At 42.3% G+C, this 1115561-nt stretch overlaps 7 protein-coding genes and 4 long non-coding RNA genes across 17 annotated transcripts; 3 read left to right on the top strand and 8 right to left on the bottom strand.

Moving 5' to 3' along the window:
- Positions 1-51736: 51736 nt before the first annotated feature.
- On the bottom strand, positions 51737-64490 carry LOC122464489. Its single transcript, XR_006288574.1, has 4 exons — positions 62993-64490; positions 62377-62378; positions 61926-61931; positions 51737-51787 (listed from the first exon to the last, which is right to left on the bottom strand). It is a non-coding gene; the product is annotated as an uncharacterized LOC122464489 (long non-coding RNA).
- Positions 64491-67250: 2760 nt separating this feature from the next.
- On the top strand, positions 67251-77638 carry ZBTB14 (zinc finger and BTB domain containing 14). 3 transcript variants are annotated; one of them, XM_037892803.2, is made up of 3 exons: positions 67251-67560; positions 73390-73472; positions 74026-77638. In XM_037892803.2, the coding sequence occupies exons 2-3, from the start codon at positions 73470-73472 to the stop codon at positions 75367-75369; spliced, it is 1347 nt and encodes a 448-aa protein (XP_037748731.1). In that variant the 5' UTR covers positions 67251-67560; positions 73390-73469; the 3' UTR covers positions 75370-77638. The 3 variants fall into 3 exon arrangements, with proteins under 3 accessions (XP_037748731.1, XP_037748733.1, XP_043395721.1); XM_037892805.2 differs by lacking the exon at positions 67251-67560 and adding an exon at positions 67857-68218; XM_043539786.1 differs by lacking the exon at positions 67251-67560 and adding an exon at positions 67901-68194.
- A 10525-nt stretch (positions 77639-88163) lies between these two features.
- On the top strand, positions 88164-121921 carry AKAIN1 (A-kinase anchor inhibitor 1). The gene is made up of 2 exons (XM_043539785.1): positions 88164-88418; positions 118257-121921. Exons 1-2 carry the CDS (start codon positions 88403-88405, stop codon positions 118445-118447), a joined length of 207 nt encoding a protein of 68 aa, XP_043395720.1. The 5' UTR covers positions 88164-88402; the 3' UTR covers positions 118448-121921.
- Positions 121922-176399: 54478 nt separating this feature from the next.
- Positions 176400-178188, bottom strand: LOC122464266. The gene is made up of 2 exons (XR_006288212.1): positions 178060-178188; positions 176400-176844 (listed from the first exon to the last, which is right to left on the bottom strand). It is a non-coding gene; the product is annotated as an uncharacterized LOC122464266 (long non-coding RNA).
- Positions 178189-191322: 13134 nt separating this feature from the next.
- LOC122464487 lies at positions 191323-191833 on the bottom strand. Its single transcript, XR_006288573.1, has 2 exons — positions 191802-191833; positions 191323-191521 (listed from the first exon to the last, which is right to left on the bottom strand). It is a non-coding gene; the product is annotated as an uncharacterized LOC122464487 (long non-coding RNA).
- A 4368-nt stretch (positions 191834-196201) lies between these two features.
- On the bottom strand, positions 196202-211672 carry LOC119565463 (replication factor C subunit 5-like). The gene is made up of 3 exons (XM_043538821.1): positions 211647-211672; positions 197937-198442; positions 196202-196233 (listed from the first exon to the last, which is right to left on the bottom strand). The coding sequence occupies exons 1-3, from the start codon at positions 211670-211672 to the stop codon at positions 196202-196204; spliced, it is 564 nt and encodes a 187-aa protein (XP_043394756.1).
- Positions 211673-354814: 143142 nt separating this feature from the next.
- Positions 354815-960800, top strand: DLGAP1 (DLG associated protein 1). Of its 2 annotated transcripts, XM_043538800.1 has the most exons (13): positions 354815-355073; positions 464063-464211; positions 575709-575818; positions 755249-756274; positions 772627-772841; positions 820767-820944; positions 823529-823769; positions 917987-918360; positions 931450-931541; positions 942353-942774; positions 950807-950898; positions 953785-953937; positions 957021-960794. In XM_043538800.1, exons 4-13 carry the CDS (start codon positions 755321-755323, stop codon positions 957228-957230), a joined length of 2931 nt encoding a protein of 976 aa, XP_043394735.1. In that variant the 5' UTR covers positions 354815-355073; positions 464063-464211; positions 575709-575818; positions 755249-755320; the 3' UTR covers positions 957231-960794. The 2 variants fall into 2 exon arrangements, with proteins under 2 accessions (XP_043394735.1, XP_007063949.1); XM_007063887.4 differs by lacking the exon at positions 464063-464211 and having other exon boundaries at positions 957021-960800.
- Positions 560605-562348, bottom strand: LOC122464187. Its single transcript, XR_006288121.1, has 3 exons — positions 562226-562348; positions 560768-560885; positions 560605-560667 (listed from the first exon to the last, which is right to left on the bottom strand). It is a non-coding gene; the product is annotated as an uncharacterized LOC122464187 (long non-coding RNA).
- Positions 960801-991669: 30869 nt separating the features above from the next.
- On the bottom strand, positions 991670-1004197 carry TGIF1 (TGFB induced factor homeobox 1). Its single transcript, XM_007063886.4, has 3 exons — positions 1002213-1004197; positions 994296-994522; positions 991670-992710 (listed from the first exon to the last, which is right to left on the bottom strand). The coding sequence occupies exons 1-3, from the start codon at positions 1002226-1002228 to the stop codon at positions 992147-992149; spliced, it is 807 nt and encodes a 268-aa protein (XP_007063948.1). The 5' UTR covers positions 1002229-1004197; the 3' UTR covers positions 991670-992146.
- Positions 1004198-1058275: 54078 nt separating this feature from the next.
- On the bottom strand, positions 1058276-1069765 carry LOC102937279 (myosin regulatory light chain 12B). Of its 3 annotated transcripts, none has more exons than XM_037892802.2 (4): positions 1069564-1069765; positions 1064468-1064666; positions 1064132-1064293; positions 1058276-1059605 (listed from the first exon to the last, which is right to left on the bottom strand). In XM_037892802.2, the coding sequence occupies exons 2-4, from the start codon at positions 1064649-1064651 to the stop codon at positions 1059433-1059435; spliced, it is 519 nt and encodes a 172-aa protein (XP_037748730.1). In that variant the 5' UTR covers positions 1064652-1064666; positions 1069564-1069765; the 3' UTR covers positions 1058276-1059432. The 3 variants fall into 3 exon arrangements, with proteins under 3 accessions (XP_037748730.1, XP_043394734.1, XP_007063946.2); XM_043538799.1 differs by lacking the exon at positions 1069564-1069765 and adding an exon at positions 1068809-1068925; XM_007063884.3 differs by lacking the exon at positions 1069564-1069765 and adding an exon at positions 1064786-1064818.
- Positions 1069766-1082575: 12810 nt separating this feature from the next.
- On the bottom strand, positions 1082576-1093763 carry MYL12B (myosin light chain 12B). 2 transcript variants are annotated; one of them, XM_037892800.2, is made up of 4 exons: positions 1093366-1093763; positions 1085242-1085440; positions 1084835-1084996; positions 1082576-1083094 (listed from the first exon to the last, which is right to left on the bottom strand). In XM_037892800.2, the coding sequence occupies exons 2-4, from the start codon at positions 1085423-1085425 to the stop codon at positions 1082922-1082924; spliced, it is 519 nt and encodes a 172-aa protein (XP_037748728.1). In that variant the 5' UTR covers positions 1085426-1085440; positions 1093366-1093763; the 3' UTR covers positions 1082576-1082921. The 2 variants fall into 2 exon arrangements, with proteins under 2 accessions (XP_037748728.1, XP_037748729.1); XM_037892801.2 differs by lacking the exon at positions 1093366-1093763 and adding an exon at positions 1085800-1085837.
- Positions 1093764-1115561: the final 21798 nt, after the last annotated feature.

Here is a 1115561-nt window from a genome sequence, read left to right as displayed (position 1 = left end):
TCATAATCATTACAAACAAATACTGTCCTTAAGAATCAGTATTGATCTTTCTTAAGCTTTTTGAGGCTATTACTACATAAATAATAAGTAATGTTGACCAAGTTCAAGCATCACAGGAATTTTCTGATGTGTCTCCATATTCAGAAATTAGATCAGAACCTGACCTGATGTCTTCACCCATATTCTTCAAACAGACAAGATTTGTTCAGATGGGGGAAAGGTGAGGGGGTGACAGATGTTCACCTTGTCAGCTCCCATTCAGATATTGTTCCTTGTTAGCACATTTTGCAGGTAAATTCGACAATGAGGCTGTGCTTCGGTCTTGCAACCAACCTATAATTCAGGAAAATCTGATACCAATTTCCTTTGTTATCTCATAAAAGATTGTGCGACACAATCTGAATTTCAGTATTTCATTTAATGTTATTTATTGGCTTTTCCATGGTGTTGTGAACCATAGAATCTTCCCAATTCACAAGCATCAGTGGTGAGATATTAGTATCCCCATTTTATAGATGAGGATTGAATGCACAGAGAGGCTATATGACTTGCTCAAGAAATCTGTGACAGAACTCAACCCTGATCTTCTGAATCCCGTGCCTTAATCTTTCTTCAACTTGAGTGCTACTTTAAGTTATGTAAATATTTTGTTTATACACCCATTGTTATAACATCTGGGCACATGGCATATGTTATATATAAAATATTGAAGCTGCCAACAGCAGACAACACTTCAGATTACCCTGGTCTATCATAAAGAACCATAACAACAATGTACAGTTGAGCAAATGCTTGATCAAAGTTACCTTGCATCATGCTTTGATAATAACCCAAGCTTTGACAGACGGCAGTGACCCTATACTAAAATGCCTATACCTTCATTCTTCAAAGGTCTGTTAATATCAGCAAGAGCTCTTGAGCTGATTTCAGCCATTGCAGTGAAACATAAGGAAAAGAGGCAGCATGTAAGGCAGGCAAGTCCCAAACCATATAAGGGTGATTGGACTGGAAGAGTGGTCTCAACCTTTTTCATGTTATGGACACCCCTTCCCTCCCCACTTCACAGTTTTGAATCCATGCCGTCCCTGCAGCAACTCTAGTGCCTGGTTGTATGAAGTAAAACTGTAATATATCAGGCCGATATTAAGGAGCTATAATGAAAACAAGCTACTTGGTTACATCTCTCTGGGAAGAGGTTTTTTGTTTATTAATATTGAATCTCTTCGTGTTGTCTGCAGCCCTTACTGCTCTGATCTCTCTCAAGATCCCTTTGCAGTTTAGTTCTGCCCTTCTGAATGTTTTATAGGTCTCCAGTTTTGGTAGTGTCCACAAATTTGACCACAGCCGAATATATACCAAAGAAACTCCCAAAGAAGAGGGACAAAAAAGCAGTTGTTCAGGGAGATGCTTGTTTCTTCGAGTTTAGCTGATCAAAAAAACCCTGTGGGAACTCTGGGAGTGTTTGATTGAACTACAGCAAGGAGCACAGCTGCTTGAATAAGACAAATGGTTCCACTTTGTGACAGAAAAAACTACATAGAACACCTTGAAGTGCTCTGTGGACCACCAGGCTTAACTGCAAATATTTACTAAATATGAGTGCCAAGATGATGGTTCATTTTATCATATGATTTCTATGTGAAAAAGAAAATGAAGGATTGTATTAATTCAATAACTCCCAAAGAGGTGCAAATGCTGCTTGAGTTAAGAATGCACAGAGGAAGCACCTTTATCACTAAAGTTTGTACCACTTCAGAAACAAGAGATTCTTTTCAAGTGCTTGTTCACGTCTATTCCAGTCAGGTGTGCTGGTGCCATGTGCATGGTCATCAGAAATTTGTTCCCTTAGCAGCGCCCGTCGGGTTGGCTAGGGAGCCCCTTGGAATGGCGCCCTCATGGCGCTCAATATATGAGCCTGCCAACCTGACCCCCCTTTAGTTCCTTCTTACCGTCCATGGCAGGGTTGGAACGGCATTTCGCTTCCTTTCAAGTGTTCCCTTAGGCTAGTACCTAGTCCTAGTTTTTGTTTTAATAATTAGTGTATTATTGTTTATAGTTGGTATAGAAATTGGTGAGTGGGATCGTTCCTATCCTCTTACCCCGCCTTGGGCTTTGGGGCATGCCTCAAGCCCAAGGGTTTGTCTTGAATCATAGAATCATAAAATATCAGGGTTGGAAGGGGCCTCAGGAGGTCATCTAGTCCAGCCCCCTGCTCAAAGCAGGACCAATCCCCAACTAAATCATCCCAACCAGGGCTTTGTAAAGCCTGACCTTAAAAACTTCTAAGGAAAGAGATTCCACCACCTCCCTAGGTAACGCATTCCAGTGTTTCACCACCCTTTAGTGAAAAAGTTTTTCCTAATATCCAACCTAAACCTCCCCCACTGCAACTTGAGACCATTATTCCTTGTTCTGTCATATGCTACCACTGAGAACAGACTAGATCCATCCTCTTTGGAACTCCCTTTCAGGTAGTTGAAAGCAGCTATCAAATCCCCCCTCATTCTTCTGCAGACTAAACAATCCCAGTTCCCTCAACCTCTTCTCATAAGTCATGTGTTCCAGTCCCCTGATCATTTTTGTTGCCTTCTGCTGGACTCTTTCCAATTTTTCCACATCCTTCTTGTAGTGTGGGGCCCAAAACTGGACACAGTACTCCAGATGAGGCCTCACCAATGTTGAATAGAGGGGAATGATCACATCCCTCGATCTGCTGGCAATGCCCCTACATATACATCCCAAAATGCCATTGGCCTTCTTGGCAACGAGGGCACACTGTTGACGCATATCCAGCTTCTCGTCCACTGTAACCCGTATGTCCTTTTCTGCAGAACTGCTGCCGAGCCATTTGGTCCCTAGTCTGTAGCAGTGCATGGGATTCTTCCGTCCTAGGTGCATGACTCTGCACTTGTCCTTGTTGAACCTCATCGGATTTCTTTTGGCCCAATCCTCTAATTTGTCTAGGGCCCTCTGTATCCTATCCCTACCCTCCAGCGTATCTACCTCTCCTCCCAGTTTAGTGTCATCTGCAAACTTGCTGAGGGTGCAATCCACACCATCCTCCAGATCATTTATGAAGATATTGAACAAAACCAGCCCAAGGACTGACCCTTGGGGCACGCCACTTGATACCGGCTGCCAACTAGACATGGAGCCATTGATCACTACCCGTTGAGCCCGACGATCTAGCCAACTTTCTATCCACCTTATAGTCCATTCATCCATCCCATACTACTTTAACTTGCTGGCAAGAATACTGTGGGAGACCGTGTCCAAAGCTTTGCTGAAATCAAGGAACAACACATCCACCGCTTTCCCCTCATCCACGGAGCCAGTTATCTTGTCATAGAAGGCAATTAGATTAGTCAGGCATGACTTGCCCTTGGTGAATCCATGCTGACTGTTCCTGATCACTTTCCTCTCCTCTAAGTGCTTCAGAATTGATTCCTTGAGGACCTGCTCCATGATTTTTCCAGGAACTGAGGTGAGGCTGACTGGCCTGTAGTTCCCAGGATCATCCTCCTCTTTTTTAAAGATGGGCACTACATTAGCCTTTTTCCAGTCATCCGGGACTTCCCCCGATCGCCATGAGTTTTCAAAGGTAATGGCCAATGGCTCTGCAATCACATCCGCCAACTCCTTTCGCACTGTCGGATGCAGCGCATCCAGCCCCATGGACTTGTGCTCGTCCAGCTTTTCTAAATAGTCCCGAACCACTTCTTTCTCCACAGAGGGCTGGTCACCTCCTCCCCATGCTGTGCTGCCCAGTGCAGTAGTCTGGGAGCTGACCTTGTTCGTGAAGACAGAGGCAAAAAAAGCATTGAATACATTAGCTTTTTCCACATCCTCTGTCACTAGGTTGCCTCCCTCATTCAGTAAGGGGCCCACACTTTCCTTGACTTTCTCCTTGTTGCTAACATACCTGAAGAAACCCTTCTTGTTACTCTTAACATCTCTTGCTAGCTGCAACTCCAGGTGTGATTTGGCCTTCCTAATTTCACTCCTGCATGCCCGAGCAATATTTTTATACTCTTCCCTGGTCATTTGTCCAATCTTCCACTTCTTGTAAGCTTCTTTTTTGTGTTTAAGATCAGCAAGGATTTCACTGTTAAGCCAAGCTGGTCGCCTGCCATATTTACTATTCTTTCTACACATCGGGATGGTTTGTCCCTGTAACCTCAGTAAGGATTCTTTAAAATACAGCCAGCTCTCCTGGACTCCTTTCCCCCTCATGTTATTCTCCCAGGGGATCCTGCCCATCAGTTCCCTGAGGGAGTCAAAGTCTGCTTTTCTGAAGTCCAGGGTCCTTATTCTGCCGCTCTCCTTTCTTCCCTGTGTCAGGATCCTGACCTCGACCATCTAATGGTCACTGCCTCCCAGGTTCCCATCCACTTTAGCTTCCCCTGCTAATTCTTCCAGGTTTGTGAGCAGCAGGTCAAGAAGAGCTCTGCCCCTAGTTGGTTCCTCCAGCACTTGCACCAGGAAATTGTCCCCTACACTTTCCAGAAACTTCCTGGATTGTCTGTGCACCACTATATTGCTCTCCCAGCAGATATCAGAATGATGGAAGTCTCCCATGAGAACCAGGGCCTGCGATCTAGTAACTTCCGTGAGTTGCCGGAAGAAAGCCTCGTCCGCCTCATCCCCCTGGTCCGGTGGTCTATAGCAGACTCCCACCACGACATCACCCTTGTTGCTCACACTTCTAAACTTAATTCAGAGACACTCAGGTTTTTCTGCAGTTTCATACTTGAGCTCTGAGCAGTCATACTGCTCCCTTACATACAGTGCAACTCCCCCACCTTTTCTGTCCTGCCTTGCAGTGCATGGTGAAAGCCTATGCCTAATAGAGATCCCCACGACTCATGCCTGAGGTGCATCAGTCTGAGCACTGCAAGATTTGTAAGGCTTTCAAGCCTAGAACTAGAAAGGAACATGACTTCCATTTGAAACAAGTTACTGATAGAAGCCGCACTCTGTCCAGGAGCACCTGCCTGCCAAGGCTCAGGCCTGGTGTGGAGGGCCATGGAATCGGTCTGTGAATTGGTGCCAAGGAAGGACGCTGGCCCAAGAGACCCTTGGCACAAAAGATCCCAGGCATCGCACTAAGGAGCAATGCCCCAGTGCCCCACAAGTACCATAAGAAGGTAGACAGAGGGTGCTTTCCTCAGAGAATTGTGATACCATCAGGGGAGGCTTTGCTGCTCCAGAGGAAAGACTTGGCTCCCAAGCAGCAAGAGCTCGTGCCATCAACTCTGGCACCCCAGATGGCACTGTTGAGCCTGACACTTAGTGACTCTCTGGCAGGACAGTGCCTGGTGGAGATGTTAGAGCCCCCTCCACCCCGGACACTTTTGAGGCTGCTAAGGAGCTCATTGAAATAACTGCGCCTCAGCCCCCGGCTGTTAGAGAGAATCCTCCAGCACCGCCTAGGCGGGTACTGTCTAGAGGCAAGCCTGCAATTATGAGGCTCTCCTCATCACTGGACCAGCACCATTCAAGGTCCCCATCGCCGCAACACTGCCCTGCATCGGCCTTGGTACAAGATCGCATGGCACCAGGAGCACGACTATCTTAGTCTCCAGCACTGAGCTGTCAGCACCGATCTAGAACACCCTCACAGAGCCTGCACCGACACATAGCACCGGAGCACAACAGCTGTTCCCTGGTACCAGACAAATGGCACCGGTCTCGGGACACCTGGCACTGATCCTCAACACGATCGTTACGGCACCAATCCCTGATCTCCACTTCACAGCACCAACTGCCAGTGCAGGGGTCATAGCACCGCCATGGTCATTGCTCTCGGGATCTTTGGACTCGGAGGCCATCTCATATTACTCAAGGCGCAATAGACATAGATCTGGTAAGTGCCAAAGAGACGTATAAGTGCCCACAGTCACACGATAGCCAGTGCCACCCGCAGTATGATACCGTGGCCACCCATCGCACAATAGCCCTTCTGGACCCCCTGGGCTTACCATCAGTTCCAGGGTACCCCTTCGAGGGCTTCTAGGTCAGTGGCCTCTGGACGTCACCCTTCCCGGTCACCAATGGATAGACCTGCCCCTTGGGTTATAGATGCGACCCTCTCCAGAACACCCCCTCATACTACAGAGGAGTTAGCAGAACCAGTTTCAGAACCACCCATAGCCCAGGGCACATCCGACCGGGTCGGGCCAATGGAAAAGTCCAGTGCAACCCAGGAACAACCTGGGCAGCTAGAGGGCCATGAGGACCCTGTACCCCCACTTGCTTCCTCATCATCCTCGCCTGATGAGGTGGTGGCTGGAGTGTCAGCTTCAGGTCCTCCACCCATTGACCACAGGGCACACCAGGACCTGCTCTGACACATTGCCCATATCATGGCCTACAGGCGGAGGAAGTAACCAAGTCGGAGGATCCAATGGTGGACATTCTTGTCTTCCAGTGTGGCATTACCTATAATAAAAACTATTCAAAATAATAAGACCCTGTGGCAGACTCCAGCCTCCATTCTGCCTGCCAGGGGAGTGGAAAGGAAGTACTTTGTCCCCTCCAAGGGATATGAGTTTTTATTCTCCCACCCACACCCTTGCTCCCTGGTGGTCTTGGCAGTGAATGAAAAGGCACGCCGGGGGCAACAGTTGTTGGCACCCAAGGCTAAGGAGGCCAAACATTTGGACCCCTTTGGCAGGAAAGTATATGCTGCAGGGGGCCTACAGCTGAGGATAGCCAACCAGCAGGCTATCCTCAGCAAGTATAACTTTAACTCTTGGAACTCTATGTCCAACCAAAGCGTTACTTTCCGCGTAATCAAGAGCGGAGTTCTCAGCTCTGGTCAAGGAGGGGAAGGCAGTGGCCAGGACATCCCTACAGGCCTCCCATGACTCATCAGACTTGGCAGCACATACCATCTCCTCTGGGGTGATCATTAGGAGAACCGCATGGCTCCAGGTTTCGAGTCTTCCCCGTAAGTTCAACAGACCCTGCAGGACCTTCCCTTCAAGGGCACAGGGCTGTTTTCGGACCAGACAGAATCGAAGCTCCATAACCTCAAAGATTTGAGGGCAATGATGAAATCTCTGGGGATGCACTCGCCCGCTACCCAGAGAAAGCTCTTCAAGCCTCAACCCCAGCAGCAGCAGAGGCAATATCAGCCTTGCCCAAGGCAGGACACACATCGCCGTAGGGGCAGGAACAATAGACATTGACCTTCTAACCCGCCTGGGCCCAACCAAGCCATCCTCAGGACCCAAACAAGGGTTTTGAAGGGACGCCCAAGGACAGCGTACCCACCACTATCCCAGATCCTTCCCCCAGCTTTCTGAACCGTGTATCCCACTTATACCATGTGTGGTCCCATATAACATCAGACTGCTGGGTTCTTCGCATGGTAGAAGTGGGATATTCTCTCCAATTCTGCCTCTTCCCTCCCTCACACCCCCCTTCCCTGTCCCTCTTCAGGGACCCTTTTCACGAGCAATTCCTTATCCAGGAGGTGCAATCGCTCCCCGCCATAGGGGCAGTGGAGGAGGTTCCTTAGGAGCTATGGGGCAAGAGATTCTACTCCCAATACTTCCTTGTCCCCATCTTAGACCTGCAAAGACTCTATCAGTTCATGGTAAAGTTGAAGTTCCGCATGGTCTCTCTGAGCATGATTATCCTTTCCTAGATCTGGGGAACTGGTACGCCGCCCTTGACATGAAAGCCATTTGGCCAGCCCACAGACATTTCCTGAGGTTTGTTGTCGACCACAAACACTATAAGTTCACAGTGCTCCCATTCGGTTTATTGAAGGCCCCCCGGGTGTTCACCAAGGGCATGTAAGTGGTTGTGGCCTTTCTCTGCAAGAGGCAGGTACAGGTGTATCCATGTCTCAATGACTGCCTGCTGTGGGGGCGGTCCAGGGAGCAGGCAAAGTCCCAGGCCCGGTTAGTCAGAGAAATCTTCCAGAGAGTAGGACGACTCTTCAACATGGACAAGTCGACGCTGTCACCGACCCAACAAATAGAATTCGCTGGGGCGGTGCTGGACTTGGTGCAGGCAAGAGCCATACTACCAGAGACCAGATTTCAAGCACTGACAGGCATCATTAAGACTCTCAGGCAATACCCCACCACAACCACAAGGATATGCCTCAGTCTCCTTGGACACATGGTGGCATGCATCTGTGTGGTCAGGCATGCCAGGCTGAGGCATAGACCACTCCAGGCATGGCTTGCCTCAGCTTATCACCCAGCTCGAGACAGTTTGGACTTGGTAGTAATAGTGCCGAGGCGAGTCTTAGATGCCTTATGCTGGTGGCTGGACCCTCGCCTGGTCCATGAAGGAATCCCATTCAGCACCCCTCAACCGTCCTTGACCTTCGTCACAGAAGTGTCAGACCTGTGTTGGGGGGCCGTCCTAGGAGACATACAGACACAGGCCCAGTGATCACAGTTCAAGATCGCCACTCATATGAATATAAAGGAGCTCAGAGCGGTGAGAGTAGCCTGCCAGATCTTCCAGAGCAGAATACAAGGTCAATGCGTGGTGGTGCTGGCTGACAACACCACCGCCATGTTTTACATAAACAAGCAGGCGGAGCCCGCTCCTCCCCTCTCTGTCGGGAAGCTCTCTAACTGGGATTTTTGTATAGCCCACTCCATTCACCTGGAGGCATCCTATCTCTCCCGAGTACGGAACGAGCTTTCAGACTACCTCATCAGGTCGTTTCGCAACCACAACTGGTCCATCCGTCCAGATGTCATGCATTCCATCTTCCAAAGGTGGGGGTTTCCCTGGATAGACCTATTTGCCACCATGAGCAACAGGAGGTGTCCAACATTTTGCTCTTTCCAAAAACACAGTCGAGGCTCTATCTCGGACATGTTCATGCTACCCTGGGGAGACCATCTAATGTATGTCTTCCTGCAGATACCATTCATCCACAAGGTGATGACTCATCTAATTGCCTTCTATGATGAGATAACTGGCTCTGTGGATGGGGGGAAAGCGGTGGACATGTTATTCCTTGACTTTACAAAGCTTTTGACACAGTCTCTCACAGTATTCTTGGCAGCAAGTTAAGGAAGTATGAGCTGGATGAATGGACTATAAGGTGGATAGAAAGCTGGCTAGATCGCCGGGCTCAACGGGTAGTGATCAATGGCTCCATGTCTAGTTGGCAGCCGGTATCAAGCGGAGTGCCCCAAGGGTCAGTCCTGGGGCCAGTTTTGTTCAATATCTTCATTAATGATCTGAAGGATGGCGTGGACTGCACCTTCAGCAAGTTTGCAGATGACACTAAACTGGGAGGACTGGTAGATACGCTGGAGAGTAGGGATAGGATACAGAGGGCCCTAGACAAATTGGAGGATTGGGCCAAAAGAAATCTGATGAGGTTCAACAAGGACAAGTGCAGATTCCTGCACTTAGGACAGAAGAATCCCATGCACCGCTACAGACTAGGGACCGAATGGCTAGGCAGCAGTTCTGCAGAAAAGGACCTAGGGGTTACAGTGGACGAGAAGCTGGATGTGAGTCAATGGTGTGCCCTTGTTGCCAAGAAGGCTAAGGGCATTTTGGGCTGTATATGTAGGGGCATTGCCAGCAGATCGAGGGACATGATCGTGCCCTCTATTCAACATTGGTGAGGCCTCATCTGGAGTACTGTGTCCAGTTTTGGGCCCCACACTACAAGAAGGATGTGGAAAAATTGGAAAGCATCCAGCGGAGGACAACAAAAGTGATTAGGGGACTGGAACACATGACTTATGAGGAGAGGCTGAGGGAACTGGGATTGTTTAGTCTGCGGAAGAGAAGAATGAGGGGGGATTTGATAGTTGCTTTTAACTACCTGAAAGGATGGATCTAGATGGTTCTCAGTGGTAGCAGATGACAGAACAAGGAGCAATGGTCTCAAGTTGCAATGGGGGAGGTTTAGGTTGGATGTTAGGAAAAACTTTTTAACTAGGAGGATGTTGAAGCACTGGAATGTGTTACCTAGGGAGGTGGTGGAATCTCCTTCCTTTGTGGTTTTTAAGGTTAGGCTTGACAAAGCCCTGGCTGGGATGATTTAGTTGGGGATTGGTCCTGCTTTGAGCAGGGGGTTGGACTAGATGACCTCCTGAGGTCCCTTCCAACCCTGATATTCTATGATGATTCTAAGGTGCTGCTCAAGATCCACAGAGTCAAGGAGGCGGTAATTCTGCTAGCCCCTGCATGGCCACACCAACATTGGTACACTACGCTTCTGGAGCTGTCCGTGGACACCCCGATCGCACTGTTGCTCTACCCTGATCTGATCACACAGGACCACAGTCAACTCCTTCACCCGGACCTCCAGTTCCTCCATCTCATGGCTTGGAAGCTTCATGGTTAAACCCAATGGAGCTCCAATGCACGGAATCGGTGAGAGGTGTGCTGCTTGGTAGCAGAAACCTCCTACCGGGGCAATTTACCTAGCTAAGTGGAAATGGTTCTCATGCTGGTGTGAGCAGAGTCATGTACCTCCACTTCAGGCATTTATACCATCCATCCTGGAGTATTTACTACATCTGAAGCAGCAAGGTTTGGCTGGATTATCCATCAAAGTACACCTCGCATCCATCTTGACGTTTCATCCAGGAGAGTTGGGGCACTCGGTATGCACCAACCCTGTGGTGGGCTGTTTCTGGAAAGGTATGGAAAGGCTGTATCCACAGTCCTGGCCGCCAGTATCTGCTTGGGATCTCAGTCTGGTCCTCTTTAGGCTGATGGGGGCCCCATTTGAACCACTGGCTACACGCTCCCTTCTGTATCTCTCATGGAAGGTGATATTTCTGGTTGCCATCACATCAGCCAGGAGGATGTCAGATTTAAAAGTGTTAACCTCTGACCCCACTCCCCCCCACACACGCAGTCTTCCATAAGGACAACATACAACTCAAGTCGCACCCAGCCTTCCTGCCCAACGTGGTATCCTAATTCCACATTGGCCAAGACATTTTTCTACCAGTCTTCTATTCCAAGCCACATGCTAATGCACAGGAACAGAGGCTTCACTCACTAGATGTCCAGAGAGCACTAGCATTCTACATTGAGTGCATGAAGCCTTTCAGGAAGTCAAAAGAAGTGTAGTGGTGGCAGACCTGATGAGGGGGCTTCCAGTCTCCTCACAACGCATTTCTTCCTGGATCACGGACTGCATCCATGCTTGTTATGATCTCGGCAAGGTCCCAGCCCTGGCTATTACGGCCCACTCGACATGAGCTCAAGCCTTTTCCGCCACTCTCCTGGCCCAGGTGCCATCCAGGAGATCTGCAGAGCAGCAACCTGGGTTTTGGTGCACACGTTTACCACCCACTATGCCATCACCCAGCATGATAGAGCGGACGCAGCTTTCAGCAGGGTAGTTCTCCAATCAGCGATTCCTTAACTCTGACCCCACCCCCAGGGAAGAGCTTGGGAATCACCTGATTGGAATCGACATGAACAAGCACTCGAAGAAGAAAAGACAGTCACCTTCTTGTAACTGTTGTTCTTCGAGATGTGTTGTTCACATCCATTCCAATACCCACCCTCCTTCCCTTCTGTCAGAGTAGCCAGCAAGAAGGAACTGAAGGGGGAGTTGCGTCAACGGGGTTATATATTGAACGCCATGAGGGCGCCACTCCAGGGGGCTCCCTAGCCGACCCAACGTGAGCTGATAAGGCAAAAAGTTTCTGATGACCATGCACACAGCACACGCGCACCTGATTGAAATAGACGTAAACAACACATCTCAAAGAACAACAGTTACAAGAAGGTGAATAACAGTCTTTTGTGGCTGGCTTGCTCGAGGTTCCTTCCAATAACCCAGGGGAAAACATGATTAGACTTCCACATCTAGGAATACGTAGCTTTATCGGACAGCTAGTAAGACCATTACCACCTATGCATCTTGTAGTTCCATCTCAAAGTAGAGATTTAAGGGGAGGTAAGCAATAGGTGTGACACTGCTTAGTCTTGCCGAGCAGCCACAAAATACTGTATTCGTTATCTTGAAGACTAAATAGTACCTTTTATTGGAAGTAATAGTAGCCACTTAGTAATTTTGTTAAATATTCTTTGTGCTTCTTCATATCTGATTAGTTTCCCTTTCCTTGCTCCTATTCTAGTGCACAGTCATGTTTCTCAGACTGTTAGCTCCAGGATTTAAAAATACTAGTTTGAAAGAAGACTGATCTGCTTATATGTAAACCACAGTATCCCCTCTCCTTTCATCTCATGGTCCAGAGTTCAGAACTCACCATTATAGTCTGATGGCCTCATTCTAGTCTGTAACATAATCACCATTCCACATAATTAGGATTAATGGCTATACTGGAGAGAGAGCCTTAAAGGAAAGTAATGAAGATGCCAGCAATAATATTAGTCTCATTGCTATTTTACTTTTATCTTTAGAAGGCTCTATCAGGTCTGTTTTCTCCAGTACAATAGCTTAGCTAACAGCTACTTTATGTTCAGAGATGTCCTGCCTCTCAAGATGTACCAGGATTTTTTTTATTTTCTTTTAAGAAATCACTCTGCTATTTAGCAGGAAATGTTCCAGTGATACATGAGCTCCTCCATTCACTCACACAAACATACCCCAACAGTGGTGCCAGCCTCAGTACTATTCTGCTTTGCAAAATTCTGTCTGGATACTAGAACATTTGACTGGTTCTAAGGTTGCTTAAGAATCACAAATTATTCTGTACTTTTCAACACGGATGGATTAAAGTTCACCTTGTATTCTAAGCCAGTCTTTATTATTATTAAGCACTGACAGAGTGTTTTTTCCTGGATAAGGCCCAGTCTTATTTCTCAGGGTGATGATAGTCCCAAAGATAAAGCTTAGATAAAATGCATATCCAGGGGATGGATATACAGAGTATCCAAATTCTTCCTGTAGAATGGGGTCAAGGGAAGTGACTTGACACGGAAGGGAAGAAAAAATGTGAAGGTACAAAATCAAAATATTCATGAGTCTTCAAAACCTCTTCCAGTAGGAGTCGTCAGGCCAAACACTGTGCTCATCCCTGGCACAAGGAGTGGAAATAGCACAAGTAGTGCATCTCTCAGCTAAGTGCCCTTCTCACAGGGACTTCTAAGGCAGTAGGGGCGTAGGCATTTATTCCATTGATCTAGACCGCAACCTGCACATAATTCACACAAGTGTACATCTTGTTACACAGCAGGAGGGGGTGGTGTTAATCTACCCACTAGTACCTCACACTTCCTGGTTCCCTAGCTACTGATGAAACCCTAGCTACTGATACATGTGCACCATGGTCATAGCTCTAATGCCAAAGCCTGTCGGTGATACTAACTTGCAGCGCAGTACTGAGATTGACTGTGGTGCAGCCTCTGGCAAAGCAGTGCTTCCTTTATGTCATCCTTGGAATAGACATTAGACAAACACTTGTCATAATAACATCTGCTACATATGAAAAACGTAAATGGTTAATGCTAAGCACATACCTCCGGCGTTACTGTTACAAGGTAGTTGTAGTGTGCTGATGTACAGTGTTTTTAGTATTCTCCTGTATAAGTGTATACCTGACATAGGAGGACTCTGGGGGGTAAGGACAGAAGCACTCTCCTTCCATTTAATAAATTAATCTGGACTTTGCATGTGCCTCTGCGCTAGGAACATACATTCATGGAAAGGTTGTTTGAATCCCTTTGTGGGAAAATAAGAGGATAGGAGTAACTTTCATTTGAAACCATTGTCAAGTTGCCAGTAAAATTTTCAGAATTTATGCCTGTCCTAAAGTTTTGGTAACTTGTAGTTCCAGTCAGACTTCTGAGCAAACCTAGGAGCTTATTTTTGGAGGATTACCCTTACAAAATTGCTGCAATTTGTATGAAGTCATGTTGCTTCATATTTTGCTAATAACCAACTACATACATATCTGCAAAGACATGTCTGAATATCCATGATTTCATGATGCTTCCTCACAATGGACAAATAAATTGCCCTTTCTTCATGCCAGAATCATCCTTGGCAATTTCTTAACCATACATGAAGACAATATGCAATGACTACTATGTAATAAGCTACCTACTAGTGTAATGGAATAAATTAATTACATCATCAATGAATTGACACCTACTTGTTCTGAAGTCCTACAGCTTATGTCATATGCATTAGAGATAGATCCCTTCAGAAACAAAAGCTAGTTAGTGCCCAAATGATGGTAGCAAACCCCATGGAAGTTGGCTCCTTGCTCAAATTGCATAGAATTACATACTTTTGACCAGGAAGACAAGTCAGTCATTGAGGGCTGACACTGTCCTCTCTGGTATGGAATGGGCTTTTCATCATTGTGGATAGCTGACATCTAACACGGCAGAGTAAGAGAAACCAGCTAGTGCCTCAGCAGGACAAAGTTCATGGCTCCATTGAGTTGGAAAAGATCTCACTCTCTTGAAACATCAGGCAATGTTATCAGCCTGTTATGCTCAACTTGATTAATGACAATGTGTCTCACGGGATACACAATTTGGGGGGGAAATTATCTCAGCAGTCTTTACAATAGCAGCCATCATCCGTATCTCTGGGCATCCAAAGCAGAAATCATGCTCCAGAACCAGTCCTCAGATGACCTCAGCCCCAGTACCTTTGAGAAGCTAAGGTTGGAAGTCTACCAGATGCTGGATGACAGACAGCAGAAGATGCTGCAGAGTCTACAGAGCTACTTTGAGAGTAGAAGTGAGAGCCTACACCTGGTAGAGAAATACAGAGAAGACTTTATTTGAAGCGTAACATCTCTTCAGGTGGGCTGGAGAGCTATTTGCTAGTCTGAAGAGGCAACTGATATCCAGAAAGGCTGGCACAAGTTAGACCATCTGCAGCCTGGGTACATGAAAGCCATTGAAGGGAAGGCTCATGAGCAGGCTCATGTGGGTCAGGATAGAGAGGAAGAGGGCACTGAAACCCAAGGAGGGTGGAATGGGAGTTTTCAAAAATGTGGAAGGAAACCTTAACAGAGCTGCCACTGGGGAGCTTACCCCAGCTCCAAATCCACAAAGATGTCCACTACCAGCCATATAAGGGACCTGGAGAACAGACGGAGTCTGGTCAAGTAAATGTTTCATACGGCCTAGGGCTAGCTGAGCTACCAAAGAAAACCCTTCCCCATGAAGGAGGAGTATCTGGACCTGGCACGGTACAATACGGTCATAGAGTTTCTAATGCAGGAATGTTGGTGTGAATTGAGTTTGCTATGTCTCTAGAGGAATAGGTATCATGGGCTGAAGGTCCACTTATGTGGGGATTACTGCAGGGAATTGCTGCAAATATTCACTGAGAGGCTCCAGCAGGAGAATCGTGGGAAACTTCACACCAGTGCTTCTTTCCAAGTCTACCTGAAGCTTCACAATCCAGAGGATGTGGCCAGTGCCTTCCAGAAGATGCATGAAGACTTTTGCAAGAACAAAAGTCCTTAGCATCACCTGGAGGAGCTGAGACCTCAGTATTACTCCACCTTCAGAGACATTTACTACAAGAGGGATGCCTGCCAGAAGAGGGCCTTTGATTTCTGCAACCAATGTCCGCAACGTACCCTGCAGGACTGTATGACAAGACTCAGGGTAGGAAAACCTGGACGATTTTTTTTTCTGCTGCAGAGAATGCATCAAGTACTGCAGCCAGAGCGTCATCAAATTCACCATGCAGAAGAAGCTGCTGGAGGAGATGGACATCAATGACTGTGTGAAATACATTGACAACAATGAAGAGTTTGTCAAGGCCTGGATCCAAACATGTCTGATAGATTGCTACAGAGAGACCTGGATCTTTGGGGAAGCTGGAGAGAGGGATTATAGCCATAATAATGAAGAGCACAAAGATACCGTCACAGTTTTGAGTTCTGGGACACATTGTCCAAGAATCTGGTCATGTCCAAGTCCAGAACCTCTTCAGAAATATGGCTGCAATCAGGCAGTTCTCAGCCGCCATCCAGACCTTCCTCCCCAAGGCGTAAGAAGGAGCTGAGCGTGGAGATGATCTCCACACAGCTCCAGTTCAAGTCCCAGGATGAGCTCTTCGAACGAGCGTTGGGTTGTAGGAAGCAGTATCCATTCTTCATAGACCCCTGTGAAGCCAGAGGCAGGAACCACAAGGAACAAGGGGCTGTCATCTTCAGAAAGGTTATTGTCCTCCTTTCTGCAGATGACAGCCCCTTGTTCCTTGTCAAAGCTATCTGCAGCAACAGTATCATCCTCCTTCAAGGGAAGAGTTCTTGGCCCCTCAACGTTGTGTAAAGTGGTTGTTCAACTACATAGCCAGCCAGTAAGACTTCCTGGGTTCTATCACAGAGTGGTGAGAGTACATCTTCATTATCCAAAACAGACTTTCTCATTCCTATCACTTATCATGTTTTGCAATAGGAAATATTATAAGCTGCTTCTGCCAGAGTTGACTGGCACCAGAACAGTGTAAGTAAACACAGAGGGACTTTCTCTTCCACTATCTCCTGCAATGACAGAACATTAAGGTGCTGATCATTTTCTGTCATGTTGAAACCATATTATCATAAATAGCACAGTACCGCTTCAGTGCACTACATTTATTTATCCATCTGCCGCAGTTAATGCATTGGATACCACACCCATTGATATCATTTAGTTCATATCACACAAACACGCTCAGCATTCTACACAGCTAATATCTGCAGTTAAAAACAAACTTGGTCAAACAATACTTCAAAATAGTATTTGGACAAATTGTCCTAAGCTCAAGGCCCTGGTGGATGAAAATTCACAGTGAAACACTAATGGAATAGAGCACCTATGAAAACAATAAGCAATTGGATTTGCTTTATAAAAATACACCCATTGCAATATTGGATACCTTATTATTATTTATGGCACTTATACTCATTTCACTGCCCTACGCTCTCAGGGCTTGCAGATAAATATATAGAGATATGGATCATATCGCTATTTTGTGCATTCACAATTACCAACTACTCACAGCAGCCACATGTCATTGATTACGATGTGCAGTCTGTAAGCTCTTTGGACCAGAGGTGATCTTTTTTTGTTCTGTGTTTGGAGAGAACCGAGCACAGTGGTGCCCTGATTCATGTCCCTGGCCCATAGGTGCTACTACAACACAATTGACTATCTTAGGAACTTACAGAGCTGCTATTACCAGAGTATCTGAGTGCCTCACAATCTTTAATGTATTTATCCTCACAAAACTTCTGTGAAGTAAGGAAATGCTATTATCCCCATTTTAGGGAAGGGGACATAGAGAGACAGAGAGAGACTTAAGTGACTTGCCTAAGGTCACTCAAAAAATCTGTGGCAGAACAAGAAATTGAACTGGAAACAGGTCTGCAAAGTCTGAATTTAGCACCCTAACCACTGGACAGCCCTTCCTCTCTATAATAAGTAATAGTTAATGCACAAATTGCCATGCTATCCCATTTGGCAATTTGCATACTACTCCTGTTTTTATAACCTGGCTTATCACAAACAATTCTTAAAGCATCCACTGACTCCAAAGTGACTTAACACTGGGCTTTGGGTTCTAAGGTAAGAGAAATCATTAGCTGAAAATTAAAATAAAATAGAATTCAGATTGAAGAATACTGCACGTGTCTGGTATGGGCAGGCGCGTAGGATCACGTTTGCCAGAAAGAAAAATCCTATGCATCATAACATTCCGTGTAGCTTGCTTATTCACCATTACCACCTCATTCACAAGGTTCTGTCATGCTCAGCCTGGCATACACACCGTACTGTCTACAAATAAATGCAGAGTGCTCAGGAGAATTTAGACAGATTATAACTAAACATGATCACCGTGCTATTGGAAAAAAATACCATCTTGTGTTTCCTAAGATAAAGGGTGCATCTGCTGCACATAGTTCTGATGCACAACTAGTTAACTTAATTTCCACAAGCAGCTCTGTAAGGATGAAATTCACTTCTCAGCAGAAGGCCAGCACAAGACTAGCTCTGCACGTCTTAAATCATACACAAGCCCTCAAAATAGCTGTCAAGGTTTCTTCCCCACTCTGAACTCTAGGGTACAGATGTGGGGACCTGCATGAAAGACCCCCTAAGCTTATTCTTACCAGTTTAGGTTAAAAACTTCCTCAAGGTACAAACTTTGCCTTGTCCTTGAACCCTATGCTGCCACCACCAAGCGTGTTAAACAAAGAACAGGGAAAGAGCCCACTTGGAGACATCTTCCCTCAAAATATCCCCCCAAGCCCTACACCCCCTTTCCTGGGGAAGGCTTCATAAAATCCTCACCAATTTGTACAGGTGAACACAGACCCAAACCCTTGGATCTTAAGAACAATGAAAAAACAATCAGGTTCTTAGAAGAAGAATATTAATTAAAGAAAAGGTAAACGAATCACCTCTGTAAAATCAGGATGGTAAATACCTTACGGGGTCATCAGATTCAAAACATAGAGAATTCCTCTTGGCAAAACCTTAAGTTACAGAAAGACACAAAAACAGGAATATACATTCCATTCAGCACAGCCTATTTTACCAGCCATTAAACAAAAGGAAATCTAACACATTTCTAGCTAGATTACTTACTAACTGGATCCACTACTGCTGTAGCAGACATTGGCATGGGGTCCAGGTCCATCACCTCTGACTGGATCCTGGTAGAAGTTTCCGGAACAGAGCTAGGTGTGACAGCTTGCTTAGCCTGGCTGCAGGTGACCATTTCCACCCTCTTGGCTAGCTTCACATGATTGGCCAAGTCTTCCCCCAACAGCATGGGGATTGGATAATCATCATAGACTGCAAAAGTCCACGTTCCTGACCAGCCCTTGTACTGGACAGGCAACTTGGCTGTAGGCAAATTTAAAGAGTTGGACTTGAAGGGTTGAATCATCACTTGGCTCTCTGGGTCGATTAAATTGGGGTCCACTAAGGAAGCATGGATAGCTGACACTTGTGCTCCGGTGTCCCTCCACATGGTGATCTTCTTCCCGCCCACACTCACAGTTTCCCTCTGCTCAGAGAGTATCTGGGAGGTATCTGGGCCTGAGGACCTCTGGTGTGATTCCGGAGCAGTGAGCTGTAATCTGTTGGGGTTCTTGGGGCAGTTGGCCTTTACATGCCCCAGCTCATTACATTTAAAACATCGTCCAGCTGACGGGTCACTGGGGCGAGGTGGGTTGCTGGAGAATGGTGTGGCGGGACAATAAGGTGTCTGGAGTGTTCCTTGTTGTGTAGTTGGGGCCTTGGGCTGCCTCTGGTAGTAGGGTGTGGTCTGAGGTTGTCCCTTCTGATATCTGCTCCGACTGTGACCAGGGTTGTTTCTCGCTCCTCCCTCCACCCGTTTTGTTCTGGTTTGCCCCGCCTCTCTGGCGGTCTGGGACTGCTCGTATTGATCAGCATAAGAAGCAAGACTTTCTGCTGTGTCCGTTTTCTTATTCCTTAAACACTGCTTTATTTCCTCCTTGGACATATTCAGGAATTGCTCCTGAGCCATCAAATCACACATTCCTTCAAAGCTAGTTACACCCCTTCCTTTGACCCATTTATCTAACAGATCCTTTATCTGGTTTAGATAAGCCACATTAATTAATCCAGGTCCTCTCTTAAGGGTTCTAAATTTTACTCTGTAAATTTCAGGTGTAACTTGAAATTGCTTTAAAACCAAATCCTTGAATTTATTATAGTCAGACGCCTCATCAATAGGCATCTTATTGAATATGTCCAGAGCTCTTCCAGTCAATTTTGCAACCAATGTGGTCATCTTGTGAGCTTCAGGAATTTTATGGAGTGTGCACAGTCTCTCAAAGGTGAGAAAATATTCAGCAATATCACTGGATTCATCATACTGTGGACATAGTCACTCCCATTTTTGGATTGTTGGGTAAGGATTGTTAGGTTTATCCGGTATATTCTGCTGAGCCTTTGCTTTCTCCATCTCCAGTGCGTGCTTCCACTCTTTTTTTCCTTTGCCTCCGTTTCTTTTTCCTTTGCCTCCATAGCTATCCTGTGGGCAGCCTCTTGGGCTTTTTCTGCCTCTTTCGCTGCCTCCACTCTGGTTAACTTCAGTTTGTGTTGTGCCTTGGTTTCTGTCATCTCTGTTTTTAACTAACTTTACACCCGAGAGTTAGAAAGAAAACCACAAAACAAACAAACAAACAAAAAACCTACCTTGTAAAATTTTGCTGTGCTGTAATCTGATACCTGTGTTCTCTGATAGCTATTCTCAGCCTACAGAAAAATCCTTTAAAAAAGCTAACATCTCTGTCTCCAGGCAAATAGACAGAAAAACCCTCTCGCTGCTCTTAGCTAAAAAAAAACAAAAACAAAAAAAAACAAAAAAAACTTTTCAGGTCTGTGAAAACTTGTGAATTTCCCTGCAGGAGGTTAACTACCCTGCCTTTAGGTAGAGAAAACTCCAGCTGAAAAAAGAAAGATCCCTTTTGTTATGCCTGCTGCTCTGTCCCCCAGGCAGACACACAGAATTTACAAAACCTTTTAAAATCCTGCTGTGCTTCTGGTTCAAAATGATCCCCAAAAAATCTCAAAATGATCCCACCTCTGCCAACCTCTGTCAAGATTCCTTCCCCACTCTGAACTCTAGGGTACAGATGTGGAGACCTGCATGAAAGACCCCTTAAGCTTATTCTTACCAGTTTAGGTTAAAAACTTCCTCAAGGTACAAACTTTGCCTTGTCCTTGAACCCTATGTTGCCACCACCAAGCGTGTTAAACAAAGAACAGTGAAAGAGCCCACTTGGAGATATCTTCCCAAAAAAAATCCCCCCAAGTCCTACACCCCCTTTCCTGGGGAAGGCTTCATAAAAATCCTCACCAATTTGTACAGGTGAACACAGACCCAAACCCTTGGATCTTAAGAACAATGAAAAAACAATCAGGTTCTTAAAAGAAGAATTTTAATTAAAGAAAAGGTAAACGAATCACCTCTGTAAAATCAGGATGGTAAATACCTTACGGGGTCATCAGATTCAAAACACAGAGAATCCCTCTTGGCAAAACCTTAAGTTACAGAAAGACACAAAAACAGAAATATACATTCCATTCAGCACAGCCTATTTTACCAGCCATTAAACAAAAGGAAATCTAACCCATTTCTAGCTAGATTACTTACGAACTTTTTTACAGGAGTTCTGAGCTGCATTCCTGATCTGTTCCGGGAAAAAGCATTACACAGACTGACAGACCCTTTGTCCCCCCCCCCAGCTTTGAAAGTATCTTGTCTCCTCATTGGTCATTTTGGTCAGGTGCCAGCAAGGTTATCTTAGCTTCTTAACCCTTTACAGGTGAAAGGCTTTTGCCTCTGGCCAGGAGGGATTTTATAGCACTGTATACAGACAGGTGGTTACCCTTCCCTTTATATTTATGACAATAGCTATTAAGTGTTTCTTGGGGCTACTGGTGGCCTGCTGCAGGCCTGCTGCACGGAGGTGAACTTCAACCCCTTGGCCTGATTCAATCCCAGTGCTAGAGTCGGCATAAGGACTAAAAGGAGGTTGCTTGCATTTCCTTTCTGCTGTTGCTGTGGCCAAGGCATAAGCTAGGGCTGTCATGGGGCTGCTCTATCTTAATTTTCTTGGTGCCATAAATTTATGGTGTTAGGGGAATTGTAAACTATGACCACACTCTGTCTTGTCCCACTGCCTCCTCTGCACCCCCAGTCTTGCTTTAGAGTATCCCCTGCTCTGGGGTTTTTGTGCTGGCTGCCCCAATGTAGGTGCCAACTTTTCATGGCGGTGGTGGGTGCTCATGCCCCACCCCTGGCCCTGCCCCCATTCCAACCCCTTCCCCCAAAGTTCCTGCCCCAACAGCTGTTTCACAGCAGCAAGCACTGGAAGGGAGAGGGGGAAAGCAGGCACGCTGCGCACTTGCGGCAGAGGTGAGCTGGGGCAGGGAGCTGCCGGTGGGTGCAGAGCCCCCACCAATTTTTTCCCGTGTGTGCTCCAGCCCTGGAGCACTCACAGAGTTGGCGCCTATGTGCCCCAAGTCTAAGTGGCTGAAGTACACAACCCCTTTCTCACCTATTAGTCACCCTATCCTTGCGGAGCACACAGCATAGGCTCCTTGCATAGAGCTCCCATCAGAGTCGTAATGGGAAGCCTTATTAATTAGCATGAATAGTTATAATGATGTTATGCACACTGCACATACACCCAGAACCTTCTAGCCCTGGAAATTTTTCCCACTGATATATGTCTTGGTTACTGGGCGGACTGCACACTGGGTTGTGCCATCCAGCTATAGCACGGGAAATGAGCTGTAACCTAAAGAAGCGTCTTTTATCACAGGTATGGCTGCAGGTGTACATGGGAACATGATAAAACCAGCAATATTTATAACTAATACATTGATAAGGGCTGTCATGCAATGTAAAACTAATGACTGAGGCCAGCTACCCCAGCTATTACGTGCTGAAATGTTACAGCTACTAGAACTGCCAATAGTACTGCTTGATCGTTGCTCAAAGTTCAAAATGCCTGTAATAGAAGACTTGTCTAGGTAAACTCTCCTAATAGTCTCATGATTAGTCATGTTTAGAGTCCTATTCTGGGGCTTTCCAAGGCAGCCCTCTACTTCCATGTCTTTCTTTCAAAGTGTGCTATTAGTGTAGCCATAGATACGAATTGCATGCATATTTATAGCCTCCATCACTAGTGACTTTCTGTACTACCATTGAATTGCTCCTTGGCACTTGGCACTCTACAGCTATTAATAATGCAATGCATTCAGCATTATTGAAAACACTGCATTGGTGGGTAGATGGCAGTTTTGCTGGCTAACTGAGCTCCTCATTTAATGACTGTCACTGTTACAGGGTGAGCTGTGCTTTAGGCCCCTTCTTGTCCCTTTTGAGGGCACTCTTCAGGTAGCAGGCCTGGTTTTCTTCATCTCTCAAGGGTGGAACCAAGCAGTTCAAGGGTCTCTAGGCTGTTTTCCAACCATGTTAATACAACAGACACAACTGGTTTTGGCACTTGTAAGCCCTTTCACTCCAAGGAACTGTGACAAGCTGATTAAAGTGACTGAAAGACAGCATCTTCAAAACAAAGTATTATTTATTTGTTTACCCAAAGATCCATAGCAATTCGAGACAAGGGTTAAAACTATAAAGGTCTCTATGCCTGGGTCATACCTACACTATATTCATGCCTTGCCAGCGTTGGCTAAATCCTACTGAGCCCAGCCCTCCATACACTTGGGCTGGGAGTGAAAGAGAATGCCCTGCTGCATCCTCTCGCTCTCTTTTTCAGAGACTTCTCCCTAGATGCTGCTGAATAGATGCACCCTTTGTCCTTAGATCAGGATCATTAGATGATCACAAAGGTACCCTTACAGCCTTGGAATCTATGAAATTTTATATTGTATCCCCTAGGTTTGTGGAGACAAAACCATGCTATCCTGGATGGAGCCGGACAGGGACATTCCCCAATTAATTGTATCCCCATTGTTTCCTCAAGGACCCTGGGTATTCTCTCTAGCTATACTTTATTTTATTATTCATAGTTTCATTTCCTGTTTGTGCCCCCATCCCCAACCCAACATCCCCCTCTGATTCAATTCCTTGCAGTCAAGCAGGATAATAACAAGCAGATAAACTGAAGTGCATTTGCTGTTCATACAAAATACAGATAACACCTTCATTCTCCACAATGTACAACTAACAATATAAAACAAATAGTGGCAATAAATAAAAAATGGCAATAAATGACAATCATTGAATGCTAAACTAGCTACACTTTGCCGATACCTACAAGTCACTAAGTGTATGAGTCTATGAATTAAACCTTAATGTGGTGTAAATTTCATTTTGAGGGACACTAAGAAGTAGGCAAGACTATCTCTACATTTCCTGTCTTTCATTTTGTCAAAGCAAACAAATCTAACAAGCACCATTAGTGGTTAGTAGTTTGACATAAAGTCTTGCATCACAGCAGCTACACCAATCCACAAATGTTGCAGTCACATGGCCTGCCAATCAAGATTCAATAAGTAATTAATTTATTTCACCCACAAATAAATAGGGATGTGAGCCCCCCTTTGATGGGAATAACAATGTACAGCCACACTTGCTTCTACATTTTTATAATAACTGTAATCACAGCATATTTCTTATGACTAAAACATATTTAAGTGCATTCAATTCCAGCAGCAGCTGTTGCCTTTGCAGCAAAAATCATGGCTCTGAAAAAACAGATTTCAGTCAGTGAGACTGATTTGAGAGTTAAATGGTGTATAGATCATAGCAGAGAAGCCCACCATGTGGACACAACTGCTCTACAAGCCATGGACCTGATATATCATTGCCTTGTGCTGTATGTAGTCACTTAAACCCGTGCCAAATAAGTGGAAAAACTCAACCATTTTGATCTGGTATCAGTTCACATCCTCTTTACACAGCTGTAAATAACTACACAAGGGACAAGACACTGGAGAATTGAAGAAAACGTGGTGAGTTTTAGCTACCTGGGATAGCACTGCTGAGAAACGCACGTGTGATGGAATGCATTTACCCTCACTAACTTACAGGTGTATAGCGGAGGTAGAACTGGAGGAAAATACAGCCCCTGCCTCAATTAGAGGGGTAAGATTAAAAAGACTTCTCATAGAAAAGGTATGATTTAGTTTGGAGAAAGATGGTTCCACTGACGAGCTGGAGCTGAAGGGCCCAAATCAGTACCACCAAAAGGAACTTAAAGTTTTGGACCACAAAAAGCCATAAGATACAGTTAAGGGAGGGGTCCTCACTTAGGGATCAAAGTAAATGCAGTAAAGATCTGATTGTTACGGTTTGTTTGGGCTGGAAAGAGCCAAGGATTTTATTTTGACTTTTGAATAAAACTTTTTGGGAAGCAGTAAAATTGGTTAGTAAACAACATAATAGGAACATAACTTGAAAATCCTGACAGACAAGACAAAACAGAAGTCTACTTTGGAAGCATTTTGGCCCCAAAATGCCCAGTTTAACCTCTTAAATATATTTCTAGTAAGTCACTTTAATTATTACAGATGTTCTTTTGGATCGTCATGATCTCAGGCGTCTGATAACAGTGATGTGATGATACACACTTTTGTAACAACAGTTCCACTAGTTACAACTTGGAAAAGCCTGCTTTGCTCTTACAACCTGTGGTCGCCAAAGTCCTCTTAAAATTGCTCAATTTATGGCATTCTTGGCGAATGATCTTGTGTCACCCATATAGATTATGGGACCAATATTTTTAATGACCTGCTGATTTTCTTCTACCCAGACCTGGAAGAAAGCCCAAAGCAAATGATTAGAATTACAATATTATAGCTGCCTCATAAATCGAGTATAGACACCAAACATAAACAAAGCAAGTGCCACCATAAAACAGCAGATGTTTTGGGATGAGAGGTTGTTTCCCGCATGTGACGGTAATTCATATGGCAAAGATGCACGTGTTTTGAACTGCAGTGCCTTTTTTTCCCCCCACAGGAGAAACAAAGAAAACACACTGTCCAGCAAATCCTGGGATCAGGTTCAGGAAAATCAGGAACATTTATTGTAATAGATGTTGTACATCATGAGTGCTATGTCAATATCCTGTGGAAATAACTATGCTGGAAACATGTCAGCAAATGTGCAGGAGAGGAGAGAAACTAATACAGAATTAACTGAAACACCTGGTGCTGTTCCAGAATTCCTGGCACACTCGAGCAGAGTGTTGCTAACACTCACTGCAACCCAAACCTACAAGTGAAGCAGGGACTGCCTGACCCAAGCTGGAAAGGATGATGGGCCAAACGTATTTATTGAGGCATTGGAGGTTCTATGATAAACAGCATCATTATTATGTATTTGTATTACTGTAGTGCTTAGGGGCCCTGGTCCATGGCCCATTGTGCTAAGTGCTGCTAAACACAGAACAAAAAGATGGTTCCTGCCCCAAAGAATTTATAATCTAAGTATGAAATGAGACAACAGGTGGACACAGACAGCAAGACCAGGGCGTACAAGAAAACAATGAGACAATATTAAATAGCATGATAGACAGTGGTACCAGCACACTAGCAGCCTAACTGCTGTCAAGTTTTTTATAGGCATCCCAGAAAAGGGGAGTTTTCGGGAGGGTTTGAAGGATGATAATGAGGTAGCTTTGCAGACATTTACAAGGAGCTCCTTCTAAATGTGATGGGCTGCCTGGATAAAAGCACGAAGGTGTTTGAAAATTTAACAAATGGGCACTGGAGGCTGGCATAACGGTCCACTCAGAAGCAGTGGGTGACATCTCGATAGTGAATGAGGGATGATGGGGATATGCTGTGAAGGGCCTTGAAAATGTAGACAAGAAGCTTATGTTTGATGTGATAGAGAAGGGGAGCTAGTGGGGGGGAAGCAAAGTACGGATCACATGGTCACAGCGACAGGCTAGAAAGATAATGTTTGCAGCAGCACTCAGCAAGACTGCATTTGTCAAGGCCAGAGAGAAGGATGTTGCAGTAATTGAGACATGACCTGATGAGCGCCTGGATGAGAGTTTTAGCTTTGTGGCTGGATAAGAGAGGCCATATCTTAGAGATGATATGCAGAAAATATCTGCAAGATTTAGACATAGTCTGGATGTAAGCACCTAGAGACAAAACTGAGTCAAAGATGACACTCAGGTTATGGGCCTGCATAACTCTCAGGATGGTGTTCTCTACAATGATCAAGAAAGGAGGTAGTAGGGAGGACTTTAGGAGGAGAGAGAGATTAAGAGCTCTCTTTTAGCTATGTTGATCTTGAGCCAACAGCTAGATGTCCACAAAGAGATGTCAGGGAAAGAGGCTGAGATTTTTGGTTCCAACAAAAGACAGATCTGGAGTAGAGGGTAGATCTGTAAGTTGCCAACACAGAAATGGTAGTTGAATATGTGTTTGTGGATGAGATTACTCAGAGATAAGGAAGAGAAGGGAACGAGGAAAAGAGCCCTGTGGAACTCCTGCAGAAAGGGCACATGAGGAAGATCCTTCAAAGGACACTTTGAAGAAGTGATTAGAGAGGTCGGAGGAAAACCAAAAGAGGTTGAGAAGAAATATACCCACTCTGTGAAATTGAAGCAAAGCCTCAAAATGCAGTATTAGAAGGGATGGCAGGCTAACAAAGTCTGCTTAACAAAATGATTTTTAATTAAAACAAATTAATTACAAATAATAATAAATCCTTGAACAAATTCACAGAGGTGGGGCTCTGAATCCTCACCTGTGCTACTGGCTTGAAACACTGTTAAAATGAAGAAACAGCTACCAGATCATCCACAGATGAGAATGTCCAAGAAAATGGGAGTAAACTCTACATTATGGTAGCTTCAGAAATAAAGAACTTCCCAAGGGATTTGATGGAACAGATACAGCTGCTGTCATCATTGGATACATACAGTAGGAACCACACCAAGCAAAAAGGGAGAACAAAAAATGCCAAGACTCAGTCGGGGTGACTGAGAAATTGTAAAAGAAATAAACAGTGTACTTGATTCTCATTTGTGCTTGGGTCCCTTAGCACTACTCTAGAAGTGTAATAGGGCCTTAAAGTGGGCATGAATTACACTTATGAGCACTTTAAGGCCCCCCTACTCCACCAACATAAACGAGAACAGGCCTGATGTTTCTATATGCTTACCGTAGCCGACCATTGCTAATTACAATGTATAATTGGGATACCATGTGTGTTTTTGTGGTTCTCGAGTTCTGTAATTTATCATAAAACCGTGGTTAAATAATTCAGCATCTGCAATGAGTGTCCAAGAAAAAGCAGAAAGCCTACAAGGAGTGGAAGATGGGAGGGATTAGCAAGGAAAGTTACCTTATTGAGGTCAGAACATGTAGGGATAAAGTGTGAGAGGCCAAAAGCCATGTAGAGTTGGACCTTGTAAAGGAAATTAAAACCAATAGTAAAAGGTTCTATAGCCATATAAATAAGAAGAAAACAAAGAAAGAAGAAGTGGGACCGCTAAACACTGAGGGTGGAGTGGGGGTTAAGAATAATCTAGGCATGGCCCAATATCTAAACCAGGGGTCAGCAACCTTTCAGAAGTGGTGTGCCGAGTCTTCATTTATTCACTTTAATTTAAGGTTTCACGTGCCAGTAATACATTTTAATGTTTTTTAGAAGGTGTCTCTCTGTAAGTCTATATATTATATAACTAAACTATTGTCGTATGTAAAGTAAACAAGGTTTTCAAAATGTTTAAGAAGCTTCATTTAAAATTAAATTAAAATGCTGATCTTACGCCGCCGGCCCGCTCAGACCACTGCCAGCCTGGGGTTCCGTTCACCTAGGTCGGCAGCGGGCTGAGTGGGTCCTGTGGCCGAGACCCTGGCTGGAAAGGGGCCAGCAGCCAGAACCCCAGACTGGCAGCAGGCTGAGTGGGGCCAGCAGCCAGGACCCCAGACCGTCAGTGGGCTGAGCGGCTCAGCCTGCTGCCGCTCAGTCCGCTGCTGGTCTGGGGTTCCGTCCGCCAGCTCCTGCCAGCCAGGGTCCTGGCTGCCAGCTCTGCTCAGCCCGCTGCCGGTCTGGGGTCCCGGCCCTGTCCACACAGAGTGGGTACCTACCTTCTCCCTGGTTCTAGCCCATTCTTTTCCTCTCTCTCTGCACTGAACTGAGGGTGGGAGTGCACTGAGCACAGGGCTGGGAGTGAAGGAGCAGGCTGGGGGTTGGGGTGGTCTGGCCAGGAGCTAGAATGAGGGAGGGGGCTCAGGGTTGGGGCAAGAGGTTTGGTTGTGGAGTGCTTACCTGGGCAGCTCCCATTTGATGCGAGGGGTTCAGGCGGGAATGTCGGAGGGTGCAGGAGCTCCTGTTTGGTGCTCAGGGTGGGGGTGGGAATGTGGGGGGTGCAAGAGTCAGGACATGGGGTGTGGGGGGCTGGGTATGTGTGGGGGTTACTGAATCAGGGCTGGGGTCGTGGGGCATGTAGGTGTTGGGGTAGGAGGCTGGGGGGTGTGGGGCTGCAGGGATTAGGGCAGGGGGCTGGGGTGCATGGGGGGTGCAGGGATCAGGGCAGAGGGCTGGGTGTGTGTGAGGGGGGTGCAGGGCTCAGGGCAGGGGGCTGGGGTGTGGTGGGGGGATGTAAGGGTCAGGGTAGAGGGCTGGGGGTGTGGGCTGGGGTTGCAGGGGTGCTCCCAGCCCAGAGCGGCTCATGGCAGGGGGCTGGAGGGGATATGCCCTGATTCCACCCCCCTTCTCCAAGGCCTCTTCCCCACCTCTTCTCCGCCTCCTCCCCGGAGCAGAGAGTGCGCTGCGGCTCGGCTTCTCCCGCTCCCTCGCAAGGGCCATCAGCTGATCGGCGGCAGGGAGGGAGAGGAGGAGGGGCAGGAACCCAGCATGCTGGGGGAAGAGGCGGGGGAGGGGGGAAAAGAGCGGGCTCGGGCAGGCAAGATTTTTAATGGCACACTGCTGCCTGCCGGGGTCCCGGCCTGGGTTCAGCAGTGGGCTGAGCGGGGCCCGTGGCTGGGACCTGGCAGGCAGCAGCGTGCCATTAAAAATCGGCTCGCATGCTGTCTTTGGCACGCATGCCATAGGTTGCCGACCCCTGATCTAAACAAATACTTTGCCTCAGTCTTTAATGAGACTAATGAGGAGCTTAGGGATAATGGTAGGATGACAAATGGGAAGGAGGATATGGAGGTAAATATTACCACATCCGAGGTAGAAGCCAAACTTGAATAGCTTAATGGGACTAAATCGGGGGGCCCAGATAATCTTCATCCAAGAATATTAAAGGAACTGGCACATGAAATTGCAAGCCCATTAGCAAAAATTTTTAATGAATCTGTAAACTCAGGGGTTGTATCGTATGACTGGAGAATTGCTAACATATTTCCTATTTTTAAGAAAGGAAAAAAAAGTGATCCGGGTAACTACAGGCCTGTTAGTTTGACATCTGTCGTATGCAAGGTCTTGGAAAAAATTTTGAAGGAGAAATTAGTTAAGGACATTGAGGTCAATGGTAATTGGGACAAAATACAACATGGTTTTACAAAAGGTAGATCGTGTCAAACCAACCTGATCTCCTTCTTTGAGAATGTAACAGATTTTTTAGACAAAGGAAACGCAATGGATCTAATTTACCTCGATTTCAGTAAGGCATTTGATAGGGTTCCACATGGGGAATTATTAGCTAAACTGGAAAAGATGGGGATCAATATGAAAATTGAAAGGTGGATAAGGAACTGGTTAAAGGGGAGACTACAACGGGTCACACTGAAAGGTGAACTGTCAGGTTGGAAGGAGGTTACTAGTGGAGTTCATCAGGGATCAGTTTTGGGACCAATCTTCTTTAATCTTTTTATTACTGACCTTGGCACAAAAAGCGGGAATGTGCTAATAAAGTTTGCGGATGACACAAAGCTGGGAGGTATTGCCAATACAGAGAAGGACCGGGATATCATACAGGAAGATCTGGATGACCTTGTAAACTGGAGTAATAGTAATAGGATGAAATTTAATAGTGAAAAGTGCAAGGTCATGCATTTAGGGATTAATAACAAGAATTTTTGTTATAAACTGGCTGACTTAGAACAACGCTTCCTCAGTTCTCGTCCCCTAGTGCCCATCCTCTACTTGCGCTACATTTGATGACATCTTCATCATATGGACCCACGGGAAGGAGGCCCTTGAAGAATTCCACCTGGATTTCAACAACTTCCACCCCACCATCAACCTCAGCCTGGACCAGTCCACACAAGAGATCCACTTCCTGAACACTACAGTGCAAATAAGTGATGGTCACATAAACACCACTCTACACTGGAAACCTACTGACCACTATACTTACCTACATGCCTCCAGCTTCCATCCAGGACGCATCACGCGATCCATTGTCTTCAGCCAAGCCCTAAAATACAACCGAATTTGCTCCAATCCCTCAGACAGAGACAAACACCTACAAGATCTTTATCAAGCATTCTTAAAACTACAGTACCCACCTGGGGAAGTGAGGAAACAGATTGACAGAGCAAGACGGGTATCCAGAAATCACCTACTACAGGACAGGCCCAACAAGGAAAATAACAGAACACCATTGGCCATCACGTACAGCCCCCAGCTAAAACCTCTTCAGCACATTATCAATGATCTACAGCCTACCCTGGAAAATGATCCCTCACTCTCACAGGCCTTGGGAGGCAGGCCAGTCCTCGCTTCCCGACAGCCCCCCAACCTGAAGCAAATACTCACCAGCAACTACACACCACACCACAGAAACACTAACCCAGGAACCAATCCCTCTAGCAAACCTCGTTGCCTACTCTGTTCCCATATCTACTCTAGCGACACCATCAGAGGACCCAACCACATGAGCCACGCCATCAGAGGCTTGTTCACCTGCACATCTACTAATGTTATATATGCCATCATGTGCCAGCAATGCCCCTCTGTCATGTACATTGGCCAAACCAGACAGTCCCTACGTAAATGAATAAATGGACACAAATCAGACATCAGGAATGTTAACATACAAAAGCCAGTAGGAGAACACTTCAATCTTCCTGGACATTCTATAACAGATTTAAAAGTATCTGTACTTGAACAAAAAAACTTCAGAAACAGACTTCAAAGAGAAACAGGGGAACTAAGATTCATTTGCAAATTTAACACCCTTAATTTGGGCCTGAATAGGGACTGGGAGTGGCTGGCTCATTACAAAAGCAGCTTTGCCTCTTCTGGAATTGACGCCTCCTCATCTATTATTGGGAGTGGACTACATCCACCCTGATCGAATTGGCCCTGACAACACTGGTTCTCCACTTGTGAGGTAACTCCCGTCTCTTCATGTGTCAGTATAGTAACGCCTGCATCTGTATTTTCACTCCATGCATCTGAAGAAGTGGTTTTTTACCCATGAAAGCTTATGCCCAAATAAATCTGTTAGTCTTTAAGGTGCCACAGGACTCCTTGTTGTTTTAGACAAGGACCTCGGAGTATTGGTTGATCGCAGGATTACTATGAACCGCCAATATGATACTGCTGTGAAAAAAGCTAATGTGGTCTTGGGATGCATCAGGCGAGGTATTTCCAGAAGAGATAAGGAGGTGTTAGTACCGTTACTAACAAGATACTGGTGAGACCTCATCTGGAATATTGTGTACGGTTCTGGTCTCCCATGTTTAAGAAAGATGAATTCAAACTGGAACAGGTACAGAGAAGGGCTACTAGAATGATCCGAGGAATGGAAAACCTGTCTTATGAAAGGAGACTCAAAGAGCTTGGCTTGTTTTGGCCTAACCAAAAGAAGGCTGAGAGGAGAGATGATTGCTCTCTCTAAATATATCAGAGGGATAAATATCACAGAGGAAGAAGAATTATTTAAGCTCAGTACCAATGTGGACACAAGGAAAAATGGATATAAACTGGCCATCAGGAAGTTATTCTTGAAATTAGACAAAGGTTTCTAACCATCAGAGGAGTGAAATTCTGGAACAGCCTTCCAAGGGAAGCAGTGGGGGCAAAAGACACATCTGGCTTCAAGACTAAGCTTGATAAGTTTATGGAAGGAATGATATGATGGGATAGCCTAATTCTGGCAATTAATTGATTATCAACTATTAGCGGTAGATATGCCCAATGACCTGTGATGGGATGTTAGATGGGGTGGGATCTGAGTTACTACAGAGAATTCTTTCCTGGGCGTCTGCCTGGTGAGTCTTGCCCACATGCTCAGGGTTTAGCTGATCGCCATATTTGGGGTCGGGAAGGAATTTTCCTGCAGGATAGATTGGCAGAGGCCCTGGGGGTTATTCGCCTTCCTCTGCAGTGTGGGGCACAAGTCACTTATTGGAGGATTCTCTGCACCTTGAAGTCTTTAAACCACAATTTGGGCTCAGACATAGGTTAGGGGTTTGTTACAGGAGTGGGTGGGTGAGATTCTGTGGCCTGCGCTGTGCAGGAGGTTGGACTGGATGATCATGGTGGTCCCTTCTGACCTTATAGTTTATGATTCTATGAACTCATTAAGCCTCATTTGTATTATTATTTTCATGGACTACTGTAAGCAACACGTGGCACGTTCAGGGCAAATAAAGGTAACGTGCATGACCAAGATTTATGGTTTTGTTTTTTTCCCTTTAAAGAATTCATATGTGTAGCTACTTTGGGGCCGTTGCAGGATAAGTAATGTTATCAAAGAATATTGGAAGAATAAGCCCTGTTTGATATATTTACACATGTTGGTGCTGAGCTGACTACATAGACCCATGCAGGTCTTGTAATTGTGATGGCAAACTATGAATACTGTGAACAGCATGCACCATACTAGTCAAAAGGTAATAGAAATAGCAGCTATGTTTTACATTGGGTGACTAGTGGTACACTATCAAACTCAGTAAACATTACTACTGATATGTTTCTGACTTCTGCTCCACAGTGCGTGAAATATTAGTGCTCTCTTAAATATGTCGGTACAGAATAAAAATCAAAGTAAACACAGAGCAGTGTTATTGCCTGGACAGACTGTGATCTACATTCTATGGTATGTGTTACTCTGATAGGTCAAGATTTTCATAAATGGATACTTACAACCAGTGACCTAAGTAAGGGCTGCCCCTGTTGGTCTCCTAGAGAATCACACACATAACTGTGAGTGTGTGAAATATATCTACTTAGTTATAACTTGCATATTTGCTTTTTGGTTTTAAGGAATTGTTATAAAAATTAGGCTTTGGAAATAGTCAGAACTTACCTATTTGTGGATGAATGTATGTGGTATAACCCCCACCACCACTGGAGAGGTAACATTTCAGAACACCTGTTTGAAATATGATCTGGTGTTCTGTTTATAAAGCTGCTCTTTTACGTTCTAAGTTTCATGACTATGCCATGAAGAATTTTAATGTACAACTATCTATTTGAAAAATTGGAATAAATTGTACACCAGTAACCAATGCAAAGGGAATACCATTCATGATATTGCTACAGTGGGTGAGTCTGTGCATATTGTAAACTATTTTTTCTAAAACTCCTTTAAAACTTTAAAATTATAATTATCTGTATCTCTGACATTAACAAAGCAAATAATAAATTGATGGGGCCAGATTCTCAGCTCATGGAAGCCAGTGTAGCTCCCTTGGGATCTAGCCAATGTTATTTTTAGATGCTTTCAGGTAGCCCACATTAATGTATAATAGCTGCACATATTTGAAATAGAAATTATATCGTAAGTATGACTCTCAGATGATCACTGTACCAAATTTCCTTAATGTTAGGATATTTAATGTTGTGTTCCTAGTGTATCCAACCACATGTAATAGCCTTTAATACCATGCACTACAGTAGAACCTCAGAGTTACGGGCACTTTGGGAATGGAGGTTGTCCGTAAACTCTAAAATGTTCGTAACTCAGAACAAAACACAGTTTGGGCTCCAGATCCAGCAGCTGACACTCCAGGCCAGGTTTCAGCAGCAGCTGAGCTCCCTACTCAGTGCCCACATGAGTTTGCAAGCTTATCCCCCGCCTGGGGTGGGTGGGTGGATGTGAGTGAAAACAGTGTGTCCCTCTCCCAGAAGAGGGAGGGTAAAAAACAGCAAGAGGGGAGGGGTGAAAGTGGTGCAGACTCCAGCGTTGCTCCTCCTCTGCTGGCTCTGGCTCCCTTGGGCTGACAGCCCCTGTGTCTTGCTCTAAGTGGCTGCCCTGCACGTGGGGGTGGGGACAGGCAAATGAGATTGCCTACCTTTAAGATGCAATACAGACACAGTACAAAGTGGAGTACTTGTGGCATCTTAGAGACCAACAAATTTATTTGGGCATAAGCTTTTGTGGGCTACACGGCTACCACTCTGAAACCAGGCACAGTACAGTATTTGCTTTTTTTCTCTCACTCTCTGTGTCTCTGCTGCTGCCTGATTGGTTACTTCCAGTTTCACATGGTGTCCGATTGACGAGTCAGTCCATAACTCTGGTGCTCATATCTTTGAGGTTCTACTGTACTAAAAACAAGCAAGCATTGTCTATCTTGATACAAGCATGTGCTCCACATAAGATAAAAATGGCCTTGGTTGACGAAATATATGATAGATTTGCAAGGAAATACTTTTGATAGTGAAATGGTAGCAACATAAATTAACTAGACACCAGTTTCTTTATAAGCTGAGACGTTTACAGCTGATGAGATTAATAATGCTGCTACCTCATTCTTAATTCTCACAATTTTTTGTCCATTAGAGACTTACTGGAAACAGGCTATTTATTGTTTAGACACTCCATCATGTGACCTAAATTGCTGTTTTCAGAATATGTTAGCACTATTCCCTTGGGCATCAATGGGCAGAAAATTAAATAGCTAGCAGAAACATCAACAACAAGCTGTTGAATATATTTGAGACGAAAAATCTTAGCGCTGTGGGCTGTTTTAATATGTTTATATTTTATCAGTTATGGCAGTCTGCAGTTACATGTGCATTGCATAGAACTTCTAAACTTTGGTTGCTTCTATCACCAAAGAGGTTCCTTCCTAATATAGATAGCAAATTTCACTTATATTTCAGTCAGGCTGATGACCAAAAATGTAACCAGAGCCATCCCTTAGGTATGGCAAATTGGGGTGACCGCTCTGGGCCCCGCCCTGTGGGGGCCACCGTGTTTCAGTGTGCATGTGTCATGTGGGGAGCTAGGCCAGCCGAGGCTGGGTGGGTTTAGAGGTGCCTGGGGGGGCCCAGCTGGCCCAGAAGGGCTAACGGGGGGCCTGGTGCTGGCAGAGGGTTCAGCAGGAAGCACATGTTGTATTTCTTGCTCGCCTGCCACCACATCAGCCACCAGTATCCTAGTGCCACTGGAACACGCCAGCGCCAGGCTGACCCCATCCATTGCCCTTCCACCCCAGAACCCTCCCTATTCCGGGACCTCTCAGCACAGGGGGCCCCCTTGCCCCTAGCACAGGTGCCACCCTGTGACTCTCCAGCTTCCCTTGCCCCCCAGCACTGGTATCCCCTCCCCACACCAGATTTCACCTGTTAAGGGGGGCCCATACAGGCTGATTTGTCCCAGGCCATGCACCCCCTGAGGGATGGCCCTGAATGTACCCCTTCCTGATTATGGCACAAGGCTGAGCAAGGGTCATGAAGTTCTCAAAAGTACAGTAGTAGGTGACCATAGTAATCTGTGCATTTGTAGAAAGAGATGGTGGTCTACAACATATTTATGGATATTGCAGTGTTTGTACGGTAAGGATGAAAGGCCTCCATAAAGGGAATGAAATATGAGCAATGGCACCTTCTCTTTTACAGACTGGTTATTTCTTTATTTTTTGTTTTTTGATGCAATTTCACATTCTGTAGCTGCCAATATTTGAATGATGCTTGCTTTGTCTTTTGGCACAATATACCTAATGAAGGAACTTTCTACAAGTTAAAAAGAGTAACTGAAGGTGTTCTCCATATCTGTACTTGCTCTGGACACCTGAGACATTCATAGGATGATTTAATACACATCAGCAGTATGTTCTGTACGCAAAACATTTTTTACTCGGATACGTGGTGAGTGGTGATCATACTGCAATGGCAGTGCTGCATGCATATGATTTCTTTACACACTTGGAGTGTCTACTCCGGGTTCCAGCCCAGGGCCCTGTGGAATGCAGCTGTCTAGAGTGCCTCCTGGAACAGCTGTGCGACAACTACAACTCCCTGGGCTACTTCCCCATAGCCTCCTCCCAACACCTTCTTTATCCTCACCATAGGACCTTCCTCCTGGTGTCTGATAATGCTTGTACACCTCAGTCCTCCAACAGTCCGCGTTCTCACTCTCAGCTCCTAGTGCCTCTTGCTCCCAGCTCCTCACACGCACACCACAAACTGAAGTGAGCTCCTTTTTAAAACCCAGGTGACCTGATTAGCCTGCCTTAATTGTCTCCAGAAGGTTCCTGATTGTTCTGGAACCTTCCCTGTTACCTTACCCAGGGAAAAGGGACCTACTTAGCCTGTGGCTAATATATCTGCCTTCTATTACTCTCCTATAGCCATCTGGCCTGACCCTGTCACAGTAGAGACTGTCCAGCTTGACCAATGTACATGGCAGAGGGGCATTGCTGGCACATGATGGCATATATCACATTCGTAGATGTGCAGGTGAACGAGCCTCTGATAGTGTGGCTGATGTGATTAGGCCCTATGATGGTGTCCCCTGAACAGATATGTGGACACAGTTGGCAACGGGCTTTGTGGCAAGGATAGGTTCCTGTGTTAGTGATTCTGTTGTGTGGTGTGTGGTTGCTGGTGAGTATTTGCTTCAGGTTGGGGGGCTGTCTGTAAGCAAGGACTGGACTGTCTCCCAAGGTCTGTGAGAGTGATGGGTCATCTTTCAGGATAGGTTGTAGAGGTTTTAGTTGGGGGCTGAAGGGCTAGTTTTAGTTGATGGCTAGTGGCGTTCTGTTATTTTCTTTGTTGGGCCTGTCCTGTAGTAGGTAACTTCTGGGTACTCTTCTGGCTCTGTCAATCTGTTTCTTCATTTCAGCAGGTGGGTATTGTAGTTGTAAGAACTTTGATAGAGATCTTGTAGGTGTTTGTCTGAGGGGTCGCAGCAAATACGGTTCTATCGTAGAGCGTGGCTGTAGACAATGGATAGTGTGGTACACCACACAACAGAACGACTAACCCAGGAACCTATCCTTGCAACAAAGCCCGTTGCCAACTGTGTCCCCATATCTGTTCAGGGGACACCATTATAGGGCCTAATCACATCAGCCACACTATCAGAGGCTCGTTCACCTGCACATCTACCAATGTGATGTATGCCATCATGTGCCAGCAATGCCCCTCTGCCATGTACATTGGCCAAACTGGACAGTTTCTATGTAAAAGAATAAATGGATACAAATCAGATGTCAAGAATTATAACATTCAAAAACCAGTCGGAGAACACTTCAATCTTTTTGGTCACTCGATTACAGACCTAAAAGTGGCAATTCTTCAACGAAAAAACTTCAAAAACAGACTCCAACGAGAGACTGCTGAATTGGAATTAATTTGCAAACTGGATACAATTAACTTAGGCTTGAATAGAGACTGGGAGTGGATGGGTCATTACACAAAGTAAAACTATTTCCCCATGTTTATTCCCCCCATTCCCCCTCCCCCCACTGTTCCTCAGACGTTCTTGTCAACTGCTGGAAATGGCCCACCTTGATTATCACTACAAAAGGTTCCCTGCCCCTCGCCCCCCGCTCTCCAGCTGGTAATAGCTCACCTTACCTGATCACTCTCGTTACAGTGTGTATGGTAACACCCATTGTTTCATGTTCTCTGTGTATATAAATCTCCCCACTGTATTTTCCACTGAATGCATCCGATGAAGTGAGCTGTAGCTCATGAAAGCTTATGCTCAAATAAATTTGTTAGTCTCTAAGATGCCACAAGTACTCCTTTTCAGTATGTGCAGAACAGTACTGAGGTTGGACCTCTAGGAGCAGCTGAGACTAGGGAAGGTTTGAACTGAATGCTGTTATCTAAGGTTGAGATTTTTAAAGAAGGCTAAGGGAGTTTGGGCACTTAATTCCCTTAAAATCTTTTGAAAATCCCAGCCTAATTGTTTATTTCTTTGTTAATGAAGCCAACCCCCTGGAATGAGGTGGCTTTTTACTCTATGCAGTGTGTGAACTTTGTTTTAGAGCAGGTTGGAAAAGGCACCTCCCCACAGACTCTTCAATGTAAGTATTATTATGTCCTTTAACAGACTGGGAAACTGGGGCAAAGAGATATTGAAGTAGTGTGTTCAAGATCACATGGCAAGGGAGATGCACAGCCTGGTTCAAAACGCAGATACCTCAAAGGAATGTCTTAACAATTTGACTATGCTTTCAAATACCACGCTGGTACCTACCAGATGATGATGTTGTTGTACATGCTTATGGTCTGAGTACATTTAGGGGATTGACCAGAGCTAAAAAATAAGGAAGTGGCGATCTCAGAATCAGAAACATACATACAGAGAATATGACTATTGAACGCTCAGTCTGCTTAGCTTGGTCTTTACCTACAGTTACTCTTTCTGTGGAACTCAGTTTCAGTCTTATACTATTTTCTGTGGGTGTTCTTGAGCAGATGACAATCATTTCAACCAACAGTATATCTGGTTGTGTTTCCATACGGGTTTTGATGTGTCAACATAATCAAATATTTGGACCTCGAGGCCCCAAATGAGATCAAGATCCCACAGTGCTAGGCACTGTACACACATATAGCCAGAGTCAGTCTCTTAGCTTAGTCAGTCCCAGCGCTTAGACCCTAAACTGGCAAAACAGACAAAGGGTAGAAGGAGCAATAGAGGCAGAGAGAGGTGAAGTGTCCCCAGTCACACAGCAACTCAATGGCAGAGCTGGCAACAGCTCACTGGTCTCCTGAATCTTAGTCCATTGCCCAATCCTCTGGAGCACAAAGGGATCTATCTTCATATTACTGTCTGGTGGCCTTGCATTTCATTATTTTAAATTTGTGTAAGGTAGGCGCTGGTTTTGTGCCTTATATAAGTCTAAAGAAATACAATATGGATAAGCTCTCTGAGCTGATACTTCTAAAAATCTTCTAAAAATAACTCATATTTCATTATTTGGACATCAGACTAATGACATGATTTTTCAGTCTTCAGAAAAACCTGATATTTCCTGATTATTGTAAAAAAGAAAAGTGAGTATATAATGCACTTATATTTAAGGAAGAACCATACAGCTACCAACCAATTAACCTGATGTCTCTTCTGGGCAAAGTATTTGAGCACAGTAAAGGAGTAAAGCACATATGAATATCTGGAACGGACCTTAGGTCTCATAATCAGCTAATGTAGATTTCTTTGGTCATGCCAAGTAAATCTAATAGCCTTCTTTAGCATAGTCATGGAGATCTGGACTCTACAACCTATATTCACATTGAGTAGTACTAAATAATGGGAGTAGCCTCATTGAAGTCAATAGGATTATTCACATGATTCAGTACTGTTCTTGCAGAATCTGGCCCTGAGTTAGTAGGGACGAAGAAGGCAGTATGTTTGATTTCAGCAAGTTGTCTAATGCTTCATAATTTTTAATGCATAATCAGATCAGACTGTGATATGTAATTGTTCTTCACCTTACAAGAAATAGGGCTCAGGTAGTTAATTAGCACTAATTGTTTTTGATTTATCACTTGACAGAGAGAACAAGGATAGTGGTTCATGCATTAAGGTGCACAGTCAACCCCATCTTCTGCAGGGCCTGATCTAATTCCTACTGAAGTCAATGGAAGTTTTTTCCATTGACTTCAATGGGGGCTGGATCAGGCCCCATGTGCAGAAGGCTGCTGTGGAATGTTGGAGGGCTGAATGGGAGGGGGTAATGAAAATGGACAAATCCACTTAAATTTTGTTTACATGTAATTCTAATCTCTCTCTCTCTCTCTCTCTCTCTGACTCTGTTGCAATGTTGTAATGTCTGAAATGTAGAAGATGCAGGAGAATGTTTAAACCCAAAACAAAAAAAAATTATTTATAATGTCATTTTCCCCCAAAATGACCTAAATTTGTGGTCTAAATAAACTTGTAGGCACTTAAAAATTATTTGTTTATATGTCTATAGTCTTAGAGAGGAGTATCTTTAAAAAATAATTTAAAAAGTTAAATATAATTCTCTTCATTCCATGAATTCATCTCTAAATATATACAGTTAGTTGTCCAATAATTGTTAATGTAGTTGATATGTCAGTTTCCCCTATAGCGCAAGTTAGAAATTAAGGGCCCAGGGCTGCTTCTCTTGTAATCAATAGCAAAATTCCCACTGACTTCAAGGGGCGCAGGATCTGGTCCTAAATGCAAATATCACCTAGTTATCCCTGCATTGAGTCCAATAACTTGTGTTTGACTAACCTACATCTTCCAGAAAGGCATCCAGGTCATGATTTGAAGAATTTAAGAGATACAGAATATACCACTTCCCTTCATAGTTTGCTCCGATGTTTAATCACTCTCATTGTTAAACATTAATGCTTTATTTTTAATTTGAATTTGTCTGGCTTCAGCTTTTAGCCATTGGATCTTGATATGCCTTTCTCTGCTAGACTACAGAGTCTTTTAGTACCCCATATTTTCTACCTGTGAAGGTGTTTAAACACCTCTCAATCTTCTTTGTGATAAGCTAAACAGATTGAGCTCTTTAAGTCTCTTATGGTAAGTTCCCAACCTTTTAAACATTTTTGTGGCTCTTTTCTGAACCCTGTCCAATTTTTCAACATCCTTTTTTAAAACATGGGAACCAGAACTGTATGCGATATACTAGTATCAGCCTCACCAATACCATATGTAGGGTTAAAATCACCTCCCTACTCCTTCTCACTATTCCCCTGTTTATACATCCAATAATAGTATTAGCCCCTTTTGCCACGGCATCACACTTGGAACTCATATTGAGCTGTTTGTCCACTATGACCCCAATATCCATTTTCAGTCTCACTACTCTCCAGGATACAGTTCCCCATTCTGTAGATTTGGCCTACATTCATTATTCCTAAATGTAGAACTTTGCATTTGGTTGTATTAAAATGCAGTTTGTTTGAATGGACCCAGCTTATCCTGCAATCCAAATTGCTCTGTATGACTGCCCTGTCCTCACCATTATCTATTTCTCTACCAATACGTTTTATCAGCAGTGATTTTATATTCCCTTCTAGATCATTGATGAAAATGTTGAATAGTGTCAGGCCTAGTACTGATCCCTGCAGAACCTCACTAGAAACCCCCATTCAATGATGATTCCCAACTGACCACAACCTTCTGAGATCTATCAGTTAGCCAGTTCTTAATTCATTTAGTGGGTGCTTTACTGATATTGTACAGAATTATTTTTAATCAGAATGTTTCATGATACTAAATCAAAAATCGAAGCCTATTACATTTATGCAGTTATTTTTATCAGTGGTAACCTCATCAAAGAATGAAATCAGACTTGTTTGACAACATCTATTTTCCATTAAGACATGTTGACTGGCTTTAATTATATTCCTATCTTTTAATTCTTTATCAGATGAATTCCATATAAGCTTTTCCATTAATTTTCCTGGGATTGATGTTTGGTTAACTGGCCTACAGTTACTCAGATCACCCCACTTGCCCATTATGAATATTGACACAACATTAACATGCTTTCAGTCTTCTGTAATTTCCCTAGTATTCCAAGATTTATTAAATATTAACATTAGTGGGCCACAGATCTCCTGATCCAACTCTTTTAGGACTTTTGGGTTCAAATTATTTATGTCTGCTGATTTTAAAATGTTTATCCCTAGTAGATGTTGCTCAACATACTCGTTGGTTACTAATGGACTGGAAAGTACTTCATCATCCTCATATGATATGAGTACATCATCCTGCTTCTTTCCAAATACAGAACAGAAATATTTATTTAATACGTCTGCCTTTTCTGTAGCATTATTATAATTTTTACCATCTCCATCTAGTAACAGACCCATACTTTTGGTAGGATATTTTTTCTTCATTTAAAAAAAAAGCCTTCTTATTTTCCTTAGTCCTACCAGTCATGGATTTTTTTCCTGATGTTTTTAGCTTTCCTCATCAATTTTCTACACTTCATAACTTCCAATGTATATCAATAGCTATTTCCCATTTTTTCCATTTGTGATATATTATTGGGTTTTTTAAATTCTAATTGCTGCCTCCAGGTCACCACTGAATTAGGGTGGGCTTTTAGATTAAAAGTTGTCCTCTTTCTCGATTGTGGAATCATGACTTTTTGGCCATCTAACAAACTCTTCTTAAAGAACTCCCAATTTTTATTCAATTTTTTTCGGTCTAAATTTTTCCTCATAATCAATTTTCCTCAGCTTTGGGAAATTAAATCTTTTGAATCACTAATTATGTATATTACCAGTTGGGACTGTCCTCTGGTTGCCAACACTGAATGTAAACAGGTCGCAATCACTGGTCCTTAGGCAACCAGCAAGTTCCAGTTCAGTAATTAATTTGTTTCTATCCATCATAATTCAGGTACAAAGTAATTACCCCGTCTTGTGTGCAATAGCTTTTTGTGTTGCAAAATTCTCTATATATTTTTAGAATGTCTGATAATGTTTTGCTACTGGCTGCATGAGTCCTCCAGCATATATCTCCTAAACTGAAGTCCCCCAGAATAACAGAAGTTTTCTTTCCATACATTACAGACAGATGCTTAAGGAGTGACTCATCCTGTTCTCTGATTTAATTCAGTGGTCTGTAACAGACACCCACTTTATTAGTTAGCACATTGAACTATATCTATTTAAAATTCTGTGGTTCTGAGTTATCAGTAACTCTAAAACAGGAAACAGTGTCTTTAAAGTAGCGTGCCATCATCCCACCTCTTAACCCATTCTATCCTCAGTACTGGGTTTAAAATGGCTGCAATGCTGCCTTGGTGCCGGTCCCACACTCAGTAGGGGCCCCATCCCACTTGGCCTCTTCCCCCTGAGGCCCTGCCCACCACTTGCTCCTCTCTTCCCCCTCCCTTCCATTGCTCACTCCTCTCTGTCCCTCCCACCTGACCACCACTCGCACGTCTCTGTCCCCTCCCCCACGCCTGCATGCTGGCCACTGGCTCCTCTTCCCCCCTCCCCCCACCGCTACTCCCCCATAAGCAGTGGGCGGAGCCCCAAGGGGAGAGGCTGAGCAGGGGTGGGGCTTCAGGCAGAGCATGGGTGGCGCCTCGGGGCAGAGCATGGGCAAAGTGGAGCCACAGTCCAGACGCTGGGGCTCAAAAAAAGTTAATTTGGCCTTGTCTATCCTTCCTAAACAGGTGGTAACCAGTGATTTTAACATTGCTGATGGGCTATGGAACTTTTTGCCTATAGTTAGAATCTAGCCCAGTTCATTAAGGGCTGAAAGATTTTTCATCTGTGACATTATCTGATTAAACTATGACTATGTAGATCATTGTTGCTATCACTGTTATACAATTGCAACAAATCTTGTACAAAAAGTGCCATGTAAGATGTCTATGGAAAAGTTATGAATTGCTGAATATAATTATGCTATTTCTATGCATGTATCATTTTTGTATTTGAAGTTATGAGTATTGGCTCTACACCTGAATTTCAAATGTTTGCTCCTGAGGTAACACCCACAATGTATTTAGCCTGCACATCTTGAAGGGACTATTCAAATTAAATGGCTCATCAAGGAACACTTAACTCACAATGGACCATGGGAGATGCCTATCTACAGGTAATGGACTTTCCTGCTATGACTAAGGGCTAGTCTACACTGGCAACACTAAAGCACTGCCACGGCATCACTTTAATGTGTCTTGTGTGGTCGCGGCGGAGTGCTGGGAGAGAGCTCTCCCAGCACTCTAAAAAACCCACCACCACGAGGGGCATAGCTACCAGCTCCAGGGGCGCAGCTCCCAGCGCTGGTATACTATCTACACTGGGGCTTTAATGCGCTGAAACTTGCTGCACTCGGGGGTGTTTTTTCACACCCCGAGTGAGAAAGTTGCAATGCTGTAAATTGCCAGTGTAGACAAGCCCTAAGTGAAATTATGCATGGACATGTGACTTGCTCATGTGACTCCAAACTCCATCTTATACCTGTAATTTTGCAAAGTGAGAACAATGGCATTCCCTTCACTTGAGATGAGCTGTAAAAGGTGCTGGAAACATCTCCATTTTGCCTCTTTCCTGCTGAAACCTCTGGACTATGGACTTATACTAATGGGAGCATTCTAACCAATGGACTGAGGGCCTTCCAATGATTTGGAAGTAACCAGAGACTTAACAAGCCAGCAGTTTATTCGATCACTTCTAGAAGCCTGAACCAAGAACTTTACAATTACTGTATGTACTTGAGTCCTTTGACCAATTTTAACTCTCACCTTTCTTTCTTTTTATAAATAAACCTTTAGATTTTAGATACTAAAGGACTGGCAACAGCATGATTATTGGGTAATATCTGAGTTATATATTGACCTGGGTGTGTGGCTGGTCCTTTGGGATCAGAAGAACCTTTTGTTTGATTAAATTGGTTTTAAATAACCACTCATCATTAAGTTCCGTGCTTTTGGTGAAGATACAAGGACTGGAATGCCTAAGGAAACTGCTGTTCTGACTTCTTGTTAGCCAGTGTGGTGAAACAGAAGTTTACTTTTGTTGCTGGTTTGGTATATTTTATGGGAGAATAACCACCAGTTTTGGGGTATGTCTGCCCTATTTCTCAGCAGTTTGTCCTGAATTTGTTGTTCTCAGTTGTGACCCACTGAGGCATAGTTACACCATCTAATGGATGTTTGGTGCCTGCTATATGAGAGGAGTTTGGTGGATCTCAATTCCAGCTCTGACATCACAAAATTACCACCACACTTTGCATGGACTGTCAGACTCAGCAGTGAGACTTAAAAATAGCATTGTCGTGAATTATTCCTATTACCCCTGAAGGAAGTTCCCCATCAGATCGGGACTGTGTCCCGCTGGCATGGCAGGGTGTATGGGAAGCATGCCTTTCATGAGCACTAAATCATGCTTTTTTTCCCCAAGCTGAAGTTCATAGTTATTTGTAAATAGGCAAACTCGCTCATTAAACATTCATAAATGTCACACATAGAGCTGCACAATACTTGGCAGCTATGTGAAGTGCTCCATCTGTCTTTAACATATGCTTTTCCAAACACTCTCCTCAACTACTTGGAGAAGCCTCCTTAAATATATTGACATTAGGAAAAAAATCTCCAGAGGAATTCCTGTAATCTCTGCAAATTCATGCCTCTCTCTGAACTGCTGTTGACTTTATATTGATGAGGAAGTGAAGTGGGGGAAGGGAGGAGAGTGATTTCCTACTTTATTCTACTTTTTATTTGTTTGTTTGGAATCATTGTCATGCACAGTGGCTGAAACTAATGCTTTCTAAATATGGAAATTTAGATGTATATACAAAGTTGCTATTGTTAGACACTTGTTTTCAGTATTTTCTTTAATGAGTGGTTCCCTGGTTATTAAACCATATACCAAGGGTGGTGAACCTGAGCCTGAAAAGGAGCCAGAATTTACCAATGTACATTGCCAAAGAGCCACAGTAACACATCAGGTTTCAGAGTAGCAGCCGTGTTAGTCTCTATTCGCAAAAAGAAAAGGAGTACTTGTGGCACCTTAGAGACTAACAAATTTATTTGAGCATAAGCTTTCGTGAGCTAAAGCTCACTTCATCGGATGCATTCAGTGGAAAATATAGTGGAGAGATTTATATACATAGAGAACATGAAACAATGGGTGTACCACACACACTGTAATGAGAGTGATCATTTAAGGTGAGCTTTTACCAGCAGGAGAGCGGGGTGGGGGGGAACCTTTTGTAGTGATAATCAAGGTGGGCCATTTCCAGCAGTTGACAAGAACGTCTGAGGAACAGTGTGTGTGGGGGGGATAAACATGGGGAAATAGTTTTACTTTGTGTAATGACCCATCCACTCCCAGTCTCTATTCAAGCCTAAGCCCTGGTCTACACGAGGAGTTGAGGTCGAATTTAGCAACGTTAAATCAATTTAACCCTGCACCCGTCCACACGATGAAGCCCTTTTTTTCAACTTAAAGGGTTCTTAAAATCAATTTCCTTACTCCACCCCCGACAAGGGGATTAGCGCTTAAATTGGCCTTGCCAGGTGGAATTTGGGGTACTGTGGACACAATTAGACGGTATTGGCCTCCGGGAGCTATCCCAGAGTGCTCTATTGTGACTGCTCTGGACAGCACTCTCAACTCAGATGCATTGGCCAGGTAGACAGGAAAAGGCCCACAAACTTTTGAATCTCATTTCCTGTTTGGCTAGCATGGCAAGCTGCAGGTGAGTGCAGAGCTCATCAGCAGAGGTGACATGATGGGGTCCCAGAATCGCAAAAGAGCTCCGGCATGGACCGAACGGGAGGTACGGGATCTGATCGCTGTATGGGGAGAGGAATCCGTGCTACCAGAACTCAGTTACAGTTTTCAAAATGCCAAAGCATTTGTCAAAAACTCCCAGGGCATGAAGGACAGAGGCCATAACAGGGACCCGAAGCAGTGCCGCGTGAAACTTAAGGAGCTGAGGCAAGCCTACCAAAAAAACAGAGAGGCAAATGGCTGCTTCAGGTCAGAGCCCCAAAACATGCTGCTTCTATGATGAGCTGCATGTCATTTTAGGGGGTTCAGCCACCACTACCCCAGCCGTGTTGTTTGACTCCTTCAATGGAGATGGACGCAACACAGAAGCAGGTTTTGGGGATGAGGAAGATGATGATGGTGAAGCTGTAGATAGCTCACAGCAAGCAAGCAGAGAAACCGGTTTTCCCGACAGCCAGGAACTGTTTCTCACCTTGGACCTGGAGCCAGTACCCACCCAAGGCTGCCTCCCAGACCCACCAGGTGGAAAAGGGACCTCTGGTGAGTGTACCTTTTAAAATACTATACATGGTTTAAAAGCAAACATGTTTAATGATTAATTTGCCCTGGCATTTGCGGCTCTCCTGGATGTACTACCAAAGCCTTTGCAAAAGGTTTCTGGGGAGGACAGCCTTATTCTGTCCACCATGGTAGGACACTTTACCACACCAGGCCAGTAGCACGTACTCGGGAATCATTGTAGAATAAAGCATTGCAGTGTATGTTTGCTGTCATTCAAACAACATCCGTTCTTTATCTCTCTGTGTTAAACTCAGGAGAGTGATAGCATTCATGGTCACCTGGTTGAAATAGGGTGCTTTTCTTAAGGGGACATTCAGAGGTGCCCGTTCCTGTTTGCCTGTGGCTGAACAGAAATGTTCCCTGCTGTTAGCCATGGGGAGGGGGGAGGGGCTAGCCACGTGGTGGGGGGAGGCAAAATGCGACCTTGGAACGAAAGCACATGTGCTGTGTATGTAATGTTAACAGCAAGGTTTACCGTGAAAGAGTGTACCCATTGTTCTATAAAATGTGTCTTTTTAAATACCACTGTCCCTTTTTTTTTCTCCAACAGCTGCATATGTTTCAAGGATCTCAGAATCTTCTCCTTCCCAGAGGCTAGTGAAGATTAGAAGGCGAAAAAAATGCACTCGTGATGAAATGTTCTCTGAGCTCATGCTGTCCTCCCACACTGACAGACCACAGACGAATGCTTGGAGGCAGACAATGTCAGAGCGCAGGAAAGCACAAAATGACCAGGAAGAGAGGAGGCGGGCTGAAGAAAGTAAGTGGTGGGCTGAAGATAGGGCTGAAGCTGAAAGGTGGTGGCGGCGTGATGAGAGGAGGCAGGATTCAATGCTGAGGCTGCTGGAGGATCAAACTAATGTGCTCCAGTGTATGGTTGAGCTGCAGGAAAGGCAGCAGAAGCACAGACCACCGCTACAGCCCCTGTGTAACCAACCGCCCTCCTCCCCAAGTTCCATAGCCTCCTCACCCAGACGCCCAAGAATGTGGTGGGGAGGCCTCCAGCCACCCAGCAACTCCACCCCAGAGGATTGCCCAAGCAACAAAAGGCTGGCATTCAATAAGTTTTAAAGCTTTAAACTTTTAAAGTGCTGTGTGTCCTTGTCCTTACCTCCTCCAGCACCCCTCCCAGGCTACTTGGCAGTTATCCCCCTATTTGTGTGATGAATTAATAAAGAATGCATGAATGTGAAGCAACAATGACTTTATTGCCTCTGCAAGTGGTGATCGAAGGGAGGAGGGGAGAGTGCTTAGCTTACAGGGAAGTAGAGTGAACCAAGGAGTGGGGGGGGTTCATCAAGGAGAAACAAACAGAACTTTCACACCATAGCCTGGCCAGTCATGAAACTGGTCTTCAAAGCTTCTCTGATGCGCACCGCGCCCTCCTGTGCTCTTCTAACCACCCTGGTGTCTGGCTGCGCATAACCAGTGGCCAGGCAATTTGCCTCAACCTCCCACCCTGCCATAAACGTCTCCCCCTTACTCTCACAGATATTGTGGAGTGCACAGCAAGCAGTAATAACAATGGGAATACTGGTTTTGCTGAGGTCTAAGCGAGTCAGTAAACTGCGCCAGTGCACTTTTAAATGTCCAAATGCACATTCTACCACCATTCTGCACTTGCTCAGCATGTAGTTGAACTGCTCCTGACTACTGTCCAGGCTGCCTGTGTATGGCTTCATGAGCCATGGCATTAAGGGGTAGGCTGGGTCCCCAAGGATAACTATAGGCATTTCAACATCCCCAATGGTTATTTTCTGGTCTGGGAATCAAGTCCCTTCCTACAGCTTTTGAAACAGACAAGAGTTCCTGAAGATGTGAGTGTCATGTACCTTTCCTGGCCATCCCACGTTGATGTTGGTGAAACATCCCTTGTGATCCCTTGTGATTTTTCTGCGGAAAAGGACCTGGGGTGACAGTGGACGACAAGCTGGATATGAGTCAGCAGTGTGCCCTTGTTGCCAAAAAGGCCAATGGCATTTTGGGATGTATAAATAGGGGCATAGCGAGCAGATCAAGGGACGTGATCATTCTCCTCTATTCGACATTGGTGAGGCCTCATCTGGAGTACTGTGTCCAGTTTTGGGCCCCACACTACAAGAAGGATGTGGATAAATTGGAGAGAGTCCAGCGAAGGGCAACAAAAATGATTAGGGGTCTAGAACACATGACTTATGAGGAGAGGCTGAGGGAGCTGGGATTGTTTAGTCTACAGAAGAGAAGAATGAGGGGGGATTTGATAGCTGCTTTCAACTACCTGAAAGGGGGTTCCAAAGAGGATGGCTCTAGACTGTTCTCAATGGTAGCAGATGACAGAACGAGGAGTAATGGTCTCAAGTTGCAGTGGGGGAGGTTTAGATTGGATATTAGGAAAAACTTTTTCACTAAGAGGGTGGTGAAACACTGGAATGCGTTACCTAGGGAGGTGGTAGAATCTCCTTCCTTAGAGGTTTTTAAGGTCAGGCTTGACAAAGCCCTGGCTGGGATGATTTAACTGGGACTTGGTCCTGCTTCGAGCAGGGGGTTGGACTAGATGACCTTCTGAGGTCCCTTCCAACCCTGATATTCTATGATTCTATGATCCACCAGTGCTTGTAGCACTATTGAAAAGTACCCTTGCAGTTTATGTACTCACTGGCTTGGTGCTCTGGTGCCAAGATAGGGATATGGGTTCCGTCTATGGCCCCACCACAGTTAGGGAATCCCATTGCAGCAAAGCCATCCACTATGACCTGCACATTTCCCAGGGTCACTACCCTTGATATCAGCAGATCTTTGATTGTGTTGGCTACTTGCATCACAGCAGCCCCCACAGTAGATTTGCCCACTCCAAATTGATTCCCGACTGACCGGTAGCTGTCTGGTGTTGCAAGTTTTCACAGAGCTATTGCCACTCGCTTCTCAACTGTGAGGGCTGCTCTCATCTTGCTATTCATGCGCTTCAGGGCAGGGGAAAGCAAGTCACAAAGTTCCATGAAAGTGCCCTTAGGCATGCGAAAGTTTCACAGCCACTGGGAATCGTCTGAGACCTGCAACACTATGCAGTCCCACCAGTCTGTGCTTGTTTCCCGAGCCCAGAATCGGCGTTCCACGGCATGAACCTGCCCCATTAGCACCATGATGCCTGCATTGCCAGGGCCCATGCTTTGAGAGAAGTCTGTGTCCATGTCCTCATCACTCTCGTCACCGCGCTGACATCGCGTACTCACCCGGTTTTGCTTTGCCAGGTTCTGGTGCTGCATATACTGCTGGATAATGCATGTGGTGTTTAATGTGCTCCTAATTGCCAAAGTGATCTGAGCAGGCTCCATGCTTGCCGTGGTATGGCGTCTGCACAGAAAAAAGGCGCAGAATGATTGTCTGCTGTTGCCCTGACGGAGGGAGGGGCGACTGACGACATGGCTTACAGGGTTGGCTTACAGGGAATTAAAATCAACAAAGGGGGTGGCTTTACATCAAGGAGAAACAAAAACAACTGTCACACAGAATGGCCCCGTCAAGGATTGAACTCAAAACCCTGGGTTTAGCAGGCCAATGCTCAACCCACTAAGCTATCCCTCCCTCTCGTATTTCAGGCAGGACTTCATGGAGGGAGGGAGGGAGAGGGGAGCAAATGAATACAAAACAAATCTGGTCTATTTCTTGTTTTGATCCACTCCATCTATCTTTTACATCTTTGGCTGGCAGCAGACAGTGCAGAAGGACTGCAAGCCATCCTCATCTCCTGCCTGCCCAGCAGAAGATGGTACAATAGGACTGCCTGCAGGATTAAAGAGAGTGACCTGGTCGAGTCACTCCTAATGTAGTCCCTGCACCCATGTCTGCCCAGGCGCTCCTGACTGACGTGGCCAGGAGCACCTCGGACATGACGATGACGGCTACCAGTCCTATTGTACCATCTGCTGCCACAAGGCAATGGGTTGCTGCTGCTGTGTAGCAATGCAGTACCACATCTGCCAGCACCCAGGAGACATACAGTGACAGTGAGCTGAGCAGGCTCCATGCTTGCCGTGGTATGGCGTCTGCACAGGTAACTCAGGAAAAAAGGCGTGAAAAGATTGTCTGCCGTTGCTTTCACAGATGGAGGGAAGGAAGGAGGGTCTGATGACATGTACCCAGAACCACCCGCGACAATGTTTTTTGCCCCATCAGGCATTGGGATCTCAACCCAGAATTCCAATGGGCAGCAGAGATTGAAGGAACTGTGGAATAGCCACCCACAGTGCAACACTCCGGAAGTCGACGCTAGCCTCAGTACTGTGGAAGCACTCCGCCGAGTTAATGCACTTAATGCACTTAGAGCATTTTGAGTGGGGGCACACACAATCAACTATTTAAAAACTATTTCTAAAAAACCGACTTCTATAAATTTGACCTAATTTCATAGTATAGACATACCCTAAGTTAATTGTATCCAGTTTGCAAATTAATTCCAATTCAGCAGTCTCTCGTTGGAGTCTGTTTTTGAAGTTTTTTTTTTTAAATATTGCCACTTTTAGATCTGTAATCGAGTGACCAGAGAGATTGAAGTGTTCTCCGACTGGTTTTTGAATGTTATAATTCTTGACGTCTGAAGTGTGTCCATTTATTCTTTTACGTAGAGACTGTCCAGTTTGACCAATGTACATGGCAGAGGGGCATTGCTGGCACATGATGGCATATATCACATTGGTAGATGTGCAGGTGAACGAGCCTCTGATATTGTGGCTGATGTGATTAGGCCCTATGATGATGTCCCCTGAATAGATACGTGGACACAGTTGGCAACGGGCTTTGTTGCAAGGATAGGTTCCTGTGTTAGTGGTTTTGTTGTGTGGTGTGTGGTTGCTGGTGAGTATTTGCTTCAGGTTGGGGGACTGGCCTGTCTCCCAAGATCTCTGAGAGTGATGGGTCATCCTTCAGGATAGATTGTAGATCCTTGATGATGCATTGGAAAGGTTTTAGTTGGGGGCTGAAGGTGATGGCTAGTGGCGTTCTGTTATTTTCTTTGTTGGGCCTGTCCTGTAGTAGGTAACTTCTGGGTACTCTTCTGGCTCTGTCAATCTGTTTCTTCACTACCAATGTGCCATCATGTGCCAGCAATGCCCCTCTGCCATGTACATTGGTCAAACTGGACAGTCTCTATGTAAAAGAATAAATGGACACAAATCAGATGTCAAGAATTATAACATTCAAAAACCAGTTGGAGAACACTTCAATCTCTCTGGTCACTCGATTACAGACCTAAAAGTGGCAATACTTCAACAAAATCTTCAAAAACAGACTCCAACGAGAGACTGCTGAATTGGAATTAATTTGCAAACTGGATACAATTAACTTAGGCTTGAATAGAGACTGGGAGTGGATGGGTCATTACAGAAAGTAAAACTATTTCCCCATGTTTATTCCCCCCATTCCCCCTCCCCCCCCCCCCCGTTCCTCAGATGTTCTTGTCAACTGCTGGAAATGGCCCACCTTGATTATCACTACAAAAGATTCCCTGCCCCCCGCCCCCCGCTCTCCTGCTGGTAATAGCTCACCTTACTTGATCACTCTTGTTACAGTGTGTATGGTAACACCCACTGTTTCATGTTCTCTATGTATATAAATCTCCCCACTGTATTTTCCACTGAATGCATCCGATGAAGTGAGCTGTAGCTCATGAAAGCTTATGCTCAAATAAATTTGTTAGTCTCTAAGGTGCCACAAGTACTCCTTTTCTTTTAGTAACACATCAGAAGCCCCCCATCAGCTTCCCCACCCCCCGCTCTCAGCGCCTCCCACCCACCGGCAGCGCTGCCAATCCGTGTCTCCCCCTCCCTCCCTGCACCTCTCAATCAGCTGTTTTGTGAAGTGGAGGAGGCTCTGGGGGGGATGGAGGAGGAGCGAGGGCACGGCAGGCTCAGGGGAGTGGGTAGGAAGGGATGGAGTGGGGCAAGGCCTGTGGCAGAGCCAGTGGTTGAGCAGTGAGCACCCCACAGGACATTGGAAAGTTGGTGCCTGTAGCTCCAGCCCCAGAGTCGGTGCCTATACAAGGAGCCTCATATTAACTTCTGAAGAGACGCATGTAGCTCTGGAGCCACAAGTTAGCCACCCCTGCTATATACCTTCAGAGAGAGGAAATCATGCTTTGCATCAGTTGTTGCAGGAAACAACTGTAGCACTCAAAAGTATGCTAGGTGCTCCATAGAACAAATAAAAAGACACAGAGCCTTATTCTGTGCGGACTTTTATAGCACACCTTAACCCGGTGTGATTCTTGATTCCTCACTAATTTTTGCGGTTCAAGAGTCTGCTACTGGATCTTGATTCCTAGCTAAGGGCCCTTGTCCGTTAGTGTAAACCATGTGGATTCAAGTGTTTAGATTCAGTGGTCTTGGGTTCAGTACCTGCAGGTGACTCCACCAGGGGTATTGACATCTTTACACCTTGGTTAGCCATTTATACCTGTGGGTATGAAACTATCCAATAAGAATTAAAGTACTTTGTATTTGCCTGCACAGGTGTAAATGAGAGTATAAGGCAATGAAGACTCTGGCCCACTCTTCCTGCCATAAAGACCTTACAGTTTAATTTCAGACATGGACTACTGTGCAGTTTACAAAGAATTGGGAAAAGAGGATGAGGGCTGTAGCAATATAGTAACATGATTTCTCGGTCATGGAATGTGCTCACTTTGGAGGCAATATCTTCTGCATGAATGTCACAGACTAGAAGCTGCTTTCACTTGTTTTTTAAACAAAATAATTAGCTTGTGGTAAATGGCACTTGTTTACATTTTGGCATGTTCAATTAGATTCAGGCCATGGGAAAACCATTGTGCAATGTCGAAAGTGCACACATTTTGTAACTAAAAATAAGGATTTCACACATAGACATTGCAAGATTCCTCACTATGGTTTGCTAGCCACAAATCTACCTTGAAGCAGAACTAAACTGGCTCACGCTCCTTACTCCTACCCTTAACACATACAATATCCAAGAAATCTGCCCTAAACCTAATCAAACTACTCGACTAAGAAGGCATCAAGTAAATGTTTGACCAAGGAGTAATTAAACTCTTCCATTAACTATGTACTGAAAAATCTGTCTTGAAACTGAATTGCAAATGGACTAAAACCTGACAACTCGTCTCATAGGATATATGGTATGTGTGCTGTGTAAATCAAAAATATATCTGACCTTGTGCATAAGGATATATCTGACCCTGTGTTCATAGTGATAAACCAGCCATAAAAAAGGGCCAGCCTCTTTATACAGTGCATTCACTTCATGATTTGCACAACCTGCAAATACAAAAGGGAACTCAGCATAGAAGAAATAATTCTTAATACTTTATATTTTCAGAGTGTTAAAAAATATTAACTGATTTATCAAATGCAAAAGTACCCCTCCAATAAAGCAATCGGAACCGCTCAAGAGTCAAGAAATACCAAAGTTAAGGTTGAATGTGTAATCTGTAATGTGTATGTTGTAATATCCTCTTTAGTTAGGACAAAGAGTCCCAGCATGTGGAGCATCAAACCTCACTTTTACCCTGGGAACTGCTGCTCCTACTCATTGCCATCCCTTCCTCCCTTCCCATCGGTGATGCTATTCAGTGCTGCTCCCTACAGTCTCTATGACAACTGGCATGGAGTGAAGGAAGAGCATGAGGGAATGTGCAACTGGAATGGGCAAGGAGGCAATGGGGAGCCCAGAACTGGGGTGCAGGGAAACAGCACCGAAACAGTGAAGAGAGAGCAGAGGGATGCCAACACTGGAGGTGGGGAGACACAGAAGAGAGAAGATCACTGGGGAAAGAGGTATTTAGGATTGAAAGGGAAGCAAGGACTGGATGTAGACAAAGAGAACTGAGAGTGAAAGAGCAAGAAAGAAGGAGACAAACAATGGGTGTGCAAGAGAAAAGAAGAGTAAAAATGGAAAGCAAAACCAAAATCAACGAGTTTAAGAAAAACCCCAGGAGGACAGGGCAAAGAACAGACAGAGAAAAAAGACACAAGAATATGCAAACAACAGCTAGATATGGCAACTTTGCTAGGAAATGTTCCAAAGGGGTGAGCTGGTAATCAAAAATGAACCACTGGGAATGGAACCAATGGGAACCATTAAGAATACAAAATACAATATAATGTATACTGTCCCACAATCTTAGATACATGTACAACCTTGTGTATCTGTGGCACAACGAGTACATCAACCTTTGCTAAGAAAATTACTTACTTAAGCAATGTTAGTGCAGTATAGTAATTTAGGACCAAAGGATTCTGGCTACACTGTAGACACAGTAGGGTACACAGACCTTTAATAATACACAGCCTAAGGATCCTCCAATCCCGTTGAATTTTGGGAATCCACAGGGGCATTTTCACTCTGCTCCGCTCTTAAGCCTCCCCCTTCTTCCTGGTAGAACAGCTCAACCAAGGGCTGTGCCCATATTGCAGCCCAGCCCTCCCAGTGTGTCTTCATGCTATCCTCTTCTCTGAGGATTCTAGAAACTACAGAGGGGAGCTAATGCTGCAAGAAACATCATTAACTCCCACGCAGATTTCAACTGGGAAATCTGCCAGGTTGCTAGGGGAGCATGCTGCACAAAGCATCTGCTCCCTGACTCCATCCCCCTCTGCCCTAGTAAATTCACTTTCCTCCCATGGAGGTCCAAATGCAGTTTGCCAAGGGAGAGCATGCTGAACAAGTTCTGCTACCCCCGCCCCCTTAATTAACTTTGGGCCCCTTGTGTTTATTTTCTTATTCTTTTGCTTATTCAGCACAGTAGAGAGAAGCATCTGATCCAAGAAAACTGCTGTAAATGCAAAAACCTACAGTATGTTTCTGCCACACTAAAGGTACTCATTTAAATGCACACTGGTCAGACTATGAAAAGATTAAGATTTGCATAATAAAATTAACTTACAGTGACATTGTTATATTACATTTTTATTAGGTTGACTATTAAATATTTACTTTAACATATAGTGGGCTAAATTCTGTCCTCAGATATGCAGCTGCAACTTCTATTAATTTTTAATAGGATATGCAAGTACAATTTACATTAATTTCTATGGGCGTTGTGTGCGCATATAGAATGTGTCACTATATGCTCCTATTACTGTTACACTCTTCTGCTCTATTACATATAAGGAAACACACACATACACAGAGGTACAGAGAAAACAACCAAATTGTTAACATTTTGTATACGATATGTAAAATAGTCTCTTATACTTAGGTTTAAAATAGTTAACAATTGCTTTAAAATTGTTAAGTGCTTTTATTATATTATTTATTATAGCAAGGTAGACTTCTCTGACCTTATGAACAAATTCAGATTATTAGGTCCTGTAGGTGTAGATATGTTTTTAACTGGATTAACTGTTTATGTCCATTTGGGTAGGAGATTTATGAGTACAGATTGGGTGATGTCTCTGAGGCTTTGTGGATTCATGTCTTATTTCAGTTTGTAGTATGCAGTCTGAATTTCCAAGTACATTTTTTCAGAGGTAACAGTACTATTATCCATTGCAGAGTGCCATTGGTATAGACTGCCTGAACACTTCTCTTCCTGTTGGTTGGTACCTACTGTTTCCTTGACAGTTGGAATCACTTCTAAAAGTTCTGAGGGGCCTGATTCTTCTCTCACACTGGTGTAAATTATGAGTGAGTCCATTGAAATCAATGGAATTATGTCAGCGTAAATCAGGAGTGAATGAAAATCAGACCCTGAAAGTCCACTAGAAGGGAGTTGATCACTTGGATGGAGAGTCTCTACAGATTTATGTTTCCTGTCATATAGACCTTATGCCCTTGTACATACAGGTCAGATACTTCCATGGTGATTGACACCAGCTGGGTCAGAAATTTCATTGCCATGACACTGATTTACACCAGTTGAGGATTTTGTCTGGTATCTTAATATAGTCCTGGTCACCAGAAATAAATATTACTATGTACAGTTGAAAAGCCACCTTAAGCCGAAAAACTAAGCCAGCCATTGATTAAACTTGGGATAGAATGTCTTCTCCAATCCCTTCACCAATATCTTTTGAAGGATGAAGATCCTTACATGGTGATATTGATAAGCTGTCATCATTTCCAAGGTCTAATGACTTCCATTATTCAATATTATAAATATAAGTAAGATCAATGCCCAGTGTTGCATCCTTAGTGGGGTGAGTGCAGATACTGCTGACAAAGAACCTTAAATGACCATCAAGGTGTTGTGGTCAGTAACTAAGGTACATTTTCAGCTATACAGTTATGAAATTTTCATACACCAAAAATTATGGACGGTGACTTTTTCTGTGTACATGATCCTTCTAGTTCGAGTCAAGGCCAATTAGTCTCTGCTTGTTATCTTCCTCATAAGCAATACCACAGTGCCTTTTCCATATGCATTGCAAGCTACATAAGATTGTGTGTCTTAATGCACAAATACATTTCTATTGAATAGGTGCTGTTTTCACTTAGAAATCATAGAATATCAGGGTTGGAAGGGACCTCAGGAGGTCATCTAGTCCAACCCTCTGCTAAAACCAGGACCAATCCCCAATTTTTGCCCCAGATCCCTAATGGCCCCCTCAAGGATTGAACTCACAACCCTGGGTTTAGCAGGCCAATGCTCAAACCCCCCATAATATTAAAAGTAGTATTATTTGATCATCCCCAAAATTTGTCACTCTTCAGCAAATCATGTAATGGTGAAACTAATCGATTTTAAATGTATCCTTTCCCCATGGCAACAACATTTTTTACTTCTGTCCTTTTTTCTTCATTTTAGTTTATTTATTTAGTTCATTTAGTTCATTGGATCACTGTAGGAATATTTTATACATTTGGGTTCCTGCAAAAACATTTGGTTTTGCTGTGCCACACTACATTTGCCCTATTTGTTGGCCATCTCTATTGCTTAATCATATTTCACAAGTTAACTGGAAAGTAAAATCCTTGAGTCCTAAGCTCACAATTTGCAAATCATTAAAGACTGAATACAGTCAGAACTTTTTCTTCCAGTTTCAACAGGGAAATAAGAAAAGGAGTACTTGTGGCACCTTAGCGACTAACCAATTTATTTCAGCATAAGCTTTCATGAGCTACAGCTCACTTCATCGGATGCATACTGTGGAAAATACAGAAGATGTTCTTATACATACAAACCATGAAAAAATGGGTTTTTACCACTACAAAAGGTTTTCTCTCCCCCCACCCCACTCTCCTGCTGGTAATAGCTTATCTAAAGTGATCACTCTCCTTACAATGTGTATGATAATCAAGTTGGGCCATTTCCAGCACAAATCCAGGTTTCCCCCCCCCCACACACACACACAAACCCACTCTCCTGCTGTTAATAGCTTATCTAAAGTGACCACTCTCCTTACAATGTGTATGATAATCAAGGTGGGCCATTTCCAGCACAAATCCAGGGTTTAACAAGAACGTCTGAGGAGTAGTGGGGTAGGAAAAAACAAGGGGAAATAGGTTACCTTGCATAATGACTTAGCCACTCCCAGTCTCTATTCAAGCCTAAGTTAATTGTATCCAATTTGCAAATGAATTCCAATTCAACAGTCTCTCGCTGGAGTCTGGTTTTGAAGTTTTTCTGTTGTAATATCGCAACTTTCATGTCTGTAATCGCGTGACCAGAGAGATTGAAGTGTTCTCCGACTGGTTTATGAATGTTATAATTCTTGACATCTGATTTGTGTCCATTTATTCTTTTACGTAGAGACTGTCCAGTTTGACCAATGTACATGGCAGAGGGGCGTTGCTGGCACATGATGGCATATATCACATTGGTGGATGTGCGGGTGAACGAGCCTCTGATAGTGTGGCTGATGTTATTAGGCCCTGTGATGGTGTCCCCTGAATAGATATGTGGGCACAGTTGGCAACAAGCTTTGTTGCAAGGATAGGTTCCTGGGTTAGTGGTTCTGTTGTGTGGTATGTGGTTGCTGGTGAGTATTCTCTTCAGGTTGGGGGGGTGTCTGTAGGCAAGGACTGGCCTGTCTCCCAAGATTTGTGAGAGTGTTGGGTCATCCTTCAGGATAGGTTGTAGATCCTTAATAATGCGTTGGAGGGGTTTTAGTTGGGGACTGAAGGTGATGGCTAGTGGCGTTCTGTTATTTTCTTTGTTAGGCCTGTCCTGTAATAGGTGACTTCTGGGAACTCCTCTGGCTCTATCAATCTGTTTCTTCACTTCCACAGGTGGGTATTGTAGTTGTAAGAATGCTTGATAGAGATCTTGTAGGTGTTTGTCTCTGTCTGAGGGGTTGGAGCAAATGCGGTTGTATCGCAGAGCTTGGCTGTAGACAATGGATCGTGTGGTGTGGTCAGGGTGAAAGCTGGAGGCATGTAGGTAGGAATAGCGGTCAGTAGGTTTCCGGTATAGGGTGGTGTTTATGTGAGCATCGTTTATTAGCACTGTAGTGTCCAGGAAGTGGATCTCTTGTGTGGACTGGACCAGGCTGAGGTTGATGGTGGGATGGAAATTGTTGAAATCATGGTGGAATTCCTCAAGGGCTTCTTTTCCATGGGTCCAGATGATGAAGATGTCATCAATATAGCGCAAGTAGAGTAGGGGCGTTAGGGGACAAGAGCTGAGGAAGCGTTGTTCTAAGTCAGCCATAAAAATGTTGGTATACTGTGGGGCAATGCAGGTACCCATAGCAGTGCTGCTGATCTGAAGGTATACATTGTCCCCAAATGTAAAATAGTTATGGGTAAGGACAAAGTCACAAAGTTCAGCCACCAGGTTAGCCGTGACATTATCGGGGATAGTGTTCTTGACAGCTTGTAGTCCATCTTTGTGTGGAATGTTGATGTAGAGGGCTTCTACATCCATAGTGGCCAGGATGGTGTTATCAGGAAGATCACCGATGGATTGTAGTTTCCTCAGGAAGTCAGTGGTGTCTCGAAGGTAGCTGGGAGTGCTGGTAGCGTAGGGCCTGAGGAGGGAGTCTACATAGCCAGACAATCCTGCAGTCAGGGTGCCAATGCCTGAGATGATGGGGCGCCCAGGTTTCCAGGTTTATGGATCTTGGGTAGTAGATAGAATATCTCAGGTCGAGGTTCCAGGGGTGTGTCTGTACGGATTTGATTTTGTGCTTTTTCAGGGAGTTTCTTGAGCAAATGCTGTAGTTTCTTTTGGTAACTCTCAGTGGGATCAGAGGGTAATGGCTTGTAGAAAGTGGTGTTGGAGAGCTGCCGAGCAGCCTCTTGTTCATATTTCGAACTATTCATGATGACAACAGCACCTCCTTTGTCAGCCTTTTTGATTATGATGTCAGAGTTGTTTCTGAGGCTGTGGATTGCATTGTGTAAGCTATTACCAACAGGAGAGTGGGTTTGTGTGTGTGGAAAAAAGGGGGGGGGGAGAAATCCTGGATTTGTGCTGGAAATGGCCCACCTTGATTATCATACACATTGTAAGGAGAGTGATCACTTTAGATAAGCTATTACCAGCAGGAGAGTGGGGTGGGGGGAGAGAAAACCTTTTGTAGTGGTAAACACCCATTTTTTCATGGTTTGTATGTATAAGAACATCTTCTGTATTTTCCACAGTATGCATCCGATGAAGTGAGCTGTAGCTCACGAAAGCTTATGCTCAAATAAATTGGTTAGTCTCTAAGGTGCCACAAGTACTCCTTTTCTTTTTGCGAATACAGACTAACATGGCTGTTACTCTGAAACAGGGAAATAAGTAAGTCTCCCACCAACAATTTAAGCTAAGATGTTTATTAATTCCCATGTAATTTGTTTCATTATGTGGTGCTGCTAAATTTAAGTAACCAAAAACCTTCGGTCCTGTTACGTTTAGGCACGTACTTGTTTTTATTCAGCCACATCATTAACAATCACACAGTGCTCTAGCATCACCAGGTAGAAATCAGCAAGTCTGTCTCTGTTTGCTCTGTCATGGGGTTGGGAGTGCATTCCAGACCAGTAAGAGCTTGTGTCACCTATCAAGCATTCTTACAACTACAATACCCACCTGCGGAAGTGAAGAAACAGATTGATAGAGCCAGAAGAGTTCCCAGAAGTCACCTACTACAGGACAGGCCTAACAAAGAAAATAACAGAACGCCACTAGCCGTCACCTTCAGCCCCCAACTAAAACCCCTCCAACGCATTATCAAGGATCTACAACCTATCCTGAAGGATGACCCAACACTCTCACAAATCTTGGGAGACAGGCCAGTCCTTGCCTACAGACAGCCCCTGAACCTGAAGTGAATACTCACCAGCAACCACATACCACACAACAGAACCACTAACCCAGGAACCTATCCTTGCAACAAAGCTCGTTGCCAACTGTGCCCACATATCTATTCAGGGGACACCATCACAGGGCCTAATAACATCAGCCACACTATCAAAGGCTCGTTCACCTGCACATCCACCAATGTGATATATGCCATCATGTGCCAGCAACGCCCCTCTGCCATGTACATTGGTCAAACTGGACAGTCTCTACGTAAAAGAATAAATGGAAACAAATCAAATGTCAAGAATTATAACATTCACAAACCAGTCGGAGAACACTTCAATCTCTCTGGTCACTCGATTTCTGATCTCAAAGTGACTATCCTTCAACAAAAAGACTTCGAAAACAGACTCCAACGAGAGACTGCTGAATTGGAATTAATTTGCAAATTGGATACAATTAACTTAGGCTTGAATAGATACTGGGAATGGCTGATTCATTATAAAAAGTAACCTATTTCCCCTTGTTTATTATTTCCCCCCCACACACACACACACACTGTTCCTCAGACGTTCTTGTTAAACCCTGGATTTGTGCTGGAAATGGCCCACCTTGATTATCACACACCTTGTAAGGAGAGTGATCACTTTAGATAAGCTATTACCAACAGGAGAGTGAGTTTGGGGGGGGTGGGGGGGTGAGAAAACCTGAATTTGTGCTGAAAATGGCCCACCTTGATTATCATACACATTGTAAGGAGAGTGATCACTTTAGATAAGCTATTACCAGCAGGAGAGTAGGGTGGGGGGAGAGAAAACCTTTTGTAGTGATAAACACACATTTTTTCACGGTTTGTGTGTATAAGAACATCTTCTGTATTTTCCACAGTATGCATCCGATGAAGTGAGCTCTAGCTCACGAAAGCTTATGCTCAAATAAATTGGTTAGTCTCTAAGGTGCCACAAGTACTCCTTTTCTTTTTGTCACCTACTCTGTAACCCTGAGTAGCTCACATTGCAGAGAGCTACAGTAGCAAAGCATTGTGAGGCACCCAAGGTTGCTACTGTAGCTCTCTGCCTAGGATGCTAACAGTCAGCAACAAACATGCAGGTCACATCCTGAGAGTCTGTGTGCTATGCAGTCATCCTTGGTTCAGCAACTCTGATTCTAGCAACCTGTCTATTGATGGATGCCAAAGACAGCTTCTGTCTTTGCTTATATCTTCTAAAGTTCAATGACTTTGTTCCAAGAGGCAGGATGACCTCATGCTTTTTTTCCCCTTTCTATGAATTTCCCATCCCTCCTGTATGTAAATAGGGCTTCTGTTGTTTCACCATATTTAATTTACCTGGGAGACAGGTAAATAGCTGCCTTCTCTCCTGTCTGAGAGGGAACTTGTTTCTCCCTGTTTGGTGACAGACTTGAAAACACATCATTATTAAGTATCTATATTTCCTTATATAATATTAATACATAAATTTCACGATATTAATCATTAGTGTGACATTAGTTTTCAGAAAAGACCTCACTCTATACACTTTTATAATACAGCAATATTATACAGAATCAGTTGATTCTATTGCTTATCACTTGAGATTCAACACCCCGTCTTTATAGACCAGTAAACCTTTGAAATGTAGTCTTTGGAAAGTAAAACCCAGATCAAGATCTCTCTCCTGCTGGGTGTAGATGCCAGGCTGTCTCACCCCCCACTTGTTAGCTTAGCTTACCTAATATGTAAAAATGGACCTTGATTGTCTTTGCCTCATGAGCTGGTCAGAGAAGCAAACACATTCCTTTGTCTAGGGCAGACCTAATTTCACCTCAGTTCACTAACTTCCCGACATGCCTGGTTTAAATACAGTTTAATCATTTTTCAGCAGAAATCCATAACTTTTAATACACACCACGCAAATATATCCCGCAAGGATATTAACGAACAATGAATTATTAGTTTTCAAATGATACCTCACAACAAATATTTTGTACAGATTATTATGACAGTGTGTAGGGTATGAGTATGAGGTGCTCAGGGTCACACCCACATCATTGCCAACTTTTGTATCACATTGTACAGTCAGAATTTTGTGTATAAGAAAACATTAAGCTTAAGGTTTTATATTAACAATGAACCATACTTTATTTTTCATTCCTCATTCACACAAATGGTACATCTACACAGCAAAAAGTGCAACAAAAACCACAGGAACTAGTCCTAGAGCCTGTGTCAACTAACATGGGCTTGAGCTGTAGGGTAAAACTAACAGTGCAGACATTTGGGCTTGAGGTGGAGGCTGGCTCAGAGATCTGGTGAGGAAGGGTCTCCAAGTACCAGCTCTGTCTGGAATGTTTACCCTACTATTTTTAGCCACATAGTGTGAACCTGAGTCAGCTGACACAGGCTCTGTGGGGTTGTTTTTTCTTCTTCTTTTTGCTGTGTAGATGTACCCACAGTTTCTGCAAACTATTCTGGGTAGTATGCATGTATTTCCTGTATTAAGTAGTACTACAAGAGTCACCGCTAGAGGCGCATTCAAACACACATTCAACAGCCCTATAACACAAAGGTGAAGAAAAAACAAATTGCAACACCTGCTGTGTCACTGAGAAGTTCTTTAAAGGACTCTCATTATTTGTATTGCAGTAGTAGTATCCAGGAGCCTACAATGGACAGGTCCCCATTATTCAATCCACTTTACAAACCCATCAAAGCTTGCTCCTGCAGTAAAGCATTTAAAATATAAATATAAAACAAAATAACAGGTGGATATAGCAGCTGGAAGGAGCACTAAGAAACAGTGAGACAATATGGGTCAGCAAAATAAGCAGTGGTTTCAGTATACCAACTGCTTATCTGTTGTCAAGGTTATTTTAGGTATGATAGTATAAGCAGAGTCAGGATGAGCTCCACCCTGACATCTTGTGGTAAGGTGTGGCAAGTTGTGGAAAAGAATTTCAGGGGCTGATCTCATTTGCATAGGCACACCCACCCCGCCTAGACTGAGGCCATAGCTGCCCAAATGGTCACTTTGGCTGCTGTGGGATCCTCAGTGTCTCTGTTATTGGGGCAGGAAGAATAAATTGTTATTACCCTGATTATGGGAATCAAAGACAGTGGAACTGTACTTGGCCTTTTGTTATGATGGAGGGACTCGCCATCAACTAACTAGCACTCGCTAGGCAAGGGACAGGGGTTCCAAAACTCTGTGAATTTGAGAAAGGCTGGGGATAGGTATTAATACTTGGTGCTATGGGCCCCCTAGTGAGGGTATTAAATGCTAATTGCACTTCCTTCTCTCTCCACTGTGGAATATCAGAGCTAATTTTGATTCCATTAGGAGTCTAATTACAGGCTGCTGAGCTGAATTCACTTTGGGCTAATGGCGCACCAGCACTGAGGCTCCCCTACTACAAGCTGAAATCACAAAAGAGCCAAACTTACAAAGAACTGAAATCACTGAATGTTGTGTTAAGTAGTGGGGGAGCCTGCAGATATATGGTGGCGCAGTTTGTGGGACAGCAAGCAGAGCAGCTTGTGGAGCAGAGCAGTTCGTTGGATGCCTAGAGCAGCTCATGGGGCAGCTGGCAGAGTGGAGCCCCATGGAGAGGTGGGGTCATCAGCTTTGGATCATGTAAGGTGCCCCTTAATGCGCCAGTCTCCACCCCAGTCTCCACCCAGGTTGGGAGGTAAAACTCTGCAGATAAACTTTCAAACTCTGGGGCTGCTCCTGACCAGGGACAGAGACTTTTGGGTCATTGGACTTTTGGGACTTTGGGTGATTTGGGGTTGCTGGACTCAAGAACCAAAGGGAAAGGACATGCCCCAATTTGCTTGGGGGGGGGGGGGGGGTTGCTCATGGGTTGTGTTATGAATCCTGTTAGTGTGTTTCCCCAACATAATACCACATTGTTTCTCTGTTATTAAAAGGCTTTTTGCTACACCCAGACTATGTGCTTGCAAGAGGGGAAGTATTGCCTCTTGGAGGTGCCCAGCAGGGGTGGTATATATTTGTCCCAGGTCACTGGGTGGGGGCTCAAGCCGGTTTTGCATTGTGTTATTGGAATGGAACCCCTAGATACTGAACCTGGCCCTTGTTGCTGCCAACTCTGACAGGCAGAAGGGTTACAATAGCAAAGAAGTTTTAAGGGGGAATTTGAAGGAAGAAAATGAGATGTCTTTGTAGATGTTTATGAGATGCTCCCTTCATGCATGAGAAAACTCAGAATTTGTGTTTTCCAGAAAATCAGCTCATAACAGTATTATTTTAGTGTAATCAAAGTACTACTTCTTGGCTATAACCTACCCATATTACTGTCAAATCTTAAGGTTGGCAACCTTCAATATCCAGTGGCATAATAAGGAGTTATTTCTATTGTATCTGCAACTGACAGACAAGTGATACAGATCTAGCCTTTAACAGTTAAAATATGTGGCTCCAGTAGAAAGAAAATGAACAGAAATATATATATCATTACATAAAAATATCATGGAGAAGTGAGACACCAGGATAAGGGCCAGCAATTATGAAGGTTGTGAATTAAGTCACTTTATTTCTCCCACAGTTTTGAGCTGATTTTTCTAGTAAGTTTTTATTGCAATATTCTCTGGCATTCTTTGTCAAAAGCGGTTCCTGAGTCAGTAGATATGTAGCCATCAGGAGTCTACATTAATCTTTTCCAAATCAACTTCTGCATTTTGTGCTATTCTAAAAGCTTTAGACATTATTTTGTAACATTTTAAATTTATAGTTACCTGCAAATTATTTCACTGAACACCTTGCCATCTGGCTGGCAGTTTAAGAAATCATTTTTCATTTGGAAATAGAAGAGAACACAAGACTGATCAAGAAATAATGTTTTCCCCTACTGTTTAGTGGATATATTATTCTTGCACAAATTGAAACCCTAGCAGAGGTGCTGGCACTAGGCATGCTGGCTTGAAGTGGTTTCCATCATATACAGGGGTTAAAGTTTGGCTCAGTGGCTCTCAGCACCCCCCTCTATACAAATTGTTCCAGCGCCCCACATGTGTGAAGCAACTGGCAGTGATGTTCTCAGGGGTGATGTGACTCCTTAGCCAGGCCCCTTGCTCTGCTGCGGCTGGGAGATGGGTGATAGGGCAGCTGTTGTAGTGAGACAAATATATCCACATGGCCACTGCTCATGCGCCTCTTCTATGCCAGGCAGGTGGCAGGCGGGCGCTGGTCCGGCTTTACCCTTGTCGCCGCCGCCGCCGCACGGCAAAGGGGCGCTTTGCTGGTGATCAGCCTCCGCTGCGAGTTCTGTTACGGCTCCGCAGGTGTCCTTCACCCCCCCGCCCCGGGGCGCTCCCCCGCTGCCGTCAGGCCCGGCCGGAGGAATCTGGGCCCGCCGCTCCCCCGCACACCGCTGTCACAGGCGCTGGGGGCCCCGCGACAACTGCCCCCGCCGGCGGTCGCGCACGACGCTCAACCTCCTCCGCCAGCCGGGCCCGCGGCGAGTGGCATCGCCTCAGCCCCGCGCTGCGGAGAGGGTCGCGGGGCGTCTCCGCGGCAACCGTCGCCCCGCATCCCCAGCGGCTAGAGCAGGGCGCCGGGGGTCCCTCCCCGGCTGGCCTGGACCAGGGCGCCCCGCCCGGGTCGCTGCCGCGCTGGGGGCCGGCTGCGCGAGGCGGGCGGGCGCTAAGCTCGCGCACGCAAGGGCGGCTGGGCGGGTTCCCGAGAAAACGGCTCCTTTTTTTGGCGCCCGCATAGGGATGACGTCACCGCCTCGCGGCCGCGCGACCCTCCCTGCGCGCGAGCGCCCCCCCTCGCCTCCTGCAGCGCGGCCCGCGGGGGAAGGGGGACCCGCCCGCGAGAATGAGCGAGTCCCCCTGCCCCCACTCGGCAGGCGCGCCCCGCCCGCACCGCGCATGCACGTACCCCCGGCGCGCGCGCGCACTGGGTGCTCGTGCAGGAGACGGCGGCGACGGCCACAGAGACGCGCGCAGACCCCCCCCACCCCAACCCCCCGATCCCACCAGCAGCAGCGTCCCCGCGAATTGCGGCACTGAGCGCGGCGGCGGCAGCAGCAGGTAAGCGCGGCTCCCCCCCCCCCCACGCACACACACGGCGGGGCCGCTGCGCGCGCTCTCGCCGCTGAGGCTGCTGCCCGTCAGCCCGGCCGGCTCGCGCCGGGGATACGGAGCCACCACAGACGCGCCCGCCGCAGCAGCCGCCGCGCGCCGCTGCCTCCCCCTCTGTCCTTCCTGACGCGCGCGAGGAGACGCCGCCGCCGCGCGCCAGCCCCGAGCCCCCACTGCAACAAAGGGGAGCGGGGCCGCCGCCTGCGCGCCCCGGCCCGGCCCCGCGAGGCAGCCGCCGCCGCTCTGCGGGCGGGCGCTGCGCGGGCACCGTGCGGAGGGATCCCGCCTCCGCCTGTCCCCGGCGCCGCCCCGAGAGGCGACGCGGACGGGCCCGGGCTGGCGCTGCGAGGCTCGCTCTGGAGAAGGAGCCGGGCTCCGGCCCCGAACAGCCCGCAGCGAGGAGCAGAGCCCGGCAGCGCCCGCCTGGCGCCGCGCACCGCCATGGCCCGCGCGCTTGGACTCGTGCCGCGGCCCCGGGGACGCTCGCACAGCTGGCTCCGGGTGCACGCACTGGGCCAGGGACACCCAGGCCCATGGGCGCACGCCTGGCTCGGCCCCTTACTCGCGTGTTCGCCGCAATTAGGTGCGCGCCGCTGCCTAAACCCAGGTGATTTGAGGAGCAAAAAACACCACGTGGCTTCCTGCAGCTTTGTTGTTGTTTTACGTTAGGCTCGGTGGCCGTCGGGACGCCTTAGCGCTGGGTGCTGTGTGTGCACCACAGAACAAAAATACGGGGAACTGTTTAAAAAGGGGGAAACAAAACATAATTGTACTTGCCTCTTTAAAAAAAAGTGACCCTTCTTTCAGTGGAATTTTACACAGTTGCCTTACGCTGCACACGCTAGCTCTATAGTAGGCAGCACAGTGCATGCTATAAGATTACAAGGATTGAAAGAAGCTAGCAATTTTTGTATTTTCAGTTTGTATACACCAGTGCATTTATACAGATTAAATTTTCCAAGGCCAAAATTTTCCAATTGATCTCCAGTATAATACAGGCTAGAGAACTTCCCCCAAAATAATTCTTAGAGTGTGAATTTCTGTTGCTTCAACTTCCAGCCACTGGCTCAGGTGATACCTTTCTCTGCTAGATTGAAAAGCCCCCTCAGTGTCTGTTCCTGGGTAGGTACTGGGTAGGAGATTTGATAATGTGTTATGTATACACTATTTCAGTTTCCCCATAACAATCTGTTGGGTTGAAAAGATGCTTATCAATGGGACAACAGAAAAACTCTTAAATTTTAAATCAATGTTTTGTTTATACAAAAAAGCAAAAGGACATGCTATTGACCATTAACAGCCACTCTTTACTATTTGTAAAAAAGTCCCTAGTCCCAGAGTTTTTAAAGTTGTTTTTCTTTTCTTTTATACATTGAAACTGTTCTGTACATCTCTCATACCTGATTATTTTAGAATGTCATTAATTGGGGGGGAATTCTGATCCATAAAAGGACTTAGGCACCTGAGGCCAACATTGAGGTGCCACTGAGAGCCTTAGAAATGCCACTTAGCTGCCACCTAACTCTCTGTACGTGCCTAAACTCCCTAGGCATCTAAATATATATTGTTCAAGGGTGCCTAAGTTTCTGCCAGTGAGCATGCCTCAGTCTAGGCTCTCCGGAGACCATCTCATGCCTAAACCTGCAGGTCCCAATCCAGTAGGAGTAGATGTTGTCAAAGCATGCTTAACTCCACACAAAACAGCTAGAGGAGGTGGAGGTGGTGCCACTGTCCCCATTATAATTTTAGTCCAGAGGTTTGGCACCTAACTCTCCTCATGAATCCTCAGGCAAACAGTATGGTGTTTGTTTGTTTTTTCATATGTTTAAATGTAAATGTATACATTTAGAAACAAGGAATGTAGGTTATACTTTCAGGATGGGGGACTTTATCCTGGGAAGCAGTGACTCTGAAAAAGATTTGGGGATCATGGTGGATAATGAGATGAACATGAGCTCCCAGTGTGATGCTGTGGCCAAAAGGAGGGCTATTGCGATCCTTGGATGTATAAACAGGAACCCTGAGTAGGCAGAGATAGGTTATTTTACCTCTGTATTTGATACTGGTGAGACTGCTGCTGGTGTCCACGATTCAAGAAGGTTGTTGATAAATTGGAAAGGGTTCACAGAAGAGCCACGAGAATTGGTGGGATAACTCACATGAGTGGAGTACTGTCATGGATGGTTATAAACTGTTCAGGAAGGACAGGCAGGGCAGAAAAGGTGGGGGAGTAGCACTGTATGTAAGGGAGCAGTATGACTGCTCAGAGCTCCGGTATGAAACTGCAGAAAAACCTGAGTGTCTATGGATTAAGTTTAAAAGTGTGAGCAACAAGAGTGATGTAGTGGTGGGAGTCTGCTATAGACCACCGGACCAGGGGGATGAGGTGGATGAGGCTTTCTTCCGGCAACTCGCAGAAGCTACCAGATCGCACGCCCTGGTTCTCATGGGTGACTTTAATTTTCCTGATATCTGCTGGGAGAGCAATACAGCGGTGCATAGACAATCCAGGAAGTTTTTGGAAAATGTAGGGGACGATTTCCTGCTGCAAGTGCTAGAGGAGCCAACTGGGGGGGAGCTTTTCTTGACCTGCTGCTCACAAACTGGGAAGAATTAGTGGGGGAAGCAAAAGTGGATGGGAATCTGGGAGGCAGTGACCATGAGTTGGTTGAGTTCAGGATCCTGACACAGGGAAGAAAGGTAAGCAGCAGGATACGGACCCTGGACTTCAGGAAAGCAGACTTTGACTCCCTCAGGGAACGGATGGGTAGGATCCCCTGGGGGACTAACATGAAGGGGAAAGGAGTCCAGAAGAGCTGGCTTTATTTCAAGGAATCCCTGTTGAGGTTACAGGGACAAACCATCCCGATGTGTCAAAAGAATAGTAAATATGGCAGGCGACCAGCTTGGCTTAACGGTGAAATCCTAGCGGATCTTAAACATAAAAAAGAAGCTTACAAGAAGTGGCAGGTTGGACATATGACCAGGGAAGAGCATAAAAATATTGCTCGGGCATGTAGGAATGAAATCAGGAGGGCCAAATCGCACCTGGAGCTGCAGCTAGCAAGAGATGTCAAGAGTAACAAGAAGGGTTTCTTCAGGTATGTTGGCAACAAGAAGAAAGCCAACGAAAGTGTGGGCCCCTTACTGAATGAGGGAGGCAACCTAGTGACAGAGGATGTGGAAAAAGCTAATGTACTCAATGCTTTTTTTGCCTCTGTCTTCACTAACAAGGTCAGCTCCCAGACTGCTGCGCTGGGCTTCACAGCATGGGGAGTAGATGGCCAGCCCTCTGTGGAGAAAGAGGTGGTTAGGGACTATTTAGAAAAGCTGGACGTGCACAAGTCCATGGGGCCGGACGCGTTGCGTCCGAGAGTGCTAAAGGAATTGGCGGCTGTGATTGCAGAGCCATTGGCCATTATCTTTGAAAACTCGTGGCGAACGGGGGAAGTCCCGGATGACTGGAAAAAGGCTAATGTAGTGCCAATCTTTAAAAAAGGGAAGGAGGAGGATCCTGGGAACTACATGCCAGTCAGCCTCACCTCAGTCCCCGGAAAAATCATGGAGCAGGTCCTCAAGGAATCAGTCCTGAAGCACTCACATGAGAGGAAAGTGATCAGGAACAGTCAGCATGATTCACCAAGGGAAGGTCATGCCTGACTAATCTAATCGCCTTCTATGATGAGATTACTGGTTCTGTGGATGAAGGGAAAGCAGTGGATGTATTGTTTCTTGATTTTAGCAAAGCTTTTGACACGGTCTCCCACAGTATTCTTGTCAGCAAGTTAAAGAAGTATGGGCTGGATGAATGCACTATAAGGTGGGTAGAAAGTTGGCTAGATTGTCGGGCTCAACAGGTGGTGATCAATGGCTCCATGTCTAGTTGGCAGCTGGTGTCAAGTGGAGTGCCCCAGGGGTCGGTCCTGGGGCCGGTTTTGTTCAATATCTTCATAAATGATCTGGAGAATGGTGTGGATTGCACTCTCAGCAAATTTGCGGATGATACTAAACTAGGAGGAGTGGTAGATACGCTGGAGGGGAGGGATAGGATACAGAGGGACCTAGACAAATTGGAGGATTGGGCCAAAAGAAATCTGATGAGGTTCAATAAGGATAAGTGCAGGGTCCTGCACTTAGGACGGAAGAACCCAATGCACTGCTACAGACTAGGGACCGAATGGCTAGGCAGCAGTTCTGCGGAAAAGGACCTAGGGGTGACAGTGGATGAAGCTGGATATGAGTCAGCAGTGTGCCCTTGTTGCCAAGAAGGCCAATGGCATTTTGGGATGTATAAGTAGGGGCATAGCGAGCAAATCGAGGGACATGATCGTCTCCCTCTATTCGACATTGGTGAGGCCTCATCTGGAGTATCGTGTCCAGTTTTAGGCCCCACACTACAAGAAGGATGTGGATAAATTGGAGAGAGTCCAGTGAAGGGCAACAAAAATGATTAGGGGTCTGGAACACATGACTTATGAGGAGAGGCTGAGGGAACTGGGATTGTTTAGTCTGCAGAAGAGAAGAATGAGGGGGGGTTGATAGCTGCTTTCAACTACCTGAGAGGTGGTTCCAGAGAGGATGGTTCTAGACTATCCTCAGTGGTAGAAGAGGACAGGAGAAGGAGTAATGGTCTCAAGTTGCAGTGGGGGAGGTTTAGGTTGGATATTAGGAAAAAAATTTTCACTAGGAGGGTGGTGAAACACTGGAATGCGTTACCTAGGGAGGTGGTAGAATCTCCTTCCTTAGAAGTTTTTAAGGTCAGGCTTGACAAAGCCCTGGCTGGTATAATTTAATTGGGGAATGGTCCTGCTTTGAGCAGGGGGGTGGACTAGATGACCTCCTGAGGTCCCTTCCAACCCTGATATTCTATTATTCTAATTATTAAAGGATTAGAAAACGTGCTTTCTAGTGATAGGAGCTTAATCTATTCAATTTAACAAAGAGAAGGTTAAGGGGTGACTTGATTACGATCTGTAAACCAGAGGTGCTGGGGTGGGTGCCGGCACTCCCTGGCTTGAAGTGGTTTCCATCATATACAGGGTTTAAAGTTTTGTTCAGTGGCTTTCAGCACCCCCACTATAAAAATTGTTCCAATGCTATTGTATGTAAGAACCTACATTGTGGACAAATATATAATAAATCTATTCAATCTAGCAGAAAAGGGTACAACACAATCCAATGGCTGGAAGTTGAAGCTAGACAAATTAAGACTGGAAATGACGTGTAAATTTTTGACAGTGAGGGTAATTAACCATAAGAACAATGTAGCAAGGGTTGTGGTGGATTCTCCATCACTGGTAATTTTTAAATCAAGATTAGATGTTTTCCTAAAAGGTACACTCTAGGAATTATTTTGGGGACGTTTTATGGCCTGTGTTATACTTGAGGTCAGACTAGATGATCACAATGATTCCTTCTGGCTTTGGAATCTTTGAATTGTATGGGGAGCCTAGGCCCCTAATTTGGGACTGTGGATTCCATTGTGCCTTTAGCACACAATTCTGCAGCTGTGGTGTACTTGTATAGCTATTTCCTAATCACCTATACAATTCATAGATCAAATACTGTTTGCTATAAAATCAGTCAAAACTTCATTTCATTTGCATTTTACTTTAACAAAACATGTTGTATAGTTTTTAACTGCTTGAAAATGTGAGAATAGACTCTTAATTTCCTGAATAACTTTTAGTATTGCTGAAAATGTTATTTAATTTGAGAAACAGATTAAGACAGTGTATAATTCTCTGTTCTTACCTTCCCCAATGTTCTTTCTTTCAGTTTCAAAGTGCGCATAATAAGGATTAGTCTTCTGTCAAAAGTTTAGTGATCGATTATTAAGAAAATTTCCTGCATTGTTCATGGTACGGCTTAACCTTTTATATTTTGTATTTAGTTTTGGTTACAATGGTAAATGGTTATTTTATGTACATTTCTAGAGCTTACATGTTTTAAATGTGTAAATACTTATTGACATTTCTTTTTGTTATAAGAAATACTAGTGTTGCAGCAGTTTCAGGAATTTACTTCACAAAGTTTCTGAGTAAGTCAAATTGAAATGCAAATTTTAATATGCTAGTTAGAATTACAAAAGCAGATTTAATGTAAATATGTGAGTAAATTTATATTTCCTTCAAAATAAAATTGGTCATTGAAAAAAATAGCATTTTTTTTCTTCAAAGTATGTACATGGTACTAGGTGAAAAACCTTTGCATATGTAATAGTTTTAAATGAGACTTAACATTAATCTTTTTTACAGTCTGGAGGACATGTTCTGATCAAATTAAGCTAAAGTTTTCATTTGATAATTCTTATTTTTGATTTTGTAGATGACACTTAGAATCATGTCTTATGAGTTAGTGTTTTAGAGTAACTTGTAAAAAGTCAAGACTTTCTCTCTCTCTCTCTCTCCCCAGGAGTTTTTCATCAGTATGTCTGAAAGCATTAAATATAATGATGATGATCACAAAACTGTGTTTCTGAAAACATTAAATGAACAACGTCTGGAAGGAGAATTCTGTGACATAGCTATTGTGGTAGAAGATGTGAAATTCAGAGCACACCGGTGTGTGCTTGCTGCATGCAGTACCTACTTCAAAAAGCTTTTCAAGAAATTGGAGGTTGATAGCTCATCAGTAATAGAGATAGATTTCCTTCGTTCTGATATATTTGAAGAGGTTCTAAATTATATGTATACTGCAAAGATTTCAGTTAAGAAGGAAGATGTAAATTTGATGATGTCATCAGGTCAGATTCTTGGTATTAGGTTTTTGGATAAACTCTGTTCTCAGAAACGTGATGTATCTAGTCCCGAAGAAAATGCCCAATCCAAGAGTAAGTATTGTCTGAAAATAAATCGATCTATTGGAGAATCTAATGATAACCAAGATGATGAGGTTGAGGAAATTGGAGATCATGATGATAGCCCATCAGATGTGACAGTAGAAGGAACTCCTCCAAGTCAGGAAGATGGGAAATCCCCTACTAATACACTAAGAGTTCAAGAAGCAATTCTGAAAGAGTTGGGGAGTGAAGAGGTTCGAAAAGTAAACTGCTATGGTCAAGAAGTGGAGCCCATGGAAACAACTGAATCAAAAGACTTAGGATCTCAAACCCCTCAAGCTCTAACATTTAATGATGGCATAAGTGAAGTGAAAGATGAACAGACACCAGGATGGACAACAGCAGCTGCTGACATGAAGTTTGAATATTTGCTTTATGGTCACAGGGAACAGATTGCATGTCAAGCGTGTGGTAAGACATTTACTGATGAAGCACGATTGAGAAAACATGAAAAGCTTCATACTGCTGATAGACCATTTGTTTGTGAAATGTGCACTAAAGGGTTTACCACACAGGCTCACTTGAAAGAGCACCTGAAAATCCATACAGGTTACAAGCCTTATAGCTGTGAGGTTTGCGGAAAGTCTTTTATTCGAGCTCCAGATCTGAAAAAGCATGAAAGAGTCCATAGTAATGAAAGGCCATTTGCATGCCATATGTGTGATAAAGCTTTCAAGCACAAGTCCCATCTAAAAGATCATGAAAGACGACACCGAGGGGAAAAACCTTTTGTCTGCAGCTCTTGCACTAAAGCATTTGCTAAAGCATCTGATCTAAAAAGGCATGAGAACAATATGCACAGTGAAAGGAAACAAATTACTACAGCCAATGCCATCCAGAGTGAAACAGAACAATTACAGGCAGCAGCCATGGCAGCTGAAGCAGAGCAGCAACTTGAAACTATAGCTTGTAGTTAAAAACAAAAGCAGAAAACTTTATCCAAAAAGTAACTTAAGAAATTAAATTGAACAAAAATTAAATGTTGAAACATGTTTAGACTGATCATTATCTTTTCAGATAAAATATTTTTAGAGGGATTGAACACTGCATAGGAGCATATAGCAGTGCTTGGTTAGGTATTTTAAAATACTTCAAAGATATGTATTCTTAGAGTATAAAAATAATTTTGTTATTAGCACTAACATGTTTTAATTTCAGAAGATGACTGAACCCTTTATAAACAAAATGAGGAAATCTCTATTTGATGTTTTAGTACAACCTCTGCATACTTGTCCTTTGTACACATTAGTACCAATGAGGTAAATTATGTCTAACAAAACTGAAATTTGTAGAAAAAGTTATAAGTGTGGGAACAAATTTTTTTTTTTTTTTTTTTAGATTTTTGGGTGTAGTTTCGTAAGGACCATATAGTACACCTAGAACCCACAAAAATTCATCTGCTGGAATCCTGACATTTTTATTTCCTCCTTTTTCCTCATTCACTGTACTTATTAGCTATTAGTGCAGCAGGTTGGCTATTTTGGGTAGTTGGTCAAACGGAGTTATCCTGCTTCTTTGTCCACTCCCTTAAATTCCTCTCTTTAATCTGGCTGGTGAGTTGGTGCATACAATACTTGCTCTTCTAAAGGTTAGACTTTTCACATTCATAATAGCCTAGATGTGTCCCCTGGATCAACAAATGGAGAGGACACAGCACTCATCTACCCTTTCTGTGTTGAAAGGAGTAGGGCTCAGTTGCCTCCATGTACCCTTCAGAGGCCTTTTCGTGCACTGTACGGGGGATGGAATGGAGGTGGGAAGGGGGACAAGTGGGCAGAATGTGTAGAGAGATATATTGTTCCAAATCTGGCCCCATGAAAATTAATCAAAGATAATACAATCTGAGACTGTACTGTCTTTGTCATGTAGCTTCCCCCTCACTCTCCCCAGGACAGCTGAGGCAAAGGGATGCATAGGTGCAGACTCTGTGGGTGCTCTGGGGCTGGAGCACCCACAGGAAAAAAATGGTGGGTGCTGAGCACACACCAGCAGCCCCCTGCCAGCGGGCCCCACCGATCAGCGCCTCCGCTTCCCTCCCAGCGCCTGCTGCAGATCAGCTGTTTCACAGCATCAGGAGCCGTTGGTTTTCATTCAGGCAAGGTTTTATTTTGCTTTGTTTGTTTTAGTTTGGGGTGGGAGGGGTGGGAAGTGGTTGTTAATTGTTCCTTAATTTACCACAGTCTCAACAAAACTTTTAAAATACTACAGACTGAGCTGTCTCCTGTATATGGAAATAGGGAGTTACAACTTCACAGTATTAATTGTTAAAATGATCCTAAGGAACATGAATACTTCTTTATTTTAAGTGTAAATAATATAATTATTATCAATGTTATATTTCAACTATAAATGGGCAAAAATGCACTCTTTTGCACATCAGGTTGGAATAAATTGGTCACTTAAGAGACCCATGACACATAAAAGTTGTCAGACAAGTATTTATAAACTATAGTGTGGTAAATCACCTCTTGCATTTCTAAATAGAAATTGAAAATAACATTTTTGTAACTGATCATTTTTGTTACAACTTCATTGTGTATCTTTCATGTAATCAACAGTTTTAGCAATTATATTAAAATAACAACAGTTTGAACATTGTTCTGTAAATAAAACATGAATTGAATATTTTAGAATATGTAAATTTTGGACTTTGTCCGATATATTTTTTTAAATGTTTCTTTGTTTTACATTTAGCGCTTTTAGTTTGTAAACCAACTATCCATTTTATATTTTTGCAACGTCAAATAATAAGTACTCATTTCATTTTATAGCTTCCCACAAAGGAAGGAACTAAATTAGTAGTGTAAAAGTATTTTGGGGTTTGTTGTATATAAGCACAGATAAAGGTGGTAGATTCAGAATGTGAGCTGCACCTTTCTTCCCTGGTGGCTTGCAAAGTTTTAATCTTGTTTGTTTCTTAAAACACAGTTCACCACATATTAAATGCCATAAAATAATTAACTAATGCATACACCATTAAGGAATGAGGAACAGATTTGTTTCAGTTTTCAATAATTTAATAGCTATAGTGAGATAAAAATGTTTTAAACTTTATTTTCAGTCTTTTTTTAAAATAGCTGCAGTATTTCCTCCCGTATATTCTTTGTTTCGGTATAATTTCAAAATATGATAAGGTATTGCAGTGGAAAAAATAACAATAAAACATACTATAATAATTACAGTTTACATAGGACAAAACCTTTTTGTTCCCAATGATTTGCACAGCTGCATAAGTACATAATTTGGGGTTCAATCCTGCAGTTCCTCAGTCACAGCAGTACATCCGTTGAAAGCAATGGGACTACTGCTAGGGCTGCAGAATTGGGTACTAGGTTTTCTGCTAAATTTTAGTTACCTACACTCCACAATTTCTAGAATCACTATTTATTCCAGAGAGTAGTAGTGATGAGGTTCTTCAGGGAAGCTAGTATTTAGAAACAGATTTTGTCTTAAGAGCTTTGCTGGATTGGGATCTCAGTGCAAAAATTCACTACACTTTTCTTTATACAAGTAATTTACCTATGCTTGATTTCCTTTAGGATGTTGGGAGATAAAAGTGTAATCTCTTACCACAACAAAAAACCTGTGCATGTTCTTCAAACTTGATAACTTGGCAAAATCAAAGCAAAGATATTACCTCATCCACCTTGTCTCTGTAATATCCTGGGCACCAACACGGCTACAACAACAGTATGTACTAAAACACTGAGGCATTTATCTTCCCTGAGGACTATTTTCTCTGCCAAATGTCAGCTTTCTGTCCCCAACAGTTTCTGTTCTATACCTGTTCAAATACATAGAAGGGTGGTTCTTTTTCTTGGGAATTGTATACGTTCTCCTCTCCTTTCTAAAAAACATCTGAACAACTTCTGCTCACTTTCCAAAATATTTCAATCTCAGACAGTGACTAGGCTTGGAAAATTTCTGCCCAAAACTGAAAATTCTAGAAGGAGTCTTAGAATGGAAATGTATAGGTGATGTTAGCTATAAGATGTAGTTAATACTCCAAATAAATTAAAAGTTTGTATACTTACTCATTTCCAAAGACAGCTGGCACTGTGTCAGATTCACAGAGTGAATCCTGGTTCCACTGAAGTAAAAGACTTTTGCCATTGACTTCAGTGGGACCAGGATTTCAGTCAATATATGCAACAAGTTGTACAAAAAAACGGTATAATGTACAAAAAATAGGACTGTTGAGCGATTGACAAAATGTATTGTGATTAATCATGCGATTACAAAAATTAATCGTGATTAATCGTACAATTAGTTGTGCTGTTAATAATAGAATACTATTTATTTAAATATTGTGGGTGTTTTTACATTTTCAGATATACTGATTACAATTACAACACAGAATACAAAATGTACAGTGCTCACTTTATATTTATTTTTTATTACAAATATTTGCACTGTAAAAAACAAAAGAAATTGTATTTTTCAATTCACCCATTATAAGTACTATAGTGCAATCTCTTTATCGTGAAAGTTGAAGTTACAAATGTCGAATTATGTACAAAAAAACCTGCATTCAAAAATAAAACAATGTAAAACTTTAAAGCCTACATGTCCACTCAGTCCTACTTCTTGGTCAGCCAATCGCTCAGACAAACAAGTTTGTTTACCTTTGCAGGAGATAATGCTGCCCCCTTCCTGTTTACAGTGTCACCTGAAAGTGAGACCTGGCATTCACATGGCACTGTCGTAACTGGCATTGCAAAATATTTACATGCCAGATGCACTGAAGATTCATGTCCCTTAATGCTTCAACCACCATTCCAGAGGACTTGCGTCCATGCTGATGATGGGTTCTGCTCGATAATGATTCAAAACAGTGCGTACCGACACATGTTCATTTTCATCATCTGAGTCAGATGCCACCAACAAAAAATTGATTTTCTTTTTTAATGGTTCGGGTTCTGTAGTTTCCACATTGGAGTGTTGCTCTTTTAAGACATCTGAAAGCATGCTCCACACCTCATCCCTCTCAGATTTTGGAAGGCACTTCAGATTCTTAAACCTTGGTTTGAGTGCTGTGTCTATCCTTAGAAATCTCACATTGTTACCTTCTTTGTGTTTTGCCAGATTTGCAGTGAGAGTGTTCTTAAAATGAACAACACGTGCTGGGTCATCATCAGACCGTGCTACCTCTGGACAGGACAAGTTGTATTGAAAAACTGGTTAGCTGGTTGTGGGTAACCTTAGGGGATGCTTAATGCTGAGGAGCTATGGTTTACCACAATCAATTGACATGTTTTTACTACCTGTAAACCAATGGTTTTCAAACTGCGAGTCAAGACCCAGTACTGGGTCACGGAATGTAAGGCACTGGGTTGCGGCGGCGCTGGTCAGCACCGCCGGCCGGGCTGTTAAAAGTCCCATCGGCGGTACTGCCCAACTAAGACAGGCTAGTCCCTACCTGTTCTGACACCGCGCTGCACCCCGGAAGCAGCCAGCCACAAGTCCGACTCCTAGGTGGGGGAGCAATGGTTCTCCGCCCACTGCCCCCACCTTGAGCACTGGCTTCCCGGCCAATGGGAGTGGGGGAGGGGGCGGTGCCTGCGGGTGAGAGCTGTGAGGAGCTGCTTGTGTGCCTCTGCCTAGGAGCCAGACCTGCTGCTGGCTGCTTCCAGGGCGCAGGACGGTCCACAGTGCCAGGACAGGCAGGAAGCCTGCCTTAGCACCCCTGCTGCGCTGCTGACTGGGAGCTACCCAAGGTAATCCTGTGCCTCAATCCCCTGCCCCAGCCCTGAGCCCCCCCAAACCTGGAGCCTCTTACTGCACTCTGAACCCCTCATCCCTGGCCCTACCCCAGAGCCTGCACCCCCAGCCGAGAACCCTATCCCCCTCCCATACCCCAAGCCCTGCCCCAGTCCAGAGCCTCCTCCCACATCCTGAACCCCTCATTCCTGGCCCCACCCTGCAGCCCTCACCCTTGCATCCCAACCCTCTGCCCCAGCCCTGAGCCCCTCCCAAACCCCTCCACCCCAGCTCTGTTGGGTTGTGGGCATGAAGAATTTTCTTCAACTGGGTTGCCAGAAAAAAAGTTTGAAAATCACTGCTGTAAACTATATCCTAAATCTAAATGCTAAATTTAATCTAATCTGTATCTTAAATCTACATCCAGTCTATATTTGTATATTTTGACTGCATCATAGAAATATATGACTGTTTCCCATTAACAACTTCTGGTCTGGGCAGTACAGGACCTTTGGGTCCCAAAAGATGTTCCTTATGTTTCCCCAATTTCCAGTTTCTCTTATGAAACAGCTAATCTCTGGCCCTGGGACCCAGAGGAATATTTTACTTGTGCTTCAGGGAGCAGAGGCTGGGGAAACTGGATCCAATTAATAGGTGCAAATATAATGCAGCAGACATGGTGGGTAAGTGCTGCTGTAGCACTTAAAGTGCACCAGGTGGAATTGGATCACAGATCTGGGAAATAAAATTTCTAAGCAGTGATCTGGGTCACTGAGTCATGCACAACTTTAGTATCACATAGGGGAAAGGAGTACTTGTGGCACCTTGGAGACTAACCAATTTATTTGAGCATAAGCTTTTGTGAGCTACAGCTCACTTCATCGGATGCATACTGTGGAAAATACAGAAGACGTTTTTATACACACAAACCATGAAAAAATGGGTGATTATCACTACAAAAGGTTTTCTCTCCCCCCACCCCACTCACCTGCTGGTAATAGCTTATGTAAAGTGATCGCTCTCCTTACAATGTGTATGATAATCAAGGTGGGTCATTTCCAGCACAAATCCAGGGTTTAACCAGAACGTCGGGGGGGGGGAGGGATAGGAAAAACAAGGGGAAATAGGTTACCTTGCATAATGACTTAGCCACTCCCAGTCTCTATTCAAGCCTAAGTTAATTGTATCCAATTTGCAAATGAATTCCAATTCAGCAGTCTCTCGCTGGAGTCTGGATTTGAAGTTTTTCTATTGTAATATCGCAACTTTCATGTCTGTAATCGCGTGACCAGAGAGATTGAAGTGTTCTCCGACTGGTTTATGAATGTTATAATTCTTGACATCTGATTTGTGTCCATTTATTCTTTTACGTAGAGACTGTCCAATTTGACCAATGTACATGGCAGAGGGGCATTGCAGGCACATGATGGCATATATCACATTGGTAGATGTGCAGGTGAACGAGCCTCTGATAGTGTGGCTGATGTTATTAGGCCCTGTGATGATGTCCCCTAAATAGATATGTGGGCACAGTTGGCAACGAGCTTTGTTGCAAGGATAGGTTCCTGGGTTAGTGGTTGGCCTTCTCTGATTGGCTGCTTTCCCCACTTGCCTACCTCCTGGGGAAGAGAGGTCAATCAGGGTTTCTGCAGAACTCTCCCCTCACCCTCCCTTCTTACAGGAGGGAGTGGGGGGGAAGAAGATAAAGAGCCCAACGCTCAGTATGACTCCACTCCTTCCCTGTCTCATTGCAACACCCAGCCCGAGAAGGGGGACAGGGGACTCTGCTGCAGCCCGCAGGCCTGGGGGAGAGGGTTGAATTATCCCAGGAGGAGCAGAGGTGAGGCTAGGGAGAGGGGCAGAACTGACAAGGGGGAAGAATTGGGGGTTGGGGAGTATAATTAATTTCTGGGCAGGGGGAAGGGCAGATGTGGGGGTGATTATAGACACCCTCTCTCTCACACACACACACTCACAGACTAGTGGGTCTCAAAATCTAGGTGTTCTGTTTCATTTGTTTTCTGTTATGAACCTTGTCTTTTGGTTAAGTAGCCTAAAAGGACTGAGGACACCCTTGAAGAGAGTTTTCCAGGAGCTGTCTCACAAATTCCATTTTGATCCTTTCCCATCTGTCGTGGAATAGTATTGTCCACTGTGTTGCATTTCTTCTTCCTATTGCATTCTTCTTTCTGTAAATGGCCTGGATTCTGTAGTCTTCTTCCAAGGGGAATCCAGCTGAAGCCAAAGGGGTGTCTTGTTTACTGTTTTTATAGTCAAAAAGAAAAGTTACAACTCAGTACGTACCTCATTATATTTATATGACCATTCTTTATAGGGTGGGGGAATTTTGTGTTTAGATGGGTACAAATGGCTATCATTGTCAGGATGTGTGTCTTGGATCCAAAGACAATCAAGAGACCTCATTAATGCCAATGGATGTGTCAAGTCCTCCTTTATAGGCTCAACAGAAGGAACAATTAAGACCCTTTATGTAGTAAAAATAACTATAGACATGTGGCTCATTGCCAGGGCAGAGCTAAATCAGAAGAGGTTCCCCTGTTTGCAAACCAGGGGCTAAAATATTGGTTACAGGTTGTATGTTAGAAGGAGCAAGCCAGAACAGAAAGTTGTGAGTGTGACCCTGAAAGGAAGCAAAGAGACCCAACTTCTTAGACAAAGAACGCACTGCAGTGACACATTTGGGGATTTCTGAGCAAGGAAACTGTCTGCTGTTATTCATTTTCCATGGTGTTCATGGAAACAGGACTTTGTGTACTTTTTTTTTTTTTTTTTTTTTTTGCAAATAAGATTACATCAAGAATGTACCTAGTTCTCTGAAAACAGCTCAAGGTGCAGTAGCAGTCAAAAAAGCTAACATTGTTAGGAACCATAAGGACAGGAATAGATAATAAGACAGAAAATATCATATTGCCAGTATATAAAACCATGCTACAGCACACCTTAAATACTGCATGTAGTTCTGGTCTCCCCATCTCAAAAAAGATATACTAGAGTTGGAAAAAGTACAGAGAAGGGCAACAAAAATGGTTAGGGGTGTGGAACAACTTCCATATGGGAGAGATTAAAAAGACTGGGACTGTTCAGCTCAGAAAAGAGACTGCTAAAGAGGGATAAGATAGAGATCTATAAAATCATGACTGGTGTGGAGAAAATGACTAAGAAAGTGTTATTTACCCTTTCACATAATACAAGAACTAGGGATCACCCAATGAAATTAATAGGCAGTAAGTTTAAAATAAGTTTAAAACAAATATAAGGAAGTACTTATTCCCACAATGCTCAGTCAACCCGTGGAACTGGTTGCCTGCGGATGTTGTGAAGACAAAAAGTAAAACTGGGTTAAAAAAAGAATTAGATAAGTTCATGGAAAATACGTCAATCAAAGGTTCTTAGCCAAGATGGTCAGGGACACAACCCTACACTCTGGGTGACCCTAAACTTCTGACTGTCAGAAGTTGAGTCTGACAGGGGATGGATCACTCAATAAGCTGCCCTGTTCTATTCATTCCCGCTGAAGCATCTGATACCAGCCACTGTTGGAAGATAGGATACTGGACTAGATGGACTCTTGGTCTCACCAGTATGGTCATTCTTCTGTTATTTTCTTTTCAAGTTGTCTCTGGATTTCATTTTCTCCTTTGTTCTTTTCCCCCACCTCTGTATATTTCAGTGCTTATTGTTAATTACTGAGGCATTAATCTAGGCCAGTACTAAATGGCTACTTACACCAATTGCTACTTACTACTTTTCACATTCATATAAATCACTTTAACAACAAGTTGTTAATTGATCCGATCTTTCAAACCGACACTGAGTTCCAATGACATCTTCATGACAGCCTCCTTTTAGTTTCACATGCTATGAACTATGTGTTGATTGGTTAGGGCTTTCATCTGACCGTCATTCACGAAATTCCAAAAAGAGGTTAAAGTTTATAAAACAATAATACCCAGCCCTATAAAGTATCTAAAATAGTTCAACCAATTTACTGATTAGATTAGCAATCTGATTATGCTTTGGGCTTTTGGTGGGTTGGGGTAAAAAGGGGCATTCGCTTACACAAGACAATGTCTATCAGTCTGCTTCATTCTCAGTGTTGGGATGGAAGCTTTTATAAAATAATTTAAAATATCTGGGCTACCTTTCTGATACCATAAAATGTTTTCACGTGCTGTTTGACTGATTCCATAAACCTCTTACATATGGTTTGCTGTGGTTGGTATCACACAAGCAACTCAGGAGGGCACTTAATAATACAGAAGGAGAAAGGAATGGAAACTCTTTAAAAAAAGCAGAAATATGTTTGAACATCTTTGCTAGATCATGCTAACTGAAATTTAGAGCTAGTAGCAATTCAGGTGCAAGAATACGAGAGTTTCTGGAGGGACTGATAGGAAAGAGTTTCATCGTTCCCAAAAGCTGGGAATCAAAATTCCAATTGGAAAAAATAACATTTAAAGAGCTATCAAGCATGACTTCATTTTATCTTGAGGTTCTTAATCTAAAATAGTTTTCTTTATCAAAAATGTATTAATAATAAACTTGTGTCTCTTTGTGCTGGGGGGATCATATTTTTATTGTTAAGCTTATGAATTTGTATGACCAAATAATGGCATTTATCAGGGTTAAAATGAAGGGATTAGAAGTAAAACCATAGCATTACAATGTACAGACAAGAAGCTTAAATAACAGGAGATCTAATGAAATATTTATGTGATTTAAAGGGACACTATCAACTTGATTTTTTTTTTTTACTGACTCATTTTACAAAAATACAGTTCCTGATGGAGCACCCTTTAAATAAGTCAAAACTTTTAAAACAATCCTTTAAAATATTTGATAAGGGATTTTCAGCTCTTTTATTGATGTTTATACGGGTCTCTTCAGCCAGGGAGAACCTGACTGATATACAAGGGAAACAATGAAACTGACTAAACAAAAATTCACTAATTTATTGGTCAGTTTTAGTAATCTTAGGTGTTTTAACAGTAGCAGGTACAAAACTTTCACACAGATATATGATTTCTTCCCCTATCTCCGCCCCCTCCCCATTGATAGTACCCTTTAAATGAGCAAATACAAATTTCTTGCTTCATAACAGTGTATCTGGCATAATATGTGGTCCTAAAATGTTAAGGTCCTTTTTCAGTAACCTGACCATGCATGGTATTTTTTTTCACTGACTTGCAGTTGAATGAGAGATCAATCATTATTACTGTATTTTCTCTGGATAAGCGTGTGCTGTATTAATTATAATTCTTGCCTACTGTGTCTATCAGCAGCTGAAAAGCTGCCTACATGGAAGGAAAATCTTCTCTCCATTAATACTTCAGTTCTTGAGTGTAACCATTCAGTACAGAACTAGGCCATTTGCAATTATTTCAGTAAGTACTTATTGATTCCACTTCTCTGATGATGTGTCCTGAATTGTATTCCATCTTATTTTTTAAAAAAATATTCAAGGCTGTGACACAATCTTGTACTTAAAATTTTTTCCATTAGATAGGAAAAAACCCATAAGATGCCTTTTATATTTATCATAGTCTAGAAAGCATTGATTTGTGTTGGCATTAAATATGAACCAGAAATGCTAAGGTTCTGAAATAAAATGTCCACTCTGCCTTACTCATTGGATAATTTGAGGTTAAATATAGAATTCCAATAATCAAATAAATGATTAAACAACTTCATATAGAAACAGTGGATAGCAATCACCTGTCCTTCAACAAAAAAAAAAAAAAAAAAAAAAAAAAAAAACCTTCAGTTTCTTAACAAATCCAACACATCTACCCAGAGTTACAATGGGGAACTATGGAAGTTCATGTCACAAGATAATACACAATTTTTTGAAAATCTTTTTTGGAAACAGGCTTCATTAAGCAAAAAAAATGTCTTCCCTCCCTCCCCCTCACCTCTCCAACCACCTCTTGCTCTCCTTCCAGGAACCCATTATCGTATGACACACCAGTAACCCCATCAATTGTCTAGTTAATAGCAATGGAAATGAATAAGTTTTATTTTAGAATAAGCAGATTTTGAATTCATTTCTTTCTGCTGAGGTCAAATCTCCATTAAATACTTGAAACTCAAAGAAAGAGTCCACATAAGTGTACATCATAAACTAAAGCAGCTTCTCAAATTTTGCTGTGCTATCCTAAAACTGTGCCTTAACCTTGACCTAGACCACTGAACTTCTTAGGAATGATAGCATGCCTAATCAATCCCTCACCTTCCTACTGAGACTACCAATACAGGTGCTAACTTGTGCTAATATCATGCTTTCTATGTATGACAAAGCCACTTTAGGCCCAGGTCCACAAAGAAATTTAGGCATTATGACACTGAGCATCTAGCGTCTCCTGACTAATGGATTTCTTTGGGTCCAGACACCTAGAATGAGGCAGCAGTGCACATGCCCAGAGGCACCTATGTTTCTGCCTACAGAACTTCTATTGCTGAATGCTTAGGTGCTGAGTGAGTTTAGGTGCCTATATGGTTAGGCACCAGCCAAGTGGGAGTTTTGTGGATCAGCGTGCCTAAACCTGATACTTAGGCACTTAAGTACTTTTGTGGATCCAGGCCTTATCTACTAGGAATTGGACTAAGACTAACTTTTTTCACATAGGCCTCCATAACAATTTTCAGAACTGGGGTGAATTTGAACTGATGGAAGGTTGGTTATGCTGAAGGTGAAGAGGTTGTGGTCAAAGAGAGGGAGCTCAGCTATGGAGAGATCAAATGGGACAGGGTTTAGAGAAGACTGTCAGGTGAGTGGCTTTTTGGGAGCAGTAATCCAGAGCTGAAGCGCAGGCAAAGATGTGAGATCAAGGAGTCACATGGCTAATGGGACGAACAGGATAGCCATAGGGAAATTGAAGTTGCTGAGGATGAGGGCAGCCAGGAGGCAAAATATGAGAAGATGGTGGATGAAAAGGAGCCTGGAGGGCAGTAATGATAGCTCCATAACCAGGATAAATGTAGTTCCCTGAAAAAGAGCAGTAAGAAATAGTGGGAGATATCACTAAAAGATCAGTAAAAGAGTGTGGTGATTCCACATTTGAGTTAATTTACTATTAGGTGTGAATGACCTCTTTTTTAAAAAATGTATGTTAAGAACTAGAAGTTGATTTGATTTCCATAACTCACAGGCAGAGTCCTGAATTTCACTTTTGGGGAAGAAGGGGGGTGGGTTAGAGAGAAAGATGGCTGAGTAGAAAAGGAGGAAGTTGAAGGTGGGGTTGTAGGAGCCTGTGTCAATTATGAAGATTAAATGCAAAAATGTATTGCACAATGCAGAAATGCACTTTTGCCACCTGCTTTCTACATTGCTTAATTTGTATTGCTTGAACAGCCTGCATGTGAACATGCCAAGCAGGGCCAGGTGTCCCTGTACAAGCGGCTCCCCTCCATTTGTGTTCGATCTCTGTCTGCCCAGGGTTGTTCTAAATTCCACTGTGGAGATGAAGAAATTGCTCTGCCAGAAACGTGGGTGCTAAATTGTATCCCTCATAACAACCACAGAGACTGGGAGGTCCAAAAGTTAGTGAACTGTTTTCTCCTCCACCACCGTGTCTCCTTCTACCCTTTATTTGGCCTCTGGGGCATGAGCAACCTCTTCTTTATTTCTCCCATCCTCTTTCCACCGTTCACATTTCTTCTTTCCTTATTCGCGTGGCCTAAACGCCTCAGCGCCTGGGTAGACGGCGGCCAGCCCACGAGATCAACTTGTGAAGTCTTTCAAATCTTAACCCTAGGGAACTAAACGCACGAAGCCTGAGCCCATTAGCCAGGGCTGCAGACGACGGTCGAAAGGCAAACCCCTAAATGTCAGGCAGCTTCCAGTGGGGCCGCTGACAGGAGTTAATGAGGAGCAATTAGCTTGCCCCCGCTGGGAAGCGCTGCCAGTCCCTCGCCCGCCTTCCCCTTCCTCCCGCTGCTGCGCCAGGCTGAGGGGGTGCTTGCGCTGGCTCCTTGCGCAGGACTGGCGTGTGCAGCAGGCGAAGGACCGAGGAGTGCGCCGAGTCCCGGTCCCCCTCCTCCCCTTGCCGCCGGAGCGGTGCATTGTGGAGGGAGCCCGCGTCCCGCCGCCGCTGCCGGGGAAGCCTCCTGCCATCGGGAAGCGCCGAGGCTGGGAGCTGTCCAAGGTGCCGGGGGCCCTGCGACACCCCCGCCGGCTCCGGCCCTCTCGCCTCCTCCCGCCCTGCCCGCGGCGCCCGGCCGGACACGAGCATGGTGTTTGCTCCAGGTAACGCGCTGCCCTTCGGCTGGCGAGTGAGCGGGTGCAGGCGGGCCGGGCCCCGCTCTCCTGGGGAGGGGGCTGAGCATCCCCTCGCTACTCACCTGGGAGCGCCACACGCTCGCCGGCGGCTTCCCGCGCCCGGCCCCTGCAGACCCTGGGGTGGGGGTGGGGGTCCCAGAGCGCGCCTGGCTTCGCGGAGGCTGCGGTCCCCTTGGGCAAGCGCCGGGCGGAGCCCCAGACCCTCCGCCCCTTGGAGCCGCTTTCGGGGCCACCTGGCACCCCCCGCGCAGGGCTAAGTTTGGCGGGGGCACGGGATGCTTTGCCGGCGGTGGCGCTGGGGCTCAGGCTCTGCTGCTGCGTGCGCCTGGCTTCAGCTGCTTGGGGGGCAGCGCGACAGACCAGCCTCCAGCCCGGGGGGCTGAGGGAGGGAGGCTGGAAAGGCTCGTGGGAGGGGGAAGAGAAGAAAATGCACAGTCTTGCTAGCAGGGGTGGTGGTCTTTACACCGAGGAGGAGGAGGAGAAGGGGAGGCTGCCTAGGGCTAAACTTGGGTAAGTTAGAAACAAAAGGTCACCTAGGTGGCTGCTGTCAGGAGAAAGCTCCTTGCGGGCAGGCAAGGGAGCAGCTGTACCAGAGAGCGGGCACAGCATGGTGCCCAAGTGAGGGGGGAGTCTACCTCTCCTTTTCAAAAGGGAAGTGCCAGAGGCTTTCCCTCGGGGCTAGGCGTCTAAGTCACTCAGGTCCTTTTGAAAATGTTACTTGCCGACTAAAGAGATCTAGAGTATCCGAATGGGAGAGTTCCCTCCGGCCCCTCCTGCGATCCTCACTCAACCAGACTCCACGGGGCGTCTTGTAGGATCTGGCCCTAGAGGCTTAAGATGCAGAATCATTGCCGAAAAGATCATCACCGGAGTTGCATTGGACTCCGTGTATTTTGGTGGGGTGGGGAGAGACTGAAGAAAATCAGGGTGGTGTGGGTCAACCTAACTTGTATAAAATGGCATTTGTCAGGGGGAGCTTATTGTTTTTCACTTCTTCCCTAAAACTTAGGGTACTAGTATAACTGGTCCTGACCAGTGTAGCAGAAGTGAGATAAGAGGGATGTAATCTGAGAGGGTTTAATTTTTAAAGTTTTCATGTTCCTAGTCTCAAGTTTCTTTTGCTTTGAGAGTCTATATCCTGTCAATTAAAGGGATATGAGTCTGAAATGCTGGAAGGCTATATATAATAGCCTCAAAAAGCCTGTTTGGGTTGAACCGGTTAGCCTGACAACAGAAAGACACAGCATTTTGAGAAATTATCTGTTTTCAAAATATTAGTCGTGTATTTCAAGTTGCCCAGTTGCTTGCTAATTAGATACACCCCCCCCCCCCAATGTTTTGGATTGAAAAGAAAACCAAGGAAACAAGTTGTTTGTCTTAACTGAACCAGACTCTTTATTGTAGCATCCCTTCACACTCTTTTATCTGACAGTCCAGATGTCTCTCGCCATTAAACATGGCATTGTAAAAAAGCACCATGGGACTGGAGTACTGCAGCAAGAGATAAAATAATGAAAACAATCCCCCCCCCCAAAGGATGGCAATAAACTGACAACAAATCTTCCACTGATATCTTGTGCTACACAGAACTTTCTTTTCACATGCCTAATCCATAAATAGGAAATTGTTTTATGCAAAAATTCTGTTTCAAACAGTCATGTTCCCTTACGACAATTGGTGCCATATCATAGATAAGGTAACGAACAGGGATATCTAGGAGGTTAGAAATCAGTCATGGGAGTTTGACATTATCCTAAAATGAGAAAGGAAAAAGCTTGAGTGGACTGCATTTTTAATCAGTTTTTTTATTACAGATCAGTCTGAGTATTATTTCTACTTTAGATACAAGAAGTTTACAATTTTATAAGAAGATTGGGGAAATATTTTGTAAACCTTTACCTTTCTTATAGTAGCTGTGCTACAAAACACTTTCCACGTTTGCTTTGGAATAGGAGTTTCATTCTGCCTTAATTTTTCTGCTCTTATCTTATTATGTATGAGCTGGTACTCTGTTTCATTTATGTGCCTTTCACAGCACATAAAGATTGTTTGTATAACTGGAAATGGTTATACAGTTATTTCCTTAAATTTAATGTCTACAATAATAAACATCTAGTAGCCATTGGTTCCAGAAAATAATAAGATTTAGGATAATGCATCTTATTTAGCTGTAGCCAGCTATAGCTTCATTTTGTTTATATTCAAAAAAATCTATCAACTCCTGAAATAATAATGAATAAGTTACTCCACAGCACAAACTTATACTAGATTATAAATTGTGAAATAGAAGTAAATCTTCTGAATTAAATAGAACTTTTCAAAGGCTAACCCAACTGACTCTTGACAAATAGATATTTTCCTTTAAATTCCTGCTACCTATATCTATTACCTTAAATTCTCACACCCACTGCTACCAATATACAGGTACCTATAAATCATTGGACCTGATGGATCAAAGCCTGTAAATGATGGGCATCTTTCAGTGTTCAAAAGAAAATGGGCCTAATTCTTCACTGACTTCCACCATGTGTCTCATTTACACCTGTGCAAAATGGGCATAAGATCCTACCACTTTGATGTGATCGTGGTTTACACCCACTTTTAATTCACAGAAGATAGGTATAAATGACTATACAAGGTGCCAGGGAGTGGAGAAGCTAATCCAAAGGGCAGAGATTTTTTTGTTTGTTTGTTTTACTCTGGTTCACTGCATTGGTTGATTTGCTAATCACTTAGACACTATGGGCCAGGCTCTTTGTCAATGTACAGGGACTGTAAAGCCATTTCATACAGATACCTGGAGATCCTACGATGTAGGGGACATCCTCTGGTGGTGTAGCTCCTCTATGCTATTCTCCTCACAGTGGAAGGTGTATGGTCCATGAAAAGTTGGCATGGACAAAGGACCCTTGTGTTCTGGCTAACCCCAGTTGTTACTGCTTTAACTCATGCCAATGAGTGAATTGGCCTTTTGTTGGCCCAAATTAGAAGGCTGTAAAAGAGGTGTGAAATCCTTCCTCACCCCAAGTTATGGCTGCAGTACAGTTCAGCCAGGACCAAACCGTGGGGTCTACATCTTGAAGTTTTGTCTGCTTACTGAATTCAGCAAAAGTACTTCAGGCAGCCTACAGAGTGGACTAGTTTCCCCCCCACACCCCCGTTTGTGTAATTGGGTGGATGGGAGACTGCAATGGACCTGGGTCAGGTCAAAAGAAAATGAACTCTGCACTGCCCAAACTGCAGTCTGTCTTAAAAATGAATTCCAGATATTAAAAAAAAAAAAAAAAAAAAAAAATTTGCAAAACTATATGCTATATAAAGCCAATTATTATAAATAATTCCACTACCTACCACTTTGTTTTCATAGTGTAATGAATACCAAATTATTAAAGCATTCAATAGTTGGCACAAATTAGGAAAAGATGATTCTATAAAGTGACAATACAGTGTTGTTACCTAGCTGTTACAAACTAATTCCTCTTGTCCATCATCAACCTAAGATATTCATATATAAACATTAATTTTATATAGGCCTATTTCAAACTAAAGGTAACATTTCATTATGTTTCTTACAAATGTTTCTAACACATTCTATAACAATTTAAAAAGTACATTATAGTACCACTAAGAATTACTTTCCAATATCGTATTTTCAGTAACTTATCATAATTTATTTTTCAAGTTGTAGCCGTTCATGCTTATTCTCAACCCAAATGTGAATTTTTCCCCCCATGTAGAAATATTGAATCAAAACCAGTCATTTTGATTTGTCTAGCCATGAGCAAAAAGAATGTGGCTTTCATACTTTAAGGCAATTGTCTAACATTATTTTGCACTCAGATCTATTTTGTTTTAATCCTTCAAACTGTGTATGTGTATATTCCTGCATAAGGAATGCTTTTGTTTTCAGAAGTGAGTCTGAAAATGTTAAATATATAAAAATGTGTTTATTTTGCTAATGATCTAATGTTGGGATAATTGTAAGTTTGCATAAAACCTATTGCATCTTTATTAGTTGCCAAGAATGGTACTTTCCTAGAGTTTAAAGCAAGAAGGAACCATTAGATCATCTAGTCTAACCTCCTGTAATCCCAGGTCATTAAATTTCACCCAGTTACCCTTGTATTGAGCCCAATAATTTATCTGAGTAAACCAGAAATTGTGTTTGGCTAAAGCATATATTCCAGAAAGGCATCCAATCTTGATCTGAAGACCTCAAGAGATAGGGAATCCACCACTCCTCTTGGTAGCTTGTTCCAGTGGTTAATCATCCTCACTGTTAAAAAGAATTGTGCCTAATTTCTAATTTGAATTTATTTGTCCTCAGCTTCCAGCCATTGGTTCTTGTTACACCTTTCTCTGCTAGATTATAGCCCTTTAATACCTAGTATTTTCTACCCGTAAAGGTGCTTACAGTCATGAAAGAGGGAAGAAAAGGTTGGGGTTAATTAAACCTGGCAGTATTTCTATATGAGGATCATTGAGCAAGCACATTTCTATAACGTCTAACTAGCTTGGACTTTTACTTCATGGTATTCACTGCTCAACACCATTTTGCTGCAACAATAACTCTGTCACTAGCACAGCTGTTCGTAAAATGTTTAAAGCTATTAGTATTGCTAACTTGCATGCCGACACTGCAGATTATGAATGCATCCTGTACCAAAGGAATTTTAGAAGTCACATTAAAATGGAATGGTGTACCTAGCCTCTGTTTTTCAGAGGGTGGAGATGGATGGCAGCAGAGAGATCACTTGATCATTACCTGTTAGGTTCACTTCCTCTGGGGCACCTGGCATTGGTCACTGTCGTCAGACAGGATACTGGGCTGGATGGACCTTTGGTTCCACCCAGTATGGCCATTCTTATGTTCTTATGTTCTAAAATGCAATGGAAGAGATAGCAGCTGCATACTTAAACAGATGTTTTTACTCGTCTGAATAGTCATAATCCTGTCTAATTTAAAAGCTGGGGGTCTGGTGTGTAGTCTGATGTGACCACATGAGACTACATGGTGTTTTTTGCTTGTTACTTATGATTGCAGTGGCTGCGCTCAATCCTAAACTCTGTCTCCAGTGCACTGCCCAAGCCCTTAGGGGAGTAAGAAACAAAGAGAGAATTACATACCTGTAAGTTTGCTTCTCTGAAGATGCCCTATTGTAAGATTCTCAGTCCTAGGTCTTAGTTCCTTATCATGACACAGCTAGAACTGCCCTACCTCCAAAGGAAGTTTGACCCCTGAAAGTAGCAGTGGCAGGGTAGAGCATGAACTAGGTGCCTAGTGGTTATCATACAAAATCCCTTATGGCTGGAAATGTTGCCCTCCAGTATTCTAGTCAGTTCTTACGAAGGTAAAAAGAGAAGCCAATTCGTGAAGATCAATGTAAGATTTAAAAGCATGCCTACTGTAGGATTATTGCTCCTTAGCTCAGGATTGACAGAACTCATTGTATAGCAACATTTCTAGTCGTCATAAGATAAGGTTTTGCAAACCCTACCAGCTTGGCACAGTATGATATAAAGGTTGTATTGCAATTAGTTTGGTGTGGCTGAGTGGTTAAGCTATGGGAGAATTATGCAGGCAATCCCAAACAAGTACCTGAAATATACAACAAAATCAAGAAGATTAAGGGGTGGTCAGAATTAGCTCAAGTATTAATTTGAGATCTGAATTTAATTTGTCAAGAAAAAAATCTTAAACGTGTTAATATAGTGAGAGTTGAAATACAATTTATTTTCTTAAATTATCCTGATCATATATTAAGACAAATTCAGATAAATAGTTGAAGGCACCTTTCACTTCCAGGTAAATGGGCTGAATCCAAAGTAGGTCATTAGCGACCACCAGAAATAATGGCAATTAGGTTTCTGTGCAGTGGTCATGTTAAATGAGATGGTCTTAGTGTTGGTTTTGGTGGGGGTTTTTGTTCCAGACATATCCACTACTGGCCTTGAGAATAATCTGCATCTACTAAGCAGAGAAGTAAAGCAGTGAATGGGAAAAAGAGAATGAGTTACTCTTACCTCTACAGTTTTTCCCTCCAGGTCAGAATGGGAATTGTTCTTCTAGAGAAAATTGCTCTGCTAATGTCTGCTGTACTTGCTCTATGGATAAATGATACCTCATTTTCCAGTGGTTTCAGTCTAGCAACATTAATGAGAAATAAATTCACCTAAATGTACTATCAACTATAGTGAAAGCTGGATTTATTCATATACTCTTGTTAACCTGGGCTCCCTTGTATTAAGGGTACAAATAAGGAGTTAAATAAAAATTATTTTCAAATTAAAAATTAATCTATATATTGACTGGCTGAAATAAGTTGCCTCAAAGTGGCCAGTCTATGATCAGGATACACACTCTGTGATAAATTACGTGGGGGATAGCTCCCTTTTATGGACACCCAGCCAGCCAGTTAGCTATAAAATCCCTGTTAGTAGCTGTTCTCTACTTGCTTTACCTGTAAACGGTTAAAAAAAAAAAAGCCCATAGGTAAAAAGGTGGGAGTGGGCACCTGACCAAAAGAGCCAATAGGAGGGCTAGAACTTTTTAAAATTGGTAAAAAAAACTTCCCCTTTGTCTGCTGTTGTTGTTCTCCGGAGAGAGGAGACGCAGAGCAGGAACAGGGCTGAGTTATGCTGTAGGAAGCTTTAAGCCAGGTATGAAAAACCATCAGATCATACCTAGAGACTACTTATTTGAAACCCCCAAATATGTAAGTAGATCAGGGAATGTCTAGAAAGATGCGATTAGGTTTATCTTTTTTTTTTCTTATTCACTTGTGGACTCCTCTATGCTAACCCCCAAATGCTTTTGTTCTGCTTGTAACCTTTAAGCTGAACCTCAAGAGAGCTATCTTGATGCTTCATTTTTGTAATTGTTTTTTTAAGACCTAGCAAAAAGCCTGAGTTCCAGATGTATTTTTTTCTTCTTGTTTTTAATAAAATTTACCTTTTTTAAGAATGGGATTGGATTTTTGTGTCCTAAGAGGTTTGTGCACATGTTGTTTTATTAGCTGGTGGCAACAGCTAATTTCCTTTGTTTTCTTTCTCAACTCTTCCCCGGGTCGGGGGTGAAAGGGCTTGAGGGTACTCCACAGGAAGGAATTCCCAAGTGTGGCTTCCTGGGTTCCAGAAAGGGGGTTTTTGCACTTGGGTGGTGGCGCATCTACCCCTTCAAGGTCAGAGAAAAGCTGTAACCTTGGGAGTTTAATACAAGCCTGGAGTGGCCAGTATTAATTTTTAGAATCTTTGCGGGCCCCACCTTCTGCACTTGAAGTGCCAGAGTGAGGAATCAGCCTTGACACATACTCTCTAGTAGTCTGTACACTTATACAGAATAGCATGCATTACATTTTAAAAGATTGTCATTGAAGCAGTATCTGTGTCAGTGCTGGCAGAAATGAATAGTTTGACCTTAACAGTACACTGCTTCAGGTTTCTTCAGTCTATGAAGTCCGGGCAGGTGAGCTCTGTATTGCTCTCATCCAACCTCATTAATCTCTGAAGTAGCATTATCAGAAGATTCTTTCTACCTCTGTCTACAAGAGATCTTGGAATCTTCTGCCCGAAGGAATAAGATGAGCCCATATTTCTTTCCTAGAGATGCACAAATGTGTGAGGCAGAATGTGTGATGCACTGTATGCTACTTACAATGGTGCTCTTTGTGAGATGCATCTTTAACATAGTACTACAACAAACTCTAGCTTGCTTTTCTAATTAGAGCAGCTGCTGAAAACATGAAATGGTCACTATTGATTATTGCATCAATTCATAACTTGTCAAGTGTGAAGGCGATGCACATCTGTCAGCCCATAAAAAAGCCTTCCTGGTTATGATTTCCTCCCCCAACCCCTTGCAGACTGAGGTTTCCTGCCTTTGTCTGGAGAGTGACAAGTAGGACCTAAAGGAGTTCACGGAAAGGAAGCAGGTCAGCTGCACCCAATTTCTGACAGCACTTGAAAAGAGGATAGCCTCCTAAGAGGGGAGCTGCTGTTGTTCAGAGAAATACTCTTCACTGATTGAAGGAGTACTCCACATGTACATAATCTTGTTTGCTTTATTGTCAGTTGTCAAGGTTCCTCCCCCACTCTGAACTCTAGGGTACAGATGTGGGGACCTGCATGAAAAACCTCCTAAGCTTATCTTTACCAGCTTAGGTCAAAACTTCCCCAAGGTACAAAATATTCCACCCTTTGTCCTTGGATTGGCCGCTACCACCACCAAACAAATACTGGTTACTGGGGAAGAGCTGTTTGGACACGTCTTTCCTCCCAAAATACTTCCCAAAACCTTGCACCCCACTTTCTGGACAAGGTTTGGTAAAAAGCCTCACCAATTTGCCTAGGTGACTACAGACCCAGACCCTTGGATCCTAAGAACAATGAACAATCCTCCCAACACTTGCACCCCCCCTTTCCTGGGAAATGTTGGATAAAAAGCCTCACCAATTTGCATAGGTGACCACAGACCCAAACCCTTGGATCTGAGAACAATGAAAAAGCATTCAGTTTTCTTACAAGAAGACTTTTAATAAAAATAGAAGTAATTAGAAATAAGAAATCCCCCCTGTAAAATCAGGATGGTAGATACCTTACAGGGTAATTAGATTCAAAACATAGAGAACCCCTCTAGGCAAAACCTGAAGTTACAAAAAAGATACACAGACAGAAATAGTTATTCTATTCAGCACAATTCTTTTCTCAGCCATTTAAAGAAATCATAATCTAACACGTACCTAGCTAGATTACTTATTAAAAGTTCTAAGACTCCATTCCTGGTCTATCCCCGGCAAAGACAGAATATAGACAGACACACAGACCCTTTGTTTCTCTCCCTCCTCCCAGCTTTTGAAAGTATCTTGTCTCCTCATTGGTCATTTTGGTCAGGTGCCAGCGAGGTTACCTTTAGCTTCTTAACCCTTTACAGGTGAGAGGAGCTTTCCCCTGGCCAGGAGGGATTTCAAAGGGGTTTACCCTTCCCTTTATTTTTATGACATCAGTTGTGACCTTGCTTGTAAATAATCAGTCTGAATTCCCGAGAGACCTCATGAAGAGGCTTAATTTTCTGCTGGCTTTCTAAAATAAGCAGGCCTCTTTCCCAAAAGTGTACAGTGGTTTGTTATTTTTTTCCTTGTGTTCCTAAAAGGGTCATCTCCTTTTACTGGTTAGAGTGAGAGAAGGGAAGAACTCTCCTGTAGTCAGGATTCAACTGTGCAATTTTCAATATTAGACTATGTATATATCATCTGAAAGTGACCCAGCTTGAAAGACCCCTAAAGGGAATAATGGATAACAAATCAGATATGAATTTACCTTGTTATACAATAAGGGAAAATGACCTCAGGTAAATCCACACTAGGAAAAATGTGTTTTTAGCATGTGTTAGTTAACAAGTGGTAACTAACACAAAGTAAAATGAGACAATTTGTAGTTTTAATGTGTGTTAGTGGGTCAGAGTAAATGTTAGTAAGGAGCCTAAGGGTACAGCTTGCAGTGTGGGCAGCTGAGAAAAAAAATGTCTTCACTTTTAGACTGAGCACATCTGATACACAAATTGACAGACACACATGCCATTTTCAGAGTAGAACTGCCCTTTAACAATTAGGGATATTAAGCAGTTATATCTATATAAAATTCAAAGAGCATTTCCATTCACATTTAGAAAAAGCTCATGTTTGTGTTCACTAAGCAAGCAAGATGACCATTGGGGTTCTAGGCCAGTCAAGAATGTTTTCACATTAATTCACCCATCTCTCTGTATTCAAATGAGAAACAATGCTGTTTGCAGCTATCAGGTTGGTAATTTGGATGCCAGGTATCTTTAACTGCATATATAGTTTGTAAGAGATTGGGGAGTGGGAACTAGGAGATCTTAGTTCTATTCCTGTTCTGTCACTGGCTTTGGTTAAGTCACTTAACCTCACTGATTCTTTTTCCATGTAAAGAAAGATAGGATAATTCCTACCCCACACAGATGTTGTTATAAATCTTAATTAGTGTTTGTAAAATTCTTTGAGATCTTCAGATGCAAATCACTGTAAAAGCACAAAGCATTACATCAAATGGCAAAATCTGATATTATCCACTATGCTCTCTTTGTTGGACACCTTCCATTCATCTATCATTTAAATTTACAATGGTGCATATAAGACCTGATCCAATCACAGTGAAGTCAGCAGTCTCTTTATTTCAGTAGGAATTGGATTGGGCCCACAATGGTTTTCCACTCTAGAGAAGCTGTATACTCTGCTAAGGTCTTCCCTTCAGCAGATTCCTGAACTTGCTGCAGAGATCGTGCTCTTTAAGAGAGAGGTTCACCTACAGTTAATTTATCCATTAAAAGAAATAACTGTAAAAAGGGAAATTAAAGTCTCCCTTCAGCTTTGGAAAAACTGGGCTCAGATGTTCTGTAAGAATCAGCTTTTTCATTTGCTGAACGCTGGCCACGAGAAACCTTTGTTTAGACTAGCCTTCAAATTTAGTTCCATAAAGCTCTCTCTTGGAGCTGAGTCTGCTTACCAGATTTGTGTATCAGTCATATTCTGAAGTCGCAACAAAATATTTTATCCTGATGTATTATCTCCAATAAACTGTATAGCACAAATATGAATAGTAGTCTGTGTACTGCAAAATTTCTAATGGCTAAAATTGTTTAAAGTAAAGAACTAAAACTGCATCCAGCCCCTGCAGGTGAAGAATAAATATAGCTCCTTGCAGAACATATTTATTATAGATGATTAATTTGATTAGTCCATAATGACAGAGTTCTGAATCTTTATTTTTGGTAACTTGTATAGTTGGCCTATTTAGAACTTGAATGTTCTTCTAGAATGTATTAAATTGAGAAACTTAATATGCTTCTAGTTAATCTTATTGAAATAGTTGTGGGAACAAGTTTAAGAACAGCAACAAAAATATACCGGTTTAAAAAAATTGTTTGAACTTATGAATCCCTAATGCAAGTTTGATGCTTCATTTATAGTGAGAATATTTCAAACAGAACAAGAAAATTCACAGAAGTCTTTTTAAAAATATAATGTTGATACAACTAACATATCCACTGAAATTCCTGGGGATTTTTTCCTCTGCTTCTTGTAAAGTAGCAAAAAACCACCAGACAGAAGTCATGAAAACTCTACTTTATGAGATTCTTGCTTGAATGCTATATCTAGATACTTCTTAAAGATGTGAATGATGAATTAAGCATTAAATCAGAGCTTATGGGACAGGTTATACTCATCTCCCTGTTCTTTCAGAATTGGATCACACTGAGTCACAATCTATCTGCCCCTGACTGTGGCTGGCAAAGTGATCTGTCCTAGCTCAGCGCTGGCTCCAGGGACAGGAGGTTGTGCTAGGAGCTATGCTGGGTTCATAGATTATTATACAGCCAGAAAGGAGCACTGGTCTAGTCTGATCTCCTGTATAATACAGGACTTCTATAAATTAAATTTGTTTGAACTAGAGCATATCTTTTAGAAAAAGATGACTGAGCCCTATCTGTTCTAGTAAGAGCAAATGCTAAAATATCCCCTAAAACTAAGTTAGGAAAATATGGAACTACTCCTGAGGGCATTCTGTGCCAAAAAATAAAAATTCTGCACCCAAAACATTAAAATTCTGCACACAATATTTTAAAATTCTGCAAATTTTATTTGTCAAATAAATGTGGAGACTCCAGCATGGTATTGGGGAGCACAGGCCACTGGCTGCACTGAGGTGGGAGATCACTGTGCAGCTTCCCGCCCCCCCAGGACACAGACTCAGTGGTGAGGCTGCACCAAACCCTGACATAGTGCAAGGACGGCGCCTGCCCCAGAAACACCTCAGGGCCCTGCCCCCCCATGCCAGGTGCAAGATGCAAGTGTGGAGGGGCTTAGTGTGAGGGGATCCAGATGTGGGTTGAGAAGGTTCTGTGTGGGACAATCTGAGTCCAGGCGGCTCAGTGTGGGATCCGGGTGCGGAGGGGATCTGGATGCACAGGGGCTTTTGAGATTTCTGGGTGCAATGGTAATGGGACTCTGCAGGGGATCCCAGTGAAGGTGGTTGGGGCTCAGCAGGAGGGGTCTAGGTGGGAGGGGGATAGAGTTTGGCGGGGGGGGTCTGGATGGCTTGTTGGAGTGGTCCAGGTGCAGGGGGAGTGGGGCTCATTGCGGGGAGGTTCTGGGTGCAGGGGGTGTGTGGCCTGGTGGGAGGGTCTGAAGGGTTCGGGATGCACAGGGGTTGGGCGGATGTGGGAGCAGCTCCCTGTACAGGGATCCCTCCCCCTGCAGCTGAGGAGCAATGGGTGCAGGAAGCAGGAGCAGGGAGAGGAGTTCGCAGAGCTTCCTGTAGCCAGGGGAGAAATCTGGGGATGGGTCTGACCCAGCCCTGGATGCCATGCAGGGGAAAAGGAAATCCTGTCCTCCCCAGCCCAGCCCGGACTAGCAGCTGAGCCCAGCACAGGGTAGGAGCCACCAGCCAGGTCTTCCCCAGCTCCACCTCCTGCCCCCACAGTGATTTACCTCTCTGCCAGCTACCCTGGGCAAAATGTACTGCTGGGGAGGGTCGCATGTCCGCTCTTGTGGCTTCCCTTTGCTTCCCCAACAGAAAATAATTTTTCTGCTGGGAAGCAAAGAAATCTGCGGAGGACATTGTGACAGGTTTCCCGCCCCCCCTTCCAGGGTGCCACCTGATGTACTGGGGTACCACTCAGCCTGACTGTTCCAGCAGCCTGGGCTCCCTCACCCTGTCTTGCCAAGCCACGCCCTCAAGCCTCCTCTAGCACACATACAGGTAGGGACATACCCAGCTGCAGAAAGACAGACACAGACACTGAAATCAGTATTGCAAGGGAAGGGTTTCACCTAAGGAATTGCCCAGGACTCAAGGGCACTCCCCCTCTGGAGAGTAAACCCAAAATTTTATTGTCTTTCACTGCACTGACAACTGTACAGCATAAGCTAATTGAAATTTGCCCTCTCCTTCACTGTGGACAGAGATATGCACAGCTTTTTGACCCCCAGTTATGAATTATGTAAACTGGGTTAAAAACAAAAACAAGTTTATTAAGTACAAGAGGTAGATTTAAATGATTATAAGGGATAGCCAACAGATCAAAGCAGATTATCTTAGTAAATAAACAAAAACCAAAAACTGAGCTTAACACACTAGATAGGTGGGATATAAATTAGCAAATTCTCACCCTAAGTGATAAACTGGCTGGCTGACTCTTAAGGCACAAGTTGCCTTGGCTTTCCCAGGTTTTCATATACAGGCTAATGATCCTTCTAGCATGGGACCATCACTTCCCACAGTTCAGTCCTTGCCCCTCAGGTGTTTCCAGGTCTGTTGTTGCAGGGAGAGTGAGGTTCCCCCTAGCGATGTATTGTCCCCCTTTTATATCTTCTTCCCACTTGCTGGAAAGCTCTTTTGCTGTGATCTGGGTCAAACAGTTCCCCTTGTGTAGTGCTATCTCTGACAGGTTTCTATTGTTCAGAGTTCCTGAGGTAATCCTTGTGCTTGTGTGCATTTCCTCAATAAGCCATTAACATTGTTTGGCCTTTGTACAGTTGCACCTAAAAGGCTGCTTGTGGGTGTTTTCAACCTCACATGTTTCAGTAACACATACATAGCCAAACTTAATAACTTCACATACAATCCAATGAGATATTAATGTCTAGCAGATCAAGACTTTTAGAATGTGGAGACTCCAGCATGGTATTGGGGAGCACAGGCCACAAGTCATACTCTGTACAAAGCATATTCTAATTACATGACAGTGGTGAATATTGGGGTGTCAGAGTGTCACGGACATAAATTCTGCACATGCGCAGTGGAGCAGAATTCCCCCAGGAGTATATGGAACCAATGAATGAATCTTATTCATTCACAGCTTAGAGACTGAAATACACATAAGAATCTGATTGTGCAACTGTTTTTAGGCATTTTTGATTCCCTTCTCTTTCTGCTGTAGAATCAGCTGGGTAGTGCCCTCAGACTTTCCATGCTAGTCAGTCATGTCTCCATATAACTCCAGAATAAAGAATAAGAGGCAATATTAGACACACCTAACTCTAATACAATGAAAGAGAAATTTCAGTCTCTTAAACATATACTTTTGTTAAGGTTACAACTTAATCCTATTATGTACACCCAGGGTTTCTTGTCACACATCTAGATTCAGATGTGTCCAAAGCAGGCCCCTACTCCAGCAAACAATTCAACTGGAACTATTCATTCATAAAGTTAAGCATTTGCATAAGTGTTTGCAGGGTTGGGGTCCTGGTAACTGCCTCATTCAGTCTTAATATACAAGCAACGTGACCAATTAACTCCCTGATTTTGGACATCAAGCAGCCTCACCCTTTAAATCTCTCCTTGAAATCCTCCTTATTTTGGTTGGGCTTCCAGTGCTGAATCTCTTCAACCAGTTTATAAAAGTAATTACAAAATAAGCTTTTCATCATCTTATATTAAATTGTATGTTAAAAACAAATCATGCTACACACATTACATATGCAAAATATGTAACCATAGAAGAATCATTAGATGGAAGATTTCACTCTCCCAACTCCTACTGCCAACCTAAGCATAAGGAACTGACCTCAGCTTCCCACTTTGTGGCACACTATAGTGCCACATACCACCCACCCTAATTATTATTTGTATTATTATAGTGCTCAGAAACCCTGTCCCTGGGTGCCATCGCTGCTGCACCCCGTCTCCAAGCATGCGCTGCCACTCCCAGTCAAGGAGGTTTATTCTTTTATAACAAAGGTTAAACAAATAGAACACAATCTTAAGTCAATACCTGGTCCCCAGGCTTCAGGACCACCCCTCCCAGGGATCTCTGCCAATCCAGCTCCTGGCAGCTTCCTACCCTCACCCAATGGTTTTGGCTTGGAGCAGCAGCCACAGGCTTGCTTCCCTGATCTCCTGGCTCCACCTTGTTCCAGAGACTTACCACAGGTATAGGCCCAGGTATAGCCCGGACCGCTCTAATTAGCTGGATTAGGCACACCTGCTCCAGTCCAGGGGCACTGGGCTCAGTCTAGCCACAGAGACCAACTACCCTGTGATAACCCCATTCATGGACCAAGCCCCATTGTGCTAGGCCAGTGGTTCTCAACTGTGGTCCACCCCTTGTTCAGGGAAAGCCCCGGGCGTGCTGGGCCGGTTTGTTTACCTGCCACGTCCGCAGGTTCAGCTGATCGTGGCTCCTACAGGCTGTGTTTCGCCGCTCCAGGCCAATGGGGGCTGCAGAAAGGGCGGCCAGCACATCCCTCGGCCCGCGCCACTTCCCGCAGCCCCCTTTGGCCTGGAGCGGCGAACCGTGGCCAGTGGGAGCCACAATCGGCCGAACCTGTGGATGCAGCTCCACAGTGAACTCCATATAGATGCAGGGATCTACCTGCACACAGCTTAAATTACCATCATGACTGTTAACAATTACTTTATATTACAGACAACATCCTGTAACATCTTCCACAGAGACAAAACACATCTACTCCACTTATACCTTACTTCAGCAGTATTCTCTCCTCTCTGCCTCTATTAAAAGTGTGCCTAAAAAGAGGTGGTTGTAGTTCTTAGCTAATCATAGTCTCCTTTTCTCACACTTCCATCCCAATTTGAAATTTCATTTGGGTTTTTTAGTTGTTGACTTATAAATCTAATTTTAGTAACTTTTAATATATGATTGAGATTGATTTTCTAGATAGCAATATTTTTGTCGGTTTGCTGTACCCTGACAGAGTAAAAAAAAAATCATAATTGTGCTATCATATTGCAAATAAATAGCACAATACACTATATAACACCCATGAAAATGCAGATGCATAAAGAGGTTTATGTAAATCATTAGTCTTCCAATCCAAAACCGTACAGTTATAAAATTAAATGGTAAATTTTTAAGGATGGAGAATATATGCAAGTACTTCTGATAAGCAGTTTCAAAATGCAGATCTGGTTCAAGATTTACTCAGATTTAGAAGTATTTACATAAATTAAGATTGTAGCCAAGTGAGATAAATTAATCCCCATTGCTTCAGTTAAAAGTGCTAAACTACTACCAAGAAATTTGCCAAAAAGAATGTGATTTTTAGTTTTAAATATGGGTAACTTGAAAGCTGTTTACACAAAGAGAACCCTGAATAAAGAACAGTTTCTAGTGTAAATGTCTGCTAAATGAAACTACACTCATTGCTACTATGAAGCAGAACCTAAACTTTTACCTCCGATTTCCTTTCTTCTTTGAATGCTTGGGATTTATGCAACCTGCTATATGTGCTCAGCCATTCTCCTCACATGCATACATGTTCATGCATAATATGTGCTATTAAAGATGAAACTCCTGGCTCCACTTACTACAGCTGCTTTTAGGGATCCTCAATGCTAGTGAGCAGTCACAACTTTGTCAGTGAAAAGGAAAAAGTGCCATTCATTTCATGAGTCTTCAGTGAAGCTGTGACGTTGCACTCAATATACTTTGTGAATCTGAATATGATGTAACTGGAATATGCTTTATGCGAAAGGTCTCTTTTAAGGTATCATTACAAAGGTTATAACCTACTGAAGATGTTCATCCTATTTGTATGAATGTATCATTCTTGTACCTGAAACTAGAAATATGAAATATAATTCTGAGGTCCTATTGTAATTATGCAAAGTGTGGGCCATTAATGGTGGTTTAGAATCTTGATGGCTCCCATTGACAAGGACAATTGACTGTAAATGGCTCTGTTTACCTGCAAGCCTGCCTGTGTACTTGTAGGCCAGCCCCTGGGTAATGGAAAATGAAAGATGGATTCCATGTCACCTGATACTGGAATACATCTTAAACCTGGTGCTTTTCCATTTAGAAGGAGGGGTGAGAACCCAGAGAGACAAAGGATTCCTGCCTTGTGTCAAATCTATAAAAGGGGGTAGAACAGGACAAGGAGGGTCCCGTTCATGAGAAAGCCCCTGCTTTTTACTTAAGATGCCAGCTGGAATTAACAAGAACTGTACCAGGGGAAAGGATTGGGCCCAGACTAGGAAAGAGTCTAGTCTGTGAAAGAAGCTTATTGGAACATCCTACTTGTTATATTTAATAAAATCACTTTTGTTTATTAGTAAAACCAGAGTAAGTGATTAATACCTGGGGATGCAAACAGCTGCTCATATCTCTCTATCAGTGTTATAGAGAGCAGACAATTTACCAGTTTATCCTGTATAAGCTTTATACAGAGTAAAACAGACTTATTTGGGGTTTGGATCCCATTGGGAGCTGGATGTCTGGGTGCTGGAGATAGGTGACCTGCTGAGCAGTTTTTGGTTAAAGTCTGCAGCTTTGGGGGTGTGGCCCAGAACTGGGTCTGTGTTGCAGCAGGCTAGCATGTCTGGCTCAACAAGGCAGGGTTCTGGAATCCCAAGCTGGCAGGGAAAATGGGCTCAGAGGTAATCTCAGTACATCAGGTGACAGTCCCAGGGGGGTCTCTGGGACTGAACCCGTCACAGCAGCCCTTTGCTGTAGGAAGATATGATGGGGTGCATAAACACCACATTGCTTGGCAGTGAGGAGTGATGTCTACTCAATTTTCAATTTTCTAAGATCCCTCATGATCACTCCTCATTACCATCTTGCCACTGCTCTCCTTCAATTCACCAGAAACGCTGCTTCTGTTTCCTGCTAAATACCTGTTTCAGCTGCCGCTTCTTAAACCAATTTTATACCTTTGAAACTTCATTGACCTTCATGGAGCTATTTCTAATTTATCCCTGTGTAATAGCAGGCTCGTGTCTTTAGCGTGTTAACTTCTCAATAATATCTCACAACTTTGTGCATGGATATGTGGAGAGAAGCGAGTGATTCAGAGACTTACTGTAGCGTGACTGTCTGTTGCAAACTCACTTCCTGGGGCATACACACATTATTAAAGCTGGTCTGTAGCAAGCTGAAGGCAGCAAGTCTGAATGAAGGCCTGCATTATAGGGGGTGAGAGAGGGATTTGATTTCAAGGTCATGCAAGAAGACTCATGATGTTTGTGAGGGGGTGGAGCAGGTGCAGGGGTGTGTGTGCGTGTGTGTGTGTGAAGGTGACTGTATGCACACTGGGTTGACACCTTTCTGCAAATCTTAATCTGTTCTTGTAGTCCTAGTTTATAACTCAGTTTCCCTGAAAGCATTTTCTATACTCCCGTACTTTGAAGCCAGGAAACACCACAGCGCATGTGAGATCTTCCTCACAAGAGATTCTTGATTTTAAGTAACAATAATTCCATTGATTTATGAAAAAAAAGCCTTGGCATCTATTTATAATACTATATTTTCCCAAAATTATTAATCGTTTTTCTTTCATGGAGAGCAGCTTTGATCCCAGCCAAGAGTACTTAAAAAGCTGAGCTGCTGATGTACCATGCCAGTTTTCGGTGAAACTGGAACTCGAAGTTTGAGATTGGTGACTCTTTGGGTACGTTTGCACTGCAGCTGGAAACATGCTTTGCAGCTTGTGTAGCAAGACAGGCTAGGTCTGCTTGAGTTAGTGTGCTAAAAATAGCAGTGCAGCAGGGAGAGAACAGCTGGCAGCTTGGCCAGCTGTCTGACTACAAACCCATCCAGACCCCCTGTGTCTGTACTCGGGTGGCTAGCCTGAGCCACATGACTCAAAAAGAGCTAGCATATGTCTGTCTACTTAAGATAGGAAGCACAGTCCCAGCAGCAGTGTAGATGTACCATTAGAGTTTGAGGTTTCCTAAACCTTTCAAATTATTTTGGGGGGTGGGGTACAAAACTACTGAATGTGCAAGCCATTTTCCATGTGTTGTGTCAGCCAGAGTAGCAGTTAAATGCAGTATCAGGAATTGAACAACTAGCTAAAAGCGGTGCTGTTTATTAGTGATAATATAACCATTCCCTGCTCTGCAATCACTAAGTTGTTTTTTTTACTTAATAGTCAGATAACTTAGAAATTTCTATTATATAGATAGAGGTACTATAGTGATGGGTGCCAGTATAAAAACCTAGATTAAAATGTATGGATACCAAATCATCCCTTCCTACTCTTTGATACCCAGAACAGGATCTTAATCATTAAACAAGGCTAGTTTCTGGACACAATGCTGTTACCTTACTACAGACCCTCTGCTGAAACATGCATTATAGTTAGAGTTTTTTGGAAGTGGATCTACTGCAAAACAAAACTCCTCAGCACCAGCCACAGCCTTTTCCTGTCCTCAAAGCACCCTGCCTGGTACCATGGACCAACCCCTTCAGAGCGCCACTCTGGGAATGGAGGTCCCCCCGCACACACACACACACGTACGTGGCAGGGGACAGAATTTTCCCTTTGTAAAATAATTAGGACAAACATTCTTGCAAATACTCACACAGCAATATTGTGTGGGGTTTTAGTAAATTGCTTACTGTTACACATTTCCAAATGTCATAGGCTGATCCATTATGTAATGTCAACAAAATAAATCAGTGATTTGCTGGACACTTTCAAAACACTAAACAACAAATTAATCATGTTGCATTATGCATGCTGCAGTCCAGAGTTCTGCAAAAATTCTATCACCACAGGCAAAAAAAAAAAAAGTGACATTTTCATGGATTTGGGAAACATACCACACTTAATTGTTTGCCCATTTTTCATGGTGGTGGGGAGAACAAACTTCACAGGAAGAAAATTCACTCACATGTGGCTATTCACAGTGTGAAAAATGTCTGTGAAACTCTGTGGATAACACCCCTGCTGCATCATCTTCAGAAATAAATTCATGTTTAGATTTATATACTATAACCTAAATGCAGAAAATCAGAAAGAACTTGTGAAATAAACATGGAAGTACCCCTAGAAAAAGGGCGGGGGAAAGGAACAACATTCAACAGCATCATGCGTGGTACAGTATGTTTTTAGTAAGAATAAAAACTGATTTGGTGGATGAAGCGAAGTTTTTGGACACACATCAAGCTTCTAGAAATTTATATCAGACTGCATAAACCCTACTTTAATACATTTTGCTTTGTTTTCAATCTTATATTCATCCATCCTTCTTGATAAAATATCACCTTTAGGACACTAGCTGAAGTTGGCTGATCTCTGACTGCCTTACAAGAGGACAAATTGGCTCTGTGATACATTAGTTCTTGGATAATAGAGAAATATTGTGTAGTTTATTGTTAAATGACATTGAACTAAATCCAGAAAACACTTACTGTTTCAAATGCTTGGGAATGGAAGAAACTGAATAGAAGGGAGCGGATAGTGCCAAGAATTCAAGTGGTTCTATTGTGTCAATGTTTTCATCTAAAATCTGGCTTTTTAGGAGTTTGATTTAGCTTCTTTAACATGGGACCAAATTTTGTCAGCTCAGATACTAAGTGTAAATTCTTTCAAAATTTTAAACCACATTCCTATTTTATATTTTGGGCAAAATCTATCTTAAGGTATGGTAATTTAAAAATAAAATTACATTAAGTTAATCATTACATTTCAAAATGACCTTGCTAAAACTAAATAACATCTCTCCTTACAAAGCAGTGGAGCTCACAAATTCCGTTTCTCATAAGGCTAGGAGTTTGGGTGGTGTCGTGCTTCTGATTTGGACATATAACACCAAGACTTTGCATTGCTTTCCATCAGGTGAGAACAACATTTTGCTATTAACCCTGTCATAAGAATCTTAAATTTTATCTTGAAAGATTTGTAAAGTAAAGACTGGGAATTTCTCACAGCTCAGAACAGATGGGCTTCACTCAGAGCTTAATCTTCAGTGGACTCTGATTTACCCCAGTTATTATGTAAAGAGCTCCTCTCATGTGGCTTCAGAACAGAGAGCCAATTACATATCCTGATACCTAGGCACAACAGGGCCAATTAAGAATGAAATGAGCTCACTCATTATGCAGAGGTTGCATTATGAGTAAGGCTACATTTTAGTCACAGGTATTTTTAGTGAAGGTCATGGACAGGTCACAGACAGTAAACAAAAATTCATAGCCCTTGACCTGTCCATGTCTTGTACTATATAACCCTGACTAAATCTTGGGGAGGAGGGTTGCCAGGGGAGTGTGTGCTGCAGGTGCTGGCGGGGGGGCTAGGACCCCCGCTGGTGCTGGGCAGGGGGGAGCGGGCGGTGCCACACGGCCTGGGACCCGCGCTGGTGCGTGTGGGGTGGGTGTTGGTGGGGCTGGCAGGCTCCCTACCCAGCTCCGTGCCTCCCCGGAAGTGGTGACATTCCTAGGTGGGGATATGGCCATGCAGCTCTGTGCGCTGCTTCCTCCCTGAGCGCTGGCTCCACAGCTCCCATTGGCCAGGAGCTGTGACCAGTGGGGATGTGTGGGGGCAGTGCCTGCAGGCAGAGGCAGTGCGCAAGGCGCCCTGGCTGCACCTCCCCCTAAGAGCCGAGGGATGTTGCTGCTTTTGGGGAAGCCCCCTGAGATAAGTGCTGCCCAGAGCCCTCACCGCCTCCCGCACCCCAAGCCCCAGCGCCCCACCCAAACTCCTGCTGCTGCTGCTGCTGCTGGGGGGGTGGGGCGGTGGCCACTGCAGAATTCACGGAGGTCACAGAATCTGTGACTTCTGTGGCAAACTCACAGCCTTATGAGCACGCTCAAACAGATTTTCAAAGGCATTTATGTGCCTAAAGATGCAGATAGGTGGCTAGTGGGATTTTCAAAATCACTTAGGTCCCCAGTCCTCAAAAGGTATTTAGGAACCTAACTCCCATTGAAATCAAGTATCTGGGCCCAAGCATCTATCTCTTGCTGTTGAAAACCCCATTAGGTGCCTGTCTACATTCCTACATGTCTAAAAATATCTGGCCCTGTGTCCTTAACTCTGAAATTTCTTTTCTTGGATCAAGACAAATCCTTAACATGATACAATGTTTTTCCTGTTGAATGATTATTCCTGACTGTAGCCCACCTACATTTACTTCACTGCAAACTTTTGGCCAGCTTCTCTGCTCATGTAAATCCTTGTAGTTCCATTGACTTCAGTGGAGCTGCACCAAGTTTACACCAGTTGAGGATCCTGACCCTCTGTTGCTACATCACTCCAATTGTTCTCTTGATTGTAACACTGATGAAACAAGAATCAATAAGACAACTTTTCTTAAAGTAAGTAATATGCACCTCTAGTTGTTGTTTTTTCAGTAATCTGGGTAGTTCAAGTGGTATTCCACTCAGATGTGTTCACACCCAGTGCACTGAGAGCCAGAGACCTTTTCACCACAGCAGTACCCATCGGGGCAGTGTGCACACCCTGCTCCTCTCCATGGACCTTCCCAAGGCCATATAAGGGCAGGGCCCTCAGTCAACAGCTGCCACGCTCCGGGCACCCAGCTCTGCAGGCAGCTGTGAAGAAGTAAGAGTGGCATGGTATGGTATTCCCACCCTTACTTCTGTGCTGCTGCTGGTGGGGTGCTGCCTTCAGAGCCGGGTGCCCGGCCAACAGCCGCCGCTCTCCGGCCACCCAGCTCCCAAGTCAGTGCAGAAGTAAGGGTGGCAATACTGTGATCTAAGTTCCTGTACGCTGCACAGCTGGGGGAAGTGTGGCCCGAACACAGCCATGGCCGGACCTGCCGTGGCCGGGGTGCTCCTCCCCCATCCCCAACTCAGCCATGGACCTGCTGTGGCCAGGGTGCCCCGCCCCCGGTCCGAACCTGCCACGGCCTATCCCGTGGCCCCGGCCCCAGAGCTGCCACAGCAGGGAGAGGCGCCTCTTCCCTCCAGCCCAGGTGCTGTTGCAGGGGGAGAGAGCTGGAGGGAAGTCCTCTCTCCCCACTGTAGCCCCAGAGCACCCTCCTGCACCCCAAACCCCTCATTCCCGGGCACACCTCAGAGCCCACACCCCAGCTGGAGCCCTCACCCTTGCACCCCCAACCCTCTGCCCCAGCCCTGAGCCCTTCATTCCCAATCCCATCCCAGAACCCGCATCCCCAGCTGGAGCCTTCACCCCCCGCCCCCGCACCCAACCCTCTGCCCCAGCCCTGAGCCCACACTCCAAACCCCTCAGCCTCACCACTGCCACATAAATTTTGTTATGTGCACCAATATGGAGGTAATATGTCACAGAATCATAGAATCACAGAATATCAGGGTTGGAAGAGACCTCAGGAGGTCATCTAGTCCAACCCCCTGCTCAAAGCAGGACCATTCCCCCAATTAAATCATCCCAGCCAGGACTTTGTCAAGCCTGACCTTAAAAACTTCTAAGGAAGGAGATTCCACCACCTCTCTAGGTAACGCATTCCAGTGTTTCACCACCCTCCTAGTGAAAAAGTTTTTCCTAATATCCAACCTAAACCTTCCCCACTGCAACTTGAGACCATTACTTCTTGTTCTGTCATCTGCTACCACTGAGAACAGTCTAGATCCATCTTCTTTGGAACCCCCTTTCAGGTAGTTGAAAGCAGCTATCAAATCCCCCATCAGTCTTCTCTTCTGCAGACTAAACAATCCCAGTTCCCTCAGCCTCTCCTCATAAGTCATGTGTTCCAGACCCCTAATCATTTTTGTTGCCCTTCGCTGGACTCTCTCCAATTTATCCACATCCTTCTTGTAGTGTGGGGCCCAAAACTGGACACAGTACTCCAGATGAGGCCTCACCAATGTCAAATAGAGGGGGACGATCACGTCCCTTGATCTGCTCGCTATGCCCCTACTTATACAGCCCAAAATGCCATTGGCCTTCTTGGCAACAAGGGCACACTGCTGACTCATATCCAGCTTCTCGTCCACTGTCACCCCTAGGTCCTTTTCTGCAGAACTGCTGCCTAGCCATTCGGTCCCTAGTCTGTAGCTGTGCATTGGGTTCTTCCGTCCTAAGTGCAGGACTCTGCACTTATCCTTATTGAACCTCATCAGATTTCTTTTGGCCCAATCCTCCAATTTGTCTAGGTCCCTCTGTATCCTATCCCTGCCCTCCAGCGTATCTACCACTCCTCCTAGTTTAGTATCATCCGCAAATTTGCTGAGAGTGCAATCCACACCATCCTCCAGATCATTTATGAAGATATTAAACAAAACCGGCCCCAGGACCAACCCCTGGGGCACTCCACTTGACACCGGCTGCCAACTAGACATGGAGCCATTGATCACTACCCGTTGAGCCCGACAATCTAGCCAACTTTCTACCCACCTTATAGTGCATTCATGCAGCCCATACTTCTTTAACTTGCTGACAAGAATACTGTGGGAGACCGTGTCAAAAGCTTTGCTAAAGTCAAGAAACAATACATCCACTGCTTTCCCTTCATCCACAGAACCAGTAATCTCATCATAGAAGGCGATTAGATTAGTCAGGCATGACCTTCCCTTGGTGAATCCATGCTGACTGTTCCTGATCGCTTTCCTCTCATGTAAGTGCTTCAGGATTGATTCCTTGAGGACCTGCTCCATGATTTTTCCGGGGACTGAGGTGAGGCTGACTGGCCTGTAGTTCCCAGGATCCTCCTTCTTCCCTTTTTTAAAGATTGGCACTACATTAGCCTTTTTCCAGTCATCCGGGACTTCCCCCGTTCGCCACGAGTTTTCAAAGATAATGGCCAATGGCTCTGCAATCACAGCCGCCAATTCCTTTAGCACTCTCAGATGCAACGCGTCTGGCCCCATGGACTTGTGCACGTCCAGCTTTTCTAAATAGTCCCTAACCACCTCTTTCTCCACAGAGGGCTGGCCATCTACTCCCCATGCTGTGATGCCCAGTGCAGCAGTCTGGGAGCTGACCTTGGATGTGACACATCACCTCCATATTGGTGCACAAAACAAAATTCATTCTGCCCATATGTGGGGAAAATTGGAGGGAACACTGACCATGACTGTCCCCCTAAAATAACCTTGTGACCCCCTCCTGGAACTCCCTTTTGACACAGGACCCCCAGTTTGAGAAACGCTTGTCTCCCCCCATGAAATCTGTATAGTATAGCATAAAACCACACAAAAGACCAGATTTCACAGTGGGGGACCAGATTTCACAGGTCCATGACACATTTTTCATGGCTGTCAATTTGGTAGGGACCTAACTATGAGGCGTGCCTCAGAACCAGGGCCATCATCAGATCATTTGGCCAGCCATCCTCTACCTCTGCAGTAATTCTGGACAGACCCCTAGACTCTGATTCTCCCCTGAGAAGGGAAAGGGGTCGTTCACCTTCTCCTGGGGTTCCCAATAAGAGGACCCATAAAATAGATCAGAGTCAGCAGACCTTGAAGAGAGGTTCATCATCCTCTTCATCTATAACAGCCACTAAGCGACATCAAGACCCAGGAACCCAGGGTAGAGCTGGGCCATCAACTTGTGTCTCCCCGGTAGTGAAGTGGGAGGATCCTGGTACTATACTGTTGACTCCAGAACCATCCGAGAGACAGCTGTTGAATTCGGTACCTAGGAACACTGTGGCAGTGCCATCCCTTTCAGTACCTTTTGTCCTGCAATCCTTTATGGCAGGAGTAGATCTGCTATGTCTCTCTGTGCCTGCATCTCTGTTTACACAAGAGGTCAGCCCTACACTGGTACCCACAGTGATTCTATGTCCAGCACATCCTTTGATTTCAGGGCCTAGTTTACAAATGCTTATGGCCCCAATACTGATGAAGAAACAGGCACTGTCCATGGTCTTTGTGCCTGTGGGGCTGGTACAATTGCACCTTCTGTCTTCAGTGCCTGCTACACTTCTGACCTTGATATGCATTTGCTTACTTGTTTGGTACCTCGTTGCTTTTTGGAGTGGGGGCTGGCTCCATCAGGCTCATCAGTACCAGCAGTATGCTCCTTTCTGGTCCTGGACCCATTCATATAGCCATCTCAGGACACCCTTCCAGTAACAACTCAGGTTCCACCACAGTTACTGATGGTACCTCCCCTTCATTGGTCAATATACAAATTGGGATATCCAGTGGTCCCACTGGGATGGGCTCCACCAATGCCCTGAGAATTCATCAAATTTTGAGTCAGAGTCCAGCTCTTGTTCATCTCAATCTCAATGAAAGGGGTCAGGCAAAGCATCCAAGCATCAGGTAGGGGACAAAAATTGGTACTGAGAGCACAGCCACTCTTATAGCAAGAGCAGACCATCCTGGCCCAATATGTACTGGCCTACTGTGCCATAGCCCTTCCCACAAGGGCCTTCAGGGGACTGATAGGGTGGATCTCTCTCCCTCAGGTCAGGACCTCAGCGCTTGTCCAAGGATAGATTCCCCCTTCTGTCCAGTTGTGAGGCAGACCAGCCTCCAGAGCCCCCTTTAATGCAGATACAGGAGGATACCCGTCCTCCTGAACGGCTTCTTGTGGGAGAGTCCTTGCCAGATGATAAATCTTTGCCTCAAGAGGAAACATTGACCCCCGCAATTCTGGCTTTGCCCTCTCTGAATGACTCAGTGGTACTGATTTCCTCTTCTCCAGTCCCAAAGGATTTTCAATTCTACCAAGACTTACTTAAGAGAATGGCTACAGCCCTGGGCATTGAACCTAAACTGGTATAGGAAAATACCCACAAGTTATTGGATATCCTCCAAGCATCTACACTGGGGTAGTAGGATAGTTTCCTGATTAATGATGCCCTTCTGCAGCTGGAGAAAACCTTGTGACTCACATCGGCATCTCTAACTCTGTCAGCAACGTCCCTTCTTAGGGGTTCTAGTGTTTTTACTCCCAAACTCCCTAGTTGTCACAGTTGTTAATGAGAGATTGCCGCAGGGGACATTGCAATTGACCCCTCTCTCCAAATAAAGAGTCTAAGAGACTAGATGCATTAGGAGGAGAGATTTATACTACTGCCTCACTCCAGATGAGGATAGTAAACCAGCAAGCCCTCCTTAATTAGGAGGTGATGTCAAAGTTCCCAGACAAATTGCTGGACAATACAAAGGAAGAGTTCAGGGCCTTCTTAATGATGGCAAAGACTTCACTCTTGTCTCCTCTAGACATTGCAGATGCTTCCTCCAGGTTTGTGGCCTCTGCAATTATAACGAGAAAGGTTATGTAAATTCTGGATAGTGCTGGACATTCAGCAGTCTGTTGAGGACTTATGTTTTGACTGTCGATATTTGTTTTCAGACAACACGAATGAGGTATTGCACTCTTTTAAGACTCACACATTCTGGGGGTGGGAGGCGGTGTATGTCCTATAACTGGCCACCAAGAAATGCCAATATAAGCCTCCTCAATAATACTCTCAATAATATCAGAGGCAACCCTTTTATCTCCCAAGGCAATAGGACTCTCCTAGGAAGAGACAGAAGCCTCAGAAGAGGAGAGCATCCAGTTCCAGTCTAACCAATCATATTGCCCTCAACCTGCTGTAGGGAAACAACTTTTTTCACGAATTCTTCAAGACCAGCAATGCAACCACTAGTTAACTACCCATCCCTTCCCCCCCTTCCCCCCCCCACCCCGATTTGGGACAGATTTTCCTCACTTTCTCACTTGGAAGACAATAATCTTAGACACGTGGATCCTAAGTACAGTGGGACTGGGATATTTGATCCAGTTCTTATTTGTCCCCCTTTCCCCGTCCCCTTTCAGGGACCAATCTCACAAGTCTGTGCTCCTTCAAGAAGTTCAGATTCCACTCATTCTAAGGGCTATAGAGAAAGTTCCCTTGCAGTTTCAAGGACAGGGCTTCTATTTCCATTATTTCCTTATCCCCAAGTTCAAGGGAGGACTGAGACCTATTTTGGACCTTCAGGTTCTCAACAAATTCATCAAGCAACTGAGATACCACATGATTACCCCAGCTTTTATACTCCCCTCCCTAGATATCAACAATTGGTTTGCTACTTTTGATATTTAAAATACATATTTTCCCAGTGGTGATATTGCCCAATCACTGGAGATTCCTCAGCTTTCTGGTGAGGGGTGGGGGGAACCGCCATTGCCAGGCCATGGTAATTCCATTTGGCCCGTCTTCGGTTTCTTGTGTATTCACAAAATGTTCGATGGTAGTGGCGGTCTTCTTAAGGAAGAACGATATCCACATCTTCCCTTAACTGGGTGATTGGCTGGTACAAGGTTCTTCACAGGATCAGGTTTGGGGCCACTTCAGGTTAATCTCTGCTTTTTCAGTCATCTGAGACTCCTTCTGAACAAGGAAAAAGTCACTATTAATTCCAACTCAGAGGCTTAAGTTCATTGGGGCCCTACTCAATTCTGTGAATTTGACTACTTTTCTTCCTCACAGGTTTTAAATGACTCACGAATTGTGCAAGTCCCTCAGATCTCTTCTGTCCACCACAGTTCGGACTTGCCTGAGATTGCTGGGACACATAGCCTCATGGTTGAAATCTGTCTATCACCCAGACACAACCTGAACAGGTTGGTGTCATAGGCTGGGATGCAGGTGGTCAGACCAGTGGTGGTCAGGCCTAATTGTCGCTGCAGGAGTCAGGAGCCAGGAATCAGAGGTGTGGGTCAGAGCCAAAGGTCAAACCAAGGGTCAGAGCTGGTGTCAGGAATCAAGCCAAGGGTCAGAGCCAAAGTCAGTAGCCAGAGGTGGGGCAGAGAAGTAGGGATCTGGAATAAGACAGGAACCAGGAATAGGACAGGAAGGCAGAAATCAGGAACAAGGTAGGGCTCAGGAGTGAAATGAGAGAGTCCAATCACCTTGTCTTTTTGTGTCCTATCCAAATTGTATGAAAGGGCAAGTAGTCTCAATGCAGACGATTTCAAGATAGATCACCTCCTGGATCACGACAGCATATTGGATAGCTGACACTCCTCTTCCAAGACTCTCAGCCCATTCCACAGGGACTCCACCTTCATCAGTCGCTTTCCTGAGGGATGTTCCTATATTGGACATTTGTAGGACTACCATTTGGTCCTCACTATATACATTCATGCATCACTATGCCATCATAACTGCATCCAGACCAGATGAAAATTTTGGCAAATTAATATTATAGTCATTGTTTAACTAGATCCAAGCATATACTGGAGGTGAGTCACGTAAGTGGAATGAACATCTGCAAACATTTGAAGAAAAAATAATTCCTTGCCTGTTCTGTAACTGTTGTTCTTTTAGATGTGGATGCAGATGTGTATTCCATGACCCACCCTCCACCCCTTGTTCCCTGGAGTCTTTGTCTATCTCTCTGGTCCAAAGGAACTGAGGTGGGGGGATTAGGGTAACACCACCCTTACATAGCCTCGGAAGGGGCCACGAGGAGACCCAGGGTGTATATGCTGTCCCGACAGTGACAGATACTCCTGCAGGGGAAAAAAAGTCTCCAACGCTTGGTGCACTAGGCACAAACACACCAAAGTGGAATACACATCTGTGCCCTCACGAGCAGCACTTACAGAGCAGGTAAGTAACTTTTTAATGCAAATATATTCGCAGGTATAGTTTGTTAAAGATTAATCAATTTACACCTTAAAATAATTCAATTTCTGAAGACAATGGAAATGTTGACACTGATGTCAGTGGGAATTGGGTTTGGTGGGAGTTTTTTTATTAAAGATAAATAAACTGTTAGAAGCACAGTCTTTCTTTATATAGCAGTAAAGGAGAAGGTGTCAGATATGCTAAGTCTAAATCCTCATCCAAGCGCATAGCCCAGGTAAATTGTTGCCCAAGAGGGTTGGTGGAAGGCTCCTCTGCTCTCCAACCTACCAAGTGAACATGTGGCCATTCCACATCTCAGTAGCACTTCTATCTGATGCACACCCCCTCCTCCATTCAGGTGGTGAATCTATGCAGGAACAAGCCATCCCTCTTCATTCTTGCTGAAGGCTGTGTTGACTCTGATAATGTTGTAGATAGATCCACCTTTCTAGATCACCTCCTGTTATAGCAGGTGTCTTAAATTCCTTTTTTTCAAACTTTTTTTTTTTGTAGGTGAGAAATCTGGAAATGAACAAGAAGAAGTTGCGTTACAGAATGCCAGCAAACAGATTGTGCAAACTGCCATCCTGCAGGCAGTTCAGCAAGTCTCTCAGGAGAGCCAACAACAGGAGAAGAAAGTAAACAGCAGTGTGAGTCTGCAGTTAGAAAGAGGGGAATTAACCAAGAAGCACGAAAAGAAGTAAAAGAGTGAACTATTTGTTTCGATCCTCCAGTTGGCAGTGTCTCCAGCTTTCCTCTTAGTATCACCTGTGTTGCCAGTGCAATGTTACTACTGTAAAGCAAACCAAAGTATAATCAGCACCTAGACATAGAGTAAAGCTGCAATAGTCCTCAACTGAGAAATATTAAGTGCATTAGGTGACTAACTTCATATTTATGCAGTGCCTCTTAAACATAACAAACAAAAATACTGTAGCTATAAAAGAGTTTCAAGCACAATCTCTTCTTAAGGGATGGTTTTATATGCAAAAGCTTATTGTTAGTGCACTTCTGTATGAATCTTATGTGCATCATCTGTGTCTGTTCAATTGGCAGATATCTCCACTGAGTTACAGATTTTACTAGGGGTTGTCTATATCAACTAAACAATATACTGTAGAGTGTAGGAGATGCATTTTCAGGATCCTTGAAACACGAGTTTGTGTTTTATTTTGATAGAATGTGGGCTGTGCAAAATAGCAGCTGTAAAATGGATTTGGAAAGTTTCATGCACAAATCTCTTTTCAATCTTTTTACAAAGTACATTATCTATGACTATATAGTTCACTCCTTATGCTGCAGACGATGCAAATATCCAGCACATTTCTAATCTTTTGCACAAAAATCATTTGTGAGCCTCAGAGATTCCTTTAATTTTGCCAATAATAAAAGAAAAGAACCAGGGTATTATACAGCTGCCTAATTCTTCCTCCAGTTTTGCAAATTCATGTATGCTTAGATTTATAATAACTAATAGAATTAAAATAGCTAAAATATGTAAAGCTTTTGAATTTATGAAAATTCAGGAAGTTGAAAATACACTGAGAATAAATTTTGTGATTGAAGACATTTGTTTCCCAATTGCTGGGTCTAAAATGACTGCAAGTATTTGCAATTTTAATATAGATTCACATTATATACATGTACACTAAAGTAAAATGCCCTTAAAAATGCCCTTAAATGCTAATACCAAATTGAGATAGAAGTGCACGAAGTCTACATGAAAGCCAAATTAATTCAACATGACTTTTTCACTTTGTGTTCAGCTGTTGAATTGTAGGTTGCATTCCGATACCAGTGGAGTGAAGATGCATTTTACACCAGGCAAGAAATGATCTTGCCTTTGCCTCAAATGAATTTCTATAATACTGGCCACAGTGAGCACAAGCTGTAGCACATCTATAAATATTTCACTTGGGGAAAGCAGATGCAGCGTCAGGAGTCTGTGAAGAGGGAGAAAAACTTTCCTAAATGCATTTGCTACTCAGTGAGACATTTCTCAGAGTATTCTTTCGGTTTATAGATTAACTGGCTATTACTTGGTGCACCCTATTGCTAGTACTAAACTACTGCCAGTGCTAAACTTCAAGGTTCTTTCTCATGGGCTGAGGTTTAACTCCGTGATAACCACCCATCCTCTAATGTTCTGCTTTGTTCTATTGACTTCTATTGATCAATGCTGATTTAAACGAGATAATGATCTGGCCCAGTCCAAATCCAAATAATTCAGTTTTTCTTAACCCTTAAATGATGGAAAGCTGAACTGAACTGCAATGAAACATCCTCAGCTTACTCACATAGGTTTTAGTTTTTATTTAGTGAATTTCACTAATCAAAGACAGACAAAAACTAAGAGGAGGAAGAAGCTGTTGTGTTGTTGTTTTTTATGGTCATATGACAGATGGCTGATGGGAGGTATCAACCTTGAGCTGAGAGATGGCTCCTGTCTAAACAACCAGCATATCACTAGTTTCTCTGGAAAAGTAGATCAAGAGCAAGGTCCAATTCTGAGTTTGGCGGGCAGAAAAGGGCAATTTAGAATATGATGTTAGTTTGGAGTGACTCCATAGCTGGAGGCTGAGGATGCTTTTCAGCCACTGAAATTCTCACTTGGAGTGCAAAGGAAAGGAGATGCCCATCATCCCTTTAAGGATATTTTTTTCTGTTCATAGAAAACATCCCAGGTTTTCCTTTTCCTTCCCAAAGTTGCTTCTAAATTGTCTTTTTAACCCAAACAATCTTGGCTTATATACATAAAAACCTTCAGTGCAGTTTCAAAACCCCTTGAAATTCTGGTTCTCAAAACTAAAGTGCAGTGTGTGTGTCATGTTCCTCCTTAGCTTAGTGGCAATATGGCCTCTCAGAATTCTAGATCACTTTTCATTATGTTCAGTGCCTTAGCTATTCTTAACACTCTTTTCCACAGGTAAATCATGTCCACCAATTCCATTGTTATGACAGAAGTCTGAGTTCTGGGGAAAAGGGAAAAGAATTCATTCTTTGATCTAGCTGCTTAATTTTCAGATTGAAACTATTCAGGCCTAGGTCACATTAGATTAAAACTACAGATGGGGCATGGAGGAAGCATTGAAAACAATAGTTATCTAAATAGTATAGTTTCTCTCAGAAGTACAGTGTGGGTCTCATATCCATAGTATGTATCTGTAATACATATTGTACACTTAGTCTCTTCTGTTGACAATGGGAGTTCCCATACATGGGTTGCACTCAGAATATGTAGTTATGATTTGCCCTGTGTGTAAGCGAGCAGCAGTGTAGCTCACAGAAGAAAATTTTACCCTATCTTAATGCATATTCAGTATGGTAAAGAAGCATAATCTGCTTCTTGGTATTTGGTAGGAAGATTATGTTTTTGGACAAAAATAACTGACTAGAAATTATTTCAGATAAAATGGAGGCCTGTTTACCAATACTCAAAAATGGCGGGTGGTGCACATCGCTAATGGGTGGGTGTATATCAGCAGCAGCAGAAGAAAAGCTATCTTCACTAGACGCTCTCTCATAGTGCACAGATAGCAGATCATGGGGGAAGTTGAATGCAGTGTTCAACCCAAACACTCATCTTTTAACAGAGTTTGAGACAATCAAAATATTTAAAGTAAGATATAGAATAATTTCTCACACCACTTGAAGAAGAAATAAAAGGAGATATGAATAGATAGAAGTACTCATGCTCAGCCAAAAACAAAAATGCTAAGTAAGACTGGGTTCTTCCGTTACTATCCCCAGCCATGCTTATTGATATCCTTCTTGTTAGGTTAACTTCTATAACTTATTTCCAGGTAACTGAGCTGCACTATATTTGTGATCAAACATTTCCTCTAAAGATTTTGGGAAAAATAGAAACAAAGCGTTGTGTCTAATTGCCTGTGCAATGTATGTCCATACTTTTCATCTATAATTTGGAAACACACTTGTTTTAATTTTAGTGCATATGCATTTTATTTATGACTTAAATTAACATTGTTGCTAGAGTTCAAACATCTTGTATATCTGTTGGTAATATCACAAAAAGTGCATGAAACATTTTAATTATAGTTACTGTTTACCATTGTGTCTAACTGATTCTCCACTATCATTACAGCACCTGAGAATGGAAATTGTCAATAAGAATAAACATACAAAGCAGTTAAGAGAGCCTCTTACTGAAGGAACTTAATTGAAATATACAGATTGTCCTTTTTATATGTGACATGAAATACAAATGCTATTAAGTCGCTAGGTTTATATTAACAGAAGAAGGAAAAAAAATCTTGGATTCACTAGATAATCTCTCATAGTGTACAAATAGGAGATGATGGGGGAAGATGAATGCAGCATTCAACCCAAACACAATAAGAATAAAGCTCGTCTGTGCGGGAGAGAGAACCTTCTCTGGGGCTGGTCCAAGCCTATGGAATGAAATCACCCAAAAAATGACCATCACAAACTTCACTGCTTTTGACTTCCAGTGCAATGTGCATTTCTTTCACCTGGTCTTATCAAAGTACATAGCAACAGATATATCTATTGAAAAACAACAACAGAACCCTACCAAAACAAGGCACTTTACTGCACGTGCTTCTTTAGCTGAGTGTGGGGGGAGGAGGAGGGAACAAACAACAACTGTTAGTCACCGTGACTGGGGTCCCAGGAAGCCACCCTGAAGTCACTCAATTAAGGTGAACTGCAAAGAATGGGGCAATCCCCAGAGCTGGTGAATAGTCCAATACTTAGATTTACCAAACCAGCACAAAACAGCTTCTATAATACCTCACTGGTTACCCAGAATTCAGCAACACAATTCCCTTAAGGCAACCCAGCCTCAGGCCTCCACTGGACACCGAAGTCAAATATGAGGAAGATTAATGAAAATCTTATTCATCATATAAGAAAGTTCTATCAATCCCAGAGGATTGGACACATTACCTCCCAGGTTAATGAATATTCCAGATTTTACCCATATACATGTTTACAGCCAATTTTTATTAACTAAAAACTAAGATTTATTAAAAAAGAAAAGAGATAGAGTATTGGTTAAGAGATCAATATACATACAGACATGAGTACAGTTCTGAGAGCAGATTCATAGCAGAGATGGTGAGCTTTGTATTTGAAAAGAGTTCTCTCAGAATTAGTCCATAGATTATATTCCAATGTCCATATTCAGGGTGATCCAGACAGGACTCTGGCGATCTCAGCCTTATGGCTTACGCTTCCCCTGCGTGAAGCGTCAAGCAGATCTGAGATAACAGGATCAGGACCCAAGGGGTTTTTATACAGTTCCAGGACTTCTCTCAACAGCTCGGAGTCCTTAGACGAACAATAGGCAATCATGGAGACTTTGAGGTAGACCTATTTCCTAAGCATCACCGGTACTTAGCTACACAGATTAAAGTTTGTGACCAATGGATAAATTGCCTTATGTTAAAGAGACAGATAGACAATGACATTATTTCACCCAAGATTCATCTAAATGTTAATATTCCCTTTTGATCTCTGAATCAATAGCTATAGTGACAGACAGGAACTGTCTGTTTACATGGCTAACATCTAACAAGATACAAGTAAACCCATACAATTAGTATCACTAATTCTCTAACAATACAGGTTTGCACTTCAGAGTTCTAGCCTATCTAAGATGGACTGGCCCTAATTACCATTCATATACTCTTCTAACGTGTCTCTCAAGGTTAACTCTGGGTCATTTATCCTGCAGGTTGCTTAACCCTTTCTGGCCATGCATCATACTTTGTTTAAGTTTCGTTGCAATTATATAACAGTGGAAGAAACAATGATTTGCATGGTCATATTTTAATCAGATAATGTCACAGTCACATTGGTTAATGTGTAAGCAAAAGCCTAATGGGAAGAAATTGTCTCAAGTAAAATTATACTCCATTTTGCTAGCTTTGAATTAGTAAGAAGAAATTGTTCTGAGTTTATTCTTTACTGATTGTGTTAATAAGCGTTCTTAAAAGGATAGATGTTTTATGGCTGTAATTGCCTTATTTACTGTTCGGTGTGAGTAAAAAATGTATGGTAATTCGCTGAAAAAGGATAGCTGGGCCAGTTGGTCAAGAAGGGAGTGGAGGAGTCGAGAGGTGCCATTTTTCACCCGGATGGCAGATTGATGACCCTAAAGCAAAGGCACATAGCCCAAGGACAAGATAAAGAGTGGAGCCAGAGGGACGAAATAAGAAACAGCTGCGGATAACTCCCAGTAACAATCCAAATAATGCTGATTGGAGCAATCTTGAACAGCTCCGATGTAACACAGCAAGGTCCAGAGACTTGTATGGGAACTTATTACTATAAAAAAAAGGGTGTAGTGTCACAGGACTTTGGGTTCATTCTGGAAGACAATGCGATACTACAGTGATGAGTGTGGTATAAAAACCTATATAGAATAGCTCTGCTAAAGGAATATCTTTAAGGAGACTGACCTAGTTGATTTGGAACCATTGGGGATAAAAAAGCTATTCGAAAGGATATGGGACAGACCACATTCCATTGGTTACCCACTCGGGACCCATGAGAGGAAACCCCTTAGCCTTTGCACAGCCTCATGATCTCAATGGGGCCCTACAAGAGTGCAGGGGTCCATCAACATGTGCACAACAGCTTGCAAGATCCTGTACTTAGTGGGTTAAGAAGTGAGCCTATGGTAATATATTCTTCCTCACAGTAGTATGGGATTATCAAAAGCAGAGGTTTTACTCCTGTTGTACTAATTAATCAGGTAGAGGTTCTATTTTGCTTACTTAAAAAAATGTAAGGACATTATTCTCCTAGATCCTGCTTATTTTAGAATATTTCTCCCAGTGATTTATTTATTGGGGTTTGTGTATGGACCTGCTAGTCTTAAGACTTAAGAAATACTAATTCACTTATTTTTGCTTATTTTACTGACTAGCACTTCAGTGGAATTATAGGCTGTGCTATGATGTTGTGGGGATTTTTGTCCCCCATTCATCAAGTGTTTATTCAAGTCTAGCAACAGCAATAAATAATATTACAGAGGAAAGGAAGCATTTTTCAACTGTCTTTAGCAGGTGATCTCTCAAAATACACTACACACTTCAGGACCTTCCAACTGTTTATTTTGTAACTATATGATGGGAACGTGTCCTGTTTACATACCGAAAGAGAGACATTTAAATTTTGTGTGAACATTAACCTAAAAAAGCCTCTGTCACACAGTGATGGGTGCTCAAAGGGGAGATAGATGTAATCCCACCTGTGACTAATCAGTGCTGTGGTGCTAGGGAGCCAGGGATAGCTTGAAGAGCAGTTGGTGCTCATGCAGGCCAGAAAGAGCTCAGCTGGAAAGCTGTAAGAAGCAGACAGGCTTCTCTAGTATGTCTAGGGAAAAGAAACTGTTAGGTGATTCCAAGGCATTTGGTTTGGGGAATAAGAGCCATAGAGTTAGAAGAGAGGTACTTGGAATAGCAACCAGAGCCTGGATGATGGTGCATTAAGGATGATCCACTGAATTACAGTGTGGTCCCAGAACGAGGGGAAGTATTTTGTGAGTCTAGGCTCACTGGAGTGAGACCACAACCTGGATGTTGGTTATGGTTATGGGGAAGCCTACCTGAATGGCAACACAGCTCCAGGAAGAAGCCCTGGAATCAAGGGGAAAATGTCTGTGAGCTCAGGACTTCGAGGGGATGTAGTGAAAAGACTTCCTAGAGAGGCCAGGGGCTAGACAGGGACTGGCAGAGTGACCTGGATTGGAGGGCACTGGGGACAGCTGGAATCTGAAGCCTTGGAATAAGAGTGAGTTGGAGCCCAAAAAGGAAGGGCTTGGGGCTGAAGGGGCAGAAGGTATTCTTTAAGAGCTTAATAAACTAACCCCCCAAGAGTGGGAAATGGCATAGTACTCTGGTTTACGAATGAATTATTGGAAGAAGCAGGAGGGAATTGAGTGCAAGGGGATCTACCATGACAGATGTACTTTGTGGCTACAGCGTCATGGTACGCGTGCCTGAGAAACAGCCTATTTTTCCAACTGTCATAACAGCAGTTGAGATCACCTGATGTAATTGAACTAATACTGACTAGACTTAAAAAATGGGGGGCTGGTGGCAGGATTTTGTTAGTTGCAGGACTTTAGCTCTGAAATGCCACTCCCACACCCATTCACAAAAGTCTGATACTCAGTCCCCTAGGTTTTTGCCTGAAAGGTGATTATATGGATTGGGTTCCGCTAAGTGGTGGATGAGAGGCTTCTAGCATTGAAGCTGAGTGAGCGAATGTAGTTTATCTGGTAGTATTGTTCAATAGCCCCAGACTACCTGATGGGAGGTTTTTTTATTATTTTATTTTAAAAATCAGGAGTTTTTTAAAGTCCAGTTTGGATATGTTCAGCTCAGATCTATGGGCCTACCTAAACAAAGTGATTTAGGGAGAAATCAGGAATGGTAGACTGTAAATTGTCTGTCATTTACAGATCTGTAGGTATTACAATATTGAAACATAAAAAGATAGCTTCTGCTGTCTCACATTTTCTCTGAAATAGACATGGGAATTTATTTTTCTTATTGCATGGCCCTGTCACTTCCCACTTTTGCCAAAAACCCTTCATTAAAAATATATTTAGGGTAAAGCAGGTATGTCATAACCAATATAAATTCTCAGTGAGGAATCATTCACTTCTCACGTGAAGAGAAATTTGCTTGTAACTGAGGCTTGGAAGTACAGAAAGGGCTCTTGTGAAGAGGCAGACGAAGAAATAAGGTAGGATTGCAAAAAACCCTGACATAATCTAGCAATAGGCCACAGAAAGCCAAATGGCATCAAGCAGCATAATAGGAACACTGAAAAGTCCTGATTAATTAAACACTCTACCATCAACAGGAAATCAAAAAGCCATGGGTTGACTCTTAGAATCCTTATTCAGGCCAAACTTTCATCAAAGTCTCCAAGAGTTTTGAGAGAATAAGGACTGTACGCTCTGATTCAATACTTTAAACGGAGCTTCACATTTTAGGACCAAGTCAAGCTTTTATTCATAGAGAAGATCTTTGAAAACAATTGTCCAATTAATATTAATGTATTTTTCTAGAAAATGTGCATGGTTTTTTTTTGAGGCACAAGGATCATGAAAATACAATAAACTAGGGCATTCTAAAATTGTTATTCATTCATTAATAGTCCCAGGTCCAAATTGTGCTCTTGCTTCCATAAGGTTCAGGGAAGGAAAAAGAATAATCGGTGCAACCTCATTCAAACGAACAGAAGTCTGAGTGGAGAGGGTCTTCCACATCCTACCTTCTTTTCCAGCTAGTGGATGCACTCTCCATTACCACTCTAAAGTGAGACACTACATGTGAATGATATCGGGGCATGGATGAAGCTAGCTAGCTGAGACTCAATCCAGAGAAGACTGAGGTGATGTAAATTGGTTTGGAGAAAAAGCTGAAAGAAATGGCAGAGAACATCACAATCTATCATTGATAAGGTTTGCTCTACATATGTGGGGGAGGTGGAAAATCTTGGAGGCTAGTCGGATTGTAAGAGCAGGCAACAGCTATGGCAACATCCATTTTTTTCTATTTGTACACAGCCAGAAGATTGCATTAGTTTCTTTTGGATGTAGATTTTGCTACTGTTATGCATGTCTTTGTCACCTCTGGAGTATACTGCTGCTCAATGGGACTACATCTCAAGGGGCTATCTGAAATTGAAGCAGTTGCAGAATTAAGAGGTTTGTTTGTTATACAATACCTCTTGCTGGGAGCACATGACACCAGTGCTTTTGGATATGTGCTAACTGCCCATTAAGCAGCTGGTAGACATTAAAGGATTGGTTTTGGCCTTTAGAGCCCTAAATGGCCTGGGGACTACTGTCTGAAAGACCACAACTTTCCAGACCATAGTGCCCCAGATGAGATCAGTGAGGGTGCCTGCATTAGCAAGTATGAATGAGCATACAAACCAGATTCCTGTTTGATTGCACATAGCTGCCTGCCGGTGAACTGTGCCGTACAATAACCCACTCTCATCACTATCTGATGAGGTGAAAGGACTATATTGCTGAAAGTGCCCTTCACAGTGTAATTATCTAGTAAAGAAGGTTGGGTAGGCTATATAATATAATGAATCAATTGTTTCATTCCTTTATAGCTCTAAGAAGAGTGATATTACTATCTAAAGCCAATCCAGCACAGAAAAGGACCTAAACACTCTGTCTGTCCGTGCCTTGGTTGTGGATCTTGGTACATAAAGTTCTGCTGAGCCAGCTTTCCCACAGAACCCTTAGAATCAGTTCCTCACTTATCGTGGTTACTTTCCAGATTATCCTCCGTGCAAATTTCCCCTGTCTGCTATTCCCCCAGCATCAATATGAACATTAACAGAGAGTTGTAATTATTGTACACCAGGCTCTTAACACAGCCTTTCCTGCACACCCATTGTGAGAGTCATGTATAAAACTATGACAGGGGAAAGAGTATCTCAGGGTATGTCTACACTACGAAATTAGGTCGAATTTATAGAAGTCGGGTTTTTAGAAATTGGTTTTATATATTCGAGTGTGTGTGTCCCCACAGAAAATGCTCTAAGTGCATTAACTCGGCGGAGTGCTTCCACAGTACCGAGGCTAGAGTCGACTTCCAGAGTGTTGCACTGTGGGTAGCTATCTCACAGTTCCCGCAGTCTCCGCTGCCCATTGGAATTCTGGGTTGAGATCCCAATGCCTGATGGGGCTAAAACACTGTCGCGGGTACATATTGTCAGGCCCCCGTTCCCTCCCTTCCTCCGTGAAAGCAAGGGCAGACAATCGTTTCGCGCCTTTTTTCCTGAGTTACTTGTGCAGATGCCATACCACGGCAAGCATGGAGCCCGCTCAGCTCACTGTCACCGTATGTCTCCTGGGTGCTGGCAGGCGCGGTACTGCATTGCTACACAGCAGCAGCAACCCATTGCCTTGTGGCAGCAGACGGTGCAATAGGACTGGTAGTCGTCATCGTCATGTCCGAGATGCTCCTGGTCGCCTCTGTGAGGTCGATCAGGAGCGCCTGGGCAGACATGGGCGCAGGGACTAAATTTGGAGTGACTTGATCAAGTCATTCTCTTTAGTCCTGCAGTCAGTTCTATTGAACCATCTTATGGTGAGCAGGCAGGTGATACGGATTGCTAGCAGTCGTATTGTACCATCTTCTGCCAGGCAGGCAAGAGATGAGGATGGCTAGCAGTCCTATTGTACCATCTTCTGCCGAGCAGCCATGAGATGTGGATGGCATGCAGTCCTTCTGCACCGTCTGCTGCCAGCCAAAGATGTAAAAGATAGATGAAGTGTATCAAAACAAGAAATAGACCAGATTTGTTTTGTACTCATTTGCAACACCCCGCCAACCCCCCCGTCTAGGGGACTCATTCCTCTAGGTCACACTGCAGTCACTCACAGAGAAGGTGCAGCGAGGTAAATCTAGCCATGTATCAATCAGAGGCCAGACTAACTTCCTTGTCCCAATAAGAACAATAACATAGGTGCACCATTTCTTATTGGAACCCTTCGTAAAGTCCTGCCTGAAATACTTCTTGATGTAAAGCCACCCCCTTTGTTGATTTTAACTCCCTGTAAGCCAACCCTGTAAGCCGTGTCGTCAGTCGCCCCTCCCTGCATCAGAGCAACGGCAAACAATCATGCATCTGAGTTGAGAGTGCTGTCCAGAGCAGTCACAATGGAGCACTTTGGGATAGCTCCCGGAGGCCAATACCGTCGAATTGTGTCCACAGTACCCCAAATTCGACCCAGCAAGGCCGATTTAATCGCTAATCCACTTGTCAGGGGTGGAGTAAGGAAATCGATTTTAAGAGCCCTTTAAGTCGAAATAAAGGGCTTCATCGTGTGGACCGGTGCAGGTTTACATCGATTTAACGCTGCTAAATTCGACCTAAAGTCCTAGTATAGACCAGGGCTCAGTAGTAATTCCAGTGACTCTCAGGGAGTGGAGGTTCCTTCATATGCTATGAGGGTAATCCTGGCCTCACTGAAGTCACACCAGTGACTTTTGGGGAGCCAGGATTTCACTTAATGACTGTATCCATTATCTGGCCAGCAACTCTAGCTCTATTGATCTGTTAAGGATTGGGTTAATATCAGGGCCAACTCCAGGCACCAGCGTTCCAAGCAGGTGCCTGGGGCGGCAATCTTAAAGGGGCGGCAGTCCGTGCATTGTTAGGGCGGCATGGGTTTTTTCACCACGGTGGCAATTTGGCGTCAGCTTGTATCTTCGCAGTCCCATGGCAGCAATTCGGCGGCAGCCCCCTTCTTTGGCTGCCCGCGGCGGCAATTCAGTGGCAGCTTCCTTCTTCAAGCAGCAATTTGGCGCGCTGCTTGGGGCGGTGAAAAGAATATCAGGGTTGAAAGGGACCTCAGGAGGTCATCTAATCCAACCCCCTGCTCAAAGCAGGACCAATCCCCAATTTGGGCCCCAGATCCCTAAATGGCCCCCTCAAGGATTGAGCTCACAACCCTGGGTGTAACAGGCCAATGCTCAAACCACTGAGCTATCTCTCTCCCTGAAAAACTGTAGAGCCGGCCCCGGTTAATATCCACTTTACCCTTTAACAAGTTAGCAAGCATTTGTGTTCATAGGAAAGCTTGCTTTACACATCCACCTGATGGAAGATTTGAATACTATTAGTATGTTTACTTTGTGTGGTGAAGAGTACAGTGTGCACCCAGGAAATGTGTCTACAGGCTCAGAATTTGGATCCTCGAGAAAGATGACAGGGAGTGCATATGAAGACTTAGGCTTGATTGCATATCGCTCCTGGATCTGTCTGACCTGGAAAAATGCTGTAGGTAGATGTGCATCAATACACAATTTTTAAGAGATCATGATGTCTCTGCCTGTCCAGGTCACTTGCAGCTTTCAGTGTGTAGCTAGTGATGCTGTCAGTACGTATCAGTCTTCAGTCTCCCAAAGGTCTGTCTCATTTCATTAGGACATAGGTAGGATATGTAGATTATTACATTGTGTTCCTCACCACAGAGGCCAGACAACAGACAAAAAATGGGTTCTGTGTAATTGCTCAGTTCTTTAATATTTTAAGATCACGTTATTTCACCCAATCGCCCCAATCTATAGAACAGAAATCCATAGCTCAAATTTTCAGATAATTTGTGATAAGAAATGTGTCATTACTCAGGAATATATCAAACATTCTGCACAGGGGCAAGGACACCATTAATTTTCAATATGTCTTACTAGAAGGATAATGTACAAGTCTTGAATGATGATTTAGTATACGTCTCTATGTATCTACATCAAGCTACAAATTCAATTTTGTTTTGTGAGCACCATTTTGATTATAAGATTGTACAATCCCTTCCCTGTTATCTTTTTGTCTCCAGCTTGGACTGAAAGTCCAAGAAGTTCTGACAAAGGGCAAACAATGCCAAACAATTAAGGATCATTAATACTAAATGACTTTGCCCTGGTAATACAATGCTAAAGAGTGTCCCAAATCTGCAAGAAACCACTTTTTCTGGTCTGGACTTCAGTTGGGTTGTAACAGATCACTTGACAGGGGACAGTGATCACCTGCGGGGTGGGTGGGGGGACTGTGAGGCTGACCAGATAAATCACATGGCAGAGGGGATTGGCCATAATAAAGGACCAGGTCTTCTCTTAGCTGGCACATCAACCAGAACAGGAGTCAAGACTGACCAAGAGAAGGAAGAATGGGGTCCAAGAATTCAGAATTCAGGAGAGAGAATTTGGGACCCCTGAAAGCACTCCTGGAAACGCAAAGAACTCTTAAGAGTGGTGAGGACTTGGATGGAGGGAATTCAGTACAGATGTATATTATTTAGTCTAGATTTATGTATCTCGTGTGATTGTCTATGACTAAGGCTAAGATTTTGTCATGGTTATTTTTAGTAAAAGTCATGGACAGGGCATGGGCAATAAACAAAAATTCACAGAAGCCGCAACCTGTCTGATTTTTGCTGCTGCGACTCCATCATTTCCCCCACCACTATGGTGGCTGGGAGCTGTGGGGTTCCTCCTCTGCCCACGGCAGCTGGAAGCTGCAGGGTGACTATATTTCCCATGTGAGGCTGTCGTGTGCCACTGGAACCCTGAGGAGGGCCCCCTCAGAAGTCTGTCATCTGTGGCTGGAACCTTGAAGGGGGGCCCCCCTGAAGATGCTGTCCTCTGTCGCTGCTGTCACCTGTCACTGGAACCCTGCCGGGCCCCACTGGCTGCAAGTTCCAGTCCCGCAGCCCCTGGAGCTGAAGCAGAAAATGTCACAGAGGTCTCTGGAAGTCATGGATTCCATGACCTCCATGACATAAATGTAGACTTACCTATGTGAAAAGTGTGTTTGGTTTAGAAGTCGCTCTGCAAAGTCTGTGCATTACTTGTGTCATCTGGTCCTGAAGGGTTAAAAACTAGAGTACCTGTGAGGGTGGAGCCCTTGGGTAGGTGTGTTTGAGGGACTGGCTTTTCTTGGGGGATTATTGCTGGTCCTGTGCCCTATGGCAGCTGGGCTGCAGCAATTCATTTCCTAGAAATGGCATCAGACAGAGAGAGCATGCCTAAAAGGCCAGAGTCAGCCATTGCAGATGGAACCTACCCAGACTCAGAGAAGCTTAAAAGCACCTGGATTCACAGCATAGGTCCAAACACAGCTACCTGGTGAGTATCCATAAGGGGAGCTGTGAAAAATGAAAAGGGGGGGAGGGATAGCTCCCTTTTATAGACACCCAGCCAGTTAAAATCCCTGTTAGTAGCTGTTCTCTACTTGCTTTACCTGTAAAGGGTTAAAAAAGAGTCCACAGTAAAGGAAGGGAGTGGGCACCTGACCAAAAGAGCCAATGGGAAGGCTAGAACTTTTTAAAATTGGGGGGAAAAAACTTTCCCTTTGTGTCTGTTGTTGTTCTCCAGGGAAGAGGGGAACAGGGCAGCAGTTATGCTGTGAGAAGCTGAAGGCCAGCTTTGAAAATCATTAGAATCATACCTAGAAATTGCTTATTTGGCAACCCAGATATGTAAGTAGATCAGAAATGTCTAGAAAGACGCAATTAGGTTTATTTCTTTTTTTGGACTCCTCTGTGCTAACCCCAAATGCTTTTGTTTTGCTTGTAACCTTTAAGCTGGACCTCAAGAAGGTTATTCTTGATGTTTAATTTTTTGTAAGTGGGATTTTTAAATCGAGTAAAAGTCTAAGATCCAGATGTATTTTTTTCTTCTTTGTTTTTTAATAAAATTTACCCTTTAAGAACAGGATTTGGAGTGTCTTAAGAAGTTTGTGCACATGGTTTTTTTAATTATCTGGTGGCAACAGCTGATTTCTTTGTTTTTTCCCCGGATCGGGGAGGGGTGAAAGGGCTTGAGGGTACCCCACAGGAAGGAATTCCCAAGTGCGCCTTCTTGTGTTCCAAGGTGTTTTGCATTTGGGTGGTGGCAGCATCTACCCAGCCAAGGTCAGAGGAAAAACTGTAACCTTGGGAGTTTAATACTGGCCACTCCAGGCTTGTGTTAATTTTTAGAGTCCTTGCAGGCCCCTACCTTCTGCACTCAAAATGCCAGAGTGGGGAATCAGCCTTGACAGGAGCTCAGTGAGGACTGTGAACACCTTGCTTGCAGAAAGTAGATGGTTTGTGGATCAGACTAAGTTGCTCATTCAGTGTTGCCTGGTCATTTTTATTAAACCCCGAGGTATGTAAGGTCAGTCAATTTTTTTTTGTGAACACGTTGCAATAGGTGAAATCTGCTCTCTCTGAAGGGTAGTTGTCCATATATGACATAACTGGCTATGATGGGATATACCACACACGGGATCTGAGAGGGTTAAAAGGCAATATTGGGCCCAGGAAGCCCTGCCCCTCCAGAATTGCCAAGCATGCTCCGACTGGAGGAGTGGGTTAAAAGCTTTTGACATGGTCTCCCACAGTATTCTTGCCAGCAAGTTAAAGAAGTATGGGCTGGATGAATGGACTGCAAGGTGGCTAGATCGTTGGGCTCAACGGGTAGTGATCAATGGCTCCATGTCTAGTTGGCAGCCAGTATCAAGCGGAGTGCCCCAAGGGTCGGTCCTGGGGCCGGTTTTGTTCAATATCTTCATTAATGATCTGGAGAATGGCGTGGACTGCACCCTCAGCAAGTTTGCAGATGACACTAAACTGGGAGGAGTGGTAGATATGCTGGAGGGTAGGGATAGGATACAGAGGGACCTAGACAAAGGATTGGGCCAAAAGAAATCTGATGAGGTTCAACAAGGACAAGTGCAGAGTCCTGCTCTTAGGATGGAAGAATCCCGTGCACCGCTACAGACTAGGGACCGAATGGCTAGGCAGCAGTTCTGCAGAAAAGGACCTAGGGGTTACAGTGGCGAGAAGCTGGATATGAGTCAACAGTGTGCCCTTGTTGCCAAGAAGGCCAATGGCATTTTGGGCTGTATAAGTAGGGGCATTGCCAGCAGATCTAGGGACGTGATCGTCCCCCTCTATTCGACATTGGTGAGGCCTCATCTGGAGTACTGTGTCCAGTTTTGGGCCCCACACTACAAGAAGGATGTGGAAAAAATTGGAAAACATCCAGCAGAGGGCAACAAAAATGATTAGGGGACTGGAACACATGACTTATGAGAAGAGGCTGAGGGAACTGGGATTGTTTAGTCTGCAGAAGAGAAGACTGATGGGGGATTTGATAGCTGCTTTCAAGTACCTGAAAGGGGGTTCCAAAGAGGATGGATCTAGACTGTTCTCAGTGGTAGCAGATGACAGAACAAGAAGTAATGGTCTCAAGTTGCAGTGGGGGAGGTTTAGATTGGATATTATGAAAAACTTTTTCACTAGGAGGGTGGTGAAGCCCTGGAATGCGTTACCTAGGGAAGTGGTGGAATCTCCTTCCTTAGAAGTTTTTAAGGTCAGGCTTGACAAAGCCCTGGCTGGGATGATTTAGTTGGGGATTGGTCCTACTTTGAGCAGGGGGTTGGATTAGATGACCTCCTGATGTCCCTTCCTACCCTGATATTCTAAGAAAAGGAGTTCAGAAGACCAGGCAAAGGGTGGTGGACTAGCTGCAGGAGAGAAACAGTGTTCTCCAGGAAGCCAGTCAGAAGGCTGAGCCTGAGAGGAGACCACCAGCTATGGCAACATCCATTTTTTCTGTTTGTACACAGCCAGAAGATTGCATTAGTTTCTTTTGGATGCAGACTTTGCAACTGTTATGCATGTCTTTGTCACCTTTGGATTATACTGCTGCAGTGTTTTCACCCTTTGAGAGCCAGCTGGTCCTGCAGGACCCTTCTCCTTTTGACTCTTTTGTTATGTGATTGATGGTTTGGACTATAGGGGCCATGCCCCAAACTGAAGGGACATATAGGTAGGAAGTAGCATCAGGCAGCAAACTTCGACCCTAACCCTAGCCAAGGCTCAGATGTGGTTGGAGAGCTGAAGATTCCTAGCTTAGGGAGAAGAACAGGCACCTGTACTGGCCTGACAGAGAGGCAAGGGACCAGAAGTCATATATGTTATCCACTATGTCTGCTAGACCACCCAGCCCTCTGAGCACCCTATCACACTGACTCACAAATCCCATGATGCTTTGTGATTCAGACTAGATATCATTTGCCATTGTGGACATACATGGTAGAATGTCAAGACTGTTTCCACAATCTGTAACGGTTCATGGTATAAAGGTCTTATAGAATGTTCTCCTTGGAGGTAGGTGTTATACCTACCTGTTTTGCTGATGGGGCTTCTGCTGGTAGGGCTATTAAAAAATAAAGGCAGCTTTTCTTGTTTTGTGGTTAGAGGAAAACCATTATGCTATGAAGAAATGAAGAAATGAAAAATACCAAATTTTGACTGAAATTGCTAGGGAATTGTGGGAGGCAGAATGTATTTGATCTGAGTTTGGTACATTAGTAGGTCTAGTAATTGTTTTAGAAAAGCAAACATTTATTTGAGAACTGTAAACCTGAGTCTGTTTTGTTAACGCATACCAAAAAACCTTGATTCACAAGAAGTGCCCTTCGGAACTAAATGTCCTGCCTACAATCTTGCTATCTGTCATCCACAATGACAGTAAAATCTCATCCAAGCAGCTTTTGATTTCACATTCATCTTCATGAATACCTTCCAGAAACAATACAATGCTACGTAGCTGTCACTTTCTATCAAGGGGACTAAAGAGTTATAATAAATTATCTCTTTTTGGAGGCAAGTTGTACCTGTCCTTTTGCAAAAGGACAATCTGCTCAGCCATCCATGATGCAGTAGCCTGTATCAATCAAGACATACCAAAAAAGCCACAGGCACTGGCTGATGTTTAGATATCTGACACATTTAGGTTTTAAGTGTATTAGAAGTATCTGATGTCGCTGTCAGAAAGGCAACTGGCTGAGTACTGTCTCCAGTCCACTTCCCTTATGAAACCCACACTACGTCCATTTTTATTCCAGAAGATTTAATTAAATTGATTAATATTTTGAATAAGATGTAACAGTTTTTTCCACATGAAGAAAATCTTAGCCTAATATAGGACCTAGACAAAGTTAACGAATGAAATCCTAGCCCCACTGAAGTCACTGGCAAAATTTCCATTAACTTAAGTGGGGCCTGGATTTCACCCAATAAAACTTTTATCACTGACTTCAATGAAAGCAAAAATAACCCCTTAACCTAATAAAGCTGCTGCCTGCACACAATGCAAATCCTACTCTATATCTTGGCAGCAGAGGTATGCAGCAACGCAGAATGAGCTCAGCTAAATCTATGGGGGGCACATATGGACCTTGCTAAATTTATGTGGCATGACTAAAGTCAAAAGTTGTGAAAAAGGCTATCATCATTCTGGGTGTATTAATAGGAGTGTCATATGTAAGACACGGGAGCTAGTTGTCCTGCTCTACTCAGCACTGGTGAGGCCTCCACTGGAGTAATGTGTCCAGTTCTGGACATTTTAAGAAAGATGTGGACAAGCTGCATCGAGTTCAGAGGAGACCAAACAAATGATAACCTGACCTAAAAAAACCAGGCATTTTTAGTCTTGAGACAAGAAGACTGAGGGCAGACCTGATAACAGTCTTCACATATGTGAATGGCTGCTATAAAGAGGACTGTGATCATTTCCATGTCCACTGGAGACAAGTAGTAATGGACTTAATCTGCAGCAAGGGACAGTTAGATTAGATATTAGGCAAAACTTTCTAACTATAAAGGGTAGTTAAGCTCTGGGATAGGTTTCCAAGGGTCCTCTCCCTGCCCCCCTGTGGAGACACCTGGGGCACAATGCTGGAGGAGCAGGCAGCTGGTGGGTTCTCCACCTTCCAGAGAGTTGTGGTGCTCGGGCTTCAGCCCTGGGGTGGCAGGGTGGCAGGCTCCGGCCATGGGGCTTCAGGCTTTGGGCTCTGTCCATGGGCCCTGGCCATGGGGCTTCGGACTCTGGCTCCGTCCTCTGGCCACAGGCTCCATCCTCTGGCCATCAGGCTTCATGCTATGGCCCAGGGACTTCAAGCTCCTTCCTGGGTCCCTGTCCCCTGGGCTTCGGGCTCCAGCTCTGGCTCCCCACTGCCTTCCCCATCCTTCAGTGCCCCTGGCCCCTGCTGCCTATCCAGTCACCTCCCCACCCAGGGCTTAATTTGTCACCGGGCTTGCTGGGGCTGAGTAAGTCTGTGGTGAAAAGTGATACTTGTATGTTTGTTAATATCACTTTTCACAGCAGACTTAGTACCTAGCTGGGAAGCTGTGAAAAATATTAACAAACATACAAATATCGCTTTTCACAGCAGCAGACTTACTAGCTAGCAATAAATAAATTTAAATGATTCTGATGTGCATATGTGCATATTTACTTGTTTTTCCTAAAGTTAATTAAGTATTTTACGAAAAATTTTCAGAGTGGCCACCAGCAAGAGTTGGTGGCTGTACTCTGAAGTCACCAAAAAATTTGTCATGAGACCCCCGATCTAGACCATATATTCCTAGTTTTCTTATGAGAATATCACGTGGGACTGTGCCAAAAGCCTGACTGAAATCAAGATATATTGTGTCTACTGCTTCCCCCATCCACCTGGCCAATATCCCTGTCAAAGAAGGAAATTAGGTTGGTTTGGCATGATTTGTTCTTGACAAATCCATGCTGGCTATTCCTTATAACCCTATTATCCTCTGGGTGCTTTCAAATTGATTGTTTAATAATTTGTTCCACTAAGTTAGCTTGACTGGTCTATTGTTCCAGGTCCTCTTTGTTCCTCTTTTTAAAGATAGGTGCTATGTTTGCTCTTCTCCAGCCCTGTGGAACCTCACCGATCCTCCATGATTCCTTGAAGATAATTGCCAACATAAATGGTTACATACATGAAACAGACAATCAATATCCCAAACAAACCTTCTGGAATTAAGTTAAACCTTTACTGAATTAAATTAAACATTATTGAATTAGGGATAAGTTCTTTGGAGTTCATTATATTACCAATGCAAATGTTTATGTACTATTGTGAGACTGTATGGAATTTCTTTAGTAGAAAGACTAGATTAATGCAATCTCTGGAAGGTACGAGAAAGTTCAAAGGTCTTTTTGGAACAATATGGGTAAAGTGGATTTACTTAGGAAATACCTTGAAGTGAGGGAAATGCAAATTCTCTCCCTCTGAATCCCATCTGTTGAAGATATGCCCTGGGGAGAGAGACCCTTTGTATATTGACTGCCTGCTTTTGGAAACTCCCTTTCAAAGACCCCTGAACCAAGGGCGCTGTAACAATTTTTATAGTGGGGGCGCTGAGAGCCTTGCACCAAACTGTAAACCCTGTATATGATGGAAACCACTTCAAGCCAGGGGTTGCAGCAGCATCCCTAGTTCCAGCACCTATGCTCTGAACTGTATAAAAAGAAACTGAACATGTTATGAGTGTGCTTGTTCTGAGTTGAATGTCTGATGAACTTGTAACCACAATGAGGCCCCCAGGGTGGGGTATTAAAAGACTGCCCTTGCCAGAGCCCGTGTGACAGTTGGGATGAATTCTGGTAAACTTATTAGCATGCATGTAGGTTCTTTTATTGTTTTTAGTATGTTTTTTCTGTAATGTTTTTTTACCTTAAGAATAAAGTAGGTTTGCAGCAACGACACTGTTATCCATGTCTGAAGAGAAAGCAAGCAGGTGCCCTAGGAGAAACCTATCTGATCTGGGAATGACACAATGAAGGCAGGGAACTGTCCAGCCTGGGAATATCCAGGTCAGAAGGGAGAGACACACATCTCCACCCAAGAGAGGTAACAGTTAGGGAGTTGAAAGACAAGAGTGGGTGCCCTTGCTGAACTACTGAGGGGAAATACAGGTGCCGTCGCCCTGAACTGAAACAATACACACAGCCAAAATTGAAACTAAAACTAGTCTCTCTGAGTCACACAGTGTCTCCACTTAGGAGCTCAGCACCCCTGGCTCATTATTGGCCCAGAAAACTGCTTGCCCAAATTATCCTATGCAGAAGCCTCCTTATTGGTCCCAGCAGAAGGTTCTAGTTCATTCTGTCCCCACTCCTGACTCCAAGCATGCTGGGAAATGGTGTTAGAGGGGTCTGGTAGCCATTACAGTTGTAGTCTTTTGTACAGTCTCAGTCTGGCACTCCACAAGCTAGCAAGGTCCGAGTGATGGTTTACACTTTTAGTTAGTATTTGTTAGCACAGATGTATCAGCTGGGGTCTTCCTGTGGTAATTGTTCAGTGTTACAAACTTGCATGAGAATTTCAAATCCCAAGACTTTTGGGGCTCCAGGATTAGTCATTAGTTTTCTGTATTAAGATATGTTACTTGGTAGAGATGTAGAAAATCAATATTGTCAGGTTATGGTTATCCCTTTAGGTGTAAAATGGTTAGTAAGGAGAGTAAATTCCAGTTTTAATTAATTACTGGGATGAAAATAATCAACAGCTAAAGCCAGTTTGAGACCTGCAACTACCAATTTTTTATTTGGATGACGTCAACACCATGCCTCTTATAATTTTACTCACTGGTAGTGTGGTCTCCGATATAAAATCTATTGCTCTATAAGGGTGGGAGTAAGTCATGCTTCCCATTGGCTAGTGCTTATTCTCTGTTCTGTCTCTTTTCATGTGATAATTTATCTCAATTTCACCTTCATCCGCTTGATGAAGTTAGCTGAGCTCTTTTCAGTATCAAATTACGCAGAGCACATAGACTGATGATTTGGAGCCCTAAGCTCTCCTTCCCTATGTAAACCTCTTTAATAAAGATTTATTTCATTTGCCCATTGAAGCTAGTGAATTACTTTCCATTTGGAAATTTTGCTAAGGTTATTTATTCCCTGGCAAAAAAGGGAAGCAAAATCAATCTAAGCCACTGAAAAAAAATTCTGATTTTGTCTGTAGCACGTAACCTTTAAAGAAATTTGATTGCAGTCAGGTTTCAGATTACCTGACTCAATATTATTATTTATTATTATAGTTTTAACACTGCTGCAGTTTGGTTTATTTTAGAGCTTGATGGTTCCTCTGATTCTGCCCTTTGGAAAGCTGAAAATGATTCTCTGAGTTTAAACATCTTGCTAGGATCTTTATGGATCCCAGCAAGATTTTAAATTGAGAATTTAGGCTTTGATGTTGTGAATCATCTTCATATGGTCGTACTAATGGAAAACTTGATTTTAGTGTTGTTAGCAATATTGCACTGCAGTTGGTTATGGGCTGCAGTACTGTTCAAGCATCCACAGAAAATGACCATTGGCAACCAATATCCTGATAATAGACATCTGCCATAGGTTTCCACCCTCAGACCACTGTTGTTCATTTATATGAATAACATTGTCTGGGAGGTAGGTTGTGGCAAAGTAATGTTCTCCATGGAGAAAGACCCCTCTGCGAAGCCTCATTGACTTTGTCCTTTAGGGTCTCTCTCTCACCTCTCCCCGCACTCACCTCCCTCCCTATCATGGACTTTGTTCCAAGAATCCAACCCCTGTTTTTTCAGTTTTGAGGAGATCTGTTCACATCTTTTTAAATTCAAAAGTAATAATGAGTGTGGGAATCTCGTTCCCACTCCTAGCACTTACCTCACAAAGCCACCCCACGAGAGCCAGCTTTTGCTCATGACAGGAATAGTGTTGCATGCCATTATTGATGTGAATTAGCAGAGCTATGTGGGCAAGGCTTTCTCAACATTATCCTGCATTATGTCCGCCTCCATCCAGTGCTATTAGTTTGTACCGTAAGTGCCTACAAAATTATTCCGATTTAGTTTTAGAAAAAAAAGTCTCATCTTTGCAAGGCTTGGACCTGATTCTCCATTTCCTTGATTTTATAGAGTTTTCTGGACATTCTGATTTGGGTGTGTTTTATGCACACATTGCACAGATGTAAATGACTACACTGAGTGCAATGCAGTGGAGAATCAGACCCCGTGTCTGTATCTATGTATGTTGAACTTAGTGTGGAACTTCATTTTTGCCAAGATGCATATAATCTCCAGTCTGTCTCTAACAAAACCCAGTCTGGATTTAACAAAACCCACTCAGATAGATAATTAAAATAAAATACTATCTATCTATCTCTAGTGGGGTGGTTACTCGCTCCTGCCCTGGGAGAGAGCTAGGGCTGAGGGCAAGAAAAGTTAGGCTGATTGGGGAAATGGCCGCAGCTGGGCCATGCCCCACTCAGGCTGCAGCTGGGCCTATAAAGGGGCTGCTAGGCTGAAACTTAGACTCTCTCTTTGTGTTCAGAGAGGGAAGGGCCTGGCTGCAGAGACTTGAGGGAATACCTAGATTGGGGTAGGGCTGAGGGGGGAAGACCAGGGGAGCTCTGGCCTGGAAACCCCCAGGCTGCAAGGCCTAGATTAGAGCCTATTAGGTACTGGAGTTGCAAGGGGGTAGCCAGAGGCAGTAGGTCCAAACCCCTTCGCCTGTGATGAGTGGCTGATCCACTGCAGTCTGCCCCGGGGAGCGGAGCTAAGCAATGACTGGCAGTAGCCAAGACTGAGGCGAGGTGGGGGTAGTGGGTGGGGGTTCCCTGGGGAGGGGAGACCCTCAGGAATTGTTTAGATTTACTGCCAGGGGGCAGTACCCCAGTGGGAGGAGTAACCGGGTCCTGGGAGGGACTAGGGCCGGCGGTAAGACGGATCATCAGACGGCAGAGGGCGCTCCAGAGGCTGAGGAGCTAATTCCCAAGGACAACCAGCAGGAGGTGCTGCCGGGTGAGTTCGGCTCTATTACAAGGGGTGGAGAATGCGGGCATGTGTGGTCTCCCCCTGAGACAAGGAGCCAGGGCAAGGACAGCGGGACAGTTGCCTAAAGATGGTGGAGTGACACAGGGTGATGGGTCCTGGGTACGTGGGGGTCTACTATGCAGAGGCCCCAGGGGCCATCCCTGGGTGGGGCCCAAAGGCAGCGCCCTGACAGAAGGGAGCCAAAGAGCTGCAGGGGTTCTGGGAAACACAACAGGGACTGTGAGAGGCGCTATTGGCCCTCCAAGGACAGATGGCCCAGCTAGCGAAGGAGCAGCGGGCCCTAATGCGATTACTTCGGAGGGAGTTCAGGAGGAACCGCCGTGAGCCGGAGGAGACGCTCGGGGCCAGGAGGCCCACGGTGGAACGCTGGAAGTGTTATACCTGCTGGAGGCAGGGACATTTAAAGCAGGACTGTCCCTACTGGGCCGGGTGCCTCACCGAGGGGAGAGACAGGGGCAAGCCCTGAGGACAGTTTGCTGGGTGGGGAAGCCCGGGCAGCTGCCCACTTGTTGGGCCTGTGGGCAGAAGGGCCACAAGAGGTGGACGTGTCCAGGTCTGATGTGGAGGGTCCAGGATAGCCCCGGTAAGGGGACAGGACACCATGTGGATCACGAGATGCCCCGGGCAGCAAGGAGGCAGGGAGCCTGCTTTCTCTGCCAGGAGAGAAGCCACCTAAAGAAGGACTGCCCCCTTGGTGGCGGTCAAATGCAGAAGGAGATGCCTGCAAGCCTGGGTGGGCCAAAAGTGGCGGTGACACCTGGGGCGGAGGGAACCCCATGAGGAGCCGGGACCCAGACCGTCACCGGGCCGGTCGTCCACCAGGAGACCCAGATGGACTGGGCCCAGCAGGAGGCCGGGACCCAGGTGGGGGCGGAGAAGGTGGCTGTGGGAACCCAGACCCGAAGGGTAGAGGGCCTGGGGGGCCCAGACCTGCAGGTCGAGCTAGAGGCTGCAGAGCAGGCCCGCAGACAGGCCAAGGCCCAGACCTGGGAGATGGCCCATGGCTGGGAGGCCTCAGAGGCAAGATGGGCGGCCCTGGAGGGGCGGCTCTGGGGGCCCGAAGACAAGAGTTCCCCCTTCCCCCAAGCAGTGGGATCTTGGGGAGGGGTAGTGGGGTGGTTACCTTCCTGCCCTGTGGGGCTTAAAAGCCTGCCCTGGGAGAGAGCCAGGGCTGAGGGCAAGAAAAGTTAGGCTGATTGGGGAAATGGCCACAGCTGGGCCATGCCCCAGTCAGGCTGCAGCTGGGCCTACAAAGGGGCTGCTAGGCTGAAACTTAGACTCTGTGTGTGTGTGTGTGTGTGTGTGTGTGTTGAGAGGGAAGGGCCTGGCTGTAGGGACCTGAGGGAATACCTAGATTGGGGCAGGGCTGAGGGGGAAAGGCCAGGGGAGCTCCGGTCTGGAAACCCCCAGGCTGCAAGGCCTAGATTAGGGCCTATTAGGTACTGGGGTTGCAAAGGGGCAGCCCACGGGTAGCCAGAGGCAGCAGGTCCAAACCCCTTTGCCTGTGATGAGTGGCTGATCCACTGCAGTCTGCCCCAGGGAGCGGGGCTAAGCGATGACTGGCAGTAGCCAAGACCTAGGCGAGGTGGGGGTAGCAGCTGGGGGTTCCCCAGGGAGGGGAGATCCTCAGGGATTGTTGCGGTTTACTGCTAGGGGGGCAGCACCCCAGTGGGAGGGACTAGGGCCGGCGGTAAGGTGGATCACCAGACGGCAGAGAGCGCTCCAGAGGCTGATGAGGTAATTCCCAAGGACAACCAGCAGGAGGCGCCGCTGGGTGAGTCAGGCTCTATTACGCTATCTATTGATCCCTGATAGGCCCACTCACTGATTGAGCTTGTACAGGCAGCAGAAGGCAGCAGTAGTGGGATCTCAAGAGGCTGGTGGGGGATTTGGTTGCTGCTCAGGATTTGTCTATAACCAGTTTATTGCATCAAATGGTGAGTTTTGGCAGGAAGAGATAATTACACCCTGATTCTGCAGCTGCCTTTGTGCAGACGTCCACATAGTTCAGTGGGGCACCACGTAGCTGCAGAGGTCTGCAGTTGCAGGACTGGGCCTTTATTTGGGCAGGACAGACTGTCCCTGTATGTTTTAACCATCCCTGAGAAATCAATGAGCTGTTTAGGGACCACAGGGGAGTTCACTGGGGGATAGAGAGACAGCGGGAGGGAGGGAGTACCTCAAACTTCCCTAGCTCACAGGCGAGACAATGAGGGAAGAAGCCGGGAGGCCCAACTGATAGACAGCATGGAGAAGATCCTGCAAACCTCCCATCTCCTAATAGAGAATTTGCTAGACCTCCCTGAATATGCCAGAGGGGGAAACAAGCCTGCTACTCCTTCCTGAACAGGCTAGGGAATTGCAGACCATTTAACCTACCCACACTGACAGAAGAACATATGGAGATGGGGACTTTTTGAAGAAGAGGTGATCGCCTGGGGAGGGGACTCCATTGGTTCTGGCTGCTTAGTTGAATGCCTAAGAGTCAGCAGCCTTGAATTGTTCATATCAAAAGAATCTAAAATTCCATATGCGATTCCCCCTCCCACACTGGTCAGCCCTCAAAGTCTCAACTTCTTTTCAGAATCATTTCAGGGATTTAAAATGTTGACAACTATATGAATATTCCTCTTTTCTTGGAATATTTCTTGATTTCCTCTATGATTTACAGTTGTCATATGTGTCATATATTATCTATAGGTTCTGTCCATAAGCCTGCACATGATTTCAATGTATAGTGAGGAGAAGATCTCACTTAACATTAGATTTATTTTGACACTATTAAAGTGATAAATGAGATTAGGGTCATAGATGACTAATATAACTCTTTTCACTAAGATACACACTAGTTTCAGACAAAGATTAGAGCATATGGGTCAAACTAAAAATATTTTATAGTTTTATGTAAAAAAAGTGAACAAAATAAAATACTTCCTCAATATGGAAAAATGCTAGTACATAGCATCCTAATCCCACTTCTTCTCTTAATTAATCATGATTTAATGTAAATTGAAGCTGCCAGCAGGAATAGTCCAGCAGCTACTCTGGTCAACCTTGCTTTAGGGTCCATAATCAATAAGAGTTTGCATGTTTTAGGCATACAAAATCAAAGCAGAAGTGTCCTAATACATGCATTTAACATTTGCAATATCAATACATGTTGTCAGACATCAGTGTGGTGCTCCACTCTATCCAATGTTAATAACAGTCAGCTGCATGCGTATGTTCCCTCAGTGTGCTGCCCTGGCACTGCAAATTGCTGATACAGCAGACCCCGAGAGAACCCCCAATGACTGCAGATTCCAATAAGGTATGAAGGCACCCAGCCAGGTTTATTGTCAAACAAAGCACATTAATAGTTTCCCGCAGACTCTACCGGATATACTACCAATATGTGCCCCCGACAATGGACGCAGCTCAGTCAGTGGCGGGACTCTACGCTGCCCCGTAGGCTGGACAAAGACTCCCACTCAGGGATGCATACTTATATACAGGTATAAACAAGTTACACATCACTTCTGACACAACCCCCCTGCGTGTTGGGGTGGTGCCTCTCTCCTGGTATACGTTAGTTCAAACAAACAAGTCTATCCATGATATTCTTTTGACCCTGTCTTTTAGGATGGGTCAGCCTGTTCCTCATTATCTCTGTGGAACGTATTCATACCGGAATGTTCTGGTGCCAACCTGGCACTTGTTTATCCTATTAGTACTTGATACCCTTTAGATATGTATAAACATCCAGTTAGCCTTCTTCTTGCCAACTTTTGTGAGCAGGGCCTGCATCTGGCTCACAGCTTAACTTTGCTTTATGTTAGCAAAGTCTTGACCATTACTTTATTTCAGGCCTCATACCGGGCCTCTGATACTAAGGGTTTGTTTCAGGGCCTCATCTTACTACAGTACATATTTGAATAATAGGGGGGAGGAAGGGGATTGAGGGAGCTCCATTTTCGTTTGATACAGTTACCAATTTTTAAGGTGAAAAATATTTAACACATTTGGAATATATGTGTATATGTTCAACAGTTTATAATAACTTTTATCAAATACTACACTTTGGAATCACTATAAATGATTACTAATGATCTGTCTCATTCAAACTACAGCACACTGCCCAAATATGAGAGAGAGAGACACTGCTTGTCATAGCTGTTTTCATCTGCAAATGACAGGTTTCAGAGTAACAGCCGTGTTAGTCTGTATTCGCAAAAAGAAAAGGAGTACTTGTGGCACCTTAGAGACTAACCAATTTATTTGAGCATGAGCTTTCGTGAGCTACAGCTCACTTCATCGGATGCATACTGTGGAAATTGCAGAATATCATTATTATATACACAGACACCATGAAACAATACCTCCTCCCACCCCACTCTCCTGCTGGTAATAGCTTATCTAAAGTGATCATCAAGATGGGCCATTTCCAGCACAAATCCAGGTTTTCTCACCCTCCGCCCCTCCACAGACAAACTCACTCTCTTGCTGGTAATAGCCCATCCAAAGTGACCACTGTCTTCACAATGTGTATGATAATCAAGGTGGGCCATTTCCTGCAGAAATCCAGGTCCCCTCACCCCCCTCCAAAAACCACACACACAAACTCTCTCCTCTGCTGGTAATAGCCTATCCAAAGTGACCACTCTCCTTACAACATGCATGAAAATCAAGGTGGGCCATTTCCAGCACAAATCCAGGTTTTCTCACCCCCCCCCCCCCACACACACACACAAACTCACTCTCCTGCTGGCAATAGCTCATCCAAACTGACCACTCTCCCCACAATGTGCATAAACAATCAAGGTGGGCCACTTCCAGCATAAATCCAAGTTTAACCAGAAGGTCGGGGGGGGGGGTAGGAAAAAACAAGGGGAAATAGGCTACCTTGCATAATGACTTAGCCACTCCCAGTCTCTATTTAAGCCTAAATTAATAGTATCCAATTTGCAAATGAATTCCAATTCAGCAGTTTCTCGCTGGACTCTGGATTTGAAGTTTTTTTTGTTGTAAGATAGCGACCTTCATGTCTCTGATTGCGTGACCAGAGAGATTGAAGTGTTCTCCGACTGGCTTATGAATGTTAAATTCTTGACATCTGATTTGTGTCCATTTATTCTTTTACGTAGAGACTGTCCAGTTTGACCAATGTACATGGCAGAGGGGCATTGCTGGCACATGATGGCATATATCACATTGGTGGATGTGCAGGTGAACGAGCCTGTGATAGTGTGGCTGATGTTATTAGGCCCTGTGATGGTGTCCCCTGAATAGATATGTGGGCACAGTTGGCAACGGGCTTTGTTGCAAGGATAGGTTCCTGGGTTAGTGGTTCTGTTGTATGGTATGTGGTTGTTGGTGAGTATTCGCTTCAGGTTGGGGGGCTGTCTGTAGGCAAGGACTGGCCTGTCTCCCAAGATTTGTGAGAGAGTTGGGTCATCCTTCAGGATAGGTTGTAGATCCTTAATAATGCGTTGGAGGGGTTTTAGTTGGGGGCTGAAGGTGACGGCTAGTGGCGTTCTGTTATTTTCTTTGTTAGGCCTGTCCTGTAGTAGGTGACTTCTGGGAACTCTTCTGGCTCTATCAATCTGTTTCTTCACTTCCGCAGGTGGGTATTGTAGTTGTAAGAATGCTTGATAGAGATCTTGTAGGTGTTTGTCTCTGTCTGAGGGGTTGGAGCAAATGCGGTTGTATCGCAGAGCTTGGCTGTAGACGATGGATCGTGTGGTGTGGTCAGGGTGAAAGCTGGAGGCATGTAGGTAGGAATAGCGGTCAGTAGGTTTCCGGTATAGGGTGGTGTCTATGTGACCATTGTTTATTAGCACTGTAGTGTCCAGGAAGTGGATCTCTTGTGTGGACTGGACCAGGCTGAGGTTGATGGTGGGATGGAAATTGTTGAAATCATGGTGGAATTCTTCAAGGGCTTCTTTTCCATGGGTCCAGATGATGAAGATGTCATCAATATAGCGCAAGTAGAGTAGGGGCGTTAGGGGACGAGAGCTGAGGAAGCGTTGTTCTAAATCAGCCATAAAAATGTTGGCATACTGTGGGGCCATGCGGGTACCCATAGCAGTGCCGCTGATCTGAAGGTATACATTGTCCCCAAATGTAAAATAGTTATGGGTAAGGACAAAGTCACAAAGTTCAGCCACCAGGTTAGCCGTGACATTATCGGGGATAGTGTTCTTGACGGCTTGTAGTCCATCTTTGTGTGGAATGTTGGTGTAGAGGGCGTCTACATCCATAGTGGCCAGGATGGTGTTATCAGGAAGATCACCGATGGATTGTAGTTTCCTCAGGAAGTCAGTGGTGTCTCGAAGGTAGCTGGGAGTGCTGGGAGCGTAGGGCCTGAGGAGGGAGTCTACATAGCCAGACAATCCTGCTGTCAGGGTGCCAATGCCTGAGATGATGGGGCGCCCAGGATTTCCAGGTTTATGGAAACCTGGTTAGTCTCTAAGGTGCCACAAGTACACCTTTTCTTTTTGCGAATACAGACTCACACGGCTGTTACTCTGAAACCTGTCATTATGCAAGGCACTGCATTTAGCCGTATGGAGTGGAAATCTATCAACTGCATGAAAAAACTTGTACAGATACAGACAGACATCATCTTCCTTTCCAAATGCAAACAGATGGACATCGTACCAAAAGGACTGAAGGTAAAAAATCCATTACAATCTACATACCACACAAACTATGCTGACAGCTTGTGCCACACGCTCTCAAAGAAACTGCGGAATCACCTGATCAACATCCTCTACAGCAAACAGGGAAAGATTAAGAATGAGCTCTCAAAACTGGATACTCTCATAAAAAACCAACCTTCCACACAAACTTCCTCGTGGCTGGATTTTACTAAAACTAGACAAGCCATTTACAACGCACACTTTGCTTCTCTACAAAAGAAAAAGGACACTAAACTTTCTAAACTACTACATGCTACAAGGGGCCACAGCAATGGTTCCCTCAACCCACCCAGCAATATTGTTAACCTATCCAACTATACTCTCAGCCCAGCAGAAGCAGCTGTCCTATCTCGGGGCCTCTCCTTCTGCCCCTCCACCCCCACGAACATGATACAGTTCTGTGGTGACCTAGAATCCTTTTTTCGACGTCTCCGACTCAAGGAATATTTCCAAAATACCTCTGAACAACATACTAATCCACAGAGGCCTCCCGACCAACATTACAAAAAGAAGGATTCTAGGTGGACTCCTCCTGAAGGTCGAAACAGCAGACTGGACTTCTACATAGAGTACTTCCGCCGACGTGCACAGGCTGAAATTGTGGAAAAGCAGCATCACTTGCCCCATAACCTCAGCCATGCGGAACACAATGCCATCCACAGCCTCAGAAACAACTCTGACATCATAATCAAAAAGGCTGACAAAGAAGGTGCTGTTGTCATCATGAATAGGTCGAAATATGAACAAGAGGCTGCTCGGCAGCTCTCCAACACCACTTTCTACAAGCCATTACCCTATGATCCCACTGAGAGTTACCAAAAGCAACTACAGCATTTGCTCAAGAAACTCCCTGAAAAAGCACAAGATCAAATCCGCACAGACACACCCCTGGAACCCCGACCTGGGATATTCTATCTACTACCCAAGATCCATAAACCTGGAAATCCTGGGCGCCCCATCATCTCAGGCATTGGCACCCTGACAGCAGGATTGTCTGGCTATGTAGACTCCCTCCTCAGGCCCTACGCTCCCAGCACTCCCAGCTACCTTCGAGACACCACTGACTTCCTGAGGAAACTACAATCCATCGGTGATCTTCCTGATAACACCATCCTGGCCACTATGGATGTAGACGCCCTCTACACCAACATTCCACACAAAGATGGACTACAAGCCGTCAAGAACACTATCCCCGATAATGTCACGGCTAACCTGGTGGCTGAACTTTGTGACTTTGTCCTTACCCATAACTATTTTACATTTGGGGACAATGTATACCTTCAGATCAGCGGCACTGCTATGGGTACCCGCATGGCCCCACAGTATGCCAACATTTTTATGGCTGATTTAGAACAACGCTTCCTCAGCTCTCGTCCCCTAACGCCCCTACTCTACTTGCGCTATATTGATGACATCTTCATCATCTGGACCCATGGAAAAGAAGCCCTTGAAGAATTCCACCATGATTTCAACAATTTCCATCCCACCATCAACCTCAGCCTGGTCCAGTCCACACAAGAGATCCACTTCCTGGACACTACAGTGCTAATAAACAATGGTCACATAGACACCACCCTATACCGGAAACCTACTGACCGCTATTCCTACCTACATGCCTCCAGCTTTCACCCTGACCACACCACACGATCCATCGTCTACAGCCAAGCTCTGCGATACAACCGCATTTGCTCCAACCCCTCAGACAGAGACAAACACCTACAAGATCTCTATCAAGCATTCTTACAACTACAATACCCACCTGCGGAAGTGAAGAAACAGATTGATAGAGCCAGAAGAGTTCCCAGAAGTCACCTACTACAGGACAGGCCTAACAAAGAAAATAACAGAACGCCACTAGCCGTCACCTTCAGCCCCCAACTAAAACCCCTCCAACGCATTATTAAGGATCTACAACCTATCCTGAAGGATGACCCAACTCTCTCACAAATCTTGGGAGACAGGCCAGTCCTTGCCTACAGACAGCCCCCCAACCTGAAGCGAATACTCACCAACAACCACATACCATACAACAGAACCACTAACCCAGGAACCTATCCTTGCAACAAAGCCCGTTGCCAACTGTGCCCACATATCTATTCAGGGGACACCATCACAGGGCCTAATAACATCAGCCACACTATCACAGGCTCGTTCACCTGCACATCCACCAATGTGATATATGCCATCATGTGCCAGCAATGCCCCTCTGCCATGTACATTGGTCAAACTGGACAGTCTCTACGTAAAAGAATAAATGGACACAAATCAGATGTCAAGAATTTAACATTCATAAGCCAGTCGGAGAACACTTCAATCTCTCTGGTCACGCAATCAGAGACATGAAGGTCGCTATCTTACAACAAAAAAAACTTCAAATCCAGAGTCCAGCGAGAAACTGCTGAATTGGAATTCATTTGCAAATTGGATACTATTAATTTAGGCTTAAATAGAGACTGGGAGTGGCTAAGTCATTATGCAAGGTAGCCTATTTCCCCTTGTTTTTTCCTACCCCCCCCCCCGACCTTCTGGTTAAACTTGGATTTATGCTGGAAGTGGCCCACCTTGATTGTTTATGCACATTGTGGGGAGAGTGGTCAGTTTGGATGAGCTATTGCCAGCAGGAGAGTGAGTTTGTGTGTGTGTGGGGGGGGGGGGTGAGAAAACCTGGATTTGTGCTGGAAATGGCCCACCTTGATTTTCATGCATGTTGTAAGGAGAGTGGTCACTTTGGATAGGCTATTACCAGCAGAGGAGAGAGTTTGTGTGTGTGGTTTTTGGAGGGGGGTGAGGGGGTGAGAGAACCTGGATTTCTGCAGGAAATGGCCCACCTTGATTATTATACACATTGTGAAGACAGTGGTCACTTTGGATGGGCTATTACCAGCAAGAGAGTGAGTTTGTCTGTGGAGGGGCGGAGGGTGAGAAAACCTGGATTTGTGCTGGAAATGGCCCATCTTGATGATCACTTTAGATAAGCTATTACCAGCAGGAGAGTGGGGTGGGAGGAGGTATTGTTTCATGGTGTCTGTGTATATAATAATGATATTCTGCAATTTCCACAGTATGCATCCGATGAAGTGAGCTGTAGCTCACGAAAGCTCATGCTCAAATAAATTGGTTAGTCTCTAAGGTGCCACAAGTACTCCTTTTCTTCATCTGCAAATGTTAACTCTGATTTTGTTAGGTCATTGCAACACACCACACCTTCTGGGCATGCACAGAATATGGAATATGGTAGTTTGGCACTGTTAGAGCTACATCTCATAGATTTATAACATGCATCACTCTCACAAGACCACTTGATTAACTTCAAAGTATCTGCAGGCGCAAGCATATCACTGGCTGGCACAGGTTTTTGGAAACAGACTTGGCACTGTCGCACTTCTGTCCATGCTCAAGAGGATCAAAGGGTGGTGCAACGGGATCCAAATCACTTTTCCACATGTATGCCTGAAGACATGCTCACTGTACATTTTCTATAAATGCTTCAATTGTTAGTGGTAAGGAGTTGAGCTTTGATGTTGACATGGTACCTTTGCCAATTTTCACTGCCAATGATTTCTGCCGTGCTGCTGACACAGTAGCACAATATGATTATCTGTAGCATACAGTCATGAATTTGGTTGACAATTTAATGGCATCAGGCACTGCTTCCTTGATCTCACCAAGCAGAGAGGGAGTATCCAACCCACAAAATCTTCAATGCAATGTTTTTGCAGAGGTTAAAATAGGAAGTTACTGTATCACAGCCTGAGACTACATGGACACCTAATAGTCCTGGTACAAAGTTCTGGTGTTTTTCTGCAGTTGCACAAATGTCTATTACAGCTCTCTTGCACTATGAATTCTCTAATCACTAAAGATGTTAGGCCCTATTCAAGGTAATGGTGCAATGGTAAGACAAGTATGTCAGTGTCAAATGATGATACTGCTATTCACACCTGTTTCTCTTTTACAACCATCATTTGTTGAACAAGGATATTGTCAGCTTCCTTATTCAAGGTGGCCATATTTTCTGTTGATCCTCACACCCTCTGGTTGATTTCAAGGGGTTTTGTCTCTGCCTGTGATGATTAGCTTGTGTTTTAGTGTGTCGTTGGTGAAACTTCTTGTCTCGAATAAGTTCTGGACAAATGATGTCAGTCAACAGTTTCTGGTTTTAGTAACCATCAAGACTGTTCTGTCGAGGTAGCTGGATAGTTGTACTCATCGGATGCTTGCTTCTGTAGCTCTTCTGGCTCTTGTGATACTTTGTGCTGAAGTCTTTGTACTTGTCACAGACAAGGAATACATTACCTGGTGCTAGCTTGTGTTCAATGTAGACTCTGAAATTGACCACAAAGCCCTTGATGATACCACTTGCTAGTGTACTACCCGAAGAACCGCAGAACCGTCAATGACTGCAGGTGATGTCTTCTGACATATGTCTAGTTTGACCCCTCTGCAACTGTATCTTTAGGGAAGACTTAGCCTTGGCAATCCTCATGTCACCAGAATCAGTTTACATTGCAGGAGTCAACTCGTGACAACATTCTTGATATCAGCCTCTCATTAACGTCCTTGGAGGTTTATCAATAACTCTTGACTAGATAAGGTTAGTGTCAAAGAACTATGCTGGACCAACTTATATATGCTTTTTTGTCACTGCCAGTGTCTCCAATATCTGTGGTACTGTGCCATAGAACCCTGGGGGCCAGCTGTGTCCAAATTCTTACTTTTGATTAATTCCAATTGTATGGGTGTCATCTACATTGATAGTGGTGCCAGTCTACCACTGATAATGTTTACTCTTCTCTATGGGTGTTTAGTGGGGTCTAAAGACCTATGCACTGCTCTAGCTTCTTTTTAATGGCTTTTCTGGCCATTGCATCTGCAGCAATCCTTCAATTCAGACATGACACAAGAGATCCACAAAGAATAAATGTGTGGTGTGCGTTTGGTTTATAATCTATTAATGCCTATAATTGTCCAATATTTGAAAATTAATTTTCATAAGTTAGTATGTAAGAATTTAAGTGACCATGCTCTGAGACTACAAGAAGCATGTCTTCGGTATGGCTCAGGGGTGGAAGGGATAAGATGAACTAGCAAGGTATATTTGTATCAGCAGTATAACGTATATATCTCCTAACTAATTTGTGTTCCATAACAAAATATTAGTGTGAAATTTTCACTGAAAAGTAGCTGGAATTCAGTGTAAGTGGCTTCACTGTCTCCAGACTTTCATGAATCAGGAGGCTGTGGTAATTGTTCATATTTCAAAATGCTCAACAGTGACAAGGTGCCATCAGGCAGTTTCCTTGAATGTAGGGACTTAAAATTCAGAAACCACAAAACAAATTGTATGGATACTGCCAAAAACGTGCATTTGACTACTGGACAAGAAGAGCTCTCTAAGGAAATGTGGCTTAGGAAGGGTATTGCTCGTTGGGATGGGCAGGGCAGATGCTAGGGGCCCCTCACACTCCTGGATCCATACACCCTGTCCTATTTTTCACTTCAGATTACTGCAGGATAGCTCCAGAGAAAGTTAGGACCCAGCAGAGGACTCCTTTGAGCCTGATTTACTTAAGATGTCTGTAATGCGTTTCTAAGAGAGAGGCACATAAGGAGGGGCAGGTTCTAAAAAGGGAGCTGCCAGAGGGAAGGGTTTCCATTTTCCCAGAGGTGGTGCTAGTCCATAGGGCGCCTTAAACAGGATTATTTTTGCCTCCTTCCCCCCGCCCCCAACACACACAACACATAAGAAAAAGTAAATGTGGGGCCCTCTTGAGCTGCTCAGGACCCCTATGCAATTGTTTAGTCTGCTTATGCCTAGTGCTGGCTCTGCATTTTCCCCAGGAAGCTCATGGAGTCTGTTTGGACAGCCCTCCATGGTATGTTGCCTGTTTGTGGATATTCTGCTTTTGTTTGAGTAGCTAACTCAAAAACATGGCACAAAGTTTAAATCTGACTTCCTTTTTTCTGGTGACCGTAAAAATAATGAATGTGGCCTCTGAGAAAGCGTGTTTCTCTTGCTCTTGCAAAAGAGGCACTGGTGGGGGCAGGGTTGGGCTCCAGACATATAATCTTGGCCAGCTTTGTAAGAAGATCTGACTGCATATGCAAGGGGCCAAATTGTAGCTATTAACTGCAGCCCTCTGTTGGGGATTGCTAATGCTACAGGCTGCAGAAGGGCAAGGATAGTGGAGACTTGGTCCTGAGCTGCTTGCTGAAGAAGAAAGGAGATCTTGTCCAAGGCATCAAAAATTAGGGAGTGGTGAAGTAAGAGGATCAGAAATATGCAGAACAAGGAGAGACAATAGTGCTAATCTTTTTAAAAAGACAAGGTACTTTAACTTGAATTAAATGTTGCTCTGGTATATTTACAATTTAATCAGATCTGACAGTGCAGATTTTTTTGATAGCCATAATCATAATACTTTTAAAAATGCAATTTACAAACTAATATAGAAAAAATGCTCTACTAATATTACTTGTCTATGTTAGAGTACTGTATTTGTCAAAGTGATGTTGCAGAATCTGGAGCTTGGGAAGGGAGGTCACCCATGAAAGGGAACCTCCTAACTACTCTGCACTCTGAAAAAGTTTAAGACCTATAATGTACTCCCCATATGTGGGATTTGAACTTACCTTCACCTATAGCTGTCACGCATGTTTTTGCAGCACAACTTTGGATTTTGAGATCCTTAAAAAGTTAACTCAGTAAAACAGGTGTTGTAAAAAAGCCACTTTGGGTAGCTTCATCTTGCATGATGGTCCATAACACAGCGGGTGATGCTGGGTTTAATACATTTTGGCAGCACTACAAGACAGTCTTCATACGAGCAAAAACTGTTCCAAAAAACTAATCAGTGTGTTAGACATGAACAAGCTGCTTCTCAAAATCCAGAACGCAGAGCTTCTTAGTCTTTATTTTTTTCCTCCATTGAATGCACATTTACTTTGGACTCAGTAAGGAAAATGCCACTCAATCTATTTTCAAGTTCCTCCGTTGCACACCTACTAAGTCAGCGTAGTGATACTGTAGGTCTTGTTCCAAACTCATGCCTTAAACAAATTGCTTTTTAAGCCATAACTGTCAGATAAGCAAGGCTTGGATAGTGAACTGTCCACTCTGTGATATAGCAGATAGGCAGACTATCCAGGTAAAATCAATTTCTTTTTTACATCCTGTAGTGAGGCAGATTGGCCTCCCTCCAGTACAGAGGGGGTTAATTCCTGGGAGGGGGGCAGGGTGTGGTTGGTTGCACCCACCAGTGGGAAGTGCAGGGTTGGGGCAGGAAGTATAAGAATGCCGCTCGGCAGTTCATTTGCAGCCAGACCAGGGAAGGAGGCAAACATTCCGCCCAGGAAGCTGAGCCCTCAGCAGAGCCCGCAACTGGCCGTGGGGGAAAAAAGGCAACCCAGGGCCCCGGGAAATGGAAGATTCCAGGGAGAGACTGGAGGAAGGGCCACCTGACCATGAGACTGAGAGCCGAGTCCCAGAGGCAATGGAACAGTGCCAGAAGGAGCCAATAGGAAGTAGCCCAGGGAAACAAGACTTTGGTCCAGTCGTGCTGCTGGGACGTGAGGCACTGACTGCACATTTCTCTGCTGACCAAGAGGCAGGATCACCCGCCACTGTTAGGGCTCTGGGCTGGAGCAGGATGGGCCTGGGTCCTCCTATCCCTTTAATCTCAACCCCAGATGTGGGGCTGACAGTGTGCTAACCCTTGGGCCAGAAGGCCAGCAATATAGACCGTTTAACTGCTCTGCGCACACCAGAGGGCCAGAGCCCTAGTCTATTGCTGTTGCCCTCCACCTCCCAGCTGGGGCTACAGACTGTTAAAGTGCTTCACCCACACCCAGAGGGCCAGAGCCGTAGACTCTGCTGTGCACCCCAGCCAGGAAGCCAAGGCTACCAGCTGATTGGTGCTGTGTTGAATTCTCCTTTTGGAAACTGGAACGAATACCTGGGTGACGGTTGTAGCCACAAGGTGGACCACCTAAACAGCTGAGGAACATTGACTCCCTGACACCACCTCCCTGACCTTGAGAGGGAGGATGGTTACGCATCCAAAAAGCAGTGGATTTGATACCTTTTTATTTAGTAGTTTCAATCTAGTAATAGGTATAACAGAAGTTTAACAATTCTGTACTTACAGACATCAACAGAGCAGGCTCTTAGCACTAATTCAGACTTGCCGACAACACTTAGGCAGAGTCAGGGTGGCCAAGCAGTGATCAGCATCGTGGGGCAATACTGGCATTGGAAGGTAACCCTGACAACACAGGTTGTTGGTGCAGCAGTCAGGAAGGGTCAGGGCTCAGGGTGATGTGGTCATATGTAGTGACATAACGCAAGGCACAACACTGGAGTCAAATGAGGTACACGAAGTACTGAACATCTCTCCCAATTAGAATAACAAATTCCAACCTGGGGGCACGATAGTGCTGGTAACAATAAGTACTACAGACACCCAACCCACGTTGGGTTTTTAGGAGCATTTTGCCTGGGAAGCTGCTTAGAAAACTAGACACAACATGGAGCGTTCTTTTCTACTCTGTGGTATCCACTATTTCATTTGACCTTATCAAAACCGTTTTCCTGTGTATTGAATACCTTGCAATCTAAAAGGTCATGTTGACTAGTTTTTGAGGCAGCCTCCTGCCCCTGCTCTTGGCTGACAAGTGCTTTCATACAATAGCTGCTGCAGCAAAATCTTGAAGATTAGGGATTGAGAATGCATAGTGTGTACAACACAGAAAAAAATAGCTGCCAATAATCCAGTCATTAAAAAGTTCATTTAATACCTTTTTTACAATTAATTGTAAAAAAATTAAAAACACATGAGGTACTAGATGTCTCAGTCTGGTACAGATTTTTTTGTCAATAATTCATATTTTATCTAGGGTGAAAATCCTGACAGGAGGGAGTTTATAGTGAGAAGAATGTATACTGTCTCTTTATTAGCAGACAGTGGGTTGGTTTCAAGGTCAACAGTAGTTTTACTTCCTTTCTACTTCCAAAGGGCTTACCAATTCAAATTTCGCACCAAGTTAGCATTGACAGAATATTTGAGTAATGCTCCCACAGCAGACACTTAGATGTGAACAGATCCAGACTCTGGAGGATTATAATATCTTAATCCAGCTCCAATTTTCTCAGCCCCTAGTTCTGTAATTGGCAAAATCCAAAACCCTGATCCCCACACTTCAGAACTTTTGGGGTGGGGAAATGTAAAATCAGGTCTGGATTTTGCAGCTTTGGCCCTTTTCTAATCTATCAGAGCCTGGTCTATGAAAAGCAAGCTGTTGGTCTTAGCTTAGTGTAGATGTCCATACTGCAAATGGCACTAATTAACTCCCTTCTTTGCAGTTTCAGCTGACATTTGCTAATGCAAATTCTATCTGTCCGCCTCTTCCCAAAATTGAAGCAAACCACAGGTTTTTACTCACTTCTCAGACAGATATATAATCACTGGCAAGAAATTATTTGACTTGAACAGAGTGAATACATGATGCAAGACTTGCCAACAAGTGAGAAGAAAAGACCAGACCCGTGTCTCCTCCTTGCTATCACTGCTGTAGTTTGATACCGCTCTACCTTTGCCAATGAGTGGTATTAGCCCTTAGAGTGGTAGCTTGCTGTCTATGATGAAAATAACTAGGTTTTCTTACTCGGGTGTCTGTAACCACCTCTCATTCAGATATAAATGGGGAATGCCAGGTTGGAAGAGAGATGATGGATTGTTTTAAAGGAGGCACAGCAAGCGGGAGCAATTCCAAACAACAAAAGAGGTGGCTTTATTTAAAATATAAACAAACAAGATTTGTGCCTAATCTCTCTCCTTGTGTTGTATGCCTGTCTTCTATCCTAGGCCTGAGACTACAAACTGCTGGGCCTGTCTCTCTCTCTTGTGTGTATATTCACTTAAAGTATTAGATGCTCTGTAAACAATAACAGCCAATGGGATCAGATTTTCAGAAATGTTCAATGCCCAGTGGCATCGATTCTCACCAGAATTTAGTATAGTGGTTTCTTCTTATCACTGTAAAAAGAATTAAAAATAAATAAATCTCTGCACCGTTTGATGTACAGAGAACATGCTCACATGTTCTCTCAAAAATGCACCTGTTCAGGTGTGTTTCATATAAAATTTCAGCAGAATGAGAATTATGCTCCATTACCTTAAAAAAAAATTGGCCCATTGAAGAAAGAATGGGTTCTGTGCTCTCTGAATTCTACATTTGATGACACTGATGAGAATTACCACGCTCTGTTACTGAGACTCTGACACGCTGCCTGTTCCTCTGCAGAGAAAAATGGCTTAATTAAACTTCATTTTAACAGTCTAGAATGAACATCATGTTGACAGGTGGATCAATATTGCCAGTCACAATTTGGTAACAAGAAATGGGTTGATCATAGATAAGCAGAAATCTGAGGATTTAAAGCAACTGGGAGAGAATAAAAAAGTGTATTAAAGTCTCACATAGAGACCTAGGGACAAAGTCGGTAGAGAATACTGAATCAAATATTTATTAAGACAATTCAGCATCAACACAGTCTTTCTATTCCTTAGTATTGCATATATTTATCTTGGGATATTTCAAATCAACATTTTTCCTTTGGTCATACATTGATCACAGACTTTTAGTGCAGAATGAGATGTCTTTATTTTTAACATGTTTTATAGATGAAATACTTTTAAATCTGTTAATAATTGAATGTTTCCCAAATGGAACATGAAAATGTCTGGGATAGATTTAACACAAAAAGCCGTTGCAGCAAGGGACTGATGTTGGCTTTGGCCTAACATTTTTTAACTACGATAGTTTCTCTCTCCACTGAATGTGATTGATGACTCATTTTGGAGATCAAGATCAAAATGTTCGGTCTCTTCTTCAAAGGAAATCTGAGTAGTCAGCTTGCTAGAAAGGTGGAGTGGGGGGAACCCATTAATGTTAAGAGCCAAAGGGACTCTTCTGTAATCAATGTAGATGTGCCTGGGTGCCCCTGCCAATATCAAGAAAGAAAATTATAGCCCCTTTGGAATCAACCAAACCACTAAGAGTCCGGTCTACACAGGGACCAGAAGAGAAGCTGGCATTTCTAGCAGACATAAACAGTCCATCCAGAAGTGACCAAAGAAACATCTGATCTGAGGAACCCACACTGTTCAACTAGGGTGTGTATTGAGGAGTCAACACCAGAGTTGATGCAAGTCAGTCAGTATCAGAGAAGCGACAGTGGAACTAGAGTCCATGGCAGGACCAGAGCAGAGTGAGCTGTGCTAAACCACAGTGCAGTGTCATGCAGCGTCTAGACCCCGTGCTGGCCTGACAGACAAGGGCTAATGCAGCAACCACCAGCCTGTGCTGATTGGCAGGGAGAATAAAAGAGCTGAGAAGTGGAGGGGCAAGGTCACAACTGCCAGAGGAGCAAGCAGGCTTCAGAAGGAAAGTCCTGCCAGCAAGCTGGTGCGAAGACACCCCAGAGAAGGGACGACTAGACCTACAAGCTAGAGAAGCGTACAGAACCAAGGGAGGTAGGAAGGAGGTCAGGGCACAGTAGGAGTTGTTGTTGAGGCTTGATTCAGCCTGCCTGGTTTAAGGACCTTGAATTGGAACCCAGTGAATTGGGTGGACCCAAGTTCCCCTACAATCCCTCAGCAGAGACCTAAGAACCAAAGTGGTTTCCAGACCCCCTAAGGACTGCACCGCTTACACATTTATCTTGCCTAATTTTAATTCTATGCTCATTCACTTACTACTCAGGAGTTAGCACAGTTTTGTCACTTCAAATGTTTCTATTAAATAAGGCTGCATCTTCCCACTCTACTTGGTTCTGTTCAGAATGGTCTGTAGTTCTGTCTTAAAGGCAGCCTTACATTCAAGAAAATTCTTATTTCTTTCATACTCACTATCTCCTAATATTGTTGGTGATAGATTTCCCTAATTCCACTTATGGCTCCACTGGTCATGGCACTTACAAAGGAGTATTTTTGGGGCTTGTAACCAGCCTTTTATAACTTTTTCAAAATCTAACCTGAGACACCTTTAAAACCACCTGATTTTCACAAAGCATTGAGTACCGGTCTGTGGAAAATCAAGCCCCTCTAGGGCATCTCCAGTAGAGTACCCATAATCACTAGCCACTTTTGAAAATCTTGGCCTAAATTTATACCACCAAAAAAAACAAAACACACAAAAAAACACCCTAAACAAACAGAGCAAGAGAGAAATACTAATGAAAAATAAATGCAGCCTGTATACCAGCCTTGTTTCTCGTGGAAATTCTTCCATCCTTATCGTGCAGCATTGGCTGTCCTTTGGCTGCACAGTCTTCAGTCTAAATAGAATCACCACTGAAAACCCATAGTGAATGTTTTCAAACAGGGATGCTTAAAGGTGGGTGCCTAAATAAAAGTGAGATTGTTTGCAGAGAAGGTGAACGTCTTCAGCTCCTTTGGACGTCCAAGGAAGCTGTGAAAATCAGGTCAGCTTTAGGCATCTGACTTTGAAAGTCTGGGCTCATAGATTTAAATTACAAAGGTGTTGCGGGAAGTCATGTTGCAATCAAGACTTGACTAACCTGTATAAACCCTGAAACTATATCAAGGGTTTCCAAACATCTTGAATTTGTCAAGGTTCCTATTACACTAATATACTTATTAACCTGAACCTGTTTTATTATAATTCATTAAAAGAAGATTCATGAAGCGGGGGAGGTGCTTTTCAAACATTTGATTCATACTTAAGAATGGGAGATCTGAGGCGGTCATAGATGAGGGAAAAACTATATATATCATTACACAAAAAATCAAGGCAAAGTGCAAGGGCAATATTGTATTGAATAACATAAATGTGAATGCACAGTTTGTGTACCGTAAATCCTTGCAGGGTTTGGGTGGAAGGTATGCTTCAGATAGGAATATGGAGAATAGTTCAAGTCACAATGCATCTGCATGTTGCTTGGTGTTGGGGAAATAGCCTGTATAAAACAATCAGTCCATTGTTGATTAGTACAGCATGACTGAACTGCCTTTTGTGAGGCCCCTAGGCCAGGTTGCCAAATAAAGTTGGTCTGATATGCCATTTTAAGGTAATGTTGGTGAATGACTTCATTCCAGTTAGAAGATTACACTGAAAAAGTTTGAGCAGTTATAGTAGCTTCATGAGATAGGGTTGGATAACTTGATGCTTCACAGGACTCCCCATTCATACTGCATTCCCTCAGTTGACTAGGAATTCTCAAACCCTTACTATAATCTTCTAGCCAACAGTTTACCCTCTAGCACCCTCAAAGTGGTTAAGCACACAGAAAACCTTTGTAAATCCTCAGAAGATAACTATTATGTGGGTCAAAACAGAAGACCCCAATAAATTAAGTCATCCTGACAATACTTATTCACAGCAAAAAGGGAGCAGCGTCATTAATAACCAATTTCTCAAACGGAGCATCCATAAATAGCTTCAAATGATTCTTTGTCCACCTATTGTCCCTAAACGATAGACTGAATCCTATCTGGAAACAAATGATAGTTTTATTTCCTCATAGTAGATTATTAAATACTATTAATGCAACAGATCACTCCTCTGATGGTTATCTGAACAGTTAAGTTTTGGAATAGCCTTCCAAGGGAAGCAGTGGGGGCAAAAGATTCTATCTGGCTTTAAACTCGATAAGTTTATGGACGAGATGGTATGATGGGATAACATGGGGTAATTAAATATTCATGGTAAATAGGCCCAATGGCCTGTGATGGGATATTAGATGGGGTGGGATCCAAGTTACCCAGGAAAGAATTTTCTGTAGTATCTGGCTGATGAATCTTGCCCATATACTCAGGGTTTAGCTGATCGCCATATTTGGGGTAGGGAAGGAATTTTCCTCCAGGGCAGATTGGAAGAGGCCCTGGAGGTTTTTCGCCTTCCTCTGTAGCATGGGGCACGGGTCACTTGCTGGAGGATTCTCTGCTCCTTGAAGTCTTTAAACTACGATTTGAGGACTTCAATAGCACAGATATAGGTGTGAGGTTTTTTGCAGGAGTGGGTGCGTGAAATTCTGTGGCCTGCGTTGTGCAGGAGGTCAGACTAGATGATCATAATGGTCCCTTCTGACCTAAATATCTATGAATCTATTGTTATACTGTGGAACCTGAATCGTCAAGGATTATCTTCGTAAAATGCTATGTCTGTGGAACAAAACTTTGTTTTTCAGCCAATGCTAAGAGAGAGAGAGGTGATGGGGAAAGAAGAGGGAATGGAGGATTTCAGCCTAAAAAAACAACAAGGTTGTCATTTAAGCTACTTAGAATAATTGGAAAGGGCATGGTGGGGAGGTGGAAAGAAAGAGAAGGAATAGTCATTCAGGCCTGATGCGGAGGCAAATGTTTGTACCTTAAAACATTGGCGACATTTTTAGAGTAGTTAATGATTAAATAAATATTCCCCCATAATGCAGCCAAGGGGACTTTAGGTTATCCACTATTTAAGTGCTATGACAGTTAAAGCTGTTTGCCTTTGTCCTAAGTAGTATTCAAATGAATATGTCCAACGAAGCAACTTTCCATCAAATTTTTCATGACAGATATTCCACCAAGCAGTAGTGGTAGTGTTCAGCCATAACAGGCAGACTTCGAGGCAAAGGAAATGTGGTAGGGAAGGTACATTCGAGTCAAGTGATTTGCCTAGACTTATATAGAAAGACTATGGTAGAGATAATAATTTAAACCCATGTCTCCTGAATAGCAGTCCTATGAGTCATGTGAAAAACAATCCTTCCACTTTCCTTTGTTTCTCCTCTATAATGGAATCACCTGATTGTTTTTCCCAGCCAGAAGGAAAAAAGAGACTTCAGAGCTCAGTTCCCTCTAAGCTGTGTGGTCACATGGTTGTGCAGCAGCCTATTAAATACCGGGCAGGCGCTCAGTGCTACAGCAGGGAAAGAGGCCTCTCCCCCCCCCGCCCCCAGACCTGCCCCAGCAGGGAGAGCTGCTTCTCCCCGCTGGCCCCAGCCCGGCCCCAGCCCAGCCCCAGACGTGCCATGGCCAGGGAAGAGGCGCCCCTCCCCCAGGCCCAACCTAGCCCCGGCCTGGACCTGCCATGGCCAGAGAGAGGCACCTCTGCCCACCAGCCCAGGTGCTGCTGTGGGGAGAGAGCTTGGGGGAGTCTTTTTTTCCTGTGGTAGCCCCAGGGCAGCCTGCACCCCAAACCTCTAATCCCTGGCCCCACTCCAGAGCACACACCCCAGCCAGAGTCCTCACCCCACACACCCCAACCCTCTGCCGCAGCCCTGAGCCCCTTCCCACACTCCAAACCCCTCGGCCCCAACCCTGCCACATGCATTTTATTTGTGCACCAATATGGAGGTGATGTGTCACACATAACAAAATTCATTCTGCACATGCATGGGAAAAATTAGAGGGAACACTGCTTCAGAATAGCTTTGACCAAATCTAGCTATGGCTAAATTTCCTGGCAAAGTGATGTGAGGTGGGGGGGGGGTCTGTTTTCAGAGATTTGGGTTGACCAAACACTTCGCAAATTCATGTTGAATTTACTAAATTGTTTCAGTCGGGGGGAGGGACCAAAAAAACCAAAATGTTTTGTTTTGAAAATGTCAATTAAAACAACTTTTTGGTTTTGAAATATATTTCAGTTTTGTTTTGTAAAATAAATACAAAGCTCAAATGAAAGCTTTTGGGGTTGAACAAAACATTTTGTTTGTTTGGGGTTAAATATATCTTTACTTTTCCATTTGCAGCAAAATTTTCATTTTGGTTTAACCCAAAACCAATTTCTTTTTCAGTCTGCTGGCCCTACCTCCACAATAATCAGTTATTCACATAGCTCTATCTGTAGGACTCTATTCCTGATATGGCACATGGAAAAGGTCACAGAACTGGCAAATCCCCTAGCTCATGGCAGAATTCTTTAATTCTCAAGAGTTGTATTAAAAGCAGAGTGTGATTTTGTGCAGTGATTGCAAGAGGCACCATATAAAGCTTGCAGCCTAGAGGGAAGATGTGGTGCTTTTAATTCCTTTTTACACAGAGCAGCGGGGGGAAAATAAGTATATTTTGTGGAAAAAAATAAAAAATTTTAATTTGGTTTCAAAGTTTTCATGAAATGTTTCAGTGTGTTTATGACAAAATTCATTTAGGTGGGGGTAGGGAACTGTTTTCTCTTTCTCTTCTTTCTTTCCCCCTTATGGAAAAAGGGAGGGCGAACATTTTTAAAAGTAGAGTGAGATTTTTTTTTCCCCACCAAAATGAAATGAAAAATGTCAACCATTTTTTATCAAGAAGGAAAAATCTTCATCCAGAATAAGAACAGAAATTTGGGTAAAAACTTTGTCTCCCTCTTCCCTCCACCAACTTTAAGATGGAAAAATATTTGACCAGCTTTCCCTTTGTGCCTTCCAGATTCTGGGCTGCTCTCAAGGCTGAGACTATTCAAGGTGTAACTTAGGGAGCCCAAACTAAACTTCCTGTGGGTGGCAGCCCTGCCCAGAATCACCAGAGTGGCATCTGCAATGGCACCACTTCTGGTATACAGTCGGGCTTGCAGAATGGGACCCATAAAACTGTCTACAAGTGTCCTCCTCATTTTCTGTTCCAGAGGACTTCTCTCCCAGCTAGACTGGGGGGGGAGGTTCCACAGGCACTTTAGCTGTGGCCACAGCAAAAGGAAGCATCCTTCCCAGAGCTAGGTAAAAACCTCTGTATTCTGCAAATATCCAGTCACATAGAAACCTGTACTTGTTTTGCATGTTTGATTTCTGTGAATACTCTAGCAAATGTACAGGCAGGAATGTTTGGAAAAACAGTGAATTTTGCATTTTTTAACGATTGCTTTTAAACAAGAATATTTGCATTACAAAACCTGTCAAGCTTCTCACCTCCACTGAGGAAACAGAAATCCTGCGGTGCCATGTGAAGAACTGCCCATACAGCATGAATTTTGAATATACAATTCTCACAATGTATAGACAAATATTTATTTGTGGAAATGATGTGCAAAATAATTTCCAATAACAAATCTAAGAGAATCATAACATGCTCATGGGTGGCCTATGAACAAAAATAAAGGCCAAATCACCTGAATAAACTATTCACTATGAATTATTTAGTCATCTATAATTAAAAATGGAATGCAATGTACACATTTAACAAATTATGTTTACACTAATTATATTAAGAAAAATAGATAGTCTCCTGTGTTTTTTTCCGTGACTCATATGCATTTTAAAGTATATTTTATATAAAGAGCATTGGGAGGTAGACTATATAACATAAAAACAGAACAATTGTGCCACCTAATGCCCAGCAACAGAAATGTCAATCTGATTTTTCTTTTCCAAGGATCCTACATATCTTACAGCTATTACCATAAAATATTGCATCGCTATATTTAATAATGCTATCACTCAATGCAACACAAGATTATTATTGCCTGTCCTTGTGATGACAGTAAATGACAACGTTAGAAGCAAAGCTCTTCATTTATAATCATTTGCATTTTTATTTTTAATAGAAAATTACAAATGATAAGAGAACAGTTTACAGTAGCAGTGGTTACGTGACCATAAGAATGAGAGAGGACAAAAGCAAAACACAAATGAACAAAGACAAGCTCTGTATCTCATTCAGAGTCCAGGAAGTTATCACCATTTGTTTATTGTAGTAAAAGAAAATTTTATGAGACCATAAAAGTTTTAGAACTATAATATCCTATTAATAAACTTTTTAGTTATCTAGTCTTATCAATTAGTCTGCTCCTTTAAGTTTTGAAATCTTTCTTTTCAATGTTCTTTCATAGGCTGATGTCCTGGGTGGGTGATCAGTTTTACTGATCTTTTGATGAGTGTGAAGTGCCCCATCGGGCAGTAAAGGATTATTTGTTTTGCTATTTGTGCGTTTCGTAACACACACTCTTCTGAGTAGTTGATATTCACAATGGGTGGGAAGCTTGGAGCTGTGCGCCAGGTGTTTGCCCCCTGTCCCAGAATTGCTTCCTGGAATGTATGCATTTATTTATAGTGCAAAATATACAAATAAAGTTATCTAGTTCACTTGTACTTTTTCAGTGTTTTTGTTGATCTTCATGGCAACTTCTGCATTTCTGAAAGAGTAAATGTAGTCTAGGGAGCATCTTAAACAATTCCAGTGCAGTTAGACATTATGTAGCTCCTTTTAGTATTAAATAGCTGTACTATAGTTGTATCACAGACTCCAAATGAGAGCCAGACCCCATCGTGCTAGGCGCTGTGCAGACACAGAGTACGAGAGAGTACCTGCCCTGAAGAATTTACAGTCTAAATAGATGAGACAGACACAGGGTGGAAGAGAAGTATTATTATCTTAATTTTACAGATAAGGAACAGAGGTGCAGAGATCAAGTGACTTGCCCAAGGTCAAAAAAGAAGTCTGTGGCAGAGCTGTGAACTGAGCTCAGTTTGTCTCCTGAGTCCCAATCCAGTGCATTAACCACAAAACCGTCTGTCCTCTTTCTTTTGTCTTCTATTTATGTTAATTCCATTTGCTCAGGTAGTTCTTTTTGTCCCATTTTTAGTTCTAGCATCTATTTAATAGTTTACTGCTTCTCAATTGTTCCACAATCTCTCTATTAAATTTCTGCATGTTGCTAAAACTGTTCTCCATAATTGTTTCAAATATCTTGAATATTTTGTTAGTATAACCAGAGGGTAGAACCATTCAGTTGAGAGTTCTCTGCACATCAAGAACGGAGTTCTTGGTGTAGAAGAAAATCCCTTTTCTGTTGTATCTTATACAATTTGTGTTCAGGAGTAAGGGTATTAATTCATATTCTAAAATGTAAACAAACGGTACAATCCAATAATGTATAACTAAATATGTCTTTTCCTCATAAATTGCATCACTATTGTTTTGTGATGTTTTTTTGATTCAGACACTACAAGATTGGGCTGAAGATACCAGAATATTAAATATGTATGTTTTATTCTGAAAGTAACTTCTATTCCTGTCTTTTCTCTTCATACAAGGTGTTCAAGCTTGTACTTCAAGAAGGCAGTGCAGATGTGCTTTATTAAGACAGCACTCTTCTTCATTAGGAAACTTTAGATAAAGCTGAGTAGTAGTTTTAACCTTCTTTCTCCAAAGAGCTAGACAAAACAAAGCCCCTTTGGTATTGAAACTTCCCAGGCCGGGTATAAGTATGAGGTAAACTAGGGGGAAAAATAGTTCTGTTGTAACATATGAGGGATGAAAATAAACCTCTCGACTATTCTGTTTGCATGTTTATGTCAAATATTTGGGAAGAGAGCCATTCATGTGCCGTGTCTTCCATCTCATTCCTGCCCTCCATTTCAGTCAAGCTCCCTTCACATCTAGAATGCCTGATATCACTGCCTATGGACGAATAACTATACAAAGCAGCTGAAGTGTTAGAGATTCAGAAATATCACACATACCATAATCTACATCTGGATTCTCCTATGCAATTATAGGGTTAAGGTACTGATGTAAACAGAACACTAAGCCATCAGCCTAGCACTAATGAGTTTAATTATGCATAAAATGACAACATTCTTTAAGCTCTCTCTTGCAGTTTGCATATTTCTGTGATTATATAAATTACATAAGTAGGGAAAACCTCATCTACCCATCCGTGTTTGACATGCCTAACATTCTGTAAACTATGCTGGTTAGAATGGTATTTAGCAAAACAAGCTATTCTGACATTAATCTATTTTCCATTTATCATGGTTAAGGTTAAATTTTTGTCACGGATATTTTTAGTAAAAGTCAGGGACAGGTCACGGGAAATAAACAGAAATTCATGGAAGCCCATGACCTGTCCCTGACTTTCACTAAGAAATATCCCTGACAAAAGGGGTAGGTGGGTTGGAGCTCCAGAGTTCCCGCTGCCCCTGGGGCTGGGTTGCTGCAGGGTCCCTTCGCCCTCGGGCAGCTGGTAGCTGCACGGTCCCCCAGCCATTGGCTGCGACTGAAGCTGCGGCTGGGCAGCTGTGTGGAGTGCCTGCTCTGGCTGGGCAGATGCAAGGGGATGTGGGGTCTGCAGCCCTGGTCCAGCAGCTCTGACTCCAGCAGCCTGTCAGCAACACACCACCCACACTCTGACTTCCACCACCCTACTACCTGCAGGGTGACCCCCAACCGACTCCCAGGCCCAAATTTTTCCCAAAATGTGTGTTCTGCACTGTCCAGCCCTCTCCTGGACAGATTCGATATTATAGGTCCATTGCCACTGTAAGGGGTCAGTATCCAACAGCCTTTAAATGGAGTTACCAAACAGCTCAGTTTAAAAATTTGATTAAAATATAAAACAACTACAAAGAGGGATTTTAAGTGAGTACAAGTATAACATATTAAAGCCACAAATTATTACAAGAGAAATAAAGAGAAAATGTTTTGTGGGAGCTGAAACTTAAATTAGACTTGGTTCAAGGTAAAATCCTTACCACAGGTTCCCAGCAACATGGCTGACCAAATTTTCAGGTCAGGAATTCTCCCAAAGTCAAAGAGCTGGTTCTTTTGTCTTCTTGGGTAAAAGAGAGAGAAAGATAGATAACCTGGGGTATTTTTTGCTGCTCACTTTTACAGTCCAGTCAGCCTTTGAAATGCTTTTTCCTGAGGGTTACCCCTAGATAAAGTTCCTTCCTCCTGTGAGGATGGAGACATGGAGTCTCCCGGTGAAAGAGGTTCCATGTTGTGGATTTGCATTTTAGCAAGCAACCTGTTCCTGACCCCCTTCGTTGCCAAAGAATGGCCACTTGACTGGGGAGATTAACACCAGACTAAGACAGCACCTTGTCCTTTGTCTAAGGTAATGGCTACACTGGCACTTTACAGCGCTGCAACTGTCTCGCTGAGGGGTGTGAAAAAACACCCCCCTGAGCGCAGCAAGTTACAGTGCTGTAAAGCGCCAGTGTAAACAGTGCCCCAGCGCTCTAAGCTAATCCCCTCGTGGAGGTGGAGTACCAGGAGCGCTGGGAGAGCTCTCTCCCAATGCTGGCGTGCGACCACACTCACACTTCAAAGCACTACCGCAGCAGCACGTCAAAGTTTTGAGTGTAGCCATGCCCTTTGTGAAACTGGTTTGCCCCGTCTTGCTGTCCCAAGGACCCTGTTTACTACTTTATATGTAGATTAAGGTAAACACACATTTCTTTGTTTAAGACAGGCCTATTTAACAACTTCTGCCTAGTCAGGGCTATGTGGGTTTGAACACATGCCAACGTCATCATATAGGGGAAATTAATAACTTTACACATAGTGTTGGTACATACATTTCACCATGATATTACTGACCAGTGAGTTATTAGTTTTCAAATGATCCCTCACAAGGCATAATTTGTACAAAGAGCATTACAATAGTGTTTAGGGTATTATTACAGGGTGCATTTGATCACATGAATGAACAGACAGCTGGACTGAGTAAGGAGGAGGATAGTAATGGGTTAAAAAAAAGAGAGAGAGAGAGAGGTTCCAATTAGAGTTCTAGAAGGATAAATAAAAATGTATTAGTTAAAAGGATGTGGGGTTAGTGTGTATGAAAATATACTTAAAACTACCTCATCCAGAAACAGTCTATTCTAATCATCTGCACCTGTGTGATGGTACAAGCCAAGGTATAAAGAATGAGTGTTTAACAACTGAGGGTGGGGGAGAATGCAGGACTTGCATCAGATCAGACTGACGTGGATCGGATGATGATCAAAACAATCTGTCTGTACCCCAGGACTGTGTAATTGATCTTTACACTATCCTGCTCTATCGGCTTTATTTGCACTTTATGCTCATGTATAGTGGATTGTGCTTTTCACCCAACAGGTCTGTGGGAAGGAAACGTACCTGTGAGGTGAAGATATGGCCCTATGTCTGCAGAATAAGAAAATGATTGTTTGATTAGGGACGAGTCAGTCACTACAAATGCTGATACATACTGTATCTTAAAACAAATCTGAACTAAACCTTTGAGGGTCACAGGAACTTGGTTTGCTTTCCCTTCCACCTCATTTACTTGCTCATTTGCACTTGCAGGTGCAAGGTTGTGCTGAAAGCAACACTGCACCAATCACATGCGAAGGGCTGTTCTGGGGTTGACAAGAATGTGGATTGTGGGGAAAATGTATTTCTATAAATAATTAAATAAGAGGTAAAGGACGTGAAAATCCCACTATTGAAAAATATAGTTATTTACAAGATTGCATCATGTGCTTGCTACTACAGGAGAATTTTAGGTGACAGATTTCACAATGCAGTGTGCCTTCTTTTAGCCAGGAAAAAGCCAGGAATTCCTTAGGTTGTGGTTAGAGCAAAAGCCAGTCCCAGTTATATAAATGGACATCCTACAGAATGCAGATGCAGGGCCCAACAGGCATTAAAGCTCAAAAATATATAAATCATTGAGGCAAACATAGCCAGGAAAAGTAATTTAGCACACAGCTCCAAATGCCCTGTTGACTGCTTATTAATGGTCAGTTTGTGACTGGCTGTAACAAAGTGCATATCGGGGGCTCACCACTTCTACTGTCTATGTAAGGGCCTGTCAAAATAGCAATCTATACACTCAGGGCAACGAAGGGCTGCTCCTTCTGTGCACTTCTTAGGAAACATAGCACCCCAAGAGGAGAAGGATAGAGCGCAGCCTGTTTAAGTCTGATTCAGAATATCTGGTGGTTTGGAGAGGGGTTGTGTCTGCCTCAGGCAAAACACTTCCCTAAGCTCTGGGCCAAGAGTCAGCAAATTAGGCCGTAATAGAGGAGCCAGAGCGCATCATACAGTGTACATGTAAATCCAATGACCACAAAATGCCCCTCTGCTCTGTGTTTGGGCCAGCTTGTCAGATTTCCGTGCCACCTGCGATAGACCAGTGAAACTGCTTTTGGCTTTCACAGAGCTGCAGTGATTTACAGCAACTGAGGATCTGGCCCATTATAAACAAGGAGTTCTGTAGGGATACAGTTCCACTGGAAGAAAAGCCTAAGTGATTTATGTAATGACCAGAACTCGCTCAATAGAATAACAGCTACATAAAGCACAATCACCCTTTTTACATCTAACACAGATATCTGCATTCTATAGTCACTCACACCTTGTCTCAGCCACCGCTCCTTCCTTGCTGCTGCTGCTGCCTCTCCACACTTCTTCTCCATCCTCTTCCTAACCCTTACTCTGTTCACCTTCATAATTTTGCTCATTATTTCTTTTGACTCTTTCCAAATCCTATCCCACCCTGGCCCCATCCCGTCTGTTACACACCCCATACCTTTTCCATGTCAAGTCTAGCAGGTCTCAAAACCAGGCCTGTAGAGCTGCCAGGCAGCAAACAGCACCATATTGCCACCCAGCAGCAGCTGTAACCAACTCACTCTCCACTATCCATGACTCACTGCTCAAAGGGTCCAACACACAGCAGTCTCATGGCTCCTGCTTGCCTCCCCTCCCTACATAAACCTAAGGGGCATTCCAGGAAGTGTCCAGGCAACAGTGTGGATTTAGGGGAGCTGTCAGGACTATGTCTGCTCTTGCACCCCTGGCTTTGACCCATGCTTGATGTGGACCTCGCCTCCTGACCTGGGTCCTGGAGTTAGACTCTGGTACTGACCTCAGCCTGAAACTTGACTGTGAGCTTCTCTGCTATTCTTCTCAGATTTGACCCTGCTCTGACCCTTGGTCCTGACTGCTTTTGTCCGAATCCTAGTGCTGTGTTTCTCCCACCTTTCTTTCCCCATCTCACTGTTACACTGGCTCACTCTGACTGCTCTGTTACTCCAAGCCCATCTTTTCCAGCAGAGTAGCCATCATCTACCACTCCCAACCTTCTGCCCAAGGGTTTAGTCTTGTAAAACAGGCTTAGCACTGTCAGGAACTGAGGATTCTTTTACAAAGTTAAAACATTGCAATACAGCTGTTGCTATGTCCCTCTTTATCTCTGTCTAGAGAGTAGTCCCAATAGTTCCACTCACTCCCCCATTTTTGTTTCAAGTGGAGAAGATGGGAAAAGAGAGGAGGAGAAGGAAAAGTGAAGAGTGAGGAAGGGATTTTTTTTTGCTTGGTTGGTTGTGGCTTTTTTTTTAACCAGCTGGTTATAATTTAGCCATATTAATGTTCATTAGGAAGTTGACTTCTTTGAAAACGAGGGAATAGCGAATTATTCAGATTTTCTGTCAGACATTTGTACAGCAAACTCTGTACCTGCAACTGAGTACACAAGTACAGTGAGTACTGCAGTATTTAGTTGGGAGAAAGATGGACTGGCCAGGAGAAAGATGGGTGTAGCTGTGATGAACCCTTTCCCTAGCACTCCCCAGGCCCTGAACTGTGAAGGGGAGACCTACTTCATGAGCATTAGGACTCAGGTTGTACCCTGCTGTCCTGTGCCATGCGGACTTTTGAAACAAATTAAATCCCAAGGACGAGCCAGCCCTGGGGGCCAAAGAAACTGAACATGGCAGGAGCATATACAGAATCAGCCCTAACCAGTCCTACTGCAGGGACCATCTGGCACTGATGTCTGCAGTGTTTTTTACACCTCTGACTGGATAGTGTCTGCCTGGTGCTGTATCCTCTTACCCCCTCCCTCCATCTTTTCACCTGCTCTCTGTACACCCCTCCTTGCTTCCTTCCCTCTTCTCTACTCCCTCCCTCCAATGTCTTCTTTCTTCTTTTGTCTTTTTGCTTAGCTAACCTCCTCCTAACTAAACCCTAGCCCAAAATTTTAAAAAAATCCTTGACCTACCATGACATTTGCTGGCCCCCACTCTGTTCCGTCCCCTTCTGTGTTCTATCCCTTTCCCCTACCCTTTGTCTGATCTATCTCAATTGTAAAGCTTTTTGAGGCAAAGACTGTCTACTACTTTAAATGGTGCCTAGCACAATGGGGCTCTTCTGAATCTGTTTCTAGGCACTCCTGTAATAAAAAGAATAATGATGCTATTTTATTTATTTTCTAATTCATCATCATTTTCTTCTCTTTAGCGATAGTGTGGTTAATCAAGGTGCAGTCTGCAGTAAATTAATATACACAAAAGTACTCCTTGATTATGCTTTTAAATTACCTAAACAATACATGACTTTGAATTTCTCCTAATCTGTAAGAATGAGGCTTGTATCAAATTGGAGGAAGGAGAAACTCCTCAGGTTTAAGTATTTATGAAATTAATTAAATAAGGAAAAATCACAAAGGAAACTTCCACCTAAATGTTTGCTATTTGTGTTCTGGAAATGTGTAATTAGCACACTTGGCATGTAAGTGTAGAGTACTGATGTCCTTTTATTACAGGACACAATATATGGGTGAAATTCCCATTGAAGCCAATGGTAGCTGCTGATGTATATCAGAGGGCAAAAATTTTGGTTTGTTAGTATTTTCATATTGTGCTCCTAGAAACATAGACATTGAAAAACACTGTTGTAGTTTTAATTAATTGTATACAATTATTATTTAACTATTTTTGATACCATTAGCCACATATATTAAGTTGAACCATCAGAATGAAAATAGTCGATAAGATGATTTTTTTAATAATAGGATTTATATTGATTTTTTTCCAAGCTGAAAAATCAGCCCAATATAAAAAATGAAAGTACAGATTTTCTCTGGCTGGGTGAAATTAACATTCAGTATCTTACCCTCCCAAAGAATAAGCATTTTCTATTTTGTCTTCCAAAAATCACCTCCTGTATTTTAAAGGGTTTTTGGTGTCTGCTGTTAATTTGCTTTGGGATTTTGGGGGCTTTGTCACCCAAATATTGTTTCATTTTAAGAATTAGTTGATGCCTTGCATCTTTCAGATAGAGCAGTCTTCTCAAATGTTAACGTCCTTGAACTTGTTAGTTCAAACTGTCTCCTCCAATACACCTGTGAAATCAGTGGGATTGAACAGGAATGTAACTGGGGGAGGGGGGCGGGGGGGGGAAAATCTGGCTATTGCAGCATGCTACAGGCTTTGGAAGATCATATGATGTCTCATAAAATATGATTAAATATATGTTTGGGAACAACGTTACTCCTATTATGTATTGTATGGATGATTCTTCTCTCTGATTTGCATACAACTCCCATTGATTTCAACAGGAATTGTGCGCAAACGTGTCAGGGAATAATCTTACACGGGCTTTCTAGTTTCTTTCGTTTCTTTTTTTTTTATTGCTAGGGTCCTTTCCGTGACAATGACCTCTTTGTTTCTTAGTAAGTCATCTGCTCTTCCTGTTCATTCAGCACCGGACATTCTAATCCACTTTAAACACAAGTGTTTCCACATTACAATCACTGACATCAGAAACAGGATTCTGACTTCAGGCATGGAATAAGCAGCAAGAGCAGATGAAGCCCTAGGTGTTGAAATGCTTTCTTTTTATGTAAATATTTTTTACAGTAAAAACAAGGAGGGGAAAAAATACTTCCAATGACACAGAAGCAGAATTGCCCCTGAATAGGATGATAATCAGTCATTGTTTTGGAGATCCTCTACCTTGAAGTCAGTGGAAAGTCCTGTTTAAAAATCAATGGTACAATATGACTTTTGGAGCTCATGGATGCAGTGAAGGATCACAAAACATTTCAGAGAAGGATTGGGATTAGTCTGTGGGCCAAATTCTGAGAGGAATTTTAGTGAGTGTAATTTATGCCTTCTTCTGGACTCCTCTCAACATTTATATTACATATGAGGAAGAGTAAAGGGAGTTTAAATGAGTGTAATTTACATCTATTCTCCTCTGGAACTTGTCTGTGAAGTCTGTTTGCTTAATTCATAGGCCAGAGAGCAGGATGCAGTGAGAAAAGCAGTTAAACCAAGAGTGTAAATGACAGTAGGCTACCCAGACCTTGCAGCTTCTCAGCATGTAAATTACACAGATTTTTTTACACATCAGTGAATTGGTGTAAGCCAGTCAAACTTGCCAATTAATTCTTTGGCCCTGTGAATGCAAGGAGGGAAAGATTCTTTCCTCCCTTTGCCTCATTCCAAAGCTGTGCAGGACCTCATTGTGTGGATGAAGCTTCTGAATTTAGTAGCAAAAAACAATACATGCATTGTGAACACTTGTGACAACAAAAGATTAATATAATATGGGCACAACCTCCACTCTGCAAGTTATTATTAATTCACATTTCCTCAGAGGGAAGATGCAGCTTTTGGCCAAACATAAGTCAGTTGGAGCCCCACGTACATATGAGGCAAGAAGTCAGCCTTTTTCACTTTTTAAAAAGTGACTTGCTAGTTCTGCTGAATAAATTCCAAGTGAAATTAATGATTCAGTTGTGATTTATACTTAGAATTAACCACTTTGTGGGCTTTGCTCAAAAGGTAATTATCATTTAAATTATACTGACCTGAAATGGTCTTTTTTTGTTTTTACTTCTATCACTTAGTGATCTACTTTATTCTTAATGGATTTCTCAGTTGCTTTAGTCATTTGCATTTGTATTATCTCAGCAAATCAGTAATATACAAATGTGCTGGCCAGATTCAAAGTCCATTGAATTCAGCGACTTCACTGGACTTTCAATCTGGCCTGTAATACACAAGAGAGAGTTGAATACGTATTACCTAATTTTGAATCCACTTGAACACTGTGCAAAACTATGGAATACTATTGCTATTACATATCTAATTGTTAAGGGCCCTGTTCTGATTCTGCCACCCTTACTCATATGGAATAGTAATTTACTCTGTGGGTATTTTCATTGAAATCAGTAAGCTCTCATTGAATAGTAAGGTACCTCTCAACATTGCAGTAGCAATGATTGCAGAATTGGATCCTAAATTACTCTACATAATCTTTTTATTAAGGTATTTTGAAATATAACATTTAACAAAATGCAAAGGATTGAAGTAATAAAAGATAACTTGACACATAAATACATTGTAATTTTACCTTTACTCAAAATGCTTCCGTTTGTAGGACTATTATTTGCTCTTTCTCTGTTCTTACGGGGGCTAGATATTTTTCATTAACCCAAAAATGATGAGATTACTGATGGTGGCTAGAAGGACTTGGAAGAATGTGTAGACTTGGACATAATGGGTCAGATCCTCAGCTGGTATAAATTTGGCATAACTCTATTTACAGTACCTGAGGATCTGGTGCAATGGCATCATGGTTTATGGGTTTCCAACAGAGACTGTTACATATGTCCATATGTCATGCATATGTTGTGGGTTATCTTAAGCGTATGTCTTGAAGTCCCCATTTCTTAAACATTGTGCCATTATCTGCAATCTGACAGTGAGGGGAGAGATGATCTGGGATTATAGAAAGTATATCTGAGGAGAATCGAACAATAGGAGAAAATAAGGGGGAAGAAAATAATGGAGATTGGAGGAGGGGTTACAGTAGCCAGGTGCCCATGTATGTGGTCTTTTCATTCTATTATAGCCATAAGAATTAGAATAGTGTAGATAACCAGCAGAGAAGGTTGGGTAGGGCTTTAGAAAATAAGGCATAATTTAAAATAATTGTAATGAAGTGTGCTTAAATAGTACGGGCCGGATTGTGATATTCATGCTCACATTGAGTAGCACTTTCTTCCACAAGCAGCCTGACTGAAGTGTATGGGACTATTTGTAGCGATTAGATTCTACTCCACATGAATAAAGGTATGAGAGCCTGATCCTAAATGGATTTGATCAAAAATTTTGGGGTTTTATTAAAATGTGTTATTACATTTTACAAATTTTGGGTTATTTTACTATCACTGCTTCTTTGGTCCTTGGAAAAGAGAAAATGAATGTGTCACGCCTGACAGGACACAGACACCAGTGTGAGGAAGGAGAGATCACTTAGCTTAGTCAATTACTATGAAAACTGGAGGAGCAGACAGATGACAAGAGAAATTAAACAAATACCATGTAATTAATTCTCACGATGCTGGCTAATGCTCCATGGCATGCCTTTCACTAACATTGTCAGAAACTATAAGTGAAACAGGGCTGGAATAATTTTCAGGCAACACTAGTACCACTGCATGGTGGAAGAATGCTATTCTAAAATGGTTGGCTCTGATCTTATACACAGCTCAGAGTATTTGTGAAGACATCGAATTTTAACAAGCTTAAGTTGTTCTATAATGATTTTCCTTTTTAAAATGACATTTCCTTTCCATCCAATAAATATATTTATTCCAGTTGACACACACAAATATTTTTTCTATATTACTTCCCTTGAGGACAAGCTGAAATTACAGTTTTTAATATATGCTTTTGGTGAGTTTCTTATTTTTACAACATTATGCTTCCTTCTATTCTAAGGGATTTATTCTCCCATTAATGCACATGAGATTGATGTAGGCAATTATACAAATTGATAGGAGAATAAATCCTACATTTTCCGATTCATTAAGCACAGTAGAATGCCCACCTCCCATCTTATCATACCTCCCAGGCAGATGTATATACGTAAAAATAATAATTAAAAATTAATGTGCATACCTTCCTCCTTTGTTCTGCCATATCTTCTGGATCTAGCGACAACAAAAACTTCTTTTGGGGAGGCAGTGCTGATTGAAATTATAGGTGGGCACTGGTAGCATCATCGATAGTTAAGGTTGCGTGACATTTTCCACTGTAAGCAAATGAAAACAGGTTCTTACAGCTTTGCCCAACTTTAAATGTTCTCACTGAAATTTTCCATGCCAGATGAGTGCTTCAGGCTGAATTATTCTGGAAATCTTCAGCTAAAATTGGTTCAGCCACTTCTGAGAAAAAGGCTAGTGAAAAATGCATTGTTTTGTCCACATTAAAACAACTTTTACAACTTTGTTGAGAAGTTCTAGTGTTTCTATGCTTTGAAGCAAGGACTTGAAATTTGGCAAGGGGGGCAGCCTTTGTGCCAGGGATGTGCCTTTTGCCACCCCAATGAAAATTTAGTCCAAATTTGGTCAAGTTATAAGCCTTTGAAAAATCTTGGTTTACACAAGGTCAGTAGAGACTTGTAAGACTTTGGCCGCTCTGGAGATTCTATCTATGCTGGGCATACTCTATCCCCTCACAGCTCCTCCGTGCCAATCAAACTGTGCATGCAGTAGCCTCCCAGAGTGGCTGAGCATTCTCCAGCCCAGGGGTGCATGGACTGAGCGCAAGTTTTCCTGCAATTGCTCATCACAGCTGCCAGGGGTGATGGGGGACAGAAACTGAAAGCAGGGTGATTCTCTCTCCTGTGCTGCTGCTACCTAGTCAACAGGGAGAGGGTGGAAATGGCCTGAATTGAATGCAGAGGGCTGATCGGGAAGGTCTGGAGCTGAGGAGGAAGCAAAAAAAGACTGGCCATGGTGGGAGGAAGCAGAGGAAGAGTGGGACAGGAGCTGATGGGGGTGGAGTGGACAGGAGCAGAAAAAAGGGAGCAGGCAGTAGCTGAGTAGTATGTAGACGTAAAAAGGTAGGACTGCAAGAACTTGATCTGCTTGTCAAAGGTACAACATGGTACCACCAATGAAAGGCACAATGTATTGGAAGAACCAGTGTGAGGTAACATTGTAATGGTTGCTACAAAACCTCTGCTACTGTATTTAACTCCCCCCACCTGCCCTGAGAATCCAGGGAAATGCTGAACATTACCGGAAAGGTTCAAACAGCAATTTGAACTATATATGAAAGCCACAGAGCAAAATAAATGGCAGGATGGGCAAAGAATTGTTCTGCTTTTAACAGGGGCAGCCACAGAAGCCTTAGATGTCTACAATGAATTCCATAAAATTGTGGCAGGGAAATAGAGGAAAATTGTGGAAATAATGAAAATGTTTGAGGATCATTGTTCCTAGAAAAAACATTATTATGAAAGAGATGTATTTAGGATGAGAACAGAGAATGAAAGAGAAATAACAGAGGAGTGTAGCGAGGGGGTATGACGTCCCTCCCAGATGAATGGTGGGACAGCCGTGACTGCCTCCTGATGGGCAGAGCCAGGACACCCAGCCAGCTGGAAGCAGAGAGACAGGATAGCAACTGGAAATATAAAAGATGGGCCCTCCAGCTCAGCTGGAGAGGAACCTCCAGAGGAAAAGGACATCACCCATCCACTGCTGGAGCTTGGACCTGACTGCAGCCGCTACAGCACCTGAGACCCGGAGGGACTGCCGGAACTGCTGGTTACAGGTGACACCAAGGAGCTGTTGGGGCTGCCTTTAGCTGTTTATCCCAGCAAGATGAACAATGACCCCGCGACCCAGGTTACCCCCCCCACCCCGAATGGGAGTGTTGGAAGTAGCCCAGGGGATCCGAATATAGTTCGACTGCATTGCTGACTGACAGCCAACCAGTTTGTTGTGACTGGATTTCCCGCTGACCCAGTGGCCGACCGCTCCACCACTGTTAGGGCCCTGAGCTGGGACCTGGTAGATTCAGGTGGGCCTGGGTCGCCCTACCTCCTGCAACCCCACCCAAGGGTGGCGGGCTCCCCACTCTAAACCAAAAGGCATGCGTTTGTCAGCTGTCTGCCAGAGCCAGGACCCCTGACTGTTTGGTGCCCCACCCTGTCTAAGGACCTGGGTTTATAGACGTTGCTGCCCTGCCATGCCTGGGGGCCTGGGCTTATAGATATTGCCGCTCCAGCCTGACTGCAGGCCAGAGCCCTCTAATTGTTTGGTGCTCCGCCCTCTCAGAGGAACGGGGCTCTGAGGTTACTGACTGCTCTACCCAGCTGAGTGGCGGGGGCCCCGCTGCTAATTCCCCCTGAACTGTGCCCCTCCAGAGGCCTTGTAGAGAGGGAGCTTGGCCTCCCTCCCAGAGGGACAGCCGCAACCGCCCTACAAGGAGTCTGTCACAGACTTAGAACTAAATAGAATATGGAATATTAAGATGCTCTCATTAAAGATTGCTCTGGGGTGTAACAGGAAAAAAAACAGGCCATTAGTGGTTACTAAGGGAGGTGGATCTGAAACTAGAAATGATAAAATGTATACGTCATGCAGCAGAATAGCAAAACAAACACAGATAAAAACCCTAGAGCAGTGTTTACTAATGGTGCATCATGGGGAGAGTCTAGGTGGGTTGCATGTTCTAGCCCCTGTTAGGATATAGATATTCAGGCCTGTCTGTAAAGGCCTGTACTTTAAGAATTTAGGGGTATTCTTATTACTTGGCTAGTTCTAGAGGTATAAAAGAAAGAATCAAAATCACTGTCTGCTGGTGTAAGGGCCTTCTCTTACTGTGACAGTTTGAGGCCCTGTTCTTAGGCTAAGGCCTTTGGCTAAGCAGCAGAGGCAGCCATAAGCCAGGAAGCGAACAGTCACATCCTCACATTCCAAACTAGCCACATTGAAAGAAGGTGCTATTGGGCTGTTAGGAATACAATCCTGTCCTGAATACAATCCTGTCCTGATAATTCCTATCACCTCCAAAGAAAGGGAAGTGCCTAGAAAATGTAAAAGGAAACTTAGTTTGATAGCATCCTGTCTGGCAAGAACTCACTTATCAATAGCTGGGATGTGAAATCCTCACTTCTGTATTGTTTTCCCACTTTGCTATTGTTTGTCTGTATAATCTCTGTCTGGTCCTGTGATTGTTTCTGTCTGCTGTATAATTAATTTTGCTGGGTGTAATCTAATTAAGGTGGTGGGATATAATTGGTTAGCTAATCATGTTACAATATGTTAGGATTGGTTAGTTAAATTTCAGTAGAATGATTGGTTAAGGTATAGCTAAGAATATTACTATATAAATTAGGGGCAAACAGGAAGTAAGTTGGGATTCGAAAATAAGGAAAAGGAACTTGTATTTAAGCTTGCTGGAAGTTCACCCCAATAAACATCGAATTGTTTGCACCTTCGGACTTCGGGTATTGTTGCTCTCTGTTCATGCGAGAAGGACCAGGGAAGTGGGAGAGTGAAGGAATAAGCTCTCTAACAGCCCCACCCACTCTAACTTCCCCTGGGCAGCAGGCTGCAGCATCAGCATCATGGAGAAAGCACCTCCAGGGCACGTGCAAAGTGGGAACAGGATGCTGATGCTGCCCAGGGGAAGTGTGAGCACAGGAGGGAGTGCTTTTAGGACATGTGGGGGGGGCAGGGGAGGGGGGAGACAGGCTTCTGACTATCTGCTTGGTGGCTCTGGCTGTTTCCTTTGCGCTGCTGCTGCCTAGATCTCGCTCTCACTTCCTCCAAGCAACAGGCAGTGGCAGCAGCAAGGAGCAAGTGGCTAGAGCCAGCAAGTGGACAGTCAGCAGCAGCCTTGTAGCAATGTGCAGCCTGGATAAAGGAGAGAGAGGCCAGCTGGGGCTTCAGGAAGGGGCGGGGCTGGGAGACTTGGAGCAAGGGGGATGGGGCCTTGGGGACTGGGCTGGAAGGCTGAAGTGGGGACTGGGGGCTGGAAAGAGGAGGGAGAGCAGAGGGCTGAGAATGGGAGGAGGAGGAAGCAGAGGTAATGGTGGGTCCCCCCAAAAAAAGAAAATGCAGTTGGTGGGTCACCTTAGTAAAAAGTTTGGAAACCACTGATTTAAAGCATATCCTGACATCAGCTCCAGTGCTACATTTTTTTGACGCATTGAAAGATATCCAAACCCTCAAAAGGAGGGTTGGGAGCAGTACACTTATAGTGTCATGGAACTGATTGGTTGCCAGTCTCATGTGCATCGAGGACTCTGACAGAGAAGATATACTGTAGTGGGGTGGCTGCCCCACTCCTATCCTAGATGGGGCTTCAGCAGGCCAGGGAAGCGGTACAGGTGGGCGGCCAATCAGAGAAGGCCTGCTAGGGAGCCAATCAGAGGCTGAGTTAGAGACAGCCAATCAGAGCCAGACTCAGCCATACATAAAGGCTGCCCAGGAAGGGAGCAAGCAGTCTCTCCTTGGGGGTCAAGGGAGGAAGACTGACTCCTGAGCTGGAAGATAGCACCTTGGACAGAGCAGTGCTGGGGAGCTCCAGCGAAGGAAAACCCCAGGCTGCCAGCTTAGGCCAAGCAGGTGCATAGGGCTGAAGGGGAAGTGGCCCAGGGACAATAGGGCAAGGGGAGAGAAGGAGGGCAGAGAGGCTGCTGCTAGAGGGTCCCTGGGTTGGGACCCAGAGTAGTGGGTGGGCCTGGGTCCCCCCCCCTCCCCTTGCTCTACACCTGGCTGAAGAGGAGCGTGGTCTGATCCAGGCTGTGGCTGGTCCCTGAGGTAAGGTGCTAGACTTAGAGGCTGCAGCCGGCCACTATAACAGGTGCAGATTATGGACTGCTGATAACATCAAACCCCTGGAAGGGGGTGAGACCGGAGCAGGGGGCACTGCTGGAGGGCAGTGTCCTGTAGAGGACGATGCTGAGCGGGGAGCAACAAGGGTCCCTGAAGCAGCAGAGCAGACAAAGGGCAAGGCACCACACGAAAAAGGTGCTCCATGACTGGACAGAGCTAATTCCTGGAGCAACCAGCGGGAGGTGCCAGCAGTGGTGAGTCCTAACCCCGTCACATATACACACAAACTGAAAAAGAGATGCAAGGTCTGGTGGATGGATGTACAACATTTCATGACTTTCTCTGTAGTCATGGCTTCAAAGCAGAAACTGATCACAAACCTCTGACTGCAATACACAGAAAGAGACTTGGAGAAACACCACCAAGAATACAGTGATTACATTTGAAAATGCAAAAGTATGATGTGACCCTGGAATTCTAATCTGGATGCCACTTTGTAATGGGAGATGCACTCTCAAGAACATACACTCTATCTGACAGTACACAGCCTGATGATCTGGAACAAGCAGATGAACACAGTAAATGCATTATGTGCTGTACCTCCAGACATATGGAATGAAGTGGAGACAGAACTAACTCGAGATGAAATGCTGAGATCTGCTATATAAACAATTCTATAAAGTGCAGGGGCGGGGGGGAGGAAACACTTCCTACTTGCATAATGAGCTTTCAGTGATCTCAGGAGTACTTTTGAAGGGAACATAGACCGTGGTTCCCACAGTGATGAGAAGGAAAATATTAGAACAAATACAAGAAGGGTACATGGGAATGACCAAATCCAAAAGGAGAGTTAGAGAAGTTGTATTCTGGACACAGAAGAATATTGATATCAAAGAAATGATGAGCAGGTGTGGTGCATGTCAGAAGTACAGAGATGCCCAGCAGAAAGAACCAATGTTGCCACCTGAATAACTCATAATTCTATGGGAGAAAGTTGAAATTTACCTGTTCAACTTGATAAGATGTGACCTCCTGGCTATAATGGACTACTCGGTCCAGCTGTGCCGGCTGTCTGTGCAGAGCTGGGACAGCACACTGGGAGAACACACACGCAGAGCCAAACATCTGACCACAGTAGTCACACTTCAAAATATCACAGCAGCAACAGCTGAGGCACATTAAATCTGTATTTGCATGTCATGAAATTCCAAGAACAGTAATAACAGACCACAGTTTAACAATAGGGAATTCCTGGACTCTGCTAAAATATGTCTTTCGTAACATCTAGTACCCTTGACATCTAGCCTCAAGCTAATAGATTAGCCGAATGTGGGGGAATTCTGCACCATTGCTCACACACAGAATTAATGTGCCCCACAGACTTTTTTTTCCACCACAGAATATAGATTCTGCTGAAGAGGCACTGCAGTTACACCTTTTGCCAACCAGGGGCTTCTGTGGTGCCAGAAGAGCAGGCAGTCAGCTGGCAGAGAGTGAGGAACACAGCCTCTTCCCTCTCACAGCAGAGCCAGGTGAGGAGGCGTGGGATGGAGAGAGTGGGGCACACAGGGCTGCTGGGGGTGGGGGTCACAGACTGGGGTTCAGAAGGGCTAGTGGTAGGGACAGACCAGGACTCAGGAGCTAGGGAGGTGACAGCACTGAGCCAGGGCCACATAGGGATGGGGAGTGCAAGGCCAAATTGGGATGGGAGGTGCAGAGACACATGGGAATGGAAGGTGTGGAGACACAGGGGGACAGGGGCAGATGTGCCTGACTGAATGGGAGAGGCTAGGGGTCAACCAGAATCTGCATGGGAAAAGCTCCCTAACAATCCTTGCCACACCCTAACCCCCCGCTCCCGCAAAAAACCCTGTTCCATACTTCTCCCTTCTACACCCAACCCAGGGGCTACTTCCCTCTCCCTCTTGTGTCCCCCAAGCCTTTGCACTGCTTCTGAGGAGTGCAGGAAATATGTTTCTGTATTATAGTTTAAATGAATTATTACTCAAAGTTCTTTATTAATATGCCTAGTAAGGAATCTATTTGACAAAAACATTTCCTGAATCTTTTTGTTGTCTGTATTTTTACAGACAAACTTGCTGACAAGTATTTTGAAATAAATTACCAAAACAATTGAAACTGGCATGATTATATTGTATTTTTTTGACAAATAAAACATGGAGAATTTTGCAGAGTTTTAAAATATTGTGAGCAAAATTTTTAATTTTTTTTGGCACAGAATTCCACCAGGTGTAATGTGGAATAATTATAGTGAAGAACTTGCTCAGAAAAGCAATGGATGCAAAGAAGATCCATATTTAGCATCACTCAACTATAGAGCTACACCACTGTAATGTGGAAAGTCACCAGCTGAACTCCTCTTAATCAAGTATTTATACATGTTGACCATATATGGGACAAAAACAAAGGATGATTAAGGAGTCTGATAGCAAAGAAAAGACTGGGAAAATACAATCGGACAAAATGTTACACTAAAGGGAAAGACCTTTTCCACGGTTTAAAAATCAAAGACTTGGTGAGAGTGGGGATAAAATTGGCACTGGCCAGTCAAAGCTACAGTAAGTAAAGTGTCACTTTTTCATACTCGGTGATCACAGATGAAGGCAAAACTGTACAAAGGAATCGGAAGCATCTGCTCAAGATACTTGACAACTTGGCTGAGACAAGTGAAGTGAAAGCAATTCATGAACTGACCCTGCTATTGACTATGAGGCCAAACAGACTGTAACAGACAAGGATTCGCCTAAAGGGAGTCTGCAATCCTGCAAATCGGGAAGATTGCTGAAACATAGGCACTGACTCTGTGAGTGCTCCAGGGCTGGAGCACCCACAGGAAAAACACAGTGGGTGCTTCCCCCTCTCCCCACAGTGCCTCCCTTCTGCTGGCGGCCCCACCGCTCAACTCCTCCCTCTCCCTTCCAGTGCCCCCCCTGCTCACCATGACCAGCTGTTTTGTGGCATGCAGGAGGCACTGGGAGGGAGAGGGAGGAGCAGCGCCAGGCACACTTGGGGGTGGAACTGGGTGGGAAGAGGCGAGGCAGGGGTGGGAAGGGGTCAGGTGGAGGCGGGACCTGTGTGCTGAAACACCCTCAGAGTGATCAAGACCTATTAAGGTTGTGTTTAAGCAATGTGAAGAGTTAAGTCAGTTATTGTAGTTGTACTAGTGCAATGGTTTAATTTAACAGTACTTCAGTTCAGTCAGGAAATTCTAAAAAAGAGAAAATGTGTAATAGAATAAGTCCTCCACAAAGTATAGAGCTGCCACACTTCCTGTACATTCTGGATGCTGTCTTTGGTTTTGTGGAACACGTCCCAGTGTACTGTTGCCAGCATTGGTGATTTTTCATCAATTGGGCTACTTCTGAAAGGACTCGGAGACAAAAAATCTTCACTCTGTGACACATGGCTTTTTCAGCTAGGCATGTGATGAAATCTGGGCGATTCAGACCCTGCCTGTCTCACTGATTCACTTTCAGAATGAGCAGCCACCAAGGGGCATGTGCAGCTGGGCAGGGTATAAATCTGCAAGCGACCCACATGTATGAGTGGTGGCTGCTGCTGTGGCACCTCCATGGAGAGTGCGGGTGCAGCAGCTCCCAGCATCTGTTGCTGGCAGCACTTTTTGCCCATTCCCCCCTGAACTATTGCTGCCCCCACTCTGTGCCCTCCCTGCCTCCAGGCAGCACAGCAATGGTGAGTGAGGGCAATCGGCTGAGCGGGCCAAAGCCCCCAACCTCATTGGACTCTCCTATGATATCAGGCACTCTCTCTTGTCTGGCCCATGGCAGGAAACAAAGCACCAGGCAAGCAGCGGAGAGAGGGTGGCAGGGGGATGCAGATGCTGCAGCCATATGTATGGGGAGGAGTAGGAGGCAGCAGCAGCCTAACCTAACTTCGGGGGGGCGGGGCGGGAGGTGACGGGGCATCTGCCTCACACTGGGCTCTAAGGGGTTAACAGAGCCCTTGGGAGGCTGTGCAGGAGGCAGTCAATCAGGGCCAGGCTGGCCCATATAAGAAGAAGAACTGCAGCACAGAGCAACTTCAGTCACTCTGGAGCTTGAGGAGGGAGGTGGACTGGCTGCCTTGCAGACTGAAGGTGGCAAGCACCCTAGATAGAGCAGTGCTACAGGCAGGGATGCGAGGCGCTAAATGCAACTCCTGGCAGGCTGTAGGGATTTGCAGGCTGAGGCCCTGAGGCAAGGGAAAAGAGGGTGCTGGGGCCATGCGGAAGTGGCCCAGGGAGATCTACAGAGGCATTGGAGGAGAAGCAGCAAGTGGCAGCCATCTACAGTGTTCTTGGGCCAAGACCCAGAGTAGTGGATGAGCTTGGGTCTCCTCCCCCACCCGCACTTTGCTGCTAAGGGAACTGGCTGGACTATTGGACTGCAGTACATTCCCCCCAGAAGAGGGGAGCACAGAGTGTGAGACAGCTGGAGGGCTGCTTCCTGAACGGTCCTTTGAGTGACATGGGTCCAGGAGCAGCGATGATGGTGGGTGAGACACCATCAGAAGAAGACGCACTGGGTAGCAGAGCTAACCTCCGGGACAGCCAGCCGGAGATGCTGCAGTGGTGAATGAACCTCCTGCTTTCTGAGTCAGGGAGAGTAATACTGTTTGGGGGCCGGGGGGAAGGGAATAGCATATTGCTTCTCCAGGGGCAGCAGGGGAAGAGGGTTACTGCTGGCGAGGAGGTGTGGAAGGAGCAATATTGCCAATCTCTGCAATTTTGAGGGTACTTTTTTGCAGATGATTGGCAAAAACCTCAAGCTATGAGGTTGGCAACACTTGCTGTGGGGCAGCAACAAAGAAGCCCAGGAAAAGATAGTCACAGGCTACAGCAACACAGAGTGATAAAAAGTTTCGTTAGCCATACATGGTTCCTGTTCATAGTATAGCATTTATTTTGAAACCACACTGCTCATCAGAAAGATTGTTTCCTTTTCTGTTGTTCATAATCTCTCTAACTGCCAAAGCAGTCCAAGGAAGGCAGCTCCCTGCACAAAGTGTATACCATTGCTGGAGATTCACAATCTATGCTAATTTTTGCTCTCACTTGCTCATTAAATCCCAATGTGTTTGTGAGACCAGAATTTGGCCTAGAAGCTTGAATTCCAGTCTTGGCAGGTTTAAAAGTCTTTTAATTCACTTTTATGGAATTCAACACAGAATTGGAATTTTTGACCCTATGCTAAACTTCCAGAAAGCAATTACATATTGTAAATTAAAAATTGATCTTCATGGTTGAGCATTTGTCAGTCATCCACTGACTATACGCACCTCGGCTGAGTTGAAGGTATGAATGCATAAAATGACTAATAAATGTGCACCTCTCTTTTGTGTAATGACGCTTAGACAATTTTTTTCTTTAGAGTCAAAGCAGTTTTAAAATATTGCTCTACACATACTTTTTTTTAAAAAAGATACATTTAATTCATTTCCCCCCCCCCCAATAGGATATCGGTCATTATCAGAAATAGAACTCAATACCTCTACAGTTGTCCCAGTAGCTAGAGTAGCAGTATTTAAGGCAATATACTGAATTCTCAGCTATTAGAAACTGATCTAACTGTTTCTGAGCAAAAAGTGATATAATTACATTGGTTGAAGAGACTTGCAGTCTGCTAAGCTGATCTACTGTAGCTTAAAAAACCACTATCTATCAATCCAGTACCTGCTCCATGATTGGCAAATGCCAACACAATGGCTGGCTCTATTTGCTTTTCAGTGATAGTCGTTCGTAAGGAAAACATTTGTATATCATTTGTTTGACTCCTTTGACGTAAGCGTAACAAAAATCTTCAGAAGTCCCAGTGTCCAGATCTATGGGACAATTGAGTCTACTGGATATTTGAGTTGTAAATTGAGAGTATTGAGTCAGAGAATAGTGGAATCAGTTGAGAGATCAGAAATTGCTCACTATGTAAATTTTACAAGGCTATATAAATGGATCTTAAAATGTAAAATACAAAGCCTAGACTTTTATAATGGTCAATCATTACATAGTTTTGATGATAAAATTAGTGAATGGAACCTTTATCATGGGATCTGAGTCTGGAGGAATATATAACATTTTTGGAAAATACTCGTTTAAAATATTTGCCAAAAAAAGCTCGAGATATTTACAAGCTGATAGCACTGGGATAATTGTTTTGAAACACATCCTTTTCTAGATCTATATAGGAATACACTTATATTTTAGTGTTGTGCATGATATGTAATAGAATGAAGTACAGGAACAAAAAATGGCAGCAACAATAAATTGTGGAATGAGTCTGATTCTCCAGTCTGTAAAACCAGTTTTAAGCAGGGCTAACTCTAAGTTAAATGGCCAGATTCTCAACTGGTGTAAGTTGACTTCATTGAGGTCCATCCTTGGAGCACAACCAACTTACACCAGCAAAGAATTTGAGCCAATGATTAGAAAAGGCCCAGAGTAGACAAAGCAGTAGAAAATGTACTGTAGTGCATTCTCCTGCTAATGCAGGATGCTTTCTAACAGGTCATCTTCATATCTGTCTATTAATAAAAACAGATACTGACCAGGTTGAAAATAATGCTATGGATTTCAGGGTGGATTTGATTTAAATCACAAGTCAGGAAGACTTGATTTAATCATGGATTTTTACATAAAAGTGCATTCTTGTTGGTTGTTATAACCTTAATACATATTCTTCACAACTCAGAGATAGATGTAGGTTTCATTTTTAGATGGTACACATTATACACTTTTAAAATGATTTATTTTGAAAACTTTTCAGATTCATTTTACAGCTGTATCGGAAAATGAATGATTGGGTATTTCATTTACCAAAGGTAATTGAAGCAGATATTTATGAAGTCATTGGGAGGTGAACAAGTTAGTTCAACAGGTTAGTCATTAATATTTGGAGAATTTTCTAGCCATGCTGTATTAGGATGAGAACATTGTTTTATTTAACTGAAACTACAATGTTATCTATTCTGGATTTTTTTTCTTCAACAGCAAACATAATAATTTAACAAAACAAGCATTTGAATTCAGTTTAATATTAAAGTTTTTTAAAATAGGCTTGATTTTGTTAACTAAAATAATGAGATTTTAAAAAAACAAAACAAAAACAAAAATTAAATAGACTATGTCAGCCAGGTCAACATGAGACACTTAAAATACTGTCTTCTGCAGCTAACTCAGTTGTCTTCGCCTTCATTTTCCTGTTTGTTCATAATCTGGAAAAGAAAAACAAGCTTTCCTGCTTTTTCAGGTCCCAAACAATTTCTCAATTTGGAATAAATTAGTCCAAAGGAAGAAAATATTCTTTCTACACAGGTAGAAGAAGCTACTGCTCTTAAAAGTGAGATTATCACTTCAACAGTCTCTGAATCCAAGTGCTTAAATGACTTCCACCAGTTCACTGGTGTGACTTTCCTTAAAACATAAGCAAACATATATTTCTTGAATGGCTCACCCTTAGCTCTGAAGTTTACTATAGTTGGCGTTAGGGAGGGATGATTGCTGGATGTCCATGTCATAGCCAACTCCTCTTCTTCAGCAGTTAAGGTTTGACCCTGGTACCAAGTACTGAGAATATTTGCAAGAAAATGAGCTGGAGATAGTGCTTTTTCCCATTCGTTTTTAGTGCTTGTAATTTAACTCTGTCGTTGCATATTTCTCTTTTTAAGATCTCGCTCAGTTCCTTCCAAACGTCAGCAATAAAACAGCTATTTCCCTGCATTTTGTTCAAGGCTACAGAAATAGGCTTCAGGGTTCTCAGCATGTGTTCAACATTTCTCTTAACCCCAATGCTGAGAACTTTGGCTATGACAGTGCCATCTATTTTTTCATGGTTTTGTTCACAAACTGTCATCAGATTAGGCCAGTTCTCGATATAGTGCTCAAAACAGTCCACTACTGAGTTCCATCGCACGCCTTGTGGGAGAGTTAGCCTGGTTCCTCCCACTTTTTTCAGAGCAGCTGCTGCAAAGTGGTTGTTACGGAAGTATTTTGCAATTTCAACAACATTAGCCTTTATTTCTGGAAAACTGAAGTCTTTGGCTAGGAGGTGCATCAAATGAGCACTGCAACCGTATGTTATTAGCTTGGGACTGTCTTCTAAATTTCTTCTCATCTTGGATACATTTGCAGCATTGCCTTTGACCAAGCTGCGTACTAGACATTTGAATTTTTTTTCACAATTTGTTATAGTTTTACTGCTGCTACTTGTAAGTGTTCTGCTGTGTGTGCATTTCCTGGTGTATCGATTGTTTCTCTAAGGAAGACATTCTCTTCTTCTTTTGTCACACAAGCACATACAACAGGATCATTGTGGACATTGCTCCACCCATCAAGACTCAGGTTAACAATTTACCCTCTCAACCTTTTGCACACTGCTTAATTTCTCTTTCATACACTTGATCCAGCAATTTGCCTGCAACATCTGCTCTGCTGAGTGGACTGTATCCTGGTCTTAATGACTGAACCATGTTAATGAAGCGTGGGTTCTCAATCATACGGAAAGGGGAGTTTGTTGCATAAACAAACCGGGCAATTTTTTCATCAATTACCTCTTTTTGTAATCTGCTGGTTCTTATCACAAACTTATCTATGGCTGTTTCTGGATGATGGAGATTTTTTTTTTCTTTTTGCGTCAGGTGATATACTGTGGCTATTTGACATACATGATGCGACTGAAACACTGTCATTGGCAGATAACTGTGAAACTATGGAAAATGATGGTGATCCTGAAGGTGAATAGTCTTCAGAATCTATATGTTGAGGATAGATTCTCCTAAACAAAAAAGCCAATGCAGTTGTTTAATTATTACCATACTGCTCATTTAGTATTACTCATTGCATTCACTGACACTCAGAACTACTTTAAAGGTGAAATTGTAAAAGGAAGATCTGTCTATTTCAGCTAGTTATTTTTTAATCACAACTCCATCCAAAATGATAGGACCATTGTGTAACAACTATATTTTTTGCTCAAACATGAGAATTCAAGAATAGTCCAGAAGGAAGACTGGTAGTCCTTAAGAAAGAAGTATAAAATTAAAAAGTTTACCAACCTGAAGATCCTGCATCTTCAGCACAGCTTCCTCCTGAGAAGCAACACTTGTCATGGTGTTGTTTCATTAAGGCAACCAGGCCTTGCATTTCTTTGTGGCACTTTTTGCATTTTGCATGCATGCCTGTCTTCCTCTACCTGTGGGTAACTTCATTAAACTATTCCCAAACTGGGTCTCTTTTATGGCCTGCTGCCATTATAGGTTTCCCGTTCTAGTGAGAGAATGGTATGGTAGATTTCAAATTAATGAAGGCTACACTCAAAGACCTCAAGACTTCAGGAATATGCTGCTCAAACAGTTTCACTTTTGTTTCTACTGCCAGTTCCTTTCTTCTCACATTTATCTCCAGATTTCTTCTCCTTGTCCAGGTCTATTCCATCCCCAACAATCTTCTGTTCATTGAACTTTTTGAAACTTTGCACTTTTAGAGAGAGGTAAGGGATTGACTCTGTGTATACAAATTTGAGGAGGGACGATAGTGTTGAGGTCTGTTGTTTTTCATCTCTTTTTATATTTATTTAAAAACATTTTTGCTGTTAACAAGCATGTTCTCTGGAGACACAAATCCACAGTTTGAGAACTGCAAAACTAAGCATTTCTGATGGTATCCTCTAGACTGAGCACTGAGTCCCATTGGGTAGATAGAAAGATTAACCTAAACAGAAGCCCCTGGGACTCCATAAGATTGGGCCCCTAATCCATGAACTATTGGAACTCATTTACAAAACTTTTCTTAAACATTACATGAATATATTGTCTCATACTATAGAATTAGAATTTATAATCTCTGTTCCATGATGAGACATTATAGCTCAAAGATATAGCTTTAATTAAAGCTATCTTTAGATAGGTTTTTTCCCTCAAAAAGCATTTTATCAAAAAAAATCTGATTTAAATTAAAAAACTGATTTTTATCCACCCTGTTGGATTTCCTCCCTAATCCTCTACCATTGACTCCCTGCTGCTGTGTTAGAGGAGGGGGAAAGAGACCAGCCTTTAGTGATCTACCATTCCTCCCTCTATCTCTTGAGACTGCCACTGCTCCCAAGAGAAGATGAACATAAAGGCCTGATTCTGTGAATTGCTGAACACCTTGTGGAAAGTGCTGACCACCCTCCTCTCCCACTGCAGCAGTGATAGTAAGGGTGCTTAGCACCTCACAAGATTTGGCTCTAAGAGCATAGAGAGCTGCACTCCCCTCCAACATTACCTGTGCTACCTAGTCGCCAAATAGCTGCCACCCAGACCCCTAATCCGGCTGCTGCTGCCAGGAGAGAACAGAAGGGTGGAGGGAGTCAGGCCATAAGTATTCCAGTAACGTGCCTTGTGTTTTGTTTTGTTTTGTTTTGTTTTGTTCTGGCATTATTTATTACTAAATCTAGTAAAATATTCTTTTCTCTTCTGATGACTCCAGAAAACCAAGAAAAATCACTATGGATATTTTTCAAGCAAAGAAAAGGCCACACATGGAAAATATATTTATCAAAAATGTTTCTGATTGAAACCTTCTTTAATGAAGGAACGTAGGGCATTTTACTGGCTTCTGTGTTAAAGAAGTTGCTGTGATTCAGACGTAGGAGTTTCTAAAGAAACAATTCTTTCCTCTATCAAGTCTGAGGAAGTCCCATTAGGGGTTCTAGTTAAAGCACTGGTCTGCTCAGACCACAAATCAAACATGATACAATCTTCAGTAAACCGGCTAGGTGTTCAAGATAATGATCTACAATAAACCACAGCTCTTATCTCAGAAAATAAATGAGTTTTCAAAAAACAACCTTTCTTTTTATACACACAAACTAATTTCCAGCTTCTAGATAGATTGGCTTGAGGAGGAAACTTGAGAGTTTAGAAAATATTCAGAGGAACCTTACATTTTGTTAATTTTCCTCTTATTAGGCCAGAGGAGTCCATTTTGGATATGAAGTCCTATTTATGGTAAGTTATTAAACTGTACAGCAAAAAAGTTCCCACTGTTTATGTAAGATTTAATTTCTTCTTTCCACATAAGAACTTTTCTGAGTAGCAAATCAGGATAAACTTTTTGTTGTGAAGCATGGCAAAGATCTCGAATGAAATACAGCTCCATGGAAGTCAATGAAAAAAATTTTGATTGATTTAAACAGAGCCAGGATGTCACTGCTAGATTTGGTGGATGATGTTTCTATTTTTAGTTTCTGAGTGTTCAACAAAATCTACCTTGGAATCTGTAGTGCCATTCAGGTATCAGTTGCAAATAGCCATGTATTACTATATTTGCAGTGTTGCCAACTCATAGTTTTATGACCAGTGATATTTGGTGTTTTTTCATTAAAGCCATGCTCCTGATCATGTGAGAATCTTAGCTTTCATTTAAAATGCTATGCTATGAATATCATTTCTGGAGATGAGTTTTGCCTGTTTTTCTGTCACTGGATTACCTATAAAGAGGTCACAATTTTCTCTAACATGTCAACATTTTTAAAATTATTTCACAAACATTTTTAATTATCTCTGAATTCCAGATCAGAGTGTCTGAGCTGCTTAGTTGTGATTGGTCATATAAGTCACATGCTATCGTTTGTGTTTCCCAAATGATGAGCATAAATCATCAGCTTTCTATTGTAAATTCTTGCAGAAAGCAAATTTTCACAGAAAATGAATACATAAAGCTTGAGAACATGACTGATACAAATTGGTTTAGAAATTACAATGAATATTTAAGAAAGTTTTATTTTACAATGTTAACCCAGTTCTAGTGATAACTTATGAGCCCGAGGCTTACAGCTACCTTAGAGCAGGTGCTGCACGATCTTGTGGGACACGCTTGTTACAAGTAGACTGCCAAAAGTTCAACCTACTTTTACCAGATATGTAAAGACCTGTAGTAATCACAGATCAATTTTTATAGGTTCTCCCCCTGCTTCTACCTCAAAGTGCTCACAGAAATCAATACTATAAATCTTTAAACTATTCTTAATTACATTCTAGTGTGAATTAGTTCCCCTTCTTTGCAAAAGCCTTTAATCCTCCTTTAAATTAATCAGAGCAGATTTTCACAAACTCCGGCAGAAGTCCAAAACGGGGAAATATTTTTTTTCTAAAATAGTTCATTGGCCCAAAGAGCCTGTATGGCTTCAGCTGTGGGTCCCTGACAGACCCTGCGCATTGCCCTCAGCTGGTCAACTAATGAAGATTCCAGCAGGCACGGTCTTAAACCCTGCAGGGGTACTTGCTCCCTGGCTGCTCAATAGTGTTCTGTGGTGGCTACAGCTATGTTTCTGGGCCTGTTACCTGCTCCTAGCCCTCGCTCCAGACTTCTGTTCCCACTTCCTGCTCCTTGTCCTTGGTTCTGCTCCCTGTTTCCGACTCCTGGTCCCTGCTCCGACTCTGAACCCTGATTCCTGGCTTTCAGCTCTAGCTTGCTCCCTGGACTTGATAACTTTGCTCCTGACTTGGCCGCTAGACCTGGCTACCTCCATTCCAACCATTAAGACAGCCTCTCACTGTGACCATTTGGAAAGGTTGCCCATGGCCTGGTTACTACTGTATTAATATTGAAGCCATTCATTTCTATCAGGTGTACTGTATATAATGCCTCCAGTATCTCCCCTGACTTGAGATAGCAAGAGTAAACTGTCAAAATGTTAAGAGGCAGATCTCTCTCTTTTGGAAAACAGACCAAACTGCTTGGGATTCTTCCTGGAAGAAAAAAATTGAGACTGGTGTGACAGGATCCCTGGGCTACAACCTGGAACTGGGGAACCACGGTGCCCCCTTAACTCTCCAGCCAGGGCTGTCTCTCACAGTTCTTTGCTAATGACAAGAAGCAAATCGCTCCAGGTGCTGTTATCATTCAGTACAACAGCATGTGAAGCCCCACACCCAGCCAGACTGCATGAATGTTCCCTGAGCCACTCATGAATCACCAGCCAGAAAGGTACCAGCCAATTCCACCCCCAGTTCCCCAGCCTTGCATCCCAGAACTGTACCGTGTTGCTCTAGTCAGAAGCCTGACCAGTGTAAGTTTATTACCCAGTCCACTCCTCCCATGTTATGGGAGGACATACAAAAGCTATTGCAAACTGAGCTGAGATTTCCCAAGCACTTCAATCAAAACACACTGTTTTAGGTAAAATATAAACAGCTTTAACAATAAAAAGATAGATTATAAGTGGTAGGCACAAAAGATCAGAAATAGTTACCAAAGAAAATAAAAGATAAGTGCACAGTCTAAGGGTATGTCTACCCTACGAAATTAGGTCAAATTTATAGAAGTCAGTTTTTTAGAAATCGTTTTTATATAGTCGATTGTGTGTGTCCGCACACAAAATGCCCTAGGTGCATTAAGTGCATTAACTCGGTGGAGTGCTTCCACGGTACCGAGGCTAGCATCGACTTCCGGATCGTTGCATTGTGGGTAGCTATCCCACAGTTTCCACGTGCTTTCCCCGCCCTGAAGTGTTAGAATACCAAGATGAGAGCAGCCCTCACAGTTGAGAAGCGAGTGGCAATAGCCCTGTGGAAGCTTGCAACGCCAGACAGCTACCGTAAGTCGGGAATCAATTTGGAGTGGGCAAATCTACTGCGGGGGCTGCTGTGATACAAGTAGCCAACGCAATCAAAGATCTGCTGATATCAAGGGTAGTGACTCTGGGAAATGTGCAGGTCATAGTGGATGGCTTTGCTGCAATGGGATTCCCTAACCATGGTGGGGCCATAGATGGGAACCCATATCCCTATCTTGTCACCGGGTCACCAAGCCGGCGAGTACATAAACCGCAAGGGGTACTTTTCAATAGTGTTGCAAGCACTGGTGGATCACAAGGGACATTTCATCAACATCAACGTGGGATGATCGGGAAAGGTACATGACGCTCGCATCTTCAGGAACTCTGGTCTGTTTCAAAAGCTGCAGGAAGGGACTTTCTTCCCAGACCAGAAAATAACTGTTGGGGATGTTGAAATGCCTATAGTTATACTTGGGGACCCAGCCTACCCCTTAATGCTATGGCTCATGAAGCCATACACAGGCAGCCTGGACAGTAGTCAGGAGCCATTCAACTACATGCTGAGCAAGTGCAGAATGGTGGTAGAATGCGCATTTGGATGTTTAAAAGTGCGCTGGTGCAGTTTACTGACTTGCTTAGACCTCAGCAAAACCAATATTCCCATTGTTATTACTGCTTGCTGTGCACTCCACAATATCTGTGAGAATAAGGGAGAGACGTTTATGGCGGGGTGGGAGGTTGAGGCAAATCGCCTGGCCACTGGTTATGCGCAGCCAGACACCAGGGTGGTTAGAAGAGCACAGGAGGGCGCAATGTGCATCAGAGAAGCTTTGAAAACCAGTTTCATGACTGGCCAGGCTACGGTGTGAAAGTTCTGTTTGTTTCTCCTTGATGAAACTCCCCGCCCCCCTTGGTTCACTCTACTTCCCTGTAAGCTAACCACCCTCCCCGCCTCCTTTCGATCACCGCTTGCAGAGGCAATAAAGTCATTGTTGCTTCACATTCATGCATTCTTTATTAATTCGTCACACAAACTGGGGGATAACTGCCAAGGTAGCCCGGGAGGGGTGGTGGAGGAGGGAAGGACAAGGTCACACAGCACTTTAAAAGTTTAAAACTTTAAAACTTATTGAATGCCAGGCTTCTGTTGCTTGGGCAATCCTCTGGGGTGGAGTGGCTGGGTGGCTGGATGCCCCCACACCGCATTCTTGGGCGTCTGGGTGAGGAAGCTATGGAACCTGGGGAGGAGGGTGGTTGGTTACACAGGGGCTGTAGCAGCGGTCTGTGCTCCTGCCTTTCCTGCAGCTCAACCATATGCCGGAGCATATTAGTTTGATCCTCCAGCAGCCTCATCATTGAATCCTGCCTCTTCTCATCATGCTGCCGCCACCTATCAGTTTCAGCTCTCTCTTCAGCCCACCACTTACTCTCTTCAGCCCGCCACCTCTCCTCCCGCTCATTTTTTGCTTTCCTGCACTCTGACATTGTCTGCCTCCAAGCATTTGTCTGTGCTCTGTCAGCGTGGGAGGACATCGTGAGCTCAGAGAACATTTCATCATGAGTGTGGTTTTTTTCACCTTCTAATCTTCACTAGCCTCTGGGAAGGAGAAGATCCTGTGATCCTTGAAATACATGCAGCTGTACATACATTCTTCCTTAATGACATGTTGCAGTCTGGGGACCATGAGTTCTGGAGTCAGGGGGCCAAACCGGAACCTTGTGCATCTGGACTGCAAGGCAGGGATGATCTTGGAGAGGTAGTTACAGATCAGGCAAAACCTGGTGTTCTCGGTGAATTTCTCAATCACTCGCCTTAGGGCATTCTGGGCATCCTGGGTCATAGCGTCTGCTTCATCCAGGATCACAAGCTTAAAACCTTTCTTAAAGATTGTCCTTGTGCTAGCAAAGCTCAGGATGGGTCCTCTGACAACATCAATTCCTAAATCATCCGAAGCATTCAGCTCTAAAACCATGGCGTTGAATTCCTTGTCTTTATAGAGCTGTTTAGCACAGGCCAGAATTGTGAAGGTCTTGCCAGTGCCAGGTGGTCCATAGAGGAGAAGGTGAGGCAGACGATCTTCGCTGATGAACTTCTGAATGGTGCTCAGAATGTCCTGATGAGAAATTAGGTCACTCAGTGTCTGAGGACGATAGCTGGTGGAGGAAAAAAAAGGGACAGTGGTATTTAAAAAGACACATTTTATAGAACAATGGATACACTCTTTCACGGTAAACCTTGCTGTTAACATTACATACATAGCACGTGCTTTCATTCCAAGGTCTCATTTTGCCTCCCCCCACCGCGTGGCTCACCTCTCCCCCCTTCCCCTCCCCATGGCTAACAGCAGGGAACATTTTTATTCAGCCACAGGCAAACAGCCCAGCAGGAACAGGCACCTCTGAATGTCTCCTTAAGAAAAGCACCCTATTTCAACCAGGTGACCATGAATGATATCACTCTCCTGAGGATAACACAGAGAGATAAAGAACGGATGTTGTTTGAATGCCAGCAAACATACGCTGCAATGCTTTGTTCTGCAATGATTCCTGACTATATGCTACTGGCCTGGCGTGTTAAAGTGTCCTATCATGGTGGATGGAATAAGGCTGCCCTCCCCAGAAACCTTTTGATAAGGCTTTGGGAGTACATCCAGGAGAGCTTTATGGAGATGTCCCTGAAGGATTTCCGCTCCATCCCCAGACATGTTAACAGACTTTTCCAGCAGCTGTACTGGCCGCGAATGCCAAGGCAAATTAATCATTAAACACGCTTGCTTTTAAACCATGTATACTATTTAAGAAGGTACACTCACCAGAGGTACCTTCTCCACCTGGCGGGTCTGGGAGGCAGCCTTGGGTGGCTTCGGGGGTACTGGCTCCAGGTCCAGGGTGAGAAACCGTTCTTGGCTGTCGGGAAAACCGGTTTCTCTGCTTGCTTGCTGTGAGCTATCTACAACCTCATCATCATCATCTTCCTCATCCCCAAAACCTGATTCCGTGTTGCCTCCCTCTCCATTGAAGGAGTCAAAGCACACGGTTGGGGTAGTGGTGGCTGAATCCCCTAAAATGGCATGCAGCTCATCATAGAAGCGGCATGTTTGGGGCTGTGACCAGGAGCAGCCGTTTGCCTCTCTGGTTTTCTGGTAGGCTTGCCCCAGCTCCTTAAGTTTTACGCGGCACTGCTTCGGGTCCCTGTTATGGCCTCTGTCCTTCATGCCCTGGGAGATTTTGACAAATGTTTTGGCATTTCGAAAACTGGAACGGGGTTCTGATAGCATGGATTCCTCTACCCATACAGCGATCAGATCCCATACCTCAAGTTTGGTCCATGCTGGAGCTCTTTTGCGATTCTGGGACTCCATCATGGTCACCTCTGCTGATGAGCTCTGCACTCACCTGCAGCTTGCCATGCTGGCCAAACAGGAAATGAGATTCAAAAGTTCGTGGGCCTTTTTCTGTCTACCTGGCCAGTGCATCTGAGTTGAGAGTGCTGTCCAGAGTGGTGACAATGGAGCACTCTGGGATAGCTCCCGGAGGCCAATACCGTCGAATTGCGTCCACACTACCCCAAATTTGAAGTGCTAATCCCCTTATCGGAGGTGGAGTAAAGAAAACGATTTTAAGAGCCCTTTACGTAAAAAAAAAGGGCTTTGTTGTGTGGACGGTGCAGGGTTACATCAATTTAACGCTGCTAAATTCGACCTCAACTCCTAGTGTAGACCAGGGCTTAATCTTAAACCTTATCACACTAGGCAGTATTTGGACCAAGCAATTTTCTGGATGTTACTGATCTTAACACACAGGCTTCCCTTTTTAAGCCTGGGACCAGTCTCCTCAGTTGAAGTCTGTCTTCCCAGCATTCTTGTTGCTTCTAGCATAGGTGGGGGAGGAGAAAGGCAAAAACATAATGCCACTGTCCCTTATTATATACCCTCACCCATGTGCTTGGAAAATACTAGCCCAGACATGTCCTGGTGGGCTTTGCTAAGGCACAGAGTTGAGAAATCCCATGAGTGTGGTCTTGTGCAACGGAGTCATAGAGTTGAGCAGTCCCCATTGTGTGGTGCTTGTGCAACCATCATTGAATTGTTTATCACTTGTTTACAACTCCCTTACCGATTAATGGTCACTTAACACACTCCTGGGAATGGATCACTGCCTTTGTACTAGAGACTCTCAAACTTACAATATATATCACTAACAACCATACAGTAAAATCTCATAACTTCATACACACTAACAATATACATATTTGGACAGCACAATGGGCTTCAGCAGATCATGACCTTTCATATGATAGCTTACATGTCATGCTGTGTATGAAATATAGCATAATTATATGACAGGTGAATAGGGAGGTTCCAGAGTGCTGTTTTAAGGTACAGAGTGGCATGCTGGTCAGCTAGAGAAGGATATCACAAATGAGCAACAGTATCAGAAGAATGCAGTTGGTCAGTTTTTGTCCCTCCGAAGGACAGATGAAGAACTGTTTGCTTTAAGCCTCAGAAATAGGTTTCTGATGGCATGACAAATGCCATTTCCAAATCCCAAGGTCCACAGCAAGGTTTGACATTCTCCATTCATGTTCTAATCTTTGACCTACTACTTCCAATTTACTGAGTTCATTGTTTAGCCAGAGTGCTCTAATGGAGGTTAGGCTGAAATGACTGCACAACGGTGTCACTGTGGCAATGACAGCAGAAAAAGAAGAATTAAAACAATTTACCAGGTTGTGAACACCCAGCAAATCACACTGCTACAATTCAGAACTCATTTAAAGGAGTAAATGACATTACCTGCTCCATAGGCAGCTCATGGGGCGGGCAATTCTCACCTTTCGAGAATGGATAAAGATCAATAAAATCATTGTGTGATGTGACCGTAGTATCACATTAAGAGTAATCTTGGTGACAAAGATTAAATTTAAACTTTATCTAATTTTGGCCCTAAAATTTAACAAATTACTAAATTAGAAGCCAAAGATAACTTTAAAGAAATCCAGTATCAAAACTTCAATAGCCAGAATTCTCAAATAGAAATCATTTCTGTTTTATGGGGGAAGGAAAATTTGTACCATTTAAAAATGAAGGACAAGCAGAAAATACTAGGATAATGCCATACTGTAAGGAAAGACAAATTAAAGAAAGTAACCAGTTCCCTCCCTCTGTGCTCTTTTTCAAAAAGAATGGGAACTATAGATTACTCACAGGAACAACATACTCTAAAAATTGCCTGACCTGGCTACTCTTACTATAAGTTCTCTTAAAGTCAAGAACAATATTTAACCAGGGGTTCATGTAACTTCTGCCACCAAAATCCTATGCACAGGGCATCAGTGGTAAAAAGTTTTACCACTGGAGGCTGGAAAATAGCCAGAACCTCCCCACCTATCCCTTAGGAGGCTGAGAGTCAGCAAAAACATGATGGAAGGATAGCGAAGGTAAGTGGTAAGCCAATGCGTCCCCTCAGCAGCACTGAGCCATGACTGTCTCTCCTGCGAGTGCCCTGCCCGTAATGTAAAGCTATACTGCACTGCCACTGATCTCCTACTTCCCTGGGTTAAGCCATACTGGGGTGCAGAATGCCAGGCAGACACAGAAAGGTGTAACATATAAGTTCAGTGAATCTGTCCAACATCATCATATTCTGGTTCTTATCTTGTTCCCATAACCATGGTATCTGAGCACCATCCAGTGGTCCATTAAATGACATGTCTTTCACTTGTGGCTCTTTCAATCTTTATTTTCTTCCCCAACCCAGGAGGAAAAATTACATGTGGATTTTAAAAACAAATTATTATTATTATTTATTATTTTATTTTTGTGCAGTGTGTGTTATTGACGGTAAGGTCTTGCACTTGAAATGGTAACTGATGAGGTTTGTGGTGATCTGTTTAACCTTGATAAATGTTTCACTTTTTGAAATGTTTTAATGTTGAACAGAGCCATATAGATAGAGCAGCACAGGGCAGGCTGGCACTTTAAGGGAGTTGGGCTCAGCCCTAGGTGATGGGCATTGAGGCTTCCTACTTGAAGTCTGCTGTGGTTGGGCTGGAGGGTGATATCTATAGGAAATTGAGAGAGAAGGAGACACACATACACAGACCTGTAGAGGAGTAGGAAGGCACTTGTGCAGTAAAGTCATATGGACGTTAGAAAGTGCTCTTAGGCAGTCTGTAGTGGGAAGAAACTGAGTGAGTGAAAGGCAAACATGCAGAAAGCCCTGGAAGGAAATGTGAAAAAGGCCTATAGACAGGCTGGGTTAGGAAGTGGTCCAGAGAAATGAAGCAAGTTGGACCTTTGTTTTCTACAGGGACTGGAACCCAGAGTAAAGGAAAGGCTATAGGCCCACCAAGGCTGGTGGTGTGAAGATCTGACATGGAGGGTGGCAGAACTGGTTAGCTTGGAGTTGGGCTGCAAGATTGTCTTTCATTGGACTTTTATCTGCAGAAGGGGTGGGCTTTGGTGAGTGATCCACAGCACTGGGACCTGGAGGAATATTGTGGGAAGACAGCAAATTGACCAGAGTAGGGAAACTGAGGCAGGTGTCTGCCTGGATGCCAAGAGAGCTAAGGTGATTGTGACACAAAGACTTCTATGAAGTTTGTTCTGTGTATATATAAATGCTTTTTACATTATTTAATGCAAGAGAAATCTCTTAAACTGATCCAACTTTTGAAAAATGCTTCCCATTAATTTTACAGAAACATTTTGCTTATAGAGATTGTAATCTGAATCCTGATACTAAGACTAATCATTTGTCATAGTTATGCAAGGAGTTTTACAAGAGGCAAAAAGTCCCTATAATGAAAAAAATACACTCTGAAATAAAACTAGAATAGAAAGAGATAATGAAGTTGGTACTAGGGTGACTTCTACCCCCATCCAGGCCTGAGTGCAAAATTTGGCCCTTAGCATGTGACTTCTCTAACTGAATAAGAGAATAAAAAATAAAATGTAAAAAAAATAGGCCAACAGTTGTGCAAGAAGCACAGTTTCCCTGCTGTATGCATTTGTTAGCAGCAAAAAGCATGCTGCTGAGAGACATGAATAGCATGTTACATTTTTAAAGAATAGTGTGCAGCAGGTAATCTGTGGTGGGGTTTTTTTGAGTTCTATCATGCAGAACTATGCTATAGGAGGACGTGGGTGGCTTACAACATGTTATTTATATGCTTGAGAGCACTTGAAAAGAGACAGGTTTCCGAGTAGCAGCCATGCTAGTCTGTATTCGCAAAAAGAAAAGGAGGACTTGTGGCACCTTAGAGACTAACCAATTTATTTGAGCATAAGCTTTCGTGAGCTACAGCTCACTTCATCGGATGCATTCAGTGGAAAATACAGTGGGGAGATTTATATACACAGAGAACATGAAACAATGGGTGTTACCATACACACTGTAACGAGAGTGATCACTTAAGGTGAGATATTACCAGCAGGAGTGCGGGGGGCCGGGGGGGAACCTTTTGTAGTGATAGTCAAGGTTGATTATCAAGATTAAAAAAAATATTGCCGGAGTGCGGAGGAGCTGGAGCAGTATAGCAGCCATGGCTTGCCAGCTGCCCTGCTCTGAAGGCAGCGCCCCCAACACAGCACGGAAGTAAGGTTGGCAATACCATGAGTATGTTTCTGTGAGTATGTACAGTAACTTGCTATCACTTTTCTTGCCGGGGGGGGGTTTGTCATAACAGCCTGAACTATTTTCCCAGCAAAACAAAGTTTGAGAACCCCTGATCTAATGTGTTTAAAGGGGAAGCATAAGGAAAATAAACAGAAAAGTCTACTGAGAAGGGGCCTGACTTTTAGACATGTTGAACCCTTGCAGCTTCTGTTGACTTTATTTGGAGTCGTAGGTGTTCAGCACTTGATAATTAGCCAGCTGTCATTTTAATTGATTTCCAAACAGAGAAAGAAGGTGGCACAGGAAGGAAAAGCAACATTTTAACTCTGTTCGTTGTTTGGCAGTGTATATAGAATTAGAACGACTCTAGATTGTTGTTTGTTTTTTATGTAGCTCTGTCATTTGTTTTATAAGATTTTAGTATTCAATACAAATAACCATTGATTTCTTGTTCAGAAGGGAGCACACTGCACACTTTAGTGCAGTCTCTTTTTTTATTTAATGCAACCCAGGATGTTTTTAAAGCCTGAAATCCATTTGCTCCAGTGTGTCTCTCTGACCTTGATTCCCCATTAATATGAGAGAGGAGAATATTTTAAAGCTTTTTGCTGCCATCCTATTATTTCCTTTTGTTTTCACTTTTTGACAAGTCCTTTTGCCTTCACCAAAGAGCCGCACTGCCTAACTGATTCATGCCAATGTCCACAGTGAATACTTAGGTTTCAAATTAAAGGAGTTCAGAACAGACCTACCAGCACATACATACTTCAATAGTCTTGCTACCTGCCATGAACTGAAAGAAAAAAAAATTAAAATTGTTCTTACTAGCTAAATTACTTAGAGAAAACCCATGTTTGTAGTTAGATCCATCCTGGAATAAAAAACTAAACAGAAAATGATCTAAAGTAACCTGAACATAACTTGAAATCAATCAAACATTTTAATTCCCTTTCATTTGTTTACAATTACATAGGCCTAAACTGCAGAATTTCAATCCAGATCTCGATTTCCAATTCCCTCTTCCCACCCAAAGTTAGATCCAGGGTTTTGGTTTTCCTCCATTTTTAGAAAGAAAGGGTCAGAGAGGTCAACCACAAAATTTTGATCTAGATTGAGAATACCACCAACTTTGTAAGAGGGGAACATACAGAGGTTTTGTTGGAGGACATTCTCACTTTCAGGTATAAGGGAGTGGCAGGAGTACCACATGCAGTAAGGCAAAATGTAATGGCTTTAGCACATATGTGTTACTTAACAGAAACGAAGGTAAATTCTTTCCTTTCAGATATCAACTGGTTTATTTGACAATCTGTAATTATAATCCAGATTTACCCATAGGATTTGATATTGCCATACTGCAAGCATCATTGCTATAGTGGGGGGCGGAGTAGGGGGAGAAGGGGTTTCAGATAACACAACTCTTCTGAAGAGAGTTCATAGTGTACAGAAGCTTTCACTACACTATGAAGAGGTAACTGGTAGAATAGTTTTCTAGTTTGTGCCTGTGCAGAACGAAAGTATTGAAACTCACTTTTCAAAACTCTTGTCAATTTCATCAGTTTTTCCTTAGTTTTACCACTATTAATTATCACTTATGCAATTGGGCTCCCTGCTGACTTGCTAAAGTCTTGCTAAGTCTGAGCATCTCATACTTCCTTTCTTAGGCACTTCTGAAAACCGTACCCACAATCTAAGAGTATGTCTACACAACAGCTGGCAGGTGTGATTCCCAGTTTGGGTAGATGTCTGCGTGCTAGCTCTGCTTAAGCTAGTGCCTTAAAAATAGCTGTGTGGCCACAGTGGCACAGATGGTGGCTTGACCTAGCAACCCAAGTACAATCCTGCCTGACCTTCTGGGTACATACCTGGGTGGCTAGCCCAAGCTGCTGGCCAGGCCAGCATGGCCACACTGCTGGGTTTTTTTAGGAACTATCTCAGGCAAAGCTAGTACATGTATGTCTACCCAAGCTGGGAATCACATCTCCCAGCTCAAGATTGATGGACCCTAAATCGAAGCTTCAGACATCACCTAGGCACTAGGTCTTTCCATTATGATGTTCCTCTTGTCTCAAAGTGCTGGGGGAACCTAGAACCTTGGGCCACCCTAGCATGGAAAGTATATCAAAGCCTACTTCTCTTTCCTGTTAGTAATGATAAACTCTGCAACACCATTTTTATGCCAATGTAACTCCATAAAAATTCATGGGAGTATCCCAGTATAAATAGATGTAAAAGAATGGAGAATCTGGTTCATTATATAAACGTTATGTAAAAAGAATGTTAAGGCTGCAGAGTTAAGCACTACAAAGAAGAAATGAGGCTTCTAACTTGGCCAAGTTTGGGCATATTTTCACAAAAGGGCATCCCTGACACTAGGAAGACCCTATTGCTAAATTTTCCCTACTATATTGCAAGTCCCTGCTCCAAACCATGGAGATGCTAGAGCTTCTCAACAAAACAGTTTTAACATGGGCAAAACAACATATATTTTATTCTTGGAAATGAACTGAAACACTTTAGGTGAAACTTCCTACAAATAAACTCAGCCTCAGACAGACCCAGCATGGGACTTTCATAGGGTTCTCTCCCAGCCAAATAAGAACAAAGTAAACGTTTCTGAATTTGGCCCTCTTTTGGGGTTTTTTTTTGTCCTCTCTCTTTATCCTGGCCCTCTAAGTGCTTCATCCAATACTATGTTTGCTACCTTACTTCTGTCTGCTTTTTCTGTATCTGTTACACTCCTTCCTTTTCTAGTTGCCTCTTTGCTTTTCCTCTGTTTCTCAGATATGCACTCTTAGGACTACATTCCGCTCCCAAAGGCACATATAGTGGTCCCAGACCACACTGGAAATATTGTAACTGCTTATTCCAGTATCTTCTAACTGAAAACAGCTAGAATAGAAGCTATTGCAATATTTTCAGCAGAAGACAGATCAGTAATAAGGGCCTGATGTAAAGCTCATGGAAATCAGTGGAGGGAGCAGAGGTTCCATATTGGGCCTCTTTCAGTGGATTTTGTAAAATCTGGTACATTCTCCGATATGTAACAGATTATGCACACATACATAAAACGCAGAGTGGCCTGATCCTTTAGCCCTTATTCATACAACTTCATTCCCATGTGAATGCCCCCCTGGCTTCAATATGACTCCTCCATGAGTGGGGTTTGCAGGATCCAGCTCCAAACGATATATGTGCAAATAAATGAGGTTTGTCAGTGAAAAGACTCCTGTATCCCTTGCATAAATATACACAACTTTGAAAGTGAAAGACTTTGCTTAAAATTTTGTAAGTAGAGAGCAGTCTTTATTTCCTGGCTAACTAAATATATAACCCTGAATGTCAAGATGCCAATCTGAAACATCTAATGCAGTAGCATCTGATTTACAATGAAGAATTGTTACCTTCTAGTTACATTAAAGTAAACTGCAAATAATTAACTGTAATGGCAGTGGACTCAAACAAATATTTGCACCATAAAAAAAAGGGCAATCTACAAGTCAAAGCATGAGGGGGCATACAAATGTTTAGCATGTCTGGCACATAAATACTTTGCAGCACAGTCTATGACAATGTCAAGTGAATAGCTGTTCTCACTTTCCGATAACACTGTAAATAAGAAGGGGGCAGCATTATTTTCCATAAATGTAAACAAACTTGTTTGTTTTTTAGCGATTGGCTGAACAAGAAGTAGGACTGAGTGGACTTGTAGGCTCAAGTTTTACATTGTTTTGTTTTTGGGTGCAGTTATGTGGAAAAAAAAAATTCTACATTTGTAAGTTGCCCTTGCATGATAAAGAGATTGCACTATAGTACTTGTATGAGGCGAATTGAAAAATACTATTTTTTCTATTTTACAGTGCAAATATTTGTAATAAAAAATAATATAAAGTGAGCACTGTACACTTTTGTCATAAATATAAAGGGAAGGGTAAACCCCTTTAAAATCCCTCCTGGCCAGAGGAAAAATCCTCTCACCTGTAAAGGGTTAAGAAGCTAAAGGTAACCTCGCTGGCACCTGATCAAAATGACCAATGAGGAGACAAGATACTTTCAAAAGCTGGGAGGAGGGAGAAAAACAAAGGATCTGTGTCTGTCTGTGTGATGCTTTTGCCGGAGACAGAACAGGAATGGAGTCTTAGAACTTAGTAAATAATCTAGCTAGGTATGTGTTAGATTATGATTTCTTTAAATGGCTGAGAAAATAGCTGTGCTGAATAGAATGAATATTCCTGTCTGTGTGTCTTTTTTGTAACTTAAGGTTCTCCCTAGAGGGATTCTCTATGTTTTGAATCTAATTACCCTGTAAGGTATTCACCATCCTGATTTTACAGAGGTGATTCTTTTTTTACTTCTATTAAAAGCCTTCTTGTAAGGAAACTGAATGCTTTTTCATTGTTCTAAGATCCAAGGGTTTGGATCTGTGGTCACCTATGCAAATTGGTGAGGATTTTTACCAAACCTTCCCCAGGAAGTGGGGTGCAAGGGTTGGGAGGATTTTGGGGGGAAAGATGTTTCCAAACTACGCTTTTTCAGAAACCCAGATAAAGTTTGGTGGTGGCAGTGGAAGTCCAAGGGTAAAATAGTTTGTACCTTGGGGAAGTTTTAGCCTAAGCTGTTAAAAGTAAGCTTAGGAGGTTTTCATGTGGGTCCCCACATCTGTACCCTAGAGTTCAGAGTGGGGAAGGAACCTTGACAACTTTATAATCTGTTGTAATTGAAATCAACATATTTAAAAATGCAGAAAAATATCCAAAATATTTATAATTTAAATTGATATTCTCTTATTAACAGTGTGATTAATCGTGACTATTTTTTAATCTAGTTAATTTGTTTTGCGTTATGCTTGAGTTAACTGATTAATTGACAGCCCTAGTTTCAAACCTTATTATTTATGTTTTGAAGTCAAACGCCTGAAAGTTAGGACATGTAAAATTTAAGGTTGCCCATATAATCTTAATTCCATTTTGTGATGGGGTGGAGTCCCCATACTAGCCCTGCAAGAGCTGAATTAAGACAGGTGGGCCCAATCAGCTAATTAGGCTGCAAGCAGAGGAGATTTAGGCTGGAGATGGCTAATTAAGGACAGGCTCACCTGTGCAGGAACAGGCAGCGCCTGTACAAAGCCAGGTAGCTGGGTTGGTTGCAGAGAGGGGGGCTGCTTATCGGAAAGGCTGCAGGGAAGTAGGCTGCAGTCCATCCCTGAGTAGATGGAATTGGAGGCTGGCTAAACCCAGAGCTGGGGGAAGCCAGATATATAGGAAGAAGCGCAGGGAAACAACAACAGGTAGGACTGTGGCTGCTTGTTATAGGGTGCCTGGGTTAGAACTCAGGCAGGCCTGAGTTCCCCTATCCAGCCATTGGGGAGTGGCAAGGGTGTTGGAGGTGCTATCCAGACAGCAGGTCTGGACTTTGAATTCCCCAGAAGGGGAGTACTTTAGTGACCTGGCTGGAGGACTATGCCATAGAGAGGAAGCTGCAGACCCAGGAGTGAGTGGGGCAGCAGAGCGAGACAAGACAGGAGAAAACAATATTGGAGGGAGAGCGCAAACTGGCAGAACTAGTCCCCAGGATTGCCAGCAGGTGGCACTGCTCACAGTGAGTGGATCCTAAGACAATTCCTTTTGTGCTTATGTATTCTGAAACTGTTTTAATTATATGATTGCATACTATATTTTTTTCCATGGATCCCTTCCTCATTCAATGCACAGGATGAACATACAAAGGGGTAAATTTAAGGTTGCACTGGCAATATTATACCTGGCATTTCCTAAATTTTGAGTAGTTGAACTTGCAACCTACATAGCATTGCTTTAACCTACTTTTAAAAAGAATCAGAATGGCTGGATGATAGTACAGCACAAGCTAATGTCAGTCTTCCACAAGGCTGTGAAGCTGATTTGGAAAAAAAAGAATCAAATCTAGAAAGGCCCTTTCCTGTCACTCATGTACATGAAGTGTTGGCTCTGGGCTCCGGAGAGTGAAATCAAGTGTTTCCAACATGGATGGTTGAAAAGTCTTAATCTTTCGCTTCGTTCATGCTTTTGAAAAACTTTTATAGATCTACTAGGTTTTTATTGATGCTTGCTAAAAATAGCAGTGAAGCTGTGGCAGCACAGTGGTGGCATTTGTAGCCACCTGAGTACATACCAGGGTCCCCAGTGGGCTTGTACTCAGGTGGGTAACCTGGGCTGCTGTGACTTAAGTGCTGGTTTGTAGCTCCAACAAAGCTAGCTCAGGTATGTCTCCATATGCTGCACTCCGACTTCCTAGTTGCCTGGTAGATGTCACCTTAGGAAGCATGTTCCTGCCTGTGTTCTAGGGGTGGTGGTGGTTAACGATGTGATTTATTGCAACCTCTTAAAAAAAGAGGCACTGAGGGAGGGGACCTTCTTTGAGGGCACTAGTAGAGCTAAGTTGGGTGCTGCACTACAGTGCTCCTACCAACCAAACCCTTGATCCTGCAGACCCTTAAGCACAGCTGTAGGCCAATGAGTTGTCTGTCTCACTGAAGTCAGTGGACTTGTGTTCCTGTGTCACAGAGGTGCTTGGGGAAATCCCACACTTAAAGATAGTCTTAGAACCCTGCTTTTGGCCAGAAGTTTCAAAACCAGTAGGGACTACTCATGCATGTGCATCACTTTGCACCAGTGATTGCAGGCTAGGGGCCAAGGGAGATCAATGACAGGCGTAGGTAACAGCAGACTCAAACTAGCATATTTGCAGACTTTGATTTGATTATCTTTGTTTTAGAGAGGAGGGCAGAATTTAAAAAAAAAAAAAGTTAAAAGCATCCCTCCACCCCCAGGACTTTGCCACATTTCAGGCAAGAGGTAGTAGCAAGGTGTACTTGTGGGTTATTTTACATTGAAGTTATAAAACACTTGAGGGTTTATAATAGGATTGTCTCCTTCCTTCCAACAGAAGTGCTGCTTCCAACCGGTGCTCTAAAGATTTAAAAACAATGAACTGGTCCTGGAATATAATTTTAGGATTGATGTTAGATTCTCTGGGCGTGTAGATCTAGACTATACACCCCAATCTACCAAAGAGTGTATATTTGCATAGTTTCTGCATTAATTTTTAATTGCGTGCTAGTCAACACTGCAAATCGAATTGCAGTTGTTCAGCAGCCCTGTGATTTTTCTGTCCACCCTAATTAACAAACAGCTTCCTCCTTGAGTAGATTAAAGGAGGTAGTCCCATTACCCAAAGCTATTTCAGTCACGGTTATAGTGCACCTCATCAGAGAAGTGTAAAGCGAGGCAGCATTTCAATTAGCTGTTATACAGTATCTGCTTTTTAGTTTCTCAGCTGTTTTTTAAAATGACTCTTAAGTCTCCTGACCTCTCTCCCCATGATCCCAATGTACACAACAGAGAATGTCTCTCTCAAATGTCATTTAAAAAGTTAAAAGCAAAACTAAATGTGATCACAGTCTCACTGTTACCACAGAAAACTCTGAAGTGAAATTCAGTGCTCTCTTGCTTAATGTACAGAAGAGGGGCCTCTGGGCTTGACTTTCCATCTAGCATCACCTGCACAAAGTGGGTGTAAATGCTACTACCTGATTAAAATGGCAGCTTACAATCACATTACACTGGTGTAAATGACTATACAAGGGGCAAGGCCATAGCAAATTGAGCTTCTTGTTTGTTCAGTTGTGCATAGCTTTGGCACATGAAAGCCTGACAAAGATGGCAGAACATAGCTTCCACATGGACCTGAGTAGCCTCACCTGACATTGAATTTAGTCTTAAACATGGCGTTAAGTCCCAGTAGTAGTTTAAGTACATGCTTAGCTTAAGCAGCTGCTTAAGTGGTTTGCTGAACTGTTTTCTAAACCAGTGGCTCTCAATCTTTCCAGACAACTGTACCCTTTTCAGGAGTGTGATTTGTCTTGCATACCCCTAAGTTTCACCTCATTTAAAATCTACTTGCTTACAAAATCAGACATAAATACAAGTGTCACAGTATGTTACTGAAAAATTGCTTACTTTCTCATTTTACCATATAACTATAGGATAAATTTATTGGAATATAAATATTGTACTTACATTTCAGTGTATAGTATATAGAGCAGTATAAACAGTCACTGTATGAAATTTTAGTTTGTACTGATTTCACTAGGGCTTTTTATGTAGCCTGTTGTAAAACAAAGCAAATATCTAGATGCGTTACTATACCTCCTTGAAGACCACTGCGTACTCCCAGGGTACACGTACCCCTGGCTGAGAACCACTGATCTGATTTCTCTGTGTTTAGATTTTCCAAAGCCTGTTTCTGTAAAAGAAATAAAAGTTAACTCCTATTTCAGCAAGTTGCTTCCAGCTGCAGCTTGCCATTGACAGAATCATATTTATCAAAATGCATGTGGCTCTGTATGTCCCCTACCCTATGGTTATAAGCCCAGGTCTGTCTTAAAAAGAAGCCATTTCGGTTCAGGCCATTCAATAATCTTAAAGAATATACTCGACACACAAAAAGGACATCATGAAGGGGAAGGGAGTCCAAAAGAGATGGCTGTATTTCAAGGAATCCCTGTTGAGGTTACAGGGACAAACCATCCCGATGAGTCGAAAGAATAGTAAATATGGCAGGCGACCAGCTTGGCTTAATGGTGAAATCCTAGCGGATCTTAAACATAAAAAAGAAGCTTACAAGAAGTGGAAGGTTGGACATATGACCAGGGAAGAGTATAAAAATATTGCTCGGGCATGTAGGAAAGATATCAGGAGGGCCAAATCGCACCTGGAGCTGCAGCTAGCAAGAGATGTCAAGAGTAACAAGAAGGGTTTCTTCAGGTATGTTGGCAACAAGAAGAAAGCCAAGGAAAGTGTGGGCCCCTTACTGAATGAGGGAGGCAACCTAGTGACAGAGGATGTGGAAAAAGCTAATGTACTCAATGCTTTTTTTGCCTCTGTTTTCACTAACAAGGTCAGCTCCCAGACTGCTGTGCTGGGCATCACAAAATGGGGAAGAGATGGCCAGCCCTCTGTAGAGATAGAGGTGGTTAGGGACTATTTAGAAAAGCTGGACGTGCACAAGTCCATGGGGCCGGACGAATTGCATCCGAGAGTGCTGAAGGAATTGGCGGCTGTGATTGCAGAGCCCTTGGCCATTATCTTTGAAAACTCGTGGCGAACGGGGGAAGTCCCGGATGACTGGAAAAAGGCTAATGTAGTGCCCATCTTTAAAAAAGGGAAGAAGGAGGATCCTGGGAACTACAGGCCAGTCAGCCTCACCTCAGTCCCTGGAAAAATCATGGAGCAGGTCCTCAAAGAATCAATCCTGAAGCACTTAGAGGAAAGGAAAGTGATCAGGAACAGTCAGCATGGATTCACCAAGGGAAGGTCATGCCTGACTAATCTAATCGCCTTTTATGATGAGATTACTGGTTCTGTGGATGAAGGGAAAGCAGTGGATGTATTGTTTCTTGACTTTAGCAAAGCTTTTGACACGGTCTCCCACAGCATTCTTGTCAGCAAGTTAAGGAAGTATGGGCTGGATGAATGCACTATAAGGTGGGTAGAAAGCTGGCTAGATTGTCGGGCTCAACGGGTAGTGATCAATGGCTCCATGTCTAGTTGACAGCCGGTGTCAAGTGGAGTGCCCCAGGGGTCGGTCCTGGGGCCCGTTTTGTTCAATATCTTCATAAATGATCTGGAGGATGGTGTGGATTGCACTCTCAGCAAATTTGCGGATGATACTAAACTGGGAGGAGTGGTAGATACGCTGGAGGGGAGGGATAGGATACAGAAGGACCTAGACAAATTGGAGGATTGGGCCAAAAGAAATCTGATGAGGTTCAATAAGGATAAGTGCAGGGTCCTGCACTTAGGATGGAAGAATCCAATGCACCGCTACAGACTAGGGACCGAATGGCTAGGCAGCAGTTCTGCGGAAAAGGACCTAGGGGTGACAGTGGACGAGAAGCTGGATATGAGTCAGCAGTGTGCCCTTGTTGCCAAGAAGGCCAATGGCATTTTGGGATGTATAAGTAGGGGCATAGCGAGCAGATTGAGGGACGTGATCGTGCCCCTCTATTCGACACTGGTGAGGCCTCATCTGGAGTACTGTGTCCAGTTTTGGGCCCCACACTACAAGAAGGATGTGGATAAATTGGAAAGAGTCCAGCGAAGGGCAACAAAAATGATTAGGGGTCTAGAGCACATGACTTATGAGGAGAGGCTGAGGGAGCTAGGATTGTTTAGTCTGCAGAAGAGAGGAATGAGGGGGGATTTGATAGCTGCTTTCAACTACCTGATAGGGGGTTCCAAAGAGGATGGCTCTAGACTGTTCTCAATGGTAGCAGATGACAGAACGAGGAGTAATGGTCTCAAGTTGCAATGGGGGAGGTTTAGATTGGATATTAGGAAAAACTTTTTCACTAAGAGGGTGGTGAAACACTGGAATGCGTTACCTAGGGAGGTGGTAGAATCTCCTTCCTTACAGGTTTTTAAGGTCAGGCTTGACAAAGCCCTGGCTGGGATGATTTAACTGGGACTTGGTCCTGCTTTGAGCAGGGGGTTGGACTAGATGACCTTCTGGGGTCCCTTCCAACCCTGATATTCTATGATTCTATGATTCTAAGGACTTGTAGTGCTGGTGGACCTGAAAAGGAAAAGGGCTCAAGGACACAAGGGGGGGGGGAGGGGAGGGGAGAGTGGATCTAGTGGAACAAATGCCAGAATTGTATTCTGTCCTATTCTATTAAAGTTCTTCTCCTCTACCTTATCCATCACCATAAGATCTGTACCAGTTGCCAACTTGGCAACAGGTATACTTATGGAAAGGTGTGAATTCTTCATGGGGAAACTGCAAGCAGACTTTAGTTCTTGGTTTTTGGATGGGAAGCAGTTTGAGGATGGTGAGAAATTGATAGCTGATATGGCACTTCCTCCACAGTCAGCCCATGTATGAAGGTAAACTAGATAGTTAAGTAGTCCTATCAAAAGTCAGAACCTCTGTCTGTTAGCAAAGTGTAGATGTACCTGAGGAAGAAATATATTGTGGATCTCCTAATTACATTTCACTTTTTGTAGAAGTTGGAGTGTTAATGTTTTGGACACATTCAAATGGGGCAGTTTCATTCTGCCTATAGCATTAATTGTGTACAATACTCCTTTTCCTGCTCTGCAATGTTGAGTGGTGTGGCTGTTAGGCAGCTGCCACATTTCACCTCAGTGGTGGCTGAATTTCTGTGATGGGTAAATGAGTACATTCACTATAGATTAATGACTTCCAAACTTGCTTTGGTTAAAGCCCCACTTTTTTATTTTTATTTATTGATGCCTTGGCTTTCATCACCACCTACCCTCTCCATTCCTCTGACTTTTCCTTTTTTCTCAGACCCTGGCATGGGTGCATGTATTGCACAGAGTCCATCTAAAATACCCACCTTTCGTGAGATTCAGAATTTTAAATAGGGGTGGTCGGATCCCGTAGCTTCCTTTCCATGGGAAATACTGAATGGAAAAAAAAATTCATTCCACATCAGAACAAACCTCATTTAGAAATATCCCATCAAACAGGAATTCTGAAAGGTGAATTTGAAGTAAAAAGAAAATGTCATGTTGATATTTTCAAAATCCAATTTACGAGGCTCCCTCGGCCGCCGGGAGATCTGACAGCCCTGCATCCAGACTCCCAGCCGTAGACTGGGGAGGCTAGAAGCCCTGAGAATCCTGGTTCTAGCTGTTGTTTCCAGGCTATTGGCTCAGGAGCAGCCCACCAGGTGGGCTACCAGGCAGGAGGGAGACCTAGTAGGAAACCAGGCAGGTTTCCCTAGGCAACCTACTTAGCTTCCATTGGAAGATGATTCATTGAAAGTGACATGCTCCCACAGAGCATTCTGATTTAATCAAATTGGCATTTTCCAACAGAAAAATGTTCCATTAGAAAATTTTCTGACTAGCTGAGTTTAAACAAACCCAGCAGATTCTGATGTGTCCCTTCCCACAGAGTGTAGAATGTCAATACATACATTTCACACAGATATTAATGACCAGTTTGTCACCAGCTTTTATCTAATACCTTAAAGACACTTTCTGGTTACGTACTGTGAAAATGATGTTAGGCCTGACAAACTCACTACACCTGCTAAGAGTTGCTGACACAGAATAGTGAACTGCTGATGGGCCTCTGTCACAAAGGAGATTCTATCCAAGTTGGCTCACTTATCTCAAATAGAAAATCCTGTTCGGGGGCGGGGGTCTCAAACTGTGGGTCAAGACCCTAAAGTGGGTCACAACCCCTTTTTAATGTGGGTTACCAAGGCTGGCTTAGACTTGCTGGGACCCAGGGCCAAAGCCCAAACCCAAAGCCTGAGGGCTTCAGCCCTGGACGGCAGGGCTCGGGTTACAGGCCACCTGCCTGGGGCTGAAGCCCTTGGGCTTTGGCTTTGGGCTCCCCCATTCCCCCCTCCTGAGGTTGTATAGTAATTTTTGTTGTCAGAAGGGGGTTGCAGTGCAATGAAGTTTGAGAACCCCTGCTGTACTTAACAGGGATTTGTGTGCTACACACTTGCCTTATTTATACTAGCAAACACTGTTTACGGTTGGAAGAAATGTCTTCCACAGAACTCTGAACAGCAATCATTTGGGGTTCACAAGAAAATGATCAAACTGAACTAGGAACCAGTATAAATAGATTCTAAAGTGAATTCTAATGTTCACTGAAGCATTTCAATTTCTGTCATCACTTATAGGTTAAGCAAAACATAAAGTAATTCTATAAATTGTATTCACTACTTCTAATCAGTTTATTTTATGGTTCAAAGGCCTATCTAAGGATGTAAAGCATAAAAATTCAAAAGTATGAAACAAGCAAGATTTCTCCTCACCAATCTCTTATTTTATCCTTAGAAGGTAGCTTATGTAAACTGCAACTAATGGAGATTGTCATTCTCCAAGAGAATAGGTATACTCAGTATGTTTGAGTACTACTGATTGAGATTAACTTTGTTACACTCTAGAATGTTGTTTAATTTATAAAGTAAGTTTTCCTGAATGTATATATGGAGATTAGGTTCAAAGAGAAGGTTATTTTTTACTTAGGTTCTGAGGAGTGTAGAAGACTTAAAAGATGATATGGTATCTGTCCCAAGGCATGTAAATCTAGTTACACGGTAATGTAAAAATACACTGGGAGACCTAATCTGAGTGTTTGTCTCTAGTTTTAGTCTGGAAAGTGGCTTCCTATCATAGTTGTTGGATCAGGATTCATGCTGATTCAAATTTGACCTATGAACTTGGGACTTAATAAATAAGGGGATGTTACCTTTCCAATGATTATACAATTCAACATTATTTCTTATAATCTAGGGAAAACTCTGGCTATCTGTATAGTCTGCTCAACAGACATCTTCATTTTCATATGTGTTTAGTTTTCACTATTGTATAGTTTTCCTATCAGCCAAATAGGGAGAGGCACCCAGGTCCCCTTACAGTTCAGTAGAGTTGAATGCCCTGAGCCTCCTTTGACAATCCCAGATTTAAAACATTATCACCTGGCTTTTAACTAGTCCGTCCACATTTTATGGAGGATGTGAAGAGTTGCCTAAGGGGTGGCTCTGCCTAGAGCTCAAGAAAGATAATCTATCTCTTGTTTCCCACAAGCTGAGGCTCTTTCATTTTCCCCCTTACCCACAGGCCCAATCCAGCTGCCATCTATAAGAATCCTTCCAAAAGTGGAAGGATTCTCACTGACTTCCAAAGGGGTTGGATTGGGCACCAAATAAGGATAGTGTAAACTTTCCTTTTTAAAAACAACTAATGATGATTGGTCTCTGAATCAGCCATAACTTCATTAGTGAATATCATTCAAGTGCTGTTTACACCCTTTTCCAGAGCACTACTGATCTTAAAGAAGTCCGAACTGAACACAGTTACCTCCAGACCACAGTGAACACCTCACTTAACTCGATAATTTTCCACTCATTAGAGTGAAATGAGTGCAAGACATTTCATGGATACCTGGAACTTTCTTACATCTGCAGTCAATAGAGAGCTCTCTATCCCCTTGTAATTTCACATATCTTGGCACTTACTCTAAAGAAAGCAATATAAAATCCATTACTCAAGGATATCATAAGGATTTTGATACTTTCTAGGGGACTATATAAAATATGACCTGACATAAAACAATGAAAAGATTACACTAAACCCTACATTTTTTTACATCTGTAATAGTTACAATATTGATCTTCATTTAACAAGCCATCCATATATAACTTAAGTTACTAACGTAAGATCTATTTTAACTTCATTTAACTGTTGGAATGTTTATGGAAATATCTTTGGATTTCTTTATTAAAAAAAAAACTACAGCTTTGGCATTTGTTCTAGGAAACCCTTCTTCTTTTAAGTTTTCTGCAAAATTACTCAGTTAAGGTGAATACTTTCTCATAATCTCCATTGGGCACATCTTTATTTGGCTGTTTGCAACCATGCACCTGTGTGGAGAGCATGTTACAGAAAAATATAGTATATTTAATTACAGCATTAAGACTTCGTATTAACGTGACTGACTAGTTTTGGTGAACATAGCTATGCTACCTGGACATGTACACAGCAGTACCTAAAACTCCTGAATCCTGCCTCGGCATGTACTGTGTCCAGTTTAAAACCTGTGAACTACTTGAGTGTTGTCCCTCTTTCTGTTCTGCAGGCCCAGCTTGTAATTTGGAAGGATCTGTTGTGCAGAGGCCTTGGATCAAAGTTGTCCAAGGTAACAAAGGTCCAACTCGGAATGTATGTTTGTTTTTATATAAAATTGCTTAGGAAAAGACGCAAAAGGGAAGTGAACCAAATTAGTTCAAACAGAAAGATCTACTGATACTGCCCAAGGAGTCTGATCATGTCTGGTAAACAAGAGGAGAATGGGACCAGAAATTAATGGGCCAAAATTGGAGTGGTGGAAGTTAGGATTAATTGGTTGTCAAAGTAACGAGGGATTATTCCACCCATTATCCCCCTTTGGGGCGTTCAAAAAAGGCTTCAGGTGGGGATCAAAATGGCTGAGAGAGGGGTGGACTGAAAGGAGAAAACCTCATGGCTGCTACTGTCTCCTGGGATCCCAGGATCCACCATGACACTGGGGGTTTCATCATCCTGATCCTGAGAGAGATCTCTTGACCAGGGCAAGGGATCCTGATGATATCACCACATCCACCAGCTTTGGCTAAATCCTGAACACCAGCTGGAATGTGAGACTTGGATTCCTGCTATCACCTCCTTCCTTGGGCATTCTCTTCCTCCACCCCCACCTTATTTCTTCTTTCTCCAAGCAGCAAGGTTGCAAGTAAAAATCAGCATCAGGGACAGACACTGCACTTGCTATCTCTGCTGTTATTGTCCCTCATTTTGTCTCCAAGGAAGCAGATAAAACTTCAACTCCAACCCCAGATCACTTTCTACTAATTTATTTTCACTTCCCTAAAAAGGACAATTACTTCCATTTTTAATACCATCTAAATGACTGTCAAACAGGGAGATTCCTTATAAAAACTCTATAGGGAACAAGGGATATTGTTAAAATAAAAGCCTTATTTAATACTTCACATTATAAATGTTTCAACTGTTTTTCCTTTTTCTATATCTTTAATAAAAGTTTATTTAAAAAATTAATGGTGATTGCCATAGGACTGAACAGGCAAAGGTCTCTGTATTTGAAACCCTGAACCACATTTAACTTTAAGTGCTGTACAGGAACACAATGTTAACACCTGGAACACTCTGGGCCACTTGTTGCATCAAACGTAATGGTATAGGAAGATCTGTTGCGTTAAAAGATAATGCTTTGCAGAGGAAATGCCTAATGTTCCATTGAAATGAACTAGACATTACTTGCATGGGGATTTTTTAAATGGAAGTATAGGAGTGCCCTTATTTTGATCAGTTTACAGTGAGGACCAATCTGTGTTTTCAGGGTTTGTATAATCATTTGTGGATCTCGCTGCCATCACTGGATGCTAAGCACATGCAGCTATGGGCAGAATTTTGTTTTTCTTTGAACTGCCATTCTCTGAGAGCTGCTACAATTTTGGATCTTTAAAACTCCTTCTGTCCTGCTGGGGATTTGATACAGATGAAATTCAGTGAGTTCCTGACTTAAGGAAAATACAGTAACTCCTCACTTAAAGTCGTCCCAGTTAACCTTTCATTGAGTTGCTGATCAATTAGGGAACATGCTCGTTTAAAGTTGTGCAATGCTCCCTTATAGTGTCGTTTGGCAGCTGCCTGCTTTGTCCACTGCTTGCAAGAAGAGCAGCCTGTTGGAGCTAGCTGGTGGGGGCTTGGAACCAGGGTGGACCGGCAGCCCCCGCATCAGCTCCCCTCTCCCCTAAGTTTCCTGTGCAGCAGCTGCCCAGCAGGCTACCAATTGCCGCAGTTCAGCTGTTCCTCCCCCAACTGCCATGTGCTGCTCCTGCCTTGGAGCTACTCCCAGGAGCCTCGTGCTTGCTGTGCAGGGGAGGGGGGGAAGAGGTGGACTAATGTCAGGATGTCCCCCTCCCCCTTACTCCTGCCCCCCACTTACCCCTTCTCCATATAGAGCAGGGGGGAGACAGCTGGCTGCAGCTGCTCTCTCAACTTCCTGATCTTTTTAAAGGCAATGTACTTAGAATGTGGTGTTGGCATACTTAAAGGGGCAATGCACATCTCTTCCCCCACCCCCCCACGCACACAGGGTGTGTGTCTCTGTCTGCCATGCTGTCTCCCTTCTGTCCATTCGTGCTGCCTTGTAGAGTGTGGCTACGTTAACAACAATGTGTTAGTCCTTGAGGGCTCAGCCAAATGCTAGTTCATCATTTAGCTGTAGGGCATTCCCTGGGACATATCCCACCCTCTAATTTCACCACTTCAACCAAGCTTCACAATCCTCATTGCTGTGTACAGTATTGAATTGTTTAAAACTTATACTGTGTGTATATACATACATACACACACGTGTGTGTGTGTGTATGTATGTAGTCTGGTGGAAAAAAAATTCACTGGAACCTAACCCCACATTTACATTAATTCTTATGGGGAAATTGGATTTGCTTATCGTTTCACTTAGTCACATTTTTTCAGGAACATAACTACAACGTTAAGCGAGGAGTTACTGTACACTTTTTTCCTGTAAGATGGTACAGCTTGAGGACTGTAGCTGTAGGAGAAACTCAGAATACAAGTGACATGGCCTGAATGGAACTGGGGGACTCTTATAAATGAATGGAGGTTTGATTTATTGAAGACCTCTTTCCTGCTATGCTTTGAAATGAAGAGATGACTGCTTGGAGGTACCCTATCTTCTCCTTTATGCAGGCCTACATCATACGTGCCAAACCTGTGGGGGAGGGATATGGAAATTGGGCTTGTTTTTTGTCTTGTAGCTTGTTGCTGCTTTTTTTTTTTATTGGCTCCTGGCAAGGGGGGCGGGGAGAGTCAGGGGTGCACAGCAGGCCCACCACAGACCCCCGGGAGTGCAGTCTGGGAATCTAGTCACATAGAGTGTTGGGGTTCTTAGGGATTGGCTTGTTTTGGCCTTGTTTTGAAATGGGATTAGCTTGGTTTTTTTGTTGTTTGTTTGTTTGCTTATTTACCAGGTGAAAGTTGGCAACTGTGGCCTACATCCTGTTTTTTTCCTTGTGTGAAGGAAATGGTGTTAGTTGATTGGGAAGAAACCCCAACAGTGAGCAAGTTAGCCCATAATTAACCATCCTGAGGTTTATGAATGTTCCTATGAATTAGAGAGAGGATGCTGGAGTAGATGGACCCAGTGGTCCAATACAATATGGTAATTCTCATGTGCCTGCTCTTTCTTATTACCAACTTCATCAGTGCTGGTCACCTATAAAGTCCCATTTCACTACCACTAAAGACTGGAAATGAGGTGTACATTTTTAACAATGAGAATAATCATTGAAACAACTTACCAAAAGTCATGGTGGTGTCTCCATCTCTGGTGGCTTTTAAATCAAGATATGCTCAAATTCAAACAGGAATTTTTTTTCAGGCATGTTCTATGGTGAGTATTATGCAAGAGCTTAGACTAGATCATAGAGCTCCTTTATGGTATTAAAATCAATGAATCAGAATAAAAAATTAATGAGAGCAACAATTCATCCTTCTGAATATGCTTGGACAGTAAAAGTAGTGTACTGGTACAAAACTCAGCAGGCAGTCTTATGAAGTCAAAAAAATGACCTGGTGACATAAGACTCACATAGCTGCAGTCAAGTTCTTAGTAACTTTTCTTAGTAACTTAGTAACTGAAAACCAAAGAATATATTCCTATTTATCTTAGTGCTATGGAAAGGAAATCCATGGCCTGTGTGTATGTGGTGGTCCAGTCTTTCATGACAACCCAACATCTTTTTGACCATGCACTGCTATTGATGTGCACACTACTCTCAGGTGACCTCTGAAACTGGTCTCCTAGTACTTAAAGTCATTTCACTGGGAGAGCAGGAGACCAACTCTGAGATATCAGTGGGACCTCTGTTGGGACTGAAGACACTATCTGATCCTCTTGTAGTTAAGAATTTATGATTTTGTTGAATCAGGGCAGGTAGCAAAGAGTGATGTATGGTATGAAATGCAAAAGACCTATCCAGCAGATGCAAACTGGCACTGCAATTTGTGTGGTGCTCCACCATTTGTCAATAGTGTGTGCTTAGTCAGAAACACAGTGAGCCAAGCCTACTACACCCAAAAGTCTCATGAAAGACACACAAGTCTGAAGGGCTCATGTTTAGTCCATCCACCTGGAAACAGTCAGGGCACACCCTGACCGTTGTGTAGGAGCAACACATTGCTCCGTCCAAGGACGAGGACCAGATATGAACCCTGGGAAGTTAATTAAGGACAGTAATCGTGGGAAGCTTCCTTGGCCTGGCCTCAAGGCCTGAGAATTAGGATTGTAGTAGATAGAGGCTGAAAAATAAGAATATTAATCAAAGTCATGCATTCCTTTGTTGTGTCTCTTTGCGGTGGAAGTAGGTAATGCGCAGGGGGGAGAAATATAATAAAAGGGAAGGTGGAAAGCTGACAGGCAGCAGCCCATTTCAGCTGACCAGCTTGCTTGCTTGAATAAATCTGTGTTCTGTCTCATCATTGAACCGCCACACAAGTCCTTTTTAATGCTTGTCACAGTAGAGCTTTTAAACCACATAAAGCTCTTCTGAAGAAGTTAACAGGTTCTCAGGTAGGAAGTAGCAGAATGTTCCTCATCTGCTGCCTCACAGGGGAGATCATATAGGGCCAGTGATTAGAAAAATTGAATTGACTCCTAGAAGAGCTGGAGAGGCAGAAATAGTTTTGGATTTTGGGGGGGGTTTGTTGTTGTTTTTTTTTTTTAAGTTGTGGAAACTGTTACAAAAGTTCCTTCTTACCATTCTCTATCTAAGTACTGATATGGCTCCCATCCTGGTAGGATCTGAGCACCTCACAATCCCCCAACAATTGTATCCTTGCATCTCTCCTCTGAGATGGGAAAGCACTATCATCTCTGTCTTACAGAAAGGAAACTGAGGTGCATAGAAATTGTTACCTGCCCTAGATCACTTGGAGTCTGGGGCAGAGCTGGGAACTGGATCCAGTTCTCCAGAGCCCCAATCCACTATTGGTCATGGGGCCACCTCCTACTCCAAGAATGATTTGGACAAGTGTATTTGGTTTCTCTCGCTGTGTGCAGCACAGAAGTGGTACTTAAACTACTATACCCAAAGTTAGACAGAGACCCATGTACAGACTTACCCAGTTTCCATAACCATTTAGGCCCATCTCTAACTAGCTTTGAGTTATTAGTGCTAGCCTGTGCTCAGGAAGACTAAAGAAACCTGAACAAATTATCTGACAATAGGGGAAATTCCAGGTCTTTTCATTCATGGATGTAGCAAATGAGCACTACATATTTACAATGGAGCTACAGCTGAACAGTGACTAAAATCTGAAATATGAAGCAGAAAGAATAAGCTTCATTAATCAGTTTTGACCTCGACAGGCAGTTAACTTCAGCGTTAAAGTGACTAAGAAGCACCTATATTTCATGCCTGTATGCCACAGAAATAACCAATTAGGCACAATGTGCAAAGGCTAATTATAGAAATGATGATGGCTCAGTATGAAAGGCTGAACAGAACAGCTCACAGCTGGTATAATGGAATTCTTTACTCCTGAGATCTTGCTGATAGCTGTATCTTGCTATTGTTTTTTCTTCTTTCTTTTGACAAACACATACAAATATTTTTTCAGTATTACATAATACATTGTTTCAGGGCAGGACCTAATCAAGTGTTCCCTGGTAAACACAGTGTGTGGTATTTACACAAATTAGGTTCCACAACTTATTAAACTGGGGCTGGGTTTCTTTTATTGCCTCTGAATAATTTTTTCTTTCCAATTTCCTAAAGGAATAAATGATCTGTGAATTTTAAAATGGAATAAAAGACCTATTACAACCATATCTGCCACCAGCCTATCAGAGGGAAGTTAGTAAACCACTCAATTAGAACTGAGCTGTAGCAATCTTACAGCGGGAATGCCATTATGTTGTTTTATAAAGCACTCTTCATCCTGGGCTTCCAAAGCACACTGTATAAACTGAATTGCTATGTAATCACTGAAGTACAGTACTTCAGAAGTGCTATATGTATGGGGATTGCCAGTGTGTGCTGTCACCCTATTAATGATTTAAAAGTTCTTGGAAGATGTAAAATTGTGGCGGTTTAATGACAAGACGGAACACAGCTTTTTGCAAGCAAGCGAGCTGGTCTGCTGACGGGCTGCTGCCTGTCAGCTTTCCACCTTCCCTTTTATTATATCTCTCCCCCCTGCGCATTACATACTTCCACCGCAAAAAGACACAACAAAGGAGTATATGACTTTGATTAATATTCTTATTTACCAGCCTCTATCTACTACAATCCTAGTTCTCAGGCCTTGAGCCCAGGCTAAGGAAGCTTCCCACGGTTACTGTCCTTTAATTGACTTCCCATGGTTCATGTCTGGTCCTTGTCCTTGGATAGAGCAATGTGTGCATTGCTCCTACGCAACAGTCAGGGTGTGCCCTGACTGTTTCCAGGTGGATGAACCAAACATGAACCCTTCATAAAATGTTAATTCCCAGCACTTACTTAGCTGGGTGCTGGGCATGACCCACTATAATTAAAGTCGCATGATATTTTTTTATTCAAACTCCCCATTTTTCAGTCATTTGTAATGCTCTCATTTTTTTCGTCTTTTGGACCAATGTTTTCCAACAGCATGGCCTCAGGCTGAAGGCAATTTTCCCCCCAAAAAGTTTGAAGATAAACTATTCAACCACTCTTGACTGAGAAGAGAACAAAAAGGGAATACTCTTCCCATCTGTTTGGAAGACACCCCACCACAAACACACACAACTGATGTTTGAAACCTGAAATTTGGCATAGCAATGACTTTGGGGAACTGTACACGAGCTTGTTCTGAAAGAAACTGGCTTTGATTTCTCAGTTATGAGTATCTGAAAAAATGCACTTTGTGCAGGTGTGCTGGACTTTCCCCACTGCACTCATTAAATGCTCAGGTAAGGAAAGCTGCCCTGCCTTTGCAGTCGGATCCACAGTAAATTAACTTTGCCATCAAATGGCTCGTCACCTATTGCTAAATTCAGTAGGGAGAACTGAGGAAGAGAAGATGTTGTGCAGGACTTGAGGAACTTGGATGCAGCAGTGATGGGAGTTAAGCATTTACAGAGCAACAGGACAGGCAAGGGCTCCTAAAGCATCCTTGATTACGCCCCTGTACGCCTTGTAATGTGTCCATGGGGTGAAGGAAGTATTCTACAGAGCTCCTAACACACGTGGGGGGGAATGTCTCTCCCTTCTTTTCCTAAAACCCATGTTTTCAGAAGCCCTTCCTATCTGCCTAATACCAGCTTCATAATGTATTTTATTATTTGACACAGTAAATCATGTAATTAAGCTCTATCATATTGCACATGCAACCTCAGAGTTTGTTTCCTGAATTTCTAATGTTTAAGTGTGCAACAGTGATGTTCTGTTAATGTTTTTATTGGTGTAGTTTTTTGGCCATATGACCCCCCCCCCCCCCCCAGCTGTGCAAATCGAATTGGGTGGAACACTGTCAGAGGTGCGATGAGAAATTACACCAGTACATTCTACTGTCTTTCACCGAGTGACAAATCAGCATTTACCATGTTAAGTGTGAAATTAAATATGCTCTAAAAAAATGAAGTACACACTCACTGCAGGTCAGCAACAAAATATTACTGGTATTGTATGTAGTTAATGAGAGAGACAGACTTAAGACGCCACACTGTCATTTTTAAGTAAATTTTTTAAAAGGATCATTTATTTAATGCTATGGATTGTGGGACTGGCTCAATAGAGGACCAGTTGGGAGAAGGGGTGTTCTCAACCTAAGAAGACCTGAAAAGTTACTACTTGGGCTGCAGGGGAGAGTGGCCCCCAGATCCACCTGAAAACAATGAGAAGGAACAGAATGGACTCCCCTATTCCTGGAATGGAGCAGTTATTGTAGTCCTTGACAAAATCTGAAGTTCAGGGGTCCCAGAAGCCGACTAGAAGGGGTGGCTACAGAGAGACAGATCGAAGTTGCTTGTGTAGACTGAAGTTTATGAACATTCTTGGAGCTAAGTCATGTTTGCCAATTGCATAAGAACCTGAACTCACCGAAATTTAGTCCTGTGATAACCAGGCACAGAGCTCTCCTGTGCACCCACCTTTGGTAAAATCTGGAGCAGAACTCTGAATTTGTTGAATTCAGCCTTCTAAATGCCATTCAGTAGGGTTACAATTCAGAGCTGTCTGCACCTCTGACCCCTGTTCAGGCCTTTGAGTGCACCTGTTCTCCCCACTACCACTAGTAGAAGACCTCATGCTTGACCTACCTGGGGTAGAATCCCATGACTACCCTATTCTTAAAGGGGGTGAGACAGGTCTAATAGGACCACAACAGGTCCTACTGGTCTCAATACATGTGATTCTTCCCTTAGAGAGCCACAAAGCAGTGGTGAATGCAGTGACCCAGAACAGCCTTCCTAAAACAAAGATTTGCCTTCTTCCTACTGTTAAGAACAAAGCATAAGAGGCTTTTTAAGCACACGGTCTAGGCAAGATATGTATGTGTATAAAGGCTTAGGCAGACCTATCTTACTCTCTTGAAGTCCCACTGTCCTTCAGGGACTGCCTTTTTAAATCCAGCTCAAGGTCTTTGTTCCCTGCTGTGTTTCCTGAGCCTGGTTAACCTAGTCTGGGCAGCGCAGCAGGGGGTCAGTGGTGGACTTCAAAGTAGATAGCTCTGCATTATCCCTGAAGTGTTTGCCAGGAGCTGGTTTTCATGTGGAGCCATTATCTCGCCTTCCTGCTTATGTGTAGTCAACCCCTGCTTGAAGTGACTCCCTACAACAGTCGGCTGAATAGACAGCATTCCTAAATTATTACAGAAACTCCAAATCTGTCATAAGTATCATAACATTTGTTTTTTACTGGGGAAGAGCCAGGCTGGAAAACATAAATATGAACCTGACAAGAACCAAAAGAAGGAAAATGACCAGGACAGGGGGCAAAAACAAAAGCTGAGAGCAGGTCTACACTATAAACATACAGCGGTATAACTACATCTCTCAGGGGTGTGAAATCCACACCCCATGTGACATAATTACACTGAGCCTAACCCCACTGTGTAAACAGGGCTCTGTCAATGGGAGGGCTTCTCCCACCTCCATAGCCGCCACCTCTGGGGAGGTAGAGTACCTACAGGGTGAGAGAAGCTCTCCTGTCAGCACAGGTAGCATCTACACTGAAGCCGTGCAGGGGCACAGCAGCACCAATGCAGCTTCAGTGTTAAGTGTAGACCTGCTCTGAGTTTCCTTTCTACCGTTACCCCCTGCTCTGCCCTATCCCCTCAGTTCCCTGCCCATACACAGGCACACCCACGTCCATCTACGGCCAAAAAGATTACACGCTGTACAAGTGGAAAAGCAAACAGCGGAGCTAGATGGTTCGGCCATAGGAGAAGCTAAAGATGAAGCTGTGAAACTGCAGTAACTTGTGAGAGGCAGAAACTAGCATCGCAGATCATCCTACCTCAGTCACAAGAGTCTCATTTCAGAAATCCATCCGCATCAATGCTGGGCTGTCCCTTTTTCTTCTATGAGTCTGCTGTGTAAATGACTGGAGTAAAAGAAGTAGGGAATTAAACCCCATTAAGATACCTTGCATTAGCTGTTTCTGGTGGAGGATGCACTCTACATTTAGTACTCTGCTTTATGCCTCCTGGCTGTCTCAGCCCTTCTTTTTAACTTGCCATATTGGTGTACTGGATAATGCTGGAACTCCCTGGGGCAGTGCTGATGCTGCGTCAGTGGAAAGATGCTTAAAATATAACTTGAGTGCTGAGTCAACAGTGATTCACTAATGGCTCCAGTGGTGTGGTTTCAGTTTTTATTTGGGGACATGGAGCGTGTCAGACTGTAGTTCTGATCCACTAGTGACAGAAAAGATGTTTCCTAACTTAGATACAGGGCGCCTAGGTGCTACCATGATAAGAGCATTAGAAATGCATTGGTATTTCAGATAGTTGGACTGAAACCTCAGCCCGTACAAGGACATTATAAGAGTACATTTGAGCGGTGGTGGTGGGGGGGGTGTTTTAAGGGACACTTGCTTATTGCAATTCTCCCTGCTCCGCTATAAGGGAAGCCTATTTAACATGACAAAAGGCCATCTTTTCCTGGGATTTTTGTGCAATTGACTGGTGGTAACACTTCAGTCAGTAGGCCAGATTCAGTTCTGATCAAAGCAGGCTTGATTCCACCTGAAGTCAGGGGAGTTATGCCCAAGAGGAGTAAGGGAGAAGACCCAGCTTTGCAAGCGACCCATTACTGTAAGTCGACTAGTTGGTCTATCAGGGCTGAATAGTTCATAATGAAGAACAAAACTAAAACTTTTGAGTAAAAGTCCCAGTATTTTAGAAAAAAATCAGCATTTTAGGGCTTGTCTGGGTCATTAAAGTCAATGTAGAACAGGATCTGACCCTTACTCACACTAAGATTTTGGTTAAATACCCTCCACCCCAAGTTTCTTACAAATCTACACAATCCTATCTACCTCACTTGTCTGTCTTATTTTTCTTTCCATTTCTACATAACCTCTATCAGGGTCATAGCTAAGTGCTACACAAAATTAAAGAATGCAAGTGCTCAGGAGGGACAATCGCTAAGACCGAAATAATAAGAACTTAAACCCTGCAGCCCCAGAGTAGTCATCCCTCGTGTAGTAGATCTTTGCAGGTAGATCATTAAAGTGTGAAGTCAATGAGGTTGCACAGGTGTAACAGAGCAGAAGATGGCCCAATGTGCCTTCAGTTCACAGCTCCATAGTGACAATTATATATACTTTAAAAAGTTATGCAATAGTGTGCTTGAGAAATGATGCCCACTATTCATCTACTTATATCAGGTTGTTAACCTGAGATAATGGATCCTAACCACAGCTTTACGTTTAAGCACCAAGATATCACAAGCAATGCTTAGTACCACAGAGTTCTGTAATAAAAATGTTTTGCCAAAACGAGGGCAACAATAATATTAACCTGCAGAATTCGCTGTTTTCTCTGAATATAAATGGATACAAAAGTTGGTATGCTGACAACTCCTCCCCTAAACTTCCAGCATAGGCATGTATGCTGAATGCATTTAGACAAATATTTCAACCTTCAAATGCTAATCCACCAACTACTCATTTGTGCTGTTATAAGCATTGTAGCCATTTGACATTTATTTGTTATGTTTCACCAGCCACCCTTCCCAATGGCGACAATTGCTTTTACATAGTCACATACTCTCAACTCCACCATAATGAACCTACTTCCGTAGTATGACATATCCTCAAAACTCCTTTTCGATTGACTACCAAAGGACTGTTTGGCTTTATCTCTGCCTTATCTTCCTCTAGTAATTTTCCAGTCCAGGTAAGTGGAGATGGGCTATGATTAGGGCTTGCCAAACCCAGTTGTTTTTGGTTTTATAGGCACATACTCCACTTGTTTGTTTGTGGGTTTTTTTTATTTGAAGTTGACTTACAACTGACGAAAATGTTTAAAAAAAAAAAAACAAAACCCACAACCCTCCCCTTGTCATTCATGAGTACCTGACGCTAAATACTTATGATCTAGTTACAAGGGGAATAAACTAAAAATATACACACCCCAGACTCAGCATGGCAAATCTAGATACTATATAGGAGCATGCAGTAAAACAACCTCCAGCATCCCCTGGTATTTTCGACATTCATATTAGAGAATACAGTAAACCAATGCCAATTCTTGACCACATGTGTACAAACGCATCCACAAAACTAGCGTCCATCATTAGCAAACTTAAACCGAGGTTCACCCAGCAAATCAGTCCATTAACAAAAATCCAGCATAGTAGTAGCAAATGTACATCAGGGCATGGGATCAACCAGCCCCCACCTATGCACTTTTGCTTTGTGAATCAGAAGTACTGCATGCTTCAGTGTGATGCTCCAAACTGAGTGGCTTCAACATAGCAAAATGCATATGTATGGAGTAGTTCATTTTGTGCTCTTGTGTGCATTTTTGTTGAAGTTGCTTTCCTGCATGCTGTTCTGTGCCCTTTTATTAGGACATAGGGGGAAACCGCCTCAACATAGTCAAAATACATGAGTTCAAAAGTACACTGGTTCCCGTGTGTGAGCCTAGGGGTGGGAAATGTACTGGTGTTCATGTTTTCTTTAATTGGATCCAAATCCTACAAACCCATTTCTGGCTTTTTAATTTGTAAAGTCTAGTTCCTGATTATATCCTCCAAAATGTACGTTAGGATTCATTGTATTGCGTAGAGTCCTTTTTAATAGGGAAGAAATCAAGTTTGCATGCTTTAAAAGTGTATCCGCTGATTATTAGCCAAGTAAAGGAAGTTTCTTAGCAACCCTTTCTTCTGTGGTATGAATTATGCAAATTGTTTAGTCAGTAGATTTGGCTAATGATACCCTGACTTGCCCCATCTATATAACAAAATGTATGAAATAGTACATTTGAAATTCCCCGTAGAAGATTATAAATAATCCATGTAATTCAGAATAAATGAATATTGGGGGGGGGGGAGGGGTGTTACACTAATAAAAATGATACCAACAGGATCTTGTAAGAGGGACGAGGCAAATTGCCACGTTTATTGTAAATACAACAAAATATTCCTATATGCAATTTCTATATAGATCCATTCACACACAGGTTCAACATAAAGGTTGTTATAGTTACCAGCCTAGATGTTGCTCATGCCAAGTCACTGGCCAGGTGGCCTGGACACGAGAGTGAAGCCAAGTTGTTGTCAGATGCGCATCCGATGCTCCTGGAGGGTAGTCATAGAACCAGACTCAAAGAACACAGTCCCTGGACCCAGTTTTTATAGGTCTCTGGTTCAATACAAGTCTATGGAAGTTGCTTCATCATGCTGAATTTACAATTGAGATGACCATCAATGGCTCAATCAGCAGGGGGTACATCCATGATGGCTCCATGATGGCTAGGTGTTATCTTCTTGTTCTTCCTTGATGCGTTTTGGGTGGATTCCGGTTCGCCCTCCGGGGGTCATGCAGTTATCTCCACTTTGCATATTCTTCGGCCCATCGATATCAAGGTTGAAATTCTTAGGATTAGGCTGGCACCATTTACTAACCAATTATTTCCCTGCTTCAGGCTCTCAATTCCATGCACTCATCATTCATTCTTTTACTTAACAACACAATCTGTGACTCTTGATTCATTTAACAAGTTTTATCCCACTATCTATTTTTCCCTCTTTGGATACCAAGATTTACATAGGCATGACAAGGGGCCCCTGTGGGGGAAGAGCATCAGGGTGTTTTAAAGAACAGCATTGTTTCCTCAAAGTTCTTATCACTTTCCAACACAGACTCTTTGTCCTGTACCGGCCTGAAATAATTAGCACTTTGGCCTTGCATTTGTTGCAGAGTGAAATTCAACAGCATGGAACTCATGTTCATACCTTTTTACAATGCCTATATACTCTTTTGCCTATCTTTATTTCTACTACTACATAATTATAATTCTATCATACTTATATAACTTTGGCCTTCTCATTCCTTTTGTTGGGTTGCCCTCAAAGAAATCCAATGTAGGATGGAAGATTTTGTTTGAGCTGCTGCTAACCACAGCTGAACAGAGAAACCATGGGACGACTTCCTTCCATGTATTTGTTCCTCCTCTCTTTCTTTCCCCTTTAGGGTTGACTGCGTACTAGAAGTGAGGTGCCATATTTTTCAGTGTGTGAAATGTTCATGGGAGGAAAATAAATGCTTATGCAAGAACAGTGCGTACACTGCATGCTTCACCTATGCCAAAGTGACAAGTGTGTTATATTGCATAACTGTCATCTGCTAACTGATTTTTCAAAAAGATGTGGTTACCACAGCAACTGCTCTATAGTTGTTGTTTACAGTATGCCACCATTTGAATATTGTACTGAGAAGATTCTCTTTGCACCAAAGGTTAATTTACATACTTTCTGTTCCACTTAAACTGTGGCTTTCGGCACTCACCAAAAAATAAACTGACCCTCAAATCTGACAGAAGATTTGCAGAAGAGAAGCAATTTGTACACTTCAGTTGAATTCTGTCCAGGTCAGGGTGTTCAGAGATTAACTTTGAATTAATGTCCTGACTTAAAGGTTCTGCAGTTGTACTGGTTCCATAGCTTTAACTAACTGAAGAACTGTAGCTGGTAGAGACCAATACGGCTAGCACACTCCAGTGTTTTGCTTCCAGATGCAGAAGCAGGCTGATCAGATCAACAGCACACAGGATTCAAAGGAAAACTGTACTATCATGAGCAAGCTGGTCTGCTCCAGGTGAACTGCAAAGGATAGTCTCATTACAGCATTCTCTGCCTCTTCTTTTTTTAACATTCTCACAAGAAAGCATTGCATTACTGCTGATGAATCTATATCAAACTTCTACCTGTTGGGGGGTGGTATGAACATGTTTTCATTAATGAATGTACATATCCATCGATCTGTCTGCCTATGTTATGTATTTATACATCCCTGTCATTGTGGTATCTTGGTATCTAGCTATGTTGGAGTAGTAAGTCCATGTAATGTAGGTTGGATCTAGACTGTTCTCAGTGGTAGCTGATGACAGAACAAGGAGTAATGGTCTCAAGTTGCAGTGGGGGAGGTTTAGGTTGGATATTAGGAAAAACTTTTTCACTAGAAGGGTGGTGAAGCACTGGAATGCGTTACCTAGGGAGGTGGTGGAATCTCCTTCCTTAGATTATTTTTAAGGTCAGGCTTGACAAAGCCCTGGCTGGGATGATTTAGTTGGGGATTGGTCCTGCTTTGAGCAGGGGGTTGGACTAGATGACCTCCTGAGGTCCCTTTCAACTCTGATATTCTATGATTCTAAAAGTAATTAATGGTGGTTGCCCATTTTTCTTCAAACAAACGAGAATCTTGCATGCTGTGTGTCCTGACCTACTTCACTGTCAAGCTTTCCTTAATTAAACGGAGTCTCGGCTTCTGGTTTGGTCCCACAGACTCTACTGACTTTGTCCAGAGCATTTATTTGCTGAGAAGCAATGTAGCCTGTTCTGTTAGTTGCATTTTGCTTGAAGACCTAAGATACCTAGAAGCAGTGAAATTATGGACTAGATTCTTCTCCATTGAGCCTTAGCAGACCTTGTGGGGGGAGGCAGGGACAGAGGAAAATAATCAGGAAGCCAGTTCTGAGTCCCCTGTCCTGCACTGGTCAGACCAGTGGAAATTAGAGCTGTTAAGGAGTATACCAATGCAGGCTAAGCTGATTGAAGCAAACTACTGCATTAAGCTCCATCAAAAAGGGCTAAACCAGTTTGAGTGGTTTAAAATCAATTTGTCTGTCTACACTACAAGCACTCCACTATAGACACTTCCTACAAGGATGTAAGGAGGATTTCCACCCTTTCAAGAGGTATAGCTAGAGCAACAAAAAGTCTTCCATAGAACTAGCAGTGTCTATAACTGATCTTAGAACAGCTTAGCTGCATCTCTCAGGGGTGTGGATTGGTTGGCTGGCGGTGGTTCTGTTTTGCGCAGAATTAGCCACCAGTACTAAACATCTAGGGAGTACTCACGTACAGCACCAGTGTAACATTGTTACTATAGCATACATCTCCCAGGCTTACTTGTCTCATTACTGGTTTAGATTTCACATAAAATACTAATATGACAAGCTGCAGAGAAACCAGAGAACTTTTATATCACTCATATCTGCCAAGATATAAGAATCCAGAGAGAAATTACACTAATTTTGTGTGTCCTAAAGTTTAATAAATTCTGGCAGCTTTTCCCAAGTCTGCTTTGAAAACCCTTAAGTCTTAAAGATAATGGTGATGAAATTGATGGAGAAAATTCCCACAAATTTAAGGGAGGGGAGAAAGCAATTGGCATTTTTCACTCTATAAATGCACACTGCCATGTACAAATATTACAAGATATTTATGTAATATTAATGCTTATGCAGCAGTTACAAACCATGAGCTCAAGGCAGATGATACAAGATAAAGCCAGTTCTTATGTAGCTTAGATTTAAAAAAGGTTGTTTTTTTGTCCTACTCCAAATCAATAGCTTCTTAAATATATTTCCCAATGCAGTAGGACAGTCTCTAGGAATGAGGTAAAAAGACAAGAGGAGAAAAAAATAAGTTACACCAATTGTTACAAGCGAAATGAAATGAATGAGCATTTTATTTAATTTTTTATTGCTCTGCCCTAGCTTCTGGCTTGTGCGGCTGACGTGTAGTATGTATAACCCACATAACGCCTGTTGTCTTCAATGGCGTTATGCTGGATTTAAACTGGTGCAAGTGAGATCAGAATCTGTCTGACTGATTTTGCTGGCATGATGAGATCTCTTCTTTGCACAAGAGTAGACTGCTTCTCCAATGTATTCAATATAAATAGGCTTAGGTCTTTTTTTTCACTTATTCTTTTAAAATGATGCTCTCAATTTAATTCAAGCCCAGTATTTTGGCTTTAAGAAAAAGACATTACAAAATCTGAAGTAAATGGGGAAATATTTTCAGTATTTTTATTTATTTTTAAAAAGAGCTGTCTCTACAGATTTTTGTAGTAAGTGGTCCCTGGCTACATTAACAGCCCACATACAACGCCATTGTGCTAGGTATGGAAAAACAGAAGTTGAGTAGAAACAAAAATGAAACTGATCTATTGTCACTGACATTTGTGGGGAAAAATAATGAATTCAATAAATTGTGCAAAATAACTTAAGTAAATTTAAGCTCTGTGTGTGTGTGTGTGTGTATATGTGTGTGTGTGTGTGTATGTATGTATGTATGTATATATATATATATAAAAAAGACTTGTCCTGGTCTCCTGGGTTGGATAAGTTTTCACACAAGGCTCTTAAAATAGTGTTGAGAGTTTTATATGGGATCTCTGCTCCAAGGAGAAATTTACACATTTCTGAAACACTCCACTGAGCAAAAACTTGTATCTTTATTATATGAAAAAGTAAGCCATAAAGTATTCTACATGTTCTTCTGATTTAAAAATCATCTTTTGAGCAAAATAATTTTTTTATTGCAGTGGAGACTACCACCATTTTTCTCCTCCGAAAAGATTATTTTGAATTTACAGTACCCTGGACTGTCTCTAGTGTAGTGCTTCAATATAGGTGTTTCTCTGTGTAAAAGTTTTAGACTGGGAAAGTACAGACATGGTGTTTAGATTTGTTGCTAGTTCACTTGACCTTGATGCATGGGGACTGTGGTTTTTCCTGAACCTCTTTAATGTCCTAATTCTTGCCAACAGTAGATGGTTTTTCTTCAAGCATTAATGTACTTTAAGCTAAATCTCACTCATCAGGGTCCTGTGAAAAATGTTTGAAACTGTTAAATTTGATTAACACTGCATAACTTCTTTTTCAGGTTGTCTGAAATGAATGTACAGTATGATGAGCCAAAGTCTGCCTTTACGTAGGTACATACATTTAAATTGCTAGGCGCAGAATGAATCTGAGGGCAGAATCTAGACCAAAGATTGTAGAAACTACATTTTTAGTAGTTCATAAATAAAACTATTAGGCCCAGATTCAGCAAGGTATTTAAGCCCGTGCATAATTTGCAGACCCATAGCCGTCTATGGGCTTACTCACATGCTTAAATTTATGAACATGCTTAAGTAACTTTGATGAATTGGGGCCTTCATTAGTAGTAGATGTGCAACTAATGTTAGCAATACCTGGAAAAGCAAGCTGTGTGTTTGTGTTTTTTACATCCTAAGGCTAGATGCATTATTGTGCTTTTTGTCATTATAAATTCTCCTTATAGGGAGATACTTGGTGCTCTCGGATTGTACCAGCCTTTTATTCTTAGATTTAATCTAGGTGTCAGTTTTAGATTTTGCCACAGCTGGTCTGTTCTATTTTCTTCCCGCTATCTTGTATCCGTTGAGGATCTGGCCCGATTTAGTATCGTGTTAATTAAGCTCTGTTGAAGTCAATGTTACTCTGGCTGTGGATCTGGTTTATCCTCTGCACTTCAAAATACCTGCCAGATGTTTGACACACAGTGTGTGGCAAAGTCCATCTTTTTGTGCTGCAATTTATTCCTCCACAAAATGTCTGTAATAACACTTACCTGCCTCACAGGCATGTTGAATGAATTTTAATTTTGTTAAGAATTTTAAAGAATCTCCGATGAAAGATACTGTGTAGTACACATGCACTTCATACTTCTGCAGGGTCCTGGGCCCCAGGCTCCAGCAGTGAAACAGCCCTTCAACCCAACCCCCATGAGCCAGAGTCCGCACGCACAGTCTAGCCTCAGATTGTTCTTGTCTGTGTAGACATAGAGTTGAAAAACAGTAAGTGCAGAAACAAATGCTGCAATACCAAGTGTCCAGCGGAGGCTGTGGTGAGTCAATCCTTGCAATCCTGGATTTGCTTTTCTGCCTTCGTTCAGTTTGGGGGTCAGTGAGGAAATTCTGATATGTGCTTTCAAACTGTGAGCAGTTTCATGTCCTCAGTCTTGGTGCATCATGTGTACTTATGTCTTCAACATACCTGATAGACAATGTGTGGCCTGAAGAAGAGCTCTGTGTAACTCTTAGCACTTCTCTCTTTCACTGAGAGACTTGGTCTAATAAAAGATATATTATCTCATCCACCTTATCTGTCTAATATCCTGGGACTGACACAGCTACACCGCCACTGCATTCAACATACCTAATAGATGTTTGACACAAATCAAAGTTCTTGATTTTTTTTGTTGATTATTTATCCAATGCAGAGAAATTGGGTCATATTCATATCTGACTTAACTCCCTTGAAATCAGTGGAGCTACACCAGGAATAAATATCTCCTATGCTATTTTTATACATGCTTCTTCATTTGCCATTTTACACTTCAGGGGAGTTGCTTAATTTTTCTCCTCGGGGTTGTTTTGCCAAAATGCTTGTCAGCCCATGTTTGCTGCTTGGCAACAGAATGTGTCAGGTTAGCATGTCTTTGATGTGTCAATTATCCCTTTCCCAGCTGCTACAAAAACATCTGTTAACCCACCAAACCTAGTGAAACTATTGGGTAACTATCTTTCTTTCTTGCTGCTGAAGATTGTGCTAATGCACCTGCAATTTTCCAACTCCTAAAGAGTCTCTCTGGATTTGGCAGTACAGAAAGGTTAAAGGTGAAGTACTTTAGGTAGGCACGGAAACTACATTTTTCTCAAAGATGCTGAACCATTGCTTTTGTTGTTTTTTCATTATGCAATGAGTTATAAAAACAAGAAATAAGTGTAGTTTATATGACACCCAGCAATACAATACATTGGATTTCATGTACTATTAAATATAATACTTTGGAAAGGGATAAAGGAAAACACGACTCTCAGATAAATAGGAGGTAAAATACTCTTAGTGGTATCTGGAAACTACAGAGGCCACCATTATGCTTGACTGCTGTGTAGGGGGCAAAGAGGCTTCTTGCGTACCCTGGCTGTGGCCAAGTTCATCTCTGACAGCATGACTCCAGTGTATCCAGAACTAATGGGAAGGCATGGGGCAAAATATGGAGGTAGGTCCCATGGCTAATTCTGGGGTAGGTGTGTGGCCGGTCCTTAGGCACTGATGGAGTGAGCTGGAAAACTGTGCGAGGATTGTGACCCAAGGACCTCTTGATGCCAACTGGCAGAGTGTACATGGGGTGCAAAAGGGTTACAGGGATCCCCGGGTCTGATATTTATACTCCAGTTAACCAAAGAGCACCGTTTAAAGTTTCTACTGAAACCATGCGTGTCACTGGTCATGAGAATTTCTGTAAAATGTGTCTGCGGATACTATGTAAGGAGAGGGGTGGGGGTGTGTATAATCTGTTCTTAAGGCCTTGTAGTTAAAGGCAAGTCACCCAGAGGTAGCATGCCTTGAGACAGATTTCACCAGGCAGATAGTGGGAGACATTTATCTTCCTAGCTGACCATTGTGCATCTTACAATCAGATGCCCCGTGCCCCCCCAATAGTGGGGGGACACAAAGTGAGGGAAGCTGCTTTCTTCAGCATTACTGAGCATGCTCCGTACAAGCCAAGCAGCAGATCCAGAGGGGCACATGACCCTGCATGCCGCCCTCCCACATGTTGCCTATGCTTACAATAAGTAATGAGTCATGCTAATTAAGAGATTGCAGGGAATTTAGAAGGAAAACTTAACAGGGAAGATAAACAACTGGGAGGGGGAGGACAGAAGAGCGGGTCTAATATACAGAGCGGCACAAAGTTGCCCTGGCATCCTTCATCATGGGGAGACAAGCTACCAGTGAGCTTGGGTTCATGAGAAGAAGGTTTCAGACTCTGGGGTATGCGGTATCTTATTAGACAATAGGGCATCTTGTGAGCTGAGTTTAGGCTCTAGAATGCATGTTGTGTTTTTTTTATATGTAACCATTTGTTTCCAATATTTGTTTGCTATCATTTGAATCTGTTCTTCAATAAATGAACATACACTTGCTTTCACTATAAACATATCCAAGTGTTGTTCATTAACCAGAGCTGTGTTCTATGGTGTAACTAGTAAGCTGTGGAGTATTGTTCCCCTAGGAACAGAGGATCTGGGAATCCTATGAGCCTCCAGTGGGTGAGGGGCTGGACACTACAGGGAGACACTAGGAGGTTGGACTGTGCCTATCTCTCACCTGTGTGAGGGACTGCGGAGCCCACATGGGCTGAGTGCCTGTGTTGCCTGTGGCTGGGAGAGTCAGGGAGCTGATCCCTGAGTGTTACCCAGAGCTGTGATGAACCTAGCTATCCCCCATGAAACATCACAGGGTTCCTCACTTAGATTGCCTACCTCCAGTGCCCTTGGTTCACCATTCCCTTAACTCTCCTTCTATTTCAGTTCTGATCAGCTGCTCCCACTGGCACTGAATTGTACCAAATGCTATAGTGTTTTTATGATGCATGTTGGAAATTTCTATCCTAAAAACAGAATGAGACCATGAATCTTGCTCATAAGTGAGCTGTGTTGAATTGAACCGAGGTCTAATATAGGGGAAATTTCTTATGTAATGGTGTATCTCTTTAAAGCTGCCATCTGGCCATAACTTAAAGATCCCACCATCAAGGATCAGTGATTAGTACGTGAACGAATGGAAAGCAGGCTGCTGGATCTCTGCTAATAAAATAACATTGGATCTGTTCCTGTGTGTGAATTGATTTTCCCCACTCCCTCCAACAAACTGTTTTTAATCGAAGAAGTTTCCTTCTGTCATTCACACTTCCTCTGAGTCACTGCATTGCAGACAAGATATTTAAAAATTAAAAACCCCCACCATACTGTACACCGTAATGTGAGCATTTGCAGTTTAGTTAGACATTTCAATTCCAACATTAAACCTGACAATCAAGAAGATGAGGGAAATGATCTTAGATAAAATTAAAATGCAGAGAGTGTGTGTGTGTGTATGTACCCAAGATTTCCAAAATTGAGAGACCTTCTTTAAAATGAAGCTGCATGTGGCCAATGTACTGAATCATGGGAAGGGAACCCCTGTGCTATCAAAACTAATCACTCTGCAGCCACACACCTGAGAGAGCCAAGTGTCATAGGTTTCTCTCAGGTGGTTATAGTCAGCACTCTGTTATTAGGATGCATTCAACTTGAGAAACCTGGGTAATGGACTGGGGGAGGTAACAGTACTTTCTGTGCATGGGAAAACTTTGCATAACCCAATTTTAGGAAAGATTATTTGATTCCTTTTGAACTTTGTTTTGTGAGAGTTGTGACTTAGGCCCAGATCCTCAAAGGTAATTAGGTGCCTAAATACTTTTGAGGATGTGGACCTTAGTGTTGATCATACAGATGCTGTATGCCCTGGGAGGGTGTGACAAAGTGCTGAGAGCCAGAAGCTGACCCAGCACTCTGGTCACTTCAAACTAACTAGTTTCCCCAGAGAAGCCCTGAATGCGGGGTGGAAGACTTAATTGGTCTGATTAGGTAATGAGCTAAGGGGCTAATTATCCCATTGGCTGAGAAGGTAGTTAAGGCACTGGAAGGATGCGCAAAAGGAGGAGTAAGGGACTAGCAGAGCTCTGTAGTCCCTCTTCCTGGTGAAAGGACTGAGCATTGAAGGACACTGTAGGTAGAAGTGTTGCATGGGGATTTTGATGGTGGGTTAGTGGTGGTACCATAAATGAAAATTCACAGAAGTGTGGACAATCAAAAGGTGTCCAAAATTGTGTGCCACCTCCTGGGGGAGAGTTGCCTGCCCAGTTACCGAGGGGTTATCTACTTTACAGCATTTTAAAACCTCTTTGGGGGGGTTTTGTGGCACATCCTTATTTCCTGTTTTTTGTGGGGGGGGGGGGTTTCCCCCTGTTTATTTCTATAAAAGTCCACAGCACAAAATGTCTTCTCCAGCCTTTTTCTGTGTGGCTAGATAAACTATATTTGTGTGATACTACCTATTTGAGGCCAGTGGGGAGCTGCAGGTTTCTCTGGTTGGGCACCTATCAACTGAAACACACACGTTCTTGGAAAACTTTTGCTGAACTTTATGAAAGTAGGCTAAATATGTAACTGCATCCTAGAGCTTTTAGTAGAGCTCTCAAGCACTATTCCACTTTGGTTACATGGGGGAGTTAAAGCTTTCAGATAGCAGCCTTGGAAGCTCTTTCTAACAACATGAACATAATGAGATTAATAAGTGCTTGACCTAACTTTGTGTTTCTGAGCATGGGTGCTGTTGTCAGTAAAGTCCATTGTAATGGCAAACGTTGCCCTGTCACCTATCGGTTAACAATATGCACAACTTTTTTGTTGGATTTAATATTCCTTTGCAAACTGCACAGTGAATCTCCTTTTGTAGGGGAAATTTCTATGTGGTGTCTGTTTGTTACTGTATTGTTTGTCTGCTCTTCTTGTAGGCAAATACTCATTGGCAAAACATCTATCACCTTCCCTTCCAGCAGCATTCTCCTGAGCTCCTTGAGTAGTTATACACTGAGCAATGTGAGGTCTTGCGCTCAAGTCAATGTCAGGTTTGTCTTTTGCATGTGTCACCTAGAACCTTCCCTGAAGCTGATCAGCTATCAGTGGGCATAACATTGACTGGTGAAAACTGGGAGGGGCCTAGCCCCCCTACCCACCTTGTCTCTCCCTCCCCACAGGAGCCTAGTGTGGCTGCAGTGCCCCCAGCCCTGGTGCTGTTGGTGCCGGGCAGCCAGCCCCGGTGTGCCCGGCAGACAGTGCAGCACTGGCACCAGCCACCTCAAGACCCTGCAGGAGGCAGGCTGGCCAGCCAGCCCCCGGCAGCCTGGGCCAGGACAGAGCACTGGGAACTGCAGGAGCGGGCCTGGCCTGGGGGTGGAGCATGGGCAGGGCCATGCTAGGCTGTTTGGGGAGGCACAGCCTCCCCCTACTTATGATACCTGCCACCCATGTGTGGGGAGGAACAAAAAGGGCACATGAGACACATACAACTCCTGCCAAATGGTTAGCAGAGCCGGTAGTTTCACCAGTGTCAGTCTGTCTAGCTCAAAGAAATGATTGAGGGCAGCCCCCCATGCTCTCTCTTCTCTCCCAGTCCCAGAAAATAAGAAATGGGAATGAGGACACAAGGAACCCCTGCTGGTTGTGGGGGCAATATGAGGAGAAGAATGCATGGGGCATACAGTTCCTGAAAGAGGTAAAGGAAGAAGGGTGGGGGGAGCCCACAGAGCCCTTGGCATATGGAGAAAATGGGGGACAATCCCAAGGCATGACAGAGGGGTGGGGGAGTTGCAGGGAGTCCCTGAACCATAGAGAGATGGGAGGGTGGAGCACAAGGAGCTTGTTGGGAGCAACTTGAGGGCCCCTGTTGTGTGTAATGTGCTTGGCCTACAGCCAGAGGTGAAACATGGGAGGCAGGCATGCAGGGTCACGGGGCCCCTCAATTTGCTGCTTGGCTTGTACTGTGCATGCTCAGTAACACTCCTGAAGCCAGCTGCCCTCACTCAGCCCTCCCATCATCTCCAGGTAGGAGTTGTCTCTACCTACAGAAACAACTGGCGGCCCTGATTGCAATCAGGGCCCATTATGCTTGGTACTCCACAAAGTGGGCAAGAGTCCCTGAAGAACTAACAATTAAAGCAGACAACGGGCAAAAGGGGAAACAGTCAATTAGAGACTATTTTCATTGTTCCTCCTACGTTGAGTCCTATCCACACCCACAACCCCTTCATGGGAGTGTGGAGATGCTTTTAACACAAGTTGGCTGGCCCATCGGGAAGTATTGGTTACAGCTTGAGGTAGCAACTGACAAGTTGTGCTAACACAATCCCTCTGAGCAATAAAACAATTATTCTGTGCAGTTCAAGAGTTATTTTGCAGTACGGCTGCTAGGTGAACTTTGAGAGGAGCTAACTCGGCAATGATTTGCCAGACATCACACACAAGCTCAGAGGTAGAGCCAGGAATAGAACCCACATGTCCTGACTCCTAGTCTAGTGTCCTACCTGGTATATGCTGCATTTAGTTAATTGGATCTAGCTGAATTGGTCAGTTTTTCTAGAACACATTTTTTTCATGTAAGATACTATCACTGATTCTGGGAGAATTTGTATTGCAGGGTTAGTGAGTTTTCACTATTTTACCGTGCTCTGTAAAGTCAGACAACTCTTCCTCCTCTTAAATGCTTGAAAGCCCAGTCACTTCAAAGAGCTTGTACACCTATAATTGACATGCTGTGGCTTTCATAAATCTGTAAATTCTGCTATGTTTGTTTCTGACTCCTCCTGGAACTCTCAAAGCTTTGGCTTTGCTTTTGGCATAATGTGGTGGCTTTTGTTTTACGCCGTTAGCATCCTTTTCACTAAAATTCCACACAAGCTTGCTTGATTTCTTTTGATTTTTGGTCTATTTCTGAGAAGTTGTCAAATTTACCAGACATTTCTGGGTGCTCAAAAGACGGTATCCATAGAGGGCATTAGTTTCATTTTGTTCTGATATGCATCAGTGTATGCAGAAAGAAAACAGTTGTTACTCTAATTCACTTCCATCTGCTCATTATGACTCCAAGTGGAAGATTTCCTCTGTATAAAAGAAGTCACTCCCTCCATAAGAGGCTGTAGTGCAAAGAAACAGAGATTAATGCAAATGACCCAGCACATTCTGTTACAGGCTACAACTCTAGTTTAATTTAGAATGTCAGAAAACAGTCCTCCTGCAAACCCTTCAAACTACCAAGTTTTTCTTAAAGGGGGGCAAAAACTCTTATGTCCAAAATAGTTACAGATCCTCAGATTTTTTGTTCAACTTTCTTGCATTGGGAACCTAAGACAACACTGTTTGTTGTTGATGCCATATGAGTTGCTCTGGTGAAGGTTATTAGAGGATGGTCAGAATTCTTCATAGAGGGTTGGTCTGAGTGTGAGGATTTACTAACTACAGGATAGTTTGGGGTGTCTGTCACTGGGACCCTTTGAGGTAGGATAGCAGTGTGTGGGGCTAACTGTCCTCTTCTCCTCCCCTCCCCCCAAAGAAATCACGTCTTGGCATAACTAAAGCTGCTGAAAACAAGATATCAACTGTCTGAGGTGGCTGTGGGCACATTATGTGGCGTAGGCCAGTGCTACTCAAAGTGGTGGTCCGCGGACCGGTGCCGGTCCACGAGCCATCGGCTGCTGGTCTGCGCGCACATTGCGGGGGAAAAATTGCCGGTCCCCCACATCAGATAGCTTGAGAAGCACTGGTGTAGATAACGGTGAAGGGTAAGAGAACTAGGGAATTCCTATCAAATCATTGTTTTAGTGTTCCTTTCCCTCCCATCTCTTCCCCCAACCTCTTGCCCTATGGAAGAGCTTTCTCTCCCTCTGTTGCTCAGGCCACCTTTTTCCCTTGCAGAAGATGCACTGCCATTACCAAACCACCTCTTTCGGTTGTGTAGTAGTATTAGTAGAGGGGACTCTGTGGTAACAAATACTACCTTGAATACCATTAACACCTGCACAGATTCCTAATAAATCTGAGGCATCAGCAAGGAATAATGCCATAGAGCACTTTACTTAAGCTGGTCCCTTTACTACGCCCCTCTAGTCCTACCTACAAAGTACTGCAGATCGCCAAACTATATGTGGAGCTTTCAGAGTCCTAGAAAGGTGGCTAGTGTGGCTCGTGTCCTAGAAAGGTGGCTAGGTTGTCAGACCAGTGCATCTCGGTGCTCTCTACCCTGAATGTATATTGCTGACTTTTTTCACATCCTTCCACCTGCAAACCAAGTGCCTTGGTTCCCTTACCACTAACCCAAGTGTACATGGCTCAAAATGAGGGTATAATTTGTAACTAATTTTTAGAAACTTCTGTACATCACCCAAAAATAGCTCTTCTATCCATGGTACATCTTAGAATGGCAATATCTCTGGATCTCCCAGAATTAGAAGCTAGAGTTATGTATTGCTGTGTAAACGGAAAAAAGGTTTATCAAATGTTACAACTGGGTTTTTTTAAACTACAACTTGATTGTCTGTTGCCATCTTGGTTCTCTTTCATTTATCCTATAAAAAGGTAGAGTGGAACTTTTAAAAGTTCTCAGCTTCCATATACTGTGTTTTTTCTCTTGTGTAAAATCATCTAATGGAGAGAGGGAAGGAAAATGCTGGAAAGTATCTCAAATGGCATCCAATGTCCTTGTTTGGGGAGTGGGAGGGAGACCTTTTAGAGACAGGCTCCTATTTTCGTGACACCTGTTTTGACAAATGCATACAAAGGCAAAGAGAAAAGAACATAAAAGGAAAACAGAGCTGCATTTTTGTGGAAGACAGCAGGAACAGTACACAACCCTATCAGCAACTTCTGGACTCTGGCTACAACAACTGACTTGCTCTGGCCGAGTTGCTCTGACTTTTGTGTGTCACCAGGTTGAGGAAGGCAAGGCACTTTTTTTTATCAGGGTCAGGTGTCTAAAGCATAGTCTTCAATCCTGATCACAGGAAAATGCTAAAGTCAAACTTGTCCTACAGTAACTCACAAAATTGGCCAGTTATTAGACCGGCCCAGAGAGAGGAGAGGACTGAAAATGAGAAAGTACTGAGTAAGAGAGCAGGAAGCTTAGCTTCATATTGCAAGAGGCTCAGAACAGTGGAAATAGCAACTCTTCTCATCGTCGGGCCTACCCAGAACAGATCCAAACCACTGTCCTCCAGGATCAGGAAATATGATAGTAAAAGCTGGTTCTTAGTATGGGATGGTAATGAGTGGTGCTGAAGATGGCAACTATAGTGGTGTTGCCCCTGAAATTGCCAAGTCTTTCCAGAAAGATGTGCAAAAGGGGTGGCAACCTTAATCAAAGGGTTGCATCAAAGTAAGCTTCTGCTAGTACTTAACAGCCTCACATTTCAAGCCTTTCAACAGTAAATCGTGTTGGTGATCGCTTACACAAGGAATCATACTGAAGTGAATGGGGCTACTCAGGAGGAATTGCCTGCACCATGTGTAAAGTCTCCATAAGCTGGCTCTGTTTGAACAGGAACTTGGCTTGTTACCATAATCACTTTTTTTGAATGAGAATATAGCAGTCTTGAAAACTCCTAATAAGCAACTCTTCTAGTGAAGACAAACACACTTCATGCCATTTCTCTGACCACCTACTGTTTCAGCCATTTTACATGAGGTCATTTGAAACCTCTGAATATTCCATCTACTTCAGCTCACATTTTTAACACCTAGCCTAACACAAGCGTTCACCAGAAAATGAAACTTCCCATTCGTAATGTTCTAAAGTTCCTAGTCCTAATGTTTTGCAGGACGTCTCACACTGAACCTGTCACTGTGTAGGACTGAGAGCTGGCTCTCCTGCAGCTCAGATTTGTGCATTGTTGGGGAAGGGAATTCTGCTGTGTGTGTGTTTTTGTTTGAGGGAGGCAGGGGAAGAAAAACAACTGTCTATACACACACAAAAGGCAGCTGTTTGAAGCTGCTTGGGGAGTTGGTGTGTTAAAAGTAGCCTCAGTAGAGACCAATTAGGGTTTAGGATACAGTTAGGGATGATGGCGGGAGGGTAGAAGGTACATGGCTAATGAAACTTGTCACATGACTTTGCAATATCAACGCCACATATGTGGGATTTGTGTATGTAGGTTCCCCTCTTGGAGCAGGAAGAGGCTATTGCTTGTAGGAAAAAATATCCTGCCTTAACTAGTAGGGTAATAAACCATTGTATCTTTTTGTGTTTTTAATTTCCTCAAACAGTGAATTCCTAACTAAGTAGCACTAAAATATCAGGGGCTGGCTGTTGACGAATCTAGCCAACTGTTATCACCATAGCAACCATACGTTCTGGATCTACACTGGAGATGTCTGACTCTTCTTGGATGTTAAAATATGACTCATTTATAAAACAATTTATAGCAGATTAGGTACATTTCTCTTCTTGCATATGAAGGAAAGATTTCTTTAAATCCTGTTGCAGAAAAAAGAGTGGATGTACTGTATATTGCAGTATAGTATGTATACCTTGGCTTAATTCCTAGATGGTCAAATGTGAATTGCAACAAGAGTATAAAATCTATCAAGATCAGGAAAACTGTACAGAAAAAATATTAATGCCGGACATGAGTTATTGCTTTCACAGGAAGAAATTATAACCCTAATCCAAAGATCACTAAAGTCAATGGGACTCTTTTTCTGTTGGCTTCAATAGTATTTGCATCAGGTCCTAAAGCTGGAACTATAAAACTGTTTTTACCACTGCTGTAAAATGGAATGAATATCTTGTTAAATTTCACAATGTGCACAGTGTTTGGTACATCTGTGGTCCTCTCCAACAACTGGAAAATGAAAACAAGCCAAAGTCTTAAATGACTTCTGGTTTTCCATTGAGGAAATTGCCCAAAAATCTGTGTGGAAAATGTCTGGACTAGATCAGCCTGGGGCAATTCAGCATGCCTGTTTATCAGCGGCTCTTATCTGACACTATGTTCCCCTCTATGAAAACAGCCAAACTGATTTTTTTTTTTCTTACTGTATTTTAATAGCAGGCTAAATTACCAGGATTAAAAATTTTTTTATACATTGTAAATCCAGACCTTAAATGGCATGCGGTTTGTCACTCTTAATCCGTTGCTTTTTTGTCTTGCAGAAAACACACCATTTTGCAAGATGACTTTCTTAAAAAAATTAGAGTTGGCACCTTTTATAGCAGTTGGGTGCACTTGTATTGTATACATGCACTGTGGCCACAGGAATAATGTCCCCTCTTTCCCTTCTAAACAAAACTGGCACCTAAAATTTCCCCGTGGTCTTTATGAAGAAAGAGTAACTTTGATTAAGGCACAAGACTGCTTTTGGGACCTGACCGCATGCCATTTGTCCAAGGTTTTCAAAGTGGTTACTGATTTTTTGAGTGCACAACTCTGATACCTTGGACCTGATTTTCAGGGTTCTGTAACTTGTATTGATTGTTATGGGTGCTCTATGCTTCTGAAAACTAAGCAAATCTTGAGATGCCTAGGGCCCCTAAAGCCCCTAGTCAGCCTTGAAAATGTTGGTCTTAATCTTTCCCTCACTTCCTTGTTAATAAGATAGGTAGCTATTATCCTTATCTAATCAGAAGAGGTGACCACAATAACTAATGTTCTGATGGAAACGTTATTTTGGTTTTCATATTGAAACATTAACAGACAGATATCTCTGCGGAGAGGAAAGAGAACCTTCTAATCTATTATACACCTTTTCCACAACTGACTCGGGGTTTACAATGACTGGCTAGCTAATCACGCGTCCTAAATTGTAGGGTGTGAAATAGCATTCTGACATCACTTCTTTGTTAGCTGTGTTTTTTCCTTTTTTGAAGTCGCTGACAGCAAGAGGAGACAAATTCAATCCTGGTGCAAGTGAGCATGACTCCTCTGTGGTCAGTAGGGTTATGGCAAAGCTTTCACCAACTCCTGCTAATGCACCTGCATAGTCAGCGTGTGTGGGGGTGGGGGAGGTTACATGTAGACTATATTAGAGATGTTATACCCAGGCAGTTCGCTTCACTTCCTGCCATGTTTTAGTGTGATTAAACGGGCAAGTTGTTGAATGTCATACCACTGCCTCATGTTTCTACTGACTCCACACTTGTTCTAGAGCTTTCCATGTGTAAATCTTCTAGATAACATTTAGAGAATGGTGAATCTGGAGATGGGATTTTGAGAGGGTGGGGGGAAGAGGAGGGGATATAATCCTTGACTACAACACACTCATTATTTGAACCTATTCAATGAAAAATGGCAAACTTAATATACCTTTCTTTTTTTAATGCGATCAGCTGTACTGATTACCCTCTCAAAAACTGTTGTCTCCCTCCCTCCATGAATGGATTGGAAGCAGCTCCTCCTGCAGGAGTCTCACTCCTACGTGCTCACTCTCATGGGACAGTGAGGAGAGGCAGCCATGGACTAGGAGAGGCTATCAAGGGAGGTGTGAGTACAGCCTGGAGAGGAGTGGGCGAGGGGGGAAAACTGCATCACAGAAAAGGAAGTGTCCCCAACCTTCCATGATTTTGGCCCCTATTGCAGGCAATCTTGCAATGATGCAAAAATCGCTTGATGCCCCATAATTTTGGGAAAGCTAACTCGCAGAGTGTGAGGAGCGCTCTTGCACATGACGACCTGTTGCCCCGATGAAGGTGCACTAAACTGCAAGCCTGCAAATCATGAGGTCTAATCCAAGCTCTTCTGCTGACTTATTAATATTTCTGTGCACTTCACAACCCTCATTATGAGCCAAGGTTTCATACTGCAATTTTCTTGGGGTATAGCCATCACTTGTCTCAGATAAGATAAGGGAGAGCTCACAGAAGGTCACTTCAAACAGGGCTGTTAATATCACAGAGCCAACTCTCATTTACTTTGTCACAATCTTTCAGAAAAAACATTACAAATCAGATCCTTCTGTAACCTATTGTGATAATGTGGATGTCTGTTACCAAGAAAAAAAAGAGCAGTGAGTCTGAGCCTGGGACTACAGCCTCAATTTCACACTACTGCACTAAAAACAGCACTGTAGACGTTTTCCCCCCTCAGGCTCTGAAACCTGCCCCTCTCACTGGATTTCAGAACCCAAGCTCAGCCTGAGCGGGAACAGCTACACCACTATTTTTAATGATAGGTTTCAGAGTAGCAGCCATGTTAGTGTGTATCCGCAAAAAGAACAGGAGTACTAGTGGCACCTTAGAGACTAACCAATTTATTTGAGCATAAGCTTTCGTGAGCTACAGCTCACTTCATCGGATGCATTTGCACAAGTCCTCCTTTACTATTCTTAATGTAGACTTGGGCTCTGAGACTTGCTGATACAGATGGGTGTCTTTGGTTTGGGATTGTTTTGGCTACATAGCTGTACCTAGCGTGGCTCTGTCACCTTTTACTAGTGCACACAGAGAGGTTTGTGATTCTGTTGCTGCATCCAAGCTAAGAGACCTGCTTCTGTAGCTCAGTGCTTTTACATCCAGTTCAGTCCTCATAGCTGACCCAAACATGGGAATTGTTTCATTTGGCAACGTCTGTAACCACTAGACCGCAATCTGCTCCCAGAACCAGTAATACAGAACCAGTATTCTGATGCATAGTGTCCCACTGCTATCTCACAATACTTAACCCACTAACGATATGTGTTTGTGTGAGCTGGCTTGCACTGAGAAGAACAGCATGTCCTGCTCTCTCCCAAATCAGTTATTCCAAGAGCTCTAGTGGAAGAGGTCTGCTATGAATCTGAAGGTGTGGATGGAACACATCTAAGTTCCCTAGTGTAACTGTTGGGATGTTTTATATGGCAAAACATTGCATTTGGCAACAACAACAAAAGTTGTCAATAATTGTTTTTTTACTGATAGTCATTGGAGGTAGCTTATGACACAAGGTGAATCCTTGTGGGTTTTGCTGTGCAATGTTGGCAGTCTGCTTCTTTTTAAAACAAATAACCAACTAAAAGGAGAATTTAATAAAATTTATGTAGGATGTGTGGAAAGTTTAGAAAATATCTTTGAGAATGGAGTATAGTTTATAAATGGAAAGAGATGTCTATTGCTTATAATTCCTGAAGACATTCTGCACCAAAATATTTAAAGATTCTGCACACTATTTTAAAATTTTACAAATTGTATTTGTCAAATGTGGAGGCTCAAGCATGGCATGGTGGAGCACAGGTCACTGGCTGCACAGAGGTGGGAGGGTCTGGGTATGAGGGAGTCTGGATGTGTGGGGGTTGGGAGGATGGGGGAGTAGCTCCCTGTACAGTGATCCTTCCCCTTGTAGCTGAGCAGTGATGGGTGCAGGAAGCCTTGGGGGTGGAGAGGGAGTTTGCAGAGCTTCCTACAGCCAGGGAGAAGTCTGGGGGTGGCCCCAGATGCCATGCATAGAAAGAGGAAGTCCTGTCCTCCCCAGCCCAGCCAGGACTAGCAGCTGAGCCCAGTGCAGGGTAGGAGCTGCCAGCCAGGTCTTTTTCCCCCATCCCTCCTCATGCCCCATATTGAATTACCTCTCTGCCAGCTGCTCTGGGTACCTAAAACATACTGCTTAAGAGGGTCGCATGACTGCTCTTGTGGCTTCCCTTTGCTTCCCTGTCAGAAAGTCATTTTTCTGTGGGGAAGCAAAGAAATCTGCAGGGGACATAAATTCTGCACATTCGCAGTGGCACAGAATTCCCTTGGGAGTATTAGAATAGCCCCCCTCATGTTTCCACTCTTTCAAAATCTTCAGACTACTAAAGGATATTATGTAGTCTTGGCAGGGAATGATTGATCATCAACTGTTAATACTATTAAGCAGATGAAGAGGAAATTAGATCCTTTTAGGCATGCCTTCATGCCATCCAGCATCTTTTAGGCAACTGTAATGCAGGACAACAAATTGGTTTGTAGGTGGAATCACTTGTCCAAACAGATCCAGCTGATGCACATCACATTTCGTTGAACATAACTAATCTTAGCTTCCTGAACATCCCTAAATAAGTATTGATTGTCAGACAATAGTTCTTGTTGTTTGGTGCCTATAGTGTTAACAGCCTTTGGTGTTCTGTGCACTACACAGATACATGAAGTCGTGTTCAGCATCCACAAAGAATTTATAATCTAAATAGACAATTAGGAGAAGGGGATAAAACCTACATTGATCCAGTGCTGTGGCATGTTTTTTCACTTTTTGGGAAAATGCCCCAGCCACCCCTCCAATTTACCCTCTGTCCCTAATCTGCCCATTCCCCACTGTTAACTCATGTTAACAATACTCTTTCTCCACCTCTTGATTTCATGCTCCAGTAGTCTCTTTGCTCCCAATCCAGATATAGAGATGTTAGCCCAGGACATGAGTAGGTTTATTGCCATCATATTTTCTAGTACATTTTTCAGTACCGCTACCAAGTGAATGCTACCTAATCTGTTACACTAATATGTGAACCATAGGAACACTCTGATGCATTACTGTACAGTGGAATATCTTAAAGCCAGGGCCTGTGAATCTTTCCTGAATCTCCAGAAGACTTTAATCATGTAGGCCAAGAATAAGTATTACTGGGTAGTAGGTAATACCCTTTTTATAGTGTCTTTTTTCCAATCTGAAGCATTCTACATGTGGACAAAAATTCTGTTTTTGTTTTTAAATAAACCTTTAATAGTGTATGTATGTGTAGGCTTAGTTTCAAGAGTGTGCCAGTAATGCTCTTGTTCAATCCTGAATTTAGATTTCAAATGCTATGTGTTGGTCACTAAACACATACTTTGGATTCAATGAGCCCTAGCAAAGTGGTTCAGGACATTAGTGGTGCATGCATTAGTGCTGATGGAGCCTCAAAAGGCCTAATGGTTTGTCTTTTGGATAGATATTTGGATTAGAAAAAATGAAACCTCTTTGGTTGGGAAAATATTGTCAGAATAGACTTTTTTGATGGGGCCTGGTCCCTGCAGCCTTACACCTGAATAGTCACTTTAAACTCATGGAAAGTGGGTCTGAAATGCTCTAAGGACAGAATAGAAGTTTATACTTTTGGAAAAGTTTGGTTATTTTATCTGAACCAGTTACCACTATTCCCTGTACTGACTGAAGTCCTATGCTACAAGACATCTTAATGTTTGTTTAAAGAGAGAAGCTGCTGTTCGTTGTATGCTCTCCTGCATTTTTTTTCATAGTCTTCAGAAGAGAAGATTTAAGTCATACTTATTTTGGTATAACTACAGAAAAGACACTTACTCCAGCTCTTGTCACCATAACTAAAACAGCAACCACCCACCTAACATAATTAAGCCAGTCAACAGGTACATAATAAAACATCCCCACTTAGGCCAAATCAATAGACCTTTAGAGTATTTGTCCAAATGGGAGAAATCTCAAAGGCCAAACACTCACGAGGAGAGTCCTGGAAGCACCCATATCCCCTATATATTTTTTTTAAAAAGGAGGGAAAAAAAACGGACGGGGGACTCCTCCTGCTGGAGTACCTCTGTTGATCACCACAGTAGCAGTCTCCCACCAAGGGCAAAGGAGTCTCTTTCTGGTTTCTCTTCTGTTGAACAACGTTCTTAATAATGTTGTGGCTGATGTTATGTTCTTCACTGTACTGGCTTTCCCCAAAGCTCACAAGTTCTTTCGGGCTGATTAGAGCCTAACTCTGTGATCATTGCTGAAAAGCCTCTGTCTGCAGCAGGAGGGGTTTTATCCAGGAGAATCCAAGGTTGTCTCTCTAATAACAAGCGCATTGGAGTGCTTTGAGTCTAGCCCTTTCTCCATTTTTAGATGTCCTCTGACATTCCCCAGCTCGTTCAAGAGCTGTTGAACACAGCAGGCACCTGTGTCTTGCTGGAGCAATTTCCTCTTCAAAGGGCTATTCCTTTGCTGCAGCTATTCAATTCTGTGAAGGGAGCAGAAGCCTTGGCACTGTTGAGGTTTCATTATGTTGATGGCCAAATGTGAATCCTTCCCACACTGACCAATGTCTCTTAGGGCATGAATGAGGCTGTGCCATCCCTGTCTATCATGCTGCTTGCTGGCATGGCTACCTGGTTATTTCTATAACTCACTTGCTTGTTAATACTGGTTGTTGGCCTATCCCTCAGCCCCCAGTCTGGAGGGCCAGTGGACAGCTCTGCATCTGCATCCTACCTTGTAGGATGCCCCTACAAGGAGTTAAAACTCCAACCAGCATAGCTCTCAAGGTTGTTGGAACACACAAGCCTTCCTACTGAATCAAAGATTAGTCACCAGGAACAAGGTGGCCATAACTAGAAACCATTATAAGAGAGTTGCTGAAGATTCTCTCTACCCTCTCGGTCCTCATAATTTAGAACAATTATATAGGAACAAGGATTTTTAAAAATCTAGTTACTGTGTTGCAGAGTTGCATCAGTTAAAAAGGCTCCTATTCCCTACATAGAACCAAGCAGCCATGGCAACAATCTTTGTGAGGTGATAGCTTTGTCAGTAATGGCAGGTCTCGACTACAAAATTAAATCGACCTAAGTTACATCGACATACAGCCAAAACAGTTATGGAATCTGTTTTACACGTCCACACTAAACTCACTGTGTTGGCAGTATGCATCCTCACCAGGAGCGCTTGAACCGCTTTAACTGCCAGTGTAGGGCATTGTTTTTGAAAGGCAGCAACAGTCAATGTCAGCAATGCAGTGTCTACACGGACACTGCATCAACCTAACTACATCAATTGAAGCACTACACCTCTCGCAGAATTGGAATTAAGTCGGTGTAGTGGGCAAATTATGTCAGTGGGAACACCATTGTAGTGTAGACACTTAGAGTTAAGTCGACGTAAGCTGACCTCACTCTGTAGCGTAGACCAGGCCTTAGTAAGTCCAAAACAATATTTTATTTATGTTGTGGACTCAAACTGTCCTAGAAGTGCCACAGAACAGCAGAGAATCTCTCAAGGGAGGGTCCAGACTTAAAACAGCCTGAGGAATTAACTAAAATGAGACTCCTGCCTTGAACACCCCCCTCAGACAAAAGCAGCCACAACTGGGGCTTTTTTCCAGCCCCAAAATTCCTGAGGAGTAGTGAGTGACTACAGAGGGAAGAACACCTGTGTGGCGGGGGGCACTGCCTCTTTATTTTTCCTCCTGTTTGAGGAATTTTAACTTCAAGACCTTTCTCCTGAGCGTCCTGTATTTCCCCATCCACTCTTTCCCTGCCCTAAAGTGATTAAAACATAGCTGGAATGAGAATACAGAAGAAAAATACTTCATAATAGTGTGTTCTGCTTGCTGAAGAAGCTGTATAATCCTGGCATTAACATCCATTGGGAAATATGATCTCGCTTGAAACTTCACACAGTTGTCATTCAAAGCCATTTCATAACTGTCCTAAGATTAACACTGACAGATTTACCAGGCTGGCTAGCCTCTGCTACAGCTAGTTCAGACTGCATAGCATACTCTATGTATACTATCTTTATGGCCCTTCATGTTTTGTTTCTGTGATTTAATTTTTGAGGGGAATTTATCAGTGTTTATTACTACAACAAAAACTGCTGAAAACTGGTGCAAAAACTACTAATTTTTCCTGTTAAACATTGGGGTTTATTTTGGTGTATGGAAGGACGAGGGAAAAACTATTCAGTAGATTAATGCTTTGATGAACAGAATTCAATGTGATTTGCTGCAGAACGGCAACAGAACTCAAAACAAAATGTCACCTCTGAGTTCAAGAAAACAATATCTCTCTCTAATACCCAAATAAAACTCTTCATTTGAATAAACAAATATTGTTGTAAACTTATAACTATTAGCCTATAAATATTTACATTTAATAATTGGGGCCCAATATTTTAAAATATTTATAAACACTCAGTCTTATGTGAAGTCCTTCAGTGTAATTTCCAAAAATCCTTCATAGCATAGGCTCACAGCAATCTTTTAAAGGAGTCTTTTCGAAGGACCGTTCTCTGTTAACAGCTTGAAATGTGTGCGTGGTGGGAGGGAGATTCATCAGTACATTCAGATGTATGTGCACTACAGACCTTGTGTCCATGCCTATTTGCTGTGTGTATCTTTAAACTAATAGCCTTACTTCAACAGGTAGCTTTGCATATATACACATAGACTAATGTATCCTCATAATACATATATCTCATGCAATGTATGATATTTTCCTAATACGTTATTTTTTAATATATTTGAATGATAGAAAAGTAGAGGGGAAATTGGGGGGGAGGGAGGAAGGAATAATACTACTTGTAAAACCTGGGATTTTTTTTCAGTAAATCAATTTTAAACTGAAAATGAAGGGGCTTAAATATCTTTTATACAGAAGTTGCTTCCTATTCTAAATATTGGGGAGGAGGGAATACTGCAGTGTCCCAATACCAAGGCTTGGTAAATGTTGGTGTTTTAATGGCAACCACTGTACTTTCTATTTTTGTCTTCAGCAGGTTTTTTTAATTGTATCTGTACTGATTTTTAAAAAATTGGAGCAAAAAGCAGTGTGATGCAATTTAGAATGCATAGCAACACTGGTGCACTAATTATAATTTTGCCATGAGGAATTGTCAAAATCATAAACTGCCAGTCTGTCTGGTTGTGGGCAGCATTCTATATCATAGACATCTGGCAGAATCAGCAGAGGATGATTGGCTTGCCAGACTCCTGGCAGTGTGCAGGATCAAAAAAATTCACTGAGTTTGGGAAAACTAGTTGTACTCTGCAACTGGAATGGTGCCCCCCACCCCTAATCACCACCTCATGAAGTGTCAATTGGCACTAGGCAAATGAATCTGACTGCCCCCCCCCCCCACAGTGGCTGTTACAAATACTCTTGCTGCTCTCAGACTTCTCCACCACTCTTTACAGAGGCTTGGAGTATTACTGTATTTGTCTAATAAAGCTTGGCACCTTTTTGTAATATACAAGGGCCAAAGAGCTTTGCTGCAAGACCCATGTATGTGGCACTGCCCTAGGAGAAGAGTGAGGAACTGTTATATGTGGCCCATTGCATTGTCTTTTTGCATTATTTCTACAGAATATCAAATTAACCATTACAAAAATCATCAACCAGTTTAAACTGCTAAACCGCTTCTAATTGACTTTAGTAGATAAGGTCTTTGGGGGCAAGGATCATTTCATTTAGGCCCTGTCTACACTGGCAAGCTTCTGCACAGTAAAGCCGCTTTCTGCACTGTAACTCCCAAGGTGTACACACTGCCAAGCCACTTAGTGCGCAGAAACTCTGCAGTTGTAGTGCTCTTTAAAAAAACCCACCCCAAAGAGAGGCGTACAGCTTTCTGCGCCCGGGCTACAGCGCTGCAGTGCTAGTGTAGACACCATGGCCATTACACCACTGCAACTGGCCTTCGGGAGGTGTCCCACAATGCCTGTTCTGACCTCTCTGGTCATCAGTTTGAACTCTTCTGCCCTACCCTCAGGTGGCCAACTGGCATCCCCACCCCATACACTCCTTTGGAATTTTGAAAGGCCCCTTCCTGTTTGCTCGGTGATGCATGCAGTGGTCTCAGCGCATTTTTCCAGGTGGCCACGCCTGTTCCATGCACCAGGCAATCCCCTGCTTGGAGCAATGCCGAGCTGCTGGACCTCATCAGCATTTGGGGAGAGGAGGCTGTCCAGTCCCCGTTGTGCTCCAGCCGTGGGAATTATGATATCTACGGACAGATTTCATGATCCATGACTGGGACACACTGCAGTGTACGGTCAAAATGAAGGAGCTGTGGACTGCCTACCACAAGGTGCGGGATTTTGGGGTGGAATGGGGGTGGGGCGATGGCAGTGCAGGGGCAGGAAGAGGCAGGGCCAGGGGCGGGTGGAGTCAAGCACCCACCAGGCAGAGGGAAACTCAGCGCCTATGAGCCCAAAGGTCAACTTTCCCACTTTAAACTGGTTAGCGACCGATTGGTAGCAGTCTGGAGTAGCCAGCTTCCACAGTGCAATCACCATGCACTTCTCCAGTGACAGGGCAGCTCTCATTCTCATGTACTTGCGCCACAGGGCTGGGGCGAGCTCATCACGGTCCATGAATGTGGCTTTCCTCACACAAAAGTTCTGCAGCCACTGCTCATCATCCCAGACGTGCATCACTATGTGATCCCACCACTCACTGCCTGTTTCCCAAGCCCAAAAGCCGTGTTCCACTGCGGTCAGCACCTCTGTGAATGCCACAAGCAGTCTCGTGTCAGATCTCGCCACGCGTGGTAGGTACATGTCGCACTCCTGTTGCCTTTGTAGTTTAAGGAATAACTCCACTGCCACTTGTGATGTGTTGGTCAGAGCAAGCAGCATACTGGTCAGCAGTTCGGGATCCATTCCTAAAGCCCAAAACAGGCAGGGCGCACAGTACACAAGCCGTTGAATGATGGTGCCAAATGCGGACGGAAGCACTGGGATTGCTGGGACGCGAAGCAATGCATCACGGGCATTGGGACTGGACCCCGGATGCCCCGTGACCCTCTCCGCCTTCCCACAAGTATTAACAGCAAAAGAGAAAGAGGTGCTCTGTGGGATAGCTGCCCAGAGTGCACCGCTCCAAATACTTCTGCAAGTGTGAACATGCTATTGCGCAGGCAGCTGTCAGTGTGAACACACAACCACGGTTTTCCTTCTGCACTCTCTGAGCAGTGCTGTAATTTTGCCAGGGTAGACATGCCCTTACTCTGTACAGCTCCTATCCTAATGTTGCCCTGACCCTGTTTAAGGGCTTGTCTACACTGGCAGCGCTTTAACATGGCTTGTGTGGTCATGGCAGAGCACTGGGAGAGCGCTCTCCAGCGCTCTCAAAAAAAAAAAAAAACCCACCTCCACGAGGGACGTAGCACAGCTCCCAGGGCTGGTGCACTGTCTATACTGGCACGTTACAGCGCTGAAATTTGCAGCGCTCGGGGGTGTTTTTTCACACCCCTGAGAGAAAGTTGTAGCACTGTAAAGTGCCAGTGTGTAGATAAGCCCTGAGGCATACTGGTGCTATTAATTAATTTTATTGGATTAATGCAATTTGCTAGTTGAAATGAATCCTTCAGTGCCCTCAAAGCAGTTCCCCTGAACATCTATGCTAGCAATAAGTCAATTTTGTTCTTTCCCGGAGATGTGCCAAGGCAACAATATCTACTGCTATCAATGCTTAGTTGTGAGTAGGTGTAAAGACCTTTCCTCCTACAAATTTATTTTGCAGATAATTAACACTCTATCGGTGTGTGTATGTAAGTAATATAGAATATGGTATGCTAGAGATGTGTTTTCATAGCCCTGGTCTACACTATGAGTTTAGGTCGAATTTAGTAGCGTTAGATTGGTTTAACCCTACACCCATCCACACGAAGAAGCCATTTTTGTTGACTTAAAGGGCTCTTAAAATAGATTTCTGTACTCCTCCCCGACGAGGGGATTAGCACTGACGTCAACATCACCGGGTCAAATTTGGGGTAGTGTGGACGCAATTTGACGGTATTGGCCTCCGGGAGCTATCCCAGCGTGCTCCATTGTGACTGCTCTGGACAGCACTTTCAACTCAGATGCACTAGCCAGGTACACAGGAAAAGCACCGGGAACGTCTGAATTTCATTTCCTGTTTGGCCAGCGTGGCGAGCTGATCAGCAGAGATGACCATGCCGAGCTCGTCAGCACAGGTAACCATGCAGTCCCAGAATCACAAGAGTTCCAGCATGGACCAAACAGGAGGTACTGGATCTGATTGCTGTATGGGGAGATGAATCCATGCTATCAGAACTCCATTCCAAAAGACAAAATGCTAAAATATTTGAAAAAATCTCCAAGGGCATGATGGACAGCAGGATGCAATGCTGAGGCTACTGGGGGATCAAACTGATATGCACAGGCATCTGGTGGAGCTGCAGGAAAGGCAGCAGGAGCACAGACTGCCGCTGCAGCCCCTGTCTAACCGCCCTCCCTCCTACCCAAGCTCCATAGCCTCTTCACCCAGATGCCCAAGAACACAGTGTGGCGGGGGCTCCAGGCACCCAACCACTCCACCCCAGAGGACTACCCTCATCCCCCACCCCTCCCAGGCTACCTTGGCAGTTATCCCCCTATTTGTGTGAGGAATTAATAAAGAATCTTTGATTTTGAAACAACAATGACTTTATTGCCTCTGCAAGCGGAGATCGAAGGGGGGAGGGTGGTTGGCTTACAGAGAAGTAGAGTGAACCAAGGGGGCAGGTTTTCATCAAGGAGAAACAAACAGAACTGTCACACCATAGCCTGGCCAGTCATGAAACTGGTTTTCAAAGCTTCTTTGATGCAGAGCGCACCCTGCTGCGCTCTTCTATGCGCAGCCAGACACCAGGGCGGTTAATCAGCAGCCAGGCAATTTGCCTCAACCGCCCATCCTGCCATAAACATCTCCCCCTTACTCTCACAGATATTGTGGAGCACACACCAAGCAGCAATAACAATGGGAATATTTCAGAGTAACAGCCGTGTTAGTCTGTATTCGCAAAAAGAAAAGGAGGACTTGTGGCACCTTAGAGACTAACCAATTTATTTGAGCATGAGCTTTCGTGAGCTACAGCTCACTTCATCGGATGCATGCTGTGGAAATCGCACAAGACATTTTATACACAGACACCATGAAACAATGCCTCCTCCCACCCCACTCTCCTGCTGGTAATAGCTTATCTAAAGTGATCATCAAGTTGGGCCATTTCCAGCACAAATCCAGGTTTTCTCACCCTCCGCCCTCCCACAAACAAACTCACTCTCTTGCTGGTAATAGCCCATCCAAAGTGACCACTGTCTTCACAATGCATATGATAATCAATGTGGGCCATTTCCTGCAGAAATCCAGGTTCTCTCACCCCCCTCCAAAAACCACACACACAAACTCACTCTCCTGCTGGTAATAGCCTATCCAAAGTGACCACTCTCCCTACAACCTGCATGAAAATCAAAGTGGGCCATTTCCAGCACAAATCCAGGTTTTCTCACTCCCCCACCCCCATACTGTGAGTGAGTTTGTGTGAGTATGGGGGTGGGGGAGTGAGAAAACCTGGATTTGTGCTGGAAATGGCCCACTTTGATTTTCATGCAGGTTGTAGGGAGAGTGGTCACTTTGGATAGGCTATTACCAGCAGGAGAGTGAGTTTGTGTGTGTGGTTTTTGGAGGGGGGTGAGAGAACCTGGATTTCTGCAGGAAATGGCCCACATTGATTATCATATGCATTGTGAAGACAGTGGTCACTTTGGATGGGCTATTACCAGCAAGAGAGTGAGTTTGTTTGTGGGAGGGCGGAGGGTGAGAAAACCTGGATTTGTGCTGGAAATGGCCCAACTTGATGATCACTTTAGATAAGCTATTACCAGCAGGAGAGTGGGGTGGGAGGAGGCATTGTTTCATGGTGTCTGTGTATAAAATGTCTTGTGCGATTTCCACAGCATGCATCCGATGAAGTGAGCTGTAGCTCACGAAAGCTCATGCTCAAATAAATTGGTTAGTCTCTAAGGTGCCACAAGTCCTCCTTTTCTTTTAATGGGAATATTGTTTTCGCTGAGATCTACCCGAGTCAGTAAACTGCACCAGCGTGTTTTTAAACGTCCAAATGCACATTCTATCACCATTCTGCACTTGCTCGGCCTATAGTTGAACAGCTCCTTACTACTGTCCAGGGTGCCTGTGTATGGCTTCGTAAGCCATGGCATTAAGGGGTAGGCTGGGTCCCCAAGGATAACTATAGGCATTTCAACATCCCCAACAGTTATTTTCTGGTCTGGGAAGTAAGTTCCTTCCTGCAGCTTTTGAAATAGACCAGAGTTCCTGAAGATGCGAGCATCATGTACCTTTCCCGGCCATCCCACGCTGATGTCAGTGAAACGTCCCTTGTGATCCACCAGTGCTTGCAGCACCACTGAGAAGTACCTCTTGCGATTTATGTACTGGCTGCCAAGGTGGTCAGGTGCCAAGATAGCGATATGGGTGCCGTCTATGGCCCCACCACAGTTAGGGAACCCCATTTCAGCAAAGCCATCCACTATGACCTGCACATTTCCCAGAGTCACTACCCTTGATAGCAGCAGCTCAGTGATTGTGTTGGCTACTTGGATCACAGCAGCCCCCACAGTAGATTTGCCCACTCCAAATTGATTCCCGACTGACTGGTAGCAGTCTGGCGTTGCAAGCTTCCACAGGGCTATTGCCACTCGCTTCTCAACTATGAGGGCTGCTCTCATCTTGGTATTCTTGCGCTTCAGGGCAGGGGAAAGCAAGTCACAAAGTTCCAGGAAAGTGCCCTTATGCATGCGAAAGTTTCGCAGCCACTGGGAATCATCCCAGACCCGCAACACTATGCAGTCCCACCAGTCTGTGCTTGTTTCATGGGCCCAGAATCAGCGTTCCACGGCATGAGCCTGCCCCGTTGCCACCAAGATGTCCAAACTACTGGGGCCCATGCTTTGAGAGAAGTCTGTGTCCATGTCCTCATCACACTCGTCACCACACTGCCATAGCCACCTCGCCTGCTTTTGCAAGTTCTGCACATACTGCACGAGGTGTTTACAGCGCTCACAACAGCAGCGGTGAGCTGAGCAGGCTCCATGCTTGCCGTGGTATTGCGTCTGCAGGAGAGCAGAGTTGCAGCAGAAACGGTGGATGACGATGAATGCTACGAGAACAGATATTTATACAGAACGATGAGAGGACCTGTGAGGTGGATTGATGGCACCAGGAGAGCAGAGTTGCAGTGGAAGTGGTGGATGAGGCCAACATGGAGAAATTTGCTATTGAGACTGAGCTCACTTACAAGAGCAGGAGAGCAGAGTTGCAGCGGATGGCGACAGTTAGCAGTCATACTGCACCATCTGCTGACAGCAGCACCCAGGACACAACAGCAGCAGTGACGCTGAGCTGAGCGGGCTCCATGCTTGCCGTGCTGTGGTGTCTGCGCAGAAAAAAGGTGCAAAACAATTGTCTGACGTTGCTTTCATGGAGGGAGGGGCAACTGATGACATGTACCCAAAACCACCCGCGACAATGTTTTTGCCCCATCAGGCATTGGGAGCTTAACCCAGAATTCCAATGGCCGGTGGAGACTGCGGGAACTGTGGGATAGCTACCCACAGTGCACCTCTCTGTAAGTTGATGCTAGCCACGGTAGTGGGGACGCACTCCGCCGACTTAATGTGCTTAGTGTGGACATACGCAATCGACTGTATAAGATCAGTTTCTTAATCAACCTCTAAAAAATCGACCTAATTTCGTAGTGTAGACATACCCTTAGGCTATGGCTACATTAGAGCGCTTACAGCAGCTCAGCTGCACCGATGCAACTGTGCCCTGTAAGCTCTCTAGTGTAGTGGCTCTAAGCCAGGGGAGGGCAAAGTTAGTGTTCAGAGAGCTACATCGGGTTTCCAAAATTGTATGGAGGGCCAGTTAGGGGAAGCTGTGCCTCCCTAAAGAGCCAGGCATGGCCCAGCCCCTGACCCAATCCAACCCCCGTACCCCCCCGCTTCTCACCCCCTGATGGCTCCCCCCAGGACTCCTGCCCCATCCACCACCTCCTGCTCCCTGTCCCCTGACCACCCCTGGACCTCCCACCCCTGACTGCCCCTGCCGCCCCATCCAACCCCGCCTCTCCTTCCTGACTGCCCTCCCGGGACTCCTGCCCCCATTCAACCCCACCTGTTTCCCGCCTCTGACTGCCCTGACCCCTATCCACACTTGAACTCCCCTGCCCTCTATCCAATCCCCCCTGCTCCCTACCCCCTTACTGCGCTGCCTGGAGCACCGCTGGCTGGTGGTGCTACAGTCGCGCAGCACAGTCAGTTCAAAGCAATTGTTACACAAAGTATCACGCCCAATAAAAATGGTCGTATAACCGCATATAATTGGTGACATTACAGAAGAGGCAAATCTCTTTAACATTCCAAAGCTAGTCTAGATGATGATGCTAAGGCTAGGGCATGCTATAAATGTGGTGGGGAGAGGAGGGGAGCAGAGTTATTGGTGGGTTTTGCTGTATTTTCTATTTTTTCTGGCATTGGGTGGTACAAAGAAATGCAATGAGACTTTGTGTCAGTCCGGTAATCTTCAGTGCAATGCCAGAGAATGCTTTGCCTGCAGTTGAGCACTATGAATAGCAGGTAGAACAGGGCTGGCTTTAGACTACAGACCGACTAGGCTGTAAACCAAGGCAGAAAAAAATGGAGGGTGTAGATATTCCACTTTGCTGAGAGCTCTGATTATTTTGTAACCTGAATAAAAGGACTTGGGAGCTAAAACATCCTGATGATTTTCTGCTGCTTTTACCTGCTGTAATAGAACAGATTTTTTAAGGGCTTGTCTACTGCTAAAATGCTACAGCAGAACAGCTGCGCCACTGTACTACTTCAATGTAGCCGCTACTTGTGCTGATGGGAAGGATTGTCCCATTGGTATAGGCAGTCTACCTCCCTGAGAGGCAGTAGCTGGGTGGATGGAAGAATTCTTCCATCAGCCTACTACTGCATACACGGGTGCTTAGGTTGGCTTAATTACGCTGCTCAGGGGTGTTAATTTTTCACACCCTTGACTGACATTGTTAACCCAACCTAATTTGCTTGTGTAGATCAGCCTGAAGTATAAGACAATGGAGAGAGAAGCTCTTTGTGGTGCAGGACTGATTCCATTGTTGCCCTATCTGGGTTGCAGCAGTGGGGAAAGGGAAGCTTTGCAGGGCCAGGGAGAATCTTCATAAAAACTTCACCAGAGTGAGATTCTGAGAAGAGCTGCTGGAGCTGAACTGGTACATTCTGAATGAGTGGATTTTTTTTAAACTGTGTTAGTGGTAGTGGTCTGGTCCCTTATGATAAGCCTCCTTCCCCCATACCAGGTAAATGGATTGCAGACTTTCTGCCACTGCAGCTTGATCCCCGTGGATACCTGCCAGGAGTTATGCTGAACGTGGCCCTGTGTCTGTGATCTCTCTTTAAAGCAGCATACTGAAAAGTGCATTATAAAGAGAGAGAGAGAGAGAGAGATGAATTTAATTCGGAAATTCTATTAAACATTGGCTTCCTGGAATGAAGTATTGCTTGGCATATCAAGTTCCAGCCTGAATAGAATTGTTATCCTGGAATGGTACAGTGCTGTTAGCTAATTCTAGATGGGTGTAAGCTATTCTTTATAATTGAAAAACATTGTATATTCATTCCTTCTCTCTCTCTCTATTTTGGTTTCTGTCTAGTTAGAGGAAGCTTTAAAAGTACCAAATTTGTTGCATTGATCAAACTGGCTTAAAAGCTAGTGACTATGCATTTTGATAGTCTTGTAAACTCACTTTTTTCTAGTCCTTTATTCTTTTAACTTCCTCTCTGATATTTTCAATCAGATTTGTCTTCTGACATTCTTTTTGCTCAGATTTGATAGTCAGATGTTTGGGTAGAAATGTTTCAAGAGAACACACTGAACACATATTGTATATTTGCCTTTAAAGTAATACGCTTAATTCTAAGTAAGCTATTTTCCTTACATTCTTTGTATGTTTAAAGATTAATGCTATTAACTTGCCTTCACAGGACCTCTGACTAAGAATTCAGAGTTATTTCAGTCAAGAACTAACTTTTTGCATCTTATTGCTACACAATCACAAGAGTTTCCCAGGGAGAAAAATCTCCTAAATGCCTTTCCCATTTAGTGTAGGGGGAAAAACTCTTATGGCCTAGTGCATATTGATGAAGGAGGATGTGAAGGAGACTTTAAGCATGCAATTTACACTGGAAAATATGAAAATTACAACTCCAGAGTCCGTCAATCTAGAGATTAAGCTAGCCACTAAAATAGTCTACCTACCATCAGGGAGGTTAGGGATTCTCATGATCTGGATACCCCAAGGGGAGAACAAGGGTTGAATCTCAAAGAATGAGTCAAATCAAGTGATTATATACAATGTTATTGGGCTGTTAAAATATGTTCAGGTTTAATATTGCGCTAAACTTAATCATTGAGATGTATCCAGACTATAGTTAAGAATTTGTATAGTTCAGAATTGCGCTCTCAAACTTCAGCGTTACCTCACAGCAGGACAATGAGTGATCAGCCAGGCAGAACCACACCCGGTGTTTACACAAAACCAGACTCAAGTTCTATTGTACAACCCAGGAAAAGATTTATGATGGGACATGAGAGTTAATGGAAAGACATTAAGGGCAGGTCTACACTATGGGGCTAAGTCGACCCAAGTTATGCAACTCCAGCTACATGAATGTGGCTGTAGTCGATGTACCTTAGGTCAATGTATTGCGGTGTCTGCACCGCACTGGGTCGATGGGAGAAACTCTCCTGTCGACTTACCTTATGCTGCTTGTTCCGGTGGAGTACTGGAGTCAACAGGAGAGCAATCGGCAGTCGATTTAGTGGGTCTTCACTAGACCCACTAAATTGATCCCTGGTGGATCTATCACCATGCATGGATCCCCTGGTAAGTGGAGACAAGCCCTAAGACAACTGGGAATTCTCACCCCTCTGAATAACCATGAGTCACCGTGCCAGGAAAGGGGAGACAAAGCCTCTTAAAAGGAAGGCTGGAAATTGAAACTTTCATCCAGAAACTGAGGGACAGGGGCACAGCCTCTAAGCAAGAATCCGGATTCCTCTCTACACACTGGATTCCCCCCTACAGTTTGAGGGTACAATGGTCAACTGTTCAGTGGCAATAGGTAACTTGTATTAGAAAGGCATTTTTTCTAACATAAAAGTGTAAAGCCTGAATATTCACTGTGTAACTTGTAGGTTTGCTCTCCCTCACTATTTCAGCTTTGAATCTGTAGTTTTTCTGTTAAATAAACCTTTGTTTTTACCCCAAACTAGTTTCTGTTGTGTGGAGAGTGTGTGCATCAAAGTAACCTGAGGTCTAGAGAGCTGGTTTCACACCTTCAAGGTTGAAGAACCAGAAAAAGAGAAAAGTCAGAGTGCCTGGTAATTCAGAACTCCGAAGACAGATTTGGGGACACTCAGGACTGAAAGGGCTGTTGGTATCACCCTGCCAGGAGTGACTAGGCTGCAGAGGCTTTGTGCCTGTGGGCAGGCTACCGGTGTCAGGCATCTGAGCCATAGCAGCACAGTATAAGATGCCTGAAGGTTACAGGGCAGGCAGTGAAAGCCTCTTACTGGTCTAGGTGATCCTCAAAACATCAGAGGTGTCTGTATAGAATTATTTTGGTTAGTTGACACTAGAGAGGATTGTAAGAGACTTCAGAGGAGTTTAATAAAACTAGTTGACTGGGCAACACAATGTAGATGAAAGTCAATGTAGACTCGTGCAAGGAAGGCACATTTGAAGGCACAATTGGAACAGCTCAGACACCTTGACAGATTTTAAGTTAACGGGGGGGGGGGCGGGGGGAGAATTAGACATTGTTGAGGACAACAATGAGAACATCTCAATGTGCAAAAGCTATACAGATTTTTAGACAGTATTATGAACTGGGTGAAACCTTGTTATGGATTAAGTTAAAACTGTGTGAGCACACCCTTCCCTTGAGAGAGTTGTTGGCCTGTGTATAGTAACACTGATACACAAACTCAACATTTTTGTACAATATCTCCTTAATAGGTCTTAACCCTAAATTATCTGGACCTGTTTCCAGTATAGGACATTTTAATCTTTTTATTTACAAAACTCTATGATATAGTTGGTGGGGGTGGTTTGTTTTGTTTCTTTTTACTTCAGTAAGCAGAACTTTTGGACAGAATTTTAACGGTTGGAGGTTTTGTAATGTTTTTCAATGGCTGCTTCACCATTCAAAGTAGCTTTATTATTCATAATTAATAATCTGTTAAAAGAAAACAATTTGGATGGTACTTTTGAATAGGATTTTGGTGTTTGGGCTTTACTGTTGTTTACTGGTTTTGTTTGGATTTTTCCTTGATGCTGGGTTGGTTTTTGCTTTCAAAGCACGCAGCTATCTGAAAAAGAGAACACAACATATTGACTTCTTTTTTCGAGCCCTTATAGGATTTTAATTAAGTAGCATGGCTTGTTTACTTTTTTACTGTATACATTGCATGTTGCATGGGAATGCACACTTTTCTGTATGTTTTACTGTTTATTTGCTGTAACATATTATCCATATGAATTTAATTATATAATACCTTTTTCAGCTATTGCTTTCTTACTGAAAAAGAGAACCAGGTATTTCTCAATATCCTGGTTTTGGTCACCCTTTTACTTCCTATTTTTATTTACTAATTTATGTTTAATGTTTAACTTAATTAAAAAAAGTTAAACTTTGTAAAAGCACTGAGACATCCAAAAGGCTAACTAACAAAGTTAACACTGTATGCAGTATTGTGTAGCCATGCCAGTCCCAAGATACTAGAGAGAAAAGGTGGGTGAGGTAATATCTTTTATTGGACCTGTGATATTGCACCCCATAATGCTTGATGGGAATATGCTTATGAATGTAAATATGACATAACTGGAATATGTTTTATGCTACATATGCCACGTAATATATCTCTGTAAAAGTTATGATCTACTGAATCTATTCATCCTATTTGTATGCATGTATCATTTTTGTATTCAAAGTTATGAATACGGGCTATGCACTTATTTAATTTTAAGTAGCCTCAGTGAAACAGTTGGTCAGCTTCCTGAGAAAAGACTATTCTCAGTAAGTGCCCAATCAAGAAACACTTAAGCCAACAATGAACTTGGAGACACCAATCCACATCTGAACTTTCCCAGGAATGTGGCCTGGCTGGTAAGGAACTGTCATTCATGGACATGTGACTTGCCCAGGTGATTCCAAAACTCCATCTTGGAGCTGATTTCTGGATAGGAGAGAGGAGGGGACCAGCCACGAGAGAGTCTATTTAAGCCCCTGGAAGCCCCTCCATTTTGTCTTCTGCTGGCTCAAGAGAGAGCCTCTCCACCCCCAAAGGTTACCTGAAAGAGACTGGAATGAAGGACAGTAACCACAGGGGTGGGAGTGATTGTTGGACCCCAACTAGAAGGAGGCTAGTCTGTAAAAGACGCTTCCTGGAACATCTCTGCAGGTGAGATTTCATCTGTAATCACTTTCTTACTGTATTAGGCATAGACTTACGTGTTTTATTTTATTTTGTTTGGTAATTTACTTTGTTCTGTCTGTTACTACTTGGAACCACTTAAATCCTACTTTTTGTATTTAAAATCATTTTTTACTTATTCATTAACCCAGAGTTTGTATTAATACCTGTGGGGCAAACAGCTGTGCATATCTCTCTATCACTGTTATAGAGGGTGAACAATTTATGAATTTTACCCTGTATAAAGCTTATATGGGATAAACGGATTTATTTGGGGTTTGGACCCCATTGAGAGTTGGGCATCTGAGTGTTAGACAGGAACACTACTTAAGCCGTTTTCAGTTAAGCCTGCAGCTGTTGAATGTTGTTCAGACCTGGGGCTGTGTTTGCAGCAGGCAAGTGTCTGGCTCAAACCAGGCAGGGCATTGAAGTCCTAAGCTGGCAGGGAAAACAGACTCAGAGGTAGTCAAAGCACATCAGGTGGCAGTCCCAAGGGGGTTTCTGTGATCCAGCCTGTCACAGGACCAATTTCTGTTGGTGAGAGACAAGCTTTCAAGCTTACACAGAGCTGCTCTTCATGTCTATGTAAGTTCAAAAGCTTATCTCTCTCTCAAAAACAGAAATTGGTGCAATAAAAGATATCACCTCACTCACCTTGTCTCTCTAAACTTAATGTAAGATTGCTAGGAGATGTTGGCAGCTGCCCAAGGTGGGTGTGTCAGCTTTGCAACACTGATTGAAAGATCTGGGTGGATTTTTAGTGGAATCTTTTAAAGGCCAATTCATTTTACTCAGACATTTCTTTGTAAATAGGTGTTTTCTTAAATTCTGTGGTCCTTTGCTATGTTGTAAACAGTTCATTATGAGGGACCAAATAAACATTTTAAACTTGCTCAGCTTAGTCTTGCCAGCAAAGCCCGTGAACCACCTTCTTTCCTAAAATGGTTTTACCTCCTGAAGTTTTCCTTTTGTAAATTGTAAGCTATGAACAAGTGACACATTTAAGTTGCCTACATTTCTATACTGCAAACTCTTTTTATATTTAAGCCTTTGAATAAGGTCTTCAGAGGTGAGAACTTTTTGGCCTAGGCTCTGATAATTGCTGTATTTAGCAACATATTACTCTGCCTTTTTTGCTCCCTTATTTTTCTTCTGTATCTCAGCTGTCTGAGACTTTCCTAAGCTCACTGTTGTACTTAACTTTTTCTGACAGGCAGTTTCAGCTGCTGTTTCGCTTATTTTTTGCTTTAACTTAGCACTACAATTTATTACCTTCCTTTTCTGTGCCCAGGTGACAGCCCTGCTTGTACATTTGGAAGAAGTTAAGCCATACAGGGATTTTTATTTCCTTTAATGGTTTTAACTAAATTGTCCATAGTCAAACAATTTAAATCAGATTGTCTCTGTGCCTGCAGCAGCCAGCACAATTGATTTATGGATACATTCATTGGTAAGGTCCCAATTTCCTTTCACAATGGCTGTAAAGACTACTTGGGGGGCAGAGGAAAGCATGCCACTTGACCTCCTATTTGCGTAATTTATTCAATTACTCAGGATTTCACCAAGCATGACTGTACCAAGTTACACTTCAATAACTGGGTTTCATTATCAAACCAAGCATTCACTTCTTTAACACTTTCACAACCCCCAACTGCTTAATTCCCTCTGAACTCTGAAGTATTCCTTTGTGCAAAAGCTCCTTTTAACTTCTAATTCTCTTTCCTTAAATCACTTATCTCCCAAAATAACACATTTTCTCCGCCAATTTTTTTGGCAGCTCTTAGTTTATGGTGTTTTTTTCACTTATTTCTTAACTTAGTACGCTGTGCCAGCAAAGCTGTACTCACTAAATACATCCTTGAAGGGTGGCCACTTTTTCTTTAGATTTATGCAAATAGATAACAGACACTGTTTTGGGGTTTTTTCCCTGACTTTTCAGGATTCTTTTCCATTTAGTTTGTTTCATATTCTACAACTTTGACGTGTTCTTTATGCTTTTTGCATTCATCCCCCAAAGTGGCACATTTCATTTGTAAAGTTTTAGTCACCAGACATAATCCTCATGAAACTGATGCCTTGATTTGGGCTTTCTTTGCCAGAGGATTAATAATAATTATTAATAAAAAACTAGATACTAAATTTTCCATGGCTGTCAGTGGGTCTCATCTATAAAAAATTTCAGTGGCATTTAACAGACCTCTACTGTACTCTGCCAAGCATTCCTTTACACAGGTATCTAAAATACCTCTCTAATTTTGTCACAACTTTTATTTTGTTTCAAAAATGCCTGAGACTGTACCTTTTTATATCTCTTTGCTCTTCCATATCACTCTTTTTTTTTTTCTTTTTCAATATTTCCCGCATAACTGACTAACTCTCCTACTTCTCTACACAGAGGTTCTATTCCCAGGATTAGTCCTGCAATCAGAAGTGCTGGAACAGTTTGTATAAGGGGGGTGCTGAGCCATTGAACGAAACTGTAAACCCTGTATGTGATGGAAAACACTTCATGCCAGTACCCGTAGTTCCAGCACCTATGCCTGCAATAACTGGATTTTGGTTTGGGTTTTTTTTTTTAATTATCTTTTTTGCATTTTTTTTTTTTTAAATCCAGCACTATTCACTGGAGTTCCTTTTTCACCCAGTCCCAAGGTCACCCTAATACCTCTCTTGGGAATCCAAAAGGATCCACCCTTAAATTTAACCTATTTCTCCAGTGCCCTGGAAACCTCCTCAGAGTTAAGCCCTTCTAATGCCACTGCTACATTGCTAGACTGCGAATCTTGACAGATTCTAAGAGCAATATTCTAAAATTCATGTGCCAACTTTGATTTTTTTTTAGGAGTATTGACAGAGAAAATAGCATCAATTAAATAGAGGGAAGATGAAAGGTTTTAGTATGCAGGTAAAATAATCTCAGCATGACTCATACTCTTTGCCCTTTCCCTGAACAAGGGGACTGAGTGTGACCAAAGGAAAATAAGGTCACAAGCCATTTGTTCAAAGGGTTCCTGATACATAGCCCCCAACATAAATTGCTGATAACATTTTCAGATTCTTATTCACTACCTCTTCACCAAAAATTTATATGCATGGGGATTTCAGAGCAATGAGGGGGAAATATTTGGTGGTGGGAAGCAGTGTGGGGGTTGGAAGGCTGTCGATAGAGGAAGCAATGAAGGGAGTGTGGGGACTGGAAGGCTGTAGTGTCGGGGTTCTATCTATAACCATTTTTTTATTTAAAATGAATTTAGTAATTTTGTATTAAATTACCATGGGTTCAGCTCTTGTTACTACAATTTCAAGCTCCACAGAAGGAAAACTATCTCTGGTGTCTTTCTCAAATCTGGAGACACATTTGAGAAAACACACAAAGTCCAAAGATAATGCCCTCAGACAATTCATAGTCATTCATTACTGAACAATTCCCAGTAGCTATTACCAGCTACAGAGTTCAGTGGCCTTATAGGGGTGACAAGTACCTTAATTTTTGTGTTTCCTGGTTTTCAGAGGTTTGAGCACAGCTGAACTCATTGCTCTGGAAAGGCACAGTGAACCACTGAACAGCCTTAACTTTGTGTTAAGTTTGGGGCAGTTAAGAATTGATTTATTGAACTTACTGCCATAAGATATTGAGACAAAGACCTTACTTAGCTGGATTTAAGGAATTATTAGATGTTTATGGAATTTTGTCCAATGGCGATGCCAAACATAGGTCTTATTTACCACCTGAATCCTCAAAAATAATGCTGGCTCCTGGGCAATACTGAATTTCACTTTTCTATGAATAACGACTGCAGTTGCACTAGCTAGTATAAAAACTTAATAAAATATTTGTCCTCATGATTCAGGCTATATACCAATCACTAACTGCCTGGGACTAGGAAGAGCGGCGGAGATCCACAAATGCTATTTAGGCTCCTAACGTCCATTGATTTCAATGGAAGTTAGAAGATTAAAAACCTGCATGCACCTGGGCCAAACTTCCTATTCCCCATCTCCCTCCTCCCTAGCATTTTGTTGCATATTTGTCCACTTCAGGATTCTGCCCTTTCCCCTAGGCTAAGGATCTGGTCCTGGTCCTGTCACAGACTAGATACATTACTTGTGTGCGCCAGCCTGGCCAGTTATACAGCCAATAGTAGGTTGGGTTTTTTTAATTATAGAGTAAATTCCTGAACGAGGATCTACTTTCAATAAAACAAACACTGTTTAGAGATGGACACGCTAATAAGAGAGTGATCTGTTCCCCTAGTATGAATAGACTATAGAACTCTTGTTAGTGAAAATGAGAGTGAATAGACCCCCACAGAGAATAACGTATTTACATCCCCTCTCACTTCAGAAATTTGATTAACAAAGGGTTGGTTTTTGTGGAGGGTATTAAAAAGTCCTGCTTTCAAATTACTGTTCAAATCAAAACTTAGACAAATTTTTCAAGAGTTTCATGGGGAATCTATTTCCTAAAGTTTTTGAAAGCAAGGGCAGAGCTGAATTTAGTTTCTCCACTAGAAGGTCCCAAACTCCCCTGATCCCTGGACCAATGTGTACTAAACTGACCCCTGAAAAATCCTTAGAGAGAGCCATTTTTAAAAGGTAGAATATATTTACTATTTCTCTTCTACATTTTTAGTCACCAGCTTTATGTAAAAGGAAATTTTAGCTGTTAAATCTTAGCACTGTTTTGGTGAGGTTTTTTTAATCCAAAAGATGGAGCTGATGATTTATGGTCTATAAATCCAGACTGAAGCACAAAAACTCCCTGAAAGCACAGTTTTGACCCCTACTTGTCTTGACTCAGCCTCTCATGCTTCTGTGGTAAATGAAATGAGCTGCAGTGAAGACTGTGCCTTTCTCAGGGGACTTGAAACAAAAAATTCTTGTTTTGCTTTCTGCAGAAAGAAAAGATCCAATGACCGCGATCAAAAATTTAGGGGTATGTCCTAGTTCCCTTTGCCAAGCTCCTCCTGTTGTCTTCCCCAAAAATCCTACCACAGAGGATTACAACCATCTGACTGACATAGTAATGACTATGTTTTAGCTCAGCAATTTTTTTTAGCTTTTTTCTGTTTGTGAATTGTCCCAAACACTCTGATGGTTATGAATATTAAAAATTACTCAATTTTGTGAACACATTTTAATCTCATGGATTGTTCATGCACTATTCATTTTGGCCCTACCTTCAGCTATTTGTTTGCTCATGGTAGAGGATTATTGCTCAGGTCACATGGTATAATTTTTGGTTCTGATTGGAAAACTGAAATGTTTATAAATAGAGAGAAATTGGAGACTTCAAGATGTCTACAAGCACTTTGGTGGAAATCTTAACTTGAATGCATTTGTGAAACCTTGTTTTCCTCAAAGATTCCTGTGAACAAAAGCAAATCATTCATATAAATGTGATTTAAAAGGAGCATAAATACTATTGCAGAAGATTTCAGTTATTACTTGAACAAATATTTAAATGTTTTTGTAGATTTTTGTCACAATCCATTATTTCATGAACTCTCTAACCCTCTATATTAAGTATTATGTGTTTAAAGAATCTGTGTTTTTTAAATGACTGGGGTTTTTTTCATTTTAAAATGAGAGAGAGTCAAAAACACTTTACTAAGTACTGTGTAAATGTCTTGCCAAATTATATGAAGGCATGTTGAGTAATATCTTTATTGCAATATAGCAGAGGTTCTCAAACTGTAGTCCGTGGACCACTAGTGGTCCGAGAGTGCTATTCAGGTGGTCCGCGGATAGTTCCTTTAAGGTGAGCACCTGGGCGGCCACACATGAGAGAATGAAGGGCCACCCACCTAATTAGTGGAGCCGTGCAGGCGTGGCTCCACTAATTAGGTGCCTGGACCCTGAAGAAGATGCACATGTAAGGTGAGGTGGTGGCCCTGGGGGGAATAGAGGGATAGGTGGGAGGGGTGAGGCGAGAGGGTGGGGGAGAATTTGGGATGTGTAGGACTGTGACGGCCAGAGAAAGAGGCGACCTTCCTCAGCTCCAGGGCTGCAGCTGCCAGGGAGAGACAGCCCTCATTCCCAGCCTCAGCTTTGTGGCTGCTGTGGTGGGGTAGAGACACCCCCCTGCTCCTTCCCAGCTCCAGCTCGGGGGCTCTCGCAGCAGGGGAGAGAGGGCACATCCATCGCATTAGAAAGGTAAGACTATTGATATTAAAAATATGAGTTGTGTGCTTTTATTTGTAGGAAAAAAAGTTAAGTATTTTTTTTATATAGCGCTTTATCCACAGTGCTTTACGAACATTTGGAAAGAACATTAAGTGGTCTGCTGATACCCTCAGCAATTTTCAAGTGGTCCATGGAAAAAAAAAGTTTGAGAACCACTGCAGTATGGGATACATGTAAATAGCATGTGTAAATAATGTGAGGATTCTTTAAAACATTGCATATCAGCAGAATCAACTAGTAGTGAAGTGACTAAAAGGTATGAGTGAAAACAGTTGCCAAAAAAGTGTTCTTAACAATGGTCTCTATAAACATAGCCTGTCTGTTATCATGAAGTCCAGTCCTATGACACATGTGATTACCAAGCCTTTGTGTAAATTTAAAATCCTCTTTCGTACAGTAACATGTGGATTCTTTATAAGAGCTTAGATAGTAATTAGCTGAGGATTTTGGATTTATTGACTGCATACAACTAGAGCAGGGGGAGGGAAAGACTTGGGCAATTTTCTGTCCCATACTTTAGATCTAGTTTTCTCCAGCACATAGTAGCTCTAAGTGTAATTCCATCAGGTACTGATACTCCAATTGACTCTGTCAGTGATTCCTCTAATTCATCCTCTGCTTTTTAAGTACTAGTCCTATTATGGCTGTTGATTCTACTTACTATTAAGTTAGTGTCTAATGATGTGTCCACTGAGAATATGCCCTGTGTTTGTGTATGGCAGGTGAGACAGAGGGGAGGGGGTGATGCTCTGTGAAAACATGGTAGATAATCTGTGATTTTTTTTTTTATTATCTTAGTCTCACTTCTTATAGAGACCTTACTATGGCAGTTAAAACCTTCTCCCATTTTGCATTCAGTTATCACCTCTAATCCCCTTCTGATTAGTGGAGATGAATTCACTGAGTGAGCATTAACATGTACTACTGTATTAGCTCTTACTGCTTGTAAGATTTCCACATGCTTACCTGTTTAGCTGACAGCGATAAGATTCTGCATCACCCCACTGGCCTCTTAATACAATGTGATTCCTTTTTTAAAAATTTATTACCAGTGTTTGAAATGCTCTTCACACTCCTCAGTGGCATCAGTGATCTCTTCTAAAAGCTTTACATTACTTTGTTCTGCTTAAAGATTAATGCTATTGTATGTACTCTATCCACTGCACACAGCGTCTGTGTAAGTTCTTGGGTGATGATTATTTCACTCAGAAATAGCCTTCAATAGCAGACAGATTTTTGTGGGGAGGGTCTCCCTGGGGATGCACTACAAAGTGTAGGATGAGATGGAGTTCCAAGACAGCTGATATCTGTGCCATTTACAATGATCCTGATTCCCGCTTTGCTAAAAAGATAAAATTTGCTGGCAATGTTAGAAGCTTGGGCTCTTTCCCTTTGCCCTTTTATCAGTTTCAACCTATTCCTGCCTGTAGTGCAGCAAGAAAAGAGCCTTTTGGTTGGGGCTGGCCGTTTGGTGGAAATGAGGTTAATGTTTGAAATCTCCTGTCAGGTTTTTTCTTTCTTTGAACTTTAGCAGGGTAAGAAGAGAAAATCATATGAGGTAAAGTCAACATGACATTTGAAAAAATAGAAGCAAAAAGCATGGGATTTTCATTGCCCTGTCCAACAGCCTGCCATTTTGGATCAATGGGTTAAGAACATTATACTGAATGGAAGTCAGGGAAGAGAGAGAAGGCACAGAATGTTTTGATGGGGAGATTGGGGTCAAGTAAAGAAAGTGATCTCAGGAAAAACTGAGATTTTTGGTGGAAATGTGTGGGTTTAGGTAATCTAGGGAGGTTTATGAAGAAACATTTTGGCAGCTAGGGTGAATATTATGGTGGTGTTAATTACATTGGGTGTTAGTCAATACTAGAACACATTGCTAATATGTGTTGACGTTCTAATACCAAGGTTCCATCCTTCAATCTGATCCATGGGACTCAAGCTGGTCATGTTTTCATAGAAGTCAATGGGGCTGTACACAGGTACAGGGGTCACTTATGTGGATCAGGCTGCAGAGGATCTAATGGAGAAGATATCGAGCTGATAGGTGACTTGGATAGATGAAGTATTGCTGTTGAGCAGGAACAACGAAACTTCTACCGGTACATTGCTACTCTTTCCAGCTGACAGTATCAGCAAGTATGACAAGGTTTGCATAGAATGACAAAATGAAGGAAGCTTGTTAGTATCTAAGACTGTCTTTGTTTCCTCGTTTTAAATTGGAGGGGGTCATCTCTTTGAGTCTCAAACCACCAATTTATCTAGCACAGAGATTTCTTGGCATGCTTTTTCAGTCACTCAACTGAAACACAGGCCAGCTTTTGGTGGGGTAAGGAAGATACTGTCATAAAACAGCTGTAGAGACCCAGAGGTCAGCAAGAAGTAGGTTCTGGCAGGAAGCTTCTTTATTGAAGGCTTTTTGAATAAAAGGACAAATTCAGGCAATGGTGCACAATCAAATGTGTCACATCCTTTTATATATCTTACAAAACAGCACAATAAATAGTTTTGCAAAGTTTTGAATTTGTTTTCATTTGAAATGGTCAAAAGAAGACTCACTATTTAGTTTTTGAGGGGGAACTGTGGGAAGTTTATATTTTTAATTTTATTTTATCACATTGTTGAAATTATCATTTACATTTTATTTACCAAAACCTGGTTTTGGTTTTAAAAAATCAATATTTTTTGGTAAAAATTGAAGGAAGGTTTTTAAAAGTACAACCTTTTTGCAAAAAATGAAAAATTATGATGTAGACAACTTTTCAGTTTTTAAAAGGCCCCTTTTCCCCCCAACAACTTGTTCATTTTTTCAACTTCTTCAAATAAAGTGGAGTGGCTCTAATCTAGAGCCAGAAGTCCTACTCCCAGTTTACTTCAGTATCCTTCACTTAAGGCCCTGATCCTTCAAAGACTTAAATTTGTGTAATTTTATGTGTGTGACTAATCTTATTGACTCCAGCTCATATATAAATTTGTACACAAGCTTAAATCAGTTTGGTGCCAATTTCAATCTTACTCTATATCAGACCGCACAATTCCTCCAGAGTATTAAAAGAGAACTGAAGTGATTTTTCACTACTTTCTTATACCCAAATCCTGTGACCACTACTGCACTTACTTAACTTCACTCAAATGAGTACTAATCCCATTAAGGCAATTAGACTATTTATGTGAGTAAAGTTAAGCATGTGTTGAAGTGTTTGCAGGATTGGGGCCTTAGAGAGCTACAGACTCTTTCACTCCACATGGCGATATATCAAAGAAACTGATATCTAAAATATCTCAAGATGTTTCAGATATTCATTGATATGAATTAGGCAGCGGTGTATTCCCTGGGGGCTGTTGTTTTAATTATTCCAAGAGAAATCACAGCCTGATTACTCTTATCAAGATAAAAAGATCAAAGATGCTAGGAATAGCGGGAGAATTCCACAGCTTTCTAGATTAGAAATGTAAGTATGGTATGGATATGCATTCTCTCACTCGCCTGAAAAGAACTGTTCCAATCTCCTTTTATTCCTGTGGCAACAGCACAAGGTCTCAAGCTACCCTAGAAGTGGGATTTGAATGGTGCATCGGTCTTTGACTGGTCGCTTGCAGAGGATCCCATGTCTCTAGCTGCAGCTCCTCATGTTCATATGCTCATGCTGACAATACGGTTGACTCCTGCTTGATATGCAAGGCATTGTAAAACAATAGTTATTAACAAATTAGGATCAGCCAACACTTATATGCATGAGTAATTTTGAAAAGGACTACTCTCATGCATAAATTTACTTACCTACATTAGTATGTGGTAACTGTGGTATGTAACCTGTCACTTAAATCAGCCTCTGCTAGATGACTGGAGGCTAGCTACAGTAACACCAATTTTTAAAGAAGGCTCCAGAGCCGATCCTGGGAATTACAGGCCAGTAGGCCTAACCTCAATACCAAGCAATCTGGATGAAACTATAGTAAAGAATAGATTTACCAGACACATAGATGAACACGATATATTGGCGAAGAGCCAGCACAGCTTTTGTAAAGGGAAAGCATGCCTTGCCAGTCTATTAGATCTCTTTGAGGGGATCAACAAACATGTGGACAAGGGTGATAGAGTTGATACAGTGCTTGGGCTTTCTGAAAGCCCTTGATAAGATTCCACACCAAAGTAAGCGGTCAAGGTATAAGAAGGAAGGTCCTCTCATGGATAGTAACAGGTTAAAAGATAAGAAACAAAGGGTAGGATTAAATAGTCAGTTTTCACAATAGAGAGCGGTAAATAGAAGGGTCCTCCAAAGTGCGGTTCAACATATTCAGAAGTGATCTGGAAAAGGAAATGCATAGTGAAGTGGCAGAGTTTGCAGATGATACAAAATTGCTCAAGATAATTAAGTCCAAAGCTGAATGCAAAGAGTTACAAAGGGATCGCACAAAACTAGGTGACAGGGCAACAAAATGGCAGATGAAATTCAATGTTGGTAAGTACAATGGAAACACTAGAAAATATAATCCTAACTATCCATAAAAATGATTGGATTTAAAGTAGCTGTTTTCATTCAAGAAGGAGAATCTTGGAATTACTGTGGATAGTTCCCTGAAAACATCTGGTCAATGTGCATCAGCTGTCAAAAAAGCTAACAATGTTAGGAACCATTAAGAAGAGGATATATAATAAGACAGAAAATATCATAATGTCACTATATAAAGCCATGATATACCCACACCTTGAATACTGCGTACACGTCTAGTCGCCTGATCTCAAAAAAGGAGATTTTTAGAACTGGAAAAAATACAGAGAAGAGCAATAAAAATGATTATAGGTATGGAACAACTTCTGTATGAAACTAAATTAAGAAAAGTGGGACTGTTCATCTTAGAAAAGAGAGGACTAAGGGGGGATATGATAGAGGTCTATAAAATCATGAATGGCATTGAGAAAGTGAATAAGGAAGTGTTATTTACCTTTTCACATAACACAAGAGTCCGGACTCACCCAATTAAATTAATAGGTAGCGCATATATATATAAAACAAACATAAGAAAGTACTTCTTCACACAATGCACAATCAACGTGAAGAACTCGTTGGGAGAAGATGCTGTGAAGACCAAAATATAAGGGGGCTCAAAAGAGAATTGGGTAAGGCTACGTTTTACTCACTGGTATTTTTAGTAAAAGTCACGGACAGGTCACGGGCAGTAAACAAAAATTCACAGCCCCGTGACCTGTCTGACTTTTACTATATACCCCTGACTAAAACTTTGAGGGGTGCGGGGTGCTTGGGAAGGTGGCCTGGGGGAGCATGGCTGGGGGGGGGCACGCTGCGGGTGCTGGAGTGGGGGTTGCGGGGGCTGAGGCAGGCTCCCTACCCAGCTCTTGGGAAGTGGCGACCCCATCTCCTAGCGCCATGTGCTGCCTCTGCTCCACCCCAAGCCCCAGTTCTGCGGCTCCCATTGACTGAGAACCACAGCCAATGGGAGCTGTGGGGACAGTGCTTGCGGGTGGAGGCAGCATGTGGAGCTAGGAACTGAGGGAGGGGAGTTGCTGTCACGGGGAGTTCCCCCTGGTAAGCATTGCCCTGCATCCCAACCCCCATCCCTGAACCCCCCCCCCCCCCCGCCCAAACTCCTGCTGGTGGGAGGTAGGGGACCCAAGACTGCCCCAGCAATAGCCAGGGGCACCATCTGGCCCGGGGGCTGCTCAAGGGGCCCCTGGGCCAGGCATACTGGCCACTGCAGAAGTCAGGGAGGTCACGGAATCAGTTACTGCCATGACCTACACAGAGCCTTATTCATGGAAGATAAGTCCATTTATGGCTATTAGGCAAAATGTTCAGAGATGCAACCCATGCTCTCACCATCCCTAAACTTCTGACTGCCAGAAGATGGGACTGGATGACAGAGGATGGCTTACTTGATAATTGCCCTGTTCATTCCCTCTGAAGCATCTAGCACTGGCCCCTGTCAGAAGACAGGATACTGTGCTAGATGGATCATTAGTCTGATCTGCATGGACATTCTTATGTTCTTATCCTTTATTTAAGTGCTAATACATTACTTCTCATTTCCAGTGCTCTGTATATTACAGCAACCTAACACAAACATTTATCCAACATATAACAAGCCTGATTCACTACTGCATTACTCCACCTTTGTGCCAGTGAAACTTAAATTGGGATAATGCAGGCCCAATATAACTACAGTGACCCCAACTATTGTTTTTTTTTCCTCATGAAGCTCGTTTTTCATTAAATTGCAAGCTCCTGGAGTCAAGTGATTATATCAGAATCTCAGCTTTCAGTTTTTTTTAGAAAAGTAAGCTTTTAGCCCTATTTGTTTCAGATAAAAGTTTGAAGACATGAAGTGAGTGCATCCTAAAGGCTCAAAAACCAGAAAGCAAATAAATATAACCACAATTTTATTATTTTTTTTAATTTCATGAGTGTGAGGGGCTTTATTTGAGTATTTTGAGTACTTGATGTTGGCATAAATTTTCATTTGAACATCTTAACTGTTACTGTTAACTCATCATACTCTTACATGGTATTATGAAAATTAGCAAGGCTTATTTTTAATTTTTCTAGGAATAAGAGTCACTGATGTTGTAAAATTGGTGGTGCTTTGTAAAAATAACTATAACATTTAAGTACTTTTGGTCACAAATATTTGGGAAAAAAATTCAAATAAAATTGCATCACACTGCAGGCAGGAAGTCTAGCTACTACAGAATCCTAGGAAGGGAATGATCAATAATGGCTAATTAACTTTGGTGTGAATGTGGGTGGAATAATTATTGTGTGGGAGGAATAATTATTATAAAAACATTGATGGGAGAGTAGATAGGGTTGACAGTTGAGCTCTGAAGATAGGATGGTGGAATAATTGCCTTGTGATAAGGAAATATGAACAAGCCTGGTATCCTGTGGATATTGTCTCTTAAAAAGACTATGATCCACCCATATTTTATTGTTGAGATAGGGGAAGATTGATACTGGAGTTCCAGTGGTTCTCTTCCCCTCCTCCTCTCACCCCCCGCCCAGGAATCAACAATGAGGTGAAATTTTTTTGTTTTATGGTTTTGTTTTATGCAATATTAATTTCAACTTTTAATTAGGAAATAAATGATCTTTATGCTTGTTTTTAATCTCCTCCCCCACCCCAAAATACCTCTGCAAATATTTCCCATGTACTTAATACCTTTTGTGTTTGTGAAGAGAATTTGTGGGTTGCCTAAAATAACTTAAATCTGACTGAGACAAGTGAAGTGTAACCACAAAGTGACAGCTGCCAACTTGCAATTAAATCCTGGCTCTGACCAGCCATTCTGCCCAATTTCAGACTGAAAATGAAAACTGGCTTCTTGCCTCTAATTCCTTGTAAATGGCTCTGAATAGCAGAGGGAATCAGTGGTTTCCACAGCCTGCTATACTGGGATGGGAGCAGATGACTATGTATGTGCTCTCTCCAGAGAACACCATGAAGAGCTGGTGATGCAACGCAGCATGATGTACATATAGCATGTGATTGATGCCAAGCCTCAGTGCAGTACACTACAGTGGAAAAGCAGTACACCATCTCCAATATTCGCAGGACAGATGTCACAAGGTTCACTCCCATGTGGCCGCAGCAGTACAAGCAAAACTCACCTCAATTTCCCCTTGCTGTCCCCACATGTCAACTGAGTTGCCCATCTTCCACACAATAGACCAAAAGGATGGTTCCCCTCCAGGGAAAAGAATGATGTCCTTTTCCAATTCAAGTCCATTTTCTGGGTATAATTTATTAGTACAATTCCAAGCCTCAGCAGATCCCTACAAGTAAATCAAATCACCACCCCGCAAAAGTAGAACAGCTAGAAAGGCAGTAGTGTTTCATCCCCACCCCAAGGACACTATCTTCAGGTCCCCCACCTGAGAATCTATAACCAGTCCACTTCCCATTTCCTCTATCCTTATTCCAGCACCCATTCTCCAGGCCATCTACCTGGGATGGAACCAACCCCATTCTGTAATTCCTGTGATTCTATTCCAGGCCTCTATTCTACAGCACTGGCCATTATTCATATTACTTATTACTGTTCCACCAAATCCTCAAGTCAGGGCTTCTACAATAGGGTTCTCCGCAGCATTCCGCTCCTCTGACACCATCACTGGTGAGTTCCACCACTGAAGAGCTCCTCTAGACACTCTCTCTTGTTTTGTGGGGGCCTCCACATGAGCCTTTTACCCAGCAGCATTCCCCACCTCTGCCCAGTCCTGTACTACCAACTCTCTTCAGTTATTTCTCTATACCAGGTCTTCACTACTGCTCACTCTCTCTCCATCCATGCAGGTGCCATCATTGCCCCTCATCCCTGAGAATTCCAGTTAGTACCACTACTACTCCCCATTACTCTTTAGCGAGGCCCTTTGCCCTTTATCAGGAGGCACCTAATTAGTCACAGATGAAAGAGCCTTTTTAAAGAAGCCAATCACCCTGGATGGGATCCACAAAGGTACCTAAGTGCATAAGTCTGGGGTTTAAGAACCTAAGTCCCAGTTTGAGGCTCCACCGTGATTCACAAAACTCCTGCCAAAGCCAGAGGTGCCTAAATTCACTTGGTGCCTAAGTTTTCAGGATAGATGTTCTTTTGGTGTCTAAGTTTCTGCCTCTGGGCACGCACGCTGCTGCGTACCTCCGTCCACACAAATATACAGAGGTCAATCAAGGATTTTTTTAATCCCTTCAGAATCATTTTAATTTTTGTAAATGAGTGAGATCAAATCTATCTTCAATGGCAGTAGAAGAAAATACATTTATAGTAGTTAGAAACAAACTCCCTTCAGCAGCTATGCAAATAAAGTAAACTCAAATGACTGTAACAGGCATGATCTAACCAGAAGAAATACTGTAGGCAAAAGAAACCTCAAAGATTTCTCCCCACCCTCACAGATCAGGAAATGCCCCCAAAAGCTTTTTTTTGTTTTAACAAAACTTTTCCTGACAGCATTGATCAGATAGAGGACCATCTGGTTGTTGGTATGTATTGTGACAGGGTTAGGCCAGATGGCTACAGGAGAGTGATCCTATTGGGATCCAGGAAGTACTAACGGGTCCTGTCCCGTCCCCCAGCCTAAGGGGGGTGGGATCCAAAGGACCTGGAAGCCAAGTGATTTCAGGGGACAACTAATAAAATAACAGGAACAGGAGTGCGGTCAAAGGGTCAAACAAAGGGAACCTGATGGGGACACCCAGCAGAGAAGCCCGGACAGCGCCCACTGCTCCTTGAAGGTGTAAAGGGAGTCAGTGGACGCTGCCCAGAGGAACTCTGTCTGGATACGCGAATGGACGGAGGATCGAAAATAGGCCCCACAGTCACAGGAGACTCCATCGGCCAACCTCCTCACCCTTGTTTTATAGATGGCCATTTTAGCCAAGGCCAGGAGAAGGCTGACCAGGAGGTCCCGTGAATTTGTGGGGCCACGGAAAGGGAGTGCATAAAGAAAAAGGTGAGGGGAAAAGTGCAACCAAAATCTTAACAAGATGTCTAAGAGGAGCCGGAATAGGGGCTCCAGCCTGGCGCACTCCAAATAAATGTGCGCCAGGATTTCCCTCACGCCACAAAATGGGCAGGTACCCGGGATAGGGGTAAACCGCACCAAGTACACACCCGTGCTCACGGCCCAGTGAAGGAGCCGCCAACTGATATCCCCACCAGGCCTCAGAACCAGGGTGGAGTATAGGCTGGCCCACCGGGGCTCCTAACCCTCTAGAGGTGGCAGGAGGTCCCACCACTTTGTGGCGGGGCAGGACGTGAGGGTGAGGACGTGCGTGTATAGATGTTTCCTTGGTGTGGTCTGGAAGCAGACTGGCTGCGGATCGTGCAGCTGGCTCATGGTGAAGGGGCAGGAGGGGGGCTGGTTGGGTCCACGGGGCAGGCGCCCAACGAAAAGGTCCAGAGGGCCTGGGATGGAGGGTGGGTGGGGCATGCCCTCTCACAGGACCCAGTCAAGGTAGGCCCGAGCAGCAGGCGGTAAAGCGACCCTCACCTCTTGAAGTATGTGTCAGGGAGCTACATGAAAGTGATAGAAGGTAGACATATTAGCCCCAGATTAAGCAGGTCCCTTTTCCCTGAGTAAGGTAATGGGCTGATCCAGAACAATTAGGAAGTTGCTGGAACCAATTAAGGCAGACAGGCTAATTAGGACACCTGGAGCCAATTAAGAAGCTACCAGAATCAATTAGGACCGGCAAGCTAATCAGGGCACCTGGTTTAAAAAGGACCTCACTTCAGTTAGTAAGGAGCGTGTGAGGAGCTGGGAGCAAGAGGCGTAAGAAGCTGAGGGTGAGTAGGCGTACTGCTGGAGGACTGCGAAGTACAAGTGTTACCAGACATCAGGAGGAAGGTCCTGTGGGGACGATAAAGAAGGTGTTGGGAGGAGGCTATGGGGAAGTAGCCCAGGGAGTTGTAGCTGTCGCACAGCTGTTCCATGAAACACTGTAGACAGTTGCAATCCACAGGGCCCTGGGCTGGAACCCAGAGAAGAGGGTTGGCCCGGGTTCCCGCCATCCCCCTCAACTCCCTATTTGAGACAAGAGGAGGTGACTTAGACTGTGGGTCCCATCAGAGGGGAAGGTCCCTGGCCTATCCCCCGACCTACTAGGTGGGTCAGCAGAGACTGCAGGGATTGTTCTCCTCCTTTTTCCCCATGCTGGCCAGCGATGGGGTTAGCTGAGTGAACGGAAGGTTTGAGCCAGTAGCAAAAGTGGCCAAACTGAGGGCTGCCATGCATCTCTGAGGCGAGCAAATCCACCAATAAGCGCAGGACCCACCAAGGCAGAGGAGGAACTTTGTCACAGTATGTAATAGTAATGAGTGTTATGCATTGAAGAGGCACTAGGCCTCACATATAAACTTTTTCCCATCTCCTCAGAAGTGCACTGTGAACTTAGAAAACCAGGGTCTTGTTGTAACAATAGCTTTTTCTTAAACCCACATCTTAGTCAATAAGATGGAGAGATTTCAAAACTGTAGGGCTGCAGTCTCATATTAATATGTAGAGATTTATACTTGTCTCTCCCATTAGGACCCTATCCTGTAAATCCTTATGCATGTTCTAATTAAAATTTTGTATCCAGGAAATAACTAAAGCCTAATTACGATCACCCAAGTGTCAAACACTGTTATCAGTGTACAAGCACTATCCAGCTGATGCATTTACCTATTGCATTACTGGGATGTGGTGAATTACCACCTTGGCCACTTTATTTATGTTCTCCCCTTTGTCCATCTGTTTTTAGGCCCTATTGAGAATACACTGCATTTATTGATAAGGTATCTAGTATCTCGATCTAATCAGTTTATTAAACGTAGATAAATCAACGCAAACAGAGAGATTTGTACTTTACCAATCTGGAAAACAGGCTTGCCGCAGTTAAATCTTCACTCTTTTCCAAACTGAGCTCAGTTTTGCTCATATTTATATTCCCCTTGTTCATAACAGATAGAAGATTCCACTGTATTACCACAGACCTTACATATTACTTCTTATCCAGCACAAAGACATCTATACCATTTATCCCAAGCATCCGTACCCACAGTACCTAGCACGCTGCCCATATTTGGCAATACTCAACAGAACGTACATCTTGTTTCTGACCGATTCAACACATGCAGAAGAAACAGATGTTACAATTGTTTAAATCCTAGTAAAAGTTAGGAAGAAAGAAAAAAAAAGTCCACAAGAAACTTAGCGTGAATACAAAGCATTCTGGGAGTATAGTTCACAGTTCTACAAGTTAACATGACTTTAAACCATTCTGGAAATGTATGATATTGGCTAACAGCCCCAATTCTGCAACACGTAAACCATGTGTGATGGGATGTACAAACCCCACACTGGGCAAGAAGGGTTTAATAACAATCTGTGGGCTCAATCAGCCCCACCCAGCTACATCTGCAGTAGGTGTCAAACCTGAAATAAGGAGCTAAAAGGGTTGAAGCTGGGTCAGGAGAGGGAAGTAGAGCAGATCTCTGGCTCTTGCTCAGTGAGAGAAGCCTGGCTAGAGCTTGGTAGCTCAGTTGGATTCTGCTAGACAGAGCCTCCCTGAGAGAAGGTAGGTCTGAACCATTGTTTAAGTTCCTTTCTAGTGTCTTGCCTGTTGGCCATGGGAGGGGTGACTGCCTGGCAAAGCCTTCCTGAGGGAACGTTGGCCTGAAGCAAGGAGCCCATGGTAGTTGTGGTGGAAAGCTGGGAGAAACTGAGTTCACTCAGGTTTCTTTGCTCTGGAGGAGAGGGCATCAAGGTCAGGGAGTGACCAGCGAAAAATAGCAGAGAAAATGCTACTGCAGCAGAACCAAATGAGTGGCAGAAAGCACTAGATAGCTGATGCAGTGGACCTAGAGAGCCTCACAGGTACACCGTGAGCCCTGGAAGAGCTGTAGGAAAGGTCTAAAGACAGGCCAAGGCAGGAAGTGGCCCAGGGAGGAAGCATGGGGTCAGAGTAGAGCAGCAGTTCTCAAACTGTGGCTTGGGACCCCAAAGTGGGTCACAACCCCATTTTAATGGGGTCACCAGGGCTTGTGTTAGACTTTCTAGGGCCCAGGGCCAAAGCCCAATCCCCATTGCCCTGGTCTGAAGTTGAAGCCCATGCCACACTGCACAGAACGAAAGCCCAAGGACTTCAGCCCTAAGTGACGAGGCTCAGGCTACATGCCCCCACCCCAGGGCTGAAGCGCTTTGGCTTTTGCCCACCCTGCCCAAGGTGGCAGGGACTGGGGTGGGCTCAGACTTCAGCCCCCGCTCCTGGTGTCATGTAGTAATTTTTGTTGTCCGAAGGGAGTCACGGTGCAATGAAGTTTGAGAACCTCTGGAGTAGAGGGACCCTGACTTCATGTTACAGTCTTTGGACTGGAACCTAGATAGCAGGAATCCTGGGTACCCCTGCAGGCCACCAAGGAAGGTTGCACAGAAACCCCCTGGTAAAAGGAATATTGAGTCTGGAGTTGGTCTGGAGACCCAATGTGAGGTTGGCAGACTACTGTTTCTTGTATTCTTTGTCAAACCCAGAAGGTGTGAGACTATCTGTAATCAGGCCAGAAGGCTTAGTCAAAAGTGGCTCACCAGCAGGCCTGACTGACTATTGGGTGGGGGTGACTGAGGGGAAGGTCCTGCAATGCCAGGCCAGGCCACAAGGGGGTGCTCTGGTAGTGAGTCATATTTTTATACCATGCTTAGCACTACCCCATCCCCCATGCACACACATATTCTTCTTAATCTTTTTCCCAATCCACAATCAGAATAGGTTTTAAACAGAACGGGTTTTCAAAGTTGTATCACGAAGTAGCAGCTGTCTACTCAGCATAAACTCTTGGGAATGTTCTACCTGCCTCTCTCTCTATCCAGCTCACTGACTCTTTGGCTGTATGAATGTAATATGCATTTAAAAGCACTCAGCATACTCTTTCCACTGGCAAAAATGGTTGAGCTCTTAACCACGTGGGACCTGATTATTCAGTAATCGAAGTGTGTACTGATGTGAGCGTATAAATTCTGATTCACATGGGTATGGTTAGATGGATGCCTATCTGCGTGTGCATGCACAATAAATGCAAATATGCATATATATACATCCATTAGTGTATGTGAAAAATGTCTTCATTTGCCTAGTGCGATGCACAGAAAATCAAGCCCCTTATCTGGGAAGCAGTGTGGTCTAGCAGAAGATGTGAATGCAAGACAGGAGGCCTAGTTACTCTTCTCCACTCTGCTCCTGGCTTATTTGGATTTACCTCACATGTTTAAGTTTTTGTATACTTGTGTACTGCTTTGAGAACTGTAGATGAAAAGCCAAATAAATGCAGATAATTATGACTAGAGATGACTATTGCTTAAGTCAGTGGTTCTCAACCACAAGTATGTGTATTTCTGGGGGTATACAGAGGCCTTCCAGGGGATACGTCAACTCATCTAGATATTTGCCTAGGTTTACAACAAGCTTCATGAAAAGTACTAGCAAAGTCAGTACAAACTAAAATTTCATACAATGACTCCTTTATACTGCTCTATATACTACATCAGTGTTTCTCAACCTGCGGACTGAGATTTATTTTATAATTTGTATGGTAAAAATGAGAAAGTAAGCAATTTTTCAGTAATAGTGGGCTGTGACACTTGTGTTTTTATGTCTGATTTTGTAAGTAAGTAGTTTTTAAGTGAGGTGAAACTTGGGGTATGCAAGACAAATCAGCCTCCTGAAAGGGGTACAATAGCCTGGAAAGGTTGAGAACTACTGATTTAAGGTAAAATGTTAAAAGCACTTGTATCAAACAGAAAAGGAGAAATTATGCAAATCATGGTGACTGTCTTAAATATTACACATATGCAGGGGAAAATAGTGTTTAAAATGTGAGAGTGACTGACAGTGGCTGCAAGGCATGAATTCACAACATTTTTTTCCTCCGTAAACACAGCCCTTCTGTTCCATGATGTCCATTCCTTTGTACGGGGGATTTCTAAGCCTTTTGTGAGTAATAAGCCACCTTTGTACAGTAACACATGTGGATTCTTCCTAAGAGCTTACATTGTAATTAGTGAGGCTTTTAGATTCATTGACTGGACACAACTGTAGCATGGAGAGAGAAACCCTGGCTGTGTTCTCTTTTTTTTTTTTTTTCCTGACCTTTACCTTAGATTGTCCCATTATAAAGCATCAGCTACATTAAACATCATGAAGAAATGTGGTCTAGTGGGCAGAGCCTGGACTGGGACTCAGGAAACCTAGAGTCTATTCAGGGCTCTGTCACTGGCCTACTGGGTGACCTTGGGCAAGTCACTTCACCTTTCTGTGCCCCAATTTCCCAATCTGTAAAATGTGGAAAATGATATATTAAGCATCATTAAAATTACTACTGACACCACATTCTATCTGGTGGGGTATTTGAGAGATTTCTCAAGGGAATACTACAAATCCTGTTTTTTAAAAAAAGATAAATACAGTGTAGTATTTTTAATGCCGCCCACTATTTCTCCAGGACAGTGCCACATGGATCTAAAGCCAGAAAAGATTGATTAGCTCTCTAGGTTCTTCATAAATCAGCGTACACTTGTCTGGTACCACTCTTCCCTTATGGCCGTTTTAAATTGGTCTTCAATTCACTTTGTTCTTCACTCTGCTCCATTTTAAAAAACAAAACTCCTTCCATTTGACATTATTATCTCTAGGTCCCAGCAGAGTCTGCTGATCTATGGTGTTGAGTCCAGCCAATGTTTTACCTCTCTGAATTTTTCCGGTTTCCACATGTCCTTAACTGTGATAAGATTTCTCATGGCTATTGATTCCTTGGTCCCTATGTTATTTCTCTTGGAATCTGAGGTAGTGAAACTCTGTTTGTGGTCCCTATTATTCTTCAACTGCATCGACGAGGAGTAAGGTAATGGAATAAAGGTACAATGAACATTTCTCTCGAAAAATCTGGTAAATGTCTAACTCTGATTAACCTTGTTCAGGTGAATGCAACTTTCTTGAACTGTTAATGATTGTCACAGAGTGATATTGCTCAGGGGGAGCAGGGCCAGTACACACATGACTCATGAGTTTATCCTAAAAGAGGGCACCTGGACCTTAGAGGTGAGAGAAACCTGGTGAATCAGAACTGCTTGGTTCAGTGAGGAAAGGCCAGATGAGAGCTACCTGGGAGTCCGGAGACTGCAGGAGGACTTGGGGAAAGCTACAGAGAGCAGAAAGGTGGAAACAGGGAGGCATTGTCAGGAAGGCAGTGGAGGGGCTGGCTTGCTGATCTTCCTGAGCCAGAGAGCTGTGGCCAGAGAAGGCTGGAAAGGGTTTAAGGCTCAGAGCAGCAGAGGGAGATGTGGTCAGAGAGGGCTGAAATCTAGAAGTGAGGAGGGGTGAGATATGGCAGAGCAATATATGTGTGGTGAGAGATGCTGAGAGTTTGAGTGTGGTCAGAGACAACAGGGCTGTCTGGTGGTGGATTGTTGGAGTATGTTTACACAGCAAAAAAAAACCCAAAAACAAAAACATCCTGGTAGCAAGTTTCAGCACGTAGGTCAACTGACTCAGGCTGGTACTGTGAGCTAAAAATAACAGTGTAGATACTGGGGCTCGGGCTAGAGCTCCTGGGCTCTGAAAGCTGGAGAAGGGGAGGATCTCAGAGCCTTACCTCTGGTCTAAGCCCAAACATCTACACTGCTATTTTTAGCCCCAGCGCACAAGCCTGAGTCAGTTGACCTGGGCTCTGAGACTTGCTGCTGTGTTCTTTTTTGCTATGTACCTGTACCCTTGGGGACTTGGTTATAATTTATGTACATATGGCTTTGAGGGAGAAAAGTAATCCGAACACTGAGTTGCCCTGCAATCTGTCCTTGTGGCAGCGAGCTTAGTTACAAAGGGCCAAGATCGTGTCACTTAGGCAGAGCTGTGCGCTAGAGGTAGATAGACTCATGCAGTGTTTAAGGAGGCAAGTGTAGCGCCCCCTCTCCACCTGGTTACCGTCTTTAATGCCAATCCACTTCGTTTTGATGGACAGGTCTGGGCTCTTTTGGATCCCACCCCCCACTGAGGGGGGGTGTATCTTCTTTCTTTTTTTTCTGTGAAATGATTTGGTGGTGCCTCCACCCTCCTTGCTCCTTCCTGGCAGGGTCACCAGAGCAGCTTGGGAGGAAAATTTTAACTACAGAGTAATCCCCCTTATTTGCCAGATAGTTGGAGACTTCCAAGAAATAACACAAACACATAAAAATATATTCAACACAATAATTATATTAAACAGGAGACAAATACAACATAACAGGGTAAAACACCATTTTTAGGGTCACCAGTGCTCACACTGCAAATACCCGTGACTTGATATAGCAAATGTAAAATTAGTGTCCTGTTGGTAAGCGTACTTTGCTGGGTCCCTTGATGACCTATAACCACAAAATTCTTCTCTGCAGTGGTTTAGCAGCGTGGCTGACTGGGTTCAGTACAACCCAAAGGACGCACAAGTGGGAGAAGGCGGTAAATCCATCCACAGGTATAATATGCAGCAGGTTATAAAATCCTCAAACCCTTACTCCCTGGCTTGAGGACACAATTCAGGGAGTTGGGGTCCCCAGAACAAATTCCCTGACTGACTGACCAACTAAACGATGATGCACTCACAAACTCCATGAATGATCCTCAGGTTCGAAGATGGCTTTGGACTCCGCAGTCACTGCAGAGGGTCTGTTCTCTGCTGGCAGGGATCCTCCTCAGGCAGGAATCGGGTTGCGTCAGTCCCAGGATTTCCCCTCACCACAAAGGGGTGCAAGGCTCAAGGTGTAGGTTACACAACTACACTAACATCCAAACTGTAGCCCCCTAGCCCAGCCTCCAGTCACACACTCAGCAGGCAGCTTCCCTGGACTAGCAGACAGAGCAGAGCTGACCATGTGGTGACTGGTCTCACTTAGGGAGCTGGAGGGCAAACTCAGCCTGGCTGGGAAGTTTCCCAGCAAACTCTACAAACTGAGAATCATCAGTGGGGAAGGAAAAAACCCAGCTGAGGGATCTGCTGTCAGGTCCCTAGAGGCCAGTTCTCAGGGGGGAACCCTGCATGCAGGCCTAGGACTCACCAGCCCCCACACAGCCAATCCCGCCCTTTTCCTGGCTGGCTCCAGACTGACTCCAAAATGGCTTCTCCCTGGGAGGGCCTCTCACTCCCTATTGGTTGCTGGGTGGACTCTGAGTCTGCCTTGGCTCCCCCTCCCTACCAGGGACAGTGCGCCTCTCCCTGAGCTGCCAGCAGACAGCGTCCCAGGAAGCTATGTAATCTCCTTGGGGGTTACACAAGGATCTGTCTTCTTTACGGGAGAGTGGGGAGGGGGAACAGTCCTTCCACTTTCCTGAGACCAGGGAGTATGGTTGCACGAGGCCCTTCTTGCATGGGGGACTGAAGAAGGTTCCTTGCATACTCTCCCCAATCAGGCTGGTCCCAGTTTGTCCCAGAAATACTACATATTTCATTATATTTCCACTGAAGCTCTGAGACTGATAATGGATCTGTCAATGGTGCTTTTAAAAATTACTATTTAAGATGTGACTTTTCTTCCCCTTCAGCAATAATGCTGGGGGGGGGGGCAAATTAGCTTTGTGTGTGATTTGTCTGGGTTTTTTTGTTTTGTTTTTTTAAAGAAATGTAACTTTAGCACCCTCATGGCCAAGAGGGAGTCTGCTCTGCAGGCAGCTCTGGCCAAGAGACAGCATGCGCAGGAATGCAGCAGGAAAAATTCCTTCCACCCCAGGGGCACCTTTTCCAAACCCCCCAGAGTGAACACACACACCCACAGGAAAATACAATGGATATAACAAAGCGAGATATTTATTTACAGAGGGATGAGAGGAGAAAACCAACAAGGAGAAATGTAGGGGAGCAGTAGAACAGGGTGGCATCCAAACCAAGGCCCCACGGGCCCAGCGGTAGCACAGTCTGAAAGGGCAGAACATTGAGCATGTGTCTGCACACAGAGTTCAGGAGTCCTGAGCAAAGTTCCGGTCCAGTGCTGAGTCTTGGGCGTTCCTGGTCGTCTTCGGTGCCAGTGAACTTTCCCCATCAACCCCTCCGGTGCCCTCTTCTGCCGCTCTCTGCAAAGCCACACACAGCGACCACCTCCCCACTTAACTAACTAGCAGCCTCCCTCCTTATTCCCAGTGCAGAGTCCCAAGCGCCAGTACTCAGAGCCCCATGCAGCTCTGGTCAGCAGTGATACTGTGTCCAGCTCTGGCCTGTCCTTCTCGGGCAATTCCTCCCTGGCACAGTGTTCCTCCTGGCTCTTGTCCTGAGGTGTCCCTGATCGGCCGCCCTGTCCTTTCCAGGCTTCAGGCAGGTTCTCTCTCCTTCACTTTGTTCAGGGCCTCCCACCTGCAGCCCTTCTCTCCCAGGGCTCCAGAGCCACACCCCAAGTTTCCCTCCTTTCTCTCACTGCTCCCCCTCCCCAGTAGGAAAAAGATTTAAAGGGGCCATGCTCTCTAAACCCCAAGGGGTTACAGAAAGAAAAAAAGATTGGCATTCCAGTGGGATTTCCAAACTTCAGGGAACAATAATGAATGTAACCCCATGTACAGGAAACTACCTTTCATATTTTTAACCTTTAAGGTGGGGATGTACCTTGGCAAATAACCAGAGACTTGTTAAACTACTGCCATTACCGGTGTATTTAGTATTCAGTACGGTATGCAGTTGATAAAATTGGAGGCAGAGATTAAAGAATAAAGGCACCAATTGTGCAGATTCGGAAGTATGTCCTTGAACTTCCAAATCTGAATAATCCCAATGAAATCAATGTGACTACTCATGTCAGTAAAGTTCTACATAAGTGTTTGCAGACTCAGGGCTCAAAATACTTATAATCCAATCTCTAATGAAGTAATGGAAAATGAATTTCCTGTCTGAGGGCTCGGCTCCACTTACCGGGAAATTGATGCATGGTGATTGATCCACCGGGGGTCAATCTAGTGAAGACCCGCTAAATTGACCGCCAATCACTCTCAGTCGACTCCGTTAATCCACCGGAACAAGAAGCATAAGGTAAATCAACGGGAGATTTTTCTCCCGTTGACCCAATGCGATGTAGACATCGCAATAAGTCGACCTAAGGTACGTCGACTCCAGCTATGTTATTCATGTACTTGGAGTTGCGTAACTTAGGTCGACTTAGCCCTGTAGTGTAGACCTGCCCTGAGAATTTGGAAGGGAATTCTTTAATGAGATGAACTCTAAGTCCTTGTCCAGTAGGATATTTTAAATCAGGTCAGTGTTAGAGACCCTCTGTGTGCTTGCAACACAGTTGATCCAAAGTGTAATTATTTATAAAACAGGAGCAGGCTAAATGCAAATGTGTACAGAACTCCAAACTTTGAATTATTCACCTTGAACACATAGATGACTTCCCGTAGGAGAGGGTAAACATTTTGCTGTCTGAAGGATCAGTTCACTCAGTTAATACAAGCTTTTGGTGATATCTGAAGGAAAATAAATCTGGTGACAAGCCTGAAGACATTTCTCTAGCTTCAAACTGCAAGAAACGAGACACATCTATTTACAAAAGGGATTGTTGAAGAAACAGATGAACTAATGCTTAGTCTTCAGTATCTCTCAGCTTGAAGTATAGTGAAGAATGGAATATCCCTGAAGCTAATCGGATCTCTTCATGAACACTGGTGACATGCTGAATCCTTTAAGAAAAGGAAAGGCAGTCATTAGGCTCTTCAATAATAGTATAGCTGTTAGGTGAGAGTCCTAACACCATCTGAAATATTAAAAAGTACACTTTCAACCTGCTGTCCTGATTAGCTTCTGAAGTGTACCTTTTGTAAAAGAAGGTAGCCTTCTAGGACTCTTCCATTGGGTCCACATGTACATAGCCTAGGAGGAATCTTGAAATGTGAAATTAATTCCTTTCTAATAGGCATGCTATAAGACTTGTGTATATATTAAGCAGAAGTCTGATGAGGAAGGCTGTAGTTTCTTTGCTGGGGACTTTGAGTTCTCTCTCAGTATATTGTACATCTTATGTGGGGGGTATTTTTGGTCTTACTAATGTGCATGTGCCTAGAGAAACTATAAACTACAAGAAATGTTTTTAACCTTTTTTTTTTTTTTACGACCTTTCAATTCAAATCAATGTATCTGTCTGTTTGCAGTATAGTAGCCATGTTGGTCCCAGGAGAGTAGAGAGAGAAGGTGGGTGAAGACTTCTGTTGGTGAAAGAGACAAGGTTTTGAGCTTACACAAGTCTGATTTGAAAAGCTCTGTGTAAGCTCCAAAGCTTGTCTCTTTCACCAATGGAAGTTGGTCCAATAAAAACTTGGGGAGACCAGATGGATGAGGTAATGTCTGTTGGAGACCCAGTAAAAACTGAGCTAATGTTAGGATTGTGTGAGACAGAGAAACTTAGATCTAAAATGAGTGAAAGACCTTGTAGCAATGAATTGCAGTTGAGGGATATGCAGGCCATAGCTGAGAGATCCTCTACAAAATATGTAGATATATTTTATTTAAAAATAGATTTTTTTTGTGTGACTCGGATACTTCAGATGTCTTTTTGATATGCATTAACTTTGAAAAATTCCTTTGATATAAACCAGAACTCTTTTCTATGCATCATCAGCGTGACTTATTTGCATGCTGTATTGTAAGATGTGAGGAAGGGGAAGATGACTGTTCTTTGACAAGCTGGAGCATTCTTTAAGTGTCTGTCTACAAACAACATCCGCACTGCAGTAGAATGAAAAACTGGTAAATTTTCCATAAGAAATGGGATCACCTTTCTCCCTTCTCCTGCAACTTGACTCCAATCCTCTGCATAAGAGAACTAGGTAAATTACCAGTCTTTAAACAAGTGTTGCCCTTGCACAAAAAGAACTTGAAGCATTTGCTCTGTTGTTCTTCACTAAGAGCAAATGTCAACTCTAGCTACTAAAAAGATTGGGGAAGGATATTTTTTAAAATCAGATTCTCTGATACCAAAGGCCATGGAAACGGGGTGTGTGTGTGCGCACACACACACACATATATATATAAATACACTCCTGTGCTCCCCTCAGGTGCCTGTCCACTTCTCCCCTCTCCCCTGGGAAATAGTGCAGGTGGACAACTCTGTCCTAAAATGGAAGCTCCGTTTGGAGATGCAGTGAACAGGCATCTACCATTCCCTCCCTTTGTAGCCAGCATCAGCCAGCTTTAGATCCCTTGCAGGGGTTATGGGCATCTGACACTACTGTGTTCCTATTTCTTGTTGGAGAGCGAGTAATAATTTCTACCAGTGAGAGACTTAAAGCCTGGGTTGCACTGCCTGGGAGTAAACTGGGCACCTCATCTTAAGGAATTAACCCATTTCTCATTAATTTAATGATGGAGCCTCTGAGACATCTGAACATCTGCTTTGTCAGATTTCATGTGAGGGTCAACTTGTTCAAGGGGGCACAGAGTCACCGTCTCTGTTTAAAGCTGGAAGCTGTCACTGATAGGCGAAGTACACATCTTTATGCCAACACATTAAGAAAAATCTGCTGGCTTACATTTAAGCAAGCCTCTCAGCAGAGGAAGAAGAAACCCAAACAAATAAAGCTTTTACTATGGAGGATTCAGCTTTTCAGTCAGTACCAAGCATTGCTACACCTGCATGTGAATGATTTGCTGTTTTACATATCCGACTGATTACTTTTCATGCCACCTTGGTTGCTCAGTGAACAAACTGACAATTTATCTATGGTTTGGTGTATTAGAAGTCACACACTTTCTCCTTCAGTAGGATTTAGTACTCATGTTTCAGATGTGAACATGATTAATAAAATAATTGTAGCAAACTGACCTGCTGTCCACACACCACCACCATATGCTCTACAGTTGAGAGATCTTGTTTACCTTGGATCCAAATTGTGTATTTTAAAAACAGAACAAACTACTTTGCTTACCATCTTGGTGCAGAGAGGACAAAGTGCATGGACCTCTGACTCTTCCTCCCTCCTTGATAGGCCCTGAGATCAAAGATCCTCGGGTTTGGAAGTGGAGGCACTTCTACCATGGTACTGCAAAAACTGAAAAGTAAATGGAGATGTGCAAAATTGCTGTAGCTAGACCTATTTTGTTACGAAAGCAAAACTCTTTTAGGTTCCCAAACCTCAAAGAAGATTCTGCTGAGCAGTCCTCAAACAGGCTCTGGGATTCTACCTTGTGTTATGCAGTCCTCAGCTGGAGGAGTGTCACAGTGGCTTTGTCCTTCAGAGTGACCACCAGCTGGCCTCTGAATTTTCCCTCCACCCTTGAAGATTCAAGAGCAGTGGTTCTCAACCCTCAGCCCCTAGGCCTCTTGCAGCCCAATCAGCACAGAGCTGAGGCCCATGTGCCATCTTCAGGGGCCATACAGGTAGAGAGAGAGTGTGTGTGTGTGTACATATTATTATATATTGTGTGTGGATTCAGCAACCCAGAGAGAACTGCATATGTGGGCCACAATGGTAAATAAGTGCAAGAGTGACTAGGTGAACTGGCCCATTGCTTTCACCCTCATTTCCCATGTTGCTTTTATATGGATTCTAACCTTCCATTTCCAGGAGGCAAGCAAGATGTGCCTGCTCCATTGCTTCTGTTCCTCGCAGGAATGCCATTTGGAGTCACGTATTTTAGCCTCGGAAAGGAGTAAGAATAAAGCATGATGGCAGCTTGGAGACTGCCTACAGCTGTGTTTGTACTTTCAAACATAACGTATAAGAGACTTTTTTTTCCTCTCCCTTAGTCTGAGCTAACAACTTTAAGATGATAGCTTTAACAGAGAACAGATCCAGATCATGGCCAGCTAGGAAGAGGCTCTTTATTAAAAGGCCATAAGAGGTGGGGATTTCCACTTGTGCTAAAAGTTATAAATATTTGTCTGAGCATGGATTTGGGTGGAATCAAATTCCGCAATTCCTTGAGCTGTGTTCCCACAGGAGGTGCATTAAGAGATCTTTTTTTTCTTTTCTTTTCTTTTTTTTTTTTTTTTGAAAATTTGATAGGTCCCAGAATGTGGATGTTTATCCATTTCTCTGCTCATGACATACTCCCTTCTTTGTCATTCTCCCACTCTAGGGATAAGCTCATCTAGTGCAAGGTTTTTCTTGGCCAGCTGATTGCCAATGGGGCCATTCCTCTGTTACTATAACATAGGGATGAGTCCCTGGATTTCAGATTATTTTACTGCAACAATAGGAAACCAAATGGGCTCCTCTCTCTATGGGAATGTGCTCCCAGAGCTCGGAGAAAAATCTCTTCTCCTTCTCTTATTGGTGGTCTTCTGATATTGACTGGCCACTCTGAAGCATGGCATAACTTCTTCGTGATGCAAAATGTTGCCTTGGAGGACCAAATCCCAAAGGTAGTTTGTCTACTGCCAATCTGTGTCTGCAATACTTGGATTCACTCTGCAAAATTATGATGTAGCCTGTTTGGGCAGACTTGGATTTCTGATCCAACTGTTTGCTTGACAATAGTCAAAATGCTGTAGCTACCAGAGTTTAAAGGGATGCTGGGCAGAACAGAATTTTGATATATCAAAGTTATTTCACTGAACACTCTTGATGGGAATAAGTCACTTGTTCATTGAGATGCAAAATCAAGGTCTGTAATCTCTCTGCCTGGCCAATCATGTTTGAATGACAATACAAAGACAAATGCTATTTATAAAGATGACTAGAAAGAGTTAGCAGGCTGATTGGATAGCACAAATTTCAAAGGTGTAGATTAATCTCTGAATTACACAGCTCAGAAGAAATGCCCTTCGGTTAATTAAGTTGAATGTAATGTATTAGTAGCAGGACATATATGTATATTAGGCCTGATATGATTTTTTTTTCTTTCCCCACTGCCTGGCACCTTGTGGATTCATTAACACTTATGAAAGGTGTTAAATGCTGCTGAATTGGGTGTAAAGCACCATTCCACTTTCCACAGAGGTAAATAACTCCCCAAGGGGCAAGGCATATGGAAATTCCCCACACAGAAATGTTAAATGACAATAATGCAACCCTAAATACCCTGAAATGAAATTGCCTCCACCAACTGGAGTGCAGGGTTGCTGAATTGATCCACAGTTCTGTAGTTAGTTCTCCGTTACAGAAGCCTGCGCTCTGAGGCCATGTCTCCACTACAGTACCACTTATATTGGCAAAACTTATGTCGCTCAGGGTTGGGGGAAAAACACACCCCTGAGAGCCATAAATTTCCCCGGCATAAGTGGCAGGGTGCATAGCACTATGTCAGCGGGAGAACTTCTCCCGCTGACATTGCTACCGCCGCTTGTTGAGGTGGTTTTATTACGTCGATGGGAGATGTAATAAATCCCTTTTGGTAACTGAAGTCTCTCTCTCCCACTTCATCTTGATGTTACTGATTCCATACAGGAAGATACACAATGCTTGCTATACAGGATGATTTACCAACAAGAGTACCAGAGACAATAAACAGGATAGTTCTGCCAGGAAGGACTCATTAAACAGCTGTTTAAATTGCCAGATGACTTCACACAAGTCTGCCAAGTTTGGAAGCACATCTATCGTTCATAGGGACAGGATTCAGTCCTAAAACACAACCAGCGAAGTGAGAATGAAATGTCCTGACAGTAGAAATGTCATGTCTTATTTATAATTTGACCGTATTACTCTGAGTGATGGTTCAATCACAATCTTTTTTTTTCAGTTTGAAATATGACTCATCAAAACTAAGGATCAACATCAGTGATGTACTTTCATTCAGGCTTATCTTTACTAAGGGGGTGAGACAATAGGATCTCATGCTAGGCAATGGCTAGAATTTTTATGAGAGGGAACCTGTAATTATTAAAGCTGAAGGTGTCCAAGTGCCCTGTGTCTGCTATAGCTGAGCATTTCAAGTTAAAATGGGGCATTTTTTTATCCATCCCATACCCCTAAACCTGAGGAGGAACATTGTATCCAATCACCAATCCTGTGCTCCTTTTTCCTCAAGCGGAGTATTTTGCTTCCATGTGGCCAGTTTGAAACCAGCTCAGATCTACAGTGATCAAAAGCTAACACCATCTGATACTGGTCAGCAGACTGTGACATGAGTTAATAGAAGAACTGGCCGTAGAGTAGTGAACAAGTGCTCTTATCTTAACAATCAAACTTGATACACAAGTGTTTGTCCTCAAAAGCGTGTTCAAGGATTGAATGGATATGAGGACTGAATTACCTTTGGTACAGATCTATTTAAATGTGGGGACACATCATTTTCTGCTGTGAAAAGGTTTACATTGCTAACTGTTCTGTGGATGGAGAAGTATGATCTTGAGGACTAAGTCAGTAGCCTCAGTGTGCTACCCACCCATGTTTGATCACATTTTTCAGGTTGTCTGGATATTTGTGACGTGGAGCATCATGAGGCACATCTCAGGTGGAAGGTGCTGGAGGCACTTGTTGCTGCATAGCACTCACTGGAACAATAGTGGTATCAAGCTGTCTGGCCAGACTTTGGTTATTCAGGAATGTTTGAACCAGATGTTGACATTCCTTCACCTTTCCCCTCCCACAAAAAGGCATTTGGGGATAATTCACTAACAGTCCAGTAGCAGTGAGTCCTAGTTCTTAGTACCTGGGGAACATTATCATCCCCCTCCCCTCCCCTCCTCCTCAGGCCAATCTCATATACTGTGTATCTGTCAGGGGTAAAATTATCATGATAGACATTGGAGGCAGCAGGCTAGGAAATGTGGTCCTAGGATGACCAGAGGGTGAAAATCCTCCACCCATCAGCTATCACCTGACAGGAGCAGTCAGTCTGCTATAACAGCTGTTAGGGAATTCTCCTTGATTCTGATCCTGAAACCAGTGGGAGTTACAATAAATCCTAGCATTTATCCCAGTTCATGCATACAGCTCTTAGGAATTGAGGAATTATCAGACAGAGCTTTAATCACTATGTAATGGGCTAGACTAGGCCCAGAGGTCCCTTGCTTGGGCTTCAGGGCCCTGCCACACCCATCCCCGGAAACAAGCAGTGGAGAGGCCCTCCAAGTGGGCCAGAGTGGTTGTAGGGATGCAGCCCATCAGAGAGGCTTCAGGGAGCAGCCAATGGGGCCTAGCAGGCTCATATAAAAGGGGCTGCAGGGGCAGACGGAATGAGTTCAGTCTGCTTGCAGGGACTGAGGGAGCAAGAGGTGCTCCTGGCTGGCTGTAGGGGCTAAGGCAGGCAGTTGCTGGTAGGGACTAGGGAAATGAGGGAATAGCTTCTGGTGCCATGACTCAATTCAGACAGGCTACAGTGAAGTGTCCCAGGGAAAAGCAGTTAGTTAAAGGGATGTGGGTGCTACTTAGAGGATCCTTGGGCTCGGACCCAGAGTAGTGGGCAGGCCTGGGTTCTCCCTCCCTCCACCCACCTACAGCCACTGGGGAAGTGGCAGTGACCTGAGACAAAGGAGTTTAGACAGACCCAGGGAAGGCACTGTACGTGGACTTGTTCCCAAGAAGGGGGCTGAACTGAGATGGACCCAGCTGGAGAGCTGGGATTAGAGGTCTAAAGGACAGGCAAAGAGCCTCCAGGGAGGAAGCCCTGGGGGGTGCTGCTCCATCCCAGAGCAAGAACCTTTGCACATAAGGTGGCCAAGTAGGTACTGAGATTCATCTGACCAACCAGGCCTGAGCTCAGGGAAAGCTACAGAGATATTGCCAACAGAGGGGTACCATGATGGGCCCTGTTGGACTGTGAAGAGACTGAGCCCGGAGCGGGCTACAGGACATAGGCCCAGTTGAACAGCGTGCCCCAGAAGGGGTTTGTTTTGTTTAGTTTTTACACATGGACAGAGTGTGACTCAGCTGGAGGGCTGAGTCACCAAAGACTGCCTGACAAGTGCAATGGCTGATGGGGCACCATGAGCTGAGAAAACTGCAGGCATGCACATTGTCAACCAGGGGCTGCTCGCAAGGGATGGGTTCCACCCTATTACACATGACTTCCACCACTGCAGAGTGTAGTGGGGCATCTTTCAAAGAGGGCAGAGTTAAAATGGCATGGATGTTGTTGTTTACCTTAACTCTGCCCTCTTTGAAAGATGTCCATAACATGCATACTCACTCTGCCTTTTCATTATAAAGGACAGTCACTATCTGCACTTGCCTTACACTTAGACAAGGAGCCTACAGCCCTGACAGAATACTATGCTTGTAAAATTTAACAACCACTTCATACCCTCTTACAATCCCTTTACACAGGATACCACCTAAACCCTGGATTTCCCCTACCCATGATTGGATCCAGACTGCTCTCATTTCCCCCCTCACTACTGACAATACCCATGGCACGAAGAGCCCTAAACAATTATGTACTGAAATGATGCAGGCTGGAACCTCAAGGTACAAATGCACCTCTTTCGAGAACATGCATGGGGGATCAGATCCAGATCTCCAATGCGACTCCAACTTGTTCCTCCACCATTCAATACAGCAGCACCTAACACAGTGATTGCAGCTGGAGTGCATATGACTAACTCCCAATGGTTAGAGCCAGCTCCCGGCAGGCAAAGTTAAAATTGCATGGGCATCTACCTTAACTCTGTAGTTCCTCGTTGTCAGAAGTGTGAGTTTTGCTGAACTTGATGTTCTGGAAGGCCACAAGCTATTACTAAGCAATCTTAACTCTGTGTTAACAAAGGTTTTGCCATTTAACTTCCTAGGTATTTTTTTTAATAGAGAAATGTTTGTTGGTAGGTGCTAATGCTCATTTAGACAGTTGTCCTCACCTAGGTTTGCAGCTGATGGGCTGCTGCGGTAGGTGGTTAATCCAAAAAAAAAATCTACTTTTTTTTAAAAACGCTTTTTATCAGATCTTAAACTCTACAGCATCCACATTTTACAGATGGGAAAAATGAGACACAAAGAGGTGAATTGACTTGCCCAAGGTCACCTAGCCGGCTGGCAGCCAAGCTAGGAACAGTCCCAGTCTAGTGGCCTCTCCCCTAAGCCACCTTGTTGCTATGTGATTCCTCGGTGTTCTTCCCCACCCCCTGCTCTCCTGCACACTTTATTATAGTGGTATGGGGATAATGGTTGTGCTTTGAAACATTTGCAATGCACAGCTGTTAACAGGGCTGGTGGGAGAAATGTTATGCATGGTCTATGCCCCACAACCTTGGCAGTTGTATTACATAGTTGTTACAGTAACTTTAAGTATAATAGAGAAGACTGGTGTGTGTCTCCTTCTCTACCTTCTGCCCCACCTTTTCCTGCAACATGTAACCCACCTCGGGTGACCATATTTCCCAAAGGGAAAATGGGACACTGAGTGGGGCTCGCCCGAGTCCTCCCCCCAAACCCCCACCCGGTGCGGGGCTAGCTTGAGTCGCCCATCTGAGCCCTGCCTCCTCCTGCGGGGGGCTGGCATCACCACTTGCCCCCTCACACATTCTTCTGCACCCCACTTTTTTGGCAAAAGTGGGCATTTGTCCCGTTTGCTCTTGGCAACTGATCAAGCTGGCAAGAGCAAATGGGACAAATGCTCACTTTTGCCAAAAAAGTTGGGATGGCTGGGACAGAGCTTAAAAAAGGGCTCTCCTGGCCAAAACAGGATGTAGGTCACCCCAACCCCACCCTGCTTTCAACTTTTCCAGCTCCCCTCTTCTTCCTGTTCCCTTAAGCCCGTGGTTGGCACTGTAGAAGACCCTAACTTGTAGGAAATTGCTCCTTTGCTGTCTCCTGCCCTGTGCTGCTGCATCCATGTCACAGATTGGACTACTGGAAGGCTGCATGCTATCTTGGTTACATAGCCTGAGCTGTGCACCAAACTCGGTCCCTCATCCACCACCCACCCTCAGCTGGACTCCTGCCCCTGCCTCAGCTAGGCTGCCCATGCCCACCCAGTCCACCCCTCCTCCAAACCAGCCCCTTCCCCACACACTGTGGCCAGCCCCCCTTCTTCCCCACATGGGTGACATCTTAAATATTCACATTTCTGGATTTCAGATGTTTAAATTCAGATGGTTACCTTCAGTACCCCCCGCCCCCAAACGCAAATCCCAGCTCACATGGAGACAGGCTCAGATACCCTGTGAAAGGCAAGCTGCTTCAGAACCAAGAGGGTCAGAGATCATAGAATCATAGAATATCAGGGTTGGAAGGGACCTCAGGAGGTCATCTAGTCCAACCCCCTGCTCAAAGCAGGACCAATCCCCAACTAAATCATCCCAGCCAGGGCTTTGTCAAGCCTGACCTTGAAAACCTCAAAGGAAGGAGATTCCACCACCTCCCTAGGTAACCCATTCCAGTGCTTCACCACCCTCCTAGTGAAAAAGTTTTTCCTAATATCCAACCTAAACCTCCCCCACTGCAACTTGAAACCACTACTCCTTGTTCTGTCATCTGTTACCGCTGAGAACAGTCTAGATCCATCCTCTTTGGAACCCCCTTTCAGGTAGTTGAAAGCAGCTATCAAATCCCCCCTCATTCTTCTCACTCACAGACTAAACAATCCCAGTTCCGTCAGCCTCTTCTCATAAGTCATGTGCTCCAGCTCCCTAATCATTTTTGTTGCCCTCCGCTGGGACACTTTCCAATTTTTCCACATCCAGATGAGACCTCACCAATGTCGAATAAAGGGGAATGATCACGTCCCTCAATCTGCTGGCAATGCCCCTACTTATACAGCACAAAATGCTGTTAGCCTTCTTGGCAACAAGGGCACACTGTTGACTCATATCCAGCTTCTCGTCCACTGTAACCCCTAGGTCCTTTTCTGCAGACTGCTGCCGAGCCACTCGGTCCCTAGTCTGCAGCAGTGCATGGGATTCTTCCGTCCTAAGTGCAGAACTCTGCACTTGTCCTTGTTGAACCTCATCAGATTTCTTTTGGCCCAATCCTCTAATTTGTCTAGGTCCCTCTCTATCCTATCCCTACCTTCCAGTGTATCTACCATGCCTCCCAGTTTAGTGTCATCTGCAAACTTGCTGAGGGTGCGGTCCACGCCATCCTCCAGATCCTTAATGAAGTTATTGAACAAATGGGGCAGTCAGAAGCCCTTACATGGGTAGAGGCCCTCCAGCTCCTGGCCCACGCATGGGAGGCAAGGCATGGGGCTCCGAAACTTGCCAAGGGCAGTAATCCCAGCTCACATAGAGGTGTAGGGAGAGGGGCTCAGACCTTCAGATAGGCAAGCGCCCTCCAGAATTTAGCTCACATGAAGGACGGTCAGACCTCTGTAGATGGGGGAGCCTCTGTACTCTGGCTCCCACAGGGGAGGAATGTGGGCTTGACAGGTCCACCTGCCCCTATTTTCCCCCCAGTCCCTTTGTCACTCACCTCCATATCCCCCTTTCCAGAGTCTCACCACTCCCCCCTTATTCCCACCTACTCTTCCACCCTCCGCTCCTAGCAAGCATTTGCTGTGTAACTTCATTCCAAAAAAATCATTTCAGCCCCTTCTGAATATTCTGCTGTACTTGGGGTGCATTTCCCCAAAATTCATTCTGCATTAAACTGAAACCCACTTTGCAAATATCAAAATGTCCCACAAACCAGAAATCCCACATTTCGGCCAGCATTAATCCTAACATGCTGGGAGCTTTTTTAATTGCAGCTGCACGTTAAATAGATCTTAACTGAGATGTCCACGATGACGTGCAGGTCCCTCTTCTGATCTGATCCACTTAATTTAGAACCTAGCAAGATGTAGGAGTAACATCCACCCACCCACAGACACACACCTGACCCTGAAAAGCTAAGGGACCACTTTAAAATCCGCTGAGGGAGGCTGATCCACTATCGCTGAGATCTCACTGCACCCTAGGAGTCCTGCTGATGGTGACTGTAGGAGAAATATTCTCAATCAGGGCATTTTCCAGCTACTCTGTCCTGCTCTCTCCCAAGCCATCGCCACCCAATGTTTGAGGTCTGCTACTCTTCCACTTGAATCACTAAAAGAGGGGAGACTATTCCGATGGAAGATGGTTACAATCCTACCCCTCTGTCTCTCACATGCACTCAACTTTCTGACCCCGGGGGTCTTTCTGAGGGTCTGCCATGATTAGGGTGACCAGATGACTTGATTTTATAGGGACAGTCCCAATATTTGGGGCTTTTTCTTATATAGGCTCCTATTACCTCCCACCCCTGTCCCGATTTTTCACACTTGCTATCTGGTCACCCTAGCCATGATAGAAGCAGGCATAATGCCTGAATGAACTTACTCCTGTGTGGTTATGCTGTTGAATTAAAATTCTTGTGCTGCAAAGGACATCTGTTCTTAAGGCTTCCATCGCTAAGAACTCACCTCTTCGGGGGGAGGGGAGGAGATATGGTGAGAAACAGAGCGCTGACTCATCCCTAAGTTTTAAGGTGTGGAGTGTATTTTGTTTTCTAAACATTAAACTAGTTCATGCTATGCTGCCAGGTAAATGCTTTTCCTTATGACTCAGTTTGCACCTGATGAAACTCATGTGGCTTTTTCAAGAGGTTTGGGCAAAAAATTCATTATTACAAAATTGGCTGCGTCACTTGCAAAGTGGAAAATTCTACCATCTTAAACATTCAGTTTTGGCATTAGTGTAGCCATAAAAGATTGAAAAGTAAACCAGGCTGTCTCAGCATGTGTGTCCAGATCATGGCAGGCAAAAAAGCAGATCTCTTGTTTTAGTAGCACCCCCGAGGACAGAGCAAATAAAATAAACCGAACTCATTTAAAAACTTTCTTTCTTAAGAGAGCATTTCTTCTAGCCAAAAACTGTCTGGATCAGCAGAGAGCTATTTGAGTAACTTTAAAAATAAGCAGCTTAGTACTACCTGTTTTGACAAGGTTTATATATTTTGTTGCAACCAGCTACACAGACTTCTGGGGTGGGAGGATAGCCACCACCAAGCTGCCCTGGACTCAGTTTCTTCTTTTTTAAAGGGAAAATACACCGTGCATACACATACTCCCAATTTCCAACTGGCTTTATGGGGCATTGGTTATACAAGAGCCCTCATTACAAGGCCTACTAAAAAAAATTACTATCACCTTTGTTCTAGCTTGTGATGGCTGTGACTACCTTGACAGACTTAACAGATACTAAGTGGTGTTTAAGCAGGTGACATTCTTCCCTCAGAGTTCATACTGAATTAATGTTCCAGCAAAGTGGAGCAAGTCAGAGCCCTAAATTTGCAAGTGGAGGAATTTCTCTGCCTGTAAATCTATACCTGGCCTGCATATGCAAGTTGGGTATATCAAACACTTCCATAATGCCATTTCCATAACTCTGCTTCCCTCCTGTAGCTTACCAGACCTCAGACTCTTCTCCAGTCTAGGGAATGTATGAAGAGAAATGTCACAGTGAACATGGGGAGAGGAAAAAGCATCCACTCTCCCAAATCCTGTGGGACCTCTGCTTGCTCAGCAGTTAATAATAAGCAATGAGGAGGCTCTTTGCACTCTGGGGGTTTCTTCACTGGAAGGGGGGCGGGGCAAAGGACATCTGCTAGCAGGGGAATACCCTGTTGGTGTGGCTAGGAGATATGCTGATAGTGATACTCCTGGGGGAATTCTGCACCACTGCACATGCACAGAATTCATGTACCCTGCAGATTTCTTTGCTTCCTCTGCAGAAAATGATGGGGACAGGGCCCTGGGGCAGGCCTGGCCCTTGCACTGTGTCAGGGTTGAATGCAGTCTCACCACCATGTCTGGGGGCGGGGGAGGGGAGGGCTGCAGGATGATCTCCCACCTCCGTGCAGCCAGGGGCCTGTGCTCCTCACTGCTATGTTGGAGCCTCCACATTTATTTAGTTACAAATAAAGTGTGCAGAATTTATTTTTTTTGGGTGCAGAATTCCCTCAGGAGCACAGTGATCCAGGGGAGAGCAGCAAGGGCCTAAAAGCACAGACATAGAGCACAAGGCAACTAAGGGTATGTCTACATGGCAAATAAAACCCTGTGGCTGGCCCATGCCAGCTGGCTCAGGCTGCAGGGCTGTTTCACTGCTGTGTAGACTTCCGGGCTTGGGCTGGAGCCTCCTTTTAGGACCCTGTGGGGTGGGAGGATCCCAGAGATCAGGCTCCAGCCCAAGTCTGGAGTGCTACACAGCAATGAAACGCTCTTCAGCCTGAGTCTCACGAGGCCAAGTCCGCTGACTTGGGCCAGCTGCAGGTTTTTCTTTGCTGTGTAGACAAACCCTAAGCCTCCAGCAAGCTCCCTAAGGTTTCTATAGGTCTTTGGGCTATTACAGGGTTGAAGGCCAGATTTACTGCATGTAGGAGAACAGCGGAGACCCCTGAACACAACAGAAGAATGTGGAAGAAACTTCCGTTTCTTTTGACCACCAGAGTACTGCACAAAGACTTGAGTTACACACACAAGGAATAGTTACTCATTAATTTTCCCCTCTGTGGGAGGGGGTGTATTATAGATGGTGTTACCAGTTCTGCCTATTACTGTTGAGGATGTCTGATGATTCCTCTTATAAAACCCTGTTTTCAGTTGCTGATAACTTTGACCAACTTTAACTATTTGGTCTGAAATCTTTCATACAAGATGTCTGCCTCAGGGTGGGTTTTTTTCGGCTGGGAGGGGGGAGCAGGCAGTGGCACGCACAGGGCTTAAGCTCCAAGAAATGGTTCAGCTGTTTCCAAGAACAAGATTAGGGGAAAAGACACAGTTTTGTCAATTGTTAAAAATTCTTACAACCTTTTGCTGAGAAGCTCTAGTGCCTCCTTGCTTTGGAGCAAAGGCCTGAAATTTGGTGTTAGGAGAGAGGGAGTTACCTTGGTATGAGTCAGGTGCCTTTTTCTGTTCCTGTCAAAAACCACTCAAAGGTCAAAAGCATTTGAAAACTATCTCAGTTCACACATGCTCAATATTATTATTGCCAATTCATTAGAATTTGACAGTTAAACTCTGATTCCATGTACACTGAGCATGCTTCTGTTTAAGGATGCAGGGACTGAGCAGGGCTTTCCTGGCAAATGTTGCTTTGGTCTGCTATGGCACCAGGCACCAGAAATGAGGCAGGAAAAAGTGGAAGGGGGGAAATTGTATGTCTTAATGCATCCAAATAAAGGGACTGAAATAAAGTTGTTTGTGTAACATTAATTTGGGCATTTCCTAACTGCTGAGTGGCTGACTTCGCAACCTTAATGTTCTTTTCATGTAGTTCTTTTAATGTAAAGTGTATATAATGTATAATTAGTATTGTGGGAAAGTTAAGTAGAAGTGAAATTTAATATTTTGTTCACTTTCTGATACTTCATGGAAGCAAGGTCTCTAGTGAGCTCTTTTGCACTCATGAGTTTTTCCACTGGTTCACAGTACCATCTATCCAGCGGAGTATGACTTTCCTATGAGAGCTTGCCCTTCAAGGCAGCTGGCATCAATCCTTTGACGATTAGGACAGACTTTCAACTTAGAGGAGGTTTGGGAACAAATTAATAAACTAAACAGTAATAAGTCACCAGGACCAGAGGGTATTACCCAAGAGTTCTGAAGGAACTCAAATGTGAAATTGCAAAACTACTAACTGTAGTTTGTAAACTATCATTTAAATCAGATTCTGTACCAAATGACTGGAGGATAGCTAATGTGACACCAATTTTTAAAAAGGGCTCCAGAGGTGATCCCGGCAATTACAAGCCGGTAAGCCTGACTTCATTACTGGGCAAACTGGTTGAAACTATAGTAACGAATAAAATTATCAGACACAAAGATGAACATAATTTGTTGGGGAACTGTCAACATGGTTTTCATACAGGTAAATCATGCCTCACCAATCTACTAGAATTCTTTGAGGGGGTCAACAAGCATGTGGACCAAGGGGATCCAGCGGATGTAGTGTACTTAGATTTTCAGAAAGCCTTTGACAAGGTCCCTCACTAAAGGCTCTTAAGCAAAGTAAGCTGTCATGGGATAAGAGGGAAGGTTCTCTCATGAATTGGTAACTGGTTAAAAGCTAGGAAACAAAGGGTAGGAATAAATGGTCTGCTCTCAGAAAGGAGAGAGCTAAACAGTGGTGTCCCCTAGGATCTGTAATGGGACCAGTGCTATTCAACATATTCATAAATGATCTGGAAAAAAGGGTAAACACTGAGTTGGCAAAATTTGCAGATGATACAAAACTACTCAAGATAGTTAAGTCCTAAGCAGACTGCTAAGAGCTACAAAAGGATCTCTCAAAACTGGGTCACTGGGCAACAAAAGGACAGATAAAATTCAGTGTTCATAAATGCAAAGTAATGCACTTTGGAAAACATAATCCCAACTATACATATAAAATGATGGGGTCTAATTTAGCTGTTCCCATTCAAGAAAGTGATCTTGGAGTCATTGTGGACAGTTCTCCTAAAACATCTATTCAATGTGCAGCTCAGTCAAAAAAGCAAACAGAATGTTGGGAATCTTTAAGAAAGGGATAGATGATAAGACAGAAAATATCATATTGCCTCTACAGTAATCCATGGTACTCCCACATCTTGAATACTGCAGATGTGGTCAACCCATCTCAAAAAAGATATATTGGAATTGGAAAAGGTTCAGAAAAGGGCAACAAAAATTATTAGGGGAACGGCTTCTGTACGAGGAGAGATTAATAAGACTGGGACTTTTCAGCTTGGAAAAAAGACGACTAAGGGGGGACATGATTGAGGTTTATAAAATCATGACTGGTGTGGAGAATGTAAACAAAGAAGTGTTATTTACTCTCATAACACAAGAACTATGGGTCACCAAATGAAATTAATAGGCAGCAGGTTTAAAACAAACAAAAGGAAGTATTTTTTCACACAATGTACAGTCAATATGTGGAACTCCTTGCCAGAGGATGTTGTGAAGGCCCAGACTATAACAGCGTTCAAAAAGAACTAGATAAGTTTATGGAGGATAGGTCCATCGATGGCTATTAGCCAGGATAGGTAGGGATGGTGTCCCTGGCCTCTGTTTGCCAGAAGCTGGGAATGGGCGACAGGAGATGGATCACATGATGATTACCTATTCTGTTCATTGAGTCTGGGGCACCTGGCATTGGCCACTGTTGGAAGACCGGATACTGGGCTAGATGGACTTTTGGTCTGACCCAGTATGGTGGTTCTTATGTTCTGACTTGATAGGCAATAAGAAGCCAGGGAACTGAGAGCTGTTATCCTAGTTGCTACCCTGTAAGTCAGTGGGGGAGCTCTCTCAGTGTGAATGGCTTCATTCTTTGGTATAATGCATTTCAACGACCAAGCCTGGAAGAAATAAACACATGAGTCTCCTTGTGTCTTTTTCTTCTTGCTTTTCTGTCAGGGACTCAAATCTGACTCCTGTCTACTGAATATAATTGCTTTCAGCACTCTAAAACCTAAGAATCTGATCTCCACATACCTCAAGAAATTCATTAATCTCCATACCAGCTCCAGGAATTCCCTTTAAACCCCTGACAATAGATCCAGTAAATCTTTATTATGCAGCCAACTTCTCCTCTAAGTAGATTGTGAATGTCCTCCTCACTTGGGATTATATTACCTGCCATGTTTCAACATTCAGTTTTGGGTTGTGTTTGGGGGAAAGTGTAACGTCTATAAATTGGGATAGGGGGAGTGTGGGATAGGAGTACAGTAGCAGGATACTCCAGAATATTGAAAGGTAGCAACAAAGAAGCACTAGCAATTCTAAAATAGCAACCATATTCAGAACCTTTCCTTATATTACTTACAACAGCTTCCCTTTTCCTCCCTTTTGTGAAGTTTTCAATCTGATTCCGCTCTCGTATACTGGTGAAGGTCAGTGGTGTAACATGGGTAAGTGGAATCGTAATCAACCCATTTGTGTACATATAAGGCAAAACGATTTCCCATTTTTTGTGGTAAAACAAGTCAAATTGATGTATTTATGTAATTTAGCAAAATGTATCCTATTTTGCAAAGACACAATTCTCATTTTAAAAGATTTTAGTCTGGGCCACTTCAAATTTGAGACTAGCAGCAAACTATAAATTAGGTATTAGGGGTCCAGTCTCTACTGCACTTGTTTGCTTTCAAACTGGCAGATGCAGTACACTGAGGCTATGTCTACATTACCATGGTAAGTTGACCTAAATTACACTACTCCAGCTACGTGAATAACTTACTGTGGTGTCTACACCATGCTGGGTCGACGGAAGACGCTCTCCCATCAACGTACCTTACTCCTCTCATCCTGGTGGAGTACCAGAGTCGACTGGAGAGCGCTCTGCCGTTGATATCACTGGTATTCACTAGACCAGCTAAATCAACGCCATGTGCATTGATCGCAGCAATGTCAAGGTAGTGTAGACATAGCCTGAGCCCTGGAGGAACAACTGGGAAGGAATTTCCTCATATTGCTCCTTAGGGTGTCCTCTGCCTGACTCAGGAATAGCACTAATAGTCTAGGAAAATGTTATTCTGGTTGAATACCCTAGCACTAATTTAAAATGATGTTCAATCAGACCTGAAATGCACTTCTAGTTTTAGGGGTTTTGCCCTTCAGAGCTTTAACATTCAATTATATGTTGCCTAGAAGAACTTGTAAAATTTACAATCCTGCTTCTGGTCTGTATACAAATAAGAGTTAGGCTGAGCATGGGAAGGACTGAGTCAAGTGAATTGTGGACTATAAGGTAGATAGAAAGCTGGATGGATCATCTGGCTCAATGGGTAGTGATCAATGGCTCCATGTCTAGTTGGTAGCCGATAACAAGCGGAGTGCCCCAAGGGTCGGTCTTGGGGCCGGTTTTGTTCAATATCTTCATTAATGATCTGGAGGATGGCGTGGACTGCACCCTCAGCAAGTTTGCAGATGACACTAAACTGGGAGGCATGGTAGATACACTGGAGGGTAGGGATAGGATAGAGAGGGACCTAGACAAATTAGAGGATTGGGCCAAAAGAAATCTGATGAGGTTCAACAAGGACAAGTGCAGAGTTCTGCACTTAGGACGGAAGAATCCCACGCACTGCTGCAGACTAGGGACTGAGTGACTAGGCAGCAGTCTGCAGAAAAGGACCTAGGGGTTACAGTGGACGAGAAGCTGAATATGTGTCAACAGTGTGCCCTTGTTGCCAAGAAAGCTAACGGCATTTTTGGTTGTATAAGTAGGAGCATTGCCAGCAGATGGAGGGACGTGATCGTTCCCCTCTATTCGGCATTCGTGAGGCCTCATCTGGAGTACTGTGTCCAGTTTTGGGCCCCACACTACAAGAAGGGATGTGGAAAAATTGGAAAGAGTCCAGCGGAGGGCAACAAAAATGATTAGGGGGCTGGAGCACATGACTTATGAGAAGAGGCTGACGGAACTGGGATTATTTAGTCCGCAGAAGAGAAGAATGAGGGGGGATTTGATAGCTGCTTTCAACTACCTGAAAGGGGGTTCCAAAGAGGATGGATCTAGACTGTTCTCAGCGGTAGCAGATGACAGAACAAGGAGTAGTGGTCACAAGTTGCAGTGGGGGAGGTTTAGGTTGGATATTAGGAAAAACTTTTTCACTAGGAGCGTGGTAAAGCACTGGAATGGGTTACCTAAGGAGGAGGTGGAATCTCCTCCCTTAGAGGTTTTTAAGGTCAGGCTTGACAAAGGCCTGGCTGGGATGATTTAGTTGGGGATTGGTCCTGCTTTGAGCAGGGGGTTGGACTAGATGACCTCCTGAGGTCCCTTCCAACCCTAATATTCTATGATTCTATGAATTGCAAAGACTTTTCAAAAAATTTGATTGTTTGGAGCCCTAATCCAAGAAGTGGTCAAAGAGCATGAGGCACATCTTCAAATCATGAGACTTCTACATGAGTAAATAACTGTTGACTCTTTATTTGCCTTCTGTTGTTGCTTTTTTTATGGTTTAGGATGCTCTCAAGGTTTTCATATTTTCTCACTTTTCTCTGCACCATAAGGCCTAGAAACATACTGTAAAAAATAAATAAAAGCTGAGATTCTCACGTAATCATTTTAGAAATCTGGGTCTTATTTAATAAATAAATAAAGTACTGTAAGGCTTGCAATAAAATTCTGAGTTGTCAACAGTGCATCAGTAACTATGTAGGTTGAGATAAACAAAATTCTGCTTAAGTAGGTAATTGATATTCTTGAGGTTCTGAATAAGCTTCATAACAGGTAGCATTCACAAACTAGATTTATTTACACATTCTGTGTTTCACAGTTATGCTCCACATCTGTATAGCTCTTCCACATGAGCAAAAGAGAGCTCACTTCTCTGCTTGTGTGATTATCACCAGTAATGATGAGACTTAATTACTGGAAGAGGCTGTTTATAATTAAAATAACACCTGTTTATTGACCTGTACATAATAGCCCAGGGACAAATACTGCTCCCTCTTTAGTGCAGAGAGCTTCATACTCAGTGGAACAGGTGCAGTTTCACTGTGCAAGAGCCTAGGATTTAGGAGAGATGGGTAAAGGTGCATGACAAGGGATGGGATGGAATGGTTGATCTGCGGAGCTGCGGCTCCACCAACACTAAGATTGCAGTAATGGCCAGGCTGCCTGCATTTCTAGCATACAGGCACAATGGCTGAAATAGCAGTTCCTCATCCTGGGCAGGGGTACAAAATGTTCCCTCCCTCTGGGCTTCACAGAGATCACAAGCACACAGCCTGGTGCTTGACAGAAAATAGATAGAAATGCATACCTCTTGTAGACTTGCACCTGTCATACTTCCGTTTTTAGTCTGACACCTTTACCACCACTGGTATTGCATTCATTACATTTAAGATTTCTATCATACATGCTGAATCTAACCTATTCTTTCACCAGACCTTGGTCAAAGTCTTAGTGTAAGGTAACTTTAAAGTTTAGATGTCCAATGGAAAACTCTGCCTCTTAAGAAACAGCCTTTAAAATAGTAATGGATGCTATTTTTCCTTTTTAAAAAAGAAATTGTTAGCATATTATCTGATAGTGCCTAATTGGATTTAACTGTCAATCAGTTATAACACTTTAATTTAAGCTAATAACACTCTTTAAAATAACGCTGAAGTAATAAACATATTTGGTGTTTTTAATAGATTTCAAATAAGTTTACACTGTGCTTATATAAATGTTTATGCTTTGGGAGGACTTAAATGTAAAACAGATTGGAGATGAACTTACTAATGAGAATCTTTGAAGACACAATTTCCTTGGGGGAGAATGCTTACATGCTAATATATTCTGAATAATATTCATGTAGTTATCATTCACTTTCAGGATTACAGTTAATGCTTGGATTAGGAGTAGGAAATGGTAAATCATGAACTGATTGGAAGTCAATACGAAGTTCTTGTACCTGTAGAGATCTCAGTTGTGTATCTGTGTTTACCCATTTAATGCTTCATATAGATATACAGTATTTTCCAGAAAAGACTGAATTACCTTAAATTATAGAATTCCAAACTGAATTAGGTTCATGGTCAAATTAACAAGAACAGTACAAAGCTGACATGTTTAATTTATAATTCCTGACATAGCTGACTGAATTCATGTGTGCGTAACCTGTTTTGTTCATTTGTTTCCACTTCCTGGGTTAAAATGATCAAATGTGTTGGCGATATCACTTTATTTTGGCTTAGTTTCCTGTGATAGTAAATTTATCAAATCCTAATGTAAAAGTATGATGAAGGACTTTGGCCATGCAAATGTATTGGCATAAAGAGGAGAGATGTGTTGCTGTCATAAAAATAAAGGGAAGGGTAACCACCTTTCTGTATACAGTGCTATAAAATCCCTCCTGGCCAGAGGCAAGACCCTTTCACCTGTAAAGGGTTAAGAAGCTAAAATAACCCCACTCTGAACTCTAGGGTACAGATGTGGGGACCTGCATGAAAGACCCCCTAAGCTTATTCTTACCAGCTTAGGTTAAAAACTTCCCCAAGGTACAAACTTTGCCTTGTCCTTGAACCCTATGCTGCCACCACCAAGCATGTTAAACAAAGAACAGGGAAACAGCCCACTTGGAGATGGCTTCCCCCAAAATACCCCCCTAAGCCCTACACCCCCTTTCCTGGGGAAGGCTTGATAAAAATCCTCACCAATTTGTACAGGTGAACACAGACCCAAACCCTTGGATCTTAAGAACAATGAAAAAGCAATCAGGTTCTTAAAAGAAGAATTTTAATTAAAGAAAAGGTAAAAGAATCACCTCTGTAAAATCAGGATGGTAAATACCTTGCACTGCTGACTTTTTTCAAAAGGATTAAACTACGTTAATTCAAAGACAAAGAATGCAAGAGCCTACAGAAACTAGGATTTAAGAAGTCTAAAGATAGATAAAGAGTAGTGTTCAAGAACTGAATGTAATGCAAGCAACATCACAGGATTCTAAACGTCAACAAAATAGTGGATTCCAGTGAATCCTCAAACAAGAAATTTATTGTACAGAGATGAATAGATAAGAAAATGAGAAACTTTAATATAATCTTGCTGTTCATGCTTACCAGCTGATTATCAAGGCAAATGAAGTGATCTGTGTGTATCGTCTAAATACTGTATCATTATGTGAGGTGCACTGGGATATTTTGGAAAGGAAGATACTATAGAAATACAAGATAACCTTCTGGGTGTTCAGAAACTATTAACTAGCAATGCTAGGAACATGGTAACCATCTTCTCAAGTAAGCAGTGGGGTGATGCATACCCCACGTGTCGAATGGTGCATGAATATTGGGACTGTACTTGCAATATCTAGTTTGCCAAGGATTTAAAAGAAAACACTGTACCACCAGTGTATAACAGGGTAGTTGAACCCTTAAATGAAATTGGGACCAGCTCTCCTCTTCTAGACTTAGTTTAGTGTAATGAGAGGGTGGGACTGTCCCTGGGAGCTATAAATGGGAGACAGTCCATAGGCAACAGGGTTCAGAACCCAGAGACCCGTTAGGGAGAGAGTCCAGAGTCCTGAGAGGGGAGAGATCAAAAAGAGGAGCTGGGCTGAGAGAGTTAGGGAGGGGATGCCTCTGAAGGAGGGAGAAGTGGGAGTTCCCAAGGGAGCAGGGTGCCAAATCAGGTGATGAAAGCAGAAGGCAGTTGGGGTGGGGGATGTCACCTATGAACTGCCATGGCCAGAGGGCTGGAGAGAGCTGAAGGCTGAGAGCAGCAGAGGGAGATCCTTGGTGTCTTGAGCTAGACCACTGAGGCCAGAGGGCCAAAGAGGGCTCAGCGCTGAGGAATGATGGAGTGAGCTCACTGATGTCTCCAGGCACGATTTGGAGCCAGACCTGGAAAGGAAATAGGGTGGAGAAGTACCCCAGCTAAAGGGGGTTGGGTGAGGTGTGGCCCGATGGTGGAGCCCTGCATGAGAGCTAGGGCATGGTGAGAGGCTGGTGCTGTACTTGCTGTGTTGTAGAATGGTGGGACTTGAAGGATTGAACGTAGTGTTCAGACTGTACTGGGGAATGCTGGATTATGGTTGTGAGACCATTTGTAATAAATTAACACCCATAAAAAGCTACTGATACTCTGAAAGCATGCAGAGTATTACTGAGGTCTCCAAAAGAAAGGGGAAATTCAGGCAAGAGCACCAGTCATGTGACAGCCTGAATGAGGTGGGTGCCCAAGGTGGAGCTGCCTTTTCACAAGATGTTTAATGACTAAAGATCTCATAAGACCGACTGTAGTGGGGTGGCTGCCCCACTCGTATACTAGATGGGGCTTCAGCAGGCCAGAGAGACTATGCGGGTGGGTGGCCAATCAGAGAAGGCCTGCTAGAGAGCCAATCAGAGGCTGAGTAAGAGGCAGCCAATCAGGACCAGGTTCAGCCCTATATAAAGGCTGCCCAGGAAGGGAGCAGGTAGTCTCTCCCAGGCCTTCAGAGGGTGAAGGTCTGTCTCCTGGGGGGGAGGGGAGAAACTAGCATCAGGGACAGCGCAGATGAAGGGAGCAGAAGGGAACTCCAGCCCAGTATCTGCCAGGCTGCAGGCCCTGAGGGAAGGGCCAGACCAGTGCAAAGGGGCCGAAGGGAAAGCAACCCAGGGAGAGAGGCGGACAAGAGGAGAGAAGGAGGGCAGGAAGGCTGCTGCCAAAGGGTCCCTGGGTTGGGACCCAGAGTAGAGGGTGGGCCTGGGTTCCCCCCCTTTCCCTTGCACATACACCCACCCATTGGATGTGGTGATAGCGGACTGCACAGACCCCTGGCACAAGGGGTTAGACTTTGGGGTGTGGTTGGCTGCTGTGGCTGGGCAAAGTGAAAGACTGCTGATAACCCCCTTCCAGAAGGGGGTGAGCGAGGACTAAGGGGTGTTGCTGGAGGGCAGTATCTTGAAGAGGATGCTGCAAGAAGGGAGCAACACGGGTCCAGGTGCCAAGAGAGGGTGAGAGACGGAAGGGACACCACCAGTGGAGGGTGTTCCACACTGGACTGAGCTAATTCCCTAATGAGTCAGCAGGAGGACTGTGGTGGTGAGTCCCAACCCTGTCACACTGACTTTATAAAATGGACTTTAAAAAAAAACTGGCCTTTCTCTTATTTCCCAATTTGTCACAAATGCATACTTGTGTCATTACTGACATCCAGTCTCTTGGTGGTGGTAACATTCAGCTAGCAAAATGAGAAGCTATTATTCAAGTTGTTTTAATTTCCTGAGTGTAAATTTGTGCCCATAAAATCAAAAATTTGGGTTAAAGCCTGGCTTTAAAGCCAGGTCCTCAAATGATTGTTAAATGGCATTTATTGTACATGCTTGTGAATTATTTGGAAAAAAATAAAGGCATATTGGTCACACATAATAATCCCGGTATCCTTAAATGTAGCATATGGTGGCCAGTAATCTAGTTTAAAATAGCAGAGCTATTTATGTGGGTTTCACCATGATGGATATCAAATCTATAGAGTGGTTTTTTTAGTAGTTTCCAAGGATATGAATACTGTTTCATAACAACAAAACTAGATAAAATTCAACATACATCAATATGACTTCAGAAATAATAACTACATGCCACTAATTTAGCTAAAAGTAGTTGGGTTGCATTATTCAAACAAAACAAAGTTGTGTTGAAGTAGGAACATTATGGTATGCTTTAAAGAATTGAATTCTCAGTTTCCTTTTTCACTGTGTTAATTACAATGACTCATCATGACATCTGTTGAAATGAACTAATTAAGTGTTTAAACACCTTTATTTCCATATGTCAATATGGAGGTCATCTTGCCCTTGCATTTGCTATTTATCGAATGCGTTTTTCCTAGTATACCCTTTTCTACTTCTCAAATTACAAATGACGGTTGTTGTTTTTCCCCCACAGCCTTGGCGATGTTACTATCAATTATCTGCACCGACTTAGCAAAATATGTTAGCAACAATTAAATCTTGTTTATTTTGCAATTAAAACTCTCAGCCAGGCATGCATCATTCGCCAGCGGGTTGGCATTTTGTGTTGGTCATAACTTGGCCTGCTACCTATTTCTTATTATTTTACTCACCATTCTACTGTTTTTCTCCATGTGTTCAGCTGCATATAGATCACTTAAAAATACCAAAACTGGTTGACGTATGGGTAGGTTTTTCCCAGGTTATCCAATGAGACAGATGTTGGCCTCTTCCATTCCATGTATTTGGTGAAGGGAAGAGTGTTTTCATTATGTATCCATGAACTCGCAGGGTCAGAGTTTAGGACAGATCTCAAATATTTTCATAGCGTGGACTACAACACAATAGCTTCATGGACCCCCTTTTTTTCCCCATTCACAATTGCATATAATCTCTGTAGCAACTACAGCAGTTGCTTACATGGGGAAGGTAACCTTAGAAGAATTTGTGTACTGAATTAACCCTCCACCTGTCCTCTCAACCCAATCCCCTGTTGGCTACTAACCTTCTACACTCCCACTCCTCCTTTTTTCTCTCTTCAGTTCTGTTCCATTACAAATATAAAACATGCTCCAGTATCACCCTTCCCCCGCACTCCATTTTTATTGTTAACATACTGCCATCTCCCCATGTCTAGAATTGCTTTTGACTGCTTCCTCTTGAACACATTGTGTTCAAGTCTTGCCACATCTTCCTCAATGACACTTCTAAGATCATCCCCTTCTTTCTGGCTAAAACTCTCATACAGGCTCTCAAAACCATATTGAATACTGTAATTGCCTCTCTTCCTGTGCAAGGGGAAATATACTCACCAAATGGGGAGAGGAAAGGAAGCACAGTACTCTAGTAAGGGATGTCTATTCCTTCTGCTACCTTGATATGCTTGATTTTGCTGATTTCTCTCCCATTCTCCTTAATTTGGTTCCTTTCTTTTACCAGTACTGGGTCATTCTACTATGTGGGCATTATTAATCAATCAAATGAGAGATCAGGAAGTCAGAGCTGTATCAGGGGCTCTGGGCGTCTTCCTACTGGTATACCTGGGAACTCAATTCTAAAGTCAATATGTAAATTACTGAAGTCTTCTATTACAACTGGATTTTTTTACACCTCAGAACTGTTTATCTTCAAAAGATAAGCCTCATTTAGCTACACTGATATCAAGTATATTTTCCTATTTCTGTACTGCATTGATACCTTGCTTGTTCTGTTCTGATGGCTCCCTACCCTCTTCCTTAGGACAGATACTATATTCTGTTGCTTTAGTTAACTGTTTTGAATTAGGACCCTGATATGGAGAATCCCATTCCACCATTTTTCTTTATCTTCCGCACCATCAGATGCATACCAACAGTTTCTGCCATTTATTTGAGTGTTGTGCCAGACTGTTCAGGCCTCTGAGTGTTATGTTGATGGATTTGGCTTTCTTTATTCTGAGTAATGTTTCTCTAAGTCACCCTCTCTCTCCCCAGGTGGTGTCCATATCATCATTTGACATGGAAGTCATGCTAATGGCATCCTTAAAGCATGTCCTAAATATGGCAATAGTCATCTTACCATGTGGGATACTTGAGGTTGGTTTGTTGTACTTAGAATTTCTGATGCTCCAAGAAACCCTCTAATGGACGCTGAAGATTTTCTGTAGGTATTTATTCTTTCCATCTAATCAAAATATTGATTCTGACTCCATAAGAAGCAGATATCTACTAACATGGGGCTGAGTCCTAAAGTCAAAGGTCAACATCCTCCTACACTTATGCAGGTCAAAGACTGTGCTCTAGCTATGGGCAGACCCTAGGCACCTGCCTAGGGCAGCAGATTTCTGTAGATTTGCCCCCCATTCCCTCTATGGGTGGTGGCAGCAGATGAAGTGGAGGGGCTGCCTGGGGAGGGGACTCCGAGAAGCAGGAAGCAGCCCCTGACTGGGCTGCCAGAGAGGTGCTCCCACTGTTCTCCCCAGCTGCTCCCTGCCTCCAGTCCAGGTAAGATTGCAACCCTGGCTGTGGCTTAGGGCTGCTCTTGGTGGCATAGTGAGCACTGTTGTGGCTGTGGCCAAAGCCACAAGTGTAGTGACTTGCCTGGCTCCTTGTCAGCATCCAGCCTGCACTGCTGTTCCTCATCCAGCCCCTTTGGGCAACTCTGCTGCCCAGGCAGCCCTCGCTTCCACTGCTCTGGACTCACACTGCAGTTGCTGCTTCAAATCCACTGAGCCTGGGCTCTGAAGGCACTGCCAGGTAATGAGCCTGACAGCAAAGAACTCATCCAGAAAGGTGCTGGGATGGGATGGGGGGACAGAGTGCAGGGGCTGAGTGTGGGGTTGGCCTTGGGGAGCCAGGAGTGTGGCAGCTGAGGTGTGGGAACTCCCACTCGAGCCTATGGGAAGGCGCTTTCTGTCCCCTTGTGAGGGGGGATCAGTGCCCCCTGCTTGGATGGCTTAGTGTGGGGTGGGAGGATCTATGTTGTTGACTGGGTCCTACAGGCTGGGAGCTGCCCCCTGCTGGTGTCCAGGTCCTATTGCAGTGGAGTTGAGTCCCCTTTCAAGTCCTGGGCAACTGGTGCCAACCCACACAGAAAGGACCACTAGGAGGAGCGGGGGAGGAGAGAGGAGGTATTTTCTATGCAGAGAGTGGGTTTTGGCCACTTATAGGGCTTCAGGCAGAGGCCAGAGGGACTTTCTGCCTGGCCTGGCCTACTTCAGCTTGCTTCGGTGTCACACTATTCCCATCCCATAGGGTCTGTTACCGGGGCCCAGTGGTCTCTGCAGCCCCATCTGTCTCTGACACAGCTGCATGAGTTTTGGGGGTGGCAGCAGAGTGGGAGGGTCTACCATGAAATTCTAAGGAGGTAGGATGGCGGGGGAAGGGAAAATGAAGTATTGAAGTATGGGGCAGCAGGTGGTCTGATGCAGGTAGAACTCTCTGGGTTGAGGGGCACCGAGGTGGGGGGAAGCTGGTTCTGAGTGTGCTTTCCCTGCCTGGGAGGCAACAGAATTTCCCTCCACAGGCTTACCAAGCATTTAGGATTTCTAATTATTGGGAGGGAGCAGATGTTTTACATGGCATGTTTTGCTAGAGAGGTGATGGACTTCCAGTTAGAAGTTTGCATGAGAATTAATGGAAGTAATAGTGCTCCAAGCAGCTCTAACTCCCTCTCCATCCTGGCTTCCTGCAGTTGGCTCTCTTCTATTTAGAGAGTACTTAGTACATAGTGGGGACTACCAGAAATAAATTATAAGAACTGCAGGATTTGACCCACAGTGAAGATACTCCTGTTTTTTCAGTGTGAAATTCTGGCTGTGATAGTCTGTACACAGGATGCTTGCTTTCTTTATTGTATTATACAGTGATTTTTACAGCTGGCTGTAATATTTCTTTTAAAGATGTCTGGTTACTGTATCTCATTCCCTTACTATGCAATCCAGTAACACTTTAAGTATTCTAACAAGATTTTTTTCTACGTTAATGAAAATGTTTTATGTACCATAATTGTATTGCCATTGAGAGCTCTTTCCTCTCACTAGAGAGCTTATTTCAATACAAATATAGTCTTTTTTTTCCCCTTGAATGTTCCATTCATCACTTAAGGTTGCAGTAGTTAAGTGCCCGCACTTCTCAAAACACTTGTTCTAAAGTCTGATTTCACAATCAAATATGACTGAACCTGCATAGTGAAGGCCTCAGCTAAGCTGATTTCATTGTCCAGTCATGACACCAAGTTTTATCCATAGCTCTACATAAGCAGAATAAAAGATGACATGGGCATACATGACAAGTACTATAACAAATAAGTACCAGGGTTAGATTGCTGTTTTGATTAGGGTAATTCCACTTTGAACCTCAAAGCTACTTTTGTAAACAGACTACAATTCTCTTCCTGCCCTGACATACGATACTAGTATGTTAGATAGTATGGGGGAATCTCAGATGAATCCAATCAATTCAAAAAATGAACAGAACAAAACTTCTTGTCTTTTGTTACAGATATAACATGCGAAAATATTTATTTATGCTGCTTCATATCTCAACTTTTCAAAAGAATTTTTCTTCAGAAAACTCATGGTCTCTATTTTTCCCTCTTGTGCGAAGGCTTGTATTGCACTTAATGGTGGTATTAGAGGGATGTACCAGGAAGGAAGAATGGCATCAAAAATGAGGCATTCTGGTTAAAAAATATTCATTATGCACACACCAAAAGAATTGCTATAGTGACTAGGAGAGGGGACGTTTAAATAGGATTTGAGCTAGATGCATGCTGTAATATTAAATACTGGATAATGTCCAGTATGCAAGGGAAAACATTTGAGTACATGCAATAATTTGAAAGTAATTTTAATTAGGCTGTAATTTGTATTCAAAGCTAAGATTCCACTCACATAATGGTAAAGTTTTGAGACCCTGTGCGGGGAGGCAGGGAGGTGTCTCAGAGCCCAGGCTCCAGCCCCAGTCCAAGCCCAAATCTCTATATTGCAACTTCATAGCCCTTCGGCCTGAGCCCCACACGCTTGAGTCAACTGATCCAGCCTCAGACTCTTTGCTGCAGGTTTATCACAGTGTAGATATGCCCAAAGGAGCTAAAACAGCTCCCATTTGAAGTATGTGGAATTTACACCGTTGATTTCATTAAGAGCAGGTTGAATGCCAAAATAAATCCCAAATGGCACTACAGAAGATTTACAAATTTCCAAAAATCTAGAGGAGACATCCACAAATTCTGTGGTTTGGAATTTAATGACATTAAGTGCCATACTGAAATATGGCAAACATGCTTCAGATTTACAATGGACAATCCTGTTCTAATATGGGTGAATCTTAGCAGCTTATATTCAAACTGAGAAAATTAGAAACTAGAATCAGTGGGGCAAGATCCAAACTTTAGAGGTGCCTGAAATCTGAGATATGGGAGTTCTAGACAATATTTAGATTGTCTATTAAAAATTCTCAAACACTCATGAACCCTGGGGTATTAGGAAATCTAGATTTTTTTTTTTTTTTTTTTTTTTTTTTTTTTACAACTTGAGCCCATTTCTTCTAGTAAGAGTTGTCACAGTTTCAGGCTCAACTGCATCTTTGACCCTACCCTGGTCTTTCTGGAGGGTACCATCTTAAGGCTTCAAGTGTCCAGTAGTCACCTCTTTGGCATCTAATCGGGAATCCAAAAGTAAACCAATTAACTGGTTTCAAATGAAAACAGTGACTGGAGGAAAGGTACCTGTTGGAAAATTGGACATCTGGAATTTGAGCAAGAAGTCTGGGTGGCTGAAATATTAGGTGAATTAATATTTGGTTTGGATTTTATTATGGTTAATAACTGTGTAATCAATGTCAGGAAAGATGTCTTACAAATTCAGCTTCTGGAAATTTTCTTTAAAGATATGGCCCAGGTGAGAAAAATGGTTTGTAGGCAATTGGTTTTCCATGAACAAATTGTCCTGCCCCCAAGCAAGGGAGTGGTTGAAATCTATTTTGAAACTGAGGGTACTGCAGGAGAGAGCGGGGGGGATATCTTAGCTGCTAAAGCTCTTATGGATCTAAAACAACCTGTTCACTTGTTGAATGCTGCTGACAAGCAGCAAATAGTAAAAAAGGAAACTGCAGTTTCAAAATGGATTTGGTGAATACCAGTATAGAGGAAAACTACAAGGGGAAAGGAGTGAAGTGAACTCCTTGAGTTTCTATTAGACTTGTTCTAATGCAATGTTGTACACTTAAACGAAGAACAGCAGAACACTCCAAGACTTTCTGGTTAGGAATCAGGAGTTGTTCTCCTGATGCAGCAAATATACAGGTTATACTGCACTAGTCTGGGAGAAGTTTGATAGTGGGGGAAACTAACTCATTAAATAGCCACTTCAGTAGATGCTAGAAGGAAGAAGCATTTATAGGCTATTAAGGAAATGTATCTGAAAGGCATAACTGAGCCTCCAACTAGTCTTTGGGACTCACCCATAGTTCTGTTTAAGAAAAAGATGGTACCACCAGATTCTGTGGACTACAGAAAATCAAGTGAAGTCACAAAGGATTCTTATCCATTACCATGAATGGAAGATACCCCCTATTATGTAACAGGTTCATCCTGTTTTTTCACACTTTATCTTAAAAGTGGGTAGTGTCTTTTGGATCCTATGATGGGTTGGACTAGGCCCAGAGCCCTTCTGCTGGAGGCCTCAGGGTCCTGCCACACCCATCCCAGGAAAGGAGACATGGAGCTAGATCCTCCAAGTGACCTAAAGTATTGTGCAGGAAAGCAGCCAATCAGGAGTAGGTTGGAAGGGGCTAACCAATCAGAGGGTTGCAGGATAGTATAAAAGAAGCTACAGCAGAGCCGCAGATTAGAGCTCAGGTCTCTGCCCAGAGGAGTGCAGAAGGTGCTCCTGGCTGGCTGAAGGGAAACGCAGCACCATGGACAGCTCACTGCCATCAAAGACTCGGGGAGCAAGGAATGGCTCCCGGCTGGCTGTTGGGCCTGAACATAAGAGTCCCCGGGTAAGGGTGAAGCATCACTGAAGGCTGGGGCTGTGGGGAAGTGGCCCAGAGAACTGAATGCAGTTTTGTTAAAGGGACACAGTGGCACATTCTTAGGGTCCCTGGGCTGAGGAGGGAATTTCCACTCATAGAAACTTAAGGCTATACACAGCTACTCCCCAGACACTTTCAGATTTGCAGTTTTATAGGGCTCTGCTCCTATTACAGAAGGTTCATTTGTGGGTTGGCCAATATTGCAAAACCACTCCATAGGCTAGATGAGAAAGGAAAACCATTTCAGTGGTCAGCAGAGCATGATATAGCATTTTCAGAGTTGAAAAGGGTTCTTGTAACTGCTTCTGTCTTGGCCTATGCATATTTCAAAACCACTTTCACACTGGGCACAGGTGCTAGTGCTTATGGTTTGGTGGCAGTATTGAGTCAAGAACATAGTTGAGAGGGTGGTAGCTTATTACAGCAAAAGTCTACGTTTTCCTGAGAGAAATCATGGACCCACCCAAAAGGAGCTCCTAGCAGTGGTTAAATCTAGAGAACATTTTCATCACTATTTGTATAGGAGGAAATTTATGGTCGGTCCAGGCCACGCTTCCCTGAAATGTCTCTCTAGATTCAGGAATCCTGAGGGGCAATTTGCCTGGAAAAACTACAATGCTGGAAAAACTACAATGTTATGATGTCACAATTACACACGTGTGGCCACAAACATGGTAATGCTAATGCCTTGCTCAGACGGCCTGGTTGGGAGGCCAATTTCAAATGCTGCCCTAAGCAGGAGAGCAAGGAATTAGTTTCTCAAGGGATGGATGTGCTTCTTTCCCTCAAATTTGCTGATTCAACCCTGGAACAATGAGGGTAGGATTGCAGGAACAGGCTCCCACACAACTAAAACCTTCTTGAAAGAGAGGATCCTGATGTCAGGATAGTGTGGGTGATTGGAAAATAAACAGGCAAACACAGTCACCTTGGAATGTAGTGTCCCTTCACAATAACCCAGTAAAAACTTTTTGACAGAGGGGGAAAGCTTGGTGTTTAAAAATGAAATATGGTATAGCAGATGGGAGACACCGGCAGGTGATTGGTACAGGTACCAGATGTGTGTACCTGATACATTAAAAAAGAAGGTTCAGAGGTTGTCATGATCTTAAAACTGCTGGACATTTTGGGGTTGCAAAGCCCTTAGTTAAACTAAAAGAGAAGTCCTACTGGGTAAAATGCAGGCAGGATGTAAAAAATTGGTGCAGGAAATGTGGAGCTTGCATTGCAAAGAAGGCTCACCTAAAACTGACAGCCCCTTTGCAGCAGTATCTCACCAGTGGAACATTTTGCCATTAACTTTCTTGGGCCCTTGCTGGTCTCAAGCAAGGGTAGCTATGGACTACTTCACAAAACAGCCTGAGGCTTAATCAATAAGAAATCAAGAGGCTTGATGGTAGCAGGGGTCCTTGCAAATGATTCTTCACCAGATTTGGGGTCCTGGGTGAGCTTCATACATAAAAAGGAGAAATTTTTAATCTTAAGTGTTGTAATATGCTTGTGAGATTCTAGGGATGCACAAAACTCAGCACTCTGCACCACTACAATCTGATGGGATGGTGGATAGGACTTTGGTGCTATCCTACAAAGGTAGCCAGCTGAATCCCCAAAGGGAGTGGGAGCAGCATATCCCATTTCTTTTGATGGTTTATAGGACTGCATTCAAGGAGTACAAAGTGTACCCCCAGCACTCCTAATTTTGGGGCACGAGTTAAGGACCTCAGCGATCTTCTTGTATGGATTTCCTGAAGAGGAACAAAGGATTTTGACCCATGTGAATTAACAAGAAACCCTGTAATACAAAACTGAAAAAGTTCACACCTTTGAGGATAGCCTCTGATAAAATAAAGACTCTAGAGAAAGAAGGGTAGAAGCACTAAGATGGACCCTGCTACAGTACTGACCCAAATAAACCTGGGTAAAGTTATGTCCCAGGATTAAGCCCAAAATCACCCATAATCATCCATCTAAGGAGGTATTGGGGACAGCATTTCATCGTGGCTTCCCCCCTGAAACTGAGAATGTAGCTGTGGAAGTTTGAGAGTGAATTCTATGTTTTAACTGAATTGGTGGGGACTGTCACCACGAGTAAGTACCACAGAAACAATGGACACAGCTCAGGAGCACACTGAAAGGAAATCCAGGGAGATAAAAAGCCCCAAAGAGATGTAGGTGGGAATAAAATTATGTTGGGTGGTGCTATGAAACTATCTTGAGAGACACTGTATATATCTAGATTGCTATATTTGTATCACCTATTTATTAATTTATTGTTTTTCTTTCAGTTTGGGATTGGTTATTAGGTGTCATTATTTTAGCCTCATTGGAATGATGAGCAAAGCTGAGCTGGTGTTACAAACTGGGTGAAACCTTGTTATAAATTGAGTGAAAACCTCATTGAGATTAATAGGTGTGAACATACCCTTTAATTAAAACAAGTGGAAGGATAAATTGATCACAGCCCTTTTGTCTTGGGGAGGAGGGGTTATGTGAACTTGCCTAGGAGTTTTGAACTGTGTGGGCAGAGGGGCTTTTGCCAAATATTTTGGGTAAGAGAGTATATTGTGTGTCTGGGAAGGCTGAACACAACATCAGATAGTGCCAGAGAACTTGGAGAAATCCAAACAGAAGCCTCCAAGCATGGTGTGTCCCCGGAAAAAGAGCGGGAGAATGCTTTTGGGCATGGTCTGGCGAACAAAGCTTTGGGCTGTAAACTAAGAAACTTCTTCTTTTGCCTTTAGTTCCTTCTGCTTTCACAGAACATTCCTTTTAAACAAACAAGATTCCATAAAAAAAATTTACCAGACTCCCATCATCAATTTCTACTCCAGACTGGAACATTCACAGGGCCTGTAACTTTTGCCTAGCCGGTCAGTTCAAAATATTAACTCTCCAAAATTTAACAAGACTATATAGCCTTTTTTTTTTCCCAGCTACATCACATTACTGACTCATTCAATTTGTGATCCACTATAGCCCCCAGATCCATTTCAGCAGCACTACTGCCTGACCAGTTATTCCCCACTTTGTATTTGTGCATTTGACTTTTCCTTAAGTTCAGTATTTTGCACTTATCTTTAGTGAATTTCATCTGGTTGATTTCAGACCAATTCTCCAATTTGTCAACATCCTTTTGAATTCTAATCCTATTCTTCAAAGTGCTTGCAACTTCTTCCAGCGTGGTTTTCAAGACCTTCTAAACTTGGGAAACTTCAGCCATATTTTTCATGGACTGGGCCTTCCCAGACTTGGCATTGACTTCACTGCCTTCCACCTCCCCATGGAGAGCTCTGGGCTCATAACATTTTTGCTAATTTCATTCTTCCCAGCAGAACAGAGGGGATGGAGTAAGTGGTCCAGTTGGATGTTACCTGTATCACTTGGCCATCACAATAGATTTGTAAAGATGATTGCATTTGTGATAAGTCTCATTGAAATAAATTGTGAATTGATGTTATATTAATACACAGATCCTGAATAATTTCAAATTGAAACCTCTTTAAATTAATCTGTGTATGGAGGTTGGCAAAAAACATAGAAATCAGTTACAAATTATTTTTTTTTAATTTTTGCTAATCTACAGTCTTAACTAATTTAAACTTTTCTTGGAAGGTAATTAAAGTTTCATCTGAGCTGAAAACCTATCTTTGGTTGTTTCAAAGACTTGTAACTCTGAATCTATTAAGTCTTGATTTATTTTTCCATCATAAACCTTAAACCCGGTAGTTAACGTAACATCATAAGAGAGGTAGGAGTGATCCTTGGAACCACACAAAGCAAGTAGAAAAAGGAGAGAACAGCTCTAAGTAAATACATTAGATATAAGGCAGTTTTTCTGTTCTTCCCCTTATATAGTATTGCTCTTCACTAATGGCTGTGGTAGCATTCATTTTAAAGAAGTAAGTACCACAAAAACCCTTGCCAAAGATAGAAGATGCTTTAATTTTGTGTCTGGATAGCAGGATCCAAAGTTCAATGATAATTGCTATGGATATGAACTGCTGACTTGGTGAGTGTCTAAAACTTGCATAGTAATGATCATCCAACTTAAATTTGCTCCTAAACATGGTGACTCACCTGGTTCCTGTATGAAGTCCTAAAAACAGGCTAGCCACTGGGATTTCCATGGCAGCTGGATGGAGGCAGGTAAGGGAAATGCACTCCCTGCTCCCAAAGAGTGGCAATGGAGCTGATCTATAGTTGCTGTGGTACTGTGAATCCACCCATGCTTTCCTCTTCTCACTCTCTCTTATCTGCCTCCAAAATCTGCCTTTGTATTGTCAGATGAAGTTGCATCTCTGGCACCTGAAAGGACAAAGCATCCTTGCTGCCTCCCACAACACAGCAGAAGTGTGTTCATTTCTCTTTATGCAGGTCTATCTCTAGCTATGGAATGACGATGGTGACATAGGAAAGTATTGCTGTTACATTTACATTATGAATTCTGTCAGTGATGCCTGATTGTGACATTAACTTTTAAATTTGGACTGATGAGAAAACTTGTCATTCTTGGATTATTACCAGAAAGACCCCTGACCCTGCAAACAGGTCATCATTTTAAAATGTATTTTTACTAACTGTGTTTATAGGCCGTAACTACTCAAAATAATGGATGTCCCAGCCACAAAAAAATGGTAAATTCTCTTCCTTGAACTTTGCCACCATCAACTATGTAGGTGCCTGGAAGAAATAAAGACATGGAGCAGAAGACAACTGGTTCAGATAGCTCCCAAGGAAGGTGGAGATGGTGGTAGGAAAGAGGGTGGGAATGCATTTTGAAGAACTAGCAGGAACTATATCCTCTTACTCCTGCTAGGAGCATGACTGCCAAAGTGGTGTGCGATCCGAGTTCTGTTATGCTAATCACTACTTCTAGTGATCCAAATGCCAATGATGATCAAAGATGCACTTTTCCCCATCTTTATTCTGCCAGAAGATTTCCTCCTAGATGTGGAGCTAGCCAGACTTATTCTTACTTAACCTTCTTCAGTCTAGACTACTTCAATGCACTATAACTGTAGCTGACTATAAAGGCTGCATGGAAACTTCATTTGGTTCACCATGCAGTGGCCTACGTCCTAGTTAGGAAAGACTGATTGAGAGCACATCACACTAATGTCCTATCAAAATCAGCTTCCTCTTCAAGATGCTCATTCTTTTAACACATTTATGTTCATGGTACACATACAGAAGTTAGATTTAGAAACATAAAATATCTTTGCTGGAAGATTCTGATGTGTGATAGGGCCTTCAGTGGCTGGGCAGTTTAGCAGCTAGATCATTGGTTAGGGGCTGGAGGGGGGGACCTGCCCTCCTTTCCCTCAGGTCCTGGCTCAGAGTCCTGGGCCACTCACAGCCCAAGACAGGGGAGATGGATCTTGCTCCCAGCTGTGAGGGGTGGGACACTCAGGACCTGTTGTCTGAGCTGCTCCATATGTAAATCCTTTAGTTTGGGGTGTGGCACTCCTAGTCCAGTTTCCCCACAGTTGGGGCTTGGTGGTAGATTCCCCTTGGCAGGGGAAGACTTACTTGCTTCCAGTGGCTGCATTGGCAGGCAGACACACAAAGAGCTCCTGCCTCTATGCTAGTCTGCCCCTGACTGAGCGAGGCTCCCTTCTTTTCTCCCCCTTTAGGCTTAGCATTGCCTGCAGGTATAACAGGGTGGGGCTGGCTGAACCCACAGGTTTTCTTTAACCCTTGCTGCGCCTGGCAGCCGTCTCTCTGCTCCTTCGCATGATGTAACACTACTTTATTTCTTAAAATTCAGAATGATAACCCAAGAACACAAAACCAGACAAAGCAGACACCTAAAACAGAGGCACAACTTACCTCATCTTACTCTAGGCTGGCTTCCTGCAGAACTGACTCTAATCACATGCTCCCTTATAGAGCCCTCTAGGTTGCAAAGAGAACCAGGAAACCCCTTGCACTTTACGTGACACCTTGTAATTTTTTACAGTTTCAATACACCAGAACCTTCTCCTATCCACAATCCACATTGACAGCTACAATCAGCTTCAGTGCTGCAGCTGAGAGTCTTGATGGTGCAAACTTGAAATCCATGGGCATGGTAGTAGTTCCAAAGGTGGGGATTCCCTGTCTTCCAATGCAGCTGAACTCCTTTCAGTAACTCCTGTTTTTATAGATTGAATTTATTTTACACTTTCCGTTTTCAGTATGCTGTATATTTTCATCTTTGGGTTGTTAACTCTGAAACCTAGTTAGATGACTGGAGTAGTTCATACCTCTCAGTTATTGTTACAAGTTGTATGCAAATGCCTGAAGATATCTTGGTCTCAGTTTGCACTTTCTAAGTTTTGTTCACAACTGAGGACTAGAAACACACACATGTATTATTTAAATGGACACTGAAATATACTGGAAAACAATTCTGTGCCTGCAGTGAATTTTGCAGTGGCAAATCCATAGCATACAAGGAGACTTGTCTGTCATTCCTAAGATTCAGTTTCATTCTCTTTGTAAAATGCTTTTTTATCATACACACTCAAACTTTTATTTTCTGCCATTGTCAGGACTTTTTTTTTTCTATTAGGCACTGTTAAATATTCTGGTGACAAATTGAAATAACCTCATATTTGGCTGCAGTGGAAAATACACACTGGGTAGAGCAAATTGTACATTTCCACTCATTCTGCAAAGAAGTATTGGCCAAATTTATTTCAGTTTGTTCCAGTTTAGCACAAATGCTAATGATATTTTTAATGGTATCTTGTGTATTATAAATATTGAGTTTGGGGAGTCTTGCAAGATTGCAGATGTATCTCAACTCCTGATAAGCCATAAAGCTCATTCACTTCTGATGTCTCACTTATAAATAACAGAGGAAATTAGTTTTAGGCAATTTCATACCTATTTTGCAGTTCTTCAGAGAAGCAGAGTATACTACTATCCTATGAATATTTAAATTTTATGTGTTTCCTCTTTATTTATTGCAAACATATATCTCCTATGTTTCTGGGGTAGTAAGATCCTAATAAACTACCTAAATCATACTTTAATTCTTTTAAATCATATGATAGTTCTTTCTCATCTCCTCATGCACCTGCTCTATTTGCTATAGCACATGAACAGATTGCTGTGACATGTATTGTTGCTTGAATAGCAAAACTGGAAAATTCTGCTTTCTGGTAAACAAAAAGTCAAATATTCTAACTACAAGGTGGCAGTAAAGCTATTTTTTAATACATAAACACAAATCATACTTAATATACTGTCACAGCCTCTCTGTCAGCAGTTTAAAGAGTGCCACTTACGTACATCATTGAACAAACTCCTGGTCACTTTATTCTCACAGGTTTCAGAGTAGCAGCCGTGTTAGTCTGTACCGCAAAAAGAAAAGGAGGACTTGTGGCACTTTAGAGACTAACAAATTTATTTGAGCATAAGCTTTCGATGCATCGGATGCTATAGCTCACAAAAGCTTATGCTCAGATAAATTTGTTAGTCTCTAAGGTGCCACAGGTCCTCCTTTTCTTTTTATTCTCACAGGTCACTAGGACCACCACTGACACTTGGTGATTAGTGGAACAAAGAGCAACAGAAGGACCACGTGATATTATAAAGTTAACAAATCATAAGACATCCACACACATACCCATATCAAAGTTTACCAAATTTCTATGAAGGGTCATCGATGTCATCAAGCATCTCAATCACAGAAACTGAAAAATAACACATTCTATTCTGTCTGCATGGAACTGTACTCACTGTTTGTGTGTTTTCTTAATTTCAGTTGCTTTACATAATTTTTGTCTAGAGTTTTGCATAATCATTTTAATACATGTACAGCATTTGCATTTAATTAGATTATTAATATCTGTATGCTAATGATACACAACTCTACATCTCCATTTCTGATCCATGTGTGTAGCGGAATGAATGATTCATTGTTTGAGATTGGAGGTGGATGGGAGTTATCTGGATTTAGCTTCAGCCAGTTAAGACTGAAATAACACCAATAGTTGGAGCAAGCAATTGAAAGAACTTCTGCAGATTATTATAAGTCCCCTGACTGAGGAGGGAGGTAACACACCTAATTGTGTAGCTATTTTACAAATGGTGGATGTTAAGATCTCAGAATGCTGCTTCGTAAGCAATAGCCAGGGATTCATAGTTCGAGTTTTGGTATTCTTGCTTTAGCTCTCTTCCAGTGAAATTTGGTGATTCATACAATTGCCCCCTTTTCACCTTCTGTAGGGCCTAGCCCTGCAAACTTATGCATCTGTAACACCTGTTGAAGTCAGTTGCAGTTATGTGAACACAGAAATGAAGGTTTTAATACTTCAGTGGCTTGAAACTTCTGGACTGGAGAGCAGGTTTTCTGCTTTTTTTCTCTTCAGGGCATGGCAATGTCACTCAAAAACTTTGATGACCTAAGAGACTTATTGCAGCTTGTTGAAGCAGATTTTTGGTTGGGGTTTTTGTTTTTTGGTTCTCTTAATGAGTTTTCGGGGAGAATTTTTAAAATTCCTTAACAAATTTCTGTAAATTGTTATCAACAATTTTGCCACTAAAAACAGGGATGAAAATAAGTGATTTTCACAGTGGAGATTATCTTGAGACAGAATAGGAAAGACAGTAATGACAAGCATGGATATCTGGAATTCTATCACCAAAAGGGGTGGGAATGACAGCTGTCGCAGGAATAACTTGATGCAGAGACTCCAAAGAGTATACAAAGCATGGCTGAGTTTTCAAAATTGAGCTTTTGTATTGTTACCTCCTTGGAACCCCCATCATGGACCAGGCCCTCATTGTACTAGGCACTGTACAAACACAGAACAAAAATGACATTGTATCTTCTAAATGCAAAATGTGTAAGTGTGTTTATGTAATGAAATGAAATGTCTTGGTCACTGTTTTCATCTGGCTGCTTATTCTTCACCTGGTACTGTAACAGTCCTGAGACAAACAGTGACTGTTTGTGTGGTGTCAAAGATTAAGGCTGTCATTTCAGGGTGGGAACATGTAGGACCAAAGGGACTTCCATGCAAAACGCCTTTTCTTTCATAAATATTCTTATCAAAGAGAAAATAAAGGCAAGAAATACTAAGTAGAAAAGTTGATGTAGAAAAATTAATATCAGGGGGTAGTCGTGTTAGTCTGTATCCACAAAAACAACAAGGAGTCCGGTGGCACCTTAAAGACTAATTGATTTATTTGAGCATAAGCTTTCGTGGGTAAAAACCTCACTTCTTCAGATGCATGGAGTGAAAGTTAACTCCCAGGTAACTCCCTTCTCTTCATGTGTCAGTATATTTATGTCTACATCTGTAACTTTCACTCCATGCATCTGAAGAAGTGAGGTTTTTAGCCACGAAAGCTTATGCTCAAATAAATCTGTTAGTCTTTAAGGTGCCACCGGACTCCTAAAAATGTATATATCTTTCATAATTCTCAGTGATGTGCCTGGTGAATTGTGTGTGAATAAAGGGGGACTTACATTTGAACATGGTAATATTAAAATAACCTGAATAGGGTGTTGGATATCTAAGGGGACTGAGACTAAGACTCCAATCATGTAAATATTTAAGCCTGTGAATATCTTTACTCTCATGACTTCCACTGAACTGAGGGCTGAACTTGTGAGATTACAAAGTTACTTGTGCTTAGAGCCCAGAACGCCTACTGAAGTCAATGGGAGTTGAAAGCTCCACTTTGGCTGTTACAATTTCAGGTGGAGGATTTGATTCTGCTAGTTACTCCTGTATTTACAGCTGTATGAAAGTGGAATTTGGCTGAAAGGCTCCAAATAGAGATAAAATGCTCTCAAAGCTAGGAAATGCCAGAATTAAGGTTACTTGTGCCACCTTAATGTGGCCACCTTGCACATATGCATTATTGTACAATCTTTAATTACATGGTCACCAGGGATCCTAGATAGCCATTTGCCATGGAAAAATGTGGAATTTGTGTGGGGGGGTATTTTTTTACAGAGAAACTTTAGTTTTTACATTTTCTGAAAAAATAAAAACATTAGGGCTGTTGATTAATCACAGTTAGCTCACATGCTTAACTAAAAAAAATAATCACGATTAATCACACTGTTAAACAATAGAATACCAATTAAAATGTATTAAATATTTTGGATGTTTTTCTACATTTTCAAATATATCTATTTTAATTACAACACAGAATACAAAGTGTATAATGCTCACTTTATAATATTTTTATTAGAAATACTTGCTCTGTAAAAAACAAAAGAAATAGTATTTTTTAATTCACCTCATACAAGTACTGTAGTGCAATTTCTTTGTCATGAGAGTGCAACTTACAACTTGTAGGGAGGGGGTTTGTTACATAACTGCACTCAAAAAAAAAACCAGTATAAAACTTTAGAGCGTACAAGTCCACTCAGTCCTACTTCTTCTTGTTCAGCCAATCACTAAGAGAAATAAGTTTGTTTACATTTACGGGAGATAATGCTGCCCACTTCTTAATTACAATGTCATCTGAAAGTGAGCACAGGCATTCCCATGGCACTGTTGTAGCTGGCATCGCAATATATTTATGTGCCAGATGCGCTAAAGATTCATATGCCTCTTCATGCTTCAGACATCGTTCCAGAGGACATGCTTCCATGCTACTGATGCTTGTTAAAAAAATAATGCATTAATTAAATTTGTGACTGAACTCCTGGGGGGAGAATTGTATGTCTTCTGCTCTGTTTTACCTGCATTCTGCCATATATTTCATGTTATAGCAGTCTCGGGTGATGACTCAGCACATGTTGTTTGTTTTAAGAACACTTTCATTGCAAATTTGACAAAATGCAAAGAAGATACCAATGTGAAACTTCTAAAGATAGCTACAGCACTCGACCCAAGATTTAAGAATCTGAAGTGCCTTCCAAAATCTGAGAGGGACGAGGTGTGGAGCATGCTTTCAGAAGTCTTAAAAAAGCAACACTCTGATGCAGAAACTACAGAACCCAAACCACCAAAAAAGAAAATCAACCTTCTGCTGGTGGCATCTGACTCATGATGATGAAAATGAACGTGCGTCAGTCTACACTGCTTTGGATGGTTATCAAGCAGAACCCGTCATCAGCATGGACACATGTCCCCTGGAATCGTGGTTGAAGCATGAAGGGACATATGAATCTTTAATGAATCTGGCATGTAAATATCTTGCGACACTAGCTACAACAGTGCCATGCAAACGCCTGTTCTCAATTTCAGGTGACACTGTAAACAAGAAGCAGGCAGCATTATCTCCTGGAAATGTAAACAAACTTGTTTGTCTGAACGATTGGCTGAACAAGAAGTAGGACTGATTGGACTTATAGGCTCTAAAGTTTTACACTGTTTTATTTTTGAATGCAGGGGGGTTTTGTACATAATTCTACATTTGTAAGTTCAACTTTCATGATAAAGAGATTGTACTACAATACTTGTATTATGTGAATTGAAAAATACCATTATCTTGTTTTTTACAGTGCAAATATTTGTAATAAAAAATAAAGTGAGCATTGTACACTTTGCATTCTGTGTTGTCATTGAAATCAATATTTGAAAATGTAGAAACTGTCCAAAAATATTTAAGTAAATGGTATTCTATTATTGTTTAACAGTGCCATTAATCACAATTTTTTTTAATCGCTTGACAGCCCTAAAAAACATATAAACTAGATTTTACTGAAAGTGACAGCGTCAATTTTTCAGCGTGTGCAACTTTTGTGACGGGGCAAGGCCAGATGGCTATAGTAAAGTAGTGAGGACCAGGTATGTTAGCCCCAGGCTAAACAAATCCCTGGTACCATGGTAATCAAATGACAGTTGCTCCAGGTTAATCAAGACACCTGGAGCCAATTAAGATCCTTCTAGAAAGCAGTGGAGGTAGCTAGGCTGATTGGGACACCTGAAGCCAATCAAGGGCTGGCTGGAACTAGTTAAAAGCCTCCCAGTTAGTCAGTGAGGCATGCGTGTCAGGAGCTGTAGGAGGAAGCCACGCTGTTGGAGGAACTAAGCAGTACAAATCCATATCAGGTGCAAGGAAGGAGGCTCTGAGGTAACGGTGAAGGAGATATTGAGTGGGGGCTACTGTGGGGAAGTGGCCCAGGGAATTGTACATGTCCTATTTCCAAAAAGTCAGCTACCATAGCTGCTACTATTAGGGTCCCTGGGCTGGAGCCCGGAGTAGAGGGCAGGCCCGGGCTCCACCCTCCCTTCCCTTATGAATCACTGAGACTGGGAGACAACAGAGACTGTGCGAGGGAGGGTTGCTTCTCCTCACCTCCCTTGCTGGCTTATGATGAAAATGGCTCAGTAAGCTGTGACCCTTGCCTCTAGAGAGAGAAGGGCTACGTGGAGGGTCACAGTGAGCCTCTGAGGCTAGCAAAATCCTCCAGGAAATGCGGGACCCACGGAGACAAGGACAGAGCTTTGTCACACTTTCCACTCTTGTGGTTGATTTTTTTTGAATGCCTTTTAAATTTACAGCTAAACATACTCCAATCAACTGCTTCCAATATGTAAAGGTTCCTCAATGAAGTATAGGGGTTTGTCTTTAAAATGCACATCAAATTTCACTTCAGCCTCCAGAAGTGAGTAATTAAAGTTATGAAAAGATGCCAAAAACTTTAAAAATCACTCCAAAAGACTGTCACAAGTTTGGCAAGGACAAATTTCACTTTGATGCTAATGTTCCGTACTGGACACAGCAAGGCTGTAGATCACATTTGAAGGCAGACACGTGTAGAACACAGGGAAAGCACTAAACAAACTGAATGAAAAGAAATGAAAACAACAGGCTCAAACAGCAGGGCCATCGACAACAGTAAAGAAATAATGTGCTGTGACTGGATCATTCCAGCTTTTTGCAACTGCCAAACAACAGCATGAATCTGTCATTTCAGATTTTGTTCGAATGTGTGTAAAAGCAGACATTCCTCTGCATAAAATGGATTATCTGTTGTCAGATATTTTTTTTTCAGCAAGCACTTAAAGGGATTTGGTGTAATTCCCAAGTCAGATCAATTGTATTCCCATTACTTACCAACTTCTTCTGAAAGGAAAAACAGCACCTTCTTCTGAAAGGAAACTCCATTGCCATGATTGCTGATGAAGCAACTGACTTCCAAAATAGACCAGTTTTCAGCATTTTATTTCACGTCCTCAAGGTAGATCCTCCTAAGCATGCTGACACTACCGCACCACAGCTTGTAAAGACAGTGTACCTTGGAAAAGTTAATCATGCCACCATTTCACAACCCTTGATTTCCTGCATCGTGGAATTCAGCATCCCACTTGATTGAATATTAGCATTCATAACAGACGGTACATGGCAAAGGCTTGGAATGATGTGCTTTGCAACCTGTGGTCAAACTGTGCCCGCATTCGTTGCTATGCACATATAGTCGCTCCGGCAGGAAATACTTGGCGAGATAACTTAAAGCAAGCGGATCGCTTTCTTGCTTTCATGAAGTCACTTTGAGTAAAAGCTCCAGCTCGTTGTGCATGGTTCTTGAGATACCTGAATAAACAGAGTGTTGATTTGCCAGTGCTTCTACCTGAATCAATTGTTACTAGGTGGAATACATGGTTCAATTGTGTAATGATTGTGGCACTGGTAAGCATCAAACATGCTTTAAAATTGTAAAAATATCAGTAACACATTGTGTTCTACTGATACCTATCTATATATTGTGACTAGGGAAACTAAAGTCCAGCATTTCATTTTAATTGCAGAAAAATGCTGGGGTTTTTTAATTAGAGAATTTTGGGTTTTTTTATCATGGAAACTAGGATCCCTGATGATCACATACCATTTTTTTCCACAGGACCCCCATTTTATTGTGCTGAGGTTCTGGCATAATTACATGACTGCAGGAGCTGAGGTTTTAAGAAGAACACCAAATATCATGAGACTTAATTTAAATAGAATGATTACAACACTCACTCAAACACATCTACCCCTCTACTGATAGTGTTTCTTAGTTGCAGGGGGAACAAGAGAATGACATGGCTGGGGCTGGGAGGAGTTAGAGCAATTGATCCATGCAGCATGTTCCTCTTGAAATCTATTAGAATTGAAGATGCATTAAGAGTAAATTACTGCTACTTTCTGACCTGTGAACAACAACCTCTGAGGGACTGAACATGAGCATCCAAGGGAAGGAGCTGTATGGGTTCATCGTGTCCCACTGACAGCAGGCCACTCACATTAATAAGGGCTGGTTTTCAGATAAAACAGAAATCTGCAATCCCTGCTAATCCCAGTTTCTATAAATATTTAACAGAAAATTCCCCACCCCAAATTTTCATCCCTACAGGTCTCCCCTTGCAGCAAGGATGATACTACAGAGGAGCAACCATCTGAGACATGGATCTCTTCTCCACACCTCTGCTTTTTTTTTTTTAACCTAAAAAGGGAGAGATTTGGCTGTATATACCACTCCCTGTTTACTTTACACTTTGATTAATGTGATGTCTATAAGACCATGTGTGGATGTTAATTCTGATTAACTTTAATTGCACTGCTTGCACACCCTTAACTTTGTAAACTAATTGACCTTGTTCTTTATTATTCCTTTTGTAAAGGGTAACTGTCCAAGATTGTGGTGTGTAGTAGCTCTTAACCTTTTCAGAGCCATGGCTGCTGTACTGTTTTCAATAAAACTGACTGGTTGAGCCTTTCTTTCCCCACCCAACACTGCCTCTAGTTAATCTAAGGAAGTTCTCAGAGCCAAAAGCATGACAGATTTACACAATTGAACTTTTATTTTTTTTTATTTAAATTAGAAGTTGAAAAGGCCATTCTCAGCCAAGCTAAGCATAACAATCTTGTGGGCAACACATAGCCTGTGTTCTAGGCATGAAGACAATAGAAAGTGAACACAAAGAACAAAGGAAGAAATATTAGCACACTTTTCTGGACCCTTGCTATGTCTCTTAGTGGAGATAGTAAGAATTTTATATTATGAGGTCCAGGATGATAAGAATGTCTGACCCTCATCCAATGACGGTAGGAGATCATCCATCAGTGTCACTAAAGCTGTTTCCATCCTGTGTCCTGGCTTGAACACAGATTGTCCAAGGCCTAGGATTGGCTTTAGCTAGATCAGCTTGTTGTTGTCCTTTGGCTAGCTTCTCTGTGATCCTTCTGAGGAATTTAAGGTTTGATACTGGGTAGTAATTGGCTAGATCCAATGTATCTAGGGTGGGTTTTGTCGGTGTTTAGTTGGGTTAGTGTGTTTTCAAGGAGAGAAGATTCATCCCTGAATGACCTATTGGCTACTTCAATCATGGGATGCTCCAGACAATTGCTCCAGACTTTCACCAATCAGTAGGGGTACTGGTAGGGGTCAGAATTGCAGGTGCTGGGATGAGACTCCTTCAGGTATTTATAGTACCTCTTCCAAACTGAATGGACTAATCTCAGGGAATGATGGTGGGCTGTTTGGCTGGTGTAGTCTGATCCCTTCTCAGAACAAAGTAAGATGATAACTACAGGAAGAAAAGCAAACTACTACATGTTCTGGGATGGAGTAACATCAAACCTCCTTTTCACACAATCCCAGATTATAATTTATTACCACCTTCTAAGGCTTCCTCCTTTATTTTAGGGTTATGGATTTATCATATAAATATGCATGCAAATCAATTCAAAGACTCTCTTTTTGAATAGACCTATTAAGCTAATTAACTTACCACTTTGGCAGTGCTGGAATGTAGTCTCAACTGCTTTGTCCAAACAAATTTTTAATAATGAAGATATGAGGCTTTTACTACTTCCCTCAGGAGTCTTCCACAGACTAATATCAAATATGTATAGGCTAAATCTCAAGAAAAAGGTTGCAACAGTCTGTTTCATCCCTCACACTCACTCTCTCTCTCTCTCTCCCCTAGAACCACATTGCACTGCAGTTATGGTCAGAAAACTTGCTATTTGATTTTAAAAGCACCACTTTCTTAGTCAATGGTTTTTTTCTCTTTGTGTATATTTTAAATCACATCTGCTTAGTTTTCTGAAAAATATTAAGTTTTTACTATTTATACTCCTGTTAGCCCTGCAGAACCAATGCAGCAAAAGTGAATTTGATTTGTTTCTGCCCCAAACAACAGAATTATTAACCAAATTCCAATGTCAGAATCTTAATTATTAGTAATGTTCCCTGAGCCAGAAAGAATACAACATAACTTTCAGACTCCAGTTTGAATTGCAAGGATAGGACTTTTTGAAGCCATCTTTCAACTTGCTATCTGAAAAATATGTGATGAGACAAACATGGGACCTTACTGTGCCATTCCTAGTGACTTTTGAGAATTTAACTACACTTTAAATGATTTGGCTCCTTCACTGTTTACATGCTTGTAAGTAGTTATCCTATTCCCCCTTGATTGTTTGTTGAAGCTGTATATATATACTTTACTTTTCTCACAAATCCAACCCTCCCTAGCCCATGAAACTATTCCTGTGTGTGTGCAGCCTAAAACTGCATTTGCTTTTTTGCTTCTACTTTCCCTCCATGGTAGTCAGTTAAGTCAGCTTTATGGCCCCTTTGTTACTGAAGCATTGTAAAAGAGTGGTAATGTTGCAGAGAATCTGGCTGCTGGGCATAAGTCATCATAGAATTATGGACTAACTTACACTGCAGTATTTTTCATAAGTGGGCAGTTTCACCTGGTAACACTGGCCAAACTCTTTTTCTTTCCCCTCAGTGTTGTCTAATAAGCTACATACTAATTTTCTAACTGTTGCCCTCTACCCCAAAGATGGCTGTGGTGAAGTGATTTATTTATGTTAATTTGTTCCCCTTTACTGAATGCCTTTTTATATTAAAATAGATTTTAAATGTGTTTTTAAAAGACTAAAGACTATACACACCTGCTTGTATCACTGAATATTTTAACCTGTATTTTGGTTTTGGGTCAAAACCAAATCTTTTGTGATTCTCTGTTATACAAGGAATGGCATTTGGAATAGTGATTCATATGAAAATGCTGTCAATGTATTTTGTCTCTGCCTTCTGAAAACTGAGTAAAGTATACTGAGGACTTTTTTCATGTATCTGCAGTTTTCCAAGGCTGTACAAACTATGAAAGGTCATGGAAACTGGAAACTAGTTGCCTGATACTGGGGGAAATGGGCTTGCTGCTGCTTGCAAAACACGTGCACTCTGAATATCGGATTGTTGTCAAGAAATTTGGAGGGAAGAAGCTCATATAAACAAGGTCCTTATTTTCCTTCTTACAGGAGGTATAAAAGTTCTGTGTTCCCTAACATCTTACAAATCTGTTGTTTTGGAGTTGTATAATCCGCCCCAGCTGTTTGGGATCAATAGTGACAGCATAATGTCTGAAGTACACTATATGGCTGCTACCAAGGGGAGAGGAAGCTATCAGAATCCGAGTAATGTCTGTGGCTCTGCAGACAGGGGAACTGCTATGGGCAAGTAGCAGCTGCTGATTTGCTGCTGGTAAGACAAGTATATTGAATCAATTGTCCCCTCTGCCTCCATGTGTTGAGAAAATGAATACCTGCAGATACCTCCCCTGGGGGCAACAGCAAAGTCAGCAGCCTTTTTGGCCTCACACACCTTATCTCCATGTCTTCTATGGGAGTATAATCCATGTGTCGGAAGGGAGAGGGTATAAAGGGGTGAATATGTAATTTCCTCTCCTCAGGCAATCAGCAAGACAGTCACTGAAAAAAGAATAGTCTGTATTAACTTTACATGGCATGTTTCTCTGTGTTAGGGGGCTGCTAAGGGCAAAGGAAGCCCTGTCAACTTGATTCCATGGTGGAAGGGAGAGAGCCACTGGAGGGTTAGGGAGCCGGGTGGAGATCAGAGGTTCCTGAATGGATGTTCTTGGCCTCAGGTGGATCACGAAGACCTGGAAATATTTGGAAGTTGGAACACTTTGTCCTTACACTACGTGGAGCTAAAATGAACTAGAGGTGGTTGAAAATTTTCAAATCTCAAAGTTTTTCAACAAAACAGTGGGACATATTTTTCAAACATTTGTATGAAAAATTCATCCTCTTATTTCCAACTAGCTCTAGGAACAATCTTTTGGAACTCCATGGGGAGGTCCTTCGTGGAATCTTTTGTCCCTATCCCCTATATATTTTTTTCTGTTTGTCGGAAAAATCTAGACCTTCATTGTTGCTACCAAATTAATCCTGCACTATTTATATTGTTTATTAGTAACATACTTTACACTCTCTCTCTCTCTCTCTCTCTCTCTCTCTATCTGCAGCATTAAAGAAGCATGGAATAAGCAATAGTTCAGATTTTTAATAAGCAAGAGGTTGGGGGGGGGGGCGGTCAACTTGCATAGCCCATTAAGTGATAGATTTTTGAAAGTGGTGTGCAAGAATTCTCCATGTGACTCCAGCTAACATCAAGTTTTTTACCCATAGACTTTTTTTAAAAGGTTTTTTTGTTTGTTTGTTAAGAAAAAGAGAGGATTTCTGTGGGATGGCAGTAAGGGCAGAATTTGGCTTATGGAATTTAGATGCCTAGGAAGTTTAGGAGGGATCCAAGAAATGCTCACTTCTTAAATTCCTAACATGACTATTTATTATTTAACATTTACAATCTAAGTATGAGAGACTCCATTCAGTACCAGGGCCTTGTTGTCCTAGGAGGTGCTATATAAACATATCTCAAGACATGCTTACACTCTAAAATATGAAGTATATTTTCTTTTGCCCAGTTTCAAGTTTGTTTTATGGTAGAAGTACTAAATTGCTGTATGTTCTCATAAATTTTTCTTTAGTAGCTCAAATAAATTGTTCCTGTGCCTCTTGTGGTTTAACGACAGGTTCTGTAAGGAAGACTATCCTTAATTTTAGTGTTATTTTATTGAGGCATTTTATTTTTGTGTGAATGGTCACATAAATTAGGGCTGAAAAAGTAATGTATTTATTTCCAAATTGCCTGATCATGCTGCCATTAAAATTGATTTCAAAACTCCCATTGACTTCCGTAGGAACAGGAAGAGACCTGAAATGTCATCTTATGTCAGTTATCAGTCTTTATTGCACCTTGAGATAATCCCTTTCCCAGGCTTGACTGACACCTTTACTGATGTAAGTCTTAATTATCGATTGGATTTGTAATTTAATTGTATTACAAGTTCCTGTTAAAAGCTTTCCTCAAAACTCTCCTAAATGTGAGAGATCACCATATCTTCCTGCCGAGAAGCAGAGAGCAATTGACCATGTTATAAAAATGTGTTTTAATTTTGGATATGGGGCATCTTGATCGATTGGAAGCAATGTACTTAGGCAAGTGCTTGCCACTTGACTTATCAGGAATCATCTGTCCATGCAGCAAGGACAAAGACTCACAGAAAGTTTCTTTCTTTTAACACTGGAGAAGGAACTTCAACAGAATAAAGACAACAGTTGTATCTCTACAGTATGTCTCTCTCTGCTTCATTGCAAAGCAGATATCTACTCCCCTCTTGCCTGACTCCCTGCTATTGGTTTAAAGAAAAGGCAGATTTCACATTTTTGCCCACTCTCCTTCTCTTTTCTATATAAACAATCGTTAACAGGAATTAATATACAATCTGGATTAGGCATTGGTTCCACCACTTTTTCAAATCTAGTTACCTGCTGGACCTTAAGGAGAGTTTTGTCTGGTCGATTCATTTGGATAATCATCACGAAGTTGTCAGCTCCTGTTGAATAAGTTTAGGACGCCTCTCAACACAATTATCTCCCTTCCGTAAGGTTGTAGCATGAGCACCTTTGCTATGGGGTTCACTCAATAATTCAACTGATTTAGAACAGCTGAAAAGGACAATCTTGTGGTTATGGCACTGGCATAGGCCACAGAAAATCTGAGTTCAATTCCTAGCTCTTCCACAAACATCTTCTGTGAGAACTATCTCCCATTCTTCTGTTTGACTTGTCTGTTTAGATTGTAAACTATTTAGGGCAAGACTGCCTCTTATTATATTTGTAACAGCAACTAGCACAATGATGGCCCAGTCTCAGTCAAGGGTCTCTAAATGCTGCTTTAGTACAAGTAATAATGAAAATGCTATATTTTTCTTCTGTATCTCAATTGTATAGTATCTCTGGTGCAGTTATGTCCACTGACAACAGGGCCACTTAGGACAAATATTTATTTCTAAGGTTTGCAAAATTGTTCTGATCTGTCAGGGGAGTTTTGACAGCCCAGCTAAATGCCGAGGCCACTGCCAGTACTGGAATATTGATTATTATGCTTATTGCCAAAAACAGCTGTAAAGCCTTTGTAGCAACCTTATTATAACTAGGCAGGCCAGGAGGGGAGGGAGAGTGACCATGAGTATTGAGCATGATTCTGCGCCATCCTGTCTTGCTTCTTTCAAACTGCTGAAGTATGTGGTTTTGGAAAGACTGGAAGTCTATCTATTTTTGACTTCTGATATGCATGTGTTGGGGCCCAGGAGACCGTAGACTCTGCAAAAACACATCTGTCTAACTAACTGCTTGAAACTTCTTGCTTAACAAGTTGCGTGCTCAGTGGTTATTGGTGATTGACAAGCTATGTGACATTTTGAGCATAAAAAGGGAAAGAGGTCTGAGTGATTTGGATTTGACCTTCTGGACATCTCTTGGAATCCCCAGCAACAGGCAGAGGGCTGGCCACCTGAACCTTGTCGTTTGACCACTCGAGACCTCTCCAGATTGTGGGTAACTATAGGTTTGGGGGGCTCTAACCTTTTGCATATCTGTATGTGCTGGAGCTCAAATACAACAGTAATTTTGCATAAAAGCACTTTGGGTTTGTGCCAATCTTTAATCAGACAGATGTGTTGTGTCCCTATTGATTTATTTCCTGAAACTGCCTCGCAAAGAGTAACGATACCAAGAGCTTTGGGTTGAGAGAACCCTGGATAACATGTCAACCCTATAAGCAGCTGAACTGGGTCTCTGTAATTTGCTGGCTGTGTCATGTTCACCAATAGTTGCTGGTCTACATACAGGAGAAGGGCCTACAACTATTACCTGTTAAGAGTACTACTTAGCAATAATGGCAGAAGGCAGTGTTTTTTTGGATGCTGAAGATCCCACTGATGCCCAAGAGCAGTGGTGGCTCTAACCTCGCTCTGACTACTCTGTCATTTGCATGATCTCTTCTAGAGTTAGGTCAGACACTAACTGTAATTTTTCTGAAAGCTCCCTGTTTAAAACTCCAACTACTAGACAATCTTTTGTGTTCGTTCTTACTGATTCCCATGTGATGCTGCTCTGTTTGCTTGTATGAGTCCTAGTAAAACTTCCATGCTTTCTCCTGGCCTCTGCACCCTTGGGTAAAAGCCTATCTGTTCTTGTGTAGCATTCTGGCTTTGGAATTAAATTATGCAGTTATTTGCTCCTTTCTCAGTAAAGGTAAATGATTTATACAACTTGAACTTCATTCCCCACTGCATACATCTATGAGATGACTTATACTTCGTCACTCTCTCGGTTAAGTTTTGTTGTGGTTCAGACTCAGTAAAGGACTCTTTTTGCACTCGAGCCATTCCCTAGGTTTATCAGTGTGAAAGTCTCATAGAAGGCTGAATTTCAGCATTTTCTTTTCCTCCTTATTTATGCTTATTCAAAATTACTCTACTTTTGACACCATTGTCACTGACAATGGTAAAGATTCATGAAGAGTTGTTAACTTTGTATACTGAACAAGGAACTTTTATTAGTATAAGGAAAATAGTGTCATTCATAAAGCTTCTGTGGCTATGTCTTGCTCTTTCTGTGGTTCGCTTTGGAGATTCTGCCTAGAACCCTCCCTAGCCCCCTTCTGCCAGGCTTCCTGTTACAGATCTCTGGCACTCAACAAGATATGTCTCTAGTAGCAAACTAAAACTGGGAAAGGGAATTATAAATAGAGAATGTTTTTGAGATTTCTGCTACTACTCCTTGTCCAGGTAAGTTTGTGAGCAACATACATAAAACTGCAAGTCTGGCTTTGGATAACTCTTTTTAATAAACTAAAGGAAAAATAGATTGACCAAAGCAATTAATAAAGTCAGAGGCCAGTATAACAATGGAAAATGGCAGAGATCGGTTACCCTTCCATATCCTGCCATTTAATTTCTTTAGTATATTGTTTTAGATATTTGTTTCAGTTCACAGGCAGATTTCAATATAGGAAATACTGAAAAATTCATAGATATGGCATTTTTCCCCTCAGTGATTTACGTCTGACTAATAATCCAATCTCATCTCCCAGTCAGAGTTTCCTGGCCCTTCAAATCGTTGATAATACTTTTGCATTCTCTGTGCCCAAGTATTTCCTGGAGATTTGAGGATGGAAACAAGCCCTCGCCAGAGTGATAGATTCACTGGAATTGAATGTTCGTTTTATAGCCTACAGGGTCATACGAATGATTTCTTTGACAAAATACTTAATTCTATTTGTGAATCAGAAAAGGAAGAAATGAGACAAGTGTGCGTAATCAGGTGCAGAACAAGGCTAAGCTTTTTCTAATGTGTCTGTATCTGGCAGTTGTGCTGAACTGGCATTGTATTTGGATTGCTCTACACCATATTTCAGCAACTGTTCTTCCTTACACAGCTGGGGACAAGGAAGAAATGTATTACAGTGTGTTTGTCAGATAACCAGGCACCATGACATGATCCAATCTGAGAAGAGCAATATATGTAACTTTCTATGATGTGATCTGCTATAGAAGCTTCATGTGATGCAGTAAGAAGCAACAAGTAGCCTTATGATGGGCACAACTCTCTATTATGAGTCCTTTAGATTGCTAATTATAGGCAGAACTGGTAGTGCTGCCTGTAGCCCAACAAGTCCCATTATCAGACATTTTTTCCAGGTGTTTATGGCTCTCATAACTGCCAAACTTTAACCATTTGGGCAAAAATTTCCTATGCCAGATGTCCTCTTTAGGCTATATTTTTTTTAAAGTGACAGCTAAAATGATTCAGCCATTTCTAACAACCCGATTAGGGAGAAGAAAAGTTCTTTTGCCCATTTTTTAAAAGAAAACAATAGACAGCCACTTAAGTAAGAAGCTCTAGCACCACTATGCCTTGGACCAAAGGCTTGAAATTTGGCAGGAGGCACGTGACACTGATGTCAGGGATATGCCTTATTGCTCTTCCCTGGAAAATTCGCCTAAATTTGGCCACCTTATTTTAAAAAAAAAAACTCAGCACATGCTCAGTAGAGACTTATTAGAGTTTGGCCGCTAAATTATCTGAAGATTGTTTGTCTATGCTGGGCATGCTCGATCCCTTCACATGTCCTGTCTATGATCAGATTGTGCATGGACCATCCTGCAGAGCAACTGAGCATGCTTCAGCCCAGGAAGGCAGGAGCTGAGCTGAGCAGGACTTTTCCTGAAATTGTTCCTTCTGGCAGCCAGCGGTTGTACTGGTGCCAGGAAGACAGGAACTGAGAGCAGGGTGACTGTCTCTCCTGTGCTCTCAATGCTTGTGTTGCTGGCATTCAGGTAGCAGGGAGGAGAAGGAAGAAAGAGTCTGGACAAAATGCAGAAGGGTGAGAAATGTGGTTGGGGGAAGGATCTGGAAGGAGGTGGGGGGGTTGGATAGCAGCAGAGACGGAGGGCCTTCAGGCACACACCCAACATGGAAAATATCAAAAGGTTAAAATTTGGCAAAGTTATAAACAACTGAAAACAGGGCCTCATACTAGGAAAGGTTGAGTGACCTTAATAGGCAGCCCTACCAGTTCTACCTATAACTAATTATGCCAAAGAATTGGTAACAAACAGCTGTAAAATGTGCATCAGATGTATATAGCCTAAACTAACTTTAAACAAAATTCCTCCTTTCACTGAATTTTAATAATTGTGCATTGTAGATGGGTTTAACAGTAAAAATCCAATCTCTCTGGAGCAGAAACAAGGCTGATTCAGAGGAACAAGATCTAGTTTTGGAAAGCAACACGGGTATATACAAAGTTAGGAATTCATGCCAGTGAAGTAATACTGGTGCCAGGGAGTGAATTTAGACACATCTTTAGTTGAAAGTAATGGAAGAGATGTATTTTGGGGCTTGTTTGCACAAACAGACTGTGGCAAGCTGGGGTGTGAATTTACCCTGCATTAGGCTGCCTCACTCTAACTATTTGTGTGCACCTTACAGATGCGCCTTAACAGTTCATTAGAGCGCTTTGAGGTAGGCCCGTTTAAAAGAGGACTAGATAAGAGCACTCTAATGAACTTCTAACATATGTAACGAGGGTGCACGTGAACAGTTAGATTGTGGAAGGCTAGGGTGGGGTATATTTACACCCCAGCTTGCCGTGGTCCAAGTGTTGGTGTAAACAAGCCCTAAATCTTCTCGATGGCTTTGAAAATCTCAAGTGTTCTTTAATAAAAGTCTTTGTGCGAACAGCCTTCTTAAAAGTATACTCATCCACTTATCAGGAACCATTACAGAGAGTAAGATTTACGATCAGCCAGTTGAATTCATATTGCAAAGAAAAACAAACTTATTACTACAGATACAAGCCAGCCCTAACTTCATGGTTGTAACCATGGTTTGAAGTCAGGTCCTTCAGCTACACAAGAGAATCTTCAATAGCTATAGCAGTATTAAGGCTTATTATGACATATAATTAAGCAGTTCTAACTTTCTACCCAGTAGAAGGCAATGGTACACAAAAACTGATTGTGTATTACAAGGTCTTGGTGCCTGCAGCTTGAATTGGTAAATGCTAGCATTTGGAAGGGCAGCATATGAGCATTATTGCAATCATTTTAATTTGCCTATACTGAAAACCTGTATTAGGATCTTTCTGTGCATCAATCATGAGAGAGAACACTGCTTCCTAGAAGTAAGAGGGTGAGGTAAATTATAAAAATAAATACTCAAAATTGCAATTTAAAAATTGGGATTATTTAAAGAGATTAATAATTAAAATATCTTACCTACTCAGGCTCTTGTCAAGTCTAAGAGTCACCTTCCCATTTTCACTGTTCTTGATCTATACATGGTCTTCAGCATTCTGTCTTCTCCTTTTGCTCCTCTGACACCTATATTCTTCCCCGTGGGGTCTACTGCCAGTGCTGTTTCCATCCCTTCTTGAAATTCCCTCTTCATCCCAGTGAAGTATCTGTGCTCTCCTCTTTCACATCCCTCCTCAAGATAAACTTCTTTCAAGATAAGTATTACTCTGCCACTAAGCTGGGCGCTATTGTTTAATTTAAAAAACAATCACACATGCACAAAAAAATCTGCATGGTTATGAGATGAATGTACCTCTTGAAGGAACAGAAAGCTCAGGCGTTCCTCCAGCCTAGCCCAGGAAACTATGGTTCCCACACCAAAATCCAGGAAGCATGGAGGAACTGAAAAATTGACCATTTTGCTGACAGATATGGACTACGTTGTTTACAAGAAACAGTGTAGTTCGGAGGTGCTGATAAGAAAAGACCATCACACAAGAATGGCTGTTTTCTCCTTTCAGCTCTCTCTAATCTTCAAAGTAAAGTGGAGCTACCTCTTTTCCTGGGACCCTTCATAAACTCAGCCTCTGCTGCCACATCATTCATGTCTTAAGGTGTTACTTGTTCCCTTTTACTAGTGTCCAATTCCATAGACTAGGCAGAATGCCGTTAACCCTTCTACTATATTTTTTTCAGGCTGACACAGGTAACTCTGCTAGACCCTGAGTTACAACTTCATAGACCTACTGCTGGCAGGAGAAATCTTTACATAACTACATATGGAGGATTACATAAATTCTAGTATGAGGTCTTCACACTTTTTTCCTCAAAGTTTCAACAACAGAATTTGTCAGGTTTGAAGCCAGCATTAAAATACAGTTTATTATGACTGGTCAAATAATTCTTACTAAGACACAGACCAATCAATTGAATAGTGAAAGTACTAAACTGCTCTCTGTATAAGCAGAAAATAAAACAACAAATCCTCTACTATTTTTTTAACCTGTTTATCCAAATTAGCTCAGATCAGATTCAGCATCTGGTGTTCAGCTAAAGGAGACTTGAAAGAGTTTTTGTAACTTTTGTGTGTGTGTGTGTGTGTATGTGTGCTCAGCTTTATGCTGTATAATGGCCTGAAAGGGTGTGGATTTTAGTTTTGCTTTAATTCTATTTTGTTTATTACCTAAGCAATATAAGGAATGTCATGTCTGGTCTTCCCTGGTTTTGTTAGAGGTCTCAAAGACATTTTATTCTGATTGCTAAATCTTAATTGGAGGGCTGAATCTCATCAAAACTTCCTTATTTAAAGAATGGCACAAGTGTTAAAAACAAACATAAGTTTTAAACAGTCTGAGTAAAAACTCCTTTCATGTTCTTGGCTTTTGCAACATTACTTTTCCAGGTTTCAGAGTAGCAGCCGTGTTCGCAAAAAGAAAAGGAGTACTTGTGTATTTTCCACTGAATGCATCCGACGAAGTGAGCTGTAGCTCACGAAAGCTTATGCTCAAATAAATTGGTTAGTCTCTAAGGTGCCACAAGTACTCCTTTTCTTATTACTGTTCCACTAATTCAGCTGTCATCTAGTTTTCTAGCCCAAATGTGACCTGATTTTCTAATACTAAAAACCAAAAGGAAACTAAAAAAGAAACTTAAAAAAAAATCAGGCCACCTATGCACATCATAAAGAAGCAAAACAAACAACAACCACAAACACAATTTTTCTACTTTGCAAGTTATTTTGTCTTTTTTTTAACATAAACCCAGTTTTACAGCTGAATCACTACAAGTGTTACTGGTACAACTTTCTCATAGGGTGATACTCTGCCTTGTGTGAAAGGCCAGTGCCATGGCCCTTTCTACAACATAAGCCCGGTTATGAGGCTGCTGGAAGCTAAACAAAGCAGATTTCATGTGAGCATGTAGGTCACTTCCAGAAACATAGTGGAGTGCATATTGCCCAGCACTAGAGTTAGCCGGAAACAGTTTATTCATCAGATCTAGCCTTTCTTCCCTTTCCCTCCCCTCCAACCCCCCCCCCCCAAGAATTGTCTGTGAATAGATCTCAATTTACATTAATGTATTCATTGATTGAATGCACTGTCTTTGATCTTATACGTTTCCCAAGAACTCTTTGTAGCAAGTATTGCTTTAAGTACAGCATTTGAAATTTGTGTTTATTTGATTGGACATATAATTGCCACAATGTTTCTGTTCTCTGATTTGGATTAGCATAACCCTAAATCCGGTTTCCACTTTGAATACTTGCAAAAATAAATTCAAAACGTTATTTTCTGTGAATATTTTGCAGTGCTCACTCTAAATTTTGCTGTGAACACAAAAAGAGATGGAATGCAGTCAGGGGAAATTTGTTCAAAAATTCTAACAAATGTTCATCCATAACTTTTTGCGGTATTTACAGATCATTACCCAGCACTCTCCTGTCTGTGCTTCCTTGTAAAACCATTCTGGCCAGCGTCAGCCCTACCGGGATGGTACAGGAATGATGATATCTCCCTACCCCTGTTCTTTGTGGGCCCTGTTGTCACTTATCCATGAGCGAAGAACCCCTTTCCATATCTCTTTGCACAAAGACCTCCAGAATTTACAGCCAGCCATTATTACCATTGTTTATTATTTTGATATAATAATCATAGGTCTGAAAGGGACCTCCAGAAGTCATCTAGTAGTCCAGTCCTTTGCACTCATGGCAGGACTAAATTATCTAGACCATTCCTGACAGATGTTTGCCTAACCTGTTCTTAAAAATTTCCACTGACGGAGATTCCACAACTTCCCTAGACAATTTATTCCAGTGCTTAACTATCCTGACAGGAAGTTTTTCCTAATGTCCAACCTAAACTACCCTTGCTGCAATTTAAGCCCATTGCTTCTTGTTCTATCCTCAGAGGTTTATGAGATCAGTTGCCTCTAAAGCCGATAATGCTGGGTAAAATTTTTCAGACAAAATTTTTTTTACTGAAAAAAGCAGATTTGGTGACACGAAAACATTTTGCAAATTCATGTCAAATTTGCCTAATTGTTTTTGCTGGGAAAATCTAAATGTTTTGTTTTGATGCTTTCAAAACAAAACATTTCAACTTTTCAATATTAATTTTTTGATTCAAAATGACTTTTCATTTAGAGCGGTGTTTTATTTTTTAAAAGGTAACCCCCTCCTCAAAAATAAAAAAAGTTTCATTCAACCCAAACTAGAGAGAGAGAGAGAGAGTGTCTGTGTGTGTGTGTGTGTCTGTGTGTTTTATTTCTTTTTTGGTTCACTGAAAATTTCAAAAAAATTCATTGCGGTTTGACCTGAAACTATTTTTTCCTGGTTTGGCCAGGGAGCTAAAAACCAGTTATTCGCACAGCTCTAGTCTTGAGGCCCCAATCAGAATTCAGCTCCTCACTAGTCTAGGTGCAGTATAAACATGTAATAATAGAAGTCCCACCCCTGACTATGCTCCGTCTACATTGGCCAGGGCAAGGATGTTAGCACCTTCCTCGCAAGCGCCAGATTTAACCATGTTTTTTTGCTGTAGTCTGGCCGTTGTAGAGAAGGCCTAATGGAAGCAGTACAGACTGCTACTAAACTGCTGTGGGCTAATCTCTGCTGCCCAAGGAACCTGGTATTACATTTCTGGCAAGCCCTACGTGTATAAACCACTTTCCCCTGTTCCTCCAATCTCCCCCGTAGTCCCTCTGCCCCCGGCCTCTCCAGCTCAGCAGCTGTCAGTGATTTCTTTAGTCCCCGGGTGTGTAGGTGGAGGGTCTTTCCTTTGCATGATCTCTCAGGGACTGGGGCGCCCCGGGCGGGTTTCTGTCCCCCCTGCCCTGAAGGGTCAAGGGGGAGGCAGGCTCGCCTGGGCACCCTGCGGCCAGCTCCTGGGGAGCCGCGGCTGGGCACCGCGCAGGCTGCATGCGGGTGCAGGGGCCAGCACCAGCGAGGGCTGCAGCGACCGCTGTGGTGGGTGGGCGAGGGAGCGCGGGGCTCCTCCCCCTCTCCCCTCCTCCTCCTCCTCCTCTTCCTTCTTCTCCTCCTCCCCCCAGCAGCACTAACGTGCGCACACGCGTGTGCAAGCGGCCAGTCTCCCTCCCCAGGCGCAGCCAGAGCCGCGCGCTGCAGGACTCCAGAGGAGCCGCCCGCGCCTGGCCGGGAGGGCTGCGCGCTGCCACGCGGGGCAAAGGCGCCCCGCACCCGGCTGCTGCGGGAAGCCTGGCCACAAACAGGGGATTAGCTGCAGCTGCCTCCCTCTCCTCCCAGTTCCCGGCTCTGCCGCCAGCGCTGGACAGCCGGAGCGCGGGCACCCCAAGGTAAAGACGCGCTTCGGTGTTGTTTGCCGGCCGTGTAAACGGGCGGCACGCGGGGCGCTGCATTCTGCCCCTGGCAAGCGGGCGGGGCCCCCTCCGCCTGGCCTCGGGGGCGGCTGCTCCTGGGGGCTGTGGGACTCCCTTCCCAGGGAGATGTGTCGCCCCCCCCCCCCCCCCCAGGCTCTGTGTGGAGGGGCTGGTGTGTGTGGTGCTTAGCAAACGCGGGCCCCGCTGCAGGCTGCTGCTGGCGGGGGGTGTGGGGCAGGAGAGGCGAGGTCTTGCCATTACTGCCAGGGAGGCGAGCATCACTAGTGGGGGGCTGGAGAGTGGCGAGGGAAGGCGCCTGTGTCGCCCCCCCCCCGCCCCCATTTGGTGCATCGTAGGGCTGGGGGAGTTTGTGGCTGGCCCCGCGTTGTGGCTTGCCGCGGGTGTCTGGGCGGGAAGCAGGGAGCCCTGCCTCGCCTGTTGCCCCCCTGACTCCCTCGCTGCCCGCTCGCCCGCCGGGTGTCTGGTATTCTAGCAGATTTCCAGCCCCGATCCGCTTGGACTCATTCCTAGTTCACAACACCGTGGGGATGTAGTAACCATGTTAGCGATCGCTGCCCCCCCGTACACCTAGCACAGAGACGCGCACACACACACAGGATGGTAGTACAGCAGAGGCTACTAAAATAGGTCCCTGGCTTGCTGTGTGGGCTTGACAGCTCGTTCGGCTTGCATCTTCCCTCCACCCCCCACTGGAAAAAGAAGTAGGGTGAGAATTGTGTGCTCTCCCAGCAAAGCCCCGGGTTGGGTATTCCCTGACACCGAGGGAAGACCCTGTATTCTGTAGCTCAGGGCGAGCAAATTGAGTAAAGCGGGCTAGGTTTAAAATCAAACAATGCCCGCTCCGCAGGGCTGGGGAGGGGGATAACAAATTACACTTTCATTTTCTGGGAGTGCAGCTGCTGGAGAAGCTTTCGAGGCAGAAAGGGGGAAGACATGAAGACTGCATTCCGGGAGTCTGCGCTGCTGTATTTAGGAAGTGGAAATCTCTCTCTGTGCGAGAGAGGGTGACTGAAAAGCCTGGGAAGGATGAATTGGTCATAGTTCCTTGTCAGTTTAAGCTAATGCGTTTGGTTTAGCTGATGCTAAAAGAGGTTCAGCACTGAAATGTCTGGAGGACCCTCGCTAATAAACCCAATGACTAGTTAAGGAACAGCAAACCTGGTCTGTGTGTTTGTATGAAGGGAATGAGTGAGGAGGTCAAGGCTTAGATGAACTAGAAGCTCATTGTCCCAACCCTTTTCATGGTAGAGAGGTGTTTCACTGTGGCATTTTTTCCTCAAAACATCTAATACAAATAAGCAGCCAAATGTAAACAACATATTGTAAAGATCCATAAATGTTAACTGGACAGCTTTGGAAAAGTCAGGATTGTTTGTCTTCCCGCTCCAGGGGGTAAAATGGCCAGTATTCAATCTGGGCTAGGAGCTGAGGACCACAAGGCATTTGAAGTTGCTGTTAGGGACAGCTGGGAAAATATATGACACTGAGAAGTCTCATTTATGCTATTTGATTAGGAATTTTGGTTCTTTAACTTGGGTTGGGTTTCGGGAAGGCATTTTTACTGCCCAAGATGCTACTCAGTGTTCATAATGGGGATTTTCGTTTGGTTTGCATTTTTGAGCAGGAATGGTGTACAGAAAGTAAAGGGTGTAAACATGGCCTCCCAGACAATCACCAGGAGTTTTTCTTCTTGTGTCTTGATTGGTAGTATAGGTGGGGATTAAAGGCATTTCAAAAGCAAATTTGGAGAACATATAAATCTTGCATGTTTGTCTTTTTAAAAATTATTTTCTAGATTTCTAAGAGGCAGAGTGGGAGAAATGGAACATATCTTGTTTTGGAGGATTACTCTCACCTACTGTGAACAGATTCAAATTTATATAAATCCCCCAGTGTCTTGAGGAAGAATATCACATTTAGCAAGGGCTATTATGTAATTGTTTTTATTTTTGTAATCTAGCTAAAGATAACAGCCAGAAAATATTGTACTGTGTTTATTTTTAAACAAGATTGATGTGCTTATTTAGTCTGGGGGGGAATGCTGAGAAATTAATATATATCAGGAACTGCTTTGATTCTACATGTGATTGATTTTTGGAAATATTGTTTTATTCATATTTTTATATTTACTAGAATTATAGAAATACATTTTTATTTAAAAAGATATTACTACCAGCAATATTTATTGAAAAAAGTAGCTGACGTATGATAAAGACCGGAAAACACTGAGAATAGTTGTCTAACATTCTGATTATAACATCTATGCGCTTGATATTAATTTAGAAGTAGATCATCATAGATGACAGATGCTCTCCCTGTTGCATTGCATAATTATTAAACATATACTATATTAATAAACATATACTATTTTATATAGTGGTCAATTTTAAAAAAGCAACATTACCCTGCAAAGGTCTTTGAGATATAGTAGCGCACTTCAAAAGTTTCTGCAGATTTGATAGATGTTACCTGTTCCACCAGTATTCCCCCTGTTAAGTACAGGGGTTATCCTGAAACAACTGGAGTATCTGATACCACTGTTGTTGAATACTCAGTGTTTGACAACCATTGTGTTTCTTTATTTCCTCCTTCACTGTTTATACTTGTTTTCCTATTATACTTCTGAATTATTGAAATCAGACGTCAGCTAGTGAAAACAAACATCACAAATGCTGTATTTGCTAGAGAGGTAATTAGGTAACTTCAAAAATAAAGTAACAATAGTGCTTCGCTTTATATATTTTTCTGAATTAAAGGTTTTTTTTCTCAACTAAACTGGCATTTTGATACTACATTTTGTAAATAGTGGCTTAATCAGAGACTGTTCTAATCTATTTAGTGTTGGATGGCACTTAATCAAAAAAATATAAAATGTGTGTGAGAGATTTGTGATGTTGCCCTTCCTATAATGATATTGCACCTGGGGCAACTGAATTAGTCACGTTAGCATCTGGGAAATACAAGATGTGTGCATATAGTTAATAAAATAGCATATTAGAACTCAATTCCTTAACAAATAGCTTTTGAAAATACCATCCACACAATTTCACACTGTGATTTTCATGCTGTGGTCTCAGAATGTAAAACTTGATTCAAGATATTCTAACTGTAACAGACGGGCACAATGCCGTCAAATCTGTGGTGTCATTTTAAGAAGATAGAGCTTAAGGCACTTAATCATGAGATATTGTATCCTATCATTAATCTCTGTAACCAAAATTAATTTTTACAGCTTCTACAGTGTTATCTTTCAAGATTTAAGAAGGCTGTTTTTGTCAGGAATATATAATACATGTTGTGTGCCTCTGTTAATTCCAAATTCTGGACCTCTGCACAAAGTCCAGCCAAAGGAACCTGAATAGGGGATCTCCATGGGAACTAGAAGAATGGAATCCTTTCCCTTACCTCAGGACAAGAATACAAGCATATCCATTCTATAGCTTCTAACAGCAGTCACTGGCACCATCCTCTTCTACATGGGATTGTTGTTGAGTGACTCTGCATAGCTGGGCCTTTGCTGCTCCCTAATGCTTCCTCTGTGCTATCTCAGACACAGCTGTGGTCATGCAGGAGGTGCACAGTATCCTTGCGTGGTCTCTCCAAAGCTTGCAACATGCGCAGCAGTGCTGCAGTTGTTGCCCCACATTTTGTTCCTTCCATACCTGTAGGGTTGACCTTCATGAATACAGCTTTTTGCTCTTTGGAGAGAGCACTTTTTTTCTGTCAGGCAGTTGGTTTGAAGACCTGCCACGTGCTGGCCCTAACTATGTCTAAGAACTCACAGAATCTTATTTATTTCATTTCTTTTTTATTCTACTTCTGGAGGAATGATGGACCTTTCTTCTTTGTTATGTAGGACTTTCTTGGACAAAGTTTCTTATGGTGTTATGACATGGCTTTGGATAATTTGAAAACATATGCTAGGGGTAGTGATTTTCTTTTTGTGTTGCTATTTGATGTCCAGATTTCTATTTGGGTAAAGATATGTGTACTGATAAAATTGGATCATTTGAAAACATCTGCTAGAGCAACCAGCCTTAATACAAATACTAGTGTCACTTGAGGATCGGTAATTAGAAGGAAGATACTAATTCCAAGTCTAGCTCCTCAAACTACTCTTGGTGGCAAGTTGTTCAGGTCTATACACTCTCTAGAATGATTCAGGATGCTTTGGAATCATGGAACATATTTCTGCCCCAGGAACCCTCCACTTCCACCATGTTTCCATGGGAGCTACCTCGTTATCCCTTCTTCTTTTTTAGAAAACTGTTCTCACTATCACATCAATACCAGCTCAAGAAGCCATCACTGTATGCAAAACCAGATACCTTTGGAACATGATCTACTAAAGAGAACTGACGTTGCACCCCTTTTCACTGTTTTCTAGCATGTGGACAGCTACATTTTATTTCTTTTAAGCTGAGGGAACAGTATTTGATCAGTGAGAAGCCATTTTCAAAGGGTTCTCTATAGCAGTGGTCTCCAAATTTTTTGGCTCACGCACCCCCCAGGGTAAAGACCATATGACCTGCTGCCGCAGATGTACTGTCGACAGAAGAAGACCGGAAGACCTGCTGCCGCAGACGTGCCACTGGAGGGGAACACCAGCTGTGGACGTGCAGAGCTGCTGCTGAAGAAAAAAACTGGCGGAGTACCATCCGGCTGCGCTCCTTGTGCCACGCACCCCCTGGGATCATCTCGCGCACCCCCTGGGGTGCACGCATCCCAATTTGGAGACTACTGTTCTGTAGGCTGTCCGTTACCCTTCCCATATTAGACACTATCATTCCAATTCCACACCATGGTGTTTGTTCCTATATTGTAAGAATTTCAGACCAGCATGCTGTCTCGCAGTTCCTTCCTTTCCAACCTCAAACCTACGTAAAAAGATTCTTATCCTTTCTGATTTCCCATGCACAAGAAAACTGGCGATCTGAGAACTGTGTGGGACCTCTGAATAAGTGTGTGAAGAAGAGTAAGCTACTAGATGTCAGTAGGTTGTCTTCCTTCAGGCTTTGATTCAGTTGTGACATTTTATCTCTGGCTCTCAAAGTTGTGTATTGCCAGTTTGTATTTGATTGTCCCACAGATTATGCCCAATGTTGTTCGGTCCAATAAATCTCCATTCTGTGCAGGACCTAGGTGAGGAGAAGAATGTGTTCCATCTTGTGCTTCCCAGGACTACTGGGGGCTACTTTGGTGCACAGCACCAGTTAGACCAATACTACGGTTGCTCTAACTTGTGTTGGCTTGTAACAGCTCCCAGCAAACACTTCTGATGTCACTGTGGGGTGGCATAGAGTGATGTAGAGCCTATGCTGGCTCTTACTTCAGCTAAGATTCCTCAGGCTATTATTCAGCAGCCTGGTCTGAGAACCTGCTTGGACACTCTCTCTCTCTTCCAGGCTCAGTCTTAACTCCTAGCTAGAGCATACATGTAGAAAGTAACAGCGGCAGTTAACTGGTTTTAATGAGAATGCTCCAGGTTCTAAGGTGGGCTGGTAAAATGGCAGGCCCGTGTTTAATAAATAAATAAACATCCTATAATAGAGAGTGGGGGTTTCTGTGGCAGCTGCCCTAAAAGTAACTTCTATAGCCAATTATTTGCTGGTATTCTGCAGCTGTACTGGGAGATGATACTTACATGCTCAGCCTATGAAACTCTCTCTCTGATTGGGATACTTTTTCTGACTATAATCTCAGTTTATGCAATGTTCATTACACTTGGAGGTTTAACATGTTGAGAACTGCTTTGTGTGATGTTCTCACCTTGTCTTACACACAGTAAAAGTGTTGAGAAATGAAAAAGAAACTTGGTTTCCATTAGTTCATAATAGACTCAACTGTACCTTTTACCCACCACCTTAGTAAGGGGTTAGTGTGGAGATGCACTGCTCCAGCAGGAGCACTGGGGGAGGCATCTTGTCTCCGAAAAACACAATGCCTCATGGAACTCCCGAGTACTCAGGGAGGTCATGCCGGGTGCTATGACTTCTTCAAGGGGTTGAGCATTCTCCCATGCCAATGGTACATCTCTGTGGTATAGGGTGAGACAAGGGCCATGGCCCAGCTACTTCCTCTCCTTTTGCTGTGGGCCTAAGGGATGCTAGTAGTTTGAGGGGTCACTGAGGCTCCAACTGTGTCTAACGACTTCACAAGAAGGCTGAAAGAGGCTTTTTGTTCTTCCCAGGTCACACCCACTCTCTGCTTATGTACCTGTAGAGCAGCCGGGTATAGTTTAGCCCAGTATTTGCTATTGTAGTTGATATTCCTCCTGTCAACTGTATTGCTGCCATACCTCTTTGTTTTAATCTTTTCTGCCACGGGACAATTCTGTAGAACTCAAGAAGACTGAATTCCTGCAGGTTCTTACAAAATGGGATTCTGTTGTAGCACATCAGCTACCCAACTGTTTGCCTCATCTCAGAGAGAGCAGGTCTCTTCCTCATGGAGTAAAGGCTTGTTTGATGAAGAGAGGAACTTAAACAAATGTTCTTAAACATATTTGGCAAATATCGTTTTTTCTCCCAGTGACAAGAGGCGTATTACATGGCTGAGAAGCAAATTAGAATAAACAGGGAAAAACTCACACAAAGGATAAATAGTGCAGGTAGACTTATTTTTATGAGTTCTTAGGCGGTAGCCATACTGGCTCTATCAATAAAATATTACAACCATTGTGATGTCAAAACAAATTAATTTCATCCAGATCCAAACAGGCTAATTGTATAGGTCTGTTAGCTGGAAAACATTAGTATGATGTTATATAATAGTATAATATAGTATAATTCAATGCATAGTATACAATATTATTAAGCCATTTTCTATGGGAAAAATCATCCTGAATAGTTAGACATTTGTTTCTAGCATTTATAATTTTAATAAATGTATGCACTGTATGTTTGTTTATATAACACTGAATCAGCTAGCATTGACAAAAAGAAAAGGAGTACTTGTGGCACCTTAGAGACTAATAAATTTATTTGAGCATAGCTTCCGTGAACTACAGCTCACTTCATCAGATGCATTCAGTGGAAAATACAGTGGGGAGATTTATATACACAGTTCTCTGTCTCCCCACTGTATTTTCCACTGAATGCATCTGATGAAGTGAGCTGTAGCTCACGGAAGCTTATGCTCAAATAAATTGGTTAGTCTCTAAGGTGCCACAAATACTCCTTTTCTTTTTGCAAATACAGACTAACACGGCTGCTACTCTGAAACCTAGCATTGACAGTTATTAGATCAGTAATTGTGTATCCAAAAAATATACTGTATAGAGTATTGTTGATTTTTCACAGATCACAGGGAAATGCTTAAATTTATTTGGGAAACAGTCATTCTTAGTGAGAAAAGGCATTATTTTTATTGATGCACTTATTTATGATAATATTTGGTCAAGAGATCAGATATCTGCTGCACTAAATAAACTCAAAATTGCACTATAGAGCCTTTGTTTCATGCCCTCCGAATTTTTTCTTGCTGATAGAAGATTAATCTAAAAGTATTTGTAGTAGAGGTACTGATGTTGAAGTCAGTAGAGGCTAATGTGTGGTGAGCAAACCAGCTGACTGTTCACTTATCCAAGAGAGCAGTATTTGTAAATCTGCCTGCTAAGATGCTATGAACTCATTTGTTTTATTGGTTCTTAGATTTCCATTTTTAAAACTATAGTCTAAACCACACAGATATGACACAGACACAATCACTTGAAAGATGAGAGGGTTTTTGTTTGTTTTTCCCCCCAAGAAATTCTGCAGAGTTGTCATAAGGCCCATATCAGTTTAACTACAGTACTTAATGTTTAATTGCAGATGAATAACAGTTAGTTTCTAATAGGTTAGTAACATAAGGCAAGATAGTACATGGTAATTAACATTTTCCTCTTAAAATCTGCAAATGTGTATGGTAATTGTGATACCAATAAAGATCTCTTAGCATATATCAACAACAATGCTCTAATAGATTTCTGGGCTGCAGAATGTTCATGATGCTATTTTACTTCTCTGTAACTGAGGATGGTGTATGTTTGCCATCTGGGAATTTGACCAGTGTTTTATAATGGGAGATGTATGGCAAAATTATGTGTGAACAAGGATATTTGTGCATGAAAAGGAGTATTTTCTATTCTTTTGTTGTCTATTGCTAGTTAAGTGTTTCAGTCATCCAGTCAATAGACAGAAACAACATTGCATGGCTTATGTGACCAATTATACGCCACAAATAAATAATGAATGGGCTAAGTGAACAGTACATTTACAACCCAGAGACAGTTCATTAGTGTAAAGTATTTGGCAGCTACTTGCAAGTTACAGGGTCAGTTTACAAACAGAAAAAAAGGGATAAATGTAATCAGGTAACTTGTTTACAATCAGTAATTTGTCCAGTTCTGTAAATATGCTGCTATTAACAATAATTACATCGGTAAATGGGGGATCTAGACAAGTATGAATATCCTTATGAAGACAAGCCTGGCCCCCCCAAATTCATATAAACAAAGACCCATTCATGTGAAAGTTCAAAAATCGCAAATAATAAAGGGTGGAAACATGGACATGTTCTGCAATACAGTATTTGACTACCTTTAGTTACAAAGCACTGATAGTGTGCTAAGTACATATAAAACCAATGCAGTATGTTTTGAATTAATGTACACGCTTTACCTTTTGCATAAATAAGAAATGGAGAGTTCCTACAAAAACACTTCAGTGTGTACCTTGGGCTTGATCCGGCACTCACTTTAATGGAGACCTGTTTGATCAGGGAATGCAAGATAAGCTCCTTGATCTATCAAAAGCGGATGAGTTTGTTATATGAACAGCAGGTAGGTGTTGTGTTACATTGGGGATGTTCCATTACTCAAATGCTGTACAGACACCTTAATTGATTATGCTTAGCCTACTGCTTACCTGCTATTTTTTTGTGTTACTATATATGTTCATCTCCAAAAGTAAGGGATTCGATCATACCATCTTTGTAGAGAAGTCTGGACTTCTAAAGAGTGTGGAAAAAGTGAACGAGGTACATGCATTGAATCAATAATACTCCCCTTATTCTAGGCCTAGATTGCCCTTGGGAAAACCTGTCTGTAGCAGCGGACCTTAGGAGGAGAAGGAGGACTCAGCATCATGTTTCAGTTTCTTCTGAACTCTACAGTCACTGGGACAAGGTTTACAGCCCTTGGAAGATGATGCAGGGACTTGGCTCTCTGCCTCCATACCCACTCCCCTGGCAGATTTTCTGTTTCTGTGGACACTGCAGGTTGGCTTATGCCATCCACCTTGCTCAGTATGTAAGCTCTTGAACTTTAGTATGGCCGGAAGAGAGTTGGACCTTCATATTAGGCTGGAGAACAGTTGAATTTATGAAGAAAGTCTTTCCTCTAAAACTTAGTCTGCTGCATATCTGATCTTTACTATCACCTGGAGACCATGTACATATGTAAATCAGAGCTGCAAAAAATCTCAAACTATTGAAGTTAGTTATTTGTGTATAATGAGCTCATGTTAAACTGTTGTTGAAGAGCAGTGTATAATACAGTATGTTGTTATTTAGGACTAAATCATGCAAGTCTTTCACACAAAACTTCACATGGAGAATACTGGGAGAAGGTTTGCAGGGTCAGGCTCTTATTCTGTAAAACACAACATAGTTCAGAAAGACTTCTTATTGTAGTAAGACATAACAAATGGAGGATTCAGGATTGTGAACAGGTCCAATAGGACTGTGTGTTTTTACAGAACAATTGTGACCCATTGGGAGCTCTGCTGCCCCATTTTAATCTTCTTTGCTTCCCTTACCATAGTAGAGGAGAATATAGGACTTTTATAAGTGGTTCAGAGATCGATTTAGACATGCTGGCCCGCTCAGGATATTTCATGTCAACTTCCTTCCCAACTATAATGCATTCAAAACTGACTATTATGTTGGTCCCAGGACTGTTTGAATAGACTAGCATTGCATTATCCCAGTTGTGTTGTATGAATTGGTCTTTTACAATGAAAGACAGATAAATCTATTGACATTGCATTAGCATTGGGCTGAAGCTTTACATGCAAACAGTTGGCCTTGTTCACTGCTCCTGTCTCCCAACTCACAATGGTTGCTGGCCCTAAGTCAGCAACATGGATGCAAACCTGGAGTATATGCTGAGACCGAGGTTTCCTTCCTTTTAGGGTTTGCATTTTTGTCTAGGCAGGATTGATCTTTTAGGATCTTGTCTTACTCAGCCAAGCAGGGAGGGAGTAAGATCCCTTAACCTCCATGACTTCTTAGTCTACCTGCAGTTTAGTTCTGCCCCTGGTCTCTAGAAACTCCCCACAGTGTGGAGAGAGCCTGGGTGTAGCTGAGCAAATGTAAGGGGGAAGTAAGTGGAATCCTTTCAGGAGGAATTTTGGCTGTGAATTTCTTCCTGGGGCTGCTTCTGTGGCAGGACACTTACTCTGGGCTAAACCTGAAAGCCCAATCCAGCCCTTAGTGATCAAACCCTTCATACTACCCTTGAAAACACACTTATAGTGTTGAGAATTAACGCTCTGTGTTAGTTGAATACCACTGGCCATGTAATATCACCATGGATACAATTACAGTGGAATGGGAAAGTTTACCACTATAATAACCACAGCAGATTGATAATGGCAGAGCAAATAGTATTTTGAAAGAATTTTATATAAGCAGATGTGTGCCATACACAAACTGTAAATAATCACTTCATTATTTAGTGTGCTGTGATATATGAATGAATTTTTAAAAAATTGACTATAGTACAGCTGTACTGTGAAGCCTAATATGATAAAGGTTTTCCTATCACCAGTAGAGTCCAATAATTTATTATAACAATTTAGATTCATAGATGTGGTTCATTCTGTCTAACCAGATACAAACAAATTGGTTTTTATTTGTGTAGTAAGTTATTATTCAAAGCCATAGCTGAATGCATTCTTTCATATGATACAGGAATATTTAAAGGACCACTGAATTAACTATATTTCATATATATTTGAAACAAGTAACTTTTTGACCAAACAATTTTTGAAATGATTAGTAGCCTGTGTTTTAGTTTGAGTAATCAAGAGGCCAGTTCCTATGCCTAGTGAAATTAATTGTACATCTCCCATTGACATCACTTGGAGCAGGACTGGGCCGTATATTAGATACTGAAACATACAATGTTTGATTTCAGAGTAGCAGCCATGTTAGTCTGTATTCGCAAAAAAGAAAAGGAGACTTGTGGCACCTTAGAGACTAACCAATTTATCTGAGCATAAGCTTTCGTGAGCTACAGCTCACTTCATCGGATACATCCGAAGTGAGCTGTAGCTCACGAAAACTTATACAATGTTTGTAACCCAAGTAGTTGGTCATTTTCTGGTTTGTTCATCCTTGCTAAGTATTGTTTTAAGCTTAAATGCCTGCTGTGTGTTTTGCAGAAGACAAATTATAGCAAAGCCACAGTATAGTGAACAAAAATTTAAAATGAATTAATCAGTGTGTGGACTGCACACATTGAAATCCGTGAGAAATGGAGACCTAAAAAAAAATCACGTTTTGGTGTCTGAATTTTCAGATTAGTCATGGATTATTGCCCACAAACAATTTTACAGAACCTTTACGAATAATACTTCCTGTCTGCTAGGTTCCATTATTATCTTTACAATATTCTGCTAGTCACACTGAGTAAATTCATTGGATTTTCTCAGGGATAAATTTGAATAAATGCTGTAATCTATCAGCATACTTACTTAAGTTTAGTACACATAGTTTCAAGGATTGTTTTCCCACCCACCCTAAAAATCATAAGGAAAAATGCTGAAAACGTAGGATTAATTTGGCTGTATTTAGAGTTGGGTAAATACTCTTTTGGAAAAAAAAAAGGCAAAATTAATCATGACTTAGTCATTAACTGTTTTTACTAGTTCAGTTTGTATTTAATAAAAAATGTGAAATCATAAAAAATACTAAGGAAATAGTTCTGCCAAAGAACATTTTTTAGCCTTTTCATAATGTCAAAATAGGTCTGATCCTGTTTTCCTTGGGCACTCACTATCCATTGATTTCAGGTAAATTCCTACCTAGTGCTGCAAGGAAGCACAAATTACATTTTCATTATCCTATCTCTCAGGAGACATTAAGCACCAAAGGCCAGGTTCTTCTCTAGCATATCATCAATAAGTAAATGGAGTTATACCAGGGATGAATGTGACCCAATGCCAAATTCAAGTAGGTGTGAAACTAAGTACTTGGAGCCAAGTACATTATGTTGGTTGTTCTGGAATTCTAATTTTTGGAATATGATATGTACACATACTTAATTCTCTGATCTCATACAATACTTTTCTGAAGAAAAGTGACTGTTTGACAGGGGTATTGCATCACTGGCTAAAGAAATGGGAACAAATTCACCTGTGATATAAATCTGTTAGATTATATCAGGAAAGAATTTGTCTTTCATAGAATCATAGAATATCAGGGTTGGAAGGGACCTCAGGAGGTCATCTAGTCCAGCCCCCTGCTCAAAGCAGGACCAATCCCCACTTTCGTGACTTAATATTCTATAAGTGCCACATTAGGCATCACAGTAGACTGAGGTTAAGATAAACAAGCATGAAAAGTGCAAAGGAAAAGGCTTATTTTCTATGCAGTAATATTATAATTTGACAAATCATATGTATGAAGCTGAATACAGTAGCAAATAACTGAAAAAATATTTTTCTGCTTATAGCTTTAAAGAAATGTTCACTATTCAGCTTAACTATATTGTCTGGCTAATGAATTTGAAGCAAAGCTGTGCTTTGTAAAAGGAAAAGGATTTATATATAAATTATGACTTAAACCACAGAAGAAAGCTACATCAAACTGAAACAGTCTAAATAATTTCTGTGTTTTTGTCTAGCTTAACTGTAAATAAGCACTTTGTTCAAGTGACCTTTGTCAAATCAAGTAATAAAAATGTACAGCAAAGCATGAAAGTAACAAATCAGTCTCTTCGAGCTTTAAAATATTTAGGCCTGTATTTATGATGACAGTTTAGAAGTGAATTTCCCATTTCACAGATGATAAATTAAATAGTTCATTTCTGCAAGTTCAGACCACTTACGTTAGTTAAATAAAAAAGGTTTTGTTACAAATACTTAATATAATACTACATTAATGTGAAAATGGTAAATTTATAAACAAATTACAGTGCTAAACAAACTGTAACAAATACCATTATTTTCCACATAATTGTCTGATACATGAAATTAGTAAGGGGTTAGAAGGAAAGCATGCTCCTATTTCTAAAAATCTATCATTAATCACAAAATTTAGTTTATCAAGAACCTGAATTGCAATCCATTCATATTAACTTCAATAAGGTATTCTCTAAGGTCAGACTGTATTAGAATTGTTGAGATACCGTCATAATTTATATACAGAGTAAAATCCTCCTGGCCATGTTGAAGACAATGGCAAAACCCCCATTGATGTAAATGGGTCCAGGATTTTACCAATTGAGTCTCATTGAGTTGTCCCCAAAAAAGTTTGTCACGAATCCTGAATGTAAAATGTACATCTAAAATATTTATCAATATAGAAATAACTTATGGTTTAGTATAAATGGAATAATCCATAGGACCTTGAACTGCTGTCTGTTTAAGTTAACAGACTACCATTGACTCCAATAAGCACTGCATCAGGCCCTCTGTACATATTTTTAAAAATGTCATCAGTGATTCATGTGTCACTACATAACACACATTTGTCAGAATTTTAGTGTTAGAACTAAAACAGTGTATTACTGAACAGCATAAACATCTATGATTGTGATCATGTGGCTAGAAGTAACATAAAAAGCAAGAACATGCTGAAAAAAATAGCAAATGCACCTCCAAATAGAATTTAATGATCAAAAATGGTGTTTATTGATAAAATAAACCCAGAAAAACAAAGTGATAAAACTGATATGCTAATAAATTAATCAAATGCAAATTCTGAACATACACAGACAAAAACAGCATAATTTAAAACAATATATAAAATACAAAGCAGATGTTTATTGATAAAGCCTTCTAAGCTCTATTGGGAAGCAGCAGGATTACTAGATTCCAACAAATCAGCTTGTCAGTAATTGGGGAAGTGCTACTATATATACTAGGCTCCAGACTCCTCCTTTTTTTCTCAGATGGTAGGGTTAGCCAACTGATTTTCCTTGCTGATATGTCATTTCTCAGGATGCCTTGCGTGCTCAGAACAGGGTCAGGAACAGGCAGACTTGTAAAAGTAAAAAAGAAACCACCCCCTTTTTTTTTTTTTCCAAAATAGGTTCAATGATGTCTTATTTCTATGCAAGGGAATAAAAGTCATCCAAGGTAGCATTTCACAGTAGCCTTTCTGACTACAGTGGGATTTATGCATGTGCTTAAGTGCTTTCCTGAACAGGGACGGACTTAAGCACATGTTGATAGCTGTGTTTTTGTTCTGTTGTGCCCAGAACAGCAATAGTCCCTTATTATGTGTGTGATGGGTTGGATCACAGAAAACCCCTTGGGAACTGGCAACTGATGTCCTGAGACTACTTCTAACCCATTTTCTCTGCCAGCTTGGTACTCCAGTATCTTGCCTCTTTGAGCCAGACACGCTTTCCGGCTGCAAACACGGACCCAGGTCTGAACAACGTCCTACAAACTGCAGGCTTAACTGAAAATAGCTTAGGAACACACCCAGATGCCCAGTTCCCAATGGAGTCCAAACCCCAAATAAATTCATTTTACCCTGTATAAAGCTTATACAGGGTAAACTCATGAATTGTTCGCCCTCTATAACTCTGAGAGAGAGAGATGCACAGCTTTTTGACCCGCCCCCCAGGTATTAATAAGTTAATAAGTAAAAAGTGATTTTATTAAATACAAAAACTGCGATTTAAGTTTTCCAAGTAATAGCAGACAGAACAAAGTGAATTACCAAGAAAAATAAAATAAAACATGCAAGCCTATGAGATGTTCCAGTAAGCTTCTTTTACAGACTAGGCTCCTTCTAGTCTGGGTCCAGCAATCACTCCCACCCCTGTGGTTACTGTCCTTCGTTCCAGTCTCTTTCAGGTAACCTTTGGGGGTGGAGAACTCTCTCTTCAGTCAGCTGAAGACAAAATGGAGGGGTTTCCAGGGGTTTAAATAGACTTTCTCTTGTGGGTTGACACCCCTCCCTCCCCATGTGTAGAATCCCAACTACAAGATGGAGTTTTGGAGTCACATGTCCATGTATGACTCAGAACGTACAGGTAGCAGCCATGGTTCACATGCTACTTTGAACGTCCTCAAGTAGACTTCTTATGTGGATTGGAGCTTTCCAAGATCCGTTGTCAGTTAAGTGTTTATTGATTGGGCAATTAACTTGCAAATTCCTTTCTAAAGAAGCTGAACAAATGCTTTACTAAGGCTACTTAAAATGAAACAAGTACACAGCCAATATTCATAACTTCGAATACAAAAATGATACATGTATACAAATAGGATGAATATATTCAGTAGATCATAACCTTTACAGAGATATGTTACACGGCATATGTAGCATAAAACATTTTTCAGTTATGTCATATATACATTCATAAGCATATTTCCATAAAGCATTATGGGGTGCAATGTCACAATGTGTTTATATGAGTAGCCCAATGGAAGCCCAAACTCACATGGGACCACAAAGTGCTACTGTAATAGAAATAACAATAATGAATATGCAGAATGGGCAGAGCGTGCAGACTCAACTTTCCTTTTACTTGACTGTTGAGTGCTTAACTGATCAACTTTAATACTCTCTTAATGTAGGTTTTTTGTATGGAATGCTATTTTGGATAATGAGGCTCACATATTACTCTTTGTGCGCTGAGAACCAGCTATTCAAAAGTGCTCAGGGCACACAATTAGGGCCAGATTTTCAAAGGAGCTCATCACCCAGCAGCTTACTGTGTTCTCAACGGAAACTGCTGAGTGCAGAGCACTTCTGAAAATCGGCCTCTAAACATCATTCATTTTTTCTTCCTCATTTATTATTTCTAATACTGTAGCACCTTGCTGTCACCCCTTTTCCTTTGTATTCGTCTAGTACTTGTAAGCCCCTCAATACTTCTCTTACCTTCACTTGCACATATTGTGAGTCTGTCAGTAAAGTCCATTGTGTCCCTTCAGTGTTGGCTTTCGTGTGTCTCTGTCTAATCTCGGGTGGAGTTCTAGTGATCTTTCTCTTGAGACTGAGTTTGCACCACTGTGTAACCAGGACATTCACCTATCTGACTTACTGGCATGTGTACTAGCATTTTAAAAGGCACAAATATTAAGGGAAAACAAACAGACCCATAATCCATGACCCTCCTGACATTCATGACATCACCTACTCATTAACAATATTATTTTCAACCTGAACTTCAGAGGCTAAATCTTTAAAGCTCTGTATCTGAGTTGAGCTTGCCGTACACATATGGACAATCTGGTACTTGTGCAAAATGTATATTTTTCATGTTGAAATATTGTGCATGTCTGCACCAATTTTTGGAATCCAGTTTAGGCTTAGCTTTGGAAAATATAGGCAAAGCAACAGAAAACATGAGAGAGAGAGAGCGCGAGAGTGCAATTACATAGTATCCCAGTCCTAAAACAAGGTGAAATTACAGTAAGATTTTAGGACTGAAGAGAAAGTGACTTGTGCTTGATTTTTAGGAATTAAGAAATGTTTTTAGAGTAGTGGGACCATTGGGGTGTGTACTACCAGTACGCTGTGTTTCCTTCCTTGTGTACAGCTTAGTCCTGTGATCATGAAGCATCTGGTGCTGTTTTATGCAGCTGAGGTATCAGCCTTCTAACATGACTCTGGGATCTACTACTGATGGTGTGATGGATCTGCTATGCAGGGGACTACAGTGCCCATCAGCACTCTTCCTAGTGCACTTCCCTTTCCCCTGATGAGGTAAGGGAAAAGTCCTGAGCCAGGAAGTGCCAGGCTCCCTTGGGGTGAGGTGGATGCACAGCAAAGTGGGAGCTGCAGGAGAAGGTGAAGCATGAGCCATGTGGCAAACGGAGCTGAGGAGAAGCCCTAAGAACTGTACAGAGCTGCAAGTGGAACAGGCTGTGACTGCGGGTCTGCGTGGGACATATGGGAGAGCAGCAGTGACTGCAGGGAGCCAGTGCAGAGGAGCCCTGATGAGGGAGACTAACTGGGCCTGGCTTGGAAACCTGCAAGCACGTATTCACTCAAGTAGAGACTGGATTGGAGAGGGCAACTCAGGCACTAGGCCTGACTCTCTATTATACTGTCCCAAGGACCCAGGCAAGAACTGCTATTGCCCACTTTGAACTGTAACTGTTCAAGCCTCTATACCTAGGTATTTGCAGCCTTTCCCTTTCCTGCCAGGTCCATTAAAATTCCCTTTCCCTTAGCCATGTGCCTGAGTGGTTACTGGGACCCACCAAGCCTAGCAAGGCCTAGCTCCTGGAGCACCTATAGTGCTTGCCTCTGAGTTGCAGTACGCCTTGCATGCTACTGGGGGTTTGGTGTCCTGGGCAGTCCCAGTAATTACAGTGCTGAAAATCTTGACACAAGGCCCAATAGGCAGCAGAAGAGGGGACTGTGTGCTGGGAGGTGCAGCACAGAAGAATATTGGAGGGAAGGCAGGGACTGCTCTTCAGAGCTACTGACTATGATCTCGGGGAAAGAATTCTATTCCCCATGAAACATCAGAGCCAAAACCCCATTTCCCTGGGTTTATCATGTTTCTCAATAACTGAAGATCAGAAATATATTGTAATGGTTTTGGTCATGTATGCTTAGGTGGACCATATATTAAAGGCAAGCGAAGATTGCAGAGGTAAGCATTATAGTGCAGACGCAGCCCTTTTCTGTATAAACACTATAACACAGCATGGGCAAGCTTAGTTCTGGTATCGCCTGGCTTTTCAATCCTACCATTCTTTTAGTGTGTGGGTGTGTATGTTATTGTAAAGTACTAAATTTTTAAATAAAGAAAACTGAACCCCTCCTCCATCTGAAGTTCCATATTGTAGAATCACATAGTCATGGGATTGAGCTGAGTTTTTACTCAGGGTGGCTAGCATGGTACTGCCCCTGTTTCTGTGGCCGCACTATTTTTAGTGCGCTAGCTCAAATCAGAACTAGCGTGTGTATGTGTATGCAAGCTGGGAATCACACCCCCTAGCTCGTATTGTAGACCTGGCCATATAGGCATCCAGATATGATGGTCTGCAGTAGTGCCTATATTGTTGAGGGGCAATCTAGCGTGTCTACTTTTATGTAAAACCCTCTTCCAAAGCCTCCAGACTCTGGGGATATATCAGTTATGAATAGAGCTAGAGCTGTTAAGATCTGTTCGGATGCTGTAACTTCCAAACTTCTTGTCTGTGAAATTCGAAGGAAACAATCCAATTAAAAACTGAAGTGTGTTGTCCTTGAGAATAACCAGAAATACTGTAATTCAAAGTTTGAAATATTTCCTTTTTTGGTAAGCCCATTTACAGTTCAAGTTGCCTGTATCACCTTTTTAAACTTAGATGCACTGTAACTTGGTAAGACTCACGCTACAAGTGCTACAACAGCACAGCTGTCGCACTGTGGCTATGCTGAGGTAGTGTAGGCACTTTAGAGCGACAGAAGAGGTTTTTCCATCAGTAGTAAATCCATCACCTGGAGAGAAGGTAGCTAGTTGATGGAAGAATTCCACAGCAATTGGGCTTATGTCGGCTTTACTACGTCTCTCGGATGTGGTTTTTTTCACACCTGCTGAGTGACATAGCTAGGTCCACCTAAATTTTAGGTGTAGACCAGGCCTTGGTCAGAATTTTACTGGCCTCGTTTAAAAGATTAAAAGGTGCTGCTTATAAAATCTTTTAAATGAAGTACTTGCTGTGTTTGTCTATGTATGTGTGTTTAACCCTCTCCTGCTTTTATTGGTGTTCAACCAAAAGTCTTATTGGTGTAATTACAGCTGCTGTTTCTACTTACTCTGAGTTGGTATGGAAACGTTCACAGATAAGGTGGCAGTAGAGGTTTGACTGACTGCAAACAAGTAGTTGCTATTTCAACACACTAAAGGGAGTGCAGGAAATTGTTATCCATGCTCAGTAGCTGTTTTGAAGGTGGTGTAAAATTTTTCATTAAGGGCAGATGTCCCTGCATGTGCACACTTCTCCCTTGATTAGAAGTTGGAAGCTCCTGACCAATTACTAGTGAGGTCTCTCTGGGTAAAAAACTGGCAGCTATTTTGAGCACCAGTCAGATCCAGCCCAGCAGGGAGAAGATACAGCTGCCAGGGGTAACCCAGACTGAACCTGTGGGTTGGATCTCAGTACAGTTTCCTACAATTGTATGGAAATCAGTGGCATGGAGAATGTGGAAACACCATGAAGGAGACATTGTAGGCTGGCAGCCAAATATCTTTGACCCAAGGACAATGTATGAGCATAATAGCTACAGCAATTGTTAGGGGTGTTTAATTTGCAATTGTGCATGTGCTCAATATGTGGATGCCATAGTAATTGGTTATGTGGTAAAACTAAATGATTTTGTGTAATTATCAACATAATACCAAGGGTGAGCGTACATGAAAACAAAAGATCTCTGACTGTCAAAAGTCCTGATCTCTACTCATTTTGTGCGGTTTAAATATATACATTTTAGGGTTTAGGTGCTGTCATATTCATCTTAAAGGAAAATAATTCATCTCTAGTTAGTGGTGATAGTCTAGCTAGGGAATGTTATAACTGTTGTGCTGAAATGGTTTCTTTTGGAGTGTTCGGTAAGAGAAGAAAAACATGAGACTTAAACGTGTTTGTGTGTGTGTAACTGTCTGGTAAAGACTGGTAGTGGATTCATTTAAAAAAAGAAAAGTCCTAATATCATGTTCACCTTCTAGCATTTAGAGGTTTCCTATAGGAAAAACATTTTATACAACTGTAGAATAGAACTGTGGTATTTCATATGCTGTGGTGGAGTCATCATCAAACACATACAGTCTACTGAGGACTGCTGCACCAACCAGAGTAACCACAGTTGATAAAATTGTAAAATGAAGTTCCCAGGACTGGCACAATGCTGCTAATCCATAAATCTCAGGGGCGGCCTCACAGGCGAAGCCAGAGAGGTTAAGGCATGCACCCTTCACATGTCGATGGAGATCACAGTGTGCTGATTTGTTTTTGTCCATCCTGACAACATGGCTGAAGAGTATGCAAAGCCACTTTTAACGCAGTGAGCGATTGGAGGAAGGACAGATCTCTGTAAGATTATGGCATATCACACACAGTTGAACCACTTTATGAACATAAGAATGGCCATACCGGGTCAGACCAAAGGTCCATCTAGCCCAGGATCCTGTTTTCCGACACTGGCCAATGCTGTGTGTCCCAGAGGGAATGAACAGAACAGGTAATCATCAAGTGATCCATCCCCTATCACCCATTCCCAGCTTCTGGAAAACAGAGGCTAGGGACACGATCCCTGCCCATCCTGGCTAATTGCCATTGATGGACCTATCCTCCATGAATTTATCTAGTCAAGGATTTGATATGCTCAGGATTTGGTGCTGACAGTGCATATGGAATGCCTCTAGCTATTCCAAGTCTGCTTGTAAGAGGGTCCAGCTTTCTGACTCATATAGCAGTATGCAGGTTTGACAGATCCTGAACTTTGTCTCAGTGCAGACATTTTTGTGCCCAAAAGTGAGACATTGACTTCATGCAGGAGGCGGTTGGACCTACTTGTTCGAGTGCATCCTGTTTACAGCGACTGTTTGAACTGTGATTGCAGCATAAGCTGACGAAGTTGTCAACACTCTTCATAGTGCTTGACCCCCAACCTGCACCAGGGTTCTGGACTGTGGTCTTCTGCCATGAGTTGTTCAACCCCATAAAGCGGGCAAAATCTTGGAAACACCTGTAATGTGGTAGTTACTGCAGACTATATACTTTTTTTAATGGCGACCTGTCATAAATATAAAGGGAAGGTAAACACCTATAAATCCCTCCTGGCCAGAGGAAAAACCCTTTCACCTTTTAAATGGTTAAGAAGCTAAGATAACCTCGCTGACACCTGACCAAAATGACCAATGAGGAGACAAGATACTTTCAAAGCTGGAGGGGCGGGGGGGGGGGGAACAAAGGGTTCTCTCTGTCTGTGTGTTGTTTTTGCCGGGACCAGAGCAGGAATGCAGGTCAGAACTCCTGTAAAGGGCTAATAAGCAATCTAGTTAGATATGCATTAGATTCTGTTTTGTTTAAATGGCTGATAAAATAAGTTGTGCTGAATGGAATGTATATTCCTGTTTTTGTGTCTTTTTGTAACTTAAGGTTTTGCCTAGAGGGATTCTCTATGATTTGAATCTGATTACCCTGTAAAGTATTTACCATCCTGATTGTACAGAGCTGATTCTTTTACTTTTTCTTCAATTAAAATTCTTCTTTTAAGAACCTGATTGCTTTTTCCTTGTTCTTAAGATCCAAGGGTTTGGGTCTGTGTTTACTGATGCACATTGGTGAGGATTTTTATCAAGCCTACCCCAGGAAAGGGGGTGTAGGGCTTGGGGGGATTTTGGGGAGAAAGACGTTTCTAAGTGGGCTCTTTCCCGTTATATTTGTTAGACACTTGGTGGTGGCAGCAATAAAGTCCAGGGACAAAAGGTAAAATAGTTTGTACCTTGGGGAAGTTTTAACCTCAGCTGGTAAAAATAAGTTTAGGGGATTTTTCATGCAGGTCCCCACATCTGTACCCTAGAGTTCAGAGTGGGGAAGGAACCTTGACACGACCTCTTCCAGTATTATTCCTGTATACGAGATATCATAGTTTTACAGTGTATGCCTCTTACGTCTTTTGACACCCCAGAAAATACTAATGTTACTCAAAAAGGGTTTGAAGTAGCCCTTTTTATTTAGACTAAACTGTGCTTTCATTTTCCCTAATGCAGTGAATGGTATTGGCATTTCAGCCCAGTAACAGAGAACCTGTTTGTTCAGTAGTTGAACTATATGCTCCAAAGAGAACTAGTTGCTGTCTGATTAATTACAACTTTGTAATGTTTCATTTATTTAAGTACCTCACTGCGGCTGGTTGTTTCCCAGGGAACATAGAGGTTACCTGTTGGTTCAAGTCTGTTTTTAGTAACTGCATGTGACTGACTTATTTTTGTGGCAGAGGCCACATTTTTGTTTTCCTAACTGTTGAAATGTTACTTTAATAAGATTGCATTTTAGAGACATTATTTGGTTATGAACAGAGTTAGTGGATTAAGCTACACTCTTACTGAGAATAAATGCATTTTATGCTTCAACAATTAATGACATTTGACAGAAGCTAACGTGAATTTCAAAATAGACCAAAATTAAGTATCTCTAGAATCATTTCAGTGGTTGCTTTGTGGCATTGATATTATTCCATAATTATATCTTTTGAGACGACTACAAGTAAGTCAGCATTATCCAGTTTACATAGACACAGGAAACTTTTTGAATATTTAATACTCTTCGAGTTCACACAGTAGTTCTGAGATATAACCATGGGCTGAAATGTCTGCAAAAAAGATGTGGTGAAAAATTTTGCAAATTGAACAAATGCTTAGAAATCATGTTCTCCTTGTGAATGATTTTTTTGGACCAGTACAGGGCTAAATTTGATGGGGAAACTGTCTGTCTAAATAGACCTGTATAAACTATTTATAGTAAGCTAGTTGTAAACAGGTGGGGTGGTAAATGATAGTGGAATACTTAAAAGATTGGGTGAGGATCCTGATTTGTCTAGCATCTGAGTTGGGGCCACACACAGTGACAAACTGATCTTGTTTCAGAGTAGCAGCCGTGTTAGTCTGTATTCGCAAAAAGAAAAGGAGGACTTGTGGCACCTTAGAGACTAACCAATTTATTTGAGCATAAGCTTTCGTGAGCTACAGCTCACTTCATCGGATGTATAAAAGTGCACTTTTATGCATCCGATGAAGTGATCTTGTTTGACTCCTTGAGGTCTTGGGCTGCTTAAGTGTGGGAGGAAGGATAATTGCTAGAGATTATATTCTGTTTTACTGAGTGGCCGAATCAGGAAGGATCATTGTTGCAATACATAATGCAGGAAGGATTAAAATGATAGACTATATTAACAAGCATATATACCCTTACTACTATAGTAAACACACACATTCTCCTACACGTGGGGGAAATACGTATGACTATACAATTTCATAGCTAAATGTACTTGGAATTAATTATACATGCTTTCTTCTGTTTAGATTACCTGAACTTTATACTTTACTATGAGTCTGACACAGTAATAATGTAAATTTCTGTAGGTTACAGCAGACAATACAAAAACACATGAAAATTCTACCTACATTGTGGGCCATTGTAGTCAGAATCCATAGGCCATTTAGAACATATCTGAAGTGGCACCTACAAATTCACTTGTCTCTACCCTCACTTTACAAGTATGAACAAAAATGCTTTCTTGCCAGACCAGAAGGAATTAACTGGAATGCTGTTCTTGTTCCTTCCAATTTTGTAATGCTTCATATTCTTAAAATATTCATTTGTACTCACCAATGTGACGTATCCTTAAGAGTCTTATCATTCAGACTTCACACAACTTCAGTTCTAGGAACATGTTAACTCTGTTGAAACAGAAGCTAATAGAATTTGTGTGGTAGAAAGGGAATACGTTCTAAGTAAAATAAAATTTTAATTAAACAGTGAAGTTTCTGTTTTGGGACCTCTGAATATTGGTGCTCTACTTTATCATAAAAAGAAAAGAAAAGGGGAAAAAAAGTGTTTGGGGTATATGATCTGGGAGCCAGCAGTCATAGTTCCAGTTCTGATGATGACTCCCTTTGTGTTCCTGGGTATGTCACTTCGCTTGTCCTCTTTGCTTCAGTCTTTCCCCCTGGATAATAGGAATAATTATACTTTCCTATTCTGATATATAGGTTGTGAATATCAATAGCTAAACTATTGGAGTCTGTAAACATTTGATCTGTTTAGGTTTACAAAGAGAAGGTTAAGGGGTGACTTGATCACAGTTTATGGGTACCTACCTGGGGAACAAATATTTGATGAAGGGCTTTTCAGTTTAGCAGGCAAAGGTATAACATAGTCCAATGGCTTGAAGTTGAAGGACAAATTTAAAATGAAAATAAGGCCACAAAATTAACAGTGAGGGTAATTAACCATCGGAACAATTTACCAAGGGTTGTGGTGGATTCTGCATGACTAGCAATTTTAAATCAAGTATGGATGTTTTTCTAAAAGATATCCTCTAAAATCAAACAGGAATTAACTCAGGGACATTGTATAGAGTGTGTTATTCAGGGGGTCAGATCATAGTGGTCCTTTTAGACCTTACAGTCTAGGAATCTGTCACTTTGAAGAGAGCATGGTAAATATTAAAATGGCGCTGTATTTGTGAATATTTTGTTACAGTGAGCTGTAGTAAGCAGCAGTTCGCTATTCTTGTTTAGCAGCTTTCCTAATCTGTATAGAGCCTTTCTTGTGTGGAAACATTGCCACTGGTGGTGGCTATTGTTTTGACAGTTCTTTTCTTCTAGATTACTTGGAAATGACACCCCTTAAGGGATGTAGTCTCCCCCTTATTCATATGGTTAACTTAGATAAAGGTAAAAAGAGTGTCTCATATGCATCAAGGGGAAGACAGTAGTTAACGCTAGAATGTCATTTGTTTTAATAAGGAAAAGTTAAAGGGTATTTGGATTTGGTAGCACACTACACACACAACCAAAGGATCTGGGAAGCAGGTATATTCTGAATGTTGTAAAGAGGTATTATTTAACAAGTCATTGTAATGAGGATTAGCAGAGTTGGGAGTTCAGGTATAGTAATTTTGTATAAGATTGCAGAACATTTTAGGAGGTGTTGAAATATATTTATATAAAGTTGTTGTATTCCTGCCAAGTTCTGCATATGAATAACTACTTTAATAGTCTGTTTTACGGTTAAATCTTCAAGAACGCAACAGCTGTTAGAAATATAGGGACAAAATATATATATCTAGCTGAATTTCCTATTGCCCTTGTTAACCCTCTTCAGTAGTGCTGTTAACTGCCCTGACTACTTAACCTGTTAATCACTCTCTTATCTTGTTGATGAATTTGGACAGCAGATACTTATGGCTCTAGAGGTTTGATCTTTATGCCAAGGCCACCCTTAAAACTACTATTTTGTCCTATTACTGAAGTGTTTTTGCAAATGTTGGGTGGCTTTCTGACTTTTTGTTTACTGCATGGAATGGTCCTCTGTGGCCTTCCAGTGAATGTGACTGTCTTATCATGATTTATGACTAGAAACGTGACTCCTTATTCCCACTGTGGCATAATGCCAAAGATGGAGATAATGGATGGAGGCAGTTAGGGGAAGGATGGGGTTCTGAAAGAAAGTATAAGGACCTGGTTGGTTTAAAATCCTAGCCCCCTTGAAGTTAATAATTTTTTTCCAATTAATCTTTCTTTATTAACAAGTCCATTCTTTGATCAATTTTATGAAACTTGTTTTACAATTTAGAGATTAGCTTAGTAAACACAAAAATTGGCTTATGGCAGTCCCTGAAGCTGTATTTGAGACCTGCTACCAGCCACTTTCTTCGACTTTGTGGTATTGATCATGTATTGTGGTTTATTCTTTTCTACTCCTCTTCTTCCTCTTTTATCTTGTCAGCTGGTAGTATCAGTTAGTCTTTCATTATCTTAGGTTTAAGTCCAAAGTTCTGGTTTTTTACATTTAGATGTGTAACCTGTTAATCGTTGTAATAGCAAAACTCTGTGATATTATGCTTTTCTCCTTTTCTGTCCTATGTATTTTCCTTATTTGAATATCTTAAATTGGAATTTAACTTTGAAGGGGTTGCTCCCTTCCTTAGTATTTAAAAAAAAAAGTTTCTTTTTTCCTTCTCCCTGAAGAATCTGACTTAAGTGAAAATAGCAATACAGAATTTAACCATCATGTGCCAACAGCTATTATAAGTTAGGACTGGTTCCCAAGCCCTAAACTATATAGAATATTTGTCCAGTAAATGTATAATTCCAGTAGGCATTCAGAAATTTAGCTTTAATTAGCTAATCAAGAGGATTTCTCTGTTTTGGTGTATGTGTAGATTAATTTCCAATTGAATTTATTTAATCCAACCTCTATTAGTCAAAGTTTATGATTACTAAGGGACAGATACTGCAGTTCTTAGGGAAAATGCACATTCATTTGAATGGGAGTTTTGATTGGATTAAATACTATGGGGTTTGCCCCTAAATGCCATTGAATCTATAAATGTTGCAAGATGAAATAGATATTTCCAACTTTCCTTTTAAAGAGGGACTGCGACTGTAGAATAAATGTGTATATCAATTAACCCCTTTTCAAAAGAAGGCACTTCTATTGAGATATAACATTAATTCACTTATTAAATCCAATTTCAATTAAACCTTGTAGCCATCGCTCCCACATAACACTGGAAAGTCTGAGGCAGGCAATATAGAATCTAGAAACATGCACAATAGCAGAAAACTTATCTGTACTTTTAGAAAGATTTTGTTATGGTTTGTGCTTAAGTGATCTTAATAAGAGTAAGGGTATGTCTACGCTGGCAGAATTACATTGCTGGCAGTTACATCGCTGCTCAGACAGCGCTGAAGGGAAACTGCTGTTGTGTGTTCACACTGTCAGCTGTCCGCACAATAGCATGTTCACACTTGTGGCACTTGCATCCTTATTCAGAGCGGTGCATTCTGGGCAGCTATCCCACAGAGCATCTCCTCCTCTTCTGCTGCTAAGAGTTGTGGGAAGGCAGAGGGGGTTGCGGGGCATCCTGGATCCTGTCCCAATGTCCCGTGATGCATTGCTTCACATCCCAGCAATCCCTGTGCTTCAGTCCACGTTTGGCGCCATCTTTCAACAGTTTCTGTACTGCGCACTCTGCCTCTTCAGTCTGCAGGAATGGATCCCGCACTGTTGACTACTATGATGCTCGCTCTCACTAACACGTCACTAGTGGCTGTGGAGTTATTCCTTAAACTACAAAGGCAAGAGGAGTTCGACATTGATCTCGCCACGCATAGTAGCTATGACACAAGATTGCTTGTGGCATTCACGGAGGTACTGACCACAGTGAAATGCCGCTTTTGGGCTTGGGAAACAAGCATCGAATGGTGGAATCCCATCATCCTGCATGTCTGGGATGATGAGCAGTGGCTGCAGAACTTTCGGATGAGGAAAGCCACATTCATGGGACTGAGTAATGAGCTTGCCCCACCCTGCAGCGGCAAGGACACGAGATTGAGAGCTGCCCTGTCATTAGAGGTGTGTGTGGTGATTGCACTGTGGAAGCTGGCTACTCCAGACTACTACCGATCGGTCACTAACCAGTTCAGAGTGGGAAAGTCGACCATTGGACTTGTGTTGACGGAAGTGTGCAGGGCCATTAATTGCATCCTGCTTCGAAAGACCGTGACTCTGGGCAACGTGCGTGACATTATGGATGACTTTGCACAAATGGGCTTCCCTAACTGCGGAGGGGCGATAGATAGCACACACATTCCAATTCTGGCACCAGACCACCTAGCCACAGAGAACATTTATGGAGGCTGGTCCGGACTCATGATGCATGCATCTTTTGGAGCACTGGCTTGATCAGGAAGCTGCAAGCAGGGACTTTCTTCCTGGACCAGAAGATCACTGTAGGGGAAGTTGAAATGTGATCCTGGGAGGCCCCGCCTACCCCTTAATGCCGTGGCTTATGAAGCCATACATGAGGAACCTTGACAGCAGCAAGGAGCGGTTCAACAACAGGCTGAGCAAATGCAGAGTGACTGTTGAGTGTGCTTTTGGCCATTTAAAGGCCCGCTAGCTCTGCCTATATGGGAAGCTGGACCTGGCCAATGACAATATTCCTATGCTTATAGCCGCGTGCTGTACGCTCCATAATATTTGTGAAGGGAAGGGTGAAAGCTTCACTCAGGGCTGGACCATTGAGACTCAGTGCCTGGAGGCTGAATTGGAACAGCCAGAGACCAGGGCTATTAGAGGGGTGCAGAGCGGGGCCATAAGGATCAGGGATGTCTTGAGGCAGGAATTGGAAGCTGAAAGCCACTAATATTTGTTGCTGTGCTCGGGATTGCAGTGCTTGTAATGCTAGGAGGTGATCGTGATTGGTGCAGATGATGCACTGTGAAGGTTTAAGAAAATTGCCTGTTGCTTTGCAGGGCTCTGTTTGCTTTCAATTAATGGAATAAAGATGGCTTTCAAACCAAACCAATTATTTTATTAGAAAAACATCAACCAGAAGAGAGAGACAAACAAAAAAACCCATCAGCACTGTGGGGGGAAGGTACTGTTCTTCAGCAGGGCTAAACTGCAGAGGGAGGGGTGTTGAGTGCAGTGGGTATTGGGAGTCCGCAGGGCTGGACTGTGAGGGGAGAGGAATGGAATGCAACAGGTACAGCCGGGAACCAGGAGGTTGATAAGAGTGTGTTGGCGGTGTCTGGGGGGTGCATGGGAAATAATTTTGTGACGGCAGCTGCAGGGGAGGGCGGGCGCAGAGCTGCTTGGTTGGCAGTGCTAATATCGCCTGGAGCGTGTCTGCTTGGCGCTCCATAATGTTTAAGAGCTGCTTTATGGATTCATCCTGGCACGCTGCGTTCTCCTTTCGGTCCCTCTTCTCGTTGTCCCTCCACTCCTTCAATTCTTGCTTTTCAGCGGCAGAGTGCATCATGACATCATGCAGAAAGTCCTCTTTAGTTTTTTGTGGCTGTTTTCTGACTTTGCGCAGCCGTTCAGCCGGCGATAACAAAGAGGGAGGCTGGGTTCCCAAGGTGATATCTGTGAAGCCAAAATGGAACATTTTACAGAAGCAGTATTGTTTGCAGCACACAGACCACTGATTCAGTGATTTAAAACACAGCCCACTATTCACATACCTGTCACTAACTGGCTGACCCCAGGCAAGAACCATGAGCCACAAGACCCACAAAATGGTGAATAACCACAAGGGAAATCAGTGTTCCAGGACCATACTGTACACTGGGCATGTGGCTTTTGGGGAGAGCACTGTGGCGGGGGGGGGCCTTATAATCATTACTGTCCCCACATTTTCCACAGGCTATGATCATTATAGAAGATATCTCGCTGCTGAGGGTGAACAGGAAGACTCCAAGACTGCAGCTCGCCTGTGTGCAGCTGTGTCCTCCCCATCCCTATTGACAGCAGAGTGGCGCGGGAAAGTTACCCTTAATGAGACAAGAAACAAAGCAGCTCTGCCAAAAAACCTGCGGCAGTGGATTTCCCAGTATCTCCATGAGAGTTTTGTGGAGATCTCTGAGGCAGATTCCCAGGAAGGGAGGGAGTCAATCAACAGCCCGTTCTGCCGCTCAGACTAGGCATGTGGTGATACATGCATCGTACAGAGACAAGCCTGCGTTCTGCAGCACTCCTGCCCCCAATAACTTACTTCAGCGATTCCCAAAATCAAAGACACTTACCAGGGGCCTCCTCTCCTGATTGCGCTTCGCCAAGATCCGACTGCTGTGACTGGCTAGCCTCCTCCAGGGTAGAGAAGAGCTCCTAGCTGCATGCATCTTTGACCTCCAAGTCATCCTCTACCTCTGGGTCCCCCCTCTCCCTCCACGTTCTTGTCCAAGATTTCCTGCTCCTGGCTTGGTCCACTCTTGACTGGCACGTGAGCCACCAAAGTATCCACAGTGGCCTTCACAGTGGAGGTGGGATCACTGCCAAGAACTGCATCCAGCATTTTGTGGAACCGGCAGCTCATGGGCTCAGCACCAGAGCAGCAGTTTGCCTCCCACACCCTGTGGTAGGCGTTCCGCAGGTCCTTCACTTTGACCCTGGACGGCAGGGTGTCCCGGTCATGGCCCCTTTCTGTCATGCACCGTGAAAACTATCCATAGGTATCATAATTCCTACGGTTGGAGTGCAGCTGGGACTGGACAGCCTCCTCTCCCCAAATGCTGATGAGGTCCAGCAACTCGGCATTGCTCCAAGCGGGGGATCGCCTGGTACATGGAACAGGCATGGCCACCTGGAAAGATGTGCTGAAACCAGTGCATGCATCACCGAGCAAACAGAAAGGAGACTTTCAAAATTCCAAAGGAATGTGTGGGGTGGGGGTCACAGTTGGTCACCTGAGGGCAGGGCAGTAGAGTTCAAACCGATGACCAGAGAGGCGAGAACAGGCATTGTGGGACACCTCCCGGAGGCGAGTCGCAGCGCTGTAATTGACCAGGGTGTCTACACTGGCACTGCAGTGTTGTAGCCCCAGCGCAGAAAGCTGTACGCCTCTCATCGGGGTGGTTTTTTTTTTTCAGCGTTTCAACTGCGCACTTTCTGCGCACTAAGTGGCTTGGCAGTGTGTACACCTCGGGAGTTACAGCGCAGAAAGCTGCTTTACTGCACAGAAACTTGCCAGTGTAGACAAGGCCTTAATGCTCATGGAACTGGAATATACTACCAATAACAGCTTTTATGACTATCAGTTCTTTAGCGCTTAAGATGATGCAATAGCCAGTTTCTTCATGTAGTCTAAAGCCGCAAACATTCTCAATTTTTATTTAGCAAGCACCTGTTTCAACAGATCAGAGTAAATTATGCAAGAGTAGATTGAAAGCAGTCACATTAAAGCTCCACTCCAGCAAAACACCTATGGAGAATGTGTGTGATCTGATGGTTTGAGGCATAAATATGTAGTTCTTTACCCACTTAAAGGAAAGCTGATGTAATGTAGTATATCACTACAGCTATAGTCACAGCTATAATCTCTGGGCCAGATAAACTGTGGTTGTACTAGCAGTAAGTCCACCATGAACAGGATGTAGCAAGTCCCTGCTTCATTTGCGGCCAGTACTGATCTCAAAGTGGGTTGGCCTATCTGGTTGGGGGCAGGGCCAAGTTCTCTGAAAAATGCATTATTAATTACTATTTTCCTGGGGAGCCTCCACCAGCACTTAGTTTCCCTCTTCCCAGCATTTATCCCACCTGTCAGAAAAATAAAGGGAAGGCTAACCACCTTTAAATCCCTCCTGGCCAGAGGAAAAACCCTTTCACCTGTAAAGGGTTAAGAATCTAAAGATAACCTCGCTGGCACCTGACCAAAATGACCAATGAGGAGTCTTTTGTGAACTGGAGTTTTCTCTACCTAAAGGCAAGATAGTTAACCTTCTGCAGGGAAATTCACAAGTGTTCACAGACCTGAAGAGGTGAGTTGTTTTTTACCTAAGAGCAACTAGAGGGGTTTTCTGTCTATTTGCCTGGAGACAAAGGTGTTAGTTGTTTTTTTTTAAGGATTTTTCTGTAGCCAGACAATCACTGTCAGAGAACATACGTATCCGATTACAGCACAATCTATATATACAAATATATTTTTTTTTGACAAGCCAAGTTTTTGTTTTTGTTTTGTTGTTTTCTTTCTAACTCTCGGGTGTAAAGTTAGTTAAAAACAGAGAGCCTAATATGACAGAAACCAAGGCACAGCACAAATTGGAGTTAACCAGACTGGAGGCAGTGAAAGAGGCAGAAAAAGCCCTAGAGGCTGCCCACAGGAGAGCTATGGAAGCAAAGGACAAAGAAATGGAGGCAAGGGAAAAAGAACTGGAGGAGAAGGAAAAAGAGAGGAAGCATGCACTGAAGATGGAGAAGGTAAGGGCTGAGCGGAATCTACTGGATAACCCTAACAATCCTTCCCCAACAATCCACAAATGGGAGCAACTATGTCCACAGTATGATAAATCCAGTGATATTGCTGAATATTTTCTCACCTTTGAGAGACGGTGCACTCTCCATAAAATTCCTGAAGCTCACAAAATGACCACATTGGTCGCAAAATTGACTGGAAGAGCTCTGGACATATTCAATAAGATGCCTATTGATGAGGCTTCTGACTATAATAAGTTCAAGGATTTGGTTTTAAAGCAATTTCAAATTACATCTGAAACGTACAGAGTAAAATTTCGAACCCTTAAGAGAGGGCCTGGACTAAGTAATGTGGCTTATCTAAACCAGATGAAGGATATGTTAGCTAAATGGGTCCAAGGAAGGGGTGTCACTAGCTTTGACAGAATGTGTGATTTGATAGCTCAGGAGCAATTCCTGAATATGTCCAAGGAGGAAATAAAGCAGTGTTTATGGGATAAGGAAATGAACTCAGCAGAAAGTCTTGCTTCTTATGCTGATCGATACAAGCAGTCCTAGACAACCAGAGAGGCGGGGCAAGCCGGAACAAAACGGGTGGAGGGAGGAGAGAGGAAGAACCCTGGTTGCAGTTGGAGCGGATACCAGAAGGGACACCCTCAGACCAACCCCTGCTACCGGGGGCAGCCCAAGGCCCCAACTACACACCAAGGAATACTTCAAACACCTTTATCATCCTGCTACACCGTTCTCCAGCACCCCACCTCGCCCCAGTGACCCGTCAGCTGGACGATGTTTTAAATGTAACGAGCCGGGGCATGTGAAGGCCAACTGTCCCAAGAACCCCAACTAATTACAGCTCACTGCTCCGGAATCACACCAGAGGTCCTCAGGCCCAGATACCTCCCTGATGCCCTCAGAGCGGAGGGAAACTGTGAGTGTGGGCGGGAAGAAGGTCACCGCGTAGAGGGACACCGGAACACAAGTGTCTGCTATCCATGCTTCCTTAGTGGACCCCAATTTAATCGACCCAGAGATCCAAGTGACAATTCAACCCTTCAAGTCCAACTCTTTCAATTTGCCTACAGCCAGGTTGCCTGTCCAGTACAAGGGCTGGTCAGGAACGTGGACTTTTGCAGTCTATGATGATTATCCCATCCCCATGCTGTTGGGGGAAGACTTGGCCAATCATGTGAAGCGGGGCAAGAGGGTGGGAATGGTCACCCGCAGCCAGGCTAAGCAAGCCGTCATGCCTAACTCTGTTCCGGAAACTTCTACCAGGACCCGGTCAGAGGTGATGGAACCGGACCCCATGCCAGCGTCTATAACAGCAGTAGTGGATCCAGTCACAGAGACCCAGACAGAGCCAGCCCCAGGACCGGAACCCGCGGAACAACCAGCACCCAGACCCATTGCCAGCACCGAATCCAGTACTTGCAACCTCAACACCAGAGGGCCCCACCGAACCGGAACCGGCAGCAGCCAATAACCCTACACAAGAGGCTCAGCCGGAGCCTGAAACCCAACATAGTGCACCTGCAGAGAGTGGTTCACAGTCAACAGAAACAGCCCCATCCCCTACATCGCTTCCAGAGGGACCAAGTCTTGGTCCACACTCCAATGAGGAACTGATATCTCCAGCATCAAGGGAGCAGTTCCAGACTGAACAGAAAGCAGATGAACGCCTCCAGAGAGCTTGGACGGCAGCACAGAGCAACCCACCGCCTCTCAGCTCTTCTAATCTATCAAGGTTTGTTGTAGAAAGAGGACTTTTATACAAGGAAACTCTTTCTGGTGGACAGCAGGAAGACTGGCATCCTCAGAGACAGTTGGTAGTTCCAACTAAGTACCGGGTAAAGTTCTTGAGCTTAGCCCACGATCATCCTAGTGGCCATGCTCGGGTGAACAGGACCAAAGACCGTTTGGGGAGATCATTCTTGTGGGAGGGAATGGGCAAGGATGTTTCTATCTATGTCCGGTCTTGTGAGGTATGCCAAAGAGTTGGAAAACCCCAAGACCAGGTCAGAGCCTCTTTCCAGCCACTCCCCATCATTGAAGTTCCATTTCAGCGAGTAGCTGTGGATATTCTGGGTCCTTTTCCGAAAAAGACACCCAGAGGAAAGCAGTACATACTGACTTTCATGGATTTTGCCACCCGATGGCTGGAAGCAGTAGCTCTAAGCAACACCAGGGCTAAAAGTGTGTGCCAGGTACTAGCAGACATTTTTGCCAGGGTAGGTTGGCCCTCCGACATCCTCACAGATGCAGGAACTAATTTCCTGGCAGGAACTATGGAAAGCCTTTGGGAAGCTCATGGGGTGAATCACGTGGTTGCCACCCCTTACCATCATCAAACAAATGGCCTGGTGGAGAAATTTAATGGGACTTTGGGGGCCATGATACGTAAATTTGTAAATGAGCACTCCAATGATTGGGACCTAGTGTTGCAGCAGTTGCTTTTGCCTACACAACTGTACCACACCCAGTTTAGGGTTTTCACCATTTGAACTTGTATATGGCCGCGAGGTTAAGGGGCCATTACAGTTGGTGAAGCGGCAATGGGAGGGGTTTACACCTTCCCCAGGAACTAACATTCTGGACTTTGTAACCAACCTACAAAACACCCTCCGAACCTCTTTAGCCCTTGCTAAAGAAAACCTAAAGGGTGCTCAAAAAGAACAAAAAGCCTGGTATGATAAACATGCCAGAGAGCGTTCCTTCAAAGTAGGGGACCAGGTCATGGTCTTAAAGGCACTCCAGGCCCATAAAATGGAAGCGTTGTGGGAAGGGCCATTCATGGTCCAAGAGCGCCTGGGAGCTGTTAATTATCTCATAGCATTCCCCACCTCCAACCGAAAGCCTAACTTGTACCATATTAATTCTGCATTAAGTCCAAGGTAGAGATGAACTGGGGTACTGGCAGGTACCACTAGATGAATCTGCCAAGGAAAGGTCAGCCTTCACCACACATGTCGGGCTGTATGAATTTAATGTACTCCCTTTCGGGCTGCGGAATGCACCCGCCACCTTCCAAAGACTTGTAGATGGTCTCCTAGTGGGATTAGGAGAATATGCAGTTGCCTACCTTGATGGTGTGGCCATATTTTCGGATTCCTGGGCAGAACACCTGGAACATCTACAAAAAGTCTTTGAGCGCATAAGGGAGGCAGGACTAACTGTTGAGGCCTATTTGACACCTCTTAGTCTAAACAGAGTGACTTACCTTGGACACCAGGTGGGTCAAGGAACTATCAGTCCCCTACAGGCCAAAGTGGATGCTATCCAAAAGTGGCCTGTCCCAAAGTCAAAGAAACAGGTCCAATCCTTCTTAGGCTTGGCCTGATATTACAGGCGATTTGTACTGCAACACAGCCAAATCGCCGCCCCACTGACAGACCTAACCAAAAAGAAACAGCCAGATGCCGTTCAGTGGACCGAAGAGTGTCTGAAGGGCTTTAACCAGCTTAAAGCAACGCTCATGTCTGACCCTGTGCTAAGGGCCCCAGACTTTGACAAACCGTTCCTAGTAACCACAGATGCGTCCGAGCGTGGTGTGGGAGCAGTTTTAATGCAGGAAGGACTGGATCAAGAATTCCACCCTGTAGTGTTTCTCAGCAAAAAGCTGTCTGAGAGGGAAAGCAACTGGTCAGTCAGTGAAAAAGAATGTTACGCAATTGTCTACTCTCTGGAGGAGCTACGCCCATACGTTTGGGGACGGCGTTTCCACCCGCAAACCGACCATGCTGTGCTACAGTGGCTTCATACCACCACGGGAAATAACAAAAAAACTTATTCGGTGGAGTTTAGCTCTCCAAGATTTTGATTTCGACATCTAATACATCTCAGGAGCTTCTAACAAAGTGGCTGATGCACTCTCCCATGAAAGTTTCCCAGAATCAACTGATTAAAATCAACTCAATTAAAATTGAGATGTGGAAAATATTGTTAGTCTTTATATACTTGGTAGTATATTTAGAGGTGCATGTGTCTTATTAACTCTGTTTTCTCCTCAAGCTCCAGGAAGAAATCACAGCCAGCGTTTCACCCTATCTGTGATTTTGGGGGTGTGTGTCATAAAAATAAAGGGAAGGCTAACCACCTTTAAATCCCTCCTGGCCAGAGGAAAACCCCTTTCACCTGTAAAGGGTTAAGAAGCTAAAGATAACCTCGCTGGCACCTGACCAAAATGACCAACGAGGAGACAAGATACTTTCAAATCTGGAGGGGGGGGAACAAAGGGTTCTCTCTGTCTGTGTGTTGTTTTTGACGGGACCAGAGCAGGAATGCAGGTCAGAACTCCTGTAAAGGGTTAATAAGCAATCTAGTTAGATATGCGGTAGATTGTGTTTGGTTTAAATGGCTGATAAAATAAGTTGTGCTGAATGGAATGTATATTCCTGTTTTTGTGTCTTTTTGTAACTTAATGTTTTGCCTAGAGGGATTCTCTATGATTTGAATCTGATTACCCTGTAAGGTATTTACCATCCTGATTGTACAAAGCTGATTCTTTTACTTTTTCTTCAATTAAAATTCTTTTTTTAAGAACCTGATTGCTTTTTCCTTGTTCTTAAGATCCAAGGGTTTGGGTCTGTGTTCACCTATGCAAATTGGTGAGAATTTTTATCAAGCCTTCCTCAGGGAAGGGGGTGTAGGGCTTGGGGGGATTTTGGGGGGAAAGACGTTTCTAAGTGGGCTCTTTCCCTGTTATATTTGTTAGACGCTTGGTGGTGGCAGCAATAAAGTCCAGGGACAAAAGGTAAAATAGTTTGTACCTTGGGGAAGTTTTAACCTCAGCTGGTAAAAATAAGTTTTAGGGTTTTTTTTCATGTACGTCCCCACATTTGTACCCTAGAGTTCAGAGTGGGGAAGGAACGTTGACACCACCCATGATGCAACTACCCTAGCAAAGGGTGCAATCTTCATTCCCTCTCCCCACCTGCACCCATTGAGGTTCTAAGGCCAGAAGGAACTGCGGTGATCATTCAGTCTGACCACCTGTATAACAAAAGCCATAGGTGTTCCCAAAATAACTACTGCTTGAGCTAGAGCATATAATTTTAAGGGGAAAAAAATCTAATTTTTATTTTTAAATTGCCAGTCATGGAGAATGTGCCAGAAACCTTGCTAAGTTATTCCAATGGTTAATTACACTCATTGTTAAAAATTTGTGCCTTATTGCTAATGTGAATATGCCTAGCTTCAACTTCCAGCCATTGTATAGTGGTATATCTTTGCTAGATTGGAGAGCCCATTGTCAAATATTTGTTCCCTATGTAGGTACTTATAGGGTGTAACAAAATCACCCATTAACCTTCTCTTTGTTAAGCTAAATAGACTGATGTACTGGACTCTATCCCTTTAAGGCATGTTCACTATAAGGTGAATCTGGTCCACTCGGCTGAAATATGAAGAAGGGTAAACTTTTAAAATATAACTAAGTTAGTAGATACCATAATACAATAAAAAGAATAATTTACAAACTGGCAAGAAGCTGTCCCCTTTTAAAGTCCTTGTTTCGTCATGAATTCAGACCATGAGCCATGTATCTCTTCTCTCAGATAATGTAATCAGGCTGGACCACTAAAAAGTATGAGTAAAATGGAAGCCACCAACTCCCTGGAGAGATAGAAACAGTAACAGCTCAAGACATTCCATAGAAAACTAGGTTATTGGAGCAGAGTTGTTTTGAATTCACATTTTGATGGTGAGCTAATAGCTTTGGTGCTACAGTGTTGTTGTTCTGATTTCAGACTCTGTATTGTATGCTGCAGAATGAAGCACCAGAGGAGAAATTCTCGCTGCTTCTATAAAATAAGTAATTGACTGAATTAGGGAGCCTTTAGGATACATGGGAAATGTTCATCTGATCCCATTCTATATAGGGATTGGTATTTGGTTGTGTCAAAGAAGCACTCATCACCAGTCAGGGGTGAATGTTTGAGCATGCACATGTGTGCAAAGATGATAAAACTCATGTTTGCCCTCCCCTAACATCTATATTTCTCTACTTTAAACTTCCTATGTCTGTATTAACTATGATGCTAGTTTAGGCTCTGACCTTCAGGTGGTCAGTGTAGCATCTCTTCTGATCACTTTAGTGCTGGAGTTGGTATTATAGCTTCCAGTCATAGCAAAAGCTACTATTGCCCAATGATGAAACTGTCTGATCATGCCCCTTTAGGTGCCTTTGGTAGCTTTGCCATTTTCTTCAGTGCAGCTGGCTCAAAAATTAGACTCATCACTTGTATATGGTTATTTTTAACTCTTGAGGAAACAGTATAAAGGCACGTGTTTTCAGTAAGGACTAGCCCATCTGATTTCACATGGTAAAATTGATTTATGTTGTGTTCTGTGAGCAAAATAATTGTTTTAAATGATGAAAGCATATACAGTACTTTCAACTTAAAAACAGTTGAAGGGAATTGTATTGTGTCTTTCCAGAAAAATTGTCTGAGCTGAGACCAAGCAGAGAGAATATCCGCCACAAAGGAGCATTTTTCAAAAAGTCTGAGATTGTGAACCAGGATATTAAAATAAGAGTACTGTACTGACACAACCTGAACTGTAACATGTTTTCAAGAGTAATAGGACTATCTCTTGAATCATAACAATAAAACCTTATACCACACCATAAATATTCTCTTTCCTGTGTCTCTGCTGAGTGACTCTGTGAGGTGTTGAGTCAGGGCAATCCTTACCCATACGCAAAGTATGCAGCTGCGCAGGGCATCAGGAAATTTGGGGCACCAAATTTCCTGATGCCCTGCGCAGCTGTGTGCTGCTCTAGCCCCTGCTCCAGCTCTTCCTGCCCCTGCTCTGCCCCGGCCCCACCCCTACTCCCCTGAGCTCTGCAGCATGGCCAGGCCTACACTCACTGGCGATGGGGAAATGCAGCGACCCAGCCCCAGCTGCGCTGCTGGTGAGTGCTGGGGGGTGGTTCCTCCCTGCCCCCCGTTGAGTGCCCTTCACTCTTGCTGGATCAGCCTCTAATTACAGAAGTGTGTTGGGGTGTTTGTAATGCATACGTATTCTGTGTGTGTGTGTTTTCTAATATATGTAATGTAATCTTAAATGAGTTTCGATAAGGTTTGCAGTTGTTTTGCATGCCCAAATCACAATTAAATCAATAAGAGTAGGATCTGGTCTGGTGAATGCAATCTTATGTAAGCCTGAGTCGAAGGCTATGTCTACACTACAGCTTATATCGGCATAATTTATGTTGCTCCGGGGTGTGAATAAAGCATCCCCCTGAGTGATGTAAGTTACACCGATGTCAGCGCTGTGTCAGTGGGAGAGCATCTTCCACTGACACAGCTACTGCCTCTTGCGTAGGTGGCTTTAGGATGCCGACAGGAGAGCTCTCTCCCATCGGCACAGAGTGTCTTCACCAGCTATGCTGCAGTGGCACAACTGCAGTGCTGTGTGTGTAGAACTGCCCGAAGTCTTTGGACCGAGATTTTCAAGGTTGCCTGTTAAAATTAACGGCAGTTGGGTATCCAGATCCCTTTGGAGAGCTTTGAAAATCACATCCTTTAATGTCTTGAAGATATTAAGAACAACTTTGGTAGTAAACAAGATACAAACCATTAGGTGCAATATTACTGTGATATTATATGCAGTACTGACTGTCAAATGGAACCTAATATAAACAATAGGGGATAGCAAATGTAGAAGACTTTATTTTCATATGAAATCAAATAATTTTGTGCATGTGCAAAATCGTTAGAAGTTGAGCAGCTGCTGAGTAACTACAACTCCCACTGCTTTTCTATTTCCCCATTTTATTAAATCTGAAAATTCTAAAGTACAATTTAAACTAAAAAAAGCACTAATGTACTGTATATTTTGTTTTAAATCTTCCTGCTATGTAAATTTGCCATATTTGCGTTGTAGTTTAAATAATTTTAATCTTACACAAAATAATTACTTCTATATCAGATCTATCTCTGAATATTATTCCCTAGGTAATATTTTCTCACATTTCATCTCCCCTGCGCCTAGCTATGTGTATCTCAATAATTCCAAGGCATATACCATTTTGAGTGAGACGCTAAATAGCTGCAAGTTTAGTCTTAATTATGCAGATCATATGTGGTTTTTTTTTTTTAAAGGAAGTGTTAACAAAACACAATAGGAGAGACAGACACTGCTTTTTATTTCCTCATTGCCAAAGAGGGATGTTCTGCAAGCACTGAGAGCTGGGAAATAGCATATGACCAAAGCAAGAGGCCTGTTCTGCAACTGGATGGGTGCCCTCATTTCCCATGGAGATCAGTGAGAATTGAGAATTTTCAGAGCCTCCAGGGCCTGGCATCTCACAGGACCAGGCCTGAAATGAACATGTGGACCAAAGAAACCAGTAGGGCTGGAACCTTCATGAGGAAAGGTCAAACATTTATGCTAACATGTAGTCTGGGGTCAAAGTCATTCCTAGTGTAATTCCAAGAGTTTCATCAGGGATAAATTTGAACATTGTTTCTGCTCAAGGGTTTAATTTTTATCCAAGCTGGATTGCCCATAAAGGAGAGCTTAATCATAGCATCAGGGAACTTCTGAGTAGCTCTCTTTGCTTCTCTGTTGAAATACTATTACTGTTCTAGAGGAATTTCTAACAAATGTGCTCAGCAAAGTCCAGGGCAATTGTTCCTCCTTCCCAGTCCTGACCAAAGGAGCAGGCAACGTCTATCTGACCAAAGGAGCAGGCAGTTGGCACTCTGATAGCAGTGACGTTGCTTGTTTAGAATGGCAAGATTCCTTGGGTCAGACTCACTCCTTCATACTGAGCTCCAGTTTTCAACCTGTAAAAGTAGCCTGCTCTCTAAAAATTCTGTTAAAGATGAATTGCAAAGAGGGGAACACCCCCCACACCCCACCTACCCAAACAACAAAAAGCTTTATCTTTAATTATCTCTGTTTTGTCTAAAAAGTGCCTCAAAGGTGCGCTGTCTCTCTCTCTGATCTCTTAAAAAGCATGGATTATTTAGCAAAAATCTGTGGCTTCCTTCTGTACACACAAATCTACCTTTATGATGCCCCCTCATGCTTGGACACAGCATGTATAAGCAAGCTTATAAGCAGCTTGCTTATACATGCTTGGACACAGCATGTATAAGCAAGCTGGGCTTATACATATCCGAGAAAGGAGGTTGTTCCAAAGAAACTGAAAGATCATAAATGGCTTGTTCAGCCATGGCCTTCCTCACAAAAGTTTGAAAAAAACATGGCATCTTGAAATGTACAAAGGTTTAATTGTCTCAATAACAAAATATAGATATGAATCATGGGAAATTAATGCTGCTGAGAAGAAGAAAATTGAAGCCTTTTAAGTTGTGGTTCTGTTGAAGTCTTTTCTAGACCCTGGACATAAGAGGAGAATGTGTATACTAGAAGTGCTACTGGACAGAAGCAGACGTTGTTGTCAGAAATCAACAAACTTTTATCTACTTTTGGTCACATCAGGCATGGAGATGGAAATAACCTTGAGAAAGTTATCATGGAAGGATTGGTAGCAGGTTGTCGTAGTAGGGGACCAGTAAGGTGATGGATAGATGGTTTGTGACAGATCACTGGGAGCCAGCTGCTGAATGTTCGAAGTTACAGATGGATCAAGAAGGCTTCCAAAAATTCTTCTATGATATCACCAGTATTCAGACGTATAAATGAGTTTTGTTTACTTACATTTAGTTAATAGCTGAATAGGCACCTTTAACTTGAAAATTCCATCTCAGGCAAAGGGAAGCTAAATATATTGTATTTCACAAATGCAGGTGAATAACTTTTATAAAGTATTTTCCATCTCCTTAGGTGGTAAAACTATTGACTTCAATGGGAGAAGAGTTAGATCAACACTTGTGAAAATTCCATCTAGGTTATATAAAGGAAAATACTGCTATGTCAAATACTCTTTACTACAAGTATTCCAAGAACTGTTTGCTAAGAAGAAATTAATAGTAGCTTTTCCACTTGGATCAGATTATCATAGCATGTAATTTTTATAAAGTTTTTCTTCCTTTCTGACTCGGGCTCTGATCATTCAAAGCATTTAAGAATTTTAACTAGTAGGGTGTTAAGTAGTTCCTTTGGTTTCAAACCATTGGGACTACTCACATGCTTAAGTTAAGCATGTGCTTAAATACGCTGAAAGCTAAGGGCCTCATTAACAAGATCAGGCTTCCTGTGCCTGTTTAGGAGATGGAGGCCGTTGATGTACGAGCAGCATCAAAGAGAACTTGGGTTCTGCAAGTTTTTCCTTCCTGCTTCCCAGGTGAAGTGAAATGGCCGTGGTTCTGCAGTGGGTGAGAGGAGCGGCAAGAATATCAGGTGCCACCATAGGGGTTGTATGTGGCACTGAGCAGTATAGAATGTTGCCCTGAATGGGCTCCATGTGAGCTGTTGTGTAGGGCATCAGTGACATTGTTGGCATATCTGCTCATATGTTTTCGTCAGCTATTGCAGTACAAAGCATTAGGGCTGTGGGGAGATCTAATGGAAATTTCCTTCATCCTTGCCCCAGGCAGGTTCCTAGCATCTTATCCAGCCCCTCAGTCTGGATGCTGGGAAGATGATTTTGTGTGTGGGTGTGTGTGTGTGTGTATTTGCATTGGCCTTGTATAAGGAATTATTTATTATCTTGGGACCCAGTTGTAAGCCAGAATGTGGGGGAATTCCCATTGACTTTAGTGGGATTCTGTAGAGAGCACTCGTAGGATCATGGAACTTATCAGATTTTTACCATTTTTACTGAAATTTTGTTCTGTGCTGTCAGCCAATACAGACATTTCATTTCAGCTCAAGGAAGGTTTTCTCTCTTTGAATCCTCTCTTCATATCACTTTAATGTTTTAACCCCCAGATAAGTCAGACATGAAGGAAGGGGGAGGGGAAGAATTTTTTTAAATGCTTTCTTTTGTGCTCTAAATTCAAAAAACATTGAAGGCTGATCCAAAATCACTAAAGCAGAGCTTAAAACACTCTCTTAAAATAGTTTGCATGGTTCAATTATTGGACATGTAGAGGGCCAGTTTACACATGGGCCAAAGATCAGAATTTGTAGGTGAGAGCAAGCGGGTGGATTTCCCATTCTATTCTGAAAAGAATCGACGTGCTATATTTATGAATACTCCCTTGCTGGGGTTTCAGTTTTATTAACTCAAATACCCACAGCAAAACGTAAACCTTTGGCTATGCTTTCTCCCGAAACATAGCTTTCCTAGGGTTTCCCTGCAGAGTACTTCTTGACCTTGTCCCCAGTTTTCTCTCAAAGAGCCATTCACTTCTTATTTCCAGGACAGTGTTAATGAGCCATATCTGCAAACTGTGGGGTCATAACAGTTTTATGCATACCTGCCAGTGGGGTGAATGAGCAGAGAAGGCCAGTTACTATGTTACGTTACACTGGGTATAACAAAGTGCACAGGATGGGATTCTGAAATTGAGTAGAATACGTACAAAGTTCAAACACACTATTTTAATCCATAGATTTAACCAGGTGCAACTGTTATAACATCATCTTGTAATTTATTCTTGCTTCAGGTGTTGATGGCATAGAGCAGTGTTGTTGTTGCAGTCAAAAGTGCAGAACGTAATGCAAGACCTCTGCGACCAGGGTTCCATGGGGGGCCATACTGAGAGAGCTCAATTAGGGCAATCTGCAAAGAGTGGGGCAGGCGATCCCCCCCAGACTGGTGGCTATTTCTAATAGTTAGATCAGTGGTTCTCAAACTGTGGGTCAGGACTCCAAAGTGGGTCGCAGCCCAGTTTTAATAGGGTCATCAGGGCTAGCTTAGACTTGCTGGGGCCCAGGGCCCAAGCCCCACCACCCAGGGCCAAAGCCTGAGGGCTTTAGCTCTTGGTGGTGGGGCTCAGGTTACAGGCCCTTGCCTGGGGCTGAAGCCCTTGGGTTTTGGCTTTGGCTGCCCTACCCAGGGCAGTGGTCCTCGGGCAGGCTCAGGCTTCAGTAACGCTCCTGGGGTCGTGTAGTATTTTTAGTTGTCAGAAGGGGGTCGCGGTGCAATGAGGTTTTAGAATCTCTGACTCTAGATTCACTAAGCCAGTAACAAAACAGTTTCTACAATACCTTAGTGGTTACCCAGAAGCCAAAACACAGTTCCCTTTAAGCAACCCAGTTTTGGGCTCCCACCCAGACAGCCGAGTCAGATATGATGAGGATTACTGAAAATCTTGTTCATCATATAAAAAGTTCCACCAATTTCAAAGGATTGGACATGTTGCCCACTAAATCAATGAATATTTCAGATCTTACCAAAATACACGCTTAGTCAATTTTTATAAACTAAACTAAGGTTTATTAAAAGGGGAGGGGGAGAACATTGGTTAAAAGATCATTATATATACAGATCTGAATAAAGTTCTTAGGTCAGTTTCATAGTAGAGATAGTGAGCTTTAGAGTTGCAAAGAATTCTTTCGGAATTAGTTCCATAGGTCATACTTCAGTGTCCCCTGAGAGCCACACTGTCCAGGCAGAACTGAGCCCAAATGACATAATTAAGCCCTAAGTAAGAACCTCTGGACTTCACCCAACGTGAATGTTTCAGTCAATGTCAAAAGAAAACCATTGCTCACATCTGTCTACCTGAAATACTTTGAGAGTGCCCATTACTGTAATTGCTAAGCCTTAAAGAGTACCCTGTAGTCACATGACTAGACCCTCTGTAACCCATAGAGGGAAAATGCCACCTGATATCAGGGCTAGGCACTGTACAGTCGCAGTCAGAGAGTCCCTGCACCAAAGAATTAACAGTCTAAATAGATGACAGAAAAAGAGTATGAGAAAGTAAGCTTTATTATCCCGGTCTTAGAGAGATCATTATAAAAATAAGTGGTTTGCCCTCATCTGGAATAATGTGTGCAATCCTGGTTTCCCCATTTCAAAAGAGTATATTACAGATTTAGGGGATAAGATAAGGCCATTGAAGATGTTTAGGCCCATAGAAAATGCTCATAGGATGAGCGATTGAAAAGATTGGCATTTGTTTACCCTAGAAGTAAGACATAAGATGAGTCATGGTAAAAATATACAAAATAATGTACAGTATAAAGAAAAGAGATTGGAAGTTTCTATTCTGTTCTGATCCAGGATGACCATCCTTGTGTTTCTCTGGGGCACTGAGTGATGAAACGATTTGCCCAAGATGAGAGCATGTCATTGGCAGTTTTGAGAACTGAACCTAATTCTGTGGACTACAGTCCATTACATTAACCACAAGCCCATTCTTCCTTTCAGATGCAGAGCGTATGATGCTATTGATCATTTGGAAAACACTGCTAACATACACTAATAACATGGCTTTCCATGAACAGACTGGAGCCTGCCTTTGGTTACTGGCTCATGAAAAAGAACCACATTTGAGTTGACACAACACCTAGTGCTTCTGTAATTATGCTGTGGAAGTTTTTCTAACGCATCTGTAAAGCTTTTCTTCTGGAGGTTTAGTTACAGACTGTATTACACATGTTCGGTGTTAAAATTAGTTTTCACTCAATGGTTTTCAAGTTGGTCTCTTATAAGTTGGGTCAGTGAAGAGAATGCATGTACACTTAACTAATACACTCCCTGCAGGAAGCCCTGAAAGTTGTATCTCCATTATGAGGTCTTTTCCATTCTGCTTTCATTGGGTCAAAATTGAAGAGGATTCTTGCAGGGACGTTGGTAGGCATTTGGAGCATACCACTTAAGATATGTCCACACTAAAAATAAACACCGGTGACTGGGCTGCGTTGACTGACTTGGACTTGGAGGGCTTGGGCTACAAGACTGTTTCATTGTGCTGGAGATGTTCAGACTCAGGCTGGAGACCGGGCTCTGGGACCCGCACCCTTGTGTGGTCAAAGAGCCCAGGCACCAGCCCGAGCCTGAATGTCTACATTGCAATTAAACAGCCCCATAGCTAGAGTCAGCTGACATGGGCCAGCTGCAGGTGTTTAATTGCAGTATAGACATACCCTTAGAGAGCATTGAGCAACAGTGTGGGACCTATTTAGTTAAACTGATCTCTTTATTTGACTTAAATTCATACCATGTGATTTTTTCTATCATATGGAGTTGCTTCATCAGAATGGTGTCCAACCTCTTTTCATTCTTGACAGTGGGTGGCTGTGTTTCAGTCCTTTACGTCAGAATACTGATTACCAAAGTGTAATATATCTCCCTTTGTCTTTCTGCTTATCAGGGTCTCCAGTTTGCAAAAGGTGTTTTTGTTGAGACACCCATTTATTGTGAGACTACCAATAGGATTTGATGATGTTTGATGAAATATTTTGGAAAAGGGGGTAAGAGAAAATAATAAACAATAACATGTGCTTTGAACTTTATTTAAAATAAAAAAATACTTGAGGTTATATGACTTTTATAATGTCTTATGTAGCCACAATGGCTATCTAATATTGGGATTGTTCTGGATATTTACTAATCAGCCTTCTTTAGAAGGCAGCTCTGATACAGAGTGACACAGTGACAAAAGATTGGCTGCCAGTGATATCAAAATGATTAGAAAACTCATAACAATTTAGTTCTATAAATGTTTAATCAATCATATTTAGTGACATTAATGGAAGTTGCACAAAGGCATTGAAGAAAAAATGTATCCCTTAGCTTTTAAATGCTAATGGTGCCTGTATTCAAAGAAAAGCTTCTTAATGGTATGGACATCAATAATGGCTAAATGTGAAAGATTGATAGTTGGAGTTGCTAGGGCAAAAACTAGAGTACACAGTACAAAGCAGATAATGTTTAGGATGCAAATTTATGGCATCAGGTTGGTATGAAAAATTTTGTGACATTTAGTGGCTGCTGTAACTTCTGAATCACTTCAGCCTACTGAATTACTTTTTACATATTGTGACTGTGATGCAGAGCTATACTAGTCCACAGTGAAAAGATCTCTACTGTATGTGTATGTATGTGATTAGTATATGCCCACATAGTATATACTTCTTTATTTATTGTACCATTTAAAAAATTCAGTTTCTTCTACATTCTTAAAAATACTTGATCTTTTCCATGAATGTGGGGGTTTCTAATAGTAGTGACATGGCTCAGGAGTGAACATAAGTGTTTATGCATACAATTCTGCATAAACCAGTCAAAAATAGGCCCCAATCAAAACGCACTCATACTTAACGTATCTCAGAGGGACTATTCATGTATTTAAAGTTAAACATGTGCTTAAGGGCTTTCCTGAATTAAGGGCTTGCCTGATTATAGATCTTTAAGAGCAAATTTTAAAAAATTAACAAGATTCTTAAAGATAATACAGAAATGTATTCATTGAAATGCAGAGCTGGAGGAGATCTTGAGAGGTCATTTAGTCTGAGGTATAGCTAGACCATCACTGACAGGTGTTTGTCTAACCCGTTTTTAAAACATTCCATGATGGATGTTCCACAACCTCCCTTGGAAGCCTATTCCAGTGCTCAACTATCCTTAGAGTTAGATTATTTTCCCTAATATCTAACAAGTCTCACTTGTTGCAGATTAAGTGCTTTGCTTTTTGTCCTACCTTTAGTGGATGTGGAGAACAATTGTCACCATCCTCTTCAGAACAGCCCTTAATGCATTTGAAGACCAGCAGTTCCCCCTCAGTCATCTTTTCGCAAAACTAAACATGCCCAGTTCATTCAAACTTTCCTCAAAGGTCAGGTTTTCTGAATCTTTTGTTATTTTTGTTGCTCTCCTCTGGACTCTCTGCAGTTTGTACACATCTTTCTTAAAGTGTGGTATTCAGAACTGGGCACAGTACTCCAGCTGAGGGCTCACCAGTGCCAAGGAGAGCAGGAAAATTACCTATTATGTCTTGACACACAACACTCCTGTTAATACACTCCCGAATATTAGCCTTTTTTGCAACTGCATCAGATTGGTGACTCATTCAATTTGTGATCCACTGTTAACCCCTCTATCCTTTTCAGCAGTATGACCACCTAGCCAGTTATTCTCTACTTTGTAGTTGTGCGTTTGATTTTTCCTTTCTAAGTGTAGTGGTTTGCACTTGTCTTTACTGTACTCTATATTTTGTTAATTTCAGACCAATCCTCTCCTTTGTCAAGGTTGTTTTGAATTCTAACCCTGTCCTCCAAATTTCTTGGGACCTCCTCTCCCCTCCCCCAACCTTGGTGTCATCTGCAAATTTTATAAGCACTCTATTATCCAAATAATTAATGAAAATATTGAATAGTACCAGATCGAGGCTACACCCCTGCAGGACCTCACTAGATACTTCGTCACCATTTGATAGCAAACTGTTGATAACTATTCTTTGAGTACAGTCTTTCAACCAGTTTTGCATCCATCTTATAGTAATTTCATCTAGAGCATATTTCCATAATTAGTTTGAGAATGTCATGTGGGATTGTGTCAAATGCCTTACAAAGATTAAGATATAGCACATCTATAGCTTATATCCACTAGGCCAGTAATCCTGTCAAAGAAGGAAATTAGATTGGTTTGGGATGTTTTTGTTTTGGCATGTTTGACAAATCCATGTTGGCTATTACTTATTGATACTATTATTCTCTAGGTGCTTACAAACTGATTGTTTAACAACTTGTTCCAGTATCTTTCCAATTATAAAAGCTAAGCTGACTGGTCTATAATTCCCTGGTTCCTCTTTGTTCCCCCTTTTAAAGATAAGCATTGTTTGCCTTTGTCCAGTCCCCTCTCCTCTGGGACATCACCCAATCATGAGTTCTCAAAGATAATTGCTAACAGTTTTGGGATAGCTTCAGCTATTTCCTCAGGTGAATTTCATCAGGTCTTCTTGACTTGACTACATCTAACTTACCTAATATTCTTTAGCCTGTTCTTTCCCTGTTTGGTTTGCATTCCACCCTGCCTCCCCCCATTACTAATATTAATTGTGTAAAGTATCTGGTCACAATTTACCTTTTCAGTTAAGACTGAAGCAAAATAGACATTAAGCACATCAGCCTTCTTGATGTCATCCCTTATTAGCTCTCCTTCCCTGCTAAGTAGAGGGATCTACAGTTACCTTTCTTTCTCTTGCTGCTAATGTATTTATAGAAGCTCACACTCCTCTCCCACTCTCTGCCTGCAGGGGGAAAAAAAAATCAAGATTCCTAATAGTTGAATGGAAAGAGGTAAAAAGTATTGGAATAAGGTGGTGTTGGTTTTGGAATCCACACTTGCCAGCAATATTTGTGTGTAAAAGTATGAGTGATCTCGAAGTCAATGTAAACTGAAACAAATTTAAGAACAAAACTGGAAGACATTACAATGAGACTTTACAGCTATCTTTGAAATAGGGATTACAGATTTGGAGAACTGTTGCTGCACTAAACTCACCCGAAGAGGCAAGGTTGATCAAAATTAATATTGTTGCCTAAAAGAAATTTATAAAGGATGTGAGGAAAAAAAACCCACATATATTATGTAAACAACTGTGTAACAGAGTTAATTTAACAGTTTCCTTCATTTTCAAACTGTATCTATAATCAGTACAAAAGGAGTTCTAAGGTTTTCCTAAGTCAGCAGAAGAAGGGGTGTTTTAGAAAAAATCTGTGGTTGCCAAGAGACTTACACTAAGGCACTGAAAAAGCAAAAGTGTTCTGCATCTAGTTAAAGATGTGGTCTCAGAGCCTAAAGGTGTGAGATGCTAAGACACCCCCCCATTAAAGATGCTGAGACCCCATTTAATTCCAATTAAAATTCTTTAGCATCTCTATAGGATCAACCCTATCGAAAAAGCTTCATTTTAGGTAATTTTTTTAAAACAAAAATGCACTTGCTGTTGTCCTAGGCATATATACAATGAAATCATTAACAATTACTAAATACATCATGAATAATTCTTTACTCTATTGTCTGTATAGAAATAACAAAATTCATTTCCTTTTAACCTATGCTCTTCTGAGAAGCCTTGCTCCCTGCTTCAAAGTCAGCAAACTCAAGCCTTGTCACAGCAAAGGAGGAAGCAAGTCCCATTGCTGACTGCCCCTCACTGAAAATTATCTATCAGCAGCCACCTCCTTTTAAAACCAATATATTGCCATCTTGAGTGCATCAGCTGATCTCAACTGTGGGCATATTATATAGAATCAGAAAGTTTAGCCCCAAACTGCTAACATTTTTATTGCTTTGGCTTTTTTAAGCTTGAATTGCACTTGGAAATGAAATGAAGGCCAGTGTAGTTATTGGAATACAAATCAGAAAACTTCTATCAGAGTGTTGACAAAAAATGGGTGGAGAAGGGGAAGCTACATTCTCTCTCCCCTTCTCCCGCCCCCCCCCCCCATTTTCAACCAGCTCCAAACACAGGTGTTACTACTTTACTACAAGATGTGTGTTTAATTAAGTGGGCTGCCTCCTTCTGCACTAGGTGTAGCTTTTAAATGGTCCGAGCCCAAGCTCTGGGACCGTCCCACCTTGCAGGGTGCTGCAGCCTGAGACCTGAACGACTACACCACAGTTAAACAGCCCCTTAGCCTGAGTCCCATGAGCCTGAGTCAGTTGGCATGGGCCAGCCGAGGGTGTTTAACTGCAGTGTAGACATACCCATATACATTGCAGTAATCTAGGTTCAAAGTCTGAATAGATGGATAATGGCTGTGACGTCCAGCTCTGAATTAAAGTTGAAAAGCACAGGTGGAGAAACAGTTGCTGTTCCTCATTGCTGATACCTGGCCACCCAGAGGCAACTGCTATCTCCAGAACGTCCAGGCTGTAGATGTATGTCACAAACACTGGGCATATCTCCCAATCACAGAAACTGAAATAAACTCTGCCAAATCCCCTGTTAGCTTTGCCAGGTTATGGGCCTTTGTCCATCATTTTATCCAGACTGAGTTTCACCCAGTTAGTTGTCATCCAGCCCCAATCTCTGAGGACTGCAGAAAGACTCTCTGAATAATTGTAATCATGGGCTTGCCATTTATGACCTAACTTGGAAATCCTTTCTGGATTTATATTGTGAATAAGTGCATATGGTTCTCCTCCCACTTGTTTTAGTCATATGTGTCCATATGTTGTGTGGTAACATTGAATGATTAACTTTTGTTTTTCTTTTTGAAGGGCAGTTGTTTTTCATCCTTTTTTTATTATGACATATAACTGTACCTTTCTTGAATTAACACCTTCTGTAACATCTTTAACTTAACAAAATTTACGGTAGTGAGCCTTTTTATGAAGCAGTATCAGACTGGGATTCACATTGGGAGCCCATTGGTGGAGACTATAGACTGACTGCTCAAAGAGACTGGGACTGGTATGAAGAGCCCAGAGGGGTTGACGCTGGGACTGGCTAGGTGAGAAGACTGAGGTTGGAACTGGGATGAGAATCTGGGGAAGGGGGAAGAGACTGGGACAATGATGGGGCGGGGGGGGCATGGAGAAGGGAGAGACAGGAGTAAGATGTGGACAGTGGCAGAAGGGTCTGTGGCCACTGGGGATGAATTAGGGTTGTGTAGTGAAGGATAACGTTGTCTGTAGGATCACTGCTTCATCTGTTGCAGAAGTTGGAAGGTTGTATTGAAGGAGACCGGAAAACGCAGGCAGAGAAATGAGGGTCTTACTGCTAAGGCATGCCCTGGACTCTTGGATTCTATCCCTACGTCTGCCACAGAATTCCTGTATGATGCTGGGCAAGTCACTTAAATCAAATTTTTCACAGGTTATCACTAATTGTGTGTTCCTCATTTTCTGGATTCCCAGAAATACCGTGAGGTCTGGTTATGCAGAAGTATTGAGCACTCACAGCTGCAGCTGAAGTTATTGCATACAGGCAACCTTAATTCTGGTGTTTCCTAACTTTTCAGTGCTTGACTTTGCAACCTGAACGTTTTTAACATTGTTTTTTTGTAGTGTGTAATATTGTGACCGAATGCTGCAAGCTAGTAACTGACCTAGTACTCTGATCACTTAAGTATAAATTAGCTCCACCAGGAAAGGTCTGATGGAGGATGAGTACTTAATTGCCTAAGCAGAGTGGGGGGTTGATGAGCTACGGAGTTAATTATCCCACCAGCTGGGAAGGCTAGTTAAAAAGCACAGGAAGCACAAAGTGGGAGGAGGTTAGGGGAAGCTAGGTCTTTCTCTCGCCTCTCAATTGAAGAACATAGTGTCATTACATAGGATTGTGACGGTGGTAGAGGTATTGTAAAATAAAACTTGCAGAGATATCAATAGACCATGAGGCACCTAAAGACTGTGAGGGACCCCAGGGTGGGAAAGAAACCTGCCTTGTTACAAATATCTAAGTTAGTGACAAACAAAAGTGTTTACTGTGATTTATGTGGTGTTCTCAGAGTCAGCACAACTAAGGAAGTATGTGAACTGGAATCTTTTCTGTGTTTGTGCAAATCTACTGAAGACATATGGTCCACATGTGTGTATTGAGAGCATAATGCACCCTGCAGAACCTGCATTGCAGGCAGTGATGCACAACAAAGAGAGAACCTAGCTTGACTTTTAGACCCAAGATTGAGCTTACAGGACTGGCAGTTAGAGGAAACATCTTTTTTTTCTTAAAAATTGAATGTGTTTGACATATTAAAGATGGTGATCATGGATCCACAGACTGCCATCTTTACAGAGCTACATTTCAAACCAGAACTGCACTTTGAGATGGCCAAATGGCATAAAAACTGATTCGGGGCTGTGAACTGTTTTCAGGTGTAAGGGCAGGGTAACCAGTTAAACTTTTTAATTAACTGCCATACTAGCATCAGTTTCCCTGGCTTTACTCTAGAAAACATGAAGTTTAAATGCTTTTTATTCTCTACATTATGTAATGTAAACTCTAACTCTTAAACAGGATTTTGTTTATGCGGCTATAATTGGATTTGACTGTTCATGCTGCAGAAGAGGTGCTGTCTGACTGTTATAAAAGACAAGAAAATATTTATACCCAGCAGAGTATAGGAAAATGGGGAGTGTTAACAGTTTTAGAAATACACTGCCCTAGGAGATAAGCAAATCTAGGAGTGATTTGTGGTCTTTTTTTATAGAAATAGTACAGAGGGTAAAAAGTTGTCTGTACTGACGTAAAGTAAAGCACTTAGCAGCTCCAGGGCATGGTTATCTTGATCAATTTAGTTGGGAGTGGTTGTATTCTGTCATACTTTTAGTCTTACCTTTAGTTAAAACTTGAATAGCAGTATATGAGACATTCGCATTTAGACAGTGCTGTGAATTTATCTCTTAATATTTACCCTCCATGTATTCATATTATATTATATGGTTTGTATTTTTGCTGGAAAATAGATCTTAATTAAAAAGCAAAACAAACAACCCCCCCGCATTGGTAAGTCCGACAGTTCATGGAAAACATATACAGTATATGGGAGGAAATATTTTACCTACTGTATGTTATAAAGGTGATTAGTGTAACCAAATGTAATGCAGGGAGAGGCACTTGGTTGAAAGATGGCTGCACTGCTGTCATGTCCAGGAGTGTGGTTGCATTTTTTTTTCTGTATGTGGCTGGATGGGAAATAATTTTTTTGAAAGCATTGGTCACATGGTTTTAAAAATTTATCCCAAACTGAAATACATGCCACCCTTAATGCCAAATAATTGTTCTTGTTGCATATATTGTACCGTGCACATATAGATGTCTTTTCACCCATACAAAGCCAGATTGTAAAGCAGTTATGTAGTAGCTCAGTGGCCATGAATGCATCCTATAAATCTGCAACACACCCATGTGGGTGTTTTGGACAGGGGAACTGCGTAGACTGTAGAGCTGCTCATGAGTCAGCTCTTACAGGCAAGCCAGAAACACCTGCTGTGTTGCCCTGGTGAGAGACAATGGAACATTCTGCTCTGTGCCTGTGTGTGTGATCTCTTTGCATAGCATCATCTTGCCCTTCTCTGCCCCACCCATGCAATATGGTCATGTACACCCAAACAAGGGGGATGAGGAAGCATTTGTCCCTTAAATGGGGTGTGTTTTGTGGGGAGGGTTTCAGTATTGCCATCAAGTGTAAAAATCAAAATCAGGCCCCCCAAAACATGAGATTTTTTTAAAAATAGCTTTTGGCGTCTTTTTATTTGTCTTTCTTCAGGGAGTCACATTTTCAGGCTTTTTCTCCAAATCATGAAGGCTAGACCCTATATTTTATTTTAATGAAGAGTGAGATTCTCATGTAATCACATGAATTCAGGTTTAAGGAGTTTTAAGGAAAGCACAAAATATTGTGAAATCCACAGTAAAATTGCAACAGTGTGGCAACTCTTTCCTGTATTTCTTTCCTTTGCATTTCCTTTCTTCTTATGCTCATGTGAAATAATCATTGGTGAGGCATGTAGGGCCAAATAATGTATCCTTTGAAGTCCATTTTAAGTACACTATGTTGTCACTAGGTTATTTGATTTGATCTTTTTAAATTGATGGACCTATTTGTTTTTTTCTTTAGTGTACTTTCAGAAGATTGTCATGGGGCCCCAGAGCACTGTATGGATGCTGTTCAATTTTAGAGTAGTAAAAATCCAAAGATATTCATTAAGTTGACATTTTAAAAGTGTCTCCCTAAATTGCACCTGCATAAACATGTGGGAAATGGCTAATTGTGCGAGCAAATCAGCATTCAGATATGCAAAAACAGATTAGTAAATTCAGTTTAGGCAGCAAATTTTAAAAAAATTAATCTTAACGTTGACTTTTTGCTATTTAGAGTTGAAAATCAGTCATAGCCCTTTGAGGTAACCTGGGCTGGGAAATAGCGTTTTTGTTGTATGTGGGTTTTTTGGGAAGGAGGAGTGGGTGAATGAGGTGGTGGTGGGGAATTCAGCCTGAGAGAGCAGTTCATTAAAGAGCCTGCCAATGCATTCAAAGAAAATTGGATGCAAGAAGCTGACTCTGTCTGTAGGTGCTACTGTTATCCCAGAACTGAAAAAGGATGAACTTAACACTGGTAGAGAACACACATTCTAGGTATTCACAGTTGCTCCAGGTGGATGCTATTTATCCATAGGGATGAGTTGAGGGACAGATTGGATCTGTAGAATTGTCTATGGGTTTGTAAATTAGTTTGTCCTTTTTATGTAAGTTTTTTAAGAATTTGCATATTTGTGGGCAAAGTATATTCAGTGGCAGCACAGATACTGTTGGATCATGGGGGTTCTTACGTAAGGCTAGCACTTCCACTCTGCATGTTTTCAGTTGTGTATAAATAGACGTACCAGTTAATGCAGAAAAATAAAGAAGTCCAGCTTTTGCTTGTATATCACATGGGGCTTCTCTTCACTGGACTTTATCTCTAACGGGTAGTCAACCAGTTAGAGATAACTGAAGGTACTTATATGTATGTAAAGGCTGTGTGGGTGTTCCCCACCTGTTTAATCCAGGCTACAATCATTGGTTCTTTATCCTAACCTGATTCCTAAATTAAGTATCTTGAGTTAATTGGCAATCAACTCAAGGTAAAAAAAGAAAAAAAAAGTGCATTGAAAACGTACCATTAGTATTAGCTGCCAGTCATAACAACTCTCTGGCAATAACTCCCAAGAACATTATTGTTAGTTTGACTTGATCAATTTTTGTCCTACAGTACATATCTGATTAAAAATCTAGTTAACCTTAACTCTAGTTTACATAGACCTATCACCAAACTTTAAAAAAAAATGCAATAACAAAAAAACCCACCAATTTTTTTCAAATAATTGTAATTCACAGTGCTTTAAAACAAAGAAAACATTGGAAATCATAGAATAATAAAGTTAAGGTCACCCAAGCAACATTAACTTCGCTCCTGCACGCACTCAGAGTCATGTATGTGCTCTCATATTCACTCAGTTGTTTGGATGGACTCATAGACTTTAAGGCCAGAAGGGACCATCATGATCATCTAATCAGAACTCCTGTACATGGCAGGCCACAGACCTCATCCACACATTCCATAACCTCTGGATGAGTTACTGAAGTCCTCAAGTCTTGATTTAAAGACTTCCAGTTACAGCGAATTCACCATATACTCTAATTCAAACCAGCAAGTGACCTGTGCCCCAGGCTGCAGAGAGAGGCGAAAACCTCTCCTGGTCTCTGCCAATCTGGTATGGGGGAAATTTTCTTCCCAACCCCAAATATGGCAGTCAGACCCTGAGCATGTGGGTGAGACATCCCCCGCCAGACACCTGGGAAAGAATTCTCTGTAGTAGCTCAGAGCCCTTCCCCTCTGGTATCCCATCTCTGTCCACTGGAGATATTTTCTAATAGCAGTCATAGATGGGCCATAGCCATTGTAGGCAACCTCATCATCCCATCCTCTCCACAAACTTATCAAGCTCTGTCTTGAAGCAAGTTCGCCCCTACTACTCCCCTTAGAGGTTGTTCCAGAGCTTCACTCCTCTGATGGTTAGAAACCTTCATCTACTTTCAAGCCTAAACTTATTGATGGCTAGTTTATATCCATTTGTTCTTGTGGTAGCCTTGGCCTGTAAAATAAGTAACTTCTCTCCCTCTCTCTCTCCCCCCCCTCCTTGTGTTCATCCTTCTGATGTATTTTGAGAGAACAATCATATCTGCCCCATCCTTTGTTTTGTTATGCTAAATGACCCACGCTCCTTAAATCTCCTTTTCATAAGGAAGGTTCCCCTTCTTCCGATCATCCTAGTAGCCCTTCTCTGCACCTGTTCGAGTTGGAATTCATCCTTCTTAAACATGCAAGACAAGAATTGCACACAGTATTCCAGATGAGGTCTCACCTGTGCCTTGTATAATGGTGGTAATACTTCACTGTCTCGACAGGAAATGCCTCACCTGATGTATTCTAGGACTGCATTTGCCTTTTTCACAGTCGCATCACATCGGCAGTTTGTAGGCGGCTTGTGATCAACCAGTACACTCAGGTCTTTATTTGCCTTTGTCGCTTCAAGCTGGTACATTCCCAACCTTTAGCAAAATGTCTTTGTTGTCAGTCTCTAAAGGCATGATTTTTCATTATTAAATTTCATCCCATTTCTATTACTCCAGTTTTCAAGGCCTTGCACATCTTGTATTATATTCCAGTCCTCCTCTGTATTGACACTATTTCCCAGCTTTGTGTCAACTGCAGATTTTATTAGTACATACCCACTTTTATGCCAAGGTCATTAATGAAAATGTTTACACAGTCACTTGCTCACATAGGTTTTCACAAACTCTCTCAGTTTCACTGTTGTCTACATTGATTCTTCCACTTGCAGAATCACTCTTGTGCACACGCAGGCTCACAAGTGTACTCCCATTTGTAGTCTTGTGTGCTAGCACATGTGCATGTCCCTACTTGAGCTTTGTGGAAAGTGCTCACTCAAGGGTCTTTCATAGCCCTTCATTCTCAGGGTAGGTCCTGGCCCTGCTGACTAAGAAAAGGGCAGCAGTTCTTCCCTCTGAAGTACTCTGTGATGATGTGGACTTTAAAGCTAAAGTCAGATCACTGTGTGAGAAATAAGTAGAAGTGTCTAAGGCTAAACATGGTGTGTTCATGGTGGTTACTTACAGATTCAGGATTCCACAATTATGAAGGTACTATAGCTCACAAAGACAAAAGACTTTATTTCCAACTCTTCAACTTAAAATGATCACTGGTAGAGAGTAAAATATGCTCTTGGTGTACAAGTGAGATACATTTTCATAGTCCCCTTTCCTTCTAAGATCAGGCGTGTCTGATTACAGATACAGTTTCTCCACTTGTATGTCTTATGTTTGAAGTATCTTAAAAACTGGAAAATTATCCATTTGTTATCCACATCTTTGTTACCAAAAATAAGACTGAGTGAAACAAATAAAACACCAACAATGGTGGTATAGAAGGCATAATAAAAGTAGTAATGAACAGTAACACTTCCTCAGCATGTTCATCTAGGATCTCAAAGCAATTTATCGAGTAAATCTCTCAATGTGATGTCAAGAATATAAGTTACAATACAAAAGAAATGATTATTGTTTGATTTAACTTCCATAAGGATGCACGTTGTAGAAGTGAAGCTATTTTCTGGGGACCCCGCTTTAAAGATAGAAATGATGAAGGCAAGTGTCTCAGTCGAAGGAAATGAAGACTTGTGTTAAACTACAGATTTAGTATTTCATCAAAAATATGCTGTCTGTCTCAGTGATCAGGATAGTTATAGATGTGATTTCCAATGCCACATGAATTTGTATAAATCTTCATACTAGTAAATCATGGGACCCCCTCCCCCCAAGTTGGTCAAATTTTATTTTGTGCTCTGTGGAGCACAGCTAGTGAGATAATGAAGATGGGTGACCCTTTACACAGTATGAGTTGCTAGCCGCTAGAAGCCGATGGCAGTGATTTAATCTGCAGCAAACAAGCTAACAATTGGTCAGTAGAATGGACTATGTAATTCCTTCTTAATAATCCTTCCTGTGGAACTTTCATCACTGTCAGCCAGAACCGATAAAGGTAAAAGCACTGAGTATCTGCTGAGCCTGACTGAGCTAAATATAGGTTGTGTTTTTTTTAAGATTGATATGACTTCTTAAGATTTATGAAGAGCATTTTCTTTAGCATTAAACAGGTGTAAGAGTTCATCAGAAATCGGGTGATTGTATTTCCCTATGCTGAATACGGGATACCGTGTACAATTACTCATATTCAAGCAAGTTCAACAGCAATCAATCAGAACTATGCAGTACAAACGTTCAAATTAACATAAAGTTGACTGAGCCCCTGTTAAAAAGAAATACTGCGTAATTGGATTCTTTTTATTTACCTTCTTATCTTTTTATCTTTAAGGCTTTAGGGCTCACATGGGGAGGGGTGACACCCATGGGAAGAAGTCACACACACACACACACACACACACTGTACACCTCTTTCACGCAGGGGGTGTGACCGACTGACCCTCCTCTCCCTGCCTGCCACTCTCTGCCCTCCATGTCTGATTGAACTCCTGGGACGGACCCTCCCCTCCTGGTACCTAGTACCATGTCTTCCTGAGGCAACTTCCTGGGAGGGGGGGCAGGCGGGTTCACATTTTCCCTTCCCACCCCAGATTTCTGTCAGGGTTCACGCTGGCATGTGGCCAGCAGCAGCCTTTCAGCACTGTGCAGGAGGGAAGGGGCGGCAGCTGCTTCCAGCCACAGGGGAGGAGGAGGGTGGGAAGGGACAACCTGGCCCGTGTCTTTGCAAGCTCATCTCTTCTCTCCTACCCCCCATCCCCCATGTCTGGAAGCAGCTTATCCCCCCTACCCACACAGTATTGAAATGCAGCTAACACCTCCAGGCTGCTGCTGGCCACTGACATAACGTACCCGCCTCCTGTCCCCTGGCTACAGCGTGGGCAGGAAGGGGTTAAGCCCTAAGAATGCATTGTGCACCAGGGCCCAGGGAGCCTGACTGCGGGGGCTTCAGTGAACCCCACCAGAGAGGAGGCTAGGCAGGGGAGGTTGCCTACAGGACAGAGCAGCCCCGTGCTCCCTGGGGGCAGGACCTAGGGCAGGGGGCTGGGGGGGTGAAGAGGGTGATAAGCTCCTGTGTGTGGGGGGGCTGCTGTGCAGTCTACAGGTTCGGGGCATGAACAGGCTGGAAATTGCTTCCCCCCGACCTCCCTGACGCTCCGGAGCTTAGCTGAGGGGTGAAGAGGCTTCCCTGTGCTAGTGCTCTGCGGGGCTTTGGCACACGCAGGGCTCGGCTCCTCCTGGTCAGCGTCCCGGGCCGGAGGGTCTTGGGCTTTCCCAGGGCACCATCCCAGCCAGAGGCAGTGGGGGAAGGAAGGAGCCTGCTGGCCAGGCTGTTTGTGAGCTGAGTGCTCCTACCAGGCGCTGGTTCTCGGCACAGTGCTCGGAGAAGGATGTGTCCCACTGGGGGGAGATATGGAGGAGCAGCAGGGCTGTGGGGGGGGGGAGGGAGGGGCGCGAGGAGGCAAAGCAGGGAGAGGACAGCGAGAAGGGGAGCGTGTAAAGGGTCTATGGGTGGGCAGCAGAGGCAACATGTAACCGGCTGCTGTCTGGCGCCTGCCTGCACTCGCTGGCCGCTGCAGATCACAGTGCACAGCCAGTGCCGGCTGGAAACAGGACAGGGGATGGGGCCCAGCTGGCCCAGAGGCGGCACTCAGCAGGGGCTGCGCTCACGGACCAGCAAAGGGAGTGCCCAGCCCCACGTGCTGCATCTTTGCCCCACCACCAGCCTTGCTCACCCACCCCCATCATCAGCCACTGGAACCCGACTCGCCGCTGGTGGGCAGACAGCTGGCGAGCTGGGATCTGTCCAGCAGCAGGATGTGCCAGTACTGATTGCAGGGCGGGGGAAGAGAAAATATGGGACAAGTTGCCTGTTTTTAAGAAAAAGTCAGGACACCTGCAGGAGGGCTTAAATACCGGACTGTCCCTTTAAAAATGGGACGTCTGGTCACCCTAATCAGAAATGACCAGGACTTACAAGTGGTCCGTGAAATGTCTATATGTAGTATTGTTACCCCTTTAGGCACAAACAGTTAGCCAACATTTGGGCTCTTGTTTCCATTAGGAGGAGAAATTGGTGGAGTCAGGTATTTTTTTGATGCAGTTCTGTAATTACAAAGAATGTACATAAAGTCCTGTTTCCCTGAACACCGGAGGAATAAAACAGTAGGAAGCAGTTTCTTTGCTCAGTATTTCAACCCTCCTTTTCCACCCAACATTATATCCCAAAAGCGCTCTCAGCTTTCTCAGTGGGTCATGTTATAAGTGCTTTATCTAGGCTGGCTGTCTTGTTTCTCACACACATATGCAGCTCCACCAAAAGCAATACCTAGCTTTCTTCATTTGTATTGAGACCTTAGTGAAACGCCACCCTTCTGCATTTGTATTAGAGCCCCAGTGAAACACCACCATCCATATTGCTCAGTTCTGTTGCATTAATTTTGATGAAAGAAATGGGTCCAGAGAATCAAGCCTGTTAATCTGATCCTGTCAATGTACCAACAGTAACAATTTAAAACAAGGCTAGGGGTTCCAAATATAGGGACCTCAGCTGGCTTAGTACCATTCAGAATCCTTTAAAATCTTTTATTAGAAATACAGAAAAGAAGGAAAAACAATTAAAGCACTTGAAATGTACCGAATCAAGGCTTCCATTTTAACATCCCATGGTCCCCTTTTGTTTAGCTCTAAAGGTTGTAGAAAGGAAAAAAAAACCTCAATCTAGCTCTTGTTGCTGCTGTTGTCAAAGTACAGTCCTCTTTTCCTAGAAGACAAAACAAGATATATGCACACACTAGAGGGGAGAGAAATGGATGGCAACGGTAGAAAGCGAAGCTTATGTCTTTGGTGCTGACTCTCTCGCTTCCAACCTCATTGTTAAAGAAACAAAGGCACAAACACAAGGTCTTATCAGCCATTCTGAGACCTCCAAACTCATCCCAGCGTTGAGCTACTTAGGTCATTGCTTTAGCTACCTCTTTGGTCACAGGATTAAAGCAGTGTTGCAAAAGTAGCTCTCTTGGCAGACTAAGCCAGACTCTTATGAAACAGAAGGTAAAAGGAGAGAGACAGGAAAGAGAACAAGAAATAAGGTGGGGAAGGAAAGGGACACATGGGGGTGAGGGAGTGGGGGCTGAAAGCAAGAGCAAAGTCTTAAATACACAGTGGTGTTTGGGGTTTAGACATAGCCAGTGGAGATGGTGATGTTATCTGAATCCCTCTCTGGTCTGGTCTGGTCAGGATGTTTCTTATGATGACACAGGCCTGACAGCGTAACAATTGATCCTAGGGTGGCAGTGATGATGGAGAAGCTTACTCCTGCCGAGCAACACCTCTCCTCGTTCGCTGTGGTTGTCGGACAGCCTGATTTTCCTTCTAAAGACATTTCGTTTAAGGATTCCCAAAAGGAGTGATGAGCAGAATAGCTTATCCCCTCATTATTTTGCTCACCAGTTAGGCCTAATGTCCAACACACCATTTTTTGCCCATTAGTTTCCAGTCCTGTGCGTCTCTTGTTTATCAGACATGATCTTAACACTCTCTTATATCTGTAGGTGTTTCTGCTTGGATTAATTCTCCCTTGTTCATCTTTTCCCATCAATGTCAATTATTATAGGTCACTGACATTTTTTTTAACAGTTTCAGTTCTCATAGATGAGCTCATAATTAAGGTAAATTTGTAGTCCCAACTATTACAACAGCTCCTAGCTGACCTTGCACGTTTAGGGAACAGGCTCCTTATTTCTGCTGTGTTACTACAAAAGGAGCTTGGGTAGCTGTTACCCCCACCAGGTTTCACCCAATCCCCAGTATAACAGTATTTTATCAGTTAGATTCACACTATGCATTTGTTTGCTGCTGACCTATAGCCTGGTCCTGCTCTTATTGAAGTCAATGTCAGAAGTCCCCTTGGCTTGAATGGTGCTGGATCAGAAATGTTGGGCAGTTGTGGATCCAAGACATTGCTGAAGAGGGTTGTCCTAGGTACTCCTCATAAATCTGTTGTCAAAAGTGGTATGAGTCTCACCTACGTTAACTAATCTTCCAGTTTTCTTTCCAAAACCTCATGTTCACACCAAGAAACTAGGCTTCTTACTCTAGATGTTCAAAGGGCTTTGAATTTATACATGGCCGGAACTTAAGTCATTTAGGACTTCTCCAAAACTTTTTGTAGCCTTTGGAAATCAGTGCAAAGGAAATGCCATTTCCATGTAGTGATTCCCAAAGGGGATTAGATGATGTATTAAAGTTTTTGGAGCTCAGACTAGGACTAGAGTGGCCTCAGTGGCATGCCTTCCTAAAGCTTCCATCACAGAACCATGCAGGGCTGCACCTGCATTTCTGTTCGCAAATTTAGGGCTTGTCTACTCTTAAAACGCTACAGCTGCACCCCAGGATGGCTTCATAGCAAACTACCTATGCTGGCGGGAGGGGTTCTCCTGTTGGTATAGGTAATCGTCCCCGATAGGCGGTAGCCAGGTTGACAGAAGGATTCTTCTGTCAACCTACAGCTGTCTATATGGGAATTTAGGTGGTCTTAACAATGCCATTCAGGGGGTGTGGATTTTTTTGCATCCCTGAGCTACATTAAACTGACCTAATTTTCTAGTGTAGATCCAGAATAGAGTGCTCTCACTTAGCATCTAGATCTGACACTCACTTTGGGAAGACAGTTCTACAATCTTTCTTTAACTAGTACGCCTCACCTCACATTTCTTGTAGGTTGTACTGCTCACTAGATTTCCAAAAGGAAGAAAGGTTACTTACCAGTAACAGTAGTTTGACTGTTGCATCTGTGTAGTCACAATACCTGACTACCTTCCTCTCTGTCCTGGAGTTCTGCTCTCTTAGGTCTCTGGATGGGGATGGGTGAGGACCTCTTATAGCCTTGTTTCCAAACATTCAGTGTAGAGAATGGTGTGTCTGCTGCCCCAATGGGCACTGAACTGGTGTGTTTCCTGGCCAGTAGCAAGAACAGTCAAAACTTTTCCAACTGTCATTTATTTATTTTTCTGTTTAATTTCTATTTCTGTGGTAGAAAAGGAGGATTTAAAATCTGCATCTTCATATACTTTTAATTGCTCCTTGTACTTGATTAAAACCCTTTGGAATCTTTGCTTCAATGAAACTGAAAACGAATCTAGACAGCTTGAAGGTAAAAATACAGGCCCAGATCGTCATCTGATGTAAACTGGCAGAGCTTCATGCATGTAGCCCATAGTACAGTGTTTTCCTTAATTAAGTTAGCACAAAAATCTGAGATACATAATTGTGGATAACAGTAGAGCAAGGCACTACAGTAAATGTGGTACCACAAATGATATGTGCAATCTTTTGAATACTCATCAGGGAACTTTGGTACATATATGAAAACAAGTAGTGTATATTCCTTCCTTTTTATCTTACTGGCTGAAAAATAGGGTTACGTGTCATATCTCACAACGTATGGCAAATGTTAATCACAGCAGAACAGACAGGTAATATTTCATTTGGCTTTACTTCAATCAAAAAGCATTAATTTCTTTTCATTGCACCGCTTGCTCTGGAAGAACTGAGCTGTGTATAGCTGATTTCAATTCTTACCGACAGAAGTACAAAAGAAACACATGAATAAAACATTATTATAAATATGCTAACATCAAAGCTACCTTCTTAGAATATTATTTTACATTTGGCTGCGTAAAATAAGGCTATTTTCTTTGTTTTAAAAGCTGAGCATTATTTAAAGTACTACAGTTCATTTCAAAACTTGCTGTGTTCTCATATGAGGTACCAAATTCTGGATTACAGTTGAGAGAGCTTGTTTCCTTTTAACATTAAAAAATATGCAGTAATACAGACTGAAATGGACAATGATTTGTTCACGAATTCAGATGTACATTAGGTTGCATGTCTCTTTTTGTGAAAATAAGGGATTGTGTGACTCCCCAAACCTGCAGAATAGCCCCAGCATACAGGTGCACATACCCTGGGCGAGTGTTTGAATCAGGATGAACTGAAAGGCAGCATGGTCTAGTGCAGGGGTTCTCAACCTTTTTCTTTCTGAGGTTACCCCCCCACACACGACATGCTATAAAAACTCCAGGGCCCAGTGGGGTGAGGGGTGGAGGAGGGTGAACTCAGGGCTCTTGGCTCCAGTGACTGAGACCCAGAAAAGCATAGAGGACTTGCCATTTGATGGTAGTCCCCAAAACTGATGAAACATTACCGTGTTTCAAAGACTCCCAGGCCACCTTACTCACTGCGGATTTATACCCAGGCTGTAGAGACAGAATTTTGGGAACCATCAGCAGCAACAGTCTTGTCCTTAGTGATATTTCTGTCAGCCCTCCTACCCTCTGAGACAGCAAGGGGCATAAATCACAGAGGAGGAAACCATCTCGGTCTGCTTTTAGTGCGATGGCCTGTCCTCTTCCTTCTTGTGGCTAGACAGTCTGACTGGTGGTTCGAAAGCAGCCCTCAGTTGTTGATGTCCTATCTACACTCCAGCTATTTGTGGGCAAGCTGTCTTGCTTCTACAGTGCTTGGGAGACAACAGCTACGGATAGATGGGTCCTAAGCTCTGTGGGATCAGGTTACATCATTCAGTTCCTATCCATTCCTCCCTTCCCATCCTGTCTCCACTACCCTGTCCCTCTTCAGGGACCCCCCTCAGCAGGTACAAACCTTATGTACTCCTAGGGCTATAGAGGAGATTCCTCATCTTTGCAGAAAGGGGTTTTACTCCTGGTGCTTCCTTATCCCCAAATCTAAGGGAGGAGTGAGACCCATCCTTGATCTCTGTGCTCTCAACAAGCACATCAAGTACGTGAGATTCTGCATGGTCACCTTGGTTACTGTTCTTCCTGCTCTGAATCATAACTGGTTTGCAGCTTTCAATCTCAAGGGTGCTTATTTTTACATGGCAATCTTCGCAGGCCCCCACCTACCAATACATAGTTCTCCCCTTCAGCTGGTCACCAGTCCCACGTCTTTACCAAATGCATGATGATGGTGGCAGCGTTTCTCAGAAGGAGGGGAATTCATATCTTTCCATTTCTCAGCAAGTGGGTGTGACAGGTTACCCTCCCTCCCCACTCTAGGGTGCCACCTGATATCCTGGGGTCCCACGGAACCCACCCGTTCCACCAGCCTGGGCCCCCTCCTTGTCCTCCTGAGCCAAGCCCTCAAGCCTCCTCCAGCACATACACACAGGTAGGGACACACCCAGCTGCAGAAAGACATAGACACTGAGATCAGCTCTGTGTGGGAAGACAGCTCGGGGATTGTCCAGCACTCAAGCGCACACCCCCTCTGGAGTGTAAACCCAAAATTGTATTGTCTTGTCTTGCACTGCACAGAAAGCTGTATAGCCTAAGCTCATGATATTAGCTCCCTCCCTCAGTGTGGAGGAAGATATGCACAGCTTTTTGGCTCCTCCTCCCCCGCCCCAGTTATGAATTGCACAAACTGGGTTTCAGAAAACAAAACAAGTTTATTGACTACAAAGTTTAGATTTTAAGTGATTATAAGGGCTAGCAAACCGATCAAAGTAGATTACTGAGCAAATAAAGCAAACATGCAAGCTAAGCTTAATACACTAGAAACTGGCTACAAGTAGTAATTTCTCACCCTAAATGTTGTTTTAAGCAGGTTGCAGAGATTCTTGAAGACCAACTCTTTTGCTTGCAGTTTAGAATTCCAGATATTCCCTTTGCAGGCCAGACACTTTTAGCTTGGGTCAAGCTCTTCCCCAGTTCAGTCTTAGGTGTTTTTTAACAGTCATTTTGGGCAGGGATTCAGTGATGAATCATCTCTGATTAACTCACTTCCCATCCTTAAATAGGATTTACATATGGTGGGAATCCTTTGTTTCCCAGTTTGACCCCCACACCCTCCTCATGGAAAAATACCAGCAGTCCAAGATGGTGTCCAGTACCAGGTGACATGATCACATGATCCTACAGTGTCAAAGCAGCATCCCAGGAAGCTTCTCAAGAGGGATAGCTCAGTGGTTTGAGCATTGGCCTGCAATACAGGGTTGTGAGTTCAATCCTTGAGGGGGCCATTTAGGGATCTGAGGCAAAAACTGGGGATTGTTCCTGCTTTGAGCAGGGGGTTGGACTAGATGACCTGCTGAGGTCCCTTCCAACCCTGATCTTCTATGACAGAAGACCTGTTGTTCTCCCTAATGGTTTATTGACTAACCCACCAGATTGATTGCATTTTGGCTGGTGGGCGTTCCCCAAGTGCGAACGCTTTTGCAATTGATACATAGTCAATATTCCTAACTTCAGATACAGAAATTATACATGCATACAAATAGGTTAATCACGTTCAGTAAATCATAACCTTTCCAATGATATCTCATTTGACCCATCATGCGTAAAACATATCTTAGTTAAGCCATATTCATATAACAATATCTCAATGAGGAATACGGGCATAGTGCCACAGTGGGTACTGAGAAACTCATGCAGGGTTCTCTGTCATGTCAGGTTCACACTAGACCTTTGATTGACTGGGTCTGATCTTAAACAATATCTTCGTCAGAATCTGTAGTTGAATCCTTTGACCATGATCCAGGTATGCTTGAGCTTACTGGGCCATGCAACATGTGAAGTTGTGCCTTTGCCCTCTTCGGTGGTGGCTGAAGTTAATCTATCACCTGACTTGACAACTACTGGACACCCTTGTTCATGTGCCCCCAGAAATTCTGCACACTGTGTGTGTCAGGGTGTCCCCTTTGCTTGTCCTCCACTGACCAAACTAGTAGTTACTAATGCCTCCACAATAGGTTGGGGAGCACATATGAGATTGTTAAAAATTCAGGGTTTCTGGTCAGAAGAGGAAGCTTCCTGTCATATAAGCCTGCTGGAACTTCAAGCAATATACAGTGCTTATCTGGCATTTCAGGATCACATTGGGGGAGGGACAGTGATTCATATTCTCATGGACAATACCACTGAAATATATTACATGAACAAGCTGCTTTGTCAGGAAGCAAGAAAGTTCTGGAACCTCTGCATTGAGGAAGATATTCTACCAACAGCGGCTCATGTGCCAAGCTCTCAGAACCAACTGGCCGATCACCTCAGCAGTCTTTTTCAATCAACTATGAGAGGTTCCAAAAGAATTGTGTGCTAAGGTCCATTGTCTGGCAGTGGGGCATCCCTGATTCATTTGAGACAAAGAACAACAGTAAATGTTGCAATTCTGTTCTCGAGCAGGACTCTGCCCACGGTCTCTTACCGACACCTTCTATCTGAATTGGGGAGGGAACCTGAAGTTTCCTCCCTGCCCCCATTCCTGTGATCACTGGGCCATTGTGGGACCTTAGTATAGTCCTAGCAGTGCTGATTGGTCTGCCATTTGAGCTAATAGCAACATTTTCATGGGCTCTCCTCTGACTGCTGTTCTTGTGGCTATAGCATCTGCAAGAATTAGCAAGTTTCAGGCCTTAATGGTAGATCCTCTGTACACTTGCATCTTCAGGGATAAGGTGGCTTTAAGACCATATCCAAATTTTTTGTCCAAAGTGGTATCTGTTTCGCTTTAATCAGATTATTTACTTATCTATATTTTTTCCCGAACCATATCCAATTGTGGAGGAACAGCGCCTACACAATGTAGATGTCATGGGATTTTATTTAGAAAGGACTAAGCTGTTTTGTTCATCACCTCAATTCTTTATCTCACATGCTGACCAGATGAAGAAACAACCAATCTACATTTCCAAGTGGATAACTGCCTGCATTATCATGGCTTATGAAGTAGCTCAGTTGATGCCTCCACAGTCATTTCAGGCTCATTCAGCAAATGATCTGGTGACATTGACATAAATTTCTTAGCAATGTCTCAGTAGTGGATATATGCATGGCTGCAAGATGGTCTTCTATGTGTACTTTTGATAGACATAATGCTATCACCCTGGCATCGGGGTCAGATGCGAATTCTAGGAAGGCAATTCTGAACTCACTATTTATTTAGACTCTGAGCCAACCTCCTGCTGGAACAGCCAGTGAGTCACCTGAGTCGAATACATGTCTGCAACCACTCAAAGAATAGATGGTTAGTTACCTGTGTTGTAACTGTTGTTCTTCAAGATGTGGGTGCAGACATGTATTCCAAATCCCACCCATCTCTCTTCTGCATCAGTCTCCAGCTGGGGATTTTGGTGCGAAGGAACTGAGGGGGATTGGGATGACGCTGCCCTTATATTGCCAAGGAAAGGGCTATGAGGGGATGGAAGCGAGTGCCCCTCCGTGGGTACTGCTAGGCAAAATTCTCCAACTTTGGTGCACTGGGCATGCACAGACACGAGGGGAATACATGTCTGCACCCACATCTTGAAGAAGAATAGTTACAATATAGGTAAGTAACAGTCTTCCAGTATTTTTCAAGCCAGTTTCGCTTCAAAACCAGTTCAGGACATGGCAGTTTTTCACAGTATTCCTCTGTGTTACTCTGCTTTTTCCTGTGTAAACCCTTAGATATCTCCTGCTACCATTTAGCCATTAATTTGGAAGACCATATGAATACTGATGTCAAAGCAAAATGCATCAACTAGTAACCAATATTTAACAAAACGTTAGTGTACCCAGGATGAAATGTTAAGTTCCAAGTTACTACTGACCTCTATTTTAAAATGTCTTACTTTTCAAAATTATAGCTACATTTGCAGATGTTGGGTTATTTTTAAAAAGGGTTGTAACATGGCTTAATCATAGGAATCTGCTATCTAATACATTTATACTTTGGATGGGTTGGAGTGGGAAAGCTTGCACAGCTGCTACCCATGCTGTACCTGTTGTCTGGATAAACAGAGAAATTCATTATCCAGTGCTGTCAATATAGCACTGTTAAACACTAAAATTCAGAAGGGAAAAAATGGCCATTAGATTTACATCAAAATTGCATACATTTATTTACTAGCTGTTCTAACTTATACGGGTCAGGTTTATTGCTACATATAGCTGTAGAATTTTCACTTGGGGCATGATTCTCATTTGCATTGAGGCCCATTTATATTGCTCTGGTAGTAAAGGGGCCTTAATGTGGTTGTAAATTAGTTACTCCAACTCTGAGCAGTGTAAAGGGACCTTGAGCATTTGTTTTATGAAATGGTCATATTGCAAATGGACACCACCTTTTTGGTAAACTTTCTTTTATTTTGTTGCTGTCATACTACTCTTGTACTACTCCTCTCCTAGCACACACATCCCATTACAATTTTGATATTTTCTTGTGCTGTTATGCTGGTCAAAATGGTAAGAGTCTGTTTAATGTTGTGTAGCTGTAAAACATTACCCAATACTACCTGAGATTGCTTAAGAACGTTTGGTGGCTTTTCTATTGCGCAACTTTTACATGAGGAGAAATACTGTTAGTAACAATGAAGTGCTAAAGCTGTTGACATTTACTATCATTTCAGCTACAAATTGCATGGAAAGCGTTCCACATAGATAAAAAGTTCCCTTGTTGCTAGTTCTGTATTTTTATAAACTTCTTTGAAAATGTGTTTAGTAATAAGTTATTCTAATCACAGTAAAATGTCAGGAATATGCCTCCTTCTGACATTATATTGTGGTTAAAGTTTGGTACAATATTAGGATTTTGGAAACGTGTTAGTATCTATATATCTCTTCCATTCGGTTGGTTGGACTCTCAACTTTGCACCATGCCACAGTGACATTTTCTATGTACACATACACCAGCAAATGACTACCTCACATCTTGCTCAGTAAATAGGTCTAAATGTGAGTAATACATATTTTCAAATGCAGTGAGATATCTGGGGGGAAAGAAATGTCTGAAATACAAGGAATGTTGTAGAGTTTACATATCTTTGTATGAAAAGGACCACTTAAGAGTTCAGCCCATCTCCAGGCCCCTGTGGGTTGCACACCCTTACCTTTACCTTACCTTTACAATGTCTCTATCTCCCATTATCTCGGGGAGAGGAGGGGTTTCTTCCCGCTTCATGAAAGGGTGGTTGGTAGGAGAGCGTGGGCCCTCCCTGAGGTTGCCTCCCTGGGTCACCACTTATTTTCCCATTCTAGAGAATGGTCATAATCTCAAACAATCCAAGTGAATCCTTAAGGACAAGCTAGTCCCTCCTCTGGGACCAGGGATAGCTGCTGCTTGCAGACCCATGCTTTCCTGCAGCAAAGGGCCCCTGCTATATTCTTATTCAGGAGCTTTCGGGATAGCTCCATCTCTCTATCCTATGTGCTGTTTTCCCCTCTTACTGAGCTCATAGGCGCCGACTTCTGCTGGCGCTGGTGGGTGCTCGACCCGCCTCTGCCCCCAGCCCTTCCCCGACTCTGCCCCTGCCCCGCCCCCTCCGGCTCCACCCCCATTCAAATCCCTTCCCCAAAGTCCCCGCCCCAACTCCGCCCCCTCCCTGCCCCTATTCCAATCTCTTCCCCGCCTCCTCTCCTGAGCACGCCACATTCGTGCTCCTCCCCTCTTCCTCCTGGAGCTTGTTACACCATGAAACAGCTGTTTTGAGGCGGCAAGCGCTGGGAGGAGAAGCAGGGATGCGGCGCGCTCAGGGGAGGAGGTGGAGGCGGGGTGGGGTGGGGAGGGCAGCTTGGCTGCCGGTGGGTGCACAGCACCCACCAATTTTTCCCCATGGGTGCTCCAGCCCCGGAGCACCCACAGAGTCGGCACCTATGACAGAGCTGTCTGGGTCTCTTTTAAACTCCTCCTTCAGCTAGAACAGGCTTTACACATGCTGTCAAGCAGCGCCAATTGGGCCCAGAACTGCCTCATAATCCCTTCTGTACTAGTGTGTGTGTGTGTGTGGGGGGGGGGGGAATTGTATAACCCCATCACAAAGACCAAAAGGGATTATAAGAGAAAATGAAGTGAAAGATGCAGACAGATGTGTACTTGTCCTCTTTGAGTCATAAGAGATTCATATAAGGAATGCCTTATTCAGAACACAATATCAACAAGGTAGGGTACTCATACTTGTATTTCACAGGTATTTAAATGTCTTCCTCACCTCCCCACCCCCCTAAATTATAACATTCATCAATAGCAGTGCAGTAGCACTGCATAGCCCAAAAGGAAAAACAACAATGATGCCAACGGTGCTATGAAGTACATAAAGAAAGAGACACAAATAGACTTTTGCCACTAGAGCTGGTTGAAGTTTTTTCCATTTGGAAAACGCTTCCTCAAGGAGGACAGGCAGGGAAAAAGGGAGGAGGTGTTGCCTTATATATTGAAAATGTATACACTTGGACTAAGGTTGAGATGGAAATAGGAGACAGACTTGTTGAAAGTCTCTGGGTAAGGATAAAGGGGTATAAAACAAGGGTGATGTCATGGTAGGGGTCTACTACCTAATTAGGAAGAAGAGGTGGAGGAGACTTCCTTAAAACAACTAACAAAATCATCCAAAGCACAGGACTTGGTGGTGATGGGGGACTTCAACTACTCAGACATCTGTTGGAAAATAACACAGCTGGGCACAGATTATCCAAAAAGTTCTTGTAATGTATTGGAGACAGTTTATTTCAGAAGGTGGAGAAAGCTACTAGGGGAAAGGCTGTTCAAGATTTGATTTTGACAAATAGGAAGGAACTGGTTGAGAATTTGAAAGTGGGAGGCAGCTTAGGTGAAAGTGATCATGAAATGATAGAGTTTGTGATTCTAAGGAATGGTGCGAGAGAGAACAGCAAAATAAAGACCATGGATTTCAAGAAGGCAGACTTCAGCAAACTCTGGGAGTTGGTAGGTAAGATCCCATGGAAGCAAGTCTAAGGGAAAAACAATTGAAAACAGTTGGCAGTTTTTTTCAAAGAGACATTATTAAGGGCACAAGAGCAAACTATCCCACGCGTAGGAAAGATAGGAAGTATGGCAAGAGACCACCTTGGCTTAACCAGGAGATTTTCAATTATCTAAAAATCAGAAGAGAGTCCTATAAAAAGTGGAAACTAGGTCAGATCACTAGAGGTGATCCTGGCAATTACAGACCGGTAAGTCTAACATCAGTACCAGGCAAATTAGTTGAAACAATAGTAAAGAATAAAATTGTCAGACACATAGAAGAACATAAATTGTTGCGCAAAAGTCAACATGGCTTCTGTAAAGGGAGATTATGTTTTACTAATCTATTACAGTTCTTTGAGGGGGTCGACAAACTTGTGGACAAGGGGGATCCAGTGGACATAGTGTACTTAGATTTCCAGAAAGCCTTTGACAAGGTCCCTCACCAAAGGCTCGTGCGTAAATTAAGTTGTCATGAGAGAAGAGGGAAGATCCTTTCATGGATTGAGAACTGGTTAAAAGGCAGGGAACAAAGGGTAGGAATAAACGGTAAATTTTCAGAATGGAGAGGGGTAACTAGTGGTGTTCCCCAAGGGTCAGTCCGAGGACCAATCCTATTCAACTTATTCATACGTGATCTGGAGAAAGGGGTAAACAGTGAGGTGGCAAAGTTTGCAGATGATACTAAACTGCTCAAGATAGTTAAGACCAAAGCAGACTGTGAAGAATTTCAAAAAGATCTCACAAAACCAAGTGATTGGGCAACAAAATGGCAAATGAAATGTAATGTGGATAAATGTGAAGTAATGCACATTGGAAAAAAAATATGATGGGGCCTAATTTAGCTACAACTAATCAGGAGAAAGATCTTGGAGTCATCATGGATAGTTCTTTGAAGACGTCCATGCAGTGTGCAGTGGCAGTCAAAAAAGCAAATGGGATGTTAGGAATCATTAAAAAAGGGATAGAGAATAAGATGGAGAGTATCTTATTGCCCATATATAAATCCATGGTATGCCCACATCTTGAATACTGCAAACAGATGTGGTACCCTCATCTCATAAAAGGGCAACTAAAATGATTAGGGGTTTGGAACTGGTCCCATATGAGGAGAGATTAAAGAGGCTAGGACTTTTCAGCTTGGAAAAGAGGAGATTAAGGGGTGATATGATAGAGGTATATAAAATCATGAGTGGTGTGGAGAAAGTGAATATGGAAAAGTTATTTACTTGTTCCCATAATATAAGAACTAGGGGCCACCAAATGAAATTAATGGGTAGCAGGTTTAAAACAAATAAAAGGAAGTTCTTCTTCACTCAGCGCACAGTCAACCTGTGGAACTCCTTGCCTGAGGAGGTTGTGAAGGCTAGGACTAAAACAGGGTTTAAAAGAGAACTGGATAAATTCATGGAGGTTAAGTCCATTAATGGCTATTAGTCAGGATGGGTAAGGAATGGTGTCCCTAGCCTCTGTTTGTCAGAGGGTCGAGATGGATGGCAGGAGAGAGATCACTTGATCATTACCTGATAGGTGCCCCAGAGGGCGTGAACCTGGAATTGGCCACTGTCAGTAGACAGGATACTGGGCTGGATGGACCTTTGGTCTGACCCAGTATGGCCATTCTTATGTTCTAAATTACAAAGGATGAATATAAAAAAATAACAAAAGTATGTAGGGAGAAAATTCGAATGGCCAAGGCAGAAAATGAGATCAAACTAGCTAGGCACATAAAGGGTAACAAGAAAACATTCTACAAACACATTAGAAGCAAGAGGAAGACAAGGACAGAGTAGGCCCATTACTCAGTGTGGGGTGGGGGGGAGGGGAAATAACAGAAAATGTGGAAATGGCAGAGGTATTGAATGACTTCTTTGTTTCGGTTTTCACCAAGAAGGTTGTTGGTGATTGGATGTCTAACAGAGTGAATGCCAATGAAAATGAGGTTGGATCAGAGGCAAAAATAGGGAAAGGACAAGTTACAAATTACTTAGACAAGTTAGATGTCTTCAAGTCACCAGGGCCTGATGAAATACATTCTAGAATACTCAAGGAGCTGACTCGGGAGATATCTGAGCCATTAGCGATTATCTTTGAAAAGTCATGGAAGACTGGAGACATTCCAGAAGACTGGAAAAGGTCAAATATAGTGCCCATCTATAAAAAGCGAAATAGGGACACCCTGGAAAATTACAGACCAGTCAGCTTAACTTCTGTACCCAGAAAGATAATGGAGCAAATAATTAAGCAATCAGTTTGCAAACATCTAGAAGATAATAAGGTGATAAGTAACAGTCAGCATGGATTTGTCAAGAACAAATTGTGTCAAACCAATCTGATAGCTTTCTTTGACAGGGTAATAAGCCTTGTGGATGGGGGGAAGCGGTAGATGTGGTATATCTTGACTTTAGTAAAGCTTTTGATACTGTCTCACATGAACTTCCCATAAACAAACAAGAAAAATACAACCTAGATGGAGCTACTATAAGGTGGGTGAAAAACTGGTTGGAAAACTATTCGCAGAGAGTAGTTATCAATGGTTCACACTCATGCTGGAAGGGCATGACGAGTGGGATCCTGTAGGGATCAGTTATGGGTCCGGTTCCGTTCAATATCTTCATAAATGATTTAGATAATGGCATAAGAGAGTACACTTATAAAGTTTGTGGATGATACCAAGCTGGGAGGGGTTGCAAGTGCTTTGGAGGATAGGATTAAAATTCAAAATGATCTGGAGAAATGGTCTGAAGTAAATAGGATGAAATTCAGTAAGGATAAATGCAAAGTACTCCATTTGGAAGGAACAATCAGTTGCACACATACAAATGGGAAATGACTGCGTAGAAAAGAGTACTGTGGAAAGGGATCTGGGAGTCATAGTGGACCATAAGCTAAATATGAGTGAACAGTATACACCGTTGCAAAAAAAGCAAATGTCATTCTGGAATGTATTAGCGGGAGTATTGTAAGCGAGACACGAGAAGTAATTCTTCCACTCTACTCTGCGCTGATTAGGCCTCAACTGGAGTATTGTTCCAATTCTGGGCGCCCCATTTAAGGAAAGATATGGACAAATTGGAGAAAGTCCAGAGAAAAGCAACAAAAATGATTAAAGGTCTAGAAAACATGACCTATGAGGGAAGATTGAAAAAAATGGGTTTGTTTAGTCTGGAAAAGAGAAGACTGAGAGGGGACATAACAGTTTTCAAGTACATAAAAGGTTGTTATAAGGAGGAGGGAGAAAAATTGTTCTTCTTAACCTCTGAGGATAAGACAAGAATCAATGGGATTATATTGCAGCAAGAGAGATTTAGGTTGGACATTAGGAAAAACTTCCTAACTCTCAGGGTGGTTAAGCACTGGAATAAATTGCCTAGGGAGGTTGTGGAATCTCTATCATTGGAGATTTTTAAGAGTAGGTTAGACAAACACTTGTCAGGAATGGTCTAGATAATACTTAGACCTGCCATGAGTGCAGGGGACTGGACTAGATGACCTGTTGAGGTCCCTTCCAGTTCTTTGAATCTATGATTTGACAAAACAAAAAATTCCATGGGAACATATTCATTTAACACTGCAAATTTAAAACAGGGGTCTCAAACACGCGGCCCACGGGGTTATTTTTTGCGGCCCACCAGCTCCCCACAACCCCCCAGCGTTACCTAGAGCAGCTCAGGCCCGGCCTGCCCGCCCTGCCCCCGTGCTGCTCCGGGAAGCGGCCGGGACCTGGGGGAGGAGGGGCACAGGGTTCTGTGTGTTGCCCTGGCCGCACCTCCAGGTACCTCTCCCGAAACTCCCATTGGCCGCTGTTCCCCATTCCCAGCCAATTTCGGGGAAGGGGTTGGAATGGGGGCAGAGAAGGGGTGGGAAGAGGTGGGGCGGGGTGGGGCCTCATGGAAGGGGTGGAGTGGGGGTGGGGCTGGGGCAGCACAGGAGGGGTCACTGATGTGGCCCTGGGGCCAATGTACTAGTCCTCATGTGGCTCTCGTGTTCATTTGAGTTTGAGACCCCGGTCTAAAACAAAGAATTTCAATAAGGTCAAAGTGTTTAATTTCAGTAAAGTCAAAACAGTATAATGTAATAAATTTCAATATAAAAAAAAAGTCAAGTCAGTAAAGTCAAAATGAAATGTATCAACCTAATTGAAACCATCTACTCACACTGGCTTCATTGGGAGGTGAGTACACAGCACTATTAAAAGTCAAGACAATGCTAGGCTTATTTAAAAACAAAACAAATAAACTCACAGAACAAATCTGTACTAGTCCTCAAGATTAAAATATATATCAGCAATTGATCACATTCTGGTATCTTAACTATCCATGACAAATACATGCCAACTTGAAGTAGTTTTATTGACATTTTGTTCACTTAGACAAATAGTTAGCCAGGGATAATACTAAAGCAGGTTTTACAGTGATATAATCTTGTTTATTCAGATAATTTAATTTTAACATTGCCATAGTTATGGTATCTCAAACGAAATCCAGCTATTACAATGTCACAATAAGACTACTTCTTCCTTGTTCATAATATTGAAGTATAGCCTTCTAAAAATTTCAAAAGCTTTTTTAAATAGACACAGATACCAAAAAGATGAGCATGGTCAAAAACCTTACTGGAATAGAACACAATAATGCTAGCTTTTGGTAACAAGTCACCAATAGTGAATTAACTCATGACAAATACACAAAGTTTTCTAACTAAAGAATTCCTTTCTAATGCCCACAGTGCTTACTAATAAATATAGACCCATTGACTTAAACTACACTCCACAGTATTTGCAGAACTTGCCTTTAACTCAGGAAACTGGCCTGGTTTTTGTTTTGGCTCTGAAGGCTTATAATTCAGATAAATTGTCACAATTAATTATATGAAAAAATCAGTGGGAAAAGGTCAAAAAGCATAAATAAAGATGATCAAAACTTTTCTAACTGAGTTTTGACCAAAAAAATGTTCAAATTCAGTTTTCAAGCAAAAAATCCGGGACATTTTCTATGATTTTTTTCTGGATTTTGAACTGGCTACAGAGCTGGGCAAAACCTTTGAGTAATTGAAAAGCTGTATATATGTTGACATTTTCAAAATTGAAAAAACAAACAAACAGTTAAACTTCCAAAAAACCTCTATGATTTTGTATGTATATAAGTAAAACTGGTGCTAGTTACAAATACATTGTAAAAATGCCAGTAGTCATTCGTGTCTTGGAAATACATTTTCTTTTGCAATAAAAACTGTTTTAAGTCTTTTGATAATATTTAAAGAGTTAAAAGCCATTTCAAACTGCTGTCCCAGTGCTTGATGACTCAGCTCTGCAGGAAGGTGGGTGAATCTCAGAGACACTTCAGTCTCCTCTTCAACTCTGCTTCCCTCCATCAGCCTCTGCAAAAGCAGCAACATTGTGCAGTTGACCCATAAACCAGCAATATCATCTCAAACTGTCACTCACATGCTCTTGGAACCTAAAACCATTCCCTTTCTTCCATATCCCACCAAGGAATCTGTGACAAACTACTAGTCTTAACTGTGACTGGTGACTATTTATTAGGGCTTTTCTACGCAGTGCCTTAGTTACACCCAGTGTGGTGTAAATTCTAGTCCGCACCAGCGTGCTGTGCACTAACTGAATCATGTGGACCCTGCTGGTGCACAATAAACATTTCCTAGTGTGCGTTAACATAGTCCCATTTCAAACAGTACTACTAACGCCTCCTAGGATAGTTTTAGTGCATGCCAACAGGGTCCACGTGAACCAGTTAGTGCAAGAGATGCTAGTGCTCACTAGAATTTAAACGCCACTGGGGCAGACTAATACACTGTCACCTGGTCTACACTGTGGGGGGATCGATCTAAGTTACGCAACTGCAGCTACGTGAATAATGTAGCTGAAGTCGACGTACTTAGATTGACTTACCGTGGGGTCTTCACCATGGTGAGTCAACTGCTGCCACTCCCCCGTCGACTCTGCCTGCGCCTCTCACCGAGCTGGAGTACAGGAGTCGATGGGAGAGCACTTCGGGGGGGTCGATTTATCGCATCTAGTCTAGATGCGATAAATCGACCCCCGCTGGATCGATCGCTGCCTGCCGATCTGGCGGGTGGTGAAGACATACCCTGTGTAGACAAGGCCTTGGCCTCCACCATGGCACAGACTGCAGACTGGCAGCTCTCAAGACTTTCCTCAGTCTTCATTCAACATTCAAATATATTAATATCACACCAACTTGCAAAAGTCTCAAATATTCAAAAGTCATAGATATTTAAAAAACAAACATGAATTCACAGAATCCGCAACAGCTGTGACAATTGTATCCTTACTCATAATAAATTGTGGCAACAGAAGGACTTCAGTGAGAGTCCAGAAGAAGTAAATGTTACTTTTCTGTAATTGACGCAAATTCTTATTGAAAAGCTGTTCAGTCTCACTACCCTTTCCATGCACGTCACTCCATCAAAGGGTAATTTTTTTAACCCACTCAAACAAGGATTCGTATCAGGACAAATGCCATATCCTCCGGGTGCACAGAGTTTGAGACAGAAAATATCAGATGGAAAAGACCTAACAGGTCTTCTTGTTTAAACCCCTATCAATTACAGTGCATTCCCTACAGTCTATTCAAAAGCCCTTTTTTGCTTTATGGACTCCTCCCCCATAATCAATAAGTTTTAAATAATCTTACATTTTTTTCTATTATAAACAATTTAAAGGGTTAATAGCAAATCTTACATATTACTATGCCACTGTATGTCAGATGTTTACAGGCATATTTCTAGTTCTCCTTTCTAATCTTTAAAATGTATGGTATGATGGTTTAGTAATTCATACAATCTGATAAGCATTTTCCAGGATCTTTCCACATACTACTTCAGAGGGTCCCATCACCAGCACTCCTAACAGATGTATAGTCATTGCCAGTGCAAAGTGGAGTTGCACTACAATACTCTGCCTACATAATTATCCATGCACCTTGAGGAAGCAGAATATCTGCCTTAGAGATGCAAGAGGTAAATGATGCCCACAGTTTTCAAATTCCCAGGAAGAAATAAAAATAAAATCCTATCTACTGGCTAAAGCTATTTATTATTATTTTAATTATTTTTTTCTATTCTTCCCTTGTGTTTGAAAAATTTGCCTGTATACTTTTTTTATATTTTCATCGGTTATTGAGCCACAGATTAACCTCACATGCCCAGCACTGAGTGTCTGAGTACATGGTGAAACAGGGGGCATCCTGGATAACACCTTAGCTTGCTAGCACTATCCAATCTGACCTAAAAATCTGACAGACATTCAGGGAGAGACTGGGATCTTCGCTCAGTCTCTTTGGTCCACATAGTGGACTGGAACTACTGAATCAGTGAAGTAACATTAGTCTTCACCAAGAGTGCCCAGAATAAACCACCTGAAGGCTAATTTATGAAATGGCCTTGGTGAAGGTTGAACTGAGTTATGTGTCTGCCTTTCACAGTATCACTGTGGGGAAAAATGTGATTAAAAGAAGAAATGGGCATGAGCTACAAAGTTCCAGTCTGGTGTAGAGTCAGCTCATTAGAGAGAGAAGAGCTGGCTACAGATTTTGGATATGGGTTTGAACCAAAGGTTTAGAGAGCCAGGTTCTCCAGCTGGGTCTGTAACAATGACATAAATAGCAATGGATTAAACTAATTCTAGTCATTTCCATGCTTATAAAAGAGAAGCTGAATAAAATGGGGGAGAACCATTCAGTGTATGAAAGATAAACATACATGCACTGAAATACATTTAAAGGATTTAGAGTAATGAGAACATAGCACAACAGTAACTGTAAATGAATGTCAATAACAAATGAAGTGGAAATATTTAAAGTACTCTGCAAGTCTGATACAACTGGCAAAGTCAAGAAATTCAGAGTTATGACTGACATTTTCACCTTTCAGTGAATGGGGGGGAAAAAAAGTCATGAGATACCTCAAAACTTGATTAATGTCCCAATTTTTACCTATTTATCTTGAAAACTTGTCACCATATAAATTTGAGATTGGCTGAAGCACTGTGGTTTGGATCTAAATCTGATGTACCCTGAAGTCCAAAGGTATTCAGATCTGGTGTTCTGACCAGTTTGGACCAATTACTGATAGGCCTGAATTTAGATCTGGATCCAAACTTTGCCAAAGTTGAGATCGAATGTTCTGGTCCATGCTCTTGTACAATTTAAAAGTGAGTTCTAAAAGAACAATTAGAAATTGCATGAAAGAAGTGAGCATGAACTTCCAATCACACGGAGTTTAAAAAAGTGTGGGAAAAACTGGCTTAAGTCCATAGAACTTGGGTCATCCACGTAGAACACCTGTTTTTACAAAAGACTTTAACAGCTACACTGGCAGCAGATCTGGTTCAGTAGCCATGCTCTTATTTAACCTTATCCTACTTGCAGTCTCCTGTTTACTCCATTGTGAGCAATTCTTGGACTTCATTGCCCCAGAAGTGGGCAGACTCAACTGGTGAACTGGCTAGAGGGCAGAGTCACTGCCTATCAGAAGAGGGACTGCCACAGTGCTAGAGTGTGATTGCTGGCAAGGGATGCCGAAGACGGGGAAGAGCTGGGACCCAGTGATCTAACGACTGGGCTGTACAACCGGTACCCCCAGCCTGGAACAGTCCTCTCAAGCATATTTCCTGAGTGCTTTCTTTGGGACTGATTTTGAGAAGCAGCCTCTTATTTTGCACCTGAAAATTGGTAGATGTAATTTTGTACTTGTTTATGGGCACAATTTATCACTAGTTTTCTACCTACCTGATTGCACCTGAAGAGCAGGTACTAGATAGCTAAAAGTCAAAACTTGCACCTGAAGATAGTTACCAATGTGAAATATATGCCTTCTTTTGCTGTGGCTCCTAAACTTGGAACACACTCCTAACTGACACTAATTAGGCTCCTCCCCGCTCTTCTGTCAAATTACTAAAAAGCCTCCTGTTCTGTGAAATCTTCTGTCTACAATGGTGGCATATCTCTCTGTGTATGCCTGTATACTAGTCCCCTCTTGCCCGTCCCCCCTGCCCTCCATTGCACCCACTCATGCCTCTAGACTGTGAGCTGTTTATATCGGAGGGTCTGTTCTTTTTCTGGCAGATTTGACCTATATTCAAGGGCCATGCATACTTAATAGAACAACATGAATAATAGAAATATTACACCCAAACCGTACAGTTCACTGAAGAAAAAGAAATGCAACCAGTATCCTTTTTTATAAGTGGTTACGAAAGGAAAGTAGTAGTTTACAAAAATAGTTTTTGATAGATTACTAGTAGTAAGAGGGTCAGCTTGTATTGGTGGTAGTCCAGTAAATATGCTATAGATCTTTCAATTTTTGAATGAAATATCCTCAGTTTCAGTTGGGAGGGGGGCACAGGTCGTGGGTTGGGTTCTGAATGTCTAGTTTGAAATAGGTAACTTAAATCTCCATGGTTTATTTTGTGTTCTTTGCGGGCATCCCATTTTCTGCTATCTGTGTTGAACTCCAGACCCAAGAACAGGTTCAGTTTGTCCAGATAAAAGCCAACAGCTAGTCTGCACAGCCCACCGTTTACCTCTTCTGTAAATCACCTGAACCCAGTTGCGGGTTAAACTTGAAATCAAGGAATTACAGTAGTTGTTCACAGCTGAAATAGCGTCAAAACCAGGCTGCAAATATGGCAAAGAAAAGGAATGTGACTTAATTATACATGTTCCAATCTGCTTCTAACAGAGGCTTGTAACATTTTTTTAAACTATCCACTGTGACATTTTATAATCCTGGTATCTTTATGAAGTGTGGTTTGTAGACAGCATTTATGATTTTTTGTAATGAAAAGTCCACAAAAATATGTTATAATAAATATTTCCCTGTTGAAGTTACTACTTTTTGAGAAGCAACTCTTAAGTAGTTGAATACAAAGAAATAGTTCAAAGTACTCTGTTCAGTGGGAAACCTTTTTTAGTTGTAAACCCCTATCAGTTTTAATAAAAAACTGAGCAGAATTCAAAATACCTCCTGGAATTCCCTTTGTTAGAAACTATAAAAGGGACAATATAAGTTGAGTTTTTTATATGTGTCATGCAAATGAGCAACTGATTTTTTTGTTTGTTTTTCCAGCATTTTAAACAAGAACTCTGTAACAGAACTTTCACCAGGTGTCCAGTTATAATTAATGAACAGTTTGGGCAGGCTTTTCAAGGAGAAATGGCATAATGCTTGTCAGACTGTCTTGAGTAGCCAACCTCTGGGCAGACTGTCAAGGAACAGGGCACAAACCCCAAACTGATTGTATCTTCTATAATCAGATTTCACCAACCAAGAAACAAGAGTGAACTCTGAAATGGAGTCACAGACAGTCCCCTTGGGCACTCTGGTCTATTTTGCCGTTGAAGCAAGCCTGCTTTTGTGATAGTTGGTCCCTTACACCAAAAATCACAACAATATTCAGATTACTTCTAGTCCCAAAGGACCAGTCACTTACCTCAGATCAATTGTACGCTAGATCTCTCACCAAAGTCAACACTTATAGCCAATCCTGTAATAAACTAACTAAAGATTTATTAACTAGGAAAAATAAATGAGTGATATAAGGTTAAAGTGGATAAATATACACACACAGATGAGATACAGTCTTATGTTCCAAAAGGTAATACTAGCTGCTATAATGTGCAAGCTGTATATGTCCTTTAGGGCTAACCCAAAACAAGCAGCTTGGGGAACCCTTGCTTATGCTTTAGAATATTGTCCTTTCCAAATTCCAAGCAGCATATTAACAGGGATTTTTATTCCCTTCTGTTGTAGTAGCCAGGCAAGATACTAACAAACTTCAACAGGACTTTATTTTTTAAAGTGGAAACCTCTTTTCAAAGCTGCTGCTGCACCCTCAGTGGCTCTCCCTCAGCCTCTTCAACTCCTCCCACCTCCTTCCTGTTTCCTGTCCTTTCAGACTCCCAACAGCAGGTGCTCCCAATTCTAATAATTACAAGCAACGTCTAAACACCACACCTTCCCCCAGTGTTCAGGGTATGATGGGACGAAGGCAGGCAATAAACCAAGTCTTTTGGTCATTGATGTTCTACAGTGACTTGTCTGATGTCAGTAGGCCTTCTTTTGTTGCAGAGGAGATGACATCTCTTGTGGTAAACTAGTATTTGACACTTGGCAATGCTTCTCCCCTGGCTGTGGGGATTTACAGTTTTGGCAAACACTTTTATAGATACAGAGCAAACGTTTAAATATTACCATTAACATGAGATACAGATATAAGTGATATTAATACATGCAGCATCCTACAAAGATTTCATAAAGTCTAAACACTAAACACAATCTTATAATTCTAATATCTCTTTTTAATAATACTAACACACAGGCGAGCTAGACTGGCTTCCAGCTATGCGTTTGTCAGTGTTCAGTGAGGCCCAGGGGCCTTGGCGTGAGTTGGCACCTCATCTGCCAGCATCACACCAGTTTCCTGAGAAAATTTACATTAAGTTGTTGTTTTGTTTTGTTTATTTTATTACGTTCAACCCTGGTTACTCATTGGTTTTCTCTATCTCAGGTTACTCATTCTGGGTCATATTCTGATCTCAGTTACGGAGGAATAAATCTCTAGGATCTGTTTCTCCTTTATACTAGGGCCCCTTTGCACCACAACTGGCAGTATAAAGAGAGTGTCACTATACACATGAATGAGAATCAGGCCCATGGATTTAATTGGGTACTGAGGAAAGCATCCTAAAAGATGTTGCAGTGTGTGCACTCCCACAGTGTTCTTGGAGTGCTTCTGTGGGGGTGGGTAGGTGGGGCGGACATGCCTTCTTCCCAACACAGGGCTGTGTCTAATCTTTCAATCTGGTGTGCTGTCTGTGTGCATATATAAATATTTATATACACCCATTCAAAAAGCCCTAATTTCATGGGATATCAGAATTTAGCTTAAACCAGTTCTGTATTTTACTCTTTCCCCCCCCCCCCCCCATTGATTTCACTAAGGGGAGCTCTGTGCTTTATGCTATGCTGATGAATGTATTGATTCATGGATTGCCTAAATGTATCTGCTAACAGAACTCTCAGGGCTACATCTAGGATAGCTTATTCCAAGCCCTATGGAAGAAAGAGGACCCAATTCACGAACTTATTTTTCTGGGAAACGTATTATAGGACTTAAGGAATGTATACGCTGCAGGTGTGGCTTGGGTGGTATTTAGACTAGAAGGTGCAGCCGTGTGATTTTTTTTTTATGGGAAATGGGAGTGCACTTAATTTGCCTGGGTTGACCCTAGCAGTTCAAGTCGGAGCTACAGTATCCCTCATAATGGGAGATCATACTAAATCCTCATTGGCCTCCAGATTTGGCAGCTAAATTCTAACACTGGGTCTTTACCAGCACTGTGCAAATAATGTGTCTTGAACCGCAAAATTACACATACTTAGTCTCAGTTCTCTGTTTGAATTGCATCCACAAACCAATAATGGTTTGCTCAAATTTTGTTTGTATCTGTGATGTGTCCATAAAATTATTGTGAAAACATCTTTTGAATCATCTGGCTACCTGCGCATTTTTTCAGGCTGTGCTTCAGGATCTGTTTCCATCTAAAGCCTGATTTGTTAGGATAGATCACGTGGTACAAGCTGCAAGGCAATTTGCCTGTGTCTGACTGACCCTATCTTGTGTTCAGGAAGTTTGAGCCCTGCTCAGCAGAAGCCGCTTTGGACTGGATTCTTAGAGGGAGACTTTGCATTTTTTTTACTGAGCTTTTCTGAGTCATCTGTAATAATGTGTGTGTCTGGGGGTGGGGGTGGGGTGGGGGGACACAAAAACAAAACAATTCTTCTGGGGAAAAAAGTTGCCTGTATTATTTACTCTGCACAAATGACCCCCATATTAGCTTTGCAAAGTTCCTTTCTGACAATGTATGCTATAATTACAAGGCGTGCTTCTTACTGGTGTACGGTATTTGCACAGTGAGCTCCCTTACATCCAAGAGAACATATTTTCAGGGAGGTTGTTCATATACAGAGAAAGGTAGGATGGTGTTGCACAAGAAGGTCTCTCTGCAGCCCTTATTTCTTTTCTGCTGTAGAATAAGCAGAACATTAGCGATGCTAAAAATATATCACCCTTTTGAGTTTCCATGGATGTCATGGGTTTCCCTGGATGTTGAGGTATTAAGTGTTAAGGACATCTTTAATTGTTTGAGTGAGGGGGCAAAAATGGAACTACGTAATCGGCTTTGATTGTATTTACAGGAGGGAAGTGGGGAACACTGAAAAAGCAATATGAATTTCACATTCACCAAATCATTCATTCTCTGCCTGCATTTACCTCCTACTCATTTTTCACTCCTTTTCTGAATTGCGTAAGAGGAGCGGGATGTAGTGTGGGGGTGTCTGAGAGAAGAGAAAGGAAAAGAAAGTGAGATAGAATGACAACTAAGACTCCTGAAAAGAATTGGGGAATATCCTATATAATTCCATTAAAGCCCACTGCGTATTTCAGGATGTAAGTAGTTTTATCGAAGCCATTCTATATTAGGTTGCTATTCTGAATGCGATCTTAGATGACTGAAATAGGTAATGTTCTTATCAAATTGGCACATTCCTTTTTGGTGGAATAGTGATGTCACTCTCTTCCAGTACTACTTGCTAAAGAAAAGGAAGTAGGCAGAAATAAATATGGAGGTGAAAGGGAAGATAATCACCTTCATTATTGTCTCCAAACAACTTTGATTGTGTCCTGTTTTATTCAGGACCATATTTTCCCCTCTGCTGCCAGGCATAGTTGGAATTAAGCTACAGTAAATATCAGCCATATCTATAAAGGTATGGCTGATAAAGGTGGGAGAGAGGGAGCAGAAGCTGTGAGGCATTCTGTCTCTCTCCTCTGAGATGGCAGATGCCCCTTCATACTAACACAGTATGTTTGGGGTTCTCTGGGTTTTCTTGGGGGAAAGTGGCCAGCTGGAGAGGGGATGAGCCCAAGATGAGCTGCCAATATTTTTAACAATGGACTCACAATTTTTTTCCTCCTTAGTCTAGAATAAAGCTTGGCAAAGTGAAAGATTGGAAATCTATTCATTTACCTTTTCATTTAAAAAAACCCAGAAAAACACATTCTTATCATAACCAAAGGAGTTAACAATTATGGGGCACCATGACTTACTACTCAAAGTATATTAAGCAGTGTACTGTAGGAAATGTTCATACTTTGTTCCTGAAAAATGAGTATATGAATATTATAGTACTGTTGAGCCCATGTAACTTGACATGAGAGTTAAGACTTTATTTTCTGGTGAGTCTGGGTTTATCCTCTTCCAGAACATTTTTTTTTTTAAACAAATGCCTGTCATTTGGTGCAATCTGGCCCAATCTGCTTACAAAATATTTCCAACAGGAATTAATAAATACTCTGAGCAGCTTCTTTCAAGGCTTCTGCCTCTCTTTGGGAAGTATAATGTGCACCTGCAGTTAGGAGCTATGCAGCCTTCGGTGGTCCAAAGTGGCACATGCTGCCAGTGGTAAGGGACCAAGGGACAGTGTTGCGGTGCTGGCTCTATCCCCAGAAGCCTCAAGATCTACAAATTGCATCTGTACGGTCAGAGGGTCCAACCCCTACCCCGTCTGCATTGCTACAAACCATTTCCCTGGAGTGAATGATCTGTTGAAAACTTTCAGAGCTTTCAGTGCAACTTTCTTCTCCTGGAAGCGATGAAAAGACCTTTAGGTACAAACCCGGGAAAAGAACTGGGAGGAGGATCGGAGGAGGGGGAACCAGGGAAGGAGTTGGGCAGACAGGATGTGGGGCGAGTGGACGGACAGGAGCTGGGCATAGGAACAGAAGAGGACAGGGAGAAGAGGCTGGAAAGGACAAGGACAGAAAGATCTATAAACCACAGCGAACATTCCCCTACAGACCCTAGAATTTGAACCCGTTATTCTTGAGTGTCAACATTCCTTTGCTCTCGAGCAAATAATGATCAAACCTAATAGTGAAGTGTCTTACCATCCCTTTATAGTGGCATAGTCCACATACAAGATAACAGCTAGCTGTCTGCTGCTACTGTTAGCTGAAGTGGTAGCACTAAAGATCTCAGAACTCCTGATGGCCCATGTTGAGTGGCGTGGTCAATGTGGTTCATAAGACAGTTTTTGTTTTTTTCAATTTAAGTATGTAGGAAACTACATCCCAAAAAGCTATGTTAAAAGAACACAAAAATTAAGAAACGTCAGAAATAAGGTTGTTTTGTTTAACTTTCTTGGATAGCTCTTATGTGCAAACAGCTGAGGGCAAAATAGACAATCATAATTTTTCAGGTAGAACTGGTGAATATAGGTGCTCATTTCTTCTTTCAATACTTCGGTATTGGAGTATTGCACCAAATGTGTAGTACATACTTTCACCATGCAGAGTGTTAGGAAGGGCTGGTTGATTGCCTTTTAATGCTTAGCACTCTGGAGTGTCCTGCTTAGTATTGTGTTTTTTATCAGTGGTTCATGTCTGCAAAGAAATAGGCCTGTGCGTTTTATAATCATACATTTGATTTTTAACTACATCCTGTTTGTTTGAAATGTACTTAATAAATATTTCAAATACCTCTGTTGACTTGCTAACTTGTTTTTAATTAAATGCTTGTTAAATTGATTGACTTAATTGAATTGAGTGTTAACACCCTGATGAGAACTGGGTTATTTTGAATCTAAGTTAGCCTTCAAATGAAGGTTTTTGTTTTGTTTTTTCTGTAGCATAATTGCAAGTGAGATTACATTATTATGTGCATAATATGTGACCTCTCATCTCATGCAGGGTAAAGAAATGATCTGAGCTATTTACAGTACGAACATAAAGTACATGGGTTTTAAAATAAGGTATAAATTTTACTGTTTAGCACCTAAAAAAGCACCGTTGCTCAGATGGAAACATTATTTATGAAGTGTAGAAAGGGCCCCAGGCAGGACAGGGCTCCATTGAGCTAGGTGCTGTACAAAGAGAGAAGAGAATAGTCTGATTCAACCTCTGATTCAGTTTTGATTTTTTCAGAAGGAAACTTATGGTTTTTAGGTTGCTTACAAGCTGGATTTGTCATGTCATGAATAAAATGCATCCCCTTCAGAATTACTTTATTATTTTCCTGCCATCAGGCTTGTAAATAATACACAGTGCAAAAACAATTGAAAGCCTCAGTGACTAGTGTATATAGGTCTCAAATGCAGAATCCTTCCTATCAAGGCTTCTATTGTTTTTTAAGGATCCTACTCATTGGCAATGCTTCAGATAGGTGTTTTTTTTGTTTGTTTTTTTTCCTTTAGTCAGGAATCTGTATGCTGTTATTTCAGTTAAATAGTGAATACAATGGGATACAATACTGTTGGTTTTTAATGACTTGAGGCACATCAGGTATGTAGAAGGAATAACAATGAAGAATATAATTATGCCTTAATTGACAGCATCTCCATAATAGGAAGCATCCTAAGAGCTGCCATTGTGGGTCAGACCATGGTCCATCTTGCCCAGTATCCTGTCTGACAGTGGCCCATACCAGAGCTTCAGAAAGACCATATGAAATGGCAGTTATGGAGTGATCCTCCCCTGTCTTCCACTGCCTGACTTCTGGTAGTCAGAGATTCAGGGTTTCTCTGATCATGGGGCTACATCCCTGACCATCTTGGCTAATAGCCATTGATGAACCATGAACGTATCTAGTTCTTTTTTGAGCTTTTTTGGTCATCACAAAATCCCATGGCAATGAGTTCCGTAGGTTAGTTGCGTGTTGTGTGGAAAAAGTACTTCCTCTTGTTTGTATTAAACATGCTGCCTGTTAATTTCATCGGGTAACTCTAGTCACTTTTTCCACACCATTAATGATTTTATAGATCTCTGTCATGTTTCCCCTTATATGTGTCTTCTAAGCTGAACAGCCCTTTTCTTTCATATGTTTAACAGCAAGGTGACAATCCCCCCTACACACACTCTAATTAACTGCTATTTTCACCCCTCTTTCCTAATGAAGTTTTCATTGTGGGCTGACATTAAGTGTTAAGAAATCATTCAAAGTCAGATTATTCAAAGACGCATGAGATGCTACTTTGAGGTGCTGATTAGCTCATAAAATGACTAAGTCCATAAATGATAGTCTGTCTAAAGGATTTAATAAAACGTCACAACTAATAATTTCATAAGATTTAAAAAACCCACATTTTTTTGGTTGATGTGGTACATTTCTAAAAATCTGGCCCAGACTGTCAGCAATGAATCATTGGTCTCCTCCCATATCTTATTTGTTCCATTTTTATTACTTGGATTTGCAAAATATACTGAAAACAAAGATTTTTTTTTAAAGGGAATGGCAAGAGTTCTGTGTCTTATACGGTGAATCTTATCAAAATAAAACTAACACTGATCCAAGTGACAGGTAATTCATAACGAAAGAGGCAGAATTCAGAATTATAAATGAGCCTGCAGTAATAGTGGAAAGAAAAGGAGTACTTGTGGCACCTTAGAGACTAACCAGTTTATTTGACCATGAGCTTTCATGAGCTACAGCTCACTTCATCGGATGCATAGCATATCGTGGAAACTGCAGAAGACATTATATACACACAGAGACCATGAAACAAACTTCCTCCCACCCCACTCTCCTGCTGGTAACAGCTTAACTAAAGTGATCATCAAGTAGGGCCATTTCCAGCACAAATTCCAGGTTTTCTCACCCTTCCCCCCCCCCCCCACACATACAAACTCACTCTCCTGCTGGTAATAGCCCATCCCTCTTTGAAACCTCTCCTTATAATGCGCATGATAATCAAGGTGGGTCATTTCCAGCACTAATCCAGGTTTTCTCACCCCCCCCCCACACCCCCCTCCAAAAACCACACACACAAACTCACTCTCCTGCTGGCAATAGCTCATCCACACTGACCACTCTCCTTACAATGTGCACAGCAATCAAGGTGGGCCATTTCCAGCATAAATCCAAGTTTAACCAGAACGTCTTGGGGGGGGTTTGTAGGAAAAAAAACAAGGGGAGATAGGCTACCTTGCATAATGACTTAGCCACTCCAAGTCTCTATTCAAGCCCAAATTAATAGTATCCAATTTGCAAATGAATTCCAATTCAGCAGTTTCTCGCTGGAGTCTGGATTTGAAGTTTTTTTGCTTTAAGATAGCGACCCTCATGTCTGTGATTGCGTGACCAGAGAGATTGAAGTGTTCTCCGACTGGTTTATGAATGTTATAATTCTTAACATCTGATTTGTGTCCATTGCTGAATTGGAATTCCTTTGCAAATTGGATACTATTAATTTGGGCTTGAATAGAGACTGGGAGTGGCTAAGTCATTATGCAAGGTAGCCTATCTCCCCTTGTTTTTTTTCCTACAAACCCCCCCCAAGACGTTCTGGTTAAACTTGGATTTATGCTGGAAATGGCCCACCTTGATTGCTGTGCACATTGTAAGGAGAGTGGTCAGTGTGGATGAGCTATTGCCAGCAGGAGAGTGAGTTTGTGTGTGTGGTTTTTGGAGGGGGGTGTGTGGGGGGGGGGGTGAGAAAACCTGGATTAGTGCTGGAAATGACCCACCTTGATTATCATGCGCATTATAAGGAGAGGTTTCAAAGAGGGATGGGCTATTACCAGCAGGAGAGTGAGTTTGTATGTGTGTGTGTGTGGGGGGGAGGAAGGGTGAGAAAACCTGGATTTGTGCTGGAAATGGCCCTACTTGATGATCACTTTAGATAAGCTGTTACCAGCAGGAGAGTGGGGTGGGAGGAAGTTTTGTTTCATGGTCTCTGTGTGTATATAATGTCTTCTGCAGTTTCCACGATATGCTATGCATCCGATGAAGTGAGCTGTAGCTCACGAAAGCTCATGCTCAAATAAACTGGTTAGTCTCTAAGGTGCCACAAGTACTCCTTTTCTTTTTACGAATACAGACTAACACGGCTGTTACTCTGAAACCTGTCATTATGCAAGTAATAGTGGAGTGTACAGGAACACATACAATGAAAAAAGCATGTAATGAGAATAGTTTTCTTGTGAAGTGTCTAAGGGGGATAGGCAATTGTCTTAAAGATATTGTAGGCCCACTTACACCAGTGCAACTCCGTTGAGTTCAGTGGACTTACACCCATCTATACTTGTGTAAATGAAAGCAGGATCAGGGCCCAGGTAATTAGGCAGAGATGAGGGAGGATTGAAACCTGAAGTATCTGAATATAGTGAGAGTTAGATCCATTTTCTTGGATATGAACTCATCCTTTCAATTTTGGGGCTAGTGAAGATTCAGATCCAAAAAATGTGTGTTTTCTGGATCCTGTTTAGATGTAGCCTGAGATGGCAGAAATTTCACAACCAGTTGTGAGAGTTTGGTGCCCTTGAATTCAAACCCAAAATTTAGCTCTAGTTCATCCTTAGATCCAAAGTCTTAAGCTTGCCCTACATCTAATCTTGATCCAAACGATGCTACTTATGCTCATCTTTGATTTCTGGCTACTCCTTGCCAACAAACTTGTTTTTGCCTAATTTCAGTATCATAAGTTTTGAATGGCTGGTTTGAAGCCAGCCATTGTCACAATCTATAAAACTATCTCCGTATCCTCCTTAAAATTCCCCTTTAAAACTTACCTCTGCTGTGATGCCTACAGAATACTGCCATCTGGTAAAGGTTATGCGGGTGGCAAGATGTGATTACTGCTCCTGATTTGTTTATTATAACTATGAATTGTACACAGCCCTAATCACTGCTAAAACATTTTACTATTAACTCATCCTTTCTCTACATCTTCCTCCAACTGCTTTTTTTCCCTTTCAGCCTGTTTTCTTTTTTGGATTATAATCTCTTGTGAAAAGGAAAAGTCACTTGCAGAATGTTTGTACAGTGCCTAGCACAGTGGAATCCTGACCTGGTTTAGGCTTGTAGATTAGAGGTGGGCAAACTACGGCCCCCGGGCCACATCTGGCTCACCAGCTGATTTAATCTGGCCCTCAAGCTCCCGCTGAGGAGCGGGGTCCAGGGCTGCTCCGTGCACAAGCGCTGCGGGTCTGCGTAGCTCCCGGAAGCAGTGGCATGTCCCCACTCCAGCTTCTACACATAGGGGCAGTGAGGGGGCTCTGCACGCTGCCCCTGCAGCCCCCATTGGCCAGGAACTGTGCCTGTGGATGGGGCAGTGCACAGAGCCGCCTGGCCGCGGCTCCGCATAGGAGCCGTAGGGGAGACATGCCGCTGCTTCCGGGAGTTGCTTGAGGTAAGTGCCGCCCAGAGCCTGCACCCCTGAGCCCCTCCCATGCCCCTGCCCCAGCCCTGATCCTGCTCCCACCCTCCAAACCCCTCAGTCCCAGCTCGGAGCACCCTCCTGTACCCCAAACCCCTCATCCCCAGCCCCATCCCAGAGCCCTCACCCCTCCCACCACCCCCCCCGTGCCCCAATCCCTTGTTCCAGCCCAGAGCCCCCTCCCACACGCCAAACCCCTTGGTCCCCAGCTTGGAGCACTCTCCTACACCCCAAACCCCTCATCCTCAGCCCCACCCCATAGCCTGCACCCCAGCCAGAGCCCAAGCCCCAACCCCGCCCTCGCTGGGAGCCCCCTCCTGCACCCTGAACTCCTAATTTCTGGCCCCACCCCAGAGTCTGAACCCCCAGCCAGAGCCTGCACCCCCTCCTGCACCCCAATCCCAATTTGGGAGCATCATGGCCCGCCATACAATTTCCATATCCAGATGTGGCCCTCGGGCCAAAAAGTTTACCCACCCCTGTTCTAGGTGCTACTACAATGTAAAATATAATGACTACAAATTATTACCATTTGACTGCTGTTCAGTGGCCTTTGTGAATTGCATTTGCAGAATATCACAATATCACGACCACAAGCATAATTAGCATGCTTGGTAGCATTTTTAGGAGAGGTGAGAGCTGAAAGTGTAGGGCCCTACCAAATTCATGGCTGTGAAAAACATGTCACGGACTGTGAAATCTGAACTTTTGTGTACTTTTACCCTGTCCTTCAGAGCTGGGCAGTCGGAGAGTGGCGGCTGCTGTCTGGGCATCTAACTCTGAAGGCTACGTCCCCTCCCCCCGCCACCAGCAGCAACGCAGAAGTAAGGGTGGCGATACTGCTGCCAGCATATCATGCCACCCTTATCTCTGTGCTGCTGCTGCTGGGGGGGGGGGAGGGGGGCGCGGGGCGTGTAGCCTTCAGAGTTAGGTGCCCGGACAGCAGCCTCCACTCTCCGGCTGCCCAGCTCTGAAGACAGCACAGAACTAAGGGTGGCAATACCGTGACCCCGCTAAATAGTTTTGCCAGCCCCTTTTGGGTTGGACCCCCCCCCCCCCCGTTTGAGAAACGCTGCGTCTTAAGGGCTTTACATGTTTATATTTTGTTTTTTTAAAAATACATACTCCTGGTTGTTACAACACTGACATTTAAGATTTTTAAAATGCTATGACTGTGAAATTTACAAAAATGGACCATGAATGTGGTAGGGCTCTATGAATTTGCATGGAGATTGAATTGCCCTGTCCAGAGGAAATCCTCCTAGGTTAGGGATGAGACACAGGATGAGGGTGATTAGGAAAGCTTATACTGCCATTTTCTGTGCTGTAATGGTCGGCGATCCCTCGAGGTCGAGGATGATCTCTTTCACAGGTTTTATTTTTCATGGGTCCTTTGGTGACTGAAGAATCCCATTCTTGAGCCACAGGCTCGTTGGCAGACATTGCAGGTGGTGTTGGAAGACAGAGCTGGGCCGCAATTGCTGCACGACTGTTATCTTTCCTTTCTTTTCTGGCGTTTTTCTGCGACCAGGGCAAGGCGATTTTCCTCAAAAGTGGATGTTCCCTCTCTGAAAAGTCTTCACCAGTTATCCCTATCCTGGGCTGCTGTCTCCCGGTGTGCTGTAATCATTGTGCAGATAAATAGAGGACACTTGTCTCCATGGCAGTCAATCCAGTACTGTAAATAAGCACTAATTTAATTAAAAAAATTAAAAAACCCAACTACAGTATTTAATAAAACCTGCTTTCTTGTTATTATGCATGCTAGATGATAGCAATTATGGTGGGATGCAAAGTCATTTTCTGAAAAACAAAATCTTGTTTAAAAACAAATGAAATACTAACAAAATATTAAAGTTAATTTGTAAATATCTTATGCCATATCTCAGCTGAATATGTATGACTTTCAAGTGTCCCAATAAAGGGATATATTATTTTAATTCCTCTGCAGTTGCCAATATATTAAAGTATTATACCTGTCAGTCTGCCCTTGGTCTTTCTAAAGGGCTCTTATTTAAGTTTTCTTGATGCTTAATAATTTGGTTCTACTTGGCTGCAGCTCTGAAGAGGTGAAATTTATTTTCTCTGGAAAAATATATGAACGTTTCCCTAGCTTGAGGCCTTGATATATTTCTTAACTGGAGCATTATACTGTACATATACTGTAAGGGATCAATTCAGTATTGGTAGGGAGATGGATTGATAATTGTTGGGTTGTGGATAGATAATGAACTATAAGCAAAATAGTCAGTAAAGGCATTCATTAAAATATATAGGTGGCCCTCAAGATAGTAGGTAGCAGTCTAAAAAGTCACCAACAACAATTTATATTGAAACAGAAAAATGAAGTTTCAAGATTTGTCAAGTCACTTAAACTGATTCTGATTTTTAAAAGTGCATCAAGTCTAATGTTTATAGATCTTGAATAAAATCCTGCTCCCATAGAAGCCAGTTGGAGTTTTACCGTTGACTTCAATGGGGTCAAAACTTCACTCTTGATTCTTTCTCTGAGATGTGCACTCCACTGTTCCATTCTGAACTGAATCTTTCTTTAAACCATTCAGTTACACCCATACATCACCCTCTATTCACAGTAAGGGGAGGAATACAAATGACTCTTCCTCACTTTGCTCCCATCCTCCATATCTGCATAGTGCAGGAGGAGATCAAGCATGCTATTTAAGTGGGGAAACTGCCACCAATATAAATAGATACGGCAAGGCCTTTTTGCTCAAGAGTTTAGCACAAGTGTATTGTACTCTGACATAATAGCAAAGCCACATGATAATAGCCTTTAAAATCAGTGTGTAATCTATATATTTCATTTTCTAGCGTGTTCATTATCTTAGTATCTGAGCACGAGGTTTGAGCCTCTTTCTGGACTCTAACATCAAGAGTAAATAAACCCTCATGCGCCATTTTTTAACAGCCAGTGTTGTCTGACTAAGGGGAGGGTTCAGAGACTGTGAGACCAGGAGGGACCATTATGATAATTTAGTCTGACCTCCTGTATAACATACGTCAAAGAATTTCACCCAGTAATTTCTGCCTCAAACCTGATTGAAGCTAGAATATATTTTTAGACATCTAATTTTGATTTAAAGACTTCAAGTGATAGCAAATCCACCACTTTCCTTAGTAAGTTTTAGTGGTTAATTTACCCTCACCCTTAAAAGTGTGTACCTTATCTCTAGCTTCAGCTTCCAGACATTGGCTCTTACTATGCCCTTGTCTGCTAGATTAAAGAGCTCCCTACTGTCGGAAATCTTCTCCCCATGTAGGCACTTATAGACGTATCAAATTGCTTATTAACCTTCTCTTTGGTAATCTAAATAGACTTCGCTTCTTAATTGTTTCACTGTAAGGCAAGTTTTCTAGACTGCAAATCATTCTTAGTTTTTTCCTGAACTCTTCCAATTTCTCAATGTTCTTGTGTTGTTTTGAAGTGTGAACCCCAGAACCACTTCAGTTATTGTCTTACCAATGTTATATATAGAGATAGTATCACCACCCTGCTCCTCCTTAATATCGCCCTGCTTATGCATCCAAGAATTGTATTTAACGATCTTAGCAACAGCATCACCGTGGGAACTCCATGTTCAGTTGGTTATCCACCGTAACCCCTACATCATTTTCAAAGTCATTTCTTTCCAGGATACATTCCCTCATCGTGTAAGTATGACCTACATTCTTTGATGCCAAATGTATGACCTAGAATGTTGTTCAAATGAGCCCCGCTTACTAAGCAATCCAGATCTAGATGTTCACCATCCCTCTTTCTCTCAATCCTTTTGTCAATTTTAATGCACAAAAATATATAATAAGATGCAAGAAGCACTTAAAAAACAAAACCAAACCCCACAGATTACTTTCTTCCTTTTAAGTAAGAGGTTTAGGGGGAAAACTGACACAGAACTACTTTGGATCCTAAAATGGCCCAGCTGGGTCTTAGGTGGAAGCTGGTATACTTGCAAAGATAATGAAACAAGAAGTTTGGAGAGCTGTTAGCCAGTGGAAATAAAATAATAGTATAATAAAACCCCATTACTTCACAGAATTCACACTAGGGCTGATAATTCATCCTCATATTTAATTCTCTTTAGATCCTCCAGAGAGAGAAAAGAGGGGGGTAGCTGTCTCTTTATTGCAACGCCCCATAATACCATAAAATGGGGAACATGAAGTTTCTCCCTTTTGTCTTCAGAAGTTCCCCTTCTCAGAAGAAAGAAACACTTGAAGATCTACAATGAGTGTATTCCTTTGAAGACTTCTGTGGCAATTGATATAGCTATACAAATTTCTTCTCCCAGAAGTCCCGACTTACAGGGAGCCCAAATCCCACAATGACCATTCAGGGCTGAGTTCTGTAGTTTATTTTTTTTTTAAGTGAATGGTTGCATATTGTTGTAAATGAGCTATCTTTATTTAATTCAGTGTGCAACGTAACAGTGGGATGACTTTGCACTGAAATAAGCACAGACTTCCAAGACATTCACCATTTTCTGTGTGCATGTACTGTACATTTGTCCATAATAGAGTGTTATTTCTCTCCTTTATCTATGTATATTAAAAAGAAACGGAAGGCTTCCTGTTGGCCAAAGTCCGATGAGGAGACAAGTATCACACAAGTAGGGAGGGTTACTCCCCAATAAAAGAGTTTACAACTTGCAATACCTTACAAATTGGTGTATATGTAATGCACAGTTTAGTACTATATATTTTTTTTCCATTCAGCTATTTATTTTTTGTGGTGAGAAAGAAGAAATAATGTTTGGCACTTCTATCTATAATTTGTTTTTTTTAAAAAATGCACATGCGCGTGTGTGCATCTACGCGCGCGCACACACACACACAACTATCAGTCTTAAAATAGGTTGGGTCTGAGATTTGGCTTTCTCTGGATACTAGAGCAAATCAGTTACACAGCTGGGACAGTGTCAGAAACTGCAGCCCCTGAGCAATAGGAAGCTGCACCGACTGAGACACTTTAATCTAGATCATTCATGAACATTCCTGCTTTACCTCTGGTGTGTGGTAGTAGACAGCCAATATAATAGAAATAATAAGCTTTGGAATTATTGCTTCCATTAGGTTATTTTTATTCAAGTGGTCTATTGCATAATCTAAACTGGATTTAGAAGAGTTTAAATGTTCCAGAAAGAAAACCAAGACAGAGAAGCTTTATTTTATTTATTTCAGCTTAAAATAATACATATTAGCTATGCCAGGCTTTAGGCAAGGTGTTTAGGTGCCACAAATTAATAATACTGCCACATAAAAGATTGAAGGAGCCGCTGCTCGTTACCCCAAAACCAAATGAGGAAAATACCGGTAAGTCTAAATAAATACCCCTTCATACCATGAGCACTCACCTTTATCATGTCCTTCCCTGGGTAAGTAGATAGGTCTTGTGGAGTTCCCAGAAGGCCAGATCTGGGATGCTTTTCTTGTGCACTTGTCACTGAGGCTAAGATTTTTGTCATGGGTATTTTTAGTAAAAGTCATGGACAGGACTCAGGCAATAAACAATAAATCACAGAAGCCCCAGCCGCCTGGGGCTGACAGCTGGAGCCCCAAGCCATGTGCAGGGCTGAAGCTGAAGCTGTCACAGAGACCTGTTAAAATCACGGAATCCACAACCTCTGTGACCAAACTGTATCCTTAATCATAAGTCTGCATTTATGTCACTGTCTTCTGAAACTAAAGAAATGTGCAAAAAGTTTGCAATCCTTAGAAAGGTTTCATGTTCACTAAGTAGCAATGATACAACAGTAACAAGAGTCAAAGCCAATTAATGCTTATCTCTGCAGTCTCACTGCTGTAGTATAACAGGTTGCCAGATTTAATTTATTTTAAATTTTTCAAACGCATGCTGCTGCCTTATCCAAATAGTCTAGTAGAGCCTTCTATTGGCTTATTTTACAAAAGCATCTCACCCTTCCATGGAGGGTATGAGAATAAGGCAGCCAAAAATTACTGTTTGAAATAAGTTTTTAAAATATTAACATAATAGGTTTATTACTTCCTAACGTAGCAGCGGTTACTCCTCCATAGTTGATTCAAGCTAGCTTCTCATTTCAAATCCCAGCTTCAGTACCCACCTTGGTCCCTACAATACCTTAACATGATATCTCATCCCACGGTACAGTTTTTATGGAAAGTTTGGAAAAAACAGGTGTTTAAAAGTTTTTTTTAAAATGGTCCCATCACTGACTTTCTGAACATTTCACTAATTTTTTTTTGGATGATCATACCTTCAGAATGGCTTGGCCTATAAACTCCAAATTTCATGTTCTTATTTGGACTTGAAGAATAAAAGTGCTCTTTAATGTTTCTGCTACTCTCCTATCACCATATTCCCTAAACAGACAAAGTTTTGGTAAATGTGCCCATTCTCCATATAAAAAAAACAGGACACAGGAGGAGCTGGCGGCTCTCCCCTAAAGTACGGGTGACCATCTAGTTTGGTATTAGAAGCCAACAAAATAGCAATGTCAGAGAAAGCGAAACATGACAGGACTATTTTCTTTTCAAAATCTTTATTTGTCATTAGAATGGCAGCATGGTCCAATTGATAGGGCACAGGCCAGGAACCCAAGAGAATCTAAATTCTATTTTTGGCTTTGTCATTGGCCTATTCTTTGACCTTGGGCAAGTCACTTCAGGTCTGTCTGTTTCTCAGTCCATCTTTTGTCTGTCTTATCTATTTAGATTGCTCAAGCTTTTGGGGGCAAAGCCTGCTCCTCACCGTGTGTTTCTACAGAACATATCACAATGGCCCCAAAATAGAGTACTGTTACTCTAGTACTGTTACGATACAAATAATTTAAGAAAATATATAAAAGCAACAGTATACATTTGATAACGCATTGTTTCTACAGAACAAGGGGGAAAGTTCTGGATAAATCCATTTTACTACAATAGAACTTTGAGGATTTACCCCAACTTCAGATGTGGCCCACTGTGTCTATAACTAATCTTTTGTATCCCTGCGCGTATACCCATCTGGTTAAATGGCATTCTGCTCCTTCACACTGTTCATGTTACTTCTCCAAGGATAGATGCCAAGTGATCCTGCAGGAAGTTTCTTCACTGTGACAGCATTGCCACACTGGTGACATATTTCCCTTTACACCTGCTGGGACTTGTGTGTCAAAAAACCCCAACAACCTGCACAGGTGCAGGAACTAGGGTATGCTGGGGGTGCTGCTGCACCTTTTGGCTTGAAGTGGTTTCCATCATATATAGGGTTTACAGTTTCATTCAATGGCTCTCAGCACCCCCACTATAAAAATTGTTCCAGAATCCCTGACAATGGTGAAATAAAAAACAGTGTTCATGGATGCTTATGGCTGCCAAAAAGATAGGTTTTGACCCCCATGTAGTTCAAATGGTTTCCCAACCTTCAGCTGCAGTACAACCTAAGTAAAGTGAGTGTGTAACCTACAGGCACTCAGAGAGAAGGCAAGTCTCATGCAGGCAACAGGGGCACGTTACAAAGGAGTGAATTTGATGAAAGATAACTGCAAAGTAAATATTTATAAAATGACAATATGGGAATCGCTCTGCCTGTGCACTAAACATTCCATTCACAGTCCCTGTAGGTATGGCATAGTCAGTTAAATTATTAACAGCATATATTACTTAGTGTTTATATGGGGCTTTGCATTTTTAAGGAATTGTACAAATATTAACTAAGTATTATTAATACTGGTGGTCTATATTGCTGCTCTTCTCACTGCCCTCCCTCCCCCCAACCCTTGGAATACCCTCCTTCAACAATACAAGGGACTGGTTAGGGGGAAAGGAAAACTCTGCAAGAGATCCCTTATGTTGTTATGTGTACATAGGTACCCAACTAAGGTAAGGATGTATCACATTGAGCTAAATGTGATACATCCACAGAAGGTTTGTCTACACTGTGTTTTTGTCTACACTGGATGGGTGTGAATTTTAGTGCGTGCTAAAGTGCTGCTCACCAACTGGCCTGTGTGGACCCTATTGGCGCACACTAAAAGTTCCTTAGTGCATGTAATGTAGTCCTGTTTCACACTAGGGAACAGTTTGTGTGTCCCAGCAAGGTCCACGCTGGCCAGTTAGTGCAAAACACACTAGAGTGGGCTAAAATTCACTTCCCGGTGCTGTGGACTAAAATACTGTGCAGACAAGCCTGAGTAAGAAACAATCCCTGTCCCAAAGAACGTACAGTGTAGATACACAAGGCTGACAAAGGATTATTATCCCCTATTAAATAAGGGGAACCAAGGCACAGAGAGATTACGTGATTCGCCCAAGGTCACCCAGGAAGCTTCTGGCAGAGCTGAGATATGTATCCAGATCTTCTGCATGCCAATCCAATGCGTTAGCCACAAGACCATCCATCCTTCCTGAAAACGAACCATTGGCCAAATCCTGTAGATCTGCCAGGAGGCCAGAGCCATCCGTGTGTCTGTATGTTTCTGTCACCCTATGCAGCTTCCTGGCTGTTGCTCCTCTGACGTTGGACAGTCATAGACTCTCTGGCTGCAGTGCAACCTCTGATCCTCCTTAATTGGGAGGTCCCTAGTGTGGAGCTGGAGATTGGAAAGGGTAATGCACCCTCAGCTTTTATTACCTTTCCTGCGTAATCTCCCCAGGGCTAGTGGGAGCTGATGGGTAGATCATGAAAGTTTGATGTGGCCTATTTATTCATGTTATTTATACTAGGCAAAATCCACTTTATTTGAAAGACATGGTTAAAATGTTTTCTTGCCTGTTTATTTTTTCCCTCCTCATCCCTTTTGTTCCTCATCATTTAGTTTGCATGTGTTGACTCCTTTTGTCAGTGTTCTGGCTGTAAAACTGAAACTATACATTTATGGTTGGCACTACAAATAGGCAGGGTGGATGAAAAAGAATGAGAAATTTGAAATCCATTATGCTGGAACCCAGCTTTTCCTTTTCCTTTGGAATTTTTGAAAGGTCAATAAATACAAAGTGTAAGGAACATTTTAACAGTTTCGTGTCTTTGAGCATTAATCAAGTTGCGTGTTACTGTGAACTGTCAGAGCATATAATTTTTTTAATATATGGTTTCCAGAGGAACATTTTGATGGTGCACACCATGGAACAGTAAATTGATCTCATGGCACTTTATAAGTAATGGAGGTAAGTATAACTTTTTTTTGAGCACCTGTGTCAGGTCATACAGCAGGTTAGTGGCAAAGCTAGAGGTCTCCTGACTCCCAGGCCAGTGCTCTATCCTGTGAACCACTCCTCTCTCCCTGTTCTGTGGGGTAATATTTTATCTTTTTTATGTTTACTGTAATATATGGTGGTAATAATTTATTCAACAAATCATAACATAAGTAATCGAAACAGATTTTAAATATATATATTTATGTACAGTAACTGTGAACTATTATGATCACAAGCAAATAATATTCTCTGTTAACAAAGATTTCTCCGTCCTTATTCCTCCACTTCAGCGGCATTATTTAACAGAAAAAGAGAGAGAAGTGAACCTAAAAATATTTTAATTACAACTTGATGGTTCTGACACAAACCAGTGAAAGCTAGGAGATTCAAAGATAAGGCTTATACACTTGGGGTATGTCTACACTGCAATTAGACACCCGTGGCTGGCTTTGCCAGCTGACTTGGGCTCGTGGGGCTTGGGCTGCATGCAGGGCTGTTTAATTGCAGTTTTGACTTTCCGGGAGCTAGAAGTCTACACTGCAGTTAAACAGCCCTGCAGGCTGAGCCCCACAAGCCCAAGTCAGCTGGCACAACCAGCCTTGGGTGTCTAATTGCAGTGTAGACATACCTTTGCTTTCATTAACATTTGTGCGTTTTTTCCTCTCTTTCTTCCCAATGTTAAAGATGCATTGTTAATCTTCAGTATTCTTGGTTTTTCCAGTTTAGTTCCATGTGTTATGATTTAAATGTTTTGTAGGACTTTAAGCAATAATAAAACACTTATTTCATAAGTGTGGGAATGTTGATGAATGGTTAGAGACAGGGACTAGTTGCTATGACTCCCTGGTTCTCTTCCTAGTTCTGTTACTGACTCGCTGTCTGATCTTGGTCAAGTCAGTTAAACTCTCTAGGTGAAATCTTGGCCTCACTCAAGTTGATGAGTAAATTCCTGTTGACTTTGGTGGGGCCAGCATTTCACCCTTGGTGGCTCAATTTATTTGCCCATAAAATGAGGTTCATGATACCTACCTCATATGGGTTTTGTGAGGCTTATTTAAGATTTGTAAAGAGTTTTGAAATCCATGGATGAAAGGTCCTAAATAAATGAAAAATACTTGCTTTTCCTTTGAAACGTTTGACTGTTGTCTCTTTGCTATACGATAGTTATTCGTAGCTGATATAACCAGCAACCAAAGCCATGATTATAACATGATTAAACAGTATATACACGTGCATGTAGTTTTGCTCAATGGGTGTGAAATCCAATTAATATTTTAGCTAGAACAAAGCTTTCCTTCAGTTCTAACGCAGGGATTATAACCTGTATTATTGCCTTTAGTGTTCACACAGGCATTAAGCTTTGTTGAGTTAGCAAAGGTAGAGGCATTAAAAAGTAATCTGACGTCTGTGAAAATGCACTGGTCTTTTTGGCAGGTATATTGGACAACCTATGAGCTGTTTGCGTCAGAAAAGCCCATTCACTGATGTAATTCACAGCTGACTGTGGAGGATAAGAAATCATGCCTGCAGTGTGAGTGGCAGTAGCAAGCAGTGGTGATTCATTCTCTTGATGCTGAAATTGCCAGCATCCAGACAGAAACTATTAGTTTTGAGCAAGAAATATTTTATCCAACAGAGAATGTAGGCATTATAAACTATTAATCAGGACATCTGTCCTGAAAGAGTTTTTAATTTGCAGATTTAGTGGAGAGGGAATCTCAGATTAGTCTATGAAGTGACTGAAAGCGGTAGATTGAACTGCAGATTTTTAGGACCTCCTCAAATTGCACCTGAGGAAGTTTCAGTCTGTAAATGCTAATGAAACGTTTCCTATTTGTGTGGCTTAATGTTTTCTTGGAATGACATCTCTCCAGTACAGATATAAAACAGCCAGTTTAATTTGCTACGTTTTTTCTACAGAAATAGCACCTAAGGCTGTTACTTTGCTAAATCTCATCCATTAAGCAGGGTCCACCCTAGTTGCTAGTTAGATGAGAGACCTCAAAGGAAAACACAGATGCTGCAGGTAATTGTGTTGGTGATTCAGCCGGTAGTATTCTTTCCTCTGAATCACTACTGAACCATTCCCAAACTAGGTGTTAGGGACATTACAGCTATTATCTGGATGAGCCATAAAGCTGATTTCCTGTTCACTTATGGTCATTACATAATAATTCAAATGGTAGGAGGCCCCTTACTTCCTGGCTCAGTTCAAATTCCGGATATCTAAATTTCTCCTAAATACTCTTTACTATTGGTTCTGAACTATGGCGTGTGGTACTGCTGCGTGTTAATAAACTGCTGCTGCCTTCCACCTTATAGGAGGGCTGCATTTCAATGACAGGCGCCATGAGCCTTGAATAGATTTTTGTCAATCAATTTGTGGCATTTTCAGGTGGGTTGGAATTGTTGTGCCTACATAAGTCTTGTCACTGTCGTGACTTTTTCTGAATTACGTTTTGACACTGAGTCACAATTGCAAATGAAATGCTGCCTCAGCCCTGATATTGTCATGAGCTCGGGAACGGTGTACCCCCACTGAAGTTAATGCGGTTCCATGCAGGCTCAGGGGTCTGCTCAGATGGAGTTTATTGCAGGTGTGGGACCTTGATTGCTAGGAGGAGAGAGAGAGAGAGAGAGTCCCAAAAGTTCTTCGCAAAGTAGCCATAAACAGTGGCATCTGTGCTGCACAGAATGGAATGCACTGGAAACAGCTCTTTAAATTGGTATCATGAGCGATGAGGATATAGTCAAAAAAGAACTGTAGAAATACAGAAACACATTTTTAAAGTGTGGATATTATGAACGAGCTTTTAAACACTACAGAAACGTAACCCTAAAACTCACAACTATAATTGCTGCTGTGCTATTGCAGGTTATGATACATTGTACTGTGTCCGTTGCAGTTCTTAAATATAGATATATACAGTAGGGGGCTGATTTGCTGCTGCCTTGTGTCTTGTGTAGTTATACCTGGGCAAAGAGGTATAAGATGTTACCAATCTGATTTGGTAGCGTTTTGCACCAACTCTAGACAAGAATGCATGTGTATATGCATGTCCAAGGAAAGAATCGGTCTCAAATCTATGCATAAACTGATACCATGGCGCAAGTATTTTCATCATATTCATTAATGTTGAAAATATAAATCTGTGTGTGGTAGCTGCTCGCCTCTCCTCTGTTTACTCTTGTTAAACCATTTGCAGAACAGCCTCAAAGTTTTCGAGTTTACCACTCTGTGAGTCATAAACTAACAAATTATTTACAGCTAAGCTGTTACAAATATGCTCAGAGTAGGCTTTCTGTGTGCTCTTTATGGATTGTTATGTGATTAGATAATCTGTTTTATCACAAAATTAACCCAGCCTCCCATTGACTTTTGACTTCGTTCCTATGGATATGTGTTTTGGTTCTAGTATTATTATGGAGATTCATATCTTCATAGTGACTGATTTAGCAAGAGAAATACAATCAAGAAGTGACAAATAACTACAGCTGTATGGTATTCTGTTCAAATAGATTGTTTTTCTATTATGAATGTAAAATAGAACTTGAATCTGTAGCTGTGTTTTTACTGGAAAATTCATAACACATTTTCTGTGAGAATAGAATGAAAAGACAAATTCTATATAACTCAAAGTTGAATTTTCACTTGTCTCAGACTGGGGTGCTTGCTTTGTGTGTTCAGAATTTTTCTGACAAAGTCCTTAAATTCTCCCGAACATCTGAATATAACTGATTCAGAAATCGCTGTGTGATTTAAGGAAATGTGTGCCTGCTGCCCAGACAGTACATAGTATGTGCAGTTGTGTAATTATTTCTGCATCCTTCCTTTAATGGAGATTCCATCTATGATCATGGTGTAATGCTTGCTGCATCTGCCACTGATTGCAGGAAAGCCACATATGCCATTTAAATAATTAGATCAGACTCTGTTGTTCCATTTAGGCAGAACCTGGAGCTATGAACTGTGCAGAGTCCTCCCTTCCCAGAAAGAATCAAGTGTCAGAAAATTTCTCCTGGTGCTAACTGGTATGCAGAGGACACACACTCACCGCCACAGTTCTTCAGAAGGTGTAGCATACTCCCTCAGCACAACTGGCCAGCTCAGCTGGGTGAATTGTGGAAAAGGCAGTGACGTGGCCAAACCCTTCCCTTTGGGTTTTTTGGTCCCCAGAAGATGCATGGAGGGAACAATCTCTATGCTCCAGGGAGGCCAGGAGGCCCAACTGCTATACAGAGACACAAGAAAAAGGAACTCCTGACCCCTCTAGCCTCAATTGTACATTCACAAAGAAGACTTACGCAGTCTGGCCCATCAGTATTCTCTACATGTGGCCCAGTCTGTTGGATGAAACAGGAGTGCTTCCTCAAGATGTTTTGATGTTGAATGAAATCTCATCGGGGACTGCTTTTAAAGATAAAGGGTGAAATCCTGCCTCATTGGAGTGGATGGGAATTGTTCTATTGACTTCAGTGGGGCCAGGTGTCACTAAGCTCCTTATGTCCATAGAAAAGTCCCGTATCTCATGAATTGCTTTTATGGGTCTGTTGTTCATGATTTGTGGTACTGTAGCTTATGTTAAGAACAAAACTCCAAAGTGAAATGCAACTTTATTTGCTTAAGTTTTACACTCAGCAGTAGCATCTTTGCTGATCAAGTTCACTTTGCTGATGTGCTTCCAGGCAGTTGCACAACTAGAAATGTGCAGTGAGCTGAAATACTTGTGATTGACTGAAAATTCCTGTTAACTTCTGTCAAGGTTCCTTCCCCACTCTGAACTCTAGGGTACAGATGTGGGGACCTGCATGAAAACCTCCTAAGCTTACCTTTACCAGCTTAAGTTAAAACTTCCCCAAAGTACAAACTATTTTACCTTTTGCCCTTGTACTTCATCGCTGCCAGCACCAAACGTCTAACCGGTATATTACTGGGAAAGAGTCCGTTTGGAAACGTCTTTCTCACCAAAATCCTCCGAACCCTTACACTCCCTTTCCTGGGGAAGGTTTGATAAAAATCCTCACCAATTTGCATAGGTGAACACAGACCCAAACCCTTGGATCTTAAGAACAATGAAAAAGCAATCAGGTTCTTAAAAGAGAATTTTAATGGAAGAAAAAGTAAAAGAATCACCTCTGTAAAATAAGGATGGTAAACACCTTACAGGGTAATTAGATTCAAAACATAGAGAATCCCTCTAGGCAAAACCTTAAGTTACAAAAAGACACAAAAACAGGAATCTACATTCCATTCAGCACAGCTTATTTTCTCAGCCATTTAAAGGAATCAGAATCTAGCGCATATCTAGCTAGATTACTCACTAAGTTCTAAGACCCCATTCCTGTTCTGACCCCGGCAGTAGCATCACACAGACACAGAGAGAGAGGCTTTGTTTCTCCCTCCCCCTAGCTTTTGAAAGTATCTTGTCTCCTCATTGGTCATTTTGGTCAGGTGCCAGCGAGGTTATCTTAGCTTCTTAACCCGTAGAGGTGAAACGGTTTTTCCTCTGGCCAGGAGGGATTTTTAAAGGCGTTTACCCTTCCCTTTATATTTATGACAACTTCATTTTTGGGTTGTTTATTCAGAAAACTTTTAAAAATGCACTTTTGGAAACAGTGCAATGCTGCCATGTTTGCTGTTAAAACAACAAATAAAAAAACCTCCACCTTTGCCTCTGGTGTAAATGGAAATGGGACACTTGATCATTTGATCGGAAGAAATTCATGTGTGTGAAAACTGTGTAACTCCCTTTTATTTTTATGGGATGAGCAAAAGTGTATGGAGATGGAGAGCACAGGTGTATCTATGAAGCAATAGAAAGTTTAGGAATATTGCCTTTCATTGAAAATGAACGTGGTGAATTATTATTTTCTTTTTTTGAAGGAGACAGGAGAATAGCTGTAAGAGATACCTTTACCAGAAATGTCAGGTCTCTTTTTTTACATAGATACATTGTGTATTTGGATTATCAATCGGAGAAGGTGGTTATGAGGGTAAAACTAAGCAGCCCAGAATGTAGTAGGGAGAGGTTCTCAAACTATGGTTTGTGGAGTACTTGGTGGTGGTTTACAGAGAGGTGGCTGGTCATATGGTCCTGATTCTTCTTTCAAGCCACTAAGTCATATGAAAGACAGATAAATACACACTTACTACTTTCCTGATATTATTTTTCCATGTAAGCAACTACTGTAGTTGCCTTAAGGATATTATATGGGGGAAAGGAGATGATTTGTGGCCCTATCTTTGGTTCATGCTATGAAATATTTAAGAATTCTTGTAGTTATGGATGAAAATGTCGTGAGTTCTGCCTGGACTAGTTCAAAGTTTAGAGATTCTGAAGCAAGTGCTCTCTTTGGCTACAAACTTTTTGGCGCAGGGAGATGGGTGAGGAAATCGTATTGCACGAGCCTTCTCTCTCACACGCTGATATGAATTGCTAGTTTCTTTGTGCCTCTTGATATTGGGTCTGTTTTCATTAACTTTCCTTTCATATTTACATTGTTTCTATTTATGTCCTCTTATCTAAGTTGGACCAAGAACAGGAAACTGCCATGGATTATCCATGCCATTAGGAAGAATTTTAAATGCTATAATTATTCTTCTTTTATCAAAGCCCATTACTTTGAGTTGCTGGATGCTGCAGCTAAAAATTTATCCAAATTGCTCTTTGTTTCTTCCATTCCTGCAGTGATTATTAGCAATTTTAAAAAATCTGACAGGAAACCTAAATATCTATATTATATGGTTGTTTAAAATGTGTTGAGTATGCCATCAGCAAAGGAAGAAATATCCCAACTAATGAATGAAGTATGAAAGAAAGAAATTTATCCACTGCAGTCAGCTGCTGTCAGTGTGGAATGTGTAACACAGATTGAGCAATGAATAGACTGGAGAAAGAGGGAATGATTTTTGGAAGGGGAGGGAGGGAGGGCTAGCTGTTCTTTAGAAGACAGAATTATTACAGACAAACTATCCCTTTTTATGTGCAGCTTCAGTTAATCAAATGCTTTGCAGCATCTGCTGATTTTAACAACTTGGCTGGTCAATGATGGATAGCTGATTCGTTTCACTGTGGTTTTCCTACCCTACCTGCTGTCTGCTTTGCTGTGTATTGAACTCAGTTTATGGATGTTCTTGGCAATACCATATGATTTTGGCAGTATTCAGTGGTGTCTAACAGTAATGTGCTACCTTGCTCTTCCTAGTTTTTCAGGAGCCTTTGTACAAAGTTATTAGTTGCAGTTCTAGAGATGTGCACCTGCTAATCTCTTCCTTTTCAATGAAAGGCATTATTCCTAATCTTTCTATTGCTTCATAGATACACCTGTCGTCTCCATCTCCATACCGTTCACTAAGAATCCTACCACCTTTTTTATTATTTGTAAGGGTAACAAATAAGGGCTTTGTTAGTGAAATGGCTAGATACCATATGATGCGTATAATATAAACACCTAGATACAGTCAAATAGATTCTTAATGTCAGCCGGGAATGAAAGTGTACGATTAAGTGCATCATTCAGCTTTCACAAGTGTCTCCTGCTTTGCTAGTTAATTAGAAAGTCTTAATTACTTTTCAAGAAATATTCTTCTGTAATGAGGAATTATATATATCTCAAGGGCTTCTTTTCATAGTTTCAAATAAGATTTTATTAATCTAAAATCTGTAGCTCTTCAGTTGACTTATATTTGTTTGTCTTTTTTCTTTTATTCCTTTGGCAGACAAAGTTCCTAGGAAATCGCAAGAGTCACATTGTTCAGGATTTCAAAGAGCCATCATTTATCTTTGTGGATACAAGTAACCAACAATGGTGCCCCAACAATCAGTTCAAGCTTCTTGAAAAAAGGCTTCTGTACAAACGGCATGAAAGGTAACCCAATTGCAGCAGGAGCTCGGGTGTACCCCCCACCCTTCTTCCTCATTCAGACCTCCTAATTCTCACTCTGAGGAGTAGTTAATCAGACTGGCTAATTCCAGGATTCTAACTAAAAAAGGATTGTTTCTGCTCTCTGATATTTTTCTAGGTAGAAAACAGCTCTTGAAGACAAATGGTAGATGCCTCATATTTGTGCTCCTTGCAGTGGAAGGCTGTTGGCTTTAGTCAGTGTTTTTCAAGAGGTATAGAGTAGTAAGCAAACAGACAGTGGTGAGCAGTGGTTGGAGATGTACTCTTCTGAATCTCTGTCTGCTATGGAACCATCGTACTTTGACTTGGCCAGTCCTAAGGCATCTGAACAGTTTCACAGAGATCGAAATCTTTGACAAAGGAGCCGTTACAGAAGCTGTTGCTTTGACAAAGATCTTCTGAAATGAAACGTGAATGCCCAGGATTAGAAAAACCCATTGCCTTGCATCGAGTTAATCCCCACCTTTCAGATGCTGGGAATGTTATTGGAGTCCTATAACAAAAAAGAATCTTGCACCACCCCCCAAACTGTTCTGCATTGCCAGGTCAATGAACAGAAGTAGTCAACATAAACCACGTTTTCTGGTGGCTACCCACAACATGTAAGGATTCAGTTATAATGAATAATGCTAACAATATTTTGATAATGAGCAAAAAAGTCTTACCCTCTGACAGACTTCCGAATTCTCACAATGTACAATTTTTAAAATTCCAACAGTTTGTATTTTTACGCTAGTAGAACCCAAGTAGTTATGAGACTCTGAATGTGATCTTTTTTAGGCTAATTTTAATTTATTAGAATTTGGAAACTAATTAAGAGGTTTGCTTGAAAATAGTTCAGTTTCTTTAAAAAACAATCAAGCGTTACTCAGGGTTTCTGCACCAGATTTACACTTTTCCCCCCATAGGAAACAAAGAGGTTGAACATCTGCTTTAAATGCAAAATGGAGCCTAACATTCAGTGGTGTTGCTCCTGATGCAATTTTACCCTTAAAGAACTCTGAGCAGATCTACCTCTGAGAGATATTTTTAAAAAATCCAGAAGAGGTGGAATATGACAGATTTCAGAATGTTTTATATAACTTTCAACAAGAGGCAATTTATAGCAACCTTAGATTTATGTAACTTCTAACTCTGATTTTTAGTGGCATAATTTAGAGACGCTGTAGTGCTTTCACTATAATTTTAAGGAATATGTAATCAGTCTATCTAATCTATTTTAAGCATTTCTAAGGACTACATCACTATAGTTTCTAGGTGCTAAATCTGAATACAACTGACAGCTTGCCATACACTTGTATTATACAGAATACCAAAAAGGAAAATATGCGTATTTGTTTTTAAAGACAGTCTGCTTACTGCAATCCCGGGTTCCAGAATTGTGCCATTAGCAAAGCCTATATTAAGGAATCTGCATTCATTGTGAATCTCACTCTTTGGTCTGGGGGAAACTCAATTTGTCCTGGAAAAGTGATGCTTTTGGTTTCTGGAGGCCAGGTACTTATTGTCGTAGTCATACAATACTCAGGAGTGTCCAAAACATTAAACAAGGGTGATTTCATATCATCTTAGCTGAAAAGTGATCTGCATGCATGCATCCAATTGCAGTGGCCTGGATTTGGAACATAATGAACAATACGAAATTTTCAAATGAAGAATAAAATATATCTAGGAGAAACCTGCAGTATGGCCTAGTACCTTTTGTATGCATATAGCTGGAAGTAGTTGAACAATCTTGAATAATTTATTCATTGAATTTTCTGATATTATTCAAATAAATTATTCAGATATTTTGCTCATTATTTTCTCGGCTTATAGAGATGGGTGAATAATTCATGAACATTTTCATTGAATGGTTTAATCAGGGAAGCTTCTTAATAAATATTTTCATTATTCGTTCTGTTCTACCTATAGCAGCATCTGCCCAAACCCCTCTCTTAGACATGCAATAAATATACACTACGTCGCAATTGTAGGAATTTTGTTATATGCTGTATGGTAGGGTACACTAGCTGTCTGGGTCTTGGGAGAGGCAGGAGATCGGTGGCAGTTTGAAAGCTGTGGGGCTCCAGGCCGGTGAGGCAAGGGCTAACAGCTGGAACATGAAACACCTGAACCCTGTGGGCCTTTCAGGAGGCCAGCTGGAGCATATAAGAGGAAGCGCAAGCTAAGAGCATTGGACTGGGAGTGGTTAAAAGAACAGCAGCTGGTCTGCGTCTCCAGGAGTCAACACTGCTAGTGTCACTGGAAGCCTGTTTTGTTTAGAGTGCATATATTTTCAGCCTGTTTTCTCCCCCATGACATGACCGAAAGTGTGAACAGTTGTGACCTATGGTAATGAATAGAGCTGAGTGGACACATCATAGCAAATCGTATACTTGAGAGTTCAGCGTCTCGTTCTGCTTGTCACTTATTTGAATGTATTTGTTCAGATTTTACTGAAAGGTTATTTTGGGCCAGATGGTGCACTGGTCCTACTCTTCCTCACAAGGGAACAGGAAGAAGTAGGCACTTCACCCTCAGGGCCCCCCTCCTTGCACAGTTTGCATTAGGCTTCCTAGATTGCTGCTCTTTGGAGCATCGAGGCTGTGCCAGAGATGTGCCTCTCTTCCCGCCAGGAGCAAGTCGCCAGGAGGGCCAGGGAGTAGTTGCCATATAAACATACCAATAGTAACATTCCATTTACTGGTGTGTAATTGTCTGCCATCACTGCAGCCTTGGACACAGTGTAGTTGTGAGTGTACAGTACATCCTCATTGCGAAAGCTGCAGTCAGACCCTTTCTGATTCATGTAACTGCTTCTTGGCCATGGTGAGAGGTTTTGAGAAAACTTTCTCCCTTTTGTGTTAATAAGCAGTGCCCTGCATAATGTTCATTAGCTGCCTTCACTGTTATAGTATTGCTAGAGTCAGTAAAAAATTATGAGTCAGCCCCTCCCCCTATAATAAATTTGGATTAAAAATGATGCGATTTAAAAAAAAAATCTGAATCCTGTTCATTTGCCTCTTGGATTTTGACCCTTCAGGATTCACGTGCTCCAGCTTTTCTCCACAACCATGAGAGCTAGAAACATTTTCATTTTTTTAAAATGTAAGCTGAGATACTCCCCTAATGACGTGATTCTAGATGGTGGAGGTTTCGGAAAACGTCATAAGACTCATGGTGAAATTGCAAGAGTTGGGAACACTGCTTCTGATCAGCACAAAATAAGGTGTAATGGTAGCAAAGGAAGGAAATATGTCAGTTTGACCAGGCATGTTTAGGCCTAAACAACAAGGGCCTAGTAATCAAATTAGTACCAGAATAAAATTGTCTTCACCACCAAGACCTTCATCTAGTCAGAGGCCAGAATATTCTGCTGCAGAGCAATGTTAGATGTTTTTGTTCTCTTTGAAAAGGGTGGGGGAGGCCTACCTTTTGAGTTCAGAAGATGTATATGTTGTGTGGTTAGAGAGAGCTGTCAGTTTGCTATTATCTGGAGCAGAGGGGTCATCTGCGGATGAAAGGGGATACATAAGGATGCTGCCACATTGCTCAAAATAATTTACATAATGGGGAGTATTTAAAGGAAAGTATCACTAGTATTTGGCAGGAAAGAACAGCACAGTATTTTGAGTGAACACATTTCCACTCTGTCACAGACTTCCTGTGTGACCTCAGACACATGTAAAATTTATTCTGATTGACACTCTCTCTCTCTCTCTCTCTCTCTGATTAAGAATAGTTTATTCTTATGGATTAGTCTCCCATAAAGAAACTATTATTTCGGTGCTAAAAATTATTTATGGCCCTTTTTTGTTTTATATTTTAAAAAAACTATTAAACACAACCTCAGTGAATCTAGACAAGTAGGAAATTCCCAGGGTGGATGGGGGAGGGGAGGGGAAGTGCAAACAGCCATGGGGGAGGGGAGGGGAAGTGCAAACAGCCATGTGTGATTATTAAAGTATGGTAGTTGACAGATTTTTAAATAGTGTAAATTAAAATACAGGAGAGAGACAATGATATACAAAGAGTGAGCAGATAAGATTGCCTATTTACCACATTCCAACAAATAAATACTTCCTTGACTCCTTTAGTATGACTTCTGTTGTTTCATTTCTCTTATTTAATATATGTTGACATCTGGTGTGAAACATTGCCTCTGTTAGAAAAATTTCTGATTTTTCTCAGCTTTGGAAAAAGCTGTGCGGGAAGAAGTTGTCTTTTAATCCCGCATTTTGACTACATAATATCTTTATTGTAAGTCTCCCTGTATGAAGTTGTATATATTTAAAAATGGGGAAAATGCTCATTTTATGTGTAACAAGTGTAGGCCAGTACCTGCCAAGTCTGACAGTGGATAGTATAAAAAGGTAGCATGCTAATACCTTAATACCAAAGTGATGTTAGATGTCTGAATAACAAAATTAAAATGAGAAGCTCATTTTGTGAATAAAAGATAATTTAGGAAAGATTTACATCATGTTGTTACAGCCATTAGAATATCAATATTATTGGCTTGGCCAGCGAGCCTTAAAATGAGGATTTAATTTCTGTTCCTCTTTGCTGTAGGGTTGTTACAGAGTTTGGTTTGTACCTTTTTAGTTGCAGAGCAGAACTTTTTCATATGATAAACAAATTAGCGCAAGTGATGCCAACCATTGGTTGTAAGTGGAATGACAAGTTTGCAGACTTTACCAGCAATTTTAAAGAAGTTATTAAAGTAAGATATTTCTTGGAACGATTTTGTTTCCTATCTGACTGATGTGTAGCCCATGGCTTTTCTTGAGAATGTGATAGATATAAATAGTACCTTTCCTGTGAAATAAATAAGGAGGATTTATTCTAAAATTTCACTGATAAAAAACTGTGCAGACAGGTGCTCTTTGCTTGTTTCGAGAAGATATTCGGTGTTCACTTTCAAGCTGCAACAGTTTAACTGGGAAATGTGAAACAGATCTCCTATTCTACTTAGCGCTTGGAGGAGGGAGTCCCTCACCCCAAAGAGTATTAATTTGTCGGGCGTTGATTCTTGTTAAAGAAGCAGCTTTTTTTTAATGTTCTTGTGACAGGGCTCAGCTGGACCACGCTAATCAAGCTATTCAGGATTTCTGGTAATTGTTCTTTGAGGGCTTGCATATGTCTGTAGAGGTGTGTGAACAAAAAACATATCATCCACGCGATGGCACTGTAGAGATGTATGAACAAAAAGCGTATCACCCACATGCTTTACCTAGTGGTACTTTTTTTAGTCGCTTGATGCTTACATTTTTTATTCTCTTCCTTTATTTTTTATTTTATTTCAAACTTTAGTTCTTAGTAGTATTTTCCAGCCAGGAGGGTCATTGTGCCCCACCCAGTACTGGGGGATCCTGACTACGGTCCCCAGATTTCAAATTTACTCAGGCTGCAGAGAGACTGTGCCAGTCAGTGGCCCTCAGTTGCACTGTCTCAAGTGCTTGTGTGAGGGTTGTGTAAGATCAGTTTGTCCATTAGCCTAGTTGTCATGGAATCAAGACCAGGAGAAGGAAGTTGAGGGAGGAGCGTCTCCGTTACATCTTGGTTGAGACTGCCCTTAGGCTGGAGTTGGAACCCCATTGGTTATCCATGGGAGGTTCTTTGATTCCTTCCCGAAGTGCTCCGCCCAGCTTTTCTGCAGACAGGAGATGTGGGAGATCCCTGTCACTGTCACTGTCTTCTTTGAGGCCCAAGACTTCAGAACAGTCCTGGCCCCAGAAACACAAGAAGAAGGTGGCATTGGGCTCTTCAGAGTCCAGAGTGCAAGACTCCTCTACAGAAGATTGTTCAGGTACTGATGGTAGCACGAGCCCTTTGGCTTGCTGCTCCCTGGTACAGGCTCATACAGAGACACCTGAGACATCAGTGCATCAGTCCTCCCAAGGACTGGCAAGACTGGCTACCTCTTCAGCCGCAGTGGAGCAGTCATCCCAAATCACTGCGGGACAGCCACCCATATCTGAACTGACTATGCCAGAGGTTTTTGCTGTGCCCAGGGACTTGTTATGCCTGTTGTATCACCTTCACTATTGCTTCAGGTCGAAGACTCTCGGCGGCACAGATACTGAGATCATCTGCACAGGAACACTCTATTCTGGGGTCACCAGCTTTGGGCTTGGTACCACCTCCTTCCATTTCTTCTGGTCCAGAACCAGTTCCTCCACACTGCATGTGACTGGTGGCTAGGAAGCTGCCCATACTTTCTCTAGTGCCACATCCCTGTTGCAGATCTAGATCTCAGTCACTGAGGTCCCCTTCCAGTACTGCACCACCACAGATCTCAGAATACTCTGTGTCTTCATCAGACTCTGAGGTAGGCTGTTGAGTATCTCAATACTGGGAGTCTAGAGTTTCCTCCCAATCCACTTCCCACACTTATCAGCATGGGTTTGAGAAGAGCTTAACCAGGGATTGGGATGCTTGGGCCAGATATTCCTGGGGTCCCGGTACTGTTCTAGCCCCATCAATGGCCCTGTTGGTTGCCCTTTAGGATGCCTCCAGCATCCAGCTCTATATTGCCAATACCTCAGATGAGTTGATCCCCCAGAAGGGAGCTATCTCCTGCCAGTACCAGGAGACTGTGATGGTTGATACCAATCAGCCTTCAGAACCGCAAGCTAAGGATTTACCTGCTCTGCTCTGGAGTTGCAACCTGCCCTGTTACCACAAGAACAGCCTTGAGAGCTAACTCCTTTGCCTCCCCCTTATGCATCCTCCTCATCATGCATCTCTGACTTTAAGGCATTTCAGAAGCTCTTCAGGAGAATGGCAGCTTCTCTGGGCATTCAAGTGGGGCTAGTGATGGAGAATACCCACAAGCTGACTGACAGTCTTCATCCTGTCATGGTAGGAGTGGTAGCCCTGCCTATCAATGAGGCCCTTATGCAGCCAGCCAAAACACTGTGGCAAAATCCTTCCTTCATTCCACCTATGGCCAGATGAATGGAACATAAATACCAGCTTCTGTCCCAAGGGTTTGAGCAGTTTTATTTACATCCCACACCTAGCTTATTAGTAGTGGCCATGGTGAATGAGAGGAGTTGGCAGGGCTGGGCTAGGGCTACCCCCAAAAATAAAGATTCCCAAAAGCTCAAACGTTTGGTAGAAAAAAATATTCTGCAGTAAGATTACAACTCTGGATCACCAACTATAATACTCTGTTGTCTCAAGGTCTGACCTCTCTAACTGGGAGGCAATGTCTCATTGCAAGCAAGCTGCCAGAGGGTTCCGGAGAACAATTGCAATCACTCATCACCCAGGGCTGCCTCGTGTCTCAGTCAGCTCTGCAGGCTTTTTTGGATGCCACAGATTCCACAGCCAGGTTTGTGGACTGCCCACGAGGGCAAGTTACACATAAATGTATTTGAGTTGCATGCAATATTCCAGGCATTTTGGCTGTTCCTTCTTTACATTCAGAGCAAAACTGTCCAATTATTTGCTGACAACATCACAGCATTGTCTTATGTGAACAAGCAAGAGGGTACCAGGTCAGACAGTCTCCGTCAGGAGGCAGTCAAGTTGCAGAATTTGTGCATTCAGAGGTCGGTCACACTCAGGTTATCTCACTTGCTGGGGTTCAAAATGGCCTGGTGGACTGTCTGAGCAGATCCTTCAATTTAAACACATACATGGGGGTTTTTCTATTATTGGTGGATCTGTTTGCAGCTGGGCAGTACAGGAAATGTTCCTGGATCTGTTCCTGGGCTGCTTGGACCTTGGACCAATATCAGACGCTTTTCTATTGCCATGGGACTACGGTCTGCTGTATGTATACTCACCAGTATCCCTCATTCCCAGGGTCATCCTCAAGCTCAAACAAGACTGGCAGAATGATCCTTTATAGCTCCAGCCTGGCCAAGGCAGACTTGGTATTCAGTTCTGTAAAAATTATCTACTCGATCCCTTGTTGTTACCAGTAACCAGAGACTTCATGACACAGAGCCAGGATCCTGTGCTGCACCTGAATCCTCAAGGGCTGCATCTCACATCATGATTGATCAATGGTTGAATGCAAAGGTACACTGTGTTCAGTAGCAGTCAAGAATGCTCTCCTTAATAGCAGAAAACCTTCCACAAGAGCTACTTGCCTGAGTAAGTGGAAGCATTTCTCTATCTGGGCAACTTCCCATAATGTGTCCTTGGCTCAGATTAAGAGTCAAACAATCTTGGGTGATCTGTTGCACCTTGAGGAATCAGATCTAGCCATCAGCTCTATTCGGGTGCATCTCAGCGTTTCAACCTATAGATGGGTAGACTGTGTTCATTAACCCTATTATGACCAGATTCTTGAAAGTTCTAGATAGATATCCAACTTCTTCTTGGGATTTGAATTTTAGTGTTGTACGTTCTTATGGATCTTCCTCTTGAGGCCCCAGCACCATGCTTGCTCCTACATCTGTCAGTGAAGGTAGCTTTCTGAGTGGCCATCGCCTACTCTCCTAGGAGAATAGAGAACTGAATGCATTGGTCACTGATAACCATATACAGTTTTCTTCAAGAACAAGTTTCAGCTTAGACCACACCCTAAATTTCTCTTAAAAAGAGACTTCCACTTGAATCAGTCTGTATATCTGAGTTTCTTCCCAGATCTTTATTTCTTATGCCAAACATCTGAGAGACAAACCAGTCATGACTCAGAGATTCTTGAAATGGATCACCACCTCCATCACAATATGTTAGACTGTCAAAGGGGTAACGCCAAATTCACAGCATGCTCAAGTAGAGCACATTCAGCCTGCGCAGTGTTTGTGGCACACAATGCCCTGATTATGGGCAGCAACATGGTCTTCTCTTCCAACATTCACTAGAAGTTATGCACTATCTCCTGCACTGCAGGAAGAGGCAAATGTAGGTAAAGTGGTTCTACAACCCCTCCTCCAGTGTGGACTGACCACTGGGGATAACAGCTTGAGAGTCACAACTAAATGAATTTGTCTGGTCTAACTGCAGTGGTATCCGGGAGATAAGAGGTTTATGAGCTATAGTTCTATAGTGTAAGTTAAAATGGAGAGAAGGTTTGCAATGTGATATATCACATTTGGAAATCAGAAAATGTAAGCCTTGAGTCAATGGTCAGCTTGTATCATGCAGCCTGTGACAGAATGCAGGTAAGCAAACAGGTAAGTTTGCACTCTCACATCTGAGTGATCAGTTCCCCTTGAGAAAGCTGATGGGGGGTCATTAGACAATCAGGCTGGCCGGCTGGATGGTCTAAAAAAGCCAATTACCCCATCAGTCCAAGGCTGATAAAGGGGCAGGAAGGAAGTGCCAGGAGGAGAGGGAGGGCAGACCAGGACTAGTTGAGTTCAGAAACACGGAGGCCTCAAGGGAGGGAGACCTCACTTCCCCTCAAGAGTGCTGTTGGTGCTGTACATAGACTGTTGTACGGGGATTGTTGTAGAAATGGCAGAGGGAACTTAAAATAAAAGAATAAAGTGAAAGCACAACCACTGCAGTCCTTGCAGTTTCTGTGGGGAGAAGGCGGGAGAGGAGCTACGCCCTGTGGCACAACTATTTCTGTGTGTGTATTTAACATGTACTGGTAATATTTAATATTATCATTGTTTAAATAGCATTCAGAGTAACAATAGCATTCAGAGCATGTATTAACAGTCCCATGGAAGGTGTAAAAATAATGGAATTGGGTTAGAGATCGCCTAAGGTATGTCTACATTGCAAGATAAGGTGTGATTGTAGCACAGGTAGTCATACATGTGCAAGCTTTAATTTAGCTAGCCTGGGTAACAATAGTAGTGTAGATGTGGCAGCATGGCTAACAAACTGAGTAACAGGCTCCTTAGTAGCTTATACTCTGGTGGCTATACCATGGTGAGGTACATGCTGCCATATCAACATTACTGTTATCCGTACTAGCTAAATTAAAGCTTCCATGTGTCTACAATCATAACTTCACTTGAGACATACCCTCAAGGGCTTTCAGAGGGTTATGGAGTCTCCATTTCTGGGGCACTGGATTAAAGCGACACAATGTTGGTAATAAAGCAAGACAATGTTGGTATCATGTGCAGGTAGCCTGAATAAAATGAGTTGATGGTTTGACTCCATTAGTTGTTGGACAGTTATTCACATCAGAAAATATGTCTATCACAATTGGCTCCTTTCCCAGCACAGTGGGCAGGCACTGAACACTCATAAAAATTAGCCTACCTTCTTGTTCGGAGCTGGTCAGGTTTGAGGTACATTGGTGGGATGTTTTATGAAAGTTTACACTGTTGCTGCCCATGGTATACCTGTCTGAGGGAAAACAGAGAGTGTCAGTCTCTAGGATTGCCAATCTGCCAGTCTCTCGGATTGTCTTTTAAATCAAAGAGTGGTGGTAAGTAAATATCACTTTACTAATTTTTACCCCGAAAGTGCTAAGCACTCCACAGGACCAGCTTTCAGAAGGCACCCTGAAATAAGAACAATTCCAGTTTAAGATCTTTGGGGTAGCCATTGTTTAGGATGATCTTGTTCAGGCCTTCCCCCCCACACACATCCCCTCACTCGATACCCCTGAAAGGGAAGTGTGCAGTCTCTGATATACCAGTCTAGATCTACTGGGTCCTAAGCTTGTATCATATAAATCACAGGAAGAGACACCAATAGAACTACACCGAAGATTATTACACTGTGGACTCTTGTTTTTCTTTGATGTAACGATCAGTTCTCATCCTCCCTCTCTGAGCTGATCGCAAAGCATGACCCTGCCACATTGTTACTTAAGCAAAGCTTTTTTCAAAAACAAGTTAAAAAGAAACCAAGAAAAAGAGTGAACAAGGATTTTGAAGTGTCAGGACATTAGTTAGTATTTACTTCTTTTTGCTTCATACAAATGTTAAGGTGGGAAGATATCAGTTTTCCAAAACCTTTTTTTTTTGGGTGGGGTCAAATAACAATTTGTGTTGACTAAACAGTCTGGATAAAGAAAACTGACTTAGTTTCAGCAGAATGAATAAAGGGGTAATATATAAACAATGATACTGAAATAGGTCCTTCTGGTCTTACTCATATTATCAAAATAGTTATTTATTTTTTGTAATAGTAGTATTTTTAATTGCTATGCTCAACATAAGCCATTTAAAGGGAATTAAATTGTAAGGTGCATTGGCTATATTTAGCCATTTGTCTCATCTATAATTACGTTATTGAGATTGCTTTGTAATCTGTTGTCGCCACTAAACATAACAAAACAAAATAAACATCTGGTGAAGCGTTAAGCACTGAGATCATATAGCCCATTATGTATTAGTAAATTATAAGTAATGGAAAAAACCTCCAATCATTGAACCTACTACAGGATTACCTCAGTGAAAGGCATTTAATAAACTAATGAAGATCTAATTTGTGCAGTTCTTCTTTGTACAGTACCTTTCTTGTAATTAATAATTAAATCACCCCCATTTACTCCCTCTGTATTAATGAAACACAGTGTAGCAAAGTAGTTGGAAATTGAAGTTGGAGGGGATATAATGAGATAACACTAATTGAAAAGCATATTAACAACTCTATTTGTACTGCGGTTCAGCACAGTGATACAATAGCCTCTTGAACAATTTTTTTTCTTTTTACTCCTTTATTCCAAACAAATACTCCTCTAGCCTGACCTTTGAAAGCAGCCCAGATTCTCTACAAATGAATTCTGTCAGAGCTAGTCAGATAGTGTAAAACCTTATTCACAAACAATTAAATGAATTTGAAACTTGGTTGTGATTTAGCCCATTTATAACACTTGATGGCCTGAAAGACAATTTCATTTCCATGCAGAATTTTGAGGGGACCCCAAACTGAGAAGAAAAGCCAAAACCTTGAAAACTTTCTCAAAAATGAAATTTCTGCAATATTTTGCTTTAGAAACGTTCCCTCAGCAGGAATGTTTTGGTGTTTCTGAAACAACATTTCTGGGAGCCCCAGCTCCACAGTAGCCCACCAGGCAAACTGTCTAGGAACCAGAGAGCTTGGGGAGTCCAGCACCCAAAATCCCTGACTGGAAGGTTGCTGAGCAGCCAGCAAAGCAAGTGGGTAGGTAAGTGTCAGGAAACCAGGCAGGTTTCCGTCAGAAACCTTCTTGCTTTCCTTCAAACGATTCATCAAAATCCCCACAGAAATGTTTCTCTTTCAATAAATCAGCATTTTCTGCCCAGCTCTATTCCTGAATCTTCATAATACCTAGGTTTAGTTGGCAAACATTTGTGCCAGTAGTAAATTTTGGGGCCATATCCAAAATATTGCTCATCCAGGTACAAAAATTGTTTCATGATGCAACTAAGTTTGTTTCAGTGGAAATATGGTTTAAAACTTTGTCATCTAATCAAGGAATGGGAACAGCACTACATGATTTAAGTGACCAATCAGAAAGATTGAGTAATAAATTCCTTGCAAATATAGAATCACTGACTGAATACTCACTACAAATATTTTTTGACCAATCCAGAGTTCTAATTTATTTGTAAAATGTACTCTGACAATTTCAGACAACAAGTACATTTGTAAAAATCGTGATTTGTGGACAATTTGTACTCAGAAAATATAGGGGAAAACTTGTAATGCCATACTGAGCCCACGGACGGCAATGGCAGAAATCCCATTGGCTTCAAAGAGGTCAGGATTTCACCCTTGGTGAATCAATTGTACTCAGTAAATAGTAAGACCAGCTCAAACCAGTATCTCATTTAACAAAATATTTTTTCCTCTGTAATACTGGTCAAAAAAGTTAGAAAATTAGAAATTTCTACCAAAAATTTTATTTTGGAAAATTTGTGAAACATCTATGGAAAAATTTCTGTTACTTGGTGAGGAACATAAAGGAGTGTATGACCTGGTGAGAAGTGGGGGAACTTGAAAGGTGTAGTTGGGATAACCTTTGTTGTGGTAAGGGGAGGCCAGGTCGAAGGGGATTGAAATTCAGTGTAGATGCTTCCTACAGTGACAGAAGGGATTTTTCTATTGTTGTAGCAACTCCACCTTCCTGAGCGACAGTGGCTAGGTTGACTGAAACATTCTTCTGTTGACCTCGCTGCGCCTACACTGGTGGTTAGATCTGCCTAGCAACAGCACTCCATAGTGTGATAAACTTACATACCATAGCAGTGTAGTGATGTCAACGTAACTTTTAAGTGTAGACCAGTCCAACAACCAGATGAGATTCATCAAAATTTTTTTTTTTAAGGCCAAAAGGAGCCATTGTGGTCATCTAGTCTGATCTCCTGCATAACACAAGCCATAGGACTTCCCTGAATTAATTCCTGCTTCATAGCTGTGGTTGAACTAGAACTAAGGTGGCCACTCTCAGATTCCAGGAATACCAAACATTCTGGTATTTCTGGAAATGGTATGGCCTTGCCCTTGCTGGTGTGTTTCCCCTCCTCCGCCTCCCCCGAGCATGACCTCGCATGCATGGTGTGTGCGAGGTCACAGTGCATGCAAATTGATGCTGCATGGAGAGGCACAGTTTTGGAGAGTATGCCACACCCCCTCAGCTAGCATGACTTTATGCGCACGGTGTGTGCAAGGTCACTTTAGCAGACAGAGTGGAGCATGCTTCATATGGCACCCACCCATTTGATAACAGACAAGACCACTTCTGGTTGTTTCTCAGTTCTGGAAGAGCGCCAAGCATTAGAAAAACAGGACTATCCAGTTTAAAACTGGACTTAGGCGATCTTTAGAAAAATATCCAATCTTGATTTAAACATTTCTAGTGATGGAGAATCCAGCACAATCCTTAGTGAATTGTTCCAATGGTTAATTTTTCTCACTGTTAAGAAATTGCACTTTATTTCTAGTTTGAATGTGTCTAGTCTCAACTTCCAGCCATCGGACCTTGTTATCTTTGTCTGCTCCCTTGAACAGCCCATTACCTAGTGTTTGCTCCCCAGGCAGGTAGTTACAGACTGTGTTCAAGACACCTCTTCACCTTCTCTTTGTTAAGATAAATAGGTTGAGCTCCTGCAGTTTTGCATTATAAGGCATGCTTTCCAATCTTCAGTCATTCCTGTGGTTCTTCTCTCAACCCTTCCCAATTTTTTAACATCCTTCTTGAAGGCTGGCAAATGGGAACCAGGGCAGTCTACCCTGCTGCTCCCCATTATTGGCAAGTCTACCCCAGACCATGGTCCTGATCCAGCAAAGTACTTAAACATGTGTAAAACTTGAAGCATCTTAGCAGGGGTTCTGGAACAATGTGTATGGTGGGAGTGCTGAGAGCCATGGAACCAAACTGTAAACCCTGTCTATGATGGAAATCATTTGAAGCTATGGGGTGCAGCAGCATCCCTAGTTCCAGCACCGATGCATGTGAGTAGTCCCATTGACTTTAATGTTGTTGTTGTTTATGGTGGTTTTGAATTACAGCTGCTTCTGTAAGCCCCATTCAGAGACTGAAGCCCCCATTGTGCTAGATGCTGTACAAGCACAGAGCCGGAGATGTTCCCTGCACTTAAGAATTTACATTATAAATAGACAAGTCAGACAATATTTTTACCTCTGTGTTTGGCACTGGTGCAACCTCTGCTGGCATACTGTGTCTAGTTATGGTCTCCACAATTTAGGGAGGATGTTGATTTATTGGAGCGGGTTCAGAGAAGAGCCATGAGAATGATTTTTTAACCATTAGAAAATGTGCTTCATAGTGATAGATACAAGGAGCTCAGTCTATTTAGCTTAACAAGGAGAAGGTGAAGGGGTGGCTGGATCAAAGTCTAAAAGTACCTATACAGAGAAGGAATATTTGGTAGTGGGCACTTCAGTTTAGCAGACAAAGATATAACAAGATTTGATGGCTGGAAGTTGAAGCATGATAAATTCAGACTGGAAATAAACGTAAATTTTTAACAGTGAGGGGTAATGAATCATTAGAACAATTTACTAAGGGTTGTGGTGGATTCTCAATCACTGGCAGTTTTTAAATCAAGATGGATAATTTTTTTAATGATATGCTCTAATACAAAAGGAATTATTTTGTGGAAATTATTTGGCCTGTTACACAGGAGGTCAGACTAGATGATCACAGAGGTCCCTTACGACCTTGCAGTCTAGGAATATGTTAATCTATGAATCTATAATAAACAGATGGCATACAAACAAAATGTTAAGTACAAAACTTGGTGGTATGTTTTATTGTTTAATTTCCCTAAACTAGTCCTTTATCCCCTTTACCCTGTGTACGGGTGTTCCAGTGCTGATCCATAGAGTCCTTTCTTCAGACTGCCCACATCTATCCTACTTAAGCACTTTGCAGGACTGGGTCCTTTGTGCCTACTTCAGCCCCATGCTAGCCTTTGAACAAGTGTTCCCTATTGTCAGCATTCATTGAGAATTCTTTGACATTTGAAAATTACTCTATGGATAGGCACAATGGGAATGTACCTTTACCTGTGCTGGTTCTCTGTTAGGAAGAAAGTTAAAATTATATGATGTCTGTTTTATATTCATGTCTTTATTGGATTTGCTGTTACCCTTCATAACTGGACTCTTCCAGGAGCTTGCTGACTGAGATCTTTGAAAAGACCACAATGAAGTAAGCTTTAATTTTAGAGCTCAAATCCTTTCTATGAATGTGATGAAAATGTTCAATATCTCGTAAAGGATTTCTTTCTAGTTAGAATTTTTGCAGTTATTGTAGCTGTCCAACTTTCTCAACTTGGTCTTTGTAAATTCTGTTTCAGAAATGATTGCTGAGCTACCAACTATATTTCTGCAAAAACTTCTATGGTTGACTCCATTCCAATAACAGTAAAATATTGTAGAAGAAAAGGAGAGTGGTTATCACATAATCCAGACATTTTCAGATTCTGTGATGCTGTTATTGCAAAAATGGTTATACAGAGAGCTGGGACCAAAACTGATTTATACTGAAAATAAAATAACCATTTTACAATAATGTGAAGATTCTTGAGTGGAAATAGGCAAAACCCTGGATTCAAATACCTACAAACTTTAGGATGTTTGAAATCTAGATCTTAAACTTTGCAGCTTAAGGACCATCTTTATTTCTGAGTGACTAAAACCAACAAAAGCTAGGAAATTCAGCTTGCTGACTCTTCGTGCTTAATACTGCAGTGGGTTTGGAAAATTTGTGTTTTTTTCCTTATATCTATAGAACAGTGGAACTACTTAACTTCTGCTTTCTTTTTATGGCATATGAGAATATATGCTATTTTCTTGTTGTTATAAGCTTTTTTGATCCTGTATATCCTTGGCATAGTTCTTGCTAGATGTCTGATGTTTGTGTATATTGTAGGATTTTGCATAAACTGTAACTATTTGCTTTTATTTTCTCAGCAGCAGCATCATGGTGGCAAGATATTTAAAACACAAAGGACATGCCTCCCATTGATTGTTAATTGTAAAGGAAATTATTTTAGCTGTGCACTTGTGTGTTGTGTTGAAATGCACCAAATTTGAAGGTGTATTAAGGATAGCTCTGATGTTATGTCCAAAGGAACGTGTGTAACAAGGATACCCGAGGCTCCTGAGAACATTTTTGATACGCAATAAACACAACGTGTAATGTGCATGTTTATGTCAAATCCATACTATGGAGATATTAATATGTGGGACGTAGTTCCAGCTTTGTAGTAGTGTAAAGGAAGTTATTTCAAGATCCATTGATTAGTATTTAAGCACATGTTTAAGTCAAAGGACTTAAAATTAGGCGTATGCTTTGGTGAATTGGGGCCTTAATGCATATGGTCATATCTTTGTAAAATGTCTTACAGAGAGTGGGTGGCAGGGGTTGGTTTTTTTTTCAGGAACTTAGGTGAATTCCATTAAAAAAAACATTAAGTGGAATTGATCACCTTAAATGGACAAGAACTGTGTTATAAATAATTTAAAAACTATTAGTTGTAAATTGGATATTTCAATTTTTTAAAATATACATAGTCAAGTAAGAGATAACTGTCTGAAATGGCTTAAATGTTAAATATCAGCTTTTTTTCCTCTTTTGTTAAAATATGACACAAACTACTTACAAAAGAGAAAAACATATACCTTAATGGTGCTGCTAATGAATAAAAATCAGATCCTGTGTTGACAAGCATGTACACCAAGTTTCAGTAAAAATGAATTCAAGTAGCTTCCTGTGTGTTTTAGACCAGATGACTGAGGATGTTCCATGCAACCATGTCAGCTGTGATTTTGTGATATATACTAGAAATGCTGATAGAGACTTAGCTGTACCAGACCATTCCTGATTGTGACTAGAATTAAGTAATAAAGCATGACAGAGAGAGCAATTCTAGGCAATTTTTGTTTGTTTGAGGTGGTTTTACAAGACAGAATGCAAAAAAATCAAGAGTCTAATTCTGCCAGCCTTAGGACATGGCTACACTTGCAGATGTAGAGTGCTTTGAGTTCAACCAGCCTTCGTAGAGCGCAGTAGGGAAAAGCGCTGCAGTCTGTCCACACTGACAGGCTACAAGCGGACTGGCGTGCCCACATTAGCAGCTCTTGCAACGGCCACAGAGAGCAGTGCATTGTGGTAGCTATCCCAGCATGTAAGTGGCTGCAACGTGCTTTTCAAATGGGCGGGGGGGGGGTGGAGAGTGACAGGGAGTATATGTGGGGGGAAGAGAGAGTAGGTTTTTGAGGGGCTGAGAGCATGTCAGCATGCTGTCTTGTAAGCTCAGACAGCAGCAGACCGCCCCCTCCCCCCCCCCCCCAGCCTCCCTCTCTCTCTCACACACACACAGCATTCCACACTAATGGTTGCTTTGTCTCAGAGCAGATAAGCATGCCGGCTGTCAGAAACGGAGCTTTCAAAGGGCATATCCGCATTCCTACAGCGAGTTCAAAATAATGAGAAGAGTGGCCACTTGACTTAAGGGGATTATAGGACGTTTCTGGAGGCTGATCAGAGTGCAGTAATGCAACACCTTGTTCACACTGATGCCCAGGCGTTTCAGCCACGGCACAACAAGCGTTAATCTTCTCGCCGAGGTGGAGTACCAGGAGCGCTCTAGCCGTGGAGTCAGAGCACTCTACGTGCCTTGCAGTGTGGACGGATAGTGAGCTAGGGCACCCGGGCTGCTTTAATGCACTCTAACTCGCAAGTGTAGCCAAGCCCTTAGTAGTTCAATCAATCAATGTGGGACTATTTACATAATAAAGCACGGTTATTCACTGTGAATAACCTGACAGAATTGGGTCCCAGGTGATTTGAAACTTGAGAATTACTTGACCACCTGAGAATTTTTGTTCTATTAGTATTATAAAGTGGAACTAACGCATAATAATAATAATGAAAAGAGATCTCTGTATTCATTAAGTTTTAGTGTATGATATTATTGACAGCCAGCCAGAAATCTCTGCTGATATATAATGTAATAGTCATTCTTTCTGGCACCAAATCCTTTTGCATTTTAAAGTAATTAGTCACAGGTAAGGTTGCTAGATTAAGTATTCCAAAATGAGGGGCTCTGTGCTGATACTCTCCAGAGGGAGAGATCCCCCTAAGGAATTTTTCAGTCCTTCCAGATAACTTGTCAGCATTGAAAATGGAAGCTGCAACCCTGATTCCTCAGGAAAATAATGACTGTAGAATGAATGTTTCCACTGCATTGCCTGCAGCATCTTCTGCATTGCTTGTTCTAAGTAGGAAAGCAGTGAGCATGAAGAATGTGAAATACCACATCAAAAATCTGGAGGTCCTCTACAAATTCTGGATTTTTTTTGACTACCTTCTTCAGACACATGCCTATGTACTAGTAAAATTCAGCTAAAGATTCTACCGTTGATTTGTTGTTTGATTTTTCTCTTTTGTTGTACACAGACATACGTTCTGTATAATATTTATGTCAGGACATCTCTGTCCTTTGGAACTATACTGCATATAAAATCTATTCTGGCATTTTCACATTTTGAATGATGCATGATCTTCTACAGCAACTAACTTTATTGGCTGATTTTTATTCACTTTACTAGAAGCCTTTAAAATATTCTTAGCAAAAAACACAGAAATAATTTTTAATCAAATTATCTCAGAGATAGATAATCTTTCAAAGAGAGGGCTAGAAAGAGAGTTAAACTTGAAATCCTCAAATCCACTGTGATAGTGTGAAAACGTTATGGAATGGTCTTATTTATCATGTCTAACAAATTACGATCTATTACAAGCTTTTAGTGATGCTGTCTGATGCCTCAGCTGAGCCGGCTTTATAGCAGTAGTATTTCTTTGCTTTTTATTGTGCATCCGCAGAACTAGTGAGTGATGGTAAAATCCTTACATTTACTGAAGTGCTTCTGCCAAAAAGACTAGCAAAGCATGTTATAACCATATGCATGCAGCACATATCTAGCTTGGAGGGTGGGCAACCAATCAACTAACGGCATAGTGAACAACAATGGAAGGAGGGGAAATTTTTCCCAAGGACACCAGGAAAAAATCCAGTTCTTAAAACTGGATTGTGGTATTTTTAATGTCCTTGGACCAGATGTATTTCAGCTGCTAAGGTCTTATGTGAATCTGAGTCTGTTGGAGTAGAGTTATTTCTTTAAAAACCATTGAATGATGAACATTTATTAGTTGTTGTATTTTGCCAGACGCCTATTGGCTGCCTGTGCAGTTGTCAGCCTTGTAAAGAAGTTACTTTCTCAACCTAGAAATATGGCAAAATCCTCCCATCTGGTCCATGGAAGAGATCTGGGATAAGTAGGGGAAAAGGATTTCAGAAAAGAAAAGCCTTCCTATTAAAAGGTGTACAAAACACAGTCCAACCTCATCTGCGCAGAAGCATGGGTTTTTTTGTTAAAGTAATTTTTTACCATGACTAGGGGACCTCTTCATTGTTGTGAGTCTACATGGCACAGAGTGCATGTCCTGGTTCTAGATGAAGATTTGGCCCCATATAGACATATTTAAGACCAGCCATTTTTTCACCCGCTGTAGTTTACGGGGAGTGCATAAAGGGTTATGCCAGCAAAGGTGCATACAGGGGAGTGTCAGTTTCCTGAGCTGGGGCTGCTAAACACTAGTCTAATTCCAAATTAAATTTTAGAGGAGCCTTGGCCTGCTCTAAATTGACAGCCCCAAAGGGCCATTCTGTCACGTGGGAACAGACATCTATCGTGATTCCCCAGTGATGGAGACATAAGAGGTGACATAGGGCTACTTCAGCAGCCCTATGCCATATAGTGATTTCCCCCAGGATATGGGAATTCCTGAATATCATCTTAGGATGACTTTCAAGTTGTCTGTGCTGCTAGATCAGCACTGAGGAGCCTCTACAGTCCTGGGAATCTGGCCCATATCATTTCTCATGTGAAAGAGAATGAATGGAGTTGTACAATATCTTTACCATCAGTGTTTCTCACACAGATACAAACCGTCCTAAACTCCTGAGAAAATATTGCATGAGGAGTAACAGCTTCTGGAATTTGCTAGTAGAGTAATCAGGCTATTCAGAAACACTAATGATGCATGGTGGCTAGGTGTTTCCCTGTTGAGTGTACCTCTGATCTGGGCCATGCATCATTTACATGCTCTACAGTATTGCTTAGATTGTTCTTATGAGAAAAAAGAAGAATAAAAATATACTGTAGTTTTTATTAGTACCAATAATATATGCAGATCGAGACTTATGCAAACCTGAAGGTTCACAAGAGAAAAGAGGAAATTGTTTTGACAGCAAATTCTGAGCATAACTGTAGTGAAAAGTAGCTCACTTCATGGTGCATGATTTTGAAGTATTGAGTGTGAGGACTCCATCAGAGTTTCATCAGTGCTTGAATGTGGTGCTAGGTGCTCATTCATAGGCAACCACAGTGCAGCAAGCAAAGGTCTGAAGTCATATCACTGCAAATCTAACAAATTGATTCTTGCAGCATTTAATAGATAACACCTTTGAAGCAAAATTCAAAGTTAGGAAATAATTTTTATTACAGCAAATGTAGCATATGCTCTGGATGCTGAGATTGTCAGGGGGAGGGAAAGAGAGATATCACAAACACCCCAGGGGAATATTTTTACATTTCTCTAGGGGATGGCTTTATTATCTTGGCTAGCAATATAAAGCATAGCTGATTGTTTCCATAAAGAAAAGCTCTCTAGTGCTGTTTTTCAGATGAGAATTTCATTTCCCACATTTCCGAAGCATTTTTGTCCCTTAATGATAATGGAAGCAGGATTGTACCTCAGCTTCCAATTTGCAACTTCTATGTGTATACAAAGCATTTGCCCTTCTGCTTCAGCTGAGTGCATCTCTGGACACTAATGCTTCTAACTTCAAGAGAGTCATCTTTTATGATTGACTATATTGCATTATATAATCTATATTACTAGGTTTTGATTCTCCCACCGCTATTGTACTTATCCTGAGTTATTTTCACTTTAAAAGAGATATTCCATCTTCATCTTTCTTTCCAGCCTTTCTGACTTAATGATTGCAACTTGATTACAATATATACCTCATTGAACATGGTTCTGTTGAATGTTTCCCAGCAGAAGGTGATTGTGGCTTTCCCCCCCCATAGCATTATTTTCTTTTATAATCAACATGCCATGTGTAAGCAGGGGAATAGTCCCGCTATTGTGCGGAACTTTCCTGATTTCTGCATTACCCCGGTGAAGTGGGCTAGCGAAAGGATCTGAGTCCTTGCTCCCACTTCCTTTACCCAGTGGCCTCCCTGCCCTTGAGGACTTCCCTTCCACTCTCCTGTCTGACAGAGTCCTTGTAACCCCAACAAGGCTGGGCCCAGGATTCCTGGGGGGATCGACCCCCACCCTGCTGTAGTCACCTAGAACCATTACATACAAATTAAAGCAAATGCAAGTTATTTAATCAACAATTAATTTAAAAAAGAATAAGGAATAATGGGAAAGGTTAAAGGAAACACATCAACCCGCTCTGTGGCAGGGAACATCACAAACGGTGTCTCTGGAATGTCAGGGCAGTTCACAGTCTGTTCCTTGTAAGTCCCAGGCTGCCTTCTCAGGCCCTGGCTGTGCTGCAGGGATGCTGTGGGTTGGACACTTGCTCTTGGTGGCCACCAGCTCTCAGGCTCTAAGTGGTAGGACCCTTCTTCCCAATGTCGCCCCCGCCCTGCCGGGGTTACGATCCGAGCCTGGCCTGCAGAGCCTCTTGGCTGAGGCGTTTCCCTGTGCTGGGCCCACTGCCCAGGGTCCCCCTCGCTCTCCCCAGCTGCTCACCGCACCCAGCTCCTGACTGCTCCAGCCCCAGCTCCACCACTCGGTCTCAGCACTGCTGTTGCTGCTGCTCTGCCTCCAGCTCCCTGGGCTGCTTCTTTGGCCCCTCTGCCTCTGGTTGCTGCAGCTCTCCTCCCACGGCAAGTCTGCTCTCTTTGAGCTGTGCCTCTGGCTTTGGGGCTGCAGCTCTGCTCCCAGGACAGGGTCTGCTCTCTCTGGGCTGCTTTACTGGTCCCTCTGGATCTGGCACAGCTCTGCTCCCCAGCTTAGTGTGGGCCCCTGCTTGCTCCTTAGCTCGGCCCCACTCTGTCTGACCCAGGCAAATCCAGCTCACACGGAGGACGGGACCTCCCTGGCCTCCTGACTCTCTGATTAGCCTGCCTGCCCTGTCATTCAGGCTGACCTAGAGCATTGGCCTTTCCCTATTGTTCCTGGGGAATATCAGTCTCAGGGTCCTGGTTTCCCATACACCCTTCCCCTTTTTAGTACTGGGAGTACTGTTTTAGCAACTAAAACACCCCCACTGAATGTTAGTAAGGGGGCAACAGTCCCCATACACATGTATTGCTAGACAGTTGTCTTTCAGATCTTTACAGTTAGTCTTTGAAACTCAACAATAAGGGCTTATTTAGAGAAAATCTCACCCTCAGTATTTCAGTTGTGTTATATTCTCCACCAGTGGGTTTTCTGTACAAAATCCTTAGCATTTTTATGTGTTGTTTCTCTTCTTGCTTTTTTTTTTTTTTTCCATTTTTTAAGTTTTATTCACTAGTCATAAAAAAGAGGGGCAGAAGCTGAAGGGAGAAAGAAGCATGCCCTAAGGTGTGGCTGAGTATACTTTGGCAGAGTACAGATATTTATAGAATGACACAATTACTTTCAGTGCTAAGATTTATCAGTAATCTGAAAGTAAGAATAGCTTCATGTAGGCCTCAACTGGGGAGGATCAGTGCATGTACTTTATATTTAAATCAGGTGGTGATCTTCATGCAATGTCTAGTATCTGAGCCAAAGGAGGATTTTTACTGCTCAAGTCAAAGGAAATAAATCTTATGTCTGCATTGTTTGAGGAGAACTAGTTTGTAATTATATTTATTGTAATTTTTTGCAATCGTTTTGTAATAAGTCTATCAATTTACTGCCATAGATAATTTTCACTTGTTTCTATGGTCCCACTAAATGGAGTCCTAAATGAAATAGACAGCACTGTGATACTGCACAGCGGGATACAAGGAAGGTGCCTTTTTTAATTCTTTTCATACTGACAATGCCTAGTTTGTGGCTCCATGCAAATAATGAGGAAAATTAGTATCAAACATCATTTTTCGTAATGAAATTCAGCTTGTGAATGTCATTAGAATGCCATGAGCCACTCTTCCTGAAGACTCAGCTCATTGTTTTCTTCTTTTGAGAATAGTATGTTTTGTTTTTTATGAGATCTTGAAAATACAGGGGCATCTACATTCCTGATACAAATTCTTTGCATGTAAGACAGATAAGGAGTTTGTAATTAATGAATTGGATAAAAAGCATGTACTTTAAATAACCCAGTTTCATTATCAGCAATACTAATAACACTAGAAATGGTTAGAGTGGAAAGTATAAAAAGCAAATTTATTTTCCAGTTTTTTTTTCCAGTTCTTGCACTGATCTATGGCAGTGACAATATACTGGTTGGTTGCACTTTCTGGTGGATATGGGTTTTTGACACTTCTGGGAATATTTTCTTTTTTTAAAAAATATTTTTTAAAAAAAGTACCTGAAAATATTTGTAGTAGATTTTTAATTCTTACCTCTGTTTTTAAGATAACTGAAATGTTGTACCTGAACAATGTGACAGTGTCCCTTTAAACTGCAAAAGTCTTTGACTGAATAAAGTAAAGGAGTAAATATTTTAGAAAGATGCACAGCCCAAGTGCATGTAAACATGAAGTTATGCACCCATTTGGTGTGAATTAACTTACTGTTTTCCTTCAGGTGATGCTTAAGAAGGGGTAATTTGCACACATAAAGACAAAACAGACTTTGTGTGAGGACCAATGTGGGAGTTTGTAGGAGGAAGACCTCCCACAGCTTAGGGTATGGCCAAGTATCAGTGCAACCAGGAGGCAGCTGCTCAGTTTGTATGAAGCGAATCCACTCTTTTTGCAGACCTCTTGGCCCCATCTACCACTCCCCATGCCTGACCCTCTCCTCACATGCTGACACTTAGAGACCTACAGCAGAGCTCAGCTCTGTAGAGCACAGGAAGATGTGGAGTCCCTTGTCCGGCCTCTCTACTCCCTCTCTTTCCTCATGGGTCTGAATCATAGTGTCTCTGGTGTATTTTGGGGCTTCCACAGCTTTGAGGTCCCTGGCGGACTTTTCGGAGCTAGTTGGATTATTTTATAGCAAAGAAATTAGCTGGATGTAGCCCTTTATGATCATGAATAACTTGCGAACTGATGCAGATGTATTTGTTCACAAGTGTTCACCAAATAGTTTGAACAAGCAGTTTTTGACTGTGGAGTTTTCATTAACTGTTCAGTTCAGCTTTTCATTATTTATTGTTCAGGGCATGTGATTGGCTGCTTAAATCATGTGGTATTATTTCTGCTTCCTTATATGGATCCCTGAAAGATTTTTAAACTGATGAATAATGATGATTAGAAAATGTAGAAGAGTGAATACTCATGTTCATGCATAAATGCCCTTGTGGTCACAATGATACTAGTATTGAAACAGGGTGAAATTCATCCCCATACCGAGGACCTGCACGAGACCTGCCCTCTGCTTAGCCTCTTAAATGGGATTAACTGTTACATAGGCTTCCTTCTGGTTGTCTGTGCAGAGGTGAATTAATCCATTAAAAAAAAAGTTATTCCCCAAGCAGACATGATAACAAAACCCCGCACTTGTGGCTATTAACAAATAAAAAGGGCACAAACATGGGAAACCAGGTCAGCCATGCGGAATATGCACACATTTTTGCAAACTCTGTTGTAGTTATTTGACAGTGTTTCTAAATTAGTACAAAATAGGTAGGTCAGCTACAAGATAAGTCTTTTCCCCCTCTGCTTTCTCCCCCCATCCAGTTGCACTTGCAATGCAGGGGTGGAAAGTTGTACATATTTTCCTACAAATAAAATTTACAAAGTGGAGTATTTAATTGAAATATATTTAGAAATTGTGTTTTCCTTGTTGCTTTATATGTTCTCTCTGGGACAAAGTGTTCCTTAGTTAAGAATCAATCACAAAATCCTACAACCTACAGTAGGAAAAATACACAAAGCAAAGCTTATTTAAAAAAAGGGGGGGGGGGCTAACTTGTAACCTTGACTGCACAATCATAAAGAGGTGTGTGAAGGGACATTTATAATTTCCTTAAACTATTACACAGGCTACCCTGATCTTGAGTCTAGGCATGCAAGCATAAGAGGTGCTGTGTACACACTTACCCGCTTACCTTTGTAGAGGGCTGGGGTAGGGAGAGGAATGGAGTTGGCCTGCCCCTACTTATGAGTATGTCAGAGGAGCTGAGCCTGCAAGACTCAGTAGTTTTCTGCTGCTGTTAGGCCAGCAGCAAATTACTGTCTCTCAGAAGTAAGAGGGAACAGGAAATGAATTGTGGCCTGCTTCTGGACTATGTTCTTGGGATACAGTCTTAAGCAATCAACAGGGGGAAACTGTAACATATGTACTCATAGCCAACAAGTACAGTTGTAATGGGACTATGGTGATGAGAAATATATGTGCTGTATTAATAAAATTCTTATAACTGTCTGATTCAATAACAGATACTTAATCAGATGGTACAGTTTAGAGCCTCACATCTTATGTAAAATACACAATTAGATTTCAAGTACCTATGGAAAGGCTGCCAAATCTGCCTGTATAAATTTAGCCAAATCTGTCTTGGTAACTCCAAACAATCTTGCATGTTTTCAGCAGGCACTGGAAAAAGTGACAGAAGAAAGAAGGTGTTTTCACTCTACTAGTAGAGTGTGATAGTGTGCAGGAGTGATCCTGCATTGTGCATTGACTGATCCTTCCTGAACCAAGGGGCTGGCCTCACCTCAAGTTTCCTCCCCTCCCCTTTACACAGGTGCTCAGGAGAAGGATTATAATAGGGCTATGCGGATTTGCACCAGCTGAAGATCTGTTTAGAGAGTGGAAAGTGTTAGTGGAAGGCAGGATTCCACACCTCAGGGTCACAGAACTGAGCTGAACCTCATCTGGGGAATTTCTGGTCACTCTTTTTCTTTTGGGTAACTTGTTTTGATTTCTTGTTATAAATATGATCCCTTGAAGAAAAAGCCTTGCTGACTGCACCTACATTGTGTTTGTGCCGAGTCATTCCACCAGGTTATAGGGAGAATGCAGGCAAAAGGTTAGTTTTTCTAACTCTTTCAGAGGAGTGAGTATTTCAGAAGGTGTGTAGGTGTGACAAACTGAAATGACAGGTTTCAGAGTAACAGCCGTGTTAGTCTGTATTCGCAAAAAGAAAAGGAGTACTTGTGGCACCTTAGAGACTAACCAATTTATTTGAGCATAAGCTTTCGTGAGCTACAGCTCACTTCATCGGATGCTGTAGCTCACGAAAGTTTATGCTCAAATAAATTGGTTAGTCTCTAAGGTGCCACAAGTACTCCTTTTTCTTTAAACTGAAATGAGTAACTCTAGGGAATGAAGAGAAAATAAGTTTTCATGTTTCAAGTAATACTCTTACAAATTTGTCACTGCGAAAGCTCTTCTTGGTTACAAAGATATGTACATACATTGTTTGTTTGAATAACCACTAAGAAGGAAATGGTTGTTTATATTGTGCAAATGAGAGCACCTCTCTCCAGGTAAGGATGTTGATTACAATGTGATTTTGAGCACAAAAACATGCCTCTGAGTTGTTTGTAAATTGGAGAAATATGTGCATATGTTTAGATGCATGATCAAAGCTTTAAATTCTGCGCTGCTTAAAATGTCTTATATTTACCAGGTTAGGTATGTACATACTAAGGGCCAAATTCTGTCTTTGGATGCAGCTGCTATTGAATTCAATAGGAGTCCGTTTGTGTGTGTGTGTGTGTGTGTTTGGGCAACAGCTGGAGCTGAAAGGCTATTAGAATGCTATCAAACTAGAATGCACTGTGATAATGCAGATACCTTGAATGTACAAGCAGTACCAAAAAAAAAAAATCTTATTGCTAGAAATTTTCAATTATTTAAACTTACTGCTTCTGGACAGTACCCTATCTGAAAACAGAACATGGTGGTTCTAATTTCTCCTGTTTTCCTTTTTAAATTACCGTTGTGCGCACAGAGTATATAAGCATTTATACCCAAAGCATCCTGCTGGAAAGTAAGAAAGATTTGTTTCCTACTTTTTGCTCCAAGCAACCAAAGTAAGTAAATAAGACATTTGTTGTAAGGCTAGGACTCTCTGTTTAGTTTCATCTTAGAGCAAAAACTTGTGGCCCTGAAAATAAGGGATTTTCATGGGAGCATTAACAAAACCTTAAGTGTAGTGGTATGAAGGTCAATAATATTCTCTCTGGCCATAAAAATGAAATCTCTTTGGGGGAGGGGGGGATTACATAATATGCTCCTAGTTCAGAAATGACATGTTTAACAGTTCCACCTGTGGTGATGCTTTAGGGCAACCTCTAAGCCTTAATGCTGAACTCTAATTAGTGTGGACAGGATCACAGTGCTGGCTTTTTGAGGGAACACAAGATAACATGCAGACAACATAAATTACCAGTGAAGTAACATGACTGGTTTTGACACTGTGATCAGTTCATTTATAAAAATACATCTGTCCACTATTCTATTTTGTAATAATTTGGCAATAGCTACCAAAACACTTTGCACCCTGGTGCTGTTGGGAACCAGACTTCCAGATAAGTATAGAAGTAGCTATGTAGCTGGAGGGTTTATGGTAATTCTGTAAGCAGTAAAGTGTCTCTGCAAGGGAGAGATAAACAGCTAGTAATCCTCATAATTCCCCACTGATAGCCTATCCATCTCTGCTATAAATTAGAAAGCCTGGAGATTAGGAAAGCTAGGCTGGGTGTAGCTCACAGCATTAATCACAGATTTAGGACAGCAGTGTGCTGAAATACTATGTCCATGGAGCTGGTATTTTACTCCAGGTTAAATTAGTACATAATGTAGTTTGGCATAAATATAGAGGGAGACTGATTTTTTGTTTAACTTTTATAGAGATAGTTTTGCAAAAGACACTATTATCTCATAAATTCTTTAAAACTAAAAGATCAACTACAGTATTATAGATAACAGTACATTAAGTTTGTTATGAAAATGTGCTGTTCTGAAATTCTTTCATTCCTCTAAATTATTAAGAATTTTTCTTCTATTTTTGTTTACATTTGTTTTATATGCACTTAGGGTGAAATTGACTTCAGAGCTAGTGAGTGTTTTTGTTTGCATGGGGTGGACAAAGTGGGTGAGGTAATATCTTTTATTGGACCAACTTCTGTTGGTGAGAAAGACATGTTACTTTGTGCTTTCAGAATCTGTATTTGTTTATGCAAATTGGGCTAATAGACATGCAGTCACTTGATTTTTCATGTGCAAATTTCCATTTCAGCTTGCAAAATTTACATGGGCTCTTCAATGGCTAGAAGCAAATGGTTGAAACAAATGTTCTTCTATTAGTGCAGAAGTTACTTTAAAATGCAATCATTTCATAAATAACAATAGCAATCATTTCATAAATAACATCGCCGATTCACTTTATTCAGCTCCATAATGAGGAAATAATGAATCATTCCTGACAGCGGAATAAAGAAATAATTTACTCAGCAGAAAAGTCTGATATCCATATGTTTGGATGATGATAATTCAAAGGCAACCAGGTTAGATGACCAACTTGTGACAAACAGAATGAATATACTTTAAAAGACCATTTCATTTTCTAAAGTTGGTTAACTTTTTTATTTTGCTTTGTTACATATCACATTCATACCATGATGTTTTATATTCCAAACCCAATATAAAATGTTTTAATACATATAGTTCTAAAATTGGATATCTTATAGTATGTTGGAGTCTAGAATTTTATATCAGATTCTTCTGTCAAACATTCACATCTCTTAAAATCTGGAATTTATGTTCAGGGGTTATTTAAAGCTTTTACAGGAGCAGTAACCTGGAAACTATATTTTTCTATGCACTTTATTTAAATCTTTGAAAGTGTATGCTTGACTGCAGCCTGAACATTTTAGATAGTATCAAATTCAATGAACTGTTGCTTAAAGGGTGAACATGGATATATGCACCAAAAATCTCATTTGATGGGTTTTTATGTACTGTAACTACATGTGAGGTCTAAGATACAGTGAAGATGTTTCCACCATGTTATCTATGGCTCCATCGCTTGTTTTTGTTTTCAAACTGCCTCTATACATTTTCCAAGTTTAGAAAGAGTTGGCTGTGGTGATGGTGCTAACTGTGCCTGAAAGGACAGGCAGACAGTTAACTGTCAGACAAACTTTTTAACAATTACAGTATTTTATGAAAGTCTCAATCCAACGTACATGGGTGGGTGGGTGGGTGGGCGGGCGGGCGGGCGGGGGGGGGGTTTACTGTGGTGAATCAGTGGGGGTGGGAGATTATACATATATAAAAGTGTGTGTGTTGTTTTCCCCTTGCAAGCCTCCCGTTCCTTTCGTATCTCCACTCCCACCATTCCCCAACAGCATGCATGCCCCATCCTCGCACCTAATGATGTCTCCCTCCAATTTTGCTCCAAAGTATGTTGTCAATCTACCTGCTTGTTACAAGTGCCAGTCTGAGGAACTAGTTGTCAGTGATCCACAGGTGGCTCTCTAGGGAAATATCTCAGCACCTGAGACGACATCAGCTGATCTCCCCTCTCACTGCCCTCTCCCAACAAAATGGAGCATGGAGGGAATAAAAGGAAGGTAGGAGCTGAAGATTTCTCAAGAAAAAAGCTGTAAGCTCTGCATCCTAGTAAACCGTGGCAAAGAGTCCTGTGGCACCTTATAGACTAACAGACGTATTGGAGCATAAGCTTTTGTGGGTGAATACTCACTGCGTCGTCATACATCTGACGAAGTGGGTATTCACCCACGAAAGCTTATGCTCCAATATATCTGTTAGTCTATAAGGTGCCACAGGACTCTTAGTCTGGATCTGAAAAGTGGCAAACACGGCTACACCTCTGATACTAGTAAACCTTGTGCATTCTGTGCATTATGGCATATGTGATTAAATTTGCCTGCTTTTCCTGGTGACCTTAGTTACATGTTAGGGAAAATTGTCTCTCTCTAATGACCAGATGCTTCTTGATTAGTATGAGGATAATGCTTTCAGGTAAGAAAATACCTAGTGAGCTCCTTGTGTGCTTTGAGATCAGGGAGAGGAATCTTGGATTAGCATAAATCTATCCCTAAATATTGGAGTAACTATTGGGCAAACACTATGTTCCTAAAACTTAGCTATGAAATCCCTCCCACACCAATTTCCTCAACATTAGATCAGAGTTTGATAAAGAGCATAATCAGGTACAGGTCTAGAGCCCCCATGATGTATACCTGTTACAAGAATATGAAACTGATCATAAATCACTCGAAAGCCCATCTAGAAAAACCCCCACTCTTGTCTTTTACCACCTAGAATCCCATGTCTGACACTGAGGTTGCATAGCTAGATGGTGGCTAGATTCTCCAGTGCAGTGCTGCTGCACAGTGACATAAAATATAAGTAGCCTTGAGAAACGTTGGGAACCATGTCACAGGAAAAGTGGCTAGATAAATATACATCTGAAATAAAGTATAATTGACTAAATGACTGAAAAGTATTTTGAAATATGTTGGCCATACATATGTAAAATTATTTCCAATTGTCATAGAGTAGTTACAGTTGCTAAAAAGAGGGATACATGGATGGATAGATTTACTCCTAACGGAATGACTATGCTGATCAGATTTTGCAATTTGAGCATGCTAATGATATGTTAATGGCTGTGATATGATGCTGAGCATGCTCAGTAGGAACATAAGACTGAAAGTATATGGAGTCAAGAGCTCATCACTCAGAAGTATTGTGAATTCGCTTCTGACTAACCTGCTTGTTGAGGATTTGCTAACAGTTCGGTATATCTGATGATGTTTCCCTTATGGAGAAATTGTTAGATTCAAAATCGTGGGCTAAAGTCTGCTATTAATCTATTTATTTTTTCAATGACATCTTAAGTTACTAAACTAGAAAGAATTTTAAAAATCTAAAACTTTTCACAGTAATACTTTTTTTATTTTTTATGTTTTGCACTTTGTTCACCTTGGATGATGATGATTTCTATGAAAATAGAGCCATGTTCACATTCATGTTATAATACCCTACCAGGAAATTACAATGTTTGGATTACAAACAAAGCCCCTGTTCTTGTTGAACAAGCACAGATTTTTTTCCAAAAGTGATTTGGCCTGAATATTAATGGCTTACTATTAGACCCCTAAAATTAATATTGTCCTGATGAAGGGCAGGGCTAACTTTCATCAAGTTAGCTTTTTTTTCTTCTTCTTCTTTGTTTTCTCTTAACAGTTTGCCATGTTGGAATTATACTATAATAATGGATTCTTGAATTAAAGTTATTAACAGATGCCAGAGAATTGAACTTGCCTGATTGAGCAAGATAATGCAGCAGATAAAAGCTGTAACAGATTTTCTTATTGTTTGTATAGTATACGTTTTGTCATCTTATACATTGCCATATATGACATGATATATACATAGATGAACACCATTTGTTAGAGAAAAGCAACATGACTTTTGTAAAATGAAATTATTCCTCACCAATTTATTAGAATTCTTTGAAGGGTTAACAAAAATGTGGACAAGTGTGATCCAGTGGATATAGTGCTCTTGGACTTTCAGAAAGCCTTTGACAAGGTCCATCACCATAGGCTTGTGATGGGTTGGACCCCTTAGGAAGCCACCTGATGTGCTGAGATACCACTGAGTCTACCTGTTCTGCTAGCATGGGCCCCCTTTAACATGTCTTGCTGAGCCAAGCTCTTAAAACCTCTACTAACCCCCACACACAGGCAGGGCCACACCCAGCTGCAGATCAGCTCTGGGAAGACTCCGCTTACGGGACTTGCTCCAGCACTCCAGATGTCCACCTCCCTTGGAGTACAGACCCAAAGATATATTATGAAATTCGCTCCCTCCCTCAGTGTGGAGAGAGATGTTCACACTTCTCCTCCCCCCCCTCCCCGCAGTTAGAAATGACAGAAACTGGGTTTAAGACCACCTGACTCTGTAGCATCCATAAGTCAGGGCTTGTCTACACTGGAACTTTACAGCGCTGTAGCTTTCTTGCACAGGGTGTGAGCGAGAGAGTTGAACCCCCCTGAACGCTGCAACTTTCAGCGCTGTAAAGTGCCAGCAGAGACAGTGCGCCAGGGTGGGGAGCCACGCCCCCCATGGAGGTGGGTTTTTTTAGAGCGCTGCTATACTGTGATTACACAAGCCACATTGACATTGCCAGTGAAGACAAGCCCTAAGTGGCAGTATGGAGCATTCACAGGAAGGCCAGGCTTTTCACAGTCCATTGTCCTCGCTGATGGGCCATCCGCCCTGTCTGGCTTTTCCATTGTTGTAGCTGAAGTGTTAGCAGTGGGCATCACCCAAAGTAGCATAGTTGAAATACAGATACATAGGGCTTGGCTACACTTGTGAGTTACAGCACAATAAAGGAGCCCCGAGCACACTGGCAAGGCACATAAAGTGCTCTGACTCCATAGCTAGAGTGCTCCTGGTACTCCACCTCGGCGAGAAGATTAACGCTTGTTGCACCTTGGCTGAAATACCCGGATATCAGTGTGAACGAGATGTTGCATTACTGCAGTCTGATCAGCCTCCAGAAACGTCCCGTAATCCCCTTAAGTCAAGTGGCCACTCTGCTCATTGTTTTGAACTCGCTGTAGGAATGTGGATATGCCCTTTGAAAGCTCCGTTTCTGACAGCCGGCATGCTTATCTGCTCTGAGACAAAGCAACCATTAGTATGGAATGCTGTGTATGTGTGAGAGAGAGAGGGAGGCTGGGGGAGAGGGGGCGGTCTGCTGCTGTCTGAATTTACAAGACAGCATGCTGACATGCTCTCAGCCCCCCAAAAACCCACTCTCTCTTCCCCCACATACACACAACACACTCCCTGTCACACTCCACCCCACCTCCCCCATTTGAAAAGCACATTGCAGTCACTTGCATGCTGGGATAGCTGCCCACAATGCACCTCTCCCAATGCTGCTGCAAGTGCCACAAATGTGGCCACGCCAGTGTGCTTGAAGCTGTCAGTGTGAACAGACTACAGCGCTTTCCCTACTGTGATCTCTGAAGGCTGGTTTAACTCAAAGCGCTCTACATCTGCAACTGTAACCATGCCCATAGTCAATATTCCTAACTTCAGATACAGAAATGATACAGGCATACAAATTGGATAATCACATTCAATAAATCATAACCTTTCCAATGATATCTCACATAAGCCATCTTGCATAAAGTATATCTGTTATGTCATATTCATATGATAAGCCTATTTTCATAAAGAATATGGAATGACATGTCACAAGGCTCTTAAGCAAAGTAAATTGTCATGGGATGACAGGGAAGGTCCTCTCCTTAGATCACTAACTGGTTAAAAGATAGGAAACAAAGTGTAGGGGGGAAATGGTCAGTTTTCACAATGGAGAGGGTAAATAGTGGTGTTCCACAGGGATCTGTATTGGGACCAGTCCTATTCAACATATTCATAAATGATCTGGAGAAATTGATCAACTGCGAAGTGGCAAAATTTGCAGATGATACAAAATTACTTAAGATAGTTAAGTCCAAAGCAGACTGAGAAGAGATACAAAGGGATCTCACAGAACTGGGTGACCAGGCAACAAAATGGCAGATAAAATGTTCAGTGTTGATAAATGCAAAGTAATGCATGTAGGAAAACATCCCAAATAAAGATACAAAATGATGGGATCTGAATTAACTGTTACCACTCGACAAAGAGATTTTTGAGTCACTGTGGATAATTCTTTGAAAACGTCTGCTCAATGTGCAGTGGGAGTCAAAAAAGCTAACGGAACGTTAGGAATCATTAGGAAAGGGATAGATATAAGACAAAATATAATGCCACTATATGAATCTATGATATGGCCACACCTTGAATACAGAGAAGGGTAACAAGTGTGATAAGTGGTATGGAACATCTTCCCTAGGAGGATAGATTAAAAAAAGACCAGGACTGTTCAGCTTAGAAAAGAGATGGCTATGGGGGGATATGACAGAGGTCTATAAAATCTTGACTGGTGTGGAGAAAATGAATACAGAAGTGTTATTTACTCCTTCACATAACACAAGAACCAGGGGTTATCCAATTAAATTAATAGGCAACAAGTTTAAAACAAATAAAAGGAAGCACTTCTTCCACACAATACACAATCAGTCTCTGGAACTCATTGCTGGAGATGTTATGAAGGCCAAAACTATAATGGGGTTCAAAAAAGAATTCATAGATTCATAGATATTTAGGTCAGAAGGGACCATTATGATCATCTAGTCTGACCTCCTGCACAACGCAGGCCACAGAATTTCACCCACCACTCCTACAAAAAAACCTCACACCTATATCTGTGCTATTGAAGTCCTCAAATTGTAGTTTAAAGACCTCAAGGAGCAGAGAATCCTCCAGCAAGTGACCCGTGCCCCATGCTACAGAGGAAGGCGAAAAACCTCCAGGGCCTTCCAATCTGCCCTGGAGGAAAATTCCTTCCCGACCCCAAATATGGCGATCAGCTAAACCCTGAGCATATGGGCAAGATTCATCAGCCAGATACTACAGAATTCTTTCCCGGGTAACTTGGATCTTACCCCATCTAAAACCCATCACAGTCCATTGGGCCTATTTACCATGAATATTTAATTACCAAAGCCATGTTATCCCATCATACCATCTCCTCCATAAACTTATCGAGTTTAATCTTAAAGCAAGATAGATCTTTTGCCCCCACTACTTCCCTCGGAAGGCTATTCCAAAACTTCACTCCTCTGATGGTTAGAAACCTTCGTCTAATTTCTAATCTAAATTTCCTAGTGGCCAGTTTATATCCATTTGTTCTTGTGTCCACATTGGTACTGAGTTTAAATAATTCCTCTCCCTCTCTGGTATTTATCCCTCTGATATATTTATAGAGAGCAATCATATCTCCCCTCAACCTTCTTTTAGTTAGGCTAAACAAGCCAAGCTCCCTGAGTCTCCTTTCATAAGACAAGTTTTCCATTCCTCGGATCATCCTAGTAGCCCTTCTCTGTACCTGTTCCAGTTTGAATTCATCCTTCTTAAACATGGGAGACCAGAACTGCACACAGTACTCCAGGTGAGGTCTCACCAGTGCCTTATATAACGGTACTAAAACCTCCTTATCCCTACTGGAAATACCTCTCCTGATGCATCCCAAGACGACATTAGCTTTTTTCACAGCCATATCACATTGGCAGCTCATAGTCAACCTATGATCAACCAATACTCCAAGGTCCTTTTCCTCCTCCGTTACTTCTAGTTGATGCGTCCCTAGCTTATAACTAAAATTCTTGTTATTAATCCCTAAATGCATGACCTTACACTTCTCACTATTAAATTTCATCCTATTCCTATTACTCCAGTTTACAAGGTCATCCAGATCCTCCTGTAGGGTATCCCTGTCCTTCTCTAAATTAGCAATACCTCCCAGCTTTGTATCATCTGCAAACTTTATTAGCACACTCCCACTTTTTGTGCCCAGGTCAGTAATAAAAAGATTAAATAAGATTGGTCCCAAAACCGATCCCTGAGGAACTCCACTGGTAACCTCCCTCCAACTTGACAGTTCACCTTTCAGTAGGACCCGTTGTAGTCTCCCCTTTAACCAATTCCCTATCCACCTTTCAATTTTCCTATTGATGCCCATCTTATCCAATTTAACTAATAATTCCCCATGTGGCACCGTATCAAACGCCTTACTAAAATCTAAGTAAATTAGATCCACTGCGTTTCCTTTATCTAAAAAATCTGTTACTTTCTCAAAGAAGGAGATTAGGTTGGTTTGGCACGATCTACCTTTTGTAAAACCATGTTGTATTTTGTCCCATTTATCATTGACTTCAATGTCCTTAACTACCTTCTCCTTCAAAATTTTTTCCAAGACCTTGCATACTACAGATGTCAAACTAACAGGCCTATAATTACTCGGATCACTTTTTTTCCCTTTCTTAAAAATAGGAACTATGTTAGCAATTCTCCAATCATACGGTACAACCCCTTTAGATAAGTTCATGGAGAATAGGTCCATCAGGATGGTCAGGGATGCAACACCATGCTCTGGGTGTCCCTAGCCTCTGAGTCCCAGAAGCTGGGAGTGGATGACAGGGGATGGATGATTCAGTGATTGCCTGTTCTGTTCATTGCCTCTGAAGCATCTGGCACTGGCTGCTGTCGGAAGACAGGATACTGGGCTAGTTGGACCATTGATCTGACCCAGTATGACTGTTCTCATGACATATTTCAATGATTGAAGCATGTGTTGCTTACTGCCACTTCAAAAGGGAGCTCTCTGCTTCTGTAGTTCCACCATCGGGGGAGAAGGAGAAAATACTGTAAGACCAAAGAGTCTAGAGATGGCTGCCAGACAGGCAGATCTCTGCGTATGCTGCTTTTTTCAAGCCTGAGTCCTTTTTCTGACCTTCAAAGACTTTGTGTGAGCTTCTGCATGAATGAGGTTGGATCTGGTGTTCATTTATATGTATATGGAGGTTGGTGTGACTTGCATTTGTCTTCTGGGGCTATTGCCATTATGAGATCATCTGTTTATCTCACTATCCTGGTCATCTCAGAATTTTCATTATTATTTATGCAATGTAGCTTAGACATGTTAAGAAGACATGCTGGTAATGACAATCAAGCCTTGGCTGCCCTTGAAGTGTTACATTATGTCATTGCAAAAAAAGAGAAGAAACTCTCCCTTTCTTCCCATAATTCTAATGTTTTGGCTATATTCTTTTTCCTTTAGGGCTGAGAAAGTCACACAGTTATGTCTTATTTTTCAGACATTTAAATTTCTCACAAATGCAGCAGCTGTAAGTGATAGGTGATAAACTTTAATGGGTATGAGAAAAAGGGTAATAGATAGAATGTGGCTTCAAATGAACAAATAGACGTATCTATCAGGAGAAAAGAGTGTCTTGAATATATGCATGTATTTCAGTGATGTTCTGGCTACATGGTCATTGTAGTCTACATTTTAAAGAGGATTTTATTTTTTAGACTTCTTAAGTAGGTAAATAACTGCAATTGATATCTTGGAGAACTTTCTCAGGGCAGAATCCTACCCAGGTTTGTATGTATGTGGTTCCCACTGAAATAAAAAAGAGTTGCACACAGAATTTGGCCCTTACGTTGCTGGCCTTGATTTAGTCAGTGTCATAGCAAATAATACTGGGACTTCAGGCATGAAAATGTGAATGCTTACTGTTGGAGACAAACATTGTTCAGTTGGTTGGGCCTAAAATCTGAGCTACAAGTTTTTCTCCTTATAACTGTTTTCAGGAGGAAAAGAACACAAATCCTGAGTCTAGCAGCCCTGTAATAACAAGATAGGGCAAGCTTGTGCTGGAATAAAAGAAGATAAAAGACATATTTAGGGATAAATCATTGCTCTTCAGTCACAGTCCTCTAACAGAGGGGTACAGAGATGGGGGTACTATGGGTGAATCAAGTACCGTGCTTCTGGGAGTGCAGACCAGTGACTCCACTGCTGCACTTGCTACACCCTCTCAGAATGCGTCCTCCCACATATGCCATTCCAGTTCTGCTGGCTGATGTGAAAGATGGGAAGAGAGGACAGAATCCTGCCCTTTCTTCTTTGGGGAATCTAAGGTCACTTTTGGCTCTTGACTCATAAATTCTTTACTCTCCTGGGGCACAAGGACCATGATTGTGCTTGCCTTGTTACACAGGAGTTCAAGAAGTTGAGACAGATTCTGGTACTTCTTCCTGTGCATCCACATATAGGTAGTTAATTAGTGAATTAAGTTTTTTTATTATTATTATTATTTATTATTAATTGTGAAAAATAAAGTGATCCTGTGTTAATGATTTTCACCTCCAGATCTGGGAAAAGGTACAGTAGCTGATTACTATTTCTGGTCCCGGTCTCTTGATCAGCAGGCTGGCAAGTGCTGGCAGTGCTATAAAATAAACCCGTTAGAACCTTTGCATAAATAAGTGCCTTACATAACTGAACAATGATATCTTCCACCAATAATGGAGAAATCTTGAGGAACTGAAAAAGAGGAAGTCCCTCCCAATTTCTCTGTATCAGAAGGGTGTGGCTGTGACATTATTGTAGGGTTCTGAAGTTGGGAATGTAGAGTGAGAAAAATAGAAACCTATAAATGGAACCTAAAAATGAAGCCTTGAGAAAATAATTCTGAATACAGTCATTTTAGCTGTGTAGTCTGATTTTCCCATATAAAAGGCAGAAAACATTTTGTGAAAAATGTCAGGAAATGTTTTCCTGGGAAAATGTCTTGTCAGAAAATAATGCTACAAAATATTATGTTTTACTGGTGCTGACTACCTTTGAGAGATTTGGATGGTAAATCTAGCACTGGAGGGTGTTTTAACAATAATACTGAATATTGCTCTAGTTTTATTGGTTTTTGATTTTTACAACATTTTATATTTTACTGCGGGGAGACAGACCTTTCTTCTTAGTAGACCAGTTCTGAGCACTTTCCTTTAAAAATCTATTTATTTTCCTAGTGATTGCACTCAAAATTCCCAGTCTTCTCTCTCCCGTCCCTATCATAGAATATCAGGGTTGGAATGGACCACAGGAGGTCATCTAGTCCAACCCCCTGCTCAAAGCAGGACCAATCCTCAATTTTTGGCCCAGATCCCTAGATGGCCCCCTCAGGGATTGAACTCACAACCCTAGGTTTAGCAGGCTAATGCTCAAACCACTGAGCTATCCCTCCCCCAGTTACTCTGTTTTGGTGACCTTTCCTCCAGGGAGGGTGGATGGCTGTGCATCCCTTCAGAGCCTGCCAGTGAAATCCCTTCAGTCATCCATAAGTGACTGCTGGAGAGTGATGAAACACCCACACTCCACTCAGAGAGTGAATGTGTTGCCTCTATAGTATTCTGAGACCATGCCAATCTGAGGATGAGAAACTGAAGTAGGAAGCCATATTAGATCTCCCACTCTGCAATGTGATGTTGGAGATCTCTCCTAAGTACAAAACACACACATTTATTTGTTGAAATATCTCCAGTTCTAATTTTTTTCCTGCCTTACTTTAGCAATATACGGATATTTTATTATCTTTTTAGTATTAAGGTAAGACTTAATTATTTTTACAAAATGTATTGACCATATATTTATTAGCACATTATGAAGCATCATCATAAATAATTAATGTTAAGCTACAGAGTGGGCAGACTGGAAAAAATAGGTGATGGTATTCACCAGAGTAACCATAATTCAAGTTCTGCCCACTCGTGGTGCCTCAGTAAGATGCTATTCATAAGATAGTGAAGATCTTCAGAAAATAATATCTCACTTTTTGGTAAGCTTGGATCAGTATAAGAAACTTTCTCACTACTTTCTTCACCTCCTGTGTTAGGGGCCAGACGCAGTCATGGTCCTTGTGCTCAGGAAGTGTAAGGGAACTTATGAGATAAGTGCTCAAAGTGACATTAGTGAGCAAACATTTCTCCCTGTTGCAGCCTTCCGAGTCACCAGCCCCTTGAAATGAACAGGAGCAGCTTGCACCATTCTGAGAGTTGTTGTTTCAGGCTCTCTGCAAATGCAGGCAGATATGAAAGCGATATAAACTGATTGGTTTTTGAAGGTTCTGTTCACAATCATATGAACTAGAGACTTATTTTAGAGACACAGAACTTATTTTGTATTTGATAAAAGTTAGAAAATTACCACTTTGCTGAACTGCTGAGAGTAAGTGCAATCCATCTGCTTTAAACTATCACTGAAAAACCCAAATAAACAGAGTACATTTTGTGAGGCTTTATGCTTGCTTTTAGTTGTCTATTCTCTAAGCATCCATTCCTGCAAAATATATGCCTCCGCGTGCTGAACATACACAACTCTCATTAACTTCCTTGGGAATTGAGGATCCTCACAGATCTCATGACTTAATCCCATATACGTTACATTTGCAATGAGTCTCCCAACTGAGAGAGGTTCTCCATAACTATAGATTTTGAGACAACCTTTCCCTAATTATGCTGTAAGAACAAATAGATTATTTATTGCCAAAGGTCATCGAGTCACTTGCTTAAATTGATTTTGCACTGAGGACCCTCCTTTCTGCAAAAGCTATTGCACTAGACTGGTTCCCTACTATTAAATAATCATATATATTCAGTCATGAAAATATAGTGAGTTAATTGTAGCAGCTCGTTTCTTTGGGGAGTGTTTTGGGGCCTAATCCTGCTCCCATTGAAGGATATCATTGATATTAGAGGGAACATTGTTTAAATCATCTGAGAGAAAAACCACAAGTGCCTTGGGGAAAAAAAAGGTAGGAATACCAAATCTGCTTAACATAAATTAATTTTTTGAAAAGATATAAACATCTATAACTGTTACTATTGCAATATTAACTGTGTACAAACTGAAATGGAAAAGATTTAATTTATATTTATTTTCATCTGAAAAATACGGCAAATAGTATCGCTATTAAAGAAATGCAAATGAATTCAAAATCTTCTGAATATGTATGCCTCATATGAATTACTCAGCCTTCTGTAAGTGAAAGAATTGTGTCATCAGTTTGGCCAGATGACAAGGCATATGGCAGACTCTTTTATGATGCCTTTGATCTGTAATAGCTGTATGTGTAGCTGTACCATTTACTGAGTGAGGATAGAACAGTAGTGCAGCACACGCTGCTAAATGGAGCAAACTGCTTTTATCGAGGACAAAAAAACCCCCAAAGAGCAACACTTCAGAAAGAGGAAGGAAAAAGAAAAGCAATGCAATCACCCAAGGGAACTGCTATAGAAGCAGTAATCTCAAGCATCCAGGCATGTTGCCAAGAGCTCCAGTACGTTGGGTTAATCAAAACTTCCAAGTTTCCTGCCAATCTGTGGTACTGCTTTTTGGACAGCTCTGTGCGTCAGAGGAAAAAAGAGCCTCAAATGGTAGTATATGTGCATGGGGTTAATGTATATTTTAATTGTCTGTTAATTTGCATTCTTACCCTGCAGATTTTTCTTTTTTGTTCCTCTAAAGAGATTTCCCCAGTATTAGATTTTTTTTAACAGAAGTCATGTATTTTTTTACAGATACAGGATAAATTCAAATACTCTCAGACAATAAATGCACTTTCTTTATTAATTATAGTTAATAATATCCTAATGGTAACATACTATACATTTGATGCTTCCTAGAAATAGAAAAAGAAATAGTGCTGGGAAATTTAAATATGTGCATATATATATGACACATACACTTTAATTTTGATAAAAAGAAAAGGAGTACTTTGTGGCACCTTAGAGACTAACAAATTTATTTGAGCATAAGCTTTCGTGAGCTACAGCTCACTTCATCAGATGCATGCAGTGGAAAATACATGGGATTCATGTTTGTATGTATTATATATTATTACTTCAGATATCTATATAGATAATTTTACTGGGTATTTTCATTTTAGTTATTAAAGTAACCATTTTTAAGTAAATACAAATAAATGTTATAAATTTCCTGTTTATTTAGGTAGTTGTTTTTGTTAAATACTATCAGACCTCAGTGATGTTACATTTTTAAATTGACTTTGATGAGCCTTGTGTCTAGAAAATCTACCATAGGAACAGTCTTACATATGTAGAGGGACAAATTGTGATTTTAAGACCATTAGGCATGAGATGCATTTTTCCCTCTACCCCATGAGCAGAAAGGAGCAGGAATCAGATGGATGTAAAAGGAAAAAATGTTCTGTAGTTTGATTTTTCTCCCTGCCTGTCCGATGGTTACCACTAGAACTGCCCCAGGGGGAACGGGCTGCACAAGGTGGGGAAGCAGTCTAGGGGTATGTCTACACTATGAAATGAGGTCGATTTTATAGAAGTCGATTTTTAGAAATCGATTTGTATACAGTCGATTGTGTATGTCCTCAATTAGCGCATTAAGTCGGCGGAGTGCGTCCTCACTACCGTGGCTAGCATTGACTCACAGAGCGGTGCACTGTAGGAAGCTATCCCACAGTTCCCTCAGTCTCTGCTGCCCATTGGAATTCTGGGTTAAGCTCCCAATGCCTGATGGGGCAAAAACATTGTTGCGGGTGGTTTTGGGTACATATCGTCAGTCTCCCCTTCCTCCCTCCCTCCCTCCAGGAAAGCAACTGCAGACAGTCATTTCACGCCTTTTTTCCTGGCTTACCCGTGCAGACACCATAGCAGGGCAAGCATGGAGCCCGCTCAGCTCGCTGCTGCTGTTGTGAGCATTGTAAACAGCTCGCGCATTATACTGCAGTATGTGCAGAACCTGGGTAAGAGACGGGAGGACGATTGCGAGGAGGACGTGGACACAGACGTTCCTGAAAGCATGGGATGTGGCAATTGGGACATCGTCGCGGCAGTGGGGCTGGTTGATTACAGTGGAATGCCAATTTTGGGCCTGGCAAACAAGCACAGACTGGTGGGACCGCATAGTCTTGCAGGTATGGGATGATTCCCAGTGGCTGCGAAAGTTTTGCATGTGTAAGGCCACTTTCCTGGAGCTCTGTGATTTCATAGAATATCAGGGTTGGAAGGGACCTCAGGAGGTCATCTAGTCCAACCCCCTGCTCAAAGCAGGACCAATCCCCAACTAAATCATCCCAGCCAGGCCTTTGTCAAGCCTCAAAGGAAGGAGATTCCACCACCTCTTTAGGTAACGTATTCCAGTGCTTCACCACCCTCCTGGTGAAAAAGGTTTTCCTAATATCCAACCTAAACCTCCCCCGCTGCAACTTGAGACCATTACTCCTTGTTCTGTCATATGCTACCACTGAGAACAGTCTAGATCCATCCTCTTTGGAACCCGCTTTCAGGTAGTTGAAAGCAGATATCAAATCCCCGCTCAGTCTTCTCTTCTGCAGACTAAACAATCCCAGTTCCCTCAGCCTCTTCTCATAAGGCATGTGCTCCAGTCCCCTAATCATTTTTGTTGCCCTCTGCTGGACGCTTTTCAATTTTTCCACATCCTTCTTGTAGTGTTGGGCCCAAAACTGGACACAGTACTCCAGATGAGGCCTCACCAATGTCGAATAGAGAGGAACGATCACGTCCCTCAATCTTCTGGCAATGCCCCTACTTATGCAGCCCAAAATGCCATTGGTCTTCTTGGCATCAAGGGCACACTGTTGACTCATATTCAGCTTCTCTTCCACTGTAACCCCTAGGTCCTTTTCTGCAGAACTGCAGCTGAGCCATTCAGTCCCTAGTCTGTAGCGGTGCATGGGATTCTTCCATCCTAAGTGAAGGACTCTGCACTTGTCCTTGTCGAACCTCAACAGATTTCTTTTGGCCCAATCCTCTAATTTGTCTAGGTCCCTCTGTATCCTATCCCTACCCTCCAGCGTATCTACCTCTCCTCCGAGTTTAGTGTCATCTTCAAACTTGCTGAGGGTGCAATCCACACCATCCTCCAGATCATTAATGAAGATGTTGAACAAAACTGGCCCCAGGACTGACCCTTGGGGCACTCTGCTTGATACCGGCTGCCAACTAGACATGGAGCCATTGATCACTACCTGTTGAGCCCAATGATCTAGCAAGCTTTCTATCCACATTCATCTAGTCCATTCATCCAGCCCATACTTCTTTAATTTGCTGGTAAGAATACTGTGGGAGACCGTGTCAAAAGCTTTGCTAAAGTCAAGGAATAACACGTCCACTGCTTTCCCCTCATCCACAGAGCCAGTTATCTCATCATAGAAGGCAATTAGATTAGTCAGGCATGACGTGCCCTTGGTGAATCCATGCTGACTGTTCCTGATCCCTTTCCTCTCCTTTAAGTGTTTCAGAATTCATTCCTTGAGGACCTGCTCCATGATTTTTTCAGGGATTGAGGTGAGGCTGATTGGCCTGTAGTTCCCCGTATCCTCCTCCTTCCCTTTTTTAAAGATGGGCACTACATTTAGCCTTTTTCCAGTCATCTGGGACCTCCCCCGATCGCCATGAGTTTTCAAAGATAATGGCCAATAGCTCTGCAGTCACATCCGCCAACTCCTTTCGCACTCTCGGATGCAGCGCATCCGGCCCCATGGACTTGTGCTTGTCCAGCTTTTCTAAATAGTCCTGAACCACTTCTTTCTCCACAGAGGGCTGGTCACCTCCTCCCCATGCTGTGCTGCCCAGTGCAGTAGTCTGGGAGCTGACCTTGTTCGTGAAGACAGAGGCAAAAAAAGCACTGAGTACATTATCTTTTTCCACATCCTCTGTCACTAGGTTGCCTCCCTCATTCAGTAAGGGGCCCACACTTTAGGGGCCCAACTATAAGCTGAGCAAGTGCAGAATGGTGGTAGAATGTGCCTTTGGAAGCTTAAAAGCTCGCTTGCGCCGTTTGCTGACTAGGTTAGACCTCCGCGCAACCAATAGTCCCATTGTTATTACTGCTTGCTCTGTGCTCCATAATACCTGTGACAGTAAAGGGGAGATGTTTATGGTGGGGTGGGAGGTTGAGGCAAATTGCTTGGCTGCCGATTTTGAACAGCCAGACACCAGGGTGATTAGAAGAGCACAGGAAGGCATGCTGCGCATCAGAGCAGCTTTGAAAACTAGTTTCATGACTGCCCAGGCTATGGTGTGACAGGTGTGTGTGTGTGTGTTTCTCCTTGATGCAAATCCACCCCCTTTGTTGATTTTAATTCCCTGTAAGCCAACCACCCTCCCCCACGTTCGATCACAGCTTGCAAAGGAAATAAAGTCACTATTCTTTTGAAACATGCATTCTTTCTTAATTAAAAAAAAAGGGGGAGATAACTGATAAGGTAGCCAGGGTGGAGTGTGGGAGGAGGGAAGGATAAGGGCACATTGCTTATTGTAGCCACACTACAAATCAAAACTGTTTGAATGACAGCCTTCTGTTGGTTGGGCCATCCTCTGGAGTGGAGTGGCTGGGTGCCCAGAGGGCCCCCCCGACCCTGCGTTCTTGGGCGTCTGGGTGAGGAGGATATGGAACTTGGGGAGGAGGGCAGGTGGTTGTACAGTGGATGCAGTGGCGGTCTGTGCTCTTGTTGGCTTTCCTGCAGCTCCACCAGATGCCTGAGCATGTCCCTTTTCTCCCCCATTAGCCTCAGCATTGCATCCTGCCTCTTCTTATTGCGCTCACTTAATGCTTTCCTGGACTCTGTCACTGAATGCCTCCATGCATTCAGCTGTGCCCTATCAGTGCGGGAGGACTGCATGAGCTCGGAAAACATGTCATCACAAGTGCGTTTTTTTTTCTGCCTTCTAATCTGCGATAACCTCAGGGACAGAGATGATGGGGGAGCATAGAAACATTTGCACCTGCAGGGGGATAAAAAGGGAGAGTAAAATTTAAGGTGATACATTTCTGAGAACAAAAGGGAGACTCTTTCACAGTGAATCAAGCAGTTCACAGCAGACAGCACATATACTTTAGGTACAAGGTCACATTTTGCCTTTTAGATTGAGTGCCTGCTGGTATGGTGACACATCACACACGGCTGGGCAACAGAATTCGGTTTCCAGGCAGCCATGATAAGCCAAAGGGTACATGGGGTTGGCTTCTAACGCCTTCATAACATGTGGGAATGTTTTCAAACTGCAGCGTCCTCCTTTCCCATAGCAAGCAATGCCGGCTGGGTTTGCCATTTAAAAGGAGGGGCTGCAGTTTTCAGGTGGATGTGCAGCACACGCCTCCCGCCTCCCCCCACCCCTCCGCGTGGCTATTTGGGATGATCCCTTCCCCCCTTCCCCCACCGCATGGCTATGGGATGATCCATTTTAGCCAAGTGCAAACAGCCCAGCATGAACGGGGTTCTTTTACTGTTCCCTTACAAAAATTCCCCTATTTCAACCAGGTGACCATGAATATCACCACTCTCCTGAGGCTAAGACAGAAAGATAAAGACCGAATGTTGCTTGAATGCGACCAAAACCTAAGACCATTTGCTGCCATGCTTTGTGCTGCAGTGATTCCAGAATATTTGCTACTGGCTTGGCATGGTAAAGTGTCCTACCCTGGAGGACGAAATAAGGCAGCCCTCCCCAGAAACCTTCTGCAAAGACTTTCAGAGTACCTCCAGAAGAGGTCCATGGAGATGTCCCTGGAGGATTCCCGCACCATCCCCAGACACATTAACAGACTTTTCCAGTAGCTGTACTGGCCGCAAATGCATCCAAAGTCTTCAAGGCAAATCAAACATTACAGTACAGGGTTTAAAAGCAATAATGTTTAGTTACAAATGTGCACTCACCAGAGGTGCCTTCTCACCTTCAGGGTCAGGGATCCCGCCTTGGGAGGGTATTGGCTCCAGGGTGATGAAAAGGTCCTGGCTGCCAGGGAGAATGGATTCACAGCTTGCCTGCTGCACATTCTCCTCCTCCTCTTCCTCATCCACAAAATCCTCCTCCGTGTTGCGTGAGACTCCCCCCTTGCAGGTGTCCACGGACAGTGGTGGGGTAGTGGTAGGGTCTCCTCCCCTCCCCCACCAGAATGCCATGCAGCTGATCATAGAAGTGGCATGTATGGGGCTCTCACCCAGAGCGACTGTTTGCCTCCTTTGTCTTTTGGTAGGCTTGCCTGAACGACTTGACTTTCACACGGCACTTCTGTGTGTCCCTGTTGTAGACTCTGTCCATCATGCCCTGTGTGATTTTTGGAATATATATTAGCATTTCTCTTTTTGATCGGAGTTCTGCCTGCACAGATGCTTCTCCCCATTCAGCAGTCAGATCCAGTGTCTCCCCTTCGCTCCATGCTAGAGCTCATTTGCGATTCTGGGGAGACTGCATGAGTTCTGCATGTGCTGCTGAGCGCGCCACGCTGACCAAACAGGAAATGAAATTCAAAAGTTCCCGGGGCTTTTCCTGTGTGCCTGGCTAGTGCATCGGAGTTGAAAGCGCTGTCCAGAGTGGTCACATTGAAGCACTCTGTGATAGCTCCCGGAGGCCAATAACGTCGATTTGTGTCTGCACTGCCCCAAATTCGACCCACCAAGGTCAATTTTAGCACTACTCCCCTCACCGGGAAGGAGTACAGAAGTCGATTTTAAGAGCCCTTCAGGTCGACGGAACAGGGTTGCTTGTGTAGACACATTCATTATAAGATCGACCTAACGCGGCTAAATTCGACCTAACCCTGTAGTGTAGACCAGGGCTAGGAGTTAGAAGGAATGGAGTGTGGCCCCACTGCAATCTCCACACAAAAAACAATCATGAGGTCAATGTTAGCATACATAGTATGGTACGCTTTAAAGTGAAATCCTGCCGCCTCCCCAAGGAGACTGGACAGGTGCATGTAGTGAAGGCTCAGAACCATACTGCCATAGAAACTGAGGGGCTACACAGCGGTATTGGTTCTTCATGTGCATAGCCCTGGCCCTGGGAGAGGTATGCATTTATGGGGCTGACACTCTGGTCATTTCCATGGGGTTGGTAATTCGTCCTTTCCCAGTACCCCCGTGACAGACTGTATAAATCCTGCAACAGTGGCAAAGGGATTAAAGGCTGGCCCACTCCTTTGGCCCTGTCAATTATGTCAGGGTCGAATAAGGTTTTAAAAGCAGGAAGTTCCAGACAGTTGCTGGGTGGCTCTGGGAGAGAATAGACAGTAGTGCTACAGCTCCCACGAGGAACGCCTGTAGAACTTCAGGGAAACTACCCTCAAGAAGGTCATTCACTGATTCCCTGCACCTACAAGGAGGCAGCTGGCCACAGTGTACTGGCTGGACAGGATAGGTTCAGCAAAGCCCCAGGGTGAGCCGTTATGCATTCTGTGCTGCCACCCTTGCACAGGTTTCAGAGTAACAGCCATGTTAGTCTGTATTCACAAAAAGAAAAGGAGTACTAGTGGCACCTTAGAGACTAACCAATTTATTTGAGCATAAGCTTTCGTGAGCTACAGCTCACTTCATCGGATGCATACTGTGGAAAGTACAGAAGATCTTTTTATACACACAAACCATGAAAAAATGGGTGTTTACCACTACAAAAGGTTTTCTTTCCCCCCACACCCCACTCTCCTGCTGGTAATAGCTTATCTAAAGTGATCACTCTCCTTACAATGGGTATGATAATCAAGTTGGGCCATTTCCAGCACAAATCCAGGTTCTCCCCCACACCCCCTGACAAACCCACTCTCCTGTTTGTAATAGCTTATCTAAAGTGATCACTCTCCTTACAATGTGTATGATAATCAAGGTGGGCCATTTCCAGCACAAATCTAGGGTTTAACAAGAACATCGGGGGGGGTGGTAGGAAAAAACAAGGGGAAATAGGTTACCTTGCATAATGACTTAGCCACTCCCAGTCTCTATTCAAGCCTAAGTTAATTGTATCCAATTTGCAAATGAATTCCAATTCATCAGTCTCTCGCTGGAGTCTGGTTTTGAAGTTTTTCTGTTGTAATATCGCAACTTTCATGTCTGTAATCGTGTGACCAGAGAGATTGAAGTATTCTCCGACTGGTTTATGAATGTTATAATTCTTGACATCTGATTTGTGTCCATTTATTCTTTTACGTAGAGACTGTCCAGTTTGACCAATGTACACGGCAGAGGGGCATTGTTGGCACATGATGGCATATATCACATTGGTGGATATTCAGGTGAACGAGCCTCTGATAGTGTGGCTGCTGTTATTGGGCCCTGTGATGGTGTCCCCTGAATAGATATGTGGGCACAGTTGGCAACGGGCTTTGTTGCAAGGATAGGTTCCTGCGTTAGTGGTTCTGTTGTGTGGTATGTGGTTGTTGGTGAGTATTTGCTTCAGGTTGGGGGGCTGTCTGTAGGCAAGGACTGGCCTGTCTCCCAAGATTTGTGAGAGTGTTGGGTCATCCTTCAGGATAGGTTGTAGATCCTTAATAATGCGTTGGAGGGGTTTTAGATGGGGGCTAAAGGTGAAGGCTAGTAGCGTTCTGTTATTTTCTTTGTTAGGCCTGTCCTGTAGTAGGTGATTTCTGGGAACTCTTCGGGCTCTGTCAATCTGTTTCTTCACTTCCGCAGGTGGATATTGTAGTTGTAAGAATGCTTGATAGAGATCTTGTAGGTGAATGGGGGACTCTACTGAAAGGACTTGAGTGGGGAGCCCGGAATCCCCATCTCCATCAAATGCAGACACTTTGGCTTAATTTAGTATAGAGAAGACTCACATTTTTGCAAGCAGGGACGCCCTGTGGATTTAGCAAATGCCCGGGCATCAGAAGGCTCCTGTCAGTGACCCAAGGAGAGTGACACTTTCCCTTCCACATCTACCCCTCCCGCAACAGGAGAATTTTGAAGGAAATCCTTGAGTCTAAACTACTAGAGTTCCCTCTGCTCATTGGTTTGACCAACATATTTTTAATGGTGGCAAAATATACCCAGAGAACTAGATGTGGAACTAGGACTCCATATTTTCCAGAATATAACTCTAGTTTAACTTTTATTTTAAATTTACCCCTTGAAGTTTCCCACTCACTATGATTTCAAATATAGCAGTGAGCAATCGGCCTAGTGATATGACAGCTTTGGGGCACTGTTGTAGCTCAGTCTCCATCTCTCTTACACTCATTCTTTTTTCTTGTAAAGAAGGCCAGAAAATAGCTGCGCTGTGGATCAAATTTAGACAAAACTGGATTGTGATTTTTTTTTTTTATTCATGACAGACCATGTATTATAACCTTAATCTCAAAATTTACAATCAGCCACATGACAAACTATATTATAATCATATTGATGGTACTGGCAGTCCATTTGCACAAAAGTAGATAATTTATTTGCTTTTCTCAAATATTTTGGCCTTTCGAAATTGACATCTAGAATAAGATTCTTTGCACACCAATTATGTTTCAAATGTCTGTATTACATAAGATGGTTTGTTTAAAATGTCACAGACTGCCATTTCCTAGTATCCAGAGAGACAATTTTCAAAAGAATATGAAAAAGACGAAGACACTTTAAGTCAGTTAGATATTTTAGGTATTACAGGTCTGGATTGGTACATTATATGTAGGTGACCAGACAGCAAATGTGAAAAATTGGGACAGGGTGTGGGGGGTAATAGGAGCCTATATAAGAGAGAGACCCAAAAATCAGGATTGTCCCTATAAAATCGGGACATGTGTTCACCCTAATTATATGCTATTACTACATGAAAAAAACCTATACATATACACATTTTATGGAGAGAGAACAGTCAGCTGCAAAGCTGTACCATTTTAGTGATGACTTGCTAGACATTCAAATATTTAACTATTATTCAAATAACAGAAAACTGTTCTAAAATGTCATTGCCATAAGAGGAGTTTTGCCTTTACAGCGGAGGTGTATAAATACTGTGAACTTTAAATGTAATTTCAGTTGCTTATTGCTTATTGTTTCTTTTCATAGGACAAAGATTAGTAATTTGTTTGTAAATTTTACACAATCAGTTCTTCTGTATACAGCCACTTAACATAAATCTCACCTTGGCAATCAAATTATGTCAGTTTTCTTATTGCAGGTGGCCAGGCTGCGTTCCATCACACTGCAGCTGATTTGATGTTAACAAGAAGGCCCTAAAATTGGGCCACCTGGGATAAGCTGGGATCCACAGGACTGAAGCTGTGCAGGAGGCACTTTCCTTTAAAATCACAAGTGATTAGTTTTTATAACCGTCCCTGCTGTAGCACCATGACTCATCAAATCCGAAAGGCAGCTTTACAATTACTATACCGCATTTAGAGGGGGAGTGCCTAGGGAGTGCAAGGATCATCACTCTGGATCACTCATTCCCCTCCAATAATGTTCTTAGTTCTGCTATGGGAATGTTAAAAAAAAAAAAAAAAAATACTGCCAATCTGATCCTCGAGTCATAGAAGGGCCAAATTCGGCTCTGAGATACAAGCACAATCGCCACTGTCTCATGAAATACAGTTGGGATTTATAATACTGTACACATCTTTCCATCCTTTCTACTGACAAGAAAAAGGGTCTCTTCCCTGAACTGCATTTAATATATCTCTGCTAATTTGCACATTCAGCCCACATGCTGCTACATCTGCATAAGACCAGGCTTGTTTTCTTTTTTTAATCAGACACTCCATTTAAACCCTACATGCATAAAAAATCTGCGTCAAAATTAACACCCCCATAAGAATTTTTCTCCATGAATCAGTCCCATTTAAAGGAAGCTCCTTCACATATTATGTAAATTCTGAAGCTTCCTTCCCATTGTACAGCTGGCAATAATAGATGATTCGTCCAAAGAAGCCACATTTCCCCCCGGTTCAAATAAAATATCAGTCCCTGCTCCATAAGTGTCGTGAGTATTTACTGGTTTCTGAGGTAGTAAGGAACCATCAGAGATTTTTAATGTAATATAAAGGGATTGCCTTTTTATTGGGTCTCAACCAGAGGAAGCTGAGAAAAATGTCAGCTGTTTAATTATTAACACCGAGTCTAAATCAATAACGAAATAATTTTTTTCAGTCTAGTTTCCTATTTTTCCCTTTCTGTTCTATCTGGCAACCTCTCATACCATCTCTTTATATTTAGTATCTATATTTTAATTCATTCATTCTCAGGAGATTAGAGAATGGGTACAAGGGAAGTCTATTCAGTTGCAAGAATGGTGTGGTTAACAGGTTTCCTGTCTTGCCTGTTCTGGGTTATATTACACTCTTGAGAGAGGCTGTAGAAATACTGAGTTTCCTCAGACTTACCGAGAAGTCTGAGGAAAGTCCGAAGAAACCCTGCTGTTAGACTTCGATTTTTTTACTCTCTCAGACCCCTGTTCTTTCTTTTCTAAAAGACCTTCATACTGGCAATTCTTACATAACAATGGCAATGCCCTACATCAACAGGCAAGGAGGGGCCTGATCATCGCACTCTGCCAAGAAGCCATGAGTCTGTGGTTGTGGAGTGTTTTGCACCAGTCACCCTGGAGCTCTGTCTCCTAGGTCTTCAGAAAACCCTGGTGGACTAGCTCAGCAGAGACTTCTCCAAGAGCCATGAGTGGTCACGCAAGCCCTTGGTCCTTCAAGACAGTCTTTCACAGATGGGGTTACCTGATGATAGACCGGTGTGTGACATTTATACAATTACAAATGCCAAAGGTGGTGCTCCAGAGGAGATGAGAATTCAGGATCCCTCACCAATGCTCTTCTCATGGGGTCCAGACCTCCTGTATGGGCTTCCATAGATACCCAGGATCTCCAGTGTCCTGTGGAAACTCAGTTAGGACTCCGGGACTATAATCCTGATAGCCTCAGCTTAGTGTGGCCTAGGAATCTCTTGGTACCAACCGGCAGATGGTATAGGGGTGCATAGGGTTACAGGGATCCCCTGGATCTGGTCTCTACATAATAGTTTGTCAAAGGAGGGTGGCCTCTACTGAAAGCTTATCTCACACAGATCACATAGTCATTGCAAAATGGATGTGCATAAGGAGTTGTGTGTGTATATTGAAAATTATGCTCTTAAAGTCTATGAGTTGGGGCTGATCACCAGAGGGTGATAAACAAGTTTCTTTCAGACAGGAGATGCCTATTTGTAAATTGACTATTGTATATTTCACAATGAACACCTATTTTTCAGTCTGAGCAGAATGTTAATCAAGTGACTGCAAAGTCTCCAGGAGAGGTTCTACACAGGAAAAAACAAGCAGCAGGTGTTATCCTGTTTACAAGTGAAGACAATAGATGGTTTAAACTGTATATCTGGGAGTGCAGAGGTACACTCAGGTATCCTTCACCTAGGGGACAAGTTGCCAGCTGGCTTGCCTTATGAATGGACGATCACAGCCAGTATGGCAGTTTAAACCTGGGAGAAAACTTTGGGTGAACTAACCCCTGAGACGGGAGAACGAGTTGTTTAGTTAAGTTTAGGCTCTAGAAAGTGTGTTATTTTATTTTATATGTAACCATTTGTTGCCACTAATTCTACTTGCTTCTTCTTGAATGTCTGTCCATTGTTAAATAATCTTGTACTTGATTTCATTATACAAATCTACGTGCTGTGTTTTAAGTGGAGTGGGGATCCTGAGGTGTAACTGATAAGGTGGAGCGTACTGTTCCTTTGGAAGTTGTAGATCTGTGAGTGTCCTGTGGAGCAGAGGCTAGACAGTCCAGAGGGATGCTTGTAGCGCTCAGGGGTTAGAGTGTGACTATTGCTTACCTGCAGAGGGACAGTGGAGCCTGAGAGGGCAGTTCTTGTACTGCCTGTGGCTAGGAGAGTCAGGGAGCTGATCCATGAGAGGCACAGACAAGGCTTCCTCACTCTAAGGCAGATGACAACAAGGTGCCTTGCAACCCTGGGTACCCCAGGCAAGCATCACATTGGGCAAGACTGTTTTGGTACTCAGATATGATGGGACTGTCAATCTGCAGCTGTTACTGAGCCTGCCTGACTTGCTGTCTCAGAAGAGCGGCTAGGGCTTACCTCCCTGATGCAGCAACTCCTGCAGATGTAGAGCCTAGATGCTGGTTGGCTGACACCCACTGAGAGGAGTTACTCAGTATCTGTCCTGGACGTCGCCTTCCAGAGCAGGAAATTGTCCATGAAACAATCTAGCCAACCTAAATGGAGGCAATTTTCCATTTGGTCTGAACAGTAGTATGTGACATCCCTACAGGGGTTGCTTCTGGGTGTTCAGGACTATTGCTCTCACTGAAACAATTGTGGCTATCACTCAGCTTTATTAAGGGCCGTCTGGCCACCATATTGGCTCACCATCCCCCAGTACAGGGCTACTCAATATTTTCTTTCCCTTCTGTGACAGGATTCCTTAAGGGACCACCCATACCTTTCAACTAACCAGAGAACCCCCTCCTCGTTGTCCTTTTACTTAGATAGGACCTGTCTGAGGCGGTTTATGGCATTCATAAAATGGACAAGGGGTCAGCCAGTATCCTCACAAAGACTGTACAAGTAGTTTCAGAATGGTATTTACCTGCCATATTCTTGTGAAGAAAGATCTACCTGAATGTATTAGAGCTCATTAGACTAGAACTCAGATCACTTCTGTCACCTCTTTCAACTGACCTCCCTGAACTCCCTGAGGGAGATTTGTAGGGCAGCAACATGGAGTTTGATCTATACATTCCCCACTCACTGTGTGTTGCTGCAGGCCTTTAAATCAGATGCAAGCTTTGATAGAGCAGTCCAATCAGTATTACAGTAGGACTCTTTACCCATCTTCAAGAAAGGATACTGCCTACAAGTCACCAAGAGTGGAATCTGTGTGGACAGTCACTTAAAGAAGAAAATACGGTTACTTACCCTACTGTAACTGTAGTTATTTGATTCCACAACCCACCCTCGATCCCTGCTAATAGGAGTCATGAGACATGGGATTCTTATGGGTGGAGGAACTGAGCTGCAGTTGATGATTCTCCACCATGTCTACCCTCAGCTGTGGAAGGCACAAAGGCTCCCAGGGTGCAGTCTGATCTCACATGCATGGAGTGCATGCACACCAAGGGTGGAATCTGTGTGGACTACACATCTTTGAAGAACTAGAGCAGCAGTTCTCAAACTGGGGGTCGGGACCCCTCAGGGGGTTCCGAGGTTATTACTTGGGGGCTTGTGAGTTGTCAGCCTCCACCCAAAACCCCGCTTTGCCTCCAGAATTTATAATGGTGTTCAGTATATAAAAAAGTGTTTTTAATTTATAAGGCGGGGAGTCGCACTCAGAGGCTTGCTACGTGAAAGGGGTCACCAGTACAAAAATTTGAGAACCAGTGAACTAGAGTTACTGTAGGATAAGTATTTTATAAGGTCTTTTTTAAAACCTACTTTTTCCCTCTTAAAATGATAGATTCGTCCTAGATATTGATGTTGTATTCATGAAAGAACCCAAACTGATGAAGCAAGTTCAGATCTGTGAACTTTGGAAAAAATCAGGTAAAAATGACTTCATAACAACTGATGTAATGATATCCGGTAATCCAGAAAGAAAATTCCTTATTCTGTTTTACAGTATGAGGTTGGTGTACTTAGATGCATGGTAAGGTAAATGACCGTACAAAACCACAACCTATATGCTCTGAATTACCAATATATGGGGAAAACCCAACCATTTTTGGCATGTTCAGTAAATGATGCTTTCACCTTCTCTGTCTCCAAATAGCTCCTAAAGGATATATGATTCAATAATGAACCAGACCAATTAATTCAATAATAGTGTGTTATGCATAATTGCTAATGGAATTATATTTCATAACCCAAAACATTACATTTGAATTACCACAAGTATTTAAGGAAAGAAATTATTTTCATATCATGAAATATTTTCCAGTTTGAGACTCAACCAGTTATCATTTGGATCTTCTCTGTATCCTAGAATTGATCGAATTAATGCAAATTATTCTATCTCACAGTTGCAAGTTCAAATCTTATGGGAACTTGTTCTCTGTAGAAAGCATCTCTAAATTTTTGCTGTTAAATAGACTTCTTGCCTGAAAGTTACGGTATGATTTTTGCAGCATAGGTGAAGAATGATTTTATACGTTGATTTCTAAGATGCTTGCAAATATCAACAGTAGAGTGTGTCATACCTTTAGGTACACTTGCTCCCTTCCTCTGTGGGCTCTGGGAATGTCTAGAAATTTGTATATGTATGGATCAGTTTGTTCCCAGATGATCTGGTCTCTTGAATCTCGTAAGGACATAGCATCTGCTAATCCAAATCCAGGTATCTTTGTAATTGGTGAATCCAGTCGTCTTATTTGTATTTTGTTAAATATTAGTCACTCTAATTTTTCATAGTCATGGAGTTCAGTCATTTAAAGCAGGCATAATAGAAATTGATTTGCCAATGCAAATTTTCTTAGTGGATTTTATTTGCCTGTCTGGATTCTGAGTTTCTACACTGCATCCATTTTTTTTTACAAGGTGTGGAACTAATTAGGCATGAACTTGCCCCACGTATGACGATTCTAGTGTGTCTAAGTACTTGTGCTGAGGCTTGAAAATAGAGGTGAGTGTGGTATACCTACATGTTACTTTCTGGTATGCAATATTGTGAATAGTTAGCTCATCATGTACTCTGGCCAAACTGTAGTACATGTCATCTCTTCTGTAGAGCCCACAATAAGTAATTCAATATTTTTTATAGATTCAAAATTATTGATTAGGGTATATATTAAAATAACTAACCGCCTGACCCACCAAGATGTGCGCCTGTCTATACTCTGTTGCCACATGATCATGCTGCTGTAGACCATGTCTATCTGTACCCTTTCCCCACCTGCTGTTTGTCACCATTGTTTGTTGTGTCAGGAGTGTAATTTAGACTGCAAGCTCTTTGAATACACTCTTGTTTTTTTGTTATTTTCTCTGAAGTGCATGCTACCTTTTTGGATGCTATAAAATAATGAATAATAGCAACTGTTTGCAGTGGGAGAATCAGATTTGTTGGCATAGGCAGGCTGTGTGGAGGATATATTTTGCATTCAGTGCTATGGAAACAATCTCTTCTTGTCCACTTCTTTCTAACAGATGGTGCTTCTTTGTTAATTAATAAAATGTAAAGTGATCCACTTATGACCGCAGTCCTGCAGACAATTCACATACAGTATGTATATATTTAAACATGCAAATAGTGCCATTGAAATCAATAGAATTATTCATGTGCTTTAAGTTAAATCATGCACTGAAATGTTTTCAGGACTGGCACCTAACTTGAGATTGTTCTGTTTAAAATATACACAAATGTGGTTAGGCAAGTCCTCATGCAGAAGGTGAGACACAGATACTTATTTTGATGTTCTGTGTGGTGATAAGCAAGCTGCATATCCTTTTGCCATACAGAGAAGTTGCTTGCACATCAAGATCCATCTCCATAACTCACCTGGGGAAGACTTGGAAGTTAATGACAGGTTTCAGATTAGCAGCTGTGTTAGTCTGTATCCGCAAAAAGAACAGGAGTACTTGTGGCACCTTAGAGACGAACAAATTTATTTGAGCATAAGCTTTCGTGGGCTGGCTGTAGCCCACGAAAGCTTATGCTCAAATAAATTTGTTCGTCTCTAAGGTGCCACAAGTACTCCTGGGTTTTTTTTGGAATTTAGTGTCCTTTAAAATATGTGCTCCTTAAACTTTAATATTCATGTTGTGTCTTCCTGCCAAGCAAGTTTTTAGAAAAGTATGACAGCCAAAGATGATGATATAGTGGAGGTCAAGGCTTCTGAGCATGTTGATTATTCTTTCTAACTAATTGCCTCTAACCATTGCTGAAATTGTATAAATCCTGATCACTGCATGCAACTAGTCCTCAACTGATTAAATTACTAGGAATTGGCAGAGTTGTCGTCCTCATCAGGGTCAGTTCTTATCTTTGAAATATAGGGAAAGCTCTTTGCAAAATTATCTTTTACTCACTCATTTCAAAGCTCATATCCTTTCAGCCAATTTGGTGGGTAAACCTACCATCTCACTGTGTGAAGGCTGGTTCTAAGTATCTTAGTTTGAGTTCCCAGTCTGCCCTGGTGGTCTGAGGCATACCTTTCCATTTATTTTCCCCTCTGTGCTTGATATATGTAATATACTGTTTAACATCAGTTATTTTAGTAAATATTTTCCCCATTTCTTGTAGCCTACGTTAGCTTTTCATTCTGCTGTTTTAAAATTTTTATACCCTATATTAAGAGAGACTGCAAATCATAATAAAATATTTCCATAAAATTCTTGGCCAAAATTTTCAAACATCTATATTAAGACACCTAACAAGAGGTCTGATTTTTTTTTTTAAGAGGTGCTGTTTACACACAACTCCTTTTGATATCATTAGGAGCTGCAAAGGCAAGCATCTCAGAAAACTTTTTTTTATGTACGTAAATAAAGATATATATTCCTAACTTTATGTACCCTTGTTTGAAAATTTTGATCCTTAGGTATGTTTTTTCAACATGCTATAGCAGTGGTCCAGAAACTGTGGGATGCACCCACCTAGAGGGGTGCAGAGGAACATTTGGGGAGGTATATGGTGGGGCCCAGGACAGCCCCTATGGGAGTGGGGAGGGAGAACCACCTAGCCCCGCTCTGCCCCCAGCCGCAGCTCCACTCTGCCCCCTGCTCCAGCCCCAGCAGCAGCTCCGCTCTGCCCCCAGGGCAACTCCAGCCCCAGCTCCTCCCCCATTCCCAGCTCTGCCTCTAGCCCCAGCTCCTCCCGCATTCCCAGTTCTGCCTCCAGCTCTGCCTTCAGACCAACCTCCTCTGTTGACAAAGCCTTAGCTGTGCAGAAATGGAGGGTGTGTGTGGACAGATTCCATTACTGGTAAGGGGGTGTGTGAGTGACACCGGAAAAGTTTGGGTACTACTGTGCTGTAGTTATTACTCTGTCCAACAGAAAGCCATATATTTTTAGGTTAAGGTTACAAAGTCAAACACTCAAAAGTTAGGAAATGCCCTAATTAAGTTTGCCAATGTAACCCTAATACTGCCCCCTTGTATGTATGCGTTATGATACCGGTTGCCTCATTCAGTGCATCTCCTCACCTCTGCCCTACTTTCCCCAGCATCCAAGTCAATCTGGTTGTTCCTTCTTCTCCATGGGCACCTGTTGTGGGACCATTGAGAGCGCAGGAGAGACAGCCTCCATGCTCTCTGTTTTGTGTCGCAACTCCACAGCAGCCCCTGGCAACTAGGAGGAGCAATTGCAGGGATTTTCCCTGCAGCCCTGCACTGGATCATGCCCAGTGCCGAAAGACTCTTTGGAGGATTTAGCTGCCAAACACTAACCGACAGAGCACAGGAAAACTGATTATTTTTTGTAGGGCTAATTTTGGTGGATTTTGCTAGGGATGGCAAAAGGCATATCTCTGATGCCAGGACAGTTTCCCCACCAAATTTCAAGACCCTGCTTTAAAGGATGGAGGCACCAGAGATTCTTAATGAAACATTTATAAGAATTGTTTAACATGGGTAAAACAATGAATTTTTCTCTTGCCTCATTCTCGGAAATAGCTGGATCATTTTAGCCCCTACCTTGAGTAGGATCAGATGCCTTACAGTATTTGAGTTTTTCACAAACATTAGGTTTCACGCTACCCCCTGTAAAGTGAGTGGGGGTATTATCCGCATTTTGCGCATAGCAAAGTGAGGCACAGATAGGTCAAAAGTGTCCTGTAAATTTTGTGTGCCCAACTTTAGATATCTAGGGCCTTATTTTTATATAGTGTGCTTAATTTTGTATCATACTTTTTATATTTGAAGCACAGCTACCATTGACTTCAGTTGCAGCTCTGAGTGCTTAGTGAATGCTACAGGCCTTTTTCTCATTCTCCTCGATTTTGCTTAGAATTCTTTACAGATTTCTCAGGTGGCATGCTTGATTCTTTGTCCTCAGTGAGATGAACAAAGTAAATCCCATCAGGGAATGGAATTTATTTTTTCCAAGTCTTGTAAAGTGCACTTGATGTAGACATAGAGTAGATCCTAGTAGAACCACTAGAACGTATCAGATGCTTATCGCTCAGCAACTGAATGGGAAAGTTAGATGTTGTTGTTTTTATGTGAACTATCTCCATTTCCTCTCCATAAGTTCCCACCCATTTTCATAGCAGTAAAGAGGTTTTTACTACGTTCCATGTTGCATAGCAGAGGGGAGCATATAGGTCGCCCTTCAGACAGCGCTATCTGGTAAGTTAATAGACTATGCAGGCTTGAACAGGCTTGAACAGGCACAGCCACAGGCATCATTTCTGTTTTCCACAAGTCTGTCTGATGGACTGAGAAGCAGAACCAGTTTCTGGGTATCTCTTGGCACACATACTTTCTTGAGAAGTATCTCTTTATGGGACCACTGCCCCTGAGCTAACCAGTCTCTTTTCCCTGTGCGTCTGTGGTGGTGGGGGTGATGTGGCTTTTCCTGTCTCATGTCTCTGCCAACCATATTTCTTGATGTCTCCCTACCATGTCTAGAACCAGAATAAGGGAATTCCTGGCTCCTGGCCCTTTGTGGCAAGTCTGCTTGTACTTATTATTCTGGGCTTCCTTTTAACTTCCTTTTCATTCATTTTCTCATGTGTTAAGAGAATACAGTGACACATTTTGTCTCTGGGGTCCAAAGGGCAAGATAAAGTATATTGTATGGTTGTACAGCATGTGCATTATGCCATTTTGTCACTTCTTTGATGTAATTTTATATTGTTTTTATAATGTGTTTGTCTCTTGGCTGTTTGGTTCTTTCACTCTCTCTGTGTTTGTAAATACAGTACTAAAATCACCCAGAGCCTATTGTGGGAATGATTGGCATAGGGCCTCTTGTAAAACATCCACTGGAAATTAAATAAAATATTTTCCCTGCTTATTAAAAAACAAAAATTGGAAAGTGTCCTAAGGTGAATGTTTCTCGTCTTTGGGAAGTCACAGTAAGAATCTAGGGGGCAGGGAGGATAAATACACACTGATATTTCCTCTCTGGTGGCTTCTGTTCAGCCTTGCAAGTGGGATACAATTTGGTAGTGTCTGCCTAATGGATGGTTGTTCATAATACTATAGGTTTCAGAGTAGCAGCCGTGTTCGTCTGTATTCGCAAAAAGAAAAGGAGTACTCCTTTTCTTTTCACAATACTATAGACATTAGTGTCAGTTTCTGTATGGAGCGGGCTTGGGCTGGAAGACTTTGACATTTCTAAAACTGTGATTTTATTATCAGAACCCTAACATGGAATGCCTTTGTACTATGTTTCATACTTGTATTTCTTAGAGTTCTGTTAAAATGTTGGTACTTCATATATGTTGATGTTCTGTATTCAGAAAGGCATGTGTCACTTCTCTACTTTTTTTAAAATTCCTTTTAATGCTGACAGTTGGCCTTTAGGAATCTTCAGAGATCATACGTAGTATTTTGTATAGGTTTGCTTGTGACAGAACAGCTGCACTGAGTAATATGGAACAATTCAGATGTCCATAAATCCACACAACAGCAAGACTTTTTTTTTTTTTTGCAAACGTGTAACAATTAATTGTTTCTTCCTGATTTTGTGATCGCTTGAGGTTCTGTTGTTTCTTTAGTTTTTCCCATAATAGCTATTGTTTAGGATGTGGAATTCAAAAAATAGACTTATTTGAATTTCTAGGTCATTTATTGTCTCTGGGTATTTGGTATATAGCTGAGCGCACGCTGTACAGTATCTAGTGGAGAAATTGTTTTGAGGTATTATTTTTACCACCAGTGTTGTCAAAGCTGTGAGACTGATTAATATTCTCTCTTTTTAATCTTGAACTGTATAATCATAGCTGCTATATCATAGCCATAGGGACAGATTTTAAAGTAGCTCAGTTTTGCTACAGGATTGCAGCCCTATCTTGTCTAAAAGTTAAAAATGAACACAATTTCCTCTCAAATAACTAGCAATAGTAAAGATATTGGTAATTAAAGTCAGTGTTCCACTTCCCCTAAACTCAAAGAAAATAAAATTTTAATCAACCGGATTAAAAATTAGAGCTATGAAAATGCTGGTTGCCTTTTGTTAGCTTATATGTTACCTTTGGAGAAAGGTTTCAGAGTAGCAGCCGTGTTACTCTGTATTTGCAAAAAGAAAAGGAGTACTAGCTACTACTCTGAAACCTGTCATTATGCAAGGCACTGCATTTAGCCGTATGGAGTGGAAATCTATTCTAAGGTGCCACTAGTATTCCTTTTCTCTTTGGAGAAAGGTAAGTAAGGTATGTTTGTGGGAACGAAAAATTCTGAACACTAAAACAATTCTCATTGCAACATAAGGGCCTAATCCTGCTTCCACTGGATTCAGTGATAAGACTGCTGGATCCTCAGCTGATGTAAATCAATATAGCGGATCCAATGAAGTGAGCTGTAGCTCACAAAAGCTTATGCTCAAATAAATGTGTTAGTCTCTAAGGTGCCACAAGTCCTCCTTTTCTTTTTGGGAATATATTTCCAGCTTCCTTTCTTTAAAAAAATACACCCAACTCTTTTTAATATTTCACTACAAAGCTGCAGTATCATTATGACAGCAGCAAAACTGCTTCTCAGAATTGTGCTACTGACATCCAAATGGTTAAACATTACACTTCAGAATGCTTTAAAAAAATCAAAGACTTACAATGAACATAAAATTAAGGCAGAGTAAGGAAGTGAGATATCTGTGGGTTTGTATTTGATTTCTAATGCAAAATTACTCCTATTTGGGGGAAATAAGTCTCTGGCAAAAAATTATCTCTCTCTCTCTCTCTCTCAGTGCTATTGGGCATTTGTTCGGAAATGTTTATTAACATTCAGACACAAAAGAGTAACAATAGCTCCCCACAGTGAGGAACACACATGAAAATGCAGCAGAAAAAAGGATTCTCCCTCGGTTTATTGAGTGGTTAGGAGCTCAGTAGGGACACATTTTATGCTGGAACCTGTGGACACTTAGGGACCTAACTTTACTAATGTGAGTTGTCCTACCGAAAAAAAACTCAACTCATATGAGAAAAGTCACTCATTTGCATAAGTATTTGCAGGATTGGGCTTTTGATTGCGTAACTTTTTTAGCTGTTGTATACTAAAACATTAAACTTTCCATTTACATCTCAGGGGCACTTTATTCCAATTAGTTTAATATGGTCTGTCTTGAGAGTTTTACTAAAATAGTTTCAGAAACCAAATTTAAAAGCTTGTATGACTTTTTGAAATATGGAGTGTCATGGCTATTAAATGGTGAATGACAAGCTGCTATTTTAGCTGGTGTCAAATGGAAATTGAAATTAAATTTAGCAGGGCTTCTTAGGTATTACCACACTAAAGAGCTCTCCATCAGCAGTAAGTATACAGAAAGTGTCATGCCCAATTAAAACAAAAGCTGAGCTCTGACTGTACAAATTGCTGTCTTTAGCATGCTCTCGATGAACCATTCCAATTCCTTGTCAGGTTAACTGGCTGCTACTCACCTAGTAGCACAGTTCTATTAAGGCTCGTTTGGAGTTACTATCATGGTTCCATGTTTTAGTACCATTTCTGTTCCTTACAGAACCTGGCTCCATATCCATTGTGCTAGAAAGCATTATTTGAAGTGGGTGACCTTTTTGTAACAAACCCCAAAATCACATGAAACTTGGCTGGTTTCTAGTTTCATTACAGACTTAAAACTTGGCCCAGTTTCACTAAGGTTTGTGACCTGGATCAGATTTTGAGCAATCCATCTCTATCCATGAGTTAAAGGAGTGATTTATGAAAATATATTAAACTCTGCAATTCAACTGTGGCCATAGATGCCCTGCTTTAGTTGTGAAACCTGTCTTCCTGCTTCCTTAATGAAGTAGTCTCCTGCTTTAGGAACATCATGAAATAGAAACATTTTTTAACTGGGTATTTAAAAATCTGGTAAAATTGATGCTTTAAATTGTTTCTGGAAGTGTATCTTACAGGGCCAGCAGTAATAGAAAATCACAAACGTGTCTTAATAAAGATTAAAAAATCCTTCTTACTTTCTATAGCAAACTAGGAGCATTATACCATTTGATTATTTGCTATATTATGTCTTCCTTGTCCGATGCTCCCAAATGAGGTACACTTGTCTTCTTTAATAATGCCCAGAGGGTCTTCCTTTGGGCATCTATCACTGTGGATCAGTGCAATGGAGTACCTATATATGTGTTTTTATTACAGTGGTAAGCATTACATTGGCAACATTTTTCCTAATTACCATATAATACACCATATAGGTACATTTCCCAGACCCAAAGAAGAGTTCTGTGTAAGCTCAAAATCTTGTCCCTAAAAAAAATATTAACTCGCCCACCTTGCCTCTCTAAGATAGTGGTATCTGAAATACCTTTATAATGTTCAAAGTACAAAGGAAATTACTATGTTTCCTGAGTGACAGCTGTGAGGTATGTGCGTATATAGATGTTAGCTAAGATTTTCAAAAGTGATAAGGGACTTCGAGTGACTCACATTGGTCATCCTGAAACCAAGTTACCTTTTAAAGGTTGGGGTATTCAGAGGATGGCTGAAAGTAAGGCCTCCTTAAAGTACATCAGATTGGGCACCCTAGACACTTTCTTGAAAATCTTGGCTGTTGACTATCTATAATGGCTACTAGCAAGTGAAATTTTTAGAATTTGGATGAGGGAGATCTTGGTTTTTTTTCTAGAAGCTGTGTAGCACTTCTAGATACTTTCTTTGTCACTTTTAAGCAACAGAATGTGCTAGTTGCTTAGTGGCTGTTAAAACTGATAGAGGTGGTTTGGCAAAGTAGTTTCCCAAAAGCAGTTACTTTTGGTTTAAGAGCAAATCATCCTCTTTACTGTGACAACTTAGAGGCTGCTGAAAATGTGAGTGAAGGGAGTCCTCTTGGCACCAGTATTCAGAGTATTTACATTTTCTTTTCTTTTACTTAAGAGAATTAAGTAAACCGTTTTGATCTCCCTTTCTCAGGTGAGCTCAGTTCCAGCACTTGAATAGTGCCAGAAAAGAAAATCAAACTAACAGATTCACTAAAGCAGAAAAGTCTCATTAGTGGAGTGAGCTATGATGCCCGCTCTGGAATGGCATTTGATCACTCAGCTGTAGTGATTCAATCATTCCACACAGCTAATTTAGTGTGTTTCTCAACTCACGTCACGGGAGATTATGTGACGGTTCTGGCCGTTGTTTGCCTCTGTTGGCAGACTGAGATAATCTGTGTTCCTGTGTGCAAGGAGGAAGATATTGGATCATAAACAAAGTTATTAGGCACTAATATGTTTTGTTTTTACAGTCCTAGATGTAATAGTAATAGTGAAGCAGTTATCAGCTACAGTTTTAAAGTTGAGAGGCTTGTTAAGAATACAAAGAAATTGAGGTTGTACTCTTAGTTACAGCAAGACAATTCAGGTATGAGTGAAAATACGTGATAGCTCAGATTGGGTTCGGATTCTACTTTTTCACTAGACTATCAATGTCACCAATATTTGTATATTCCCACACTTCAGAGAGAAACAAGAACAATTTCCTCTAATCCATGCTCAAGAGTTTATGAATTCTTTAGTCCAATTGTTGTCTGCTGTGCGATACCATTGATTGCAAATAGATTTCAGAGAGAAATCATCCAAGGCAATTTAGGATTCCTTAATTTGCTTTTGGAGAGCCAGTTCAACTGAATTACTCTCTAGTTTACTAATATGCTACTGTGATGAATATATATACTTAATGGTAAATAGTTGAGGGATAAAATATCATTCTCGGGGCAGAATTCAAGGTCATTTATACAATGCACAACAGAAACAAACACTAGTGTAAGAGATGAAGTGGTAGAATATGGCTTTCTTTGCATACTGAAAGGTAGGCAAGGAATGACCGCTGTGCAGTACTGCCTGCTTCTTGACTCTGAGCAGATCTCCTCATGTTGTTTTTCCTCCACTCCCCGTAGTCTCAATGTCTCTTTCTTGCATCTGTCTCTCACATGCATTTCATGCCTTTTTCCATATTACCATTCACACTTCACTCTTCCCAAACCTGTTTGCCAACAATCTCCCTCCTCACCACATTCAAATCCCTCCTAAAAATGCCCTTTTCTCTTCCACTTCCTCTGTTATCCGTGAGAAGCTAGAGGGGGCATAGGTAAGTAACCAAAAATAAGTGCCTGATGCATACATGCTCTCCTGACTAATTTTATGACCTGATTACTGCTACCTTTGCCCACCCTCTTCTCTTTCTCACAGTCCTTTTTATCAGGTTACAACTCACTAGATGTGTCACGATGAAGTTAGAGTACCTGTTCTTCAGTCCATGGACCACGCCTCCTTCCTATTTTTGAGGCATGTAGCACATCTTGCAGTGCTTGAGCTATAAGTCCTATTACATTCTATTTTTTCATTTGAGTTGAGAGAGGCTAGTCCACAGCTGAAGTCATTGTTAATATTCTTTCCTAGTCCTTTTAAAAAAACAAACAAACACTCTCCCCCCCAAATTTTATTTAACAGTTTTCAGTAGACGCTGGATTTCTGTATTAAGACAACAACATTACTGGGGTTTGAGGAAGGGCTATTGCTCTTAGTAAAAGAGCTTGGTTTCCAGCTGGTAAATCTTGTTTGCCTATTGAATGAAGGCATATTATGGTAAGGCGTACCTTCTGCATATCCATGTGTCCTCTCAAAGGGGTAAATACTATATTGAGAAGAAAGAAAACACTTTTGTTGATCCCATATTATGCTGTGACTTCAGTGGGAGTTGTTGACGCTCAGCACTTTCAAAAATCAGGCTGTTGCTTAGTTACCCAATATGGGACATGGGAACCTAACTTTAGGCACCTGATTTTGAAAATGTTGGCTACTTGTGGGCGTGGATAGTAGTGAGCATGAGTAATGGTACCAGAAACTTGCACAGAGCCACTGAACCTGAAATGCCTGAACCCAAAGAGAAAATCATCTGACATAGAAACAAAACTGAATGTAAAAACTCTGCTGTCTTCCTCTGACATTCAGCCACATCTCCTGCAACTAAATCCCCAAAAGGACCATTTAAATGCATTATTGAATAAATTAACAGAAAATTTCAAAGCATACATGTTACAGTTGCCGTCATGGCTGGAGGATTGGATTCTGTGAGGCAAAGTGTAATAACATTGGGTAGATGTGGTCAACAACAAAACCTTCAAAGCGGACAATGACTATTTTTAAAAAAAGGGGATTAGAAAATGGATTTTTTTTATCTCAAACTGTTAGTGCACTTACAAAGAAGAATAAAATCCTTAGCCACAAAGTAGAGCCCAACACAGACTAAAAATATTAGATTACTTGGGCTTTTAGATAGTGAAGATGATTTGAAATTGTTTATGGAGCTGCTGGTTTCTGAATTATTAGATTTAAATCTAACAAGACCCTATTCAACTTGAAAAGCTTATCCTGTCACAACAGTAGTACCAATAATAGGACCAATTTTGAATTAATGGATAGAAAAACAATTATTTTTAAAGTTGCTGAGCTATAAGGTAAAGGTAGAATCTTACTGAGACCTAGACAAATGAAAAAAATGCTCTATAAAAATACTCAGTGGATTTTGCTTTTTTCAGACTTGAGTCCAAGCCCTCAGACAAAAAGAAGATTGCTCACACTAATTTAAAAGGTTTTTAATGAGGAGCAAGTTGAAGCTGCACTTTTTGTCCCCCTCCCATGCAAAACCCTGGAAGACTCAAATTAACCTTTAGTGAGGATGGCTGGGTCAGATCGCAGCATGTATGAAGGGTGCCTGTGAACCACTATGCTGAAAGGATCTCTGTCAGCTCTACCTAGGCCAGCATGGAAACTGGGCTGTGGTGGAGCCATATCCACACTGATGTGGATCCAGTGTTCTCATTTCTTGACAAACACTAGTCTTGTGTTCCATGCTGATCTGGAAGCTGTATGTTATCTCTGGTCTTCCAGTACAAAGTTTCATAACGGTTCCACTTGTTTGTCCTAAAATGAGATTTGTCAACATGACCCACCATAAAGCACTTTTGTACCCTGAAACATAAATATGTAACAATGCAGTATCATAACAGGTCTGCTCTTTTGAGAATTTGGGTTCATGCTTACTCTAAGGACAAAAATTAATTCTTGCTGCTTTTTACTCCTATTAGTACTTAAAAGCCTACACCATGTGGAGAGAGTGAGCTGGATTCTATTCCTTCACGTACAGATGTGTACTGAGGTCTGCTCAGCTTCATTTAAGCAAACTGACTGAATGCAATTGGGTTGCATAGGTGTGGCTGAGTGAATAGTTTGGCCTGCAGGGCTGGTGACGGACCAGATGAAGAGTCCAACTTGATCTGAATTTCCATGGCTGGTTTGCAGGGCTGGTGGCTCAGGGGAAAACCCATGCTTTTTTTAACTTCTAACCTTAGCGAATTTGAAATGGAAATCCTTATGTGATAATAAATGTTGAACTTCACTATGCTGCTTCTAGTGCCACTTCTCAGATTAGAGCTGCACTTAATGGCAATACATAGTTGGCTCCCCAAGAGGTATCTGCAAAATGTGAAACCATTTTCTCATCATAGCAACAAATTTATGGATAACAAAAGGGGGCATGCAAGTTTAATGAAATAAAGCATAAGAGGTGAATTTGGACAGAACTGCCCGTAGACATTATTGTTATATGAAATAATTTAAATAAATGCGCTTATGTCAAATAACTCTTACTGTAAGTAAAATACATGAAAACCATATAATAGACCCGACGAGAAACACATTCATTGTACCATTAATGAAATGTTGCAGTTTTATAATAGGATAAAATTATATAAAATTCTTTGTTTCAGCCAAGCAGACACTAACATAGCCACATCAGTTCATCCCTGTGCTTTTATTGAGGTACCGATCTTCTGTTTGGTGGAAGTTTTTTTCTTTTTTCCTAACCAGTAATTATCTGCAAATAAAAGACAAACATCTAGCAAGCTAATTGGATCACACAGAGTTCATTGCTATCAGTTTAAATTAAATAAGCTTTAGAGAGAGTTAGAATTGACACACATTTCTGAGGGGGGAAAAAGGCTGATTTTTAGTTAGAAAATGGTTTCCCATGGAAGGCCTGCCCAAGATGGTAAACACGGAAGAATGCACTCCTCATAACACCACTAACATCTGCCTTTTCCTCTCTTGTCGAATCTGAGCATACCCTGGAAGATGTGAATTTGCTCAAAACTGTGGTGGGTTTGCAGAAATTTTTTTCTCTATCAGTGCTAGCTTATAGTCATTGCTGAAAAATGACAATGCTGTAGATCAGTGTGTACCTATGAAGTTGTTTCAAAATCAGTAAGGATTGAGGAAATGGCTTGATGTGCTTGCAGTGTGCTGCTGATAGGTAGCTTTTCTCTGTATTATCCAGTGCAGAAGATACAGGTCTTAGTGTCTGAGCAAAACTGAGGCATAAACTTTAGCAAGTTTGATCTGAGGCTCAGTCCAGCCAAGATTGAGGAGCTGATGGGAAATTGGGGAAAGCATGCTCCATCACCTAGAGCTGGAGGAATCTTTGTTCTTTCTGGAAGCTTACCACTGCTTTGGTGTTTGAAAGTCTAAATTCTCTGGCAAAGGTAAGCAACTGTCTAAGTCAAAATTAATTAAAATTGTTATCAGTGATATTAAACAACATAATTCTGTTTAGTTTTATATCTTCAGCATCCATTTTTGGCAATGGAATTCAAGTAGGCTCAGCTTTGTATCCTAAAAACCATGAGAAACTTGGCAATGTCCCTTTTACTCCAAACTGAGAAATTATCAGGATAAGACCTTATTCCATCTCATTTATAAGACTGTCTAGTACCAAATTTCATAGAAAATTGCTATCCAGAAAAGTTTTGGGGTTAACTAATAGTCTGATGAAAGGAATATGTAAACATTATCTTAAAAGTTGTTTCATGAATGGCTCTGATTCTTATATTTTCTTCTCATGTCTGTTGTTGCATAGCCAGGCACCTGAACGATGATGTAGAGAGAAGTGAATTGTTGGTACACCTCTACCCCTATATAACCCGGTCCTCGGGAGCCAAAAAAATCTTACTGCGTTATAGGTGAAAGTTATATTGAACTTGCTTTGGCCTTGAACATTTCCGTTAATAGTCACTTCCTGCCTCCGGACTGACCCCTCAGAACCCCCGACCCATCCAACCCCCCTGCTCCTTGTCCCCTGACAACCCCCTCCAGAGACCCCCCCCGCCCCTAACCACCCCTCCCAAAACCCCATCCGCTATCTAAGCCCCCCTGCTCCTTGTCCCCTGACCGCCCCCTCAAGAGACCCCCCACATCCCTAATCACCCCCAGGACCACACCGAACCCCCCGTCCCCTGACTGCCTCGACCCCTATCCACACCCCTGCCCCCCAACAGGCCTCCCAGGACTCCCACACCCTATCCAACACCCCCGTCCCCTGACTGCCCTGCCCCCAGAACCACCGAACCATCCAACCCCACTGACCATCCCCCCAAGACCCTCTGCCCCTTATCCAACCTCTTGGCCTCGGCCCGGCACCCTTAACATGCAGCAGCATGTTGGAGCCAGACACGCTAACGCGCTGATCCGCTGGAACATGCAGCCCCACCCCCCAGAGTGCTGCTTTACTGTGTTATATCCGAATTTGTGTTATATTGGGTCGCGTTGTATCGGGTTGCGTTATATCGGGTTAGAGGTGTATCTGTGTGGGATTTTTTTTTTAATATTTTTTTCTTTTGATACTTCTGTCGTCCCTTGTTTTTCACATATCCTTAACTGCAGAATTGTCTGTGAACCATAAACTTAAGATAATTGTATCAACAACAATAAGAGCTTTTTTGAAAAAGTCTTTCATTCTACCTATCCCGATGTGTTTTACCAGTGATATACATGCAGGAAACACTTTATTACTGAAATGTATCCAAGTCTTCAATGGAAGACAGCTGTCAAGGAAACCATCAGCATTTCACAATAGTAGGAAGAGGGGTAAACCTCCAATTATATGCAGTCTTTTCAATCAGTTTGCCATGAAGTGGAGCCAGAGGTCCATTTACATTTGTGCAGTTCCGATGCATTTGTATATGTTTTCCATGACTGAATGTAGTTTTGCCACTTAGAAATGTAAATGGCTCATGCAAGTACCAGATTTGCAAGCACAGTCACAGCAGTTGTATTCAAAAATGCATTTGGAGCTTGAACTACGTATCATAAAAATCAACATATAGGAGTCTGTTTTTAGGAGCTGCCCAAAAGACCAACCTGTAAACTAGATATTATTCATCTTAGCTTGGAAGGAAAGATGATGAGCTGAGTTAAACCTGTTGGGATTTGAACTTGTAGTTCAAGAGAATCAAGGTGTTTCAGATCTGTTATAAGACTACTAAACCATCTTTTGACATTTATAAATTAGGAGTCATTGCTTTGGCAGGCTAAGTTTTTTTTTTTTTTTTTTTTTTGTCTTTAGAAAATGTGATACCTATGGAATGGAATGGAAGCACATTAGCTTGGGATTTTCAAAGGCATTTCAGGGAACTAGACCCAATTTTGTCATTGCTGTGATAAAGACCATAGAAGAGAGATTATCTCTAATTGCTTCTTGTTTTTAACTGACAATTTAAATAGTTAATCTTATTTTGAAATGGCTGGGGGTTTTATATTTATTACAAAAGAGAGCTACGCTAAGTGTTAAGGTTACAAAGGCAAGCAATCCAGTTAGGAAATGCCAGAATTAAGGTTTCCCAGCAACCTTAAGTTGGCCCCCTTGAGCATATGCATTGTGATAGGATGCGTTCATGAAATTAAAAATGCTGTCTTTTTCCACAGGACCTCTGCCTCATTCGTGCACAGGATGAACAGTTCTCAAGGAATGAATGTGAAGTTATTTAGTGACTAAGATAGGACCCAGGCTTCATTTGTTGCAAAATTGAAAGATGTGTAGTGACTAAGCCAGGGGAATGCAGGACGACAAAAATGGTTGTGCAGTTAAGGCAGTTGAATGTTGACTGGGGAAGTGGAATCCATCCCTGCCTCTGCCATGGAGTTTCCTGTGTAATGCTGGGCAAGTCACTTCAACCAAACTTTTCAAGTTGTCTTCTGTGTTCCTCATTTTCTGGGTGACCAATTTAAGACATCTGGAGCCTGATTTTCAGAAAAGTTGAATATTCATAACTGCAGCTGTAGTCAGTGGGAGCTGTGCTTTGAACATATAAAGTGCTACAAACATACTAAGTAAAAGGACCTCAGCATCTCAAGATGGTGATCCAAAATTAGTGGACAGTTTTGACAATTACGGACTTAATTTTTCTGTGCTTCAGTGTCCCCTCTGTAAAATGGGGGTAATAATCTGTAAATGGAGTTCTGGGATTCAGAGGTTCTGGGGTTCTTCACAGGGATGGTGTGAAGATATTTTCATATTTGTTGTGCATTCTCATAGTACAGTGACAAGCACCCTAAAAGACTGAGTAAATTAATAATTCTGCATTAAGTCCAGGGTTTGGATGGTGTGCAGTAAATAAGGTCTAGAGCCACATGTTGAATGATGAGGATAAAAATAAAATTGAATAACTACCTATTCAGAGAACACCATCCATCTTGTGCAATCAATGAGGCAGGCGTCGTGTGGAAAAACAGTATATGATCATGCATACTTTTAAAACTTAAAAAGCAGTGAAGTGGAGCAGTTGAAACAGTGGAATTGTATTATTTAAAAAAAAAGTGAATGTTAGTATTCAAGAAAGATTAGTATTCAAGAAAGGTGACTGGCAACCAGTACTGGACACTAAAATATCTGGAGAGGACACTATTAGGCATGAGAAGGTAGGTCAGTCTTCATGCCTATTCAGAGCTTGCCCTTCTTGCTGAGAGTGTTGACAGTTTGTAGTGGTGTCATCACGAAAACACTCACCATCTCAACAGCTATCAGATGGTCAGAACCAGCCTAAGCTGAATTTGAGCCACTAAGCAAGAGGTAAAAGGGAAGTCTTTCTCATTGTTTGACTGCACAGGAAAAGCTACAGACTTGCTTCAAGATAATTTCCAGTATTTATTGTTTTTTTTTTAAAGTAACTTTGGTTTAACAAAAGCAGTGTATTTGCTGCATACATTTTGTACACATTTAATAGGGTGGCAGATTGTAAGACCCTGCATAGCAATGTGTTACTCTTCTGTTGGGTAACCCTAGGCTCAGATGGAAAAACCCTTTGTTAAGTTTCAGGGCAATTACTGCAGAGTTAGGCTGGCAGGAAGAATATACCATAAAAATGGTGAGAGGATCTGTTTGGGTCAAGGAGGAAATTCTAGAAACAGTCCAGCTTGATGTGGAAGCTTATGTTGAGGTTTATGCTGGGAAACACCCTACACCCCATGTTCATCTTTATAAAATGACTGTGTGGTATCCAATGCAAAGTTTGTTATGTTGCGTGTTTATGTTATGTTTGTGTTATGTTGTTTAATTTGGAACGCTCATGATGCACTGAGCATGGTTGTTATAGTGATGTTATAATAAGGTTATAGGTTATAATTTCATGTATGTAGTTATGAGGCTGAAAATGTATCCTCATGGCTTAAAGCAAGCCCATGCAAAAACTCTCCAAGAACAGAGAAGCAGTTCACATGACGTCGGGGCATGGATGGGACAAACCAAGCCCAGCCTCACAGGAACGATGGACACAGGCTTAGGCAGCAACAAAAGAATCTGTTAGCGTCTCGAGGGAGTCAACCCCTTCCTTTGGGCAGTTTGAAACTGTGAGGTAATGCTCACCTGACTCTGAAGGGCGGGGGGGGACAAAGCCAAGAGGAAAGAAAGGACATGATAAAAGGGAGAGACATTTTGCCATGCTCTCTCTCTTCCACCTACATATACAGACACCGACACCACCACCACCACCACCAAGCGACTGAAGTGCTGATCAAAGGAGAGAGCCTGACTGAAAAGTAACCAGCCAGCCTGTGGTGAGAAGCATCTAAGTTTGTAAGGACATTGAAAGTGTTAAGATCAGCTTAGAATGCATTTTGTTTTTATTTCATTTGATCAAATCTGACTTGTAAGAACATAAGAATGGCCACACTGGGTCAGACCAAAGGTCCATCCGGCCCAGTATCCTGTCTACTGACAGTGGCAAATGCCAGGTGCCCCAGAGGGAGTGAACCTAACGGGTAATGGTCTAGTGATCTCTCTCCTGCCATCCATCTCCATCCTCTGACAAACAGAGGCTAGGGACACCATTCCTTACCCGTCCTGGCTAATAACCATTAATGGACTTAACCTCCATGAATTTATCCAGTTCTCTTTTAAACCCTGTATAGTCCTAGTCTTCACAACCTCCTCAGGTAAGGAGTCCCACAGGTCAACTGTGCACTGAGTGAAGAAGAACCTCCTTTTATTTGTTTTAAACCTGCTACCTATTAATTTCATTTGGTGGCCCCTAGTTCTTATATTATGGGAACAAGTAAATAATTTTTCCTTATTCACTTTCTCCACACCACTCATGATTTTATGTACCTCTATCATATCCCCCCTTAATCTCCTCTTTTTCAAGCTGAAAAGTCCTAGCCTCTTTAATCTCTCCTCATATGGGACCCGTTCCAAACCCCTAATCATTTTAGTTGCCCTTTTCTGAACCTTTTCTAATGCCAGTATATCTTTTTTGAGATGAGGGGACCACATCTGTAGGCGATATTCAAGATGTGGGCATATCATGGATTTATATAAGGCAATAAGATATTCTCCGTCTTACCCTCTATCCCTTTTTTAATGATTCCTAACATCCCATTTGCTTTTTTGACTGCCGCTGCACACTGTGTGGACGTCTTCAGAGAACTATCCACAATGACTCCAAGATCTTTCTCCTAATTAGTTGTCGCTAAATTAGCCCCCATCATTGTATGTATAGTTGGGGTTATTTTTTCCAGTGTATATTACTTTACATTTATCCACATTAAATTTCATTTGCCATTTTGTTGCCCAATCACTTAGTTTTGTGAGATCTTTTTGAAATTCTTCACAGTCTGCTTTGGTCTTAACTATCTTGAGCAGTTTAGTATCATCTGCAGTCTTTGCCACCTCACTGTTTACCCCTTTCTCCAAATCATTTATGAATAAATTGAATAGGATTGGTCCTGGGACTGACCTTTGGGGAACACCACTATTACCCCTCTCCATTCTGAAAATTTACTATTTATTCCTCCCCTTTGTTCCTTGTCTTTTAACCAGTTCTCATTCTATGAAAGGATCTTCCCTCTTATCCCAGGACAATTTAATTTACGTAAGAGCCCTTGGTGATGGACCTTGTCAAAGGCTTTCTGGAAATCTAAGTACACTATGTCCACTGGATGCTCCTTGTCCACATGTTTGTTGACCCCCTCAAAGAACTCGAATAGATTAGTAAGACATGATCTCCCTTTACAGAAACCATGTTGACTTTTGCGCAGCAATTATGTTATGCTTTGTCTTATAATCACTTAAAATCTATCTTTATAGCTAATAAATTTGTTTGTTTGTTCTACCTGAAGCAGTGCGTTTGGTTTGAAGTGTATCAGAGGCTCCCATTGGGATAACAAGCCTGGTACATATCAATTTTTTTGTTAAATTGACAAACTCATATTTGCAGTGTCCAGTGGGCATAACTGGACACTGCAAGATGGCGGTTCCTAGGGTTGTTTCTGGGACCGGAGATATTGGCTAGTGTCATTTGCTTGCAATTAGCTGGGAGCAACTTACATGCCAGAGGCGGTGCGTGAACAGCCCAGGAGTTGGGGTTCTCACAGCAGAGCAGGGTAAGGCTGGTTCTCAGAGCCAAGGATTGGAGAGGCCTAGCAGATCACCGGTCCAGATAACACCAGAGGGGAACGTCGCATCCGATGAAGTGAGCTGTAGCTCACGAAAGCTTATGCTCAAATAAATTGGTTAGTCTCTAAGGTGCCACATGTACTCCTTTTCTTTTTGCGAATACAGACTAACACGGCTGTTACAATAATGCTGTGTGCTTCTTGCTTACAATGTCACCTGAAAGTGAGAACAGGCATTTGTATGGCACTGTTGTAGCTGGCTTGGCAAGATATTTACATGCCAGATGTGCTAAGATTCATATCCCTTCGTGCTTCAACCACCATTGTAGAGAACATGCTTCCATGCTGATGATGGATTCTGCTTGATAATGATCCAAAGCAATGCGGAATGATGCATGTTCATTTTTATCATCTGAGTCAGATGCCACCAGCAGAAGGTTGATTTTCTTTTTTGGTGGTTTGGGTTCTGTAGTTTCCACATCAGAGTGTCCCTCGCAGATTTTGGATGGCACTTTAGATTCTTAAATCTTGGGTGGAGTGCTGTAGCTATTTTTTAGAAATCTCACATCGATACCTTTGTGTTTTGTCAAAAATGCTGTGAAAGTGTTCTTAAAACGAACATGTGCTGGGTCAGCATCTGAGACTGCTATAACATGAAATATACGCAGAATTTAGGCAAAAGAGAGCAGGAGACATACGATTCTTCCCCCAAGGAGTACAGTCACAAATATAATTGAGGCATTATTTTTATTAATGAGCATCATCAGCATGGAAGAATGTTCTATGGAATGGTGGCTGAAGCATGAAGGGGCATACGAATGTTTAGTATATCTGGCATGTAAATACCTGGCAACGCTGGCTACAAAAGTGCCATGCGAATGCCTGTTCTCACTTTCAGGTTACATTGTAAATAAGAAGCAGGCAGCAGTATCTCCCATCAATGTAAACAAACTTGTTTGTCTTAGCGATTGGCAGAATAAGAAGTAGGACTGAATGGACTTGTAGGCTCTAAAGTTTTACACTGTTTTGTTTTTGAGAGCAGTTATGTAACCAAAAAAATCTACATTTGTATGTTACACTTTCACGATAAAGAGAGTGCACTTCAGTACTTGTATGAGGTGAATTGGAAAAATACTGTTTCTTTTCAGAGTAGCAGCCGTGTTAGTCTGTATTCGCAAAAAGAAAAGGAGTACTTATGGTACCTTAGAGACTAACAAATCATTAAGTGAGTTGTAGCTCACGAAAGCTTATGCTCAAATAAATTTGTTAGTCTCTGAGGTGCCACAAGTACTCCTGTTCTTTTTACTATTTCTTTTATCATTTTTACAGTGCATATATTGTAATTATTGTAATAAAAAATAATATCAAATGAGCACTGTACACTTCGTATTCTGTGTTGTAATTGAAATCAATATTGAAAATGTAGAAAAACATTCAAAAATATTTAATACATTTCAATTGGTATTCTATTGTCATAAGTGCGATTAATTGCGATTAATTTTTTTGAATTAATCGCGTGAGTTAACTGTGATTAATTGACATCCCTACTAAATACCTTTGAAAATCTGCCCGTACCGGCCTGTGTGCTGTGTTGTAACGGGGTAGGGATTCAGCCTGTCCACTTGCCTTAAATTGTGGATTTATTGTGGAGATCTATGCCAACTTTCTTTCAGTAGGAATGATGAAACTGAGGTGCATCAGAACATTGGCTCTCAGTTATAGAGATATTAAAATATTGAGGAAATACAATATCTGCCTAAGTATTAAAAACTAATCAATGCTTACTTCAGACCAAGGCATAGAGTGCCTAAGAAGTACAGCGTCCAATGATCTTGAAAAATAGATTCCACAATATTGATCTGGATCTAATGGAATGCTGCAACTTTTAGTGACCTTGTTACATTAAATGTATTTTAATAAGAAACACTCTCTCTCTCTCTCTCTCCTTACCCAGTAGCAAACTTATCCAATTCAGTCCTTCTCATTAGTTCTTTGGCCATAACACACCAAACTGGGACTCTCAACTAGCCCCCACAGCAGTCGAGACTGACCTCTTCCAACCCATCTCTATTTCAAGCAAAAGTATTGCACTCCAATGAGAGAGCACCTCACTCTAAAATTAAAGCCCATCCTTCCCCTTTGTTTCCAAAAACATACTTTGTATCCTGGCCGTGTTCCCTGTTACATCTGTATCCTGAATTAGGATACAAGTTTTAGTCGTGTTTATGTGCCACTATCACAGTAGACTCCTGCCCCTCTAAAGCTGCTGTTATTGTTTACTTCTTACATTCTGGCGGTGCCTAGGAACCCCAAATCAAGGCACTGTATAGACAGGTAATAAAAAAAGATAGGACTTCTCTTCCCACAGATTGCTCACAGTTGGCATGTCAGACAGGTGTAAGAATAAAAAAAAGGCATATCTGCCATACCTGACAAAAATAAGAGCTTTGAGCATGTCATTGTTATATCCACAAACCAGCAAGTTCAGCAGCAGTCACAGAATACGTGGAGAAAGGGACTAAATAAATAAAATATCTAGTTGCATTTGCCTGTTGGCAACAAGAAGAAAAACTATCCATCCTGACTCTTAAATGTGTGGTTATCTGAAGCTCAGAGTAAGTGAGTTGCTGCACCATTAAACCATATGATAGGTTTGCAAATGCTGTTTGGGAAAACAAAAACTAATCAGGAAAGAGAGAGAGCAGTAGAGCTCTCAATCACTCTTGGGAGCAAGAATGAATTTCCTACCGCAGTGACAGGATACAAACCTCACTCAGCTTTAAAGGGTCTCTCAAATCCTGGAGGAGCCAGTTCTGTTTCTTATCCCAGTGAGCCCTTCCAAAGCACTACCCTCCGTCAAGAAAAGGGGGTAGGCATATGCACAGTTGGAACCTTGCTTTTCTGATCTTGGAGGCATTATGAATGCAAGCACATGACTGACTTAAAAAATGAGAATATCTTTCTTTGACATATAAACAAGCGCATGCTGTGTGGAGTACAAATGGTGGCAATTGAGAAAAATGTAGTGTGTGCAGACTCTTTGCAAAACATAAGAAATATGTTGTTCCTGGAAGTGATTCAGAGGAAGTGTGAATTCTGCAATTCAGATTTAAATAAGGAGAGCCAGTGTACCATCTGGTGGTGAAAAAAGTATAACTTGGTACTCTTCTGCGTTAGAAGATCAGGTGAAGGCTACTTTATGAACATCGTAGAATATGCCTTTTTAAAAAAAAATATAAGTTGATTCTTTACATGATTGGTTTTCAGAGTCTCTGCTGTATTTGATAATCTATGTTCTAGTTTAGTTGTATATTGTTTAACTTTGTCAAAATGGTTGCATAATATAAATAAACATAAAGTTCTGATGTTAGCATGGACAAGGGTGCAACAGAAGCTCCTTTTATACCTTTCTTTGCACATCAAAAATAAATCCTTAAATGCAGTTTAACTTCTATCAGTGTACCACAAAGATGCTGTACTTGCTAGATGTGATGTTGCATGCCTTATGACATAAGCTATGTGGCCATGAATTGTCCTATCAATATCATCCTCATTATATTGTTAATCATACCTCCAGCTTTTGAGTGCTATGTTCTCAGTAGCTTCCACTTCAATACTAAAGCTAAAATTGCCAGCTAATGCATTTCAGCGGCATCTCAGTATGCGTATTGTATTAATGAGCAGGTTTAAGAATAAGTGTAATGCCAATTTAATATCTTTCGTGGAAAGCCCTCTGTTATGGGGTAGACTTGATCTTTTGTATTCTAACAAGTATGATCTCAAGATCCTGTTATTTCAGTAGTTCTCTGACCATTTCAAGTAAGAATGTGGAGTTGTTCCCAATATATTTCCTTTTTGCACTCTTAAAATGAAATTGTGCTAAGTACCCATATATTGAGATAAATGGAGATATTGAAAAGGAGATATTTAGTTTAGAGAGGAGGCAAATAAGAGGGGACATAAGAGGCATACAAAATAATGACTGCCGTAGAGATGGTAAATTGGGTGATCCTCTACCAGAATAAGGTGCCATTCAAGGAAAAACATTTTTACACAACTCATAATTAACCTGAGAATTCGTTGAAGCCAAGTAGAATTTAAAAAAACAAAACAAAGCCTAAACATTTTTATAGATAATGAGAACAGCCACAGTTACATTAGATAGGACTTTTTGAAAGGGGATATAAATACCCTCATGCTCCAGGAAATAAGCCAACAATTCTCTAACTGATTTGTTTAGGAGGAAAATCCACTATGGGCTTTCCTGTGCCACCTTCTGAACTTTGACACTGATCATTGTAAGAGATGTGATGCTAGGGTGGATGGGCCACTGATCTAGTCTGTTATGGCAATTCCTATGGAACATCTCGTCTTAGAATGATTCTTCTGGTCCTTGATCCAGGTCCCAGTGCACAAGGAAATGGCCAGTATTACATATAAGATGCAAAGTTTATTATAGAGAGTTGAATTATTTGGAAAGACTGTAGACTATTGCAATCAGGGTTGATAAATCACTGTAATTTGAGTTAGTGTCATTAGCAGGCAGCACTTTTTGAGGGTGTGATACATGGAAGATACTCTAGTACTAAACTAGTTTAGAGAGTATTGTGGTAAGGTTTTGTAAGATGGAAATAAATAAGTTGTTACAAACTATGTCCTCGTATATTTATATTAAAGGTTTTCTTAGCATATTTGCAGCCCAGCAGAAATGTTTTTTCTGGTGGAACCCTTGTTTACGCTAGTGAACTCCAATTTTTGAGGCTTGACTAGATAGATACTCCATTTCCTATTTGGATACTTAATGCTTTCATAGTTACTGAAACAGGGATGTAATCATAGGACTAGTTTAGAAAGTTAGTTAATGCTACTGCTAATGTGGTACAAAAAAAATTAAAGTTCAGGAGAGACTATACAATAAAAAAGTTATATTTAATTGTTCTTTGAGTAATATATATGCTTAGCACTATTTGTAAAATAACATCTTCACTGTAATAATGTTGGATACTGTGAGGACCCTTTCTGAGGGTTACAAGAGGAGAAAAATCTGTTGCGGAAGTGTCTGAGAGCTCAAGAAAAGACTGAAATCTGCACTATTTACTTTTAAATGAAGTACAGAAATACAAAATAAGCTAGTTTTGTCACACAAATAAAACCCAGAATTAGAGAAGTTTTTCACCTAGTGCAAGAGGTACTTATCATAGAGTCTTTTATATTAAGTGTAGGACTCTTACATTCAAATTTTGTTCACTGTGACAAGATTTGCCAAATTATAGTTTGAAATTATAGGTGCAAATGTCAGCTTACATTATAGCCCCCTTTTCTAAATAAAATAACTCGATAATTGTTAATGATTTTTTTTTTGGTAGAATACCTATAGGAGCTAATTTCTTGCACAGATGGTCCGCAGAACTTCAGCTGAAAAAAACGCAAGCTGCTTTTTTAATTATAGAAAGGCACAAAACGGCATTTGATTCAAGTAACAGCTTTTTTTGTGACACAAATCCTCATCTGAATCATTTTATAACTCATTTCTGGTGAGATGTCATTATACCAAATTTTAGTCTAAATCAAATGGCTGCAGTATAGGTGGTCCTATTATTAATGTCAATTGTATTGTCATAACAATACTACTGTGTCTTATATAAGGATTGTAATAAGCAGGACATGTCACTATGAATTTGGTTCCAAATGTGACAGGCAGGTTGATTCCCTGCTTCAATACCTTAAGCCAATCAGAGAAATTTATTTGATAGGAAAATATTTTTAAAAAATTATTTGAATTCCTATGGATTCTTTGGCCAAAACACTATATATCTTTTGTGGTTATCCTGCAAAAACCAGCATTGGGCCAGAAATATGATGCCAAATTAGTGTGGTGCAATATTCAAACTAGAAATTGTGGAAAAGGAGTCTCTTACTCTTCACTCACCATTCTGGTGAGTCTTTTTGAAATATTCAGGTGGGAAAAACTCACCCATCATCTATTGGATCAAAGTAACCTGTATCCATTGAAATGATTCATCCTACAATACGCTTTCTTTGCAAATATAAAATTGCAGGCTACCTTTTATGGCTGCACTGTTTCAACACTAGCGTATGACTGCAATGGGGTGGAGAAGCTCCCTGTGCAGCATAGTTAGAAGGAAAATATAGAACTCCCTGTTCATATTTCTGTCAGACACGAGAGCCAGCTCTTTTTAATAGCTGAGCAATCATGCTGTGTAAGCAGTCTTATATGGTCATAAATAAAATGTATTTAATTCAGGCAGTGTATTGCATATGTAATATTAACGTATGTACTTTGCTAATATAACAGGAAGTTACTTGGGATGCTACAGCACTGTCAGTATTGTGTAATGCCAGCGTTTTATATTCACTAATCTGAATAATTTCTTATATAAAGCCGCCTACTACAGCAGAACTAGCAAATAGATGCCAATGATCAAATTCACCAGCATAGTGAGAACATGTATAGAATGAGCATATTAAGACATCTGAGTCTACACCATGTAGAGCTAGTGCCAGAGGCATTAATTGCATATTTTCCCAGTCCATTATTAATCTTTTCCTCAGCATTTGATGAGAAACCCCCCTGGAATTATCCATCTCTAAAAACATGGTTGAGCAAGCACACTTTTAAATAGCATGCTTTCAGAGAACCACTGTGGCTAAGATGAGAGCCTGATAGGATGGTAGTGAATCTCCAGAACAACATTCCAGTTAGGCAAGGATTTTCTTGTAGGGAAATGAAACTTCTTGCATGTGTTACACGTGAGGGAATAAGAGAAGCCCCTTCACCCATTAAGAAAGTTTGTTGAAGAGGAGTTGTTTGTAGTGAGGTTGGATACCACTGTCAGTGTCGTCTTCTTTTTTTTTTTTTTTTTTAAATGCCTAAAGAACAGCAAGAGGCAGGAGCTATCTAAAGAAAGAGGTGGTGATGTTACTGAAAGCCGGGAAGGAAAAAAATTGTTCTCAAAACCTGTTGTTTGCCATGGAAAAGATATTGCCAGGTAGATTTGTCAAGTCTCCGGCTGACACATCTAGGGGATTGAGGATTATGCTAGAAAACCTTCACTTGGTTTGTGAATTACTGTGCCACTCGTCAATAAACAGTCATTACACAGTTATGGTTGTCTTCCATAGCATATCATGGAGTTTTTACTGTGGTGGATATTTTCTGAATTCTGTCGGGCTCCTACTAAACATGCTAGACCTGATATTCCACTTTCCTGCACCTTGTGTAATCATCTAACCTTGGGTAAAGTAGATGGAAAATGCTACTGTTATGATTGGTAGCACTTGACAGACATTTGGCTCTTACTTTGCACAGGTGTAAATCACCACACAAGGTGTGGAGCAGTGGAGAATCAGGCCCATTGTATTTACCTTAGTTCTCTTTCTTCATAAACCGTTAATACATGCTTTGCCTAGTGATATTTTTCTTTAGGTGGCTGTGTTTAGGTGAAGAAAACATGGTTTTTGGACTTTGTCAAGATGGCAACAGAAACTCTGTTTTTTAAAAAACATTGATTTTCTTTTTCCACTAAACAGCCCTCTTTATACACAATGGGAAGCTATTTACAAAGTTGGGAGGGACTACAAGGATTTGCCAATGTACATATAACAGATTTTTAAATGGAGTAGCAGATATAGGCATATTTTTGCCATTAAGTTTTAGCTAACGTCAGTAGAGATTAGTTTGACTAATTAAATAAATGAGAAACAAAAAAGAAGATTCCCATTGTTCATATCCAAATGCATAAGAGAGAAATTAGCAGAGAGAAGGACCAGATCATCACCTCCCATAAATTGATGTAACTGCATTGACTTAATTGAAGTTTACATCAGTTTACACCACTTGAAGATCTGGCCCAGAATTTCAGCTAACTTAGCTAAATGCTTTTAGTTTCTTAGTCTCCTGATATTTAGTGGCATTTTTCATATGAACATTTTTGTTTTAAAATTGCTTTTATCAGGAGTAATCAGACACATAAGCGCTGACTCTGCGGGTGCTCTGGGGCTGGAGTACCACGGAAAAAAATATAGTGAGTTCTCAGCACTCACCGGCAGCCCCACCAATTAGCTTCTCCCCCACACATGCCGCTATTTGCATTGTTTGGGCCCTGGGCGTTCGGATCCCAGCACAACCACAGGAGTAACTGATATCCTCTATGTTGGATCAGCCACTAGAGGGGAGAGTTGTGTAACCCAAAATGTGTTTCAGCTACTTTGCTAGACAGCAGTAGAATATTAGAGATCAGGTACCCTGGGTTCCATCTCTGGCTCTGGCCTGTTCCGTCTGAAAGGTGCTGTGGCTGAGCAAGTAAGCTTGGGTCGGCTACATTAGAGAGCTTGGATCTACTGGCAATTCTGCCGGAAGCAGGGCTAAAAAGTGAGGGGAGGGAGAGTGTTTCACAGTCTCTGTCCACAAGCTAAGCTCCATACACTTGAAATGTAAAAATGAGCTGCCACTCGCAGCAGATTTTGTTTATATTCAAAATATGATTATCCGGGGTCTGCTGGGCTCCTGTTCAATGCCATTCAGATACATTGTAGGCCCCAGCGTCATGTAATGATGTCAGAATCTCAGCTTTCATTTAAAAAAAAATAGTCTAGTGCTCATGATTGTGAAGAAAACTTAAAAATATGACCTGAGTATAATGGATGGAGTGAAATATGACTGAGTCTGCAGACAGCCTCCAACAGATGGAGGAACATCAGCCACTGGAGCCAACCTGGTCTTTCACCCACTATCCTGCCACTAGAGCACACCCGGCCTACACTGCTCTAATGGTGCCAAGAGGAGACTACCTAGTTGTGGGTTTGAATGCTGTACTGAACTCTGGGACTGGCTAATTCTTGATTGTCATCTACGGTTCAGGGGGTGAGGTCTTGGTTGGTAGTAAGAGCTGTGACTATCATAAAATGTAAACAGTTGTCAATAGAGATTTGAGCTCATGATCCCCTGGCTCCCAGCACAGTGCATTTTCCCTTAGGCTGCGGGATATTGGATGAAGGAGTTCCCTGTGTCCTCCCTCCATCCCTGGCCAATGCAAAATGGAATGGGCATAGAAGAGTGGTCTTTCTCCCTGGGACGGGGGTGTGTGTGTGTGTTTGTCCCATTAATGTTAATTGGGGTAGGGTTTGTGTATATTGAAGGAAAAATAATCTATCAAGATTTTCCTAAAATCCACAGACATAGTGTCATAGCCTTGCTCTATGATGCATGTTAAAGTTCTGTTGAGGAGGGCAAAAGGATAGCTACTTCTTTCAAAACATTAAAACTGTCTGACCACCCTGATGTCCTCTGGAAAATAACCTATTACAGCAAGGGGCCCCTAAAGAGACTCGTCCATGTTTGCTCTGATGGCTTCAGAATTACCAGTACATGCCATTAACATAAAGTATAGTAATTCCCCTCAAATAACCATAAAAAAATCTCAGTAACAAATATTCACAGAAAGCAAAGCAAAAGGAGCACACATATGGCCAAGGCAAACTCATTTAAAAATTCAAATGAATATTAAGACGCTTCTTGCTCTATTCACTCAGCTCTGATGATGATGATACTTTAACTCTGCAGAAGTCTGCCTTTCAGGATGGGCATCCAGTAGAGTATCTAGCCTTCTCTGTATACACAGCAGCATAAAGTAATTTCTAATATAGTGTGTTGTACACTTGGCTGCATTTACTTCGTTTTTCTAAAGCCTCTCTGCAGATCATTTTCATATTTCAGAGAGCTAGAGAAAAAGAAACATTAAAAAAACCCTCCCTATGAATATGTTTACAATTTACCCCATATATATTTCAAAACTTGTTCAGTATTAACTATTGTGGAAATAATTTTGATATAAGAATATAAATGTTCTCTCTTACGATTATGGAGAAATTGATTTGACTTGTCATGTCCTCTTCCTTAAACTTTTTCACTTTTATGTTCTTAGGAGGTTTTTACTTTTTACCTATGAAATTAAACTACAATATTTCAGAAGGGTTTAGTTCTACTTGCAAAACATTTCTATCTTTTTGTATCTTACCATAATGAATTTGTGACATTTGTTGTAAATTATTTAGGATATTTTCTTTCTCATCTGTATTCTTCAAGTGTTTCCATAGTCCTCAAAGAAACTTTTACTTTTAAAGCAATGCATCTTTATCTGTTTTCTGCGTTCTCCATGCTTCATATACCTTGTCCATTTCTCCCACTTTTTTTTTTTTTTTTTTTTACCATCAGTGAACAGTCTGTTCAGCTGGCTTCATCCATTTATGCATGATCTTAGACTTGGTAAAAGTGATAAATACCCTGTCGTCCCTTTACTACTCAGCTCCTAAGTCATTGTGACAGCAGTAACCAATGTTCCAGTTAGAATGGGTTCGTCAGGTCCTCAGAAGTGCCTACAAAAGCACCTTCACAGCTCCAAGCTCACTGCCTTAAATATTGTTATATCACATCACCTAATTCATGAGTCCAAGACTGTGTCCAGCAAAGCTCATAATAAAATATAGAACTACCCTGTCTCCCTGGATGATGGAATTATTACTCCTAGTTTGCAATCCAGTGGCACTGTCACTTTTCTCTGCTATTTCGCTTCATTTCCTCCATATGTTCTCCTCAGTGTGAACACTCGGGGAACTTTTTTACATATTCATTCACATCATCTTCTGTCTCTTACAGTGAAATCTACTTCGTGCAGTGTCTTCCTCTCATTTGCTAACAATGACTGTTTCCTAGTCCTTTTTTGCCCCCTGAAGCTAACTTCCTCAACTAATATAAGCCAGTTTCTTCACCAGTATTTATATTTATAGTTTTTTATTATTCACTCACCAATTGCGACTGCACTTAAATGTTACCTAAATAATACTATTAATTTGCACTTATACTGCTTTACATTTTCTAAGCACTGCACAAACTAATCAAGCAGTTAATAAACTAATTAATCAAGCAACAGCAGCAAGCAATTGTACTGCATCTTGAAAAATTGGTAGAATCAGGAACCTCTTGTACACTGGTACACTATAAAGTCTAATCAAGAATAGCATGTATAGACGAGATACCTAATTAGGAGATTTAGTCAGTTTTCTTAAATGAGACTTCTTAATATAATTGCATATATAATTAAAATAATCTGATTACATAATGAGAGGGGATTTTCTGAAGCTGTCGTGATTGGCCTGACTCTGCTTCCATTGAAATCAGTGGCAAAATTCCCATTGTCTTCAGTGGGATCAGAGATAGGCAAACCCTAAAATCCTATGCTTAAGATTCAAGAAGCATTGCCATCTTGAACTCAGAATGCCTCTTGCTTATGCGTAAGGGCTAACAAGAGAAAACTGTGGACTGACCTCCTACCATGACAAGGGTAGAATGCCTGCTCTTTGTGGAATAAAGGGCTGTTAAAATGCTTGCTGATGCCGTGTTTCACAGCTAGCAAAATTTAGTTATTAAAAAATAAACCCATCTGCTGTTTCACTTTTCAAAAAGTTTGAATCAAGTTTTTCAGTTTATAACTAATAAAGCACAAATCTAATTCTTTTGAGTAGTAGTGATATAACTTAATCTTTTGACATTTGGAGATGTACAGTGAGATTCTGTTTCCTCCGATATATACAATAGGATGATGATATAACTGTCAGTATATTATTTGCAAACAGCTGTCTTGAGAAGACTGTCATAAACCTGAGAAATCTAGGTAACGTTTGTCTGGGTCTTTCATCCTCAACCTGATTAAGATGACTCAATCTTGTTATAGCTTCTCCAGAGGATGAAAAACATAATGTATTCCACTAGTAAGGGTATATTGTAATCCTGCAGTATATAACAACATCTAATCCTTACTGCCCCTTGTCTCACTAGGACAGTTGAGAATGGTGGGGTTAAGGTGATGTCCCATTCCAGGGTGTGAACCTGAGTAACTGAGGAGCCATGTCCTTTTCCATCAGAAGCCTGCTTTTTGGAATTTCTCATCTTTGACCTTTTGCTACTGTAGATCCCGGTCATCTTTCAGACAAGGCTTTAAGACATTAATTTATTTATTCATTTTATTTTTGTTCTTCATTTTAATGTGCTTGTTTGCATGTCACCCAGTCCCATTCTGAATAGCAATTTAGATTTTTTGCTGGAGTGATGTAACTTTGTTTTTAATTTAAAATAGCTAGAAAACTTTGGGTATTTTGAACCAAAAATATGATCCAAAAATCTTCATCTTCATCTTAATGTCTGGGGATTTTTGTGGGGACTTTTTTGTCCTCCACAAAAAGGCACCTATTTTCTAACTATAAAACCGTTAGTCCTTAAAGTAGTATTATGCTTTTCTTTTCTTGCTCTAGAGGTTCCGTGCGACAAGCTATCAGAATTGTCCTTGCAATGGATTTTAATGGGTAATAGTAAAGGAGCGTCAAAAAGAAGAGATTATGATAAGCTTCAAATACCTCATTGAAATACTGTATTTGCACAAAACAAACTAACAAAAACCCCCAAGGCTTGAAATCTTTCTAGCAATTTTTCTTTCCCACTAATCTAATTCTCTTTTTTTGATTTAAATTATCTTGACAGTCATTGCTGTGTTTTTCTTTAAATTCATTTGCTGTGAGGTCAAATCATCACACAAAAATTCTTTTTTGTGCCTATAATCTTCAAATACATTTATTAATTGCTATAAGTTATAATGTTAAAGAATCCAAAATGCTATACACATTTTCATTTGGGCAGTGAATTTTCTCCAATATTTTCTACCAGCCAGTGTTCTATGCACGAAGGGTTCTTCGAAGACTTAACGAAGCACCTGTTAGCAACCTTTTTTTCTCTTGACATAAAGTGGTATCCAGAATATCGTGCAGCATTTCTCAGGTTTGATTTGGGGTACCTTTACTGAATGAAGAGTGAGTGTATTTTATATGTCTGGTCAATGGAGATTATCCATCAGTTTTCCACAGAGTAAAATGTCAGCTCTGTCCAGATGCAGTTCCAACTGCGGGCATACTCACAGAGCAACATTTGAGTTTGGTCCACAGAAGAGGTTATAATATGGAAATACAAGCACCTGACAAGGGAAGTGCAAGAAGACTTTCAACAGGGAATAGTAAAGAAAACTAAACAAGAAATGACTTTGCCTAGTTACAGTCAAATATATAAATATGCTCCTATGTGCTGTGGAATATAGTCTGATATATTATTCATGAATTACTTATTACAGATTGTCTTGACAGGATAAGTAGAATATCCCCTAGCTGACTGATGTATACTTCTATTGCACAGGTAGAATGTTATTGCATTTGCTCTTCTTCACCTCTCTAGTGTGTGTTTCAACCAACTGTGAAATCAAAAATTCTACCCTGCCGACAGCTGGATGCAGTTTGTTAGTTTGTATGTTATCAAAAAGGGTTTAAATGCATCTCAAGTGCTATTTCAGCTATAATTGAAAGCAGGCTTTCAAAGTTTTAGAGTGAAGTACATTTCAGTGATTACACAACTCCACCACCATAAGTAAAGGCAAGGATTCTAGTCCATTGCAGGAAATAACATGGGTTCTATTTTCTATTGTCTGTGGGCCTCATCTCCCTACTTACTGAAACACAGTCATGATACTGATGTGATAAGTGGTCATTGTTGGCCAACACGGGTAAGAAAATCTGTCCTATAAATAAATTTAGCAAGTAAAGTTAAAGTATCCAAAAAGAAATGTGTCCCTCTTCCATATAATGTAATCTTATATCTAAGTTTCTGTTTTACTTTAATAAGATAGAAAGTTAATTATACCTCATTTCCTAAAGGGACACTAGCAACCCTCTTAACTAGTTTTTTTTAAAATGAGCAGATTTTGAATCTTTTTCAAAGTGTACAACTGAGATTCACAATTCCAAAGAGAGTAATTAAAAGTTAAAATGTGCAAAGAGTAATTCAAAACAAATGTTAAAATAAATCCAGCCACAGTGTTCTTTGTCTACACATACATTCTGCTACAACATTTAAAGGATCATGTAACTGTATTTACAAATGATAAGAGAACAGTAAAGTAATGTCACAGATTTTTAACACCAGATAGGGCAACTATGATCATCTAGTCTCACATCCTGCTTAACTCAGACAATAGAATTTCAACCAATAATTCCTGCAGTGGAGGGAATTGTTCTTCCCTGCCAGATAGATAAATACTATCAAGCCCAGTCACTTGTGATTGAACTGTAGCACATCTAATCTCAATTTAAAGACTCTAAGTGATGATGAACTTACCACTTTACTTGGTAAGCTATTTGAATGGTTACTTATCCTCACTATTAAAAAGTTAAAACTTATTTTAGGGTTCAGTTTTTCTAATTTAGCTTCCAGCAGTTGGTTCTTGTTATGCTTTTGGGTGTTAAATTAAAAAGCCCAGTAGCGTCAGATACCTTCTCCCTGTGTAAGCACTTGCAAACCGTGATCAAGTTACCTCTCAACTTTCTAACTGATAAACTGGTGATGAAATAGACCTTACAGTTGTAGCTGCATTGTAGCTTTAAATGATATTCATGCAACTTATTTGGAGTACATTTTCAAGGTATTTGGTACTTACTTAATGACCTGTAAGAGTATGCCTTGCCCCAGGGGCTGAAGAGCCTGGGGCTAATCCAGCTCTGATTACAGGATGAGTCACATCTGGGTTAAACGAAGTGATCCCAGGATAAAAAGAGCAGGAAGTTACAGTAAAGTGGGGAAGTCAGGGAAACTGCAGATCTCTGTAGACACGCCAGGGAGCAAGAAGGCTTCTGCAGAGTATGTCACTCTGTCTGGAGTGGTTCATGAGAATGAGTGACGACCTCAAAGCAGAATGTCAAAAATCAGGGCAGACACCCCAAACTGGTGATATGTTCTATAATTAGGTTTCACCAACCCAGTAACCAGTGTGAACTCCTGAAGCACTAAAACACCCTTACCCTGGAGTCACAGGCAGTCCCCTTGGGCATTCCAGTCTATCTTGCCACCCAGGCAAGCTGGACTTAGTGATAGTAGTTGTTATACATCAAAGATCACACAAGATGCAGGTTGTTTCCAGTACCAAGAGACCAGTCACTTACCCCAGGTCACTTTGTACCTGAGATTTCACACCAAAGACAACGCCTGTAGCCAATTCTGTAGCAAACTAGCTACGAATTTATTAACTAGAAAAAATAAATTAGTTTTTTACAGGTTATAGCAGGCAGCATAAATACACAAATGAGTTACAGTGTGTGGTTCCAAAAGGTGATAGAGTGGTGGTAATCTGTCAGCACTGAATGTCTTTTAGGGCTAATGCAGTTTGACCCTGGGGATCTCTGCTTCTTTTTCCTAGCTCCAGCCCAGTGAGAGTCCAGAGAGCAGAGAGAAAAAATATTCATGTCAGCTGTCTTTATTTCCTTCTTCCAGAATTCAAGATGATGGGACAAGTTTTTTTGCATGTAGTACCTTCAGGGGTCTGAGAGGCCATCAACCAAGTCTTTGTATTGTCATGTTCCCAATGGCCCATTTAGTTTTGATAGTCCTTCTTGATGGGAAGGGGAACCAATCCTCCTGCCTGGGTTCACAAGTTCAGAGCAAGCATTTTACAGTTACAAAGCAAAACTTCCATATTCCCGTATAGCATGGGATAGAGACATTACAAGTAAGATTAATGCATGCAGCAATTCTAGTTTCCAGCTATGAATTTTTCAGTGCTCTGCTTATGCCTACAACATTGGCAGGAACTGGCACCTGGTCTACCAGTGCTGCAGGGAAAACTGCTGAAAGAGCGGGAGAGAAATCTCCAGGAAGACACTGGGAGACACTGTAAAGGGCAGCTGGGATGAAGGCTGTGTGAGTTTGTGTGTTGATTTTATTTTATTTTGGGGTAAGCAGGAAAGACATTGAACTGCTTGGGGCCTACAGGGCCTGTATGTATTAGAGGCCCAAATAAATGGGATCTCTTATGGGGATTTTTCTGAACCACCTTCAAACTGTGAGTTCTTAAAGGGCCCTGAAGAGGCAGAAACAGAGGCTGAGTGGTGCAGACTGACTGCTGGCCATGAGGGGGTCCTCGGGAGCTGGCTGCATGGTATTACAGATCCTTAATGAAAACTGAAGGCACTGTATTACTCAGGGTAAGGCTTTTCTTTTGTTATGATGATAGATGTGTAAGCAGTTTTAATTTTATTTTCAGCATGTTGAGGTATGGGGGGGTGTCTGTATTTGATTCATTAAACTATGTCTGTCACTATCATTTTTTAAAAATGAGGACAGAGCCATGAATTTACATTAGCGCTCATGAGAGCTCACTGCAACTAAGTACAGTTTCTAGACACTGACAACAAAAATAAAAAAACAACAACAAAAAAACCCCAGAAATAATTTAGGGCCAGTTACACAATTGATGTAAATTAGATTATTGTTGCTCTGTTGAAATTAAATTCTCCTTTAGCATCTAGAGATAACTATTTGATCCCGGACTTCTTCTCATTGAAAATAAAGGTTAAAGCAAAAGTTCACATTTTATTGTAGCTTAATATGAAATAATCAGATATCAGTGAGTAGGGCCAGGTCTTTCTGTGGTAGACACACTGGCTTAGCCTTTAAAAATGGTAAAAAATTGAGACTTCAGGTAAAAACCCCTTTGAGATAAATGGTGTATTATTTGGCTGAGGGGGAAACAAGACTGATTACAGATGAGATAGAAACATTTAAAATGAATGCTTGGAGAGTATACTAACATTTAAAATGGAGAGTGTACTAAAATTTAAAATGGATTCTGGAGAGTATACTAACATTTGTGAAAAGCAGAAAACTCTTGAATCCACAGTTTTTTCTGCTTCCTCTGCTTTTTATTATCCCCTTTCATTAACGTGTAGGAAAAGAGAGAGGGGGATGAAAACTGAGTGTATATATAAATATACAATAACTCATGAGACGATGTAGTCCGGGCCTGAAGGGTACAGAAGAGAGAGTAAAATGGTGGTTTAAAGTCTGCATGGGCATAAGATTAGGTGACCTCAACATTCAATATAGAGGCAGAGCTACTACATTATATGATATTCCAGACGAGTGCCAGTAATACTCTAAGGCCTGGGCTACACGGGGGGGGGGTCGATCTAAGATATGCATCGAAGTATCTTAGTTCGACTTACCTGGCCATCCTTAGGGCGGCGAGTCGACCGCAGCGGCTCCCCCGTTGACTCCGCTTACTCCTCCTCCCGAGGTGAAGTACAGGCATCGATTCGGGGATCGGTCACTACCTGCCGATCCAGAGGGTAGTGAAGATGTACCCTAACCATACCATTATGTATCCTGTACAACTTACATAAATCACAGGAAATTACTGAAACTTTCTAAAACATTTCTAAACATATTTTCTAGTAGGAATATTTTTGTATCTGTACACCAAGATGTCATCATACGTGTCTCCCTGTATAGGCTTCTGAGGGTGAGGGCAGGAAAATTAACTACTAAGCACTAAAAAGAACTTACTCTTCATAAAAACATGACAATTAAAGTCTGATAGTTTGGAACATTTCCTTTTCTAACGATATAAGGATGAGTCATGAGATATTAGATCATAAATCTGTCACTAGTCCAGGGCTGAAAATTGCCTGACCTGGGCCTCAGGCCAGAGTAATTTGGAGGACAAATTCTACTTTGGGGGAGGTATTTTTTACCCCCAGGCAGGTTAATTTTTTTTTTAAATGACAGAGGTTTAAAATGTTAGAAGTAGTTCCAGCATGGATGAGTTTTAGGAAGAGAATAGGCCAAATGAACAAAGGTGTATGATAGATAAAATTTGTAACATGAGCTCTGCAATATGTTACTTGACTCTGCAATTATCAGATTGATATCACCACTACACCTGCAATGTGAATATTTTATAGCTTGCCTAATAAATATTTTAAAGTAATAATTATATTTAAAATATTTGATTCTTTTCTCCTATTCTTTTGCTTTATATTTAAGAAAACTCTCATATATGATTTACATGGAATATACATTTCTTGAGACTAATTGTTTCATTATTCTTTTGTACAGTAATGACTATTGAGATCAGCACTGTTGCCATTGGAGATAGTTTTGACTATATGCCAGATCACTATATCCTAAGTCAACAGGACACTTTTAAACTTAAAAATGTAATTTCATTTGTTTGGTGAGCTCACTGTTGTTCATCTATATTCAGGGGGTTTCACATCACTAGGGGTATGTCTACACTACGAAATTAGGTCGAATTTATAGAAGTCGGTTTTTTAGAAATCGGTTTTATATATTCGAGTGTATGTGTCCCCACAGAAAACGCTCTAAATGCATTAAGTGCATTAACTCGGCGGAGTGCTTCCACAGTACCGAAGCTAGAGTCGACTTCCGGAGCGTTGCACTGAGGGTAGCTATCCCACAGTTCCCGCAGTCTCCGCTGCCCATTGGAATTCTGGGTTGAGATCCCAATGCCTGATGGGGCTAAAACATTGTCACGGGTGGTTCTGGGTACATATCGTCAGGCCCCTGTTCCCTCCCTCCCTCCGTGAAAGCAAGGGCAGACAATCGTTTCGCGCCTTTTTTCCTGAGTTACCTGTGCAGACGCCATACCACGGCAAGCATGGAGCCCGCTCAGCTCACTGTCACCGTATGTCTCCTGGGTGCTGGCAGGCGCGGTACTGCATTGCTACACAGTAGCACTCTTGCTACTATATTATAATAGCATATTATTATAATAAAATGGGTTGCTATTATAAAAACCCCTCCTTAAAACTCTCTTTTGCCATGATGCCTACAAAACAATCTTGACATCAGTTAGGCAGCTGGTGTGCTGATACTACAGGTTGTCATGCTGCCCAATATTGTCTCATTGGTTCCTTCTGCTCCTCTGTCTGTCTTACGGTATTCACCTCTTGTAACTTGTCTTATACGTAGATTGTAAATTCTTTGGACAGTGATTGTCTTTTTGTTCTGTGATTGTACAGCACCTACTACAGTGAAATGCTGGTCTGTAACTGGGACTCTTGGGTGCAACTGCAATACAAATAATAAATAAGACATCCACAGTTTCTCAGTATGGCAGCATACCCACCCTACCATCTTCATTTCTAACAGAGAGTCAAATATTACTGTTTTTTACTTATTGAGTACCATCGCTGTGGAGACTGTAACAGTCTAAGGGTATGTCCACACTATGAAATTAGGTCGAATTTATAGAAGTCGAATTTTTAGAAAGAGATTTTATACAGTTGATTTTGTGTGTCCCCACTTAAAACCATTAAGTCGGCGGAGTGCGTCCACAGTACCGAAACACTTGTGCATGTGTTTAATATTAAGCACACAAGTGCCCTCATTGACTGTGTTTGCAGGATTGAGGTCTGAGAGATTGTAGATAATGGGTTGCTGTAGATATGCCCAATGGCCTGTGATGGGATGTTAGATGGGGTGGGATCTGAGTTACTACAGAGAATTCTTTCCTGGGTGTCTGTCTGGTGAGTCTTGCCCACATGCTCAGGGTTTAGCTGATCACCATATTTGGGGTCGGGAAGGAATATTCCACCAGGGCAGATTGGCAGAGGCCCTGGGGGGTTTTTGCATTCCTCTGCAGCATGGGGCACCGGTCACTTGCTGGAGGATTTTCTGCACCTTGAAGTCCTTAAACCACGAATTGAGGACTTCAGTAGTTCAGACATAAGTTAGGGGTTTGTTACAGGAGTGGGTGAGTGAGATTCTGTGGCCTGCATTGTGCAGGAGGTCAGACTAGACGATCATAATGGTCCCTTCTGACCTTAAATTCTATGATTCAATCACCTCCACCTCTCCAGGGCTTCACAGAAATAAACCTGTCCTAACAGGGTGTCTTTCCTATCACTCTATCTTTGATAAAGCACATATGTAATTTTGGCTAAAATTCTAGCCAGCTATCTTCAATTGACAATTCACATTCGATTCACCCTGTGCATACAGAATTCACGACTGCAATATATAGACGTAAAGGTTTACTGAACTTGAGTCTACAGGATGTGGGTGTTACTGCAGGAAGTGGTGATACACTGCTAAGGGTGTAATGATGAATGCAGTTTGTAGAAGATGCGTTTATTCCAAGAGTGTGTACACCACCATTTATCTTTAAAAGTCAAAATCTTTTGACAATATTGCCAAGAATTTATTCTAGAACTGGACTTCTTTCAGATGCAGCAGAAATAATGAAAAGTTATAATATTCCAAAGAAATTCTGTCATTTGGGACTAAGTACTAAATATCACATCTTACTAAAATTCCAGACAACTCAAACAGTTAAAATTGCTTAAAGAGATTATGTACACTTATCTATTATGCGGGTAATATATGAAGAAGAATGGAGTTGTTTATTCCAAAAGAAGGGAAATACTCTATGGAAATCTTATTTTTTAATTGTCATGCCTGGAGTCTGTCTTTTCCACTGTAATAGCAGCTACAAAAAGGGTCACAAAATGTTTGCCAGAAATATTAAATTGCAAAAATGCTTCTTTAGAACTGTACAATATCAAAATTTACTATGAGTCTCGCCATGTAAGCTACGTGATAATGTCTCCCACACAAAAACCAGAAAAGTATGTTTTTATATGTTCCCAGAACAGTTCCCAGAACAGTTCCCTGCACTGAATGTTCCCAACACAGCTTCTTATAATACAATATAAATTATCAGCAGTTACTACATAGTTCACAGAATCATCAATCTACAGAGACACAACAGAAGTCACATAATATTGTTTTACTAGATGTTAGGGACACTTTATACATCCTGTTGAAATGCACAGATGTAAACTGGAATAATTTTTGTCAGAAGATTCTGTATAGAAATCATCATTTTATTTCTATGTAATCAATAACTCATACCTGCAGTGGTTGGTTTCTCCTTATTATTGCAAGTTCAATGTTTTTTCCACCAGATTGGACAACCTAGTATACAACAAAAACATCATTACAAGTACGTTACAAAACGAAGAAAAACAAGCTTTTCTGAAAGCATTTATTGTATACATTCTACTGGATTACATACTTCTAGCAAAGCTCTTATTGCTAATTTGATAGCGTCTTTGTCAGTTGCTATAGCTTCTTCTGTGTAATTCTTCTCCAAAAATTCACGCAGTTTTAGCATTGCGACCAATTACATTTGCCTGTAGAAGACACACAGTTATGTATCTCACCATGATGTACATTAATTTGTTTTACCAAATCAAACCCATTTGGTCTGCACACATTTCTCACATGATACTGATTTGGCAATTCCCCCACTATCATTATGTAACATGTGATTTGGGTTTTGCAGTATTGGCAGAAAAGACTATTTCACTGTTTCCATGTGGAATACAACAACATTTTCAAGATTTCCAGGCCTTTACGTTTTTAAGGAAAGAAGACAAAACAGCATAATAAACTTTGTTAATTTGAAGCACTTTGAAAATATCGTTAGTGGTCCTAGGTCTTGTAACACCTGAGGACATGAAAATATTAGAACAGTGGTTCTCAAGCTTTTTCACGCCAGAACCCCCTTTTCCATAAATTGACCACGCTAGGACTTCCTTGCTATAACAGGGTGGTCTCCCCATTTAAGGGCCTGGGGCCAGCAGTCCTGTGCAATTATCAGACCCAGCTGAGAAGGGGCTAGGTGATGCCTATACATGGAAATAGAAAGCTTGAAACAGTAGTAACAAGCTGTTTTTGAGCAAAAGGGAGACAAATAAAATTTAAAGTAAGGTAGTTTTTAAATGACCTGTAACTCATAAGGTTGGACCCACTGTCTTTAAATATCTTTCCTGTATTTTCTTTTGCTCTCAGAGTAGATATGGTAATTTTCAGGCCATGCCTCCGTTTTCCCATGGGAAAGTTTAAAAGGAGAGGGGGAGTTTGAAATAGGGCTTTATAATGGAATCTGGTTTCAACATTCACTATGGAAAGGTTATCTCTTCATAATCGATGACACCGAACACGCAATCACCATGCAATATGTTTGCTGTTGTATATATTTTAAATTTATTTTCTTATTTTTACTGTGGATTCACTAATTCTTTAACTATAAGGCTAAGGCTACATCCATACAGCAATTCAACACCCACAGCCAGCCCAGTTCGTCTGCCTTGGGCCGTGGGGCTATGCAGATGTTTGGGCTTGAGATGGAGACCAAGCTCTGGGACCCTGCGAGGGGGGGAGGGGCCCAGAGTTCTGGCTCCAGCCTGAGCCTGAACATGTACACAGCAATTTTTAGCCCTGCAACAAGTCAGCTGACCTGGGTCAACCATGACTGACTGGGCTGTGGGTCTTTTATTCCAGTGTAAACGTACCCTCAATTATCTTTGGTGCTCAAACAACTGTAACTAGCCTTCTGAAAGCATGGAACAGATTCTTTGTTTATGTGAATCCGTAGTACAACATGCAACATCAGACTTCATTGAGATACACTGCCTATGCAAATATTTGCACTAAGATAATACAATTTATGAATTAAGTTGGAGCTTACCTTCCAAGAATGATATGTACCCGATGGGTCTGTCTGATACAATCTGGGACCACCATCATCATCAAAGCCCACAATCAAGGCAGAAATACCAAAAGGTCTACGTCCATTGCTCTGTGTATAGCGCTATGAACAAGATGTAAAGTTTTAACATTTTTACCTTCATGGAATGTTATCAGTCTAGTACATATGAAACAGCATAAAACTGAAAAGACTCTACACAGCAATTTAACCTATAACTGATTATTAATAACAACATACCGCTGGGAGAATGCAATTCCTAAATATTCTGGGATTAAATTCTGCTCTGTGTTATACTGGCAGAACCCTAGTGAAGTTTGCACAGGAGTAACTGACAGCAGAATTTGGCTTTTAGTGAGACACGAAGTACACTATTCTCAACTAGGTATAAACTAATTGTAGGAATTTAAAAATAAACATATTGCTTAAGTATTTTTACATATGAAGCTATTGCAAACAGGGTGCAGGGTACTGTTATTAGCAGATTTCAACAGTCATCTCCCCATAGACATATGATTGATTAGACTACTCCTAACTGTTCCACTAATATTAAGAAAGAAGGACATTTTGAGATTAAGGATCTGCATTAAATTTAGCACTTCACACTATTTAGTACTGATCTGAAAAAACCTTTTTTAAATTTGTTTTATCTTAACTTTTGTTATACAATAATATATTTTCATTTCCAAATAAGGTAGGAAATGTATGAAAGGGACTACAGCACATGAGAGTAGAGCAGGAGCGATATTTGCAGGTGGTCCGCCAAACAGCTACTTCACGTTTTATTATAATAATAGCATTCTTGTTCACAGCAACCCATTGCCTTGTGGCAGCAGACGGTGCAATAGGACTGGTAGCCATCATCGTCATGTCCGAGGTGCTCCTGGCCACGTCGGCCAGGAGCGCCTGGGCAGACATGGGCGCAGGGACTAAATTTGGAGTGACTTGATCAAGTCATTCTCTTTAGTCCTGCAGTCAGTCCCATTGAACCATCTTATGGTGAGCAGGCAGGCGAGATGGATTGCTAGCAGTTGTATTGTACCATCTTCTGCCAGGCAGGCAAGAGATGAGGATGGCTAGCAGTCGTATTGTACCATCTTCTGCCAGGCAGGCAAGAGATGAGGATGGCTAGCAGTCGTATTGTACCATCTTCTGCCAGGCAGGCAAGAGATGAGGATGGCTAACAGTCCTTCTGCACCGTCTGCTGCCAGCCAAAGATGTAAAAGATAGATGGAGTGTATCAAAACAAGAAATAGACCAGATTTGTTTTGTACTCATTTGCTTCCCCCCTCTCCCCCGTCTAGGGGACTCATTCCTCTAGGTCACACTGCAGTCACTCACAGAGAAGGTGCAGTGAGGTAAATCTAGCCATGTATCAATCAGAGGCCAGACTAACCTCCTTGTTCCAATAAGAACAATAACTTAGGTGCACCATTTCTTATTGGAACCCTCCGTGAAGTCCTGCCTGAAATACTCCTTGATGTAAAGCCACCCCCTTTGTTGATTTTAACTCCCTGAAGCCAACCCTGTAAGCCGTGTCGTCAGTCGCCCCTCCCTCCGTCAGAGCAATGGCAGACAATCGTTCCGCGCCTTTTTTCTGTGCGGACGCCATACCAAGGCAAGCATGGAGGCCGCTCAGATCACTTTGGCAATTAGGAGCACATTAAACACCACACGCATTATCCAGCAGTATATGCAGCACCAGAACCTAGCAGAGCGATACCGGGTGAGTACGCGATGTCAGCGCGGTCGCGTGAGTGATCAGGACATGGACACAGATTTCTCTGAAAGCATGGGCCCTGGCAATGCATGCATCATGGTGCTAATGGGGCAGGTTCATGCCATGGAACGCTGATTCTGGGCTTGGGAAACAAGCACAGACTGGTGGGACCGCATAGTGTTGCAGGTCTGGGACGATTCCCAGTGGCTGCGAAACTTTCGCATGCGTAAGGGCACTTCCATGGAACTTTGTGACTTGCTTTCCCCTGCCCTGAAGCGCATGAATACTAAGATGAGAGCAGCCCTCACAGTTGAGAAGCGAGTGGCGATAGCCCTGTGGAAGCTTGCAACGCCAGACAGCTACCGGTCAGTTGGGTATCAATTTGGAGTGGGCAAATCTACTGTGGAGGCTGCTGTGATGCAAGTAGCCCACGCAATCAAAGATCTGCTGATATCAAGGGTAGTGACCCTGGGAAATGTGCATGTCATAGTGGATGGCTTTGCTGCAATGGGATTCCCTAACTGTGGTGGGGCCATAAACGGAACCCATATCCCTATCTTGGCACTGGAGCACCAAGCCTGCGAGTACATAAATTGCAAAGGGGTACTTTTCAATAGGTCTGCAAGCTCTGGTGGATCACAAGGGACGTTTCACCAACATCAACGTGGGATGGCCGGGAAAGGTACATGACGCTCGCATCTTCAGAAACTCTGGTCTGTTTCAAAAGCTGCAGGAAGGGACTTTATTCCCAGACCAGAAAATAACTGTTGGGGATGTTGAAATGCCTATAGTTATCCTTGGGGACCCAGCCTACCCCTTAATGCCATGGCTCATGAAGCCGTACACAGGCACCCTGGACAGTAGTCAGGAGCTGTTCAACTAGAGGCTGAGCAAGTGCAGAATGGTGGTAGAATGTGCATTTGGACGTTTAAAGGCACGCTGGCGCAGTTTACTGACTCGCTTAGAGCTCAGCGAAACCAATATTCCCGCTGTTATTACTGCTTGCTGTGCGCTCCACAATATCTGTGAGAGTAAGGGGGAGACGTTTATGGCGGGGTGGGAGGTTGAGGCAAATCGCCTGGCTGCTGGTTACGCGCAGCCAGACACCAGGGCGGTTAGAAGAGCACAGGAGGGTGCGGTACGCATCAGAGAAGCTTTGAAAACCAGTTTCATGACTGGCTAGGCTACGGTGTGAACGTTCTGTTTGTTTCTCCTTGATGAAACCCCCCGCTCCTTGGTTCACTGTACTTCCCTGTAAGCTAACCACCCTCCTCTCCTCCCTTCGATCACCGCTTGCAGAGGCAATAAAGTCATTGTTGCTTCACATTCATGCATTCTTTATTCATTCATCACGCAATTAGGGGGATGACTACCAAGGTAGCCCAGGAGGGGTGGTGGAGGAGGGAAGGAAAATGCCACACAGCACTTTAAAAGTTTACAACTTTAAAATTTATTGAACGCCAGCCTTCTTTTTTTTGGGCAGTCCTCTGTGGCGGAGTTGCTGGTTGGCCGGAGGCCCCCCCACCGCGTTCTTGGGCATCTGGGTGAGGAGGCTATGGAACTTGGGGAGTAGGGCGGTTGGTTACACAGGGGCTGTAGTGGCGGTCTGTGCTCCAGCTGCCTTTGCTGCAGCTCAACCATACACTGGAGCATACTGGTTTGATCCTCCAGCAGCCTCAGCATTGAATCCTGCCTCCTCTCATCACGCTGCCGCCACCTTTCAGCTTCAGCCCTCTCTTCAGTCCGCCACTTACTCTCTTCAGCCCGCCACCTCTCCTCTCGGTCATTTTATGCTTTCCTGCACTCTGACATTATTTGCCTCCACACATTCGTCTGTGCTCTGTCAGTGTGGGAGGACAGCATGAGCTCAGAGAACATTTCATCATGAGTGCGTTTTTTTTTTCTTTCTAATCTTCACTAGCCTCTGGGAAGGAGAAGATCCTGTGATCATTGAAACACATGCAGCTGGTGGAGAAAAAAAGGGACAGCGTTATTTAAAAAGACACATTTTATAGAACAATGGGTACACTCTTTCACGGTAAACCTTGCTGTTAACATTACATAGATAGCATATGTGCTTTCGTTACAAGGTCACATTTTGCGTCCCCCCACCGCGTGGCTACCCCCTCAACCCTCCCCCCTCACCGTGGCTAACAGCGGGGAACATTTCTGTTCAGCCACAGGCAAACAGCCCAGCAGGAACGGGCTCCTCTGAGTGTCCCCTGAAGAAAAGCACCCTATTTCAACCAGGTGACCATGAATGATATCTCACTCTCCTGAGGATAACACAGAGAGATAAAGAACGGATGTTGTTTGAACGCCAGCAAACATACACTGCAATGCTTTGTTGTACAATGATTCCCGAGTATGTGTTACTGGCCTGGAGTGGTAAAGTGTCCTACCATGAAGGACGCAATAAGGCTGCCCTCCCCAGAAACCTTTTGCAAAGGCTTTGGGAGTACATCCAGGAGAGCCGCGAATGCCAGGGCAAATTAATCCTTTCACATGCTTGCTTTTAAACCATGTATAGTATTTTAAAAGGTACACTCACTGGAGGCCCCTTCTCCGCCTGGCGAGTCCAGAAGGCAGCCTTGGGTGGGTTCGGGGGGTACTGGCTCCAGGTCCAGGGTGAGAAACAGTTCCTGGCTGTCGGGAAAACCGGTTTCTCCGCTTGCTTGCTGTGAGCTATCTACAACCTCCTCCTCATCATCATCATATTCTTCATCCCCAAAACCTGCTTCCGTGTTGCCTCCATCTCCATTGAAAGAGTCAAACAACATGGCTGGGATAGTGGTGGCTGAACCACCTAAAATGGCATGCAGCTCATCATAGAAGCGGCATGTTTGGGGCTCTGACCTGGAGCAGCCATTCGCCTCTCTGGTTTTCTGGTAGGCTTGCCTCAGCTCCTTAAGTTTCACGCGGCACTGCTTCGGGTCCCTGTTATGGCCTCTGTCCTTCATGCCCTGGGAGATTTTGACAAAGGTTTTTGTATTTCGAAAACTGGAACGGAGTTCTGATAGCACGGATTCCTCTCCCCATACAGCGATCAGATCCCGTACCTCCCGTTCAGTCCATGCTGGAGCTCTTTTGCGATTCTGGGACTCCATCCTGGTCACCTCTGCTGATGAGCTCTGCATGGTCACCTGCAGCTTGCCACGCTGGCCAAACAGGAAATGAGATTCAAAAGTTCGCAGTTCTTTTCCTGTCTACCTGGCCAGTGCATCTGAGTTGAGAGTGCTGTCCAGAGCAGTCACAATGGAGCACTCTGGGATAGCTCCCGGAGGCCAATACCGTCGAATTGTGTCCACAGTACCCCAAATTTGACCCGGCAAGGCCGATTTAAGCGCTAATCCACTTGTCGGGGTGGAGTAAGGAAATCGATTTTAAGAGCCCTTTAAGTCGAAATAAAGGGCTTCATCGTGTGGACGGGTGCAGGTTTACATTGATTTAACACTGCTAAATTCGACCTAAAGTCCTAGTGTAGACCAGGGCTAGGAATACTTATGTTCACCCCGTGATGTTAAGCATAATGAGAGAATGACATCACACTGTTAAGATGGTTATATTTAAGATATAAATGTTGTATAGGACCTCTCCTTTCTTAGTTTCTCACAAGTTCCTCTCTTCTCCGTAATCTCCATTAGGCTTCTCATGGCCTCCCTCCAGATTAATGGTGATTTTTTTTTTCAAATCTTTTGTGTGAGCCCATCTGAGGTTTCTGACTTACGGCTTCCCATCTCACATCCTTCTGTCTTTAAAGAGCCATAGTGAGGAAAAATGGCTGTGTTCTTATGTATAGCGTGGTAGTGTCTACGGTGAGCTGCATTCGGCTGAAGTACTTCTCTGTTATGGTCCCAGTGTGGAGATAATGGAGCAAGTGGAGCTTTGCGGAGTCTGTAATTATTTGTTACTGCATACCTACAGATATGACCATTGTAAGCTAACCTGCTCGTGTGGTGCATCAGGGCTAACATTTGTAACCTTTAGAGTCTCCAATAATACTATTTTTAGCATAATTATATAAATGATAATGTGTTTCAGAGGCCAGTTACTCCACAATGGACAAAAGAGTCACAAACATTTGGGTAGCTTTAGTGCCATGACAGTAGACTGATATCCTCCAGTAGAATTTACTCCCCATAGTTAAGGCAATGCTAACCCCACTGCAGAGTACCTGGAGTTCAATAAGAATCAGTACCATGGACAGCCACAGAAAAGGACATCAGCTAAATTTCAGTTATGTAGAATGGGGAATATCATTCAGGGCATTCTGCCATTAAAAATTGATATTTATTGCACTATATTCTGCACTTTGAGTGGAAATACTGCAGTGTTTTCAAATATTGCAGATGATAAATGTCCACTTTTAATGGCTCTTCCTCCTGGATGTACTTTCCCATACATGAGCTATGGGGAAAAAACTCACCCTTTTACCCCAGCTGTTACATGAAGTTGCAGAAATAATTCCCAAATAAATAGGAAGAAGAGACCTTGGTGAGTATGTTATGCTTATAAGAAGCACACAAGATCTTTTATAGGGGAGAAGGAAGCATGCCACATTTATTGAGAATACAAGTTAGCATAAGCTTTTCAGTCTCTCTCTCTCTCTCTCTCTCTCTCTCTCTCCACTCGATGTTTATAGTTACCAGTACAGAGTCTGGATCAATCTAGTGGCCAGCCAGATTGATTGCAGAGGGGAGCCGGGCTTTGTCGGTCGCAATCCAATGCTCCTGGAGTTGGTGGCAAGACAAACCCAAAGCCCCATGGTCAAGCACCCTATTCTTATAGTCTTTTTTCTCTGTTGAAGTCTATGAATTTTGCTGTGTCAGTTTGTGACCAATTATTCCTTAATTGGTTTCATCTTTTGATGTTAACGTTCCAAAACACCTCCAAGAGGGTCATCCTGTCCTGGTTTTGATTTATCTTGTCTTTAGGGGTGCCAGCCTCCATCTCAGGGTCGTCAGTCTTCCCTCCCTCAGTTATGGATGCGCGTTGATGGTTCTCTGGTGTCGTTAAGTTTCTTCACTCCTCCTACCATGACCATGTGACTTTAACAATGGCCTTCACACCTTATCTTTTCCTGATGCATGCATTCCTCATTCACACAAACAGTCTTTTACATACCTTCAAAGGTATGCAGCAGTTTTTATGTTGAGCAAGAAAGGCATTGTAAATTAAACCTTACTAAATCTTGTAATCAAAACAGTTCACATTGTGGCCCAAGCCTTCAACATTCCTCTAATCTCATTAACATAGACACAATACAAGATCCTGTCTCTTACTAACTAAATCTTAAAACAAAGAAATGTATATTTAACTAAAGGGCCTAATTTGTAATGCATATATAGGAAACAAGACCCCATAGTCCCAGAGGGTCATTCCTGTCTGCTATTCAAAAAAGGTGGCTGGCAGGATGATCAAATCATACATTAATACATTTAATACATACTACATTATTATAACTGTCAATCATTATAACCTCTAATACAAATATAAAATCCTACTCCTACAAGTATCCAAGTAAACTTTTTCAAGGAGATTGTTAAGGTTGCTAAAATGTTGCTGTTAGGGTTTTAAAAGTTTTGAGTTTTGAATTTTTTTGATGGACGACGCATTTTTTTCTGAAAACTTTTCACCAAAAAATCCTCCCCCCTTCTTTTTTTGACCAGTTCTTGTTGTTAGGCTGATTTGGTTATTTTCCAAACTAGAGCTCGGGCACTCCTTCAGACAGGCCTAATAACGAACAATAAGAATCTAATGGTGCAACATTCTCGTATGAATTGGCCACCTGAGGATGGAGCAATCTCATCTGAAAATGTTTTAGAAATATTGAGATTTAAAACTGGATTCTTTCCATTGCATAAAAGAGTGAACTGGTAGGGGCCAAGTTCTGCAGCTAATCAGCAGAGATCATCCGTTGTTATGCAGAACTTTCCATTGGTTTTAACTGAATATTTTGTAGGGAATTTCCACTTACAGGCTGATAGCTGGATAAAGACCTATGTTTGTTTTTTTCCATTATGTTATGTGTAGACTAACCACTCAGTTTCATAAGCAATTAATAGTTAAGGTCAGATTGAGAATAATACAGTTGAAGTGGAACAGCGAGAATAAAGCGTCTGCCATTCACATGCTGCTATAATGTAATAAATACATATTTTAATAGTGAATAAGTGAAATCAGATTTAGTTTATCTGTGTAAACAGATACCAGTCTATATCATCACTAGAATAAATTGTTAGCAAGTGACATGAGCTGTCAGCATGATTTTAGACACTTCTCATTTCTTGCAGAGCGCACAGCTGAAGTCTTCAGTGATTCAGAGATTTAAAATGCCTCTTCATTTTTGTGCTAGACACTGATATCAGTACTTTTTCTTAAGATGTGAATAATTTCTGCTTCAGGTACAGGAAGAAGTGATTGTCTATAATGATTGTCTGTTGACTTCCTAAAATAGCATAATTAAAAACCACGCTTTGTAGATCACTTTAATCTGCATTCATTTTTTATCCTTTATTGTTAAATAGCTTTAGGGTGTCTCCTTTTCAGTTTAGATTAAAATATAGTCTTATGTGCGTGTATAATTGGTGGCAAATACAATGAGTCTAAATGTTGCAGTGTGACAGAAGATACCTACAGCTCAGTATTGGTAATGCGGTTCCCCAGTTGTCATGGGAAAAATAATCAGTATGTTTTGACTTAGAGCAAAATCTATGTGCATTATTATTACCATACGTCAGTGATTGAGCTGTAGAAAATAAAGTATTGCATTAATATTTGCTGTGCGTGAATTAGTTGAATTGAAATGGTAGAAGGCTTAAGTAGAAACGTGGGCTTTCATATTATTTAATTATATTTGTAATTTATTGTGGCTCAGCATGCAGCATGATTTCTAATTGTCAGAGGGATACGGTTAATTTTACAGATGAAGTGGAGTGGGAGGAAACAGTATGTATTGTGGCTGTAGGAGGAAGTTTGTTTCTTTTTGTGTGTTTGTGTCTAGGTTATTTCTCTTACTGCCAAAGTAGGGTGGTTGATGATGATAAAAAAAAATCCTCATTTGCCAATAGTTACCACACAATAGTTCTTGTATCTGAGGTTACTGCAGTTTTCTCTGTATTTAAGATAGCAAATATCTGACTTACCTATCTGGTACCTAAGGGTTAGCAAATATTTACTTTAATGGCTGGCCTTTCTGAACATATGTGGATATCTGCTGTGTGCAATGCAATGACTTTAATGGCTTATTAAAATTGTGTGAGGCCCCTCTGATTACATATTTGGTTTTGCTGTGGTTGATGTCATGCTTTTCCAAACACAAAGAACAACCATGTACATTCACAATGAATTATTTTTATTTTATATTAAGAAAAACAACAAAATAACCGTGGACAAAGGCGCTTGTCTCTAATTGAAATGTTAATGTCACCTCTATATAATGCCCTGTCAACTCAAAATGGCAGAAGACAACAGACTGAGAAAATAAGCTACACAGTCAATTGTCTAACTCAGTTCAGGGCCCTGAACTCTGAACTGGATTTTTTCACTGAAACTTATATTAATGCTTATGGGAGCACTGTGAACTGAAGACTGTTATTAATCCACATAATAGGTACAGCTGAGGTGAGGGTATTTATCTTCCTTGTGCTTCCCTTCAGACCAAAACTACAGGAGCCACAGATAGAGGTGATAGGTAGTGGCCACTTGTCACCTAAGAACTGGTTTTTAATAATCTACTTTCTGTAAATAGGCTATCAAACAATTGTCAAGGGTGTGAAAGATTTTGGTCCCCACCTTGTGCTGAAATTGAGCCAATGACTCATTTGTTGTAAGATGTCTACTTTTTATATAGGGGTTAGATAAAGTTTTGACTTTTACATTAGCTGAATTTTGAGTGAATCTGTTATGAAAAAAGGTACATTCAGTCTGTGAAGCAGTTTCAGGTTTAGGTTTTTGCAGTGAAGAGAATTCATAAATATACAGTGAAGTATTAATTCTGTTATTTCACTAAAGCACTGTGATCTGACATTGACCAAACCATAAATCTCTAGTGTTCCAGTTAAGGATGCAAGTCAATCATTATTCAAAGGAGCATAAATAACTTTTAAAGGCTTTAGTTTTAGGAACTTTTGTCTTATAACCATTATATCACAAGTGTAGCTTACCTTCTGTTCAATCAGAATTCCAATTCATCTGGCTAACAGAATGAAGAGTTGGTGTGGCAGCAGTTTAAGTACTGCAATGAGATCTATTCTGGCCATACAGTAATGGTAGACCTCTGATAAAATCTTCAGGTAAAAGTTGTGCAAGTGTGTGAGAGAGAAGGGCAGAGAGTGAATGTATGTTGTGAGTAGAAAAATAACTGGATGAAGAATTGAAAATAACATTTTAAAGGCCCAAACCAATGTAGGCTATTGACTTCAATAGTATCTGCAAGTCCTGTGCATGATGGGGGAGAAAATCCAGCCCACAGCTGAGCATGCAAAAAAATTAGGCACAGAAAATTAGAGATCACCTCTAAAAAGTGGGTTGCATGTATTTACAATACATTTATTTTTTTCAGGAAATTCTTCTGATAGCTGATGAAAAACACTAAGCAAAATTTAATTTGTGTATTGGGCTTTTTCAGTGGTTTAGCACTCAGTGCTTTACACAGCCATGTGGGTGACATCTCTTCCGTTTGTGGCTCCAACTTCTTGTATCCTAGGGAGGTGGTGGTGTTTGCAGAGGTAACTCATTCAGCCTGTAAGGTTCTGCTGGCCAGCAGCAATTCCTTTTTAAGCCTCAATTTAGGAAGGTACTTAAGCACTTGAGTTTTAATGGGACAATTCACATACTTAAAATTAGGCACTTGCTTAAATGCCTTGCTGATTTGGAGTCTTAAAGAACAACTTTGACAGCTTCCAAAGGGAATCCTCAAAAAGAAAAGGAGTACTTGTGGCACCTTAGAGACTAACCAATTTATTTGAGCATAAGCTTTCGTGAGCTACAGCTCACTTCATCGGATGCAGTGAGCTGTAGCTCACGAAAGCTTATGCTCAAATAAATTGGTTAGTCTCTAAGGTGCCACAAGTACTCCTTTTCTTTTTGCGAATACAGACTAACACGGCTGTTACTCTAAAAGGGAATCCTGTGGATCTGGGGAAATGCAGAACCTTACGGTTGTGGTTAGGGAAAAACAACGGAAAAACATGGAACCAAAACAAAGTCCCGTTGAGGCTTACTTTCAGAGGTATTGTTAAACTCAACAGAAAGTGCAAATACTCAGCACATCTGAAAATTAAAGCCTCTGGTGTATATCTTTGGATGAATTTCATCTTTGATTTAATTTTAAAGTGAATATAGTACAGGTAGATATTTTAAAAAATTATGATTTTAAAAAAAGGACTTGCAGCAATATTACATTCCAGTAATGAAATATAAAAATTTATGGTAAAGTTAGTATTGTCATTAAATTAATGTCTTTTCCTTAAAGAAAAGGAGTACTTGTGGCACCTTAGAGACTAACCAGTTTATTTGAGCATGAGCTTTCGTGAGCTACAGCTCACTTCATCGGATGCATAGCATATCGTGGAAACTGCAGAAGACATTATATACACACAGAAGTTTTGTTTCATGGTCTCTGTGTGTATATAATGTCTTCTGCAGTTTCCACGATATGCTATGCATCCGATGAAGTGAGCTGTAGCTCACGAAAGCTCATGCTCAAATAAACTGGTTAGTCTCTAAGGTGCCACAAGTACTCCTTTTCTTTTTACGAATACAGACTAACACGGCTGTTACTCTGAAACTTTTCCTTAAAGAGACACCCTCAATTTGAAATCTACTAAATTTCAAAATATGAGTTAAAAGGGGTATCTAGCACTACACCTCCACATATGTCTTCCTGCCAATTGTTGTGGTTTTAGAATCACTATTTATTTTATTTTTATTAAATTCCTCTCCCATGAAAGACCCACACAAACACAGTAAAACTGGCTAACAAATTGACCACACAATGTTGTACACAAAGTGCTGTCAACTGCGCTGTTAATGAGATGACTTTCTATCCTTGCTTCTGTAGGGTACGCAGACCCTGAATCAGTGTTGAAACTCACCCCTTACTGGAAGTTTGGATTTATTACTCATGCATAAAACAATAATCTAACATAAACTGCAGCCTCCTTGAGTATGGTCATTCCTACACTTCCCCTCCAAGGCCTTCTCTGTCCTACCTTCCCAGTTTTCTCCTCAGATATTCCTTCTTCCATATCTTGTGTGTAATGTTAAGAAGCTGTACCTGCTATAATGTGCTGTTCAAGGGACTTTAATAGTGAATGTTTTCCTAGACTATATACTCTAGTACAAACAGGAATGAATTCAGCTAAGTTCCGTGGCCTGTGTAATGCAAAGGGTCAGACTAGATGATCACAGTGGTCCCTTCTGGCCTTGGAATCTCTGAATCTGTGACACCATCAAGTTTAAAAAATAATGCTTTGTCACAGTTAGTGTAAAGATGCTTCCTCTGTAATATGGTAACAAACTGTTAAACAGAGAGTTCTGATGATTATATTACTGTGTAATGTTTCTGTAAACAAAAGCTCACTATTGTAATGATTACTGTTTTGTTTCTGATATTTATCGGGCAAGGATTTGTAAACCATTAAAACTTCCGAAACAAATAAATAGTTTAAAAACACCCCACAGACTTTGCTCTGAAATGTTTTACCTGATATTGTTACAAGTAACCCCTGAGGTTAGTAAAACTAAAAGAAATTTAAAACATACCATTTCATTCTCATTCTTTCAGTTTGCTTACTCTGTGGATAAACAGGTTGGCAGGACTCTCTTCTTGATCAGCCCTATTAGCAGAGGCTGGAACCTAGGAAAAAGGTTTTTGAAGTTGGTCTAAATCACCATTGTGTATCGTCCACATGAAAAACTGCAATAGAATGTGAATGAACAAACCTGTACTTGATGAGATGTATAATAAATTTGGAGTGATGAGATGATTCATCTCACTTGCTTAACAATGAGAAGACATTTATTTACTTTATTCTCAACACACAGTTTTGATTTCACTAGAGGGGAAAGATAATCTATATCATTTTAAAATGTTGAAAATAATGGAACTTTTCATACAGAGAGAGAGGCTGGCTTGAAAAGAAATATTTTTCAATTACCTTAAACAATTTTTAAATACACCTTTTATATATAATTAATATGTATATGATTTGCTGTCAGGATTTCAACAGTTACTTGTTGGATGTTGGTGGGCGAGGTGCCTCAGGTTGAGCTACCTTCTGCTGGTTGAGTTATTTTGACATCATTTCTCCACCTTGTCCGTCATCCTTTTACAATTGGCTTGTGAGAAAAGGGCTGTAGGAGAAGGGGGTTGGGAGCTTGGTGGAAGAAGTGGTGAGAGGAAAGAAAATTAAGTATGTCAAGTGTGGCAGAACTATCAAAGTCTAACATATACATAAATAGATTGGCTTGGTAAGGGGACAAACAGTGTGCTTGGATGTTGTTTGGAAAAAAGTCAAGTAAGTACCAGGAATGTGGCTTTATAAATGCTTCAGTTTTCTATTTTTTTTTCCTTGCACACAAAAAAATGTAGAATGTGGCACCAAGTAGCTTTGGTTTCAGAATCTCTCATCACTGTGATTACTTTTAATGGCTGAATAAGTAGTTGCTTTTGAGACTGTTGTTAAATTTTATCTTGTTTCAGGCTAGTTGTTTACCTATTGCATTTTTATTATATTTCAGAACAGTCAAGCATCACATATCGCAACTGACATCTGCATTAAAGACTGTGCAAAATTCTCCTCCCTCTTTAAGCCTTGAAACAAACCAAAATGGAAAACTGATTAAAGGAGGTGAGCCCTTTTTTCTTAGTCTGATTTTTTTTTCCAGTCTGCCTCTGCATTTGTTCTTTCGGACGTTTCTCTATAGCGCTGAACATTTTGGGTAAGCAGCCTTAAAAATATATTGACCCCAAATTGGTTGCCTCCTTAATGAAAATGTATATAAGTCTGGTGACTTGGTATCTTTCATTTGGAAAAGTATCTGTACTTGGTGCTTGTATCTGTAGACATCAACGCTTGCAGGTTTTAAATAGCATTAACATGGTTAGTCTTCTGTGAACATTATTCCATCTCAGTAAACTATTTTCATGGGACTTGCATGAACAGAAAAATGTAATATATAAATGTAACTGTTGGGTAAAGCCCCAAAGGGCTGCACGTACTGTAACTGTAGAGCCAGATTAGAGAGCATGAGAGAGAGGATTGGTTTGGCCTGAAGGAGTGGGGCAGGGAGGGGGAGAGGGAGATCAGAACAGAAAAGGAGCACAGAAAAAGCATGGGGGAAGGGCTGCAGCATCTTGGAAGGAACATTGGAATGGCCTAGAGGAGTTTTGAGAGTGAAAGAACTGCTCTCTCCACAGCTTCCTTACAGTGAAAGCTGCAGAAAAACAGGACCTTATGGATCTCATACACACATATTGAAGATAAATAAGCCTCTAGCAACTCTACCCTATTGAGGGCAATTGGTATGATGGTGAAATGTGGCCCAGTTTGATTTACATCAACATATTTTTTCTCTTACTTGTAAAACTTTTATCCCAACCTTAAAAACACAGGCATTTGCACTCCTGCAAAAAAAAATTAGTATGTAATTTAGCGGAAATGAAAGAATGACTTTAGAAAGCATACTACTCATTATGCAAACCTAGATACATCCTATCTAGACATAAAAAAAAGAGAGAGAAATTGTATTTCCCAATGTTAATTTAATGGAGCCAATAGAAAATTAAATGGTATAGAATCTGGCCTTTAGCATTAGCACACAACTGGCCTGACAAGCCACATAATAGGAGAAGGAAACTTTGTGGGGGTTTTAAAGAAAGGTTTCCTTTCAGAACATTAGTTATGCTGTTATAAAACTGTAGTTATTTTGTAAAATAACTCTCAGCACTTGCTTTTAGTGCACTTCTGAAAAATCAAGGACATTTAATTTTGTAGCATATTGTAGCTGTGACCAATAGAACATCAAAATTAGATCTATACCATGCTTATATTGCACCTGTTAGATTTCCCTGAGTTAGCTGAGCTTGATTTATCAAACCCAGTGTTTTGTAGTCTCTGGAACATTTTTATACCAGAGATTTTCTTCCCCTATTTGGTTATTAGGTTTAATATACTCTCTGTTGATTGCAAAAGTAACTGCTTATCAATAGGTATGTTAATGTGTATTTTTAAGAGTTACCGGTAATTTGTTCCTTTTAAATAAAGATAGTGTCTGCAATGGCAAATACATTGCATTTTAGTGTATTTGTTGGAAATAAAGTATCAGTGCTGTTGGCAATATTTCTGAAACTGCCAGACCGTGTCCTTGATTAATTGTCCTGTGTGCGTATATTAAAGGAAGTATTGACTGCTGGTTAGGACTTGGAACCAGGATGTCGCTGTCCTTTTCTTGGCTGTGCCATTGGCTTTTGTCAGTTCAACTCTCTATGCCTCTGTTTTACCACTGTAAAACTGCTATAATACTTACTTGAAGGGGTGATGAGAGTTAATGCTTGTAAACGGCTTTGACTCTCCCCAGTAAAAGGTACTATATAAAAGAGCAATACATTCAATAATACATTTATTGATTGCTTATATTTTTGGCATCAATAGTAGTACAAATTGAAATCTAAAAAGTCTCTTCCTGTGTGTGTGCACATTATAGTCAATGAAGCCTATGTTATAGATAGCATTGCCTCAGACGATTATAAGACCCATTTTCAGTTGCTTATAACTTTATCAGACTTCAACCATTTGTGCTGAAATTTTCCATTCCGGGTGCCTGCTTGAGGTGTGGGGTTTTTTTGTTTTTGTTTTGTTTTTATTTTGGTTTTTGTCGTTTTGTTTTGTTTTGTTTTGCAAAACTGCAGCCATTTCTCACAATGAGGCTAAAAAAAATGTATTTTGCCCAAGTTTTTAAAAAAATATTCTTACAACCGTTCTATTGAGAAGCTGTAGCACTCCATTTTTTGGAGCAATGACTTGAAATGTGGTATTTGTGGGGGCATGAGTTGGTGTTACAGATGTGCCTTTTGCTCTTCCTGTGAAAGTCCACCCATATTTCGCCAACTTGAGTCTCTTGAATCTCATTTCACACATGCTCAGTAGACACTTATTAGAATTTGGTGGCTAGATTCTGTCTGCACTGGGCATGCTCCAGTTCTCTCATAACTGTACTGAGCATGTGCACATGTGCATGCTTCAGCTCCAGGTATAGGTGCTGGAACTACGGGTGCTGAGGGTGCTGCTGCACCCCCTGGCTTGAAGTGGTTTCCATCATAATACAGGGTTTGCAGTTTGGTTCAGTGGCTCTCAAAACCCCCACTATACAAATTGTTCCAGCATCCCTGACCCCAGGCCTCAGGTGCTTCACAGGATTTTCCCTGCAGTTGCAGCCTGTGACAGCTAACAACTGTCATGGCACCAGGTATACTAATGGGTAGCAGGGAGACTGTCTCCTATGTTATCAGTTTTCCTGCTTCTGGCACTGACTAGGAAAAGGAGGAAGCCTGGCTGGAACACAGAGGGGTAAGGAGCCAGCCCTGGGGGACTGGTGAGGGAGAAGATTATGACAAGCGGTCAGGAATGGAGTCGGAGGGAGGGAAGGGTGGAATGTGACTAGGTTGAGTAGCTAAAGGGGAGGGAGTGGCGTGAAGGGATGGGAGACGACTAGGACGTAGAGCTGGGGGCAGAACTGTGATGAGAAAACAGGGGGGGGAGGGGAGGGTATGTGAGATGGAGCTGAGGGTAAGGACTGAGGTGAGGTGCTGGGGATGGTCACAATGGAGACTGGAATAAAGACAGGCTGGAAGACCCAGGGGCATCCTTTTCCACTGGGCATCTCAGTTCTATTATTGGTGATAATTGAGTGGAATAAGTTTCCTCTTTAATGATTGATTAAGAGGTTAGCCTTTGGAATTAGTAATATTGTTTGCTTTAGAAGCTCTATCATGGGCTAGGTGTAAAGGGACCTATATGTGCAGATGAGCATTTCCCTCTTTAATATCATAGCCCTCTGCCTACGCACTAGAAGCACAAGCAAGGCCTCTTGGAGTGTGGACAAGAGACTACTTCATTAGAAACTCATGGTATAGAATGCCACAGAGGAGGCCTGTCAATATGGCAGAATATTTGGGGAGCTGGGGATGGAGCTGAAAGAGAGGACAGGTGCCATAGGCACCGACTCCATAGGTGCTCCAGGGCTGGAGCACCCACTTAGAAGAAATCGTGGGTGCTGAGCACCCACTGGCAGCCCCCCTATCAGAACTTCCCCCCCAGTGCCTCCTGCCTGCTGGCCGGTCCTGCCAATCAGCGCCTACCCCTCCCTGCTGTTTTGTGGGGTTCAGGAGGCTCTGGGGGGGAGGAGCGAGGATGTGGCACACTCTGGGGAGGAGGTGGAATGTGGGTTGAAGAGGCAAGGCGGGAAGGGGCTGGGTGGGGATGGGACCTTCGGGGAAGGGGTGGGTGGGGCCTGGGGCAATTCCGGGGGTCGAGAGCCCCCAGGCACTTTGGAAAGTCGGCACCTGTGCAAGCAACAGACACATTCACAATAAAAATAGGTTTCAGAGTAGCAGCTGTGTTAGTCTGTATCCGCAAAAAGAAAAGGAGTACTTGTAGCACCTTAGAGACTCACAAATTTATTTGAGCATAAGCTTTTGTGAGTGACAGCTCACTTCATCGGACGCATTCAGTGGAAAATACAGTGGGGAGATTTATATACATAGAGAACATGAAACAATGGGTGTTACCATACACACTGTAACGAGAGTGATCAGGTAAGGTGAGCTATTACCAGCAGATACAAGATAACTTAGGCTTGAATAAAGACGGGGAGTGGATGAGTCATTTCACAAAGTAAAACTATTTCCGCATGTTTATGCCCCCCGCCCTACCCCCCACTGTTCCTCAGACATTCTTGTCAGCTGCTGGAAATGGCCCACCTTGATTATCACTGCAAAAGGTTCCCCCCCCCCCAGCTCTCCTGCTGATAATAGCTCACCTTAAGTGATCACTCTTGTTACAGTGTGTATGTAACACCTATTGTTTCGTGTTCTCTATGTATATAAATCTCCCCACTGTATTTTCCACTGAATGCATCCGATGAAGTGAGCTATAGCTCATGAAAGCTTATGCTCAAATAAATTTGTGAGTCGCTAAGATGCCACAAGTACTCCTTTTCTTTTTACAATAAAAATAGTGTATCAAATTGTTAGAGAAGGAATTGAAAGATAATGTAAGGAAGTAACACATAGAACTCTTACAGAGCATAATAATTCTCATTAAAATAGCATTAATGTAACCAAAACGTTATGGGGATGCCATTAATTAATTGCACAACACACAATGTGATCTTGGTCTCTGACTGGGGCTCTGAGGTGCTATGGTAATGAAAACAATAAGTAATAATCCAATGCACAGGGCTTAAATCAACTTGTGAAGTGACAGAGGGTCATGACTGAATTAATATGATCCCATCACGAATTAGTCATTTGTAAAAAGGCTCACATTTTTCAAAGGCTTATAAAAGCCTACTAGTGTATGGCTGCTTTCGATAGGAGTTCGTTTCCTGGGCCAAAACAAAATGGAGGGAGGTAACAAATATCTTGATGTGATGAATGTGGGAATTTTGGTAACATTTTTATGATTCATATATGCGCTTCAGTTTCCTTCTGTGCTTTGTACTGCTATGCACTGAGAGTAAAGGGAAGGGACCAGGTGTTTGACTCACATAGCCACCTGGTGGACACTAGAATAATTAAGTTACTAGAGCCTACACATGTGAATGGAGGATCTGGAAAAGACAATGGAAACTCCAATGGCTGGGACATTTACACCTAAGGACCAACAGCCAAGTGGAAAAGGATTCCCTCCACATACACCTCTGCAGGGGTTCAGAGCAAAGGCCCTGAGCTGGAGAACAAAGGGGGAAGGTGTCAGATGTCTGGGTTAAGAGCAGGGTACACAGTCACAGAAGGAACTCTCTTGAACTGGAAGACACAAGGGGAGCAAGGCATGGCAGAACCCAGGCTTCCACCACCAGAAACAATATCATAAGCCTGCTTCTCTCATGCCAACCTACTGACTTCACTATTCTGTGTCCCAGATGACTAATAAGTGGTTACCTTGTTTTTAAAAGGCTGTGTGGTGTCACTGCAGATACTTCCTCAGAGCATTACACCCTGGTAGTGTAGGAACAAGTCTCCTGCAGGAGTCTGGCTTGGCTAGACTTGCTGCAGGAAGTCGCGGAGAGAGACAAGGATTGTTGGCACCCAAAGACCCAGTTTCAGAGCTGTGGAGGCTGCGGGCCACCTGCCCTGTGGAGCTGTGTGGATCCTTGGGCTCAAGTTCACCAAAGGGATACTCTTAGAAGACTTGTGACAGGCCATGGCATAGACCAGACCCTGTGAATCTGTGACACTTGTGAAAAGCACTACAACTTGAGACGTCGTGTAGTGAAAAGCAAGGAGAGAGATCTTTTAACTCACTAATGAGGAAAGAAGTGATATGCTTCCTTTATGTTTGAAAAATGGGACTTAAACAATTAATTCACCCTATTTTTGCCACTTTTGCATAAGCAAATATAATTAGAGGGGAATATAAATAAATTTGAAACAGGAAAGGCCTCATGGCAGAAGAGAAGAAAGTGTTTATGAAGGTTTGTGGGAAATTGACTATTAGGTATGTGGAGGGAGCTGAGTCATTCTGACCCCCAATTTCTCTGTGTGAGGATGGGTATCACTGTAATTTCTCCCTCTCGCTGTTAGAGCCAATATTGGACATCTGATATAATTTGATCATGCTACAGTCTTAGTCTTTCTAATCAATTGGGCCCGTGGAAAAAGGGCAAAAGACCTAGAGGACAATTAATCACCAGTTGAAAGATGTGAGGTCTTTAGATGGCATAGAAAAGGAAACCTAGGTTATTTGACTAATGATGGCTAAGGTGGAGGTTGTAGCTTATGCTATAATGAGGGGCAAACTCATAAGTAGAGCCTCAGCTTTAATTCACAGAAGAAGTGTAGATGTCTAGATGAAATAAAGATAGTGGAACAACAATGGAAAGAAATATGTTTTAAAGAAATCTTGAAAAAGCTCAGAGCTCTCAGGGGCTAACTGAACATGATACTTTTTTAGAAAAAATAGTAGATTTTATTATGGCTTGAGCAACATTTCTATGAACAGAGAAACAAATCCCATGAGTTCCTAGCATACAAGCTTAGAATGCAGGGGAGGGAAAAGACAAATATTTTGACCATGAGAAGAAACAGGGAATTTGAAATAAAAGTAGCACTTGAATTGTTTCAAAAATTCTATTCTCAGTTCTACACATGTGAAAATACAGCCTCAAAAGAAAGATCAGGGAATAAATCTTTCAAGCAAAAATGCCCAGACACACAAACAATATAAAGGACGAGACCTAATAAGACTGAGGATATTCAAAAGGTGATTAAGGGTCTTTCTGAAGGCATGAATCCCTGTCACCAACTCTGTAGGATAAGAAGTGCTGCAGTCTTCTGGCTAGTCATAGTTGGAAGAGGAGACCACTTTTTACAGCTGTCACTCTGTGTCCAGAAGCAGTGAGGAGTCCTAGAAGATTCCTATGCAATGCACCAATTTGACACTCTTAAATGAAGATTCCTTTGATGGAGGGTGAGATGATAGTTGGAGAGCCTAAGTTAAAGTAACCCCCCTACCAAACTCATGCCTCTTGTTCAAAATCCTACTTAAGTTTCCTCAGGAAAATGACAGGACTACCTAAGTGAATATGGATATTTGTTCTTAAACGGATGGCTTGATCGTTAAATGTATGTATCTGTCTGTTTTCCCCTTACTTTATTTGAAAAGTATGTAAATAAATTCTAGGTAGATGTGTATGTATGTGAATGTTTTGTGTAAGTAGTGCCAAGAGACCCCCAACTTAGTTCTGTGAATCTACTGTGCTAGGCATTGTGCAAACACAGTCCATGACCTGAAGAGCTTTCAATTTAAATAGACAAGACTGAGTGTGAAGAAAGTGGGAGATATCTATATTATTTTTGTAATAAATATGTGTACCTCTGTCTTTTTGATTAACATCAGATGTGTTCTATACGGGTACAAAGAGTGTAAACAGTCCTGGGCAGTTGGTTCTCTGCAGGTAGGCAAATAAGCATTGGCAATTGAGTTAGTAGTAGTAATGGGCAATATAGTGAATCCATGGCTGGAAATCTACCTCCGACCCCTCCATTGAGATGCGTAAACCAAATCAGCTAGGTTCAAGGGTCCTAGGACAATGGAACTTTGAAATGAATTAAAAAGTCAGCTGGTGAACTCAGAGGGATAGATGCTGACTGATGGTCAGACAGACAGAGGCAGCTGCTGCGGGGGTAGACGCTGCCTTGCTCAGCTCCAATGTTGTAGCAGCGGGAGACAAGTGGGACTTATCTAAACATTACCTTACCTAGCAAGGGGTGCCCACAGAGAGACTGAGGAGTCAAAGGTACAGCTCACTCTGGCACCGTAACACTGGGAAAGGAAATGGACACAGAGGTAAAGTGAGACTACTCAGGTGAGTAATCTCACATGGATGGGAACACAGGTTATGCTGTATTCTGTTGGAATAAGATTATTAGTAGTAGTAGTAATGATGATGAAAGCATTAACTCCAGCGTATATTTGATTCAAGTAGACCTCTTTAATTCAGTCTTAACAAGTATCCAAACTGCTGTATAAATAATGAAAAGAGAAATCTGTGCCATTACTGAAGAGCAGATGTCAGGCCTAGTATAAACGGAAACGTACTTCAAAGGTGTTAGGTAATATAAAGTTATGTTGGCATGGAGGTGCTAATTTGGTCATTTGTGGATTTATTAAAAAAAAGGCCACCATACCTTTCTCTCTCCCATCTGTTTGTTCTCTTAATCTATATCTGCAAGGTTGTTCTATCTCTGGGATACCATTACATCAACTCAAATTATCTTTTAATTTCATTCCTATCTCCTTCAATTTGTTATTACTTTCTTCTACATATTGTGGCCAAGGTTTTCAAAAATGGATTCTGGTGGGGGCTTGTCTACACTTACTGGGGGATCGACGAGCGGCGATCGATGCATCGACTTTCGATTGAGTGAGTGTAGTGAAGACCCACTAAATTGACCGCAGATTGCTCTCACGTCGACTCCTGTACTCCACCAGATCAAGAAGAGTAGGGGGAGTCGACGGAAGACCATCTCCTGTCGACATCGCGTAGTGTGGACCCCGTGGTAAGTAGATCTAAGCTATGTTGATTTGAGTTACGCTATTCATGTAACTCAAATTACGTAGTTAAGATCGAATTTCCCCTGTAGTGTAGACAAGGCCTGAGTACCTCTATTTTGGATGTCCAAATGGAGACACTTTAAAGGAGCCTAATTGAAAAGGATGGGTGTTCATTATTTAATTAAAAACAAGGCCCTTAAGAGGGTATTCAGAATCACAAGTCACTTGGCCACTTGGTGTGTTTCTAAGATCCAAAGGAAAAAAAAGTCAAGGAAAAGGACTTGACTTAAAGTGGTGTGCAGCAAAATATATTTTGTCTTCTGTAATTATAAAACTTGCAGCAATCATGTTTTCTTCTCAGATCACATATTAAGCAAGAATTTGTCTGAGGCCTTTATTGAAGCTTCAGGGGAGTGGAAATTTCTTCTTAATATCTTCGTCCTTTATATGTTTTAAAGAGGGAGAAAACATGTAAATATTTTAAATTTAGCAGTTAGAATAATTTGCACCCAAAAGTTTTCAAAAGAATGAGCCAAGAAACTTTCAGGAACATTGATGTTAGATTTTAATAAATCTTGGGAAACTGTGGAAATTCCAGTGAACTGGAAGAAACTATAAAGTAACTGTGATAAAATTTTGGATGTGACACAAAGATTGTTAGTGGTAAATACTGATGAGGTTGGGTTGTTTAAACAGAACTATTTGGATGACTTCGTAAAGTGGATACTGTCAGAGTCATACAGCCAGTTACAGGATTATACGTTTAGGAATTTTTAAAAAATGAAGGCCATTTTACAAGATGGGGAAAATTCTTTCCTGTAAAAGTAACTCTCAAAATATTGTAGGGGTCAGGCTGAATCACCAGCTGAATATGATCTCCTAGACTGATGCTTTAGCTTGGTCCAATAGGTCCAGTGTGATCATTGGACATGTGAATATTACTTCTGTGTCCAGCATTGGTAATACCACTACTGGACTATTGTGTCCAGTTTTGGTGTCATTGCTTTAAAAAAGGATGTTTAAAAACAGGAGAGGGTTTAAAAAAGAGCTACAAGAATGATTGGGGATTGGAAAGTACATCTTGTATTGAGAGACTAAAGGAGCTAAATCTATTCATTTATTAAATTGCGAGTTAAGTGGCTTCATCACAGGTAACCTCACAGGGAAAAGACAACGAATATTGTAGAGTGTTTTGAATGTAGCAGACAAAGGCACAACAAGATCCAATGGCTAGAAGTAGTATCTACAAAATTCAAATGAGAAATAAGGTGTACATTTTTAAGTTATGGTAAATAACCATGGGAACCAATTTATTAGGGGATGTGATGGATTCTCTATCCCTTGAAGGCTTTCAATCAAGATTAGGGCTAGCATTTTCAGAGATTCCAAGGCCAGAAGGGACTACTGTGATCTTCTAGTTTGACCTTCTGTATAACACAGGCCACAGATCTTTCCCCAAATAATTCCTAGAGCAGATCTTTTAGAAAAACAGCCAGTCATGATTTTTAAAATTGTCAGTGATGGAGAATCCACTGCAACTCTTGTTAAATTGTTCCAGTGGTTAATTACCCTCACTGTTACAAAATTATTCCTTATTTCCAGTCTGAATATGTCTAGATTCAACTTCCAGCCATTGAATCGTGTTATACCTTTCTCTGCTAGATTGAAGAGGCCATTATTAAATATTTGTTTCCTCATGTGGATAACCATAGACTGTGATCCGGTCATCCCCAAACCTTCTTCGTTAAGCTAAATAGATATAAGGTATGTTTTCTAATCCTTTAATGATTCTTGTGGCTCTTCTTTGAACACTTTCCAGTTTATCAACATCATCTCGATGTATGGAGACCAGAACTGGACACAGTATTCCACATCAATGCCAAATAGAGAGGTAAAACAACCTCTCTATGCCTACTAGAGATTCACTTTTTCATGCATCCCAAGATTACATGCTGTGGCCAAGAATGCTAATCCCATTGGAAACTCATGTTCAGCTGGTACCAAATCTTTTCCAGAGTCACTGCTTCCCAGGATAGATTCCTCCATTGTTCAGGTATGGCCTACGTTCTTTGTTCCTAGATGTAAACATTTACATTTAAATGTATTAAAACACAAATTGTTTGCTTGTGCCCAGTTTATCAAGCGATGTAACTTGCTCTGCACTAGTGACTTGTCCTCTTTATTTACCACTCCCTCAATCTGTATACTTACCAGTGATGACTTTGTTCTCTTCCAAGTCATTGATAAAAATATTGAATAGCATAGGACCCAGAACCAATCCTTGGGGGACCATGCTAGAAACACACCTACTCTGTGATGTTAGTCATCCATGTTAATCTGGTTTGCGAAAGACACCACTCTATTTCAGTTGGAATTAAATTGAATTAGTGGCAATGTGGACATAATATATGTATGATCAGCCAAGACTAGCACAAATAGTTGTCGCACTACTAACATACTCTCCATCTGCTACTCCATTTTGTTTACTTTTCTGGATTCTGATGTCCTGGGGTCAGAATGGCTAGAAGTGCCCATTTTGTTACATAGTTCTGATAGTCCCACATAGGTCCTGTTTGCAAGCTATTTTCGATGTGTAGATCATTTCTCAGACATGCAACTGAGTAAAGGTGGCCAGAGAAAATGAAGTAGAGGTCATATACACTGAATTTCATGCATTCTTGAATCAGGTTTAGAATCAGGCAATGGTGAAGCTTCTGACTTTTGTAAGAGCTTTGGAACTCTGAATTTTCACAAATAGCCTGTCTATAAATGTAGAGGAATAATATGAAATGAATAATAAAACAGTCTATTGGCCTTATCCTGAGAGAATTCTTCAGCACAAACTCAGGAACCAGCTATACATTTACAATATGGAAACAGAACAGAAAATAGGATAATCTGCTATACACATTATATACTTTCAAATTCTGTGTCTTGCCATTCCTATATAATTCTAAAATGGTGTTTATATATATATATATATATACAGAAACGTGCTTTTGTGAGCGCAGTGTTTTAAATTCAAAATATAAATAAATTGTACATTTTATACGTCTGATTCCCTGTTTGATCTGTTGTGGATATTTTGGAACCTGATTATACAAGACATCTGTTTGACAACTAAGATCTAATTGTAGATTGTTGCGGTAATATCAGTGCTATAGAGGCTATTTGTGATCTTCAAGAACCATACATCATTATCAGAATAAAAATTATACTGATGAGATTGCTGCAGTTCTCATTGTGATTGTGTAGATGCTCTGCATGGACCATCAAGTCCAACAAGGAGTTGAAGCAATATATATTTGAGACAAATTGCTACTGACAACTACTGTATATTCTTTGGAAGGTTTATAAAAGTAGGAGCTATGAGCAAGCACTGAAAGGATGTTTAGGCTATATGATGCAACTATGACTCTGCAAAACAAATAATTTAGTTAAAGTGATTTTAAAAAGTTATGACTTGGGCTGTCAATTAATCGCAGTTAACTCACGTGATTAACTCAAAAAAATTAATCTCGATTAATCGCAGTTTTAATCGCACTGTTAAATAAAAGAATACCAATTGAAATGTATTAAATATTTTGGATGTTTTTCAACATTTTCATATATATTGTATTCTGTATTGTAACTGTAATCAAAGTGTATATTATTTTTATTATAAATATTTGCCCTGTAAAAATGATAAACAAAAGAAATAGTATTTTTAAATTCACCTCATACAAGTACTGTGGTGCAATCTCTTTGTCATGAAAGTGCAACTTACAAATGTAGATTTTTTTTGTTACATAACTGCACTCAAAAACAAAAGAATGTAAAACTTCAGAGCCTACAAGTCCATTCAGTCCTACTTCTTGTTTGTCTTAGTGATGGGTTGAACAAGTTTGTTTATATTTACAGGAGATAATGCTGCCCTCTTCTTATTTACAGTGTCACCAGAAAGTGAGAATAGGTATTTGCATGGCACTTTTGTAGCCGGCATTGCAAGGTATATACGTGCCAGATATGCTAAGCATTCGTATGCCCCTTCATGCTTCAGTCACCTTTCCAGAGGACATGGTTTCTGTGCTGATGATGCTTGTTAAAAAAAAATTGTGTTAATTAATTTTGTGAATGAACTCTTTGGGGGAGAATTGTATATCTCCTGCTCTGTTTTACCTGTATTGTGCCATATATTTCATGTTATAGCTGTCTCGGATGATGACCCAACAAATGTTGTTCATTTTAAGAACACTTTCACTGCAGATTTGACAAAATGCAAAGAAGGTACCAATGTGAGATATCTAAAGATAGCTACGGCATTCAACCCAAGATTTAAGAATCTGAAGAGCCTTCCAAAATCTGAGAGGGATGAGATATGGAGCATGCTTTCAGAAGTCTTAAAACAACAACACTCTGATGCAGAAAATACAGAATCCACACTACCAAAAAAGAAAATCCACTTTCTGCTGGTGGCATCTGACTAATGATAATGAACATGCATCGGTCTGCACTGCTTTGGAGTGTTATCGAGTGGAACTCGTCATCAGCATGGACGCATGTCCCCTGGAATGGTAGGTGAAGTATGAAGGGACATATGAATCTTTAGCGCATTTAACAGATAAATATCTTGTGACACCAGCTGTAACAATGCCATGAAAACACCTGTTCTCACTTTCAGATGACATTGTAAACAAGAAGCGGGCAGCATTATCTCCTGCAAGTTTAAACAAACTTGTGTGTCTGAGCAATTAGCTGAATGAGATGTAGGACTGAGTGGACTTGCAGACTCTAAAATTTTACATTGTTTTATTTTTGAATGTAGGTGTGTTTTTTTATGTACTTCTACATTTGTATGTTCAACTTTCATGATAAAGGGATTGCACTACAGTACTTATATTAGGTGAATTGAAAAATATTATTTCTTTTGTTTTTTTTTTACAGTGCAAATACTTGTAATAAAAACCAACCCCCTGCCTTGAGCCACCTTCTGCACCCAAACTCCCTCTCACAGCCTGTGCCCTGCGCCCCAGCCCTGAGCCCTATCCTGCACCCCAACTCCCTTCCTCTTAGTTCCCAGCATTCCAGGTAACAAAGTTTTTACTGTATATGCAACTGGTAAATTGTGCAGTATGAAATGAGGCAACCCATCCTTCCTGAAGGTACAAATTTGTACTGATTAGGTCAAAACATATTTTCTTTAATATGGTATGGAGTTTGCCCTCAAGCTGAATAATCCCAGGGCAGGACTGAAGACAATCTGCAAACATGACATCAGGAGGGAAATTACGCCACTGGGTTGGAGTGTTCCTTTAAATAACATCTGTAGAGCTACTCTGGGTTTAAGATCAAGAGCAATCAAGAGAGTGCACAGATTCCACACCTCCTGGAAGCTGTTTAAGATGTATCTTATTATGTGATATATAAGCTGGGTCCAATACCAGAACAGGCACCTTTTACCCCGGGGCTATTGAACTATCCTCGGGTCATTCGTTTTTGGAGGAAGGTTACGAGAAGCATCAGCTTAGTCCTGCAGCAGAATTTCTAATATAACTTTGAGTCAGTAATGTTTGGTGACACCAGTCAGTCAGATTTCATAAGGAATCATGAACAAAGCTAGTTTCTTAGCGCCACAATGACTCCAAGAAGTTCATGCTTTGGGAAAAGTATGACAGACCCAGATATATCTGCAGTGCAGTTTTAGAAATTGCCAAGTTTGGGAGAACACCATTTTTAAGGTTGGACAGGCTAATACACTGGGACTACTTGCATGATGAATTTGGGCCATACTGAGATCTGTGACTTGAATGGATGAGATAATAGAAAATCATTAATGATCAAGTATCCTGATACCCCGGGGACAGCCAGAATTTATTTATCTAGTGTTGACTATCTGCTGTTTCCTTGAATAAATTTGATAGTTTAGATAGAAGGTTTTCATTCTGAATTACTAAACTCTCTCTCTCCTGTAGTGAAGTACACATAAAACCCAAGGTTGTGTGTGTTGTGATATGTCCTGTCAAGTAAATGGTTAGGAGACAACATGTAAGGCGAATCAAAGATAGCTGTATTAATATACAAAACTTGTTTATGAAGTCAGTGTGGTACACATTAACTGGGCTTTAAGTGTATATTTTTGTCTACCTATCTTTTATTTGCTTTTTGTTTTTTAATTTTTTTTGCATTTAAACAAAACCTAATGATATTTTTAAAACTGTTTTTCTTTTCCTCTTTACAATGTGTTTCTACCATGTGAATAAAAATTGGAAAAATATCTGACATGAGGTCAGACTTTCTGGTTTCAGTTAAAATTGACTAATCCTGCTGATTTGTGTTTCACATCAAACAGTGGAGCAAATTCTGGATGGCATAATGTAGTTATTTAGTCTACGTGTATTACTACTTTCTTGCATCAGAGCTGTCCTGTCCGTTCCAAGTACCATATAGTGATCAGGTACAAAATTTTGTGATATTGTGATACTTCGTAATAGACCAGATACCTTCTCAGAGATACTTCTTGGCTAGAGCTAGATAGATGGAATCCTGTTCATTACAGTTACCAACAGTTTATGCTCTTTAGGTAGTCTTATGATATGTCTAACACAAGCTTTATTCCGCCATACATTCTTGCATTGATTTCAAATTTCAATGTTCACTCTCTATGGAAATGTGCAATAGTTTCTAACTTTGTGAAGTGGAAGCTTCCAGTTTTGTGAAATATCTGCAGTGTTGATCAAATTTTGACCTCTGCAAAACGTTTGACATTCTAAAGTATTTTATAGTCATTATTTTCAAGGAAGGTTAATAGCTAGTAGACTTATTTATAGCAATAAAGTCTCAAAAACAAAAGAAGCTGTACCAGGTATGAGTACCATATTGTACTCATCCAAGGAAATATAACTGATGGCATATTTGATTAACTTAGGTTACTTATACATCAAACATTGGCTTTAAAAAAAATCTAGATTAAACTAATGTGAATTACCTTCTTGTACTCAGTTGTTTTCTCCTGCTGTCTTAATGATTGTTCGGAGTCTGACAATTATAAAACTGGGATTTTCAAATCCCAGCTTAAATAAATACTTTCATAGCCAAAGATGTCTCTATTTTCATCCAGTGCAGACATTTTTCTTAAACATAGACTTTTTGCATTGAAATTATTTATCTCATTTATAGAGGTGGCGTGGGTACTCTACATCTTGATGAAATGAAGAAGGAACAACTAAACTGAAAGTATTTACTCTGTTAATTGGCTTTTATATGGCTCATTGTCACAGTTCACAGGAACTGCAGCTGTATTCACCCTCAATGGTCCAACAAGGGCTCCTGGCTTCGCAGCTGTCACCTCTCTTGGGCAGAGACCCACATTTCTCTCTCTCCTGACCAGGTTTTTCCAGACTGCACAGTTCCCTGCCTACATTGTGAGTTCCCCAACAAGTAAGACTGCCTAAGCAGTCCTGCTTTGCTTTCTTCTCAGAGCAGATATAAGCAGTGTAATTGTCAGTTATAAATTACAACTCAGCCCTTTCTTAGCAAGCACATTTATTCTTAAGGTACAAAGTATTATAGAGAAAACATTAAAAACAATAAAAGAACTTGCATGCTAATAAGTTCACTAGACATCACCCAAACTGCAACAAGGGCTCTGGCAAGTGATCAGTCCTTCAGCCTCACCAAGGGGTTTTTCTGTGGGTACAAGTTCATTAACAGCTATTATCTCAGAACAAGCACACCCAGAATTTTGAGGTCTCCTGTTATGTAATTTGGGCCTCTGATCTTGGGACCCTGGGAACAGGTAATCAGCATACAGTCACCCTCTCCTTAGGGCATAGCTTCAGAGGGCTTGGCTTTTGCTTAACTGGAGGCAAAGGGTAAATGGATGTGGGTGCGTTGGTGTGGGAGGGACAGTTTGCATTTGCCTCCTGCTACATATTTCTCAGGAAATCCACTTCACCCATATTGTCCCAAAAGTTCATTCTTGTCTCCCACAATAATACATAACTTTTTTGCATTTAATGCAATAGACTCCAAAGATACTTAAACTAAATCCAGTAAGATTTCCCATAGATATTACAGGAGCTTGGCATATCTGTGAACATCCTCACCATAGTATCTGAGTTCCTCACCTACATTAATTAATTGATTCTTTCCACCCTGTGAGGTAGCAAAGTAGTGAGCTGGAGAGGGTATACCAAAGAGAAAGCCACTCTTCAGTGGGAGGCATGTGGGTATCTCAAGGAAAGGCAACGTTTTTTGAGATGATAGGGCCTCCTGCCCAAATGTGAAGAAGTGTCTCTTTCTTAGGTGGGAGGAGGGCAGGCTTGGAATTTGAAATTGAATGGGAAAACAGTTTCAAATTTGTGTCAGTAGCTCTTTGTTGGAAAAGTGGAATGTCGTAGACTTCCACCGCTCCCCAGGATGCTGTCAGTTCCAGGTATTTGGAGAGACCCACCTTCCATAAATATCTCTGCTGTCGCTGAGTTTGGTGGCATATGTGCATCTTGTTTTGCGCTGGGGAACTCGCTGCTGCTGATTTTCAGTAAGACTTGACATGCTACATTCAATACAAGTTAAATAATCCTGGAAGATGAGGCATGTCCATTGACTATGTTGCTGAGCACAATTAGCTTTCACCCATCAGCAGCACCAAAAATGGCAAATAGTTTATGCAGGAACTGACAATTATAATTTAATCCTAACTATTAATTGATGAGCTCCTGCTGAAGGTACCAGAAATTAAGGGCTGGCAGCAGGGTGTTTTTAGTGAGGAGGTTAGATGGCTCTGGAGCTAGTGTCCAGAGACTCTTAGGACAAAATGCATGTCAGTTAGCTATCGGCATGTTCAGTGTGTGAAGTGCCTCGGGTCGGTTGCTAGTTGCACAAGTCTCCCAACCGGGAGGTGTCTGGCTTCTCCAGCGGCTGGGGCCCTAGTGAGCTCTGGGGTGGGGCTTTTGTACTTCCTGTCCTGTGCCTTTACCTCTCGGGGGTGGGCGCAGGCTCCTCTGGCTCCGCCCACTTTGGTGTCCGGAGGGGCTTGTCCCTCTCCGGGGCGGCAGGGAACCACACCGCCTTACTACAGGGACATATACCTTTTTCTTTCTTAGCTGTCTGCATTTCTTCCCGTCCCACTCACCCCCAACACAGGCTGGTCGTAAAAACACCCTAACTCTGGCAGGAAGGGCAAGAGAGAAAACTTGATTTCTGGGCAAATAAGGTGCCGCTTAAATCACTGCATCTGTTAACCTCCAGGCCTTTCTCTCCTTTCCATCTTTGATAATGTCCTGAGGTAGATGCCAAGTGCCACACTTAGACAACATACCTCACTCCTTTCATACCTTTCATAAGCCTTTATAAGCACTAAATTAATGTAACAGATTTTTTAATTAATTTAATTTTAAAAGATTCAAATGTAAATAAAGTTGTAGGTAACTACTGTGAAAGTGCTGTGCCTGATCCAAACACAGCCTTTTCATATTGACTTTCTGTCAGGTGAAGGATTAAACTCATGACCTTTATTGTTTGGCTGTTCCATTAAAAATGAGGATAAGAATCCATTTCTAACTGTTTTAGCCAATCAATTACACTATTTGATGGCCTGTAACAATTTAATTGGGCAGCTTGATAATATTTACTGGCAGGGTAAAGCTTTTTGACAGTAGTGAAGAAAATGCCAGCTAAACCATTGGCCTTGTTTTGTCAGCATTCTTCAGAAGTAATGAATCCTTTAAAGCTCTCTTGATGATAAAGTGCATTTTAATTGTTAGTGGTTACTTTACAGACTTGGTAAACATGCATTCTCTCTCTATTGTATGTTTTTGAGGGAAACGTTCAATCAAATCGTGGGCTGTAATTCATTGCACCCCTTTCCTCCTCCCCTCCCCCAATTCAGGCAGCTGTAAAACAGTTCATTGTCAAGGACTTTTACTTTGCTTTTAATGATCTTTTTCACAGGGTTTCAAGGGACCATTAAAATTCAGTCACTGAATCATGCAGATCAAGAATGTTTTAGCATGTGTCATGCAAGTTAATAAGCAAGAAAATTTATACAGCCAAGAGATATCTTGTTTCATAAGCAAGTAATCTGAGAGCATTTTCAAAGCACTGCTACATTGTCCTACTTCATAGTAGATCTTTCATTGTGATGGGTTGTGAAATATTCTATTAAGTAATAACTTCTTAGGTAAGAATTAAATGAATGATGATGTTACATCATAGCTAGATCATTTCAAGTTAGTGCCTGTAGGGAAGAATAATGCAGAACACTTAATGGGAGTAGAACTGGGGGAACAATGTACTTCACCGCCATCTGGGCCAGTAGGGGAAAGCGAATCCCTGGCCCAGTTCATAAATTACCCCCAGCTTTTTTCTCCCTGCCTCGTTAGGCACTCAGCTGAATTGTGGATGGGGGATCCTATGCCCATTGGTGGGGTGGATTGGTATACTGTAAGCCTATTGGCTCACACACACACAAGGGTGGGGGGAGAGTGTTCATAAGCCTTCACCCTGCCTACAATGCCATTCTGCACCTGGAAGCAACAGCACCCATTCTCCCTGCCTTAGGGTTAGAGTAGCTCTGGGTTTTTGAGCCTTACTGTGGTCATATTGCGAGTTGTCTTTCTGTGGCTGGGAAAGAATTTTTCCATCACTGTCAGATTAGCCTCGGGGAGGTGGGGACGCCATCCTTTCAGCAGCCAAGGTATGTTGAAAACTGCTTAAAATTATAAGCTACCACTTTATGTTCTCAGGGGTTTTCCTGGTCCTGTTTACAGGCCAGGGGGCTCAGTAGGGAAGCATGCATTCTGGGTCTTTCCTCAGTCAGTGTGCAAAGAGCCTGTCCTAGTGGAAGATGGGAATGAGTTATGTCTCTCTGCCTTAGGGAGCAGCCTGCTCTCTCTCTCTCTGATTCTTGTGTGGTAAGGTTCTGGATTTTAAGAAATAAAGTCATGTTACAGTGCAACATTCTAGAACAGGGGTGGGCAAACTACGGCCCATGGGCCACGTCCAGCCCACCAACTGATTTAATCTGGCCTTCGAGCATCCGCTGGGGAGCAGGGTCAGGGGCCACTCCGCGCACACATGCCGCAGCTCTGCGTAGTTCCCGAAAGCAGCAGCATGTCCCCTCTCCAGCTCCTAGGTGTGGGGGCAGCCAGGGGGCTCCACATGCTGCATTTGCCCCAAGTGCTGCCCCTGCAGCTCCCATTGGCTGGGAACTGTGGCCAGTGGGAGCTGCAAGGGCAGTGCCTGCTGGTGGGGCAGCGCGCAGAGCCGCGGTCTTAACATAATTTAACATCAGAATTCTCCTATAAATGGCCCTGTGCAAGACGTTGTGTTCTAATAGAAACATTTTTGAGGCAATTTTTCTTGATTCCAGGGCACACGTTTGTACTATGTAGCTGGGTATTGATTGTATGGTTGTTCTCTATGGGCAATGATATGGTCTTTGGGTATTGTTTTTAATAAACAAGTTATCTTGCTTTTATTTTTGTTTTCTAAACTTATTCTGATTTTTTTATTATAAAACTCCAGTGGACCCAGTATAACTTGCAGAGTTAGGCAGTGCCAATAAGGTAAAGCAGGTTCTTTAACTGTATTTTCACGTGGCTCAGTGAACTGGAAGTTCAAGACAATTGTATTTAGTTTAGGAAGGTATTGGTAGCAAGAGTGTGACTACAAAAAAGTAGTCTTGTCAACTGAACACTGTTCACTTGAGTCCCCCATTCTTGGGTTCCTTAATATTCATTCCCCTTTCCTCTTATGATTTGAAAGTCGCCATTTTGCTTGTATGGGTCAGTCAATCTGGAATGACCTCTCACTCCTACTGGAGCATTGACCCAGTTCATCTTTTTAGTTCTCCTCTTGCATTCCTTTTCTCTTTAGCATGTCACTGGTACTGTCTGTATATCTTTTTGATACTATGTGTAAGGAGGCAATATGAAAAAATTGATTTTATTGACATTTTTATAAATATCCTTAAGACAGTATGTATTGAAAAACTTGCATGGTAAAATATAAACGGAGATGGTAAAATATAAACAAACTAGTGAGTATAATAAAGAGAAACTATTCTGCTCCTATCAAAAAACCTACATTAAGATAACGATTGTGTGTATTTTAAGGGTAGGTGCCATAAACTTCAATCTAGAATCATGGTGTCTGTACCTGCACTTGTAATGTAAGTAGTAATGCTAGAATTAAACTCTTACTGAAACATAAGCCTGTTGAACACATTTCTACATTCTATATCCTGACAACCCATTCACCGAAAAATCAGCAACAGTACAGAAATGTTGTTGTTCATTTTACTGTCATGGGATTCCTTTGTAAGGGCTAGATTATGCCATTCTTACTCTTGGTAAAAGTATCTTGCTTTACAAGTAAACCCATTAAAGTCAATGGGACCATTTGTGGAGTAGGGTATCAGAATCTGGCCCAAAATGAAGAGAGGATTCCGGTAGAATACTTCAGTTTATGCTCCTGCATATCTCTTCACTTGCCTCATATAGTTTACCCAAACCTGTCTCTCCTGGCTGTTTGATCTGGAGTTTGGGTTCTAAAGCATTCTGAAGTTCTGTTGCTGATACTTTGCTTCTTGATCCTGTAACACTAGGCTGGAAATCTTGTGAGAGTAAGTTTTCTCGTGGGAATTTTTTTACTTCTGTTTCTGGCTGGAAATACACAAATACAAGCTTTCTAGAGATATTTTGGTGTATGTGGTCCTGCCCAAAACCAAGATGTACAAAATAAAAAAATATCATTTAAGAATGATCATTTAAGAATTCAAAAGGTTTGTTACAAGTTCTTTTCTAAAAAATAGATAAAGGTTCTGACCTTCTCTGAGTTGGTTAGCCCATCAGATGTTTTGAACTCAGCCCCCAGGATGAAATCTTACATTGCCCAAGGTGGGTGAAAAGTTAGAGAAAGGGCATTGTAACTTCTAAACCTGTAGGTAAAACTTCTGTTGAAAGAGCAGAACAGAGTAAAAAAAAGATGCAAACTAAAAACTGTTGCCGAGGGGTGAAAGGAAGTGTCTATATATGAATGATCAGAAATGTGTTTTGACTGGATAATTTTGATGGAACAAGGTTGCCACTCTTTTTTGATATTTCTTTTTTGAAGAGCATTTGTCAGCTTACACTGCTCCAGTGTGTCTGGAAAGTGTAAAAAGAATCCTTATCAGCTTTTGCCATCATGATTATGACCATGACCACATGCTGGGACACAGAGATTTGCCTTATTCTTGATTTGCAAATTGTTCTAACCAGACCCAGTGAGGAGAGGGAACCAGATAATATCAACATATTCACAGCTCTGTTCTGAGCAGCTCCTGAGATGTGAACCTAAGGATCCTGTTTGCAGCCAAATTTTGTTCCTCTTCTCTTTTGTTGTCTATACAATGAGAATCTGGATTAGCCAACCAAGGCAAACCTAAATTTGTATTGCTGTGACCAATTTGGCAAGCAAAAAACAATTCCTGATCATAGTGAAAATGTTGATCTCCCACAAACTAGCAAGATGACAATAACAATATATTACCCAAATGTTTTTTCATGGTGGCAAAATAAAGCTAATTGGGTCGTGTGTTGTGCTTCAAATTTTCCAGTAGCTCAGCTACAATCCAAAGGTAACAGCTGCATTTTCCTGTCGTTTGCAATATTTACTTCACTTCCCCATTGTTTGTCTTTTCTTAAGACTTGAGCAAAACAACCTGAGGACCACCTAATATTGACTTTTTTCCCCCAAACAAGGTCATTTGCCACCATTTGAGAGACCGTCGAGCACAGGTTTTCCCTTTTGAAAGACTCTATTGAGTAGAGAGAAGAACTGAAGGAGATATTAAAAATGAAAAATTACTTGATACTTTGAATGTCGGTGTTTTTAACTCTTTTGTTGTGTGATTATGAAGTTTGGGGTGGTACAATGAGCCCTTCTAATAGAAGTCCAAATTCAAATTATTGTTCATGTTCTGGCAAATAAATACTGTTGCCCCTTGGTCTGGGCAATTTAGCCAATATTTATGGCTTTGCAGGGTAGTTTCCCTTAACAGGAAAAACTGATTATAGGAGCCAGGTATTTCTGGTACACTATTCTTTATGTACAAAGAATGTACCTAATGTCCTGTTTCCCTGCACACACTAGGACCAAACAACAGGAGGTAGTTTACTTGCTTACAATTTCTAAGCCTGCCTTTCCAGTTAGACCTGTGCCCCAAGGAGCTCTGTCTCTGCTCCATGCCACGGCCATGCTAGTCTGGCTTTCTCTGGCCTTCTGCCTCTGACACACATAGCTCCAACCAATCAATGCCGCAGCCCCAGTGTTTGCAACCAGTCCCCAGGGAAGCCCCTTGCATGCATGGCTTAACATCTGCTGATCAGCCTGGTATGCAACCTACTGACTTGACTTCCATTACCTTCGGCTAGCTGACTCCATAAAGGAGCTTAATTGCCTCTTCCCTTTAGCCTGAATGAAGGGCAGCTAGCATGCCGAACAGCTTTAACAATGCCTGTGATTGCCTATAAATCAGAGAGACACTTGTTGGCAGCCATTAATACCTTCCAGCATAACAGTGCCAAACAGATAGAATTAAAAATGACATCTTACAAACCCAAAGCTCATCCCTACTTATAATTATGCCCAGTTGTTTAAAAGGCAGTATGCTATTAGAAAAGTTGGGGAAGTGTTTCTATTAGATTAGAAATGCCAAGGAAACATGGTTTCATGCTAGTGATTCCTATGGTGGACCCGGATAGTTTGAGGTTAACTATTTGAAGTTTATTGAAGTGTCAGCTATGTAAATAAGTTTCATAAATTTCTGTCATTAGCTTAGGCTGGTGTTTGCTCTTGATTCAGTTCATGCAGTGTTATACCCTTATATTTTCTATTCCTTGCTGTATTGATACAGCCATTTCTTGAGGCCATTTCTTAGGCCTGGGCTACAGTGGGGGGGGGGGAATGAGAGGGGGAGAATTCAAACTAAGCTACGCAACTTCCGCTACGCTATTTGCCTGGCCGTCCTCATGGCGGCGAGTCGACCGCGGCGGATCCCCCATTGACTCTGCTTACTCCTCCTGCCGAGGTGGAGTACAGGTGTCAATTCGGGGATCGATTTGTCACGTCTAGACGAGACACAATAAATCGATCCCTGATAGATCGATCACTACCCGCGGAGCTAGCAGGTAGTGAAGACATACCCTTAATCTCTTCTTTGCTAAAGAAATGCAGACCTACATTTTCTATCAAAGCTTTTAGAAAAGCAGAGATTTTTGTGTTTCTGTGTGAGCCTGGTTGTCGTACACTGTAACACTCTTCTCTATATTCCTCTTTTTATAATGTGACTAGAACACTGAAATCCAAATATTGCTTGCCTACTGCCTTTTGCTGCCCATATAATCCAAAAAAATCTATTCTGATCATGAAATTATTGTTTCCTCCTTGTAACAGAGTTTTGAGTATTTCAGTTTTTAGAGAAAGATGTGTGATGTATGAGCAAGGTGGAAAGAGAACAAAATAACCCTATTAAATTGCATGAAAATAAAAATGTGTAAGTGTGTGTGGGTGAGAGGGGGGAGGATTATATTATAAGGACCCCAGAAAACTGTCAGATTTTTATAAAGCAACTCTTGGGAAATGTTGACGTTATCCAGAGGAAGTGCTTCAGTGTAGGGATTAAAGATGACTCTCTTGCTCCTCATTACAAATGGAGATTAAGTATGCATTCTGAGGTGCTAGGAAGAAATTTCATATAAATTTGAGCTATTGTCTTGTTGTATCAACCAGGCAAGTACTAACAAGCTTCGACAGGACTTTATTTTCAAAGTGGAAACCTCTTTACCAAGATGCTGCTGCACCCTCTGTAGCTTGCTCCCAGCCTCTCAACTCCTCCCCCCTCCTTCCTGTTTCTTGTCCTTTCAGACTCCCAACAGCCAGTGCTCCCAATTCTAATAATTACAAGCAACATCTAAACACCACATGTATATCACCCCTTAATCTTTGTAGAATTTGTAAACCACTTTTAGACAGACATCACAGTGCAGTTTGTTGTAATTAAAAAGTGATTCTATTTTTCATTGTTATTTAAAGGCTTTTTTAATATTTAGTACTAGTCTAAATATAAATTGGCAGTCTAATTCCAGTAGGTGAGGCAAAGTTAATGGTTTGTACTGTGATGGAGAGGGGAAGAAAAGCCTTATAATACAGCATGAGATGATGTAACTGTGCTGTGCTGATGTAAATAGGGAAGTGCATAGTCTTCAGTGGAGATAAAGCTATTAATTAACATATAACTGAACTGCATGTTGATAAAGATAATCACTGCTATGGGTTAGATAATCAAACCCCAAATTCCAAAGCCCCTCGCCACCTCTGCCTTTTTAGGAGACCTACGTCTGTGCAATAAATAGTTTCTTGCTTTTTAAAAAAGCTGACACGTAAAAAGACTAACTAGTATATGTAGTTTATTTTTTCTTCAGAGGAAGCTCCAAGTTTTCCATTTACTCATTTAGTCTTTCACTCCATTATATTCACAGGGCAAAGCGTGCATCAGTAATTTTGTACAGAATACAGAGAAGGAACAAATAAATGACTGAAGTCACAGAGAATTTCATATGCAAGTAGGTGTTTCCTACTTTCCCTGTACACTTTTGAATTAGGAGACTGCAGATTTCTTGAATGGATTGTAATAAATTTCCATACTGAGTTTTATAAATGTGTCCATAGAAGTTGATATTTGCTTCATGGTTTGAAATAAGGGTCTTAAAAGAATTCACTACTGACTATATATATAACGGCTTCAGAGATACTAGTTTCAATGCACATTTCAAAAAACTAGAAAATCAGGACTGATCTTGTTAGATTATTTTCTAGTAAATGTATAGCCTTATCTTAAAGCACTACCTTCTAATATTCAGTACAATGAAATAGGGCAGTTGTTCTCAACCAGGGGTACATATACCCTTGGGGATACATGAACTCCTGGGGGTACGCAGAGGGCTTCCAGGGGGTACATCAACTCATCTAGATATTTGTCTAGTTTACAACAGGCTACAAAAAGCACTAGCGAAGTCAGTATAAATTAAAATTTAATACAAACAATTACTTGTTTATACAGCTCTATATACTATACACTGAAATGTAAGTACAATATTTATGTTCCAATTGATTTAGTTTATAATTATGTAGTAAAAATGAGAAAGCAATTTTTCAGTAATAGCGTGCTGTGACATTTCTGTATTTTTATATCTGATTTCATAAGCAAGTAGTTTAAGTGAGGTGAAACTTGGGGGCACACAAGACAAATCAGACTCCTGAAAGGGGTACAAAGTAGTCTACAGTGAAATAGGCTTTAAAATGAAGAAATTGTCCCAGAACTTTGACTTATGAAAGACTTAAAGAATTAGCTAAGCAAGGAAGTACAAGATGCTGGTATTTTTAGAGGTTAAAAACAGAGTTTGGATTTGTTTGTTGGCTCACTTCACATTCCTGGTAAACAAGAACATAAGCTCTTTCGCTAGATGCTATACAGCATTTTTAATGGAAGAATAAAATCTTACATGACAAACATTTTTAGTAGAATGCCAAGCTATCAAAAATAGGTCTCAGGCTGTCTGTGATACTAAAATTACTTTTCACTCTTGTTTTCTGCCCAGTCTGATTGACGAACAGGAATTTGATGAACACACACTATATTAATAACATGAATGAAATAAACTAAAAAAAGGAAATGGTGCTAATTAAAAAAGTATGGATGAAGTGCAGTTTACTAGAGAAAAGATTATAAGGAGTTATCATGGGATAGTCTAAAACCATATGCAGTAACCAGTCTAGATTCATAACACTGGGCTTGCTTTTCAGGGTCTACTTGTACCAATGTCACAGCAATGTATTGATCCCTTGTTCTGTCCCAAACAGGCAAGGTGTTTTCTTGTTAGGTTACTTGCATGTGTTTCTGAAATAAAACAAGAATTGTATGTTCAGTTTCAGAATAATTATAGGATATATATAATTTCTGTCTAATGAAAAATTATATTTCTGAGAAAAAATATTTAGTAGAGTTGAGCCAAACTGAAAATTTGGAACTGGATTTTTAATAGTGGTCAAAATTTAGGTGAATCCAGTGTTTTGGTTGGGCCTATTATGAAGAATTACGTCATTTGTAAAACATGGGTCAGGGTTTGGTTTTTGAGGTTTTTTTTTTTTTTGGTCCATCTCTTGTACTGATATTACAATTTGATATTCGGGTTGCTAGGATAAACTATGTTTACAATTCCACATTTATGACTGAATTTCTTGGCTACATTAGCTGGTTATCCAATCTAAGAGTCAGTAAAGCTCAAGGTATCTCTGTTCCTGAGCAAAGTGACATCAATAGTAAATTATTATTATGGCCAGATTTTCAAGATCTCAGCACCTAGCGGCTGCCCTTTGACCGTTTTTGACAGGCAGCCTGTCACGGCTTACCTGAAGTGTTCTTAAGTCCACCTTTCTGGCTCTCAGTGCTATGCTTTTTAGGTCTCTTTGTGCCTATCACACCACAAAAGAGTGTATGCTGATGTCTCTGAGGCAGATATTACCATACATCTTTCATGCCCTGTCATATATTTTCCAGTCATTCACTATTGTACTTGCTGCTTTGGATAAACATTTAAATTCTCGTATTTTTTTGGTCTTCACCTTTCACATTCTTATTCCCAGATAAATTTACTCACTTCCAGGCCTCTTTGCCCTTTGTTCTAGACTAGGGAACCATACTGCTGCATGTTGGTTTTCTTGGCTGGAGGTCTCAGCCAGAAGCCTGCTCAGAGTTCCTTACATTAGTGGTTAAAGGCATAGGGCTCATATAATTTTTATAATTGTATCTGGGTGAAATTCAGGGCTTAATTGGCGTCAAAGTGGCTTCGTGCTGACCCTCTGCAGAAGGGTGAATTTTACCCTCTTGGCATTAATTCAGCTCTATATCAAACATGAATTATTGACAGATTAATGCTGTTTTAGCACAGTAGGCAAGGGGAGAAAATAATATCTCCAGGTGAGTTTTGAAAGTGGAGAGTCAGTGAAGCAGAGAGATGAGAGGAGGTTATTTTGAAATGACAGGGTGAGGGGGAAGAAGGCTCTGGCACAGAATGGTGGGGGTTGTGTGAAGGGACAAAGAGTAGGATAACAGTGGGCAGCTAGAAGGAGCGAGGAGGGAAGTAGAGATGGGATTGCATCAAAATTCCTGATCCAAACATGCCTAACTGTTGGGGTGTTCATATCTACAATATGGGGACTTGAGCCATACGTTCAGTTTTGGATCTAACCAACTGTAAGTGTTTGCAGGTGGAAATTAGACCCAGGGCCTGTTCACCCCAAGTGAAGTTTGTCTCTCCTGGCTCTCTTCTTGGAGTGTCAGGATCCACAGAACTCCACTGTTCTTCTATAGTCTGTTAGGTCGGGCTGTTGTGCCAACCTTCTAGGGAGTGGTAGCCAATTTGAAGTAGTTCCTAGAGTCATGTTATTACATAAGAATCTCAGCTTTCATTTTTTAACTAGGAGATCACACATTTTGTTGCTTCTGCATGTTGAACTCACTGCACACACCAGGGGCTCCTTGCATCTCTCTGTTTTCCCCCACACGCCCTTTCCATTCCCCTCTATTTCCAGGGAACCTCGCTGCAACCTCCCCAATCTCTGCTTCATGCCAGCAGCTCTGTGTCCCCTTTCCCTCTCCTCCCCATCTCAGAGACTCCCATTCTCTATGAGGGCCACCCAAACTCCTGCCATGAGAGGCGCTCTGTGTGCCCCTCATTCCGGAGGCTCTATTCCTCTCCATTTCTCCTCTCTCCATGCCTCCCCATTCCTCTCTTCCCTCCACTATTCTTATTCTCTTCCTTTCTTTCTCTTTCAGGATGTTAACATTATAAAACTGTATTGGGAGGATGGGTAGAGCTAAAATGGATGAGTATTGTTGTTCTGGGATGTGTTAGTGGCTGCCATCAATCAGTTCTTTGACTTATAGATGATTGCAGAGTTAGTTTAAAAGTTATTTTATACAAAAACCAAGAAATGACAGCAAGTTGAGTGTAAGGCTTCACAAGCTTGTCCAAAAACCTTCATGGTTTTGGATAAATGCTTGAAAACAAGACCCCTACAGATTCAAAATCCAGGTGGCAAATAAAAAGCCTTCCCCCCCCCCCAGTTTATTATTTTTGAAAGTCTTGTGATGTTTTAAGTCATGATTTTTGGGACCTCCCGTGACTTCTGAATGCTGTACATTGACATTACTGTTTGTCACACGTGAAAACATGCATGCATGTACAAACTGTGAAAGTCTGTACCCTGTGACGGGTTTCCTGCATGCAACCTGGAACTGGGGTAGTGCAGAGCCCTCTGTCCCTCCAACCTGAGCTCCCTCTCACACTGTCATGATGTTGCTAAGCCACAAAGCTCTGTCAGGTGTACTTATATAGACATCCACAGGCAGGGACACACATGCTGAGTTGCATGAATGCTTCTTCCAGACACTCAAGAACTAACAATAGAGGCTTCAGCCAATTCCCCCAGCTCCCCAGCCTAGGACCACGGCGCTGTACAGTCCTGCCCTGGTCAGAAGCCTGACCAGTGTAAGTTTATAACCCAGTCTGCCTCTCCCTCAATGTGGAGAGGACATATCCCAGATTTTGTTCCTGAGCAGATTTCCCAAGCACTTCCGCCAAAATGTACTGTTTTAAACAGGTTTATTAACTACAGAAAGATAAATTTTAAGTGATTATAAGTGGTAGTCTTAAAGGATACAGATGGTTAACAAGGAAAATAAAAAAACACACAATTTAAGTTCTATAAGCACGATTTGAATCAAGCAGTGTCTCACCCTGATAGTGCAAACAAGTCACAGATCTTCAATATGCAGGCTGGAACTCTCCTTCAGCCTGGGACCACCTCCCTAGTTCAGTCTTTGTTCTCCAGACATGTTTCCAGGTGTTGAGTTGTGGGGAGAGTGAGGCCAAGTGGTGATGTCACTTCTCTTTTATAGCTTCTTCCAGCTTGCTGGAAAGAGCCTTTCTTATAATGTGGTTCAAGCAGTCTCCATTGTCTATGTGCTAGCTCTGAGGAGTCTCCATTGTATACAGTTCCTGGGATAGTCCTTAGATTCCCTTTAATGGGCCATTGGTGTGTCTGGCTCCTCCATTGTTGTACCTGAAAGGCTGGTTGTGGGTGTTCCCAACCCCACAACATATTTCAGTAACTCACACATAGCAAAAATTTGTAACTTCACATACAATGATAGCATATACAATCCAACAGGTTATAAAGGTTCAGCAGACCAAGACATTTAAAATGATACTTCACAGGACATACCTTGTACGAAACATATCATAATTATATGATCATAGTGAATATGGGGTTCCAAGGTGCTGCTTTGAGGCACAGCATGCCACACATCCTTTTTACAAAACTATAATGGATTTTGTACAAAGTATGCCTTGTGAGATATCATTTGAAAATTCATAACTGATCATTATTGTCCTGGGGTAAAATATGTGTGGCAACGTTGTATGTTAAGTTATAAGGTTCTACAGTATGACATTGCTGAGACATGCTCCAAATTTAGAAAAGCAGGCACAGACCAATTTCTCAGACACAAAAGGCAAACTGACGTCACAGCCAGGTGTCAACAAAATCAAATGGACTATCGCCTGGTTAAGCGGCCATTCTTTGGTAGGAAGAAGGATGAGAGTGAGAAATTTACATCTTGGGAAACAGAGTTGCTGTTGCTTGAACCCCAGGTGGAAATGTTTCCCAAAGAAGAGAAATGCTATAAGAAAGGAGAACAGAGGACACAAATCCTCTCTCTCCCCTCATCTCTATTCGTGACATCAACAACATTTGAACGACAAAAAAAGCATCACTGAACTGGGAGAGGGGTACTACCTGAAATATCCAGCCAGACTACTGTGAGCATGTGGTGAGAAAAACCTTTTTGCTTTGAATTCTCTTCGTTTGATAAATTAGGTGTTAGTTTGCATTTTACCTTTTATGTTTTGTAACCGATTCTGACTTCTATGTCTTATTACTTGTAATTGCTTTAAATGTGTCTGCAGTTAATAAACTTGCTTTATTGTTTTATCTAAACCAGAATGTGTTTGGATTGAACTGTTTGGAACCTCCATTTGAGATAACAGGATTTGTGCATATGATTTTCTGTTAATGAAATGGCGGACTTTCTATGAGCTTGTATTGTCCAGAAGGGGACTGGGCAGTACAAGACTCACATTTCTAGGGATAAGGCTGGGAGTTGGAATTTGCTGATGTCACTCTGCAATATAATTCAGGAGTGGCTGGCTAGGAGCACTCGTATAACTCAGCTGGGAGTAATTTACACGCTAGAAGCTGTGTGTGAGAAGGCCAGGAGTGGTTGTTCTCACAGCAAAGCAGTGTAAAAGGTACCCCAGGTTGGAGAATTGAGAGGACACAGCTGTCAGTCAGTCCAGATTGTATCCTGGGGAACGTCACACAAACATACCCCAGTGAGACAGAACTTTCAGCTTCTTGTGGCTAGTACTGCCTTTTGAAACCGAAAATCCTAGAAACCCTTGAGCAGTTACTAGGAAACATTTGCCTTCCATTGTGTTATAACAGCTTTCAATTCATCAGTGTTTTGGGGGGGGGGGGGTTACGTGTGTGATTCTGAATGCATAGAACCCTATGCTATGAGTACCTAACTAAACTATTAGATTTGTGAGAAACTACATAATTTATATGTTAATTGCTTCTGAATATTAGTACTGTTAGAAAAAATAAATTCCAGCTTGATTGATTAGACTACAGTAAAAGTGAATAAGTGTCAGTGTCTTTAACAGGATATGAGGAGGATTTCAGATGTATGTACTTGGGGCGAATGATAGACCAACCTCATAATCTTATATTTTAGACCTTGAAATAAGGTTTTTTTGACACATTTTGTGGCTATTGGGATGCAAACATAAATGCTGTGCAAATTGGAAATAATTCAAGGTTACTTTTCAAAACATCTAATGGAAATATATAACTCTGCATCGTGTTTGACATGTGCTTCTGCAGAATTCATTAACGTTTTATTTAATATGACTATTAATTCTTATATTCCAGATTATTAGAGTTGGGTCTTGGTGCTGTTTTTCTAGCCTAATGATGCTAGAAATAACATGTTTACTTTGTTGCTTTGTTAAATGAGGATCTTGTAACTCATTTAATAGTTGGACCTTGGCAACAGTATATCTGTGAATGAAAGGACAAAACCAAAGCTGATGTCGGGTACAAAAAGTGGGGAACATGATTAATATGAGCTGACATATAAAATGGGGGATCTGTTGAATACGATTTGTTAGAAGTACCTGAGAAGTATTAGCCAATTTCTCCTCCACTTACACCAATTTATTTAGGATTTGAGTGGGGAGAGAGGGGGAAAGTTACCAGTGGAGACTTGAAAGCTTGAAATAAACATTCATAATTAAAATGTTTGAAGAAGATTTTCAGTTACTGAGTGCTGAGAAGTGATTGCATGCTTTGTGTGGGTGTGTTTGTTTAAAATATCTAGGAAAAAGGCATTTAACATAAGGTGGTTGGTGCTGCTGTGCACATATATAATGGCAGTTGGTTTGGTCATGTTACAGTCAGCAAAGTAGCAGGACAAAGAGAAGCTAGTGTTGACTTGAAGGTTCTGGAAGGAATGCTACAGAAGAAAGAAAGAGAGAGACAGCAGGCAGGAGGGGACTTATACAGCTTAAATTAATATTGCTGCATAAACGACTCAGTGACATATCTTAAAATTGAACTGGTGAGCCAGGTATAATGATTGGGAGCATGAAATGGAGGAAAAAGAAAAAAAGCTGAATGATCTTATTTTGCAATGATGAAGCACAACTGTCAGTGACAAAACAAAACCAAGCCACACCTGAAAGTGTCTCCAGCAGCTCGACAGAAGCATGTCGGTACAAAATTATGTTAATTGTGATTAATAATATCTGTATTTTATTACTTTATTAAATGTGAACAATGACTGTCACTGTGTTATAGACTGTTAATGCATTGTTGCAAACCACATTTATGAAACAGTCAGTACCTTTGATGTATGAATTTCTCTGTGAAGAGCTGCAGATGGTCATATTCTCTTAAACTGTTTTAAGAGTCAGTATTTGATGAATACATGTGGAACACATACAGCAGTGGGGTAGGGTTCGTAGATTGGACTCTTCCCCATCCATTCACTCCTGTTCCCCCTCCCCCCGCATTAGGATCCCACGCCTCTGGATCAGCCACAGCGGGAAGGGTTCCCACCATCTCCCATGGGAAAGGCAAGGTCAAATCAAAGTGGCTACAGCAGTGAGGGAAGAATATATTTTCAAAGACTTGGGAGCCTTCTCCTCTGTTATCAGCAGTTTTGTTCATACTGTAGAAGGAAGGGGGCTTTCTTTGAGGTCAGTAGGAAGTACAGAGGACAGACTTGTTCAACAGTGGTAGCGCAGTTTGGATCACAGACATAGAGTGGGGGGGGGGGCGTTGTTTGAGGAACTAAGGAATTAAAAAAAAATCTTGGAATTCATTTCTAGATCAAACCCTGTATATCCCTATGTATTGAAAAGATGGACCCTATTGTTTTTGCCCTCTACTACTCATATACACACAAACAAAACCCTCATATTGAGGTGAGGTGGTAGTGTGCTTGTGAAAAAGGATTGTCATTTAAAATGAAGTCTAAGCATTCAAAGAAACCATGGCAGTAAGAATTTTTTTTTGTATTTACAGTAACTACTTTAAAGGATCTTATTTTCCCAGCAGCTGAACTGAAAGTTGACCTAGTAAAAAGCAAAAACTATTTTTATGATCAAGTTACTATGTTAAAAATTTTATGATGAATAGACTAATGTCTTTCTGTCTTAGTGGTGAGGGAGGGTGTTTGGACAGGCAGGGGAATGGCTACCCGTTATCGTCCTGCTGGGAGGGCATGCTGTTAGGGCATGCCCTCAACCAGTAGGGTCCCTCTCCCTTCCCTCTCTTCCCCACCCAGAATGTGTGTGGATGTGGGGCTGAGGCTAGAGAGTGTTAAGGAATGGTTCGTTTGCCTTAGCCAGCCCTCAGTCCTGTATGAGGGGGCGAAGAATGCAACTGGTTCCCTTGTGTTTAAGTGTTCCAGGGTGCACAACAGCCCTTCTTGCTGCTGAAAGCTGCCCCGCCCACCCTGCCCTGTGGGTGCTGTGGCTGTCAAAGCTGTATTTCGAGACTTGCTTTGGGTCTAACCCAAGTACCTTTTTGGGGTCAGGAAGGAATCTTTCCCTCCGTACAACTTGGCAAGGTGTCCAGAGTGTTTTTGCATTCCTCACAACACCCTGGCGGCCTGGTAAGTTGGGGACAATAAGAATTGGTGAGAGTACTTTTTTAAAAAAGGAGGGGAAAAGAGGTATAAAAATATCAAATTGTCACAGCTTGTAGCCGATATCACGTGTGGGTAAGAACCTCCAGGGGGCCATCTCCTGCAATAACTGGAGCATATGACCTGGGAGAGACTGAGGGAGCCTCTTGGGATCCCAGAATAGGCTGAATCAGAACTTGAGTAGTGGGGGGTTGAGTAAGAAACCAACCCTTATTCCCTGGTTGTATGGCATGAAGCCATTCAACCCACACTGGCCACTATTAATGCCCGGTAGTTTGAAGTGGGGGTCAGCTTCTCCTTTAACATTAAAATTAATAAAGTTGCAGCCTCCCTCTTTAAAACCATTCACATGTCTACGTCATCATTCTCCTGCATGTCTTGATCAAGTGATATATGGAATATAGAGTAAACATTCCATTTAAATATTCTGATATGATTGAATGTTATGAAGGAAATTTCCAAAAGTACATAAGGGATTTTAGGCAGCTTGTGTGCTGAGACCACAGCCTATTATGCTGATCTCATTGTTATAGTCTCATTGTTTCTTTGTACTCCTCTCTCGATTTGTCTGCATCCCACTATTGTCTTAGATTGTAAGCGCTTTGGGGCAGGGTTTGTTGTTTTGTTCTGTATTTGTACAGCACCTAGCACAATTAAGTCATAGTCCAGGATTGGGGCTCCAAGGTGTTATGAAAGTACAAATAAATACTAGTGATAATATTGAACATCACTAGTATTTGTTCATCAGTCTCCCTAAGGAACTGTTAAAAATGCCTCCCTCTCTCTAAGTATAAGATTAAACTGGCTTATTTATATACTCAAAATTAGAACTATCATTGTAGTGGTCAGTAAAAGGGAAAAAAGGAAGATTTCCTTTTGCTCACCACTGCATTTTCATCATTTGCAGTTCTGGGAAACCCTCTGTTAATCCTTTTATTAGGTATTATAGCACCTTAGATCATGAAGTATAGTTGGAGCAGCAAAGGCTATATTGTGGCATCATTTCAGCATGTTGTCATCTGATTTTGATAATACTGTAGCTGTTGCAGTGAGTTTAGTTTGTTGCAACAAATGGTTTCCAGTTAGTATTTTGAGATCTTAATTTGGAAATTCTACAGGAATTCATCCAAACTGTGATATTATTTCTGATTTATAGTAGAGTACTTGCTGGTGGGCGGCTGTCATTTGCTGAGAGATCTTACAATTGCATAACATCAGTGTACGTGTAAAAGCATCTCTCAATTAGCGCGATCGAACACTTGGCAGTTACATTGTCAAGGGGAAGTGATTTGTAGGAAATGGTCATCATGTTCCTTTGCATAAAGAACCTTTTGTTCTTTATTTTTCTGTCTCATTCGTAATTGTCTTGCATTATATCATGTTCTGTACCATAATATGGAAGTACATTTCTGTCTCGAGTCTAACTGCACACTGTTCTGGTATTACAACAATCACCATTGAACAGTGAACATTTACCAGCAGTAATCATGTTACCGTGTTACCTCAGCACTTGCTTACACTTAGAATGTGGACTCTTCAGTACCACAATGTGGTAATTTTTGGTGCATTTCACTTTGTAATGATGACCCTCCACACCTGAACGTGAAATTCACATTATGAAGATATAAAGTTCTTTGGTGAAAGTTGCTATCAAATCCATCTTGAATTTGTACTACTACTGTACAAGACAGAAGATAGCTACATACAGTGTTCCATTTTCCGAGATCTGAGTCTTTGGGGCATCTTTCATGGTAGAAATACAGATTTCTGTGCTTGAAATCATTGAATAAACTAATTTCTCTGCCTTTTTGGGATTGACACAGGTGGAAAATATTCTGCAAAGGAAGTCTGAAGAAGTGTCAGGGAGATGGAAGACTTTGTGCATCCCCTGAAAATACTTAATTTGCTAAAAACATCTAACCTTTTTTAATGAATTTTGTACTTTTTTTCTACTTTTGCTAGATTCATTTTTAAATGTATGGAGACTGAAGTCTCTTATTTAGCCACAGAACATGTGTAACAGTGTAAGTTTCCTCAGACTGCCTTACAATTGTACATCAGCCATGGTCTGGAAGGAACACCTTTTGAGGTGATGGAAGGCAATCCTTGCCTATTCAATCCTTGGCTTTTCTTGGCTGTTGATACCAACAAATTTGTCAGGGTTTTTTTGTGTGTGATGTGTTTACGTGTCTGCTGTGATCTGTCTTATTGTACATAGGCCAACAAACACCTATGGCAAAGACACTTGGTCACCATATATTACCAGTTTCTGGAAAAATACAGTCTCCTTATGCAATGTCTCACCTGTGAGGGAACGGATAAATCTCAGAATGTAGTTTCCTGTGTTTGCTGAATTGATTCTAGAACAATAGGAAAGTAGCAATATTCATCTTGCGTGCAGGTTCATGAACTTTAGCTGTGAATATCTGAGGTCTAGGGAATGTGGGCCAACTTTAACTGGGCCTGGATAACTTTATTTGATGAAATGCTAAATGAAGTTTAGTAGTATTAAGGAATGTGAAAGCGTCTGATTTTAGGTGAAAAAATGGAGTAGGCCAGGCATTCACCCTGGACTTGGCCCCCCTAAGATACCCTTTTCCCTTGTCATGCTTACTATCACAAGGAATTAATGGAAATGTGTGAAAGGGTAATTGAGGATGAACCTTTAACTATATTTATCAAAGTAAGAATGGGCCTTATCCATTAGATGGTAGTCTGTTGCCGACTCCTCCTCACACAGGCCTTTCACATGTCCTGCTTACAAAGAGGACATCTACTTGTTATCACCAATTGATTGTGCAAGAAAATGTCCATCTTGGACTGGATTCTTCAACTATGATCTTAGATCGAGATATCAAATTATTGGTCCATGTTGAGCTATAGCCAACATACTGGAATCTCTAATGGGACAAGGATGGTCCCCAAGATGGAGCAAGGGGACACTGAACCCTACAAAAGCCTCTAATCAGGCAGAAAGAAGTGGGGACTCTTTTCCACCAACAATGACACCCAAAATTGTATCCTGTTCTCTTCCCTGAACCAGTCAGCTAGAGAAGGAGAATTGAAGGATGCTGACCATCAGCTAAACCAAATCTAGAGTCTACAAGTAAGAGAAAGAAAAGATCAGTCACCTCTGTGCATGTGAAATGAGCTCAAGTTATTTACAATACCAGAATTAGTTCTCAAATAAGACCAACCACATGAGTTAGAGACTCTAAGAAGACAATAACATGAGGTGTTTGTATAGAATCCATGGACATCTGAATCTCCAACATTTCATTAGAAAGAGAGAAAGTGTGTGTTTTTGAGAGTCACTAACCATTTTCCCAGGCAGATACTGAAAATCCAAGTCTGTTATTTAATTAGTAAGAAAATATTTTGGGTTAAAAGCATGTTATTCCAAAAAGTGCAAAGTACATGATTTTTAAGAATCACTTCTGCATCTCTATATAAGAGTGCCAGAAAGATACAGACATTGTATTAATTTGAGAAGGAGAATAAGCTAAGTAAAACCTATGTTGGACTGTATTTATAGTCAGAGAAACTTAAGTGGAACACCAAAGTGGGAAACTATAAAGCCAGATTTCTCAACCAATGGGTCAGGATTGAAAATTGGGTCACCAGAATGTTTCAGAGAGTCATGTGGCAGCTCCTGTGGCTCCTGTTCCACAGGACTGGCTGGGCTCACCTCCCTGCTCCAGGCACTGCAACCTCTGGGATTTCAGTGCCACTCAGGTTTGGCCCAGCTGTCATGATGACAGGAGTCCAGGTAGGCCAAATTTGAGTGAGTGCCACTGCAACCGCATGAGCTAGGTCACAACTCCACTCTTACAAATTTGGTCCAGTCAGAGGAAGTGCCAAACCTGAATGGCGCTGCAACCACAGAGGTTGTAATGCCTGAAGCAGAGAGCCAAGCCCAGCTGGCCCTGTAGCACAGGAGCTGCAGGACCCGCCACTCTGGAGTGATTGCCAAGCAGGACCTCCACTGCCCCCAGGCAGGGCATCCATCCCCAGACTATTTACTGGGCCACAACAGGCCATACCCATTTACAAATGGGCCCTGAGCCCAAAAATATTGAGAACCACTGCTATAAGGGAATAATTCCAGGAGTTGTCTTCCTTGAAACAGAGTTGAGAGTCAGAATCTGTTTTTTTAACAGACTCTGAGACCAATTGATTAGTTTAAAAGAAAAGCTTTCTTCTTTAACTTTCCTGTTGAAGTGTTTCTTGTGTTAACCTTATAAATTGATGTAATTATTCATTGTAGTAATTTAGTGAGCCAGATAAATTGAACCATTAATCTATTGATTGAATTTCAATTGTAACCTTAATTTGATCATGACATTCTGTTATATTTGATTAGTTTAGGGAAATTAGAAGTAAATTAGTTAGTGACATATTTGCTTAGCTTCATATTTGTTTGCTTTTTCTTTTAATGAATCCATAAAAGCATACTAGACTGGTTCTTCTCTCAAAACTTTAATATGGGGAAAAAATCTACTTAGAGGTAAAGGTATTACATTGAGTAGCTTCTGGACCTGTATTTTGATTAAATTTGATTAAATTTGTATTTGATTAAAATTCTACTACCACAGCAGAGGGGAAAGTTGAAAACAGGAGCTGGTATTAATGTTTCTGACTCAAGCAACACGTAGCCCCGTATTTTGAAATATGGCCATCTCAGTTCTGTCTGCAGTATATGTCTGCTCAGCTGCTGCGTGTGCAGCAACCACATTTGCAGATGCGGACAGACATTTGTGTATGCAGATTGGGTAACTGTATGTGTAATGAGTACTTAGGCATGTATTTGCACAATTTGTATATGTAATATACCTGCAGTTTAGAAGTATAACTTAGGCACTGACATTTGAAAACGTTCCCTTTATGCCTGTTATACTAAAAATAAAATACATTTTGTAAAAGGTATAATAATTGGATGATAGTGGGTTGCCCTTATACTTTGATACAATAATCCCAATAATAATATCAATATTATTAAAATATTTTTGTTTTGTATATGATGGAGGGTAGGCAGTTTTCTTCCAGAAATGATTTTACTTGAACTATCCTAAAATCTCAGTATAGTGTCTTCTTTAAGTATAACTATTTAAATATTTCAGTATTTGCAGATACAATAGGATGTATGTGCAATTGTGCTTGCAGTATCAAAAGTTTATTAAAGTACATGGAGAAGTGGAAGTGACTAGAAAAGAAATTAATAAGTACACTAATGAATAATTATTATTCTTGCTTGTTCAAAGTAATATTCTAATTAGCTTTTAGTAGATGGCCACTTCCTCTGTGGCTGTCACCTCGAACAGTTCCTGAGGTAGAAGGCACTTTGAGTTAACACTGAAGGTCTCACTTCACCTAGAGGTAGTGCTGACTGTTTGTGTGACTGTCACTTCCAACGTGGACCACTCTTGTAACCGTATATGCCTCTGTGGGTCTTGTTCCTGCTTGCACTGTAATATGACAATTTCTAGAATTTTCCTAAAAGGTTCTGTGCCAGGGAGGCACAAATCCAAGTTGGGATTCCAACCTGCAGTGGGTGACTTACCCTTGACTTCCCACTCCTGCCAGCTCTTGTCCTCTACTTTAGCTCAGGAAGTAACAATATGCAGCAGAGTCCATAGATGGGAAGCTTTAGGTTCCATGCCAAAAAGTTGGCCCCCTTGCAGAAGGGAGGAGTGAAGCTGTCTGGTCTGTATGGGGTAGTGACTCTGTTAATGCCCATAGCAACGGGAATTACTAGAGGTTTTTGGGTGGTGTGTTTGGGCAGGGATTTCGTTTTGAAGAGTGGAAGGAGGAGTAAGCTGTATAGGAAAAGTGGAGTGGCTGCTGGGTTGGAAGTGTGTTGGAAGCTATCCAACCAGCTGTTCTCACCCCTCATTGCAATATGTTGTGAATGAGTAACTCATCTTCAGGATCCCAAAGGTAGGTGCAGTACAACTGCCTAAACTGTGTTTAGCAATGATTGATAAATAGAAAATGACTTTTATTCCCCTGACTTCCAAGAGCAGGCTAAAATTGACCATATGGTTTTCTGATAGCCTTTTTAATGTTTCATTCAGTCCATCCCAATCTTCTGTAATGTTTGTGGCTTGACTTTCTGAATTGCTCTCCCTCTCACCTGCTTATTAGGTAGTCCCATAAACACTAGAACAAAAAGATGGGACTTTTTCATCTTGATAGGAGAACTTCAAGCTTTTGCACTTTATGGAAGTTCCTTGTAGCATTTGTCATAGTGAATACATAGGAACCAGAAACCATCCCTTTTGGGGGCTTGCTATCTCCTGCTCTTGGACTTCTCTACCCAGGAGACATGTAAGTGCGGTTGGGATTTTTTACATGCAGTGGAGTGAATCATGTTGATAACAGTATAAAAGTACAAACAGGGCAAATCTAAGATTAGTAAACAGAACTTGAAGAAAGGATTCTGGTAATTTTTTGGCTGCTTTATGAAAAAGAGAAATTGTAATATATTGTTCAAGAGACTGCTGGTTATTTGCGTATAGATGAGTGGGAGTTTGGTGAACAGGGGGATGTAGGTTTCACTTCAGCTTTTTTGTCTGAATATTGCTTTTTATTGTCCAAGCCTAGTGATATTTGCTTATCAAATTTTGATGAATCACAAACTTTTAAAATCCTTTTGTTAGTATATTATGAGCCCATTTTCAGGATTAATTCTGAACCTCGGAGGTCTTTGACCACTGAAGTTCAAATGGAACACAGGTGAAGGATCATTGGAGACATGTTTCAGCTGCTATCAGCAAAGTAAAACGCTATGCACAATGTGCCCTGATGTAGTAGACTATCATGTATGATGAGGGTAGTGAAAAGGGAAACAAGGGCTAAAGAAGAAATGTAGGAGCAGAACATGGACAACTAGAAAGGGAGGATAAAACAAGTTTTAAAAGGAAGGTACGCTGAAAAGGGGGAGGAAGAGCAACCAGGGAGGGCAGAGAGAGATAGGATAGCAGTTTCTAAAAACTGTGTAGGGGGAAGAAGGAATGAGTTTCCGAGAGGAACAGAATTGTGTGACCAACAACATTATTTTTTAATGTTTCATATTTTTAAGGCCTAAGTGGCCCTTTACATTTAATTTTAAGAATTAATGCTGCACATTTAACCAGCAGTTCAAATGAGAAGCAAGTGAACAATCTGATGTTTCAAACTGTATGGGAGTCTTTATTATTTTTGGCATATTGCTTTAATCAGTTTTGCGGTTCGCAGTTGCCAAGCACTTGGTCTATAGCTAACGCTTAGGGAGATTCACATTTGACATATGCAGCTAAGCTGCCAATTTTCAGCAAAGGAGCCTGACAGGCCATGTTTCCAGTGCTAATTTATATTTGGCATCTCATTTAAACCCAGGAAAGGTTGATAAAATACAAGTAATGCCAGTGCAGCAAGATTCTGAAAAGGAGATGCTGTTGACCTTCTTTCCATGGAATTATTGAATAAATGTATGTGGTATAAGAGAACTACAGAGTTAATGAAAAATAACTCTAAAAAGCAGGAAAAGCCAGAACTGATATGAGAAATCTATACAGTGCCTATAGAAAAACATAATACAATGTATTTTGGTGGAGGTGATGTCTCAATAGACCATTCATTCAAAGAAACTATTGTACCTCAGCCATTAAATGTGTTTCAGTGACACTTTACAATCTTATTTTACTAAATTTGTGTGAGGCATTTAAAATGACTAAGTTTGTGCAGACATAGACCAGGAAGGTATTTAAATAGCTTTTCAGTGAGAGATGGGACTTACTGATCTTAAATTGTACTTGTTGTTGTATTGGAACAAGTGTACTTATAAAACACAGTGGGCCAGGATCTCAGCTGGTGTAAATTGGTGTGAATCCTCTGGATCTTACTCAGCATGTGAAGCTTGGGGCTTTATTCTGGTGGACAAAATCTAATATAGCGACATGCGCACGAAGTAGTAGATGGACAACGTCCCCTCCTGCTGCAGTCCTACAGATTTGGCAAACTTACAGCCTCTCTATTTTGGCCTCCACAGAGGAAAATAGGGGCAGGAAATAGTGCACACTAATATAAACTGTAATGTAACCACTTTCAATCAGAATACTCAGGTATGCTAATTTAAATATAATTTCTCTGAATACTTGTAAATCAACTTTGAAATTTTGCTGTCTGCAAGTATTCATGAGAGTAAAATTGTATAGCTCTTATTGTTTGAAGAAAATTCATACAGCAAAGGTACAAATATCTTCAAATAAAATGCTTTAAATTTCAGAGAACGTTCATAGAAAATATTTTGCAGTATTAAATTCAAACTACAAATTTTAAAATTACCCTCCCCTTCCCAATATTTAACAATATAAAAGTGTCCTTTTGGAACTAATGGTGGATGACTGTTGCTCTCTTCAGCCCTCCCAGATGCTTTGGGGTACATCTTTGTACAGCTGTCATGCCATATTTTACAAAACTAGTAACTCTGATGTTTTGGCAGTCCCATGGGGCCACAGAATGCAAGGTCTTCAGGAGCCTCAGCTGGTGTAAATCAATGTACCTCCAATGAAGTTGATGGAACAATGCTTACCCCAGGTTCTGGACCACAGTGGGTATATGAGAAGGTATCAGGGTACGATATTGGCAGGACTCTCCATAATAGTACAACCGTTAAGAAGGTCATGGAATCTGGGTACAAGTGCAGAATTCCCCTCCCATTGTGAATCCCACCAGTGGTCTCTTCAGCTTGCATGGAAAGCTTGGGAGGGAGTAGATAGACTACAGTTGCATTGATTTTTATTCTAATGGGGGAAAAAGAGAGCTAAGAACACTAGTACCCTCAGTATGTGGGCACCAAGAAAAAATTTGTCTTCACTATATTCAACTGTTTAATAGCTACAGCAATATTTGATAGTTCCTCATTCTACATAAAGAATCTTGCAAATATTGTGAATACCATAAACAACAGTAAAACCTTCTGTTATAGTTTCCAAGCAGTGAGAATGAACATTTTCATTTGTTCTAAAAACTGATGAAGACATCATCTGTAAAAGTACTACTTTGCCCCTTCAACTTGAGTCCTTCTTGTGCTTACTGGAAGGTCATGATCCAGCCAGTGGACCAAATTTGATGATGAAACCTGGTCACATGCCACCTGAGGCACATTGTGCATACACTAAGAAGACTGGAAATGGAAACTCCCAGGCATCATAATACATGTACATTTTCCAAGCAGCTAATTCTTAGAGGCTGTTCGGGATAATTGCAATGGCCTTGCTCCTACTCCAGTTTAAATAAATGACAAAGTCAGTACTGCAAACTCCAAGTGTTCAAAAAGATGTGCCAGTCTCCCAAAAGATCATGATTTTGACTAAAAAACTATGAGGCTTTATGTAAAAATATACAGGATTCTTTCTATTTGCCTTCTTGGCTTTTAGGGTGCACTTGGTTCACATTTTCACATGTTTCTATGCAATAATTATGACGAGAGAAACTTACTTTATTTGTAATGTAAGGAGATTTTTACCTATTCACATGCTTCTCAGAGATGGGGCTCAAAGAAAATTCTGATATTTCAGATGAAACCATGAGCCTTGACAACACTGCAAAGTTCTCAGTGGTTTCAGTGAGACTCAGGGCCATTGTCTTTCCCCGAAGAGAAAAGAAAAGAAAAGAAATAAGGTCTTACATAAAGTCTTAGTATTTTTGGTAAACCAGAAGTACTGTAAAATATAACTACACCACTAATGCAACCTCGGTTCCTCTAAAGAACCTCCATTACTCTTGTCAAAGGTCACAGGTCTTTTTAATCTTTAGACAAGCTGAACATGTTGTTTTACAGCTAACTTAATTTGTCCAAAGATGTCCTGACCTGCTGGCTTGACTCATGAAGTGATGATATGATACCCAATATTGGTAAGTTTGAGAATCTGTTGGAAGGTATAGTTGATTAGGGCTTGTTTACACAGTGCTATAGTATGTACCAGAGGGGTGTAAATTTTAGTCTGCACAAGAGTGTCATGCACTAACTGGCTTGTGTGACTCTGCTGGTGTGTACTCAAAGTACCCTAGTGTATGTTAATGTCCCATTTCAAACTTTTGTTTCAAACAGGACTATGTTTATGTGCACTAGGGAACTTTTAGCATGCACCAGCAGCGTCAGTGCAAGCTAATTACTGCACACTAAAATTTACACCCTGGTTGTATGGACTAAAGCACTGTGTAGACAAGCCCTTACTCTCCCTATATAAGGCCATTTTTTTTGTCAAGCTCTTGAGAGAAAAATGCCATTTTAAAAAGTTCAGACCAGAAATCAACCAAGAAAAGCTTAGCAGACTCGTATTAGTATATTCACAGTCCCATCCTCTCATTAAAACCAGTGGCATACTAGAAGACCAGTAAATCTTTTCATTTATCCAGCAAAAGCTGCTGAAACCTACAGAAGAATGACTCTTTTATTCAGTTGTGAAGGGAACCAAAAGTCTAACCACAGGAACTACTTAATGTACAAAATTACTCCTTTCCAACACGTATGTATACAACAGGTGTGGATATCTCTAGAGCTAGGTGTGCTTCTGTCAAATGGAGAGAGAGATTTGTGAGAGGGTGTGATTATATATGTTGCCAAATAACAAAATGAACTTTTCAGATATCAGAAGAAAATATTTTTGATTACAAGGATTATTGCAAAAATTAGACCTTTGGTTCCAAAGTCAGACCTGAGGGTCTGAAAAATAGAGCTGCTGACCCTTAAAATTACAGGGAATAGTCTGGTTTTCATTCTTTTAGAAAAGTTTTCTCTGATCCCCTTTGAAGACATTAGTCTAGTGGTATGATCTGTTTCCTTCCCTGTCAGGCACCATAATGACACTCCCTGGGAACTTTATCAGCATTGAACTAGATTATCATATAGCTTACACAAGGGTGGCTCCCTTTAATTCAGTGGAGTTACTCCTAATTCACGCTGGTGTAAATGAGAGGAGAATTAGGGCCATTTTCCTGATGAAACCCTTAAGAGTACACAAAATCTAAGGGGGGAAGATCAGGAGATTTCTCCATAGCTGATGACAAGATTTTATCACTTTGATGTATTTAAAAATACCCTAAGAAACTGACAGGTCAAAGTCCAGTTCAGATTTTTCTGTGCTTCTAGTTTCTGGTATTAAACATCACTGCTGACTGTTAAAGGACAGAATCCACATCTATTAATGGTTCTTAACTAATATCTAATGAGATTCACTTATATTTAATATTATAGTTTAAGCTTTTATATAAAACTATAATTGAAATATTGTGACAATAAAACATATAGTTTTGTCTTGATAGACTATTAGTTGAGACATTCTAGTGGAAAACAAAACTGATTAAGACATTATTTCTACAGCTGTTCCAATACCATGAAGGATTTATGCAAATACCTTAACGTCTAATTCTTCTCTGAAAAGTAACTATAAAAATAGCATTGTGGGGCTCCATGTTTATTATCCCTCATAACAGTTAATATTTAGGTAAATCAGATGTTTTCAAGTCAGTAAGGGCCTGACAGAATTCACCCTGGGGTAGTTAAGAAGCTAGCTGAAGTACTCTTGGAACCATTAGTGATTATTAAGGTTGCGTGTCTGTCACAGAGGTCATGGAAGTCACAGATTCCGTGACTTTCTGTGACTTTTGCGCCGCCGCCCACCCCCTCCCAGCACTTGCAAGGGTCCTGGGCTGCTGCCCGCCTTCCCCTCAGCACCAGCGGGGGTCTGGGACCACCACCCCCAGGCACCCATGGCCCCCCCAGACTGCCTCCCCCAGAGCACCCCCGGCCTGCCAGCCCAAGTTTTTGTTAAGGGTATATAGTACAAGTCATGGACAGGTCATGGGCAATGAATTTTTGTTTACTGCCCATGTCCTGTCCATGACTTTTACTAAAAATACCCATGACTAAAACGTAGCCTTAGTGATTATCTTCAAGAACTCATGGAGGACACGTGAGGTCCCAGAGGACTGGTGAAGGGCTAACATAGTGCTTATCTTTATAAGAGGGAGTGAAGAGGACCCAGAGAATTATAGACCAGTTAACCTAACTTCAATACTTAGAAAGATACTGGAACAAATTACTAAGCAATCAGTTTGTAAACATCTAGAGGATAATATGTGGTATGTAATAGCCAACATGGATTTGTCAAGAACAGACCATGCCAAACCAACCTAATTTCCTTCTTTGACAGGATTCCTGGCCTATTGGATATGGGGAAAGCAGTAGAAGTGATATATATCCTGATTTTAGTAATGATTTTCAGACAGTACCACATGACATTCTCATAACCAAACTAAGGAGATGTGGTCTAGATGAAATTATTAGAAGATGGCTGCAAAATGGTTTGAAAAAAACCATACTCAAAGAGAAGTTATCACTTGTTTGCTGTCAAATTGGGAGGATATCATAGAATATCAGAGTTGGAGGGGACCTCTGGAGGTCATCTAGTCCAACCCCCTGCCCAGAGCAGGACCAATCTCCAACTAAATCATCCCAGCCAGGGCTTTGTCAAGCCTGAGCTTAAAAACCCCTAAGGAAGGAGATTCCACCACCTCCCTAGGTAACGCATTCCAGTGCTTCACCACCCTCCTAGTGAAAATGTTTTTCCTAAGATCCAACCTAAACCTCCCCCACTGCAACTTGAGACCATTACTCCTTGTTCTGTCATCTGCTACCACTGAGAACAGTCTAGCTCCATCCTCTTTGGAACCCCCTTTCAGGTAGTTGAAAGCAGCTATCACATCCCCTCTCATTCTTCTCTTCCGCAGACTGAACAATCCCAGTTCCCTCAGCCTCTCCTCATAAGTCATGTGTTCCAGTCCCCTAATCATTTTTGTTGCCCTTCGCTGGACTCTCTCCAATTTTTCCACATCCTTCTTGTAGTGTAGGGAAGTGGGAAGAGAGAGAGCTCTCTGCAATGTGAATCAGGCTGATCAGGGACTTGAAGTTGGATCTTCCTTATTCCTGGAGAGTGCCTTAACCATGGTTTTATCGAGTCAGTCGCTCGCGCTCTCTCTCTTGTTGGAGCTGTTCCACTTTGTATAAATAAATAAATAAATAAATATTCATTGGGCCCAAGAAAGACTGACTTTGTCTACGATGTAGCAGTTAGGGCATTCAACTGGGGTGTATGAGACCATATTCAAGTAAAGCACTACCTGATTCAAAGCAAGGACTTAAATCTCTGTCTCCAGCATCCCAGGTGAGTGAGCAAAGAACTAGGCTATTAACTATTCTGGAGAGGATCTCACCCTATGTTTTTCACAAAGAAATTCAAAAGGTCTAGCTTTCATTCCCATGCAGGATGAAAACAAATGCTGAAATGTCAAAATTAACACATGCTTAGGCACTCTTCAAACCCATGTATTATTGAAAAGACAATAAAACCCTGGGTTAATCTGTATTTGGCTACTTCAATGTTTTCATAATGCAGGTGATAACAGCACTGAAGAGCTTGTTCACACAATATTGTTTCATTATGTTAGCCTGTAATATGGAGATGTTCTGATGTTAATACAGATAAGCACATTAAAAACAATTAGGAAAAAAGTGAAAGTGTCTGCACAATAACAGAATGATGTTCAGACGTTGGGTTCTGCTATTAAATGATTAATTGAAATTACAGTCAATTAATTACAGTTGAATTCTGTGCTGCATTATACACCCATTGACTTAGCTGCTGTTGCATGGAGTGTAGGTTGGCGTGGAACTTGACCTAAGGTCTAAAGTGTGTGTATGGGGGGAATCAAACACACAGGCAAAAAGGGGTATATTCTATATAGACAGATACAAGAAGATCCTAACATTTTTCCCTTAGATTGGTTTAACCTAGTACACTGCCACATTTTGCAACAGATACTGCATTTCTTCACCATACATTCCTATTGCTATTGCTACAGAGTCCTGCCTTCCATGTGTACCTGTGTGTGTGATGGGAAAAGCGAATGGTGCATTGGATATCTGACCTGATGCTGCATTATTTACTTCAAAAGGCTCTGTTTAGTTCCTTTACTTCCAGGGAGGAAGAAAAAAGTAGATGTTGCACTTCTAAGGCTGGATCCACTTTGCCATTACTATTCAGCACAGAACTACATCAGCAGCATGTTTTCAAAGATGCTTTGTTGTTAGCTAGCATAACCAAGCTGCAGAAAATACATGTCGACATTAAGGTAAACAACCCTTCATTCTCCCTAAGAACACCTGTCAGCAGAGGATGTTTAAAGGACTCTGCCTTGGAATGTAGGGCTTGTATATTTGGCGAGTTGTCACAAAGGTAAGTCTGCTTTCCAAAACAGTAGATTCTTCCTTGAATTTCGACTGCAAACATTTTTCTGCTGTGAATATAATTGGCTGCAACCCTAGATTGTTTGGATTTGAGTCCCATTACAGATATTAGGTCTAATCCAAACAAGATGGGTCCTGAAACTACAGAATCATGTATTGCACTGTTGGCATTTCTTAGCGTTGTTCGTGACAGTGACGTGATGAAAGGTTTTCTGTTCAATAGTCGGAATGTAAACAAAAATTGTAGGAATGCTTTTTAAATCTTGGATAACGTTTATATGGGGGTTTTGTGAAATGGACTCTGTAAAAAATAAAGGGCCATGCAATGAAACTAAATAAAACCTGAGTCTTTGCCACTAATAACTAAGATTGAAATGAAGCTAACTTTCCAATGTGTTCTGAAAGCCTCTACTAAGAGGTGTGGGTGAGACCCAGGTGAGAATTAGCTGTTTCATGTGTTGTGCAGGACAGTATATTTGACACCTTAGAAAAGGTGCATGTGGAAAAGCAATTGGTACCCAGGGATATCATGAGATTGTGCCTCATTTACGTGGCATTTTTCTTTTGCATGTTTATTTAATTGCTTCATAAAAAAGAGGGAAACCTGAAGAACATAGTATAAGGAAACGTCATTTTTAATATGCACTTTTCTTAAACTTGGTTCTCCACATTGATTTATTTTTTATTTATTTTATTCTTTTGAAAATATATTACATTTTGTTTGTAAAATACTGGTGACTTTAGGGGCATGGTTGTCCAGGTCTCCATTGTGCACGGAAAATCAGAGAAATCATCCCAGTCTTGGCTTCAACAAAGTCCATTTATGGTAATAGTGGTTAGGATCTTAGAATGAGCTTCATTTCTACAAGTTTTAGCCATGGTGGTTAGGGCACTAATGTTTCTTTCCTTCGATAGCAATCAGTTGTCCCACTTAAAGCCTTTTGCATTAGGCTACTCGTGACATGTTGGCTTTGCTGCCTTCTACTATCCCAGGACACAAGCAGATTCAGAAAGATGGAGGAGGTTTAGCTCATTTTCTAATACCTTAGCCTTAAACCTCATCCGGTTTCAGGGATGCTTGCCCTAATGCCTGGCCTGCTTGTAGGTTTCAGTTGTTGACAGTAGGACCATTCTGCTGCTAAGGACTAAAGCTCTGCTGCGTTTCTAATGTTTTCCTTGGTAAAGGAAAACTCAGGCTATTACATGGGTCAGGTGTTAAGGCCTTTGTGGAAATAGATTTTCTCTTTGTTTCAGGTAGAGCCCCGTAAAATAGCCAGCCAGTGACTTCCTATCTCTAGCCTTGAGGTTGGAAGCCATTGGGAACTTTTTGGGAATAACTTCTCTGCTTTATTTTTGGCTTTATAAATCCTGGCTGAAGCCCTTAAGATGGGTGTGAGATGAAGAAAGTGATGGTGCTCAGTTCATCTGGAACCCGCTAGTATAGGTGACTGACATCTGATGCTACATGTGCTAGCTTTTCATTTTCATTGTCTCTTAAAAAATCTAAACTGAGTTTATAATACTGTGTGTGTTCATCATAACAAATCCTCATTTCATATAAAGTACTGTAAGTGATAAAAAATAGTGGACCTGCGTCTTGCATACTGGTTTTACTCTGGTATAACAAACGCCATGGGCTCGCGTGGCATTACTACTTGTTTACCAGTGTGATCCAAATCAAGCAAACAAACCTGTAGAAGCCTCTTGTTTAAAAACACGTTGCTCATTTCCTGTCGTTACATGCATTAACAAACAGATAGTATTACAAGCTTGAGAGGAAGGTTGGTCTTGTGGCTAAAGCACTGTACCTGGACTCTGCTGCAGATTTCCTGTTTGACTTGGGCAAGTCTTTTCACATCTCTGTGCCTTAGTTCCAGGGGTAAAAGTAACTTAAAGGACTTACCGGTATGCTGGAGTCCTGAGCAGGGGCGGGGCCTCAACCGGAAGGGGCGTGGCCTCAATCAGGAGAGGCGGGGCCTTTGGAGCCCCGGGCCCTTTAAATTGAGATGTAAAGGCCCCTGGCTCCGGCTACTGTAGTTGCGGTTGGGAGCCCCGTGTCCTTTAAATCACTGCCGGAGCCATTTAAAGGGCCCAGGGCTCCAGCTTCAGCTACTACACTGGAGCCCCAGGCCCTTTAAATCACCATCTGGGCCCTGCTTTCGGAGCCCTGGGGTAGCGGCGGTGGGGCTCCAGTGGTGATTTAAAGGGCCCGGGGCTCCCAGCCGCCGCTACCACAGCGGAGCCCCGGGCCCTTTAAATCACCCCTGGAGCCCCAGGGGTCCCGGCCACTTCTGCTACATGGTGGCTCCGGCAGTGGGGCTCTGGGGGCAACTTAAAGGGCCCGGGGCTCCAGCTGCTGCTGAGAGCCCCAGGCCCTTTAAATTGCTGCCTGGGGAAACCGGTCTGTTCCGGTGTACCGGCTCTTGCCGCTATGCTGTACCGGGGTGTACCGACATACTTTCACCTCTGCTCAGTTCCCTTTCTGTAAACGGTAATAGACTTCCTTTCTCCTCCCCTTTGTTTGTCTTGTCAAGCTGTTTGCCATGTCTTCTTAAATTATACACTCTCTTCGTGGCAGAGACTGTCTGTCTCTACTATGTACAGTCACAGCACCTTGCACAGTGTGGCCCTCATCTTGGTTGGGATCTCTAGGTGCTAATGTAATACAGATAATTAATAATAATGCCAAGGAAAGCTGATTAACAGTGGAGGAAAGGAGCTTTAGGGTCTCACTATGATACTTGAATCCTACAGGTTTCAAACTCCCCTAAGCCTATAATCAGTGGCAGGGTGTGTAGTAATTATGGGCAATAACTGATACTCGGTGCCATTTGGAACAGTAAATCAATGATGTTTAGGTGGGAAATGGTTTTATGACCATTGCTATTAAAGAATCGTGCTTTTACTTAATACAAAATGATTTGGTTCAGGAGAAAATATTCTACAAAGGGTAATTTTTCATTATTCAAAGAGTGTAAAGTATACTGAACTATATTGTACATTTTGGCCAGTCATTGAAAATATTAGATTTTTTGATTCTTCTGAGAGGGTAGCAGATTTAGGCAGAGGAAAATGTTTAGAAAGTTAATAGGTCTGGTTTATTTGAGTAGTAATTAATTGGCTATGGCTTTATGTGCAATCTGTTGTCGGACTGGAGCAACTACAAAAGGAACACTCTCTGTGCTAGCTTGGCAAAGATCCTTTTTTAATCATGATGTTAAGAAAGGATATTTTTATCAGTCTTGCAATGTTGTCATGACGCTTTTCCAGCCACATACAAAATCTTTTTGCAGACATTTATTATGATGCTTGATGAAAATTACTTCCCTTTATGCTTTATGCTTCAGCCTACTCCATTGTAAAATGGGCCTAATAATGGTTGCCTATTTCACAAGGGTTTTGAGGCTAAATCGATCAATATCAATGAAGCACTTTAACGTCTTTGGATGGAAGATGCTAAAGTTATCCCCTTAATTATTGCCAGTAGTATTACCAATAAGATCTTGAAGTCATAACTCAAATCCAAGGTTACAAAATGCTAATCATCTCTGTCAGCCATTGGTTTAGATTTCATTTGCTATTAATTTACAATAGTAAACTAAGTAGAAGTTGTTAATTCCTTACCTTGAATAATAGCACTCAGAGATAATGCTTTATTTGTTCAAACAGTTTTATCTATGTAATATAGGCATTTTTAATATTCTTTGGTAACTAATGAATACCTTGGTTCATTGCAACCCCAGTTCAGCAAAGTCTTTGAACATCTACTTTATTTTAAGCATGTGTTCCAGCCTCTTTAGGCCAAGTAAAAGGGACAAGGCATAAAAGGGCCCTAAAATCACCATTTCAGCCATTGGAGGATTCCTCAGTTGTAGGAACTGAGGAAGATGGCCAGAAAAGCCTGCCCTCTGATGACCCCCTCACAAGCCCTGGCAGAGGGGGCTGGAGGTTGGAAAGGTATTATGGAGGCAGGGCCACAGCATTGTTGCTCACAGAGCAGCCCAGGGAGGCTGCTGTAACTTAGACTGGCCCTCATGGCTGTCTGTCATACTGCGGGCCACTCCAGGCCTTCACCAATCCAGAATCAAGAGGATGAACAGGTGGCTTAAAGACACCTTAGTGGCCTGCCCCACTCCTTCCCTGGGCTACAAGTTCTGTTCTGCTACTCTTATTAGCACAGACTCTCACCCTTGCTGTTTTCAAATGTACACAACAAGAGAGGAGACACTGCAGACAATTTCTGTCCTAGCACATCATAATGTGGAATGCCTTAATAAATGAGACTGTTTCTTTAATACTGTATGGTGCAAGTTCTTGGCATTCTATTTTTACCTATCTTTTGTTTGATCATGTCTGTTTCTATAAAGGTCCTTACACTGACATACAATGTTCCTTGCAGCATACTTTGTGTGTGGCCTCCTTCGTGCAGCAATATCTCACTGAGCTAATGAGAGAATTTTTTTTCTGGAATACCATGGCAGCATAACTGTTCTTTCTGTAATTAAACAGGTTCATTTCATTGTGTTCGGGAAATTTCTGAAAAAATGGAAATGCTGTCAAAGATGTCTGATTGTGGGGACCTTAACAACTAAGCGTATCATTTAGTAAACAACCTGTAGGCCATAAATAGGTATGTGATATATTTCCCTACCATAAAAGAATTTCAAATTAATTCAGAATTGCCAGAGGAAGTCATTCATTATTTGCGCTGTAACAAATTTCTAAGTAGTTTTTCTCCTAGGGGCAAATCCAGCCATTCCTTGTATGGACATTGTGGTTCCACTGAGTCATGGGAGTGTCCGATTTGGGTCTCCATGCAGAGTTGTTTTTTCCAGCTCCATGGTGGGTTCATTCTACACCAGAGAATGAGTTAAAGTTGGGGCAAAGTGGGGGCAGGCTTGGTGGATCTGCAACTATTCAGATCCTACTGCCATTCTGTGACCTACTGAGGAGAAGATTCTATTTTTCCCACTGTCCATAACCCTGATACCAAACCCGCTCATATGAAGACTAAGGCTTTGCCCTTTGGTAAATAAATGGGACAAAATCAAATCTTTAGCCATAGCCAATAGCACCTTTTTTAGTGTCAAGTGAGTCAGTGGTATGATGGCAATATGACAGCTATAAGCATGTGAGAATATCCTGTAGCTGCAAGTCAAGTAGAATTGTATGTAGAACCTGCTCTAAGGGTTAAAGCCTAGATGGAAATAATGTAGTGTGGGATGACTCATTTCTTCATATGTGATCAGATGTAAGCATCCCTGGCAGATAATCTGGTCTCGCATTGTACAGATTACAAAAACTATCTATTTTTGGTAATATCCCTGTACTACAGTGTACACTCAGACATGTGTTTCAGCCTTGTAGGACAGATTTATTTGCATTTTTAATTCAGAGGGATCTCATTGTCTTTATCCCTAAGACTCAGAAGCTAAAACACATAGAGTCTTGTTAGACTTGTAATTTTAACAGGCATTATTTTTACTGTTCTTTCAAAGGGGATTGAATTGAATGGAAGAGATTTTGTTGAGGAAGCCCATCCATGCAGCTAAAATAAAATGGGAATGACCCTATATTTTGTCACCATATATTTTTCAGTCTAGACCTTGGCAGGAGAATAACTTTGTTATATGAGAGTAGCTTATTAAATGTAAATATCTTCAGCCTTCTCTGTCTATGCAAGAGCAGCATATTGGAAAGCAGTTAATGAACAGAGATAAAACTTAATTAGACAAAAGGAGACAAGAATGACATTGGGAATGTCATTGAAATGTCAATATGTTCTGGCACTTGTTAGTGGTTAGTAGGAAGCCAGTATATTTCAGAGCCTAGTAAACCCTGACATGAGGGGAGCTGCAAGCTGTTGGTTCAGACTAGTTCAAATATTAAGGCCTGCAGAGAATTGAGTGGTCATATTAAAGCTTCTATTGGGTGTTGGAGGATGGTGTGTTAGATTCATAACCATTCAGATAACCAATCTGTGTAATCATAGAATCATAGAAATGTACGGCTGGAAGAGATCTCTAAAGGTCATCTTATCCACCTCCTGTGCTAAGGCAGGGCCAAGTATATCTACTAGATAGGGTGATCAGGCATCCCGATTTTATAGGGACACTCCTGATATTTGGGGCTTTGTCTTATATAGGCACCTATTGCTCCCCATCCCGATTTTTCACACTTACTCTCTGGTAACCCTACTAGACGATCCTTGACAGGCATTTGTCTAACCTGTTCTTAAAAACCTCCAATGACAGAGATTCCACAATCTCCATTGGAAGCATATTCCAGATCTTAACTACCCCTACAGTTAGAAAGCTTTTCCTAATATTTAATCCTAAATCTGCCTTCCTGCAGATTAAGTCAACTACTTCTTTTCCTATTTTCAGTTGACATGGAGAACAATAATCACTGTTTTCTTTATAACAGCCCTTAACATATTTGAAAACTTATCATGTGCCCCCTAAGTCTTCTCTTCTCTTAAGACTAAACATGCCCAGTTTTTTTAACCTTTCCTCGTAGGTCAGGTTTTCTAAAACTTTCAGCATTTTTGTTGCTCTCCTTTGGACTCTTGGCAATTTCTCCACATCTTTCTTAAAGTATGTAGCCCAGAACTGGACATAGGACTACAGCTGAGGCCTCACTAGAGCCAAATAGAGTGGGACACTTACCTTCCACCCCTCCACCCTGTCCTACATACAATACTCTTGTTAAGTATCCCGGAATGATATTTGCCTTTTTTTGCAGCAGTATCATACTGTTGACTCTTATTCAATTTGTCATCCACTATAACCCCGAGATCCTTTTCTGCAGTACTATCACCTAGCCAGTTATTCCCTAATCTTTATTTGTGCATTTAACCTTTTTCTTCCTAAGTGTAGTACTTTGTCTTTATTGAATTATATGTTGTTGATTTCAGACCAATTCTCCAATTTGTCAAGATCTTTTAGAATTCTAATCCTGTCCTCCAAAGTGCTCTAGCAACATTGCCCAGCTTGGTGTCATCTACAAAATTTATAAGCATCCAAGTCTTCAGTGAAAATTATTGAATACCTGTAGTACTAAACCCAAGACAGTACCTGCAGGACCCCACTAGATATATCCCCCCACTCTGATGGTATACCATTGATAACTACTATTTGAGTATTGTCTTTAAACCGGTTTTGTACCTATCTTCTAGGAATTTCATTTTAACCACATTTCCCTAGTTTGCGTATGAGAATGTCACACGGGGCTGTGTCAAAATCTATATACGTCACATTTACTGCTTTCTCCTTATCCGCTAGGCCAGAAACCCTGTTACAAAGGTTGAATTTGATGGCATGGGAGTTCCCATCAGATTTAGATATTGTCCCCCCACCACCAAATTAATATTTTTTTCAAGATATCAAGAGTAATCTCGTCCATTCTTGGCATGCTTGAATAAATTGGTAAATAGGCCTAATGGCCTGTGATGGGATGTTAGATGGGGTGGGATCTGAGTTACCCAGGAAAGAATTTTCAGTAGTATCTGGCTGGTGAATCTTGCCCATATGCTCTGGGTTTAGCTGATCGCCATATATGGGGTCGGGAAGGAATTTTCCTCCAGGGCAGATTGGAAGAGACCCTGGAGGTTTTTCGCCTTCCTCTGTAGCATGGGGCACGGGTCACTTGCTGGAGGATTCTCTGCTCCTTGAAGTCTTTAAACCATGATTTGAGGACTTCAATAGCTCAGACATAGGTGAGGTTTTTCGCAGGAGTGGGTGGGTGAAATTCTGTGGCCTGCGTTGTGCAGGAGGTCAGACTAGATGATCATAATGGTCCCTTCTGACCTTAGTATCTGTGAATCTGTCTATGAATCTATCTAAATGTGATTTACAGATCACAGCTAGATGTCTAATAGTACAATTGCAGGGAACTTCTCAGGTTCTAAATAAAGCTGTCCTTTCTGATAGCAACTGGTTATTGAAAAATACTGGGGCATTTTTCTGAAGGCAATCAGTCTTTTATTTTTCTTTGTTTTATCAATGTTTTGCTTGAGGACACTTTTTTATATTAAGTGCTGTGTATCAGAAGAATAGATAACTATATAGCATGTCTCAGTAAAAGAGAATAAAGTTGAAAACACAACTGTGAGCTGCATAATAGGATAGTGTTTTTTAAACTACGGTACATGTGATTTGTATTTTCTGGACTCAGATCCATCTTTATGATGCAAAGTTTGGAAAATTCTTATGTGGCTTTTCCAAATATATTTGTGTAATGTGTGATTCTTCTCTGAAAAATGGTCCTCTCAAAAAGACAATGTGAGGTTCCATTATGTATTGTTCCTTGCTGACCTCCAGTTTACAAGAGGACTTTTAGAAATGTTAGACCTGCAGACTCTGCCTGGGTTCTGGAAGTCAAGTTCTGTTCTTTTTTTCTTGTGCTTCATCATTTTCTTCAGATTTATGCCTTTAATCACACCAGGGCAAGTCCACTGAGTCAGATTCTCCATTCCTTCTTTCCTACACTGAGGCCAGGGAAGAAGAGGGGAAAAGATAGCTTTATGCCATTTTTTTAACCTGGCCCTGGCCCCCTGTGCCAGCTTGTAACAGCTCTTTATCAGCTGTGATGCTGGCATAGACAGCAGAGTGCCAAGTACTCCAGCCACATACCCTCCTTTTCCCCAGCCTACCCCAAAATAGCCCTTTCACCAGGGACCAGACATAGAGCTATTTAGGTGGGTATACACTGAGTATTCTGTAGGTGCTATTTACATTCCCATTGAACTAATGGAATGATTTTCACCAGTTACAAAGTGTTCCTTGCCAAGGTGCTTGAACACTGCACAGTTAAAAGTCAAAACTATGACAGAACCTCAAGGTCTGTTTGGTCTACTTTGTGATCACATTGGTATTCACATGCATTTCCATGCCACTATTGTAGAGGAAGAGCACAGCCACTTTTGTGCCTTTGAGACCCAGGTAGTCTTGAAGTAACTTAATAGCAGAAATCCCATTGACTTTCAATGGAATGTGTGTACTAAAGGCTTGTCTACACTCATTGCTGCAGTGATTATAGCGCTTAGTGAAGACACTGCCGACGCTGATAGGAGTTTAACTGTGTCGCTCAGGGGTGTGGAAAATCCCCAGTTATACTGACCTAAGTTTGGTATAGGCAAAGCCTTTAGGCAGGGCAAAGTCTCTTAAACAGGCCCTTTGGAAAATCCCAGTTCCCTCTCTATCTTTCATTAGAGCCCAATTCATTTTAGATGGGACCAAAATAATACTTAAAGGCAGTTCTCACAATAGAAAGATAAAGGCAGTTCTCACAATAGAAAATAAAAGTTAGTTTAAAATGTATGTCTTCATGGGGTTTAAGACAAAATCCTGAGAGTGGGCTATAGAACATGAATTATACAAGATGGTAGAGGAAATCAGATTGTTATCAAAGAGTTGTTCTTGGCATTGCCTATCAACCTATTCATAAATGATCTGGAGAAAGGGGTAAACAGTGAGGTGGCAAAGTTTGCAGACGATACTAAACTGCTCAAGATAGTTAAGACCAAAGAGACTGTGAAGAACTTCAAAAAGATCTCACAAAACTAAGTGATTGGGCAACAAAATGGCAAATGAAATTTAATATGGATAAATGTAAAGTAATACACATTGGAAAAAATAACCCCAACTATACATATAATATAATGGGGGCTAATTTAGCGACAACTAATCAGGAGAAAGATCTTGGAGTCATCATGGATAGTTCTCTAAAGACGTCCACGCAGTGTGCAGCAGCTGTCAAAGCAAATGGGATGTTAGGAATCATTTAAAAAGGGATAGAGAATAAGACGGAGAATATCTTATTGCCCTTGTATCCATGGTATGCCCACATCTTGAATATCGCCTACAGATGTGGTCCCCTCATCTCAAAAAAGATATACTGGCATTAGAAAAGGTTCAGAAAAGGGCAACTAAAATGATTAGGGGTTTGGAACAGGTCCCATATGAGGAGAGATTATTAGGACTTTTCAGCTTGGAAAAGAGGAGACTAAGGGGGGATATGATAGAGGTATATAAAATCATGAGTGGTGTGGAGAAAGTGAATAAGGAAAAATTATTTACTTGTTCCCATAATATAAGAACTAGGGGCCACCAAATGAAATTAATGGGTAGCAGGTTTAAAACAAATAAAAGGAAGTTCTTCTTCACTCAGCACACAGTCAGCCTGTGGAACTCCTTGCCTGAGGAGGTTGTGAAGGCTAGGACTATAACAGGGTTTTAAAAAGAACTGGATAAATTCATGAAGGTTAAGTCTATTAATGGCTATTAGTCAGGATGGGTAAGGAATGGTGTCCCTAGTCTGTTTGTCAGAGGGTCGAGATGGATGGCAGGAGAGAGATCACTTGATCATTACCTGTTAGGTTCATTCCCTCTGGGGCACCTGCATTGGCCACTGTCGGTAGACAGGATACTGGGCTGGATGGACCTTTGGTCTGACCCAGTATGGCCATTCTTATGTTCTAAGTTTCTGATTAAACATCCTCCTCTTTTGTAGCTCTAAATAAACCTAATTATGAACATTTGTTATAAAAATGTATTGACATTTGATGAAGGATACAGTATTTTGTTTCCCCTATCTGCATTGATGTCATTGTGTGTTTCCAAGGAAGCTTGTCAAAAGGCTTTTCTTTACATAGACCACAGGGAACTTCCACACTTGAAATAAAGGAAACAAGATCTTTACGTATTTTCTAATTAACCCCCCTTTTATCTTTCTAATAAGTGCATCAGCACCTTTCTAGTAGCAGAACTTAATTAGCACCTCACTCAGTTTTACTCAAGGTGATTTAGTCTTGTATGTAATAGCACACTCCTGAATAACAGATTAATACTGAATACCACATTAGCAATTACCTATAACTGTGTTTTTTAATCTTTTTTCAGTTGTGGACCCTTAAATTACAAATGGAGGTGCAGATGCCTTTGGAAATCTTAGACATAGTCTGTGGACTCCCAGGGATCTGCAGACCACAGGCTGAAAACCACTCATCTATAAAACTGCATCAAATAAAATTAATATTGTACAAATTGGTCACATTTATTACACTAACCAAAAGCCATTAAAATTACAAGAAAGATAATACATACTCAGAAAAGAAGTTTGAAAAGCTATCCCAGCATCACTTTAAAAAGGCAGGAGGATCATAAACAAGGTGCACTAATGATAACACCAAGAAAATTCTGACAATGTAAGGGGAAAAACTCTCAATTTCTTTTCTTGATGATTAACTTCTTCAGTACCTGGAAAGATAATGGAGCAAATAATTAAGCAATCAATTTACAAACACCTAGAAGATTATAAGATAAGTAAGAGCATGGATTTGTTAAGAACAAATCGTGTCAAACCAACCTAATAGCTTCTTTGACAGGGTAACAAGCCTTGTGGATAAGGGGGGAAGTGGTAGATGTAGTATATCTTGACTTTAGTTAGGCTTTTAGTATTGTCTTGCATGACCTTCTCATAAACAAACTAGGAAAATAGAACCAAGATGGAACTACGATAAGGTGAGTGGAAAAGTGGTTGGAAAACTGTTCCCAGAGTAGTTATCAGTGGCTCACAGTCAAGCTAGAAGGGCATATCAAGTGTGGTCCCACAGGGATCAGTTCTGGTTCTGTTCAATATCTTCATCAATGTTTTAGATAGTGGCATGGAGAGTACACTTATAAAGTTTGTGGACGATACCAAGCTAGGAGCGGTTGCTTTGGAGGATAAGACTAAAATTCAAAATGATCCGGACAAATTGGAGAAATGGTCTGCAGTAAATAGAATGATATTAAATAAGGACAAATGCAAAGTACTCCAATTAGGAAGGATTAATCAGTTGCACACATACAAAATGGGAAATGACTAGGAAGGAGTACTGCAAAAAGGGATCTGGGGTTCATAGTGGATAACAAGCTAAATATGAGTCAACATTGTAACACTGTTGCAAAAAAAGCAAATGTCATTCTGGGATGTATTAGTAGGAGTGTTGTAAGCAAGACATGAGAAGTAATTCTTCTGCTCTACTCAGCACTGATTAGATCTCAACTGGAGTATTGTGTCCAGTTCTGGGGGCCACATTTCAGGAAAGATGTGGACAAATTGGAGAAAGTCCAGAGAATAGCAACAAAAATGATTAAAGGTCTAGAAAACATGACGTGACAGGGCAAGGCCAGATGGCTATAGAAAAGTAGTGGGAGATAAATATATTAGCTCCAGGCTAAACAAACCCCTGGTACCAGGATAAGCGAAATGGCAGCTGCTCCAGGTCAATTAAGACACCTGGGGCCAATTAAGAACTTTCCAGAAGGTAGGGAGAAGACTAGGTTGATTGGGACACCTGAAGCCAATCAGGGGCTGGCTGAAACTAGTTAAAAGCCTACCAGTTAGTCAGGTGGGTGTGCATGTCAGGAGCTGTGGGAGGAAGTTGCGCTGTTGGAGAGACTGAGTAGTACACACCATATCAGGCACAAGGAAGGAGGCCCTGAGGTAAGGGTGAAGTGGAGCTTGAGGAAGTGAGGGCTGCTGTGGAGGAAGTAGCCCAGGGAATTGTACATGTCATGTTTCTAAAAGGTCAGCTACCATAGCTGATACTATTAGGGTCCGTGGGCTGGAGCCCGGAGTAGAGGGTGGGCCCAGGCTCCCCCGCCCACCCCCTGATTAATCACTGAGACTGGGAGACAACAGAGACTGTGCAAGGAATAACTCCTCCTCACCTCCCTCGCTGGCTTATGATGAAAATGGCTCAGTAGACTGTAACCCTTGTCTCTAGAGAGAGAAGGGTTACGTGGAGGGTCACAGTGAGCCTCTGAGGCTAGCGAAATCTGCCAGGAAACGCGGGACCCACAGAGGCAAGGACAGCGCTTTGTCACAGGGAAGATTGGAGAAAAAAAATGGCTTTGTTTAGTTTGGAGAAGAGAAGACCGAGGGGGGACATAAGTTTTCAAGTACATACATGATTGTTACAAGGAGGAGGGAGAAAAAAAAATTCTCTTTAACCTCTGAGGATAGGACAAAAAGCAATGGGCTTAAATTGCAGCAAGGGTGGTTTAGGTTGGACATTAGGAAAAACTTCCTAACTGTCAGGGTAGTTAAGCACTGGAATAAATTACCTAGGGAGGTTGTGGAATCTCCATCAATGGAGATTTTTAAGAGCAGGTTAGACAAACATCTGTCAGGGATGGTCTAGATAACACTCAGTCTTGCCTTGAGTGCAGGGGACTGGACTAGAAGACCTCTCAAGGTCCCTTTCAGTCCTAAGATTCTGTGATGGGCAAATCTTAAGCACACTGTAGAAAGTGTGACGTAAGAAAATAATGTTGCTTTTGCCTATAGAGGAAAGAAAAAACAAACAAGTACAGTCAAGCAATATAAGAATAAAGATGGTGAGCATACAGAATGTGCCCTTGTCTCAGACACATCAGTCATTCTTCAAATTCTTTAATCATGGAGGACAATTCATTTCATTTTGTAGGATTACATTCCAAAATACTGCGGTTGCTAGTCCCTATAGCCTCTGATATCTCCTAATTACCAGGATTTTATATTTTACTTTTTTGTCCAAACAGTTTTCAGAATCTGGTGATTTTAATAGATCAACACATACCTGAATAGTGAGATTAAACTATGAATAACCCTCTGATGGAAAGCTCTAAAGTAACTGTTGCTTTCAACATGATTTGTAGATGAGGTTTGAGGAAGTTAATTTCATGTGCTTGATACTTTCCCTTGAAATATTAACTAGTTATACCCACATAAACAGAAACGTCCCATATAGTTGTGTATCTGCCTATGCCAATTCAAGTGATGTGTGGTGTTTATGAAACTATCCAATGTGATGAGGCCATAACATACCACTTATAGAAAAGTGAAGGTAGCTACTGGAGATTTTATAATGTGCACCTTACTACTTTTTCCTCAGTTTCTTCCTATTTTATTCCATTTTCCAGAGTTGCTCCCCAGAGTATCTCAATTTGTTTCTCTGAGAGTGAAATGACTTTTTTTATTGAGATAAATAAGAATGCAGCCAGTTGACTCTCCAAGAATGTTGTTTGAGTTATTTTCTTGCCATGCTGTTTGCAACTCAAGCAAAATCAGCATGAGCCTAAAAGCAAGAAAAAAGTGTCTTTAAAGAATATGATTCCAGTCTATGTAAATTGGAACTGAATTGTTTTGTTCTTTCAGTACCCTACTTACCCTGCACAAAAGTCCAGAGCCTTAATCTCTTGCTTTGTATCAATCTAGCAGCATAAAACAGGTTTAACTGTCTGGTTGGGGTTTTCTTTAGCACTGGGGAATCCCCAAGTGGACTAGAGCCAGCAAAGTCACGTGTAGGTCGCTCCCTCTCCTTATCCCAGCTCCCATACAGGATGCATGTTGGGGGAGGGCAGCAAAGCCACAGTGCTGTTGCAATCCTTGGTTTGTATCATATTCTTATTGGGTTCATGACTATCTGGTGCAATTTAGAGCTCCTGGCCTGCCTCATGGAGTGGGAGCAGAGGCAGAGAGTAAAGGTCTAAAGTCACCTTTGCTTTCCCTCACCTCAGTTGTACCAAGACCATTGATTTATACAGAAAGCTATAATCTGTACTAAGCAACAGAAGATTCAGAACATTGCAACTGCAATCTTTCATTTGGCATATCTGTATGTTAGGATATTGAGAAAATTCCCCGTGTTGGACTGACAGGATGTTCCTACCCCGATGTATAGCGTTCCTAATAATGGATGTACGTCTCTAAAGATATTCTATACTGGGACAAATGCTGTGCTGGATTATACGCAGATCGACAGCACTCACATTCAAGCCACTTGGAATAAAATTTGAACAATTTGAAATATAAAATACTGATAATGTGAGGTACAAAGCATGCGACACATCACCAACAACTGCCCTATTTATGCTAACAGGATCCACCTACCTAGTCTAGAAGCATTAGGATCAGGTATAGCAACTGGGAGATGAAAGCCAGGGAGGAAAGGACTGTGGTGCCTCATATTGCCCTAACCTCAGATGTCTTTTCCAGTTGTGTACATTTGGGGATGAAATGAGGCCTAGCCACGGGTGAGCTGCAAACTCTTGGCCATCTGGGATTCACAAGGAGAGAGGTTCAGCATAGCTTGCTCACACTTACTCTTTATATGAGTTGTGGAGAAAGACTGAGGAGCAAGCAAGAACTCTCTCTGCTTCCCAGTGGGGTCCTCCCAACCCAAGGAAACACCTGTGACTGAAGCCCTGCATCCTTTTAAGATTGATGGTGGGCTGCCGTAAATAGGAAATGATACATGAACTGAAAAATCTTCCTGTGCTAAGTGCACAGCTACTGCTTTGCAATCAGAGTTTATTTGTGCCTATGTTAATCTTAGGCACAGAACTCACCAAGCACTGGAGGGGGAAAAACAAGATTTATTGGATAATTTTCCTTTCGTCTGGTCATGAACCCTTCCCCTACTCCCAGTTAGGCAGCTGTCTGCAGAGAAGGCCCGATCCAAAACCCACTGAATTCAGTGGAAAGACCATTGATAATGAAAATAATAGATGCTATACAAATTGACTAGAAAGAGAATTGTAATAAATCTCAAATGGCCTTTGAATGGTTATTTCCAAGCTCTGAGTAGTTTTTCAGATGGCCCTTTTTGTTTTGAAATTGTCTGTAAAAGTATGTGAATATTTTCAGTATGGAATACTGTAATTTTGTAAGAGTTGGGCTTGGGCAGGTGAGCTTTGGTTTTGGCAAAACCCTCAGTTGTTTTACTTTTGCCTTTCCAGTGACAACTAAAACGACTCATGGTTTTGCTTCAGAATTTGTGATCTCTGATAATATCTGTTTTACACTTTCCAAATTTCCCTTAATCATTTGCCACATTATCACGCTAAACTGATCATCTCTTTTCCCCTTTTGATAATTCCTGTTCTGCTCCTAGGACAATGAGATTAATGAAGTGTATCAACCCTTTCTCCTGTTCCACTTCTACCTCTTTCCCCATTCCTTATCCACCCTTGTCTCTATTTCTCTTGTCCTGCTACTATTACTCCTTTCCCCATCACCTCCTCTTCCCCAGTGTTGCCCCTTCCCTCATATTTACTCCCTTGTGTTTTAATTTCCTTCTACTCTGGTATTTCTGTGTATCCCACCCTGGTTTCATCCCTTCTCTGCCCACGGTGTCTTGATCTTCCACCTTTGTTTTCATTCCTTCCATCTTTTGTTTCCTGGGTCCTGGGAAATAGGTTGTTGGAAACTACAGGTGATGTTCTTAACCTCCTACCTGAGGCACTGGGAGGGGCACCTGTCGGAGGAGCAGACTCTCTCTATCCCCTTTGAGTAAGTCACTGAGAAGGAGTTATGCAGAGTAAAGGTAACTTTTCATCTTCCTCTGAGGTACTGGCATGTGGGGCCTGAGGACTAAGCCGTTGGCGTCTTATTTTGCTAGGCCTGAGCAAGACCCAACTTTCACTGTCTGTCACTCTTGGCTCATAGAGGAAAAGTGATAGTATCAAGCATATTTAATCTATCATGGAGATTTACTTCAATATCTGAATCTTTTCTAGAATCTTTTCTGAGTTTGGGTATAAGGAGAAAGAACCAAGAACAGTGTTATGAGTCCAGATTTGGGGTTTCCATTTTGAAAAAACCGAACTCTAATTTTTTTTGCTGGTGGTGAGTTAGCATCCAGGGATATGTGTGATCCCGCTTAGACGATGGCCTTCCATTTCTGGATTAAAAAGCCCCAGATCTAAGCCTTTTTAACAGATTTTTTCTTTTTCCTTTTCTTTCCTTTTCTTTCCTTTTCATACTCATGGCCATTCCGAGGAGGAGAAACTCCCTCCTTTTTCAGTTTTCCAACAGTGGGGTGTTCTTTTCAGATTCAATGTCTCTTCATTAACTTTAATGATCCACCATTGTCTCTGCCTTGCTAGACAATGGATGGGTATTTGAATTTAAGTTTTGGGAGACAACTGGCTTGGGAGAGCCTCCCTGCTGTGATGTGTACTTAAAATTGTAGCTTGCTAAATGTTTTGGGTTTACAGCGTTGTGTTCTGAGGAAAGTTATTAAAAGTGCTGAAATGAATTGGAAAACCATCAGCTGCATATTATTAAGAGCTTGATTCAACTATGTGAACAGCTATGAAAGCTAATTCCAGCTGGGATCAGTTTTCAGAGAACTCCACCTACACACTCTTACTAGGACACTGAATGACAACTTATTCAACCAATAAAACAAAAGAAAAACATTATAGCAGACCATACTGTCATTTGCTAATTAGACTTCTGCAGGCAGGAGGCTGTTAACTATGGAGGGCTAATTAGCCATTTCATGTGTAGAATACATCACAAAAATAACTTAACTCATGAGTTTTAGCTCACTTTAAAATACTTTTTTTTTTTAGCAATTTTAAAATGTTTTTCTGCACAGTGCTTCTGATGGGTCCATTGGTCATTTGACAGCACATATACACCATGGAATTTTATTCCCAATCAAATATTCCCCTTAAAACCTATGAAATAAAAAAAATTATATATTGAAATGTTTGGAGGAGAACCAACAAGGTCAATAATAATAAAGAAGAAGAAGAAATAACATGAAATAATAGCACTTTATATGGTTGGGTAAGCATTATTATCTCAATATTAAAGATGAGGAAACTGAGGCAAGACAAGGGACTTGCTCAAAGTCATACAGTGAGTCAATAGTAGTGCTAGGAATGAATCACTGTTTCTCGAATTCCAATTCAGTGTTCTATCCATGGACCATGCTGCCAGATAATGTAAGAGAGGGTGTTCTACCATTATCTGTCAGGCTGCCACCAAAATAGGTGAAGTCCGTGAAGGAACAAGATGGAAGCAAGATAAGCAGGATAAAGTTAACCTTGCATAAATTTAACTTTATTATTTAGAATGGAAAGGATATTTGATCATTCAAAAACCCAATACAGGCTCTGAGATATCCTTCTAATCTATTCTTGTCTGTATCTTTCCACCTCAATGGGGCCCACCATCACCTCTCTCCATTCCCCCTCCACTAACAAGATGGTTGCCTTAATCCGATGTACTGAAACCCTGTGTATTATTATGTTTTGTATATTTTACTTTACTCTTGGTTAGGGGTGTGGAAGTTAAAAAATGAAGAAAAAGAAATCAGCCTTGGTAATGTGCTAGATAAAATTCTGTCATTGCCCCCTTCCCTACATTTGAGGGCCACTCTAATTTTGAAAATGATTTAGGCCTTGTCTACACATAAAAGTTATATTGGTTTAACTAACATGAAATCAGTAAAATCTCTGACCTACAAGGTTTCACATAAGAATAAAAGATTTATACAGAGGCTTAGGTACTGTAGTGTTAGGAGCATTAAAAATGCATATGTAGTAGATACCCATTAGTAAACTCACTCAAAGTAGAGTGATAAGGGTAAGCATAGTGTCTTTGCGCTTAAGAGACCGAGGAGGATACACAAATGCAATGAACCATTAATAAAAGTGAAAGACACCTAACGGTCAAAAGGAAATTAACAGACTAGAACAGCACAAATCTAAAAACAGATGGGAGTACAATTTAATATCATAGCCTTATATACTGAGGGACTGAATAATCCAATCAAAATGTTAAACCTCTTGGCAAAACAGCATTGGTCCATAGGCATGCTCTGAGAAACACAGTTACAATAAAAGAGCAGGAAAAACTCCAAACCCTCCCACACTGAATCCAAAGTAAGTAAAAGAAGTAACCATTCTCATGCCCACACATATCTTCCTCCCTCTCTCCCCCCACGTCCTAGTAGATGACTCAGACAGTAAAATGTTAGTATTAGGAGAAATTAAGAGGACAGCTCTGCCTCCTAAATATTTTATTTCTTTTTGATTTATAAAAATGCCTAGGTACAAATAACAGTGCTTTAAAATACATACATAATATACAACCTGAAATAGTGTTGCCATTAGAATATGTTAACCCATCAGCTCTTACGTAATGCTCCAATTTTTTTTGTTTTTTTATGTATAGAATTTAATTATTACAGAGTTCCATCAAGAGCTCCACAAAAGTACTGGGTTTTATTCACCACCCCAGTACTCCAGTTTTACATCAGCATCACTCATTTGAAATCAATGAAGTGCCCCGACATAAAACTGGAATAACAGTGTGGTGATTCCGGACTATTATATCCATTTCTATATCAGTACATCAAGAAGCAAAAATTTTGCTCCTGTTACTTTCTCATTCTCTTTAAGATGCACTTGGTGTCCCCTCTGAAAAGATTTGGGTAAGATTTTCTTTAATTCCATATTTTTTCAGAAAAATAGTGAGTTGGTTCATGGAGGGGAGATCAGCAGCTGTTTGCCTTTCATGTCCAGAGGTATCTAAATCGCCTGTGAAGTAGTTTTGCACATGCTGCGTCTGTTGGGTTGTTTACTGAGCAAGTATTGTTACAAAACTGACTTTTGGATTATAAGGTTAAGCATCTTCTGACTGAACACTGGCCATAACTTGATTTTAGTATGCTGTGTGAGGAACTGTTTGTAGACAGTAACTCCTGTATGTTATGAAGAGGGGTTTGAAAACTATGTTGAAAATGTTCTTCTTTGTCACACCTTTTTAAAGTCATTTCCCCTTTTGTACTACTGTTGTACAATTGCAGTGATGTTCTAGATTAGAACGGTAACACATTAGAATGGCAAACTAGAACATTCCCATACTGTCAAGCGATTATTCATGTCTTGGTGTGGATGACTCTCAATTAGAATTATTTATCTCAAAATTAATATATCTCCAAATTCAGCTGTTGACAGCATTCTTTTTTTTATTCTGATCCAGACAATTGTTGGTGATATCTATGCTTGTGAAAACCATACGTCAGCACCTCTTTTCCACGCAGGAATTATTCATCCATCCGTTTGTGTGGGTGATGGTGCACGCAATAAAAGTAAGCTAGAATACCTCACCTTCAGCAAAGCTCTTTCAGTAGATTCTGTCAAGCTTCTAAGTTTCTATATATTCATCATAAGCACTATATATTGTTTTTCAACGATGTGGTGAACATTTTGCGGGGGATGGGGGGAGATCTTTTTAAGGAAACTTGCCTTGGGTAAGCAGACCTGCTATACAAATTAAAAGCCATGCTGTTTCCCTGCTTTCTCCTGCCACTCTTAACTGTCTGCTCTGCTCAGCACTGCTTTGATGCAGCATTATCAAAACCCACACAATCACAGCCAAAAGAGCGAAAGGTACACAGAGTCCATGCTTTGTGCAACTGTAACGGTACATGTGTTTTTCCATATGTTGTATTCATGAAACCAGCATGCATCTTGTATTTAGTCCTGGGCAGCTTAGTGTCAGAAAGATATCAAGAAGTTGGATGGAATTCAGAGAAGAGCAACAAAAGTGATTAAATGGATCTAGTCATTGAGAGAACTAAATATAACTATGGGAGGGCTAATGAGAGAAAGGATGATCTTGTAGTCAAGGAGACCTTAGTTCCATTCCTTGCTTTACAATTGATTTCCTGTGTGACCTTGGGCAAGTCACTTAATCTCTTTTTTTTTTTTCAGTCCTCTGGGTATGAAATGAGGGTAATAATACTTCCCTGCCTCACCATGTGGTTGTAAAGATAAATGAATTCACGTTTGTGGGGCACTCTGATGAGGTCTATATAATCACCAGATAGATAGGACTAGAGTGGTTTATGATAGCTGACTGACAGTATTTGAAGGATATAAATCCTAGGGAGTTAGAATACTTGTTTGGGATGCACAGGGATATTAAGAGGGGATGAAAATATAGGTTGAATATTGGGTAAATGTTCCTGATATTTGGAAATTATTTCGGGTCTAGAATAATCTCCAAATTCCTACTATCCACATCAATTATAAGAACTGAATTTGGCAAAATACTCAAGAATATTCTTTTTAGGGAACAATACTGCCTTGTCAGAGGAATGAGTAAGTGATATAGCACATTTTTTCTCTTTCATGTCAGTTGGACCAAATTTAAAAGCCTGTTACTCAGATTTTGACAAAAAAAATCCTTTCATTCTCTTTATAAAGGTGCTTATCTTTTTTTTATCAGAGAGATTAGCAGTCTTGCATAGAGTTCTCTCATTAAAACTACTATTCTGTTGTCTGAGAAATGCCCCTAGACCAGTGGTTCCCAAACTTGTTCCGCCGCTTGTGCAGGGAAAGCCCCTGGCGGGCCGGGCCAGTTTGTTTACCTGCCAATACGTCCCTCGGCCCGCGCCACTTCCAGCAGCTCCCATTGGCCTGGAGCCGCGAACCGCGGCCACTGGGAGCCACGATCGGCCGAACCTGCGTACACCTCAGGTAAACAAACTGTCCCGGCCTGTCAGGGGCTTTCCCTGCACAAGTGGCGGAACATGTTTGGGAACCACTGCCCTAGACATCTTTTGGAAAGAGTGAAATGAGCATACAGGATTTAAATAGTACATTCTACCTGAATTTTCTTTTTGTGTGGAAGGGAAATTGCCAAAGTGGTGGTTATGGCTAAATGCAATTCATTTCAGTTAATTTAAAGTTTCCATTCCAGGGAAGAACGAAACCAGAAATGCAGCTGTGGTGACCGTTTGATCATCTTTTAATATCGAGAGCGGATGCAGCTACAGTAAGCATCGTAGGTAAACAAAAATATTGCAGTTCCTTCTAAAAAGTATTTAATTAGAGCCATGAGCATTGAGATGGAATGACATTTCATCAAAATGAATATTTCAAGGAGAATAGTGTTCCTGATGGTTTGTTTAATCATTAGAAATAAAGTTTATAAGCACCCTAAAATGTGTGCAAGAATGAGACCAAACAATACAGCCTAATTAAAAACATGGGCAGACACCAATTGCAGAAAAAAACCAAATTCCTGAATGCATGAATGATTCATTTGAAAGTGCTGATAGGAAGCCACATGCATTATACTGTTTATAAATAGTAGGACTAAGCACAAGTATTTGCTCATTCAAATAAATATAATTGAAGGACATTTTAGGGAGGGTTATGCTGTGTTAGGCCCTGATGCAGCAACACACCAAAGAATTTAAACACATACTTAACTTTTAGGTATGTGAGTAGCCTCGTTGAACGCAGTAGGTTTAATTAACAAATCATAAAACATGAAACACAATATCTGATAAATAAAGAAAGAGAATTTATAAAGGGATTCTACTTGAAGGATGAAATTAAATGATAGGGCAATTATAGTCATGCCTGATATCCCATGCCAATGATTTCTATTAGGTTTTTCCTTTCTATCCCAACTAAATTTGCCTTACAGACTATCCATACCAATGTTTTAGCTTTTTGAATAGTATTTTCCCTCTTTAAGGTGCTTCACAACTGTAACTAGTTGATCCTCATAAAACCACTTGAAGTGTTAGTATCTCAGTTTTAAAGAAGGCAAAAATAAGAGAATCAATAGAGGTTAAGGCCAAATTGTCAAAAGTATTCACTCTCAGTTCCCACAGGAGGCTCTGGGTGTCATAAATTGCGAACCAAAAATTGAGGCACATAACATTAGTGGACACTTTTGAAAATGTTGGCTTAAGAGAGTTGCCCGAAGACACAAGGAAACTCAGTGACAGACCTGAAAGCCGCAAGTGGCCAAGGGGGGTCACAAGTAGAACTAAGGAGCTCCAGACTCTTCTTAGTCTTGTGCTCATCTGTCTCCCTCTGCTGCCTTCTCTCTCTTGAAGAGATTTTTCTTGTCTGCTGAAAGTGTTAATCCTCAGACCTTGTCCAGAGAGGATTTGTGACGAAGGACTTTCCCTCCTCTTCTCTCCCATCGCACCAGTGATTTTATTTATTTATTTATATCAGACTCGCCCCATCTCATTTACAACATGATTACTTCAAAAGCTCCTTCTGATTGACCTATTTAAGTGTCTGCTGATGAAAGCTGACAATCTGATCTTTTTAATCATTTAATGTCACATCACATATCTATAATTAAGGGAGATATGAAACCCTTATGAATGACTCATGTTTTTTCCTGATGTGACTCGCAAGCTTGCTTGTTACTGTATGTGCTGCGTTCTCTGGCAAACTGCTCCCTTGCTCTCTTCTCGATTGACAGGTATGATGGTGACCTCAATTTATCCTAGAACTTCCTCTTTCCCTCTCCTCCCTTCACTTTACTGTTGTTCTTCCAGATTCTTGGGAACAGGTTCATAAATCATATTGTGTGTTTCTGTGTACTTATAATGGATTTTTCACTTTCATTCTTTAAATCCTGTGGAAAATCCATGCACTGAAAACTACAGCAATGAATTTTAATGAAGTAGCTGCCAATACTTTGAATGTACTAGGTGATACAGTATTATTTGCTTTCACCTGGGATTAAGTTTGCAAAATGTGATGTTCTGAATAATCTAAAACATACATTTTTTGCATTCAGTCATACATTCCTCAACACTCCCAATAAAACCCAAAACCTCAAAACAAGAAAGGACAATTTAATCATGTGCTTCTGGCCATATTCCAGAGTTTCTAAAGAAAAGTCTATATTTCTAGTCACTGTGGTGTCTGTCATTGTTAAAATTATTTCTAATTTAGATTGCAGTGGTTCCTAAAGCTTTCAACGAGGCCGGGCTCCCATTGTAGTTCATACTGTATGAACATACAATAAATGGCAGTCCGTGCCCCAAAGAGCTTACAATCTAAAATACAAGACATAACAGGTGGTTGAGACAATAAATCAGGGAGGAAAGAGTTACAAATATTACAGGATGGGTTCACATGAATTAGCTGTGTGAACAATTCATAGCCAATCAGTAGTAGTGATCACAAAATTACAGCTCAACGCTGTCATGATTTTACATTGTAGCCATTGTTTTCAGATAGCCCTAGAAATTGCTGTTCATGAACGCTTGCTCATAGATTTGGAGTGGTTTTCTTCAGCTATCTAGCATCTCAAGTAATGTTAGAGTGTAAAATTTAAGGCTACTTCACCTATTTTAGTAGAGTCAAAAATAGTACACAGTTGCCAACTTTCACGAGGTAAATAAGCACCCCGACTTTCACAATAAGGCAAAAATCAAGCTAGTCACATTTCAAAACAAGGCCAAAACAAGCCAATCCCTAAGAACCCCAACACTTTATGTGACTAGATCCCCCCGGCGTGCAGTCTGGGACTGCGATGGGCCCACTGTGCACCTCTGACTGTTTCCCCCTCCTTCCCCCTGCTTGCCCCCCCTTGCTCCCGCTTGCTGGGAGCCGATCAAAAGAAAGAAGCAACAAGCTACAAGCCAAAAACTAACCAACAAGCAACTCACAAGCCAATTAAGCCAAAAACAAGCTCCATTTCTATGTTTTTTCTGCGGGTTTGTCATGTCTGAAATAGTATGGTGACATTAAATATCAAATCTTACTCAGTCTTCTGTATTTGGCTTTTTTTCTAAATCTTCTTTGCTGCGACAAAGTTCCTGTGAATTATTCCTGAATCTCTGCCTCGTGTCTTTTGTGAAACACGTTTGGTCAATGCAGTTTTAGCATTAAAAGAACAGAACACTGGGAGATCAGCTCTTGAACGCTTTTCATTCCAGGCCGTTATCCCCAATATAATTATTTTAAGAGGTCATCCTGGGTTTCAGATGTCACAGTGACTGTAGATATTAGATATAAGCCTATGATTGCACCACCTGTATCAATAGGTGGGGGTGGAGAGAAAAGAATCTGCTCCCAGGCATGGGTGTTTGTATGAGATCTTTATTCTCGTGGGCTGAACAAGATTTTTCTTCTACTTGTGCCTCTTCTTTTTTTTTTTTTTTTTTAAACATCTGCCTGATATTTGGCAGGTATATGCATTTAGCACAAAATCTATGCAGAAATATTAAAGCTAGGAATTTAATAGAAATTTACTTTGAAGAACTTCACTCAAATACTGATCATTTTCAGATATTTTCAGTTCACATTTGTGCCTCACTAATAATAGCATATTGATATTGATTTCAATAGAGAGTAAGTAATGTGTGTACAGCTGTAACAGCCTCAGGGCCAACATGGCTGTCTATGAAGTCTTAATATTACAGCCTTCTTATACTCATACTGAATCCTGCCAATCTGAGGAAGAATTCTTAGGGTTTAAACAGGTCATGAGGACAATTTGACAAGGCACAGCCAAATGTGGCATTTGAAAGGTACTAGATATTTCTGCTCTGACACAGGGGTTTTTTTGTTTTTATTTTTGTTTTGTTTTTTCATTTATAAGACTCAATGACAAGCTGTTTCTATTATTCATGGGTTTGGGACTCCTGAACTTCATAAATAACAAGTGCTGAACTATTTAGGATGGAATAAGATAGGGGAGAGGGAATTGTAAAGAATAATATGGTGGCACTAATACAGGGAAAATTTAGGCTGAATATCAAAAGAATCTTCTTGATATTGAAATTTATTAGACTGTGGAATAATCTGCTGTAAGAAATGGCTGAAGTCCCCTTGTTTCTCATCAAACACTAGACTGGACAATATACTATAAAGTGTACAGTAGGTCAAAACCTGCACCAGCAGATAGATTGACTAAACGACCACCACTAATTGGCCTTTTTCATCTTCTATGTCTTTGCTCATATAGCATTTGGGAACAAGCAAAAACAACCATTACATGCAGAGATAAAAAAGGTAATGCAAAAAAGATTGTTGATACAGGGTAATATTTTCTAAATCTACTAAATTATTTAGAATCCAAAATCCCCTTTTCAAGTGCTCTGACCACAGGATTATTGAGTCAGTATCTATCTTTCTCTTTGGCCCAATGACTATTTAAATGACTTCAGTACTTAGGAGCCGAGTCTCATTGAAAATAAAATCGTAAATTCCATTTTAAAAAGTGATTTAGGTATTAGGAAACTGAAACACAAATGTAATGATGAAATTTAAAGCAAAAGTCTACAACTTTATGAACTTTTAACTTTATTTTTGTAATTTATTGCACATTCAAGTTTGATTTTCAGATTGAAAGTCCGTGTGCATTTCTGTGGCTTTGTGCACACAGAACACTATATAGTCATCTGTAAATTAGGTCAGATAAGCAAACAACTATGTGCAGACTTTTGACTGAAATTCAGACCCTCAGTAAAATGTACTGCATGACTGTCTTAATCTTACCTATAGCATTGCAACATTATATTATAGTATCTTCTCTGTTTTATATCCCAGTCTGGAACTAAAAATAAACCTTCATTTCATACCGGCAAGGATTTATTTTCAAATCTCTTGACTGATTTATTTGTTTTGGGCTGCATGTCTCTCTAAGTAACTTGTACACAGAAGTTCAAGGTGACTTAGATTCAGTTTGGGACTCCTTTCCTGAAGATAAAGAGGACAGATCTAGTTATGTTTGTGTCCTTTCTACAGAATCACCTTGAATCACAGTTTCTGGTGTCCCACTTTCCTTCCAGCTGCTGCTCCCACTCTCTTCTTCCTCCAAAGGGAGTGAGACCATCCCAACTCTATAGCCACACTCATAGCCTCCTCCACATACAAAATGGGCCTGATCCAAAGCCCATTTAAGTATTTTCATTATCTTCAGTGAGCTCTGAATCCGGCACAATGTGGGTGTCAGAACATCCGCTTCCCAATAAGCCAATGGCCTCATAATGCCTGCTTGCCTCATCTTGGGTGCTGGGCCTGTATCTCTGAGATTCCATTCCAGTTCTTTTGCCATCTGCAGTCCAGTCTCCTGACAGGAACTACCCAACCTGAGGGAAGTGTCAGGAACTGACAGCAAGGGGATAAGGTGCTTCATCTTGTGTTTATCGTTTGTCCAGTCAGAGGATTATGAGGAGTATATATGATGTGGGACTTTATCCTAGCCTGCTTTGCTTCCCATTGGCCAGAAAATCTCCCTCCTTCTCAATACTACACCCGTTATTTTGCATGGTTGTGACAGGACTTTAAATCCATCCTAAGAATTAATCAGATTGACTTTTGGGGTTGAAAAATAAACACGATCACTTTCAGTCACTTTTGATACTTTACTACACCCTGTTCCTGGGGGAATTCTGTGCCACTGCGCACGTGCAGAATTCATGTCCCCTGCAGATTCTTTTTTTCCTCCGCAGAAAATACATTCCCCTGGAGAGGCGCTGCAGTTACACCTTTTGCCCACCAGGGGCTGCTGTGGTGCCAGAACACAGAGCAGTTGGCTCACCAGCAGTAGCAGCCATTAGCCGGCTCTGTTCCTCATAGCGTCCTGCCCATTGGTCCAGGTTAGGAGATACGGGATATGGATGGGGGATAGGCAGAGTGGGCACACGAGCTGCTGGGGGATCACACAGACTGGGGTTCAGAAGGGATAGTGTGGGGGACAGACTGGGGTAAGGGCTGATTAGGAATGGGGGTACAGGGCCACATGGAGATGGTGAGCAGGGGGTGACTCAGTGGAGGTGCAGGGACACAGGGGAAAGGCGGTGCAGAGACGTTTGGGTACAGGGGCAGATGTGCCTGACTTAATGGGAGAGACTAGGGGCCAGCTAGGGTCTACATGGGGGAGGCTTCCCAACTCCCTAACAATGCCCCCTCTCCAAAAAAACTTGTTCCATACTTCTCCCACCCACACCCAACAATCCTCCAGGTTTATTCCCAGGTTCCTTCCCTCTTCATCAGCTCCTCTGTAACCCCTGGCTCCTCCCAAGCCTTTGCACTGCTTCTGAGGGGTACAGGAAATACATTTCTGTATTGTAGTTTAAATGAATTATTACTCAGAGTTCTGTATTAATGTGCCTGGTAAGGAATCTGTTTGTCAAAAAAACATTTCCTGAATCTTTTTTGTTGTCTGTATTGCTACAGACATATTTACTGACAGGTATTTTGAAATAAATTACCAAAATAATTGAAACTGGTGTGATTAAACTGTGTTATTTTGACAAATAAAATTTGGAGAATTTTGTAGAATTTTTAAGTTTTTCTTGCAGAATTTTTAGGTTTTTGGTGTAGAATCCCACAGGAGTAACACCCCCCCCCCAGCCATCATGTCTTGCGGGAATCCTCTCTCCAGCCCCCTCTCATTTTCTTCATTCTCTTTTCTAATACCTTCTCTCTCTCTCTCTCTCTCTCTCCCTCTCTCTTCTTTAGCCCAAATCAATCCCTTCTTCATAATCAAATAAAACTCAAGTACTTAATCCTTACCTGATACCACTGAGGACTCTCCCCAGGTATTCCTGTACCAGGTCTGCTCTTGGCGTGCTTGTCTAATTAGCACTTTGCATGTGGTATAGCTAGAACAGGAAGTGGAAAGCTGATTAGACACGCACTTGACTTCAGGAGAAGACCTGACATAGGAAGAGTCAGCTTTTCATGCAGGGGCCCCTGCAACAGCCCGGTGGTAAAGAAAAGGAATTTGGGTATTTAAAAGGTGGAGTACAAATATCCCTTATAAAATCATGAGGCTTGCGGTTGAATTAGGGGTATTGTTAAGGATGAGAGACATATCAGGTGAATGATGCAGTTTATTTTTCGAATGAACAGATGGTACCTGCAGGTTTTAATAACAAATTGTGTCCTATGAATTCTTTGTTCATACTGCACCTGAATTATTGTACTAAATACTGTTTCAGTTTATGGTGTCTTGTTTCATGATCAGACAAAATTCATTGTAGTATATTATCAATTTTTGTAAACGGAAGAATGAAAAGACTGTATTACAAACCGGGTTCCTTAAAATGATTAATTCTGAGTGGCAGTACAGACTGGATCAAGAAGTCTCTTACCCATCCATTCCTGTTATTTCCTTTCATGAAACGGAAGCTTTGAGTAGTCATGCACATCTCATTAAGGGGTGGAAAAGCCAGTATGACCTTGATTTTTATTTTTTTCATAGGTGCCCAGAACCCACAATTCAAATTGAAGTCAGTGAGAGCTGTGAAACTCAGCTCCTCTGAAAATCAAGCTCCAAAAGTGAAAAACATTCTGATTGATTTAATCTTGTGCTGCCTTTTGGCCAGATTTCAATGTATTGTGGAAGTGGGTATGTAGATAGACCACTGAATTTATGAACCATCAGTAAAGCAGAAGTGTTTAATTGTTTGTAACTCCAAGACTCAACGATTGAAGCACTGATAAAGAAAGGAAATGAAAAAAACTACTGCCAGAGGTTCAGCTCATCGGGAAAAAAGATGGCTCTGGACTGGTGGTGATTTATGGAAGAAAGTGGAGGAATATCAGTGACTATTCTAAAATAATGTAGAATATTTCCTAACAACTGTTCTAATAGTCACGTATAAAACAACATTACAAATATAAATGATTACCAGAATATTGTAGCTTTGCAAAACCAGGTACAAAAAAGTGGCTGACCTGATAATCTTTCTTTATTGAAGACTGGTTTAAAAAAAAATTAAAATATTGCGAATGCTGTTGACAAGTTCACTTTTAAAGCCCTTCACTTTGGTCTATCCCCATTTGACAGTGATTTATTGTATGAATAACTTTCAGGGGAGACTGCTATCTTAGTAATATTGTAGACCCAATAAATTGTGAATGGCTTAAATACACCTCCCAGTTTATGGAACAAAAAATGTGCATTAGGATTAGAAAGAGGATTAGAAACCTAATTAAATCAGATCAGAATGCTTCCAAGTGTGATATCTCTCTCTCACCTCTGTCAATACTGTAATTTGTTTATCAACTGAAACGTAGAAGTACTGATAGCAGTAAAGGTTCTGAGAAGAAGACAACAGGGGAATATATTTTTCTATGTTAATTCAGTCTGCTTGATTTTTATTGAAAAACCCAGAAGTCCAGTAATTTAAGCAGAGGACTTAAAGTCAGGCCTCCAGGGTTCTATCCCAACACTACCACTGATTCATATTGGTCCATATTTACAGGGATATTTAGATGCCTAAAGATGCAGATAGGATTTATGAAAGCACCTAAGGAAGTTACCATTTAAATCAGTCTTTCTGCATCTTTAGGTGCTTAAATATCATTGTGGCCTGTTGTGACTTTGTAAGAGGAGTGTAAGGGAGTGAGGTGCCCAAATCCTACTGACTTCCAAAGGTGCCTTCCTTTGACAATCGCAGCCTAAAACTCTCACCTTTCAATTTGCTAATATGAAAACTAGCTTTCATACAATCCTGGAGCCTTAAACTGCCACCTGTCATGCAGGAATTCAGTGTTGTTAAATGGAAATCACCCCATGAGATAGGGGAGTAAAAACCTCCAATTCTATATTCTCTATTTGAAAGAGATGTTGTGGAATTCAACATTTTTAAACTGTTGTGAAATCCTTCAATGAAAAGTATCCTGTAAATGTAAATTATTATTAACCTTGCCTGTTATATATGGTGATAGAAATTAAACTACCATGTGGTACTTTTCATAGAAGTGAAAGCCGTTTTTTTCCAGCAGAAGGAGTAGCTAGTAATGTAATTTACACTTCCAGAGGAGGGTAATGGCAGCAATATAATCCTCATCTGGGGCTCTGGATAGGATGGTGATTATAATGAGTAAGAAGATCCATCTGTAATAATGGAAAGTTTATAAGTTTAAATAGTTCTGTCAAATTTAGAGATAGCTGAAACTCTCTATTTAATGGCTCTGATAGTGTGTGGAATAGAAATTGCATATTACAGTTTTACTGTGTATAATTCAAAGGCAGAAGAGCAGACTAGAAAAACACCAAGATATCTAACAGGAATTCTGAGAGGTGAGGTCGAAATCCATTTGTTTAGGTCCACAAAGAAGGATTTGTCTGCCATAGATGTGGAGCAGCACTGTAATAATTTAGAATACTATATATTGACTAGGTATTTAGGATGTTTACTGTTGGTTTAGTTTAATAGTGTGCTATAAGGAAAAAGCAGGCAGGAAGGAAACAGTGGCTCCAGATAAGTCACTTCTTGGTGCAAACTTAAGAGTTGCTGTAAGAGACAGTGCCTGACTATTAGCTGTGAAGATATTACCTCCGAGCTCCAGCTGTCTTACCACACTGCCTTGGTCCAAAAGGCCAAAAGCTCAGGAACTGACAAGAATAAAGGCATTCTGGTTGGGGTAGAAGGACTCCCACTCCCTCTTCCCAGAGATTGGGAAGCTGTCCAGGCTGACACAGGCACCCACTGGAGTGTTAGAAGAAGCTCAGGCTGCTTAGGCTACCGTTAAAGGACCGTATAACCCTCTGGGTAAGACAGACATGCTTGACGTTTTAAAATATTTTTTCTTTGTTCCTACTGTTGAAATTAATCTATACTTTTGTCACACTCCCCAGGATACACAGGGTTGTGTGTCACCTCACTATTACCTGTTCTTGCCTGAAACAGCCTTGGCTGACCCTACTATGGATCAGCTCCCTGAATCCAGCAACCTCTCCAACACAAGCACTACCTTCTAGACCTCCTCCAGACGTTGGTGTCTCTATAAAGGTAGCAATAGGCACACACCAACTGCCAAGGTCTCAGGGTGTTCCCTGCAACGTTCAGCCCTTTTATCTGCTGAACACTCAAAGAATTACGAGGTCTGTTGTCCCCAAATGGACAGTGTACACATCAGCTTCTAAGATTCAATTCAGGACCAGCACTTTGCTTAACACCACAGCACTGAGATATATTTATAGTGAAAACAAGAATAAGTTTATCATCCAAGACTAGAGATTCAGGAAATAGTGAGTGAGGATGTTGGAAACAAATGCTTACATATAAAACAAAATCATAATATGCTTTCTAGAGACTAAACTTAACTAACAGGTGAACCTCCTGTCAAAAGAAACTTCTCACCCAAAGTCCTTTTCAGCATTTTCAACCAATGTTGTCTGGGACCCTGTTTTCATGAATGTAAATGCATTGTCCATTTACTTCCTAGATGCAGGATGACAGGTTGTCGTCTTTGCTTTCCAGAAATACCCCTGAACTTCACTGTCTTTACTCATAGACAGGATGATCTCTTGTGGCATGTTTTTTCCTGTGTGCCCCTTTCCCCTTGATTCCATATCTTTAACATTTGCCTTTGTATGCAAATGTGTATCCATTGTGTTAGCGTACAATGCTTACATCCCCACAAAGAGATAGGTGAATAAACATCTGTTGTCTGACGGAAAACCTGTTTTTCACCTCTGCTGGTGAGTAGTACCTTGATTCGGACTCGCAGAACATATTTTCAATGTATATATACATAACTCCCTATGTAGTATCTGTACATAAATTTCACAATAATAATTATAACCAGTGTGACACCAGCTTTCATTTGGGACCTCGCATGACCATAGGTGCTGGAACTAAGGTTGTGGGGGGGTGCTGTAGCACCCCCTGGCTTGAAGTGGTTTCCATCATATATGGGGTTTACTGTTTGATTCAATGGCTCTGAGCACCCCCACTATACAAATTGTTCCAGCACCTCTTCACATAACATTTTTGGTGACCCAAAATATTCATACCAGAATCTGGATATTCCTGTAACCCTCTTGCCAGTTGGCATTAAAAGGTTCTTGGATCACCGCTCTGGTTTCAAGAAGACTGCTTGGTCACTGTGTTAACCGCTGGCAACAGACTCATGGAAGGAAGGACCACAGATGCCCAAACTCAGCTAGACATGCTGGGTAAGCCCATTTGATACACAGGGTTCTGTAGTGCAAGGCTCGGTCTAAAGGTGTGTTTTCACTTGGAACTGGGGGTGTGATTCCCAGCTCACAATCATGGTTGCTCTAGCTAGCCCGCTAAAAATAGTAGTGTGGCCACAGTAGCATGGGCAGTGGTGTGCACTGGGAGGGGCTAGCAGCCGCAAGTACAAACCCATCTGGAACCCATGGGTAAGTATTCAGGCAGCTAGCCCCTCTAGCCGTTGCCCGTGCTACTTTGACTGCACTACTATTTTTATCATGCTAGCTCGATGAGAGCTAGTGTGAGTATGTCTCCTCAAATGGGGAGTCATAACCCTAGCTTGTAGTGTAGGCATCCCATTAAAGTTGGGGAATTGCAGAATTCTGCCCCAGGAGAAGTAAAGGCATGAGGCCTGACACTGGGTGGATGCACTCAGAGATCAAAAAGGGGGCAGAGGTGCAGCTAACCCTGTGACCATGCAAATGTCATCCTCATAAAGTATTATCCACTTTCATGCCAGAGATATCATGACAATGCCTAGCAAAAGGTTCAATATAGTGTAAGTGGGGGAGAAAGAGGAGAAAGCCGGCAGGCACATCTCATGCCACTTAGCGGGGGAATGGATCAGCGATTTTGTTTTTTTAAATGTATCCTCTAGGAATGGCTACCACTTAACTTTAGCTTGAAACCCGAGTCTATATCATATATTTTTTATTATATTGAACAAAATTCCCATTCAAATCCACTGAAGGCGTTCTTTTTTTCTTCAAGAAAAGCACATGTTGTTGGTCCTGACACCAGATTTCATGAACAATATAAATCATTATCCTTACATAAAAAGGCCATCTGTTTTCAAATAAACCTAACTGGATCTATCTTTCCTAACAACTTTTTAATCTAACTGTTCATGTGACAATAATGAAATAATTGTTATCAGAACAAAGGACAACAGCGGCTATGTCTACACAGCAAAGAAAAGCCCACAGCTGGCCTGAGCCCGCCCACTTGGGGTCATGGGGCTTGGACTGCAGGGCTGTTCCATTGCTGTGTAGACTTCTGGGCTCGGGCTGCCGCCCAAGCTCTAGCACCCTGCACAGTGGGAGATTTCCAGAGGTTGGGCTCCAACCGAAGCCCAGAAGTCTACACAGCAATGAAACAACCACTCAGCCCAAGCCCTGCAAGTCTGAGTCGGCTGGCATGGGCCAGCCATGAGTTTTTCTTTGCTGTGTAGACATAGCCGGTGTTATCCTTAAAGTTGTATCAGTGCACATATTTAACCAAAAACAGTATCACCTGCATGAGCCAGTTTTATTTGTCATGTTCAGTCTCACCACCTACCGAACTATGAATTACTGTGCGCCTTTCAGCCTGTAACCTCAGGATTGTTTGTAATAGCCACTGGGAACTGGGTCAGTTTACTGACCTCTACTGTTTACTACTAATGGCAAGTCTGCTCCATTTCAAGTGTGCAGAAAAGCTCCTCTACTTCATTCTACTGCCTGTTGCGGGATGTTCATTTAACTGTATGATTTAAAATGAAGAACATTTGGCTAACTAGCAGGCAGCTGTTCACTTAGGTGAATGACTCATACAGAGATATTTATGGTGCATAACTATTTTTCAAGCCTGTAGAAACTTAAAAAGAAAAATGAAGACAGAAAAGGAGATGTTTTTGCTACTGTCCATGAAAAATGTTGAAGACTGAACCCTGTTCTTATTTAACAGCTTATCTTTCAAAACTGAATGATAAGTAGGTAAATCTGAATCTTAACAAGAATTTCTTAGAGAATAATAGTGTAATGTAGCACTGCAAAAGAAATTACTCCATTTTGGATATACTTTATTTCATATAGAATGACTGATTTGCAACCAATTACAGCATGAGGTGGCATAAAATGTACTATAGTTGGGACCAATTAGATGAGGACCAAAGGAGTTGTCTTTAATCTTTTCTTCTTATGAGATGCTGTATAAATATGGTTCAAATGCAAAAAGAATAAATAGAGAAAAACATTTTAATATGCCTTCTACATTGCATAGATTCCATTTTGAAATACCATTATTGCAAGATTTCAGAAGTACCGTATTCATATAATTGTAAGAGCCAATCCTCAGCTGGTGTCAGTCAACTATACTGATCGATATCAACTAGGATTTGGACTTTGAGTCTGTTATGGATGATATAGACAGTAGTGTTTGGAATTGTAAATTTATGGGATTCTTTCACTGAATCTGTGTTTCCTCATGTTTTGGTGCATTTCCTTTGGTTATTTGTTAGCTAGCTGAGCACTGCAAGGCATCTTCTAGATTTCTTTTAACCACTCTGCTGTCCCCAGCTGTGAAACAGACACAATGTGTGTCTCCTGCTCTCAGTTACTCCTCATCAGTTCTTTTCTCTCTCTCTCTCTCTCTCTCTCTCTCTCTCTCTCTCTCTCCTGTCTAGATTAGCACAAACTCTTCTGAGTGTTAGATTGGTGGCCTGTACCCGGGAGACATAGACTATAAAAATAACAGGGAAATATATTCAGATCAAAGGAGAAAATTGAAGAGGAATATTTTTGTTGCTTTTGTTCTCTCTGTCTCTTTCTCTTCAATTCTGTCTCTTCGCATATTTGAAATTGTGTAGTGCAACAATGCCTGCTGCTTTAAGATTTGTAGGACCTTTAGTGCCACTTTGTGCAAAGAGGATTAGGCAGCTGAGCGTTTCTCGCTAAGCCCTGGTCTACACTAGGAGTTGAGGTTGAATTTAGCAGCGTTAAATCAGTTTAACCCTGCACCAGTCCACACGACGAAGCCCTTTTTTTCGACTTAAAGGGCTCTTAAAATCGATTTCCTTACTCCACCCCCAACAACGGGATTAGCGCTGAAATCGGCCTTGCTGGGTCGAATTTCGGGTACTGTGGACCAATTCGTCGGTATTGGCCTCCGGGAGCTATCCCAGAGTGCTCCATTTTGACCGCTCTGGACAGCACTCTCAACTCAGATGCACTGCCAGGTAGACAGGAAAAGGCCCGCGAACTTTTGAATTTCAATTTCCTGTTTGGCCAGCATGGCAAGCTGCAGGTGAGTGCAGAGCTCATCTGCAGAGGTGACCATGCAGAGCTCATCAGCAGAGGTGACCATGATGGAGTCCCAGAATCGCAAAAGAGCTCCAGTATGGACCAAACGGGAGGCACGGAATCTGATCACTGTATGGGCAGAGGAATCCGTGCTATCAGAACTCCATTCCAGTTTTCGAAATGCCAAAACCTTTGTCAAAATCTCCCAGGGCATGAAGGACAGAGGCCATAACAGGGACCCAAAGCAGTGCCGCGTGAAACTTAAGGAGCTGAGGCAAGCCTACCAGAAAACGAGAGAGGCAAATGGCCGCTCCGGGTCAGAGCCCCAAACATGCCGCCTCTATGATGAGCTGCATGCCATTTTAGGGGGTTCAGCCACCACTATCCCAGCCGTGTTGTTTGACTCCTTCAATGGAGATGGAGGCAACACGGAATCAGGTTTTGGGGACGAGGAAGATGATGATGATGATGATGATGAAGAAGTTGTAGATAGTTCACAGCAAGCAAGCGGAGAAACCGGTTTTCACAACAGCCAGGAACTGTTTTTCACCCTGGACCTGGAGCCAGTACCTCCCCGAATCCACCCAAGGCTGCCTCCTGGACCCGCCAGGCGGAGAAGGGACCTCTGGTGAGTGAACTTTTTAAAATAGTATACATGGTTTAAAGCAAGCACGTTAAATTATTAATTTGCCCTGGCATTTGCGGCTCTCCTGGATGTACTCCCAAAGCCTTTGCAAAAGGTTTCTGGGGAGGGCAGTCCAATCCCTCCACCATGGTAGGACACTTTACCAAACCAGGCCAGTAGCACGTACTTGGGAATCATGTAGAACAAAGCATTGCAGTGTATGTTTGCTGTCATTCAAACAACATCCGTTCTTTATCTCTCTGTGTTATCCTCAGGAGAGTGATATCATTCATGGTCACCTGGTTGAAATAGGGTACTTTTCTTAAGGGGACGTTCAGAGGTGCCCATTCCTGCTGGGCTGTTTGCCTGTGGCTGAACAGAAATGTTCCCCGCTGTTAGCCACGGGGAGGGGTGAGGGGCTAGCCACGTGGTGGGGGGAGGCAAAATGTGACCTTGGAACGAAAGCACATGTGCTGTGTATGTAATGTTAACAGCAAGGTTTACAGTGAAAGAGTGTACCCATTGTTCTATAAAATGTGTCTTTTTAAATACCACAGTCCCTTTTTTTTTCTCCACCAGCTGCATGTGTTTCAAGGATCACAGGATCTTCTCTTTCCCAGAGGCTAGTGAAGATTAGAAGGCGAAAAAAACACACTCACAATGAAATGTTCTCTGAGCTCATGCTGTCCTCCCACACTGACAGAGCACAGACGAATGTGTGGAGGCAGACAATGTCAGAGTGCAGGAAAGCACAAAATGACCGGGAGGAGAGGTGGCGGGCTGAGGAGAGTAAGTGGCGGGCTGAAGAGAGGGCTGAAGCTGAAAGGTGGCAGCAGCATGATGAGAGGAGGCAGGATTCAATGGTGAGGCTGCTGGAGGATCAAACTAATAGGCTCCAGCGTATGGTTGAGCTGCAGGAAAGGCAGGTGGAGCACAGACTGCCGCTACAGCCCCTGTGTAACCAACTGCCCTCCTCCCCAAGTTCCATAGCCTCCTCACCCAGAAACCCAAGAACGCGGTGTGGGGGAGCCTCCTGCTACCCCGCCACTCCACCGCAGCGGATTGCCCAAGCAACAGAAGGCTGGCATTCAATAAGTTTTAAAGTTTTAAACTTTTAAAGTGCTGTGTGTCCTTGTCCTTCCCTCCTCCACCATCGCTTCCGGTGCTTCTCTACTCCAGCACCCCTCCCGGGCTACATTGGCAGTTATCCTCCTATTTGTGTGATGAATTAATAAAGAATGCATGAATATGAAGCAACAATGACTTTATTGCCTCTGCAAGCGGTGATCAAAGGGAGGAGGGGAGGGTGGTTAGCTTACAGGGAAGTAGAGTGAACCAAGGGCGATGGGGGGTTTCATCAAGGAGAAACAAACAGAACTTTCACCCAGTAGCCTGGCCAGTCATGAAACTGGTTTTCAAAGCTTCTCTGATGCGCACCGCGCCCTCCTGTGCTCTTTTAACTGCCCTGGTGTCTGGCTGCACATAACCAGCAGCCAGGCGATTTGCCTCAACCTCCCACCCGCCATAAACGTCTCCCCCTTACTCTCACAGATATTGTGGAGCGCACAGCAAGCAGTAATAACAGTGGGAGTATTGGTTTCGCTGAGGTCTAACTGAGTCAGTAAACTGTGCCAGCGCGCTTTTTTTTGTCCAAATGCACATTCTACCACCATTCTGCATTTGCTCAGTCTGTAGTTGAACAGCTCCTGACTACTGTCCAGGCTGCCTGTGTACGGCTTCATGAGCCATGGCATTAAGGGATAGGCTGGGTCCCCAAGGATAACTATAGGCATTTCAACATCCCCAATGGTTATTTTCTGGTCTGGGAAGAAAGTCCCTTCCTGCAGCTTTTGAAACAGACCAGAGTTTCTGAAGATGCGAGCATCATGTACCTTTCCCGGCCATCCCACGTTGATGTTGGTGAAACGTCCCTTGTGATCCACCAGTGCTTGCAGCACTATTGAAAAGTGCCCCTTGCGGTTTATGTACTCGCCGGCTTGGTGCTCTGGTGCCAAGATAGGGATATGGGTTCCGTCTATGGCCCCACCACAGTTAGGGAATCCCATTGCAGCAAAACCATCCACTATGACCTGCACATTTCCCAGGGTCACTACCCTTGATATCAGCAGATCTTTGATTGCGTTGGCTACTTGCATCACAGCAGCCCCCACTGTAGATTTTCCCACTCCAAATTGATTCCCGACTGACCGGTAGCTATCTGGCGTTGCAAGCTTCCACAGGGCTATTGCCACTTGCTTCTCAACTGTGAGGGCTGCCCTCATCTTGGTATTCATGCACTTCAGGGCAGGGGAAAGCAAGTCACAAAATTCCATGAAAGTGCCCTTAGGCATGCGAAAGTTTCAGAGCCACTGGGAATCGTCTGAGACCTGCAACACTATGCGGTCCCACCAGTCTGTGCTTGTTTCCCGGGCCCAGAATCGGCGTTCCACGGCATGAACCTGCCCCATTAGCACCATGATGCCCGCATTGCTAGGGCCCGTGCTTTCAGAGAAGTCTGTGTCCATGTCCTCATCACTCTCGTCACTGTGCTGACGTCGCCTACTCGCCCGGTTTCGCTTTGCCAGATTCTGGTGCTGCATATACTGCTGGATAATGTGCATGGTGTTTAATGTGCTCCTAATTGCCAGAGTGATCTGAGCGGACTCCATGCTTGCCGTGGTCTGGTGTCTGCGCTGAAAAAAGGCGCAGAACGATTGTCTGCCGTTGCTCTGACGGAGGGAGGGGCGACTGACGACGTGGCTTACAGGGTTGGTTTCCAGGGAATTAAAATCAACAAAGGGGGTAGCTTTACATCAAGGAGAAACAAAAACAACTGTCACACAGAATGGCCTCCTGAAGGATTGAACTCAAAACCCTGGGTTTAGCATGCCAATGCTCAACCCACTAAGCTATCCCTCCCTTTGGTATTTCAGGCAGGACTTAACGGAGGGGGGGGCAAATGAATTCAAAACAAATCTGGTCTATTTCTTGTTTTGATCCACTCCATCTGTCTTTTACATCTTTGGCTGGCAGCAGACAGTGCAATAGGACTGCTAGCCATCAACATCTCCTGCCTGCCCGGCAGAAGATGGTACAATAGGGCTGCCTGCAGGACTAAAGAGAATGACCTGGTTGAGTCACTCCTAATTTAGTCCCTGCACCCATATCTGCCGAGGCGCTCCTGACCGACCTTACCGAGGCGGCCAGGAGCACCTCGGACATGATGAGGATGGTTTTCAGGCCTGTTGTACCGGTCTGCTGCTACAAGGCAATGGGTTGCTGCTGCTGTGTAGCAATGCAGTACCGCGTCTGCCAGCACCCAGGAGACATACGGTGACAGTGAGCTGAGCGGGCTCCGTGCTTGCTGTGGTATGGCGTCTGCACAGGTAACTCAGGAAAAAAGGCGCGAAACGATTGTCTGCCATTGCTTTCACAGAGAGAGGGCCTGAGGACATGTAGCCAGAACCACCCGCGACAATGTTTTTGCCCCATCAGGCATTGGGATCTCAACCCAGAATTTCAATGAGCAGCGGAGACTCATTGAAACTCCGGAAGTTGACACTAGCCTCGGTACTGTGGAAGCACTCTGCCGAGTTAATGCACTTAATGCACTTAGAGCATTTTGTGTGGGGACACACACAATCGACTATATAAAAACGATTTCTAAAAAAACAACTTCTATAAATTCGACCTAATTTCATAGTGTAGACATACCCTAATTCTGCACTCATCATATTCAAGAATCCTGCTTTCAACTTGCTTTTAGAATATTTCTAAAAGCTGTTGTTTAAAATATGTCACCTTTAAATGTTTCAAGCGCTACAACAGCTGTTTCCAGTAAGTGGCTGAAAGGACCCAGGTTTCTCTTTCATGTAAATATGGTAACTTTATGTTCAGAAGAAATTACATGAATACATTCTACCACTGCCTGCTATTTTTCTACTTTATCGGTGTAGAGAGCAGATAAGGGCTTTTCTGTTAAATAATAATAACACAATAACACAAATAATCAGAACACAATTTAAAGTCTTAAAAATACCCTTGAATGGAAGGAGAGCAGAGTCATTTATATAACACAGTTACTGTTATTAGATAATATTCAGATGCTTAAACAGAAATACTGAGATGAATTGGTGGCTTGTCACTAATAGAAAAACTATGCACAGATGGAGATGACCAGACCTAGTACAGTTTATAAGGTTATTCATAAAGAATGACTTTGGGATAGATTTTCAGCTGGGCTGAGAATCACTCAGTACAGCAGAGGATGGGACCCATCAGTGGACTGTAACCCGCGCCTGATTCTCTGCCTGATCTTGGAATCAGTGTAGGTTAAAGACTGTGGTGCTGCTGTAAATTGTGCCAGCTGTAAATGCTTTCCAACGGACTATCTGGGGCTGGCAAAGGGACAGCACACTCCAGCCACACCTCTGTAGGCCCCTATTCCAGGGGCCATTGCATGGTCATGTACAAACCAACTGCACCAGCTGTAAACTCACAGAGAGTTCCCTCAGACCAGGAGATTGCCTCTTATAGAGGGGTGTACAGTTTCCATTCTTTTACACTGCCTGAACTACATGAGAGAGAGAAGTGGGGCTGTGAATTTGGCCTTCTATTTTTTTTTTGTAAATACTTTTAACTGATAGGCTGAGAAAAGAGAATAGAAGATCAAGTTCAGTGAAATAAACACACACACACACTTTTTAAAACCACTATTTGAATTTAACTGGAATTGTCAGGTGAAATGTCAGTTCTTTTCAGCATAAATTGCACTCCTCATTCATATACTACAGTAGGTTATAACTTCCGAAGAGGTGAACTGAACACGTATTCATTGCAAATCCATGTGCTTTAAAGGAAAAATAAATAAATAGACCAGGAATGGGGAAAGTGAGAGAAAAGTACTGTAGTCCTAGGATAAGTGTTATGCTTTGTTCTATTTTGAACATATTCCTGCTCCTATTGGAGTCAATGGGAATTTTGCCTGACTGAAATGGGAACAAAAGCAGGCTCTTTATCTGTTTTTTTTAAATCTGTTCACGCTTTACTGTAGCTCTGTATGCTGTGCAATTCTCTGAATCATGAGTAAATTACACTTAAGATTGCCACATCATGAGGTGCTTACAATATACATTTAAAAATAGAGATAACAGGCTGATTTGGGAAAATGGGCACATCCGCAAACATGGAGCAATATAGAGGTTTGTTACTACTTGACTGCCTAGGGGTATACACTGGGGGTATACACTATCTACCCACTGACCTAATTCTCTATTATTTGGTTTGAGTCCCCATTTTAGAGATCCAATTACTGTATCACGCCATGTCATACTTAGTTACCCTGGGCCTATAGGCAAATTACCCTGATAATCAAAATAAAAGGGAAAAAGGCCACCAGAGGCTGAAAAAATATTGGTGGAAAGTCTGTACTGTATTTAGGATATAAAATATATATTCTATATCAGCAAGATTTCACCAGCGTAAAAAAATGGATAACCGAGCTAAAGGACAATTGCAGCTACTTGTAAAATAAAAAATTGAATTTGCCTAGCTTGCAGTAGCTGTCCATCTCCAGCTAATATTAGTTGATTTAGAGAATTACTCCAGGTGAAACAGTATTCAAACTGGAAGGTCCAGGAATAAAATATTTTAATTAGAATATGTTTAGGTGAGTTGCTGGATCTAATTAATCTTTTCTTTCCTTAACAATTCAAGTAGACTCCATCATACTCTGGAGCATGCCAGCAGTAGAGGATTTCCTCTGGCACAGTATAGCCCATCTTGTCAATTTGTAAAGAGAACAAAACTCTCTGTACTAGGAAAAAAAGAGGAAGTTGGCAGACAGACAATTTAACTAAAATCACTGTAACTCTATTTCACGCAGATAACAAACAACAGTAACAAGATACTTAAAGTATCCAAGTTACAAAGCAACTGAAAGTTCTCCGCACCCCCTATGAGATACTACACCAGCAAATTACTAAGCAGAATAAATAGGGGAAGTAAAATTCTTCTTCTGATCTGCAATGAAAATAATATGCATTTTATAAAGGTGTGTACTGCTCTTGTTGTAGTGTCAAAGGAATTAAGAGCAGCCAAAGAGTACAAATACAGCACAGGAGTTCTAAGGGAGTTAAAAAGAATTTTGAATACTGTATTTGCATTACATATCAGTCTCCTAAAGTGTTATCTCAATAAAGATGTGGAGTGGATAAACATCTACATAGACAGAGTTATCTTTTTATTAATATTTATTTTTGTATACATCATCTCTTTGTAGTCTCTAATATGAGAGTGTGTAATACATATACTGTGTTAATGTAATTTTCAGAAATGTGAGTTTACTAATTCTGAGAAGTGTCCTTGAGCCTTGAAATTGTCTATCAACCAGACCAGCATGGGCAATGGCAGTACAAGTTCCCCACAATGCCTTGCTGACAAGCCTTAAAGGTGCCAAGAAATTTGTCAGCTGAGGTCATGGCTTTCTGATGTGAACATCTCTGCTGTAACTGTACTGAAGACCAATATGCTCATTTTACATCGGCCACAAGATGGTCACCAGAGGTTAACAACTTTGTCACTACAAAATTTGGCAGAATTTGAAATGGTAAAGAGGTGAGAGGTTCTATAACACATTGCTTTTTCCTTAAACATCTCCTCTGTTTTCCTGTGATGTCAATAAAATGTAAGTATTTTTGTTTTCTGCTATCTGTTTAATTGGGGTCATACAAGCTAAAACTCAATTGTAATTGAATCTTGCTCAGCTAAACATTGCTAATTTAAAAAGAGAATATATTACTAGCTGACCAATGCCTTACATCGGTAAAACACTGGCTAAAAGAACACCAGTCTCCCAATAATTCTTTAAAATGTGTGTCGCTAAACCTATCTTTCAGGTGGATGAAAGGGTCCGACTTGTGATACTGCTGGAAAAGTGTATTGTGGACTGCAAACCTATCCCAATTGTGAACTGTTGTACTCAGCCTTAAAATCTTTCCAATGTTGACTTAAATGACAAGGTAGCATTCCTTCATAACTGACAGTATTTTTATATTGAGGTGATATTAATTAGTTATCTGAGTCACTGAAATGTTTTTTAACAATGACCGTTCTGTGTCTGCTGATTCTAATCAGACACATTAATAAATGTTGCCAACTTCCTGGCATGCACTGACTATTATTAGTGGAAATGTTTAAATCTCTAAGATTTAATATTGAATAAGGTCTTAATAATCCAAAACCATAATCTTCTATTAATAATTTCTGACAATGGGTATTAGTAATCCTTTTCTTACAGGTTCAGAGGATAAATCATCCAGAAGAAAGAGAATATTATTTTTCCAAAAAGAAAAGGAGTACTTGTGGCACCTTAGAGACTAACCAATTTATTTGAGCATAAGCTTTTCCATCTTAGTTAATTATGTGAAATTGACCTCCCTGTTTTCCTGTGGGAATTCATTCAATGAGCTAGCCAAATAGAGTGCTTAGGTTGGTCCCTCTCAGTTTACTTTGCGTTATTAATGAAAATAGATTGGATTTGGGAAAGAGGGCATCTTGAACTATGGAGACCCAGTATATCTTTAGCTGGTGCCTGATAAAATTTATGTAATTTTTTTTCATCATGTAAAACTTGTATTTTAAGGAAAATTCTTCTTCTGGTTCATTATTTTAGCCTTTTGTAGGAGGCATGATGATGATTACTCTTCAACTTCGCAACTGATGTTATTGCTGCTATTTTTGTTAGAAATCAAATTCACGCTTACTCACACAAAATCAAAGAGGAAGATAAATTTAACAGGAAAAACAAGGATATGTTTGAGATAAGGAAAAATCAGTGGCTTCTGGTTTCATAGATGGTATAAAATATAATTAGCGCACTTTGTGAAGGTGGATTTGAATCCAGACAAATAATGTATAATCAGATGTAACCCAGGGATCTAGATATGTGGAACATAAGATTAGAAAACGGCAAACCTGGTTGACTGAGAAAGAAAAGAATGAAAATTATTTGACCAATTAGTGGGGAAATGAAGTGTAAAAAACTGCTTTAAAAGTAAACCTGGGGCTCTAAAAATATAAATTATCTAAATGCATTTAAATTAAAATCGAGAAATGATGCTTGCAAGTTGCATGGTTTGATCACAAAAGTCTGAGCTTCTATTACTTTAATCATACAATTGTAATGAGAATAAGAGGGTGTGTGGGGGGAGGTGTCTAACATACTTCATTCTCATAGTTAAAACTTAAAAACAAGTTAAAGATCCAGATCTGAAAAGTTCCTAAGTAAAATGGGAGATGGGCTCTGGGTTTCTTATCCAAGGGACATGTGGTGCATCTGAAGAGTTTGAGGGAAGGGGATTGGGAAAATATTTATTTTAAGAAAGATCAGATCTGGGCCCATGATTTTCCATTATCCTCCCCCACAATCTCATTATTTTCATTGCTATTACAGGCTTCTAGACCTTTGGTTCCAAAAACCACAAGCCTCTGTCACTTGAGTTAGAGGACAATCTCTGTTAATTGTAGTATTATTAAGGCTTATTATTAATAAGCCTTATTACCAAGTAACTAACTTTATTAAACTTATTCTTAATATTATAACACTGTAAGACAAGCAGTAGAGAGCAACATAGTCACAAACATTGGTGCAGGTCTGACATTTTAAGCAATAAAGGTAGGCTTGGAAGGATTATTTCTGGTGCAATTTCCTGGTGCAGGTGCTGGAGGAACCAACTAGGGGCAGAGCTCTTCTTGACCTGCTGCTCACAAACTGAGAAGAATTAGTAGGGGAAGCAAAAGTGGATGTGAACCTGGGAGGCAGTGACGATGAGATGGTCAAGTTCAGGATCCTGACACAAAGAAGAAAGGAGAGCAACAGAATACGGACCCTGGACTTCAGAAAAGCAGACTTTGACTCCTTCGGGGAACTGATGAGCAGGATCCCCTGGGAGAATAACATGAGGGGGAAAGGAGTCCAGGAGAGCTGGCTGTATTTTAAAGAATCCTTATTGAGGTTACAGGAACAAACCATCCCAATGTGTAGAAAGAATTGTAAATATGGCAGGCGACCAGCTTGGCTTAACAGTGAAATCCTTGCTGATCTTAAACACAAAAAAGAAGCTTACAAGAAGTGGAAGACTGGACAAATGACTAGGGAGGAGTAGAAGAATATTGCTCAGGCATGCAGGAGTGAAATCAGGAAGGCCAAATAACAGTTGGAGTTGCAGCTAGCAAGAAATATTAAGAGTAACAAGAAGGGTTTCTTCAGGTATGTTAGCAACAAGAAGAAAGCCAAGGAAAGTGTGGGCTCCTTACTGAATGAGGGAGGCAACCTAGTGCCAGGGGATGTAGAAAAAGCTAATGTACTCAATGCTTTTTTTTGCCTCTGTCTTCATGAGCAAGGTCAGCTCCCAGACTGCTGCACTGGGCAGCACAGCATGGGGAGGAGGTGACCAGCCCTCTGTGGAGAAAGAAGTGGTTCGGGACTATTTAGAAAAGCTGGACAATCACAAGCCCATGGGACCAGATACACTGCATCCGAGAGTGCTAAAGGAGTTGGCGGATGTGATTGCAGAATCATTGGCCATTATCTTTGAAAACTCATGGCGATTGGGAGAGAACCCAGAAGACTGGAAAAAGGCTAATGTAGTACCCATCTTTAAAAAAGGGAAGAACAAGGATCTGGTGAACTACAGGCCAGTCAGCCTCACCTCAGTCCCTGGAAAAATCATGGAGCAGGTCCTCAAGGAATCAATTCTGAAGCACTTAGAGGAGAGGAAAGGGATCAGGAACAGTCAGCATGGATTCACGAAGGGCACGTCATGCCTGACTAATCTAATTGCCTTCTATGACGAGATAACTGGCTCTGTGGATGAGGGGAAAGCAGTGGATGTCTTATTCCTTGACTTTAGCAAAACTTTTGATACGGTCTTCCACAGTATTCTTGCCAGCAAGTTAAAGAAGTATGGGCTGGATGAATGGACTATAAGGTGGATAGAAAGCTGGCTAGATCATCGGGTTCAAAGGGTAGTGATCAATGTCTAGTTGGCAGCCAGTATCAAGCGGAGTGCCCCAAGGGTCGGTCCTGGGGCCGGTTTTGTTCAATATCTTCATTAATGATCTGGAGGATGGCATGGATTGCACCCTCAGCAAGTTTGCAGATGACACTAAACTGGGAAGAGTGGTAGATACGCTGGAAGGTAGGGATAGGATACAGAGGGACTAGACAGATTAGAGGATTGAGCCAAAAGAAATCTGAGGTTCAAGAAGGACAAGTGCAGAGTCCTTCACTTAGGACGGAAGAATCCCATGCACCGCTACAGACTAATGACTGAGCAGCTCAGCAGCAGTTCTGCAGAAAAGGACCTAGGGGTTAAGGTGGACGAAACGCTGGATATGAGTCAACAGTGTGCCCTTGTTGCCAAGAAGGCTAACAGCATTTGGGGCTGTATAAGTAGGGGCATTGCCAACAGATCAAGGGACGTGATCATTCCCCTCTATTGGACATTGGTGAGGCCTCATCTGGAGTACTGTGTCCAGTTTTGGGCCTCAAACCACAAGAAGGATGTGGAAAAATTGGAAAGAGTCCAGCAGAGGACAACAAAAATGGTTAGGGGACTGGAACACATGACTTATGAGGAGAGGCTGAGGGAACTGGGATTGTTTAGTTTGCAGAAGAGAAGAATGAGGGGGGATTTGATAGCTGCTTTCAACCAGCCGAAGTGGGGTTCCAAAGAGGATGGCTCTAGACTGTTCTCAGTGGTAGCAGATGACAGAACAAGGAGTAATGGTCTCAAGTTGCAGTGGGGGAGGTTTAGGTTGGATGTTAGGAAAACCTTTTTCACTAGGAAGGTGGTGAAGCACTGGAATGGGTTACCTAGGGAGGTGGTGGAATCTCCTTCCTTAGAGGTTTTCAAGGTCAGGCTTGACAAAGCCCTGGCTGGGATGTTTTAGTTGGGGATTGGACTAGATGACCTCCTGAGGTCCCTTCCAACCCTGATATTCTATGATTCTATGATTAGATTTTTATAGATAAATATTGATTTCACAAACAGGCAAAAAATATTCCCATCAATAACAGTTGAAATTTACAGACAGGCAAATTAAGAAAAATGCTACCTGAGAATGTATTTGAGTTTGATTTAAGGATATTTACTTTGCATATTTTGTATGGGATGTTGACAACTTGTGTTTTAATAGTTATAAAGCTTTAATGACAAGACACGTTGAGATTCTAAAAGTTAAATAATTGTCTGAGACTCCTCCCATTGCCTGACCACCCACTCATAGTTTCCCACAACCGCAAAAATTTAAATAAAAATAGAAAAAAAGCCCCCCATATTTTACACAATTAAAAATTAGCATCAATGTCGGTTGAAATTATAAAAAATAAAAACTGGATTTGCCAAACCTATATAAAGGGCAGCAGTACATATATACAGTGCATTATGTCAGCTTTAAATGTGTTACCCATTCTAATGAACTGAATATCTTTTTGAATAAATGTAATCTATATGATACAGTCTCAAAACAGTACAAAACACTTTTAGGAAGAGGTGTTAAATCTCTTCCAAAACTCTGCATAGATGGAAAACAACAGATTTAGTTGAGCCATGGAGGAAATTTTGCAAAACACTTAAAGCTTTGCTAATGCAGCCTGCATAATTTAGACTGCATAATTTATCGTTAATAAAAAGAATTTCTAAGAATCCATTTCAACAGTGCTAATTACCTATAGAGAATCCTATTGAATGTAGATCAGAGAGTTAAATTTAGCCTGGGTTTACACCGACAACAGGGCTTTGGCAGCAGAAAAGGATCTAAAGGAAGGTTATTGCAGTAGAAAGCAGCTGCAGTTTCCCATCTCTGAGAGAGAGGTTATAGATGTCCAGCAGTTGCCCAGAAATTGCTGTGTTGTCCAGGAAGAGTGGGATGGCCAAGGTATACATTGAATCAACTCATCCTTTCAATAACCTTATTTAGCAGGGTTACTTTAGAGATTTGACAGCAACCTAAAACTGCTCTCTGCTAGGATCAATCCCATTGAGTGAGCGGGTGCATGGAGGTGCAATGGCTCTTCCCTGCATCAGCTTGAATGAAGCTGACCTACAGATTTTTTTATAATTAATTTTATTTGACATGATCTTCAAGGTACTGACTAAAGTTCTGCAAAATGATTTTTTTTAAAATCTATAAAGCATATAATTCACCTTAACCAACATTATTCTAAAGCCAAATCTGTGTCAATAATTTCCTTTAATGAATGTCCTTAAACACAAAGTTCTGAGTTGTAAAAGTGGTGCAGAGGGATTTAGCTGTCTGATCCCCAGCAGTTGAATAATAATTGAATGGCTATATTTCTCTCCCTCTTCCCTATTCCTCTCCACTGTATCTCCCATTCTGAAGATGGAAAAATTACACCCATAGGTTGCCATTACGCCGTTCCATTGCAACATCACTTGATGCAGGAAAATCTGGTGACTTGGTGGACTAGGAATATTGAACGTATTCTTCATGCTAAGTAAACTTTTACCAGTGACATTAACATCAGAAACTGGAACTCAAGCTTTTACATCTCAAAGCCCAAGTTTTAATTTGGTTGTAATATTCTGCTCTTTTTAAAAAATGTAGCCACAGTATTTGATTTAGCCTGCTGAAATGGTTATTTCTACAGATTCTCATTTTCTTTTATTTATTCTAAGTTTTGCTGCCATTGAATTACTGATCAGTTTTCACTAGAGATGGGCTCACATCACCAAAATTTGATCTGGACTTCAAATACACAAATCTCAAGGGTTTAAATCTGTAGTATTCTTCTGCCCAATAAAAATGGGGCCAGCAGCAAGAATTGGATCCAAATCAAGGTTTAGATTCCAGCACACTCTTATGCCCTCACAGCACGTATGTCATATTCACGGTACTTTTAAAGTAATACCTTCCTCCGTATTGCAAAATTCCTTCTCCCCATGGTGAGTTGCACAGAAGAATGATATTAACGAAAGTTAGATTTTAGAACTGCAGTAATTCTTGATTCAAGGGCATGTGGTGAGACGTGAGGTTTGAAACAATCCTGAACAGTAACGGTTAAGAATGCAAAATGAGCTCTTCAGAGATTCCATAACTTACTACTGTGGATGAGTTACTTATTTTATAAGGGGGTGGTAAGGCAGGAGAGGATTTTGATGACAAGCTGACCTTTCTGCTGGATAGGCCAGATTCCCACTGAGCCAAGATGTGCAGCAGAGAAGGTCATAAGTATTTTCAGCTAGATGGGGCCCTTAGGACATGTATACACATCTCATTCTTTGTTAGTCAGCTTCTATGAATATGTGTTGTTATCCACAAACACCATTTCAAGAAGAAAAATACATATTTTTAACTGAGAAAGAATACAAACCTTATTTATAAGATTTTTATGTAAAATAACATCCAACAACATCCAACAACAGACAAGTAAGTAGCCCTTGCTGACTAAATTCACAACTCTAAAAATAACCAATAAACAGATGCATTTGGGGAACTTTACTAAGGCCTAACTGTTATATAGACTATATATAGACATTATTTTATCATGTGTAAATTCAGGTACTTCAGAGCTTTGTAAGTGGCATGTGTTTCTGTGTTTATAATTGTTTGCTGAAGCTTTACAAGCAATGCTTCTAAAGGCAGGAGGGGAAACATGCAGGGATTGAACCAGGGAAATCCAGAGTAGAAAGTATCAGTCTTTACAGTTTGAGATGAAGAACCAGGCTTTGTGGCTGTGGACTATAATTGCCACATGATGGAGGGACAGGTAAAACACACTGACCATAGCTTACACATATACCCAATAGTGCACTTGAAATAGAGTTTTGTGGATGCACATTTTCCACACCTGGCTGTTTTTGCAGACCTTTGAAAACACCTTTGTAATTACCAAGAAAAGTCCTGTTAAGGTGTAACGGCCACTGACTTAAGGCCATAGCATGTGACTGCTTAGGGCCATAGCGTGTGACTGACTTTCCTTTGTGTTGCATATGTTATCTGAGAAGGATGACATTCCTATTCATTTCAAAATTTAGATGGTAGCAGTATTATCCCACCAGTGATTTTTTTTCTTAACTGAATTTTGAAATGTCATCTTTGCCGTCTGAGAAAGAAAACTTAAGGACCTGACCCAGTGCCCACTGAAGTCAGTTGTAAAGCTCGACATTGGATTAAATTGACTTCACAAAAGCAGAGATATGATCTCCGTCAATGTTGAGTTAGATACAGGAGGAAACATTTGAGCTTTTAATATCCTGTTTAAGAACTAAAATGGCAAGATTTCTTTTTATTGTTACACTGATTAAATTAATCATTTCAAAGATGCACCATTGTTTCATACATACATTCATATGTATGTTTGCGTAAGGTCAATACTATTGTCTGCAGTGGACTTCCAATATGATGGGGGAGGAAGGGAGCAGTTAAAAACCTCTGTTTCAGCCTTGTAAATGTCCCCCGGTTCCATTTCATGCCTTAAGATTCCACACAAGTCCTGGTGGGTAAAAAGTCCTTGAAAATGAAGGTTGCTTCTTGACAAGTTGCCCAGTTACCAATCTGCAGTCAATTTCTTATTAGAAAGTGAAGAAAATAAAGCAACCTGTCCATTCATGCAGTTTAATACCAAGCTCGTCTCCAAATGCCATTAGGTGGCAACTGGATCTTTATTTCTGACTCCTATTTTTACACTCTGGATTTTCTGAAATGTGCATTTGGGATTTCCTTTTTCCTTCTCGTATTTGTGTATTTATGTATTTATGGACAGGTGGCTTACACAGTCTGGCTGTTTTATGTTCATCATAGTAACTGAATTGTTTGATAGAAAATTTTCTTTTGGAGTATTGAAGTTCTCTCTTCAAGAAGCATTCTCTAAACATTTTTGCAAATTTCACATCGCTTAATTATTCAAATGGGTAGTCAATTTAAAAAATGTCTTTTGGATGCACTTGTTATTAAAAATGCCTTAGTGATTTTTGCCAGAGTCAGAGTATTAGCACTGGTAACCTAGCCAAATTCAAATTGTGTGATTGTTGTCTGCCTCCCTAAATTCTCTTGTTAGAAATACTCATTCTGATGGGTTATTCTTTGTTTTCTAGAACTGTTGCATATTATCACTTTCAAAAAACAAAAATTAGAATAGGAAGCCAAATATTACGAACCCTCAAAAATGTTCCTTTTACATTTTCAGTGAATCTTAAGGTCTTTTCTTATTTTTCTGAACCAGTTAACCCATCTCCATAATATATATTCAGCATCCCAATACTGGTGCAATAGTTGCTATTGGGATGGGCTGATGCTTTCATTCCAATTCCCTAGTCCAGTGCCTCTTAACTTTAACTTAGTTTAAACAATGACTGTGGAAACTTAGTTTTCTTATGATTCATCTGATCCCAGGAATTATGTTTAAAGATATTTTATAACTGGTCATTTTTAGATATCCAATTGTTTTTTTATTGAATATTATTTGTCATCTTGGTGCTATGTAAATCCTAGCAAGTTTATAAGTAAGTTGGGCAGAACTCAATTTTTATAATTTTGGTGGATAATATTCATTATTTTTAGCATTTTTTCTGATTTTTAGCATGTTTAATGTTTATAGGTGTGCAAAATTATGTGTTTAAATCCTCTGTTTTCTATTTTTATTGATTTTAAATATTCACAGTTATGGAAATTACAGGAGGGGAGTCTGACAGTTGTTAAATGATAGATGTTGATATTCAAAAAGTTAAAGGTTAGTAACCATTAAAACACAAATTGTCAACATCACATGTCACACTATGCAAACTAAATATCCTTAGTTTGATTTAAGTTTTCAAGCAGCGTTTTTCTTTCTTTGTACATCTGTCAGTTATGATTCTTATTGCTGGAAATATTTTATTCTCAGTTTGTGTGAGTGCGGCGAAATCGACATTCACCGCTAAAAATCTAATCCTCCTAAGCCTATTTATATGTTGTTTTAAGCCACAGCCAATAATAAGGCAAGCTGTAGAAAAACATCCCCTGCAAGAGCTTCTACAGTCATTCTGCCTGACTGCCAGTGTTACAGAAGTGCAGCTGCTTCCACTCCTCTCTTGCTCCTCCTCTATATTGGTGCAAAAGGGTAGGAAAGCGCCCATCTCCACCATCCTTAGTGGGCTGGACACAAACTGACTGAGAGGAAGACATGATCCATGTCCCAAGTAACGTGCATCTAAATTAAATATTAACTTGATAGAACGTATTTGAGGAGCCCTCTTTACAGTTGAATAACTAAAAAAACACAAATGTACAAACATTTGTTTTAAAATTTCTAATTTCACACACTTGCATGCGTCAGAGAGGACAACTGGGATTTGTTTGAACAAAGGTATATATACATCTCTGTCTTTGCACAAAAATGATACACCTAATGATACACCTGGAAGTTAATGCACAGAATGAAAGTAGATTGACTCTTAGATTCCAAATGAAATATATAGTTGATAGGAAATATATCATTTTCCTTATCTTCATAGAGTCCTGCAGCAATTCAGTGCTGTGCTTTAGCTCTGATTTCCCTGGCTTCGATATAACACTTTGTTACAAGTTTTTAACTATTCAGTAATCCAGAGAATGCGTTTTTGTATGATTGTAAAATGATTTAAGTGGCATTAAAAGATATCACTTGAACTCACTTTTCTCACCACCAGTGGACGATATTTTTTTAAGAAAAGGGTAATTTATTATGCAGATACATATTAATTTTATTTAACACTTTTTAGTTGGCAAGATGTTTGTCATCTTGAACATGTTTTCATGTAAATTATTAAATCTCTTCCACCTGGAAAAGAAAATTGCATATTTGGAATAAGCAGTGTTGTTTTTTTCCTAATGGTATTTTTTATGTCTTGCGTATTAATGGGTGTCTGTGTATAACCACTTCCAAGATTGCTTTGAGCCAGGTTTAATAATTTGTATACCACCAAGCTTAAACGCTTGGCTGAATTCTGCCCCCACTGTAGTCAATGGCAAAATTCCCACTAACCTTCAGTAGGGCCAGAATTTGTCCTTTGTGTGGGCCAGAAGGTAGGACTCATTAGGAATGGAAAATAAAAGGTTGTCCCATTATATCTACCCTCTCCAGAAATTCAGACTGCTCTGATATTTTACATACTACAGTATCTATGGAGTTAAGACCTGATCCAAAACCTTTCAAAGTCAGTTGGTCTTTTTTCTTAATGAATGAAAACTGTTACATTTAATATAAGAAAACTATGGTATCGGTATTCTGTAACATTGGGGTGTGTGTGTGTAACTTTAAGTCACAGGTTTTTGTAAGTATGAAGAATGTCTTAAGCTTCCAGGAATATGGGGTGCATGTTTTTATTGACTTTATAAGAGAGGCTTTTGAGGCTTATATATTGCTTATATAGAGTAGTTTAATTATTTCAAGTACTCCTCTATTAGTGTTTTCCACTGTCTCTTAAGAACTGTAAAGATAAAAAGGCAATATTATTAAATACTGATGACTGGAACTGGAAATAGAACAACACTTTTAATTATTCATTTGAGTACATTTCATTTCAAATTAAAATGAGGCACCCAGTCTCCATTATGTTGGAATAATGTCATCTCTTGAAGTCAGTCTGTGAGTTTGGCTGGAGGGGGAATTGGAAATGAGGGGTGAGAAATCTGTGCAGTGGAGGGGTGACCTCAGTGGTAGCAGACTGGATCAGACAGTTTTGGAATTGGTGAGATTGTCCAGCTCTGAGTTGTCTGCAGGGTAAAAGCTCCTTTCAACACAGTTTTCTTCTATCCTGCAGGTCAGTTTAGCTGGAAGCTTATCATGCTTAGGAAGCATTAGCTGGCTAGGGTGTGAAACTGTTATGCAAGTCTGTCTGCCCGCTGTCCTTACTATTCTTGAACTGGCCAAGACACTCCTGCTTGATGACAGTTTCTTTGTCATAGTTGTTTCCACAAACCCAATGTCTACATCCAGTGTTTTTAAACACAGTATCTACAATAGGCTGTGGTATTTGCAAATAAGCGTATTTTGTTTGTGCTCCTTACTAGAATACTAGGACTATAAATAGCCAGAGCCATCGTAAGAATATCTGTTATGCACTTTGAGAATTAACAAAAGTGCAAGTGTTGATATATAAAGATACAGCTAGTGTGTACTTATAGTGACCTGCCACTTGCTTTCATGCAAACTACTTGGCCCCATTGTGTTCCCAAATTAGAGAGGAGAAACAAAACAATGGAGTGGTTGATTAGACACCTAGGAAATGGGAGCAGGATTCTCCTCCACTCATCCTTTGGGGTATTTAACTTTAAGACCCACAGGAGCAGAAGCAGAATTGGATCAGTTAAGATGTGCATTGGATACAGCTATTATAAAGATCCAGGTGGCGAGAGGAATTTTTTTGCCCCTTAAGGGAGCCTCGGCCCATTGACTTTCCATGCTTCCACCCCTGGCTTCTGTTATAGAAGTAACACAACATACTCTAACACAAATATATAGAATTCTGATCGTTAAAATCTCTGTACACTGCAGGGTCAGTGTAAGGCTGCACTTACGTGACCACCCCCACCCCCGCTGAGGCGTAGTATCTGAGGAAGGCACAGTGCCTTCAGTCATCCAGCTTTGCTGGCTGATGCAGAGAAGGGGCAGGGCCATCGCCTTTACCCATTTATTTCCTACCCACTCTGGGAAGTCTAGTGCCAGATTCCTCCAGTCCTTGAGCACCAGGGGCCTTGATCCAAAGTCCACTGATGTCAGTGGAAAGACTCCCATTGACTTCAGTGGGCTTTGGATCAGACCCTAGGAGCACAAGGACTAGGACTGTGTTTAGCCTGTGTGGCAGGTGGGAAGACTTCTTGCTCTAAAACTCCCGCAATCCATCCCTCCCACCCCTCACTGTTCAATTCTAGAAAAAGTCTATTCTGTTCTATTTAGATTCATCTTCCATACCCATCACCATTGTATGTGAAGACCTAACCTGTTACTCTGTGCACAGTTTTACAACTTTTGGCTTTGTTGTTAGGCTGAAAAGAATAGAGCAATTAATTAAAAAGAGAGAATTAAATATTCAAAAGGATGTGCTTGTGCTGCAGGATTAAATGTGATCATAAACTGTGCCTGAAAATCCATTCTGAGATTAAAAGTGGGTTGTGCAGTGAAATGAGATCACAGAAGGACTAGGGTGTGGAGAAGAGCTGGATGCTGATTTTGCAGTGCAGTAACAGGTTCAACTTTCCCCAGCTGTGGTTTGTCAACTGATTGCACATCCAAACATAGCTGATGGATTTTCATGTAAATTTAATTATGATTTAGGTAAAAGCACTGTTTGTGGTACTCTGTGTTCCATTTCATACATTGCTAATTGCTGAGGATGAGATTCAGTTGTTGAAATGCTTGTTATGAAAATTTTTGAAAAACGTTTTCATTAGCTGTACCTTTTAAAAAGTGGTGAAAAGGTGTTTTCAACAAAAATTTTCATGAAAAAAGTCTGCTTTCCTTGGAAATTTTTGATCTTTTGACAAAAAATGAACATTCAAAAACTGAAAAGGTTTTGATTTTCAGCTGACATATTTTAGCCAAAACCCAAAATATTTCAGTTCACATATGCTGCCATGAAGGCCTCATGGGAATTGTAGTTTGGGTGCCTCATGTCCCAGTTCTTCACTGTGGGACAGGTTCCCCAGCCAAACTACATATTCCATAATGTACCAAAGCCAGGGACTCCCATGATGCATCACCTTCCCTCACCAAGAGGTGATACCATAGTGCATCATGGGAGATAGAGCCCAACTTATAGAGGCGAATGGAAGCATGAAGAACCAAAAGTACAACTCCCATGAGGCCCTGTGGTGGCACTTCCAATTCAAGGCATTTTGATTTATGGCCAAAATGTTTGGGGTTTTTTGCCAAAAAAAAATTCAATAGAAAATTTTGACTTTTTTTTTCCTTTTTGACATTTTCTGTCGGAGAAAATAAATTTTCCAACCAGCTGTAGTTTCAGAGTAGTGGCTAATGTTACAGTAAATGTTTTGAATAAAACCTTTATTAATTCAGGGAATTCTTCAAATATTCTAAAATATTGGGTGAAACCCTGGTCCCATTGAAGTAAATGGGAGTTTTGCCATTGACTTCACTGGGCCAGGATTTCATCTGTTGTTTCTGGAGTAAGTAATCTTAGCTGTTGGTCTAAACAGAATACTGTCAGTTAGGAGTTTGAGAAACTTTGAGGGTGCAGATACCCACTAAACATGGAATTCAACAAATGTGAACATATTGGGCCAGATCCTCAGCACATGTAAATCAGTACAGCTCTACTGAAGTCTATGAAGCTGCTGTCAGAATCCTGGGCAAAGATAGGCAGGACTAGTGGCAGGAGCTTGGGATTCCAGAACTGAAACTGGAGATCAGATCCAGTATCAAGTTCAGGAGTCAAGCTGTGGGTCAAGCCAGAGTCAGAGTCAGGAGTTGAGCCAAGAGTCAGAGGCAGGAATCAGGCTGAGGGTCAGTACCAAGTGTCAGGGTTCTTGTTGGAGTTCCAGGGGTGAATCAGAAGTCAGAATCCAAGTCAGAGTGGAGGTCAGTACCAGGAGTTCAGGAGCAGAGAAATAGTACAGTCATGGCAGCTAGCTAGGAGCCACATCATTGCCTGGACACTTCCTGGTATGCCCCGTGGGTTTATATAGGGCCAAGGAGCTTATCAGGGATCACTAAGACCACTGTCAGTCTGGTCACTTTAGGTGGAACTTCCTGTGCCATTGAACCTCTGCAAATTGTGAGTCACAAGGAGTGACCAGCTTATAGCTGCTGCTCGGTGGCAGTATGAGGATGTTGGTTTCCTGGTAGCTCTGCAGGCCCAGGTTCTAGTCTCACTGATCCTTACAGCTATGCATATATAATGCTACTGAGGATCTGTCCTACTGTTTTCTCCACATTTTTTACTAAAAAAAACAAGCTGCTTGATCATGTTTGCAGGGGACCATTCAGACTGGTGCAGCGTCCCCATATGACTGACTGGATAAAAAAGAAAGCTGAGTGAGGTGTGGAAAGCTTATTTCTATTCTACCTTGATTGATCCTGTGTTTATTTTCTAGGCCAAAGATAAAGCAATCTTACACTGTGGGCAAAAATGCTGAGGCAGGCATATATTGTTGTTTACACTCAAACCGAGAGTCTAGCAGTTTTCCCTGAAGTTTTGTTCTGTCTGAATAGCTGGTTTTGTGAGAAATGAGTTATCTCTGAATAAATGAAAATACAGTTCAGCCTCAATTTTTCCCAAATGCCATTTTATTAAAGGCAGTGGTTGTATTAAATCTGAATTCCTAACAGGGCTAGATTCTGAAATGGGCTTCCTTTGAGTCGATTCAAATTGAACTGAAGGCAGCATGTACTAAAATGTACTGGAGGGCCAGTCCAGCACTGGCAAGGGAACGAACAACTTGAAAAGTTGTGTGACGTTCAGCACTTTTGCTTCTTAGGGGAGCATGGGCATATATTCTTTGGTTTCAGTCTGGATGGGCTCACCATTGTTGCAGGTTTCACTTGCAGTTTCAAATCTGTGCAAAGCCAGAAAAATCAAAGCAAAATTTGGACAAAACGAGCCAAGATCACTTAATAGGAATACTATTTGAAAGGGTGCAGTTCAGGAGTTGGGAGAGAGTTGTTTATACATCTGGTCTTCTAATAGGTTGCCTCCTGGATTGAGCTATCCTCAGCTGTCTAAGGCACAGATAACCATGGCACAGATATCGTATCAGGTGCACTGTAAACTTAAACCCTAAAGGCTTGAAAAACAGAAGGCAAATAAAAAGCACACACAATGTGTTGATTTTTAAAATCTCATCATTTCTTTGGGAGGGACCTGAGCCACGCTGTTCGAACATTTGAGGCTGGTAATACTGCAGTTCTTCTCTGATTGCTTAACACTGTCATTCCTGGCAATGAGCCAATATACTCTAACACTACAAAAATTACAGTGTGAAGAAGAGGCAAGGATCATTCCTCACAAAATATTCCTAATCCCTCTCGGGGGTTACCCTTCAGTAGCTTTCTAACTGGAAGGTATTCTGACAACAGTTTGCATATGAAAACAAAAGAGACTTCCTAGCTTTTAGAATCATAGAATATCAGGGTTGGAATGGACCTCAGGAGGTCATCTAGTCCAAACCCCTGCTCAAAACAGGACGACCCCCAACTAAATCATCCCAGCCAGGGCTTTGTCAAGCCGGGCCTTAAAAACCTCTAAGGAAGGAGATTCCACCACCTCCCTAGGTAACCCATTCCAGTGCTTCACCACCTTCCTAGTGAAAAAGTTTTTCCTAATATCCAACCTAAACCTCCCCCACTGCAACTTGAGACCATTACTCCTTGTTCTGTCATCTGCTACCACTGAGAACAGTCTAGAGCCATCCTCTTTGGAACCCGCTTTTCAGGTAGTTGAAAGCAGCTATCAAATCCTCCCTCAGTCTTCTCTTCTGCAAACTAAATAATCCCAGTTCCCTCAACCTCTCCTCATAAGTCATGTGCTCCAGACCCCTAATCATTTTTGTTGCCCTCCGCTGGACTCTTTCCAATTTTTCCACATCCTTCTTGTAATGTGGTGCCCAAAACTGGACACAGTACTCCAGATGAGGCCTCACCAATGTCGAATAGAGGGGAATGATCACGTCCCTCTATCTGCTGGCAATGCTCCTATTTATACAGCCCAAAATGCTGTTAGCCTTCTTGGCAACAAGGGCACACCTTTGACTCATATCCAGCTTCTCGTCCACTGTAACCCCAGGTCCTTTTCTGCAGAACTGCTGCCTAGCCACTCGGTCCCTAGTCTGTAGCAGTGCATGGGATTCTTCCGTCCTAAGTGCAGGACTCTGCACTTGTCCTTGTTGAACCTCATCAGATTTCTTTTGGCTCAATCCTCTAATCTGTCTAGTCCCTCTGTATCCTATCCTTACCCTCCAGCGTATCTACCACTCCTCCCATTTTAGTGTCATCTGCAAACTTGCTGAGGGTGCAATCCATGCCATCCTCCAGATCATTAATGAAGATATTGAACAAAACCGGCCCCAGGACTGACCCTTGGGCACTCCGCTTGATACTGGCTGCCAACTAGACATGGAGCCATTGATCACTACCCATTGAGCCTGGTGATCTAGCCAGCTTTCTATCCACCTTATAGTCCATTCATCTAGCCCATACTTCTTTAACTTGCTGGCAAGAATACTGTGGGAGACCGTATCAAAAGCTTTGCTAAAGTCAAGAAATAACACGTCCACTGCTTTTCCCTCATCCACAGAGCCAGTTATCTCGTCATAGAAGGCATTTAGGTTAGTCAAGCATGACGTGTCCTTGGTGAATCCATGCTGACTGTTCCTGATCCCTTTCCTCTCCTCTAAGTGCTTCAAAATTGATTCCTTGAGAACTACTCCATGATTTTTCCAGGGACTGAGGTGAGCCTGTAGTTCACCAGATCCTCCTCCTTCCCTTTTTTAAAGATGAGCACTACATTAGCTTTTTTCCAGTCATCTGGGACCTCCCACAATCGCCATGAGTTTTCAAAGATAATGGCCAATGGCTCTACAATCACATCCGCCAACTCTTTTAGCACCCTCGGATGCAGCGCACCCGGCCCCATGGAATTGTGCTTGTCCAGCTTTTCTAAATAGTCCTGAACCACCTCTTTCTCCACAGAGGGCTGGTCACCTCCTCCCCATGCTGTGCTGCCCAGTGCAGTTGTCTGGGAGCTGACCTTGTTTGTGAAGACAGAGGCAAAAAAAGCATTGAGTACATTAGCTTTTTCCACATCCTCTGTCACTAGGTTGCCTCCCCCATTCTGTAAGGGGCCCACACTTTCCTTGACCTTCTTCTTGTTGCTAACATACCCGTAGAAACCCTTCTTGTTGTTCTTAACATCCCTTGCTAGCTGCAACTCCCATTGTGATTTGGCCTTCCTGATTTCACTCCTGCATACCTGAGCAATATTTTTATACTCCTTGTTGGTCATTTGTTCAATCTTGTTTAAGATTAGCAAGGATTTCACTGTTAAGCCAAGCTGGTCGCCTGCCATATTTACTATTCTTTCTCCATATCAGGATGGCTTGTTCCTGCCACCTCAATAAGGATTCTTTAAAATACAGCCAGCTCTCCTGAACTCCTTTCCTCCTCATGTTATTCTCCCAGGGGATCTTGCCCATCAGTTCCCTGAGGAAGTCAAAGTCTCCTATTCTGAAGTCCAGGGTCCATATTCTGTTGCTCTCATTTCTTCCTTGTGTTAGGATCCTGTTTTGGGCCTGTTTTAGTCCTGAAAAAGGTAGGAAATCTGAATTATTTTATGGTTTTGCCCTCTCATATGTCTGATTTTTTGCATTCAAGAATATAGAAGCTGTTTTTTTTTAAAAAGAATGAAGCTAGAGAAGACTAGAGTAAACTGAAAGCAAAAATGGCATTTACTGTGTATGAAGTCCATCTGTCACATAGCAAAGTCCTGAACCTAAGCTGGGCACAGTAAGCTTCGTGGAGGAATCTTTGCCTGACCCCAAAAGGATCACTAACTACAGTGATTTCATTTAGAATAGAAGTACCAAGAAATGAAATAGTGTCTGGATTGCAATGAAGTCTTGCTTGTTACTGTGTTAAGCTACCATGTAACTTGAAATTTCAAGTGTGCAGAGGCTTCCTGTCTGTTGCAACTTTAAGAGAAAGTGACTATGTCCTATGCTAAACACTAGAGGTTTATTTTTTCCTGTCTGTCCTTTGATATCGTGTGAGTAGCACTTTAAAATGTGTCAAAAGTTGTTTTACCTCAGGAGTGGGCACTGACCGAGAAATCCAGTGATAATAGCAACTTTATAAATTTCAACAGAATAGCACGTTCTTTTCATATGAAATTCTACCTCCATTCCACTTCTTGGCATGGGTTTTCTTCATTTTGGTGTGCTTTAAAGCACTTAATGTTTCTCCTTTGGGAAAAGCATAATCTATTATTTATCTGTAGCCTCAAGCGGCTTCTTTACGTGTTTCTTTCTAATGCAGCCTGCACTGTTTCAGCAAGAGAGCAAGTTTTATAAAACATAAGGGTGTTCATTAAGATGTTGTGAAAATGACATTTGTCTTTTTGTACGGGTTTACTACAGATCATTATTTTTCTAGCACTTGATTCTCATTTTACTTTGCATATAGTAAAACCAGTATACAGTGATTTAAGAGTGCAAATTTGGAAATGCTTTCTCATGTTTTCATTAGAGTGCTTGTTTCCCTCCCTCATACTTGTAAAATGAAGCAACCACATCTCATATGACTTGTAATGAATTGGGAAGGCCCTGGCAATGATGAGCACATAGAAAAGAGTTTTAGCTGCACTATAAGCTTGTCACATCGTAGCCTGGAATTAACATTTTGTAGGAAGGATTTTCTTTCTGTTTTAACAGAGGCCTCAAACGAAAAACATGCCAGTACTGCAGTATATCTGTTGTATTAGGCCAGGGGTGGCCAACCTGAGCCTGAGAAGGAGCCAGAATTTACCAATGTACATTGCCAAAGAGCCACAGTAATATGTCAGCAGCCCCCCATCAGCTCCCCCGCTCCCAGCGCCTCCCACCCACTGGCAGCCCTGTCGATCAGTGCCTCCCCTTCCCTCCCCACACCTCCTGATCAGTTGTTTCGTGGAGTGCAGGAGACTCTGGAGGAGAGGGGGAGGAGCGAGGGCACGGCAGGCTCAGGAGAGGGGGAAGGAAGGGGTGGAGTGGGGCAGGGGCTGTGGCAGAGCCAGGGGTTGAGCAGTGAGCACCCCCCAGGACATTGGAAAGTTGGCGCCTGTAGCTCCAGCCCCGGAGTTGGTGCCTATACAAGGAGCCACATATTAACTTCTGAAGAGCCGCATGTGGCTCCAGAGCCGCAGGTTGGCCGCCCCTGGATTAGGCAATGTTTGTATGAAACGTCCCACCCTGTGTGCAGGTGTTGGTCCTGCTGGGGAAAAAAGTTGTTGGTTCTATTGACTCAGGCTTGATCTACACTACAGAGTTAGGTCAATGTAAGGCAGCTTAAGTCGACCTACTTATTTCAGTGTACACACAATCGCCTCCCCCCCACCAATGTAAGAGCCCCACTACACCGACCTCCTAACTCCATCTCCACAAGAGGCATAAGGCTTATGTCGGTGTAGTTAGGGCAACGCAGTGTCCGTGTAGACACTGCATTACTTACTTTGGCTGTATCTGGGTGGCGTAATGAGCGTAATGTTGGCTCTAATTTTTGTCAATTTCATGGCTCCATGCTAGGCTCCATCAACAGAAGGAGGATAGTGTTGTAAGTTGACATAATATAGGTCGACTTATCTTTCTACTGTAGACATGCCCTCAGTGAGGCAAGAGGCTTATTATGCCTCCCAGATACAAAGGAAAGTGGGGATGGCTGTCTAGATAGAGAGGATCTAGACTGTGGGCTGAGCAGTTAAGAGGTAGGAACACTAAGAACAGCTAATCCTGAAGAAAAGGCAAGTAGACTTGGCAGGCAACTAGCTATTTTTTTATTTCTTAAAAAATGGGTAATATAATTATAATATAAAATGTACTATACATCATATATAATAATATACACACATATGGTGTGGTGATAGGCATATGACTATCATGGACCTTTGACTGCATAACTTGTACTCGACTCGCTAATCCATCTCTACTGGGTCTGCTTCCAATTTTCCAAAACTGAACAGCTTCAGATAGCCACCATTGCTAGAGAAATATTTCCTCCTTCCTCCTCGTATATGAATTTTCTCCCCAAATTGACACAGACTCAAAGTCCAGAATGGGTCATAGTCAGTCTAGCATGATTGACAGCTTTAACATCTGCTATCTTGTGCTGCTTCAGCATCGGTAATGAGATCTCTGTCCTTGTAAAGATGAGATTTATAGTTTGAAAAGCACTTGCTTCCAGACCTGGAAGCTTCTTAGATATCGGACTTTAAAGTTGGGACATTTTTAGGAGGTTTCAAAAGTTATATTTACTTACTTTCCCCTTCCTCTCGGTACTGTACAGTTGAACTTGTACTAACTAAGGCACCTAGGTTTACAGGTGGAGGGACACAACAAAAGAGTCTCAATAAAATTATTTTAAATGTTAAAAGAATTTCTGAAATAGTTTCCCCCCCCCCCGTAAAATGCATTGCATACACCAGGGATGATGGCTTGGTGTAGTATAAAAGAGTTTGTAAGGAACTGAGTACATACAGTTTGGAAAAGAGGAGATTAAGTGGCGACACGTAGCGGTCTTCAAATACTTGAAATGTTGCTATTAAAAAAATGGAGAAAAGTTGTTCTCTCTTGCCACATAGAGCAGAACAAGAGGCAATGGGTTCAAATGACTGCATAGCAGATTTAGATTAAATCTCAGCAAAAACCTCCTAACTGTAAGAACAGTAGGACAATGGAACAGACTGCCTCAGGAGGTTGTGGAAGTGCCTTCACTGGAGGTTTTCAAAAGGAGGCTGGTTAACCACCTGCCTTGGATGGTTTTGACACAACAAATCCTGCATCTTGGCAGGGGGCTAGACTCTATGACCCTTGCAGTCTTTTCTAACCCTATGGTTCCATGATTCTATGATTTGGTCCACGCTTGTTTGGAGTGAGCTTACATAATTCACTCATGGTTTTGCTGCTCATGAGCAAGTATAATGCAAACTTTTCAAAGTTTATTAATAAAGCCACACCACAGTCTCATGCATTCCCTGTCTCACTCACACATATAGACAGACACAAACATACACTGCATTTTATATATGAGAAATTATTGTGGCTATACACCCGTCCCCCGTCCCCCCCGACCACGCATCTACACAAAATATCTAAAAATGAAAGTCCATTTTGCCATTACAGATTTACTTCCTGTTGCACTGATAACATGCTTTAAAATGTTACATTGTCAGAAACGTATCTCAGTTCAGTAAGGAGAATAAAATTTTGAATGAACTAAATGAGAAATTATTGTGACCTTTTTAAAAATATATCCTTAAAACTATGAAAATGTTTATATCATTTTGCTCTGAGCTATTTAGAAAATAATGCTTTCTTTGTTTTACAAATATGTTTGTATGCTTTTCTTTAAAATGTGCAACAGTGTTAAGTCAACTATGAGTCAACTATAGTTAAGTCAACTATAAGCCAGCTAAATCAACTATCGGTAATGCATCTTTTTGTTTTAATGATATTTTAATTGAGGGTATATTTTCAATGCCAGTGAAATGTTTGTCTTTCTGGCAGCTTCTAGCTCAATACATGGATTCATCATGTGGACAAAGTATCATTTAGTTAAAGTGCACTTTAGTGCCAGAACCAAGAATTATTTCCCATCAGCTTCCATTCTAATTGGGTTTTAGTGTTATAAAACAATGTGCAATCCAATTAAATTATTCTGTAACAAGTGTTAGAAGGGTGCTGCTTAAAGACCTACAGTAAATGTAGGCAGATGTTCAGTGATTAAGGAGCTCAGCTTTCATCCAGTCAAATATTTTGATGTTTTTGTGTGTGCACATACCCGTTGGAAATGCAGAACTACAGTCTCAGAGAGATCCATCAGTAAGATAATATATTATGACAGTAACATTGTGCAAGATAAAGTAAGTTTGTAAACGTAGATGACTAAAGTCCTTGCTGCTAATCATGGGGATTTTGTCTGTTCCCCCCCCCCCTCCCCCCGCGCTCGTTCTTCAAAGAACCCTCAGAGAATCTGGCAGATTCAGAACCTTGGACAGAGAGGAGAGAGAGACGCTGTAATAAACAGTGTTACAAAAGAAAGATGCCCAGAAGCAACACACAGCCTCTGCTAAAATAGTAGGCAGAGGATTCAGCCTTAATAAGATGAGGGATTCTATGAGCGCTAAAGGATTTGTGAGCAGTGGATGGTGTGCAGTAATTGCCGCAAATTGATAAGCAATGTTCAGCTCTGTTGTTTGTTTGGTTGAGAGATTTAGAGTGCATATCATTCATTCCAAAGTACTGATGCTCTTTAGATATTGAAACTGACTGTTCAAAAGATGCTTTCAAAATTATTAATTTTCCAGTTAAGGGGGAAATTTCCCAGCAACTCTCTATTAGTTGGTGAAGGCCCACTGCTGCTTTTCAGTAAATTCTTTGGCAAGGAATAAAAATTAAAAGTTAAATACTGCATTAGGTTTTCAAGCAGATCTTGATAGGGTTATTTTCAGAATTGATGCTTAATTTTGGTGACTTTCGGCGTTCACGAAAGTGAGACCTAATGACTGTCATGTATTTTAAATCTGTGTAAATAAGTATGTGTTTATGTGTAAATAAGTAACATTTCAAGAGCAGCTAAGTGACTTAGGCACGTAAGTCCCATTGATTTTTCACAGGGTTTTAGGCTCCTGTGTCACTCAGGTGCTTCTGAAAACGTTATCTCCCCTCCCCCCCAAATTGCCTATATTGCAGATATAGCACCGATTCCCATTTGCCTTCTAACTTGCTAATATTTCCACTATATGTATTGTTATGGCAGGCGTCACCATGAGATGGTGCTACACAGAGTGTTCCAAAGTCTTTTTCTTTGCATGTGAGCAATTGTACAGTCTTGGCGAGACGTGTTGTGGCTAGTTTTGTTATGTAAGGTGCTGGGTAGAGGAAGCTTTGGCTTGGCAGGGGGGAGACAGCATTTGATTATGTTTTCATTAATCATTTTTAAAGTTTTGGCATGATTGTGCCTTGTCCTGCATGCCCATGCAGGGAATAAGGGGCTGTAAGGTGCCTCCTTACTCTCCGGCAGCTCTGCAGAAATTGTATTGCAGGTAACAGTGTAAAGAAATAAGCAGCCTCTGCAGAGCTGCTGCTTCCCCACCCGTGCTGGTGAATGGGAAGAGAGAAGGTGGGAGTGGGGACAGGTGGAGCCTTAGGCTATCTCTGGGGCCATCTCCCACCACCAAGGGAATGAGGAACTGGGAGACAGATTGACTGTGAGTCACAGTTTCCTTCCCAGGCTGTTCCTGATGCAGCACAACAATGCCACAATTCAGCCCTTTATTTAAAATTGAATTTATCCTGATGTAAAGCTAGAAATGGGCCTGAGCTGCAAAGCTGGGAAATGAAGATGAGCGTTCCCCAAAGTTGCAGAGGTATTTGGACCTGAGGTTTTGATTGGGGCCCATCTCGAGTAGAAACACTAAAGGCATAAAGGAAACTGGAAAATCTTAGCTTTTGTAGCTGCTTTTAGAAACTGAGGTGCTCTAGATATGCCCACAGGCTTGGAAATTGATACACCTGTACTAATAATTCTTTATTCTTAACATAAATAACATTCTCACACCGATCAGTATTTATACAATGAAATGCTTTACATCCCTGCCTTGCAGATCCAGTCCTGGGAGGTGCTACGCCCCATTACCTGGCAAACTGAAGTTGTTGTGGGTAAAGGTGCTCACTACTCCCAATCACATCAGTGTGAGAGTTGCAGGGGCTCAGTAATGCCAGGATCAGGGCTTTAGCTGAAATGTGAAGGTTAATACATACACACACTAAAGAGAGTGAAAGGTAGGTTTCAGAGAGTGACTTGCATAAAAATAATTTTCTGCTGCAACTCAAATTCAAACGCTACAGGCAGATTAGGAGCACAGGAGTTACAAAGTTTTTGGGAACTACAGCCATGCAATGCACATTTGTTGGTGCAGTTGTATTTAATATTGTGCTCGAGGAATGTTGGTGGCTACTAATAAACATGTCTTTGATCTATAGGCAAACGCAGACATCCCTGAAACTGATAGGCACACTAGCCACCTTTCATTGAGGTCAAATCAAAGAAGCGTTTGAGCTTATTTATGGAGCAAGGTAACTGAAGCAATAGAGAAGCCGCTGCCCAAGGCACAGAGACACATGAGAAGGCAGGAGCGAGAACTCACTCAGGGACAATAAGAGCGGTTTCCTTGGGACTGATGGGAAAAGCAAGGGCTGCAGCATTGACTGGTAGGGCTGTGTGTGTCAGAAGTGAAAGTGAGCAGAGAGTGAGAGTTGGCCCTGGGAGGAAGCCAAGAGATAGATCTTTTGAGAGTGATGGTTGGAGAGGCAGGCATGGAAACTGTGAGCAAGCAAACTACCTGCTGTTGTTTTTCCCTGGAGTGAAACAGGATTCCGGGTACATTGTTTGTAAATAAACAGGATTGCACCACAGAAATATCTGACTCTATCATCAGTGTCTCTTCCTAACAGAAACAAACCAGCAAGGCCTTGAATATTGCCTAACCACTCTGGCAACAATATGCAGCCGTTCTAAAGTCTATAAGGCTTGATTCTCATTTATACTAAGGCACTATACTGGTCTGACAATAGGTAGGGGGTCGTAAAATAGATATACTGCCAGAGGGGTATAAAGGGACCTTAGCATAAATGAGAATCACACCCTATAGTGCTACAATATTAAGTTACAGTGAATTTAAAAAACAGAAAACAGTACTAGTTTTCTGCCCTTTTACTGATTTATTGCTATTAGACAGCTAATTGCAATCTGGCTGAGTCCTAACCTGTGTGGATATAGTTTGATATCTTCAGGACTCATTAGCTTATCATATTCTAAATGATTTTACATTCCCAATTCTACCATTATGGCCATTCAGTCTCCTGAGTGATCTAACTGCCTAAAAATCCATTCAGCAAAAGCACCTTGCAGAGTGCCTGTATGTTGTGAGTCACAAGCCTGTAACCGCTCTAGGGGCCCAAACACTCCTCTTGAGTGAAAAACTTGCTGGAAGGAATCCTCTGAGAAGAAAACTCCATGAGTCCCTCCCAATTGTTTGTGTGCGCGGTGGAAAGATGATATGTCCCTTTAGAACAACCAAGGAGTTCTGCTCTAGGAAACTATGAATCCCTTTCTGAGGACCATTTACACCAGCTCTGTGGCCAACTGTCCTGTCTCTGGCACTCAGCCAGGGCTTTCTCTACCAGCTACTGTGCCTGTCCAGGAAGTCAGGTGGGAAATATGCAGTGCAAAAATGTGAAAGCTAACACAGCCATAGACTGCTGGATTGTGTGTGTGTATTCTGCACAGCACTGGATGGAAAATTCCCTTCTGGACTTGCCCATACTTCCTCTGGTGCCCCAGCCTGCCCCTTTCTCTAACCACAGATCCCTGACCGAAGAGTGTTTAGTGTCATGTAAATAGCTAACACTCCTCCTTGAGCAAAGAATGAGATTCATATATGGGTGGTTCCCTCTATGCATCTCAGGGGAACGATCAGGTCCAAAAAGTGAGCCTATATTCATGTATAATTTGATTTCTCGAAACATAGTTCTGCTTTTAGGAAAAGGAGTTTAATCTGATAACTAGCCTAGAAAACTCACTGGCCATTCAGATTCCTTGTTTTATCCTTCCAGTTTAAAAAGGAAATTTAGATTAATGTATTTTAGGGATATATACCAGATTGGTGCAGTTAGCCAATAAGCCTTCTGTACTGCCATCAAGTCACCACCAAGAGCTCCCCTAATCAAAAATCCAGCTTCAGACCCGCACGAGTACAGCTGGGTGGCTAATCCATACCAGAGAATCTATCAGACAAATCTCGCCTTTCTTTGTGAAGGACAGTTTGTGAATTTCTGAAACATATTCTTTGTTCAACAAATAATTTCTGTAGCTAACTCTTTGTCTTTAGATTATTTGTGAATAGTTTGTTGTGTGTATCTGATCAAAAAAACATGCCAGTTCACATTTCCTTTAGATTTGAGTTTCAACTGATTTAATGGCTCATCCTGGGATAGAATGGCTAAGAAAGGGAATTTGATATCTTTTCTTGAACCAATGCAAACATTAATTTATGGACTGAATCTGTGTGCATGTGGGAGGGGAAGCAGTTTCTTCAGGTCAAGAGCACAATCAACAGCCATTTTAACCAACTTGTATAAATACAGTGGTTTCAAGCATTTTTTCAAAATGTTTACAATAAACTAATGAAAAATGCGTGAAACAGATTTGCATGAGTAAAGGCTGAAAGCATCATAAAGAAAGTTTTGTGCCCAAACATTCAAGGTTAGAATTATCACTCCAATAAAGAACTCCCAGAGTGCAATACAGAGACAACCATTACGAGAGAGCAACGGACACAGAGAAGAGTTTATATCTCCTTCCATTCCAAGTTCAGATGACTTAGAAAAAAACAACATATGATATGTTGGTTTTATCAGTTACCATCTGTGTTTTGGATTTTAAGTGAATTTGTTTCCCTGAACAAAAGAAAACAAAACATTTGTTGCCCAAATATGAGTAGACAGGTGGTCTTCAAAAAAGAGATTTTTCCCATTGTGATTTGCACCACCATTTAGTCTAATTATCCCTATCATCTCACTCTTCATATTGTGATTTTTTTCAAAGGAAAGCAAATATCAGCATTTATCTTCAAGAAAAAAGAACTAAGTTGGAAATGATACAAAAAGCAGCACTGGCCGTTGGTACGCTTACAAAAACTTGTTGGCAACAAAATAAAAGACATAAAGAGACACTTAAAATCTAGTCAATTTGGAAAAAAACAACTCAATTTTTAGGTTCTACTCCTGTCTCCTGAGGAATTACACAAAAATGAGGTCGCTAGTTAAATGGAAGTTTAAAAGAAACAGTGGCAATGGAGAAATGCCTGCAAGCTGCATGGAAACTCTTTAAAAACACCATAATAGAGGCTCAAACTAAATGTATACATCGAAATAAAAACAAACGAAAGCATAAGAGGACCAGAAAAATGCCACAATGGCTAAACAACAGAGTAAAAGAGGTGATTAGAGACAAAAATTGGAAGTCAAATCTTACTGAAGAAAATAGAAAGGAACAAAAGCTCTGGCAAGTCAAGTGTAAAAGTATAATTTAGGGAGGCCAAAAAAGAATTTGTAGAGTAACTAGCAAAAGACCCAAAAAACTAAGCAAAATTTATTTTAACTACATCAGAAGCAGGAAGCCTGCCAAACAATCAGTGTGGCCACTTGACAATCGATGTGCGAAAGGAACGTTTAAGAAAGACAAGGCTGTAGCAGAGAAGATAAAAGAATTTTTTGCATCCGTCTTCACTGCAAAGGATGTGAGGAAGACTCCCACTCCTGAGCCATTCTTTTTAGGTGACAGAGCTAAGGAACTGTCTCAGACTGTGGTATCAATAAAGGTGTTTTAGAACAGACTGATAAATTAAACAGTAATAAGTCACCAAAACCAGATGGTATTCACCCAAGAGTTCTGAAAGAAAACAAATACAAAATTGCGGAACTACTAATTATGGTATGTAAATCACTTAAATCAGTCTCTGTACCAGATGACTGGAGGATGGATAATGTGATGCCAATTTTTAAAAAAGGCTCCAGAGGTGATCCAAGCAATTACAGGCCAATAGGCCTAACTTCAGTACCAGGCAAATTGGTTGAAACTATAGTAAAGACCAGAATGATCTGACACATAGATGAACATGATTTGTTGGAGAAGAATCAACATGGCTTTTGTAAAGTGAAATCATGCCTCACCAATCTATTAAAATTCTTTGAGGATGTCAACAAGCATATGGAAAGGGTAATCCAGTGGATATAGTGTAGTTAGACTTTCAGAAAGCCTTTGACAATATCCCACACCAAAGGCTCTTAAGCAAAGTAAGCAGCCATGGGATAAGAGGGAAGGTCCACTCATGGGTCAATAACTGGTTAAAAGATAGGAAGCAAAGGGTAGGAATAAATGGTCAGTTTTCACAGTGGAGAGAAGTAAATAGCAGGGTCCCCAAGAGATCTGTTTTGGGACCAGCGCTGTTCAACATATTGATAAATGATCTTGAAAAAAAATAAACAGTGAAGAGGCAAAGTTCACAGATAACACAAAGTTACTCAAGATAGTTAAGTCCAAATCAGACTTCAAAGAGTCACAAAGGGATCTCACAAAACTTGGTGACCGCGCAACAAAATGGCAGATGAAATTTACTGTTGATCATTGCAAAGTAATGCATGTAGGAAACATATGCATACCAACTATGCATACCAAAGGATGGGGGTTTAAATTAGCTGTTACCACTCAAGAAAGAGATCTTGGAATCATTATGATTAGTTGTCTGAAAACATCTGCTCAATGTGCAGCTGCAGTCAAAAAAGCTAACAATGTTAGGATCCATTAGGAAAGGGATAGATAGTAAGATGGGAAATATAATGCCGTTATATAAATCCATGGTATACCCACACCTTAAATACTGCATGCAGTTCTTGTCACCCTATCTCAAAAAAGATACATTAGAAATGGAAAATATACAGAGAAAGGCAAACAAAAATGATTAGGGGTCTGGAACAGCTTCAATATGAGGAGAGATTAAAAAGACTGAGACTGTTCATCTTGGAAAAGAGACTAGGGGGATATGATAGAGATCTGTAAAATCATGACTCGTGTGGAGAAAGTGCGTAAGGGGTCACCCTATGAAATTAATAGGCATCAATGTAAAACAAACAAAAAGAAGTATTTCTTCACGCAATGCACAGTCAGCCCATGGAACTCGTTGCCAGGCCAAAACTATAACTGGGTTCAAAAAAGAATTAGGTACATTCATGGAAGACAGGTTCATCAGTGGCTGTTGGCCAAGATGTCCAGGGATGCAAACCCATGCTCTGGGTGTCCCTAAGCCTCTGACTGCCAGATGCTGGGTCTGGATGACAGGGATGGATCTCCTGATAATTGTCCTGTTCTGTTCATTCCCTTTGATGTGTCTGGCATTGGCCACTGTCGGAAGACAGGATACTGGTCTAGATGAACCTTTGCTCTGACCTAGTATGGCCATTCTTATGTACTTATAAATTAAGGAAGAAAACATTGCACAGCAATTCTGGTCACAGTACAATCAGTCTCAGTAGTGCACTGGTGGACATCTGCTTTAGTCCATATGCTTTGCAAAATATCAATGATCTATTGCAAAGAACATAGGAAGGGGTAGTATATGAGAGAGATGCTTCCATTATGGTCTTGATATTGAGTCCTTATAGTAAGTAACTAATAATAATAATAATTAATTACAAAGAATCCAAACTTCCTTTGGTTATGGATTATGAACAGGGATTTGAATTTAATTAAGTAGAGGCCAAATTACCAGCCCAGTTCAAACCAGCCCTTCACATTTGCAGGTACAGATAATGGTGGATGCAAAATTGCACCCCAAATCACTTATTCGTGACTGCAGTATGCAGCTGCAAAAGTGGGTATGAGTAGCAGAGAATCTCAGCCTAAGCACAGCTGTCCTGTGAACAGACCGATTAGTAGTTTTATATTTTTCAGATACATTTTATTTAGCTGATGTTACAAAAAAAATGTTGACTAATGATTTCATTAGTTTTTCATCTCCATCAAATTTGGCAAGCTTCAGAATATGTGGAACAGATGATATTTCTGGAGATGAAAGTATCTGAGCAAGTATCTGAAGAAAGTAGATAGTGAACTAAATAAACAGGAGGAGGTAGTGAAAATGATGGGAGAGAAGTCAGAAAAAGAGTCAGTGCATGCACTTCCATTCTGTGATTCAGTTTCATGCTGGTGGTGTTTTTGTTTGTTTGTTTCTTTCCTTAAATGTGTTGGGAAACTATGCTAGATTGCCTGCAAGTTTGATCCACACATCTTGTGGCTGGTAAAAGAACAGCTGGGAAGTTTGGGGCTAATTATTAATGAGATTGAGTAAATACTTCTCTTGGTGAATGCAAGGTGCCAGCTGCCTGTAAGCAAATAGTGGAAAGGCCCATAATCCAAGAAACCATTCTGGGGTATTGATAACTTGAAGGAAGTGCGTCCTAGTGGATAGAACAATGGACTGGAACTCAGGAGACTGGGATTCTAGTCCCATCTCACCCACTGGCCTACAGAGTGATGCTGGGCAAGTCAAGTCACCACTCTGTGCCTCAGTTTCCCCATTTTTGTTATCTGTGTGTGATGATTTATTCCTAATAATGGACACAAGTAAAATGCCTCTTCTGGATTTGTCAGATTGCTGATACTGTTGACCATATAGTTTTGTTTATACACTTTGAAGTCTTGTGGGAGTGGATGGAAAAAGCACTCAGAAGATTTGTTCCTGCCATTGAGAGGTTCTTGAGGATAGTAATGAGCACCTCCTGCTCCTTTCCTCAGCTCTGGCAAGAATTTTTACAGGTTTCCATGTTTCAGCCTTCCTGTTTACTATGTACTATTCAGTGTGTATTCACAACCACTAAAGGAGATGTTGGTTTGCAGCATCACTCATGGCTAGCACTCAGGTCTACATCTCCTTTTCGCTGAGCATAGTTACTGCAGTTTCTGTGCTTTCCAAGTGTTGACAGAGATGGATGGAAAAAGCACTCAAGAGATTTGTTCCTGCCATTGAGAGGTTCTTGAGGATAGTAATGAGAACTTCCTGCTCCTTTCCTCAGCTCTGGCAAGAATTTTTACAGGTTTCCATGTCTCAGCCCTCCTGTTTACTACGTACTATTCAGTGTGTATTCACATCCACTAAAGGAGATGTTGGTTTGCAGCATCACTCATGGCTAGCACTCAGATCTACATCTCCTTTTCGCTGAGCATAGTTACTGCAGTTTCTGTGCTTTCCAAGTGTTGACAGAGATGGGGAAGTAGATGAGAGCATACCGACCACATAAGATGGAGGCGCAATGCTCAAAGGCAAGGGAAAGCATGGACAAAGATATGGGCAAGTCTATTACTGTGCTTTCTCTTGGGGTACATTCCTAGTGCAGTTGTCCATTTTGGATCTATCACTGCTCCTAGATTTTCACATGACAGCTGTTGTATATAGTAGCTTTTTCTGTTAATAGTCAGCCAGGAAGTGGAGATCTTTCCTTCTTGAAGTCATTCAGTTACAAAGGATCCAGGACTTTGTTACCTCCAGCCTTTATTATTGCAATGCTTTCCACTTGGGGCTACCCTTGAAAAGGATTTGAATGATTAATTTACACAGAATGCAGCAGTTCATTTCTTGAGAGGGGTGAGCCACAATCTCCACTTAACTCAAGTACTCTGTGAACTACACTCCTTATTAGAGCTGTGCCAATCGCTGATTTTTTTGGTTTACTGGTAGTACCAAGAAATTTGAAAAAATATCATTTGAGGTCAGATGAAATGCTTCATTTGACCCGAGATGAAACGTTTTATTTCAGGAATTTTTAACTGTTTTTTTCTCTAATGAAAAGTAAACAAAATTTGAGACCAAAGGGCTAGATTCACAAGGGAACTCAGGTGCCATTCACAGAATGGCGGTGGTGCCACCCCCTTTATGCCAGATAGCCTGGTAGCTAGAGCACTCATCCAGGATGTAGGAGACCCAGGTTCAAATCCACACTTCAGAGCAGAGACTTGAACCCAGGTGTTTCCCCCTCTTAACTGAGTGCCCTGACCACAAGGTGATTGGATAGTCTGTGCTTGGGCTTTCTCAACCTCTCCTGTTGAAGCTGTTCCACTTTATATAAATTAAATATTCACTGGCGCAGGGACTGTAATGTGGGTGTCCCCTCCCAGATGAGTGCCCTAAGGTGTCCACCAGGGATCTATACTGGGCCCAATCCTATTTAACATATTCATAAACAATCTGGAAAACGGGATAAACAGTGAGGTGGCAAAATTTGCAGATGATACAAAACTACTCAAGATAGTTAAGTCCCAGGCAGACTGCGAAGATCTGCAAAAGGATCTCTCAAAACTGGGCAACAAAATGGCAGATGAAATTTAATGTTGATAAATGCACAAGTAATGCACATTGGAAAACATAATCCTAACTACACATATACAATGATGGGGTCTAAATTAGCTGTTACCACTCAAGAAAGAGATCTTGAAGTCATTGTGGATAGTTCTCTGAAATTATCCACTCAGTGTGCAGCGGCAGTCAAAAAAGCAAACAAAATGATGGGAATCATCAAGAAAGGGATAGATAAGACAGAAAATATCATATTGCCTCTATATAGATCCATGGTATGGCCACATCTTGAATACTGCATGCAGATGTGGTTGCCCCATCTCAAAAAAGGTGTATTGGAATTGGAAAAGGTTCAGAAAAGGGCAACAAAAATGATTAGGAGTATAGAACGGCTTCTGTATGAGGAGAGATTAATAAGAATGGGACTTTTGAGCTTGGAAAAGACACAACTCAGGGGGGATATGATAGAGGTCTATAAAATCATGAGTGGTATAGAGAAAGTAAATAAAGGAAGTGTTATTTACTCCTTCTCATAATACAAGAACAAGGGGCCACAAACTAAATTAATAGGTAGCAGGTTTAAAACAAACACGAGAGCCTTTTTTTCACGCAACACACTGTCAACCTCTGGAACTCCTTGCCAGAGGGTGTTGTGAAGGCCAATACTATAATGAGGTTCAAAAGGGAGCTAGATAGATTCTTGGAAGATAGGTCCATGAATGGCTATTAGCCAGGATGGGCAGGAATCATGACCCTAGTCTCTGTTTGTCAGAAGCTGGGATTGGGTGACAGGGCATGGATCACCTGATGATAACATGTCTGTTCATTCCCTTTGGGGCACCTGCCATTGGCCACTGTCAGAGGACAGGATACTGGGCTTGATGGATGTTTGGTCTGACTCAGTATGGCTGTTCTTATGTTCTTCTTAAGTAACAAACTTTCCATTCTTTTAAACTCTTTTGAAACTTGGTTATGATTTTTCCACCTCTCAGCTGGGTCTTTATTCACTGTTTGCTCCAAATTCAGTAAGGCAGGCTATTTTATATTTTTTCTTTCAGTGTCTAGCTATGACTGTTTATTTATCAGCAGTAATAGAGAGTACTCCTTCATTTACCCCTGTGCTTTTCTGTAATGTGCATTGCAAAAATCTCATCTATGTCCTTAAAAACCTTTTGTTCTGCTTGTATATTCCCCGGTTTCAGGAGGCAGGAGGTGTGTGTTTATGTCAAATTATTAGATCAGTTTACCCCCAGCAAAATGTGATCATTTTGGTTATAACAAATCAAGTGGAACCCATTGTGCTGGAGGGGAGGCAGCTTTGTGCTTGTGAAATAAAACAAGGTCAGGAATGAGAATACAGCACCACTTGTCGCGTGCTCAGTTTTTATGATAGTATTGTCATAGTCAAGGTCATACATCCTGACCATAGACAAAAAGTATTTTAGCACCTCACCTTTCCAAAGTACAATAATCACAGTGTTGGGCTCAATACACACACTTCACTTATATTTTAGTTATTTCATTTACCCTCACATCACTAACTGTTAATGCACACACTGAAAATATTTACAGAATTGTGCGGGCTGGGTAGCTTCCTGGAAGCTGGTATACAGTAGCATGCTTATCGTTCCTACTCCCATCAAGATGGAATTTCTGAGTCCTGTGAGGACGGATGGGGGTATTTTTAATGGAATTTCTCATTCATTTTTCCTAATTTTTTTATATTGCTTCAAAACTGGAGATAGTGGGGGGTTTTTCTTTAAAAAATATTTTCATTTCATTATAATACTGTTTTAATTAGTCATCTTGTAATTAATTTTCATGTGCATGCACACCCTCTTCATGTAGCATTCTATAAGCCTGCAAGTGTATAGTATGTGTGAGATAGGTAAATCAAACATACACAAAGAATGTGTGTTAGAAGAACATTCTTTATGTTGCCAAGTCAAGCACTCATAAGTTAGGAAATGCCAGTATTAAGTTTGCCTATACAAGGTTGCCCATGAAAATATGATAACTCACCTTTTAACTCTGGTTAGCAGTTTGAGTTTACTATCCGATAGACTGTAACTCAAGCGACTAACCTGAGTTAAAAGTGAGTTGCCATGTCATCACTGCTATTTTAACCCGAGTTAGCTAACGCAGTTTAAGAACACACATTTTATGTGCAGTGTAGGCATTCTCAGGAAGTCTCTATTGAGCATATGTGAACTGTGATTTTTCCTAAGGCTTTTAACTTGCCCAAGTTTGAGGGGATTTTCACACTATGGTGGCTAGAAATCTGGGCTCTTCAGTGGAGCAAAGCCAATATGATATTCAAAAAGAAGCCACTTTTGCAGTAAAGGCTTTCTTGTCTTGTTTAATAATGCTTAATGTAATGCTCCCAATTGCATTACAAATAAAAATTCATTTTTATTTACAGATTCAGAAAAATTTCAGTATTTAAGCTGCAGCTTCAGGAAGCACACCCATAAAAAGATGGCTTCATTCTCTTCTCCCTTACTCTAATATAAGGGCCTAGTCCAAAGCCCTTTCCATAGACTTCAGTGGATTTTGGATCAGGTCCTAAATTAGGAATAATTCCACTTAATTTAATGGAGTTACACTGGTGCAAAACTGATGAAAGCGAGAGCAGAACTGGACCCAGTGGTTCCTATACCATTATAGAGCTCACCTGGAACATACTGAGAATACTCTCAAAAGGTCAACCAACCACTCATTAAAAGGAAAATTTCCCTCAAATCATGATTTGACTCATGGGAAAATGTGTTGAATTAGGGCACTTTCAGATTTATTCATTCATTCTCAGGGTATGTCTACACTACGAAATTAGGTCGAATTTATAGAAGTCATTTTTTTAGAAATCGTTTTTAAATAGTCGATTGTGTGTGTCCCCACACAAAATGCTCTAAGTGCATTAACTCGGCGGAGTGCTTCCACAGTACCGAGGCTAGCGTCAACTTCCGGAGTGTTGCACTGTGGGTAGCTATCCCACAGTTCCCGCAGTCTCCGCTGCCCATTGGAATTCTGGGTTGAGATCCCAATGCCTGATGGGGCAAAAAACATTGTCGCGGGTGGTTCTGGCTACATGTCATCAGGCCCTCCTTCCCTCCCTCCCTCTATGAAAGCAACGGCAGACAATCGTTTTGCGCCTTTTTTCCTGAGTTACCTGTGCAGACACCATACCACGGCAAGCATGGAGCCTGCTCAGCTCACTGTCACCGTATGTCTCCTGGGTGCTGGCACATGCGGTACGGCATTGCTACACAGCAGCAGCAACCCATTGCCTTGTGGCAGCAGACAGTACAATAGGACTGGTAGCCGTCATCGTCATGTCCGAGGTGCTCCTGGCCGCGTTGGTCAGAAGCACCTGGGCAGACATGGGTGCAGGGACTACATTAGGAGTGAGTCGACCAGGTCACTCTCTTGAGTCCTGCAGGCAGTCCTATTGTACCATCTTTTGCCAGGCAGGCAGGAGATGAGGATGGCTAGCAGTCCTATTTACCATCTTCTGCCGAGCAGCCAAGAGATGTGCATGGCTTGCCGTCCTTCTGCACTGTCTGCTGCCAGCCAAAGATGTAAAAGATAGATAGAGTGGATCAAAACAAGAAATAGACCAGATTTGTTTTGTATTCATTTGCTCCCCCGTCCCACCATGAAGTCCTGCCTGAAATACCAGAGGGAGGGATAGCTTAGTGGGTTGAGCATTGGCCTGCTAAACCCAGGGTTTTGAGTTCAATCCTTGAGGAGGCCATTCTGTGTGACAGTTGTTTTTGTTTCTCCTTGATGTAAAGCCACCCCCTTTGTTGATTTTAATTCCCTGTAAGCCAACCCTGTAAGCCATGTCGTCAGTCGCCCCTCCCTCCGTCAGGGCAATGGCAGACAATATTTCCGTGCCTTTTTTCTGTGCAGACGCCATACCACGGCAAGCATGGAGCCCGCTCAGATCAGTTTGGCAATTAGGAGCACATTAAACACCACACGCATTATCCAGCAGCACCAGAACCTGGCAATGTGATAACAGGCGAGTAGGCGACGTCAGCGTGGTGACGAGAGTGATGAGGACATGGACACAGACTTCTCTCAAAGCACGGGCCCTGGCAGTGCAGGCATCATGGTGCTAATGGGGCAGGTTCATGCCGTGGAACGCCGATTCTGGGCCCGGGAAACGAGCACAGACTGGTGGGACCTCATAGTGTTGCAGGTCTGGGACGATTCCCAGTGGCTGAGAAACTTTCGCATGCCTAAGGGCACTTTCATGGAATTTTGTGACTTGCTTTCCCCTGCCCTGAAGCACATGAATACCAAGATGAGAGCAGCCCTCACAGTTGAGAAGCAAGTGGCAATAGCCCTGTGGAAGCTTGCAACACCAGACAGCTACCGGTCAGTCGGGAATCAATTTGGAGTGGGCAAATCTACTGTGGGGGCTGCTGTGATGCAAGTAGCCAACGCAATCAAAGATCTGCTAATATCAAGGGTAGTGACCCTGGGAAATGTGCAGGTCATAGTGGATGGCTTTGCTGCAATGGATTCCCGAACTGTGGTGGGGCCACAGACGGAACCCATATCCTGATCTTGGCACCGGAGCACCAAGCCAGCGAGTACATAAACCGCAAGGGGTACTTTTCAACAGTGCTGTAAGCACTGGTGGATCACAAGGGACGTTTCACCAACATCAACGTGGGATGGCCGGGAAAGGTACATGATGCTCGCATCTTCAGGAACTCTGGTCTGTTTCAAAAGCTGCAGGAAGGGACTTTCTTCCCAGACGAGAAAATAACCGTTGGGGATGTTGACATGCCTATAGTTATCCTTGGGGACCCAGCCTATCCCTTAATGCCATGGCTCATGAAGCCGTACACAGGCACCCTGGACAGTAGTCAGGAGCTTTTCAACTACAGGCTGAGGAAGTGCAGAATGGTGGTAGAATGTGCATTTGGACGTTTAAAAGCACGCTGGCCCAGTTTACTGACTCGGTTAGACCTCAGCGAAACCAATATTCCCACTGTTATTACTGCTTGCTGTGCGCTCCACAGTATCTGTGAGAGTAAGGGGGAGACGTTTATGGCGGGGTGGGAGGTTGAGGCAAATCGCCTGACTGCTGGTTACGCGCAGCCGGACACCAGGGCGGTTAGAAGAGCACAGGAGGGCGCGGTGCACATCAGAGAAGCTTTGAAGACCAGTTTCATGACTGGCCAGGCTACGGTGTGAAAGTTCTGTTTGTTTCTCCTTGATGAAACCTCCCGCCCCTAGGTTTACTCTACTTCTCTGTAAGCTAAGCACCCTGCCCATCTCCCTTCGATCACCACTTGCAGAGGCAATAAAGTCATTGTTGCTTCACATTCATGCATTCTTTATTAATTCATCACACAAATAGGGGGATAACTGCTAAGGTAGCCTGGAAGGGGTGCTGGAGTAGAGAAGCACCGGGAGCGATGGTGGAGGAGGGAAGGACAAGGACACACAGCACTTTAAAAGTTTCAAACTTTAAAACTTATTGAATGCCAGCCTTTTGTTGCTTGGGCAATTCTCTGGGGTGGAGTTGCTGGTTGGCCGGAGGCCCCCCCACCGCATTCTTGGGCGTCTGGGTGAGGAGGCTATGAACTTGGGGGTAGGGTGGTTGGTTACACAGGGGCTGTAGCGGCAGTCTGTGCTCCTGCTGCCTTTCCTGCAGCTCAACCATATGCTGGAGTGTATTAGTTTGATCCTCCAGCAGCCTTATCATTGAATCCTGCCTCCTCTCATCACGCTGCCGCCACCTTTCAGCTTCAGTCCTCTCTTCAGCCCACCACCTCTCCTCCCGGTCATTCTGTGCTTTCCTGCACTCTGAGATTGTCTGCCTCCATGCATTCGTCTGTGCTCTGTCAGTGTGGGAGGACAGCATGAGCTCAGAGAACATTTCATCGTGAGTGCATTTTTTTCGCCTTCTAATCTTCACTAGCCTCTGGGAAGGAGAAGATCCTGTGATCCTTGAAACACATGCAGCTGGTGGAGAAAAAAAAAGGGACAGTGGTATTTAAAAAGACACATTTTATAGAACAATGGGTACGCTCTTTCACGGTAAACCTTGCTGTTAACATTACATACACAGCACATGTGGTTTCGTTCCAAGGTCACATTTTGCCTCCCCCCACCACGTGGCTAGCCCCTCACCCCTCCCCGTGGCTAACAGCGGGGAACATTTCTGTTCAGCCACAGGCAAACAGCCCAGCAGGAACGGGCACCTCTGAATGTCCCCGTAAGAAAAGCACCCTATTTCAACCAGATGACCATGAATGATATCACTCTCCTGAGGATAACACAGAGAGATAAAGAACGGATGTTGTTTGAACGCCAGCAAACATACATTGCAATGCTTTGTTCTACAGTGATTCCCGAGTACATGCTACTGGCCTGGTTTGGTAAAGTGTCCTACCATGGTGGACGGAATAAGGCTGCCGTCCCCAGAAACCTTTTGCAAAGGCTTTGGGAGTACATCCAAGAGAGCCGCAAATGCCAGGGCAAATTAATCATTAAACATGCTTGCTTTAAACCATGTATACTATTTTAAAAGGTACACTCACTAGAGGTCCCTTCTCCACCTGGCGGGTCCGGGAGGCAGCCTTGGGTGGATTCGGGGGGTACTGGCTCCAGGTCCAGGGTGAGAAACAGTTCCTGGCTGTCGGGAAAACCGGTTTCTCCGCTTGCTTGCTGTGAGCTATCTACAACTTCATCATCATCATCTTCCTCGTCCCCAAAACCTGTTTCCTTGTTGCCTCCATCTCCACTGAAGGAGTCAAACAACACAGCTGGGGTAGTGGTGGCTGAACCCCCTAAAATGGCATGCAGCTCATCATAGAAGTGACATGTTTGGGGCTCTGACCCGGAGTGGCCATTTGCCTCTCTGGTTTTCTGGTAGGCTTGCCTCAGCTCCTTAAGTTTTATGCGACACTGCTTCGGGTCCCTGTTATGGCCTCTGTCTTTCATGCCCTGGGAGATTTTGACAAATATTTTGGCATTTCGAAAACTGGAACGGAGTTCTGATAGCACGGATTCCTCTCCCCATACAGCGATCAGATCCCGTACCTCCTGTTCGGTCCATGCTGGAGCTCTTTCATGATTCTGGGACTCCATCATGGTCACCTCTGCTGATGAGCTCTGGCCAGCATGGCAAGCTGCAGGTGACCATGCAAACAGGAAATTGAAATTCAAAAGTTTGCGGGCCTTTTCCTGTCTACCTGGCCAGTGCATCTGAGTTGAGAGTGCTGTCCAGAGCGGTCACAATAGAGCACTCTGGGATAGCTCTCTGAGGCCAATACCGTCTAATTGCGTCCACAGTACCCCAAATTCGACCCGGCAAGGCCGATTTAAGCACTAATCCCCTTGTTGGGGGTGGAATAAAGAAATCGATTTTAAGAGCCCTTTAAGTTGAAAAAAAGGGCTTCATCGTGTGGACGGGTACAGGGTTAAATCAATTTAATGCTGCTAAATTCGACCTCAATTCCTAGTGTAGACCAGGGCCTAGTCAAAAGTTAAGTACTAAATCAAGAGCGGGGAGGAGGGGATGTATATGTGTGAGAAGGGAATTCAGAGAATGGACAGTGTGAGAAAATCTGGTAAATTATTTTTTGCCTGTCTCGCATCCTAAGCCACAGTCTCATTATACTTGGGCATTCCTTTGCATGCCCCCTATCAGTGAAGGGAGAGGGCACTGTAGGGATTATTCTGGAAACAGAACAGGAACTAATAGAAAGTAGAACAGGGTGCTATTAGAAGAGAATCCTTGTTTTAAAAAGGAATGCTCATCATTGTGCTATACTGAGGGCCATACCCCAACGACAGCCATCAGTTGCCAGCCACTATTTTAGCTGCACCAGTGCAATACCCAGCATAGAGAGGCAAAACTATTATTACACTAGTGGACTTTACCCCAGTTTCAAGTACAGATAAGATCAATTGGTTCAAATAGCAGCTTTGCCTGTTGGTGCTACAGATTTGTACCAAGGGCTGCATTTGGGGCAAATCCCCAGTGTAGACAATGCCAAGCTGTTAATCATCTACTCGAAGTAACTTTAAATTTGAGCATAGGGACTAATCCAAAACCCACTAAAGTTGATTGAAAAATGAGACTACTAAAGAACAGCTGAATTTACATTTTGTCCTGATTTAGTGTAGCACCATTCCGTCATTAGGCTTATAAACAGTCCTCAACTTGCATGTTGTCAGGCAGGTAGGCATTTCCCAAATTCCTGAACAAAGACATAATTTATCACTGAGAAAATAATGTATTTGATGAAATTGTTTTTTCTTCTCACAGAATATCCCTGAACAGTTTGTTTTTATTATTAGAATGTATTCAGAAAAAATATTTTCAGTATTTTATTCTATGGAATGACTGTGAATATTGGACTTTTGAACTGTGGTGCTTAGTGGTGATTAGCTAGATATGTCACCTGGCATCGTTTTGTTTCCTGACTGGATGAGAAGGGAAAAGTACTTCCCACCCAAATAATTGTGTATGCCAATTTAAAATTAAATTTCTATGAATACTTACATGCAATTATAAAATTTGCTTTCAATAAGTTTGCCAGTAAAATTTGATAGCTTTCTTTGACCATATGAGCAAACACAAAAGGTATAGAAACCGTAACCCAGTGAATTTATTTAAAAATGAAAACCAAATATTTGCAGAAAATGTTTTGCATTATTCAACCAATATCAATTTAATGTTTAGATATATTAGATACAGTATTTAACAGAATTAAAATCAATTGAAATAATATTTGATGACGTACAAAATGCAACTATTTTTAATAAGATTTGTTTAAAATATTAAGAAAGGAAATGGGTACAGGAGATGCTTCCATTTGGGGAAACAGTCTTTGCAGTATGGGGTAGTCTACTCTGGGAAATTACAGTATGTTACAGCACAACTCTGAGATGACATGATGACTAACCTAATGTTAAATGCTCAGGACCCAATTCTTATTTATATCACAGTTCAGGGGAACTGCACCTGTATTTCCCCTTAGTGGTCCAGCGTGGGCAAACCACTCTTAGGCCTGGTCTACACTACGAGTTTATGTCAAATTTAGCAGCGTTAAATCGAATTAACCCTGCACCCATCCACACAACGAAGCCATTTTTTTCGACATAAAGGGCTCTTAAAATCGATTTCTGTATTCCTCCCCGATGAGGGGATTAGCACTGAAATTGACATCGCCATTTCCAGTTAGGGTTAGTGTGGATGCAGTTGGATGGATTTGGCCTCCGGGTGCTATCCCACAGTGCACCATTGTGACCGCTCTGGACAGCGCTCTGAACTCGGATGCACTGGCCAGGTGTACAGGAAAAGCCCTGGGAACTTTTGAATCTCATTTCCTGTTTGGCCAGGCGAGCTCATCCGCGCAGGTGACCATGCAGAGCTCATCAGCACAGGTGACCATGCAGTCCCAGAATCGAAAAAGAGCTACAGCATGGACCGAATGGGAAGTACTTGATCTGATCGCTGTATAGGGAGAGGAATCCATGCTATCAGAACTACGTTCCAAAAGACAAAATGCCAAAACATTTCAAAAAATTTCCGAGGCCATGAGGGACAGAGGCTACAGCAGGGACGCAACACAGTGCCGCATGAAACTTAAGGAGCTCAGACAAGCGTACCAGTAAACCAAAGAATCAAATGGATGCTCTGGGACAGAGCCCCAGACATGCCGCTTCTACGCTGAGCTGCATGCAATTCTAGGGGGGGGCTGCCACCACTACCCCATCCCTGTCCGTGGACTCCAGTGATGGGGTACTCTCCACCATGCCTGAGGATTTTGTGGACGGGGAAGATGAGGAGGAGGATGAGCTTGAGGAGAGCACGCAGCACACCGTTCTCCCCGACAGCCAGGATCTTTTTATCACCCTGACTGAAATACCGTCCCAACCCAACGAAGCCGGAGAAGGGACCTCTGGTGAGTGTACCTTTTTAAATATAATACATGTTTTAAAAGCAAGAGATTTTTAACGATTAATTTGCCCTGAGGACTTGGGATGCGCTCGTGGCCAGTACAGCTACTGGAAAAGTCTGTTAACGTGTTAACGTGTCTGGGGATGGAGCGGAAATCCTCTGGGGACATCTCCATGAAGCTCTCCTGGAGGTACTCCAAAAGCCTTTGCAGAAGGTTTCTGGGGAGAGCAGCCTTACTCCATCCTCCATGGTAGGACACTTTACCACGCCATGCTAGTAGCATGTAACCTGGTATCATTGCATGGCAAAGCCTGGCAGTGTATGGTGCCGGTGTTTGCTGGCATTCAAGCAACATCCATTCTTTATCTCTCTGTGTTATCCTCAGGAGAGTGATATCGTTCATGGTAATCTGGTTGAAACAGGGAAATATGATTAAGGGGACATTCAGAAGTGCCCGTTCCTACTGGGCTGTTTGCCTGTGGCTGAAAAGAAATCCTCCCCGCGGTTAGCCACGCGGTGGTGCGGGGGGCATTGGCACTGAGCTGTTCACGTTTGGCTAGCAGGGATCTTCCCGCAGTTAGCCACGCGGAGGGGGGAGGGGTAAAGCGATCATCCCAGAGAATTGGATGGGGGGTGGGGGATTGTTTGGTTTCTGCTGCTGCATGTTAATACGAAAACCACAGCAGTAAATGGCCAACTCAACGGGCTTTGCTTGGTATGGGAAAGGAGGGCGCTGCTGTTATGAAGGTAGCAGAAGCTGAAAGACTATGACTTACCATGGCCACCTGCAAGCTGAATTCTGTTGCCCGGCACTGCGTGTGTGATCTCTAACATCAAAGCCGCAGGCACTCAATATAAGATGCAAAATGCGACCTTGTACCAAAATCATGTGCTATGTAATGTGAATAGTGTTGTTCACCGTGAAAGAGTATAGCCATTGTTCTGTAAAATGTATCTTTTTTAATACTTCACTCCCTTTTTTTCCTCCTGCAGCTGCAAATGTTTCAAGCCTCCCTCCTCCGTTCCAAAGGCTATCTCAGATAAGGCGGTGAAAAAAAACGCACGTGCAATGAAATGTTCTCTGAGCTCATGCAGTCGTCCGGCACTGACAGAGCTCAGCAGAATGTGTGGAGGGACACAGTAGCACAGTACAGGAAAGCAGCCAATGAACGTGAGGACAGGAGGGACGATCGAGATGAGAGGTGGCAGTAGGAAGATCAGAGGAGGCAGGATGCAACGCTGGGGCTACTGTGGGATCAAACGTACATGCTCCAGCATCTGGTGGAGGTTCAGGACCGGCAGCAGGATCACAGACTGCTGCTGCAGCTCCTTTTTAACTGCGCTTCCTCCTCCCCAAGTTCCATAGTCTTCTCACCCAGACGCCCAAAAACGTGGTGGGGGAGGCTCCGGGCACCCAACCACTCCACCCCAGTGGACAGCCCAAGCAACAGAAGGCTGTCATTCAACAGGTTTTGAAGTGGCCTTTTCCTTCCCTCTTACCCTCCTCCCACACCCCACCCAGGCTACCTTGTGAGTTATCTCCCTATTTTTATAATCAATTAATAAAGAATACGTTGTTTTTAAACGATAGTGACTTTATTTCCTTTGCAAGCAAGCTGTGATCGAAGTGCGGGGCGGGGGGGGGAGGTGGTTTAAAGGGAACAAGAGTCAACCAAGGGGGCTTTCATTAAGGAGAAACAAACAGAAGTGTCACAGAGTACCCTGGCCAGTCATGAAACTAGTTTTCAAAGCTTCTCTGATGCGCAGCGCTTCCTGCTGTGCTCTTCTAATCGCCCTGGTGTCTGGCTGCGCGTAATCGGCAGCCAGGCGATTCGCCTCAACCTCCCACCCCGTCATAAATGTATCCCCCTTACTCTCACAGATATTGTGGAGCACACAGCAAGCAGCAATAACAATAGGAATATTGGTTTCGCTGAGGTCTGAGCGAATCAGTAAACTGCGCCAGCACACTCCAAATGCACACTCTACCACCATTCTGCACTTGCTCAGCCTATAGTTGAACAGCTCCTTACTACTGTCCAGGGTGCCTGTGTATGGCTTCATGAGCCATGGCATTAAGGGGTAAGCTGGGTCCCCAAGGATAACTATAGGCATTTCAACATCCCCAACAGTTATTTTCTGGTCTGGGAAGTAAATCCCTTCCTGCAGCTGTTTAAACAGACCAGAGTTCCTGAAGACGCGAGCATCATGAACCTTTCCCGACCATCCCACGTTGATGTTGGTGAAACGTCCCTTGTGATCCACCAGAGTTTGCAGCACTATTGAAAAGTACCCTTTGCAATTTATGTACTCGCTGGCTTGGTGCTCCGGTGCCAAGATAGGGATATGGGTTCCGTCTATGGCCCCACCACAGTTAGGGAATCCCATTGCAGAAAGCCATCCACTATGACCTGCACATTTCCCAGAGTCACTACCCTTGATATCAGTAGATATTTGATAGCGTTGGCTACTTGTATCACAGCAGCCCCCACAGTAGATTTGCTCACTCCAAATTGATTCCCGACTGACCGGTAGCTGTCTGGCGTTGCAAGCTTCCACAGGGCCATTGCCACTCGCTTCTCAACTGTGAGGGCTGCTCTCATGTTGGTATTCTAGCGCTTCAGGGCAGGGGAAAGCAAGTCACAAAGTTCCATGAAAGTGCCCTTACGCATGCGAAAGTTTCAGAGCCACTGGGAATCATCCCAAACCTGCAACACTATGTGGTCCCACCAGTCTGTGCTTTGTTTCCCTGGCCCAGAATCTGCATTCCACAGCATGAGCCTGCCCCATTATCACCATGATCTCCAAATTGCCGGGGACTGCGGTTTTAGAGAAATCTGTGTCCATGTCCTCATCACTCTCGTCACTGCACTGCCGTCGCCTCCTTGCCTGGTTTTTCAGGTTCTGGTTCTGCATATGCTGCACCATAATGCGCAAGGTGTTTTCAATGGTCATAACTGCTGCGGTGAGCTGAACGGGCTCCATGCCTGCCGTGCTATGGCGTCTGCTTGGGCAATCCAGGGAAAAGGGCGCGAAATGATTGTCTGCCGTTGCTTTCACGGAGGGAGGATTGACTGACGACATTTACCCATAACCACCCGCAACAAATTTTTGGCGCCATCAGGCATTGGGAGCTCAGCCCAGAATTCCAATAGGCAGCGGGGACTGCGGGAACTGTGGGATAGCTACCCACAGAGCACCGCTCGGAATGTCGACGCTTGCCACGGTACTGTGGACGCACCCCGCCGAATTAATGTGCTTGGTGTGGATGCATGCACTCGACTTTATACAGTCTCTTCCCAAAAATCGACTTCTGTAAAATCTGAGTAATTTCGTAGTGTAGACATACCCTTAGGTTTCCCACTCCCTAGCTGTTGCCTCTCTTGAGTGGAGGCCTGGATCACGCTCCCTTCTGACAGGCCGTACCGTTCCCTGCCTTCACTGTGTATTTCCCAACAAAGACAGTCTGCCTTAGCAGACCTGCTTGCTTTCTCTTCAGAGACTGAGAAGAGTGATTGCTACAGATATGCTACCACTATTTTATTCTTCAGGTAAAAGCGTTACAGAGAAAACATACTAAAAACAGTAAAAGAATCTTCATTCATGCTAATAAGCTTGCCAGAGTTCACCTCAACTCTAACACAGATTCTGGCAGGAGCAACCCTGCCTGGTGAGTCCTTGTGGTTACAGTTCATCTCAACTTCAGCTCAGAACAAGCACACTCATGAAAAAGTTTAGTCCACCCTTTATACAGATGAGAGGTCTTTGATCTGGAGTTTCCAGAAGCAGGTAGGTAATACACAATGGGTCTCTCTCCCCCAGGCATATTTTTAACAGGTTGGCTTCAGAGGGGAAAATTTGCATTCCCTTCACCTCAAATTATTTCCTAAGGAAATTCACTTCACACATATTGTTTCAAAAAGATCTTTGGACTTCCTCATCCCTTCCAGAGATTGTATTAATGTTTTTTTCCTGCTTAAGAAGTTCCATACAATCTCCCAATAATACATAAACATTTGTATTTGTAATACAATGAACTCCAAAGATGCTAAACTCAATTAAGTAAAGTTTAATTTAATTCAATAAGGTTTGGCCAGGATGGAACAATTTACACTAAAGGCCTTTTTGCACCACTTTGACAAAGTGAAGAAATCTGAAAGAGGTGAGAAGGTGTAATTTGTGCCAGAGCAGTATAAAAGTGCCTTAGTGTAAATGAGAATAAGGTCCTCAAAGTAGATGAGAACTGTTCATAAGAAGAATTTTTCAGAATGTTATGAGCATATAAAAGGTTACAATAAACTCGTTATAATATTTACCAAACAAACATGACTATCCTGACTACTCTTTTATATATAGAATATAACCATATTGGCATAACAGACTTGGAATACATGAACCAGATTTTCAAAACTGGTGTCTGATTTGTACCCATAAAAATTGCATGTCTATATTTTGCAAAATTTATGCTTAAAGATTTCTGTGCACACAGAATGGGTAACAGTGCATATATGCACCTGTTTGTGCAAGCCATTACTAATGGGGTTTTACAAGCAATGGTGCATGTGCAAATTTTGAAAGCACAGTCCCATATTTGAAATTTTGGCCTCACATAATTATTTACCTGGTCCATAGATGATAAAAGGAAAGTTTCCTGATATATGTTTTATTTTACTTAACAGCATTACTTAGATTGTATGAAATTATTCACGTTCCGTTATTAGTTAAATTTAAACCTAGTAAATGCGTTAATCTAAGGTGCAGGAGATCCATTTAATAATTATAGGTGAATCTCTGTGTATATTCTTTTAATGAAAACATATGGCAAGTGTTTAAGTGTTGGCCTATTGAAACGCAATGAATGGTTTTCCACTTTAACCTAACACAATACATTTCTAGTTTCAAAGGAACATATGAAACATATGTAAAACCACTTAGATAAGTCAGATATGAAGAATAGTGAGAAACTTACTATATTTAGTGGAACCAACGAAGAGAAGACAGAGGGTGAGCAGTGCTCCTTTATTAAAGATAGATGTGCCATAGATGATCAGAGATAAAGAGTAATGCTGACTCAAGAGTATTTCTTTATATTTATTGAAAAGGTACCTAATTTAAGATAGGAAAGAACATATTTGGCTCATAGTGTTTTCACTGTTACAGTTACAGTGCTGCTCACTTAAGCATCAGGAAAATAAGTAATGCATCTATGTTGTAACTGGCAAGATTCTGTTTTTCAAGACACCTCCACCTGATTATTAATATTTAAAGAGTTCTTGATCAAATCCTCCTTGCGCACTGTATGTCAGTCAGTGCAAAGGAAACTGAATTAAAATGCTGAAAAATGGAATACAGAGGCTAAAAATGTATTCTCAAACACTTCCGTATTCAGCTGCAAGGCTGTTATGAACATTTTGGCCCCAATCCTACACACATTTAAGCATATGCATTACTATTCTGATGGGAGTAGTTCCATTAGCTTCTATGAGACTACTTGTGTGTGTAAAGTTATTCATGTGTAAGTGTTTGCAGGATTGGAGCATGGTAGAGGAATATATGGCTCTATGGCTAACAACGAGTAATGAATTGAACTTGTACCATTTTATATTTTTCTACTTCTTATTTGTAATGGACCAAGATATTTCATTAATATCATAACTGCATTATTGCCACCAAAATATCAGATGGATTGTCAGCTACCAACCGTTCCTAGAAATCCCAAAAATGTTATGGATCAGACACTAGATTACAGGGTCAGATGCATAGGAAGGAAATTTTTCTATATTATTTTTTTCATTTAAAAACAATCTTCCCCTAAACAAATATAGGAAACTGTACCAAATGGTCGTTTTGTGATGTGGATAATGTAATTGAAAAACAAGTTGGGATTTATTTCTTGAGAGGTGAAAGACTAGGCCATTTATCCACTGTGCCATCCCCCTTCATGGTTCTTATACAGACCTGGGAATAATATTTTGCCAAGGAAATTGAACTTCGAAGCGTGCTGGTAACAATTCCACAATGTTTTATTTTTCCCTTCCAAGACGTGCATATGCAGCTTCCTGTTAAGGGTTCTGGTAATGCCTTTCCTTTACTAAGGAGTACTCCAACTGCCTATACAGATAATTGAAAGCGCTGTGTGCACATGTTACTACATCACAGCCTGCATTAATTGTGGTAAAAATAAACCTCTCCGCAATGTTGGCTCTACGCAGGGTCTGTGCAGCACTGTCAGTATTATTCATTCTACAGAAGGCAAGGATTTCCTGTTTCACACATCGTTTCATAATCTCAGATGTGCAATCATATGTCACATGTACAGCACTTCTCACAGGGAAGCACTGAAGAAACACTCTGATGCACTAGATAGCAATCTGTAGTGGAGGACAGCAGTTTTTACTAGAGTTGCCAGAGTGCAAGACCCTTCTTACTTGAGTCCAGTAAGCCAATTGCAATGGAGATATTTTTCCACTGACACAGATCCAGATTGTATTTGCATGAACCATGCTTCCCCACTGTAGGTTGATGGCATAAAGCCTAAGCTATCCATATGCTCATGTGTGCTCTGGAATTGCAGAGGCATGGTGACAAACTGGCAATTGCTACTGTTCCTGTGGGCGTCACTGAGATATTGCAGTTTCCTTCATCTTTCATATCACATGATATTCTGGGAAGTTGTGCACATTCTGTTTCTTCGTGCTGCACAGGGAGCTGAACTCCAAGAAGTTAAGAAATATAGCCCATGTCCCTTGAGATGTAATTGACCTGTACATGAAACATTGTAATAGTAGGAAAAGGTTTTCTAGGTTTTTAACATTGCCATACAATGCTCCTGAGCACCAGCATGAGTTTCCAGGTTCACTATTATATTGCAGAGGCAGCCAATACTACTGGCCATGTAGCTATTACTATTTGACTCCCCACCCCTTTACAGGATTCCTTAGTATACATTGTTTCCTCTCCTCTTCCTCCTTGGGTGTTCCTAAAATTCATAATGCTGTCATAGATACCCTGGGATATATTTTTAGGGGCAAATCATGTTCATAGCACCAAGGAGCAGAGCTACATGCTGAAGATCTCTGGAGGAAAGAAATCCTTCCTCAGGTCACAAAGAAAGAGGTAAGCCTTCCTCTGGCTAGTGCTTCAGCCTTAATTCTAGAATCTCTTTTCAGCAATTTTCAGAGTAGCAGCCGTGTTAGTCTGTATTCGCAAAAAGAAAAGGAGTACTTGTGGCACCTTAGAGACTAACCAATTTATTTGAGCATAAGCTTTCGTGAGCTACAGCTGACTTCATCGGATGCATTCAGTGGAAAATACAGTGGGGAGATTTATATACATAGAGAATGTGAAACAATGGGTGTTACCATACCGTAACCAGAGTGATCACTTAAGGTGAGCTATTACCAGCAGGAGAGCAGGGAGGGTGCGGGGGAACCTTTTGTAGTGATAATCAAGGTGGGCCATTTCCAGCAGTTGACAAGAACATGTGAGGAACAGTGGGGGGTGGGGGGATGGGGATAAACATGGGGAAATAGTTTTACTTTGTGTAATGACCCATCCACTCCCAGTCTCTATTCAAGCCTAAGTTAATTGTATCCAGTTTGCAAATTAATTCCAATTCAGCAGTTTCTCATTGGAGTCTGTTTTTGAAGTTTTTTTTATTGAAGAATTGCCACTTTTAGGTCTGTAATCGAGTGACCAGAGAGATTGAAGTGTTCTCCGACTGGTTTTTGAATGTTATAATTCTTGACGTCTGATTTGTGTCCATTTATTCTTTTATATAGAGACTGTCCAGTTTGACCAATGTACATGGCAGAGGGGCATTGCTGGCACATGATGGCATATATCACATTGGTAGATGTGCAGGTGAACGAACCTCTGATATTGTGGCTGATGTGATTAGGCCCTATGACGGTGTCCCCTGAATAGATATGTGGACACAGTTGGCAACGGGCTTTGTTGCAAGGATAGGTTCCTAGGTTAGTGTTTCTGTTGTGTGGTGTGTGGTTGCTGGTGAGTATTTGCTTCAGGTTGGGGGTCTGTCTCCCAAGAAGTGTGAGAGTGATGGGTCGTCCCTCAGGATAGGTTGTAGATCCTTGATGATGCGTTGGAGAGGTTTTAGTTGGGGGCTGAAGGTGATGGCTAGTGGCGTTCTGTTATTATCTTTGTTGGGCCTGACCTGTAGTAGGTGACTTCTGGGTACTCTTCTGGCTCTGTCAATCTGTTTCTTCACTTCAGCAGGTGGGTATTGTAGTTGTAAGAATGCTTGATAGAGATCTTGTAGGTGTTTGTCTCTGTCTGAGGGATTGGAGCAAATGCGGTTGTATCGTAGAGCTTGGCTTTAGACAATGGATTGTGTGGTGTGGTCTGAATGAAAGCTGGAGGCATGTAGGTAGGAATAATGGTCAGTAGGTTTCTGGTATAGGGTGGTGTTTATGTGACCATCGCTTATTAGCACCGTAGTGTCCAGGAAGTGGATCTCTTGTGTGGATTGGTCCAGGCTGAGGTTGATGGTGGGATGGAAATTGTTGAAATCATGGTGGAATTCCTTAAGGGCTTCTTTTCCACGGGTCCAGATGATGAAGATGTCATCAATGTAGCACAAGTAGAGTAGGGGCATTAGGGGACGAGAGCTGAGGAAGCGTTGTTCTAAGTCAGCCATAAAAATGTTGGCATGCTGTGGGGCCATGCGGGTACCCATAGCAGTGCCGCTGATTTGAAGGAATACATTGTCCCCAAATGTGAAATAGTTATGGGTGAGGACAAAGTCAAAGTTCAGCCACCAAGTTTGCCGTGACATTAGCGGGGATACTGTTCTTGACGGTTTGTAGTCCATCTTTATGTGGAATGTTGGTGTAGAGGGCTTCTACATCCATAGTGGCCAGGATGGTGTTTTCAGGAAGATCACCGATGGATTGTAGTTTCCTCAGGAAGTCAGTGGTGTCTCAAAGATAGCTGGGAGTGCTATTAGCGTAGGGCCTGAGGAGAGAGTCTACATAGCCAGACAATCCTGCTGTCAGGGTGCCAATGCCTGAGATGATGGGGCGTCCAGGATTTCCAGGTTTATGGATCTTGGGTAGCAGATAGAATATCCCTGGTCGGGGTTCCAGGAGTGTGTCTGTGCAGATTTGTTCTTGTGCTTTTTCAGGGAGTTTCTTGAGCAAATGCTGTAGTTTCTATTGGTAACCCTCAGTGGGATCAGAGGGTAATGGCTTGTAGAAAGTGGTGTTGGAGAGCTGCTTAGCAGCCTCTTGTTCATATTCCGACCTATTCATGCTGATGACAGCACCTCCTTTGTCAGCCTTTTTGATTATGATGTCAGAGTTGTTTCTGAGGCTGTGGATGGCATTGTATTCCGCACGGCTGAGGTTATGGGGCAAGTGACACTGCTTTTCCACAATTTCAGCCTGTGCACATCGGCGGAAGCACTCTATGTAGAAGTCCGGTCTGTTGTTTCGACCTTCAGGAGGAGTCCACCCAGAATCCTTCTTTTTGTAGTCTTGGTAGGAAACTCTCTGTGGGTTAGTATGTTGTTCAGAGGTAGGCTTGAATAGAGACTGGGAGTGGATGGGTCATTACACAAAGTAAAACTATTTCCCCTGTTTATCCCGCGCCCCCTCCCCCCCCCCCCCCCCCGGGTTCCTCAGACGTTTTTGTCAACTGCTGGAAATGGCCCACCTTGATTATCACTACAAAAGGTTTCTCCCCCCGCCCCCCACTCTCCTGCCGGTAATAGCTCACCTTAAGTGATCACTCTGGTTACAGTGTGTATGGTAACACCCATTGTTTCATGTTCTCTATGTATATAAATCTCCCCACTGTATTTTCCACTGAATGCATCCGATGAAGTGAGCTGTAGCTCACGAAAGCTTATGCTCAAATAAATTTGTTACTCTAAGGTGCCACAAGTACTCCTTCTCTTTTTTCAGCAATTGTGTGCCTCTTTACAGTCACTCAGTAGCAAGTAATTCCACACAGCTACCAATCCCCTAGCCTTGCTTCTGCATGGGCATCAATGTAACTCACTATGGAATGTCTTTGCCTAACTATTGCGTAAGTGTTGGAAGCATTTGTTGTTACCAGATATGCCCATTACTTCGGGGTATGCTCATTTATTAGGGTTACTCTTCTGGGATTGGGGGGGTCTGTAATTCTGTTAATGTACTGCTTATGTCACTTGTGTGTTCATATGGAGCTCTACTCCTTCCTTCTGCAAGTTCCCTCCCAATAGAGCTATTCTGCAGGACCTAGGTTCCCCAGGACTGGGTTCCTCCAGCCCTAGAACCAGATGAACACGCACACGCCCACACACACACACACACACACACACACTCTCTAACAGAGCAAGTCTGAGCAGATCGGGTCAATCAGCACTCTCAAGCTGACCCCCTTCTATCCCTGTACTCAATGGACTGGATCAAGCAGCACTTTCAAGCTGTCACCCTTATATGCCCCTGGTCTCAATAGGCTGGGCCAAGAAGCTCTTTCAGCTGCCACCCTTATACGCCACAGGTTTAACACATCCCTATCCCCATCTTCTCGTCACAATTGTACTGGTAGTAACCCACTTGATGAGCAAACCCCATAGTATTTTGGGCACTGCAGGGATCTTTAGCTTAGGTAAAAGAAGTATTGCTGCAGAGTAAATGGGGGAACCTAAAAACACAAAAGAGTAAAGTTCAGAGAGAGAGAGAAACAACCAGCTTAACCATAAAAGTTATTTATTGAATAATAGTGATAACTACACAAGGAGAGCCTAAACCAACATAACAGTTACATTATTAACGGTTAATACCTGAGGTAAAAAAGAAAACAGAGAGAGGGAAGAGAGAGAGGGATCTCACCCACTCCATGGAGCTTGAACTGGTCGTGATTCCCAGGTGATGGTGGTAGCTCAGGGTCCTGAGTGCAGGAGGCAGGCAGAACCCCCAGCACGATCAGTCAGGAGAAGATGAAATCCTAGTGGAACTGATACAGAGTTTGGGTCCATGCATCAGAACCCTTACGTGAACATAGGTAGGGGTTTTTGTAGAGAAACAACAATGGTTCAAGGGAGAACACTAGATTTGTTTATGGGTAAACTGATGACTCAAGGGTTTTCTTTAGGCTAGACAGTAGGAGCTGATCACTCTTGGCTATGGGTGGTGTTTTCTTCCAGGGAGCTCACAATGCAACTAGGCTGCTTCAGTATTTTGGATATCCATCAAGGACTCAGTACTAGAATTGGTCTGATAACTGCTGAGCTGCCTGTGTGCAGGTGTAGGTTCATTAACATCTGGAGCAGAGATCCCCCATGATGCAATGTTTCCTTGCTTTTCTGGTCCCAGAGTTCAATGTGGTTCTCTGTTTTCCATTCTGTATGCTAATGAGATGTCTTAATCTTGTCACCCTTGTCAGGAGGGGTCTAGGTGTGTCTCCCAATGCCCTTCATTACTCTCTGCAAGCCTTTTTTCTGATTGGTTTTGGTTCAAGCAGAGACTGGTGGGGGGTGGGGTGTCTTTCATGAGCCAAACAGACTAGATACTGCACCCTGGTTCCCCAAAAACACAGAGCTGACTAGTATCATTGGGGGATCCAGGGCTTACCTAGAAAACTTGAAACACATTTAAAGTTCCCACTTTCAAAAATAATAGCCAAAAACATCTATTTGTTGTGGTATTATGATTCTTTGGCTTTATAATTTATACCAATTTTGACCAATAAAAAATATACAGTTGAGCTTTTCAAATCGGTGCAGGGGAACTTAGCCACCCATCTTTCCATTACAGATAATGGGACATGTGTGGCTAAAGCCACTGCACTGCTTTGAAAAATCTTACCCTATGTGGAAAACATATATTAATCACCATTTAATGTGCTTTCGAAAGCACATTAGGGTGCTTTTGAAAATCTCCCCCTTAACTGTTGGCAGATTTTAATATTTAGCACACTGCCATGTCTGAGGTACCACAGCTATTTCCTGCTCTTAGCAGAGGGAAATAGCGGCAGTACCTCAGATACTATGTACTGTGGTGTCTTTACTATTGGTAAACACTGTCTTCATAATGGGGATCTTTTTTCGGGGGGGGGGGGGTAGTTCTTCATGTTTGTCTGTAAAGTACCTACTGCTCTTTCAGCAGTATGTAAATATTTAATAATAATACAGAATAATTCATAATTTAATAGTGTTTAAATCCAGAAGGGACCATTAGATCATCTAGTCCAGCCTCCTGTATCTCCCAGGTCATTATTTTTCATCCAGATACCCCTGTATTAACCCCAAACATTTTAGTTAGTCTAAAGCATTTTAATCCTCAGGAAACTAAACTGTGTGCCACGGGGAGAGAACAGGAAAGACTGAGGTACCCCCTAGTGCTCACAGTGTGACAAATTTCTGTTACCAATCTTCCTGAAGCATCAGGTGATCAGTCTGAGGCCACAGGATCATTAAGGGAGGAGATAACGTAACATGCCAAGTGTCTACATTTTAAAGCTTTATTGATAAAATAATAAAATAATAGCGGAGAGTGATGGGTGCTTCCCACATCACTCAGAGGAAGGAAGAATGCGTTTGTGCCACAAGTCCTAACCCACTTTCATACTCACACACGCTGTACCCGAGGCTGGCCAAGCCTGGGTGTAACATAAGCAAAAGAGGGGGAAGGGTGGATGGGAGTTCTGTCCTGGGCCCAGGTCGTCCGAGGATCCGCTGTGATCTCCAAGTTGCTCCAGCTCTCAGGAGGGTTTTAAGTCTGGGGTTCCTTGCGGGAGTGCTTTGTTCAGGGACCTCTGCTCCTGGTGTCCTCTGTGCCAGTCCAAACCGGCTTTCCATGGTGTCTTCAGCTTTCTCAAAACGCAAGGCTCGGCTCCCCCTCTTGCTGTCTCGCCGGAGTTTTCAATCTCTGCAGTCCTAGACCTTGTTTTCTTCTTTGCTGGCCTCGCTGTCTTGCAGGTCTGTGCAGTTGGGTTTTTCTTTCTCACGGCTGCTCGGGCACATTCACGCCCCCGTCTTTCTCAGCTGTCAGCCAAGTCTCGGCTGTGAGCAGCGTCCTTGGGCTGGGGTCAGCGTCTTATAGTTGGACTGAGCTTGCTAGGTAGTGTTGAGTTAACCTGTTCTCTGCTCTCTTTCTCCTTCCCCGTTTGGCCTCTTGCAGCCTGCAAAAGAATCTTCCATTCCACACTCACTCACATCTTTGTCCCTTCCCAAAATATCCTGCAATGCTTGCAACAGCATTAGCAATATACAATGCTGATCTGCCTTCCACAGGGGACCCCTTGAGGGAGGGGGCCATCGGGGTGTGACAACAGCCTCTACAATGGCAGGGAATGGATTAGGTGAGATATGCCCAGATGATTTTAGCAGTCAAATCATGCCAGAGGAAGGGGAAAAGACCAATATACCAGCCAGTGTGACCTGGGGAAAAATTCCTTCCCAAACCCAAACCTGTTGATCAGTGTGTCCCTGAGCATGTGAGTAAGATGCTCCAGCCTGGCATCTAGAAAGAGGATTAATAATAAATGGTATTAAAAAGCTATAATTTTCCTGTTGATATAGGTAATAATAATACTTTGCAATCTGTAGCATATTTCATCCCATTTTTCGTGCCTAATTCATCTTCATACCTGTTTACATTCAAACGCTGTTGAATTTTGCATTATTCAAAAATAAATAGGCAAATTGACAGTCAGATTTTAATGGCTGAGATTATCGTCGGAGACTAAAGATTGTGCCAGATATATTCATGGTATGATCATATGATAATTTCTACCTCTTTAAAAAAAAAAAAGTCCAGCACATTCTAATTCAGTAATAGAGAACTAGGTTTTAGTTATTCATCCCTTTGGCAGCTCAAAATACAGTAGGATTCAGTAAGGACTGTGAAAAGGTTGTTTATTTTAAATCCTGTTGAATATTTCATATTAGAGCTATCAATAAGCTTACTGGACAGCAGAGTCAGAGTAGTCTTGCTAGCCTGGATGATTTGTCCAGACAGACGCTGAGAAAATCAGACATTGTGGACTTTAGTTAGTTCTGAAAACTAGCCTGTCACCAAAAATTTAAGAGAGAAATCTTCAATGAATAATTTGTAAGGAAAGTCAGGTAATTGTCCTAATTCTGCCAGTTGTTCTAACTAGTCATTAGAAGGGGCTTAAAATAGAGATCTAATACCAAATTTATCTCTGATGTTTCCATTGAAGTCACTGGAGTTATGTCATGGATGGCCCATAGTCTCTTTATTGTAATGACACTGTTCAGTGCATGTTTATTTTGACTGCATGGGAAATGAATCTCTGTTTTGGCTGTTAGTACAATTTTAAAAATTGATTTTAGATAGTGGTCCAGATTCTGCTCTCCGATGTGCATGTACATACCACCCAGGAGGGGAATAGTCTTTTTTTGTCCAGAGGCACCAAACTATAAAAAGGGGAAAATATATTACTGTGTTTTGCTTACATTTAAAAACCTTTGGGCAGAGGCCAAACTTGATACATTTGAGCTCCAAAATGAAGATTTCAGAGGTATGAGAGTGTGAAAATATCATTTATAAACAAACATGAAAATGACCTCTTCGTGGAAACTGTTTTGTAATCTTTATACAACGGACGCTACCGATACTTGCTATAATAGCTAAGCGTTCATTTAAGTTAGTGGGAGTCTTTCCATTGACTTCACTGGGTTTTAGATCAGGCCCTTAAACATCTTATCAAAGGAAATCAAATTTCAAAGCTTCTTAATACAGTACATTCTACTCTGTGATGTTTTCGTATTTACAAAATAAATACACAGAAAGAAAATGTAAGCACTTGGGAACAGCTGATATTCCCACCATTGGGAGACCATGCAGAGGCACAGCCAGGAAGCCTAAAAAGAGTGGTTTCAGAGTAGGAGCCGTTTTAGTCTGTATCCGCAAAAAGAAAAGGAGTACTTGTGGCACCTTAGAGACTAACCAATTTATTTAAATGCATCCGATGAAGTGAGCTGTAGCTCACGAAAGCTTATGCTCAAATAAATTTGTTAGTCTCTAAGGTGCCACAAGTACTCCTGTTCTTTTGTCTAAAAAGAGTAGGCGCTGCAGGAAGTACCACCCAAGAGGCCCAAGTGACAGTACCCTGTGACACTCTGCCAAGCACCCTTTTTAACCTTGGGTTTCTCTAGGAAGTTGTCTGGGCAACCACACAGACTTCAGCCTTGCTGCCAAGCCAGACTTTGCTGGATCTCTTGCTTTCTGGTCTCCAACTCCAGCCTGCCTCTGATCCTGATGCCTGCCTCTCAGTTCTAGCCTGGTACTGCCTCTGATCTCTGGTCTCCAACCCCAGCCTGACTCCGACCCTGATTCTTGCTTATGGAACCTGACTCTTGGCTTCCTAGGGTTGCCAACCCTCTCGGTTTCACTGGCAGTCTCCCAGAATCAGGCTCTATCTCCCAGAGGCTACTGAAAGTCCGGCAGCGCAGCGAGGCTAAGGCAGGCTCCCTGCCTGCCCGGGCTCCGCACCACTCCCGGAACCATCCAGCACATCCCTGTGGCTCTGGGGGGGGGCGGGGGGTCTCCACGCACTGCCCCCGTCCCAAGCACCGACTCTGCAGCTCCCATTGGCCAGGAACTGCAGCCAATAGGAGCTGCAGGGGCAGTGCGCAGAGAGCCCCTTGCCCCCCGCATGAGCCACTACCAGAGGGATGTGCCGGTCGCTTTCAGGAGCTGCCCAAGGTAAGTGCCGCCCGGCCTGAGCCTGCACCCTTCAACCCCTGGCACACCCAAACCCCTGCCCCAGCCCAGAGCCTGCACCCCACGTGCAAAGTCCCTCCCAGAGCCTGCATCATCTCCTGCATCCTAACCACCTGCCCCAGCCTGGTGAAAGTGAGAGGGGAGAGCAAGCGAGGGAGGGGGGATGGAGTGAGCGGGGCCTCAGAGAAGGGGTGGGACAGGGGTGTGGCCTCAAGGCAGGGGGCGGGGCAAGGATGTTTGGGTTTGTGTGATTAGACAGTTGGCAACCCTACCTCCAACTCCTGCTCAGTGACTGTGGTCTCTGGTGGGCAGACTTCAGTCCAGCTGTGACTTCTAAGCCAGACAGCCTACGCCCTGATACTTTACAGAAAGAGACATAGATATAATTTGTTTATAATTGTTATAATACAACAGAAATTCTCCTTCCAATTTATTATTTCATCTAATGACACACTCAGCAATGCCGCATGTTACCGAGCCAGGTCAAGAGCACCAGTCACTAGATACATTTCTGGTTTAAGATAACTTATTGTTTGTTCCTTTAGACTAGTTGATATCAGCGTCCAGTCCTCCTGTCATTGATGTATTGATTTAAAGACTTGTCATAAGGCAGAATACAAAAACATTACAGATAATAACACAAGTCTATTTATTGTCATAACATAAAATAATACTTAACACATCTTTTTTATTATCAGGAATCTCGTTGGTAGTCTTCAAAGACTTTTTGGTAATCGTCTGAGATCACCCTCATCACTATTATGTTAAGACCATAAAAGCCTCTTTTAGACCACAGTGTAATGGAATTAAACCAACATTAAGGGTCTCAAAAGAGTTTTCTTCCGTCTACTTATTCTGGCAGAAATCAGTAATCCTTTTCTTTTGACAACAGCTCTTTCCCAGATTCTGTCCCAAACCTCCTGCCCAGATGCTGTCAAGGTTCCTCCCCCACTCTGAACTCTAGGGTACAGATGTGGGGACCTGCATGAAAACCTCCTAAGCTTACTTTTACCAGCTTAGGTTAAAACTTCCCCAAGGTACAAATTAATTTTATCCTTTGTCCTTGGAATAACCACTGCCACCACCAAACTCTAACTGGGTTTACTGGGAAACGTAGTTTGGACACATCTTTCCCCCCAAAATCCTCCCAACTTTTGCACCCCACTTCCTGGGAAAGGTTTGGTAAAAATCCTCACCAATTTGCATAGGTGACCACAGACCCAAACCCTTGGATCTGAGAACAATGAAAAAGCATTCAGTTTTCTTATAAGAAGACTTTTAATAGAAATAGAAGTAAATAGGAGTAAAGGAATCACCCCTGTAAAATCAGGATGGTAAGTACCTTACGGGGTAATTAGATTCAAAACATAGAGAATCCCTCTAGGCAAAACCTTAAGTTACAAAAAAGACACACAGACAGAAATAGTCATTCTATTCAGCACAATTCTTTTCTCAGCCATTTAAAGAAATCATAATCTAACGCATACCTAGCTAGATTACTTACTAAAAGTTCTAAGATTCCATTCCTGTTCTATCCCCGGCAAAAGCAGCATATAGACAGACACACAGACCCTTTGTTTCTCTCCCTCCTCCCAGCTTTTGAAAGTATCTTGTCTCCTCATTGGTCATTTTGGTCAGGTGCCAGCGAGGTTACCTTTAGCTTCTTAACCCTTTACAGGTGAGAGGATTTTTCCTCTGGCCAGGAGGGATTTTAAAGGGGTTTACCCTTCCCTTTATATTTATGACAGATGCCCTTGACCTATCAGTCACTTTTCAGCTGTGAGAGGTGTAACCCTTCTGCCTGTCTGAGTTGGCAGCAACAAGGACCGGGTTCAGTATGTAGGGGTTCCATTCCAATAACACAATGCAAAACCGGCTCGAGCCCCCACCCAGTGACCTGGGACAAATATATACCACCCCCGCTGGGCGCTTCCAAGATACAATACTTCCCCTCTCGCAAGCACATAGTCTGAGTGTAGCAAAAAAAAAAGCCTTTTAATAACAGAGAGAAACAATGTGGCATTATGTTGGGGAAACACCACCAACAGGATTCATAACACAACCCATGAGCAAAACCCACCCCAAGCAAATTGAGGTATGTCCTTTCCCTTTGGTTCTTGAGTCCAGCAACCCAAAATCACCCAAAGTCCCAAAAGTCCAAGTCCTTGGTCAGGGCAGCCCCAGAATTCAAAAGTTTATCTGCAGAGCTTTACCTCCCAACCTGGGTGGAAATTGGGGGGGGGGGTAAGGGGCACCTTACGTGGTCCAACGCTGATGGCCCCACCTCTCCATGGGGCTCCGCTCTGCCAGCCGCTCTGCTCCACCAGCCGCTCCGCGCCACTCGCCATCCCGCAAACTGCTCTGCTCCACCAGCCGCTCCGCGCCATGCAAATTGCAATGCTCTGTCAGCCGCTCCACTCGCTGTCCCGCAAACTGCTCTACCATGTAGCTTCAGGCTCCCCCACTACTTAACACAACACTCAGTGATTTCAGCTCTTAGTAAGTTCAGCTCTTTTGTGATTTCAGCTTGTAGTAAGGGAGCCTCAGTGCTGGTGCACCATTAGCCCAAAGTGAATTCAGCTCAGCAGCCTGTAAGTAGACCCCTAATGGAATCAAAATTAGCTCTGATATTCCACAGTGGAGAGAGGAGAAAATGCAATCAGCATGTAAGGTTCTCACCAGGGGACCCATGCCATCAAGTATTAATACCTGTCCCCAGCCTCTCTCAATTCACAGAGTTTTGGAACCCATGTCCCTTGCCTAGCGAGTGCTGCTTTGTTGATGGTGAGTCCCTCCATCATAACAAAAGGCCAAGTACAGTTCCACTGTCCTTGATTCCCATAATCAGGGTAATAACAATTTATTCTTCCTGCCCCAATAACAGAGACACTGGGGATTCCACAGCAGCCAAAGGTGTGACCATAGGTGGGTGTGCCTATGCAAATGAGATCGGCCCCTGAAGTTCTTTTCCACAACTTGCCACACCTCACCACCAGATGTCAGGGTGGAGCTCATCCTGACTCTGCTTACAGAGGAGATGAATGATTTTTTTTGAAAGCTATTATGAACACGACTGAGTAATCATCCGGCAATGAATGCAGCCTAAAAAAATCCTATAATCTCCTTTCTTCCTTAGGGAGACTGGAGTCACCCCTTCTTAGCATTGTACATCTCCACTAATATAAAAAATACCAGGATAGACTGACGCTACTTATGTGTTCTGATTTAAGGCAACATTTTCAATAGCTTATATGATGCATGTGACTTTGTGTATTTTAAATTTCCCTATGCACGGTACTTTACAGAACTCTCTAATGGATATTGTGAGGTAAAATAATAGGCCTTTGCCCCACCCTACCTCTCAGCTATATTTCTCTCTGAATCTGTATTCTGAACCCGAAGCATAAAGGAAGGACGAGAGCTGATAAAAGATATACAAGTGAGAGGCTTAGTACAGTCAAACTGAGCAAGAAATATAGGAACTCTGAGTGCAGTGGCCGAATTCTCTTCTGCTGTTATTGCTTCAGCTCCATTGAAGTCAATGGAATTGTGTCAGTTTATACCACTAGAGATTTTGTTCCATTATGTCTTTCCTTCATTTCTTTCTATGGCTATTTTTATATTCACCTAATTCAGACTAGCACGGGGCGGGAGGGGTGGTTTAATCATGAGTAGAAATAAATTCTGGCTTACTTTCATTGTTTCTGAGAATGGCAGGCACTTAAACCCAGCTCCCTAAATAGATATCATATGAATAATGTAACCAGAATTCTTCCTGGGAGACTGTGATGGTTCTGGGGGCACCCGGGACTGTGAGTTACCTTGTTACTCCCTGCCTCTAGTATGAGGGAGTCTTGCCTTTGCTTGGCTAGGTGTCTGCTCCCTAACCACCAGCCACTCAACTACTCTTCTCTGGGCTATGCCAGCCCTCACTTCACCTTGCAACCCAGTCCCCGAGACCCTTTGAATCATTCCCCTGTGATATCTAGCCACTGACACTGGCTACTCACAGAAATCCCAGCTCCTCTGCCCTCAAAGGGAAGTGTGCCCCATTTGATTAGTTTTACCTTGTATCGCCACTCCTGTGAAATCACAGCGCACTTATGACTGCTTGTAATAAAACAAAAGAATAAAGTTTTAACCTAGAAACAAGAGAGAGTGGTGGACAAAAATGGTTATGACACAAAACAAAATCATAAGTTGTGAACCTGGGTCTGCACTTCTTAGCAGTTAATTTTTCTATCTAATAAAGTAGGTTCCCCTCTCCCCCAAAGTTCAGTCTGTTGCAGTGCTGTCTGGCTTCAATTTTTAATGAGAACATCTTGCTCCTCAAGATGTCTTCAAGAGGTTTTGATTGTTTGTGGTTGTCTCTGATGATTTTCCATTGAAAGTCTTGGAATTGAGCAAAGCTAAACAACTGAGCTTTGCATTACATCACCAGCTAAACAGGATGGGGTCAGGTGACAACTTCCTTCTATCTGAATGGGTCATCTCTGAAACATCATATCCCCTGGTGACTTTCTACTCCAAGACCATAAAGCATACTTTCAGTATAAATACATTATCCCTTAAATATTACCCATACATGTATCTCACAATGATTATGAATCTTGATAAGTTACGAGCTTTCTGTAGATATTTTACATGTTACTCTTTATGGATAAATATCCTGTACAACACGTTTGGTGTAGTGAGTTTGTCAGGTTTGGGTGAGCGTTGTTTGCAAAGAATAGGGGACCCTTTGCCTCGGAACTTCTGTGTCAAATAGACAAATGAGGTGAAACAAACAGAAACTGATCCATTTACTTATATTCTTGTTGTAGTTTTTACCTTAACTTAAAAAACATTCTCTTTTTAAAATGTGTAAAATTTTAAGTGAATTTAATGCTCTTAAAGTGTCAGATTGACACTTACAGAAACAGGTGCCCTCCATTTATCCACTGAACAGATAACTACTAAATCCAGACTCTAAAACAACAAATTTGCCCAGGTTCCTTCTGTAGGCCTTTGGTTGTTTGGGTTTTTGATGCAAGGTGGGGCTCAGCTACAGTGTTCAGATTTCATAACTCTAGTGTAAATGTTTCCAAGTTATCTTGGCTGATTGAGGGGACATGGGTGATTTAGGGATGCTTAATGGAGGGGACAGAGCCATTACAGTTTGGCACCAGTTCAAAATCTGATCCAGATGATAGTGACCAAACCTACATAATATTTGTGAAATTAGTTTTCTTTAATTATTTTTTGATTTATTGTATTGTGGTAGCACTCAAGCCTCATTCAGGTGTGGGAACCCCTGCAGAGACACATGAGAAGACATGATCCCTGCTTTGCAGAGTTCACAATCTGAGCTCACTCTAGTTCCTAATGGACAGTTCACCACATCAGAAATACTATCCATCTGTGCTTATTTTGATAAAACCACTGGTAGAAGTTATGCTTGTAAATCCCCACTTCAATAATGGGAGAATAGCCAACAGCTGTAAATTATAGATTTTTGTAAATGGTGTATATAAATAGACGAGTTAATGGTTTAATTGTTTGGGGAAGTGATATATCTTTGTATGATTGTCATACTGTTTCCTTGTGCTCGCTTTTAAAACTGACAGGATTTCTGGTGGCACATTTGTATATTTTATATTTGCGATACCCCTGATTGATACATACAAAATTGATTTAAGGTCTGGGTGAAATAGGATCTTACAGGAATGATCTGAAGTCTAGATAACCTAGACTTATATAGTTTTACTATGAGAGACTAAGAAGCTCCATCCATTTAGCTAATGAAGGGAATCTTAAGAGGTGACTTTATCATAGTCTAGAAGTGCTACTTGGGGAGAAGATTTCTGATGACAGAGGAGACAAAAGCATAAAGAGATCAAATAGCTAGAAGCTGAAACTAGATAAAATAAGACAGAAAATAAGATATAGATATTTAAAAGTCAGGATAATTAACCATTAGAACATCTTTCCAAGGGATGTGGTCTCCATTGTTTGAAGTCTTTCAATCAAAAGTGGATGTCTTTCTAAAAGATCAAGGAGTCCAGTGGCACCTTAAAGACTAACATATTTATTTGGGCATAAGCTTTCGTGGGTAAAAAAACCACTTCTTGCATCCTTGTTGTTTTTGTGGATACAGACTAACACGGTTACCCCCGATACTTTCTAAAAGATGTGATGTAGGTCAACCAGGAGATATGGACCATAAGTGTGGACCTGATGCAGGAATTAAAGGACAAATTTCTATGGTTTGTGTTATGTAGGAGGTCAACTAGATGGTGCTTATGGTCCCTTCTATGCTTAAAAATTGATTATTCTGGTATTCAATTGAGTATATGCCCAATGTTTTGAATGGAAAGGCAGGATTTCTGCTGAATAGCAAAGACATAATAATCAAAGTGAAGATATTGTTTGACAACATCTGTGTATATTTTAAGTTGGGTTTTTCCCTGCTCGTAGTTTCTGTGAAATGCATAATTTGAGGGATTAATACAAAACAGTGGTATGAACTTCATTTCCTTTACCCCCAAAATAAAATGTTATGGAGACAGGGAAAGATGGATGGAAAATATTTACCATGGTGTTTTTGTGTGCTAATTTGAATTCTATAGTTTTCTCATTTTGAAGGTTTTAGTACTTCTTAACAATCATAGTTCCTCTGAAGCATTTTGAGTGCTTTGCAACTGCTTAGTACAGATATTGTTAGAACTGCACACAGTTTTTACAGATCACAGTGTAAATTTAGCTTGTATCATTTAAAACATTCAGGTCAAGCCATTTTGCAGTAGGACCTACAAATAAGAACGTAAGAATGACCATGCTGGGTCAGATCAATGGTCCACCTAGCACAGTAACCTGTCTTCCAACAGTGGCCTGTACCAGATGCTTCAGAGGGAATTAACAGAATAGGGCAATTATTGATTGATCAACCACCTGTTGATCAGGTTTCTGAAAGTTGGAGATTTGGGGACACCTGGAGCATAGGTTGCATCTCTGACCATTTTGGCTAATTAATCATTGATGATTAATCCTCCATGAATTTATCTAACTCTTTTTTGAACCGATATGGATATGGACCGGCCATCAACAAATTTAGGCTCAAAATTAGGTGAAGGTTTCTAACCATCAGAAGAATGAAGTTCTGGAACAACCTACCAAAGGGAACAGTGGGGAGCAAAAAACCTAACTAGCTTCAAGACTGAGTTTGATAAATTTATGGAGGCCGTGGTATGGTGAGATTGCCTACAATGGCATGTTGCCCATTGATGACTGCCAGTAGCAAAATCCTCAACAGCTGGAGACAGGACACTAGATGGGGAGGGCTCTGAGTTACTACAGAGAATTCTTTCCTAGGCATCTGCCTGGCAGGTCTTGCCCACATGCTCGGAGTCTAACTGATCACCATATTTGGGGTTGGGAAGGAATTTTTTCCCAGGTCTGATTGACAGAGACCCTGGGGGATTTTTGCCTTCCTTTGAGCATGGGGCATGGGTTACTTGTAGGTTTAAACTAGTATAAATGGTGGATACTCTATAGCTTGAAGTCTTTAAACCATGACTTGAGGACTCACTCCAGTAACTCAGACGGAGGTTAGGGGTCTATTTCAGGAGTGGGTGACATTCTGTGGCCTGCAATGTGCAGGAGGTCACACTAGATGATCATGATGGTCCCTTCTGACCTTAAAGTCTCTGAGTTTATAAATTCCCTGTTTGCCTGAGAATGCTTCCAAGCAGGAAAGCTCAAGTGAATTGGAAATATTCTTGAATATATTCTGTTTCTACTTGTAACTATTAATAATTATAATTTCTTATTATGTTTGGTGCTAGCAGTGCGTTAGGCACTCTCCAGAGAGAAAGAAAAACAAGGAACACACACTGGTGCCTTTGTGCCCAATCTGCAGCTGCCTCGCGGACTGTGCATCTGCATTGTCTGGCTATACCAGGAGGAGGACAGGAGATCCTGGATATAGTTTAATTAGACAGCAACTTTATTATTAGCTCTCTGGGAGTACCCAGCAGATAGAACTGTACAGTGTAGGTAACGCCATGATCATTTCAGTATCTACCCGGGGGGAGGGGGAGCCTTTCATCGCCCCCCCCCCCCATTTCCATCCTAGTGCCCAGGCAATGCTGCTGGGATCATACCATCTCCCCGCAAATTAGGGTTAAAGGTGGGCTATAAGGGGTGTTTGGCTCCCTGTCGTGCAAATCATAAGAGCCCTTCACACACCCCCACCCCCATGTTTCCGCTCCTGTAACAAACATATCCTTTAAATCCTTTACCAAACCTTTCATCTGATCGCTGTATCCTTTCCCGATGGAGTACCTGCACTGGTCATCCGCCCCTCACTTATGTAATGAGTTGCGACATCACAGCCTAACTCTCATTCCCTGCTCACTCTAACTAAGCCCTCCCACAAACCTGCTGAGGGGCAGGCAAAATAACCCCTACTCTGACTTGGCCAGTCTGGCAGTGATGGAAAAAATTCCTTCCCAGCCCCTGAGAAGGAGTGGCTAGCACAGTGCCCACAGCAGATCCTGAGCAAACCTGGTCTTTCGCTACTTGTGAGGTTGTGGGGTGCTCTGCCTGGTCTGGGGAACAAGGGTTATCTCCTGCCGGGCTCACCGTTTATCAAATTCTGTTATGGTCCCCGAGCATTGTCATGCTGACCCACTCTGCATCTACAGCTATGTCCATGCCTCTCTATCCCCCGCCTTAAAGCCTCCTGGCAAATGTGACAAGTCCACACACACACACACACCCCACTTAAGGTACAGTGCAGTCATTGTTCCTGTCCTATAGAGCTAAATAGACAACATACAGTAATGGGGCTGGAGATGTGACAAAGTCAGGCATCCTTCAGTAATAACATGCCCATTTACCTTTTGATATTATTTCACCTCTGCTGTTTGTGATGCATTTCTAGAGAGAACATATGCAGTGACTGAGACTACATGGCTTGAATTCTGTTTGCCATGTATACAGGAACAAGAAGTACATCTAATAATCCTCCAGCGGGGGCTCCGTCTTTTTCTTTTGAGAACCAAAGCTTCAGAATTAACCATCTGTGACCTCACTAATTTGATGAAAAATCAGTCCCAGACCATGCAAATAAAGGTCAGTCAATCAACTACACATGGAACTCTAGAGCTGGCCAGTTCAATCCAGGATATCAGAGCGTTTATTCATTATTTCTTTTGAGCTAAACAATGTTAGTCAAGTTCCTATATCCCTATTTTTACAAAACTGAGTGAATAACTTGTAGCAAATAACTGATCCAATGGATTTTGCCTCCTCGTTTGCTAATTGTTCACAAGCAATTTCTGAATTTCTCATACTTGTTCAATATTTTAAATTATTAATTGAATAGTTTCTGTGAGTAATTTTTAGTTGTGTTATTTGCAAGTCGTTCACTGCAAGTATTGAAAATCCAGTGACTGAGCTATGTTAGTTTTGATTTTACCCATGGAATACACAGCATTCTTTTCTGCTACTTAACTGGATGAGATAACTCTTAAAATCAGGTTCTTTTTATGACTACGGAAGTTCAAAACTTGCTTTTCATTAATATTCTATGCTGCTGTCTTAAAATTAACGGTTTACATACACATTCAGGTCACTGAACCAAGTCACTGAAATATTCATGAAAAATGAACACAAAAAGGCCATGAACATAGCTGAAGCAAATTACATTTTTTGTTTGGACAAATATTAGTGGAAATACTTTGAGGTATTCAACCAAATCTTCAATTTTCACAGTCAGGCTGATGGCCAAAAGAGAATCCAAAATTGTGATTGTAGAGGGAACCTCTTTTAAAAGCCTTTAAACTATATTTATTTAAAATATATGTATTAAGTGCTTCCATAGTTAAGGTGGAGTTGAACTGATCTTTACATATGAATACAGATTCACTTCCTTAAAACTACAGCACTTATGGTTTGAGCACCGAATGCATTTTCTAAGAATTTATAAGTAAATCAATTAGTTTAAGTTAAAATTAATTTTAAAATGGTCCCTAACTGTGCATTTTCACACCTTAACATGTTTGGATTTCTTTTGAATTTATAATGCTACTTTTGGTGGTAATTGTAACATCCCTGTTTTATTTTACTCTTATATTTGATATTTACTCAATTTCAGTGCATTTTGCTGCAGGGTTTTTGTTTGTTTTTGTTTTAATTTGGGAATATATTTAGATGTATTAAACTTGTAAATTATGCAACAAACCGATCAAGCAATACAGTGTCAACAAAAACTAATGTGGTAAGTTTTGGCAGTTCGGTAAAGTGAATTAGAAATCCTTTCATGAATTATAGGAGAGCTTTAAGTTTCTTTTTGTTAATTGTCTGTTTAAACAACATGATACATTTACCAGTACCAATACCTTTCTTTAAAGGTATTTGCTCAGATAATCCTTTTATGTGGGTCAACTGAATCTCAAGAGTCCACCATATTAACATTTTTTTAATAAAAGGGCGTCTGGAAATTAGCTCAGGAAAAATCCAAGCTCCTTCTGATTTTGCGATTTAGATGAAAGTGAGATGAACTGAGCATTAATTATTTTGGGTCCTGTTGCTTCTAGAATGAGGAGTTTGTAGAAGTTGATTTTGAAGAGCATTCTAAAAAGTATTTCCAATTTTGAGCTAAGCAAAGGTATTTTGTTTCTGTCTTATCAACTGTCTTTGCCACTGTCCGAGGTGGTATATATAAGATAGTTCAAAAAGTTCCTTAGGGTAGTTCCTTAAGCATATTTCCTGCAGCAGTTGGTAGGCCCTTAATATAAGTGAAACTTCCTCACATCTGTACCTCTTGCCTGGTTTCTTGGTGTCCCATTGAAGAGTTGTGGTCTGGGCAGATAACTGGTAGGAATCAGAGCTCTGAGAGGAATCATCAGGATCCCCCCTAATTTCTCCAAAGCATTCACAACACTCTCACTAAGCCCTACCTTACAAATAATTTTTTTCCCCAAGAACTAAAAACCCATCAGCACCACATCGTCGTCTGTGAAGAGCAATTTCATGGATAGTTTTCTGATCCAAGGACAGAACTTCTTCCACAGCACCCTCATGCCTTGCTAGCCTTTAGGGAGCAGGAGAGCCTGGATCATGACAGTGCAAGGTAACCACACTGTCAAAATTCTGAATATGTTCAAGGCTGCATAATACCTAGCCTGACTGTGAAATGGGTTCCCCTAATAATATTTTCAGGGGTATTTTTATGGTTCCTTACAATTGGTTGTCCAGTGACACTCTGGTGGACTTGTGGTGGCAGCGTATGGAATTCCCAGCTACTAAGGCCAATGGTCTCATCTTTCTTGTCATGTCACTAAGCCCTTCCAAGTTCTTACGTGGCCCTGGCTGTTCCATTAGAGACTCAATTATATTTATTTGGAATGTGGGGGGTAGGCAACAAACCTTCAGGAAAAGCCTCATCAGAATTGAGGTTGTTGGTATTATTCCACCACTAGTTCCAGCAGCTGACAACCTGGTCCAGGACAAGAGGCAAATGGAAACCTTACAGAATGTGATATTGACATCCTTTATGGAATATAATGTTGCTTGGACTTAGAAGCATACCCTGTAAAAAGTAAAGAGTCACGGGCAGGGGGTAGTAGTGAAAGGAAACAAAGAATCCTATATTTCTGTTTAAGTAGATCGAGGCCTACAAGCACTCCATGCTGAAAGCAAGAGCAATGGAAGGTGCCTCATAAAACTATATTTTATTATGTTCAAGACAGCCTGGTGCTCTCAGCTGAGGGGAGAAAAAAATGAAGAAGCATTTTATTTAAAACAATGTTCAGTTTGATATTTAAATAATAAGAAATATGAATCTAAAATCAAGAGCCATTTAAGTAAATGAATTTCTGAATATAATATATCACTATTTGAAAGCATATAAAGTCAAATACACACAGACTCCCATCACCATAAAAACTTAGGCGTAATGGTATGTGTTGTGCATGGGGTGGACCGCTGCACAGGGGACTAAGAAAAGCCAGGCACCTGACGTGAATCTGAATACTGTGATTTCAGGATAGCATACAAGAATCCTCTTAGAACCATACAAACAATTGTCTGGCTATACTGAAAGAAGAACAGGAGACATCTGATACAGTTTTAATCAGGCTGCAACTTTATTATTAGATGTCTGGGACTACCCAGCCAATAAAAACGTACAGTGCAAGTAACTCCATGTTCATTCAATAACTACCCGGGGGTGCTTCTGCCAGCTCCCCTTTTTTTCCATCCAGGTGCCCCAGCCAACCCATTGCTGGGACCTTACCATCCACCACCCCACTCATACGAGGGTTAAGGTGGGCAATCAGAAGGGGGGGTTGGCTTCCTGCCATACCATTCATAGGAGCCCAAACCCCTTCCCCCATTCCATTCCTTTAACCAATACCTCCTTTTACAATTCTTTAATACATGCTGCCTCGCCTGCTCCATGGAAAAAGGGCTTCTCATGCCTGGGCTTGCTTCTTTTCAACCCCTCGCCCTTCCAGTCCTAGACGATGAGTCTGCAACGCTACGCTGTATCCACATCCTGTTTTTCAGCAGCTTCTGATCTCTTCCCCTCCGTTTCCCTCCCCTCTTCCGCCCCCTCCCCCCAGCACTGTTCCCTTTCTCTCAGCAAGCCGGACAGTGCTTAAAGGTGGAGTGTGGTCAGTATCTGAGGTCAGAATTTAGCCCTTATTCTTGCTGCAAAAATTGAATGCTACAGAGTTTCACGAAGCTCAGACTATTAAACTAGCTAGCAGAAAGTGGATTAGTAATCTGCAGATGCAACTATGGATAATGTTGGTGGAAGTCCCATGTAGGTTTTGATCAGCAGTGTTCATTATTCTGCTGTAAAATAATTACTGATTACCACAATGTCCTTTGATCAGTGATGTGTACTGTCTGGATGACTCAGATCAAATCCTGCTTTTATAATATAAATTAAAGGTGACCTTTTTTTAAAAAAAAGACCAGGATTTGACAACATTAAAATACCTGACTGTGGCAAATTGCCGGCACTACTTTGATGGGTCTTGTGCTTTCTCTTCTTGGGGAGGGTTCAGGGCACCATTTCTCACCCCTGAACTGGGGTATTAACTGCCCCACTAGTGTCCTAGAGGAGGAGAGTGGAGAGGGAGGGACCCGGGCCCGCCTTCTACTCCGGGTCCCAGCCCAGGGGCCCTAGGGATAGCGGTAAACCGCTTGAACTAGCAGTTCCTTCCCCTGGGCAACTTCCCTCTCCTGCCCTTCAGCTTGTGGGGTTCCTGCCCTCCCTCTGCACAAACCAGGTGTCCCTTTACCTAGGGTCTTGGTCTTCTTAGCCCACCGCAGCACTTCTCCAAACTCTCCTCTGCTTCCCTCAAAACTGCTCTCTGCTCCAACATCAATCCACTCTGCTTCAACTCCTCCAAATTGCTCTCTGCTCAACACCAATCCACACTGCTTCAACTCCTTTTCTTGTCTGATTGAAGCAGGGGAGTTTTATCAGGTGACTGGCTTCAGGTGCTTTAATTAATCCATAGCAAACTTTCTTCCCTCTACAGGGAAGAAGGCTCCCTTCTAACACTCTCCTGCTGCCCTCTGGCCTGGGCTTTCCTTGCTTTTTACCCCTGCTTTAGTCGTCCCCTCCCCCCCCGACCGGGCCAGACGCTTTTTCTTCTTTTTTTTTTTTTTTTTTTTTTTTTTTTGCTGTTTTTCTTTGCTGCCGTTCGAGTGCTGGTCGGCTGCCAGCTTGCCTGCCAGCCCCCCCACGCCTGCCCTCGGCCGCTGCTACTGCTTCAGCTGCAACCCCCAGAGGAGAGGGGGAGGACTGCCGACCCGCTCCCCGGAGGAGGGGAGTGGAAGCCCCCAGAGCCAACCGTTTTGCTGTTTGTTTATGGTCCCATACAGAGCCATGAAGAATTTTCTTATCTCTGCAACATTCCGGGCCTGCTGAAAGCCCCGCTGTTCAAAGCTACAAAACCCGGAAGAGAAGGCAGCCGACAGAAAAAACCGCCAGGGAAGCTACAAATTATTGTGGAGGGGGCCGTAAGACTATACTCTCGTGTGGGGGGAGTTTGACTGTGTCTTAACTGCGTCTGTAGGGGCACAAGGGATGTGGCACGGAGCTGCCCCCGATCCATCGGTGCCCCCCCCCAACACTACTACAACCGTCACGGCCCCCCTGCCGTCCGTCCCTGCTGGCAACCTGCCATCTGCCTCTAGACTCAACTGCTTGCCCTGAATTCCATCGTCGGGACCAGACACAACAGCCGACCAAACAAGACTCTTTGGACAAACGCGCGTGGGTCCACGTTCCCCCCGCCCCGGACTGCCCACCCCACAGTTTGCCTCTATTACCTGACCCCAACTCCTTTTTCCCTCCCCTGTCCAGTCCGACCCATTTGGCCCCCCCCCCCCCCCGCCTGCAGCCCAACAGGGAGAAGTGGTTAATCTGTTTCCCCCTCCTCCTTCTGGTGTCTCCCCGTCTCTCCCTGCTCACGATGGCGGGGAATGAGAGGGGTGAGGCCCCTCTAACAACCTCAGTTGCCCCTCCCCCACCTCCCCCCCTGCCCAACCCCCAAGCCTCCCCCCCCACCACTGCTGCCAAAACACCTGCCACCGCCCCCGCTGGGGCATCGGCAGCCGGAGGCACCGGGGCGACTATTGCCGCTGCTACGCCCACCGCCCCCCCAGATTCTAGGAAAGCCCCCCCGGTTAGCCGGAAAGGCCAGGGTGCGAAGAAGGGGAAGGGCCCCGCCACAACCACCAAGCCCTCCATGGCAGAGGCTGCCCCCACTGCTGTGGCCTCGTCATCGACCATGGCGTACCTCCCCGTTGTTCCCTCCACCAGTTCTGCGAGCGTCCCTCCCCCGGCCCCCAGGGCATATGCCCGGGCAGTGGCAGCCCCCCCCCCCGCCTGCCGCCTCATCATCTCGCCCACCCACCGCCTCCGCTATCATCAATAGCGGCCGGGGCCCCTTTCCCACCATGACCAGGAAGCATGGCATCCGTTGCCTCCTGGTGCCCACCTCGCCCCACATGGAGACATACGTGCAGGCGTTGGCGAGGGTGGTAGGACCCACGGCTATTGTGGCGGCCTCCAAAATGTACGGGAAGGTCGTCTTTTTCTTAGCATCGGAGGCTGCCGCCCAGGAGGCGGTGGAGAAGGTCCTGGCGGTGGGGGGGGGGTGTTTGTCCCCCTGGAGCCGCTAGAAGACCTGGGCGTCCGCCTATTCCTGACCTCCGTCCCTCCTTTTCTACCCAATGCCGCCCTGTTACTCGCTCTCTCCACCCTGGGGAAACCCGTTTCTGTCATCAGCCCTCTCCCGTTGGGCTGCAAGGACCCCACCCTCCGTCACGTCCTTTCGTTCCGCCGGCAAGTGCAGCTTCTACCGCCGCCGGTGGCATGTGATGGAGAGGCGCTCGAGGGGTCCTTCCTAGTCCCCTACCAGGGAGCCCGCTATCGGGTCTACTGTTCCACAGGAGAGGCCCGGTGCTACCTCTGCCGCTCAGCGGGGCATGTCCGAAGAGACTGCTCCTTGGCCTGGCGGAGAGAGGCACCCGAGACCCCCGAGACCCGGCAGGACATCGGCTCCGTCGTTGCTGATGCTCCTGGCCGCCCGATATCTGAAACCACCTCTCCACCTGCTCGATCCACCGCTGCTCCTGCCTGGGCCCAAGAGACACCTCCCCTACAACGCCCAGACGAGCGAGGGAGCCCTGCCCTTGCTGTTAACAATCCAGCAGAGCCTATGGAGGAGGGTGCAGCAAAGATATTACCGGGCATAGAAGAGGGCCCGCCCCAAGGAGAACCGCCCCCCCATGCTGCCTCACCGTTACCCCCCCCCGAGCCCCTGAACCATCACCTCTGCCCCCCACACGACCCCTGCTAACCAGACCCCAGACGATGCTATGGAGGGCTGGACCCTAGTCCAGGGAAAGCGACGCAAGCGGAAGGCTCGAGCTCCGCTGCACCCATCCGATGCGGAGGCCCCCCGGAAGACCAGGAAGGGAGGCACTGACACTGAGCCTTCCGCTATGCCCACGAGTGAGATCCATCCTCCGGTGTCAGGAGGGGAAGACAAAATAGCACTCCCTCCACAGGAGACCCTCCCCTCCGAGACCCCTGAGGAAGCCCCTTCTGCCCGAATATCACCCGAACCCTGAAGCGACCGTCGTAGCGGGCGCCAGAGGGGAGACCCCCAGGGTGGCAGAAGATGACCTCTCCTCCATGTATGAGGAGATCGAGGCCCTAGGTTTGACCCCGGTCACCCAGGGAGACAATGACCTACTGCCGGCTGGCCTCGATCTGGGCAACCTTGCCGCAGTCCCCCTTTACCCATGCTCCCTCCCACTAACCGCCTTCCCGGGCGAGCACCCTGCAGAAGGTGGTCCACCACCTGATGCCATGGCTGCCAAATCCACCACAGAGCCTGTGCCTAGCATCACTGGGAGCCCCCTCCCCACCCCCTTAACCCTCAAATCTGTTCGGGAGGCACCACCTCTCAGCTGCTTGCCTCCCGAAGCCCAGAGCCTTGCCTCTGCCCCCGCCCCCACCCCTGTCCCTGCCCAATCCACCTCCTCCTGCAATGCTATTGCCGCCCCTGGGGTTATTTCTTTCCCGTTTTTTGCGGATTCCCCCCAAGGAGCGGCCTTTGCATTTTCCTGCCGCGACCCATTAGGAGCTGCAGTTATCCCTCCGCCATCCTCTTCTACCCCAAGGCTTGAGACAGACCTAATAACTTTAGCCTGTCAGACACCCCGTCGGTGGTCTGCACCCTGCCTGCCCGCCTCAGCGGACCACGAGGCTGCACCAAGAGCCCCACCAGGGAATAACCCGGAAATCGCAACCCCACCCCCCCATGAGCTGCGAAAAGCATTGCGAGAGTTTTTAGAAGACATCCGTGGCTCCCGCAACAGGGTACAGCTAGTTCTCCAGCTATGGGGGGACTTTGATCAAATCCTCCAGGCCACAAAGGCCCTTATAAAGGAGGGTAAAGGGAAAGGAAGGCACGGTGCTGCAACCTACGGGCGGGCCCGCAGCTTCCGTGACGATTTACTCACTTACGGGATGGGTCACGGATTGTTGCGCGACCTGCCGGGGGCTGCGAACACCCCCTCCAACAAGGGACCCCCACCCACCAAGCCCTCCGCATGACGCCCCTCATTATTGCAACTTTGAACACCAGGGGCTGTAGGATGGCTCTCCGCAGGTACCAGGTGCTCTCTTACCTTCGGGAAGAGGGGTACTCTGTGGTTTTCCTGCAGGAGACCCATATGGTTCCGACCGCCGAGGACAGCTGGCGGCTGGAGTGGGGGGACGGGGTCTACTTCAGCCACTTCACGATTCCACAAGCTGGAGTGGCAACCCTGTTCTCCCCCAACCTACGGCCCGAGGTGCTAGGGGTCACTGAGGCCGTGCCGGGCCACCTGCTGCATCTCCGAGTCCGTATGGAGGGGCTCGTGGTCAACCTCGTTAACATCTATGCCCCGACAACGAGCCCGAAGCGGCTGCAATTCTATCAGCGGGTGTCCGACTTCCTCAGCACCCTAGATTCTCACGAGTGCTTAGTCCTGGGAGGGGACTTTAACACCACCCTCGAGGAACAGGACAGCTCAGGGGCCGAGCTGAGCCCGGCCACTGCGAACATTCTCCGAGAAATAGTCGAGCATTACTCCCTAGTAGACGTCTGGCGTGACCACCACCCAGATGACACTTCCACGTTCACCTTTGTCCGGGTGGAGGCCCAACGGTCACACCACTCTCGGTTGGACCGTATTTATTTATCCCGTTTCCATCTTTCACAGGCCCACTCCTCCAACATTCGGCCGGCCCCATTTTCCGACCATCATCTAGCCACCATAACAGCCTCCCTCCGTGCAGAGAGGCCGGGGCCGGCCTATTGGCACTTTAACAACAGCCTGTTGGAGGATGAGGGCTTCGTGACGTCCTTCCAGGAGTTTTGGCTGGCCTGGGGAGAGCAGCGGCGTGCCTTTCCCTCGGCGCGGCAATGGTGGGATCTCGGGAAGGTGCGCGCCAAGCTCTTCTGCCGTGACTACACTCGGGGCACCAGCCGACGGAGAAATGCAGCGATAGAGCAGTTGGAACAGGAGGTCTTAGAGATGGAGAGGCGTCTGGCCGCCAGCCCCGAGGACCCGTTCCTCTGCGGAGCCCGCCGGGAGAAGCGGGAGGAGCTCCGGGCCCTCGAGGACCATCGGGCCCGAGGTGCCGTTGTTCGATCCCGCATCCACCTCCTTCGGGAGATGGATCGCGGCTCCCGTTTCTTCTACGCCCTGGAGAAAACGAGGGGGGCCAAGAAAAACGTCACCTGCCTTCTAGCAGAAGACGGCGCCCCCCTCACGGATCCGGTGGAGATATGTGGGAGGGCCCATGACTTCTACACGAGCCTTTTCTCCCCGGATCCGACCGATCCTGGCGCTTGCAGGGTGCTCTGGGAGAAACTCCCCACAGTCAGCGTGGGCAACCGAGACCGACTAGAGCTGCCTCTCACCCTGGCCGAGTTCTCGGAAGCCCTCCGTCGCATGCCCACCAATAAATCTCCGGGCATGGACGGGCTGACCGTGGAGTTCTACCGCGCGTTCTGGGACATCCTTGGCCCAGACCTAGCCACTGTCTGGGCTGAGTCTTTGCAGGGCGGGGTCTTCCCTCTTTCGTGCAGGCCAGTAGTGCTCGCCTTGTTGCCGAAGAAGGGGGACCTCCGTGGTTTAGGAAACTGGCGTCTCGTCTCGCTCCTTAGCACGGACTACAAAATCATAGCGAAAGCAATCTCGCTGCAGCTAGGGTCCGTGATGGCAGACGTGATCCACCCAGACCAGACCTATGCTGTTCCTGGTCGCCGCATTTTTGACAACCTATTTCTAGTCCGAGATCTTTTGGAACTCGGGCGTAGAGACGGTCTGTCGTTCGCCCTCCTGTCTCTTGATCAGGAGAAGGCGTTCGATAGAGTGGACCCTGGGTACCTTCTGGGCACTCTGCAGGCGTTTGGATTCGGACCTCAGTTTGTGAGTTTTCTCCAGGTGCTGTACGCTTCCGCGGAGTGTCTGGTTAGGCTCAACTGGACCCTGACCGAACCGGTCAGCTTCGGGCGAGGAGTACAGCAGGGGTGCCTCCTCTCGGGCCAGCTGTATGCTCTGGCGATCGAGCTCTTCCTCTGTCTCCTCCGCAGGAGGTTGACGGGGTTGGTGCTGTGGGAGCCGGAGCTGCGGCTGGTCCTGTCAGCGTACGCCGATGACGTGCTCCTCGTGGTCCAGGACCCGGGCGACTTGGCGCGGGTGGAGGCTTGCCAGGCCATCTATTTGGCAGCCTCCTCCGCCCGAGTCAACTGGGTCAAGAGCTCTGGCTTGGCGGTGGGGGACTGGCGGCAGGTGAGCTCCCTCCCACCCGCGCTTCAGACCATCCAGTGGAGCGCGGGTCCACTGCTCTACCTAGTCATTTACCTTTCTGCCATGCACCCTTCTCCGCTGGAGAACTGGCAAAATTTAGAAGGCGGGGTGATAGAGCGGCTCCGGAAATGGACGAGGCTACTCCGATGTCTCCCCCTCCCAGGGAGAGCACTGGTGCTTAACCAACTAGTCCTGTCCACGCTCTGGTACCGGCTCAACACCCTGGTCCCGGCCCCGGGTTTCCTGACCAACCTCCGGACATCGATTCTAGAGTTCTTTTGGTCAGGAATGCACTGGGCCCCTGTTGGGGTTCTTCATCTACCCCTGAAGGAAGGAGGGCAGGGCCTGAAGTGTCGGCACACTCAGGTCCGTGTATTCCGCCTCCAGGCCCTGCAGAGGCTCCTTTATAGTGCAGGTAGTTCGACGTGGAGCGTATTGGCGCATGCCTTCCTGCGCCGCTTCCAAGGGCTCCGATGCGACCGGCAGCTCTTTTATCTTTGTCCGAGAGGTTTTCCGCGAGACCTCTCGGGGCTGCCGGTCTTCTACCAGGACCTCCTCCGGACCTGGAAACTGTTTTCAACGACCAGGTCCGTGGCAGCCACCGTGGGAGCAGATCTCCTCACGGAGCCCCTGCTACACAACCCCCAGCTCCGTGTGCAGGCAGCGGAGTCCCGCTCGGTGCACCAGAGTTTGGTCCTGGCGGAAGTCACGAGAATCGGAGACCTCCTGGACCACGACCGGGGAGACTGGCTGGATCCCCTGACGCTCGCTCGGCGCATGGGGCTCTCCAGACCTCGTACCCTCCGGCGCATACTTCAGGAGGTGAAGGCCGCTTTGACGCCCGCTGCTCGGGCTTATCTCAACCGAGCCCTGCGCGAGGGCCCACGCCGCCCACCCTCTACCCCAGGCCCGCCGGACCTTTCAATTGGGCCCTTACCCCGTAGAGCCCAACAAACCCCTCACCCTTTCACTGCAAGCCGGCTGCATGAACTGCAGCCGGTCAGCTTCCAAATCGCGCCACGGAAATATCTATACACACTCACGCTTCACACCCTTCACGCCCACACCTGGTGTCCCGCCCCGATACAAAGTGGCGGGACCTCCTGCCACCTTTGGAGGGTGAGCAACCCCGGTGGGCCAGCCTGTATTCCACCTTGATCCCGAGGCCCGTCGGGGACATTAGTTGGCGGCTCCTTCACGGAGCTGTGAGCACGAGCGTGTTTTTGACACGGTTCACCCCCATCCCGGATACTTGCCCTTTTTGCAATGTGAGGGAAACCCTGGCGCACGTATATTTAGAGTGTGCCAGGCTGCAGCCCCTTTTTCGGCTCCTCACGAATAATTTATTACGCTTTTGGTTACACTTTTCCCCTCACCTTTTTATCTAAACACTCCCCATCCGTGGCCCCACAAAATCACGAGATCTCCTGGTTAACCTCCTCCTAGCCCGAGCTAAAACAGCCATTTATAAAACGAGAGAGGGGAGATTGGCTAATGAAGCGTCCTGCGATTGTAGGGCCGTTTTCCGATCCTCAGTACATTCACGTATCCGGGCGGAATTCCTCTGGGCGGCGTCCACAGACTCCCTTGACGCCTTCGAGGAGCGGTGGGCGCTGTCCGAGGTTCTCTGCTCGGTGACCCCGTCCGGTTCCCTCCGTCTGACCCTTTGATTGAGGGTAAGAGCAAGAGACCCCAGCCCCAGCCGTTGCCACTGTGGATACCATCATCACTGTCACCTAGGAGGGGTCCTATCACACGTGGTGTACGTTCCCCCCCACCCCCAAACCGCCCACCCCGCAGCCGTGCCCATTTTGTCGGGCACTCTCAGGAGAGGAATAATCGGTGACACTGGGCGTGGCACTAGGTAACTCGAGGGGGTGGAAGACCATGAGTGTCGAGGAAGCCCCCCCGCTCTAGGCCACCAGGTAACTCAGGAGGGTGGAAGACAACGAGTGTCGAGGAAGCCCCCCCGCTCTGGGCCCAGGCTAGCCTGAACACTTCTCCCTCCTGAAGGCTGCTGTGTTATACCTTGTGTTTGCTTTTGTTTTGTTGCATAGTTTTGCTTTATCCTTTTTGGCGACTCCTTGTAAGTGTTACACAACTAAAATTCTTTTCTGCTTTAAAAAAAAAAAACAAACACTCTCCTGCTGCCCTCTGGCCATGCTGTATCACACTGACTTTTACAAGAATAGTATTGTACATTACACGTATTGTATGTAGGTTTTATCTGCTGAGCATCGCATTCTGATTGAAAACACAAGCCTTCAACAGTTTGTAAGTGAATAATGCATACAAAATGAATCATTTCATATCTCTGCATGTAAGTTCTTAATGTAGCACTTCTTGTGGCAGTACTTCCATGTTCACAAGACCTTCAGTGTTGTTGGGATGTCCTGGGTATATTCTGGTACTTGCCACTACTGAGAATTCAAGACAGGTTCCTTCTCTGTGTGATCCTGAGCAGTTCCAATCATTTGAATGCTATGAGACCAGCATGCAATGATCCAGATTCTCCTTTCGCTTTATGACGTCTAGCTGTGAAATAATACAGGATCACTGTGCCACTACAATAAGTGAAAGATCTTTAGAATTCCCAACCAAAACAGGTACTCTGCAGATCCTTAGGTTTGGAGTGAGGTAAATGACACAAGCCAGCTAAGTGGTATATAACCATATAGTTCCAAATTATGGTATTTTGCTTTTCTTCTCCTCAAATATCCCTCTTGAACTTTCATGTAACACTGTTAACAGAATGCTAAGGTAGCATTCAAAAGTCAGAAAATAGAATTAGAGTTTCATATGCAAATTTAAACTGATCTCCTTATACATATACTTTTACAATATAGTCTTTAAATGTATGTTCACATAGTGTTTCCCAAATAGTATAATTTAATATATTTTCCTACACACACTATACACATCCGTGTGTGTGTGTGTGTGTGTGTATACATATTTCTAGTAATTTAAGAATTTGATTATGTAACAATAGTAAAAGATTCATAACAAGACAAGCCCTCCAATTATAATATAATAATGTGTGTAACATAATATATTGCTCATCTAGACATTTTAATGTATCAAAAGCAGCTGGGTCATTTTCCTCCTGAAAGGCAAGAATAGAAAATGGCAATTATGAATCTGTGATAGGACCTACAGTACCACAAATTCTACATACAATTACTGCACCCTACCCTGAGAGACAGATTCTGTACTGAAGTACCACAGAAAATGCATGACTACAAGCAGTCTAATTACATAGCATATCATTATTTATCATAATGGACCTGACTTAGAAACATATAAAGGATCAATTGTGTGTGTGTGTGAATGAGGTAAGTGGGAGTGAAAATTATCACTGTGTGCCATTTTTATATGCAGTTCCCAGATTTGTGCATGCAATCCAAATAATTGCACACCTAACATGATTAAAATTCAGTCTCAATATGTCAAAATGTTGCAGACATGTATCACTGTTGCAGCTTTTGCAGACTTTGTAATGGTATTTGAATGTGACTCACAGATTAATTATGTGTTAGAAGGTTCTTGCAGTGACTACAATCTTAGTGACACACTCAGAGAATTCATTTATTATTAGCCATAGAGACAAAAAACTACCAGAAGCAGATAACATGATAAGCTTGGACTTCAATACTGTCTCACCTCAAACACCCATTTTAGTGAAAATCTGGTTCCTATGTGGATATAACATTTAGAACTCCCAAAGTGTATGCTTAGCTGTTTCCATTAGGTGTATCTAATGCAGGGGGTCATTTGTGATCACATTCTAGGGTATATAAGTATTGGGCACCCTTCACCACAGTCATTTGTGAACTTAAAAATGTTGGGGTGTGATAACGCAGACAGGAAAAGTAGACAATAACAAAAAAAAGTGTGTTTGTTGTAATCCATCCATTCTAATCACATCATCCCGTTGTTTCTCTCTGTTGTGAGTTTTCCTTCACTACTATGCCAATTTCAATACACTCCTCAAAGATCAACCAGAGTGTGATTGTTTTCTTCAAGATACTCCCATTTGTTGATCTGTCTGTTGGAACAAGCAGAACCTTTCTCTTGAGGATTCCCTTCTGCTGTTCATTATAATTTAAACGTCATTTGTCTGGTCTGACTGCTTGGCATGGCACCAAAATCTACGCATTCTTTTGAGACTTTTACCCTAAACACATTTCAGCGCAGGACATATGCCAAAAAGGATTGGGAAAACTTAATGTGGCATCTTATTTTCCTTTTGTTGGACTCTGGATACCTTTAACAAAGTACATGGGCACATTTTTTTACATACGTAGCCTTGTATTTATTTATATATAATACAATTAATTTATTTTATTGTGATGTAACACTGACATTATTAAAGCCAATAGAAAGGCCAGCCCAGAATAATTGGTTGTAAAATATCGAGACCGTGGGTGGGTGAGATTCTGTGGCCTGCATTGTGCAGGAGGTCAGACTAGATGATCATAATGGTCCCTTCTGACCTTAATATCTATGAGTCTATGAGACCTGGGAGGTCAGTGCTCTGTGTTATGTCTGAGGAGTCTATGGCAGTTTGATGTATTTTTCCTGTGTTTGTAAGGGGTTAGAACTCTTGAGGTAGCATTTTCAATCCCTGGTATTCTCTGTTAACAGCTATTCTTTTTGGTGACACACATTAAGTATATGGATGAAATCCTCAGGATTTAGTATGAGGATAAGGAGAATTTCCTCCATTTGTCCAGGATGGATACAATAGGATCAGATGCAAGAACTTATAGATGACAACATTAAAAAGCATATGGGTGGGGTGGGGAATGTGTTCATATGTTCCAAATAGCCACACACAATACCTTTTGGAAAGACGATCCTGTTTTTAGACACAGAGGTCCCAATTCAGGACAGCATCCCTATACAGGAAGGGTGCGTAAGTGCTTTCCTGAATCAGAGCCATAGTTTTAGTCTGACCCTGTCTGAAAATGAGATTTTTAAAATCAGGCTGTGACTCACTGAATGATATTTCAAAAGAATTATGTTCACTGCACAAAGAAAATTCAACCTCCATAGGAGTCTGGCCCTCATTTTCTCAACAGATGTGTACTGCAGGGATTACATAATGTGGCTTAGGTGACTTTTACCCGTAAGTAGGAAATCATACGTTTCATACAAAGTAATTATTTGGTCTTAATATTGTATATTGCTAATACAATTTTCATGTTCACTTGTTGCTCATAAAATTCTCAATTCCTTGGAGTTTTTCTATATTTAAAATATGCAGTATATAAATACAAATATAATTATGTGGTGATTCCTTCAAATGCCCTCTGTAAGTATCAGTTGTACTTCTATATATTATGGAGTTTGTCTCATTATGAATCTTATTGTTGCATAATCAAATTCTGAATTTACTAGAAAAATAATCAGTATTTACTACATATAATATATTGTCCACGTGAAAGAAACATTTAACCTATAATGCAGTATTTTGTAAGGCACTAACTATAACAGCAGCAAAGAGTCCTGTGGCACCTTATAGACTAACAGACGTATTGGAGCATAAGCTTTCGCGGGTGAATACCCACTTCGTTGGATGCACGTCTGTTAGTCTATAAGGTGCCACAGGACTCTTTGCCACTTTTACAGATCCAGACTAACACAGCTACCCTTCTGATACTAACTGTAACCTATTTCTGAATACATAAGAATACACAAATGTTAACTCTACATTCTATATTTACTGCTCTACTCTGCCGTATGGACAGGTCATGGGCAATAAACAAAAATTCACGGCCCCTGACCTGTCCATGACTTTTACTAGAAATACCCCTGACTAAATTTTAGGTGCTCTGGGGGGCCCAGGCACTGCTGCTGCTGGGGGTGAGACTCCGGGGGCCCTGCAATTAGCTCTGGCACCCCCTGAGCAGCTGGCCCCAGCTAGGGTGACCAGATGTCCCGATTTTATAGGGACAGTCCCGATATTTGGGGCTTTTTCTTACATAGGCTCTTATTGCCCCCCAGCCCCTGTCCCGATTTTTCACACTTGCTATCTGGTCACCCTAGGTCCAGCAGCAGCCAGTGCGGCTCGCCCCAGGGCCACCCCAGCTGCTTGGTTAGCCCTGGGGTTATCCGCATCGACTGCTGCAGATGTCATGGAGATCCTGGAAAGTCACGGAATCCATGATCTCCGTGACAGACTCGCAGCCTTATCTATAAATATTATTTGCACATGACTGTAGCTAAAGAATTTTGCTACCTAATAATTTCTTCATGTTTTTTTATGAAACACAGGTAACGTAGTTGTGTGATTTTCTCAGATAAAGTTGGAGAGGCTATGCTACATATCCCTAAATCTTTTAAAAGGGTGAGGTTTCCACAAATATATAAAACAGTAAACAGGTCTCTGGAAAGCATTGCACATTAATAAACACAGAATATAGATGATTTGTATATCAGTTAATACAAATAAACACCATAATAGAGTGTATGTGCATAGAATACTTGAAAGCTTGTAAAACTTGTATATTCAGGTTCTGATGTTTTGTATGCCACTTTGATTCCAAACCATGCTAGTGGCATATGAATAATTTAGGGCACAATGTTCCAGCACATTAAATCATTGCAACATATAACTGATATATGTACTGTGTACTGTAATATGTGTGGTCATACTGTGTCAGAAATAAGTATGAATAGGTTTTTATCCCCTTCGCTCACTTAAAATAACAGTGGTAAACATAATACTGATTCTGAATAAGATTAGACTTCTCCAGCCTTACAAGATAATGTTTTATTTCTCTATTATGTCATCCATCACTATGCTATCGAGTGGTCTTTTGTTCTTCTAGTTACAAAGCTGCGATTTCCATTGTTTATAAAACTGTAAGGATCCTTCAGAAAGGATCCTTTATTATTTTTATGATTGATTAAACAGTCTTGGTTTGGCAAAGATATAACAATACAGCACAAACTCAATTTTCCTCATCTCAGTTACTCGTGTTATGATCAGATTCCCCATTGGCTATTAATGACACTGAAAAATTCCTTGATAGGTTTAACCAATTCTGTTATGTAAAATCATATTAAATCATTTTCCAAATGGGATGAGGGCATGCAGTTGTTTAATATCGTTTGTCAGTGTTTCAAGTATTTTCTGAATGGAGTTTATATAGTAATGAAAACAAATGTGCTTTTTACTGTTCATAAGGATAGTCCTTTAAATATGTAGTAGAAGCACTATAAACCTCTGTAATCTAGGGAAAATATATGACCAGTATGCTTTATTCAGTGTAATGTACATTAGCGCACCAACTTAGCCTGATACTTTTCTGTTTTTGTATGATCCTCCTATAGTAGCAGAATAATTAAAGTACAGTGGGACATATCTTTGTTAATTAGATATTTGATATATGATAAAAGAATGGTGCTCTTTTCTGGGTAGATATTTTCAGCATTATCATTTTCACAACAGTCAATGCAATGTAAGGACCTCTATAACTTAATATAATAGCAGCCTAACGGTTAAGAATAAAAAAAATTCTACTCTACTTTACATTATATAGAATACATTTCTGGCCTTTACTCTATCTGTGTCCATATCTTTAGATACTGCTGATCACTCCCTTCTCCATGGCAGCCTGTTTTTCCTTGGCTCTGTCCTCTTTTGGTTCTCCTGCCATTGTGAGATCTTCAGCACTGTTTTAGGTGTTTCTTTTCCTCCCCAATACCTTCTTTGTAGTGGTTCTGCCAGGCCTTATTCTTAGCCCCTCCTCTTCATTGTAACTCTGCATACACTTGTGAGTGGTGAAGCTTATCTTCTTCATGGCAGTGACTTTCAAATCTTCTCTCTCACTCTTGGTCCAGTCCATTTTCTCCTTTGTGTCCAACATTTTCTCCTGGATGACTCATTGACAACACTGACTTAATATGGATATAAAACTGAACTCTAACTTTCCTCCTAAGCCTTTCCACCATCCAGTCGTCCAAGACCATTAGTAAAAATTATTCTCCTGTCCATTAGTAAAATTATTCTCCTCTTCCATCAGTCAAACCACATCTTCTATTTCTTTGAAGCCCTCCACCTTGCACATTGCATCTAGTTTAAACTTTTCATCTTTGCCTTCTAGTTCCCACACAGCTCTGCTGCAGCCTACAAATCAGACCTTTCCTCTTTTGGTGCTCTTGCTCCTTCCCACAACCACTCCACCCCACCAGTGACACCAGTCTGTATATGCCATTCATTTCCGTCCCTCACTCTCATCTCCATGACTTCTTCCATGCTGCCTTATGCATGGAATGGCCTCCTGTCAAGTCTTCAAACTCTTACACAGCCACCCCTTCTCAGTCAAATTTCTCCTCTGCAAAATTGCTTCTTTCACAATACCCACAAGTTGGGAATTCATAATAACATGAATAATTAAAAAATAAAAGTTGCTCACTCACCATTCTGAATTTTTCTACTCCACCCCGTCTCCTTTAGGTCTATGTTTAGATTGTAAGATCTTTGGGAGTGGAATTGTGATCATTTTCTTGTGTGGTGAACTTGTATTTTGTTAAGATTACATAATAATAATAATAATTTTAGCGCTAAGGCTCACAATATGATAATGAAGGGATTTTTGTCAACATTATTACATGGTTGAAGCCCCCATTTGCCAAGCTTTATAGTGTGAACCTATATTCATAGATATTAAAGAATGAGGGAGACTTATTTGGTCATCAGGTCCATTTTGCAGACCTGTTCTTGACAGTATATTCTTTGTCAAGTTGCATTTTAAATGACTCAAGTAATGGTGCTACTACCATTTCCCCTTGGGAATCGTGGCTGTTCCACAGCCTAATAGATCATATTTGTAAAGGAGTTAGTAAAGCTGTAAAGTGTTCTTTAGAATTGCTGGATACTTTAAGTACTGTGTAGTTGATAAGACCTGAGCTCTGAACATAGTCTCTTTTAGTGCTTTTAAAAGTACTTTAGATCATGTCTCTATTTGAGTAAACCAGTGAGCTCATCCTGTTTGAATATTTCAAATGCCATTTGTGATATTTTGAAAACTTTTTAGCATTCAAGGTCTCCGGACAATGAACATTTTCTGCATTGCACAGAGGTGGTATAGAAGAGTGAAATGCAGCACATCCACATCAGATCTGTAGCATATTGAGAAACATTTTTGGCTTGCTAGAGATTCAGAGGAAAATATAAAATATGTTCTGGTTAATGCAAAACAGGCTTTGCTAGATCAAGACCAATTTAATGCTATTTCAGAAAGTCTCTTTGTGGTTGATTTTCCGGTAAATGTTATGTCTACATCTCATTAAAACATAAACACTTACCTGATGAAAATACCTTACAGTTGCCACTCCAGTTGCTACACAAGTCTTTCCACATTCCCAAGAAAGACTCAGACTGAAATAGCGTTCCAAGAGATACAATGCATTATAAGACCCAATGGAAACAATAGTGAAGGTGAAAAAGTTCCAGTTTACTTATGTTAAAAGAAACTGCAAAGAGACTGCACAACAAGAATGCCCCCGAAAAGCCCAGTGTTGCTGTATCTCCCTTCTACGCACCAGCTCCTTAGACATTGCTATGAATTATTTTGCAACATTAGCAATTCATACATTAGCGGTGTAGATGTTGCAGCAACATTACTCCAACTGGTCCTTTGGACTGCTAAATTTGCCACTGGTGAGATATGAACTGGGGACTTGAAAGGTTGTAGTTATTGAATCACTTGAGCTAAAGGAATATATCTGGTTGCTAGTGGTAGTACTGTAACCTTTGAAAGTCACTCTGAGGCCAAATGTTTCCAATCCACTCAAGTAATATAGTCTTTTACATTTGAAAAAGCCATTTAAAAGATTTGGTTGTACAAATCCCATTGACTTTAGAGGGAGAGATGATACTCAAACACTTTAGTTCTTTGAAAATTTACGAGAATAAGTCTGAATAGCAAAATACCAGTCCGCTCTAAGTCTAAACTATTTCTGGTAAAGAGTAGAAGTAAGTCAGTAGGTACGTAATGGTCCCAAAGGTGTGTACTGTAAAACTATTACAGTTGGGGTATGTTTTCATGGAGTCAGCAACCTTTATTATTATTTTATTATTGATTTGATATTGATTATGTACTGGGGATGGGGGAAGGGATGGAGTGCTCAGACAATATACTGTATAAATCTATGACAGTTCCCTTCTTCCTGCACCTCAGCTTTATTCCTTGCTCAAGCACAGGCCAGGGTTCTGTCTTTTCAGGACTTTTCAAAAAGCATTACACAGAATTAAACCTCAGGCTATTGTATGTAAACCCCATATAAATGAATGTTAATAGTTCCCAGTCGATTTCAAAGAGCGCATACCATACTCTTACTAAAAACAAACATTTAATGTGCGCAAAAACATCTTGTAAATAGTATTTGGAGTACTATGAATAACTTTTAAACAAAAGCTATTAAGCAGTAAATTTACGGTGGTTTATGTAAGTTTATGGTGTTCTCATACAGAGTTTCCTCCTGTCCTGTGTCAATTAACTGCTGGGTCTGCTGGGCTGTATTGAACTTTTTTGTTTGTAACCTTCCCCCTCCCACAGACGACGTTGCTCTCTGATTGAGTCAGCTCTCAGAGGATGACTAGGTTATCACCTGCCAGGCGAGTTGCCCACAATGAAAACATCATATAGAGCCTTAGAACAGCTACTGACCATATCTGGTAACTACCACACCATGTTCGGAAGTTTCTGGGTCTTTCTAACTGTGTTACCCTGACCTTTTCTCTGCACTTGTGCAAAGACACAGACTATCCAACTCAGATGCATGTCTCCCACACTGCATCTCTCCCCTGAAGAAATAAAGTCTCATGCTGAAATATAAATCATGTGAGTTATTCTTAGTGTAGTATAAGAAAGAAAAGATGCTTACAATCTGAGTAGAGAAAAGACATAAACTGAATGGAAAGTACACTTGGAACCTGATCCAATATCCAGTGAATTCAGTGGAGAGACTCCCATTGACTTCTCTGTGCTTTGCATTGGGCCATAAGTAACCCAGAAAATGTTCTGAAAGAGCATGATTTTGCTTAATGAATTCAGGCCTGATCCTGCAAATATGCATGTGAGTAATTTGGGACCCACTGAATATACATATAAGGATTTGCACACATGTGTAAGTCTTTGTAGGATTGGGGCCTTAGAGGCTAGATGACAGCATTTTTACTGCAGTTAGTTAGCAATGGTGGGTTTTACAGAAGAAAATCTTCCCTTATCTAGTTTTCACTAGGTTTTCCGGTGAAACAAGTTCACTTTTTGTAATTTGTTAAGCTATCCTTTCTGTGATGATGTAAGGCCATGCATAAGGAGTGACCAATTGTCTAACAAAGGGGTGTGAGAAAGGATTTTGTATGTAAGATTTCTGATATTAAAGGCAATTTATATGAAAAATATGCATGTTAATTACTGCAGTGGCTTAAATATCTCACATCTTCTGTTGTTTTCCATTCTTCTAGGCCTTTCTCTGAGATCTGTCTCTAACGTAACTATACATATTAGATGACTTTGGGACACTCTTTACATCAATAATGAAAGGATTATCCAGCAACCGCAGTCATCATCATGGGATTACCTGTGACCCTCCATGTGACAATCTGCCACATCACCCAGACAGGCAGCCATATTTGTTAAATCCAGTGGACCCTCACCCTGCCGATCACCCTTATTATACTCAGAGGAACTCTTTTCAGGCAGAATGCATGGTACCTTATAACGATCAAATTGCCAGCAGCACATTTCCTCGGCGACATTACAGTTCCCACCATGAACTTAAAGACGAGTGTGCTCTTGTTCCCCATGGAACAGCTAACAAAACTAATCGCATTCCTGCCAATCTTTTGGACCAGTTTGAAAGGCAGTTGCCTCTTAATCGAGATGGCTACCATACCTTACAATACAAACGGACTGCTGTGGAACATCGCGGTGACAGTCCAGGGAGGATCCGCCACTTAGTTCACTCTGTTCAAAAGCTCTTCACAAAGTCTCATTCTCTTGAAGGACCATCAAAGGGAAGTGTGAATGGTGGCAAAGCAAGCCCAGAGGAGACACAGACTATGAGGTATGGGAAGCGTAGCAAGAGTAAAGAAAGGAGGTTAGAAGGCAAGTCCAGATCCAATGCACCAGGATGGTGGAGTTCAGATGACAACTTGGACAATGATGTTTGCATTTATCATGCTCCCAGTGGGGTTATGACTATGGGAAGGTGCCCCGATCGTTCCACTTCTCAGTACTTTCTGGAAGCCTATAATACTGTAAGTCAACATACTGTGAAGTCATCCAAAAGCAATAATGATGTCAAATGCTCTACTTGTGCAAACCTGCCCGTGAATTTGGATCCCCAGTTAATGAAGAAAAGCTCTTGGTCCTCTACACTGACAGTGAGCAGAGCCCGCGAGGTTTACCAGAAAGCTTCAGTTAATATGGATCAGACACTAGTGAAGTCAGAGACATGTCAACAGGAGCGGTCTTGTCAATACCTTCAGGTATAGTATGTAGCATTGACTGCTGTTTACTGAATTGTTCTTTTTGCAGATGGTTTTTCACTCTGATATTTCAGATTTCAGAGTAGCAGCCGTGTTAGTCTGTATTCGCAAAAAGAAAAGGAATACTTGTGGCAACTTAGAGACTAACCAATTTTAAACTTATGCTCAAATAAATTGGTTAGTCTCTAAGGTGCCACAAGTACTCCTGTTCTTTTTGTGATATTTCAGAGGTCATCGTCTGTCATGTTTTGAGAGGTCACTGGGCGTAGAAAAGAGAAAGGGTAATCCAGATCAAATTTAAAATAAATGTGCATTTTAATGCTAGAAGTCAGTGTTTCAAATGAACTTTTCCAGGGGGCAACAGGCTGATGTTTTTTTTTCCCATATGGGAAGACTTTTGGGGGGCTGGATTCCACAGGCAGTCGCAGAAGGGACATAGGGAGTTGGAGGTTGCTTTGCTTCTATTTAGGATTACAGTGTCACTCAACAGGATGTTATCAGCAGAGGTGCTAGAACAGTTTTTCTAGTGCTGGTGCTGAGAGCCATTGAACCAAACTGTAAACCCTGTATATATAATGGAAACCACTTCAAGCCTGGGGGTGCTGCAGCACCCCCGACCCCATTAGTTCCAGCACTGATGGTTACCAGTATACAAATTCTTTTGTTTCTGTAGTTTCAGGGTTTGCCTTCATTAGTTCTTATTTTATTATGAAAATTAGAGACCCTTTGGAAACTTTGAGATGTCTTAATCCTTTAGACACCAGGAAAAAAAACTGCTAGCTGAAAAGATGAAATAGTTATTGTAAAGTATCCAGATTTGTATCTCTGGCTATTTCTCTTTCTTATGGCATTGATTCAAAAATATAAAATTGAAAGGCTGTAATGAGTGCTTGTTCTGATTATGCACTTTAAGAGTACATCACCTACTCCCTCACAAGCTGTTTGCAGTTAATAAGGCGTCACTATTTTTCACCAGTATTGTATCTTTAAATGTCAAGAATCAGATGTCTGCTCTTGGAGCTATCATACTGCCGGTGAATGTGTGTGGCAGAAACATGGATCAGAAAATACTAAAACTGTTTCATTCTTAGTTGAGCTGTAGATAGCTTTTATGCATTTTAAACGAAGCAGTTATGGCACATCTAAGTGTATGTGTAAAATGGAATAACGTTACACAGAGAAGAGAGAAGACCATGAGGAAAAAAGAGGTTTGAGAAGAGAACTATGTTTTGCTTTAAAATAATGGAACTCTTGCATGTTTAAATGTATACAGCAGCCCGTTTTTCTAATGTGGTTACCTTTATGGGACATACGGTTTGCACGTTTTGTTGCTCAAGTCATTACTCAGATAAAGGGCAGGATTCAGATGTCCTATTAAGGCACCCACATTTTAAAATTGAGCTGTATAGGTTAAATGGCATATAAAATCATTTAGAATACTAAGCTTTGAAACTCTCAGTTTACAATATAAAAAAAGGATGTGTATATTTTCCATTAATTTATAGCAACATGGGGGAAGGGGAAATGGAGAAAGTATGTGTGTTCAGAGTGTGTGTATAAATGCGCGTATAGTGTGGGGAGGGACTTTAGGGCTGAGTTACAACATTTTAAAGGTTTGATACAGTAGTTTTCTTCAATCTGAGTTTTGGGAGCTAGAAGAAATTTTAATTTTGGAGTTGAATGTCTTGGTTATTTTGGATTTGAAGTTTTTTGTTGTTGATGTGTTTGTTTACTCATTCAGTTTTAAGGCAGGTATTGATAGAATAGCCGACAATTCAGTGTGTAACCAGATGGATAGAAAAAGAGTAAAAAAACTATGCCAACATCAGTTTCAAATAAGCACTTCCATAGGGACTTTTAGATAATATTTAATTGACAGGAATAGGCTTATAAGTGGAATTAGAGGACACTATCTGTATCTTCATGGAAATATGTCCAGCAATCCTTTAGTGCAGGAATTAGAACGACTGAACGTTCTCTCATACATATGCCATGCTATTTATGTCCAGATGTTATTTTTGGTTTGTTTTTCTTTATTATTATATACTTGCTTTAAAAAAAAACAGTAAAATGGAAGTGTTTGGAAGTTGCTAAAAAGCAGAGGAAAATCTTAATCAAGCCCTAATTTACATTGCTAGCATTGTAAGACATCAGTCAGGTAATAATTGCTAGTGTAAGAGGCAGCCTGAGACAACTGAAACTTACTCTTATCTATTGACAATTTTAAAAAATAGCAAGTGTATATGTTAGTAAAAAAAAGGTGCATATTTAACTGCTTCCCATTCCCTTCCCCTTCAGTCGTCTGAGACTAGAAGCCCTTTAAGGCATGTACAATATTTCCTTTGTGTTTGTACTGCTCCTAGAACACTGGGGCCTGTAAACTCTACTGCAATATAAATATTATAAATAAAAATAATCAGTATCCTTCTGTCAATAAGATGTAGATATGTTTCAACTGTTTTTTATGTTTCCTGTTGAAACATAGGTAGGCTGGTTTCCTGTGTTAGGACAATTCGAAATGTACCAATTGAGATAAAACTACTTAATTACAAAGCCATGGTAGTGTTGGACAACTCTGATAATGACTTTGACTAATGTGGTATTTCTTTGCTGCTTTTTTTAACGTGTTAACCAGATTACTAGATGCTCGTCTCAACTCACTTGTAATTTAAGTTGCTATTGATGACCCAGCAAGTGGACTACATGATCCTCGGATGAGCCTAGTTTTTTATTTATGTAAACTGTCCTTGTGATATAAGTGTCTGAATACAATGGATAAGTGACTTTTTTATTCTACTGAATATTCAATATGATTTTTTTTTCTGTGACGCTACAGGCTTGAGTCTGGCATAGGTCACAAGTGAAATAGTTATCTCAGCCCTTCCCCCCGCCCCATCTACATGCCTGCCTGTTTTTATGGACTCTATTACTGTAGAATCGCAACACCTCATTATTTAGACATAGAAATGACAAGCAATAACAATCTCACTCTGTAGAAGAAATATCTTAAGTTTGATCGTTTCAACATAGTCCTCAATTGGCATTTGTCCATATTAGAGATGGCTTAATCTCTGAAGGTTTGGAGTGTGGATTCAGAGCAAACCTAAGGTTGCTATCCAAACCTATGGATGTTCCTCAAGGACCCATTCTTTCCTCTTAACACAATCTTTCCTCTCTCCAGTAGGCTCCATTAGCTGTAGGAAAGCTAAGTGTCCAAGGAGGAAGTGGCAAGTAGGACCCCCTCCCAATTCCATTTTCTATACAAGTAGCTGCGAGTTCCCCTGTGCTGTTTTAGGGGGATGGCTGATAGACCACCTCTCTTCTCACCTGCTTTTCTGAGATGGTGGTGTCTTGCCTGCTGCCTCTGCTGCTTCCTATGGGATGGTGTTTCAGGGAGACCTGCTCCCATAAAGTCCCAAGCGAAATATTATCGGGGGCTGGGAAACTTGCCATCCCACCATTTCTACAGTAGTGAAAGGCAGAAGCTCACTGTTAGGTTCTGCTACACCTGCTCCTTTAAATCTCACAGGTATTCTTAGGCTGATATTTCTGTGCTTCTGCAGGATACCTGTGGATGGAGACTGTGCACAGGCACTTGCATTAATGTGGACTTTGGGAGAGAATAGATTATTCTTTTATGTGGGCATAGGGTAAATTAGAACTACCCCATCTTTTCTCTGGGATGTAGGTGTGTGTTGGTGGGAGGGAAGGGAATGGGGTACATTCTGTATTGAACTTTTCCTTACCTCGAGAAAATATTCTGATTTGATTCAGCTCTAGGAATGGTCCAAGCAGTGGAGGGCAGGAGATGGTAAGGAGCATTCTTATTTTATCCATGATAGTTCCCCATGCCTTGACAGTGAGATGTTAGGTAGTGGAACAGTTTCCCAAGGCTTATGGTAGGCAGTCCTTTGGAATATTCTACGTTAGACATATCACTAGAATTTGTAATGTAGGAAGCAATACTTCCCTGGCCAAGAAACGGGCCTAAAAGCATAGATATTTTACAATTCTTAATTTTAGGGATCTATGGAAGTTCATGCACCAGCACTTACACACTACGCAGTTAGTCTCTAATGATGTATTTACTGCTGGATATTCTCCACAATTGTTTTCCTAGCCTTTGCCTATCCGTAAAGAGAGAAAAAATTCACAGATTATTTTTCATATTTTCCCCCATTTTTTTTTATTTGGGTCAGTCATGTGTTTTTTCATGACACGCTGTAATCATTTGTATCAAGACACACAGGATAGGGAAAGCAAGCTATTTATTTCCTGGCTTTAATTGGCATTCACTAAGCTCCTTGAAGCAAAAACTATCTTTTTCTTATGTATTTGTACAGTGCCTAGCACAGTGAGGGCCTTGGCTGGGGGCCCCTAGGCACTACCGCAGTATAAATAATAATTTTATATTCTTGGCACAGGACAGAAAAAGTAGAACTTTGCTGCTGGTAGCTACAGTTCAAGGAAGACTTAGCAGTAGAATAGTGGCAGGGTGGGTGTGAAAGTGAGGTATCAGGTAGGTGAGGAAGCCTATGCAGCTATCACCATACCATACTTTATTCAGCAGCCCATGGACAAGCAACATGGGGAAAAAAATCTATAAAACTTTAAACCAAAAGGCTTGGGTATTATATGCATATTTTCTAGTTCATTGTAGTTTGGATCTGGTAAAGAAGGGCCTGATTTGTCCCAGAGCCTATGTCTTACTTTCCCTTATGGCTTAGACGCTGGTGGACGCCATCAACGATGTCCATAATCTACTCCAGTGTAAAGAAAGTCTTCTGCTTCAGTAAATCCTGCTTTCTTATCTTAGGACCAGGCACCTTCTTTGTAAGATGATTCAGTGAGTATCCCACAGCTTCCCTGGCCCCATTGTCTGGGTACACTGCAAGAAGGACAGGAGACTTGCTATGGGTTTTAATCAGTCCGCAACTTTATTATATAGGTGTCTGGGACTACCCAGCAGATAAAGTGTACAGTGCAGGCAAATCTATGCTTATTCAAATCAATTGTCCAGGGCTTCCACCAGCCCCACTTTGTTTCCATTCAGATCCCCCAGCCAACCCCATGGCTTGGACCTTACCATCCACCAGCCTTGTAAGAAGGTTAAGGAGGGCTATGAGAACAGGGCGGGTTGGCTCCCTGCCATACCAATCATAGGAGTCCCTGAACCCCCTCCCCCATTCTGTTCCTTTATCCACTACCTCCTTTTAAGTCCTTTACCAGGCCATTTATCTGGTCGCTGGCTGCCCTCCCTATGGAGTACCTGCACTGAACATCCGCCCAATATTACAAAATAAGTTGTGACATATGGCCTACCACCTTTTCTATTCACCAGAAAAGGTCCATCCACACACCCGCTGTGGGGAAGGTGAAAAAACCACACGCCACTGAAGCCAATTCTGGTGGTCTGGGAAAAAATTCCTTCCCAGCCTCCCTTTAAATGGAGCGACTAGTGTAATGCCCACAGCAGGTCCTAACCCAGCCTGCCATTCGCCTCCACTATGGGAAGGAGGGTGGGTGCTGGCTTCCTTGCTGCTTGGACGTATTTATTGGATATATTGCCCCACCTAGATTTTGTACCTTTATGCACATGGCCTGGTGTGGAGGGCGGGGGGGATATTGCCTCAAAGCTGACCACCGAGCACTTTTTACAGCAGTTTTTGCCTTCTTCCTCTTCTCCTCCCACACCAAAACCACAAAGTAGAGCTGCCCTTCTTTTGGATAAGCCCAGACAAATTCTGCCTCCCTTTAGTTGTGATGCAGTCATTTCTTCATAAGACTAAATGGACTTTATTGCTTAACTTCCTGGTGCTATTCTGTATAGTGAGCTATCATGTTATTTGATCATTTAGTCTATTAAATCACCTGGTAAATTGTTTATTCTTCTGGGATAGTAATTTGTTTAAAATCTGTTTTGCTGGGTTTATCTGTGCACATTCATCTGAATTTGCAATCATTTTCTACTTGTTTTTCTTGTGAACTTTGTTTGCATTTCTGCCACGGTGAAGTGATTACTAAATTAATCTACTCAATGTGTCCTTGTCTTGCATACATATGTAGGGAAGGTGTTATCAGTTCTCCACTGCAGTCTACATATCTAGGACTTGATTCTCCACTCCTTTCTTCCACTCAATGGTAAATCTGTCCTTTACAGCTGCAATTTTCTTATCAGCTCTGCAAAACGGCTAAAGTTGAAGCCTCCTATTATCATTTTATCCTGATCTCTACTTCATACTTCTTAATAAAGCTGGTGAAATAATTGAAAAGAAAAATATACAAATATACTTGCAAATAAAACACCAAATATAATAATGGGATTATGTTATTCTCAAGTATTTGGACCATTTCCAGGTATTCATGAAAAAGTTTGTGAATCCCAAAAGTTTCTTGAACTGTAGCATAACTGGTTATTTATCTCACATTTCATACCTGAAAAACATAATTCACCCAAAAGTAGTTTTTCAACCATGAAAATTGTTCATCCAACCTGTTGGTGAATGCTTATGAATAATGAGTAGATCTGTAGAAATTGGGATGGGTTTGTAAATGATTCACAAATGGGAGCTACATTTGCAACAAATATATTCATAATGAATAATTCAACCAGATCTACTTCTTAGGCATACATAGTCTTCAGCCTAATTCTCTATCTATCCAAGACACCTTTGGATATGCTGTGAAAAATCTTTCCTATGAAAATAACCCGTAAATGTAGCAGAACATTTCTAGGTAATCCTGTCTTCCCCTCGCAACCTCTTTTCAAATTTACCCTACAATAACTTTCCATCACCTTAGTTATTACAATTGATGAGAATGACATCACTGTATATTTTACTTTAACAACCACCATTTTCTCATACAATTAGTTAAAGGCTGGTCTTTGGCATAGCTGTCCCATCTTAGTTGCTCAGTACCCCACTGATGGAGGTCCTGTAAATACCTAGCTAGATCTTCTATGACAATGTCTGCTCTTTAATGATTATGACTGCAATTTTATCTGCCATTGTACTTGAGATTGTTGTTTCCCATCTACTGTTGCATTACTTCTCAGTGTCGGTGACTGTACACAAATACACAATACATTGTTCTAGTTTGACTATCCAGCTTGCTTGAACATCCTTTCATTCCAACGGCATGTTTACCACTCTGTATAAAATTCTGTCACTTGGATCTATGCCTCCTCTCAACTGTGTGATGCTAGTATATAGTATAAAGGGGCCATTAAATACAGCAGTTTGAGTTATCCCGTCATAAATTACCTTAGAAGCTGTGAGATGTGTTTGTGGAAACTGTATCTAAGACATTAAAGTTGATGCCTGGTAACAACTCCAACTCCAGAGAGAAAACATAGACTAGATGCGGTCTTATCTCAGAACCCTGAATCTGATACCTTCCTGTCACTCTGAACACTGGGGATGTTCGAATCTGAATTTTGTGGATTGGGTCTTTCTATAATGGGCCCAAACCAAACCCTGTTCTGGACAACCCCATCCTCGGTGACAGTTTGGATCCAGATCTAAATCTGGTCTGAACTCTACAATGTTGGCCCATTTCTAATGGAGATATGTACAGTAGTTTGGAGATGAATGTTGAAAGTGATGCTTCTCTTTTTCAGGTGAGGAGTAAGGAATATTTCTGCTATTTTAAATTAAGCTTCTTGTTCCCAGATTGAAGTAGAGATCAAAAAGCACCACAACTGCATTACCCCAGTGCGGGCAGACTGGTCTAAGCTAAGAACAGTTTGACTCAGTCTTGTTGGTCTTGGCTGTTCGGAACTTAATAACAGTTTCTCTCCATGTAAAGATGCATGCAAATATTTCAGTCAAATGAACTGATTTTAAAATAGAACCTGATTGCTAAAATCCCACAAGTTGAAACAAATGTTGGCAAGGATATTGCAGAAATTTGATTTTCTCTAAATGGAAATAACCTATATATCTGCTTTTCTGAAAACTGCTGAAGGTTATTTTTAAATACAGTAAAAAATATAGTGTTAATTATATCTTAAGTCCTCCTTTTTTTGCATATTTCACTGACTCCTAAAAAAAAATGCACATGGAAAGGATGCTGTGATATTCATTTTTATTGTTCTAAGAATTCAGTATTCATGATTACCAAGAATAGACCAAGAAAGTGGAAGAGGGCAATTGAATTTTCTCTAACATACAAAATAGCCATAATAACTGCTAAGAGAACCAAATTGCATGGGTTTGAAAATCTGCACTGAGCAATCATTAAGTATTGTTCTTAGTTGTGTGATTTCATTTCATTAAGTATTTGCATACTAATAGAAAGCTAAAGTTTCGAGTCTACTGTTGAGTGATGGCCAGCCACTCCCCTCTAGCTTTTGTGTTTACTTCCAGTCACCCACATTGCATTGGCAAAGCACAGGGAGAAGCTTAATGCTCTCAGCTGCAGTAAACCAAATCAAAATTGAGATGAATAATGAACTTAATTTGCCAAAAAGACAGTCTGTTTGATATTTCATCTAATAAGGTAAGTTAACAAACATTCTAGGCAACAGAAAGGAAAATATTCTTTTTTTATTGTTTAAAGCCTGAATAAAATCCATATTTTTATCCTCACATGCTGGAGTTTATTTCAAATTTCATTCAATGTGTGAATTAGAGATGAATAATCTAGCACTTGAGTGCCACTATATACCTGTCTTTTGCTTATTTGGGGACCCAGAAATATACATAAGGAAAATCCTGCTTTTTGCACAAAAAGAATACGAAAAGAAATTTACCAGTCACTGCAAGCTTGCTAATGATAAATTTAGTCTCTTTCAGAGCAAAGTGAATTTAGATAAAGATCAGAGCATGTAAATGGCACAGCAAATGCAACTGAAACCAATGAAGGGATTGGCTATTGACTGTATGTGTTTTGTATGGTCTGTTTATGTACAGTAAATCTAATAGCTGATGTTTGAGCAGAAAGAAAGAAACCATAGTCAATATTATTTTTCATACTTGTAAGGAACATTATATTTCTACGTGATTACTTATAATGGAAGTGGTGTGTTTCATTAGCTGACCCAGTTCTGAGGCCTCTGTTAGGTGCTATTTTTCTTCCTTACATTTGTTTTCTATTTCATCAGACTTCTTTGTTTAATTAAAGCACATTCTTCATTATTAGTTCTGTAAAGAATGAAGAATCACTATGAAAGATCGCACTTTAAATTTATTAAAGCCCACTTGCAAAATAAAATGCCTCTAGTCTCCATATTATTTTAACAGCTTGATAATAAAAATGAGATTTTAATTAAAGAAGGGACGTTCTTTGGATTTAGCGTTTATTTTCCACTGTTCTCTCTATATTTCTATCTCTGTCCCTCCTTCTCCCCCTCTCTTCTGGAAGTAAAAATATTCTGTATGATGCAGGCTGGTTTAATTTAGTTAGGCTGTAGTATAATATTCCTAATGCTGGAAAAAATTATACTGTTGAGGCAATTGGAAATTACAGTATGCTTAAACATTTAAGAAAAGTGAAGGTGCTGACTTTCTAAGATATATAGATCTTATTCCCCTGCATCTTCAAAGACAACAGCCACTATCTACACATACTTACGTGCAGCATAGTATTTCACCTTGCAAGATACATGCTGGCTATCAAAAGTTGCAAGAGCTGAGCAAACCTCCCAATCAGAAAATATGATCTGAAAACTCACATAGCCACCTTTCCTCAACATTTCCCCAGTACTTTTGGATGCACAGCACTGTAATATGTGACACTGTATCTGAGAATGTAATAATAAGGCGCTTGGAAATATTACTGTTTTATATTTGGTTATGTATAGTCAATTTTATTTTTAGTTCTCTAAGTACTCAATATATATGTTTTTTCCCCAGAATCTGAAACATTTTTCTCTGACAGCAGATGATATCAGTCTGCTAAGCCCCAGAAGCTTTTTGCTTTAAGAGCCTAGAGGCAATAAGTAAAAAACAAAACCGGGCATGGATTTGAAATACTTTTCATAAATTACAGTTTATATTAAAAAGATGTGTAGAAGTGGCAATACAAAAAATACATATAATGTTGTTGAGTTCTTAAAATAAGGATCTGATATGTAGTAGGAGTTTTGTCTAGTAGGACAGAGCCCTGGGACTCAGCTGGACTCCTGGGTTCTAGTTCCACTCTGCCACAAACTCATTTTTTAAGACTATGCTTATATCGCTTCTACCAAAATTACCAGATTTGGATGCCTCAAGTTAACGTGTAAATATATACTAAATCAGCCATAATGGGGACTCTCTAAATGAGCTCTGAAAATTAGGTCACTTACTTTAGAGCTTAGGTATCTGAATCAACACAGTACTTAACTTTATACGAAGTACGAAAATATTGGCCTACATGCTCTGTGCCTCAATTTACCCATCAGCAAAGGGGGAATAATAATAATGTCTAGCATGTAAGGGGATTGTGTGGTTTAATTTATTAATGTTTGTGAAGCACTTTGAGATCCTTTCATATAAGGTGTTATAGAGACATAGCTAATAATAAATTAAATGTCAACTACTTTATCAGCATTTTTTCCCCTTTCAAATGCTCTGATTCATCACTGTGATACAGTTTTACCCTGACAGGTTTCAGAGTGGTAGCCGTGTTAGTCTATATCAGCAAAAACAAAAAGGTGTCCTTGTGGCACCTTAGAGACTAACAAATTTATTTGGGCATAAGCCCAAATCACTTTTGTAATGCTAATGAGGCCAATGCAATCAAGGTGGCTCATTTCAAACAGTTGACAAGAACATGTGAGTATCAGCAGGGGGAAATTACTTTTTGTAGTGACCCATCCACTCGGAGTCTTTATTCAAGCCTAATTTGATGGTGTCCAGTTTGCAAATTAATTCCAGTTCTGCAGTTTCTCGTTGGAGTCTGTTTTTGAAGTTTTTTGTTGAAGAATTGCCACTTTTAAGTCTGTTATTGAGTGTCCGGGGAGATTGAAGTGTTCTCCGACCGGTTTTTGAATGTTATAATTCTTGATGTCTGATTTGTGTCCATTTATTCTTTTGCGTAGAGACTGTCCAGTTTGGCCAATGTACATGGCAGAGGGGCATTGCTAGCACATGATGGCATATATCACTTTGGTAGATGTGCAGGTGAATGGGCCCCTGATGGTGTGGCTGATGTGGTTAGGTCCTATGATGGTGTCCCTTGAATAGATATGCGGATAAAGTTGGCAACGGGGTTTGTTGCAGGGATTGGTTCCTGGGTTAGTGTTTTTGTTGTGTGGTGTGTAGTTGCTGGTGAGTATTTGCTTCAGGTTGGGGGCTGTCTGTAAGCAAAGACTGCCCCATCTCCCAAGGTCTGTGAGAGTGAGGGATCATCCTTCAGGATAGGTTGTAGATCCTTGATGATGTGATGGAGAGGTTTTAGTTGGGGGCTGTAGGTGATGGTTAGTGGCGTTCTGTTACTTTCTTTGTTGGGCCTGTCCTGTAGTAGGTGACAGAGTCAGAAGGGTACTGGCTCTGTCAATCTGTTTCATCACTTCACTAGGTCAGTATTGTAGTTTTAAGAATGCTTGATAGAGATCCTATAGGTGTTTGTCTCTCTCTGAGGGATTGGAGCAAATGTGGTTGTATCTTTGTGTCACTACAAAAAGTAATTTTCCTCTGCTGATGCTAAAAACCTTCTTTTCTACTGTTTGAAATGGGCCACCTTGATTGCATTGGCCTCATTAGCCCTACAAAAGTGTTTTCTCCCTCCCCTGGTATTCACCCCTTCTTGTCAACTGTTGAGAAAAGGCCACTTCCATCTTAATTGAATTGGCTCGTTAGCACTGACCCCCCCACTTGGTAAGGCAACTCCCACCTGTTCATGTGCTGTGTATTTAATACCTGCCTACTGTATTTTCCACTCCATGCATCTGATGAAGTGGATTTTGGCCCATGAAAGCTTATGCCCAAATAAATTTGTTAGTCTCTATGGTGCCACAAGGACTCCTCGTTAGTTTTACCCTGGTGTAACATGATTAAAATCGATAGAGTTACTCCATCATAAAACTGGAGTAAGGCGGTAGTGAATCAGGTCCTGCATAATATAATATTATAATATTCTCTTAGAAAATTGATACCTGCAAAGCAAAAATGAAAATTGGCTTAAACGGATTTCTGCAAGCAAGCTAAGCAAACGATATAGCATTCAGCACAGAAAAAAAAAGTTGTAACTAGTACCACCCCTTTTTAATGAATGGTTATTTTTGTGAAATTGTCTTTGTACTTCCTTGTTCACTGACGCTTGAACAGTATGTCTCATAACCTGACTTCACAAATGCCCCGAATTGAAATTTGACTTCTCTTTGTGGTACTGCATTCTGAGTTATCACATAACTCTGTGTTTAGCTCAGTTTTTTCCCTTACCATATTGTCAGGGGTGCTGGAACAATTTGTATAGTAGGATGATGAGAGCCATTGAACCAAACTGCAAACCATGTATATGAGGGAAAACACTTCAAGCCAGGGGGTGCTGCAGCACTCCCAGCACCCCTAGTTCCAGCACCTATGTATATTGTCATTTTCTTTGTCAAATATGGACTTTCCCTACCAGCCTCAGTGTAGTAATGGTACTAGAAATTTTCTAACTCCATATTTCACACCAGCAAGTTCCCCCCATTCTGGAATTGTTCAGACAGCAGCAACCAGTTGTCTGTGATGCCTGCTGAATTCTCAGTCTGTACCTTCACATCTCAGTAGTTCTGCAACAGCAAAGCAGATGTTAACAAGATTGTTTGTTGCTTTTCACTAAATGAGCCTGTGTCACTGAGCTAGGAGAGCCTAGACTTCTGAATTATGATCTGATGCATTATGTTCACATGCACACACGCAGCTAAATTTTCAAAGCTGGACAGGATCCGCATTTGTGCATATGTAAGTATGAGCTTATGTGGCAAACCCATTCCAACCAGTTTCGGAAACTTGTTCAGTAGTATCTAAACCACTTGGATAATCTTTGTTACAAAAGGCACTGTATGCATTAAGACATTGAATTTCTTAAGTTGTGTTGTTAGAGTAATGGTTTCCACAACACTATGTCTCATCTATATTACAGCTAAATACTAAAACATTACATCCAACAATACATACAGTATTGCAAAAACTACAGGCGCTCCACTTGGCTGAAATATGGGTGATGTGTATTAACTTCGAATTCCCAAACTTTTAATCAATTAAAAGTCTCAGCCTTAATGTTGCATTGACATAGGTTTTTAATTTAATTCAGTATAATTTGTTTTTAATTAATTTAGTATAACAAGGTAAACATAGATACTAAAATCAAACATAATGAATGGAAATTAAACAGAAGAGATTTATGAGGTAAATGTTCCCTCAGAGCATTCAGATGTACTGGACATAATAAGACTTTAAATAATCTTTATCCTAAGGGTGACTAGAAATCTGTTTTACTTGAGCTTTTCTTATTTGTTGTAAAGTTCTTGTGAGGTGTCCCAACTTTTCATTCACGATGTCAGCAAGCCCTGATTTTACTAATCTTGTGTCAACTTCTTTATGAACAATTTGGAAACTCAACTCTTTATTCCCAACACAGGAGGTAACGGGAGGGGGTGATTTTGCATGCTCCTAGGTGTATTTGAGAAATGCTAAGGGTATGGACTGCATGCATTTTATTTTATTTACCCTGGAAACGGTGCAAGAATCTAAGCAGAAAAGGAGATTTGTGTGTGTGTGTGTGTCACAAGTGTACTGGTGAAAAAGTGTAAAATACTCCCTATTTCTATAGGCTGTGGATCCAAAGTCAAAGCCAATATCAAAAGATATATACATGTACAAATGTACACATACAAGAAGTGGGCATGAACTGGAACTCCAAATTTGGAGTTAGGTGTATCATGTTCAGGGCATCAGCTCTAAATCAGTCCCTGGAGTGTTAATATGAAACCAAAGCTGGATTTGGGCCTAATTTACGGTTCTTGTTTGGTTTCTTAACTCCTGATCTCCAGGTGGCCCACCTTCCCTTTAGCAGGTACTTCCTGCCGAAAATACCTTCCTCTCAAGTCCCCCACCAGTTATTCAGAAGGAGAGGGGTGGAAGAGAGATTTATTTAAATGTGTGGGGAGGTTTTCATATGGCAATGTAAATATATGTGGGATTGTTTAATAGGTGAACTAGGCCCAACCCAAAATATGTCTCTTCTCTGAAGAGCTTAAATTCCTGAGGCATTAATAGGTACAATAGAGTGCAACACAATACAAAACAAACTCAGTGTGCTGTGTGGTCATTTGAACTGTAAAGCTTCACAGAACTAGAGTTTTCAGGACAGTAACTGGGAATTATTTCAAGGATATAGATGGGTGTAAAAGAAGGCATGAAGAAAGAAGCGTGCAAAGGAGTAAGGAGCAGTCAGGAAAGATGCTTGAGTGGTAAAAAGAAATTATGGGAGAGATATAGGCAAGAGTAGACTTATGGGGTGAAATCCTGTCTCCATTGAAATCAATAGCAAAGCTCCCATTGACTTCTGTAGGGCCAAGATTTGCACCCATGGGGTACTTTGGAAGAGAAGCAGAAGCTTAATACAGAAGAGGAGGAGGAGCCAGTGCAGAAATTGCAGTAAGGTGATGACACAGTAATAGTAGCAGAGAAGGATGATGAACTGGAGGAAGAAGAGATGAGAAAGGAGGAATTAAAAAAGAAAAAAGCTGCAATAGTTAGCATAAAGTTACCAAAAAAGAAATATTGTCATGGCAGTAGGGAGGGAAGAAGGAATGAATTTTGGAAATGTTGTGAAAAAAGGATTCAGGATTTGATGAGGTCCTGGATGAGACAGGAAAAAAAGTAAAGGAACCAAAAACTGCACCAGTTTGCAACTAGCTTGGGTGGCTAATTATAATCATTTGGGGTCTGTGGAATACTTTTTTCTTCCTTTGGTGCAGTGTTTTGTTGAGTTATGTTTTATAGCAACATGGCCAGAGTTTGTATGCCATAAAGTTTGACCTGCATTGGCTGTAGTTACATTTGAAAGGGCTTATCTGCCTTCAGGACTTGTCATGTTCCTGGTTGTGGGAAGTCAGCAACTGAACGTTAATTTAAATTTAACAAACAACTAGGTAAATGTTTGAGTTTTCATTATGACAGGTTAAACGAACTGCTGCATGAATGCTATAAGAGGAGACAGTATGTAAGAAGCAATGCACACTCAGTAAGCTGCACTGAAAGTTGTGTGTTGTGGGATCACATTTAACAATTTATATAGCACCAATTTCCACATGAAAAGGGACTACAGATTGTAATCCCTATTAGGGGGACACTACTTTTCAAATGTTGTAGATCAAATTTTGACCCCTAAAATTTGACCGTGTCCGTTTAGAATAACATATAATGATCACTGTGTGAGCCATATAAATTGCCTTTATATGTTGATCTCAGTACAGGGAAGGAGAAAAGAATAGGTGGGAAAACTAAAGATTACAGGTACTTTATTTCTTTAAGATGTTGCCTACTTGCTTTTTTGATTTTGGAGAGTCTACTCAAATTACACCACTCTGGGAAACCTGGGGTGCTTCAGTAAAAGAACTGACTGCAGGACCTGTTCCAATTCACATCTGCTCTCGTTCCTGCTGCTGCTGTTATTCAGGCACGTGTTTTCTCCACTTCCCCGGGCCAAGATGATGTCCAGTAACCCCAGGACAACAGCAATGGGAGGCAAGGCATGGACAAGGCAGCTGTTCTCATGGAATTTCCAAAATTGTCTGAAAACACATTCTCATTGTTATGGTTTTCTATAAACAAGGGGAAAATATAATGTTTGGACAATTTTTATTTTAATTTCAAGGAAATAACAAGGAGAAAGAACAAATATAAAGTCACCATAAGAGAGAGAGGGGTGGATACGTGTGATTTTGAACACACAGCCATTTTGAACTTCTGAAACTCAGAGGGAGCATCCCTGCAGGCAGACTGTTTGGTTCACTTTACTATAAAAGGTGCAGTACATAGAAAACAGCCTTAGAGTCACACAGCTATATATGCTGCTTCATTACATTTAACATGCATCTAAACTGGAAATGGAAAGTAAGGCCTTCTAGTGTGGAATATATCCTGAACCAAAACCCTAGGTTTGGGTTCAGATCAGAACGCATACACACCGCGTTTGAAGAGATTCTGATTCACGAATCTAGATTTGTCCCCTCTGTACCATGCAAAGGGCTGACCCTTTTCTTTCCTGCAAATATGTTAACTGTACTGGAGCCACTGGGCTTTACTTAGAAAACCAAAATCAGAGTCATATATCCTTTCAATGAAAGCTCAGCTGCAATTTACTGTTTTCTAATCTTACTGTTGCTACAGAAGAAGGTATACTGAATATGTGAATTGTGTTTATTACTCTAGGTTCCCCAAGATGAATGGACCGGGTATGCTCCGCGAGGCAAAGATGACGAGATTCCATGCCGGCGGATGCGCAGTGGCAGTTACATTAAAGCCATGGGGGACGATGATAGTGGGGACTCAGACACCAGCCCAAAGCCATCGCCAAAGATTGCAGCACGAAGGGAGAGCTATCTCAAGGCCACCCAACCCTCACTTACGGAACTCACCACCCTCAAGTAAGACATTGTCGGAATGAACCACTGATCCTCAGAGAAACACATTTCTGTTCGTCTCTCCTTTCTCCACTTTCTGGGCCCCAAATAAGGAAAGCGCTTAAGCATGTGTTAAAGTCCCAATTGAGTCCTCATAAATGATTTCCTGAATGGGGTGAATTTTAACACATGTTTAAGTGCTTTCCTGAACTAGGGCACTAATGTTCAGGATTCAAACCAACAAAGCACCTAAAATCACTAATTTCCGTGAGACTGCTCACATGCTCAAAATTACATACATTCTTTAAACACCTTGTTGAATTAGAACCTTAAGTGCCATATTCCACAAGCCTTACTCAACTGTGTACGTATTTATGCAAGGGTGAGTAAAATTTAACATGAGTGAGGCATGTGAAATTAGCCCTAAATCAGTCTTTGTAAATCCTCAAAGAGGGTTTTGACATTAAGCCCTGAAGAGTGAGCATCAGAAAATAGAGAAGTCCATATCTTCAACCCCCCAATCCAAAATTACATTATTATTTAATTGAGAACTATGACCAAAAAATTAAGACTGAGAATTGCTTTAAAAAGACTTCAATAAAAAAATTACAAAGGGACACAAAGTGTCATCATTTTTCACAAAGGCTAAAGTCCCTAAGGAGTTTCAGATAATGGAGAAGCAAAGTGTCAATATACTGGAGGAGGTAGTAGCTTGTGGATAGAGCTTTGCTAGATGAAACAACTTTGGAGATATGTTAAGTTGCTTGGAATGTGTTTTTTGAGTTAAAAGCAGCACTCAAAATAGATTGTGTTTTTAAGACCAAAGAAAACATTCAGTGTATAATTTAAAAAACTCAAATAGTATAACATATACTGAATCTAAATTTGTGCTGGATCAGAACACAAAACAACAATGAAAGAACAAGAGCCCACTGCTTCTGCCACTGAAATCAGTGGCAAAACTTCAACTGATTTACATCAAAGCAGGATTTGACCCAAACTAACTAAAAATCAAATAGTTTTATCTAACTAGAGCTGGCTAATGTTTCAAACATTCATTCTGAAGATTCTTTGTGAGAATGTCATAACATTTTGTAAAATATTTTAACAGCTGGGACCCAAAGTAAAAATTCATAATAATGCAAATTAACTGTTTGAAAAATGTTGTTATTGTGGAAATTGAGGGAACATGTTACTGATTACTATGCAGTGCACTATGAAAGAGGGGGAAAGGAACAGTACCCAAGCAACAACTCAGACAGGAGAGTGAGCCAAAGCATCTAATAAGAAGACTGAAAACATGTGTACACGTCATAATTTTGGGAGGCATTGAGATACCAAGGTGACAATCTCTTAGCAGAATATGATCAACCAGATTATGTTAAATTAGGTTAGATTAAGTTAAATGTGTCCAGTTGAAGGGAGTAACTGTGAACTGGTGGCAGTAGCCAGAAAACTCTAGTGTAACTTTTCCCTAGATTTACATTAGGTGAAAAGAGTTTCTAATGAATTATTATTTCCAGGGAAGCAGGAATATCTGTCAGATTCTAATTCAGAATTTATGGCTAATAGCAGTGGAGCAGAACTGTTGTTAGCAATACTAGGAAATCATTAAATGTTTTCCGAGTGTAGGCAGGGCAATTCAGCAGCATCCAGGATCAGTGTCTGTCATTCCCTGTCCTTTGGCTTCTTCTCTCCTGGAACTCTAGATAGTGTTCATAGTCTGTGGCCTTGTGTTCAGGTTTCAGAAGCCTTAGTTTGCAGAATTTGTTACTGAACTTTTTTTTTCCCTTGTGACAGCAAAGCCATGTTCTGGCCTGGGGCTCCATGGCCTAATCTAAATGGATTCCAGTTACTCTCTTGCTTCTTAATTTTATTGGTCTCAATATTACAAAATGCTGAGCACTCTGGCACTGATCCAGTAAAGCATTTAAGCACTATGCTTAATAAGCATACGAATAGTCTCACTGAAGTCAGTCATGCCACCAAAATGATAGACATGGAAGAACAGTTGGGAGCAAAGAGTGAACAAACTACATATTAGAAAATACAGAAATCTATTACTCTTCTCCCCGCCTCCCCCCCCCGCTCCCCGGCCATTCCCCAGTAAATGGATGGCAAAGCTACAAATAGATACTAGTTTGTTAACTGTCACTTTTGTCCTGTGGGTTCATCCGAGAGGCCATGAATCAACTAAGCATAGATTTCACTGGTGTTTTTGGCTCGCTAGCAACACCAAGATTGATCAACTTCTGTCTGTCTGTATCTTGTCAGAGTATTACAGTGCCATTGTGATATTGTCCAGGTAATTACATTTTTAACTGAATTAACTGAGCACTAGATTGTACGTAGCTGTATATATACCAATGCATATACCAATGCAGAGGAGTGGGGTGAAGACGTAAGGATCTTGAGTCCAAGCCCTGTTCAGAGAGTGGTTGCTACTCCCACACATAAAGTGACTGGGACCAGGGAAAAAAGGGGCAAGGAGCAGGCAGGCTCTGCCCCAATATGCCAGCCCACACAGCTGGACAGACTGGGGAAAGTAACCTGCACCCTCGTCACGGCCGCAGTAAATTACCCTCCTTTTGGGATAAGAAGGGTGCCCTGTGAGGAATTTTGACACTCAGAGTCACAAATCCACCCTGATTATACCCAGGGCCACTCCTGCAGTTAGTTATGAATAAGACTACGTTTATATCATAGAGGTCATAGAAGTCAGGGAATCCATGGCTTCCAGGACTCTCGAGCTGACAGCCAGTGGGGCCCTGGCAGGGTTCCGGCGACAGGCAACAGCAGCGACAAGTGACGGGCAACAGCCTCTTGTGGTGGCAGGGGGATGCCTCAGGTGAGCAGCTGGGGTGTCCCAATTTGTCTTTCGGAAATTTGATCACCCTGCAGTTCCCAGCTGCCACAGCGGAGAGGGAACCCCACAGCTCCCAGCCACCATGGTGGTGGGGGAAACCGTGGAGCTGCAGCAGCAAAAGTCACAGACAGGTCACGGCTTCCCTGAATTTTTGTTTATTGCCCATGACCTGTCCATGACTTTTACTAAGAAAATCATGACAAAATCTTAGCCTTAGGTATGAATATTTACAGCCAAAATCTCCGTAATCTCTACATGCAGTTTATGCCGTATCTCTTACTCAGGGCTTCATTGGACTTCAATACCACCAATCCCAAGTGTGCAAGAAAAACTCATCTGATGGGCTTTAATACATGTTGGGATTTTTACAATTTGACTTTGGAGATGTTAAAAATAATAAAATATAGGTTCATTTTAGTTGCCTTTGTTGCAGCTTTTAGGGTTCACATTTTCAAACACTTTTCTCTGCAGCCAAGAGAGCGAGAAACCTCTTTTTAAAAATGAAAGCTGAGATCAGTCAGGATCTAGGGCTCTAAGAAAAACTCCAAATGTCATGAGAGTCACAGGAAAATTGTAGAGATGGCAGCCCTGGTACATGTATAGTAAAGTGATTCTAGATTGGTGAATTGACATAAATCTGTAAAAGAAATGCTGTTCCATAAAAGAGAATGGTGTATTTAGAGTCTTACTTGCCTGAGATTTAAGCTAACAATTGTTTCTCCCTGTTCTCTGCAGAGCCTCACAGCTGTAATAGTGAATCATAACTCACTGAACCAAAAAAATAACCTAAAATTAGTAAAAGATGCCTAGGGCTACAGCTTTTAATTTTTTTAACTTATGTCTCCTCTGTTGTCTGTGATTAGTGACAAAAGTATCCTTCTGAATTTCCCTCATTAATTTCCCCTCATTCCTTGTCCTCCTGTCCTGCACTTGTCTCGGACACCTCATCTGAGATGGTGGTCATTGGTTATTATTAACAATGTCATATTCTTGACCATAGTAATGAATAGACAGGAGGACAAATTCACACCCTCTGGTACAAGAAGATGCTAATTGTGCCTTTCCATACCAGCCTGATCCACTCTGACCCAGGGGAAGCCAGGTGTTGTTTCTGTTACTGTCGTTACCTGGTGTCCATTGGGGAGGGCAGCTTTAATTTCTGCAGGGAGTTTCATAGGCTCAGTGATGACTGCTCAAAGCTACAGTGAATCAGCACATCCCGCCGCAGCTCTTGCCACATCCTCTCTTAGGCCAAAATTTTCCACTTGTGGGGGCAGTACCTGCTTACTACCTGTCCGAAAGTGGACCTAAACACCTTGCACCACCAAAAACCCCACACTCAGGTGGATTTTATGCTGAGACACTACCAGGACTGGTGCTGACTTCTTCTGATGGAGCCCTTTGAATATATCGGACCCAAAGTCCATTGTTAGTTCCAAGAACACTAAAACTCACAATAGAAATGCTGTTTGGTGGGAGGTTAAAATATTCCACATCAAGTATGCTCCCTCTTGGACATAGGAGAGGCAAGATTAGTAAAAATGCATGGAATTAATTAAAAAATAAAAACACAAGTTCTCCACACCACTTAAAAATGGTTTTAGTGAAATCTAAGGTGCGAAGCAGCAGAAATGTATGTGGTAGCCAGAGATTTTAAAAAAGGGGAGGGCAGGAGCTTTGTTTTCATTATGGCCTCAGTTTAGAAAAGTACTTAAACCTATGCTTAACTTTAAGTAAGTTCTTCTTAAGTCCTTTTCTATTCAGGAAAGCATTTAAGCACATGCTTAATTTTAAGCACCTTTAAGTCCCATTGATGTGATAAACTTATGGGCTTTGATGAAGCAGTACCTAAGTCACTAACATGGAAGAAATGGAAGAATTCTTTTTCCTTATTATCTACTTTTCAATATGAAATAATGTTAAATAGAATCATTTTCTGACAGTCCAGATTGACATTTTGTGTGAGATCATGCCCACACCATTCCCAGGGTCTTAATGCGTGAAACGTACTTCTACAATATTTTTTTTAATGTGAATTTTTGTGAAAAGTATCCAAGTAATCTCTGGGAACTCAAGTATGCTCCAGAAAACAAGCCCCAACCAGCCCAGTCAGTGGCAGTGCAAGTTTCTTCTCACTGCTCTATTAATATGACTCAACCTTGACCTAAAGGAGACCATCTCAGGGAGGTTGAGGATAGTTTATTTTCTGTGTGTTCATTCCTCGGCTTCCCTGATCAGTGGGTCGGTGAGGTTCTGTGGCCTGCAGTGTGCAGGAGGTCAAACTAGATGATCACGATGGTCCCTTCTGACCTTTAAAGTCTATGAGTTTGAGTCTTCCAACCCTACAGTTTTGAGGGAAATAAGGCACATTTTTTAATGCTGAGAGTAACTAACCATTAGAACAACTTACTAAGAGTCATGGTGGATTCTCCATCACTGACTATTTTAAAATCAAGATTGGATGTTTTCTAAAGGATCTGCTCTGGGAATTATTTTGGAGGAAGTTCTGTGGCCTGTGCTTTACAGGAGATAAAGACTAGGTGATCACTATGATCCCTTCTGGCCTTGGAATATATGAATCTATAGTTTCGATTTTGTGATCATGTCTGCTGGGATCTGCACTAAAGCCCCTAAATCATTTCACATAGGCTACCTAGCAATGGTGAGATACATAACAAATTGCTTCCTTTTGGTCACTGTTGACTCAGGCTAAATCTGTACACCAATAAAAGACTTTATGGGAATGATCGAAAATCCATTCAAGTCATTGGAGACTCTCTTATTGACTTCAGTGGGCTTTGGATCAGACCCTAAATTCCAATTCCAATACCCTGCAGCTGAGTTCCTCTCCCCTCCCCAATCTTGTCTTTTCTAACTGTGAAGAAGAGAAAGTGGTGGATGTGAAAGGAGTTGTTATAAAGAGACAGCCGTGGTAATGTTTCAGGGACTTTTAGCAGTCTTTTCTGCTTGTCTCATCTCTTCCCCCACCATCCTGTGTATGAACTCCTGTGTGACATCTAGTTGGTCTTAACTTTATCTTTGGGAGAAAAATGGGCCTGGTAACTTAAAACCATCTCCTCTTTTGCTTTCATTGTTTTTTCATTATGTGGGATTTTTTTCTCTCCAAATGTACTTTGCCTCACACAGCCCACACACTCCCTCCCACCTACCTACCATTGCTCATTCTCCTTCTCTTCCAAGGAAAGAAATGCTTTTCATTATCTGTGTTTCTTTTTCTATAAGTAACAACCTTTTAAAAGCATAACTGTGTCATATCTCCTTTATGTCATATGAAATTTATTTTCTGTTTTCTGCTGATTTTTGTTGTTATACCATACAATCTCCCTCCTACAATCTTCCTCTCATGCCACGGTTCCCATGTGGTTACAGAACATGTTTCAAATGCTATGGGTAAAATTCTGAATAAAGCACAGCTTGCTGTGATCTCGAAATCCACACCTCCTCTGCTGCACTCCCATTATCCTACCAGGAAGGGAGAAGCTTTTTCTTTTCATTGCTGGCAATATCCCCCTGGATTTTAATAATTAACAAACTCGTAAAATCTGGCCCTACAGAAAAGGTGACATTTTTCTGCCTAGTACTGAAAAGTGGTAAATAGTTTGACTATCTTTTGTTGTTGAACAGATAGAAACAGGATTTATTAATCTGACTTTTAAAGAATGTTCACAAAACAGGTGACTGATGTTCCTGGTGCATCTATCCTGAACCAGCACCTTTCCCTTTATTATGTGCAGTCATCTTTAAATTATTTTAGTTATGGTAAGAAAAGTAGTATAAAAGTATAAGGTATAAGGCAATCTTTATCCCCATCCATGTCTGTCTGATCCAATGTGTAGGTAAAATATTCAGCGAAAAGTGCATATGTTCTCCTGATACCTGGAATCAAAGGAAGTTTTCTCTCTGCCTCCCTCCTATGCACACTATTCCCCTTCTTCCCTTCTGACAGACTGGCAATATCCTGTAATATACTGAACATACCTTATGATATTAAGATAAGCTTTATTGAGTTACTTTAAACCTTACTGACTTAGGGTTAATGCCTTTGGAGTGCAATTACAAATGTAACTGTTTATGTGTTGTTGTGACACTGTACATACCCTCTCTAGCAGGGACAGGGGTGTGGGGGGATACGTATGTACTTCCTCCATTAGACACCTCCTTAGGAAGATATGCATATACTAGTTCAAACTGGATTCTCCTGGGACCAACAGACAAAGAAGATTTTTGGATAAAAGTCTGGGGTTTAATGTGCCTCAGGGCCTTCTTCCTGTTCCAGCAAACAGACAGGACCCCTGGTTCATGGCCCCAGTCCTGTGGGGAAGAATGGAGGGACTTGGCTTATTAGAGTCTCATAAGACTGTGTGCTTGTTGTGAGCTGAAGCTGTGATGAACTTGTGTAACCACAAGGATGCTCCCAGAGTGGGTATTAAAAGACTGCACTTGCCAGAGCTCATGTGAGAGTTGGGATGAATTCTGGTAAATGTATTAGCTAAGGGTGTCCATTAATCACAGTTAACTCACGCGATTAACTCAAAAAAAATTAATCACGATTAAAAAAATTAATCACAATTAATCGCACTGCTCAACAATAGAATACAAATCGAAATGTATTAAATATTTTTGATTTTCTATATTTTCAAATATATTGATTTCAATTACAACACAGAATATAAAGTGTACTGTGCTCACTTTATATTATTTTCATTACAAATATTTGCACTATAAAAATTATAAACAAAAGAAACAGTATTTTTCAATTCACCTCATACAGGTACTGTAGTGCAATGTCTTTATCATGAAAGTGCAACTTCCAAATGTAGTTTTTTTGTTACATAACTGCACTCAAACACAAAACAATGTAAAACTTGACAGCATACAAGTCCACTTAGTCCTACTTCTTGTTCAGCCAATTGCTAAGAGAAACAAGTTTGTTTACATTTACAATGCTGCCCACTTCTTAATTACAATGTTACCTGAAAGTGAGAACAGGCATTCACATGGCACTGTTGTAGCTGGCGTCGCAAGGTATTTACGTGCCAGATGCACTAAGGATTCATGTCCTCTTCATGCTTCAGCCATTGTTCCAGAGGACATGCTTCCATGCTGATGAAGCTCGTTAAAAAAATAATGTGTTAATTAAATTTGTGACTGAACTCCTTGGGGGAGAATTGTATGTCTCCTGCTCTGTTTTACTTGCATTCTGCCATATATTTCATGTTATAGCAGTCTCGGATGATTACCCAGCACATGTTGTTCGTTTTAAGAGCACTTTCACTGCAAATTTGACAAAATGCAAATATACCAATGTGAAATTTCTAAAGATAGCTACAGCACTCAACCCAAAATTTAAGAATCTGAAGTGCCTTCCAAAATCTGAGAGGGATGAGGTGTGGAGCATGCTTTTAGAGGTCTTAAAAGAGCAACACTCTCATGTGGAAACTACAGAACCCTAACCACCAAAAAAGAAAATTAACCTTCTGCTGGTGGCATCTGACTCAGATTATGAAAATGAACATGCGTCAGTCGCACTGCTTTGGATCGTTATCGAGCAGAACCCATCATCGGCATGGACACACATCCTGTGGAATGGTGGTTGAAGCATCAAGGGATATATGAATCTTTAGCGCATCTGGCATGTAAATATCTTGCGATGCGGGCTACAACATTGTCATGTAAATGCCTGTTCTCACTTTCAGGTGACACTGTAAACAAAAAGCAGGCAGCATTATCTACTGCAAATGATAGAGATTGCAATACAGTACTTGTATTAGGTGAATTGAAAAATACTATTTCTTTTGTTTTTTACAGTGCAAATATTTGTAATCAAAAATAAATATAAAGTGATCACTGTACACTTTGTATTCTGTGTTGTAACTGAAATCAATATATTTTAAAATGTAGAAAACATCCAAAAATATTTAAATAAATGGTATTCTATTATTATTGAACAGCACAATTAATTGCGATTAAAAAATTTTAATCACCTGACAGTACATTAGCATGTGTGTAGATTTTTATAGTTTTTAATATGTTTTCTCTGTAACGCTTTGTACCTTAAAAATAAAGAAGGCTTGCTTAGAAAGAGCTGTCTGGTAATTTACAGCTATGGCAATTACACAGTTATCCATCTCTGAAGAGAAAGCGAGCAGATGTCCTAGGGCAACATCTCTGTGCTAGGAATGACTCAGTGAAGGAAAGAGAGACGAGCTTACACAGAACTCTTCTTCTACAGCAGGGGTAGGCAACCTATGGCACACGTGCCAAAGGCGGCATGCGAGCTGATTTTCAGTGGCACTCACACTGCCCAGGTCCTGGCCACTGGTCCGGGGGCTCTGCATTTTAATTTAATTTTAAATGAAGCTTCTTAAACATTTTAAAAACCTTATTTACTTTACATACAACAATAGTTTAGTTATATATTATAGACTTATAGAAACAGACCTTCTAAAAACGTTAAAATGTATTACTGGCACACGAAACCTTAAATTAGAGTGAATAAATGAAGACTCGGCACACCACTTCTGAAAGGTCGCTGACCCCTGTTCTACAGCAACACTATATGCAACAGTAAAGGAAAGGCAGCTGTCCAGCCTGGGAATAGCCTGGTCAGAAGGGACAGAGACACATCTCCACCCAAGACAGGCAACAGCTCAGGAGCTGGAAGCTGAGTGGCTGCCTGTGCTGGACCACTGAGGGGATATACAGGTGCAGTGGCCCTGAACTGTGACAGCTCCAGCATACAAACTCCCTATTTAAAACAGGAGTTCTGACTGTGCTTGCCAGATTCAACATCCTTACTGGTTTGGGGGCATAGGGTTACTGAAGTTTTGGGGATTTTAGAATATGTTTTTAAAATATCACAATGTGGATACATTTCCAGCCATTTGCTCTACATTTTGGATTATATCTGATCAAAGCATTGTTGCTTTGATCTCATGTTTGATCATGTACATGTTGTGGAAGAAAGTCCAACTCGATCACCAATGCATTTACTTCACCAGTCTTATAAAGGAGAACTTACAAAGAGATAAGTAAGAGGAAATTCACACTCACAAATCCATACTTTTTTCAATATACCATTTTATGGATGTTAGTTTTATGCATCCCAGTTGTATATACAGCATTACTGATCTGTACCCTACACAATTAGTTGCATCAGTAATGATGAGAAAGTAACACACAGGAGAAGTAGCATATGTCTGGGGAAAGCATTAGGAAGGATTTATAATTTACAGAATTCTGTTATGTAACTTATTTCATCAATGTGTCTCTTCCTGTGGCCTCCCACTTACCAATATAAATAGTACTTTATAAATAAGATGAGCCAACACTCCCTTCTACTAATCATAGGCTGGAAGCAATACATTAAAATTTATATACTGAGAAATACTTATTATATGCTTATATTGTGTGTGTGTGCGCGTGTGTGCGTGTGCGCTTATATAATGTGTGTGTGTGTGTTAGGATATAATCTCAAAACAAAATGAGTTGAGACTGAGAATCTCTGTGTCCTGTCTTCTAAGAACCTATACAACCGCCTCAAACAATAACGATAAATTGATACAGAAAGAGTGAGAGATCACACCCCCAGCAATGGCAGTGGCAACAGTAGACTTCTAGCAGAGATTAGCCTGGTCTTTTGCCCCCTGATGTCCCAAACCCACTGTTTCAGTGTACAGTGAGCTACAGTGAATATTCATTGACAGAATATTCATTATAAAATTGCAATAATAATATGAACCCAAAGAAAATAATGGGGGCTCTCCCACGCACCTCCCCAAAATGTAACATTTATGTTTTTTTTTAAATGGGCAGCTGATTACAAATCATGGAATTAAGTCTCCCAGCACCTATTCAAAGGTTGGTCCTGGATCTGACCTGGAGAACCAAACTGCAAGAGTCAGATCAAACCTTGCAGGGGTCGCATGTACGATATAGCGTGCAGGCTGCTAGTGGCCTGGGTTGCGGAAAAGGGCCAGACACTTGAGGAAACCCTGTTTCCTTTAGAAGCTCGTCCCTGGCTGCTTCTTCCCATGGTTATTACTCTCCTACCACCTGGACTCCCAGAGGGCAAGCTTTGTATTGCAACATGTTGACATTTGCATCAGGACCCAGGTTGGGTTCCCATTTGGGGTACATTAAACTTTACAGATAGAAAGCAAACCCTTTGGGATAATCCACCCCCTTTATTATAAAATATAACCAAATAAACATACTATTTATTATTAGGCTGAAAAAAGCCACTGGAGATAAAAGGGCAGAGAGATACCATGATCACTGGTACGTGGAGCTGTAACATCAGAACATCCCACATAATCTACACAGGTCTCAGAGAGTTTGCTCCAGAGTTAATTTGTGGAGGGAAGAGTTGGGATGGCAGGTGCACACACGCTCAGCCCACACCTGGGAGGAAGTGTGCTGCATTTGCATGATAAGGACCGCCATTGTAATGCAACAGCAACAGGATTATTTCTATATTAGCACATGAAACATATTTTGACATTTGGGATGCTGCCCAATGAAAGGAGGGAAAAAGAGTGCCAAAAAGATGATTGCATTGAAAATGTAGTAAGAGGCATTGTTGTGTGAGCTTTCATATCTGGGATTCTGTTTTGGCATTATGCTCAATATTTCAGGAGAAAGGGGTACAAATAAGATAATGAAATTCATGATTTTTGCATTGTTCGCTGTTTTTCCTAAACTGATGTGGGAGGAAGGAAGGCCTGGCATTTAAACAGTAGCAGTGGGATGGAGAGGAAGAAAAGGAAGGAAAAGAAAGATGTGGGAAGCCACAGTAGAACCAAATGGAAATAAGGAGAAGAGAAATGGAAGAGGGTAAACAGAAAATAAAAAAATTCAGGAGAAGATTAACTAAATAAGGAAGGGACAGGGAAGAAAAAGAAAGAACAATACATTTTGCAGAATTTGTCAGACCTACTGTAGAATGGAGGGAGAAATTTGTACAGCTTGGAAAACACCTTCCTGCAAGTGCCCTGCGTGGTAGAGTGAGGTTCTCCCACCTTGTCGGCTGTAGTACAGAGGGGGAGAGTTTAATGGGATTTGTTTTCCTCTATCCCTCAGGCACTTTTGCAAATATCTCCTAAAACGTCTCAGGCCTAATGCAAACAAGCAGTTTCAAAAATGGAGAGTGAAATACTGGCCCCATTGAAGTTAATGACAAATATCTAATTGCCTTCAGTAGCCAGGATTTCAGCCAGGGGTGAGGAGAGGCAGAATGCAGGGAGCAAAGGTCTTCATCTTCACTCTGGATGTGTTTCTCAACACCAACAGGGCAGCCTGTTCATTTTGCTTTCTTGTTGGGTGATTTTCAGTTAGGGCTCGGTACAAGTGGAATATTTCACTGAGTAGTTAGTATTAGTAAGATTTAATACTAGGCTTCAGTTTCGACAAGTCTTTAGTAAATGAGAGAGAGAAATATTTTGTTCTCGTTTTCCTTGGGTTTGTTTGGGCCTCACAAGAAAGAGAATGCGGTCTCCCCAAGAAGGCCAGATCCCAATTTAAGAAACAAAGTTGGTTTGCAATAACCTTCCCAGCCCCAGTCACAGTAATTCATTTACTGTCCTTATTACTTTGTTACTCATCGCAACCCCCTCTTCTCTCTGTAAGGTAGAGCTCAGTCTGTTTTCAAGTGTTTTCTCTATTCAGACCCAGGAGCCTAGAGAGAGCTCAGTTAGGGTTAATAGATAAGAACATAAGAACAGCCATACTGGGTCAGATCAATGGTCCATCTAACCCAGTATCCTGTCTTCTGACAGTGACTGGTGCCAGATGCTTCAGAGGGAATGAACAGAACAGTGCAGTTACTGAGGGATCCATCCCCTGTCATCCAGTCCCAGCTTCTGGCAAATTTATAAGTGAAAAGAAAATGGAAGACAAGACACATTGGGTGAAAAAAGTACTAGGTGCTGAAAGCAGTTGTGGAGCAGTGGTTTCTTGATGGCAGCTCTCATTAGCTTTGTATATGGGATACAATATATTTAAGGGTTAGAGAATATTGATTTATTATGGGAACTTAGAATGAGACAGCCTTGGCAATAGGAGACCAACTGTTGTAACTTTCCACTGGCAGCAGAACGCAATTATTCTAGATGTAAAGCATGTTTGGTCATTTCATCCTTGCTTTTACTAACAGGAATGTCAGGAACACTGCTCCTCTCTTGCAGGCTCTGTCTTCACTGGCACTGATGGGTTGGGTTTTTTCGAACAATGAGATAGCTGGAAAGTCCTACTGGAGACAAGGCACTTGTAGTGTTTACTGTAAGGTAGCGAGGTGAGGTCAGCACTATATCCTTCCCTACCCTTGGCCTCGTTTACCCCTCAGGTTTTTACAGTGGGATAGCTAACATGTGTTAGTTGTCCCATAGTAAAAAAAAATGCTTTTTTGAGAGTGAAGATGTAGCCCTAATCTCTCCTTTGTTCAACCATTATTGTTGCTTCTATGCAAATACACTCAGAGTTATGTTTCTCCCTCATTAACTTAAGACTTATGGTTGGGGTTTATTTTATTTTTTGCTTACAAGTTTGGCAATATTATGATTGATGCCTCATCCCAGATTTTATTCATTCATGTTTCACTCAGGAGAGTAACTGCAGTTAAGTGGCACAAGGGTGTTATGAGTTTCATGTTAAGGAATTTGCTTTTTTTTTTTTTTTTTTTTAAGTGTTGTGAATGAATTTTTTAATGTTTGTGAAAGATATAGACTGACATCCTTGGAAACTGAAGTCCTTTGTTTATCCTTAGAAGAGGTTCAGCGTAGGCAAGCTTCCCCTACAATGCTCTACCACAGTGGCTCAGTCCCGACCTGGGAGAACCACTTTATGGATATGTCTGCACTAGACCTGGAAGTTGAAAATTCTTGCTTGGAGACATAATTGTGCTAGCGTGCATTCAAAATAGAAGTGTAGCTATGGTTGCACGATAGCAGGAGGGGTGAGGTCCTACATAGAATCATAGATTATCAGGGTTGGAAGGGACCTCAGGAGGTCATCTAGTCCAACCCCCTGCTCAAAGCAGGACCAATCCCCAACTAAATCATCCCAGCCAGGGCTTTGTCAAGCCTGACCTTAAAAACTTCTAAGGAAGGAGATTCCACCACCTCCCTAGGTAACGCATTCCAGTGTTTCACCACCCTCCTAGTGAAAAAGGTTTTCCTAATATCCAACCTAAACCTCTCCCACTGCAACTTGAGACCATTACTCCTCGTTCTGTCATCTGGTACCACTGAGAACAGTCTAGATCCATCCTCTTTGGAACCCCCTTTCAGGTAGTTGAAAGCAGCTATCAAATCCCCCCTCATTCTTCTCTTCTGCAGACTCAACAATCCCAGTTCCCTCAGCCTCTCCTCATGAGTCATGTGTTCCAGTCCCCTAATCATTTTTGTTGCCCTCCGCTGGACGCTTTCCAATTTTTCCACATCCTTCTTGTAGTGTGGGGCCCAAAACTGGACACAGTACTCCAGATGAGGCCTCACCTATGTCGAATAGAGGGGAACAATCACGTCCCTCGATCTGCTGGCAATGCCCCTACTTATACATCCCAAAATGCCATTGGCCTTCTTGGCAACAAGGGCACACTTTTGACACATATCCAGCTTCTCATCGACTGTAACCGCTAGGTCCTTTTCTGCAGAACTGCTGCTGAGCCATTCAGTCCCTAGTGTGTAGCGGTGCATGGGATTCTTCTGTCCTAAGTGGAGGACTCTGCACTTGTCCTTGTTGAACCTCATCAGATTTCTTTTGGCCCAATCCTCTAATTTGTCTAGGTCCCCCTGTATCCTATCCCTACCCTCCAGTGTATCTACCTCTCCTCCCAGTTTAGTGTCATCTGCAAACTTGCTGAGGGTGCAATCCACACCATCCTCCAGATCATTTATGAAGATATTGAACAAAACCGGCCCGAGGACCGACCCTTGGGGCACTCCACTTGATACCGGCTGCCAACTAGACATTGAGCCATTGATCACTACTCGTTGAGCCCGACAATCTAGGCAACTTTCTATCCACCTTATAGTCCATTCATCTAGCCCATACTTCTTTAACTTCTGTAGAATTTTCTGTAGTATCTGGCTGGTGAATCTTGCCAATATGCTCAGGGTTTAGCTGATCTCCATATTTGGGGTCGGGAAGGAATTTTCCTCCAGGGCAGATTGGAAGAGGCCCTGGAGGTTTTTCGCCTTCCTCTGTAGCATGGGGCATGGGTCACTTGCTGGAGGATTCTCTGCTCTTTGAAGTCTTTAAACCATGATCTGAGGACTTCAATAGCTCAGACATAGGTGAGAGGTTTTTCGCAGGAGTGGTGGGTGAAATTCTGTGGCCTGCATTGTGCAGGAGTTCAGACTAGATGATCATAATGGTCCTTTCTGACCTAAATATCTGTGAATCTATCTATGAATCTATGAAACTTGCTGGCAAGAATACTGTGGGAGACCGTGTCAAAAGCTTTGCTAAAGTCAAGGAACAACATGTCCACTTCTTTCCCCTCATCCACAGAGCCAGTTATCTCGTCATAGAAGGCAGTTAGATTAGTGAGGCATGACTTGCTCTTGGTGAATCCATGCTGACTGTTCCTGATCCCTTTCCTCTCCTCTAAGTGCTTCAGAATTGATTCCTTGAGGACCTGCTCCATGATTTTTCCAGGGACTGAGGTGAGGCTGACTGGCCTGTAGTTCCCAGGATCTTCCTTCTTCTCTTTTTTTAAAGATGGGCACTACATTAGCCTTTTTCTAGTCGGCCGGGACTTCCCCTGATCACCATGAGTTTTCAAAGATAATGGCCAATGGTTCTGCAATCACATCCACCAACTCCCTTAGCACTCTCGGATGCAGTGCATCCGGTCCCATGGACTTGTGCTTGTCCAGCTTTTCTAAATAGTCCTGAACCACTTCTTTCTCCACAGAGGGCTGGTCACCTCCTCCCCATGCTGTGCTGCCCAGTGCAGCAGTCTGGGAGCTGACCTTGTTCGTGAAGACAGAGGCAAAAAAAGCATTGAGTACATTAGCTTTTTCCACATCCTCTGTCACTAGGTTGCCTCCCTCATTCAGTAAGGGGCCCACACTTTCCTTGACTTCCTTCTTGTTGCCAACATACCTGAAGAAACCCTTCTTGTTTTATCTTAACATCTCTTGCTAGCTGCAACTCCAGGTGTGATTTGGCCTTCCTGATTTCACTCCTGCATGCCCGAGCAATATTTTTATACTCCTCCCTGGTCATTTGTCATACATACTTGGAGCAGCTAGCCCTTCCCCACCTTGCACTTGCACTACCTTGGCTACACTTCTATTTGTTAGCATGCTAGCTCAGTGAGAGCTAGGGTGTGTTTGTGTCCTCAGCACCTTCCAGCTGCAAGGTAGATGTACCCTCAGGCTGTGTCTACACTGTGAGCGATGCGTGAGATTCCCAGCTTGTGGGCACATCCTGGCACAAGCCTGCTGAGAGCTAGTGCCAGTATAAATAGTAGCATGGCCACAGGAGCACAGGCGGCACTGGCACAGCTTAGCTGTGCAGAGCACGTACCCAGGGGATTCGGATGGGTTTGTTCTCAGCCCGGCTGAGCTGAGCTGCTGCTGCCCAGGCTACACTGCTGAGCACGTGTCGCCCCCCCTAGCTCGGAGTGTAGGCAGAGGAGCAGAGGCGGGGTTAGTTCAGTCTCCATGTCCATTCACTTTCTGTATCTCAGCCTCTTGCTGAATCTGCCAAAAGGCAGCTGAGGCTACTAGCGGGGGGTGTTTTGTGAACTGGCAATGGGAATGACTGGAGTGATGTCACCAAATATCCATCCAATTTCTTTGGGTCATTTTACGCGTTGTCGGGATTTGAACCAATAGGGGATTCCTTGTCAGTTGGTTAAAGTGACTTCTTGATTTCGTAACTAATATCACTATCTACGTCAGCATTAGTGTTAGATGAATACTGTAAAATAATTCCCGTCGATATCAAGTCGAATTTTCAATGAATTCATTTCCCCATTTCCATTTGCTTTCTGTGAACACTCCAACCATCATGACTTACTGACACAAATTCAGAGAGCACATTTGCACACAAGTGCTAATATTTGTGGAAACTGAATTTTAAAGAAAAGGAGTACTTGTGGCACCTTAGAGACTAACCAATTTATTTGAGCATGAGCTTTCGTCAGCTACAGCTCACTTCATCGGATGCATGCTGTAGCTCACGAAAGCTCATGCTCAAATAAATTGGTTAGTCTCTAAGGTGCCACAAGTCCTCCTTTTCTTTTTGCGAATACAGACTAACACGGCTGTTACTCTGAAACCTGAATTTTAAAAGTGTGTATAAGTATTTACGGTATAAGTACTTGCACAGTAGTGCAATTTGGGAACAGAAACAATACCATGCAACTTATGCGACTAGTCGTAACAAAGCAGGGCAGTTCACATTTTAAATAATTAACATCAAATGCTTGCAATAGAATGTTTTTGATTAATTCCGAGAATGAAAAGAAAAATTGTCAAATAAATTTGAATAATAGATACTTTCAAAAAAAATCATAAACCTCTTGCAAATAACCCATGAGCAGAAAAAGGGGTTAAAACATTTGAATAAATTATTTGTGATACTATTCACTCAACTGTAGAGCAGCAGCAAGAGCTACCTCTTTTGGAGGAAATGTTTTCTCTTAACAATGTCACTTAATTGACATTTATTCATTGCTTAATAAGACAATTCCCAGCTGCCCAGAAGATACATTTGGAATAAGCCTGAATCCAAACACCCTCAAGCTTTGGGAATGTTCAGATCCCAGTTCAAACTTTGCAGTCCACATCTCTAGGATAAATGCTGAGGAGAGACTAGCTTGAATATCTAATAGCAGCTGTAATCAATACCAGCACCTGTAATCAGTCAGAAGCCAGAACACCAGGTAATCTTCCCACAACAACATCATGGCTTTATCATGTATATGAATGAGCTTTACTCATAAATATAAGCTGTCAGCACTAAAGTGGATCTTCCTTACCCATCTCTTCTTCCTTTCCCTTCCCAATTTGCTTTCTCTCATTTTCTTTGGAGCATGAAGGACTGCTTAATTTGCGCTACACCACTGAACTCCTACAAAGACATGATTCTTTGCAGAGGTGATTCTTTGAGAGCAAATTTAAATGAACAAACTTTGCAGCAGAGATGATTGAAAATTAAAATATAACTGCTGGGGGGGGGGGGGGAAATCAACATTTCAAAGTTGCTTTTCTTTCAAAGAGTTCAGAACAGGCCCATTTTTATTTTTTTCAAAAATGTTCCCAAATTTAATATTTTAAAAGTTTTATGTAAATATTATTGAAATGGTTATTGACTCTTTTTTTAATTTGGGTGGGGAAAGCTATTTTGCAGGTGTTTTGACCGAGTCTGGCTTGCTTTGTAGAAATGCATGGACTGTTATTACTTTCTGTTGTATTTCCTGTTTAAATAGAAGAGTGCAGAGAACCTGTGATTCTTTGGTTCTTTATGTAAAAATTACCTCTTCCTCCATACAAAAACCAGTATTTTGTGATGCCTTCGCTTTTTCTTTTGGGATTTGAGACTACTGTATATAAATTCTGTTCTTCACTTCCTTCTTAATCATAGTTCAGAGGAGTTGCTAAAAGTTATTTAGGAGGAGTAATTTAACAGTATATTAGGAAGCAGAATGGCTGTTTGCTGTCTCTTTATCATCAGACTGTTCTTGCTGGTTTATATGACAAGCAACTACTGTTGTCAGCGTATCTTTATTTTTTCCCCAGTCATAACAATTAAGACCCTGATCTTGCAAGTACTTACACACATGATTCACTTTACTCAATTGGAGTTCTTTAATCTGAGTATGTGGAAACGTGTTTGCAATATCTGGTATTTAGTGGATTAAGTATGGTAAGTAGAAAGTAACACAGTAGGGGATTCTTACATACTCTCAATTTATTACTGGTATTTATTTACTAACTTAATAGCAAATTATACTACCCCCTCTTTAAAGCACTTACCATCAGGAGGGACATGACTGTCTCTGTATCTTAGGGGTAGAACTGTGGGACATAGTTTCAGAAACTACATAGTGATTAATTGGACAAAACCAAGTTTTACATCTATATCAGGCATTCAGGTCTTCCAGATTTGTGTCTCTTTCTGCACCAGATCTATTTTTTGTTGAAAACTGTATCCATTTGTTCTAAGCTCCTCCACCCATGTCTATATTCCAGTATCAGAGGCTATTGATTGTGTCCAGCACCATGTTCCATACTTGTAGTTTTTGTAAAATCCTCATTCAGTTCATACTATCACCGAAGAGCTGATAGTGCTTAGTAATCTGCTCTCTTAGTCATCTCTTTCAAAAATTAAAATGCCCATTATCTGAATGCGTACAAGTGGTACATGCCACAGAGGAAGAGGAGGGAGTAATTTTTCAGGGGTCACAACTGGCCTAAGGACTGTTGGCACTGATGCATTTTGATGAAGCAGTTCTCCTGTCCTGTTAAATTAGTCCCTAGGTTCTACATGGTCATGGAGACTGCTCCTCTGTTGTTGAATAATAAGCACAGGTATTCAGCCTGCATTTAGACCTGCACAATTCCTTCATATACCTTAAGTGGAATCCCCATGCCAGCATTTGGAAACTAGTATGCTGCTAACCACACCACACTTACATCTCAGTGTGTGGTGATGTATTCTCTGGTTTAGTTTGCTAAAGGGATTCACCCAATCAAATTAATAGGCAGCAGGTTTAAAACAAACAAAAGAAGGTACTTCTTTACACAATGCACGGACAACCTGTGGAACTCATTGCCAGGGGATGTTGTGAAGTCCAAAAATACAACTGGGTTCAAAAAGAATTAGATAGGTTCTTGGAGGATAGATCCATCAATGGCTATTAGCCAAGATGGTCAGGGATGCAACCCCATGCTCTGGGTGTCCCTACTTCTGTGAATGCCAGTTGCTGGGACTGGATGATGGGTGATGGATCACTCAATAACTGCACTGTTTTGTTCATTCCCTCTGAATACGCTGGAGGGGAGGGATAGGATACAGAAGGACCTAGACAAATTGGAGGTTTGGGCCAAAAGAAATCTGATGAGGTTCAATAAGGATAAGTGCAGGGTCCTGCACTTAGGATGGAAGAATCCAATGCACCGCTACAGACTAGGGACCGAATGGCTAGGCAGCAGTTCTGCGGAAAAGGACCTAGGGGTGACAGTGGACGAGAAGCTGGATATGAGTCAGCAGTGTGCCCTTGTTGCCAAGAAGGCCAATGGCATTTTGGGATGTATAAGTAGGGGCATTGCCAGCAGATCGAGGGACGTGATTGTTCCCCTCTATTCGACACTGGTGAGGCCTCATCTGGAGTACTGTGTCCAGTTTTGGGCCCCACACTACAAGAAGGATGTGGATAAATTGGAGAGAGTCCAGCGAAGGGCAACAAAAATGATTAGGGGTCTAGAGCACGTGACTTATGAGGAGAGGCTGAGGGAGCTGGGATTGTTTAGTCTGCAGAAGAGAAGAATGAGGGGGGATTTGATAGCTGCTTTCAACTACCTGAAAGGGGGTTCCAAAGAGGATGGCTCTAGACTGTTCTCAATGGTAGCAGATGACAGAACGAGGAGTAATGGTCTCAAGTTGCAATGGGGGAGGTTTAGATTGGATATTAGGAAAAACTTTTTCACTAAGAGGGTGGTGAAACACTGGAATGCGTTACCTAGGGAGGTGGTAGAATCTCCTTCCTTAGAGGTTTTTAAGGTCAGGCTTGACAAAGCCCTGGCTGGGATGATTTAACTGGGACTTGGTCCTGCTTCGAGCAGGGGGTTGGACTAGATGACCTTCTGGGGTCCCTTCCAACCCTGATATTCTATGATTCTATGATTCTATGAAGCAACTGACTTTGACCACTGTTGAAAGACAGGATACTGGCTACATGGGCTGTTGGTCTGAACAAGTATGGCCTTTCTTATGTTCTTACTAGTACAGCTGTTGTAGTAAACCTGCCATGCAGAAAATTCATAGGACTAAAAAGAGAAGTGCACTTACACAAAATTCCATTTAGAGTCCTTATCGTCCAGTATAATGAGATAAGCAAACAGGCAACAATAACTTGGTTAATTATTCATGGTAATTTTCTGTTCTGAGCAGCTAGAAGTACATAGAATGTGGACGTTAGTTCACCATGAAACTCTGGAACATTTATATTATAACTGCAAAAGTAGATATAAAATAATATATAGTTGGTTTTGTTTTGTTTTTTTTAATACTGTGTTCCTACAAGATGAACATGTCTCATACTCTGTGAACTCTTTGGTATCTTTTGCTTGAAGGATATGTCTACACTGGAACTGGAGGTAGACATACCTGAACTAGCTCTGATGATGCTAGCCCACTAAAAATAATACTGTGGCCATGGATGGGTCAGCTGCCCCAAGTATGTACTTGGGGTCTCACACAGGATTTTTCTCGTGGTGGCTGACCCATCTTGTCACCCACGCAGCAGCAACTACACTATTTTTTGCATGCTCGTTCAATCAGAGCTAGCGCAGGTATGTCACCCAAACTGGAAATAACACCTCAAGCTGCTGTGTAAACATACCCTAAGACTGTTGACTCACACAGCCTTAGGTGAGAGAGACATGAATGTGAGAAGTTCTGCTACCCTTTGACTGATGATGCAAGAAGATACATTGATGCACATTCATTTATATCATATACTTTTGCATGGTTGTTTTATATAGGAAGCTGAAATAGCATTCGAAGTATTTTTAAATAATCTCTATGAATGAGGGGGCAGAATGAGAGAGCCTGGCACACAGCAGGAACAAACATTGAATAATATGAAAAAGAATAGCTTCAAATATTGCTCTTTATCCCAGGTAGATAAGAGAGTGCAAAGTTCATTTGATCAGATTTGACTTTTTATGATCTGCCTCTTCTCCCTAACCAATATATAAATAATTTTCTTTTGCGGGGGGACCTGTTTAACTTTTCTCAAAATGTGCTTGCTTTCTAATTAAATGGATGCTGCAAAGTCATGGAACCATTGTGTCTGATCGTTAACATGATCATTGGTTGTTGTGTTTATTCATGTAAGAAAAGGTGCTTATTGAAGATACCACAACAGTCATTGGCTTATTTAAGAAATTTCTGTTGTCACATCTTCGAAGTTTTACAGTAATTTCCAGCTACTATGCAGAAAGATTATGATACCTGATAAGACTATACTTCTGCTGCCCAAAGGCTGGCCTGTGGCAAGACCACAGAGTCTAGCCAGCCCTAATTGACATTGTCATCTCTGAGTGCCAGCAGCTGCATCTAGAACACTCAAATCCTTTTCTTTTCTTTTAATGAAGCAGGAGTGGCAACCATGGTTTGTTTGTTTTTTGGTTTTTTATCTGTGCATGTCTGCAATGTGACAGTGATGTATCATACTGAAAGCAGGTTCAGGAGCTTTGAGGGTGAACACATAAATCTCTCCCGTTTCATATCTGACAACTGGTGTTGCAGATCTGCACGCTTCAAAGGAAATACTGAAAAACTCCCATGGAAAGACACTCATTTTTCTGCAGGGCTCGTCCCCAAAAATGTTGTACTCTGGTCCCAGGAATTTATGGTTTTGTCATACAAGTGTAGGGATAATGCAGTCAGTAAATTAGACAGAAGCCTGTCAAAATTCTCTCCTTATAATAATACCCAGTATTATTCATCATTCCATTCACTGTCTGCCTGACAATATTTGAGACGTGTAATCAGCTGCAAAATGACATTAAGAATCTGACTGCATCTGGTTTGTGTTTGGGTTTTTTTTAAACTTAAGAATTGCTGTATTGCTTTTTTATCACATTTACCGAAATAATTTATTTCTGGACTGAGATTTGCTTTGCCATGTTTTAGTCAAGAATATACTTGTATTAAGACCTGCAAACGGGTGTAAGTAATGCACAAAGACTATAAACGCCCAGGGTAAAATTCTGGCACCATTGATTTCAGGGGAGCCAAGATTTCATCCCATAAATGGTGCTGCTATAATAACAGGGATTTTGGACAAAAAAAAATCTGTATTTACAGTGATGTTTATTCAAAATTTAAATCCGTACCTGTTTGAATTTCAAGGGAGGGGATGGTAACTCAGCTTCTAAAACTGAAGGAGTATTATTTTCTGGTGGGAATGCAGCTAGAATATCACAAGAATGGCCATTCTTACGAGATTTCGGTCCAAAGTGTTGGAAATCGCTTAGTGTTTTGGCACTATCTGCTCGGAGCCCTAGATCTGATTTTACCTCAAACCTGAACCTCCACTAAGACTGATCCAGATCCAGAGCCACTTTGACTCATGTACAGTCAACTCTAGACTCTAGAGTCAAACAGAACTCAGGGACATAGGCTCCGTACTTTGGAAAGAGTCAGGTACTTCTTGCTAAGATTTTGTTGAAATTCTGCAGAGGCAGATTATTCCATCACAGCTGTTCAGTCCTTTGCTATTGAATAGAACATAATTTCTCACATAGCAATAACTCTGTCTTTTTCTCTGTTACATACGTTATGTCTTGTGTGAAGTAGGGCAAGGGGTAATTGCCATTTACTTTCTTCAAACAGTGGCATTTGACTTGAAGGGGTACGCATTATACCATATTATAGTAACACATTAAAGCCTTAATTTGACACTTTGAGCTCACTCCTTATGTGCACTGTGGTCTCTCTGTGCCATTGTGATGGTGTAAAATCAGTAAAAAGCGTTTCAAGCATGCAGCATGAGATTTCTCAGCATCTGTTGTTCTACTCTTGTTCTTTCTTTTATTAAAAATGAATATTTTTATTATCTTATGAAGGAAAAGAGAATATAACTGAAAAACATTCTGAAATATTGCAAAACATTCCAAAATATTGCAAAACAGCACAGGAATATGTATAATATACATAGTGTGTGTGTATATATATATATAAATAAATAAATTAACATCTAACACAAACAAAATACAAGAAAGCAGGTTACAAATCCCATCAATTTTCTTACTCAGCCATGCACATAGTCCTAAGAAATGTGTCCATAGCTCCCGCAATTTCTGAAGTCAGTTGTTTATTTGGAAAGAGCTTTACCAAGTTTCAGTCCTGCCATATTGATTTTTTTTTAGCCAATTTTAAACTCAGGCCAAGATCCATGCATCCAGCCAAGGAACACAGTACAGTGTTCAGGAGTGGCTGAAAAGGTGGCCTTTTTGTTAGCCTGATTTAGTGCATGTTGTATCCTAGGGGGCCATCCCCTGCCCAAAGTTGCACCAACTGCCATCAGTCCCATGCAGCTGATATAGCAGCTAGGGATCAGCAAAGCATAGGAAAGTCCTGGCCATTTAGCACCTTTCCCTGTGCTGGCACCAAGGAGGTGGGTGGGGCGTTTACGAAGCACTGGGCCTGCTGTCAGCGAAGGCTCAATCTCCAGGAGGATAATTCTCCCATGGCCAGCTACACTGGGTTTAGGTCCACAGTCCTCCAGCAGTGCACCCCAAGGAGCTGGGCTTCCATCTCTTAGGAGTCATACAAGCCTATAATAGAAAAGCCTCATGTTCCCAAATTTTAAGCACTTGAGTCATCCCATTGAATTCGAGGAAAAATCATATACTTAAAATTAAGCATATGCATCTTTGCAGGATCAAGCCCCCACTTTTCTAACTTCTCCCAAAGCCCATCTACATTCCTAGCTTCCCTTTTCTGAATTTTTTACTAATTCTCCACTATTCTTTCACGAACACAGTGCCAAGATTTGTGCTTGGAAAACCCCTGGTATTGTGGTCTCACCATCCCTATACATATTCACACATCCCAGTTATCAGTTTTGTTTTCTATTTTATTTACTTTTGTTTAAATAAATTTGTTGTTGTGCAAATGATGACTGAATAGCATTTGGGTAGAGTCAAGCATAATTCCCAAAGGTGGTGTTTAAGATCTTCTTAATTCTTTTCTTTACTGAAGCAAGATATTGTGCTGATTATCTGTTTGGGGGTGTTTTGTGGTAGGTCCTATCTTCAGGGTTGTTAAGGTATAATGTGAACAACACCAAATCTAATATTGATCTCTGTGGACCTCTGCTTCCCACCTCCCTCCGTGATCTGTACCCATTTATGAATACCCTGTTCTTAAGCAGTTGTTTAGCCTATTATCCACTATCAGTAACATCCTTATTAACCTTATATACTACTTTGAATGTTGTATTGTGTCAAATACCTGCTTGAAGTCCAAAGTATGTGGCTTTATTCCTGTTAACTCTCATTGTCTCTTCCTCAATCACATTTATGTAGCAGATTTATCCTTTATGTATCCAGGGTGACTTCCTTTTTCCAGTATGTGCTTGTCCATGTGTTCTGCTTTGTCCATAATATAAACAACTCTTCATTTTCTTGTCCGTATTGAAGTTAGGTGTATGTCTGTTGTCTTCAAGCTGCTCTTTCTTCTGTACTCAAATCACTAAGTCCATATGATAATACAGATAATTCTTTAATTTATGCTATTTCATATAAAGGCAACAGCCTAAGTCACTGTTTAAAAAAAGTCAACTCAACATTTATATAAATCAACAAAAATAAATCTTTTCCATAACAGACTAGTTAACTAATTTGTTCCTAGTCTCTTGAGAATTTTTTATCTATTTATACATTTTGAGGTTAGATGTTATTTAAATGAGTTGTACTTTATACATATGGTTTACAAAGGAGGATCAATCATTTCTACAAGTATTCTATCTTTAAAGAAATAGGAACAAACATAATTTCCATGTAAAATACTACTTAAAGCATCCATTTCAGAACTTTTTGGAACTTACTGACAGTGCATTTGAAAAAAAATGTTTTAAATTATCAACATGAATAATATAGCTTAATTTTTTTCTGTAGAAGGTCATTTAAGCAAATTACATATACTATCCAGAGATGGGCCAAGAAGGTAGGGGAAGGATTAGATTTAGATTAACACTTAAAATTCAGTTCCAGAGTGGACGAGGGCTATGGTTCATATTTGATTAGGCTGAAATCTTGCAAGCTATTCCCCCGGTGCTTCTGCAATTTTGTGTTGTATTGAAACCAGATTAGGAAGACTGGCCTCCTTCGAGTTTGGATGTGGGGATTTGAGGGCAAACCCTCTGCCTCCTTCCCCCCACAAAAAGATGAGGGTAGAAATCAGATTTGACGTTCCATTTGGACCTGTCCCTGATAATATAATCCAAACAACTTTTTTTTTAAACAATCATGTACACAATATATACCTCTATATGGAATATAAATAAAAAATTCCAATGCACTCTCAAGAGAAAAACTCTTGGATATTGCACTTTTGTATATATGGTTTTATTTGGATTTTAATTGTATAACAGCCATGTTGTCATACCTATGCACATTTCCATGCCAGTATATGCAGTCCACCAAAACCAATGTTATATAGATATCTTTCAGTTCTAATTCATTTGAATTAATAATGATAAAGAAAAACTAGTGTCAAGCTGTGGATCCTATCCTGTCCTGAAGTCCTTGGGAACTTCAGAGCAAGCAGGATCTGGACCCTCTGTCCTTCATCTACAAGGTATTGCTTATTAGTTGCATCATCTATAGTATTTAAAATTGCAAGTTGGTTTTCTGGGCGGGGGAGGGTATCGACAAAACAGATTTGAATTTTAAAATGTCACCTCCCCCTTCCCCACCATACAAATACAGTTGCTTTAAGCAGAGGACAACATCTACTGTGAATAAACCAAACTGCTTGTAAAAACAGCATTTTGCTGCTATTCTTCTAGGCTCTTCAGCGTAGACAAATCTAAAAGCTTCTTCTTCCATAAAATGATACACTAAGGTTAATTATAGTGCAGGAGCACCACAAGGTATGATTTGTCTTCTCAGCATCTGTCACATTCAAACAGAACATGATGGGTGCACCTGGAATGAGAATACTTGGATCACAACATTAAAGTAGGGAAGGGAAAGGACAGTCTAGTGATTAAAGCAAAGAACTGGGAGTCAGGAGATGGTTCTATTCTCAGTGCTACCACAAGCTTCATGGGTGCCCTTGGGTATGTTGTTAAACCTGTCAGTGCCTCTGTCTCCCAGCAGTAAAACGGGGATAGTACTTACCTGCTTCACATCGGGGCTGTTAGGAGAATCGATTAATTAATGGTAGTACTGCAATCTGAGAACCGTGTATAGAGGAGATTACAGAAGTACAACCCGTTGTTGTTGTTAGTTATGTACTATACTCTTAGCCCTAGATTTTTATTCCTAAAGGAATACTTGCAATTATATTCCTTTATGTTGACCAAGATGTAAGAAAACTCCCCTGTATATTTCACATGCAGCTGATGCATGACTTTAGGAAGAGGTGAAATCCTCCACATGCACCTTTCTTGGATGTAGAGTGGTTAGGGTTGAAGAATCACCAGGGGGTAGGGCCCTTCAAATGAAAGTAGGCAGAGGATCCAGGGGCCAAAAGAGTCCAGTTCCTGTATTTGTTAGTCATCTTCCCACATGCGTCATGCTGCCATTGGCTGCCTTCCCATCCACTGTACATACTCCCTCCCTCCATGATGTCTAACAGCCACAGAAGGGAGGATTAGCACTGCTTGGAGCGGCAGTATTTTATGCTGCATTTTACAAGCATGTCTCCCCTTCCTTGACCCCTTCTGCCCACACCCATCACTGACATATGTCACAGAGAGCCCACAGATGGATCCATGGTGGGGGAGAGAAGGTATGATCAGTAGACTCTGTTCCTTTCCGTGCAATTCTCCTACCCCATTAGCTACAGATTTTCTTTGAAGTTGTTCTCCTCCACACTGCAGCAGATGGGTTACATGGACTTATTTTATAACAGGAAAAGTAAAGCCTCTATAGGCAGCACAAGATGTTTTAAAATATTTTGCCAAGACCCTGCCTCCTGGCATGTGTATGGCAGAGGGGCGCGAACGCACACACTGTAACACGAAGGGTCACAGTTTGGATGGTAGGAGAGTCGCCATGTTATCCTGTATGAATTGTGTTCTCATGGGAAATTAATGTTGCTTTTAGCAGAAGTAATTTTCAAAGGAGACTCTGTCAGAAAATCCACAGGTTTCCAAACTGTGGCTTTTACCCTTTTTGAAAGGTAGAACGCAGCCGCCATGACAAGGTGCCAGTAGTAAACTATCGATGAGTTGACCATGCTGATTGGGAAAGGGCATCCAAAATAGCTTGTGGAAGGAAAGGTGTTTTGTGCAGCTGCCCCAGGATCCCCAGGGAATTTCTAGCAGGCTATCAGGCTCAGCCAAGTTCCCTTACCCTCCTCGACACAGTCACTCTTTATTACTGTTATTGGCCCGTTTCCTCAGCCAAATGCCCGCTGACCCTAAACCTGCTCTCACTGAAGTCAGTGGGGGCAGGATTGGTCCCATTCATTTCAGCGACAATAGTCTGAGTCACGATTGAATAATAACTGGGAATGCTATTTTGCCATCCATTTTAAAACTGATTTCTCCATTGACAGACTCTGTCAAGAACTCAGGATTTGATCCATTATCAATAATTGAAACTGTGTATCTGATTCCTCATATAGGTCAGTGTCGCCCCTGTGTTATGTATTTGGATTTTATAGCTGCAGATACTGCATAAAACTAAAAAGTTATTTTTGTCATCCAGTTCTCGTATATTTTCAAGTGCTGAGTAGCTGCTACACAAGGATGATTAGTGAAGAAGTGTACATGAAAAATCCTGCCTATGTGTATCCAGATTGCTATACCTACAAATGGACATTTAGCATTCCTATCTCTATGCAAACAAATGATAGGAAATATAGATATTGTCATCATAAGTGTATTATTACATTGGGCTCTGTCCATTTTCCGCTTCCATGGAGCTTCACTGCTCAGCCGTGTGCAGATTACCATGTTAACAGGTCTGCTAGCTTCTGGAGAAGAAAGTCTATTCCTTTTTCCATCAGCAACATTTCCTTGTTGACCAGAACAAATAGAATAAATATAAAATAACTGAAGTGTAGTTTTTGTGAAGAGTACATAAAAATCTTTTAACTCTGCAGCTATTTAACACTGTATAGTAAATGCTACTGCTGCACATGGGCTTTGTGTGTGATCATCAGCATTGCCAGCCCTAGATGTTCAGGAGTCATGCTTCAAAATACCAAAAATTGCATAAAAGTCAGAATATATTTTTAAATAATTTTGGAGGTTTTGTTGTTTGCCTTCTGCTTTTAGAGTCCTTAGAGTTTGTGTGTTCAAGCGTTTTTTTTACAACCATAAGGGCTAGAAACTTTTTCTTTAAATGAAAGTTGAGAATCTAATGTCTCCAGGAGCTGGGTCTTTAAGAAAAACATAAACTAAGACAAGACTCACTACAAAATTGCAAGAGTTGGTAACAATGGATTATTTCTCCCTCTGATGGCTGACTAGTCCTGATGAGCATAATACCAGCTACTTATTGACATCTAACAGAGTTACTACTTTAGCTCAGTTACTGAGGGGTTGTGCTTTTGATGCTAAAGTTCTCTGGTTCAGGGCCTGCTTGGGAACCCATATTGTTTATGTATATGGCCATGTCTTCATTACACTGCTTTCATCTTTATCAGGCTACCTGTGCTAAAGTGCTGTTGGATTTCGGCATTAATTTAATTTAACTATATTACAAACTCTATAGGCTTCTAATATTAGAGGTGCCGAGAAGAGCACTTTATCAGTCTGCTTCTATTACATTTCTGACAGGTTTCAGAGTAGCAGCCGTGTTAGTCTGTATTCGCAAAAAGAAAAGGAGTACTAGTGGCACCTTAGAGACTAACCAATTTATTTGAGCATAAGCTTTCGTGAGCTACAGCTCACTTCATCGGATGCATACTGTGGAAAATACAGAAGATGTTTGTTTTTATACACGCAAATCATGAAAAAATGGGTGTTTATCACTACAAAAGGTTTTCTCTCCCCCCACCCCACTCTCCTGCTGGTAATAGCTTATCTAAAGTGATCACGCTCCTTACAATGTGTATGATAATCAAGGTGGGCCATTTCCAGCACAAATCCAGGTTTCCCCCCCCCTTTTTCACCCCCCCCCCCAAAAAACCCCCACTCTCCTGTTGGTAATAGCTTATCTAAAGTGATCACTCTCCTTACAATGTGTATGATAATCAAGTTGGGCCATTTCCAGCACAAATCCAGGTTTCCCCCACCCTTTTTCACCCCCCCCCAAAAACCCCCCACTCTCCTGTTGGTAATAGCTTATCTAAAGTGATCACTCTCCTTACAATGTGTATGATAATAAACCCTGGATTTGTGCTGGAAATGGCCCACCTTGATTATCATACACATTGTAAGGAGAGTGATCACTTTAGATAAGCTATTACCAGCAGGAGAGTGGGGTGGGGGGAGAGAAAACCTTTTGTAGTGATAAACACCCATTTTTTCATGATTTGTGTGTATAAAAACAAACATCTTCTGTATTTTCCACAGTATGCATCCGATGAAGTGAGCTGTAGCTCACGAAAGCTTATGCTCAAATAAATTGGTTAGTCTCTAAGGTGCTACAAGTCCTCTTTTTCTTATTACATTTCTGAGATTCTGCAGTATACTATACTTTGGCTAATTTAACATACGACATAATTAAATACAAGGAGTCTGTATCTGTACAGCACGTTGTGCAGATGATTTTAAACTTAATATGTGGTGGATTTGGGCTGGGTGGATTGTCTAGAAGCCTCCAGCTATAAACACCTTCTGGAACTGCATGGGTAAATTAGTAGTGGAAAGAGCTCCTTGCCCACTTCATCACATCCACTTAGCATAGGTCAGCATTGACCCTTAGGTGGCATAAAAGGGATCAAACTCATCCCTTCAGTGCTGGGACAGGAGAGATTAGATGTGCTGTAGAGTGGCATGCTTGGCCCTCTACAAGAGGGAGAACCTAATTTTGTTTTGTAATAACCTCCTGCTGGTTACGAGCAGAATTAATGGGTTCAAGAAGGAGGTACATATAGTCCTCTTTGGCTGCAGCATAGTGGGCATGCCCCAGGGCCTTAAGGCAAAATGCTCAGGGTTTGGAACTGAGCTTGGAAGAGCCATCTCCCACATAAACACAAGGAAGTCTCCGTATTCAGATGTCATCAGACATGTCTTCAGTCTGTGGTTCATGCCAAGGGGAAATGGGTTAATACATTGTCATGACTGTTATTTTTCTACGCAAGAAAATAAAAGTAAGTGGTAAGTGATGACAAACATTTGACAAAGACAAAAGCAGCCAAGTAAGGAAAAGAAAAGGTCAACTGTACAAAGATGTGATATCTATCTATTAGATGAATGAGAATAAGGCATTTACAGCCCTCAGTTAAAGAAAACATAGGGTAAAACTGTATGCCCCCTGTAAGGTTCAGAAATCCATATGTGAGCTCAGAAGCTTTGGGAAGCAATGTAGACTTTATTGTAATTTGTTATAAGTGTGTAATTTCAGTGTTTTACTCTTTCCTGACTTCTCTCTAGGGCTGTGTAACTTTTGATTGATTGACTGATTGATTGGTTCACTGGCCAAATTGAAAACATTAAAAAATTGTTTCCAAAACAAAATTTCAGTTTTCTCAGGGGAAAAAAACCCCAGTGTCCTCCCCACCAAAATAATCCACCATAATTCATTTGGGGTCAGTTAAAAGGTTTTATTTTCTGGTATTTAGGAAATGCCATTCACAAAACTGTAAGAGGAGGTGAGGGAGCCCAGGTCCTCCTTTTACCATATAGACCAGTGGTTTGAGTCCTTGCTTCAATTAACAGTTAATATTCAGAGCACTGATCTGCATGTGGGAGACCCAAGTTCCAGTCCATGTTCTGAATCATGCAGAGTGGGGACTTGAACCTGCTTCTTCCGCAAACCAGGTGAGTGCTCTGTCCACAGGGCATTAGGATAAAGGCGGGGGGGAGGAGGGAAATCCTGGCCACCTCTTCCTCCTCAAGTAGTGCCTAAGTGAATCTTGCTGGAAAAGAAATTTGTCAAAAAATATTCAGTGAATTTATGTCAAATTCACAAATATTTTCAGTCAACCCAAACCTGCATACCTGGCCAAAAATTTTTTCCCAGCTCTACCTACCATAACTTTTCTAAAACACCACGTCTTTATTTAGCTGACCTTTTCAAGGAAGATAATCCAAACATCAACAAAAATACTGAACAAAACAGTTCCATAAATCAGCACTTCTGTAGTTAGTGTTTTTAATCTAAGAGAGAGATTTATTTTTCCTAAGGCAGCTTTTGACCATGGTTTGACCCTAGTACCGAGTATTGAGAATATTTGCAAGAAAATGAGCTGGAGATAGTGCTTGTCCAATTCGTTTTTTTAATGCTTGTAATTTAACTCTGTCATTGCATATTTCTCTTCTTAAGATCTCGCTCAGTTCCTTCCAAATGTCAACAGCGTCAGCAATAAAACAGCTGTTTCCCTGCATTTTGTTCAAGGCTACAGAAATAGGCTTCAGGGTATTCGGCGTGTGTTCAACATTTCTCTTAAGCCCAATGTTGAGAACTTTGGCTGTGACAGTGCCATCTATTTTTTCACGGTTTTGTTCACAAACTGTCATCAGATTGGGCCAGTTCTTGATACAGTGCTCAAACCAGTCCACTACTGAGTTCCATCGCATGTCTTTTGGGAGAGTTAGCTTGGTTCCTCCCACTTCTTTCAGAGCAGCTGCTGCAAAGTGGTTGTTACGGAAGTATTTTGCAATTTCAACAACATTAGCCTTTATTTCTGGAACACTGAAGTCTTTGGCTAGGGGGTGCATCAAATGAGCACTGCAACCGTAGGTTATTAGCTTGGAACTCTCATCACTCTTTTAAATTTCTTCTCATCTTGGATACGTTTGCAGCATTGTCTGTGACCAAGCTGCGTACTAGACATTTGAATTTTTTTTCACCGTTTGTTATAGCTTTTACTGCTGCTACTTGTAAGTGTTCTGCTGTGTGTGCATTTCCTGGTGTATCGATTGTTTCTGTAAGGAAGACGTTCCCTTCTTCTTTTGTCACACAAGCACATACGACAGGATCATTGTGGACATTGCTCCACCCCTCAAGACTCAGGTTAACAATTTCACCCTCTAGACCTTTTGCACACTGCTCCATTTCTTTTTCATATGCTTTATCCAGCAATTTGCTCGCGACATATGCTCTGTTGGGTGGACTGTATCCTGGTCTTAATGACTGAACCATGTTAATGAAGTGTGGGTTCTCAATCATATGGAAAGGAAAGTTGTTTGCATAAACAAACAGGACAATTTTTTTTACCAATTACCTCTTTTTGTAATCTGCTGGTTCTTATCACAAACTTATCTATGGCTGTTTCTGGATGATGGAGATATTTTTTTCTTTTTGCTACCGGTGATATACTGTGGCTATGTGACGTACATGATGTGACTGAAACACTGTCATTGGCAGGTAACTGTGAAACTATGGAAAATGATGGTGATCTTGAAGGTGAATAGTCTTCAGAATCCTGTATGTTGAGGATGGATTCTCCGAAACAAAATAAGTCAATGCAGTTATTTAATTATTATTACCATACTGCTCATTTAGTATTACTCATTGCATTCACCGACACTCAGAACTACTTTAAAGGTGAAATTGTAAAAGGAAGATCTGCCTATTTCAGCTATTTATTTTTTATCACAACTGTATCTAAAATGATAGGACCATTGTGTAACAACTATATTTTTTGCTCTAACATGAGAATTCAAGAATAATCCAGAAGGAAGACAGGCAGTCCTTAAGAAAGAAGTATAAAATTTAAAAGTTTACCAACCTGAAGATCCTGCATGTTCAGACATACTCCTTTCATCATCGTCAACGCAGCTTCCTCCTGAGAAGGAACACTTCTCATGATGTTGTTTCATTCAGGCAACCAGGCCTTGCATTTCTTGCACTTTTTTCTGGCACATTTTCTGGCACTTTTTGCATTTTGCATGCGTGCCTGCCTTATCCACAGGTAGAGGAACTTCATTAAACTATTCCCAAACTGGGTCTCTTTTATGGCCTTCTACCATTATAGGTTTTCCGTTCTAGTGAGAGAATGGTATGGTAGATCTCAAATCAATAAAGGCTACACTCAGAAAGACCTCAAGACTTCTAGAATATGCTGCTCAAACAGTTTCACTTTTGTTTCTACTGCTTGTCCCTCCCTTCTCACATTTATCTCCAGTCTTCTTCTCCTTGTCCAGATCTATTCCGCCCCCAACAATCTTCTGTTCATTGAACTTTTTTAAACTTTGCACTTTTAGAGAGAGGGAAGGCATTTACTCTGTGTACACAAATTTGCAGAGGGACAAGAGGGTTGAGGTCTGTTATTTCTCACCTCTATATTTTTGTTTGTTTGTTTATATATTTATTTTAAAAAAAATTGCTGTTAACAAGCGTGTTATCTCTGGAGACACAAATCCACAGTTTGAGAACTGCAAAACTAAGCATATCTGATGGTATCTTCTAGACTGAGCACGAGTCCCATTGGGTAGATAGAAAGATTAACCTAAATAATCTATACAGAGCCCCTGGAACACCATAAAATTGGGTCCCTAATCCATGAACTATTGGAACTCATTTATAAAACTTTTCTTAAACATTACATTACATTACAGTCTCATACTATAGAATTAGAATTTATAATCCCTATTCCATGATGAGATATCTTTGAGCTGTAATGTATCTTAATTAAAACTATCTTTAGGTAGGTTTTTTTCCCTCAAAAAGCATTTTATCAAAAAAATCTGATTTAAATAAAAAAATCCGATTTATTTTATTTTTTTTTTAATCATCGATTTTTATCCACCCTGCTTGGAATTTCCTCTGACTTTTCATTTTAAATAGGCAATGTGTAGACTATGGCAAAGCACTTAGTCACATTCAATGCTTAATCGCATAATTAATTTTAAGCATGATGCCTAAGTCCCACTGAAGGTTAGGCAAGTATGACTGAATGCCTTTCCTGAATTCCTTTATTGGGAGTTGAGGATGCTCATCCCCTCATACCAGATGCTCACCACTTTGCAGGATCCCAGTCTTGAAGGGTTTCCACATTCATTTTTAGCCCTGCACTACTTAAGTCTCTAGCAGCCCAATGACATTTTCCCTGGTTCTTAAAAATTCACCCCTTTATTCCCAAGCTCAAATGAGTGTTTCAGTCTGTTTCACTTTCACAAGATTACAAACCATGTACTTTAAGTGATTGCAAGAGAGAGTGCTTAAGTCTATAGCTGGCATTGGCAGTTTTAGGCAAGCTTGCAAACTATTTTTTTGCTGTACTCCCTCTCACTCAAAAATGTAACCAATTCCTGTCTGCCATGAATGACTATGCACAGGGCTGGCCTGAAGACAGCCTATAGCACAAAAAATATCTGGATTTTTTTTTAAATAAAAATGTTTTGTCTGAGTGCAATTCTGAGTCTTTTTGAGCATGTTCAGATTTTGAAGAAGAGTTTGCAAAGTGAAAATAAGCTCTACATTTTACCTTAGGCTGTTTAACAGTTTAACATTGCCTTCGCAGGTACCTATTGAATTATCCAGGCAACACTAGATTTCACACGGATCTGAAATAACAGGTTACCACTCTCTTGAATCCTCACTATATCTGATAAGTCCCCGATAACTTCCATAAAGCAAAGCTGTAAAGAGAAGAGGGCAGGAAATTGTGAAACACACACAGACAACTGGGCTATCTGGAATTATCTGGATTTCTTTCAATAGAGAAAAAGCTGAAAGAAAAGCAATGGATCTGCTACTCGAACAATAGCTATGGTTAGGGAGATTCTTTGGGTGGCACAGAGGGGAACCTCTGTGCTCCAGGGATATTGCCTTTATGACCGCCTAGGTCACTTGAAAAGAAAATGGTCCTTAAAGTAATAAAGAATTGGGCCGTGAGTGACTTGGCAGGAACCAAAGGGTCTCTCTAATTTTCATAGCTACTTAGATGCTGGATTTATTTTTATGACAAATAAATGCACACAACACTGTATTTTTGTATTTCTATCTTCTTTGATATATAGGTACAAGTTGCTGCTGCTTTCTCTTAGCCAACAGTAAACTCAATTGAACGGCTTTACATTGGTCTTGCAGCTGCAGGGAGAAGCTGGATCCGGGTCATATTTGAGCTTCAAGCTACCCTTTTTAAGACACAGCTAGAGAAACTAGATATAATGACATCCAGTAGGCACTGGTCCTTGCTCCCAACATGTTCTCAATTCACACACAGTAGGCAGCAGCAGCAGCAGCTCTATCCTTATTAAACTCAACAGCTCACAGGTGTTCAAAGGAAAAGAAAATTTACCAAATCCAAACCACTTGCTTAAAAAAAGTACCCTGCAAAGACGAAAAGCAGACTCCTCGGCAGGCCTTTTGAGTAGTTTAGAGTTCTTAAAATACAAAACAAGCTAAAATGGAGGACATTGAAATAACCACTTAGTAAAAGTGTACACTCCAAATTATGCCATGAGGGGGAAAGCGAAGAAAAATAGCTCAGCACAACTCCACAGTTTGCAGGTGTTAACCAGCAAATGCATACTCAAAGTTGAGAACTAGTCAAACTATTTGTTACAAATAATACTCATTACGAGTCTAGGCTCTCCTCCTTCAAACGTTTACCTGATGTCAATGGAACCACTTGCAGTGGTGAGTACTACTGCACCCAGGAGTAGCTGGCTATGTGTGTTGTGTGGTTAGTTACATAAGTCACCTGGTATTGATTCTTCCCCCTCACTGGATGACTGAAATGTTTTAAACTGGGGGAAAACAAATAGGAACTAACAAGCAGTGCACTTCTGCTGTAAATTTTCACATAAACAAACATTCACTCTACCATTTGTGAAACTTAGGGTAGTGCTCTTGATTGGTGAAACCAAGAAATGCGCTTAAACTTACCTACTTCGAGCTAGACAGACCAAACTAAGATATTTAGAAATTTTCTCCCCTATAAAAAAGATAAATGAAAAACAAAAATACTGGCAGGTCCTGTAGTCTAATCTCCCTGAATTTACGGTATCCAGATTTGATCCCAAGTTTCCCAGGCCACGTGGGGCTGAGAGTGCTATGCAGGAAGTATGCCGAGGTTCTCAGAAGAGGAAGCTTTTTGCTTTATTCTTAAGTAATCATGGCACTCAATACTAGATTGTGGGTTTGTTTATTTTTTTAAATATTATAGTCTGCACCTAGCAAACATTGTTTGTATGCCTTTACCAGTATAAGTAAAGACAAAATATGCTGTATACTGACCAACATCATATAGTGCCATCACACTGCCCCCATTGGTGGAAAGTCAGTCCAAAAGATGTTTTTTGTTGAAAAGAAGCATTCTATCCCCACTCTACAGTGGAGTCCAGAGCCGACCAATGCTGTCTCACAAATGGGAGGCACTGGCCAAAGAGGGGTGTTGTAAGGCTAACTGAGAGAACTCCCAGGGAGTGCAGCAATGCAAATACCATCTGCTGCTCTCTAAGGTGACATTCCTGACAAGTAGCAGCCTTTACTGATGCAGTTGGCAGGAAGTTGCCGTTTTCTCCTCCCTCTCCTAGCAGAGGTAAATCAGTCCCCTAGATTGTAAAGTTGAAAAATTATAAATTAAATGTAAGCAGCTTGAGACGAACAGTGAAGATGCTGGACTATCTAATTTAGAAATTGTCTAAATTAGTAAACGAAGTTGAAATTAGGACCACCTTGACCAGCTAAATTGAGGTAAAATGTGTTACTCTGCATCTAGACTAGGGGAATGGTGGAGGATTAGTAAACTTCAGTCTCTTTACCTATCTAATAATTAAGCAAGCCGGGGGCAGTTGGGGACTGCTCTGATTGGTACAGCCGGGAGCCAACCCCCCCCTCCCCTCCATCATTATAGTCCACCTTAATCCCTCCTGCGAGGGGGGGTGGTCAGTAAAGTCCGGGCAAGGGAATTGCTGGAGGGACCTGGATGAAAAGGGGAGGGGGAGCTGGTGGAAGTCCCCCCACCCGCCCCCCGCTGCCAAAATTGGCTCTAATTGGTAAGGTCCCAGCAGTGGATCTGCTGGTGGGACATAAATTTTGCATCTGCACTGCACATTTTATCCACCGGGTTAGTCTCAGACATCTGTCTAATAATAAAGTTGCAGCCTGATAAACCCATATCTAATGTCTCCTGTCATTCTTTCAGCATAGCCAGACAAATGACCAGAGCAAACCTGAAATCTTCTTAGAGGGTCACAGGCTATGCTAGTGGATCCTCTGTAGTATGTACTGAGAGGAAAGTTTTAATACACCTCAAGAAGTGAAGTTGGGCACCTTCAGGCATGTCTGTGGTACGAGTGCTACTGCGGCAGCACTGCAGCTGTGCCACTGAGTCACTGTAGCGTAGACACTTGCTACAGCAAAGGAATTGGTTTTCCATCTCTGCAAGTAAATCCACCCCCTCGAGAGGCAGTAGCTACGACAACAGAATAAGTCTTCCATCAACCTTAGCATTGTCTACACCAGGGTTTAGATTGGCTTAACCATGTCTCCCGGGGTGAATTTTTCACTCCCCTGAGTGATGTTGCTAGGTCGACCTAAGTTTTAGTTGCAGACCAGGCCTTACCAATCTTGTTATATCTTGCCAGACTGAGTCTGACTAAACAGGATGGGTTTCTTTTCTGAGAGGAATGAAAAATACTGCAATATTCTATCGTAATGCCCTACACACCACCATAATAATACTACTGGAAACTGCAGAGTACTGCATTGCAGTATTTCTTTTCTCAGCTCTCAGACTGTATGTAAAAGACACAGCATCATCACACCACTTTTGACAAGGTTACAGGGGTTAATTCCAGTATCTGGGCAAGATTTTGGTTAAGAAAATGATATCATGCCAATCTAGATTTTCCCCTGTAGATTCAATTCAATATCGTATTCTGCTTCATTTGTCCATAACTGTTGTGTAGCTTTGCTGTGCACTGTTAAACACTGCTGCATTTCACCCTAAGAGCAGCTGCATTCCAGCAGTGGGTGAAAGCATCCCTAATTATCTGGCCTATTCTTTTGTTTGTATATGGTGTTTTGGGATCCTTTGGGATGAAAAGCACTATGTACATATATGGCTTTATTGTATAATAAGAGCTGAGACATTAATAGATGAAGCACAGAGTGATATCACAATTAAAGACTGAAGATGCCATTGATTTTGGCCCATGGTCCTTACAGCACAACCTCAGAAACAAAGACCATCGTGAGACCATCTAGGACCACAGCTAGTTGTAGAAGAATGGTTTCTAGATTGAGTCTGAGCTGACTGGCAGTGACTTCCTGGCCAGCCAGTCACAGGTAGCTTTAAAGAAATGGTGCTTTTGAAAAATGTTTATAAATATAAATTGATCAAGGTCCTCTCGTCCTTTATCTATCAAACAAATAAGGGCTCTCTGGCAGGACACCATGTGCTTATACAGAAAAACAGCACATTTTGCCAGCTGGAGATAGACACATCAGAAAGCTGTGTGGCATTTAACTGAGCTGAGTTTTGGATTAATTTTTTAAGTGATATCTTGTTCAATCATATTAGAGTCTGTAATATCAGGCAGAGAGACAAATATGATTGAAAAAACACTGAAGTCACCGCCCCTTCTCACCCTGTCTCTTTCTGGCATCTGATCCACCTCAAAAGGACGTGTAAGGTATTATTAATAAAATAATGCATACCCCACATGATTAATGGGGATGAATGCCAGTTGGTGTGTGTGATTTATAATCCGATTAATGGAGTCAGAATCAAAAGGGAAACAGCTGCCACTTTTGTACAATTGCTGTTGAATTTCTGCTCAGCAAGTAAGATATTCTGGTTATGTGCAAGTTTTTGTTTTTCTTTCTCATGGCTGGCTCCATAGCAACTGTACCGTGACATGTACTGAGATTTTATCTTCAAAGTGTGAAACCCTTAGCAAGACAATCGTATTATTTTAAAAAATATGGGAAAGGAGGTTTTTCAAAATGTGGCAAACTTCTAGTGAGAACAAATGCACAAAGTAGTTGATATTCTGCCCTTGCCAATTTCTGTAACGTGACAGCCTTGTACACTGTGCAGTGAAAAGTTAACACAACATAATGCAAGTGCAACAGCGACAAAATTACCCATCTGATGACCCATGTCATGACTGGGGAATAAGATGAATACACTTGAATGGCTTTGTTCTGTGCATGTTCTTCATTGCTTTTACTTAGCATCAGACAGCAGATAATTTTTCCCTTAAAGCAAAAGCTAACATGAAAATATAGTTAAACACAGAACTATGTGCTGGGTGCTCCCACCAGACGGGTTGAGGGGAGGGGGCACTTTCAGCACAGAAATAATTAGCTCCATGGGAACTATGCTATCAGGGATAGCCTAGAAAAATGAATTCTGGGATGTTTAACCAGCAAGAGGCAAAGATTTTTTTTTTTAAAGATGCATTAAAATATATTTCTACACTGGCTGCTCTTCACAGCCTGACTAGTGGAGGTATTCATTACATACTTCTGGACACAGCACCATTTCCTTTTGTCTTGTACAGCTATGACTCTTTATATTGAGATGACAAGAAACCCATGTGGTACAACACTCTGTTTTGTGCTATGAATTTGCACATTGAAATGCAGAAGACTGTCTAATTATATTTTTTTAGGGATATCTTATTTAATTGTTAGAGCTTTCCCAAAAAAACCAGTCAGTCACTGCCAACACATTCTCCCGACTCTACACTCCTTTTCATGCACAAGTGAAACATTGTAATACTTGCTTACGGAAATCAAAGCAGTTATTGGAACACTGCAAGTACCAACCCCAGCACACACAGGCAGGACTGAACATCCTCCTAGTGCCTCTGCCCCACCCTACCCCAAACCAAGACAACAACATAATATCAAAGTACACAACAACATTAGAAAAAAAATACTGCGCCACCTATTGGTGGAGGTGCTGCCTGCACTGGTAACACGATCATCTAATACATTTGCCATAGACAGCACAAGTACAATTTTTCCCAATCTCTCAAAAATAAAAGGAAATATTCCTACCATCGGATTTTCCCTGTTCCTGTAAACAGAAAAATCCTTCTTGGCCATCTTACCTTTTCCATCTCAGAGTCAATTTGAAGATACACTGGCTTTTCCTGTAAAACATTCAGAAGCACTCCATTCAGACGCAATCCTGCTAACATATTTTTACCCCGTAAGTGTCTTTGAATAAAAGTCAGAGGCCAACTCAGGTAGGCCAATATGCACAAAGCACTAGTCACAAAGTGGTGTGCAAAGGGGGCTAAAAGTTTTCCTTTGCACTGTTCTGATCCTCAGTTATCTTATGGTTTAGACACTGGACTAGAATTCACTTGTTGCCTTTGCCACAGGCTTCCTGTGTGACATTAGGAAAATCATTTAGGGCGAGATTCTCCCACACTTACTCATATTGAGCAGTACCTTACCCTGCGAGTAGTCCCATTGAAATGAATAAGGCAGATGAATGGGGCACACTGTGTGCTGTGTGAGTAAGGGTAGCAGCACCAGGCGCTACATCTTCCTTGCCTCGGTTCTACATCTGGGGCTAATAATACTCCCCTGTCTCACAGCGGTTTGGTAAGGATCAATTCACTACTGTTTGTATGGTGCTTAGATAAAAGTTGTCCTCCTTGTGCTGTGTTAAAGCTGCCTGAAGACTTCTCTAAATTACACCATCATGTAATGGCCACAAGGGATCAAAACAGATCAAGATAAGCTTAAGATCACCCCAACTACACCTTTATCTTTCCATTCTACTACTCACAGGGGGTCTGGTGTACAAGCCCTGTATAAGTAAGCTCTTTACCTCTCCCTTCAGGGCCACTCTTGTACTTGAGTGATCATCCCTGAGTAATGGAGACAGGCATTGCAATGCAAAGAGGATACAACACACCTGAGGAGCTGGTTCCAGGATCTTTGAGTTCATCTTCTCGTGCTGCTAATCATTGTATGCACTGAAGTCAGTGGGGCTAGCTAAGCCATTTCACTTCAGCTGTAGATCTTGCCCATAGTCAATCCTTTGTGAATCATAGTTGGTTGAAGTCTCTGATAATAAACTAAGGAAGTGAAAACTTGAAACTATGCTATATTGGCAGACTTATTCCTAAACAGAATGTTTTTCAAAGTTTTCTGTGGCGTTTCAACTACTCTTTAAAGACTATTGTATAGTTATTGTGGTATATGATGATGATAATGATTTATTACACATTTATAAAGTGCCAATCCTGAACAGGTATGGAGCTGTTAAATAACTCTTTTGCTATATAAGGGATGCATTCAACAACAATTTAACTACCTGTATTTACTCCTTGCCTGTATTTTAAACCTTAGTTATTTTTTCCACCGTTTTTAAACATAGTGAAACCTGTGAATATGGTCATCAGTGAGCAACAGTCACCTCCTCTAGTGGCTGCCAAAATCTCAGTCCCTGCGTGACTCCCCATCTGTCATGTAAACCAGTGATGTGATAAGTAGCCACCTGTGAAACACATTTCTAAACACCTGCTGAACTGGTCAGTTGTATAGTTAAGGACCAACTATCTGACCAAAATAAGTCAGAAAAAGAACCTATTTGCTTCAACCACCCACATCCAGAAACAATAAGAAGCATATACCATGGCAGAGAAATTAGGTGATTTTGTATAGAACTGGGAAAATACTGCAAAAAATTGTGCAAACAAATGCTCAGATTTTCACATGGATTCATGCTTCTTTTGTATTTGCTTTCTATGAACATTCAAGCAATCAAAGTTTAGTGGTGCCTAGTGCACATGATCATGTCTCCATCTGATGGCAGGTCCCTCTGACTAGAACACCTTGCACTTATAGCCATGGAGAGATCTCCTTTAGCTCAAGCGGGTGAGGCCTTTGTTTTTGGTACCAAATATCCCAAGTTTGTTCCTTGTTGATGACTAAGGTATCTGTATGACTCGTTACAGTGGACCAGACATTTGCAGAAAGCAAACTTCAAAGATGCATGCATGAGTATTTACAAAAAACAATTTTTAATTTGTTTATACTTGTGCACTGAGTTTTGTGATTTGTTTTATTCAGTGTTTGCATGCTCATCCAATCAGTGAACAGAAACAACACCAGGTGACTTATTTGATTAATTTGTAAATAATCAACACAGTTTGAATTTTTTATAACAAATATTGAATACGGGCAGCAAACTGCTTACAATCAATCCATAAAATAAAACAAAAAATGAATTAATTTGATTAACAAATATATTTGAGGACCTTCTGATCTGCTTGCAGCTCTACAGAGAGCAGGAATATAGTTTGTATTCATCTGATAAATTTTTTGTAATGAATTATTCATTTAACTTGGATTTTATGCATATTGTCAGTGCTCCAAGTAAATGACATACAAGGAATTACTTTCAAGAGATCTACTGATCAGGTTTTGGTAAATTGTTATTAAAAGGCTCTGCCAGCCACAAATAGAGGTGATAGCTAGGTCAGTCATTTTATTTTTAGTGTTCAGTGTGTGTGTGTGTGTGTGTGGTGTTGTGTTTGAGCACTGCTGGAGAGTATCCTAAATGAAATTCCAGATTCCATTTGGAAATCTGGAATTATTGCCCCAAGAGTAATCTGAACATTTTTTATATCTAGTCCATCCAGTTACTGACTCACTGATTGAAGAAGGCAAATGAATGACCAGTCTTCAAGTGGTGACAGAATTCTGTAATAATAATTATCTGATAGTAAACAGTTCAAATTCATTTTTATTAGATCATCCAGAGAACATGGCATTCCAATTGTGGCCCTTACTAATAGGTTTTGCAGTATTGTCATAATTACACCTGGGGTCTAACTATTAAACTCAAATATGTAATACTAGTTATTTGTACGTGCAGTTTTCCAACTGCACATACAAATAACTAGTATTACATATTTGAGTGCACAATATCTGTAATTGCTTGCAGAAATTAAACACAGAATGGCACACAGGTTCTCTTTAAATCAGCCTCGTGTGTGTGTTTCTTATGACTAATTTTATGTTTTCTGTCTCTCATTCTCATTCATTCATACACAGACAGTAGTGAGGTTTCCATTTCAAAATGGAAAACTGACTTGTTCAATATTGTGACCAAGCCATCTTTGTAAGGAACTGAGGGCATCCCCCCAGGAAAAAAAAAAATCATGTTTGATATAGAAGAGCTGTTTCTTTCAACATTTACTACACTCTGTGCTCTTTTAAAAAAAAAAATCTCTAAAGCTGTTTGTTTAAGTGGAAGGCCATGATGGAGACCACTTTGCTGTGTAGCTGCCATCCTCTTTATATGGTGATACAGCCTGTGGAGACCATACTGTGCCATCTTTATCTACGTAGAAAGTTGCTCAGATGGAGAATTTCATATAGAGACTTGTAGCTTTGAATGGCTGAGGCTGCAATTTCTTCAATTTTGGGCAAAAGAATTTGTGGTCCTGCTGTGCCTAGTAAGGTTCAAGTGTTGTCAGCCACCGGTAATATAAAATTTGGACACCCCTGCAGTAAATGAGTCTGCAATGGATAACAGAAATACAGTTGGCTACAAACTCCAGTTTTCTTAAAAGGGAAAATCAGTACCCTAAATGGACCATACAAAAGCAAATATTCCTCTTAAAGGAGAGAGAGAGAGAAAAATCAAAGGATGAACTGAATTTATAATTGTTTTTCCAACTGCCTTAAAAGTACCAAAACGCCTCATTATTGAAGATAACTTATTTTAGTTTCCGCACGTTTTTCTTTCCTTTCAAGAAATTCTTCAGTGTCAAGCCTCAACAAAACATCAAATGAGTTGCAAGTCTAAAAATGATTCCCTCATGCCCAGAGTACGGGACCCCCTCTGACCTGTCCCAAAACAGCATCTCTGAAATGTTTTACTAACAGAAATATTTGAAATGTGCATGATCAGATAACTATGATGAACAAGGCAGTGCAATAACTTTAAATAGCATTTGTCCTGTAAAACAGAAATTATTTTCTTTGCTACAATTTCAGTATACGAAATCACAACCAGAGAGTCACTGTTGACACTGGAATCCATAAAAAGTATTATTCCTACTTATGATGACAATATTATTGCTTTGGGTCAAATATCACATCAGTTAAGGAAATGTTTTTATCGTTGGTCTGTCTGGCCCAGTGTGATGAAAGAGGACCTTCAGCTTCTAGCTAGTTCCCCATTTTTCTAATGATGTGTTCATTATAGATGGAAAAACAGAAATGGACTTTTCAAACTTTTGAATTTAAATGAATGTGCATTTACAAGCTACTTAATGCGTTTCCTGAAAATGGAAAATAGCTGTTTGACGTGAAAAATGCCTACCAATCTGGCAGCTATTGTCACTATCCAAAACAACTATTGATTGTAACCAAATTACACCCATGTAGCAGTATATTCTTGGAATGATTTACTATAAGGTTAGGGTTAGGTTGTCCAATCACTCCAGCTGCATTTTGTGTACATTATATGTTATTGATTTACAGTTAGCAGCCCTTATCTCCTAGAATTTCCTAGGAAGCAAGCTGTCAAGTCTAATTGGAATATGCTGTAAAATACATGCATAGATAGGATATCAAATGTATATTTCAAAAGATTAGCACCAGGTTACCTCCCTATGAGACAAACCCTAAGAGGAACGGAGCACCTACAACTCCCACTGATTTCAGTGTGAACAGTGGATGCTCAGCAGCTCTGTGCTTGATGAACCAGTCAACTGTATGGCTTTCCAGTAGGCCTTTTCTTCTACCCTTTGGTCCTGGTGACTTATTACTGTTTAATTTATCAATTTGTTCCAAAACCTCCTCTTATGACATTTCAGTCTGTGACAGTTCCTCAGATTTGTCACCTAAAAATCATGGCTCAAGTGTGGCAACCTACCTCATATCCTCTGCACTGAAGACTATTGCAAATAATTCATTTACCTCTCAACAATGGCTTTATCTTCCTCAAGTGCTCCTTTAGCACCTCGAGTGTCCAGTAGCCCCACTGATTGTTTAGAAAGCTTCCTACTTCTGGTGTACTTAACAAAAAATGCTGTTCGTTTACGAGCCTTTGGCTAATTGCTCTTCAAATGCTTTTTTGGCCTTATATTGATATAATAGGCATCACATTAACTTCTTGGAATGATGATAATCAATGGGATGTAGTAATACCAGGGTACAAAATATATACCAGTGACAGAATAGGTCATGCTGGTGGGGGAGTGGCACTATACGTGAAAGAAAGCATAGAGTCAAATATAATAAAAATCTTAAATGACCCAAATTGTACCTTTGGCCTGTAATTATGCCTTTTCACTTGACTTGCCAGAGTGTATGTTCCTTCTGTTTTCCTCAGTAGGATTCTTTGTTTCTAAAGGATGCCTTTTTGCCTCTAACCACTTCATTACTTTGTTGTTTAGCCATGGTGGCACTTTTTTGGTCCTCTTACTATATTTTTAATTTAGGGTATACATTTAATTTGAGCTTCTATTGTGGTGTTTTTAAAAAGTGTCCATGCATCTTGCAGGCATTTCACTTTTGAGACTGTACCTTTTAATTTCTCTTTAACTAGCTTCCTATTTTTGTGTAATTCCCCTTTTGGAAGTTAAATGATACTGCGGTGGGCTTCTTTGGGTGTCTCTCCCCCACCCCCACTCCCCGAGGGATGTTAAATTTAATTGTATAATGGTTAAGGCTAAGATTATGTCACGGGGGTCGTGGGTCGTGGGGGGGCTGTGGGTGGCAGGACCCCCTGTAACTGACCACCTGGCACCGTAGTTGGCGATCCCTGAGCTGCCCAGCCGTCACCGCTGGCAGGGGTCTCCCCTGCAGCAGCTCAGCTGCTGCAAGCAGCCAGGGCCCCAACACAGCTCCCAGTCACCAGCGGTGGCGGCAGAAGGATCCTGGAGCTGCTCAGTGACCACGGGCAGGGGCTCCCTGCAGCTCGCAGACGCCAAAGCTGCTCAGCGGCTGGGGGCAAGGGCTCCCCACAGTTCCCCAGCCTCCGCCACTAGCACGCCCCACCCTGCAGCTCCCCTATTGCCACGAGCAGCAGGGGTCACACTCCCCACGCAGATCCCAGTCCTGCACGGTAGTGGGGAGTCCCCCCAGCTCCAGTCCCGCAGGGCGGCAGGGGGACCCCTCCCTGCCACTGGGCAATGGGGTCCCTGCAGCTCCCAGCCACTGTGGGGGTGGGGGACAGGGTGCTGGACCCTCCTCCCTCCTTATTTTGTTTGGGATATTTTTAGTAAAAGTCAGGGACAGGTCACGTCTTCCATGATTTTTTGTTTTTTGTCTGTGACCTGTCCCTGACTTTTACTAAAAATATCCATGACAAAATTATAGCCTCAGTTATGGTCGCTATTATCAAGTGTTTTAGCTCTTGGACTAGAGCCTGTGCTCCACTTAGGACAAAATCAGGAATTGCCTTTGCTCTTTTGGGTTCCAGGACTAGCTGCTCCAAGAAGCAGTCATTTATGGTGTCAAGAAACTTTATCTCTGCATCCCATCCTGAGGTGATATGTATCCAGTTAGTATGGGAATAGTTGAAATCCCCCATTACATTTTGAGTTTTCTGTTTTTATAGCCTCTCTAATTTCCCTGAGCATTTCCCATCACCATCCTGGTAAGGGGCGCATGGAATTTCTGTCCCTAGAGATTCTATGTTACAGTTTGGTTCATTTAAGATTTTTATTATATTTGACTCTATGGTTTCTTTCACATATAGTGCCACTTCCCCACCAGCATGACCTGTTCTCTCCTTCCAATATATTTTGTACCCTGGTATTACTGTGTCCCATTGATGATTATCATTCCACCAAGTTTATGTGATGCCTATTATATCAATATTCTTATTTAATACCAGGCACTCAAGTTCACCCATCTTAGTAGTTAGACTTCTAGCATGTGTATAAAATCACTTCTAAAATTTGTACTTATAAACGAACTGGAACTGGCCGATTTGCTGTACTGTACTGAATGTATAAATGCCCCAGGGTTACATAATTTCTGGTTTTAGTCTTACTTTCCTGTAGAACAATTTACTGTCATTCCCAGTCACAGTTAAGCTATTTGGATTTGATGAAATGTCTCTTTCCCACTGTTTCCTTCAAGGATATCCAGCGAACACTCTCCAAAACTTCAAATCCGGAGCCACAGTTACTTGAGGGCAGTGAGTGAAGTCTCAATCAACAGGAGTTTGGACAGTCTGGACCCTGCAAGTCTGTTAACTTCTCCTAAATTCCGTTCCCGGAATGAGAGCTACATGAGAGCCATGAGCACGATTAGTCAGGTGGGTGGCAAGCATGCACGGCTAAGAACAAGATCAAAATCAATCCCCAGCCAGTTCAGCTGTATGTGCAATGTGTAGAACCAGAAACCCTTTTTGGTTGTGCAGTGAAGTCAGACATGTAACAAATTACATATTTTCAAAAGCATTTAAATTTTAAAAGGACTTATGGGGATGTTTTTCATGTACATTTTTGTGAAGGACTAAGATTTGAAAATGTCATAGTCTAAATTCTGAAAATTGTTTGGTGATTTTGGTTGCACAATGTGAAATGTCTTAAAGGGGCCTGATTTTTAGTGGACAGGTGCTCAGCACTCCCTCTAAGAAGTTTCGGGTTTAGCATACAAAATAACGAGTCACTTCTAAAAATGTAGGACTTGGATTCCTAGTGAGAATGAGTTTTCCTTTAAGGAGTGAGGACCATAAAATGTTTGAGGGGGGAAAAGAATAAGGGTTACTGGTATTTTATATTCCACAATTGTTTTGACATTAATTCAATATTTTGAAAAGGTTTATTACTCCTTTTACACATTATTTTTAATTCTGATAGAGCTTTGACTTTACGATGTACATGGTACATATGTGTTTGGTTCACATATTAATTATGAAGATGTGAATTATTTTCCTAAAAAATCATAACATCCTCTTCTGTGCCAGCTACAGTCTGTCAGTTGAATACTGTGTACTTTGGGGCATTTTAAATTGTGAGTGTTGACACAGTGGAATATCCTGCTCCTGTATAAAATATGCATATGGAGTCATCATGCTGTCACATCTGTCTAGCTGCCATGCATGCAAAATCGGATCCAGGTCAGGGATGTGTTGAGTGCCCTCAACTTTGCTTAAAAACAGTGGGAGCGAAGGATGCTCAGTACTTCACAAAATTGGGCCCTAAAATGGTGCTCAAATAGAAGGTAATTTTCTTTGGGAAAACTTGAATGAATATGCACATTAAAACATCATAGTCAGATACGTTATTCTGCAAGGGTATTCTCACATGTTGTGTATTTTTTGCCAACTAGTGCAGGGCACTGCATTTCATTTGGTGTTGTATGCTCTAAATCACTGGTAATAACTCATCCTGTAGATGACGCTGTCACGATTTTGAACCTCCAGTTTATGCCTGCAAAAGTAAAGGCCAATTTAAATAGTACATTTTCAGTGGAGATTTCCTTTTTGGACTTAGATCAATTTTCATTTTAAAGTATTCATGGCATAAAAATAATGCTGTCTCTGTGTTCATGTAATATAAATATCAAGGCATTCTAAAAGTGTCACTGGTTGGACTTAAGAAATCCTGGCCCCATTAATTCACTGAGTCTTTGCCACTGACTTTAGTCGGGCCAGGATTTCACCCCTGGACTTTTATGCAGGATAAATGGGCTAGAGGAGTGACTTCGGTCCAAGATGAAGTCTACACTGCTCAGGCAGGGATTGCTGAATGTGGACGTTCGAAGGAGTCATCTGCTTATTATACGCTGTAGGGGTCTATAGCACTAGCACAAAGTATAAGCAGATGCTGTAGAAACTGAGTTATGAAGGAAGCCAGCAGAAACCAGCAAACTGAAATTGTAAGTGTGGGATAAAACTATTTGACTCCAGTTTAGACTGATGGATTTGTGAGACGGTTGAAGCTATCTATGCTCCGAAGAGTGTAGGCTTCCTTGCCAATAAAAATAGGAAGCTTAAAAGAAATCCTAGAAGTGAGCTCTGGGAGACACCTGTCTGATAATCTAGTTTATCCCCTGCCAATGTAGGATTCTTCTTTAAAGCAATCAATCTCTTTCCACTAGTTCCCGTGGAAAGTTATTCCACAGTCTAATAGATTTCACTTTTTAGAAATATGGCCTGAATCTCAGCCTATTTTTTCTTAAAATTCATCCCAGTCTAGCATCTTTCATATCTTCCTCGACCACCCACATCTTCCCTTGGTCTCTGTGCCTTTGGAATGCCTGAGAAATAGTGAAATCATGGTATATATTATTGTCTCAGATTTGCATTTTCCCTATCGTGATTATTATAATTTTAATACCAGTCTCAAGGCTCAATCCTGAGTTTAGAAATGTGGGTGCCCATTGCCATATAAGCACAGGCAAATGGTTGCAGCGTTTGTAAGATACCTGGCAAGGCCATTTGGTTTTGAGTGTCATTCAAGCTAGGAGAGTCTGGCTCTTTGTTTCTCTCTGGGAGCTGGTTCTCAAAAAGGGTTAAATAGTCTGTTATAGCTGCCAGCCAAGGGAGTTAGTCCTTTCATTAAAATTGGAGAGGCTCAGACTCTTAATCCTAGAAGTCCCAAATTTAATCCCTGCTGTTGGCCCAAATAGGGTTAGTTACATGAGATTGGGACTGAGCCCTCAATGTCCACAGTTCTGTTTTCTTTACTCTGAATATGCACGTCTTATATTTTACTTGGAGAATTGTTACTGCGTTAAAAAAAAAAGATTTAAAGTGTAAATCATTTACTGTTCAAAGGGAACTTTTAATGGAAATTTTAGGTATTGTTCCATCTTTGTTTGTAAATGTTGTTACAGGATAGATTGATCTAATGGGATATAATTACAGGAAACTACCTGTTCTTGGCCTGCAGGTGAGTGAGATGGAAGTAAATGGTCAGTTTGAATCAGTCTGTGAGTCAGTGTTCAGCGAACTAGAGTCTCAGGCCGTCGAGGCCCTGGATCTGCCAGTGCCAGGCTGCTTCCGCATGAGGAGCCACAGCTATGTGAGAGCAATTGAGAAGGGCTGTTCCCAAGATGATGAATGCGTGTCGCTGAGGTCCTCATCTCCCCCACGCACGGCCACCACAGTGAGGACCATTCAGAGCAGTACTGGTGAGTAACAAAGAGGGAATTCAGGAGGGGGCAAAAGAAAGGCACCACTTGGCACAATATATATTACACTAGGGGTCAAATGCTTGCTCCAAATCCTTGCTAGGCATGAAATGCACTGGAGATGCTAAGTTTCTTCTGCATATGTGGATCAGACTGGGAAACCTGCGTATCCCCACATACCATAGAACCATGCTCTTCCTGGGAGCAGGAGAGTCAATAGTGTAAGGAGAGACATGCAGATCCACTGACTCAAAAACACAGCGGTGGGGAGAACAAAGTGGTCACATCTGCTACTCTGTCTGTTCCCAGGAATGCAGCTACAGCTAGGCTGTGCAGGAGCTACACATTCTGGCCCTTGTTGAAATGGATCTTTATTGGCCCACAGCTGGGCAGATGGTTATTGGTACCAGTGAAAATTCAGATTCAATTTGCTCAGTGTACAGCAGTTTATTGGAGAAAGAATTACACAGTCAGTAAAAGGTTATATAATATGTCTCCCTAATAAAAAAAGAACAGGAGTACTTGTGGCACCTTAGAGACTAACAAATTTATTTGAGCATAAGCTTTCGTGAGCGATATCCAATGAAGTGAGCTGTAGCTCACGAAAGCTTAAGCTCAGATAAATTGGTTAGTCGCTAAGGTGCCACAAGTACTCCTTTTCTTTTTGCGAATACAGACTAACACGGCTGCTACTCTGAAACCTCCCTAATAAGCCTCTGTTCCCCAAGCATAAACCCTCAGTAACTATGTTGGCCTTACACAGTATCCTGATTGACAAACAAAGCAGGTATAGCTACCAGTCCTAGATAGAGACTTCTTTTTCTTCTCTTCTCTTTTTTTTCTCTCAAATGTCCCCCAAAGCAGGGTCTTGGTTACCCCTAGGCCCTCTGGTTCAAAAGTCCTACAAAAATCCCTCATAGCAGGGTGTTGGCTACCCTGAGACCCTCTGTCTTACAGCATCACAGAACTCTTCAGATGTTAATTGGGGAACTAAGAACTGTACATATGATATTCTTAACATTTATACCCTCGGCTCTCAAAGGAGTCACATGTCCTCAAAATATGCCCTGTGGACGTTTCATTACTTGTTTTTCCTAATTAATATTTTAAAAGGAACTGCAAAACAGAGACCAAAGATCAGTTGATATTTACCCTCTCATCAGTTGTTCACTTGAGCTCTTAGTGTGGTGCCATCCAAAAGGATCATTTTGACCGTGGTCAGCCTGTGCCAAGCTCATTGATTGCGTGTTTTTGTGTTTTCTCTACTTGGTGAGTGGGCCATCAGCAGATATGTTCCAAAGTTCCATGTTGAAACACACACACAGATAGAGCCTCTGATCACTCTCAGTAAATTTCCATACCAAGTGTCTGATGCTAAGAGAACACTGCTCCCAGAATCCTCTAGCAAATTCAGACATATCAAGCCATACCAAAATCATGTTTGTCACATTCATTCATATCAGTCACAATAATTCCTAATAATTTAACACCATCCTAACAGCCCTCACCTGTTGTAAATCAATGCACTCAGTGAAACTATGCTGATTTATACAAGCTGAGGATTTGGCCTTCTACTTGCAAATGAGTTGAGAGGATCCTCTTGCATAATAAAACCTGCATAAAGTCCTCCTCCTTGCGGTGGTGTGAGCACATTTTAAAAATTGGAGGGGACGAGAGGTGGTAATGAATTACTCCTTCAGCCACTTTGCTTAAACAGGATAGCAAAAAGTGGGGAAGGGGCATGTCCGTCTCACTCCCCTGCCCATCCTCCTAATGGGGTTCAGGCTTTGTAACAGAAACCAGAAGATATGAGGGTGATGATTTTTTCAAATCTTTTAAATTATTTATGGTTGCTTAAAAAAAAAAGGAAAAAGAAAGAAAAAAAGAAACTCTTGCTGTTTGATGTGCAAAGATAACCATGACTGTATCCATTCTACTGCCTCACGCAAGCACCACTTCATTCTACATTCAGGTTGCTAGAAGCCATTTCATATTCCACCTGCCATTTTTCCCATGTTCTGTTAATTCTACAGTCTTTCCTAATTTTTTCCCTTTTGTGTGTGTTATCTCACTCTTGCAGTTGCTTGAGTTCCTTGTCTCTGATCCCTTTCCCTCTACAAGGCCACTTTTTCAACTGGTTTTCATCGTCAAAAGGCTTTTTCGGTCCTTTTATCAAAAATGTGCCGCTTAATTTATACCATTTAAAATATCAAGTGTAAGCATTATTGGATGTATGTTGGCAACGCATCATAAACTTCAAAACATCTTGAACAATTGTGATAGCACAGTTCTCTTCTAAACCAATGACTAGTAAGAAACGACTTCCAAACTACAGTGTTATGAATGTGAAAGGTCGTTTTTCTGTGTGCACGATTTATCCATGTAATTTGCACCCAATCGCAGCCGAGGGATTTACATAAAATGTGTGTTGTTTCATCATACAGTAATAGTTCATTTCCAATGCTTTGGGAGGCTTGCAGCTGAAGGCAGAGAGCCTGCAGTACGTAGGTGCCCTTATTAGCTGTAATGGATGCCTGGAAGTGAGAGATATCTTTTCAATAAATTGATTTTTTCTTAAGAATGAGAAAAGCTATGTTAAAATGTTTCCTGTTTTAAAATAACTCTAAGCATCAACCCACATAAGAAGAATGTCCATTCTTTTTGTACTTGAAAGGAAGTTTTTGTGGGTTAGAAAAAATTTGGGTGGGGTAGGGTATGAGTAAGAGAATGAAAGATGATTGTAGATGATCTCAGAGGACTGAGGAGAGAATGTGGGTTGGAGAATATGGCCCTAAAACTATAATCTAAAGAAATAAATCTTTAGTCATTTGCTACTCCTTTTCCAGGTGCCTCTTTAAAGTCCGGAGAGGGGAGCACCTGCAGCCCTATATTGGACATTGCAGAAGGATTTAAAAGACTGCTGCATGTTTCCATTCTTTCTCCTGTGTTTTAGGAATTACTGGGTTATTCTGCCTTTTATTTTGTCTTTCCAGGCTCTTCAGGGTCACATTTTGTCCTTTATTACCACTTTAACCATACCTTTTGTGGGGTTCACAACCTCAACTGGTAGTTTAATTCCATCCTAGGGCATCCATGTAATCTCCTTTGCCCTTGCCTCAGGCTGATTCACAGATAGGCAGTAATGCAATAGTCAGCCTAGGTAGAAAAAAGAAGATCCTTTTTGACCCATGCAGTTAGCCAGAAATTCAGGGGTTTTGCAGGTTCTTCCAGTTAGGAGGAGAAATTGATGATGGAGTTAGGTAATTTTGATGCAATCTTGTGTACATTCTTTGTAAATAAACAAGTCCTGTTTCTGTGAACACAGGAGGAATTGAACAACAGGAGAGAGGTTTTCTTGCTCACAGCTCCAAACCCTTTCAGCCAGCACTCGGCTCAAAAAGTGCTCTTTCTCTAGACTTTTCTCAGGGCCACATTCCTAGTTTTTATTCAAGCTGTGTCGGGTGTTTCCTTGCTGCCTTCTCTCTAAACTTCTCTGTACCTTTTTCCTCGCTTTCACAGATGCAGTCTTTCACAAAATAATAGACACCAAAACCCCTCTGCCCACATGTGCCTTGCATGTATCTTTGTTTTGGGCGGTGATGTGGCTGGGGTTGGGGTGGAGACCCCTATTGTTTCAGCTATCTGGTTCTATAAAGGAATTTAACCATTTCTTACCACCATCTTACATGATGGGTGGTGGTAATTCCCACCCCGTAACAACAGATAGTAGGTCTGTTAGATGGATACAGAAGGAGGGGAAAGGAGTATCGGGTACATCTCCCTAAAGGTGGTATAACAGATATATTTGCTGCAGACATCAGACACAGTTACAATAAAATCTACATGCACTTAATAGTCCAGGACTAGAAATCTGTTCCACCTACTCCAGAAATACTGGCGTCTATTAATTCACACTTTCACTGTCAGTAATAGGCAGCTAATGAGGAAAATAGGAAGGAGCAAAACCTCTGGCAAATAAATTGTAAAAGTATCATAAGGCAGGCCAAGAAAGAATTTGAGAAGCAACTTGCTAAAGAGGTAAAAACTAATGGTATTTTTTAAGTACATCAGAAGCAGGAAACCTGCCTAAAAGGCAGTGGGGCCACTAGGTGACAAAGCACTCAAGGAAGACAAGGCCATTGCAAAGAAGCTGACCAAATTCTTTGCATCAGTCTTCACTGCAGAGGATGTTAGGTAGATACTCACATCAGAGCTATTTTTGGGTGACAAATCTGAAGTACTATCCCAAACTGAAGTGTCAATAGAGGAGGTTTTGGAATATATTGATAAGTTAAACAGTAATGAGTCACCAGGACCAGATGATATTCACTCAAGAGTGCTGAAGGAACTCAAAAATGAAATTGCAGAACTACTAACTTTAGTATGTAACCTATTGATGAAATCAGCCTCCTTACCAGATGACTAGAAGGTAGCTAATGGACTATGGATTTTAAAAAGTTCTCCAGAGGGAATCCTGGCATTTACAGGATGGTGAGTGTTACCTTCGTGCTGGGGAAATTGATTGAAACTATAGTAAAGAACAGAATTATCAGACATATAGGTAAACATAATTTGTTGGAGGAAGAGTCAACACAGCTTTTGTAAAGGGAAATCATGCCTCTCCAATCTATTAAATTTTTTGAGGGAGTCTACAAGCACATGGATAAGGGTATTCAGTTGATATAGTGTCCATGGATTTTCAGAAAGCCTTTGACCAGGTCCCTCACCAAAGGCTCTTAAGAAAGACATGTAGCCATGGGTTAAGAAGGAAGGTCCTCTCCTGGATCAGTAACTGGTTGAAAGATAGGACTCAAAGGGTAGTAATAAATGGTAAGTTTTCACAATGGAGAGAGGTGAACAGTGAGATCCCCCAAGGATCTGTACTGGAACCTGTGCTGTTCAACTTATTCGTAAGTGATCTGGAAAAGGGAGTGAACAGTGAAGTGGCAAAGTTTGCAGACGATAAAAAATTATTCAAGATAGTTAAGTCCAAAACATACTGCAAAGAATACAGAGGGATCTCACAAAACTGGATGATTGGGCAACAAAATTCCAGATGAAATTCAACGTTAAGTGCCAAGTAATGCACATTGGAAAAAACAATCACAACTATACATATACAATGATGAGTTCTAAATTAGCTTGTTACCACCCAAGAAAGAGATCTTGGAGTCACCATCACCATAGATAGTTCTCTGAAAACTTCCAATCATTGCACAGCAGTGGTCAAAAAGGCTAACAGTATGCTAAGAACTATTAGGAATGGGATATAAAATAAGGCAGAAAATATCATAATGCTACTATATAAATCCATGGTGTGCCCATGCCTAGAATACTATGTGCAGTTCTGGTCACCCCATCTTAAAAAGGATATAATGGAACTGGAAAAGGTTCAGAGAAGGGCAATAAAAATGATTGGGGTATGGAACAGCTTCCATATGAAGAGAGATTAAAAAGACTAGGATTTTTCAGCTTGGAAAAGAGATGACTAAGTGGGGATATGATAGAAGTCTATAAAATCATGAGTGGTGTAGAAAAAGTGAATAGAGAAGTGTTATTTACCCTTTCACCCAATACAAAAACCAGGGCTCACCAGATGAAATTAATAGGCAGCAGGTTTAATACAAACAAGAGGAAGTACTTTTTCACACAGTGCACAACTAACTTGTGGAACTCATTGGCATGGGATATTGTGATGGCCAAAAGTATAACTGAGTTCAAGAAAAAACTTGATAAGTTTATTGAGGATAGGTCCATCAATGGCTAAGATAGTCAGGGACACTGTACTTGGGGCATCTCTAAATCTCTGACTACCAGAAGCCAGGAGTGGAAGACAGGGCTGGATCACTCAATAATTACCCTGTTCTGTACACTCCCCCTGAATTTCTTGTATGGGTCACTGAAGGCGAAAGGATACCAGGCAAAAAGGACCATGGTCTGACCCAGTATGGCAGCTCTTACGTTCTTATCCTCTAAGTGGGCCTGCCACTCGCTCACTCATAGACACACAGCCATGATTGTACATTGCAGCAAAGACTGTCTTAACTGCTTGTGGCCTGGGGATATACCAAATTAAGTTACATGAGGTAGTAGGACCAAGAAAAGGAAAAAGAAAAAGGAGAGTTCCTACCCAGTCACTTGCTACAAACTCCTCTTCTTAGAGACCCAAAATAAACAGATTTACTATAGACTGAGTATAGATATCCATGGCCTCAGTTATCACAGGTTTTACTTGTCATCAGTTTCCTGAGGAGAGCCTTCCTTTTAACTTGGTACAGAATTTTATCTGATCACCTCTCTCTCAGTTAATGGGTGATGACAGCACATTCTTACATGGCCTGGTCTACACCTAAAACTTAAGTCAACCTTGCTACGTTGCTCAGGGATGTGACAAATTCACAGACATAATTAAGTCCTGGTGTAGACACTGCTAGGTCAACAGAAGAATTCTTCCATCAACCTAGCAGCTGCTTCTCAAGAGGGTGGATTTAAATCCACATTGCTGTAGTAAGTGTCTACACTACTGCAGTGTAGCTGCAGCGCTACTGTAGCACTTGTAGTGTAGACATACCCCAGAGGACTCAGTCCCTTATAAATGCATACTCCACTGACATCTGGCCGTGACAATATTATCAAAAACTTTTGGTCCCTGTGCTGGTCAGCATTGGTCATCAAAGTCGATAGTGGACAGGAGAACTATTATTGGATGGGGGCAGGATTCTTCCTTTTTTTTTTTTTTTCTTTCAGTGAAACCAAATGAATCTGAAATAATCAGAGAACTGATAGGATATAACAACTCTTTCAGGACCGCTCAAATGTGACCTCCGTGGGGTTTCATGTAAAATTAAGCTCCCTAACTCTTCATTTCATTCCGATTCAACTAGATAATTATAATATGTTTAAACATCATAGGCTCGATTCTGCAAGTATGTAGCTCTCACTGTAGAGGCATAGTTACAGTCTAACCAGAGCTGACGTCTTTTTTCAATCTATCTTAAAATTCAGTTTCAACTTCCATGAAGACCTTATTTAGCTACTTTTTATCCAGCTCTTTACTGGCTCTGCCTCACTCTTGGCATTTTCTCCAGCTGTGACTCCTCACTAACTGAAAATCAAACTGAAAATCCTAAGAATTAAAATGTTCCTAAATTACTCAAGTATCTGTTTCTTTGTGGACAGATTTGCCCTTGGACAAAAAGCTCTGAGAAGTCTAACAGAACTTTGAAATAGCTGGTGCTCAGTCAGTTCCAGCTCTCTCCCCCGGGTACATGTGCACTTTATTTCTAAATACTGCCTGCCACAAGTTCTTTGTTTATTTCAGTTGCAGTTTTTCTATTCGGTATGCAATCCCCTTAGATATTTGTACATAAAACACCTAGCCTGTCTTGGCCGGATATCCAAAGGAGGAAAAAAAAATAAATTTAGCTGAAGAATCTAAATTAGCAAGTACTGAGTAAAGGATTTTTTAAATTTTAAAATCATAATTCAGTTCACTTTCCAAAACAAAAACCTCACAAAACAAAAAAGCCTTGTATCCCAGCCAAAGCTGTGCGACAACTGATGTACTCGCAAAAAGAAAAGGAGGACTTGTGGCACCTTAGAGACTAACCAATTTATTTGAGCATAAGCTTTCGTGAGCTACAGCTCACTTCATCGGATGCATACTGTGGAAAGTATAGAAGATCTTTTTATATACACAAAGCATGAAAAAATGGGTGTTTACCACTACAAAAGGTTTTCTCTCCCCCCACCTCACTCTCCTGCTGGTAATAGCTTATCTAAAGTGATCACTCTCCTTACAATGTGTATGATAATCAAGTTGGGCCACTTCCAGCACAAATCCAGGTTTTCTCCCTCCCCCCTCTCCCCCACGGATTTGTGCTGGAAATGGCCCAACTTGATTATCATACACATTGTAAGAAGAGTGATCACTTTAGATAGGCTATTACCAGCAGGAGAGTGAGGTGGGGGGAGAGAAAACCTTTTGTAGTGGTAAACACCCATTTTTTCATGCTTTGCTTGTATAAAAAGATCTTCTATACTTTCCACAGTATGCATCCGATGAAGTGAGCTGTAGCTCACAAAAGCTTATGCTCAAATAAATTGGTTAGTCTCTAAGGTGCCACAAATACTCCTTTTCTTTTTGCGAATACAGACTAACACGGCTGTTACTCTGAAAACTGATGCACTGTGTAGCCAGCAGATTACAAAGGGACCAACAACTTGATTTTATTTTATTTTTTTGGTTGGTTGGTTTTGGTTTTGGTTTTGGTTTTGTTTTAAACAGAGATTTTTGAAATCTCAAAAACCGTCACGGGACAGGAAAACCATTTTCTACCTAGCTCTATTATTGTGTGGCTTTCCTGTTTGCTCTTCCCGCAGTCCCTTACTAGCTTAGATCAGTACACTCATTCAGAAAATTCTAATAACCCACCATAGTTATAAGTAGCTTTACTTCACTAACTAGGATATTTACAATATTCATACTATTACACACTATTATATCACACTCTATTATATGTCAGCAACCAAAGATTAATGCATAGCAGCTTTTCGTCTGTCACAATGTTTATGTGATACTCAATTTCATTTTATTAAATATACATTTAAAAGCATATTTGGGATCCTTACTTTAAAGTAATATCTAGCTTTGTTAGCATGGCAAAGTGCTCCTTGTGTGCTCTCTTCATAGCTACATGATATAAAACAGGAAGTAATAAAGCAAAATCTAAGAGGAATGTTTTGTTTGTTTGTTTGATTGATTGTTTGTTAGCTTTCCAGTCAAGCTACAGTAATAGTGTGACTTTTGCTTCCTAAATGTCTTCTTCATGCACTGTGCACAGGGCATGTCTCCATCTCTATATCAAGTAGTAAGATCATGTTCTCGATTTTTCATTTTAAAAGCAAGGATAAAATACAGTTTTATGTGGAAAGCCTGTTTCAGCTGCAGTTTAACTGTCTTCTAAGAATTCACAAAAATTTTGCCAGACTTCAGTGAGCTAAGTTTTCTATTTCATCATGTAGTATTCCATCCATCTGATCGCTAATTTAAGGTATCAGTTTTCTTTTTATTTAACTCTTTTTTTTTACTTTTAATCCCATTTTCCTTGTTCCCAACTCAGAGTTTGTTTCTATATCAGCCAGTATATCCATATACCAGAAAAATACAGTACAGTTTGTGATTCTTTTCTCAACCTCTTATGACTATCATGTATGATACTTTTTCCTTTTAACCTGTCTCACTTACTCTTTCCCTCTTTAGCTTCTTGAGGTCAGCCTGCTCTTAGCGAATTCTTTGTTTCCTTGGTCAGCCATCCACACTTAGAAGAGCTTTTTGTCTATCATATCTTTTGCCAAATCATCTCGGGGGAAAAGTGTATTGTTCAGCTACATGCCCTATGTGTAAGAATTGTTGAAAGTGTCTTTCAGTTTGATGAAGCTAACTATAGAATATCTGATTGTGAGAGTTAATATGGGTTTGACAGGATTAAATGAAATAAGAAAGCATGGATTTATCCAGAGAAGGTGGCTTTATCAGACATGCATAGATAATCAGTTAGTTTTACTAACTGAACATATTGGGCGTTCATTCATATATAGTTTATATGGTGTAATTGTGATTCCTTCATTTTGAATGTCTTTGTATATTTGAATTAATTTAATGTTTCCTCTGGCTGCCTTTTGTCATGTCGGGAATGGGAGGATTTAAGCAAAAGTTGGATTCCCTTCTGCCTTAAACTCCTGTACTCTGCTTGCATCATACATATGTGACACTTTGGGGATTCACCCAAACAAGTAAGGGGTTGTGTCACCCCCTGCCCCGGAACCCTGGGTGCTTAAGTGTTGTGCAGCTTTGGCTCAGAGCCCTGACACCAGTAGCCTGCTTTTACAGCCCAGTGACCTCACCCTGGCCTCCACCATCCTGGTTACTTCTAGCAGGGTGACACCAACAGTCCTTCCAGTCCCAAGTTTACCCAAAACCAGCTCCTTTGCAGTGCTCAGCCCCTCTCACTGTAGCACGCACAAAACCTTAGCAAGTTTGCTGCTATGTAGACAGTACGCAGCACAAGCCTGGCAGTTGATTGAGAATGTTGCTCTTCACTTTGAAACACTGAGATGGTTGTGGAATAAATCAAGATTAAGTTTTTTATCAAAAAGAGATATTTAAGTGTTACCAAGTAGAAGGAATTTAGAAATTGTTAAACAAAGTAAAAATATGCTCCTAAGACTCAAACCTGACTTAATAAACTCGAGCCTTTTGTTCAAAGTAGTTTTCTCACCACAGTTGTTCTTCCAGCATGGCTGGCCAGTTCTTTGAGCTCTGTGCTGGATCCTGGCTAAGTGCTTGCTTTCTTTGTCTCGTCCAGTGAAAGATGCCCAAATGGCTGTCTCGTTCTGCTTATATCCTCAAAGTTTATCCTTGTTTTCAAAGTCAGGAAGCCTTCCTGGGGGCTCCGCTTGCCGTGTCCACCAGGGAGCTGATGCCATGTTAATTTTTGCAGTCTCCTCCCGTCACCGTGGTAGTTAAGCGGCCATCTCCCCCACTCGCTGGTTTGATGGCCTTGTTTACCTTTTATGTATATGTATTTCTTTTGTTTCCCTTTGGTCAATTTACATTAGAGAGACATTCAAGCAGGCAGGACCACATTTCTTCAATTAAGGCGGGATGAGTTAAGCTCTACCTGCAAACACATTTTAAGAGCATATTTCCAGCACATATTTAGAATTTTTCATATATCACCCGTATACACACACAGCACAATAATAATGATGACCAGCACTTACCCGTTCTCATATGACACCTTACATGACACCTTTTAGATACAAATTATAACAACAGTGAACTGGGATGCACTGAGCTGGTCAGGCCAACTGAGACTCACTGCTACATAGCAGGGAGCCCCTTGCCTTCTGGCATTTGGGTACTTTTAGAGTCACAACATGCTTATGTGAAATTTATATGCATCATTGTGTGATCAAAGGTGCCAAACCCATTTTGCGCAGATTCAGGAATCAGATTTGGTGCAATATAGGCTTTTTCATCAGAACAGGAGTGTGTGAGTTCACATGCGCCAAAATTTGCCCAGTGTGATTATTTATTACAGCTGCACCCAGATCCCCAGTGAGACTGAGATCCCATTGCGCTGAGTGCTGAGCAAAGACACCGTGAGAGACAGTCTGTGACCTAACAGTTTTACAGTCTGAGGCCTCAATCCTACAAACACTTATGCATGTTATTAACTTTACTCATGCGAATAGTCTCACTGACCTCAGTAGCACTAATCAAATGATTGAAGTTAAATATATGCATAGTGTTTTTCCGGCTCAGGGCCTAAATTGAGACAAAATGCAACAAGCTGATATAAGAAACAAGTAGAGGGAGTGGAGGAGGTGTGGTGAGTGTAACAGTGACTGAAAGGTGGTTCCGTCACCTGGCCCTGGGCACATGTTGCAGGCTTGAGAGTTAGTTATTGGTTATTTTGTTAAAGATATCAATACATTTGAAATTTTAATGATGTCAGTGGTCCCCTGGGTAAATATTGTTTCAAATCAATAACTGGAGGCTGGCGTCAACATATTTTCAACTAACTTCTTTGGTTGCCTGAACTATGAGTGGGTCTAGGCATCAGTTCTGATACAAGAAGAGAATTCTGATCTCAAGGAAACAAATTTTCTCTGCTAATCTGGGCTAAAATCATGGGTGGCAAGTATCGTAGGTGGGGGGGGCTGTGCCTCCCCAAACAGCCTAGTGCGACCCCGCCCATGCTCCACCCCCAGGCCAGGCCCCCTCCTGCAGTTCCCAGCGCTGGCTGGCTGGGGCTGGCTGACCTGCCTCCTGCAGGGACTCAGGTCGACTGGTGCTGGGGCCATGCTGCCCGCCCAGCACTCAGACCATGCTGCCCAGCGCATCAGGGCTGGGGACACTGCAGCCGTGCTACCCGGTACTCTGGGTTGGCCACCCGGTACACCAGAGCTGGGGCCGGGGGCCACGGTGAGAGTGCTCTGGGTGGAGGGGAGCAGAAAAGGAGGGGGAGCAGAAGGGGAGGGGTGAGGCCTTGGACAGAAGGGAAGGGGCCGGGAGCTAGCCTTCCCCAACAGCTGGGTCACTGGCTGCCCATGGCTAAAATTGTTGTGTGACCCAAAATATAAAATAAAAATGAGACAGTTTCCACTTACTAGATGAATTATGAAAGGACTATATAGCCCTTGTCAAGAAGACTGTATGCAAATTAGTCCTCAGTTCCAATGAAACAAGAGAATTCTGATTCATATTTTGCCCTGTAGAGATGCCACTTACAGCTGAGCAGAAAATCATTCAAATTTTGCCTTATATGGAAGTCTTACTAAGCTTCTAATTATTTTTGTTGACCTTCTCTATTTCTGCTGCATCCTTTTTGAGATGGGAGTGACCAAACTGTCTTCAAGATGAAGATATACCGCAGATTTGTATAGTGGCATTACATTTTCAGTATTATTCTCTGTCCCCTTTTTAATACAGTCTAACATCTTGTTCACTTTTTTAAATATAGCTGTGCATTTAGCAGATGATTTCACTGAGCCATCTACAAGGGCTTCTAGGTCTTGTTCCTGAGTGGTTACAGTTAATTTAGAATCCATCAATGTGTAAGAATAATTCATGTTGTTCCTTCCATTGTGTATTACCAGGTGCCTTTCTGCACTCATTTTCAACTGCCAATGTGTTACCCAATCACTTAGTTTTAAATCCTTCTGAAGTTTCACATAATCCTCTTTAGACTTCACTAACTTGAATAATTTTATGTCATCCACAGATAATAATTTTAGCACATTGAGATACTATTGGACTTTGCAAGCACTCACAAACAGGTTTCTTTGTTTTTTTGAAACAACTGAGTCATTTTGTTTTTAATCAAAACCTTTGTAAGAATTTTTAATAAGTGGATTTAATGAGCACAGCTCCTGCAGGGTCTCTCTACTACCGAACAACTCCTTTGGAGCCATTACACTTCATCATGTCAATAATCCCATTTCAAAGCTCCCATATTGGATATTTATTTACGTGCTCCAATACATATTATATATTTTCAAACCTCCTAAATATGTATTTATACAACAGTTCATAACAGTAATTGGCTTTTGGAAGCGGCTGTGGACTATTGGCACATACATTATTAAGCAGTTCTCAAACCAAATATTCTATTGTTTTTTAAAAAACCATAAAGGAGAAACCCAAAGGAAATGAAGCAGCAACCATAAGCATACATTTAGTAAGTGATAAGGACATGACATATACATCCAAATGTAATTTACCTTCTTATGCCTTGGTATTGCAGTACGTCTGCACTCATCTCATTTCAGTGCTCCTCACTGATTTCAGATACTTGCAATAACAAGGCACAATAGGACTTAAAAATACAGGGATGTAAAAAAGTCTAATGTTGTTATTTGTAAAGAGAGAAAATTTAGCTGTCTTATTAGAGCCTGGTATCTGTTTGATCAAAGACATTACAGGCAGGTGCTGGTATTTGATCCTAATGCTCCTCCAACCATTGTTCTCCCTAGAGCTCGTCTAGATGGAATAAATGGATATTCTGGTCTTCAGAAATTACTTTCCCTATTGACAGGTTTCAGAGTAGCAGCCGTGTTAGTCTGTATTCACAAAAAGAAAAGGAGTACTTGTGGCACCTTAGAGACATCTGATGAAGTGAGCTGTAGCTCACGAAAGCTTATGCTCAAATAAATTTGTGAGTCTCTAAGGTGCCACAAGTACTCCTTTTCTTTTTCCCTATTGAATTTGGCTTTGGTCAGCTGGGAGTGCCCTAAAATTGCATTCTCCTTAAAATTTAGTAAACTGTCTAAAAATAATTCCTAGTCACTCTGATCACGGTTGGATTTGAGCTACACTATCAAAGGAGAAAGACAAATAAATAATCCTGCAGATCCCTCTAGTAGGACATATCTTCTGTTTGTTCTGCTGCAAAAGACTTCCAATTTTTGTCCTGAAGCTTTTCATCAGTACAGCCAAGGGAACAGTGAAACCCAACTTAATAATCACATTCTTTTTGTCGTAATGATTCTCCAATAAGCTGCCTGTTTATTTAAAATAAAACTTAGGTTGGAAACTTTGAGAGAAAAGTCAAAGATTCTTGCAATATTATAACAAAATAGATGATGATTATGGTACACTTTCTTTAAAGTAAGTTAGGACTTTTTGGCTTTAAAAGTTGTAGCTTTCTTCTTGGCTTCCTTCAATTAAGTTAGCACAGTGTGTTACCTTGTTACTTTGTAAACTGCCAGATAAAATGAACTAACTATGTCAGAAACAGTATCATTAATACTGTGTTATTTTAGAAATGCTTTCAGCAGGTCAGAAATTAACGAACTGTGCATAAAACTGAGGCAGCCCAGGCATTATAAAAATAATCTGGCTGTCTCAAAATGCCTTTAGAAAATCTCACTCCCTGGACCCAGTGTAGTGTATGAAAAATAATTTACACCTGTCACATTGATATCGCACTTTTAAAGAGGTGTTACCTCACTCGGCTCTATGAATGCTTACTTGGCATTTTACCTGCAAGTCAAAGATATCTAAAGTTTAGCACTATAAAAAATGGTTCTAAGAACAAAATGTGTAATACTACGTTGCACTTCACTTTCTGTATGGGTGTTCTGTTTTAACATGCTCTCTTCAATAAGGCTACTGCACCGTGGTACTCACCTTTGTTAAATTCCCATTCATGTTATTCTCACTGTGGATCTGACCTAACTCCCATTAAAGTCAATGGATGTCTTACTATTTACTTCAATGAGAAGTGGATTAAACCCAATAATACAATCTTTTTGCAATGCTCAACATGCTTGTTTCCCTGGGATGTTGTTATAAGGAGGGTGCAGCATAATCACCATTCCCCATACACAGAGAGTTGAGTTTCCCTTAAAACGTTAATGCACAACTCATTTTATTCTCTGGAAAAGACAAATTAATCACAGGGTTAAGGGCAAGAAGTTAGCTATTAAGCTTCCACTGTCAACCTTACCACTGTGCTTCTTAGCTTTGCTCCACGTTTCACTGAGGCCTTATTTACATGGGAGAATTGTATCATATTAGAACATGTGTTAATGACGGTGAATTCATTATAAACGAACACTTGTGTTTATCATGTCGTCTGGTCATGGAGACAATGTTAAAAAGGACTGTCTTTGTCTACACCGAGTGTTTAACATCATGTTAATTAACACCTGTTCTAATACAATGTAATTTCTCAATCTAGACAAGGCCTGAAACCCACCCTGTAACTCTAACTATCCTCACAACTCTCATGCCTTCCAGCCTTCAGGTACAGGCTACCAGACTCCCTTTAGCCTCCCCTCCATTTTTCCAGTACTGGGATGGGACTATATCCTTTCCTTGTGGAGGATCTGAGAAAGTTAGGAGGAGTGCAAAGACTAGCAGTGTGTCCTGTAAGCATGGGTGGGACTGTTGGATGACAATTTTAGGAGATGCTGAGCTCACATAATGAAAGTTCATGTGTCTATAAAGGAATAGGCGTTTATACAGTTCTAGGTTTTTAATATTCTAACCAAGAATTGTTCATAGTATTCCAAGGAACATGTCCTCCTCAAGGGGCAACTGGTTTGATGGTGTAAAAATAAGCTATTTTTGAGTTACCAGATGACCAAGAAAGGTTGGACTCATTTTATAATACAGAAATGTGCTCCATCCCACAAAAATAGCTTGCTCCAAAAATGTAGTTCTCAGTTATGCCTGATCCTACAGGGAGGAATGGGTGAACAATGTTTTAATCTTACTTACTCCCCCTTAACTCCAGCACACCCTTTCACAGCTGTGCAGAGCAGAGCTGGATGAAACGTTTTGGACACATTGTTTATACAGTGAAAAATGCCGTTTCAGTTTGACCAACAGTATTTGCAAATTTTACATGAATTTGTAGAATAGTTTTGGACAAAAAAAATGATCTAAATTCATGAGGGGACTTAGGAGCCATTCACAAAATCAGAGGAGGCGGTGGCAGCAGCAGCAGTAGCCTTATACCCAATAGCCAATGGTTAGGCGTTCACCTGGGATGGGAGTGACTTGGGTCTCTCACCTGCTACAGAGTGGGGATTTGTACCTAGGTCTTCTACATCCCAGGTGAAGTGCCCTTAGCACTGGCTTACGGGATATGAGGGGGCACCTCCACCACCTCCCCTGTCATTCTAGACCTTCATTTCCTTTGCTTTTATTTATTTAGTTTTTAATATAAATGCCTAGAAACAAAATATTTTGTCTGACCCAAAACAAAAATTTTGTCAACTTTTTTGATTTGCTGGAAAGCCTGAAGAGTTTTGGTTTTGGTTCAGGAAGAACGGACTTTTTCTTTTCCATTTTTCAGCACTGTCCGTGAACCAAAACATCATTTATTCACCCAGCTCTAGTGCAGTGACATACGAGGGCGTCTCTTTCTCCGTCCAAGATCCCCATGGGCCGTGTCTAGGGTAGGAAAAGAAGATGCACTTAAGAACGTGTTAGCTAATATGTTGTAACTAACACATGTTTAAAAATGTGTTTGCTGGGTTCCCTCCTAGTGAGCAGATACACACAAGGTGCTTGGTAGGCATAAAAAATAATGCCTTCTTCAAAGGTCTCCTCATCGCTTTAATAAGACAGACTCAAATAGTGAATGGAAAATATTAAACATGACAGATAATGGGTGAGGAGCAGTAAACTTAAATGGATTTGGAAATTTGTGGGGACTGCAGCAGCAAAGCAATTAAATTTCATTATATAAGGTGCAGAGTTATTTGTTGTCTCTCTCCCCCCTCCCTCCCCCACGCCCGGTCACACTTGCTCTTTCCCCAGTAAGTTTACTACATTTTTAAGCGTAAAATTGCAACCCAGTGCACTCTGTCATGCTGTAAAAGTGAGCTATATTTTTCTTTTAGAATTTATATGGCAAGTTTTGCTGTTTTATGGCCTAATAGCGTGAGATGCTGTGTATCCTCAACTGCCAGCACCACAGAATTGGTCCATAATTTCCATATGCCTGATGTCACAGAAGCATCTCATTCATCTCCTTTGCTGCAGAGGGTTTTACGATGAGAAGAGACTGGGTCAGGGGAATAAATGTGTGGGAAGCCAGCTTACAATGTCTTTTGAAAAATATAAACCTAGCTTTTATGGTTCTTGTTCTGATGAAAGCTTCAATCTCAGAGGCAAGCTTTAAGCTTTTACCTGTCTCCCTGTGAGAAAAGCTCCCTAAGCAGTGATTTTAAAAAAGATTCCTATCACTCCCAATCTATGAGAGTCTTTAAAAGCCTTCTTTTTTCCATTGTTCTCTTCCCTCTGGAAAATAGAAGTGATGTAAAGCATGATTTGTAAATCATAATTTCTGGACAGTCTCTTCAAATGGAATTGTTTGTTACTAGATAACAAATCTTGGGGAATGTAGAACCTCCTATTGCTTACTTGTCTCGGAAAGCAATCATGCCACAACATACACGCAGCAAGGGCCACTTACTTTTGAGCAATGGCTAGATCATCCCCTTTGCTTACATGAATAAATGAGACCCAAAATCTGTCAGGGGGGACAAAAATTGTGGGAAGGGCAAATTGATGGGGTATAATATGAAAAGACTCCGAGCTTGTAAAACTAAACTGGCTCTTTATTAAGAGAACTATTTCCAGACATGCTGTAACTGCAACTAGCATTCCTAGCCATTTGCACACACAGACTGGCCTTCTGGTGTCTCCTGCAAACTCTTCCCTCCTTCAACCTGTGCTCCTCCCTCCAAATCCCCTGCAGATTGCTGCATCTTTCCTTGTACTAACTTTTGTTGTGTAACTTTTTGTTTTGCTGTTGTTGTGTATTTTGTACAAGTTTGCTGATTTCTTGGGGCCAGAGGTACTAGTATATAGTCCACTGTAGGGACACAGCCTTTAGTACCATCCCATTGCAGTGTATTAGGCTACCTCATAATTTGTAATTGTATTCCAATCCATTCAAAATGACAAACTGGAGAAATGGTCCGAAGTAAATAGGATTAAATTCAATAAGGCAAATGCAAAGTAATCCACAGAGGAAGAAACAATCAGTTGCACACATACAAAATGGGAAATGACTGCCTAGGAAGGAGTATTGCGGAAAGGGATCTGGGGGTCATAGTGGATCACAAGCTAAATATGAGTGTAACACTGTTGCCAAAAAAACCAATGTTACTCTGGAATGTATTAGCAGGAGAGTTGTAAGCAAGACACACGAAGTAATTCTTCTGCTTTACTCAATGCTGATTAGGCCTAACTGGAGTATTGTGTCCAGTTCTGGGTGCCACATTTCAGGAAAAATGTGGACAAATTGGAGAAAGTCCAGAGAAGAGCAACAAAAAATATTAAAGGCCTAGAAAGCATGACCTATGAGGGAAGATTGAAAAGGTTGGGTTTGTTTAGTCTGGAGAAGAGAAGACTGAGGGGGCACATGATAACAGTTTTCAAGTATATAAAAGGTTGTTACAAGGAGGAGGGAGAAAAATTGTTCTCCTTAACCTCTAAGGATAGGACATGAAGCAATAGGCTTAAATTGTAGCAAGGGCGGTTTAGGTTGGACATTAGGAAAAACTTCCTGTCAGGTTAGTTAAGCACTGGAATAAATTGCCCAGGGAGGTTGTGGAATCACTGTCATTGGAGATTTTTTAACAGCAGGTTAGATAAACACCCATCAGAGATGGTCTAGATAATACTTAGTCCTGCCATGAGTGCCTCTCGAGGTCCCTTCCAGTTCTATGGCTCTATGATAATCCATCGAGTATGATGGTTTTCAAACCAGTCTCCCATTTCTTGTTTGTTATTATTGTTGGTGGGGGACGTGCTTCCACCCTGTTGCCATCTTCTTTCTGTTGAGTGGTGCCCTCTTGGTCCTCTGTCTTGCTTATAAATCTTGTTTATGGCTCTCCTATGTCAAGCTAGCTGATGGCTGAGGCTCCTTCTATGTCCTCCTGGACCTGGCTTTCTGTCACTCCTCAGCAGTTGTCTTTGGTTTTGTCTCCACTGCTCTCCTGAGTGTGTATCTACCACCTATGATTTGTGTCCCAGTGTACCTTGGACAGTTGCCTTTTGCCATTGCATTTTGCGGCTCTTCGATGATTGGATCAAGACCTTCTGCCCTGTGCATAGTGGCCTCAGATCCAGAGCTCCTTTGTTGTAGCAGGCTGTCCCCCCTGCTTAGCTTAACTGCTTCTGTGTACTGTCTGTAGGTTCTCCGCTAGGCTTCAGTATACTATCCGTCATGAGAAGCAGAGTCTTGGTGCTCCAGCCCATCGATCTTTGTGCTGGGCTACTACTTAGTTCCTGGGAGGGTGTATTGCAATGGTTCAACAGTGTCAGGTAGAGATCCTTTCCTGTCTGTTTTGCCTTTGCCAGCAGTCTCTTGGCTGTCTTTTGTGCTGACTCTGCCTTCCCTTGCTTTGTGGATACCTAAAGAAATACCTCTTGTGCTTAAATTCCCATTTGGCACTGAATTGTTTGTATCTTGCAAAATGGACCTTCATTTTTTTTATCACAGTTCTTGCCTGAGTATCCTCCAGGCAGTCTGCCCTCTCACCAAAAATTGGAGTAGTAATTTAGTGTGATGATGTAATTCCTGTCATTAAAAATGAACAAACCTACACTTTTACCAAGGCTGGGATTTCATGTGGCTGTTGACTCTTGTGTTGTCAATCCTTATACGCTTTGCACACCTCACCTCTCAGTTTGGCATTCATGCCTGACCAATAGTTATACTTCCTGGCTCATCTCAGGCATGCCTCTATTCCCAGGTATGAAGCATGTATCCATCTCATGAAGTTAGCTTTTAAATCGGCTGGGATTACTATTAGACCCCTTTTAATGAAATCCAGTTTTGCACACACAGCTCGTCCCTCACGCAGGAGTAAAGAGTAACCTCCGGTGGCTAACCCTGGAGCATGAACTGTTTTACTGCCTGCAGCACCCCATCCTGTTCAGGGCTGTGTTGGGTTGCCTGGAGCATCCCATCAAAGACATAAAGATATTGTAGCATGTTGATAGACTCGATTTTCTGTTCCACCGAACTGTCTGTGTTTTACTTTGTAAGGTATATCCTGCTCATTGTATCTGCCACCAAGAGTGACTTTCCTGGGCAGTACCTTGTCTTCACCTCGTAGTGCTGGAGTCTCAATAGCATGAATTGTGGTTGCTTGGGTACACTCAGCAGTGACTTCTTCATGATGTTTTCTAATGGCTTGTAATCAAAATTCACATCCACCTTGTGCCCACAGGTTAGGGTGACCAGATGTCCCGATTTTATAGGGACAGGCCCAATATTTGGGGCTTTTTCTTATATAGGCACCTATTACTCCCTATCCCCTGTCCTGATTTTTCACACTTGCTATCTGGTCACCCAACCACAGGTGCACTGATGGAATCTGTCTATCTGAGCATATCCCCCATAGCTATGTAACATAAGTATCTATTCCCTCTTCTGCTTCTTGGTTTCAAGTTTGTAACAGCTTGCTCAGAGGGCTGGGCGGCCCAGTGATAGGCATGCCTGACTTCTGGCCTCTTTCTTCCCTGGCAGAGGTGCCACAGTCCTTAAGGAAGGGTGGTGTGGATCACAGGCCCTTCTTTTCCACTAGATCCCAGCCCAGGGCCCTGTGTGAAGCAACACCGACAGGGTCCTCCCAGCAGAAAGTCTAAATCCACTGGCCTTGGCTATTTTTTATCTCAGTCTTTTCAGTTTGGCACGTGGCCTCTATATTCTAAACAGTCTGTAGTGGCTCAACTCAAGTGAAACTTTTGTGGTTCCCTGCTGCAGTCTCAAGTCCCTCTGGGCAGGGTGGCTGTAAGATTGGTGGGGCATAATGTCTCTATAGTTAACTCACATTGTTCACTTACAGCTGGGTGCTCCTCGGTGCTTCTTCTCAGGTGGCTATCCTGGCTTTCCGGCTCCTAGTGATGCTCCCCTCATGTAGGGAAGCAACTTGCTCCTGCCTCTTTGCCAGTCAGCCCTGAACTGGGACACATTCCCTCCTTTTCTTCTCCCCTCAGGCCTGGCATTGACTGCAAGTACAGCTGGGCTCTCTTTAATCCTTTCTGTGCTGGTGTGAGGTTTCTCGGCTTCATCACAAAGTTAAAAAATAAACAGTATCTCTCTATAGCCTGATTCTGTCTGTGGTCACAATGCTCACCAACCCCTTTATCAGTTGTTCCAGTGTTTCAGGTATTATTCCTGGCAACTGTCACTCACTTCTCATGCTTTTTACCTATGAGATAGTAAAAAAGCTCTATCTCCATTTTCTCCTCTTTATCCTCTATGGCCAGCTCTTTATACAGACTCATTCTTTCTCCCAAGGTTTTTTGTCTGGAAACCCAGCACTCCCAGTGGACTGAGTCCCTCCATGCTGTTTGTTTGTTCTAGTCTAGATACTGCCTTGTTTTCCTGTTGTTCACACTGTGTTCCTTGCCGTGGGTCTCACTAGACTGATCACTGCCACCATGTTTCATGTACTACATTCTGGGTAATAACATGAAAGGACTCCATGCTTGTAAAACTTAACTGGCTCTTTATTAAGAGAACTATTTTCAGAGATTCTCCTGCTGTATCCTAGCCATATGCACATAGAGATTAACTTCCTGGTGCCTCCTCCAAACTCCAAACTCCTACAGTCTGTGATCCTCCCAAGTTCAGTGCAGACATGGGACATGACCCTTTACTTTTACCACCATTGAAGAGGTTGCAAGAAGGTACTTTGCTGACCACTGTCTCCAACCTCACCTGCCACCTCTCCAGAACCTAGCAGCCATGGAGAGGGAGCAAGGACGACACATCCAGTATGTATTCTGGCCAATATCTTCTGCAGAACCACAAGGAAGGATTAAAGCTTCTTGTTCCAGGCCAGAATCTGGCCCTGTATAAGTAATAATAACTAACAATCTCTGTGGATGTATCAGAACATACAGTGTGTCTCTAGGACTATACAAATGCAACCATTCTGGCTATATGGCATGAATCACTGAAGGGATTAATCATGAGAACAGTATTAGACATCCACTACTTTTCCTGGGCTTCCAGAATGTCTATGTCACTATTTCAAAAATATGCACCAAAAGCTTTCCTCTTTCTTTCTTTAATTGCTTGGCAATGTGATAATTATTTCAATTGGCCCTGAGGCCTTGACTACTTTGTCAGTTTCTAATGTTGTACCACACTGGCATCATCTGGCATAGTTTTTACAACTAATTTGTCCTCCTGAAAAATGTGTTATTGTCATTGGAGCATGACCTTTGTTTCTTTAGGAGAAAAAGAAGCCAAGGAAAATTATTAATTCAGGCTGTCAGTGATATCTAGCTCATTTGTATTGTTGTGGGAAACATTTTACATGTAAACTAAAATTGGGGCATATTTACCTGTTGGCAATTGAGCAAAAAATACATGGGTGGGATGAGGCAGACCTTTTCACTGGGGCAGTTTGCAGCTGAAAAATGAACATTTTGCAAAACTTATATTTGCGCAAAGCCTCCCCCAAACTATTAGTAAGTCACAAAATGACAGGTTTTCATAGGAAAAGTTTAGAATTTGTGAAATTAGATTAAATTAGGAAAATCTTTCGCCTAACAAAAACTGTTTGATATCAGGTTTCAGAGTAACAGCCGTGTTAGTCTGTATTCGTAAAAAGAAAAGGAGTACTTGTGGCACCTTAGAGACTAACCAGTTTATTTGAGCATGAGCTTTCGTGAGCTACAGCTCACTTCATCGGATGCATAGCATATCGTGGAAACTGCAGAAGACATTATATACACACAGAGACCATGAAACAAAACTTCCTCCCACCCCACTCTCCTGCTGGTAACAGCTTATCTAAAGTGATCATCAAGTAGAGCCATTTCCAGCACAAATCCCAGCCCATCCCTCTTTGAAACCTCTCTTTATAATGCGCATGATAATCAAGGTGGGTCATTTCCAGCACTAATCCAGGTTTTCTCACCCCCCCCCGCCAACACACACACACCCCCCTCCAAAAACCACACACACAAACTCACTCTCCTGCTGGCAATAACTTATCTTACAATGTGCACAGCAATAATCCAAGTTTAACCAGAACGTCTTGGGGGGGGCTCTGCAGGAAAAAAACAAGGGGAGACAGGCTACCTTGCATAATGACTTAGCCACTCCCAGTCTCTATTCAAGCCCAAATTAATAGTATCCAATTTGCAAATGAATTCCAATTCAGCAGTTTCTCGCTGGAGTCTGGTTTTGAAGTTTTTTTGCTTTAAGATAGCGACCCTCATGTCTGTGATTGCGTGACCAGAGAGATTGAAGTGTTCTCCGACTGGTTTATGAATGTTATAATTCTTGACATCTGATTTGTGTCCATTTATTCTTTTACGTAGAGACTGTCCAGTTTGACCAATGTACATGGCAGAGGGGCATTGCTGGCACATGATGGCATATATCACATTGGTGGATGTGCAGGTGAACGAGCCTCTGATAGTGTGGCTGATGTTGTTAGGCCCTGTGATGGTGTCCCCTGAATAGATATGTGGGCACAGTTGGCAACGGGCTTTGTTGCAAGGATAGGTTCCTGAGTTAGTGGTTCTGTTGTGTGGTATGTGGTTGTTGGTGAGTATTCGCTTCAGGTTGGGGGGCTGTCTGTAGGCAAGGACTGGCCTTTCTCCCAAGATTTGTGAGAGTGTTGGGTCATCCTTTAGGATAGGTTGTAGATCCTTAATAATGCGTTGGAGGGGTTTTAGTTGGGGGCTGAAGGTGACGGCTAGTGGAACGCCGAGAAACGCGAGAAACTGCTGAATTGGAATTCATTTGCAAATTGGATACTATTAATTTGGGCTTGAATAGAGTCTGGGAGTGGCTAAGTCATTATGCAAGGTAGCCTATCTCCCCTTGTTTTTTTCCTACAAACCCCCCCCCAAGACGTTCTGGTTAAACTTGGATTATTGCTGTGCACATTGTAAGATAAGTTATTGCCAGCAGGAGAGTGAGTTTGTGTGTGTGGTTTTTGGAGGGGGGTGTGTGGGGGGTGGGGTGAGAAAACCTGGATTAGTGCTGGAAATGACCCACCTTGATTATCATGCGCATTATAAAGAGAGGTTTCAAAGAGGGATGGGCTGGGATTTGTGCTGGAAATGGCTCTACTTGATGATCACTTTAGATAAGCTGTTACCAGCAGGAGAGTGGGGTGGGAGGAAGTTTTGTTTCATGGTCTCTGTGTGTATATAATGTCTTCTGCAGTTTCCACGATATGCTATGCATCCGATGAAGTGAGCTGTAGCTCACGAAAGCTCATGCTCAAATAAACTGGTTAGTCTCTAAGGTGCCACAAGTACTCCTTTTGTTTGATATCAGTGCATTCATTTTATGAAACAAAAACCGATAATGTTTCATACATTGCAGGTGTGCAAGTCATCTGCCACTCAGTTCTCCTTTATTCATTTCAACTGCTGCACTGAGTCCTGTCTGATTATTTACTTCATATATGTCTATCTACCGAGCCAGGTCCCCCTTTTTTTAAATGGGAACTGACGACATTATGACGAAGTCAATCTGGTTCTGAGTCCACAAATCAGGCAATGTCCAAGTCCATTGCCTTGATGGTTTATGCTTGAACAAGGTATTCGTTAATACTAAGTTGTTTTCAGTTACCAATTGCATGAGTTTCAATCCTCTGCTGTTTGCCTTGCTTTGCCATTCCCAAACACAGCTGCACCATTCTGGGTAACTCTTGGGACCAATATGTGCATTCCAGTTACCTTGTACAATTAAGATGTATCGACACTGAACAGCTGCTAACTTCTTATTGATGTTACCATAGAATTTTTCAGCCTCAGTCACGAGTCGCTGGAAAACCAGTTACATTACAGGAATGAGCTGCCAATCCGATGATCATCAGCCCCAGTTTGTTAGCCATCACGTAGGGGCTGATCTGCTTCCTGATCAGCAGCACAACTGCATGCTGCCTTTTTTCTGCTGCCCCCACTTCAGATTAGCATGTTTCTTTCCGCAGTAATCATCATTCCATTCCCAGTGCATCTGGAGTCTCACAGACCAATCAAACTCCAGTTCTAGGACAAGAGCTCATTTTGTATTAGTTGGGGGTAACCTGCTTTCAAGGTACAAACTTTCCATCTGCCAGTGGAGAACATTTGCTTAGCCAGTTTAATTTGCTTGAAATCCAGTTGCCCCTTCTCAAATGCATCACTGGAATTATCCAGTGCAAACATGTCAGTTCCCCCCCAATATTGTATCTAACGTATCGTCTCCGCTGAAGTGTCATCATGGCATTGTAAGCGATTATGGACAGTAATTATGGTGGTGTCCATCTCCTCTCCAGTATCCACTGCTGATGTCTTCCTCCACTTTGAGGAGCATGGCATCCCTGGTTTGAACTTGGAGTTTTCCTTCTTCTAGGCAGCTGCCTGCCAAGGCTGAAGATCCCCACCTAGCCTGAACAGTCTGGTTTCTTTTAAAAGGCACCAGACACTCACCTTTTAAAAGAAAGTTTGGCTGACGGGGATGGTGGTTTTGCTGGCCATTTGGGGCATTTAATAGAAGTTGGACGCTCGTTCCCAGCCTCACGATGGCCATAACAGCCCTTGTTAGAGGTCTCTAAGTCTTGCTTACATGTGAATTTTGCTGCTTTGTTGTACAGCAAGCTTCTCAGAATTGCATCATTAATCATATTTTATTTCTATGAAAAAGGAGCTAGACATGCAGCAGAGCTCAGGGTAGGGAAATACTCTTCTTTAAGAAGAATACAGAACATACACATTTAAAATGTCATACAGCAGGTAAAATTCCCGTTGGATAATCCAGAGACCTCTCTGCCAGGGTCACGGTCCCACCGCTCAAAATTGTCTGATCATAGGGTGGGAGCAGAGAGAGAGTAGGCGAGGTGACGGGTTATTCAGCCAAACAAGGGAGGAGAGGGTGCTACTTCTAATGTCACATTTCCACCACCTGGTCCTTGTTTTGCATAGAATAGGTCAAACATACAGATTGTGTGTGTTTTCCTTTCATTTCATGAGGCACACAGAATTCAGTCATAAAATAATAGGTTATACCTCACCCTTAGTATAATTATACCAAGTTTAGCAGAGAGACAATTTTCCTTTATAACCATTTTCTCTTTATCTAATCATATGTAGCAGGAGGCTTCATAAGTAATTTGTCTGGCTCCATTCCACCTTATGATTTGCCTTCACTGAAATCCATTTTTTAACAAGGTGTTATAAATATAGTATAATTAAATATGTTGCATTCTTTCAACTGGTAGAATAGAAAATGTGAGTATAAGGTAGATGGAATTGGGAAAATAGAAGCTGTGTTACATTTCAAATCCATATCCTGTGTGGCCAAGGATGGGAGTGCTTTTGTATGTGCATACAGAAGTGCTAAGGTGGATTTGTCTCATCTCTTTTGATTGCCTGAAGGGAATTTCATTATATGTCAAAACTCATCACAAGGATCGAGTTCAACATAGAGGTGCACATCTGTTAACTCTATTTAAACTAAATAAAACTGCCTAATCTTTAATGTATGGATTGATTCATAGTCAGGGCCACCTATGAATTATGTACAGTACTGATGGTCTGAAAAGTCCTGGGTTAACTCCCCCTTTTCTGTTGTACACACATTCTGAGTGAAATACAATAATATCCCTTGCTAAGTACAAAAGGCAGCAGTGTCTCTCATAGGTGGAATGGATTTGTCATTGAAATAAAGGGAACCCAGATAATCCTTCTGAAATAGCAGAAGGAAATGCTATTGCGTCATGTCTTCTGAAATCTGTGAGGATATCTATAAAATCAAAACAAAATCGGGCAAGCACCGCTTGTCTTAGCACCTTCTTCTTAGCATATGTGCAACATGCCTCAGGTGGCACGTGACCAGGATACACGAATTTGGTCCCCTGGTTGGATCGTTAACTTCCCCGGCCCGGGCTGGGTACTGACAGGGAGTGCGACATGAACACTGATCCATGCCTCCCAATGTAATATGAGTGTTTTACAGACTGTGAGGCACAGTTGTACAAGACGTTTGGGCTTGCCACAGCCAAGATATAATTCAGAACTTCACAGGTAACAGTAAATGTTGAGGTTCCAGAGTATAGAGTTGGTCTAGAATTAAAATGGTAAAATATTTTAACAGATGCACTCCTACTTCCAGTTCTGGGAAAGAATATGCATTGTACAGGTAGAAGAATTTACTGTTATGCAATGATTATTTTGTTGTTTTGTTAATGTGTTTATATCCTATTAACTTTTAGCCAGTCTATCATTTTTGTTTCTTCTTGACAAGAATTGTAAGGGTTTGCATTTGAAGTTGTCCTCTGGCTTTTTACATCCTTTGAGCCAAAGTATTTCATTTGCATCTGCCTTTAAATTAGTGTAGAAATTAGGTCCAAGCCAAAAAGTTCAGATCTTAATCCTAAATTCTCAAAGTATAAGTCATTTGTGGTTTTGGTAAAGGCTTATTACTCATGTAAAGGGGGGGAAATGAACTATCTTAGAGGCAACTGCAAAATCCATAACTATAGAGGTCCTACCACAATAAACAAAATCCCATTGTGTTGCCCACTCTTCTGAAACTAGTGTCCTTCGGCCGATATCGGGGTCCTCTTTCTGCCAAGCGGTCAGATTCTATGGTTTTGTAGGTTGGCTTCCCAGTGAACGAGAAATTAGTGATGCAGAGTCTATGTATAGTCTGAAAATATGTCTACACTACGAGTTAAGGGTGTAATTCCCCTGCTATTGTATACATACTTGTGCTAACGGTTATCGAGCTAGCGTGAGTGTAAATCGCAGTGTAGTGGCAGCAGAACCATGCTGAGTATACACCCACTGGTTTCAGATGGGTTCATACTTGGCGTGGCTCAGACACGCCTCCAGTGCTACCGTGGCTATTCTGCTCTTCATATGCCTGCTAGTTCGATGAGAGCTGGCGCCAGTATGTCTCCACCAGCAGGGGAATCAGACCCCTCGCTCGTAGGGTAGATGTAACCTAAGCATAACTCATATTTACACATGTACACAGATCCTGGAAGAGAGCAGTCACAAAGCATGCGGGCACTCCCCTCTCCCAGAAATCACAGCCCATGGACCAGTGCATAGTTCCCAGGAAGTTACTCTGTCCCAAGAATTGCTCTCCATATAGAGAATAAAGCAGACAGCAAAATGTTTGCTGTCTGCCCCAGCTTCTCTCAAAGGAGTAGTGTATATTGACTCTCACAGCCCTTTAAACTAGGATTATATGTTTTTCTGAGATAGTGGATCTTTCTATTCTATCCTATATTAGGCTCCTATACCATGTTCATCACTCAGGTGTGTGAGTGCCAGTAAGAGTTAAACGATGTGACTAAAGTTTGTCATGTGGTGTGTGTTCTCTCAACCTCTCTCCAGGGGAAGAAGTGTGCAATGGAGTGTATTGTTTTGGTAGGGCTGTTTTGTTTACTGTTGCTGGGGTTTTTTTGTTTGTTTGTTTGTTTGTTTTTAACATACCTATGTATTTGTGTTAGAGAAGGTAAGATCAAAGAAATGCGCAGTGCACCTGGAGATAAAGGTGCTGAGGTTTGTGATTGTCCTTAGTTCCTGAGTGAGTTCATTCCACTATCTCGGATTGTCCCCCAAGAAAGTTCTTTCTCCCACAAAGATAAGTTTTACCTTATTGTACAGCTTTCCATTGTGCCAAAGGAGCAGAGTTATCAACCATGGTCTTCATCTTAGAGGGGATACACTCATCTGGCCACTGACTAGGTATTCTAATGAGTCAACGTTCTGTTGATCAGGATCTCCACTGTAGTTCTCTTATGGCATAATTTGATTGTATTTGGTGTTTTAGTTGCCCAGCTTTTAATCTGAGTGGCATTTGTTTGGATGAATTCATTTTCATAGTTTAAATCCAAAAATTAATTATATTTGTAAGTGTTTTTACAAAACTTAATGTTAAAAAAGTATCTTCATGAAAGCATGCAGAAACCTAGCTGAAATTGGTGATTGACAGTGTGTAAATAAGTAGTAAGTGTCCTTATATATATAGTATAAACAGGATATTGATAAAGTTCATACTAAATACAATGTTTGTTTTACATTTTGCAGCTGCTGATTAATATAAGGAGTAACAAGTTTCATCTAACTGTAATGCTTTAACGGTGGAGATTTTCAGGACTACACTGTTAAGTGGTTTCTTCTCTGTTTGTCGCTTTTTTCTCTTCTACATTTCTCATTATGTGTTCTTCAAGCTGTCATTGACCTGTTTATAATGTTTTAAAGGTGAACTTGTCCAGGATTTTGAGACAGAGCTCTCACTAATTTCTGCCACTCTGAGACTATCAATTGCACACAGCAGTAGTATTAAATCAGCTTCTCTTCCTTTTTAGAGCTACACACAGACCGAGACTGCTCAGTGAAAAGTACAGTATTTTCCTGGTGACCTGCATGAAAGTATGTAGCGGGCAGATTTTGATTATGTAGATTTTAATAGAGTTGATTGGTTATGACAGGATCTACAGAATTATTGAAGAATTTCTCTTTCCTAAGCAACACCAATATTTTATTCTTTTGGTGTTTCCCAAACAATCTCATATGCCATCTCATATTTTGTTCTGGGGAGTCATTAGAGGGCAAAATAAACTAATCTAGTACAACTATATTTTAATCTCATTTAGGAAACAAATTTATTCAAGAATTCAAATTGAAGCATCAATTTGAAATGTGTTGTACTACCTATTTACAGAATAATATGAAATATTACAATATACTTTATAAATTAGAATTGGCACTAAATCCAGTAGTTCGCAGAGGCCATGCTGTTCTTTCCATATTATAGGATCAGATGCTGTTAATATTTATTTTATATTCAAATCAGGGGGGAAAAGGAAGATAAATAGAATCTTTGGAAAATACTGACTTTCAAAGGCTGTGGCATCCCAAAGAAATAACTGAGGAGAGGAATGTCTTTCACCTAAAGCAGTCAGGGAAACAAAAATAATAGATGTTTCTTTAGGTGAATTACAGAAGACAAAAAGGGTGTTGGAATTTTTCACCCAATAACTTGTGCATCAAGAAATAAAGTTGGTTTTCTCTTATTAACCTCTTTGCTGCAGGAAAATACACCTATACATAAGACCGTTTTTAATTAATTGTTTTTTAATCACTGACGTTTCTGTGTTCATTGTAGGTGGAGCTGGTAGCACTACCAGTTACTAAGGTTGCCTGGTACTTCCCATTCTATGACCCTGTTTTCAGTTGCTTGTAACTTTGCCAAAGTTCAACTTTCCGGTTCAAATTTTCCCTGTCAGGTATCTGCCTCAGGCTGTTTCTTTTTTAAATTTCAGCCGATATGGTTCAGGCATTTGGAGCAGGGACTTGAAATTTGATGAAGTGGAGGTCTTTGTGTAAAGTATACCTCTTTTGATGTCCCCATGAAAATCCCCCCAAATTTGGTGAACTTTTAAGCCTGTGAATACAGTTCACACATGCTCAGTAGAAACTTGCTAAATTCCCCAAAGATTCTGTCTGCACTGGGCATGCTCCCATCTGGCTCTGAACAGGAATTTCCCTTCAATTTTTGGTGTAGGCTGGGGCCAGATCTGGGCACCAGAACTGAAAGCAGGGAGTCTGTCTCTCCTATGCTCTCAATGTCCCTTCTGCTAACACCCAGGCACTGAGAAGGAGTAGGCTGCCTGATTCTAATGCAGATGGGACAAGAACAGCACCTGAGGTGTTTATAGGAGTAGATTGGGACAAGGAGCCTGGGGATGGGGAAATGGGGACTGGAGGGTGTCAGGGAAGAAAGGGAAACTGTGCCTGGGGTGGAGGGAGACTGGGACTGGCTTGAGCCAGGGGACATAGGAAACCGGAGCTGGTTAGGCAAGAAGACCAGGACTGGAAGCCAATGGGAGAGGGAGACTGGGACTGGCAATCTGTGAGATGGAAGTCCAGAGGAAGAGGAGACACATCTGACAAGGAACCAGGGTGCAGGAGAGACTGTTATTAAATGAGGAGCAAAGTGACTAGGACAAGGAACCAGCAAGTAGGCCACAAGGATTGGAGAAGGGTGCTGGGAGGAAGACTGGGACTGGAAGACCCTGGGGATGGAAAGCAGGAAAGGAGACGAGGGACAGATCGATGGACAAAGAGAGATGGGACTGCTGAGGCATAACTGGGACTGGGACAAGAAGCCTGAGAAGTGGAGACTGGAACTGGCTAGATGAGGAGAATGAGACTGGAATGAGGAGTGAGGGGTGGGCAAGAGACGGGACTAGGACAAGGAGAGGTTGGAGAGGACAGGGCAGAAAGGGTCAAGCGTGGGGGGAATGGTCAGAGGAGTCTGGGCCCACGAGAGCACACTCGCCTTCAATGCCTGCAATGGAACCCAGAATTTCTGAGTCTCACCGTGCCTCTGTTGTAAGCAAATATCTGTGAGACACACTGGCAGAAGGTGTGTCTCATCCCCCTTTAATACTGGTCTTTATAGAGGATGAAAACTACTATTGCTATCAGTTACTCTGTTAGCTCAAGTGGCACAGGTCTGCGCAGTGGATCTAAAGGTTTCAATTCTGCTAATAACCCATATGGGTGTCAATATGGTGCCAAGTGATGGAATTTCTTCTGGGTTTTTTTTCAGTTTGCTTTTTAAAAAACCAGGAAATGACACACAAAAAACTACAGTAAGAGAACGTTATTAAGTTTGCATAGTCAAACATTCCAAAGTTAGGAAACATCAGCATTCAGGTTGCCAGGGCAACCTTATTCTGGTCCCCTTGTATATATATGCATTAAGATTCAGTCTTTAGTTACATAATCACACACTATTTTTCCCACAGAACCCCTGTCTCATTCAGCGTGCCAGGATGGAACTGCTGTGGGAATTAATCAAGGTGTGTAGTGAAGAAGGCTGTTGTCTGTAGGACCCTTGCTTCATAAGTTGTGGAAGTTGGAAGATGTGTAGTGAATGAGGAAGGGGATTGCAGGAAGAGAAAGCAGGGTCTCATGGTGAAAGCAGCTGAATGCTGCCCTGGGAGAGTTGGATTCTATGTAGAGCTGCAAAAAAAATTTCAGATGAAACTTTTTTTTGACAAATAAAGCAAATTCAATAACACTGAAATCTTTCATGAATCTGTGTTGTTTTGCTGAATTGTTTGTCTCGAAAAATTGGAAAAAGTTGAAAACATTTTCTAAATGAAATATTTTGATTTTGCGGTTGAAACAATGTTTCATTTTAGAATTTCCTTCAAATTTATATTGAAAATGTAATGCAAATGCAAAAATGTTTCTAAAAACACTAAAGAACAACATTTCAAGTCAAACAAATCATTTTGTTCAACCCAAAAGTAATTTCTTCTCTTTTCTTTTATTTGGTAATGTCCAAATATATATTATATGTATGTATGTGTGATATTTAACTTTCAGACCTTTGACCGTTACTTTGCAAATTCAGTTTGGGTTTCAGCCGAATGCTGTGTCTGCACGAGCACTTTTGTCAGCAAAACTTTTGTTGGTCGGGGTGTAAAAAAACATTCCCCCACCAACATAGGTTTCACCAACAAAAGCGCTGGTGTGAACAATGCTACGTCGCCAGAAGACGCTCTCCTGCCGATGTAGCTCAGCTGCCCCTCAGCTGCCCCTCGTTAGTGGTAGTTTAATTATGCTAACAGGAGAGCTCTCTCCAGTCAGCATAGAGCGGTTACATGGGAGACCTTAAAGCAGCACAACTTTGTAAGGTCTGTAGTGTAGACATAGCCTAAGTGTGTGTATTTTTCCATCTAGAAGTTCCTGTAAATCTTATTCTAACAGGTCAGTCTGCTAATGAGCAACACTCTATTTATTCCTAGTCTTTTTTGCAGTCCCACAGTATTCCTATGAGATGCAAAGAGAGATCAGCACCACTAGAGGTCCTCTGTTACCAATTCTGCTCTTACAAAGTATTTCACCAGCTTTTGAACACTTTCAGAGCACACAGCTTGGGCAATAACGTCAGACGTAAAATATTTTTGTAAAACCAGCTGTGCAATATGTAAGGACCTACAGTGTGTTTCAGAAGCAATTGATCATAACATAAGGCTGCAAATAAACAGACAACAAAGCTAGCTATTAAAGATATATTGGCAAATGAAAGTGAAAGGTGCTGGAGCAACATAGCACTGATGGGTTTCAGAGGGGTAGCCGTGTTAGTCTGTATCAGCAAAAACAACAAGGAGTCCTTGTGGCACCGTAGAGACTAACAAATTTATTTGGGCATAAGCTTTTGGTTTTAGCCCACAAAAGCTTATGCCCAAATAAATGTGTAAGTCTCTAAGGTGCCACAAGGATTCTTCGTTGTTATAGCACTGATGAATGCACTGGTGCTTTGCCTTTGGCATATAACCATTTGTCTCACACAGATGCATTAAAATGTGCTGTAAACAAGTATAAAAAACAGAAGTTGAAGAAAAGGTGATTATGTTGAGGTAAATGATTAAGGGGAATATGCTTATTTTAATATTCCAGACATCTAAGTAACTTCAAACAGTTGCCATTTTTAAAATTAATGTCTTCTAAAAGTGTTTCCTCCTTGTCCCCGAAATGTGGAAAAATTCTTCCTTCTCCCTTCAAAATACTATCCCTGCCAGAGGCCCATGGCAGCTAGTGACAGCTTAACAATGTGGTTTTCTCGGTTAGTGTGCTTGAACTTTGACTGTCTTTTTTGGGAAGGAGGCAGTACCAATGTTTATAATGGTGCCAGTGGCACCTGGAGCTGGGTCCATGCTCAGAAGGGGCCCTGGCCTGTTCTCCTTGCACTGCAGCCCAAGACCCCGCCAGCCCACTGGCTGCCCCCCGCCCACCACTTGCTCCTCTCGGCCTGCCCACCGGTCAGCCAAGGGCTCCTCTCCGCGCCCTGGCTCCACCCACCAGCTCCTCTCTGCCCCCTGGCTGGACCCCGGTGCACCTCCAGCTCTGGACAGTTTCTGCTTCCCACCACCTGTGTTGCCCCGCCTGTCTCCCCGGAGCTGAGCCGCCTGGGACTGGTGAAGAAGCCTGGCCAGTCTTGGCCGGTTCGGCGGAGCAGGCCCTGGCCTGGCTGATCACACCATTCCGGAGGGACCGGAGTGATTCCCCGCCCGGGGATCAGTCCTGGCTGTGCTGCCGGCTCAGTCTAGCAGGCACAGTCGCATCCCAGCAGGGCCAGTGAGTGCGGCCAGGAGGCAGGGTATGGGGGAGTAGGTCTCTGGGGGTGGGATTGCTGGGTTGTGACGGGGCAAGGAAGATTTGTGAGTGTTGGGGTGCTGGGTAGTTGTGGTGGGGCTGTGGGCAGGAGGCGCAGGGCAGGGGCAGCGTTGTGCTGGGCGCTGTGAATTTGTGGAGGGGGCGCTGGGCTTAGCGGGTCCGGAGGGGCTCCAGCCGTAGGGAATTGGGGGTTAGGGTTGCAGAGGCGCCCACTTTCTGATTTCCCCAGGGGTGCTTGACCCCCCCACTCTGTGCTAGACCCCACCTCCACTCCACCCCTTCCCCCAAGGCCCCACCCCTGCTCTTCCTGCCCCTGCTCCTTCCCCTCCCCCCCAGCACTTCCTGCCAGCCGCTGAACAGCTGATCAGTGGGGAGGAGCTGATCGGCGGCGCCGCCAATGGGTGCTGAGCACATACTATGTTTTTTTCTGTGGGTGCTCCAGCCCCAGAGCACCCACAGAGTCAGCACATTGGGCGGGGGGCTGGGTGGCATGGCATGGACCCACTCTCAAGGGGAAGGGGCATGCTGGCTGGGAGGGCCACTGCATTTGGCAACTGCCAGTTTGTAAATAGTGCCTCGCACTGGGCTGGGCAGAGTGGGGCCACCACTGCCATGCCCCATTACCCCTGGCCAGCCTCTCGCTCTGGGGACTGACCTCCCTGCGCCATGCTCCATTGCCTCCATGGGGGCCCACAAATATGGTTGGCACCGGGCCCACAAAAGGTTAATCCAGCCCTGGAAGTAGGGGAGAATTCTGTTAATTTTCACAAAGCAGCATCATATTCATTCTATCAGCAGCTATCTAGTTAACATGACCTTTCAACAGGAAGTTTTGTTGAGATTCGGAACAATAAAGTTAAAGACCAGATCCTCCTGTTGGGTATAGCACTGCAATCCCAATTTGGCAAATGAGCAGAGTCCTGAAAAATGCAGTGTAAAGAAGAAATAATGACCAAATAAGTAGTGTCAGTAATGTGAAAAGGGGACTGGATTTAACAAAGGGGTGTAAATTAGCAATACAGAGATACTGATTAACACCAGCTGAGGATCTGGCCTAGAATTTATAAAGCTTTTAATTTTATTGTTGTTTGTTGTTCTACTGACCTGTTAGTGAAACAGTAACAAGGAAATTGTGAATACTGTATGCCCTACCCAGGTCTAAAGCATTGATTTGTGCTTAGATTACTTTTAATATATTCAGAAGACTTATTTGCCTGCAGTAATTATACAGTTAATCGTTTTGTTTTGCTATGATTTTTCGTGTAGGGTTAATTTTTTCCATTTAAAAAATAAATGACTAATAGTTTTCTTTCCAGTATCACTGACTTTTTAAAAATACATGTTTAGCTACAAAGTTCTTTATTAATTCTGACTTCCTCTTTTTTATTCATTGACCCACTCTTTGGGGTTACACTGTACCTAGATCAACAAAGAGTGAGTGTATGATTGATTTAAATGTGAACAGTTTCTGCATAAACCATCTTAGACTGGACCTCGGAATGGAATGTCAACAAATGTCAGTGAATGCAATATGGCACTTCCTGAAACCTTCCAGTTTCCAAGATAAAACAAACACATTTTTCCCTAATCACACTTTATTATTCCCTGCTGGATTCAGTGCCCAGCGTTTGAAGTTGTAAATTCATTACATTTCTGTACATGACTATGATTTTATCCAGAATTTTTAAAACTAATAACTCGTAATGATAATACTCAACGTTTACCTAGCACTTTTCATCTCTAAGGTACTTTACAAACAAATGACTCCTTGAAAGAATTCTGTGAACTAGCTAAATGAGTATTATTAGTCCCTTTTCACAGATGAGGAAGCTGTAACAGAAAGGGAATCAGAGCTTTAATTTGAACATCCTGGCTCACAGTCTAATGTTGATACCACTAGACTTCTCATTTGTATATGGTAAGATACCTCTTCCTCATTTTAGTGACCTATATGCAGCATGTTTACTTCGGCTTCTGTTCTAATCGCTTTCCATTTCGTCTCCTTGCTATATTTCAGAAGTCAGTTGTGTTATGAAACAATAATAACAATAATAGCTCTTATATAATGCTTTCCTTCAATAGATTGCAAAGCATGTTACAAAGATAAGTTTCATTATCCCCATTTTACAGATGGGGAGGGAATCTGTGGCAAAGTGTGTTACAATACAAAATTTGTCTTCTTTTTTTTTTAAGATATACTACATCAGATGTTTGGTAACATATTTATTTTGTTAATTATTAATATTTAGCAAGCAGCCAGGGTTTTTACTCTTTGCCCCGATAAGGCCAGAACTAGAAAGGAAGGATGTTATGATTTGGCTTCGAGGTGTGCTGGCCTTCTGGCTTTCAATAATTTTGATCATGAAACTGAAACTGATTCATTTTAAGTTTTTTAGTAGCTACAAAGATATATTTGCCGCTGAATTTTAGAATCTAGAAATGTTAACTGCATACAAAGAGTCAAGGTATTTAATGTCACAACATTTAAAGTCTTCCTGTTTGGGGTATTTTTGAGGGTAGGGGGGAAGTTGGAGGGGCTATATTTGTATGACATTCACACAAGTAATATAAGCATTAACATTTTCTCTATTTCTTGCTTGTTTTGTACATACAACTATATGTGTGTGTGCTTGTGTGTATGTCTCTGTGCACACGTACTCATATTGCGCAGGCACAGCTTAGATGCTTATATTTGATAAGTTACCCTTATTTGTTACTTGACTTGTCTTTTTTGCCAAATGAACGTTTGCACTCATGAGAAAATTCAGATGACTTAATTAGTTGAAATGTAGGAAATAAATGTTGGAACAGCTGTAAGGAAACTAATATTTGCCAAGTTTACTTGCAGTGCAGTGGATTTCTTAATGAGCAAGGGTGTCTTTCTCCTAGGGCCATTAATTTTGCTGATTATTGTGAACATTGGAATGGCATAAGAGGGCCAATTTTTATATTCCTCTCCCCTTGCAAGAGCTAATATGGGCTAATTCCCACATGCTAGACAGGAGTATATGGTTGTGAGTGTTTATCAGTGCTGTACATCACTGCTGTTATGCTCAGGTTGCAGTCTTTAGCATAGGAGTCTGTGTATGACCAGCATACTATTCACTGTTATGATTAGAGACAGACTTGCCCAGTGGAGTAGGTCCAAATTCCCTTGAACTTTAGGCAAAGTTTAGATCTGGATCTTTGCAGTTGGGCCTGTCTCTAGAATAGCCTGAACCAAAACACATCCCCCAAACTCCTTCAGATTTGCGGACGTTCACGTTCAACTTTGTCCAGCTGTCATTATGATATAAATCTATATAATATAAATATCCTTTTGTATTTATTTCCTGAATTTTAAGGCCTGAACCTTCATAAACGAATCATCAAGGTAGAAGCACTGAATGTGAGGAGTATGTATGAAGGGAAGGTTGGCGTAGTGACCAAAGAATTGGAAGGATGTAAGATGCACACTCATTATGGCAGCATGTGGAGTGCATACACTGCACTCCTCCTTAGCATGAGTATAGATAAATAAAGATAAGACCTTTGGCAGGTCTACAGCATCTGGACTTGTACAAAATCAACGAAAACTATATGACTTCTTTACAGAACAGTTAGGGTCATTGTCGCAGGTGAAAGAGGAGACCAACCCAAACAAACTTTGGAATAAAATGAAAACTGTTATGATCAAAAGCACACATTGAGAAAATATCGGTAAATATCCGTATCGGACCGCACCATGGTTGTTAATGAAGACAGTAAAAAACGATGCAGAGTAAAAGCATCTTAGAGGCTGAAGATCACAGGAGGGAATACAAGAAATTGAGGAAACTGATTCAAACTAGATGAGACAAGAGTGAACACACCAGGCAAAATGCGAGGAACTTGAGAATTATAAAGAGAGTAATAACACACAAGTATATTCACAGTTGTCAGATTTCTTATCACAGAGCTTTCCCACGACCGAGCATTATAAAAGATCATGATATCAAACGCAGGTGGAGAGATTACTCTGCCAATCTGTATGCCTCTTTAGAGCCATATCAATACAGCATGACAGAAAAGAGAGTACAGAGCCATCAATCCTGTGAGAGAAGTGGTGCATACTGTTATGAAAATGAAGAGAAATGCCTGAGAAAGCACCAGAGATAGATAATATATCAGCAGAATTGCTAAAAGTGATTATTGACCACAATATTGATCTTGTGGAAAATTTGCAACAATGTATGGATGACTAGAAATTGGCTTGACGACTGGATGAAGGGAGGCTTTCTGCCCTTACCAAAGAAAGGATATATAACAAAATACAGTAACTATCATACCGTTTCCATGATACTGCAATCAAATAAAGTGCTGCTCTATATAATTCAGGATCTCATGAAGTGAGTGATAGAGGCAAAACTCCAACCACAACAAACTAGTTTCAGAGAGGGATGAGGCACACTGGATCAAATTGTGAATATCTTTCATATCACTGAAAAATGCAGAAAGTACCATCAGCCATTGATCATGGGTTCCACTGACTATTCAAAGTATTCAATACCATGCAATGCAATATGACCATCTCCGCAGAAGATTGGCAAACATGGGGATTCCAAAACATCTTCTTGGACTTATTTCAAGTCTGTGCTATCAACAACAGATCCTGGTGAGAACAGCAGCCGGCAGCAGCATATGGTTTTCCACTGGGCAGAGTATTAAACAAGGCCTCCAAGTCTGCCTTTGAGATGTGGTGCTGCTGAAGACTTTTGCGAATATCCTGGGTGGAAAAGAATGCTTAAGTTAGAAATATTATTGGAGAGAAGTGGACTCTGCCCTCAGAAATCAACAAGCGAAAACTTACGTACTTTGGTTGCATCAGGTGTAGAGATGGAAATAACCTGGAGAAACTATCATAGAAGGAATGGTAGCAGGTCATTGTAGCAGGGGACGACCAGCGAGAGATGGATAGGTGATGTGCAACAGATCACTAGGAAGTCAACTGTTGAGTGTGTAAAGTTAGCCATGGATTGAGAAGGCTTCTGAAAATTCTGCTGTGATGTCACCAGTTCTCAATTATAAATAAATGGACTTGACGACGACTACCATTACTAATTTCATTCATATTATAGTTTCATGTGTCTTCAGAAGACAGCTTTAAGCCTCCTTGTCACAAAATCAAACAACCCACATTATGATGCATAAGTAGGGATGAGCAAACAATGTGCCAGATAGCTGTGCCATTTAGCACAACAATATTTGTTTATCCACCCTGAGAGCTGCTGGCATGAGCCAGCAGCAGACCCAAAGTTTCTAGATGATTCTTTCACCCTGTCTGGTTTACTGGGCCAGAGGGAGAAGAGAAAGCATTGATGCAGACCCAGTGGGACAAAAAGGAGACAACAGGATCGTGATGCAGCCTCTACTTTCCTAAGCAGTCGTTTAACAGCCAACTTTTGGTGAGGTGCACTCAGAGTTTTTACATGAGAAGTATTGCAACATCTGCAAATCTGAAATATCATAATAAGGAAACCTAGAGCAGTCACAAACTTTTTAATTTCTGCTAGCAAGTGGCCAGCAGTTAACATGGGGCACTCTCTATCCCTCCCCTATTCCAGTGGTCCAAGAAAGGAGAGAGGAATGGTAGGTTTTTTTGTCATTCTGAAGAACTTTTTTCCTCTGAATCTTTCCTCCCTAATTCTCCTTTTCATACCATGCACCTTCTGAAGTGTCATGTTTCAGTGCTTCCTTTGTCCCAGTCTTGACTCTATAGCCATCTCCAGCCACCAGGCCTAGAGCCTGACTCCAATTCTCCCAGAAACGTAGTGTCCCAGCTTTGACAGGTCAAAAAGTGATGTTATATTCTTAACAACAGAAAACTGTTAAATTGATCTAGTTCCAGCCAAGTATCAAATCCAGCACAGTTTCATTCATTTTAAAAATTCTAATTATAATGGTCAAGTAAGGAAAACAGTGTGTTCCCTAACAGCCAGTAGCTAGCAGCCAGAAAACTGCATATGAAAAATTTATGATGAAAGAGCTTGAAAGAGCATATGTGATTTTAGGAGGATTACCATATACAAAGATTATTATTTGAGAGACAAAGAGAGTCACAGATTACAGGTCATTTGAGCAATTTTACATACAGAGGTATACTGTACACACTGTACTAGGCTCTTGGCAGTGGAAGCCTCTGCAGTTGGGTTATTTTTAAAACAGAGAACTGTGCCAGACAGCTAGAATTTAGTAGAAGCTTTGAGAACAGAAAGCATTTTAACTTTTGTTTCTGTGTTTTTAGCTTTATACATCAGCATTTGAAGCAAGCAAACTGCAAGCTATTTGCATTCGGAGGTGCATCAACAACAAAAAATAATCTTCTTACAGATTCCTGGCCTCTGGTGTGTTAAAAAACAAAATCCAGAAATTTAGGTCAAATGTTAAAAGCCTTTCCATTGGTGGATGAAGAATATCCAATGGAAAAAAATAATTGCACTGCTCTTTCCAGAAACAGTCATTATTGGTCTGCCCAACAAATGGCCTCTCCTGGTTTTTGGCATGGTTAGATCACAAACATCTGAATTTCTCTTAATTTTTCATGTAAATTTGTTTCCCGACTGATCCTTGCAACTACTTGAAAAGTTAGATTACAACAAAATTGCTAATTACCATTTTAATAGCACAAAATAAATGGGTGTCAGTGCAAACTGGGGCAATGAGTATTTCAGAGAGCAGGATTCTCATACGTTTCATTTTGCTACCTGGGTCCACAGATACAACTTAAAAATATAACTTGTAGATCAAATTCTAGGCCAGGAAGCTGTGATAATGTCCCTAGGAGCGTTGTGAAGTTGCATGATAGTTCATTGGCTCCCTGAACTGTTGTCCAGTTATTTGACATATCCCTGTGCGTATGCTGGGTCCCCCTGGAAATGGGAGTGTAGAGTTAAGTTCTAGAGGTGCATCAAACAAAGAGTGATGCCGCATTTTAAACAACATTAATCTATTACCCTGTTTTCTTACTAACGACATGCTTCACCAGTTTTGAAATCATCAGGAAATGTAGAGCTCTTATTTTCAAAAACCTAGTACAATACTCATTTGTCTTTTTGAATGATTTAACGCAGAACCGCTGGGAGGCCTCTTGAAAAGTTTCCATCACTTAGGGTACACCGACACAGCATCTGGGAGGTATAATTCCCAGCTCAGGTAGACATACATGTGCTAGCTCTGTTTGAGCTGGCACCTAAAGACAGCAGTGTAACCATGCCACCATGGGCGACAGCACAGGCTAGGAGCCTGAGTATAACCCCCCCTTAACCCTATGTGTGCATACTCGGATAGCTAGCTCAAGCTGCCACCCACGTAGCCAGAGACACACCACTATTTTTAGGCACTAGCTCAAGCAGACTAATTCCCAAACTGGGAATTAAACCTCCCAGCTGCTATGCAGATGTACCCATAGAGCTAAAAACACGGTTAATAATCTGGATCTGAATTCTCAAAGAGTTCAAGGAAGTTAATTTCTTGTATTTGGAATGACCCTCAGCCATAAAGTTAAAAGGGGGACACAGTTCTAGGGGTCTGGATCCAGTCTGTCCTGGTTCCAAAATTCTTATTCAACATTTGAGGAGGATCACATCCAATATTCTGATTCAGGCTCATCCCATCTCTGATAATAACCTAAGCTTTATATAGAGCTGGTTGGAATTTTTTGTGCAAAAAAGTGTTTTAGTCAACAAAGGTTTTGATGTGAAAACGAAACTTTTTTTTTCTGTTTTTCAGGAAATTATCCGCAGCATTTTGTTGAAATTGTTTTCAGAATTATTATTTATTCAGTTTTTAGTAAACAAATGCAGTGTTTGCTAAATTTCAATAAAAATTTTCTGAAAAATTGATCCATTTCATGCCCTGTGAAATTGAAACAACTCTGAAATTTCAGAAATTTTCATTTATTGGTTTCCCCGTTTTTCAGCTAAGTCTAGCTTAATAGCTAAAGGTGTTTAGGTATTAGTAAACAGCGCATGTAATATTAAAGATCATAATATGGTGGTGAAAGCAGGGATATTCAAGTGGAAAAAAAGTCTGTAGTTTTTTAACTTGCTTGTTTAATGTGGCTCGCTACAGAACACCAGATTAATTTCAAGAGTGTGATCCTCATCCTTAAGAGCCTGATCCTGCTCCACTGAAATCTTTGAGAGCTTTGCCATTAAATTTAATGGTATTGGATCAAGATCTTCCTTGACAGTTACACACCTTGAGAACATGAAGCCATAGATGCTGGAACTGGAGGTGCTGCCAACCCCCCTTTCCCCTCCCCCCTGGTTTGAAGTGGTTTCCATCATATACAGTAAAAACAACAAGGAGTCTTGTGGCACCTTAAAGACTAACAAATTTATTCAAGCATAAGCTTTCGTGGGCTATGACCCACTTTCATAGCCCACGAAAGCTTATGCTCTAATAAATTTGTTAGTCTTTAAGGTGCCACAAGACTCCTCGTTGTTTTTGCTGAAACAGACTAACATGGCTACCCCTCTGAAACCTGTCATCATATACAGTGTTTACAGTTTGGCTTAATGGCTCCTAGCACACCCACTATAAAAATTGTTCCAGTACCCCTGCATTAAGCTGTCAACATCAAGGGTCAGATTCATGAATCTGAGGACAGAGCTTTCTCAGTCATTGGCTCAAAATTCTGTAACTCCCTTCTGGACCACAGACCACACCAGCTTTATATAAAAGGGAAGACTCACGTGTGTAGCCTAGCTTTCTCTCAACAATAGTTAAGAAAAGGTAGACGGGGAGGAAAACAAGAGCGTATGTACACACCCCGAAAGAAGGGAGTGTGCAGAAGAATTTCCAGCAACCTCTTAGGAAGGAGGTAAAAATATAGTCCCCAGTTTGGGCCGTGTCTGGTGTTATTTTTGTTATGGGTGGAGGTTGGATACTACAGAGATGGGTGTCCAATACTAATGCAAATATATATATTGTGAAAGTCTACAAGGTGCTGGCCTTCTGACAATGTAGTGGGTTCTGTTATGCTTGGCACTTGGATCATTCATACAATGAGATCATCATAGCAAAAGTAAATAGTTGTATTTTTGTTTGCATCCAGAAACATTACTATTAGCTGAACAGTTGTATAATTAAATAAATCCAGACAGCGGATTATGATTCATTGGCAAGGAGAACTGTTCGGAATGGTAGGAGCAGTTTTCCCATGAAAATTTGGCAACTGACTTTTCAGTCTAGAATGGTGTTCACCTGAATCTGAGTGTGTTTGGGATGGCTGTCTACCTGATATGTGCACAAGTCGTCTTTCCCGTGTTCAGTGAAGGGTCCAGTATACAGTCAGAAGGTGTAGTAAAAAGAAAAGGAGTACTTGTGGCACCTTAGAGACTGACCAATTTATTTGAGCATAAGCTTTCGTCGGATGCATACTGTGGAAAGTGTGGAAGATCTTTTTATACACACAAAGCATGAAAAAATGGGTGTTTACCACTACAAAAGGTTTTCTCTCCCCCCACCCCACTCTCCTGCTGGTAATAGCAGGTGTAGTGTTCATTTTTATAATACGTAAATTATCTCTCAGCATTTTCCGTTGCTGTGGATGAAGAAGTAACAACATCAGGCAAACACCAGAGGGAGTTGTAGTTCTACTGACGAATTATAAAAGGACAGACTTAGGGTCTGATTTGAACTCTGTCTCTGCCTGAAGAAAAAAATCTGTGAGGAAGGAGCTCTGCTTTCACTGTTTGTCATTCGCATTCTTTTGATTGCTCTGTGGAGATTAACAGAGGTTATGTTCTGCATAATTTTTCAGTTTGAGGGGGAGAGTAGGGCTGTAATGTACTGCTTGTTTTATATGATGGTACTATGGCTCTAAGGTATTTTTGCAATATTAGAATAATGACACTTTAGCATCAGAGCCAGATAAATAGGAAATAAGAAACAACCTTTCTTGCTTGTTTATTTAAATAAGACTGTTGTTGAACTATTCTAATGCATCCTCCCTCTATACATGATGATGCTGTCCAGTCCCCCAGGCATTTAGGTGCATGTCTTATAGCTGGCTGTAATCAGTGAACACGGTAGACTGAGGCCTTAATATTTTCCCAGTTCTTTCATTCTAGACACATATTGTTGTCCCTTACACTCTCTTCTCACCCCACTCACCCACACAAATCTTCTCCCTTTACATTGCCACAGATATAGACCCAGGTCATCTTCTTGCTGTCCACATGTGGAGCACTTTCCTTGCTGGTGAAGGAGTTCTGCCTCTGTGGCACTGTTCCACAAATGAGCCAGATCCTCTCCTACACCAAGATGAACTTGGCCCGAGAGGCGTGGAGCTGTGAGCTAAGGCTCCCTAACTCTCTGGGTCTGGTGATTACTAAAGTGCATTGTGCTTCAGCCTTGCTACAGACATGCCTCTTTCCACTCCCAATCTCACCCCTTAGGCTGAGACCAACATAGGGGCTGGCTATGTTGTCTCTGTGCCAGCTTAATGCCAGCCTCCTTCATGCTAAGGGAGATGTCCAGATCCAGGAAAAGCGAGCCATTGTGCTCTTTGTATATTTATTGGTGCTATCTATATGATTTTCCACTAATGGTTAACCAGATGTCAAAGCACCAAGAAAATCCAAAGATGAATCTGTGCATTTATTAGAAGGACGTTTCAATGTACAAACAGATTCAACTCCCAGCCATTTGCACAACACCAGTTCTGAAGGAGGGCTTCTGATCGTTCCATTTGAACTTCCAAGACAATAATAATATAAATGTAGACTCTCTCTGACCTCACCCACTTGAAATTGCTGCTTTTTTACTCTGGCTGTTAGGTTCTATTATTTACAAGGTACTTAGCATTCCATAGCCATAGAATTGAGTTTCACCTGTACAAAGTAAAAACATAAAGCAGCTCATTACAGAAACAATCTGCCTTTTCAAAAGGGAGGACCTCAAAGTGCAGCTTTAGTCTGAAATGGGGATTTTGTAAAAGTGGCATTATGGGGTTTCATGTTTAGGATCTCTCAATGACTTTCATAACAAATTTACTCCTTTACAAGTAGCAAGATAATGTTCCTACGAGCCAACCCGGGGTCTGAAAGTCAAGCTGTTTTCTTTCTGGCTGACATGTCACCACTTCAAAAAAATATTCTGCATTTGGTTAACAATTCCGTTGGCATTGTGTGGTATACAATAGAACCTAGCGCTCACACTCTTTCAACTGTGTTAGCTCTATGGGGCTAATTAGCAATAAAAAGTAGTCAAATCATAGTTTTGTGACTAATGGAGCAGAGAAGAACTTTTAATACACTCAGGAAGCAAATCTAGTGAGGAAGAAGGTAACATTTTTCTAGTTGATCTTCAGAAAAAAAAAACTTTTTTATAATCTATGGGAACATCATCAGATGTCAATTTAATTGTTGACCTCAGACAATCAGATCCATGCACAAAATATCCATACCATAAATCTTTCTTTCAATACATAAAAAATCAGAGAGATCTAGGACCAGATTCTCATCTCAGTTACACCAATTTAAATACAAAGTAGGGGCCAGATTTACAAGATACTAAAGATGCAGACAGGTGCCGAATGGAATATATAAAAACATCTAAGCTGGTTAAGTGCTTAACTCCCTGCTTAGGTGTTTTTGAAAACCCCACTAGGCACCTGTGTGCGTCTTTAGGTGCTCAAGTACCTTTGTAAATCTGGCCCTAAATCCGTTTATTAAAAGCCAATTGAGTTATTCTTGATTTACATAGATATAATTGAGATCAGAATCAGAAGATTGGCCCTAGTCTTCCATCACTATGCAGGGGACCTACTTGTAATTTTCATAAGCTTTAATAGGGATCGTTTTCATCACTGCCTTGTAGGTTAAGAGTTACCTATGTGAATTGCTTACATAACCAGTGGGAGCATAGACCCTAAAAGTATTTTAAAAGTATACAAATAAGGTTATGTATCCGGCAGGTGGGAGTGCTACCATGTTGTTTGACAATACTGATGGTGGAAGGAAACCGTGTAAATCAAGTTTTATACTGAATGCTGCTGGTGTCCTGGAAGAATATGACGTGGCAGGATGTGAAATGCATGCATATGAGGCAGAGTAGGCTTGCTGTCGATCACATGTTTAGAAATGTTGAATTAATCTGTCAAACAGGATGCCAGTGGATATAAGCCATGCTGGCACTGACCATTTTTCAGTGCCAGCACTTTTAACTGTTAGAATAATATTTGTACAAACCCATATAATTACCAACAGTTTCAAAAATAGGATACTGCCACTTAGCAAAGCCAGGAATGTGTTATGCTTTGAAGTCGCTGTTGTACATTCTCTCATCATGCAAAGCACTGTACAGTCACATCACAATAAACACTAAACACAACACCTGGGGTCATTGGCCAGCAGTCTTCCTCCCTGTTTCATGGTCTTCACACAGCCTTGAGAAGCCATACCAAATCTCATTCAGTCAGCCACATCATTGATTCACGCTTGCAGCAGGCTCCCCTGGCTTAGCACCAGCCCCTGCAAAACTTGCTTTGGCAATCTTCTTATGCTCATCCAACCCATCTTTTCCACAAACTCAAGTTTTCTTTGTCTGATCATGTTGATGATATCCAGTTTCACTCCAGTTATGCTGTAAATTTGGGCAAGTACCTCCTTGTTAGTCACATGTGAGGTACAGCTAATGCACAGCAATCACCTGTAGCGTTTCAGTTTGAAGGCAGAAAGCCTTAAATGTCCACTTTCCTTAGAGTCCATGGCTTGCATGCATATACCAAGATGCTGAAGACATGAGACTACAGCAAATTTATTTCACACTTCATGGTAATTCCTCCTCCAGAAGTGGCTGAATGTCACCAAAGCAGCAGTCACAAGTCAAATTCTGACGGGTTTCAGAGTAGCAGCCGTGTTAGTTGGTATCCGCAAAAAGAAAAGGAGGACTTGTGGCACCTTAGAGACTCACAAATTTATATGAGTATAAGCTTTCATGAGCTACAGCTCACTTCATCAGATGCATGCAGTGGAAAATACAGTGGGGAGATTTATATACACAGAGAACATGAAACAATGGGTGTTACCATACACACTGTAACAAGAGTGATCAGGTAAGGTGAGCTATTACCAGCGGGGGGGGAGGGGGGACCTTTTGCATTGATAATCAAGGTGGGCTATTTCCAGCAGTTAACAAGAACGTGTGAGGAACAGTATGGGGGGTGGATAAACATGGGGAAATAGCTTTACTTTGTGTAATGACACATCCACTCCCAGTCTTTATTCAAGCCTAAGTTAATTGTATCCAGTTTGCAAATTAATTCCAATTCAGCAGTCTCTCGCTGGAGTTTGTTTTTGAAGCTTTTTTGTTGACGAATTGCCACTTTTAGGACTGTAATCGAGTGACCAAAGAGATTGAAGTGTTCTCCGACTGGTTTTTGAATGTTATAATTCTTGACGTCTGATTTGTGTCCATTTATTCTTTTACATAGAGACTGTCCAGTTTGACCAATGTACGTGGCAGAGGGGCATTGCTAGCACATGATGGCATATATCACATTGGTAGATGTGCAGGTGAACGAGCCTCTGATAGTGTGGCTGATGTGATTAGGCCCTATGATGGTGTCCCCTGAATAGATATGTGGACACAGTTGGCAACGGGCTTTGTTGCAAGGATAGGTTCCTGGGTTAGTGGTTTTGTTGTGTGGTGTGTGGTTGCTGCTGAGTATTTGCTTCAGGTTTGGGGGGCTGTCTGTAAGCAAGGACTGGCCTGTCTCCCAAGATCTGTGAGAGTGATGAGTCATCCTTCAGGATAGGTTGTAGATCCTTAATGATGCGTTGGAGAGGTTTTAGTTGGGGGCTGAAGGTGATGGCTAGTGGCGTTCTGTTATTTTCTTTGTTGGGCCTGTCCTGTAGAAGGTAACTTCTGGGTACTCTTCTGGCTTTGTCAATCTGTTTCGTCACTTCAGCAGGTGGGTATTGTAGTTGTAAGAATGCTTGATAGAGATCTTGTAGGTGTTTGTCTCTGTCTGAGGGGTTGGAGCAAATGCAGTTGTATCGTAGAGCTTGGCTATAGACAATGGATCGGGTGGTGTGGTCTGAATGAAAGCTGGAGGCATGTAGGTAGGCATAGTGGTCAGTAGGTTTCCGGTATAGGGTGGTGTTTATGTGACCATCGCTTATTAGCACCATAGTGTCCAGGAAGTGGATCTCTTGTGTGGACTGGTCCAGGCTGAGGTTGATGGTGGGATGGAAATTGTTGAAATCATGGTGGAATTCCTCAAGAGCTTCTTTTCCATGGGTCCAGATGGTGAAGACATCATCAGTGTAGCACAAGTAGAGTAGGGGCATTAGGGGACGAGAGCTGAGGAAGCGTTGTTCTAAGTCAGCCATAAAAATGTTGGCATACTGTGGGGCCATGCGGGTACCCATAGCAGTGCCGCTGATTTGAAGGTATACATTGTCCCAAATGTGAAATAGTTATGGGTGAGGACAAAGTCACAAAGTTCAGCCACCAGGTTTGGTGTGACATTATAGGGGATACTGTTCCTGACGGCTTGTAGTCCATCTTTATGCGGAATGTTGGTGTAGAGGGCTTCTACATCCATAGTGGCCAGGATGGTGTTTTCAGGAAGATCACCGATGGATTGTAGTTTCCTCAGGAAGTCAGTGGTGTCTCGAAGATAGCTGGGAGTGCTGGTAGCGTAGGGCCTCAGGAGGGAGTTTACATAGCCAGACAATCCTGCTGTCAGGGTGCCAATGCCTGAAATGATGGGGCCTCCAGGATTTCCAGGTTTATGGATCTTGGTAGCAGATAGAATACCCCTGGTCGGGGTTCCAGGGATGTGTCTGTGAGGATTTGTTCTTGTGCTTTTTCAGGGAGTTTCTTGAGCAAATGCTGTAGTTTCTTTTGGTAACCCTCAGTGGGATCAGAGGGTAATGGCTTGTAGAAAGTGGTGTTGGAGAGCTGCCTAGCAGCCTCTTGTTCATATTCCGACCTATTCATGCTGACGACAGCACCTCCTTTGTCAGCCTTTTTGATTATGATGTCAGAGTTGTTTCTGAGGCTGTGGATGGCATTGTGTTCTGCACGGCTGAGGTTATGGGGCAAGTGATGCTGCTTTTCCAAATTTCAGCCTGTGCATGTCAGGAGGAGTCCACCCAGAATCCTTCTTTTTGTAGTCTTGGTAGGAAGGTCTCTGTGGGTTAGGATGTTGTTCAGAGAGTGTTGGAAATGTGTTGGAAATATTCCTTGAGTCGGAGACATCAAAAATAGGATTCTAGGTCACCACAGAACTGTATCATGTTCATAGGGGTGGAGGGGCAGAAGAAGAGGCCCCGAGATAGGACAGATTCTTCTGCTGGACTAAGAGTATAGTTGGATAGATTAACAATATTGCTGGGTAGGTTAAGGGAACCACTGTTGTGGCCCCTTGTGGCATGTAGTAGTTTAGATAGTTTAGTGTCCTTTTTCTTTTGTAGAGAAGCAAAGTGTGTGTTGTAAATGGCTTGTCTAGTTTTTGTAAAGTCGAGCCACGAGGAGGTTTGTGTGGAAGGTTGGTTTTTTATGAGAGTATCCAGTTTTGAGAGCTCATTCTTAATCTTTCCCTGTTTGCTGTAGAGGATGTTGATCAGGGTGGTACCGCAGTTTCTTTGAGAGTGTGTGGCACAAGCTGTCAGCATAGTCTGTGTGGTAAAAGAATAAATGGACACAAATCAGACGTCAAGAATTATAACATTCAAAAACCAGTCGGAGAACACTTCAATCTCTTTGGTCACTCGATTACAGACCTAAAAGTGGCAATTCTTCAACAAAAAAACTTCAAAAACAGACTCCAACGAGAGACTGCTGAATTGGAATTAATTTGCAAACTGGATACAATTAATTTAGGCTTGAATAAAGACTGGGAGCAGATGTGTCATTACACAAAGTAAAACTATTTCCCCATGTTTAGTCCCCCCACACACACACACACACTGTTCCTCACACGTTCTTGTCAACTGCTGGAAATGGCCCACCTTGATTATCACTACAAAAGTCCTCCCCCCACCCCCTCTCCTGCTGGTAATAGCTCACCTTACCTGATCACTCTCGTTACAGTGTGTATGGTAACACCCATTGTTTCAAGTTCTCTGTGTATATAAATCTTCCCAATGTATTTTCCACTGCATGCATCTGATGAAGTGAGCTGTAGCTCACGAAAGCTTATGCTCAAATAAATTTGTGAGTCTCTAAGGTGCCACAAGTACTCCTTTTCTTCAAGTCAAATTCTATGTCAGATCGCTAAGTGATGTCTCACATCCCTTGTAGTCATACCACCCAGGCATTTGAAGTGCCTTATGCATTCCAATGCCTCCTCAGATTTGGATTGAAATATCTTCTCCTTTTCAACAGACTTAGATGTCATCATTGTCTAAGCTGCTGTAGTATTACAATAAAGCCTCAGGATCTTTTGCCATGCAGCATGTGTGGGCAGTCTGTAAAATGAGGACCTTCTAAATTTAAAGAGCCCTCCTCTACAATTCCTTCAGGGGCTTCCACTGTGAAAAGAAACCTCATGTCTGAGGAGAAAAAAGAAAAGAAAAAAAAGATTAGCTCACCTTTTGGAGCATATAGTTTGTAAAATGATACAGTATCTAATATATTTTTAAAATCTGTGTATATGTGCCTATGTTGAAAATCACCTGACAGAAGTAAGAGGGCCGCTTTCATTAAGGCAAATCTCATATCAGGAGATGTCACCCAGTCGCTTCCACAAACCCTCAACATAGTTCGGACTGTAGAAAGACCAGGAGTTAGACAAGAAGCCCAGGTCTGGGGGCAATAATCCTAGCAACAAAATAAAACCAGATCTTCAAAAGTGAACTCCCAACCTGGGCACACAAGTCAGAGTTTGGATGAGTGTGCTATGTGACTCCTTTCTTGTTAATGTCTGAAGTCTTTGCACCAGGTAGTTAGGGCACTTAATTTGTGTGTGCGTTCACTTTTCAAAATTTAGTTCTTATAAATGTCCTATTTATGCCTCGCCTGCTTGCGATACCAGCCTGTTGAACGGTTGGTTAGAACCCCAGTTTTACAAGCTCTGAGTCAGGCTACATCTATATTTGGAGCTGGGGGTATGATTCTCACATAGCCACACTCACGCTAATTCTCATCAAACTAGCATGCTAAAAACAGTAATGTAGCTGCAGTCGCAGGTGCAGGGGCAAGCAGCAGCACAGGCTAGCTAGCCCAAGTGCAAACCCGCCTGGCCCCCGTGGATACGTGGCTAACCCGTGCAACCGCTACCACTGCCCGTGCTTACATGGACACACTACTGTTTTTAGTGCACTAGCTCAATGAGAGTTAGGGTGAGTATGTCTATGAAAGCTGAGAATCAAACCCCTAGCTCCAAGTGTAGACACGGCCTCAGATTCAGACACACTTACTGGAATAGTACCTTACTCTACAAATAGTCCTGTTGAAGTAAGGGTGGAAGAATCTTGCTGCCTGATTTTCCAAAACTCAAAAAGCCTTCATATCTCCCAGATTGATGGTAAATTAGGGCATGTGCCCCAAAGTTTTTGAAAGCACGGATTTACCAACATTTAGTTTACCTGTATTACTACTCTGCCTAGCCAGTTAGGTTTAGCCAACAAGTATCTTTTATCAATGATTGGCAGATAAATTATCATTATCCCCATCATCAGATCTTATTTGTTTCATTTATACAGCACCTTTCCCTTGACAAAGCTACATTGGAATCGACTCTGGATTTGCTGTCTCTTTTCTGCTTGAGGCAGGCAGATTCTTTCAGAGGCTGCTAACTGAGAGCATTTTCAGGGTAGCTGAGAACATCCCCAGAGAGTGTTACGCTTTCTCTGCCCTGTCCAACCTAATCTGTCACACTTTGAGACCTGAATCAGCGTTGACTCATTGCAGGGCCCCAAAATGTGTCCAATATACTTTGCAACATTTAAAGAAACTGAGGTCTAACCAACAAATCTATGTGAATCTAATTTACCTTCTCACACCAGGGACCTGATCATAGGGGTTTATTTCTCTTTCTGTCTCTGATGTGGACCAGTTTAAAGAACAAAGTGCAAACAGTACATAAGTTAATAAGTCTGAGTAACTCTTTTGCATTAAAGCAACAGGACAATGCAGTAAGAATGTGCATTTCACCTCATCTTTGTTTCTTGTACCCTTAAAAACAACAGCACAAAACACCCACTCTTAAATTAGTCCATGATTCATGTTAAAGCCTACCCTAGACCAAGCCTGTACTAAACCATTTTGATATGTTGTAAGCAGAGGATTATTTTAGAGGTGAAAATACGCCAAGCCTGAAGCTTTTTGTGTACACAGATGTATATTTTGGGGCTAGCATTCTCTGCCTGACCTCAGAGAGACATGATGAAACACAGCAGCAGCAGATGAACTGATCAAGCAATTTGAGCTAATAAGCATGGCATGTCCTGTGATGTGGTTTGCCTACAAACCTATTGGTTTCTTTTGAAAATCCAAAATACCAGAATGACATCAACTGTACCTTCCTTTTAAAAGCCTAGGCAACACAGTGAGACTGTTTCATTTCTCAAAATGGTTGCAGATGTTTGTGTGAAGGCTACAAAATGTAGCCTTTTGAAATGTGCAGGTGTGGGAGATGAGGTAGGTGTCCTATACAAACATGAGCATATCTCTCACTCATTACAGTAGACCACGTTTCTGAGTGGCCAGCATAAATTATATGTTCAAAAATAAGTGAAAAATATGCTAATAGCAATGTTTTTGAGAGTTATTTTATTTCTGATTATTTACCTTCTTTTGTCTGATGCCAGCCACAGCCTGGACCTACAGAACTATCACTAGTCGGAAGTAGGGACTCAGAAGACAGGCTGGTGGTTTTCATTAAAGCCACATTGCTAAAACAAACATCCATCTCTGGTTCAGGATTCCCATCTGAGTGAGCCTCACCTCTACATTCTGGGAACGTATTGTGCTTACTAAGGCCAAGTTATGCCATTTATGATCTTCCCTAAGTAGGGGACCTTCTGTTAGTGTCAGGAAAGCATCCCTGTTCAGGACAGCACTTAACCACATGCTTAAGTACTATGCTGAATTGGCATGGACTTAACACATGCTTAAGTGCTTTATCAAATCAGGGCCTGAGTCTCCCATACACCATGCACTCTGTAAAGCCCCTGTGAACGTTGTGTGTTCATTTTTATTACAAATGATTTTTAAAAACTGTCATTTCTTCTTTGATATTTCGTCCAGCTGATATGCCAACAAGGTTCTGGGATTTCTGAGTTACTAACCTACATACATGAGCATTGTACCCAGAAAAGAAGAAGAATTATTAAGCTAAGTCTTTGAGTGAAAAGGGTTTGACTGTTGTATTTTCCCTGTTACTCTGCAGAGATATCTCTATATTCATGTTAAGTTCATATAAACCCTGCTGACAGTTTTACAGCTCTCATGTTTATTACAGATGGCAAATTAAAACTGAAGTTTCAAGCATTTGTGCAACACAAAACCTTATCTCTTTTACATCTTATAAAATGCAGCTACTTTTTCAGAGCTGTTTCTTTTTAACAATCTTTCTGTGTCTTGTAATATGAACAGTTAGAAGCTGGAAACTATCTTTCACTATCCATTTTATCCTTTTCCATTTGGCAAACACTTTATTTTGTCGTATTTCTGGTCCTGCAAATGTCTCCCTTTTGTTTATGTTTCTGTCTTTACATCAGTCAGTGATGTTAGCAGTAATGTGAATAATCCAGGAACAAAAGAGCAATGAGGGGAGAACACAGATGGCATTTTGGTCTGATCATACTGTTATCCCTTTTGACCCAAGTGGCTAGTCAAAGTTCAGGGTCTTGAGGGTGTTCCAGTTGGAAGGAGAAATTGATGATGGAGTCTGGATTTTGTTTTGTTTTGAATGCAGTTTTGTTTATTTTCAAGAAATGTACAAAGTCCTGTTTCCTTAAACACAGAAGAAACTTAACAGGGGACAGTGCCCCTGCTCATAGCCCTCAAACCACTCTTTTCAGCCAGCACCCCAAAAGCTCGCTTTCTAGGCTTTTTCCAGCAGTGAGTTGCCAGCTGCTTGTTCATTGTGTCTCTCTTTCTCGTCTCTCCTTCATCTTGTCTCTCTCTCAAACACATCCCATACCATGGGTAGTCACTTGATGGACCGTAGGCTAAATATGGACTGCCAGACACTTTTAAATGGATTGCAAAATCTTTTTTTTTTATTTATTATTATCATTATTGTTATTGAGGTGTGAAAAATGTTTCTCTGGAGTCTGGGCCTTGATTCTACCTTGGCCAAGAAATTTGGATCTTGACAAAAAATAGACTACCCCTACCCCGTACCACACACATCACTCTAGTTAGACAATACCCAGTGGAACCCTCCATCCACATTATGCTAATTTCTGGACTGGCTCACATACCCTTTGTCTTAGGTGGGGGCTTGTGATTCACGTATTTTAAATGAAGGGTCACAGTTAAGCTTGAACAGTACCAAAATAATAGTAAATTAATTGTTCATTGACGGTGAGGAAGAAGATTCACTATGTTTATATACACATATATAGGTATACAGCCTGTAAAATACATGTTTAATTACTTAGGTGCTCAAATATCATGGTAATGAGCAAAGAAACTCATTAGATTTGACCAAAATGGTCATTGTCAGCATGGATGGACTCCAAATATGAGCTTCTCTAAATATATAGGTTTTCCTTGTAAGTAGGTCCACATCGGGAAGTGTCACAAGTGTTAAAAAATTCAGAGCATTTCATGTTTAAAATTGTGCAGTAAACACTTTGGGCCAGATACTGCCTTCAGGTGCATGTACACAGATTCAATTGAATCAATGGGAGTTGGGTGCATGTATCAGAAGGTAGAATTTGGCCTTGTGATTTCAAAACTATTGTTGCTCCTGTTTTGTGGCTTGGGCTCCTTGTTAGTACTTATGCTGTCAGCGAGAACTGGTACTCATTGTCTTATTGAAAACAGAAGCTTTTAAAGCACAGGGCTAGTAACACAAATTATGCTGTAGTATGGGGGAGAAATTCCACTGTTTTTGTCTGATTTTTCTACAGATTTTTACTGGCTACTGAGTGTGTTTACGAGTATTTATTAGATGTTCAGTTCCATCAATTAATAACTGTATTTTTGAAGGCTCTCCTCATGTCATACATTTTAATGTCAGATATTATTGTAAAAGTAAATCAAAAAACAAAAAACCAAACCCTCTAGAGAATCTGCCCAAATGAAAGGCAGCAACACAGGGCATTACCTGTAAGAATGTCCCCAAATTCCATTGACGTCAATGTGGCACATCCTCAGATGGTATACATTGGTTTAGTTCCATTGACTTCCTTTGATGATTTATGCCAGCTGAGAAACTGTCCCAGTGAAAGACTCCTATTGACTTCAATGCGTTTTAGATTGGGCCTTAAAGCTGTGAAAGTAGCATGCCCAGTGGAATGATAATTGAGTCCCCCTGTGCAGGGCTACCCCTCTGAATAAGGAAAAGATGTTGGCCATGAGGAACATTTTCCCAGGCACCTCTTGAGAGAACCTGCCGCTACTCTCAGAGTAACTTTCACAGGGAGAGGCCAAGATCTCTTCGAGTGAGGGAGCGGGAAGATACTGTGCCTGAAGAGAAGATCTGGATCGACTTAAGAGGAACATCCAAACTTCTGGAGCCAATGTATAAATTATATCCTATTCTTCAGCAGTCTCAGCATACATGGTAACCATCAACGTCCATGTAACCATGTGAAATAACAACCCAAACACTTCTTAGGAAGAATGAATCTAACACCTTTCCAACATTTAAACCTCTCAGTCTCACAAAATAGACCCTGCTTCTGGGCTGTGATATAGGGCCAGCTCCCATTGCTTGCTCTAGTAAACCCAGGCAGATCCTCCCTACCAGGAATTCCCACAGTGCAGGTGTGGCATAAGCTCCGTTGCCCCCACATAGCCCCCAGCGTAGAAGTATATTGATGAGTGACAGGGGATTCTCTTCTCCAGCTATTTTGGACTGAAAGACAGCCTCATAGGGAGCCACGGGGGACACCATAAATTAGAGCAACTCATGGGGTTGATTTATGCTGCAGCCACACTGGCCCACCAGACGTGTCCAAAATTTGGGAGGCACAAAGGGTGGTGCACTTGCCCTCCCCATTCTTGGGCTGTGTGCCTATGCAATGCTGCTAAGGAAATGCAGTACAGAATTGGGCCCATAGTCTCACTTTATGTATCTCAAATTGCTGAGAGTTCTCTTGAAACAGCCCATAATGTATAAGGTTAAAGTAATTGCTTGATTACGTGGTTTTATGTATAGGCCTGGAAGTAACAGCCTGTTCAAAACACCCATAACAACAGTTAAGATTTACCTGAAAAAGCAGCTCCCCTTTACCATGCCAAGGTACTTATCCAGCAATAGTGCTGCAGTTGTGGATTTGGTTTAATTCACTGGTATGTCTGGGTTGTCGGTTTTTTGTTAATGAGGCTCCCCAAAATGAAATCCAGAGCACTTTATGATACTTTTTCCTATGAATGAGAAAATGATTTCAGGTACTTCGGGGGGGTTATAGCACATGTTTTCTGCTGCGATGGCAGAAACAGAAGAAAAATTTCAGTGAAGTCCCAGTCCAAGGTACGTCACTTGTTTTTTGACCAGGCGGTAGGAGAGGAACTGGTGAGGAAGTGCGCTGCCACGGGTGGAGAAAGGATATAGCTCCTGGCTGCAAGCCCAGGCCTGTTCAGTAGATCAAAGACTCTTCCCTTGGCCCTCATTGAAGCTGGAAAAGCAGCTGGTCCGTAGCCTGTCAGCATCCCTAGCCCCTTTCCTTCCCTGCCCTTCCCCCGCCCCAGTATTGTGTTTGTACCTTTCTTCCTTCAGTGCCCTTCCTAACTAGGTCCTTAGCAATGGAGGATATTTTTACTTACTACTACAGTGTCACAAGATCATCTGTGCGGCAATAGTGAATGCTTCACCCCTCACTCATCACAGTACTACCCCAGCCCCTGCCTCCTGTTAAGGGGGCAGGGGCACCGGAACAAGGGGGGTAGGGAGTCATGACCCCACCACTTTTTACCAGCCATAAGGGCGAGTGACAGGGGGGAGGAGGTGGAGAGAGTGAGGGGGGACTCAGCAGGGAAGGGGCAACACGGGATGGGGCCATGGTTCAGGCTCCCATGACCCTCCCACTTTTAGGAAGCTTCTTGCCACTCCTGAGAGGAGGCAGGGGCTAAAAGAACAAAACAAGGTTATAGAACTACATTTTCATTTGAGTTTTGTTTTATAACCAACTAGGGACTTGCTCCAAAGGAGGATTCCATGCTGGAAAGGTGCTTTCATGACAAACCAGCATAAAATCCATACTTGAATAGCTCTTTCACACACACACACACCCTCACCCCAAAAAACATTGTTTTTTTTCGTGGCTTTTTTGTTTTTGAAATATATAAATGGCTTTCTCCAAAGATGCTGCTTGTCAGTTCTATGACCTAAATTGGTTGACTGTGTCCTTTTAATGATTTCTGTCTTTATATTTGTCCTGCATGAAAGTCAAGTCGACCTGTCTGAAAACAGTATAGTCTGAAATAAGGTGCTTTGTTCATAATTCTCATTTACAGTGGTGTTATAAGGGATGGTTATTTTTTAAAACTCTCTGTACACTAAAGAGGAGATTTCCAAAGGCACAAATGGCAGTTGTACCCAACACCCACTGAAGATCAGTAACTGCCATTTGTGCCTTTTGAAAATCTCCCACTAATATCTTTTCTTGGTGATATTCAGACATGCACACTCCAGCTTAAAATTGCAGCTGGAGCAGCAGGCACTGGGTTTTTACATTATACTGAAACCTGCAGGTTGTTTCTGCATGGAAATAACAGAGGGCCTAAAGTATATGCCACTATTCAAATTACTATAAGAGCATTGTCTCAAGATCACTGTTACCAGTGCGAGCTGCTCCGGGCTATTTAGACCAAAACCTCTTTGGGGCAGTGAGATGGGAAACACTCATCCTTAGAGCACCCTTCCACCCGCGTGTAACATCACTGGTATCCTCAGCTACAGCGCCTCCTGCGGGCCATCTGCCTCTCACCTGGTCTTCTGTGACTCAGTGCTCCAGCCAAGTCACATGAAGTTCACATCTCTTCCGGAGTATCACAAATAAGTCCAAAAGAAAGTCCAAACAAATCTGAATAATTCTTCTGCTCTTTTGGGCTACTGAAGTCTTCTACTTCCTTACAAATCCACAGGCACTTACTCTTCTCCCTGTGGGTCTCTTCCACCTGTTGTAGGCTGTAACTCAGGGCTTCCCCACAGGAGCCTACTCTGTTCCCTGTGGGTTTCTCTCTGTAGAAGAGTCCTGCTTCCATTGCAATCTCTGCCTGGATTTTCTCCCTTTCCAGGGCCCATCACAGGGATCAATTCTCTCCACGTGCCTTCCTCAATCTTCCTACCCCAGACCCTTTCCAGAGAGAGCAGGAAAGAACTCCCTACCTCCTCTCTTCTGGAACTTCTTTCTTCAACTGAGCTTCCTCAGCTCAATGGTGTCTAGCTGTATCTCCTCTGGCCAGGGATAAAGGGATATATGGCATATAAGGAATAATGGAAAAATTAGTTATCTTTCATTGTGTTGTTCATTGTAACTTACACTGTTAAACACAGTAGAACTTAATTATCTTTCATACAAATATCTCACATCATACAGCAATGTTACCGTAAAAGAAATTAGAGAAAATGAAGACAATGGACTAAGAGATTATTAACACCAGTTATAGATATTGCTGTTCTTTATCGCAGTGTGTCTCTGATGAGGTGCAGTTGTACATGGTGTTTTTGCGTGTCCATGTTAATTTTTTCTCCGTCTGTTGTCCTTTGTGGGCTCTCGTCTCTCTCTTTATTATTTGTACTGTGGTAGCACCTAGGAGCTCCAGTTATGGACCAGGACCCCATTGTAGTACACATTGTGCAAACACAGAACAAAAACACAGTCTCCTAAGAGCATACAATCGCTTTCTTTTTTCTTCCCAGCTGTCTTTTCTCTGTGCCTCAGCCCCACACACACTCTCCCCTTCCCAGCCCAAGTCTCTGCAGTTAATATATTTTTGCATTTACAATGCATGAAATCATTTATTATCATAAATTAATATAAAAGGAGCAACACATCAGTATTAAGTGTTTTGTTTTCAAGAAAAATGTAATTTGTTTTAAAATATTGCACCAACAATGATTGTTTCAGCAACTTTAAAGTTAAAAAAAATCTCCTATGCTATGTACATCTGTATTTGTGTAGGTCCGAATCAAGAGCATCTAAGAATGTGATTATAGTGAGTGCTGTCTAGAGTTCCCAGCCATGCTTTTAAATAGGCTTTAGAATTCAGGCATATTAATCATTACAAGAAGCTTTGAATGGGCTTCAAGGGGGTGTGGGTGTGAGGGGCTGAGTTGGTCTGAGAAGCCAACTCTAATCTTCTTGCTCTTATTACTGTCCTGATAAATCATTTCTTGGGACAGCTTGTTACCAAACTCCCTTAAAGACCTATAAAATGTATTTAGCACAAAATATGGTTCTCCTAGCAATAATATTCCAGTCTGTGCTTACGCTTCTCAATACCTAAGTAATAGGTTGTGAGCGTCAGGATGTTACAGGGTACTAGGGAATGGAGTGAGGGTATGTAGTGGTTTCTTCCCTGAAAATTTCTGTAAGAGTAAATTGTTTGTAACTTTAAGGCCCCTCATTTCTCATTTGACCTGACAAAAGAGTTTTTTTGTTTGTATGTTTTCTTGTTTTGATAGTCAATGCAAAATTCCATATAGGAGTTGCAAGACATAGGAAAATGCTACATTTTAACTTTGAGAGAATATAATGTTTTTATTTTGTCCTATCAAACTTTTTATTTGATTTTTGCTGAGTTTGGAGTAGATGTGGGGGTTGAAAGGTCTAGATTTTAAAATACTGTCTACAGAGGTTTTGTTCCCATCCGAAGATAACTATGAGCAACTCCCAGCAAAATCAAAAGGAGCTACACATACTTTTCGAAAGTCTGAATTTGGCCCTATTTTTATAGAATGTGAGCTTTTTCCCTTGCTAAAAATCCTACACTGTAGAGAACCAGTTGTACATGGCACACAGTAGTATTGTTAGCCCAACTCTTCAAATACCATGTATCCGGCATCCAAAAATTTAAGAGTTATTTAAAAATCAAGAAATTAAAAAACAGTACATTCAGGGTTCTGCATATTTGCCGTCTGTTTTTTAAGCCTTTAGGATCACATTTAGGGTAATATTTTTCTCTGCAACCATGAGGGTTAAAAACCTTACCTTTATTTTTTTATTATTATTTTTTTTTGAGAAAGCTGAGGTTCTCACATATTAACATAACTCCAGAAGGTCAGGTTTTAATAAAGACACCAAATATCACCATGGAAACATAGAATCATAGAAGATTAGGGTTGGAAGAGGCCTCAGGAGGTCATCTAGTCCAACCCCCTGCTCAAAGCAGGACCAACCCCAACAAAATCATCCCAGACAGAGCTTTGTCAAGCCTGGCCTTAAAAACCTCTAAGGATGGAGATTCCACCACCTCCCTAGGTAACCCATTCCAGGGGTTCACCACCCTCCGAGTGAAATCATTTTTCCTAATATCCAACCCAAACCTCCCGCACTGCAACTTGAGACCATTGCTCATTGTTCTGTCATCTGCCACCACTGAGAACAGCCAAGCTCCATCCTCTTTGGAACCCCGCTTCAGGTAGTTGAAGTCTGCTATCGAATCCCCCCTCACTCTTCTCTTCTGCAGACCAAGTAAGCCCAGTTCCCTCAGTCTCTCCTCGTAAGTCATGTTCTCCAGCCCCCTAATCATTTTCATTGCCCTCCGCTGGACTCTCTCCAACTTGTCCACATCCTTTCTGTAGTGGGGGGCCAAAAAATACGCAGTACTCCAGATGTGGCCTCACCAGTGCCGAATAGAGGGGAATAATCACTTCCCTCGATCTGCTGGTAGTGCTCCTACTAATGCTGCACACTTCTGACTCATATCCAGCTTCTCGTCCACTGTAATCCCCCAGTCCTTTTCCACAGAACTGCTGCTTAGCCAGTCGGTCCCCAGCCTGTAGCGGTACATGGGATTTTTCCGTCCTAAGTGCAGGACTCTGCACTTGTCCTTGTTGAACCTCATCGGATTTCTTTTGGCTCAATCCTCCAATTTGTCTAGGTCCCTCTGGACCCTATCCCTACCCTCCAGCATATCTACCTCTCCCCCGCCCCTCCCCCAGCTCAGTGTCATCTGCGACCCTGCTGAGGCTGCAATCCCTTTCATCATCCAGATAATTAATGAAGACAATGTTGAACAAAACTGGCCCCAGGATCAATCCCATGGGGCACTCCGCTTGATACCGGCTGCCAACTAGATATCAAGCCGTTGATCACTCCCTGTTGAGCCCGACGATCTAGCCAGCTTTCTATCCACCTTATAGTCCTTTCATACAATCCATAATTTTTTAACTTGCTGGCAAGAATACTGTGGGAGACTGTAGCAAAAGCTTTGCTAAAGTCAAGGTATATCACGTCCACTGCTTTCCCCATATCCGCAGAGCCAGTTGTCTCATCATAGAAGGCAATCAGGTTGGTCAGGCATGGCTTGCCCTTGATGAATTCATGATGACTGTTCCTGATCACCTTCCTCTCCTCCCAGTGCTTCAAAATGGATTCCTTCAGGACCTGCTCCATGATTTTTCCAGGGACTGAGGTGAGGCTGTAGTTCCCCAGATTCTCCTTATTCCCTTTTTTAAAATGGGCAGTATATTTGCCTTTTTCCAATCATCCGGGACCTCCCCCAATCGCCACAAGTTTTCAAAGATAATGGCCAATGGCTCTGCAATCACATCAGCCAACTCCCTGAGCACCCTCGGATGCATTAGATCCAGACCCATGGACTTGTGCATGTCCAGCTTTTCTAAATAGTCCTTAACCTGTTCTTTCACCAGTGAGGGCTGCTCACCTCCTCCCCATACTGTGCTGCCCAGTGCAGCAGTCTGTGAGCTAACCTTGTCTGTGAAGACAGAGGCAAAAAAAGCATTGAATACTTCAGCTTTTTCCACATCATCTGTCAGGAGGTTGCCTCCCCCATTCAGTAAGGAATTAAGAATGTTAGGAAGCATGGATGAATTCTACTATGTTTCCTATAATGTCATGTCTATTTATAGTAATTTGATCTAGTATGTAGTCCAATGGAACAGTACACACTGAGGAGAAGGGTCACAACAAGCTTTGTGTAGTTGGTGTGTAACATTGTCATGAAGCAAGTTTCATATTGAAACAGACAGGTCCTGGCAAATGGTTAGATAAATGCAAAAGTATACACAGAGAAATCAAAATATACATTTAGAGGGCATATGCCTTTTATTTGCACATATCACCAACAGCTGGATTATGTGAAGCACCTGTATCTAGTGTATATTATTTAGTGTATCTAGTGTATATAATTTAGTGATTTTTTTTCTGTACTTTCAGACAGCAACAACAAATGAGATTATGGTAGAAAATTGACATCACATCACATTGACACATAACTGGGCAAATATTGCAAAAAGTATTTGCAAACATTTATTTAAATGGAAACCTTATAAACGTGACAGCTGCACCTGCACAGTAAAGGTTGAATTTTTTCACTTCAAGCAGGGATTCAACATCTTTGTTCTATGGATGAAAAATACAGCATATCCTCCCAACATTACAGTGCTTTCCGTTTATAACAAATTTTCAGATAATTTACAAGTAAATCTGTTAATTAGTTTAGGAGTTAAAATTAATTTTAAAATGGGTCCTTTAAGAAATTCAGCACTTGGTCACTGACCATTTTTGTTGTCCTGAGTTATCTTAACAGAATAATACGAATGCTGCAGACTTCCCATATAGTTTAAGCCAACTGAAATATTATTCATAGGCTACATTTGAAGGGTCTTTTTAGGTTTAACGTTAATTTTCTCATGTTCTTAGTATTGCCAACTCCCCAAAACTTCAAAATTCATAAGTCAGCCTCCCCTCCCCTCATACACACACACACACACACACACACAGGAAAACAGTATTTTTTGTCTGTCTTCTAATATTTGAATTCCCCTGCCCATCCCCACTGCAGGAGCTCTTGCTGGAAGATCTAACTGAAATCCAATTATAGAGATTTGTATATAATGTTGCTTTTTGGTGCGAAGCTTCTGGCTTCCCACCAAACCCCAAAATACTAATTAATTCATTCTGCTCAAATCTGTCTTCCCCCAGCAATTAATTATGCACCCTCCAGCAACTTCTCCCTCCCGCCCCCCCCACAATTCTCACATCAGCCCCAGGTCTGCCCCTTGCCCGCAACACACCTGTGCTCCTCCTGCAGCTCCAGGGGTTCTTCTCCCTCCCGCCCCCCGCCCCCTTTGCAGGACTGGAATTGCAGTAATGAAGAGGGGAGGAACAGAGAGACCCATTTTTCACAGTAGGGGATGGGTGAGGAGGGGAAAAGAACCATTCTGACATGTGGAGCCCTTTCTTCTCCCTCCTTTGCCTTGCCCGCTCATGAAAATGGTATTGGCTGCTCCCTCCTCTATCCCAAAAGTCCTCTGGCTCCTGATGGGAGGGGGCAGAGCTCTGTCTGCCTCTGCAGCAGCTCTGATTGGCTGCTCTTCCCCAGGAGGTGGGGAAGGGAGGAAGGTGGCCAGTCAGAGGGTAATTTCCATGATTGGGAGAGTGGCTTCAGCAGGGCTTGAAATCACATTTTGTAGAGTTGGTGATGCAGAATCCTTCCGCAAAGGTTGACGCATAATCTTCAGCTACAGAGGATGCCATGAAGAGCTGCCATTTTCAGAAAGAGCTTCCATCCCATTGCTCTCAATAGGCCAGGAGTCTCAGGTGGCCCTTTTAAGAAAGGTACCTATCTCCCATTATTCTCAATGGGACTGACTGGTGAGCTCTACCTTCTGACAACATGTGAGCTCAACAAGTGAGGGCAGCTTGGCTTCACTGTCACTGGGAGGCAGTGGCCAAGTCCCCTTGAGAACCTTGGGAGACAGCAGTTACTTTGAATGACAGCAATTCTTCGTGAGTTGCTTGGAAGGCAGTGACTTTATGCACCAGCCACTGCTGACAGATAAACTATCACTTTTCAAAAATGACGGTGAAAAATGACCATTCATCCTAAAAATATTTTTATTAACTACTCACCGCACAAGATCTACTCAACAGGAAGCAAAGATATGTGAGTGTGTGCAAGTGGAATATGGTGGAGGGAGAAACTGGTGTATACACAGAGGAATGTAAGGAGGTGCAAGGGGCACAGAGTAAGGGTGGGAGGCAGGCGAGAAAAAATCTAACGTGTCTTTAAAATCTGTTCAATCTAATCTGGGTCCACAAGCATTAAAATGCCATCGTGACAAGAACATAGCTATTGCATGGTGTCACTGCAGGGTAGAGGTTAGGTTATTTGGTGCCCACCAGTGCATTCCATTCCTTAACATATTTGGATTTATTTTAGGTTTTAGCGTTAACTTTGAATTTCCTGAGTTTTATAATGCTTAGTTTGGGGATAATTACAATGTGTTTTACCCTAAATCACTGTTATGCCCTCTCAGCCTTAACTCTTCCTTAACGTAGGTTTTATCTGGGAATTAATAAAAAGGATGAATTTGTTTGACAATATTTCTGACCTGTCATGTATTTTCCACAAATGTTTGTTTAAGTATAAGCTGGTTCTCAGAAAGCCAAAATGTCTCACAACAACTTGAGGGGAATGTGTGTTCATGCTAGGGTTGTTCTTGCAGCCATTTTGAAGCCTCTGATCTTTCTCCCCTTTGTAGAAGAAAGTTTGTCATCCAAAGAAGAAGCCGAAACAGTCCCATGTAATAAAGAGGACCAGTCACACACCACAAATACTCAATACTCCAAGATATAACTAAAGTGAATAGTTTGAGAACAACCTCTAATCTGAAATAGCTCCACACAAAGTGTACATGGAATGATTCTGAATAACAAACACAAATATCTAAGTATTTTTGCTCATAATTTGTAAAAAAAAAAAATTAACAAATTATTTGTTTACGAAAAGTTTTCCTAGCTATACACTTAATGTAGTTTTACTGCCATGCACAGCCTTCCAAGTTCCAACAAATATTGTTGCTCATCGTTTTTCCGTGCTTTTAAAAATGACAAAAGGAAACTGTAGAACCTCAAAAGTGCTGTAGTGCACACATTCATTAAATCCTTAAAATGTGTGGCCTTATATTGTATATTTAAAGTGTTAAAGTTCTTATGATTATCTTTACAGAGGGCACATGGCTAAAAGACTCTGAATCTTATATAGATATAACGCTGTATTTGAACTCACTTAGATTCATAGTTTGTATTAATTAGTCCCACAAGTTGTCCTACACAGTCCAAATTTTTAACAGCTCGTGGGGTTTGTTCACTCCCTGAAATATCAAACAGTTTATATCCTCCATCTGAAATACTCACTCTTTTGTTTTTCAACTAGTGATAACTAGTAGCTGGTATTGCTCACTTCTGAAACAAATTAAAGGTAGAGAATATAGTGAACCAGAGAAAAATGCATTAGGTGGTGGTGTGGGGCAGAATGCTTTGCATTTTGTGCGATGTATCCTTTGCAACCTGGGACTGTTCATTATTATTTTTCAGTGTATTGAGAGGGGAGTGTATTTAGGTAGCTATTTGGACAAATGTCTCAGAGGAGAAATGGTACTAAAATAATGATCTCACCATGCTAGCAGTGAAGAGGTGACTTATGTGCTAACATATTGAATTTTTTTTTGAGAAAGCTTCAGTTATTGCCATTTTCATGACACTCATGACTTCTAGGGAATGTGGTTTGTTAGAGGATACTGTTGAAAACCAGACATAAACTGCAGCACCCAATAGTACAACTTCTCAAGGGCCTGCAGAAACAATGAAGTCTTGCTCTACAAGCTGTCTGTCGTTTGCCAAGTGTGATTCAAAGTCTTACTTTGCACATTCTGACCACGTCTACAATCCAGGGGCTACAGCACTGCAGCTATGCTGCCACAGCACCATAGTGCAGATGCTGCCGACCTAGACAGAAGGGGGTTTTCCACCAATGTAGGTAATCCACCTTTGTAGCAAGGTTGCCAGAAGAATTCTTCCATTGACCTAGCTGCGTCTACACTGAGTTAGCTTAAGTCCAGTGCTCAGGGGGTGTGAATTTTTCACACCCCCGAACAACATAGCTAGTTTTAAATTTTAAGCATAGCTCTAAATTTTAAGTGTAGAGCAGGGGTTTGAAACATAAGATGGGTCAGAAATGAGATGCTGGCAGACCGGAGGGGCAAGCAGCCCCTTCACTGACCCATCTGACTCCCCCAAGTACTCTAGCACATTTTCCCCTCCGAATAGCCTGGTGACACTCTGGAAACCAGATAGCATAGTAACACATTCACCTGTTTAGATTGTAAGCCCTTCCAGCAGGGAACTCTCTTTTTGATATTTGTACAGTACCCAGCACAATAGAGCCCGGTTCTGATTGGGACTTCAGCCACTATCATAGTACAAATATTTACTTCTGTTAATAGTAATAAAACACATAGTTACACGCCACTTCCAGTGACCCGTCACCAAAATACCCCATTCCATTTCCCAGTTATGTTTCCCCAGAGTAGCCCTTTCCACTCCATGGTAAGCCTTGCTTAAATCAGCTCCTCTGGACATCAATAATAATCATCCCAATTTCCAAACCCTCCTATGCTCTACTATAACCCACCTCCACACACACCTTTCACTGATGTAACTTTAAGAAAGACGTCAGTTTATAGGGGGTAAATGTTTGGTCATTTTAGGTACAGGATCTACAATTTTGGTTTTGTTGTTTGTAGGTTACATGTTGATTATTTACTAAATGTGGAGCTGGTACACTGGGTTATTTCTTCACTCAAGTTTTGTGGTTCTCTAGGCATGTTGCCTTGTTTGACTGAAACTTATATTTTTAGTTATCCTCTGTAAAGATGCCCAGATGCTTTGGGGCATGTGTTCCTATAATAAATAGTAGTATTATCATAATGAACTATTATTCCCATTGGAGGACATAAATACTGTAGACCAAGTTTAAGCGCATACCCACTTTCTCATTAGAGTCTTTATATTTCCATGTGGCACAGATTTAAGTCCGTGAACTGACCACTGTCTTTATGTTAAAAAACTAATGAGAGTCCATGACATTATACACGCTGGGCCTGATTCTGATCTTCTATGCTTAATTTACACTGGTGTAATTCCACTGATTTCAGTTGATTTATTCCTAGTGTACATGAGATCAAAGCCAGGCCTACTGCTCTTGATTCATTTTACTGAAAGAGCAGTAGGAGGCCTGATTTTGATCACATGTACACGAGGAATAAATCAGCGGAATTACACCAATGCAAATTAAGTATAAGGAGATCAGAATCAAGATGAGTTTAATAGCACTAGTGTACTAACACACCAGTACTAGTATTAGTGTACTAAACGAAATGCACAACTGCTAGGAGAAATTACTTGGCAGAAGTTGAAGCACCAGACATACAGAAATGTTTGCTCTGAAATTCCAGAGACTTAACCGTCCCTTTGGTTTTCTGGAATGCTTTGATTTAGTCATGTGGGGTGGAAATAGTCTGTAACATCAAAAGGGCACTTGGAATAATACCTCTTGTGCAGTTACAGGATATGTGAAATGAATTAAGTGTCAGTGAACTTCAGCGTGACAGCAAATTTATATATAGTATTAAAGACAGTTAGGAAAAGTTTGGTTGTCTCCAAATGTGGAAGTATTTATAATCAACATATCTTTATATAGCACCTTTCCTCCAAAGCATTTTACAAAATCTATAATCTCTAGGTGCATAATATAGAATATAGGCTATATTGGAGAATCTGTTACAGGCACACATCGGAGTAGTTTCACTTCCTCTACCTGGGTGCAACGGCAAACCAGGCAGTTATAGTTTTCTGAGTGCAAAGTTAACATGCAAAAAAGACTTGTTCTTAGTGCAGCCAAATTAAAGTACTGGTATTATTAATTTTAAAAATAAATAATACAAGACTTCTTTGCAGGTGCAATTTCGACTCCCAAAACTTGCATATACAAAATGAATGGTACACAAATTTGAGGGTACTGTTTTTGTATATTTAACTGTCTGACCCACCATGACTCATAAATTAGTCCTGTTATCTGACTCTGATTTACTGACACTGGTGACAGCTATTTCAGTTTGTTTTCCACTATGAGGCTGACACTGTTGTTTCTAGGATGATGACTAAGAATAAAAATCACAGAAAAAGTGCACTGCTTAGAAGCTTTAAAATTGAGTGCTACAAAGGTAGAATAAAAACTGAGTAATCCCCAGAAATATGTGCTAAACATCCCAACTCCCGACTAACTAGGCTGCAGAGGGTATTCAGTGGGTATTTCCTTCTTGCAAAAATGGCATAGGCACCTAACTCCCAAGAGAGGGTTTGCAGCTAAGAACCTCAAGCAGACAGAGGGAGGCACCTCCAGGCAGCCCAAATTTAGGTACCAAACTCCCTCCGAAGATTGATAGGTCACACCGTGCCTAAATTTCTTTGTGAATCTCTATGGGACCCAATCTCCCCTTGATACATGCACATTAATGCTAGTACTTACATTTTCTCTCATTTCTACAGCACTTTTCATCCTGAAGGATCCCAAAACTCTGTAAAAATTTAGTAAACGAATAAACTCCAAAGAGGAACAATCTGACTCCGCACTGCAATGCAGTCATTTATATTACAAAATGGAAATTTGCAGTAACTGAGCCCAGTGTCAGCTGAAATTATAATATTGGTGGTAGTGGTGATTTGCAGAAGGACAGGAAGACGACTTCTGGCCAATATTTTCAAAAGTGTGAAGGGATTTGGGGTCACCCATTTGTTGAGTGCTCAACTTGACACACATTAAATGGGCCTGCCTTTGCCCCTTTAAGAGGTCTCCAGTCCGGCACCCTAAAACTGAGGTACCCCAAATCATTAGCCGCTTCTGAAAATCTTGGCATTTGGGCTTTGACACTTCGGATGGACTAAAAAAGTGTGAAATGGGAATTAAAGAGAGGGGGAAGTTGCAGTAGTCTTTAGGCTTGGAAAAAAGATCAAGCAAAGCTTGGGAAAAAAGGTCGTAGCTGGAAAAAAAAAAGGTAAGTTGTAAAGAAAGAATACTGGGATTTGGTACATGCTAGATCTACATGGAGGAGAGCCTGGGTGGCTGAGATAATAGTGGCTTTGTCAACATCAATGGCCATATTGATGGAGGAGGAGAAAGAATCTAGGAGGAAAGATTAGGAGATCAATGTTAGCCATATTAAATGTCAGAAAGCAGTGGAGATCCGGGAAGAAACGTTGGAAAGAAATGAAGTGATGCAAGCCTGGACAGAGAGGGAGAAGTCAGGACAGGAGAGGAGCATTTGAAAGTCATTGATGTAAAGGCGATAGCAGCAGTCATGGGAGAGGATGTAGTGCATGTGATCTCTAAGAACAGACAGACTGTGACACTGAGTTATGAGGGTTTAGTTTCTGTTGTAGCCCAAATATGGTCTTTTTGTTTGCTTAAAACCTTGTTAGAGTGGGGAAACCAGAGTCCTGGCAATAACAGTCAGGAGAAAAGGGGTGTGGGTGTGTCATATTTTTGTAGCTGGAGCCTACTGACAGATTTTGACAGTTTGCAGACACATACTATCTAACAAAAACTACAAGGAAATATTTCTTTAACCACAATTTCTTCTAAACATCTCTGGATGTAACTTACAGAAAGTGTTATTAATTGAATAATAGTCTTTTACAAATTATTTTCAATGTAGTAGGGTGTAGTCTGTCAAATAATAAACACTCCTGTGTCATGAAACATGTCAAAAAGAAATCTACAGCTTCCTTTGTACCTCTCTGTTAGTCTTTTTAACATTTCTTTATTGAGTAGAGTATACAAGGAGTGGCTTAGAGATTACAACTGCATGTAGCAGGAAATAAATTTTACAAACATAAGCCACAAACTACAAAGGCTCCTTGTGGATATAAGACTCTCCCAGTTCAGAGTCCCAATGACTTTAGTGGAACTCTGCACAGGCAAATCCTTACTTCTGCCTAGAGCCCTTGGCAGGACCAAAGCAATGTGCGGAATAGTCTATTTGATATCATTATATCTAGACAAGAATTAAAATGCTTTTGAAAGTCAAACCTGCTTTTCCTTGATAACACACTTCTGAACGCTATTTATAAACCATTGAGGCCTTTTCTGATTTGTGTTGCTGTACGAGACATAAAATTGCACAAGAAGAAACAGAAAATTCTCAATATAATTTAGTCCAAAATAATATTAATCTCATAACTCATCATACGACCAGATTCACCTACATCAGGGGTTCTCAAACTGGGGGTTGGGACTCCTCAAGGAGGGGGTCGGGAGGCTATTACATGGGGGGGAGGGGTCGCAAACTGTCCGCCTCCACCCTGAGCCCCGCTTTGCCTCCAGCATTTATAATGGTATTAAATATAAAAAAGTGTTTTTAATTTATAAGTGGGGTCACACTCAGAGGCTTGCTACGTGAAATGGAAACCAGTACAAAAGTTTGAGAACCACTGATCTACATGCTCTGTCTGCTTTGTGTTGCTCCAGCAACATAAGCAGCTGTAAACTCAGTTTAACCTACCAGTTTATTTAGGTGGGGTTATGGCTACGTTACAGCAGTAGGTGCATACCAGTGATCTGGCCCTTACCTTTTTAAAAGGTAATATAATAGATTATTAAGAGAACCCCTTTTCTCATCATGTATTTATCACACAAAAACTAGAGGTGGGCTTCAACCAAAACCTCAGATCCAAACTCCCTTAAATGTTGGCAGTGTTTCAAATTAGAAGCTGTTACGTTTTTCTGTATGCAAAGAGCAGATATTTTACCCTTAGTGAAAATGACCTTTTTTAGATTTAGAAAAAGACAAAACTAAAACCTCCAAGACTTGTGTGTGTCTCCCCTTTAACTTTCTGCACCAAAGTGAACACAAAATGACCGCTTGTCTCTCTGCAGACACCAGAGTTCTTAGCGAATTAAAGGTCATCAAGCACTCACTAAACCATAGAACCGAGGTCTGAATCTGAATGCCAATTCTGCAAATGACAGCCCTCTTTAAAGTGAGCCAAAATAAAATCCCAGTCTAAACACACTCTAACTTTTGGAATTTTAAAATTGGGGTTTCATTGATCTCTAAGAAAAACCAACCAAGTTGCAAAGGACTTCCTTCAGGGATATTTTTCCTTTGACCGATGAATAGTCTGAAAGGCAAAGAAAATTCTCTTTGAGTAACTGAATCTACCTCATACTTATATCAGACATTCCACCACTTTGGCATCCTGTGGAAATGGTAATCATGCCACTGAATTAGTATTCAGTACTGGAAAGCTTGTAGTCCACCACTCAAGGGGGAGTCAGGGAACGTGGACAATGGTCAAGAATACTGTAATTGTGGAGTTGGGATAGAATAAGTGGTGAGGTAATGTGTATCTAGAGCTGAACTTTTTTTGTCACAGTAGGCAGGTTCCATGTGTAACTGAGATGCAGCTTTTGTTTATGTTGTCGCACCCAGGCCAGTAAAACACAGGAAAGGGCTCACCCATCTGGTGGTGGTAACTAAAATTCCCTGTTCCAAATGCATCAAAGATCTTATCATTTCTCAGACCCCAGTCACTTACTCTCCTCCTACCCCCCCCCGCCCCCCAAAAAAATAATGCAACACATTTTCATTTATCTTAAAACTGAAAGAGACTGTATGTTCATTGGCATGTTACTAGCTTACATCAGCTGCAACCAGATGGATTTTCTGTATGGAGAAGCAGAAACATTGCTGCAGCTGTTATTTTCATATCATTTTTAATTAAGACATTTCATGTATCTTTTCATAATGTGGTTTTGGTGTGTTTCTTTCCAGATTAATAACATATTTATATTAGTGCCTTTCTTCCTGAAGAACTTTGAAAACTATATACAGTACCAGACATACAAAAAGCAGCCACTCTGGGTTAGAAGGTTACAGCCAGAGAATTGTGTCAATTTTGGACATGGACAACATCAGGGAAAACCTCTACTCTTACAAAGCTACCAAGGGCTATTTAATACCTACCCAGAGTAGACAGGATGTTGGGGGTTTTTTAAGGTTTCATTCAAAGGGACCCATAGACAGTAAGACAACCCTGCTGGGATTTGATCTTCTGACCACAGAATTGCTAGGTATTCTAGGCCTCATGCATTACATCAGTAAACCATGCCTCTGCTGTTGTCTTCTCTTCCATGTTGTCTTAAATACTTCAGAACAAAATTAAATTTCCTACAAATTTTCCCATTTGTATTTAGCAATGTTTTTCCTTGTCTGAAATTAAAACTGATATTGACAACTTTCTCTTCCTTTTTGTGTTGGTCTTAGTTAATTGCTGTTTTGTGCAATAGCAGCATTATGGCAGAACTGCTGAGTGATTAAGATGCATTAGTTAAACTTGTGCTCCCTCTTGCCCTCTGTGACAGACAAGCTGTCTGGCTCTCCAGACAATAAAACATCAAGGGCCAGATTTTAAAGAAATAAGGGGCAAATCAAATTGGCCAAGCAGCTAGAGTAACACACACGCATTTCTATGTGACAGGAGAAAATTGTCTTTTTTTCAAAGATTTAATGATTTTTGAAGACATCTCCTTATGCCCATTCTGGGAGGATGTGAAATGTCAGGAACTTGCAGGGGGAGGCAGTTGTATTCTTCTGAGTCATACTGGTTTTTGCCTGGAAGGCAGGTCTGACTAGCTCCAATCTATGGTACAGAAGGGTTCATGTGTTTAAGAGGGGAAGGGTGGAACTAGGGGCAGAAATACAGATGGGCCTTGGTGGGAGAAACCCAAAGGACAAAGTCAAGCTCAGGAGAAAACATACACTGCAGTTGCAGTTTAGGGAAAAGACAAAACTCAGGAAGAGGTTCGTTTTGAATACTGGGGGGTGGCGCGTGCATGCACATATGCACACAAGCACTCATGTTGAAAGAGTGATCTGTAGACTCTGCCTGTTCACTGTACGTATACTTGCAGTGCCCCACCAAGCCTGCGGTCATATATACTGTATATTGTATAGTGAGTTTTTCCTACTATATTTCAAAGAGTGATATTGCACGGAGAGCTACCCAAACTGTTGTGATTAGAAAATCATATTTACACAGTAACAATCATCACTCAGTTCTGTCTCCGCATAATCTGCAGAAATGCAGAAAAAGTTGCACAGATAGGCATATGTCTTAATTATGCACAGATTTGAACATGTCATGCAGGCCTAATATCCCCCATGGCAGGCTGTGCATTCACATGGGTTTTCAATTCTCAGTTGACGTGGGTAAATGGCATGCAACATTTTGAAAAGCTAGGTTCTATGTAAAGAGTAGCTTTTTAAAAATTAGCAGCAGATTTATATATAAAAAAAAAAAAACAAGATGATACTGGGCCTGATTCTCCTAAGTGATACCACTGTAATTCCATTGACCTCAGTGGATTTTATTCCTGATTTATACTGGCATACATGAGGACAATTAAGCCCTTGGAATCTGCAGACCATTCCACAGCAGATTATAGTATACAAAAATATTTGACTATAACAACAACATATATATACAGAAATGTAGTGCCTTCCATCTTGAAAATGTAAAACATTTTACAGATGTGGGCCTCTTCTGAAGTCCTCAGGGATCATCCATTTACCACCAGCATTTGTTAAAGGATACCCTCTTTCAGGATATTTCATATGATTTTTAAAATAACATTTTTCATTGTGGTTTATATAAAAAAAGATTTTAAACCCTTGGAAGCTCATTTCTGCCATCTTTGTGCATGTACACTGATGTATCACTGCGAAGTAGCTCATGAGTACTGGACTGCTAACATTTATTTATTCTTTTAAGAGTCAAACACTCACTGGATATATTTTTAAAAGCACATATAAAGAAATAGCTGTGCTTTGCACAGAAGTAAAATAAAGGTTATAGCGCTCAGCCCTTCCAACTTCAGTGTCTATTTTTAAATAAAGTAAAGAAGCTTTTCTTCTTCAAGTGATTGCATATGTCCTTTACACTAGGTGTGTGCGAATCTCATACTCCAATACTGGAGAGTTTTCTTTAGCTGTACTCGTAGGGGCAGCCATACCTGTGCCCAGGTGCCTCTGATGCTCTGAGCAGAGAGTATAAAGGGTAGAGAAGTAGTTCTCAACCTGCGGCCCATGGGCTGCTTGCAGCCCAATCAGTGCACATGTGCGGCCCATGTGACATCCTCAGGGCCATATAGATAGAATCATAGAAATTTAGGGTTGGAAGAGATCTCAGGAGGTCATCTAGTCCAACCCCCTGCTCAAAGCAGGACCAGCACCAACTAAATCATCCCAGCCGGGGCTTTGTCAAGCCGGGCCTTAAAAACCAATAAGGATGGAGATTCCACCACCTCCCTAGGTAACCCATTCCAGTGCTTCACCACCCTCTTAGTGAAATAGTGTTTCCTAATATCCAACCTAGACCTCCCCCACTGCAACTTGAGAGCACTGCTCCTTGTTCTTTCTGTGACGGGTTCAGTCACAGAGACTTCCTTGGGACTGTCACCTGACGTGTTGGAATTACCTCTGAGCCCATTTTCCCTGCCAGCTTGGGACTCCAGAACCCTGCCTTGTTGAGCCAGACATGCTAGCCTGCTGCAACACAGACCCAGGTATGGTCCATGCCCCCAAAGCTGCAGACTTTAACTAACAACTGCTCAGTAGGTTACTTGCTTCCAGCACCCAGACACCCAGCTCCCAATGGAATCCAAACCCCAAATAAATCTGTTTTACTCTGTATAAAGTTTATACAGGGTAAACTCATAAATTGTCCGCCCTCTATAACACTGATAGAGAGATATGCAAAGCTGTTTGCTCCCCCAGGTATTAATCACTTACTCTGGGTTCATTAATAAACAAAAGTGATTTTATTAAGTATAAAAAGTAGGATTTAAGTGGTTTCAAGTAATAACAGACAGAACAAATTAAGTCACTAAGCAAAATAAAGCAAAAACACGCAAGTCTAAGCCTAATACATTAAGAAACTGATTATAGGTAATATCTCACCCTCAGAGATGTTCCAATAAGCTTCTTTCACAGACTAGACTCCTTCCTAGTCTGGGCCCGATCCATTCCCCTAGTACAGTCCTTGTTAGTTCCAGCAGACATCATAGGTGTTAAGCAGGGGCTTTCTCATGACTGGCCGCCCCCTTTGTTCTGTTCCAACCCCTTTTATAGCTTTGGCACAAGGCGGGAATCTTTTGTCTCTCTGAGTCCCCACCCCTCCTTCTAAATAGAAAAGTACCAGATTTAAGGTGGATTTCATTATCAGGTGACACAGTCACATGTCCCTGTGAAACCTCATTCTTCATTACCCACAGGCTTGCCCACATGTACATAGGAAGGCTTGCAGGTGAATAAGCCATTTACAACCAATTGTCCTAGTCAATGGGAGCCATCAAGATTCCAAACCACCATTAATGGCCCACACTTTGTATAATTACAATAGGACCTCAAAGTTATACTTGATATTTCTAGCTTCAGATACAAGAATATACATGCATACAAATAGGATGAACACACTCAGTATTATAAGCTTTGTAATGAAACCTTACCAGAGACCTTTTGCATAAAGCATATTCCAGTTACATTATATTCACATTCATAAGCATATTTTCATAAAGCATATGGAGTGCAATGTCACACTGTCATCTGCCACCACTGAGAACAACCGAGCTCCATCCTCTTTGGACTCCCCCTTCACTCTTCTCTTCTGCAGACTAAACAAGCCCAGTTCCCTCAGCCTCTCCTCCGTAAGTCATGTGTCCCAGCCCCCTGATCATTTTCGTTGCCACTCTCTCCAGATGTCCACATCCTTTCTGTAGTGGGGGGCCAAAAACTGGAAGCAATACTCCAGATGTGGCCTTACCAGTGCTGAATAGAGGAGAATAATCACTTCCCTCGATCTGCTGGCAGTGCTCCTACTAATGCAGCCCAATACGCCATTAGCCTCCTTGACAACAAGGGCACACTGCTGACTCATATCCAGCTTCTCATCCACTGTAATCCCCAGGTACTTTTCTGCAGAACTGCTGCTTAGCCAGTCGATCCCCAGCCTGTAGCGGTGCATGGGATTCTTGCTTCCTAAGTCCAGGACTCTGCACTTCTCCTTGTTGAACTGTGGGAGACTGTAGCAAAAGCTTTGCTAAAGTCAAGATATATCACATCCACTGCTTTCCCCATATCCACAGAGCCAGTTATCTCATCATAGAGGGCAGTCAGGTTGACTTGCCCTTGATGAATCCATGTTGACTGTTCCTGATCACCTTCCTCTCCTCCACTTGCTTCAAAAGGGTTTCCTTGAGGACCTGCTCCATGATTTTTCCAGGGACTATATTATTATATACAGTGTATATATATATATATAGATAGTATATATATTGTGTAGATGTGGCCCACATAACACACAGAGACCACCCCATCCTCCTTTCAGTTCCTCTTTACCATCCCTGGTCAGTGGCGGCCATGTGCTGTCAGTTGTTCCTTTGTGAACATGCAGTTAGTGATTTTGGCTAGGTTTCAGAGTAGCAGCCATGTTAGTCTGTATCCGCAAAAAGAAAAGGAGTACTTGTGAAAGCTTATGATCAAATAAATTTGTTAGTCTCTAAGGTGCCACAAGTACTCCTTTTGGTTCTTAAAAGCTGTAGATAGACTAGGTTCTTAAAACTAGGTTCTTAACTAGGTTCTTAAAAGCTGTAGATAGACTTTTCACACCTTCTCTAGGGACCCTACTCCACAATCTGATTTGAACTTAACCATTAGCCTCCTGCTCATGGTTACAATTTTCAGTGAAGGGGGCCTTTTCGTAGCCACCATGTCCATGAAGAGAGTAGGAGAGCTGCATGCCTAGTAATGGATCCTTCAAACACTCTTTTCTTCAAGGACAAGGAACAGCTTAGGCCACATCCTAAATTTCTTTCAGAAGTAATATCTGACTTTAATCTCAGCCACTCTATTTATTTAAAAAGAAAAGGAGCACTTGTGGCACCTTAGAGACTAACCAATTTATCTGAGCATAAGCTTTCGTGAGCTACAGCTCACTTCATCGGATGTAGCTCACGAAAGCTTATGCTCAGATAAATTGGTTAGTCTCTAAGGTGCCACAAGTGCTCCTTTTCTTTTTGCGAATACAGACTAACACGGCTGCTACTCTGAAACCTATTTATTTACAGGTTTGCTTTCCAAAGCAAAAGTCTCAGACTCTGCATGTTTGCTAAGCCCAGACATTTTATCTAGACAGAGCAAAGCCCCTTCATGTATCTTCCCATCTGTTCATCTCCTACCCATAACAAATGAGGGGGCATCCTGTGACAGCACAACGGCTGCACAAATGGATCACCAGCTGTATTACCATGTGCTACAATGCCAAGGATTGCATCCGATGAGGTGAGCTGTAGCTCACGAAAGCTTATGCTCAAATAAATTTGTTAGTCTCTAAGGTGCCACAAGTACTCCTTTTCTTAATGCCAAGGATGTTACTCCTCCAGAAAAATTGTCAGCCAGCGCTTACTCAGCATCCATGACGTTTCTGAGTAAGGTCCTGATGGTAGACATTTGCAGAGCAGCAATGTAGTCCACAGTCCATACTGTTGCTAGACTTTATGCACTTACTCACACATCAAGGGAAGATGCTAATGTAGGGAAAGCAGTTCTCCCGTTCCTCTTCCAGTGAGACTCCTAGCCCCACTTTCACTGGAAACTGCTTGTGAATCACCTAATTTAATGGACATATGCAATCACTCAAAAAAGAAAGAACACTTACCTTTCTTAAGTGTTGTTCTTTGAGATATGTTGCATACATCCATGACACGACCCCCCCTACTTCCCCCAAAGCACCAGAGTCTTTCATTTAAGGATCCAGTATGAAGGAACTGAGAAGGGAGGGGGGCTCCCTACCCTTTATATCCTCATCTTGGAGCACAAGGAGCAGCAGGGTGCAGGCATGCCACTCATATGATACCATTAGGCAAAACTTCCTGGCATCAGTGCATGAAACATACATACCCATCTAGTGTCATGGACATGTGCATCACATTTGGAAGAACAATGGTTACAAACAGGGTCAGCTAAGTTCAAACTCTATAAAACAAGAGGGGGAAAGGTTTTGTCCTACAATGTTTTTATATTTTAGTCTGGCTCTGTAGTTCAGTGTTTTTTTTTTTAAAAAAATTGATCAGAAATGGGAAAAATAGGAAGGAAATTTTTAAAACAGTCTTGTCCTTTTGAGATGACGTTTTTGATGAACAGGTCAAATCAGCAGGTTCCCAATCTCAGAGAAAGCAGCTGCAGTGGCCTAGTTGGTTGCTAATATACCTCACATTCTTATCATGTATAGAAAAGTCAACTAAATGGGATAAAGTGGGATATCGTCAGAAAACATGCTCTTCTAAAAATATTTGCTTCTGTTATATTAGTAAATTTCACTTCTCAAATGAAATGAATTTCACTCCTGAAATTCACTACGTTAATTAAACACCAGTGTTGTACACACAAAGATTCCATTACTGTGACAAACTACTTTTGAATTGTATGACTATCTAATTGTTTTATGTTGAGGGGTTTTAATAATTCTGTTCCCTGATAATTCTAGGATGGGACTGATTTCATCTACACCGTTCCTGTGTTCCAAAAGCCTGCCTGACCCAAATTTAGGCCAAACCGTCTTGAGTCGTTGCTCTTATCAGATCTCAAAAGCTAAACAAAGTTAAGCTGGTTAGCACTTTGATGGGAGATCTCTACAAAACAAAGGTAGCAGCAGGAAGTTGGGTTGGTGATTCACTAAGTTGCACTCTTCCCTCTGCATCAATTAAGCATGTCTGCACTTGGAAATTTACTGAAATAGCTATAGAATAAGTGGCTGTATGAACACTTATTCCAGAATAAGAGTTCCTTTTCCATTTTGAAAGTGATAATTATTCTGGAATAACTATTTAAGTAAATTTCCAACTGTAGACAAGCCCTAATGAACCAGTGCTTCAGTGTGGTGCCCAAGCGAGACTGCATTTGAGCAGTGGGTGACACTAATGTGATTTTTAGATATATGTGGTGTGTATATCCTTTCAGATCCTTTATGATAAAAGGTGCTAGACAAATGTAAATTATATGATCATTATTACTAACCTGAGCTGGTTGAATTACTCATTGTGACTAAGATTCATTGCAAATTTATCCGTTTTCCCTGATTGCAGATGCTTCATTGATTTTTATAAATCTATTTGTTGTTCATAATTAGTCCACAAGCAGTTTATCAAACAAATTTTAGTCTGTGGATTATTCATGAACTGTTCGCTATTTGTCCTTTGTGTTCTGTGATTGGTCATCTACCAATGGTAATGTTTCCTCTCCGTGATTGGATGAGAATAACAAATAGTGAATAAACTCATGCCAGAGTTGGCATGCACATATAGGTGTCAATCTGTAAAACAGCGATTCCCAAAACATTAATGCAAACAAAAATTCAAGTCACACAAATGTTTGCAAATGGCAAACAACAAAAGGTGTGAGCATGGTCAAATAGAACAGCTGTTTCAAATCTGAATCAATGGTGGCTGGCACTGTTTTGTAGTATTCTACCAGCTCTCTCAATATTCTGCTGTAATCTCTGTTTTATAATTTCTGTAGGAAAGTAAAAAGAAATGTTGAATTATGTGATTAGTTATGGCTAACTGATTTGGACACAGAATCCAGACTTGAAGGTAGAGGATGCTTTCTCTTTTAAATTCCATGTGTTCTACCTTCCTCAGCCAGCATCAAAGGTTGTCTTCTGGGGCAGCACTGGCCAGTGAAGTCCCAGAATATGAAATATTGACTGCAGAAGAGACACCAGACCTAGAGAAAGAATACATTTGTGTAGATAGTGGGATCTGTTAGAGGTGGGACTCAGGAAGAGGAAGCAAAGAGCCAGTGCTGAAAGTTGTGGGGAGAGAAAGGAAAAATGGGAGAAAAAAAAGGTGTTTTATTTGAAAATCCGATTCAGTCTTCCTCTCACCTTAGTTTGAGGTTTACGAGAATGTGTTATAAGCATTTGTGGGATTCTATGAATTTGTGGGATTAATTTTGCAGGAGTTTGCAAAGATTTTATGTGAGTTTGTGATCTCCAAAAGTGTTTCCATAGGTTAAAAATGGTCTAAATAGTTCAAATTGTCAACGTCCAATGTATTTTTATTTGAGGGGGAAGGGTGTATCTTTTAACTGATGACCCAGCCTTAACTTTCAATTATGCAAGCATAAAAATGTATCTTTAGGTTCCTATATTCATATAAATTTCAGAAATCCTGAAACAATTGTGTTGGGTAGGGGTGAATGAGGGATAGTGTTCATCCAGGCTGAATTCCTAAATCTTTGCTTTAGATAAGTTGCAGTTGAATCTTGTGGGGCAAATTGGGTTGGGGCCGGGGGGAATGAAGAGAGAGAAATATATAATCAAATCATCAACAGTCTCTCTACTATAATGGTGCTACTTTGTAATGCTGGGAACTATGATAAGTATACCTTGGGTTTTGCCACTGGAATGACATGAGATACATTCAAACTTCGGGGCAGCATGTTCATCATCTTGACAAAATTTAAAATTCCTTTGTTGTGAAATTGACATTATTTTAAAAAAATTATGAAGGTAGATAAAGTGTAGCTGGCAGCCCATTATCACAGGCAGCTGATGCTGAGTATGTAGCCTGCACAGAAGTTACAAGATTTTATGTCTGAAGTCTCTTACATGCAGTGGATTCGAATTTCCTCAGGGACCCCAGTCCCCCACTCCCCCCATTGCATAACCCATTTTACATGCATTTCTTCAGGGATATTGTTGGGGTTGGGGGAAAAAAGGAAAATGTCTTTCACTCAGCTCTTGTTGAGGCTGGTTTTACCCTTTCTCTTTTCGTGTTTCCCAGGATCCCAATCCTTCCTTGTCTAAATCTTTTACTTTCTGAAACAACAGGGAGTGGCTACTGCCCTTGTGTTAGCCCAGGATTCCAGACAATAGGTGATTTCTGAGCTGTGAGTTATTGAAATGGTTTTATCTGTTTCCTGGGGTGATAGTAAATGAGATGTCAATATAACCTCTTTTGTGCTGATGACATTCAATCTGATGACTAGGAATTTTTCACGCTGGGCTAGTATTTTAAACTGATTTGTTGGCATATTAACTAGGACTCTTCCCAAATTTTTTGTATGTAAAAATAAAATGAGATCACTCACAGTGACTTCAACTATCCTACTTAATGAGGTGGTAACTAATTAATGTACATTTAGAATGTGAAGATCATTGCTGCCTTTTTTAGATGTTCAGATGCATACATTTTCAGTTGCTTGTTTTTGTATCTGTGGAATAAACATATCACACAGAGTGCTCCAATGCAGACCTTGTCAGAAAGACAATTCTATTTTCCCAGTTCTGGACAAAGTTAATTTTCCTCAATCTTGATAAAAGTTTGTTATTTTTCTCAAAATCAAACCAATGAAAACAGATATATTTTCTTGCCTTATGCTTCTTTTCTAGTTTTCCTCCTCTTTGTAAATGACTACATTTAACTGCAATCTGACCATCTACTCCCTTGGCTGATAAAGGAACTGTCCCAGACAGGTGACTGAGGATGGCAAACTGTGCTTTTAACTGATTCATTGATAAGTTTATCGGTAACTGCAAAGAGACTGAACCTTTGAGCTGTGTCAGATTTCTCCCAGTCTCTGGTGCCAATGTCTGGTTCCTCCCCCGTCCCGCCAAAAACCACATAGTTCACTTCCAATTTGTCGTCTTCTCTTTCTTTTCCCTACTGCAGGCAGACTTCACATTTCATTTTCTCCTGGGAAAAATGAACACATAAAATGCTTGTTTTAGACATTTCTGATCACTGTATGGAACACCCCAAAAATGACAGACATACTGAACAAACATGAAACAAGTCAATACTTCTCTGTTTGAATGAACACTATTTACACAATACACATGTGATAGTTGCTTTCCAAAAGGCTGCTCGCTATATTTTGTTTTTATTATCATTCCTATTAATTCTAAGAAAAATAAACAGAGCATATTTACTTGACCCAACTCATACTAAACTTCCAATAAAATACATAAAAATGGATCCTCAGTTGGTATAAATCGGCTTCAATGTAACTATGTTGATTTGCACCGGCTGACAACCTATCTGAACTACTGTTATCAACTGTTTTCTTCTTAATTTATGTTAGCATTATTTTCTTGTCTTTGGCATTTGGAGAATTTTCTTCCAGAATACTTCTGATTAGAAAATGGTAGTCCTTCCTCATCCTGGCATCTAAGTCACTCTTTTTTAAATGATGACAAACCTATTAATAAATTCTTCCATATGAAGCATTATAAAATAAAATTCCCAACCCAAACAGAAATGGAGATCCTCACACATGCTACTCAACTCACTAAGGGCTTGATCCTGCAAGGTGCTGAGCACTGTAGCTCTGATCCAGCAAAGCACTTAAGCATGTGACTAGACCCATTCGCTTCAAGAGGATTACTCATATGCTTAAAGTTAAGCAGGTGCTTAAGTGCTTTGCTGGATCAGGGCCAAAGTGCTCAGCACTGTGAAGAAGCCCTAGGAAAACTCTCTTTCAACATAATCAAGTAGTTTGCTAAAGAATAATATAGGCAGCTACTTAAAATATTAAACTTCATCTTACATACTTTATGCTAAATAACTTGTTTATTAAGTTTAGCTAACAAAAAAAAAAACAACAATGAGGAGTCCTCGTGGCACCTTACAGACTAACAAATTTATTTGGGCATAAGCTTTCGTGGGCTAAAACCCACTTTATCAGATGCATGGCATGGAAAATAGAGTACGCAGGTATAAATACACAGCACATGAAAAGACGGGAAGTCGGGGGGTCAGTGCTAACGAGGCCAATTCAATCATGGTAGATGTGGTCCATTCCCAGCAGTTGTCAAGAAGGTGTGAGTATCAACAGAGGGAAAATTAATTTTTTTAGTGACCCAGCCACTCCCAGTCTTTATTCGGGCCTAATTTGATGGTGTCAAGTTTGCAAATTAATTCCAGTTCTGCAGTTTCTCACTGAAGTCTGTTTTTGAAGTTCTTTTGTTGAAGAATGGCCACTTTTAAGTCTGTTATTGAGTGTCCAGGGAGATTGAAGTGCTCTCCTACTGGTTTTGAATGTTACAATTCTTGATGTCTGATTTGTGTCCATTTATTCGTTTATGTAGAGACTGTCCAGTTTGTCCAATGTACATGGCAGAAGGGCATTGCTGGCACATGATGGCATATATCTGAACAACCTCAATGCTGACAAACATACAATTCTTATGGAACAATACACACTCCTGAGTTCACTACATGTATCTAAATATATCTATCACATGTATAACTTCTCTAAGATGAGATTCTACTCTGAAAAGCAAATTTGTAAAAATGGCCTCATTTTTATTGTGTTTCAGAGATTTCTGGATCAAAGGTGTTCAGTTTACAGGTAAAAAATATGCCAGTTCTGCAAACTCAGCCTGGGATCTAAAAGTGAAGCTGGGTTCTTTCCATTCCATGCATTGTCATCAGTAATAAAAGTTCATTTACACCCTGTACAGACTTCAGTGGGGTAGCACAGGTATAATTTATTAGAATTTAGGGCTTGTCAACACACAAAAGTTGTACCAATGTAGGTAAGTCTGTTTCGAAACCAATAAACTGAGTTCAGTTGGGGTCAATTTCTTGTGTGGACACTTTTATTTCAGCCCTATTTTGATTTAGTTTAATTTTTAATAGCCTAATCCAGAATAAAATTATCCATGCAAGAGGTTGGTTTGGACCAATTTAACCTAATTAGTTTCTAAATCAGTTTACTTAAATTGGTGCTGAAACAATGGATAGACCATCCCCTTGAAACAATTCTGTTCATGATGCACACAATAAAATAGAATCATGCTCATTCCATCATAATTGAATTGGCTTTGCAGGGCTATTGGGAGTAAAAAAACGGTAAAAATTTGTGTTTTGTTGCTAACGTCAGCAGTAATTACTCTGAATTCACAAATGGAGCTGTTCTTTTGAGGAGGAGGAAGGAGCAGTTGTTATATTTGCATTCAGCGAAGAATCAGCAGTGGTTACCAACCGGTAGATCACAATTGACTGGTTGATCCTGGAGCCTCTGACAGTCGATCACGATCTCTGGCCACTAAAAGTCCAACAGCACAGCAGGGCTACGGCAGGCTCCCTGCCTGCCCTGGCCCGATGCTGCTCCTGGTAGCTGTTGTCACATCCCTGCAGCCACGTGGCCCCGGGGGTGGGGGGGTGCACGGAGTCTCCACATGTTGTTCCTGTCTGCAGGCACCACCCCCGCAGCTCCCATTGGCTGGAATGGGGAACTGTGGCCAATGGGAGCTGCGGGTCGGTGCCTTGAGCCACACTGCCCACTCCCCAGGGGCCGCAGCGACCTGCTGGCTGCTTCTAGGAGTGATGCGGGGCCAGGGCAGACAGGGAGCCTGCCTTAGCCCCGCTGCACTGCTGCCTGGGAGCCACCTGAGGTAAGCGCTGCCCAGAGGGAGTCTGCACCCCTCTCACACCCCAACCACCTGCCCCAGCCCTGAGTCCCCTCCCAGAGCCAGCACCCCAAACACCCTCCTGCACCCTAACCCCCTGCCCCAGCCCAGAGCCCACTCCTGCATCCAAACTCCCTCCCAGAGCTTGCACCCCTCATCCTCTCCTGCACCCCAACCCCCTGCCCCAGGCTCAGCCCGGAGCCCCCTCCCACACTCCGAACTCCTCAACCCCAGCCCAGAGCCTGCACCCCAAACCACTGCCCCAGCCTGGTGAAAGTGAGTGAGGGTGGGGGAGAGTGAGCGATGGTGGGAGGGGGCTGGAGGGAGCAGGGTGGGGCCTCAGGGAAGGGGCGGGATAGATTCTGGACTGCGCTTAAATTCAAAAAGTGATTTTGTGTGTAAAAAGGTTGGAGACCACTGCTTTAAATTGTCAATAGTCCAGTTAAAGATGGTTGTTGTGAAGTGGTTAAAGCAGTCCATGCTTGCAGTGAAGTAGTTAAAACACAGATGGACAGATATGTTAATATCCAACCCGATTATCTGTGAGTAATTTGATCATATGGTGTCTAATTGGCTAAATCAAGTAATCTAGTACCTGAAAGACACATGAATTCCTGTGACTGTATGCAAAGACATTACCTATAGATTTTTCAGCGGTTCCCAAATGTTTGTACCATTGACTGACCCCTTCCACACTACAAGCCTCTGAGTACAACATCCCCTCCCTTCTAAATTAAAACACATTTTATAAAAACACTATTATAAACGCTGGAAGTGAAGCGGGGTTTGGGGGTGGAGGCCGACAGCTCGCTAGCCCCACGTAATAACCTCACGACCCCCTGAGGGGTCATGACCGCCAGTTTGAGAACCCCATTCTAGTCTGACCTCCTATATAAATAACATAGGCCACAGAATAGTAATTCCTGCATCGAGGCCAATTACTGCTGGTAGAGCTAGCTATTTCTAAAATGACTGGCTGAAATTGCAACTTTGATTGTTTCATCAGCATTCATCAGGTAGAGAGGAGATAACAGAAGAGCAGCAAGAACAAAAAATTGCTCCTTAGTTGAACTGTGAAGAAGGTCGTGACCTGCAGTGCTTTCTTTTATGAGAAGTTTAGTAAACGATGAGCCTGATTCTGAGCTCACTTACAGGACTATTAACCAGTTTCACTGAACTTAGTTCTGATTTACATTGGCTATCCGTATGTTGACTGTGGCCCCTTATACATTTTAAGTATTCTTTCCAGTTGTGTGTAAATGGGGGCATGGGTGAAAATGGCTAATGCCATAATCTTTTCGTGCACATATTGAATAAAAATGTTTAAAATGGCACCTAAGTTGCACCTGCAAAAAATATAGACGTATACAATAAAGTAACTGCACTTAGTATCCGCATTGGCATGTTCAGAATGGGTATTGTGGCATAGAAACAGGTGCTTGTGTGTGCTAGATTTCAAAAGTGCTCAGCCACCACAGTTGGGGTCAGATTTTTGACAGGGTTCTGCTCCCATTTAGGCGTCTAAATAAGGTTTAATGTCAAGTGCTCAACACCCAAATATCTCCCATTGTGACACACACGGCCAGATTTTCATAAAAGTGTAGCGCTCAACGTGCTAGGTCACCATCAGGGCCCAGTTTTCAAAAGAGCTCAGCTCTTATTTAGGCGTCAACATAAGCGACCAGATTTTCAAAACCAGTTTGGGTGCTGAGCGGTTTTGAAAATCTGGCCCTAATTGTGGGTGCTGAGCACTTGAAAAAAAGTCCAGCCCCAGGGTTGCCACCTCCAGGATGCAGAAAAACCAGCTGCTGGCCACCCCCACCAACAAAAAGAGTCTTAGTGTCAACTATGGCTAATTTCCCCCCGAAGAGTCCCTGTCTCCCCTCCCGTTCCTTATCCCTGCTGCTGGTGAGCATCGGGTCCATCCTACTTCCCAGCCCCCAGTGCCTAAGGAGCCACAACAGTTTCAGCAGGTTGAGGACCTGGCCCAGAGAGGGAGACCCAGGTGCTGTCCATGTTCCTACCATGTGACATGCATAGCAGTTACAAGCCTGCTGTGTGGATGCACAGCTTACAGGGAACGTTGGCCCCAAGTGAGGAGGAAAAGGGTCATTAAAGCTTTTCACCAGAAAGTGGCAAAGCAGTACAAAAACTGGTAATCTTATCCAAAGCTGAGTTATTCTGAAAGTGGGCCCGTGGTGTATGCATATGCAGGTTTTTGACACTCAAATACCTGTTTGTGCATACTTTGAAAATTTAGCCCATTTCAATTTATTGACAATATTACCTGATAGAAAGTAGCTGGGAACTCTTTCGTGTTTATGTGCATTGTAGTAAAACATAACACAAATAAAATACTGGTGTCCAGTAAAGGGTTTTGCTGGAGACATGCAGCTCCTAGAAGATGGACAGGAAAAGGACCTGATCTCTTTAAAAAGCAGGTTATTACATTCATCAACTGCAGTGTTATTAACTCCCATTTTTAATATAGTTTCTTCTCTTCACTCTAAAAGCTTTTTTTATCGAACAAATTTATGGTATTCAAAAAAGTTTTTCAATTTCTTACTGCAATGTTTGTGACCACGTTTAAGTTCTGTAGCATAATGTACTTTTCAAGGACTCTTTTTCATCTAATATTTCATATATTGCTCTTGTCTTCTTCAAATAAATCAATGGGGTTTGAGGAGGAATTTAAGTTCAGAAAGAATTAAGAAAGCTCACTGGACTAAGCTATAGCTCAAACGGCGTTTCCCTGATTAGCTCAGTTTAACACTGTAAAGTTGAAAAGAGAGGGTAAATAATTTACAGACTGACTAAACAGGACAGTAATGCTGGATTCCACACACACAACCCCCTGTTGCAGCCTTGTGTAATGATTTCATACCTTATGTCAACTAACAGAAATAACAGTCTTCTGTTTTTTCTTCCCTTCCCAACACACCCTGATTTCACTGAGCATAGAGGTTTGTTTTTTATTGTGTATAACCTGCCACAGTGGTTTTAAACCAGTTTCCTTTCGAGAGAATCTGTCTGGAAGAGTGCCACATTATTGTTTTATAGTGGTTCTGTGATTCTGCTGTTCTCAACTTCTTTTTTCCCAGGTGGTTTACCAGCAGCCAAAGGTTAATGAGAAGTCATCAGCCTGAGTGAATTCCCATTCAGTTGTCCATTGATGTATGTAGGTTACTGGCTGATTTGATGTTATCCATAGAGTCCTTGTGTAAAGTAGAAACTCTCTCTCTCTCTCTCTCTCTAAATAGTTTAATATTCCTTAGACAATTACTGGCTGGCACAGGTCAAAGCAGAGGCGAGTGCCATTCATTTGCTTTGTTACTTCACTAGACAGTATGTTAACGCAAATGCGCTCATTTTCATTCACTGAGATGAATTCTGGATTTGACCATGCACAGTATACAGATCTATTTTATCTATGTCCTTCAGATAAGAGAAAATCAAAGTCGTAACTACTTGAAACCCTTAAAGATTACATTGCATTTTTTTCATGAGTAAGGTGTTATACTCTGTTCTAGCCGAGTTGTAATTTAGATAATTACATTCAGTCTACATAAAACTCCCCCTACAGTTTCAATTGTGTATGGGTTTCTTTACTTCCCCTACAGCTGTTGTGTAATGTCTGCTGTGTACTGTTAACCTTCTGCTCTGTTTCAGCACAAGGGGGCTAAATTTCAGTAACAAGTGAATGACGTGTGCATATAATTCCTTATATGTAATTATTAGATGGTAGCAATATCCATGTAATAAATTGCACATAGACTCCTTTCATGGCCTCACCTGCACTCCGCACACTAATTTATCTCTGCAGGGACAGTGATTACATTTCTGAACATCACAGCAGCTTCAAACAGCTAAGGGGGGAAAAGAAAAAAACATGCCAGAGAAATATTTTCATCTTTTCTGCTCAGTACAGTTTGAGTTGCAGGGTAGCCTTATTCAGCCCTATAGTTGTGACAAGTTTCTGGTCTCATTTCTTGCTTCACTGCAGGGCTAGAAATTGCTGCTCTATGTGACATGTAAGCATACCCAGAATACATGATGGCTTTACTGGCTCTCATTTGGGATGATACCCATAACTGACACTGATATGCTCACAGTCAATTTAGAATGTCTTATGGAAGGCTTTATTTCAGTTTCGTTTTTAATTATAAAGCTTTGCTGCCTCACCAGCCGTCTGCCATTCAGAAATAAGGAAGTTTTTTTTTATTAAGAAAGCATAAACATTGAATGTGTACTAACAAAAGTATATAAAATATGTGCCCAAACCAAAATTCCAGTTCCTGGCACTCCCCCACACTTGGATGGAACAGGGTAGAGTGTGGATAGGAGGGAAGGAGGTTGACATCTTAGTTGTAATCCACATTTCGTGTCTGGGTCCTATCTCTGTAACAGGCCAAATCAAAACCCTAAGCCCAAACACCCTGGAATTTGGGGAGTTTTCGAATCTGAATTACAACTCTCAGGCTGGTTTCTTAATTTGTAAGATCTTTACCAGTGGGTCCCTGTCTACCCACGTGCTGTACAGCATCTGGGTGGGATATATGGGCACTACGTAATACAGTACAGATATTTAACAATAGTTAAATGAGAAAAGTGGCCACCATCTATAGGTTATGTGGCCAAGTAACTATGTTTACCTTATAGTTTAATAATTTGTGTTATATAAGTACTGATTAACCCTTTTACTGCACCCTGTAAATTGTGGACTTAATTGCTTCCCCCCCCGCCCCGCCATGAGACAGTGACTATTAGTTACTTAACTTTAAATCTGCATTCATTTATTCTTCCTTTTGCTAACCATGCTTATGTGAAATTGTCAAGTTAGACAGGGAATTGCATGGCTTACATATCTTCTCATTTGCACTGTCCAAAATACTGTCTGAAACTGATCCCATTGCACAGCTCGATCTGTCTGCCTGCAGGTTTAGTAAAGCACCCATCACTGGTTTATACAACAAGCCTGTGATTGCATGCTCGTGTTTGTTCCCTAGCATTCATCTCCCTAGTGAGCTTGTTTAAACAACAGAAGTGCTCTTACAATGAAAAGTTTGAATTCAAGTCTTGATATTAAGCAAGCCTGGGGTTTTTTTTAAACCATTGGACTTCCTTCTGGCCAGGGCGGTTGACACTCCTTGTTGCAAATTCCTGTCCTGTGAGTTAGTACTTCGGAAACATTAGCTAGTAAAAGAAACACTCTCACTTTTTTTCCACCTTGGAAAAAATTCTGTCCCACCAGGTATTTGGGATCAAAATATCACAAATAGTCATGCCACAAAAATAGGAAAAGAGCAAAAATAATGATTAGGACATTTTTCGTTAGTCCATTAATACAAATGGGAATGATGGGCCTGATCCAAACCTCACTGAAGTTGGTAGGAATCTTTGCACTGACTTCACTGGTTGGATCAGGTCCTACGTATGCCCCGGAAGGAAAGAATAGACTCTTTTGCAGACTCTAGGCCTTATACGATAATATGACAGCTTTGTATCTAGAAAACCATAGTAATGTTCTGGGTTTGGGTGAAGGATTTCCTGTCTTTGTCACTCATCCACCAGTGTGCAACCTTCTCCCTCAAAGCTCACCTTCCTAGTGGTCTTTTCTGGCAGAGAAGAGCAGGGTGGGATTCTCTTTGGCCCCCACTGACACAGCTCCTGGCATAGCCAGGAGATCAACGTGATGCTCTCCCACACTGACTGACCACTCAGTCCCAATTGGGCTAGGCAGAGTGCCAGGTTTTTTAAACACCTTTTTAATATTCAAATGTGGTAGCAAACATAAAAGCCAAATGCCTTTTTAGACCCTACCGGTTGCTATATCACAAGTTGCCAGGTTCTTGAAAGTGATTGGGAAGAACAATGAGGAACAAAGTCCATTTGCTTGTTATGTTGCAGACTTTTGAAGGGCTCAGTCAGCTCTGACATTTAGAGAGCAGCTGCTACAGATTGCAGGTTTTGCATTGTTTTGTTGTAGTTTCAGCAAAGGAGTGGCAGCAGCTTACATCATTTCCAGTAATGAAGTGCCTGGGGCTTTTTTATGACTTGCACTCTGCCTGGATTTGCTCAGTATGTGCCATGTGACTCCAGGAAAATAAGGCTATGTATTGACTTGTTAAAACAACTTTGTCTTTTTCTTCTTCTGTTTCTTTTTACAATTTCAGCATATGACTTCTTGATTCTTGGCTCCTCTCGAGAACAGTGCTGTGTTTAACTAGATGCAGGCATGTTTCCTCACAGTGTGAACTGTTTTCCCCATTGGATGCACTGAGCAGTGGAATAAAATACTTCTAAACCAGATGCTTACGTGCTCTCAGGAAGTGCCAGACTGCTGGTAGATACCACCATATAGTAGATATTGTTTATTGGCTTCTTTTTTTAGAGTGAGGTGACCGGTGATGAGGCAGCTTGTGTTATTAGTGCTTCCCTTCTATTTTGGAGGATCTTACCCCATTTGAGACCTCTCCTCAAGGTTTTTCATGGTTTCTCCATCTGTTAAATAGGGAAAATTACATGTACCTTGCTGGGGTATTATGAGAATTAATTATTTAATGGGCCAAATTCACTCCCTCTGATACAGGGAAGTGCAAATTGCTGTGCCTCCAGGGGGGATCATCCAAAGTACTGCCACTAACACTTCAAGAAAAAAGAACAGGAGTACTTGTGGCACCTTAGAGACTAACAAATTTATTTGAGCATAAGCTTTCGTGAACTCAAATAAATTTGTTAGTCTCTAAGGTGCCACAAGTCCTCCTTTTCTTTTTGCGAATACAGACTAACACGGCTGCTACTCTGAAACCTAACACTCCAAGGACATTCTCCTGGCCATTAAGCAGCTCAGTCACTTCTGGTGCAGATGTGTTTCATCAGCACACAAACCACATTCTCTATTATTCTTTTTAAGTCCATCTGCACGTGCTTCATCAACAGCTGTTAACTCTCCTGAACATCAGTAGATTTTGCATCATAAATGCGGTGCTGCTTTTGGCTGCTCCAGAACTGGTCAAGAGTTATATAATATTCAGTCCTGTTCGGAAATTGTTACCTTTTCTTTAGCACCACCAACTTGTCCTTTCAAGGGCTGTTTAAACCAGACCTTAGTTCACATAGAAAACTACTAACTGCACTGTTTTTAAAATATTAGGAGCTTGTTTTTATCCATTCCCCCCACACTACCTCCATCCCACGAAGAATTTGTAGTTTCTGGTGGATACATCACACATCAGGGCTTGTCTTGACTACGGGGGTCAGTCGACCTAAGTTACGTTACTCCAGCTATGTGAATAAGCTCCACGACGTAGCTTAGGTTGACTTATCCCAGTGTCTTCACTGCGCTGCTTCGACGGGAGACGCTCTCTGGTCAACTTCCCTTACTCTTCTCGGAGAACTGGATGGCGTTGACCAGAGAGCGTTCTGCCATTGATTTAGCGGGTCTTCACTAGCTCCACTAGATCGATCCCTGCTTCATTGACTGCAGCAGCGTTGAACTCCCTGTAGTGAAGACCAGCCCCAATCACAGTTTGCTTTATTACACTTTCAAAACTCTAACTACTACAGTGAGCTTTTCTTTTTCCATCCTTGTTTCACATGCTTGATGAATCCACTGATGGAGAATTTTATATTTGCAGACATATTACCAGAAATACTGGAATTCTTTAAAAAATAAAAAAAAATAAAAAAATCCATATGTGATTTCATGACCTGGTGATGCCTTTTACTCCACAGCAAAGAAAATGCATTCAGACAGCCATCAAAAAGATATCAGTTGTGTGGATCTGGGTTAGCCAAATTAATGCCATAATGGCTTCTGGCTCAACAAGCATATAGTTCAAACAGGCAGCAGAACAGTTGTAGTGCAGTTACCTTTTATGTGGGTGGCACAGATATCTGCCAGTTAAGAGGCTCTGATAAGTCATTTCTTGTCTTGGGATTGTTGTTAATAATAATGTGTACGAACATGTTTGCATCTGAACTATGCACAGATTAGTGCCTGTATTTATTTTCTTTAAAATAAAATATGGCTTCACTGGCTTTTGGTTCCTAATAATCTTTTTTCTCATTTTAGAGCATTCCAGGATTTCACTAACACAGAGCAGCCAAATGGCCTTTGAGGATAGATTTTTATTTATTTCTTTAATTTCGTATGCACAGGCCAAAATTCTCAAACCTGGGGGAACCTAAAGTTAGGCTTCCAAATTCATATTCAGGCACCTGACTAAAAGTGGTCTGACCTTCTGAAAAGCAGGGCACCACAATCCCAATGAACGATGGTCTTTTTTTATAGGCCCCCGTACAGCAAACACTGATAGAACTACTCACAGTGTGTAAAATTAAAGAGTGCATAAACCTTTGCAAAATTGGGGCCGTCATTAGCACAGGAGAAATCTGTGATAATGGTTGGCAATATGTTTGTTTTTTTTTAAGTGGCTTTTACAGTGATTTTTCATGTTTAATAAGTATTTCAAAGAGACCTGAGAACCCACGGCAAAGAATGAGAACATCTATTGTATTCAGATGCATAGACATAGGTTTACATATAATTAGTGATAACAGACTTTAACTTAGATGCTCTTTGATTTTCTTAGGCCAAGTCTATACTACGGGGACTGTACTGGCATTGCTATGGCCCTGTATTTATGCTGACATAACCCCATACAGTGGTTGCAGCCTACAGCGATGGAAAGAGTTTTTCCATCACTGTAAAAACACCACCTCCCTGAGAAACAGTAGCTGTGCTGACCTAAATCTTAAATGCAGACGACGCCTCAAATGCAGTAGCTGCAGCTCCCGTCTTCACTGTCCAAAGACCTGTGTTTAAAAATTCTGCCTAAACATGGGTCTAACATTGTATACTGATACCACTGTGATAAGTACCGTAAAAATACCTAGAGAGAGACAAAACCTGGCTGCAGTAAAACATTGCATATGATACAGATTAGCCAGAGTGAGTGTCTGGAGGCCAATCTCTGTTAATCTTGTTTAAAAACCATGACATTTGGGGGGAAGCCCTATTGCTTGACTCATTTAAAAACTGGACTGACACAAATTAATAGAAAAATCCAGTGAAGGAAATAATAAACTGGCAGAGGAGGGACGAGATGTCTGTCTTTACCATCCCCTGTATTGATAATCATGTGATTCACATCTGAATGAGTAAAACTATTAAGTAGGGTCATGCAGCTCTCTAACTGGAGCCTACTGCAGCTTGTTGACGTACAGGACCTTCCTCACCTTCACCCCACCCATACAGATTGACCTTTGCATGGTTGGAATCCATTCTTTTCCTACTCAAATGTGAAAACTGAAATGTAAGTCAGAGTCTTTCTTCCTCTTTCCAGTGTCATCCTGCATTACCACGTATAAGAAGACACCTCCTCCTGTTCCACCAAGAACCACCACAAAACCTTTTATTTCTATCACAGCCCAGAGCAGCACAGAGTCTGCCCAAGATGCATACATGGATGGGCAGGGACAAAGGGGAGATATCATCAGTCAGTCTGGACTTAGTAACTCTACAGAAAGCTTGGACAGTATGAAGGCCTTAACTGCTGCGATTGAGGCTGCTAATGCACAGATCCATGGCCCTGCAAGTCAGCATATAGGCAACAATACTGCAACTGTCACCACAACCACCACCATTGCCACTGTTGCTGTAGAAGACAGAAAGAAGGATCACTTCAAGAAAAACAGATGTTTATCCATTGGAATACAGGTAAAGTATAGGTTTTTGAGTAGCAGATGAGTGTCTGTTTTTGTTGGTGTGGGTTTCTACATTACTTATGGAATGGTCCATTTTTTTCTCTTTTGAATCCCTTTTTGGTTAGTTACCCATTTCTGTCAGGTGACTTAGAGATTTCAGTAGTGTTTAATTATTCTCAGTGTTGCTGGTGATGTTTTCCTAATTAATCTTAAATATATCAAATGTAAGGATTTCTTGAGTCTTTTTGCTACTTATTATTCAGCTCTGCTAAACTGCACACGTGCACAAACCGATGAATCATATCACATCAGGGGTCAATGAAATCATTGAAAGAGAATCTGTAAAACAATGATTTACACTACACTATCACCAGAAAAATATTTTCAGGCAGCATAGCTGAATTGTCACTGCTTATTCATGCATTTGGAAACAACTGTTAGTCATTTGAATGAGGCAGCATTGTTCCACTTAGCTGTTATCTCAGCCACAAGAGCACAGGATAAGATCCCTCTGATTAGCCCTTGTTTAAAATAAATTAAACTTCATTACCTCTACTGAAATGAAACAAGAAAACTAATCCAACCACACTCAGCTGAGGCTTAGGGAAAAGGGAAATGTAAATAAACTATATATTTCCATTTTAGATTTGATCTAACTTTTTTTATTAATCTCTCTCATGCATCCCTTAAATAATTACTGTAGAAGTATGACATACTCATAATTACTTACTATCTACTTGCTCATTCATGCTGTTAGAACAACATAGTCTGGGTTGGAGTCAGCTAAGACTCAGCTTTGGTTTTTGCAGGGAAAATGAATCTCAAGCAAATAGGGGAGTGTCCTCAAACTGACCAACCCTCCTCCCCCAGGAAAAAGTGGTTAGTCTTTTCCCAAAGATGAAGTTTGCACATGAATGGTCTCTCACAGATTTCCACTATGTTGGTCTTATTAGGTTTATCTAATTACTATGGGCTAGGCTGAGACTTTAGGCTGCATGTGGTGTGGAATTGCAAGCAGTCCCTGGATTGAATTGTGACTGAAACCGTGTCTACACTTCTGGTGGTACAGTGGCACACGTTCAGCATTGAAGCTATGCCACTGTAGTGCCATAGTGTATACGCTTCCTACAGTGACAGAAAAGGTTTTTCTGTTGATCATAGAAATCATAGAATCATAGAACTGGAAAGGACCTCGAGAGGACATCTACTCCAGTCACCTGCACTCAAGGCAGGACTAAATATTATCTAGACCATCCCTGACAGGTGTTTGTCCAACTTGCTCTTAAAAATCCCCAATGATGGAGATTCCACCACCTCCCTAGGCAATTTATTCCAGTGCTTAACCACTCTGACAGTTAGGAAGTTTTTCCTAATGTCCAACCTAAACTCCCTTGCTGCAATTTAAGCCCATTGCTTCTTGTCCTATCCTCAGAGGTTAAGAAGAACAATTTTTATCCTTCCTCCTTGTAACAACCTTTTATGTACTTGAAGACTGTTATCATGTCCCCCCTCAGTCTTCTCCTCTCCAGACTAAACAAACCCAATTTTTTCAATCTTCCCTCATAGGTCATGTTTTCTAGACCTTTAATCATTTTTGTTGCTCTTCCCTGGACTTTCTCCAATTTGTCCACATCTTTCCTGAAATGTGGCACCCAGAACTGGAACAATTCCAGTGGACTGGACTGGAACTGGAACTGAGGCCTAATCAGCGCAGAGTAGAGCGAAAGAATTACATCTCGTGTCTTGCTTACAATACTCCTGATAATACATCCCAGAATGATGTTTGCTTTTTTTGCAACAGTGTTACACTGTTGACTCAGATTTAGCTTGTGATCCACTATGACCCTCAGATCCCTTTCCGCTGTACTCCTTCCAAGGCAGTCATTTCCTATTTTGCATGTGTGCAACTGATTGCTCCTTCCTAAGTGGAGTACTTGGCATTTGTCCTTATTGAATTTCATCCTATGTACTTCAGACAATTTCTCCAGTTTGTCCAGGTCATCTTGAATTTTAATCCGATCCTCCAAAGCACTTGCAACCCCTCCCAGCTTGGTATCATCCTCAAACTTTATAAGTATATTCTCTATGCCATTATCTAAATCATTGACGAAGATATTGAAAAGAACCAGACCCAGAACCAATCCCTGCGGGATCTCACTCGTTATGCCCTTCCAACATGACTGTGAACCACTGATAACTACTCTTTGGGAACAATTTTCCAACCAGTTATGCACCTACATTATAGTAGCTCCATCTAGGTTGTATTTCCCTAGTTTGTTTATGAGAAGGTCATGCGAGACAGTATCAAAAGCCTTACAAAAGTCAAGATATACCACATCTACCACTTCCCCCCTATCCACAAGGCTTGTTACCCTGTCAAAGAAAGCTATCAAGTTGGTTTGACACGATTTGTTCTTGACAAATCCATGCCGACTGTTATTTATCACCTTATTATCTTCTAGGTGTTTGCAAATTGATTTCTTAATTATTTGCTCCATTATCTTTCCGGGTACAGATATTAAGCTGATTGGTCTGTAATTTCCCGTGTTGTCCTTATTTCCCTTTTTATGGATGGGCACTATATTTGCCCTTTTCCAGTCTTCTGGAATGTCTTCCATGACTTTTCAAAGATAATTGCTAATGGCTCAGATATCTCCTCAGTCACCTCCTTGAGTATTCTAGGATGCATTTCATCAGGCCCTTGTGATCTGAAGATCTTTAACTTGTCTAAGTAATTTTTGACTTGTTCTTTCCCTATTTTAGACTCTGATCCTACCTCATTTTCATTGACATTCACTTCTTGGTGAAAACTGAAACAAAGAAGTCTTTAAGCACCTCTGCCATTTCCACATTTTCTGTTATTGTCTTTCCCCCCTCATTGAGTAATGGGCTTACTCTGTCCTTGGTCTTCCTCTTGCTTCTAATGTGTTCGTAGAATGTTTTCTTGTTTCCTTTTATGTCCCTAGCTAGGTTGATCTCGTTTTGTGCCTTGGCTTTTCTAATTTTGTCCCTACATACTTGTGTTATTTGTTTATATTCATCCTTTTTAATTTGACAGTTTCCATTTTTTGTCGGACTCTTTTTTGAGTTTTAGATCATTGAAGATCTCCAGGGTGGTCTCTTGCCATACTTCCTATCTTTTCTACGGAGTGGGATAGTTTGCTCCTAATACCCTTAATAATGTCTCTTTGAAAAACTGCCAACTGTCTTCAATTGTTTTTCCTGTTAGACTTGCTTCCCATGGGATTTTACCTACCAACTCCCTGAGTTTGCTAAAGTCTGCCTTCCTGAAATCCATTGTCTTTATTGTGCTGTTCTCCCTCCGACCATTCCTTAGAATCATGAACTCTACCATTTCATGAATCAATCAATCATAGAATCATAGAATATCAGGGTTGGAAGGGACCTCAGGAGGTTATCTAGTCCAACCCCCTGCTCAAAGCAGGACCGATCCCCAATTAAATCACCCCAGCCAGGGCTTTGTCAAGCCTGACCTTAAAAACTTCTAAGGAAGGGGATTCCACCACCTCCCTAGGTAACACATTCCAGTGTTTCACCATCCTCCTAGTGAAAAAGTTTTTCCTAATATCCAACCTAAATCTCCCCCACTGCAACTTGAGACCATTACTCCTTGTTCTGTCATCTGCTAACACTGAGAACAGTCTAGAGCCATCCTCTTTGGAACCCCCTTTCAGGTAGTTGAAAGCAGCTATCAAATCCCCCCTCATCCTTCTCTTCTGAAGACGAAACATCCCCAGTTCCCTCAGCCTCTCCTCATAACTCATGTGTTCCAGTCCCCTAATCATTTTTGTTGCCCTCTGCTGGACTCTTTCCAATTTTTCCACATCCTTCTTGTAGTATGGGGTCCAAAACTGGACACAGTACTCCAGATGAGGCCTCACCAGTGTCGAATAGAGGGGAACGATCACGTCCCTCAATCTGCTGGCAATGCCCCTACTTATACATCCCAAAATGCCATTGACCTTCTTGGCAACAAGGGCACACTGTTGACTCATATCCAGCTTCTCGTTCACTGTAACCCCTAGGTCCTTTTCTGCAGAACACTCACCCAAGTTGCCTTGATGTAGGTAAACCACCTCCCCTAGCTGCGTCTATATTGGGGTGCTCACTGTGAGGAACCAGGGTGTAAGCGATCAGTCCTAGAGGTCAGAGCTGGAGTCAGGGCCCAGGAAACGGAACCAAGGGTCAGAACCAGAACAGATGTCAGAACAAAGGATCAAACTAGAGTCAGAAATAGAGTCAGAGGCCAAATGCCCAAGCCATGTGTCAAACCTGAGTCAGAGCTAAGAGTCAGAACTGGGGTACTTGGAGTCAGGGAAGGCAGGAGCAGAGCTGGAGCTGACACAAGAGAAAGGCTGGGACAGGGCTGGAATAAAGAGAGGAAACAGGGACTAGGAACAAGACGTGGAAGCAGGCAAGAATAAGCTAGGGTCTATCTTAGCAGCAGGCCTGGGATTTGCCTTGTTGTACAAACAGCTTCCTGGAACTCCCTCCATGCTCAAATAGTGCATATGGACCGATCAGCAGCCATAGGGGTTGCTGCCAATTGGGTCCGCCATGGGCAGTACTTGCAGTGGTGCCTCATCTCCCAGGATTTACAGCATATTGCTCATGGCTCTGCCATGGCTGCCGGATGGCAGCATGGAAGCATCAGTCACCCAGAGCCCTGCACACTCAGGCTTTAGCTCACCAGATCTTTAAATCATTCCCCCTTCGGGTCCCCTGGGTCATTGATGCTAGGCCAGGCTTATCTGGGTGTTTCCTGTGAAAATTCTCAAAACCTGTTCAGGGGTGTAGCAAGCTCCCAGGACTGTTCTTTGGGACCATAGCTGTCCCATTCTATGAGGTACCGCAGCCTGCCTAATTTCAATCTGGAATCCAATATGGCATGGAATTCACATTCTTCATGGTCTTGAACCGGAACTGGCAGGACGGTGGCTGCATCTAGGTTGGGGAATGGGTTTTCAATGTATGGCTTTAGGAGGGAAATATGAAAGACAGGGTGCAGGTTGAGAGACCTAGGTAAGTGGAGCTTGTAAGTAACAGGATTGATTTTCTGACAAATTTGATACGGTCTGAGGAATTGATGGTCTAGTTTGTGAGATGGCCTGTTTGTGTAGAGATTTTTGAAAGATAGCCAAACCTTTTGGCCTACTGGAAAGGTTGGTGCTTCCTGTCTTTGGTGGTTTGTGTGCCATTTTAGGCCTCCTTAGCATCCTCAAGGCCCTTTACATCCTTCTGACAGTGGTGAATCTGCCGAACCAAGTCTGCCCCTTCCAGCTTCAGGGAGGCTGTCAGTAGCACGGGGTAGAATTGGAGGTGGAAACCACTGGCACAGTTTAGGGAAACTGCACCTGTATGTCCTCTCAGGGGTTCAGCAAGAGTACCCACTCTTGGCTTTCAGATCGCCATCTGTTGCCTCTCTTGGATAGAGACAGTGTCTCTCTTCTGACCCAGATATATCCAGGCTGGATAGTTACCTTGTCTTCACTGTATAATTCCCCTCAGAGACAGGTTGCCCAAGGATACCTGTGTGCTTTCTCTTGAGAGATGAATAACAGTGTAGCTGCTACAGCTGTAAGTTACCCCTCAGCTCTTTCTAGGCAAGCCTACTTTATTCTTAAGGTACAAAGCTTTACAGAGAAAACATATTAAAAAAATAGAAGGACCGAAACCCATTCTAATAAGCTTACCAGAGACCATTCCAACTCTCACATGGTCTCTGGCAAGTGCACTCTTTTAATACCCCACCCTAGGGAATTCCTTGTGGTTAAAAGTTCATCATAACTTCAGCTCAGAACAGGCACACTCATAACATGTTCAGTTTCCTTTTTTGTACAGTTCAGGGGTTATTGAACTGGAGTTTCCAGAAGCAGTTAGTTTACAAAGGGTCTCTCTCCCCAGGCCATATCTTAGCAAAAGTTTCGCTCCACAGGGAGAGAATTTGTATTCCTTTCATCTCAAGGTATTTCCTAAGGAAAATCCCATATTCACCCATATTGTTCCAAAACGACCTTTGAACTTCCAGAAATTGCATTAATCTTGTTTTCGTTCTAAAGAAGTTCCATACACTCTTACAATAGTACAAAAACATTTGCATTTGTAATACAGTGAACTCCAAAGATATTAACCCTAGTTCAGTAAGTTTTAACTTCATTCAGTAAAGTTTAACTTAATTCTATAAAGTTCAGGATTTTACAGGATATTGTCAATCCATCACACCTGTAATTGCAAAAAAAGGAGCTTTGCCCAGTGAAGGCATGGTCGGTGTTGTATACAAATTCATCATAGAGGCAGGAGGTGGACCAGTCCTCTTGGTGATAGTTAACTAAACATCATAGATATTGCTAGGTTTCAGAGTAACAGCCGTGTTAGTCTGTATTCGCAAAAAGAAAAGGAGTACTTGTGGCACCTTAGAGACTAACCAATTTATTTGAGCATAAGCTTTATACTTGATTCACCTTCTCTGTCTGGCCAATCATCTGGAGATGATACACAAAGGAGTGGACATTTAGTAACCGGAAGGCCTTGCACCTTCAGCGCAAGATGAACTGTGGTCCTTGATCTGATTTGATGCAATCAGGAAACCCATGGAGACGAATGATATGCACTTCTAGGTCATCTCGGTCATCTTGGCTGAGGGCAAGTGGTCACAGGGGACAAAATGTGCCATCTTGGTCCATTGATACTGCCATGTAGCTGTTGGATTCAGGGGGTTCTACAATGACGTCCATGGTGACAGCGGCCTAGAGCCTGGATGGGGTTTCTGGTGTCACAGGGGTGCCAAGCAGCTTAGTAGGTGGTACCTTAGTATGGGTACACAGGTCGCAAGAGTGAATATAAGCTCCAATGTCAGCCCACTTTCAGGGCCACCAAAATAAGCAGGAGGCTGGACAATGGGTTTTGAGGCACCCAAAATGGCCTGCTAGGGGGGTTATTGTGATACAGTTACAGGACCTCCAACTGCAGAACGTATATGCAACCATCAATATAAATTATTCTGTCCTGCATGAAATGTTGCCTCTTGGTCCTGATTCTTGATCAGTCTGGGGGGTCCATTCTAAAGCCTTCTGGGGAGAGGATGTACGCTCAAATAAATTTGTTAGTCTCTAAGGTGCCACAAGTACTCCTTTTCTTTTTGTGGATGCAGACTAACACGGCTGCTACTCTGAAACCTGTCATTATTAACAAAGTGTTCAAAGGTTGCAGATGCATTAGTTATTCTGAATGGCACTACCAAGTATTCAAAGTGCCATAACGAGTCCAGAAGGTGGTCTTCCACTTGTACCCATCTGGATATGCACTAGGTCGAGTGTGGTGAATAATCCACACAGATTGCTCATGATCCAATAGATCTGAGATTATCTGGGAATATCGGTTTTGGTTCAACACACAGTAATCAACACGTTGCGTAAATTCAGTCATAACGGACCTTCACCCTGGGCTTCTGGTCAATGGGGCAGTTATAATCCCAATACAGAGGTAGTGTGTCTACATTTCTTTTTTGAAAAATGTCATCATAATATTGGTATTTATCAGGAATGTGTGAGGCCGAAGCTGGGGTGGTCCCCACTTGCCAGCTGCCGCAGTCTGGGATTCGTTCAAGGGAGGGATTGATGCTGCCTGGGATGGTCTCCCAGATCCAATAATTCATTGCTGCCGATGCATAGGCAGATCTGTTGGCAATGCTCAGAAAATATGCTGAATTTCTGTTCCTGACAGAGACTGTGGGGGTTGTGCCATGCCAACCAAGTGACCCCCCAAGGATTAGTGAGGAAGTGTGGGGAACAAATCACATTGAACTGTATCACCTCTCAGTGGCCCTTGATTACAGCGTGCAGGGGCACAGTCTCCTGAGTCATCGGCCCCAAGGATAAGAAGGTTCCAGCTGTAGTTTCCATGAAATCTGGTCTAGGCTTCTGCTGGATGGGGATTCTCAGGGCCTGGAGAGTCTTCGATCCACACGGTTGTCAGTTGCATCACTATCGATGAACACAGACTGTGGTGGGATCCACATGGCCTTGCCTGGAATGCGTAGCTGGATCTGCACTTGAAGATGCAGCAAGGACCCAAGTGAGCCTGGATGGGGTCCCATCAGGAACTGGGGGATCATTCCAAAGTATAGTTTCACATTTGTACCCATGCCTGGTCCCCGACAGGGCCTGGGCACATTCATTTCCCAATTATCTCCTGGTTGGCATCTGCAATGGGTACAAAGCATGTTTCTACTGTGGCAAGCCAGAGCATACACATAGCTTGTTGCACCAATGTCGTTCCTTTTCCTTGGTGGTTAAGTGCCAGTGTGTCAAGGCCAACCTGCGTGGGTCCAGGGAGTCGAGCCCAGGAATACTGTCTCAGGACATGGTCAAGGTGATGGCATAACTCCCCTCTTTTCTTCTCTCAACTTGCGCAATCGATTGTCAACAGGGAAGGATAGGTTGATAAAGGCATCCAGGTTTGCAGGAGTTGGCATGTGGGCTAGCTTGTCCTTAACCTCCTTGCTGAGTCCTAATCAAAATTGGTGCAGCTGGACCACCTCGTTCCACTTGGCATCCACTGTAAACTGTCAAAAGTGTTCAGCATACGAGGCAGCCGGCCCCTGTCCTTGTCGGAGCCTTATCAGGGTGTCTTCAGTTGGCCACCTGTGATGGGAGATCACCAAAAATCACAGAAAAAGCCCAAAGGAAGGTGTTCCAGTCCAGCCCAAATGTTGGACTATTTCACTTGAACAAGGGAGAGACCCAGTCCAGTGCCTCACCAGTCAACAAACTGATTACTAGTCCGATCTTGGCCTGCTTGGTGGGGATGACGCATAAAAAGTAGATGGCACCAGTTAAGGAATCCCTTGAATTTTTGGCGGTTTCCATCCAGGCGTTTGAGTCAAGGCGCGCCAGGGCCCTGTTTGAGTGGTTGAGCCACCATTCATGCCTGGTGTGTAACATTCTTCTCTTGCAAGCAGCTCACTAATTCGCAGAGGGCTTGGTTTTCTGCCAAAAGTTGCATCACCTGAGCCCACAGAGCATGAACCTCAGTCTGGAGACAGACGACCTGCTTCTGTGGATCTGGTGCCCTGTGTGGTGTGCTAGGCAGCAGGAGGCCCATCCCTTCCATCTTACTACTGGGGCATCGTCTGATCAGAGGCAGTCTGTGCAATCTATTACAAACTGGGTTATGGGCAGTCAGGCCTAGCGGTCAAAGCAGGAGTCAGGGACTGGGAAACAGAATCAAGGATTGAAACCAGACTCAGAGACCGAATTCAAACCCGAGTCAGAACCAGAAATTGGAACCAGATTACCTGGAGTGAAGGAAGGCAAGAGCAGAGCTGGGTTTAAGGCAGGAGCAAAGCTGGGACAGATCTGGAACAAGGCGAGGAAAGAGGGACAAGAAGAAGACGGCAGTGAAGCAAGAACAAAGCAGGGTCTGTACCAGCAGCAGGTCAGGGATTGGCCTTGTTGCACACACAGCTTCCTGGGACTCCCTCCATGCTTAAATAGTAGCGCCTGAACCAATCAGCATCACAGGGGGTGCTGCCATTCAGGTTTTCCATGGCTGGCACATCCTGTGGTGCCTCGTCTCCCAGGAGTTACAGTGCAGTGATCTTGGCTGTGCTGTGGCTGCCAGGTGGTGGCATGGAAGTGTCAGTCACCTGGAACCCTGGACACCTAGGTTCTAGCCCACCAGGTCCGTACGCTCAGGGGTGTGGAGAGTAAGGACATGTCTACACTTACCGGTAGAGCAGCACAGCTGCAATCGATGCAGTGAGTGTCAATTTAGCGGGTCTGGTGGAGACATGCTAAATCGATGGGAGAGCACTCTCCCATCCATTTGTGTACTCCACCTCCCCAAGAAGCATAAGGGAAGTCGACAGGAGATCTTCTCCCATCGACACAGCGCAGTGTAGCCACCGTGGTAAGTGGATCTAACTACGTTGACTTCGGTTACATTATTCACGTAACTGAAGTTGCGTAGGTTAGATCAATTTACCGTGGAGGTGTAGACCAGCCTTAAATTTCTGCAGCCCTTGAAAGGATGCAGCTTATTGCTTTCCTTGTACCCTTAGTTCCTCCCTACCCACTTGCTTGCAGGAGGAAGTATCCAGATATCTGGGCCTGTGCTCAGCACTAGACTTGAAACCAAGATCCAGATAGGCTGAGCAAGCTGGGGAGCCCTTAATTCTTCTTACTTTCCTAATCAGTCATATAAGGTGTAACGATGCTGGTTCTGGCGGGACCCAACTGAGAGTGCCAATTTAGGACAAATTGCTTCAAGCAGGGCAGTTACAGCCCAAGGCTGGGGTTTTTCCACCTTTAAGGCAAACCAAACCAGCCAAACAGAGCAGACTTTGGTCTTGTCCCACTGGCTAACCACAAGTCATAAAAGCAATTCCCTTAGACACTTCAGTTTCCCAGTATCACCACCGGTGCCACTTGTTATGGGGACAAATGGTTATGAAAACCAATACCCCAGTAAAAGAAAAAAGGTTTTCTTGATCCCAAAGGACCAATCCCCAGACCCAGGTCAATATACAAATCAGATCTTACCCACAACTCACGCTGTTGCCAATCCTTTAGAATTTAAAATCTAAAGGTTTATTTATTAAAAGGAAAAAGATATAGATGAGAGCAAGAGTTGGTTAAATGGAATCAATTACATACAGTAATGGCAAAGTTTTTGGTTCAGGCTTGCAGCAGTGATAGAATAAACTGCAGGTTCAAATCAAGTCTCTGGAGTACATCCACAGTTGGGATGGGTCTTTCAGTCCTTGGTTCAAAGCTTCAGTGTAGCAAAGTTCCTCCAGAGGTATGAAGCAGGATTGAAGACAAGATGGAGATGAAGACAAGAAGACAAGATGAGGCATCAGCCTTTTATAGTCTTTTCCAGGTGTAAGGACACCTCTTTGTTCTTACTGTGGAAAATTACAGCAAAATGTAGGTTGGAGTCACATGGGCAAGTCCCTGCATACTTTGCTGAGTCACAAGGCGTATCTGACAGGTTTCAGAGTAACAGCCGTGTTAGTCTGTATTCGTAAAAAGAAAAGGAGTACTTGTGGCACCTTAGAGACTAACCAGTTTATTTGAGCATGAGCTTTCGTGAGCTACAGCTCACTTCATCGGATGCATCCGAAAGCTCACGAAAGCTCACGAAAGCTCATGCTCAAATAAACTGGTTAGTCTCTAAGGTGCCACAAGTACTCCTTTTCTTTTTAAGGCGTATCTGCCTTCTCTCAATGGGTCAGTTGTATAGCTGATGGTCCTTAATGGGCCATCAAGAAGGCTAGGCTCAGCTGACACCAACTTGTCTGGGGTGTTACCCAGAAGCATAGCATAAATTTGAAATACAGACAGTATAGAGCCAATATTTATAACTTTAACTACAAAAATAATACATAAATATAGATAGCATAATCATAACCAGCAAACCATAACCTTGTCTGAGACACCTTATTTGACCCCCTTTATAGAAGATTTGGTGCCACTGCAGGACCTTGGTTGCAACAATGATCTATAAAGTCCCAGATTATGTCAATAACATCACATAAAGCAATGGCACAATCTAGCCCTGTGTCCCTCATTTCAGTGAACAACTTTACTGCTGACAAAGAACATCCTACAGGGGAAAAAATTACAAAGCTAGAAGTAAAATTCTTGGAATAAAAAAAAAAATCTGTGTGGATCACATTGGAGGAAACCTGAATTGACAACAGTATTGTAACCCTTAATCTAAAAAGGCTGTCTAGGGGTCTCTCAATCCATTCTTAAAATAACTGTTGCTGTAAGTAAAATCCGTTTGAACTTAACCCTGTGTTGCAGTAGCCATTAAGGGGAAATTTTCAAAGGCACAACTGGCAGTTGTTGTTTGTGCCTTTGAAATTTTCCCCTAAAATGTTGACCTATACTGATTGCAAGTAATTATATTCCTTATACAAAGTGTGAAAGGCATATTGAAAATACCGCGGGAATGTTAGTTACTTGTAAACCATAACAGTGTCCAGTGAATTTGTGTGTCTCAAGCACCAGTGTTGAGATGCTCCCTTAAACGTTTTGCGAGATACTGCACCTTAAACCTTTCACTGATCCAGGTCTACTACTCACCCAAATCTCAAATAATAGTAACTTTAGAGGGAAATTCAACCATTGTCAGAAAGAAGGAAACATTTTTGTGGCAGGTCTCTTTAATTTTGTTGTTATTTTTCTTGCTGTTGTTAACCAGACCTTTGAAGCAGAGCTATGAAATGTCAGCAGTCCTGGTGTAGACAGTAGAATTTCTTTTACATATATTTGTGCACATTGAGCAGTCCTTTACATCGTGAGTAATCCCACTAATTACAGTGGCACTAATTCCAGAGGAAGATTCTTCTCAACATGAGAAGACACACAGAGAAAGATGTTCGCTGCCCAATCCCATAAGAGTTTACAATCCTGCTGGGTCAATGGAAAATCTCCTGTGATTGAATTTTAACTTCAATTTACTTTGTAAAGTAAGCCTAGCTAAACTAGAAAAGTCATATGAAGTCACTGAATGTCTGCATGCATGAATATGGAGAGCAACAAACTAACACCATCAATAAAGAGCAGTTGATAGTTCTTTGAGTGCTCTGCATATTCCCATTTCTGGGTAATGCACTGACTGGTGCAGCGTCATCTCAAAGAACTTGGGTTACAAGTAAGTAACCTTAATTGTCTTTTAAATCTTGTATCTATAATAGTCAGTTCCAGAACCCTAACATTTAAATAAAACAAATTCCTTTAAAAATTTAATTTTAACATCACTTCACATTCACGTTAATTAAAGTGTGTTGTAGAATAACCAGCATCTGTAATACACTGGATAAACTTCATCTGCATTTTGAGAGTCCATCATTGACTTCATAAAAAAAATTAGCACAAAATACTGTTATTTGAATAACATTATAAATGTGCATACCATTTGGCACACAAACTATCTGAGTAGATGAATGTAGTTATGGTACCAGCCATGTGTGTATGTCCTTGGTAATTAAGACAATAATAGTTAAAGTGATTCAGCTGCCTTACTATCTTTCTTAAAAATACCTTCTATTTATATCTGGTTATTTCTTCAGGTTGATGACGCTGAAGAATCCACCAAACCAGGTGAAAATAAAGCAACCAGTAAGTTCCAATCGATAGGTGTTCAAGTAGAGGAGGAGAAGTGGTGAGTAATCATTCATTTGATCTTCTGAATGCACATGTACAATATTCTCTTTCATGCCTTAATAAAAATATCTCAAAGCAAAATCACACCAGTGAGACCAAATATCCAAGAGCCTGGCACGCAAACAGCATCCTTTTGAGTTTGTATAACATTTCGTATTTTAAAAAGTAGATATGAACAAAGGTCCCTGAAGGTAAAGCATGTACATGTTTCCACAATTCATTATGTTCCTGTTTTACAATTACATTAAAAGTGATGCATGTTCATTAGGAATGTCATATTTTAAAAGGTATAAAAACATTTTCAAAATCTTTTCTAAAAGAATAAACAAACAAACAAAATCTCACTTAAAAATAATATGAATCTTGCCATTGGAGACCATTTCTGTTGATATTATCTCTCTCAGTAAAACACTGGAGTCTGAAATCATAGGTGAATGGCAGCTGAGCAGAGATGTGTGGTCGTGGTCTGAACTCAGGACTGGGAATTAGGCTGGCCTGTGTTCAAGTGTTGGATTTGAGACTGATCTCTGGAGGGATTTTGACAAGTCAATTAATTTGTCTGCCTCAGTTTCCCTATCTGTAAAAGATGGATAGTAATATTTTCTTGCCTATACTGTGAGGATTAATTATAAAGTAATATCTGTGTTATTGCTCTGTTGACCAATACAGTGACAATACGTATTGCTAGTATTGAAGCTGGTAGTCTAGAACTAAATGCACCATCTTGACGTTTGTGGGTACATGAGTACAAGCAAGAAGCTGGCTTCTTGTACATTTCATCCCCCTACTTGTTCACAAGAGGACAACAGATAGGTAATATGCAGTGTTGTTGTAGCCATGTCAATCCCAGGATATTAGAGAGATAAGGTGGTGAGAGAGACAGAAGTTGGTCCAGTAAAAGATATTATCTCACCTGCCTTGTCTCTCTAACAAATAGGTTAAGCAGGGGATGGAGCTGAAGTGCATGAGTGCCTGCAATCATGATAAAATTCACCTCCTGGATTGGCTGTTGTTGGGTTGTTGTGCTGGAAAGTTGAGTATGATTCAGTGTTGTGTCTCGCTGATTTTTCAGGAATGGTAGGAGAGTTAAATGAAAAACATTGTATACTTCAGAGAGCCATAAAATTTTGAGTAATTATCCTTCATTGAGATTTTTTGTAACCCATTGTTTTGCGACACCTAAAGTAAAACGTCAGTTTATAAAACCTGAATCTCTTCTAGAGTTGTTTATTAAATTAGTGCTTGAAATAAAAATAAAGAAACCCACCTCTGGCATTTATGCTTCCTCCCCCCCACCCCCGCCTGGAGTGCATTTCATCTCTGCCAAATTGCCAAAGTGACTTTTACCTTGTACATTTAATCTATGACCAACCAAACACGTAGGGCAAATCCTGATCCCTGCAGAAACCTGACTCAATGTGGGTTTCATCTGAGGGTTGGGTGAGGGGCAGGATTTTCTCCTTCCTCTCAGGACATGGAGCACCAGCGGAGGTGCTCTACTGCCACGGCTGCAGAGGTGGACACAGTCCCTGTGATCCCCTTTCAGTGGGGAGTTTTGGTTGGTTCTGTGGGCCACTCTGCCCAAAAGCCACTGGGCAGTAACAAAGAGCACTGTGAAGAACTGCTTCATTCCAGGCAGTGGGAGAATAGTCCCCCTGTGCAGACTTTCCCTGATGGGGAACCCTCTCCCCCCAGCAAATATTTGGTCCTGCTTTGAGCAGGGGGTTGGACTAGATGACCTCCAGAGGTCCCTTCCAACCCTGATAGTCTATGATTCTATGAACCACTTCCAGCTGGGGCCTGGCACTTTCCTACAGTCTGCAGGATTTGGCCCATTGACAGTAGTAGAGAGTGGGTCAGAAAAGTATTTAGCACTAATTTTCTATATTTGACTGTTGCGCATTTGCTAAGATGATAACCAAATCACCTACATTATTGTTAAATAGACCAGAATGTCATTATCTTCTACCTGAGCATTTCTGTTGTGGTTCTAAAAGGTTAAGGGGATTTCAGGGGGGAAATGTGAACTGTGGTGACCTTGTTATGCTGTTGCTAAGCAAGATCCTCATTAACAGTTAAAACATCTCTTTCTGGAAGACATTCCTTTACATACGCATCCTGAGCCTCCACCCCCCACTGCTTTTCTAGTGTTAAGTAAATTAGCGCATTTAAATAGGTGATGACAGCCACCCTACTCCTCCCCAAGCACAAAAGAAATAAGTGTCCAAAATAAGCCAACCACTGATAGTAAATACCTTACTTAAGCAGTATTCTTTCTGTTGCTGTTTTTATTGTTCTAGAGAGCAAAAATCAAGAGATAGGATTTGCCTGTCAAGGTCTATACTGAGATAGCATTATTTCTGCATTACCTAAGGACAGCTGTGTTTTGGGATTTCTTGCTGATAAAGTTGAAGCTGCTGCTGTTTTGAGCAAAATGGCAAATAGTAATCCATCATGTACTTCCAGAAATGAACTGACTGATAAAAGACAGCAACCTAATAGTCAGAAAATGAGTGCACTCAAGACACAAAGGGCTTATCATCACAATTTGGATTCCTATGCCTTTTGTTAACACAGGGGAGGACTTTTAATGAATATCTCTTAAAGGAATAGACTTGTAAATAGAGTGCATTCTTCCTGGCCCCAAACCATAACATCTATAGAAACACAGAGAACTCATTTCAGATGGATACATGACAAAGAAATAAACCTGTTAAAGAAATCATCTTCCAGGGCACTGAAAGAAAAAATACAGTAGAAGACTGACTCTAAAAGGATAGATATATTAATCGAATCATTAATCAACGTATGTTGTGAAGCAACAAAATTGCACCAGCCAAATCAACATATGTCATGAAGCAACAAAATTGGCCTCCCTCTACATCAAGAGCCCTCCCCTATGGCATTCTACAAGGTCCATAATTTCTCAACCCTCTCTTTCATTCTATCTACTTTGTTCCCCTTGGTCATCTTACTGCGTGCTACCCTCAATCTTCACCACCATTCCATGCTGATGAAACTCATCTCTACATGTCTTTATTTCCTTAATGACTCCTCCTTCTTCACCTTCTGTGTTTGGACCAAGGAAACAGGAGGGTTTGTCTCAGTTTCTCCATCTCAAGGTCTCAAAAAACAGAAGTGCTTCTTTTACACCAGGGGAGCATCCTCAACACACAGCTCTATCCCTTCCATCTTCCTCCTCTTGTAGTGTCTACACTATAGTGTCACAGCTGCAGCACCATAGTGCAGATGCTTCCTACATCAACTGAAGGGGTTTTTCTCCTTGATGTAATAAATCCATCTCTCCAAGAGACAATCTTCCGTTGACATAGCTGCATCTACACCAAGAGTTAAGTTGACCTAACTATTCAATTCACCTAACTACTCATGGCATGAAATTTTTCACAGCCATGAGTGATGTAGGTTGTTCTAATTTTTAACTGTAGAAGAGGCCTCAGACTTCCATTCGCATCCACTATATGTGACCTTTAATGCATCTTTTACTCATAGCTCTCTTCCTACACTACCTGTGTTTATAAATTTCCTCATCATTATCTCTGCAACGTTGTCCATATTCAAAAATGCCTTGGGTCAAAATCTGTTATGCTTTTTATTCAACCCTGTGTCCTCTTTCCCCTTTATTATCATAACTCTTTCATACTGGCTCCCAAGCCCCAGCTCTGCAATGTCACTCAAATATAGATGCCTTGTCCACCTTTTCACATGTCCAAAGATCATGTGTAACCTTATGAACTGGTTGCAGTTACTCACCTACCCCTCACCCTTTCCCACCCATCATTGCTAACTACATCCCCCCAATCCTCAGATGACCCACTCATTTAAGGGGAAATTTCAAAATTGCTGTCTTCATTTTTATAGGCTGGATCAGGTTCATGGAGACTTATTTTGTGGTCTTTCATTTTCTCTACTCCTCTCCTGATCTTTCCGTTCACCTGTGACTCAATCTTCACCTGAAGGGACCACCTCTAAGGCTTTGTCTACACCAGATACTTGAATTGTTGAATTGAACTTCAACTACTTGTATCAAACCAATTGAAGCACAAGCTATTCAGTGCACCCACACTAGCCATTCTGAATTGGTTTAAGCGTTGTTCCACATCCTCACTAGTACTGTTCTAGACTGATTCAACTGCAGTGCCCTCACCTGTCGCACTGCTCAATGGTAATTCCCTGTCTCTGCGACCCTCACATTGTCCCCTCCAGCCCGATCTAGGCCTCCATGGTATCCCCTCCCTATCTTTATCCCTATGGTATGCCATTGCCATACCTCTTATTCACATTCTAAGTTGATAACTATAATTGGTTCGCTGGATGTAAGCCTGTCATAAATGGTTTATTAGAAAGAGACATGCAGCCAGTGAAATAACCATAGTTTGTTGACCAAGAATAGGAGGACTTGTGGCACCTTAGAGACTAACCAATTTATTTGAGCATGAGCTTTCACGAAAGCTCATGCTCAAATAAATTGGTTAGTCTCTAAGGTGCCACAAGTCCTCCTTTTCTTTTTGCGAATACAGACTAACACGGCTGTTACTCTGAAACCTGACCAAGAATACTGTCCTGGGGCAAAACAGGGGTGTTAAACACCCACATAAGTGCCTTCCCACCTTTCCAGGCCAGGGAAAGGTGCCCTCTTCCCCTGGATACACTTCTGCTCTGTCTAGTACATTAGATTTTATCTACTATGTACACTGAGACTCTTTCACATTAAGGAATAGTATCTCAGTTTTGGTTTGGGGGGTTTTAACCTACTAAAATAGAACAATAACATATTCTAAGAGGCTAAATTACAGAGCAAAATGTTTTCAGCAAAATGTGAAAAATCGACCAAGACTTCTACAGTTGCTTTAAATGCTATGAGAAGAAAAGAAAGAGAGCCCTCTTTTTACTCTGGCTTTGTGAGTTTGTGGAGCACAATACTTCCTATGCTGCCTTTTTCACTTAGTATCTAATTTAGCTTAGATGCTGTTGCATTAACATTAAAACAAACTTACATGGGTTCCTTCTTGTGTTGCTTTAACCCAAAAATTAATCTGCCAGCAAATTATTGGATTTTATTGTTTTATGTTTGTAGTCTGTTGTTCCTCTGTTGCAAGTCAAACTTCTCAAATCTTAGATCTTTAGGTGAGGAATCTCCATCTGTACTTCAGCTAAGGTGCTAGGATTCATATTGACTTGGTTCTGATCTGAAGCATTGTCTGTCCCCACTTATTCTGTCAGTGGAAAACGTTTCATTGAACAATTCTAAAAGATCATAATAACATAGAACAACAATAGAGGAGTAGAAGAAAGATAGTTACAAACAAAAGATTCCATAACCTGATAGCCCCGTTAGTCTATTACCTATATATGACATGAATCTTGAAGATATATGGTTCGGGATCCTGCCATTACAAGACACACATGTCAATGATATTGAATCTGCTAGCCTTTTCCACAACTTGCTTTGTTTAATTAGCATCACCATAACCTTGGCAGACAAGCACAATACAAGAAACAACAGAACCGATAGGTACGTAATGAAGCCAGTTGAAATTATTAGAAGTGCCTTTGTGAGTTGCCATCTGTAAGATGCTTTGGAACCTCTTGCAGTAGAAATGTAAACATGTTTCTCAAAAGGAACACAAAGAAGCAGCAGAGAGATGAATACTAACGAGTGACCCTGCTGTTGCTGTTCAGAACAGACACTGTATTGTGCCCCAGACCGGTTTATCCAGTCTGCGGTTTCATGGTTTTCTGCACTTAGGCCAGATATTTGTTGTTCTCCAAAGTTGTAATTATTACACCTTATGCCTGCAGGGCACAAACGAGCATGAAAGCACTGAATCTAAAAGCAGGGGAAGAGGCAAGTCCATGAGTTCATGTTTTTAGATCCTTACTCTAACAGTCAGCAATTTACGAAAGCTTTTTTTTCCAGACTTAAGTAGTTGTGAATGCTCTGTATGCGTAAAGACATTGTAAACTTTGCACGTTAGCTGTAGAAACTCTCCTGCATTATTGTTGTTGTTATATTATTATTATTTATTTGTATTACTGTAGTGCAGTCATGTATGCAGCATGGAATTTTAATTGACATAAGCAGAGAGGTTCTGGATACAGATAGTAGTTTGTAAGAATAGAACATCTTAGAAATGGGTGGAGGACAGACGTTACTTTCAGGAATAAACAAATATTAGCTGAGGCAGTTTGTATAGGTATGCTCTGGGCACAAAGGCAATGCCTTCCATCTACAGCCTTTTTCATTGCAATTAATTTGTATTTCTTTGGGACAGGTCTACGCTAAGAAGTTAGGTCAACCCAGCTACATCGCTTAGGGGTGTGAAAAATCCACACCCTTGAGCGACATAGTTAAGCTCACCTAACTCCTGGTGTAGACAGCACTAGGGTGGACGACAGAAGCGCTAGTGACGGACCAGTTCTTCCATTGACCTAGTTAATGCCTCTCAGGAAGATGGATTAACTATGGCAAAAGAGGGAGAACCCCTCCCATTGCTGTAGTGAGTGTGGCAGTTTAAGCATAGACATAACCTTTGAGTTATTTAATTCTAACCTGATGCTGTATTCTGTTGACAAGTCATTTTTCTTCTGAAGGCAGATACCTTTACTCAGTCCAGTGCCAAGAATAGTCTGTTAGGCAAGCATATAGCATTGTTTTTCTTAGATAAAAACAAAGGCAAGCAAAACTAGGCCATTCTCTTTTATATGTTGAGCGGAATCTGTGTTTGGTGGCACCAGCTCATATTGAAAACATGAAGGATGTACTCCTGAAAGTTTTAAAATGTGGTGCCTCTGGCAATATATCGTCCTGGTAAGCAGAGCTTGATGTTTTCACACGTGGGATTTGTTGTATATTAGAAAGCCAGACTGTTAACTGCAGTTCCAAAAGTCATTCAGTTCGCACAGACGCTAAGGAAGAAGCATATCAACATCTGACTCAAGCTTGGTCTGCACTACCAACTTACGTCAGTATAACTACGTCGATCAGCATAGATATACCAACCTTTACCCCTCGTGTAGACAGTGCTATGTCAATGGGAGGGCTTCTCCTGTTGACATAGCTATGGCCTCTTGGGGAGGGGGAGTACCTACGCTGATGGGAGAAGCTCTCCTGTTGGCATAGTAGCATCTGCACTAAACACTATAGTGGCAAAGCGACACCCATGCAGCGCTGTAAGTGTAGACAAGCCCTAAGACACACAAACTGTGGTGAAGTCACAAGAGACCTCCTGAGGGGCCTGGGGAAGATGTGCTGTCCATATTAAAGGAATTGCTTTCCCCCATGATTGCTGTCCCAGGATATTAATCATCATTAGAAGAGGAATGCTTTTTAAAAAAAAATTTTCTTGCTATCTGTGGATCCTGACTGAACAACTAAAAGGGGACTCTGTGTGTGTGTGTCTGTGTATGTGTTTGTATATGTTGGTGGCCACTCCAGGAAGAGGGGAGTAATAAGAAATATAAAGTGAGAAAATGTGAAGAAAGAGTTTTGCTTATTAAAGAATAAATAAATACCTAAAACTGAAGAGATCTGTCTACATCATATTTTGTAGTTTGTCAGTGCAAATGGAGCCTATCATGTAAAACTTTAATTGGATAACTGACTTTTGCACCACCTAACAACCTTTTTCAAAACAAGTGCACAAAAGCAGCTGCTTCATTAAAAACATTATGTTGTATGATGTAAAAAAAAGTCTCTATAATTATAATAAGCTTGACAGATGCAGATAACACAAATCTGTTTTACTGAGAACAAAACAGGTACCATTAACAATTTCCTGCAGAACCCTGTGTCTTGTTTTAGTATTGAGGAGCCCCTCCCAACTCCCATTTTGCCTTGTTGTGCCTCTCTCAAAGCTTCATATCAATAGCCATTCTTCTTCTGCTCCAGTAGGATTAAAGAGGATTCTCTTCTAAGTCTGTCAGTGAGGCTCCTTCCCTGGATGATCACTATTAAATGATGCAAGATTCTCCCTCACCATCCTCCCATCCATCACTCCACCAGGGATTAAATACACTTGACCAGATTTTGCTCTCAGTTACATATGGTAAATCTGGACTCACTCTTCAGTGGAGTAATAAGAAGAGAATGAAAATGAGAACAAATGAAAATGAGGTCTGAGTCCAGCCTAGTGCCTCTCCTGTATTCCCACCCGCTAGAAGGCTAGGCCTGAAAATAGAGCCATGGTCTTCGAAGGGTAGGGTTCAAACTGGGCTAGCTGACAGTAGCTTGGAAAGCAGATACTTTCTTTGAAAGGGAGTGAGGAGCAGGAGGCAATTGCCATCTTGTATTCCAGAATCTATGTTTACATTAAACACAATTAAGGGCTGGATTCCCCAGTACACTATTGCTGCTTTGCACTTCTCCCACAATAGAGCAGCTGTACACCTGGCTTAACTTTGGCTAATTAAGGGGGGCAGGGCTCTATGGCTACTTTGCATCACTGGAGCTGTGCAAAAGGATTTATGGCTGCAGAGATTATTGTCAGATTGTGAACCAAGTGTAAACTAATGCAGATTCAGACAGACACTATTGCAGACAGACTGAATTAGCAGTGTGGAGAGGTATGAACTATCTCTAATCATTGCAGGTGGACGTTCACTCTGAAGCCTAATTATATTAATTTAAATGTTATCCTTTTTACTTATTTCATCATTCTACCTCTCTCTGTTCTCCTCCCTAAAGAGGTAGGCTAGACAGCTGCCCCGGTTACTTTCTTCCTCTGTGCTCCCACACAGGTCTCCAGACCTCACTTACTCACAACATTCACTTGACCCCTATATTTCCCTCCATTTCTCTTCACAATCTACAACCCCTCATATTCACCATCTCTGCCATGCCACATTCTCCTGCAACACACTCAGTTGCCTCCTGCAACCCTTCAGTCTGCCTCCTGCCCCTTACACTCCTCTTTGCCCCCTTCAGTTTGCCTCTTCCCCCCACATTCTCCTGTACCCTCTCTGTCTGCCTCCTGTCTGTCACGCGCTCCTGCTGCATCCCCTTTCAAGGTATGTCTACACTGCATGCTTCTTTTGGGAGCGCGGCGCGTACATATGCGCAGGCCCCCCTAGCATGGGTATAAATAGCAGTGTACCCAGTGAGGCATGGCTTAGGCAAGTAAAGACGTGCCTGAGAAGGCTGTGGGTATGTACTCAAGTACATAGCCTACACAGCTCTCTGCTCGCCCAAGCGGTGCCTCCCTCTCTACACTGTTATTTTCAGCTGCGTAGTGTCCCACTGCCTCCCTCCTGCTGGAGTCTTTCCCCGCCACAGGAAAAAACTCTGGCAAAGAGGCAGCAGGGGAAGGCTCACCAGCTTTCTCTGGTGCCCTTCCCTGCAGCAGGGAAGGACTCTGGCAGCAGTAAAAGGCTCTAGCAGTGGTGTTTCCCCACTTCCTTCCCCTGCCAGACCCTTTTCCTCCCTGCAGTGAAAGGCTCTCACGGCAGAGAGCTGCTGAAGCCTTTCTCTGCTACCTCCAGGCTGCTAGAGTCTTTCACTGACCCATGTAGCTACACACTGCAGCGTGAACACAGCCTGTTTTTCACTGCAGCGTGTAGCTACCTGTACCATACCTCATCAACAGTAGTAGGTAGTATAGACTTAGCCTCAGTCCACCTCCTGCCCTGGCCTTTCTCTGACTCCCCATAGTTTCCTGTACTATTCCTCAACACACTCCCCGTTCCTCCTCCCCCAACAGTCCCATTCCTGGTATCTCCATATTCTCCCATCTCCCTTACATGCTGACTAAAGGGCTGCTTTCTTCCCTCAGAGGAACCTGGCTTCAGCCCTATTAGAAACAATAGGAGACGAAGGCCATATTTGCTGAGGGAAGCTTCATTGTCATCTACAATCTTAGGACATGGTGATCATCTTGCAGAGGGTAGCCTGTGGCTTTAGTCCAGCTGACAGTAGTGGGAGATGGTGGCCATTATGGATATGGGCAGAAGATTGTGATATTGAGGGAGGAAATTAGAAAATCCCAGAATCCCTTAAAAAAACAATATTGTGAGACTTGCAATACAATTATGAGAGTTGGCAATAATGATTTTTTGTGAAGTAAATTAACCTATTCATGATTGAGATACATTAGAAATTAACATATAGAATATTTATGCCGAAAAGACTTTTCCTTACCTGTGCCTTCATAAAAATGCTTTATGTTATTAATTTGATGGTCATAGCTTATTGGCAATCTCAGCAGAGAGGCAAGGACTGAATGTACATGGACACTGAACTACCCTGGCATCTACAGGTGATAATATTGACCGGTGAAGCATGGTGCATAGAGAACTTCAGGTCAAGATTTTCAGAAGTGACTAATAATTTTGGCTGCCTCAGTTTTTGGGAGCCCACTTAAGACATCTTAAAGGAAGTCTTAGTCAGAGAATGGAAGTTCAACACTTCCTGAAAATCAGGTTCCTTTAAAGTGTCTAGTCTAATTGGACACCCAAAGTCGATAGTTATCTCTGAAAATCTTGGCCTAGTCTCCAGGCCTGTCAATTCAAAAACCATCACAAACGCTAACTTCAAATCATAATGGGGGGAGGGGGGGGGAGGGGGCGGGAAATGTTTGTTTTAAGAAAAAAATCTATGCTGATAAATATTATGAAAAAGAGAAATCGGTCTTTCTATTTAAAATCTATAGCAGGGACTGCCATTCCCTCAGTCCTTGCAAGGAGAGGCAGAATCTTAGAATATCATCTTTTATTGTATTTCCAGTTTATCATTGGGATTGTTTATCTAGGAAAATATCTTTAACACTAAGCATTTTGTTTTTATGTTCTTTGAAGCTTCCGCAGGTTTACGCGATCTAATAGTGTAACAGCAGCTGTGCAAGCAGACCTGGACTTCCATGAGAATTTTGAAATATCAGTGGACCCTCAGGAGGACAGTATATTCACTGGGCAAATATCAAGACAATATTCCCGAGATGCAAGCACCTCCACTGTTAGCATACAGGGGTCAGGAAACCATTATCATGCATGTGCAGTAGATGACGACTTTGATACAGATTTTGATCCTTCAATTTTACCCCCTCCGGATCCCTGGATTGATTCTATAACTGAAGATACTCTGGAGGCTGTTCAAAGGTCAGTTTGTCACAGAGATGGGCACTGGTTTCTGAAGCTTCTTCAGGCAGAAAGAGATCGTATGGAAGGCTGGTGCCAACAGATGGAGAGGGAAGAACAGGAAAGCAACTTACCTGAAGACAGTGAGTAACTGAATACAATAATATCACTGCTAGAAATAGTCATTTCAGACCTGATCCAAAGCCTGTTGAAGCCAGCAGGAGTCTTTCCATTGAATCCTATGAGGTCTGATAAGGCCATTTGCCATTTATCTGCACAATAATCAGATGATAGGCCTGGTTAGCAGCAGTGCCCAGTACCTGCAACTCCATTTGAAGTTGGGACAGCTCTGGAAGTCAGGCCATAATAGTTTCCTTGGATACCATGTCCCTAAGAGGTCGTGGATGGAAATTAAGCTGTCTTGTGTACATCTGTATAGATGACAAATATGGGCCTTATTTAGATAAACATCCACAGTGTATGGATTGGCATATGAAATAATTTTTCTGTGCTATACTATATGTGATGCTGTGAAAAGTCACGGCTAAATGCTCCTCTTTATATGATAAGCTTTAGATTAAATGGGAGTTGCACAGCTAATTTCCTGCCACTGAGCTGGTCCTCTGGATATTGCAGGCTCCCCATATTCTGTGACCCTCACTAGGTATACATAATGTGGCCTCTAATTTTGCACATGCAAATATTACACAACATTGTGAGTTCAAGGCACACAACACATAGATTTGGCACACTCATACTACAACCTATTTATTTTTCCCTAGCCTCATTCCCAGAAATGGCTGAACTATTGTTACTGAAACTATTCAACCCAATGTAGAAACCCACTGTGGAGAATTTCAGACCAAATGGTTATAATTTGGCAAGGTAAACAACTGAAAATGGGTTTATAAAAAAAGTGTTACCAAAACCTTAACGATAGGATATAACTACCCATTCCACCAATCCAAAAAACTGGAGCCCATACCACAACTTCCAGCGGCAGATCCAAACTTCCCAAATTTGAGGTGTGTTTGGATTCAGGGTTTCGGTTGGGTTTCATCTTTAATGTATATTATCAGTGTTTATTTGCACAGGAGACATGCCACAATGGAACAATTACCCCCTGTAGGTATGCAGATGATAAAACCCATGAACTGGGCTGTGGGGGTTATATTGAAAAGTGTGTGCACACATACGTATGTGGGAAAAAAGGATATCAGTCCAATCACAAAATATACTTGCCTGCTTGTTACCATAATGACTGATGATAATGGAAAAACCTAATGATATTTTACTTGCCCATCAAAACAATTACTCATGTAGGGCAAGTGGGGAAATAGAATTTATTAAGGCTAATTTATACACAGCTTTTAATGAGAACTTTGTTGATGTGTTTCATTGTCTTTTTAGTTATAACATCTTAAAACTTTTAGCAATCAGTGGAAAAATTCTAATTTAGGGCGAGTAAGGTAAGAGTTATGTAGGCTCTACTATTGCCTCCATGTAAAATTACATTTTACATATCCTGCAGATTATTTATCTACCTCTTTATTAACTGTCACTTCCTGGTTTTGGTGGAGGTTACAGGGGGTAAAGGGGTCAACCTTGTTTAACAATCATTAGTGAGTTACTGGCTTCTTTGTGATGTCATCTACGATTCTTGAATGTGACAGCTGCTTCCTGAGGACATTGTGTTTGACATTCCACTGCAGGACAGAGTTTCCTATTCTACCTGAAGCCAAATAAAAGCATATGGTGAGGGCCACAGTAGCCGGCTCACTCGTGCTGAGAACAAAAGCTTGTTGTTGGAAACTCAGAAGCAAATCATGTCTTTTTCATACACACACACAAACACACACACACAAACGCTGCAGAGAAGGAGGGGATTTGTAATTGATAAAATGTAAGTAGAACAAGGAATGCATCTCTTGTTTTCAACCTTCAACTCGGACAGTCTGCAGTGTGTTTTTGGCCTGATAACAAAATAATGAAAATCTGCAGTGAGCGAGGTTTCTTCAATGCCATGGCAGCTGACAGAATGCTTGTTCCCTCAGCACTTGAAGTAAAATGATACAAGCTTCTCTCAGACAATGCAGCCCTTGTGTGAAACAGCTGTCTCTGGGAGACGGCTCGCTGCTATTTGACAGTAGCTTGTATGTTACATAGATACGTTTGGTATTATCTAACTGGGAATGAATCTACCAGATGGGACTGAATGTTTCTAGCTAGGAATGCAGTCTACTGCTGTGTATAAAAACATAGGTTAGGGTTTCAGTCGTTCAAGAGAGAAATACCAGTATACATAAATATGTCTTTGCCCCACTTTCTTGTCATAAACTACTTATTGTATGAAATTTGCTGGTTTTATCTGAAGACATTTCCTCACAAAACTGTAGCATATGTAGTAGGCAGATTAATATCACTTTATCGTTGTATACTCACTCTTTCAGTCAGGACACCAGATACTCCTTCACCATATTTTACTATTTTGTGAATTCAGCAATGATTCTAGAGCTTTCTCTTTATGAAAGGAAAGAGTTGGAAGTAAGCATGCAAACCTAAGCATGTATTAAGGACCTGATTCAAAGCCTACTGAAGTCAATGGGATTCTTTCCATTTATTTTAATTGACTTTGTATCAGGCCTTTAACTGACCCTACCACACAACAAACTCTGACAAACCTTATATAAATGGGCCAGATTCTCCTCTCACACTGGTATTAATCAATAGAAATATGATCTCAAGGCACATTTGCAGCTGGTTGTGGGTACAAACAAAAGCATTCCTACAATCCTTGGGCCATATACTGAATTCACGTAGAGTTTCAAAAATTAATTTGATTTCATTAATCTTAAGAAACATCTCCATTCATCTTTGTGAAGTAGTGTAGCTTATTGACTCATAAACTTTCAGATGACTGTCCAAAGCAAACAGTGGGTCTGATGTGTAATACTGGTGTAATGGAGAGATGAATCAGACCCAACAAATGAAAGACTAAGAAAGAAAACAAAGCAATTTAACAAAATTTGTGCCCATCATCAATCTTATCACTTAGCATGTATATTGTACCCCTTTGGGCTTGTTTAGACATAAAAGTTGTAGTAACCCTGTATTCAAATCTAGGGTTTCTGCTAAGCAAAGGCAACAAACTGTGACAAATTAATGTGGGGCTTTCAAAGTTTTAGTAGTTTGTTTTAAACGAAGTATGAAATTGGAAGCTCAGGAACAAAAGGGAGGAAAGTTTGGAGAGAGATAGGAGTGACTCTTCTTTCTGCAAGTGATTATGCATGAGAAAATAAAACTAAACACTGATTTCTCTTTGTCCCTCAGATGTATTCCTGTAGTCCTAATTATGAGCAAATAAAATAATCAGTTATTCTTACAGCTCCCTGGCTCTTCTGTGTCCTCTGCTTTTCTATAACTCTTCTCCCCGACTAGTTCCCTCTACACCAGCCCATTTCCCAAAGCCTCAGAAGAGCCAGGTCCCAGATGTTATCCTTGCCAGTGTACAAAGATTTAAAGAAAAGAGAAATATCCATGGGCTACAAAATACTATAACTAGAAAACTTGTCAGTCACACTAAAAAAACAGGTAAATCAAAGGACCGAAGGCCTGATTCTGGAATGCTTATTGAGTGGCACTTACTCATCCAGATAGTGCCATTAATCTCCAATGAGATCACTCACAATAATAAATGCTACTCAGTATAAGGTTGTAGAATCAGTCCTTAGCTTGTTTCATTCTGCTTCTTTTCTCCTTAATAGCTGACTAAGGACACGAGTGTTAGCATTAACTTTGAATTTCCTGGCTTTTGTCATGCTCTGAGTTATTTAAATGCAAGTCTGTTGACACAAATAGGCTAAATATTGGTCCATCCTGGCTGGGAAATGGATTGTACCATCTCTATGGCAGGGTTCTTTCATATGCACAGTGCACAGCTAACATCTGCAACACCAACCTCAGTCTTGGTCCATTTTATTTTCTGCCACTGTTCCCTCCCCTTATTCCTGATGCTCAGCCTTGCAGTCAGCCAGTCTCCTCTGTTATCCAGCTTGTTCCCCCTGACTAACTGTCAGGTGTTACAGAGAAAGTAATATATTTTATTTGGGCCAACTTCTGTTGGTGCAAGAGGCAAGCTTTCCTCTCTCACCAACAGAAGATGGCCCAGTAAAAGATGTTACCTCACCCACCTTGTTTCTTTAATATCCTGGGACCAACAGGACTCCAACAACGCTGTAAACCTCAGGTGTTCATTCTTTATGTGGCATGTTATAACCACAGTCCCAAAGTGGTTTCTTTGTTAGACCCTGAGGTCCATCATAATCAAAGTGCAAAGAGTTTGGCTGGTGTTTAGAGGTCAAATAATATTTTTGAAAAACCCTCATCATATTATGACTTTTCACATCACCTCAATTTTACTTCTTTATCACTTTTTTCTATTTCTTGTTACTCTTTGATACATATGCAGGCAAACTCCTTTCAAGATGTACCGAACTCCACTTTTTGTCTTATTGGGTGGGGGAAGGGGGTTGCATTTTCACTCCTCTACCCCTGCATTTATTTATGTATCATCCAAAATGTGTACTTGGCACCATTAGAAGTGATGGTCCTTGCTCCAAAGAGTTTATAATCTGTGTGGCTATAAATAATACCTAGGTATTTTCATCAGTAGATCTCAAAGCGCTTTACAAAGGAGGTCAGCATCATTATTCACATTTTACAGAGAGAGAAATTGAGGCACAGAGGGGTGAAGTGACTTGCCCAAGGTCACCCAGCCGCCAATGGCCAAGATGGAAATAAAACTTAGGTCTCCAGAATCCCTACCCAGTGCTCAATGTACTAGACCACTTTGAAAATATACCAGATTAAGAGCATGTCTGGGAAATTGACCAGTTTAGCTATTCCAGATTAAATATTTCACTATAGCTATTGCACAATAACTCTCCCATATGGACACTTTATTCTGGAAGAGAAGTAAATGGTTGCTAGGGTCTGTTATGACTGCATCCTGATGGATTTAATGAACAGGAGGGATTTTTTGTTTGCTTGCTTTGTAAATTTTGTTTGTAGCATTATGAACTAAAGTAGTCAATTTTAATGTTTTTATATATACTACCTTCCTCCTACACTCACCTCCCCATGCTGCTTAAGACTCCATCAGTCGTTTTCTGATATATTGTCACTTCCTCTCATTCACTTAGTATTTGTCCCCAAACTTGTGTTCAAGAATGGAGCCGCTCAGGATTTTAGCCAGATAAGTGCATCAGTGATTTTATTTCTTTTACCACAGTACACCTTAACCCTTCCATTCCTGGCACTAGAGATTTTGACTGAGTCAGAGGAGTAGGCACGCTGCCTTGAAAACTAAAAGCAACAAGTATTGTAAGTTAGTATTTAGCTATTGAGGAAAATTTTTTGCCTTCTGGGGAGATTCCTTTCAGTCTATCACCTGCTTTGTTTGAAGTCTTTTTTTTAAACTTCTGTGACAGGGTTGGTCTTGTTGATTGGTAACATGTTAATGGACTGCTTGTTTTCAAGGGGTAGGAAAATCAATGACACTTGACTAGATACAGCAGGAGCTACAGCAGAAGTGGTTACAGTGGAGAACATCAGCATGCATCTCACAATCAGCTGGGGTGAAGGTTTTAAACAACTAGCCAGTCCTTCCCCCCCCCCCATCTATCGAATGATATTTTAGAATATTAAACATATTAAGTAGTCTTTAAAAACAAAAAGAAAGGGGTTCATGTCCATCCCCATCCCCCACCCAAAAGTGTATTTTAAATTCACTTATAAACAGACTTTCAACATTACCTCCATGCAATCAATGTATATTTCGTATAAAGTTCTATCTTAACTTTTTACTGAAAAGTTGAGGGACCATTTTCCCCCTCTCAACTCCCAGGCTGTGTTGTGAAGCATCAGATGGCCAAGCTCCAGATGAGGCAGCTGTTCTGAAATACACACAGTGGGAAGAGTTTTCATAACAATGGGAACCACATGAAAGCTCTCAAAGTAGCTCCTCCCCACCATTGAAAGTTCCTTTCAGTTGAGTGGTTTGCACACTGGGTTGCATAAATGACTAGACACTGCAAGGGGTGCATTTGCAGCACAGTGCGCAGGGAATTAGACACGCAACCTTTACTAACAATAATGACAGTTGTAAGTAGAATTCCCGGTGCAACGTGCTGAAAATATTCCACTTAGTGAATCTTCTAGTTCAGAGCTATTTCCTGGCAGTGCTGAGCTCTGGGAGCAAAGCGAAAGGCTTGGACTGTGCTTGTGTATGCATGGCATTCTTTTCTGTAGGGCTCTGAAGGAAGAATCATAAAAGGCTTCCCTCCCACCCCCACCCCCCGACTATTTTACCCTTCTTCCTTTTACAGTGTATTCTATGTCCAACTTTACTTCCACTTGGCTAAGTTGTTGTGCTACATTAATCAGCCCTAAAAGGGTAAAACATGGAGCTGTGATTGTATACCTGGCTTCAGTTAAGCCTACTTCAGTTCATAACTTAGTTTTGTCCCTACTTGCTTGATGTCTTCGTGTTTGTGAATACCCAGAAGAGTCTTTCAGTTTTAAATGATTTTGTGGCAGTGCCTCTGGTAGCCACCTATAAAGTCTGGCCTGTGGGTGGGCTGAGTTCTTTACTGTGGATTTTACAACCCCAAAGTGTTGAAGGCATTTTCCCCCTTTGAGCTCTCCTCAACACTGTGTTTGAATTTATAGGGGTTTAGCATGGTCCATAGACATGGCATTGGCTTGGGAGTCAGGAGACTGGGATCTATTCTGGGTTCTGCCACTGACCTGCCGGGTGACCTCGGGCCAGTCACTTCACCTCTCTGTGCCTCAGTTCTCCCTACTTCACACTGTTTGTCTTGTCTATTTAGACTATAAGCTCTTCACGGACTGCCTCTATGTGCTTGTACACTGCCTAGCACAATGGGGCCCTATCTTAGTTGCAGCCTCTGGGCGCTACAATAATTATTTTTAATAATAATGGTTCAGATCAAAGCAGAACAAATGTCTTTCATTAGTAAAGTGGTAAATACCAATTTAAGTCCATCCAGACTGTTGTAAAACCATATACTATGGGCCAGGGTCTACTCTAACTCATTGCACCACTCTGATGGTGCAAAGAGACCATAAAGCTGATTTAACTGACCAGTGTGCAGGAATTGCCAAGAGGTGCAAAGCTGCCATAGTGACCCTTTGCTGCCTTCCTCCGGGCCACCAGTGTAGTGGACGCAGCTGGGGGAAACATGACATGGAGCACCGTTATGCTCTGGTGAGTGTTGGCTACTGAAATGGCCAGTTAGGACCATAGGTGGCTGGGGACAATTGAGAGCAGCCCTGAAGCTGCTCAAAGTTGCAGTGGTGACTGAAAAAGCCTCTGGATGGCCCTAGGATCAGGGTGGAGGTTGTAAGTGTGACATAGAGCCACTGTTTCCTCCTCCTGGGACCAGCACCAGCCAGCAGTCAACCAGACCCAAGAACTGGGCCCTCTGTTTCTGAGGGAAACAGCAGAGGTTTTGGTAAAAGCTGTGTTTCCCCAATATGGCACATGATTAGTTCCACATTTGTAACACTTTCTGAAAGCTCTTTACTGTTCTGCATATGAGGTCAGGTCTACATTAGAAACTTTGGCAGATATAACAGTGTCAGAAAGGGGGTGATTTTTCACAACATTTCTATATCAGCAAAAGCTACCATGTAGATGTGGTTATACCAGCATAGAAGTGTGCTTATTAATTCAAACAAAAAACTCACCAGATAACACAAACCAAAGCTATTCCCCTGACCAACACAGGCTTCACTCTACACCTCTCTGCTCCAGGGACCGTCACAAGAGCCAACCTCTGTCCTGCAGCTCCCCACAACTGAGTGCTCTCAGCCCTTTATAAGTATCACCTGGCTCCTTCCCAACTGGGTCTGATAATCAAACAGGTTTGGCTGATCACCAGCCCCCCTCTCGCCCCCCCCCGTCCTTTAAAAGGGCAGATCGTCCTGTTTCACCAATGTTTTCATTTGGGGATCCTGTATAAGCTATACCAGCAAAAGAGGTAAAATGAAAGATGTTTACTCCATAACTTCCTCATTGGTGTATCTGGTTCAATCACTACAGAAAGGCACCAGTGTCTACCTGGTGCTGACTTATCTTTGCTTTCCTGTCAGTTCTAGGGAAAATTCGAACTGCAGTGGGCAGTGCCCAGCTTCTCATGGCCCAGAAATTTTACCAGTTCAGAGAACTGTGTGAAGAAAACCTGGTATGTAATGTTTATTATAGATATGATTGTGCTTCTGTTATTGCTAAGGAATTTATTCTGTGAGTCACTATGCCTTAAATTGTCTAAAGCTTTTTCTAGATTAGAATATCTCCAATTTATTCCAATAAAGGGCTTGATTCATCCAACCAATGTAAATCCATTGAATTTAATGGAGTTATACCAGTGTAAAAACAGTGGGAGGTCTCTGTGAGGCCCATAATAATTTAAAAAGAGAGAAACTCAAAAGGCTTAGGATGAAATTCAATAGGAGCTTTGCCAATAACTTCTACAGAGGCAGGATTTCACACTTGGAATTTGGATTCTTTTCAGATAAGCACCCAAAGGTTTGGAAGCTTTTCAAAACTGAGTGAACCTCTTGAGTTTTCAAAATTGGACTGGAAATCTTGTGGGATGACACTTTCTCATGGGATTTCCAGTGCTGCTTGCTTTCAGTTGGACAGATGTATCGTAAATCAGTATCTGTTGTGGAATTTTGGCCCATCTGCCTCCAAACCAAGGAAGTGTACCATTTTGCAAAAATGAAAAATAATGAATAATTGAGGCTAATCAAACTCTTCCAAATCTCCAAAAAAGGCAAAAGAAAGTTCTTAATTTCTCAGAATCAGTTTGCTTATCCCTAATAATGCACAATACATTGTATACCACATACCTAAAATGATGATAATACTTTGCATTTATCAAAGATTTCAAACCATGTTTTAAACTAATTCATAGATTTTAAGGCCAGAAGGGACCACTGTTGTCATCTAGTGTGACCTTCCAGTACAACACAGGCCATAGAACTTCCCTAAATTAATTCCTGTTTCAGCTATAGCATATGTTTTAGAAAAATGGCCAATCTTGATTTAAAAATTTCTAGTGAAGGAGAATCCACCACGACCCTTAATAAGTGGTTCCCATAGCTAATTACCCTCACTATTAAACATTTTCATCTTATTTTTAGTCTGAATTTATTTAGTTTCAACTTCAACTTGTTATACCTTTGTCTGCTAAACAGAAGAGCGCTCAGTTATCAAATGTTTAATGATTCACCATTGCAGAGTAGATAAGCACAATTACCCCCAATTTACTCATGAGGAATCTGAAGCACAGAAAGGTCAGGGCAGAGCAGAGAATGGACCGCAGAACTCATTGCTTTCCTTCCTCTGCACTAACCATCCTGTTATTAAGTTCTCTTCTTAAAACATCCAATCAGGCTGAGATAAGACTGCCATGGCTCCAAATTACAGATAAACTGATTTTGTTTTGAATTGTTACAAAAACACTTTTTGAACTATGCCAAGTTGACATTATGGGATAGTGTATATTTTAATGTGATATTTTCTTTCAGCACCTGACCCAGTTCTCATCCAGGTCATTAGGAGTCTCTCAAAGAGAGAGCTGGATCAGGGCCTTAAAGAGAAAAATATAACTGTAAAAACTCCATACTGAACTCTACTTTGGAATCAGAGGCTCAATCTTGTGGCAAAGTACTGAGGGCCTTCAGCTCTCACTGAAGGCAAAGCACCTCAGAGGATCAGGGCCTAAATTAGAAATCTGCCTAAATTGCAAGACGCAATGGAAATCAGTTCTGCATGAGTTAGTCCTTCTCTTTTTACCATGAAGAATGAAAAAGTATTTTGTTCCCATATCTGTGTATGTAAAAGTTACTATTTCAGTTTGCCTACCTAATAATGTCAATGGTCAAGAACTAAGAATCCTGTTATAACCTGTATCCTTTCTATGCAGAAAAGTGACTTCTTCTTTTTCCAGAGTCACTGCTTTGGTGGGATAGGCATCACGCTTCTCTCATAGTGGGATAGGCATCCCACTATGAAAAAAATACAGTGGTAGAAATTTCTTAAGGGAAACAGTTTCACAACCAGCACTTGCTTTTGCTGGAGAAAGATATGTTAACACAATGTGAGATAAAGCCATAATCTCAACTGAGCCAGCTATCATATAGAATTGTTGGGTGTCAGGACAGGTCTGATTTGAAGAGGCACTGAGCACCCATAAAGCCCATTACCTCAAGTGAAGTTGTGGATGTTCAGCACTTCTGAAAAATCAAGCTGTAAACCCACGTATCCAACAGTCTATTTGATGTAAATCATTTAAAGAGATCCTTTAGACAGACTTCACCACAGCAGTGTGTATCATTTGACTGGAAGGTCAAAATCTTACGAGCCAGTGGCACAAGTAAAGTTTTAACGGTCAGATTCTGGTTCAACATATAACTCTCCCCAAAAGAGTGCCCTGCAAAAGTAGGGTTAATGTGCATCCATATTCTCTTTCCCCATATATTTCCTTCTGCCCAGATTATTTTTGCCAGGAATATAAATAATCTGTCCAGGATACATTTATTTAAAATGTAGTATTTTCATAGTCCTTAATATCATTGAAGCACTGTACAAATGTGAATTCATGCCCTGTTGAATCAGTAGATGCACATGCAGAAATGTGGGATGAAATCCTGACAGCAGTGAAGTCAACAGGAATCTTGCCATTGACTTCAGTGCAGCCAGGATTTTACCCAGGGTAGACCCCTTGGCTGTGCCAAAGAGTGCCACCCTGCTGCTCCTGTTACAGAAGGACGGAGAACCAACTTTCCCTATGTTTTGATGGGTAGCCAGAATTGAGGCCACTGACTTCAGGGGAAACCACAGGTTTTCTGGAGCACACCTGTCAGAATTTAGCTCTAAATCTTTATAAGTAAAAATACTAGTAAAAAGTGTTCTTTCTCATTTCTATTAACTTCTTCTAAGTATCTCATTGATCAATTTGAATCGAAGTAAACTGCTTTACTGTGAAGTGCATAGCTGTTTGCACAAATGCTTTATATTAAAAGATACTAAAGCCAAAATATTTTTTTCTTCTGTTGTACAGAATCCTAATGCACATCCAAGGCCGACCTCCCAGGATTTAGCAGGGTTTTGGGATATGCTCCAGTTGTCCATAGAAAATATTAGTATGAAATTTGATGAACTTCATCAGTTAAAGGCCAATAATTGGAAACAGATGGATCCTCATGACAAGAAGGTAGAACAATGTAGATTTTGTATGCTTCATTTAAAACCCTGCACAAATACTGGACAAATTAAATAGTCCTCTGCGTACAGATGTTAAAAATGTGCAATGAAGCTCATATCAGATTCATTTCACTGTAACAACAATGTTTACATAACAGTCATCTGGGATATTATCTGTAATATGTTTCAGGCATATTTTAAAACCAAATCTGTCTTTGTGAATTGGATAATGGGAATGTAGTACTTTGTTAAACTTTACATTTAATCATACTAGTTTATCAGTCGTTGGAAGGAACTGCCATATATATTGCTTCTTAAATTTAAATAAATCACATTTATGGTGCATATTATTGCATATAGCAAGAATTCAGTTTACTTGCACACTATAGGCTTTGTTACTGAGAAAACTAGAAATCATCACTGACTTTGGTAACCAGATGATAAGTACAGTGATAAACCAACTGCCGTCATACAGAGCTAAAACCAAACTTCCTACAAGTTGCATGGTAATCTTTCCATGCTATTTTTTTTTGTTTGCTTTCTTTTGTTTTTTAAATGGAAATTCTTGTAATTGGGTTCATTTTGCTGGTAATGTTATTTTTGCGAGATAGCCCAAAAATCATTTGTAGCACTGGTAATTATTTTTAACAGAGTTTTCTGTTGTTGCCATAAAGAGACTACCAGGTTTCCAAGTGTGAACCATGTTCCTTTTTTCATTCTGGTTTGGCACATATCCTTATTTTTAATCCTCACCATCAGGACAGCTGATCAGCTGGTCAAACAGCACCTTGGGTGAGCCACAATACAGTTCTCCAAAACTATTGTTATCATAATTGTTTATTTTATAGAACCCATAAGTGAGTTAGAAACTTCACAGAAAACACTTAAAGCCAGATCTGTGTCCAGAGGAATGTACAATCTAATGCTATGCTCCTGCTGCCATCTAACGCTACAGCTGGGTTTCCATTAGCCTCATTAGACTCAGAAATGGGCATTGGCTGATGACATATCCTTACCTATGTGTCATAAACATACACCAAAAAGGCAAGGGAGCAAGGAGTGCACCATTTGCAGACAAAGTATTATACCCTTTTTCAAGTAATATATACGTCTGGGTAACCCAAACTGATGTCTGGATTAACTGCCCTAAAAATAGCTCTGATCCATCTTGTTGCAGACAAGCAAAGTGGCATTTTCTTTTGGACAAATAATAACACAGATTTCCACAAATCTTCCAGCAGATTTCCACAGAACACAAGTTTCCACAGAACTTCCAAATGCATTTCTGTTAGAATCCTGTTCCCACCAAAAAAGACTAAAAAATCATGCCCTTTGTTTCTGAATTAGGAGAGCCAAATTCCAGGTTAATCCCAAACCATCAGAGGAATACCATTAGTGTTTTATTTGGGGGTGGCCCTTGTTTGTTTTCTGAGGCTACAATACAGAAGTCAGGTAATTACTTTTTAATATGTCTTTCTTGAGAAGGAGCTGTAAAACTGCAAACACACATGCGCGCACATGCTAATGTACGATTTTTCATTAGCTTCTAATGCAAAAGAATGTGTCCAGTCTTCAGCATGAAGAAAAGAGAGTTTTACTAAAAATGTCCCTTTCATTTTCCTTGAAAACATTTCAAGGAAATCCCACCAAAAGGAAGACTATAAAGGGTTAAAAGAAGTTAAGCAGTAATGAAGAAAGGATCGTATGTATTTACAATCTGCAGTAGGAAGGTAGAGGTTATGCACTTTAAAGAATTACACTGACTCTGTTCCTGTTTCATTTGACTGTGATTTTAAATTAAACTGTTCATCTCCTATTTTAAAAGGAAAAAAAGAATGAAAACTTTCTGTGGAATTGATATTTGCATTTGCCTCTGTCTCCTGCTCCCCCGCCCCCGCCCCCCTTGGGCCCTTGTTAAACAGCATAGATTAATCTTTAGATGTAGAGGAAAAAGCAAAGTGTGAACAATAAGTGCAACTAGGCAGCTTTATATTTCAAGTAATAAAGGCTGTTGTGATCAACATGAGAGCAAACTAAAGGCTAGAATGGAATCTTTGTAGTAATAAAATTCCTACTCTCAGAAACCATGTTCACATTTGGAAGGAGATGTAATTTAAAAGACCATCTAAATTGACATGACAAAAACTTTATAGCTGCCTGAAATTCAGAACTGAATACACACTTTTTCTAAAGCCATCCTTATAGATATAAAAATATATAAATTACGTCTTTGTTAACCATGTATCTTTGGCTGCTCAAGTGACGATTAGTGTATGTTCTCTCAGTGATTTTTTTTAAAATTCCTACCCATTTTTCAGTGTGTAGGTTATTGTAATTCCTCACGTTCATTCAGCATGGTGCTAAATTTAAAGAATTTTTATAGTGAGACATGAAAAGTGTGGATTATTTGAGCTATTACCAAGATCAGCCACCACTAAACACATGTTTTTTATTCTAACTGTATAGCCAACTCCAAGCTGCTAGTTTACATTACATTTACTGTGTGATATATATCCATTGAATCTCAGTGTTGTAAGCCCATCTAGTGCTATGTATGTACTGTGTAAGGGACAAGGTCATTTGTGCTTTCACTTCTGTAACACAGATTGCTGCTATAGTAAATTAATTTTATTGACAAACCCAAAGAGTTTGATAGGAGTTGGGTTTTTTTAATTCCGTAGTAGAATTTAAACATTAGGTTTATGAAACTGTATTAGCTTAAATAGTGCTACAAAGTTCTGTTTAAGATGCTCTCCTTTCTAATCCCTGGCACCAGGACGAGGAGTCTGGATTCCCCAATGGGAACCGCATTAATTGGTTAGCTGTGGGAGCTTCGGCCCTTTCAGCGCCAGGCGTTTAATACACACCGTACCTGTGGAGAACTAGCACTGCTATCAATACTATCCTTTGCTTTAAGCTTACATTATTTTTATGAACCCTTGAATACAAAAGCCAGTTCAATGAAGAAAAAAATGCAGATAAGAACTAACAAACCTTAGGTAAAATGTGTGTTCTAACTACTGACCTATCCTAGTTTTTTCCAAGCTTTCCCTGAGAAGCTGTATAATGTCATTAACCTTCTGCTTTGATCAGGAGAGAAGGGTCCCTCCTCCAGTGCCAAAGAAGCCAGCGAAAGGTCAGGTGCCACTCTTACGGGAACGTTCTCTGGAAAGCTCACAGCGTCAAGAGGCCCGGAAACGGCTGATGGCTGCCAAACGAGCCGCATCTGTCCGCCAGAATTCAGCCACTGAGAGCGCTGAAAGCATTGAGATTTACATCCCCGAAGCCCAGACGAGGCTATGAAGGGATCCCACCAGGAGGACTCTCACTGGCAAGACAAGTCTCTTGTATTATCTGCTCCTGTAGGTCCCTATTCAGAGCCACCATTAAGTATTTGTATTCCCCTCTTTCTTTCTTTCTCTCTCTCTCTCCCTCCATAATCCCAATGATCCCAATGAAGTCCACTTTTGTGGTGTAGTTGTCGATCATCCAAGAGGTGTCCTCTAATAACCATTGCTTTCTAAAGGTTTGCCCATGTCATTATAATGCTTTGTCACATGTATTGATGCTCCCACCTTGCCTCGTGTAAGAGAGTACAATCCTTCTTTCTGTTTAAGAACTAAATACAGAACTCACGTACACACAGACACACATGCACCTGTATAGTAAATGCACCATTTAACTCATTCATGATCTTTAGTTTATCTAAAGTTAGTCTGTTACCTGGTGTACAGCAATATAAAACTATAGAGTATTTTGGAAATTCAGTAATGCAGGGTGATCCTTTGGGACTCTGCCGTCTTCCTCATTAAAGATTAAAGGAGCTATGGCTCAGATTTCCCTTCTTTTTATTACTATTATTTTTTAAGCAGATGGCGCACTTTATTCTAAACCTCAGAATCATATCTCACCTGAATTTAAGACGTCACAAAGGGCGAGGTAAGGGGAGAGATGGCTGTGTTGTGGTGAAAAGGAGGGAGAAGTAAATTGTGCAGGTGAGATGGTGAGGGACAGAAAAGATCCTGTGAAAAGATATCTGCACACTCTCACAGCTGCACAAACTGCCTCATTTGTATTTCATCAATCACTACTTAAACATTTTGATCAGCAGAAGATTGTAAATTCAATCTTCCAGGGAAATCATCTATTTTGAAAGGCAATAAAAAGGCAAAAGAAAAGGAGATAAGAAGAAATTATGGTTGAAGATAATATAAAAAGGGACTTTTTTGTCAAAGTATTAAGAATTTTTAAAACTGTACTGTATTGTCATTTCCTATCGTATTGTATTGTATGAATTATATTGGATTTAAAAAAGAAGAAAAAAAAAAACAGCTTGGTTTTGTTGATGTCTTAATCTTGGTGAAATGATCAGATTTCACACCCATCCACCCCTGTTACTGAAATACTGTTAATGGAATCCATGATGTTTTTCAAAGCAAGACTTTGTTTTGTTTTATACACAGCTGGTTGTAAGCTTCAGGTCAGACTGCTTCCATCAGATGGTTCATAGCTGGGAGTAAGTTTCTCCTTTAGTCTCTTTTTTTAATAATATAAAATACCCCATTTTTCAAAAGTGAGGATTTTTCAGACACAGTGGGACCATAATGAGCCTATATTTGTTCACTACACTAGCTTTTGAAATCATGAACAATATGCATTCCCTAGTCTTCAGCAATTTACTTGATACTTAAGGTAAAATCTTGTCCTTGCTGCTTGGAGTTGCACTGGTGGAGGAAGGTGTTGGGTGTGCATTAGTGACACTAGCCATTGTACCAACACAGGATAGGAGGTCTTGGGTATGTCGCTGAAAATGAGCAGCCTGCACATGCTGCAGAAGGCAACATTGGTGCTAGTTGGCCGGGCCCACCTGGCTATGCCCCCTCGTCAGCAGACCATGCCCTTTTGTGTCTTCTGGCATAGTAGCCATTCCCCATTGTTAGTGCTCTCTTGAGCTCTAGGTTAGAATCCTGCCCTGCTCAGGGTGGTTCTGATCGTCTCTTCTCCCACTTGGACATCCATATAGCAGGGTGTGACCCTTACAAGAAAGGAAGATCTTTTCTCTCTAACCTGGAAATAGTATAGTGACAGAGTCCACTGAGTGGTGGCTAATGTGTACTTTGCATCCAACCAAAGTTGGCTGTAAATGCCCTCCTTATTTAAACAGTGTGAACATTCCACCTGTGAAAATTCCAGTGCATGGTAGCCTTAACTGTGTAGCTCCCATCTAAAACATTTGAAATTCCCACCAGAAAGTTAAGCGCTTTCTAAAAATATACATCTAAGATCATGCCAGACAGCTTCTTTTAATGTAACATAGCCAAGTGCTAATTTAATTTCATTCAAGACGTTAGGAGAGGTAATAGGTTTTGGCACCAAATAGTTTCATGAAAACATTGTAAAGCCACTAGAGAATTTGCTACCTCTCAAAGCCATTGGTATCTGAGCTATGTATTTATAAACAGGGCACAAATATTTACTGCTGTGGTTTACAAGATAAGGGCTAATAATTTAATATTTAAAAGACTTTTAACTACAGTGATCAGAAATCCAGTGTAACCCCACTGAGTGCTTCATGTTAAGGGAGCTTTGAAAGGTTGGCCCTATAAGCATTTGAATACCAGTGTATTTGCTAGTTTTGAAAAGAACCCACTTCATTTAACTTTTAGCAGCAATGAAAAATCACAGTGTTTGCAGTATATATAGTGCCAACTGCCACTTTTGGTCATATAGTCATGTTAAGTATTAAAAATTATTTGGAACTCATTTGTACAAAGCAGCATTCAGGTGAAGATGCACGTTCATAAGTACGTTTCAGCTGATTTGAAGTTTTCTGAAAGAAGAGTTAAGACTTAGATTGAGAAGTGGCTACAGACATTTATACAAAGGTTATGCCATAGTGAATTCCGAAAAATGGAAAATGGAAGACTTTTTAGTCTTGTAGATTATGAATTGTATTTGTACATTATATGATATTTTTGGAATGTATTTTAAATTGATTCTTAGTTGAATGCCTGCTGGTTCCTAACACCTGTGGACAGGCCATTATAACATTTGCCTAGCTTTACAGCAAAATTTGAAGTGTACACGCAATTTAGAAATTGGTAAATACAGGACAGAAACTACTTCTGCCCCCTACAATGCCACTAGTTAGCCACTTGACTTATTACATATCACCACAGACATCTGTTACATCACTTATTTTAGTGTAAGTTGTAATTATTTATTTTTTATTCTTATCTGTTCAAATATAAACTAAAAATTACTATATTCCGTTTAACTTGGTATAAAATTGTTGCTTTTTTTCCCTTGGGGGAAAATTTAAAAGACAAAAAGGTTGTTTTTGTCTCCTGCATTGAAAGTTTTAAAAGAAGTATTTATTATATTTTTCGCAGATGTTTCCATAAAATTCTCATAATCTTTTTGTAAAGAATGATGAAGAAATGGAGTAAAGATTTTTAATATTTGAAAAGGTAAATAGAAATAACTTATTTGTAATATATTTCAGTTTATTTATTGGTGTTCCCTTAATGTTCTGATGTGCACTATCACTTTAATTTAAATTTTATCTTTGTGAATTTATTGTTTCTTTTTTTAAAAAATGTTTAAATGCATATTTTAAATAATAACTGGAATGTAAATCACTAGCTTACCTGCATTCCCAAATGTGATTTTAAAAGTGTTTTTGGTTTGGAAAAAAAGGAACAAAATTGAAAGCCTTTAGAAGGAGGGGTAGAGAGCATTTTTATGGCTTTATGAATTGGGTTTTCATAGGATTATCTATCTAGTTTGTGTGTGGAGAGAAAAATGTAAATAGACAAACGTTTCCCATAATGTAAAAAAAGAGCAAATTAATAAAATAATTAATGCACTGTTTGTAAGAGCTGTGGGTTTTCAATGCAAATTCACAATTCCATAACAGTAAAAATGATTCATTTGATGTGGTCAAGTATAAAAGCATAACCACCAGAAAGCTACCGTTAAGTATTCAGAGGTTTAGATTCTGATCTTCTGAAAACTTTGCATGAGTAACTCAACTCACATGAAGAGTCCCATTGAACTCACTGGAAATATTCATATGAATAAAGTTACTCACATATGTAAGTGTTACCAGGATCAAGGTCTGGCTCCTTAGAAATATTTTCAAAGGCAAAGCTACATGGGGTTAAGCCCCACAAAGACAACAGAAGTTCTGCAATTGACTTCAGTGAAGTGAGGACAAGCCCTATGTTTGTTTATTTTTCACCACACTGGGTCCCTTCATGCTGTAATTACCTTCACTTGTGGCTAAAACGTGGTGAGACAAATTGGCATAAGGAAGTACAGCTGAATTCCTTTCAGTGGAATTCTGTCCACCTGCACCAGAATGAACTTTGTCCAGTATGTGTGACAAAGACATTCTGTAATTCTTAAAGCAATGCCCATCTGAATTCTAAGCCTGTCATCTCTATTTCATAACAATACAAATGAATGCCAACATTATAAAATAAATCAGGCTGTGGAGTCAGTATATTAAGGATAATTATTTTAATTTCATGCCTGTACTCCACAATGTACCATACCTTATGCTAGTTAAGCCAATTACATTTGAATTTGTCACCCTAACACGATATAACCACACTAACCTCTTGTGTTTTATAAGAGACAGAGTCTAAGCACAGGAAGACTACAGTGGAGGCTTGTGTCAGTGATGTGATAGATGGAGACCCATTGTTAAAGCTTTACCACCCACCAGATGGAGAGAATTTCCCTTTCTTTGACAGAATTCAGTCCTCTCTGGATACAATTAAACTGTCTCTACTAGAGGTGATATCCCTGAGGTTCATTAAAAAGCCTTCTGAAGACTTCTTTTGCATTCAGAATGGACCAGAATGCACCAAATAACAGATATTTTCAAACTGTTTTCCAGAGAGCGAATGTACAAAGCCCTTGTGCAAGGTCTTTACCTCCACCCGACCCTCATGATTAATCAAGGTGAACACTATCTGTGCTAGCAATACACTTGGTCTATTTTTCAAGACCAAATTATGATTACTTCCTGCAAGCGTGATTTAATATCAGGTTATTTGCCACGCATTGTTGGTTTGTGCTTAACTGTTTGGACCAGTCAGACTTTTCACTCAGAAAAAAGTGACGTGCAATCAAGGCGAATTCCTGTAGTTTTTGTGTTTTATGACTAATTGGGCACTGTGGCACACTATAAATAGGAACAACGTTGGGTGAAAACTGGCACCTGTAGCTTCCTTGTATATTGTAACTAAGCTTGGTGGTGTTCAATCAACACAATGCAGCCTCCTGTTCTTCCTCTTCAAGATATTTGAAAGAAAAGTGACAAGGAACAACCCCTGGCAAAGAGAAAATTCTTTTAACTGGCACACCAAGCCATGAGTTAATGCAGCTGTTCAGCTAGTCAATAAAAATGCACCTTTACTAGGAAAATCTTTGCTTCACCTGCTACACAAATAGAGCTAGGCTCACCAGCATGTCATGAGAAAGTTGTGTTACAAAAAACTAACATTTCCCCAAGTACACATTAAAAAGACTTAGTGTGTGTGTGTGCGCACGCTGCATCAAGTTAAAAAATAATCTGTCCTTCCATGCACACCATGCACCTGCCGGTGACACAAACACAGTCTCTCTCTCTCTCTCTTTAAGATGCTTTTGTGAGTACAGAGGTGGCTTCACAGTTCCCTTCGGTGTTCTTGCTCGGATATTGTGTATAGCAAAAAGGTAGATGCTATTATTTTATTCCACAGGATTTGTTTGGATTTCAGCTACTAATCATGATGTGATTGGCATGTTCAGCAAACAGTCAGACTTTCCCACGCGTAGGACTGATCTTCATTCAACAGTCTCTCACTAGTGCAAATTAATATAGCAGGTCTTGTATTTCTCTGTGAGACACATGTACAGTCTGCACAAAGACAAAGAAACAAGGAAAGGAACGGGGCTTCCTGGTAATTGTATTTTTCATAGTTCTCTTCATTGATCCAGTAACAATATAATCATAGAAATTAGAGACAGAAAAGCTTTATTAGGTCATTGTGTTAATCCCTCTGCCAATGCAAGATTGTTATCTATTGTGCTGCTGTGTCAGGTAAATCCTGACTTTAGTGAGTGAGCTCCACCGAGCAAAACCAGGTGGGAAAATTGAGCTGTGGCACTGACATAAGCTGCTCTGCGTGACTCATAGTGAGGCCTCCATCTTCTCACCCAGGAGGGAACAATCCCCATGGCTGGGTGCCTTTTTCATCCAAACAGAAAGGAAGCAATTATGGGCTTTGCCGGCTCCATTGAGAGAGAAATATCTGAGAGTTTTAGAGCCTCTCGAGGATTCAGACAATACGGCCTCTCAGAGCTTCTCATGGGGGCTGCCATTCTGTGGAAGGTACATTTAAGAACTGTCAAATGTTCAGGGAAAGGAATGGGCCTTGAGCGGAAGAAAAAGGATCAGGCCAGGAATGCAAAGAATAGGCTGAGTGTATCATATGTAAAACCACACAGAGTAAGAAAAGTCACTTGGGTAAAATCTCTGCTGAAGTAAAAACCTATTCTAGGGCTTATAACAGTATAACAAAGGAGACTGAATGGTAAATACTTAATAAGGAGGAACGCCTTATACAGTCTGTCTTCACATACTATAGCTTGCTATGTGATAACTTATTTTTACTCGGGAAGTATTAACTTTACCAGTTCCTTCTCTCATTGAACTCTGGAGAGAGACCTGGAGGGGGGTCCTGTATCAATATTTTGGCTTTGAACTAATGTGCCCTCCTTTTTACAATGTTATTGTTAGTGGGGCTCAGGCTGCCTGAGGTAACTGCATGAGAATGCGATCATTCTTGGACTGCTGAAGCTCTTGAAATACATATGAAACCATTCCTTTTTTATTTTATAAAACCTATGCAAACAAATGAAATAAAGCCCAGTGCACGGTGGAAGGTTTAGACCAGGGCTCGGCAGCCTTTGGCACATGACCCATTAGGGAAATCCGCTATCAGGCTGGGACGGTTTGTTTACCTGCAGCGTCTGCAGGTTCAGCCGAGAGCAGCTCCCACTGGCTGCAGTTCACTGTTCCAGGCCAATGGGGGCTACGGGAAGCAGCAGCCAGCAGATCCCTCAGCCCGCGCCACTTCCCGCAGCCCCCATCGGCCTGGAATGGTGAACCACGGCCAGTGGGAGCTGTGATCAGCTGAACCTGCGGACACTGCAGGTAAACAAACCGTCCCAGCCCGCCAGCGGATTTCCTTGACGGGCCACATGCCAAAGGTTGCCAATGATTTAGACCATTCATAAAGTTCTTCTCTAATACCATTTTCATTCGATTTTTTTTTTAAATGATCTTCACTCTAACCGAGTACATAACAGTTCTTGGGATATCTTAGGCAGAAAAGTTTTCCACCTTTTAGAAAACAATATTGAGTCATTTGTTAGTCTATAGACAATAATGGCAAGTGATTGCCCAGCTTTTCACGTATCCTAGACTTACAGTAGTTGATATGCCCGAGGATGGGATGCCTAATCCTGCTATTGAGTAATTGACATTGGACGGGGAAACTGGTACCAGTGATGGACCATAAGTTATATACTGAAGGGGTATGATGCAACAAGGCCCAGTTGCATGGCTAGCACCAGGAGAGAAACAGGCACCTGACATTGCAGGAAGTGATGCCTTTGGTATGAGCAGTTGAAGGTGAGAGCTTCCAATGACAGATTTGGGAAGGGAGCAGCATAGTGATAGGGAAAAGAGAGAGACACTGGAAGGCAGAGAATGGATAACAATAGTACTATTAAGTTTGGCACTGGAGAATTGCATCAATTTCATTTGTGACCCAAATGTTTCCACCACTGCTCTAGAACCTCAACTGAAGGCAGGTAGCCCTTAAGCTCCTTGAGCCTTGTACCCAGGGATGGAATGTTCTGTTTCACCCATTTCCCAAGAACTTGTTTCTTTGCCATCAAAAATAGTTTCTAAACATGCTACTCTGCTGAAGAAATTTCAACTTTCCAAAACATCAATGTCATTGTAATGCTTATAGTTTTGTTGGTTGATTGATAAGGTGCCTTTTGCAAGTCTCAAAGTGCATCAGAAGTGCTGAGCACCCAAAAATCCCCTTGGAGTCAATGGGATCTGCAAATGTTCAGCATGTTTGCAAATCTGTATAGGCTTCTACTACATAGAGAGTTCATCCCACGCTACTGAAGTGCAGCTGCCTTTGGGATGAAATGTGACAGCTGTTAAACACAAGTAACAATACACATCAGTTTTAGGCCAAGAAGAGAAGAACAGTGCTATAGCCAACCAAAACTGCAGCAGAGATTCAGGTAGACCAGTGGTTCTCAACCTATTTACTATTGTGCAGCTCTTTGTGCGTTATGTGAGCCTCATCCACACAATATATACACTACCTGTAGGGCCCTGAGGATGTCACATGGGCCGCAACTATGTGCTGATTGGGCCGCAAGTGGCCCGCGGGCCCTGGGTTGAGAACCACTGAGGTAGACCCAATGGGTCTCATTCACATCTCACACCAGTTTAAATCCAGTTTCACTCCAATATTTGACTACTGTAAGAGAAAGGAGAACTCCTGTGTAATTACCTTTTTGATTTTGCTATAACAATGGTGGTGCATATTAGGTCCTCCAATGGAAAAGGTGCATTCATCAATTTCCAAGTGAACCAGAAACACTTTTTCTAAAGGTCTCAGAGTAGCAGCCGTGTTAGTCTGTATTTGCAAAAAGAAAAGGAGTACTTGTGGCACCTTAGAGACTAACCAATTTATTTGAGCATAAGCTTTCATGAGCTACAGCTCACTTCATTGGATCACGAAAGCTTATGCTCAGATAAATTTGTTAGTCTCTAAGGTGCCACAAGTACTCCTTTTCTTTTTCTAAAGTACCTGCACTTCAGGCCACAATCATATGCAAGGGAACAAGGTCACTGTCCTTATTTTCCACTTAGTAAATAGTATGAAGATAAAAAATGGTTTGTGTCATTAAGGGCTTGTACCACTCCAAAAAACTCTATTAGCTACAATTTAATATGGTTCCTCTAATCTTACGTGTCAGCTGACAAAGCAACTTCCTTTAGTTTCCATCTTTCTTTGGAAAAGCCTCATGACAGCAGCAGTGATGTCTGCAGAAATGTACGTAGAGCTAGGAACTCAGCCGTATGTTAGCAAACCGCTGTGCACTGCGTACAGATGAAAAATGCAATGTAAGTGAATAGTGGTGTTCCTCATTTTTATTATTATTCTCAATTCGTTTCTCCCAGCAAGAGCTCAGGCAGCCACCAGATCCTGTATATTTGGCTGTAACTGCCAAAATAAAAATAACAAACAATTTTCAGTGACAAAGGGGTGAACTTTTAAAATAAAATGGCTGTCAAAATGTAGATGACATTTGTCATTAGATTCTAAGAATTACAAAGTAGATTTTGATCATAAACACGTGCACGTGTCAGTTTGAAGCTGAGCAGTAAAGGTTTCAAACTGAAAATGTGAGTGTTATGTGCTAAATACCCAATCAATAGGGCATGTAAGTTAAAATTAATGTTCAGTGGCCTCATGCCGTGAATGGCAAACATGATCTGAAGATCCAACATCCACCTGAGGGCACAAAACAGGTGCCACAAAGCTCATGTGCTAAGTATTGGACTTTCCTAGTACAATCATAGCCACAAAGCTGGGTAGTCCCAACTCTATCCAGCTAACCAACAACTGAGAGTCTGCTATTTCAGAACCTCCCTTTATGTCCCCTTTCCTGTTCACATACCAGTAAGCCATGGCAACAGAAAACCTACATGTCTTAGCCTATGTCCTCTTGTCAGGCTAACTCAGAAATTGCTGCAAGTGAAGTGCAAGTGAAGCACTAACTATACACTTTCAGGTAGCAATAATTCAACACAGGGGACCAGAAATTACTGAGCCTGAATAAGGATGTCATACCTTAGGTCCTGAGCCAAATGCCATTCAAGCAGCTTCCTATCTTTGAGGTGGCCCCATAGATTTCCAGCAAGTGGCTTGGAAGCCTGCTTTCAGCTACACCTCTGTGAAGGGGGATTATTCCATTTACCCACCATTTAAGAACTGAGAATCTGGCTAAGTTCTTCTCCCTGCTCCACTAGTGTAAGTCCAGAGGTCAACATGGCAAATGACATTTTTAACATTCCTCCCCCACCCCTTTTGGATGCAGAATACTTGGAACCTTCTGTTGCATCTTATACAGCTTTAATTTCTGCATGTCCTCCTCTCTTGGTACCATCTAGTTCTGATGAGTTTATTCCTATCAATAGCATCTGAAATCCAGTCACCCCTTTATGAGTGTGATAAGAAGAACATGACCAGACCAGGGTCTTAATATAATCAAAACTTTGTTTCATCACACTGATGCATTATTGCACCAGAACATTATTTTCAACAGTAGAGAATTAAAATTCCACAGTATTCCATTCAAGTAAACACAGAATTAAAAACAAACTTGCAAATAGTGTATGTGGAAAGTATTTATATTACAGTAGTGCTATGTGCTTAGGGCACTAACTAAGGACACAGGTGACCATGAGGCAATTCCCTGCTCTGCCACAAACTTCCTGTACAACCTTGAGTAAGTCACTTAGCTCCCACCTCAGTGCCCCATGTATCGTACTGGGATAGTAATAGCTCCCTACCGCACAGGTAAAGATCTATCTATTAGAGAGTGTGAAGTGCTTTAAGATCTACTGATGCAAAAAGATGCAAAAAAGAGCTGCATATTATTATTTGAAGTCCCGATAATTAGTCCTCTTTAATGTATTACTAGTCTAGCACTAACAGTGTTCTAGACACTTACAGAGAGGTATAAAGACAAAGTTCTATGCATCAACAAATTTACAATCTAAATAAAATGTTACCGTTTATATAGACAATCTTGAGCTAGTCCTTTGGCAGAGGCTGTGGGCAAACAAAAATATCTTACGCCAAGTGAAGCACTAAAGACCAAAAAGGATTTTGCTATTCCAGAACAAGAATAGTGTGTGACATTGTGCAATTTAAGGAAGCTAAGCTCAGCTGTTCCTCCATTAATGGAGGGACTAATTCCTAAACAGCCCTTCTAGTGAGGCAGGCTTAGTTAGTAGCCGCTGAGAAAGCTAAAAGTGGGACTCAGGTGAGTTAATGCTTTTAGAGATGGTATACGTGCAGGTAGTATAGGAACCCGAGGAGACATTTATGGCCCGCGACCAAGGAGCTGAGTGTAAGCAGAATCTGAGAGCCTCACTGAAGGTGTGAGTGTTCGTAAAGGGAATGACAATTTTTACAGCTGTGAGTGTCTGTGGTTATGTACATGTTGGCTCCTCTCCAGCTGGGCAGAAAACATTTGCAGTGATATCTGGGCACTGCATTACCCATCTGAACACTGCCATATATCAGCTAAACACAACCGTTGCAAGGTTGCAAAAGACTTGTTTTCCCAAATGTGCCCCTAAGATTTATATACTGTCACCTACGCTGTTTACTGGTTTTGAAAAGCTGTGTAATTCGAGCTCAAGGAGTAGTAAGATGATTACAACATCCCTGCATTCAGCAGTGTTTGGTGCTTTGCTGTATCTTTGTTCTTGATCTCTGGGAGCTCAGGTTTGTTTAAAAAGCGCGGGGGGGGGGGGGGGGGGGGGTTAAAAGGGTGAGTTTTCCACATGGAGGTGAGCTAAGTTTATTAAAGCAGGGGCACACGTAAAAAAAGAAAACCCACAAAATCAGATATAGTATGTGCCTATGATTTCTATGAGCCAAAAGCCAGAATCTCTGACTCAGGAGACTCTCCACTTCTGACAGATCTCCTGCTGCTCTTTACTGGCAAGAACAAACCTTTTAATTACTGCTGTTTGTACAGCACACCAGACACTTTTATGTACCACCATAAGTAGTTCCGGCTGCATTGTGCAAACACTGCTGTGCCCTTTCCACACACAGTAATATGACGATTCGTATTCCCTATTTGCAAAAGTGCTGCTGAGGACATGAAGCAGCAACTACAGACAATTTCCCAAGGTCTGGTTAATGTTTCAGCCCCTAACCATCACGGGCACGTACTTTGATCTTACACACAGCACATTACTGGTTATAGGTTTGTTTCCACCACTTCCCTTTAGGGAAACCAGAGACGAGGGATCTCATCCAAAAGTGCTGATCTCTGCCAGCTTTGTCCTTCATGGATAACCAAAAACATTGCAATGTTGTCAAACACAGACATAACTTTGATTTCTATATACGCACTTTGGTATCTTTACACAGGAGAGGCGAGTGAGTCACAGCTGAAAATTTGGAATATAGTTTCATGTCAGCATATGACAATGCAAAGGTCTTGTTTCTTTTGTAGTGAAAAGCTCTATCCCAGACTTGTTTTAGTTATTACGTTTTTAATTATTGTGGGATAGCACAGACGGTAGTAATGTACATCAGACAGAGATTAATGATTAACAGGGAAATAAAAACATCCAGAAGAACAAAGAAAAGCCTGTACTCCGTTTAGTGGCTGCTTCTATGTATAATGAATGGTGTCTACATTTCTGCATAGTCCAGGTAACAAATAATTAGCTAATGAAGGATCCATAGGACCAACCAACAATGTGTCCCTCCGGCACAAAAGGGCTGGGAAGAGGCATTATGACTAAATGAGTAAGAATGTATTCTGGTTAGCATTAATCGTCTAACAAGATTCATAGGATGGTTAAAATGCAAATTTAAAAAAATGAACAGTCCTGTGTCATGCACATGGGTTTGTACACCAAATAACTTATTCTTTTCCCCAGTTTTAGTGCTAATTGGAGCTGTCCTTGAGATGGAGAGTAACTACCGTTTTGACTACAGCAGTGGTCACATTGACCATCATAACCCCAACCCCGCCCGCCACATTTTTAACAGTCTTACTTTTAAAACGCTGGGGAAGGCGAAATCTCATAACTCTCAGGGGAACTAAGCTCTCTGACCTGGGTCTGTGCTGCTAGGGTGTTGTTGCTGAGCTGCTGCCCTCTTTCAATCTTCCATGCAGCCTTGGCAGCTCTCAAGGTTCTCAGTGAAATTGTTTCGTCTGTTACCATCACATCCACCCACCCAATAGCAAAAATCGCCAAATGTCAAAAGTCATGGGGATTTAAACACAAACATGAAACCGGCAGTGCCTGTGACTCCCAGGACAAAAATGCAGCCAAAGGGCCAAAATGCGCAAGCCTTACTCTGGGAGCAATCCCACTGCAGTCAACTGAATTACTCCTGTTGGTGCTCACCAACTTGAGGAATGGTTGCACAATTAGATTGTGTATCATTATGGTCATCAGCATTAAGAAAAATAACAGAAACAATGGGAACTCAGTCACAATATTATTATCTTTGCTATAATGTGAAAATCCAAACCATTTAGCTGCAAGCTATTAGTATGTGGTTTCAAGAATTGATATTACCTACTTACTTTTGCACTAGAGGATTTTTGTCACGTTTGATATGTATACATTTGGTTAAATGTATAGTAATTCAGATCAGTAGTATGGTAGTGAGACGCTAAATGATCAAGGTCAGGTTATGATGGTAGCATAATAGCTCCTTTTTTACATGTACGGTTTTTTTCATGTAACTTCTAAGTGTTGCCTTACTTTGACATTTCTTAAGGATGTAAATTTAAATGAGTGGTACAGGTGACTAAGCAGTTTTTCTTGGGTTGATTATTTAATTTGTTTACATTTTAATTTTTTAATAAAACTGCCTAAAAATGCACCTCCCCATCACACACACACATTGTAGTGTTATCCCTTTCGGCCTGGGCAGTTAGCCAATCTTGCTAGTTGCTACCCCTAGAAGGCGAAATTGATGATGGAGTCAGGTATCTTTGATGCAGTCCTGTTTACAAAGACTGCGAAGTCCTGTTTCCCTGAACTCAGGAGGGATCCAACAAACAGGAGCTAGTTTCTTTACTCAGAGCTCCAATGCCCTTACAGCCAGCACTCAGCTCAAAAGAGCTATCTCTAGGCTTTTCTCAGGGACACACACACCATGCTTGTTCATGCTGTGTTTGGCTTTCAGGTCCTTCACGGTGTCTATTTCTGGGATATTCTGTCTGCTTCTTTCGCACGTACACACGTGCGTGCACGCACACACACACACACACACACACGTCCCTCTACTGGAAGAACTATCCAGCCAATCCCCTCTCCCATAGAGTTCAGATTCTTAAACAGTCTCACATATGCCCTTTTTTTGTGTGGTGACATGCCTAAGTTCAGAGTGGAGGCCACTCTTGCTTCATAAAGGAGCTTAACTATTTCTTACAGCTATCTTAAATGAAGGGTGACAGTTACACCCATCAGCTTCAATGACATTTCTCCCAACCCACAACAGCTTTTATTGATGCAGTAATTACTGGCTGTAGTTTAAAGGACTGAAACCCACAAGGTAAGTCCCCCAGGTTAATTTTTATCATTAAGTATGCCTGTTAAAATGTTTATTTTCCATGTGGATGAGATACAACAGGGCCTTCCCTAGCAATTGCAAAAACTAAGCAATGCACCAAAGACTAAATTTCTGCTGGTGCTCTGGTATGGAAATGACCATGTTTTGATTCCCAGGCTGCACCTACGCTAGGGGGCTATGCCAGAAAAGTTCAAGGATAGACTTAGGCCTGGTCTACTCTTAAAAGGTAGGTTAAAAAATTCACAGCCCTGAGCACCATAGTTAAGCTGACCTAACCTCCAATGTAAACATGGCTACATAGATGGAAGACTTCTTCTGTTGACAAAGCTACCACCTCTGAGGGAGGTGGATTACCCCTACATTTACAGAAAAAACCCTTCCGTTGCTGTAGGAAAAATCTGCAGTACAGCACCATACCTGTAGCTGTATCGCTGTAGCAACCAATACCATAGTGTAGGCAGGCTACTCATCTGGTATTAAACTGGACAGTCCTGCTTTTCAAGGGTTTACTGAGACAGAATTGGACAGGGTTTCGTCCAGTATTGGACAGGGGAAACCATTTTGAAGCGTGTGCTTCCAGTTGCTCAGCAGGCATCCCCAGTGTCATCCAATCACAGCAGGCAATAGCCTTGACTTGGCACAGAAGTTGGCCAAGGAGGATGCTCGAGGTTGCCAAAGAAGAAGGCATCTGGCCCAAAGCAATCTTTTTCAAAAAGCTGAGTGGAGAAGGAACACTGACCAATGGAAATAGGAAGGGGGCAGTGCTTTGGGGGAGCCTGGCCAATGGGTGTAAGGCATGGCGGAACTGAGGAGTAGGCCTAATAAGCTGTTTTGGGGGCAGTACCTGATAGCAGCACTGGCCAATGGGCAACAGGTATGCAGTGTAGGGGAACCATTGGCTGGAGGCGGAAGACGACATAGCTCAGGAATACAGATGAGGGTAAGGGGATGGTCTCTTAAAAATGGCATCACCCATGTGGCATGATCTCAAACATACCTTGTGTGTGAGGTCATACTGGTGTGGGGGCGGTCCCACGTTGTTCCCAGAAATACTGGAACGTCCGGTATTCTGGGAATGTCCATGAGTACCATGGACATTACCTCAGGCCAGGTCTATGTTACCTGAAATTGGGCCAGCTAGTAAGCTTAGGGAGGACTAATGACCCACCAGAGTCTGGCAGAAAGCAGCACATTTATTATACTGATAGCTAAGCTCAAGAGAAGCGGGGGAAGGGGGTTTTCACACTCACACTCGCATACTCATGCTCCCAGGACAGGCACGGTACTGGAAATGTCAGGATTCTTCAAGGTAAGTGTCCCACAGTGCAGCAATGGACGGTGTGATGAAGGTAAGTCTTCCTGAGGCACGATGAAATACAATGTGGCGAACAACTGGCCAGGCAGTCAGGGCGAAGGGCCTTCACAGGAGGTACAATCTTGTGAGTGCACTCCTGACCACATGGCCCCTTCCCCTTTTAAGGACCTTCTCATGGCCGCATCTGGTTGGTCACACTCCACCTCGAGCATTGTCTGTGTAGCGTCCATGCATTGGGAGTGTGATTGCTGCCTAATCAGAGTGCCAGACACCTTGTCTACCTGGGAGTTCTTCTGATCTTCCAGCTACTCGAGTAGCCCATTCATCCCACAAGCATTCCAGGAGGGAGGAGATGGGGGAAAGTCACTTCACAGGTATTCAAAACGGAGAGGAGACAAAAAATGGCGGGGGAGGTTTAAGAAACCTTTTGAACCTACAGGTTATATAAAGCATATAGATCACGGCTGCTCCTACAACACTCTACACTAACAAGTTAGATCGACCAAGCTATATCACTCAGGGATGTGAAAAATCCACTCCCTTGTGGTTTACACAGCACTAGTTTGACAGAAGAATTCTTCTGTCCATCTACATTAATCTTCTTCTTAGTGTATGCACAAAGTGCCTCAGGTGGCACGTGACCAGGATTCATCACCAAATTTGGTCCCCTGGTTGGATCATTAGCTTCCCCGGCCCGGGCATGCGACATGAACACTAACTACGGTGCCAGGAAAACCCCTCCTGTTGCTGTAGTGTGTATCTACACTGAAGCACTACAGTGCTGCTTCTGAGCTGTAGCTGTCATAGGCGCGGACTCTGTGGGTGCTCTGGAGCTCACACACCCACCAAAACAAAATAGTGGGTGCTCAGCAACACCCGCAGGGCTGGATTAAGCTTTTGTAGGCCCTGCCACCCGGACTGTGGCCCCGCCCCACTCAGCCTCTTCCCCTGAAGGCCTGCCCGCCGCTCCACCCTGAGGCCCTCCCCCATTTGGCCTCTTCCCCCCCAAGGTCCCAACTGCCGCTTGCCCAGTAGCAGAGAGGCGCACCCACTGGTTAAAAACAAAAGTCAGCACCTGTGGTAGCGGTTTATGTGTAGTCTCATTTCCCAGGCCAGCAGAAAGGGCTACAGAAGTAATTAGTCCCCAGGTGAAGAGAATGCCTCCAACTGCTCTACAGCAACCCCACTGACCATTTAAGAAGCAGTGCTAATGAGCTTTGAAAGGAAGCTCTTACAGTCTTTGTCAGCTCAATGAGCGTGGCGGGGTGTAGTGCTGGGAATAAAAGGAGATTCTCAAGGGAAGTGAGAGAGATGCTGAGCTCTGTTCCTCAGGAATTTAAACAAGAATAGTCTGAGTTACCCTTGTGTTGTTTTGTGCCCCAAGAAAATCTCTCATGGAATCACTAAGAAAGCCTGACAAACGTCAACGTGCCAGTTGAAAATCCCTTGTTACCAGAGCCATCTTTTTGTCCCTGTAGAGAATCTTAGCTTTCATTTAAATAAATGAAGAAGTTTCTAGCCCTTTTCATGCTAAAGCTAGTTTTGAAAATTGATGCAAAGTGATTGCAAAGACTAAAAGGAATATGTAGCAAGATGGGCCAAAATGCCCCCCTCTCCACTTCCACAGATACTATTTATTTAAATTAGTGAGTTACTGGTTGTGGAGCAGCCAAAAGAAGCATCTCGCTAATCCTTCCCTTCGGCTGGCTCTGTGCATCCATTGTATGATAACTGGAAAGAGGGAACTATTACAAAAGGGGGTTGCAGCACTCCTCTGTTTTGCAGCCCACCCAAAAGCGGGCCGACTTTGCTTGTTAACATTTGCAGCCTTCTCTGAGTGCAGTGACTCTGGCAGCTGCTGCAAGAGGAACTCTCTTCTCGTCTTCCCTCACCAGAGCCTCTAGGCACGTAAACACGGCCAGGAATGAGAACAAACCAAGGGACGGATTTGAGGTGGCAGGCCGCAACTTTACCAAACTTAACACAGGGAGGGGGCTACCTGCCCTGTCACCCATGCCTATTAGGCATTTTAAGTGGTTCCAGTGTGGGGATTCCAGGGCTTCTACCATATAACCCATAATTTGATGTAGACTCACCTCAGCCTACTCCGAGGATTCAGCTCACTCTTTTGAGTCCTGCCACCCCATGCGGGAGACAGAGGGTACTAAAAGCAGGGCCTGCAAAGGCCGCAAGATCTTGCCCTATCCCGTGAGTATAAGGCCCACCAGTAACATCCCAGGGCTTTTACTTCTGGGAATCTTTCCTTTGAACAGCACTGCAAACCAGCCACAAGTTGCAATGAACCAACATCCTTACCAAGTACTATCACTAATTATTAATCCTGTTCATATTTAACTTCACTGCATCTCCAGGACACTGCAAGGAAAGTGGAAAAACTCCCCTGGCCGCTACCAGTTTGGGCTATAAGAAGAAAAATTCCTTCTGACCCCAAAAAAGGAGATTGGTCAGATCTGCAGCCTCTGCAAAATACAACTCCAACTAAGGCTACCAGCACAGGATAGGACAGCTGGGGCTGTGCAAAAAGAGGCTCCCTGAGCCAGGCTAGGGTTTAAATTAAAGAAAGGAGCTGGCAAGGAGTCAATCAGCTCCCTTCCTCCTCAAGCTAGCCAATGAGTGGCTAGAGACCCTAAAGGGGAGGGGCACTCCTGCATCCCCTCAGTGTACTGTTCTCCTCCCCCTGTTTAACTGGGCCTATCTCAATCACCACCAGCCCCCCTCTTCAAGTTTCCCATTTGTTGAGGTGGGTGGGTAGCATTGTCCACACCAGCCACTGCCACTCCAGTCGCACATGCAGTACATGGAGCAAGATGCTGTTGCATTGAGTAGGCAGTCCTGTATCTATTGCCGCTACTGCAGCTGGAGTCTGCATGCTCACCCAACCTCAGTCCAGAGTCCAAAGAGCCCCGGTCCCCCTCTCCAGGGGAGGGGAGAAGCTGGGCCTTCCTCTCCCACCCCCCAGCTCAGGGAGAGCTTCAGAAGTCAAAGGAGGCCTACCCACTTAAATAACCAAAGGGGACTTATTCCCTGACTGACCACCCACGTCACCACCAAAGCGGATGCACTCCCTGTCTAACCCCAAGGCCAGACATTGCATGATGGTCCATCTACTGCCACTGTAGTTGCTGCTCTTCTGAGGAACTGCTAGGAGTAGCGGCTCTCTAGGGAGGAGCTACTCATGAAGGGGCAGTACAGTGGGTCAAGAGGGACTGGGCTGAAGGAGGTAGTGAAAGGATTGCTAGATCGGTCAGTAGGAAGAGGGTGGGGATTGGGATGGAATAAATGGACATTTCTGATAGTGGTGAAGTATTTTACCCATCAAATGTCGCATGTATAACTATGGAACTTTTTGAGGGAGCCCTTTGTTAAAATTAGACAGCACATGGCTCAAAACACTTCAGCTGAATAAAAACTGGCTGTACTTAAAATGAACCATGAATTACAGCAGCACCTACCTGCTGACATCAGTAGCGTGAACCTGAACTAACCTTTGAGTCAGGCTTGGCGCTGGTATTTCTACTGCATACCTTATTTGGGGGAGTTAATATCTGGCTGTTGCAAATCACAACAGAATAAAAATTTGGCATGCAGTTCAGCAGTCCAGATGAAGAATTTTTTTTATTGAAACTAAAGATGCCACAAACCAGCTTTTAAACAGTTGACTGATCAAAATAAAAGTTGGCAGTTTTTGAGTGCATTTTTACCAGTCCTAGCGCTTCTTAATGCATTCGCTTTTAAACTGTGCCTTGTTGTAGCACTAAAGCAGAAATTAAAAAAGCTACACTTGTCACATGTTTAAGAACAGCACATTGGTGTCCCTGTATAATCTCCTTTCATACCATACGGGTACTATGTTTGCTTCCTGGCAAAGTAGGGATTGGCTGTTTTTTGTTAGCGAGAACACAAGGATTAGATGACTTTCAAAACAACACAAATATAGTCAAAATAACCGCTAAACTAGTTAATTAGACTACATGTAATATTATGTAAGCACTCTAAAATAACACAGAAGAGAGACACAATAGGGGGAAGTATTCAACCACATGACGATATTAGACATACAAAAGGAAAAAATAAGAGCTGCTTAACACAAGGTCAGACAATCAGAACACTGTGGGCTAGAAAGGGAAGTGAAATAACAAGGACTGGCAAAATAGCTGAATGCTTACTCAATGAAATAACACAACAATTGCCATCTTGACAGTGAATGTGTGTCTAGTGTCCACAACTTCGAAACCAGCCAGACAAATTTACAAAGCAAGCGGAAATGTGTCAAATAAAACAAATTTTTCCTAGCCTAGCAATAGACGGAATTCAACCATGAGCTTTAATTATAATACTAAATATATCATGGTTGAAAAAAATCCAGTAGTTCTTGGAAATTACCATAAAGATTTCTCTTCCCTCCCACAACTTTCAGACTGCTGAAGTCCTGTAGCCAACGCTAAAGGTTCAGTCACCAAACAAACCGGGAACCAGTTTTGCATCTGTAACTTACAACAGAATGAGGCTACAAATGAGGTTAAGAGCAAAGGGATGACCAAATTTTATGGTCCATAAATCACATGAATCAAAGACTAATCAGATGGTGAGGGTTCATCCTCTAGTACCGCACTCCTCACTCTGTGGGTGATCATGCTTCCAAGGATATAGAGAGAGAGAGAGCTAGCTAGCTAGATATAGATATATAAAAGCATCAGGACCTGTATGGGCACAGTTCCCCATGTGGCTGCAGCCCCACCCGGGACTCTGCAGCCAACCCTTTGCAGATAGGAAGATCCACTTGTGGGAGAGAGGTGGGGGCAAGCTTAGCCACTCACCCGCCACCCCATCTGTAATTCCAGGATTATAAGTACTTCAGGGAAGGGAGCACTGTGACGATGTGAAGCAGCAGGGAGGGGGGAGTGTTGACCTGGGAATGTGCCCTGGGGACGGGAGACCTGAGAGCCTGTCACCTGAGCCAGGAGGGGGAGGGGGAGGTAACACCTCTGCCCAGGAATGTGGACAGAGGCTGGAGCAGGGAACCTGCTGGGTGGGTTTAGTTTCAGGTTGGGGCTGGGTGGAGGAACACAGGGAACCCCAGGGCTGGGGTCTAAGCTCCCTGCTCCCCCAGAAGGACTTGACTGAGGGGTCCTGGGTGTACCCACAAGCTCGGTTTTTGGACTGTGTTCCTGTTGTCCAATAAACCTTCTGTTTTACTGGCTGGCTGAGAGTCTCAGTGAATCCCAGGAAGAGGGGTGCAGGGCCTGGACTCCCCCACACTCCGTGACAACTGGTGGCAGCGGTGGGATCTACTGCACCCCGTGAACGGCGCTTCCTGCAGTAAGTGACTGGGGAACAGTAAAACGAAGGGGGATTGACGGGGACCAGGTGTGCTGAAGATTCAGAGAGAGACGGTTTCAGGGGGCGGTTAACCCCTGGGAGTGGGTGACCAGAGAGAAGAACTTTTGCAGTAACAGGGTCCCCCGGGGGATTGCAGCGAGCGGTCCCAGGGGCGGAGGAGTCTGCAGCTCGACCCTGGCAAAGAGGTGGTGACCTCAAGAAGGACTGGCACACTAGGGGCTTTTCCTGGAAACCGTGGAAAGCTGCCCGGCCTGCGAGTGGCCAGCAGGGAGATGTACGCTAAACGCCTTAAGAGCGACCTGGTGGAGCTGTGCAGGCAGAGGGGGCTGCGCATCGGGAGGTCCACCAAGGAACAGCTGATTGCCCAGCTGGAGGAGAGGGATCGCTTGGATGACCCGATCCCTGTCCCTGAGGGAAGCCGCCCGGCGGACGCAGCGTGGGCCCTGGGGCCTGACCAGGCTGGGAGGGGTCAGACTGCTGCCCAGGACACCCCGAGACCCTCCCTACCTATGCCTGGGGGAGGGGTTGGGGGAAGCCCAGCGAATACCGAGGGCACCCTGACCCCAGCAGCCAGCAGGGGATCCTCCCGGCGGAGCTCCCCATCCCTGGAGCGGATGCGGCTGGAATGGGAGAGGGAGAGGAAAATGAGGGAGCTGGAGGATCATGAAAAACAACGTCAACATGAGGAGAAACAACGTCAACATGAGCAGGAGGAGAAGGAGAGGGAGCGTCAGGAGAAGGAGAAACAACGGCAACATGAGCAGGAGGAGAAGGAGAAACAACGTCAACATGAGCAGGAGGAGAAGGAGAGGGAGCGTCAGGAGAAGGAGAGGGAGCGTCAGGAGAAGGAGAAACAAAGACAGCATGAACTGGAGCTGGCCAGGCTGAGGAGCAGTGGGGCCCCGGCTGCGGTGAGTGAGGGGGGACCCAAGACTGCAAGGGGCTTTGATAAGTGCCTCCTGGCCCAGCGGAAGGAGGGGGAGGACATAGATAGCTTCCTGACGGCCTTTGAGAATGCCTGCGAGATGCACAGGGTTGACCCTGCAGACAGGCTCCAGTTCCTCACCCCCTTACTGGACCCCAAAGCCGTAGAGGTCTACAGCCGGATGACAGGGGCAGAGGCAGGGGACTACGAACTGTTTAAACAGGCCCTGCTCCGTGAGTTTGGGCTGACCCCCGAGATGTACCGGAGAAGGTTCCGGAGTCAGCGTAAAACGCCTGAGGCCACCTACCTACAACTGGTCAACAGGATGCAGGGATATGCCCGCAAGTGGACTGCGGGGGCCCAAACTAAAGAGGACCTGCTTGACCTAATCATACTGGAGCAACTGTATGAACAGTGCCCTTCCGACCTGAGGCTGTGGCTGGTGGACAAAAAGCTCGCGAACCCACAGCACGCAGGGCAGCTGGCCGACGAGTTTGTGAACAGTCGGTCAGGGGGTAGCCGGGAGGAGTCCCAAAAGAACAGGCCCCCCCCGATGCAGAGAGAGAGTCACCATGGGGCCTCCCAGCGGGGAAATAGGGAGAACCCCCTCCAAAGGGGAGCGCCTGGTGTCGGGCCCCTCCGACCCGCTCGAGGGGACCAACGTGACCTGAGCTGCTATCACTGCGGCCAGAGAGGCCACGTACGGGCCCAGTGCCCCGGGCTCAGGGACAGACTGAGCAGACCCAACCTACCCAGGGTTAACTGGGTAGGGACTCAGCTGGACGAGGGGCAGACGACCCAGGAAAGGGGGGCTACCAGTTTACCACCTGCTCAGGAGGGAAGAGTACCCCCGGCCAGCCCCGCCAGAGGGCTAGAGGCTCTGGACTCAGGGTGCTCGGTTTACAGGGTGGGTGCGGGGCTGTCCCTCCGGAGAGAGTGCCTTGTTCCCCTGGAGGTGGATGGGAGGAAGGTCAATGGATACTGGGATACGGGGGCGGAGGTGACGCTGGCCCGGCCCGAGGTGGTGGCCCCAGATCGGGTGGTGCCCAACACCTACCTGACCCTGACGGGGGTGGGTGGGACCCCATTTAAGGTGCCCGTGGCAAGAGTACACCTGAAATGGGGGGCCAAGGAGGGCCCCAAGGATGTGGGGGTACACCACCATTTGCCCACTGAAGTTTTGATGGGGGGAGACCTAGAGGACTGGCCAAGCGACCCCCAGACCGCTCTGGTTGTGACCCGTAGCCAGAGCCGGCGAGGGGCACTGCGACCTGACCCTGGGGAGGGTACCACACCGGAGGCTCAAGACCTTACTCGGGTGGGGAGGGGGCGCCAAGGGGCACGGCTCAGAGAGGCTGAGGCCTTAGACCTGACCACTGAGGGGGAACTGGGCCCCATCCCTTCCCCAACCACTGAGTTCCAGGCCGAGTTGAGGAAAGATCCCTCCTTGCGGAAGCTCAGGGACCTGGCCGACCTCAGGGTGGTGCAGACCATGAGGAGAGGCTGCCAGGAGAGGTTCCTGTGGGAGAAGGGGTTCCTGTACCGAGAATGGGCTCCCCCAGGGGAAGGGGAGTCCTGTGGGATCAGGAGGCAGCTGGTGGTCCCCCAGAAGTATCGCCGCAAGCTCCTGTACCTGGCCCATGACATCCCCCTCGCAGGGCACCAGGGAATCCGGCGCACCCGGCAGAGGTTGCTACAGAACTTTTACTGGCCCGGGGTCTTTACCACCGTCCGGCAGTATTGCCGATCCTGTGACCCCTGTCAGAGGGTGGGGAAGGCCCGGGACAAGGGGAAAGCGGCCTTGAGACCTTTGCCCATCATAGAGGAGCCTTTCCAGAAGGTGGCCATGGACATCGTGGGGCCTCTCAGCAAGACGACCCGGTCGGGGAAGAAATACATTCTGGTGGTGGTAGATTTCGCCACCCGCTACCCCGAGGCAGTGCCCTTAGCTTCCATTGAAGCAGACACCGTGGCAGATGCGCTCCTGACCATTTTCAGCCGAGTGGGGTTCCCCAGGGAAGTCTTGACAGACCAAGGCTCCAACTTCATGTCGGCCCTGCTCCGGTGCTTGTGGGAGAAATGTGGGGTCCGGCACGACTGGGCCTCAGCGTATCACCCCCAGTCCAATGGGCTGGTGGAGAGGTTTAACGGGACGCTAAAGATGATGCTGAAAACCTTTATGAACCAGCACCCGCAGGATTGGGACAAGTACTTACCTCACCTGCTGTTCGCGTACAGGGAGGTGCCCCAGGAGTCTACCGGATTTTCGCCTTTCGAACTGTTATATGGAAGGAGGGTAAGGGGCCCCCTGGACCTGATGAGAGACGAGTGGGAGGGGAAGGCCACTCCCGATGGAGAGTCAGTGGTGGAGTATGTCCTGATCTTCCGAGAGAGACTGGCTGAACTCATGGGCCTGGCCAGGGAGAATCTGGCCAGAGCCCAGAGGAAGCAGAAGGTCTGGTATGACCGCACGGCGCGGGCCCGTGCCTACGCCACCGGGGATCTGGTGATGGTTCTCATCCCCGTGAGAAAGAACAAACTACAGGCCGCCTGGGAGGGCCCTTTCAAGGTCGTCAAGCAGCTCAATGAGGTAAACTATGTGGTGGAGCTGTCTAACCGGGCGCACCACCGCCGGGTGTACCATGTGAATATGATGAAGCCATATTATGCCAGGGGGAATGTGGTGTTAGCTGTGTGTGGACATTGGGAGGAGCAGGGAGATGACCCTTTAGTAGATCTATTCCCTGGGACCAGAGCTGGTTCCCCCCTGGAAACAATTCCCCTCTCGGATCAGCTCACCCCTGCCCAGCAAGCTGAGGTCAGGGGGGTGCTGCATCCGTACCGACAGCTGTTTTCCAACCAGCCGGGACGCACTAATCTGACTGTCCACCGGGTGCAGACAGGGTCGCACCCGCCGATAAGATGCTCCCCCTTCCGAGTCACAGGGAAAACTGCTCAGGACCTGGAAAGAGAGGTCTGGGACATGCTGGCTTTGGGGGTGATCCAGCCATCGGCCAGCCCTTGGGCCTCGCCGGTGGTGCTGGTCCCCAAAAAGGACGGGTCAGTCCGGTTCTGTGTGGACTATCGGAAGCTCAATGCCATCACTGTATCGGATGCCTACCCCATGCCCAGGCCGGACGAGCTCCTAGACAAGCTGGGAGGAGCTCGGTACCTTACCACCATGGACCTTACAAAGGGCTACTGGCAAGTGCCGCTGGATGCAGATGCCCGGCTGAAATCGGCCTTTATCACCCCTCTGGGGCTCTATGAGTTCCTGACCCTGCCTTTCGGCCTCAAGGGAGCGCCGGCCACCTTCCAGCGCCTGGTGGACCAGCTCCTGAGGGGGATGGAGAGTTTTGCCGTGGCGTATATTGACGACATCTGTGTCTTTAGCCAGACCTGGGAGGACCACGTATCCCAGGTTAGACAAGTGCTGGACCGACTCCAGGGGGCTGGGCTGACTGTCAAAGCGGAGAAGTGCAAGGTGGGGATGGCTGAAGTATCTTACCTGGGCCATCGGGTGGGGAGCGGCCGCCTAAAGCCGGAACCGGCCAAGGTGGAGGTGATCAGAGACTGGCCCGCTCCCCACACCAAAAAGCAGGTCCAAGCCTTTATTGGGATGGCAGGATACTACCGAAGATTTGTGCCCCACTTTAGCGCCATAGCGACCCCCATCACGGAGCTATGCAAGAAGGGGAAGCCAGACAAGGTGGTCTGGACCGAGCAGTGCCAGGAGGCTTTCCGCGCTCTGAAGGAGGCTCTGGTCAGTGGCCCAGTTCTAGCAAACCCAGACTTTGACAAGCCCTTTGTGGTGTTCACCGACGCCTCCGACACGGGACTGGGGGCGGTGTTAATGCAGGAGGATGAAAAGGGGGAGAGACACCCCATCGTGTACCTGAGCAAGAAGTTGCTACCCCGGGAGCAACACTACGCGGCCATTGAGAAGGAGTGCCTGGCCATGGTGTGGGCCCTCAAGAAACTAGAGCCCTATCTCTTCGGGCGACACTTCACCGTCTACACCGACCACTCTCCCCTGACCTGGCTGCACCAGATGAAAGGAGCCAATGCCAAGCTCCTGAGGTGGAGCCTGCTCCTGCAGGATTACGACATGGACGTCGTCCACGTGAAGGGAAGTGCCAACCTGATAGCGGATGCGCTGTCCCGGAGAGGGGGCCCCGAACTTCCCCAGGTCACTGGTCAGAGTGACCCCGCTCAGTTCAGTCTCGAAGGGGGGAGAGATGTGACGATGTGAAGCAGCAGGGAGGGGGGAGTGTTGACCTGGGAATGTGCCCTGGGGACGGGAGACCTGAGAGCCTGTCACCTGAGCCAGGAGGGGGAGGGGGAGGTAACACCTCTGCCCAGGAATGTGGACAGAGGCTGGAGCAGGGAACCTGCTGGGTGGGTTTAGTTTCAGGTTGGGGCTGGGTGGAGGAACACAGGGAACCCCAGGGCTGGGGTCTAAGCTCCCTGCTCCCCCAGAAGGACTTGACTGAGGGGTCCTGGGTGTACCCACAAGCTCGGTTTTGGACTGTGTTCCTGTTGTCCAATAAACCTTCTGTTTTACTGGCTGGCTGAGAGTCTCAGTGAATCCCAGGAAGAGGGGTGCAGGGCCTGGACTCCCCCACACTCCGTGACAAGCACAGCTTCATATTTTTTATTAGTGTATGTATTGTGGTAGCACATATAGGCCCCAATCAGAGATCGTTGACCCTCCTTTGTAATAGTTGTGTGAAATACCCAGAACAAGGGGTGCTAATGTAATACAAATATTAAATAATAATGTTAACAATGTTATTGTAACCCCTGGGGTGTCTGTGATCCAAGTACGCAGGGCCATTAATTGCCTTCTGCTAAGAAGGGTTGTGATTCTGGACAATGTGCAGGAGATACTGAATCATTTTACTACAGTGGGGTAACTGCAGTGGGGCAATAGATGGCACGCATATCCCTATCCTGGCACCACACCAGATTGCCAAAGAGTATGTAAACAGAAAGGTACACTTTTCTCTGGTGTTGCAAGCGCTGGTGGATCATTGGGGGCATTTTACCAACATCAATATGGGAAGGTGCATGACACATGCATCTTTAAGAACACAGACCTATTCAGAAAACTGCAAGCAGGGACTTTCTTTCCGGATCACAAAATCACGTTGAAATGCCAGTAGTGATACTGCAAGACCCACCCTACCCCTTACTCCCAGGGCTCATGAAGCCATACAACAGACACATGAATAACAGCAAGGAGCAGTTCAACAATAGGCTGAGCAAGTGCAGAATGGTGGTTGAATGTGCCTTTGGCTGTTTGAAGGGTCACTGGTGCAGTTTGCTCACTAGTTAGACCTCAGTGACAAAAATAGCCCCATGTTTATAGCTGCCTGTTGTGTGCTTCATAATATCTGTGAAGCAAAGGGAGAGAAGTTTCCAGAGAGGTAGGGCATAGAGGTGGATAGGCTGTCTGCTGATTTTGAGCAGCCATATACCAGGGCTATAAGACAAGCTCAGTGTGGAGCAATGTGTCTCAGGGAGGCTTTGAAAAGTCCATTTTAGTAATGACCCACAGTAATGTGCTCTGCTTTTCTGTATTGTGCCTTCCCATAGTCTGAATGTTGCTGTGAGTGCTTCGTTTCTTTCTTGTGCACATCCCTCCCTCCCCTTGAAATTGAAAATTCACCAGAGGTTCCTTCCTGGCATCGCACTTGGCCATGCTGCTGTGCTGCAACTGGCTGGCCTGCTATGGGGCAGCTCCTGGCTCTCCAGGACAATGGATCTCCTGCTCGCCTGTCTCCCATTCTTCTCCTCCTGTGCTGGCCAGGGATTCTGACTCCTCAGAGGTATCCACACTGCTCTTGGGGGGTGGGGGGGAATCACCTCTGAGAATTGCATCCAGCTCCTTGTAAAAGGGGCATATCTGCGGTGCTGCACCAGAGTGACTGTTCGCCTCCTTTGCCTTCTGCAGCATCTTAATTTTCACATGGCACAGCTGTGTCCCCCTGGTGTAGCACTTCTCCTCCAGTCCCCATGCTATCTGCACGTAGATTTGTACACTTCTACAGCTGGATCGGAGCTGTGCCTGCATAGCCTCTTCTCCGCACAGACCCAGAAGCTCCACCACCTCCTGTGTACTCCAGGCAGGGGTGCGTGGAGAAGGCATGATCGATTGGAAAAAAACAGGAAATGGAAATTCAAGACTCCCCGGTCCCTTTATAGGGAAGGGGCTGTTTCCTGTGTACCTGGCTGCTGGGCAGCAGAGTTGAGAACAGTGTCCAGAGTGCTCACAGTGGAGCATTGCAGGACACCTCCTGGAGGCCAGTTAAGTCAATATAAACCATGCAGTGTCTACACTGCCACTACTGCAACCTAACTATGTTGAATTAAGTGCTACGCCTCTCTTGGAGGTGGAGTAATTAAGTCGACGGAGCAGGCAAGTTGCATCGGCAGAAGTGACCTGGTAGTGTAGACACAGACATTATTAGGTCAACGTAAGGCAGCTTATGTCACCCTAACTGTGTAGTTTAGACCAAGCCTGAGTTGCTTACATGTGATATATGGCCAGATTCAGACCATGTTCATACTGGACTCCACTGGCATAAACCCAGGGACAAGACCCCGCCCTGCACTGATGGAAAGCCTTTGGACAAATGCTGGGAGGTTGCTGTTGTCAAAAGCAGCATCAGCATCCTTGGGAAAGGACCAGACAAGGGTCAGAGGCAGCCCCAAATGGATATGGGGGCATGGCCAGAACAGCCAGTGATGCCCTAATTCAACCCATCCGCTCAGAAACCAATCACCACGGTTCTCCTGTGGAATCACTGAGAGAAACTTTACACATGTGAGTAGTCCCCTGTTCCCCAAGATAAGCATGTGTGCTAGTATTTGCAGGATCTGGGTCTAGAGCTATTTCTTTCTGGGTGGAAACACTAAAGAAGGGTGGCAGCAACTCTGCCCACTCTCCAAGCATGGGATGAGCTGGTGAGACAAGTCTGATTTACACAGTAAATCTGATCCATACTGTGTGAGCCTTTTAATCAAGGCTCACCATGGCAGGCTGCTGTATACGTATAACCTAACTGTAGAGCTGTGCAACCCTGCACTTTTATGTCACAGGAGTTCATACAAACTCCTGCCTCAAGTTTATATCCTCATTGGTTTGCAACCCAGTGCTGACAACTCTCATGAGTGGTTGGTAAATCTTGCAATATTTTCCTTAAGCCCTAGTTCCTGGAGTCATGTGATTGCAAGAATTGCTTCCTTCTAAAGAACAAAGCAAGCCTTTAGTTCTTATGGGTGTGGAGAAAAGCTTGAACATGTGGTCCAGCTACACCCTAAAGGCTCAAAAAACAGAAGGCAAATGAAAAAGGCAGAATCCATTTTTTAAAAAAAAGATTTAATGATTCTTAAGCCAATCTCATGACTTGCTGGGGGGGCGGGGGCGGAAATTGGCTCCTGACTTTTGAATGCTTGGAGATGGCAAAAGTGCAACCCTGCCAATGAATTCCAAATCTCAAAGTGTACGTCAAGTGAAATGGCTGATTGACATCTAATTTCAAATTGAAACACCATGAAATACTGAATTTCATGTGTCTGGTACAAACCTTTGTGAGCCTTTGGATACAGCTGGTCTGAGTTTTGAGTTTGCAACATAACCAGCAGTATTTTGTGTAATACTGGAAGTCAATACGTTGCACAACTGTGAGGAAATCCCAGTCATGACATGGAACGGATTATTCAAGTGGACAGTGGAGACTATACAGCAAGCATGAATGTAATTATTATGTCAAGAATGGGGCCAGGATTAAGTGACATTGCACTAGACTGTGGATAATCTAACCTCTTTCATTTTAATCTAAATACTGGAGCTACAGGCAAAGATCCAGCTAAACCAGTGAAACAGGATGAAGACATAAGAACCCAGTAAACAGACTTAAAACAAGTAACATTCTGCACCAGCAACATTTGCTGTGTTTGTGGACTTGCCATCTGGCAACAAGGAGAAAAGGTTAACAAACGTAATACACACTGGATTGAAACAGTCATTGGCATGGAGAAAAAATTGAAATGGATCTTAAAAGAATTGCACGCTAATATCGAAATATGTTTATAGCATTTGCAGAAAGCGAGCACAGAATGCTGAAACATGCAGACCGATAATCTGAACAATACAAACTTTTGAGTTATACAACTTGCTGTTAACTGTAAATGACATAAACACAATAGGTATAACTAATACTCAGTATGTTCATCGTACACATACAACATAGGCAGTACATCCCCACATTATTTGGTTACAGACTTTGGGTATTCTTTCCCTCTCTCCAGGCCATACATATTCCTGTTATGCTCTCCACTGGTGCTCCCTCCAGATCCCAAGTTCTGCTTCCTTTCTCCTTCAAACCTCTTCCCATTCAGCACGGTACCAACTCCACCCTTACTTCTCACTCTCCCGGTTCAATTCATGCTCTGCTGGTGCACATGCAGCACTCCAGAAGTTGAGTCAGTGCCACCCAGGTGCCTGTAAACAAGCTGCTCTGACTTCAAGTGAGTTAGACCAGTCTCTAGCTCCACCCCTCCTTGCGGCTTGTTAGAAGGGCAGGATGGTGAAAGTGGGATGAGAATGGCCCCTAGCACGGGCAAGGAAGTGCAGTGCTGGCAGTGAGACTATTCCCTTCAGCACACGAAGCTGGCTGCTATGCTTTCAAGCTCCCAGGCCTCTGCACTGAACTAAATTTAAGAATACAGCAGCAGCTGTGATACCACCAGCCCCAGTCTGAAGATTCCTGAGTCGAGTTTCATCATTTCTGCACAGTAGACAGAGACTGTCTCTATCGTCACTCAAGCTATAGATATTCAGCAACATCGTTTTCTTGGCTTTTGATCAATTTGTGAGTTAGCTGTTTTTATTGGCATAGGTCTGTCATGCCTCTCTGGTCACTTACTCTGTTCCAGCAGAGGATACGTTATTGCTCTCTATTCAAATGTGGTAAACAAACTGTGTCATGTCCTCTCCTCCTCTACTTGGGTTCTGCGAGTGGTGCTAAATGTCAATCTGGTTGTGCCTCTTGAATTTAGGTAGTGGTCAGTAATTGACAGTTTTGTTTTAATTAGCTATATCACCAGTTATCCCAGCAGCAAAAACTGTCAGAGCTGCTTCTGTCGTCTCATTGTTTCTTTTCTTTTTTTTTTTTGAATATTTTTTAAACACCGTTTCCTGAAATAAACTTTGCTTTTGTTCTTTCAAGGCTGGGTGGCTGGCAGGCACACTTCTCTCAGCCTTACTCATTAGCTACATGGCCTCATGTTCAGTTTTGAGCTCTAGCTCCATCTGATACCCTAAATTTATCGCCACGGTTTTGTTCTGAAGTCATCTTAGTCCCTTTGCTGACTAGTACCGCAGTGACTGCATCGCCACTGTTCCAATCTGTTGAGAAGTCTTCCCAGAGCTTACCAGGACTAATTTACAGCAAACAGTAAATAAAACTCTCTTTTGAGATTATTTTGGTAGACACTTCGACATGAGTCACATTTTTTACCTCCAAATTAAATAAACTCCTCAGGGCAGGAAGAGTCCTTACTCTATGGTTAAGTAGCACCCAGCACAAAGGGCTTCTACTCTTGAGTAGGGCGTCTAGCTGCTGCTTTAATACAAATAATAAAGTTTGGCCCCAAATAAAATAGGTTGTAAATTCAAGAAGTCCCCAGAATGGTACCTGTACCATTCAGCAGAGATTATTAGCCTGATCCCATGACATATGGGTAAATGAAAATCAGGCCCACAGCCCACCGTTCTTATTTCACAGCTAAGACTATTTTAGCTATGAGCAACAGCAGCTTTCTCCCTCATCCTGCTGCACCTTCATGCTGGTTGCTATTCTAGTGGAACTGCAGAAGTCAGCAAGTGAATCTCTTAATATTTTTCAATCTGCTGAGTAAACTTCCCATTTAAAAGGGTAAGGAATGAAAAAAAGATCTCAGAAAAGACTGCCTTTTTATGGCCTTGTTTCCTTCCATTTTTCACCCCTCCCCCGACTCATAACACCCTAGCAGCAGCCAGAAGTAATCTGTAACATAGGGGAAAGCTATGTGAATGGGTGCTTGTTTACACACTTCAGAAAACATTTAGCTTAATTTTTGCTTAAGGTCAGTTTCTCCTTAACCCAATGCCTGGGGTGTGTGAGTCAGGATAGTTAGCAGCAAACTCCATCTCCCTCTTGTATGTTACATACAACTTCAAAGCAAAGATCATCAAAGTAATTAGCCTCTAGCACCATTTCAGACAATACCCATACCACAGGAGAATGTAAAACAATTCCTCCCTTATTGATTTGGGGGTCCTGGTGGCTGGACATGAGGTAATGCAATTCTAGGATGCATAAACAGGGGAATCTCAAGTAGGAGTAGAGAGGATATTTTACCTCAATATTTGGCACTAGTGCAACCACTACTGCAATACTGGTTTCAGAGTAGCAGCCGTGTTAGTCTGTATCTGCCAAAAGAAAAGGAGTACTTGTGGCACCTTAGAGACTAACAAATTTATTTGAACATAAGCTTTCGTGAGCTACAGCTCACTTCATCGGATGCATTCAGTGGAACACTGTAATACTGTGTCCAGTTCTGGTGCCCACAATTCAAGAAGGATGTTGCTAAATTGGAGAGGGTTCAGAAAAAGCCAAGAGAATGGTTAAAGGATTAGACTATATGCCTTATAGAGATATATAGACTCAAAGAGCTCAATCTATCTTAAAAAAGAGAAGGTTAAGGAGTGACTTGATTACAATCTGTAAGTACCTACACTGGGAACAAATATATAATAATGGACTCATTGATCTAGCAGAGAAATGGTGGGGTGTTGATGCTAGACAAATTCAGACTGAAAATAAAGGTGTACTTTTTTTTAAAGAGAGAGGATAATTAACCATTGGAACCATTGGAATTTACCAAGCATTTTGCTGGATTCTCCATCACTGCCTATTTTTAAATCAAGATTGGATGTTTTTCCAAAAGATATGTCCTAGAAATTATTTCAGGGAAGTTCTATGACCTATGTTATACAGGAGGTCAGACTACATGATCACTCCTCTGGCCTTACAATCTATGACCAGATTTTTCCTTCTGAGAGTCAACCTCACACTTATGAAGAAGTATACTTATGATAGATATTTACAGGTAGTTATAAAACTGGAATTAAACATTTTGCATAGGTATTCCAATAAAAACAGCACAAAGGAGAAAGAACTGTGTCTAGACAGGCTGGGAAATAACAACAGTGTAGAAAGTTTCTGAACCTGAAAATGTTTCTTCTGTGAAAACAAGGTACATTCTCCCTGGTGCCTACAGCTATGTCTGCCTATGCTCAAAAAAAGTTACAAGTTTTACCTATATACAAAATACTTCTATTTTCCTTCAAATATAGTTAGTATTTTCTAAACATACAACATACGAGATGACCTTGGAGTGTCATATTTTCAACCAAAAGAGTCGCCTGACCATTGAATTTGTTTTTAAAAAGTGCAGCACATGTAATCCCTAACATGGAAGTGAATGGAAAGCAAGAGATGGGCAGAATAAATAAATCTAAAGCAGCAATGAAGTTTAAATCTTTTAAGAGTTCCAGACTTCCAGCCAAAGAATACTCAGGAGGATATAGACCTGTCTATTATCTCCAAAGGATTGAAGTCTACTGCAATGCACCAAAAGAAAAAAAAATTGTTTTTACTTATATAAAGATGTCCTGAATGACCCTCCCCTTGACATACCCCCAAAACACTGTAAAATCATTAGGGAACTGATTTTTCAGAGGAAGGCGGGGGTTGATTTTGTAGCTGGAGGACTGGAGTTGGGTAGCGACATTCAAATAGACTGAAATCCAAGCTGCAGCTCTTAGGGTAAATTTTTTTTAGAAACAGGTAAGTGATTTAGAAGCTTAAGGCCCATTTTCAGAAGTGACTTCAGACACATTTTCAAAGATATTTAGGCACCTTGTGTGATTTTACAAAAGATCCTAAGTTCCTCACTCACTTAAGAGCTTTCGTAAATTCTACTAAGCACCTAAGCAGAAAGGTGCCTCAGCACGAGCCCATAGACTCGGACTTTTTGAAAATTTTATCCCTCATATCTCACTTCCAGGCTGGGAAAATTGCACGTCAGATTTCAACTTATTGTGATGTCTATCCCACTCCAGTCTACCAGAAAAAACAGGCAAATCAACCCCCTGACATTACTGGTGTAAGAAAAGAAGCAGGAAAAAAATTCTGAGGCCCTCTCCGTACATCACAAAAGACCAGTGAAGAGCACAAAGGCAACTGGTCTACTCTTTTCAGTTCACCTTCAAGAGAATGTTCTCCCCTAAGCTGACAATGTACATCAATTCAGCAATATTTAAGGAATGAGGCTGGGATTTTTAAGGGATTTCTAAGGAAGAGAGAGGTGCCCAAATCTCACTGAAAGTCAATGGGAGTTGGGCACATAACTCCCGTTGGCTCCTTTGAAAAGCTCAGCCCAAGAGGACACTGTCAGGTAGCTCTGGTCCACCTCATCCCTGTAAACATCCTTTTTACAACAACTTTGTAATTTGCTAGTGCAGGTCTCTGATCGACACAGAGAGAAGGCATCCTTTTCAAGCTCATGCTGGCTTCTTTCTATTTTGGTTATATTTGGAGCACAATTTGGTGTCCCCTGTGAAGCTCCTGTTCAACAAAACACACTGTATGCATCCATTTTTAAAGAAAATATTTTATTACATCGTGGAAAAAAAGCATAATCATCCAGATTCATATTGTTTAAAAAAATTGAACATTTGTTTTAGACAGCATGTCGGTATATTCTGTTCCACACAGGAATGATAAGAAGTCTACATCATTACTAGATATTGCACAGTCTGAAAGAAACGAAAACAAAAATCACATGATCTTGGGAACCATCTCACATTATGAAAAACCTACTAAGAAACATAAAAACAAACAAACAAACAAAAACACCCTTTGTTTCTACAGTAGCTTTAAGTTTATAATTCTTGGAATGACCATATTTCACTGAAGACCACCTCAGTGACAGGAAGCTTCATTTCAGCAATCCCTTGTGCAAATAAGATTAATAATAATAATAAAAAATGCAGTTAGTCTTTTGATATCACATGGGCAGCAATAATCACATATTTGTTAAATTCCTGCCTGAAAAAAAAAAGGGGGAATTAGGCCATAAGTTTTGCCTGCAACTCCATCTCTGCTGCCCTTTTCAGTGCAACATCCACCAGAAGCTGAAATCCACTAAAATCTTGGTTGAGGTCTGGTGGGGTAGGAGGAGGAGTGTTGAAAAGGCCACTTTGTGTATTTGTACTAGGTCCCAGTTTAGAAGCATCCTCGTGGTATGCAAGAGAGTTGTCTGTGAATCTGCTAGCTGATGTCTGCTGCAGGTCGGTGGTCGGGCCTACACCAGCTGACTGGCACAAAAGGAAAGGGGCATCTTTCAATGCAGTTACAGTGGTATGGCAAATCACTGAAGGTCGAGCCAAAACAGATCCTGGGGAAGAAGGTTTAGAAGAGACAGCCTTGTTTAGTCCTGTGGTACCAGAAAGAAATGAGTTCTCTTCTAACAGTGGAATGTAGTTTTTTGTGCCTGTGGAAGACTCCACTGGGTTGCCTTCAGAAATCTTGGTCCCTCTTCGTGAGATAGTGAATTGATTTGGATCCTTGCCATCCTTCCTCAGCATGTCAGGTAAAAGCCTGCGGCGTGCATTGATAAACCAGTTGCAGACCTGGGAACATAATGATATCTTAATTTCTACCTTCATTCACTTCCGCACTACATGCCAGTAGAGTCTTTCTATTAGATTAATGAATCCCTCCAAGCAGTTTCCTTAACTCTACAACAAAAGAGACTGATCGACAAGTTCTGACACATCTAGTAAAAACCTCTCTCTTCTTTCTTCTTCTACCCCCAACTCTTCTCTCCCTTGCAAAAAAAAAAAAAAGAAGACTGCTAGCCTGAAGTGAAAGGTTTAGCTTTTAACTCTGAACATATATTAACCTATTACCTATTGTTCTCTGCATTTAGGTTAATTAACAACAGGAAAACCTTTTCTCTATTAAAAGAGCCACTCCTCCCACAAACAGTTACTGATTTTTCCTGCTCAACTGACTGTGTCAACAGACATAACATGAATTACCTCATTGAAATGCATCCTTGTTTAAATATCAAACCAGTTTCCTGGGCAATAACAGATGACTTAACGTCTTTGTTTTTTTTTAAGTACTTCTATATAAAGTAGTTTTTCCTCACAATGTTATATTAAAGAAATTTTACTTAACTAATTGCAACATTTATATCAAAATACTGCTCTATAAAGATAAAAAAATAAAATTTACCACTAATAATAATACTTTGCAATCCTACATGACCTTCCATCCAAAGATTTTAAAATGCACAAGCATTCATGCACTAAGGGCTTGTCTAGACTATCTCTTTTGTTGGTATAACTTATGTCGCTCAGGGCTGTGAAAAAACACCCCGGAGTGACGTAAGTTACACCAACAGAAGCACCGGTGTGGACAGCGCTCTCTTGGCAGGAGACAGGCTACATTAGCGATTTTACAGTGGTGCAGCTGCATCAGTACAGTTGTGCCACTGTAAACTCGCTAATGTAGACAAGCCCTAAAGTCTCTCAGCTTTCCTATGAGGTTATGCCCATATTACAATGGAGGAAAGAGAGGCACAGAAAGGCTAAGTGAAATGCCCAGAGTCACACATGTTTCAGTGGCAGAATAAAACCCAAATTTCCTGACTCACAATTCCCAAATAAGGGCTTCATCCTGCAAACACTCATGCATATGAATAGCTTTACCCATGTGAATTGTCCCACTGACTTTATGAATCATGAAGACTCATATAAATAAAAGTTACATATACTCAAGTGTAGGATTAGGCCCAAAGTCACCATTTTAATAGCGTAAAGAAAATTATACTGCTAATACATGTGCTTATCACCCTGATCACTTTGCTTGTACGCAAAGTGTCTTTTAGATCCTAATCCTACAAAGACTAATGCACATGCTTAACTTCATGCACTGTCTGTAGACCCACTGAAGTCACTTTAGTCACAATGTGCAAAATTAAGCATGTATCAGGGACATCATCTGTAAGATTGTGTTCATACACTACCTAGAACAACAGGGTCCTAATCCTAGTCAGTGCCTTTGGGTGCTACCACAACACAAACAGTAACAACATATAAAGAAAATGACATCTGTAATATGAACATGTTTAGAGAGACTAGAGAGTGGGTAACTTCAGAAGTGAAAACAAAGGCTCATTTTTATTTTAATTGGAGCTTTTAAAAATACCTGTAGTGTAGAAAGGTGTGTTTGTCGGGACAACACTGCTTTTTCTTGTTCTGATGGATAGGCATTGTATCGGTGCTCATACAGCCAGTCCCGAAGAATCTGCACTGACTCCTTGGGCAGGTTACCACGTCTCCTCCGTTTGCCTGACGCAGTGGAAGAGGAAAGATCCAGTGGGACATCCATGGTGTCATCATCCTCCGTCTCACTGCCAGATATTGCAGCTACACCTACAGCAATAAAAAGGTGAGAATAGTCACTTCAATTCAATACACTTCTTATTGCAGCATTTTTCACTTCAACACCTCTCTCTCTCTCTCTCTGCTTCCTAATTTAAAAATATATAATTATATGTAAACAAATAAATTATTTTTTAATTTATGAAGCATTAACAAGTGGACAGTTCCTTGCCAGTTCAGATGTCGTGTGCCTTTATTGTGAGTCAAACCAGGCCTCATGTTTAGAGGATGTATACTGTAACAAAAGTAGCACCAACTACCTATTCCTAGGGGACACTTCTCCACACAACCTCATTTACTGGTTCCCTTAGCAACCTTTTATTTGGTCATATGCAGTAAGTAACTTCCATCTGATGCCAATATCATGCCAAATGTTGGTCAGCAAAGGGTGCTACTGTGGTATGCCTCCAACAATCTTTTTTCTTCAAGGCTGTTTCATGGCTAGGCAAAAAGCCAATAGAAAAGAATTTCAAAACATACACCCAACCTAAACCTTGGCTGTATTGAATTACAATTTAACATGCTGGTGCGTCTCCTTCTGATTAAGGATAGCTTTATAGGTTTAAAATGTTAACAGCGCTTTCCAGAATTATTAATAAAAATGAATGGCACAGGAAAAGAACAGAAAGCAAGTTGTGGCTGGTTCTTCTAAAGTGACACAAAATTCACTCACTGAGGAAAAAGTGTACAGCAAGGTAACAGTAAGTGCCTAAATAGTGCCACAAGGTAGTATAGAATTGCTATCATTTATTTTTCTGGAGAACATGCCATACTTCAACTTTGCCCTAATTACCTATGCTTTGAACCTTATAGTTTTCCTCACACTTCAAGTAGTGTACTTACTCAGATTTTGACATATGTTTACTGCAAGGACTCTAGATTTACAGTTTTACTGCACATTTTTCTCCCACAGAGAAGGAATTTATTTCAATATCTCATTTAGTCTCTGTCTTCTATAATTAATGCAGTAAACCATATTACTAATAATTTGGAATTACAATATGTGAACAATCAAACACTTCATATTCTGTGGCTGAACAACGGGCTGCAATTCTGCTCTTTTAGTAAAGTGTACAGTGTGACTGAGGAAACAAAACAAATAGCACTGAAGTCCACAAAGGAAACTTTGCTTTGGCTTTAAGTACTTTAATCCCACCAGAAATTTTAGGAATCTTACAAACCATATGTAAATCTAAATCACAGATACCATTAGATTCAGCTAGCACAGTTCAGAAGTTTTTTTGATTCACAGTAGGTTTCAAAAGCATTTTCTAGAAATGACAAAAGGAAAATGAGGCCCTAAATCACTTTTAAGTTAGTTTGAACATCCATTTCATTTAAAAATGAGAAGAAACTTTCACTTTTGTAATAGCAAGCAAAGTTAAACACCAGGCAGAAAGGCTTCATATGGGCAGCTGTCCAAATTTCAAAACTAATACTTAAACTAGAAAAAAAGATCAGTTCTATTAAAATAGAAGCTATGCCTGTGAAAAAATACAACTATGAAACTCTACATTTATGGTCATACTTAAAGATTTAATGGGAATTGATGTCAGACCCAAAAGAGAGAACTAATTGTGAGTTTTTGCATAGTACTTTCACAGATACCTATGAAATGCACAAAGGCAGTGTGACAGAGTTAAGCATTTGAAGTTTTGCCTTATCTCTAGTCATGAGCAACTCACAGTATTCTTGAATTTGTCATTTGCAATTATTCAGATTTATCCAGGGAATTTTTTTGTTAATACTCTGTGAATATTCACAATTCAGTCTGTGGTGGTTACTTAAGTAACTTGTGGGGTAATGTTTCTGTTTCCTGTCTGGATGATTTATGTAACTAACCAACACTCTGAATGTTACAGCTGAATATACAATTTGCCCTATGATGCTTAGTTATATAAAAAGAAAGGAAGACTTGTGGCACCTTAGAGACTAACCAATTTATTTGAGCATGAGCTTTCGTGAGCTACAGCTCACTTAACACGGCTGTTACTCTGAAACCTTAGTTATATAAGTTATCCAGTCAGGGAACAAAAACAATGACAGGCAATTTAAATAACCAACTCACGGTAAATTCTGAATTGTATATTTGATTTAGTTCTTAGTGCATGTATGTGGTATTTTCAGGGGCGGCGGGGTGGAAATCTATCAGGACCCTAATAGCTTCACATTAAAATATTACTTTGCTTGAAAAGTAAGTAATGATGGCTCAACACAGCAGTTCACTAACTGTAAAGTAGACATATGACTAGCTAAAATTAGTTTACAGAATTCAGAGAAAGGTATAGCACAATCCCATGACTTGAAGTTGAAGCTACACAAATTCAGACTAGAAATAAGGCGTTTTTAAATGTTTAACAGTGAGAGTATTAACCATTGGCGCAATTTACCAAGGGTTGTGGTGGATTCTCCATCCCCTGACAATTTTTAAATCAAGATTGGATGCTTTTCTAAAAGATCTGCTCTAGGAATTATTTTGTGGGAAGTTTTATGGCCTGTGCTATGCCGAAGGTCTGAATAGATGATCATAATAGTCCCTTTTGGCCTTGGAATCTATGAATTTACCTAATGTTCCAAACATTGCTGTCTTTGCTTGGGGCAGATTAAAAATGTTGCTGCACTGATTTTTTAAAGAGGATAATAAAACATTAGACTACAGAGCCACTTATCAAAACAGAGACCTTGGGAGACAGAAAAGACAATAGTGAAAAGCAGAAATGAAGGAGCTGAAGGCACAGCTATGGTGCAAAGTAGGAACCAAGGAGTTGCAGCCAGTGTTCCTCCTCACAAGAGTAAATGTACATTCATAAGTGCGGTTATATAAAAATCATTTGAGATTAAACTCTCTAGGTTAAGTAAACATTCCATGCAAAGCTTCTTTCTAAACAGTAAGACCAGAGCTCTGCTTTGATAACAAAGATTTAGGTTTGGAACCATTGTTCTTTACCCCGCTGCTAAAATTTGACAAAGATTTACCCAAAAAACCAACCACCAAAAATATTTGTTGCAAATGCAATCTTTCTGAGATCACATTTCCTTTTTTAAAAAAATAATAAAATAAAGATGCCCTTCAAACAACTGTAAGTTTCCTAACTGTAACGCAGCAATGAAAAAAGATATGAAACAACACTGGAGTCTGCCCTTTGAGCTGCTTCCTTAGTGTGCCGTGTTCCCTCAATTTTATGGCACAAAACAGGTTTTGGTTAAACAGGAACAAACGGCATTGCAGCTTCTCATTCAAATGAGCTCATTTAAATAAAAGAGCCCCAGACCTCTGAACCTTTAACAAACATCTCCAACGGCATGTGCAGAAGCTGTAGCAACAGGAAGTTAAGGCTGTAGATCTCATACAACCTCAGCTGATACTCTACTAGAGCAGAAGCCACGTTGTTGCTGTCAAACCTCTGTTTTCATTAGAACATTCACGCTGATTGCAACTCAGCTTTGTTTTTCCTTCTTGTTAGTAATCAGACTATATGCTTTTGGTTTCCTCTTTAGCAGGGCACAGTTGAAAGGCTTCCCACCTAAGCTCCATGTCTGGATCATTTACTGTTATTTACAACCCCAGAATAAGGGCTTCTCTACATGCAGAATACCTCCATTTTATTTTTAAGTTGTGAATTTTAAACTGATTCTGTTATACTGGTATAAAAGGCTTTGTGGACACTTATTTCTGTTTAAATCAGGCTTTTACAAGTTAGCTTCAGTTGATTATATGTTTAAACTAAAATAAGCCCCTCTTAAACTGATGCAAGAATGTCTACAGAGTGTTTTGCACTACTTAAACTGAACTGATGCACTGTATGTAAACTGGACCTAAGAAGTGACCCTGGCTCTAATTCTATAAGCTTTACTCGGATAAGCAGTCCTTATTCATACAAAAATAGTTTCATTGATTTCAGTGAGGACTATTCCTAAAGGTTGTAGGATCAGCAGGCCCCCTCTCTTTTATATAATGTGAATTGATTTACCTGCACCCAGCTTCTAGTCTTGCAGCATGTAGAGAATTTAACATACTGTGTTGCATCACATCACAGGCCAAAGAGTTCCTAGGTCCCTTTCTTGTTCACTGCTAGGGAGATCATGCCTTGAACACTGCATAAAATTCTGAGCACCTCAACATCTGGATGATACTAAATAACAGGAAAGAATTCAGTTAAAGCTTCCTGGTTTAAAGGCCTGGAGGCATAAATCTGATGAGGGGAAAAAAATTATGTGCAGTTTTTCAAAATGATAACTAAAGTTGATATGGAAAAAACTATCAGTACTTATAAGGTATGAACACAAAAAAGGAGAAAGAATTATTTGGGATGGATTGGGGCCTTAACTAGGAGAAATGGAATGAAGTTAAGAAAATTAAAATTTAGGCTGAATATCAGTAAAAATATCCTCTTGTATTATGGCAGAGCTTCACAAGAGAACTGGTAGAAACCAATTGTTTGAATCACTTGAAACTGAACAAGTATACTGCAAGGCACAGTCTCCTTTGGCAGAAGGAATAGATTAGATCAGCTCATGGATAATCTAGCTCAATTTTTATGTTTCTGTGAATTTCTTTGGTTGGGTTTTACATGTATATATCTAGATATTATTTCCAATCTAAAAAGCCCCCAATCTTCCTGTAATTGACTTCACTAGGACTACACATGCATAACTTCAACAGGGCTATATCTTTGCAGGATTGGAGACTACAATAGCTAACTAGCAAGCGTAGCCTATAGGGGCTAGCCTGCCTGCTAATATATTTTTTCTTATGGGTTTGATTATTTGTTTTATAATAGGATTATAAATTTGTATTAAGAGTATTTCTGGCTGTAATGCAGGGAACCTGCAGGCCACATCCTGTATGCTGAGCTAATACAAGTTAGCATACATATGTTTGAGACTGTTAGCCTAGATAGGTGATGAAGAGCTAAAGCAAAGTATATATATATATGTATGTATGTTTGTGACCTTTAATACAGATAAGTGAGGATGGTTAAAAGGAAGCTATTATAGGTAGGGGCTACCTAACTTCATATAGTCTTTAGGACTTAACAGGTACACCACAAAGAACATGGAAATAACTGGCTAAGCCAGAAATAACAGATGGTATGAATATGTCATTAATATGTAAAAACATACCAGCCTATAGAGTAAGTGTACCCTGATAATTTTTATTATTTAAGAAATAAACTTTTGCAACCCACGGAAGAGGTTTAAGGGATTTAACTTAAGATATACCAATTTGGAAAGGAACTTTAGTTAAAGGTTTGTGAATCTTTTTTTAAAAAAATCAGGTTAAATAGTATTGATAATTAACCAGATCAGACACAGGAGCTATGGAGATGTGTAAGGGAATTTTCCATAGCAGAAAATTAGAAAAGTTTTCCTTTTTCTTTAAATGTGATTTTACAAGTGGAAGAACCAGTTTTCTTTCCTCTGAGTTGCTTGAGCTTTACTGGTTTCACAGAGTAGGCAAAGTTGGCTGTAACTATAGAAAACAAATTTTAATTTTTTTTAGACTACAAGAAAGAAATCTGAAATCAGGTCATGCTCTGAAACTTGAGTATCAAAATACAGGCCACAAATGCAAACTGCAAGCCCAACCTTTAATTAAAAAAAAAAAACAACACAAATCATTGTCCTAACTTCCTTGAAAAGTTTCCATGCATCTGTGAGTTTCTTCTCACTTCCTAATTTCTGCCACATAAACTCTAAACCAATGGTCTTCTGTCTCAAAGGTTTGCCTTCCAACATGCCGCCTTTCATTGTTGCAGTGCAGAACTTCCAAATCACAAGGCAGATTACACACTGAGAGAAATACACAGGCAGACATGGTAACCTCGTCAGCATTTTTCACACATATTTAGTTTGGAGGGAGATGACAATAAGAGTTGGAAGTGTGTGAAGTTGGTATTTAGACAACCAGTAGCTGCCCTCCGGGAGAGGAATCTGAACAATGGAAGCAGCAGCAGACAGGAAGCCAACTCATCACCACTACTGTGCAAATAGGGAGCACAGGAATGTTCTAAAAATAACTAGTCTAAATAATTCAGTAAAACCATATACCTCCAGTAACCGTAACAATCTGAACAAATCTACAAAAATTGGAAAATCTAGAGTCAAGGCTGTAACTGTCTCTAGGTACAGAGGGCTGGGCTTGGTATGCAACACGTGTTGTTATCTAAAATCACTCCAGTTAGGAGAACACTGAAATATTTGGCAGGGAGGGTAGGTTATATAAATACAAAGTTTCGGTTTTAACTCTGAATTCCTTGCTTTTTTGAGAGTGTAAACAGGACCCGCACTGATTGTTGTCTAAACTTTGCCTTTGGGGCTGAATTTCCTTTGTATGTTTTGTTGTAAATCAGTATAGTCCAAGATTACTTATGAGAACTACAAACTATATTAGAGCACATCTTAAATTATACACCAAGAATTCAGAAGGTGCTTAACAGGTGTATATAAACACATACTCTGACGGCTCCAGGAACATTAACAATGAAGTAGATTTCTGTACACTTGAACCACAAGAGCCTGTAGTAGGAAAAACACCACTGCTCTAGAGTAGTAAACATGCGCAGTGCTCCTTTTTAAACTCTCAGTATCTTGGGTATTTTAAAGGTCTTTAAATAGAAAAAAATCATGAATCTACATGACTGATTAGCCCTTAAAAATGAGAAGAGGGGGAACTGACGAGGAAACAAACATCCGAAATGTTTTTTTTAACAGCAGCCACGTTTTTAAAATGAAAAGGAGTACTTGTGGCACCTTGGAGACTACCAAATTTTTAAAATGTTTTCCAATTCTTCGCAGCCACGTTTAAGTTTTCAAGATACTCAGAGGACTACAGATGGAAATACTTACAACCCCTTGATTATAAAGTCTGTCCAAGTGGTAATTACGTAAGTAACACCAATGAAAAGTTTTTCAAACGTCTTTTTTGCTGCTTCCCCGCCACGTGGTGGGTAAGTTTTTAAATCACTTTACTTTTAGTCTTTTCCAAAGAAAGAAAGAAAAGTCTTTGATCAAAAGGCTAGAGATAAATTTGCAGATCGATTAAAAAAACCTCACTTTAAATTCTCCTACAGCCCCTCGCTTTTGTCCCCTTTCCCCACGCTAACTCGCAAACAAAGAGCTCCTGCCACCCCGTTGTTCAGACTGCATTGCTCAGAGAGTTGTATTTGGGTTGGGATTTGTTTTTTAAAGTTGTGAAAACAATTCCAGTCCCGTCCTTGGGGACCGGACTAGAGAAGTTAGAGTGAGGAGGAAAAGAGGGAAGAAAAAGGCTGTTAAAAAAAAAAGCGAAAATAAAACTTTGTTGGGGACAAAGCAGGCAGTTGACCAGGTTTTTGACAGGGAGCCAAGCAGCATGGAAAGAAAGCAGCGTCCAAACAGCCCCTCGTGTTTTGTCTGGAAGTGAAACATTATCAACTGCCATTTCAGACATGAGCTCAACAAAGAGGAAAGGGACCAGCTTAGAAAGAAAAAAAAAAGGGGGGGGGTGAGAGAAGAAAACCGGTTCCACTTTATTTAATAAGCCAAATCAAACTGCAGTGAAGTTTAAACCACACGCCTGTTATTTCCAAATGGCGAAAGCAACATGCTTTCCACTTTCCCATCCAGGTTTCGCCACAGCACGCTGAGGAATCAGATCAGTCTGTCTCTCTCACCCTCGCACGCACGCTCCCCTCCCTACCTTTTTTACTTTTCATCGTGGTCTCGAGCCGCGGACCGCACCAGCTGGCGAGGCTTGCTACCCAACGGGCACCGCACGCACAAATCAAGTTGCCTTTTCCTGCGTGCGGAGCAATCCCCGCTTTGCAACTTGGAAGGCGGGCAGAGGGCTCCCTTCCCAGCCGTGGCTGCTAACCAGGGCGCTTCAATGGGCTGTGTGTTGTGTCACCTCCAGCTGACAGCTTCCTTCTGCCTGGGATGTTTGGTCCGGATTTAGTGCTTTCCCTCCTCTTCTGTCTTTGTTCTTTTTTCCCCCCCTCTCCGGTGCTGGGCCCCAGCTTGTCAACGTGAGAAAAGGCACCAGGGGGAAAGGTACCCTCCGCCCACCTTTCAGCAATGAGTAAGTGAGAGAGTAACAGAGCAATAGCCGCTTTGCCTCCTCCTCCTCCCTGGCTGCGGAGACGGTTGTCAGCGGAGGGGAGGGAGAGAGGGGATACTCTCACACACACACAACAGAGCGTGTGATGTGACAGTGCAGGGCAGAGCCTCTGCGCCTCCTGGTTCCTGCCTTTCTTCCCAGCCAGGCGTTTGATCATTAAACTGGGAAGGGGGCGGGGGAGGAGGATTTTGACAGCTGCCCCTGACTTAGCCTCCTCCTGTTGCTGCCGGATGAGCCACCCACTCCTTAGGGTGAAGAGAATGGAGAAGAAAGAAAAGCAGTGTAGAGCAAGAAAAGAGCGCTTAAAAGATTAGCATAGCACTGAACAAGCCCTGCTCTTCCTCCCCACCCCCACGGACTAGTTTCAGACCAAAAAAAGAGGGGGGGGGAACCACCCCCCCCCCCAAGACGCCAAGAGGCTCTTTTGCTCCTTCTTCTGCTCGGGGGGTGTTATGGTTGGAGCCGCCTTGTTATGATGCTGATGGGCTTGCGGGGCAGTTTCGAAATTCCTGGCACGCCGCAGCCCGAGACACACTGTCATTCTCACATGCTTTCAAACTTCTCAATCACGGGGCGCGCCGCAGCGTGGCGTGCTCTGATTCAGCGCGCTGCAGTTCGCTGGTCCCAGCCAGCCCCAGCTGTGGCTGCCTTTACTGGAAGCGGGGCGACGCGTCTTTAGCAGCTCATCCGGTAAATAATCCAGACCCTTGGCCCCCACGGATTTGGTGGCCTCGGGGTTGTTTCTCCCTCTCTTCCCCCCAATCCAGCCTACTATTTTTTGAGGAACAAACACAACACAGAAAGTCCCCCTTCGTTCGGGTTTGTCAGTGAAAGAAGATTCTCTCCTGCTGGGGTTATTTTAAACCGGTTTTTAAAGGTGTTTTTTTGTTTTGTTTTCACTTTTTTTTTTGGATGGGCTTTGCTGTGCGTTTCAACGAGACACGCTCGCTCGTGGGTTTTTAAAAACCAGCTCGACTCATTCCTCTTTAAGTAATCACGTGGTCCAGCAACAGTTTATTTTGCTCTGAGTCTGACTCTGAGATGAGACATGCTGGATTTGGAGCTAGTTGTTCCTGTAGGGCTCGATCCATTCCCCCACCGCCAGGTCTTTCCATTGACTGAAATGGGAGCTGGCTCCAGCTCCTAAAATAGCAAAGGCTGCTTTCCCGGAGTTCCTTTGTGCTCTTCCTTCAGCGGTTCCAAAATTGGATTTTGTTTGATCAGGACAAATAAAAGCATTCGCATAAAACATGTGAGACGAGGAATTCAAGAGGCTCATCTCTGCTTGAACTTTAGCAGGGAAAGCAAGCCAGCCCCTGTGCACTCACTCTCAACACCGTGCAATAGTGTTTGAATTAAGGAGGGGGCGTTCCTCGTGGTTTAGGTTGTAAAAGTAAACCTGGTTTTAAATTACACAAAGAAACAGACCAGGAACCGTGGCTTTACTTTAGGTCCAGCAGCCTCTAGTGAGATATATATCTGCACAAAAGCCCATTCGTATCTGACGCAGAAAGGGAAGCAATAGTATTTTTTAAATGCCCTCAAACACCTCGTAGCTGTTTTTCGGGGGAGTAATTACCCTGCCATCGCTGAAGATAAAACAGCTGGGTCGTTCTGAATGAGGGCCATATGCGGAATGGGGCGGGTGGCTTTGGAGCAATTTAAGTTAACAAGGCACTAGTGTTTGCTGCTGCCTTCTTAGTGGTTCTCTTTTATGTAACTTAGGGCAGTTTGGCACAGGGATTGGTAGCTCATATCCGGTGTGTCTGTATGAAAGCGATTGAGCAACGAGTGAGTGAGTGGGGAAGGGCCTAGCGACAGCCAGACATACTGACTCACAGAGGCTTAGGCCAGTGTAGTGAGAGTAGGGGAGGAGACAAGCAGCGCAGATTAGAGCATAGGTTGGGGAGGGAATGCTGTGTAACTCTGTTGAAAGCAACAACAGAGTGGGTTACCTTTTGCAAAGCCAAAATTAGAAAAGGAGGACTTGTGGCACCTTGGAGACTAACAAATTTATTTGAGCATAAGCTTTTCTGAGCTACAGCTCACTTCATCAGATGCATGTAGCTCACGAAAGCTTATGCTCAAATAAATGTTAGTCTCTAAGGTGCCACAAGTTCTCCTTTTCTTTTTGCGGATACAGACTAACACAGCTGCTACTCAAAACTCTCCTGGTGTTACTAGATGGGTTGGGCAGCTCCAGCTGGGGAGAGGGGGCGAGGGAATGTAGCTCCTTTTCCAACCAGCTGTGTAGATTTTTTTAAGCTTTTTTTGCCACGGGGGGTGGGTGGCTTTAAAAAAAATACTAATTGACTAATTCTGTGGTTCAGGTGAGGGAGGTATAAGTGTGTAGCTAAAGTTCAAGATGCTTTATAAGTGTTCATGTCTCAGTTAGTTATCCCCCTCTAAGAGCTTGAAAGAAAGAGACCCAGTCAAGGGTGGGTATTTTTAACTTGAAATGAAATAACACAGCTTCTGAGGCACTGGTGATGACTCATGGGATTTTTTTGTTTGATGTTTTTCTGCTCCCAGATGTGAGATTTGAGTTTACAACTGGGGTTTTGCACATCTTTTGCCACATAATCCTAAAATATAATTAAGGGGGTTTGCAGAGGTCTTCTGGGGGTGCATCAACTTCTCTAGATATTTGCCTAGTTTTACAACAGGCTACATAAAAAGCACTAGCAAAGTTAACTAAAATTTTAATACAGACAATGATTTGTTTATATTGCTCTATACGCTATATATATAGAAATAGATTTATTTTTATAATTGTAGTAAAAATGAGAAAGTAAGAATTTTTTCAGTAATAGTGGGCTGTGACACTTGTATTTTTATGTCTGATTTTGTAAGCAAGTAGTATTTGAGTGAGGTGAAACTTGAGATATGCAAGACAAATTAGACTTCTCTAAGGGGTGTAGTAATTTGGAAAGGTTGAGACCCCCTGCTTTAGAAGATGCTACATAACAGCCAGGCCAGTTCTCACTCACTAGTTTCTTATTGGCTTTGCAATTACTTACATGTTAATAGTTTAAATCTTAATTTGTACATTTTGAGTATTTGAAAAACAAGTAGAGCCATTTGGTGAGGATAAATTAGGGTTGTGTACCTATCGTGGTTACTGAGATGCCCCTGTCTCCTTTATTGTAGAAGTTAGAGGGTTGTAGGTGCTTTCGGCCACCCAATTAAAGGCCTACTCCCTGAACTAAGCACAGATTACCAGTGATTTCTGGGGACAATAAATGAGGAAAACACGGACAGGAGCGGCGGTCAGGGTAAAAATCAGATAACAAGAGGAGACACCGAGCAGAGAATTACTAATGGTGCCTAGTGCTGCTCAGAAGCATCTAAGGAGGCAGTGGACACTGTCCAGGATAAACTCGGCTGGGAGTAGGGTTGCAAACTTTCTGATTTCAGAAAACCAAACACCCTTGCCTTGCCCTGCCCTGCCCCTTCTCTGAGGCCCCACCCGCACTCACTCCATCTCCTCTCCCTCTGTCACTCGCTGACTCCCACCCTCACTCATTTTCACCAGGCTGGGGTTTGGGGTGTGGGAGGAGGCTCAAGGCGAAGGTTGGGGGGTGAGGGCTCTGAGGTGGGGCAGGGAATGAGGGGTTTGGGGTGCAGGAGGGGGCTCTGGGATGAAGGGTGTGGCCAAGGAGTTTGGAGTCTGGGAGGGGGCTCTGGGCTGGGGCAATGGGGAGATGGGGGGGGGGCTGGGGCAGGGGGCTGAGGGCTCTGGCTAGAGGTGTGGGCTCTGGTGATGAGGGGTTTGGGGTGCAGGAGGTGGCTTCGGGCTGAGGGGTTTGGAGTGTGGGAAGGGGTGCAGGTTGGGGGCTCTGGGATGGAGTTTGGGTGCAGGAGGGGGTTCTGAGCTGGGGCAGGGGTTGGGGTGTGTATGCAGGGGTGATGGCTCCGGCTGGGGATGCAGGCTCTGGTGTGTGGGGCTGGAGATGAGGGGTTTGGGGTGCAGCAGGGGGCTCCAAGCTGGGGATGAGGGGTTCACAGTGCGGAAAGTGGTGTGGGCTCTGGGAGGGTGTTTGGGTGTGGAAAGGAGCTTAGGGCTGGGGCAGGCGGTTGGGGCATGGGAGCGGGTGCGGGCTGCATGTGGCTCTTACCTCAAGTGGCTCCCGGAAGCAGCCAGTATGTCCCTGCAGATTCCTAAGTGGAGGCACAGCCAGGAATCTCTGTGCGCTGCCCCTGGCCGCTCGGGGGCGGGGGCAGTGCGTGGAGCCTCCCTGGCTGCCCCTGAGCCTAGGGGGCACAGGGACATGCCGTCCGCTTTTGGGAGCCATGTGGAGCCAGGGCAGGCAGGTAGCCTGCCGTCGCCCTGCTGCATCACTGACTGGACTTTTAGCGATGCAGACTGGAGCAGCCAGGGTCCATTTTCGACCCATGTTCTGGTCAAAAACCGGATGCCTGACAACCCTAGCTGGGAGGTATAACTGAACAGGGGAACAGAAATAAGATTCACAGTCATAGAGTTTCACTCCCCCTCATCTAGCTTGCTCCTCCTGGTATAATGGATGGCTGTGCTGGCCAGTGCCATCAGGTAACAGTTAGTTTAGATCCCATCATTTTGTATGTATAGTTGGGATTCTTTTCCAATATGCATTACTTTGCATTTATCAGCATTGAATTTCACCTGCCATTATGTTGCCCAGTCACCCACTTTAGTGAGATTTCTTTATAATGCTTCACAATCTGCTTTGGGCTTAACTATGTTGAGTTATTTTGTATTGTCTGCAAATTTTGCCAGCTCACTGTTTACCCCTTTTTCCAGATCGTATTAATATGTTGAACAGCATGGGTTCTAGTACAGATAACTGGGGGACACCACTATTTACCTCTCTCCATTCTGAGAACTGACTGACTATTCCTATCCTTTGCTTCCTGTCTTTTAACCAGTTACTGATCCAGGAGAGAACCTTCCCTCTTATCCTATGACTGCTTTCTTTGCTTAAGAACCTTTCATGAGGGACCTTGTCAAAGACATTCTGAAAGTCCAAGTACACTATATCTACTCGATTACTCTTGTCCACAAGTTTGTTGACCTCCCCCAAAGAATTATAATAGATTGTCGAGTCATGATTTCCTTTTACAAAAGCCAGGTTGACTCTTCCCTGACAAATTATGTTCATCTATGTATCTGACAATTCTGTTCTTTACTATAGTTTCAACCAATTTGCCTAGTACTAAAATTCGCCTTACTGCCCTGTAATTGTCAGGATCCCATCTGGAACCTTTTTAAAAAAATTGGTGTCACATTCACTATCCTCCAGTCATCTGGTATAAAAGTTGATTTAAATGACAGGTTACATACCACAGTATAGTTTTGCAATTTCATATTTGAATTTGAACCTTGCGTGGATACCATCTGGTCATGATGACACATTACTGTTTAATTTGTTTGTTCCAAAATCTCCTCTATTGACACCTCAATCTGGGAAAGTTCCTCAGATTTGTCACCTAAAAAGAATGGCTCAGCTGTGAGAATCTCCTTGCATCCCCTGCATTGAAGACTGATGCAAAGAATTCATTTAGCTTCTCCACCGTGGCCTTACCTTCCTTGAGTGCTCCTTCAGCATTTCAGTAATCCAGTGGCCCCACTGATTGGCACGCTCCCTGTTTCTGATGTACTGAAAAAATTTTACTGCAAGGTGTATGAGTATTTTAAAATTTTTCCTCTGGGTTCTACTTTGTATTTTTCGACACTGAATTTCATTTTCCAGAGTGTTCAGCTAGCTTCTTTAGGTCTCTCTAGAGTTCCTCACAGTCCTCTCATCCTAACTAATCCTAAGTAACTTTTCCTCATCTGTGAATTACTACTTGCCCCTCTTCCAGATCTTTAATGTGTTAAGTAACAGAAGACCTAGTAAGGAATCTTGATGAAAATTAACCTTTTAATGAAATCCTCCTTTTTGCTTTCTGGGTTTTAGCCATTTCTTGGTCTATGAAAATACTTTGCCTACCACCCACCATGACTATTTAGCTTCTTTATTAGCCTCTTGTGTGGGATCTTGTCAAAGGCTTTTTGGAAGTCTAAATAATTTAAATCAACCAGTTATGAACATACTATTTATTTACATAAAGATTTACATAAACCTCCCACATAGATGCCATGGGGGAGGTTTATGAAATGTAATTTCTCCACTAAAATCTTGTCAGATTTGTGTGAAATTTAAAAATGTTGAGTGAATTATAGGTCTAATCTCATTTAGGATAATTAACTGTACTAGATGATGTTCATTTTCAGGAATTAGAAATAAATAAAATGTGGTCAGGGATACCTCAGGAAATATGGAACCTATCGTCTCTGCATCTGTATTAGTGACAATTTTTGTCCACTACTGACAAGTCTCTCAGCTGTTTTGTGTTCTGTGTGTAACCTGTTGGTGGTTTAAAATCCACTTTGTATTGTAATGGAACACAGGTGTCTATATCAACACCACCATAATAGCTGGAATCCTTGTTGACAGTTTTTCAGCATAGCTCAAGAATTTGTAGGCAAGCAACAAACACCACAATCTGGTTGATTTAGTGTACCCTCTCTGTTTACATCCACACACACATAATATACATCATTTGAAAGCTTATGTCTACTTTAAGAGGAGGCATGATGTGGTGCTGTCAAGTGGTGATGTTACCACAGAAATGAGGATAGACAATGACATAGAATCATAGAACTGGAAGGGACCTCAAGAGGTCATCTCGTCAAGTCCCCTGCACTCAAGGCAGGACGAAGTATTATCTAGACCATCCCTGACAGGTATTTGTCCAGCCTGCTCTTAAAAATCCCCAATGATGGTGTCAAGGTTCCTTCCCCACTCTGAAATCTAGGGTACAGATGTGGGGACCTGCATGAAAAACCCCCTAAGCTTATTCTTACCAGCTTAGGTTAAAACTTCCCCAAGGTACAAACTATTTTACCTTTTGGCCTTGGACTTTATTGCTGCCACCACCAAGTGTCTAACAAATATATAACAGGGAAAGAGCCCGCTTGGAAATGTCTTTCTCCCCCAAAATCCTCCCAAACCCTACACCCCCTTTCCTGGGGAAGGCTTGATAAAAATCCTCACCAATTTGCATAGGTGAACACAAACCCAAACCCTTGGATCTTAAGAACAAGGGAAAAACAATCAGGTTCTTAAAAGAAGAATTTTAATTGAAAAGAAAAAGTAAAAGAATCAGCTCTGTAAAATCAGGATGGTAAATACCTTAGAGGGTAATCAGATTCAAAACATAGAGAATCCCTCTAGGCAAAACCTTAAGTTACAAAAAGACACAAAAACAGGAATGTACATTCCATTCAGCACAACTTATTTTATCAGCCATTTAAACAAAACAGAATCTAACGCATATCTAGCTAGATTACTTATTAGCCCTTTACAGCAGTTCTGACCTGCATTCCTGCTCTGGTCCAGGCAAAAGCAACACACAGACCGAGAGAACCTTTGTTTCTCCCCCCCTCTAGCTTTGAAAGCATCTTGTCTCCTCATTGGTCATTTTGGTCAGGTGCCAGCAAGGTTATCCTAGCTTCTTAATCCTTTACAGGTGAAAGGGTTTTTCCTCTGGCCAGGAGGGATTTAAAGGTGTTACCCTTCCCTTTTTATTTATGACAGATGGAGAGTCCACAATCTCCCTAGGCAATTTATTCCAGTGCTTAACAATTCTGACAGTTAGGAAATTTTTCCTAATGTCCAACCTAAACCGTCCTTGCTGCAATTTAAGCCCATTGCTTCTTGACCTATTCTCAGAGGTTAAGAACAACACTTTTTCTCCCTCCTCTTTGTAACAACTTTTTATGTACTTGAAAACTGTTATGTCCCCCCTCAGTCCTCTCTTCTCCAGATGAATCAAACCCAATTTCTTCATGTTTTCTAGACCTTCAATAATTTTTGTTGTTCTTCTCTGGCCTTTCTCCAATTTGTCCACATGTGGTGCCCAGAAATGTGGTGCCCAGAAACTGGACACAGTATTGCAGTTGAGGCCTAATCAGCGTGAAGTAGAGTGGAAGAACTATTTCTCATGTCTTGCTTACAGTATTCCTGCTAGTACATCCCAGAATGATGTTTGCTTTTTTTGCAACAGTGTTACTGACTCATATTTAGCTCGTGATTCACTATGATCCCCAGAACCCTTTCCGCAGTATGCCTTCCTACGGAGTCATTTCCCATTTTGTATGTGTGCAACTGATTTGTTCCTTCCTAAGTGGAGTACCATACTTTGCATTTGTCCTTAGTGAATTTCATCCTATTTACTTCAGACCATTTATCCAGTTTGTCCAGACCATTTTGAATTTTAATCCTATCCTTCAAAGCACTTGCAACCCCGCCCAGCTTGGTATTGTCCTCAAACTTTATAAGTGTACTCTCTATGCCATTATCTAAATAACTGATGAAGATATTGAACAGAAATGGACCCAGAACTAATCCCTGCAGGATCCCACTTGTTATGGCCTTCCGGCATGACTGTGAGCCATTGATAACTACTCTCTGGAAACTATTTTCCAACCAGTTATGCACCCTCCTTATAGTAGCTCCATCTAGGTTGTATTTCCCTAGTTTGTTTATGAGAAGGTCACGCGAGACCGTATCAAAAGCTTTACTAAAGTCAAGATATACTACATCTACCGCTTCCCCCCATCCACAAGACTTGTTACCCTGTCAAAGAAAGCTATCAGGTTGGTTTGACACGCTTTGTTCTTGACAATTCCATGCTGACTGTTACTTATCACCTCATTATCTTCTAAGTGTTTGAAAATTGATTTCTTAATTATATGCTCCATTATCTTTCCGGGTACAGAAGTTAAGCTGACTAGTCTGTAATTTCCCAGGTTGTCCTTATTTCCCTTTTTATGGATGGGCACTATATTTGCGCTTTTCCAGTCTTCTGGAATGTCTCCCGTCTTCCATTACTTTTCAAAGATAATTGCTAATAGCTAGGGTATCTCTTCAGTCAGCTCCTTGAGTATTCTAGGATGCATTTCATCAGGCCCTGGTGATTTGAAGACCTCTAACTTGTCTAAGTACTTTTTGACTTGTTCTTTCCCTATTTTAGACTCTGATTCTACCTCATTTTCACTTGCATTCACTATGTTAGACTGCCAATCGCCACCAACCTTCTTGGTGAAAATCAAAACAAAGAAGTCATTAAGCACCTCTGCCATTTCCACATCTTTTGTTATTGTCTTTCCCCCCTCATTGAGTAATGGGTTTATTCTGTCCTTTCTTCTCTTTCTTGTAATGTATTTGTAGAGTGTTTTCTTGTTACCTTTATGTCCCTAGCTAGTTTGATGTTTGATCTTGTTTTGTGTCTTGGCCTTTCTAATTTTGTCCCTATATACTTGTGTTATTTGTTTATATTAATCTTTTGTAATTTGACTGAGTTTCTACTTTTTGTAGGACTCTTTTTTTGAGTTTTAGATCATTAAAGATCTCCTGGTTAAGCCCGGGTGGTCTCTTGCCATACTTCCTGTCTTTCCATAGCATGTTAAAATGACCACTTGCATTCATTTCTGCAAGTTTAATTACTCTATGTATTATTTCGAGACATAAAATGGTATTTCTTTGTGACCTCAAAGTATCACAACAACAATCAAAAAGGCTTCTTAAAAAAACTCTAATAATTTGTACAGGTATCATTAAAATGTAATAGCACTGGAGACATTTCTAGTCAACATCATTATCGTCATATTTGTTGATCTCTGAGTGTGTGGTTTGCCACAGTCTTCATTGCCTTGTGAATGTACGCAGTTCTGTGCAGAGAACATTGTTCTGCATACGCATACAGTTGATTTTCTCAAGTACTTTTTCATGATGAGTCTGTTCTGGATGTGTTCTACATTTTTTTTTCCTTTCTCCCAAATGCTGTTCACTGCATAAGAGATTCTGATTGCCCAGGGGGAGTGAGTGACTTCATAGAATCTCAAGAGGTCATCTAGTCCAGTCTCCTGCACTCATGGCAGGACTAAGTACTATCTAGACCAGTGGTTCTCAAACTTTTGTACTGGTGACCCCTTTCACATAGCAAGCGTCTGAGTGTGACCCTTTCACACACAGACACATTATCTCCCCATATGTCTGTATTTACATATATATTGGTAAAGGTCAACAATGTAATCAAGCCGTCCCTGTCTATGCTGTATTCTGTTAATTCAGAGATCAAAAGGACATCTTAACATTTAAATGAACTGCAAACATAGGATATGGCTGTATTCATCTCTCTTTGAAATGTATAGCAAATCATCTGCGAATGGTAGAACAACAGGCAATTGCCTTATGTTAATCTGTGTGAATAATTACCTGCAATGCTTAGGAAATGGGGCCACTTCAAAGTCCTCATGAGTGCCTATTGTTCGACGAAGAACTCCAAGCTGTCAAAGAAGGCCTGAAACTGTATAAACAATGGCTTGGGTCCTGATTCTGTCATCTCAGATCTGCTTGAGGTTTCATGCAGGGGAAACCCAAGTCATAAGGACTGAGATCCCACTTCTGATTGGACCGCCCTGAATATAGACATTGGACTATAATGTATGGACTCTGAAAGAACTCTTTGCATCTACAAAGCTCACCATCTCTGCTATGAGTCTGAATCTCAAGATTGTATTTATGTCTGTATGTATACTGATCTTTTAACCAATGCTCTCTTTTCTTTTTTAATAAATTTTAGTTTAGTTAATAAGAATTGGCTGTAAGCGTGTATTTGGGTAAGATCTGAAATATTCATTAACCTGGGAGGTAATGTGTCTGATCCTTTGAGATTAGTAGAACCTTTTTGATATGATGAATAAGATTTTCAGTAATCCTCATCATATTTGACTGGCGTGCCTAGATGGAGGCCTGAGGCTGGGTTACTTTAAGGGAACTATATTGTTGGCTTCTGGGTAACCAGTGAGGTATTATAGAAGCTGTTTTGTGCTTGTTTGGTAAATCTAAGTATTGGAATATCTACCAGCTTTGGGAATTGTCTGCCCCATTCTTTGCAGTTCACCCTAATTGAGTGATCTTAGTTGGCTCCCCTGGGACTCTGGTCACATCATGTTTTCTAGCCCTTTAATAATTTTTGTTGCTCCTCTCTGGACATTCTCCAGTTTGTCCACATCTTTCCTGAAATGTGGTGCCCAGAACTGGAAACAGTGCTCAAGTTGAGGCCTAATCAGTGCAGAGTGGATCTGGAAGAAAGACACAAGAAGTAATTGTTACAATAGTCCTGCTAATACATCCCAGAATTATGTTTGTGGGGCTTTTTTGTTTTGTTTGTTTTTTAACTTTCCCACACTTCAGTGATCTTTCTTGTGATCCTGGACTATGTGCAGATTGTTCTTGTAATACCACTCTAGCTATTGAATGGAAGGTATTCTTTCCATCAGTGGTCTATATGTTGTCTACATTATCCTCTCCTTCATGGATGAGATTTCCATCAGCATGAAGTGGTAAAATTTCTTCTGGAATGAACACACTAAAGAGTCTTTCTGTTCCAGTTTTTGCAGCATTAGTGTTGAACCGCCTCAGCTCATCATAATTGATGCAGAATCCATGAAAGTGTAGTATGTCAGTTAAGTGTGGGACCCAAACTTTTGGTGTAGCTATGCAGCAAGACTTATGTACAATAGTGTGATAACTTTGGAACTGTTAAATACTATTCACTCTGAGGCACCTTCTTTGAATGTCTTCTGAAGGATGACACTCATTGCTGGGTGAATTGTATGCCTCTTTATCTGTCAACCAAACGACAAACTCCTGCATAGGCGCCAACTTTTCCCGGCGCCGGTGGGTGCTCGATCCAGCCCCGCCCCAACTCCACCCCTGCCCTGCCCCCATTCCAACCCCTTCCCCAAAGTCCCCACCCCAACTCCGCCCCCTCCCTGCCCCTATTGGACTGCTTCCCCAAATCCCCGGCCCCGCCTCTTCCCCAAGCGCACCACGTTCCCCCTCCTCCCCTCTCCCTCCCAGCATTCGCCGCTGCGAAACAGCTGTTTCACATCGGGAAGCGCTGGGAGCTAGGGGGAGAAGTGGGGAAGGTGCGCTCAGGGGAGGAGGCAGAGCGGAGGTGGAGGTGAGCTGGGGAGGCGGGGCGGGGAGCTGCTGGTGGGTGCAGAGCACCCACCAATTTTTTCCCGTGGGTGCACCAGCTCCAGAGCACCCATGGAGTCGGCGCCTATGAACTCCTGCACACAAAAGACCTCTGTAAAATACAGTTGCCTGGCTTTTGATGATGATCTGATGCTTTCATTTTGGCTATTTCAGAGTGAAGGATTGAAGCGGCATTATACAAAACAACTTGTTCATTTGAAAGCTGTTCGTCGAGCACACTCACCAGGAGGAGATCCACGAAACATTTAGATGACTTAAGTTTCTGCCTCAGATTACTAGCGGTTTGGATAACATCAGCTGATGTTGTTGTGCAGCATAGAATAATGGTAGACTTGCCTTATCCATGCTGTGCATGGAATGAAATTTCAGAACCACAGTATTTTTCTAATCTTGCATGTAATTTGCTATTGGCATAGCTTGCCATTTCTACTTTGAGGGTTGTAGGGCTTTAGAACTTGTAGCAGCTTGGACAGGAGAAGAACCTGTTTTATATACAAGATCGATCTCTCTCTCTCTCTCTCTTCAATCAGCTGATAAAATGCAATATCATAAGGTGATTACATTGCTGCAGTGTAACAGGTGGCTTTGCTTTAAGACTTGATTTACTCAAGTAGGAAGAAAGGCATGTTGAGTGATTAAACTGCATCCTTAGCAATCAATTCTTCCACAGATATTCTGTGCAATGTGTGATCATCTCCTCTTTTGAAGTGCCCCCTCCCTTAGGTTGGTTGCTCTCCAGTGTTACTATTGTATGACGTTTCTTGGTGTGTGTGTGTGTTTGTTTTTTTTCCCCTCAAGCAAACAATGCAACAGGACCAATTGCTGGAGGGCATGCTTGCTCTGGTGGATATAGAAGCAGGTGAACATGATAGACTCTGAATCTGATCAGAGAGTATTTTCTTTCCTTGGTTCAATACAACTCTGACAAGTGCCAAGTTTGACTTGCTTGATTATTTCTGAAAGCACCCTCTGTGATAGAGTATTGGTGGTACATCTTCTGAACTAGAAAACTCATCTCATAGCTGCCAGTATAACTCATCTCTCCTGGCTTCTACTGCAAGCATCACAGAATTCTGTCCAGTACTGGTGTCTTTTGACAGTATGAATTCTTTTAATTTCCTGACAAATAACATTTTTCAAAGTTTCTGGAGAGTCTTCCTCTTTTGATGTAAGCTCGAAAGGGGTTTGTTTCCTCTGTGTCTTCGTATGCTGTAATTCCCTGTGGAGTAAAATACCCAAAGTATATCTTTAGCATTACTGACAGGTTTCAGAGTAGCAGCCGGGTTAGTCTGTATCCGCAAAAAGAAAAGGAGTACTTGGTAAAAAGGTGCCAAAAGTACTCTTTTTCTGTTAGCATTACTGTGATGCTCTGTACCTCAAAGTAGCACCCTGGAACCCCCATATTCACCACTGTCATAAAATTATATGTTTTATGCAAAGTATGCCTCCAGGTATAATTTTAAAAGTCTTGATTTGCTGAACATTAATATCCTGTTGGATGGGTGTACTATCATTGTATGAAGTTATGAAGCATTGCTATAAGTGTAACTGGAAATATGTTGAGCTGTTCATAGTCTACCTTTCAATTGCAACAAAGGACCAGACAGACATTCTGATGCGAGAGTAGAGTCCCTTTAATGGGCCAGCAGCCATCCCAGAGACTTCTCGGAGTACGTAAGCAATGGAGACGGCTTGACCAATGGGGACTGCCTGATCCCCATGTCACAGCAAAGATCTTTCCAGCAAGAAGAAAATATAAAAGAGGGGAATTGACATCACTTGGCCCCTTCTCTTCTCTCCCCCCACTCCCGTCAACACCTGGAAGAACATCTGGAGGACACAGACTTTGAACTGGAGAAGGGTGATCCCAGGCTGGATCTGAAATCTGCTTGTAGCATCATTCAGAGTGAGGCATTGCTTGATTCAAATCCTGTTTCATTTGTAGAACTTACACTGCAAATTTATTTGTATTTCTTATGTAACCAACTTTGATCTCTACTCTTGCTGCATAAAACCAGATCTACACTGTGGTTTGACTAGTTTTAAAATAGCTTGAGCTGAACCAGTATTCAAATTGATTAGAAAATTTCCCTAGTAGAGATAGACCATTTGTGCTTCAAACATAAATACTGAACAGTAATACAGAGAAGTATAAAGCTCCCATATTTATCATAATGACTTCTCTCCAAAACCTAATTGTGATGGGGTGTACTCCCCACACTGGCCCTGAGAGGCTAAATTAGGCCAAATTAACTGCCCAGGCTCCAGCTGGAGGAGCAGCTGGGGAGCAGGGGTTGATTAAATGAGGCTTGGCTAGGCAAGAACAAGAGGGGCCTGCGTAAAGCCCAGGAGCAGAGAGCAAAAGGCGGCTGCAGAAAGGTAGGTTGTAGTCACTCCCTGGGAGGAGGGAGGTGTGTTGGGACTATAGAGGGTAGTCCACAGTTGCTCCCTGGGAGGAGGGAATTGAGAGGCTGGCAAACCCAAAGAGCAGCCGGGAAGATAGAAGAAGGCTCAGCAGCAAGAAACAGTGCAGGCCTTGGCTGCTAACCAGAGGGCCCCTGAGCTGGAGCCTGGAATAGAGGGAGGGCCCGGGTTCCCCTATCGGTCTCTGGTGATATGGCAAGTACCAGGCAGAGGAGAGTGGACTGCCTGGGGCAACTTGGTCTGGGAAGGGGGAACCACGTTGTGACCTGCCTGGTGGGATGCGTCATGAAAAGGAGGCTGCAGTTCCTGGAATGAGAGGGGGTGTCACAGGATGAGAGGACAGTGTGGGAGTGACAGCCAGAGGAAGGTGCAATGCCTGGCCAGAGCTAATTCTCAGGATGGCCAGCAGGAGGCACCACCATGGTGAGTGCACCTTGTGACACTGATTAGGAGTATTTAAATGCAGACATCCTTAAAGGCTCCCTGGCACTTCTCATAACGGGGAAAATAAAGCTAATGCACGTATTCGGTGTACTTTGTGTGTCCTAACGTTTCACTTATTTGAAAAGAAATTACATGGGCTTTGTCTTCACTGCCAAGAAAGGTGTGTGTTTTACCACAGGAGAACTAACATTGGTTAGTTGTCCTGCTGTCAGTCTTCGTGGGGACAAAGCCCTGTACTCTTGATTGTAGTGTAGTTAGGCAAAGTCAACACTATACTCCTGCCCTTACTTATTTACCTAATGGTAAAAACTACACTGCCTTGTCTCCACTAGGATTTTACAGCAGGATAGTAACACTGTATTAGTTAACCTATAGTTAAAACTGCCACCTTTTTGGCAGTGGAGACAGCCACAGAAGTGAAGCTGCAAGTTTTATTTATTTATTTTATTTTATTTTTATTTATATAGATAGTCATATCTAGCATTCATAATTTGAATAATCCAAAGGATCTGTGAGCAGTGCTTATGCATGTCCTTAAAGTGGTGTTTGTTGTGTCAATCAAAAAATGTTGGACTTCCAGGTGTGGTTTTAGAGATTTTGTGGGTTTTATCTAGAACTTGGGGTAGCAGCACTAGTAGTTCATTTTAAAATGTAGGGCCTAAATCTGATCGCAGATAAGGATTACATACAAGACAGTGCATTCATTGCCTGGTAATGAATCAGTGTGTTATTTAATATGTTACCAAACAGGAATTTCAAAGTAAATTTGCTGTTTAAAAGGAGTATACTTCTCACTCTTGCTACAAAGCAGAATAGACCATTTTAGAATAGTTCTAAACTCCAAAGGTTAAAATTCGGACACATGTAATTTGTACTGAACAAGGATGTTAAAGTGTTCAAAAGACGATAGGTGATGTAAGATTCCTAACAAAGATAGTTAACATGCTACTAAGGTGAGAAGCTTGTTTTCTTCTGTGTTTTATTAATGTTATCTTAACATGTTATGAAACAGCATAGGATGAATCTTACCTTACAGTAAAACTATGTGGGTGTACACTGAAGAACAGCAATAGCAAAACATACAATACACTGACCAAAAAAGAGTTGGGTTTTTTTGTGGTAAATCCTACCACTCTAGGGAAAGAGTAACTAATACATAGAGTGCATGTGTATTGTCAGTTTCATTGCAACAGTGTGTTGGTACAGCTATCACCATAGACTGTTGATCAGTGTACTTTATATTTACAAATGAATACCTGAATTTAAAACTACACTTGTTCATAGGAAGAATTACTTTTTGTTGGTCTTTGCAGGGTATTTTGAGAGGTCCACATAGGAATAGGTTCTATAGTGACGGCAAGTGTATGATTTCTGGCTAGTGTGTTGAGACATAGAAAACATAATTGTAAATTACCATAAGCATATTAGTGATGATAGTGATTTGTTAGGCCCTAATCCTGCAAAGACTTAAGCACATGCTTAATTTTATACTCTGTGAGTAATTCTGCTGAACACAATGGCACTACTCAGTGTATAAAGTTAAGCATGTATATTAGACTTTGTCCACTTTGGCAGTCTTTACCCACCCCCAAATCTTTATGCATGGGAGTAGGACTCAGAAGGACTATTTACATGATTGAGAGTGATTAGTCAATGAATAAGGATTGCAGGAGGTGCTTAGGTGGTGAGCATCCTAGAAGTTCTTGGATAAACAGAGAAGATCATATCCTTAAGTTGCATGTACAGAAATGTATAACGTGTGTGTATATGTATAATGTGTGTGTATGACAACGTTATAACTTTGTAATATAAAACAGACTCTTGAGGATAGTTTCATCACTGTTCATTGCTGTCTTATTATAATAATTGATATGTAGCCAAGAAGATTTTCAGAGGATATTATTTTGAATGCATGTATAGATAACACTATTGACTTTTTACAAAATTTAAATAAAAATGGAATGGTCAAAAGTAATGAACTTCATGTTGTACATGTATTGCACTGACCTCTGCTGGAGAACGATGGACCTCTGTATATCAGTTGCCTATGGGAGGGTTTATGCTGGGAAAATGAACCAGGCTGATTTCAGAATTGAGGTGCTAGTGAAAATGAGTTAAGTGCTGGTCTAGAGTAGACAAAACTGGTTTATTACTATTTCATATGGTATGATAACCCTATTAGGAATGTATGTTACAGTTTACAAGGGGAAAAAACGATGCAGACAGGCAGGGCCAGATTAACTTTTTGTGGGCCTGGCGCCAAACGTATTTGTGGGCCCCCCTGGGGAATGATTGTAAAAGGGGCTGGGGGCAAAAGCACAGTGGGGCAGGAGCTAGGGTTGGTCCCTGGTGCAAGGGGGTAAACTGCAAGTGCAGCAGGGCTGGGGAGGAGGTAAACAAGATCCCCCCGCCCCTGCCCATATAGAGCAAGTACCTACCTGGTACTAGCCCATTCTCTTCATCTTCCTCTGCATTGAGCTGCCCCTCCTCCCGCAGCAGCAGGACAGGTTCTCTTCCAGCCCTCTGGGATGAGTGTTGGGAGTGGGAGGAGCACAAGCTAATGTGGTTACTCCTATAACCGGACTTTTAGTTTCCAGTCAGCACAGCTAACCGGACACCCAGGCCCATTTTCCACTGGAGTTTCCAGTCTAAAACTGGATACCTGGCAAGAGGGCAGCCAGAAAAGCCTGAGGTGGAGGGACAAGCAATCATTTTTAAAAGTGAGAGGGCTAAGCCTTAAGCGGGAGGGGAGGGGGGGAAGCAAGTGGTGGGTGGGCTAGGGAGTGGAGAGGAGCTCGTGGGCAGGGCCATGTCTGCTGTCCTGCCCAGGTAGGTTGGAGACTGGGGATCAGCTGACACAGTATCCCCAGCCAAGGTGATGTGACAGCCAGTGGTGAATTTAGAGTTAGTGGGGCCCCCCGGCCCGGTGCTCAGCTTCAGTTTTGGGGCCCTTCCTTGGGGCCCAGCCAAGAAAAAGAACATTCTCTCTTATTTCCCCCCGCCACTGTTTTTCATTCTTTTTTTTCTTCCTCCTCCTTCTATAAGTAATAGCAAGTAAATGAAAATAAAGTGAGGTACCTTGATCGTTCTTGTAGTCTAACTTATTTTTCCACAAACCACTTGAAAATCATGGAGGGTCTCGACAGACACTTAATGATCTTTCCAAATATTGTAAAAAAATGTTGGGGGGAGGTGGGTGCGGGGTCTGGCCAGGAGCTAGGGTGCGGGAGGGGGCTCAGGGCTGGGGCAGGAGGTTGGGGTGTGGAGCGCTTACCTGGGGCAGCTCCTGTTTGGTGCAAGGGGTGCAGGTGGGAATGGGTGGGTGTGCAGGATCTCCCATTTGGTGCTCAGGATGGGGTGGGGATGTGGGGGGGGAGGTGCAGGAGTCAGAGCTTGGGGTGTGGGAGGTGCAGGGGTCAGGGCAGGGGGCTGGGGAGGTGTGAGGGGGTGCAGGGGTGAGGGTGGGCAGAGGGCTGGGGGGCTGGACTGGGGTCATGGGGGTGCTCACGGCAGGGGGCTGGAGGGGGTATGCCCCGATTCCAGCCCCTTCCCCAAGGCCCTGCCCCTGCCTCCACCCCCGAGCGGCGAGCGTGCTGAGGTTCCACTCTTCTCCCTCCCTCCTGTCGGCAAACAGCTGATTAGCGGCAGGGAGAGGGGGAGGGGCGGGAACGCAGCATGCTGGGGGAAGAGGCGGGGGAGGAGGAGCGTGGCTGCCGGCAGAGCCTGCCCTGCTGCAGCAGGAGCCCCAGGAGCCAGCAGCATTGAGCTTCAGCAGTCTGCTTCCAGACCGCGCCAAGGAAACATCTATACACGCTCGTGCTCTACACCCTTCACATCCTCACCCTTGCGTCCCACCCCGATACAAAATGGCAGGACCTCCTGCCACCTCTGGAGGGTGAGGAGCCCCAGTGGGCCAGCCTATATTCCACCTTGGTCCCGAGGCCCACTGGGGATATCAGTTGGCGACTCCTTCATGGAGCTGTGAGCACGGGCATGTACCTGGCGCGGTTTACCCCCATCCCAGACACCTGCCCTTTTTGCAGCGTGAGGGAAACCCTGGCACACATATACTTGGAGTGTGCCAGGCTGCAGCCCCTATTCTGGCTCCTCACGAATATTTTGTTATGTTTTTGGTTGCACTTTTCTCTTCACCTTCTTATTTATGCACTCCCTATCCATGGCCCCACAAAGTCATGGGACCTCCTGGTCAACCTCCTCCTGGCCCTGGCTAAAATGGCCATCTATAAAACCAGAGCGAGGAGGTTGGCCGATGGAGTCTCCTGTGACTGTGGGGCCTATTTCCGATCCTCCGTCCGTTCACGTATCCGGGCAGCGTTCCTCTGGGCAGCGTCCACTGATTCCCTTGACGCCTTTGAGGAGCAGTGGGCACTATCTGGGGTTCTCTGCTCGGTGTCCCCGTCCGGTTCCCTTTGTCTGACCCTTTGACCACACTCCTGTCCCTGTTATTTTATTAGTTGTCCCCCGTATTTATTTGGTTTCCAGGTCCTGTGGATCCCCTTCTTAGGCTTGGGGGGGATGCTTTAGCAGTGGGTGGGCAAAGCAAAGCCCTCCCACTTCCCGGATCCCAATAGGATCAAGCTTCTGCCCTGACAGGAGAGAGTGGGGTGGGCAGGTAGAGAAGAGTGGGCCGGGGCCCCTTTGGACTGTGGGCCTGGTGCCATGGCGCTATGGTAAATCCGGTACTGCAGACAGGTCTAGTTACTTGGCCACAGTGTTAGAAATGGTATTAGAATCCTGGGTGAAATCCTGGCCCAGTTAAAGTTAATGGCAAAACTGCCATTGACTTCAGTCAGTGGGGCAAGATTCCAAGACTTCTAGTCCTGTGCTCATACAAATAGTTTGACCTTCTCGTTAAATTAGTTTCCCTAGTCTGGATGGATCTCATCAGCAGATTGATAAAATGTAACTGTTTGGCAGGATAGAAAAAAGATATAAAAGATGACTGATATATTAGAGAGGAAAATTCTGAGCTGTGCTGGGGAAGAGAAAGAGAGGATGTCCAAGAATACATGGGGATGGAATACTATGCTTCATTTTCAGCCTGTAGGCTCATCTACAATTTACAAACTGCAGACATAGGACCCAATTACCAGAGTTATCCCTTGATGTCATGGAAAAAACATGGTTCTGTCTTGCAGTGCAGATGAGACATAACCTAGTCTTGTGCAGTTCTGCAACGTTGCTAGAATACTGTCATGTCACTGCAAAATAGAACACTTTTTTTTTAATCCATGTCAGGAGACAACCATCTTGTAACTTGATTACCCCAAAGCAGGTCTTTTTATAGAGTTGATGGGCCATGTGTACACAAGCCTCAATTGTGGTGCTTTGCTGTTAAGGTATATTTGTGTAAAGATTAACTGTAGGAATTATACAGCTGTAATGCAGATGATCGTAATTTATTAACACTATGTCTGGTGTTGACTCATTTTCCCTCCCAAAAGAAATAAGCTTTTTTTTTGGCAGTGAAATAACAGGCTTTTGATTTCTGTAAAACACCGTTAGGAACTCTGCCTCAACTTGTTTTGATCCTACCCTTGTCAAAATGTGGGAGAACTTGTTTGAAGAAATTGATAATGCCTGTATTCACTTTTAAATTATAACAGACCAGGAAGTTTACAAAACAAAGATGACAGATAACGGATGACAAGCCATTTATTTCAGCCTCCCATTTGTAATGATGTCATCTTTGGTAATAGAGAACTGCTTGTGTAAAGAGGCTCTATTCATACAAAGATCAAAGAGTATATTGTTTGTTTTAATATATTTCATAACTATTTATTTCTAGCATCTAAGGGAGAGGTTATTTATAACTTCTTGCTGCCAGCAGTTTGGGAGCTCCCAAAGCTATATGCTATTGCATTTTTGTTTTAGTGCTCGGCACGCAGGAAATTTTCCCCAAGAGTGCCAACGGGTAGAAAAATATTGGCATCTTTTAAAGTAAATAGAAGTTAATGTTTACAAGCTGATTAGGACATCCAGCTTCTCCTGCTGTTTCACAAAAAACAAGGGGTTATTTTAGGCATCTTTATGTGATTCTACCAAGTTGTGGTTTCCAGATATTTAATGTTTGGGACTTAACAGAGCAGCGACCCATCTCTGAGCTCCAAACTCTCAAATCCACATTACTCTCCATCACGTACTTTTGAGTGTATTTTAAGAGGTTTTTTAACACGACTATGATCATAGTGCCATAGTTTGAAAAGAGTACAGTAGAACCTCAGAGTTACAAACACTTTGGAAATGGAGGTTATTCGTAACTCTGAAATGTTCATAAGTCTGATCAAAACGTTATGTTGTTCTTTCAAAAGTTTACAGCTGAACATTGACTTTTTGAAACTTTACTGTGCAGAAGCAAAATGCTGTTTTTAACCATCTTAATTTAAATGAAACAAGCACAGAAATAGTTTCCTTACATTGTCAAATCTTTTTTAAACTTTCCCTTTATTTTTTTAGTCATTTGTTGAACACATATTGTACTATACGGTATTTGCTTTTTTGGGGGGGGTCTGCTGCCTGATTGTGTACTTCCAGTTCCAAATGAGGTGTGTGGTTGACTGGTCACTTCGGAACTCTGAGGTTCTACTGTGTGTCCAACCGCAAGAGTATGATATAATCCTCTGACAGATTACACATTGGTATCTGGAATTCAGTTCAGATCAACTTAATCTTAGGCCTTTATTTGGTATTTACAATATTACTTGCAATAGTCATGTTGGCAGCAATTTTCAGAATAAAGCCTCAAACATTTGAATGTGTGTAAACATGTGTGAAGTATGGTCTAGTGGTTAGGAGACTAGGAATTCTGTTCCTGCCACTAATTCACCTTGGACAAGTCCCTATATCTTTCCATGCCTGTTTCCCTGGCTGAAAAGCCATGTCCACACCAGTCACTGGGGCTGGGCAAATAATGGGGAAACATTTTCCTGTGAATGTTTTCCCACCAAATGTGCCTCAAACATGACCAGGACCACTTTTAGGTGTGAAAATAGTTCATTCTGCAAGTCATTTCAGTCACTGGTCTCTCTGCTGGCCTCTCTGCACCTAGGCATTGGATGCATAACCACTGTTGGAACAGTATCACCTGGGAAAATAACAGAGGAAGCTTAGTGTGGGAAAGACTCAGGTTTTTCACCCGTATGTCATCTCGCCATGCTCTGAGCAAGACATGGGGGTAGACGTGCCTAGATGCCATGGCAAGAATGGTTTAACCTGTTCAATAGCTTCCGTCACTGTTACCATTGATGGAACTGCACTAGTGGCGAATTACCTCTGAATTTTGCCATGGTTGGCCCGGTTTCTAAGACTGGGGGGAAAAAAAGAAAAAGCATGCCAATGATGGTGAGTTTTGCGATGCCGCGTATACAGCAAGAACTGTACTAAGACCAATTAAAAAAAAAATCACATCACCTCTCCTCACCCCAAAAAAAAAATCTAGTAAGAGAACCAAAAAAGTGCTACCGTGGCCAAACAACCAAGTAAAAGAAGTAGTAAGCGGCAAAAAGGCATCCTTTCAAAAGCGAATTAATCCTAGTGAGGAAAATAAAAAGGAGCATAAATTCTGGCAAATGCAGTGTAAAAATGTAATTAGGAAGGCCAAAAAAGAATGTGAAGAACAGCTAGTCAAAGACTCAAAAAGTAATAGCAAAAAATTTTTTTAAGTACATCAGAAGCAGGAAGCCTGCTAAACAACCAGTGGGGCCGCTGGATGATCGAGATGCTAAAGGAGCACTCAAGGACGATAAGGCTATTGCGGAGAAACTAAATGAATTCTTTGCATCGGTCTTCATGGCTGAGGATGTGAGGGAGATTCCCAAACCCAAGCCATTCTTTTTAGGTGACAGATCTGAGGAACTGTCCCAAATTGAGATGTCATTAGAGGTGGTTTGGGAACAAATTGATAAACTAAACAGTAATAAGTCACCAGGACTAGATGGTATTCACCCAAGCGTTCTGAAGGAACTTGAACGTGAAATTGCAGAACTACTGACTGTAGTCCGTAACCTATCATTTAAATCGGCTTCCGTACCAGAAGACTGGAGGATAGCTAATGTGATGCCAATTTTTAAAAAGGGCTCCAGAGGTGACTCTGGCAATTACAGGTGACTTCAGAACTGGGCAAACTGGTTGAAACTACAGTAAAGAACAAAATTGTCAGACACGTAGATGAACATAATTTATTGGGGGAAGAGTCAACGTGGTTTTTGTAAAGGGAAATCATACCTCACCAATCTACTGGAATTCATTGAGGGGGGTCGACAAGCATATGTATAAGGGGGGGTCCAGTGGATATAGTGTACTTAGATTTTCAGAAAGCCTTTGACAAGGTCCCTCACCAATGGCTCTTAAGCAAAGTTAGCTGTCATGGGATAAGAGGGAAGGTTCTCATGGATTGGTAACTTGTTAAAAGATAGGAAACAAAGGGTAGGAATAAATGGTCAGTTTTCAGAATGGAGACTGGAACCAGTCCTATTCTACATATTCATAAATGATCTGGAAAAAGGGGTAAACAGTGAGGTGGCAAAATTTGCAGATGATACTGTGATGGGTTGGACCCCCTGGGAAGCCACCTGATATGCTGAGATACCACCGAGTCTACCTGTTCTGCCAGCATGGGCCCCCTTTAACATGTCTTGCTGAGCCAAGTTCTTAAAACCTCCTCTAACACACACACAGGCAGGGCCACACCCAGCTGCAGATCAGCTCTGGGAAGACTCAGTTTAAGGGACTTGCTCAAGCACTCAGATGTCCACCTCCCTTGGAGTGCAGACCCAAAATATATTATGAAATTTGCCCCCTCCCTCAATGTGGAGAGAGATGTGCACACTTCTCCCCCCACTCCCTCCCATTAGAAATTACAGAAACTGGATTTAATAATCAACAAAACAAATTTTATTAACTATAAAAGGCAGATTTCAAGTGGTAAAAGGGGTAACAAACAGAACAAAGCAGATTACTAAGCAAATGAAATCAAACATGCAAATTAAGCTAGTTTCACTAAAGAAATTGGTTACAAATAGTATTTCTCACGCTAGATATTGTTGCAGGCAGTTTGCAAAGTTTACAGAGTTCCAGTTATATTCCTTTTCAGACTGGACCCCTGTCTCAGTCTAGACTCCCCCCTTGCTTTCAATCTTTCTTTTTGGGCAGACAGGCCAAGGAGAGGAGGAGTCCTGTTTGCCTTCCTCCCCACCCTTAAATAGGATTTACATAAGGCAGGAATCCTTTGTTTCGCAAACTTAACCCCCCTTCCCTTACAGTGGAAAGTTACAAGAAGTCCCAGATAATGTTTCAGTATCAGGTGACAAGACCACCTGACTCTGTAGGCTCACAGCGTCCATGAGTCAGTGGCAGTATGGAGCATTCACAGGAAGGCCAAGCTTTTCACAGTCCATTGTCCTTGCTGATGGGCCATCCATCCTGTCTGGCTTTTCCATTTTTGTACCTGAAGTGTTAGCAGTGGGCATCACACAAAGTAGCATAGTTGAAATACAGATACATAGTCAATATTCCTAACTTCAGATACAGATGTGATACAGGTTTCAGAGTAACAGCTGTGTTAGTCTGTATTTGCAAAAAGAAAAGGAGGACTTGTGGCACCTTAGAGACTAACCAATTTATTTGAGCATGAGCTTTCGTGAGCTACAGCTCACTTCATCGGATGCATACTGTGGAAATTGCAGAAGACATTATATACACAGACACCATGAAACAATACCTCCTCCCACCCCACTCTCCTGCTGGTAATAGCTTATCTAAAGTGATCATCAAGTTGGGCCATTTCCAGCACAAATCCAGGTTTTCTCACCCTCCGCCCCCCCACAGACAAACTCACTCTCTTGTTGGTAATAGCCCATCCAAAGTGACCACTGTCTTCACAATGTGTATGATAATCAAGGTGGGCCATTTCCTGCAGAAATCCAGGTTCTCTCACCCCCTCACCCCCCTCCAAAAACCACACACACAAACTCACTCTCCTGCTGGTAATAGCCTATCCAAAGTGACCACTCTCCTTACAACCTGCATGAAAATCAAAGTGGGCCATTTCCAGCACAAATCCAGGTTTTCTCACTCCCCCACCCCCATACACACACAAACTCACTCTCCTGCTGGTAATAGCTCATCCGAAGTGACCACTCTCCCTACAATGAGCATGATAATCAAGGTGGGCCATTTCCAGCACAAATCCAGGTTTTCTCACCCCCCCCCCCCAAACTCACTCTCCTGCTGGCAATAGCTCATCCAAACTGTGGTCATTTTGGATGAGCTATTACCAGCAGGAGAGTGAGTTTGTGTGTGTATGGGGGTGGGGGAGTGAGAAAACCTGGATTTGTGCTGGAAATGGCCCACTTTGATTTTCATGCAGGTTGTAAGGAGAGTGGTCACTTTGGATAGGCTATTACCAGCAGGAGAGTGAGTTTGTGTGTGTGGTTTTTGGAGGGGGGTGAGGGGGTGAGAGAACCTGGATTTCTGCAGGAAATGGCCCACCTTGATTATCATACACATTGTGAAGACAGTGGTCACTTTGGATGGGCTATTACCAACAAGAGAGTGAGTTTGTCTGTGGGGGGGCGGAGGGTGAGAAAACCTGGATTTGTGCTGGAAATGGCCCAACTTGATGATCACTTTAGATAAGCTATTACCAGCAGGAGAGTGGGGTGGGAGGAGGTATTGTTTCATGGTGTCTGTGTATATAATGTCTTCTGCAATTTCCACCGTATGCATCCGATGAAGTGAGCTGTAGCTCACGAAAGCTCATGCTCAAATAAATTGGTTAGTCTCTAAGAAGTGATACAGGAATACAAATTGAATAATTGCATTCAGTAAATCATAACCTTTCCCATGATATCTCACATGAGCCATCTGTCCTAAAGTATATCTTATATCATATTCATATCATAAGCATATTTTCATAACGAATATGGAATGATACATCACAGACACAAAACTACTCAAGATAGTTAAGTCCTAGGCAGATTGCAAAGAGCTACAAAAGGATCTCTCAAAACTAGGTGACTGGGCAACAAAATGGCAGATGAAATTCAGTGTTGATAAATTCAAAGTAATGCACATTGGAAAGCAACCCCAACTACACATATAAAATGATGGGGTCTAAATTAGCTGTTACCACTCAAGAAAGAGATCTTGGGGGCATTGTGGATAGTTCTCTGAAAACATCCACTCAATGTGCAGCAGCAGTCAAAAAAGTGAACAGAATGTTGGGAATAATTAAGAAAGGGATAGGTAATAAAACAGAAAATATCATATTGCCTTTATATAATTCCATGGTACTCCCACATCTTGAATACTGCATGGAGATATGGTCACCCCATCTCAAAAAAGATGTATTGGAATAGGAAAAGGTTCAGAAGAGGGCAACAAAAATGATTAGCAGTATGGAGCGGCTTCTGTATGAGAAGAGATTATGAGAAGAGCGTAATGACTGGGACTTTTCAGCTTGGAAAAGAAATGACTAAGAGGGGATGTGATTGAGGTCTATAAAATCATGACTGGTGTGGAGAAAGTGAATAAGGAAGTGTTATTTACTACTTCTCATAACACAAGAACTAGGGGTCACCAAATGAAATTAATAGGCAGCAGGTTTAAAACAAAACAAAAGGAAGTATTTATTCACACAGTGCAGTCAACCTGTGGAACCCGTTGCCAGAGGAGGATGTGAAGGCCAAGACTGCAACAGCGTTCAAAAAAGAACTAGATACATTCATGGAGGATAGGTCCATCAGTGGCTATTCGCCAGGATGGGCAGGGACAGTGTCCCTAGCCTCTGTTTGCCAGAAGCTGGGAATGGGTGACAGAGGATGGATCACTTGATGTTTACCTGTTCTGTTCATTCCCTCTGGGGCACCTGGCATTGGCCACTGTCAGAAGACAGGATACTGGGCTAGATGGACCTTTGGTCTGACCCGGTATGGCCATTTTTATGTTCTATGTAATATCTTGTTCCATATAAAATATTCATCAACCTTTTTGCATCATTGACCTGTTACCAATTTTTACATTTTAATGTTGTTTATTGAACATGGCTAGGAAGCCAGGGCTGTTCTAGTTTGATATAACCTCAGTTTGGTATTTGGGTCAGAAACATTGGGCAAGATGCTTTGGACCACACTGCTGACATAATGTGACCCTAAAGTAAATTAGTCTGACCCAGTGTAAAGGTGATCTTCTTGTGGTTTAGAGCTGACAAAAGGACTTTATACACTACTCACCTGCACTTCTCAGCCCCTTTCTTCCCCTGCACTCCACCATGCTGCCAGAATAGTAGGGGGAAATGGGTGTGTTTTGGCAGGGGGCATGATGGAAGGGAAAAGGCTGTGGCAAGGATTCTCATGTGCTACATTGATCCTTGGCTGCATTTTCAAACCCTTATAGCTGTTGCAGCCCAGTGTTAATTCCAATAGCCTTTGGGCTGCTCTAACACAGCATGGAGAAGCAGCGAGTACAGAGCTACAGCAGGATCAGGAAGGTATAAAGGTGAGATTTTTAAATCACCTTTGTAGGTGTGCACATCCACATGCTTTGAGATTATTTAAAATGTAAAAATGCTCCTTTTTGAAAAGATTAAGTGGTTTTTAAAGGATTAAGTACCCGGACAGATAGACACACATAGGTATAGCAGGAAAACTGCAATGGCTTCAATAAATTGCAGTCTGCAGTAAAACCTGCTAATTAAAACTTCATTGAAATTTTATATAGAGCAAATTACATACATGGTCCATGTTGTGTATGAAGTTACTCATGTACATAAGTACTGGTAGGATTAGGGACCAAGCAAAGAACAAACATAGAATACAGGCTATGATATTGTAGAACTTACTTAACCTTCATTCAACCCATCCCCCTGTCCCGTCCCGTCCCCTCCCCCCCCCCGTCCCCCCCCAAAATTATTTATTTATAAAATATCTTTGTGGTCAGGAACAAAAGTGTTTCATTGATGAAGTATCATGGTATGAAAAGAATGTGTTAAAATGGTTAAAATAATATTGATTTCATAGCTCCTTTTAAAATATCAACATGCTTATCATGCAGTTGGGAAGTGTGGTCCATCCTAAGCATGTGCCATTTCCCCACTGCTGAAATTCCAGGGCTAAGTGATCACAGAAATCTTTTTCATTTTCCTTTTTCTCTTCACTTAGCTTTCATTGGCTTTGAAGTGTCGTTCAGGTCAGAACACACATACACTCTTTAAAGCATCTGAAGTGGTCACCTCAGCTTCTGCTTTAGATCCTGAACACTTGCACTTTTGTTCTAAGGCAACTGTAATTCAGCTCTTGAAAGCTAATCACCAGGATTATTAGAGACAATGGGGGATTTATTTTTAATGAAAACGTGGACCTGCCTATATTCAGTTTCTTCCAAGACATTGCTAGGATCTATTTTGGACAGAAAAACTCTTGATTTTTCTCTGCAACTGCCATTGATAAATCTGAACTACAGCCAGGAAGACAGAGGCCCCTGCAAGCCTACCCAGTCACTGAGAACAATTAGCACTTTTTCACTTGTGGTTGTCCCAGGTAAAATCTGTACCATTGACGTTTCCTCCCAAGCGAAAAAGGATTCTAGTCTACATAATTGTTTCTCTGTCCCTTGTGGCAGTGTTACTCCAGTGCAACAAATGGGAGTCAAATGCAACTAAATCTCAGAATGGCAAAAATTTGCACTCACTTTGCAGTGGTGTAAACTGCACAAGGGGCAGGGAAACAAAATCTATCCGTCGGTTGACTAGGTTTTCATCATAATCTCTCTCACATTTTGAATTCCTTTTAGCTTTGTAACCTCCATTTTGTATTAGGACCTGAATTTAGTCTTATGTACTAAACGCATCTAACCTTGCCTAAGGCAGGCTTACCGTAATACATGCCAGACAGGTGCCCTGCCCAGGAAAGAGGCTAGGACTGTCACTGAGGAATCATCACAGAACAGTCTAGGGCCATCGGCTTTGATTGTGTCACAACTGCTGGCCCAACCCCATGGAACAATATCTGCACCTGCTCAATCTGAGCACATGGCAACAAAAGAGAACCGATATTTAAGGTTTTTTTTCTCTGAGCAGGGGACCATTCACTGCTACTTATAACCAGGACTAGCTAGTGAGAGGGAGAGCAGGAGGGACTCTGCAGAGATTGAAACGCTGATAAATCTTGGTCTCTCAGAAGGGGGTAAGATCAGGGGTGCCTCAGAACTTTTGTTATTCAAAGATCTGTAGCTCTCTGGTGCTTTCTAAGAGTAAAGAGACTGTGGTTAAGTAATTCCTTTGCTTAGCCTGTGTTCCTTGCTTTCCTCCCATGTTGTTTCTGAAGGGATTAAACTAGAAGCCCAGCATGACTACAGGCTAAGTGGGATTCTGAGGGAGCACATGTAAGTGACTAGGGGGGTTGAGAGGCCTGAGGCACTGGTTCCAGAGTCTGGCGTGCTGCACTGCTGAGTCCCACATTGCAAGAAAGGGTTCAAACAATATGTCTGAACCTGGGAGCATGTAGGGTGACCAGAAGTCCCGATTTTATAGGAACAGTACTGATATTTGGAGCTTTTTCTTATATAGTCCCTGTCCCGATTTTTCATACTTGCTATCTGGTCACCCTAGGAGCATGTGTCACAGACCCAGAGCTAGGAACAGAGATCTGGCTCTGCCCAGATCCAGTCTGTTTGGAAGCATGTTGGACCCTGCAGTTGAGTCCACTTGCAACTGATTGGTGAAAGGGGTAGTGGGATAGGCTGTAACAGAGATTGGTAGTGTTTCATATAGATGGTCACTCTCTGGACTTGCCTGATCTCCTCAGGAAGATTGTTCTATAGCTAGAGCTCCTTAACTGAGAATCTGGCCGTTGGTTTAACAAAAAGTGAATATAGTTTTATTTTGAAGAATAATCTTGAAACCTTTTGATCCTTGACTCACATGAGTAATCCTGATTGGACCCTAGGTTTGCCAGCTTCTTAATATTCTTTTATCCTTTGAGTAGCTCTGGTCTGGTGGTGGATTGCTTTGAGTAGCAATGGGCTGGGAATCAAGAGGTTCTGTTTCTGGCCGTGCTTACTGCATGACATTGGGCAAGTCACTATCTCCATTTCACAGACCGGAAAACATGCACAGAGGCAAACAATGGTTAAAGTTAAGTATCTAAATTCGTATTTACTTTTCCACAAACACTCTGTGGAGCGGAACATAGTGAGACAGGACACATTTGTATCTTGTATTTTTCTGTTGTGGACATAGTGGGCCTGATTCTGATTGCACACCATTTTTAAACTCGATTGACTTCAATTATTATTCCCAATTAACACTCACAAATGAGGGGAGAATAAGGATCCTTTAGGTACACGCTATCCTATAACTCTGGTGATGCTGCCGCACTGATGGTCCGCTCACATCTCCTTTTCTCTGATGTTTGTGGCTACACCCATCAGTGACAGGGCTGAGACACTTCAGGAGCTTAATTACAGTGAAGCTCTGCCAATATCTCCCAGTAGGATAGTGGATAAGCTGCAAAAGTCGTCCTGGCGTGTTCAGAATCCCTCCTCTTCCTCTCCTCCAAAGAGCAATCACTGTAATTAATCTATTGCTTTCAAAGGCACATACCAACCTATAAGAATCAGTGCTACCATCCTTAGGACATGGAGCCAGATTCTCAATGGTGTAAATCTGCATAGCTCCATTGACTTGAATGGTGCTACATCAGTTTGCAACAACTGAGAATTTTGCCCGTGAACAATTGTTTTACTTTTTTTAAATGGTTGGGAGAACCTTTATTGACAGGAATGAAATGTGGGCTTTTTGGAAAGGCTGAAAATCAAACTGAGAACATTAATTAGGAAAAGTGCTGTGCCTGCTGCACGTCATGCTGAAAAACGACATGGAAACAGTACCTTAAGGAATTAAAAATAAGGTATCGGATTCTAATTTACACCGGTTTTACAGAGTTATTTCTGATTTACTCTATAAGTATAAGTGAGAAGAGAGAGAGAATATAAGTATAAGTGAGAGAAGATTCAGGCCCAGGAAAGGTAGGGGCCTGCCAGTGAACTGAAATGGCGCTGCACTTTAAAGAGCAGTAAAAATGCCTCTGCAGAGTTTGTTTGGTGCAGTATCACTCGTTTTCAGGACTGCATATTTTAGTGCTTACCAGTGACTGAATTAAATGAAAAAGTTTTAAATTGCATTTAATTACCCCCATTTGGATAGGCTGAATTATATAATTCTAAAAGTGTCCTTTCCGGACCTGTAATTGGAGCTCTTTATGGAGGTAGTGCTGGTAGGTACTTCCCTCCTCCACGGAAGCATGAGTTCTGTCCATGCAAGTGTCCTTTTGTAAGGCAGGATCCTGAAATGCTCTGAACAATCCTCAACACCTTGGCTCTGCACAGGAGGCTGGGGAAGCCACCAATGCCATGACTGATTCAGGCCTTATCTGCACCAGGGAACTGTAGCACCAAAAAAACCCCACAACCAAACCATGAATGGGGATTTTTTTTTAAATTACTGCCAGACGGGGGCGATGGATTCTTCCTAAAAGTGGGGGGGCATGAGGCTCTGCCCCTCCTCTTCCCCCCTTCTCCCCCGAGGCCCCAGCCTCCAGCCAAGCTGGAACTGGGCCAGGGAGCCCCAGCTCCTCCACCTGCCTGGGGATGCCCAAGAACAGCCCCTTGCCTGTGTCCCTGCCCCCCAGATCCCCTGCCCAGGGCAGGTGGTGGGTTCGTGGCTCCCCACAGCTGCCTGCGCGGCTCTTACACCAACCCAGCTCCAGCTTCCAGCCTGGTCTGGGGGCAGGGCCTTGGGGGCCAAAGAGCCGCACCTGGGCTATGGTAAGAGCTACCTGGGCAGCTGTGGGGAGCTGCAGACCCTCCACCTGCCCGGGGCAGGGACACGGGATGGGGACTGCTCTTGGGGTGGGGCACCCCAGGCAGGTGGAGGATCTGCATCTGTGGCTGTCTGCAGCTGCCCAGGCTCCCCGAGCCACTCTTACCCTGACCGGGCTCCAGCTTCTGGCCTGGCCAGGGGGCGGGCCTTGGGAGGAAGTGGAGGGGCAGGGGGCCGGGCCCGTGGTGAAAAGCGACAGGCCAGGCCCATTCACTTTCAAAAGTGGGAGGGCCATGGCCCCTTGGCTGCCCCCATTCTGACGCCCCAGTTGCCAGAACGGTGCAGCTCCCTTATACAGAGCCTTGGTAGGACTGGTAGGGAAATGAGGTCTTCTGTAAGGATCAATCTTTACTGATACCACTGTGCCAAGCATGGCTTTCTGGGTGGTTTCCTGTCTTCCTAGCAGAAGGCAGGGGAGATGCTACTATAATGATCTGCCCCCCAAAGATTGCTGCTTCAGGGGTGGCTCCCACACAGAATCCTCTGTTTGGGTGGTGGCAGTGAGAGCTCCTCTCCCCCAGACCTCTGCTGGGGTGGCAGGAGTGCTACCTTAGTTTCCTGTGCAAACTTAATTCAGCCCCCTTTAATTCCATGATCACGTGCTATTTTTCCCACAGGACCACTGTTTCATTCAGTGCACAGGCTGGACCTGCCCTGGCGATGTGTAGTAAAGGAGGCTGTTGTCTGTAGGACCCATACCTCATTTGTTGTAGAAGTTGGATGGTGTGTAATGAATGAGGCAGGGGACTGCAGGAAGAGAAAGGAGAGTCTCATGGTTAATACACTTGAATGCCACCATGGAGAATTAGATTCTATTCCTGTCTATGCCACAGAGTTCCTGTGCAATGCTAGGCAAGTAATTTAAAGCAAAATACTCACAGGTAGTCGTTAATTGTATGTTCCTCATTTTTGTGGGTGCACAGTGAGACACACCTGGGATGTGATTAGCAGAAGAATTTAGCAATCACAGCTGCAACTGAAGTTGATAGGAGCTGTGCTTTGGATGTATTAAGTGCTGTAAAAATGCTAAATATTTTGAAAAATGAGGCCCTAGGCATCTCAAGTTGGCACCCATAATTAAGGTTGCGAGTCTGTCACAGAGGTCCCAGATTCTGTGACTTTCCGGGACCTCCGTGACTTCTGTAACTGGCAGGTACAACTGACTCCCAGGCTGCCGGAGCAGCTTGGGTAGCCCTGGGGCCAGCTGCACCGGCCCCCCACAACAGCGGCGGTCCTGGGCCACCCTTCCGCCCCAGCAGTGGCGACCTCAGGGCTGTTCCCCCACCCATCACCAGCAGACACCCCAGAGGCCCCCCTCCAGAGCAGCAGCTGTGTTCCCAGAGTCCCCCAGAACACCCAAGATTTAGTCAGGGGTATATAGTACAAGTCAGGGACAGATCACGGGCCCGTGAACTTTTGTTTATTGCCTGTGACCTGTCCACAGGGGTGAAAGTAAGTTAGAGGACTTACCGGTACGCTGGAGTCCTGAGCAGGGGGTGTGGCCTCAACTGGAAAAGGCGTGGCCTTCACCAGAAGAGGCAGGGCCTTAAATCCCCGGGCCCTTTAAATCTTAATTTAAAGGGCCAGGGCTCCAGTTGTGGTAGTGGCGGCTGGGAGCCCCAGGCCCTTTAAATCACCCCTGAGCTACCAGCTGCAGAGGCGGCTGGGAACCCCGGGGCTTGGGGGCGATTTAAAGGGCCCAGGGCTCCAGCTGCTGCTACCGCAGTGGAGCCCCAGGCCCTTTAAATCACTGAGGAGCCCTGGGGGCTTCTGGCTGCCACCACTAACCCGGGCTCTGGGCTCTGGCAGAGCTTTAAAGGGCCTGGGGCTCCGCTGTGGTAGCGGCTGCCGGAGCCCTGAGCCCTTTAAATCCCCGCCTGAGCCCTGCTGCCCGAGCCCTGGGGTAGCGGTGGCCGGGCTCCATCGGGGATTTAAAGGGCCCCGGGGCTCCAGCCGCTGCTACCGCCCCGGCCCTTTAAATCCCCTCCAGAGCCCCGCTGCTGCTACCCCAGGGCTCAGGCAGCAGGGCTCCGGCAGGGATTTTAAGGCCCAGAGCAGTAATGGCGGCAGGAGCTCCGGTGCCCTTTAAATTCCCACCAGAGCCCCCCTCCCCTACCCCAGGGCTCGGGCAGCAGGGCTCAGGCGGGGATTTAAAGGGCCCTGGGGCAGTAGTGGCAGCTGGAGCTCCGGGGTCCTTTAAATCCCCGCCACAGCCCCACCACTGCTACCCCGGGGCTTTAAATTGCCGTCTGGGAAAGCTGGTCCTGGTACGGCACACCGGCTCTTACCGGTACACTGTACCGGGGCGTACCGGCACACTGTACCGGGGCGTACCGGCTTACTTTCACCTCTGCCTGTCCATGACTTTGACTACAATTACCCATGACTAAATCTTAGCCTTACCCCTAATTAGTGGATACCTTTGGCAATGCTGGTCTTAATCTCTCTCTGCCTCAATTCCCCCACTGTAATTAAAAGGTAATAATATCACCTATTCTCCTGGGAGATTGTGAAAATAAATTAATGTTTGTGAAGCACCAAGTACCATGGAAATGTTAATGGGAAAATGAACACATTTGCATTCAGTGCAGGGTTTGGATGGTGTGTGTTAAGTAAGACCTGGTGCCACCCACTGAATGTGGAGGATAAAAAAGAAATACGGAATAACTACTAATTCACTGAAAGGGGCAGGACTCCTGTATTAAAAATAGGATATAAACATGAAATTAAAGACTGTATCATAATACATATGCACAAAAAGGCTGAATTAATGCTGCATGAATAACCCAAATTTTGGCATTTCCTAACTTTTGAGTGCTTGACTTTGCAGCCTCAATAGTCTTTTAACGTCAATATAATATTGCAGTTGTATACTTTTTAAAAAATGACCAGAACCCTGCTTCTTCCGCTATTTCACATTCTCACTGTGGTCACGAGACCACAATATGTTTACATTCTACTTGCTAGGTACAGTCCCCATACATTCACCATTATGAAGCATTCCACTTCAAGGAGTTCAATTGCCAAGGCAACAGAGCTGGTACAGTCATATCTACCCTGTTTACTCTCCATACAGAATGCACATACCACTATCAGTATCTTAATTCTCCTCAGTCTGAGATCTAGCATCCATAAATCAGCTCTCAACCCTGACCCCATCCACTGACCAAATAATAACCATAAGCCATAGAGTATCTCAATCTCCTAATGAATTCAGCAGGCTCTGACTTTAGCTAGATTGACAAAATATTGAAAGTTAGTTGTGATAGTTCTGAATGCGAGAAATCCATGTTGTGGACTCTGCACCATATGACACAATAAAGGGACAAGGCAGAGTTAGGAGATTTCCAAACCTTCATATTTTAAAAAAAAATCTTTAAACTTAGACTTTCCTGGCTTTCATGCATTTTATTTTATAATAATGTATTTTCTTCAAGTAATCCATCTCTAGAACTTTATCTTAACTTTTTGGGGTGTGGTAGGTGGCAGGGAGGGGGCTGGGATCCAGTTTTGGGTTTGTCTTTATATACAGATCAGGGACTTTTAGGGAGATGCATCCCTTGCCGCCATGCTATTGTACTTTTTTAGGTCTCAGTCAGGATCGTCAGCTGTGTGGCCAAGACATCTACAAGTGAGTGGTTTTACTCTCTAGTTCTTCCACGCTGAATCTCTCTTGAAAATAGGGCTGTTCTTTAGATTTACAATATTATTTAGAATGATTGCACAAACTGGATAGATAAAGAGTGACTGTAGTTTCTAGTATCACTGGGATTTTTCAAATCCTACATAAAGTCCCAGCTATTACACTACTTCTTCTATAGTTAGGACACATTTTTTTTAAACTAAAAACTTTAATCTTGCCAGTCATTCAGATTCAATAAAAATAAGTCACTAGGTAGGACAAGCTCCTGCTATTTAGCTATCAAAGGAATGGGCTAGCCAATGGAGAATGCAACTTGTCTCAGCAGAGGGGGAGTAGTCAGCTGGCTAGCAAGGGAGGGATGAAGCAGACATGTCTCTTGCTTACGAAGGGAAGCCAGCCCATTGGGAAGGGAAGTTGTGTGAGTGAACTGGCTTTTCAGAGAGAGAGCCAGATTGTCAGCAGATAAAATGGGTGACTCAGCAGTAACGTGCCCACATTGCCTGACTCTTGGCTGAAATCCTAAACAGGGTCAATTAGCCATTTATACTGTGAGTTCCATTTCAAAATCCATCTGAAAAGTGGCTGTTGTGCCATAACTTTGATTATTACAGTAAATTGTCTGAAGGCTTGTGGTTAGGGTTGCCAACTTTCTAATTGCACAAAACCGAACACCTTTGCCCCACCCCTTCCATCACCCCCTTTGCCCCCCTCACTCCATCCCTGCCTTTCTTTGTAGCTTGCTCTCCCCCACCCTCTCTCATTTTCACCAGGCTGGGGCAAGGGGTTGGGGTGCAGGAGGGGGCAAGGGCTTTGGCTGGGGTACAGGCTCTGGGTTGGGGCCGGGGCAGAGGGTTTGGGGTGCAGGATTGGGTTCCAAGCTGGGGCAGGGGATTGGGGCCAGGTGGGGCGGGGGTGGACTTCGGGAGGGAGTTTTTGTATGGGAGGGGGCTCAGGGCTGGGGCAGGGGGTTGGGGTGTGCGGTCTGGGAGGGAGTTTAGGTGTGGAAGGGGGCTCACGGCTGGGGTTTGGGGTGTGGGAGTTGATGAGGGGTGCGGGCTCCAGGTGACACTCATCTCCGAGGGCTCCCCGCAGGCAGTGACACGTCCCTCGGCTCCTATGCGGAGGTGTGGCCAGGCGGCTCTGTGCACTGCCTCCACCCGCAGGTGCCGCCCCCACAGCTCCCATTGCTTGCGGTTTCTGGCCAGTGGGAGTTGCGGAGCTGGCAGTCGGGGCCAGGGCAGCACATGGAGCTCCCACAGCCGCACGTCCCTAGGAGCTGAGGGACATGTTGCTGCTTGCGGGGAGCCTCACAGAGCCAGGTAGGGAGCCTGCCAGACCTGCGCCAACCGGACTTTTAACAGCCTGGTCAGTGAACTGCCAGGGTCCCAGGGTTGAAAACCTGTTACCTGGCAACCCTACTTGTGATCTGTGTTACTCTGGTTGTGATTAAAGGAGGCCAGAAAAGAAAGGGGTAGGAGTTGGCTCAAAGTGTCAGTCACATCAAGGCCAATCCCCTTAGGCACCATTATTATTTTTTTAAAAGATGCTAGTCACACTAGTCTCTTTAAAGGTACTGTAAATTGCTGAACAGGGACAAAAGGGTTAGAAACATATCCCAGAGACACCATTTTAGAAATAAAAAAAGCACATGTGAGTGAAACAAGAAATACAAAGTGGTCCCTGAAGCATCTAGAAGGATCCTGTCTCCTTCATGGGGAAAATAGAGCAGGATAACATGTTTGATTTTTGGTGTTGACACTCATTCATAAAAAGCAGCACCTATCGTTTTTCTCTAGGCGCTCCTTGACCTGTTTTTAAAATATATTTATATAGTCCAACCCAGTGACTGCCTTTCAGCCAATAATTCTCATACAGCTCACTTCACCTTAACCACACGGGTCTCTGCTCCCCCTGCTGTAATGTTCAGTAGGAATGTCTGTGGATGTGAAATCGTCTTGACATCTCAGCTATGTTAGATGGGTGTGTCTTTGGTTTTTTTGGCCGGCAATGTTGCTTTCTGTTGTTGGAGACAATAGAAGAGATGGGGAGAATGAGAGCAGGAAATCAGAGTGCTAAATATGCTCAGCACAATAATGGCATGCTATTACACTCTGGTCTCATCCTCTCACTGAGCAGACACTGGTCTGTTGTGAATCAACCCTACCTTTGGACCCCACATGCTACTGAGCTCCCCCACCACTACCCAGATCTGGGCAGTGACTAGTTCTAGCTCTAAGATGCCACAAGTACTCCTTTTCTTTTTGCGAATACAGACTAACACGGTTGCTTCTCTGAAACCTAGTTCACTGTCCCTAATTCTGGGTGTCTCAGGCATACCCCCCAGATGCAGACCCGGTGTCTGACGGCTTTCTGGGCAGTGGGACCTTGCAGCCTGGCTGCCTTAGACCCTGGAAGCAGTGCTTCATCCCTCCTGAGCCCCCAGTTGCTTAGCCGTGTTCCCCCACAGAGCCCACCTGGTTGCGGGAGCTCTTGTTTCTAGTTAAACCCTTCAGGGGCAATGTGGCAGGCAAGCAAGGAAAACAGGTTTAGCAAAGAAATTTCTTAACCACGGGCACTTTACTTTTCAAAGCACACTAGAGATACAGATCTTTGAAAAAATAACAAAATCCTGAATGCAATCCCCTGGAGTCTGAGCTCATTCCTTTTGTGAGTCTTGGGCTTGGTCAGCATCCTTAGGTCTGCCTTTTTGGCCTGGTCTCCTTGCATGTGGCGGTGGTTAGTCATTTAATTTTGCATTTAAATTTCTATGATCCTTTTTAAAGAAACAGGCAAGAGGTTCCTTTTCCCCCCCTAAGGGATCTGCTAGTGATAACTTTGTTTGGACTCTGCCTGAACAACACGTTCCATGTTAGCAGATCCTGAATCAGAATCAGGGGCCTTAAATATTCATTGTGCTATTGATTCCACTTCCACAGCTTTATCAGAGTTGAAAGCACTATGTACTTATATGAAATGCCACATAGCACAGAAGAACCTAGGTAACTCTCAAACCTCACAATTATATGCATAGAGTCCTGAACCGAAACCCCAGATTTGAAACTCTGATCTGAACTCCAGATCTAGATCCAAACTTAATGGTCTGGATCCTTGTCTATGGTCACAGAGTGGTTGATGTAACTCCAAGGGGGAGTGGGTGTGTCATAAATGTAAAGGGAAGGGTAAACACCTTTAAATCCCTCCTGGCCAGAGGAAAAAACCCTTTCACCTGTAAAGGGTTAAGAAGCTAAAAACAACCTCGCTGGCACCTGACCAAAATGACCAATGAGGAGACAAGATACTTGCAAAGCTGGGGGGACGGGATGGGGACAAAGGGTTCTCTCTGTCTGTGTGTCTTTTGCCAGGACCAGAGCAGGAATGCAGGTCAGAACTCCTGTAAAGGGCTAATAAGCAATCTAGTTAGATATGTGTTAGATTCTGTTTTGTTTAAATGGCTGATAAAATAAGTTGTGCTGAATGGAATGTATATTCCTGTTTTTGTGTCTTTTTGTAACTTAAGGTTTTGCCTAGAGGGATTCTCTATGATTTGAATCTGATTACCCTGTAAGTTATTTACCATCCTAATTTTACAGAGCTGATTCTTTTACTTTTTCTTTTCAATTAAAATTCTTCTTTTAAGAACCTGAATGCTTTTTCCTTGTTCTTAAGATCCAAGGGTTTGGGTCTGTGTTCACCTATGCAAATTGGTGAGGATTTTTATCAAGCCTTCCCCAGGAAAGGGGGTGTAGGGCTTGGGGGGAAAGACGTTTCCAAGTGGGCTCTTTCCCAGATATATTTGTTAGACGCTTGGTGGTGGCAGCAATAAAGTCCAGGGACAAAAAGGTAAAATAGTTTGTACCTTGGGGAAGTTTTAACCTAAGCTGGTAAAAATAAGCTTAGGGGGTTTTTCATGCAGGTCCCCACATCTGTACCCTAGAGTTCAGAGTGGGGAAGGAACCTTGACAGGGTGCACAAAGGTGGCTTTCAGTTGACTATGCACTGCCCCAATCCAGAGACATGGGGAGAATCTGTCCACATATCTCTCCAATGAGCAGAACCAAAATCTTGTATCTGAACACTTTTGAATTTGGAGTAATTTTCAGACTCCACATCTGAGTTTTTTCTAGGGTGACCAGACATCCCAATTTTATAGGGACAATCCCGATATTGAGGGCTTTTTCTTAGGTGCCTTAATATAGGTGCCTATTTACCATCCCCTCATCCCGATTTTTCACACTTGCAATCTGGTCACCCTAGTTTTTCCACATTTTGGGGTGTTCAGCTGAGGCCCCTTTAAGAGGGAGAGGTTCAAGCTATGAAGCTGGATTTGAACCCAGATCCAGAGATGGATCCACTTTTTTGTTCAGCCCTCTCTCTAGTTTACAGCAGTCCATAATCAGGTAGGTAATATCATCATTCTACACTTAGCACAAATTTTGTCCTATGTGGCCACAAAAGTCCATAGCTAAAAAAATTAAATACCTAAGATCTGTAAGAAAAGAGTTTTTAGGTAAAAGGGAAAAAGATTTCTCTTTTGGGCAAACGCCAAACACAGAATGCTTCTGCCTAAAAGCAGACTTTTTGAGAAAGTCATATGAAAGAAGGAGTTATAAGAGATGTCTGTAACTAACCTTAACTATACAGCATTCACTACCCATGAATTTTGTCACAAAACGTACTGTAGTAATAGGACTGTAGCATAATTACATGCAAAAATAACTTTTCCCATCTCAGTTCCTGCACCTCACTTCCCTTTCATCAATTTAATCTTTAAGGTTCCTTTTATCTGTTGCTAAAGGGATGGCTGTAATGACAAAAGAAAAAGATATTGGCTTAATAGTGTGAATAAATGGGAGTAAGTGATTGATGAAGTTTCTTTTCAGACATGAGTCTTAATATTCGAGTGAGAAGTTTTAGAAGAGAGAGGAGGTTTAGGAGATGAATGGACTAATACTGAAATGTCATTTTATTCTTTGTGTAATCGGACAAGGTTATTTTAAATTTTAGGGAGTTTAAATACAGAAACTATTTCACTGCTACTGCTCCATTCAGGCAAACTTTCAAACTGTAATATCTGATCAAAACCACATTAATCATCGAGCCTGTCCTTCCACTGTTCTCTCCAAAGATATTTCTGTGTAAATCAACCATTCTCCTTTCTACTCAGAAACAGTGTGCCATTTACTAGCTGTCGCTACCTGGGCCATGGAGCCAGGAACTGCTGAATTCTAATCGCAGCTCCTCATGGAATCATTCTGCAGCTTTCTGTTTTGTTTCCCCACATGTACAATGGGGATAAGACCTACCTACCTATTTACCTCTGATGGATGTTGTCAGCGTTAATTTGTTAGAGCCTGTCCTTAAACCCTTATATTGAGTAGCACTAAGGCTCTGTCTACGCTATGAAATTAAGTCGACTTATGTTACACCAACGGACAGCCACTGCTGTTGCATGTCCACACTGTGCTCCTTGTGTCAGCAGAGTGCATCCACAGTAGCAGCTCTTGCGTTGACACAGAGAGCAGTACCTGGTGGGTAGCTATCCCACTGTGCAGCTGGCCGCAGGGAGTTTTGGGAAGGGTTTGCAATGCCTCATGGGGGCAGGTTCAGCATCACGACTCTCAATTCCATCACTCCATGGGCATCCTACTTGGTTTCCAGCTGCTTTTCAACTGCCCTGGTAACCTGCAAGCCAGCCATCTGTGTCAGAAAGCATGGATCCTGCACTGCTCTTCAGTCTTGTGCTGTGCATTATGAACACAAGAGGAGCCCAACGGGGGGTGGGAGGAAATGACTATTCATCACCATCCTGACCCCAGTTCCCTCTTCGTAGAAGTGGCATGTCTGCGGCTCCGCACCAGAGGTGACTATTTGCCTCCCTTGCCTTTTGCTATGCCTGCTGCAGCTCTGATTTTTGCACAGCACAGCTGCGTGTCTCTATGTGGCCCTTCTCCTCCATGCCCTGACCAAGTTCCGGCAGCTGGAGCGGAGCTGTGCCTGCACAGCGTCCTCTTCCCACAGACCCAGTAGATCCGCCACTTCCTGTGGACTCCATTTAGGAGCCAGCATGCTCAGCTGGGCAGCTGCTAAGTCAGGGGTGGGCAAACTACGGTCCGGGGGACACATCCGGCCCTTCAGATGTTTTAATCCAGCCCTCAAGCTCCAGCCGGGGAGCGGGGTCAGGGACTTGCCCCGCTCTGTGCGTGCTATGACTCTGCGCAGCTCCCAGAAGCAGTGGCATGTCCCCCCTCCGGCTCCTACATGTAGGGGCAGCCAGGGGGCTTCACACACTGCTCCTGCCCCAAGCGCTGCCTCCGCACCTCCCATTGGCTGGGAACCATGGCCAATGAGAGCTGCAGGGGCAGCACCTGTGGTTGGGGCAGTATGCAGTGCCGCCTGGCCGTACCTCTGCATAGGAGACAGAGGGGGGACATGCTGCTGTTTCCAGGAGCTGCTTGAGGTACGCGCCATCTGGAGCCTGCACCCCAACCCTCTCATCCCCTCCTACCCTCTGAACCCCTTGGTCCCAGCCCGGAGCACCCTCCACTACAGGTATGTTAGCAACAAGAAGGTGGTCAGGGAAAGTGTGGGACCCTTACTGAATGGGGGAGGCAACATAGTGACAGAGGATGTGAAAAAAGCTAATGTACTCAATGCTTTTTTTTCCTCAGTCTTCATAGACAAGGTCAGCTCCCAGACTGCTGCACTGGGCAACACAGTATGGGGAGGAGGTGAGCAGCCCTTAGTGGTGAAAGAACGTGTTAAGGACTATTTAGAAAAGCTGGACATGCACAAATCCATGGGTCCAGATCTAATGCATCCAAGGGTGCTGAGGGAGTTGGCTGATGTGATTGCAGAGCCATTGACCATTATCTTTGAAAATTCGTGGTGATCGGGGAGGTCCGAGATGATTGGAAAAAGGCAAATATACTGTCCATATTTAAAAAAGGGAAGAAAGAGAACATGGGGAACTACAGACTTGTCAGCTTCACTTCAGTCCCCAGCAAAATCATGGAGCAGGTTCTCAAGGAATCCCTTTTGAAGCACCTGGAGGAGAGGAAGGTGATCAGGAACAGTCAACATGGATTCACTGAGGGCAAGTCATGCCTGACCAACCTGATTGCCTTCTATGATGAGGTAACTGGCTTTGTGGATATGGGGAAAGTGGTGGATGTGATATATCTTGACTTTAGCAAAGCTTTTGATACGGTCTCCCACAGTATTCTTGCCAGCAAGTTAAAGAAGTATGGGCTGGATGAATGGACTATAAGGTGGATAGAAAGCTGGTTAGATTGTCGGACTCAATGGGTAGTGATCAACGGCTCGATGTCTTGTTGGCAGCTGGTATCAAGCGAAGTTCCCCAGGGGTCAGTCCTGGGGCCGGTTTTGTTCATCATCTCTATTAATGATCTGGATGATGGGATGAATTGCACCCTCAGCAAGTTCACAGATGACACTAGGCTGCGAGAGGGGTAGGGGAGAGGGAGAGAAGGTAGACACGCTGGAGGGTAGGGATAGGGTCAGGGTCCAGAGTGACCTAGACAAATTGGAGGATTGGGCCAAAAGAAATCTGATGAGGTTCGACAAGGGCAAGTGCAGAGTCCTGCACTTAGGAAGGAAGAATCCCATGTACCGCTACAGGCTGGGGACCGACTGGCTAAGCAGCAGTTCTGCAGAAAAGGACCTGGGGATTACAGTGGACGAGAAGCTGGATATGAGTCAGCAGTGTGCCCTTGTTGTCAAGAAGGCCAATGGCATTTTGGGATGTATTACTAGGAGCATTGCCAGCAGATCGAGGGAAGTGATTATTCCCCTCTATTTGGCAGTGGTGAGGCCACACCTGCCTCAGTATTGTGTCCATTTTGGTCCCCCCACTACAGAAGGGATGTGGACAAATTGGAGAAAGTCCAGCAGAGAGCAACGAATATGATTAGCGGGCTGGGACACATGACTTACGAGGAGACGCTGACGGAACTGGGACTATTTAGTCTGCAGCAGAGAAGAGTGAGGGGAGATTTGATAGCAGCTTTCAACTACCTGAAGGGGGGTTCCAAAGAGGATGGAGCTTGGCTGTTCTCTGTAGTGGCAAATGACAGAACAAGAAGCAATGGTCTCAAGTTGCATTGTTGGATATTAGGAAACACCATTTCACTAGGAGAGTGGTGAAGCACTGGAATGGGTTACCTTGGGAGGTGGTGGAATCTCCATCCTTAGAGGTTTTTAGGGCCCAGCTAGACAAAGCCCTGGCTGGGATGATTTAGTTAGTGTTGGTCCTGCTTTGAGCAGGGGATTGGACTAGATGACCTTGTGAGTGTTGTAGGAGCAGCAGTGATCCGTATGACTTTGCTATGTATAACCTGTATGCTCAAAAGGTCTGTTACACTTTTCCCCCATTTTGTCTCCTCTCCCTCTTTGAATACCTGTGAAGTGGCTTTCCCCCTCCCACTCCCTCCTGGAATGCTTGTGGGATGAAGGGGCTGGTTGAACAGCTGGAAGATCAGAAGATCTCCCAGGTAGACAGGGTGTCTGGGACTCTAATTAGGCAGCGATCACACGCCCAATGCATGGACACTGCCTGAGGTGGAGTGTGACCAACCAGACATGGCCAAGTCATCTCTAGTCGTAGGCCATGAGGAGCAGGTCCTTAAAATGGGAAGAGGCTATGTGCTCAGGAGTACTCACAAGCTTGTACCTCCCATGAAGGCCCTTCATCCAGACCGCCTGGCCAGTGGTTCGCCACATTGCATTCCATCGTGCCTCGGGAAGACTTGCCTTCATACACTTACCTTGAAGAATCCTGACATCTCCAGTGTTGTGCCTGTCCTGGGAGCATGAGTATGGGAGTGTGAGTGTGACACCCCTCCTTCTTTTTAGCTTAGCTATCAATATAATAAATGTGCTGCTTTCTGCCAAACTCTGGTGGGTCATTAGTCCTCCCTAAGCTTACTAGCTGGCCCAATTTCGAGTAACACTGAGGTCTCTTCCAACCCTAATATTCTATGATTCTAGGATTCCTGCACCACCAACCCTTCATCCCCAGCCCCACCCCAGAGCCCGCACCCCCAGCCAGAGCCCATACACTCCAACCCCATTCCCCAGCCCAGAGTTCCCTCCTGCACCCTGAACTCCTCATTTCTGGCCCCACCTCAGAGCCCACACTCCCAGCCAGAACCCTCACCCCCTCCCACACCCCAACCCCCAATTTTGTGAGCATTCATGGCTCACCACACAATTTCTATACCCAGATGTGGCCCTCGAGCCAAAAAGTTTGCCCACCCCTGTGCCGAGTGAACTCTTCACACGGAGCAAACAGGAAGACCAAGTTAAACACTTCCTGGGGCTTTAGCAGCAAAGGAGAGGTCACCTGTGTTTCTGGCTGCAGGGCAACGGAGTTCAAAACAGTGACCAGAGTGGTCATGGTGGGCATTGTGGGAATACCTCCTAGAGGTCACTTAGGGCAACTTGGGCAACACAGTGTTTACAGTGACACTCCGTCACTCTAACTACATCGCCCTATGCTCTACGACTCTCATTGAGGTGGTTTTATTATGTTGGCATAGCAGGCGAGTTAAAGTGGCAGGAAGAGCATTGCAGTGGGTACACCTCCATAGTTAGGTCCATGTAAGCTGCCTTATGTTGACAAATCTGTGTAGGGTACACATGGCTTAAGTGTGTCTCAGATAAGAGCCACTGAGATGCATGAGATCCTTCAACACTTGTCAGGAGTGGAGGAAGTACTGTTCCTGTCTAGGCCATGGTGCATCAGGTGCACCGGGGGGGTTGCTGAGCAGCAGCATCACTGTTAAGAATGTCTCCCCAGCATGGACCTGCAGGAATTAGCTGGTTCTCTAGGTTCATATCCACAATCCCTCTTTAGGATTTTCAGCACCAGTGGTGCTACTAGCCCTCCTCCCATCTTATGCTCTGGGAGTGGGTGAAGATGTTTTATAGTTGCCTCCCGCACAGCTGTGCTGCAAGAGTAGGAGTCCCTGCCTCCAGCAAGCCCCTGCAGGACACCATAAGTTAGTCCTAAATATCCTACTCTCCTTCCTTATTCATGTAAGGAACCTACCACCAAGAAGCTACTTGTCATGAGAAACAAATTAATCACTTAGATCTAGATTCTGCCATCCTTCCTCACGTGGACTAGTCCCTTGCCCTGTGAGTTATACCATTTGAGTTCAAATCAGTGGGACTATTTTCAGAGTAAGGGGTTACTCCATGAGTAAGGGACAGTGATGTGTCTCTAAATGACATGGGGGAGGGGAAAAGAGGGGTGATTAGAAAGAAAGGAAAGAGCTGTTGTTATACACACACACTTTGTTAATTAGCAAAGCCAAGGGAGAAAGAAAAACAGTACTTGACAATTTAATATAGCTTTGGTGCAATATTAATTTTATTTTTAATTTGTTCCTTGTGTGTCAGTCTTATTAATGCTCTAGTGTTGAAATGGATGACACCAGTAATTCATGCAGTGCTCCTGTTCTTTAGCTATTTAAACGTCTGATTGATTGCCAACCTGTCGCCTACATCTGCCCTAACAAAAGTTGTCAGATTTTTAATGCTAACAGCTAAAACTGGCTGCAAAACACCAAAGTAAAAATAACTCAATTCTCTTAACCGTTTGGCCGATCTCTCAATGAACCAAATCAACTAATTGAAACTCAGTATGATATGATCTTGTGTCTCCATTCTTGGCTTCTTTAGTCTCACTCAGTATGTACTCTTTCTCACCCCATTCAAATTGTTTGAGGCCATGCCCTTAATTTCATCACTGATCATTCCCTGCTGAGCTCCCTATGCTGCTAATGCTCTCATCCCTGCCCACTTCTCAGTTATATCTGAGCATTCTCTCACCACTCAGAAAATTACCATCTATCTCACTGTCCTCTCAAAAAAACTTTGATCCCATTAGACACCCTAGCCTAATTTGCTCTCTTGATCGGCTGTAACCTAATTTCTGTTCATTGATTTCAGAAGTTGCTGACAATCTTTGTTCCCTTTTCAATACCATTACTATGGTAATACAAATAATAAATAATAATAATAATAAACTCTTATCTCTCCACCACATTCACCTTCTCCCTCCCAGCCTTTACCTTTAGGCACATGCAAAGAATTTGCTTCCTTATTCAATCTAAATTTCCCCCCCTCTTCAAACACCTCATCCTATTGTGTCCCACCAGTTTCTATTACTATTTCCCCTCCCTCTGACTCATATCAGAACTTCCTTATACTAGCCGGGACCTTGGACTCCCCCCCAATTTCCCTCCCCACATGCTCTCTTTACATTTGGTCTGGTCTTCCCTTCATCATCTATCATTATTTTTCCTTATCTAGCTGTTTAACAGTTGCTTCTTTACAATCCCTTCTACTGAATATTCTTTTGAGGTTGACATTCTAAGTACTTACCGCTGCATCTCAACGCTGTCCCTTTCACAGCAAAGGGATTGAGAAAGTATCCTTGTTTTGTTCCTCCAGTGACTGTTCATATAACAATACAGGTATATTCCAAACTGATTTCAACCCTTAGCAATCTGGCTGTAGCCCAGAAACCACGCTCCCTGATGTTGCTAACAACTTCCTTTCTACTGATTAGTTTCTTCTCTCTGTACATTCTGTTTGACCTCAATATAGCCTTCAACACTGAGCACCACTCCATCCTTCTAAATCACCTCCATAGTAATACAGCATTCCCCTATTACTTCCCATGGTAGTTCTGCCTCTACCTATCTGCCCTGCAATGATTTCTCCTTTCAACCCTGGCCCCACCTTTATGGCATCCCAAAAGGTTCACTTTGCTCTTTTCTACATACCTTCTTCCTCATCACCATATCTCAACTTTAGGTCTTAATTGCTGCTCTAAAGATGGGCATGCTCAGTTGTACATATTGTGACTTATTACTTTGGAAGCACAGACAACATTGAGACCAGGATTGGGAGTTGAGAACTGGCAATCTTGGACCATCCTAAAGACACGCACGACTGTGATGGGGATGGGGAGCTACAAGTGGGAAGGCTTCGTGCATTGCACACAGTGCTAAACTTGGACTGGAGAGCCAAGATCAGGCAGGCTCAAAGCATGGCACAGAAACACAGCCTTGAGAATGGGAAGGGGAGCTGAGAGTAGATGTTTTCAGTGCTATACACTGACCACAAGGGCAGGGAGCTGCAAATGGGCTTTGCAAATGGCAAAGATATGGTACAGAAACTGAGCTGGAGATTTGAGAATGGTCATGGGAATGGTGCATGGCCCACACATAGGCGCTGAGAGTGTGTTGTGAAGCTGCACCAGTTCCTCCTCCTTCAGTGGCTGCATTTTGTGCAGGGCCCAATCACGCCGACTGGATTGGGCATCACAAGCAGGATAGGTGGAGGAATGTTTGAGGGACTAGTTTGAAGATCCTATTGGGGCTTAGGTATGAGCTAGGTGCTGAGTGGGTTGGTGGTGTCAGGACTTAAGTAGCTTTGCACATGCCCACCAACAGCAATTTTGGGGACTTCAGCAGTGGAGGGTTAGGTGGCAACTGAGCAGTGGTTTAGACTAAATTTTGAATTTAGGTACCTAAATCCTTTTGTGGATCTAGCCTTAAGAGTCTGGAGAACAAGATGGCATCCTCAAAAGGTATCAGGTTTCTGACCCAGCATGACCTGGCCCAATTCAGTCCATGAGGAGAGGTAGTTGCAGGGTGTGAGGAGTGCCCAGGAGGCCCCAAAAGCTGTTCTTCAATCATGGCCCCTGCATTACTTCAACTACTTTCTCAAAACCAGGGGAAATTCATGAACAAAACCATGGAGGTGGATGGCGCACAGCACTACCTTCATCTCCTCATACCCTTCCAGAACACGGGACTTCAAAACCATGAACTCTAGAAAAGCAGGAAATGCAGAGCCAGCACAACACAACTTAACTCTTCCCTCATGGGTATGACAATGGGAGCTGGGGATATAACAGATTGTGACAGGGTGTGTATACCCCACACGAAGCAGGAAAGGGTTAATCCCACACTATGGGCAGAGGAAGTCCCACCCCTCAGACTGTGCTGGGCATGCTCCAACTGCTATGCTAGTATAAAGGAAAGCAGCCCAACCCTAAGGAGGAAGGATGCTTAGTGAAAGCTCCAGCCCAGGAGCCGTTACAGCCCTTGCCTGTGGGAGCCAGAGATCGTGAGACCCAGACCAGAGACCTGTTGCCTACAGCTAGAGTCCGAGTCCCAGGGAGTTACCTGAGCTGAGGAGACCTTGATGTCATATGGACTGCTGCTTCAGGAAGCCAGGTAGGAAGTGACTCAGAAGTGGAGTAAGTGGTATCATCTACTTGTGTAAGGTCAGTATGTTGCAGTTGGATTCCTTGCTGACTCAGTAGTGAACCACTCTGCCACTGTTAGGGCCCTGGGTCAGGACCCAATGAACTTGAGTGAGCCCAAGTCCCCCTACCCTGGCCATCACCCCCTTTGGTGGTGGCCCCCAGATCTGGCTGCTAGGCCATGCCTCCCAGCGCTTGAGGGCCGCCCTATGGACTTGGGCTGCTAGGCCATGCCGCCCTGTGCTTGAGGGCCACCCTATTTTCTCAGGCCATTGGGCTGGATTGTTGAGGCCCAGGACAATCTGGTAGACTGTAACTGTCGTCAGTGCATCCCTGATCCATGCCATAGGGGTATGGGGTGTGCATACACTGCCACACAGGTCCTTACCTGCCCCTAACAAAACTTAACATTCTTTGTGCCCAGCATAACTCCATACGAGCATGCCTTTTCATACCCATCCATGCATCATTACAGTCTTCTGTGCAGCAGTTACCTGGGGAATACTTGCAGCTGGTTGCCAAAGATCACACTGCCACCTCACTAGGCTCACATTTGCTTCTATGCAAATCAGAAGACTTGGATCCAGGCTGGGAGACTACCAGGAAGTGGGAACATAAATCTGTACTACAGGATTATGCTTGCATAGCCACGCCAATGTAGCTATGCCACTGCAGTCTCCATAGTCTAGGCCTGGTCTACACCTAAAAGTTAGACTGACATAGCTATGGCACTTAAGGGCATTAAAAATTCACACCCCTGAACACCACGGTTTAGCTGACCTAACCCCAGGTGTAGATGCAGCTAGCATGAGAGAAGAATTCTTCCCCTCAACCTGCCACGTGGGGAAGGATTATTTACTTTGAAGGAAAAACCCCTTCTGTTGATGTAGGAACTGTCTATACTAGAGACCAGTGGTTCTCAACCGATTTATCACCGTGAGCCGCGTATGCAGCTCACAATATGTTACATGGGCTGCAAATTGAGAACCACAGTTCCCCCCCCCGAAACCTCCTAAAATCCCCTATGCCCAGCGCCCCTTGCCCAAAGACTCCTCCACAGAGCAGGGCCAGGAGCAGAGCCCTGGGCGCGAGGCTGGGCAGCTGGGAGCCCAGTCCCTGCCATGCCGCCCGGCCAGGAGCAGAGCACTCAATGTGAGCTGGTAGCCAGGACCTGAGGCATGGGACCAGGAGTGGAGCCCCACCTAAAACCTGGGGGTGCTGCAACGCCCCTGGTTCCCAGCACCACCACCCTGTCACTGCCCAGAGACCCACTCTCCTGTCCCCTGCAACACACCAGCCCCCTGCTGGCAGGAGTGCTCCTGCAGACTGCCAGATGCTATCCCCCCTCAGCCAGCTACGCCTTCTGCCAGACCAGAGTACTAGTGCCAAATTTTGAATTTTTTTTAGCATAGAGCTGCGCCACAGCTGTGTGCTAATTGGGCCACGTGCAGGCTGGGAACCGCTCTCTAGACACTACAACTTTACTGACATAGCTGTACTGTTGTAGCACCTGTAGTATAGGCATAGCCACAGGCTTAGTACTGGATAAGAGTGTCCACACACAGACTAAGTGAGGAATAGCTATTAAGAACATATGGACTTTCACCCCCCAGCTTATTTAGAATGGTTTTCCTGTGTACAAAAGCCCTAACTCATTCTAACACCAGGATTGGAAACAGCATCGTGACAGATCTGAGAGAGAGACTGGCTGAAGCTTTTCCAGTACAGATACCTTATTACTTCCTTAGAGGTATTACGTCTTCTTTCTGTTACGGCACTGTCTAAAAGCCCCGTTGTCTTCCTCTGCGTCTGTAGCATCTAGCACAATCACTGCCCCAAGGATCTTACAGTCTGGAGTTCTGAAAGCAGAGTTGCATGTGTGAACTGAGTGCTCCCACTGCCTTTGCTGTCAGCCCACCTTGATTCAAGGTAATAATGGGGGCTAAGTGCAGACTATTCCTCGTATAAAAACTACTAAAGCAAATCATCGTCAATCTATCTCCTCTCTTTGCCAGTAAAGAAATAACCCACTTCAGGAGTTCAAACCACTCTTGACTAAAGAATCCAGGATGATACGTCTCTTTCTTTGCTTTTAATGTCTATCTCATGCTGCTATTATTATGTGGCTAGAGTAACTCTGCACACTGTATGATACTATATAAGACTGCCCTGTGTAAAGTACTGTAAAGGGCCTCCATGTATTTAAAAAATATCTCCTGGTTTCTGGGTGACTACATACAAAATGCTGGGGCAGAAAAGCAATGAAAACAGCAAGATGGCAGAAGTATTGTTCAGAGAACTTTGTAATCTTAATCAATTTAATTTTCTATACTGAAAGTTAATTACTTAAATAAGTGACAGACCAATTTGATGTCGTCAGTGAAATAAGTGACTATGCATCAAGAAGCACCGACATTGCAAATACCTTCATACCCTGTTGGTTTATTTTCCAGGGGGTAAAATATATGCAGTATATTTAAATTTTTTCATAAGACCTCTCTTTGGTTCTGCTTAAGTTCCGGTATCACCCTCATCCCCGTAGTATCTGGGAAGGAAAACGTGAAATAAGTCTGTGAGAATTATTTAAGTATGCAGATAGCTATAATAGCCTTCTTGCGTCAGCTATATGTAAGAGATTTGTACTCCGTGATTCTCAAGTGCCACACAGAGAGACAGATGGGCAAACTGTGTAGGAATGTCAATAAATACACTATTGACTAAAGGCTGGAACTCAGCCAGCTGACCATTTATTTTTTGGATAATAGATACTGTCTAGAATGGCGAAGGCAGGAATGAGAAGGAATTATACTGGCACTGTAAAGATAAATATGGGAAATGAACACAGATTACTGAAGTGCCCCTTTGAGAGTAGTCCTTAAGCAGACCCCACTGACTTTGGAAGGAATGTGCCTGAATAAGCATTGCAGGATGGGGCTGTTAAGCTGGTTTCAGAGGAAGAAAAAAAATTAAAACCCCAATCATTACCCTTAATTTTGATAATGATGTGATCTCTCACGTGTCTTGAACTTTTCAAGCAGGTAAACAATGCTTTTAAAGTCATGCATGGATGACAAAATATTCTTTCTTAGGGTGAGTGTGAATAAAATGAAGTAAGGTGGAAGGAGAGGGGGGTGTCCCATGCAGTCGTGCAAATTCAGCATGGAATCTCCTTTCCAGACATCATCATGGGATGATCCTAATTCCCCCCTCCAACCTGCTGGCTCTCACTACAATATGCAGACAGGGCCACCCTCACGCTGGCCTGGGAGCTGCCAAATAGCCTGCTCCAACCTGGGGTGTGATAAAGAAGAGGTCAGGCCAGGGCCCACCCTAATAAAATCACAGCGATAAGTCACTATCTGTGACACAAATGCTATGACAAACCTAAAATATCTTTAATTACATTTAATCAAGAAATAGGAACTGCCATCCTGTATTACACACATTGTTCCTCTAGTCCAGTAGGCTGCCTCAGACAGGGAACAGCATCAGATGCTCCAAAGGAAGATTCAAGAAATCCCACAGTAGGCAGCTGTGAGATCATTTATTCCCACCTGGTATAGGTCTTGTCCTTACTAGTCCGAGATTAACCATATCTCTAGAATGCTTCAAGACTTAAAATATGAGAGTAGATAGATAAGGAAAGTTTTTCAAAGGTATTTAGGCCCCTAAACCTGCACATGAGCACCTAGTGAGATTCTTCAAAAGCATTAAGCTTAGATGCTTTTAAAAAAATCCCATTATGCACCCTAAAAACCTTTCAGAAATTTGGCCCTTAGCAAACATAACAAATACACACACTGCATAACAGCATACAAGTGAACTGTGTCATTACTTTAACACTTTCTACTCCCCTAAAGACTAAACTTAGAGCGAACTTTCAGTGCATGCCAAGAAATCCTGATGTTAGTTTTGCTATATATGGTCTCTGCCCCAAAGAATTTCCAAATCTTTCTCTGTGTTGTCCAGCACTAAGTAAGGTAATGACTAATTGTACAGCTAAGTTAGTACTAGGAATGGTAGTGCCACCTAGTGATAGTCTTTAAATGTTGTTCAAAGTCAAAAATACTTGTTTTAAATGAAAATGAGGGTGCTAGAACATTCAAACCGTAAAGGGTATGTAGTGAGTGTGAACTTTCTGTAATCAATCAGGTGGTAAGATTCAGATGATTCCACACCACCATTAAAATAGCCAAATTTCATAGATTTTTTTTTAAATGAAAGAATTAACCTAGACTTTTTATCCTTTCCATTTTCTAGAGTCTTCCTCCTGTATATTAGTACACGTCTCATTCACTACTACTTTCAGCCTTTTTCTATTACTTCACTCCCCCTCCCTTTCTTTTGAGGCATTTTACGTTGCAGATTTTTTCTACTTTTCCCTCTCCTGCTCCATCTCCCCTCCTGCCTGCTCTTCTGGGGACAGTTCTGGAGCAGGAGCAGCTCTCCTGCATTACTTCCAAATGTAGGTAATAAGAATAAGCAACAAAATGACCATGCATCTGTCACACTCCAAAAGAAGGGAAGAGCCCTGGGACATTTCACTGGCAATTGCAGTTACATTTAAAGGCAACTGAAGAGTTTTTCATCCTGCAAGAATGCACTCAAAATAGCATTTATTTCCTAATACAATAAAACATTCAACATTATTTTTCCACGGGCTCATCTATTGTTCGTATAATGGGATTAATAAATGAAACGGTCAATAAAAATGTTGGCTGGGACACTGATGCTACAGGTGACGTCTCATAGGAAATCACTAATTGTGTGGTATGAATTTCAAGCATGTGAGATTAATAAATATTTTGGTTTAATTTTTTCTTTACACTAGGAATGAAACAAATCCCCATGTCTAGGTCATGATCATGTTGCTCAGACATCTTAAAAATCACAGTGGGGACTTGTGATTTTAGAGACATTATCCTTCCATTGCAGCTCTGTGGGGGGTTCTATGAATTACCATGAGTGAGAGGGAGTGTTAGTTTACCCTGGCCACCGCTATCTTTTCCATTGTACTGTCTAACCCTAGTCTAGCTGAACTAGACAACATGCTAGTAAAAAAAACCCAACAATGCCACAGCAGCCAGTCTACATCAGTGGCCATACTTGTGAAGCTTACACACAGGCTAGGATCAGGTGGGGGAATATGTCAAAAACCCTCAAAGACAAGACCTTCAATTACAGCATTTTCCACCATAGTAAGTTCACAACATTCTAGCATCAGAGGGGTAGCCGTGTTAGTCTTTAAAGTGCCACCGGATTCCTCATTGTTTTTGTGAATACAGACTAACAGATTTATTTGAGCATAAGCTTTCATGGGTAACAAAAAACCCCATTTCTTCAGATGCACCTGCATTTTACCCACAAAAACTTATGCCCAAATAAATCTGTATTTAAGGTGCCACCGGACTCTTAGTTAACATTCTAGCACTATGCCTTTTTTGGCAAACATGGGACAGCAGTTGCACTATAAACTGGTCAACTTTCAAACGAGTAGAAAGCTTATGAGATGCTTCCTATATGAAACATCAACAGAACCAATAACTGTAAAACAAGTAGAAATTTCTTAAGACCACTCACTGTAGGCAGCTTCTCTATTACTCCATCTCAATATACTAATGTATCAAACGCAAAAGAAACCAAGACAACACATCCTAGGATGAATGCTTTATAGGATTCAGCCCCTTTATATTTACTGTTTTTGCTAATACCAAGCTCAAAATAAATTAATTTGCATTATAAAGTTCTTATTTTCACGGAGCTTTGGAACCTAAGACAGTTCGGTTAGAATGCCACAAACTTACCTCTAAACAAAACTAGTTATATTTCCATCTTATGGATCTTTTCCCAAAATTCGGTTCACCACAGCAACCTTTCTAGAACCAGCAAAACAGTCTCAGTCAATGTCAACTGGTCAGTTCTGTAACCTCACTTCCAGAGGTATAACCAATAACTGTAAAACAAGTGGAAATTTGGTAAATAAAGCAGGGCGTCCATGCTCATAGGCATCCTAGACTGTAAAATTGAACCTCAAGAAATCTGGAAGAGATGGGTGGGGATATTTTGTTGAATCTGCTATTACTGTTATGCATATTACAACAAAAGGGCATACAATCTAAATAAGACTTGTATACATATTGCAAAATTCATACCTGGACCTTCCCTCAAAAGCTGAGGAGTGTTCAGTTCAGTAGTTTGGTCCAGCCAGAAAGGGCAGCACTTTCCATCCTAGATTCAGATACTGAATTTCCCCCACTCACCAATCCCCCATTTGGAGGGATCCAGTTGCAAGGTTTCACATAAGGTTCCTAATTTTAAGGCACAAAGCTCATGAGCAAAAGTTATATTATAGTAGCTTCCAAGCAAACATATTAAAGAGCACTTTGTTTGCCCTAACATAGTAACATTGGAATGCTACAATCCAACCTTCTACACAAAGGCCAGGCTGTCCAACAAACTGCAGCCAACAAGCAGCTAAATCCCAAGGCAACAGTCTAATACACAAGTTGTGGCCTCTAAGTGTGCAGAATAATGGATAAAATGATTATATATACCCTACACTGTGGCACAAGAACAAACATACATTAGCGCCATGGTAGACCAATTATTTCATTAAGTTGCTTTGGATAAAGAATTGTTATAAATACCCCACTCCCCACTTTTTTTTTTTTAAATAAAGAAAAGGATTAAAGAATCAAGTTTACTGGACCTGTGTACTGAAATTCTAAGAACTTTTAATAGAATCTTTGTGGGTAGAAAATTTACCCCTCAAACTGTTAAAATGTACAGAAGGCCTAGGATCAAATACAAAGCTATGAATAAATCCAACCCCATGTCATATTTTTTCCATAACTGTACCTTTTATTTTTTTTTTTTTAAGTTTCCTACCCTGCAAGTGGGCAGAAGCTCTCTTTTCAAAATAAACAACTTTCATTCCGAAAGCAAAAATGTATATGTTCCCAGTTGCCCCAAAGAGGCAGAAATAACATTGTAAAAACAGAGAGAGAGAGAAACATTAGGTTAAGTTCACACTTTCTGTCCAGCCCCAAAGCCAAAACACTTAATTCTGAGAGAGAATGGCAAGAGGAGAGGAAAAGGAGAAAACATTTTTCATCAACTAAAAAGAAACCTAGTACCACCACAGGTGTGAGATTTGCCAGAAGGCTCACTCCTGCAGATGTTGTAAGGAACATGAAACCGGTGTTCTGGTCATGTCTAGCCAAAATCTTCCATTTACAGAATATTTTCCCTTTGGAAAAACCTAACACATTCCACAAAAAACTGAGTTACCAGAATATTAAATGCTGTACAGTTAACACTGGGCACAAATCCAGGATTTTTTCATAACACCAAGCAAATGACTTCCAAGACTAGAACCTTTCCTTTGCTCTGTACCAGAGTTTTACATAAAGGAGGTTCCTCACTGTGTTACACAAAATGTAATGTCACTGCCCAACTTAAGTGCAAGAACGGTAACATTTAAATGAAGACTTGTAGGTTACCGTTGTACAAGTTGTAAACCCAGTACTTAGCATTTTAATTCTGAACTAAAATGTCAAAAGTTGATATAACCATCAAATTGGGAGAAGGCTTCCACCTATTGTTAGAAAGGCCTCTTTACAAGAAAAGGTTTAATGAGGTATTTTATTTATATAACAATCTTTATTTCAAAATGATATTTATTATAAAAATGTAAAAATCCAGAAATAGGTCTTTTTCCCTTGGCCTTCACATTCACTGATCTTTATCCCCAAATACTTTTAACTACAATAAAATCCCCCACTTCCAGTTTGATTACAGAGGTGCAAGTGTGCCATAATGGCCTGAAATTCATAAGTTCATGGAGAAAGGCAAAAGCTGTGAAGCTAAACTGCATGCAACAGGTTCTACCAGCAAACCCCACCCCACCCCCAAAAACAAAAAAAACAAAAAAAACAACCCTGAGAAATAAACATGAATGAAAACAAGAAGTTATCTGCAGGTGTCTGCAGTTTTGTTCAATCATCTTTGTCTTTTGCGCCATGTTTAAGGATGCGTGTAAATTCCATGTAATTGAAATTGCCCTTTTTGTCAATTGGTGCCTCTCTGTATAGCTCATCTACTTCTTCATCTGTAAACCTATCTCCCATTGTTGTCAGCAACTCTCTCAGGTAATCTTCTTGAATGACCCCTAGAATGCAATATACACAAGGAATCAGGATAGAGAAAATTTTTTACTTCTTCATATGCAAAGATATGTCAACAATAGGATAAACAGTCACGCCAACAGCAATAGATATGTATCTGCCTATTACAGCATACAATAAATGAGTGTACTTGCACCAAGAGACCAGAATGGCTCTTCATGACATTATTAAAACTTCCATAAACTAATCTTCTCAAATTCCAGAGAGGTAGTTGTTCTGATACAATTTACAAGGATTCATGAAAAGAGGGACTGTTTTACAGAGATATAGTACACAGAAGTACAGGCACTTGAAAGAGATTTTAAAATGGAAGAACAAAGACGTAGCTAACTGAGGCAGGAATAAATAAGGACACTGCTGCTCTATTGTGCAATCTGCATTTTTTTAAGGGATTGTATTCTTCTTAACTTTACCTTACAGTGGATGCACAAATACACCTAGTAGTTTTCTCTGCTGACCAAATAGCAGCCATTTGCCTTTTTCATTGCTGTCAAGTTCTGTTGCTAGAGGGAGTTTCATTTGGATACTGAAAATACGTGGCACATGTCCAGGAGGAGGCTTATAACTGAGGAGACCTGCAGATAGCCTGAGCAAATTAAATCAGGAGGCAGGAAAGCTTGCTATGAGGAGTTGGAGGAAGGTGGGACAACTGAAGCTACTTATTTTATGATAAACAGAGATTAGCAGAAGAACACAAGGAAATTATTAACACAGGGATAAAATAAGAAGTTAAGATGACTTGGATACTGAAAAGCAAGTTAAGTTAACTTAACATCAATAGATATTACTAGAGCCATTGGTTGACAAATAATCCCAGAGAAATTTAGAAAGTACAAAGAAGTGAAGTGTGGGGAAAAACTGGCAGCAGCAGCTGAGTTCAAAGGATGGGCCACATCCTGATGTCAAGATAAGTAACCTACATTGCCTCAAATGCACAGTAGTTGCCCTGTTAAAGGAAAAAGTATAAGTGATTGAGATCTTGCTGGAGACAAACCACTCAAACAAACTAGCTGACAGACTGCTACAAGAAGGACTATGCAAGACAGGTGTACACCACAAACGGACACCACAACGATTAAGGACCAGCATGTCAAAAAACAGGTTCTGCAGAGACTGATGCTTTAGAAAGGGACTAGATAACCTCAGTGAGCAGAGATTATCAGAGAAGACCGGAGGACAGAAAGCCAGACAAGCAGAGTGGACCAAAAGACAACCAGTGAATGATGGACAAGCCTTTGTATGGTGACTCAATGTTAAAGAGGTTAAACCAATATTCTACATTAAGAACAGTAGGAGAGAACCTTTCAATTATCCACATCCATATTAACAGGGCCAGAGGCTCTCAGGATGGGATCATAGCACTTCACAGACCTGGATCAACAACTGAAGGAGATGACTACACAGATTAGCATCCCAGAACTGGTAGAATATTTAGAGATAAATGAGTGACAGGAGATGGTGTAGGGATTATTTGTCACAAGAGTGCAGGACTTTTTGGTGTTGAAATTCATCTACATGGATCTGAATTCCTCCATCTGAATAGTTCTGTACTGGATTAAAACCCTGAACAGCGCTACCAAACTAGGAAAAGTTTGCGAAGGTAACAGGACTCAATTAGATACTGACTGTATACCATAAAGTAGCCTCACTAAGGCAGATGGAATAAAAGAATCAAAACAACTAATTTAGAATTGATCTTGGGGCATACTGTCAGAGACAAAGCAGATATTGGGGAGAACTAAGAGTAGAGGAACAAATTTTACCCATACAACTAGATTGGTTCTCGGTGCTATTCGGACAGATATGGAGAAGTAGTATATACAACTACAATATAGAAGGATATGACATGTTTTTTAGAGGGAGACAGAAAAACAAATGGGGAAGAAGATGTGCTATATCAAGTCAGCCTGGGTCACAACTGCATTACTCTAGTTTCACACCACTAAAAACTCCATTCCTTTGTATACTTTCTTGGCATTATTCACCACATGGAGTTACACTGACATAGAACTGAGGTAACAGTAGTTAGTCGACCCAGAACACATACATATGCATGCAGATGGAGACAACTGATAAATGCTGAAAATGGTTCAAGATAACTATAAGTTTCTTAATGACAGGTTTCAGAGTAACAGCCGTGTTAGTCTGTATTCGTAAAAAGAAAAGGATTACTGTGGAACCACAGTATGCATCCGATGAAGTGAGCTGTAGCTCACGAAAGCTTATGCTCAAATAAATTGGTTAGTCTCTAAGGTGCCACAAGTACTCCTTTTCTTTTTATAAGTTTCTTAATAACACATTGTTCAAAGTACAGATCTCAGGAAAAAACAAGTCAAAGGCAACAACACAGTGGTCAAAAATGTATGAAGGAATGTTATAAAGAACATTTATATATCTTAGTCAGTCAATGAAGAAAAAATAGGCACAACTTTCAGCAGGAAAGGTGTGTTAAATGTCAAGAAAAATGAAGTATACAATTAGGCAATGGAGCAAAATGCTAAAGGAGACTGTGGAATCAATTCAAGATGAGACTAAAACTGTGTCTCACGAAAGCTTATGCTCAAATAAATTGGTTAGTCTCTAAGGTGCCACTAGTACTCCTTTTCTTTTTGCGAATACAGATTAACACGGCTGCTACCCTGAAACCTTTACAGATAATGATTGTTACTAGCTGGGAGGGGGACTGAACCAGAGGCACCTTTCAAGCCAATTGATAATAAATAAATAAAGATAGAAAGCATGACATTAACAATACTTCTAAGTAAACATTTTCTTTATGTCCTTAATGATATGCTCTCTTTTTTGACATACATACTAAACTGTAAGCATAGTGAATCAGAAAGACTACCTGTGGAGAGAAAATAATTCATCTAGGAACAGACTTCCTCTTTTAGAAGAGGATTGAGATATTTCCCTAGGGAGGGAGGAAGTCAATTAACATCTGAAAAGACCTTAGCAAAGAAGGGCTGTTTATCTAGGCTCCAGCAGGAAGGGGTTATCCCTTGAAAAGGCAAAAAGTGCTAAAAATACAGTTTCAAAATAGGTGTTTGAAATGGGACAATACACTTTGAAAGGCTCAGACTGCACATCCACAGATGAGATTAAAAATGCTACAGCAGACAATTGAGAGATAAGGTAATGTGTAATGACATCGGTGGTATGAAACTGATGTAATTTCAAAACATGCTAATGAAGGCTTGACCCCAGTTTCCAAAGGGCTTAAAGGACTATATTTGCTGAGTATAGTGAGTGCTGTTGAATTCACCCCTTTCTGCTGGATTGTGCTCCAGAATCTCAACTTTCATTAAAAAAAAAAAGTTTCTAGGCTTGCAGTTTCAAAGATAACTTTGAAACATGAAGAGACTGCAAACCAATACAATGGCATCTGCCTGAGTCAGCAGAAATCTTGAAAAAGTAGCTGAGAGGTGTGACCACCTCATTTCTCTCAACCTGGGTCCCATGGATTTGTGATTCTGCAACAACAGAAATGACCTTTTTCCAAGACACCAGAAAATTCACAGTCGGGGTGATGTAGTCAGAGTGACAAACCCGGAAAAGTTTCCGAGTAACAGCCGTGTTAGTCTGTATTCGCAAAAAGAAAAGGAGGACTTGTGGCACCTTAGAGACTAACCAATTTATTTGAGCATGAGCTTTCGTGAGCTACAGCTCACTTCATCGGATGCATACTGTGGAAATTGCAGAAGACATTATATACACAGACACCATGAAACAATACCGGGAGGAGGTATTGTTTCATGGTGTCTGTGTATATAATGTCTTCTGCAATTTCCACAGTATGCATCCGATGAAGTGAGCTGTAGCTCACGAAAGCTCATGCTCAAATAAATTGGTTAGTCTCTAAGGTGCCACAAGTCCTCCTTTTCTTTTTGCAAACCCGGAAAAGTGACATTTTGTGTGGACTTAAAGAGGGGACAATGTGGTTGGCACCAAGACTAGAGAAGAGATTACATTAGTTAAGATGCAACAGGAGGGCCTGAACAACAGCCTTGGATACTGTGTCGATGTATGGGTCTGGAGAGCGGGCCAAGTCAATTACCTTCAAACTAAAGGCCTCCCATCTCAGTTACATTTTAAAAGCCACAGAAATTGACGTTTGCCCATCCAACCTGCTACTTTGGTTGAATTCCTCCTCCTCAGGCAGTTATATCTCATACTCCATTTTGGGGAGTTTGCATATTGCCTAGTTACATGTTCTTCCTTGAAGTCCCATTGTAGGAGACAAATACTGGTATGCAAATACTCATACAGAAACAGACAAGGGGACAATCTTCATCTTCACCCTAACTTTGATATATCAGTTTCTTATCACTTGATAGGACATGAAAGTTAGGACACCTGTCCCTGTGTCATACCACATTTTATCAAGATACCAAAATGAGCCTGTTAGCCAAACAGATCCTCACCTATGTATCAAATTTAGATTATACTGTTAGGCTTGAACAACAGTGGAAAAACCAGAAATCCCAAGAGAGGTGTTTCATCCACTTACCTGTTGCCTCTTCATCAAAACAAGCAAAAGCATTTCTGATGACATCTTCTGGATCTGTGCCATTTAGTTTTTCTCCAAACATTGTAAGGAACATAGTGAAGTTAATGGGGCCTGGAGCCTCATTCATCATGGCATCTAGGTACGCATCAGTGGGATCCTTACCTACAAGTAAATAAGTCACTTCTTAAAATTAAAGAGCACTGTATGAATTTAGAAGTTAGTCATCTTTCACAACACAGTTCTCACATATTGAAGTTTTAACAAATTCATACTACTAGACTTATTTGAGACAATGGTTTACAAGAAAGTAATAATTTTGTAACTGGAAAACATTACCAAGGGAAGCGAGCATATCATGCAGGTCTTCTTTATCGATGAAGCCATCTCTGTTCTGATCAATCATGTTGAAGGCCTCTTTGAATTCTTGAATCTGTGACTGATCGAACATTGCAAACACATTGGAGGTTGCGCGCTGAGGGCGCTTCTTGGCGGTCTTTGTCTTTGCCCTTTTGCTAGACATGTTGATTATTGGATTCTGGGGGGAGGGGGAAGTAAATACATTGACTAAAATACGAACTTAGAACTTACATAACAGCTGTAATGATGATTTACAGCTAAAGTTTATAGCTAGCTGATTAAAAAAAAAATGTTTACCATTCCCCTACTCCTCATCACCAGAACCCTTTTTCTTCATCAGGAATGAAGGGAGAGAAAGAAGAGAAAAATACAAGAAAACAGAACAACAGCCAGACTTCGAACCAAAAAAAAAGTCATTAAAAGACTTCAGTTTGAAAATGAAAAAATATCATGCTTGCTTTATGAGAGGAGTCAACATTTTGGGGTTTTTTTGGTTTAAGGTGTACAGTCTGGAAATGATGTGCTAAGTAGTTTAAGCAGTTCCCCAATGCCGTATAATCATTCACAAGTCACTATCACCTCAATATGTTTATAACACAAACCCAACCATAACTCTGTTCTCATTTTGTGCTGAAATAAAAATATGCTGTAGAATGTATCCTATCCAAGATTATTAAATGTACAATGACAATACTGAAGGAATATATTTCCAAGGTGCATCAGTTATAATGGAGCTCAATGGCTTCTAATACGATGGCAGGTTGGTGGAATACAATAATATTTTTACAAATTGAATAATTGGTTTGATGTTAGAAAACAACCCTGTTTTAGAGTAAGTAGAGTTTGTAAACTCTGAAAACGTTAAGGTTAAAGTTGGATGAGCATGGTAAATAAAGGTAGGGTGAGATCAGAGGTGAAAGTAAGCCACTATGCCCCTGTACGGCTTACCGGCAAGCAGCAGAACCGAGTTATATGGGCTCATGGCTCCAGCAATATTGAGGGCCCGGAGGCCCGGCTCCACCAATGTTCAGGGCCGGGTATCCCCGCCTGGTCCCACCTGCTGCCCCCTCACATCTCCCCCGAGTGTCCCCTGGCTCCCCCTTGCTGCCCCGGCATGCCGGAGCAGAGCGTGCCTGTCTCTCTCCTGCAGCACCATGCTGCCCCCCTGCATACACTGCCGCCGCAGGGTCCTAGTGCTCCACATCCACTAGTGGCACGGCAGGCTGCCCTCCCCCCTCAGACCCTTTCATTTTCCGGTGGGACCCTCCTCTAGTACAGCTGCCCCCACTGCCTGCAGTCACTGCACCTGCCCCACGATGGGCAAGGGCCAGCCCCATCCCCCACTCCCAGTGAGGCTACAGTGAGGGGCAGCACTAGGGGATGAGGTGCACATGTGATGGCAGGCCCCCACCCCCAGCACCCACCACAGGGGAAGTGAGGGAGATTCCTGGACCTGAGAGGGGCCCTAGGAGCACCTGCAGTGACAGTGGTGGGGATGAGTATGCTGCTGGAGGGGGGGCCCCTACCCCACAGCTCGCCGCTGCAGGTGGGGAGAGGGCTGGGGGGAGTCCTCCTCTCTGACTCCAGTCCCAGGGCAGCCTACCTGCACCCCAAGCTCATCCCCAGCCCTGCCCCACCCCAGAGCCCATACCCCCAGCCAGAGCCCTCATCCCCCCTGCACCCTAACTCTCTGCCTCAGCCCTGAGCCCCCTTCCACACCCCAAACCCCTCATCCACAGCCACACCCCAAACCCATCCCCAGCCTCACCCCACAGCGCTCACCCCTGCACCCCGTCCCATCCCCAAACTCCCTCCCAGAGCCTGCACCCCAATCCCCTGCCCCAGCCCAGGGCCTTCACCCCAGACCTCCTCCCCAACCCAAACTCCATCCCAGAGCCTTGGGCAGGTAGGGGGTGGAGTTTGGGGGGGGTGGGGGCGCAGAGGCAGGTTCTGGGCACCACCAAAATTTCTACAAACCTGCCACCCCTGCCGGCAAGAGCCGGTGCGCCATACTAGGGCAGACTGGCTTCCCCAGGCAGCAGTTTAAAGGGCTGGGGGCTCCCAGCAGTGGCGGGAGGCCCAGGCCCTTTAAACCGCTGCCAGAGCCTTGCTGCCGGAGCCCTGGGGTAGTGGCAGCGGGGCCTGGGTGGCGATTTAAAGGGCCCAGGGCTCCTGCCGCTGCTACCACCCCGGGCCCTTTAAATCGCCGCTGTAGCCCCGCCGCTGCTACCTCAGAGCTCCGGGGTTGATTTAAAGGACCCGGGGCAGTAGAGGCAGCGATAGCCCAGGCCCTTGAAACAGCCCTCGGAGCCTCCCGGAGTCCTGGGGTAGTGGTGGCGAAGCTCCGGCGGCCTCTACCACACCGGACCCTTTAAATAGCTGCCGGAGCCCGCCGCTGCTACCCCAGGGCTCCAGCAACAGGGCTCCGGGGACGATTTAAAGGGTCCTGGAGGGCAGCGGCAGCCTGAGCCCCGGGCCCTGCTGCTGGACCCCCGGGGCTCCATTGGCAATTTAAAGGATCCAAGGCTCTGCTGTGGTAGCGGCAGCTAGAGCTCCAGGCCCCTTAAATCACCCCCGAGCCTCAGGACTCCCAGCCACCTCTGCAGCTGGGAGCTCAGGGGGTGATTTAAAGGGCCCCAGGCTCCCAGCTGCTGCTTCCACAGCCCTAGCCCCGGGCCTTTAAATCCTGATTTAAAGGGCCTGGGGATTTAAAGGCCCCCGCCCCCTCCTCAGGAATCCGAGTACCGGCAAGTTCTTTAAATTACTTTCACCCCTGGATGAGATTAAGGATAAATAAGGAATTGGTTGGATACAATAACTGACAGGTTCCAGATCTAACATTTGGAAGTTTTTTTGAAGTCGCAGTATTATTAAAAAGCACATTTTTGGGAGGGAGGGGTAAGTGTAAACTGAATTCCACTGAAACACTTTCAAGCTATTTTTGTTTAGAATTCTCTCTTCCATGCATGGCCTTAAGTAAGATGCGTTCCAAAGTTTAACTGGGGTGCTATATGGATCTGCAGAAAGGAAGCTCTGCTCCGATAGACCTTGAGGCCCATCAAAGTGAGGGCTTGTCTACAGTGGCTCTTTACTGCACTGCAACTTTCTTGCTCAGGAGTGTGAAAAAACACCCCCCTGAGCACAGCAAGTTTCAACGCTGTAAAGCACCAGTGTAAACAGTGCACCAGCTGTTTTGACAATTTCCCATTGTCTAATTAGGGGCTATATCTAAAATGAAAGATAGCACAAAAAGGCACAAGGGGAAGCAGTTAAAAATAGTAAATATCTGCGTGCACACCCATTTCTTCTTCCCCATCATGTAACGTTGGCTTGGATTTTCACATGGCTCTATAAAACCCAGTGGCTCTCAAGATAGCTAGGTCCACGTGCTTGCACAGTCTGAAAGAGGAGTGGGTCTGTGGTCTGCTATTTACTCACTATCTGAGACTAGGTGGAGCAAACAGAGCACTGATCAGTAGTCTGCCTCTTAAAACGCTCAGCAACTGAACTCCACAGTTCCACAACAAATAGTAATTTGTGGTGCTATATGAATACATTACTCTAGTTTAAAACCAGTCAGATCCTAAAAAAAAAAACAACACTCAGTTTGGTCGCTGTATTTACATCAATAAAGTGGCACACTAAACCCTATAATAAAAAGGACAGTTCCATTTCAGAAGCAGGTCAAAGTATGCCAATGTCCCACTAATGCCAAAGAACATAAGAGCCATGTAAGTGCCCCATATTCTGTCCCTTACCTTTGAGTAATCTCACCCTGTGGTACAACTTCCTAATGCTTGAATTAACTTCTTCTGGAATCAGTGCTTCAGTTCAATGACTAGACCAGGGGTCGGCAACCTTTGAGAAGTGGCGTGCCAAGTCTTCATTAATTTAAGGTTTCGCGTGCCAGTAATAAATTTTACATTTACAGGGGGCCCCCCGACAGAACCCCAGACGGGCAGTGAGCTGAGTGGTGCCAGCGGCCGGGACCCCGGCTGGCAGGGGCCGGCGGCCAGAACCCCAGACCAGCAGTAGATGGAACCCCAGACCAGCAGCAGGCTGAGCGGCTCAGCCCGCTGCTGGCCCGGGCTCTGTCTGCCGGCCCCTGCCAGGCGGGGTCCCGGTCACTGGCCCGCTCAGCCCGCTGTCAGCGCGGGGTTCCGTCCATCCAGGCCGGCAGCGGGCTGAGCGGGGCTGGCGGCCGGGAACCTGGCTGGCAGCAGAGTGACACTAAAAATCAGCTTGTGCCACAGGCTGCCGACCCCTGGACTAGACCCACCACTTTGAATGGGATACTTGTTTTTCCTTTCCTTGTCTTCCCTCTTCTATTTTCCGCTCTCTTTTACTCCCTTATTTCCCTTCCATCACTGCTCTCTCACTCTTGTCACACCACATTCCCCTACAGCTGCACTGCAGTGTGACGAGCGTAGCAAATTCCTGGCTATGTAGACACAGTTTATGCAGCCTATTCGGATCCTTCCAGACTGAAAAATGCTACATAACCAAAGCGCAGTGCGAGCGGTTGCACAGCTCAGCATCGCACCAGCGGGGATGGGGATGGAGGCGGCTCCCTGCCATGACTTTCTGCAGCCGTTTCCTGCCAGTCCCTTTCCCGGCACGCACAGGCCGGAGCTCCCGGGCGCTGACCCGTCTCTCAGACACTGAGGGGGCTGGCAAGCAGTTTCCCTCCGCCCCCTCCCGGCGGTGCCAAAGCTGAAGGGGCAACTGCGCAGGCCGGGATGGAAGCGGCCCCCGCTGCGGGCTGTCCGGGCCCCCACGGGGTGGGCGGCCAGGGCGGGTCGACCCGAGACGTTTGCGCAGGGCCCCGGGCAACGCCCGCCCCGCGGTTCCCAGCGACAGTCGGCGCAGCAGCGCGTGCCAGGGCCTGGTCCCCCGAAAGGAGGGACCCGTGGGCCTCCCCTGGGCGAGGCGGGGCCCGGCCCGGGGGTGCGGCGCGGAGACCGGCCCTGAGCTGCTCTCCGCTCCCGGGCGGGGCCCGCCAGAGCCTTGGGGCAGGGACCCCTCGCCCCGCCCGGGCCCTGCGCTGTCACCGGGGCCGCGCGACGCGGCCTCACCTGGCGGCTGCCGTAGAGACTCGGGTCCAATCGGAACTGGCAGAAACTAGGGGCGCTTCTAACTGCCCCAACACTTCCGGAGAGCACGGTCCCGGAGCGAACCACCGCCCGGCCAGCGGGGGGCGACGGGGGACACAGGGGCTAAACCATCAATGAGGAGAGGGTGTCAGAAGGGCCCGGGACGCAGCCGCGCCACATACTGTAGAGAGGGGAGCGCGGCTGCTCCGCAGTGACTCTGCTGCTCACGACCCCCGCCCGGCAGAGATGGTTCGAACCTTAACTCCCCCCTGCTCGCTGATGTGATGGTGCAGTCCTGTGCGCTTACTGCGTTGCACGGGGCGGGGCTAGCGAGGACTCGTACACAGGTAACCCCGCCCTATAGCGCGCTTGCGCACAACCCCATATAGTCCGCGCAGGAAGGGGGCGGAGCTGTGCTGCCCTGCCGGGCGCGGTAGCGGCCTCACGGGGGCGATGGAGTTCCTCGCTTGCTCTGGCGCCCCCTGCAGTTGCAGGGCGGGTGTTGTTGCCAACCTCACCTGTTTAAAACAGAATCATAGAAATGTAAGCCTAGAAGGGGGCTCTATAAATCATTGAGTCTGCCCCCTGCACTGGGGCAGGTTTAAGTATTAAGATTACCCGTGAGAGGCGCTTGTCTAACCTGTTCTTAAAACCCTCCCGTGACAGAGATTCAACAACCTCCCTAGGCAATTTGTTCCAGTTAGGAAGTTTTTCCTAATGTCTAACCTAAATCTCCCTTGGTGCAATTTAAGCCCATAAATTCTTGTCCTGTTCTCAGTGGTTAAGGAGAACAATTTATCACACTCCTCCTTATAGCAACCTTTTACATGCATGAAGGCGATGTCATGTCATGAGTCAGCCCTCCCTGCCAAATCAGGAGACTGGCTTAAAACCATGAGGGTTGTTTTTTTTTTTAATAAAGGGAATGGTGGAGGTCTCTTGTTTGCCCATTTGGAGCCCAAGAGCTGCGCTCAGGTCACATTTTCAAGCTCAGCTCTGTAACTGCGAGGGGCAGCAGCTGACTCTGTAAGGAAAGTAGTGGAGCTGTTTGGTTACCCAGGCACTCCCAGGAGCTCCACTCTCAGGAACACACCCACCACAGTTGGCCGCGCAAGGGATGGGTTGGCTCCCACATGGGGTAGTTTCCGACCCTGTAGCTGCCCCACTCCCCCTGGGGGTCCTGGTGGGTAAGGTAACACCAGGGCACATCCTGAACACAGCCAGGCCTCACAGGCTGTACTGGGGGCTGTCCACAGAACCCTGGGGTGCTGCATGCCCCAGCTGCCCTGCTGCTCGGGGCTTGCACCAGCGCCCTTCCTAGGATTGCCAACTTTCTATTTGCAGAAAACTGAACACCCTGACATGGCCCCACCCCTTCCCTGAGGCCCCACCCCCACTCACTCCATTCCTCCACCCTCCATTGCTTGCTCTCCCCCACCCTTGCTCAGTCATTCATTTTCATCGGGTTGGGGTGTGAGAGGGCGTGAGGGCTCTGGAGTGGGGCTGGAGATGAGGGGAGTTGAGGTGCAGGATGGGGCTCCAGGCTGAAGGTTGGGGCCAAGGAGATTGGAGTGTGGGAGGGAGCTCCAGACTGGGGCAGAGGGTTAGGGTATGGGAGGGGGTACAGGCTCCGGGCAGGGGGTGCAGGCTCCAGAGTGGGGCTAGAAATGATGGGTTCAGAGTGCTAGAGGGGGCTCCGGGCTGGGGTGTGAGAGGGGGTGAGGGCTCCAGATGGGGCTGCAGGCTCTGTGGTGGTGCCGGGGATGAGGGTTTGGGGTGCCTCGGCCTCCTTGCCTCGGCCTGGTGGTCTGCAGCTGCCCCCAGCTGTGGCCTGCTGTCCCCAGCCTGGGGGACAGTGCAGCACCCCCACCTTAAAAATTGTTCCAGCGCCACTGGGATTTTTTTAAGTCCTGATTTGCTGCTTATACCATGCCGTGTGGAACAGCACACTATGTTTGACGTTGTGGTTGCCATCTGTCGCGATTATTTTTTTCCACTGTGAGCTGAGGGGTACATTTGACAAAATGTCAGCTCCTAAGAAAGCAAAGTTAGATGTCTGTTCATTTCAGCCTTCTTGGACAGACACATTTGGATTTATTCAAAAGAAGGACCTCTTTTGTTTTTGCTTTCTGTTGTGAAAGTGTTTGTTGCACATCAAGTGTTCGACGACATTTTGAAACAAAGGATGAGAAAACCTTTCTTGATGAAGCAGTCAAGACTGAATCGATCAAAAAGGCAGTGGCAGGATATGAGAAGCAAAGCAATGTTTTTAAATGCTCAAGTGTAAGTAAAAATCAAGCTACAGAAGGAAGTTACAAGATTGCACAGTGCACTGCAAAAAACGGAAAGCCGTTTATATATTGGGAATATATAAAAAGTTTTTCTCAGCAGTTTGGAGTTATTGTTCAATGATTTGCCAAATAAAGATACGATTGTATCTGGAATAAAAGAACTGCCTCTCTCTGCCAGAACAGTTGAGAGACGCATAAGCGAAATGGCAGAAAACATTAATGAAAAGCAGACGACTGCATTAAAAGACTCATAGACTCATAGATATTAAGGTCAGAAGGGACCATTATGATCATCTAGTCTGACCTCCTGCACAATGCAGGCCACAGAATCGCACCCACCCATTCCTGCAATAAACCTCTCACCTATATCTGAGCTATTGAAGTCCTCAAATCATGGTTTAAAGACTTCAAGGGGCAGAGAATCTTCCAGCAAGTGACCTTTGCCCCAGGAAAGAATTCTCTGTAGTAACTCAGATCCCACCACATCTAACATCCCATCACAGGCCATTGGGCCTATTTACCATGAATAGTTAAAGATCAGTTAATTGCCAAAATCATGTTATCCCATCATACCATCTCCTCCATAAACTTATCAAGTTTAATCTTGAAGCCAGATAGGTCTTTTGCCCCCACTGCTTCCCTTCAAAGGCTATTCCAGAACTTCACTCCTCTGATGGTTAGAAACCTTCATCTAATTTCAAGTCTAAACTTCCCGATGGCCAGTTTATATCCATTTGTTCTTGTGTCCACATTGGTACTGAGCTAAAATAATTCCTCTCCCTCTCCAGTATTTATCCCTCTGATATATTTATAGAGAGCAATCATATCTCCCCTCAACCTTCTTTTGGTCAGGCTAAACAAGCCAAGCTCCTTGAGTCTCCTTTCATAAGACAGGTTTTCCATTCCTCGGATCATCCTAGTAGCCCTTCTCTGTACCTGTTCCAGTTTGAATTCATCCACAGCAGTGTTTAGCATTGCAGCTGATGACAGCGTGGATATAAACGACTTTCCACATTTGGCAGGTGTTGCAAGATATTGTGCTTCCGATGAAATCCAAGATGAACTTTGTTGCCTAAAACCCCTGCATGGCACAACAAAAGGGGAAGATATAGTGGAAAGTTTTGTAAACCATTCTGAAGAACGAGGAGTTGACATCAGAAAAATATTGTGTGACAACAGATGGTGCGCCTTCCACGGTTGGAAAACAGAAGGGATTTGTAAAGTTACTTGAAGATCAAATTGGCCGCCCGACAGTCAAATTTGACTGTATCATCCATCAAGAAAACCTGTGTGCTAAAATTTCTAATTCAGAGCTTAATAATGTGATGAATACAGTGGTGCAAATTGTGAATTTCCTTGTTGCTCGATCTGCTTTGACTCACAGACCGTTTCAAGCACTGCTAGAAGAGATGGACAGTGCTTTTAAAGACATTCCACTTCACAGCAACATTCAGTGGCTAAGTCATGGCAAGGTTTTGTTGTGCTTTGTAAACTGTTTTGATGCAATCAAGGCCTTTTTGTTGGAGAAAGCACAAAACTACCCCAAACTGGATGATGACAAATGTGTAAGCTCATGTTGCTAACTGGCATCACTGCTCACCGAAACGAACTCAACCTCTGTCTCCAGGCTGCTGGGCAAACGGTTCTGGATCCTTATGAAGCCTGGAAGGCATTTGTTGTAAAATTAGCAGTTTTTTCTCGGGATATTCGAACTTCGACTTTCCGCTACTTCCAACACATAAAAGAGCTATAGACACGTTGCACTGTCAGTGTCGATGAGATTGGAATGTACATGCAAGAGCTGGAATCAGAATTTTCTGACAGATTACAAGCTTTCCAGCAATTTGGCCCAATGCTTTCTTTTCTAATTAAACCTGAAAAATTCAACAAAAGCAACTTGGATTTGTCTGTATTTCAGTGGATGGGTGTTGAAGATTTCAAAATGCAGCTCATTCAGTTAAAAAGCTCAGAATTGTGGGCATCAAAGTTTTTGGAGATCTGTGGAGTGCACTTGAAGATACCAAGAGAGATCATGGGGCCTCTATTCTGACCTGCTCGACGTCCCTGCCAGTGAAATTTAACTGTTTGAAGAAAATTGCATTTGCAATGCTTTCAGCATTTGGATCCACATCCTATGAGAACAGGTATTTTCACACATGAAATCTGTCCTCTGTCCCTCTTGGAGCTGGTTAACAGCTGATCACTCAGAAACCTGTGTGCAGGTTAAAGTGTCCAAATACGTGCCAGACATTGGAAAACTCAGCAAGGAAAAGCAAGGGCAAGGATCACACTAAACTGATAAGATCTGCATTTTAATTTAATTTTAAATGAAACTTCTTAAACATTTTAAAAACCTTATCTACTTTACATACAACAATAGTTTAGTTATATAATATAGACTTATAGAGAGAGACCTTCTAAAATGTTAAAATGTATTACTGGCACGTGAAACCTTAAATTACAGTGAATAAATGAAGACTTGGCACACCACTTCTGAAAGCTTGCTAACCCCCGCTCTAAGCGCTGTCCCCGGCCACAGGTGCCACCTCTGTAGCTCCCATTGGCCGCAGTTCCCAGCCAATGGCAGCTGTGGAGTCAGCAGTCTGGGCAGGAGCAGCGTGCAGAGCCCCCATGGCAGCCACTATGCCTAGGAGCTGGAGGGAGATGCCGGCAGCTTCCCAGGAGCCACATGGAAGTAGGGCAGACAGGGAGCTTGCCATAGCCCCGCGGTGGGTGACCGACTAGACTTTTAACGGCCCAGACTTTTAACGGAGTCATCAGGGTTCCTTTTTGACTGTGTGTTCCGGTCGGAAACCGGATGCCTGGCAACCCTACCTAGGCCTGCTCTCAGCCTCACACCCTCCGCACAGCAGCCTGAGTGAAGTGACTCAAAGGAGTGCTTGCTGTGACGCGCATGGCCAAATGACCACCCGCTGGTGATGCCAAATGAAAACCTTATAGAAAACTAAGGGAGCCAGATTTTAGTGGTTGGAGGCCAAAACTGAAGTTCAGCAGGATTTACAATTGACCTGCAGAAGAAAAAAAAGTGGGGCTGTAACCTTTTTTTGGTTTTATATGTTGTTTAAATGAAGGTTTCCTCAAAAAAATTATGTTTTTCTGTTTTTTTGTTTTACGTTAAAAATTCAGGTCTTATCTACCCTGTTTTTCCTGGAAGTCTTTATGGATGATTAGAGAACTAGCAGATTTATGACATCACAGATACTAGGATAATGAAACCTGATTAGCTGAGAGGACAAGTGGTTTTTATTGGTATTTGGGGTTGTTTGTTTGTTTGTTTTGTTGGTATGGAAGATAAGACCTCTTTGTTAAAATCTTTGATAAAGAGTCAACCCTTCCTCCCTCTTTTCAATTTAAGTGCTGAGGATGATCCCAGTTCACATCTCTGGGTCTCCCAACAGTGATCCGCAGCATAAACAAGATGATGTTCCTAGTATTTCTAAAGTAAAAAATAAGCAGAACCCCCCTTTTTAGGCTAGCTTCATACATCATAAAAGTAACTAACAAAAAGGGCACAAATTCATTTCCCCCCCCTCTGCAATTGCCTTTATGGAGTTCATGATCCCATTAATGCAGCCCCTTGAAGAAGTGGTAGGATTGGTTCAAATGTAAGTACCCTCCTGAGGCTGAGGACTGAAATGTGGTCAGGGGAAGTTATTAGTCTGGGACCCAGATGCTTCTGGATTTTTGGAATTTTTCTAATGTGCTCAAGGGCTAGATTAATTTACATTTTACATATTCAAGTCACAGAGTGTGAGGAGTCTGGGTGTGAGGAAGTTGTAGATGGTTTACAATGTTGAAAATAGGAATAATAAAAAAATGAATTCTGAACCATTGTTATTTTAGAAAAATACATCGCCAGTACCTTGTTATCAGATCTCATTTCCTGCATCTTCTTTCATTTTCATCAGTTGCATTATTAAACTTTTCTCATGACTATATATGACAGCCTATTAAAGTGATAGCTGTAATGGCAGGAAAGGAAGCCTGACTTAATTGTATGGATAAACAGGAAAAGATGATCCATGAATGATTGATAAAGATTCTTTTCATAAATCAGTGTCTTGATATACAATACTTCTCTTTTAGAGAAAAGGAAAAAATGTAAACGGAATGGATTATTACTAAAATGTCCATTTACATCTCTGATTAGGTAAAAATTATTTAAGTTGTAGCAACTCTACATACTGAAAATGTTGGCACTCGCACACTGTAGAGCACTATATAGTTTCTGGGGAATAAGGTCCCTTCTTTCCCCTTCAAGTACAATCTTAATTTCAGCACCCCAGCATCATAAACCTTTCCATTGTTTCCCACGTTGGTATTCATGAGTACCTACTCTGTGGTCCATTAATCTTTGCAGAACAATTCAACAGTAATCTTTTTGGTTCCCATAGTCATTCACCCCTTTTTGTCAGCAAAGTATAGAGATGTGGGGGCCATTGATGGCTCCTGTGCAGTTCGGAAAACCCATCTTCTGAAATCTAGCTATTATTTCTGGAACTTTGCTTATGGAAACCACCCATGACTTTTAAGTTGGTTTCCCCATAATTTCTATCCTTTAATGTTTCTATTTTGTATAGTTTATTATGGTGCCAGATGAGCCATGACTCCATTTATTGTTTTTCTGCCTCAGTTTTTTGCAATCAAATCTTTTGCCTATTACACCTTTTTCATACCAGTATTAAAGGTAAATATGGATAAAATCTGTGGTCTTAAAAATCTTATAGAAGTAAACAAGTGTATATTGATAAGGACAGGTGTAGCTTGAAGAAGAAACTTAGGCCCTAATCCTGCAAACACTTATGCACATACTTAACTTTTTCTATTATGAAGTAAAAGTTAAGCACATGCACGAATGTTTGCAGATCATGGCCTATCCTTGTGTCTTGAATCAGTGTTCATACATATTTGATATTACATATCCAAACAACAGGCAAGAAAACAAAAATTTGGTTGGAGCCAATAGGACTGAAGTTTTTTTGTTGTTGTTTAAACAATAAAAAGTAAAAAATACTGTAGGGTTTTCATTTAGATTTTCAGGATAAAGATTAGACTATTTTGTTCAATATTTATTGTGAAATGGTGCCCATGAAGTTTTGTTGGTTGGTGGGGCCATTTCAAAATCACACCACTTGTGGAGTGATATAGTGTTGACATTAAAAACATATACTTCATAGATGATTAGCTCACAAACTGGAAGACGTTTCTTATGCGTGCTGTTTCTTTACCTCACCGTTAATTTGCTTTTGTATTTTTACTTAGTACATTTGTCTTTCTTTCCCACTTAACTGCTCCATTTTTACCATTAGAGAAAGCAAAAGTTGTAAGATAAAAATGGATAATGATGTGGTGTCTGATTAAGTGTTCCTCTCTGGATTTACCTCATCATAGGTTTCTGGCAACACTAAAAGAGAATGCTGCAGGCCAGTTTCAGCCTCCCAAAATGGCACACTGAATCAAGTGTAAACAGGAATAGCACCATTGATTTCAGTGTTGAGGATCTGGTCCGTTAGTCACATTTTCTCCTTTTAATTTATGGTGCTGAACCCAGCCATCTGAAAGCAACCTAGAACTAATCCTCAGATCTGCAGTAAAACAGATTTCCTCCTCCTTCACTGTATATACAAAACACAAGTACCTCAAAATAATGCTATCACTTCTATGACATCGGTAACTTGTTATAGTGTATTATGATGGATTTAATGTTTGTCAAATATTTTAATGTTGTAAGCACTATATGTATGAATATATTATTAATTCAGGTTCAAAATTAGTAGCAGTAGCAGATGTAGCCTTAAGGAACAAAGATCTTGTGTTCATGCACATAGTCCCAGTAATAATCAGAGAGAAAGAAATACAGGAAATATTTATCAGCAGTATTATCTTTAAACAGAATGCTTTTCAGATTTTTCCATGAAGCTTTACTGGCTCTTTGAATAGATTGACCTTCATAGATGTAAAGACTCAGGGTAAATCTGTCATATAAAATAAATCACTGCACTTTTCAATGGGACTTCATGGAGAACGGATATGTCAGTGCAGATTTAAGACTCTCCTAAATAAAATGTGTGTCAGCTTGCAAAAGACCGGAACAACCATTTAGCAGAAACTTAGTTTGGTGTGGAATATGTAGACCATTATATAGGAGCACTACGGGAGAATTCAAAGTAGGTTAAGCTGGTATCTTCCAAGTTTTTGACTCCTTACACAATGCTAAACCCAAATTGTCAGTGTTTCAAACTCTGCTTCAGGGACTGAACAAGTTATTTTTTATTTTTGGAAGTGGATTAGTAATGACATCCTAATGACCCCAGGAATCCAACTTCAGCTGTTTGGACATTCCTGGCTAGCTTGCTACAAATGCATCTGATGCTCTTATATGGTCTCTTCGCTGCCTATGTTGATAACCTTGCCTTGGGATGGTATTGTGCCCGCTTGCAGGCTGGTCAGTCTCTTTCATTACAGCATGGGTGCTAGGCAAACTTTAACTCAGAAGGGAAGCATGAGTAGTACAGCAACATCTTTGGAAGTTCCTCATCAGTGACAAATGTCTTCCTCATGAGATGCTTACAGATTGTATATACAAAATTTTATGAACACTGTAAGAAAGGGAGGCATAAAAGGCATAAGCAACAAAACCATTGTTTTGCAATGGGTTCCAGAAAATTCAGAGCAGCAGTTTGTCGAAATGCAGGTTGTATGAGAACATTGGCTACCAGGCCTTTATATTAAGAAGACCCATGATAGAGAATGGTATCAGAGGAATATTCATCACAGCACAAGAGAACCTACAGCACAAGTTCTGCTCTTTATGAAGTGGGCAAACATACCAGGTGGAGGTGGATGATGTGCTTTTCAGTTTGATATAAAGAACCTTGACAGATACTAATTCTAAGGCAGTGGTTTCCAAAATCTTGGTTGATAGAATGAGATAAATCCATAGGCTCCTTACCTGCTTGTTGCCAAATGGAACATATCAGGAGCTAAGGTGTAGAATAAATATGAAATTAAAGAATTAGAGTTAGCTGAAGTTTGGTTAAGGAAATATATGTGTTGTAAAGAAAGGCTATTGCTAGCAAGTAGATGGAAGGCCTTGAAAATAATGTTATAAGGCCAGAAGGAATGGAGTAGGGAGGATGTCTGGTTCAAAGAATAATTAATGAGATAAGGAAAATTTTAAAAAGGCCTCTGACTGCTAGCAGTGACTGTAGCTGGTTTTAAATCAGAAAAAAAATCTGTCTTAAAAGGAGCCACCATGGATCTTCCCACCCATATTATCTTAAAAGTAAAGCCTACGTGAACGCAAATGCAATGAAAAAGCTGTTGGTCAGCAAGAAGGGAAAGAGATAAGAAAGGAAGGCCTTGGAGAAGGGAAAGTAGCAAGGATAAGTTGCTTTGGACTGGATTTCTGCTAAAGCTTGGGAGTTAGCAAAGGGTATAGAACCATGACTCTGAAGGTTCTTTGAGAGACCCAACCCGATCATGCTGGAGCACACCAGAATGAGATCTTTTCCTAGGTCTGGCCTATTTGTAAGTATACTGATCACATGCTTATGAATATTTTGTTACTGCATTGGATATAGTGACTGTTTATTTTTAGACTATGAGCATGTTTAGCGCAATTGTATGAAATACTATTTAGCCTTTGGAATTCATGGTTAAATTAGTGTGTGATGGTCTCCCAAATTAATAGTTTCTAATATTAATTCAAACATAAGGTGTGAGGGATTTAGATATTGGGAGGTCTATCATATGACTAGTTTTAAGACCCACTGCTAAGACAGACACCCATTATTATATGTGGCAGAGAAAAGTCACGTAGAAGAAAACAGATCTGGATCTCAACTCACTTTTCTCATAGAATATCAGGATTGGAAGGGACCTCAGGAGGTCATCTAGTCCAACCCCCTGCTCAAAGCAGGGCCAATCCCTAATTTTTGCCCCAAATCCCAAAATGGCCCCCTCAAGGATTGAACTCAGAACCCTGGGTTTAGCAGGCCAATGCTCAAACCAGTGAGCTATCCCTCCCCTCTAGGGTGAGCCTCCACATCCACGAACAACCAAAAGCATAATGAAGTCTACAATTTGTGAAGTTATATGCATTATATATTTATTTACACACAGACAGTTGTTTAAATGTGAAAGGATGATGCCCTAGTCAAGGTTGTTGGGTTATTATTATTTAGTTTTAATGTTACAAAACACTTTTTAAATGTGTTTTCTGCTGTTGTTTCTTAAAGGTCCAAGTGATTGTTTCCCCTAACTGCAACATCCCTGTCAGGGTGTTGTAGGAAAGAATTTATTGCATATTTGGCAAATGTGCTGCTACTGAGGTCTTACTGATATTCCAACAGGGTGTGCCATAGCAACCACACGGAGGAGCGCTGGGACAATTGGAAACCAGCTACTGGGGAGGAGGAGTTGGCTGGATGGTCTGGAACGGCAACATTGTTGTTAAAGGACAAAAACTATCCAGCTAGGTAGGAAACACCAAACCAAACCAAACCCAGAACAATCAAGAAAAGCAATGAATACGGGCAAACTGCCAGTTACAACTTGGATAAAAATACACTAGGAAATGTAGAAATAACTGGTTTTAATTAAAGCATAGAGGGGGAAAAAGACCACCCAGAAAAATTTGAGGCAAAACTGTTGAATGTTATTTTAAACTACGTATTTTACAAAAAAGAAACAGATCTCCAGGAATTGCCATGCTAGAAACACCAACAATATTAGAGAAAGGAATCTCTACATTATATGAAACAGCAACTGTGGACATACATTATTTCACAGTGCCATGCTCATCTTAAAACGTTCCCTCTTCCCCACTTAAAAACCCTTAGCAAGAATAAGGCTTTAGAGCAGTAGTTCTCACTTCTGTACTGGTGACCCTTTCAGAGGCTTCCTATGTGAGTGTGACCCCCCCCTAAAAATTAAACACTTTTTAAAATATATTTAACACCATTATAAATGCTGGAAGCAAAGCAGGGTTTGGGGTGGAGACTGACAGCTCATGACCCCCAATGTAATAACCTTGCAACTTGCTGAGGGGTCCCAACCCCCCATTTGAGAACCCCTGCTTTAGAGGAAGTGGAATACCAAGAAGAGTAAGTACTTCTGTCCAGAGCTCCTGCAAGTAGTAAGAGGGCAGTACTATACTTCTACACTCCACAAGTGCCCCACCCTGCCTCAGACATGATAGGCCAGCAGTGGAAAGAAAACCTATTGACACTTTAAGGATTTCACCCGTCACAGACTTGAAGAGGTAGGCAGAAGGGTGCAGAAGCATACTGGCTCCCATGCATACAAGGAGCGGAGTGGGAAAGACAAGAGACTAGTCTGCAGCAGAAAGAAAAATCTTCCACCTTCTGGAATTAAGAGTAGAAGCAGAGTTTTTGGGCCTTGCTGTGAGCATCATGTGTCCCCCTTTTTGGGGAATGGGAAGGAATTTTTCTCTCAGTGCCAGGTTGGGCTGGGTAGATAGGCGTTTTCAGCTTCCCCTTAGCTGCCCCATGAGTCAGTGGATAGATTAGGTTGTAAAAATATTTTATTGCAACTTGGTAGGTGACCTGTGCACATAAGCATTCAATAGGAGTCTGGGTCACAGATAAATCAGAATTGGAAGTGGATTAGGAGAATGAAGACATCTCCTACAGGAACTGAAAAAAGGTGTTGGGGTTCCTAATGTCTGACATCAAGGAGACAACCCCGTCATTCCCACTCCCCTAACCCTCATACAAGGGGAGTGCAATGGGATTCCACAAACAGTCCTGGGACCAGGTTAATGAAGTAGGGGACTGGCAGCAGATTGAAATCCATTCCAACTGGTGGCTAAGGAAAGATGACCTGCAAGAAGGTGGGGGCTGTGTACGGGCAAGAAATGTAATAAAAATGATTAACTATTTGCATCCTACTTTTTAGAACATGACAGCAGCACACGTACTTAATTGATAAGGGTCATCCTTAAAATTCATCACATAACATTAGCACAATTGTTTAAGAATGTGTAGCTGAAGAAAAAGTGAGTTCTGATCATGCTGCAGCTGTACATGAAATCAAGGGGCCTGTATAGCAACAATGTATCGTTTTTAAAATGCAGTCATTCAGTAGTGGTAGTGTAGACACTGCAGTCTAGAACAAGTTATTGGCGGCGGGAGAGGAGGAAAGTAGGCACAATGAAAATATAAATATGTCCCCTCCTACTTGAATCATCAGCATCATGCTTGTCTTATCTTCTGTATTCCTGTTCTCCAAGTTACAATTTTCCAAACGCTCTCACCCTTGTAGTAAAGGAAAATAAATAAGGGCTAATCAGCATGCACACACAAAAATCATGAAAGCTGTTTACATCAGCAGCACAATTCAGGGAAGAAAGAATTGGTTGCTGCCCAACTGCAATAGTCTTCCCCACCCATTCTGCTTACGCCTACACCAGCCAGACTCCCCTTCAGAGACTAAAGCCATTAGTTGTGAGTGTTAAAATTTAGTTACCAGTACTTTTCACAATATTATAAAATTGAATATCCCTGCTCACTTAAGTGTGAAGAGACAGTACTTAATGCAAATGTTTTATAAACTGTAAACTCACTGTAACATCTTGAGTCTTACCCAGATATCAAGAGTAGGTACATATGCTTTTAAAAATGAAGACATTTAGTAACAAGAAAATGTTACTTCACAAAACAGTTTGAGGTATTTTATTTATATATTGCAATCTTTATTTCAAAAGGACATTTTTATTACAAAAATGTAAAAATCCAGCTAAACCAGAAACATTGAGACTTTTTTCCTGGGCCTTCAAATTCATTGATCTTTGTCCCCAGATTCTTTTCACTACAATATCATCCCCCACATCCAGTCTGATTACACAGGTGCAAATATGCCAGAATGGCCTGGAATAGATAAATATACTGAGAAAGGCAAAAGCTTCAAAAAGGTAGATGCATGCAACAGGTTCTACCAGGAAAAAACCCTCAAAAATAAACACAAGTGAAAACTAGAGCTAGCTGCAGGTGTCTGATATTTTGTTCAATCATCCTTGTCTTTTGCTCCATGTTTAAGGATGCGTGTGAATTCAATGTAATTGAAATTTCCCTTTTTGTCAATTGGTGCCTCTCTGTACAGCTCATCTACTTCTTCATCTGTAAATCTATCTCCCATTGTCGTCAGCAGCTCTCTCAGATAATCTTCTTGAATGAACCCTGGAATATAATGTGTACAGCGAATCAGGATAAACCAAAAAGTTTTCTTACTGGATCTTCAAAGAGAAAGAATTTGTAGTTTGGAGTTAAGTAATTACATCAGTATATACATAAGCATCACACATGTATTGCTTAAGAAAGACAGAATAAATATTTACAAGCCTATTTAAGCATTAACTCCAGGGAGAAGCAAGACACAAAGCTGTCAATATAAGACTGCAGGAGGCCAAAGTTAAATACTGTGGCTGCATTTAATAACAGGGCTGGATTATTTTAATTGCCAAAGATAAAGTGTTTAGTTATGCAAGACAAGATTATATCCAAGTCTTATGCTTCAGAGTCACACTGAAGTGCTACAACAGGATTATGAGAGCCTCTACACCTTCCAACTCCCTCTGACACTTAAGGTAATGGCCACCATAAGACTTGGATGAATAGCCTGATCTGGTACATTCTGCGTGACAACCTCTCAGCTTTTTCCACACAATAATCCCAGAACTTCAATGGCAAGAACTGACCTCAAATTGCATCAAAACAGTCTGTCTGGAAAGACGTTAAGTTTATATTTTGGTTGAAACAAATAGATTTAAGACAGTCTTAAAAAAACATTTCTACATGGAAGTTTGTTTTCACTGATTGTACTCACTTATCTTAAACATTTTTTACTTAAAACTGCTCAGCATACAATCCAGCTCATATTGAATGGGAGCTGAATCTAGCCTAACTTAAATGTCAACGCTAAAGACGTGAAGAAATCTTAATATTTCAGATATATTTGTATGTTAGTATCAATTCAATGGCAAATTCTAATCCAGAGATTCCCAAACTTTGACACAGCATGGACTACAGCCTCCCACAACAGGATATGTGAGCCATTTCTCCCCCTCCTATTGGTGATAAACATTGCTATAGCAACAACTTTTTCTTACATAAAAAAATTAGGTATTTTATACATCTTTTAGTTTTCTTTTAAATACAGTTTAACAGGAGGAAATGAGGAGCCAGCAAGTGCTAGAAGTCAACTCTGCAGATCACCAGCAAGTCTTTTGTGGGCAACTGGTGTTCCATTAACCAATTAAAACCTACTGTTCTAAGCTTTTAAATTTCCTATAATTTTAAGACAGCTCCCAATCACCACATATTTGTTTTTAAATGGCTCTTTCAGTATTTTGGGTTCTGATAGATGGATTTTAAGCAACTGGATAGGTTTAACAGTCTTTACGCCCAATATTTCACCATTTCTGCCGCAGAGATGATAAAATTACATTAAGTGTTTTTGACACTTGCAAAATAAAATAAAAAAATTAAGTGATGATTATCAGAAAATTGTATACCGGGTATATTCACGGCTTGTCTACACCAGCAAGGGTGTAAATTCCAGCGTGCATCAGTGTGTTGTGCACTAACTGGCTCACATGGACCTGCTGATGTGCACTAAAAGTTCCTTAGTCCACATTAATGTAGTCCAGCAGCACTACATTAAATGTGCACAAATGGACCTTTATCACACACCAGAGTTTGCATGGGTCAGTTAATGCACAACAAAGGGGTGTGCATTGGGATTTACATCTCTGCAGACATGCACTAAGGCACCATGTAGACAAGTCCTTAGAAGCCCATAATAACCTCAAATGATCTAATTAAATTCATTATATATTTACAGTCATGGCTGAATAAAAGAAATCCTTTTAACAAAGAATCAAAAGCAGAAAACCCAGCATTGATATTTCACCTACTTACCTGTTGCTTCTTCATCAAAGCAAGCAAAAGCATTTCTGATTACATCTTCTGGATCTGTGCCATTTAGTTTTTCTCCAAACATTGTAAGGAACATAGTGAAGTTTATGGGGCCTGGAGCTTCATTCATCATAGCATCTAGGTATTCATCAGTTGGATTCTTTCCTATAATTAAAGTATTCATATTTTTGATAGTCATTATAATATGTTTATTCATCCACCCAATTATATCTGCTAATTTTAAACAGACTAACACCTTTCATAAAGCAGCTCAAAAATGTATAAAAAGTTAACAGCCACGCTCTTGTGATGATTGCAACAGGCACACAGCCATTTTATAATGCTCAGTTAATACAATGATGTAGGCCACAAGTATCAGATAAATAGACATCTGGAGAAATAAACATTACCAAGGGAAGCGAGCATATCATGCAAGTCTTCTTTGTCGATGAAGCCATCTCTGTTCTGATCAATCATGTTGAAGGCCTCTTTGAATTCTTGAATCTGTGACTGATCGAACATTGCAAATACATTGGAGGTTGCACGCTGAGGGCGCTTCTTAGTGGTCTTTGTCTTTGCTCTTTTACTAGACATGATGGCTGTTGGATTCTAGGGGAGAAAAACAGTGACTAAAGTATAGGAAATTAAATTTAAAACAGATGTCTAAGAATTAGAGTTGTATATTAAACTACATCACAGTTCCTTGAAAAAAAGTTTGAATTCTGGATAATGTGCAAAGGTACGTCGATCCACAAATTTACCATCCACCTTTTGTTGTATTTTCTTTTACAAGAAGCTTAACTGTGATGATGTCTACTGGCCCTTTGGGGTTCAGAGGAAAACTCTCCTGGGCTGACAGCAGTCTGCATCAAGCTGGTCCTTGAAAAGATGCCCCCAATACCCATGTCTCTGTACTTCAGCATATATTTGCCTTGCTAACCTGGCAGTTAGAATTATAGTTGGCTTACCTTGCCTGAGTAGGGCCAAGGAGCTCACAAGCTTAGATACCTGGAAAAGGTGATTCTCTTTTATTTTGAAGTTATTTACTTTGTTATATTAGTTGAAGAACATAAAGACTCAGTCAGTCTGAGACCAGAGATAGAGTGGCTCTTAAGTTTTTGTTTGGTTTAGGCAGTTGAAAACAAAAAACACAGCGTCCCAGGAAAGTTGTGTGTGTGTTAAAGTCCTTTCAGCATCATCAGCTAGAGGGTCTGGTGTATGTTGTGGGGGGGTGGGGAAAAGGGGGGGAGAGGAGGAGTCTGGGCTTAGTTACAAAACAAACAAAGCACTGCAGTTTTGTTAGGTAACCAAGAAGTCTGAACTAATATAGCATACCAATAGGTGCATTCTAAACTATGAAATTACTCCATTAAAGGGACACAATCTAGTGCATATTGAAAAGCAAGGTAGTTTCAGGTACTACACAAGTCTGTGGATTTACAATATGCTTTAAAAAAAAGTCAACCATATTGCAAGTGTGAAATGGGAAACTGATAAAATTTGGGAAACAGTGAAATTGACTACACAAAGTATTTTCAAATGTACAAGTAAACAAAGAATAACCTCAGATGTTACAACTAACACTTAGTAAGTAAAATAATTCAGACAGAAGTGAAGCTTTAAAGTTTATGGTATCCATTCAGTTGTGATTTAAATATTTACCTTTTAAGCCAGTTTAACAACAACACTAGAACTGATCCACTAGATTGAATTTAAACACTAAGGTCTCAGTTCTACAACTGGATCTGCATGGATGGACTTTTGTGCCCATAGGGTATCCTGTTGATTTCAGGCCTGCCCATGCAGCTCTGTCCTCAGAATCAGGGCCTTACTGATTAGTTAAAATGTAAGAATTGTGGGTAAAGAAGATTACATATTTAAAGAAACATCTGTCAAATTAAAAAAAATTACACTTAGTTGTAACACCTATTATAACAGAGTAACTACCCTTTTCCAGATTATTTACTTTGGGCATTGCATAGCTAGCACTCTGTATAGTCAATTTCCCTGTCTGCCCCTATGTAGTTAGTTTCATCCGTCACACGGCAATAGGGTAAAGAAACATTTTGGCAACGAACAAAATGATTGTAAAGCCACCAAAATTAGCAGATAAACTCAAGAGTAGGTATATCCTAAAGCTATTTTTAACTCAGCTCATTTTAAAAAAATAATTTCAAGATGACAGTGTCTCATTAACCTATATTACTATTCATATCAACCCAGATTTGGATTTAATAACTATCTCTCACAAAAACTTAAGATATCTTAAAAGTGAACTACAAGGTGCTAACTTAGTGTGCCACAGAATTCTGCATCATACCCAGACTGGGTTTTGATACATGCCATAAATTTATTTGCTCCTTGATTATGAGCTTCAGGCTAAATACCTGCAATTTAAGAGTCCAAGAAGCCATTACCACCAGCCTATGTTTACATTCAAAACATCCCAGTTTGGGTAATTTACAATATCATCAAATGCTGATCTTTAAAACAAGCTACCTCTAAAAGTTAATTGCACCTCTGAAACGAGGTGATCAATGAGTCACAGAAAATAGTCTCTCAGTGACTCCTTAAACAGATTGCTTGTAAAGTGATCTGGGAGATGTCAGTCTATCCAAAATAAAATAAAAAGCAATTAAAGGAAGGGTGCAATTTTAGTTCATTTTAAAAGTGAACTGAAGTTAACCAAATACAGCTAAATAACTGCAAAAGGCGAGCAATCAACATTAAAGTACGCAATTAAGAACCCAGTTAAATCTAAAAGGTCACAACTCTTTGTCAATTAAGAAGTATTTTACCTTGCTTTATATCCAAGAGAGCGAGTGCTTTACCAAGCCTCCAGATGATAAAGAGAGGCCACTGCATAGGTTATAGTCTTCCCAGTATATCTACAAATAGCATTACTGATTTCACCCACTGATTAATTCTCCACTTTTGAAACTTACGTTCCACATACAACATTCTTCTGACATATGAAAAACAAACTGCTATGCCCTGAACTAAAAATAACCAACAAAGCTCAACTGCAAGTAACCCAGCAACGCTCTTCATTACACTTTCACAAAACAATCTCCCTAAAACCAAATTTCAGATTTAAAGTCAGGAAATCCATTTTATTTCTGAGGTAACACAGCTCACCATAAACCATTAAGCTAATAAGCTAACAATCTGCTTTTGAGACACAAGACTTAAAATCTTATATTGGACCCACTTCAGGTAGCAAGCCAACAACAACTCATCCTTATAATCTGAACCTCTACACAGATTCACAGCTAACCAGAACAGGGTAATGCCCTCAACACTTGTTATAATGACAATCCCCTTAATTATCTGAAGTTCTTCATTGTGCTCTGATAATTGAGACTATACTGTAAGGTAAAGGGCCATCCAAATCAAACATACAGAAGAAGTGACTCCTTGCCAATCTCTCTCCTACAATTCTATTCTTTTGTGCATGTAGAAAAAACAGATTACTGCAGAGATTAGAGGTAAATCCATGGAGAAAAAACACAAACCACAAATACAGTTCAATTTGGAAAAAATTTACTTCACAATCTTCTATATCTTAATGGGTGGAGGGACAGGAGTAGATTCAATGACAGTAAGGAACCAGGAAATTTGCTACAGGAGATTTAGAGGTGATAGTGGACAGTACATTCAATATGAATTTGCAATCACATATGGCAGTGGTTTTCAAACTTTTTTTCCCCCACAGACCACTTGAAAATTGCTGAGGGTCTCGGCAGACCACTTAATGATCTTTCCAAATGTTAACAAGGAGTCTGGTGGCACCTTAAAGACTAACAGATTTGTGGGCATAAGCTTCTGTGGGTAAAACACCACTTCTTCAGATGCATTACCAATTTGGTAATTTTCACTCCATGCATCTGAAGAAGTGGTGTTTTACCCACAGAAGCTTATGCCCACAAATCTGTTAGTCTTTAAGGTGCCACCAGACTCCTTGTTGTTTTTGTGGATATAGCTTTCATCCAGACCACACCACACGATCCATTGTCTACAGCCAAGCTCTAAGATACAACCGCATTTGCTCCAATCCCTCAGACAGGGACAAACACCTACAAGATCTCTATCAAGCATTCTTAAAACCACAATACCTACCTGCTGAAGTGAAAAAATAGATTGACAGAGCCAGAAGAGTACCCAGAAGTCACCTGCTACAGGACAGGCCCAACAAAGAAAATAACAGAACGACACTCACTAGCTGTCATCTTCAGCCCCCAACTAAAACCCCTCCAGCGCATCATCAAAGATTTACAACCTATCCTGAAAAATGATCCCTCACACTCTCAGATCTTAGGAGACAGGCCAGTCCTCGCTTACAGACAGCCCCCCAACCTGAAGCAAATACTCTCCAGCAACCACACACCACACAACAAAAACACTAACTCAGGAACCTATCCTTGCAACAGAGCCCGATGCCAACTCTGTCCACATATTTATTCAAGTGACACCATCATAGGACCTAATCACATTAGCCATGCCATCGGGCTCGTTCACCTGCACATCTACCAATGTGATATATGCCATCATGTGCTAGCAATGCCCCTTTGCCATGTACATTGGCCAAACCGGACAGTCTCTCCGCAAAAAACTAAATGGACACAAATCTGAATCAGGAATTATAACATTCAAAAGCCGGTAGGAGAACACTTCAACCTCTCTGGCCACTCAGTAAAAGATTTAAGGGCGGCGATTTTGCAACAGAAAAGCTTCAAAAACAGACTCCAACAAGAAACTGCTGAGCTTGAATTAATATGCAAACTAGGTACCATTAACCTGGGTTTGAATAGAGACTGGGAGAGGCTGGGTCATTACACATATTGAATCTATTTCCCTAAGTTAAGTATCCTCACACCACCTTGTCAACTGTCTAAATGGGCCATCTTGATCATCACTACAGAAGTTTTTTTCTCCTGCTGATAACAGCTCATCTTAACTAATTAGCCTCTTACAGTTTGTATGGAAACTTCCACCTTCTCTGTATGTATATATATCTTCTTACTATATGTTCCATTCTATGCATCCGATTAAGTGAACTGTAGCCTGCGAAAGCTTATGCTCTAATAAATTTGTTAGTCTCTAAGGTGCCACAAGTCCTCCTTTTCTCTTTGTAGATAGTTTAGGACATGGGTAGGCAAACTTTTTGGCCTGAGGGCCACATTGAGGTTCTGAAACTGTACAGAGGGCTGGCTGTGCCTCCCCAAACAGCCTGGCCCCCACCCCCTATCCACCCCCGACTGCCCCCCCCTCAGAACCCCTGACCCATCCAACCCCACTCCTCCTTGTCCCCTGACCGCCCCTTCCCAGGACTCCCTGCCCCTAACTGGCCCCCCAGGACCTCACCCCCTATCCACACCCCTACCCCCTGACAGGCCCCCTGGGGCTCCCACGTCTATCCAACCCCCCCATTTCCCATCCCCTGACTATGCCCCCCGCCAGAACCTCCACCCCATCCAACCACCCCCTGCTCCCCGACTACCCCCAGGGATCCCCTGCCCCTTATCCAACCCCCCTGCCCCTTATCACACTGGCGGTACGGCGAGCTGAGGCTGCGGGGCAGTGAGGACAGCAGGGTAGGGGCCATGGGCTAGCCTCCCCAGCCAGGAGCTCAAGGGCCAGGCAGGACGGTCCTGCGGGCTGGATGTGGCCCCCAGGCCATAGTTTGCCCACCCCTGGTTTAGGAGACTGGGAATAAGTTTTTCATTTCTATAGAACTGGTATGAATCAAGGAGTAGCAAAAGTTACTGCCTTCTGTTTGAATGCTATATTTTAATATGCTCATCACCGTAGTATTTGGGAACACTACTAAATTAAGATATTATCCTCTCCCATTATTTTCTCAGTGATCAGCTTTCAAAACAGTCCTGTTGTTGTGGCCTTGTTCACTGAACTCTTACTCATGTGGGTATTCACACTGAGATCAGTTTGTTTTATTTCAGAAATTTAAAGAGGATGTTTGTCACATTTATTTTGTACAGCCTCCAGTATGTTTAAGAATGGCTCATTAAAAATGTGGAGTCAATGGGAAACAGGATCTGACTCAATTTCTTAGGTCAACATAGAGGGTCACAGATTGATTATCTGACCATATATTGGTCTAAAAATTAAGGCACCAGTTTAAATATTTTAGAGCAGAAGAATGGTCTGGCAGTCAGGACAGTAGGTTTAGAGCTTGGAAGACCAGGTTCAATTCCCTATTCCACCATGGACTTCCTGTGTGACCCTGAGCAAGTGATTTAGCCTCTCTGTGCCTCAGTTCCCTGTTTTACAGATAGTAATAGATAACAGTAATTTTCTGCCTCACAGCAGTGTTGTGAGGATAAATACGTTAAAGATTGTGAAGCACATAGACAGTACAGTGATGGGGGCCATATAAGTGCCTTAGCTCAAGATAATAGCTGGACACTTTGTGTGTTAACTATTCAGAAACATAACACCACACCTCTTCTAAACTTATTTAGCTCTTCTGATTGTTTGACAATGTGGCTGTCCACATGCTAGAAAGTGGAAGTCACAATTAAAATCTCATTATACTGGAGCTTTTCTTTAAGATGAATTGTGATCAAGGATGCACTGCTAAAATATGACCTACAGAACAATCAGCTAATATATGTGCTCTTAATCTGAGCACACATCCCGCATTTTCACCATTAGCTATTTTGTCAGCTACTCTGGCAATCTTTATACATTTTCCATTGATGAAAAACACGGTATTTCAACCCTGCAATATCACAGGAGAATCATCATCCCAGGCATAAAGTCTACTCACTCACTGAGTGCCATGATAACTGAAATGAGAAAAACTACTTGACTCAGCTTCCAAAAAAAGAGAACAAGACTCACGCCAAGCAAGTTTTGCAAGGCTGATGTATTAAGGCAACTTATGTAGTAAGGTTTAGGTGTCTGCACCTCTTTCCACCCAAGCTATTTCGTGAGTTTCCAAACTGTGTAAATTTCTTATATTGAGAAGTCCAAAGGTAGCCGGGGTCATGTCACAGGATACCAGGGACAGGGTAAAATCTATCCTGTTTGCAGAGGCTGCAGAACACAAGTTGATAATTTCTCAGCCACCAAACAGTGCGAGCGATTGCAGAGCTCAGCATTACACCAGCCGGGGGTGGCTCCCTGCCATGGCTTTCTGCAGCTGTTTCCTACCAGTCCCTTTCCCTGGGCGCTGCCCAGCTCGGACCCGTCTCTCGCCAGACTCCTTATAGCAAAGGAACTGCCCAGGGTTCCGCTTCCTCCCAGCGCACTGGCCACCTCGGCCAAAGGCCGTGACCCTGAGCTGCACCGAGAGCCCCCAGGTGCAGTCCCAGCGCAAGGTGCTGCTGTAAAGGCTGTAGTGCAGGAGTGCCAAACACGCAGCCCGCAGGGCTATTTTCTGCAGCCTGCCAGCTCCCTGCAGCACCCCCGCCCCCCCAGCATTTACCTGGGGGGGGAGGGGGGGCAGGGGCATATTCTCTGCCTGCCTGCCCCTGCACCGCTCCAGGAAGCGGCCAGGACCTGAGGGGGCGGGGGGCCACAGGGGTCTGTGTTGCCCTGGCCGCTCCTCCAGGTACCTCCCCTTAAGCTCCCATTGGCTACAGCTCCCCATTCCCAGCAATGGGAGCTTTGGGGGAGGTACCTGGAAGAGCAGCCAGGGCAATACACAGACTCCTGTACCCTCCCCCAGGTCCCGGCAGCTTCCCGGAGCAGCATGGGGGCAGGCAGGCAGCCTGCCCTGCCACTGGTGCGCGCCGGGCTGGACCCGCTCCCCGAACACCTCCTGCACCCCAACCCCCTGCCCTGTGCCCCCTGCTGAACCCCAACCCCCTACCCTGTGCCCCCTGCTGAACCCCACACACCTCCTACATCCCAACTCCCTGCCCTGAGCCACCTGCCACACCCTGACCCAAACCCCCTGACATACCATGCACCCCCTAGGGGCGGGGGGGGCGCAGAGTTGGGGTAGGGATTTCAGGGAAGGGGTGGGAAGAGGCAGGGTAGGGCCTCACAGAAGGGGTGGAGTGGGGGCCAGGGCAGCAGGGGGTGGTGGTCAGTGGTGCAGCCCTTGGGCCAATGGACCAGTCCTCGGGCCAATGGACCAGTCCTCATGTGGCCCTCGTGCTCGTTTGAGTTTGAGACCCCTGCTCTAGTGAAACCAGCCCCAGCCTCAGAACCGCCTGACACACATCGCCCGGGCCCGTCAGCGGGGCGCCCCTTCCCATCCACGCCCACCGGGCGGGGCAGCTCCGGCAGCCTCCTCCCAGCGCAGGAGGGGCCGCTCAGCCCGGCTGCGACCCACCCACCAGCCGCCACCCCACATAGGGGCAGCAACTCTGCCCCCCACCCCTCCTCGCCCCAGCCTGGGGTAGCGGGACCCAGCCCTACCCCTCACTAACAGCCCCCTGCCAGCCAATGCCCCAGGGGCGGCCGGGCCGGGCCGGCCTCCCGCCCAGCGCGAGCACTTGGACACTAGACCCAGGGGACCCCGAACCCAGCCCCTCCCCCCGGCCCGCGCCACGCGGCCTCACCTGGCGCCGGCTGTAGCAGAGACTCGGGTCGGAACGGGACTGGGAGAAAGCGGCGGCTGCTCCAGCTGCCTTGGTACTTCCGGAGAGCGCGATCTAGACCGAACCACCGCCCGGCCAGCAAGGGGGGGGGAAGAGGGGACCCGGGCTACACCATCGGCAGGGAGAACGCGCCAGTCAGGCCCCGGGCGCCGCCGCAGCACAGATACCGGGGAGGAGAGTGCGGCTGCTCCGCAGTGAGCCTGCTGCTCACGACCCCCGCCCGAGAGAGTTGGTTCGGACTACACCCCCCCGCCCTCGAGATGTGATGGTGCAGTCCGGTGCGCTCACCGCATTCCACCGTGCGGGGCGGGGCAGGGGAGAGGGAGATGCTGATGCCCTTGTAAGGGAATCGCAGGGCGTTTCCTGTTTGCCGCTGTTACAACACGCGCTTCCTACGAGTCCCGGCTGAGGCGGAAGCGTCCTCACCCCGAGCCGCCGCGTGTGCCCGCCCCTCCGGCTCGAGAAACAGGCAACGGCCTGTGACGCTTGCGCGATATGCGGCCCACCAGAGAGGGGGCTCCTCGCCCAACTCTCATGGGCGCGCAGTCCGAACCCGGACTGCCATGTCTAAGGGGCCCGAGTCGCAACTGGCTCGGAAACGCAGGGTCCCCGGATCCTGGCTACCAGGGACCCCCCCCACACGCCTGTCACCCAGCCACAGAGTGTCCCCGGATCCTGGCTACCAGGGACCCCCCCACACACCTGTCACCCAGCCACAGAGTGTCCCCGGATCCTGGCTACCAGGGACCCCCCCCACACACCTGTCACCCAACCACAGAGAGTCCCCGGATCCTAGCTACCAGGGACCCCCCCACACCTGTCACCCAGCCACAGAGTGTCCCCGGATCCTGGCTACCAGGGACCCCCCCACACCTGTCACCCAGCCACAGAGTGTCCCCGGATCCTGGCTACCAGGTACCCCCCACACCTGTCACCCAGCCACAGAGTGTCCCCGGATCCTGGCTACCAGGTACCCCCCACACCTGTCACCCAGCCACAGAGTGTCCCCGGATCCTAGCTACCAGGGACCCCCCCACACACCTGTCACCCAGCCACAGAGTGTCCCCGGATCCTGGCTACCAGGGACCCCCCCACACCTGTCACCCAGCCACAGAGTGTCCCCGGATCCTGGCTACCAGGGACCCGCCCACACACCTGTCACCCAGCCACAGAGTGTCCCCGGATCCTGGCTACCAGGTACCACCCACACCTGTCACCCAGCCACAGAGTGTCCCCGGATCCTGGCCACCAGGGACCCACACACACACCTGTCACCCAGCCACAGAGTGTCCCCCAGTCCTGGCTACCAGGGACCCCCCCCCACACCTGTCACCCAGCCACAGAGTGTCCCTGGATCCTGGCTACCAGGGACCCCCCACACCTGTCACCCAGCCACAGAGTGTCCCCGGATCCTGGCCACCAGGGACCCCCCCACACCTGTCACCCAGCCACAGAGTGTCCCTGGATCCTGGCTACCAGGGACCCCCCACACCTGTCACCCAACCACAGAGGGTCCGAGAATCCCAGGTGCTAGGAACTCCCCCAGCTGTCACCCAACTGCAGAGTGTTCCAGGAGCCCAACTGCTTGAGACCCTCCAACTGCACCGATCCCCATCTGCCATTGGTAACTGGCTGAGGATCACAACTGTCATGCACAGCTCAGTATTTTCTTGGAGTCTTGCTCATAGTTTCATTAATTTGTTTCACTCACGCTGCTTTTCCGCCTCATTCTGGGGTTCTTTCTGCGAATGTGTCCCCAAGGCATTCTTAAAGGCATATACACTGTTAGGAAATTAATTTCAAAGTGTGCGTCCATGGAATTTAACATTTTCATGCACCAGGTATTCGTGCCAGAAGTGCCTGGAGCAGACCCAACACCACATGACTTGCCTGATCACTCAAAGTAATCAATAGTGATCGAGTGCCAATTCATAGAGTGAAAACCATTTCACCAACTTGAAATTTTTCACTTCTGATTACTTACATTACAGTAATGCCTGGATGCGGCAGTCCATCTTGGGGCCCCACTGGATTAGGCATTGTTCATGCACACAGTAATGGGCTTGTCTACCTGGGAAATTATAGGAGTATACAGACAGTAAGGTGTGAATTTAAACCAATAGTTATGCTAGTGTAGCTCCCTGTGTGGACATGTTATTCTGGAATGAGTGCCTTTTACTGATTTAGGTTAGGTGGCTTTGAAAGCAAGTTAAAATAAACCAGAAAAGGCCACTTATTCTATACTAAGAGTGTCAGTAAGAGGAGTTATACCTATAGCAGTTTAACTTTAAAGATATAAATATACTGGTATAACTTTTCACGTAGACAAGTCCTATTAATGCCTTCCTCAGAGAGCTTATACAGTGGACTCACATCTTACGTGGGGGTTAGGTTCTAAGGTCAGCGCGTAAGGCGAAAATCGCGTATAGTCAAAATTACCCTTGAAAATCCCTTAAATTGCCCATAAAGTACAGTATATTGTACCTGGTTTTGTGTATACAACCCTGTACAGTAATATGTATAAATATATAATGTATACAGTAATGTACAGTATATAATAAAGAGTACATATGACAAATATAATTTTACAGTACTGTATTTTTAATTATAGGGGGGTAATTACAGGGGGTCGTCAGGGCTTGATGTCGATCCAGGAGACGGAGGTGACAGAGAACTTGAGTGACAGAGAGCGAGTTGTAGATGAAGTGGTTGGCTCTGGTTCAGCTCGAGAAGTTGATTGCGTAGGTTTATCTGCTGCTGATTGTTTTTCCTTGAAAAACATGGTCATTGGCAGCTGTCACTGTTGTCTCTTGAGCTGTTCAAACATTTCTTGATACGGTCTCAAATCATCTGTAATACTACGTGTGATTTTATTTAGAAATTAAATCATTCAAGTGTTTCGCTGCTTGGAACACTTCAGCAAATTTATGAAGATTCCAACTTGCCGGCTCTTCCTGTTTGTCGTCATCATCTTCGTCTTCTGTAGACGATTATCCGTTCCTCTAACTCTTCGTTAGTCAATGTTTCTCTATGGCTCTCAATTAATTCTTCAATTTCTTCCTCAAGGATGTCAACAATCCCATCGCCACCCACTTGCCTGGCCACCTGAACAATGCGTTTCACTTCTTTGTCAATGGTCGGGAAATCCTTAAAATCATTCACACATTCTTTCCATAGGTTTTGCCAACATGCATTGACTGTTTCAGGCTTGATTGCATCCATTGCCTGTTTAATATAAGTGATGCAAGCGGCAATACTGAAGGACTTCCAACACTCCATCACATTAAGATTGGGATCAGCATCCATAGCGCTATGTATCTGTGAGAACATAAGCCTCATGTACATGGCCTTGAAACAGCGAATCACGCCTTGGTCGAGAGGTTGGAGGATGGAGGTGGTATTGGGGGGGGGAGAAAGACGACTTCAACGTCATGATGCACAAACTGGAGTTCTGCAGGGTGGCCAGGAGCATTGTCTACGATCAGCAACACTTTAAAGTCAAGTCATTTCTCTTTGAGGTCCCGCTTGACCTACGGAATGAAACACTTGTGGAACCAATCCAGAAATAATGCTGCTGTCACCCAAGCCTTTTTATTTAATTGCCAGAACACAGGCAGGAGATTTTTGTTCTTACCTTTTAGGGCATGGGGTTTTGCAGCCCTGTAGAGCAAGCCCGGCGTTTAAATGCCCAGCTGCATTGCCACAAAACAACACAGTCACATGGTCTTTAGCTGCTTTGAAGCCAGGGGCTTGTCTTTCTAATTTCAAAATGTAAGTGCTGTTGTGCATTTTTTTCCAGAATTTTCAGCATTAAAAACTGGTTCTGGAAGATAGCCCTTTTCTTTTATGATTTTCTTTAATTGTTTGGGGTAGGCTTTTGCTGCCTCTTCATTGGCAGATGCAGTTTCACCAGTAGTCTGCACGTTTTTGAGGTTGAAGCGGTTCCTAAAACTGTTTAGCCAACCTTGGCCAGCTTTGAATTCCTTCTCATCAGAAGGCTGTCCCTCTTCGGCGGGAGGTTTGAACAGCGCATAGAGGCTAAGAGCCTTTTCTCGCAACGTGTTGCCATCGATAGGCACACGATTACGGTTCATGTCTTCCAGCCATAAGTTTAATGCCTTTTCAGTCTTCACTAAAGTCTTATCACACACCTGGCTCATCACCTTAGCAGTTATTGGAGCACTTGATGCCACAGCTTGACGAATTTCTCTCTCTCGAATCTTGATGGCACAGATGCTAGATTTGTTGTGGCCATATTTATGCGCCACATTGGAGACCGACATACCGTCTCTCAATAAGTCCAACACAGCCAGTTTTTCCTCCAGCATTGGAACAGATCGCTGATTCTTCGGTTGAGCACTAGATGAAGTAGTTGGCTTGCATTTAGAGGCCATGTTGTACAAAAAATACATATCTTTAAACAGTAGAATCCCACTCAGCGTGGCGAGATGCTCACACTATGAGAAGCACACGGGAACTGAGACCAACTGAGGGAACAGCAGATTCATGTCTCCCATCTCACGCTTACTCCGGGGCATATGCTCATTGAGTGGAATGGTGGGCGGAATTGCCCGCACTATTTACAGGTATCTTGGTATTTTTCTTTTTTTTTTTACTGAGCGCGTATAGTTGAATTTGTGTAAGTTAAATGTGCATATGATGCGACTCACCTGTAGTCTAAATAGACAACACAGACAAAGCAGGGTTTACATTCAGTTGGAGCCCACCGGAGCAGAGCTCTGGTAAATATTTTCAAGCCCATGGAAGGAAGCTAGGGCTCAGGGCTTCAGCACTGTGGTGTGTGCCTGGGCCTCGTGGCTTCAGCCCTGTGGGAGGCACCGGGGCTCAGAGCTTCAGCCCTGGTGCGTGCTGTGAGGACTGAAGCTCTGAGCCCTGGCACCCCCCTCCCCCTCCTTGCAGGCTAAAGCCCCAAATGGGGGAGGTTCTGGGAAATAATCATTGGGATTTTAAGCCCTGAGACAAAGGATGAAAGAAGGAAGTATTATTCACATTTTAGCAATAGAGAACTGTGGCCGGAGGATATTAAGTGACCTGCCCAGGGTCATGCAGAAACTTTGTGGCAGAGCTGGGAATTGTACCCAAAAAATAATAACCACATTCAAGGAAATTCTGATCAACTCACAGATATTCCACATGCAGAAAGAGACTGAATTCATTGGCTGTTGAGTTTGGTTTGTTGACTCCTATTTACTTAACAATTCACATTTGTCATGAGCACCTAGATGTCATTCCCTGCTGCAACAGAACATAACTATCTTTTCCATCTCCCATAAAACCACAGTTGTCATGAAACTCTCATTCCCAACTGCCAACAGAACCACAACTGTTATTTCCAAACATCATCTTCATCTGTTACAGAGCTGCAACTGTCTTTCAAGTGTCATGGAATGTCAACTGTCATTCCCAAATGTCAAGGAAAAACAAATACCTTCTCAGCTATCATGGAACCTTCGGAATTGTGACACACTGCAGTCCAATGTATAAGCCCATTTCCCGTTACAATTTAAATTTTAATACAATATTCTTCATTTTCTGTCTTGAACTATTTTATCATTAAACAGCTGCTGGGTTTCAGTCGTGAGTGAAGTAGCCCCTAATACATTTTTATACCTCAAAGGACCTTCAGAAGTTTAATTATTCAATGTTTGTTAAATGTTTTGATACCATAGTTTTAAAATACATGATTGTATTTATACATAAAAACTTACATACACCATGTCACAAGCAGTGCTGTTGATAAGATTATTTATTGTATTGGTGGTGAAACCTGATAATAGCTCTCACAAGTCCTTTTTGTGTATACTAGAGGGAGTGTTTGAGATTTCTGTAGATCTGCCATGTCTCACACATTGGAAAAATACTTCATTTTGGAGTAATTGTAAGGAGATTTTTAAAGGGAGCTGTCCTATGAAGAAGCATTTTGTTATTTGTTTCAATAAGACGTTAAAGGTATTTCTCTCTGATTTTGAAATCTCTATTCCAGTTGTCATAGTTTGTAACCTCCCGCCTTGTTGTGAACCTGGAAACCCACCCCTTCCCCATGCCATCTGTGATGCTGTATGGTTGAAATATATCACTAACACAACTGCAACAAATGTTATACAAAGTATGTCATTTAAAGTATCAATGGAAAAGTTACAATCTATCAAATATGATAATCCTATTTGTATGGATGTATCATTTTTGTATCTAAAGTTATGACTACTGACTGTGAACCAGTATTTCAAATGTGTTTGATCCTGGGGTAACACCCACCTGGTCAAAATCTACATAGAAGCCAGACAGCTTTGTGTTGATAACCCATCAAAGGCAATTAACTCTCACAATGGGCCATAGAAAAAACTCATTCTGGCCAGATGGCTCTTCCTGCAGACGCCTTAGCCTCTTGTGCCTGTACTTTTCCACAAACTGTTCTGGAGGCTTTGTTTGGGACAGTAAAATTCCATCCACATAAGAGAGGATATAAAAGACCCTGGAAACATCTTCATTTCCTGCTTCATTTTTCTAGACTTCTAATAAGGAAGGTTTCAGAGTAGCAGCCATGTTAGTCTGTATTCGCAAAAAGAAAAGGAGTACTTGTGGCACCTTAGAGACTAACCAATTTATTTGAGCATAAGCTTTCGTGAGCTACAGCTCACTTCATCGGATGCATCCTTTTTTCTAATGAGGAAGGAAGCTCTTAACAAGGACTGATAAGCCCCAAGGTGTTTGGGTAATTTCCAGAGAAGACTTTTTCAAACTAGCAGTTTATTTCATCACTGCTTCAAAACTGATACAAGAACTTTGCAATGTGTCTGTGTGTGTGTATGTCTAGCAATAGAATAATCGCCAGTTTGGGGTGAGTCTGCGCTATTTCTCAGCATATTCTAAATGCTATCCTCACACAAAAAAATCTGTCAAACTGAATTCAGTGGTGTTTTAAGTGTGTCCCTACTTCTATGACCATTTCTAAAATCTTTAATTTGTTAGCATCTCCAAAATTATATTTATTAACATTTTATGATTAAAGATAAAATGGTAATAATCTGTACATGAAAAGACATATCAGTAAGGCTGTAATCTGTGTACAAAATGTACTAGATATGAGTGGCTGTCCCACCTTTATTTTTAACATGATGTGTAATTCTAGTTAGATCAGCTACAGAGATGTTAGCCTACTGTTGGGGAACAATTGATTATTAAGGCTCTAACAAACATTACCCCTCAAAAATGCCATGGGTAAAATTACTGAGTAGGCCTTTTAATAATTTACAAACCTGATGGGGTGATGGTAAGCTTTGAGAAAAATTTTCCTGAAAAACCTGTGTTTGAAAAGGACAATAACATGCTGAGATTAAGGGCATGGTAACCCCCATAATGTTCCTATTAAATAAAATGTAAAGGTTATATAAATGATTAATTTAGGATGATCTGTATGTACATATATACTAAAATATGAGGAAAATTGCTGAATGGTAGAAAATAAGGACTATGTATTGTTAATTTAATACTGATGTTATGTTACTGATTTATAAAGACAGAATGGAAAATGAAAAAATTATTAAAGTTTCGTACATGGATAACTGGGTATCTGTAATGTTAAATAATGTGGATTGGTGGAAAGCTAATGAATATGGAAAGGTATAAAATCTAGTTGACAAAGGGGCTGAAGTCAGATAAATACTGAACCAGAAACTAAAGGAATGAGACTGAAATGCTAGAGACTGACACCATGAAGTGCAGGAGGGCTTCCTAGTGCCCCAGAACTCGGTAATTTGAGCCTTTACCTGTTTGTTTATTATCTGGCATAAGTGTATATTCAGAAACCATAAGTGACAATAATTCCGTTTGAAAATTTCTAAATGTGAAAATTGATTAAGCCTAAATTGGGTGGACTCATGACTCAGTTTCCCACCTTACATTCCTTGAAATATACTTGACTTTAGTGCAGAGAAGTTTGCCTCATTGCCAATTACCTTTTGGTAAAAATGATTCATATTAACTATGTGAATTCAGATATTAAAAAAATATATTTTGTGGGGAGAAAAGGGAATGTATTTAGTGTCATTTAAAAGGACATTAAGGCTTTATACGTGATCCCAGGTATCCTTAGGAAATGCAGAAGGCAACAGGATAGATCCACAAATCCTACCCTTCTGTTCATAATAAATAATACCACCTAGTTCTTATATACCATTTTCCATCAGTAGATCTCCAGGTACTTTACAAAGTAGGTAAGAATCATTGTTCCCATTTTACAGTTGGGGAAACTGAGGCAAAAGCACATAAGCAAATTAGGGGCTATTGCTTTCAATGGGAGTTATGTGGTTAATCTGTTTAGGCATTTTTGAAAATCCCATTTGGCACCTATCTGCACCTTAATGCACCTAAACACCTTTGAAAATCTAGCCCAAAATGTCTTGCCAAAATCACCCAGCAGGCTAGTGGCAGAGCCAGGTGTCCTGAGTCAAGTCTAATGTTCTGTCAACTAGACCACAGCAGCATGATACCTGAAGAAGTTTGTTCAAGACTTTGTAAATCATTGTTAAATACATAACAGCCTGCAGCAGGCCCTGAGCCTGCAAAGAGTTCTGCATGTGTTTAACTTTACACATCTGAGTAGCCCCATTGATGCAGAGACAGTATTGCTGACACAGCTGACTTACCCACTTTGTGCAGGATGGGGGCAATTTGAATGGAAGTCCCTTATGTATTGGTCTGTTTGGGGAAAACAATCTGGCTTCCTGGCCTTACACAATCAAGAGTACTTGTTGTGCAATATATTCTCAACAAGTTTCTGCATCCTCCACTATAAAGTTATCTTCACCAGGTTACCATTACTTTCTTTATGGTCTCAGTGGGCCACATGGCAATACCTTTTCTCAAATTGATTGTTATCTTATTTCATCAGTAGTCCCATTGAAGTAAATGGCACCTTATGTAGAGCAGTGTTTCTCAACCTATTTACCATTGTGAATGGCATATGCAGCTCTAAGTGTTATGTAGGCCACATCCACACAATATATTTACTATCTGTATGGCCCTGAGGAGATCACATGGGCTGCTGCTGTGTGCTTATGTTGAGAACCACTGGTGTAGAGTTGTTTCAGAGTGAGATGCTACTCAGCATGAGCAAAATTATTACAGTATGGCCCAACAGTAGCATTAAGTTAATCATCCAAATTTACAGAGAAAATCTGTTGCTGGCATGTGCCTTTCGGGTGAAATCCTGGCCCTATTCAAGTCAATGGCCAGCATTTCACATCCTATCATGAACATGTCCTTTCTAAAAGAATTTTAGCTTATAACTGTTACTATAGGTCCAGACATTTCAAGTCTCACTCATTGGGTGTGACACTCACACATTCCTAAGCTTATCTCACTCATTTTGAGTAAATATATAAAGATTTAAAATAGTGGTAGTCAGGCACTGAAAGAGACAATAGTACAACTGGGGCCTCAGAACTCAGGACTTGGAAAACCACTTTCCAAGCTTGTATACTGTGGTAACCATGGAGATTACAGGCCTCTGTTCAATATCCTGGGAAAGGAGAGAGGAAGCTATGGCGGTGTCAATGCTTGACAGTCAAAAAATATGAGTTTGCCCAAAAAACAAGCATGTCTTGATTGAAAGTTTGCAGGTTCTGCAAAATACTGCTCAAAATTTAAACCACACTGGACAAACTCATGGCCCTTCATTGTTCTAGTAGCAGCCAAGACTTTTTTTTTTTTTAAATGTGGCCTTCTCAATTTCTCATTGCTGTCCAGAGTTTCCTGGCTTGTCTTAGTGTTACTCCACTCAAATGCAGGAGAAGAAAGTGTTTAGTTTGTTTGAAAGGATAAGACACCATTCAGACCAAACCTTGGACTAGATGAGACACTGTCCTCTATTATCCCAGTGAAGCTGGCAAATCCTGAGCTACCAAAAAAAAAAAGTTATAAAACCAACAAAGGGGGCCTGTCATAAAAATAAAGGGAAGAGTAACCACCTTTCTGTATACAGTGCTATAAAATCCCTCCTGGGCAGAGGCAAAACCCTTTCACCTGTAAACGGTTAAGAAGCTAAGACAACCTCGCTGGCACCTGACCAAAATGACCAATGAGGAGACAAGATAATTTCAAACTTGGGGGGCGGAAACAAAGGGTTTGTCTGTCTGTCTGTGTGATGCTTTTGCTGGGAACAGATCAGGAATGCAGCCTTACAGCTGTTAGTTAGTAAGTAATCTAGCTAGAAATGCATTAGATTTCCTTTTGTTTAATGGCTGGTAAAATAAGATGTGCTGAATGGAATGTATATTCCTGTTTTTGGGTCTTTTTGTAATTTAAGATTTTTGCCTAGAGGGATTCTCTGTGTTCTGAATCTGATTACCCTGTAAGGTATTTACCATCCTGATTTTATAGAGGTGATTCTTTTACCTTTTCTTTAATTAAAATTCTTCTTCTAAGAACCAGATTGATTTTTTCATTGTTCTTAAGATCCAAGGGTTTGGGTCTGTGTTCACCTGTACAAATTGGTGAGGATTTTTATCAAGCCTTCCCCAGGAAAGTGGGTGTAGGGCTTGGGGGGCTATTTTGGGGGAAGATGTCTCCAAGTGGGCTCTTTCCCTGTTTTTTGTTTAACATGCTTGGTGGTGGCAGCATAGGGTTCAAGGACAAGGCAAAGTTTGTACCTTGAGGAAGTTTTTAACCTAAGCTGGTAAGAATAAGCTTGGGGATCTTTCATGCAGGTCCCCCCATCTGTATCCTAGAGTTCAGAGTGGGGAAGGAACCTTGACAGGGCCACATGGCACTATACCAAAGCACAAGAATGATATTAAAAGAAACATGGAATCTGAATCCTTTAAATTGAATTAATTTGAAGCTAACAAATCATACATAATTACTTTATTTTTGCATTCATTTCATGTATCTTTGCCTCTGTTTTTAATTATTTCACTTTTATTTTGGAATCTGATTAGTTTGCTGAAAATGTAATATGAGCAATAATATACAAACCAAATTATATTTGTACTGTAAAGTGTTTTTCAAAATGGACGATCACTATGACAAGATGATATGCAAAATAAACATATTATTGTATTGATAAAACCATTTGTTAGGTTTATATAAAACAGTTTATTTTTGAATATTTCTCTTGTTCTGTCTGCTGACTTTGTGCCTACACCAGGGGTTATTAACTCTGGTCCTCAGGGATCTCCAACCATCCAGGTTTTTGTTCTAACCAGCAAATAATTGTTTTTATTGAAATCCACTGGTTTACACTGCATATGGAATTTTCATGTGCCCTAGAGTTTAGTATGAATTAGGACATTTAAGTGTTTCATATGCAATATTAAGCAGTGTACATTTTAAAAACAAACAATTACGTGCTGGTTGGATTAAAAACCTGGACTATTGGGTGTCAAATATGAGAATTCCTGTCTTAAGCAATGATCTAACACACCCCCTGGAAAATCTCATTCTATGGGGCTGTAAATCTCATATTTAAGGACAGCCAATCCCTGGCATCTCTGTCGGTCACATTTACCCATGTATTCAAAGTTTTATCTCTTTTTAGTTCATAAGTAAACAGAAAAACGGACTATTTAACAGTTTTAAAAAATAATTTAATTACATTTGCAGCAAAATACAACAACATATAAAGAGTTGGGCTGCACACAGTGCTGTAAAGTATTTAGTTATTTAAACAGTATGTACAATCCATCAGGATATTGCTACACTAGTGATCAAATTCTGAAAAGAAATAAACCAAAAAAGCCACATGATGGATATGTTGTAGAAACAGCCTAGTGACAGGAAGGGTGGGGTTTGTAACAGCTCGGAGCAAAATCCAGCAGTAAACACACTTATCTCTTCTAAATTACACTGACTGGTCTCAGAGTAGCAGCCGTGTTAGTCTATATTTGCAAAAAGAAAAGGAGTACTTTGGCACCTTAGAGACTAACAAATTTATTTGAGCAAAAGCTTTCGTGAGCTACAGCTCACTTGATCGGATGCATTCAGTGGAAAATACAGTGGGGAGATTTAAATACACAGAGAACATGAAACAATGGGTTTTATCATACACACTGTAAGGAGAGTGATCACTTAAGATGAGCTAATACCAGCAGGAAAGCCGGGGGGGGGGGTGGTGAAAAAATCTTTTGTAGTGATAATCAAGGTGGGCCATTTTCAGCAGTTGACAAGAACGTCTGAGGAACAGTGTGTGTGTGTGGGGGATAAACATGGGGAGATAGTTTTACTTTGTGTAATGACGCATCCACTCCCAGTCTCTATTCAAGCCTAAGTTAATTGTATCCAGTTTGCAAATTAATTCCAATTCAGCAGTCTCTCATTGGAGTCTGTTTTTGAAGTCTTTTTGTTGTAATATTACGACTTTTAGGTCTAATTGAGTGACCAGAGAGACTGAAGTGTTCTCCGACTGGTTTATGAATGTTATAATTCTTGACAGCTGATTTGTGTCCATTTATTCTTTTATGTAGAGACTGTCCAGTTTGACCAATGTACATGGCAGAGGGGCATTGCTGGCACATGATGGCATATATCACATTGGTAGATGTGCAGGTGAACGAGCCTCTGATAGTGTGGCTGATGTGATTTGGCCACTGATCCAAATTCTGCTATCACTCACATGGTGCAACACCATCTGAAATCAATAAGTGGCACTCACGTAACTGAGATCACAATCTGGCCCCGTCATTCCTAAGGCATTCCAGTAGTAAAATGAATATACAGGCACTCCACCCACACAGATTAATGGAGATCTGACTACAAGGTCCACAGAGTTGCTGCTCCCAAGTGCCTCTTTCCTTCTTTTTTGCTTCCCTATACACTTCCTAGCAGAAGGTGTGACAGATTTTCATTACCAATCTGCCTGGGGCATCAGTTGATCAGGCTGATGCCTCAGGAGCATTTGGGGAGGAGGTACGGAACACATCAAGTGTTTAAGTTTTAAAACTTTTTATTAATAAAACAGCAGAGAGTGCTGGCAACGCTCCCACGTCACTCAGGGGAAGAAAGAAAGCTTTAGTGTCCCAAGCCCTAACCCACTTTCATACTCATACACGCACTACCCGAGACGGGCCAGGCCTGGGTGTAATGTCAGAAGAAGATGCGGGGGGAAGGGAGAAAGGGTAGACGGGAGTGGTGTCCTGGGCCCAGGTCGTCAGAGGATCCGCTGTTGATCTCCAATTTGCTCCAGCTCTCAGGAGGGTTTTAAGTCCTGGGCTTCTTTGGGGGTGTTCCATTCCATGACCTCTGTTCCTGGTGCTCTCTGTGCCAGTCCAAACTGGCTTTCTGTGGTCTCTTTCCCCATCCCAAAACACCTCGGCTTCAGGGATGCCTGGCTCAGCTTCCCCTCTTGTTGTCTCATTTGTGTTTTCAGACTCTGCAGCCCTGGGCTTTTCTTTCTTCTTCGCTGGCCTTGCTGTCTTGAGGTGCATGTCTGTGCAGTTGGATTTTCTCTCTCATGGCTGCTTGGGCAACTTTCAAGCCCCCGTCTTTCTTGGCTTGCAGCCAAACATTGGCTGTGAGCTGTGACCTTGGGCTGGCTGGGGCTAGTGTCTTATCTTTGGATTGAGCTAGCTGAAGTATTGAATTAACTCATTCTCTGCTCTTTTCTTCTCTCCCTCCCCCCTTCTCAGCCTCTGGTACCCTGTAAAGAAAACTTCCACTCCCCACTCACACACCTTTGACCCTCCCCAAAATGCTTTGCAATGCTTGCAACAGCATTAGCAATATACAGTGCTGATCTGCCTTCCCAGGGGATTCCCTGACGGGAGGGGGCCATTGGGTTGTGACAAGGGGAATATGGAGTCCCAGGCTAATTCTCTCTCCTGAATGAGAATGTATGAATTAAAAAAAAAATATATTGAAAATGTATGGTAACTTCAATACATTTGTTAAAAACAGTTCAATACCAGTATTCTGGACAATGCAGTGGTATATAGCACATGCAAGAAGGAACTACAACCAAAGTGTCTGAAACTTGACAGAGAACTTGTGAGTTGGGCATTTTGGCTGGAAAACCATGTGTACATTAGGGTTGTACTCTGCTGAGACCGACATTGCAGAACTGCAAATAACAATAATTTTAATATATCCCCTCCCTTGGTTATGCTATGTTGCATTATTCCAGTCCCTATATTTACCTTCCTTGTTTCCTCCAAACTGATACATACATACACAACTAACATAAACTACTATGTTGTAGTTTTTCAAATTATGATCAACTCACATTTTTAGTATGGACAGTACTGTATCATTTCTTATTAACCTTGTGAGTGTGTGTGTTTTCTGTTGCTTCACACATTTACACTTCATTGAAATTAGGTTTTCACCTTCATTTAAGGGCAAAACCTGGTCCTAGTATACAACTCAAATAACCAATCCAGTAAAAGGAATATTCCCCCCCCATCCTTGCTGCCTTGTGGTCACTACTAAAGCCCAGAATCATAGAATATCAGGGTTGGAAGGGACCTCAGGAGGTCATCTAGTCCAACCCCTGCTCAAAGCAGGACCAATCCCCAATCAAGTCATCCCAGCCAGGGCTTTGTCAAGCCTGACCTTAAAAACTTCTAAGGAAGGAGATTCTACCACCTCCCTAGGTAACGCATTCCAGTGTTTCACCACCCTCCTAGTGAAAAAGTTTTTCCTAATATCCAACCTAAACCTCCCCCACTGCAACTTGAGACCATTACTCCTTGTCCTGTCCTCTTCTACCACTGAGAATAGTCTAGAACCATCCTCTCTGGAACCACCTCTCAGGTAGTTGAAAGCAGCTATCAAATCCCCCCTCATTCTTCTCTTCTGCAGACTAAACAATCCCAGTTCCCTCAGCCTCTCCTCATAAGTCATGTGTTCCAGACCCCTAATCATTTTTGTTGCCCTTCGCTGGACTCTCTCCAATTTATCCACGTCCTTCTTGTAGTGTGGGGCCCAAAACTGGACACAGTACTCCAGATGAGGCCTCACCAATGTCGAATAGAGGGGAACGATCACGTCCCTCGATCTGCTCGCTATGCCCCTACTTATACATCCCAAAATGCCATTGGCCTTCTTGGCAACAAGGGCACACTGCTGACTCATATCCAGCTTCTCGTCCACTGTAACCCCTAGGTCCTTTTCCGCAGAACTGCTGCCTAGCCATTCGGTCCCTAGTCTGTAGCTGTGCATTGGGTTCTTCCGTCCTAAGTGCAGGACCCTGCACTTATCCTTATTGAACCTCATCAGATTTCTTTTGGCCCAATCCTCCAATTTGTCTAGGTCCCTCTGTATCCTATCCCTGCCCTCCAGCGTATCTACCACTCCTCCCAGTTTAGTATCATCCGCAAATTTGCTGAGAGTGCAATCCACACCATCCTCCAGATCATTTATGAAGATATTGAACAAAACCGGCCCCAGGAACGACCCCTGGGGCACTCCACTTGACACCGGCTGCCAACTAGATGCAGATGAAGATGCAGTGTAGCCTTTATAGTCCCTGCATCTCTTTTTCCCTGCGGAAAGAACATTGTTTCTACATAGTAGCAAATATACTAACAGTGTATCTGGACCTTTTCTATCCATCCTTTAAATATTCCATGCACGCTGGGACACAGAGATTCCCTTTGTGCTCTATAATGCACATGGTGTATGGAACCCTCCTGCGGAGTCCTAACATTATACTCCCCATTCCCTTAGCCCACCGCTTCTACTACTGTCAGGGTTGCCAGAAGATCTAGAAGGGATGGAGCAGAAATGTAATTTTAGCATCTTTCAGGCCTTGAGTATTGACTTAAATTCACCATTAGGCATGTTTTTTCATCTGGGTGAGGTTCATGCATATTATACAAGGCACAGAAAATGTGAAATGTTCTAAAGGAAATGAGCTCTGCACACATAGTTAAGGCTACGATTTAGTCATAGGGGCAGGTCAGGGGCCGTGATTTTTGTTTATTGCCCCGACCTGTCCATGACTTATACTAAAAATACCTGTGATTAAATCTTGAGGGGGGGCACTGCTGGGGGAAGATCCAGGGGGCCACTGCTGGGGAGACTGGGGGGGCTGCTGCTGGGGGCTGTGGCTGCTTTGGTCGGAGACCACTGCTGGGGCCAGTGGACCATGACTGCTTTGCCAGGGGACCGCTGCTGGGGCCAGTGGACCACAGGTGCTCTGGCCAGACAGCTGCCTGGGGCTGCATGCTGCAGTTGCTCCGGTTTCCCAGATGGGGACCACTGCTGAGGCCAGTGGACTGCGACTGCTTCGGCCGGCCTCCCAGGGACCACTGCCGTGGCCGATGAATCGTGGCTGCTCCGGCTGCCCACCCGGGCACCGCTTCCAGGGCCGGTGTACTGTGGCTGCTTAGGCTGCCCTGGAACCGCTGCCTGGGGCCACTGGAGCAGCAGCTGCCGTGGCTGTTCCCAGGGCCACACCATCAGTGACTGGTGTGGCTATCCTGGGGGCTACCTGTGCAGCTGACCCCAGAGCCAGCTGCTTTGTCAGGCCCTGGGGTCAGCCACACTGGCCCCTGCAGTAGTCATGGAATCCATGACAGACACGGAACCCTACACATAATTCATCCTACTATTGTTAACTGTCAGCAAATAGTTAGCCAGTAGTTCTATGTAATTTATATCAGTCATAACCAGCAGGAGGAGCTCTTCACTTTGTTTTTAAAAAAGACAAGAGAATATATATCTAGGTATAGGAATTGGCAGAGCTGATATTGTTTGATTAAACCTACACTGATATTGGGCTAAGTCCTGCTCCGGTCTGTAAAGGAAAGGATAACAAGGATATGTCCTATAGAAGTCCTACAGATTAAGGTGGGTTTGAGGGATGGGATATAGAACACACTTGGACTCTTCAAGAGATTAAGTACATTATTGCTATAAAAACATTTATCATTATGTTTATATGTCTATCAAATATGAACTGTTGGACAATTTTCAGACAGTGTAAGGTCCATTTTACTACAGTAGCCTTCTTCACCCTTCAATATTGATAGTTCCCTACTTTCTGGCGCCAGGAATTTTAGATATGCAGCTTTACTATCTCTAATTGTGGCAGATGCTTGTCTGAGAATTCTGTTTCAATGGTTATCACTAAAGCTACATTTTAGTCATGGGTATTTTTAGGAAAAGTCATGGACAGGTCATGGGCAGTAAACAAAAATTCACGGTCCATGACTTGTACTATATACCTCATACTAAATCTTTGGTGTGGGGTGGCCCAGGGGTGCCGTGGGTGCTTGGAGCAGGGTTGGCCCGGTGGGTGCTGTGGGTGCTCTGAGGGGAGCAGCCCAGGATCCCCGCTGGTGCAGGGGAGAGAGGATGGGTGGCAGCCCACTGCCTGGGACCCCCACTGGTGCTGCCAGGGGTAGCGGGGCTGGCAGGCTCCCCAGAAGTGGTGACATGTCCCTCCCTCAGCTCCTAGGTGAAGGCGCAGCCAGGCAGCTCTCTGCACTGCCTCTGCCCCAACAGCCGGCTCCGCAGCTCCCATTGACCAGGAGCCACGGCCATTGGGAGCTGTGGGGGTGGTGTCTGTGGGCAGAGGCAGCGCACAGAGCCATCTGGCTGTGCCTCTGCCCAGTAGCCAAGAGAGGGACATGTCATTGCTTTCGGGGAGCCCCCCTGAGGTAAGCGTCACCCAGAGTCCTCACCCCCTCCCGTGCTTCAATCCCCAGCCCTGAGTCCCCCTCCTACACGGGGGGGTGGGGTGGGCATGGTGGCCTGAGACTGCCCCAGCAGCGGACGGTGCAGCTGGCCCAGGGCTGTCTCAGCTGCTCAAGCAGTCCCCGGGCCAGCGGCACCAGCCGCTGCAGAAGTCACGGAGGTCTCGGGAAGTCACGGAATCTGTGACTTCTGTGACCTCCATGACAAACTCGCAGCCTTAGTTATCACTACAGCTGTGTGATACTTACATAACAAAGCTTGAAACTTGAAAGAACTCGGTTGGTTTCATTACAAACCTTGAGCCAATGCATGCTCATTGGGGCAGGGCTCAAGTCTTCATGTGTGAATGGAAGCATTCATCACACATTGCATGTCACCACAATCTAAACAAATTATTATGAATAGTTATAATTATGTTCTCTTAATACAAGTTGTCCCATTGTATTCAATGGTAGTACTCAGGTGAATAAGGGGATCATGATTTTATCAGCTGACAGTGGAAACCCCAGCAGGAGTGCTGGAACCTCCACTACCCTGCCTCTCCCTGAGGCCCCACCCCTGCCCCACCTTTTCCCCTGAGGCCCTACACCTATCCACTCCTCTTCTCCCCTCCCCCCGCCCCATCACTTGCTACTTTCCCCTCCCACCCCAACCCCATCCAGCTCAGGACAGACTTGCCTGCAGAGTTGGGTCTGGGAGCTGCAGCTGCCTGACAAAGGAAGGAGGCAGCCCTGGCTGAGTAAGGGCTGGAGAAGGTAATGACCCGGGACCCCCCCCACTTGCAGTAACTGGACTTTGGGTGTTGTAGCGAGGTGACGACTCACCGGTGCAATGCCTCCTGCTGGTCATCTGGAAATTAGCTCTTTCCAGCTCCAAAGCACCCTCTGCAGGCTGGTGTCTCACCTGCCACTAGCCCCATGTCCCTCCCAGACCCCAGTGCTCTTTACCCTGGGGTTCTGCCCCAGCAGTACTCCCACACTCTGAGTCTCCCCTCCCAGGGGGCCCCCAACCCTCTAAACCCACCTTGCCTCAGTGGCTACTGCCAGTCATCATCTAGCCCCGCTCACTGGAGCAGACTGCCACATTGTGGAGACGTGAGCTGCACAGGACAAGCAACAGCAGCAGCAAGACTCACTGTGGGAGGAGGACAATGAGGAGGACAGTGAAGAGATCTCCCTGAACAGCTCAGATCTCTTTGGAATTCAGAACCCAGAGGGTGACCCTGGAGGCAGCAAGCCCGATTCAGAGCCCCAAACTCAGTCCACAGCACAGGAGCAAGATCTTACGTATCTGATTGAGGGGACCTCGCCGTGTAAGCATGTATCTTCTATTACTGCAATTTATTATTATGCTATACAAACACAGCTGCACATTTCTCAGGCCCCAGACTCAAAGTAAGAATAAAAGGCATCCCTGACAGCATTGCCCTGGAAGTTTATACTTTCTAGTGGATGCCTTGACGCTACTGAGCAAGTCTCTGCACCTCAGCCTCCCACCTATTGTTCAGACTTTCTCTCTTCCTCTCACAAATATAGTGCCTTTTATCCTAGGCAAGTTTTGTTCTGTAGCTTCTAACCTAGCCATTAGACAGTGCCTTCTAGCTTCGAGATGGCCAAATGCACATTCTACTATCATTCTGCATGGTGCCTGAGTCCTAAAAATAGAAGTGCTGGAACTCACTTCTCTGTTGGAGCCCTGGGTTGACTTGCTCACAGGCAGCAAAAGGAGGAGGGGGGTGTCACTCTATGCCTGCCAGGACCTTTTGGCAAGTGCAGCAGTAAAAGCTTTTTCCCATTTTTGGGGAAGATGGGGGTGCCTACAGCACTGACCATAGGTAAGGCAGGAAAAGAAGAGCGGGGGACATGCTGAAGTTCTGAAATGTGCCATGTCTGGGCCCCCGGTGCTATGGCAGGACGCAACCCGGACAATGCAGGGGGAAGTACCATGTAGCCCTGTGGGCCCCCAGAACTCCTGCTCCCTATGGAAAGCCCTGGCATCTGGGCTGCAACCCCTTCCTTGCTGCTGCCTCATCCAGGGCAGGGAGTTTGGGGAAGTGCCAGTGCTGGAAAGCTAGCAGGGGCTCCCCCGCTGGGTGGGATGTGGACAGCTCAGCCCATTATCCCCTGGATAGGTGGTGTGTCCCTGGACGCAGGGCTGCCCCGCACTGCTTTCTTGTGTATGGCTGGGAGGGGAGATGGTGGCAGCTGAGTCTCCACTCAGAGCCAGCCAACGGGGGAGGCCTGTGTCCCCTACCCCTCCTATTCATTGCGCCCCTGTCAGAAGTATTGGAACACCATTCCAGCTCTCAAAAAGAGCTCCAGAATCCCATTCTGGAGCATTCCAGCACCACACCACGCACTGCTGACTCTGAAACTACTGAGGCGATAGTTAAACATTTAGTTTCTTATGTCCAATTGACCTGTAAATTTGTTAGCCAGGGAAGCTAGAATTAGCTAGGTGTCCTGGAGTAACTGGACCAATATCCACATCATTGATGTCCCTAGTGATCCTCGGGGCAAGCTTTCCATTATTCACTGAGGTAAACAAGTGTGTGTTCTGAAAGATCCTAGCATTGTGGGCCTTTCCATACTTCCCTCCATGTATGTTTATAAACCTGCCATTGTGGTCGACCAGGCATTAGAGCACGAAGGAGAAATCCCCCTTTCTGCTGTAGGAGTCTCTGTGGTAGTCACATCTTTTGCTCAGTGGTGGGTCAGTTGGCTTCCAAAACCAAATTCACCCAGCACCCAGAGCTCATGTAAAGCGCAAAGAACCTCTGCTTGTTCACACCTTCCAGCACAGAGCTTTCTTGCATCCATGCTTGCCGATAGCAATTTGAAAGTGATGCTTGTCCACCCAGAAAGAAAGAAAGCAAGCTTGAGGTGGAGGGAGTGGAATCATGGGATTTTGGAGTTTGACTGCTAAGTCCCAGAATTCCACTGACTTCCATCTGGTTTCTGCTGTGCATCCCACAACGTACCGCAAGAAAAGTCCCAGAATGCACACAGTTCAACAGTGAAGCAGAGGATCGTGCAATACCCACCTGATATGCCATATGCATAGTGCGCCCCAAGCCCTTGCCATGTGATAGAAGGCACAGCTGCCCTGTTTGCATGCTATTAGTGTAGCTTATATATTGAGCACAAACTCGTGCACATCATCTCAATGCAAACAAAGCCCCTGCATGTAGACAAGCCCCAAGAGGGTCATTGCAAACTGGAGTAGCTTAGACCAGGTGTATAGGACGGCAGAGAATCAGCCCCAGTATTGGGATCCAAAGCTCTTTGCTTACTGGGTGTAGCTGAGGATTCAGCCTTTTAAGATCATTGTTAGACCTGTGCAAACCTTTCATAATAAAGCCACAAACAGATCTCATTCATGTTCTTAAGAGAATTTTCAAACCTCTATGCAATGTAAACATATTGTAGTAGAATTAATAATCATGCTATTTTTTCCATAGGCAAAATTAGTGACATTTGAGCTAAACTGGAAATTTTTCTTTTATTTTAATGGATTTTTCAAATCTGCAAAAATAGATGTACAAAAAGTAATTTCAGGTTTTCCTGTACTAGGCTTGGTGACAGCTCACGTTTCATTACACAAAACACTGATAATTATAAAGAAAACAGTGGCATAAATCTTAAGGAATAATATACGTCTTTAGTCCCAAAATCTTGGCAATCTTCCCTAACATGGACCAGCTGCAGTGAGTTTCCACAGAAATCCAGTTAAAGCTGGATTTCATTATTAAACATAAACATGGATAAACATTATTCAGGAATTTTAACCTCTCCAAGGAATTAGCCAACATGAAGCTTTAATTAAGGAAACCACAGAATGTGAAAATAGGCTTGTGAACAATTCATTTCAGTCTCTGCTTTGTGGTTAACTTTTGGTATTTTGGCATCTGACCAGAGCTAAACTGATGCTTTAGTTAAGGGCATCTCATTGCAAATACAAATACAGTAACAATGGCTAAGCTTCAAAGAGCTGCCATTAGGTGACAAATGGTGGACAGATGGGTTCAAATTTGAGCCATCTAATAGAAAATAAAACATATATCGTATGATCAAATTTTTCCTCTCCATTTTTTGCCTGTGACTATAAATAGTGAAGAAGATTCACATGCCATGTTTCTCACATACGCTGCACGTATATTTCTTTGTTGGAGTGTTAACTTTAGAACTCAATATCATTCTTAATATAACAAAAGCAGGTTCCACATTTTTAACATTTTTAAAAACTTTGTTTTATAACTTATAAAGTGCTACCTGTCCTAGTCACTGATCTAATTACTCTCTATGAAAAATTATACTGTTAACTACCAGAATTCTTTCAATTGAACTAATCTAAACAGTGTGTCTAGTTACAAATAATAAATCTGGAAAACATCTCATTGTTAACGTCATTAATTGTGTCAGTTAGGTTTAAAATGTAGTGGGTCATGTACATGAATATCTTTTGTGATAAAGAGATTGTGTTCCAGTTATGCTGTTAGGTAT

This window comes from Chelonia mydas, chromosome 2 (assembly GCF_015237465.2).
Source record: "Chelonia mydas isolate rCheMyd1 chromosome 2, rCheMyd1.pri.v2, whole genome shotgun sequence".
Lineage (NCBI taxonomy): Eukaryota > Metazoa > Chordata > Testudines > Cheloniidae > Chelonia > Chelonia mydas.
This window is presented reverse-complemented; position numbering and strand designations above follow the sequence as displayed.

Excerpts from the sequence above, each read along its gene's own strand:
- LOC119565463 (XM_043538821.1), bottom strand. The coding sequence starts at position 211,672 with ATGTTTAAGACTAAATTCAATGTCAG. Across the intron at positions 198,443-211,646 it reads AAGACTAAATTCAATGTCAG|CTATCGTCCTCAGACACTGA; the intron begins GTGAGGCTACTC and ends TTCCTCCACCAG. Across the intron at positions 196,234-197,936 it reads ACATGTCATTAAGGAAGAAT|GGCGGGGAAAGCACGTGGAA; the intron begins GTATGTACAGCT and ends CTAACACTTCAG.
- DLGAP1 (XM_007063887.4), top strand. The coding sequence starts at position 755,321 with ATGAAAGGATTATCCAGCAACCGCAGTCATCATCATGGGATTACCTGT. Across the intron at positions 918,361-931,449 it reads GTTTATCCATTGGAATACAG|GTTGATGACGCTGAAGAATC; the intron begins GTAAAGTATAGG and ends TTATTTCTTCAG. Across the intron at positions 953,938-957,020 it reads TGGATCCTCATGACAAGAAG|GAGAGAAGGGTCCCTCCTCC; the intron begins GTAGAACAATGT and ends TGCTTTGATCAG.
- TGIF1 (XM_007063886.4), bottom strand. Across the intron at positions 992,711-994,295 it reads CACACCTTTCTACACTACAG|GTCTGCAACTGGTTTATCAA; the intron begins GTATTTTTAAAA and ends TTATGTTCCCAG.
- LOC102937279 (XM_007063884.3), bottom strand. Across the intron at positions 1,064,294-1,064,467 it reads TGATATGCTCGCTTCCCTTG|GTAAGGATCCCACTGATGCG; the intron begins GTAATGTTTTCC and ends ATTTACTTGTAG. Across the intron at positions 1,059,606-1,064,131 it reads TTTTGATGAAGAGGCAACAG|GGGTCATTCAAGAAGATTAC; the intron begins GTAAGTGGATGA and ends ATTGCATTCTAG.
- MYL12B (XM_037892800.2), bottom strand. The coding sequence starts at position 1,085,425 with ATGTCTAGTAAAAGAGCAAAGACAAAGACCACTAAGAAGCGCCCTCAG. Across the intron at positions 1,084,997-1,085,241 it reads TGATATGCTCGCTTCCCTTG|GAAAGAATCCAACTGATGAA; the intron begins GTAATGTTTATT and ends CTTTAATTATAG. Across the intron at positions 1,083,095-1,084,834 it reads CTTTGATGAAGAAGCAACAG|GGTTCATTCAAGAAGATTAT; the intron begins GTAAGTAGGTGA and ends ATTATATTCCAG.